Source organism: Alternaria metachromatica (genome assembly GCF_023757995.1).
Source record: "Alternaria metachromatica strain BMP 0045 chromosome Unknown scaffold_4, whole genome shotgun sequence".
Taxonomy (NCBI): Eukaryota; Fungi; Ascomycota; class Dothideomycetes; order Pleosporales; family Pleosporaceae; genus Alternaria; species Alternaria metachromatica.
In genome coordinates, this window is record NW_026055495.1 from 962,830 (window position 1) to 1,941,129 (window position 978,300).

A 978,300-nucleotide genomic window follows, 5' to 3' on the forward strand; every position below is an offset into this window, starting at 1 on the left:
CACTACGGGCATGATACCCGTCTGCAGCTACTGATACCAACATTCAGGCCCGTGGGAGGCGTTTGCGCAGGAACTTGGTAGGTGGAGATGTCCCATGGGTGCGGAGGCGCGCCTTGGCAGCCAAGGTATGTTCGGGTGGAACGGCACCTCCACGTCTTGGAAGGGAGTCATGCTCGGCCTGGTTGGGCTCGCAACGTGCATATCAATGTGGGCGTGAGATAAGAGGGTATTGATATGCAAACATGTCTCTTGTATCAGCCTCCAGCTGGTCCATCGCCGTGGCGTAGGGTAGTGAGGGTGTCGTCGCGCCTCATCTCTCGTGCGGAGCGGCCAAGGGAAATCCAGTTCGAGGTCCTGCACAACAGAAGCAACGTTGCACCAGAGGTTTAGCGCCATGTGCCGACTGTTCCTCGTCTCCAAGACTCGGACATGCCGTGATAAGAGCGACAGGCCTTCGAAATGGCAAATGCATGACCGACGAAAGTCCGGCAAGAGACCCGAGAGGTCTTCGTAGTCATGGTGCTAGGTAATCGGAACCGATTGCAGTAGTCGGAGTGGGATGTAACGCGTACGTGATTTGGGCTGACAGTAGCAGAGGGAAAAGTGGCTTGGGCGCTGGTTATACATATCTCCTTGTTGCACGCCCTATTGTCAAAGTTCAAACGCGCCCTGCCAGCCACACGCCTACGTCATGATATGCGCTAAGCTACCTTTGTCCTTAGTGCGCTGTTCCGCCAACACGCGTCTGCCGTCCAGACCATAACATCAACATTTTACACATCCACTTGTTCTTCGTAAGAACCGCCCATGCACAATTCAATGATAGCAGTAGAATCATCAACACCAGCGAGCAAAATGATACACAGGCCAAAGTTAGTCCTTGCGCCGACTTCGCGCTATTGTCAATGTAGCCCTGCCAATGGATACACGTTATCTAACACTTCTATGCAGGGGATCAATCCTTCGAACAGACACATCGCAACATCTTTCAACACTTATCTAAAGCTACCTGATCCAGCCACTTGGGCCACCCCACCGGCCCTTCACGTGATATCGGTCATAAACCCAAGGAAAGAAGTCTTTCTTCAGATGATAGAATGCGCGTCTCGGGACAGCCTGGTCAACCCCAAACCATGTATTGAACGTCTCTTTCGGCATACCACCGTATTTGAACTCCGCAAGAAGCACCTTCTTGTTACCGGTCAGAAGCGGACATGAAGTATAGCCATCGTATTCGGACTCTGGCTCCTTGCCATCCATAGTACGCAAGAGGTTTTGTGTGAGAATAGGCGCTTGGGATGTGATTGCAGCCACCGTTTTCGACGTTGGCAGACTCGCCGCATCGCCGAGCGACCACACGTTCTTGAACTTCTTGTGCCGGAGAGAGTGCTGATCCACGTCTACGAATCCCGCGTCGTTGCCCAACCCGCTCTCTTTCACAAAATCGTGCGGTACATTTCGGGGCGCAACATGAAGGAAGTCAAACTGTCGCTGTACGGGCTGTTCGCCGTTCGGTCGTGCGAATGTCGCAGTATTCCCGTTAATATCGATGAGGTTATGTTCGAAGAGGCCGGTGACTCCTCTCTCTTCTCGCATTTCGTTCAGTTTGACGCTGTACTTCGGTACGCCAAACATAGTGGGCAGACCAGTCGCGAAAGTCATCTTGATGGTGCTTTTCTCGGGATCGTTGCTGTAGAGGCCTGCTCGTCTCCAGTGATCCATTGCGAGCCACATGATCTTTTGAGGTGCGCCTGCGCATTTCACTACACCGGAAGGCTGGGTGAAGATGGCCGAGCCCTTCTTGAGACGCTGAATGTTTTGAAACACCCTGTCGCAATGGTGATAGCTGTATATAGACGCTACAAGGCTATCAGGGTTGGCCATTGCTTCGCTGAGGCCTTTGATGCTGTTGTAATCGACTTTGATGCCTGGAGCGATGACGAGATGGTCATACTGGACTTTGTCACCGTCTCCCAGCGACAAATAGTTGTCTTGCGGGTGAATGCCCACCACGTGGTCATTGTAGAACGTTGTCCCAGATGCGACAAGTTCGCTCATCGGCCTTTTGAATTGTAGTTTGCTGCTCAAGCCGCCGCCCACCAATGTCCAGCCCGGTTGGTAATGGTGCCAAGTGCCCGGATCGACAACAGCAAAGTCGTCCTTTTCAAAGCGTCCTTTTCGTAACAGTTGATGGCTTACTGCGACACCAGCTGAACCGTTTCCAATGACAACGATCTTGTGATGTTTTGATACACTGGTCGCAGGTGAGCCAGTCGCGAGGCCTCGAACAGCTGACCGACTTTGTCTAGTAAGCGTAGTTCGGAGCGACGTCGATGTGAAGCGATGGCACGAAGTATACATTCCGACCAAGTAGACTGCTATTTCTTAGCTGCTGATGGTCGTGTGGAGGTATCGATTAATGCTAAGTTGAAGAAGCAATATGAACAGTCCTTGTTTTTCGCTCGAATAACTGTAGGTCTGTTGTGATGTGATTCCTTGCGATTTTGCGGGTTGTGAATGGTGGACGAAACGACTCTTCAAGAGCTTCGAAAATAGTAAGGGAGTAGATTATTCATCCCAAAGGCCATTGTCGTGTCGCCGATCAAAAGCGCTTCATTCGGGGACCAAGAGCGAGTCATGTCGGGGTCGTCGTGGGATAGACGCCGAACCCTGCATGGAGGTGGCACCACCTAGTCACAAACAGCTTCCCGAGACTGATAAATACTTAGAACGAAGCGGAGGAGGTAATGAACAAGTGGCCGCTGATACACGGATAATATTGACCATCCCATCCTATACCATGAAGAATTTACGCTCATCTGGACGCATCCAGGCGCTTTGGCGATTGCCGAACTCGTCTCACCACACCCCCAAGGTCCGCATTTGGAGGCAACAGCAACGATCGATTGCTCAAATGACTCCTACGATATCCCAATGCATCGCACGAGGAAAAGTCAGCTTGCCACACCCACCGAACTATGCGAGCTGGGCAGGCCGCACCGTCACCGATCTAACCAGTCCAACTTTACAGATCCCGCGGAAAGCCCGAAAACAATCAAGTTACAGCACTCACACCATAAGGTCCCACGAGCCAGCAATCCACAGCTTATTTGAAGACAAGACAGGGACATGGCAATACGTGGTAGCAGACCCTTCTTCCAAGAAAGCCGTCATTATCGATCCTGTACTCGACTTTGACGCGCCTACCCAGACAATCAGTACCCAGACAGCTGATTATCTATTGGCTACAGTCTTGGAGGGTGGATATCACATCGAGAGAATACTGGAAACGCACGCACATGCCGATCACTTGACAGCAGCTTCTTACCTCCAGCAGCGTCTCTCATCGCGGCAAAGTTTCAAACCGCCCATTTGCATCGGAAAACGAATTCGCGAGGTCCAGAAGCGTTTTGCAGTGAGATATGGTGTTCCAGCCGTTGAGTACGAGAACGCGTTCGATCATCTTTTCGAAGATGATGAGATGTTCGAGGTTGGGAGTTTGAGGGTGAAGGTCCTTCATCTTCCAGGTCATACCCCAGATCATATCGGTTACCAGGTCGGCAGTAAGTGCTCGCTATAGCGATCTGTATTTGTGCTCAACACTAACACTTTGTAAGGCAACGTGTTCTGCGGCGACTCAATCTTTCATGCTGACATCGGCACTGCACGATGTGATTTTCCAGGCGGGAGTGCAAAGAGTTTGTATGCTTCAGCACAAAAGCTACTGAAACTACCGGACGAAACCAAGATTTGGACAGGGCATGACTATCCAGCGTGTCCGCAACGATGCGAAGCCGTGCCTTGGATGACTGTACGTGATCACAAGGAGAAGAACAGACATCTCGCGAACCATGCGGAGGACGATTTTCGGAGCTTGCGAGAAGAACGCGATGCGAGTCTGAACGCGCCGAAGCTGCTGCATCCGTCCTTGCAGATAAACATACGCGCTGGTAGACTCCCATTACCGACACCAAGTGGTGAGCTTTTGATGCATCTTCCGATCAAGATGAAGGAAGGGTCATGGGAGACGGGGAATGAGCGGCGATGAGCACCTCTAGGCAGGTCCAAGAGCTATGTCGACGGGAACGATTCTAGAGATCGTGTACACAATACAACGATCATTTCCAATTCGGTTCGCGCAGATGGAGCCATTGTTGCGTCCTTGCATTTTCGACTGCACCTCCTACAAGAAAAAGACTGAACAGGTTCAGAGCCTGCGTCGACGCCAGGTCACCTATCTTGTAGGTTTTTATGTTGATGTAGGCTGCAGGCCTGTCCGGGTTTTTTTCTTGGTTGACGTGACCGAACGGTTGAAGCAGACCTTGAAGGCCTAATCGGGCCTATCATATACCTAACGTATTGTTATCCAGGCCCACAAGTCCATACAAATCCTGGAGATCGAAGTCGGGGAAAGCATCGTTATCGATTGATGTGGCTAGAGGAGCGACCATACTGGACGGTGAATGGACGGAGGGACTACGGAATACTGCGGATGCTACCCTTTTCAGGGTGCGTAGCACAATTCCAGCAGCCGACCATTGGCGGCTCATAGACTTGAGTACCCCGAGTAACAGCTTCACTCGGTCAGCGTGCTGGTCCAAGCAACGCCGAGGGCTTTTGTCGTGCATCGCACCAATGGAAAGCTGAACGACAGCAGCGAGAGCCAGTGGATACACAAACAATGGTGTGTGCTTTTGAGTGGGAGTACGCAGCGCCGCTAACATAGCTAGGGTCTTGGAGGCTTCGATGGCTTTGACGGAGTGGATATGTTGTCGATTGCAGGGACAAAGGAGCTTGGTACAGTTGGCTCCAAGTACATCTTGTGTTAATAGGTCAGAAGATATCAGATCGCCTCTGGGATAATGCACGAGAATGGTGCTCCATTGGATGATAGTGTGCGCTTGGAACATGAGTTCGTCCAGATCACCGAAGGTGTTTGAGATCTCCGCTTCGCTTTTGGAGCGTGGTAAGTGGTATAGGAATGCAGCAAGCGCATTGTCAACGGCCTGCACCAGATCTCGATCCACCCCATGCTTTCCAGTAATAGTCAAGACTCGCCCAAGAAGACGTACGGCTTCTATACGGTAGCAGAAGGAAGAAAATATCTTTTCCTCTTCGGCAAAGACGTTGCCGTGGAATTCGGCCATAGTTGCTGGCATAAAGCACATTCCGGCTTCGTAAGTAAAGTCGTCGCATGGTAAAAGCACGTCGGCGTTTACTGTGTTGGTTTTGAATGTCGATTTTCGCTGCAATGCCGCGATGCAGCCGTCAACCACGTACAACTCGTACCAGGTTCTCCGCATGCTTTCTTCTAGCACGGTCAGATCACCAGCATGCGTTGAAGCAAAGCTCCGCTGGTGCATGCCGAGTCGCAAAGCCAGTTCGATCGTGGAATCAAGCATCTTCTGCCCTTGATCCGTAGCGTTTTCCGCGAACAGGGCGATAGTGTTGAGAAGTCCTGCTTGTACCATTTCGGCTGTGTTTCCTTCGCTTTGAGCGAACTCTCGTGCCACGTTCTCGCGCAATTCGTCCAGTGAGACAGCATGTGAATAGCGACCACCGATGAGATGAACTACCGCTTTCAGATAACGAGGGTATCCATGTTGCCAATACATGTCCCTTGGGAGAAGGATTGGGTGACTCGCGTGGAAGTTTAGATAGTAAAGATTCACCAGTTGCTCATCGTCAGCCCACTCGGCATTCTGATCTGGCGGAGTGGTTGATATTCGACGCTGCAGTAGGGCCGAGTTTGGTGGAACGGCTGCATCGTCGAGAGGGAGCCATTGCGCTGCAGAGGACGTACAGGACAGCGCTTGCGCAACAGCGGGTTGCGCGACCGGGCCAGAAGAAACGGGTGGGGTGTGAGACAGTGTCGGCTGCTCATCAGTATCTGCGCGCGTTATACCACGTCGGCGACCTCGTCCAGAACGCTTGTAGGTGCATGCAAAACCACGAGTCTGGCAGCGCCCGCATATAGGTTGGGTTCCGTCGCACTTGAGGTGGGTACGCCGACACTCTAAGCATGCGAGTGAGGCAGGTCGAGCATGATGTCGCGATTCAGAAGAAGGCATCCAATTCGACGGCAATGTGTTGTGGATTGAGAAGGTTTCCAGGTGCTGCGTGAGAGCGACGCGATTGAAGATGCCGAAGACCCTGGAGACATTTGGACCCCGAAGACGCTAAGAACGCGTCGTGAGCTAGCCTTTCTTGGTTGGCGCAGGGGCACCTGCCTTCTAATCATCTCCAGAGCTCAGTCACGCTCTCACACAGCACAGACGGCCTCGACTCTATCACGACTTTCGAAACATTGTCTCGCTGCGGATCCTTGAGTTCTTGACCGATGAGTATGAGCGTCTAGATCTCCACATGTGCGACACGTTGCAGATAGCCAGATCATAGCATATTACCTACCAATGATCTCTCCGATGGCAGATTGCCTGCATCGTAAGGCCTGGCTATATCTACCTGTCAGCACAAACGGCATCATCCATATGCTTTCGGCAGTGCGATATCCACCGTAAGACAAAACTTATCGCTGCTTGCTGTACGCCCAGCCGTCTGCCAATGGCGAGCGCTGGGTCGCAAGCTGCTTAATCAATACTGCAGCATCGGTACGCGAAACCGTCTTTACAGCGAGGCGCAGGTATTGAGTTCTTTGAGCTACCATATACATATGCAGGGCGTAAGTCGACTAGGATACAACCGCATCACCTCTCAGGCATAAGAACACCTTTGTCTACGCACGAGATGGCGACATGCTACTTGCCTCTGCGTCTCATTCCCGCAAAAGTCCTCCAGCACGATCATGTCGAGCAAATTTGCGGAAGCACACATCGGAGAACCTCAAGATATATTCAACGATCATAGCCCGGATCACAACGTGGCCGAGAAGGATGCAACCACAGCGGACGCCCATGACATGCACCGCATGGGAAAGACGCAGGAAACCCGGCGAAACTTCCGTTCTATCACCATTCTAGGATTCTGCATAGTTCTTCTTTCGACTTGGGAGACTATCCTTGCCACATCTGTCTTTGCTCTTGCCAACGGCGGAACAGCAGGGCTTATCTGGGGATACTTCATCGTCATGATCGGGTTCGGCTTCGTTGTCGCTTCGTTGGCTGAGATGGCATCGATGTGGGTACAGCTTAATGACATCCAATGATACTTACTCACTTTCAGCAGGGCACCAACGGCTGGCGCACAGTACCACTGGGTATCAGAGTTCGCACCTCCAAGCTGCCAGAAGTTTCTCAGCTATCTGGTAGGTTGGCTCGGGGTTCTGGGCTGGCAGACCGGTGTAGCAACAGTTTCGTATCTTTCCGGAAAACAGATCCAGGGTCTCGTCATCTTGAACAATCCGTCGTACATTCCGAAGGCGTGGCACGGAACGCTCCTCATCTGGGCTGTCCTGGCCATATGCTTGGCGTTCAACACATACCTCTCTCGCCATCTACCATTAATAGAAGGAGGCGTCGTCATACTGCACGTTGCTGGATTCTTCGCTGTCGTAATTCCACTCTGGGTCATGAGCGATAGAAGCCACTCTTCCAGCGATGTCTTCACGGTCTTCGAGGACAATATGATGTGGGGGAATATTCCGCTCGCAGTCATTCTTGGCCTTACGAGCGCTACCAGCTCCTTCGTTGGCGTTGAAGCGGGAGCACACATGGCGGAGGAGGTTCGCGATGCTGCACATGTGATCCCGCGCGCTATGATGTGGACGTGGCTCGGGAACGGGTTGCTCGGCTGGATCATGGCAATCACCTTCTGCTTCTGCGTCACCGATACAGTCTCTGTACTTACGACACCACTTGGCACGCCTTTCATTCAAGTTTTCGTCGACACAACCAAGTCCGTAGGCGGCGCGACTGCGCTGACGGTTTTGATGTTGGTCGTTGCGATTTTCGCTTGCGTTGCTATCATGGCAACAAGTTCACGCCAGGTATTTGCCTTCGCTCGTGATAATGGCGTCCCATTTGCGCATGTCTTCAGCAAGGTTCGTCAAAAGCCGGCTTTGCCATGGCTATTACTTCAAACGAGAACTGACAGCGAGTAGGTATCAACGAAGCGCCAAGTACCGATCAACTCGACCTACATAACGGTTGTTTTCGTCGTGATTCTGTCATGTATCAACCTTGGCTCCACTGTCGCATTCATGCAGGTGATCTCCCTTGGTGTCGCTTCGATGCTAACGTCGTACCTGATCACGATCTCGTGCGTTGCCCTGAAGCGCATAAGAGGTGAACCGCTTCTGCCGTCCAAGTTCGACCTGGGAAGACTTGGATTACCGATCAACATTATCGCTGTACTGTTCCTGCTGTTTGCTTGGGTCTTCTGTTTCTTCCCTGTTGGGCCTCGGCCAACAATTACAGATATGAACTGGGCAGTATTGGGATATGGGATGGTCGTTCTCTTTGCTATACTGTACTACGTTCTTCGTGGCAGACACGCGTACGTTGGGCCGGTCAAATACGTTCGGATGACATGAGCGAAGTTTGTTCTTGCCCCGAAGACATACACTCAAGCTTATTGTCTCAGCACGGTTAACGCAGATCTGTTATGCGGAGCTCTGCAAGGGCGAGTATGTGGCGCGTGTACCTATCAACACGGCTTCGGTGTGACACGAATCCGGAAAGCACTACTAAATATCTACTATACGAGAAGCTCATAGATTAGTGCTGTAGCTTATCTTGTCGAAGCGTATACTGCATTAATGATGAGTCGCCAGTGCCGTGACATGCCATCAACTATCTACGTATCACCGCCAGCGCCAAACTTAGCGATGTCATCTCACAACGCGCCCTATATACCGACAACACTATCACCGTACTGATTGAAAAATCCAAGCGCAGCCCTGGAGCAGATCCTTCAAAGCGCGAACTGACCATTGCATTGAGCGGACCGCGGGGTAACGGTCACACAGTACAGCAAACATACGATCAGAATCTTCACAGTTCGCTGGATCGAACGTCACAGTAGTGAGCATCTAGGTAGAAGTTGTGGATATACCTTCTATATGTTTGCATCTGCAACAGGTATGTTGTTACCCTTTCTCACTTCCGCTCTCATGATTGTATCGATCGTCTCCGCAGCGCCGGTTCGCCCTTCTCTGCCCATCACAGAGCCAACAAAAGTTATGGTAATGGCCACATCCATGACCACAGGTACAGCATTCGCATCTAATACCGATAACGACCTCCAGGCGCGTCAGTGGGAGTGGACGCCCTCAGCGCCAGCATGGACCGAACCCGCATGGACCGAATCAGCGTGGACACAACCTGCCTGGTCCGATCCAGCGATCGCACCCGTACCAACGTCACCAGCTTGGACGCCTTCTCCATCATATCCGTACATTGAAGCTACCGTGCCTGCATCCACACCGACGTACTCATATGATGAAACCCATCGCCCCGACCCCAACGACGCTAAGACAAACGGCATCATTGCTGGATGCGTCATTGGCGTTCTGGTCGGCATACCTATCCTCATATGGGTTGTTACCACTGTGAGGCAGTGCTTCCACAGGCGTGCTTCTGCCACATCCGAGAAAAATGAAACGGATGTCGAAGCCAAAGCCGATGTCCAACGTGATTCGCAGGCGCTGACCCCTAGTACGCCCCGTACAGCATTGGTCAGCGATAATGCGCGAAGTAATGACAGTTTTGCGTCAACACCGACTCAAGGTTGTGATATCGTCGATGCGCCGCGTCTAGCTGCAGGGCCCGGTGGGTCAACTTATGGACCGCGCCCTTCTTCTCCGGTTTATCGCAACAATATTCCTCCCCAGGACACGCATTGGCCAGTTGAGGAAATGGAGCAGGACTTCAGGTCGACGCCCAGAGTCTGATATCGGGAAGTTTAGTAATTGAGAGTCTGAAGTGACGCTTTACTGATTGAGTGCACTTATGCGTCATATTGGCAGTGTGGCATATCAAAGCATGATGAATGACTAGGAACTCTTTCTAGCACCCTTGACGGCTGTTCCTATATTGCAATTTGGAACTGTTGGTCTAACACTGGCTCGACCGCACTGTATCAGAGAACCAAAGAACTACGGTAGTGTTGAGTTTCGGCGTGAATTTTACCATCATCGCAGTCGAGTCCTTGCCGCTCTAGCTCTAGATCGCCTCTTAAACCAGTCAACAAGTATAGCTACCAAAGTCGGCAAAGTCAAGATGTTGACCACAGTGATGGCCACCACCAAAATGTTCCCCACTAGCAATATAGGGTCTCGACTAGACTGCCTATCGCCAGTTGAGCGCCAGAAAAGCAACATTACAAGTCCGATATTCCAGGAAGTGACAACATTGCGCATTACCAGCAAGATGATGTGGAAATTCTGAACGCTGCCATTGACATACCAATCCGGATGTTGCATAACGCATCGAAGTTCCTCGCGGATAGACAAGTATGGCAAGTCAAGTATGTAACGCTCGAAGATGTGGAACCACACCGAGCCAACACGCGAACCGACCAGAGTGCGAATTATGGAGCTCTCATGGGCGGGACGCAAGGGAAGACGATGATTCCAATATGGGCATTTGTCAAGCTGTCGTTTCAACCACTCGTACAAACACTTGTCCCCCACGATGTGGCCACACGGAGTGATCTGGAGGGGCGAGCAGTCGTCGATAGAGAATGGCTCGCGGCAGATGTAGCATGCGTCGTCTTCTTCGACGGAAGCTCTGTTGCATTCGTAAGCGGGGATTAATGGGACGGCTACGAGTGGTTGAAGGAAGTGCGGCATGGTTTATGTCGGGAACGTTTTGTCGACTGTGGGTTGTAGTGATTGTTTCTGCGAGAAGTCGGTCGTGATGCGAGTTCTAGTAGATGTAAAATCTTGATGGACAGAGTTTTGACTGACTTTGGCTGCAATCTGTGTCTTCCGGTGAAATAACTGAGCATCACCCTGTGCAAGCACACACAGCTGAAGTAATCTGAACGAATCTGTCAGTGAATGGTATCGGGAGAGGTTATTCTGCGACTAGATCAAGGCACAGCGCGGATTTCCAAGAGCAGAACACGACTGAGCGTGTATGTCATTCAATTAATGAGAATTGATGTGGCTCGTTCATGACTCGTATCCAGGGTATAAGCCTCCCATGCCCAACGACCGAACGCCCAGTATGCCCAAATCACAAAGTGTACTGGCATAAGCCGATAAAAAACCCATAACTTTCGCCGTCATTATCGCATTATCGTGTGATGATCTCATAGCTCAGGCTTCGCCTTGTCCTCCTTGATGTCATCTTTCTCGACCACGACAAAGTCATCGTCGGTGTCGGTGGTCTTCTGCTTCTTCGGAGATGGCTGTTGAGCATCGTCAGTATCTTTAGGGTCGGCCGTCGGGGCGTCTGGAAGTTGCGATGCGAGTTCGGAGGGTTCGGTGGACTGTTCCTCTTGCGCTTTGGGGTCAGAATCGACCGGCGGGAAGTAGTCACTAGGTAAACGTCAGTGTATAAAGTGAGGGCAATGACGCCTGAAACTTACGGGATGTTCTTGAAGTACGCGTCCTCGTCTTTCTGGAGGAAATTGCAGAATATGACGCGGTCAAGCTTGTCCGCCTTGCCCTCTTCTTCAAGGAACTTGCGCACCGTCTCGAGCGCGACTGTGCTGGCCTCACCGCTGGGATAGCCGTAGACGCCAGTGCTCAGCGCTGAGAATGCGATGCTCTTGCAGCCGTTCTCGACTGCTAGCTCCAAGCTCGTGCGGTAGCAGCCTGATAGAAGTTCCGCCGAACGCGAACCCTCCTTCCAGTATATCGGCCCAACGGCGTGGATGACCTTCTTGCTAGGTAGTTCGTAGCCATCTGTGATCTTGGCACTGCCTGTCTGGCAACCGTCCAGCGTCTCGCACTCTTCTAATAAGCCGGGCCCAGCTGCGCGATGGATCGCACCGTCTACGCCTCCACCACCTAGGAGGGAAGTATTCGCGGCGTTGACGATGGCGTCGATGGCAAGGGTTGTGATGTCTTGTCGGATGACGCTGATCTTGTCGTTGAGGGTAGCCGACGCGTTGTATGTGGACCGGCCCTTGTCGTCGCTTGGCACGATCTTCTTGAGCTTGTAGAGCAAGGTGAGGGTGGGGATCTCGTCGAGAGACAGTGTGTCGGCCATTTTGGGTGAGGCGCTTCGTGATCGGGAGGACAAAGGTCTTGCGAGATAATATGCGCTCGTCATGAGTGGTCGGAGTGGTTGTAGTGCTCGTGTGGCGGGTGCTATTAACATGGAGGGAGCGCCGTGGGAGAGAGTACCTGGAGAGCTGGCGGGCGCGGCAGGAGCTTGGGCCTAGGCCCCTCCTGCAGCTACCCCGCTTACTAACTAGCCTTTCCGCTTTAGTGCCAACCGCGTGCAGCACTCAGGATTCTGTCGGATTTGCCATCTTTCACCACGGCTCTTGACTTCATGGCTGCGCCACAGCGTGCTATGACCACGACTTTCTTCCTGATATCGCGGCCACGAAAACGGCACGTACATCTGATGGTCATTTGGCCCAAGACAGTTCACACATCAATATTGATTGCTAGGGATTGCGGCTGATATCTATCTTGTCGATGTTTCTCCACGCACATCGTTTGTACAATAAGTTCCGCTTTGTCTCTGGACAGGCGCCAATGCACGAGTGCAAACGACATTGTGAAGAGATGATTACATATAGGTCTAAAGTGAATGCTTCAATCCAGTCACAGGACAGCCAAGCCTCCACACCATAATGTCCGTCAGGCCGCAAACATTCTTCCGAGACCTTTTGTGGAGACTGAATTACAACATTCGAGCCGACGTCTCCGTCGCCCCAGACGATGTGTGCATCATCTGCAAAGAACCATACGACACTTCGATCCCACCCTCCGCCCAAGGCTGTCGCCCAATCCAGCTGCTTCCCTGCATGCACATCGTCGGTGATGCGTGTTTCTCAGAGTGGGCCAAACGACAGCCCAAGAAATGCATCTATTGGAACCACAAGCTTCGATTTGTTCGACGAGGACCCACAAAGCACGAGCTTTGTTGCATACGCTTATTGGGCGCGATCACAAACAGCGGATGGTTTATATGCAGGGAGCGTGTACTCCTTCATAAGTGGATCTTTATTCGAGAGTCGCGATCGCTCAGGCCCTGGGCTCTCCGCAACTTGGCCGTTCTTCTGTCTACATACTACATACTGGACTTGATATACGCCAGCGTTCAAGTGCTTTGGGTTCACTTCCTATTCAAGCTGACCGTGTTGGCTAGTCGGCTAGTAGTGGCTATTGACAAGTCTCAGTTCTCATATGATCTACTTAAGCGAGATCTGTGGACTGTGAATTACTTGAACGGGGCTGCACTTCAGTTGCTGCTATACTGGATGATCGTTAACACAACAGCTTTCTTCACTGTGCTATTTAGTATACTGTTTGTCAGTAAAAGTAAGAAGGCGTGGGCTAGGAATTGATTCGCGTAGCTTGCACGCCCCGACTTCCGGGCACCGTCAGTAGAGATATGGGTCAACCAGCAGTACCTGGCCTGGGCACGCTACTTAGTGTCCAATCACTCCTACAATCAAATTGGCATTAGATCGTACTGTAATCCCAATTCAAAGACTTCTTCTCGTAATCTCGAACGTTCCTGGTGTCTGGTGTTTAGTGTTGCGGTATACGCACGGCTTATTCACATCTTCTTACTAGAGAATCATCCCAATCGTCCTAGAGATACCTTCCATGTTCGGGTCTGACGCGATTAATGGGAATCCAAGGAGCGACGCTCCTTTCTTGTCTCAACTCTCAAGGCCTCCAATCACCTGAGCAAGACCTCTCCATTCGCAATCTTGCCATGCGACGGAATTGTGTTAGAGGATTTGGACATCTCCGAAAATGAGCAGACAGGTTCAAACGCCACACCCACAACGTCGCCACTTCGTACGCGATATCGCATCCTTCTCATTGGCATGACAAACATCGCCATTGCAAGACGTCAGATACGTTGTCGGCCGCGGTCTTACCCTAGCGTAGTCCAAGTCAACATGCCAATACTCTTGTGAGGTGTAGACCATGATATAGCCAGCCAAACACGTCGTGGCTGCTGACAGTAGCGAGCTAAGCGACTTGCCGCCGTGCCCAGGTGCGATGGACCGTCCCGCAATTTTATCGTATACGGCGGCTCCGTCATCTTGTGCATGTCAAGAAAGGCTATGCCAGGGCTTGGTGTCTTGGGGCGGAAATATTCATCCTGCCACGTGCCAGCGGAGCGCGAGCATGGCCAGGTGTGGTCTGATAATCTGCAGCTGTTATGCGGCATTCGGCTGTTGTCCGTGGAGACGTTTGTTGCATATCGCGATTCCACGGTTCGATCTTACTCGCAGGCCATTTGCAGACAGCAAACATATTTACTGCTGAAGTTGTTCCATGGTAGTTTGGTTGAGGTGAAGGTACTAGCTCACTAGATGCAATGTCGAAAAAGGCATGGATGTCCGCCACGGGCATAGATTTTCACCCGACCCAGTTTACCCCGCACACGCTACCGGCGTCTACTGTTCTGTCAAGCTTCACCACCCATACCGTCGATAACGGTCGGTCGCCAAGTGCCTTATGTGCATCCTCCATGCAGCTCTCTGCCTATAAGATATCGCAACCCCAGATGCCAACCAGAGGGTAAGGCTTGACCTTGTCGACTGCCAAGTGGACCCTTCCCCAGATTCGCTACGATGATCCGAGAGATAGCTTGGAACAGCAACTGTTGCGGTAAACATGGGACGATGCTAGTCCTCGTGCAGTTTCCCCGCGGGGTATGACTGTAGTGATGGCGAGGTAGCATCATGAAGGATGGCTCGGCAATGAAGGCCTGCAAAGCGAGGCAGCGGGCATAAGAAGACACACACCCTTCGCTCGGAAGGCTCATAATCAGGCTAGAAATCATACTCTATCCATCAACCTTACGATCAATTTCACTGAATCTTAAACCAACATATGGGTTGCTTTAACACTCATGCATCCGGTACTCTGGACCCGCCAGAGGTCCGCAACTGGCGGATCCACCTCATCGCACTCATCGCCTCGATGTCTGCGCTAGCTAGTAAGTATGATTGAACCAGTCCGAGTGTAAAAGCTAATGTCGAAACAGTGGGTTACGATACAGCCGTTATTGGCGGGACTATGGCTCTCGAGTCCTTCATTCGTGACTTTGGCATGAACGACATCGCAAAGAGCAATCGCGACACAATTCAAGGCAACATCGTTTCTACTTTCCAGGTAGGTTTCTCGAAATGAGCTGTTGCCAAGTCGTCGCGAACTGACAATGAGTAGGCGGGATGCTTCTTCGGAGCGCTTATCGCTTTTCCCTTCGCAGAACGCATTGGTCGAAAAAAGACTATGATATTTGCCTCCGCGGTATTCCTTCTTGGCGGCACACTCATGACGGCCTCTCAAGGTAGTCTCAACATGATCTATGGCGGTCGAGCCGTAGCAGGTCTAGGAATTGGCGCATCAAGTATGGTCGTGCCTGTTTACATTTCTGAAACAGCTCCACCTTCCATTCGTGGCAGATTGGTCGGTATTTTCGAAATCGCTTCGCAAGGTGGAGGTATGCTGGGCTTCTGGATCAACTATGCTTGTGATCAAACCATTAGCGTCGAAGGCCAGACGCAATGGATCGTCCCTCTTGCGATCCAGCTTATTCCCGGTCTGCTCTTGCTTCTCGGTGTCGCATGGTGCCCTGAGTCGCCTCGATACCTCGCAAAGAAGGACAACTTCGAAGGCGCAGAACGCATCTTGTGTAAGATTCGGTGCCTCGACGAGTCACATGCGTACATCCAGCACGAGATGAGCGAGATCCGCGCGCAAGTCGAACGGCGTAGCGCCAATCGACAGAGTAAGAAGCAACAGTTCATGAAGCTATTCCAGAAGGGTGTGCGTAACCGCATGGCCATTGGTCTTGCGCTCATGTTCCTGCAGTCCTTCACTGGTGTAAGTATATACCATCTGCACGGCACGATAGAGACTAATCTGTCAGGTCAACATCATCACTTACTATGCACCTCGCATCTTCGAAACCCTCGGTATTTCTGGAACCTCGTTGAAGCTCTTCTCTACTGGATTCTACGGCATCGCAAAGACACTCGGCATGTTCACCTTTACCTTCATCGTTGTGGAGAAGGTTGGTCGTCGCAAGGGCCTTATCTGGGGAGCTGCACTCGGTTGCATACCCATGTGGTACATCGGCGGTTATGTCATGAAGGCTGATCCCGCTGGAGCTGCTTTGAGAGGCGATGTCACACGCAACGGCTGGGGCTACCTTGCTATGGTCTGCGTTTACATCAACGCCTTCATCATCTGCGCTACATGGCAGGGGATCACGTGGACTTACGCTTCCGAGATCTTTCCACTCGACATCCGTATGCTTTGTGTCTCGCTCACGACTGCGGATACTTGGCTCGGTTCTTTCATCATTGCCCGCAGTACCCCATACATGATCTCAGATCTGGGTTACGGGGCTTACTTCTTCTTCGCCACCATCTTAGTCGCAATGGGTATCTGGAGTTTCTTCTTCGTACCCGAGACGAAGGGTATCAGTCTTGAGGAGATGGACGCCCTCTTCCTAAGGCCGATGCACCAGGCTGTTTGGGCGCAGCTTCGCGGCAAGCCGATATTGACCGAGGAAGAAGTAGTTGCAAGGAACAAGGGTATGGAGCATGAGAAGGATATTGGTGTTGAGACAATTGAAACAGTAAAGAGATAAGACGAATGAAGGCGACGAGGGGGCGCGATCGATGATGGCCGACAACTCGGCGTCATTTCCTCTTGTCGCCAAAGAAGGCGGACGGACGCGCTTGGACCTTTCCTACCCTGGAAGGTTCACGCGGCATTCAATCAACATCTCCGTCTTCATACTCTTGAACCCTTCTCAGCGCTTGTGACATGTGACGCACTGGTTTTTTGATACTGACTCCCATTGTTCATCTTCATCGATGCGCTGTTATACTCAGTACTAACTCAGCATGCACAGCCCTCCAGCTGCCCAGGTAGGATCGTTGCTTAGATAATAACAGCTTGGCACTGATCGCAATCTACTCGCTGGGAAGCTGGCCTTCTGCATTATCGCTCTGACAAGACAACCACAGGTATCAGGACAGATCACGCACATTGTCTAACAATGTACATCGGCCGATACCTCACTGTTCGGTATGGACACCAGAGCTGCAAGCGTTCTCATGATCCAGGGAAAGCACGAAGAACCCCGGCGACAACCCCACACTCCCGCATTCAATAGCGAGACTTCCCACGCGACAGTACGACCACCAAGAATCCTGTGAGACGGACGAGATGCGGAGAAGTCATTGCATCTGGTGTCTGACAGCCACGGTCGCGTCAGTACCCCGATCACGGTCGATGCCTGCAAAGACTGCCGAGGTACCCGCGTGCGGTAATTGGCTGCACGTGCGGATGATCTACGGCGGAAGGGGAGCTTGCGCGATGCCGAGGCATCGTCAGCACGCTGATTGGTGGTCGGACTACAAGAGGAACTCACCGGAAGCGATTTGTAGACCGCATCCAGATCTGTTGCAGGGGAACTGGACTCTAGCATCTGGCCGCGCGCGCTATTTGTCGATCACCTGGAGCCACGACTCCGGATGCTGGGGCATAGGCTGTCGTTCTCGCTCTCGCTTGAGTCGTGGACCGTTCTTCCTTCCACGATCATAGGCTACATCATGCCTCCGAAGATGCTTAAGCCCTGGAGTAACCTCGACTACCGCTCAGGCTAAACGAAGACCGACGATGATCTGCATACAACACCGACACAATATACACTATCGACATCGTGCTGACAGACTAGCATCCAAATCAAATCGCCCTAGCGTGCTGTTATCTTGACTTATAACAGTTGTTCCCCAACATGGAAGTAGATGGTCCGAGAGTCTTGTGTGACTTCCAACTCTACACTCGCAATCATCTCCTACCTTCACGATGGCGTTTCACATCGCTTCGTCCGTGAGCAAAGCGCTTTTACTATGCTCTTTCGCGTCAACAGTCCTGTCAGCGCCCGTTGAAAACGGGCCAACGGTCACCCTTGCCTCTGGTGTCATCGTGGGAACCACGACCAAGCCCTCAAATCAGCCATCATTGACAGCCTCCGCGAACGCCTACCTGGGAGTTCCTTTTGCAAAATCGCCCCCTCTTCGATTCGCGCCGCCCGAAGCAGCAGTACCTTGGTCTAGTCCTCTTCAGGCACAAAACGTCAAACCATCATGCATTCAGCAGTTTTCTGGTACTGGCGGTGTTCGCGACAGAACCATAGAGTACTTCAATGACCCTACCTTTCCACCGCCAGCGGAGAGTGAGGACTGCCTGTATCTCAATGTCTATACACCACCGGATGTAACATCTTCAAGCAAAAAGGCTGTTATGTTTTGGCTCTTTGGAGTATGCATCTACTGCCGGTTTACTCAGACTCGACAGCATGCTGACAAGTGCAGGGTAACTTGGCTTTCGGAACTGGTGGACTAAAGTACTACGACGGAAGCTCCCTAGCAATCAACGAAGATGTCGTTGTAGTCACTATCAACTACCGCACAAATAGTGAGTGTTTCCGTCATGTTACGTCGAGATTATTCGTATCTAACTTGCCCAATCTTAGTTTTCGGCTTCTCGAACTCGCCCGAAATACCCTTTGGCTCCCAGAACGCTGGCTTCTTGGACCAGAGATTCGCATTGCAATGGGTACAGGATAACATTGCGCAATTCGGAGGCGATCCTTCCCGCGTCATGATCTTCGGCGAATCCGCAGGCGGCGAGTCAGTGAAGCAACTGCTGGCCAATCCACCCAGTCCACTTCCATTCTCATCGGCTATCCTTGAGTCTCAGAACGCGGTACTTCCCGGAAACGGCCTCGTCAACTACAAGCAGGTGTTGCTGCATTTCGGCTGCACAGACATTGCGTGTCTTCGCAAGGTACCTGCCGTGGACATCAAAGCATATATTGAGCCGAACTCTCTCGCATTCCCACCTGTAAACAACGATGGCACATCAGTCCCTGACGTCAGACTCAGCATCTCCACTGGCAAATTTGCCAACGTACCAACCATGCTTGGAACGAACCTGAACGAAGCACGTGCCTTCTTAGCAGTAGCCGGTGTAACGGACGGTAAAACGGCCTTGGACAACTTCTTCGACCAGTACAACATTACATCGCAAGTCGTTCGTGACTCCATAATCGCGGCGTATGCTGCACAGGGTATCACGGACTTTTACGAGCTATCCGATAGGCTCGGCACAGATTTAGTCTTCACATGCACCACCGCCAGGCTAGCGAACTACCTCGCCATTTCTGGTCGCCCAACCTATCGATATCAGTTCACACCCGTCTTCCCTTCGGTCGGGATCTTCCCCGATCCAGGCGCCTATCACACTGCCGAGATTCCTGAGGTGTTTGGCACATATCCGCTTTCGAGCCAGTTCGGTACTGCAACGCAGCAACAGATTGAACTGAGTGCTTTCATGCAGAAGACTTGGGCAAACTTTGCGAAGAACCCCGCTGGTGGCGTTGGATGGCCCAAAGTGGGTAGTGCGCTTGGCAAAGAATTGGGTGTGCTGGGCAAAGACGGAAGTAGTGGTGTGACTATCCGGCCACTGCTGGAGGCAGACTATGCTTGCCCGCTATATGCAGCTGTTGAAGATCTTCTGGGCTTGTCTTTCAAGTAGATGATGGTGTTGTTCCCGGAAAATCATTATGTAGAATATGACGAGGAATGATTCATGCTTAATACGCTATCAGCGTTTACGCTTGATACACTAAGCTTACAACGAACAAGGTGATTACAACAGTTGCTAACACCCCTGCAAAGATGCTGAACCCAATCGTCCTTCTACGACTCAACCTCCCCATAACAAACTCCTCCCTCAAGTCCTTTTTCACCAAAGGTATCGAGAAAAGGAACCCAATACCAGCGAGCCAATAACCAATAGGGATAATGATCGCCAAACACAACTGTGTCACCCTCCTATAGCTTTCACTCGTTGTCTCCTCATCCATCAACGACAGGCCAATGATCTGAGGCCCTGAAGAATAAATGAGAACTTGCACACTACCCCAGATAGCGAGACCGAATGTCTTATAGCGCGGAGGAAGAAGAAGCGCAATGAGCGCGAAGAGACAGCCTAGCCAGAGCTCCGCAGTGAGATAAGCAAGACTCATGACGCCGTATAGAATCTTGATACCTCGGTCTTCTGAGCCATCGGCGATGTCGCGAGAGAAGACCATGAGGAGAACGAAAAGAGAGCTGATCATGCCTCCAATACCAGTCAGATAAATAGGCGTTAATTTCGTACGTGGCCATAGTACCGAGGTCAGAATTCCGCCACTTAGCACCGCGACTGACCCGACGACACCGACGATGATGCCGTAACGTGAGAAGATTTCGGTATGCGAGGGATATGTATCGCCGAGGTAGCTGGGCATGTAGTATCCGAAGACGTTGCCACTCAACTGACGAAAGCCGGCGGAGAGAACGAGGAGCCAGAAGGAGTTCAGGCGGAGGATGTATGCGAACGTAGCATGCAGATCAGAGGTTGCTGCTTTCAACCTCGATGTGCCTTGGATGTGCGGTGGTATGTCGGCGTAATCTTCGTCTACGCTGTTGCTGTGATGGCGTGCGTGCATTTGAACCAGGCTTTCTCTTCTCTTTGGTTCCCGCAGGACGAGTCTCAATAGCACCGCTACAACACATCCCGTGATGCCGATGGCTCTTAGAGCGATGCGCCAGCTTGTGCCGGTTTCCGTAAACGCGGTAGCAATCTGGCCACTGATGGCTTCGCCGATATACACTCCGACATAGAGTACACTCTCTCCGATGAACACGTTTCTCCATCCCACCAGGTCGCTGATGAGACTGATGGATAGTGCCTCCACACTTGCCTGTCCGATACCCATTCCAAGTCTTGCACAGAATAATTGTCCGAAGTTGTTCGCTAGAGACTGGAAGATGACGCATAAGCTCCACCATGCCGCTGTAACGCACAGAACCCATACGCGAGCAGATGTATAGTCCGACAGGAAAGCGATGGGGAGAGCGAGTATGGCGTAGACAATGCCTGTTGCGTAACCAGAGAGAAGGCCATATTGGGTCGAGCTCAGCGAGAGATCTGCTAGCACAGAATTCTGGAAGTATGATAGGATGAACTTGTCGTATTGCGCGAGGAAGTAGTTGACGAACAAAAGTGCAATGCAAAGGTATGCGTAGGCGTTGTGGAGAAGCGATTGCTTGGAAGCAGTTGCATGCGTGGTCGGTACCACCTCGTCTTGGTAGGGTCGTTTCGTTCCCTCGTCATAGGGACGTTTTATATCCATTCTCAAGTGATTTCTTTTGCAGTGAGCTTTGAAACCTCAGAAATTCCAGGATAAGCTGTGTCTAGACTCGTTGAATACCAAGCGGTGGCGTAAAGTCGATGACGTAGCAACCACCACACCCCGCAGCCGAGACACCCGTTGCGGTATGAGGTTAGGCGTTGCTGCGATCTGTAGTTCACAGGCAAACCCACTGTCCACGATGCCTAAGCCAGGACCGCAACTTCCTCTGGGAAGCTCTTCGACACTGCGCGGGTTTGCCGAGAGCTTCTCGTTCCACAACTCGCCAGAAGCATTCATCACATCGCGCATCATCGATTTCCAAAGACAGCACCCGGAGGCTGTAGAGAATAGAGCTATCGTTCGGGCAAAGGTGCTGAATCGCAATGTCGCAATTGTCTCCTCGCATGCGCAAATCCATCAAGTCCTGGCCCAGGATGCGGCAGGTTACGAAGCCAGTGGCGCATATGCTGAGCTGATGGCACCGTTCTTTCCATCACCGAACTTGCTACTGACGGATGGTGACGAACACGCATCTATGCGTCAAATTTGGGAAGCGAGAATGGAGTCTGTCAAGAAAGTGCTAGCTCCTGCAGTATCTGAGCGGGTCAACCAACATTTTTCTGAGCCGTCAACGTCAGAGATAGACATGTATGAATCTCTGAAAAGGCTTTCATGGAAGATACTGCTCGGAACATTCCTGGGTCTCGACCGCGACAACAGTCTCTTCGATACGCTGGAGAGCCTACAGGAAGACCTACTTCGAGGCCAATTCTCGCTGTTCCCGGTGACGGTCAACACAGGTTTTTGGCACTCGCCTCGTAAGAAGGGTAAGGAGGCGAACAAGAAGCTGCAAGACAGGATTCTGCGTCACATGAAGGAAGATGTGAAAGCATGTCCATTTGCTGTTGCGGGCCAAGGCGAAACAGAGGATGTGGCAAAGCACTCAGTCCTCTTTACCAGCAGCCTCGCGGTCAAAGCGCTAGCATCTCTTCTGACAGCCTTCTTGTCAAACCTATTCTTGTATCGGACGAAGGACGGTCGATCGCTGGCCGATACTTTGACCGGTGAAACTGAACCAGGGAGGCTTTCGCTACGCTTACGCGCCATACTATTAGAGACTGAACGACTTAGCCCGCCGATTGTAGGCGTCATGAGAAGATCAACAAGAGACAATATCATCTCGTCGCCGGGAGAGCAGGCTGACATCAGAATACCAAAGGGCTGGGACTGTTGGTTGTATTTCGTGGGCGGTGGCCGCGATCCATCGACCTACGGGTCGACTTGGGATGTGTTCGATCCAGATCGATATTTTGACAAGAACCTGGCGCCCGGTGTAGCCTATGGAGCGGGTCCGAAGACTTGTTTGGGTCGCGATGCGATCCGCGAGATCGCGCGGGCTGTAGCAGAGACAATTTTGCGCCTCGGAATCAAGATTGATGGGAATATTGAACCGCGTGGTGTACGCGGCTGGCTGGGATGGGAACCGAACGAGTCGGTGATGCCTGAGGATTGGGCTCGTGATATGAAGCAGTTGCCGACTCAGAGACCGTCAGACCCAATCATGATACGTGTGTCGCCTAGATCTTCATAGCAATATATCAATGTATTCGTCGCTTGGTGTTCCTCTTCGCTACGTTGAAAGCCAGCATGGTCCACCAGATACCGTTCAGCCCAACTAGCATAGCGGTCCCGATCTGACATCGTTTCCTGAGCATCGCATACGCTTGAAACGGACCAAGGCCATGATGCTGACCGTATTTCGTCAATATCCAGTAAACGACACCGAATCTTGAAGCGGCGAATGTTGCCAAGAAGGCCATATCTAGAGCAGTGTTCGATGCTCCGGTGCGCTGTCGGTTCCACCATCGCGCATGCATCAGTGGTGTACTGCCATTCATCAATAAGAACGCAGTGATCACCCACATCCCCTTTTCTTTGCCGGCTGCAATGTACGCTTGCAGCATGAGTAACGCGGATGAAAGCAGCACGTGATGCACGAGAGTGATGGGCGAGTCTCGGGCCACAACGCGTAAGGCAGCGCAAGATGCAGACTGATCCTTCTTGCGGCGTGCACGAATCATCGCATAAGTGTCGTACAGGAGGTAAGCGGTCTCCCATGCAGTCAGCGCGTTAGCCAACTTGTTGTGACCATTGATCGTAGGGTTACGCGAATCGTCTAGGTGGTGGCTCTTTCCGTGAGCGTCTTGAGGGGCTGATCTTGGTGACGGGGGTATCGGCCATGACGAGAATCGCAGTAACAAGAATGCAATGATAGAAGATGTTGTGGCATGCGCTGCTGAGACGGCCTTATTGAACCTGATTGGATCTGTTGACATTCTCGAGCTTCGGTATTGCGGAATGTTGCTTGTCAGAGCGATAGGAGTGCTATGCAAATAGCGTATTGATGGGAGGCGATGAAATGGCTGCGGTGGCTTCTTGGGCGCTCCTCGGCTGACTGACACTCGTGGTCCGTGCGTCATGCACGTCATCGACCCCTTCATCCCAGCCACCGAGTTGGACCCGATCCGCAAACAACATCATCACATTATTCTCAGTTAAAGCGAGTCGCAGTAATGTCTGGTACACTTTACATCCTATACAATGCCGACGCATCTATCATGGGCAAATTGAGGTACAGTTATCGGAAGATTTGCCATTCTTCAGAAGAGAATCCAGCTTGTGCCGCCTGTGTGCTTCCCTCGGCGAATTAATCCGTCTGATAATGTGACAAAGTATGCTGATTCCCGCAGGTGATATTACACATGGCGGATTGTCATTGAAAGAAACACCAGCTTGGGCAGAAGCGAAGAAAGCAATAGAGGCTGAGTCTGGATACCACATCGTGCAATGGCATAGAGATGAGCTGTCAGAAGAGGTTCGTGGTCACGATGGGACCTTGCGAGTACTGGGATCCAAGTATTGACCATTTGCAGGTGAAGAACTTCATCGAGTCCAACAACATCCGTTATCCGACCATTGTGTCGAGCGGAAGCAATGGTAGTCTCTCAGAGGTGATGAGCAACTCGGAGCTTGCGGCTTGTAAAGGCAATGCACAAAGTGTCATCTCGAGGCTTCGAGAGAAGGGCATCATGCAGCAGAAAGCGGTCTCTCCTTCTCTGTAGCGAGTTCCATTCGATACCAGTTAGCTCAGCGCCTGCACAAGCCAATTTGTCCTTTGAGCAATGCCTAAGCATACTAAAAGGGCCATGGTCCATGAGAGATGCTGCAGATAGCGAGGAAATATGAGCATGGCTGTGAAGAAAGCCGCGCTTTCCGTCCCTTCGATAAGTGCTGGTCGCATTGCCACGCTGGTCAGCTCTTTAACCCGGCTTCCATCTTTCCCGCTGCCCTTGCGCTTCTCGAGAATGGCGCCAATGTAGAACAAGACGAAGTTGTTGACGTGAAATGATGCTTCTAAAACAGCCACTGAGAGCCAGACGCTCTTTGCATTGGGCTCACCATTACGTGCTAAAGCGCAGGATATAGGGGTGGCCGAATAGATGATGAAGTCGCCCAAGAGGTCGAAAAAGCCGCCAAGATCTGAAGACTGGTTGCGTTTGCGGGCGACAGCGCCGTCGAGACAATCCAGTGCCCTGTTTAGTGCCCAGAACGTGATGCTCGCCAAAGTATTGTTGGATGCAGCGTAAATACAGGAGATCACACCCGAGGAGAAGGCCAGAAACGTGATGGCTAGTGGCGAGCAAATGGAGGGAACAAGTGGCGTGATAGAATCGAAGAGCGTGTCTTTAATCGGTCGAAGCTGGATGTCTAACATGACTGCGATAGATGTCAACTAGATAGCGAATGATGGTGATGGGTGAGATGCAATTTCGAGATCGAATGCCCTCGGAACCGTTCCGATCGGATGACGTCAAGAGTCATGAATGCCCAGAAAGCGCCAAAGGAAGGCAAATGCATGCGACTCAACACACCATGGACTTCCCTTCACGCAGAATCGCATGCAATCATGGTTTCGATGTATCGAGCTGCTCTAGGAACCCTGTTTCTCTCTTCCGTTGCCTTCCCAGACCTATACCAGCCTCTTCTCACACACCTGTGGCAATGGCTGATACGGAACCCTCTGTATCGTTTGTCGACTTTTGAGACGATATGGACAGTCCTTCTTTACGCAGTAATCGAGGTGTCTATGACGGTTGTGTTCATGCGAAACCCGCAATGGAGATTTGCAGTTCAGCAGGATACGAAAGAGGGAGATGCAGCTAGGAAGCCACATGGGATGCGACGCCCTTCGCGACGATGGGGCGAGGCTGTCACCTACATGACGCCGCTGCTGCTCATGGATCTGACCATGATCAAGAAGTTTGCCGATGTTCCGCTTACTGCAATGCTAGAGTCGGGCAATTACCACGCGGCCGCGGCAGCAATCGCAGCAAACAACTCCACTGCGGCGTATCACAGCACGTTTCTGGTGCCAACACTGCACAACATGACGATGTCTTCGCCGCTGCAAACGCAACGCGCTCTTCCCGACCTTCCTCCTACGAGCCGCCGAATCGCCCTCGAGCTCGCGACGAGCTTTTTCCTCTACGATGCGCTCTTCTTCCTCTTCCACTACTCGCTTCACGTCATACCCGTGGTCAAGCGATGGCACGCACCGCACCATCGACACGCCGAGATACACCCCCAGATTACCAACCAGTTGCACATTCTCGAGCGACTGGGCCTGGTGCTGCTGGCCAACTTCAGCCTCAACATCATAAAGAGCCATGTCTTCACGCGGACTTTGTTTGTACCCATATTCGTATGGCTATTAGTCGAGCTGCATTCGGGGCTGGATCTACCGTGGGGTTATGACAAGATACTGCCCAAGGGTTGGGGAGGCGGAGCAAGAAAGCACAGCCTCCATCATGCACGAGGCGGTGGAGGCTACGAGCCGTACTTTACATGGTGGGACAACTTGCTGGAACAAGCGGGCCAGATTCCGAAAGAACATGTCGAATAATTGCGCACGAGCCCCCTCGGTTACAGATGCATCGCACGACTACCGAAGTGTCAATAAGCACAACGAAGGCGCGTCTACGGCCTATGTTTGCCTTTGGATAGCCAGCGAGCCGCAGCGGTATAAAACGATCCACAGCATAGCTTTCTATAGAGCCTCGCCTTTGTGTCGGTATAAGATGTGCGTTGAGCCTCCGCGGGAGCGGGAACTTGCGAGATACCGAGGTCGCTAAAGATCAGGCGCCAGCCGCCCCTATTGAACGCCACAAGAGCTTGATTCACGATAGTATGGAGGGCCTCGCGACGCGAAAATTCTATACATAAGAAGTTTCGCTGTAGACAAATTGTAGGTATCGCTCATTGTCGCTCGTTCTTCGTACAGTCACTCGTTACAAATTCTGTGTCTCATCGACAACTTCACTCTTTCAAACTTCGTACTCTTCACAAGATCGATCCAGTCACCATGGCTTCAAAGTTTATCCTCGTCTCCTTAATCGGCCTAGTTGCTGCGCAACAAGACATCCCAGCAACTATGTCAGTCCCATGGATCGGCGACATCTTCGAAGGCTCAGTCTTGCCGAACATGGTCGGCTCCGTTGTCACCGCGAATCCCACCGCTACGACTCTTGCACTCGCCTGTGCTACCTCCATCGACTGTGGTCTCTTTCCAGCCGAAACCCTCGTCTTCGGTCCTTCGACTTGGAATCTCAACATGGGAGACCCAAGCCCGGAGTCCGACTTTACCGCTACAATGGACTGCGTGATCATGCCCGAAAGCGCGATATGCAAAGAGACGGCTGGTGGAACCGAGGCAAACTTTCCCGGCAGCAGCACAGAGCCATACAGTGGCTCAGCTGTAGGCACGTTCGAATTAGTGATCACGGCTGGTGTAGAGAAACTCAGCCAGGCCACAGAAGCTACTACCACTGACGCTGCGACATCCACCGCTACTTTGTACAAATCACATCCGATGTCTGGATTTGTGGAAGAGATGAGTGCTAGCACAGGTGTTGCAGCGAATTCTGGAAGCGTGAGCCAAACTGCTAGTGCCGCTGCGGCAGATGCTACTGGCGCTGCCAATGCTAAGAGTGTGGTTGGTGGTGGTCTTCTTAGCATCGCTGCTGGTGTAATCGGAGGCCTGTTGCTATGAAGCCTTGATAGCCTAATACTAGCCTGAAATACATAATTGCTTCGCATCGCTTGGCAGTACATGGAAACCTTGGCATACTTTGGGATGCCCTACACTGCATGACTGCGCCGCTGGGTATATACTCGGTTTCGAAGTAGAGCACTCTATTCTCGGGGATCAATCATTGCAGATCACCACGGGATACTTGGCATCCCCTCTTCTTATGTCGTGTAAGAGGTGGTTTTGATGTGAGAGATCCCAACAAACACGTACGTGGAAGTGCAGACAGGCTAAACTCTACGGCACAAATGGGCAGCGAAGAACTGTATACGATGTGGCAATTCCGGTTGGTGTTATTATTGCTGCAATGTACAGTGGAGGCGATGCAGAATAGAGGATCAACGCGCGCAGGGTGAAGACAGGGCGGAGGCTACCTACCAAGGTATGTACATAAGCAACGACTACCGAGCCGTTATCCTACTGAATATCTGGCTCTCAACTTCAGAACTCTCAAAGACCATTCCATACCTCACTTCGGCTTGTTCAATATGCGTTTCATTGTACCAACCCTCGCCGCGATGATCAGTCTCTCAGCGGCAGACTTCTTGATATACAGTTTTGAAGACACCAATGCCGGCGAAGTCTACGTACGATATGCCCAGTTATCTGGTTGTAAGCTGCAGATGCTAATGTAACCCAGAATGCCTTCCTATTTCTCAAGGCCGAGCCAGACTGTGCCGACGTATGTGACGGTGATGGCAAAGGTGGCTGGTTGACCGAAACGGAAGACGCAAGTGGTGGCGGTGCGCGATGCAAGACGCCCAAAGAATCGCCATACGGATGCTCCGGTGGCGAGGGCGAGATCCTAGAGCTGGAGATGAACAGCAAGTGGAGTGACCCGCCAGTCCATTTTACGATATACAGTAAGCCTCAACGTAACTATTCTTGAATGGACCACTACTCGAGGCTGACACTAGCTGAATAGAAGAAAGAGGATACGAGATGGAGCCAGCGGGTGGCGGGGCTTCACTCGGGAAGTGTACGCCTACTGGTGCCGATACGTATCAGTGTGTTTGCTTTCCCAACGGAAAGGGTGGGAGAGGTCTCTTTTCGTGCAAGTCTGAGCTTACTCCGGAAAGCTTTATCCCTGCCAAATAGGTGCAAACATGAGCTACGCTGTCACTGTTATCTCTACACTGTCGTTACTGTTTTCAGTTCTCTGGTCAAATAGCTGGTTGAATACAAAAGCGTTATGGCGGTTGTCAAACTCACAAATGTAGTCTGTTTTCAACTCCATCGCTGCATTCGATACACTTTGTCTGTTCTCGGATGCTCAAATGCTTGCCTGGTTTTCTCTTTCTGTTCTCATCCAATGGAAAAGAGTTGTTGAATGTGATGCAGAGTGATTTGTGCATAGAGTGGACGTTTGAGAGGTATGCAGTCTGGAAATTGCTTCATGTGGCCAAGCTCATTGTCCCCTGTAGCTGAGTGCTGTGCCGCAGCACTGACAATCGCTGTCCGGTTGTATCATTGCAGCCTAATCATAGTACTGCCTCGATAAAATCTTCCTTCGTCGAACGTGAGCGTCTGTCCGCTCTATCGGCGGAGTCATTCCAGATATCTGCTCCCCCCAGAAAGCCTTCCAGACTTTAGAGGTTCTACATACGTCTCTCAGAGCCGAGAGTTTACGGGAATTCGTGTTGGAGCGACAGTACTTCAACGAATGTCATTCAGCCGGTAGCTATGCCGTGAAACCAAGGTGCAGTTGCGCAGTTTAACCATGGGTACTGCATCGTCTTGACAGCTCAGCTCCTTTGTTCAGCTCCTCGGTTCGCGCGGGTCTTGGGACTTTGAGCCCTCATTGAGCAACTCCGTGTCATTTTGAGTCTTTTTACTTTCGGGCGTGATTTGTTTGCAATTTCCGTTGTCAAGTGTCGTCGACGAAGAGCGAAGCAAGCGGGGAATGCTGCATGCTACCTCTCGCACGCACCGATATGAAATCCAGGAATGACCAGTCGTCAATGATGGACTTTCTATCAGCCTAATTGTGAGAGCGGTAGCATCCCTGGACAAAGAGACCGGGTGCTGCTATGAGAAGAGAACAGCCGGCACTGGTGCTGTACAAAGTGTGAGATCGAGCCGTTCTTACCCCTTCACTCCATACACCTTCCCAACGTCTTCTAGAGAGCAACAACCTGAATCTCCATCAAAATGCGTCTAATCCTTCCTGTTCTCGCCGTTGTTTTCGGTTTCGCTACTGCGGACTTTGTGATCTACACGTTCGAAGACAGCAACTTCACAGGTGAAGCTTACGTAAGACGTGTGTTTTGTATGAAATTAGAGTATAGCTAACGCAGCTCCAGGTGGGGTGGAAGTTCTTTGACGGCCCACCGGACTGTAACGATGTTTGCGACACATCCAACCTAAGCGGGACGGACGACGCGAGTGATGGCGGAGTTCGCTGCGAAGGCAATGATCCAGCAGGTGGCTGCGCTTATTGGGACAGTGTGATTACAGAGCTCGAAGTGCATACCTTGAATGGCATGCATTGGACTATCTATGGTGGGAATCCGTTGGTCTACCATCGTGTCCCAAGCTAATAACCCGAGTAGAGGACAAAGGGTTCGAAATGGAGGCCGCGGATGGCAGTGGCTCTCAGGGCAAGTGCACACCCGATACCACAGACGATTACGATTGCGCCAGCTGTGGAAGCCGTTCTCGCGGCCGTCGCGTCTTCTCCTGCAAGAGCAATTTTACGGCAAAGGACTTCGGCTTGTAGACCGACTGATGTAGCCGGGCTATTGGACTTTCTGGATATGCCTGTGTGGTGTCCTAATCTTTGTTCGAACGTCTTCCCATGGTTCCTGCGACTCAGTGCGAGTTTGATATGTCTTTACCGAATATGTTGCACATTCTGCCATCAAAAAATGATCGAGTCCGATTGCTTGAACCTGTTAGAGGTCATCTGATCAATTCGTGATGTCTTAGGAAAGCAACGAAGCATTGACAAGTACGCGCAGACAAGTTCCAAAGCGCTAGCCTTCTCTGACTTCCCAATCGTTTCTAAGAGGAACGTCCTGTTGTCGAGCATATCCGAGAGATGTTGGCACGTTGGATTGAACGGAAATGTACCATCCTCGGTTAGGTCTTCCTCAGGCGCTGAGCTCCCTTGGAAATACTCATCCGCGGATATAAGCCGGAAGCGGCTCCGTGGAATGCCTTGGCGGTCTTCTATCAGTGCATCCTGCACGGCAAGCGACCCATTTCCTGCAAGGCCAATACTGTGAGATGTGCCATGGGCTTGGGTATCCTCGTGTAAAATGAGAGAGCTCGAGATGGCGTATAATTGTGGGGCGGACCCAGCGTATATGATGGTCGTCGTGCTCGTTGCCCGCGCGCGCATCTCCTCGTCTATTTTCACCCCCTTATTTTCAGTAGTTTCAAAACGTCTCAAATCCATATACGGCATCATGCTATCTTGTACCCTTAGTTTAACGGTCGGAAGCGACGCGTTCGCCGGAAGTGCTGGTGTGGACGTGGTTTCTGTGAAGAGATGATCAAATGAGCTGCTTCGAGATAGCAGGATCTTATGTGAGGAATCAACAAAGACGTGAGAGCGCCTGAAGAGAGATCGAAGGGATCGCGAAAGAGGAGGTCCGTCAGTGAAGGGAAGCTGTTGGCGTTGGGCGCTAAAACGCGCTTTCCTCGCAGAAACCAGATGACGTCATCGCATTCCCTCCCACGAACATCGCGACAACAGTGACAGCGCCACCACTCTTCAACTCCGTACATTTTGGAGGCGTGTTTTCGCGAATTCGGGAATACATTTTCTCGTCGAAGCCTCTTTTTCCAGCTCGAAGTTCTGCGCAATATATAATCGATGGAGATTCGGACGAGCGGCACAGTGGAATGCGGCTAATGTGTGGCTGCACGTTCCAACGGAATTCCCGAGGTCGACACGGCAACTCTCAACACCAAGACTTCATCAACGCATGAGAGCCTTGTTTATGCGCCGAAAAGCCTCCCCCTGAGAATAGTAAGTATGGTTCTCACACGACCATCGCGCAAGGTGTTGGATCACTAGCCTCACTATTCCCTTTGCAAGCAAGACTGATTGGAAACTGACCCATTCTCCTGGGCTATAGTTTTGGAAGAACTGCTATACTACCGAACGCGCAGACGGATATCGAACAAACGAGTACACGATGCCACCATCAATGCTTAGGTGGTGTAGTAGAAGTCGGGCCGCACATCACCCATATCCTCAATCTCCTCCTCGGTCTTGCCCTGTACCCAGTGGTCGCGCTTGCCCGCCTTCCTGAGCTTGTTCTCACGCTTGAGCGCAATGTGCATGAAGAGGGTTCCACCGAAAAGGAACAAGAACATGTATGCGAGCACAATGCCGTGGCCGGTACGGTAGTGCGGCTTCTCCTTGGGATCGTAGATGTTGGACGAGACGACACCGTTCATGTTACCCCACCCGACGACGACACCAACCATAACACCACGCTTCAATGAACCCTCGACGTTGTTGGAGGCCCAAGTCAGCGTGTTGGAGACTGTGGGGTAGATACCCATGGCACCGAGGAATGTGGCAGCGTACTGAACTTTCGGGTTCGTCGTGGCAAGTAACATGGCGAATCCAACGCATCCAATCGCCGAGACTACGAGGTTGCAGATACCACGCTTCTTAGTCTTGTCGGCGATCCATCCGATCGCGACTGTTAGGGCGGCGGCAGCTGCGTAAGGAGGGACAGACAAGAGCTGGGCCTTGGTACCTTTGTGGCCCATACCGAGCAGAATCGTCGGGAGGAAGAGCGAGAAAACGTACAAAGGGCACAGGCAGCCCATGTAGATGACAGCATATCCCCAGGTTTTCCAGTCGCGAAGGGCGGCCATCACGTGTCGGCGGTCGATGCCTCCAACCTTGGCGCGGGCTTGTCCATCGGCCTTGAGGCGACGCTGAGCTCGTAGCTTCTCGTCGGCTGTGAGGAATCGGGCCGTGTCCGGGAAGTCGAAAACCATCCACCAACAGAAGATGCCGACGAATACAGTCATCAGACCCTCAATAATGACTGCGCATGTTAGCTTGCATCATGTGGTTGGTTCGTGAAGACTTACAGATCCATCGCCAACCGGAGTAACCACCCGCACCATCCATCTGGGTGATAGCGGCAGCCAAGAGACCACCGAAAGAACCAGCAAGCGCGGCAGCGGAGAAGAACAAAGCAGCACGGAAACCAAGTTCCTGGCGTTTGTACCAGCAGCTTGAACATTGTCAGTTACCAAAATCCGTTCGAGAAGCAGGGTGCAACTTACGAAAGATAATAGTTGACACCTGGGAAAAGGCCAGCCTCGGCAATACCCAGAAACCAACGGCATGCGAGAAGGCCCCCCTTGTTCTGAACAAGACCCATGAGTGTCATGATGGTACCCCAGGCAAGGATGATGGCCGTGAAAAAGACACGAGGGGACCATTTCTTGATGGCGATGTTGGTCAGCGGCTCGAAACCGGCGTAAGAGATGAAGAAGATAGTCAAGGCGTCGTTGTAGCCGCGGCTGTTAGGATTAATGCCGATCTCCTTCTCCATGTTCGCGACACGAGCATTGCCGATGTTGGTCCGGTCCAAGAAGGAGAGCAGGTACAATAGCGACAGCCATGGAATTAGCCACTTGTCCATCTTCCAGACCAATGCTTTGTCCTACCAGAAGTCAGCGAGTTACGGCATGAAGAAATCAGAGCGTGTCGTACAAGCGCGGCGCGTTCGGCATCAGATTTGCCTGCGTCTGGGTCGGGCAGGTCATCGACATCTCCTGGTGTGCTGATTCGAGAGCTGTCAATGTCGTTGGCATAGATATGCTGGCCCTTCTCGTTGGCCTCGTGGACCTCGAGGCTGGAGTGTTGCTGTACGGCTGCCATGATGATTGGTGCCTGAGGGTGGACTGGAGTACAAGAGTCTGAGGAAACGTTCGCAAGAGGGGCAGCCAAGTGTCTCTATATGTACTCAGGCTCGCGAACGCCGTGGGTGTGTCGCTCGAAACGAGACGGACCCTGCTAGGGTTGATATGACCAGCTAACCTAGCGCAACCCGGGACCCCATGGGGCGGTTGGATGGGACAAGATTGTGGATCTGACTTAGCCCGTCTGCTGTTGCGTCCGAGCGTGGCGGTGGTAAGGGCGCCGAAGAGGGCGAAGACGCGATATCTTGACGCGCCTTCGCTTGGCGCTATCGGCTGCGGTACCACGTTGCCTCTGGCTTGTCAAATCTGTCACCAACCGACTCGCTGCGGAAGTCCACCCTCTCTCGCGCTTCACCGATCACCTTGCACGTCTACTCAGCGGATCCAAAGGAAGCGCGTATGCTCAGATTGGGTTTCAGCCTCCCAACTCCAATCCCTATCCTAGGACTGCGGACCGATGCCACTGCGGCCCCTACGAAAGCAATTATTCCACCATATCGTTCTTTAGGCAGAGCCCCTCTTCGCTCCGGACCAAGCGCATGTATTGGGAACTTGCTGCGTTCCAGAACGACCGGGACTTGCGTTAAATGGCATCTCTGGGCACCGCCGACGAGACCATTCGAAGCCTCGTAAAAACGCCCACCAAGACCTTGGCACAACGCCCTCACGCATGGAGCCGCGGATAAGGATTGGACGACAGGGTGTTTCTTTTCAGCCGGCAGGACGAAGCTTTTCGCTGAGCTTCGCTCAATAATTATAGACACGTCGTGTTACAGCGACTAAATCTCACACGATTCACACGGTCTGGTGTTGAGTTCTCAACACAGCGCGCATCAAACAGCGGACTCTTCCCCGCCATGCCCATCATCCGGGGGTTTTGTGGGGTGGCTTGGCAGCGCTAGAGTCGGCCGGACTCACATAGGCCGCCCCGCTCGCCAGGCGTCGCGCACTCTGGTGCTCTCTGGAATTCCCGCTGTCCACTACTGGGATAAAGCTGACGAGAGCCCAGATGGCTGCATCGGATAAATGGAGCACTGGCCTCCTGCAATTCGCCAGTGCCGTCCAACGCCCACGGCGCGAGCGGAACAATGGAAGCTACTGGTTCTTGCATGGCAGCATCAAGCACCCTGCACCACCCTGCACCATGGATAGCGACAGCACTGGTATGAGGCTACTTGCGACGGTCTCTGAACCCGGGCTACCGTTAACAAGCGATATCTGGGCACGGCATTTGCATTGACTTTTGGACTACCCGCACGTGGCCCACGGCGATACCGCAGGCAGTTTGTAATCGTTGCGCTGCCCCGGCGAATAGCCTACGAATCCAAACACCTGGATGGCGCACACGATGTCATGCCTAGAAACGCCAAACAGCGCACCAAGCCGATCGTCCATGTGGTCGTCGCGTGGCCGTCCGTCAGATGGGATCCAAAAGATCAGCGAGCGTTGACTGAGCCCCTTGCCTGTTTGCACCCATCTCAACGTTCCGCAGCTCCTAATTGCGTGCTGCGCGATCATCTAGTTGCGTTGCTGCGGCACAGCTCGAATGCATGCCAAAATACGCCCACCTGCGACAGGGCTCCCTAGCTTGTTGTAAGCAGCCGTCAGCATCAGGAACGTGCTCTCTCGTCTCCTCGCAAACATGGTAGAAGAGAGATTGGCCAACCACGCCGCAATGAAACATGGTATCAATACCGCGTACCGTCATCTCAACACATGCAACATGCCTTCTGGCAGTATACGAAAGGTAAGTTCCAACACACAGTGATTGCTTTTTTCATCCTCAGTTACGCGAGAGCATCTAGAATCAGGGTCTTGTTATCGCTTGACATATATGTCTGCATTACCAAATGCGGACATCGGCTATGCGCGTCTAACAAACTATCGAAACGCATCGTCTAAGCGCAGACGTTCAGTCTCGCTACCGATGGGTCATGGTCGCTGACTTGCGCATCATACTCCGGCCATGTATTAACATGAATGTGCTCAAAGTCTGCCCTGCTCTTCTTAGCCAAGGATGGCGAGACGAACATGTGGTCCAGTTCCTGAGCGTTCATGTCGAAGAGGTAGGTGTAACGCTCGAGCTCGTCCTCGCGGACTACCTCGTCTAGATCCTTGAGCCCTGAGATCTTGGTGTACTCTTCGAGAGGTTGTACGAAGGCAAACTCGTTAAAGTCCCCTGCAGTCACGACACGGGCGTTCTTGTCCTTGGAAAGGATATCCTGCAATTCAACGTCAGCCGTGCTCTCGTCTACACTCCAACTTCATAGCTTTAGGGGCAGGAAAGGGCATTCCCTTCGTGCGAACGTGGCGTTCTTGGTACCACCGAGGGACGAAGGTACGAGAAGCGTGCTGCAGCCACCCCTCTCCGCGCCGCCTTGCCGCATAGAGCCGCAACCGACATATCAACGTACCTTGACGAAATTTGCGGTGAGACGCGCCTGCTCGAGACGATCATCTAGAAGCATATCGTTAACAACTGTTGCACGAATCTACTCAGATTGATGAACTCACCTACGCCACCATTGACTGGTGGTCGAGCATCTCCATGCAAGCTGCTTGATCCTCCCTTTGAGCCAAAGTGCACATTGACCGTGAAGAACACGTTCGGCTTCTTCGCGCCGGCCTTTCCGATAACCTCCCACTGCGCAGCCAACGGCTTTCGGCTCGCTGTCCAGGCGTCATTTGCCGGCTCGATACGTCCAGGGTTGTACTTCAATGTCGGGCCAGCAACCACCTCGTTGGCATCGAGCGGACCGCCCGGGTTGGGCTTGTAGAGGCGAATCAGGTTCGGCTTGTACAGGTAGGCGACGCGGATGTTACCACCTGGCTGGCCACCGTCTTGATCGTCAACAGGCACAATATCGGTGAATGTGTAGTTTGGGCCACCGGCTGCTGAGATGGCAGCTGTGAGTGTGCTGAGGGTAAGGTTTGCGGATACGACTAGACATGTCAGACGATTCTGTTCAACGCGGGCGACGCGGGAGAGGAGTGCGGCTCGTATGCGCCCCGTCGCCGGGTACGACATTCGGTCAAGGAAAACGGGAACGCTGTGAAAGCTCTCTGTAGCACTTACCTGCATCGTTGGTGGGACCATTGTCGTCCTGTACCTCCTGAATGAAGAGAATATCTGGGCTCTTCATGTAGTTCACGATATGGTTGGCAAGATCAGGGTGGTGGTCAGATGTCGGCGCGAGGTTTTCAACGTTGTAGTCGCCAAAGGTAATGCCATCGCACTTGCCGCTCGACACAAGCTTGGTCGCCGGAGGAAGAGCAGGCGTCTGGCTCTTAGTGACCTTGATAGCGGTAGTTGGAAGGATGCGGTAGAAGCCAAAAGCGTAGCTGACGATACCAGTAATTTCCTCGACTGAATCGCCCATCTTGGTGCCAGTGGGGTTCTTGGTTCCATCGAGAGGAGATCCGATAACGATGGCCTCTGGGTTGGCGTCCTTGTCGGTCAAGGTCAATCCACCACGTTCATTGCGACCAGAAACCTTCCAGTCTCCAGCTACCCAGGTGTCGCCGTACTGATTTGGCTTGGTGAGCGCAGTAGGCTTCTTGACAGTGACCAGTTCACCGGTCAAGCTCTCCCAGAAATCGAGACCGTACTTCTTGGGCTGCAGCTCCGGGTTCGCAACGCTGATCTGTGAGACGTTATTCGGCACGGCGAAAACATCTCCGCCATCCAGACTGCTGTATTGCTCGTTTGGAGGGTCGCGTGTGTCCTTTCCAATGACCAGCGGCTTCACAGCGGCACCAGAGCCGAGACGCCCCTGTAATACTGGTGTCGAGAGCTGGGTCAGGTAGATGTAGTCCTTGTTCGAGCGGTACTCGACCACCTTTCCTCCCACAACAACAGTATCGCCAACCGTCAAGTTCGCACCAAACGTGCGACCAAAGACGTATACGGACTCGGATGTCCGCTCGTCGCGGTCAGGCTGTGTCGATCGCAACCAAAGACCATCGGGCCCCTTCGCCGTAACAACACCAGTAACGTTCGAAACCGTCTGATCTCTGTACGGCGAGAGAAACTTATTCCCATTAATCTCCGCAATCGTCAGCGCAGTAGAAACCGCCACCGAAGCCGAAAGGGCGAGAAGTCGCGTCAAAGTCGCCATAACGAACGGTAAAAAACGAAGGTATGAACCGGAATAGCGTTTTCCAGAATTGAGGCTCGGGCCCTATCTTCTTATAATCCGCATTGCCATCATGCTACCAAGTCGAAAAGCGCGTTCCAAGAACCCGGTCCCGCTGCTGTCTATCAATGACGATCGCGCTACACTCCACTTGACCTGTTCCTGACATTTATCGCCGCTGGCCGTCCGACCCATCCGTTACTAAACACCTCCCCACCTCACGTTCGACTAACTCATATTCGCGACTTGCCTATCACAGCCAGCGAACAACATGCCACCGGTCATGCGCGAGCTCCGATAGTCCTTGGCAATACCACAGATTCTCTTGACATCTTGTGCATGTTTTCGACGCGTGCAGCGACGCGCGTGGTTTGGTTGGTCGGAGTGCAGCGCTGGACCCTGGTTTGGCGCGGGCCGAGGCTGTAGCTGCTTTGGGAAGGTGGGACGGTGATTGGTTCGAAAGCGGGAGGTTGGGGAGATTGAGCGGCGACATCCGTGGCGGAGGGCTGTCAATCAGGTGGGAGAGATAAGACACGTGTGGGGATGGCGCGATGGATGGTTTTCATGCGTGGTATAGGAGAAGCGGCTTGGGAGGTGTGGCGGTGGAGTACATTTGGGAAGCGGGTGGATGGATCGTGGATCTTGGATGAGGAGAGGATGGGGGCGAATGGGAGGGATGCACGTGGGCTGGGCACTGATCTGGACGGCCTGCGAACGGGAACGCATGTACGGCTTGTAAGTATATAACCTGGTTCGACGCGATTGTTACGTTATGTGAGGGTGCGCTACTCCTACTGCGTCTTAACAGCTCATTCAAGGAAAACGTTGATCATCCTAGAGCCTACGTGACCATGAAAACATGCCAAAATGGCGACTCAACGTCAATGTAGGCTCTAGGGTGTTCAGCGTTTTCCTTAATTGGGGTGTATTGATCTCAACAACAAAGTACACACGTATGGGGACGAGAGAAGAGAAGCAGCACACACAAAACCACAGTTATGCAGCATCAAGACTGCTGTTGAAGCCGAGCAGCTTTCCGAGCTTGATTGCGGTAATAATGATACCGATGCTCGCCCTCTTCTCACGACCTTACAATGCGCAATACCACGACCTCACTGCCTGCACCACACCTAATCCTTCCTATCAAGACAGCCCCGCCTAGCTTCCAAAGTGTTCCGTATACGCCTCATTGTCTGAACCCTCAGATCTCCTCCAATATTTCTCCCGTAATGACTCATCGTCACTCAGATGTTTCCTTTCGTTCAATCGTCGCTCATCCCTCTTCCTGCATGCCTCTGCAAGCGCTGCTTGCATCTGCGGGCTCGGTGTAGGACACACCGGTCGCGCTGTGTTTCCTGTTTGGTTGATCAGCGGGGTGGAATACTGGAGAAGATGTGTGAAGTATAGACACACCTATTTCAACATTGGTATCGCGGCTCTCAACTTGCGTGGAGTGGACGTTCCCGTCGCGTTCACTCCTGTTGGGTCGTTTGTTCGGGTTTGTTTCGCAATCGCTTGTAGCAGTCAATTCCTGGCTTGCCCGACGCTTCTTGCCAGTGTTCGCGACCAAAGACTCTGGCGAAAGGATTGCTTGCGGACCGATAGGCGCCTGCCTTGAAGCCGCAGGACGAATTATGGTGTGAGTTGCGTGATTGACGTCGGTGGGCCTTGAAGCTACAGAAGGCGGGTCTCGAGCCATCATGACGATAGGATGTGTCAAATGGCCTATATCGGTGGCTCTGTGGTGACTTCTTCCTCGTGAGGATTGACTACTCAGTGGCTTGTGTGATCTAGGTGATGGTTTTGATTGGCTCTTTCCTGGCATTCTCCATTGACCTGGTAGCACAGATTCAGTATGCTGGTTTGCAGGGCTGGGATGCACATCACTTACCTGGACTGAGTAATTGCAGATTCTCCTGGAATTTAACACTAAGCCGACGCAGATCCTTGGGCAGGGATTTCTCATCCGGTGGTGGTAAAGAGGTTTGCTCCTGGGAAAGACAGATGTCATCAGCCGGTGGTGAATCCAGTGGAGCGGCTGCAGAAGATGTTGGCGGATTTTCCGTGCGAGATTCCAAAGCGGCGTCGAATCGCCACGGCATATGTCTTCGTTCCATTTCACTGATCGCCTCCACAGCCCGAATGAGCTCGCTGTTGTTCTCTGTATGGGTCGCATGAGCCATCAGGCGACGACATAGATCCGAGACAGGCTTCTTCTTAGTCTTGTCGCCATCTTCAATCTCCAAGATGAGCTTTTGCGTTGCATGTAGAATGGCCTCAAGCAGGACATCAGCCAATAGTCGCGACGCCCGAATTTCCATAACGTGTTTCTCCAGAGCGGCGAGGCACTCGATCTCTGGTGAACCACAGTCTACGATTTCAAGGTATTCCCTTCGAACTCTGATTGCCTCGCGGGAAAATTGCTCCCCTTCCAGGTACTCCTCAAGCAAATAGGGATGCTTCACCCAGGTCTTTAGGGGAACCCCCGACATCGACCAAGGTTTAGGTACAACGAGCGGCTCAGAATCGTGAATCTTCTCATACGCGGTGCGATTGTCATAATCTCGTAGGTCTAGACAACGCTTCAAATCGCGAAGCTCTTGTGCGGCTATTTCCTGCTGCATATTGGCCTGGCGTTCCGCGGTGGCGGCATCAATCGCGTTCCAGGATGCTGGTTTGGAGAAAGGAGGACTGGGCGGAGGCTCTGGTGTAGCGTGGAGTTCTGAATTCTCCGATTCTGTTGAACTGCTGACATTTGTGGAATGAGCTGTCGCTTGGTGTGCGGCCAGTGCACCGGCGAGCGATAGAGGAAGGTCCATTGCGTATAGATCCGCGTTCGAGCCCTCAAAGTCAGAAGAAGGCATCTCGACATCATTGGTCATGTCGAGAGCGTGTATCGTGTTGATATGTGTACGGATACGGCCTGGGGGGTATGATGCGATTTCGGAGTCGAGATTGTGTTCGTAAGGCGAGTGAGGAAGACTAATGATCTTACGAGGTCAGTGAGCAAAGTGTCTCAGCGGGCGCTCACTTACTAATGCAACAGTGCTGTCGAAAAGATATCGATGTAAGAGTAAACAAGCCCATGCGTCGAAGGTGAAAGAGCTTGCGCGTTCAAGCTCCTGCTTAGGCGAAAATGAAGCAATCACGATGCGCGCGTGGAATGAAGTCCTTCGTACGCTACGTGGCAGGCGCAGTGGTAGACTGCGACGCGACGCCTTCACATGATGGTTTACCCTATTTTGCAATTCGTGTCGCATACCTAGAGTGCTGCATACGCACTATTGTATCTATGCAAACAGATGAGATACAAGACAATGTATACTTCTACTTACACCTGTTTGTGAAATGCGACATGATATGTAGCCACCCCTAGTGCCCTCGTGATGGCACTTGAAGCTCTAAACTTCTCCCAATTTCGCGATATCTTAGTAGCTCGGGACTGTGTAGTGTAATCGCCGCACTTCCATGCAGATGCCCGGGTGGGCAGTTGCGGGTGCACATGTGACATATTGACACAAGCAGAAGCTGCTTGCAACTTGCAACTTACAGTACACATACAATCACATGTTGATAACTATGCAGTTTTCAAGACGATTTATACGCCTACCCTAGATTATCTGTTGTAGAATGCGACACCAGTTGACGAATCATGCCCGGGTGACCACCGCTGGTGACACTACGCCCCAAAGGGATTAGCGCCCTTCCTCCGTTCAAGGCATCGTCACAACATTGGAAGCTGCTAAGGGAGTCACTTCAGCAATTACGAAACCGAAAGAGTAGAATAGAAAGCAAAAGGCTATAAATTATAAGAAGCTAAGAATACACGCCCAGGCATCCGCCTCCCCGTACAAGCGAGACAGCTTGCATCAGGAGAGTGAAAACGGAGGGTATATGCCCAAGTCGCTAGAAGAAGAAGAACAATAAGAAAGAGGATATCAGAAACAGACATGACAACATCAAGAATACCCATCCGAAAGTCCATCCCAGAAAAGCCGAGTCCAAAGTCCTATATGTCCGGTCCCAGATCCTGTTTTCCGTTGCCAAACCAAGAACATACAACTCCCCTAACCATACCTCATAGAACCGTAAGTAAACCTGCAAAAGCTGAAAGTGGTGAAAGATGTTTAGAAGGCAACACCAACAGCCCCCGGACTCATGACCATTGCACTTGCCCTACCGTTAAAACCGACGTCCTTGGCACTAATCTCCATGCCCTTGAGTAGATCAAAGTTGGGGCTCATGGGAGGCTTGACATTCATGATACCGCTCTTCCTTGTCGTCGCGCTCAAGAGGCCAGCTTCAGCAGCGATCTCTTTCTCCTTGACGAGCGTCAGAGGAGCAGGTACGCGGCGGAGTTTGCGGGGCGGGGAGCAAGTAGCGACGGTGGAGGCGAGAGAGTGAGATGTGGGCGTGGGTGAGGTAGAGCGGGTGGAGGCGTAAGACGTAGTAGAGAAGAGCGTTACGGTAGCTGTGCCGTTGCTTTCTTGGCTTTCTTGTCGGGTGTGTAGAGTGCGGGAGCCGGATGTTGAGGGGCGGGAGGTCGTGTTGGGGAGGGCAGGGTAGGGCGAGCATTGGTAGAAGGAGTCTGCTGTTTTTGGCGTCGCGGGTCGCGAGCTCGAGGCTAGGGTGGAGGTGGAACGCTTGAGCCAGGCTCCTAAGCGGGCGATGGGTGTTGTGGGTGTAGCGGGTGGTGGCGGCGTGATGGGGTTCGAGGTCAAGGGGCCGGTGTGAGCGAAGGATGGTGGGGAGAGTGTAAGACCCATTGTTGCTCGTCGGGGCGTGATAGCTTCTGGGGTGGTGGCGAGGGGCTTGAAGCCCAGAGGAGCTGAGAATGCAGAGCCAATGTCTGAGAGGGTCTCGGAACGGACGTGCATACGCATCGACGGCGCGATGTAAGGGACGTGGTGAGATGGAGAAGGCGGAGGGCGGTTGATGAGTGCGGGTGAGTGAGCATGCGAGCGGTAGGCGCTGGCACGGCGCTCCTCGATTATGGTGTTCAATTCGCGAATGGCGTCATCGACGTCGGTCTTCGTACGGCGAAGACTGCCAGGGCGAGAAGATGGTGCAGTGTTGGCACGATTGCGCGACGGCGATGGGAGACGTGAAAGCACACGAGCAGGCGATAAGGTACCGGACGTGCGCGATCGCTGGATGGTAGGCTTCTCAAGCATTTGATCAACGGCAATCGGCGAGTTCTCTGGCAAGTATGCAAGGGTGGGCGTGGCCATAGTACCCATGGTAGTTCCCGAGAGCCTCCTCTCGTGGGTGGCGGTGCTCTTCTGGCTCTGGACACTGCTCCTTCGCGAAGGCCCACCGACGGGTTTACGTTGGATGACGAATGATGAGGCGGAAGGGTTTGAAGATACAGAGCTCGTACGCGAGTCCCTTACGCGGACATGGGCTTCAGCAGGACGCTCCAGCTGCGATGGTAGGCTAGCCCAGGCATCCTCACCGTCGAAGTCAGGCAGTGGGGACAGATGGCCGCAACCGTTAGGAAGGTAGATTGATAGCTCAAGTGGACGGAAGCTACGACGGCGGCGAGTAGGCACGGAAGCATCATCTAGCATCGAAGGCATATCGTCAAGACCATCAAAGTGCCGAAAGTTAGTTGGGCGACTGATGCTAGGCCTTGAATGGGAGCGCCTTGGTCGCGCAAGGGTCGAGATGCTTGCACGAGACGAAGCACGTGTAGCGTACTCGCGACTGTTGGAAACCCATTGCGAGACATGGCGGCTCACCGACTGACTTGTCGATGGGCGTTGAAGTGTTGGCTCCGCGCAAGGTTGGGGTACGGGACGCGGTTGCTCGTAGCATATGCGCATATCAGTCTCCCCTATGCATCAAGACGTTAGCGTTATGTTGGATCAATCGGGATTGCCCTATGCGGCTCCAACATATTGGATGTCTGTTGGAGCATCGCCCGGGTATAGTCGTGCATCAAGCAGATTAAGGAGAGCGTAAGCGAGTGGCATGGTGCTTCTCAACAAGAACGTTGGAGTTGGGAACCAACGGACAGCAGACTGCTATGATCGAGGCAGGAATCTGTAGAGACGACCGCAGAAAAGAGAGCGCAAAGTGAAAAGACAGTTGTGAGGATGGAGAGTCGAAGAAGGGATCGAACTTACCAGCGGCCCTGAGCGCATTTCTCCCATCGTCCACAAAATCCTCTTTTGATGCACAGCATCCAAACTTGATGGCCAGCCATGGGGACCTGGGTTCCTTCTCTTGCATATTCCCGTAATTCATCTTCTTTTCACGCTGTAGACCAGTACAGCTAATAACCCATCATCAAAATGATCAAAAGCAGTCGAACAAGAAGCGTGACAGAGAATGTGGTGCCTGAAGCAGGCAAAAGCAAAGACTAACAGATACTAGAAGAGAGTAATAGAAGAAGGTTGGAGGAAAGGGTAAGGATGAGAGAGGGAAGGCTGACTGCGCGAACCATTCGGATAAAGTCGCAGCCTGTCGACGAATGTGTTGTCCTGCAACGGATGGTTCGCTTCTAGAATGCGCAAATCCTGGAGGTCTGGCCGTCAGGAACAGCGAACCACTCGCACTTCACAGGACGACAGTGGCTCGCATGTTATAGATGAGGCCTGTCCCTGATCATTCTGTACGCGCCCAATGGCAGCGCATCCCTACCATGGAGGTTGTCAACTTCACCAGCTAGCTCGTGTGGAGGCTTGCGCGCATTGAGGCGAAATGGTAGGGTGCCGGGTGTGATTGGCTAGGAAAATAGAGTAAGCGCTCAAGGCAGAGCGGAGACTCGCAGTAACGTGGACCAGTGACGAGGCAATAGCGCTTGCGGCTTGAAACTGCCAGAGGCCTTGTCGGCATGTGGCGCGCTGGGTCCCTTTTCGTTGGCAGGTCTGGCATCAGGGCTGTTACTCCATATCGCCATGTTCGAGCATGCGCACAGCTGTCGCGTCCTTGGGCAGATCACCGCGACATGGCGGGGATGCCTTGGAACACTGGCCTTTATCTGCGACGTTTGAAACATGCGCATCGCAACGAGCGTCATTGTTTGAGACGCGCACGAACGGATTTCCGATATATGAGGGTAGTGTTGAATTGATGGGTCCGTGATGCCTGGGTCTGGTGGAAGGTGCAAATCACGCGTGCGCCTGCCCCATCGGTTGCTGAGGCTCTCGCCAAGTCCGCTCCCGCACCGGCATGCATCCCAGGATGTGCGACAGCGAATCAGTCATCTACTCACGATTCCTGGTATAAACCTTCATGCTAGCGGGTAGTTTGCAATTGGTGAGATGCATAATTCATGAAACAAGCACGCAGAAATCAACAGTCAATTCATCCAATCATAGACAAGAAATGGAATTCAGAGGCTGCAGTGAGGAGAGTCTACCCATCTTCACCGGTGCCAGCGCATTGAGAGACTTGGGGGGCCTTACGAAAAAAGCTCGTCTCGTCCTGATTTGTATCCATTCCACAGAAGCGGAAGAGCAAATCTCCACCTCTATCCCGTTTGGGGTGAAGGTTTTGATCGGGCTTGGTTCATTGGCCGCATGATTTAGATGACAGCGGAAACGAATGCACAACGGACCGTACATTGCACTTGTCAGTCAGATGTATAGTAGATGAATTTCGCCGTAGTTATGCTAACTGAACAAGGATATCGCTGACATTCTAACGCCGCAGGAAAAAAATATCGCAAGGTGTAATATGTGGCATAAGCTTGGGTATAAAACAGATCGATGGCCCAAAGTCTGACAATGAGTGCCTCCTTGAGATCGGGATCGGGATCGCGTCATCAGTCGGCATTCCAAGCGTTGCGCTCTTCTCTGAAACTGCCGTAGGACGGACTGGGATGATCCTCGGCCTCTTCACTGGTCTTCTGGTTGCTGACATCGCGCGTTTCCCAGTGATTGGCCTCGCTAACAATGTGCGGCTTGATGTCGTGTTTCCGCTGTTCCTCTTCGCTTTGGTTTTCGGTAAACGGGTAGTTCAGGTTGTGCTCAGCTTCTGGATTCTGCGGCTCAGGCTCATCGGGGTTGAAGCCTTCTCGAACCTCTTCTTCTTCGCCTGGCTCGTATGTTTTACTACAATAATTGTTAGGTTCGTACTTTGAATCGATAACGGAGGGACAACCTACACAAAGTGCTTCGAAGGAACCTCATTCCATCCTGGACCACCTTCCTTACGCGCTCTGACACGGTCGACTTCTTCTGCCTGATGATCCTCGACGACGAGATCCACAAGCTGGCTCTTGTCCGATTTCGCTGAGCTGGACGAAGAAGACTTCTGGCGGAGAAGGTTGCCAAAGGGCGCACGCGACTTGGAATGTGAGGACTTTGAGCGGGATGACTCTCCAGTGCTCGACTGGTCGCGTTGTTTGCCCTTGTCTACAGATTCTTGTAGATCCTGAATTTGGCTCTTCCTCCTGCGCTTGTTTTCCTTGGTGGGTTGCAGTAGGTTTCGGTTGGTCGATGCGGTCAGAATGTTGGGATCGGCGTACATGCGGTCTTCACGAGATGGACGGTGGGCTTCGATGACGGGGTACTACAGCTAGGTTAGATAAGACACGATTGCAGATGGATGTATACTTACGTTCCAGTCTCCGAACTCCAGCGTACGTGCGTTATCATATAAGCGCTCTTCCTCGGCGTCCAGATTGGGCTCTTCGACCACGTCGGGTGTACCGTACTTGGCACCTTCGCCTTTGAGAGCCTTGTGCGGCCCTGGACTCATGGCTCTGGCGCGGCTCGATGTGACCTTGTTAAGGAGTGGTTCATGCTCCGATGCTTGTCCAGGCTTGGGGATCCAGTACTTGCCCTTGCCTCCTCGCTCGTATCTCATGCCTTCGGCCATGCGGGCAGCACGCGATGATGACTCCTCGTGTGCCAGCACGTTGTCGCGCGCATCGAAGTAGCGATATTCGTAGTGGTTGCCGGCAAAGGTTTCCTTGGTGTCTTGGATGAGATCCAGGGGACCGAAGGCGTCGCGCAGGGCATATTTGACGGGCAAGCGGGCGGCCGATATGGTATCGTCGGCGTAGTCGTGCCAAGAGAAGGCATACCAATGAGCCAGCGCAAACAGTGGCATCTCGAAACAGATGAGAGCATCCTGTACTGCAGCGGCAAGATTGTCAGGGCTGTAGCCAGGCACATCATCTGGAATGGCGCCCAGGAAGACGAGAATGGATAGGAAGAAGCCTTGCCAGTATGAGGCGAAGATGATGCCCTTAATGCACAAGAACTTGGGCATAGGCCGGAAGGGCTTGAGATCGGTAGACATGCACACCCAGAACATGGCAAGGGCATACAGACTGATGGTGATGCTGACGTTGTAGATCATGCCACTCCAGAAGTAGCCGGATGTCAAGCCTATGTAGCCTTCCTTGTATGTGCCTGTGGCCTTCATGATGATGGTAGCCACAGACAATAGCGGCTTGACCCATGTGTATTGCAGGATGCCGCGCTTGATGGCGAGGAAGGTATGCGGGTCGGATATGTCGATCTTGGAGCAGACGAGATTGAGAGGCCAAGGGTGGGAGACGGGTGCGCGACCGGTCATGAGAATGATGAGGGCGCGTTCGCCGCCGATGAAGTTGATAAGCAGCTGGAGGAAGGTGTAGATGGTGAAGGCCTCATAGACATCTCTGAAGGGCTCTACATAGGATGCAGCTATGGTCGACACCAAACTGGCCCACGATGCGCCTGCGTAGATAGGGACCCTTGATAACGTGAGCGATGACACACGACAGCTGGAGAGGGGGCTCACATGAGGAGGATACGGACGACATATCGCTGTAGCACCGGCTTGCGGTAGTTCTTCCTATGAATTGTTCAACACATGTATATCGGTAGGTGGAGGTGTTCCTCACGTCTGTAACCAGACAGCACTACAGCTACGTCAGTTCATGTCATGCAAGATGGAAGCTCTACTGCCTACACAAAAGTGACCAGACTCGCGACCAGGGCGCATACGCCGGCCACGATGATAATGGCACGTGCAAACCGGGCGCCGGTGCCGCCAGACGAGAAGTCGGCGGCCGTGAAGTCGGGTGGGAGGGTGCCTAGAGCCATGGTGAGGCGTGGGCCAGCGAGGGAACAGGAAAGAACTGGGGTCGCAGTCCTCGGTCGGTTGTTGCTAGAGGGACAGGCGGTGGTGTTAGCGATGGAAGGCAGCCATGGTGTGTGCTGTCGACTTGCGCCGGGCGTCGAGCGGGTGGTCTTGTGCACGTTTGCCCTCCACAGTGTGGTAGGTTTGCGGAGAGGCAGCACAGGCCCAAGCTCGCTTCCCTGCAACACGCCCATGACGCGCATCCTGCCAGCTGCCGGGCGCGCCTCGAACCTCAATCGGCCCTGGCCCAGTAGCGCCGTCGTCCCTAGGACATGCTCCAACATTTCCACGCCATTGTCGCCCTACCCGTCTCGAGGTATCAAGACCACGCGTGAACGCGCCATAGCGACCCGGGCGCTCTTTCCTCACTGCTCGTCCACAACAATGCGCGACTACCCCCTCGAGCCATGAAGACACTCACCCTCCTACACACAACGCGCTGCAGTCATGGCGGGAAGAATCGTTGCGGAGCCTCTGGACCCGCGCGACGGCTTCAACTGGGTCTTCCTGGTTGAGCTGCTCATCTGCGGCATCCTGACCATCTTCTTCCTCTTCTACTTCAACCGCCTCTTCGCCACGCTCGTCTCCTACGGCATACGCGCCTACACCTGGCGCACCTTCGACGCCTACATCGACATCACCTCGCTGCAGATCTCCTTACTGGGCGGTCGCATCTTCTTCAAGGACATACGGTACCATGGCCACAACGAGACGATACTGGTGCATGGCGGATACATCACCTGGAACTACTGGCTGCGCCGGGTCAAAGATGCAGGTGTATACACCGATGGCGACCCTGCCTCCGAGGCCGATAGCGAACGCACACCAAGCACCCCGAGGAGCCGTTCTGGAAGTCGGAGCGGGAATCTAGACAAGGCCGAGAAGGGAGGCAAGCAGACGCGGAAGGAGCTACCATGTCGCTTCTCCATCAAGATTTCAGGAATCGAAGCCTTCATGTACAACCGGAGCCCCGCATACGACGGTATCATTGATGCAGTTGAGAAGAAGGCAAAGGCCGCTGCACAGGATGCGAAATCGCCCGAAGGGTCAGTGGCGGACTATGAAAAGACGGAGAAGGAAGAGCAACACCACCATGTCAAGCTAAGGAAGCCACACAACACCGACAACGACAAGAACGTCAAACGAGCCGACACAGGTAGATCGACCTCGTCAAGCTCCAAGAAAGCCGACATTCCCGCCTTCCTTCGACTCCTTCCCGTCCATGTCGACATTGTCAAGGGCGCCATCGTGGTAGGGAACGAGCACACGCTGGCCGTCATAACCGCGCAGTTTGAGAAAGCTACCGGCACTCTTGATGCGTCCACCTGTGGGCCACTCGACGTGTACCAGCAGCTGTTCAACTTCCAAGTCACCCATCCCGTCGTGCACATGAAGCCCAACCCCGACTACAAGATTGGACAACTCGAGTCCGCTGTGCAGTATAAACAGGAGGCAGCAGGGGGTGTTCCGGAGGACTCCATCATCGAAAAGGAAGCAAGGCATAGGCGACATTGGCGATGGCTGAAGAGGATTCCTACCTGGGCCGGTCTCTTTTCCCGCGACTCGGATTCTATCCACACGCACACCCGGTCAGGCACGGCTAACAATCCGCCCTTGAACTCACAATGGCACTTCCCTGGTCGCGAGCGCTGGAAGGGTCTGGCAAGGTACCTGGACGATACTACCAACGATGGTCACGGCGAATGGGACGGCATCGAATACGCCAAGACATCATTGATCGCCGACTGCCCTTGTGTCAACGTGTCCTTCTATTGGGATGTCCCTGGCCCGGTCCAGAATGATATCGACCAAAGCACGCAAATCGATCCTGCTCGCCCCTACGACATCAACGGAAGCATCCCCCCTGATTATGGCATGGACATACAGATATTTGGTGGCACTATCAACTACGGACCCTGGGCGGATCGCCATCGCGGAATCTTCCAGAATATGTTCTTTCCTGGCTCGCGGGTTGACGCTGTTCCCGCAACGCCTTTGAAGGCCGGTGAGCTCCGTGTTCAAACCGTGTTCAAACTTTACCTCTGTATCGAGAAAGATACGGTACTACGCATACCAATCCGCGAGCCTTCCAAGGACTGGAAGTGGAAAGGGAAAGCCCACACACTAGCCACACACGACAAGTCTGGCGCTGATAAGAACAAGGGCAAGGCCAAGTCTCGCATCAGGAGAGGGAAGCGTCGGGATGCTGGTGGTGCACAGAACGTCCGTCCGTTTGCGTGGATCGATGTCAAGATAGCCGAGCAATCCACTGTCAATTATGTCATGGACATGTACGCCTCGAAGCAAGGATACCAGAGCAAGGTCGATGTCGATATCGCAAGCACAGAGATCTCATCCAGCGTCAATCATGGTCTTCTGTGGCGTTCCGGTCCCATCGCTCTTGACTGTGACCTCTCAAATCCTCTTGGGTGGAACACTTTGCGAAAATGGTTGTTCAACATCAAGTGTCAAGACCTGGAACTGTTCCTGCTGAGAGATCATATGTTCCTTATCATGGACCTCGTAGCTGATTGGGGCTCTGGACCGCCACCCGATTACTTTCTTTTTGTACCTTTCCAGTACTTACTCAACGTCGACTTTTCCAACTTCAAGTTGTACCTCAACACAAACGACGCTAACATAATAAACAACCCATCTGATCTAGAAGACAACAACTTCGTCATCCTGTCGGGCCAAAACTTACAGGGAGAAGTGTTCATACCTCTAGACAAGTTCCGGCCACTTGAAAGTGTGATCAAGTTCGATGTCAAGGGCCAGAATTTGGGTCTCGAGGTTCTGATGCCGCAGAAGAACACATTGCGCACTTTTCTACAGTCGCCGAAGGTGGCTCACTTAGGCGGACTTACTTTGACCGGTAGTCATACCTTGATGAACGAAACATCAACGATGCACACCGACAGGCTCTTCATGGACATTCAAGGTCATAAACTCAGTCTTGAACTGTACGGTTGGCTCATACATCATTTTATGAAGATCAAAGACAACTATTTCGGCGACGACATGCATTTCAAGACACTGGAAGAATTCCAGGGGCTACCAAGTGCAAGCCTAGCTGCAGATGGAGCCCAGCCGGACGCCCAACCAGCCAAGCTTTCTAACGACCTGGACGTAATCCTTTGTATTTCCGCCGATGAATCATGTGCACTACTACCAGCCAATCTGTATGCAGCGGGGCGTGGCATTCGAGCCGACCTTCCATTCGTTTCAGCAGACCTCAGATTTACCAACTACTACATGGATCTGATGGTCAACTTCAGTCCCATCAGCGTCTCTCTTGGGGGGTTGGTACCAGACACCGAGATACCCAACGAATTCACAAGTGGTCCTACGGAGCTCTTTGTTGACTCTACTGTCATTTTTGGACATCGACTTTTTGGTCTCCCTCCAATTGAGCCGACCTATGTGTGTAGCTGGGACTTTGATGTAGGCAGGATATCGGGAGATTGCACATCCGAGTTTATTGAAACTGCGGCAGGAGCAGCACGCTCATTTGCTTTCACTCTCGACGACGATGAAAACACTCTGCCTCTCACTGAAGTCCCGGTGATTCACGATGCGACGTACCTCAGACTGAGGACCGATGAGGTGAGTATCTGTGCACACATCGCACAAGAAGCACTGCTGTTCAAAACGAGCCCCATCAGTCTCGACTTCAATGACCTTGCTGGAAGTACGTTCTCGCAGCGACTCAGTGTCTCAATACCAGACTTTACGATCACAGCTGTCCCATCCAAGTCCGTGGCGCATCACAGGGCGCGACCCAAGGAAAAAGAAGCGGTCACGACGCAGGCTTATCTTCAAACTGCCTTGTCGCTAAATCTGCTGACGCGGAAGTTGGACTTCTCGGAGGAGCGCGCGCAACAGCAGGCTCACATACGAATGCACGACAAGCGGACGAATCGAACTCGGTTTCTGCTTACTGACGAACGCGGTTCTTCCTCGTATCAAGACGATGCCAATCGTCAGTATGTGCGCACACCAGCAATGCAATATCCTGATGTGCCTCATCCTATCTTCCTCTTCCAACCACCTCATCATACCAGCTCTTTCACGTCATCCAAACAATCCTCAAATGCTTCATCGTCCAAGGCAGCACGGCTGCGTGCGACTAGCAAGCGCTCATCATCCTCAAAGTCGATCGCCAGCAGCATCCGATCCGCGGTCAGACACAAGACAGCCAACAAGACTGCGGCTAGCAGTGAAAGTCGAACCCTGCTCAGTGGATCACCAAACCCAGCAGGGGCCAGGTATCGATCTTACTCACCTTTCAAGGAGGATGAACATGCCAAACCAGGCTGGGTGCCATCTTCCGTTGCATACTCCAGCAGCCTGGCTGTACCTCACTTTACCTTCGATCGGGTCGAGCCGGATTTGTCGAATGTTCCGACCTTCCCTGCCATACCTCCCATCAATTATGCTCGGGATGCGGATGACGTTGTCTTCAATGATGTGTCGACAAAGCATTTGGATGAGAGCTTCACACATAGCAGCATACTCATTAGCGCGGAGCCAGGCATACGCGTCTTTTGTACACCAGAGTTCGTTACATGTGTATCGAGTCTGATCGAACTACTCCAGCCGAAACGTCCTGAGGATATGTTGGACGAGTTTCAGGTAGATGTGATGACCAAAATTCTCGAGAATCGCAACCGACTAGAGGGGAAGGGCAGTTCTGTGGAGTTCAATGTCCGCATCCCTTTCACACACGTTCGTTTCCAACACACATTCCAATCACACTCCATGAATGAGACCGGGCAGGACCAGTACGATCTCATTCTCAACAAGTTGACTTTAGCGGCAAGGATCAAGAAGTTTCCGGGAGAGCGAGCTGGCGAGAACTCTCTTTCATTGCATTCCACTCTCGGTTCGCTTGGCCTGTCAGTGACCGAACGCGACGTTCATGGCGACGGTGGAGCAGTTGCTGTACAGGCTGAAATCAGGGATGTTTTACTGTGGATGATGCAAAGCAAGGAAACATCGGTAAACATTTCTTTTCGGTCTTTGGAGAACGCCGTTGCAAGCAAAAAGGTTGAGTACTTGGCCGCACTCATCCATCGTACAACGCTGTTATCGGAGAAACTGGTGACAAGATTTACTGAGGTCGAGCAAAGACAGCAAGGTCGACTGCGCTATCTGGCCTGGTACCTCACAAGCGTACAAGACCAACATCCGGATCCTGCTTTCCTCACCAAGGCGTCTTACGCCCTGCGAGCTGCTAGGGACCATCTGCGCAGTCATGACTCATGGAAGATCATCTCCCGTTTTCGATACACCTGGCAATGTCTTCCGCAATCGGAAAAGGATGCTATCCTCGGTGACTGCTCGCAGTCTGATGTGGCATGTCCCGAGGATGCGGAGCAGAAGATCATCGCGATGTGGGATCAGTGGCGCACGTGGGATTTGGCGCATGTGAAGAAGAGTCTCGCAATGAGATCACTCTTTGGCCATCTTGAGGATCCACTTCCGACTCCCGATTCTGCCCCCGTACATGTCGACATCAGGTCCGCTGAGATCAAATTCATCATTGACCCCGGGCCAAGACAAAGCGAGGTGTCGTTAGGTTTATTAACCCTGAACGTCGTCTTGCTACCTCCGACGGAACCTGCTGGGCTTATGTTGGTAGACGCCAGCATCCCGAAGAAATCCACCATCGTCCAAATCAGCTCCGGAGAGATGTCTCTACATGTTCAGTGGGAAATTTGTGAATTGGCAGAGTCCTTACTTGAATTGTTCCAAAAGGAAAATCTGAGGGCAGCCGAGAAGAGAAAGCCCATTGGTCCGCCATCAGGGCACAATTCGAAGCCGACGTTCGACCATGATCTCCAAGTAGTATTTGCGACCGACAAAGTTCAAATCACGCTAGACACTATCAACCTTCGAAGCATCAACACGGGCAGCAGCATGCGATTCTCGTTCCTTGACGCCGACAGCAGAGCATCGGGACAAGGAGAGATTATATCAGCTCATCTCGATGTGGATGACGCTGTTGGCGAACTGTCTTCCCACTCCCGGCTTTTGGCCAAAACGCAATTCGAACGACCGAGCATCTACTTCGCCATGGTAGAATCTGGAGATGAGAGCAAACTGACCAACGAAATTAAGGTGGCAGCTGCAAGCCGCAGGATCGTTGTGAAGGTGCAAGAGGATGTTCTGGGTCTCATCGAAGTAGCCGATAACGTACTAAAAGACGAGGTTGCGTACTTCCTTCGACAATCCACAATCATACAACAAGTCGGGAGCAAGACCTCGGACAATGACGAGCCTCGCAAGCCTGCCACCGAGTTGCCCAACATTTCGCTTGCGCTGTTTATGGACGCATACCAGATTGAGCTTGCTGTGCTCCAGCCACTCGGCTGGTCGATAACAGGATCTTCTGGGCGTATAGCCGTCATCCCTACCCTTGGCAAACATGTCACTTTGCGAGTCGATTACGATCTCGAAGCCAATTTCCATCGACTCTACAGCACCTCAAAAGACGGCTCTCATGTCATCAGCTCGCTTGAGCTGCCTCCTCTCAATGGAAGAGTATCTATAACGCAAACTGAGAATGAGACGAAAGTATCGGCGTCTGGTATCGTCGAGATGGTACACGTCCAGGCTTCAGAAATACAGTCCTTCATTGCGACTGTCAACAAGCCAGAGATGTCGCACATGTTTCACGCGGTTCAGGACGATGTTGGGGTGCTGAAGACACACATTGAGGAGCTGTTCCCGGCCTCGGTAGAATCGCCAGTAGTCAAAGCTCCGACCTCGTCCCGGGATATTTTGTTCAGTGTGCAAATGACCTTGCATGGCATGCACATTTCAGCTAGCGCTCCTGGTCAACACCCAGACTCACCAACAGCCAATCTTGCATTCCGACTGTCCACAGTGCAGTTAAGGGCTACGAATATTGACCTGGATCAGAGCATCCTGTTATATCCAGAAGCTGTGGTTCGAATTCATGAAGTCACTATTGACATGAATCTGAAAGACGCGACTTCCTTCCGTCAATGCGGTAATCTTACGTTCGGCGCGGTTTTCCAGGCCACTACAGAGAAAGACTCTGAACCTGCCCGCAGGGTCTACCGCCTGCGAAGCTCAGGGCTGGAGGTCAATGTTTTCGCGGACACAGCGTCAGCGGTCGTGGATGTGATGAATCATCTTCAAGACAAGATTAAGGACCTGGACCTCTCCAAGGAGAAGAAGTATTTGCGTCGCCTCCGACATACAAAGAGCAGAATCTCTCATCGACGCGACCGTAGCGTCAAGCGCGATGCGCAACAAGACTCTGACAGCATCAGTTCTGGAGCTCTCTTCACATCAACTTACTCCTTGGAACTACTGGACCTACAGGTTAGCTGGATTGTCGGAAACTCTGTGGCTCCCTTCCCAAGGAATGAGGTCCACGATCTTGTGCTTTCTTTTGGAAAGATTGATCTTTCAACGCAGAAAGATGATGCCGCACGCTTGATGATCGAAGAGATGCGGTTGCAGATGGTACCAGTATCGGCAAACAAAAAGGTGCGATCGCTCAACTCGGCGTTGTTACCGAAGATGGTGTTCAACGTAGCATATGCATCTACCAAAGACACGCGCAAGCTGGCATTCTTTGCTGCTGGTAAATCGCTTGACCTCCAGCTCGATTCGCATTTTGTCTTGCCAGGTAATGTGATTGAACGGTCCATCGCTCTCGCCGGTAAGAAGTTCCGGAAAGCTTCTGCAAACTGGAGTATGACTCCGACAACTACCGGCGCGCAGCGGAAGAATCCTTTTGGGAACAAACGCCTTGCATCTCTAACCGCCGACATCAACTTTGCCGGAGCTGTCGTGCACATTCACGGGAGCGATGCAGCGCCGGTTCAAGGTGCTTCAGGCCGAGCTCAGCAAAAGGGACGTTATAGCCAGTTTGTTGGTGACGAGTCGAAGAGCAGTCTGGCCTTACGCGCGCCGGGCGTGGCTGTACGCGTCGAATATATGGATGACGGAAGCGATCCCTCTCTCAACGCCGAGCTTCGTGTTGATGGATCGACCAATACGTTACTACCGACTGTCGTACCCATCATTATTGACATATCGGATAGCATCAAGGCCGTAGTCCGCGAAAAAGACGAAGATGCGGACGAATCACCTCAACAGCCCCAAGATCAGTCTAAGCCGACGGCGAAGCTACTTGAAGAAGACAACATCATCACCGCGGACCCAACGACCATATTGGGCAGAACCAGACTGAACCTGGGACTTCGAATATGCAAGCAGGAGTTTAGTCTCAGCTGTCAACCCATTGCTCGTGTCACGGCAATCGCCAAGGTTGAGGACATCTACATTACCATCAACAGTGTGAAATCTCAGGAGCACGGTCACTTCTTCGCTGCGTCAGCTACGTTCGAAAAGCTTGTAACAACTGTGCAGCATGTCTACTCCCGGGAGTCGACTTTCAGCTTGGACGTGGAATCGATCGTATTATCATTGATGAACAGCAAGCATCTCAGCGGTACTAGTGGCATATCAGCTATTCTCAAAATCAATCCGACGGCTCTGCAAATCAATGCTCGTCAACTGCAGGACTTCCTGTTGTTCCGAGAGATCTGGGTGCCACCGGAAATCCGCCGAGCTTCTAAGCCCACGTCACCTAGCGCCAACTCGGAGCCACAAGAGTACCTTATCCAACGCTATCAGCAAGTTGCTGCCGCCACTGCATTCCCTTGGAACGCCAACGTAGCCATCGCAGATGTGAAGGTCGACCTAGATCTGGGCCAATCTATCGGAAAGTCATGGCTTCACATTCACAACCTGTGGGCGTCGTCCAAGAAGACCACCACATCCGAACAGAACCTTTGTGTCGGAGTGGAAAAGATTGGCATAGAGAGTACAGGCCGGACTAGTGGCTTCATTGAGCTGCATGAGATCAAAGTACGTACGTCGATTGGATGGCCTTTACAAGAGGCGAACACTCGTCAGACACCACTCATCCAAGCATCAGTAGCTTTCCGTCAGCTACGCGTCCGGACTGGGTTCGACTTCCAAGCTTTCGTCATGGCGGATATTGCGGAGTTCGGCTTCCTGATGTACAACGTTCGCCCAGAGGGTGAAGATGTACAAGATCGGTTGGTGGCTATACTCGATGGTGGCAAAGTACACGTCTTTTGTCATGCTACGAGTGCCGCACAGGGTCTTGCGCTGTGGCAAGCGATTGAACGGCTGATCCAAGAGAACCAACAAGCGTACAAGCAGTCTCTCCGGGATATCGAAAAATTCCTTCGTCGCAAATCATCAGTGCCGGAACCCTTTGAACGATCAGGATCAAACAGCCAGCTCATCGCGAAGCCCGACGAAGACAATTTCAAAGCACCAATCTCACTACATACCGACGTTGTGGTCACGTTGCGGTCAATCAGGTTTGGGGTCTTCCCATCAACCTTCATAGACAATCAGGTCTTGATGCTCGAAGCTGGTGACATGCAAGCGCGCTTTGCCGTCGCACTGGAAAAGAAAACCAAGATTCACTCCAGTCTCGGGATGACGTTGGGCCAACTTTCTGTCGCACTGGCTTCAGTACCCACACCAAAGAAAAGCAAACCCGTGACCGAACTCACCGTTGAAGACGTGTCCGCGAGTGTCAGCTCTGCCCGCGGCGGCACCATCCTACGCGTACCCAAAGTCATCGCTACAATGCACACTTGGCAAGTACCCAAGGGAACACACATCGACTACCTCTTCCGCAGCTCCCTAGAGGGCAAGGTAGATGTCGGCTGGAACTACTCGCGCATCTCCTACATCCGTACCATGTGGTCAAACCACTCCCGCACCCTCGCCTCCCGCCTCGGCAAACCCCTCCCTGAGTCCAACATCAAAATCAGCACATCTCAAACGCTGCAAGACGACCCCAACGCGCCCGCATCTGATTCTCCCTCCACTGCTTCAGACAAAACAACCGCCATGCCTTCGAACCGGCCCCGCGCCCCCTCCGTGTCACCAGACGGCCAAGAAAAGATCACAGCGGTGGTGAATGTGCCACAGTCACGCTACGAGTATACGCCGCTCGAGCCGCCGTTAATCGAGACACCACAGTTGCGGGATATGGGTGAAGCGACGCCGCCGTTGGAGTGGATTGGGTTGCATCGGGATCGCTTGCCGAACGTCACGCATCAGATTGTCATCGTTACGCTGTTGGAGGTTGCGAGGGAGGTGGAGGAGGCTTATGAGAGGATTCTGGGGAGCAGTTGAATGCAAGACTAGGAGTGAAAAGAGGGAACATGAGAGGCGGATGTGAATAGTGTTGGGATGTATATATGTTAGATGTGCTTTTGTCGGAGTTAGAGACCTGGGCTTGGTGCATTGGGTATTTGGCGTTTCGTAAAAGCGTGTTCTGCTGTATAAGTATTCGGCATGATTTTAATATGTAAGATGATCTTGTCATTTGGTGTCCTTCCGGCTGTTGCACGTAGCATGTTTAGCTCTCCCGCCTCCGCGAAAGCCTTCGCGAAGAGGCAATCGCGTCGCGTCGCGTGGTGACGTCAGACGCTAGGCCGCCAAGCCATCAACAAAACCTTGATCCACCAACCACCACCTCTTTCCTCGAAAATCCCTTGACAGCCTCTCAACCTTTTCATCCCTACATTATCCAGATGACAAGACTTTGAGAATACTCTGACAGCCACAATCCACACAGGTTCTGCGTGAGCTACGCTAATGAAATACCATCTTCCAGTGTGGAATTTACGGATCTTGTGCTACCAAGCGGCGGATCTGGCGGTACCAAATGGAGCACAGCATGGAATGCCAGTGCATTTGCCCAGGAGCCAAACTTGAAGCCTCTTCTCGTCTCGAACAGCGGGCTGAGTCGCACCCGAGCTACAAGACCACACCCTATGTGTCTTTTGTTGACACCCCCTTAGCCACGTCCACGTCAGCCTCATTTCGAAGCGGTTGTTTGGAATCCCGCTGCGTGACGCACCTCATTTAGGACTAATCAGAGAAACCTCATGCGCAACTGGCTTCCACCTCTGTCGGCTCTTGATGTCCGAGACCAAAGAACAGCACGCTCGGCAAAGCTCGGCAAACGGTCGATGAAACGCTGCTCGTCATGATTAGCTGTCCTGGTACAGAAGGAGCTCATGACACGCCCAGCGACCTCTACCATATCTACGGGTCGTTGCCATAACGCGGAATATACGACAAACCATCTCGCTGTTGCCAAGTTCATTGATGAGGTTTCCGATAGCGCAATTCCACCACACTTGACTCGCCACTACCGCGCACACACACGTTACAACTAGGAACTCTCTAATTGTCCTCATCACTTTTAAAAATGCGGTAAGAAGGATAATATCCTCACCGGCGACCTTGAGTGAGATATTGACACGTACTCGAAGAGGCTAGATGTAAAAGCCGGGTCACGGTAGGGCTTAGCCCGATGGATCTCGTGTCAGCGCTAATTTTCTATCCTCGAGTCCTTGTACTACACCTGTTGCCATCCCTCTCCTCCGACTTTACGCGAAGGCCAACAGGATGACTTTAAGTAGTCACGATGACCCACATTGTTGCGTACTATTTACGGCCAGACCGATCCAAAAGCCTTCGCGCACAATTGCAGCCCTGCGGTTGTAAAGTAAGCAGCTCGAGCCACAATCTGTGGCAACCACGAGACGGCGACTTGCTCACGTTTGTAGGTATCGATCCACCTAGCATTCCCCAATCTACCTTGAGATCGCGGCTCTGCCAATGGTAGTACCTCAGGGTCTTGCTACGTTACCAACACTAATACTCTTAGCTGCCAAAATGGCTGCAGACAAGGTAGTGCAGACGTGCTGACTTTGTAGGAGACGGCTACGGGACCTCAATCTTTGGCTGTTTGCACTTACCAGGCCCTGCGGCTTTCTTACTTGGCAATACACGGACCGGCCAATGCAGGCTCCGATGGCGAGGTCTGAAATCAGCGGACTCTGCATCGCAGACAGCAACTCAGAGTCAGGCTACGCCCAGCACCAAGCTTATACGTTCACCGGAGGTCCACCAGATTCAACAGATGCTATAAAGTATTCCATCGCACCTTGGAATTCTCTCCGATCACACTTCATAGCCAATCTCGAGCGAAAGACGTCACATCCGACATTCGTTGACAAATGGACGCCGCCAAAATCCCGATTTCAACATTACCATCGGATGCACCGACCCTCGACGACATTCACAATGGCGAGACCAACCTAAGCTCAGATCCGTTCAAGTTCAGTCACGGACTCGCTGGTGTTAATCAATCTGCCAACGACATGTTCGTCCATATCCTTATCGCGACGGCGCTGATACCGACGATACTTTCCTTCTGCCTTCGTATCATCGTCGCCGCCAGGAACGATCGACGACGAGTTTCAACCATTGCTTCATGCAGAGGACAAGAATTCTGGGCCCGGGATCGCTACGCCTTCTGGGGAGCCCTCAAGCAGCACTTTCTGTATGCGCCAGCCAGATTGACCAAATACCGGCAACCAACGGGAGCCTCTACGGCTGGTGTAACTTCGGTCTCACTACCCACTCGCGCTCATGTGGTTGTGATCGCTCTCTATATTCTGAGCAATACAGCGTATTGCTTGGTAATATCTGTGCGCCCACGTTCCGAGATGATGGCCGAGTTTCGAGGCCGCTGCGGGTCCCTAGCCACCTTCAACCTCGTCTTCACGATACTCTTTGCTCTCCGGAACAACCCTCTAATCAACTTGCTCCAGGTCAGCTACGATACCTTCAACCTTTTCCATCGATGGACGGCCAGACTTGTCGTAGTGGAGACTATAGCCCATGTTTCCGCGTTCCTATACAACACGTACCAGGTGACCTATAATGGGGAAAGCGGCTGGCACAGTGTGGGCCGGCTTCTACAGCATTCAATGTCGTATCGGAGCGGCCTTGCAGCTTTCGTCGCCTTCGTGCTTCTCATGATGCATTCCATTGGCCCCCTTAGACGCTCATTCTACGAAACATTCCTCTCACTGCACCGAATCGGCATTGCAATAGCGATATCCGGCGTCTACTTTCATCTGGCGAAACATGCCCTACCCCAACTGCCTTGGATGTATTTGGTTGTCGTTCTATTGTCGTTAGAGCCCCTAGCTCGCTTCCTTAGGATATTACATCTCAACTTCTCGTGGAAGAGGAAAACATGGACTTCTGTCAAGCTGGAAACATTACCCGGAGAGGCGACGCGTGTCACTTTCACTCTACCCCACTCGTGGGACGCGAACCCTGGGTCACACGTTCAGATCTACATGCCAAGAGTAGCACTGGTGGGGTCACACCCGTTCTCTGTGGCTTGGTCCCAGCAATGTGGGAACGCGAAGATCCCGGGGGAAAAGCTGTCCTTCACCATCGACGACCCTGGATCCCAGGATGGACCTAGCACTGTCTCGTGCATCATCCGTTCGCGCCGAGGGATGACTTGTGCTCTTCATAAATTGGCAGCGAAATATGAGAACACTCAGGTGCACTTCTGGGGAGCTATAGAGGGACCGTATGGTGGCCAACACTCGCTTGACTCATACGGCACTGTCGTGCTTTTCGCAGGAGGGGTAGGAATAACACACCAGTTGTCTTTTGTGCGACATCTGCTCAACGCACACAACAGCAATACAGCCGCCGCAAGAAAGATTGTACTCGTTTGGTGCATAGCCAACCTTGATTCCGTGGAGTGGGTGCGGCTTTGGCTTGACGAAATCGCGTCATTACAGCATTTTGGCGAAGTCGTGAGCATACGGGTCTATGCGTCCAGAATGGGCTCATGCGAACTTGAAAGCCGTTGTGTGCCCGCGTACCTCGACGTAAGACTGCAGCGGTGCGATGTGCAAGGTGTACTAGATGAAGAGGTGCTTGTACAGATCGGTGCCATGGCGGTCTCAGTGTGCGGGCCAATGGGCTTCAGTGACGGCGTTAGGGCAGCTGTCAGACGCAGGGTGGGTGTACGAAGCATTGACCTTTTCGAGGAGGCATTCTCGTACTAGTCGACAATCGCAAGTAGCGTCCGCATCATGGCAATTCCGTACCCATGGCGAATTTAGCCAAGCACGTGTACCTGCAACCAACATTCGGCATACTGTTCCGGCTCAACATGGGCGAGGCAGGAATATAGTAAGACACGTCCGTCGTACTCACTGGCTTACATCAACGCCACAGTGTCACCAGACTCGGCCGTGAGCGACGTGAGCGATGTTCACTGTCGGAATTTGTTTCCGCATACGACACGATTTCCAAGCTGCTGAGTCGCCCCTTCAGTTCCTTCCGAAATTTCACCCATGGTCGCGACGTCTCAAATGGTATTTCTAGCCAAAAATGTGTGGCGACTACGACCGTTGGTCTACTTTTGCATACTAGTATAATACGGGGCGGATAATGCGTGTGTCTTACGATTGGGTCACATGGTCGCGGCGGGGCATGATCTAGTTAAGATGTGTTCTGCCCAAGGCTTGTACATCGGAATCAAAATAGCTCGCATACTCTATGTAAGTGCACATATGAACTTCGGCGCTGGTAGCCTTCCATGGTATGTGTTTCCGAATAGCGGAAGGCTGTCATCATCACAGTCGCGTACCAATCTTGATACCTGGTCATTCTCAGTACTCTGCATCGAAAACGTTTCATTTAGTGTGCGTTGGACGAAAAGCGTTCACTTCCTATGTGGCGCGTTCCAGCAGTCGTGTGCCTTTAAGTCTGCTCTACAGAGATCTCATCATAATCACTACATTTACTTCCACGTACCGCACTCATTCAGAGAACGATATCTTGATACTGCAGTCGTTATGGTAGCATGTGGATCTATTGCACTTGGCCAATTGGTGAGGGTGAGCGTTACTGCCTCCGACTCTGGACGCGACTTCCTCACCATCACCAGATAGTGATTTTTTACCATTGGCTCGCTTATCTGGCCCTCTGCTGGGCAACAACACGAGATGCATCCTTCGCCACTAATCTGCAATGAACACGTTGAGATACCTGTTCTCGTGGTTTGAGTGAGTCCTCTCTCACCTGCGCTTCACCGCGGGTAAAACACTGACACCACAGAAAAAGCCCAGATATCATCTCGGCCGTCACAAGTATACCAACTCCCACGACAACAGCCACACCTGAACCCAACAACCCGAGAAAAACGTCCTCATTCTCCAGCCCAAGATGTCCAACTCCAACAACGCCACCGTCACCAATGGCAACACCAACGGCCACGCCAATGGCAACAACACCCCCAAAGAAGCCACCTTCTACCACAACTCCGTCGAGCTCTTCGACCTAGGCATCACGCGCTTCGATCAGGACACCGCCGCAGTCGGCGACCGCGACTTCGCCCTCCACGCCCAAGGTCCCGTCCTCGCACGCGCCGGTCGAGCACCCCGCGGTCTCGAAAGCCAAGTCCACGCCTGGAACACATTCCAATACACTACTGAAGAAGTCAACGAGCGCGAAGAGCTCAAAGGAGATCTGCATGGCGGACAGTTGCATCGCGAGAACCGGGCGGCTGCTAATGGACAGGGCGGGGACGGTATGAGCGGCGGTGGTAGGGGAGGCTTTGGAGGTGGCTATGCGGGCAGAGGTGGAGATAGGGGCGGTCGTGGCGCGGCTAGGGGTGGTAGGGCCGGTGGTGCGGGACGTGGTGGTAGGGATGATGGGATGCTGGAGGGACTGTGTGCGGGTAGGAAGCCGGATTATGATTGCCCGCCCATGGCGAAGGGTATGGCGGAGGAGATGGATAAGAGTATGTTCTGGGATGGACCAATTGTCTAGGCCGTGTTAGCGAGGTGCTGGAGAAGTCGGTCTGTGGGAGGATACGTTGCTACATATGTCTCGTCTCTGATGGAACTATAAGCTGTTACGCTTCTGCAAAATACGACAGGGTTAGCGTCTTCGAGACCCAGCCGGAGCATGAGCTGGTCAATCTTATGATAAATTGCAGCTTTGCCATAGCTACTCCCTCGTCTAACAAAGAAGTAAATGTGCCTGCTTCAGTACCTGACCACTAACATCTGCAGCACTGCCTTCCTTTCTTTCAATTCCAGATAGCTAGTCATTCCTTTCCAATACCCTGATCAGTCAGCGCCTCTTTTCCAAGTGTCTCGAGTACCTTGACTCACTTCGTGCAGTTCCTTTCTAGTCCCCCACACCTCAGCAGATGGGCGTACATTTACATGTCGCTATCGTCGGTAAACTGCCAACAATACACTGACCAGGGCACTGGGCTACGCAAGTTGGAAGAGCGACGCTTTGATTACAAATGGCTCTGTTGCCTGAGTCGCATGGGACAGCGAGAGCATTGGCTCCCACCAAGAGGGTAAGAGTAGGTAGGAGGATAGTTGGAAGATACATGTTGGTGAAACAAGAACAGGGGTATTATGAGAGTAAGAGCTTTTGGGTGTGCGGTGAATGGAGGTGGTGTGCGGTAATGGAAGAGAATCACCAGATTTTATACATATCTGAAGATAGGCTCTTGAAAGGACGAGTATTCTGCATTAATGCTCAACTGGAATAAGGAACTGTCTCAGCTGACGACTGCTGATGCCGATAACACACACCACATTGTCTGAATCAACACACAGCTTACTTTCCTTCGAATATCCACATGCGGTAATTTCCTAACATGGCTTGATCTCACGTCATCTCGTCCGAGTGCAGCCAATTCCATGCAACCGTTTGCTCACCTTTTCTCTCCCCTCTCTCCGATCATCCACTCCCTCCCCCCTTTCATCCGTGTTAGCTCAACCACTTTTCTACTCTTTTTGCTTCAAACTAACCTCATTCCCTTCTTTACCCCCTCTCTCCACTGTCATGCTTCCTAGCATTCACATGTCATGACCGTATTCGCCATCTCGCCCTTCTGCACACATGTTCCAGGACAGCTAGCTCGGCATGCAGATGCTGAGACTAAAGAACCGCATTTTGTGTCCGCGGGGGCAGGAGCGGCGGCTGCGAGGTCGAAGGAAAGAGTGAAGAGGGCAAAGAGGATGGGTTGGAGATGCATGGCTGATTGAGTGGTTGGTAGTCGGTGGTTGAGAGTGGTAGGTCTTCTTCTTGTGCAGATGGCTTGGGAGTCGGATAGTGGAAAAGAGAGTTCTTTATGAAGGTGCAATGTAAGGGATAGCTAGGATCGGAGCTTCGTTGCACGTCTCACGTCATAGTTTTTGACTATCTGACCACGCTGCCGTCTCTCGTTGTTTTGCCCACTGCCGCTCACACATCACGCCATCAGCATACTTCCATAAGCTGTGGCCCGCGAAAACTAAACGCTATTCTTTCTATACGCTGCTTCTGACATCTGCTGAGGTCATCTCGCCTTTTTATTCGCATCGCCGGCCTATCACCTCATGTTTACAACATTAGCGACCGATGCGTCCAAAAGATCGGGGTACTTACTATTCCCCCCCCCATTCGTATCATTTCATGTCCTACTGGAAAGCCTCTCATCGACAGACACAGATCGACAACCCCGAGTTCAGAGTCGTACCGGACGCAACGCAGCGGCCGTGCACACAGTTTGCATGGCAGTAACCGGTGAGGGCAACTTCGCCGCATGCACCACCTGCATGTATTCCGCCGCTCTGAGGTAGAGCGATAGCGGTGGCGATGGTGGGGAGCATGATGATGAAGAGGTGTTGTAGATGCATTGTTGGTAGTGTAGATGTAAGAATGGAAAGGTTGTACTGCAAGGTAACGGGAGCTGAGTGGACTGATGCAGTGTTTATCTTCCAGTGTGTTCGGGCTCAAGGTAATGAGCTATGAGGTTGATGAGGGAGGATATTAAGATGTAGGGAGGTGAAAGGGTGAGTGATGCAAGGGATGTGTTTCCATGACACATGTACGCATTAGGTTGTCATCTTTACACACATGCAGCGACGAATTCCTTTGTCATACCAGCGGAAAACACATTCCTTCTGCTTCCAACTTGTTCCATGCCCAATCAGGAAACCTACCATTCCCGTTCCTTTGCAAGCCCAACTCCCGCCGCTGTCTTCCTCCTCACCCATTTCCAATTACTTTGATCTAACCTGCACACGCATCAGACGATGTGGTGTTCTTTCTTAGTTTGGATAATGACGTACCGCTCACGCACCTCCACCTCCTCCCTGGGCCCAGGGACATTTGCACCACACATAACTGCTCGCCTGAACGCATTTCCCAGGGCATGATTGCAGACAAGTGCTCATAGGGGCGACAGCTCCGCACTCCACTATGACGGCCGCGGAAGTTGTCGTAATGAGTGTGAGGGCAGTGAGAAGTAGGGTTACGACGGGGACGTGCATTTTCGCTGATTGGCTTCGTTCGCGCAGGAGGCTTTCGGAGGGCGGTTCAATGGGTAAGGGATGATGAGATGTCTGGAAATGAGGAAAGAAAGAAGATCTTTAGGATGATAAAGGCTGAATGATGAGAAGCTGAAAGGGCGTTCCTTACGCCGGCAGAATGTGCTGATATTGAGGCACGGGTTTCGAAAAAGCGTAGTATGCGTGTTGGAGGCGTATGACACCACATGGCCGGGCGTTATAACGTAACCTCAATACTGTTGGATGGCTTAGGTAGAAAGGTTCCAGAGTGGTAGGAAGCACCGTAACGCCAAGGATAAGCTGACATATGCTGATGCGATGCCACAACAGCAGTCTGACAAGAAGGTTTCCTAGCTGCAACGATACAATCTGTGTCGTATTTTAAAGAAGTACTTTTAAAGCTACATCAACTCGGAACCTACTCATTTGCGAAGATCCAATAGTGTGTGCAGCAAAAGACTCTCCTGGCGCTCAGGACTTCTTGAAGTGACGGTGTATCAAGCCGCACAAACTCTCCCACAACACTTGGTCTGTGCCTCTCAGCCACTCAACAACGACTTCCCGCGCCAGGTCTACAACCCGAATACGAAAGGCTAGCTCAGTCTTTCGTGCGGAATCCTCCTCCATATCGACAAGTCCTTCCTTCTGTTTACGTTCATATGCGCGGCGATAGGAGCGGCTCCATACGTTTTGACTGGCTTCGCCGATACCGGTAGATGTAAGAGGATCCCAGGTCCAGGTTAGGTCAAGCGATTCGAGTTGGGTGTTGATAGCATCTTTGGCAGCTTGAGGTTCGACTGCAGGTGGAAGGGCGATGGGATACGATGTAGGGAACGGGAGGTACTCGTTAGCCATTCGCTCTATACGCGCGTGGCTGTTTCTTGGTCTGAGGTCGCCGAAGCTCCACGCAACGATCCATCGCTTGGTACTTGATCCAACCTCTATAGCGCCGACCGCCCAATTAGTGATGCCGTGCTTCTTCAGAAGATTGATGATAGCCTTGGCGCTGTCCATCTTGCCCAACATGCTGGTATACCACTGTACCTTGTCCTTCAAAACAAGACTCTCGTTGACCATCTTCGTGACGAAGCCTAGGTCGCCACCGAGACAGACCATCTCGTTTTCTGAGCCAGTACATACGGCGTTGGGCTTCCAGCTCTTTCCTTCACCCTTCAAGCTAGACTGCATGTCGGACACGTCGGTGAAGAAGGGTGGGTTGCAGATAGTGAAGTCAAGACGGTCTACACCAAGGGCTGCCAGTGGTATCACTGGGTTCAACTCGGTGGTTTGGAGTAGCTTGGTACGTGTCATGAAGTTGTTGAGCGCGAGGTTGCGAGCTGCTGAGTCGAAGCTCTTCTTGTCGATATCCGTAGCGCACATTGACCAACTCGGACGTGATCTCAGACACAACAAAGTGTATATGGCGGAAGCCCCGGTACCAATGTCCAGGCCTTGAACTTGACGGTTTGGATCGTACTTGCTAGAATAGCGTGGTGATGTCGAGTCAATCAGGCCTTGCAGCCAGGCTACGTAGTTCCAGCGATTGGGAATTGGCGGGCACAGGCGATCACATGGCACGTCTAGTCGGAGGCCAAAGTCGACTTTCAAGATAGCCTTTGATAGGGTCTGGGCAGTCTCGGGGTCTTGAAAATCCAATTTTCCAGACGTTCGCTGCCATAGTTGTTTGAATACCTTATCGCTCTTGGTGAGGGCCTTGAAATCGACGGTGTCGTATGGTGGTCGCTGCGCAAGATCCATATTATTCTCTAACGCCGACATGTGAGCGATTCAGCGTAGAATTCGTAGCGTTGCTGTGGTGTAGTCTGCACGATGTGGTGAGAGAGGCTATCAACGGGCAAGTGCCGGGAAGTTGACGCTTGGGCCAGCTCATGCTGATTGGCTGACAGGACCGGAGGAGATGGGACGAGGAAGGAGCCACTGCACCTTGGACCAGTTGAAAGCTCAACAGGTGCGCTGCCGCCTGCATTAGTATAGAAAGCAAGTTTTACGAGATTCCGAGGCAATGAAAACTTCTAGGAGGCAGGTGAGAGCGTAGGAGAGTGTACAATTGATATACAAGAATTTGATAGCGTCGCCGCAACTCCCGCTCATACCTACTGTATGCTGTCTACCCAACGCCGAATCCATATGCAATCAGATCAAGAAAGGCCCGTCGTACGCTCCATCGGCTTCCTGCAGTCGTACTTCTTCGAGCGTCGGCACAGTTCCGGGTCGGTAGAAACCGAGGAGCATCTCCATGTCCTCCTCGGTCATGGCGCAGAGGTCGTCGAGCGAGTATTGTTCGCACACCTTGGACATCCTGCATGGGCTGAGTCAGCGAGTACCTTCCGGATGCGATGTAGGGAACATACCACTGCATCCGCTTTGGGCCCTCCTCGATATTCGGGGCGACCTTTCGCAGCTTCCTCCGCAGCATGCCGACTCTTTGCACGGCGTTGCCGATGTTGTATGGTAGGCCAGCTGCTATCTGCCTCCTGACGATGTTGGCCAGCTTGGGGCCATTGCCGTTTGTGCTGACCATGATCTGGAGCGGCCCATCGCGGTGCACGCTGCCAAAGTAGAAGTCGCACTCGGGCGGGACGTCGGCGATGTTGGCTGCTATCCGCCTCTCCTTGCATAGCTTGTAGATCTGCGACGAGGCCTCGGGATCGTCGACGGCGGTCAGGACCATGTCGACGCCATCGAGGTCTTGGGGCTCAAACTTGCGATCGATGTAGTCGACCTGGCCCTGTTCTATCCGGTAGGCGACTTCTTCGTTGAGGCCGTCGCGCGGGGAGACGAGGGTGATTTTGGCGTCGGCATTGAGCACGTTGACGATGCGACCAGCGGCGACCTAGACTTTTGTCAACTGTCAATACTTTGCAAGGGGCCTGGGGGTGTTGACGTACCTCGCCGCCGCCGACGACCAGGACGCGCTTATTGCGGATCTGCCATGCGAGAATCAGAGAGCCGCCGCCCTGGATCTCGGGGTAGGGGCCTTTCATGGTGCGGAGAGTGTTGCGGAGATGGAGCATGCAGCGCGGAGATAGCCATGTCTCGATTCCGCGTCATTGCCAAGGCCGTGCTGAGGACGTCGGCCGGGCTGGCTGGGCTGTAGAGTTTTCTTATCGCATGCACTTTGCAATCACGCAATAATGGTTCCCTCGCTGCCACTAGCCATGTCTCCCTGGACGGTGCGACTGCGGGACGGGGACGCGTTTCCAAGATGCCGGCATGTGGTCCTGCAGCGCATCCCTAGCGGCCCTTGCAACGGCGCGCCCAAGACCCACGCCCTAGCCTACCCATGCCGGCCCATGTACCTTCACGACTCCAGCAGACACTCCCGAATATGACCTCGCGCAGGTCTCTGGGCGGCGGCCGCGTCCTCGGCAGCGGGAGGAACCTGTCGCCCGCCGCTGCACCTCCGCAGCCTGCAGCCGCCCACCGCCGCAACGCGAGCCTGCTCTCGCCCTCTGAGAGCTCCGTCTCGCTCAACTCGCAGGCCTCCAACAGCCCCGCCAGCACCGCAGAGACGCGCGAGGATATCGGCAGCAAGGTCCTGGTGGGCCCGAGCGAGAATGCCGCGGCGAGTGCGTCGAGTAGGCTCGTGTGTCCGATATGCAATGAGGAAATGGTGGGTTCATAGTACCTGCTGCAGCAAGAACAGTCGTCTGACGTAGCAGGTAACATTACTACAATTGAACAGGTAGCACCGCCTTCCAGCCGCCCAATATGTTAGCCCTGACCAGTAGTAGACATCTCGACGACAACCACCAGAACCTGGTCGTGGAGGAGCAGGATGAGGTCAAGAACTGGTTCGAGGCCCAGATGCACAAGGCCAAGAAGTTTCAGCCGCTCGCCGTGCTTAACCAGAAGCTGAAGGGACTCGACGTCTTCGAATCCAACGATGTCCCGTCGCCACCCCAGATCTCCCACTCCGCGAGCAGTTCGACCGCCCACGTTGCCCACGAACCCGCACCCGTCCGCCGAGACCCTGAGGAGGAAGTCACGCGATCACATTGGCAGAGGCCTGGCTACCGCGATGTCTGCTCAGACCCCATGTGCGCGAGGCCCGTCACAGCATCACAGATGGCGCTAGGCGGAAGTCAGCCAGCAGTCAACTGCAGACAGTGTGGCAGGCTGTTCTGCGAGGAACACACCATGTACCAGATGAAGCTCTCACGGCAGGCCAAGCACGACCCCGTCCGAGGTGTCTGGTGTCGCGTGTGCGAGACATGCTACAAGTCGAGAGACGGGTACAACGATCACCACGGCTTCGAGCGCGACCATTTCGACGAATTCGCCAAGATCAGACGGAAACGGGTAGACAGAGAGCGGATGGAGGTCAGCAGACTTGAGAAGCGTCTTACCAAGTTGACGCAACTTCTCGCAAACCCGCCCCCGATAGAAGAAACACAGACTGCCGGAAGCTGGTTTTCACTGCCGGGTGTCAAGAACCAACGCAAGACTCTAGAGCAATCCATAATCACGTGGGAGGAAGACGCCAAAGTTCCCAACTGTCCCTTCTGTCAGCAGGAGTTCTCGACATACACATTCAGAAGATCACATTGCCGCATGTGCGGGCGCGTCGTCTGCAGTGACCCAAAGACGGGCTGCTCCTCGGAGATAGGTCTTAACGTCGCAAGCACACAGACAACCGAGAAAGATGCTGCGCAGATAAGTGTGGACGTGCGCATGTGCAAAGACTGCCAGCACACGTTGTTCGCTAGAGGCGACTTTGAGCGCGAGCTAGCCGACAAGCCAAAAGACCAGCGTGCATACGAGAACCTTGCGCAATTCGAACGTGGCATCCGATTACTCCTCCCACGATTCCACAAGCTCCTGCAGGCCTTGCAAGACCCAGACAAGTCACCCACGCCGCAGCAGTTGACTGACGCGACAAAGGTACGCAAGAGACTAATGGACGGCTTTGCACAGTTCGATGTAGCCGCAAAACGGATACGAGATCTCCCCACCGACTCGCCAACACAGCAGAAGCTACAAAGAGCAGTATATCAGCAAGCTTACAGCTTCTTGAGCTTACACATGCTACCGCTCAGAGCGTTACCAAAGATCCTCAAGCATGCAGCCCCGCAAGGTCGAACAAATGGAGGTAGTGCTCTCGCGTCTATCAAGTACAACGACCGCTCCACTGGCAGTGTCGTGAGCAGCAGCGAGGTCTCCGCAATGGAATCAGAAGAGAAAGAACTCAAAGAGCGATTGATCGTACTTGAGGAACAGAAGTTCATAGTATCTGAAATGGCCGCTGATGCCACCAAACACCGAAGATTCGACGAAGTATCCAGTTTGGCGCAGAATGTGGAAGACCTGAACAAAGAGATTGACCAGATTAATGGGCAACTGGGACAACTAGACTTTGCCAGTGCTTACCAGGGTGGCATGGCTAGCCCACAACCTGGATGAACAGCTCCGAGGGAGTATCCTTCCGAACAATAACCAGTCCCGTTATAGGGCATGGTCACAATATCGATTTCTCATAGCCCCCGCCACGGTCCGATCATCTTGACAACCGACAACGCAGGAGCCACCATGGTGCACCTCACTGGGGCTGGAATCTGTCATCGTCGCACACTAAAGATCGCGACTACAGCTGCCTACAGCTGCCTCCAAAGCCGCGCGTAGAGGCGCAAGTACAGTACATGCGTAGGCAGCACCGATGGGGTGTCTTCGCACGAAGACGGTCCTTTAGGGAATTCAGGCAGGCAAGGTCGGGCCTATTGTGAGCACCACGTCTCACGCATCCATAGTAATATACGAAGTAGCATGTGAATAAGCAATTCGTCACCAGTGCACTTGTATTCCCCCAAACAACAGACACCTGACATGATGTCCAAATTCTCGATGCTGCAAATACATCAATGATGGTGTTTCAATGTTGCACCACACCCAATCACCACACCGCGCAATCCTTCCGCCCTCATCCACCTGCACCATCTCTCGCACGCATTGTCCACCACAATGTAATTACCCTCGACGTCACGACACCTCCAACGTCACAACCACCGTCATCCCCGTCGTCATCTTCTCTAGATGCCTAATCCAGTAACTCACAAGTCCACCATGGAACACGGTGCCAACTTTTCTCTGCATTGCCCCCGGCGCCGAACGTGCGCGTCCAATGCCTCGCTGCCAACTTTCGCCAGCACTGCTTTCGGCACGTCATTGCTCGATTGGGTCGTGCGGATCCGTGCGTTTTACTGCTTCCGGGTAAATCGGAAAGGCAGGGGTTTGCATTGGGAATGGGATGGGAGTGAGCTAGGACGGATGCAGACGGATGCGCGGGTGTAGGATCAGGGGTGGGTAACGGTGCGAATTGTTGTGGGGTGGGAATGTGGGTTGGGGATCGTAGGATGCGGATAGGCGGGTAGAGTGGTGGTTTCGTTGGTGGCGGTTGGGTTGTCCGAGTGGAAACCTACGAGAAAACTGGGGATGGGCGCCTCACCACCACGACGGTTTGGTAAGATAATATTCCAGGTGCAAGTGTGAGTGGATGCTTCTTGGATGTTGTGGCTGGCGATGGCGAGACGCGCTTCTATTCCTCGACCTGCACCTCCATCTTTTGCTGATCTGTGTACCCGTTAGCGAATGTCAACAACAGCTCGCTCGCCTCGTCATGAACTCACCTTTTTCCTACAAATCATTCCTCCTCCCTGTTCACTTCGCTCCATCCTTCTTGTCCGCAGACCTCCACCCAGCAAACTCCAAGAGATCCTTCATAACCTTTGGTTTCTGAGCAGCCGGACTTTCCCGTACCTCTGCTAAACGCTCAGAAACGTCTTTGCCCTTCTCGAACCGTTTCTTCCTTCTCGCAAAAAAAGATTCGGATTTTAAGACCACTGGTGGAGGTATCGCTGCTGGTGTTGATGCTGAAGGGACAACAGCAACCGCAGAAACAACGCTTCCAGACCGTGACAGCTCCACGTGTCCTGGTACTATCGGATCAAAAGTAGGAAAAGGCTCTACATCCTCTTCCGCTGGTGCTTCTACGGCTACCCCCGAAACTCTTCGTTGTCGCCGTCCGTTCCTACTTCTTCCCCTTTCCTCCTCCCCCTCGCTTGACGTCGCCTCCGCAGAAGACAACCCCAAATTCCTACGCCGTATCTCGATCTCCCTAACATGGGAGCCAGGATGGACGGTAGCGTAGGTGGCCTCCTCGATGGTAGCATGCGCCAAGTCGGACAAGGAGGAGAGGGAAGACATGGTGGAGTAGACCGATGTGACTGGTGGATTCAATTCCTCGTTGGCGCCATCTTGGGTGGTGTCGTTGCGGTTTGGCTCTACCCCTGGTGGAGCGCTGGGCGATGTCCATGTTGAAGCTGCATCGTTGACCGTGTCGTGCCGGGTATGGTGATGGGCAGAGGGGTCTTGCAGACTGACTCTTGCGTACTCTCGTAGTACAGAGTCTTCGTCTGATTGTAGCTCCAAGAGGAGCTCACGGCGCGAAAGACGGGGTCGAAGCGAAGACGCGTTGCCTCGTTCGAGATGATGTCCTAGCAAGGACTGCGAGGGCGATGGAGCGGCAGAGCGACGCATGCGTCTTCCCCTTTCCTGGACTGACCGTTCATCGTCTTGTCGAGCGACTTCGTATCGCTTGACTGGATTGTCAGCACCATTACGACCCCTTCGCTCATGCATGCCCCTTCGTCCAGATGAGACAATTGGTGATTCCGGCGGCGTCAAGTAGGCCTCATTATGACGCTCTACGAACCCGCTTCGCCTCTCCCTACGTGCCCCATCGTCGATTGTCCTCGTACTATCCCCTCGATCTACACCTCCAGCCAAACGAGTCGTCTCCGAAAGCCACGACTCTTCGGCTTCAAACCTCTTTTCATGCGCTAGCAACAACGCATATTTCATCAGCGACGCTGCACGCCGTGGATCCGCATTCGTCAGCGAGACCGACACGTCGCGCGTCTCTACGCGAAGCTTTGAAGCACCAGTAACTGTCTTCTTGGACTGGCTCACAGCTTTGCCATCCAGCGAGACAAGAGAGCTTTTCCGGCTGGGGATCTGAGGGGCTTTCAAGAAACCCGAAGACAGCGTCTTCTTAAGTCTGTGCTCAGATTCCGGCACGTCGACTTGAAACCTCTCCCCTTCGATGCGTTGGCGGTCGCGGCGAGCCTGTCTATAAGCCTCTTCTATTTCCTTGTCGTTGACTACCCCCTCTGAGCACTCCTCATTCGATGAATCGTGACGAGTGATAACCCTACTTTCGGGGATGAACCCGCAGGCAAGCCACTCGTCCTCCTCTCCAAGCTTCTCATCGACTTGTAGTACTGCTTTTAGCTCTTGGAGGCAAAACCACAATACCTCTTCGTCGTCTGCGTTGTCGGACTCCTGTTTGTCTTTGTCAAACCATACTGGAAGACGGACGTCTTTGTCTACGGTCACCCATGCCGCTGTCAGCCCACTAGTGTGGATAGCCATTTCAGCAGCATCGAATGACCGCGGTTTTTGTCCCACTTTATCTGTGTGAGGATATTTGCTCGAGGCAGTGGCTTTGCTCTCGTACAATGAGATGAAGCTTGATGCGACGTTGCGCTGGAAATGGGCTTCCATGCTGGACTTGTTGAGGGCATCGTAGTTGAAGTCTCGTGATGAGCGTATTGCATGTCGGCTTGGTCGTTCGACGAAGATGTGGAGATGGGAGGGGAGGGAGTGGCGCTTCTTGAGCAGGGCGGCTGGGTAGGAGCGGGGGTGTTCGAATGTTCTGTTTACTGTCAATTTCCATCTGATGTGCAATATAGTTTTGCTCTAGATAAATGGATGGCCATAATGTCTACCGTATAGAAGATCGAATTTTGCTATTTCAATTATTGCGAATACCTCCGCGGTGCTCTATATCTTCGAGATGAACCGAAAAAAATGCTGTGTCTTCTGCAAGGTTGAAGTTGATGACTTACATAGACATGGTTGATGATCGGTAATGTGGCGATGCTATGACATTCACTCGGGTTAATGCAGGAGGTTGAGATAGTGGCCTTCGAGAAGCGACGTTGCAGATTTGCCTGCATTGCACACCATCGTCGTGTTTGGTAGCGAGATGCGCTCTTTCTGGTTTGATTCTGAAAGAGTGGCCATACACGACACTGTGACGTGGGATTATGGGGCTCGAAGGGGGGCGACCTCGGAACATCACTTGCAACACAACAGAATTGACATCGTGATATCTGTAGTAGGAATTACTTCGAATTCATACAATGTGGCAAGGTTTAGTAATGAGAAGTATATTAGGATATAGCAGTCATGATTGAGGGTAGTGGGTTTACATCGACAGCTGTGAGAGATGGGCACTAGAATCGCTACGTCAGTACCTGATCTGAACCCTTCAGTAGTCAAACTTACATGCACTCTTCTTCTTCTTGGCTTGCTGACTCTCTCGTCTCCGAGTCTACAGTGTTGTCATTTGTCCACTCCAGTGCTTGTCGGTATTCATCTGCTCTGAGCTGCTGCAGCTTCATGTTTTCGGTGATGGGGGAGTGCAAGGTGGTGCTCATCTCGTACGAAGCCCAGTCAATATTGCTGACCTTCTTCGAAGAGTTGACGCTAAGCCCAGCAGGGTACGAGTTGAAACCACCGCCGCTACTCACCCACACTCGAAGTAATGCGGAGCAAAAGATCTCCGCGATCTCTACTTGTTCCCGTCGGTCGATGAGATAGACAATATACTGGTGCATTGTGAAGTGTTGTTCAAACATGCCGATGTTGTGGAGGTGGGTGGATATGTCCTCGACTAGGTTCATTATGTAGTTGGATGACTTCCGTTGGCGGTGCTCTTTTAGACGATTTTCTGAGTTTTCAGAATATCCACACTCCCCGAGAGGATATCGAAGGGGTGTATCGCGTAGTGATGCTGGCGTCTCCTGCCAACGTTTCTGGGTACCTTGACAGAAAAGTTCGAGGGTACCGACACGCTTCTTTGATCGACTGGAATGCGTCGTGTAGAGATACTTGCGGTGGCCTTTGGCAGAGTTTTGCTGGTTGATCAGCGGTCTTCCCGGGGAGACGTTGTCTATCTGCCAGAACTGCTCGGAAGCTTTGCCTTCTGCCAGATTATCGGCTATGTAGTCGGCTATCCAATTGGAGATGATAAGCATTTGATTAGGAGTAGGCGGGATACCATTCAGGTCTGCGAACTGGTGTATGTATATGGACGGCTGCTTTGCTGCATTCTTGCAGATGATGTCGTATTCTCGCTTCAAATCAGTATCAGTTCGCATGCGGTGCACCAAGTCGCCGTCGACTGCCGCTAGCAGCATAGGCGGTTCTGAAGCGAGTATTCGTGCGCATTCTCGTATATACTTCACACGGTCTGTTGCACTGATGGTAGTGCCATTCTTGTACTTAGGTATCTCTTCGTTGAGTACCTCAGAGATGACGGGCTCGTAGTGTTTCGAAAGGAGAAGACGCGCCTGTCTTGCTCGCCGATCATCGAGTGTCTCTGTTGCTGTCCCCATTCCGCCTTGTTCCTGGGGGACGTTGTCGTAGGTATAGTTTTTGTTTCTTGTGGTCACCATCGATGGGAATTTTGATGCTACTCGTTGGGCAGGAAAGCGTGTGCGAAACAAGGAGCGATATAAAGATTGGCGCGCGTTGAGCATCTGTCGTGAGAAATAGTTAAGGATCGGGTGTGCACCAGGAGTGGCATGTTGATCGCTGAGTTTTGCTGTCTTTAGAGTTTCACGTCTTGACATTGAAGTTGTCATAGCTCCAAGTGCACCTTCCATGCCTCGTGTCAGTACCGAAGGACGGCATTTCCGACTTGCAGAGTTGATGATGCTTTGGAAAGGGCGAAGTTGCATATTGAAGCTGGAAACACTATCGAGATGAAATTAGTTGCACACGAATAGAATCCATAGTTACCACTAGAGTATTTGTATGTCAATCTTGGATATCATGTTGCCGGATTCGCGTCCAAGCTCTGAATCTGCTTTGTGTTGTTTCCAAGGTCTGGTTTCGCAGTGCATTCCATGTCTCGACAAAGCGAGGCTGTGGCGTAACTGTCGTCATATAATTTCGAGACAACCACGATACTTTCATCACGCCCTTGGAATCCTCAAGCGTTAGGTGGCTTAGAGTCCGGGTTTGAGAGTCGTGTTGTGAAGGGATCAGGTCCCGACGCACGCCAATTGAAGCGTTTAGAGTCGCTGACAGCCATATGAATTGGAGGTTTGATTGAATCGCACGCGATCACGACTCAGGGGTGGGTGGCACAGCGTGTGATGTGGATGAGGGCGACAGGTGGGAAAGTTGAGGTGCCGTGTAGGTGTGGCGTCAGGGGTGTGGCTGGTGTAGCGCGTTTGAGTCAATGCCCCTCCAAAGTTATTGATAGAGCCCCTCCCGCAGCACACGAGCTCCGCAACATCGACACTTTTCTGGTAAGTTACGAACTCGACGCGTCTTCTTTCTGCTGTAAAGTCACGTGTACATCCCGCACAACGTACCTTCAACAACACGTGTACTGACGTCGCGCAGACATGGCGGAACCTACAGCTCCCGCCCCACCGGCCGCCGAGGAGGAGAAGGGCCCTTCGAAGCGTGCGCTCGAGAAGGCCGCGAAGAAAGCAGCGGCAAAGGCCAAGAAGGCAGAGCATGCCCTCCGACCCAAAGAGCAGGCAAAACCTACCACAAAGAGCGAGCCGACGAGCATCTTCTCTGAGGGCTGGCTGAAGCGCATCTACGAAGAGAAGCCCGTGTCAGAAGTCAGAACCCGATTCCCTCCCGAACCAAACGGCTTCCTCCACATCGGTCACGCCAAGGCCATCGCCGTCGACTTCGGCTTCGCAAAGCATCACAATGGCAAGTGCTACCTGCGATACGACGACACCAACCCGGAGAAGGAGGACGAGATCTACTTCACTGCTATCTTGGATATCGTCAAGTGGCTAGGCTTCGAGCCGTGGAAGATCACATACAGCAGCGACAACTTTGACAAGCTATACGAGCTTGCAGAGCAGCTTATCAAGAAGGACGGCGCCTATGTGTGCCACTGCTCACGTAAGTCTGCATAGCTATCGTCATGTGCGAGGTACTAACTCTGGCGCAGGCGAGGAGATCAACAACCAGCGCGGAGGACCCGACAACAGAGGCAAACGCTATGGCTGCGCACACCGCACGCGGCCGATCGAAGAGTCCCTCACCGAATTCCGGGCCATGCGCGACGGCAAATACCAGGCTGGAGAGGCTTTCTTGCGCATGAAGCAGAAGTTGACGGACCCGGATGAGGGCAATCCGCAGATGTGGGATCTGCCCGCCTACCGCGTTGTCAAGGAGAACCACCACCACCGAACTGGCGACAAGTGGAGAATCTACCCTACCTACGACTTCACCCACTGCATTTGCGATGCTCTCGAGGGAATTAGCCATTCGTTGTGTACAGTCGAGTTCCGCCAGTCGCGTATCTCGTACGACTGGCTGCTGGAGCAGTTGGACATGAAAGTGCCCAAGTCGGAGGAGAAGGGACCAATGCAGAGAGAGTAAGTGACGGTTTCTACCTGGAACTCACCCATGCTAATCTCCCGCAGGTTCGGACGTCTAAGCGTTGGCGGCACGATCCTCTCGAAGCGACGCATCCTCCAGCTCGTCGAAGGTACGACCGTCGAGAAGAAGAACGCGGACGGCACAGTCGAGACAAAGAAAATACCTGGCGTAGTACGAGGATGGGACGACCCCCGACTCTTCACCATGGTGGCTTTGCGCCGTCGCGGTATTCCAGCCAAGGCCATGCTCAACTTCGTCGACGAGCTCGGCGTCACAGATGCGCTTTCCGAAATCGAGCCTCCGCGTTTCGAAGCTTCAATTCGCAAACATCTTGAGCGAACCGTACCGCGCCAGATGATGGTGCTCGACCCTATCAAAGTAGTTATCGAAGACTTTGCGACCGAGGACGAACAAGAGATAACAGTACCCTACGATCCCAAAGGCACCATACCTGGTGAGCGCAAGGTGAAGATTGGTAGCGCCGTTTACATCGATCGCAGCGACTTTAGAGAGGAGGACAGTGACGATTACTTCCGCCTGGCGCCAGATAAGGCCGTGGGTCTATACAACGTCCCCTTCGCGATCCGTGCGACATCCTTCTCCAAGGACGAATACGGCAACGTGTCTGAGATCAAGGCTGTCAAGGTGCCAGGTACCGAGAAGCCCAAGGCCTACATTCAATGGGTGGACGTTGCTACAGCCGTCCCGGTCACAGCACGTCTGTACACCTCGCTCTTCAAGACCGAGTCACCCAACACACTAGACTGGAAGACAGGTGGCTGGGCTGACGATCTCAACCCCAACTCCGAAATCATTCACGACAAAGCAGTCATCGAGCGGGGTATCAAGGATCTCATCAGCGAGACTTCACTCGATCTGAGTGGATCGTCAGATGCTCTTGTGCGCTTCCAGGCGCTGCGCACTGCTTATTTCTGCGTTGATATCGATTCTACGGAAGACAAGATTGTGCTCAACCAGATTGTTAGTCTGAGAGAGGACAAGGGTAAATAGATTTGGAAATGACTCTCGGATAGGCTGTTGGCGTTGAAGGTGTGGCAATCAACTCGGGGTGGTAGAGGTGTTGTTATGTAGAGTAGAGATATCCCCGAAATGCAGCAGTCATGATTTCCGACGCGCTGTAGGGTTGCATGAATCATTCGCCCATGCGCGCCGCTACCAGAATACGAGTTTTGGCCCCCCGCGCTTCCCTCTCAGCCGCTTTACACATCGGCGGAAAGCCCGACGCTTATCGCATACGAGGCGCGCGTCGTGTGTTGCTGTTGTCCAATGGCACAGTACCTCGCATGTTGACCCCGCTGCCGTAATCAGCATAGGTCTTATATAAGCCAGCCAAGATGACTTCCCATACACTCGATACCACTTACGCGAGCTTATCTCCGGGCATAGGTCGCTGCTTCGGCCGATGAGGTGGCTTATGGTTGCACATGACGAGGTGTGGTAGTCGGAGGCCGAAGTACCACATTGAATATACAGGAGGTATATCGAACGCCCCAGCCACAGTCTCTAAATTTTGCCGCAAGCCATTATTTGTTGACTGCGTAGTTATAATTCTGGATTGCGGACGTACCCCTCACATCAGATCTATCGACAAGGCTCACGAAAATCATGGAGCGCGAGTACGAATTCTTTGTAACGACGGATAAGCCATATAACCCAGCTGGTGCGGAACGATGCATGATCCGGCGGCTGGTGATGCGCAATCACTTCGATATGAAGATGGCTGGACCGCAGATCAACCCGTCTCAACACTCTTCGATCAGCACGGCCATGGCGAAGAAGAAGCTAAAGAGCCGATTCCGGATATCCGAACCTCGGATCAAGAAAAAGAAGGCCAATACCGGAGAGATGGTAGATACACGGAGATCAAGAGAGAAGGGCGCAGCAAGGCCTAAAGATCTGAGAGACAGGTCGGGACCAACGACATCCTCGAAAGCTGGGGAAGACGGCAAAGACAAGAGAAAAGACACGGATGAAACACTAGAACCAAGGCCAGTTCTAAAGTGTGGCCTGAACTCTGGTCGGATGGATCCCTTCAAGGCTTCACTCTTACCTGGAACCCCAGATCTGGGTGCGCTATTCCAATTGTGTACGTAGAGTCGATACACGTTGTCCGACTACAAGGGCAAATTCTGAGGCGAAAGGCCCCATTGGCTGACACCAAAGACAGACAACAGGGCACCCAAGAGCAATGCCGTCGCCATCGATACCCAGAACACGTGGAACTCATTCATCTCGAATGATGCTGGCTTGCTGCACGCAACTCTGGCAAGCTGGGCACTATACGGCATCCTGGCCAATGAATTCACTGACTTGAGAGTGTGCAAACTCAAGCACAAGAATGAAGCAATCAAGATTGTCAATTGCAAACTTGCGACGTCTGGAGGCTACATATCGGATGAGGTGGTTGGCACTGTATTGACTTTGGCAAATCTCGAGGTATGAGCACGTCTTCCCGTGAAATGACCCATGCTAACGGTTCCAGAATCTTCTTGGAGACTATGAAGCGGCTCAACTTCACGTCACAGCGCTGAAACGTATGGTGAAAGTGCGAGGTGGGCTGTTTGCCTTAGGACACAATGATGGGTTGATGCGTGGCATCATATGGTAAGCTCAATGCCACCCATCGCGTAATTTTACCGCTGATCCCTTTGACAGGATGGACTTTCACACTGCAGCAGTTTCTCACGCGCACCCATCTTTCTCACACATAAGTCTGGACCCGGATACGCCTCCTTTGCCAGACGAGCTCATAGAGGAAGCGGCACAAACGTCGCCCACGTCACTGCTCCACCTTTCCTGCGCCGAGGTCGACTGCTTCAAGATATTTCATCAACTCCATCGAATCGCGCTAGCAGTATCGTCGCACTGGGTTGGTCGTGTGGAGCGCCTCACTCTCAGCAATCTCCTCTACGAAACGCAGTTCATGATTCTCTCGGTACCTGATCACTCACACAACTTCCTGCACTTTGACCAGAGCATCCATGACGAGAAAAGCGACTTCTACGATCATCTCAAGGCTAGAGCGGATGCGGCGAGTGTGGTTGAGGCCCTACTTGCAGCAGCCCTCATTTTCGTATATGCGGTACTTCGTGCACTACCATTGAACACGAAGATCTTCGCTATCCTTCTTTCTCGATTACGTGCCGCTCTGGATCGACCGAATGCACCGATACTGGAAATATGGAGACGAGAGAAGAATCTCAACATGTTGCTTTGGGTTCTCGTCGTTGCGTGTTGTGTTGCCACGGGCGAAGAGCGCATGTGGTGGGTCGCGCAGCTATCAGAACTGTGTGGGCAGATGAATGTTAAAAACAGGCAGCATCTTGAGCATGAAATGCGGCATGTCGCGTGGACGGACGTGTTTTTCGACGATCGCATGGACAGTATTTGGGCGGAGGTGATGCGGCTGCGAGGGCCGGCGCTTTGCAGAGGGCCGCTGGCGGGGTTTCTTGCGATCACTGTGGACCCTTCATTGCTCGATAGATGATGTAGAACAAAGAGAGTGAAGCCGTCGAAGGTGAAAACAGAATGTTGAGATGAAGGAGTTCAGCAGACGGACCAATCACGGCAACGCTAATCCGCTTTCAACCCATGTTCGTGAATGTTCCGCCACGTGCATCGGGCAAAGTAGCGCCGACGGCGGCGGGCGCGAAGGCAAAGGGTCTCAATAATCTTCGAGGACTGACGTTCGTCTGGACACGACAACCACAACCATGGCCCCGCTTGTCGACAACCCCCAGATCAAGCAGGCCAGCCTGCACAACCCGCTGCCGCTGCAGCTGCACACGTACATCTGGCCCTTTTTGATAGTGTGGCCCGCCTTCTCCGCCATCTACTTTTCGCCGCAGCGCTACGAGCAGTACATCCAGTCGTCGGAATGGACCTTTGTCTGGGTCGCCAGCATCACCACCTTCCAGTCGCTCTTCTGGCTGATGACGCACTGGAACGTCAACCTCAAGAGCGCCTTCACCACCACCTCGGCCAGCGACGTGCGCTCGGCATCGCTTATCAAAGTCCAGCCCGTCAAGAACGCGGGTGCCGCTGAGATTGTGCCATTGGTGCGCGACAACGTGGGCGGAAAGTCGAACCTCTCCTTCCTCTTCCAGAAGCGCCGTTTCCTCTACGACGCCGAGAAAGGCTCCTTCGCCCCGCTCTCGTACCCGCTCGACATCGAACCCAAGCCCCAGCTTAAGACGTTCCAGCAGACGCAGGGCCTCACCTCGCCCGCCGAGATTGAGCGCCTCACCCAGCACTATGGCGACAACGCGTTCGACATCCCCGTCCCGACCTTCACCGAGTTGTTCAAGGAACACGCCGTCGCGCCCTTCTTCGTCTTCCAGATCTTCTGCGTCGGACTGTGGATGCTGGACGAATACTGGTACTACTCGCTGTTCACGCTGTTCATGCTGGTCGCTTTCGAGAGCACCGTCGTGTGGCAGAGACAGAGGACCCTGAACGAGTTCCGTGGCATGAGCATCAAGCCCTACGAAATTCTGGTGTACAGGCAGAAGAAGTGGCAGGAGATCATGAGCGACAAGCTGCTACCCGGCGATGTCGTTAGCGCAGGCCGGACCAAGGAAGACTCTGGTGTGGCATGCGACATGCTCCTACTCGAGGGCTCCGCGATTGTCAACGAGGCTATGCTTTCCGGAGAGAGCACACCGGTGCTCAAGGAATCCGTACAACTGCGACCTGGCGATGCGCGCATCGAGCCAGAGGGTCTGGACAAGAACTCGTTCCTCTGGGGTGGCACCAAGGTGCTTCAGGTCTCGCACGGCAGCGACGCTGAGGAGGATGGTGGCAACGTCACTAGGCTTTCGTCTGGTGTCCCACCGCCGCCGGACAAGGGCGCTGTTGCTGTTGTTATCAAGACTGGCTTCGAGACTAACCAGGGCAGCCTCGTCAGGACCATGATCTTCGCTACCGAGCGCGTCTCCGCCAACAACGTCGAAGCCCTCTTCTTCATTCTCTTCCTTACCGTCTTCGCCGTCGCTGCCTCGTGGTACGTCTGGCAGGAGGGTGTCAGACTCGACCGCCAGCGTAACAAGCTGCTCCTCGACTGCGTCCTCATCGTCACCAGCGTCGTCCCGCCCGAGCTTCCCATGGAGCTCAGCTTGGCCGTCAACACCTCCCTCGCTGCTCTGAGCAAGTACGCCATCTTCTGTACCGAACCCTTCCGCATTCCCTTCGCTGGGCAGGTCGACGTTGCCTGCTTCGATAAGACCGGTACTCTGACTGGTGAAGACTTGGTCGTGGACGGCATTGCTGGACTATCATTGGGACAAGATGGAGCTACAGTTGCAGCAGATGGCGCGCACACCGATCTCGCAAAGGTTACGGACGTCGCTACTGAGACGACCCTGGTGCTCGCCGCCGCTCACGCCCTGGTCAAACTCGACGATGGTGAGACTGTTGGAGAGCCTATGGAGAAGGCAACCCTTCAGTCTCTCGGCTGGAAACTCGGAGCGAAGGACACACTTCAAGCCACCATGACGACCCCCAAATCCCAAGCCGAACTCGTACACATCCGCCGCCGCTTCCAATTCTCGTCCGCTCTCAAACGCCAGAGCTCCGTTGCTACCGTCATCGTCAACAACACCAAGACTGGCCGCAAGGTCAAGAGCACAATCGCTGCAGTCAAGGGCGCGCCCGAGACTATTCGCAAGATGTTGGTCAACACCCCGCCAAACTACGAGGAGACGTTCAAGCACTTCACCCGCAATGGTGGCCGCGTCCTCGCTCTCGCATACAAGTTCATCTCCGAAGAGGGAGAGTGGGGCCAGAACCGCATCAACGACCTCAAGCGTGAGCAAGTCGAGTCTGACTTGCACTTTGCCGGTTTCCTCGTCCTCCAATGCCCTCTCAAGCCTGACGCTGTCGAGGCTGTCCGTTCCCTCAACGAGTCTAGCCATCGTGTTGTCATGATTACTGGTGACAACCCGTTGACCGCTGTCCATGTCGCTAAGCAGGTTGAGATTGTCGACCGCGACTGCTACATCCTCGACGCACCCGAGAATGACGAATCTGGCGAGAAGCTTGTCTGGCGCAGCGTTGACGACAAGGTCAGCATTCCCGTCGACCCTACAAAGCCTCTGGACGCCGAGATCTTGAAGTCTAAGGATATATGTCTTACCGGATACGCACTCTCGAAGTTCGCTGGCCAGCCAGGATGGAAGCAGATTCTGCGATACACCTGGGTTTACGCTCGTGTCTCGCCAAAGCAGAAGGAGGAAATCCTTCTCGGTCTCAAGGACTGCGGTTACACTACACTCATGGCTGGTGACGGTACCAACGACGTTGGTGCGCTGAAGCAGGCTCACATTGGTGTCGCTCTTCTGAACGGTACTCGCGAGGATCTTGACAAGATTGGCGAGCACTTCCGCAACACTCAGATGAAGAACGTCTACGAGAAGCAGTGCAACCTCATGACCCGCTTCAACCAACCCCAGCCACCTGTTCCGATCATGATCGCGCATCTCTACCCACCTGGTCCCACCAACCCTCACTACGAGAAAGCTATGGAGAACCAAGCGAAGAGGAAGGGTCTACTCCCCGGAGCTAACGGCGTTGCTAACGGATCGGCATCTACTGGTACCCTTGTTCAACAGCAGCCTGGTCAAGTTCAGCCTCCTCAGGCCGCCGCCAACTTCGCTCAGCAAATGCAAGAGAAGATGATGGCACAAGAGATGGAAGAGTTGGCCGGTGAGCCCCCGACCATCAAGCTTGGTGATGCCTCCGTCGCTGCACCATTCACCTCCAAGCTCGCCAACGTCGTTGCCATTCCCAACATCATTCGTCAAGGACGTTGCACACTCGTCGCTACCATCCAGATGTACAAGATTCTTGCTCTCAACTGCTTGATCTCCGCCTACAGTTTGTCAGTCCTCTACCTGGATGGTATCAAGTTCGGTGACGGCCAGGTAACCATTTCCGGTATGATGATGAGCGTGTGCTTCCTGTCTATCTCGCGCGCAAAGACTGTCGAGACGCTGTCCAAAGAACGTCCTCAGCACAACATCTTCAACACATACATCATCGGCTCCGTACTCGGACAGTTCGCTATCCACATCATCACCCTCATCTACGTCAGCCAATACGTCCAGCGCGTTGAGCCCAAGGACCCCAACCCAGATCTAGAGAAGGACTTTGAGCCATCTCTGCTCAACTCTGCAATCTACCTCCTGCAACTCATCCAACAAATCTCTACCTTCGCCATCAACTACCAAGGCCGACCTTTCCGCGAGTCCATCCGCGAGAACAAGGGCATGTACTGGGGTCTCGTCTCCGTCTCCGGTGTCGCCTTCTCCTGCGCCACCGAATTCATCCCCGAACTCAACGAGAAGCTCAAGCTCGTGCCCTTCACCACCGACTTTAAGATTATGATTACGAGCATCATGGCGTTTGACTTCGTTGCCTGCTACATCATTGAGAAGGGTCTGAAGTTCTTCTTCTCGGATAACAAGCCAAAGGATATCGCCGAGCGAAGACCGGATCAGTTGCAGCAGGAGGAGAAGAGGAAAGCAAGGGCTGAGATTGAGGCCCAGAGGAAGAAGAATGAGGAGGCGGAGATGAAGGCTGCTGCTGCCGGGTTGGTTAAGCGGTAGATGGAGGAATAGTGGGATATAGAGGTGCATATAGTATTTTGGTGGTAGACTAATCTTGGTATGAAGAATTGATCATTTCCCCGCTCAGTCGCTGTTGTGCGAAATGTGTTGTGCTGCGATGGGGTATGCGACCAGCCTCGCTCGTATCCCATCGTTCCACAGGTGCGCCTTTTCGTAGCCCGCTCCGCTTAAGCTCACGTGCTCACTGTCCTTGAATGGATATATACACATACCCGCTCGACTCCCAAACCTTTCTTCTACCACATCTCTTCCCGTATTCATTACCAAAAGTGTACGGTTACCAGTTGATGGCTGCTACTCTCCTCTTTCAAAAAAACGCCGCAAACAAATTCATGTGTGCTTCTGCACCTTCTTTCGCTATCTAGTCCACAGCACGTCTACACCCCTTGATGAAAGTCCTGTCTTGCACTTTTGGACAACCCAAAAACCTCCTACAAACCGCTTTTATGGCTTGCAGCTCTGAGAAAGCTCCGTCAAAAATCGAAAATGAAGTTCAATGTTATCATGTTTATGATCTCTAAGAAAAGCTGCGCAGAGCCGAAATAGGAGATGCCGGTGGCACTTGCCTGGGCCTGACGACTGCGGTGCCAGGGACGAAAACAAAAGAATTCTAGGAGGATTTCATGTTTGTGGCATCAGATCAGTGCTTCATTAAAAGCTTGGAAATCGATGTGCATGTTGGTAGCTGGCGCAAACGCCTGCCCGCCAATGTATAAAATCTTCCAGGGGCCTTCCTTCCTTCTTCACTTATCTCTCCCGTGGAATTACTAAAAACTAAAACCATGGCTAGTATGTCTGCGCTTTCTGCGGCATTCGTTCTACACCAAAACTTTTCTCTGGGAATTTCATGTTCTTGGTTTCTGGACTTTGTTTACCTACTCCAAAAACACTCGGACACACTGCGGATGTCTGACCTCTGGGTTGTCAGGACTATTCCAAAACCAGCAACTACTATTTGATGCTGTCGTGTCAGCGCCTCGGTCCTCCTTCTCCATTTGAATCATGGGACTTGCTGCGCGATCTCCACTTCACGCTCTTCTTTACAGAAAGAAGACCAAAAATAAAGAAGAGTACGACCGATGGTTGCTGCAAGACGACTTTCTTCCATTAAAACTACAAAATCACGCCCAAACCTGATGATGAACGCTTCTCTGGCCTTCTCTCAATCTCAGGGTTCGCACACAAACACGTCGATGTTCACAGGAATGATCTCTCCTTTGCCATGTCATCTTTACTCCATGTAATAATGGGAAAGTTCGAAGACATGATGTCACGACTCCATGTCTGCGGATTCAAAATACGAGGAGACAGTGCAATGTCCGCGCTCGCCCTCTGCGGCTGCTTCAACACAGGAGACGACGGCGGGGCTCAACTTCCCTCTGCTTGCGCGCTATGTGTCTGATCAATGCCATAGCAGTGTCAATTTCTCCAAAACGTCATTCACAAGAAGCGATGTCTGCGCCTCGTCTGCTTTCTGATTTGTTATGACAGCAACAAAGGCTGCTTCCATGTCCAGTGCACCCTTCGAAAAACCAACCTTTCGATATCGGTACATTGATATATGAGGTTGACATCGGGTCTTGCCAATGGTGCCAACACTTGAAGGGTCAATCGATGTCGCATCATTCAATCTTCGGGCTGCACAGACATGGAAGCCGGCTACCACTTCGTATATATTCTGCAACCTCACCCACATTTACCCCTCAAATCGAACATCCTACTTACCCTGAATCAATACATATACTGCTTTCGCCAACTACAACAAAGCCACAACATCCCAAACTATCACAACACCAACTCAAGCCAAGTACAACGATGTCCACCAACCGCTGCCAACAGATCCTCGCAGAGGTCGACAACGACGTCACTATGGCGGTCTACCGTATCTTCAGCGAAGCCGAGACCAACGAGAACATCACAGCCAAGAACTGGGAGGACTTCGCTGCTGGGCTCGATGACGGGGACAAGAGGAGGGTGGATGAGGTGGTCTGCAACTTGACACACGCATGGGTGCAGTGCGCTCCGTGTGCGAATCTGGTGGCGCTGGTGAGGTGGCGGAGGGACGCGAGGGGTCTTGTTCCGCAGGTCTGAGGTGGAGGAAGAGGCTAGAGCGGATGGGGAGCTAGGGTGGAGGAGAAGGGGTATATAAGTATCGGGTGTGCGCGTATCTTCTTCTAACGACATACTTCATCTCCTTTTTTGAACAAAACGTACTTACCAAAGCTGGATGAGTCCAGTTTCTGTTTCTCCCTACATTGTATCGAAAACCTGATTGCGACGTTCCATGTCTCGGCCTGGTGAAATTCGAAAGCTACTACACCATCGAGCAGAATGATGAACTCGAAATGTATGCTACAAGTCATGTTTTTGCTGCTCAAAAGATCTCGGGGACACAGCTGTATGCGACTATGGACAAATGCTCAGGGCTGCCAAAAGTCGCGAGGCATGTGAATTCAGCAGATGTCGCCGGGAACTTCTACGGACACCCTTTTCGAAACTGACATCGTACGGCTTCTTCAAAACATACCGAATAGATCCAAATGGAGCCTGCTGGGCGGTCTATGGCGTTTGGAGTAGTTGTACAAACCATCTTCTGTACCACTTCTTTCTCTGCATCCTCCACTCCACAATGATCTGTGCAATTCCAAAATCGCTGGGTCGACCATCCATGTTTCCCGAGCCCAGTCCACTGAAATTCGACTGCTTTCCTGGCATGTCTGTCCTGTTTCCGCTTTCGAAATAGCTGGTACATCACTCACATGATGAGTGGAGGAATGTCTATGCAAAGTCTATACGCAACACCGGCAAGTGTCGCAGCTTTCCTAGACAGAATTACCAGCGTAACATGCTTTCGTCTTTTGGAAAGCCAGTGGCACGACTTTCGGGCTCTTCTGAAAGGTATATAATCTTCTTCCCTTCTGTTTTCTTTCTCTCTTATCTGCAAAAGTTCGACTATCAAAATCCTAGAAGCAAGGATCACATGACTGCGGTTCCCTGCTGTTTTCTCAAAGTACTCCGTCATCTACCCATGCATTCGAGCAGCCGGATTGTTGTACGACCCACCAAAAGCGCTCTGCGCTTCGTTCATTTCGTAGGTTCGCAAACCACAAGGAACGGGTGCACCGCAGCTATTGAAGATTAGCACAATTCCATCAACGCGCACCATAATCATCAACTTACCACTGACAAACAACCGCCCAGTCTTGACATCATGCCTAACCGTCGTACTCCCGCTCAGCACCTTCGCATCCTTATCCTCAATAACCTTCTCAACCCTATAATCCACGCTTCTTACTCCAGTCTTTTCTACATCTACCGTCTTCCTGATACGCCAGATAGTGACAGGTGAAATGCCATTATAAGGATCGTCAAAGCCTTTCATGGACTGGTATAGATTCGGGAAACCCGCGACGTACATATCGCCGTTGGCGTCTGGTGAGATGTTGTCGAGCGGCATGCCAACGTGGATAGTATCGACCAAGCTGAGAGTCTTGTCGGGCTGGAGTGCTAGGACGCGGATTTGACCGTCGATGGTGCTGGGGACGTAGAAGAGGCCGTCTCGGCCGAGGGCCAGTCCGTTGGGGAACTTAAGCTTTGTTTCGGGAAGATAGCTGAGCGCCTTGTTGAGGTAGGTCTTATACTTTGGCTCACTGGATGCGTCTGATCGGGTGAACTGGCGCTCCTCGCTGCCGTCGTAGGCTGCGTGGCAGTTCCCAGCTCCGTCGCAGTAGGCGACATTACCTCCGCCGATGAAGAAGTCGAGTCCAAGACGCTGATATACATTAGTTATCTTGTCTGTAGTTTAGATACGAATGTCGCGTACCATGCCAACCTTGACCGAGTGGTCATTCGTAACCAGAAACCCACCAGAGGTATCACCAAGCGCCGCAACACGGTTCGGTGTCCAAATCTCATCAGAAACGACGGTGCGAACATGTCGCATTTGTTCTTGACCCTTTCTCATCTCAAAAATCTCGACCGTTGAGTTTGCGCCGCTCTCAGAAGCATCAACAATCGTGTTGGCCGCATCGACTGGTGGTCGTTGGTTGACAAAGTAGAAGCGAATAGTGTTATCGTCCAAGACCTGGACATCAAAGCCCAGAAGATCGAGATCCGAGCTTCCATCCGCTCCCTTGTAATGACCTATTGGCTTGATACTGCGAAGATTGTAGAGACCGTCTTCACCAGGTTCGTCGATGTCCAAAGCGAGGAGTTCTGAACCGCCGGGCCGTCGTCCGGTTACGTTGAGGTCGTTCATGCTGTCTGAATCAGTACTCCAGGCCGCGAGCCCGCATTCTTTTGCAGTAATCTGGGGATGGATAACGTACGCCTGATTCCAAGCCAATCTAGCCGCCGTACCTGCACACGCCGCATACAACGTCCTACCCTCGTTGTCTAGCCAAATGTCCTCGCACGCCTCCAGCCTCGGATGTACTAGACGGCGACAGCTAAACTCTGGGAACTCGTCGATACTCTGTATCACGCGCCCAACACCAAATGTAATCGCAAAAAGGTCTTTCAGGTAAATTTGGTAGAGCGACGCGCCCCACGCTACGACAAGCGCCCAGTACACGGTTTTTGCTATGCTAGGCATTGCGGAAGCTCAAACGCAATAAAACGAGAACGAAAGATAGATGGAAAATGCAGGAGAGGCTGAGCTTATATCTCACGTCGATACCTAGAGGTACGCCCGGCTGAGCAAGGCTTGCAGGGGTTGTGACCGGTAAGGCGCCCTTGTTTAGCCCTAGTAAATACATGTCACACACGCTCTAAACGCTTTATCTACAATATAAATATTTATACGTTCTATTATCTATTATCTATCTAATATTATATTCTTAGTGCTATTTTTTAAGCTTTATATATCTATTTATATTAGTACTTATACGTTATATAAAGTAAGTATATAGTTTATTCTTTTTTAGCGTTTAATGTTACTAAAGAAAGATACTTAACGCATAAATAGCTACTTCTTTAGAGTAAGCTAGTATATAGAAAGTATTATTCTTATTAGTAGCTTATATACTATTACCTACTTATTTTAAATAAAAGCTTAGGCTACTAGTATAAGTTCTAAAATATTAGTAGAACTTATATAAGATATAGTAAGTACTTACCTTATTAAGTATTTATATAGTAAGTATATATTTTTAAGTTATATAAAAGCTTTATATATAGCTTCTTATAGAGAAGATACTAAAGAGCCTATAAAATAGCTAATTACTTAAGAGTAGTATTTTTAGCTAAAGAGGTAGTAGTAATAATATTAAAGAGAATAGTAAAGGTAATTATAGCTATAATTAGGTTATTTAAGTTCTAAATAAGAAGAGTAATAGACTAAGTAGTAAGGCGTACTATATTATATATAAGAAAGAGAGAAAAGTTATAAAGATAAAGCTTCTATACTCTTCTTTAACTTATATAGTATATATAAAAATTTTAAAATCTAGTCTTATTTTATTCTATAGTACTATAATAACTTATTAATAATAAGCTACTTATAACTCCTATAACACACATAAGATACATAATAACTAAATCTGCCTATTAAATATAGAAGGGATGCGAAAGAGGTTAGCCCTAGTAAAAATCATCCTTCGATCCGCACGCGGAGCACGTGGGCTGCCGAAGGACCTCCAGGCATACCTCACCACTGAGCCTAAGTTCTTGTTTCACCGAGAGCATATCGCTGGTATGAGATGCAAGTAGTAGCGCTGGGGAGAGTCGTTCGGCCTCATCCCCGGGAAGTCTGACGTCACAGGGTCTCCAACCCAATTCGGTGGCATCATCGGCTTACACACCCCACGCGCTCTCCATCCCCAGCGGGAAGATCCCACCTCACCAGAATCAATTGCAAACCCGAAATCATCCAAAATGACAAAATCCGCCTCCTTCGACGTAATAGGCACCTGCTTCGCCTTCTCCGCCCCCATCACCACCATCCAATCGCGTCTCGGCCCCAAACTCACCACCGCAGCCGTAGACCCCAAGACGCTCTTCTTCAGCTGGTTCTACGCCGCGCAACGCGATTTCACATATGTATCCATGAGCGGCTCCTACGTGCCCATCGCGCAAGTCCTCAAGTCGACTTTCCGGCGCGCATGTGCTGTGGTCGACCTACCCCTCGACGCCATCACCGACGAGGACGTCGACGAAGTTATGAAAGCGTTCAAAGCCATGGGGCCGCGGGATGGGCTGAAGAAGTGTTTTGATGGGTTAAGAGAGGCGGGCTGGGATGTTTATGGTGTTACGAATGGGGGGTCTGAGACAAGTTTGGCGTATTATCACAATGCGGGCATTGAGCTCGATGAGCAGCATTTGCTTAGTTGTGATGCTATCAAGATTGCGAAACCGGATGTGAGGGTGTATGAGAATGCGGATAGGCATTTGACAGAGAGTGGACTGAGTAAGGGGGATGGGGAGAGGTGGTTTGTTGCGGCGCATGCGTGGGATCTGATTGCGGCGAGGAAGGCTGGGTTCAAGACTGCGTATCTGGACTTTGAGGAACATGATCCATGTACGGATGTATTCGGCGAGTTCGATTTGTATGCGTCTAGTATGGAGGACCTCTTGATCAAATTGAAGGAGAGCAAGTGAGGTTGGCGTAAAGTAAATCACCTAGACGTCTACGTTGCCCTCAAGTGTTCTGAATGTTGATACGCGATGCTGTTGTAGGCTCCAGAGTCCACTAACAGCAATGTAAACAAAACGACCCAGAAGCCTACATCGCCTTAGCATGTCGCCCATTTTGAGGTTTGATATTAATGTAGGCTGCAGGACACGAGATGAGTTATAGTGTATCAAGAATATTGGGCCGAAGCCTGGAGGCTACGTAAGACTGAAAACTCCCCAGGAGTCACTAATCCCGCAGATGTATCCGTCCGGATACCATGAGATTCCGTGCAAGGTACCGCCTTTTCTGCCCTCCCTAGAGCAGCGCACGCACCAAAAGCAGCCATTTTCCCCACCATGAAGTCCCATGCCCTCTATCTAAAGAGACTCCTGAGCTCCTCCAGCCTCTGCTTCGTAGCCTCCTCCTTGCCCTTGCGCTCCTTTGCCATCGTTATATTAGCTAGAGCCTTCTTCTTGTCCTGAAGTAGTAGCATCTTCTCTTCAAAGCTGTTCTGCATGATAAAGCGCTTGATAGTAACCTCCCTATCTTGACCAAGCCGATGAACACGATCAACAGCTTGTGCCTCAGCTGCCGGGTTGAACTGCGGCTCCATCATGAACACTTTGTTGGCTGTTGTGAGATTGAGACCGAGACCTCCTGCGCCAATAGATACAAGCATGACGCGGACTGCAGGGTTTTCACGTAGTGCCTGCATAGACTTGTCGCGATTTTCGCGGCTCATGCGGCCATCGAGGCGGACGAGTGAGTGGCCGGCGTTTTTGAGAGCAATCTCGATGAGGTCGAGGTGTGTGGTCCATGAGGAGAATACAATGCTGTGAAAGTCAGTAAAGCACGTCTCGGTGTGGTAATGTAGGTATCAACTCACCTTTTGATCGGCCTCTCATCCGGATTTTGCTCGCTCCATACCCGGAACTCTTGCAGGTCGTTGAGTAGAGCTTGGGTCTTCGTATGCGGGCCAGTGTAGCTTCCGATCTTCTTCGCCAGTTTTGGATCTTTTCGGATCTGATTCTGCTCCTCGATGTAGTTGTAGTAGTCCGTGCGTTCGAGCTTGAGGACCGTGGGCCGGTTGACGTCGTCACATACGTGGCAACGAACTGAACCATCCGCCATGAGGTTGTTTTTCCACTGATCCTTCAACTTCTTGATGTGACGTGGGCAGACGAGGTGGTAACATGTGGTCATGTAGCCAATATCTTCCTGAACGTTGCCATCTTCTTCTTCATCGTCGTCGGAATCGTCCTCTAATATAGACTTCTTATCTGGGCAGTATAGGCAGTCCGCTGCACTTGTCGAATCGAGGAGAGTGAGCATCTCGTAGGCTTGTTGACGTGTCTAGATATCGATGAACGAAGTCAGTAAATGTCTCACAACAGTTTGTATGCGGATAGTACTTACGAGCTGTGGCCTATCGCTGTCCTCCTCATCTATCTCCATGGGCTTCTCGTAGGTCATACCATCGGTGGTCTTAAGCGCTTCTTCACTGAGCAGATCACGACCATGAGCGCAGATCAACCGAAGATTGAGGATGGCGGTCAAAATCTTGGCGTATGATCGTCCACCCATCTTATCGCCCTGGGTGACAGCATTCACCTTGCGTTGAGTATCCCTCTCGAACCAGTCATGTAACTGCTGCTCTTCCTTAGAGAACTGCAATTTGACAACGTAGTCAAGCTTCTTGGGGACCTCGTCCTTGATGATCTCCTTAGTACGACGAATGGTAACGGTGCTGACGAGCAGCTGAAGCTTCGTTACAACGTTGGGGTCAGCGTTCTTGAAAGGACCGAGAATGAACTGGTTAAAGCCGCTGGGAGTATCGAAAGGCTTCAACTTGATGAAGTTGAAGAGAGCACCCAGATCTTCAAGTCGATTCTGAACAGGCGTACCGGTTACAGCCCAACGACGTTGACCCATCATCGTACATGCTGCCTTGGACTGGTTGGTCGGGTTGCGAATTGTATGTGCTTCATCCAGAACAATGCGGAACCAGTTGATGTAGGGCAACGCTCGTTTCTTGTCTGTGAGGTCTTTCGCGATGATGTGGTACGTTGTTAAGATTATGTCGTGATCTGCAAGGACCTCAGGTGTTATGCTGAACCGCTCTGAGCCGTGGTACCGCTTCCACTTCAGGGTGCTTGTGCCCTGTGGAAAGTGGTCCTTGATCTGCTCCTTCCAGTTTGTCATGGTGCTGAGAGGACAAACAAGAAGTGTTGCGCGACTGTTGATGGTGGGCTGGATCATGGCTGGGTAGGGCCTCGGAGGTGGCCGCTTCTGGCAGAAGTCTTTGGCGGATACAATCGAGGCATCGTCGCAGATGAGTGATAGAATGCTGAGCGTCTTCCCCAATCCCATCTCGTCAGCCAGAATACCCCCAAGACTAGGTCTAGGTTGATCTTCCGTCTGTTCGCCGGTGATGATATGCATGTAGTACTTGCGTCCGTTATCCCGATACTTCGGGGCCCATAATGAGTCCTTGCGTTTATCGTAGACGTCTGGCGGATGTTCTTGTTCGTGGTCGACCATGAAGTAAAGCGCCTGCTTTTGGTGAGGGTATAGTTCGGTTTTGATGAGCGTTGAAGGCTCTCGAATCGGAACTTCTTCCGAGCCACTCACAACCGTGTCGAAGACGTCTTCGACATCAGCGCGGATCTCGTCGACACTGCGAAGGACGTAGGTGTTTGTGGCAGCGCCAACGGCGTACTGGGTGGACGGCTGGAAATCGGGTTGTCCTACTTGATTCTTCTGGAACCCCTCCTTGGACTGTGGGTTGTAGTAATCATGGCGCGCGAGTTCGAAGACGGGGTTCTCAAGGATGAGGTTCTTACTTCTGAGATACCTTCCAAGGTGATCCGCAGACTTACGAGGACAGTACAGTTGTAAAGTCATACCGACAAGCGCAGATATTTGACTGCCAGGCGGTCCTTCGTTGGGAAGCTTTCGGCGTGGTTCAGTCCAGGCCAGCCACTTCAGACCGTTGGTTTGCGCGCTATCGATCAGTGGTGTGAGACCTTGTGCGGTCTTCATGTCGACTCTGCCGAACTCTTTACCCATACCGTCAAGCACCTAGATAATGGTTAGTTTATGTTACACATGTATGTTGAACTGCAATCTTACCATGATGATCTGGTTTCCCTTGTGGCCGCCACCCCGGCGGAAGGATACCTTGATTCTGCTTTGGCCACCATGATTGCCATGGAACTTCTTAGGGTCGGGAAAAGGGACCACGTGAGCCTGGATGTAGGTCTGCTTGAGCTTGCCAATGCAGATGTCATCGTTGCTGTTGTCGTGAACGACCTGGATCTCGTCTTCGTCGTCGCTCATGGTCAAGTCGATTGCGGGTCCCTGTTGCGGCGGTGGGGCAGGTGATTGTCCGGCTTGAAGCTCAAGTGCACTCCCACCAGCGAAGTTGGGCCGATTGCCGTTCTTCCGCTCAGTCTTTATGCGCTTGGCAGGTGATGACGTACGCTCTTGAACGTTGTGTAGGCGTTCGACGAGCGAGACTTGGCCAGCAATAGTGGGGTTAGTACGGCCGCGGTCAGTGTCGTTACCGGATGACGCAGGGCGCTTAGGAGTCGACGAGTTCGGATTGAGAAGCGCGCGTGGATCGAATTGCGGAGTGTGTGCTGCAGGCGTTCCGTTGTTGTGTGCCTGGTTGTTGTGGGCCATGTGGTCGCCTGGCACGTGCGTGGTTAGTTCTGGGTGTGGTTCTGCCTCTACGTCGGCGCCTGGGTGACTTGTGAACGCAGGTGCATCCGGCAGCGAATCAACGGGTGAGGAGGTGACAATGGGCTCGTAGGCGGCAGGATCGGCCTCCACAGCAGGCTCGTATACGGCCAGCTCTGATCTCGCAGAGGAGTCAGACGCTGGACTGCCTCCTGTACTCTCCATGCTAGGCTGTGATGGGCGTGGTGGTCAAAGGGAAGGAGCGATGACGAAGATGCGTGGAAGTCCTCAACACCAGGACTGATATCAAGTGCAAGTAGGCAATTTTGGGTGAAGAGGTGGAAGAAGGTGAGGAAAAAGAGAGAGATTGAAGATATACCTGTTCTACGTACCCTCCTCGGGTCAAGTAATAGGGCGGGATTAAACTTGTCCATGATGGGCTTGCAATCAAAGTCACCAGGACTCTACAGGTGAGAGAGCTTCAGGTAATTCTGGCAGGTCCCCTCAGCGCTTCCAAGCTCTTCCAGCCCTTCCAACGATGTTGATGCCGAAGCGCATCTGATAGTCCGGATGCCAAGCCCTGATCCTTTCGCTCGCCACAAATCACGCGTTTTCAGGGTGTCTCGATGCGCTCAGAGAGCCCCCAGAACTGCTGCGGATCCTCTGAAGTCTGGTTGCGGTCGATGCAGGGCGCGAAGTTCCGAGGCTCGAAATGTTGAGATGATGGCGCGTAGTCGCTTAGTATACCCGGTCGTCGGGTAAGTGAAGGTAGACGTATTGTTTCGCGTCTCAGCGGCGGCAGGTTTGCCAGGCAACAATGCGGTCGGATACAGGTTCAGATGAACAAAGAGTCATTCATTTGTACCGTGGTGCGTGGGTGAAATGGCGCTGTTGCCTTTCCTGTTGATCGTGGGAAGTCATCGCGTGTGGCTGAGAAGGGCTAGCAGGAGTGTCAGATGACCCTCTCGATAATTCACGGGACATCGGCAAAGGGTCGCTGCCCGCGATTGTCGGGGGGAACCGATAAAGATTGCACAAGAGAAGCAAGCAAGAGTCTCATCAGCTCGCGGACGACGCGCATGTATCACTCAGGTTATTAAAGGGTGTGGGGGTTGCGCAGCGTACGCGAAGGTGTGGGTGCACCAGCAGGATAGCGGAGCTGTCCCGCTACTACACACATGTTGCTATCCGTGGATTCTGTACGACAAAACGCCTCCCATGCTGCCCAACCAGATGCCTATGTTATTGGCACAGCAACCTTGCGCCCGTGATGCAAGAAGACTCTCTCACGTACAATGCCGTAATGTATAAAAAAAAAAGCCTCAAACTGGGCGATCATCTGCTCAACACCAGGTAAACACCGGGTTCCGCCCCTTGACCATCTCCAAACGTTCTACGATGACCTTTTTCCGGTTACCTTCCATATCTTCATTTGCAGCATATCCTAGATCGCCGTCGTCGTCAAAGCCATAATCATCAAGGTCCCTTCTATGGGTCAAGGAGTGTCGCCTATGGTGTCGTGAATCGCGCGTGTGTCGGCGAGGCGCATCGTAACTCATGCGCGACTGATGCGGAGGCCGGCCATTTGAGTGACTGTTCAGATTACGCGAGCCCCAGTACACGTCGCTTACAGTCGCTGGTGATTCTGGGCCTTGGTCAGGGCGTCGTATGTCGAGAGAAGAAGAGCCGCGCGTAAGGTTGAAGCGATTCTCGTGTGCAGACTCGAGGGGTGGCGAGTTCATGAGAAGGTCTTTCTGGGGCTTCTGTGGCGGCGTAGAGACAGCTGTGATGTCCATCTCTTCATGCTCTTCTTCCACCCTTGGCTGTCTGCCTGGTGGTTGCTTCCTCCGCATCTCCGCGGACGGAGCTCTCAGCGGCACAGCGATGGGTATCTCGACAATGTCATCCCAGACACATACACGTGCCCTTCTCGTGAGCTCAAGCGGCCCAAGATCCGGTGTCTTCAGTGTCTCCACCACATTCCAAGCCTGTCCCTTCATGACCGCGATCTGTTTCGCATACATGCGCTCCTTGAAATCGGCATCTTGTGAGAAGCACTTTCGGAGTGCCGATTGTGTGTCGCTCCACCATTGTTTCGAGGTGAGGAGGGGAAGGAAGTGGCGGCGGGTGGCTTCGGAGAAGGGCTGGCCGATGAGCGAGACGGGTAGGAAGAGCCATCCAAAGGGATAGCTGCGCCACTGTAGTCATGTTAGTAAAGCCTTGGTGAATTTGGAGAAAGGTCTTACAGCATCAGGGTGTTTCCAGGGCCACGACAAACTGTTGTCAATGGCACCGATGGTCACTGTGGGTGTCGGCCCACTCTGCATGGGGGTGTTCGACCGGCTAGTCGTGGTCATGGGTTCCCTTCGCCCGTAAGGGTCAGATTCCTCCATCGATTGCCTTGTGTAGGAGCTCGGTTGATGGTCGTCGTCGTCGTCGCGCTCCATCCTCGGTGGTTCTGCGACAATGGAGGCCTGCTGCATCTTCTGGTCAATCTTGATCATCCAGTTGTCCAGGCCTCTGTCGGTGTTCCGCATAATGTAGTCGAGGATGACCAATTTCTCCAACTGCTCTCTGAACGACTGTTGAATTGCAGGCGTCCAGAAGCCTCTTCGTTGGTGCTGCGCGTCTCCATTACCGGATTGATCGTCCTCGTCCTCTCCGTCTGACTGCGAGCCATTTGGTCTGCAGTCTTCAGCCCATCTCCGCTTCTTCTTCCGTGCCGCCCTGTCCGCATTGTGGTTTGTGTTATGATGATCTGGCCACGGGTTCTCCTTGAGGAAGATGTTCGCGTCTTTGAAGCCCTTCAGGAACACCTGGAAACTCCCAAGCTTTTCAGGAAATGGCTTCCTTTTCCTGTAGTATGCGCGGCGATCCCAAAAGTCGTAATGGAAGGATTTTGAGGACAGACCGACGACGTCGGTGTAGGGTACGAGGTTGGTGCGCAGCTGGGTATCGAGGACGTACGCGGCGGCTTCGGAGATGTAGGAGAGGTTGGGAATGAGGCAGGCGCGACCGAAGAAGAATGGAAACAGGTTGCGATGTATCCACTTGGTCCATTTGGGATTGCGCGACGCGTAGGGCTCTTCGTCTTTAGGCTTGAACACGCCCACCACCTTGCCCTGTGTGGTGCGCGCGAAGTAGCTGCCTGAACTGCCCTGTGTAATCAACAAGGGATGTACATCCATCTCGATGGCCGTCCTGACGCTTTCCACGATATCGTCGAATTCGAGCTTCGTCAAACGGTCGGAGGGCACGTCGTAGTCGAATGTGAGCGACTCTGCCGTTGCCGGTCGCACCCAGTCTGGCGCCTGGAAGACTGAGTGATGAATCTCGAGCGTCTCCTCGTCTGCCGAGTCTTTCTGCTTCTTGATCTTGAACTTTTGCGCAATCTCGTCGGCCCATCGCTCAAATCGCGCATTGATGGCCTTTATGTCCACGCCAGAATTGGCACGTTGCCGTCGCCCCAACGGAACCTTTCTGTGATTCGGTGAACTCGCGCCTGAGCCATTCATGCGCATATTCGAGTTCCGTTGCGGTTGTATTGGTGCATATTGCGCGTTGGACAGGGGATTCTGGTGGTGGTCGCCCTCGAAGTCGCTGCCGGAGTCGTCCTCTTCTTCCTCGGCTTGGGCTATTCGGGCATAACCCGAAGTTGGCGGTCGTTTTGATTTTGGCATTGTGGATTTGGGAGAGCGAAGGAATCAAGGTCGGTCGGAGTTTGCTGTTGGAGAGTTGAGGCCTGCGATTATGGTGAAATGACGACCGCGGACACAGCTGCTGCAGGGGTCTGAGGCGCTAGTGTTCCGCTGTGGATCATCACATGCAAGACGCCCACACCGTGCATCTGATTCTAGATCGGCCATATTCCTATATGCTGTGGGGTATCGAAGTCTATCTGCAGTACGCTCAAAGAACTACTCAAGTATTCGCGGCATCGATTCATCGTCTAAAAGCTATCGTCAAGATCCACTTGCCGTCTTACCACACTCGGACTGTCCTCGTCCATACCACCCGTTGAGTCTGTGATATCGCCGCCAGCTGTCATGAGCAAGTCATCCACAATACGCTTGCTAGCTTCTCGGGCTATTCCGTATGTCAGCATTTGCCTAATATATGAGCAGGAGGGATCTTACCAGGCGTCTGCATCAGCTTGCTTTGTGGAATGTGGAATTGTATCGTCTTCGGAGGACTGAAGTCAACATCGTCGTCCTCTTCGTCGCTGTCATCGAAGATTGTGCCGCCAGTCCGGTGGATGCTCATAGGTTGTTTGCCTTTGGCAGGTGTCTGTATACTTATACCAGGTGTCCGCGGCGTCTTCATGGGCGAAAAGATATCGGCGCGTAGTTGTGGGGCTGGTGAAGAGGGAGGTGAAGAGTCGAAGTCTAGCAACTTGGTAGCTGCGCTTCGTGGTGTAGGTGCCCCGCGCTGGCCGCCGGTGCGAGGGGTGAATGCACCCGTCGGTTTGTACTTTCTCGGACTGATGAGTGGTGTAGCTTGTACGCGGTATGTCTTGTCGAGAACGCGGTGAAGCAGCGGGTCGTTGTTGACGTAGGACTGTTTCGTGGCTGTAGGCTGCATGAACGGCGAGGACTCAAAGCCGCTCATGTCTGGAAGAGCTTGCGACTTGCCAGGCGTGACGGGCTCCAGCTTCGGCGTCTTCGTGCCGCCAATGTTGGGTCTAAACTCGGATTTCAATGCCTCGTATGGGGAAGACATGCCAGCGAACTGAGGCTGCTCTTCATATTCGCTCTCTTCCTCGTCCTCGTGGTGTTTGCCTCTTGTGGTGGAAGGTGGAGCCCGCGGAGTGCTGTGTCCGAGCGAGGGCGAGTCGAAACCGAGAGTCGATTCGGCGTCTTCTTGTGCGGACAAGGGTCGTGGTGGTGTTGTCGTCGTTCCAGTCACGGTATCCTCGTCCTCGACCGTCTCGTCATCGTACGTTTGTGACTGTTCAGTCTCGTCTTGTACAGCTGATTCGTCTTGCTCGGGGGCTTCGTAGCCCGAGAGAGACACATTGGCGCTGGCCTCGAAGAACTGTTTCCAGAACTTGGAGCCTTCCCAAACAGCTTCCGAATGCTTTCCGTATTGTTCGACGATGGGCAGGATACCGGTTGTTACGATGCGATGCGCGCGGCTGAAGTTTTGGTCGATTTCTGCTTGTGTCAGTCGCGATGGTGGGGTGCTCGAAGCTGTGTTTACCTTGCAGTGTGAGGGTGATGGACTGCTCTAGCTTCTCCAGTTCCTCTGTCAGCGACAGATTGCGCTGCGGCGCCATGCTCATGCGCGACATGGTGCTGTTCGCGTCCAGCAATGGTAGGCGCGGTCGGTGCCTGACGCGCTTTGTCGTGTTCGGGACGAAGACTCGCGATTCCTTGGCACCCCCGAAGTTCCCCGCACCTTCACCCAACACTAGCCCTCCCCATCACGCGTCTGTCGTTAACGATGCTTTTCTCAAACTCGACTCATACCTGCTCAAACAAGCGTGCGGAACCGTACCGCTCGAGTCGTGTAACTACTGCACTCGCGCTAGAATGGCAAGGTTATCAACGTCATTCCCGGACCTCTTAAACCCGATGAGGATGCGTAGGTTTGCGCCATGCAACCGACATGCCCATGGTACGAGAGGGGTTGTGCATACGCTACGCCTGTTCCGCATGCCCGGTTAGCCCATGTGAGCTTCCCGGTGCTGTCGATGAGGAGATCTGGGGTAATGTATATGCATATGTAGCCGCTGAGGTGCATGCTTGACTGCCTCGTTGTCTCCTTAGTTTACCTCTCCTTCTCTTCTTCGTATTGGGCTCTCGACTTGCTACCACGCTAAAACAACAATCATCATGTCGTTTCGTCTACCAGCAAGAACAGTGTATCAAGCTGTCCCGAGACTTACGAGTATACCACGAGCGGCTTCAAGAGCACCACGATGGGCGCGCTGCTACGCAGTTACTTCGGACAAGAACAGAACAGCCATCGTAACGGGCTCCGCTCGCGGAATGTGAGACTCAGATACTTTATCAATACGCTCCATAGAGCCGACTAACCTGTAACAGCGGCAAAGCCATCGCTCTCCGATTGGCTAATGACGGATACGATGTCTGCATCAATGATATTGAAGCCAACAAATCTGGTGCCGATGAAGTTGTCAAAGAGATACAAGGCTTAGGGCGCAAGTCTTTTGCATATACCGCTGACGTATCGAATTTGAGCGAGGTCCAAGGCCTGGTGAAAGCATCTGTCTCGGAATTAGGACCTTTAAACACCATGGTAGCAAATGCCGGTATCGCACAGGTCAAAGCACTTCTCGATCTTACGGAACAAGATCTCAAGCGCATGTTCGAAGTCAATGGTAAGTGTTTTTCCGAACAGCATGAAGACAGTCCACTAATATATTTGCAGTATTCGGCGTCTACAACTGCTACTCCACAGCCGCTAAGCAGATGATCTCGCAAGGCAACGGCGGCAAGATCCTAGGCGCAGCGTCAATCGTGGCATTCAAGCCCTTCGCACTACTATCTCACTACAGCGCCTCCAAATGGGCGGTCCGTGGACTTACTCAAGCTTTCGCCATGGAAATGGCTGAACACAAAATCACCGTGAACGCCTACGCGCCCGGCATCGTCGGTACAGCCATGTGGGATCTCATTGACGAGAAGCTCGGTGAGAAGACCGGCGCGAAGAAGGGCGACACGATCAAGAAGTACACTGACGAACTGATTGCGTTGGGCCGGACTAGTGCACCAGAGGACGTGAGCAGTACGGTGAGCTTCCTATGCAGTAAGGACAGCGACTACATGACGGGCCAGACTATCGTCATTGACGGCGGTATCATCTTCACTTAATTTATCTTGGTAGTTGACAATAGCAGCTCCGCTATCTACGTACCTGTGTCGTTTTCTATTGCTGGCAACTATTTGGACGTCGTATCTATCTGACAGGCCACTTAGCAGAGCGAGAGTAGATTGATTGTCGGGTCGGGTGTAGGATGTTACCTAGGTATGATGGCTAAATGATCTTCATCGTGCACTGCGGTCATATGAACATAGCTACAGACCTGCCAGGCTATTCTAGTTTGTTCGTGTCTTTTCCTATCTGTTCTCGTTCCTTCCAGACTCTTCGTTACGCAGGTGTTTGTGTATGGCAAACCTGCTAGGTTCTCTTACTTATGGTCGCTGACATGTACCATCACATCAGATCAACTACCTACTAGTTGCCTCCGTCACATATTTTCAAGCTCTAACCAAACACCCAACACCAACCCATGGCCCCTCCAAGTCTCAGCGGGCTTCTTAGTCGACGTGGGAGCAACCGACCCGAACAACATCCAGCGCAGTCATCACACCAGCAGAGCGCGAACGCAGATCAGCCCGCTGGCGAAGATCCAAAATCCTGCGAATTGCGCCGCAAACACATAGAATGGCTTGAGAAGATGGGGGAATTGAGCAGCTTACTAGTCACTGTGGAGAGCGTTCCGATGTCGCAGGACGGATACAAAGTCTTCAGAGATTTCACTGAGCAAATGAGACGTCGCATCGAATCTCTTCAGGAGGAGATAAAGAAGGAGATTGATAGGGGATTTGCTTGATGCAAACGGCAAGGCTCACCGCTGTACGACGATGGGATGAGGTGGTCTAGTCCTTGGTTTGCTAATCCCGTTTGCGTCTCGATGGCGCAATGTTCCGGTGTCATCAGTCGCTGGGTGCGACTCAGCACACATGTCATAGCAGTAGTGCCTCGTTCGTACAAGTGCAATTGTATAAGTAGGGGTCGAGACTACGAATCAGGTTCATCATTTCTGCAACCACCAGTGCCCCCGTTCTAATTCAATCTTACTCCATACAAGCATGACTTACTACCACACCCAGGAGAACTTGCGCTTCTACCAGTCCTGTTATGACTTCGACCGTAACCGAGACGCCGCCATCTACCCCCCGCTCCCGGCACCATCGGTACCTCAGGAACAAAGTATAAATTGGGGAAAGTCGCCCAATGGGGAGGTCGACACACCCCCAGCGCTTGTACAGCGTCAAGTCAACCTCAGGCGCATCCATTCGCATGATGGTGACGACCTCGGAGTGTTTTCGAACGTAATAGCATACATTTATTCTACTACGACTAATCCTCAGCCACAAGCTGTGATCGACAAGGTCTCGAATGTACTCAATACGCTTTATACACGTATTGAAAAGCTTGAGATGGACAATACGGTGCTGCAGTTAAGCTTGGATGAAGCACAGGATGATTTGGATATGGAGCGGCAGAGGAATATGCGCCGCCATTACTATCAATCCTAGCACCTAAGCCGACGAGGAACTGCTGAGGAAGACCCAGAATGGAAGAACGTTAATTAGAAGTGTTGTTGCTTTCAGATTGTACCCATGAAACATCATTTATACGTCTTTGGCACGTGTTTGCAGTTCTCCATGTCTTACGTGAATAAGATCGCGAAGCATACCATCATTCCTGGATACCGTATGGCGGCGGCCTGTCAATGTTGTCAGTATCGGCAAACAAATCTATGTGGTCTTGCTCTCAGTCAGTATAGGCGATACTGCTGTAGGTGATCGTGCAATCGCTCGCATATTGCCCGTTTGATCACACGTGTGAGACTTCACCGACGACTGTTCTGTGTTCGCGATAGCAAGAACAAACTGCGATCGGTCTTCCGCTGCTTATCAACCAAACCCAGTCGTCTCATTGTTCGTCCGCCACTCCACCAGCTGTTTTTCCAAACGCGACCGATAACGAGGAAGGCTTTTGACATAAGTACAGCTCATCCGAGATCTACAACACTCATCTTGTTGACGCTTCATCATTCACATTTCGAATCGCTGATACCTCGAAGTTCTTGAACACAATGAGCCCTCGCAAGAACATGAAGAAAGCTGAAGAGCAACGCCCTCCAGCACCGTTTGCGGAGGACGATACTGCTTCCCAAGGTGACGATGAGTTCGAAGGGCTCAGTCAAAAGCTCATCGACGAGTATCTAGCGGCCTACGACGCGCTTCAGAACCCAAACCTTAACGACAAAGAAGAGAACGCAAACGATGACCCTTCTGAAGACTCACAGTCCACTCCAGACGAGTACGAGCAAGAGTCTCACGGCAAGATCCTATATCTGCGTTCGAATGGGAACGAGCCTCCATCGCAATTCCGGCTCAACTACCGTACCGTTGTTGACCCACCTCAAGGTCAACCAGCTCCGGTCCAGCAAAACCCGGTTCCTGTAGCTCCACCTCCAACTTTCGTCTATCGAAATGCTGCGAACCCCGCTTTTATGGCCGGTCCAAATGTTCCGCAAGCTGAGCCTGTGTGGTACTCCGTTGAGGGCATTCCCGAAGCAATTGAACGATATGATCAAAATCATCGAAGGCATCGTGGATTGGCGCTCCCCTTTCATGGCAAACCCTTCGAAGAACAGTACCTAAGGGCCTCGGCACCAGGAAGGTACAGTCGGGGTGTTGAAGGCATGCCCCGCGACTTCTTTCCTAGTCGGTCTGCACCGATCATGTGTCGTCCCAACGGAAGACAGGACGAACGAATGCCGTTTGCGCCGCCACGCCCGTTGGATAGAGACATGGCTCCTCCCATGGAACGCGACCTCCTGTTTGAAATGTGGGCCGATGCCTTTGTTGAGAGTAGAAGGATGGAGCAGGATATGGCAGCATTTAGGGAAAGACTCCAGCGGCTGTACAAGTTCTGTTACAGGTCTTAGCGTTCAGGTGGACGCATCTGGCTCGTGATCTTCATTTTTCCAAGGATCTCGGTAGAGTTTCTGGTTGTCATCTCGCTGGCGTAGCCGTTCGCTCATTTGTTTGTCGCTTTCCGTTGACGACGCGTTGTCATCTACGTGTGTACTTACTGTAGCAACACAACACTCTTTATCTGTAGCCTGTTAGCAACATCATTACTAAATCCCCATTCATCGTTCATCGCGAGAAGTTCGCTACATGGCAGTCATGTCTTCCTACCAAAGATCCAGCGCATCGCCATACTTTCTTCCGCTTGATCCTCAATCCTACCAGCAGCGATATGCGCAAAGCCCGTCTTCACGAGCGCCGATGCATAATCCTTACGATTGGATGTATATGAGCGACATCCTTCACAACGACATGCGAGCGATGATGGAGGACATGAGGACAAGGAGAAAGCAGTGGCAAGAAGAGAGGAAGAAGATGCGCGAGACAGTTCAGGGAGGCAGCGCGGGCAAATGCAGCGAGAGTGTGATGTGAGACGTCGCATAACGAGGTCGACAATAATTGCCTGGAGATGAATAAGGCGTGTGTTGGTTGGGAGGAGTGTATGCGTTGTATACTTGATTGTGCAATTTCGCGATCAATATTGGGCTACCACTAAGCGTTGCAGTGGTGGGATGAGTTTCTTCAATACCTAGCCGAGTTTAGCATGGAGTACATGTGAAAACCCGGGACCAACCGCCGGTCAGATTTCGGTATCACAGATCTGAGTAAAGTTAGCTACCCCTCGAACGCTCTGTATTGACCAGTGAGGGCGTGCACCAGGAGCTTACATAACGGCATGTATCGACATACCTTCATTTGATGTCCTATATTACGTATAGGCTGCGGTGTCCTAGGGAGTGGCAAGCCAGGTATATGCTATGCGGTTGCAGTTAGCCACGACATGCCTAGAAAGCGGTGATTGACGTATAAGTCATGAGTCCAGCAGTAAAGACAGTAATCGCCAAGACAATCGCGGAGTGCTGAATAGTATAGCACATCCGGGATGGCCGTACATTGGTCGTACAAGCTACGATTGTTCCACGCAGGTAGGAATGTCGGGGAATCGGCCCGTGGTAGCCAGCCGACTGAACAACGGTCAAACCAGGTGGCAAAAAATGCCTGTGAGGTAACTGGGAGTAACTTGGCGTTCGTTGGTGAGAGGCCGACATTGATGATTCGCAAAAGAACGATATGATGAATGAAGCGGCAACATGGAATATCGGCGATGCTCTGGTGGCATCTGAGATCACAAATAGCGGACAATTCCTCCGTATGCCAAACACCAGCCCCTCTTTGGTAGCATGCAGATCGCTTAGATCCTCATCGTGAAACCCTCGGCTACGTAAGACAGACGAACGGGGCGTACAATGGTTTTCGTTATGATACCCCACGTCTTGGGTAACGACCGATCGGATATCCCGATAACGTTTGCGCGCGTCAATTTCGGGTTTGCTATATCTCTGCCAGCAATGAGGAAGGTCGCAGCTGATACAAGGAGTGGTGAAAGCCGGCCACATTACGTCTTGTATTCAGCATATGACTTCGAGTCTTTCCAGGCGCTACACAAACCCTGATGCCTCACTGCACCTCGGTACAGTCGTCTGTCGAGGAGCGCGTTCGTTCTTGTGCGATCGACGCGGTCGCGTTGTTTGCTCAACTTCGTTAGCGGTCGGCTAGACAAAAAGACGTGGCTGAGCTTTTGCCTCCGCCCAGAAGCTTGGGTGAATGAAGAATAGCTTCCGATGATAGACCGCTCCCGCAATGACAACACAATGCTCCTTATTGGTAGACCCTACGCAGTCTATCGTCGCCCTAGGTCAAGACTCACGATGCGAAACGTTTGAGTGGCACTGGTGACCCTGGAGCCAACTCAACTCCCGAATTGTGAAATCCTGCTTTTGGCACACGTGGACCATTCTGTCTGCCTCAGGCGTGCTCTGTCTATGGTATAAGATCAGCTCATGCTCATCCGTCATCTTCTCACAAAATTCCGCATATCATTATACCCTTACTTGTCGCTTGGTTTTGCGACAGGCATCGTTTCTACCAGTCGCGATAGTATCGAAGCGATGTATGAGATTGCTCCTTTCAAACGGCATAAACGACATGGCATGCGGGGATACCAATGGCCAGCTTTCGATCTAGGAGGTTTTGGCGGCCATGGTGGTATGGGTGGTCTAGGAGGGTATCCAGTGTGGGATTCTGGCTTTGATACTCCATACTACGACGTGCCGGGCTCAGTCGAACAGGCGACGCGATCACATGTTGAGGCCCAAACCGAGTTTGAGAAGGCAAAGGAAAAGTACGAGGAAGCCAAGAAGAAGTTCGAGGAATGTGAGAAGAAAGGTAAGTAACCTCCACGTATCCATGTGAAGCATACGCTGACTTTGCTCCTGTGCCAGTGGAGAAAGCCGAGCAAATGCTGAACTTGGCGAAGCATCGTGCTGGAGGTTGGTGGAATTGATGCAGTTATTATTGAGTGGCTGCTGGCAGCACAACGTGGGTGAGGGCGAGGAAAGGCCCTGGTGTCTCAAGCTCCGAGGATAGACGACCCTTGTAACTTTGAATTCGCATTGTTCCGTTTGGTGGAGATCCTGTTTTAGCCTGTAAGGAGCTGCAAAAGCATCGTCGGCCAGGAAGAGATGAATGCATGCGCCGTAAGCTAAGTGAACTTGAGCTAGAGGCGAATGAAGGCGCCCCAGCCCTACACGTATGTGTAATTACATCATGCAGTGTGTTGTATAGAGACCGGTGGCCACACGATACTAGCTAAGGTATACGCTATGGCGCCTCCGTTTGGCGCGGCCGATCGTGGTGTGGGTGCTATCGCAGCAGGTATGTAATACGTTTGGACATCGCTTTCGTTTCGTTGTTCGTTGTTCGTTGTTCGTCGTTCGTTATCTGGCTGATAATCTGTGTTGGTCAAATCAAAATCTTGGACATATAATTGCTCCGTCTAGGCCTCCAGTATGAGTGCAACCTGGACAGTTCACACCAAAGCGCCACGATACCTCTCAGCATGACCGCTCATGCTGCTTCAACTGCTCGCGAAGCTCAGGCTTCCAAGGCCACAGGTGTACCTCGTGCACGACCCGCTCACGAAGAAGTCGAGTATGATTCTGAAGCTGAAACTTTGGTCGGGAGTGAGTCTGATGATGACGGTGATGCTCGTCCAGCACCGGCCAACAATCAGCCTGCAGCTCGTCACGAAGCTGCCCGGCGGCTTCCAGCTAACGAGCCCTGCACGTCTCCTCAAGACGACGTAAACGCAGCGGTCCGCGCGCAAAAGGCGAAAGAGATGGAGAACGCGGTCCAACGGTCCGAGTCGCTCATTGGAGGCGCTGGGCGGAAGGCATGATGAGAGCTTTCCTGGCCAGCGTAGATTGGCGGTGCGAGCCTGATCGAATGTCGATTAAGAGAGGGACTTTATGCGACAAAGATTGCGGTGCGAAGCTGGCAAGGATTGTTGAAAGCGAAAGATGGAGAGGGAGCTTCGGTGTGCCCCGCAAAGACGCGTGCGCGTCGAGTATCGCGCTAGTATGTTAGCAGCTTAGATCAACCACGCCGCCTTGTGATTCTGTCGTCTATCCCCACGCAATCGCGTAGCATCCTCAACCTCCCTGTGCTTCATCATCTCAACGTGTCACGTCTCATATCGGTCCTTGTTCTATCATGGAGTCGGCTGCGAGGCCACCCCCTCCGCCTACTTTTAGATCTCGGGTGAAGCGGTATACGGAAGACACCCGGAACGTAGCAGCATGGCTTCGCCAGACCGCTGTGAAATGCGGATATGCCGCTAGCACTGCATCAACGAGCGTAAATTCTTCCAATGGAAAGAAAGGCGAATATCTCATCAAAACGTCTGAGTTTATTCCCATGGCTGAGGCCATCGCGGCACACAAACCTCAACCCACCATTCCGCAAGATGTGAGTACTACTCCATGAACGGACTGTATGTGAAACAAACACTAACTTCGTACAATCATCTCTAGGTGATGGCGACAATTTCTCGAGCTATCAGATTACGCCGGAGAGAGACCCGATACGTAATGTCCGTTGGCGCCAAGAGTAGACGAAGCCAGCTCGAAGACAGCACACATACCCATTTCACAGAAAGGGTTCTGGGCAAGGTTCGAGACGTGCTGCGACCAACAAGCCAACCTTCTGCAACTGCACAGCAGACAGATACCATACCGTCACTCAGCGATAGGCTTGCTTCATTATCGACATCTGACACCGACGAAACAGATACTATCAGTGAAGAGCCTTTCAAGGACCTCACACCTGTACACATCGACTTCGACGACAAGGAAGTTGAGGACGAGTTCTGGCTGGCCATCGATGTTTTCCTAGAGGACTTGTTCTTCGTTCGTCAATATGTAAAGGACATGTGGACTACATACAAGGAATCCGTGATGGAGAACAATGTTTGCTCGCTGTTGACGAATACAGCAATAGACGTCATTCGTTTAGCTGAGAAAGAGTTTGATCGACTAGTCAAGCGGCCCAACCGATTCCCCGCAGACGTGTTCCCTGTCTGGACGTTGCCGTCATTGCTGTTCTACAAGCGGACTCCTACGCTGGACAAAAAGTTCACGCCTGAGCAATTTGGATCTCTAGACCTCATTAAGCTTCCTCGCTATGATTCTCAGGACCAGAGTGACTTTGCGTTGTTCTCAGTCATGTCAGGGCTCAAATGGTATCTTCGGTCTACTCGTAGAGGAGGAGAGTTTGGCGAGCTTAACCCCACCCCTAGCAAGCTTGATCCTACCGTCTTCAAGCAACCCGGTGAGGATTGGCACCCGTATCTGCCAAGGGTTGTTGAGATGTGCCATCTGATGCTGTGGCAAGCCTGGGTAAAGTTGCCCCTGATTTCGGAAGGTAAATTCGCTACAATTGCCGAAGACGAGATCGCGAGAGGGGTACGCTATATGGTGGAACACAAAAAGATTCCAATCTGGGTACAATTCGCTGCCCAGACTTATATCGACATACAAGACGTGCTAGGCGATCGTTTAGATGCGCCACTCAAGGAGCTCCGGAATTCCATGCAGGGGTACAATACGATCCTGGACAAATTTCTGCAGGTCAACTCCGAGGTCGACAGATACGAGTCTAATCCTAAATTCCGAGAAGGAGCTGTCATGACTATGAATAAAATCAAGCTGAAGAAAGACACGCTCGGGGCTTGGTTTACGGAGGACGTAGTGACCGGGCCCTTGGGAAACATCCCACACCCTTATCTATCGAGACTCCAGCATGAGGATCATGTAGTACTACGTCGACATCCACTGGGTTGTGGAGTATTCCAGTACAACATGTCCTTGGATCTACATGAGTACGGTCTTCAGCTTGAGTGGGCTACGGACTGTATCGGACCTATGGTATATCTCTATGCAGCTTCTCGGTTGCTGTGTAAAGATTCCCCGACATGGCCCGATATGGAATTGTTTATTCTCCGCCAGGATCCTACGCGGCTGTTTTATGGCTACGAGAGACCAACGGACTACCAAATGATCTTCAGCTGCTTCCAACGGTCATCTAGCAATTCCACAACACAGCCGTACATCACTGATCCCAGCATGCTGACCGACATCTTTATGGACCGCTTCGATAATCAGATCAGCGACAGTGAAAGGGATTCGGTAGTTTCCAAATGGGCGAAACTGATGAGGAGCGAAGAAGGCATACAGCGTCTACTTCGTCGAACAAATGTCGATCCATTGGAACACGCCGCTGCCATACGATCACTACAGGTGCAAGCCAAGAACAACAAACCAGATGGGATCCTCACTCGGTTGAGCCCGTGCGTGGAGGCGGATGCTATTGATTTGCACTTTGACTGGCTGACTTTGCATAACACGTGCGCTCGTATATGGACAAGGCTATACACCAAGCTCGCAAGTTCCAGACGCGCGGGCATGCTATCACTTGACCTAAGGCAGTTTCGCAACACTCATCACCCGCAGGCTGGTCTGGTCGCGCAGATACTTCTCGATGCCGTCCTTGCATACAATACTGTCCAGAACCTGGAGCTTAGGGGTAGCTTGTGTAGGTATGGAGCCGGCATTCGAGACGCCGCTTCTGTCATACAGGAGATGATACAAAGGCCCATGAGTTCTTCGCCACATGGACAGATCATGACTGGCGATTGTTCTATTGCTAGGACGATGAATCAGGCATCTCAGCAAGGTGTATACTATCCAGGCATGTTCTACGAAAGGCCTGGACCGATGAACATCAATAAGCTGTATCGCGGCTGGGACAAGAAGATAATGCGGGGTCTTCATTCGACAAAATTAGTCAAACTTTCGGATGCGAAGCACAAAGCTTTTGTGGCGAGGAGAGAGGATGAGCTTCGCAGGCAACACGAAAGGCTGATGGAGGAGTTTTTGCAAGCTATTGAAGTGGTGCATGGGCAAGTTGACGGGGAGGAACTCTGGCAAGCTGAACAGATTAACCCTGAGCAAATTGAACGAATGTAGTCTTGGCAAGTTGAGCAGGAAGAAAATGGGCAGAGTTCAAAGGCGCCGAAACCCGCCAAGAAGAAGCGGAAGAAAAAGAAAGGCAAAGGTATGACATTTTGATGGAAAATATATGGGATGGACGACGAGGACTACGATCTGTTTGATCACATCTATGGACTGTATGAAGAGCCTTGGTGTTCATAACTCGTACCCCTAGGGTATTCACTGCGCCTTTTGCTTATGGAAGCGCAGACGTAACGACAACGTATGCTCCAGGAGGTCATTTAGTTTCGCGTACAACTCAATCGAAACGTTTGTCTTCGTAAATGCCATAAGTTGATTAAGGCTTGGAGGCTTGCAAAGGAAGTTGCAGAAATGGTACGTATCGATGACGTCATTGTCATCACGTCTTGGCGAGGTCGGCGTTCCGCGTCGCGTCGCAGCGCGTCCTCTCAGCCTGCCACCTTATGCACACACTGCCATCTTCAAGCCTTGTTATCACTTATGCGCAAGCTCGTATCCAAGCTCGGACTCTGAATATCTCAGACGACTTTAACCTCACGATTGATCCCCGTCGCGTCGCGTAGCCGTATTCGGCCGCCTTTCTCGAGAGAGTACTATCACACTTTCCCAACATCCGGGCTCTACGCGTTCGACAGCCGCTGTTCAATATTCTACATCGCCCTTAGAAGATATCAATCGTCTCAAAATACTGGCTCGTAGGAGATTTGAGGCCTCGTTCGTGACCATGTAGCGCTCACCTTGCGTTGCCCATTGCGGATATCGATCTATCAATGGATCCTTCGGGTCTTCGTCATGTCAAGGCCGCAGCTGTATCTTTCATGTTGCGGGATCTTCAACATTTGACCATGCGATAGCGCCTCAACACAGCCAATTTACACTTCTAACTGTCTAGAGACGTTATGCCGATCTCTGACACCCGATATGCCGAAAGACACTCGGAGTTTTGAACGAACGCCGAAGTCGAGGCGTGCCATAACGAGTTCTCCTCTTTACCTAACCGATAGTTCAACCACCACTCATTCCTTCGGCGGTACTAGTGCCTCGATCTTGGCAGTCCTCGTTGCTCCCAATGACAGAAGCGGGGGACGGCTTGGCACATGCAAAGACACTATCTCGCAGCGATAAGATACACCACAGCATGTAACCCCACCTTTCCGCCAGGTGGGTTAACGACGCATCAAGGCTACGACTTCCTATACAGCAATAGTCTCATGCGTCGCGGATACGAAGCATTCATAATGTTACGGTCGGTTTCCCACAAGATTCGTATGTTTCAGCCTGATAAAACACTGGACAGGACCCTGAAGATATTGGATAGCAGCAAGACATTTGCTCCGCTGGTTACGAACAAGATGACAACAGATACCAGACATAGGGTCAAGTTCGAGACAGAGTGTACGAAGACATGGACTGTAAGACGCGGTGATGTCCGTGCTGCGCCCTTCCCCGGAAGTGGTCAGGCTGAGTGGAGACTGTTCCTTGCAGGCCCTTACTACCTCTGATTCCTCCTCTTATCGTTGTTCGAGCCTGAGATACCATCTTTCCTCGTTGTCATCGTCGCAAGTCACTAGAGTCTTATCTGGGACCGCAGCGCTCGCGACGGTGTATAAAGTGTAAGAGAAGTGCCGGGAAATGTCCACAGCATCCTTTGCTAGTACCGTTGATCAACATGCGTTGCTCAGCTCTGGTCTCGACCGTTCTTCTCGGTATAGCGAGCTCTTCCACCATCCCCTTCCTTGGATATGATAGAAGAGTAGCGCGAGACTACTTTGACAAACGCACCGACAATGGAACGGCATACTCTTGCTTGACTGAGGCTGCTACCACCACAGTAGCGCCAAAGACTAATCCATGGGCTCCTTTGACACCGGATGAGAATCTCGCCGTCTGGACAATGCTCCATTCGCCATCCTCCGGTCTCAATCTTACTGATCCCACGCAAGCTGTGCTTACGGACAACTACGTGTACGTTATGCTCGAAGTGGTGTTTGAGGAGAAGAATACGCGGCTGACAGGTACCAGATTCTGGCTTGATGCATTGCACACCAATAAGACCGATGTCCTGAAGTACATGGACGAGGGTGCAACAATGCCCGCCAAATACGCCCGAGCCATCATCTTCCAAGGTGGGAAAGCTGAGCCAGACTCCCAAGAGTACATGATCGGCCCACTTCCCGTATCTGCAGAAACCAAGATCGAGAAGCTGGATTACATCTACAACGGCGGCTCCGGTGGTTCCGTGCCATACAACGCCAGGTACTTCGATGGCCCAAGGACGACGGCAACCGAGCCGCTCATCACATCCATCATGTCGAACATCTCAGACATTACAGCAGCTCTCTTCCAAGGAGGTGTTTACTTCGGATCGGCCGACGAAAGAACCAATCTCTCCTCGACGACTGGCACGCCTATCTCTTTCGATGGCTCTAGCGCTTTTCGTAACATCATGTTCCGCTTTCCAGGTCCAGCAACTTACATGACACCGCTAGACTTCTATCTCCTAATCGACTGTAGCGGCACTGATCCTTCTCTCTACTCACTGAAAGGATTCGTGACAAATGAAGAGTTTTACCCTACCATCGCAGACCTACGGAGTGCATTCGAGTCAGGCGATCTTGCTATGGAGTTCGACCAGACTCTCGACGCGAGTTGGGCGCTAGTCGACTACAAGCCTGAGCTAGGCGTGCGGGATCTGGAGGAGCGGCTCGCGCCAAGCACTCTGGAAATCGGAGGAAAGCGATACAAGCTTGACAAAGAGAACCAGTATGTTGAGTATATGGGTTGGTCATTTTACATGTCATTCTCGAGGACGCTTGGCATCATGTTCTATGACATCAAGTTCAAAGGTGAACGTATTCTTTACGAGTTGTCGATGCAAGAGGCAACTGCTCAATACGGTGAGTATTCCTTCTGTCTCTTACTGGACAAGAGCTGATTACTACAAGGTGGCAACCAACCGAAGGCTGCCAATACAGTATACCACGATACCTACTACCAGCTTGGTACTGAGATGGGCAGCTTGGTAGAAGGCTTCGATTGCCCATGGGGATCGACATTCTGGAACATCACTTACCCATCTTACAACAAAACGGCTGTCAACAAGAACGCAATTTGCATCTTCGAAACCGACATGAACTTCCCGCTCTCACGTCATCGCACGGGCGCATCCAACGAATACGGTTTCAGCAACCTCGGCAGCGTCAAAGGCGCTGGACTGATTGTTCGCGCGATTGCCACAGTTGGCAACTATGACTACATGTTTGACTACTCCTTTCACATGGACGGCTCGCTAGAAGTCATTGTACGAGCATCTGGGTATCTGCAATCTAGCTTCTACTATCCGGCGCAAGCAAAATTCGGACCGAGAATCCAACAAGCCACCCAAGGCTCACTTCACGATCACATTGTTACGTACAAGGCCGACTTCGACATCGTTGGTGCAGCCAACTCGCTCCAAGTTTCGGAGTTGGTAGTTGTGAACCAAACCCAACCGTGGTTCCCCGAGCTTGGCGAATTTGAACAGATGGAGATGAACATTACATACATGGCCGAAGAGCAGCAATTCAACTGGGCACCCAACAACCAGGCTATGTACGTCGTATTGAACCCGAACGCTACCAATGCCTGGGGTGAGAAACGCGGCTATCGTCTCGTACCCGGCCGTTCCGATATTCACCTCTCGACCCTCAACTCTCCATGGTCACGCAAGAACTCCGAATTCGCCAAATCACATCTAGCCGTTACGAAGCAGCACGACAACGAGCCATTTGCCAACAGCGTTCAGAACATCAATCTCCCCTTCACGCCGCAGCAGGACTTCAGCAAGTTCTTTGACGGCGAATCCATCGAAGGTGAAGATCTCGTCATTTGGTTCAACCTCGGCATGCATCACTACACTAGGAGCGAAGATGTACCTGTGACATTGTATACGGAGGCCTATTCCAGTATTGTATTCGCTCCGCAAAACTTCTTCGACAGGGCGCAGGATGGCGATCTACTTAATCGCAGGTGGATTGAGGTCGACGAGAGTGGAAACATGACATTCGAGACCTATGGTGTGGGACTAAATGTTTGCCCCGTCGTTTTGGACGAGCCTACAGCACTGCTAGGTGGTGGCGGTGAGCTGTAACAACCGATCATCGGCCGCACCTAGATACACCAAGCATTAACACTGTCAATTGACAACGTGTCGCGATCTGGTGACGACCACCGCTTCACTCTCATACGTGGCATTCCATCACGTCAGCATTCTCTTCATCGAAAGTGATTGTTCGTAACTATGCGATACGTGAACACACAATGGCCAAGATCAGACTTAACGCCATAGAAGTGGTATATGTTTTTCTTCTCTTGCTACAACACCACACCTTTTTCGTCCATAATGCGCCTTCCGATTGCCACCACTATCGCCGCTGCAGGCTTTCTCGTTGCCTCGCGGTCAGGTTCTTCAAACCACGCAACAAACGCCGTGTCGTCGCCTGCGGCTATCGCGACTATAGTAGCTCGCCAAGATGACACAAAGCCGCCACCCTTTGTTACGTCCATCACATTCATCACCTCGATAGCATTCGTAACTGCCGGGCCGTCTGGTACAGTGATCGTGCCATCGCGTAGTCCAGATACTCCCTCCGAGCCGCCACCACCTCGACCAGCCCCGTCCACTACGACTGAAACGCCGACAAGTAGCGAACGACCGCCTACAACGACCAGCGCTACTACTACCACTTCTCCAGCTTCCACTGAGACAGGAACAAGGTCCACAGAAACATCCGCAACATCATTCACCGCGTCTCCAACCCAAACATCTCACCCAGATGTCGACCCCGGCCCGTGGCTAAGCAGAGGTAAAATTACTGGAATAGTCGTGGGCTCCGTGTTCGGCTTCATCCTTCTCGGCTTAACAATCTACGCACTTTTCGCTGCATATCGGGGTATCAACGTCTGCGATTGTTTCGGTGGTTGTTTCGGCAAACGCGATAGCGACGATGACGCAGAAAAGGGTCCATCGCGTTTGCCTTCCCGGTCAGAGGACACGTATCCACATCCTGATGCTCTTCAGCCTGTAGGTAGTTATAGGGCTTATCGTCCTGCCCGGCCGGTGAGTTATGAGCCGCAGCAGCAGCAGCAGGTTCCGCTTCCGCTGCAGGAGAGGACAGCAGGGAGACTGCAGAAGGGGTATCGAGGTGTTTAGAGTAGATGGCTCTGGTTGATGATGATTATAGAATAATTCAAAAGGCGATAGCTCATCAACTACTGTTATAGGCTTGACTGAGGTGACAAGAGAATCGTTGATTTCATTAACATGCAGCAAAATTTATAAACCATCAAATCTCCCACGACCAGCAAGAAAGATACATTTTCCCATCCACCGTTCGCTAATTCTCCGCCATCTTCACAGTCTGCCGCGAGAAGCTGTCCACCCTTGGCATATTCGGCCTACTGCGGCGCTTCGTCTCCACCATGCGCTGACGAATTTCTTCCGAGAGCCAGCCCCGACACGCCGAGACGGAAGGCTGAACAATGCGTTCCTCAAACGTCTCAGCATCTTGTACAACAAGGACCATGTAATTGTTGGCCCATTGGTGCACTCCTGGTATGAGCTTGCCACGTATCCTGTTGAGCTGTTCTTCAGCATACGAACCCGTCCGCTTCTTCATCTCCGCGATCCCTTCGTCCAGGTGTTGTTGGTTCTTATTGCCTTCTTTCCAGCTCTCGACGGCTGGTCGCAACTCGGGGTATCCGATAGCTTTCCAGATTCCCTTGGAGAAGTCTGGGCAGCCCAACAGTCTTTGTTCGAGCTCATAAAGCAGGCGTACCTCTTCGATGAGTCCTTCGTCGATCATTTCGTCTACCCGTTTGTCCAGTCGCGGCTTCAAGTGCGACAGCTTGGAATCGAGGAAGATGACTGACAGGTCGCATTGCTGGACGAACGGATGCGAGAGGAGTGGCTCGGTCAACGAGATGGATCCACCGACCAGCAGAGGGGTCTTGCCGTCGTCGTGTATTTGCTGGATGCTTGAGATGGCGTTGTCGACAAAGGTGGTTGGTTCCTGGTCGGGCTGCAGATAGTCTATCAGGTGGTGCTTGACACCATCCATTTCCTTCGTAGTAGGCTGCGCCGTTATGATTCCTCCACATTGGTAGATTTGTAGGCTGTCCACGGAGATGACTTCGCCGTTGATGGCTTTGGCGAGTGCGATTCCAAGCTTGGTCTTTCCAACGCCTGTCGGACCGATGATCGCAATGATGGATTTGTGTCCCATTGTGTAATGATTTATATGAAGAGAGGACTGATGAGATGTGTTTCGTAGACTTCGCAGAAGGAGAAGATGTGATAGTTGTGAGTGAGTTAGAAAGACAGTGCGCCACAGGGTGTCTTTATGAACGGAGGAGTGGCTGCTCACAAAGCCCAGGCTTCCTTCGTCGACCAACTTTCTCCAGAATACACTTTAGCTATGACATGGTCGATTCCCTGAAACCCCATTCTTCCTGTTCGCCCATAAGCCGGTGCGACAAAGCCGGCGCAAAATGATGTAACAAATTCGGCCAGGAAGATGCATCCGCAAAGGATTGTAGACTCATGTAACCTACAACATTTCCGGTGACTCGTATTCAGGGCAAAGTTAAAACTCATGTCGCTTGAGGGTAGATAGACTGCTAAGTCTTAGCGACATCTCAACGAAGAAGACATCGGAGAGTGCGCCATTGACTCTGACCAAGACGCCCAGGACTTCCTTTGGGCTCGTCATTGAAGTTGTACCTAGCTAGTAGATTCTACGTCACTTACGGGGCCGAGAAGACACAAGGCATGTGAAACCGTCTTAGCGAATGCGAAGAGTGTTGTGTGCCTAGGTACCCGGACTAAACAGATAATAACCCGAGTGGTCCAAGTGTCGGACACAGCACTAGTCCTTTGATTGGCCGAAACCTAGGCTACCTGGGTACCGGGCCATTATTCTTTTGGCCCGAGTACATACATAGTAACACTCCACCTCGTGGCTCTGAAACAAGATACAAGCTACTGTTAGCGAGATGTAATTTAGGCTGAACGTGAAAGCTTACAACAACCGTATGGCACAACAGGCTTCGTGATAGTCTGCTGAGTCAACTGCGATGTATAAATCGTGGTGATGAGCTCCAATAGACGATCTCACAACTCGATCATCTGAAGGCTCGGCCACTACTCCCGTTATTCTACGCAGAACTTCGCAAGCTGAATATCGTCAACCATGGGCTCAAAGCAAGTACACACAAAGCCACCGAATGGAACGAGTTCGAAACCATTCACATTGTGTGTCTTCTGTGGTACGTCCCCACGAGTATCCAGGAGTGAATATAACTGATGAATGACAGGGTCTAGTGAGGGGAAAGATCCCAGGTTCCGCGATGCCGCCAAAGCGCTAGCGGATATCATGGCGAAGAGATCGTGGTCGTTAGTGTACGGAGGCGGGACCATGGGGTTGATGGGCGTACTCGCTGGCAACGTAGTGGCATCGCAGGGATCCGACGCGGTACATGGCATCATTCCACGTGCTCTTCTACTGGGCGGGCCGCCGCCCGCGCCAGAAGAATTCGGGCGTACAACGGTCGTGGACAACATGCACGAGCGTAAGCGGATGATGGCTGAGGAGGCTGATGCCTTTGTGGCGCTGCCTGGTGGTTTCGGGATGCTTGAGGAGTTACTCGAGATGACGACATGGAGCCAGTTAGGCATTCACGCGAAGCCGGTGGTTGTACTCAACGCATCCGGCTTCTTTGACGGTGTGTTTGAATGGATGCAGACTGCGATCAAGTCTGGCTTCATCCCGGACGTTCAAGGGGGCTTGATAGGACAGGCTCGTACAGTTGAGGAGCTGGAGACTTTAGTTACTGCTAGAGAGCCCGTTGAGGGACGATACACGTTCTTTGCATGGACAGGAAAGAAGGATGAGGAGACCGCAGAGGGTGAAGACTTGGGGAGCCGAAATGATCTGGTTTCTCCGTAAGCACTCAATCAATACATGGAGGTTTAAGACATATCCACCGGCTTACGTTGTCTTCTCGAATAACCTTGATTCATATGGGTAGTGCGAGATAAATGTATTGCCCATTATTCGAATCTTACGAATTAGGCATGCAGAGGCACTGCTAGTCATCGCTTCGCCTCGCTCAAGCCATGAAACTGATACAACGAAACCCTTTCGTCAACGTGCAACTTTACCTCTCAAGCCACGCCTACTCACCATACTCACATCACTCCTTGCTCTTCCCCTCACCCAAGTCAACCTCGACAAAGTCCAGCTTACCATCCTCCTTCCTCACACCACTATAATGCACAGACTGTTCTGAAGATGCGCGCACACTACGACTATCGCCTAAATCCCCACCCTGGTGGCCGTCGCCCACATACGGTGAGGGGTTATTGTCTTGGAGCTCGATCTTACCTTCGGATTCGATATCCTTGCTTTTTTCAGCCGCACGAGATTTGCGCCATTTGAGAATAAAGAAGAAGACTGTGTAGATTACGACTATACTCGTCACTGCACCAGCGACAGCCAGACCGATGATAAGGGGACGGTGATCGGGAATGAGGATTGGTGAGGAGGGTGAACTTCGCTTGGTCTTGGCGTTCCGGGGCAAGGTGAAGCCGGATAGGGTTGACATGGTCGCTGTGATTATGGATTTCGGGGGCAGGTTGGTGGTGCGCATGTAGTGTTAGTGAGGATGGTATAATGAAGATAATACCGGGTGGAGCGCTTTAATTTCCCTGTCCGGCTGACGAAATGACGAAAGACTGAGAAGCTTCGTGGTAATTTCGGGTGAAGTAGTTGTAGTGTTGTGTACTTGGATAGTGATGTCCGTGAATAATGTCGTGAATCGGGGTCCTCGACATACCGTACTTTATACGCAGTATGCCCATTGTGTAAGTACATTACGAAGACGCTCGTTGCTTCTTAGTTGCACCTTTGAGTACACCGCAGCCTTGCGCAATGCGACGTCTTGTGCACTAACGTGTTGTGGAATATGATGCAGCGTGTATCTCCAAGGCGCGAAGCAGCTAGTGCTGCAGCCTGCAAAAGACGTAGTACTCGATGCGGCAAAGGTCCAAGGAAAAGCAATTCCGCAGATCGTCAGCCTCCAGCTTTCTTGTTTCAGCCAAATACAATGAAGCAACCAGTCGTCATTGCATCGCCTTTGGAGCGAAGTGGTGTGCGTTCCGCATCTCCAGGAACTTTCTCCGTGTTTGTTCCTGTTGATAAGATCAACCAGGTGTCCCCGGGGGCGCGCCGAAAACTATAACGGGAGGCATGTGTCGCGATGCAGATCACCCGGCCAAATGCATGTCGGGGATCATTCCGTGGCTGTGCCGCAAGCCAGGCGGCCAGCCACTGTGTCAGTTGAACGGCGCGTTGCAGGTACATTTCCCACCTGTTAATCTCTCGAATGAGCCGGTGCATCTCGATCATGCTGTGAGCCTTCTAATGCACGCGGTGAAGGATTGTGTACGACCAATTCGTCGCATCTCCTGTCTGATCAGCGGTGAGGAGGTGATCTGGAAGGGGATGAATAAAGAATGCGCATGCGAGAATGCGGAGTGCATACGGGACGACGCTAACCGCAGCCGCGTTATTGGGTTTCGGAAAACGCCACCGAATTGAACGCGCGGCTTTACGTCATAAGCGAGAACCTCACATCATGCAACTCAGCTGCGATGCTGAACTCTAACAATAGAACACCATTGAATCAGCAGCCCCAGAAACAGACGCTGTCAGGAAATTTATAGCCGGTGTGCCATAATGATGAATGGAAGAAATGTCACGACGATGAGTGGCAGAGCATGAAGAGGCAGCGCAGCGAGAAAGTAGTTTTGGGGTATTGTGAATGTTTCATTGAAATGACTTATTATAAGTATGCCGATTGGTAAATCCCAAGTGTCGCTGTGAATCATTCTGGTCCCACACCTGTCTCACGAGAGACGAAGTGATGTCAGCTCATGGCTGATGTCGCTAACCGATCGAAGAAACTGTCAAAGGAGACGTTTTGTGACGATGTTGGAAGGAAGCGGTTGAGTGTCGACCCGCTTACAACAGACCGGCAAGAGCAAGGAGACCACCAGCAACAGCGCCCATGGCAGGGACGTTGTTGGAATCGGCGGCACCGGTGCCGGTGGCGCTCTCAGCAGCGCTGGCGGCAGAGCTGGCAGCAGAGCCGAGCGAGGCGGTGGCTTGGGAGGCCTCGCTGGCGGCGGAACCAGTAAGGCTTGCGGCGTCAGAGGCGATGCTGCTGATGGCAGAGTCGGCAGCGCTCTGGATGGAGGAGGCGCCGGAGGCAGCGGCAGAGCCACCCGCGCTGGTGATGGAGGCAGCAGCGGAAGTGATCTCAGAGCCGACGGATGAGGCGACGGAGGCGAGGTCAGAAGGGACGCCGCCTACAGCAGAGGTGATCTGGGAGATGATGGAGTCGACCTGGGCGTTGGCAACGCCGGCGGCGATGACAGCGGTGGCGATGGTGGAGAAACGCATGTTGATGGTTTGGGTGGGTGAGTTGGTTGGGTGAGTGGGCAAAGAGTTGAGTGTAGTTGGTTTGATGTGGAGATTGTTTGAGCTGTAGGTGGGGAGTAGAAGGCAGGGCGAGAGGAGAGCTCTTATACCAGGTGAGTGCATAAGAACTAGCGCGCTTGTATGTCGCCATAGCCCCAGCGGCCAGCAACAAACACAGCGGCCACCGCCTGCTCGCTTGCGCCTCCTCCACATTTTTTTAGCCACGTAATGCACGCAATTAACTGGCCAGTGAGGCAAGTGACGCCACATGGGAGCGCACTGTCCTTGTCCTTGCCCAGATGCGGCAAGCCATCACAGCCCATCCCAGTCATCGGCAGCCGTTCCTGCTTTTTCGAGTGAAGCTTGATCCGGGGCCGCCTCTGGTTGTTTGAGCCTATGACGTCTGTTGACGAACATTTGTCCGCCGTGTAACGAGATTAACTGGGGCGAGAGGCGTTGCATCCAAGCCACAGCCTGCGACGCCCCGTCTCATCGACAGCGGAGCCATGCATGTCTCTGCAGCTGCCCATGGGACAATTCGGGCTATGGCAAGGCGTGCCAGTGCTATTTCCAGCGTTACAGTGATCAATTCACTCTGAAACAAGTCAGCACTTGTCGTCTGGCCAAGCTTTCTTAATGCTACAGCGACGCGAGTGCGGCGTCGAGCTTGATGACCCTGAAATGCAGGTGCTCACCGGCGTGCGACCAGCGACCGCTATAGCAACCAGCACCACGCTTCCTCTAGCTCGACATCTGCGTACCGCGACGCTGCTGCCAACTCCCATCTCACTGCAATTGCACCAAGGTAAGTGTATACGCGGGTCCACCTGCTGTCAAGGCAACCAGCCACGCGTTGTTTGGGGGCCCGGAGTTCGGTGCATGTTCTGTGTACCAAGAAGATGATGAGACGTGCATGTCGTCATTCCCGGCTTCGTCGTGGACGCCGAGGCAAGCAGTTTCTGAGACGCAAACCGCTCCACCGAAACCGGGCGAACGTCAATAAGAAGACCGAGCTCGAAACCATGACGGAGAGCAATCTTGGGTGAATTGTGGCTCGACAGACGTTAGCTGGCGACGTTGACCAAGATTGGTGGTGTACCTGGCAGCCTTACTCGGGTCCCCTGTCGCGGATGCCGCCAAGCCCGATTTTGCCGTGATTCTAGCCCACAGGATTCTCTCCCGTGCCATGGCATTCTGCACCAACATCTTGATCTCTGATCGTCCTCTCCTATTCCCGACGCGCGTTCTTGATGTCACTCTTGCTCCTCATCGTGATGCAAGTCTCAGTCATGTCCCGAGTCGACTCACTCTGCAATTTCCCATCATATGGTGACATCTCTGCCGCCCTTTGCATCGTGACTAAAAGCACTTTCTTGGCCCCCACGAGGCTCGCTTCTTTAAATCAGAAATGCCTTAGCAGGTTGCATGCCACGAGATTGTGCATCCAGGGAACACGTGGAGCTCCCTTGGATGGAGATGCTCTACTGTTATACGGGGCACATGTCAATGCACATACACTTGCTTGATTCCTACAGGCCCGGTTGATCTGAAATGTTGCAGCCGCTAAGCTGACAGCTGCCGCAGTATTCGTGAGAATGCTAGGCCGACCGACCTACAGGTGTCATATCGTCGTCAAGCTTACTATGTAGACGTGCTGCCGGCGAATGGGAAGGCTATGCGCATCTCAGCTTAGCGCACGGCGTTCCTATTCGACGGCTTTACCACGCGAGCAATATTTCCGGCGGCCGGCTGGACTTCACCTATGTGATCACACCACCACACCACGCGCACCATACTACGTCGATTCCGTCTTTGCTCAATCACTCTGATCTGCCTATGAAGAAGTTCAGCTACAGAATCGCTACACTGCTATTTCTCCAGGTTTGGAGTGTTCGACAGTGCAGATGGCGTCCTAATAGCCGCTGAGGCTGGACACCAACAGCACGTGTGACAGCGCATCACAATGACATCGAATGGGGATTGCGCATCTCGCCTCAAGCGCCCTTGGGAACAGAGCGGGCTCACATCTCGTCTTTGATGGGTGCTCTTCTCGCTCGTCCTACCCTTTTCGTCTAATCGCTACTGCATTAGGACGCCTGCACGACGCCTCTAAATTGCATCTCTAGAGCACTTTCGACCCCATCGGCTTTCTTGGGACATGTTCAGCTACAGTGATGGACCGCTATGACATCTTCCGGAACGATTGCTGAGCTCTGAGCAAGTGCGATAGCTCGCACGCGCGCACCCTCGACTACGTTTGCTGTATTTCATCTTCTGGATCAAAGGTTCATATGGTTTCTACCAAGTCACATTCGACGTCCACATGTGGGCTACGAAGGCTGTGATAATCCAAGATCCACTAGGAGGCGCTTAGTTGCATATGACAAGAACTTAGTGCTCAGCCTTCCCAATGGAGACGTAAGAGAACCATGACTGCTCGTTGTTTGCAAAGGCTGGGTGAGACTTTCTAGGTAATTCTTTCAATGACTCCATTCTGTGTACCTTTACTGCGACTGCCAGAATGAGTACAAACACCGCACGCATCACTATCACAGCAATCATTACGAGCACAGCCGTCTACACACCTTCACCAAGCCTTGACAACGCTCAAGTATCGTCAACATCATCGGCAATGTACCATTCGGAAAACGATCGCTCGCTCTCTACACCGGCTGCCATCGGAATCGGCATCGCTATTGGCATCGTCTGCACCGTACTGGTCCTTGTTACAGTACTGTTGCTACACCGCGCATGGAGACTTCGCCGTTCACCACCAGTAAAGCAGTACAGGCAAGCCAAGTTATGGAAGGGCTTCGAGCCGGTCACTCCGAGCACCGCGAGAACTACTTTCGTTGGAACCAAGATGACCAACATATACTTGACGGAGCTACCAACACCGGTCACACCTGCCTTCCTTATGAGCCCACCGTTGCGGGGAGAGGAAGTAGACGTGGAAGAGAGATCTCGACGCTATAGCGAACCTGCATAGTCATGCTGTATACGACGAATGGCTTGTATGCAGTTTCGAATCAAGCTGGCGCAATATATGAGACAGGGCTATAGCTATGTTGAGAGTCTACGCACGAACTCCATCACGTCTCTCAGTGATCGTGCCCAGCAGATCCCAACTCTGCTCACGACTACGAACAAGAACAACCTGCGCCTTCTACTCGTCGCTGCCTGTAAATGTACAGGATCTTGCAACTGGCTCGTTGAGATCCTGCGCGCTCTCCCAGGCCTCAGCGTCGCCAACTCCTGTCGCGTCGATGAGATTGTCCCCACGCTCTTTGCCCTCAGCGCAAGCACCCTGGACTCCCTGCTACAACGCCTCGTCGGCGGGGCGCGCAAGGTGGTCATTCAAATGTTTACGCACATCAACAAGCACAGCGTCAGCAGCATCACTGCCCTGCTGCAGACTCGCATGTGTAGGTTAGACATGATGATCTCGCGGAACCTCCCCCGCCACGACCGTCGCCAGCCACACCAGAAGAAAGCACAGCCGGCTCCTCTTGCAAGTCTGGCGGGAGTTCCAGTCGAGCTATTTGGCATGATTGTACGCCATCTTGCGTGCTGCGACATTCGCTCTCTCCGACAGACGTGCAACAAGGAGCTCGTGGGCAGATGCAAAGACAGCTTCTACAACATTGTCAATTCGACCGCCGCTTCCCTCCAGGTGAGTCCCAGATGAGTCCCAGATGAGTCTCAGATGAGGGAGACACAAGCACATGCTGACTCCGTTTCCGTAGCTTGACGCCGACTTTCCTGCGCGCGCAGTGTCACTTGCAAAGTTTGAGCGGTGGAGCGATCACATCACCACACTACGCTTCAAGGTCCCGAGAACCGCATTCTTCTACCAGCTGCATCAGGGCGCCGCAGCCGATGGCGATACCTTCTCAGCAATGTCGGATACGAAGGAGTTCAAGTCTGCGCTCGCGCTATTGACGACCCTTCCTCGATGCAAAGCTGTTCAGATCCAGCACGACACCCCAAGCAGCGGCTGGCTCCTATGCGACTACCAATCCAGTCGACGGGAGGTCCGTGACAAGACCATGGCTGTCCAGGGCGACGTGTTGCGCGAGAACCTGGAGGTATGTTGTATCCGCTGTCTGTACAAGACACGCACTAACACTGAGTAGCATGGTCTTGTCGGCTTCATGCTTTCTTCGCACACGCAATGGTACGACGAGTACCGCCTATGCTACTTCGAAGAGCAAGAGAAGGAGGCAGAGGAAGAAGGTCCACGCGCAGAGGCTGAGGAAGATGGCCGGCCAGCAGATGTTGAGGAAGATGGCCAGCCAACAGATGTTGAGGAAGAAGGCCGACGCACAGAGATGGGGGAAGAACGCCGCGGCCATGAAGAGACCGAAGATGCGTACGCAGGCCAGTCCCGAGACATGGTTCGTGATGAGTATCGCTCACGTGGGCTTCCTCGGCCTATCCCCAAGAAGAAGGCGGACATTGTGGCGGCTCTGCAGAAGGACGATTTGAGGAGGTTGGAGTAGATGGTCATGCCCTACTAGGACACGCTGCTCATGGCGCTGACGACCTACAACCACTTCTATGCTACACTCGCTCTGACCCGGGTACATGATCTGTTCCATTTACATATTACGGCTTTCCGGACACTGGTATGGTCTGACGCGCGCGGTGGTGGTGGTGGTGGTGGTGGGCCACTCCTTCCTCTTCTACGAAGCGAAGTAAACAGTCAGCCAAACGCGGTAAGCTTCGTCTCTCGCACACTCGGATTTCAGTTCTGACCTGGGTAGCTCGCTCAATCCCTTCAGTTTGCTTGCAACCAGTACTGCCGCCATCGAAACGCCGCGGCCGCTCTCAGAACCCTGCCGCCATCAGCATCCCTCTCTCCGCCATCAGAACCTCGTCCCCCACCCCGCCATCACAACGGCATTCGCAGGGAAACGCAACGCGCAAGAGCTCAAGAAGCTGGAAAAGACGGATGTTAAGATATCAGAGGCGAGACTCTTCAACGCATACGGTAAGTTCTGGCTGCGCGAAGTGCATGAGACATGTATACTGACTTCATACTGCAGCGACCACACAGAACGTGATTGAAGATATCGAGGAGTTGTTGCCTCGCCTCTCCCCTCACCATCCAGAGATTGCCGAGTTGCTTCAGACGGCCAGGGCGGAGCCCGTGACACCCTTCACCATCCATGGGCATTGTGACGACAGCGAGACGAAGACTTGGCCAAAGACCGACCCTGCTGTGGATCGCTGGTTTCCGAATGCCATTGAGTAAGCTCCGTAAATAGACGATCCGCCCTTCTGGTTAGACCAGCACGCAGCAAACCATGTGAAGCTGTATTAGGTCGCATGGCATGGCTGGCGAATAACGCAGACGGCGAACTATGTCGCATCACATTTTCGCTACCACATCAATCGAGAAAAAACACTGGACAGCCTGGGGCCTACATCGACTTTGGGTCTCACACTTTGCACATTCTCATCTTGATGTAGTCTCCAGACCTGTTCGAATTTTTTCTTGCATGAGATGCTATGCTCCCACATCCAGAGCTAATGGAGAGGTATCGCGCATATGTCACCACATAGGCCCACATCGTTGTCTACAGCGAGAGTTGTGCTCGTCGTTGGTCGCTATCCACAAGCGTTATACGACCAGTACCTCGAGCTCAACCACATCAACGCGACCGAGGTCAAACTCGGACACGGCATAGGACGGATAGCGTGGCTGGAACGTGATGTTCACGGCAAGCTAAGCCGCATCGTCCTCTACATCAACCACCCGGAGTGCTTCAAGAGGTATCGAGCCCACGTTACCACGAAGGCCCAACATCGGCAAGCCCTCCGAGAGCGCCTTGTGGACCTGACAATGGTCTACTTCAGGCGGCCGGTCTCTCTCCCCGCCTTTCTATCTACCACGCAGACATGGCACCAGCACTCGACTGGACAGCTCGTTCCGCTGCGCGTGTTCGCCGACTTCCTTGACGGTGATGGCGATGAGACAGAGCTGAGGACAGCGCTGACGTGGCCACGAACTCCATCTGGCTTGGAGTGCCTCCGCGACTGGCTTCAAGGTCGGTCATTTACCGTTGCAGAGATCTCGAAGATCGCGCTCATCTACAAGGTGCACACCGTCGCCGGTGAGGACTGCCGGACATTCTTTCAGAGCGCCGAAATGATCGCGCGCTATGGGCCAAGGGCAGCCACGTTCGAGAAGGCGATGGAGCGTATGTGGGACAACACCGCGCTGATCGAAGAAGAAGACCACGAGGAAGAAGAGGGACCTACAAGGAAGAGGACCAAAGTGACCGGACTGAAGGCTGGGCTGTCAAAGGAAGGGTACGATCGCCAGACCTACAAAATGAACCAAGCAAAGATCTCCGCTGGTGACAAAATCGCCGCGGAGAAGTTCGATAAGAAGCGCAAGAGCATCACGCAAACCCACAAAACCACACAGGCGAAGGTCGCTGCCATGGATGGGAAGATACCATTTAACGATGCGCTTGACAAGAGCAAGATGTCGACTACGAAGAAGGCACCGAGCAAGTCCCTAGAGTCAGGGCGCCGGTCGAGAGCCCTCCGCGATCTGAAGATCGCACAAGGGGACCCTAAGGCTATCGAGAGCAAGAGAAAGCAGAGGGAGAATCAGGCCAAGTGGAGGCAGTCCCAGAGAGAAAAGGTCAAGGCCTTTGACTTGAAGCAGGCTGAGAATGAGAAGAAAGCGGAGGACGAGCAGAACTAGAAAAACACTTCATACTCATGTTCAGTAGCAGGATTTAGCAGGTGTAGGTATACGCGCCTTTGATAAGTATGACAGAAAATAATCACCCTGGAGATGTTCGCAGTGCTACACATGTGTAGTCTCGCCGCATAAAAGTCAACGTATACCTCAACCTAGGCTATGTAATATGATCTGTCAAGACATTCATCTTTGTAGGCGTCTAATTTGACATGAATTCCTGTCTTCTTGCTGTCACAATGCAGATAACTCTGTCAGAATAGACCCACACGAAGCGGTTAGCTATCGCACGACACAGTGAACAAAAAAGGCTGTCGATACAAGAAGACCCACAAATGTCAATACTACAATATCTCGTGGCGAGGGCAGTTTGTACGCTTTCAATCCGACTTCACTCCAGTGCTGGGCTAATACCAATCCTACTTGTACTGAGCGTCAGAAGCACGTACAATATGTATTAGGGTGGAGGCCATGCTTCGCGCTTCGCAGCAAAGAAGAGCCAAACAAGAGAGCAGGTGCTACACTAACGAATATAGAAAACCAACAAGACAGTGTGTAGTAACAAGCCCAGTGTATGCACCTCCTTCTGTAGTGCGAGTGAATGACCCAAACCACTAAGACCGGGCACGACTGAAGTTTGCAAATTAAAAAAAAAAATCCTAAAAAGCTGCATGCGTCCCAAAGCATTCTTTTCGCACTGCGCGTCGCAGTAAAAGGGCAAAAAGGAGAAGTTCCCACTCCGGGAGTCTGATCGAATGTTAGTATTGAGGGTCGAACTGTGGGGTGTTGTGAATTGAGCTTACCGAACCCGGCTCTTCTCGGTGAAAGCGAGATATCCTAGCCGATGGACTAAATGGGATTATCAGATTGATACGGAATTTTTGAACATTTCTGTTTATCTTTCATCTCACCACTATACGCCCCGGTGCGTGCGTGGCATATATACTGAAGTGGGGCGGCGTCAAGCAAAGAGCTGCTAGTAGGTGGGGTAACGCTGATTCACATGGCACATAATACTAAGTGCCGCTGGATCTCTCAATCAGCACACGAGTGATCGTCTGCTCTGTCGCTGTCGCTGCCGTGGATTTGGCATCGAAAATGCGTTATCAACTAACATCGGGAACAGGAACGACGATTGTCAGTCTTCACCAGATCACAGGCACCTGAAGTATTTGCACGCGAAGAGAATAGTAGTAAAGTGTGCAACACATATCATTCAGTCAAAGAAGCAATGAGCCAAAGCGACTCAAAGCATGTAGGTACAAGAAGTGAAGAACACCAAAGTGTTACTTTCCATCATCCATCCTCCACGATTTCCCCATCACATTTCCTCCAATTGTCATCGCACCACGAACTTAGACGCGGAAAGCGCGGGGGTGGCGGCGAACCTTCTGGCTGGAAGAGCCAGCCTTCTCCTCGAGCCAGGAGATGAAGGTGTCGAGGGTGAACTCCTTGTCGAGGCTGGCGCTGCCGGTCTGAGCAGGGGCGGAGGCAGAGGCAGCGGGAGTAGAGACAGCGGCAACAGCGGCCGAGCTGGTGGCAGCAGGGGCAGAAGAGGCAGAAGAGGCCGGAGCGGACGAGGCAGGGGCAGAGGCAGAAGGCTTGGGCGCGGAAGCGTTGTCAGAGCCGGAGCCGGAGCTGGCACCGTCGAACAGAGCGGGACCGGGCATCTCGTAGCTGGACATATCACCGCCGTAGACGCTGACCTTGATACCAGGGTCGGTGGCAGTGTAGAGCTTGTTAGCCGGAGTACCCTTGGGGGTAGCGGTACCGGAGCCGGTAACCTCGATGTTGATGCACTTGGGGTAGTTCTGGGCACCGTTCTCCTGGGCAGCGGAGTGGAGAGCAATGATCTCGTGACGGAGGACGTATTGGCCAGGGGCAATGCTGTCAGGGACGGTCACGGTCCAGGTGTTGTTGTTGGCGATGAGCTTGTCAGAAGCCCACTTGCCGTCCTCGAAGCCAGCGGCATCGATCTTGAAGAACTCAAGGTCGGTGGACTTGGCCTTGGTGGCATCGTCGACCTTGGCGAGGTAGTCGATGACGGGGCCAACGTGGGACTCGGGCCAGGTGGTCCACGAGATGTCGAGCTTGCCACCAGCGGCGACAGTGGCTACCTTTGCGCCAGCAGTGGCGTCCTTGTGGCAGGCAATCTTGGTGGCATCGTCGTACATGGAGGGGTCGACGAAACCGTTGTCGAGGCACTCCGGGCAGGACCACTCAATGACCTCGGGGGAGGGGGTCTGGTACTGGAAAGACGGGTCGTAGGCAGTGAAGTCCTTGCCGTCAACCTTGATGGCAGAAAGGTGACCGTGGGCGCTGACGGAGGCAGCAAAGGCGCCAAGGATGGCAGCGGCTTGAATCTTGGAAGGCATTGTAGTGTTGGGTGTTGGAAAGTCTGGTTTGGACGAAAGGGCTGGTGTTCAAAAAGGTACTTCGAGATCAACGAAGATAGTAAAGAATGTGAGGCGCTTCAAGCGTGAAAAAGTGAACGAAGGTGAAGTGAGCGAATGTCGACTGACTGAATGACTGTGGTGGTGAGGAATCTCTACATGCTGGGCGAGAGGTACTCTTATACTCAGATACTGCCATGTCGGAAATGGCGCATCGCTGTGCATGTGTCAGATGAAAGGAGTGGAGCTGACAGAAAGGGAACCGTTTCCGTCGTACAATGCTTCAGGGCTGTGGAGCCGGGGTGCTCGATGTTCGCAAGGTGGGCTTGTCACTTGTCATGGCGGTGCTTGTTTCATGGTGTGGCTTCTGATCCTGGCGGTAAACAGAGTATACTGAGCAGTCCTCGGCCAGGTGTTCCTGATCGACGCAAGGAACATGTCAAAGCGAAACGCAAGAGGGGTTGAACATTGAATAGACGCCAGATACAGCTAGCACGTCATTGCACCGGTGTTTGGATGCAGCGGCTGTACATTTTCTGTGGCCGAATTCCCGTACGCACATTATACTCTTACAATAACTCCTCGTTCTTTGGTTATGATACCATGTTGTGTACTTGGTGATGGTGCAAAGAGCTTGGGCGCCGAGAATCAACGACTCTTCCCGCCCGCTGCACACTAGAACCATCTCGACTCGCTTAGACTCAGCGCCTCAGAAACGACATCTACGCGTCACCAAATCTCCCACCACCCAGCGGCATAAACGCAACCACGGCAAACCGGCAGACCGCGCTCTACTCCTCACATTCATTAATCTGCAGCAAACCTAGGTATACATCAGTAGGTCCGATCGTAGCCTCAGCGTCTTTATCTCCGTATGGTCGCTTCCGACTTTCATCGTTTCATACCATGCCCCCCTGAAAGTGGGTCAACGACAGCGCGCGCCTCCACTACGCATGACAGTTCCAGGCGCTTGGTACCAACGTCTTGATTCATACGAACTACGGTGTGCGCTCTGTATTTGCTTTTTCGATCGAGACCAGGTACTGAGACTGGAACACTCCACCGAACCCTCCCACACACCCTTGGCAATTTACGATGCATCGCAACTGACTTCACAACAGAATCCTTCCTCCATTGGTGCCTGAACGTGAGTACCTGTTTCTGCGCCTCAATCAATGCCGCCCGGAGAAACTCCACTGGTGTTTTATGTTGCCCGGGTGGGTCTCTGCTCTCTATGCGTTTCAATGTCGCTTCCATGCCACACGGGCCTTCATTTCGGGCCAAGAGACTTTAGCAGCCGGCAACCGAAAACAAGCAACGGCTAAAGCGACGGTACAGCTGGCCAAGGCTCGCTTCCTACCGGAGACCCGGTGTTCATCTGTCAAGGTGTGAAGGGTGTAACACGCCTATGCACAGCGTTTACTAAACACCATTTTTGCACATATCGAGATTCAGGAATAATACCGCTAAACAGATGAAAGTTATCATTGTACTCCCGCCGCACGACAATGCTGCATTGAAAAGGAAACTGGCAGCCCATGCCATGACCATATTAGAAACGCCGAAAGTCACCCTCTAGTCATACATGTCGTTACAATACACTAGTTCCACCGAACGCCCCATAAACCGTTCACATGCCGTTAAGACGAGTAGCGCCATGTCTCAGCTCCATGGACATTCGTCGTAGGTTGCAGAGGTGGCAGTACTGGCTTCTGATCCCTTGGTACAGCTACAAGACCGCCTTTGCCGTCATCACTAATGGGGCTAGGTGTTGGTCGTTGTGGCTCGCGTGGTGGCGGTCCTGGTGGGGTTTGAATTTGCGAAGCTTGCATGCTCCTAGGCAGGTCGTACGATAGACTGGAGCGAGGCCCCGATGGAGGGTAGCGAGGCTGAGGCGCCTGTGGCGAATGCGCAGTCATGGATGGCGTCCCTGTGGGGCCTGTCGATGTAGCGAGCTGCTTAAGCATCTGTTCCCACTTTGGCGCCTCGGGAGTCTGCGTCGTCCTTGCCATTTCCCGTTGGAACGCATCTGAAGACTGGAACTGTGCGGATGGCCTTGGTGCAGGTAGGCCCGTTGGTGGCGGTGGTCCGTAGTATCCTGGAGAAGGCGCGGCTCCGTGTGACGCGATAGGCCTTGGTGCGATGGAAGTCGGTGTACCACTGGTTCTCGGCGTAGCCTGCTTTGGCATCCATTCGGGTGCAATTCCGCCATCCAGACTATAGGGTGATATGTAAGTTTTTGTCCTCCGCAAATAACAGTTTCTGAGGTAGGGATAATTCATGACGTAGGATAAGTACTCAGTGGGGGATTGGGCAGCATATATGATTTCAGAGGAGGGTGTGACGGCGTACATTGGAGGTTTGGGAGTCCCAGTAGGGTTGCTCAGCATGTTTGAGATCGACGCGCGACCGTGTGGTGATGCCTGGCTTTGATGGCTTGGTGGGCCATAAGGTGAAGCAGCAATCTGTCCCGAGCCTGGTGAGTATGGTGAGGGTGGCAACTGACGAGGACTCTGAGAGTATGGGTATGGCGGTAGAGCGTTATTCTGTGCCGGTTGCGCATACTTGTCAATTCCATTGAGCAGAGGCACAGCTGTTGTTGGCTGTGTTTTCCAGGACGCATTAGAGTAGCTCTGTGGCGGCACATACGGCTGATACTGCTGTTGCTGCTGCGAAGGGTGCGGTGACCGATGCGTGTGATAGCCTTGGTATGGCTGCTGCCCTTGTTGTCCTGCGGGTAAGCGATGATCATAGCTGACATTGGGTTGATGTGCTACGGGCGAATTGGGATTCTTGCGAGTATCAGGGTTGTAAACCGGCGACCTGTAGGACGACATTTGCAACTCCTTCGGCTTGTAATTGTACGGCCGACCATCTGGTGTTTGATATTGCATCGGTGTGCGCGGAGGTACTGCGATGGGGGCCGGTTTGATTGGATAAGAGGCTGGGTACGAAGTACGATGGAAGGTCGGTACTGGTGGGGGAGGAGGCTTGACGGTTTCGAGGAAGTTGCTCTTGGGGTTGTTCCTAGGCTTTGCAGGGTCCTCAGTGTACTGTGGCCTAGCCTCGGTTGAGGGTTTTCCAAGGTAGTACCAAAGCCGGTCCTCCTTGCTGAGATCGACTTTAGCCACTCTCCGAGTAACCTCAGGAGCAGTATACCATTCAGCCCACTTGTGCACGGAGTTGGGGTCGTGGAAAGGATCACCCATCTCAGGTACACCGTCGGTGCGGTTCGTGATGTCAAGGGATGCATCGCTTTCCTTAAGATGCTCAGGAAGTGGCTTAGCATTTGCCGACGGCTTCAGTCGCTGCGATTCGTCCGGATGAAGCTTGAGTATGTACTTCCACTCAACTTCGACTCGATCACCGTCAGGCAATACATCTACCAGGACAGCCTGCTCGCCAGGTCTGTTTTCCACGACCTGTGCACCGTAGATCTGGTACATTTCGCCACCCACGTACTGGAACTGGATGACATCCTTGGGTTTGAGAGTCTTGCCATAGGCCAAGACAAACTTGTCCTTTTCCAGTGCTTCAACATCGACAGTCTTATTGTTGCGCTTCTTTGGCCGGTGGAAACGGCATCGGAAGTCGTAGCCATCGTAGAAGTATTCTGTGCCCTCTTCGTCAAAGGTAGGCATGGGACCAAGGTCAACCTGGACACCTGCAGCCACCGCACAGGTAGCATGGAAGGCCCTAGTACACTTCTTTTGCGAACACTGGAAGACGGCGCCGCGCTTAGACCGACAGTAGTTGCACTTGAGCTCCAAGCGGTCCTTGCCGATGTTGGCCACATTGCACACGGTTTCGACATCGCCCTTGTTGACAATGTAAGTCTCAGGCGTATAGTCCGCGCAGATCCGGTGAGCATTCAAGCCATTGTCGGTCGGTAGCAGATCGTCGTACTCCACATCGTTAGGGCAGAGAATGCAGGGCATACCTCGACCTGGAATCCTAATACGGATGCGAATGCGCTTGAGCTTCTTTGGTCGAGACGTCTCTTTGGGATCCTCCTTGCCGCGCTTCCTTTTGTTGCCGGCTGGCTTACGGCCGGACTTTCCTTTGGTTTTACCAGCGACACTGGCTGGAGGACTGGGCAGACGATCAGCGCCGTCATCTTCGTCATCTTCGTCATCTGTCTCCTCATAGTACTCCGGTGTTGGCTCTCCTCGTAGCTTGCGCTCGATCTCGTTGACGTCAACCCAAACACTGTCAGATTCGCAGAGACATTTCTTTGCGATCCGACCATAGCTCAACCAAGATTCGTTTGCGAAGTTGACCGATTCTGCGCAGTTGTAGCCAATGTTGTACCCAGAGTGGTAGCCATACGGATATGTGATAACGAATTCGCCCTCGTAGTGGACCAGACGGTTGACCTTGATGTTGAAGTCCCTTTCCAGTCGCTGAGGTGAGATTAGGTAGGTCTTATGGCGAAGGAATTGCGAACAATGCTTGGCGTCGTTTGGCCAGATGGTTTTCATGGCAGCTTCGAAGCGACGAGCATCTTCTTGCGATATGCTGTACCACTGCTTGGGGGCACCAAAGTGAATGTAGTTAATACTGTAAAGGTCCACGTCCTCCAAGTGCCAGGCAAAAGTGGCTTTCCACATGCCTAGGTAGAGATACGCCGTGTTGACACCAGGGACCTTGGTTCCAAGAACATCCAGAAGGTTGGGTAGCTTCGCGACGTTCCAGGAGGTGGTCGAGTCGTCAAACAGAGAACCCGGCATGTCGGCTCCATACATGGGCGAGCCATAGTTGATCGTCTTCCAGTAGTTGTCCTCTAGCTCTTTGCATCGCTCGACGGTGTACTCATCAAGGCCATCCAGGTGGTAGTCGAAGTCCTCAAACGCAGCCTCGTCGATGTAATCGGCCACTGCGCCGCGGTTGTTCAGACGCCGAGAAGAGACGGATTTCTTCTCGTCGGCCGTCTTGGCTTGCCGACCGCGTGCCCTAGCAGGTGGTGTGTCGCGCGCTTCCTTCTTGATCCTCCTTGCTGGTGTCTTCTTCTCCTCCTTTCCGGGTGATGTGGGTGTGGGAGGGACCTCGGGAGAGCTGTCTTCGTCTTCGTCATCTTCGACTGGTTCCTTCTTCACCTGGCGCCTTCGAGAAGGGCGACCAGGTCCGCGCTTAGGTGCAGGCGAGGCATCGCGATTTGTAGGGGCGGCGCGCGACGAGCGGGTACGAGAGGGGGGTTCGGCAGCAGCCTTTCGGCGCTCGCCTCGCTTGGCTGGCGGCTGATGATGCGGCTCGTCCGTCACGGCTTTCCATTCCGGCAGATTGTACGATCGTTGTTTCTCAATGTTGGCTTGTGTGTAGATGCCGTGCTGCCCAGCGAACTCTTGGGTGATGGGGTTCTTGACCTTGATGCCCTTGACGGCTTCGGTAAGATCAGGGAGCGATTGGCGCCTGGCATGAGTTAATCTGGGAGGTCATACAACAGGCGCATAATCGAGACTTACCATTCCGCTGGTGGAATAACCTTGACGATACCCGACTTCATTCCATGCTTGTCGATCTTGTCGATGAAGCGCTTGAAATTGCGAAACTGGTCCATTGTCTGTACAGATGGTGGTTAGTATCTTGTGTAGTTTATTTCCACGCGTCATAGTCATAACATGCGCGCGCGTGCTCCTCGGCCTGGGTAGGAGGTTATCTGCATATAGGCAACCTACTGGCTTGAACACGGGTATCTTTCCTCCCTCAAAGTAATGGTCTGGTTCGATGTCTTCGCCGTCGTCGCTGTCCAGCTCGGAGAGTTCGGACGACATCCTCTCGAATCGCTTGTCGTTGTCTTCGCTCGTGGGCGGCGTCAAAGCTGGCTTCGTGGTGGAGTCATCGTGCGTCGCGGGCGGTGCCTCTACGGAAGGCACGACATCTGGGGGCGCCTCCATGGTGAAGGTCGTAGTTGTCGAGTCGTGAATGTCTCAGAGGGGCTGTGGAGCTGCTGCCATGCGTCGCTTCTCCGCCGGGGCGGGCGCGCGTCGATGTATTAGTACCGCAACAATTTTGCAGCAAGCGCAGAGGGTGTGCGAAGCTTGCAGGGTCGTTGATAGGCGTTATCGCAAGTGCTGGGGGGCGTAGTCGCTGGATGATGCTGAGGGAGGTGCGAAGGCGAGAATGAGGAGGTTGCAGGTCGTGGGTCTGCGCTAGGCGTTAAGCGCAACAACCCCTGCCACTTATCGCCTGACGATGGGCAGTTTGCGACAACAGCACCCGGGTAAAGCGTCAGAAGGGCTGCATGTAGTATGACCCTCCAAGCGGTACACAAAGCCTAACCTACATAAAGGAATCGCGTGTGCTGTAAGTTGTTGTCATTCCACTGCTCTGCGCAAAGCGCGCCAAGTGTTGTGCGCGGTGACTGGCATGCACGTCATCCAAGGCCACATCTACGGATCTCATCTTATCAGATCCCCATATTTTCCATCAGTTCACCATGTGCTAGCCCACATACCACCGGGTGCCAGATACCTTCACCAAACTCACTTGGGCATGCCGATGGCTAAATTGGATTTTCCACTCTTCTGAAAGGCTGACTGTGTTTCTCTTCGACGTCCAGTCTACAACAGAAAAGACACGATACATTTACAACTAGATCGGACGTGAAACGTGGTTCCTGAATCTGTGGGGTTAAGCTTTTCTGACTGGCGCCTGTCTCAACGGCTGCAGTGACCCGCTAGTTCGTGCATCACGCCGCCATGTGCAAGAATAGAGCCGCGTCTCACCAACAACACGATAAGCCAATACAGCTGCCAGAGTGTAAGAGAGAGTGTATTATCTAATTATCCTCTTTCTTGGCCTATATGCTTTACTGTTGGAGTGTAGTGTGTCACTGTTATCTGACTTCAGCATGCACCGCAACCTTGCTGGCAGATCACTGCGATAGCACTGTCGGAATACCTTCACAACTTCGTCAAAACTCATCTCATTCGAAACTATGCTGTACTGTCTATGCAGTCGGCTCTTCCGTGCATAGTGGAGCGGATGGGCGCAGCTACCGGGTCCCGAAGACCTCTGTGTGTATGCTTTGGAAGGAAAGCAACAAGCTAAAGGCTGTGAGGAAACCATCCCCCAATGCTACCACCTGACGGTGAGAGCTATGAGATGATGTTTGATCTTTTGTATGGGATGTGCATCACACAGTGCGAGCGCTGCAACTCCACACCGGCACTTCGTACTACCAAACCCTCGCCAATCGGAGAACATGACGAGCCAGCACGCCCCCCATGGAAAATCTCCGGATCGACGGCCGCTACTACCAGGGGTGCGCGCTCAGTCATCGTCATCAAGTACCCTATCCTAGTTCAGATCCAACAAACAACCTTCAGCTACATGAGTACAAACTTGAAATCACAGCACTGACAAACAACAACGACAGTTACTTGAAGCAAGAAATCATATTGTACAGGCCATTCGTTAAGCGCCAGATCATAACCCAGAATATAGTACAGCCGTCCCATACCCGAGAAAATGTTGATCCTATGCACCGATGCTATGCTACTAAACACAATGGGCTGTACGTTTGTCTTCCCAGCTCTTTCGTTATCTCATCTGCTCAGATGCTCCAAACAAGGTATCAAAGCTGCTCACGCAACTAATCTTCCCCAAATGTGCGAGTCGTTTTGCAGGAATATTTCATCGACTTTACGAGGATTCTCCACGAGGAGCGCCGCGGAAACCGCCACGCCCACCCCTGAATTCTCCACGGCCGCCACGTCCACGACCGCGGAACTCGCCCCTAGGGCCGCCTCGGCCCCTGCCACGGTATCCGCCTCGCTCACCACCTGGGTGACCACCACGTCCCCGGCCGCCACGGTTGTGGTGAACCTCGGAGAAGCCATCGTTACCGGACGCAGGAGCGGCAGGTGCCGCGCTCGGCTCGGGGGTATCGTCGGCCCAGCTCTGGGTGCTGGTCACGGCCGCAGCGACGTGTGGTGTCTCGGTCTCGGCGGGGTCTCGCGGTACCATCTCGAAGGACTCAGTCAATGGGTCATCAGCGCCGGTCGGTTGCTTGTCCCATTGCGCCTCTGCAGCAGCATTTGCTGACTCCATGCCAATGCCGGAAGCCGCCGGTGCAGCTGACGCGGTCTCGGTGGTTTCGGTAACAGGCTTCGCGCCAGCGTCGATCTCAGTAAGACCAGCGTTGGTGATGGTTGGGTCGGAGCCAGCCTGTGCCTCGGGAGGAGCTGCTTGAGACTGCGCGACGTCGTCGACCCAAGCTTCTTCGGCGGCGAATGGGGCTTCGTCGAGTGCTGCTTGCTTGACCTGGGAATCTATATAGAGTCAGTCTGAGACGGCGCACTTGATACACTTTCGAGCTTACAGGTGACGCTGAGTACCACTCCCTCGGTGGATGGTACTCCCTCTTCCGCACCCTCGATCAGCTTCTCTGCAGCCATGACAGCACCAGCGTCTCCTCCATAGACCTGAAGCAGAGCGCCCTCGAAAGCCTTAGTGAGGTCAGAGTCGTCATCCTCAAGCTGACGACGAGCAGCCGCGGCCCTCAAGAAGCGAGACAGTGTCAACAACTTCTCCTTGACAATCTTCTGCTGCTCCAGCGCTGCCTCGGCCTTGATCGTTCCCCTCAATGTCTCCAGCTCCGACGAGTGTGACTTGGACAGGACCTCCTTCTCCTTTGCGAACTTGGCCTCGAGCTCATCGCCGTACTTCTTGTAGTTGGTGTATTGTTCCTCGTACTGCGCAAGCTGAGTCTGAAGACCGGGTTTCCTCTCCGCTTGAGCTTTCTGGTCGGCATTGATCTTCTTGGAAGCGAGGAGGTCGTCGAGAGAAACGCCGGGATTCGCTGCGATTATGGAGTCGACCTTTTGAGTTGCGCTCTGAAGATGTCATGTAAGCAAGGGTTCGAGGGGTGAGGGACACTATTAGCTTACCAGTTTCTTGTTGATGTTGCGGATGTTCCTGCGCAGACGCGTCTTAGTAAGTGATTCCTGATAGTTTTGTATGCGATCTTTGAACCACAATGCGGTTGCGACTTACTTCTGAACCTCGCGGAGGTACGAGTTGTCGCTATCGGTTCCATTGGCCTTGCCGGCGGGGTTGGAGCCACCTGCGCCAGCCTCGGACGACGTCTTCTCAGGCGCAGCGGGTACCGCGGTAGCTCCCTCTTGCTTGCCCTTCTTCTTGCGGGCGCTCTTCGACTCTCCTGTAACCAGGTTCTGCAGCTTGTTGACTACTTCCGAGGCCATTGTTGTGATTTGTTTTGGTTGCGTTGATGATTCAGATGAATTCTACACGTAAGTCGCGTCTCTGAAATGGGAGATGAATCTGCGTTCTTTTGTTGTGCTGTTTCAAAGTTGATGGTTCGGGTACATGGTCGCCTGCCCTCAACGTAACTTCGAAATTAGCGTGGGCACTAGCGTCTCGTGGCCATGACGCACCCCTCACCTGTCAGTACCGCGCAAATGTCATCTAGGTGAAGCTGACAGCGCCGAGCTTGGGTGCCGCTCCCCGGAGCTCTCAATTTAAGTTTCTGGTATCTCTCTTCGTTTGGTTTCCATGGACACATTATGGAGGCTACTGCTTGCTATAGACAGGCCGACATCGCAACTTCACACAGGGAGATTTTAGGTCACTACCTAGGTAACGTCTTCCACAGGTCTTCAAATCCCGAGACTTACTATCAGATAGCTGAATCACTTCCGAAATCCGCGGGAGACATGCGACTTCTCCTGTAGATCATAGGTAGTAAGGGAGCATGCTTATGATGACAGCCGTCAGCTCTGTATGATAGTACATGTGAGGTTGAGCAGTACGCTGCTCATTGGAAGCTCGCAGTTGAACTCAAACATCAGTCCTGAATCATTCTCAATCATGGATGAACAGTGAAGCTGTTCCGTGTTCAGGACACTCGTGGTTCTCAATAAAATCCCATCCTATCAACTAAAGTACGCCACAGTCATGTGCTGCTTCTGCTGATGCGTGGAGGGATAGAATAAAAACTTACAAGACATATCACGTTATCATCTTTTACTACGTAAAACAGCAACTAGTTGCTAGCTAAGAACATCTGCCACCAGCTAGTCCGCCTCGACTTCAACCCACACCTCGCCCACACCTCCAGTGAACCACCAAATCATGACCTCAACCCCACCACGATCCCCACTTCCGACAAAAGTAAAGTTCTTCAGGGATCTCGACATTATAGAAGCCTGCGATATCTGTCATGAAGCATTCAATGAAGAGCACAAAGCCACACGCACGCAATGTCAGCACATCTTTGGTCTTACCTGTCTCAAAAAGTGGATCGACACAAACATTTCGCATTCAAATACGTGCCCTAAATGCCGACACACCCTGTTCTTGAAATCATCCCTTCCAGCCTTCCATCCAGGATTGCGCCCAGACGTGCCACATCATTTTACGCTCGACATGTTCAAAGACACATTATGGTCGCAAGCTATCGTGCACTTTATGTGGAACGCTATGAGTAAGCTAACTCACAAGTCTGTTATTTACGATGGAGAAATCGATGCCCAAATTCACAAGGTTGGTTATTATGCTGTACATGACACTTTCAGTGTCTTCCACATAGAACCTTATCATCTGAATCGCCTGCGGGAGCTCGCCAAGGAAATGATCAAAGAACAGGTAGAGACAGCACCTGCTGAGCTTGTGCAGCCAGCGGATGGTGGGCCGCGGTATGGATCAATTCGCGAGATATGGTTGCTGCGCATGGCAGAGATACTGGGCTGGCAGTTGGTGGAACACGTTCCTGGTACGCCTGCATGGTATGAATTGGAGCTGCCTGACAAGTCTAGATGGAGGTGGAAGGCGTGGGGAGCTTCAGATGAGGCTGAGTAAGTTCGCAGTCGTACGGTACGTGTGTCTGTTGGACCCTAATCGCGATCTTTAAGGACCAGGCAGACGGGTATTGACACTATGCCTACGCATGCTTTAATCAAACTAGAAGTCTGTAATCTTCCTGAATTTATGCCCATAAGCCCCTATATTGAACATTCGTTTACCCCGTCTTGTCCACTTATTCAAACTTCATCTTATTGACGATACTCCCAATTCCCTCCACATACACCTCAACCTCATCCCCATCTTTCAAGAAACCCTTCGGATCCATGAATAGACCAACGCCACTCGGTGTACCTGTCAGAATCACCGTACCAGCTCTCAGCGTTGTTCCACGACTCAGATGCTCCAAAATCTGGCCTACACTGAAAATCATATCATCCGTCCCGGTTTCCTGCCTCTTCTCGCCATTGACCTTGGTCCAGTACCTTAGCTTATGGGGATCAGGGATCAAGCTAGGGGACACGACACACGGGCCTACGGGAGCGAACTTGTCGAAAGACTTCGCGTAGCCGAATTGGCCGCCTGATACTCCAGCAGGAAGTTGGTAGTTCCGGGCGGACACGTCGTTGGAGATGGTGTAACCAAGGAGGTAGTTGGCGTAGTCTTTAGCAGCAATGTTCTTGCAATCCTTTGAAATGACCAGAGTGAGCTCGCCTTCATAGTCGAGTTGCGATTGGCAGTCCGGGTGAATGGGGATGGTTTCTAAGGGACCTGCGAGAGCATCGCTGGGTTTGGTGAAGATGGCTGGGTTGGAGGGGATAGCGAGGTTGCACTCTTCGGCATGGCGCCGGTAGTTGAGGCCCACGCAGAGGATTATGTTTGTCGTTGGGACGGGGCTGAGGAGCTATTAGATGTTAGTTCTTCCTGCTATCTGTATCTCATCTGTATACGGATTGCATACCTTTCCCACTGTAGCTTTTTCCCCCGTCTTCTTGAATCCACTCTTGATGTCCCCAGACAACACTTCTACGCTGCTTCCTTCAATCTCCCTGGTGGGCACCTCCTTCTCTAAATTCCCATATACCGTCTTTCCCTCCTTGTCCTCAAACCGAATCAATCGCTCAAATGCCGACATCGCTCTTACTGTTGTGCTGAAGTACTTTACTTGTGGAAGTGGAGGTAACAGCAACTGTGATCTAGAGGCAAAGATTGGTCTGGAGGTAGTAGTAACGGTGCGTGTGCAGCGTATGAAGGAACGTGCCAACATGGAGTCAGGGATCTGGAAAGGCTTATAAAGCAGTCAGCGTGTGTTGATGCAAGATGGCCCGTTGTGGAGTTCGGGACTTTGCCCCACGTTCGCGTCGGTCGCGGGGTCGTCTTCGGCATTTCCATGTGGAGATATCCGTTGCCAGAAGTGCGATCTTGAAATCTTATGTGAATACTCTAACATCGAAACCAATGCCACTCTGCTTGGTCGTGATTTGTTATGGAAACGAAAAAAAGGTGTAAATGTCAGGATTGCAACACAGAAGGCAAGATGATACGGGTTAATCATACGCGGCTTCCTTGCGAAGAAAACGTGAGAGCGCGTTTAGCCTATCACGGGTGAGACACGCTTCCGCCTATGCACGCGCATCATCCACCTGAACTCCACACATCCATACAGTCACACACGCATATCACCTACCACAGCTCTTCGACGCATCCCAAGTTGTCGCGCATACGATGGCCGATTCGGATTACGATTTTGAGGGGGAGGGATCTGACGACGAGTACATTGGCACAAGGAGCGGTCCCTCCACCACACGCGCGCAATCCACAGCACCTGGCAAAAGGCGGAAAGCGGAGGTGCCTGCAAAGGAACCACCCAAACGGCAAGCATGGGAGACAGAGGACTCGCGAACGGTCGCAAAAACGACACAACTGGCAGAGGACGATACAATGGGGCTAAGCGTGCAAGAACGAGAAGAAGAGAGGAAACGAAAGCGACTGCGGAAAGACACAAAGCCCTTCCAGCGAGGCATCATCCGCCATGTCGTCTTGGTGCTTGACCTCTCGGAAGCAATGATGGAAAAGGACATGCGACCGAACCGCTTCATCACGATGATCAACTACACGCAAGACTATATCCGCGAATTCTTCGAGCAAAATCCCATATCGCAGATGAGCGTTCTCGGCATGCACGACGGCGTCTGCATACGAGTCTCGGAGCTCTCGGGCAACCCGGCAGAACACGTCGCAGCGATACAAGGCTTGAGGAGTAAAGACGATGGCAAAGAGCCCAAGGGCGCACCCAGTTTGCAGAACGCGCTGGAGCTGGCAAGGGCGACGCTATATCACACACCAAGCCACGGCACACGAGAAGTCATCGTCGTCTTTGGCAGCTTGTTGAGTTTAGACCCTGGAGACATACACCAAACGGTCAAGGCCTGCGTACGAGACAAGATTCGCGTCAGCGTCATCGGCATGGGCGCACGCCTCAAAATCTGCACAGAAATTGTAACACGGACAAACGCCGGCGACGACTCCGAATACACCATCGCAACCGACCAGGAAATGCTCAAAGAGCTCCTCCTTGCCACAACGACACCACCCGTAATCCGTACGTCGGCACCCGCCGTCGAAGCAGCAGCTCCACAAGCCCCAGAGTCCGCAGCAGCGCTCATGATGATGGGCTTCCCTTCGCGAGTCATAGAAGACGAGCTAACAATGTGCGCATGTCACGGCAATCTCACCATGGGCGGCTACACATGTTCTCGCTGTAGCGCAAAAGTCTGCTCCTTACCCATCACATGTCCGTCATGCCAGCTCACTCTCCTCCTCTCCACCCATCTCGCGCGGTCTTACCACCACCTCTTTCCTCTCCGCAATTGGTCCACGGTCTCCTGGTCACGCGCCCGCGAGAAGGGTAGCACGCAATGTGTGGGCTGTCTGGTTTCCTTTAGCAGTCCGCCGAGTAGCAATAGACAGAGGACTGAGGCTGAACAAAACGGCGAGGTCAATGGCACGAAGAGGGATGAGGAAGATAGTGAGGCGCAAAAGGCTAGTGAGAGTGGGAGGTATGAATGTCGGACTTGTGAGAGTCACTTTTGTATCGATTGCGATGTCTTTGCGCATATGGTATTGCATAATTGTCCGGGGTGCTTGGGTAGACTGGATGGGGTTACAGCAGTTGAAGCCAGCAATGGGGATACCGAAATGACTGGATGAAGTAGTTCTGTGGTAGAGGCTTAGATGTGTATACATCTTGCGACGAGCGATAGATCATCAATATACCCAGTCAGTCGTGTCTCATCTCTCACGTTCTTGCATTTGCAGACATTTTCTGAACATCAAATAATTCCATTCAGCAAACATTATGTATATCGTAGCACAAGTTCAGCATGACGCATCAAATGCGTCCAAAGAGCCCCAAAATGGTATACGCTATGCCGGGCAAAAGCCATCATAAGAACATTACGCCGTTGCCTGTACACCCCCGAGATTACCACTTCGTTCCTAATTATATGCGCCCGAGCCAGCGACAGTTGGCATGGGCCAGTCGTCTTCGGTGATGCTCGACCAGAACACCCAAATCATTACTACCGATAGGAGGGTGAAGAGGGTCGAGAAAAGTCCTCCGTTGATCTTGCCGTCCGTGCCGTTGCAGATGTGGACGCTGATGACATATTGGAAGATTTGACCGATGGCGAATAGAAGGCCTGCTGCAAGGAGATAGACTGGGAGGGAGTTAGTGATGTTTTGGATAGAATATTGACGACTCCTTACGCATTGGCTTGCGCTCGCCGAGAACACGCAGCACCAGGAAAGCTTCCAGGAGGAAGAAGATGACGATGAAGACCAATGGGACGAGCTGGTAGAGGGTGTATAGCGCGTAGGCCTGGTTGGGCAGGAAGCGCGTCTCGTCCCAGTAACCTGTCCAGCTGAGTCCAGTGTCGAGGGCGATGTAGCCGGTACCGATAAAGATTACGATCGACGAGATCAAAAGCAGACCGATAGATACTGCCGTGCCGTCGTCAAGTAGTTGGTAGCCCACTGCGCCGTTGAGCATAAGGATCCAGGACGTAGCGGTGATTGCGGCGATGTGGATAGCGACGAAGACCTGTATACAGATTAGACACTACAGGTGGATACTTAGGATCGCGTACGTACAATGCGCACAGTGGAATTGAGGGGGAATCCGCCAATAGTGAAGATCTCGCAGATGGAGATGACGATGTATCCGAGGAGGAAGAGCTGCATTTCTCTGCGCCCAACAGCAGCCTTCTTTCTTTGCGATCTCCATAGCAGGAACAGCGAGGCGAGGATTGCGATGCCGCAGATTAATATGGAGCCTAGGTGTGTAAGCGGAACGTCGTTGAAGCGCGCATGTGCCTCGTACCCAGATTGTGCAGTCTTTCACCTCCACCAACGGGGAAGCCCTGTAGGATGCAGCCATCTTGCCATCCGTTATCGTCTTTTGTCGAAGCTGGGTTGAAAAGCTGCGAAATATGGGGTTAGCGGCGCGTTCGCGGGCGGTGGACGGGCAAAGGGGTGGTAGGACGCAACGTACATAGCAGACAGGTAATGTGCTCCAGTTCGAGCCTGTGTCGCGGCAGAAGTCGTCAAACTAGATGGTCAGTTTTCTTCTCGCAGCGTGCAGTCGTCGTCGACATACCTTTCCGTATCTAGACATGCTTTTCGTTTCGGCAGCAACAGCTGCAGGTGAGCCTCAGCCTTGCGGTTTTATGTGGAGCGCTCGTTATCGGGTTGTGCGCACTGCGACAGATAAGAGAGGGCGGTCGGCGCGGACAGGCAGGCGACGTGAAAGCGAATCGTGGAGCGGTCGTCGTCGTGATCGTGGTGGTGAGAGGTGTAATGATGCGCTGTGGCTGGGGCCGCTGGGAAGCTTCCTCGAAACAATGCACGAAGCCAAGCAGGTCTTCAGCCAAATCCAATCAGGCGCGCCGAGCGAGTGCCAGGTCCGACCGCGAGCTTTCAATGTTTGGTTACCAGGGCGGGCGTGCTGCGCTAAACCAACCCCCTGCAGGCTGAATTTCAATTGAGTTGTCCGACGTCGATTACAGCGAAGGGATGCCTGGCAATTGCGTTAAACACCTTCTTAGGCCTCTGCCAGAAGCAAGAAACAGGAACGCTGCCACACAAACATCTGGGCAGGTAATCAAAACTGGGGTCTGCTGGGCCAATCACTCCCACGGCGCCTTTCCCCTTGCAGCGAGGGGCCGCAGATCACGGAGCATCTGGCGGCAGAGCAAGCCATGGGCCTTGGGCGTGTCATAACCAGCATGACGCAGAACTCCCAACTCTACCGGTGGTACAAGGGCGCTCATTAATTGAGTTGATGGCTTGACGTTGGCGACGAGGCCCTTCCTGCAGCTGTTCAACTCTACAGCAGCACGGCCGACCTGCAGACCTCCTTTGCCCACGAGCGTTGTGTGCCTGGGGCCGTAAAAGTTAGGTGTTTCGCACTGGAAGCGAGGCCCCAGCTTGCAAACGTCAGGAGGGTCTCCGGCGTCTACTGTATCGACGAGGATGGATTTGACTGATGTTTGTTTAACGCTAGCATTATAGTCGCTTCACCACAGCGTTTTGGGGAGATTGCAAACACTCGAACGCGTTGGGTATATAAAGCGTGTCGAGATCTGTCATAAGGCTAAGTCGCGTCTCCAGCAAAGCAATGACGGTTTCTTTGCTTAGTGTTCACCTCGTCCAGTGACGGCAGACTTTAGGGCTGTCACGTTCACGTGCGAAGCGAAAGATGCAAGAACAGAACGCGTCTGAGCCCGCCCATGTTGCTTCTCCGCACGAAGACTGCCATGTGGCCCTGCGTCTCTTTCCTTACATAGCATCGAGTCTCGTGATCTGTATGGAGTTTTTACCACTAGGCGGTGTCCTTTTCTACACCGCATGAGTTGGGCAACATTGAAGTTGATCGCGGCTATCTTTCCGCTTTGCAGTCAGTCTCCACGCGGGGCTCCAATCGTCGACACTACAACCCCAACGTGACCTCGGGACCCGCCTCCACCGCCCCGTACATGGCGCAAAGTTGGTGGTGCACCTCTAGTGTAGGTGTAGTGTAGAGCTCGTGGCTACGTCGTGTGCTGCATCGCGGGATCTAATGTCCGCTATCAAGCCTCCGCCTCAAGCCTCCGGTCAACGGCATCGGATTGTGGTAGCGAGAACATGGCGATCCGTACATCTGGCTGTCACTCGATGCGATACAGCCGCGATAAAAACAAAGCCTCTGCTGCGCGCGTACATCATCGTGCAGACGATGCCGCGGCCGCCAGCAGGCTCCATGCGCAACATGGTCGGACCGAGCAGCGAAGGAGTCTACATGGGTGCCAAGAAATGACGGCAAGGCAGCCCGAACAGGGAGCTCACACGTTCGCATGCACCTGTGGACGTCTGATCTCAACCAGGCGCTATCGTCGTGACTGTCTTTTTCCCCATTGTAGCCCAATGCGACCGAGTTCTCACCGCCTTTGCGCTAGCCTTACCAGATCCCTCGTCTCGGCTGCTTGACCCTGTGACGTGCCCCAGCAGCCGCCTTTGGCCTCGTTCGTTCTTCCTACCACCATCTCTCGGAGAAGAGGGCTGTCTCCCAACAGCCTGTGACCTTCACCATTCCGTCCCACTCCAACAGCACCAGGAGGCCTGCCAACATCCCCCTCCACAACCTCTCGAGCTCGGCCCGTCCCCGAGACCACGACTCTGCTTATCTGCTCGACGACCACGATAAGGACAGCGCGCGCTCCTCCTTCGACACCCCATCGTCCGACTCGGACCTCTCTGTCTGGAGCGATACTGGTGACCTCGTCGACCAGCTAGCTGACCGAGAAGATCCCCTCCGCATCAACCTCGAAGCCGGCAACCCGTCGCGGCCACGCCAAAAGCAAAAGCGAGCGCGCTTTGCATCTCAGGACCTCCACGAAAAGGGCGCCCACCAACTCCGGCTCGAAGACATCGAGATCCCCGACCCTGGGTCACGCACTATCTCAAAGGCAGAGCAGATACTCGCTCGCATCATGGCACCCAACGATGGGCCCTCCCGTATTCACGGGTTACACGGAAAGAAGCTGATGTGGGTAGAGCGGATACCACGACAGGAAGCTCAGAGCTAATAGCAGTAGCTACTTCACCAGTGTCTTCGTCTCTTTAGGCGTGTTCCTGTTCGGTTATGATCAGGGAGTCATGTCCGGTATCATCACGTACGCCCTTACGCACTCTCTGTACTTGGCCATGTCTAATAGTATCACAGCGGCATCTACTTCAAAGACTACTTCAACCAGCCTTCCGCCGCCGAGCTCGGTACGATGGTGGCTATCCTGGAAGTTGGTGCCTTTATCTCCTCGCTGGTCGTTGGCCGTATCGGTGATGTGATCGGAAGACGCAAGACCATCCTGTACGGCTCCCTCATCTTCGTCGTCGGCGGCGCTCTCCAGACCTTCGCCAACGGTATCCCCATGATGCTTCTCGGCAGAGTCATCGCCGGTCTGGGAGTCGGATCGCTATCTACCATCGTTCCCGTATATCAGTCCGAAATCTCGCCGCCCCACAACCGAGGAAAGATGGGTTGCATTGAATTCACTGGCAACATCACAGGTTACGCAGTCAGTGTGTGGGTTGACTACTTCTGCACATACATCAAGAACGACTGGTCGTGGAGAGTGCCGCTTTTCATGCAGTGCATCATGGGCCTTCTTCTGGCCGCAGGAAGCTTGCTTATCTGCGAATCGCCAAGGTTTGCTATACACTCCTAATCCAGGAATTTCACTAACACGTACAGATGGCTCTTGGACAACGATCACGACGAAGAGGGTATTGTAGTTATTGCCAATTTGTACGGAAAGGGCGATATTCACAACCCCAAAGCACGAGATGAATACCGAGAGATAAAGATGAACGTTCTGCTCCAGCGTCAAGAAGGTGAACGATCATACAAAGATATGTTTACGCGATACTCCAAACGCGTCTTCATTGCCATGTCCGCCCAAGCCCTCGCGCAACTCAACGGCATCAACGTCATCTCGTACTATGCACCGCTCGTCTTCGAAGAGGCTGGTTGGTACGGTCGCCAAGCTATTCTCATGACTGGTATCAACGCCATCACATACCTGCTTTCGACCATTCCACCATGGTACATTGTGGACACGCTGGGTCGTCGGAAGATTCTGCTCTCCGGAGCCCTCATGATGCTGATCTCCCTCTCCGCCATTTCCTACTTCCAGTTCCTGCAAGCTTCTTGGACACCCAACATGGTCGTCATATTCGTCATGATCTACAACGCCGCATTTGGATACTCATGGGGTCCTATTCCGTGGTTGTACCCACCAGAGATCCTGCCCCTCAGCATTCGTGCAAAGGGTGCCAGTCTGAGTACTGCGACCAACTGGGCTTTCAACTGGCTGGTTGGTGAGATGACTCCGATCCTGCAGGAGCACATCCAGTGGCGGTTGTACCTCATCCACGCATTCTTCTGCGCTGCCAGTTTCGTTATCGGTAGGTTTTGGCTGACATTTGGGCTGAGCTGTTTACTAACAAGACTCAGTATATTTCATCTACCCAGAAACTGCCAACGTTCGCCTGGAAGACATGAACTCCCTGTTCGGAGACGCTACCTCGGTCATGCCCACTCCGGAGACCCTGGCCCAAGCCGAATCACTTTTCAGCGGAGAAGGCCGCGGCTCTCCTGTTCCATCGCTCGACATCCGCGGACGCCGCGCGCAAGACGAGGCCATTCCTGGACTCAGCATTGATCCTCCTGACATCGAGAACGGCAACAAGGACATGGCCAAGGCGGACACCGAGAACGGCGAAGGCATCGGTGGCTGGATCAGCAACATGGTCAAGAGGACGAAGGGCAACGGCGAGGGTGACAGTACGAGCGGAAAGTACAAGCAAGTTGGACAAGACGAGGACTAGAGTACACGCGGTGTACACATTGACAATTCCGCATTTCCTACATATATCTGCGCCATCTCGACAAGCGATGCGCATGTTCCAATATTCACGAGCCAATGGCTTATCGAGCGTTGTTCTTGGGTTGATAGAGTGCGCGTAGCATTTTTTGAGGCGTTTGTTACATGTGTTGAGTAGGCTAGAGAAATACGTCTTCCAAGGGAGACGGAACCACTATCTTCTGTGCAGCAAGCTACCGTGGTGAAGCTTTGGTGACGTGCATCAACCTAGTGCCCCTCCCCGTCCTAGCCGGCTGCACATCGGATTACCAGTGCGACGGAACGATTGGGGCCAGGTGAATGGAATTGTGGGTTTCACGTGATAGATGTGAACAGGTGTCGCTTCTCCGTGCCCTGATGCGGCGGCCGGGCTCTAGCTTCCTTTGCTCGTAAGTCTAATTCGGGAACAGGTAGCCCACCTCCTCGATCCCGCAGCGCACGACTTTCTTGCATTGCTCCTTCCCTGCGAGCTTCCTTCCCATGCTCTCACTTGTTTGGGGTTTTCTTCTACGGCCCACGGCCACTTTTAATTGATTGCCTTTCTCTCGAGTCGCATTAGACCGGCTGCACCGCGTAGTCGCGCAAGCTCCGTGGTACCGACTACCCGTTCACCACCAAATCCAGCCTCAAGCCACGAATCCCTTCCGCCTTTCTGGACAACTTCGCGAACAACATCTGAGGTCGACCAGAGCGCCGAATTCCATCACCATGGCATCAACTGCGCGCACCACAGGCGCCGATGCACAGGCGGAGGAGCTGCGGAGGAGAAATGTAGCCGCACAATCACAGGCCTCCGCGCCAGTCGCTGCACAAGTACAAGAGAAGGAGAAATCCAAGGACAAGGTACGCCGTCTTGCACAAGTGGCATCAGAGCTGTCAATATTCTGGTGGCTGCAGGGACCTTTCGCTAACCATACGCAGCCTTTCAACATCATCTCCTTCCTCGACGAATACGAGTTCATTTGGGCCCCTCTGATTTTCACCTTCTTCGCCTTCTTCACGCGCATGTACAAGATTGGCCTATCGCCAATCGTCACCTGGGATGAAGCCCAGTAAGTACACCACATCCAAGACGTACATGGCTAGTTCTGACTTGGTGCAGCTTTGGCAAGTTCGGTTCACACTACCTCAAGCGCGAGTTCTACTTCGATGTCCACCCACCGCTCGGAAAGATGCTCGTTGGTCTGTCTGGATACCTCGCTGGATACAATGGCTCGTTCGAATTCAAGTCTGGAGAGACCTACCCTCCGGAGCTGGACTACACCTTCATGCGTCTCTTCAACTCTGCTTTTGGCGCTGTCTGCGTTCCGCTGGCATACTTTACCGCCAAGGAGCTGAACTTCCGCCGTCCAGTTGTATGGTTCGTCACGTTGGCTGTACTCTGCGAGAACTCGTACACCACCATCAGCCGTTTCATCCTTCTCGATTCTATGCTCCTCTGCTTCACCTTCACCACCGTCTTCTGCTGGTCCAAGTTCCACCGTCAGCAACATGACCCATTCTCGCCTGAGTGGGGTCTCTGGCTGATGCTCACTGGAGTTTCCATTGGTTGCGTATGCAGTGTCAAGTGGGTTGGATTCTTCGTTACTGCCTTGGTCGGATTGTACACCATTGAGGACCTCTGGCACAAGTTTGGTGACCTGAAGATGCCCAAGGTACGTGAAGTTGCCCTGCTATAGGAAACTAGACTAACACATACAGGTCGAACTAGTCACCCACGTCGCTTTCCGAGTCTTCGGCCTGATTCTCATCCCCCTCGCCGTCTACATGTTCTCCTTCTACCTCCACTTCATCATCCTCGAGAACAGCGGTCCCGGCGACGCACAAATGAGCTCTCTCTTCCAGGCGAACCTGCGAGGAACCGAGGTCGGCAAGAACAGCCCTCTTGAGATCGCATACGGCTCTCGCACGACTCTGAAGAACATGGGATACGGAGGTGGACTGCTTCACTCTCACGTACAGACCTACCCTGAAGGCTCCCAACAGCAACAAATCACTTGCTACCACCACAAGGATGCCAACAACGACTGGTTCTTCTACCCCAACCGCCACGAAGTCGATTACAAGCCCGACGAGGAGCTCCGCTACCCTGGCAACGGTGACGTTATCCGTCTCATCCACGCCCAGACCGGCCGTAACCTCCACTCGCACCAAGTCGCCGCCCCCGTTACAAAGAGTGATTGGGAAGTTTCCTGCTACGGCAACACAACCGTCGGCGACACCAAGGACCACTGGGTTGTTGAAGTTGTTCGCGATGCTGCTTCAAGGGACTACTCCAAGCTCCGAACCCTCACTACCGCCTTCCGTCTGAAGCACAAGGATCTGGGCTGCTACCTCCGCGCTGGCAATGTCAACCTCCCTCAATGGGGGTTCAAGCAGATTGAGACAACTTGTGTCAAGAAGAACAACCCCCGCGACGTTTACACCCACTGGAACATCGAGAGCCACACCAATGAGAGACTACCCCCAGGCAACCCTGGCGACTATAAGTCACCCTTCTTCCAGGACTTTATCCATCTCAACGTTGCCATGATGACATCCAACAACGCGCTTGTTCCCGACCCTGACAAGCAAGACGATCTCGCATCCAGCTTCTGGCAATGGCCCATCCTGCACGTCGGTCTTCGCATGTGCGGCTGGAATGATGACAGTAAGCATTCCTCTTGTTCCACTTTAGAAATCTCACTAACAAAATCACAGTCGTCAAGTACTTCCTCCTCGGTAACCCCTTCGTCTACTGGGGCAGCACCGCTTCACTAGGCATTTTTGGTCTCCTCGTCGTCTTCTACCTGGTCCGTTGGCAACGCGGATACAACGATCTCAAGCAATCAGAGATTGATCAAATCCACTACGCCGGTATCTACCCCATCATCGGCTGGGCCCTTCACTACGCACCGTTCGTCGCCATGGGTCGTGTCACCTACGTGCACCACTACTACCCCGCGTTGTGGTTCGCCATCATCGTCATGGGCTTCTGCCTCGACTTCACCACAAGAAAGCTCAGCAAACAGGTACAATGGGCCATCTTCGCCGTTCTGTATGCCATCATCATCGGTCTGTACGTACTCTTTAGGGCCATCTCCTTCGGTATGGTCGGACCCAGCAGCCAGTGGAAACACCTTAAGTGGTTCGACAGCTGGAGGATCACCGACTAAGCGCCTCCACCCTACGATTCTCCTCTCTTTGTGCTCAATGGCAACGAGGACCTTTTTGCTCGAGGCAGAGGGACGTCTTGGTCTTTTTGTAACAACATGTTTCTTCTTTCTATAAACTTTGGGGTATCTAGGGATCACGGATACCAGGCGGACGCATGCATTAGGGGTTTCTCTACGACCGGGCTAGCGAAGGTGTTCCTAGGGGCGGTATAAAGTTTAGAATCTTTCTGGAAGAAAATCAATGTCATGATGTAATCTGACCTGGCTCTGTCACGTCCTTGCATGGCTCTTGATAAGTGCTGATGATGTGGGTATGTATTGTGCTTTTCATTTCTTCTCTGGCTTGACTACATGTCTTATCCCACTCTCTGTTATCTCAAACTCGACGCCCCTCCCCTCTGACGGCGGAGCCCAGGGCGCAAATACGACCTTGAACCAGCGTCGCCACTTTGAGATGTGGCTCTCCTCTTGCTCATGCCATTGGTCTTGGCCGTTGACAGTGTGTATGAGCGGTCTGCTACCAGAAAGGACGGGTATCTTCTTCAGGGCAATGCGGCACGCAAGTTGGTTTGTCCAGACGAGACCTAGCGAGGGTGTCTTTTGGACGTGCGCCTGTTCGTATTGCGAGTCGCCCCAGCCGGTGAACCAGCGTTGTTGGTGGTCGAGAGCGAGGGGGTCTGCGGAGAGGACGATGCTTTCGGCTGGCTGTGAGGCTGGATTAGTGGCATGGTCGTGGTCTGTTCCCTGACTTGCGCTCTGGTTGCCTTGGCTGTTGGTAGATGTTGTCCGCGATGCTGCGTTTGACGACGGCGCAGACGGCGCTTTCGTGAAGCGGTCGGCGACTTGATTTGCTACGACCACGGTTATGCCTTCTGTGCGAGCCAGTTCCCGGAGTAGGGCACCTAGCTGTACAAGCTGGGTTCCTCTTCTAGCCATGGCCGCAGCTCCATTGCCGGCGCCTTGCTTCTCGAACTCGGCGCGGTAATTGGCAGCGACGGAGTCCAGGATGACAAGGCCGATGCCATGCTTTTTGATCGCCACGGGTAGCTGGTAGCGTAGTATGTGCTCTTGGGATTCGAGATCTGGGGTTTGTATGCTCAGGACACGCGACAGTGAGGGCTTTTCGTCGGCAGGTAGTGAAGCGAGGGCCGGGTGGGAGGAGAGCAGCTGGGCGAGTCGCTTTGTAGATAGTGTTGCCTCGGTAGATATGTAAACTACTGACTTGGCGAGCCCTTTGGGAGGCGGCAGTTGTGAAGCCAGCAGCAGGGTTAAGAGAAATTGTGTTTTACCGGCACCACTGAAAGTAGTCAGTACAATGTTCAGGAGCAATTTCCAAGACTGCCGCACCTCTCCCCGGTAATCTCTACCAGATAGCCGCGCGGTATGCCTCCACCCAAGGCGGCGTCCAACTCTTCATCCAAGGTGCTTATACAAGTCCAACCATCATTCGGGGCATCCGGGATACCGGAAGCGGAAAGGAAGGAATTGCCGACGGCAGCTTCCTCTCCGCCGAAGCCAAGCTGGAGATGCAGAGCTGCTATCACGGCATCAGCGAGCTTCCTCAGCTCACCGGCAGGCAGCTGGGCGCGTTTGGCGACATCGGCGGCGTCGAGGGTGAGCAGGTCATTGGCGGTGATGAGGGCCTTGTCGAGCGAGGGCAGCAGGTGGGTGTAGGGTTTCGCGTCAAAGTCAGGCAGCACCTGCAGCAGATCCGTCATGGGCCAGAGAGGTGTCGCATTTGCGCGGCTCTGCGGATGGCACGCGCGAATCTCGTTCCGGACTCGCCTTTTCGGTCAAATGTCACGGCGGGCGGAGCGTTGGAGGCGGACGGGATGACTGACTGACGCGTGATGAAAGCTGCTCGCGACTGTTCGAGAAGCTCTTGGCCGCTAGCCGACTAGTCTGTTCACGACAGCGTGGTGGGGGTTCCGTTTCTCCTATGGTCCGTGACCTACGTCACACCTGGATCCCCCGCTTCTCCACACGTTGGCATACCTCACCCACTCTCCAATCCCAGTCCGCCCAAGACGCAGCCCAGACATCGACTCCTCAGGTTGCCGTGCGTAGAGTAGAGCGCAGTGTGATCCAAGTAGCCATAGACCATAGTGCCATCCTGCTATCGTGCCCTGCACCCATTGCCGTGCCTCTCCCAAAGCTGCCCAGGTACATTTTCTCCGATTAACCGGACTGCCTACGCGACGGTGCGTGCCCTTTATAAGTTCGCGCTACCGCCGACGCTTCCACTCGTCCGTAACGTAGATAGCTGATTTCTAACAGGCCCACTAGTACACCTCGGGGCAGCCTTACGCGCCTACCGTATCCTCACGACCGAGTCTCTCTGACATTTGCTGTGCTTCGATCCGCGGCACACCTTTTCCGGTCCTTTACCCTGGTCCTGCTGCATCGTCGAGAGCCCAAGAGGCCCATTGGAGTACAGTAAGTCGTTGCGCAGCAGAGTTACTTTGACTACAGCAGTTTCGATTACTCTCCAGATCTGGACAAATTCCGCCAGACTATCCGCAGCTCATTTAGAGCTCGACGCTACTGTGTAAGTTGCATTCTCCTTGCATGGGCGTTTCGTTGGCTTAGAACATCGGGTCATTCACCTCTCTGGTCTGCCATGCTCCGGGTCACGTTCCGGGTCAGCGGTCGGCTACCTGGGCGGCATCTTGCATCGCCTGTCTCTTTTATTACGAAGCCTATCGCGCGTTTCACATGCGAAGTCGCCATGTGGACCCGCCCTAATTCTACTTTCCCCATTCGTCTTGACTCTTATAAGAGTCTTCCCTTCCCCAAGTACCTTGATGCTCTTTGCGAACTTTGAGTACCCATGCCGGCCTACTGTCTTCAGGACTGTCACTACTTCTATCGCAGTGCTCTGCGGCATCTCAACATTGCCACCTCCATCTCGCCCTTATACGCCTAACTGACACTCGCCATGGCAGTCCGCACTTTCACCCAACCGTCGTCCCTTGAGGATACACTGGATAAGGCATCCAAGATGTCTGGCTCGGAAGGCAACGGCACGACCCGTTCAGCGGAGTCCGCGAAGCAGAGTACCCAGTCTTACTCCTCCGAGGCACAGGCACCACTAGCAAGCCATACCAACCCCAACTCAAGACCGGGCATCACCTTCGCACACGAAGACAGTCTACCAAAGCTTCCTATCCCAGAGCTCGACAGTTCGTGCAAGAAATACATTGCTGCGCTCAAACCCTTGCAGTCTCCGAAGGAACACAGCGATACGGTTCACTCAGTAGAGGACTTCCTCAAGAGTGATGGACCTGTGCTGCAGGAGAAGCTGAAGAAGTACGCTTCTGGGAAGAACAACTATATCGAGCAGTTCTGTAAGTATCTTGACAGTTCACAAAATGAGCTGTATTTGAGGCATTTCAGGATCGACAGTTGAAAGTGTGTCTATATCCATGTATCATAGGCTGACCTATCGCTAGGGTATGATTCATATCTGAACTTCGATAACCCGGTGGTACTTAATCTAAATCCATTCTTCTTACTGGAGGATGATCCCACCCCGGCTCGCAACAACCAAGTCACTCGCGCAGCCTCATTAGTCGTCTCGGCACTGTCGTTTGTTAGAGCTGTCCGTCGCGAGGAACTACCGCCTGACACCATCCGTGGTCAGCCACTGTGCATGTACCAATACTCAAGACTGTTCGGTACTGCCAGGATACCCACTGAGCATGGATGTCAGATCGGTCAAGACCCAACTTCGAAGCACGTGGTCGTCATGTGCTATGGCCAGTTCTACTGGTTCGACGTTCTAGATGACAACCACGACCTGATCATGACGGAGAAGGATATTGCCCTTAATCTGCAAGTCATTGTCGATGACGCGCAGGAAGTACCGATTCAGGATGCGGCCAAAGGAGCTCTGGGTGTGTTGAGTACGGAGAACCGAAAGGTTTGGGCTGGACTCCGTGACGTGCTGCACAGAGAAGAGGGCTCGAATAACTCTGACTGCCTCAACATTGTTGACTCAGCATTGTTTATCCTCTGCCTGGACTACACCGAACCGCAAACAGGTGCGGATCTGTGCATGAACATGCTTTGCGGTACGAGCAAAATTGAGCGAGGTGTCCAAGTGGGAACATGCACGAACCGCTGGTACGACAAGCTGCAAATCATCGTTTGCAAGAACGGAAGCGCAGGTATCAACTTCGAGCACACTGGTGTTGATGGCCATACTGTGCTCAGATTCGCCTCCGATGTATACACCGACACCATTCTCCGATTTGCGAGGACCATCAACGGCAGTGCGCCGAGTCTTTGGGCTTCATCAAGTCCTGATCCTGCCAAGCGCGACCCGGACAGCTTTGGCGACGTACAAACAACACCTCATAAGCTCGAGTGGGACATGCTTCCCGAACTCAGCACAGCGCTTCGTTTCGCCGAGACACGTCTGGCAGACCTCATTCAGCAGAATGAGTTCGCGACTCTGGAGTTCCCTCACTATGGCAAGAACTTCATGACTTCGATGGGTTTCTCACCCGATGCTTTTGTTCAAATGGCTTTCCAGGCAGCGTACTACGGTTTATACGGACGGATAGAATGCGTATACGAACCCGCTATGACCAAAATATACTACCACGGACGTACCGAAGCCATCCGCTCGGTAACAGAAGAGTCGGTTGACTTCTTGACGACGTTCTGGGGCGAGAACCCAGCATCGCAGAAGATCGAAGCACTCCGAAAGGCATGCCAGAAGCACACCGAAAACACAAAAATATGTTCCAAAGCCCAAGGTCCTGACCGACATCTCTACGCTTTGTACTGCATCTGGCAGCGTGCCATTGACGAGTCAAACGACACAGCCAGCAGTGACGGCTGGGACTCCACACGACCATCCAGCGCCGACGCATCAGGCGTAGGTTCACCGAACCGCAACTCAGTCCTCTCAGAGAACGACTCCATATCGAGTTCGCCACCCCCAGCACCAATGCAGCACTCGATGCCCGCCCTCTTCGCCGACAACGGCTGGGACAAGATCAACCAAACCATCCTGTCGACCTCCAACTGCGGCAACCCCTCGCTCCGCCAATTCGGCTTCGGTCCCACGTCCGCCGACGGCTTCGGCATAGGCTACATCATAAAAGACGGCAGCATATCCATCTGCGCGTCATCCAAGCACCGCCAAACCTCACGCTACATCGACGCGCTGGAATCCTACTTCTTGGAGATCCGCAAACTCCTCCGCCAGATCAAGCGCCGCGGCACTTCGGCTGATAAAACCGCGACCCGTGCCCGCGAAGCGGAAGACAGACCCCTCGCCACCCGTCTCAAGAGCAGAGGCAGAATTATCCTAGGAGATGGTGGAAAACAACAGACGCCTGCAGAGAGTATAGTAGATGACGATGACGACGATGGTCTCGGTGGATGTAGGACTCCCCCTTCCCCTCCTTCCCTTCTTTCCCTCGATGAAGTCTCGAGCCATGCTTCTTGTTCCTCTCTGCCTTCATCTTCTCAGCCTTTTCCCACTGTGGGTGGTTTACCGCCTACGCCTCCTCATTCCCCGCCCTTCAAACCCATGACGCCTGTTTTGCAGAGCTCGCCGCGTAAACCTATTCCGGTTGTTAAAACGGTTAAGGCGAGGAAAGCGCCTGTTGCGGCACGGAAACCGATTTTTTACTCTTCTTAGCGTTTTGTTTGTTCTCCTCTTTCCTCATTAGAGACCTTTTTTTTCTTTGCTTTCGTACATTGTTGATGGAATTGAGCGGTATAAGCGGCATGCGCACACGAGACTTCATCATCACCATCACCTCCAACACACTACCTTGTTCTCCGCTGTTTCATTGATCGCTGATTCTTACTTTTTTGCTCCGGCTATAGATGGTTTCTTCGATGCGGGCATGCTTCGTCAGGCACTCAATGCGAATCGAGCGCAGAACGAACCCGTCGAGCGCGACGTTATACGCAGGAATATTGGGAGGAGGTTGAGGCTGGCTGAGTACTGAGTGTGCTGAGTTGACTTATCGGGTTGGTAGAAGGATGGGGGTTGGGAGATGATAGTGAGATGATGGGTGATTTGGAGATTTTGATGGTTGAGAATGGGGGATGTGGATGGGTGATTAGTATAGTGGTCGAGTGGATGGAGGAGGCTAATGCAACGGCACACTCTCATCACTCTTGTTAGTAGGATGGGTTTACCTAGTGCATCCCTTCTGTCGGATAGAGTCTTCACAATCTAATTCCATACCAACTTTTACCAAATAGACTGTTTCTCGACGTTGCCCAAACCCTTTTTATTTTCAATACCCATGTCAATATAGTCATTCCCCAATAGCGAACGTTCGTTACAGGATATCTCAACAACACCACCCAAATGCTCAGCCGTCCTTGATCTAGTATATTTGATTCTCTACAAACTACTGCAAAGGAATAAAAGGGGGTATAAGTGACAAAAGACAATACGTCTATACATCCTCACGCAATACAAATGCCACCAAACCTGCGCTATGCTGAACCAAACCCGATTCCGCGGCCCTACAAAATGCGTAATGAAGAGAAAAGAGACGAGCACGCCATCCGACGAGCCAGCTGCAGCGTAGCTGTTGCCCACTGACGAGGGCGTCGGCCGCAGAGAAGGCGATGCGGTCACGGCTCCGGCTACCTCCGGCCCTGTACCCAGTCAGCCCTTGAAGGTACATACACAAAAAGCGTGTTTACAGGAAGAGGGGAGCTAACGTACTAAGACGCTGGAGCCGCCGACAGCGGCTCTTTGTTTTCCGAGCCAGCCTTTGGGTGCTTCGCTGCGTCTTTGCAGGATGACGGTGTTGCTGAGGAGACGCTGGTTCATGTCGTACCACATGGACTTGACCAGGGCGTTTTCGCGGCGCAGGTTTTCGACTTCTTGTTGGAGTTCCACCTGTTTGTTGGAGCACTTGTTACTACCATATCCAAGGTTGCCACGTCGCTGTTCTGGAGAGGGAGGGAACGCGACATACCGAGCCCTTCTCTGACGTCTCCTTCTTTGCGAGCTCGAGTTGCTCGCGAAGTGTGCTGTTGGTTGTGAGTTGATCTTGGAGGTCCTGCGGTTGCGGGTTAGCATGGGCGCGAGGAGATGAGTAGAGGGTATGAAAAGGGAGAGGTAGTCGGTTGGATAAGTATACTCTGGCAGCCAGGCCAGGGACAAACTTGCCGCACAGTCATTCGACGATTGCATCGTGTAGTACTCGGTGCCGCCCATGGTCGACTTGGTCCTCCGCTTTGGCGAGACTAGCTGCGCCATGCGGCCCCATGTAGTTTGCCCCGTCCCAGCTGTTGAAGTAGACATGTCCGATAGCGACTTATCCTTTCCGAAATGGTTTCGATTTGGCGAAGCCGGCGAGACAAGAGTAGCCGCAGTGAACGAAGGTTCAAGCTGATGTTTCTTCATTGCCGAAACCGCTGCGTCGAACGCGGAAGAAGGCGACTTGCTATGAGAGATCTGCTTGTTACTTACCTTCTTTGCTTTGTCCAGAGCTGCTTCGGAGGATAGCACAGTCTCTGCGATCTCCGAACTCGTGGTATCTAGCACTTGCGGTTGTACTTCTGCTGGGGCCTTGATGACAGACTCTATCCGTTCACGCATCTCCCGTATCGTTTCGATTCTCTTGAGCTCAAGAAGCTCTGGCGGTAGGTTTTGGCGATCGAGCAACGCTGCTCTTAAGAGACCCTGCTTCTCCGCGTTCGCAACTTCGAGCTCCCGTAGTCTGTCGTTGGTCCTCTCTTGCAGTACCAGTAGGCGCTCGTGTTCCTTTTGGACAGCAGCTGTGCGCGTATCGTCGTCGATGTCAGATTCTAGCAGAGTTAGCACAATCACATAGATGAATCGGAATGCATACTCCTATTGAGTTCGTTGCGAAGTTCCGCCATTTGCAGGTCTTGTTCTCGTAACCGGCGACGAAGTTCTTCCAGCTCGGTTTGAGCAGTCTGTAGCTTTTCGTTCTGTTCCAGGAAGGGTCTGCGGACGTGTGATTAGTAATGCCCGATCAATATGAAGCAGTCACTTACTTCTGGCTGTTCTCATCCTTCTCCGTCATCATGTCAGACCGTAGACCTAAATTCTCCTGCATCTGCTTGAGTGTCTCGCTTTCCAGCGACTTCAAACGGACATTCAAAATATCGACCCGTTGCTGTAGAGCAATCGCATCTGCGCTCACCCTTCCATCAGACGCGGGCTTTGTGTCGGTGTCCTGGTTGGCGTTCTCGTCTTGTTCAAGCTCGTCTTCGAGACTTCCGCCACGATCAGCATGATTGGATGATTCTAGTTCTCGTATCCGTTCTTCGAGCTCTTGTTTGGCATCTTCTGCTTTGTACTGTAGTTCGCGCGTCTGCTCCAACTGCTTCATGAGGAGGAGGTTCTCATGCTCGATTCGGGTGCGCTTGCCCTTTTCTTCAAAGATGGCCTGCTCTCCGTTGGCAAGCGTCTGACCGTTCTCTTTGATGATGTTCTGCAAGATATCGATGCGCTCCTCGACGCCTTCGAGCTGAGCTAACCGTTCACGAGCTTGTTGGTAGTCTTCGCGTAGCGTCTCTAGTTGTTTGGTTTCCTTAGTCAGAGACTCGATCTTCTTCTTCAGGTTCTCGTTTGCTTTGGCTTTCTGGCTCAGCTCGTCGCGTTCGGCCTTGACGACTTGCAGCTGATCTCGCAAGTCCTGTTTGGATCCTTCCTCGCCCTCTAGTCGATCGAGACGTCGCTTCTGGCTTTCCATGATCTCTCTCGTATGCGCGAGGTCTTGTTCGAGCTGGTCGATGTACTGTCTGTCGCGCAGCAAGTCGTTCCGTAAGTTTTCGACATCGTCGGATTGAGCGCGTTGTGCCTGGCCGGCCCGAACGTCGAGATAGGCAGTTGCTTCTGCGACTTCCTCTTCGAGCTTTGATATGCGTTCTCGTGAGGTCTTGAGCTCCTCAAGTAGTTTTCCAACTTGCGCCTTGAGTGCTTGCCTGTCCTTGTTTGCCTCGAACAGCTGTGCCTCCTGCTCCAACTCGTTGCCTGCCGGAGGTGGCTGGCCAGATATTGCTCGTGTGGGCGTTCTATACCCTGAGAGAACTGGCTCTGAAGTCAGTTCGGCATCGACGCCTAGTTCCGACATGCGTTGGTCCAAGGCCTGCATCTCTTGTATGGCTTCGGCAATCGTCTCGGCCGTCTTCTGGCCCAGCTTGGGCATGACCTGCAGCATGCGCTGGTTGCTTCGCGGCGAGAAGCATGCCGCCAGTAGCACAGCCATGGTGAGCTTTGCAACCAGCATTGTTGATCCGTCCCTCGCACCTGCCTTGAGGTCTGGTATCATGCGCTTGGTGAGCACGGGCAGCTGCTCGCATTCTTCGCGTATGTAGGTCGAGGTTGTGCGCTCGATATATTTGAGGTTCTGCCATCGCGGTATCCAATTGTCGGATTGGCGGCGGTGGTTCTCTTCGAAATTTGGGAGGGACTCGTTGAAGTAGTCGGCGTCGATGTCGGCGAGGATCTGCCACAGTATCTGGCCGTCTTCGAGCTGGCTCAGCGACGTGATTCTGTGGGGGAGGTCGAAGGTGTTGACCTAGACGCGACTGTCAGCTAGTCCACTCGGACGTGTAGGAGGCGGCACGTGGAGACGTACCCAGTCGAGGAGAGCCTTGAGCAGCTCGGGCTTGAAGTCGTCCATGGTGGAGTGTCGCGGGGCCTGGTACCCGCGTGTCGGTCTGTCAATGCTGTTATGCGGTGCGAGTAGAGTGAATAACAGTCATGCATCTCGGTGTCTGTGGTTTTGCGGTGAAGTGTACGTGCTCCACCATGCACAGGCTGAGTCCTTGCTCGAGGACGTGTCGCGCGCGTCGGTGAGGTTGGGAGCCCGAACGCTAAGCCGGAATGCAGCACATGCCCGCGGCGACGTCTTGAATCCGTGTGTAGCGAGGCGTAGAGTCGTGCGATGGGCGTCGGGTGAGGGGCATCAGCCTGACATTCCCTAATTGCCTTTTGACAGACGGAACATGACGCGCATAAAGCCGCCGCTGTTCTGAGACGACGTGCACGGGCAGGCCACACCCGCGGGGAAAGAGCCGCTGCAGGGTTCCACCATCTTACCCTACGGTGATCACAACAGTCTCGAGCGTAGCAGCAATCTGCAGTAGTGATGCATATGGCTATTGAATATGTTGGTGTTGCCCACAGTCAATGTTGAGGATGGGTTTAATGTGTTCTACATAAATCAAAAAACTGATGGATTGTCTAGTTGACATTCTCGTCCAACTCCACCCTGTCCGTTCCTTGAGTAGACTCCAGACTCCAGTCGTATAATCATGAGCGCAGTTAACTAAAGGGCCGTTCCTTCCAATTTGTTGCCCTCTTCCTTCCCCATCCGGCCTACTCCTTGTTGTTCTGCGTGGTAACGATACCATCCTCCTCAATCTCGCACTTGTACACGTCGCTCAACGTCGAAACCATGTCGAGAGCGGCAGCGGGGGCCGTGGCAGCAAAGCCCTTGATGATGTTGTACTCGTGGGTAATGACGCCTGGAATTTTGTTAGCACATGTCCTCTACCGGTCTCGCATGCCTCGTACCCTTGGCCTGTCGGATAGCCTCCTTGCTCTGCTCGACAATGTCGTCGGGTGTGTCGTTGGGCCAGCTGATGATGACGGAGCGGTGGGGTGCGCTTGCCATGACGAAGGCAGCGAGAAGCGCAACGAGGAAGGAGAAGATGGCGAAGCGCATTATGCTTGGGCGACTTGGGGCTGCGGTTGCGGTGCCGGAAGACGGTTAAGACTCGGGAGAGCGTCAGGTGGTTGTCTTATCGTAGTAAAATGCTTTTGGACGTCGCGAGAGGTTTACTGGTGGTGCTCGGCGTGGTTTGTAAGTGTCTAGGAGCGACTGGGCAGGTGCATGTTTCAAATGGCTGGTCCCGAGCCGAAGTTCAAAGCGCGTCATCGCCTCACATGTCACACGGCAGTCGCTCCGCTGGACCCCTCGTCACATCAACGCAACCTTGGCCACAATTCATTGCAACATCGTCACTGCCCTATCTTTACTGTTTCCATTCACCCCGACGATAGTACAACATCACGCAAGTGCATCTCAAGTTTGGAATATGATCCTGTATTCATGTACATAGACTTGCCACCTAGCTCCAGGCTCACGGCAAGTGCCATTGCAAGGGGTAGGTGAAAATGAAGAGGCCGCCCATACGGCGACAGTGCTCGTGCTGTTCGTTTTCGTGCTCATGCTGAAACGTTCCTTTTGGTGCACCAAGGTGCCGTATCGTCAAGACAAGTGATGGCTGGGGAAAATGAAGGGATAGAATACAATCAATGAAGGGGCAAGGGAAGAACGCCGTGTAGCCCAGATCCGTACGCCGAATATGCCGAATGCTGCCGAGGCCGCGCGATGATGCTCGTGTAGTTCGTACTATACAAGATCGATCCGCCCAATCAGACAGACAGGACCGATACATGGAAGAAAGATCAAACCATCAAAATGACAACGCCAACACCAGTGTACTCTACTGGTAAGCATGTTGCGTAGTGATGTGCTTTTGGACAGACCGTAGCTCGTCAAATCATAACCTCGTTGACCGCTTGGCTCTTCTAGAACCAGCTGCCGTTGCCGCCGTTGGTCTGAGGGATGCCGTACTGGTGCTGCTGCTGGTAGCCAGCGTAGCCCTGACGGTTGTCCTGAACCGGGTTGTGCATGTGGTGCGGGTTGCTCAAGCGGTGCGGCTGGCGGTGAGGTTGAGGTGAAATGATGCTCGGACCATAGTTTGCGGTCGCAGTATACATGGGTGTCTGGTAGCCAGAGGAACCGTTGGGAGGCTGGTACTGTGCCGGGGCCTGGTTGAAGACCGAGCTCGACTCAGAACCTGGCCCAGCGCCGGGTGAACCTTGGCCAGATGAAGTACGGCCAGTGTAGGCAGCCAGGCGGCTCTCGCGCTCGCTAACCTTGCTCATGATGCGACGACCGTAAGGGGTCTGGCGGATGGATGGCAGAATCGGACGCATGGCCTCGATCAGGTGCACGCACAGCTCGGCGGGAGCAAACTCGAGTGCAGTCTGGATAACGTAGTTGCCGTAAGAGTCGCGCATGAGCTGCTCAAGCTGCTCGACGTCAAGCAACTCCTCAATCATCATGCCCTTGACGTGCGGCTCAGCGCAGCGGATGCACTTCTCGATAACGTTGGAACTGAACTTCTGCTTGGACAGCTCGCAAATCTTGGTCTGGAAGCCCTGGCACATGGGGGTCGTGAAGGCCGCATCGTTGAGGTCGAGGATATACTGAACCACGTAGTTGCCAAATGGATCCTGCACAAGGTGGAAGCTGTGGGCAGTGATCTTGCGGATCAAATCGACCTTCTGGAAACCGACTGCGTGATCAATGCAACGCTGTAGAACACAGCATCCATGACGGTGGGTACCAACAGTGATGCAGTTCTCGCCTACAGCATCGAAGATGAACTGGGCCTCCACAGACTTGAGGTGGTTCAGGCACTTCTGAATGACGTGGTTGCCGTTCAGATCCTGGATGAGATCGACAACCTGTCCAGACAATGCGTGAATAATCATCTGAGTCTGGGGACGGATTAGCTCGGGAGCGGGATAATACCGAGGGTCATAGTATACCTGATCATCGGTGGAGATGAACTCGATCATCTTCTGCAAAGCGCGAGTGCCGTGCTGGTTGAACGCAATCTGAACCATCGCAGGAGAAGCGTTGCGGACAAGAGTGTTGCGCTGCTCATCGTTGCAGTACTCCAGCAACTTCTGGCAGAGGTAGTTGCCGAAAGGATCAGTCATGAGTTCAACGACGTGAGGGGCAGTCTCATCAAAGATGATCTGGATGTTCTCCGCGTTGCGCTCCTCGAGCTTCTTCTGCAGGAACCGACAACCATGTTGATCCTTGCACAGACTGTAGATCTCATGACGGGGCATGGTCTTCAGATCGTAGTTCATGTACTTGTTGGCGTCGTTCTGCAGACGACGGCTCTGAATGACGCGAGCCTGGCTGTCCTGTACGCGACCGCCTGGGCCATAGGTAGCGTATGGGTTGTACTGCGACGGTCCGTTACCGTACATGTTGGTGGGAGCGTAAGCAGTGGGTCCACCGTACTGAGGACCGGGCCCACCTCCAAGGTTGAGACCATTCAAAGCACCGTTCAGCATGTTCATACCGTATCCATAGTATCCTGGGTTGGCAGCGGAAACACTCGAGTACTGTGACATGGCTGGTGAACCGACAGTCGACGAGACTCCGCCGTTGCCGTTGGCAGCTGAAGTCATACCAGGACCGAAAGGTGCAGCGCTTGCGTGCAAGCCTGACTGCGAAGAACGGTACTCAGACTCGCGATTACCGAGTGAGAGGTCGCGGCTGTTACGGTTGGACAGGACATTTGATGGAATGCGACCAAGGCTAGCGTTGTGGTTGTGGAACTGCTGCGAGTGCGTGAAACCGATACTATTGGCGCCGTTCGCTCCATTCTTCAGGGTCGGCACGTCGTTTGTTGAGTACGACTGAGTCAACTTGGGCATGCCGTTGGTCGGGCCGCCGTAACTGGAGCGCTTGGACTCGTTGGCCTTGGGGCTGAAGCTGAACTCGACCGAGCGACGGTTGTTCTTGGGCGTGGTCTCGGCGCCGTTGGATCGACCGGACTCATAGTCGTCCATCTGAGAAGCTTTACGGAAAGTGTTAGCAGGAAGGGACTGTTGAGCCTGACGATGACGGTGTCCGTTCCAAGCAGTGGACTGAGCATCCGGGCCAGGGGACTGTGAAAGGGCCAAATCAAGTGCAGCGGAAGAGGCAGAGAGGTTCGTACCATTACCAGCACCATCGCGGCGGACCAAGACTGGGAAGTCGTCCTTGGTGTTACCCATCTGGAGGAAAGCCTTCTGATCTTGAGTGGCAGCTGATGCGTCATCACCAAACAAGAAGCCGGCAGTATCAATATGACCAAGAAGCGAGCCCACATCTGGAAGATTTCCGCGGTTGCCATAGTCCATTCTAGTAACGGGCATGGACATACGGTTGTTCCTATTTGGGTTAGCAGTGTTTGAGGTGATGTTGTGCTGGGCCAACTTACTTGCGCGCGGCCGGACTCAGAGGAGTAAAGTCGTCGTTCTCAAAGTCGTCGTGCTCCTCCTCAGAGTTGCGACGGGATCCTGGCATCGAGTGCGAAGGCAAGTTGCCGTTGCTCTGGAAGTTGGCGGGAGGGGAAGTGACCTGGGAGTTGGCACGGCTACCGCGTGTGGTCATACCCGGGTTGATACTGGACATGCTGAAACGGTTCGGACGCGACAAAGCGGACGGGAACCCGTTGCTCTCGTTGTACTCGGGCGGGGTAGTGGGCTGGCTATGCGCAGGTCCGCCGTAGTGAGCATCAGCCGAGAATCGGTTGTTGTCACTCTCGCCGTGCTGGGCTTGCAAGTTGAGGAGCTCCATCTCAGCGTCGAATCGCCGTTTCGCTTCTTTGAGATACTCGTGTTCAATCCGTTTTCTCTCAAGCTAGCAAGCTGTTAGCTGGTCACACGGACCGGCGAGGGTGTTTGAGCGCGTTTGTCGTGAGGCAACAGCGTCGCTCGTGACGTAGGACGATGCAGATGGGAAGAGATGAGGATATAGATAGGGAATAGAGTCTCAAATGAGACAGAGAAATGTACAGGAGTAATGATAGCAAAGCTAGCTTTTGGAGAGGCGGACTTTTGTGGTGGTGTAGGAGAGACAAAGGCAAAAGACAATTGTTGGTCAATATGGGCGTCGCCTGGACAGGTAGCCTTGGCAACGACTGCAATCTTACTTCCAGTAGGATTTGTGGGGTGACAAGTGAGAGACGTAGAAAGACGCAGTGAAGTAGACTTACAACTTGGAGCTTGTGGTACGTCTGTTGGGATTGGTCGTTAGCCCGAATTCTTGGTCACCGCGGATGTATAATAGCTAACGGACAGCAGCTCTACCAACGCAGCCATACTATGTCGTTCCAAGTATATCCGACATGGCTGCGGTAGCTGCTGAGTACCGACATGCAAAGCGCCGCGGAGCCCCAACACTGAACATCCGCCTCTTACGTGTACGAGAGTGCCCACATACCGCTGTAGTAAACTCGGCCGGCTCTGCCGCTTGTCTACGTTGTTGTCCGATTGGCGACAGAGGCGTGCTCATGGTCGGAATGTTGTTGGTCGTGAAGCGGCGCTGCAGGGTCGCGCGGCCATCGCCGTTCTGAGCGGCGCGATTCAGGGAAAGGAACGACTGCTCTTCGCGCGGGGATCTGAGGCCGTTGCCTCCTCCCATGCCTTGGTAGGCCATACTGGCTAGAATACTAGAAATACACTGCCGTCACGTCAGCGCGACTGCCCTGGGAGCTGGTGTGGGGGATTGGCGGGCGGTGTGAAGTTCACATGGCAGCCGCGACCGCTTCGCTGGAGACACGGAAGGCGCATTTACATACAGATAATTCGTACACGGGGCAAATGCCCTTGCTGCCCTCGCTGCTCGCTGTTCGTGGTCGTACAGAGTCGGGACGGAAGCGTGGTTGGAGGCTCGGTACGTAGGTAGGAACGGAAGTCGATGTGGTGCGGGTCGCAGCAGCGCGCACTCGATGGCCTATGCACAGCACGAGTCGTGGGTAAGGACAGTCGGAGCAAGTCTGGAAGGGTTGGCCAACAGTTCAACTTCGGGCGCCGAAAGAGCAAGTCTATAGATGGAGCGGGAGTGGAGCGTTGGACTCGAAAGCTCAGGGTCCATCACTGATCAGGGGACGATGTGGCGCTCAACTAGTGCTGGGTGGGATTCCGCACATATTGCCCATCTGCTGGTCGCGTACTCTGCCCAATTGAGGTTTTGGACCCTCCTGTTCTCCCGCAGCTGTCTACTGTACATGCGCAGCTACTGTAGAGACTATCTAGCACGCAAACGCGCATCGCATCCCAGGATTAAACATACGTTGTAGTCATGGCTTCGGAACGCGGTGCTAATCGAATCTGGCAACCCACCTTCTGTGTGTCGTCCCAGCCTTTGACGCAGCTGTCACAGCCTTCCGCTATCCAACGCGGCCCACTCTAACTCGATATGCGCGGCAAACGTGGTTCTGAATGCTTCTCTACAGCGCGTTCCAGGCCCCTGGAGTGGGATGGAGATGCCGGCGGGCGGTGCGCAATGCCCTCACGTCATCCGGCAGCTCTTCGCCCAAGAGTCCCCCAGCCAGTCAGGGTTGCAGCATCTAGTAGTACCGCAATAAGTACTAGGAGGGGCAGTGTAGCTTCCACGGCCGAAGGACTGGCGGGGCATCGATCGTCTCAAACACCGACGTATGCCGCTACGCGTGCCGCGCCATTCTGGTAGACATGTCGTGCAGGAGGACTGAGTGAGTCTCTGACAGTTTTCTGCTACCGAAAGGTTGGTTTATCTGTCAGTAGGCGACATCGACCGACACTTGTTCGATTTCCTGGCCTTGCATCTCACCAAATGCCCATCTCTTTGCGACAATGGCGATCTTTATAAATGAGGCGCCTCGTTCTCCCATGCAGCCGATGCGGTTAGATGGGCCTGACCGCTCTCGTTTCAGAATAGAGAACCAGGCATTTCCCCGCACGTACCTTGCATCCGCCAATCAGCAGAGGAATCAGGGTGGGCTCCGTGGAACCGGCTAAAAGCAGGCCAAAGCGGTGCTCCTCTATGTAACATGGCCAGAGGAAGTAACGCATCCAGAGGCATCGAGCGCAATTCATGGCTGGTTGGCAGGCTGTTACTTGCGACTTCCTCATAAAGTTTGTCGAAGCAGGAAGCAGCAACACGTGTGCCATCGACCAATCCGGCAGCCACGCCATCGGACCTCTGCACCCGAGAAGCAATGCACGGCTGCGCCTGCCGTTCCTATTTGCCACCCTCCACAGCATTCCTGCAGAATAGCCTCGGAGACTGATGCAGGGTGCCAGTGACTGCACAACGGGGTGTGCATTGTCACCGAAGTGGCTGCGTTCTTCGAAGGATGATCCAGGTTGCAATGAAGAAAAAGAAATGATTTTGCGAGGCACGTCATGTTCTACCACAGATAGTAAACGCGCATTTTGGTTTAGCAATCTTGGTGGCTCTGCTGGTACGCATGCCTACACGCTGAAGCACTTGTACACTTTCATGCAAGTGCCCTGTAAGGCTGCCTACAAGTAAACAGTATTGCAATCTTTTCCCTAGAGCTTACTGGATACTCCTCTTTTCGAACGAAACTTTCTTACAGTGTCTAGTTGCACAAGCAGAAGGGAATGCGAAGCCGAGGCTGCGACATCATCCGCTCCAAGCCCGCTCAACTAGACACTTTTGGCGTCGTATGGTCCCCTCTTTCGACGCGAACGGACCCGCAGCACGCTATATAGACCTGGAGATCATGCTTAAGTGACATATCCGATGGAATGCTCAGGTTGCGCACTCTGACTTCCATACCTTGGATGCAAACGTAGATATGTCGAAGTTACTGCAACACGTTTTCAATATCGCTGGAACAACCGCTGGCCATATCACGCTCAACCCTCTAGTCACGGCCGCTCTACTCTGGGTATTGACGAAAGGACCTACACAACTTCGCAGCCAACTTACAACTCGGATCCGCGCACTTCGGGACCCGTTTCGCTATGCACAGCTCGTGAAGGCTTTGAAGTGGTGCCTGATAGCTGGAACAGCAAGAGTCGTCAACAAGCAGCTTAACCATGTTGCCCTGAACGCAGGCAGATTGCGAAGTGAAAAGGCGAGATGGAACTGGAGCCGAGAGGTCGCAGTCATTACAGGAGGCTGCAGTGGTATTGGAGAGCTGGTAGTGAAGAGATTGATCAATAAAGGAATCAGAGTGGCAGTGCTAGACATTCAGCAACTTCCTCCAAGTTTGCAAGGATGTAAGACACATGAATACTCACTACGCTGAGCTGCCTGGTACTAACGAAGACGACAGACGCCGGCCTCAAGTTCTTCAAGTGTGACATCACCGACTCCTCTGAAGTCTACTCAGTCGCCGAGAAGGTCAAAGAAACGATGGGGGCACCTACCATCCTCATCAATAATGCAGGGCTTCTGGCATCCCACACCATCCTCACTACGTCCGACGCGTACCTCCGAAAGATCTTCGATGTAAACGTCCTCAGCAACTGGTACACCACCAAAGCTTTCCTGCCAGACATGCTCCGACACAACAAGGGCCATATCGTGACGATCGCAAGCACGGCAAGCTTCATCGGTGTCGCTGGCCTGGCAGATTATACGGCGACGAAGGCGGCTATTTTAAGCTTCCACGAAAGTATGTTCCTTGTCCCATCTCTTAGCTGCAGTATGCTGACCCAATTTAGCGCTCACCCAGGAACTCAAGCACCACTACAACAGCCCAAGCGTTCTCACGACTTCCATACACCCTAATTGGGTCCGTACACCTTTGATAGAACCTGTGGAGCAGGAACTCAAGAGGCGAGGTTCTCCCATTCTTGAGCCGACTGCTGTTGCCGATGCAATTGTCGGACAAATCATGAGCTGCAGCGGTGGCCAGATCATCTTACCAAGCGCTGCGGGCAAGGTCAGCATGCTGAGGGGATTGCCGAATTGGGTACAAGAGAGTCTCAGAAGCGGCGTGAGCAAGACGATCTACAATACCGTGAAATAAGTTTAATGGAATCCTGTGTGCGAGAATTCGCAACTTTAGCGTGTTGTGCTAGGAAGTACCACACCCATCACACACTGCATGCGGCCCCGGGAAGAAATGTGCTGGCCTCGGCGGCACTCATGCAGCGAAACGCTTTGTGTGGTGGTACGAACATGACTTGCCGGTGCGAACCAACCCTTTACAGTAGGTTTGGGGGAAAAGCGTAGAAAACTGCATGCACTGTGCCGTGCCCTACGCATAAGGTGTGTGTGGGCTTTGCCGTGGTGCAGGTGTGCCGGTGCCATTCACATCGCTAGCGTATCGGTGAGTCGCGTCGAAAGCGCCGAGGAACGCGTCGCGTCTCACTCAATCGACCACTTTACTACAACGACACACAACATTGCCCATACCATCTCAGCCGCTAAGACAAACGACGGAAGACATGGCAGAACCACAAGAAGATGTTCAGATGGACACCCAAGACATTGAGCTGGAAACACCACCTTCAGATGTCTTCATGGCACCTTCGATATCCAAATCAGGCATTCTTGGCGGGAAGTCATATTCGCACTTCTCACCCATACCCAAGCAGATCGCAGACGACATGTCTGGAGAAGTCGTGCTAGGTGTCGATGAGGCTGGACGAGGCCCTGTCTTAGGTACTGGTCCCCCTGTGAAAGCCTTGTCCGTCATTAACACATACAGGCCCGATGGTGTACGCCCTGTTTTACCTACCAATTGAACTCCATCATTCGCTCCTCGCCGAAACGCACCACTTTGACGATTCCAAAGTCCTGACTCCCGAAGTCCGCTCGAACCTGATGCGCAAACTGTGCACCCAGGGCTCAGATCTCTACGAAGCTGGTGGATGGGCAACACGCGTAATGTCAGCGCAAGACATCTCAGCGCACATGTTGTCTCCGAATGTATACAATCTCAATGCGCAGGCCATGGACGCGACAATTGATCTGATCAAAGGAGTGCTGGCACAAGGCGTCAACGTCAAGGAGATCTACATCGACACAATTGGCAGACCAGAAATCTATCAGAAGAAGCTAGAGAGGATTTGGCCTACGATACGGATCACAGTCGCGAAGAAGGCCGACAGCCTATACCCCGTGGTCAGTGCAGCATCGGTATGCGCTAAAGTCACCCGAGACGCAGCCCTAGATGTCTGTTACGAACCCTACCAGAAGCGCAACACAGCGGCGAACGAAGATGCCGAAGTCAAGGTGGCTTGGGGCTCTGGGTACCCATCGGACGCGCGGACAACCACCTGGCTGAAGCAGAATATGGACCCTTTCTTTGGTTGGGGTAGCGAGACGCGCTTTTCGTGGGGGACTGCGAAAGAGCTACTGGAAGGGAAAAAAGCGGATGTCGCCATTGACTGGCCTGCTGAAGATGACGGCAACGACATGCGTATGACAGACTTCTTCAGCGGCAAGAATGAAGGCGGCGGCGACGAACTGGTCGACTGGTTTGGGAAGCGTGTCACCCAGGAGATGGATGTATTTTGAACGCTTCATTTACAGAGACTGACACCACGAGAACCGCTGGAAGAACAAAACATGCAGGGCACAATGATCGGGCGCATTTATCGGTCCGTTCCAGACCCGCACAGGGCGTCAATATTGCAAGCAGGGTCTACCAACCGGTCAGCCCTACAGAAGCAACGTCATGCCCCGACCATGGGTTTGACTCGGTTGACGTACCCGCGCGCGAGTAAATATACCATCCAGGCAACACAAGCAAGCTTTGAAGGCTTCGCTGCCCCTATGAACCGGATAAGAGATACAATTAATCCTACTAAAGCCGTTTTAACGAAAAAGGTCGGCCTCTCAGTCGGATAAGTTTTTGTTCTTCGGTATTCAAAGTTTGGAGTGCGTGCGTGTCGGTAATTGACTGTACCAACGGTTGTACATACAGTGCACCAACCATGGGCGAAAGCCCGCGCTTCACAACAACATCCGTGCTCCAACCATGTCATTATATAGAAAACTCGAGTCACCGCCTCTGCACCGCCTTCTTGGACTCCCTGTACTTGTCAGCCCCAAACGCATACTTTACACCAGACACTGAAGACGTAAATATCTTTGGCGCAATCACTCGACGCTTTGTCTACCTAATCTTATCAGGCGCAGCCTATCTTTACAACAGAAAACACTACAGTTTTCAAAATGCAAAACGGCGACCTCGTTTATCAGACCCTTTCCCGAGAACTTAGCTGGTCCAGGCCGAATGGACGGAGAGGAGGAATAGCGAAGCGCGGAGAAGGTAGCCCATCCATAACACCTACCCGCCACGAGCAAGACACCGAAGCCTCGTACTTCCAGGGCGCGACATTCAACAAAGAAGATGAAGAACCCAATCTCGATGCGTATCCTCCCTCTCCACCACTGTCGCCCAAAACGACAGTACCACCAAAAGAGCCAACGAGACACCTCGCGGAACGCAAACGTGGCCATGTGCGTCATCGCACATCGTTGAAGCGCAGATCGAGCTGGAATCCGAATCTCAAGCAAGAGTTCCTACGACGGGCTTCGATCGACTCTATAATCGCTCCGTTCAAGGATACGATATGGCTTGAGTCAGAGCGTGGTGTCACGTCTGTGCGAAGGAGAAGCAGCGCAATGACTACCGGCGCCAGATCAATATCACCTCGTAGTCATGGAGACAGACGCAAGCCGCGAAAGCAATCGACACTGTTGCATCCATCATCGCCGGATGTCAAGCCTGTGGCTGATATCACTCCTGTCCATGCTGCCCCCGTGTTCAGAGGGACACATGGGTGGGATGCGTCAGTCGACTTTCCGACTCTTCGACCTGCTATGCCGGCTAGGAAAGGCTCTTCGCTGTTACATCCATCGCGCCCTTCTATCGACGCTCTTGAGCATAGGGAGCTGAAGACTGTCTTCTCTTTGCCGCCAAACCGTCTATGGGAAGATGACCGTCGCCGCTGAAACCCTCGTTCACTGGAGCTTCAGCTTTTTGAACTAGCAGCTGCCATGCTTTTCATGATGTCGTCCCTGTCATGTGGACGTCAGTTGAACGAAGGAGCGGTGGTAATCCGGTCAATGTACCTAGGTACAAAGCCACTACTAGTGCCACACCAACGTTCATCCGGCTTAGTGTCCCCCGCGTTTATTCAACATTTATGCTTCAGTCGCCACTGCCGTCTATAAGTCGGCTGGTGTTTTGTTCTCAATCCACAAAACTTCCATCGCACTACATCCGCTCCCAACGATAGTGTATCACCAAAGGGCGAGACCATGACACCGCGAAACACAAACTTACCTTCGCGCCGCGACTTTCTCAGGGACAACCTCGTCGTCCACGACAATTGCGCTATCTGTACAGAGCCATTTGATACGGAACATCAAGCAGCATCCATCAAGACAACGAATTGCCAACACACATTTGGAATAGAATGCCTGACCCAATGGATCGAATCCGACCAGGACAACCACAACACCTGTCCCATCTGCAGAGAACAACTATTCTCTAAAATCGACAAGCCCGAATTTGTCGAAGGAGTACGAGACATAGTAGGCCCACATTACACAATGGCCCACCAGATCCAGACCTGGCACCCGGCCAAGACATTCGTCAAGAACATGTGGCGTGCCATGTACAGGCTCTACGAACGAGATCAGGTCATTTACGACTCTGACATTGAAGAGCATATCAACGCTAGGATGGTTCCTGGTTTCTATATATTCAGTGACCATTGGCCTGGAATCAGGGAACAAGCTCAGAGGATGGTGCAAGAACACTATAGGAATGGAAGCTATGTTCCGCTCATAGGAATGCAGCTTAGGTTTTACTTGTACAACGTCGAGAGCGTGTTGGAATGGCAGATTGAAGACGAAGAATCGGAACATGAGGTGTTAGGTGATGAACCATCAGATGATGAGGCGTTAGATGTTGAAGATGACGGCGATGATATGTCGATGGCGGATTCGACGGAGTAAAATGTTTAGGAAGCTTTGGGTCAGCTCTATCACCTGCTTTGTGCGCTCTGTACCAAAGCCGAGTACTCTTTTTTATTGGCGAGTCGAAGACGCCGATAACTGTAGTCGTACATGCGGCATTACCATTACCATTCTCTTTCTGTATCGAAGCCTCACGATAGTGTCCTATACGGTTCCCGCCGCTTCTTAGCAATTCGGCGCTGCGCAAAGCCATCTGCGCGCTCTTACCGCATTGGGCCAACTTCACGTTCACTTTGAAATCGATACCGCGCCTTCCCCGTCGGTGAGAGCACGTTTGCCAAGACATTCGGAGCACGAACAACGTCTGCCTATTACTGACCTGTTACTCGTCACCATCGAAGCTCACATCCACAACCAGACATGAGCGCGCCATTTGAGGACCGACAGACTTTCCTCAGACTAGGCACCAAGAGGAACATGAAGTGCTTCATTTGCGACGATATCGTCACAGGTAAAGACCGTGAACAACCTTAATTCTGCTGTCCGATCGCTGATACATTGATCATAGTACCTAACGTACCTATCCGCATACAGACCGAGTTACATGACTGTCACGGGATCTATTGCGAGGACTGTCTGCTTCGTCATCTAAAAGATGACAACACCTGTCCAATCCATGAAGATGCCGTCCTCTTCGAGCTTCCTCGGCAGCCTGAGTTCGTCTCTGGAGAGCGCAGAGCGGCCGACACCCTCGATCAGGTAACAGACAGTGTCGAAGCTTTCAAGTTCGTCGACAAGCTATGGAATGTCACCGAGCACTTGTACGATAACGAGCAGATCTTCGACTCCGACATCAGAGAAAAGATCAACGAGACTCTAATGTTTATCGGCGAGTGCTACAATCACAAGTACGGATTACTCATCAAGGATGAGCATTTGGCTGGTGTCATGGATGTGGCTAGAGAGATGGTCAAGATGCACTTCAAGTACCGAGGGACAGCTCCTGTACACTATGAGGATGACTTATCGATACTTTGGTCAGCGGCGATAGGCGATGCAGTAGGATGGAAGATTTCGACCACGTATGGCGGCTGGTAGTAAATCTACTCTACTATTGGACATCAGCCGCCTTCGACACCGGAAACAATGATGCGTTGAAGAGAAGCTGGTTATGCGGTTGAGCTACGGTCTACCGATCATTGAACGCTTGTAGCAGACAGGCTATACGATTGAGCTTCTAGTCGTAGCTTCCAAGTGCATACAGAAGACAGGCATGAAAGTTCTAGTCATATCTCAACTTCCCAATCAAAGTGTGATAGCATAGTACCAATGTGTTGTCCATACGAAGTCCCAATAAGCCAAACTTTTACTGCCATTGTCATCGGCGTGCTCAAGGTTTACAGTGATTGTAATCACCCAAATCTAACAGACCCTCCTCAAGCGCCTCGCAAGCCATGTCTACCAAGCGCCCGTCTCACTTGCGCCTCGAGTTTGCCTCAAACACCTTCCACTCCTCAACAGACTCCAGTAGTCTCTCTTTGCTCCAACCTCTTTCCAATCCCAACTTATACGCAGCGCATGCGCTTTGGTAGATGTTGAGATCGTCGATCTTCAGGAGCTCGCTGGATGCCGAGCGCTTGACTTCCTGCTTCAACTGGTAGTTGGCAGTTGCCATGGGCAGCTGCATGGCGGTTGACATCGCCTCGGCGATGCTTTCCCCGAAACCTTTCGCGTGGCCGATATTGGCGTCAGTTGGTGTTTTGGGTGATATGATTTCGCCGTCATCTTTGGAGATGTTGCTAACTGCTCTTAGCGGGTTTGTGAAGCCCAAGTCTTGCAGCGTCTGACAAGGTTAGTCGCTGGAATGGTGCAAGTGTGCAGATGGATGTCGCTCACTTGGTTTGTCTCTTTCGCTGTTGCTGGCTCGCGGTATGGGAGGTTCTTTTTGGGATTCATGATGGTTCGGCGCAGTTCTTGAGTGATTGCCTGTGGTTGCGGTACTGACTCAGGTGGGTAATCGTAAGGCTTGGACGATATAGGAAGTGAGAAGTGGCTGACTGCGATTGTTGAGGATGTCTGAGACTTCCCGATTGCTCGCAGAGTGATTGCAGGAGCAGTGTACGCAGGTCTCTCTTACCTTCTTTATCAATCCATGGATCGCTCTGTGAACAGCGCAGGCTAGGAATGATAGAACTTCCATGCACTCCGAACAAAGGCGACACTTCGACATCGTCTGCAATTGAAGTAAGTTCGCAAAGCACTTGTCGTTGCAGGCGCGATGGTGTTGTGCGCAGTGAGGTTAAGATAGTGACTTCGCAAAGAGTGGCTGGTACATTTTGTAAAAGTATACCACGATGCACAGAGATGACATGAATGGGTTCATAGTAACCATCGCAGTGAGTAACCAGAACTTACTTCATGGCTCGAGAGCTCACGACAAGACATGCGAGGTCGTGAGGCAGAACATAAGACAGCCAAAGGAAAACTTATTTGCAGCACGCTCGTTGCGCAGCAAGATAGAGGACTTGGAAGTGCGTTCTGACTCCTGCGCAGATGTTGTTGTTGTCTTATGGGTTTAGTGTTCGTGTTCCGCCAAACCTCAAAAAAGTTCCGTCTCCCCCAACTCGACAACCGTCGTCTCCCACCACCACCACAACACCGCAACGACGTCTAGAACGCCAAAAAGAATGCATCGGCCGGGAATCGAACCCGGGGCTAGCCGAAACTGTCCTGTGAAGGATGGCAACGGCTAATTTTACCACTAAACCACCGATGCGAAAAGATGGATGCTAAGATAGCTGGAGCTGTGAACGTGACCTAACCAGGGGTCGCAGCGGGGGTGTCAGCTTTGCGATTCGAATAGGAGGCTTCTGAGAGCTACTTACAACCTGGAATCTCTTGATATCGAACGGAGTCGTAGTCAAGCGCCTTGCCATTGGGCCATTAGGCCAGTTGTTGCTTAGTAATGATGGAAGGACGTTCTTGGTAATCGTATATAAAGACATCCGGTGGCCGATAGCGAGCCTTGAAGTTTGTTGGTATGCAAGAAGTGGTTTGGTGGGGCAGTGTCGCGGCAAACTTTTCTCTAGTGAGGGGATTAGATGGTGGGGCATGTCGACCGACCCTGTCAGGAACACCATTTTCATTACCTGAGCACATCTGCAACTGTCTCTACCTGCGTGGTTTAGTTAGCATCTACAGATTTGTCAAGATGCTTCGGATGCCTTTTGTGTTCCTCGATGAACCCCATGTCGGTCCAATTGTTAGAGCTGGTACCTACGACTACGCCGGAATCGACCGAGCTCCAGACTCTGATCCAGCAAGGCGAAGTATCTTCGACGTGGGCCATAAATGATTCTAAAACATTACCGTGGTATGGTAACCATTCTGTTTAGTCCCATGAACAAACTCTGGGCATCTCTTCGCCCTCTCGTCGGCATGCCAATCGAATGAGAGGCTTATCGTGAGGAATCCAACGCGGAGGTAGCGAGGTGTTGTAGTATCAATTTTCGCTTCATGTCTGCAGTTCTTCCAGGCTTCTCACCATTCTTCAAGAACGTTCGCGTTTACGACGCTTCATTCATACTTTTGAGGAAATGCGTGAAGCGGCGCGTCGAGATCCATACTCTTACCGACATTTCACGTCTTCAAAGTAAATCTGTCTAACCTCTCAGACACCGTGCGAGCGAGATGCGACCGTGCCAATTCTGTAAGGCGGGGAGAGCGACTAGTTGAATCCTATCGATGGCACCGGGCACTATTGGAATCAAGCTGCCCGCGTTGTGCAACTCGCACTGGCTTTCGATAGCAGGAGCGCGCTTAGGTCTCTGCGGAACGTATGTGCACTCAGTGCTTTTCGCTGTCGTAAGGTACCTAACAGGCTATCCATTTGGGGCAAGAAGAGCGGTCGTATCCATGTTGTGGTATCTGAATATCCAACAGCTCCAAGGGCTTGGTATGTAGTGGAATTGAGCCTCTCAGTCGCGCGCGTTACCCGTTGAGGTAGATTTGTATGCGACTCCAGTCACACCGAATCCACAAAATCGACGTCATTAAACCCCATACTCTAGCACTGCCACCACCATGATAACATGTTCAAGCGCTTTCTGTCTCTTATCCGCAGGTCTTCAGGGCAACTGCGCCAAGCCGGCAGTCATCCGGCGCGGCGTGTTGCTTGCCTTATTCTTCAACCACGGATCTCTGCCTGTTCGCTTCTAGTGTAAGATAAACAATGAACATGGGGTACGGCGCAGTAGTCGCTGCCAGGTATACTGCTTCCAATCAACCTAGTCCTGACCACTTTAGGCGGGCAACGATGGCTCTTATGCAGCATAGCCAACTACTCCGGAGTATATCATGGCTAACATGTCCTCTATATAGTATGATCACGTTGCTTACTTTGATACGTTCTTTTCCGCAGCTACGACCTAGCCAAATACGATGGCTACTTCAGATTTCCTACCCGCCTATTTACTCATAGTAATCACTCTCTTACAGTCCTGTTTCGCCCAGCTCAACGATAACACACCATGGTGTCCTATTACAACGCCTACGTACAACTCCTCTGGTCAGACCGGGTTTCAGATGACATCCAAGGAAGACTGGTATATATCGCTCGCCGTGAACGACCGCCGGGGGTTTAGTTACAGTTCGACTACTGCTTATATCAGCCATCCAGAGTTGACAAGCGTAACTATGGGTTGCTTCCATCGGTTCAAAGCCATCAATGCTTCAGCGACGGGACCAGGCGAGAACGGTTGCGAAGGTGTGCTGAGTGCTGAGTGCATGGATGTATTGCGCGAAATATCTTTTCCATCTGTGACTTCTGGGGTCTCCATGGACGACATGGAATGTGAGGACATCGACAGCGATCGGATTAGAGATGCTTGTCCCAGCGAAATACTGGCCCCGTTGATTGTGAAGAGTGAGTGTTTGCATCTTTCCTTCTGATAGCGCTGATTGCTAATGAAACAACGCAGCCCCAGTTCTCGGCTTCTCGAACGAGACATGTGATGATAGACCGCCACCAGGAGAACGTGTTCCTGAGCGATACCACACAAGGCTCATGGATACTTATTCAATTAAATACGATCAACGGGACCGTGACGCCGGCAGCTTCGAATCGTATGACGTTTCCGTCAAGCGGCCTGTACCATCCGTGTTCGCGGCTTACCTTGCCGACGGCACGACAGAGACACACGTCGTATGCGTCACACCCGACCACGTGGCTGAGGGTAGCCGAGAACCCGAAGAAGAAGAGCCATGGGATCTCCTGGAGAGCACTGGTGCGCGCAGGTCTTGGGTGATAGCTGGACAGGTGGCAACGGTAGTCGCAATCGCAGTAGTCGTCGCAGGGTACTGAGATGAAAGGCTGATGTTCAGTAGACTAAGGAACAATGGACAAGTGCGAAGAAAAACATTAGCCTTAGCCCGTCAAATGCTTCACCGAAGCTCATACAAACAACCGGTCTATATGATTTTGACCAGACAGCGTGCACATCGCTCCGGCTCTGTATTGCGGCGACTGACTTCCGGGCTTCGTGCAACCAGCGTGTTTCTCCACAGTCACACCATCGAGACCTTTTCGCATCGAAATAGAACCCCCTCGAGGGCTTTTTGGGTGTAGGGCGAAGATCGAGCGCCTGTGCGGTAGATGGGAGTTTGATGCGTCTCTCGAAAGGCTCAGTGATCCTCGTCTGTAACTAGTCGCAGCGCTCGAGGCCCCTCGGAGGGGTTGACGGGACTGTGTGTTGATGGTCTGCGGGACCGGGAGGAGACATTTGGGTCGGGTTGCGGCAGACGCTGTGCTGTGCGCATGCGCCAGTGTAGAAATGATGGATAGCTTCAGGGCGACGCTTGTCTACGCCAGTTGTTGGGTCGAGTTAGCGTGCCAAGGCCGGCTCGTGGAGATTTCCTTCCCCGCCGCCAGCTCCTAACAAAGCGTAAGCCACCATCCTCGATGCCACTGGAGCGACACCTTCGCTACCATTCTGACCACCTCCTACCCCCTCAACTCTATGAACCCATCGCACACCAACGCATCAATGCTTTTTCTAGGATCGCGTTTCATCATGTCCACCAGATCTGAAGTGAGATGCACCGCCGATACCTAGGTAGCCAGTGAGCCACGAGTCTATCCCGTTGGAGACATCGGTGTTGTAATGCGCCTCCTCGCGTGGCTCAGTGCGACCTCCGCAGTCCAGCCCGTCTCAGACCTTCCATCGATGGTACCTCGTGCTTGCAAGGTCTCCTGCATCTCGCATATCGTTGTGGCGCTGGAATTCGCAATACCCGTTCGTCAATCTGAAGATCACGAGCAAAAGCAACGCGGCGATCCACCAGTCGCATGCAGGAGAGAATGCGCCATTCTCCACCCATCCACACGAACCCATCTCACAAATACATCCTGGGAGGGCATTAGACTTCGAAGTTCGTTTTTTCTGTTTGTTCTTTTGGGGCTGTCCTGCAATGCTGCATTGCTACTGCTTCGATTCCAAGCCACAATCTTCACTACTGCTGTTTCGGGCTGCATGGTGTGGAGACAGAGGCGCATCTACTCTCTCACGATGATGCAATCTCCCATCGGAACGAGATCTCGTCTTCAGAGGACTCATGTGTTACCTGCTATGCTCGGTGCGAACTTGGTAGCGTGCGCTGGTATGCGGGAGGGGACGCCCACCGTATTGACCCTGAGGAAGACCCTCCAGAGCCCTAGACTGGCCCCTGGCAAAGAGGGTCAACCTTGAGAAAAGCAGTCGCGTCCTGGAGCCTTCCGAAGCGGTACCTGATAATCCCGTCCCCAGGCGCCCGATAGCAATACTAGAGCGACTGGGCTGTACCATGGAAGGCACTAAAAGCCCTGCAGTGGAGGACTAATCCAAAGGCGCAACGGGAAAACAAAACACCCCGCTCGCGTACCTTGCAGACTATGACAACTCGATTGGCTCCCCACTGTGCATGCGCAGCTTTGCTATCTCTATAGCGACGTCGGCGAGGAGCCGTGAACCACGCGCCTGTGTCTGCGGTGGTACCCCGGGCTGAAACGCCATGTCCAATTCGTCGTACAAGACGCTCTCCTCTAAACATCCCGTGCCCCTCTATTCCTCTCGACCACAGTCCTTTCTTCCTGCCATACAGTCGTTTCACCCGTGTACTTCTCATCAGACATTCAATCGTTTCAATCACCTCACCTTCGCCTGGTCGACAACTCTGCATGAATACACGGAGCAAACAGGACACTGCTACCGTCAGCTCACGCAATGGGTGTCGATGCCAGCGCAGTCCCAACAACAGAAACTCCGCTGCCCTGGCTAGTCCACGACAAGGGGCCCCTTCATCTTGCCATTGTCGTTACGCTGGTCTTGACCGCACTATTGGTTTACTCGCTCAGAGCCTTCACTCGTGGAAAGCTCCTTCGCTCCTTCGGCATCGATGATGGACTAATGGTTCTGGCCGCTGTAAGCTCAGTGCAGTTTAATGACATGGCTCATATCCGCTGACACAGAATAGCTATGCACAATAGGAATCTTTATCGCATTCACTGGAGTCGTAGAGCTCGGTCTGGGACAGCAGCAAGACGACTATGTCTTACCCGCCAGCAAGACCGTCCAAATGGGCCCGTGGATGTGGGCGTTGAACTCATTCATCATCTTTGGGCTTGGTCTCGTGAAGCTGTCGGCTGCTTTCACTCTTTTGCCTCTTACAAGTGCTAGACGCCAGTCGTATCTACAGATGGGACGCACCTTCCTTCTCATCTGCCTCATCCGTATGTCTAAATCAACCTAGCTTTCAGGAGCAAAAGCTGACACACCTAGTACTCGTATTCTGGCACACAATTGAATGGTTCACATCGCTTCTTGCTCAGTGTGTACCGCTCGTGGCGGCTTGGGATCTCTCGCTCGATAATACGGCATTATGTATGTCGCAAAGCGAGTCCGAGATTTGGGCCATGGCGAATTACTGTAAGTACAACACTCTTGCCTCCAACAAACAGATCTGACCCATTCGTCTAGCGATCAACACAGCGTCCAACGTGCTGATGGTCGTCGTTGTTTTACCCATCGCCGTCGGTACTCCTTCCAATCTTGGAGCCAAGCTACACATCCTCGCAGTTCTATTATTGGGTCTCTTGTATGTTCTCATAGTTCGCAAAGGTGCCCCTGAAGTATTGGCCGCTAACACATCTGCAGTGTATGCGCTGTGGCCATTATCAGAACCCGAACGGTCTACACCTCTTGGGGTCACGTTGGCCATCGCAACAACTTCGACTTGAATTTCACTACCTGGGGCATGATCGAATTCCTAGCTGCCATGATAGCCGTCAACCTCAGTACTTTGGTGCCTCTTGGTAGAGCGATCCGCGATCCCCTCGATACACCTCGCAAAGCCCCGCGTGTGGCTGCCATCTCTGGCCCCGTCGCCGGCAGCACTGTTCACCTCATTCACGGCGATGTCGACGATCTCGTTCCCAGCTACTCCGAGTCTTACGAACCGGAAATGGATGACTCCTACAACTCGTATAACTCCCGCTATTCTGGCCAAACAGTCATCTACCGCCCTGACACAGCATACTTCCCCTCTCACGGCCATAATAACAACAGCCTAACACGCTTTCACGACGACGAATCCAACCTTGACTTCGACATCGAAGCACCCTCAACCCGATCCAGCCCCCGTAGGGTCACAAAACCAGGACCATCTTCGCGCTTCTCCGTATCTACAGTCAGCACCCGTAGAGTGAGCGACTGGTCACAACTCAGCGACTTTACATACTCTCCACCCAAAGACTCCGATGCCGATTTCGAAAAAGCGATGAGCGGAAGAGCCAGGATCAGTGCGTCGGAGCTCGAAGAGATTGTGAAGAGCCTAGGATTGAAGAGGCAAAGTAGTAACGAGATTTGGGACAAGGAGATCGGTCTCTTTGAAGAAAAAAGCGAAGACGGAGGAAGTTCCGTCGCGCCCACAATATACCTGGAAGACGATGAAGACGCCGTTGACAGTGCTGGAGTCCTATGCACATGCCCAGCACCACGGGTGCGGAACGGCGCTGCAGGTGAATCCGCACTACAAAGCGAAGCAGACTCGAGCGAGATCACCGTGATCCGCATACGTGGGACAGCTAAATGCAGTCTCCACAAACCCCTACCGCGCATTCGATCCCGCGAATGGCTCGCGCGCGGATAACAGCGCAACAGCGCAACATTTCCTTTCTTAACAGCGGTCTTTCCTTGCACACAACATTTCGTCGCAAACCGCAGTGCCATATTTCGGCCGGAGTCATATACCATCATTAGAAAGTTTCTCTTCAGAACATCTCATGTATTACTAGCAAGATGAGATGCAAAGATGCATCTCACTTAGCATTACCTACTCAGTAGCTACCAGAGTCCATAGTCATAATTTCTTTATCTCAACCTGAATCAATCTTGAGTCCATACTACGAATGAGTACACTTCTACTCTGCCCATCGCTTCTTGACATACTGTGCTTGGTGGCCGCCAGGTAGCTCGCTCACCCACGCATCAATCTCCTCCTTGACAACACGCGGAACAGTGCATTTGTTCATCGCGGCAGCATCCTGCGTCTTGAGCGTGGGACAGTTCTGGTAGCAAGGCGAGTCGAGAGCGCGTTGAAGTGCGTCGCCTTGCCAGCCGAAGAGGTAATCGCCATGGTTTGCGTAGCCCGTACTGCCAAAATTCATTAGCAATCACACCAGCTAGTATAAGAGTCCTTGACTCACCCATCGCCGAAACTCCAGACAAACGGTTGACTGCCATCTTCAGGCCAATCAGCCTTGTTGTTGAACTTGCTTGTATCCCAGATGACTTCGTAGAAGAGCTGGCCCATACGCACGGGGTGGCTGGCGGGGCAGGGGCCGCCAGATTCGAAAGACCCGTATTCTGGGTAGGACATGTGTGCCATGTGGTCTGGAGAGTCCAAGTTGACACCATCCCAGCAGCTAGGGCATGTTAGTAGACTGATATGCTGCATTCATAAGAAGAGAGGGAAGGAGAAGACGTACGTGGGAAAGCGAACAGCAGTCATGATACCCGTCTTACACGGCTGAGTGGGAAAGTCGAGTGTCTGCGGGTCACGCGTGTTGATGGTGTCCAAGCAAGTAAATGTTAGCTGACGGAAGCGTTCTGCTTCGTCTTTGGTGCGCGCGTTGACGTCGCCGATGAACATGCGGAAGCCGGGTTGGAAAGCCTGGACCTTGGAGGTTTGCTGGAAGTTGTAGAGGCCGTCTTGCATGTAATACACTGTCATGCCCCCGTTCACGCCGTTGAACCCAGAATTGGGGATCTGGGGAACGCGCTTGTATGTACCGTTTCTGGCTTTGAAGTATAGAACGGCTGTCCAGTAGTTCTACATATTTATCAGCGAAATTGTTCAATCAACAGGTGGTTGGTTCGACATACGGAGAAGTCCTCGCTGAACTGGCATGATGTGCATGTTGACTCTCCTGGCATGTCTTTCTCGGGATCCATGGTGACGTTGAAGGAGTTACCTCCAAGAATTTGATGCAAATGCGGCGAGGGAGCCTGGCCTGGTGTGACCAGAGGGTCTAGCCTGTCGATGACTAACTGAGCGCATGGGAAGCGCAGAAGCGCCGTTGCGGGTGCAACTAGTGCAAGGGCGGTAGCACTGAAAACTTTCATTTTACAAGGCTGGTGATGTCCTGCTTGAAAGAAGAAGATGGAGGCGGTAAGAGGTATGCTTGCTCACTATTTTATACAACAGTGTGAAATATGCACGCAACACCGCCGGGATCAAGGGTGGTAATGCCGAGCGGGTATGCCGTGTCGCAAAGGCAAATCTCGGTCTTGGTCAAGATAGCGATGGGCAGCATCTTGCGCCGGATGGAAGCTAATGCGCTTTGGGACTCGAAAGATGAATGTGGATGCACGATGTCGTCGCATGAGTGGGTAGCCTCCACATCAACGCTCCTGGATTACGATGTCGCACGCTCTTCATCCACTTACGTTCACATGACCTATCGTATCGGGCGCTCATGTCATCCATAGTGCTGCTGATCGAGTTGCAAATACTTAATCGTCGGCTTGGCCAGTTTACCATCTCATGATCATGCTGAGCTGAACGTATTAGGTCGCCAACAGCACCGCTGTGATTGGCAAAGGTGTTCCTCGAGCCCGAATGAGTCCAGTGATGCTACTCTTCGATATTCCACAAGTATTGGAGGTCTTGTCATGCCGTCGGCAGTTGCATGCACATGAGCGGCGGAACGTACAACGCCCCACCTGTACAACGAGAACTTCGGTTACCAAAGAACTGTAAGTGGATGATCCGCTTCTCGGATAGGATGATATTCGCGGACGTTGAGACAAGGTTGCGTGAGCCTCAATCTATTCTACTTTGCCGTCGCGCCAAGCTGTGGGGTACCAATCCTTACCATTTGTTTATATTGTCCAACCCCCGTTCCTCATCAACGCGTGCCATTCGTACGGATGCATTGGCATGGTACAAAAGAATTTCGCGCTTGTCATTGGCCGATCATAAGGTGCCCAGCTGGGTAGCGACGGAGGCCAAAGGGTTGTAGTCACGTGCTGATCGGATTGTTGAAGCGTACAGTGGGCCGAGAGAATAGGCTGTTGAAGAGAGTGGGATCTGATCGCAAGGAACGAGCCCTTATCAACCGGGTACGATCCCATGGAAGCAATATAGTCCATGTGGTGCTGTCAGGTATAGACTCCAGAATCTCAAATATCCTTCTGGAACGTCAACCACTTCCGCTCTTCAAACCCGGAAGCTTTTGCATCTCTTCTCATTGGACGTCTTGTCGCACGGCATTTCTTCTCTTTACTGGTTAGATCGAAGTCAACCATGAAAACCAGTACTATTCTCGCGTGCTGGGTGTCAGCTGCATCTGCCGCCTTCGACTTGAATCGTGGGGGTGCAGTACTCAAAGCGCCTCAAGGCGACTCGTTTGCCAGCGTAACAGGCACTGTGAGTGACTCTCGTGCCGCATGTGATATGAGTACTAACTGCATATACAGTTCACAGTACCGAACTTATCGGGTAGCAACCGACTCTCGATCTGGGTCGGCATAGGGGACACACTTGAACAGGAGAACGTACTCGGTGGTGGCATCGTGTACAACAGTACGCTCAGAAGCTTCTCTGCATACTTCCCCGGTCCGGTGACAGATACCACTTCGACGGTTCCTGTTGCCAACGGTAATTCAATCACCGTGACAGTCAGCGTGGCTACTGCAGGGGGTACTGTGACGATTGAGAACAAGACGCAGAACAAGAGGACAACACAAACACTCGCGGCCCCGAATGGCGTGGATCCGTCCTCTCTGACTGCGCTGGCGGCAAACTGGTTCGTGCAGGCATACCAGGTGATCCCAGGCCAGCTTGTAGCTACACCGAATTTCGGAACAGTATCGTTTACTGCAGTTTCGGCAACTACTAAGAGCGGCGTGGATGTCCCGCTCTCCGGCGCAGGTCGATATGAGATACAAGGAACGAGTGGACAGGTTAGTTGTACATGGCGTACCACCCGACCCTACTAATATCTGGTTAGATGTACTCGAAGACAACAGTATCGAACACTGGTATTTCTGTGCAGAGACAGGCGTAGAAAGAAGGTTGCGATAGTGTTGCTCATGTTCGGAACACGATTTGGGAAGTCGCTGCCTCGTCGTAGTTAATCGAGAATAGATAAGCTTGGGCTATTTCGCTGTTTCGTCGAAATCTTATATATGAAAAACGCGTGCAATAAGACAGATTGAATGCGCGACGATGACCGGGAGAGTTGGTGAAGGCCACTGGTGATGATGTGGTGAGTAACGCGCAGGCGATGACGTTTGCTTGGCCTCCCCTCCACATTTCTCGACGCGTCGCGACTTCCCAACTGCATCGTGCGACAACACCGGCAAGATGCGCTTCAAGGCGTCGATACAGAACATTAATACCTTTACGAGTAGGTGCATAAGCCGACACTTCATTCTGCGACTAACCCCTTGTAGAGCTTACGGCGTCGCTCAATTCGCTCGGCCCGCTCGCGTGGGTGAAGCTCAGCGAGGAGCAAGTATGCTTCACCATCATCCCAGAGCAGGGCACTCAAGTATGGGCGTGAGTAGGCGCCTCATACCTCGGTGTCTCTCGTTCTAACCGCATGCAGTGTCCTCTCTATTGTAAGCATACCGTCTCATCTGTGACTGGCTCGATGTTAATGCGCCGCGCAGGACTCCATCTTCGAGACCATCAGCGTGCAGTCAGCAGCGAACAACGTCATCAACCTCGAAGTTCCGCTCACGTCGCTGAACCGCGCCCTCAAGTCGGCCCTCAATGCCACGTCGGCCCAGATACGCCTCACCAAGAAGGACAACCTGCCCATGCTTGCCCTCACCATCGTCACCACGACCTCCTCGAACACGTACAGCGCCTTCCCTGCAGCCACAGCCAACAACGACGATGGCTTCGACGCTGCCTTTGACAACGAATTTGGTGGAGGAAACCGCGAGACCATCGTCACGCAGGAGATACCTGTGCGAGTGCTTGCGCCAGACACTGTAGCGCACCTGCATGAGCCCGTCTGTAGAGAGCCAGACGTACACATCATACTGCCTCCTCTGATGCAGCTGAAGAGCATCAGCGACAGGTTCACCAAGCTCGCGCTGGCAGACACCAAGGCAAGCACCGCGACGACGGCATCAAGGACACGGCTAGAGGTGGCCGCCAACATGCACGGCTGCCTCAGGATGAGGATCCGATCCGACGCCATGAACATATCCTCCATCTGGACCGATCTTAGCAATCCAGAACTTGACCCTGGCCACGTCGCTGGTGGAGAAGATGGCGTAGCTGAACACCCAAGCACGCGTATGAAGCAGCTGGGCACGGCGGACGGGCGTAGTGAAGAAGGCTGGGCTACAGTGAGGATCGATGGGCGTGACTGGGGTAAGGTCATGAGTGTGGGTAGGCTGGGGGGACGAGTTATCGCTTGTAAGTCGTACGAACTTCAAATCTGCCAACATGCTGACATTCTCAAGGCTTCTGTCATGAGCATGCACTTATCCTCTATGTTTACCTACCCAACGATAATGGCGATGACGAGTCGGTCCTGACAGTACGTTGCACTCTTCACACCCTCGCTCACCAGACTGACAATACCGCAGTACTTTATCAGCTCCTACAGCGCATAGCTACCTTCGCGCTCATGTCATCCTCACGAGGCACAAACTAGATACCTTTGCTTACGCGACACCGCATACCTCATCACCACCATCCATCGTACCAGACATATGATCTTGTGGTGGCGTACGCTACACGTTGACACTTCGACGTGCGAGCCAGATTGACCACAACTCTCGACTGTCTCCAGAAATGCGCATAAGTGGTTGTGCTACTCGTGTACGGGCTACAATTGGAGATGGAAGCGTCGGCAAAACTAGCACTCTATTAGCCGAAGGCAGCAGAAGGATGCCTAAAACACCAAACCGCTTCCACCACGCCGAGACAAAGTCTCACGCTTTGAATTGGCTTCTCACGAGAAGTATAAAGTCGGTTGCTCCTCTCAATCAGGCGTCCGCTTCATAGTTCCTCAAACACAACATGGATGAATGGAAAGGAGCCCTTTTCAATTTCACCTTCACCGCCTCTTTGCCTTCCCACCCATCTGACTTGAGCGACGTTTCTGCAGTCAATACCAACAGCTCGTGCTTCATCACAAATCTTGCGACTGAACTCGTTCATCATATCATCGACTACATACCTCCCGCATCTCAGATCGACTTCGCATATACCTGCAAGCATTTATTCGCATGCTCTGCAGACGTTCTCAAACGCCATCGCGACGCTCATACAAAGTATTGTGTCGCGTCTGATATTGACCCAACAACTGTTCCCACACTCCTCCGAAGCGCTTACGGATATGGTGACCCAATCCCAGCCTGGCACGTTCGAAGTCTGGAGGTTTGGTATGATCGCACAGGATGGGATGCATGGAAGACGCTTGACTTCGATGTTCCAATCGACCAGAGCTCACGGTCGCCAACAACCTGGGAGTTCATACCCGGTGAAATCGACGACTATATGGAGCCATTAGATCAAGCACAGAGTGATCTTATTCCCGGTGCACGCGATGAGGAGGCACGTACACAGATTATTGATGGCTATGACATTTACCTGAAGGCCCTTCTCGTTGCAAATTGTCCTAGGCTTCGAGACGTCAAGTTCGTCATGACGGCGCGCGATGGGACGGTATCGAGGTCATGTCTCGACTGGCTTCAAATTTTTATCAACGACGCTCACAACAAGAAAACTTCTTGGGGACCTGGCCTCAAAAACCTTCGTTCAGTCGCTGTTGGTCTGCCCACCGGAACTTGGATGGATTCGGCCTACCATCCCAATACCTGGCCTCGCAACACAGGATTTCTTGTTCAGCTCCTCCGTCTCCCAAGCCTCGAAAAGATATACTTTAGAAATTGCGTAGGTGATTTTCAAGACGAGACGCCCTGGAATAATCTTCTACCCGCTGGAACCTCTCCTGTCAAACATCTGTTCTTGGACAGTTGTGGGGAATTTGGGCAAGAATTCCTTACTGCTCTTACTGCCGCCCCATCAGGACTCATCACAGCCTCTTTCCGCGCCGACGATGCTCCTTGTCTCGAGGACGCGGACGAACTCGTTCGCAATCTCGGCACCTACCAAGGGAACACCCTGGAAAGTCTGATGTTCTATGACTATCATGACAATCCCCATAACATTCACGGCTATCGCTGCGCAGCCTTCCGCCCAGAAGAACTCAGCAACATGAGGAAATTAAAGCATCTCTGCATGGACATCCAAGACATTGAGCTCGAGGCCTTCTACAACAGAGACGACAGCGCAGAAGATTGGGAGAGCGATGGAGCGTATTTGGAACGCTGCTTCCTGGAGAGTGTATGGAATTACGAAGCCCTAGTTCTGTGGGGATCGCTCAGCGAATCTTACATCAAATGGGAACCGAACGAGGAACAAGGCTTCGAAGATGCCATCATTTCTCTGATCGGAGGACGACCTATTGGAAAAGATACTCCCACGAATGAGAGAAATCGCAAGTATAACACACTATCTCTGTTCGGAGTCCCAGGGCCCGGAATTGCAGTGCCGAAAGCTGTGTATCTGGAGAACGTGGAGAAAAGCAGTGGGCCCATCACTACTTTCAGTCCCGGGCGCGGAGGAGAACCCTCACCGAACGAAAAGAGCAAGGTCTGGTTCCGTCGCGCGATTGAAGTAGCGAGGAAGAGGGGCAGGGATCTTCATACGCTCACGAATCGCACCAAGCCGCGTCATGAGATTCAGTTCCCTGAGGCGCCTGACAAGTACGACCTCAAGAGCGGTCCGTGGGGTGAGAGACCAGCAGATTGGGTCTTCAATGTGTATACGGGTCGTAGGGAGCCCAAAGGCTGTGGCAAGTGTGGGAACTGCGATGTTTGCTTTGGGTATTACAGTAAGGAAATGTGGGATGAGTTGGAGAAGGAGCCGAGAAGGGTGAAGTATGATGGGAAAGATGAGAGCCAGACCAACGATCAGGATCGAATGAGAAGTTGAGAAAATGGTGCGAGAGAAATTTGCTTACATCAAACGTCATCTATCAGTTTTTTGGGCACACGAAATGGAGGACGCAAATGTGTTCATACCCAGCACAGGAAAGAGGACATGATTCACGTAGTGAATATAAGTGTCACGTCGAAGAAGACAATTGCACACATCTGGACAGAACAGTCACATTCAGAGAATACAATGTATTCATCGTCGTTAACCCATCAGCCACCATCTACTTCCCCGCGTTATCAACATGCTCCCTAAGCTCCTTCTCATTGTCCTTTGCCAGCACACCCCCATTCGACTGCGTAGCCACAACGGAGCTACGTCTCCGCTCCGCCTCATGCGCCTGCTCCGTATCCGCATAGTCCACAAGCAACTCGCCCTTCTTGCCATAGCGATGCGGCAAGTTATGCGCAATACCAACGACATCAAACGGACCGCTTGCCGCGTGGAAGATCTCATCCATCTCCTCGAGAGAGCGGTATGCGGTTTCCGGGAAGAAGAAATATACCGAGGGTACCATTGCGGCATTGATAACGGCGAAGATGATGTAGGTCTGGTAGCCAATGTTTGCGAAAGCAGGGGGCGTGATCATTACGACAAGGAAGTTGAAGATCCAGTTGGCTGTTGTGGAAATGGCATTGGCGGGCGCGCGGATGGATAGTGGTGTGATTTCTGCGGGGTACAGCCATGTCATGCCTAGCCAGCCGATGGCGAAAAAGGAGTTGAATACGAAGAGGAAGACGGTGGCGAGGAGACCCAGGCTTGTGTTGCCGATGTTGCTGGTTGCACCTGCTAGCACGGCCATGGACATGGACATGCCGGCCGCACCGAACATCATCAAAGAGCGGCGTCCAAACTTCTCGATTGTGAAGATGGCGATCCAACTAGCCATCCAGTATTCGGTGCCGTTGCAGGCGGATAGAAGGCGACTGAGGAAGGGCGAGAGACCGATGGAGTTTTCGAAGATGGTTGCAGCGTAGTATGTTACCTAAAGATGGGTGTACGAAGTCAGTTTTTGTCTCACATGCAGTTCGTACATTGGCAATTACATACCAGGTTGATACCGGAGATCTGGAGTATTGTTAGTTACTATCTCTTGTCCTGTTGGAAAAGCGAAGCTTACCTGTTGGAACATCTGGTTGACATAGCCCAACACAGTGCGGTGGAAGTTGCGGTTCTTGTTCCTCTTGAAGCAATCGCGGAAGCCACCACGTGACATCTCCTCAGTAACATCCTTGACAGCCTGGAACTCGGCTTCGACCTTCTTGTCGTCCATAGGAAGGTCGCTCAACGCAGCCAAAACTTCAAGAGCCTCTTCCTCGCGACCCTTCAGTACCAGCCAACGCGGACTTTCGGGAAGACCAGGAATCATAACGAGAATGAAAAGGGCCAAGATGATCTGGAAAGCGATAGGGAAGCGCCAGGCGATGCTGCTGGGTTCGAGGAAGGAGAAGCCGAGATCGAGCCAGTAGCTAAGCATGACACCGAAGACAATCATTGAGCCTTCAATCATGACCATCTGCCCTCTGCGATGCGGTTTCGATGTCTCGGACTGCCATGTTGGGACTGTGCTTGTGTTCATGCCGTTGCCGAAACCGGTAATCCATCGTCCGATGATGAGCTGTGCGAGTCCGTACGATGCTGTTTGGAGGATGGCTCCGACTATCATGATAGCGCTGCCGATGAAGATGGTCTTCTTGCGCCCGAGCATGTTACCGAGCCAGATGGTTGCTACGGCGCCGAAGAAGCAGCCCAGTGTGTAGGCACCGACTAGACGGACATTAGCGACGTTGGATTTAGATGCTGGGTGAGCTTACCTGTGATGGCTTGGATAGTCGCGGCATGGCTTTTCGAGCTCCCTGGTGGTGGGTTGTTGCTGTCGATTTCGGGGAAGTATTTGATGAAAGAGCCCAGCGTGAGCAAACCGCCCATTACACCCTGATCTGAGCCAATGTTAGAACTGATACCAACAGTGATGGCATGAATGCTTACCATAACCAAAGAGCGCGAAATCCGTGCCTGCTATCACAGCAATAGCAATGTTGAGCTTAGTGCCCTTGAGGCCATAAAACTTGCCCATCTTGTTTAGTAATACCAACGATCAATGCGTGTCGTGCTAGACAACGAGGTAAGAAGGGCGTTGCAACAAAACAACAACACAAGAGGCCAGCTCGCTTCCGGTTCCTGCGAGGTGCGATCGATGAGGTACGACAGCAGGCGCGACGACCCTCTCTTAAGAAAATGTGAAAGGGCAACCGCGACTCTCTGCCACCAATGTAACAGTAGAGTCCGTCCTCACGCCGCCAACCCAGCAATAACGCCGAACCGCCCTGTCTACCGGCGTCATCCCCACAGTTTGCTCTCGACGATGACGTTTGGTCTGGAGCCGCTGGTGATCCCAACCCCGTGGAGTTTGGCGTGCGGAGAAAGACACACTACCCGATCGCACGGGGATGCCAGGGTCGCCCTGTGTGATTCGTCGCAATTCACCAGTCAGCTCGCAGTCGCCCATCGGAATTACCGCAATAGGTACTCCCGGCGCATTATGATGTCGCTAACAGGGTGAAAGTTCGCGACACGGGCGCACCAAGACGGTGTTTCGCGCCGCTTTGGTGCTTGGTGGCTAAGCATCGCGAAGGCGCGAAAAGCTCCGGCCTAGTCCGATGCTTCGGCTCGTCTAAGAAATTGCTTGGGCGGCTTGCCAAAAAGCGTAGTTCCGCGCGTCAGCACTTGTGGGAATAACCTGGGAAATGCCTAAAAATGCCCTCGTTTCGAAGGGACGGGTGTTGTCAAACCCAAGTCTTCGGGGAGGTGTTTGGTTCTACGGTAGGTGTGCCGGTTGAAGTATCCAGCTTGCGGGATTTACGATCATCAGGGACAGGGTGCGTCAACCACGCGACAGCACCAAGTTTTTTTCGGTTCGGATTAAGGCTGTGGAGCCGGTGGCTTGGGGGAGGCTTCTTTGTGGAGAACGCGCTGTTGGAGATGCACTGTGGGTGTACTAAAACTTGCACGTGAGTCCTTTCGATGCTGCCCAGGTGGCCCACTGCATTTTTGGAGTAATGTTCACCGCGAGTACCCATGCGACATCTCGATCTTGTTTTAACACCCGTTGCGTTTTCTATCAGATGCCGCTAGCACGGCCATCTGCATCTCCTTCACACGCGTCTAACTGGTGTGATGATGCAAGCAGTAGACGGATTCCAACGCACATGCATATATCCTCGATTCGAGGGTGTTCAGAGTCATTTAAGGTCCATTGTTTGCCTGGAATGACTAGTTGTTATATCTATGCAGTGGTCTGGCCAAGGTTCCCATACTTAAGGCCCCCAGGCCTTACGCTCCGTCTCCATCAACTCATCGATCGGTGCTGTCAAGCTTACTGGTCGCATCACCCCGTTCAGGTCCGACGCTGAGATATTGCTACTGTACGTTTCTAGATACTGGTTGTAGTCAGCTCCGAATGAACTAGTGGTGACCCCCGTTGCACCCTTCTTCGTAGGAGATGGGGCAGGTGTAGGAGTCGCAGAGATGACAGGCTTTCGCAGTCGCCTCTTCTTGTGTTCTTCTATAATCATCTGCGCTCGGCTTTTGTTCAGTTTCCAGGTAGCCAGATTCCTTGCCGGTAACACCGTCCTCTTGAACATACCTATCCCGGCGATGACAGGCTCCACAAGGCCCATGCCGACGTAAGTATCAGCCTCCCATACAGGCGCAGAATAAGAGTTCAATAGCCCCTGCGTCTCGTCCTCATCCTCTGTTGCATGGTAGATGGGTCGCTTCAAAGGATCAGTTGACGCTGTTACAAAGTCGCCGAAGTCTTCATCATTTAGCTTAGTGGGCTTGGACTGGGGAGTACCTGGCCGAGGAGGAGATTCATTCGTTGGGGGCAGAATTGTCTCTGAAACAGAAGACGGACTTATCCTGGGACCGGCCAGTGCGCAATCATCTTCCCAGGCGTTCTGGACAGATTCAGCTTCACTCGCCGCGTCCAGATTTCGCGAAACGCCCATTGAAGAATCGACTTGATTTGACGACATGGTATTTGTATGGGTTATGTGGTTGATTGATTAGAGGTTTCGATTCTTCGAAACGGGGAGGAAGCGCCTGCTTGGATGTTGTGATATTCATTCACTTTGCTGACCATTGTGAATACTAAACGTGCCGTCGCTCATGACGTTCCAGAGTGAATATATAAGGGATTGAGGCATTGTGTGAACAGATGGTATCAAACAGAGCATCGCTGCAGCATGCGCCTCTGGCGCGACGACGAATTGCTTTTCCTGGGTCATTAAGACGTGAACTCCACATCCCATCGCTGAACGCCAATAGTGTGACAATGCTAGAGGTATCATATGCGCATGGCTTCTCTCGCCGCGGGCTCTCTCTCCATCTCGTATTCGATCTCGCGTCTTGGCCCCTTGGAGTCCTTCGATGGCTTCTTCTTGGGCTTGGGTGGCGGACCAGCAGGGCGCTTGCGCTTGAGATTTGCCAGCGTCTTCTTGAGAGCCTCTGTGTCCTCGTCGGCAGACTCATCCTCCTCGTCCTCTTCGCTACCGCTACCGCTCTCGTCGTCTTCGTCACCTGAGCCTTCGTCGGGACTCTGCCCGCCGATCCAGTCTTCAAAGTCCTCCATCTCGTCGTCGGATTCGCCCTCAATGTCGCTGACGTATTCGACTTCGCCGACACCGTTCTCCATCTCGTGTTCGTATTCGTTCTCGTCTTCCTCCTCGATACCTTCGTCCAGATCCTCGTCGCCCTTGAGCTGGCCCTCTTTCTGCAGGCCCTTCATGACACGCTTCCAGACATTTGGTTCAACGTTGATTCTGTCTTGCAGTTAGTCTCAAACTCAAACACGAACTGAGTAAATGCTTGACAGTGTGACGGTGCTCATTAAAAAATTAGAGTGTTGTTGTTGTTTTTGATCCTCATCGAAGGATCTCAGGGTTAAAAAGCGAATAATCATGGCAGCAGTGGGAAGAGGGGGATGAACTTACGGTCGATCGCCGTATGCGCCACTGCGCAGACGGTCAATGAGAACTCGCTCGATGGCGCGCTCGACCTTGGCGGCTGCGAGAGCTTTGCGCTCACGGCCTTCCTCTCGTCGGCGGACCTTGGGTGCCAGTCTAGGAACTAGGCGCTCTCCTAGGCGCTCTTCTTCCTTGGCCAGTTTCCGTATCCTTATGTTGACTTGAGTAAGGCGAGTCAAACGCTGCTTGTTCTTGTGCTTAAGAAACTTGGGAAAGTATGCGAGGTGCTGGTCGACCATCTCAAGCGCTTGGCTATAGTTCTTAGGAAGCTTTATCTTTTCCCACCATTGCGACGGAAGATGTGCGCGTTCGATCGCTTTGATGTAGAGGTACAACTCGCCGGTCGCGGGATCTGAGCGAATCGTGGCATAGCGTGAGTTCGCGAGGGGGCATGACTGCTTGGAGCAGTAACCTGATACGTTGTGTTCGTTTCTGCAGAAAGTTTGGTCTTTTGTGGTTTTGAGTTCTGGGTAGATAAGGTCAGCATTGTCTTGTATGCATATATACAGAGGTTCACACACTGAAGCTGCAGAAGTCGGTGCCAATAACAGACCATACAAGATCGTCCGAGGCCATGGCGGCAATGAAGTCCTTCCACGGACGCACGTGAACACAGAAGCGAGGATCCCTTCAACAATAGTCTTTCAGCGCGGCGAAAAGCGATCAGAGGGTCCTTCGGGGTATCGTGTGTGCGTTTTGGCGCGAAGGGAACAGGTGTTGTAGTAGCAAAGTAGACATGCGACGATCTCAAGAAATTATTATCTTAGCGCGTGCACGGGCCACTGCGGAGGTGCAGCGGAGCTACCATCAAATCCAGATGCGACAACGATGTAAACCTCAGCTGGCGGAATGAGAGCTATCGTCTCATGTCTCCGTCGCAATCCTTCTAATCAATTGCGAGCGCCTTGTTTTCCAATCCGCGCCCTACCCCATTCAACCCATATCACGCGAATCGCATCGCTCCACCATGCACCCCTCCATGTGCAGCGCGCCTTGACGACATCCCGGCCGCGTCTGTACCATACAGATAGCACGGAACCGACGATATATGCGCTTTCTACTGCTAGTGGAAGGGCAGCAATAGCTGTCATTCGTGCCTCGGGGCCGGCATGTAGGCAGGTCTGCACTCTCCACCCCATGATCGGTTTCCCTTCCTTACGCTTCGTAGATATACGAAGGGCTATGTCCCTCTACAGCATTTCCGAAGCCTCGCCAGGCGACCCTACGCAAGCTATATACCCCAAATGTACCCCCTTCGCCCGCAACGATACTCGACTCCGGTGCCCTCGTGCTCTATTTTCCCGCGCCCAATACCGTGACCGGAGAAGACGTGCTCGAACTGCACGTGCATGGCGGCCCGGCTATTGTACGTGCAGTACTGTCAGCTATACCTGAATGCGCGAACATACCAAAAATTCGGAAGTCGAAGCGCAAGGAGATCCGCTATGCTGAGCCTGGGGAGTTCACACGGCGCGCTTTCGCCAACAACCGAATGGACCTGCCCCAGATCGAGTCGCTAGGGGAGACACTTTCTGCTTCGACTGAGCAGCAACGCAAGATCTCAGTGAGGGGCACAACCTCCTCACTGGCAACACGATACGAGCACTGGCGCATGCTGTTGCTGCAGGCCCGGGGCGAGCTGGAGGCCTTGATCGATTTCTCCGAAGACCAACACTTTGACGAATCACCTGCTGTCCTATGCGCCTCCGTCGCATCTCAAGTCCGTGCCTTGCAGGTGCAGATGGAGGCGCACATTGCCAATGCGGTTCGTGGAGAGATGCTGCGCAATGGCATCAGCGTTGCGCTTCTCGGTGCACCCAACGCAGGCAAGAGCAGTTTGTTGAATCGCATTGTTGGACGAGATGCCGCCATCGTTTCCGAAGAAGCCGGCACAACGCGCGACGTGGTTGAGATAGGATTGGATCTAGGTGGGTGGCTTGTCAAAATTGGAGACATGGCCGGCCTTCGCCAGGCTGGTGTCGCAGGTGCGACCGTGGTTGGGGCCGTTGAACAGGAAGGCATCAAGCGCGCAAAGCAACGAGCACTCGAGTCAGACGTGCTGATTGTCGTTCAAGACGCCACAGCCGAGATGGATCCTGAGGTTATGGCGACGGCAAAGCAGTGCGCTGATGTCGGCATCGAGGTCATCGTTGCTCTCAACAAGCGCGACCAACTTTACACGTTCGATATCTCGCGGGCGAAATGGGAAGAAAAGATTCACTCCGCCCTGGGCCTCTCTAAAGACCGCCTGTGCTTCATTACGTGCAAGCCACCCACAGGGCCGACACCTTGTCCAACTAGCGACAACATCCCGGAATTCCTCACTATCTTGCAGGATACTTTCAAGTCTATGACAGCCGCGTTAGTTCCTGACTCGGATCCCGATCCAAGCATTTGGCAAGAGTCATTAGGCGCAACCGAGCGTCAACGTCTTCTTCTCTCCGAGTGTCTCAGCCACCTTTCCGCCTTCCTCACAACCGTAACCGAGCCCTCGGCCGACACAACCAGAACCGGTGAGGAACTACCAGGCGAGGCCGACGAGGTCGATATTGTGGTCGCTGCAGAGTGCCTTCGCTCCGCCGCCGACGCATTGGCCCGCATCACAGGCCGGGGTGATAGCGGCGACGTGGAAGAGGTGTTGGGGGTCGTTTTCGAAAAGTAAGTGACTCTAGCCTCTATCTCGTGCCCTCATGTCGTGTCACGTTCTGGAATCTTTGGCAAGGCGTTCTACACTTTGGCCCCCATTTGAGTCAGACGGTTGCATCCGAGAGGGGGCCAAGCGGGCGTTGCTGGGGAAAGCCACAATGGTAATAGCAGGATGTGTCTGTGCAGTATCGATTGCTGCATAGGGCGTCTGGATAACCGAACTCTTTCCCCATGATGCCTGCCGGCTTACGCTCAGCTGCGGCCGCGAAAGATCATGTGACGAACCTTTGCTGACGTCAACCTTCTTACAGATTCTGTGTTGGAAAGTAGCGAGCGCAGTCGCGGTACTCGCGGTACTTCAAGTCACGGCTTGCGAAGACGATTTGTAGTATGGGAAGAGGATACCGTCAAGGTATCAATTGTCTATTCTAGTCAAAGCAGAAGTGATGAAGCTCTACTACCAGACCTGCTGGTCGTTCAAAGTGCAAAAACGCCGTAAACAGTGGTATCGGGGAAAAGGAGATCTTGATTGAGGAGAAAAGCAGAGAAACCCAAAGCAAACTCGAAAACAGTACGCCCAACGCCGAATAACTCCGTGTCTAGAAACAGTACCCAGGTCCGTTACCCATCGCTCAATGAAGAGCTTATCCCAGCCTTTCCAAACGCCTCAAAATGCTGTGACATACAATTTGCATGATTCCGTAGCCCATAGTTCATAACCTGTGTCCAGGTCCAAAGAGTCCAACGCTCGCTAATGCCGATTCAAAACAAGAAAATGAGGAAGAAGATGAAGATGAAGGATAGAAAGAGGGGATGTTGGTACAGGGGAAGAATGTGTGATGATACAGAGATGAAAGAAATATGAAGCTGAAGGAAGAAGTAGATGGCCGAGGCCTAAGAAGTCAGAGATGGCCTCCATCGTTCGAGGCGTCTCTTGCGGAGTGTTCGGGTGGCGGGAAATGGCGGGAAGTAGAGTGTGATGGTGTGAGGCGTAGCCATGGTGAACCACGCCGCAAGGGTGCTGATGGATGTTTCGGATTGCGGGATTGCGGGAGCAGCCGTTGTGCTTAGTTGTAGCCTCCGCGACCCATGTTGGCCGATTCTTCCTGGGTGTTTGGTGGTGACATTGTGATTGATATGTTTGTTTGTTCGACTTTGAAGTTGGTTGATGTGCAGACTTGATGAACAAAGAGCCGGGTCTTTGGTGTTGAGATGAATGCACAGGCCTTAGTTGTAACCGCCACGACCCATCGGGTAGTGTCTTGAAGATGGTGTAGTTGTAGATGTGTAGTCTCAGAGTGAAACAATGCTGTTCCTGACGAAGACACTGTGCGTGGGGTATATAGCAGGAAGACGCGGATGAAACAATGGAACAATAGTTGAAGACGGAAGAAGACGGTGTGGAAGGATGCTGAATGAGTGAAACTTTTGACTCAAAGGGAAGAAGTGACTCGACTTATATGAAACAAGAGGCCGACAAAGACACCAGAAAATGCAGGAAAGCGGACTAGGAAAGGACGAGGGAAGAAAAGGGCGCTCGGGTATGGTGACTGGGACGGATCGGAAACTGTTACTTGCTCTGCTTGCCTGCTTTCCCATGGTCCAGGCATCCAAACCGTCTTTATACCGCACAGTTCACCTACCTGTTCCCCCCTACACCACCAACCAGAACGGCGGGAACTGGTGGCGGACGGACCCTGGTTCAAGCCACGAACAAGGCATCTAGTCATCATTTCCTCTTACTCGCCGGACGACTGCGCAGCACGCGAAGCCGTCTGCTTGGGTAGACAGGAATAAGTTTCAGGGTCTGTGGGTGGGTGCGTGGCAGTGAGAGGGGGACCTGTGCTCGCGGGTGGGAAACTGGAGCCGCAATGCAGTGCACGCGCCAGGTGGATAAGATGGGCGTGCAGCAGCGTGCGCGGCTGATGGCATCCCTGCTGCTGATTACATGGAACCATGCGGAAACTGTGCGACACAGGTGTTCATTGGTGACTTTATGGGAATGCGATTGCAAAGCAGAGGGAATTTCAGTCCTCGTGCATCGTGCTATGACGAAGAAGGTGTGTTTCTGCATTGACGACGCATGTCTGCCTAGCTTATACACCCCTTCCATCAGGATACATGTGTCTTCTTCTTCACCACCACCAACAACACCCCACGCCGTTAGGTACAATCTGAATGCTTGCAGCACACGCCAAGGTACTTTCTCGACAAGCGCGGGTCGTTTTGCCATTGGCCTGCTGCCGTAACGCACGACACAGTCATACAACATCATCACCGACAAGCATCTTTCCCTACGCCAGACTGCGTACCTGCGCAGTGCACTCACACCAGGTCGCAAGAACCTCTTCGAGGCAATTCATCGTTTCCCGTCGGTCGCGCATTCGGGCGACTTGCAGTTTCGAGTCAATTATCGTGCTCGTCACACTGTTACTCATCCATCGCGATCCCCCGACGATTGCTGTGCTGCATCTCGCTTGGACGGGGCCGTTTTCCGTGGACCGCCGGCGAGGGCAATGCTGGGCGTGCAACACGAATGCCTGCAAGCCATGTGCGAGCGCAAACTCCTTCTGGGCAGCGTTGCAACCTGCTGTTCCACATTTGGAGGCCGCCCCGTGGGCTTGGGTCGTCTGAAGCAGCGAATAGGGCTGCGTAGGTGGCCGAGGTGCTGTTTCGAGCCCACCGGGGGATACAGTGCATGGCAGTGCGTTTGAGCCTTACCCGCCCATATGCCTGCTACGTCGCGCGGGGGAACTCTACACCCATGCCCGACCGTTGGTGCCTGGAAGCTGGAAATGGTGTTGAGTTTGGAGCATTGTGTACGCGGCAGTCGCCGACGTGTGCAGCCCGATCATGACACGGTATGAGTCTTCCGGTACTACTACTTTCAGCGCACGATACCCAGCTGGAAGCACTCCAAGGCCCTTATTGCGATAATGCGCAGTGGTTGAGCCTTGGTTTGGTTTAGCTGCCGCTGCCATGCACCAAGTTGATCGGAAACGCCTCCGAGATGGTATACGTCGATGCAGGAACAGAGTTCGCGCAATGCGGTACGTGGGCTGAAGACGAGGGTTGTGTGCACCGGGGCTGTGAAGCAACGAGTGAGCGTCGACCGTACGACTAGTTCCTTCTTGGTTGTTATCGCGACTGGCTAATCCGAATTTCCGTCAACCTTCACTCTGCTCCCGCACAGACAGTAGCCACTGCAAATCATATCAACCCAGCATTCGGACAGCGACATACCCGAAGACGCCCAGAAGCTTGACCAAGCCTCGATCAGCCTTATCCGTATACTGGTACGTCCTATCAGGACAGATCCTATACCGTTTGAAAGCAACAAATGTAAGACTTGGCCAATACAACTTGCATAGACGCTCACGTTCTTTCGGCTTCCCGTTCCACTCGGCATCGGGAGAAGCGCCACACTCGCGTGACGGAAGCAGGAAGGATGTAAACGAGCGAGCGTGCGTCACGGCATCCCGGCAGCGTGGATAAGAAGGTATGATGCATTGCGGCAGCGCAAACCCCTGGCACTATCTATGGACTCCGATTACGATCGGTACCCAGGGGAGTGGGAGCCGGTGATGAATGAATCACCGAAGCAGATGAATTCGATTTACCGAAGCACAAGGCTGAATGGCAGGCATACTCGATCGTACAGCACGCGTGCTCTATCGCTATAGATTAACGAGCCAGACGATTGGCGGACGCCTCGGAAACATATGAGGTTACATCGGAGGACGACACTGGCAGTATTGGCGACAGAGGGCTATACAACACACTCGCAACAACATTGCCCATATCGCCGACTTTCCTCTCTCACATGAAGACGCATTCATCGCCGACACGAAGCTCTACGCGCCCACCTCGCAACATGTCTACTCGGCTTGACTCTTGAATACAAGAATATCTGCAGATTCGCTTCCGCCTACACAGCCCCCCAAAAATAGGACTTCAGACCATACCGATCTTGCACTCCTGCACTCTTCAAACAAGCGCGACAACCGCTTGTAGGGCTGACTGAGCCGTCATGTCAGCGCATTCACCCGATTAGGTATTTCCGCGTAGCTGTCGAGCCGAGCTAGCTCATTGGCTGGAGCTGCAGTAGCACGGATGTATTTTGGGACAGATGTCAGCTGAAGCCATTTTGCCTATCTGAGGGTACTTGGGAAGAATTAAGTCAGATGAAGAGCGGATTTGGGTTATTTTGGGGCCTAGAAACTACTGGTTCGGGATGTCACATGTGGATTACGAATCCTATCGACGTTCAGTGAAAAGCGAAGAAGTAAAACTGATCTGTGATGTATGAACTCAGCTTACGATCTCGGACATAGAACGACGCACGATGCTAACACGTACTCGGTCTGGTAGGGAGATATCGGAGTTTCACTAACCAAATATCTAGGTATCCGTCTCACGGCACAACATCTGGTCCAGCATCGCAAGCGACCAGTTTTTCTGGACTAGGAAAGAACGTTCGTCGTGCTTCTCAGCATTTGGTACCGCGTCCTCATATGCGCACCTACGGAGTTCCGGTGTGACGCAGTTTCAAAGGAATGCGACGAGCGACTACTTTCCAGTAAGCATCCATTCTCAACAAGAATGTGGACGTCGAACATCTTTGTGAAGCATACCAGAAACACAGGGTTTACAATTCCACCCCATGGTAAGAACGCTATCAAACTAGAGACTCTTCGAGAGACGATGCACACGCCCTACGTAATTTGGTGGCTTGGTGCCAGCGCAGCCCTACACAACGGTCCACTAGGCGAAGGACAACGACGCGAAAGACTACTCAATTCCCAGGATATCCTTTGTTCTGGCCTTACAAACAAAGCGGTGACTGGCTTTTAAGTTCACGGCTGTTCCCGAGATAGCGGATGATTACGTTGCTGCTGCGGAGAAGACTTGGCATTGTGTGGTTCGGGCCTTCACGATGTAGCCCGCAAGGTAGGAGTGACTGCTGCAAAATCGATCTCCAAAAAAGCACATAGCCACGTCGCACGTCAACCCTCCATCTAGGTCGGTCCTTTACGCGTTCAAAGAAACCTGCTGTCGCTCCAACGCGCTCAGGCCAACGCATCATCATCATCACCGATCCAACTGGGCAGACCTCCAGCAGTCGACAAAACACCAGAACATTACGGATATCGGCAATCACTATGCGACGTTCCTGCCTTTCATAGTCCATCGTGTGGAAATTGCTGCGCCACTTGTTTGCGCCACGCGTCCTGGCAAGGATTGATGATCTCATACCCAAGCGAATGCGCTAAGAAACCAGTGATCTGCACGGCTATGCGGCCTGCACAGCACTAGCCACACTATCTTTGGAGACAAGAAACATGCGTGACTGACGAGGCCAGGGAGGGCAAACCCCAGGAACGTGATCATGGTTGTTCTTGGATGCCAAGGTTAGCTACGCAATGGTCGTGGCTGACGTTTGCTGTCATGTCTCTCGACCAAGCAAGGCACAGTCGTAGGTGCCAGGTGTATATATACTGGCAGCTTGAAGTCATTACATTCCATATCTACAGCTTCATAACTTTCTGAGTACTGCTTCCTGCCAGCATCACACTGAATATCTTGACTGCTTTTTCCGATACCCACACTTACCGCCAACATGCTCTTCACACGTCTCCTCTCGATCATCCTGCGCACAGCGCAATGGGTCTTCGCAGCTATCGTCCTCGGTCTCACAGCATACTTCCTCTACCAACGTTCTCGATACGACCAGGGGCCTCTAGGCCGATTGATCTTCTCAGTGATCTGGTCATCCCTCTCTATTCTCTTCGCCGTCATCTGGGCAATCCCCACGAGCTCCAGCATCACTGGCTACACATCCGACTTCAGTGAGTTTCCTAAACTTCATCTGTTGCTTTGAATATCTACTGACAACTCTCGTTTAGTCTTCACCGCCGGCTGGGCTGCCGTCTTCGGACTCCTCGTCAGTTGGTTCAACGGCTCTGGATGTGGCAGCGCGTGGGCTTGGGGCGGCGTGTCTTTCCGTCGCGACAACTCTTGTGGTCAATGGCAGGCTGCGCAGGCTTTCTCATTCCTGTCTATGATTCTTTGGTTCGCGACTGGTGTGCTTGGTATTTTGACGGTGCACCGTCTTAACCGCAAGGCTGCTGCGTGAGTTTTGCGCTAGTTTTCTGTGGGGATTGGGCTAACGGGAACGCAGTCGTGGCTCGCACGTCTAAACGCAATTACGTTACCCACGAGGGTTGATCGACAAGTATCACGCCTTTGCCAGACGAGAATAGCTTTCATGAGCGAGATGCCGCTGTTCGGCGGTGGGCTTGGGTCGGACTGTCGGAAACAGTATCAGGATGGTTTGCAAGCAACTTTACTCGAACCTCCCAGCTCTTATGAACTAATGTCGATATCCCAGCGAGCGAGGAGTTGTTCTGCTTTTGTTTCCTTTGTTTAATCTTAATTCCTTGCCTGTACGATGTTAGCATTTGCCTTTACCAAGCAATAATTTACATGCATACTGCAATGGAGTACAATGCAACCGTGAAAATTCTCCGACATATTCTGCCTACATTTTTGGCGCTTACTGCGTTGAAGTCGAGCCAAGATGTTGTTGCTCTTTGTAAGTAACCTGACTTGGCGGTGGCAGCCAACTCAAACTCCAGCGATCATAAGTCCACCGTAGTGAGAGCCTCTATTTCTCTCCTGATGCAAGTCTTGCATTCTTGAATTGAACTAGTGACATGTCAACGTACTTCGAGACCACGTAGCTCGCCTTGACACAAGGAAAGATCTTCACAGGTCAATTCACAACAGCAAGGGAGCCGCATTCACTTAACAAGAACTAGTCCATAATCTGGCAAGCGTGAAGGGAAGTGAGAGCTCACTGTAACACTGTTTTCTCTCGTGCGCGGGCAACTTCTCTCCCACTTCGATAAAATGGTACGCCCCTCACTGACTTTACTACACCATCGACTACCCACTACCATTAACTATCAACTCAACACGACCTATCAGCGCTCGAGATCGAGTCTCAACATCAACAACCTTATGCAATTCAATCCCACGAACATCGTTCCACCCACCATGTCTGAGGATAGCCCCCGAACCAGTAAGATGGGTCAAGTCTTCACGGGCATCCATCGTCGGCTTTCCAGCTTCGGGAACTCCACAAGACCGGCCAAGGCCGCCACCGAGACGTTGTCGGCGATCGCGGACGAAGCCTTTTCTTCACATTCGTCGTCACAATTCAGCTCGGTCAAGAGCGCTCCCCAACGTCGAAACGATGAGCGTGACACTCGGCTCCTTTCCCTGGACAAGCTTATGAGCGGTACCATGATAGCTGAAAAGAACAAGCACTGGTTTGAGAAGCTCAACGTCGCCGTCCGAACTCTGATGAACTCCTCAGACTATGACCCTTCACACGATTACGAGCACATCCAGCGAGTTGTCCTCAACGCGCACCGCATCTGGAGCGCCGAGAAGCATCGCGAGGAGTTCCGCAACATCGACCCCCTAGTCATCTACGTCGCGGCTCTGGTACACGATGTCGCGGATGACAAGTACCTGACTGACGAATTGACCGTTGAGCTACAACGGGAGGTGACAGACCAGGACAAACAGGTGCGGCAGAGAGACGCCATCGAAGCATTCATCAAGAAAGCTGCCCCAGAATGCCCACCCTACATTTGGGGTCCTGCGACACACATTGCATCTCTGGTCTCTTTTACACGGGAACTGCGCAAACCCGAACTCATTGCTCAGCAATGCATGGCGTATCCTGCTCTCCAGATCGTCCAAGATGCCGATCGTCTTGATGGCCTGGGTGCGTTGGGAATTGTACGTGGTGCAGTCTACGGGGGCGCGAATCAGCCGCGTGGTACTGGTACGGTCCGACGGGTCTGTCAGATAGTTGACGACCGTCATTCTCAGTATGTAGAGATGATGAAGACCCGTGCGGGTAAGAAGGAGGCGAGCAAGCGCTGGGATGCGATGGAGGAAATACGCAACCAGATTGTGGCGCAGGCAGACTGCAGGAGCGTGCTGGAAGAGAACTGAGCCTGGGAAAAAGACGGCGCATGGGAAGAGATGCCCATAGAATATGACTAGATGCTTCCCGTTTTAGCGAAAGTTGTCTTTGGTATCGTTGCGTTCTTCCTGGTGTATACATAGATAAACATGTGAATTATACTCCAAAAAGGACAAGTTGCCTTTATTTATAGGAATAATTACCAGCAGAAGCGTGTGCGCTATAGATGCTCAATGAACACAACGATGCAGGACGAGTAGCTTTATTATCAGTCTCGTGCATGAGCCATCGAGGTGATGTACTTCGCTTCAAGGGGCACTGCTTTCAGCGATTCCATCGATCGACGACCACTACCGTCTTAAGTTCTACCCACACTGAGAAAACGAGCTTGTCTGTTTGCCATAAATTAGGAGGATGTTTGTGGATGATTGCGAAGATAATTTGAGAGTGAAAGCGCATCGTTGGTGATGGTCCGCGATCCAGCGTTCACGCTAGCCGCCCGAAGTAGACTAGCGCTTCGCTTGAAGCACACCTGCCGTCTCTAATTCTCAGCTCACAAGCAGCACCTCGAACTTTCAGACTCCGACCAGCTCGACATCACGCCGCCAAAATGTCCGCCAACTCGCTGAACAAGATCGCGCCCAACAGCCCCTCGAGGCAGAACCCCTCTGAGATCGAGACCAGCATCGCCAGCGCAAGTTCACCCGTCAATTGCACGCTGGCGACCACGGCTAACATTTGTGATAGGCGTTGACTGACCTCGAGAACAACGTCCCCGACCTGAAGGCTTCTCTGCGCCCTCTCCAGTTCGTCTCTGCTCGCGAGGTATGACAACCCGAACACCACGATGCGCTCTCGAGCGTCGCCTACACACACCCTATAACTGAAGAGGCGGTGGGCACTGGGCAGCAACATCATGCTGACACCAGGATTCTTAGATCGAGGTTGGCCACGGACGCAAGGCTATTGTCATCTTCGTCCCTGTCCCCCTTCTGTCCGGATGGCACAAGGCCCAGCAGCGGTATGTTGTGCTCTCGAATCGATGCAATTCGCATACTAACGGTCCCCAGTCTCACCCGTGAGCTCGAGAAGAAGTTCTCCGACCGCCACGTCCTGATCGTTGCTTCTCGCCGCATTCTTCCCCGCCCCAAGCGCTCCAACCGCTCGCGCACCACCCAGACCCAGAAGCGTCCCCAATCCCGGACTCTCACCGCTGTCCACGACGCCATCCTGACCGACCTCGTCTACCCCGTCGAGATTGTCGGCAAGCGTCTCCGTACCCGCGAGGACGGCAGCAAGATCCTCAAGGTTGTCCTTGACGAGAAGGAGCGCGGCGGTGTTGACTACAGGCTCGACACCTACAGCGAGGTCTACAAGCGCCTCACTGGCAAGGGCGTCAACTTCGAGTTCCCCCAGAGCCAGCAGACCGACTACTAGATCTAGGCGGTTCGTTGGGTTTGGTCGATCTCGTTAAATCTTCATGGGTCAGGAGTACGGCAGGGCTTCGGTTATGCGTCATGTACCGGCATCAAAAAGGAATGAGAATGAGATGACATGAGCCTGTATTAGGCACCCTTTCAAGATACCATTTGCAATTGATTTCTTTTACTGTTCGTGATGGCCTTCTTTGCCCTGACCATGGTACTATCTACTGCCTGTCCAGCTCAGGGTAATGCCTGAACACACCCATGCTGAATGGCTTCCGTCTCTCGCTCCCGAGGTACTCCTTGATCCCCTTGGTCTCCTTGACACTATCGTAGAAGGCTCCGAACAAGGTCGGGTAGTCCTTCTTCCTGGCTGCTGTTTCCTTTGGGAATGCAAACTCCAGTCCACTCAGCACATGCCAGACAGTAGTATCAGCATAGCTTAGACTATCCCCAACAAGGAACTTGCCCTGTCCCTGCGCCTCGTTGCCCTTGAGCACGCGCTCGAAGAAGCCCAGAAACTTGGGAATGCGGTTCTCGCGGAAGTCTGTCGCCTTCTTCACCGACTCCTCCTTCTGATCCTCATAGTATTTCGCAACCGCGATGGGGTGGTGGGTGTCGTGGGCTTCATTGTTGAGGTCCAGCGCCGTGAGCGTGTGCGAGAGGATCCACGCCTTCTCTGCCTCGTCTGCGCCGCTGAGGCCGAGCTTATCACCGAGGTAGGCGAGGATGGAGGGGGTCTGATAGATCAGCAGCGCGGCGCCGTTCTTGCCCTCGCCTGGGATGCGCAGGGCGGGTGGGGCGAAGGTGGGTGGGTTGCCGTCGGAGCCTGTGGACGATTGGTCCGTGAGGGAGCTGATGACTTTCATGCCTGCATGTTGTTGTTAGTTATACAGGTATGTGATGCGATGGAAGCGCAAGGTGTGTACCATCTTCCGACTCATTGGCGACGTCCTTGTAGGAGACGCCGGCTGCTTCGAACGCCAGGCGGATGAACTCTCCACGCCCTGGGATGCCGGGCCAGTACAGCAGCTCATATGGAGGCTGGGTGCGCGCTTTTTTGGTTGCAGACATGGTGGTAATGTAGTGTCGAAGCGCAATTGGGCTTTGGGTATGATGTTTGAAGAGCTGTAGGAAGCTATGGGGGCTAAGGAGAGGTCGAAAGGTGGTGCGAAGCATGCGGTTGCAATGGCTGCCTTGTCAGTCCACTATAACGAGGGGAAGAGAGCACCATGTCAGGTTGACGTGCCATTGCCGCCCGGCGTGCTCTATGCAGAGTGTTTGGCGTCATTGTGGGGTTGTGGTTGGACTGCGAGATCGTAGATGCTGACATCAGATGCGGAATTGCGCCGAGACCGAGCAATGCGAGGACATCAGATGCAAGTCAACCTGCCAGCTGGCTTGAAGTTGTCGTAGTCACTTCACAGCAATGCCGAATTTAGTCACTGAGATAGGATCAATTGGCTGGTCTGTTTGTCGCTGCTGATGTTTTGCGACCAAGGTGCAGGCTCTCGGAATGGCTTCCGAACGTTGGAGGAGCTCAGCCTTCGTTCAGCAGCGGCTGAGCAGGAGGGGATGCACAAGCGAACATTGACCAAGCGATCTACATACTGAACTTGTGGGTCAATTGAAATTCAGTTTCGGCTCTTGGACCGTACTCACTTGTTGTGCGATACCCATCGTTGGGAACGTTCATATTGCCTGTCTCGCTCCTATATTCGCTGACAGAATGCTACCTGATAATTAATGAGGGCACCAGTAATGGTTCTACGAGCTCCATAACAATCTCCCATTATCATGCCATCGGGCTGTGTGCTGTCAATAATGTTTCGTGTTACAGAAGGGGGCAGAAGGCGATACGCTCGCCTGTGCCCCCAATGGCCCACCGCAGCAGCTCTCATGCACGGAAAGGGCTGCGCCATGTTGCGAGAAATCAAACGTTTGCTACAAATCTACCAACACCACAGATACAAATCTTGAGGAGATGCTAGGGGCTCCACGTCTCTGCTTATCCAAATCTGTGTCTCGGTTTCAGTTCTGTTAGATCGCAACTTCCTGGAGGAATAGCCCTGGAGACGTGATCGGCCGCCCTACACCGTTCAGGTCTAGACTTCCCGCCCGGACCCTCTTCCACGCCCGCTAAGTTCATCACCCAGGAGTGCTGCCTTCAGCTCATCCTACCCGCACCGAACCACGGTTGGACAATCTGTTGTTCGCCATAACAATTTCGCCACTATGTCGAGCTACAATGAATACGAACGACTCATTCATCAGATGCAATCATTTCGCGCGTCTGATGAGGCCAGAGAGCAGTTTGTTACAGTACGTGTCGCTGAGTCGCGTGTGCGGCCGCGCGACAATACTAATCAATCAATAGGAAATTCTAGCAAAGTATCGCGAATTGTCCGAAGAGCACGCCAACTTGAAGAATGACTATTTGAGTGAAAGAGATATCAGGAGGAATTATCAGAGGACTGTGGATGAGAAGCAGGCTTTGGTGGGAGATTACACACGTCAGCTGGTGCGTTACTCGCTGTTATGTCAGCCTTGCCGATTCGCGTGCTGACTTTGGCTACAGGAAGCAAGTTCATTTGTGTTGGCACTAATTGATGGGGATGGAGCTATCGTAAGTACATGCGACTCCCTGAAGTTCATTATTGTCCTGTGGCGACTTCATATCGATCCTGGCCCACATATGGCTGGCAACATGTACAGGATATGGCGACACGGACATACAGCCGAAAGACTTGATTGCTGATTTTGAATATGCAGTTTCAAGATGCTTTACTCCAAGCCGCTGGTGCTGATGGAGGTTCAGAAGCTGCTTCCCTCCTGTATCATGCAATTCGCGACCATGTTGCTTCGTTGTACAACAGCTCAGGCAGCTGGCCCATTATGGTCCAGGTCTATCTAAGTCTCGATAAGCTTGCACAGAAGTTGGCGTCGGTTGGCCTTCTTCGGTCGCCTCAGGATCTACGAGCTTTTGCGCAGCGCTTCAGCGTCAATCAGCCCTTATTTAGTATAATCGACGTCGGTCACGGTAAAGAAAGAGCCGATCACAAGATTAAGGGTATGACGTCTCTTCTCATCAAATTGACTGACACTAATAATGCCCTGCAGAAATGCTTCGTACCTTTAGCGACAATCCCACCTGCCGTCATATCGTCTTCGGTGGTTGCCACGACGCAGGATACCTACTAAACCTCGAACATTTCAAACACGATACCGCCAAATCCAGTCGCATCACACTTCTGGAGACCACACCTGCCTACCGCGGCTTCGCGGACCTAGCCAATTTCAAGCGTGCTCGTTTCGACGACGTCTTCAAGAGCGAGCCCCTCCCTGAATACCAGCCTCCAGTGAATGGCTTCGGTCAATTTTCTGTACAGTCGCCAGTACAGGCACCAGTACAACCACTCCCACGTTCAGTCACGAACAACACCAACACATCATCACCTACGTTCACTCCGAGAGCTTCCGTCGCGTCTCCCTCACCCAGCGTAACCCCGGTCTCAGCTGCTGCGCCTGGCGAGTCGAATGGAGACTCTTCCTGGGGTAAGAAACTCATCCTGTATCGATTTCGTTAGAAGCATTGCTAACAAGAGACCAGCCACCGTTGGCAAAGCCGGTGCTCCTGAAAACGGCAGCATTTCGATCGCACCTACTACGGCCGCTACTAAGAAAAACACTAAGAAGAAATACGCTTATTACAACAAAGCTGGTCAGAGATTGGATGAGCCACTGCCACCGAAAGATCCTGCCGCCGCAGCTTCGCTCGAAGCACGCATGAAGAAAGTCGGCAAGAAGATGTGTAATCATTGGTAAGCTGCCACTTTGGGGTGCTGAGACTACGACGAGCAACTTCCAGTGCTTCACTGTTGCTACTGAGACCCGACTAATATACCTTGCAGGCATCTTGGCGGCTACTGCGAGAATGGCAAATTCTGCAATTTCCAACACGAGCCGAAGCTTACACCCGCTGAGCTGAATGCCTTGCGCTACAAGACGCGTAGCTTGGCTTGCAAGAACAAAGGCTGCGAGAACATTGACTGCTGTAAGTACAAATGTGGAAGAGGCCCTCACGCGACGATGACTCTCAACCTCGTCGTATCATGGATCTGCGGTAATGCTAACATTACGGCTTCAGATCTGGGTCATCAATGTGCTCTTGAGCGCGACCATGGATATTGTTCATTCCCCGAGAACTGTAAGTACCGTCGACGTTGAAATATACTGGAGTTTTGCTGATTTCTTGTTTCTCCACAGGCCACCTTCGTGCTACGCATGGCATGGACAAGGTCAAATACGTCAGGTACGACAAGGACGACAATGCAGATTACGCTCCCTAGTTGAGTGAGATGAACGAGGATCGTGGCCCAAGGTGTCAGATCAGTCGAAAGTCATGTCGACCACGGAAGTCTCGCGGCGGCCATGTTGTCTAGATAGTACAAAATTGCTAATCATTTTCTCTTGTCTTCGTCAAGCTACTTCCCATTAACTCACTGTTCTACGTGAATCATCTCTTGCAAAGAGAGTCAAGTCGTCCTGTGGTATGTCTACTACCAACCTAATGAAGGCTCGCGAGAGCGACCTACGAAGCGATCTCGGCCGAACATAGGCGACTAGAAGATTAGACCCTTGGTTTTCCCCACACTCCACACGAAGACCACGCGAAAGCCAGAAACTGACGAGGCGGATAATATGACGGGACAAGCAATGCTCGTGAATATTGTCCTGCGGCCTTATTCAAGCCGCGGCAGCTGAATTCGGCAGTACGGTAGGGGACTCTTCTAACGTAATCCCTCCACAAAGACACGGGATAGGACCGACTTCTTAGTGTAAATAGTTCATTACGGATGCATTGCAAGATTCTGTATTCACTGAATATCTTGTCGCCCTCAAAACGCTTTTCCCAACATGCCGTTCTTGTACTCCGACACGCAACCAAAGATCCTCATTGCAGGGGCCGGTATCGGCGGACTGACCACCGCGCTAGCACTCCATGCCGCGGGCTTCAGCGACGTTCAGATCTTTGAGACAGCATCAACGCTCACCACACTCGGCGTCGGCATCAATGTTCAACCTTCTGCAGTTCTGATTCTGCGGAATCTGGGTCTGCGCGAGGCCCTGGAAAAGACTGGCATCAAAACGGCAGAGCTGAACTTCTACAATCGTCATGGAGATCCTATTCTGAGCGAGCCAAGAGGAATGAATGCAGGTTACGAAGTGCCTCAATTCTCAATTCATCGTGGAGAATTCCAGATGTTGCTTCTGAGCGCTGTGAAAGAACGCCTTGGCAACGATGCTCTACATCTGAACCATGCGCTGGCGTCGTTTGATCAAAACGACGAAAGCATCACAGCGCGCTTCGCGCATCGAAGGGATGGTGCCCCGGTAGACGAGTCAAGCGTAACAGGCGATATCTTGATCGCTGCCGATGGCATCAATTCCGCAGCAAGAAGGCTTCTTTACCCTGGCGAAGGCCCACCACGCTTTTCAGGACGCATGCTCTGGCGCGGGTGCATCGAGCGCGACCAGTACCTCACAGGCGCAAGCATGGTGTGGGCAGGTCACGCTGATCAAAAGTTCATCGCATACCCTATCAGCGCACGAGCAGCCGCCAAAGGCAAAAGTTTAGTCAACTGGATTGCAGAGCTACGCACACGCGACAAGGACGACACAGACCTCACACCGCCCAAAACCGACTGGACCAAAGCCGTCAAGAAAGACATTTTCGCAGGGCCCTTCGAGACATGGAGATGTGGCGGCCTTGAAATGAAGGATCTGATCGACAACACAGAGAAAGTCTTCGAATTCCCCATGTCAGATCGTGACCCTGTAGAAGCCTGGTCCTTCGGCCGTCTTACTCTCATGGGCGACGCAGCACACGCCATGTACCCCATCGGTTCAAACGGCGCATCCCAAGCCATCATCGACGCGGAAACGCTCGCTAAACATCTCTCCAGCAACACCTCTGATATTCCAGCCGCGCTGAAGGCATACGAGCAGGAGAGGCTACCGCCCACCGCTAAGATCGTCATGGCGAATCGTGCGAACGGGCCGGATCATGTCTTGCAGCTGGCTGAGGAGAGGGCGCCCGATGGGTTTAAGAATGTGTATGATGTTATTCCTAAGGATGAGCTGGAGGAGATTGGTAGGGTGTATAAGAAGGTTGCAGGATTTGAGATGGAGAGTGTTAATGTGAAGGCGAGGGAGACCGAGGGGGTGCACAGGGAGAAGGGGCTGAAGAGTCCGGCGGATTGGATAGAGTGATATATTTATCCTACGAGAAAGCGATAGTACAGCCTGTTGAAGCTGCGCGTTCTGTATATCTTTGACAAGTGTCAACCCGAGTTCCTTCAATACTTGCACCTCAAGTTGTCCAGGCACGTGCTGGGCAGCGATGACGTTCACGCTAGTCTAGTGCGAAGAGCAGCTTCCAACCGAAAGGAGATGGAACGCTATCCCTACCAACCTCCTCACTTTGGTACCATTAACATTCGTTCATCATTACTTCGTTATTGCTTGCTAAAAACATCTAGTAAACTATCTATGAGCCCTAATGCCGGTGGCAGCGCCATCGCGGCTGTACCAAGGCCCCAAATCTCTTGTTCAGGGCGGTGCACCCCTTCAGCGGTGCCGTCCAAGAGCCAACCCTACCATGATCATGCGCATCACTTTCTCGGCGCCGTCTTCGACCAATACCTCAGTCTGCACGATTGCCTGTTCCAGGGTTACTGGCCCCCTGAGGATGCTCGTGAAGGCTTTGATGCCTGCACCATAGCAGCCGTCTGCTCCTTCCCCGATGGTACCAGCTAGTGCAACCACCTGCGCCCCGTTCCGCTTTGCGCGACGAGCAATCTCAGTCGTCATCTGTCTTCGTCAGCGTTCTGATGGAGAAGCAACGATAAAGGATACCTACCTTTCCGTTCGGTGACTGGAAATCCAAAGCGCCCTCCGCCGTAATCACGAAATCCCACTGATTCTCGAAAACCCGGTCGAATTCAAAGTACTCGTTGATGGCTTCGGCGCGGGCACGCAATGTAGCGCCGAGCAACATCAAACCTGTTCCGAGACCTCCACTGGCACCGCTACCCGGGGTCTGAGAGATGTCCTCTCCAAGCGTCGACTGAGCAACGTGCGCCAGCCTCTCAAGCGATGTCGCGAGCATCTCGACTTGAGCAGGCGTAGCTCCCTTCTGCGGCCCATACACTCGCGCGACTCCTTTGGAACCACAGAGCACATTCTTGATGTTGCATACGGCCTCTATCTGGACCTTCTCGGCTGCATCAACGTTAGGACCGGTATGGATGTGAGACGTGGGTGGCTTACCAGCATTCTTTTGTAGTCGAGGATGCACATCAGCCCAGCAGATGCTGGATAGGCGGGCTAACGATCGACCACCGCCGGCCTTGGGTAACTCCTCGCCATCTTCATCAAGTAACCGGACACCGAGCGCCTGGAGCATTCCAGCTCCTCCGTCTGAGGTTCCCGAATCTCCACAGCCAATGATGATCTTTGTGGACCCTGCATCGAGCGCTCTCTTGATAAGCTGTCCCACCCCATAAGTAGTGGTGATCGTTGGGTCGCGTTCATCTTTCGGGACCAAGCGGAGGCCCGCCGCTGCCGCCATGTCCAAAACAGCCGTCTGCTTGTCCTTGCCAATAAAACCAAGGTGCGATTCGACCGCCGATCCAGTAGGGCCGGTGACTGGCACGTCGACGATAGATCCGCCATGGGCCGCTACCAAGGCACGAGCAAAGCCTTCTCCACCGTCATGCAGAGGAAGTTTGCGCAGGATAACGGAACTGCGATCGAGCACCTTTCGGATGCCTGCCTCAATCGCATGAGCTACGTGTTCTGGGCCCAGACTCTCTTTGAACCCTGACGGTGCCACGAGGATCCTCAGTGGATGTCCGCCCAGAATGTCTGACGTTGGAGTGGGTAGCACCGCCGATGCCGAGTGCGTGAGGTCGTCTGCTTGCTGTTGCGGCAAGTCGAATGTCTTCAACGAAAGCAGTCGCGTGATCTGCGGTGCGAGTGCTGTCGTTGCGGCTGGAGCAGTGTGGGCACATGGCTCCTTGCTCACTGACACGCTGGCGAGCATCTTTGATTCGAAGAGAGTAAAGCTGAGTAGATGATCACGAATAATGCTAATGAGACAGGATGTTGATCGAACGATGTCGAAATCGAAAAGCGAACGTGAGAACGTGGTAATGTAGAGCGAGCGTGCGTCAATCAATATGCCTGATTGGATACCGTCATCATATGGACCTACGACGTCCTTATATCTTGGTCCCAGACTCTGCTCGTCTGGAGTTGCACGCTCTCGCGATAGACCTATGCGACATAGCCCGTAGAGCTATTTCCGGTGCATCACTTGGAAACGCCACCTGAGGTGTTACTTCCAGCCTCAAAACCACGGCATCAACGTCATTGAAGCTGCAAGTACTCACACATTCATGAAACATGAATGCCGCACTTCCTAGCTCATGGTGTCGTGGCATAGCCGGAAATGACGACTACTATAACACAGCCCTGCTAGCATTCGTACTACCAAGTGTATAGCTCTAAGTCATGGTTGGCTTTTCTTGATATCTTGATTAGTATTAATCCCGCATACCCAAAGTTCTTGACTGACCCACTTTGTTCTTGAGGTCTCGATTTCGGCCAATCGCGGCGATTGCACGAGTCTTCACCAAGCGGTCTAGCGAATAACCAAGCTGTACCTGCTTGGCAAGAAGAACCGAGCACAGCCAGGTAGCTGACGTCTACAAAGAAGGCTGCTGTCGTTGATCAGTCTCCACCGGGAAAAAGCTTACGATCTCGTGGCAGTAGCCGCAGCCTCGTCATTGGCTATAGGGGACCTGAGATGTGATGGCTACCGTGCGCCCACGCGACAGTTTTCTATTCTTGATTAGACCCTCGACAAGGGTCTCACCGTGGCCTTATCAACCTGAAGCTGGGCATCTCGAAGCCATCTTTCTTGGACCATGGCATTCACCCTACACCGGTGATACTGTATTTTGAGGTCATTTGGCAGTATAGTGCTTTTGGTACGGTGAACAGCCTCCTCTTGGTGAGCGCCTCTTTGACACTGCCTCAATTGGTGAGATTTGGCAAGAAGGTCTCGATACTATATGCAGGCGATCTGCCCCTGTAGCAAAAAAAAAGGTACCACTCATCATCACAGTCGCTATCATCACTCTTTGGATTTATCATTCGTTCAAACTCAACGCTCGTTACTTACCATGAACTTCAAAGATAGGTTACTTGGTCGATCTTCCCGAGACGACGGGAGCGCACGCGACTCCTTGGCACTGCCGAGATTTTCGTTCGAAGGGGACGGTCGTTGGCTACTTAGCACGCAGCGTCTGTTCCTGCAGTGGGAGCAAGAAGAGTCAGGGTACGAGGCTGGCCGGGAGAACATGGAGGAGGGCCTTCGTAAAGGCGAAGAAATCATTGTAGGTCTCTTGGGTGTCTCATGGCACTGCCACTGACGTGACGTGTAGATCACCTGGGACGGCCCGAACGACCCTAGCAACCCTCTCAACTGGAACAGCAAACGCAAATGGGTAGCTACCATACTTGTGTCGCTGTTCACGTTCATATCGCCATTCTCGTCGACTATGGTAACACCTGTGTTGCCGGACATTGGGGATGACTTTGATATACCGGAAGGCTTTATGCGCCAACTGGTCATGACCATATTCCTTCTTGGCTACGCTCAAGGACCATTTGTACTTGCGCCACTAAGCGAGATCTTCGGGCGCGTTACGGTATTACAGTATGCCAATCTAGTGTACCTGCTTTTCAACACTTGCTGCGGGTTTGCGCAGACCAAGGAGCAGATGCTTGCTTTTCGGTTTCTTAGCGGTCTAGGCGGAGCTGCACCCCAAGCTGTACGTCGAACCATTGCACATTCATTGCAAGTCTCACATCATTGATATACATGACTGACGGAAGATAGTTGTGTAACGGCGTCCTAGCTGACACGTGGTCAAAAGAAGAACGTGGAAAAGGCCAGGCCATATACGGCATCCTGACATGGCTGGCACCCTGCGTAGCACCAATCGTCGGCGCATATATATCCACAGGCGCGAATTGGCGCTGGATCTTCTTCGCCACATCCATCTTCACCGTCCTCGTTCAGCTCACTGCACTCTTCTTCCTACGCGAGACGTTTGCACCCGCCATCCTCGGCAAAAAAGCAAAAGCTGTCAGGAAAGCGATGAAGGGCATTCGGAACGATGTGGTTGTGCGGACTGAGTTTGAAACAGGAGATCGTATGAGCAAGATACTGAGGAAGAGGTTGATCCTGCCGTTCATCATGATGTTCACCCATCCCGCGACCCAGGCACCCTCGATATACCGCGCCTTTTTGTACGGTGTCATGTACTTGATGCTTTCGACGTTCCCGATGGTGTTTGAGGAGGTGTACGATATGGATACTGGGCCTGCGTCGCTCAATTACTTGTCGCTTTGCTTGGGCTTCATGATCGGCTTGCAGATTTCGCATCCGCTTATTGATCGGGTACGTCTATCAAGCCCAGCTTCTTGGTCATGAATGTACAGCGCTGACTTGGGACTAGCTGTATGAGCGGATGAAGGCTTACTACAAGCTCACCGAAGGGGTTCCGGAGTTCCGCGTTCCGCCTATGATCATAGCAGGCATCCTCTGCCCTATTGGTCTTTTTGTCTATGGTTGGAGGTTGGTCTACTCTACAACTCTCACTGGCATTATACTAATCGTATACAGCGCACACAATGCCGTTCACTTCATCGTCCCCAACATCGGCGCCGTCATCATAGCAATTGGCCTAATAATCGGGTTCCAATGCTCTCAAGCCTACACAACCGACGCGTACGAAGCCAATTACGCCGCCTCTGCAGCGAGCGTAGGAGCATTCATGAGGACTATGTGCGGCTTCAGCTTTCCGCTTTTCGCACCAAAGATGTATGAGACATTGGGTTTGGGATGGGGAAACAGTTTGTTAGCATTCTTGACTTTGGCAGTGGGGTTAGTAGGGCCTGTGGGACTATGGTTCTATGGGGCTCAGCTAAGGAGGATGAGCTGGAGGGGTTTGGGATAGATCATGGTATGCATATAGAAGAGAATCATGTTTTGGGGAATGTATTTGTTGCAACCAAAGTATGATTACACGAGGAGGTATCCGCAGCACCGAAGACACCAAGACACCAACCCCACGAACAACCCAGGAGGTTCTTAGACAGCGCTCGAACACCAAGTCCAGACTCGAAACAGACCCCAACAGGCCACAACACTCCCTCTAGTTACTCCAGAAGGCCAATCATACTGAATCCGTCCTATACCTCGCCATCAATGACGCCACCCAGATTAGCGGTGTCGCACTGACTGGTATAGTCTCCAACTCTTTCTTCCAGGTCAATGTTCTTGCTCCCTCTCGCGGGCCAAGAACCTATGACCACCTCACTCGTCATCAGAGGCATAAGCCTCAGCTATCTCCATCTCGGCCTCCACCGACTCCGCGTTGTGGTACCAGGTCAACCTCTCAACGTCGCCGCGCAATTTTGTGTTCTCAGCCTGAAGATCTTCGTTATCGTCAAGAACCTTCTTCATCTGGTCCTTGACCTCTGTAGTACTGCCCATGAAGAGACCATCTTTGACCTCCTCATATGTGAGCACCCCATCCTTGAAAGCCTTGTTTTTCGAAAGTATGTTCCACCTCATTCGGAAGTTGTGGCACAGCTTCTGCGATTGTTCCTTCTCCTTTTTGGCGGTCCTGAGTTCCTGTGCCTTAGCTAGCATCTCGTTGTCCCTCTTGACCAGGATCTTCTTCCACTCTTCTTTTACATCCTCTCTGAGCCCCTTGTTCTCTTCCTCGTATTCCTCAATTCGACATTTCAACCCCTTGATTTCCGAACTTGCTTGCGAATTCTTCAAGTCGTCAAACTCCTGCTGGCGCTCACGTTTGTGCTGCGCGATCTTCGCGGCGATGACCTTGTCTCGCGAATCGATGGCTTCGTTGAGTTCATCTTTCGCCTTCTGCTCATCACGTTTTAGATCATCAATCTTGATCTTGAGCTCGACGACTTTGAGGGTGTATTTTTCTTTCTCGGCCTGGACTTCCTTCTTCAATGAGTCGTTGTCATTCTTTAATGAGTCATTGTCCTTCTTCAGCGCTCCAATCTGCGTTGAAGACGCTGCATCGATGATTGCGGGCTGACCGTGACTCAGAGCCTGGATGCGTGTATCGAGGTTTTGGCATTTGGTCTCCTTAGCCGCGACGTCGTTTTCGAGAGAGATGATGCGCTGTTGCAGGGCCGTGATGGTTTGCTGATTGGTCTGGATGGTTTGACTGTTGTGCGTCGCGTCCCATTCAAGCTGCTGTATCTTCTGATCACGTCGGTCGATCTCTTGGATGCCTTCATGACGGTAACGGCCGATTAGATCCGTCTGGCTGTCATTTGTGTCCTGTAAGTCCTTGATAGACTTGTTCTTTTCCGCCAAGTCCGCCTGATACTGCGCGATCGTTGCAGCTGGCGTCCCATTGGTGCTTCCTGCTGCCTGGACATGTTGCAACTGACGGTAAACCTCCTCGCCCTTAGACTTGGCTTCAGTAGTCTCTCCGATGGCGGTATCGCGCTCCTTAGTGAGGACCGTGACGTGGGTATTCAACTTCTGCACGTCGACGCTCAATGTATGAACCTGGTCTCGGAGATCCCTCTCAATAGTGGAAGTAGACGGGGGGTTGATCGCGGGGTTCCTCGCCGACATGTCCAAGACCTGCTGTGAGGCAAGTTTCAGCTGCTTCTCCAGTCCCGCGGACTTTTGGTCTGCCTGAACCAGGGCGTTTCGTAGGTCTGGGTCTCCCAGACAGTTAGCCGTGTTAATGCTTGCCTTCAGTGTGGTCATTTCACTGATGTGCTTCGCTTTCAGGGCATCGGCGTTGGTGCGATGTTCTTTGCGCAACTTGTCCCGCTCCCCGTTCCAGCGCCGTTCGTCATCTACACCCTGGGTCTTCTTCTGAGCCTGAACTAGCGAAGTCTCGTTCTTGGCTTCGTTAAGCGCCTGCTCTAGGGCAACGACCTTGGTGCGCAGAGGCCGTAGCTCAATGAGCTCAGCCTCTTTCTCTTCGTGGAGCTGGGCGGACTCCTTGACAGCCTCGCCAACGTTGCCTGTGTTGATCATTTTCCGAAGGTTTGTGATTTCTTGTTGCTTATCCTGAAGCAAATCGTCGAAGGTCCGTACGACGCCGGAAACGTACTGAGTGCGCAGTTGGGTCGTGATGGTGTCTTTGAGGTCCCTGATCTCCGTTCTCTGGGCCTTATTCTCCAGCTCCAGGTATTCTAGGCGCTGTTTGTCCGCGATGAGAGCGTTAAGTTTAGCTTCTGACCTGGTGTTGAGTGTCTCTTGGTCCAATTCGCCTTCGTCAGCTTCAAGGACGCCGAGGCCTTGAAGTATCGCATCTCGCCCGGGCAGAAGCTTAGCTGACCGCTCAGCCTTGTCGCATCTATGAAGCAGGGTCGCTCGCTCGGCCAGTGCCTTCTCTGTAATTTCCGTGCGGCTTCGCTTCATTGTCTCGTAAGCCACTTGCTTACTCTTCAACTGTCCTGATAGTCTGATTACCCTTGGCTCACGGTACCACATGAGCGCGATTGCGGCAATAGAGATCATCAGTAAGACGAGGAGGATGGCCGAGAACGCTCTCCATGGGAACCATGTTGCTGAGATAGACACTGTCGCGGGCATTTGTGTGGTGACTGGAGGGTACGCTTCAGCCTCAGGAGTACTCGGGCTCAGAGTGGCGTCAGGAGTGTAGAGTATTGTTGTGTATGGGGTTGCCGGGTCGATGGGGTAGTGTGTCCACTTCGTAAGCCAGTGGTGGTCTATGGAGGTTGACACAGATGTCACATGCTCAGTTACCGTGGCGTATACGGTCTTTGGAACCGTGGCTGTTGTGGTGGTGGTGCGCGTCGCAGTTTCTGTTTGGATTATGGTCTTGTAGACCTCATCGGTCAAGGTCTTCGGCTCCGGAAAGAAGGTGGCCGTTGGGCTGACTGTAGTCGCGTTCGTGGCGCCGGTGGAGGAGATCTGCCATTGTACGGGAGGTGAATTAGGGTGTGTGGCTGGCGGAAGATATGAGGTCTTGTAGATGGAGTGAAGTGAGTGGACCAGGATGGACAAGCCGCACCAGACAAGACCTTCGTAAGGTGCGACGTCCGACATTGCGTGATGTTTGCTTTGTCGAGCTGGAGTGTCAATTGCAAATAAGACTGGTGTTCGCTAAATGTGTGGTGTAGCGAGTGTTTTGGAGTCAGAGTTTTCGGTCGCAAGGTGGTTGTCAAGGCGATGTCGCACAAGCTGTGTGGGGGGTGTAAAGCGTTTGCAGATGACGTCCAACAAAGGTGCGATTCGTCAGTCCAGTGACAAAGCGCATTAATCTACAAAAGTGAAGGTGACTTCGAACGTAACAATGATGACACTGTGTAACGATAGATGTAGATGCTGGGGTGACGGACAATGAGGAGGCCAACGCACACCAAAGGAAAGGAAGGGCGGCCAACCGGTCGCAACGAGCGCGAAGATGTCTCAGCAGTGTCTCTCGGTGACCATCGATCACCCCAAAGCTCCCAGAACGAGAAAAAGCTTTTCGCTGTTGAGCTCGAAACATATCTTGCGCGCATCGTTGGAGTGCAGTGCAGCACAGTGAAAGACAAGTCTAAAGAAGTCCATGCTCGTCCCCATATTCAAGCTTGGACGTATTCATCGTCGTCTTCTGCAACTAAAGCCCACTCATCACTGCAGATAGTATGTAAATTGTGAAATGCAAAGCCATGACATTGCAAATCGCCTGTAACGACATCACGCCAAGGGGACCGCTGCCGAGTAGAGAGCGCGCACCAATTTGAGCTTATTCCGATTGTTCCAACTCTTGCGCAGCGCTGTATTTTGATGCATCGAAGTGAAAGGCAGGATGGAAATGGCTACTTCTTGTGTGAGAATGCAGTAGAAGACGTCGCCAATAGCCAAGGGGATCCGCTTCTCAGTGTTTCCTGCTAGGCCCGCTACGGGCAAGCGCTGAAATGCCGCCGCCTGTGCCCGCCTCGCGAACGGCATTCTGAACACCACACTGAAGACGGCAGCGGTACAGCACACAGCATCCTACAGCACGATAAGCATCACGCGTAGTGGTTGTTCTACATATGATAGGCATACAGTCGTGATGAAGGGGTGTTTCCCGGCTCCCACCTGAACATGGATCGGCACCTCCTCAGCCTCTACACCGCCTGAACAGCCTCCCTTCGTGCCTCAACTTCCTGGTCGCGCAGCTCAATCGACTCGTACGATATTTCTTCTGCCCCAGGAGCACTGATCACAACATCTTATGCCATTGACATGGTCATTGGGCTTGAGTATCCAGTTTGCAGCCCAGATCGCAAATGGGTTTCCTAATTTGGGCATCTTAACCCGCCCACAAAAGATGCTCCACTACGGCACACGTGCCCGCTTCGAACAAAATTCACAAGTCCCAGCTGTTACACCGGAAGCACGGGTCTCTGGGACCCTTGATCTGGGGTAGATGAGACCTTGTCGCCGTTTTACTCCACTTCGGTCTGGTATATCCACGCAGCACGCAATAGGCTGTAATGGAGGAGACTTTGGCATCGTTTCAGCTGACTGCTTATCTTAAAAGCGACTTGTCCCCATCTTTCGAAGAGCCGCCTGCCTAAAAGAACGTCGGATCCGCTGTAGTCTTCCGCATACCCGAGCATCAGGATTGTGCTAAATCGTGGGCACGCGACCGCGGCTAATTCCGTTGCCTGTATTACTACCTGTCTCTGTACTCTTTCTCTCTACTTTCCATGTTACTGCGACATACGTACTTCACCATGTCACCAACAGCATCAGCAACCGCTGCCGTACCCACATTGACGCAAAGTGGAGCACGAGTTGCTCTACAAGCCGCGGAGCAGCATGCGATCGAAGTCGGTGTTCCGATGTAAGAGTTTCCCCTCCCAGACGCATTGAATGAAGCAGGATGGGACCAACCATGCTAACACAACAACAGGAGCATCGCCGTAGTTGACGCGCACACACACCTTTTAGCCTTCACGCGCATGGACTCGGCGAAAATAACGTCCATCAACACCGCCATGGACATGGCCTTCACTGCCGCTGGCAATCGCATCCCGACCTCCGCATACCAAGAAACACCCTGGCCAGGCAGCGCAACCTCGGGCATTGGCAACACAATCATGGGACGCTTCACTACGCTGGGCGGTGGCGTACCTATCCTGTCAGCAGCGGGCGACATACTCGGTGCTATAGGCTGCTCGACGGGCACAAGCATGCAAGACGAGGCTGCAGCAAAGGCCGGCAGAGACGCCGTACTGGACGTCATCAAGAAAGAAAAAGAAGCCGAGGAGACGAGACTACACGAGGAGAGGCAAGCAGTGCTGACACTATGGAAAGAGAAGGAAGAAGAAGTAGGAAACTTGAGAGAGGAGCTCGAAGGCATGGATAGAGGAAGCAAGAGGATGAGGTTCGACGGCGGAAGGAGTGGAAGTGTCAGCGTTGCTGGCAGTCTGATGGGACGACGAGCGAGTACACAAGCAGGACTAGCACCAGATACCCCGCCAGAAGATGGCGAGCTGCTTCCGAGTTTTGTGGGGGAGGTGTCAGTGGGGCGTTATTGAGCGATTTATACCTCTTACGTTAGCGTTCTGAGTATCAGGTTCGTGAACTAAGCATGGCGTTCATGGTGGTAGTTTGGGCGAAAAGAGGCGTTGGTACAAGGGAGGTTTTTTGTTTGGTAATGATGAACGAACACTATTTGGTCTACTGTATGGTCATGGTACGTGGGAAGATGTATGGCTTAGGGTTGTCTGCATATGCGCAAGTCATTCCAGGAGTGATCGAGCGGGGCAGCCTTTCCACTTTTGATGAAAGGTGTGGTGGAGCTCAACACATGCGTCGGCGTTGTCGGCAACATGTCGACCAAACGTCATAGAACCATGATCGCCCGCTTGGTTCTAGGAAGAACTAGGGGTCTGTGGAGTAAGGAAGCATGATTTGCTGGCGCTCTACTCGGGATGGTGAGCATCGGCAGAGGTGCATGCCAGTATGTATCTGAATCGGAATTCATCTGAACAGGAATATCTCTCTGGCTGACATCTTATTAACTTCCAACAAATGATCCAGTACCGTATATTCACTGCCAACCCTCTACGATGCCGGCATATTTGAGTTTGGGGAAAGATTCACGCACGGCAAACCTATATGCATAACATTGTCTTCCACACACGGCAAGATTTTTGTTTACCGGCATTCTTCACGCCCGACAATGTCTATTCACGCCCGGCACATGTTTCCATACCGGCAAATCCATTACTACCGGCAGAGGCATTCAGCACCGGCAAATGTCTTCACGCCCGGCATCTTTACCATACCGGCATTTTCTTTCAGCATCGACACTTTCTTCTCATACCGGCACTCTTTACCATACCGGCACTCTTACCATACCGTCAGTTTGATGACCCCTCATTCAAGCCCGGCAAATCGTTCCAGCACCGGCAGGTGTAATCAACCCCGACAGAACTGATTTAACCACGGCAAGTGCATTCAGCACCGACGACCGTACCCAGTACTGGGAAGTGCTTCTACACCGGCAAACTCATACAGCATCGGCAAGTGCTTTCAACCACGGCAGACTAAATCAACCACGGCAGGCTGATTCAACTCCGGCAAGCACATTCAGCACCGGCGAAGTGATTTAACCACGGCAGACTGATTCAACTACGGCAGACTGATTCAACCACGGCAAACTGATTCAACTATGGCAGACTGATTCAACCACGGCAGACTGATTCAACCACGGCAGATTGATTCAACCACGGCAGGCTGATTCAACTCCGGCAAGCACATTCAGCACTGGCGAAGTGATTCAACCACGGCAAGCACATTCAACCACGGCAAGCACATTCAGCACCGGCAACTCGATTCACCTCCGATAAATGCTGGCATCATACTTATACCGAAGTATCAGGCCTTGGGCTAAGTAAAACTAAATGACCGCATGAGTACATTGTGAGCAGATGACAATGGAAGCGGAAAGCAATACAACCGAGTATATTCTACAACTGCGCATCCTTATTTAGTCCTTCAGCGCATCACAAGGTAACTATTGAACGAACATGAACGAGCTTCTTCTGTGCTTCACCATTTAGGCGATGTTTGCGTGCAGAACCCACAATCACCGTCGTCAAGGAGAGATGTGAAGCATAGTGACACGCAATAGATTTGATAGGTCGTACACGTCTCGTCGTGATCTCCCACACCAATCTGTGTGATTATGGAGCTGATCGAGCTTGCTCATGACAAATCGTATTTCTGCGTGGTAACGACGTGCACGCGCGACATGCCGGGCTGGTTCGAGCTTCTTTCTCATCTCCAAGAACCGCCCACATGCCGAGGGCAATTTCCTAGGAACTCGTGGGGACATGCCCGTCGCGCTACGAACACATAGAGAAATAGCCTGCGTGCGTTTGCGCGATGCTGAGTTCATTTTTGGCTGGAGGAGGCGGCGGTAGTAGGACCTTTGCGTAAGGAACTGTTCACATTCACTATCTTCTCGTTGGCAATGCGATGAATAAATCACCAAAAGCTACGTCCATGCGATGCAATGGTCGTATTCCATATTCTTCGGGTCTCCTCAAGGTCCTCAAGGTTTGCCTGGAAACGGCAGACTCACAACGACTTACGCAATCTCAACACCACACGGGAACGAGATCGGGCTGAATACTCGTTACAGCCCGTCTTCGATTGCGCAGTCGTGGCTCGTCACCCAACTTACGTACCCCCATGCATCGCCATGGTCGGGAAGCCCTTCTTGAGGAAACAGCCAACGGGCGCAGTCGAGCCACCCCGCGCAATGAACCACCGGCACGCCTCAATTGTCAAGCAAAAGTCCAGCCACCTCTAGACCACGCGCGATCTTCATGCCAAATCACCGACTACATCGCCGAAGCCAACGGTATCAGTATCCCCACCCCGATTCACGAAATAACGATGTGCAAGTGACGCCAGTTTTTGATCCCTGTACCGAGTGGGCGACCCAGTTTACCGATGGGCAGCGGGCCAGTGTTGGGCCAGGCGAAGCCAAGCTGGGGGGAAGCCGACACCCGGCCTGCGCGCGCGCAAAAGGCCCCATGTCGCAAGTCTGTCAGCGTTGTAGCATTGCAGCGTTGCTCGTGCGACGCATGGTGTTGAACATGATTGTTTCTTCGTTTTGGTTTCAATGGTTTGTGAGATGCGCGACCTGGTTTTCGGGCGACGCCAGTCTCCTGACAAACCACACTTTGAAGCGACAGGCAAACTCTATCGCCACAGCTCCTGAGCGCCAGATGCCATGGCGCGAGGCACTCGATACTTAGCTGAACGCTCTTTGTTGGCAGGGGGCAGGGGGCAGCTATTGGGATTTGGGGGCACACACTGCCTTCTGTAGTTGAGTGACGAAGCGGCGCGGCAGTCTGGCAAAGCCGCCCAAAAACGCGCCACGCCCCCTTGGCAGGCACAGAACACGAAGTGTGCCTGAGCCCTGAGTGCTTACGGGGTCATCTCCGCAGCCGCCCGGGTTCCTGCTGGCTCGCGTCTGTCACCTTCTTTCTTTGGCTGCCGTGCGCTCGCTCAGCTCGTGTTCAGGTACGAGGCGTGTCAAAGAAGCGAAGATCGCTGGCGGATTTTATTGTTAGTAGTCGTGTTAAGGGTGATCATCGCAGGGTGGGAGTGATAGGCAATTGTTCATTCAGCGTTGTCACATGGGCAAAACAGAAAGGCAAGGGATTCGGGTCATGAATTCGTGGATCTGTAATTTGGCAACAGAGCAAAGAGGCGCTCCCCTAAAAAATGAGCAGGGAAAATAAAGAGGTTTGGTACCGTAAGATACAGAAGAAAAGAATATGTTTCCAACCAGCGCGAAAGCACGCGTCGCGAGTTTGATCTCCAAGCCGCCCTGTCATCTACAGTAGAAGAATTGTAACCCCCATACATCCTCATAACCTGTGTTGCGATTTGCTTATGCAAGGTCGCAGCACCAGATACCCTCGTGGTTAGCACAACCAATCTTGGTGTACTGGTCGGAAGTGAGGATCTCAGCGTGGCCGGTCTGACCCTCGTAGTTCCAGCCCTTGGACGCGCTGCCGCAGACATCCTCAAGACCGGGCAGGCTGGGGATCTCGCAGAGCCATCCACCGTAGAAGACGTGGTCGAAGGACTCCATGTCGGGCTTGCCGGGGGCAAGGACCTGGCCGTAGGTGCCGGGGTTGAGCTTGTGCTTCATGACACCGTTGCCCTCAACAACGACGTTCATAGCGTTGGACTCGAGCTTGGAGTCGCACTCGAGAGACTTCATGCCGAGCTTGGCACGCGCCTCCTCAACAATGCCCATGTATCCACCGCTGGAAGGAGCGGGAGCGGGAGCAGCGGGGGTGGTGGTTGGCTTGGGAGCCTCGCTGGTAGGAGCAGGGGGAGGAGGAGCGTCGTAGGTGGTGGGCTTCTGGGGAGCGGGCTGGTAGACCATGGTGGTGGTGGGCTTGGGCGCCTCGCTGGTGGGCGCAGGGGGAGGGGGAGGAGCGTAGACGGCAGTGCTGGTGGGCTTGACGGGAGCGTACGCGGGCATGGTGTTGGTGTTCTTGGCCGGGGCCTCGTACGCAGCGCTGACGGAGGAGCTGGTAGGCTTGGGGATCTCGTAGCCCTCGGTGACGTAGACAGTCTTCACGACAGTCTCAACGACGACATGGACGTTCTTGACGTGCTTGTGCTGGCTGCCGTAACCACCGTAGGAGGGAGCGGCGAGCGCAGAGCCAGCCAGAATGGCGGCGGAGAAGGCGGTCGAGTAGCGCATGTTGATTGATTTCGTGTTGGTTGATTTAGTAAAGGATAGGAGCTGGACTTGAGTTGACAGGTAAGGTTCGACGGTCGAATTGTTTTTTGGTTACAGATGCGAAGTGAGCGTGTTTGTGCCGAAGGGCGGTAGAGAACGTGGTGTCAAAGATTGACTGTGTAGAGAGTGAATGACTGGATGTCGAACCTGGAAGTCGCAGACCTGGGGTAGTAAAGGAAGGCAGAGGGGATAAACTACATTTATACAACTTGACGCTAAGCAGGAAACGGGCGTTGTGCAGCTGACATGGGCCAGGAAATTAAACGCGAGCGCCATCACATTTCCGCCCACGGCCCCGTCCTCCGCAGATTTACCTGTGCCTGGAGCTAGAGGCTCTCAAGCGCAATCCTCGTCCCAACCAAGCCCTTGGTAGACCGCTTGCATCCTTTCATTTCGTCTCTTGCTCAGTGACAGTCACCGTAGGCCAGGTTTTGGAGTCTGCAGCCCTACGGATTCGCATTGGTTGCTGTCGGATCGCATGTAATGAATGTCTCGGTAGCTATATGCCTTCCAAACCCTTTGTGCTTCACTGCGATTGTGCGCGGCAATCAATAAAGCTTTGTTTGTCTATCCGTCGTTGATTGTCGTGCACTCTGGCGCTTCGACGCGGATTTCGTTGGTACGGTCCAGATGTGACAAGCGTCAGGGGTAAACACAGACGATCATTGGGCTTGCGCAAGGGACAGCTCATCAAACGCCCACTTCGGAAAATTAAGCGGAGAGCTAAGTCGAGAGCGGCAAAACGTAAAGACATCTCGAAGTGCGCCGCTGTCCCATTGGCTGTTATAATCGTTCGGACCAGGTACGGTTTCAGATGTTTTTCTTAGCCCAGGGTACAGCTTGGTCTGACCCGGCTCTGTGAGAAACCTCTTGTGAAAGGTAGTCCGAATAGTTGCACAACTACAGTCCGCCTTAGTTTCAGCTCTTGTGCCACAGCATCTGCTGGCCCTTTCGCTCGTATCGCACATGGCGAGCGATTCACGCGTCCGTGCGACCTCCATCGCTGTCCGAGGGAAGAGTCGAGACTCTAGAAGGCCGTTCGCAGAGTGGAGCCGCCGAAGGATTTCTACTCGGACGGGAGAGGTCATCGTGAAACAGCGAATCGTGGGATATTTGGAGATCCCGTTTCTATCGCGCCGCCCAACAAGGTAGAAGTAGAGGGGAAGCCTGACTGCCGCCCGTTGTCGCAACATCCTTCCGCCGTTGCAGGCGATCGTGTGGATGTGACGATAACTGCCAGAGTCAGTGGCGCTTCATGACACTCGACTTGGCTCCACCTTCAGTGTCACCATCTGCCATCGATCTTCCGCGTGGACGGTCGCCACGTGTTAGCGCACTGGTACACCTGGGCAGCGACGAGATCTCGTCTCTTGACGTGGATCCGGTACACCGCATGGTCAGCGACCCTCCAAGGACTGTGCCCGAGCCGCCCACCAGGTAATCAGCCAGCAGCCGAGATCAAAATTCAACGTCATCTCTCGACCCAAGCACGCGACACAGCTAGGATGTCGTAAAATTAATGGTAGTGATAATGAGGGGTTGTAGCAAGGTGACCCAGCACTGTTTAATCTTCGACCCGTTGCGGCACCAGATTGTTTCTTTCAACCTCATCTCACTCAAGATGAAGCACCGAAGGCCTGCCGTGCCTCAGGCCTCGCGATTAAGTGAAACGTCGATTTTGGTCTGGACGCGCTCGCCGTTTGTCATGATGTGTCGCCGTGTGCTGGCGGCAAGCAGCCGTCTTGCGTGGCCACCGTGCAATTTCGCGGAGGCGGCTCAGGTTTGTCTTCGTTGAATACTGCCGCAGACCCACAGCATCAACGGCGTTTGGTATACCCGGCCCGTCATCAAGTTTTGAGGTGCATGTGGGTGGCTGTCGCCCCGCTGTCGGCTGTACTCCGAGTGCGGTACGTGGTTTCTTTTCGGCTTTCGACTGCATGCTAGTCGAACTCTTCATCCACACACTTTTTAGCCCAGTCGCAACGCGCCCTCCGTCGCCGCGCCTGATAGGGCCAGCCCTGCAAGGTGTTCTCTCGCGCGTATGCACGATGCTGACGCATGCGCCGTTGATCGTCGAACTCCTTCGTGCCTGAAACGTGGAGGTCGGCAATCTTCCTATCTGCTATCGATTAGATAGCTGGCCGGAGTGGCGCGAGCGTGCTGACGACCTGGACGTCAGCAGAACTCGCTGCTCTAGGTCACCGGGACGTCGTCGTGGCTCCTGTCAACCCGGCTGTTGAAGAAGATCCTTCATCCCGGTGTGCCGGACTAACCGTCAGGTACCATCGCGCCGATTTTCACATGCAGCCCGTAGCCCCGGCGGAGAACTGCCTCAACCGCGAAAATCCTGCAGTAGCGCGAACGAAACACGTGTGAGCCACGAAAACCTCTGCCTGCCAACTGTCTCGGCCGGTTAGTCTCCCAGCAGACACGTCGGCGGTCCGGTGTCTCTCCCTGGATGGCGGTCACGACGTCATCTGACAGCTCATGCAGCTTGCTGTACTTTTCCACCCAGCTGGCACAAACATCAGGATTTAGCGAGCAAATCCAAAAGCACTACGGTCAGATAAGGCAGAAGCAAAGTGACATGTCACCTAAACAGGATGAAGTCATGGGAAGACGGGAGATCACTTCTTGCCTCCCGAACTCAAAAACGTAGGCGATGCCTGATCCAGATGGCGGCTTGGCGGCAATCATAAAGAACGTCCACGGAGGCCTTCACACCTTGCTCGGGTGACGAATGAAATTGAACCTGGCACGCCGCCATGTCGAGCGCGAAACACTGGGCGTTCTCATGTTGAGCGTCGTATGCCGCTTCACATACACGCGTTCACATATTCCCAGCCTGAGTGTTCACGCAGCGAGGTCTGCTTCTTCTTCCATGCGGGTGGATTGGGTGCTCGATCGATCAATCGTCATCTTACTCCATGATCCTACACTAAGACGTTCTAGCCTATGCGACTTCACTACTAGCTTTCGGCTTCACCACGTCGCTGTCTGCTTATTAGCCGTTCACCGATTGGTGCGCATCCGCCGTGCCTTGCATTCCCATAGACTATTCCAAGCTCCACCCGCATTCGTCTAGATGACTGCGTCTCTGTGAGTATGCTAGATAACAAAAAGCGCCACTGATGGCTGTTATTCGTGTGAGTATAGCCACGCTACATTCTGATTGACCCTCGCGAAGGGCGTACCTTGGATTGGAGTAGCTATTCGCAGCAACAAAGCCTTGGAAGTGTAGACCAAGGCACCTATCTTTCAGGATCGGCTAAAGAAAAAGCAACGACCGAAATTGTGTTCCATCCGAGCCTAGACAGTTCCTTACATCATATTCAGGGCGCTGAGGTATGCGCCGCCCAATTAGGCAATCCGACCAACCAGAACCCATACCCCCGTCTCCACAGACAGCGCTGAAAACACCTCTGCGGGACGAAAAATCTGCAGTTACCGCCGGATGACTCGGAGACGCTTTGTTCTGCCCTGAATGTCTCAGTGTATGATTGGTGTGCCTGGCAGGCCTGTTGGGCCTTGGCGGCTCATACTTGTTCGGTAACGGATGTAGGTATGATAAAGAGCTGGACTACGCCGTGGGCCCACTTTGAATTCCCATGTGTTTAAAGTCGACGTTCACCCTCTTTTGTTCTTGATCTACACACACTCCTTGTCACATCACAGTCAAGCTTCGACAGCTTTATCACATTCTTTCCAAACTTCCCTCTCTTGTTCAATTGACGGTCTGGACCTCCACTCATTCATCACTCCAACAACAACACACAGTCTCTATAAAGAAACTTCGCCACACTCCCTTGTGTCGCCAACAAAGAACATCTTCAAACAACACCGTTACAGACCCTCTCAATCAACAACATGCTTTCCAAATTCACCTTCGCCATCGCGGCACTCCAGGCTAGCCTTGCCCTTGCTGGCAACGCCATCATCGCCAACCGCTGCAGCTACGACATCTGGGTCTGGACGATCTCTACCGGACACGGTGTGCCCACAGCGGTCCGCATCCCTTCACGTACCACCCACAGCGAGCCCTACACTGGTACCAGCACTTCCATGAAGGTCAGCAAGACCGAGAACCTCCTCGCTGGCCACCACACGCAATTCGAATACTCCATCGCCGCCGGTCAGCTCTGGTACGACATCTCTTTCGTCGACTGCGCCAATGGCGAGTCTGCGTCCAACTGCCCCGGCCACGACGAGGGCCTCGCCATGGATGCCAGCGACGACAGCTGCGGCAAGATCGACTGCGAAGCTGGAACATACTGCCCTTCGCAGATCTACTACGTCGACCAGCCTTTGCAGAAGCTTAAGATCGCAGAGCCCGTCTTCATGTGCCCCAAGACCCTGGGCACCAGCCCCGACCTGTACATGAAGGTCTGCTCTGGCGAGGAACAGATCAAGAGGAGCGTTGCTGGACGCATGCAGATCAACGGCGAGGCTTAGATAGCCCTGGTGCCGCGCACTTTACGATTACTTCTCCAGCTCTTTTTATGATTACTTCTTACGTTCTTTATACATAAACTAGGGATTGGATATGGGATATACCTTGGGTTACGATTTGGTTACGACTTTGGATGATTCAATGAAACACGTTACGCTTCTACGAACTCTTGATTGACATATTTGCTCTGTGCGTTATTCATCGTGATGATTGAGATGGCGGTATATCGTGACGTCGGCTCCGTATCGTTGGTCGTGGTAACGGCGCTTACTGATACCAGGGCTGTGCCTGTCGCATTCGTGGCGGGGACGCGTCGCACGATACGAGTTGCACATTTGATTTTGGCCGAGTTGTGCCAGGTGGTGCGCTCCGGGGCTGCTGCCAGGCCATGGCCATGGGGATAAGCGAGTCCGTTAGCGCGAAGACCACGTCATGCATTTTCGTGCCCAACTTCATCTCAGCCCCCATTGTGGTGATGTTTCATCGAGTGAGTATGGTTGCAGAGAAACGTACGATACAGTGTAAGCTTTGGGGAGGAGTATGTTGATGGTTCGAGTCTAGAATTCCTGTACGCGCCAACCGGGTGACAGAGCCGCGCGTCAGGGGCGCAGAGGAAGACGAATACCGATGCGCTTCACCAGATACTCTTCAACTCGGTCTTGTCATTGAACTTCGAAACATTACCCGATACTGCGGTATCTGATGCCTGTTACGACTCGACTGAGCTTAGTCGACGACCGCAGATCAGTCTCCAGTTACCCCACATCTGCACCGAACGAACAGATCTACCCCGAACCTTTGTCCTCTCAAACGCCACTTACCATTCGGGCTAGCAGTAACGCTCAACATGGCTGGTGGCTGCATTCGCTCGACATGCATATGATTAGTAGCATCAGCAGACGGGGCAACTTGCATCCGCGGGCAGATAATCAGTCTCGTTGCGAGCCTACTGAAGCGATGGTGGAGTGGGGAAGCTGTTGCGAGAGGGGTTGCCGCGGCTACATCGACCTGTATTTCTTTCGACGTCTACCATACGATTGTTGATGTACTGGGCTCCTTAAGCAAACCCAAAACCTGGACTAAAGTGACAGCATCGACTTTCCTCCACCTAAACGCAAAATGACGACGAAAGGTCCGATCGCAGCTGCTCCGATAGCTGAGGTACCTCTTACCGAGGCAGAGGCTCCCAAATCTACTGTCGATATCAAGACCGGAGAGATAGCAAACAAAGACGAGCTGCCTTTTGACCCGGCAGCGCTCCAAGCAAAGTACCTTCAAGAGCGTGATCGACGTTTAGCACGAGACGAAGGTGTAGAGCAATATATACTCCTCGATGGCAGCTTATCACACTACTTGGACGATCCTTGGGTCGAGCCGGGGTTTCAGCGCGAGCCTATTGAAGAAGAGACGGAGGTGGTAATCATCGGTGGTGGTTACGGTGCTCAGGTCTGCGCCGTGCGGTTGATTGAGGCTGGCATCACAGACTTTAGGATCATCGAGAAGGCTGGGGACTTTGGTGGAACATGGTATGTTTTGTTGAACAGCATGCTATCCATTTACTAACAACCAGGAGGTACTGGAATAGGTATCCCGGAGCGCAATGCGACATCGAATCCTACATCTACATGCCCCTGCTAGAAGAAGTCGGATACATGCCTACGGAGAAGTATGCTCGTGCCAAAGAGCTTCTCAGACACTCACGTATGATTGGCGAAAAATACGACCTTTACTCGCGAGCTCTCTTCCAGACCGAAAGTAAAGAGATGCGATGGAACGAAGAGGAAGGAAAATGGACTACGCACACAGCGCGCGGCGACAAGATCAAGTCACGATTCGTGATCCCCGCCGCTGGTCCTCTTCATCGACCCAAGTTTCCCGGCTTGAAAGGCATTGAAGACTTCAAAGGCCATTCATTCCACTCCTCGCGCTGGGACTATGCCTACACGGGCGGCGACCCATCGGGGAACCTGCTCAAACTCAAAGACAAGCGTGTGGGTATCATCGGTACAGGCGCGACAGCCGTTCAGATTGTGCCTCATCTGGGTGAGTGGGCAAAGCAGCTCTACGTCTTCCAACGTACGCCCTCTTCGATCGACGTTCGTGGCAATCGCCCGACGGACGAGGCATGGGCACAATCGCTCCAGAAAGGATGGCAGAAGAAGCGCATGGACAACTTTGACAACATCGTCAACGGCGGCTACGAGAAAGAAGACATGGTATCCGATCGATGGACAGACATCATCCGGTCTCTAATCACCGCCGGCATCGACCCAAACAACCCCGTCGAAGCTGCAGCTAAGCGACAAATCGCAGACTTCAAGAAGATGAACGCTATCCGCGATCGAACCGACGAGATTGTGAAAGACAAAGAAACAGCCGACGCTCTGAAACCATGGTATAACCAATTCTGCAAGCGCCCCTGCTTCCACGATGAGTACCTACCGACCTTCAACCGTCCCAACGTCACGCTTGTCGATACCAAAGGCAAAGGTGTTGACCACCTCACCCCCAACGGCGTCGTAGCCGATGGCCAAGAATATGAACTCGACTGCCTCATCTACGCCACTGGCTTTGAACTCGCAAACGAATGGTCGCACAAAACCGGCATCGAGATCTACGGCCGCGACAACCAGACTATAACCGAGAAGTGGGCTGATGGCGCACAAACGCTGCATGCATGGGGAACGCGCAACTTTCCCAACTGCCTCTTCGTCCAGATCGTGCAAGCCGCTCTTACGCCAAATTTCATGCACGTCACTAACGAGCAAGCAATTCATTATGCGTACATCATATCGGAGTGCAAGAAACGCGGAATCAGGACGGTGGAGCCGATGCAGGATGCGGAGGAGGCATGGACGAAGACGATCGTTGACGGCACGGCGATCCGAGGGGACTTCTTGAAGGAGTGCACGCCTGGGTACTACAACAATGAAGGTAAAGATAGTGAAAGGGAGAAGAGGAATGCGACGTTTGGTTATGGTAGTCCGGCGTTCATCAAGATCTTGAATGATTGGAGGAAGGAGGATGCGTTGAAGGGCGTGGATGTTAGGTACGCCAAGGACGAGGCGGCCGAGGCGCTGGCAAGGAGTCGTATATAAATCGTCCTTTGGGAAAGTTCTCTTACTCCTGAATTTTACTCTCGCATTCCAAAAACCATGCTCGAGTACTTCATGAGAATTGGGCTTTTGAAAACACCAACATTAACTCATTCCCCGAATTCCTCGTTCACAGACTCTAAACCTCGCGAATGTTCTTCATGGCTCACTTATGGACATATTATCTTACAGCACATTCCTCTGTGCCCACCAATATCCTAGAATATCAATACCACAAACACATGTCCATCAAAAACTTTGGAGGCCGAATTGATGTCTCACAAGGCGCGCGAAAAGTATACATTTGACTAGCCGTTTTGAAAATGGCGGAGGAAACTTCCACTCATCACTTCTCGGCTTCGCTATCACACTGAAAAGCGCAGGACTTTCTTGGATGTGACCGGCGTCGCTGCGCATCATAGCCACTACTACGACAAGTATGTTAAGCTGCATTACTCGCTCCATCACTCTTGTAAACTCAGCACCCACAATTAACATTTTCCAAAACCAAGTTCTGGCTCGATCATGGAGAGTTCCAGCGTCAAAAACAAGAATCACCCTCGTTTATGTTCGCCGCGCTCGACTCGACTCTCCTCTGCAAAACTCTCGGGGAAAAGACGCAGGACTCAGAAGGCTCCAGACTTCTCTCATGTCGACTTCTCCCTCTTTCCAGATACATATACTGCACACTGGCGTGTTCGACCAGGTCATCCTTAGGGGAAACCACCTTTTCAAAACGAGTTCTGATGTATCGATGTTGTTCCGTTCCAGGCTCCTCTCAATATAAAACCAACCTTCCCACGCACTCTTCCTCTCCACTTCTTCACCATACCACTGGCGATTTACTCCAAAATGCGAAGACGAAAAAGTTCATGGGTGTCGTCCTCCGAAAATCGATTCGTCATTTTCCGATGTGGTCGCTCCTGCGCCTTCCTCCACAAAACTCCGAGAACCCTTTACAAAAACCGTTGAGCGAGTCCATATGACTTTTGCCTCCTTCCAGCCTCAAACTACCTTGGATTGCTTTGTCTGCAAAACGCAAGAGCGCCAAGGACATGAACGACGGACCTAAAACCTACCAACGACTGGTACATGTGTGAGAGCGGGCCTCTGTGAACGAACAGAAAACCAAAAAAGCGTCTTGCTGTTTGCATTCTGCTCGCTGCGTCGACTTCAAAGAATACACCATTCCTGGTATGACCGTCTCGGCACAGCGCAGCGAGAAAGCTGATATGAAACCTTCTGCTGTCTTGATGCTCTCCATCCTTCCTCACATTTACTTCTTCGCACATTACCAAAACGAGTGTGATAGCGAATGGAGAGAACCTCGCCTCCTCTCTTTCCTAAATACCAAAAGTCGCACTCCAGCAGTTCGCATGGAGAACGTTTCCCTCCTCCTTTCGCCCAGTTCCTGAAATTCAAGGCTGGGCTGTCGATGAAAAGACCTCGCCTTCCCATTCCCCATTATCCAAAAACACCAGGCTACATTTCATGGAGAAGATCTCGCCCTCCCCTCTTCTATAAACAAAAAAAAGTAGAGGTATCGAGCCCACATGGAGAAGACTCTGCCTCTCCTCCTCTGTAAAATCAATACCGCCACAGTCCATGAGACGCAGCGTCTCAACAAAACAAACCCTGAAGAATGGCTGGCATGTGCCGGGTCGTCTGCGAGAAAATTCCCATTACCATCTTACCAATCGCCTTTCGAAAAAAACCATCCCAACCTAGAGTCATGTCTCTGCGTTCTTCTCCGAGTCCAAAAGCGTTCGAGGCGCTTTTGCATGTTCTTCTGTGGGGACAAAAATACCACAAGCGGCCTACCATGACGAGCCGTCGTCTGGAATCGAGTTAGTGTCGCTGAAGAGGGCGTGAGGCGCATAGTCACTGTATGGTGATGATGCGCTCCATCATCACACAATGTTAGTATATCCGAAAAGGAAGAGGACCTAGACGGGTAATGTGATAGTAACACGGGGTATCATTCATCGCCGACGCCACTCAATGTGCGCGAAAGCTTCTTCCCACCATCTCGCTTCTCGCTTTCATAATGTAATGTACACGTATCCATCTGCACTTCATCTGCAAAGTCTCTTCTCGACAGCCAATCTCATCAGTGCCAGCCTCTACAACGGCGGACTCTCCGGCCGATCAATAGCCAAAGAGAGGTAGTAATCGGTCAGCGCATTCATCTCGTCGCCGTGATTCGTATCGAAGTCATCCTCCTTGTCCGCATAAGCTTCTTCTCCCCACCTATCCAACGCTGGGACATCCAACTGCATGTGCCTGTTATGAGCATACGGCTGTTGAACGCACTCGTATCCAAGGACGCCAATGTCCCAGACACCAGCACACGAGTCGCAAATGAGTGTGGTGGTAGCTGGGGCAATGGGATTGACGGAACCACACCGGAAGCAAGCGAATGAGCAGCGCTCACATAGGACAACGTCGCTGTTGTCTGTCGTACATGGGCGGGCAGGGCGGGCACAGTACGTGCACTTCGATTTGCCGGGTATAATGGCGCCTTTAGTGTCGATAGCTTTCCATTGTCGACGCAATTCATCTGGGATACGGTCTGCGCTTCGTCCTGAATCGCCGACGTCCTCGCTCGTGACTTTATTGAGGTTGTCCTTGCAGGCAGGGATGTCGCACTGAGGGCCTCGCGACGTTGTAAGACCGAGCTGAAACTGCAGTGCCTGCTCGCGGAGATATGGCGCATCAATACCCCCATCGAATGGACCGGCGTAGTTCACACCTTGGACAACTTGTCGGATTGGTAGACTTCCCATAGGCGCGACTTGTAGCTGCTGAGTCTGCAGTAGGTAGTTGCCTTCAGCAATACCGGACTCGGGTGCTAGACGAGTGATATCGCCAGACTCATCCTGAATGTCGTCTTGCTCATCATCCTGGTACGGCACATAACGTAGCCTGTCTGCATCCTTGATAGAGGTATCGTCCCTGCCGACTTCAAGTACGTTGATAGAGCCGTTCACTTCTCCAACGACAAGCTTACTGTAATCCGGACTAAATGCAGCAGACATGATACCGGAGTCTGTGGTGACCAAATCCTTGATGAAGGTGTTCTCTTCCGCGCGCGTAACATCCCAGACCTTGACCACACCGTCGGATGAACCTGAGTAAAGCCGAGTGGCATTCTCGCCCCACGATAAGAACCGTATGCCGGTGTCTGTGATCTCATGCTTGATTCCCTCTTGGAGAGGCATTAGGGAGCTGCCGTGAGAGAGGACGCGAAGAGGGTCATCTGGCATACGCGCATCCCAGACATAGACCTTTCCGTCTGTACAGCCAGCTGCGATGAGTCGCTCGTCATGTGGGCACCAGATTACATCGTTCATATCCAGAGCTTTACACTCAAACTCCAAGGGACATGTGAACTTAACGTCATCTCTTACGTCGTAGAGGCGGACAGTTGAGCGGGTACCGCGGTTGACAGTGGATCCTGTTGCTACGCAGCCGGCAGCAAACATTGGCATGATGGAGCGGTTCGGATTGAAAGTGACGTCGAAGATGTTCTTGTTGGATCCATGAATGTTGTATGGGGTCTGCGTTTCGACATCCCATAAGCAAAGATCGCCAGTCATATCAAGGCCTGTATCCTTCAGGTTGGCACCGAAGCCTGCAAGAAGAAGCCCGCCACATGTCGGTTCGAATTGAAGAGCAGAAGGGAGAATTCTCAGATCCGCACGCGCGACAGCCTTGTTTGAGTGAAAGCTCGATTTGGTAAAGTTCCATGGCTCCGCTTCGTCTATCTTGAGTACCCTTATAGCCTTCTCATTGAAGACCTTCGCTGCCGTTGCTATAACGCCAGATTTCACAGGGTTGACTGACAAGATATCGATTTGGTCTTTCACGTTGAGCTTCGCAGCTAGCACTGGCTGTGTTACCTCTGAGTCTGTTCTCCAGATACCGATATGTCCGTCGTAACCCGACGAGTACATATAAGGACTGGTATTCGAGAACGCTACCGAGCTGACTGTAGTGTAAAGCTTTGGGTCTTGGGAGGCGAACATGGCATGGCTTGAGTTAGCGCCGGTCTCGGTCTTCTGGCGAATCTTATAGTGCTCTGCCAATTCATGGATTGTGCCATCCACGGCACTCCCGAAGAGGAGGTTGTTGGGTCGGTTGTATTGCATAGAGTCTGGATCGTCAACAGCCACAGCACCAGCAGCAAAGTGCTCACCATCCGGCGCCCATGCAACAGTGTGGATGTCACTTGATGCGCCCGTCCAGCAAGCTGCCGGTCCCATGGTATCCATATACTTGTTCTTGACCTGGTAGGTAAGCGGATTTGACGCACTATGCCAGCCTCTTCTGGATTGGAGGCCTAGCTCACGTTGACGGATGATCGATGTTGTGGACTGCTTCTGGGTTGATTGCATCTCTGTGTCTGGTCGCGCAGCTGCAAGCCTCTGTATTTGCGGTACTTCTGCAACATCGCCGGCTAATGCATCTTGTATAAAGGCTTGGATGCTGCTCCGATCGCGGCAGGGCAAACGATAAAGGAGGCTTTCGATCAGTCGAAGAATCTGCGGTTCTGTAAAAGCCTTCAAGTTTTCGCGCAGCTGCCTTCCTGTTGTGCGGTGCCGTGATATTGTGGGTGTGGTTCTTCTCGTCAATGCGATAGCCTTCTCTACCGAAGCGATCTCGTCTGGACTAAAGTCGACATGTACTAGAGTTCCTTGCCAATCGCGACTAGACAACTGGTCCCAGTCCCCTGCAGGCGGGTTTTGTACCGACAGGCGTTGCGAAGTGCTGAGATATGGCACTTTCTTAGTCGTTTCCTTGCGCGACTTCGTACGTCGGAGACTCAATCCTATTTCAGCATCATCTGCATTGAAATGAACGTCTACCGGCTCGTTCTCGACGGCGATCGCCTTACTAGGCAGAGGAATGTCGTCCTCTGGAGACGTCTCTGACCGAGCGTGACCAAAATCGTCCGCGAAGGCTTCGTAGTTGTCTTCCATGAACTCCTCTTCAATCCCAGCTGCCGGAACACCCCGTTGCTTCGGCCAAGTATAATTGACTCGCTGTGTCCGGCGCGATCGCTCTCGCCGAGGTGCAGAGTCTCCCCCCGAGGAGTAGTCGTGTTCGATAGTCTGTTGAACTGGTAGGTATTTGGGCACTGCCTGCTCCTGGCGTTTAGGTTGGTGAGATTGCGAAGCGGACATGTTGCTCCTCGGCCCTCTTGATGGAGCGCTGGTACTACGGATGACATTCCAGTCAACAGTCGCTTCTGCAGCCCACCGAGGGGGTAGTATCAACGTGGAGGGATCCTGAGATCGGTCTCTCTTGTTGAGGAAGGTTGAATACCGAGACTGAAGTGCTGCGTATGGACGGTGCGGCATGTCGTGGTTGTACTCTGCTGTAATTTGCGCCCATGTAAACTGCTTAACCTCCTTCAGAAAGATTAGGTAATTATCTTGTGCCGTGTCGAACGGGTTCATCGTCTTCTTGCGTCCGATAGAGGGAGGCGGTGCAGGTACATTCGCGCCCTTTGGGAGGGTGGACGAGTGGAATGCAGCGACTGCTGGTCCGAGACCGGGTTGGGCATGTCCGCTCTTTACCCTGTCCGATGGCTGTTGCGGTACAGAGTCTGCTGAAGACGAGACATCGGACATGACGCTATCTCCATCTTCATCTGGAATCTGCTCCTTCGCAGGGCCCGCGAAGTAGTTTGGCCTTGATGGGACGTTGCCTGCACCTGGCGAAGGGCGACTGCGCGGTCTCCCTTGGCCTCTAGTTGGCATGCCCGCACTCGCTCCATTGTATGCAGTCGCTTCACGGGATTGTTGTTGTCGAATGGCGGGTGCCTGTGACGTTCGCGGTGTCTCTCGTGTCGGTGGTGCTGCACTGACTGGACCTGAGCTGCTACCTGGCCGGCGACCAATGTGAAGCGCGCGCGGACTGGATGTCCTGACACCGTTGAGCATAGGCCCAGCATTCGTCTTTAGCGCCTTGTTGATATCCTGAACGGATGGAGCTTTGTTGGCATTGGTAGCGCTGGGCTTCGGTGTGGCACTTGGAGGAGGTACTGCCGCACGGGATTCCGCTGCCCAGGCGTTGAGCTTGTACTTGCCCAGTGTCGCGGCTTGCGCTGCTGGCGGTATCCCTCTGCTTGGAGTCGGCTTTTTTGCAGGTGGTGTTGACGATCTGGAGGCGCCGTCTGATGTCTTGACTCTTTTTGCTGCCCGCGAGTCGCTTGCCCCGTTGCCCGACTGGCCTGGAACCGGCACGTAAGTGTTGGGCGCCAGGCCAAGGCGTCCCATACTCGCCGAATTGGTCGCTTTCGGCATGGTTCCAGGTAGCGGAGGGTATGGGTTTACGTATGCAGGTGCGGGTCGCGTCGCAGGAGGAGGTAGTCGCGATGAGGCAGGTGGAGGCAGGGGCGCGCTCATGGAGAGGTGAGGGTGAGTCGGTGTGGGAGTCGCCAAGGGCAACGAGGACAGCGGGTCCTCGTCGCTTTCCGCATCGTCGTCATCGTAGGTGAGGTCGACTATGGAATGTCGCCAGTCGCTGCACATGTTAGTCGGCTCCTTTAATCTATCGCACCGCATGTGCAACTATGAGAAATTACACGACATGACAATGGATATCACTACTAAGAGAAGCACTCACCTCATTTCCATCAGTCTCAGCGGCAGGCAACACGTCCATGGGAGAGATGGTGCTTGTCGCGTTGAGTGCTTTGCGACCAACCGTGGATCGCGTAACCGCGTACCCCCGCTAGCCGTGGCTTAGCGTCCTGTGGCGTCACCCTTCACCTTCGAGCGGAAACCTACCGTTTTTCTAATTGCGACATCGAGGAATTTACTCGACACAGCAGCTCAGATTGCAAGTTATTGTGTGCACTCTAGATTATAGAGAGTATAATACTAAACAGTCTCAAAGTACATAAACCTCTATCACATCTCCCACTCAGTACACCTTATCGTGCTCTACACCCTTATCCATATCGCCCTTGCCCTCGATATCCTGCCGACTATCCTGCACCGCCAACCCCGCAACAACAGTCTCCTCTCCAGGCTCAGCATCCGTCGGCACAGGCGGGCCCGAAAACTCCTTCCTGCCACTGATAAAGTACCACGCCACACTAATCGCCGCGAAACCCGCGAAAACCACACTCGCATAGTTCATGGTAGCAGGCTCGACAGGAAGACTAACCGGCATACAGAAGAGCACGACAGCGAGGCAAATCCATGCAATCATGGCAACATTGATGGCGTAGCCGAAGCGGCCGAGCGAGAAGGACGAGTGCTTGACTGCTCTGCGGCCGCGCAGCACGGAGATGAGGATGGGCATGCCGTACGAGGTGGAGAGGCAGATGGTAGCGACGCCGGTGAAGGAGTTGAACGCAGCTGAGGAGCCGAAGTAGATGAGGCCGAGGAGGCAGTCGACGACTGTAGAGAGGACGAGCGCCATGAGCGGGATATCGAAGCGCTTGTCTACCTTGGCCCAGAGTCTCGAACCTGGAATCGCTCCGTCGCGAGCAAACGCATATGTGCAGCGTGATGCAGCAGTTAGAGCGCCTGTGCCAGCGAAGAAGAGGATGCCGAGGATAAGGAAGAGCAGCCCGAAGCCGCCGCCCGCGCTGCCGGTTACGGTCTTGAAGAGCAGGCCGATGGGTTGGCCGTTTGCGACGTCGAGGAGGAGTTGGACGTCGGGGAGGACGAAGAGAATGGGGATCAGGTAGATGACTCCGGTGACACCGGCTGCTGCCACGGAGAGAACGATGGCCTTGGGGACCTCGCGGGACGGGTTCGAGACTTCTTCGCACATGGCGGCGACCATGCCGTAGCCTGTCAGCGTGTACGCAGCTTGCAGGAGACCGACGAAGAAAGCCCATCCTGATGGCCTAGCAGTAATGTTAGTCCAACCGTCTCATATTCCATGTCAAGACAACATACCATCCACTCTGACTAGCATCATAATGCGCAAACACAAACTCCGCATCCCTCTTCGTATCCGCCATAGTCAACAGCACAACCATGATAACGACCACACTAGTCGCCGTCCAATAAATACAAATCTTGTTAATCAGATCGAGATGCTTCGCCCCGAAGATATTGATCGCCATGCAAATCAGCATGACCGCCCAAAACGCAAGAACAGTCTGCCATTCATTCGGCACAAAGTCCTCGTTCCACAGCGTGATAGCCGATAAGATGAGTTGGCCGCCGGAGAAATTGATCGAAAGCGTAACCGTCCAGTTTCCGACTAAAGTCAACCAGCCCGTTACCCACGACGCGATGGGTGCCCATTCGCGCGTGGAGAGCATGGCGGACCAGTAGTACACGCCGCCGGCTGTGGGGTAAACAGCGCATATCTCAGCAAGGGACGCGGCGATGGCGAGCGAGATGAGGGAGACGAGGATCCAGCCGTAGAGCACAGTCACCGATTGCCCGTCCGTAAGCGTAATGTAGAGTGTTGTTGAGAGACCGAATGGAACGGCCATGATGGCAAACGACATGCCGAGGACGCTCAGCATGCTCAGATTCCGTGGTAGTTCAGATTGGTAGCCCATTTTCGCCAGGGCAGCGTCGGCGCCCGGGTCGTTGATCGAAGCCCGTCTTCGTGTGGCATCCTGTCCTCCTCCTCCTGCTCCGCCTTCGGTGACGGAAACGCTCTTCGCCATGATGGCCTCGTTGTCCAGATATCCCACGATCAATTCAGAAAACCGACTCTTACTGCGCGTCGGATCCTTGCGCTGCGATGGGAAATGCGACGACCTAGAAACACCGTATCGTGATGTCGCAACCTCGGAACCGTCCAGTATAAGAACAAAACAAACACCGCGATAACAGCGCGGCAGCAGGGCTATAGCACCAGTCAAACAGGATAAGGAACACGAAAACCCAAGATAAAAAGATGACCACGCGAGCGCCGCCGAAATCCCCGCAGCTGGCTCAAGCCCACCAAAGGGCTAGACTGACTAATAGTAATCCTAGCGGTCTTGGGAGCTGGGAGAGCTGCGAATGCGACGCTGCAATCGTTCGCTCCACAGCACGAGTCGGAGTCGGGGAGATAGGCGTCGACAGGGCTGGCTAGCTGTGCTGATATGGCACCGAGAAACTACCCACCCAACAACATACACACACCACACATCAAGTAAGCGACAACGATAAGACTCCTTCGAACATCCTGCACGATAGCCATGCGCGCAGCGCGTGTAACCATCGCCAGACCCTGGCGATACCGACCACGCGAAAGCGCATGTCACCGATCAACTAGCCGGACAATGCGTCATCTCCGTAATCGGGTGTGTTTGCCGTTCTTGTGGGGTCGACCACCGCCAGCCCAATCCGCCCCCAGTGGGCCACTTGGTCAACGCCCAGCCAGCAACAGCTCCGAGCAAAAGGCCGTTCTTCGTATCTTTTGTGGAGGGAGGAAAGTGGACAGGCTGGGGCCGCCCCCCGGGGTGGGACACACGACACGTTTATCACGATTGCGATACTGAAGTGATGGTGCGCATGATAGGATAGAGTACAACGATAATATAATAGTACAATTGTGTTAACCCGAGGAATGGGCTCGGGATGCGAGACTAATGCATTTACTCCTTCTAATGCAGGAACACCTGTATGCCGCGCCCGAATCCTTCATGACAACCATTGTTCATCCCTGACATGTGCGTCCTGATAACGGCCATCTATCTCCGATTTCCATATCTTGATCGTTTCCCGTAATGTTTTTACTTGGCCATGACATCGACATAGCGTCCACCCTTCTTCTTCTTACCCGCCGGGCCCTTCCTCGCTTGAGGTGCGCCGAGCAAATCGTCAATACTACTAGCATTGCTCATACCAGTGCCCGGTCGTGATGGCGGTCCGGAGGCAGCACCGAAGCTGGGTCTAGCCAGCGTAGGTGGCTTGGGTCCAGCGAAACCCTCTTCGTCCGATTCTGGGATGCCGGGTGTAGATGCGCGGGAGCCTGCTACACCCATTGGCGGCGGCAGTGACGACGAGCGGGGGTTGGAGGTAGGTGGACGCAGTGCACCTGCGCCGGGAGGACCCATAGGCGGTGTGGGTGCGGCGCTACCTGAGGCACTTCGAGCTCCGCCGCCGGGAGGTCCAGCACGTGGAGGTGGTGGTGTTGCAGCGGGCTTACCCGTGTCTGCCGCGCCGCCCTTCTTGTTTACCCACTTGCCAAGATCTGTGTCGTAGTAGAAACTACTCTCTTCTCCCAGCTTGGCCTTGATAGGACCAGGACCGGCGTTGGGATCTTTCTTAAACCACCCAGACAGCCATCCTCCCTTCTTTGCTGCTGCGGCTTCTTTATCGCGTTGAGCGTCTGCTTCGGCGGCTTTGCGGAATGCCTCATCTGCCTTTTTATCTGCGTCTGATTTGGAGCTGCTGCCTCCACTAATCTTCAAGGCCGAGGCGCGGGCAGCGAGGTCGTCATCGTCGTCAAGATCCATAAAAGACTTTTTCTTTGATATCTGCTTCTCATCTTCCTTGTCATCCTCATCCGGATTGTATGGCTGGTACGCAGGAGGCTCAAAGGTGGATGACGAAGGTCCGTATCGATCGTAGGTGAGCTCGTTTGCTGTCGGCTCATCTGAGTTCGCTTGAGGCTGATAGCCACCAAACGCAGGGGCCAGAGAAGGCTCTCCGATAGGTGGTGTGGGCATATAAGGACTACCGAAGGAAGGCTGAGCTGGGCTGTATTCCGGACGAAGGGGTGAGTACGACTGTGCCTTAGCTGCCGTGCGTGCACTCGGTGGGCTCAGTTGATTTTGAGTTGGGCTGTACACATTTGACGTGGGTGTCATAGGCATGTAGGTGTCAGATGCTGCGCGCACGCCGAAGCTGTCGTTCGATTCCATCGATGGTCGACCTTGAGGCTCATAACGAGATCGTTGCTGCTCTGAAGACGACCTTGGTGCGTACGCGTTCGATGGTGCATACCTTGAGTTGCCGGGAACAGGTGGTTGCGTTGGAGCGCCATAGCCAGACATTGCGCCGTAGAGATCAGTGCTCGATTGTGAGGGCGTGAGGGATGGGCTATTACCAGCGATCTTAGCGAAAGGTCCGTCTGGCCCACCAGACTTGTTGGCTGTGTTGTCCTCGTCGTCTCCTGCAATGAAGCTGTTGAACTTTGATAGAAGCGAGCTTCCAACCTTGTCCATGCTAGGCTTCGAGATCCACGATGACGATCCATCCTTCGGAGACTGCGACAGTCGCTTGCTCAGATCGTCAAGACTGGCGATGAAAGCAGCGTTGTAGTATAGCGAGGTTTGAGTTGTAGCCTTCATTGCCGCTGCAATGGCATCGCAATATGCTTGTGCGTCTGTCCGGTACCCATTCTCGGCGAGTTGATATGCATGTGCAAGTTTGTAGTTTTGCAAATGAGGAATGACATACGAGCCGCTCGGAGATGACAGCGATAGCGCGAATTCGTATACCTCGGTCAGCAATATTGGCTCCATCTCGACACCCATCTCCAGAGGGTTGAGACGATGGTCAGCGCTGATCAAAACAAGATCAGCCTGCGGGTCATCGACTCCGCTGACTTTCAGAACCGAACGCGCGATGATGAAGCACACATGTGCAGCTTCAATGCGACCGTATTGAGCCAGAAGCCTTCCAAGCGAGAGTAGCGCTGATGCGTCACCTTCGCTACGGTTATTCAGAATCAGCGCAACTGTCTCCCGCCACCTGTCTAGACCCTGGAGTGCGTTCTGGGTTGCGCCAACACCATCAGCGCTCACCATCTGGAATCCGGCACGAGCCGAAGCAGGTACCAGTTCGTCAATACAGTCCTCGTGGTTACCAGCAAAGACTTCGTACAATACAGCCAGCGCCTGGTTGTTGCGTCCAGCCTTCTTGACTTCTTTTCGAACGAATTCTTGGACAACCTGCTTCCATATGTCCTTGCTGAGAGTAGAAGACAGCAGCATCGCATGGCCCCATAAGCGCTGGTCAACAGCATGCCAGACAGCCTTCTCGCGATCACCCTTGACAAGCATGCCCTGCAGATCTTCAACAGCACGGGGATCGATGGGCTCTGCCTGGAGGTTGGAGGTGTTGGATCTTGAACGTCCGACAATGTCCGCTGCCGTCGAATATGAACCGGCTTCGTCAGATGTCTCGTCGCCTGGAGGTAGTAGCAGCTTCTTGACAGCGGCTTCTGCAGGAGTACCCTCCAATTTGCCATCATTATCGACCAATGCTTGCATGAGTTTCCAAAGGAGGATGCGATCATCCACGCGCTTCAACTCGTCTTCGCTCATAGTGTGTTCGAGTCCTGGCTCTTTAGACTGGTTCTCAAGTGCTTCGATTTTACGGCCAAGCCATGCTGACACATCCTTCTTCTTGCCCTTGGCCTTGAGGGGACCAGGGAACTTGGCAACGTCTTCTGGCAGAGGGAGAACCTCCTTGACACTCTGGATGCGAATCTCACCAGGGCTACTCTTCATCATCGGCGCTGATCCGCCACCTCCGTAGCGAGGAATCTGCTTAGGGAAGCTCGTAACAACATTGCCTCCTAGGCCCCATGTGAACACAGGATGACCCTTCCATCTTTCGAGTGGGTCTGCCGAGCGTTCGTCTTCGGGGACAATGAAGTCGTAGTTGACTGATGCCTGTCGACGATGGGGGATGACGTTGACCGAGCTTGAAGCAGTAGGCCGGCCGCCGTAGACTGAAGACGAAGGCATCATACTGTATGCAGGCTGCTTCATAGTCGCTGTTGGAGATTGTGAGTGAGAACGTTGTGGGACGGCCGGCTGGGCTGGCTGGTATCTTGGTGCATAGCCATCGGTCTTCCGTGGTGAGCCGACTGCTGATGAAGGTGAACTCCTTAGAGGTGGCGTCTCTGACCGTCCAGTAGGCGGCCTCGAACTCAGAATTGGCTCCTGCTCTTCAATCTCGCTAACCTCACCCAGTGGGCTTCTGAATGGTGGACGGGGCATTCCATCAGCCGATTGCGTGACCTGATGGTTTGGAGGATATTGAGCATTGTTTTCGGGGGCTTGTTCCTGCTGATGAGGCATGCTATGAAAGGCTAGCGGGCTGGAAGTACGGGGCGCAAAAGGCTGTGAAGGAGTCCGGGTCAAGTTGTTATGCGGCTCGGACTGATAACGAGCATGAGGCTGTCCTGGCGGAGGCGCGGGCGAGTATCGCGGGTTCGCCGCTGGTGCACTTGGGGGTGCAGGAGAGTACCGTGAATTGGCAGCTGGTCCCGACGGAGGCGGAGCAGGAGAGTATCTGCTCGTGGAAGGAGGCGCTTGCACTGGCTGAGGAACGGGAAGACTGTTTGTTCGCGCAGGTACCGATGGCTGAGTAGGGAACATGGCCAACTGTTCTGGCTGCCTGAACGGAGGAGGAGTAGCGACTTTGGCAGCATCTGGGATGAACTCATTCCGTAAGGACGAGGTTGAAGCGGTGCGCTCCTTTGGAGGAAGTTGCGGGGGAGGATGGCTGACTGGAGGTTGAACAGGCATATTCGGTTGCGGGGTGTAGCGTCCAGATGGGCGAGGCTTGGAAGTAACAGGCAGTTCGGCGAAGAAATCACTCGATGGTGATTTGGCTGTGACCGCGGGTTTTGGAGGTGCAGCCGGTGGTGGCATGCCGGTCATCTGAGACCGCATGGAGTGGCCTGATGAGGGTGGAGACAGACTAGCAACTGACATGCTCGACGACAATGGCGGTCGCGGAGGCCCCGCGTTCGAAGACATACTGCTAGTTCGCGGGGGTGGTGGAGTTGGCTGTACAGCAGACACTGTTGTTCGAGGAGCTGGTCGCTTTCGGGTAGTTACGATGTCTTCCGGCAGATCATATGGCGAGGCATAACCTCCTTTCGACTTGTCTACGAAACTTTGCGCTGAACTCGCCATTGGTGGTCGAGGTGGTTGCTGCTGCTGTTGCTGTTGGAAAGCCATATTCCGTCCAAAGCCATCATAAGCTGGTGCCACCGCGGGCTGCGACTGAGGGGCATATGGGTTCGCTGCCGGGGCAAGTGCGGGTGCGAGTGCAGGAGTTTGAGGAGCATATCGGCTTGCAGTTCCTGAAGGAGCGGCTTGCGTGGGTTGCTGTGCGGGTGCTGGCGCTTCATCATCGAGGAAGCCTTCGTCGTCGCTCAACTCAATGACGGGTGCTTCTTCTTGGTCAGGCAAGAAGTCGTCGTCCAGGTCAAGATCCAGATCCCACTCGTTCTTTTCGGGAGCTTTTGTTTCGGCCTGTACCACATGCGCGCCAGGACTTTGGTCTACCGCCTGCGCAGGTTCGATCTGCTGGCTCGCGCCCAGACCAAAGAAGTCTTCCTGCTCTTCCGAATTGCCCCAGTCGATGTCGGCTCCAGTGTTTCCGCCTACTGTGGTATTCCCAATAGTGTCGTCTCCGACGGTTGTCCCAACAGCCTCCGCCACGGGTGTCTCCAGAGGAGGTTCTTGTGGTTTCCCACCAAGATCAAAGGGGTCGTCGCCGGAAGCGCCCCACTCATCAGCCTCCGTGTCTGCTACCAAAGGCACTTTGACACTATCCGTCATAGCATCCTCCAGAGCTGTGGTCTCTCCTTGGTGCTCGTAGTTCTCCTCGGGATGCTGTTCGGGTTCCGCCTCTTCTTCTGAACTTTCCTCTGAGCTTTCCTCCCGTTGTATCTGCGCTGCAGGTCGCGAGTCTTCGCTCTCCTCTTCGGAATCCGAGTCTTCCTCCTCACTTGATTCGGCTTTTGCTGGTGTCGCTTGTGATTCGGTAATGTTGAGTGCCTGCGTGGCACTAACTAGATCTTCATCGTCGGCACCGTCTGCTCCACCCTCCAGGGGTTCGAGATGTTGGGGTGCTTCTGCGCTTGGTGGCGCTTGTATTGTGTCGTCGCGCGCAGTAGACTCGTCGGTCTCTGCTTCTTCCCGCGCGGGCTTGGTTGCAGGTACCGATGCGATTGGTGCAGCTGCTGCAGGCATTGAAGGAGTCTCTTCGTCCTCGCTCTCCTCTTCTGATTCTTCATCATCGTCCTCCTCATCCGCCTCCTCACTGTCATCCTCTTCCTCGTCATCTTCCTCTGACGACTCTGGTTTGGTTTGTGCGAACTGATTCGTGGGTTTCGCGCTAGGTGGTGCACTCAGTTCCTTCTCGTTGCGCAATGCGGGATTCCATGATGCGTTCGAGGCTGTGGAGGGGGTGGGAGGCGCGCCGCCGTAGGCGTAGGAAAAGTTGGGGCCGTCTTCGTCCATCACGGGATAATTAGGTAATTCAAAGGGTATCTACAAGTACTGCACAGGCAGTCAGCACTGGAATTGGGGGTCCGTGGCCAGAAGGTTGGGCCTCGGTCGGGGTGGTGAAGCGAGGTCTGACATGCCACGGTAGACGCCTCGTGGGACAAAATATGCAAACCGAGGAGAATTATGCAGGAGAAAGGAGTTTGTGTAAACGCAAGTGCCTATGACTGAGCGTGAAAGGAAGTCGCAACGGTGACTTGGACGCGACCCGCAAGAGGCGTAATCGCCATCCCTTTCTACGTCAGAGACAGAGAACATGGCTACGTACCTCTAGAGAAGCAGAAGAGCATGGGCTCTGCGTGTCGCACAACTGCGAAAGACGCGATCTTCGTCCAGGAAGGCAGCGAGAATCAAATATCGGAGGCGATCCCCGGGCGCATCGTAGGTAATCTGGCAGGAAGGGTGGGAAAGCGATCTGGCCAGCTGTTCCTGCGCCCAAGGTTGGACATTGAAACGGCCCGCCGCGGCAACCCTGTCCTCGAGCCACAGCCCTGCGCCTGCGCCACACAGCCCAGAGTGACGCGACGTCGAGACACATATTGATGGACTCTACTATTCACATACCGCCCTTCCCTTTGCAACAGCTACTATTCTCGGGAACTACGTCATATACCATCGACACGGCCCAAACAGCGCTCGGCCGCCGAAACAAAACATCGAGTCACCCAGACAGCCCATTCAGACACCCCCGAAACGCCGCGGACCCCCGAAGGCAACCCTCGCAGCCATTACCACACCCAGCCCGTCGCACATGAGGCGGAACTAGCCAGCACCCTCTCCGCCAGCCCATGAGCCATGGCCGCTCCCCACCAGTACCACCAGCCGAACGCGCCAGACGAGGACTCGGACCTAGAACTCGACCTAGAGGAGCTGGACCCTCTGGCCTCTCGCTCCCAGTCCGCCGCTACACCACCACGGCGCCAGTCCAAGGAGCAACGACGGCCATACCATGAGCTGGGTGCGAGAATACCGCTGAGGAATCTCAGAGTCGGCAGGCTGCGCGCGAACAAGAAGAAGGAAGAGCCGGAAGAGGACGACCTAAGAGGGCTGCTGGACGACGATGAAGGGTCCAAGAGAGACTCTGCTGGCAGTTATGGCCAGTCAGGTGATGACGATTCGCCGCTCTTGCCTGAGCAGCACACACCACGGAGAAGACGGCAGCCACCACCGAGCGCGCTTTCCCGCCTGGGCTCCAACATGCGCCTGCCCAGCTTCCTCTCACGCCAGAACAACGCCCCCATACAGTTAGGCGACGACGCCGGAGAGTCGGATGCCGACGAGGAGCACGATCCGACCACCCAGCGCACCATCTCCGTCGGCCAGCTTCAGACCTCGAGATTCCCCGCGAACGCCGTGTCGAATGCCAAATACACCCCGTGGAGTTTCCTCCCACGCACCCTCTACAATGAGTTCTCCTTCTTCATCAACATGTACTTTCTGCTCGTCGCCCTATCGCAGGTCATACCCGTCCTCCGGATCGGCTATTTGTCGACATACATCGCACCGCTGGCTTTCGTCTTGACGATAACGCTGAGTAAAGAGGCTATGGACGATATTGCTCGACGGCGGAGAGATGCAGAAGCAAACTCGGAGGGTTACACCGTTCTGAAGTTTGAGGAGAACAGCCTTGGGAACGGCGTCGCGCCCGGAAAGAACTCGCAGAGGAAGAAGCGCCTGAGGAAGCAGCCCAAGGACGAGGGTCGGTTGGCAGACATTGATGATGAGGAGCAGCGACTTTCGGGCAAGGGTCTGGCGACATGCACCTACTGGGAAGTTGTGAAACCCTCTCGGAGCCTCAGAGTTGGAGACGTCGTGAAACTCGGCAAGGACCAGCGAGTGCCTGCCGACATGGTGCTCCTCAAGAGCTACTCCAGCGAGAATGCAGCACCTATTGAAGATGACTCCAAGGCGCAAAGTTCATCGGCTGCGCTTATTGATGGCATGGACACCGGCGACACGGCCAAGGTTGACAGTGCCACAGCTTCTGGAACCTCAGGAGAAGCCTTCATCCGAACAGATCAGTTGGACGGTGAAACCGACTGGAAGCTGCGCCTGACCTCGCCACTTACACAGAATCTGGATATTGGCGAGTACACCCGGCTCCGCGTCGTGGCCGGCAAACCGGACAAGAAGGTCAATGAATTCTACGGAACCGTTGAACTGCCACCCAAGACACAGCGACATTATGACCCTCATGATAACGAAGAAACGACGTCCCCCACAGAAGTGCAGTCAGCACCCTTGAGCATCGACAACACCATCTGGGCGAATACTGTCGTTGCATCAAGCTGCAGTCTACTGGCTGTGGTCGTATACACCGGCCCACAAACTCGTCAAGCGCTTTCTACATCGCCTTCAAGATCCAAAACTGGTCTGCTTGAATTAGAGATAAACTCTCTGACCAAGTGGCTATGTATCTTCACCCTCTCGCTCTCTTTCATCCTAGTGGCACTCGCGCGATTCCAGGTCATCGAAGGCCGGCAATGGTGGGCGTCAATGCTGAGATTCCTCATTCTGTTCTCCACTATTGTCCCAGTAGGTCTGCGTGTCAATCTCGATATGGGCAAGTCGGTCTATGCATGGTTCATACAGCATGATGAAAGTATCAAAGGTACTATCGTTCGGACTAGCACAATCCCAGAAGACCTGGGTCGCATTGAGTACCTGTTGAGCGACAAGACAGGTACTCTGACACAGAATGGTATGTTCAACCATGAAGTAATCTCGACACGACTAACAGTACGTAGAGATGGTCATGAAGAAGATTCACGTCGGCACAGTCTCGTACGCAAACGAGGCCATGGACGAGGTATCATCATACGTTCACCAGTGCTTCACACCACCCGCCGGAGAAGCCCCATCGCTTGTCACGCCTTCTTCTGCATACATCGCACCTCTCACCTCAGCTACTCGTACGCGCCGAGAGATTGGATCCCGGGTCCGCGATGTTGTGCTAGCCCTAGCTCTCTGTCATAACGTAACGCCGACCACGGAAGAAGAGAACGGGGAGACAGTGACTACATACCAAGCCTCCTCTCCCGATGAGATTGCTATCGTCAGATGGACCGAGGCTGTTGGTTTGAAGCTTCTGTCTCGCGATCGCGAATCTATGACCCTTCTATCGTGCGACAGCGGGAACACTGTCGTCAAAGTGCGCATTTTGAATGTCTTTCCCTTCACATCAGAAGGCAAGCGCATGGGTATCGTCGTGAAGTTCTATCAGGGTCCAGCATCATCACCCACTGATGATGGTGGCGAGATATGGTTCTACCAGAAGGGTGCCGATACTGTCATGACCTCTATTGTTGCCGCCAACGACTGGCTCGATGAAGAGACAGCCAATATGGCCCGTGAAGGTCTCCGAACACTGGTCGTCGGCCGCAAGAAGCTCTCATCGCAAATTTATCAAGACTTCTCCACCAAGCATGCTCAGGCTTCGCTTGCCCTTAATAACCGCGATGCTGCCGTCGCCAACGTAGTAAAAGAATATCTGGAGAATGACCTAGAGCTTCTCGGTGTCACCGGTGTCGAAGACAAGCTCCAAAAAGACGTCAAACCCTCCCTTGAACTCCTCCGCAACGCAGGTATCAAGATCTGGATGTTGACGGGCGACAAAGTAGAAACAGCCCGCTGTGTAGCCGTCTCGTCCAAACTTGTAGCCCGCGGCCAATATGTCCACACCATCGCCAAGCTAAAGCGCAAAGACCTCGCCTCTTCCTCCCTTGACTTCCTCCGCGGAAAACTAGACGCCTGCCTCCTCATCGACGGCGAATCCCTCGCGCTGTTCCTCCAACACTTCCGCCAAGAATTCATCACCGTCGCCGTGCAACTTCCTACCGTAGTCGCCTGCCGCTGCTCGCCCACCCAAAAAGCCGACGTTGCACGCCTCATCCGCGAGTTCACGAAGAAGCGCGTATGCTGCATCGGCGACGGCGGCAACGACGTCTCCATGATCCAGGCCGCAGACGTAGGCGTCGGCATCGTAGGAAAAGAGGGCCGCCAAGCCTCTCTCGCAGCCGACTTCTCCATCGAGCAATTCTGCTACCTCGTCAAACTGCTCGTCTGGCACGGCCGCAACAGCTACAAGCGCTCCGCGAAACTAAGTCAATTCGTCATCCACCGCGGTCTCATCATCAGTATCTGCCAAACCGTCTTCTCCATCGCCAGCAGCTTTGAGCCCAACGCTCTGTACAAAGACTTTTTGCTCGTCGGCTACAGCACGATTTACACCATGATGCCAGTGTTCTCTCTCGTGCTAGACCGCGATGTCGATGAGAGCGTGGCAAACCTCTACCCGGAACTGTACGCCGAACTCAAAACAGGACGTAGTCTGAGTTACAAATCTTTCTTCATATGGGTTGCAGTCTCTGTCTACCAGGGCTCCATCATACAAGGTCTCTCTCAACTCCTCATTGGCGTGGGTACATCCACAACACCGCCTGCGGCACCTGACCCCACTTTCCTCAAGATGGTCAGCGTCAGTTTCTCCGTGCTTATCGTGAATGAGCTTGTTATGGTGGCTATGGAGGTGACGACGTGGCACTGGATCATGATTGCTAGTATTGTGGGTACGGCGGTGATTTACTTTGGCTCGGTGCCGTTTTTGACGGGGTATTTTGATCTTGAGTACGTGGGCAGTGTGGCGTTTTGGTGGAAGTTTGCGGTTATTGCGGCGATTAGTCTTGTGCCGCCTTATGCGGTTAAGTTGTTGAGGAGGACGCTTAAGCCGCCGAGTTATCGGAAGGTGCAGGGGGTGTAGGGGTACGCATAGCTGGAGTTTGGGTTGGGGTAACGAGAATTTATTGTTATCCTTCGTTGCCGCTTTTTGATGTGTTACATTTATTGGGCCCCTTGATGGCGCCGCTATCTGCTTCGTTGACCTGACTCTCTTGCTCCAATAGGTCGGGCGAAGCCATTGTCCCATCTCAATTCCGCCATGTAGCCGCAGCCTGATACATTTCGCGTAAAAGATATGTCCATCTTCCGCACTCCCTACGCAATCTTTTGCAGAGTCCCCGATCCGTTCTTCTTCGCCCTCGGAACCCACAGGTCCTTCCTGAATCCCCACTCGACCTTGCGAATGCCGTCATACTCCACATTTGACACGCCAGACACTGAGAGCCAAATCAGAGTACTCCGCTCAGGGACTTCGTACATATGGTGGTAGGACACCTGTGGTGGTTCTGCGTCGAAGACCTTCCGGACGTGTTGTAGGACAGATTCACTGATTCGGGGAAGATGATGAAAACGATGGTGAGCCTGGAAATGAATACGCTTGAGAGCAGTGAACAGCTCGAGGAGTTTGCCCTTGTAATGTCCATGAATAAGGTCCGCCGTGAGCATGAGGTACGCAATCTTCTTGATGACGCTGGGACGCAGTAAAGTAACCAAAAAACGCACTTTCTTCTCCTCAAGACACACCGGGATGCTGATACCTGGTCCTCCGCGGTCGTCGTTGTCGACGAGGAATCGGGAGGAGAGGAAGAGAACGTCCTGCGAGAAGTTCATGTACACGCTGAAGGTGGTCGTGTACTTCGTCTTACATCTGCTCTGGCAATGTGCGTTGACCTGGTTTAGAACAAAAGCGTTAGTATACCGAACCTCAAGGTAGTGATTTTGAACGAGCACTTACTGTAACCCACTCTCCGCCGCCGGCTTTGGCAGCTTCACATCGCGCTTCGCAGTTGACTTCGAAAAGCGTTGGATAACGACGCGATACCGCGACAGCGATTGTATTCGATGTTGGGTTGTAGCTATGGAGCTCGATGATGCGGTTGCGGCCATTGAGATCGTGGTAGTCGTCCTCGAGGGCAACGTGCCAGATACGCACGCGCAGTTCAGCGGGCAGGTCGGAGAAGAGGTGGAATGCAGTCGCCATGGTTGCGTTCAAGCTTCGAGTCGATAGAAGTTGAAAAGTACAGTTTGGAAAGACTGAAGATCTTCCTGGTGCTGTGGTGAGGGCGGAGATCTTGAAATAAGTGCAAACAGAAAGCTTGGGCTTGGCATTCACCGTTGCCCGGTACAGTGCGCTATGACGTAGGCACGTGGCAGAGATACCGTTCGAGGAAGGAGACAGATGGGTATGGACGGGTCGTCCCGGCTAGCTCCAGTGTGACACCATGCGAGATCGGTAAGTGAGGAAAAATCGAATCGGGTTCCGGACATCTCCGTAACGCGCACTAGGGGGGGGTTGATAGGGGTAGGATAGCATATCAAAATCGCGATAGGTCAATGTAGCCCTTTCATCCGAAGTCAGCCTGTTGTCACGTAATCGTCCTTGGCACCATGACTTGCCCGAACAGTCTTCAACAGCGACACCGCTGTCGCAAATGTCGGCATGACAAATCCCTGTCATGTGTGAAAGCTGTTAAAATTACAAAATCTAGCAACATATGTTATAAAATCTCTGAACAATGCGTGTTCGCAGAGTGTCTTGTGTGATACATCTTATGCCTGGTACCTGTTTGCAAAGAAAGCTTCTTTTTGTGTGATATCATATCGCAAGCGTATCAAGGGCAACACCAATCGCGCGTTAATCAATATCACATATGATTGCTGATGCATAGATGTCACATAAATGCTCTAACTATGTTAAAAGGTGTCAACAACGATGGCATAGCAGTCTTAATGTCGTTCTGTTCGTAATTGTCTTCAAAATTGATAGGGTGTGGACAGGTTTCACGGGTGACAGCGAACACTCCCAAATCATGACTTTAATTATAGGATACGAACAGCCATTGCGCATAAGATTGCTAGCATGTAGAATATATAGCAATAGCTACATATGCATCACATTAGACACGGTAAGAGCAGCACAGTCAGAAGTAATAGTATCTTCTTTGGCTTGTAACAGCGCATCCTCAGATTAACCTCACCCGCCGCCCTATCGAACTCGCTGCATGTAGAAGAAGCGCACAGCTGTTACGAAGACATCATGCGACAACTTGTTACGATGTATTTATTATGCTATCTTAGTACACCCCGCTTGTTGCAGCCTAAATGGTCGTAGTAAGCAGGGCCCGCTGCCGCGCCCCGGACATGCTGGCATTACTAAGGCAGTCAGAGCAGGGCTCAACACCAACAGATAATGCATATTCACGACAGTCTTTTATCTTCAGTACTACAACGCTAGCGAAAGGCTTTCTGTGCAAGCTACGCTACGTAGCGAATGTACATAATAATAACCCTGCAATAGTGTCACAGATTAGAAAAGTAAAGAAGAGTATTTAGAGAAGGTTGCTATTAAGATCTCGAGATAAAGAAGCTACATACATATGTAGTGGGTATTATCGCTAGTAAATATAACAGACGCCTAACTGTTAGGAAGGCAGAAGAAAATGTAGAAGACATAAAAGACATAACTAGGCCGGCCTAGATGCTAGATATATAAGACATTGTGTTGAAAGTACTGCTGCTACAAGGCATGCTTTCTGTGAAACTATAAAGAACTGTAACATACCGAAACAAACAACCTACATTAGGTATAGCTATAAATCTAATTAGATAAGGAGTAAAAAAGAAAAGGTGTAGACATCGAACTTCTGTATAGTAGAGGCGCAGAAACTTCGCGTGGACAAAACTGCCTATCTCTGCTAGGCATTTTGCGGGGAAGGGCTTTGTTGAGTAGGCGGATCGACATTGTTAAAGAGCTCGTCTTTGCCTGGTTTTACCCCTGGTAGTAGGGAAAAACCTACAAGTCCTGCGTTCACGAAGTTGGGACGATTCTTAGGGGCGGATCGATTCTTGCGGTCGCGGGCTAGGTACTTTAAGCTCTAGGTTATATTAGCTATAGTCGGTCGGTGCTTTACAAACTCTAGTATAGATAAATATGCGTTAAAGGCGTCGACGATACTCTTGTAAGTGTAAAGAGGATCTAGCTGCTTCTCGCGACTAGACTTAGCGTCTAGAATTAGCTTAGTGTAAGCCGCTACTATAACAAAGATGCCTAAGAGTATATTAGCATGCATAACTGTTAAAAGCGTAAACTCTTTTACTTACTCTTTGCGTACTATTTAACAATAGGCGCAGAATGCTCTTAGTTGTATACGTTCGCTATAAAAGTGAAAACCTTGTTAAAGTCTAAGACAGCAACTTTGTCGTTAATCTTTAGGCAGAGTTTAACTAGATTACAACAACGCTAAATGCTGTGTAAACTACTACGCTTAAGCAGAGCCTTAACCTAAATCTAAAATGTTAGCAGACGTCTATTATAAGCAGAGTAAGAAAGCTTACTCTTATGTTTGCTAGTCCCCTGCTCTTCTATTAGTAGCAGTTGCTGCGGATCTTACTTATACCTATCTCTATAACCTAAGCCGTATCGGGCTTTTCGTAGAATTCGCTTAGTACCTTCTAAGTAATTAAGACAACTACATTAGGGTTAAGAGTTAGAAAGTAGTAAGGCTTAGCATACTGCAGCAGAAGCTTAAGGCGGGATGTAATGTCTTTAGATGTATTGCGCATGTTCTTCTTAGTATATATACGCTTAGAGAGTTTAGCGGCATTAGAAGGCTATTAGATTTGTTAGAAGAGAAGAGAAATAAAGAAGTATTTACTTACTAGTATAGCATCTACTAACTCTTTTAGACAAAGTTAATTAAATAGTTCTCTTGTTAGTTAAGCCTTAATTGCCTAGCTTGCTTAAGGCTCTAGAGAGAGATATTGCTGTTACTTCTGCTATTCTATTATGCGCATAGCGTTGTTCTTGCTTAACTTATTACTAGACTCTTTCTTGTTCTTGTTATTAGCACTACTTCTAATAGTCTTAACACTATAAATGTTGCTAATAATGCTACGACCTTTTACGTGTATAGTGCCGGCCTTCTTCTTAAGCTTCTTAAGCTTTACCTTAACCTTAGAAGATGTAGGTAACTTAAGTAGAGTAGTAATCTCGGCATTGTTATTGCTACTAGGTAGCGCAGGGAACTCTTGCGCGAAACTTAGAATAGATATAGTTTGCGATTCTGTAGTTTCTAATACCTGTAAAGCCTTCTCTTCTGCTAGCGCCTTTCTTGCTCTTAGTTTCTTAGTGACAGAAACTCTGCTTGTCTTCTTGTCTTGTATATCTTTACTCTTGCTTAACGCGCTAGCTCTAGATAGTGCTAGTTGTGTATTAAAGTGTAGTGTTATAGACGTAGATAATTTCGATCAAGAGGTTTCTGCGCAACGCGGAGTTGCATAGAGTAAAGCTAATTAAGTATTAAGAATCTTTCCTAGGCTGCTATAAGAGCTACTAGATAGTTCGCGATTCTCTCTAGCTTTAGCGGTTTTAGTGCGGGCGCGCTTTAATTAAGCCTTAGGCTTAATAGACGGGATAACTTTATTAGCAGAGTTGTTATGTAGCTAATAGCGCGCTCTGCGCTTGCGTAGAGTAGTTTACTAAGAGTTTATAGTAGCTATTGCGCGGGACGAACAGAGAAAGAAAGAAAGAAATAGAAAAGAAATAATTAACAAAACAGCACTCGCAACAGAGAACGTAAAGCAGCGTAGTAGTTGTAGTAGTAAGGTTAAAGAATAGAACTAGTAGAGGATAACACGTCTAATGCACTGTAGAGTAGTCTGTGCTTAAGCTTAAGCTACTCTTTCTCTACTTAGTTTAATAGCTCTTTCTGTAACTTCTACTCTGCTATCGTACACTCTACAGACCCCTCTAATTCTGCAATATATTCTGTACCTGTCGCGCGCCTACTATATTAACCTCTTTATCTTTATAATATCTACATTCTGCTTACTGTTGCGCTGCGGTTAATATAGGTATTTTATAGTTTGTCTACAGTCTCTAATTCTATTAAATCTAACACTGCTAGATTCGCGTTCTCTACAGAGCCTGTAAGTATTTGTTAAATCTGTTTACTTTCTGTTCTAGCAGAACATGCGCGAATGCGTACAACACTTTACTAGACTTGCTTTAATATCTTCGCTATCTGCATTAGTCTGTAAAAACCTATATACTGTAGCTATGCAACGGACCTATTTTGTACGCTATATATACGGACTTAATTAGAATGCCTAGAACTTTATACTCTTCTCCTCTACTAGCTTTTCTAATTTAGCTATTACATTTTAGTTCTTCTACGTAATCTAAGTCGCTATCTAAGCAGCTAGCCTACTAAACCTTCTAGTATTAGAAATATTAGACTTAGCTATATTGCTCCTAAACCTTCACTACCTAGCTAGCCTACTAATATATCGGACTTAGCCGTATCGCTTCTAAACCTTCACTACCTGCTAGCCTACTAGTATATTAGACTTAGCTATATTGCTCCTAAACCTTTACTACCTGCTAGCCTACTAGTATATTAGACTTAGCTGTATTTAACACTTATGTCTTTAAGATAGATTTTCTAAAGTCTAAAACGTTAGAGTGTGTACTAATGTGTATGTGTGTCTAGGTTAACTCTTATTACAGCTACTCTCCTCTATCGCTAGAGGTTGTCTAATACTTCTACTATGTAATTCTATACCTTCTTCTACTCTTTAGACTGCTAGGTCTATACCCTTATTAATCTAATTAACATACTCTGTTATCTAGGATACCCTCTAGATTCTAAAAAGGTTAGTTTTACACTCTCTTTCTAGAAGACCTTAAGTAGATAGTATCTAGATCTACTAGAGCCTAACAAAGCCTTTATTTATACTCTTAAACTCTTTCTTTTTCTTCTACTTCTTTACAGGTTATTAGAAGTTATACCTTTTAGCCTTATACAATTTCCTAATGTATTTCTGCATTGTATAACATCGCGGCTTAGATATTATATTCTAAGCCTATTACAATCTAAATATTTAGGCTATTAGATTTCCTGCCTTTTCGCTCTGTACAAACCTTAGTTTCTTCTCTTTTTCTGCATCGCACGATATTACAGCTCTAACATAATCTTCTAAACTTTCTATATTTTAAATATTTAGGCTAATATTTATACTGCAGATCTGTCTGCTAATTTAGCTTTCGAACCTTAAACCTAATTCTTAATTCTGCCTCTCTTACATCTAATATAGTCCCGCAAGGCCTATTTAATTAATATATTATATTGCGCGATAATACTAGAGACGAAGACAATAAGAGAGATAGAGATAATAGATCTCTAGGCTAATCGCGGTTACAATTACCCGTCTCTAACATATCTAATAAGAACAACCTTCTACCTATACTAGCTAGAAGTAACAATAATTATAGGTCTGTAGCAGATATAGTAGCACTCTCTAATAGCGTCGCAATAACAGATAATGTGCTAAGAAGCTCTGCGGCACTACACAAGGTTAATAAAGTTATAATAGATGCACTCTCTGTCTGCCTTAATAATAAGGTTAAAGATGTAGATGTAACGAACAATCTAGATGTAGGCAATATACCTAAAGATAAACAACAAGAGCTTAGAGATGCCGCCTTCGATAATAACAAACAGAATAACAATACATTAGAGCTAGAACTAGAATCTAATGCTTTATCTACACTACGACCCCCTTCTAGAGCTAGAGAAGACCTAACTATAGAAGTTCTACGCTATCTACAACCTTTTACTATAACAGTTTTCTTTCTTGCACTCGCTATCTTTATTAATAAATAGAAGGTCTCGCGCGAAATGTATTAAGACTTACGCTACGTTCTTAGCCTTCTTAACTCTATACTAGTATAGGTTTTAACTCTGCTAAAGCAGGTAGATACTATAAAGCGTGCTCTAGATAATTAACTCCCTCTTCTTAAGCAGCGCGAGAGAGAGTTAAAGCTTAACTAAACTATAGTGCCTACGCAGTTAAGCTAAACAGATAATATTTGTCTATTTAATATGCAGGACGTCTTCTAGCGTATAGCTCACTTAACATCTGTTAACAACTATAGGCATTTTAGTATAGCTAACCTTATTAACAACCTAGTAGAATTCTAGAAGTTAGAGTTGTAGGCAGTATTAAATTAAACAATAAGCGGAGAGTTTGCAATAATCTGCAGAGCGAGTAGACCTCTACAGCCTATTCTAGCATCTAAGTTTGTTTAGTTCTTTAATAACGCTAATAAGCAACAATTAGAACAAGTTACTTCTATTAGAAGAGACAGAATAGCTAACGCTATTACTAACAGCACAGGTAGAGAGGTAACACTTCTTATTAATTATGTCTATACGCTTAGCGCTCTTTCTACATATCTTTAGTAATTAGCTATGTCTGCTACACTCTTAATCCTCTCTATATAATAAGAGCTCTTCTTAGTTAAGGCTAAAAAGCTAATAAAGATTAGAGAGACACGACTTAAGCGCTAAGAACTAGACGTCTTTCTTAACTACAGGTTTAGTACAGACACACTACACATATAATATTTCTCTTATAAATACATTATCTGCTACGTCTTTGTTAAATCTAACCTGCTCTCTATCCGCAAGCTTGCTCTATCTGCTCTATACTATAGAGAGCTTAAGATTATTAAGTATACTTGTAATAAGATACTTAAACAACTATGTGCATCTAACTATTGCATTATAAGCTTTCTGTATACAGCCTTTATAGATAGATTTGGCCTGTATCGCAACATGCACTATTTAATTATTAGAAAGTACTTTTAATAGGCCTTTTTAAACAAGGCTAACTACAAGAGGCAGATTAATGTATTTCCGCTAACGCTAGGCCTATTTAGCGCTAGCTAGAAAGATGTTATTAAATCTCTAGTTTATCTAGCTAACCTAGAACTTAGCGTTAATATTAACCTAGATAACAGAACTATAATTACTATATGCTCTCTATGTCTCGCATACGTTAGAGACATGCCTTAATAGTAGGCTAACGCAGGTTATAAGAGTATAAATGCTATACATTTCTACTAATTTTATCTTGTTAGATTAGATAATAAGGCAAATCTAAAGTACGACATTATTATAAATAGTTGCTACTACAATAAAATGCTGCGAACGCGCTAGTATGTAGTAGGTAAGAGCTAGAGAGAGAAAGATGTTATATTCTAAGAGCTTAGTTTATCGAAGGAACTGTTGCTGCTCTTACTTCTTACCTCTGCCCTTAATTGCATTTGTTTCTATCTACTAGACACCGCGCATAGCAAGTTTAAAGAAATTATGCGCTAGGTTATTACGTGTCTATTTAAAGACATATTAAAGACCTCTTTCTATAACGCCTTTGCTTAAGAGTTTGCTGCGCTTCTAACTCTACCTAGCTAGCTGCGCAACTTATATATTAAGAGACATTATAGCTCTTACTCTATGTAGAAGTTTAGATAAGCAAGTATTATAATCTCTATAGTCTTGCGCAAATAGCTTCTTCTAATCTACATTTAAAGGCGGTACCTAGAAGCTATTACTATAGTACTAGAGTCTTATAAGGACAATACTAGTTACATAGGCATTAACTTTCTTATTTACTATTTTAGTATAATCGCTAAGTCTAACGTACTCTTTGTAGAACTAGTGCTATACAAAGCAGACTAGAGTTAGGTATAGTTAATTAGAATTAAAAGCTGTAAGCAATATTAGAACATCTTAAGTTTTGCTGTATACGCCGCTAGCTAAGTAGGCTCTAACTAAGCGATTGCTACTAGAAATTCTTACTTCTGTTTCTTACCTAGAAGAGGCTCTATTAACAGCGAGGTATTAGACATAACTAATATGCTCGCTAATAATACAATGTTTAGAGAAGAGAAAGAAGTCTCTAATATCTAGCTTACTACTAAAACAAGCAAGAGAACAGACGCTTAACAAGTAGCCCTTAAGCGAAAGCGCTAAACGCCTAATATCTACTCTATTCTTTACTTCGTTAATATTGTTATCTAGTACGCGTCTGCTTTAAACATTCTAATCTTCTAAGAGAAGAATCGCTACTAGTAAGTAAGATTATCTTCTTCTATTTACTCTAAGAGTTTTTAACTTGCGTTCTTTTATATAAGAGCTAATTAAAGACGCATTTATATATAATGTTTAAATGCTAACTTTATTATAGCCTATTTAAAAACTAGGTTATACGTATAAATAACTAACGTGTTACAAAAACGCTTATAGCTATAGAGTGCTAGCGTTAGATAATAATTCTTGTCCTTAATAATACATTCCGACATACCTACCTAGCTCTTATAGATGCCTACTAAACAGTAGTAGTAAAATGTTCTACTCTTCTTTGCTATCTAACTACTACCTCTAATAAGTTAGAACTATCTGCTAAACTAGATATTAATTTGTAAGCACTGTTGTTAGATTATCTACATCTTAAGGTAGAAGCTTAGGTCTATATTAAACTAAGAGAACAATCTAGAAGTAATAAACTTTTAGCTATTTAATACAACTATAAACTCTTAGCTTCTTATCTATTTAATAAGTTATTGTTTAACGCGTACAAGAATAACTATTAAATGCCTAACATTAATTCTTTACAACACTAGAGTATCTAATAGACAAAGCGCTTAAAGTACTTAGATCTATAAGTTAAGCTTACCTAAACAAACTCTATAAACTATAGGCTAACTCTTATGCAGCCTCTCTCGCAAGACTATTGTGTTTAAGGTTAGAAATTTTGTTAAACTACAAGACAACACCGCTAGCTAGATTAAAGGCATCTTTAGTTATAGATATAGCAATAATTATAGACTCTTTTTAGTTATTAATGTTGCTAAGAGTTTGTTCTACTATTAAGAAATCGTAACAGCGCTTTAAGATAAGAGCAATAAGCAAGATTCTATTCTTAAGTGCTAGATCTTTATAATAGAAGATAGAAGAATTATTGTTAGTGTACTAGCTGTTACTACTACTACAATATAGATTGTTCTAGAACAAGAAGAGAGTTTATATTAGTATATTAACAAGGATATCTACTTTATGTAAAGCTTGCTTATGTTTACTATAGCAAGTTCTAGAGTTAGTCTAGTCTTAACATCTTTCTTTGTTAATACCTACAGCAATATATACTAGATTATACCTTTCTTAGCTTTGCTTTGCTTACGCTCTTTCTATGCAACTCTTAATTCTGCTTTCTTAGTAAATACTGTATTAGTAAGTAAGAGTATATTTATTTGTTAGTTATTCTCTTCTACTATATTTATAGTGCCTTATACTTGCGTTAAGACTAATGTAATAGCAGACTTAGACTATACGCTTCTTTAATCTATATATTAGTACTATGTAGTTGCTCTCTGCATTTAATTTGTATTTACTTCTCGCAATACTAAATTATTATTAACTTTCTCTTAGTTATTATAATCTTAATAGCACAAAAGAGTAAAGGTGTAGTATAATATAACTTTCTGTATCTTAAGAATATCTATAGATTAGTTAAGAGATTTGTATTATTGTATATTAAATAAAAAGATAGTAAATACTTAGCACATTAAGCCGCGCAGGCGGGGTTAAGATAGAAGTAATATTAGAAGTTATTTTATATTTGCTATAGAACTTCTTAGTTAACAGCGTAGGTAATAAAGATATAAGGCAGAAGTTGCAATAGCTACATCTAGACAGGTATCTAAAGTCTAAGCAGGCGCTCTAGAGAAGCGAGAGCACCTTAAATTATATACACTTTTAGTAGCTACACTTGCTGTATAGAAGAATAATTTACAAAGAAGAATTAAAGTTCTATTATAGCATAATGTACATAACTCTAGTTATTACAACAGCTAAAATCTTAAAAAAGTAAAAGACGCTGTAGATAGCAGAGTAGCTGCGCGTTGCGTAGTAAGTATAGCGCAACTGCGACGCGTACGCAACTAGCGTAGAGCAGTTGCAGAGTAACGCTATATTTACTATTAGCCTAGCTATTCTTTTTTACACTCTCTAAACTATTCTAACTTTGCAATAATTTACATAATGTCTAAGCGCTACTATAAACTCTTGCTAATTTGCGCTATTACTATATTTTAATATTAGTAGAAGTCTACGCTATTTCTCTATGTTAAGAAGGCATCTCTAATTAAACCTTTCTATACTTGCTATAGCGCTATGTCTTAAACTAATACATCTTCTTTATAGCTAACATCTAGTAAACTATGCTATACTTTACTTCTCTAGCTTCTCTAGCTAGTGTGTTGCGCAACAATTTAGTTATATTATATTAGTAGAGAATGCGCGCTAGCCTAACTTAGTTGCAGCGCAACTTCTCTAGCATCGCGGCTTCTATACAAATTATGCTCTTATTTCTAAGCTTTTCTTTATTCTCTGCTACTTCTACTTCTACCTACTAACATTTACCTATACTAGAAGTTCTTCTCTACATCTAAGCTACTAGCGCAAAGCCGAAGCAACGCGTATTATTTCTATTTTCTAGCTTTTAGCTATAGCCTAGCAAAGAGCAGATCTATTAAACGTATAGTGCAGTTGTTGTTAGGCCTACCTGCAATACTAAAGAGTACCTACGTACTTTTAAGGTTGTTTTTAGAGTCTACTCTAGTAACTAGAGGTATATTCTATACATATTTAGCGAAAAAAAGGAACTAAAACAACTACACTTACTTCTCTCTATAGGTCTAGATTATAGCACTGCGTCTAGTATATAGAACATTTACTATCTAGGTACTAGCTTTAGATTAAATACATTGCTATAATCTACTACACTTAGAAACATTTACTGTTCTGTAACTAGCGCGACAGCCTAAATATATACCTAAGAGTAAGCCTAAAATAAATAAGTCTAGCTCTTGTATAAGCAGAATTAGGCTCTAAATTATTATACTTAGGAACATTTACTATCCTGCGACTAGCGCGATAGCCTAAATATACACCTAAGAGTAAGCCTAAAACAAATAAGTCTAGCTCTTGTATAAGCAGAATTAGGCCCTAAATTATTATACTTAGAAATATTTACTATTCTGCGACTAGCTCGAAAGCCTAAATCTACACCTAAAACTACTGTACTTAGAAACATTTACTATTCTGCAACTAGCTTAAAAGCTAGAATTCTTACCTAGAACTACGCCTAAAACTACTAGTCTAACTTATAGAATACGTAAAGATGTGTAAGAAAGTGTATATGTGTATATATGTGTCTAATAGAAAGTCTAACAGCGCAACTCTTCTCTAAATCTAGAGGCTCTAGAATGTTACCTTAATATTTTGTAATACTCTTAGCTACTTATAAGCCTGCCTAGATTATACTCTTGTTAATTCTTATAACATACCTTATTATCTACTATACTCTTTATCTTCTACCTAGCCTAAAGTAGACTAGCTAGAAATATCTAAGCTAACTAGACCTAGACACAGGGTTTCTATACACCTAGGTAACTCTAACATCTAATAGCGATATAGAAGACTACTCTTACTAACTATGCTCTTGCTAGGCCTCTATATCTACCTATATTATACCTTAGACATAAACTTCTATTACTCTTATAACTCTGCTATATCTAGGCTTTAATATCTGCCTGCATCGCACTTTAGACATTAGCTTCTATTACTCTTATAACTCTACTATATCTAGACTCTTAGCTAAGTTAAACATTTTATGTATAATATATACTTCTATTACTCTTACACGTAAGACATATCTAGACTCTTAGCTATATTAACTATGTTATGTATAACTATAACTTCTAACAAACTTCTTGTTGTACTACATTCTATACTAAAGTATTAACTAAGTATAAGGCAAATAGAAGTATAGATAGGTTAAGCCTAGCGTAGGCATATATAATAGAGAGAGCAGCGACGTGTGTATACAAGTAGATAAATAAATGCAATAGTAACAGCAATATAATATATATATAGGTATAGCGACAGAAGTGTGCTAACGTTTAAAGATTTAATTAGCAAAGTTTAACAATAGTATAGGTTAACACTTAACTTACAAGACTAACTAGAGATTGTCTTAGACCTTCGCTTTCTTAGCTAGCAGATTAATAGGCTTCGCACTAGAAGATATTAGAATATATTAATGTCTAAGTTCTTATTGTCTAAGACGGCCTTAGGCTTTGCAGCTGCGCTAGTAGCAGATAGTCTAGTTAGTAAGTTTGCTAGGTGTGTTAATTAAGAATAGAGCTAGAGAAGAGAGACTCTTCTTAGAAGTAACCTTAGTGTCGTTGCTGTTCTTGTTAGTTTTAGCCTTTCGCTTGCGGGGTATTACAGCCTTCTTAGAAGTAACCTTAGTGTTACTACTATTCTTGTTAGTCTTAGCCTTGCGCTTACAAGAAGTAGCTGCCTTCTTAGTAGTAGTAGGCTATAGAAGGTTAGTAAAGTTTATTAAGTTGTCGCTGTTACTTACCTACGCACAGCCGGCAGAATATTGTACTACTTCTTATTGCGCTAGCTAGATACTACTTCTTATTAGTAGTAGCTCTAGCTAAAGCGATTACGACCTGTATAGGCATATAATAATTAGGCGATTAAGCTTGTACAAGCTGCGCCTTTCGCTTATAGAGTGTTGCGGCCTTCTTAGTAGTAGGCTAAGAAGGTTAGTAGAGTTTATTAAGTTGTTGTAGTTGCTTACCTAAGTCTAGCAGACTAGCTAAGCACACGCTAACAGTCTATTATTAGCTACTAGATTTAAGTTGCAACTATAGAGTAGCAGACGTTTAGAAGCGTTATTATTATTGTTATTGTTAGTAATAGTAGAAGTAGGTGTAGAAGTAAAAGAGATAGAGGTAGAAGAAAGTAAGCAGAGATTTACAGGCTGCAGAGCCTAAGCGCAGACTATTGCTGCTGCCTTAGCTAGTAAGGTAAAAAGTAATAGTAAAGACGGTTTGCAAACGACGGCGTAGGCTGTTAACTACAGCGTAGAGCGGACGTTAACAGCAACTAGAGAAGCTAGCGCTAGGTAAAATTTAAGATTTGCTTTTAAGGCTAGCGAGCGACAAGAGAGGTTGCATTGTTAGATAAACTTAGGTACAAGATAAGGTTAGATAGAAAAGAGACGTAGTAGTAGTAGTAGTAGTAGTAGTAGTAGTAAAGAGAGAGAGAGGGGAAGAAAAGGACTTGCCTACCTAAGTACTAGCTTTATTAACGCTACTAGCGATCGCTTTACTAATAACAAATAGATTACTTACATATACGCTGCCTTAGACTAAAGGCTTACTTAATATAGTAATCTATCTTAATGCTGCCTATACTTAGCTTTCCTTAACATCTATCTAATAGCCGTAGTTCTTAACTTAGACGATAATTCTCTTCTAGCTACTCCCGCGCTTACATGCAACGCTAAAGAAAAAGGTCTATAAGTAGTTGTAGAGAAAAGAGTAATAGACAAAGGTTAGCTAGACGTTTCTACCTAGAGGGGGCGTCTAGGTTAGAAGACTTTAAATAAGATACGCAATGCAGGGCAGTTAGCGACGTTGTTATAGTAACCTATAGACACGCTGTCGGCATTTAAAGGATGTTTTAATATTGTTTTAGAGCTGTAGGTTATGTAGCGCCGGCATATGTTACAGGTTTTAATACTAATAAGAGCAGAATTCCTAGCTACTTACTCTACGTCTTGTTCTCTAGCTGCTATTACAAACTATCTACATAAAAGTCGGAAACATTCTTAGCGTTAGGCAGCATAGGTAAATTTATTTAGGCCTACTGCATTAACTACAAGAATCTAGTAGAGCAGAAACGTGCAGTAGACAGTTTTCGCTCGCCTACACCTATTAGTCCTGTTGTTACACTAAGCGCTGTTCTTAACAAGATAGGCTTATACTGTAAGAAGCGCTCTAGATCTTAGCTCTCTATTCTAATGTACAGCACGTCGCTGTTGTATTGCTGTCTTTGCTACGGTATATTAGATTGTTGTCTACGCAATTATTATCTTCCTGCTATCTTAACAGCGCAGGATTACAGAGCGCAGTCTTCTATTGTGTCCCCGGCGATAGCGCTGCTTGTTATGTAACACTAAAGACTAGCTGCATGCGCTACTACTGCACAAGTAATAGTAAGCTTATTTAGAAAACTAGACAGAAAACTAACAATGCTCTTAATCGCTATGCTCTTCTACTAGCTACTAGAATTAGAAGAGCTAAGGTGTTAGGCAGCGCTATGTTACAGCGCTAATACAGATACACAAGTTTATTATACAAGGTTTTAGAGCGCGTAGTGTTCGCGTTATTAACGTGTGTGCAGGTATTATTTCTAAAGGCTTAGTGTCTTTTACAGAGCAGGCGCTGTATAGCTATGTAGTAATAATTAATATTATAAAACCTAAACCTGCCTGCATGCTGTAAATGTTGCTGCTATCTAATAGCTAACTGTCGCTAAGATCTTAAGTAATCTAACAGCCCGATAGCAGCTTGTTATAAACCTATTATCTAAAATTGCTATCTTAATAAACAGGTTATGCACGTTAATAACATTTTAACACTCTAAGGTCTATAAAATATATGCTATATAATAGATCCCTAATACTATATTAGTATAATAATTGCTCTCTAATGTTATATTCTCTATAAGACGCTTTGTTCTGCGATAGCAATCTTTGCGCAAAACGGCTGTTATAAGCATAGCACTCCTAATGTCTTTTGTTACAGACGCCCTTTAAGCAGCATAACCTAATGCAAACTAGCCTAGCACTTATCTGTAAAGATATAATAATAAGAGGATAACCACACATAAAAGGTGTTGCAGTGACGATATCAATTACGTACAATATGTTGTGGTCAGGGCTGTAACAGCAAATCCGCGCTAACATCGCGCCTTAGCGACAGCCTCTTGTCATCCCAACATTGCTGACATCTGCCACCCACAACACCTATCGAACGCCACAGGCATCACGCGCAAAACGACATTAGGGAGCTATCACAACCAAAGGCTATGTGCAAAAAATTCGCTATCCTCACCCTATTATAGCCCTATCAACCCCCCCACGGTGCGCGTAACGGCTTAATTAATGCTATTACTACTATTGCGATTCGAGAGACAGCTCATTAATAGCAAGAAGTAGAGAATGTCAACCTGCCGACCTTCTGAGCTTACCGAATACAGCACTAACCTAGATGTTACCTAGTATGTACTCGTCTGTACATCAAAACAACAGCTTGCGATTTCATTTGTGGGTTAGCTCTCAACCGCGAGGGTGCGTCTTGCTGGGTAACCGTAGCATCATTGATGTAGAAGACGTGATCAGGACCACGTGCGCTCGCTACCCAATGTCCGGAATTAAGATGTCGTCCAAAGTGAGACAGCACGCTGCTCAGTCTCTACTTGAGCGACGGGGGATTGCCGCCGACGGCTTGGTATTGAGCGAGATCCAGATATTCGTTGAGGACTACAGGGTTATTGTTCTTGTTACCTCGGTGGACAATGCTGAGTTTGATGCGGAGGTACTCAGGCGACCCTTCGATGTGTATGGATTCGGTGAACGGCTGGAGCATGTTACAGGTACCGCAAGGGAGATTGCCCAAAGGCGATGGGGTGAAGTGTCGATGCATGGCATCTGTGACGCTATCTCTATTACCTGGAGGGAGAATGGCGACGTTATTGAACCCGATACCGTCAACGTTGGTACCTGCAGGCAACGTCCGGGCAGCACCGCATGCACAAGTTCGGTTCATATCAAGCTGAAGAATGAAGAGTGCTTCATAGCGAGTTCTCCATTCGGTATTAACTGCGAGGCTACCTCGTTTGTTAGCACAAGCCGGTCTAGTATCTTTCGGGCACCTTACGTGTGATCAACAGATTCAAGGCATGCCGTCAGTAATCTCGTTTGCATCTCCTCTGGATCTTGTTGCGCGTTCCCTGCACCCGCTCCAGGTGTAAACATACGCAATACGTCGTCTACATCGTGCACCGCATCTAGCAGTGTATGGTTAAAGGGCAGTGGCATGGGATAGCCAGCAGCATTGAGATTTTGATTACCCCAATAAAATTGCGCTAGAGCCTTGACTGCGCAAGCGGGGCAGTCTTCTAGATCTTCTGATTGTTCTTCGTCTTTCTTTTTCTTCGAGGTATTGCTTTTACCCAGCGTCAAGCCCTGTGCTAGTTGCGCTTGAATAGCGTCAACAGGACGACAAGGGAAAACAGTCGTGTTACCTTGTGTACTATTGTGTGAGATGATCCACTGAAGGAACTTTGGCAGATGCAATAGCGCTTGCAGACCGCTCAGGCGAAAACAGGTGTTACCATTTCGCCCCAAGCCTCTGCTTCTCCTGTTTTGCCGCGTGATAATCCATTCGGTCCCAATTCGTCTAGCTACAGTATTCTTGACTACTTGTCTTGGATGTGGTGCCGCTGGCGCCGCTGGTACCACTGGTGCCGGTATCGGGATACCGCGCAGATTGTAGCCAGTGTGTCGAGCTCCAGCCCTCGTGCGGTGTGCATAGGCCATGAAGCGTAAGGGAAACTTTGAGATACGGGCGATCGTTCAATTTGGTCACTGTCGGTGATGATGTGAATTTGGAAAACAAGACACGCGACAGACTAAGGATTGTCCATGTTATACAGCTTGGTCCACAAAGGGGACAATCGTCGGAACGAATGGCTTTGTCGAACTACCTCCATATTTCCGACAACAAAGACATTGTCTGGCAGAGCAGAACGCTGAGCGTGACCCAGCCAGATTTCGCAGGCCACTTTACAGGTTTGTTGATGCGACATGGTTATTCTCAGTAGTCACTGCTGAAGTCGCTTTTCTGGAGCGCTGCAACAATGATGCCGTAGATCCCGAGCGCCAACTACCTAGGTAGGGAACAGACGGAGAAGCAAGACGACACGCTTTGAAGCGACTTCACGTCTAGTCGTATGCGTTTCGACTTTGAGGAGTGCCATCGTCGAGAGAACTGCGCTTGGGACATTGGCACACCATCAACGATCTCGATGACCACTTCACGAACAAGAAAGTCTTCTTTCCTACCCGCGATTATCGTGAACTTCCACATGCTTGTAATGCCTCCTTTGCTTCCATTGGATTGATGTCGGCTCTTACTCCAAGCAGCGCCTCGGCATGTAAATTTTCGGTGAGTGCATTTTGCAAGGCTCTTGATGCGATCTCGATATTCGCGCCGTCTTCCAAGTGCTGCACCCCGGAAACGTCTTCGCGTCATGTCGGCTGTGGTCGTCTTCGGCTCCAGACTCTGAAAAATCTCCTTTCAACACGTGGATTCGTGGAAATCCCCAAACCCGAGGATTCTCTTCTAGCTCGTCGACTAGAAGTCGGAGGGCGTCCGCCATCTGTATATGCCCTAATGGAAGCGTCTAGCGCTCTTCGGAGGCTTGCCGTCTTAGTCGTGGTCGTGAAAGCGGCCTCGCGTTCATTGGGTCGCTGTCGGTAACGATGCGCGTCAGCAAACAGAGGACGCGCTGACGCATATGCAGAACGGTCAGAAGACCTCAGAACGCTGTCCGGCCCGCACCTTAATTGACTTGGGCGGTACTAAAGTACCGGAATGCGGGGACGGCGGATCGTGATGGTGACGCTAAGCCGCAATCCCGAGGCACATCAGCTCGCTTACGCTGCCACCCTCATTTCGACCCTGCGACTTCCTTCATTTCCCCTGAGCCTTCCCACCCTCTAGTCTGCCCTAGAGCCAATACGCCAAACAAGTGCAGCGGCCAATACTACTGCGTCCATGGCAAAGTCGGAGGTCTAGTATTCCGCAGCTTCCTGATCGGGGCCCTTGACCGTTTTCTGTACCCCACCGATGTGTTTCAAACGTCCACGAGGCACACTGGACGCCTCTAACTCGGTCCGAGAGATCGCCACGAGTACTATGATCGCCCAGGTACACTTCTTTCAGTGGATTCATGACGGTCCGGAGCATCACCATCGTTCTCTGTGCGGCTTCTAACCATACTTCGGCTTCTTAGTATCTTCGACTACCGCAGAGAGGCGCAGAAGTCTACCACGAGGTCGTGTAAGCCTTACTCGGGATTAAGGCAACTTTGTGGGGTAGCCTGAGGGACATTGGGTGGCCTTGTGATACCCACGCGTGGCACGTCTATAAATCCAGCGGCCGACCTCATCCAAAACGAAAGCATCACAGCCTCGCAACTTCAAGCATCCGCTCAGAAAAGCATCGAGCTGATCAAGATGTTGTTCTCCAACCTCATCACTACTGCTCTCTTGGGCTTCACTTCTCTCGTTTCAGCGGCCGACACGAGCGCCTGGAAGTCTCGCAGCATCTACTTCGTTCTCACTGACCGTGTTGCTCGCAGCAGCAGCGACACTGGAGGCGCATCATGCAGCAACCTTGGCAACTACTGTGGCGGAACTTTCAAGGGACTTGAGTCCAAGATCGACTACATCAAGGGCCTAGGTTTCGATGCCATCTGGATCACTCCGGTCGTTTCAAGTACGGTTCGCTCGTCAACATTGGACTTTATGTGTATTAACAACAATCGTAGACAAGGCTGCTGGATACCATGGCTACTGGGCTGAGGACCTGTATGCCATCAACTCAAACTACGGTACTGCTGCCGATCTGAAGAGCCTAGTCAGCACCGCTCATGCAAAGGTACGACTAAGTCAGGCAACATTAAATTTATACATCCACTAATCCGGTACAGGGCGTCTATGTCATGGTCGATGTCGTTGCCAACCACATGGGACCAGGTGCGATCACGAACAACCGCCCTTCGCCACTGAACCAAGCTTCTTCATACCATTCCGCCTGCGACATCAACTACAGCAACCAAGGTAGCGTCGAGCAGTGCCAGATTGCTGGTCTCCCTGACCTCAACACTCAATCGTCCGAGATCCGCAGCGTCATGAACACTTGGGTTTCTTGGCTCGTCAAGGAGTACAGCTTCGATGGCGTTCGCATCGATACCGTCAAGCACGTCGAGAAAGACTTCTGGCCCGGATTCTCTTCTGCGACGGGAGTTTACAGCATCGGCGAAGTGTTCGATGGCAGCCCAACTTACCTTGCCGAGTACGCCAAGCTCATGCCTGGTCTTCTGAACTACGCGGTCTACTACCCCATGAACAACTTCTACCAACAGAAGGGCTCATCCCAGGCGCTCGTAGACATGATGAACACCGTCAGCAACACCTTCCCCGACCCATCTGCTCTCGGTACCTTCTTGGACAACCACGACAACAAGCGCTGGCTCAACGTGAAGAACGATCAGACCCTGCTCAAGAACGCCCTGGCTTACGTCATCCTTGCACGAGGTATTCCCATCCTCTACTACGGTACCGAACAAGGTTACGCTGGCGGTGACGACCCAGCCAACCGAGAGGACCTATGGCGAAGCGGCTTCAACACCAACGCGAACCTCTACCAGGCCATCAAGAAGTTGACTGCCGCGAGGAAGTCTGCAGGAGGTCTTGCCGCTGATGACCATGTTCACTTGTATGTAGCGGACAACGCCTACGCCTGGAGCCGTGCAGGCGGTAACCTTATCGTTCTTACTACGAACGCCGGAAGCACTTCCAACCAGCAACATTGCTTCAACACCCAAAAGGCCAACGGAAAATGGACAAACGTATACGGAAACGGAGCCGCGGTGACCGCCGACGGCAGCGGTAGGATCTGTGTAACCGTCAGCAATGGTGAGCCCATCGTCCTTACTGCTGGCTCCGCTACGCCCACCACTGGTACCACCCTTACCACAAAGACTGCCACTGCTACATCGACCGCATGCCCGACAGCTGTCTCGGTCTCTTTCACACACCGCATCACCACCGTTCCTGGTGACACAATCAAAATCACCGGTAACACCGCGCAGCTCGGCAACTGGACGCCAGCTAAAGGTCTCACTCTTTCGGCAAACAGTTACACCTCTAGCAACCCCGTCTGGACCATTACAATCCCATTCGCGGCTGGTTCATCAATTCAGTACAAGTTCGTGAAGATCAGCAGTGGCGGAACAGTCACTTGGGAGAGTGACCCGAACAGAAGCTACACCGTACCCAAATGCCAAGCGAGCGCTAGTCTGAGCAGCTCGTGGCAGTAAGTCAAGTATACATAGTATGTCTTTCGGAGGAGGAGAATGGAAAGGGCTAGTAAATAAGAGCCGTGGTAGTACACGGATTGCTTTCCATCATCAGCATCGTTTCATCTCCCACTTTCTACAGAGTGACTATTTTGCCTGATACATGACGTCATTCAACAACTGCTCTGGTAGTGGTAGGGAGGGTTTCGCGCTCAGTGGACATACCTAGGAAGCATCTTCTTACCTTCTCTTCATCAGAAGCACGTCGCTTACATGTACTGCCACCACCTTCACTGAATTCGCGATAGGCAATGCAGAACACTCTGGTATTGGAAGAGCGACAATCGTTCATCTATGGCAAGTTTTTCACTTGCGTCTCTTGCCGCCTGGCTAACCAGATTCCTCTAGTATATACTTGTGCTTCCCTCCACCGCAATATCACCCTCGCGCTCTACATCACCCACTCGTCACGCTCTTCCAAGCCCCTTTCAACTGTCGGCAACACTACCTAGGTAGTTAGCCAAGTCCCGCTACCATCAATACAACCGAGTACTCAAGCATGGGCTGTGGATCCGAACACTACACGCGCTGGAATCGCGTCAGCTTCAAGCATCTCCTCCTACAACATAGGCTAAATAGCATTGTCTCAAGATGGCCCAGCCGGCTACAGCAACATAGGAACGGCCTACATCGCATTAAGGTTTCGGTCGCAAAGCGGAAGGCCCAACGCGCACATGACCTCAAGGTACTGATAATGCGGCGCAGAGTCCGTGCGTGGAAAGTCGCTGTCAGTCAACTCTGGAAGCAGTCTCGCGTTCTAAGACGCCAACACACTGCGGACCGAGACTCTGTCACACCGGAAGACTGGGATCAGCTATTTGAGAAATCTCCTGGCAAGTTACGCGCCATTTATCAAAAGCCTCATCACAAAGAGAAGTGGCCGAAGGAAGTTCCCTACTTGAACATGATAGCGCTGGCAAACTACAAGGCGAAGCGGTACCGGCAAGCGCATCGGCCACAACCCGTTCCGAACTTAAACCTTACGGCGGTAAGGGACCTGCAAGAGAAGCTTTGGCCACGAGTGGGGTGGCCGAAAGAAGACCCGTGTTCCAACAACGAGGCACGCGTGGAGTACTGCGAGAAACATTGGCCGCGAGTCAACTTGCCCAGGAGCGTGCAATATCTTGACCTCGCAGCGCGCCTTCCCTACGGGGAGATTCTTCCACTCGCGAAATGGGTTGAAGGCGTGCCGCATGTAGACTACGTCGCGCTCGCTGCCCACATCGGGAAACCAAAAGCAGAAGCCGAGAAGGTAAGGCGAACATCAGGCTCTGGTGCACCGCCATCGCGAGAAACAAGCTGTCACGCTTCACAATCAACAATGTCTCGAAAAGAACGAATGCATACATTGCCCAGGCCCCAATTCGATGATCGCTTCCATGTTGAACTCTTCAAGAAGCGCCAGCAAGATGCAAAGTACCAAGCCGAAGTCGCCATGAACGACGTTGCCATCAAAACTCTGAAGCAGTTCATCACGCAGCTTGATCAAGTCAAAGTTCTTGTTGAGCAGAGCCGGAAGAATCCTCGTAGCGTTACGGTTAAACAGTGGCAAGATGCCGCAGAAGGTACAGATATCCTTGACACTAATCTTGAAGCTGCGCAGCGAATGGAGTTCTCGAGGAGACTTGAGGTAGGTGAGATTCCTGTGGGTACAGGAGGGCAGGGGCTTGTAAAGGGGTTCGAGAAGATGCGGAGAGAGTGGTCTGAGAGATAACGTGTGGATGGTTACTGTCGGTCTCTCAGAGGCATCCACGTGTGAGCTCTCAGGCCCATGGTTGCTCGATTATAGCACAGGGTCTCGGGTACTACGTCATCGTCTTGTATCAAGTTGACAGCAACCAGGTCGCCGGTGAAATTTAATGCGATTTGCCGGCTTGGGTCAGTGTAGCTTAATTTATCTGAAGAGAGAACATGCGGAAATATCTGGTCAGGCTGACTTCTTTAACACGTGAACTTGCGATAGCATCTGCAAATAAACGCGCTAACATGGCTAGGAAACAGGCCAAGAGAAGATCATGGTCGTTTCAGGATAAACGGCGTGTTTTTTGTGATTGTGATAAACAGACGGATCGTGCTAAGAACGATAACAGCTATGCTAACAAACATACAAACGAGTTTTGAGCGCTTAGTCGGCTTGAAGCCGGTACGAAGGCTGGCATACCTCTGCAGTAGCATGATGCTTCAGTATAATGATCTTCGAAGATGGAATGCGGCTCAATTTTCGGAGCTGATCCCAACCAGGAATAGTTAGTCGCGGGCAGTCGGTATCCTCCGTAAGCTTATGCCAAGAACAGTGCGCAATCCACGGCTTGCTTGAGTAAGTTACCCGCGTAACCTGTCCTCTGGGGTACGACGTCCCAGCTGCCACGGATCGCGATCGGGAATCTAAGCGGTCCCAAGCGGTCACTGCGGCGCGGGAAACGGCTGCGAATTAATCTATATCCAGTGAACAGGCACCGTGGTACGCCTGAACGATGAGAGCTTGTTGATGAGTACCTGTGAAGAATATAGGCAAGGAACGCGTTCTGAAACTGGTTCCCTACAAGGACTCGCATCACGTACGATCCTTCCAAAGTTGAGCATGTCTGCCTGCCAACGGCAACCTCCTTAGCCAAGCTACCTAGGTAGCCAACTAATCAGCCTCATGCGTGCGTCTTCACGCTTAGAACCGGGCAAGCCTCATGAGTGCCGCCGAACAAGCGGAGACGAGTATTGAGGCTCTGATGATGTCGTGTTCAGGAATCGCACCGAATGGCTCGTTTTCTCGCCATATCTGCAAGGTACACGGACGATCCCTCTCCTTGGCCATACTCCATCGCATGTATCCTCACGCTTGGAGCCAAGGAGTACATGAAAACAATTCACCGGGCGGTCTCAGAAACATGAGGCTTTAGCAAGATAGCAACGAGAATGGCCCGAATAAGATATCTGTATATGCCCCTTGGGTGGTGATCAGCGCAAGACTTTGGATATATAAGAGGTTGAGAAGTACTCATCAATATCCTCATCACGATCATCAAGTCTTCAATCATCACTACAACAGCCTCTTACAATCCACCCGATTTCACTCGCTGAATCACCAACCAACCTTCTTTCAAAATGAAGTTCCAACTCGCTACCGCTCTCCTTGCTGGCACTGCCGCTGCCGTCCCTACCTGGCCTCAGCCTCACCCTCACAAGACCAACTGGACTGCCCCCGCTGTCCCTGAGCTCGACAAGCGCGTTGTCGACCCCGTCTCCATCGCCATCATCGGAGGTGTTGTCTCTGGTATTGTCGGTGTTTCTGGCACTGCTGCCCTCAACATCGCTAAGGATGCCATCGACTGGAACGCTGTAAGCCACAACCCCTATAAATCATATCCAGTTCTCAGACTAACTCTCTTCCTACTCAGGCCCGTGAGGCTTTCACCAAGGCCACTGTCGCCGAGATGATCAAGCGCGCCGGCCCCGGCGAGGCTGCCGTCTGCTACAACAAGGGCTACGACGTCACCAAGCCCAACCAGATGCGCGAGCTCTCTTCGGTCCGCTTCAAGTCTGGTGTCCTCAACACCGACTACGACTGCTTCCTCATGTCCGGCCCTGACAACTCCTTCTACAGCCGCGGTGACGGTGGCTACATCAACGTAAGTGACTGCCATGGCATCTTTGCTCACTTATCATTATGCTAACACCAACCAGCTTGCCATTCAGTCTCCCTCCAACTGCAAGTTTGACAGCGCTACCTCCGACCTTTACTGCGCATAGACGATCCTATCGGATCATGAAGTCATCTTTACGAATGACCCCGGGATGGATGGATATGGATCACAAGAGTGCTACGTAGTTACCTTCTTACCTTTCTCACACTGTACACATCAATTTGCGAACGTCGCCTGTACATAGTTCGAATTCACTTTTTTACTTTGAAAGCTTGTGTCTCAAATGAAGTGAAACTTACTGCTTTAAGAAGCAGTCCTAATGGAAGTTCATTGCTACTAGACATTGAGATGGAATCGACATAGGCGCGAAACTGCAGATTGCCGTTGTGGAAATATACAAACCCGCCAATTGAGGGTCCACTGTAGATATTTGGTTCTGTTAATCGCGAAAATCTACGGTGTGCGAAGTACTAGACGTAAGCTGAGGAGTCGTCGATGTCAGATGTAGACAAATAAGCATGTGTAAAGATGCCACTCCACTTAGAGATGCCTACGTGTTTCGCAGTCACTGATAAAGAGTATTCAAGTATGGTTGAAGTAGAACACTAGAGTGTTTTATTAGGTCTAGGATTCTAACTCACTGCGTCACAAAAGCTAACGGATGAAGAACTTGTCTGCCTGATGTGCAGTACCAAGATCTTTCTAGGTACGAGAATGTACCTTATGCAAGTTTGAGATAGATCGCGAGGACGAAGGGTGAAGTAAAAACTGTGCGCAGTTACTATAGCGTGATGGGCAGAAGGGTACAGTTTCGAACCACGGCGAAGAAGGTAACACTCGAGATCGTTCTAGCTGTATGGACAATAGAATTATAACCTGATGACATCGATGAAGCTAAGTCAAAAGCGAGACAGTAATAATGCGATAAAGTCAATGCATCGACGCACACTTAGGAGAATAAATGTAATAGATGGTGTTCAGGGTTAGTCGATGCAGATGTATCGTGCTTTGTATCATCTTTCATACTGTCACGACCCTCTTGCTGCATCTTTCGATGATCATCCTCGAGACATTACTACATAGTGACCAGTGCATTAGCAATTCGTCCGATCAAGGTCTACAAGCAATCATCGTGTACTCCACTACTAATCTAATCAGGTAGGGGGGACAAGGTTTAGCCTCTTTACGATGTATGTTATTGCATAGCTACTACAGTGTCGTGTAATCTGCTTAGGTATCAGCTCTATCCATCCACCCGGAATCACTACTTAGTAAGAGAATAGACACTTCTACGTTGATAAGAAGGGATAGCTACCCTCATCACAAGAATCCAAGATCACCTTGGAATAGAAATAGATAGCGGTAACATCACTGCCGCGTCTGCACGAACAACGGTACCCCACATTGTAGCCTGAACCCACGAATGATGGTGAGACATACTTGATGTGCGTTGGTCATTCGCAATATTCAAACCACATCAGATTGACAACCAGCCTCAGCCTCGCTGTGTACTGCTCTATTCCCGTCGTCGTCAACACTGCGACACGCTCAAAGCAGGAGATCGCCATCGCTTATGCATGTCCACGCCCATCATAGCGCAGCCTCAATCACCACCCGAAGCGAAACCACCTCGGCGAAGTGTATGGCTCGGGACAGCGATGCTCTAATCGAGTGATTACTATGGCCGTCAGCCCGCTTGGGTGCCGAGGTGAAGCTTCCCGGTTATCTCCAGACGGACAAGGTGATCAACCTAGCAAGTTGCCACGAAGGAGCGGCCCAGTCCGCGCGGTACCGTTCAGGACGTCGTTGCACGGAACCGCGGTATTGCCAAGAGTAGTTTAGGTAGTGCATGTCATCTAAGACGTTTGTCGCCTGCAAGTACCGGACGAGTGGTTGTAGTGCTGAGTCGCGAGGTAGAGAGAAAAAAGGTGTGGACCGTTCGAGCTGAAGAACGCAGCTCGGCATTCCGTTACCACCAACCATAATGTCGCAAACTGCACCCCAAACAATCCAGTTGCAGCACCTCCTACGCTTCTCGTCAACAGTTCAAACGTCTCCTACGTGCGGTGCCGCCGACAAGCAGCATTCCAGCTCTCCACAAAACACCATTACCAACCGTTCGCTGCGTGCAACACCAAATTGGCAACGCGCCCTTACCCAAAGCAGCAATCGAGGATGCAATAGATTCGTCAAAGGATTCCGGAAGTAAGACGACCCGGATACAAAACAGGATAAAAATGTTTAGTTTTACCGTTTTGGCCCTGTTGGAAGGATTCGTGTGGCGCAGGGCGCGGGAGATCATGAGGTAGTTGGGACGCAACTTGGTTCGCTGGACGGGCGGATGCAAACCGACCTTGTCTTCTTGCCCAACTGACTCGGAAGAAGCGGACATGCAGCAGGAGGCTGAAGGATTTTCTGCTTCGCGACAAGAATTGGGGGCGTGGATAATGTGGATTGTGACGCGCTGTCGCTTGCAGGCGCCCATTGTTGACTTTGCCTTGTCTCAAAATGACGACGTAGAGGCCCAAAGCACGAGGCTAAGGCTGGAAAACAGGCCATTTTCGCTTAAGACGGTTGTTCTAGAAGCAGACGCACGACACGCGAAAAGGTTTAGGGTCCTGCATCATCGAGAGGGAGAAAGAAAAACGCATCAAAATACGGCAGCAACGCAACAGCCCAAGGCACCTAATCTGCATGTAAAGGCCAGGGCAAACTGTCCGAACCAGCCTACCAGTCACAGTTACGCGCCCGTTGAACTAGCTTACCAAGTTGTTGGGACCACCCGCTGAGATGACCATGATACCCAATGGCATGATTCTCGTCTACTCCCCCAATGATATCGTACCTCGGTCTTACACTTTGCACGCCCCCTTGCTGATTGCCCTTGCTCTGCCCATTCGCCTCACTCACCCTCAAACTTACCCCAGACATCTACAGCTATCATATCGAGAAATCTGACCGATGCGATATTAGCAGGGGGATGGGACGCAGGGTCCTCGTTCTGCTTTCGTGCGTAAACACGGCCTTCGGCCGATACGTTGACTAAGAGAAACAAGTGTCGGGTTGTCATGGAATTGATTGTACACCCAGGAGGAGGTCCGTGGATGCTTACCGGCTGCAGGACATGAGATGCAGCTGCAGAATCGTGATGTGGGTAGCCATGTGCACGGGCTGGTCGTAGTCTACTCAACGATGACGATGTGGGGTTGGTTGCGGTGAGTTTACCTATTGACTTGACCAGCGGAAGGCCCTGTCATATTAGTGATTAGTATCGTATGAGCAACACAAGCTCGGTGCAATGAATGAGATACTGCTTTCGGACTGTTCGACAAGCCGGAAAGAACGTCGGACAGTTTCCCCTGGTACGAAGCCACACGGTACAGAATTATCAGTACTGTACAAGGCCCCGGCAAGCACTTACACAAAGGGCCATGTTCAGAGTGACATACCGTGTACATTACTTCATCAGCCGGAATTGTCTCCACATCTGCGACGCAAAGAATTTCGCGCCTTCTACTGCAAACGGGCGATGCACAACAGAGTCGTAGATGACGGGTGGCATCGGGCCTAATACAGGGCTCCACTATCCACTATCGCGAACACCGCGACACCCGCAGGCAGCTGTACAAACCCAAGGGAAACCGCGCCGCAATGTGATGTCGCATCGCGCTTCTGCGTCAAGATTGTCGGCGGATATACACGCACATCTACCTGCCGTCTCCGACTCCCGAGGCGTGAGATAGGATACCTGGATGGAAGGAATGCACGTTAGCCCAGCGCAACGCTATAAATAAATCAAGTTTAGCGTGGCACAACGGCTTTTGCTGCCTCGTGGCTTAAGGCGGGCAATTTCTGGCCTCTGCTCGCTTGCATGCCTAGATGCGTGAGGTTTGAGTGCCCTGCTTGCGTCCGAACCCCGCCGTTGTTTGGTTGGATGCATGGGGGAGGCCAGGGCCCTTGTCCTTGTGTCAGACAAGACAAGCTGCAAGCCACGGGTGGATGACGCTGGAGATTGGTTCCGGACGGCTGCGGCCCGCGCGACTGACAGATTGGGGAGTATGGTGCGAAATGCGACCGGGAGGTACAGATTCATTCATCTGTAGGAGTATGACACCCTGGTGGGAAGAGAGACAGAAACAATGGGGTTGTGAGAACCAGTGCTAGGAGGGGTTTCGCGTGCTTGAGGGTCCTTGAATCGCCTGAAGGAGGTGACGAGACCTGCGCAGTGGCCAGCCGATAACGCAGTCAGACGTTCGCGTGCGCGCCGTGCGACCCTTTAGAAACTCCCTAGAAGCATGTTACAGTAGGCGGCGCTTCCGGGCGTTGGACCCAGGTGCGAGGCCCCGGGTTCGTGTTCAGCTTCTGACGGGCTTCCGAAGGGTGGCACCAGAGAGCACGAGGGGTATGTGCTCGCTGGCTGAGCTATAGCCCTCGCCAACCGGGATTGCCGTGCTGCTCATGTAAGATGGCTGCTGAAGTGTGCAGATGCAGCTCGTGGATGCTGAGGGCAGGGTAGCTGAACGTTTAGCGAGTGAACCTGCGTGGCTGCGTATAGAGGAACGTTGTCCATCTTTCGGTGGGGTATTTTGCCCCAACCCTGTTTGTGTGTGTGGTGTTCATTTCGCTGAGCTGTTCCATGATGCCTAGTCGCGTGTTCGCATCCGTCGACCTGATTGCAGTGATGGAATAGGTGCAGCCCATGCACCGCTTAACTGCGCAATTTAATCAGCAAGTTGCACCTCGTCATTGCGTTACCCCACGTCCAACCCTAAACTGCCGTGTATCATCAACTCACTATATCCGTCTCAATTCTTCCGCCACTCATGACCGCAAGGGTTAATTGTATGACCGTATGTAGACAAGCTTCGTACTTTTACCGTGGCCCTGGGTCTTGGTGTTCGGCGCTGTCAAGGTACCTTAACGGGATTTCGGAACGGACATCGCGTGTCGTGGAAGGTACAACGTAAGGTGGTACTTATGCAACAAGTGCGATGCGTGAGATAGCAGTTTCCACAGCATCGTTGAGAATGGAAGCGAGGTGGTGCTTCTTATCGACCGGTGTGACGAGCTTGACAAGCTGAGCCTGTGGCTATTCTGAGCACTAATGAATGCCTGGGTTCACGTCCGGAATAGTATGCGTTGTGTAGGGGGTACTCCAGTTGTAGGGTTGGAATTCTAATGAAATTGTCAGCGTCACAGTAGAAGAAATGATGTATACAAAAGAAATAGTGAATGTTGCGACAGATTCCTGAGAGCTGTCATACAACCAGACAGCAGCTGCACTTGATAACCGAACAGGTGATAGCAGACGCAGACCGTAGCTTGGGCTGATGGAAGGCTGAGGAACAAGCGAAAAAGGGAAAGCAAAGTAAAATTGCTGCGAGACTTCGCTGGGTAAAGGTGCATAGATCGATTGTCTGGCATAGCAGAGTCAGACGTACCCCCGTTTTCACGTAGGGCAACACAGCCGTCCTCAGCCAGGAGAACAGCTTGAGGAATGGCATCAAAACGATATACAACGCTGAATCAAGCGAATAGCAAAACAGAGGGATAAACTCTTGTGCACTGTGCAGAGGCGATCATCATTCGCTCCCATGACTGATTTCAGGTTAACCTGATATCCAGCTTAACCACCGGAATTTTTCATGCCTACAAGCGCGCGTATCCAACGGTGAAGGTTTGGAGCCCAAAGCTACACTGCTCATTATCGTTCGATGTCGTGACGAGTCAGTGATGGTCGAAAAGAATAGCGAGTCCGCAAAACAGGATTCTGCAGTGCCTCGAAGTTGCTCGACTCGTCTCCATGATTGGTGCTCGGCGTATTAAGAGAACAAAACGATAAGCTGATAATCCGAAAGCGGTAACCATAAGCTAACAGGCAACATTGTGCTGCATGCAGATCGGCGCTGCCTTCCGGAGAATCCCTCAGGTACTGTCCAGCCAGGATTATGGCTATCGTGTGAAAGGATGCGAAACCGAGCGAATGCCGGTCAACAATAAACCGTGAGTGGCTCTACACGGCTTGACAACTCTGCATAGTGTGGGTACATCCTACTCGCACGATGCGCTGTCATTCTCAACGACATAGGGACGTGCAGCGCTGTCTCTGTCAAGAAACGGTGAACGCTCATCCAGCTCTTGCCAACAAAGTGAAGCGATTATCCCTGTACGAGGATCCCATTTGATGCTAGATCATGCCTCTGACGTGAACGGGGCCGACCGTTGACGTTCCTGAACGTCGTGAGTGGTGCCCTGTGTTTGATGGATGCCTTGTTGAAGCATAGGGCAGCAACTGATACAGCAATGTTGCATTGCAAAGGATTGGATTCGGAAATTCGGCAGTACACAAAAGGGGATGAAAACGTGAGGCGAGGCGGTGCAGTGAATGCCTTGACTGCGAGCCCTACAGAAAACGAAAAAGCAAAGATTATACCCTGATCGCCATGAGCACGCAAGCAGGCTCACGAGTCGTGGATCTCCTTCCGGATGTGGTCATCCGGTCGATCATCAGTGTTGCAGATCATAGCACGCACACATGGACCTTAAGCAAAGGAAGGAGTATGACACCATGGCCGGCCTTGGGAGTACAGTAAAGAGAAAGCTTTCTCAAGCGTTGACAACGAGGGTTCGGCGCCGCTCCATGTTGTGCGGGTAGTGGTGCGGCTGCGGGCATTGCATGGCCACGGCCGAACGCGGGATCGGTGACATAGGTTCATTCAATAGGTACAGAACCAAGTGCCTGGACCGACAGGCCGGTCCTAGTACAAGATTTTGCGTGCACACGCATTCATCACCAAGTACTAGTATCTCGGCGAGGTCATCCGCATCATGTCTATTGACGATCCCCAAAGGGCTTGGTAAGGTGTCATCGTGATCAACGCCATTAACGTCTCGCCAGACGGTGAAATTCCGAAACAGATGATCAGCCGTCCAGTGCTATTTTCCGTGTGGGCGGGTGATGCAAGTCACGCACATTCCCGGCGAATCATGGAGATGTTGAGAGGCAACAACAAGGTGTGTGTCGGCATGGGCCGAGCGACGAGTCGTACAGGATGCCAACAACCTTGGCTGCTGATTTCGGATAGCAATTGCTGACCAGAATATGGTTTTACTTACTTTTGCAGCCCTTTGAGCGAGGAGAAAGGGGTTTTGGTGGGGCATGCCGATCCGATTCGGCGGCCGCTCAGATCTAAGCTAAACGGCCTTCCCTCGCTGGCGCCGCATCTTGCTTTGGACCAGTCGAGAGGATGCGCCGCAGCAGCGCGCTAACGTGTGCAGATGGAGTCGATGACGAGTCAGAGACGACAATCTGCTGCATGAGCTCCTGCGTGAAGACTGCACGGTGGTGTAGTGCCACCACCCCAGAGACTTCTGAAGCATGAGTGCAGCGTAGAGTGTAAAATCAAAAGTCGCATGTAGGCCAGGTGCTGAGCTGTGCTGCCATCCATGCGTGGGTGCCTTGTATAGTGAGGCTGGAGCGGGCCACTGCGCGGACAAGTCGATCAGTTTGGCCGCTGGTCTGCCGCTGTCAAATAACCGTGAGCTGCGAACCTCAATTTGAAGACGTTTCGTCAACCGCAGTCTGTTTTGGGAACAGCGGTACGCGCAACCACCAATGGGAGTCCCGGTCGATATGAACAAGCCACGACGGAAGAACAAACGACAGTCGAAGGTGGGTAATGAGTTTCAGAAGATTGACGCAGCGAGTTGGCTTTGCTATTGGCTGAGCGCAGATCATTCGTTAATCTGATCTATGAGATCGTGGCTGGGTATCCCTGTCTGATCCTATGGAGAGTTATTCGAGGAAATGCAAATCCACACGGGTCTCGCACCCCTTCCTTTGCTGGAGAATTGTTTACGGCAGTGCGTGCTTCCGCAAACCCTGGTCGGATTGTGCCGTCCATGACGATTTATCACTACCAATACGATATTGGGGGCGGGGCAGTCAGACAAGCAAGGTGTGAGCGTACTACTGTTGACTCTAGAACCGTCCTCGGCGATCACATAGTTGCACAGCGCAGGATGTCAAGATGGTAACTTGGTAGACATCGGTCGCCGTTGCTGTAAGGTGCACATCGGGTGCACTATGCGGCGTGTGTTGCGAGACGCTTGGTGATGGAGGCGTAGAGTCACTTGCAGGGAACACGTTGCGAAGGTTTTGCCAATCCGTGGGTCTTTCATCCCCTTCCACCCGCGCACATCCTCTCTTTGTGCCGGCCAAGAGAGAGGGCAATCCTGGCTAGGGGACTTTCGCCGACGACATCCAATATTCCGCGACTCGCAAGAGGGTTACGAGGCGCGCGGAAGGTAGCGCGGAAAGATGCCGCTCTTGCACAGGATGCACTCTGGCATCGGGAGCAGTTGCAGCGTCGACATGGATATAGACCAAGGGCCGAGCATCTTCGGTCGAGGTCATATGGAAGACGTGACACGAAAGCGTGCTAGCCATGGCAAAATGCTGTGTCTGCAAATTGTCCTGCTCAGACATTGCAGCGAACACGGCAGGAGCCACACCTCAGTGTTGGAACCACCGTTCGTCCCACAGGACGGGATGCTGCGCGGCATGGTTGAGGATGGGCAGGCGTATAGCTGCGGCAGACGTACGAAGCAGCCAACCACGACGGGCAGCGAGCTAGGATTTCAGATTTCATCGACCAAGCGGAAGACCCCGCGCGGTGCTCCGAGGAACAGAAGGGGTCGAGGGTCATGGATGACATTCGGTGGTACATGGTTTGGCGATTAGGCGACTCAGGCAGGGCGCTCTCAAGACAAACAGCCGTTGCGCGAATCCGAACGCGAAAGACAGGCCTGCGTGTTTGGCGAGAGTTTGTTCCTACGATCGCTCACGACCCTGGTCAAGACGGGGATGCTGAATCAGCGGCGGGCCACACGTCTGCGTGCATGTAGCAGAATTGCAAATGCAACGCATGGAATTGTCATTCGTTCGTCGAAATTGCGGGCTCGGAAGCGATCGGCGACGGCGACCGTTGAGTCCTGCAGGCGATTTGAAGCGAACGTATGGATGGCAAGGGCAGATTGGACAAATAAAGTCGTCGGGTGAACGGCGAGGTTGCTGCATTGGAGCGCATGTGCAGCAGAAAGCGGCTGAGGCTCAGCGAAACAAAGCACCCACTCGGCCGGATGCTGTGCGTCCCGTGAACGCTAGGCCCTGCACTCGGGACGCGCTAGGCCGCTAACGGTAAGGGCGATGAAACCCCCGGATCTGATGCATCAGCCACGCCTGCGCCGCATGCGACGGACAAGGAATGGCGAGACCTCGGTCTATCCGAACGCAACCAAGCCCTGGTGCTGGGTGAGGGAACAGAGTTGGAACCATGTCGCGTGGGGTGTGCAGCAGTCTGGACGAGGCTGTCTCTATTGTGCGCGGCGCCGACATGGGTGACTCGCGATATAGCCTTCAGCAGCGGTATCAGATTGAGTACATGTACAGTGTCCCCACCGATGGCGTAATAGGTCGACGTCGGGCTGGGGATAAATGGAGAAAGTTGGGCGACGGACAGCCTCACTCATGCCCTCGAGGGTCTCGTTGCAGCGTGCAGGACGATCGAGATAATAGCGTCACGGTATAACCAAGATACCCGCAGCAGGTTGCGATCGCCCTAGTGGGTGACTTCGGCGACGATGGAATGGGAGCGAGAGTGACGATGTGGTTTGGCCAGCAACGGTTTTGCCCATCCCAAAGCGTGCACGAGTGGCCTCCGAGGCTGCCGAAAAGGGCTGGAGCGCAAATCGAGGGCTACTGTACTAGCTGGCAATATTCCAAATGCCACGGCAGGCGCTCACTGGTGCAGGCGGTCCAGTTGAGCGGGCTCGCTACTTTTCGCTACTGTCCCGCCGGCAGATCACTCCAGCCCACCAACGGCCGCCAGCAGACACCCTCACCCTCACCTCCACCCCAGCGCGGCCAGAGACACACGCCTCAGGAAACAGGTTGTGTGTCGCACTCGCCAGAAAATAGAACACCAGAAACACGCCCAGTTCGATGTGAGTGCACCGCGCTAGCCTCGGGAGAACGACAGGCCCGAAAAGGAGACGTCGTGATGCCAAGCGCACCTCGCCGACCTCGTGTCCTCCAATGTGAGGGCCGGTGACGATCACACTACTCGCGCCCGGTCCGCACCCAGCACCAGCACCCGTTTGATCGACGCCCAAGTGCTGACTGCAACGTGCATCGTGCGGCGCTGGATAGGCCTGCCTCGTGTCGACGGCCGGCCTGCTCGAGACACCAGTTCAGCGTAGTTTGCCATGGGGAAACGGCATCACGGAGACTTGTAGACCACGTTGCTTGACACTGCAAACCCAACATGTCCATCATGGCTGTCAGGCAAGGGCGACAAGCGCGCCAGAGGGCCCAAGGCGCATGTCCGGCCTTCCTGAACCAGGGTGACGGTACACAGAGCTTGTCATGATGGGGACCACGTCGAGCCCACTGGAGCATCCTGGATGCCGCTGAGGCTGGCTGGCTGAGGCTGCTGCTCAACCCTACGGCGGTCGATATGTTTGGTTTTACTGTGGGCAGGGGCTGTCCAAGTATCGCGCTGAGTGGGGGTATCTTTGACTGTCTCCATGGTGTCTTCTGAATCCCACCGGCCTTGCTGCTAGCGTGCACCATCATGAATCGACAACGAAACGGCCAGGGGCCCCAGCGAATGCGACCATTTCGCGCGAGCGGTGGGCCGCCGGCGGGGACGAGCGCGCTGTCGGCGGCCAGGGAGCGTCGCAGGGGGGAGCACTTCACTACGCTTGTTTCCAGGGTGGTAATGCGAGCTGGGCGCAACGCTTGCTTTTTCTGCCGTCCCAAGTCGGCGCCGGGCGAGCGCCATACGCCATGCCACGATGTGATACAGGGTACTTGTCGAATCCGACGATCTGGCACCTAACCAGGTCCATCGCTGCTTGTGTGCGTCGTCGACAACGATTACATTAGCCCTCTGCTGCTCAGGGCCCAGCTAGTCGCTCTGAGCGCCGCATGACGCCCCAGCGCTCTCCGTCCACCATCTCACCAGTGCCTTAGCCGCATCGTCTGAAAAGCAGAATCCTCGCTCACATCTGCCCGTCCCGAACAAGTCAATAGCTCCTCGACCGCCTTGGCGTCCAAGTGTCCTGACTACTCCTCCCCGCGCCCGTCGTGATATATACCAGTGCCCGCCTCTACCACGTTACCGTTGGCTCGTCTAACAACGTCGACCATCATTCAACTTCCCCTCTACCATACAACAACCGACACTGACACTTTGCTCTGTGCTTCTCACCCGCACAATCAGGTACGTCCCACTCTCACTCATCACCTCTCCCTGTCGTCGGCTGCATTTGTTGTACCGTGCTCTCTGCACTACTACAATTCAGCCTGCGCTGCATCCCAACTACACCTACTGTCATTCATTGCATTTGATCACCAAATGTTTTGAGATAGTGTTGGTTGCTTCCTCGCCAGCCCTAATCCGATGATGTACGCAAAACTAACCCACGATGCAGCACATTCCCACACTTTACAACAGACCAAGTCCAACCAACAGCTTGATCTCCCTGATCATCTAGTCATAATCGAGGAGTCTGACCTTGAACGTGCTCACCGTCCGCCGCATTCATACCAGCGCGGATCCAATACCCCACTTCAACCCTGTGTCGCTCTTTCCCTCTCAGAAGAGTTCGACATGGTTGCCCACAGACGCGGCCCTTGGTCGCAGCACGAGGATCAGTGGCTCGTTAACCTCGTCGCCCGTAATGGACCTCACAACTGGGTACGCATCTCACAGGAGATTGGCTCCCGGTCACCAAAGCAATGCAGAGAGCGCTACCACCAGAACTTGAAGCCAACACTGAACCATGATCCCATCACCGGAGAAGAGGGGGAGCTGATTGAGAAGATGGTCGCTGAGATGGGCAAGAGATGGGCAGAGATTGCAAGACGGTTAAAGGGACGCAGCGACAATGCAGTCAAGAACTGGTGGAATGGTGGCCAAAACCGCCGCAAGCGCAACCCTGAGCGTCCTGAACAAAGATCCCGAGAGCACATGCACCACAACCAGACTGGCTACCACTATCCAGCACCCCACAGCCAGGCTCATCACGAGGAGCACCGGATGTCTTCATACCACGACTCACACAGGTCCTCTCTCAACATCCCAACCAACTCTCCACATGCACTCAAGCTGCCCCAGCCCCAGCGTTTCGAGCCATACCCCGGATCGCGCCCGCAGCCACTTGACATCTCAGCCTATGGAGCATCCGCCACAGTACGAGCACGAGGATTCGAGACACCCATGCCCTCGCCTTCTGGCTACTCCATCGTATCTGCTGATGGCGCTCCTTCCCTCATCACCGACACTGGCTCAGAGTCGCGCTCGCCTCGTGGCGCAGCCTCTCCTCTCGACATCACACTTGCTCCATTAGTCGGCAGCAGGGAAGAGCGCAAGAGCTCTTCCACTCGCTACTTGCCTACTACTGGCTTTGCGCCCGAAGACGACTCCTCATACGACCTGCACAGGCGACGCGGCTCACTACAACTCCCGCCACTCCACCGCAGTGAAGCCTCTGTACCCAAGCCTGCGCCTGCCTTCCGGGAGCCCAACTACGAGAGACCACAACCACCGCGACTGCTCACCCAGCCTACCCCTCAGCTCACACACCACCACTCTATGCCTCAGTCTGCGCCGACTAGTGTGCCCCAACGAGCGTTGCCTCCTTTCCATTCGCTCGCAGAGCCGACACTTTCGGTCCCTCAGTCCTCGAGCGCAAGCACCAGTCCAGCTGCGCGACAACTACCGTCACCCTACGTGCTGCCCTCTCTTCCAGCGGAAGTCAGAAGTGCGCCAGTCTCACCAAAGGACAGGATGTCGCTGCGAAACATCATGTAGCTGTCTATCATGTTTCACGTTGTTCACCATACCCCTTCTTGTCTATACGTCGCATGCTTCAAACAACCTACTTCTATTAATGGCCGATGTTCAATGATCGACACTTTGCTTGTTACAAAGCTTTTCAACCTTGTCTACTCTTGTTTTGCATGCACCTAAAAAGGGAAACATTGTACACGACTCTCAGGATACCCCATGTAGCATTCCTGTTCATGTGTCACGGTTGGGAGGCACATCATTTCTGTTTCTATTCTGGCTTGTCGGAGCCAAGTAGCATCGCCTATGTCGAAGTCCGACACACTACGGCGTTTCTCCATTTGGACCCAGGGAGGTCTCACTGTACACTGCGACAATTAGTCGCCAGTAATAATACCCAGCGGTGCGACAGCACTCACAAGCGTCTACACCGATGCCAATCAAAAAGAATACACTATAACAAATTATGACCTTGTGAACAAACTTCAATCATCACACGATCCCTTAGTGACTCCCAGTACCAAGTTCCCTCACTTGAACGCCTGTCGGGGTACAACAAGGAGTTCCCACACTGAACAGCGATCGCCGAACACTAAGTTCCAGGTTTCTAAACGCTTCAAGGCGAGAGCTCACCGCTCCAATGACATCTCGACTGCTTGTGGTACCCACTCGTGACAGATACTCACAATCGTCCGCGATAGCCACCACGCTGAAAACCCCTCTCCACACCTCAACGTACGCATGGAGCGATCTCGCCGCGATCCCGATCAGTCCACGCAGTCGTACCCGTCGCAGCTTCTGCAGTGTCGCCTACACCGTCTCCTTATTGGACTGGACCCACACAGCTGACGAACAATAACTTCTTCTAAAATGACTGATTGGTCGCTCCTTTTCCTAACACTGCCACCAATAGTGGCCGAGGTGGGGCTCTGGACCGCTGAGCAAGAATCTGTCACCCGTGATACCTGCGACATGAAGATGTGCTTCGGCACTTCTGGAAACATGTCCCCAGGGATTCCCTGGGATGGACGTATACCACGATAGCAATCCGTGACGGAGGCAATAGTTTCGGAAGACTTCCCCATGCCACACTTACTTTGCAGCTGTGGAAATTACGAACTGTCCACGCACCTCCAGTTTGTACGCACAGATACGCCCACCGTGATCTCCTCGCTCTAGCTGTGTTCACGAATCATACACTCAATCCCGCCCGGTGCGGTACGGTCGCTCTGGCCCTCTACCACCGCACATCCGAGCGAATCGCATCTTTTGCATTTCACGATTCAACGTCCTCGGTATGATCGTTGAGCCGTCCATGTCAACGTTCCAATCGGCCAACGCACTACACCCAGGGTCGGCGACTAGAAAAACACTGAAAACAAGACACTGGGACTTCGATCATGCGGCTACTGGTGGCCTTACCGCTTACGGCTATTAGACTTTGATCTACGCTCTAGTGCGCGACGGCTCGCGAGATTCGCGACTAGCGCATATCTCCATGTCCGCAATGGTGCAAGGAGCGTTGGAAAGACACGGGCATTTTGTGCATATGGCATAGCTCAGACTCTGGTACCCTAATGCGGACACAGAAGGTCTAATCGATAGCGTCTTTCGAACTCTGGTACTGGGTGGGCGCCGTCGAGAGGATGTCGCCGTTCAATCCCATAGTCTACCGCCCTTCCCTGTGATGCTAAGGATAACGCCGTCGCTGAGCCGTTGGTGGAAGGTCGCCGTCCTCGAGAGGGAGTATTTCAGTTTCCAGTCCCTCGGGTCCGCGATCCATCGGCTTTGGTTCAGGCCCATACATGTCACAATGCGACTTCATCGGTACCAGGGACGGCGGTATTGTGGGACATCGGATTCGCTTCTGTTCGGGGGCGAGTAGACGCATGCACATCCCCATTTACCGTTGAACGTTGAACGGTACGGTTACGATAGTCCGGCGTAACTCGGTCTTGAGCATGTTTCTTTTTACGAACAACATCATCAGGGGACTCGATGAGGCCCTTCTGACGGTGGGTTCCTGCGTGTGAATGTCGTGATCCCTTCGATCTGCACAAGCATCACAACGTCGTCCTCTAGCGTAGATCGTGCCGGACCTCCTCCGCCTCAAGTCTGTGGCTCGTGGCGGGGCTACCAACCGGTCGAACTTATGACATGTGCATGCAGCTCAGATGGTGAAACCTTTTTCCTATGTCCAGGATCGCATGTCTAGCTTTGAGGTAGTAGTTATGCACGAAACGCGTCGCTTTCACAACCGCACTACATATGTAGGGGTATGCAGGACTGTCAGAGTCAATCAGACGGGTGTCAGACCAAGACCCTCGTAACCAGACTTCGAGCTGCTCGGCACGCTCGGTTACCTTCTAATGGCCTCGGTGAAACGCGCACGGGAAGCGGTTGCGTCAACAGTCTTGTGGAGTCACTGGGTCCAGGCGAAACCTCGTTTGTTTGTGTGCATACGCAGTGAAGACGTTAGACGTCAAACAACTGTGGATATCCCCGCGGACGTGCGGAACTGTTGCAACAGCTGGAGCCGTGGTTTCTGCTTTTGCCGATACTGGGGCTCGCGTCGGTTTCGGCTTCGGCGACTGCGAACGAATGTGTTGACACTGCGGAATGATCGCCGCCTCCTGTGGCAGTGTACGCACTTTCCAAATGGAGACCTCTCGATGCAACGATACCATCTTGCTATACCAAACACAGAGTTCGCAGGTTCGCTATGTCAGACTTGCTTGCAACTTGCTTCTCCATCCTGTCAGGAGGCAGAAGTGCACCTGCCGCATCAGCGGCTTGCGTTGCATCCTTCCAAGACCCCCATGCCTGGAGCCTTCTATTCGTTTATTCGTTCACCTCATTTGCAAACGTGCAGAAATTTTCCGGAGTCACCGCTCCGACTCTCTCGGCTTTACCGTGGGCAACGCTGCTTCGATCGCCTACAGCTAGCGGACCTTTTACCACAACAGCAACGTTGCATCCGCAGCCAGGAGACATCCCGTGTAAAACTGGGTCGTAATAGCAGTACCTCATCATCTCCTGCAGCGGCCCTTTTTCTCCCGTTTAATGTACTCGTGGCAATCCGTGCTGTAAGCGTCAGCGTGCGCCGCATACCTGCATTACTCCCAGTGACCTGGGGCAAGCTTTTCGCAACCTTCCATGCGCTCCCAACGCATTATCCGCTTTCCCTCGCGCCGCAGACCTGCATAGCATCCAGCCGGCAAGCTCTTTCAACATTTTTTCGGACGTCGATCAAGGTCGTGCAGAACAGTGAGACACGAGCTCTCGCTTACAGGCGGTAGGTAGCGAGTTGCCAGCAACGCGGGTTCGGTATTGTGTAAGCCTAGCTATAACGCCCGTATTAAGCGTATGTGCGAGGCTTGTACTCATCCTTCTCTAATCTTCGGGAACAATATGCGGAACACCTGGACTATATCAAGGGTAAACAGTGATACCCCATATCCCCCACTCGTTCTGCAGACGACCCGGTGCTTAATCGTGATGCAAGCCACCGGACGTTTTGCTGGAATCGTCGCTGGCAAATTGCAGTCTTGGTGTTTTGAACGGTGAGTTTGACGATGCGAATCGTCATCATTGGCCAGCCGAGTTTTAGCCGGAAGGGGATTGGTGGGAAAACTAGCGGCCTGCCACGTGATGCCGTTGGTCCGTCGCGGTCGCGCATCCAGCCCTGCAGATCCCAACGACATCCTACCCATCAACACCTGCATCTGCATATACGAACACTCCACGTTGTATCCTGTTTCTAAACATATCTTATCGCGTTCCCTGCTTACGGGTGTCGTTCATCCCTTCCGTTGCACGCGAGGCCTGAGCCACGTGTTTACGGTGCTGGTCCCCGGGTTCGCCAGCGGGAATGTCGGCTAACAAGTTGTATAACCCGGATCAGAGCGCTGTGAACACGCGTTGGATAGAGCCCTGGACTGAGGCATTCAGAGTAAGTGTCAGCTGTCTGCACTCCGTGCATTCATCAGTGAAGTAGTCGCACGGTGTTGGGGTTGTGTTCCATCACACGTCCATGCGCGGTCTTCGTGGCACCATTCCAGATCCGTCGGCTCATGCTCGACGTACGCAGTATCAGCGAACAGAATCGCTGACTGATGGTAGGCACAACGAGATGTAGGGCTTCAACTTCCCATCAACTTCCATACTACGCCAGCTGTATCGTTAGCTCAAGCCTGCTTCACGAATAACCAGTACGAACATAATGCTTTCCAAAAGTGCTTCTCAAACTTGTTAGCTGTCGGCTTTCGACAATTCACAGTCGATACTTACTGGGATCCGCTACGTTCAGTATGGAGTCTATGTCCAGTGGAGTTACCCCAGTCGAATGAAGACAGCTCAGATGAGGGTGCTTTACCAGTGGCGACGGGACCAACAGTGGTGCCTACAACTAACAGATTGAGTGCGGATACTCCTCTATCTACACTGGAAATTCCTCCACAGCTTGGAAAACGCCAGGAGACGTTGACATCGGCTCTTGCGTCTGCAGAGTCATCATCGGGCTCAACAAACACGGTATCATCTACCCCATCTTCGTCTTCTACATCGTCGACGAGTGTAGCAACGCCGACCATAATCGACTTCCCCACCCCTAATGGACCACCGCTCCTGCAAATCGGGAGCTACAATTGTACATCTCTGATGACGCTGGATTTGCTCACGGGTATCGTAGAGGACTTTCTCGAGATTACAGCTACTACGACTGATGCTGAGATAACCATGTTCACGTTCAACGTGCATGCTGCCTCGTCCATCACCGATCCGGACGCCCCAGCACCGAACCTTGCGCAAGACCAGCTTCCTGAAGACGGGCAACTCCTTAGTGATGTGTTGCAGGGTAATCTTTCTGATAACACCCTTACGCCAAACGCCTTGGGTGACCAACGTGCAAACTTAAATAGCTCGTGGTACGACGTTGATTGGTCTAACCGCCCATTGATTGGTTACTACGATGACTCCAAAAATGCCGATGGACAGCTGTTCACACAAAGTGGATGGCCTACAGAAGCTTTCATGGAGTTCAAGCAGCTACGTCGGGTCGTCGTTAGTTACGGCACAATCGATCCGCAAATGGACAAGTACAACTTCGGACCAGATCTCGAATACGTTTTCCCTCCCGGAACCATCATCGACGAGCAGTCGGTATCGATAGGCTCCGATGGGCGTGTAACTTCTGGATGCTTGTTTGCGTCTTCCGACAACACCTTGACTTCAACAAGAAACTCGTCTTGGGCTCTCGCTGATGCACCATCACTTGATATTAGCGCGACGCCGGACTTTCAGTCAACTATACCTTCCATTACCAATCTGACCGCCTGCGGCATCACACCCTTCCTCAATCAAACCCTCGCAAACACAACTGCAGACAAGAATCCTTTACCCTACGCCGCATATGTACACTCAACACTATGGACCTTCGCACCTGGCCAGCCTCTCAATTCCTCTGGAGAAGGCGATGACACAAACGACAACCGTTGCGTCGTCATGATGAAGTCGCCATATCCACAGCGCTGGCGCATAGAAGACTGCAACCAACGCCATCGCGTGGCCTGCCACGATCCACGACAACCCTATAATTGGCGTGTATCGGACGACTCAACCTACTATGCGAACGCTGAGGGCTATTGCCGGGACCCATATCAGTTCAGCGTACCTCACACCGCGCTGGAAAACTCACATCTTTATTCTGCCTGGCAAGCTGCCGCTCCTGATGAAGATGCGCTGTACATCAACATGAACAGTCTGAGTGTGCCGGATTGCTGGGTCATTGGACTCAATGCGACGTGTCCATATCTTCCTACTACTGACACCAACCGTACGCGTATTGTCGTTGTGCCGACAGTTGCGGCTGTAATTATCTTCTTGCTGGCTGTGCTTACCTTTTTCATCAAATGTGCAGCGAACCGGAGAGAGAACAAGAGAGGAAGAAAGAGAAGATTAGTCGACGGTTGGGAGTACGAGGGTGTTCCTAGTTGAAGTGAAATGGCTTTTGGCATGTTGCCAGGTTTGGTGGTGAGAATACATGTAATGTTTTACTTGGCCGCGCACACGTTGAGGCTTTGCTTCACATTCCCATCTTCAAGTCACTTAATTCACTGCAGACATGCAAAAATCTGGAATAGCATGATGACCCCACACAGTCAATGGCGGATATGGTGAATGGCGCCTTCCTGCCAGGCTCATCATTGTCAGTATATCCACAATCCCCTCGACAAGGTAGGCCTTCCATCGTCAACCAATCACTGACATCAACCTCAAGAGCATGTTGCGCAAGTTCTCATCCAAGATCGCCGCTCATCGCTCAGCTGAGTCGCCGAAGAACAGTCCGCAGTCCTCATACCAACCCTCTCACTTCTCGACCCCAGCGCGAAAACCATCGTTCCACGGCTCTCGCTACTCGGAACTGCCACCGTCGGGCTCCGTTCAAACGCCACGCTCTTCAGACAGAGCACCATACTCTACCACCGGTACGCCACGCGCATCCGATGGCGCACCTTACTCCGCAACACATACATCACACTCCTCCTCGCAACCTCCCAGATCTCTCACCGAGACACCACGCTCCTCAGCCTCAGCACCTCGTCCCACCATAAAGCACTACCTCAGTCCACCTCCACCGAACATCCCCTATGACGAAGCCGCATGGGCCAAACACGACTACCTCCTTTACTCCGTCTCAGCCCGCGCCTTGAACCTTCACCGCATGACACTTGATATAGAAGCCCGATGGCGAGCCGCCGAAGCCGCAACACCCCCCTCGAAACAATACACCATCGGTCGCGCAGCACACATTCCTACACTAGTAGAAGTACATCAGTTATTAGCGCGGATCAATACACTGAAGAGTGAAGAGCGACGATGGAGAAAAGACTGGCATCCGAGGAGTCCGATGCTAAGGTATCCCGCTTGGGGGAATGTGTATGGCGAGGCTATGGGCGTTAGTACAGGGGAGGGAGAGGCGCCGTGGGATGTGGTTCAGAAGCTGGATGCAATGGTTGAGGGGTTAATGGAAAGGGTTAAGGAGATATGACGGTGTTTATTACTGTCTAATATTTAATTCATTCGGGCGCATGTTCTAATAGAATAATTCCGCACCGGTCTCAAAAGCTTCCTGCAACTTCTGATGTAGCTCTATCACGCCCCTCATCGGGGATATTGGCTGTTCATCCATCGTTAGTCCCAAAGCCACTGCGTATTTCGACTGCGCTGCTGGTTCAGTGTCCCAAGGATGTTCTGGTCGCGCAGCTTTTCCTTCGTCATTGCGGGCCCACTCGTAGAGCTCCCATGTCCGCTCACAGAGGATAGCGTACGTGCGAAGAGTCCTCCGTTTCTCTCTGATACTGGCTCGCTCTTCGCGATCGTTACTGTACTGGAGGCTTCGATTAAGGCGCTGGTGGATGGAGTCGACTCGCGATAGTATTTCGCGCGCTATTTCCCAGCTTCCTTCGAGGACCTGGTCGTGTACAGGCCACATGAGGTTAGACATCTTGCGGCAAGAGTTTGATCGAGCTTTTGTTGTGTTAGTATAGATCAGTGAGTGGGCTATGTGGTAGCGCGAGTGTGAGATAACTCTTATACGTTCTGGAAACTAGAACGCTCAACAGTCGTGGAATGAAGTGATCTATAGACTACCCAGAGCATGTGACTAAGTGTTCGCGAAAGCGAAGCGCTGATATCATATGTTGCTGTCACCTATTAGATCTAGCCACAGGCTGACATAGCTACTGAATGTCGCAAATTTGCTGGCAGTTCATGCGACACGTGTGTATTGAAGTTTCCGCTGCGATGCGCTTTACGTGCGCATATGCGCCGCTGGATTAACGCTTCAAACATCGGCTTTTGAATCTCAGGTATTCGTGGGGTCATAGTATTGGCTGCTAAGTAGTTGTGGTCTGCAAAGTTTCATGTTAAGCCGCAGTAGATTAACTTAAGCCTAATCAAAGATATACTTACTGTGCTTCGCCTGGCTCCATTGGGTATCTTCCTTTTGTATACATTCCTTCCTATCTCCTCCAAACGCACATTTACTTCCTGCGTGCCAGACCCAAAAGTGACGCAAATGGGTCGATACCATTGATCATCGGTATGGGCTTAGGCTTGGGCTTGGGCTTAGCCTCTTCCTCCTTCTCCTCCTTGATGACCATTGCGGGTAACCTTGAAGGTAGCTTCACGATGATCTTCTCGCGAGTCGCCTCTACCTGTGGTATGTGCCTGCTGGTGTCTTCTTCGTCCAGCTTCTTCATCTTCTCCTTTGTTTGTCTCAGGCGCTCAGCGAGACCATCAGCATAGCCGAGTTTTCTTCCTATCTCGATGCCGCGTTGCATGTCGACCTCCTTGCCCTGATCTAACCCTGTCTTCAAGCCCTCCGTTTGCCCCTGCTTGAGCCCGATAGCCAGGCCTTCCGTCATACCAGCGCTGTGGCCTTCCTTGATTCCTTGGATGTGTCCGTCGTCTTTTCCAGCATCGAGGCCGCGCTGGAAGGCTTCTTCGCGAGCTTTAGGCAATAGATCCCAAAGGGAGTCTGTCGCCGCGTCGGTCTGCGTCGCGCGTGAGGCTGTCGTTGCGGAGGTTTGAGTGGACTTTGAGACCGAATCATCTGGTTTACGTTTAGGAAGGTTCTCGTAGATGGCGTGGTCATACATACTGGTATTGAAAAGACCCAGGAGCGTTTGGTAGATGGTGAGCTGACCTGTTAGCAAAGGTAGGTGGCTTGGCATACGTTGGCTTGCCTGAATCTGCTTCAGCTGTGCCTCATCGAGGTCTTCATCCTCTTGCTGAATGCCAGCGAGGAAAGTCTCGAGCGAGACGCGATGTTGCTCGACCTCATTGGCCTGGCGAGCAAAGTCGAGCAGACCTTGCAGGCGGTCTGTTTTGGACATCACTGGCATGGCGCGAGGTCGAAGATGATGTTGAGAAGGCAAGAGTGTGATTTGGGTGGAAGGAGCTGTGAACAAACGCGGGTCTTGGCAGTAGTCAAACGGGCAGGCGGTATAGAGACGGCTACACCTCACATCGGTCACCTATCAGATGCTCAATCTCATTGACGTCTCTAGATACTGTTGAGGCATACATGCTCCTGTTGCTTGAACTTATTGCGGCACATCGTGATTCACGACTTCGACATTGTTTCTAAACCTGTCAGCCGAATGCAGTTACCACCAACTGGCGACGACACTTACCCAACAGGATCCACTACAAAGGCAGCGTAGTAGTTTGGATGATACGGTCTCAAGCCCGGCTTCCCATTGTCTTTCCCACCGGCTTTCACCCCCTCTTGATGGAACTTCTCAACTCCATCTCGATCCGCGCATCGAAATGCGAAGTGTGTCGCAGCTGCTTCAGCGTCGCCCTTGCCGAAAATCCAGAAAATGGTGTTCAACCTGTCTGGGCCTAGGCCAACACCCTGCCCACCAAAATCCATCTGTTTGCTGTAGCCGAGCGGTGCAAGCGCCGCCAGGTACCAGGCCGTGACTTCCTCGAATCGCGACGCTGGGACGGTGAGGCCGATGTGATCCAGCATTGTAGGAGATGGCTAGGTACTGGAAGAAGAAGAAGTGTATTGAATATCTGTTGGAACTGGAGAGACCGGATCGGATAAAATTGAGTGTATCAACTGGATGACTACTAAAGGAAACTTGGGATGAAATTCTCTGCTATATACCCGAGCGCCGAGCGGTTACGTGGCTATAATCAAGCCGGCTTGGCCAATATCAACGGACTCCAAATTCGACAATGTTTTAGGTACATACATGGGCTTAAGGGGACGACAAACTTCACCATTGCTCATCTATCACAGCTCATGGGAATTGGAAATCTGGACGGAGGCTGGCAGCTGGGTCGTACTAGTCGATTCCATGCCCAGTAAGCACCCACGCTGTCAGCTGCTTTCGCGATAGTAGGTTCCAGTAGAGCTAACTGTCTCTTTTCTTTCTTTGCGACACAACACTGGTGTGCAAAGAGGCGTGATCGGATAGAGGGTGGTTGGTGACGGCGCAGGGCTTACGAGGGATCATGGCTTAGGACGGAGTTGAATGACTTCTGGCTTTCCAGCAACCGGGGAAACGCTCGGCGCTTTGCAAGTTTATCCAAAACATCCTAAAGAAGAGACGGCAAACATGGAAAGGTTGAAGGAAGAGGCTACGACGCGGGGTCGCGGAGTCAGATACCTTGCTGACGCTAACAGCCCTGTCGATCATCCCTGACGCGTCGACGCGTTCACGCGTTCGGACGCTCTAGACACCTCCCAGCCGTCGCGTTCAACAACATCAACACATCATCCAACCATGCCAAACAACAAGAGGATCAGAAAGGATATTAGGCGAGAGACCACGATCGATCGCGAAGAGCGCGTCAAGATAAAGATCGAATTCAATCTCAAACGAGTTCAGAGGCTCGTCCAGCTCCCGAGGACCGACATCGTTCATAAGGCGCTTGCCTATCATCGAGATCAGATCACGCGCCTACACAAGATTCAAAAAGGATTTATCGAAGAGAGGAAACGCGTCCGCAATGCAATGTTGCTAGAGATAGAACAGCATTGTTGGACCATGATGCAAGGACATGGCTTTGATGATCTGCTTACTTCGGATGATGCCCCAAACCGCGATCCACCCAATCTTGGAGATCAAGACCAAATGGCCATCGATCAACCCACGAACAATGTCGCCAACGTCCAATTCGATTGGTCGCAAACTTCCAGGGTAGTGGAGTTGATTTCGCATCAAGAAGACGAGGAGAGAGCTCGTTTGACAGCCGGCCAACCGCCTCATGATCCGTTTGCGCCGATCGAATTTATTAGCGATAAAGCATTCGCTACTCTGCCACACCAGCTTGTCCTGTTAGGGCGACTTAGGACTACGCCTCAACTAATAGACGCCTACCCATACACAAAGGCTTATCTAGAGGAACCACCACTCGACAGCAACCACGATCGCTTGCAGAGCTTCCGAAAAGATGCTATCTCAGCTATCGAGGCCTACAAAAAGCAATGCGAAGCCGAAATGAAAGATGTACAGTCTACCGAGAAGCAAGAAGTCCGGGCCCGGATCTCAAACTCAAGCAAGCTTTGGCCAATGGACAAGTTCATACTGACCTTGGCGACATTCATTCCCCAGGGCTCCTACACCACATATGCGGCCATACGCGAGTGGGCGAGTGATGCTGGAAACGACCTAGATGACGAGGAACTATGCTCAGCGCTGAGGAGAGCAAGCCGAGCTTTTGGCATCAGGGAAGTTCCCAGCTATCGCGTTATCAAAGCAAACAATGGGCCAAATCAGACTGGCTGTGATTGGGGTGATCATTTGCCTGATTTCCAAGAACCGACGAGGATTGAGCTGTTTGAGCACGACAAGATCGAATTTGATAAGCAGAGAAGGATGCTCGGGGGTAGACCGTTCACATTCTACAAGTTCCGGGATCTGATGAGGGGCACCACGATGGAGGAATGGGTCGACAAGCTCCCCTCCCGCCCCTCCCAGTTCGAAGGGTAACATCCATCCTTTTTGCTTTGGAGAGGAATATGAGCGCGCCATGCAGTGTCGCCCTCCTCAACTACAACATATCACCATGCAGTATCGTGGGTGCGTCCGCTTGTTGGATCGGATCGAACGTCATGCTGAGCGCCTATTACCATCCATGCGCTGGACTGCTGCTTGAAGTTGGCTAGCATTCGAAAGTGCTCTCATATATCCAGAAGCTCTATGCAATACCAACGATAAGCGATCACTATCACCGCAAAAACCAGGAATACATCCTAGGGGCCGTGTGCAGGACATCGATTAATCTCCACCAACACAACGACAACCCGGTACGACGGCTCGGAGGTTTCATCCGCGCCTGAGAGAAAGGAAGGGGGTCTGTTTCTGGCTATCACGCTCCATCATGTACTTGACTTTCCCTTCGACCAGTCAACGTGTGCACCTCGTGTCTTCGTAACATGGCACACTGGTTGGAGATCATGGCGCAAAGCATTTGACTTAGCATCAGCAGAGATAAGGCCTGGAAGTTCAAGCATCTGACCTGTGCTCTCAAGCACGTCCACTTGGAGACTGATCAGTTTTCTTCTAGATAAGATATGACGACGCGTACTTCGAAGAGCACGTCATTGCTGTGAAGGCCAATGTTTGGAACGACGTTACGTACATCAACGAGCCATTTCAACCTCATCTTAAACTGGATTTGTCGGATCAAACTAGATGCAACGGGGGGGGGGAGGGGGGCGTAGATAGTCTTAGATGCCATGGTTTACTAACAGACGGAGGGGCACGAGGAACTATGCAGCTTCGCCTCCATACTATCTGTGCCGACACCGCGAAATACAATCAAGCATCTCTATGACCATCGTGTTCCTCCAACTCTCGCCTCTTGCGTATATGCTCGCCGTAGATACCCCAGAAACAAGCGAAGATACCCAATATACTTGATGTGAGAGTGACATAGTACGCCGTCCGGTAACACGAGAGACCCAGCTCACATCCACGTTGACCATCCGGTTCAACTACCGAGTTGGAGTCGTACACTGCACCGTAGAAGAGATTGAAGACGTTTCCGCTGACGACAGGTGCCAGAGTCATGAAGCCCCAGTTGACGGCGAAGCCATCAGGACCGAATGCATCAACCACGAGCGCTGGGAAGACGCCAAATAGAACGCCATATGCGAGTCCGGAGAGTCCGGATACTGCCCACAGGAAGTGGGGATCCTCAACGCGAATGGCAGCAACTTGAGCCAAAGCAAAGATGGTGGCAGAGATGGCAGCACACCAAAAGCGTGAGTGATGCAGTCGCTTGACAATAAGATCAGAGCCAATGCCTGAAGACAGGCGTCCTAAGAAGGAACAGAGCGAAATTATGGATACATGCCATAGCTGACGGTCAGCGACAAAGGCGTTCTTGACGGAGTCGTCCCAATGTTTCCAGAGGGCCTGAACGTCGTGACCGATGTTGCTGCACTAGTCAGTGATGGCCACGATGAATATCTGGAGTATACATACTTGATTGTCATCAAACCAACTCCAGATAGGAGACCCATGAGTACCCATAGTTGCCAGAATTCCGGTTTGTTCAGAAGTGCCAAACCAGTGATATCTACACATGAGTGAGCCGACTTTTTGCTTGCTGCGTCGTCGTCATTGTCGATGATGTCGCCAGGGCCAGACGAGAGAAGTGACGAGGTCTCGGTTGAGGGACGGTCCTGTTCTTCTTCGGCTGCTAGAAGTGGTTGGCAGGTGACAAGGGGAAGATAGAGGTGGAATGAAAGCATCGCTTACTGATTTCTTGCTGTGGAAGAGCAGATGATTTGTACTTGGAGCCGTTGGACCTCGTCTTATGGAGGACGTTGGAGTTGCGTCGCGTACGTTCGCTGGTGGGTAGCACAGCATAGCCGGTGCCAGCTTTGTGATCGACGACGATGAGGAAGGGTATCGATACCAGAACGAGTAGGGAGGTCGCAAGAGAAAGCATCATGAGCAGCCCGGAGGTATTGCCTGGGAATGCTATGCCGGCGATGAGTGTGTAGAAGAAGGCGCTCAATCCGAAAGCAGCCAATGGGCAAGCGGTGGCCGATCCACGATGAGTAGGCCAGTTAAGTGTCGCTATTAGTGTTAGCACAAGTCTCCCGAAGGTTGATGGGGGTATTACCCGTCTTCAAAGCAGCCTGGAATGCAGCACAGCTGCCCACACCGCTGAAAAAGGAACACAAGGATATCAGGCCAACGCTCATGTAGCCTGGACCTCCATCATACGCTGGCGACAGTCAGCCAACAATCCGGCGAGCAGGTACGAGGTATCCTACCGAGCTTGATGGGATAGTAGCCAACGAAAAGCGCGAACATGCCGATAATCGCAGCGAGTCGCGGGCTTTTCCTATCCGTTATGATGCCCATGGGTATGCCAGAAGCATACATGCCCAGGTTGGCGGCCGTTCCCTATGATTGTAAGACGACGTTTGTGTTCAGGAAGTACGTAGGATTGCATACGACGACATTGCTCTGGGTCGCAGAGAGTTGGAGCTTATCGGCGAACTGCGGTGCCCATGCTGAGTAGGCATACTGGGATCTGTTAGCATCCCACTCCAGATGTATGACGGAGACGTACATTTGTACCACAAGCAAGCGCGATTGCGGTGGCAGCAACGACGGATATAATGCGCGTCTTCTTGTGGGTGGGAGGCTGCTCTTCGGCGACCATGTTGGTCAGTGTGAATGAGGTGTTATTGCAGTGCGCTGATCATCGAGTGCGGGAGATATCGAGTTGCGCAATCGCGGACTGGAACTGATATCGGCACTTGCTAAGCCGAGGAACTAATACCGCAGGTAAAGATACGCAAAAGAAGCAAGCAAAGAATGAAGGACACGAAGGAAGTGTATAGCGCGAAGCAAACAAGAAGTCAGGCGAACCCCAAGACACCACACCGATGTTTGTCGAGTGAACGGGGAGTCGAAGTGAAGCATGGCCGTTGCAGCTGATCGGAGATAAGATGGCCAAGGCGTGACTTGGCGGCAGGAGCCGCGACACAAGCGCATGCGCAGGAACGTCACCGGCCTCATCCTCGTGCCTCCAGCTTCTCCACAACACCACCCCGGCGACTCACGGCATCTCAACCATGGGCGCATTACTATCTGTCCCCTTCCTGGCTATGCCCGCCATGGGCACCGTACGTTGACACGCTCCCTCGCGACTGCGCGCCGCTAACATGGCCAGGTTTGGAGCGTTGCCGCCTCCTGCTGTGGCGCCGCGACATGCAGCGCCGTCATGGGCTCTTGCGGAGGGAAATGCGGTAACAGGTAGGAATATGAGTGCGGAGAGACATGTTGACAGTATATTGACTGCGCGCAGCATCGCCACTCGTATCGCATACGCGCTCATCCTCCTCATCAACTCGATTGTCTCATGGATCATGCTCACCGACTGGGCCATGAAGAAGCTTGCCCACCTTACGCTGGATTACGTCGACATCAAGTGCCACGGCGAACAATGCTACGGATACGTTGCAGTGCAGCGCATCAACTTCGCGCTCGGTTTCTTCCACGTCCTCATGGCGCTCATGCTCATCGGAGTACGGTCTTCCAAGGACGGTCGCGCGACTATACAAAACGGTTTCTGGGCGCCCAAGATCATGGGCTGGATCGGCATGATCGTCCTGACTTTCTTCATCCCGAACTCGTTCTTCATCGTCTGGGGCAACTACTTCGCCATGGTTGGCGCGTGTCTGTTCCTTCTCATCGGTCTCATTCTGCTCGTGGATCTGGCGCACAACTGGGCCGAGTACTGCCAGGAGAAGATCGAAACCACCGAGTCGCGCGTCTGGACAGGCATGCTCGTGGGTAGTGCCATGTCCATGTACCTAGCGTCAATCGCTATGACCATTGTCATGTACATCTTCTTTGCAAAGAGTGGATGCGGCATGAACCAGGCAGCCATTACAGTAAGTTGACTTCTGGGCGGATGCCGAAACTAGCTAACTCAATCAGATCAACTTGATCCTGCTCCTCATTTCATCCGTTGCCTCGATCCACCCCGCAGTGCAGGACGTAAACCCCCGAGCTGGTCTCGCCCAATCCGCCATCGTAGCCGTCTACTGCACCTACCTCACCTTGTCTGCCGTAGGCATGGAACCCGACGACCATCAATGCAACCCCCTCATTCGCGCCCGTGGAACTCGTAAGGCGACCATCATCATCGGCGCGATTGTCACATTCGTCACAGTTGCCTACACCACCACCCGCGCAGCAACATACGGCCTCGCTCTGGGCGCCCAAGGCAACCCTCACGGAAACGGCTACGCCCAGGTTGGCACCGAGGACTACGAACATGGCCTGGTCACACAGCAGCCCGAGTCCCGTCGTGACATGCGCCAAGCTGCCCTACGCGCCGCCGTAGAGTCTGGCTCTCTCCCCGCCTCTGCACTTGACGACTCTGACAGCGAGGACGAAGACGATGAGCCCTCTAGCAAGAAGAACCCGCGCGATGACGAGCGCAACGCGACGCAGTACAACTACACCCTCTTCCACATCATCTTCTTCCTCAGCACAACATGGGTTGCCACTCTCCTCACTACAAACTTTGACGAGAAGGATGTATCCGGTAGCTTCGTTCCTGTCGGCCGGACGTACTGGGCTAGTTGGGCAAAGATCATCAGCGCATGGGTGTGCTACGGCATTTACACATGGACATTGGTTGCTCCTCTTGTGCTGCCAGATCGATTTGATTACTGATCATTAGGCGCGCAGTAGAGTTAGATCCAGGCATGTTTCAGTTTGTGTTTGTACAACATGTGTTAGGATTGTATTATTATCTAGTACTGTGTATGGTTTCGCGTCCGCCCACGTGTCGCGAGTTGAGTACGAACAGCATCCTACGTTTTGACCTTAATGAAGTATTTTGTTTGTTTCCTCGATCCATGGTTTGCTCCTGAAATGGCCATGTGGTGATGTATGGGAATTTTGGGAGCGTAGCCGGAAATCCATGTCTACCCATGATCCACATGACTGGGGTGTGGGCATCTTTACTCAATGATCGTTTACGAAGTGCAGGTGTGAGTGATTCTCATATCCGGCATATCATGCTCATGTTTGGCCGGACTGTGTGTTCTGACTCGCCCACCTCGTTCATGCGCTATTGTCGATTGTCTTGCTCAGCTCCGCGTGGCTGGATGCACAGCCCGTAGCTGTGACTGAAATCGTATGTGCACTGGATAAGACGCTCATAATCGGCGCTTGTGTGGGTGTCCCTGGTAGGACGAATGCGAATTCGATAGACCACATTCTCCGAAAAGAATGCGAGTCTTCCCACCTCAGCCAGTATCAACAGGTACCTTGGGTTTGTTCTTCGACCCAGGGGGTCTTCCCAACCGTGGACGGCAGGTAGGTATCTGCTGCCTCAGCTTTTTATGACGGTGAGGGTCCTTCGGTGGCTTCGGTGGTTTCTCTATCACCACAGGCTCATCGCCCGCTCTACGCTTGGTCTTCGATCCTGGAGGTCTTCCCATGGTATGGCCTTCGGTAGACTTCTTTATGGTGCCTGAGATTTGGCCTCCGCGTGGACGGGGCGCTTTCTCGGACCACAATTTAATGGGCCGACCGAGTTTGGGCGCAACGACTGGAGTGACCTTCTTCTTGTCCTTTGCAGAATCCTTGGAACGCCCTTCGGGTGGCTCTTCCGCTTCAACGACAGGGGCGGGTACATGAACAATGTTGGCTGGGATCTGGCGCATGAGCTTGAGGGTTTCCTGGTCGAGGTTGTCCCTGTCTGGGAAGATGGGCGATCCCATCCAGGTTAATTGTATGTCTTTCATCGTTCCCGAAGTTTTGAACTTGTCCTGACTCTTCTTTGATACCTTCGTGTCCTCTTCTAATCCCTCCTCAGGATCTTCCAGTAAGGCCCGCGGGGTATGCCTCACCGTGACACTTACTCCTTGCAGCCCTCTCTCAGTTGCCGCCCGGTTCCAAACAAATTGCTCCACTAATCCCTCCCGCGATATGAGTATGAAGCCCATAGGGCACGAACTGTTCGCTATCGCTTTCATCACCCCCGTCGTAGCCTTTTTTGTTGTTACCAATAGCCCGAGGACATCCTTGTTGCGCCAATGTGGTGGTACACCCTGAAAGGATCCCTCGAGTTCGCGGATATGTTTCGGGTTGACACTATTACTCCTTGCCTTGCATTGTACGATGACGGGCATGGGTTCTCTGAGAGGTCCCAGCACCCAGTGTCCAATCAAGTCTATACCCGCATCCCCCATACGACCTATACGTAGGAGAGAGAAGCCTAGGCGCATGAGCGCCTGCGCCGACATGTACTCATAGATAGTACCAATAGCGAGAGTTGAGGTCAAATTCAGATTGGTTTCCTTCGCATATTCAAGGAACGTAGTAAGCGAATCGTGATACAGAGAGCCGGGCGAAAGTCTCAGTTTGGGTAGATCAATTGGCGCAGCATTGCGCGCTGAAGTGGTCGCGATTCGGCGTGGGACGCGGTGCGGAGTAGTTCGGGGGAGCCGTGCGAGAAATGAGGTGTGTGGGAGCCATGGTGGGCGGAGGGAAGGTCGCATCACGGTATCCTGAGATAGCGCTTGGAATGTGACATATTTACACGAGAATTGACGCGACGAAGAATGAAAGTGGGTGCCGGGCGTCGAGTGGGGTGAATTGGAGGAAAGAGCATTCGCGTATAATTTGGGCCCTGGATTTGGCGGTGACGCGCTAGGCTAGCCCAGCCGGCGCATTCTACAACTCGAACGCGATACTTGTCTGTAGCATACACACTCAGATCAAGCACGCCAAACTCGCAGCTTCGAAACACAAATCCCCAGAGACTTCTTAACAGCTAGAAGCTTCCACGCATTCAATATATCCATCTGCCACCATGGGCGACATCCTCACCCAAATCCAAGATGAACTGGACATGGTACCTACCACCCTCCAACCAACACACGATCCCTCTTCCTAACAAACCCAGCTCCTAAACCAAATGTCCGCCGCCCTCCGTCAAATCCGCGAAAACGCCCCACCAAGCGTCCCCGAAGGCCAGCAACCCCTCGAAACCTTTGCGCAACTAGAAGCACGCAACGCCGCCGAGAACACACAACAAGGCATTTCCCAAGACCCTTCACAACAAGCAATCGCGGCCCCGCCCAAACCCTCCCCAGAGCAGTTTCAAGCCGATCTGAAAGAGATGGCACAGGATATTACGTTGAAGGAACAGCAGATTGAGAGGTTGGTTGCGCATCTACCGGGCTTGAATTGGAGCGAGAGAGAGCAAGTGGAGAGGATGAAGGAGTTAGAGAGGCAGTTGGAGGATCTGGAGGGTGAGAGGGTAAAGGCGGTCAAGGATAAAGATGTTTTGATGAAGATGGTTGAAGATAAGATAACGGGCGTAGGGAGGGTCAGATGAGGCTATAATGCGGCTGAAGCAGGCGCTTTTAGGACTGCGATCGTGTACGTGTCACATCGGTACCTCACGCTACGTCGCATACATCGTCCGGTTTCTCAAGGATATATCATCACGAAGGCCGTCCGACCGCTTTCTAGCTGCTGCAGTGCCGCCAGCCTGTCCGCCGTTGGGGCAACACGGATTACGTTGAATATTCAAGCACGCGGTTCTGCACCACTATGGTGATACTTTCAGCTGTGTCGAGCTCAGCACTTTGCTATCTCATTTTCCTCTCGCGGAGAGACTGATCACCGCGCAGCAGAATAGCAGCACTCTGAAGGGCCTTTCAAGGCAAGGGGTAGGCCGTGCCACTTAATAGATCACAATTTACTGATGGTCGAGTTGGAGGTTTAAGTATCCACATTTTGAAGGTATCGTAATCTCATCTCATTTAGACTGGTCAATGCACGTTAAAGTCATCAGCAAGTATCGTCTTCATCTCTTACACCACGTTCTTAGTGGTGGAACAACCGGATGTGCTGCTCAACAAAGGTCATACCCAGCTTCTCAGCCGTCTCGAACACGGCGCCATCGTTCTGGCTTCCCGTAGGCGCAGCAATGTACTTGACACCACTTCGGTGCGCCCTGAAGACATTGTCGATGAAGGGGAAGAAGGCATCAGAGCTGACAGCGACGCTCTCCATCTTGGAGAGCCACTCCTTGCGCTCATCGGCGGTGAATGGCTGGGGTACCTCTTCGAAGTTGGCCTCGAAATCGTCGCGCTCGATGCCTGACTCGGGGACGAGACCAGAACACAGGAGGTCGATGGCGTTGGATTTTGAGGGGCGCTTGGTGCCCTTCTTGAACTTGAGGTTTAGCGTCTTCGAGTGGAAACGCATCCACCAGTTGTCGGCTTTGTCACCAGCCAGGCGAGTGCAGTGAATGCGTGCTGTACAGGGATTAGTGGTTGCTCACCATATAGGATTTGTCGAACTTACATTGCTGACCAGCTCCGAGACCGACGATCTGGCCATTGAGCGCGTAGCAAACACTGTTGGACTGGGTGTACTTGAGCGCAATGGTGGCGACAGTCAAGTCGCGCTGGGCAGGCTCTGGAAGAGCTCCAGAGTTCTTGGGCACAATCACGGTGTTGAAAGTGTCGGCAGGAACGATCTTGGCGTCGTTGCGGTGCTGCTTGAGGGTGATGCCGAATACGGTCCTGGTCTCCTCGGGGCCTGGGACGTAGTCAGGGTCCATCTGAAGGACCAGGTACTTTCCACCCTTCTTCTTCTTGAGGATCTCCAGAGCTTCGGCGGTGTAGCCGGGTGCAATGACACCGTCGGAGACCTCGCGGCTGATGATCTTCGCAGTCTGGACGTCGACCTCAGCGGACAGGGCAATCATGTCGCCAAAACTTGACATCCTGTCAGCACCACGCGCCCTAGCGTAGGCCTGTGCCAAACCCGACTTCTCGATGCCCTCAATGTCGTCAACCATGTATACCTTGCGCTCCACCTCACTGAGGGGGACTCCGATAGCCGCACCCGCAGGCGAAACGTGCTTGAAGCTGGCTGCCGCTGGGTAGTTGAGCGCCTTGGTCAGCTCCTGCACCAGAGGCCATGCGTTTAGCGCATCGAGCAGGTTGATGTATCCGGGAGAGCCGCAGAGTACCTTGAAGGGCAGAGACTTTTCCGGCATCGAGACCGTCGCGGGCTTCTGGTGGGGGTTTGCGCCGTATCGGAGGGTAAGGAACTGGTCGCCGTCGCCGGCGTACTTCTTCCTGAAGAACTCGGAGATGGCGGTGTCGTATGATGAGGTCTGCTCGAAAGCCTTCAACGCGTAGCGCTGTCTGCTGTTCTCTGAGACCTCGCCGTCTTTCTTGAGTTCGGTAAGGAGGTCATGGTAATCGTTGGGGTCGCTGATGATGGTGACGCGTGCGTGGTTCTTCGCGGCGGCCCTAAGAAGGGTGACACCTCCGATATCGATCTCCTCGACGGCCTCTGGGATGGTAACGTTGATGCGCGCGACGGTCTCGGAGAAGGGGTACAGGTTGCATACGACGAAGTCGATCTTGTCGATGCTGTTGGCGGAGAGGTCTGAGTCGTCCGAGTCGAGGTTGCGCGCGAGAATGCCTCCGTGTACGGCGGGGTGGAGCGTCTTGACGCGTCCACCGAGCATCTCAGGCGCCTTGGTGATAGCAGAGACATCTTCTACGGGGAAGTTGGCCTGGCGGATCATCTTGGCCGTGCCGCCCGAAGCCAGCAGGCGGACACCGCATTCGTGCAGTCCCTTGGCCAGGTCAAGAAGACCGGTCTTGTCATAAACTGACAGAATCGCTGTCGCAAAAAGTTAGGAGTAGTCCATGGGTACTGGAAGCGTGTTTTTACCTGTCTTTTGGCCTCCCATGTTGACTATGATTTGAATGTTCAGTTGTCAATTGAAGAGAGGCAGTCAAGTAAAGCAGAGAGATCTGGGGTACAAAACAATGGCGCACGACACACTGTGGAGTTTTTTTGGCGTCGCGGGGCTCACAAGTGACCTCATTTGCCTGCCCCTCCATGGCTTTAGCCCGATTGGCCAGAGCTCGTCTCCGCTACGCGACTGCGAGACGCAAACTCCAGATCACTACGGCTCGTATCCTTTGGGATATACACGTAGCTCCCGCTGTACATCGCTTGTCTTCCCGTATCCATGTGTCGTACCGATCATGGCGTCCACTCACCGCTCGTCAGCTCCTCTACGCAGAGTTGAGCGATGCAGCCAATCGCCATGGCCATGTCAATTATCGCGCCTCGGTTCTCCGTTGCGATACGCATATATCAGCCTCTGAATCTCTCAAGAATCACATCCGCCGCCATATAGACCTCATCGCGGCGCGCGTTTCTTTTTTGTGTCACTTGCATGCACATCAGTACTCGCGACAAGTCACCACCCTATCCAAGTTGCCGTGGGCCTCCCGACCCATCCATCTTCGAACGCGTACTTCCATTCCCCAACGCATTGAGATCCCTTAGGCATCATGACAACGCATAGTAGTACCGAAGATCTCGTCAGCCATCTCCAGTCTATCCTGCTGGAGCTCAACGCGAACCCCTATCCTGATGTCGCGTGTCCGCCAAACCTGCCTAAACGCGCTTCTGTAGCCCTCATTCTTCGCATACAACCAAACTACTCGCATTGGCCTGACAGCTCCGATAGCCCTTTACCGCCTCGACGCAGACGCTCCTCTGTCGCACAGCCCCATTCCGAATTCGACTTTGAGTCGTCACTAAGCGCCTTCTTCTCACAAGAATGGGTCAAGCACGGCGACCCCGAGCTACTCTTCATAAAGCGAGCTGCGCGAATTGGTGATAAGTGGAACGGACATGTTGCGTTGCCAGGTGGGAAGAGGGATCCAGAAGACGAAGATGACCAGGCAGCTGCTGCTAGAGAAGCGCTCGAAGAGGTCGGCATTGATCTGAGCCCTGCCAATGCGATCGCGGTCGGCAATCTACCGCAGCGCATTGTCACGACGAGCTGGGGCAAAGTACCGTACGTCGCCATACTACACAGCATTTCAACTTAGATCTGGACCATGGATACTATGATCTCTCAAACCTAGGCTGACCACAAGCAGACTCATGGTACTGTGCCCGTACATCTACCTCCTTACCTCTCCCGCCTACCCACAGCAACGCCTGCAGCCCACCGAAGTAGCCTCCTCACACTGGGTCCCCATTCGCGCCCTTCTCTCCCCAGCTCTCCGCACACACGAATACGCCGATGTCTCAGCGCGACTGGCAAAGTCCGAGCTAGGCATCAAGCGCTGGTTCCTACAAGCCATGCTGAGCAAAATGATGTTCGCTGCCATACAACTCGTACCAGCCAACTCGACGCATTGCGCAACCATACCCGACTTCATACCCGTCGAAGCAGCGCCACAGAGTGTCACAAATACAATTAGAGAAGCATTGGCAGGCCCCGAAGGAAGATCTAAGGACCGTAGGCCTCCATTATTGCTATGGGGTTTGACATTGGGCGTCGTGAGCGACTTCCTTGAACACATGCCACCACACAACGCGCTGGAGCTCTGGACATATCCTACGTTTACCAACTGGGACGTACGGTTCGTCATGTGGGCCATGTCGTACCGCTTCCGGAAGCAGAAGTCTTTAGAAATGAGCACAGCTGCGTCGAGCGTGACAACGACAACCAGTCAGGGTGCGACAGGGCTGCCCACTCAGGACTTCCCAGGTATTGGCAGTGAAGCGCTTGGGTCTTTGGAGGAAGAGAAGCCGGGTGAGGTCGGCATAGCTGGCTTGGGTGTAGGAAGAGGGTGGGGTCAGGGCGGGAGAGCGAAGATGATGGCGAGAGGCGCTGCAGTCAATTCCATGTTAGAGGGCTACTATCCGCTTGTCAGGAGGGCGGTTGCCACGGCACTTGTTGGGCGCATCAGTGTTGTGGCTTTGGTTGCGTTTTTGGCTTGGAAGAAGTTGGATGTTAGATCGCTAAGAGCACGATTGTAGCGGTAGAACGATACATCGTTTTGACGCGCAAACGTTTCGATTTTCGTTTCCCAATTCCCTGTCTGTTTGGCCATCATGCGCAATGCCAGACTAGGGTAGTCGACCTCGTTTCTTGGTATGGTGGCCTGGTTTCGCTGATAGCTGACTAGATAGCATTCGGGCTTCATGCTTGAGTCTGGTTACAGGTAAGAGCATGCTGACGACGATGCCATTGGAAGTGTTATTTGTTGAATACATGTCAGGCTTTGAATACCACATCTGTATATGCGCAACGAAACAAACACTCCTAACATTGACGTATCCTCCTCGTTCATCTATGCTGTATGTGATAGCCACTAGCGGACGAGCTGGTCTGCTCCAGTATTGCTATTTTCCGGTTCAGTAGTGACCTCATCAATACAATGAAGACTTCATGAAGGGCCTGGTCGGGCCGAAGATTGGAAAGTCGTGCTTCAAGGCCGGAGGGTCTGATGCGAAGATCTGCTGAGATTTGCTTGCACAGCACAGTCCCTATCTGCCCCTACGACATACCCTGCAAAGACCCCAATACAACATCCCCGCACTTCACATCATACTTCTCCGGTCTCGCAAACGAGATCTCCGCTCGATTCCCCACGGCGATCTCACCCCAACTCTTCTTCTCCGGATCAAAGACCGGCCAGCCCAGCTTCGTCAGTCCTTCCTTCGGATCCTCAGTAAACGCAGCAACAGCCCGCTGCACAAGCCTAACAGTATCCTTTTGAGCCTGCGTTTGAGGGATGCCGCTAGCATCCGCAGAGCCACCAAAAATCATGTTCAGTTCAGTCCCATGATACGCACCGGACGTAGGATACAGACGGGTATTGTTCCAGTCGCCGTAGTATCGGTAGACCCATGTGGGTACACCAGCATCAATGCGTGCGTTAGCTTCGTGGGAAACGGGGCAGACGAAGGACTCGAGGAGGAACTGGTCGCCCTGCGCCTTCGTCACGTTTCGACCTTGTGCAAAAGCCGGGATGACGTAATAGCCTTGTTCGTGATCGTTGTGGCCGTGGAAATAAGGCAGCTTAGCGAATTCGCCAGCTTCTGAGCGGGAGAGGTAGTCGGAGAAGATGATCTGGTTGTCGACGACCGGGTAGAAAGGCGGTGTTGACCGGACTGGACTGCCGCCTGGGCTAGGAGGGATCTTTGTTACCGCTTTTGACAGGACTTCCCAGGGTTGATGGCGCATGCAAGACAGTGTGTCATTTGATGAGCCACAGCCTACTAGATTTACGATGTCGAACCAGTTGGATCGTTGCTTTTCTGGTGTGTTCATGGGGAAGCTGAATACGTTGCCTGATGTCGACATGAGACCGTGGACGATAGGGTTCTCCTTGTACGCATAGGACCACCAGTCCACGGCTGCACCGCCGGAAGACTGGCCAGCGATGACGATCCTTTTCGCATCTCCGCCGAATGCTGCGACGTTCTTCTGGAGCCATTCCACCGCGAGGCGTTGGTCCCGCAATCCGAGATTGGTGTCTGCATCAGGGGCACCAGGGAAGCCAAAGACATTGAGGCGGTAGTTGACCGAAACGACGACGATGTCCTCGTTGTTTGCGAGGTATTGGCCATTGGCAAAGGGCGTGTTGGTATAGCCGCCCGCGAAGCCTGTTCAAGTAAGACAAGTGGACGCTGGGGAATAGGAAGACCACTGATGACCTACGCCCTCCATGGAAGAAAACATAGACAGGCTTCTTCACCTTAGCAGACTTGATGGCTGGCTTTGACCAAATGTTCAAAGTAAGGCAGTCCTCACTTGTAGAAATTCCAGTACCACCAGCAAACTGAAACAGGGGGTCAAATCAGTACCCATTTGTAGGTGTGGATTGTGTTGCATGTCAAAAGTAACGTACTTGAAAGGGTTAGCAAAGTTCTGAATAGAATAAGGGTACTTTGTGTGTATCAAGCTGCACGAACTCGCGACCCTGTCGTTACGGAGTCTTGCACTGATATAAACTCTCTTTCTGGGATTTCGTACCCGAGTCAAGTACATTCAATGCTTGAGGCGTAAATCCAGGAAATGCGGGCCAGTTGGGAGGTTGTTGTGGGCAGCCACTGTGCATAGAATTAGCCTGATAATACATACGGCATCATTGCCAAACGCCTACTATCCCTGTTCTGATCGTCAACACATTTGCATACCATAGTTTGGTAACGCCAAGTAAGTGCTTACGAAGTTGGCAGCAATATATTCCCCTTGGCCTTTGTACTTCTGAGGTGCAGCGAATCGCAAAGCACCGAGTGGTGGCTGCGCATACGGAATGCCCAGATACTCCCAGACCTCGTTGGCATTGGGTGAGCGATGGCCTGTGATCTGCCCATTCTCCGTCTTCACGTGCTCGTAGGAAGACGACTTCGGCGCAGCCAGAGACAACTCAAAGGCACAGAGCCACAACAATAGGGTTGCAAGGCTATGCATCGACGAAAAAATGCGGATTGAAGTTGGCGTCCGTAGGATCCTGTACTCTTTGAGATCTAGGAGGCAATAAGAACGATGAGTTCAATCTCAGATTCGACTGCTGCCGTGCGCGAATATAGCGAGAATGCCTTCGTTATCCTTATATCCGAAGTACCCTGCAGAACAGCTCGTACAACTATGCCGCACGCAAGGTTCCTTGACGCCTTTCCTCAAGTGGGACGCCGACATGTACAATATTGTCGCTTATGTGTTTCCCGGGGTCGGAGGATCACTAATCGGTTCACGCGTCCCGAAGATCACCACATTCGATGATGTCTCTCCACTGAGAGCAATATGGGCTGTTATTACAACCAGTGAAGTTGGGTCCTTGACACAGAGACGTGATGAAGTTTATGTGGGCTCTGCGGCACAGACATCTGGTTGCAGACCGAAGGATGAGAACAGAGCATTCAGGTGATGGCCTTGTCCGCTCGAGGCTTCGACTTAGCAATGTCTTTCCCACATATTAGACTGTTGAGCGATACGGACTTCCAAACGAGATGACGTTCAGCATGGGAATTCCATCAAACGGTGCAGCCGACCAAGGACGGAAATTGTTTCTAACATCTCTAGTCATGATCATTGTCGCTGGCCTCACGGTCTTTGCCAGAATTGTCGTAATACTTCAAGGAGATGTGGCATTACGCGCTGACGACTACGCGATCGTAGCGTTTTTGATAAGTCCGTTGTACACTCGCCGGTATTCCGACTAATACTTGTTAGCTGTTCTCCATATTAATGTCGGCTTTTGTTCAAATATCTGTTGGGCGCTTCAATGCGGCATGTATCGTGTTGATCGTGAATTTGAGTGCTACACTCAGGATCCATGTATGCGGTAGGTGGCCAATTGTGACGAGTACCTCGGAGACACGTGAAAGCCCCTTTGGGGCTCGTGACTAGAGTGATCGGTTTCCAGCACGAGTCCTGCCTCGGTGCATATAATATCATCGCGGCCCCAGCAAGACGTTTGTAACATGTGGAAATCGGCATTGAAGCTCGTCGCTTGCTAGTATGCGCCAAGATCAAGGTTGCAAGCCCCAGGATCGATCTGAGGGGCCCGATAAAGCCGTTGAACGTGTTCTAGGGGCGATCCTCCGCTCGATATTCTCCGTGATCCACTTGCCGGTGGTGATGGGTAGTGGGGTTGGCATGTGAAAGCCCCGAGTACGCAGGTGCTAGTCGCTACAGCGCGACCACACCTATCAAAGTTGGCCGAGAGAAGGCTGAAAGTAGTTACAGAACTGGATTAGTCTGGAAACAAATCCGTGACGAGAAGAAGAAAGTTGACATCATCAGGTTGTGTTCGGGCGAAAGATGTGAGACGTCTTGCTACAACGGCCCAAACGGAGGTGAGTATCAGCAAGAGGCGCTGAACGCGACCAAAGCATATCGAGTGCAATGGGTTCTGAGTATCGTGATACAGGTGTAAGAGAAGTATTGCGCTAGACGCCAAATCGACGTGGTTCGAGGACGGTTGTGGTATGGCTTGCGAGATTCTGCTAGCAAAGATAAGATAGACTAGCGTAACCGAGAGCGCCAAGCGATGCACCTGGATATGTACGGGGCAGTAGCTAGGTGTGAGATGACGATGTATAGTTTGTTGGGACCGCCAAAGTATGTAAGCCGACCGTTGAACAGCCGCAGTAGATAAGCGTCAGTGAGCCCGTCATACGATGCCACGCCATGAAGAGGCCTCTGGTAGCGATGGCAGACGTGATGGGAGCTCGAGACGTGGCCCAGAGGACCCCTCCACGTGTGGAGACGCGTTCGAAGGGCAAAGGCTGAACCTCGGCGGGGTCTGCGGCGAATCAATCTGGTTGAATGGTGCCTGGCGCGCTAGCCCAGACCCTGCAGCGAGGCCTGCACCATCCGTGGGAGGCATTCCGACTTTTTGCGATGTGCGCCCACAACGTTTTCGAGCCATTGCGGGCCTCCGTAGAGTGCGCATTGCTTTTGCTCGCGGTAGCAGGTAGTAGCCTACACACTCAGTAGTGTAGCGGGTTTCATTCGGCGCCAACTCAGACAATCGCCACCATTTCAAGCCCGGCAGATATCCACCTGGTACCTGCGGGCGACGACCCTAGGCGAGGCGCTGGAGTGCGGGTGGTGATGGGCACAAACAAGCGGTCTGGTTGCCATACTCGTGCCTAGCGACGCGCCAAGCCAGCGGATGAGAACGATCTGCTGAAAATTCAGGGCCCCATGTAGACTGGCTTGTTGCGGGAGGGGAGCTAGAGAATGCAGTGCTGGACACGCATGCCGGTGGAGATGGCACCATGTACCACGCCTCTCGACCAGGACAGAGCTGTCCGTGTCCAGTGCGGTGGCGAGGGAGGGTAATGGTGAAAGTAATTTTTGCCGAGTGGAGAGAGATGCACAAGGTGTAGAGAGAAAGCGTGCTAGCTGATGGAGCCGGACCTGTCTGATTATCGAAGCGAAACGGCTTCTCGAACGCCCCTGGCTCGTCGACCTGCCCATTCCTACCCTGGCGCATACCCAGAAATTCATCGACACCGCCCTGAGGGCCCTGGTTTAAATTCCCACCTGTCCCGCACACACTTCGCCCTCCTTCACCTAATCTCGCTCACTCTCTGAAAGTCGTACAGACGTTCATCCACCTGCCAGCCCCGGCACACTCACCAATTCGCAGCCTGCCCTGCATCTCAACAGTTGATAGCCCTCTGGTGCTGCAACTGCTCAGGCTTGCTCCCCACCGCCAACCCTCTTTCCCCTCCACCACCACACCACAACCTCTCCCACCATGGCAACCTCGACCGCCCGCGCCCAGCAGCCTGTGCTGAAGAGGAACATGACGGCCGATTCGACTGCCAACTCAGTTTCGGCCTCACCCTTCGACTCGCCAGCTGGCTCAGCCTCCAACACGTCGCTGTCCTCGATGGACGAGCAGCCCCAGCACTCTAAGAAGGCTACTGGCAAGCTCCTCGACACATACGGCAACGAGTTCGAGATCCCCGACTACACCATCAAGCAGCTGCGCGATGCCATCCCCAAGCACTGCTTCGAGCGCTCTGCCATCCGTGGTCTGGGCTACGTCGCCCGCGACCTCGCCTCGCTCGCCGCTACCTTCTACGTGTTCCACAACTACGTGACTCCCGAGACAGTCCCCAACATGCCCCTCCGCGCTGGTCTCTGGGCCCTATACACTGTCCTCCAGGGCTTCTTCGGCACTGGTCTGTGGATTCTTGCCCACGAGTGCGGCCACCAGGCCTTCTCGCCCTCCAAGGTGCTCAATGACACTGTCGGCTGGGTCTGCCACTCTCTCCTCCTCGTTCCCTACTTCTCCTGGAAGATCTCCCACGGCAAGCACCACAAGGCCACCGGCCACATGGAGCGCGACATGGTCTTCGTCCCCAAGACCCGCGAGGTCTACGCCACCCGTGTCGGCAAGGCGATCCACGAGATCTCCGAGCTGGCTGACGAGACTCCCATCTACACCCTGCTCCACACCATCGGCCAACAGCTCGGTGGATGGCCCATGTACCTCATGGCCAACGTCACCGGCCACAACAACCACGACCGTCAGATCGAAGGCAAGGGCAAGGGCAAGAAGAACGGCCTGTTCAGCGGTGTCAACCACTTCAACCCCTCCAGCCCCCTGTACGAGAAGCGCGACGAGCACCTCATCCTGCTCAGCGACCTCGGTATCGCTCTTGTCATCGCTGCTCTCACCTTCATCGGCAAGAGCTACGGCTTCAACAACCTCTTCGTCTGGTACATCATCCCCTACCTGTGGGTCAACCACTGGCTTGTCATGATCACCTTCCTGCAACACACCGACCCCACCCTGCCCCACTACGATGCCACCACCTGGACCTACACTCGTGGTGCCGCTGCTACCATCGACCGCGAGTTTGGCTTCATCGGACGCACCCTCCTTCACGGCATCGTCGAGACCCACGTCCTCCACCACTACATCTCCACCATTCCCTTCTACCACGCCGACGAGGCCACCGAGGCCATCAAGCCCATCATGGGCAGGCACTACCGCTCTGACACAAAGGATGGTCCCATCGGTTTCTTGAAGGCTCTTTACAAGAGTGCCCGCTGGTGCCAGTGGGTCGAGCCCAGCGTCGGTGCTGAGGGCGAGGGCAAGGGTGTTCTATTCTTCCGCAACCACAACGGCCTCGGTGTGCCACCGCAGAAGATCGATGCTCCCGGAGCTAAGAAGGCTGCGAAGATGGAGGTTGGCCCTGAGAGTGACAACGAGTAAGCGATGATTACGAATCTTATTTTTTAGAGCGGACTATTCTGCCACGGCGTTCGGGAGTCGCCCGACGAGGCTGCAAACTTTACTTCTTGCGGCGCACATTAGACTAGAAAGACCAGTCAAGGTATGATTTCGGTGTAGTGTAGATCTTTTGTCGCAGGCCCTTGAGGGATCAAACAATTTCAAAAGCTTTTCAATCAGAAGAATCAACCATGCAGTCGTGATTGTGAAGAAGTGAGATGGATAGATTGAGTTTCCCCGCACACGATGTCCGCGGTGACTCGGCGTAAACGTGACGTTGGCAGAGCCGCATTCATGTATGAAGGCCTGACCGGCCCTCCGCACGCGCACGATAGACTTCATATATCGAAGCCGTTTCTTTGGTTCCGGCTGCTTGCGAATGTTGCCTCACGAATATCCGCAAGGTTCAAGCTCGGAAAACCTCTAATGCACGCACACCGCCTCGGCATAGGCATGATGGCAAGAGTGGTGGCCACCATGTTGTAACTCATCGAGAGCAACGCGCCGTGGGCCAGCGTGGAAAGCATCTACAGCTTCATCACCACCTATCATGGAGCGTCGAGCCATCTCAAGCTCCACCACACACAAGCAAAGCTTCTTCTTCAGTCAAAATGTAGCGACGTTGGTAAGGAACAAGATATCATCAGAAAACCTCGTCTGCTCCAGCTACCTCGCACGGTGAGTCGTGCTCTTGGGCACGTAATAGAGGATAGCTAGGTAGAGTGCCAAACTTTCCTACAATAAATTGTGCCCGAAATGAGTGAAGAAGAGAAGGTCGGAGGGCGGCCGGCGAGAATTTTGTGGCAGGCGCGAGCGGCGCTTTGGCCAATCACGGCTGGATTATTCAGTCGCCAAGCCTGAGCGATGCCATCGTGAACGTCAGTTGGAGCTCCGCAGCCACAAGTCCATCGCCATCTTTCAGAGCCTCACAATGCTGCGGCAACAGATGATCCGGTCGCTGCGGAGGCCTGCCTTCCGCGCAGCCCTCAATGGCAGCCGGGCCTTGAGTGCCTCGGCCCGCCGCCCAGCAGACGTTGAGCTCACTATCGGTTTGTGCCACTCCCCATTGCGGGCGGCGAGATATGCTAACGCCCGTTTCAGATGGAGAGAAGGTATCAATCGAAGGTACGAAGCCGGAATACACCCCCTCGTGACTGCACACACGGTTCTAATGCGCCCCAACAGCCGGCTCATCCCTCATCCAGGCCTGCGACAAGGCCGGAGTTACCATCCCCCGATACTGCTACCACGAGAAGTTGATGATTGCTGGAAGTTGCCGTATGTGCTTGGTCGAAGTGGAGCGGGCTCCTAAGCCAGTCGCCTCTTGCGCATGGCCTGTACAGCCGGGCATGGTCGTCAAGACCGACTCGCCTCTTGTCCACAAGGCGCGTGAGGGCATCATGGAGTTCCTGCTCGCCAACCACCCTCTGGACTGCCCCATTTGCGACCAGGGAGGCGAGTGCGATCTCCAGGATCAGTCCATGCGATACGGTGCCGACCGCGGCCGCTTCCACGAGCTCGAAGGAAAGCGTGCGGTGGAGGACAAGAACGTTGGCCCATTGGTCAAGGTAGGATTCTACAGTGTCTGGTCCCAAGAAAATGGCTTACAGTTAGCAGACCTCCATGAACAGGTGCATTCACTGCACACGTTGCGTCCGTTTCTCCAACGACATCGCTGGTGCTCCTGAGTTTGGTTCTTTCGGCCGTGGCAACGACCTGGAAATCGGCACATACCTCGAGACCGCCCTTGATACCGAACTCTCCGGAAACGTCATCGATCTCTGCCCCGTCGGTGCCCTCACCTCGAAGCCCTACGCGTTCAAGGCCCGCCCATGGGAACTATACAAGACTGAGTCCATCGACGTTCTTGATGGACTTGGCTCAAACATCCGCATCGACGCCCGTGGTATCCAGGTCATGAGGGTCATCCCGCGACTCAACGATGACATCAACGAGGAATGGATCAATGACAAGACCCGCTTCGCCTGCGACGCTCTCAGCACACAGCGCCTTGTTAACCCACTAGTCCGCGTTGACGATCAATTCCAGCCCGCCACCTGGGAGCAGGCGCTGGTCGAGATTGGCAACGCATACAAGAAGATCGCACCCAAGGGCAACGAATTCAAGGTTGTGGCTGGCCACCTCGTCGAGACTGAGGCGCTGGTTGCCATGAAGGATCTTGCCAACAGACTCGGCTCAGACAACCTGGCTCTTGACCAGCCTGGTGGCAGCGAACCCATCGCTCACGGAATCGATGTCAAGTCGAACTACTCCTTCAACTCCAGGATCTACGGTGTTGAGGATGCCGACTACATTCTCCTCATTGGCTCCAACCCCCGATGGGAGGCTGCCGTTCTTAACGCTCGCATCAGGAAGCAGTGGCTGAGGACAGACCTTGAGATTGGCTACGTTGGTGAGGACTTTGAGAGCACCTTCGAGTACGAGAAGCTTGGAAGCAACGCAAACGACCTCAAGAGCGCTCTTTCTGGGGAGTTCGGAAAGAAGTTGGCTTCGGCCAAGAAGCCCATGATCATCGTTGGTAGTGGTGTCACTGAGCACGTTGACGCCAAGTCGATTTACGAGCAGGTTGGATCTTTTGTCGAGAAGAACAAGGACAAGTTCCACACCGAGGAGTGGAACGGCTACAACATCTTGCAGCGAACAGCTTCCCGAACTGGCGCCTACGAGGTTGGCTTCACCGTTCCCTCATCCGAGGTCGCCCAAACCAAGGCCAAGTTTGTCTGGCTTATGGGCGCGGACGAGGTTAACGAAGCCGACATCCCCAAGGACGCCTTCGTTGTCTACCAAGGTCACCACGGCGACCGCGGCGCACAGCTCGCCGATGTCGTCTTGCCTGGTGCCGCATACACCGAGAAGTCGGTCACATACGTCAACACCGAGGGTCGTGTACAAATGACCCGTGCCGCTGTTGGCCTTCCCGGCGCTTCAAGAGAAGACTGGAAGATCGTGCGAGCAGCATCAGAGTACTTTGGCGCCGAGCTGCCCTACGACGATGTTGAGGCTCTGCGTGACCGCATGGAAGAGATCTCACCTGCTCTCAGGAGATACGACCTTGTCGAGCCCGCATCGCTACCCAGCTTGAGCAAGGTTCAGCTAGTAGACCAGAACCAGGGCGCACAAGCGACTGGCCAAGCGCTTAAGAACCCTATTGAGAACTTCTTCTTCACAGATGCCATCTCGAGAAAGTAAGTCACATCTACGTTGCTCACCCATTTTGTTATACCATACTGATCATAACACAGCTCGCCAACAATGGCCCGTTGCTCGGCAGCCAAGGCCCAGAAGAATCCCAAGACAAACTTCATGGCACCTGGTGAGCCATACCCACAAGTAGGCTATGGTCCTCAGGTAGCAGCAGCAGCGAACGTTTAGATGTGCATTTGGTCATGGTTGAATATTGGGCTTTATCAGGATTGTAAATAAGCATTGTGACACGTTTTCCCGATTTTGGCACGTGATCCGCGATATGTAGAGAATCGAAGCGGTACCCGCGCCAGGTTGTTCAAAAATCCAGTCCCGTGGCATGTCTGTAAAGGTTGAGGTATTTAATTCCAAAATACCAAGCCTTCACACAGCCTTGTACAAGCCGTCAGCCAAGGCGCTACGCGTGTGCGACCCACGTTCGCCTTCGTCGCGATCTCTCCAAGATGCCAACCACTCCCCGTATTTCCCACTTATATTACCACCTGTTACTTTCTTGTGCAGACCAAGCCTCTTGTCATCACCACCAAGCTTTTGGCGTCGCTGTGTCTTGTGATTGCAGACCGCCCCAGTATCACCGAAACGCTAACATCTACCCCACGGATCGACCACACAACTCTACATAAAAGGCGAACATCACTCTGCAAAAGAAAGAGAGGGTTGCAGTCGCTTCGGTCGTCTCTGAAGCCCTCGTGAAGCAAGAGAAGATATTTGTTAAGCTTTGCCGTCAAGCTTCGCCGAGAGTTTAGCAGAGCCATCGAAGAAGCCGACATAGCCGTTCGCCGGATTTTGAGGGTCCGTTCAGGGTTCGGTGGCCAGCCATGCCTACCTTGGCGGTCAACAACTTCAACATTGTCTGTGCGACATTGGGAGGATTCATTACGCTTTTCGGTCTCGTCAGCTATTTGATGAAAGAGCATTATTATCTTAGTGAAGCCTGTAAGTTGCTGACCGCCTGGGTCTGGACCATGAGAATCTTGGGCAAAGAAGAGCGCATAGCTAATCTGCGTGTGTTTAGTAATATCACTCATCGCTGGACTCATCTTCTCACCACATGCGACAAATTGGATCAAACCAGAAGAATACGCTCTCAACGATGTCGAAGTGCTGGACACCATCACTTTGTACTTTACGCGCCTGGTGCTAGGCGTCCAACTTGTCCTCGCGGGTGTGCAGCTTCCCTCAAAATATCTGAAGACAGAATGGAAGAGTTTAGCCCTGCTACTCGGCCCGGGCATGACGTTCATGTGGATAGTGACCAGTCTGCTCGTCTTCGCTATGGTCCCGCACATCAGCTTCCTGCATGCCCTGGCCGTAGGCGCCTGTGTTACACCCACGGATCCTGTATTGTCCAACTCCATCGTCAAGGGAAAGTTTGCGGATGCAAATATTCCGAAGGAATTGCAGAAGATCATCGTGGCTGAATCGGGAGCCAACGATGGTCTTGGGTACCCGTTCCTATTTCTACCGCTCTACCTTATCGAGCATATTGGCCATGGGGGTCAAGGGTCGGACAACAGCACTAAGGTTGCAGTCGGCCTGTGGTTCGGTGAGACTTGGGGCTACACAATCATACTCAGTGTTGTTTACGGAGCCGCTGTGGGTTGGATTGCGAAGGAATTACTGCATTGGGCTGAAGAGCGGAAATACGTGGACCGCGAGAGTTTCTTGGTGTTTGCAATCACCCTGGCTGTAAGTGTCTCTTAAAAATCCTGATGCTGTGAGAATTACTGACCGCAGAATTAGCTCTTCATTGTTGGAACATGCGGCATGATTGGTAGCGACGACGTGCTTGCCTGTTTTATCGCCGGCAACACATTTACCTGGGATGACTGGTTCCGCCTCGAAACGATGGACGACTCATTCCAGCCCACCATTGATATGCTTCTGAACGTATCAATCTTCATCTGGTTCGGCGCTGTGTGCCCGTGGCGCCTCTTCGCGCATTCGCCCGTCATTCCCATCTACCGACTAATTCCCTTGGGTATCCTCGTACTGCTGTTCCGCCGTCTGCCCATCATCTTCGCTATGCACAAGCAGATTCATCAGATTGAGCAAAAGCGACAAGCACTCTTCGTGGGCTTCTTTGGTCCCATCGGTGTGAGCGCCATCTTCTACCTCTACATCAGTCTCGAGTTCCTTGCCAAGATTCAAGTCGATGGCGAAGTCAGGGAGGATGCTGCATACCTGATGGAAGTTATGAACGTGGTTATTTGGTTCTTGGTAATCTGCTCAGTTGTAAGTTCATTCTCATTCCATGATCTCAGAACGTTGTTTTCTAATGTCAACCAGGTCGTTCACGGTCTATCCATTCCTCTCGGCAAAGTCGGCTTCTTTATCCCTCGCACCCTAAGCACAGCTTTGTCCTTTGCCCGCACAGGCTCTGCCTCCCCCGAAGACACTGGTCCCGCCTTCCACATCGAGGGAAACGACCAGACCATCACCGATGCCGAAGCGCGCGTTCGCCGCCGTCCAGGCTGGTCTCGCAACGGCGGCGATTCGCTGCCAAACCGTGTCGTGCGCATCGGCAGGTCCATAATTAGTTCGGGGACTAGCTCAGCCAGCACATCGAGAGCGACATCGAGAGCACCCAGTACGAGCCGCTCAGCTAGTCAGCCACCAGTACCAATGGCCAGTGTCAACGCCTTAGTCTCGGACGGGGAGGGTGCGGCGCCCAAAGGAAATGTGAAGGCTGGTGGTGAGAATGGCGAGGCGCCGGATCCAGCTGAAAGAGTCGTTCCTGGAAGAACAATCCGATTCCATGACGAGCAAAACAAGACCAAGGTTGGAGATGAAGAGTAGGGAATTGGTGTTCGATCTTTTTCCTATGTTCGAGTGTGTGTGTTCATGTCGAACATATGTGTGGCATTTAGCGACGACATCTGAAATTTCCCACAAGTTTCCATGGTAAAATCATACTCAATCCACGATGTTACCAAGAATATATTGCCATAATCTTTGGAATATCACAAACGCAAAATATCCACAACTCAATCCAGTTACGTCCACTCAAACCACACCAACAACGCCCTTCTCCCCACCCTCTCTCCTTGCAATCTCCTCCACATCCACAACCGTCCCCTCCCGAACACTCTTCTCCAACTCCTCTCTCTTAACCGCACACCTCGCACTATACGTCGCTTGATCCCTCTTACACTCCTTTTCCCAGAAGAAGTTCTCGCCCCAGCACGCTACGCCGACCAATTCAAGCACCAGCACAGACACGACTAATCCCGTGGTCGTTGCTATCAACCGCAGGCTATCGAGGTGCGCAAGAGGGAGCGTGAATATGATGACCGAAACGGCGGCACGAAAGAGAAGACGGATGGGCTTGCGGAGGCGCTGATTGGGAATCGTGCGGTGGACGTGTGTTGCTGAGATAATGGTAAGGCAGAGGAGAGAGATGCCTAGACCGCCGCAGTAGAACCAGACTAGGCCTTTAGAGATGTGGTCTTCGGAACGGGAAATGAAGGTTTCGGATAGGGATTCTAGGGGTGCGGAGGCGGTGTCGTGGGCGCGGACTAGGACGCCGAGGGCTGATGCGGATAGGACGAAGGACATGATGAAGGGTAGGTGGGCGGAGAACCATGTCAAAGCTGATTTAATCGTTAGCCCTGGCGTAAGATTTGGGTATCTAAATTACCGGAGAACACATGCCGTCGAATGGCATGTGTATGTAGATTGAACGAGTCAATCTCAAAGTAGACCCAGTTCAACACGAACGTCTGCACCAAACCCAGCACCGCCTTCCCAAAGAACGCATTGATCCCCATCGCCACACTACTCTGGTACAGCAAGCCCAACACGCAAGAGCCAAATACCAGCGTAACAAACGCATTCGTCCGCTCAATCCGATGCTCAATGTTCGTCGCGGGATAGAACTCCAGACTCGTCTTCCACGACTCAGGTACGAACGGCGTGATGGGCGACCCCGGCCGCTGAAGCAACACCATGGCAAACTGACCAAAGAGATCAAACAGAATAGCCACCCAAATAAGTCCCTGTCGCTTCGGTTCCTCCATACTCACGCTCGCCATCCAAAGCGCCGCTGGGATCAAAGAGAGTAACGCATTCCCCAACATACTTCCCCTCACCATGGGAATGCACCATGCGTACCAAAACCAACAGCTCGTCAGAAACAGTCTCGCCGCGAGATAGAACCCCACAAGCGGCGCATACGTCCTCTCCCACGCCTCAACCATGTTCGTCGTAAAGCCCAGCAAACACGTTAGCAGAAAGAGCACAGATACCCGCCTGATCACGTCGTCGCTATCGAACCACGACACCAGCACCCCGATATCCGTCCAGAACTTCCAGCCCATGATGAAGGTGATTGCGAAACGAAGCAAGGACTGCGCGGTGGGCTGTTCAGCTGCGGAATCGCCTGTTATGGCAATAATGCCCACGTAGAAGAGGTCAATGAAGAGTTCGTAGCTAGCTACCTCCTGTGCCTCTTTTGCGCGCCACAGCAGGCCCTTGTGGAAGTACTGTCGTACGATGGGCTTTTGGTAGAAGTGGATTGCTGTACCGCGCTGACGATCAGAGTGCCATGTTTCCTTGTCAAAGGAGGAGTCGGTGAGGGAGTCTGATGATGGGCTGTCTTCCTTGGTGCGTAGATGGGCTGAGTAACCGTATTTGGAGAAGTTGGCGTCGAGTTGCACGGCGTGGGAGGTTAGCATGTGGAGTTCGGTGGAAAGCGTGTCGAGGTCGCGGATTACGCGCTCGAATTCTTGGGCTAGGTCGCCGTGGTCGAGGTGCAGTTGGCGGTGGTGTGCGGTGTGGTGGGCGTGGGTGTGGCGGAGTGCTTCGATCTGTGTGCGTTAGTAGGGCGATTGTTCCATGCCCTGGCTCTCTCTTCCTTGTGTAGAACTAACATGTTCGGGAGATCCATGGATGACTAGGTCGAAGTCCTTTTTCTCGCTCGCATTGCTCAGCTTCCTCCTTATGTGATTTGCCTCATCGGGTGAGCTTGCAATGTGCACCTTTCTTCCATCTGGACTCAGAAAGTGTTTCAGCCTCTTGCCTGTGTGGTGACCAATGTGTGCATGATGGTGCTGGTGAGGGTCATGCTGTGCGCTTGTTGTCGTGCTTGTTGGATCGTCCATGTTAGCAGCCGGCATGTGCGGGATACCGGTCATTTTGCTCGTCACGAAGTAGAAGAAGGCGCAGATAACTGGGAGAGATAAAGAGAGGATCCCAGATATGCTAAATAACCTATGCAATGCAAGTACCGACGCTGTCTCGTTGGGTCGAAAGTGCGGTGGCTTGCCTCTACCCGGGCTAGCGCCTACCCGATTGGTCGAGATGGAAAGTCAAGAGCGTGAATAAGCAGCTACAACACCTGGGTAAGCTGCGGGGCGGAAGCTGGAGTTCAGCTTATGTCGTTTCATGAAACGACAGCTCCAAGATATAGCAGGATTGCTTGTGTGAGACAGGCTGCTTTGGTTCCTTGGTTCCTGACTGATGAGGAAGGAGCGAGAAATGCCTACGAAGTCTGACTGCAAGGAGAGGCTCTTCAGCTTTCTGTATGATCCTGCGTAGATGAGTCAGAAATCAAGCATTGTGATGGCTTTTGCCCAGACAGCTAGGTCGGAAAGACAACATGAAGCGATAGGAACATGCGCATGCGGACACCGCTAGCAGTCGCCGGATGTCTGGTTCTGTGAGAATCCTCCTGCTCATGCTGGAGACTGCGTGGGAGGCCTTCATGGAGCGGACAAGTCGTTGCAGTCTATGCGTTTCCTCTATAAGTCAAGAACACAGTCCTGGCTTGATGATAGTATATATTGCTCGCTGCCGATATAGGCATACTCTGTGTCGAAGGACCTGAGCGCTTCGCTGTCCTCCGAGACCCTGTGTGTCCGCTGTCTACCGTTTCTTCGTCTGCCCCGCAGGACTCTGTGTACGTGCGCTCGCGCTGCCTGAGTCGGTCTTACCGGCCATCCACGAGGCGAGGTCAAAGTTCTGTAACTGCGATGCAGTGTTGGTGTTTCCGGAGCCCAGGACGCCGTTCTTCTTCATCTCCTCGAATTCCTCTTTCATCTCGGGGTCCACTACGCATGTGTCAGTAACCTTGGCTGTACCTAGCAGGCTGCCGAGAGACTTACTGTTCTCCATCAATTTGGGCATACCGAAGATGAGACCCATGGACACTATCGCCATGAGAATCATAGGGTTCTTCAGGAATGACAGCGGCGAAACTGCGGCGTGTTAGCACAATCTCCCAATTGCGCATTGTCGTGATGCCAACTTACAGCCTTGCCTCTCTTGGTAGAAGTACTTGGTTCCCACCGGCCTGGCTTCAACCACCAGACCGCTACCGCCCTCGCCGCGGCTCTCTCCCTTGTTGTCCCATTCGTTGCCCAGGAAGGTCTGGTATGCCCTGATCATCTCCTTCTTCTCCCCGCTGCCCTCTGCCGCCTCCTCCACGGTGACATCAATCCTCAGTGGCTCGAACGCATAGTCGCGGCAATGCACGGTAGCAAGATAGCTTCCGGCGCTCACATTGTTGAAGTTGAACGTGTTGGAGCGCGTGAGATAGGCATCAAGGGGCGGGCCGGAGGACTGGAGCGTTGCGTGCGTGGTCGAGGGGAGCGTGGACGGATTGACAAGGACCGTGTTCGGGATTTGCAGCAGCAGACGTGCAGCGTTTGTGAGCGTCGCAAAGGACGAGAGGGTGGCGAGTGACGTCTTCATCGTGGCTTGGGTTGAGCGGGTCGTGAGGTTGATGATATCGCTCTGGTGGGCGATGCTTGATGCGCGAGAACGCACGGGCCTACTCAGACATACCACCTAGGCCAGTACTACTTCGTACTTCACTTTCCGCTCGGCTATCCCTAATGTCCGAATCAGAACAACAATATGTCGAGAGCCAGGATGCTGATCAGACCTTGAACCTAAATTCTGAGCGGCCGACATTACCTAGGTACCTAGGTATCGTAGTACTGGTAGTAGGAGAAGTCAAGAGGAACAGCATCACGTAATGGTGAGATGTTGAGCTACCAAGACGAGGAAGTAGCGCGGTTAGCTTCATTTGTTACATTGCACTGGTACCTGAGTAGTATACATTGAGATATGCTGCCTCCCACTCCCTCCTTCGAACTCGTTGGCTCACTCATTCTCACTTTGCCTCGGATCCACTAGACTGAGGCGCGCTCTCACTTTGCTGCCTGGAATTTATGCCCTGAAGACGTCATAGGGATGGGCTCATGCGTCCGCCACTGGACATATATTGTGCCCGCCCAGCTACTTCTTTCTTCTAACCCACCCACACGCCTAACTACCGCCGTCGACGGTCTCTTTAGAGCAACGAACCTTCAACAGCTTCGGAAGTATCTTACACGCCTGGTACTGCTCGATGACCTTGGTATTGGACTCTTGACGACGGCAGTTTAGCGCCGTGGTTTCTTCCTTTCTCTTATCCGCAACCCCATCCTATCGCTGCCGAGAGTCTTCGTAGGGTTCTCCTTTCACACCACTCGTCCGTTTAAATGGGCACTTTAACAGTGCCAGGGAGAATTCTTTCCGGTTCTAAGGCGGGGGTTAGCTTCTGCTGTTTGAACAGCCGGGTCAAAAGCTATTCTCTACTACCGTCTTGAGGTGGGGGTCTCTTGTCAGCGATAGTATGGTGTTGCGTCCTCTCTTCCTTGGTTCGCACTGGAGACATCCATACTTGCCAGGTAGAACAGGCCGTTCTACTCTCATCTACCGGCGAGGTGTCCAGGTGCGAGCTGAGGATCGATAGGTCCCTTGCTCACGATCATCTCCGCCAACTCCAGGTATGTTGTCCCTACTAATCAGTGGGCGAGAACCAGGTTCCTTCGGCGTGAGCAACGGACCTCGGCGGAAGTCCCCGCGGGGGGCTACAATTTTTCATTTCATTGACATGATCACCTTGCGTGGTCAGTTGAGGAAGAGAGTCGTGGCGGGCCTCGGCTGTATGCGTAGTTGCTCGTTCGGAGATAGCCTGCGTATCCAGATACTGAATTTGATTCGCTTATCGGGACATCTTTCCTGGACAAGCTCATCGTTTCACAGATGGGTGTCTGGAGAAGAGACGGGACGTCGCGTACCTACCTAGATAGCTTCCAGCCCCGGATTTTGGGCGGCAATCGCACCCGCCAAGCTTCTAAGCTTCCCCGCCCCATCAAGTTCGAGAACCACTGTCGCGACCAACGTCTGCCATAATCTACCTCACCTCCAAGCCGACTCTGCAGCGATGTTCACACTGAGAACATCACCGTCCAAGTACCACGTAGGGAGTAGCCGGTGGGTGAATACGAATACTTATAACCTAGCCTGCTGATCGTTTTGCATGTGGCAACTGTTGAGGGGAAGAGGACTACTACGCAGAGTTGAGGCACGCTGTGGTATCCAAGGAGCGTCGGCTTATCGCGAGGAACGTCAAAAATACCATGCGTTGATGAGCATGAAGATAAGAAGAATCAATTTGCGTACTGGTACAAAAAGGCAAAGCCCAAACAATGAAAAGACACCTTGACTACTACACCCGTCGCCAGAACAGTCCAGTCAACAGTAACGGACTCCTTCCTTCGCGAAAAGAATCAGATAGTCCCGCACTGACACCCGGGATGCACAAACGAGGTCGAATCCTTATCTCCTCAAACCCACACCCTCACTACGTCGACCTTTGAACAAGTAGGATTTTGCGGCTCGCCCACAAAACCTATCTTCCATGCCAGCGACCGCCACGTGTCGTCATACCTCATAGTACACATGTACCAATTCTTGACCTTTTTCGGTGGATGAACCCAATCAGGGGCCTTGCCAGTATCATCTTTGGCGATTGTAATGTACATGCTAGCGCTGCCGTCTTCGAACCACACCAGTTGGTATGTGTCGGTCCAGGGCGTGAGGGCAATGTTCACGAGATTGGTCCCAGCTTCGTACTCGAAGCGCATTGCGGACGGAACGGGATCGACGCGACCGTAAAGACTCATGGGCCAGTTGAGGATACCCTCGGCGTCGTAGGAGGATACGTTGTGGTAGAAGGTAGTGTAGGGACGTGCAGGGGTGGCGGTCGTATCGTTGGTTAGGCATAGGCCCTCGTAGGCTGCGGACCAATGGCAAGCTCCGAGTGCGTGGCTGCTATCTGTCAGGATGAGGAAAAGAGCTGAAGGGTGGTGATATGTACTCATTGAGGTCATTGTCGGTTGATTTGAGGATAAGACGGAAGCCATTGGACTGGTGCTCGAACCCACTCTGGGCGATCGTGACCGTCTGGGCTAGCAGAGTTGCGAGAGCTAAGGTAAAGAACTTCATGGCGTGCTAAGCTTGTGGATGCTGGAAGGATGTGTTCGGAGTTGATTAACAAGCTTGTGGGCGTTGATGATGGAATGCAGAAAGGGAACAGAAAACGGAGGCACGGTGCAGCTTTTGTACGGCATTAATGACGGGTACTTTCCCAGAAAGTGCGGACATAGATCGTACGAGCTGTGCGAACTTGAGGAAGTGGCTTTGACACAATATGTTTGTATGGCAGGAACTAACGTTGCAGCTTCTTACCCTTCTACGTCAATCAAGAAAAAGGCTAAATAGGCCTGCAGCCTACATTAATATAGAAGCATACAAAGTAGTCAACCTAGCGTTCATGTAGGCTCTGCACCTGTTTAGTTTTTTTCTCCCTTGTGTAAGGTGCTTCAATCGTCTTTCGTGAACTCCGAATGCTGCCGCCACTTCTCCCCAAACTTGAAGATGCATAACGGGATGATGACCAAACACAAGCTCAGTGCGCCCAAAAGAGTGAAGCCCAGCCCATAACCAAGTGCGTCAGACAATGGACCGGTCGTGAGTGGCAGGAAGGTGCCCATAAGGCATCGCGTGACGATGACGCCCGTCATAGCCGATGCGGAGTACATACCGCAAGCGTCAACGACGTAAGCAGATAACGGTATAACAGTCAGAAGGAGCGAGAACCCCATCAGGGCCACCGAGGCGAGAAGCAGGAGTACAGGCAAACGGTATTCTGCGATCCAGCCGTATGCGATTACCGAGAAAGGCAAGAGGATCGCACCCAGGATAGAAAGAGGAAGGCGGTACTCAGGTTTTCCTTTTTCGCCGTCGGGCCCGCGGAGCTTGACGTATATCCTATCGAGCGTAAAGTTGCATACTAGTACACTGCAGAAAGATCCGACGCCTAGATATCTGTTAGCTGCCGTGAGTTCAGGCATATCAAGATACTTACTGAACGAGATGAAAGTGTAACCAATCTGGCCGAACTCGAAGTCATACCTGTCCAGCAAGATCGAGGGTAATGAAACGCTGACAACGTAAAAGAAGCTGAACGCGACCGAGGCAAATAGCGAGAGAAGCATGAGTACGCTCGAACCGAACAACACCGCAAAAGGCCTGGTGATAGAGTGCCAGAGCTTTGCTAGATACTCATGCGTGCTCTTCGACTCCGGAACCTTTCCAGTTTCCTGCATCGTCTTCGCTGCTCTTCTTCTCAAGACAGCCATCTTGTACGTCTCTCTGAAGTAGACGAGGAACAGAACTTCGCACACGATAGCTAGTCCGGCGGCGATGGTCAACATGCGTCGCCACCCTATCGTCTCTGCGATGGCGCCAGAGATGGCAGGGCCGATAGCTCCTCCAATGAGCGGCGCAAGCATAACCAAAGACATTGCGGAGCCGCGTTGCTCGCTCTCGAAGATGTCTCCGATAATCGCTGGATTGAGGACGTTCGAAGCGACGCAAAGACCTGTGAGCATCCTCGCAGCAATGAACATGCCGCTGTTCTGGCTGCAAACTGCTAGGATAGTCGCAGCGATGAAGCCGATGTTACAAACGTTGAAGACAGGATAGCGTCCAAAAATCTCTGATAACGGTGCGATAAGTAATGGACCAGCGGCTTCTCCAAGTTCCCAGATAGTCACGAGGAGCGCGCTGTTTGCAGAGCTCGATTGCTTCCCATCGAGATCCGAGACGATTTTGCTGGCGACCGGTACCACGCCAATGCAAGTAAAGGTTCTGTAGACATGGTCAGCGTCGAAGTTCTCCTGACAATTGGAGTGCTGGGAGAATATGCATACACGGTGAACGCCATAAGAGCAAGCAACAAAACGATACCCCATTTGAAACCTGGCGACCAATTGCGAGGGTCCTCAGGGTCCAGAGGCTCAAAATCAAGCGCGTCATTTCCAGCTTCCTCGGCATCATTCTCTTGTTGGACGCTTTCGTAGTCATGCGATATTATTCTGAGCAGTGGTTGCTCTTCGTCCGTGAGCACCATTGTGGCTTTGTTTTCACGGAAGGATTCCTCTAAAAATATTCAAGATGGGATGATTGCGAAGCACCGAGGTTTACAGGACCCAGGAACTTTTTCACGGGATGAGCGCGGCGGATTGTGACTAATGAACGCCCTAGGGCGTGTTTGGGTATGGGGTAAGCTTTAGCGTCGCTCAACTGCGGTGGGTGAGGAGCTGGCATCTGTTGAGCCGTCAAAGTCCGTGCAGCATGCATGCTTCCAGCCTCGTATGCAAAGTAAGATGATTGGTCGGTGTAGCATCGTTCCGACGTTCGATCTGTATTGGAATAATATTTTGTCGTCTTTACTATTCATCTACGGCTGTTCTCAAATCCGCTGTGTTGCACGCCACCTTATTATACAAGGTTGAAACTAAACAGGTGCGCTGAAGTCTACATTACAACGTAAACATAAGTTTTAAGAAGTATTAAGGCAATGTAGCCTTATAGCCATTCTTCTCACTCGCGAAGAGCTGAACAAGCAAGTCTTCGGCGATGTTCGTTCAGACTGTACATCTGAGAACACCCTCTTACAACCACCACAAGTCAGCCTAGCAGTTCGTGCAGCATCCCGCTTTGGCTTGCACGCAACCTCTAAAGCTTGATGCCTATCCAACCCTCTCTTATCCCCAAAGAGTTTTCCACAATCTTTACAGGTGTACTGTGCAGAATCCTTTGCTTCCTTGTCCCTTCCACGTCGGTACTTCCGGATGTGATCTCGGTTTGCGTCTTCCCCACTCTCCCTTTTGTATTCTTCTTTCCTCTTTATGGTCTTCTCCCCAGACCTTCGCGGCAGCTTGAAGATGTCTTTGTGGGTTGCTTTGTAGATGTCTTGCTTCTTCTTGTTTCCTTCTGCACGCTCACGTAGAAGCTCAGCGATCTGCTCAAGCCCGATCTGTTCCAGGCTCCTACTCTGCATCATACAGCTGTGGCCGTTTGCACCATCGTACTCCTGCTCACTCCTCTTCCAGAGTGCAAGACGTTCACAGTTCTTCCAGGTACCGACTATAGTCCAGAGTCGAAAGGTCAATGTGTGCTCGACAGCAAGCACCAGTGTCTGGTCAACCCCTAGATACGCTTGTACATCGAGCTATTCCGGTAACGTCAACCTAGGGGACAAACTGGACAGGCCGCAACCTACGTTTTTGTGGTTACAGCCTACATCAACATAAAAACATGCAAAGTAGGTAGCCTCACGTCAGTGTAGGCTCTAGGCATGTTCGACTTTTTTCTTTGTATGATATGGTATCTGTCTGGCTATCGCATCCCGTTTCAACCATAGTTTGCTCACGGCCCGTAGCCGGCAAAAGAATCATGTGTACCGTGTACTTTACTATATATCACTCTCGCGGATATGCGCCGATGGCGAACATCATGGACAAGATGTCGATTGGTTCCAGATCCCGAGCCACCTGAAACCACAGCTCCATAGGCATCCGATCGAGACCTTGCGGTAGGGGTCGTCTTCTGTTGCTTGTATTCGAGGCTCTATCCACACGTACTATGCTGAAGTAGGTGTGCGCACTAAGCTCCGGGGCGATCCGATGCCGCTGCAGGGTAGGATAGATGGCTAGAGCAAGGTTCATAATACTACCGACACCCGCATAGTTGATTATCATGAGGAGCAGTTCGGCGGGAAGGAGATTGAACAATCTGTCGCACGTGTCATCGCTGGAAGGAGGCTTGTGCGGTGGCGGCGGCGGCGGAGGAGGTGGTGGAGGAGGAGGCGCTGCAGACGACATTGTTGCTGCACGCCAACCTAGGAAAAAAAACTGAACAGCCTGGAGCCTACGTTGACGTTGGGTCACCTACTTTGCAAGGTTTCTGAGTCAATGTAGTCTGCAGACCTGTTCAGTTTCTTTCTTATATGAGCTGGTTGCGTGAACGTGGACGGCAAGCGTGTATGTGGTATGTCCAACAAACTGACGCTTGCTCAATCGGTATGCGGTTTGTTGGGTGAGTCTGCAGCGACAGACAGTAGCCAGCGGTAGATGTAGCCTGAGAGAAACCAGGCTCCTACACCGACCGCGGTGATGTATATCGCGATTGGGCCAAGTGATTGCGGGAAGACGTTCAGTATGAAGGGATCGAGTACTGTGGTTGTTAGACGACGCATGACACATTAGTGAGATGAGACGTACTGATGTCGGCATCAACTGGAGGCGGGTAGTCCATCAATGTGCGATTGGTCGAATAGTAGGACGCTGCAGCCTGGAGGCGCAACAACAGTACCGACTCTGGGGCTGCAGGCGGCGCTTCCTTGGTGTTTCCGTCGTCGTCCACTGGGTCGCGTCGAATGACTGAGCTATACTCTGATAACGAGGATATCAATTCGGGAGTATCAAATACGTGGGTGACTGAGTAGGTGTCGAGCCAGAAGTCGGTGGGTTGCTGGGCACGTCAGTACAAACAATCAGGTGAGACAATGCACGCGATATGCAACGGGAAGGAGCAGTAGACTCACAGTGGCCGGCCAGCAGATGCGCACCTCGTACCTCCTGCCGCCTTGCAGGCCGCGAAGCAGGTACCAGGACTCGAGACCGTGGGGCAGCGACTCGGTGGGAAACTGTACAGGGACTCGGATCGGGAGGATGGTGGACGAGGGCGACAGGTGGTGCAGGCCGAGGTCATCTAGCCCGGGGCGGACATTGGAGAGAGTCACAGGGCTGGGACCAAGGAATATCGTCTTCTCGACGTTGGCATTCACCGTCCAGGCCTGTGTGACGATGCAGAGCAGCCCGGCGGAGAGGCGCATCTTTGGCGGACAGCACGTGAGGATGAGGGAGAGTTGAGAGGGCAGCAATTCATGGTCTCTCACGTCGGCCAGCGCAGCGCCATGGGCAGACAGAGGAGCGGCAGGCTTGAATTCGTCCGATGAGGTCGTGTTTCTCGCGCAACGGCCAGGCAGCTGCATTGGACGTGTAGCTTAGCGCCGTGGTCCGTGATAGGCGGACCCTTTTGGTCTAAAAGTTCGATTCCACAACACAACAGCACTTCTCCCCCACTGCTCCACTCCCACCGACAGCAGCTTCAACCCTCGCCGCCCAGGTTCCCCCGAGACTCCATTTCGATACCCCAATTACTACCTTTCCTCGCAGCCACCATGAGAGAAGTCATCAGTCTGAACGGTATGTCGTTCCTTGCGCCATGCGCGCCCTGACCGCCTGCAGCGGGACATCCCTGGCTATTTGTTGATGCTGACTTTGTACGCGTCTAGTCGGCCAGGCCGGTTGCCAGATCGCAAACTCTTGCTGGGAGGTGAGTTGCACCCGACGACACGCGCTGCTGCTGCTGCATCCCATTCTACGCCGGAAGAAGGGGCTGCGGATAGCTCACCGCCAGTGCGCGATATACTGACTCGGCTTCGCAGCTCTACTGCCTCGAGCACGGCATCCAGCCCGATGGTTTCCTCACCGAGGAGCGCAAGGCCCTGAACGACGACCACGGCTTCAGCACCTTCTTCTCCGAGACGGGTAGGCCGCTTTCGCCCCAGAGCGCCATTCCGACTGCTAACAATGCGCAGGCCAGGGCAAGTATGTCCCCCGTACCATCTACGCCGATCTTGAGCCCAACGTCGTCGATGAGGTCCGCACCGGCCCTTACCGCTCTCTCTTCCACCCCGAGCAGATGATCACAGGCAAGGAGGATGCCTCGAACAACTACGCCCGTGGCCACTACACCGTCGGAAAGGAGCTCATCGACCAGGTCCTCGACAAGGTCCGCCGCGTCGCCGACAACTGCTCCGGCCTGCAAGGTTTCCTCGTCTTCCACTCCTTCGGTGGAGGAACTGGATCTGGTTTCGGCGCCCTGCTCATGGAGCGTCTGTCCGTCGACTACGGCAAGAAGTGCAAGCTCGAGTTCTGTGTCTACCCAGCGCCCCAGGTCGCCACATCGGTCGTCGAGCCATACAACTCCATCCTGACCACCCACACCACACTTGAGCACTCCGACTGCTCCTTCATGGTCGACAACGAGGCCATCTACGACATCTGCCGTAGGAACCTCGGTATCGAGCGCCCCAACTACGAGAACCTCAACCGTCTCATTGCCCAGGGTAAGTTGCCAGAGCCTGCTTAGAAATCCACTCTGCTAACCTGACTCAGTCGTCTCGTCCATTACCGCCTCCCTCCGATTCGACGGTTCCCTCAACGTCGACCTGAACGAGTTCCAGACCAACTTGGTCCCGTACCCTCGTATCCACTTCCCTCTCGTCGCCTATGCTCCCGTCATCTCCGCCGCCAAGGCCGCACACGAGGCCAACTCGGTCATGGAGATCACCAACGCCTGCTTCGAGCCCAACAACCAGATGGTCAAGTGCGATCCTCGCAACGGAAAGTACATGGCCACCTGCCTGTTGTACCGTGGTGACGTCGTCCCCAAGGACACCCACGCTGCCATTGCCCAGGTCAAGACCAAGCGCACCGTCCAGTTCGTCGACTGGTGCCCTACCGGTTTCAAGGTCGGTATCTGCTACCAGCCCCCCCAGATGGTCCCCAACGGTGACCTCGCCGCTGTCAACCGCGCTGTCTGCATGTTGTCCAACACCACGGCCATTAGCGAGGCCTGGTCTGCTCTCTCGCACAAGTTCGACCTCATGTACAGCAAGCGTGCCTTCGTCCACTGGTACGTTGGTGAGGGTATGGAGGAGGGTGAATTCTCCGAGGCTCGTGAAGATCTCGCTGCCTTGGAGCGCGATTACGAAGAGGTCGCAGCTGACTCCCTCGGGGATGATGAGGGCGTTGAGGCAGAGTACTAGACGGCTTGTTACCGTACTGTGTAGCGTGTTTAAGAGCAGTATGGCTCTACATTGTTGATTGGAAGGTGTCTTGTTCGAAGCCTCGCTTTTGAAGAGAGACAAGTACCAGATTGATAATGGCGGGCTACGGCGTTTACAAGGAGAGCTTCTAGCGTACCTTCTTCTCCATACATGAAGCGATTTGGGATCAATTGTCCTCTTTCTATGTTACTCCCTTTAGTAATGCCAATACATTGTCAAGCGGCACTTTCCATGGATCTAACATTCGATCAAGTATTATAAGATGATTGATTGATCAGTAGACCCTTGCACAAGAAAAACATTAAACAGGCCTAAGGCCTACATGAAGATACAAACACGCAAAGGAGGTAACCAACCGTTAACGTAGGCTCTAGGGCGTTCAATATTCTCCTCGAATGATGTGCTATATTGAGCAGCGAAAGCTCGCTGTGCTACCCAAATAAATCATCACTGCATCAAAGCAACGATTGCACAACATCTCTCATTTGACCCCAACCAACCTATAAGTCATCCTCATCGGCATCATCCCTAGCCAGCGCCTTCTTCTCGGCCAACTCCCTAATCTTCTCCCCAAGCACCTCCCTCCCATACCTACTCGCCACCTTGCCCGCCAAATCCAGCATCTTGCCATTCGCATCCCTCATCAAGCTAACAATCTCCAGCGCCTTCATCCCGTGATCTTCACCCGCCAGACACTCCAGCCCAAGCAACTGAAGCAGCGCACGATCGATCGCCACTTCGAGCGTACTCAGCGCCGATTTCTGCGACGCCGTCGGACGCGTGTGGAGCAGGGTGGAAGAGAGTTGCGAATGCAATGTTGAAGCGAGGATGAAGGCTTGTTCGTGGTCTTGCTGTTTCTCCTCGTTGGTCTGTGGCGCATTGGCGTCCTCGTCTTCATCTTCCATGTCGCTTTCCTCGCCTCCTCTTCTGTTCTTCTTGCTCTTCGCTTTGTCGATGACGCTCGTTAATGGAATTTCGAAGCCAAATTCAGAGAGATGCGGGACGGGTGCTGAGGGGTATTGTTCTCGCCCTTTGATGACCATGCAGTGGAATTTTGCGCCTGCTATGCCTTCGGATGAGGTGGGTGATGACGCAACGCCGACGGGCCAGTAGGACTCTTCTTTTCCGCCACCGGCGCGACGGGAAAGAAGTTTTGTGTCGAGCATGGGGACCCAGCGTGCTTGGCCCGTGTTTCTCCAGCCGAGGAGGGTGAGGAGGACGCCTGAGGAGTCGTAGATGTAGGGGTCGCCTTCTGCAGAGAAGAAGACGGAGGTTAGAGTGGTGCCTGGGGGCAGGGCAAGGATATCGGAGTCTTGGTAGACGATGTCGTGTTTGATATTTTCGATTGTGTAGAGGAGTTGGGTGCTAAGGTCGTTTTGGATGGGTCCGTTGCCAATCGTGAGGATGTAGTCGCGCCACGCCGCACAGGTGACTGCTGGGGAGCTCTTCTGCCTGTAGACGCGTACCGGAAGGCCGAAGAGTGAGTATATGCGCACGTAGTTTGTCGATGTAGTTACACAGACATATGAATTCGATAGTGCAATTGCAGTGACGGATTCTCCAGTCGGCAGATTAGTCCGCCATTCGGTTCTTGTCGTCCATGTCTCATGGGGTCGGTAGTAGATCATTGCTGGGTTTCCGTCACCGGTGCTGTTGGGTTGGCAGGCGAACAGTGTACCGTTCTCGTTGAGGCAAGATTTGTCGTATAGGAAGACGTCGGTGAAGTGGAAGTTGCGGAACGTGTGTTCATCGTAGAATTTGACGCTTACTGTGTGATGCTTGCCCTCCTGTTCCACGGTCTCGACATAGCCGGTCAAGGAACAGCAGAGTAACCGGCGGTTTCCGCGCCAGGGTGTGCTACCTGGTTGGAATGGCTCGTGAACTTGGGGACGGAAGAGGGCTGAGCTGTATGCGCGACGTTTCGAGGCAGGTTCTACGCCGCTAGTAAGATGTCCGTTTGGACGTTTCTTAGCAGCTGTGATTGCAGGAGCATATCCAGCGCCATCATCGTCAATGACGAAATCCTCCATCTCTTCATCACCATCTACTTGAGCTTCATCGTCCTGGAACTCTGGGCCTAGGATATCCTCCAACGAGTCCGGGGTTCCACTCCTTTGTCTCGGCCGTCCAGGAAGAGTCTGTACGTTGCCGTTTGTGAGCTTCGCCGGTTGTGGGACACCGGCTCGGCCTTCCGAGGGGTCGTGAAAGAAAGGAGCGGAGACGGTGGGCTTTTGTAGTAGGGGGAGATGCTCGTCGGGAACGAGGTCGGTATGGATGAAGAGTTCGCCTTCGTTGTTGGTGTACGAGAGGATGTTCTCCGTTGGGTGCCATGCCATTGCGAGTATTGTCGCCTTGACGTCGTCGAGCTTCTTGAGCTGTTTCTGCGTCTTGGTATCCCAAAGGCATAGACTGAGATCGCTCGACGTAGTCGCTAACAAGGCACCGTTCGGCGACCATGCCGCGGCAGTGATGTCGGCTGTATGACCTGTCTTGAAGACTCGCTGCCTCTCCCAATCACTCGTCGACATGACCTGTATCTGGCGCATGGCGGTGGGTGTAGCAAAAGCTCGCCCATCTGGATGCCAAAGGACTTTCGAACTCGTCTCCGCATCTGATTCTAGGCTCTTAATCATGCCCTCCACTCTGTTGACCATCTCAGGCTCTCCACCCTCCAGGTTGTACATGTAGATGTGGCCGTCGGTGCAGGATACGGCGAGCTGGGTGCCGGTCTTGTCGAAGGAAACATGTTTTACGGCTCGAGGCTGTTCGCGCAGGTTTTTCATGCTCTTGTCTTTAACGTTTACGAGGTTTACGACGAGTTCACTGCATTCGTTAGTGACCAGATCGGACGAATAGAGCCACATACGTACTCGCTGGCAACGGCAATCCAGTTCCCATCCGGACTGAGAGCTACATCCCGTACTGGGAGCGTAGTCCTGACCAGAATCTCTTCGAACTTGCCATTATCGAGCGAGAACCTGCTTACTGTGCCGTCTTCTGAGCCGGTAATGAAGTAGCCATTCTGGGTCCGAGGTCAGTACATTGCCTCAACTCGGCCATGTTGTGTTGCGCACCCCAGCTACGACGGCAGTGTTGTTCTCTTGACATTCGTCTATCGTGACTGGCTCGTCATCAGACCCCGTAGTGAAGACGCGGCAGTAGTTGTCGACTCCGGCTGTGACGAGTTTCTTTCCGTTGGGTGTGTATGCGAGATAGGTTGCGCCAGGGGCATCTAGAGCTTCAATTAGGATTACAATCCTCGCTCATAAACTCAGGTTACTTACGGGCCTGTCGAGCGCGGAGGCGCTGTGTGGTAGCCATTGTGGTATGGTGTGATGGTTGCTACTCGGGAGTGCACCGCGTTCCGGTCGACGCGACCGCGTAAAGTGGGTGAGGCTAGCGCGCTTTGAAGACGCCCCCGCCGCCCTCATCATTCCTCCCATCAACAACATCCGCCATCGTGGACTGTCCTTCGCTTGCAATAATGCGGCTGAGTACATTCTCTTCGTTATATCTCATACCGAATCCGTCCCAGGAGTCTACGCGCTCCAGCACGGGAATAGAATCTCGTAACGCCACAATGCACAACAACGACAGCACCTTATACAAGAAAAAACCCGAACAGGCCTGGAGCCTACTTCGCCGTTAGGTCACCTACTTTGCATGTTTTTATGTTGATGTAGGCTGTAGACCATCTCATAAAATGAAACAATTCCATAATCGTGTACACTGAAATAAAATCATCATGACGAACGCCACGCTATGCACCCGAGCCCAGTATTGTCCAAATCAGCGCCAATCATGCATCCACTTTTACTCATCCCCTAAGCGTCCCTTGGAAATTCGTCTTCCAACCCAATCGTCACCTTGACATTCATACTACCCAGCTCCTGAATGAGAAGCTTAGCAGCATACGGCATAGTAATCTTGCGAACCGCCTTCTCGCTCTCGCAGAGCTTGCAGTAGCCGCTGTAACCCATTTGACCACCTATCATTACCATTAGTAAAGATCTCAGGAAAGAACCGAGAAGTTAAGGGAGAGAAGAGAAAGAGAACTTACACTTCTCACAAACATCAACATTATGCGCGTCGGAACTAATCATCAACCGCTCAAGCAGCAACTGACTAGCACCGTACGCAATCAAACAATCACGTTCCATCTCACCCAGACGCAGTCCACCGTCCCTCGCCCTACCCTCCGTAGGCTGTCTTGTAAGGATAGCCCGCGGACCCCTCGCACGCGAATGCATCTTGTCCTGCACCATGTGCTTGAGTTTCTGGTAGTAGATCGGACCGAAGAAGGTATAAAATTGGTGGGCTTCTCCTGTGATGCCGCTGGTGAGGTAGTCTTTTCCTGTGTAGGAGAAGCCTTTTTCTACGAGGATCTGCGACATGTCTTCCACGGTGGAGCCGCCGAATGCTGTGCCGTATTCTAGCGTCCCGTTTAGGACACCGGCTTTGCCGGAGAGGAGCTCCATCATCTTGCCGACTGTCATACGGGAGGGGAAACCGTGGGGGTTCATGATGATATCGGGGCAGATGCCTTGGTCGTTGAAGGGCATGTCTTCTTGTTGGACAATGAGTCCTGTTGTTCCTTTTTGACCATGGCGAGAGGAGAATTTGTCGCCGAGTTCGGGACGTCGGGTTTGGCGCATGAGGAGCTTGATCAGGGTCGTTCCGGCTTCGTTCTCGGTGATGCAGGCTTTGTCGATGTAGCTGCAGTCAGGCATCTTGTACTTGTCGGGCTTGTCTTTGTAGACGTTTGTTGCGGGCCCGGCTGTGTCTTGGGGTATGGATTTCAGGAGGTAAGCATCGCCGGCTTCTATGCGGGCTCCGACTTGTGCGATACCGTCTTGTCCGATGGCTTGGTGGCTGGTGTTATCCACGTCGAGAGCGCCGGCATTGATACGGTCGGAGGTGCCGTTGGCATACGTCTTTAGTGGTGTGACGTGCTTCTTCAGAACCTGGCAGCGTCCGAAGCCGCGGTCGCAGGAGGCCTTGTTCAGGATGAGCGCATCCTCAATATCGTATCCGGAGTAGGACATGACAGCGACGGTTGCGTTTTGACCAGCAGGCAGCTTGTCATATTTAGTGAGTTCAATGGTCCGGGTCTTGACCATGGGTTGCTGTGGATAGACCATCAAGTATAGCAGTGTGTCTATCCTCTTGAACTGGTTGTAGGCGATCGCTCCAATAGCTTGCTTACCCATAGCGCATTGGTAAGTGTTACGAGGCGATTGGTTGTGATGGGGGTATGGGATGAGGCCAGCGACGGCGCCCAGGATGGTGAAGGGCTCAATTTCGAGATGTGTAGTGTATTGGTTGATTTCGCTCTCCTTCAAAGCAATGTTCGTGTCGTTCTCTTCGTTGGTATCGAGATACTCCACCAGACCTCTTGTCAGGAAGTCCTCAAACTCCATGGTGCCCTTGCGAAGCGCCTTTAGGTAGCGCGAGGTAACCTTGGACCGTTGGTTTTCGACAATGATCATCGGCCGGCAGATTCGGCCTTCATCCGTGGCGATGTGAACTTCGCAGTGGTCGTGATCGATGTGAATGCTAGTGAACTCGGAGATACGTCCCATTCTCCTGAGTTTCCGGAAGCTGTTGAGGAATCGTTTAGGTGTGTCGGTGACAGCGATAGGTGTACCGTTGAGACAAACACTATACACACCATCTGCGTGGATCTCCTCTCCAGTCTGGAAACAGATATCTTCTGCACCCAACATGAACACGATCTTACGCACTGGGTCATCGTCATCTTCGGTTGTGATATGCGTCATGAGCGCCAAGTTCTTGACCAAACCACAGGCTTCTCCTTCGGGTGTATCGGATGTGCACAGCATGCCAAATTGCGAGGGTTGTAGCGCACGGGGACCAGAGACCTTACGCGTCTTTTCGAACTGCGAACTGATTCTCGTCATCATACCTAGCGCAGCAATGTAACTCAGTCTGCTCAGAACGTGAGTAACACCCGCCCTCTCCATCTTGAAACGCTTCAAACTCCAATTTCCAGTCGCAATGGCGCGCTCGACACCCATAGTGATGTGGTTCTTGTGCACGCTGAAGTGCGAGAAGGCATCAAACTCTTGCGCTCGAACTGGCTTCTTCAGCACTTTATCGATGCTCAACTTGAAGTCGTGGTTGAAGCGCTTGAAGTGATCTTCAAACAAGAGTGACAGCATCTGTCCAGACAACTCGAGACGCTTATTCCCGACATAGTCGCGATCGTCCACAAGCTTCGGATCTTGCATGGCCATCAGAACTCGACGTGCCATGAGAGCTACGTACAGTGCCTTTGGTCGGTAGTTTGTGCCTTCGACTGGGACGTGGGGAAGGACAACGTTGGACAAACACTCGATAGCCTCTAAGTGGTAGTTTCGGCTGCGCGAGGTACCGAGCGGCTTCTTCACTAGTCGTACGCGATGGCCGATATACTCAAGCGCTCGCTCCTGAGTGTGTATGCCTTCCTTTGCGCACGCTTCGAAATTGGCAGCAAAGTTGTCTTGATACGCGGTATCCTCGCCAGCTATCAAGAGTATGATCTCCTTGTCGGAGTGTACACCCAGTGCCTTCATTACGAACACGATGGGGATCTCTTCGGAGAGCGTGTTGTGGCGGAGGTACATAAGACCCTTCTTCTGAATAACGTACGTCTTCGTTCGCCTCTCGTGCGTAGAACTGGTAACGCTGGCTTGCATGATGCCCTTGGCACTCTCAACAATGACACGGTTCTTGTTCAGCTGCTCTTGAACCAGAATGACCTTCTCTTGCCCTCGAGTGATGAAGTAGCCTCCTGGGTCTAGCGGACACTCGTCCATGACTGCCATTTCTCGATCGTTCTTTCCTGCAAGCACGCACTTGTTGCTTTTCAGCATGATAGGCATACGCCCAATCTTGATGCCCGTCCGCTTGACCTTTGAGTTCCCACGGGTGTATATGATGTCCACTACTATCGGCGCAGCGTATGTCATGTCGCGCAATCGGCACTCGTTGGGTGTAATGGTACTGCGGTGGTGGTCGAGGTCATCTTCTTCCTGTCGGTTAGGGGAAAGAACGCGGATGTCTGTGTACTCGAGGAGGAACTTGGGGTCGGTATCGCTGCGGACGAAACGGTTGGCCTTGAGGATTTTCTTGAGTTCCACATCGACGAAGTGGTTGTATGAGTCGACATGCTGCTTGACCAGTCCCTTGGTCTTCAGGAAGGCCGGCAGAAGATTCCACTTATCACGCGCAGTATTGATCGGATCGGTCAGACTCTTTCCGTAGTAGAAAGGCTCGAGGAGGGCGGCAAACTCGTCTTTGGCGTGGGTAAGCGGCGCTTTTCGTTTTCGTGTCGCCTCCGCTGATGTGGAAGCGTTGGGATTGAGGTCAGTCGCATCGTCGCCTGCTGTCGTCTGAGCGTTTGCGCCGACAGCGTCTACGTCCATAGCATCGTCGGCTTTCTTTACTGCGGGAGCAGCAGTCGCAGCATTCGCCTTCGCGGCCCCGCGCGGGGCAGCTTCGGGCTTCGCGACTTCCTAAAGGCAGATTAGTCCCTGGTCGCGACAATCATGCGAGACCTCGTACCTTCTTGCCCACCATTTTGTGCGACAGTAGAGCAGTCGGCGAAGGTTGAGGCGGCGGGTGAGTAGGTTAGTTCGACCGACCAGCTGCAGCAAACATTTGGCGTTCGGCGAGTCAGAAGTGAGAATTAATACTGGCCAATCGGTAATCCGCAGTAGTCACAGCATCCCTGGGTGAGTGACCAACATTCCAGACACCCAGACTCGCGTGAGCGAACCTTGGAAGAAGAGAATGCGCTTACAACTTACACAAGCATCATGGCAGTCTCAAGTTAGCTTCCGTTATCGGTATAGAAGTGTTTTTGAAGTCCTTCTTGAATCATCACAGGTGAGACACAAGCTATCTGCAGACAAAGTTCAAGCATTTAGTGATCAGGATTCGGTTGCTACCAATGCTATGCCATTCAACGCCCGCTATGCCACCAGAAGCTATCTTCCAAGATCCACATGCAAGTCAAATCAGGATCACCATCTCAAGTTCCAAGAAGCTTCATGCCAAGGAGCCATAAGCCGTAAATTACCAGTCGTGTTCTGCAAGATCGTCACCCAGCGAACGCCGGTACTAGAAGGCATCGCTGACATCCGCCTCCCCGTTTATGCTTCGTAGTGAACCCTCTGCAAGGTCAACCCTCAGCTGAGCCGTATCCGCCTCGCGTTCAAGACTGTCCCACTCCCTGAGTTTCTGCCTCTTTGCATCTTCCTTCTTATCGATCATCTCTCTCAACTTCTGCGCCTCGGCCTCAAGCTTAAGAATCTTGCTCTTGTCGTACAGCTCCGGTGCTCTTTGGCCACCGGGGATTTCCTTGGGAAGGTCAGAGAGATGGTCTCGGAAGCGCATCGTACGGGGGTAAGTTGTAGCAGTGGAGTTGTTAGATCCGCGGAATGAAGGAGCAAAGGGTGCTGCTCCGCTAGGTCCGCTGCTGGAACCACGCGGACCGGATGGCGCACCACCGTAGTAACCTCCACCTCGTGGTCCTGCGCCCCAAGATCCTCGTCGCGAGGAAGGCCCAGAAAAGTCTCCTCGTCCTTCATATCCTCCAAAGCCACCGCGGCCACCACCACGCGGTCGTGTCGGCGCTGCTAGAACAGGGTTATTGCCCCGGGGAAAGGAGGGAGCCTGTGGTGTCAAGCTCGAAGGTCCAACTGGAGGGGATATCGCAGGGGAGGGATAGCTCCTGCTGGAAGGTCCCGTTGGTGGAGCTCTGGCGAAGTTGCTGTCGCCGTTGCGGTACGAAGACGACGATGGTCCAGTAGGAGGCGCGAAGTCTCTATCTCCGCGCGGTCCTGTCGGAGGACTGTCGCGTCGACGTGGAGGCGACCGCTCTCGCTCGCGACTGTAGTCTCGTCCTCTATCGGGGAGGCGCTCACGGAAAGGCGATCGTGGTGCTGAGGCGGGCTCTCTGACTGGTCGGTCTTCTACGAGGGCAGCCCGGCTAGGATGGATGGGTGGTGGGGAAGAGCGGCGGGACGTCGCTGCGGAGTCTCTACCCGACGCATCGTTCGAAGCATATGCTGGCCGCGCTGGCGAAGGAGACCTGCGACTCCTCCATGTATCCGCAGTGTAAGGCTCGGGGCGCTCGCGTCTTGGAGAGGGTGAGCGGCGTCGGTAGTCGCGCGTATCACGAGTGTCGCGGGCCGGAGAGTATCTGCGGGGAGGGCTTCATATAAGGTCAGCAAATGGCATGTTGCGAGGGGAGACTGGAAGCATACCTATTCACCCGGGAGCGCGGCTCTTCGTACCGGCTCGGACGAACAGGCGAGCGTATACCCCGGCTCCTAGCTGGGGAGACATCGCGCTCTCTCGGTGGTGGAGACCTTTCGCGTGGTCGCGGGGAGCGAGTATACGAGTCGTACTGATCGCGGTCTCGTCGCGGCAGCGGTGACCTTGCCCTGTAGTCATCACGCCTAGGCTCCTCTCGTCGCGGCGAGAATGCTCGGCGAGGCGGTGATCGAGGGCGTGCCCTCCAGTTGTCGTCGCGACGTGGGCTCCTTGATCTTCTCCGGAAACCAGGCGATCGACTGCGCGGACGCGATGAACGGCCACCAGGAACATATGTATCTGCCGAAGCTATGCCGCGACGAATGGGCGAGGCGCGACGAGGAGGAGGCGAAGCCCGGCGGGGAGGAGGTGAACGGGCTCGGTAGCTGTCTCCGCGTGGAGAGCGCGGGCGAGGACCAGGAGAACGCGGACGGTATGTGTTGGAGTACCTGTCGTCTCTATGGCGGTGTTAGTAGATGCGCCCATAGTAGATGCCGCATGCCTGGGAACATGTTTGCGCATCGGAGCCTAGGCGGCCCTTGGTCTGGAGTCGACAAACCTTCGATCTCCTCGATCTCGCTCACGATCCCTGTCCATTTCTGCGGCGAGGGTGATGTGCTGTGCCTATCGCAGGCAAACAATACTAAGTGATGTGGTCGTAGCGATTAGTCCGGGTTGATAGCTAACGACTGCGCTTGCTGGGCGGTGGTGGCTGGTCGTGTGTTGGGTCGCAAAAAGAGAAGTTCAGAGCCAAGCCTCCAGCGACTGGACGCGTTCGTAGGTCACGTGCGGGGGAGGCGTGCGAGCACTGGCCGTGGGTCAGTCACATTGCAAACAGCCAACCGTTTGATTCACATTCAACTGGGTCGCCGGATGTGCAATCGGGCAGCCGACAGAGGGTACTGTGTGCGTGTTCGCGGTAGATCCAGATTTCCGTAGATAGCACTTCAGACAGCATCTGGTGTCTTCCTTCCTGCGCTCCTGACATCGCTACATCTTTTCGGTGCCCTCCAAAATGGAAGCCTCAATCTACTCCTCAGTAGCCAAGACATTGCGCGTCTGTCGTCCCAGCCTGATGGTGCTGCCCCTTGACTCACGTTTTCAGCTATTGTCTTTCACATCCTTTGTCCTGCATGTCGCATCCGTCAAGCCTTTCGTCGACACGAGACGTACCACCCCCTCCATAGTCAGCATACAACTCTTCCGTCATTCTTGTCCTTGGAAGTGAGAAATTCTTCATCTTGATTATGTTCAATTGCGATCAACCTTGGCTGCCGCATGTAACGCCGTATCCCAATGCTGAATATGCCGAAGCCCTACTGACCACTGACATCCGTGACGCCGGCTCGCTGACAGAGCTCTTGAAAAAGGCAATCCGTAATCTTTTGTACAAAACACATGTCCTTTGCGGACTCTTAACCAACAGACCTAGCGCCTGGTCTTTCGCTCGTCCTCCCGCTTCGTGCGCTTCCTGCTCTCCTGGTTGATCATGTCCGCCAAATCATCTTGATCGATACTCTGCCATTGGCCTTGCGCTTCGGCTCTTTGCCTTGACTCATACTCTTTCTTCAGTGCGTCCTTGTCAAGCTTGTCACTATCTGCCAACTGGTCGACATCAACCGACACATCGATGTCTCCAGCCTTGCGCTTCCGTTGTGCGTGTCCAAGCGCGTCGCGCCTAGCCGCATCCAGGTCATAAGCGTGCTCGCCGCCAAAGAAGCCAGTCGCCGAGATGTTCTTCTCAGGAAGCACTGTACCGGCGCTGCGTGGTACACCCGGCTCTTCAGTCTCGATTCCTTTCCGCTGCTTCCGGAGCTGGAACTCTCCACCGATGCTCTCTGCTCCTCCAATCTCTGATGGCATGGCAGATGCTGTTGTCATCGATGTCTGGATGCCGCTCGCGTCTTCGTCGCCTTCCTCCTCGTCATCTTCGTCATCCTCCTCTTCTTCGTCGCTCTCCTCATCTTCACTCTCACCCTCAGCTCGTAGTGCTCCCCAGATGCCACGCTCTACAGGCTCGCCGACATGAGTAGGCTGTTGTTGCTCTTCCAGTATGGCTGTTCCATACAGATCGCCTCCAAATTGTGGCTTGCCAGCGTCGTCGATCGGGGGTTTACCCCACTGGCCGGGCTGGAAGCCCCAGGAGGAACCAGGAGGGATCGGTGCGTTTACACCAGGGACGCGCATGTTCGGGTAAGATGGTGGAGGGCCGAAGCGCTGCATGTTGATGAGCCAAGGGGGTGGATGACCTGGCATCATTCCGAGAGCCTCGCGGAGTTCCTCGCTCAGCTCGCCGGGCTTGAGGTTGACGAGATTGGTCTCGAACTCCTTGCCCTCGTAGTAGACCTCGCCGTACCGCGTCAACTCTGGCTTCGTCTGTCGCCTGAAGAAAGCATCGTATAGTTTTGCGTAGTCGATGTCGAGCTTGCCGAGCTTTCCTTGGACGCGCTCTCGCTGCTTTTGCCTCATCGTCATGTCTGCTTGCTTTTCCAGTACTGCATCACGCATCTCTGCGATACCAGTTTCCTGGATGAACTTGGGTAGGGCGAACGGAGGTTTCTCGATACCGCGTTTCGATGAGAGGTACTCGCGCTTGAGCGACCAGTGGGTCGGGACGGGAATGACGTTCTTCGCTCCCTTGATGGAGATGAGCAGCTGTGGATTTGAGGATGACACATCTGTCCACTCGACCAACTCAGGCCGGGGGACCAGTGACTTCAGTTGCGCGACCGACAACTTGTTCATCTGCTTCCGCTGCTTCTTGGAGAGCTTGGGCTTGCCATCGTCCTCGTCCTCGCTGGGAATATCGTCGTCGGAGAGATAGATTTCTGGCTTCTCCTCGTCCTTGGTCGCCGCTTCCTCCTCGGTCGGCTCTCTGAACTTCTCGAAGACGCTCTTGTATTCCTCAAACGCGGGGTCGTCGAGGTCGTACTGGTTCGCGATGTCGTCAACGGTGAGAAGGTTCGCGGGCTTGACCGCCTGTGCTTCGTTATTGCTGTCGCTTTCGGGTGCGGGAGATTCGCTCTCACGCGCAGAGTCAGCGGCCTCTGACGGTGTCTCCTGTATGGCTATCAGTATAATGTATTGCGACGCGCGTGGTTTACTTACAGAGCGCTGTTGCTTCTTCTTCGCCCGGCGATAGGCGTTCTTGTTCACCTGCTTCTTGCCCTTTGCGACTGCGCCTGACATGGCGGCGGTGATTGCGCGGCGCGACACTGGAACTCGTGATGTTTGATGATATGCGCTGCCCGGTCCGTGTATACAATCGCGCGATGTGGGTGGGTGCAAAGGGTGATGCGCGACAGGTCGAAGTCGAGGTGGAAGTTGCTGAGCTCGCGCCGAAAGATTGAGAGCCTGCCTTGGCGCTAACGGGGTCGCCCCAACCCCAGCCCTAGCAGTTAGTTGTATTCACCCACGCCGGAACTTCAGAGGTAATTTTCAAACAACATCAAACAAGCCCAATGTATTTGTATTAACCAAAGATGTATGATTCTATGCTCTTGGTCTGCTACATTAGACATGACCCACGTGCTGATTTACACAGCTGCTACACTACGACCGATCATTGTCCTTGAAGATGTGGTTCCAGAATCCGCGGAAATGCTTCTTCTGCCCAATCTCATTCATATCCTTGATCTCCTTAGGCGTCAGCTTGAACGTGTTCGCCCTCAAGTAATCACTCAGCCTCTGCTCCTTTCCACTCGTCGTTATCGGCACAATATCCTGGTCCATGCACCACCTGAGGTAGATCTCGTTCTCGCCCACAGCATACTTCTTCGTCAGTGCTCCCACGTAGTCATCCAGAGGACCGGGCTTGGCTTTGGTGGCAGGAGTGAGAGGCGCATATGCGACGGTGGCAATGTTGTTCTGCTTGTGGAATTCAAGGAGTTCTGGCCTTTGCAGGTAGGGGTGGAGCTCAATCTGGTTGCATACTGGCTTGACTTTCGCGGTCTTCAGAGTGGCGGCGAGATGGTTAGGGAGATAGTTGGAGACGCCGATGGACTTTGCGAGACCAGAGGCTTGAACGGCTTCCATGTCGGCCCATGCTTTCTGGAGGTCTTCGTCTGAGCCTGCAAACCACGGCTGGTGGATGAGGTACCTATGCTCGTCAGAATTTAGATGGTTGATGCAGATTTCAGAGACATACAGGTCAACATAGTCCAGTTGCAACTTCTCCAGACTCGTCTTGATAGCTCCCGCAATATTTTTGATGTTGTCGTTGTTGACTTTGGTAGTAACGTATAGCTTCTCACGCGGAATGCCACTCTCCTTGATCGCGGTGCCCAACTCGGTCTCGGTCTTGTAGACTGCCAGTCATCAGCAAGGTTCTCAGACCCGTTAATGTGCAACGATCAACATACCCTCGGCGCCATCAAGATGCGTGTATCCTAGCTTGGTCGCAATCTTGACAGAATCAATGATAGCCTGGTCGATCTTGCTTTCCTCGCCAGTCTTGAACCAGGCAGTACCAGTACCGTAGCCTAGCATTGGCATCGAAGTACCATCGTTGAGCTTCAACTTGGGAATGGTGATGTTGAGGTTGGCCATTGTTGCGAATGCTTGTGCTGGTGGTAGAAAGTGTGTTCTGATGTGGTGAGACGAGATCCGATTGAATTTAAGCTGGTGTCGGGCGGGACAACTTATGCTTCGAGCGCAACTGAGCATCAACTGAGAAGGAGTGTAATGGTGGTTATGTCCTACTGTGTTACGTGATTACCAAGATGCCGCGCGTGGCCCAATGCCGAAGGTGGGGTGATGCTGGCAAGCGACGTCACCGCGAGCGCCTGCCCCAAAACCCGATGGAACACATTTCATTGCACCATTTCGAAACTTAGAGCTTTATCGCTACTGTACTAGGACAGCTATTTAAAAATTACTAAGCTGTTCAACATGCGCCGAGCTGCCTGCTTCTAGGATTGTGTTCCTGCATGTCCGACGCGCCGTCTTGACTGGTCGCACAAGCTACTGTTGGCTAGCCTGATGAAAGCACTAAAGGATATGATACGAACTTTGGAGAAGTAATGGAATGTCTTGCGATTACAGCTGTATGATGCATCGCGAGATGTTGAGAACATCGTCGTGTCTACTGTGCTTGTACCAAGTTCTACAACCTCCAGCTCTCCGCCTCCCTTCCTAATGAAATATGAATACAAGTCGCCCGAGATAGTACACTACGAAGATGACTGAATATCGCTATTGCCGCCCGTACAACCAAACGCCTCCTACTAGCCCTTACGTCCGTGTCAAGAAGATCAAACCCATCCGCATTACAGCGTGACGCTGGATCGCTGACGTGGTTGCAACCCACCGTCAAGACCGAAATACTATTTCGTCTTCTCATGGTACGTCGTCTTCTCGTGCTGTGTCGACACGCGTTGCAGCGAAACCACTAGATAGCGTTAGCAATTGTCTGCTCTCAAATGCAGACATTCCATTGTGCTTACCGAAATCCTCGAGGTTCCTCTGCTTCTGCTTCCTCTTGAGAAGCTTTCCATGCATGAGATTGTCAAAGCCTTGACTACCCTGCAAAATATAATACACTCCCGCCATGATGCAGAAGATGCCGAAAGAAAAGGCCCAAACACGGACCACGGCGACAATGTTCGTTCTCCCTCCCACAAACCAGCCGAAAATGGTAAAGCATGTGGCGAGAATGTCGACGACCAGAATCGCGCCAGCTAGCTGCCATGAAGGGATGGATGACCAGAATGGACCATTGGCGCGGGTGATGAAGATGAGCCAATTCTCAGTCAGGGTGATCTCGAGGAATAGGATGGGGTCACGCTGGCCATGATTCTGGACAATGCCACCTTCGACGCCCTGCTGCTCGCCTGTGAGGTAAGGCAGCATTGTTGTCATCGTGATCCAGGTGCCTACAGCGAGGATGACACCAAGAAGGATTGACATTCCCCAAAGTTTGGGAAGATTCCATTTGACAGGAGTCCGGCTGTATGGCGCGTTATCATAGGCGATAGCCAGCGTCGCTACGATTCAATTAGCCTGGGCCTGAAGAATGCGTAAAGTGAGGCTTACCGATATCAGCAAAGATTGCGATGAATACTACCAACTGTAGGTTCAGGCTTTCGTTGAGAATAGCGATCCAGAGACCCAAGAATATTTCGAGGTGCAGCGACAAGGCGATGCGGTAGACGACATAAGCATACATGCGATGGAAGATTTGGCGCGAGGTCTTCAGCGCGTCGATGATCGCAGAGAGACCAGGAGCCAGGAACACAATATCGGCAGCGGAGCAGGCGGCGTCAGAAGCGCCTTGCACGGCAATGCCAGTATCTGCCTTCTTCAACGAAGGCGCATCGTTCACGCCATCGCCAGTCATCGCGACCAGGTATCCTCTCTGCTGCAAAATCTCTACAACGTTGTATTTGTGCTGTGGGAACACTTCCGCAAAGCCATCTGCACCTTCAACGAAGTCGTAGAACTCTGAGCCAGGCATTTCGCCGCCGCCGCTCAGACCTAGCTTCTCAGCATCGAAGATGTTTGTGCCTATGTCTAGAGTCAGCCAAGGTTTACGCGTCGAGATAGCTCTATCCTTACCTAGGCCGAGCTGACGCGACGTCTCTCGCGCGATGCCAACGGCATCGCCAGTCAGCATCTTGATGGAAAGACCCAGTGACTTCGCTTCGTTGATAGTACGATACGTGTCGTGACGCGGGGGATCTGAGCATGGCATAATGCCCAAAATTTCCCAGCGCTCATCCTCGCGCTTGCGGGCAACACCAAGCGAGCGAAAGCCGCGCGTAGCAAACTCCGCGACCTTGTTCTTGTACGAGTCTACGACATGCTCTGGAAGTTCACCGTCTTCCTCAACAGTCCGAAGCACGAAAAGTGGAGCGCCCTTGACGCATGTTATGCGCTCACCTTGTGGTGACTCGACGACTGCCTGGACTTTCTTGGATACTGGGTCGAATGGATGAAATCTGATGGCTTTGTACTTGCTGAGCACATATTTGGCACGCGGATAGTGGCGTAGAGATTTGAGGAATGCCTTGTCGATGGCATCAATACCTTTCTTCTTCCTCGATGCGGCCAAGCAGGCAGTAAGCATCAAATCCTCTGGATCCACCCCTGGAACAGTATATGGCTCAGCTAAGGAGAGCTTGTTCTTTGTCAACGTTCCAGTTTTGTCAGAGCACAGGATCTCAACGCCAGCAAGCGATTCAATGGCGGAGAGCTTCTGCACGATGGCTTGCTTCTTGGCTAGGTAAGCTGCACCGACTGCCATAGTCGTCGTTACAACAGCAGGAAGACCGACAGGCACTCCGACGATCGTTATCGCGAGTGTGAACCGGAGGATAGTAACGATGTCGTTGGATCGATAGAAAGAGCTAATCCAGACAACCAGCAATGATACGATGACCAAAACCAACAGAATCGTTCCAATTCCGTGTAGTACCTGGGTGAAGTGACCGGGCCCGCTGGAAGCGCTTGCAACGAGCGATGCTGCACGCCCAACAAACGTCGAATCGCCGGTAGCTGTAATTACAACGAAAGCCTCGCCGCGCTTGACTGCAGAAGATGCGTAGCACGTATCTCCTCGGTGCTTGTCGACAGCCAACGACTCTCCAGTGATCGAAGACTGATCAACCTGCACGAACGCATTCTCCGTAACGATGCGCCCATCAGCTGGAACGATGACACCCTCCTCGACTTGCAGAATGTCGCCAGGTACCACGTCAGATGCTTCGATCTCAATCAAAGTGCCGTCGCGTAGTACAGTAGCCTTGAGGGCCAGCGTCTTCTTCAGTTCTTCCACGATGGAGCCAGCCTGGTACTCTTGGATGAAGCCTACACTCGCATTGAGGAGGAGCAAGCCGCAGATGACACCAAAGTCGACCCAGTCCTGGAGTCCTGCAGCGAGAATGGCAGCCGCTTCCATGACAAATTGGATTGGTCCGACAAAGAACATCAGAAATTTGACCCAGTTGTTCGTTGACTCCTCTGCATATGGTGAACAAGTGCTGATGGTGAGAAAGAAGCATAAGTACCTTTCATTTTGTTTTCGCCAAATTTCTTCCGCCGTATGAGTACCTCTGCGGACGTCAAGCCAATGCGCGTGTCAGTCTGTAGGAGTTCTTCTGGGATGAGGCGTGCGCCGCCTGGTTGTTGCGCTTCTTCCTCTTCGTAGTCGGCGTTTTCGCCATCTTGTGACTCTAGATCTTCGATGAGCTGATCTATGTCCTCATCCTCTTCTTCATCGTCCAACTCAATGTCATCCATGTGAACGTTCTTTTCCTGGAAATGGTACTTGTCGTATGTCTGGCCATTTGATGGATATATGCCGTCGCAATCCGGCGACGTACCGGCTGGCGACTGCATTTAGTCAGCTCTGATTAGACAACTGGTAGGTCAAGCCTAGTAGTGTTGGGGCTTTATGACAACTTACCTCGGACATCTTGATGTAATGCTAGTCGCTAATAATGTCAAACACTGTATGTAGTTTGCTGTTTGTATGATACAAGCGGCCAAGAAATATTTGTCGGTTACGCGAAGCGACTAGCTATGTTGCGAGTGCATCTGCGTCGATGTTGAGTGAAGTGTGGGCCAATGCGCTTTCATCCGTGGAAAGGGCTCCTCTGAGGCATCGTTGCGCGGGAAAGACTTCAGAGCGCAGAAAAACAACCCTGAGCCTGAACACCACGCGGGGTGCGTTAACAAACACAGTCGCGATCGCGCAACGCGACGTTTGTCGTCGGAGGGGCCTGCAGGAACGACCGAGGTGGGTTGGAGCGACTCTGACCGGAATGTTGTGAGAACCCCACGGGTTGATGAGGCCACAAGGACGCGCATGATCAGCCTAGCCTGTTTTGAAGTTAAAGGGTCACGTCGAGAACCAGCCGCCAAGATAAGGTGGCCAGCTTGCGGGATCACTGGGATTGTGAGCTGCGGCGGCCTGCTCCAGGGCTTAAGACTATTAGCTCGGCCCTTGGGGTTTAGTGCATTTGGCATCGCAATCTGTTTCGTATGTAGTCTGCGTGTCTAGATTGCGTTAGTATGAGCAAAAGACACCAGACGATAATTCCATCGTCTAGAAACCGCAATGTATACGATCCTCATCGTGTTACTTGATTTTATGATGTTCTGCTCCAGGACTCGTGGTGGTGTGTTGCGCGATAAACTTCCGTGGGCAGAATCCTAAGCCCGCGCCTAGCATGGCCATCCCATGTCACCAATTCAAATCGACCAAATATTGTCACAGATCATCTTCGACATGACGTAGCGCGTATTCCTGTCAGCTTACCGATGACACACGAGCCTCACAAGACGCTCTATTGCGACTCTTCTAAGAGGCTGGACATGGCAGAACGGAACACGAGGATTGTTTGTATGAATGAGCTGTTCATCAAGACTAAGCTTGACAAGGGCGCTGCGACGCACAGGTTATCCTCATTCTGAGTGGCGCATAGTGAAGTTGAGTTCTTCAATCCGTTGACTCGACGCCATAAAGGGCCCCAAAAACTAGATACGACGAACTTCGTGAAATTGGGTCTGCGGCAGCACCAAGTTCGACTCGACCCATGTCGAGTCCTACGCGCCCGTCAAGTATTTGCTTGCTGCAAATATAGTATCCCGAATTTCATGTCAATGAAGGTCTGGCTAGAAGTGTAAGAAGGTCTTGCCACTACAGCAGTCCATCGCGATGTGTGCGTCTGTAAGACCCAATTTACTGCTTCTGGCGGGATGTCCCTATTCCATCTGCGTGGAGAGCTTGCACAGCAGTCTCTTCCAGCAGGCAGATAATTAGTATGGGACAAGAATTGAGTCTGCCCTCATGACAGATTGACCGCGCGCTGGACTCGTAAGGCTGACGCGTAGGATCCCTGAGCAATTGCTGTGCTTTTGGGAAGATCTGAGCAAATGTTTTGTAGGGTTCCGGTAAACGCACCGTGGACCCAGTTGCCGTGACGTTTCTTTTTCTTCATCTGGAACAGTATCGCTGGTGCACGGTGCACCAACGTGTTTCCAAGGTTGCCTCCGTCCGCCCTCGACGCTACCCATAGCGTGATCGGACCTTTCAAAGCCCTTCTGTCAACAAAGCGACTTGAGTAGGGCTCGAAGGACTGTCACACTAGGCGTCTCCCGCCGCGCATCATTCGAGAAGCGTTCTTTTCACATACTTGTAACGCATACGTGCATTCCTAAACTCAATTTCCTCGCGGCCTCCTGAAGCAGATCGGCTTACCGTGCTCCCTCTCTCTGGATCCACCGTTCGCGCCTGATGCAACCCTACATTGCCTGCGGAATGCGCGTAGACAAGGGAAGAGAACGCGAAGTGTCATCCACCTGAGCGTGGCCGAACCGCGGGATGCCAGCTCGTCTGCTACGCGCCGCTGGGACAGAGTAGAGCTGCGCATAACCCCGCTTCTGCTGAGTCTGGTAGGCTGTCCGTTCCACAGATACAGACGGAGAGGTCGATGATCGATGGATAGAGAGACGCGCTGGATTATTGGCTCAATATCGGCGTTGGCTCCTGGCTGACAAGAACTACCCAGGTAGGAACGAGGGAGGTCGGTCGCGTCGATTTGGTGCAGACTCTGATAAGCAGCTTGACGTCTAGACAACCGGGGATTGTGCCCATGTTGCGCGTCCTCCAAGCCCTGCCGAGTATATCTCTTTACCACGAACGTTATCTAGCATTGCAGCCAAGACACCGAAGATGAATGGCAAGTTGGCTGAGGACGCGTCCGAAGTTTGTTGAGGTGTGGCCCGTGCGCGGCCCGAAGACACTTCCACTTCCACTTCAAACTTCGCCCGTCTCCACGAAGTTTGTAACTTCATCATCTCTACAGCTCTCGCTTCGGATGTGACGCTGTTGGAATTCTCCCGACCGAAAGCTCCACCTGGAATTCCTTGCGGCCATCCACTTCGCTAGCACTTATCGCTGCCCCTTTGTAGACCTGCTCTCGCTTTCTTGTTCGTTTGGTGTTGTGGAAAAGAGGTCGGCTCGCAGCAGCATTTCCAGCGACGGCAATGGGTACCTTTCTACTCCTGCATACTTGAGGTGCTCGCCTGAGTCCTGGTATTATGGTACCTAGGTAGGCTATCTGCCATCTTGAGAGGCATCCGTAAGACAAAAAGAGTTGGGATCCAGCGATTGCCAGGTAGGCGGCGGATATCGCACCATCTGTACCGACATACCAGGATACGACGACTGGACATGCAATATGATGGACCGACGGCGAAAGTGTGATACAGTCGGTTCGGGGTTGTCTCAGGTCCCATTGAGGCGTCATGCTCCCCCTTTTCCAAGCCCTTTGTCCGCAACCTGCATCGAGAGGACAAACATCGCCTCGTTGTGTTCGGTGCCGATGCTAGCTTCGTGGGCGCATCGGGTGTCGTCCAGCGTCTGGTATAGCTGTCGCGCGGGGAGGGTAGTTGGGTCTTCTGCCGGTCGATGAGCGTCGGAGGAGGCTGCCACTGTCGTCAGCACATCAGGTCTGGCGTCGTCGAGTGTCATCAAAAGGGCGCTCCACTGGAAGGCGTGGTAGTGCACCTAAGATCGCTATAGGAGGCATGTCCGTCGGCAAGCTGTAGTCTGGTCAGCACGACTGGTCGCTCTACCACGAGAAACAGGGTGATGCACTTATCAGAGGCGCCGTCGATATCTCCTTCAGCCAATGCTCTGCTGTGGATGGTCAAGTCTCAGGGACCCTTGCTGTGAGGGATGTTCGCGCTTGTTGCTGTGAGGGAAAGGGTCGGCTGGAGCGTCGGTTCGCGTAGCTCCTCCGTCGGTCACGTTCTAGCTTGATGCACGTCGGTATAGCTCGCATTGCAGCTGGCTTAAGAGATCTACTCAGGCTCGGTCTGGAATATAGGGAGACTCAGGAGAGCTTCATCACGGTAAGAAGCTTGTCCGATCAGCCTCGTCGTTGCGTAGGCGGCGCTCCGGGAGTTAGCGTATCTCGACGCCCGAGCTCTCGCCCACTGCGTATAAACTCGCTCCCTCCACTACCCCACCAATACTACACATCAGTCGCCGTCCACGATTGTTAGACGGGTATCCGGTAAGTTGGCTCGTAAGTTACCCCCGCTGCATAGCTCGGATCCAAAGGCTTTCAGGCTCGCGCGTAACAAACGTTGACAGATGCAGTACGCAGACGCGATACAGAACCGACACGAGTGTCTATCACTACGCACAACACCCGGAAACACATCATCGGAGTCTCAGTATTCTGAACACAGATCGAGTTCTACTGTGCCTCTAGTACTCCGACATACGATCCAAGAAGACCTCACTGTGAGTAGTAGGCAAGATCGGCAGCTCTCTGGGCCTTTATTGACGTCTCACATAGCTTTCCGGATTAACAAACAAGATCTGCGCGTCTATATAGCTCTCTTGAAGACCCAAGCCTTGGTATGTTACTTACCCATCACTACACGTATGCGGATAGCTGACATGTCAACTTCTAGCACTCCTAGCTCAACATGTCAAACAAGCGTAAGGCTTGTCAATCCTTCGAAGTTCGTACATCTAGGCATCGTGGTCAACCGGACTCCGAAAACAGACCCAGCGAGCCGAAAGCTGTTCTGATTCCCTCACCGCGCAGTTTCGTGAACGAGGTGGACAAACTTGAAGGGCTATCCGCGGAGATGTCTCAAGAGACTCAAATCAAGCTTGGTGATCTGCCCGACGAGCTTCTGATGATGGCGCTCTTTTATCTTCGCAACGACAAATTTTCTCTGGACGCGCTCGCCTTGACTGCTAAACGCTTTCATGGTACTGTTCGCACGACAAGGAAGATTACCCGTCCTATCGCGTTACTTTCAGGCTCAGGTTCAGATCCAAAAGCAGATCCAGCCGGCGTTATCGCTCAGATTCTTCACTACCTGTGCAGTCTATCACCTGATACAGACGCGAGCATAATCCAGTCGCATGCCTCGGGCTTCAAGACACTATCAATCGATCGGCAACACAAATACAACAAGAAGCTTCCTGCCAATATATTCACAGCAACGATTATCGACATGATAGCAAAGACGATTGGATCCCTGCCCGGTCTGACCGTGAAGACTAGGACCGTATGGCTGCGCCAGGTGCGCAATAGATATGAACCGGCAGTGGTCGGCCTCTTGTTGACATTGCTGTCTGGACTGGAGTATGTCAATCTGAGTGGCGACCTCACGTGCCTGTGGCATCTTTTGGGGTGTGTGACCTCCTTCAAGTCGCTCAGCACATTGCACCTTCGGCAAATCACGACCGAAGAATTCCCCGATAGCTGCTGCTGCCTGATGAGGTCTCCAAACCTGAAAGAACTCGCCTTCTTCGACATGTCTCTCACGGGCAGGGTACTGGTTCATTACGATCATCGGGCCTGGTTTTCTTCCATAAAGCTATCAGTCACAACCCTCCGGCTGATTAGATGCTACCTCCCCAGCTACATGTGGTTACAGTTGCTTGAAATGTGCATGAACCTAGAAGTTTTCGAGTACACCATCAGCCTCGCACTGTGCGTTAAAGAAGGGCCTGAACCAATCTGGCACACCTCGGTTTGGCGCTCCCTGCTCGAGCACAAGGCTTCGTTGAGGCGCCTCGTTCTCACCGGTTTTGCAGGCGCTATCACGGAAGGCATGTTTCTCGCCGATCTCCGCGAGTTTAGCAATCTTCAATACTTGGAGGTCGACCAGAATTTTCTGCTTCCATCTAGAATCCCAGCCGATTTGCAGGTGGATTATGAGACACTGCTGAACCACCTCCCGAAGTCGCTCAAGACTTTCAAACTTCATGAGTGTACCTCTCAAGTTGCCATCAAAATTCTGGAAATGGCCGCACACAACTACTGGTCTGAGCTAGTCACCTTGAAGCTGGCCTACCTTCCACGACAGAAAGGGCTTTGTGCGACGCGCGCAAGCTTAGAGAAGCTCCGGAGTAGATGTGAAGAGAAGGGTATCAGTGTTCTCATAGAAGAGACTGAGGTAGTGACAGAGTACACTGGAATGGTTCTGTCATCAATCGAGCGTAGGCGCCTTGACTGGAGTTCTTAGAAAGAGTGTGAGAAACACCTTAGCGTGCTTTTCTTAGGTACTGTTACAAGTCTACTCAAAAGGGCAGGTCAAATGTTCTCGTGTCAGAGGAACATACTCGAATGTTAGTCAGGCGGATATTGGAGCAGCTTCGGCTATTTGGACGGTTGTGATCATCAGCCACGCTCACTCATTTAGTACTTTGGGAGTGCAGTAGCACGTAGTCATCAGGTCGTGCAAAGACAATGGATGGAAATTGGTTCGCCGCAGCTTCTGGTGCTATTGAACCTGGCCTCATGAAGAACAGAAACGTAACCTGAATGTTCGTCGATGTACATGTGGACAGAGTATTGGGTGGGGGATGGCGATCGTACCAACGCGCAATGTCAACCGCTCATGAAAATTGAAGTCCACTTTCCACCCGGGTCCCCAAACTAACGATAGAAACGAGGAATTTAGTAGTAGTCCTGAAACGCGGTCTTTTGGTTTTGAAGTTTCATAGCCCAAGAGCAGGTGCCATGGGCCCGAGGGCAGCGCATTCGGCATGGCCCGGCATCGGAGCCAGCGCATACACCCATCATCCAATCGCACCTTCTCATCGTCTGCAAACACACACTACAATGCGCGATACACTTTCTGCATAAATGCAAACATTGTCCGATGAATCGCGACCTCCGCATACTTCGACCGATCTGGGCGCACGTAGCATGCGCTGAAAAGCAAAGCTACCGTAAGGCTGAGGTTCGAGCTAGCACCGATCCGGTCCGCACCACACCCTTTTGGGCGCTACCCCTTCGCTACCGCCATTGGCCCAGCTGAACAATAACCAATTCCAGCATCACAACGAATAGCTAGGCGAAGCATGGTGTATTCGCGTGAACGCCCTCGGTAGCCCCGTAGGCGCCTGTGGGCCAGCAACAAGCCTTCATCTGCGAAGGCTGAGGAATCACAGCGCGAGAGCCAGCTGCTGGGCTCCATAAGGCTGGCGTAAGGCTTGAACGAACGGTGCTCTAGGAAATATTTGGTTGGTACTACAGACTTTCGCATCGCGATAGCGCAGTGATGCAGATGTTGGTATGTGATAGGAATCTTGTGGCGTTGCTAAAGGATGCATTCACTGAACTGAGGCCTTCATGTGGCTTGCTGTATCCATCTTGCACAGCATCAGTGCGGTAAGAAGCCCTCTCAGTATTGTTTCGTGCGGTTGATCCATATATCATGCACTTGTTCCTTTTCTTGAGACACGGCTCGCTACCCGACTACCTTTCAGACTCTGCGTTAGGAGTTGCATACGTTCATAGCAGGCCATCTGCACTTCGCTCGTTAACTTTCATAAACTCCACTTTCGTATCAAACATCATGAAGCTATTCACCTACGAAACCTGGGGGGTGCCCAGGGCCGGCTTCGATCCGTCATACAACTTCGTCCGTTCGCACTTCGTCCCACCCGTCGTCCTCGCATGCATCCGCGCCTTGCTCAGCATATACTGCTTCACGACTATCATAACATGCTATACTTGGCTGGCGAACGAGACGGCTACAATCAAACTCAAAGATGTGAACATAGGATCCTATACCATCCAACAAGGCAATGCAGCTATCGGGCAGTCGTTCTCTTTCTTCACCTACCTCACCTTCTGGTCGCTCGGTTTCTACTTCCTCGTCTCAAGCGTACACACATTCATGTATGCGTTCAGGCAACGAACATGGTTACACACGTGGCCAAAGTACTTGCAGCTCTTGCATAGCATGTACTACTCCACCATGACCTCATTTCCGTTCCTGGTCACGATCGTCTTCTGGGGTACCATGAACTCTGGGTGGCCGGCTGGACGATTCGAACAGTGGATCAACATCTCCGTTCACGGTCTCAACAGCGTCTTTGCTGTGACTGAGATCATACTATCAGCAACCGAGCCACAGCCGTGGCATCATCTGTCCGTTGTCCTTGGAGTCTTGTCGATTTACCTTGGGCTCTCGTACCTCACGCGGTATACTCAGGGCTTCTACGTGTATGAGTGGATGAACCCGGCACACGGCAACGCCAGCATTGTTCTGCATGTCTTGGGTTATGCGGGCGGAATGATTGCGCTGTTTGTGCTCGCACGGTACGCAATTATAGCACGAAATATGCTAGCGCGACGACTGCAGGGGTCTGAGGAAATGGAGTATGGCGAAAAAGGCATCCAACTTGAAGATGATCGGTCCGATACTTGGTCGGCGAAGGTCGGGGTGGTCAAGCCGACGCCAATGCGCGTGCAGAAGAAGCCAGAGATAGTCGTTTCCGAAGTGTAGGAGGTAGTGCCGAATTGGCGTCAGGATTTATGTTAGATATGGATTTAGTCATGATATTGCGCAATGCTATCCTTCGGATATGAATCAGCTTGCCTTTTAGGCCATGGAGTAAGACCTTTGTGATCTGACATGTGCACCGTCAACTGAAAGCCTACTCCGGTCCCGCTCATCCATTGTACACACTTCCACTTCTGCATAGGTTGATCCCTGCCGGTCACAGCCTCAATGCAAAAGTATTCAGAGGCCAGGCGGAAGGCGGCTGTCCATGCGAGTTTCAGTGTTGGCTTGGAGGCCTAAGGCCGGGCAGTGAGGGGCTGGATAAGAGTGAACTCTCCAACGATCAACAAAACAATCCACAGTTCTCGATGTCATACCAAGACTGAAGCAATCGAACCCACGGGTGTCGCGGCTACGTGAATGTGCATTGTCGGTGTAGTGGTCTTGTGCATTGTCAGATGCGCAGTTGCCTCCTGTTTAAGAAACTCCCTGGCATCGATACGCGCAATCGATCACGTTGATAAGTGCTGTGCGATCTCTTCGGAGTTGCGAGTCCTGTACCGTCCGTCAAGCTTTGTCGCAGTACGTGCGAAAGACGTGTTCACCGCTCCCTTCTTGACCCACCATGTGACGAACCCGAGGTATAATGGGCACTGAATCTCGTCGACGGTCGCAAGAGTACTCCATATACACATCATGACTGGACTAATCGGAAAAAGGCATTAGACACAATGTGGTGCCTGCAATTCAGACTTGGAGTAATTTCTGTGGGGTTTGACGCAGGTCCTTCATGAAAGTAGCTGATTCGATAAGGCCAGCGTCGTGACGCCATAGCTCGACATCGCCAACTGTCTTACATCGCGAGAGACAATGTCAAGGCGGCAGATGATGAAGACGAAGTCTGCCTTGTTGATAAGCGTCACGCCCAAGGTCCGTGACTACAGAGATGTCTTTAGATCGATGATGAAAGCCTTCGGTACCGCTCTCCAGCGCCTTATGGTCCAGTGCTAAGAAAAAAGGGCAGTAGTAATGTTTCCTTATTGTTCCGCAGCTGAAAGCATCATGAGACAATGGAATGCCGGGCTGATCTATGTCATCGCCCGTTCGCACTGATGCGCATCAGCACCTGTGCGTTCATGTGGCTCAGCCCAGACGGGCTCTGACAAAATAGATAGGGCCAGAAACGGATTGACAAGACGCACAAGAAACAAGTATTCGAATGTTCTTGTTGTTGCCGCTGAGAAGGTGTGGTGATATCTGGACGCGACAGTGATGGTTGAGGATGCACGCGGACAGGGGACCGATGCCATGGGTGTGTCACAGCCTCGGCTACGAAATACTTGCCACGTTGGTGCTTAGCGCGCCCTCTATCTAAAATTAGGAGATAGGGGAGGCAGTGCTGGCGTACTCTCTTTCATCTCAATGGTCCTTGGTGATCGCGTCTTCCGTTACCCATTGCCACCTGCCCGACTCGTTGCATACTCAGAGTAGGATTGTTGCCGCTGGGCGCGCTCCCTCAGCGCCCTCCTTGCTGTTGCGCTGAATGCAGACCTCGGGAGGCGAGCGGCTGGCTGCACAAAGGTCGAGTGACCACGTACCGCCTTGAGCCTCACCGCTTACTGTTCGGTAATATCATGTCAGTAATGCGTAGGGCGTTGGAAGGGTTTCTTAGGTGCCGGACCCGTATCGAAGACGGCGAGCCTCGTTGAAGCTTGGGCGTTTGGCCTGAAAAGTTAGGCCAGCAATGCGTCTCAAAATCCTTTCAGATGAACCCAGATATGGAGTCCTCTAATTTCACATCCATTTCCGTCAGATCTGAGCTTCAATTGGAGTTTCTCTGTCTTGGCCCCGTTGGTATGACTTCAACATGCACCGTTTAAGCAATCTGCACGTCCTTCTGTAAGGATTGTCCCTTCCGACATCTACACATAGCAATTTACCAGCTCACGCCTTACCCCTGCGCCCGACGACCACCGCCACCCCTCTGCTACGCCGCACTAAGGTCGCCAACCATATGTATCGCACCTGTTCCACTGACAATACCACGCACCCGGGATTTCGGAAGCATAGAACAGTTGGAGCTATCGGATCTACGAATCGGCTATTAGCATCGTTTAAACTCGCTCGAATACTACAGTGGTGCAGTAGCGCAACGCCCTCAAGCCGCACCTCACCTCCACATTCAACACCAAGCTGTTAGGCCTGGTCTGCACACCCCTGCGTTTAGCCTTGGACATATCCGCATACGAGCCAGCTCTCTTTAGGATGCTACCCGGCGCCCAACTACTGACGATCCCGACCGCATCGTCTAACTATAAGCTTGACGACATCTCGTCTACAAGCAAGCTAGTTCTATCTTCCAATCGACTTATTCTCCACCTCCAGGGCGGCTCGACGCACAACGAAGACGAGGAATACATGGCACAACATAATCACCGTTCCAGCCGCTTGCAGACTGAGAATGAGCTGTGGCTAAATATGCCTGCCTCTTCTACACAACAACAAGAGCATGGCCATCGATTAGAGCCATCCGCCTACAAAGCAACCTCGCAGCGGATCAGTGTATACCCTACGAGCGGCTCGAACCTTAACAAGCCACTACCACCATCGCCATCCGGTCCAGAGAAGCGATCTCACAAGCCAACCTTGTTGCGAGGGTTTCTCCGACGCGAATCTTCAGAGCAACCGGAGTCAATTCATCTCCGACCTGAACCGTATCAACCAAAACGGCACTCGGCCAGCCTGAACGTAGACACTAACAGCCAGCACCGCCATAATTACTCCAGAAGCATGCCGAACTCTCCCTACGGGTTCGGTCAATCTACTTATCAGGACCCGGCGACCTTTCCTCGAGCGCATTCTTCAGCCTCAAATTACTCAGACGCCGTGCAGTACCAACCGTACTCGCTGCCACCACAACAGCAGTCCTCCCGGCCTCTGCAACACCGTGCTGTTTCTATGAATCCTTACTTCGAGACAGCATCAACACCACGATCGCGTACTTTCCCTGAATCTACGCTCGGCGTTACGGCCCGCGATAACGCCTCTAGTCGGCCACGACCGCACACAACATGGGGCTCTCCCACCGAGGCTTTCACTGACGTGTCTCAATTTCATCTTTTCGCAGAGGCTATGACCGGTCTGCCAAACGACAACGAGTCCTTTTCACCAATCGGCCCACCGCAACTTCGAGGTTCACTTTTCGCCCGAAGAAACACTAATGACACTATCCCAATCCCTCTTCAGCATCCCCAGCATTCGTCGCGGACCCTACCAACACGGCGGCCTACAAGGGAACAAAGAGATGACTGGCAGAATTTTGAGCCACCGCCGCTCATCTCGTCAAGAGCAGCACCTGCATTGAACCACACAATGTCGGTGCCCAATCCACCTCTCGATACCTATCAGCAATGGCAGCCACCATCGCACTTGGACGCCGTTACAGCGGAACTGAACCTGCTGGGGTTGAATGACCCTCAAGGATCCGATGATGAACTTCCAGACTATCAACAAAGCCAGGCGGAAATGGCAGCGCAAAAGAGACAAGAAGCGTCAGCAAGGGCTCGCGAACTAGAAGCGAGGTGGAGGGGTACGCGAAGATGAATACGATCATCGAGAAACAGGTCATCCCAACAAATCAAAACCAAATATACTGCATAATATCAAAACTCACGTTCCTTCCGCATGCGAATGTTAATCTCGTCAGCCTTCGCGAAGGCTGACGAGATATAGGCTTCAGACCCAAATCTGGACTCGCTACTCCACGTCGCCGGCTTTTCGATGGGCCAAACGATATCCAGGCTGCGTTTAGCCCCGGCCCATCGTTCATGATACCTAGTTCTAATACGTCTATCCGTCTCTCTCGACACATATTGATATCGAAGTGAACCATATACGCATGACTGCTGCAGTCATGGGGATGATACAGTGTTGCGGCACCGCCCCCGCGATCGCCTGTCCCGGGCCGGTTTATCGTTCGATTATATGTATTGCCTACATTGGTGTTACGCCAAACAGAACTTGTAAGGGTCAGATGTTTACCGGAAAGGGAATTCGGCCCCTACATTGATTGACATCATGCATACGAAAGAGTAATTTGCATGGATGCAATTTCCAAAGTGAATACTGGTGTAGCTGATAGTCACGATAGGGAACAAGGTCAATACTGTTGGACAGGTGTCTCCGGGCGGGTATCGCGCTAGCACACCTAAATTGAATTGAGCAGTCACCCATAGCACATCCCTTCACGCATAGTATGTTTGACCTTGTCACTTCGCTGTAAGCAAATTGGACATTGTCCAGTAGAGATCCGGACAGCTATGTGAGATGTGACAAAGACATGGAAATATGCCTTGCGGACAGCCTCATGCGGATCAAAAAATTGACTGCGTGATGTACCTTGCCGGTCACTATCCCGCATGACAAGAGAGCGGCATGAACATGGTCGGTAATACGTACTTATAAAGGCTGGCCAATCATTGAAGTTCTGAGTCACACCCTTTCCATGCCACGTTTTTGGGGCTTATCTAGGTACCGTCACATTACTAGATTCCGCATGCTGTGAGAAAACGAAGGCTTGGAAATCATGTATGGTACGCTCCTACAACTGCTTGTAGTCAACTGACCAGTCTACACATCACTAACCACGTTAATGGTGACACGGAAGTACCCAAAGACCCACTAAAATGCACGTAAGTCTCGAAGGAGAGCAAGTAGATGCGGGGAGTTTGGGGGCGGAAAAGCTTATCATGCGCACGTTGTATGCTGTAGCATACCCAGCGGGCCAAGACCTCAACCCAGCACTTTCGACTGCATAATGTATCAATGAGGTTCTAATCACCGAAAAGTACAGCATAGCCAGTGAGTGTCCAAGTGGCAATACTACACACCATGCCTTGCTGTAGGCAAAGCACCACATTATCACCGCGACTCTCTCGCCATTCCCTTTTCAGGTAACACTCCCGCTTCTGCGCCGAACGACCATTCCGCTGCATGAGCATGTGCAAGCCTAAGCGCAACGTTACGCGGAACAGAGGCACGGTCGCTGTCGCCGCTACCAAGAGTTGTGGTTTACTATGCCCGCCAACCCGGAATTGAGGCTGTGCAAACGCACGTCAGATGCACGCGGGCCGGAACGATCAACAAATGTTTGAAAATAGCAGATGATGCATAACGGAGGAGATGAAGGAATTAGCAAGTTGATAGTTCCAAGCTGCAGCGGTGATCACAATGCGTCGTTGTAGAACAAAGAGGATGGGGAGGGGTAATGGTTTGGGGGTCTGGAAGAACGGTGAGCTCGCATGTGCAGGTGCAGGTGCAGCTGACTGGAGGTCGCATACAGGCCAGCGAAGACGGCTGTCTTCGCCTAATCGATCAACTGAAGTCATGCATCCGATGATGCTCCTACTGCAGGTGCAGTATTTGACTTTCGCGTTGAGTTGATGCTCGTTTTCCGGTCGGGATCTCGGCGGCCCTTCCCAAATTTTTCGTGTGCCCACGCTGGACACCTTGCGCTAGATCTGTGAGCGAGAGCGCATGACTTTTCTTTCTCCTTATCAGTCATGCGGCAGCCAAGACACCTGCGCAAGACGGAGTGGACTGCGCTGCTGTGCAGAAGTGTAGAACAGTTCGTTGATGTGCATCCCTGAGAAGCCTAGTGCAACTACAGAGTGATGACGTCATGATCGCGTGTCTCTTCCGCGCGACTACCCAGGTATTGATCGATGTAGCTGTTCACATTCACCGTTGACTACATGCTGTAGAGTCACATTTCTACGACTACCTAAAGCATCCTAGTCATTGATGTATCTTCAATTGATTGCTGCCTAGGCCAAAACGGAACGGCCTGCTACTAAACCCTGGAAGTATTGACGCCTGCTACCCTTCATTCTGTATTTGATGTGGAAACCAGAGGGTCATCGCTGAGCGTGTCTTGATCAATTTTCTCACCCTCTCGGATATCTCTTTCCTGTTTCATGTCATCAACCCAGCCTTTGTAGACAATCTCCCCCTTTTGTGGCCGTTGCATTACGCGGTGCATATACTGATTCTCCGCCGCCAACCACGGCGGCTGGTAATGTTTTATAGGTAAATCCGGTAAGCTCAGCCTTGCGCTGGCTTCCCAGTTCGGATCGGTAATGGCTCTAGGCTCTAGTCCTGGTACCCAGAGAACATCTCCCCCGGCGAACTCGCCTTTTTCGTCAACCCAAAGTTTGCGTGCAAGCATGAGCATGTACGTCTCATATTTATCCGCCACTATGAGACCATCCGAGTTGTGGAAGCGACCAAACTTTGCGGCGAAGCCATCTAGCAAGACACAGATCTGCCAGTGTTCACGTTTGGTGTCGCGCGATAGATCTTCCAGCATCCGGATCAGTGCGCTGCCGCTTAGTACTCCATCTTTCCAGCGTTCCTCGCCAGTCTCGCGCACAAGAGGAGCTGTTCCACGAACAAAGCCGGGAGGCTGGCCCACATGATTGTTCCGAGGATCTAATTTCATGGGTTGCTTCAAGCTTGAAGACACTGGAGGGGCCGGTCTTTCGGGCACGGGCGTCCTATGTGAAGGGTCTGTCCAGAATGGCGACTCTTCCGTAGTTACGGCTTGCGAAGATGGAGGCTTTCGAGGTCTGAGGCGCGACAGAGCCTCTGGCGGCGGATCCTGCATCTCCACATCGTCTGGCGAGTAATCAAGATCCATTGGATCATCTGTGATGGGTTCTTTCCCTCGACCACGCCCACGAGATCTTGGATTCCGTGACATTCGATGAGATGTTGCAGTAAAGTTGTTACGAGATGATGATGATGATGATGATGATGGTCTTGCTGACTCTGTGACCAGAAGTACGTGATTCCTCTCACTATTTGAAGCAGAAAGGTTTGCTATGCTCGAAGATACCACGTCACATGGAGAGTCATCGGCAAGACAAGTATGAACCACGAGACGCGCATTGCATCCTGGTCAATTTACGTATCACAAAAGCGTGATGTAGCACTTTCCGCCTTCAACACAATAATGGAAGGGCTATCGTGATAAAACGATCGCTGAGACCGATCGCAGGCTACTCAAACAAGAGGATGAGTCCGTTGAACCTGCATTTTCCCATCTTCCACAACGTTAACCAAATTTTCCTTGGACCTATCGTTGACCACACTCCTAAATATTCCACACCAACGGCGGTATCCTGGGACTGCGATGCCCAAAATTTGCAAGAAGCTATCCGTAACCTATCAACCAAAACCGAGAGAAAAATGGACAGTAATCCAGAAGCTCGGTAGCATGGGCGGAGGTCTGAACGGCGGCATAAGCAAAGTCCAATGTAGCAATTCAAAAGCTCGGGGTATGATATTCATCGAGAAGCGCTTCAACAAAGACGCGTTCGAGAACGATGTACCGCGCAAAGAAATCCAGATCTTGCACCAGGTCCAGGACCATGAGAATATTACTAAGATGGTGGACCACTTTTTCGATAAGCGCAAACCAGACGGAGCTGTGTATCTGGAGTATTGTACGGTAGGTAACCTGGCAGACGTCGCGCTCAATGTTGCTATGGGCGCCCACGTCAACGAACATAAAATATGGAGATGGTTCTTTGAACTGTCTTCTGCCCTTACGTACTGTCACCGTGGCCCGCAGCCAAATATGACCGATGACGAGATATTCCAGTCCGGTTGGAGTAAAATATATCATCGCGACATCAAGCCTGCGAACATCCTACTGACGATGGAAGGTGATACAGTTATAGCGAAGCTTGCCGACTTTGGATTAGCAGTAACTGAAGACTATCTGTCGCTTGAGCGTAGTATAGAACGCGCTATAATGGAACCAGGGGGGACGCCTGGGTTCGACGCTCCGGAATTTCCACTCTTCAGCGGCGCTTCAGATGTCTGGCAACTAGGCTTGAGTATGGTCTGCGCATGTACCGGAATCGTAAGCCCGCGAAGCAAAGAGTTCCCTCATGGTCAAAGATGGGACAAAGAAAAACCGGCAGGCTCCAGCTATACCAGAGAACTCAGCAGCATACTGAAGAAGAGTCTAGAGGAAGACTTTCGAAAGCGGGTGCGCATATATCCCCTATTGACGAACATCAAAGCCGAGTATGCGGTGATCAAGGAACGGCTTCCTATCGACAAACGACTGCATAGAGTCTACGATCTAGCCGAAGAGCACGACAAAGGGAAGCCACCAGCGGGACATCGCAGACCAAAGCATCATTTCACGAAATGGGAGGGCCCGGCTCGTCCCGGGCATACAGGTGACCATGGTAACCCGATGCCGTTCTACGGAGCGGGATTCGATGAAGATGAGCTGGACCAGTTCCACTCCGGAATGGGATATGGTCCTTATATGCCCGGTAATTTCGACCCGAGGCGCATTAATGCATTCAACCAGGGTTTATGGTGAGTCCAAAGGCGTGATGAGGTAGCTGGAACCATCGGAGATAGTCGCATCATGTATTTAAAGAGTTGTGCCAACCCCACGACTCTTCGAGCTGGTTGATGGCCGCTGTGGGAGGAAAGCCATGCGATCGTTCACAGGCATACCATAGATCGCGAAGCTGTTCCTGATCCTCACGAACCGTGAAGCGATCGCCGACTGGGAACGTTAGATACAGAAGCAATATAAATGTTACACGCGACTACTTCTCGTCATAGTCGCGTTATGGGACCGGAACAAGCTTACCTAATGCGATCGCGAAGCAGGCAACAAACTTGCAAGGAAACCATTTGGAGTTCGATTGGGCCACTCCGCATAGTGTTCGGACGTTGTCTTGTACGGTTCTATCCACGATGGCGCGTGATGCTTTGTGTGCTGGTCCAAGTTGTGGAATCGCCGGATCATGTACAATCAGCAGCATATGAGCTAAGAGGTTATACTGGGTGCCCATAACGTGGGTCTTTTGGTGGAAGCGAATATCCGGGAAGTTTCTTCCGCTCCCATCTCGATCTTGCCGGAAATAGTATGGGTCGAAGCTGTCAGGCCTACATTGTGTCCAGGATCTGTTCTCATCCATCAGTTGGTTGTAGCGAGCAATGCTGTTTCTGCCTTCCCCAAAAACGAAGTTGCTCACGTCGCCGAGGTGAGCAATTGTTCGTGTAGCCCAGATGGAGTCGTTAGCCGGCTCGAGTGAGCGATCAGCGGGGAAGATGTGTAATTTGAACGCGCGTTGCGTCATGAGTGAGATCCACAGTTCCTGACGGAAAGCAGCCCAGTAGATAGCCTGCCGCCGATCAGGTCCAGATGTTGCAGCGTATGATTGTTCAGCAGCGCGGATTATAGCTTGGGTGCCGAACAAATGGCCCTGGGGGTCGGAGCCGATAATCGAGATGTTCATCTCTTCCAAGAGTCGCAGGATGACGGTCGCAGCGAGCAATGGCTCTTCTTTGATGGAAACGTTGTCGTTCAGTGCTGGAATCAGCGTGTCAAAGCATCGCTGATAGTAGGCATCTGCGATGTAAGGGTCGAATTCGGTGGTTCGACTAAGCTGACGAGCAGATAGCGCAAGGATGGCGTTCCTGAACGAGAGGGATAATTAGTCGGTTGCGCATACCCGCAGTAGATGCACTACATACATCAAGGTACTATTCTGCTTGGCCATCTGGACGATGTGAACCCCAAAATGATCTCTAGTGTCGACCATGTCGAACTTGCATTCGTCAGTCAAAGGCACCTTCTCCGGACAAAAGTACTCACGAATAATGCGACGTTCTCGATGTAGTGCTGCAGCAGCATTGCCTCTTGCTCGTGCTCTAACGGCCATAGCACAGGCTCACCGGGAGGCTGTTGATACACAAAGGTACTAACTCCCTCTTCTTGATGTGGCTGGTATGTGCTCGTGTTTGCTCGGTGGCCGTGTAATGCTGGAGGCGCAGGTGCTTGATGTTGCACAGGAGATTCTGAGTTTAGTAAAGACAGAACTGTGAGGTTTTCCGTAGGGGTGAACAAGGTTGAGTTTGGAGTCAAAGCAGTACCCGGCGCACTTCCAGGGGTACAGCTGGGTGATGGCGCATGAACTGAAGGGCTGTCGAATGGAGAGTAGCCATCCTGCACATATTGAGAGCGAATCTCGCTCGATTCGTCCAAGAATTGGACTGCCAACTCGTGTCAGCGACAGATGCAGCAGACTCGGGTAAGTGCTCACTTCGCGGAGGGTACGACACCCAAGGTTGTTCAACACTGAACGAATCTGAGATTGACGACCGCCGGAACCGTCTACCGCTTTCGTAGACGCATTCTTTCTTCGCCTGCGCACACCTTGCACATGCCGGCTGCTTGCCATCACCTATTGCAACGTCATCAGTATGCCGGCACCACTAGCTCGAGGCTTCCAGCTTACATCGATAATGACGCGTGCGGCATCGATTGCTACGAACGGTTAAGCGATGTCCAGGTCGTGCGCAAAGGGTGCGAAGTCTCGTACCATGGCATTTGCGATAAACCTTAACGTAGTCGTGGAATCGCGAAGGATGCGTGTGCGGGCTAATTTACGAAGCTGGGACACGCGCGATAACGATGCACAAAGGGTTCCAGGACGAGGAATGCCCGCCGAGATGAGCAGAGTCGTGCCCAACCATGTTCCGTCGGTTACTAAGGACGGGCTTTGATGATCGCGTCCGCGGCTTCGGAAAATCCAGATTGCGTGTCACAGCGGCGACTAGCCCCGCTTCCTACCCCACATCTTGGCAGAGACGAAAGAGGTAAGTCTCCCCGGCACACTCGTCTGTCGTGTACAGATATGGCAGTGGCGATAGGTTTACACCACATTTACGTTGCCGGAAGATTTTGACAACAAGCTGGACACCTAGATATTGTCTCTCCCTGTGCAGACAATTCGAAGCCGATTGCTACTTCATCACATCCTTCATCATGCCCCATGCACTATCACCAGAGCAAGACGTGCCGAGCTTTGATGGCAAGAAACTCTTCGTGAACGACGGGTTGCTCCGACCAGGTCAAGTCGGGAAGTTGAAGGAGTCGTCTCCAGGAATGCCCATGGAAGAGCTGCGTCGGCGTTACAACGAAGATGGATATGTCTTCCTCAAGGGGTTACTACCGAGGAGCGATGTCCTCAAAGCCCGCGAAGAGTACTTCAAGTCGCTCGCACCGAGCGGCGTGTTGAAACCTGGAACCCAGCCAGTGGATGGCATATTCGATCCTGAGAAGGACGCGGCAGACTTCCCTGGTATTGGCGCTGGTGCGGCCCCTGGAAATGGAAAGCCGGGAGAAGCGACAGCGGAGAAGTTCGTTAGTCTGGCGCTCGAAGCTCACTATGCAGACTGGTACAAAGAGGCGTTTTGCAAGCACCCTGCACTGAAAGACTTCATTGCCCGGATGACGAATTGGGGCGACAACACTCTAGGTGTCCGTAGAAGCTTATTGCGCAACAATACACCAGGAAACAAGGCCATCGGCGTACATTATGATCAGATCTTCCCCCGGCATGGCGAGCCGACGAGTGTCACTGCCTGGGTACCTATGGGCGATGTAAGCTTGACTGGAGGAGGCTTGATTTACTTGGAGAAAGGTGAGTCCTCTACTTCGTGATGGAAGATCGAGCAACATTAACGAATTTGGTAGGCCATACGCTTGGCCGTGAGGTAGAGGGAGACTTCAACCGAAAGGCAGTGGAAAGTGGATTGAGCGACGAAGAAACGAAGAACGCTTTCAACCAGAACATGCTATCAACAGGGCTGCTCGCTGACGGTCCACGAGAGTATTCTGACACCTTTGACAGGCGTTGGTTGGTGACGAACTACGAAGCGGGCGACGTAGTCCTCCACAACCCGTTTGCGGTAGGTACCCTTGGGTTTGAGCTGAAGTATATCTTGGCTAATAGTAGTCAGATACACGCATCCACAATGAATCACGATCCAGATAACGTAATTAGAGTTGGTACTGATCTGAGGTTCGTCGATGGCAGCAAGCCATGGGACACTGTAAGTACAACGTGATCATAGATGTACATGTTGTTGACCAGCATAGCGATGGGATAAAGACTACGAGTTCAACGACGGTGTGTAAGCGGGTCAATATTGGGTATATCTTTGGCCGCGATGGATAAGCGACTGGGATTGTAGTTGCAATAGCGTAGTTCACAATCATCATTCCTCAGACATTCAAGTCCATACACGTCTCCACCTGTCAATATGGTACTTTGCTTGCCATAGCTTTCCAAAACTCACATCGCCCGCCCCTTCCACCCTCCCATGCATTTGCATCGGCCAAACTGATCTGGTTGCTGACGCCCGGATCGCTATAAATGTAGTAGTAAAGGTCGTCTGTCGCTTGCACGAAGGAAGGGATGCCGCCTGTAGCGTTCATATTCAGTAGTACAGGCTGGTTTTTGTTCCACTTTGGCCAAGAAATGTCACTCGAACCATACCCAATTGCAGGCGGGATCGTTGAGTTTGCGACACCACCCTTCGCGTCTTTCAAGCTTATCACCGGCGAATTCTTTGTGATGAAATTGCCCCAAATCCTACGGAAAGCGTGCTTGAAGCTTTTGCCGGGCGTTGGAGTTCCGCTCCATAGCGCTTGCAGATCATAGCCATGATAACTTGGAGGTGCACTAAACTGATACTTCCAGCCCTCTGTAAAAGCTCCAGCGGCCCAGTAGCTTGGACAGACGAAGGCGTACTCTGCAAAGACATTGAATAGGCGTTGTTGATTTCCTGTTCCAAATTCACTCGTGTTGAGTGCCGTAGGTAGGCCAGTACCAGATGTAGCGAAGCGCGTAGCATTGGGCTTCACGTCAAGGTCATCCCCAGGAAACGAGTATGTTTCTTCCAGTCGATCTTTGTCGGATGCAGTGAAGTCGGGAAATGCCAGATCAATGTAGTCTCGGAAATCCTGCAACGTGCGTGCGGTGGGAGGCGAGAGTGGCACTCCTTCGTTTGCCATGTTACCCGATAAGACACGCCTTCCCTTTAGCGATTTTGAAGTAAGGGTTGTGGAGAGGCGGTCCTGGACAAATGTACCGTCTGTTACTGGCAAGAAAGCAAAGGTACCGAAAGGGCCAGCTTCCGAAACTCTGGCGCTGGCATTCTGAAGAACGATGGTATCTGCTGCGCGGAGGCACTTCATGCTTGCCTTCGTTTCTGAGCAGCCGGATGCTTCAAGAAACGCCGCATAAGCTTCTGCGGGTTGTTCCTCGTCATAATCGTGCTGATAGGGTACCCATGGACTCGCTGTAATGACATTACGAAAGAGGTCTTCTTTTTGCCGCCCACCGTAGGCTTGAGATTGGTAGAGAACAGCGCCTGCGCCTGCGCTCTCGCCCGCAATAGTGACCTTACTAGGATCGCCCCCAAATTTGGCAATGTTAGCCTGGACCCACTTCAATGCAAAGTTCATGTCAAGGAGCCCAGCATTGAGCGCACCATGCTGCTTCACCTCTGGACTCGAGAGAAACCCGAAAGCGCCCAGGCGGTACTGAATTATGACGCTGACGAAGCCATTCTTGTTGGTGGCCATAAATTCGCTGGGGTCTAGCCCAGAGGCGCTGAATAGCCCGTACCCTCCACCATCTTGATCCTGTTAGCGAGGTCCGCTACATTTTGTGCATTGCTTGGAAAGTGACTCACGAACCCAGAAGAAGACAGGCAGGTTCTTCGCATGAGCCGGCGCGTATACGTTCAAGAACAAGCAATCCTCGTTTCCGATGGCGGAGGTGAAGCCGTAAGCCGCTGGGGTCAGTGAAGAGGCGCCAGTCTGCGGACAAGCTGGTGGATCGCTCAAAGCTGACGCTGTCTTTCTGTTCCGCACAGGGGCTTGAGGAGCGGCGAACCTGAGGCTGCCGAGTGGTGGCGCTGCATACCGAACGCTGCAGCGCAAGGTCAGCTCTTGGAGGATTAGGGAGATCTCAGACGGAAAATTACCTTTTGAAGATATTGATGCTGGTATTAGCATCATACCTCCCCTCATAGACAGCGTAGCCCAGATCAACCTTGGGTGCTTTCACAGCCCGCGGTATCGGCTCAGCGCCAGATCCAGCGACAAAGAGCGCAAGCGCCAACAAGATCCCCTGACATCTCATTTTGACTGTTGTTCGTGCTCCGAAAAGTATGAGCGGTCGGGAAGGTGTCACCGTCGCTGGAGGCTGATGTAGACCGTGGCACAAAGCCCAAGGTTGCACACCGTTGAAAATTCTCGCTGCATGTCAGCATCTTTCAGAAGTTCACGACAAGCGAAACTCTTCGTGATTATGGCTCAATGTGCGCGTGATCGACGCGTTGATTGGCATGCTCGTACGGACGTCCTCCGTTTCGGTAGGCTTGCCGTCTCCCGCCTGCCGCAAGAGTCCCAGCCAGGGGGCATAGAGCTGCAGACCTCGGAGCTGCAGGTTGTTGTCATTGGACTCGGTTTCTAGACACTCTGTTCTGATCCTCATGATTCGCGATTGAGGGGCTGAAATGCCAAAGACGCGCATGTAACGTGTTGACATTGTATAGTGTTTGACGTGCTGAGGAAATTGTGGTGGCTGGTGGCCTCTAGGCTAACGGATTCGGCGCGTGGTGCGCTCAGCGATGACGTAGACGACGCGTCGGCGAACAATTGCCAGCTTGAGGAATTTCGAGACCCCGGGACGTTTCGACAACGCGTCATTGAGCATGGAATCTGATGCGATTCTCTGCTTCACATGGATAGTATGGAGTCTATGGAGGGCGACGACACTGAACGGACTATCGCACCACATCAGCTACCCAGGTACCGTTCACGATCGCGGCGCGTCTCTTCAGATCAGTCTGTCGCGATAATCATTCTACACCAACGGTCCATCTACACGAACGGCTATTACAATGCATCACACGACCCGAGGATATGTTTACGCACGCGTACACCAGGAAAGGACGTGACAGAGGACTGTCAGGGAGCACGAGCCGAAGAGAGGTGGCATTACGGCTGCCGCTGAATTCAATAATGTCAGGACAACGACCAAACCTCCCACATTTCGCGACTACGCTATACACTATGTGACCTTGTAGGTTGCCGGCAACACCTGTGCCAACTCACGCACCAGACATGAAATCATTGATTCGTCAATACGGAGTACGCGTTGAGTCCATGTCTGGCTGTCGCAGTCAACTATTCATCAACACAGTCCTCGTATATAAATTCTCGAGGTTCTGCCTTTAATTTCTACTCATCCATCATATCAAGCACATCAGCATCTAACAGAACTATTACTAGTACTTTTCAGCTTCCACTTGATACACAAAGCAGTCGCAGCCAGCTCCAAGCATCTAAGCACCGAGAACCACACACATATCCGCCAAAACCCGCTCAACATCATGTTTCCAGGCGGCCGCTCGTACTACCCCTACCAGAATTCGCTTCAAGACGCAAACAACGGTGGCGGCTTTTACCCCGACCGCATGTATTCGCACCAGCCCGGAGCCCGTCGCGGCGAGACACGATACAATCAACTCCACGGCAGTGGCGACAGTGGTTGGAGTTATACCGGCGGTGGAAGGTATGGAAGGTTTGAGCCGTACGATAGGAGGGGCCCGCAGAGGCGGAGACGCTGATGGTAGGGGCAAGAAAGTGGTTCAGAGAGAGGAGAGACACCATTGAAGTCCGAGAATGAGGAAAACTGGATATCATGAGAGTCAATGATAATCATTGTTATTGTAATAGTTTCATGCCTATGCTATCCGTACAATCACTGCGTTCAGTGCAGCCTGAAGATTTCCGTAGTGTCCCTTCTGCGTATCAACCCTGTTTCGCAAAAGCCCAGATCTGCCGGAACTGAGGATACAATACTGGCACCGCGTCGGGTACAGCGTTATACTCGGCATATCTCTTGATCGTCTCCATCTCTTTTCTCTCGATTTGGCTCTCTTCGATCGGTAAGTCCATTGTACTGCCGTTGCTTGTAGTGATGCGAGCGAAATATTCCACGTGACCTGGCGGGTAAGTAGATCTTGTGCCGTTGATGAGGGGCGTTTTTGCAACAACTGTAGGTGGTGGCGTTGGCGGCACCGCCTGGTAAGGTGATTGATAGGGCTGGTGCGAAGACGGCTGAAGGGCGGGGGAGCTGGTCCTGCTAATACCAATGCTCAAGAAGTGATTATCTGGAAGCTGCGAGGGTGCAACGCTTCCCAAAGCGTATGAAGGCGTAGCACTGGCTTCTCTAACAATGGGAGTAGGCTTCAGAGTCTCCTCATGGCTAGCCGCCGCATGGTCTTCGACCCCACTCATTATCTCGTCTACTTCGGGAGTGGATGATCCCTTTGAGCTTCGTTTGGATTTTGATGGCTTTACCGAGGTTGAGAGCGACTGCTTGACCGGTGCCTTGATAGGCGGTTTTGCCATCGACGTTGCATCTGGCTTGCTGGTTTCGGGCGCGTTCAGATTTGCTGCCGCAGAGCGTCGGGTAGCTCGACGTGTTACCATCTGAGGCGGATCCTCTGTCTCTGTGACCTTCTCATCTTGTTCTTGAGCTGGCTCTTGATCTGATGTGTGGCTTCCATGCTGCTCGGACTTCCTTGGGCGGCCGACTATTCCACCGTGTTTACCCCGCTTCCGGTCTCCAGACGTGGCAGTTGGCTCACTCTTTCTTTTGATGGACTTCCTAGAGTTAGGAGGCAGCTTGTCCAGATTTGACGGTACTGGATCAGCCGCGGCTGCAAGAAGATACGCAGGGGTAGATCCCGAGTCGGACGCTACTTCGTCCTCCACCTCGGCCTCTTGCTCGCTTGCGGCTGCAGGGGATGTAGCCAGATCGGTTGTGGATGATACGACGATGTCAAAAGCTGGGTTAGCAGATGTGACATCTTCCACTCCATTCATCTCATCAGCCCCATGGCTAGACACTGGAGGCGAAGGCGGCTGAGCATCTGCCATCAAATCTTCATCTTCGGCTGGTACAGTCGCTGGTTTTTCGCCGACTGTGCTTGGTGCAGGTGATTCCAGTTTTTTCATATTTCTCAAGCCCGTACGAGGCTTAACTGCCTTCTTCGGCTTCTTAGCCTTTTTGGTCTCGGGCTCGACGTCGTCCTTGGGTAAGTAGCGTCCATTTGGGCCGCGAACCTTACCCGCGCCCGCATCTCGTACTGCCGACTCTGCCTGCAAATCTTCACTGGGGTTGGAGCCGATGTGGCGCGTCATGTTACCGCCTACGGGCTCTGATAGAAGAGCTTCACTGTTGTCGTTAGGTGGGGTCTGGCCAAGAGCTTTTTCGGTTTTAGGCAAGCCTGATGGGGGTGGCTCGGTCTGAGACGTTGTATGGCCGTCTGGCTGTGAGGAGAAGTCTAGCGCTTTTTTGTCAGCATGATGAAGGAAGCAAAAGCGAAAGTGAGCCATGCGATGTGAGGTAAATTGAGGTAATCAAGCGAGATTGGGTGAATTAGGTGATGGTAACATACCAGTGTGCTGCGGAATGCTCTGTGAAGAGGTTGCAGGAATCTGAGACCGATTGGGAGGTACGGCATGGCTCTCAGAGCTCCGCTCTCCAGATGATTTGGAAGTAACGTTGGAAGGAAGTGGTACAGGAGTCTGCCGTGTCGGACGTGGGTAAGTCTGCACGTCTGGTTGGTACCGGCTAGGCTTATTTGTAAACGGCACTTGGAGCTTTGGTCCTGCGGAGGCTGTAACAGCAGAAGTCAGTATTTGCAGGCAGGATTGGGCGAGACCTTACTTACCATCAGGTGTGACAAACCCGTTGAGCGGCTGCCCAGCTAGACAAGCTTTCTTCTGCAATCCGTCAATTGGGAACATGACTCCGGGAGCGGCTTCACCGCGCGCGTTATTTCGAACCATGCTTGATGACATCTCCTTGAAATGTATGTCCAGAATTGGCCATTTGTCCTGGGTTTTGCCACTGAGAGACCGCACCCTACGGTAAGCCCTGTCTAATCTGCCGAATTCCTGCGCGGTACGCATCTGTTCTGTTCCAGAATCGTTCCTGGGGGCGCTGAGGTATCTTTCCTGTATCCATGTAGCGAGCTCGACGTCATCCTGTGTTTCGCTATTGCACAGAACCTCGTGAATCTTCACTAGAGTTGGGATGTCGGCATAACCGAAGAATTCCTCAGGAAGTAGTGCTTCGGAAGCGACGTAATCAGCGGGAGTGTATGGCATGCTGTATGTGGACGCCATGGTCGTAGTGTTGACGAAAGCTGTTTTGGTTTGGGTGGAAGATAGGAAACAGCGTTGGGTGTGTGGGAGCCGAGCTATTGCAGACTTATCTGGCCACGGTGACAGTGGAGTGAATACGGTTGAATAGATAAGGTGCAGGTGGTGTAATTGTTCAAGTCTTGCTATTGTCGCGCAACCCAAGTGAAGCCAGCGGTGAGGATTTTGACCGGGTAGCGGCCGGCGTCGGGCCCACGTGTGCGCCTGCGCAGTGCGAAAAGTGCAAGTGAACGTCGTTGGATCGGACCCAGGCGACTACTGTATGAGACTTGGTGGTAGTACTCGAGAATCTTGAGCAACTGGAGAGTTTAGAGCAAAAGGTGGGGAACGAATTGGTGACGGCGAGGGTGGAAGTCCGTGCCCAGTGGTGGTGTTCTGGAAATTCCGTAGCTTCGATGGAAACTTCAGAACGGCACCAAACCCGTCACGACCTTGGGAGCCAATAGAACTTACCATTTATTGCCCGGCACAAAACACCCAATACCAGATGCAGTGTACTGTAATTGTGACTCTCCAGGCATCTTCGTTCCAAGGTTGAGTGCAAAGAGATCTCGGGATGGTCCGCTGGTACCTGGCTACCTAGTTCGAGCTTTCCCGCCGCCGCGCTGAGTGCCCGCGAACCTGAAACTTTCAACATATGAGCAGATGAGACCTTCAGAAGCGAAACCCTCAGACGTCTATTGTATGACTAGCCATTATCAACACATTGGATATTCGCCAGCCTGAATCTCATTATCTGCATCCCTATCTAATCTCGGTTCTGAACACCCCCACACACGCGCCAGAGCTCCTCTCCCCAACCCATCATATCTTCCCTACGCAAATTCGCCTCCGACCCCTGTTCCCAGGCCATTCCCCGCGACGCGACCATACTTCTTCCCATGCTGAAAAGTAGCGGCCAAGCGTGGTCATCTACGTCGATACCGCGAGGCAACGCATCATGTATCGACTCTCTGAGAGTGTCTTCGCTAAGGGATAGCGGATCGTGATCATCGGCATGATTACGAATCTGATGGTAAAGATGGTTGCTTACATACCAGAGATCGCGAACGACGCGACGACAGCCTTCAAGTGTTAGGCGACTGTTTATCCCAATGATCTCGCCACCGAAGAACAGATACTGCTCCGGTGCAGCATGTGCTCTGTTGGCTACTCCACCTCTTCTATCACTTGCTGGCGCATCTATGCCGCTCTGGTCTCGTAAAGCTCCGAACGGAACAAGTGACCAGCTTTCGGTCTCTTCCGCATCCGTTGTTGACATGAAAAGCTTATTTCTATCGAGTGGACATGTATTCGCGCCTTTTTGGAACCACTCTTGTATGCATGGCTTCCCGAATATGTGCCCACAAGGACGCAGAAGAACCGGTTCGTGATCTTTTGTGTAACTATCCCAACAAATGTGGCAAGGATCTGCTGCGGAACATATTGCGACGGGTATCAAATCATTCAGATATGCCTCCCTCGTGGGAAGTGGCGTACTAACAGGCATCTGAAACGCTGATGATCTTGGTTTTGGGTTGGATAGTTCACTACGAGAAATGCACGTTAGGAGCCGGGGCTAAGTCTCTTATACTGGTATGACAAACAGGCGTCCAAGAAATGAGAGAAACACCGGTGAGACGTTACAGGTGACTACTACGGCTTGCTAGACTGATACCGAACTACCGTGTTGGGTGAGACTTCGTCATATGCTACATCACTCCTGACGTAGCTATGTATCTGGGACCGCACAACAAGTGTGCGCGCGCCAGTAAGTCCGCATCCTTGCTTCCTTCCGGAATCGGTATCAACACTGTGCTATATCCACTCTAACGTCATAACTTCCGTGGGATGAGTACAACCTCTAAAGCTCGTCCTGGGGTTTTAGGGTCGTTGCCACAGTTTACCGCTTCATTGCTTTGCTGACGCGGTGGCACTCGTGTCGTGGCTCTGCGCGCCGCTTTCGAGACATATCGCAGCTATCAGAGTAGTCTGGTCGGTATCCTACAAGGGCCTGTGTCTTTGTTGGCTTGTAGCATGCTCTTATGGTCTGAGTGAGCTTTGGTATGGGGCTTGTCTCAGCCCGCGATATGAACGAAGTGCGTAGCGGAACCGGCGCGTTATTCTTCTGCAGCTGCTCCTTAGTTACAAGGTGCCAAAATATCTTGGCAAAACGCGAACGAGCAGCTGGTGATGATGGCGACCCTATTTGTAGACTTAGACTCAAAGAGCGATTTCGCCACTGAGATTGCAGCGTTCTCAGATCTTTCTCGATCTCTGGGTGGTCACTGGACACTACCCAGGCCCCACGCTGGTCCGACAGCCGTATCTTGAAATTAGCGATTGGTGCTGCAACCGCAGTTGGTCCATACTTGGCTACAATGCTCCATGTGTCGTTCCGAAACCATTGCGCTATGTAAGAGATGGGTACATCGCAGTACTCCTTACCTCCAGTCTCGCTGGCCGTCTTTCGATCTACCCATATCTTACGCATAAGAAGGTGAGTGCCTGGTCCCGACAAGTCTTGAGGGTTAATTACGGTGCCGAACATGAAGTGTTCCCAGCCATAGCCCCACTCAGCTTCTGGACAGTCAGCTCGGATGTGCGGCTCCCTTGTATTGCCCCGTCGCAATATTCCCACAGCGTGGGTAATCTCATGCACGAGTGTTGCAGCGAAAAGGAAGTCGTGCCGAAACTGCGCGCATCGCGACGCGGCTTCGTATTCACCAGTCGAATAAAAGTTACTCAACCAGTCCGCCATTTCGATCCTACAAGAAAATTTGCGCTGGAACGCCGGACAACATGAAGCGACATGGTGTGGACTTGCATTGTCCCGCAGTGAACGGGCGTATACTCGCTTCGCAGACGGTAGGAAGTGGAAGGAAACGCTGTGCCCAAGGCAATGCAAAGCCTCACGCACTCCGGCTAGATATTGACTGCGTTTCTCCTCGGACGCGTTGGCGAGCGGGTCTGAGAGGTAAGTCTTCTTTGCATCGTTAACTATGCCTATCAAGTCGCGTCCGTATAGAAGCGGTACAAAGAAAGCGAGGACGGTGTCGTGGCTGAGAAAATGTGATGCCAACCGAAGCATCTGCCGCATAGGCCCGTTACTATCAAACCAACGCAACGTCGGATGGATTGGATTGCGCAAGTCTCCAGGCAGAACACTTTCGTCTTCTAGAAGTTTGAACCTGTCGTTTTTATTGCATGCCGCGATCAATCCGATGATACCGGGGTTGGCTTCTGGGGCGACACGTTTCTGTCGCAGCGGCGTCTGTTCCGTCATCGTTTGCGGATATGGAAAGGGTGTTTGCGCACCTGTACTCGTCATAATCCAATGAAGTATACATATTGGGGGCATGACCATTGTGGAGAGCCAACCGCAACATAATGAGACAAAGCGGAGAGTCAAATGAACGACATGCCTGCCAGCTAAGAAGAAGGGTGGCCAGACTAGAACAATGCAGAAACAACACTTGGTTCCTAGAAGTTCGAGAGACATTGTGGTGAGCATGAGAAAGTCACCGTAAAAGAGACTTCATCACTGTGAACCAGTGAGGTAAACGGACGCATTGTGCAGCGATGCCCATCGATTCTTCGGAGAAAATTCGGACAGTGGCATATGGGTATGTCGAGAGATGAATGTGACAACGACCGCTCTACGTGCGCGCACATGTGCCTGAACCAGCCGGAAGCTATTCTTTCAAACATATTGAAAGACTTGGCGCGCTTTGTGGTAGACGCGTGGACAATAACGCTGTCGTTCCGAGCTCATGTAGGTGGCCGGGGCGCCTTCGTATCTTCACAACATGTCCAGGGAAACGATCCGGTCGGTACAATGCTGCGAATGGCTTCGAGCTACTGCATGACTTGTGACAGACTATCGTTCTCGTCGTGAATGGAGTGCGTCATCGCAAAGAGCTGCAGGTGGAGGTAACAATCGAATTAATATCGACTAGCGTCGTGCGCATACCGGGAATTTTAGAAGTAGCAAAGCCCGCGCTCAAAGAATGCAATAATTTTGGAGACTGATGAGTGTTGTGATGTTATGAGGATCACAGAGTGAAATTTCGGACGAAAGGACGGCAGCGAGATCGGGACGCGTCGAAAGGCTTGGCGTCATGTGCTGGCGTGTCTTAGCGTATTCAGACGCGTTTGCCCCGCTGTTTGCTCTTCAGGGACCGTTGGTCACATCCAACACATTCAATCTCCTCATTCACCGTTACACGCACTAGCGACGAACAACTGGCCAATGCTTCAATGCTCTCAGTCACGCCATCCTGCAAACCCCGCCAACCCCGCCATCGCTAGTTCCCAAGCTGCATGCACCCGTGGGTAACTCCCGCCTAACGCGTCAAATCAGCTTCTGCATACATCAATACATTGCCGCAGCATCTCACTCATGAGCATAACCTAGCAATGGACTGGGACGACTTCCATCGACGCGCCAAGCGTGTTGTACCACAACAGGAGCTCAAAGCACGCCGGTGCTGGATTGGTGTGCTCGATCACCGCAAGTCCACGCAGGATGACTTCAAGGAAACCGATTTCTTATGGATGATAGGCCACAATGTAAGCTCTACAGCCTTCCCTGTTCCGAGATAACGATGTTTTGGTGGCGTCAATGCGCGCGGAATATACCTGGAATGCGCCTAGGCAGTACCACGCCCATCCGCTGACCTGCTTCTAGAAGATTCCTATCAATAAGATTCAGGATACTTACGAGAAACGGCATGATCTTATCGGTGTTCGCATTAGTTACAAAGGCTGTGTCGTCGACCAAAGCGATATCGTCAAGTCATTCTTAGTGCCGGAAGACAGCGTCGTGGTCTTTAATGCCGTAGACCCGCTCAACGCAACGGTACAACATCAAACACAAGACCTTCCATCGCTCAGGGAAGAGCTCATTCAAGCCGAGATCGCGCGTCGGCACCAGGAGACTGAGTCTGGTCACGATGCCAAACAAACAGCAAACAACCATGCCAACCCTGGAACATTGGGAAGAGAGCCACTACGCTGTGGTGCTGAGACAGCCTCCATTTCCTCTCATGGTGCATCAGGCCATTCGGCAACTCAACATAATCCCAGCTTTGCTTCGCCGTTGACATCGAGGCATGCCAGTACTTTGAGTAGCCGCGCACCTGCACTCGACTCAGATAGGTACCCGCCGTGGTCTCAATCACGGTCTCCTGTTCAACGTTCTGTGCAGAACCGATCTCATCAGCTACCATGGCGCTCTTCTAGTGAATTAAGCACACCCTCAATTCCAGGGGACAATTTCCGCCAGGCAATTCCTCGACCAACCGTTGCTTCAGGTACGGAGGGTGCAGCGCAAGCTGCTCATCGTGAACCTACTGATGCGTGTCCTGCGGCACCATCGATGTACCCAATGAACAATTTTTCCGCCGTCAAGGAAGAGAGACAGTCGCCAATCCCTTTGCAACATACGTCCCTTGCCCAATATGGCCATGTGGAGTCGGAAAGCAGTTTTGACCCGGAAAAGATTTTCAACAGAGATGCCTCGCCAGAACAAGATGTCCAAGAAGAGTTGGCCTCCGTTGATCGATGCATTCGCTCAGTCATTGAGCTACGAGACCCTGACATCCTTGAGGCTGGCGTCTCCACATCGCTCAAAGTTCTCGCAAGCCTTGAAGACAAGTTTCTAAAATACTCGACATCTAATGCGGACGCTGCGGCATGGGTACAAGCCATTGAGAAGCTCATCCCTCAAGCGCAGCGAAAGCGCACTGTGGTCGGCGTAGTGGGCAATACTGGAGCTGGGAAGAGCAGCGTCATCAACGCTATGCTTGACGAAGAGCGGCTCGTACCTACTAATTGCATGCGTGCTTGCACTGCGGTGGTTACCGAGATCTCGTGGAACAGCAGCACCGACCCAGGCTCTAAATACTGCGCCGAGATTGAGTTCATCAGCCAGGCGGACTGGGAGAAGGAACTCACAGTTCTTTTGCGCGAGTTCCTTTCCGAGAATGGTTCTCTCTCGCGCGAGGCACAGGATCCCAATTCTGATGCCGGTGTTGCATGGGCAAAATTCCATTCCGTCTACCCGTCGGTCGCCAAAGATGCTTTAGGTGACTGCACCATTCCTTCGCTCATGTCCAAGCGATCCGTTGTCGACGTACTTGGGACTACCAAAAAGATCCACACGGCCAGACCTCAGTCTTTCTATCGAGAGCTCCAACGCTACGTAGATAGTAAAGAGAAGGTCGCAAAGAAGGATAAGAACAAGGAGAAGGTCTCCAAGCCTGCTTTTCAAACAGAGTACTGGCCCTTGATCAAGGTCGTCAAAATCTATACGAAGAGTCATGCGCTCTCGACTGGTGCAGTCATTGTAGATTTGCCGGGTGTTCATGACAGTAACGCTGCGAGAGCTGCTGTTGCTCAGGGTTATATGAAGCAATGCACCGGTCTTTGGATCGTTGCTCCTATCAATCGAGCTGTGGACGACAAAGCCGCTAAAACCTTGCTCGGAGACTCGTTCAAACGGCAGCTCAAATACGACGGCGGCTTCTCCAGTGTTACATTCATCTGTTCGAAGACCGATGACATCTCTATCACTGAAGCAATCGACAGTCTCGGGCTCGAAGAGAATGTTGCAACGTTTGAAGAAGAACAGGAACGCCACGATGAGCAGATAAAGCAGATTCGGAGCAAGATTCAAGAGTTGAACGAATCGCGAGAGGTCTATAAGCTTGCGATGTCGAGCGCAAGTGAGGACATTGAGGTGTGGGAATCACTCCAGGAGCAACTGGACGACGGGAAATCTGTGTTCGCACCCCAACCCAAGACTCACAAACGCAAGAAGGCTGTCTCGAACAAGCAGGCACGCAAAAGGAAACAACTTTTCGATGACGATACGGATGATGATTTTGAGGATTCCGATTCCGATGAGTCTGGGAGCGACGATGAAGTCACATTCCAGGGAGAAAGGAAGCGGCTATCCGAAACTGACATCAAAGAGAAACTGAAGGAGTTGAGGGAAACGAAGAAGAACGCTAGGCGAGAAGGGATAGCAATCAAGCACTCTATGGACGACTTGAAACCTCAAATTCGAGAACTGGAAGCAAAGAAGGATGAAATCAAAGCTGAGATCAGCCGCATCTGTATTGCAGGCCGAAACCAGTACTCCAAATCGGCTATCCAGCAGGATTTCGCTGCCGGCATCAAGGAAATCGACCAGGAAAACGCGGCCGAAGAAGACGAAGACAACTTCAACCCCGACGAGGAGATGCGCGACTACAGCCAGGTTGCTAGGTCTCTGCCAGTCTTTTGCGTCAGCAGTCGCGCGTACCAGAAGATGTGCGACCGAATGCAAAAAGACGATGAAGTGCCCGGATTCCTAACACCTGAAGAGACAGAAGTGCCCCAACTTCAGAACCATTGTAAGAAGCTTACTGAAGGCGGACGCATCCAAACTAGCCGCGCGTTCTTGATCAGTGTCTGCCAGATATTAACCACTTTCAACCTCTGGATGTCAAACCACGGGGCGGGTTCAAAGATGACGGACGAGGAACAGCGCAAGCAGGCCAGCTACCTAGGGCGGCGGCTTACTCAGTTAACGGAAGGGTTAGAGGCAGCCATTGGTACTTGCATCAAAGAGATGCGATCTGAGATGAAGACTCAAATCTTCGACAAATGCCCAGAGCTCATCAACAAGGCCATTGAATCTGCACCAGCTACAGCACATGCTTGGGGTTACAAGGATCAAGGTGGCCTCGCGTGGGGATCCTACAAGGCTGTCGTTCGACGCGACGGCGTTTATCATTCTTCTGCGGCCGGCCACCGTGACTTCAACTCCGATCTTGTGGATCCCATCATCAAGCAACTAGCAACGGGTTGGGAGCGAGCCTTCCAGACGCGCCTTCCAAAAGCATTTGATGCGTATATCGGCATTTCAGGCACGCTTCTTCACAAGTTTCACGAAGCCATAGAAGAGCGTGCGAGGACCAGCGGCGTTGGCCTGGCGAATCTCTCAATCTTAAAGTCACAGGTCTGCAACTACGAGCAGCTATTCAAGGATCTTGGGGTTACGCTCATCACACAAATGAACGAACTCCAGCGCGAAGCGAACCGTGACTTCAGCCCTTGTATCGCAGGCATCATGCATGACGTATACGATGTGTGCACAGAAGAGCGTGGCGCTGGATCTTACAAGCGCATGAAACAACACATGGAAGATCATGTGGAGCGGGAGCGACATAGAATGTTCCATGAAGCCATCGCCACAGTCAACAAGCACCTTGATGACATGTGTAAAGCACTACAAGAGTCAATGGAAACCAAGGTTGATGAGATTTTCGTGCAGATGGACAGGGACTATACCCGAGTGCTTGGTGGCGCGGCTGGCTGTCAGCCCCTTAATCTGCAATCAAAAGAAGAGAGGGAGCTGAGGTCGGAAATCAGAGAGATCTTGGCAGGGATCGATGCGCAATTTGAGCCCATCGCTCGCGGCGACATCTTAGCAGAGAAAGATGCAGGAAACAGTACAGCCGAGGGAGAAGAGCAGATGGACGTTGACATGGAGGATGACCGCAGCGTCGTTGACTCCGCACAGGACTCCGTCGAGGAGGACGTTGACGAGACAGCTCCGATGGAGACTGAATCATCTATGTCCAAGAATGGTGGCGAACATGTTGACCGGCGTGCCCGAGTTGACGACGAGGTAGATAAGGAGATGTAGGTGTGCTCACGACACAGCATCATCTCAGCCGTCGATATCCGTATTGCTTCATGGTTCGCTGCTCTATACCCCAGGCGTTAGTCGATTTGTCAAGCGGGCGTTCAAAACAGTAGGGTCCCTTCCCCGAATCAGTTGATATGAAGGGCCTGATTAAGTTCACTCGCGAGCACATGCGAGAGGAAATGGTCTATTTCGGTGATAATACGAGAGGAACGAGCGATCTTTCTTGTAGTTTCAGTCGGTACTTCTCCGGTGTGCATGGTGTCTTTAGCCGTTCAATTCTGGGCCCGGTGGAGACATGGAAACTTGGTGTCGGTGCGTTACCAATGCAGTCTTCAAAACATCTCTATGAACGTGCACTCGTGAAAGTGAACCCATCGGTAATGCATCAGCATATCATACGAAAAAAAGCCGAACACTCTGGAGCCTACATCAAGATGGGAAAACGCAAAGTAGATGATGTAATGTCAATGTAGGTTCTAGGGTGCTCACTTTTCCCCAGAAGAATGTGCCAGAGTCAATAAGTCTCTTGTTCATGCGCTCCTGAGCGTCTATTGTCCTTAACCAAACCCCGTAAACGCCGCGTCGTTATGCCATGCCCGATACCAATATATTGCCACATCTAATCGTCCCACTCCTCGTCCAGGTTGTCTATTAACCTATCCTCATCTTCATTCCTTCGTCCCCTCCGCCCGCTATCCTGGCCGAGCGAGACGCGACTGTAGCCCCGGCGGGAAGGCATGAAGCGCGCACACGACGAAGTAAGAATGATGAACATGTCCTTCACTATGTCAGCAACACCAACAAGACATTCGACCGTCTGTCATCACCACCGGGCGCTACTACTACTCCTTCTACGACAACAGCGGAGTAGACTTACAGAGAAGAAGCGCCAGATGCCTGCCCACATGGCGTAGTTGGGCAGCTGTCTCCATCCGCGCTGGTGCATGACGGTGCGTTGGTAGACGCAACCACCAGCAAAGTATACGGCTACGGCGATCATGACGATGACCCCGAAGACGCCGCCGGGGCCTAGTGCTTGGGTATCCTGGTGCACGCCGCCGCATGCGAAGGGCGAGCGGCCTTCGAAGAAGTAAGAGCAGTCGTCTACCGCCGCAACGAAGGACACACTGGTTTTCGCAAGCGGGTCGTTGTCGCAAAGCAGAGAGATGATGGTAGTCTTGCGGCGCTCAGTCTTCTTGGAGGGTTTCTTGTCTCCGTCATCCTTGCCGTCATCGTCGTCGCCGTCAATGATCTCGCGGGTGTCAAGAGAGATGGGTTCGAGCGTGCGCTTGGATTTCGAGGACAGATCTGGGCAGAGCGAACCTCCGGTGTAGTTTAGAATGAGCTTGCGACCGCGGAAGATGGGCTCTGAGTTCTCGAGACTGGAAATCGCAAGGTGTCAGCATTGCGCATCAATGGATTGTTCTGCCTAGTCGTGAACGAGCATCTTGAGCGCCTCCATCTATCCCCACTGCATAGGGTGTGAGACTCACCCAATAGCCCATTGCTTATCTCCTCTCTCGTAGAATGCGCTGACGTTCTTCCAAAGGCCCTTGTCTAGATCTTGCACCTTGTCCAGCTCCTCCACTACAGGTCCACAGAAGTTAATTGTGAAGTTGGCATTGTAATCGTAGCCCTTGGCATGCCAGCTGCCTTCTTCGCCCTCCTTCTTGCTACTTTTCTTGCCGTCCGACTCCGATGGTGGCTGGCGGCGCATAGGGTTCAGGTCGAAGAAGCGCTCGGACGTGGGTGAGATGACGGTACATGGCTTGAGCTGTTTGTCCGAAGCGGCCGCTGCGAATGGGCCCGACGCTGCCAGAAGCAGGAGCGAGTAGAGTAGGGATATCATCGCGTAGTTGATCGGCGCACTACGCACTATGAGGGTCGAGGCGTGGTGACGGTGAAGGTGGAGCTGATACGATTGTCCATCTTCGCAACACGTTGACTTCCGGCGCCGCGCCTTCCATGTCGAGTGTCTTGCAGCGGCAGTAACGACGGGCGGTAGCGCCCAAAGCAGTTAGCGCGGCCAAGATGGCGTGTGCGCGTCATTACGGCTGCAATGGAATCCGAGGTCCCTTTCATCGTCTGATGCGCCCAGCCTCATTCATTACTATATAGGACACTGCACCCGTGGCTGTCTTTGGTTCAGGCGGCGCGACAATCACCCTCGGCGAAGACGACAACTGCGACAAGGACCTTTGTTGTGACGACGCGACCGGACCCCTATTCCTCGAGCTCCCTCATTCGGCGGATCTAGCCGGAACGGAAAGAGCTGGAGAACGCGACAACTCGACATTGAAAACATGTCGAAAGCGAAGACTGACAAGGCGACTAAGTCGCTGGCTGAAGAGCCTCATGGCTATGAGTTTCTAGGACCGTATGTCCATCCACGACTTTTGCGCGCCCTGACGATCACAACGCTAACCTCGTTCCAGCCCCGGAGCTTTCATCATCTCTTTCGGTCTTCCAGTTTTGGTGTACGTCTTCACGTTTCTGTGCAATGACATCTCTGGATGCCCGGCGCCTGTCCTTCTCCACCCCTACAGCTTCACTCTTGAGCAGCTGAAGAAGGAGGTAGGATGGACTGGCTTCTCGGGTCTACTCAACACCCAGGCTTTCCTTGGTACCCTGGCCTACTATTTCCTGAGTCTGTTCCTCTACCGATTCCTTCCTGGCCAGGAAGTTGAGGGTACCGAGCTCAGGAGCGGCGGAAGGCTCAAGTACAGGTTCAATGCCTGGAATTCAGCCCTCTTCATCATGACTCTTCTTGCTGCCGGTACCATCTCCCAGGGTGCCGAGTTCCCCGTCTGGACCTTCATCACCGACAACTACGTTGGGATCCTGACGAGCAACATTCTCATTTCCTACTTCTTGGCCACTTACTGCTACGTCGCTTCTTTCAGTGTCAAGCACCCCAAGGACCCGTCTATGCGTGAGCTTGCTGCCGGTGGCCGTACCGGCAACATGCTCTACGACTGGTTTATCGGACGTGAGCTGAACCCTCGTGTCAACATGCCCATCTTCGGAGAGGTTGATATCAAAGCTTGGTGCGAGCTTCGCCCCGGAATGCTGGGATGGATCATCCTCGACCTGGCCTTCATCATGCAGCAATACCGCAACTTCGGCCGCGTCACTGACAGCATCCTTCTCGTCACCGTTGCCCACACCGTGTACACATTCGACGCGCTGTTCATGGAGCCCGCTATCCTAACCACCATCGACATCATCGCCGACGGCTTTGGTATGATGCTTTCCTTCGGTGACCTCGTCTGGGTACCCTTCACCTACTCTATCCAAACCCGCTACCTATCCAACTACCCCGTTGATCTCGGTCCCATTGGTATCGCTGGCGTGTTGGCCGTCCAGGGTATCGGATACTACATCTTCCGCTCGGTAAACAACGAGAAAAACCGTTTCAGGACCGACCCCAACGACCCGCGTGTCAAGCACCTCAAGTGCATCGAGACAGCCGCAGGTTCCAAGCTTCTGATCAGTGGCTGGTGGGGTATGGCGCGTCACATCAACTACCTTGGCGACTGGTTCATGAGCTGGAGCTACGTTCTACCTACCGCCATGTCCGGTTACCTCATCAAGAACGCGGCTCAGTCTCCCATCACAGCAGCTCAAACCGATGCCTACTTCTACCAGAACAGCTACGGAAAGTACGCCGTCCCTGGTGAGGCCAAGGGCTGGGGTATGATCTTCACCTACTTCTTCATGGTCTACTTTGCCATCCTGCTTATCCACCGTGAGCGTCGCGATGAGGAGAAGTGCCGTAGGAAGTACGGCAAGGACTGGGACCGCTACGTCGAGCTTGTCCCGTACAGGATCGTACCTGGCATCTACTAGAAGTTCTCTTCCAAGACTTCTGATGGGATGACAAGATCAGGGTGTGACGCTATCGCTTCGTGCGGTTGAAGACGTGCACTCATTATGTTATTGTTTGTATTTATATCTGGAGGCTTAGGATGGAATGCTACCGCAAGTTCGGTTGAAGACATACATCCATGTATCATTATTGGGGAGGAAGATGGAATGCTACCGCACGGCCGGTCAAAGACATACATCATGGAGAGCGCGACGGAAGTAGGAAAACGGCTGCAACGCTATCGTGAAGACGATTGAAGACGTGCGCCAAAAATGTAGGGACAGGTAGATGGACATGTAGCGCTATCGCTCTCGAGCGATCGAAGACGAACATGCCAAATTACAATAATGTTTATTCACATGACATAAGCCGACCATGCAATGGAAGGTGTGTTGTAAGAAGTTGAGAATACATTGATACTAATAACTAGAGTCGTGCTGTCCAGCAGCGTATAAAGCAGGTCATTCCTTCATCATCCAACGTCATTCCCGTCATAAACCGTAGTTAGAAAGGACAGAAGTCGTAACATCATCGAGAGCATGAGCAAACCTTAATCATGATCGTGAATGTGATCACCTAACAGCCGCACCCTTCCGATACGTCTTCGTCTTCTCATCCCAGCCATCATCCCCCGCCCTTCTACTTCCGCGATGACTCCTCCTCTCGCTCCCAACATAATCGCTTTTACTCCTCTGATCAGCATACTTCCTGCCTCCGTAGCCACCCAGCACTAATCCGGCTGCAGTGCCCAAACCAGGGAAGATTACATCCCCGATGATCGTGCCTGCGCCTGCACCGAGGAACGTGTCTCTGTTCTTGTGTTTGTCCTCATGTGCCTTGTCAAACGAGTGTGATTTGCGTGGCTTGTGTCTGCGTTCGTTGCGCGAGCGGTCGCGATCGCGGGAGGTGGAGCGGTCGCGGGTGGAGTGGCGGTGGTGGCGGTGGTGTCTGCTGCTGTTGCTGTGGCGTGGAGGAGAGTAGTCGTCCGAGTCGGATACGGAGCCTAGACTTGTGCTGCGGTCAGAGTCTTGATCTGCGAAGCGCACGCGCGCGGGTTGCGAGTGGCTTCTGTAGGGTTGTAGAGGGGCGCCGAGGTAGCCGTTGTGTGGGGGCATCGGCTGTTGGGGTGGGTAGTAGCCGCCTGCTGGTGGTGTTTGCGGGTATGGCGCTGTCGTGGCTTGGGCGTTCTTCTTCTCTGGGTAGTACTGGTGTTGGTGTTGTTGTTGAGGTGGGTAGCCATGAGGTTGTTGCGGCGGTGGCTGAGGATATGCTGAGTATGATGGAGGCGGCGTGTTCGCATATGGAGGATTGCTAACGTGTGGTCGTGGAGGTTGCGCAGGTGGTTGTTGGTATTGTGGCGGCTTTGGTGGCTGCGGTGGATATGGATTTGGCGGGTGGCTGCCTGGCAGTTCATGCGCAGCCGCTGTACCTAGATAATACTCTTGCGCTGCCATCTCTTGTAATCTCTGAGAGTGTTTGCCGGTGACGTTATTACGTTGAAGAAAGAAGATACGACTGGAAATATATGTAGGTACGATATGGATGAAGATGCAAAATGCGAAAGACAATACGATCACAAGGCCTTGGCTAAATAAATACCAAGAGCGCGTGCAACTGTCACCAGTCCGTAGAAAGTACGACGTTGATACGTCATTCGATCAACGGATCTGCTTCGGGAACGCTTAGCATGCAGCTCGGCCTGTCCGGGGAGCTCGGCAAGCTTGTCAGCACGAGGCTCACATAAGGTTGATCTATGGCGAAGTCCGGAGGGACCTTCCGGCACTTTCTTCGCGCGACGGAAAGCTGACGTGATGGAAGAAAAACGAAGAAGTGTTGACTCAGAAAAGGTCATGGTTACGCTATTAAAATGTGGAAATATAATGCCCGCGGGCTGTTGGGGTATCGATCATGAAAATGCGTCTATGTTGTGTTCGACGCAACGCCACAACTAGACCAAACGCCAAGAGGGAAAGGGAGGGTCCCGCTCCAATGAGCGTTCTCATTATCCCTGGCTGCGCAACACAAGGCGCTGGGCAGATTCCTCAGGATTTCGTCGCCACTCCTGGGGTCACGAGCGGAATGTTCTGCGCTTCTTCGTCGTCGCGCTGGTCTCCATAATCCCTACGCATGGGCACACCTTCGACTTTCTTGACGTTTTTGCCCTCGTGCCACATCATGATGCCTGCAGCACCAGCCACTCCGCATCCTAGAGCGACAAACAGACCAGTAGCCCAAGAAGGCCGGTCGATGCGATTATAGTGCCACATGTAGAAGCACAGAACCACCTGGAAGAAGGTGTTCCATACGTTCATCCAGATGACGAAATCCATCTTCCAGCTCTTAGTGGGTGGGGCGCGAATCGCCGTGGGTGGTGGGTCGGGGATCATCTGGACGGGAATTGGTACAGCTGGATCTTCAGGATCGACGACGGTTGCGCCTGCTTTGTCAGGCAACCGATCTGAACCTGGGAGCCGAAACCATCCCCGGTGTATGCCAGCAAGACGTCTGATGCCCGTCTCCGTGCGGGCTGATCCTCCGATTCTCCAAAAAGCCCAATAGTATAGATCGCGAAACCTCCAAGGCGCGAGACCAAATCCTGTGACGCAGAAGAGTGCGTTGAGGATTTGCGAATCGTACTCGACCCACTTCCGGCGCGGGGAATTGATGTCGTCACAGGTAGGTGTACACATGGCGGGTGCGGCGTTACAGAGTAGGAGGAAGAGCATACCGCCCCAGGCGACGACGTTCAGGCCGTAGAGCGTGATGAGGAAGCCGGCGGGTGTGAGGAACCACTTCCAAAAGCCTTTAAGCCCGATCATGAACGATTTCTTCCACGGCAACTTGGGAGGTGGTACGTAGCCGTTGGCATACTGCACCATGATTAGCATGTTTGTCTGGACGGTGGAGGAGAAGACGTACCCGTCCTGAGGATGTCCGTTTTGGCTGCTGCGGCCTATCGTCGTCAAGGTGCTCTGTCGCGGATTCGGAATCATGCTTTGATTGTATGCCGGTATCGGGGCGCTCGTCGTGGCCATCGTACCCCGTAACTTGTCTTGTGTCCTCTTCAGCTAGAGCAGGAAAGGGTTCAGTGTTCAGTGCATTGCTCGACGAGACCTTCCGTTGACCACCGAAGGACGGACGCTCAGATTGATCTATCGGTGATGCCGCGTTGGTGGAAGCGCGCGACCGCTGCTCGCCCTGGCTCGTTCGTGAGCCTGCTCTCTTCCGTTGCAAGTCTTCGTTCCATCCGTCAGAACCAAATGAGCCCTTTCTGATGTCCGTTATCGAAGGTGCTTTGGCGGCAGTCGTCCCTGCGGCAGCCCACATGCCGGGCGGCGGGTTCACGTCCATCAATTTACCAGTCGCGGTACGGATCTTGTTGGAGACGATGGAGGCATTGGTGGAAGTTCGTTCGCGAGTCTTGGGCGACTCTGCGCTAGGGCTCGCTGCATTGGGGTTGCGAATGCCCTCAGGTTGAGGGAACGGCACTGGCGTTGGTACGTTGCTATCCGGGGAAGCCATGGCTGGTGAAAGTGAAGTGCACGCTCGCGCTTGCTTTGTAGGGGATTCGCCCCGTTGAAGCGCGTGTGCGGTTCGACGTGTCAGCCAAGTGGTTGATCGCTGGTACGATTGGCAATGTCACAGTGCCTTGGCGAGATCCCTGCTTTCCGTTCGCTATCACTTGGGCCGGTATAGGGGTGCTTGTATGAAACCGGCTTCGAAGAATAGCAGGAGCCGTCTGAAAATCGACATGGTTGCGAGTGCTGGGCGCCCAAGGTTATATGGTGTTGGCGCTGGCGTAGAGGGAAGGAGACGGCCTAGATTGTTGTGGACGCGGCTCCTGCCAACCCCAGACCCACTGACGTGCAGCGCGTATAAGCCACCGTTAGATGCCCGGGTGGCTATACGAATACGCGAGAGGTACTTCGCCACACGTAATGGCGTCGCAGTCCGCGCGTCACGGTTAGACTTGCGAGATACATTAGAGTCTTGGGTGATATTTGTTCTTCGTTTATGTATCGTATTCAGCAGAGTTTTACTGCGAATGCACCTTTCTACAATGGTCCCATCATTCCAGTGCATGCAGTATTGGCAACCGGAGTCGCTCCGACGCGCCCCAACGCAGCCGTCGCATTGACAACACAAAACATACTATTGATAAGAACAGTCCGACACCCTCGCTCTCAACTCGCTACTCACAAGAAAGCCAGAGCGCCGGCAATAGCGACAACGACGGGCATGTCGCGACCCCTCGCTGCGGCAGCGTTTTCTGTCTGCTCTGGTAGACCAGAGCTAGTCGCACTCGCGGCCGAGCCAAGGCTCGAAGAAGGCGTGTCAACAGCGCCGCTAGAGATGGGTGTCTCGCCCTCAGGAATTGACATGGCGCCAGTGGAGTCTTGAGGGGGGATTGATACGTCCGTTACAGTGGGCATAGGAACAGGCGTTGTGACGACGGAGATGCCAGACTGTGGTGGAATTGAGACGTCCGTTACGGTGGGCATGGAAACCGGAGGGATGACGGATACGTCTGTTACACTGGGCATAGAAACCGGGGGAACGCTCATCATGCTGCCGGTGCCTACTATTGTTAAACACATTGCGCGACAGGCCGAAGAGGGTGTACTTACATGCCGGGCATGGAGGCTGAACGCACTCCATGTAGCACGACCATGGGTCGACATCATCAGTAGCGGTCTGAGTCTGAATAGTATAGAGGGCTTCAGACTCGGGCGTGGGACTGACGAATGGCGAGGTCGCGACTGAGGGTGTATCGTCTTGGGCAACGGCAACGCTAGCCAGAAGCAGAAGTGTGGGGATGGAGATTGCTGCGAGCATGACGACGGCCTTGCGAAGATGGTTGAATGTTTCTTGGAAGTTTCGAAGGAGTCTTGAACTGCGAAAATAACCCAACTGGACAAGCTATAAGAATGGACGCTGTCTGCTGCCTAGGCCGCGTCGCCCCTTCCTATAGTCGCTCGGCAGCCTTCGCGTGACTGGCGGGGTGTTTTTTGAGATCTTCGCTCCTTCCACAACCGAGTAGCTTCGTCGACGTGCGAAACCTTGCACCGCCAATTACCCTCCAGCACTTCTCCGCGCCCAGCCTCCAGTATGACGACAGTCGCCGTAACGACAGAGATGAAACGTGCCGTTGCGCCCGCTGCGCTGCAGACGTTCGTATCAATCGCTCCCGAGGCAGCCGCAGCATCAAGCCACCTTCCGAATGAGTTATCGCTCGCCCGCCAGATACTGCACAACCTCCAGTACCAGCACTATTGGTCCGACCTCCACGTACACACGCACTCACCGACTACCCACGAGCCCCTTCCCCGCCCGCTGGTCTCTGGGCTGCCCCCGCGCCGCCTCTACGTACACCCCGACGAGCAGGTGGAGCTGCTGAAGAAGGCCGACCGCGAACGGAAGGCGCGCGCCGAGGGCGAGGCAGGTGGCTTGGAGGTCAAGGCAGAGCCGGAGCGCGAATGGATACTGCCCACCAGGCTGAACGAGAAGTGGACGCTGCGTCGGCTGGCCCACGTCTTCGATGCCATCACCATGGTCCCGTCGGCAGCAGACGCGTCGACAGTAGAGGGGGACCGCCCTACCAACCCATGGAGAACAACCAAGCGCGTACTATTAGCGTCGGTGGACACGGACAGCACAGTCGTCTACTACATTGTGCACGATGGCGTCGTGAAGCCCCGCCAGAACTGAACAAGACCTTGCGCCAGTTGTCGCACACATCTACTATCGCAGCGCATAATGCACAGGCTGTCACGGAAAGGACACGTGCGAAATATTTCATACTGCTACGAAGGACCGAACATTTCTCAGCTACGTCCACTGACATACTCAGCGTCCACGACCCTCATGGGATCTCAGGGAAGATGAAATCTCCCGGCTTCGGCATCTCGTAGAAACGGCTCATGTTCACCTCCGTCTCCGGTGGAAGCTGGTGCGCCTCCGCCCACTCTCGAACCTGCTCATAGTCTCGGCATCGGTGCCTCGTGTTGAAGTCCACGAATGGCGTCGGGTCTGGCATAGTGTCGGCCTGCCACCACACTTGACCAAGTACACCTACGTCTGGATTACACATGAGCACCTGCCTTATTATATCCAAGCAGTGCGTCGTGTGTACTCGCACGATGTACTCGCTATTGACGAAGGGTCCTTCCTTCTTTGCCGAATAATAGGAATAGTTCCAATATAGTGTTTTGCGGAGAAGGTCCTTCGAAATGTTAGTGCTGTACTGTCCGCTACCTAATCTTGCTGCATACCAGACAGTGCAAGTGATGGAGGCCTTCTACGTTCGCTGGGAAGCCACCTCCATATTCTTGGCTGACTTTCACCTGATCGTGCCGCAATCCGGTTCGCTCAGCTTCGTCCTCGGGTATCACCACACTTCGATCTATTATGGGAATCAGAACTGAGTGTGTGCGTTGCTGGAACTGCTAGACAGTCGACTTACAATTGACACCCAGCGCATCCCATGCAGCATCAACTTCTGGTCCTGCTGGTTGGCGATAGATGTTCTGATGGAGAAAGCTACCGTTAAACAACTGCGTATGCCAATTCGGTTTCACATCTCGGACGACCGGTGCTGTTGCCATCAGTAAGGACATGTGTTCTCCGCGAGTCCATTACATACAGTATCGCGAAACATGATGGATACAATAGTCATCTGGGTCGGAGATCAAAGTTGACCTGTTCACAGTGAAGGCTATCCACAAAGCAGCACCAACGTACACGATGGTACATGCTATGAGGGTCCTCACTGCGACTCGTACATCGCGGCTCGATCCTTCGAACGCTGGTGGTTTAAGCGTCAGTAAGGTCGACGAAGAAGAGCCAGGCAAAAGAGTGTCGTCGTCGTCATGGCACTCGGAGTCGTGTTGGAGTAACCGCTCGTGCCGAGGACGATTGCGGAGGATGTCGAACATGGGGAGATTGCAGTTCAGATACACGCGTTCTGAGATCGGAAACTGGTCGACGATGAGAGAGTAGCAAGGAAATCGCGACAGACCTGTTATCGCAGCAAGGGATGCGAGTCCCCCCAAGTCGCTTTACCAGACGACTGGGCCTCAACACCGTCCATCCCTATAATCTTCCACGTACGACTTTGGGTACGAATTGGACATCAGTACGACTTAACCAGCCGTGTAGGACAAGCAGTGACACTGTGATGGGCGTCAGACATGTCAAACACGTTAGTCGTGCGATGTGAAAGGCGACATATATCACTCCGCTAGCAGTACCGCATCCTATCATATCTTTGGAATTCCCACTAACAGTATCCGACCTTCTTTCATTGAGGCATCAATCGCCCTTACTGGTCACGATCGTACCGTGCTATTGAAGAACCTGCGTAAAGGTATCCCAACGCTACCATAGCTTGGCCGAATGGCTTATTCCGCTTTACTGCTAAGGAGATGCGCCCTGCGCTCACACCGAATTGGGGTCACAACAGGCAAACATGTATGCCGGACTAAGTATCACGACTTAGTCTGGACACATGACGCTGACTCCATAGCAACGACGCACAGCTACATCTGTCCTGCAATTTTCACTCATCAACCAGTAGGCGTTCTTACCGGAAGAGTACGTCTTGCTTGCTTCACTTGGAGGCGGTGTACATTGTTGAGCGCATCTGAACTACGCCTTCCCAGAACTTCGGACCAATATCACTTTACCGATGTTGTCTTTGCACAACCTGCAGCAACGACTTCATTGCACCTGCGCGAGCTATCTGGTACATGATTTTCCAATGCTTGCAGTCAACGCGAGCAAATGCAATATTACGCGCATGCGGATGAAACATTACGCAATGTCCGCTACAGTTGGCCCTGTATCGTGATTGTGCTCCATTAGTACCGCAAGCCAACATGTACAAAGAGGTGACTCCCGTGGCAGAAATGGGCACTCACTATAGCAGCCTTCTCTCAAGGTTACTTCCTCGACATCCTTGAAAGTCACCGTTCTCTCACGGCCGATCATTCCCTGCTATGCATCTCGAACTGGTTCTCGTGGGTCTCGCCGCCCTTACGGCAGCTATGCCACTCGATAAGAGGGGTGATGACTCCGCGAATCAAGCCCAAGACATCAACTACAAGGAATACGCCGGCTACCGCCCGTACTATCAGTACGGAGATTATTCTTCACCGGCCGAAGCAGAAGCAGCGAAGATGCAGCAAGGTACGTTCTCTCGCTTTCCAACCCTCCGGACAAAAGCACTCCTAACGGTCCAGTAGAGTCAGCGGCCACGAACATGAAGCGCGACGAACCGTTATCCAAACAGGAGGTGTACGACAAGTACGATAAGTACGACACCTACGGCGTCTACTACGAGAATTACAATCCGTACCCTGCTTCTGTAGAAGCAGAAGCCGCGAAGATGGACGCCAAGATGGAAAAGCGCCATATTGTGGATATGCCCAAGGATGTGATGGATCACATGGCCAACAGCGAGAAGCGTGACGAGCCCAAGGAGGTTCAGGCTGCAGGGGATTCTTGGTACCAGTCTTACATGTAAGTTTCTTCTCCTGTTTCCTTCTTCTTAAGATGTCTCTCCCCTGGACAGCCAGTCTTCTCTCCTCATTTGTTCATTGCGGTCAATCTCGTCTTTATAAGTTGGATCAACGCTGACACGGTACCCCCACCTAGCCCCTACTCAAACTACGGCAAATACGGCGGTGCAGCTGAGGCTGAAGTCGCCAAAGCTGGATGCATCATGGCTGGGAGTGGCTGCGTTGAGTGAGCCCTAGGCAAGGGCGATGGCTTGCTGCATGTGACGGAGTGAGGGATGATGCACACTAACGATTGCCGTGTCTTTTGCGATGATGGTCGCGCTGTCGCTCGTTCGTATGTAATGCTGCTAGAGGGGTCGTAATGAAGGGATTGGAAACAAAAGTGTCGCTCCTTGTATGTGGCTCTTTGATATGTGATGCTTGGTGAATTGACTTTATTATTTGGTCCGTTTGTCTGCTTGACTGGTAGTAACATGAACTCCGATCACCTTTAGAATCTGGTATCGATGAGATACTCATTTATCCTCAGAAGTGATTCAACAATACTTTTGCTAAGTAGCAAAATGCTCTATAGGCTTGGTTGGTAATGGCAGGATGTAACAGCAAGGATTGGATCGACGTGATCGTAAAGAGTGGACACTCCACATCCACTTCGACTACTACACCCTGATTCTTGGGCTGACCATGGTATTGGCTCGGTCGTTTGTGTCGATGCAGTCTGCAGTCGTGCGTGGCTCATCGGGTACGCGCCATCGGGATGTGGAGCAGCCTGGGTACACTACACAGAACTACTTCTACGGGTGAACGTCTGGCGTTGGCGCATGGGTAACAAGGCCGCCCCTAGTAATACCCGATGACATATAGCATTACAGATATCGTTATGCGTGGGATGCATAGGATTCAGGATTCAGCAGCAGGATCTATTGATCTTGTTGGATCGATCGGCTGTCGCGTATGACCGTATAGGCGCTTGCTCCATCTTCCCATATCGAATATCGGTAACCTCGGCTCGAGTTGCATATGGCCCCAACAATGCACACACCCAGTCCTAGAGTTACAGCGTATAGTGCCAGCGAACCAAACGCAGTATGAATCGCATTCCAATACTACGTCTGAGAGGTTCGCCCATATGCGCGTGGTCAAGTGTACAACACGAGATGAAGAAATATGGATAAATCAGCCACTCATATTATGAGGAGTGACGTGCAGGGATCAGTGTAGAACGACCCCCTCTCAAGACAAATGCAATTACGAACCAGGAAAGATGGGTTATCTCAAACCATCGGACGACTCCTGGACCGTGCTCCAGAAGCCAGCTAGAAGGCCTGTCATGGTTCAGTCCGTAACGTTAAACTGGGGGCAGGGGGGGTTGGTCGTGTCGACACGCCCGAATCGATGACGCACCCGAGACGAAAAGCTCACAGGTGCCTACCTCTGGTCCTAACAACGAATGTGTGTGTGTATGCGCCGCAAGTATTGAAACGCATTCTTCCGGTGGTAGTCGCATTTCTTGCCTTGCAAATGGTCCACTTGGCCAAGTTAGATGGTGATGGTTGTGCACTACCCTCGTGATGCACCCGCCGCCCATGTTTGTAGGCAACATCGTGGCACCAGGCTTAAGCGACCGGCGCACAGTCTCGCGCGAAAGGGCGAAGCCGGAGATTGGACGCAAGTGGTCGAATCGGAAAATAAGACATATGGGTTATATAGAAGCGCAATGTAGAGCTCATATACCTCGCGTGCGTCTAACGTGTCGCAACGTTGAACAGGGCGGGCGCCCCGCAGAGGAGCGACCATCTGGCACACGACGGGTCCCGCCGTCAGGCTCGCCAGCCACAGCGCACCTGGCTCCACGGAGATGCGCTCGTGATGTGCAGAGCCGGTGTAGAGTTATACATCATATATGTGCATATGAGGCGCCTTACAGCGATGTATGAGGATAGGCAACGTACAGCCTGGGCGGCGATCATGGTCCGCTCGAGGCTTGGTGGCATTGGAAACTGCTTTGTGATGTCTGAATAATCAGCACCGGGTCTCGACGTGCAAGGATTGCCATGTGGGGAAGGACAGGATTCTGTGGCTTGCATCGGCCAACGTGCGGCCAGTGACTTGAGTGGGCCGACGAGTTTGATCGCGGTTTAATCGGACGTCGACGGGAGGCAAGCGTGCGAATCGCAAGGGCGCCATTACATGGCCATGCTTCCGTCCCTTGTATATGCGGCATGGAGAATGCAGCCATAGTATAGGCGGAGGGATAGGCCGCAGCAAGCACCTCTTGGAGGGCTTTCATACATCACCCACCGTCGTCATACCTCGTTTCTTGTCTCATCCAGCCCCGAGTTGTGTCGGCCTGGCTGCGTGCTGCTTCTCTGCTCCCGTCGCGCGTGCTGACGCTCAATCCACCTCCCCACATACTCAACTCGCGCTTTGATATAGAGACTAGCGCCCCCACTGGACTCCAAGCAAGGGCCGTAACTATCCTGTGGAGAAGTCGGAGCTTACCATTTCCCCTTCTTCGGCCGGCGGTCCGATCCAAGCACACGACGTTTGAACGTCTCGACGCCTGATTCTGCCTGCGATGTTGTTTTGGGGCCTTGGGTGCAGGCGCATATGAAATATTTCTTCTTCTGATCTTGAAGTTTGGAACCTGATGTAAGACTGACTGCCTCGGCGCTACGCGACAGCTCCACGACGGCAGGCAGTCGTCGAGAACATGGCCGACTCCGGCGCAACCGCAACCTCCATAGCCACGCCCTCGCACGCGCGCTTCGACAACGACGACTCGCTCCTGCTGGCTGAATTCGGCCTGCCTGAACTTCGAGCCTCTCCGAATGCGACTGGCACTAGTCCGTCCAACATCATGGGCTCGTTTTCCGACTTCGACATGACGTTTGCGCAGAGCCAAGGATTCGCGTCCAATTTCGATGGCATACAACCAAAGATTGAGGCTGGATATGCGGACCACAGAGGCAGCGTCGGCAATATGAGCGAAGAGGGTATGAGTGGCGGCGGGAGTGCGCATCCAAATCGGATGAGCATTGGAGGAAGCCCCGGCCACGACGGAAACAACACCAGTCCCGAGAGCGCACCTGCCATGGGTATGCTCGCAATTGGCGAGTCGATGAATGATGCTTCGGCGCATGCCATGAACAGCGGCAATGACGGCACAAACCATTCGACCACATCGCGAAGGAGCAAAGACGATGCGCAAGATCCGCCACTTTGGAGCGAGATGAAGACAAAGGCTGGTAAGGAGAGGAAACGACTGCCTCTCGCTTGCATCGCATGTCGGAGGAAGAAGATTCGCTGCTCAGGCGAAAAGCCAGCCTGTAAACACTGCCTGCGGAGCCGGATACCGTGTGTTTACAAGGTCACCACTAGGAAGGCTGCACCGAGGACGGACTACATGGCGATGCTGGACAAGAGGCTCAAGCGCATGGAGGATCGTGTCATCAAGCTGATACCAAAGGAAAGCTTGCCTTCCGTTGCGAATGTGGGCAGATCCGTCGTTAAGCCCGCTATCCCCGGCGCCCCACCCAAGACACCCACCACGAAGAAACGCGCCGCAGAAGAAGCCTTTGGCAACGAGCTGGACGATTGGTCGAAAGTAAAAGGAGGAGACCCAGAAACCGCTGGGTCGACATCGCACGGCAAGGAATCAGATGAGAACAAGCTTCTTACGGAAGGCGCGGAGAGCTTGCCGTCGAAAGAGATCCAAGAACACTTGGCTGAGGTGTACTTTGACTTTGTCTACGGGCAAAGCTACCCACTCCTGCACAAACCAAGCTTTATGCGAAGGCTGGCAGCTGGGAAGGTCCCGCCGGTACTGATACTAGCAATGTGCGCCATCTCGGCACGATTCTCGAACCACCCACAACTACGGACAGAGCCATGCTTCCTACGGGGCGACAGTTGGGCTGAACGAGCGCGCGAGATTGCCCTAAAACGATATGACGCACCGAACATCACCATCTTGATAGTCTACCTGCTGCTGGGGCTCCATGAGTTTGGCACATGTCAGGGCGGACGGAGTTGGATGTTTGGCGGTATGGCGCAGAGGATGGCATATGCACTGCAACTGCACAAGGAGAACGAGTACGACCCACTGGTCAACGAACCAGACAGGAAACCCCTGAGCGCTACCGACCGCGAGATACGGCGGCGGACCATGTGGTCTTGCTTCCTGATGGATCGTTTCAACTCTTCCGGCACCGACCGACCACTCTTCGTACACGAACAGTACATCGAGGTGCAATTACCAGTCAAAGAGCACCTCTACGTACACGAGATACACGCGCCCACCGAAAACTTAGAAGGCGACGTGCCGAACCCCGTTCCACCTGACAGCGGTCAACTGGCGAACCCGCGCGACAACATGGGCGTGTCGGCATACACGATACGGTTGGTCTGCATATGGGGCAAACTCATCAAGTACATGAACCTGGGAGGAAAGGAACGTGAAGCAGAGCCCATGTGGTCGGCCGATTCGACCTACAACGCGATCAAGAAAGAGGCGAAAGAGTTCAAGGCTGCATTGCCTGAGATGCTTGTCTACAATCCGGAGAACTTGAAGAGCCATGCGATTGGCAAGACTGCGAACTCGTTCTTGTATCTTCACATCTTATGGCAACAAATTATGCTGTTCATGCACAGGTTCGCGCTACCTTCGACTGCAGGCAGCAGACCACCGAAGGACATGCCACACGACTTCCTCACAGAGTCCGCCCGCTCCGCGCTCGATGCCGCGAACCAGATCTCGATCCTCATCAATGAAGCCATGGACCACAACGTCGTCGCGCCATTCGCCGGCTACTCCGCCTTCTTCTCCTCGACCGTACACGTCCATGGGGTCTTCTCGAAGAACCCGAAGCTCGAAGCGCAATCAAAAAAGTACCTGGCATACAATGTCAAATACCTGACAAAGATGAAGAAGTACTGGGGCATGTTCCACTATATCGCGGAAAACTTGAAGGAGCTGTATCGTCAGCACGCCGACGCGCAGCTGAAGGGACCGAATGCGAGCGGCGAAAAGAAGAAGGGTAGCATATTCCAATATGGCGACTGGTTCGATCGATACCCGCACGGCGTCTCGAAGACGGACTACGAAGATGCGGCAGAGTCAAATCCGAATGAGCCAGGCACTGATGCTGTTCTGGGGCACAAGAGCGACCTGCAAAGTGTGGAAGAGTTCTTCGCATCGCTATCTCCACCGTCGAAAACTGATCAGCAACGCAAACAAGCGCGCAAGAACAAGTCGAAGTCGATTTCAAAACCTGCTGATCTCGCTTCGGCAAACCAACAAGATCTGCCACGCTTACAACGGCACAACAGCCAGTCCCAGCAAAATCATGCCGCTCGAATGCAAGCGCAGCAGCAAATGAATATCAACATGGCCTCCCAAGACGCAATCGACGCCGCCATCGCCGCTGGCTACGACCCCGCTGCTCTCTTCGCCCAACAACAGCAACAACACGCCTCACCCCAGCAATTCCTCGCCGACTTCGCAGGCTCCCACCACGCGCACCAACAGCATCCTCACCACCCGTCGCTTCCCCTCATCAACACCTCACCCACGATGATCCACCCCTCACACGCCCACCAAATGGACCCCACGAACCTCTCCCCCTTCCCCGATCTAGCCACCGACTTCAACAACTCTTTCTGGAATCTCGAAGCCATGGGTCTGGGCAACAATGCGAACAACAACAACTTCTTCGATCCGATGAGCAGTTACTTCGTGCCGTTCAACGTGGAGCCCCCACCACAACATAGTCTAGGCGACGACGGAGTCTTTTCTGGGCAGGGAGCTGAGGCATATGGATTTGCGCTGGGCGCGGGGACGCCTGTTGATTTGGATATGATGCATGGCGGCGGTGGGCCGAGGATGCATAGGGGGAGTGTTAGTGGTGGGAGACCGGGTTTGGGGAGGAGGGGCACGGGATTGGAGTAAAGGGATGTTCTTCTAAAACGACCTTGATTGGGGTCATTGGTATGGGAAAATTAATGTGGTGATGAATATCAGGTATATACCATCGGACGGAGTTCTCAGTGATACGAGGCTGTGTATACGGTGTCGGCGCAATCAGGAAGAAGGCCCTGGGAACCTGGATGTTCTTGTTCAAAAGCGCAGCTGTATTTTCAACTTGGTTACGCAATACAACTTTACGCATCTAGATTCTTTCTTGAGATTTACGTGTGCCAAAGCAGCAATGAGCACCCAGATCTTAACATAGGCTGGGGATTACAATTAGAGAATGGATGTTTCCGCCGCCTTTGTATAATTGTTATCAATGGATTCGTTGTGAACGCAGTGATTGGAACCATTTAGTCGGCTCTTACTAGAGACGTACAGAGTGGTTTCGCTGTTGCTAGCTGGCTCTATTTTGGTACCTAGGTAGCTACGGTCCAGCTACTAGTGACATTGCCGTCAATTTGAGATACAGAGCAGGATGGCACTATCAGGACCAGACGTCACATACCTGCGTACAAAAACCAGCATGATGTGTGTACCTCATACAAGGAAAAAGCTGAATAGGTCTGCAGCCTACATCCATGTGGAAACCTGCAAAGTAGGTGCCCTAACGTCGATGTAGACTCCAGACCTGTTCACTTTTTCTCCAGATTGACGTGGGTGCTTACCATTGCAGTTTTATCGTGATAGACAGCGCTGAATTGCTGTTCACAACAAAACAACGTAACTTCCAAACCAACTTTCGCGCCGCCTGCCCCATTTCGGCCACTCCACTTCATCAACACCTCGACCCATCCACTTACCAACCATCGCGGCCACATCTAAAATCCCCACCCCAGCCTCGGATCACAGGATCCGTCGCATATCATACCAGGGCACGGGTTTGAGGGACCAGGCATTTCATGTTTGAAGATCGACCGTGTCGTTTGGTGAAACGCTAGTGGCGGCGGGCCTGCAACATCATGCAGCTGCGGGTGGATCACGGCAACTAGTATTCGCCTACGCTGATGCTGAACAGGATAGTTGCGAGTGATTGGAAACCGATGATTTGAGTGTGTGGTTTTGCATGTTCGGAATCAACCGTGTTTGGTGCGACTTGTCATGCGCGCGGGGTGGAGTTACTCGTTTTGGTGCGGGCTGCAAGAACAACAAACACTACGATGCGATCAGCGCTACGACAGAACCTCACACATGAGTAACTCATCAATACTGATCGTGACATTCAGCATGCAGAGTAATTCTGTGTGAGTTGTATATTCTGATAGGTCGATAATGTGATGGTGGTATCATGTGAAACATACATGCGTTTGCTTGTTTAGTGGGATTCTGCAACTCCAAAGACAGCGTTTCGCAAATCCACGATCTTGCATTGAGAGTTTCCGCCTTGGCGCCTTTAGCCTTCATCCCCAGGCGCAGACGAAACTGAGTATCGGAACGTTGACACCTCTCAGCGCCTGGATAATCGGCACTCCGCCACAGCCAAGTATGGGAGGGAAACGCCTCACTGCCGCCAAGCACGTTTAGCCTTGCCGGAAGACCTTCGAAAACGCATCTTGACACAAGAGCCTGCCTGTATCCATACTGAACTGTACATGCCAATGACGAGCTGAGTGGAGCGGTGGGCGGCTGTCATCCCAATGGAGAATACGATGCGATGTAGATCGACAATGCAGCGCAATGGGAAAGAGGTATAAGATGCCTTGACGAAGCCGGCTCTACAATCATCATCAGCATTCAACTCTTCAGCTCCTCTACTAATACTTCATTCTCCATCAGCCTGGTGCTTCTCGCTTCTCACTTCTACTTTTCAACCAACCATATATTCTAATTCACCGAGTTGATCTCGAATCCACATACACATATACAATATGCACTTCTCACCAGCTCTCGTCCTCGCCCTTGCGGCTGCCGTTTCTGCCCACGGTGTGGTCTCTGAGATCAAAGGTGCCAATGGAGTCACCATGCCTGGCTTGACTATCCAAGACGGAACTCCTCGCGACTGCTCCTCCAAGTAGGTCTCTCATCCTTCTATTCTTGAAACAGGTTACTAACCAATCTTCAGCGGCTGCGGTTCTCAAGCCGACACTGCCATCATCAGGGACCGCGAAATTTCCAGTGGCAAGACTGGTCCTCTTGGTCGCACACAAGGTAACGGTAACGTTGATGCTGCCGTTATGGTTGGTGCCTTCATGGGACAGGGTGCCGCGCCCCCTGCGAACAACGGTGCTTCTGGAAGTGTTGGTGTCGAGGACAACATCCAACAGGCTGGCCAGAGGAAGCGTCAATTCCTCAGCGGTCTTCTTGGTGGAGGCGCCGGTGGCGCTGGCGGTGCTGGCGGCAAGGCCGGTGCTACTGGTATCGCTGGACTGCTCGGTGGAGGTGGTGACAAGGTCAACGGCCCACCAGAGTCACGCGTTGCTGCCGCAGTAGGAGCGGGTGCCACAAGCGGCATGCCCACTTGCGCTGACGATGGTACCGTCACCATGACTCTGCGCCAGGTAAGCGATCACTCCTACTCATTTTCATACATTTCTAACTCATTCCTTTCAGATCAACCAGGACGGTGCTGGACCATTCACTGCCGATGTTGATGGTACCTCAGGCGGTACTGACGAGGCCGCCATGCAGCCTGCTACCGTCACCCAGGACGTTCCTGGCCTCGGTGTTCAGGGTATCTCGCTCGCCACCAACACCGAGTTTGCCATGAAGGTACAGATGCCGGCTGGTATGACTTGCGACGCTACTGTCGCTGGTGTCAACAACGTCTGCGTCATGCGCGTCCGCAACGGTGCTGCCGCGGGTCCCTTCGGCGGATCTGTTGCTTTCACACAGGGCGCCGCCGCCAGGAAGCGCGCCATCGCTTACAAGCTCAAGAAGCGCATGGAGATTGGTAACAAGAACTAAGGTGGATGTGATGAACACTCTATCCCAATGTTAATACATGGACTGGCTGGTTCAGCGCCAACGATCGATGATGGAAATCGGGTACATATGGATAATGAGTATTGTAGAGTATAACGAATCGCAATGAATGCTTCATAAGAAAAGAAACATGCGTCCTTCTTGCACAAGTCCGGTGGTTGCTGACGTCGGGATTAATGGATTTAAGAGTGGCGGTTTACCGGGAGAAGTGACGCCAAGGTGAAGGATCGAAAACCCACTAAGCTAAGCCTAAGACGGACCAAGCTTATCGTAACTGCTATTCTGCCCCCGCCACCCGGTTGTTATCCTATTCTGATGCGATCAATCAACACGGCAACAAACAGTCCAAAGTTGGGACGATATGTAGCCTTCCAGCTTTGGAGCGCTTCTGCTCATGGTCGCTTTTCTTCAGAATGCTACGAAACTACTCAGCCCCTGTTATCGCGCAATCCACAGTAAAAATCGCAACATGCACCAAGTCATAGTACGCTATTATTCGTCACAGATCTACCGTTCCCACGCCAAGTAAAAACTAGGAAGTCGCTTATAACGGTGGTATGCCCAGTTCTATGCGTCTGTCTCTCTGACCACCATCTTCCGGTTCGACATGGCCCTCTTTGATTCGAAAGCTCCCGCCGAGCACCCGTCGCCCACGGCAAACTATAGCGACGATGACTTCCAACGAATGGACCCAAGTGGAGTCAAACGAGGCCTCAAAACTCGTCATCTATCCATGATGGCGCTCGCTGGAATCATTGGACCTGGTATTCTGGTCGGTACTGGTGGCGCCCTCGCAGAAGGAGGACCGGCATCTCTGCTCATAGCTTTCAGCGTTATCGGATTCATCGCTTTCAGCATTACGCAATCCTTGGGAGAAATGACAACACTGTATCCTACTGGCGGTGCTTTCGTCACGCTTTCCGACCGATTTGTCGACAAAGCATTCGGAGTAGCGGTGGGATGGCAGTACTGGCTGGTTTGGGCATGTGTGCTAGCCAACGAGTACAATGTCATCTCCTCCATTCTGGTCTTTTGGGGTCCGGAGGTGCCTCTATGGGGATACTTCCTAATCTTCTGGTTTGCATTTCTAGGCTTCCAGATGTTGGGCGTCGAGTCTTTCGGCGAAGCGGAGTTCTGGCTTGCCCTGATCAAGCTTGCGGGTCTTTGCGCCTATTTCATCTTTGCCATCATCTATGCTTCTGGCGGTCTCATCGGGCAAGATGAAGCACTCGGATTCCGGTACTGGAACGACCCCGGCCCCTGGGTAGACGGCTTCCGCGGAGTAGCCACAGTTTTCGTTTTCGCTTCGACGTTTTACGCCGGTGTCGAGGCGGTTGCTGTGGCCGCTACAGAGACCAGAAACCCATCAGTAGCTGTACCTCTGGCAATTCGACAAGTCATTTGGCGAATTCTCTTTGTATACATCGGAGTTGCCTTCTTCTTTGGGCTCACCTGCCCTTCGAATGCGGACGGCCTAGCGAACGGAGCTAGCCGCGCACTCAAAAGCCCTATGACCATAGCGATTCAAAACGCCGGATGGCAAGGAGGCGTGCATCTGATCAACGCGTTCATCTTTATCACAGTCCTGAGCGCTGCGAACAGCTCGATCTACATTGGGTCTCGAACGATACTCTTCATGGCACAAGAGAAAATGGCGCCGAAGTTCCTTGGGAGGACGAACAGCCGTGGAGTCCCAATCTACGCCATTGTTTTCACGAACCTGTTCGGTGCGATATCCATGATGAACGTCAGCACTGGAGGTGGTCAGGCATATTCCTACATCGTCAATCTGAGCGGTGTCTCTACCTTCCTTGTTTGGGGTTCTATCTCCTTTACGCACATTCGCTTCCGGAAAGCTTGGAAAGCACAAGGTCGAACGCGCGACATGTTACCTTTCAAGTCGCTCGCTTACCCGTGGAATGCCTACTTTGGAGTATCAGCCAACATATTCCTCGCTCTTGTTCAGGGCTGGACCACGCTGAGCCCATTTGATGCAGGCACATTTGTCGATGCTTATATTATGTTGCCGGTGTTCGGGATCATGTTTGTGGGATACAAAATCATATTCAAGACAAGTTTCAGGCGAAGCCACGAGGTTGATCTTGACACGGGAATGAGGAAGGACTTGGACATGAAGGACGAATACGTGCAGACGGAACCGCATACCGAGCCGCGAGTGAAGCAAGGCTTCGTCCAGAACCTCTGGCGAAATTTCTGAGCAACATGACCAGTGTATTTGGTCGCCTATACGATAACACAACTATCAACAAAACTGTAATTCTATCATGCGACTCTCATTCGCGCAAATGCAAGTAGCTACGAAATAAGGCTGACAATGGCTGCTTGCTGATAAATGATACCAAGCGCTTCACGCGACAATTCGCGGTGCATGCCTTTTTGAATGACCCAATCGGTCTGAAAACCCCGCATCAATCGCCGTGGACTATACCACAATCTAATAATAACGGTTCACTAGGGTCCAGAAGGATGCGACTCCGTTAAATTCTCTCGTGGCATTACGCCCAGGAGGATCGCAAACCCTGTCGTGCCGTCGTCTCATTGGCCAAGTTCGATAACAATAGCCGTGGGCCTCTGCTTGCGGGCCTGGTCGCGGTAGCCTAACTGTGCGGGCAACCACGCCGCAATGCTGCATACCTGGGTAGTGCCATGCAGCCTCATGAGTTACTCTTCAACCACCGATGTCATTTGCGCAGTCGTACATCGTTCAATCTGTACTTGCTACACGCTCGCTCGTATAATTGAATTTCGCTGGCTCCCCTCCCATTGGTCGGATGAAACTCGACCAAATTAACATGGCGACGGTGTCCGGTAAACCACGCCAGAGAGCCTGGAAACCCAAAGCACGCTCCGGCTGTAAAACTTGCAAGTAAGTCACTGCGTCAACTATAAAGTGTGCCTATCTTCATAGCACGGAAAGGCTTGCACTGTGTTTGTGGCTGGGCTCATAGCCCGCAAAGCTCCAGCCGCCCACTGGCAGGTAACGCCAAACGTCTACCGATAAGCCATTGACCAGCTTCAAGCCGCGTCATCATCGAATCCCACCACACATGAACTCGAAGCTGAATATATCGTCTTTTAGCGCTGCTGTGTATTCAATGCCCTCTTGCTAATCTGTACAGAATACGCAAAGTCAAGTGTGATGAGGAGAAACCGAACTGCAGACGATGCACCTCAACGGGTCGTACGTGCGATGGCTACGATCCGACTTTCAGACCTCCGCCACCATCAACGCCCTCGCCTCCTGAGTCATCGAGAAGTTCACCTCAGTCGGTATCAAGTTGGAGCCTGACGCGGTCTCATTCGCCAGTGTTCATCGCCCCAGCCATTCGTCTCGATACCAAAGAGGAGCGAGATAGCTTCGAGTTCTTCATGACCCATGCCGTCTCAAATCTGCGCGGGTTCCTGGATTCGCCGTTCTGGCAACGAGAACTGCTTCAAGCCGCTCATCGTGAGCCTGCGATTCAACACTGCATCATCGCTCTGGGCGCTATGTATCGACGCTTTTCCGAAGGCAGCGACTCACGTCTGACCGAGACAGCCATGCTGGATAATTACCTACAATTTGCTTTGCGACAGTCGAATCAAGCAATTCAGGACTTGTTGAAAAAGCCGAAGAGTAATGACAAAGTAGTCAAATCAGATAAGATCACGCTTATGACCTGCGCTATCCTCTTCACCAGCATGTGTTGTTTGCAAGGCTACCAAAGAGACGCAATCGAACACGTACGCAGCGGCATCCGGATGTTAAACGAAGTGGACCAAGGGAAAGAAAAGTTTGATCACCCAATCGAACTGGAGTCTATACGCACCATCTTTGTGGGATTCGATACGCAGATCAGGGCGATAATGCCAACGCACATCTCGCCATCCTGGGTCGCGAAGCCCAAGACTAAACCACTGTCCAGTTCAACAAACACGCTGAGTATGTCTGCGTTACACGCAATGTTGGGACACACACAGAGCCTACTGAATAGCATCCACGCCTTCAACCAAAGAACAAAACTACGCCCCGCCGACGAAGTCGAACAAGTATACATCGAATACCTCGACCTCATCTCACGCTACCACCGCGGCAAGCTCACCATGGACAATCTCTGGAAGCAAGCCCCTGCCTACGGCGAAGAATACACCGAACCCCTCACGGCATTGGAACTAACACAAGCACAAATGGAATTCCTCCTCCGCGCCCCACGAGCCGATCTCATCCAGAAATTCCCCTGTCTAGGCGACTTCAAACCCGCGCGGAAACCTTTCATCGAACCCTTCGACATGGCCGCACAATTCGTCCTCATCTTCGAACTCGCTGCTAAACTCCTCCCTCTTTCAGGCGCGCAGACGCCCATCTTCCAAACACCCGTTGGTCCCACTTCCGCACTCTGGGCCATTGCTGTGCGCGCACCGTCTTCGTGTCAAGCACTACGCAAACGCGCTGTAAAGCTCATGCTGAGCCATCCCCGCAGAGAAGGCTTCTGGGATGGCATGCTTGCTGGGCAGATTGCGGAAGAGGCGTTAAGATTGGAACAAGAACGTGCGAGGGTGGAGATGGGTGTAGCGGAGGAAGAAACGTGTGCGGATATAGAGGTACCGGAGCATTTGCGCATTATCGCGTTCTATTTGACGCATCCGAAAGATAGTGATCGGACGGTCAAGGTTGAGTTTTCGGATGCGAGGGATCTGGCAATTGGAATTCCGGGGTCGGTTAAGTGGATTACTTGGTAGAAGGGTGTTCGCTTGAGACACAGAAGTGTCAAGACAGTCTTGTGCCATGGCATGAAGATGTTGGTCTCCTGAATTCGCCGACCCGAGAGCGTCTACTTGTTCTTCACCGCCAGGGCAGCGCTTCTGCAGTACGGAACAGCATCTCCTCAGCGCCGTGCTACAGCATTCGACAATCTACGTTTCCTCGACTCTGGGGTCCAGAAAATGGCATTACAAAGGCGTGGAAACGTTGATGAAGGACTGCCATGGGTACAACACACAACCTTCTGTCTCCAATCACAAGGCTGGTCCCAGACGAAAGAAGAGCACGTCTAGCACTGCTATCATCGTTTGAAGATTGCGTAAATGCACGTGTCGAGGCAAAAACAGTCAAGAGAAGGAATACTCAGACCTGAAGAGAGAAAGCTGAGGCCCAGCAGACTATTCATATGGTCTGGTCAACCGCTGGTATAAGTAAACATAAAGATATATCGGTGAATGTATCGTACAAAGAAAATCATATAGTCAATGGTCTGAACGACTCAGCATGCCACACAGTAGCCATACCGGTCCTCCACAAAAACACCCTTTCCCTCTCTATAGATGTCAAAGCCATCCTAAGCACCCTCCTCACCCATCAAAAACGCATCCAAATCGCTCACACCCAACCTCCCACCAGCCCTCCTCACCGTTCCCGCAGCACCCCTCGCCGCAACATCGCCCTTCTTCCAATTAACCCAACTCGTACTCACAATCCTCGTTTCGGGCTTCGGCCTAGCCGTCAGCCTCAGGCCCGTTCCCAGACTACCCCTTAGGACCTTCATATCAATCTTGCCGCCGCGGATACTGCGCAGGATGTGCGAGACAGGGCTGTTGTCGTCGCCCCAGACGGAGCCGTACGAGTCCTCGCCTGGGAAGAGGATGCGGGTTGTGAGTTTTGTGAGGGGCGTGGTGTGTTTGGGGAAGAGGGTCGTGATGAGGTGGGCGAGAGCGGCGGGGGCTTCGGCCGAGGTGGAAGCGGAGAAGGACGGGAAGGTTGTGTGTATGCTGGTTGTTTGGCGGGATTCGCGGGGGAGGGGAGGGTCGAGGCGGAGGCGTGGGCGCGAGGCGTTGACCGAGACGCCGTGGCGGGCTGTTCTTCGGGAGGAGGAGCGCGTGAAGCTCGTTGCTGGTCCTGATGATGGGGTGGTGAAGGATTGTGCTGCGAAGCTGCTGGATGGCGTCAAGCGCTCATCATGGCTTGTTTGGAGATCTCGTGGATCGAGCTGGTTTTCTTGCTGGGGTGTGTAGTACCCAGAGATGTAGACTCGACGCGCTTGTTTCAACAGGTATGGGTATTGGTGCTTCAATACCAAGACGCCGTAAGGATAAGACACGTAAAGTGACAACCCTTCCTGGTCTTCTTCGTTGTCGTGAACGACTCCATCGGCATCAACAGTAGAACGCGCCTGCGCGATATGCCTCCGCCTACGAACACAATCGTTCAACTCGTCATTGAGTAATCGAGACGTCAGCATCAGCGCCACCGCAGCGGGGAAGCCCAGCTTCTCGCCCTCAATGTCTTGCATGTGTCCATTCTCGACGGCAATCGTGGGTGGCTTCGCGACTGAGAGGAGAGAGGCATCGTGGTGGCGGCGTGCCAGCGGCGCGAGATCGAGCGGTAGACCAGGAATTTCCGTCTTCCGGGCGCGGTCCTGTATCCGGTTGCCAAAACACGTAGTGTAGCCAGCACTGATCGTGATTGCGTGCGGTTCGGTGAGAAGGTAGTCGTAAATTTGGCATCGGATCTCAGTGGGTATCGATAAGAAGCCGCTGTAGCTGCTGCTATCCGTCACGCTCATTTTGTAATCGCAATCGTGGGAAATCTGTGGTATTCAATGGTGCCAAAAGTATGGGTGTCTAGCAGAATTTATTGTAGCAAAAGTTGATGAAGAGCAAAAACAACGTGTCCAACGACGTGTTGTTGTAAGGTTGGGTGAAGGATGGGATGTCGACGAATCATGCATGTGGGGTGTGGAGCGGTGAAACAAACAGATGCCCTGCAAGAGCGAGTCACCGCGAGTCCCGGTGGCGGCCCCAGAGCCTCACGCGACGAGGCTGGCCAACATTCCACAGACGCCCAATCACGATTTTGCAAACGTCTGTTTGTTTACGCCAAGACGTATGCAATTATGACTCCTCCATTACGCTACGGTAGGTCCGTGGAGCTAATCATCCTCACTATCTTCCGCTCTTTGTTGCTCTGCCAACTTCTGCGCTTGTTCCCATTGCATCGCAAATTCTCGCAGTTGACCCTCGCCGCCGCTACTTGCATCTACTACGTCTTTGGGAAGCTTGTGCGCACTGTACTGTGGAGTCGAGAAGCCGTATGCCTCGGGGTCATCTCTCCGTACGAGGCGGAACTCTGGCTGCCATAGCTCCTCAATGTCGTCCTCATCTGTGTCTTCATCTTCGTCTGAGGTGTCACTAGCTGCCTCAACTGGCACGCCCCTGTCTTCCGGCTGTGCGATCTTCAGTCGCACAGTCGTTTCCTCGAGAGGTGTTGCGTCGGGTACCTCCATAGTAAGGAGTTCCATCCATGAGAAGATCAGAGGATCAGTCCGCACAGCCCATGGGTTGAAATCGACCACCCAGACCTTGTCGTGCGGCGGCGGTACGTATACGTCGAAGGTGAAGTTGGGGTCGGGAAATGTGTCGCGCAGTTTCGCGTCGAAGAAGTCTTGAATGGTATCTCGCAGCTTGTCCTGCATGTTGAACAAGAAGTCAAAGTGGTTCAGATCTCGCTGGCACAGGGCGATTAGCCGGCGATCCCGCACGAAGCATCGGAACTCGACGCTCGGATTCAGCGTGATCCACTTCCTCAAGACGAGATGGTATGGAATCTCCGGGTCTGGTGTTGTAGACTGGTTGGCTGTGTCGTCAAAGGCGTGCGCCAGATCGTGTGTGACAAAGTCGCTGCTTTTCAGCAGCAGGTAGATGTCGTTTGGTGTCCGGCACTCCATGCTGTTGGTTGCGGCTATCCAAGTCGCGTCTTTTGGCGCGCTCCAGTTCAGCTTGGGTGCGACTTTGCCGCCCAACTCCTCGATGGTCCGCTCGATGGCTTCGTGTGTGTCGCGCCAGTTGGCGCTCGGGTCTTGACCTTCGTCCTCATCGTCGTCATTGTTGTCCGCACCCGAGAATATGCCGCTATCATTGTCTGACCATGATGGGTCGTCATTCTCTTCGGGAGGCAGGATGATGCCGTCTGATCGGAGGTAGTCGAGGAAGGCGGGTGGGAGGGGGATGAGACGCGCTTTGGGTGTTACGGCGCGGTATCTATTGCGATTAGAGAAAGATCTAAAACGAGAAAGAGTAGAGACCAACTTGGGATGCCATTTGTGGTATGAGCAGTTCAGGATGTGCTCTTTGGTGACTGGTGGGAAGGGCAGTTCTCTGTACCCCACCTCAACTGGCCCTGAGGTGGTATCGTCGCTTGTGGCGTCTTGCGTAGTCATGGCGGTCGTAAATTGTGTAATAAGGGATGAGAGCAAAATCTCTTAAGTTTTATATCGCAAGGCAATGACTCCATCTCTGGGTGAGTCTGCGCAGTACCAAGGGTAAAGTTTTGGTGGGGCGAGCCATTCCATCATTGCGCTTGGGCCTCCGTGCTCACCTCCGAGCTCTCCGCAAACCATCCATGATTCTCGCCAGCCACGCCCTCCAACGCGACACCGATCTCCACCCACCACATCAATAAGCATCATGGCCGACAACGTAGGCCTCACCACGCCAAGAGGTAGCGGAACTTCGGGCTACGTCCAGAAGAACCGATCCCTTCTTCGACCGCGCGACAAGATCCAGCCCTACCCCAAAGACTGGGAACACGCCAAACACCGCCCAAGACAGCCAGACGCCGAGATCCTCGAACACGAAGCAAAGCGCGACATCGAAGTCAAGGTCCTTGAGCTGCGCGACAAGCTTGAAGACGAAGGCGTGGATGAAGACGAGATTGACGACCAGTGCGAAGGCCTACGCCGCAAACTCGACCAGGAACGAAAAGACGGCAAAGATCTCGGTCCTAATGCAAAGCGCCTCAAGTCGCATCAAGTGCACGACCTTGCCAAAGCAAAAGCAGAAGAGAGCGAGAGGCTGCGCAAGGCCCTGGGCATCAGCGCAGACTATGAGGAAGGAAGTCACTGGAGGAAGCAAGAGGAGAGAATGCGCGACAGCCTAGCCAAGAGGGAGGCCGAAGACGAGGAAAGGACTGCGAGAGCTAAAGAAGCCAGGCGGCACAGGGAGGACGACTCTGATTGAGATTCTGCGAGTCTACTATTTGGCGTTATAATCCTTTCCGATACCCATAGCCACTGTGCACCACCCTGAAGGCATGGCATTACTGCCTGGAGACTAGCATCCGAAAATCGGTCTCTGACATCTCTACGACATACCTCTAGTACCAAAGATAGCGACTGTCGATTACAGGTGCGGAAGCTGGAGGCACAGACAGGTCAGCTTCGTCTTCCAGCTTACAGTCTAAGAAGCAGACTGACTTCAACAGACGAGATCTAAACGAGCACCCAGTGTACCCTTGTCTACTGGCTTTTGGTTCTAATGCAGGAACCCTTTACACCATGTCAATTGACTTGACTTGACTGCTTCCGTGACGTCTCACCTCCACTGATGCGCACCTAGGATAGCGCGCCGCTCACAAGCGACATTAGTTTGCATGCGCGGGATAACTATCTCCACTCCGGCGTATCTTTCGGTACTGAATGGACCTGTCAAGAGAACGGAGGCGTACCGCACATTGCGCAAGGTGCTTTGCTAGGGCTTCATCTTCACCACACCTCGTTCGCCTTATCACAAGTAACGATACCACATCTAATACACGCATTGTGACAGCCACTACAGCTGAACGATGAACCTTGTCCGTCTGCAACGCACTGTTCGGGTTGGCATTTCTTATCGGCCTAGATGCTTACCCCAGGCGGTCCAGCTGTCGGCCCACGTGGGTCACCTGAATGGCCAGCTTTTGACGGGCGCGCCAAGTCCTCACAACGACTGGGGTCATGCCCGTGCAACTTGGCTCGCAAACGCTCCACGCCGTCTTTTCCATTAACACGAACGACAGGGCTCTTGCAATGCCTCCTCGTCACCGATGCGGGCGTCATTTTCTATGAACACCCACGGGACGCCGTAGCGTACCGCATGCGATAGCCCACTCACCTAATTGGTCCATTCCTCAACACCAGCGTTCCGGCATCGTGGACGTATAAACCAGGTCTCTCCGCATTTGCGGGCTAGCCGTCTCTTCCCGTAGCAACACCACCGCACGTTACGTGCCCCGACTGTCACCATGGTCCGGCCTATCGCTGTCATGCGCGAGACATGGAACATCTACACTCCTGTCGAACGACGGAACATCGGCATCTACATCGCCGGCATCATGATGTACAAGTTCGGCCTCGAGGCATTCAACGGATCTGTCATTGCGCTTGCGACTAATCGATACGATGAACTCGAGAAGAAAACGCACATCTCCATTACTTTTCAACGCGTCGGCGTCTTGACTGGACTGAATCAAGCCTTTCAGTGTGTTGGATCTATACTGATCGCGCCACTCATCAAAAGATATCCGACGAAGAACGTTCTGGCATGTGCAGTGCTTATATTTGCCTTCATGAGCAGCGTCTTGCTCATCTTAGACGCTGCAACTGGCGGCAAGTTCGCACCGCGCGGATGGGCAAAGGATGACTTCAGCTACTACGGTGACTATGATACCGACGCCATGATCCCCATCTGTAAGTTCATAGCCCCAGTCTACCTAACGGTTCGATATGTCGGTCACCTTTGTTCTCATGTCTGCTGCCGCCAGAGCTGTCGCTGGCGGGTGCTGTAAAGAGCAGCAGGTACTTGTTCTCATCTGATTCCATGTTGCTGACGAACGCTAGATTGCGTCTGTGGTATAGTCTACGGCATGGTCGAATTGATCCGGCGAGTCATTCCGCGCGACTTGGTTGGCGGCAACATCCAAAAGCTTCGACGTATGGACTCTCTGGTCCATATCTTCTACGAGATCAGCGGCACTGCTGGTGCCTTTTGCACAGCACTTGCGCTCATTCCCCGGTTCGGCAACAACTTCAGCTTCATCATCACGCCCATATTCTTCGCCGCCGCATCCATACTATGGTACTTCATTGAGGAAGCCAGTATACCGAAGGAAGGCAGATCTCTGATCTTGGAGAGTCAGCCAACCTATGTCAAGGCCGTGATAGGCGGATTCTACCTCTTCTTCGAGTCCGTTGGAACCGGTGCTAAGATCATCTTCAAGCACCGCAAGTTTATCTGGCTGTTACCCGGATATGCTGTCGCGCTTTATGCGCACCGATACCTCGAGAACGCAATCGCTCCTGCCGTAGCACGCCGCTATTTCGGAAACTCGGCATGGTCACAGATCATAGTGGGAGGCTCAAACTTCGGCGAACTACTAGGAGCGCTGTTTGTATTCATGTTCACGAACTTGGTGCACACTCCGATACCATGGCTTCGGCTAGACGCCCTGGCTCTCCTGATAGTCTGGTATCTACCTTTCTGGAACCCACCCAAGAACGACGTGGCTCAAGCTTGGATCGTGGGAGCGACGTTCCTCCCCATCAGTTTCGGGTGGGCTGCCGGCGACGTATCGCTCGCCGCATACATTCAGGCATCACTAGCGCGCATCGAGTCGAAGACTCAGAACGTATCTGCACTCGGTGCCGTCATGGCGTTCCTCTACAGCACATACATCGTCACGTACGCGATCGCATCCGTTTCCCTCGGGACCTACATCGACCGCGTTTCCGATCGCCACAACGAACAGATACACGGGGCTGTGTTGAACGTGGCTGCTGTACAGTTCACCATCATCAGTGTGCTGGTCTTGACGAGTACCTTTGTGCCGAAAGGCGCCTTTGCACTAAATCCCAAGATGCTCAGTGAGGAGGACTTGGATACCGATCTGGAGGACGAGGATCTGGAGTATGTACCCGGAGTTCAGGTCAAAGGCAAGCGAAGCTACGAAAGCCACGAGATGACCAGTAGAACGAACAGCTTGGATTAGCGACATGTGAGAATGACTTGGATGATGCTGATAACGAATATAACCTTCCCATCTTAATGCGACAGGAATTGCTCCTCTGGCCACGTATCACAATGCGAAAGAAACAACATGTGCGTGCAGACACCTTGATGTCCAGCCAAATAGCATTAGCAGACTATGCGGGGTATCTTGTCTGAACCGCTACATTGTAGATGGATAATACTTTGAGCACGACCTCGATCATCATGATCTGACCACCATATTGTGGGCCGGCAGAAGCCGCGACAGCACTTCCAATGTTTCTATAGTGATCTCCAGCACGTGTGTTCTTATGCAGCGCTCATTGATCCCCACGACTACATGTAAGCTATCGGCTGTTTCATCGACGACTCCGAATATAGAAGGTGACCTCCGCGACGTTCCGTCTCGGTAGACTGGAGTAGCTTCCGCAGCGGAGGCTCGACCCTGCGCACGGAGGGAATGTCACTTGATTGCAGCGCTGAGCAGTAAGAGTGGCAACTAAGCACTCGGCGTCCTGGGTTCGAGACAAGGGGCGCTTTAGCATGCGTCGACGCGCCAAGCCCATGTGCTCACGGGGCGAGGTTTGGTTGGCTCAGCTACGCCTTCACGCACCTCCAAGTCAGCAGCAACACCACGTCTTTGGGTTGCGCCAAGCAAAAGCTTCGCTCACAATCAGTCGCGCTGCGGACGCCATTTGCTTTTAACGGCCCAGTGCAAGCATGCGCGGAATTCCTTCCAGATCGCGCGTCTACTACGCCTTGTTGCGACCGCTGCCCTCGACCCATGGATGAGGCCGACTTCGACGGCTCACGCATAACACCTGTACCCGCCTGCTACGCGGCTGTACGTGCGCAACCCAGCTGAACAAGCTCAAGATCCCCAGAGCCTTGGACCTCTCGCTTTCGTGCTTTCGCTCTGGTCTTTGTTGGCGCCTTGTTCCAATACCCCGTCATTGTTGTTGTTGCCTCTTGTGGGTGGTAGCCCAGTCTGACATCCAACCCGCATTAGGCACGCCTCTGCCATCTGGTACACTGTTGCTACGACTACCGCTTGTGGGAGACTTCTACAATAACACATCCACCGCAAAGCGTCTGGTATTGCGGCTCGATGAATCATGCAGCCATATCCACAGCCGAGCGGACCGCCCGGTAACGACAGAAATGAAGGCGGACATCGGGGTCCGCTGAGTAGAACATGGCCACAGTTGTTCAAAAAGAGAAGGAGATATAGTCCGGTTAGAGAGAGCGCCCAGCAGCAGCAACAACAGCAACAACATGTACAGCAGATGCAGCAAATGCCGCACGTGCCAGTGCAACCAGCATCGCAAATACAGCCACAGCAACAACCCGTGCAATTACCGATACATCCCATCCGCCCATTGAAATCGCCATCAGTAACAACGCAATCCGTCACATCACCTACAGTATCTTCGATAAGATCCCCCTCAATAGCAGCAGACACCGCGAGCACAATATCATCAATATCCCATGCATCATCCGCAACACCGAAAAAAGTCGCCATCGCAAGAAGAAGCAGTAACATAGTACCTGCGGACAGTAATGGTATGCCTCTCTCTTCGTCATCAAGTCCCGTGACCTCAATCTCACCCTAAAAAAAACACGAACGCAAACTGGAGAATACAGCTAACCCCCTCCAGGCGCCGGCGGTGTAACAACCCCCCAAGCCGACCTCCTAGCTTCCAAATCAAACTACGAACTAATCTCCTCTGGCCAACACCTAGAAATGGGCCTCCACTTCAGCACCGCCATGGCCACCGGCGTAATGATGAAGCGCGCCACGCACCGCGCAGCCGAACAAGCCCGGCGCGACCGCATGAAAACCGCCATGGTAGATCTAGCTGAATTCTTACTCGACGGCGAAGTCACGTTTGGGAGCGGGACCACGTGTTTTGTTGTCATGAGAGGAAAAGATGGCGAGGATGGGAGCGAGAAGGTGACGGGTATGGATGGTGCCGATGACGATGTGAGGAGTGGGAAGGGGTCCATGCCGGGAGAGAAGAAGACGGTTAATAAAGCGCGGTTGATAGAGATGGCGTTGGAGAAGATGAAGGCACAGGAGAAGGAGATTGAGCTGCTGCGCAAGGAGATTGAGGGGTTGAGGGCGAGCGGGGACAGTATGGATGTGTCGTAGAGCCCACAACTGCATATGACGCTTTGTGTGATTTGTTGGAGGGGAGGGGAGAAGGAGGGCTGGGTTGGAGCATCTTTTCTTTTGTAACCTGAGATATCCATCATGCATGGCGTTTGACCATCTGTTTTTTTTTCGGCATACAGTTCGACCGCATGTAACTTCCTTAGCATAGGCACTGGAAACACGATATAGCATGTATCAACGAGTTACTTACTCGACGACGTCTTGCACCGGACCCATCGTGGCGTTTGAACCAAGTGGTGTTTCCACACGGGAACCATGGCCGTTAGTTCTGAGCCTCAAACAAGTTCGATCGGCCAAGTCTCCGCGGAGTGTAGACTATGGAAAGCGAGCATCATGTTATCAGCTCAATAGAAGTGCAAATAGTTGCGAGGAGTAGTAATGGTATCATTGGCACATGTCTACGTATAAGTGTCTACGCGAGCAATGCGAAGAGCAGATACGTCTTCTTCGCATAATCCGCCGCATTCTTCCTCAGCCTGTTGATAGCAGCCTCGTCTAAGTCCACCATGTCGGTTTTCTGTACCAGCGCTGTGAGTTTGGCACCGTCTGCACCAGTGTCGCCAACGAAGCGTTGAATGTAGAGGAGATCGAAAAGCAGTTGTTTGACTCTCTGTTCTTTTGCTTCCTTGTGGTCTGGTAATGATGCGGTGACGTCTGCTTTCTCACCATCGTCAGTGGTTTTGGAGTCTTCGGCTCCATCTTCCTCTTTGCCTTCGTCTTTCTCCTGGAAAGAAGGGCTTTGCTCTTTTGTAGGCGCGCTGATGGCGTCGAGATGCTGCTGAACCGTTTTGACTACTTCCTTGGCGACGCTACTCTTCAGGACCTCGACGCTGCCGGGCGCCCATACATCACTACCCAGCGCGCCCATATCTTTGTTTAGACCCCGCAGGAATCTGAAAGCGCTGGGTGACGGCTGGCTCGGCAGTGGTGGGTGTCCTTCCCACAGGATGTGGCTGTTAGTCTTGGCTTTCAGTGAACCTTGAAGCGATGTCTTGTATGCTTCTACGCTTGGTTGCGTCACGCACAAGGCCAGTGTAGTATGCAAAGGTTGAAGAATCTCTAACGTAAAGGGCGACGCAAGAGGTGTGGCTTTATCTTGGAGGCGCAACCGCGGTATCCGATCGCCGATTTCCCTGACTACGCGCAGCATGAAAGTGGCCTTTTGTGTTGATTGCTCACCATCAGACTTCTTCACGATAGTGTTGAAGCTCCGGCTTAGGTTTTGCATGGCTTCGCTCAGGGCTTCCTGGGTAGCTTCCTCGAGCAACTTTGGATCGTCATCGCTGAGGAGTGCTTGCTTAGAATCGCCAAGCTCATCGTCGGATTCGTCGTCTACATCGTCCGCAAAGGTGTCGTCCCATCGTGCTTCCTTCATGCTCTTCACGATACCTTTGACTTCCAGGATAGACTCCATCCACTTGTCAAAGGCAGAAGTTACGCTGATGACAGACTCATCGCGCCCTTGGTAGGTGTTGAGTATAGCGGATTTGAAGTTTTGTGCCCCGTTGCTCAGATCAGAGGCCTTGGTAGTGGTGTCCCATAGCGAAGGTGCCACGGCCTTGTCTGTTGAAGCCACCGTATCCAGTCGAGTCGTCAGCTCGGTAACCACGGTTTGTAGCCCATGTGTGCGCGATCGCACTATGCCCTCAAGCTTATCGTTCATCGTGTCTCGGAGATCGTCTAAAACGTTGGCCGACTTGACACCCGCCATTCGCGAGCCAGACAGTATCCAGGTCTCGATCAGCTCTTGCCTCAAGTCTGCAACCTCTTTGAGTCGTCCTTCGCCCTCTAGTGCTTTTTGCACACCCTTGAGGAAAGCGGCAATAGCGTCCTTTGACCATCGGTGCATTATCCGCTCTGCTTCCGGCCGCTGCAGTTCGTCGTGTCTCGGCCATGGCGTGTAGTTCCGTGCCTCATCACCTAACCAGCGATCATGTACATCGAGGTTCAGCTCGTAGAGACCGCGGACGTCGGGGTCCTGGATCAATGGCTGCGCCTTTAGCTTTGCTAGGGCTTCTGCCAAGCGCCGTGGAAAGATGGTTTGTGTATCGAGACAAGTCTGGATACACAGCTTGAGCGCGCTAATGCCACGCTTCGCAAGCTCATCGCCTCCTGCCCTCAGCTCGCTGTTCATCTTGTCCAATCGCATCTTATGGAAATGGTGTAGGACATCGGTCGGGGTGGAGCTCGTAGCGAGCGCGTAGGCACACATGCTTTCGAGCAGGCTGGCCGTTTCGCCGTTCGTGTTCGAGAGGCGCTTGTCAATCCTCCTGAGAAGCTTCCGCCGTACCGACAGCAGTCTCTCCCACAGCTGATTGACAATGGGCGCCTTGTTGTCAGATTGACTGAGCGACTTGTGGAGTAGTCTTGAGATGACCAGGACTTTCGCAATGAGCAGATACGATCCTTCTTTTTTCATGAGGCGCGTCATGACCACAGGCGCGTTGCGCATGACTGCGAGCTGGGCCGCGAATGTATAGCGCTCCGCATCTGTTGGCCGTCAACCCACTATCCTCTCCCAATGCATTGTTGTAGACTGACCGCGACTTCGTGTATGCATGTCCATCTTGCCCGCATTGTTTGTGATCTTTTCTAGGCCCCGCGCATTGCAGCTCTGCCCTACTCTTGAAAGCCTACTTTCCACTTGCTCCATGCGCACTTCCATGTCGATGATCGTACCGGCCGTGTCGAGGAGGCTGCGATAGCTTGCCCTGTAGTTCCGTCAGCCTCTCCGATCTCTATCCCATTGCTGGCCTGGCATTGCGTACCCCACAAGCGACCGTAGCTTCTCTCGATTGTCGTCGGCATTGTTGCGGAGCTGCTGTTCAAGCTTGCGGACGACTGGTATAGGGTATTGGAACGCGTCCTCCCACGTCTGAAAGGTTCGTGGGTCTGGCGTTTCGGTCGCCATTGGCGTGGGGTACTGGAAGGCGCGTGTTGGCGTCGCAATGCTACACGTAGAGGTACGCGGCGATGCTACATCTCCCCACCAATCGCGTGCTTAGTCATCGCACCTACCCATCACTCAGTTGCCAACTGGAACAGTTGACTGACTTGGGAAGGTAGTACATGATCAAAGAAGGGGCTTTGAACATAATCATTGTGTAAAATACATGATGGCATTGGTGTTGAAACCAAGAAACTCTATCTCTATACTATCTCAAAACATGGTATCACAGGTTAAGCTCAAATGACTCCGCCCATCCCAACTCCTACCAAACGAATCATTCTCCATCTGGAATGAAGCCTGCCGTATCACCTGCAGCATTCCTTCTTCTGAGCTCGCGTTCGACAGCCCTCAACATGAGCTGCGCATCGTCAAGCGTCAATTCCTCCCCACCCCTCATACTCGCCAACAGTTCCGCAAATTCCGGGTCATCAGGCTCAATGATCTCAACCCTTCTGCCCTTGGTCTTTGGCTTTGGTGGTGGCAATGGCATGAAAGCTCTGTTCGTGCTGCCGAACTTGGCAATCATCTCCTCAAATTCGCCTTGTGGGGTGCTCTGGCTTGTGACTGCCCCGCCAGCACCGATGCGCCAGACGTCTTCTTTGTCATCTTCCTGATCGTCGTCGATCTTGATAGCGGTACGGATGACGACGTTGAAGTCGCCGCCTCCTCCGACGTCAAGATATCCGAGAACACCTGAGTATATGCCTCGTCTCACGCCGCTCTCCACATTTTGAAGGATTTCGCATGAGCGTTTCTTGGGCGCCCCAGTCATACTTCCTGGTGGTAGACTCTCAACGAATGCGTCGAACCCTAGGTATGGAACAGAATGTTTCGTTGGCTTTTTGGAAGCGTACTCCACAGGGTCTTCCCAATCTTCGGGGGTGGTAGGCTTGTAGATTCCGCTGGGTACTGCATCGACGACTGATACTAGTTGCCATAGTGTTTCGTATTCTTCCACTTCCATGAGCTGGCTCACTCGGACATTTTCCGAGCCGTAGACACCGTGAAGTTGATGGCGGGTAAGATCGACAATCATGAGATTTTCTGCGCGTTCCTTAGACGATGAGAGGATGTCATGAGCCATCTCGGCAGTTACACCAGGTTTCTTCTGCACTGTTCCTTTGATCGGCCGGCATTGCGCAGTTTGCGATCGGTCCCAGCTTATGTACCGCTCTGGTGAGGAGCACAATAAATGTACATTGTGCATCCTCATGTAGGCGCTGAATGGCGCGGGATTTTGACCAGTTAGACGTTTGTAGAGGTTCCAGGAGTGTTCATTATCCTCGGAGTGGGATATTCTGCACGCTGTAGGCTTGCGAGCGCGAACCTCGTTGCGAGTCGTCAGACACAACTCGTAGCTCTGGCCGTCTGCTATCGAGTCTTTGCAGGCTCTGACTTTATCGCAGTAGTCGTCTTCGCCAACGGTGAGCTGATGGCATGACTCAATATACTGGTGCATGGTGCCATGCGTCTCGAAAGGGTCGATCTGTCTCATTGCGGCAGAGTTCGGGGTAGTCTCTCGTGATTTGAAGCCTGCATGCTCATACAGTCTCTCTATTGTGTTGATAACCCAATCCTGGTCACAGGGGCCGCGAATACTTTGAACATAGATCTTTTTGATCTGGTGGTCAAAGACAATACTCCTTGTTATGTAGGCGAAGCAGATGTCCGGATATGAGGCTTCTTCGTGGCCGTTGACGTCAATTGTTTCTAGACCAGCCTCGTAAGATGCATATCCCATCAAACCTCCCCAGAAAGGAGCCCATGTTGAACCCTGTGGCGGAGTCGAGGGCTGTAGACTCTTCATGACTTCTCGTACGTAGGGCCAAGGGTCGGCCACGGTCCAGTCTGTATGCACTTGGTCTTTACCATCTCTGAGCTCCATTCTGCGGGTGCCGGCGTAGTAATGTAGGCGCAGAGTCTCTTCTGGGATGACGACACCAACAATGCTGTACCTGCCTGTTCCCACAGCCATAGGTACGAGGTTCGATTGCAGTCCCGACTCTAACACTATGGCTTCGCCTCTTGATAACTCGAAGAGCTCACAAGCATCCGCAACGGTAAGTCGTCCACTTCCCGTGGTCGCACAATGCACAGTGCTCGGTGGTAGATCCGGTAGTGATTGCCCGTCCCCGTGCGCAATGAGCGAGGCCAGCTCGAACGGTGTGATAGTGTCGCTATCAAGCTTTGCGACGAAATCGGTATAAGAGCGTTTGCTCTGTTTCTTTGTGCCATAGATCCCCAATTCTCGTCGGAAATCCTCAGCAGTCATCGGCAAAGACGGCACGTTGGATGTCAGACTATGCTTGGGGACATTCCTGAACATGCGCTTCCGATTCCAGGCTTGGGCGTCCTCCCACCAATTCCGGATGATGCGCTTGCCCTCGTCGTTTGTACATATCGACTCTGGATGAAATTGTACTCCCCAGAACGGCTTCTGCAAATGTTTGATGCCCATGAGAACGGCACCGTTGAGATCGCTATCAAAATCCCACGCCAACGGCTCCAACTGAGGGCAGGTCTCGGTGGGTTCCCAAAGCTGTGCAGGATACCGTACAGCGCGCTTGTTCTGTATGGGGTGATCGAGTTTGACTTGCAAAGAGTGGTACTGCGTTGCTAAAAGACTCTCCACACCGCGGAATATTGACTGGCTCTTGTGTAGGACGGCCGTTATGATACCGTGCTTTGGTTCCGCGAGCCGTTCAATATCGGCTCCAAATGCAAGGCATAGCGACTGGAACCCGAGACATATACCGAGCACTGGAATGATCTGCTCATCCCGAAGTTTCCAGAGTTCTTTCATTAGACCAACATCTTCGTCACATTTCGCCCAGCCAGGTCCCGGCCCTGCAATGACGGCATCAAAGCTCTTCAAATAGTCGGTAAACGCTGTGAACTCCCCAGAGGCTGATGTCTTCGCAAGAACAGGATCATCGATGAAGATTTTGATGATTTCCGCGTCTACATTCTGCTCGACCAGCGCGACAATGTTGTTGGAAAAAGAGTCGTAGGCGTCCAGACAGAGTATCCTTGGGCGCTGAGTCAGAACGGCAGGCGCCATCGCTTTGGTCGCGGGTCTGAAGCCCGGAATAATCGGGTAGTGCGTGAGATGTTTCTACAACAGATTCCGATATTGAATTGTCAAAAGAGTCAGGCCGGACGTCTAAGTGACAGCCAGGTGTTGTATCGTGGTTGGTGAAAAGTTGGAGAGGTGATAGGGCTGAAATCTTATCCCGCGATAACTCCGGCGATTCGCCGGTGCAAGTGCGGAACCGTGGATCGGGTTCGTAGGAGTACCTTGGCTGTAGTTGAGTAGATGGAAGGCTGACAGTAGGAGAGCGGTGAGAGCGGTGAGAGCGGTGGTAAAGCGATGGAAGTGTTACAATGAACGATAACGATCTCATGCCAGGACGCCACCTGGTTAGGGTCAATAGGCCCCAGATGCAGGGTCCAACGGAAGCAGCCGCTTAGCTGCTCGACGCATCTGAGGTGTGCATGTCCTCGAAAAGGAAAGCAACCTTCGCTAATGTTGTTTCACCCAGCCGATCGACCTCTTGCCACCTCCTTAAAACCCCGCGCCATGTTCTAGAAGTCAGAGACGCGTTACAGCCATCCCACGCGCGCTACAGCAGCCCCACGAAGTCGAACCTCTTCACTCTCACAAGTGCCAGGAAAGAGTCTACTGGACGACACATAGAGCAATACTGGTATGGTCTCTAACTCAGCCTGACGGTCTCGATCTGCGCATCAGATATCAGAATGCCACAAGATACCCTTTAGTAATGATGGCGTCGGACATGATCACGCCTCGGCATACTAGAGTGGGCATCGCGCTTGGGCCATGTCGTCATGTCGAGATTCTTCCGCAGCGTTTCCACGGCGAGAGACCACGACATCTTGTTGGAGACGACCAATTCCCATAGACGCCATGTCCTGGCTCAGACGGCGAGCAGGGCCCTTGATAGTACTCGGGACCTCGGCCATTGGCGGCGCCGCCTATCGCTTCACCAAATCCGCCGACCCCTCCGACGCATCGTTGAACCCGCATACCTTCACGCCGTACACGCTTGTAGACAAGCAGCCTGTCTCGTCGACCAGCGCAATATTCACATTGCGCAATAGCAATGGCGTCTCAGATACGGAAAGTGTGAAGGAGGTGTGGAAGCGCAGCATCTGGAGTGTCCAGATCAAGCAGCCACAATTACAGATCGCGCGCGCATACACACCGCTGCCGCCTTTGCCTCCAGACGTCCACAAGAATGGCGAGAATGAGCCTGAGGATATGAGGCTGCTCATACGGCAAGAACAGGGAGGCGAGGTCTCGACCTACCTGCACCGACTACCCGAACAATCCACCGTCGAGCTACGAGGACCGAACACCGAACTTGAGCTTCCGCGCGATATCATAGAGGTTGTCTTCCTGGCAGGCGGGACCGGCATAGCACCCGCGATGCAGGTTGCGCAAGCCCTAGGAAGAAGGACTGGAAGCCGGATGCACATACTATGGGCGAATAGGCGGCGTGAAGAATGTGTAGGTGGCGTCAGCGACGACAGAGGCAGTACAACATCTGCACTAGATCGAGTAGGCTGGTGGCAGAGCTTCTTTGGTTCCAGCGAGTCTGTTGCAGCTGCACCACTTGCCGAGGACTCATCTACAGCGTCTAAGGGCATTGTGGTGAAGGAACTGGACGCGCTCAAGAAGCGGAGCGAAGCAACGAAAGGCGAAGGCCTCCGTGTCAACTACTACGTCGACGAGGAGAAGACGTGGATCCATCCATCCGAGATCGAGAAGAAGATACAAAGGCAACGAGCAGAGAACGGCTCAAGGTTGATCATAGTATCAGGCCCCGATGGATTCATTGAGCATTGGGCAGGCAAGAAGCTCTGGGCCAACGGAAGAGAGGTACAAGGACCATTAGGTGGTCAACTAGGACGGATGCAACTAGGTGAGTGGAAAGTAATTAAGCTGTAAGATAATGTACGTTCACCATGATATCCAAATTCTTCACTCTCAAACTCTTTGTGCGCCTGCCATCTTCTTTCCAGCGCATTAAGCACACTCCGCGGACCTTGACATCGGTGTTTCTCCGAGTCCGTAACTGCGCATATATGCAAGCCGGGAATAGTGCAGCCATCACTTGCCTAAATAGCGGCTAGACATTGTGCAACAAGCGCGGCCTCATGGATGAATTCCGCGCGCTGAATAATTCCACGATCGGCGCATTTCGATCATTGCTTCTCAGATCCCTGTCTCATCAATTCGAAACTCACATAGCGTCTTTTCTATCAATTGCTCTTTGCGCTTCTTTCAACTTTCCGTTCAGCGTTCCGAGACGAAATGGGGGCGGACGCAACAGACGCAGACGCCGAAGTCGCCGCTTCCCTTTCCCATCATGACCGGCCAATCAGCGACAAGGATCCCAACGCGCGACCAGAATGCTTCACATCGACCTTCCAAGAATGCATGTTCATCGCCTCGGTGACTATGGCCGTGGCCATGACGAGCTTTCTCACTGGGTCAATCACAGTCATGAGTTCTTTCGCCGCGCGGGATCTCAACATGACGAATGCGGAAATCACATGGATGAATGCCGCGACATCGTAAGCATATATCCAGCACAACATCTCGACTGACGCAGACTGAAAACCCATAGACTCACAGCAGGATCCCTCCTCCTCTTCTTCGGCAGCGTAGCCGACCTCTTCGGCCGCAAAACCATGTTCATAGCCTCCATGTTCCTCTTCTCCGTTTTCTGTCTCGGCGCCGGTTTCTCCACCTCCGGAATGACCTTGGATATCCTCTGTGGCGTGCTAGGCATCTTCTCCGCCTCCTCCGTGCCCCCAGCCCAAGGCATGCTCGGCGCCATCTACGAGTTGCCCAGCCGACGCAAGAACCGCGCTTTTGGCTGTTTCAGCGCGGGGAACCCCATGGGCTTTGTTTTTGGGACGATATTGTCGGGACTGTTTACGCAGGTGTTTAGTTGGAGAGCGGGGTTTTGGTTGCTTGCTATTGTGTACTTTGTTACTAGTATTGTTGCGGCGTTTACGGTGCCGAGGGATGGGACGCCCAAGAGGAGGTTGGATTCGGAGACGGTTAAGAGGTTGGATTTGCCGGGGACGGGGCTGACGGTGCTGGGGATTGGGATGTTTTGTGCGGCTTTGAGGTATGTTTTTTATCTAGGATTGAGAGGATATCAAACTGATTATGGGGTAGTCTCGGAGGTGATGCACCGCAGGGCTGGAAGACGCCGTATGTGCTTGTCCTACTGATCCTAGGTCTCATTCTAATCGCGGCATTTGTCGTATGGGAGATCAAATATCCATATGCTATGATCGACATGAAGATCTGGTATGATCGGGACTTTTCTCTTGTAAGTCCTCGTTTCTATCATCATCTTCACCATCACCAGAAGACGTCCAACACATCCCACTAACACGCCCATCAACCCCAGCTCCTAGTCATCCTCTCCTGCGGCTTCCTCGGCTTCCCCATCTTCTCCTTCTGGATCGCACTCTACTTCCAAACCCAACTCAACTACAACGCCCTCATGACAGGCGTGCACATGCTCCCCATGGTCATCGTTGGTCTAACCGCCAACGCCGTCGCCGCCCTCGTCCAACACAAAGTCTCCAACAAACTACTCGTAAGTATCGGTGCCGCCGCCCTAACCGTTTCCTTCACCCTCGCTGCCGTGCAGAGGTACGGAGACTCGTATTGGGCGTTTTCTTTCCCGGCGCTGTGTTTATGTGTTATTGGGGTGGACTTTCAGTTCATTGTCGCTAATGTAAGTTTCCCTCTATTCCAGTTTCCTTGTGTCTTGTAAGTGGTTCTTGACGCTGATCACGAGTAGATGTACGTCCTCTCATCCATGCCTACGAACAAACAGTCTATTGCCGGTTCGCTATTCCAGACTTTGACTCGTCTGTGTACTGCGATTGCGTATGGTGCTGCGACTGCCATATTCGATGCTGTGCAACGAAAGCCTGCGACATCTGGCTACTACGCGAAAAATGCTGCTGAGCCGTTTGCGGCGGTGTTTTGGTTTGCGGCCGCGGCATCGGTACCTGGGCTGCTTCTTGTTCCCTTTCTGAGGATTGGTACGCAGGGACATAAGGGGGATACTGGGAGGGTTAAAGCGGGTGGGGATGATGGACATGTTGTTGCTGCTGTGAGCGAGAAGCATGGACGGAGTGATGTGGAGGAAAGAGGAGAAGGGGTGTAAAAGCATATGATAGGAACATCACAAAACTCGTAACAATTCGGAGATCTGAACTTTGAACATGTGCTTGGTATTGTTGATGGCAGTTGATCCGCATCTACTGATCAGGGTTGTAGTACTTCCGCCAGTTATGTTCCTCCTTAAATCCAAGAACATCCCTAATCTTGCGGTTACTCAGCGGCGCTTCCCACTCATCCATCTCCCTTGTAATGGGTGTATTTGGTGCATACTGCTCAAGGAACTGCTTCGTTGGGAACGTGGCAGTGATGGTATCGTTCGTCGCATTAAAGACCTGGAAGCCCAGTCCATCCTTCTGCACACAAAGATCGCAAATTTGACCAAGATCGCGAGCATCAATGTACGCCCAAGCATTCCTCTTGCGGCACTCTGGGGACTTGATGTACTTTGGGAAGTCGCGCTCGTACTCGTGAGGCTCGATGACGTTTCCAATGCGGAGGGCGTATATGTCGGCGTCAAATCTGCGGGCAAATCCGCGGGCTACGCGCTCGCCACAGAGTTTGGAGATGGCGTAGGTGTCCATGGGGTTTACGTCCATATCTTCAGTCAGTGGGAATGCGGTGTAGTCGAGATCTCCCTGGCCAAAGCACACTTCGTAGGTGGTTTCGCTGCTGGCGATGATGATCTTCTTGACGCCGAGCTTGCAAGCTGCCTCGATGACATTGTATGTGGACCTCACGTTGCCGGCATAGCACTCGTTGTCGGGCACCAGCATGTTTCGCGCGTAGGCTGCGAAGTGGATGACTGCGTCTGGCGGGCCGGGTACGTGAGGACCTTCATAGCCGGCGAAGTTGAAGTGGGTTGTGAGCGCGTTGAAGACCTGGCCGCTGTCTGTGAGGTCGGTTTTGAGGGTGAAGACTCCGGCGTTCGGGTCGGGGAAGTCTGGTTGATGTCAATTCATAGAACATAGCAGCGACGAAAACGGGGATGTACCTGTCAAGTCAAGATTGAGTACCGAGTAGCCCTTCTTGATGAGTTCTGGGATGACATGGCGTCCAGCCTTTCCTGAGCCGCCGGTGAAGACGATGCGCTTCCCTGAGGGGGCCATTGTGGAGAATCTGGGGGTTGGAAGAATGTTCTTGTATGTTCACGATCTAATACTCGATATGTCAGTGGTAGCTTGGACATGGGGTAACTGCGGGGTCGTTCTTACCCTCTGTAAACAAAAGGTCTAACTGGCGTTTTAGGGAATCTGCTGAGACAAGATTGAAAATTCATCCAAGAAATCGTTGAGCAGAGATATCCTCATCTTTATAGGCGTCATTGTGCATTTGGAGATCGATCGTCCCACCGGGACATCTCAATGCGAACAGGCGTGGCGAGGGACGGTAGCTACAGCGGGATGTACATGGTCGGTAAACCTACGTCACGACCCCTACCCCGGCATTTGGAAGTTGGACCCACCTGAGCACGCTTTTCGGTCGTACGACTAGCGTATGAAGACAGCGAATCCTCCGCAATTGCCATTTCACACCTAGTACATCTTCACCTATGGTCGCATATCCCTATCCACACAGATGACCAGCGGTCTGATGCGGCGCTTCTCCACGTTTGCCCGCACGCAACTCCCCACTAGGACAGCGAGATCGCTCACTGCGCCCCGGCTGCTGGGGCTCAAGCAGTACAAGAGGACCCTCAGCGACGCCAGCGCGAGACAGGCGTCCGTGTCAAGGCACTGGTTCACTAGCTCGTCGCCATGCTCCCATCCGGAATCCGATGAGCGCGAGAAGGCGCGTTCCAACGAGCGCAACTTGAAACTAGGAAACAGTGGGTGGCACCTTCTACATGTAGGATTAGATGGCTAATACGATCACAGCAATCCGAGTACTCCACGATCGCCTACCCACGCTCTTGATATCGCCCCTACCGCAAGACATACTGTCCCCGCAGATCAGTCTTCAACTGTTCCCCTCGACGCACCCGCACCTACCCAACGTAAGCGGGAGGTACGCCTACACAGCAGCATTATGGACAGCACCGGTCGCATGGGGCCAAGTTCCCGTACTGGGCAATGTAAAGCTCAAGATATTGTCTGAGCGCATGGTCAAGAACGGAGGATCCACCACAAGCAACGTACGCAACGAGAAGCTCATAGTCCGGTGGCAGACATGCAAGTCGGAGAAGGAGAACGGCCAGGTCAGCGACGTAGTCGAAAAGATTACGAGCATCGTCGCGGGGTCCAAGAGGCCGCACCAGGAGTTTACTGGCCTGTTCAAATTTGAGTTTGACGAAGAGGGGCGCATCTTGAATCACATCATCGAGCACACGGAAGAGGGTCAGCACTGGGACAGGACGGCCAAGGTTATCAGTGTCACTGACTGGCTGCTGGGACGGGCGTGGGGGAGGCGCGAGGAAGTGAGCCCTAGTCTGGCCTTCGTCAAGTGTTGGAGAGAGAAGAACAGTCGGGGCCGTGGCGAGCGGCGATGAAGCGTGGGAGTACAGGCCCTTCACCACTCTATTGTACAAGACTTGTAATCACGAAGTAATGACAACACCCATCCTCACACAGCAGCGTCAATTTCACATGCGTATCCACCGCTGATGACCCGGTGCGTCAGGTTACACATCCGGAATAATTGTGCGTGTGCGATTGGCCGAGGGCTTGGGTGAAATGCGGAGGCCGGCCATGTGCATGGAAATGAGTGGCAGGGCGGGATGGGATGCATCGACAGCGTGGCTGGGCCCGTGACAGCTGCTGTGTTCCCGCCCAATAGACGAGTTGCGAGCATCGACGCAGCACTAACGACTAACTCGCGCCTAGCATCACTAGGATCAAGCTTCCGGCGCATCTCCCCAAGGCCAACCCTCCATCAACATTGCTACCACCATCGCGCCCCCCTTCACCCCAAAGGGCTTTCCATCGCTACTCGAGAGGTGTTTTTTCGCGTGTAGCCGCCGGCCGCTAGCCCTGCAGCAGTCCACCGCCCGGCCGCCCAAAGCTTCCCCGCTCCATTACACGACAGCGCCGGGAGCTTCAGCCTCATCCACCCAGGCAGAAGCCTAACAACCACGAGCGCCGTCCCCGGAGCCCCCACAGCCATGGCGGACCTCGCACAGAGCGGCGAATTGAGTGCGTGCTGACACTTACACCTGCCCAAGTCCCAGCTAACGCGGCGCAGACCAGCCCGTCCTCAACCTGACGCCCGAGGAGAAGCGCGTCTTCCAGTTCCTCTTCCAGCAAGCCGACACGGAGAAGCTGGGCGTCATAACAGGCGAGATTGCCGTCAAGTTCTTCGAGCGCACCAAGTTGGCACCCGCTGTCCTGGGCGAGATATGGCAGATTGCAGACACGGAGAACCGTGGTCTCCTGACCATGGCCGGGTTCTGCCAGGTCCTGCGCCTCATCGGACACTACCAGGCCGGCAGAGACCCCGCTCCAGAGCTGGCCTTTAGACGTATGATCTCAATGGCCCGTAGTATAGCCATGCGCTGACACTCCCGCAGCTGCGCCCCTGCCCAAGTTCGAGGGCTTGAACATCCCATCCGCTCCTCCCGCCGCCCCGAGCTTCTCTCCACAACCCACCGGTTCGATACAACCTCAGATGAGCGGCAACGGCCCCATCCGCGTCCCTCCGCTAGTACCCGCCAAGGCTGCTGAGTACGCAGGCCTCTTCGAGAAGTCTGGGGCCGTCAATGGCGTGCTCTCTGGTATGTGTCTTGATACTCGACTAGTGCGACTCTAACATTCCCAGGCGAGAATGCAAAGGAGATCTTCGAGAAAGCGCGGTTACCTAACGAAGTCCTCGGTCGCATCTGGAATCTTTCCGACACAGAGCAGCGCGGCGCTTTGAACGTCACCGAATTCATCATTGCCATGCACATGCTCGCCTCCTACCGAACTGGCAACATGAAGGCCCTCCCGACCGCCCTACCCCCAGGCCTGTACGAAGCCGCCTCGCGACGAGGACAACTCCCACCTCCACCAGGCCGACCAGACCAATCCATGTCCATCCCGCGCCAGTTCAGCGGTCAGCAAAACCAGCCGCGGCAATCGAGTCCCCTTGGACGAACGCCATTCGGAGCACCGGCTCCAGCACCCCAACCGACCGGCAGCGATTGGCTCATCAGCCCACAAGAGAAGGCTTCATACGACAATCTCTTCAAGACAGTTGACACCATGGGTCGCGGTTTCATTACTGGAGATCAGGCAGTGCGCTTCTTCAGCGACTCCGGGCTGCCCGAAGATGTCCTTGCAGGAATATGGGACCTCGCAGACATCAATTCGGAAGGTCAGCTGTCCAAGGACGAGTTCGCAGTCGCAATGTACCTCATCCGTCAACAACGGAAGGGAGATCAGCTTCCAGCAACGCTTCCACCCAGCCTGATCCCCCCGAGCCTACGAACAGCCGCCAACCAAGCGGTGCCAGTAGCCGCCCCTCAGCCAGCGCCACCCGTTCCTCGCGCCGCCAAATCAGCTGCAGATGATCTCTTCGGACTCGACGCCTTCACAGCACCGGCTCCTGCTCCTCAGCAACCGCAATCGACAGGCGGCTCTGCTACCTTCAGCAAGCCATTCGAGGCTGATCCTTTCGGAAGCAAGCCAACCTCGCCCACGTCTCCTCACCCCTTCCAGCCTCAACCGCGAAACCCCGCTTCTACCTTCAAGCCGTTCATGCCTAGTTCTTCATTCGGTCAGACTCTTACTGCGCATTCTACAGGCCAATCGGGTACCTCTGGCGTGCCACAACACTCCACACCATCCGCAATGGACGATTTGCTGGGTGGAGAGGATGTTGCTGAGATCAACAAGAAGCTGACACAAGACTCGACTGACCTGGCCAACATGTCTAACCAAATGACCACTCTCCGAAACCAGATGCAAGAAGTCCAGAACAAGAAGACTGCGACGGAGGGCGATCTCAACAGTGTCAACACTCAGAAGCGCGATCTCGAGCTGCGCCTCTCGCAGTTCAAGACCCAGTACGACCAGGAAGTCAAGGCTGTCAAGGCGTTGGAGGACCGACTGGCTGCCTCTCGCAACGAGACCCGCAAGCTGCAACAGGACCTTGCTATGATCGAGGGCTCTTACCAGGATCTTCAGAATCAGCACCGCCAGGTGGGAGGCCAACTTGAGGCTGACCAACGCGAGAACAACAGCTTGAAAGAACGCATCCGCCAGCTCAACACCGAGATTGGACAGCTGCGTCCTCAGCTTGACAAGATGAGGAACGATGCCAGACAGCAGAAGGGCATGGTCGCCATCAACAAGAAGCAGCTTGCTACCAACGAGGGAGAACGCGACAAGATCAGGAATGAAATGAACGACTTGACCAAGTCGCAAGAAGAGGGCACACGCAGTCCACAAGCCCAGACCCCCGCCGTCGCCGTCAGCCCAGCGGCGTCCACTACAAGCCAGAGCACGAACCCATTCTTCCGCAAGTCGCCCCAACCCGTTGCAGAGAACACCATGTCGCCTTCTGGATTCGCACGTGAAGGCCCGCACAAGGACTTTGACAGCGTTTTTGGTAGCTTCGGCACTCCTCAAAGCACAGCACCTCCCGTCTCTTTCCGTCCCGAAAACCAGAGCCAAGGTCCCAGCTTCTCCGTTCCATCCGGCCAGTCAGTACGCTCTTCCGAAGGACCTGACGTTCCCACACCGTCTACCTCACCCCCTCTGTCTTCTTACCAGGAATCTCCCCGCGCTGCAGACCCGCCAGCTCCCCCTGAGTCGCGTCAATTCGGCTCTTCATTCCTGCCTCTGAGGGAAGGCGGCCAGCGATCCGACTCGTTCAGCTCTTCCGTGCGAGCTACTGCTCCTGCCAGCAGATACGGTGGCCCTGGCAACGAAACACCTACAATCTCCCAGGCATCTCCTGCGAGCACACCAATAGCAGAGAAGCCCACGGTAGAGCGAACTGAAACCAACCGCACAGAAACCGACAACTTCAACCCTTCTCTGTTCAACCGTAACTTCTCATCAGCATCTCCTGTAGCCAGTATCACCAGTGATACTCAGCGCTCAACCAGAGCTGAGGACCGTAAGGATGCCTTCTCTAACTTCGGAGCACCTTCAGCTGGTGTTGACATTCCTGGTGCTTTCCCACGTGAGGCTGCTACGCCTCTTCAACAGAACCAAACTGGAGAGAGCAGTCTGAGCGCCCCCAACAGGAACATCAACCGCGCGGACCCCTTCGGCAGCACCTCTGGTGAGCAGCCTCGTGGAGGGAAGGATGATTTCGATGCGGCATTCGCTGGCTTCGGCCCTAGTCGTCAGAACACTGCTACTGCATCCACCACAAGCGCACCCGCGGATAACTCCAACAGGTTCAACAAGGAGTTCCCTCCGATTGAGGACCTGGCTCACGATGATGACAGCGACAGTAACGATGAGCGCGGATTCGATGACAACTTCACATCCGCGTCGCCAAACCAGAAGCGTACCAGCACAGGACAAGAGCAGCGCTCTCAGCAACAGCAGCGACCAGGCACTGCGTCAAGTGACGAGCTGTACAGGGCCCCGCCGCCAACTACCCGCCTGGACTCCAACATCGGTGGCTTGCCCTCTCCTAGCGCGCAGAAGTCCCCACCCACCTACGAGTCCACTGTGAACCAGACCAGAAGTGGATCGAACCAATTCCCCCCTGAGTTCGGTGGTCTTCTTCCCGCTCGCGAAGACCCGACGTCGCCAGGGTCTCCTGACACCGCACAAGGCCCGGAGAAGTCGTACAATCCTCCTGGCGGTCACGGAGCTGCTCTCTTTGGCGGCCCTTCCAAGTCTGCCACCACATCGCCCCCTCCTCTAGATACTCCATCATCGACCGTCCCATCCGATCAATACCACTCTGCAGTATCGTACGGTGCCAATGAGAACAAGGGCCCATCGCCGTCCAGCAACGTCCCCCAACTCGGCAAGTCTGCCTTCAATGATGACTTCGACGCCGGATTTGATGATCTAGCAGATGCCAAGGAGGATGACCGGGCTGATGACGACTTCATGTTCTCTTCGCAGAACCGTGAAGGTCTTGACGAGTTCAACCCAGTGTTTGACTCGCCAGCTGCCTCCAAGTCAAACACCATGGCTTCTCAGCAGACCCCCACCGGCAAGCCTCGTGGTGATGACAGCTTCAGTGACTTTGAACACCTGTCGCAGACGTTTGGAGGACAGCCCCAGCAGCCTCAACCCGCTGCCTCGTCCCAGGACTGGGATGCCATCTTCTCCAACCTCGAGTCTTCGCAAACCGACAAGGGCTCGCACTCACAGCAAGCATCCACTGACTTTGGCAAGTCTGTCTTTGATACTCTCGACAATGAGGAGGCTGCTGCTTCTTCATCCAAGTCTCAGGGATTGTCGCCTCAGATGCCCTCGCTTGGTCGTGCCATCAGCACTGGAACCGAGCATGACGACCCTATCCTCAAGAAGCTGACTGGTATGGGCTATGGACGCAACGATGCTTTGTCTGCGCTCGAGAAGTACGACTACGACATCAACAAGGTAAGCAATGCAGTTATACATTGTACGAAAAGGAACTCGAGCTAACAATTCTTCATAGGCCGCCGACCACCTGGCTTCCGGAGGAAACTAAACCCCCCAATCATTCCCACTCCAAACCACCACACACACTCGCGCACCCCGGATCGCTCTTTTGTATGAGTACATATGTTTAGCATGGCTTTGTCACAACAAACTTTTCATACCCTTGAGCGTTGGACCTGTTCCTCTCCCGTTTTTCCCACTGTCGCTGCGACGCACGCCCTTTCCTTTGTTCACGCTTACTCTTCTTGTACTAAAGCTTTCACTTGAGACGGAGGCTTTTGGGCCAGTCTTGGTGCTGGCTGTGTAGTAGGGAGGATTGGGTCTGAGCGACTGCTGCGTTTTGTGCACATGGTTAGTTACTTAATCTAATTCGTTCTTTGGTTGATCGATGGGATGTTGTGTGCTTGTGATGTAGTGACTACGTGTTTCAATGTTGATTGGAGCTTTGTAGCCCGCTCAAACAATATCCTGCCGTGTAGTATAGCTACACAAAGTCTTCATACTGCAGATCCCGCGATGAGTATCGTGATTTCTGTTTCTGGAGTCCGAAAGGGCCTTCACGGTCGCCACTGTGCCAAAAGTGATCAAGAGCGCCTAATTCCTGCCATCGGGTTTTCAGCGCTTCGCGCACCTTGAGCTTGGTTTCCGTGTCTAGAGTCTGGTCCCGATTGAACAAGTATTCCGCGTCTTCGCTCTCGTTTTCTGGTCCTTCTTCTTCTTCTTCTTCGTCGCTTTCTTCATCTGTTGCCTCCTCGTCTTCCTCGCTGTCTTCGTTCGTGTCTTGCTCATTCTTGTCGCTTACAACATTAGGCGCACGGAGAACATAATGCCGGGCTGGGTCCCCATCTGCATCCTCTTCTTTCTCCTAGCTCTCGTTAGCCTCACTCATGCAGACACTCGCGTGATGATTAGCAAACCGCATACCTTTCGCCACTCCTCTTCCGTCATGCTGAATAATCGACAAGGCGGCCCCCACTGGCCTTTCACTCTTTCAGCAGATGTCAAATACCTTACTCCTACATCCTCAATTGTCTTTTGACGTGGTGTACACCAGTCCTCTAAATTTGCGTGGAAAACCCTGACCGACTTCCTCCTGTGTAAGAGATCATACACGGGCCGTCTGATCGACTCGAGGATATTGAGCATAACCCGCTCATCTTCCATGTCGTAGGGATGACGATATCGATACCCACCAAGTTTAATTTCACCAATCTGGAAAGCTGTCTCGAGGCGAATGCAAATTTCGTGTTTACGTTTCGTAGGTAGTAGCTGGAGGTCTTGGAGGTTTTTGTGAAGAGTCGCCACTTCGTCCTCGCTTTGCATTTCAGTTCCGGAGAAGTTGAGTACCACCGTGAACTTGCCGATAAACTGATACGGCTTTATTCCGAGCTTGAAGGGATCGGCGCGGAACAGGTTGCTCATCTCCTGGGCGGACGTGATGTAGAAGCTGTTGATACTGTAGTAAGTCTCTGTAAGCTCTTGCGCTGCGTGCACTCCAAAGTATGCTGGATCCATAGCCCAGCATTTAGGTTGCATGTGGAGACTTTCACCGCAGATGTCGAGTGCTTCAATACCTTCGCCCCATTGCGAGTCTAACCAGCCAATGCGTATGCTTTTGCCGCATACGACACGCCACCACATTCCGCTATATTCTGGTGTATCTTGAGCCTGGGCTGTCGGGCCGACGATGTAGGCGTATACCATGTTTCGAAGCTCTCTTGGTAAGACGGCATGGAACTCGCTAGCTAGTTCGCGACATGATTTTCGCGCAGCAGTTGCGGCTTCTACTGCTCTTTGGCGTTCTAGAGGGGAGGCATTGTATCTATATGTGGCTGTCGATTAGCAGAGATATCGATTCCAGTGGAAGTGAGGGACTGTACATTGGTATCGAGTCAATCTGTTCGTTGAACTTGCATCTCACAAAGCCCTTGGCTCTTTCAGCTTCGGCATCCATACGGATGAAGTCAGGGTCGAGTTGCAACATAGTTGAGGAATGTGAGACGGACGTGTCGAAATAAACCAGAGAAATACAGAAAAAGAGGGTGTGTATGTCCGCGGCACAATGCCCCGCCCTCGCAGCACCCTTACATGGAAGGTCCAATCAGCTACTGTGCCTTGAAGAACGTGCATAGACGCTCGCGCCTGCATTGCATTGCATTCTATTGCTCTACCACATGAATGCAACCGTGAAGTCTTTAATGATAAGAAGTTCGATTAAAATGATACCAAATCCTCATCAACCCATCGAACAAGAAACGTGCACATCATACGTTCATACATGCAACATCTTCCCACTCAAGACATATACACCCTAAATCTTCTTGTCATTAAACCTTCGAAACACCAACAGCAACAGATTCAGTTCTCACAGCAGCATCAACTTTCTCTTCATAGCGATCAAAAGCAGCAGTCCCCTGGATATGGCTGTCCTCAAACACATCGACAGTCGTGCTCGCAAACTTGCGCGCGCTGACGCGCTTCTCGAAGAGGAGATCAAGTTCAGCGAAAGAGCGGCCCTTGGGTTCGGGTAGGCGGAAGTAGGTGTAGATGATACTTAGGAAGCAGGAGCCGGCCCAGAAGAATCCGGCGTAGTTGCCCCTGGGGTGTGGTTAGCAGAGGGAAGAGGGAGAGGAAGGGAGTGAGGGAAGGACGTACCAGTTCCAGGCTCCGGGGTTGAGCATGTAGGGTGTGAGGACGGAGGTGATGATGCCGATTACATTGTAGAGGTTGCGGCCGAGAACCACGGTCTTGATTGCGAGGCGGCGGGTTGAAAGCTCAGCAACGAGAGAGTAGCATACGGTGCCAACGGTCAGCTGGTAGAACATAGCCCATACGATCATCATAGCTCCGGTAGCCATGGCGCCCGTCTCCCGCTGGGAGGCTGGTACCAGGCCAAGGAAACCCATAACGAAGAGCATAATGCACAGTCCGCAAAGACCACCTAGGTAGAGTGTTCGGCGTCCGAAACCGACCTTCATGAGGTACCAAGCGCCAAAGACACCGGCCATGTTGATACCGTACTGACCCATTGCGAAGTCATACGAAGTCGATGCGGGTAGACCGGCCTGTTGGAGGAAGTAGGAAGAGTAACCCGAGAAAGCGTTTCCACTCAAGTTCTGCATCGCCCAGGCCATGCAAACAATCTCCGTACGACGCAGATCAGTACCCTTGAAGCAGTCCCAGTAGCTGGCTCCCTGAGTGATCTTTTCTTCGAGCGCGGTCGTGTGCACCATCATGGCTACCGTTTCGTCGGCATCGAAATCAGTTTCTCGGTCCAAGCTGGTGAGTCGAAGCAGGGATTTCTTTGCATCTTCGATTCTGCCTTTGCGGACTAGCCACCATGGCGACTCGGGGGCTAGGAAGACACCGATGATGAGGGGGACGGGCCACATCCATTGGAGGGCGTAGGGGATGCGGTATGACCATTCGTCATCACGGTCGACCATGGAGCGGATGACACCGATACCGATGACTTGACCAAGACCCCAGCAGAAATTGACGTAGGTGGTCACTGATTGACGTGAGCTTATGTATGTGAAAGTAGAGCTTGGTAAACTTACGGTATCCGCGCAGAGCAACAGGGCAGACCTCGCAAGCGTATGTGATGGTAAGTGTCTGGAAGACACCCCAGGGGATACCACAGAGAATCTCCGCAATCAGCAAGTGCACCACCGTCTGAGCCGTGAAGAAGATGGTGGTGAACCCAATGATCAGAAGCAAGCACCCCATGACAGTGTAGCGGTATCCGATAGCCTCACTGATCCATCCATTGAGGAAAAGACCGATGATCTCGCCAACGATAACTCCGTTCGACAGACCCGCCTGCCACGGTGCAGGAATTTCCCAAGACCCGTCCGGAAGCTGCTCGCCGTACTTTTGCTTGAACTGCGGGAATCCGAAGAAGTTGTTCAGCAGGCAGACATCGTAGCCTTCCATGACGATACACGTGCTGATAAGGACAGACCATCCAATCGCCTTGGGATAGAGTTTGATACCCTGCATCAGCGTCATCTTGCGTTCGTTGTCCGTGGCAAGCCGCGCATCGTCAACAAGCTTGTTAGCAGCGCGCTTGTGATCGGACTCCTCATTCTCTCCATAATGCTCGAACGGGGGCGCGGTAGTAGGCTGAATATCCTTCTCTTCCGCCATGACTGTTCTCTTTCGTCAACTCTCTCTTTCCAAATCAAAGGAAAGTCGGGCCGATGGGCGATCCGGCCAGGGCTGGGCTGCTTTAGGAACGATAGTGGGGTGCTGCAACGCTGCTCCACACACTCTCGAACCAGGACAAAAGTAAAGAGAAATCCGGGGAAACTGCTACCGTGACATTGGGTGGTAGGACATGAGGCGGTCTTTAAGCATAAAATTTTGCGGGGTCTAGCATGGCTTTCGGGTAAGCGTGGCTGTAGCGGCGAACCATGCAAGCCAGGGTCTGGGTCGCGTGCAGACAGGTGGAGCTTTCATCTCCTGCGGCCGTGCGCGGACGTGATTGGGTCGTCCCAGATGCGACCTTCTTGCTATGGGTTAGGAAGACAGAGACGGATGCTGGTGGCTCGGGTAATTCTTCGTTCACATGGTCTCGTGGCACGCCTGGTGCATGCCCAGCTGGCCTGTCCTTGGCCAGAGCGTGGGTGTTCACGATCGGAGCCGTGGCCGACAAGCTGACCGTTGAGCTGGAGTACTCGCGCATACTATGTGCATGGCTAGATCAGCCACACCGAAAATCGGCAATAGCGACCGCGCCGTAGTGAATTGCTGATAGCTGTGATGTCGGAGGTTGTTGCCAGTGTACGCAAGAACTCGTACAAGTAAGCCCAAGAAGGAGTTTGCCGAGGTAGCGCCTTCGGCTTTCACCCGTACCTGGCGGTGTAGCGTGAAACGGCATGTTGAACATTCTAGAAGCTGTGAAATCTATTATATCTGCATCAAGAGGGTATTGGTCTAGTTGTGTTTCTTGTTTATGTCTTCAAGTCCGCGCAAGCTACATCAAGTAGTCCTGTGTCCATTCGCGGGCTCCTCAATAGTGTCATCCTCCTCTACACCAGTAATTGCTTCCGGTTCCTCACTCCGCGGCTGTACCCTCCCACCAAAGAATGCCAGAAGCAATAAATCATACGTCGCTTTCAAGCTACCAGCTGCAACAAAAGCGACCCAGAAATGATCGTTCCCAGCAAGTACACCAGTAAGACTTGGTCCACTGCTCTGGGATAGTGTCTTGAGTATGTTGACTACGCCCATAACGGCTGTTCGCTCTTCTGGTAAGACCACAATCGAGAGGAAAGCTGATCGAGGGGCCTGATCCATGGAGTTGAGCACAGAGCGGCCAACGAGCAGGCAGATGGTTAAAGCTAGTCCCGACGGCACAGGCAGTAGCGCGAGGAATATAGAAGAAGGCAGATGTGTAAAGACCATTGCTTGAATCAAGCCGAGACGTTTGGCCAGGCTCGAGGCGAAGACGTTTCCAAGTGTCGACACAAACCTGTATGTTCGTAAGCGTGTGGTTTAAGACATACTTTGTTCACATTGTGACTTACCATGTTGCAGACATGATGCCGCCTAGCTTCCCTTTTGGTAGACCAAATTTACGTTCCATGTAGTAGTTGATCAAGCTAAAGGGGACCATTCCCGAGCCCAAAGAATCCAGGAAGAACAAGCTGCAGAGTTTGATGAGAACAATCCGACTCGACGTGGAGATCTTGCTCAGGGAATGCCAAAACTTCTTAGGCTTCCTGGGGGCCGCGTCTCGAGTTGCAGTATCTCGATTCCCTGTTTCGTCATTGTTCAGTAACGGCTCGGTCTCAACTGATGCAGCAGACTTGTTCCGTTTATCGTTCCAGTCGCTGTGCTCGCACTTCTGGCTCAGGAACAGAGTCATCAGCGCCTTGACACACCCGACCCCAGTGTAAATCCAGAAGATAGCGCGATACGCATCCAGATCCGTCCAACCCTCGATAGCCTGCAGGCTGTCGACCGCAACACCACCAACTGCCAACCCCGTTGACGTGCCCAGTACAGCCAAGACGACATACCAAGTGTACACGTCCGACCTCTTGTCCTCGGCTACCAGGTGCGCTAACGTCGACTCCTCCACAGCTCTGAACGGCCCGATCTCGTTCCCACTAGGACTGATGACACCGACGATGGCTGCTAGAAGCAAGGCCACATAGTTGCTTGTTGTTGCGAAAACAGCGCCGGATATTGCCATGGACACGGCTCCAAGGAGTAATGTTCGGCGGCGGCCTAGCGTATCCGCGACAAGTGTGAGGAGAAGGCTGATGACTACATCGCCCAGCAACGTCAACGACATAAAGAGTCCGATTTGTTCGTCTGAAAATCCTTGCTCTTGGAAGAAGAGCGCGAGGATAAGTGCCACGCTCCCGTATGCAAACAGACGGATGTACCGTGCCAGAATGAGGATGTAGACGTCTTTTCCAGCATGCTTCATTGTCGCGAGTCCCAGTTCGCGCCCGAGCCATTGTGCCGCTTTGACAGGCGCATCACGAAAAGACATGCTCCGAGGTTCAGGGTAGGGTGGGTGTTATGAGTGGGACGGAGTTGGTACACCTGGACTCTAAGACATTAGAAAGGCTAGAAGTTGTGTAGAACGAACGAAGAAGAGAAGAGGCTCTGGTTATGATTGCTCTTCCGAAGCCATGACGGACCGGAGTGTTTAGTGCTGCCTGGAGGCCTGGGGCCTAGTCGAGTTTCGCGTCATACGTCAGCGCCTGCATTTTACCGGATGCGGGAAGGAGCGAAGGGTACTCGGCATCCACAGATGTCAAAGGGCGCATCAAGGGCGCAAATCAGTTGTCACAATATCACGCAGAGATCTTGATAAGTAGGACGTTAGCATCGAAGCTGTTGTTGAATCTTATCCATCAGTCGTGTGGTGGCTGAGCTGGCGTCTTCACATCACTAAAGCGCATGTTTGTGTTCGTGGAACAAGCATCAAAGATCTAGGAGATGAAGTCTGATTGCCCATATTAAAGAACACCTGAGACACCGAAGGGAAGAGACCTAGTGGCCACCACAAATTGTAATGCAGACACCAGCACATCCCAGAAATCCAAACGAGAGCCCCCATTCTATGCGATCGGATGTCGCCATGCTAGCGCACAACTTCGGGATGGAAACGTGGAGATGGTGACGAATGGGAGACATGGCGGTCATGTATCAGTGAGCATTATCGTAGTACTGCACCAACCGTCGCATGGCGTAGAGGCGGGAGCTCAAACACCCACGCCGTCCATTGCTTATCCGTAGACACCGGTCCGTTCTCCGACACATAACAACTCTTCCTCTTTCCCTAGCAGCAACCACCACCGGATCCGTTTTGGACACCCTGGCCCTGGCCGATGGGGACTGTGGGCTTGGTGTTGGCGGTTGTGGTACCCATGCGCTCCTTGATCTGGCGGGCCATGGTCAGGAAAGCTTGCTCGACGTTGGTGGCGCTCTTTGCGGACGTCTCGAGGAAGGGGATGCCGAGGCTGTCTGCGAACTCCTGTTTGAGCTGTTAGATGGCGTGCGTGCTCTGGGGTTAGCGAGATGATGGTACCTTTGCTACGGTGTACTCGACAACCTTCTTGTCCGCCATATCGGACTTGTTGCCGACCAACAGCTTGTTAACGCCCTCGGTTGCGTATCGGTCAATCTCCTGCAGCCACTGCTTTACGTTGTTGAAAGAGTCCATGTCGGTGACATCGTAGACGACGCAGATGCCGTGGGCGCCGCGGTAGTACGAGGATGTGATGGTTCGGAAGCGCTCCTGGCCGGCGGTATCCCACTGCGAGGACTGTCAGCACTCACGCCCAGACGCTGCATTCTGCAGTGTACGCACAATCTGTAGCTTCACCGTCTTGCCATCGAGCTCGATTGTTCGGATTTTCTGGGGCTTGTTAGATTATGCCGACCCGGGCTGCAGGTGCGCGGGACAACGCACAAAGTCGACACCGATGGTCGAGATGTAGCTCTCGGTGTATGTGTCGTCGGCGAAACGGAGGAGCAGGCACGACTTTCCGACACCAGAGTCACCGATGAGGAGGAGCTTGAAGAGGTAGTCGTATCTGTCGAAGCGAGCCGTCAGCGGGAGCCTTGCCTGGCAGGACGGGCAGCACCAGGGCTGTCGTCGATGGGAAAAAGTAACTCTGCGGGTCTTCACGTTAGCACAGTTGCACCCCCAGATCTGGCGGCGCTGTTCCCCGGCCTGTGGCGGTGGGCGTCGCGCGGAGGTTACGTACCACTCAGGGTTCATGATGGCGGTGTTGCGGGGGTGGAAAGAGGGAAGAGACTAAGAGATGTAAGTTGGGGGTGGTCAGAGGCAGTCGTTGTGGGGTATCGCGGGTCGTCGAGGCGGACGGTGTTAAGTAGAGGGTGATGGGGTGCAATGCGCGGATACCAGATGTGAATAGCTTGGCATTCAGCCAGGCCCAAATCCGTGGTCACAAGTTGCCGTAGCTTGTCGCGCCATCAACATCACATTCACGCCTGCTTATCTGCCGCCTAGCTTTGTCCAGTGAGGCGCCCGTACGCCGTCTGACGTATGACTCTGCTTTGTCTTGTTGCCAGTGCCAGACAGTCGCAGATCACGCATCATCATGTACAGTGCCAGGTGGGTGCCATCAGTGCACCCACGTGACAGCCGCCAGGGTCCACCGCCCCAGTCACCCAGCCATGGCACGCATCACCGCCATCGATTACGAGCAGCCTTCAGCCTACCGATCATGGAATGGAGAATGTGTCATTCGTTTGCAGCAGTGTGCGGTTCGTCGTACGTCGTTGCCTTTGACGTAGCCCAACCTGCCAGCTCTAAAGCACCGTAACCCGAAACCCCCATATAGTACAGACATCAGGACAAGTTCATCGCTACATATTACATTATTTTGCCGAAAGCAGGGATCAGTGTTTGGGCCAACCAGAAGGAGAAGACGAGCTTGGGTCCTGTCATGAGCAGCTTGGGCGTCAGTCCCTTGAAGAAGGACGTGGGACCCTCGTGCTTCATCATGTTGGACACGATCCTGAAGCCGCTCTCGGGGTTCTCAAAGTTCCTGTTCTGGATGCGCGTCTTGATGACATCGAGAGGAGCAGAGACGACGAGCGATGCGCTGGCTCCGGCGATGGAGGCGACAAAGTTTTGCGACCATGAGGCGGAGTTGTAGTCGGTGAGTTTGTAGAAGTACTCCTTGGCGACAGCAGATCCACCGAAGAGCTGGGGGTATGTTAGTATTCAGTTAGCTGTAAGCAGAGTGGTGTACATACTGCGAATGATCCTGGAGCGTTACGTGCTGCCGTCCATCCCCAACCACGGTACAGCCCGAGCCCTTCGTCGGAGATGATCTTGAACAGCCCACGGCCTCGGAAAGCCTCAGGGTTGGTTTGTCGCTTGATCTTGAGAACATCCAATGGCAGGAGGACAATCTCACCGATACCGATTATGGAACCGGCAGTCGCGTGCATGATAGCCTTGCCGTTGCCCTTGCCGAATGCGCGGTCGAAGCTGTCACCGTGGTTGTGGGCGAGGTAGTCGCGTACGAAGGGCTGTCCGCCGAACTTGTATACTCGTTGGAGGATCTATACCTGTCAGTCCGAGTTCCTGTGTGCTCGCACTTTTCAACGCACCTTGTATGCGGCGGCATATCCGAGACCGGGGAACAGTGAGAAGAATCGCCCAGAGACTGACGCGCCGGCTGCGTCTCTGAAGACGACCTTGTTGAGATGTGCAGCGTTCTCAATCTACATGTGTTCGAGTCAGAGGCCGTCGGGGTATTGTATGGTCCACATGTCGCACCTTGCCGATGTTGCTCATCAACCGCTTCGCCGTCGTGTCGACCGGGTGGAAGACCATGAGCTCTGCGATTCCCGCACATCCTGTGCATGTCAGATATGCTACGTTGACTCCAGAATGGTCGATGTACCTGCACCCAGGACCCTAGCTGTGTTGGACTCCCTCTTGTACACCTTTGCGGACGAGTTGGTGCCGGCAGCGGCTTGCGCAACCGTTGCGGCGGCTTCGGAAGGTGATGGCGTCATGGTCGAGGATTTCAAGCAAAGCAGAAATGGACAATTGACAGGTGTGAGAGGGAGCAACAGCGCAAGGCAATTGCGGTACCGAGCAGTGAAGAACGGGAGCTAGAGATAAGATGCCCAACGATACCCGCTCTCAAAAAAAGTCGTCGGGGAAGCGAGTTCAACGTCCGGCATCGCCCCGCCAAGCACCACGCCGCTACCACACGCGCCCCCAGACGCGAAACTTTGTCCCTCCATCCCGACACGCACCGGCAGCATCACATCACGCGATTGAGGAGCACTCCGCCTGCTACACGCGAACTCTGCCTCGCGCAGCATAGCAATCTGTCAAGTCGGAAATTTGCAGTCTGCACGTGACGCGCATGATGAAGCCCGAGTCCTCAATTGTAAGTAATTGACTAACTAGCTAACCATATCATACAAGAAGATTTATACGAAACAATAAACGCCCCTGTTCCACGCGCAATCAAATCCAAAATGAAAGGCTGTGCGCCTATCCTTTCCTTTCTGCAACCAAGCCAGCGAACTCGCCTAGCGATGGTGTCTGCAGAATCTCAAAGATACTGACTTTAGCTTTGACAACGCTACCCAACCAGTTCCGGAAGTCCACAGCAACCAGGGAGTCGACGCCGATGCTTGTGAGCGCATCAGCAGTGTCGATGGCGCTCGTCTCCAGATTGAACAAGTCGGCAACCTTGGCTACTAGCAGGTCTGTGACGACCTCCTTCGTTTTGCTGTCACCTGCCGACAGTGCCGATAACTGGGATATCAATCCATCGATGTTCTTGGATGACTCAGACTGTCCCTGAGCTGAGGCTTCTGTCGCGGTATCATCGCCCAGTCGAAGAGTTCCCAATCGACGGTCATTCTTCACCGCTGGATCGTCTACCAACTTGCTGTATCCAGTGATACACGTAATGATCTGACTGTTTTCGGCCTGGCGTCGATTTGGTTTCCTGATTGCATCCTCGAATAGTCGCAACACATGGGCAATCGGAAGACATTTCATGCCAAGGGCCTTCTCCACGCGGTTTCTCACCACATCTCCTCCTTGTGCGACATATCCGACATCGTCAATAGGACCAAGATCAATTGTCACGGCGGGCAGGCCAAGGGCAGTGCGGTATCGCGCAATCGCGTCCTGGAACGTACCGCCAGCGGTATAGTTGCTTTGTGACACGTTGCCGAGAACTGCAGTGGCGGAAGAGGTCGCGATGAAGAATTGGAGGTCAGGCAGGTTGTTGTGAAGGGCCCAGGTGCCAGTGACCTTAGGGCCAATGGTCTTCTGCCACTGCTCGAAGGTCATGCTTTCAAAGACAGTGTCGTCAAGGATTGCAGCAATCTGAAGAACTCCACGGATCGGAGGTAACTCTGCCTTCACGTCTGCGAGGAGACTACAGACCGCTCCTTCGTCCGCAATGTCGCAGTTGCGAAGATGGACGTTGCAACCGTGCTCTTGCCCTTGTTCAACCAACGCCAAACCCTTCGGATGAGCGACAGCATTGCGGGAGACGATCAACAGGTTCTTGACCCCCTGTTCCAACATCCACGAAGCAGTGGCAAGTCCGATGCCTCCAAGACCTCCAACGATCATAAAGGTAGAATCTGGAGCGTCTAGGCCAAGCGATGTTTCAGCCTTCGGGACGACATGAACCTCGTCACCTGGCTGAGGCAGGACCACAGCACTACCCATGTAGCTCCCACCTCGGACATACTGGAGCGCTTCGTGGATCTCGGCCAGCTTGAAGACCTTGATCGGCGTCGCGGGTCTCGCTTCTTTGTGCTGCAACAATTCGATGGAGTTCGCCAATGCCCTGTGGAACATGGCGCCTCTCATCTCGCTGTACTGGAGCGTATCAAGACCAGTCATGGACACTCCACGGCCAAAGGGCGACATGTCAAGATGCTTTGCCTTCTCGGTATCAGCCTTACCGATCTGCACAAAGCGACCAAACGGTGCAGTGCACTCCCAAGATGCCTTGAGCAACGGCCCGGTAACTGAGCTCAGCGTCACATCAACTCCCTCGCTGTTCGTCTGAGACATGATAGCAGAAACGAGAGAGCTGGCTTCGTCCTGCAGGATATGGCTGGGAGCGATGTTGTAATCTTCCAACAGAATTTGACGCTCTTCGTCTGTTCCGTAAGTGACGAAGATCTCGGCTCCGATGTTCTCCGCCAGTGCAAGAGCAGCCTGGCCCACACCTGCCGTACCAAAGTGTAACAACACTCGCTCATGCTTCTGAAGTCTTGCGATGTCGCGCAAGGCTAAGCAAGCGGTGGAGCATGCATATGGGGTGGACGCGGCTTCCTCCCATGTAAGCTTGTCGGAAACCTTGACGACGTTGGTCCAGTGTGCGCGACCGGCGTTGCTGATAGGTCCTTTGAAGATGCCGCACACTCGATCTCCAACGCGAAGTCCAGAGTCTCGTGTGTCCGGGCCAAGATTCCTGATGATACCACTGCTCTCATGCGCAAGCGACTCGTTCTCTTCACTCGCCCCTGCAATGTTCAGTCCAAAGGCTTTCGGTTCGATCTCAACAGATCCACTCGGCAGATCATCCGCCGCATCAGATGTATCCACAAAGCAGGACTCTGCGCCATATGTACCGCCGCCTGATGGTTGTAGGACGAGTGATTTGCCGGAGTAGCTGAACTCCTGCAGCTGAAGAGGTTTTGCGCCTCCGCTGACAGCCCGATCATGTTCAAAATCCGGATAGATGCGGGGAACGTACAGGTTCTGGTCTTTGGCGGAATATTCCCAATCAATATTGACGTTCTCAGATGTGCTGTAGTCAAAGCTTTGCTTGAACACATGCGCAAGCATCAGTATGGTCTCGGTTGGCAATGATTGTTGGGGTGGCTCGCATGCCAACCGAACATATCGTGTGCTTGGATCTTCGCGTCGTAGAGTTCTCAAGAGACCAGTCACCTGCGCAAAGCGTGGATCTTCACCGTCGACAGCTCCACCAAAGCTCAGCCAAAGAATGCCCTTGGACCGAAGAAGGAGACTTCGGAGCTTTTCAAATGCACCGCGATCCATGGTATCGATGAAAGGCGTGCCATGGTCGAGCGCCATGATGAGCAGACGGTCACTGTTTGCCTCAACTTCGTCGAGAGTCTCCACCGAGAGAGCTGAGCCAGTAACGTGCTGCACGGTTCCTGATACTTGATCCCACCAGGCTTGAGGTTCCGAAGCTGACGGTACGACAACGGAAATTGAAGACGGATACAATGGATCCCGGGTTTTGGCGTGCGACAAGATGGTGCTGGTAAACTGGACTTCAGGGTTCTCGCAGTCTCCAATCTCGAACTCGACGCCAGAGAAGCCTGCTGCTTTCAGAGCCTTGTCCCATACTCCTAGGTTGACGTAAGGGCATGTTTGGCGTTCAGGCTCTTCGCTCAACCACCATCTCTCAACAGTTCCAAAGATCAACTGGACGTCGAGCGAATCCTGACTCCCTTCGAGCAAGACCAGCTGGCCGCCTGGTCGCAGCAGCTTTCTGACGTTCGACAAGGTACGCTCCAGGCTTGGTGTTGCATGGAGCACATGCGAAGCAACTACAAGATCGTAACTATGGGCTACGAACCCCTGCTCGATCGGATCTCGCTCAATGTCGAGCTTGGAGTAGTTCATCTTGTCTTCCCATGTGGCAAACTTGGTCTTTGCTGCGCCAAAGAACCCTGAAGAGATATCCGTGAAGTCATAATGGCCCAGTAGCGAAGCGCCCGACTCCTGCTCTGATCGCGCCGCGAAAGCATCAAGAACAACGGACGTTGCTCCGCCAGTTCCGCCACCTATCTCGATGACTTTGGCTCCGGAGTCCACAACAGAGTAAAGCTCGACAATTTTTCGGAGATGCTTGTAAGAGCCGTTGCAAAGCTGTGGTAGCTGCTCGTAGTAGCGATTCAAGAGTCCATCTTCCATCATCAACTCCAAAGGTGTCAGCTTGCCTTGCACGATGTCATACAGATGGCTTCCAACGCGCTGGACCAACTCTCCGGACGCGTTGGTTTGGGCCACTCGGTTACAGAGCTCCTCGATAGAAGCTTTGTTCCTCGTAGACCATTGATCACTCCCTGACATGAGGGTACCTTTGTCGGCTGTCAGGATGATGGAGTTCATCCACTCGTAGAACCTCTTGTGATACCAAGTCCATTGGTCGTCCGCCTTGGGTCCCAGCTGCTCCAGAGTTCTGGCAATATGGTGGTAAGATATCTCGCGAACGTCCCGCGCAAAGTCGAGTTCAGACTGGGATAAGGGAATCCTCATCGAGTCTTTGATATCATCTGGAATAGCATAGTGGATGTCGAGTTCCCATCGGCTCTTGGAATGGATCGCGGGATGCGCTGACTTCGCATCTTGCGCACGCGTAGCCGCCTGGGTAACACGCTGGAGACGGAAGTTCTGCATCTCGAACGACCCCGTTTGGTGCGTATTATCCCCCGTGGGAAACACTGAGCCGGTGAAGATTGAACCTTTGGTGCCTGATGATAGGCAGTCCAGGCTTGCGAGCAACCGCTGGCCCGCATGCGTACCGAGCTGGGAAGGCACGATCACCTTCCGGATCGAGCGAGGTATGAACATTGCATCCTTCGTCAGGTCGGCGGGTAGGGTCGCGTAACAGCATTGGAAGATCGAGTCCAGTGTCGTTGGGTGTATCACGTATTGCTGTTCGCGTTCAAAAGCCGCTGGAGCGATAGAGAATTCGGTTTCCGATCGTTCACGAAGAACGCGACTCCCAACAATGTTCTGGAATGTTGGTCCGTGGTGGAAGCCCGAATCTCGCAGCCTTTGGTATAGGGTTTCGGGCTCGATCTCCTTGGTGTGCTCTTGGAGAGACAGTACAGAGCCAAGAGAAGCCCTGGCATCCTCTAGTAAATGCACGCCGTGGTCTGGTCTAGCTGTGATGCAGCCCTTGCAGTGCTGTGTCCAAGCGTGCTTGGCGCTAACCGACCACAACTCAAATTCGTACCAATCGGCGCTGTCCAGGTCCTTGTCGCTGCAAGGACGGAGCGAGAACTGGATCTCTATTCCTCTGTTCGAGGCACTCGACGTTTGTGGTATAATGAGAGCATTGATGATGTCGACATCTCGCAAATGATACTGCAACTGAGGTACCTCTTGGTTAGGCTTGCTCTTGAGAAGACGCATTGCTTCGATGGCCATTGACACATATCCTGCGCCAGGAAGGACCACACTTGACTCCAGTTGATGGTCGACTAGCCAAGGAATGTCATTTGTCCTGAGGAAGTTGCGCCAGGTCGGAGTCAAAGGATTCGATCCAGTAATGGCTCTACCAAGCAACTCATGGGGCTTGAAGCGCTTGTATCGATGCTCTTCGGAAGCCCTTGGCTCGATCTTGTAGGAGGTCTGATGGTTCCAAGGATATTCCGGGAGGTCATGGATATACTTTGACTGATGTGAGATGTTCGACTGGGGTTTGTTCACAGCTGTGAGATTGACAGGGTAGCCTCGCGCCACAAGGGCACAGACGACGTCCTGCACAGTGTCAATCGCATTCAAAGGCCGCTTCAAACAAGAAAGGTACGGCATGCGTGTCTCGCCGAGCGTTTGTCTGACGGGGCCTGACAAGGTGTCGTGCGCTCCAATTTCCAGGAAGACGGAGACCTGGCCATTCGGTGTTGGCGCTTCACCCTCAGGCTTCGTCGAATCAAAGATCAACGCTTCCAACGCGTTTGAGAATAGGACGGGACTGGTGAGATTGCGCACCCAGTGTGCGGCCTCGAAAGTGGAACGCGAGGTGACGATGTCGCCCGTCACTGGAGATGCAAAGACGACGTCGAGCTCGCCTTCTGTGATTGGTCCTAGAAGTTCCTCGAGGCAACTCTGGTACTCCTCCGCCATATGCTCCATGTGATGAGAGTGATAAGCGAGAGGGACCTTCAGCTTTCGTGCGAAGACATCATCCTCTGCCAAGCGGTCCGCGACTTCTTCCAGTGCATCCATGTCACCAGAGATCGTAACACTAGATGGACTGTTGACACAAGCAACCACCACCTTACCATCAGAAGAGAGATCAGTCAGGTAATCTCGGACTTCCTCGGCGCCAAGACCAACAGCCATCATGCCGCCCGATAGTTTTGTGATCTTCTGGTACTTCTTAGCAAGTCGTCCACGGTGATATACGACGCCAACAGCTTCCTTGAACGAAAGCACGCCCGCCGCGTATGCTGCCGCAATCTCACCACTCGAGTGACTGACGACAGCGGAAGGAACAATATTCCAGGACTGCAGCAAGTCAACCAAGCACAGCTGAACAATGACACTGAGCGGTTGACTAAGCTCGATCTCCGCGACCTTTGTAGTCTTCGCATCACGCGATAGCTCTTCTCTCAATGACCAAGGCGCACCAAATTCTCGCAAGTGGGCCTCAGCTTGATCGATGGATGAGCTAAACACTTCAGATGAGGTCATGAGCTCGCGGCCCATAGCGTACCATTGCGCACCTTGACCGTTGAAGACATAGCCTATACGGACTGGCGCAGACGATGCGCGGGTCGGCTTCAAACGGCTGTCTTCGAGAGCGTCGGCTAGTTGCTCCAGACTGCGGGCCTTGACGGCGACGGTCCATGGGAACCTCGATCTGCGCTCGGAAAGCGTGTAGGCTAGATCGTTGGGCGCTGGGGCATTACCCTCCTGCAGGGCGTTGCGAATGTATTTTGCTAGGTCTTTGCATCGTGTGACTGCGCCGGCTTCTTCTTTGGCGCTCAACATGTAGACCAGAGACGACGGGTCGGTGTAGCTGTCGGAAGGTTGATCAATCCCATTGCTCGCATGGCCGTTGCTGAGGGCATGGCCATCGGTACTTGGGTTCCCGTTGGTGTCGGTATGTCCATTAGTGCTGGCGTGTCCATTGGTGCTCGCATGTCCATTGGCGATCTCGCCGTTACCATTCTGGAGTGCGAAGCGACGCTGTTCGCCAGGGCTCGGGGGCGCATCGAGGATGACATGTGCATTGGTTCCACCATAACCAAAGTTGTTGACAGATATCCTGAACGGCTTGTCCTTTGGCCATGGCGTCAGCTCTGTCGGTACCTGAAGCTTCCAATCCTCTAGTGGTATGTTCGGATTGGCTTTCTCGAAGGTAGGGTTTGCAGGGATTTGCTTGTGGCGTAGTATGAGAGCTGCTTTGATGACTGCTGCTAGCCCGCTAACAGGTTCAGTGTGGCCGATGTTACTCTTGACTGAGCCGACCCAGATTGGATCAAACTTCTCTCTTGAGTTACCGAAGGTCAATGCCAAGGCTTCGGCTTCGATAGCGTCACCCCCGGTTCCTGTGCCATGGGCTTCGACGTAGCCTGTCGATGAGAGGTCAATTCCTGCCCGGCTGTAGCATTGCTTGATGAGCTGCTGCTGCGCGTCCATGGAGGGAGACGTTATTGTTCCGGTTCTGCCGTCCTGATTGACAGCAGACTCGCGGATCAAAGCGTGGATGTGGTCGCCATCCCTGACCGCCGCGGAGTACTTCTTCAACACCAATACGGCCATGCCCTCGCCCCTGCCGTAACCACCGAAGCGGTGGTCCATAGAATAGCATTTTCCATCTTCGTGTAGAAGGCCCAGATTCGAGATCGCGATATAGAAGTCCTGGTTCAATATTGCGTTAGAGGCTCCAATGATGGACACTTCCGACTCCTGATTCCGGATGCTGTTGACACCCATGTGCAGGGCTACTAGACCGCCTGAACATCCCGTGTCGACGGTGACACTGGGTCCCATCAGGTTATAGAAATGTGAAACACGGTTGGCGAACATGGCTGGACCGTTTCCAGTAACGAGAGACGTGGGCATTGAGTCCGCATCTTTCATCAACATCTCGGCATAGTCTCTGCCGAAGGTTGCAGAATATACGGAGGTGTTCGAGCCGGAAAGCTTCTCGATGGGAAGACCCGCTGTCATTCTGTTAGCTCCGGCAAGACAGCGCGTCGGGGGAATCGGGTTGCTAGCTTACCACTCTCAGTCGCATTGTATACTCCTTCTAACATCAGTCTCAGCTGCGGGTCCATGGACTTTGCGACCTCCGCCGTAAGGTTGAAGAAAGGCGCGTCGAACTCTGTCAAATCGTCCTCGATGAAGAAGCCGCCCTTTACATGAAGCTTCAGGTGGATGATCAGCTACTACCCATGGTTTTGAGGTGCTGGAGGACACTTACACTATCTGTCCGCTGAGAGTCGGGATGCGATGTCTTGCTAATGTCGAAGCGGCTCTTGGGAACTGGCGACCAGCAGCTTTCGCCGCTGGATAATGTGTGCCATAGACCATCGAGGTTGGATGCTGACCCTCCGAATTTGCAGCTGATTCCAACTATCGCTATCGCGTTCGAGAGGTCATCGGATTTCGGTTGTGGAGGAGCATCAGAAGGCACGCCGTTCATGTCCGGAATGCCGTTCGTGGGCGTGGTGTCTGTGTAGTAGAGCGGCATTGTGAAAAGGCGGGTGATGGGTATCGTGGTTGTGAATATCAATGAGATAAGAAAGAGAAGCTTCGAGAGGTAGGCTCAGGCATATATTGCTATTTGTTGCAAGAGGTAATCAGGCGTGGACGGGCGACTACGTAGGCTCCCGGCTTAAACATCGCTGACCCGCCATCGCGATGCTGTCTTTGCATCGAGTCGAACTCTTTCACGACCCGAAACCATGGATAAAACGTTGCGCGTTCATCGATGACGACACCGGGATGTTGTTGTTGACCTGGGATAGATCACTGTCACGTGATCAAGTGAACGTCCGGGTAGTTGCAAGTTCTCACAGGTTCTTTCTTGCGGCGCATCATCTGGAAGTTGAACCTAATTTGATACGGCGTTTAGGGTCATCTCTTCAACTGGCCCGATGGTTTTCATTGTCGCATGGGATATTCGGGATAAAGCCGTGAAGTACAGAGCAAGCCGGACGTCATCGGGGCATACGGGGAAATGGCGACTGTCCTCACCGCGCAAGGGCCAACACCCACAACGTTGGTGATTGTAGTATCTCTCAATCATTACTGGGATTCTCTGTCATTATCTCATCTTACTATATTGGCGGAGTGTAATTGTTCTATCAAATTCGTCATACGCAAGAATGAAAGTCGACGTTGTCAAAGTACACGAGATCTGGCCCCAGGGCTACGAGAATTTATCACAACATTCTGCGAATTTACCAATCTTGGATGCATGGTACGCCTACCGTCGTACAGTACCAACGATATACCTCTTCAAGAAACCGAAGCAGCCGCCGCAAGACCTCGTAGCGCGCCTTACTGCGAGTCTCTCCAAAACACTCGATATCTACCCACGTTTTGTCGGAACTTTGGAAACCGGCGCAGCACCAAATGCGGGTCAGGGTGATCAAGAGTACCAGCGAACCACTGTCAGCTGGGGTAGTTCCAGCGACAAGGCGGTAGAGTTCATTGAAGCGAGCACGAAGTCGCGGATTCGCAGCTTACTTCCACCTGCCTCTCTGAACGAGTCGACATTCTTATGGGACTACACCCCCTCCTCTGTCCGAGCCCTGTTTCCGGCGCCCTCCCCTCAGCCTCCTGGCATTCAGGTCCAGTTCACGGCGTTTGCATGCAGTGGATTCAGTCTTGGCGTCGACTTTGAACATGGCCTGGCTGACGGTTATACGGCGGCAAAGTTCCTAGAAAGCTGGTCGGTGAACTACGGGCAAATGTTCCACGGCGAAAACGATACGCCCCAGAACCCGCCGTCATGGCAGCCAGAGATATTCAGCGAGCAACTTGCTGAGATCGACCTAGAGGAATATGGCCCTGCGCTTCTTGGAAAAGCTCAGGAACTTCCCACGCGAGGTCCGTATCGCCGTACACTGAAGCCAAATAGCTCAGATGCCACGCAGACGCCAGAACCGGAGACCATATACAACTACCTCTTGCACATACCAGCCATGGAGGTCGAGCACAAGATCAAAGAACTACAGTCTAAGGGTTCAATGCGCCGGACCGATCAGGCAGTGCTGATTGGCTTCTTCTGGGCGTGTCTCAATCGGGCTCGCGGTCGTGTCCAACGGCCGCCAGTCGATCTACATCTGTCAAGCAGCTTCCGCTGGCTACTAGGCGTACGCGACGGACTACTAGGGTCACCATATGTCAATGTCATGATCTCTCCTGATGCCGAGAGCAAGCCCGCCAACGCCACAGATCCCATCAACCTCGCCATGAAGGTCACGGAGACCCTCGGCCAATACGACGACAACGCAATGCATGCAATCACCTACGACGCGACTTTTAAAGACAGCCCTTCGCGCACCTTCGCGTTCAAAGGAGGTGACGAACACCTTATCTTCAGCTCGGTAGCGCACTTGGGTTACGAGAAGTTTCATCTTGGACCGCTCAGCCCGTCCTTTTATATCCCGTCGTCCTCCATACCTAACCTCTTTGTCTTGACAGAGGCCGTGCCCAATGGTGAGGCGGTTGGTAATGCTTGGTATAAGAACGGGCTCAACTTGTTTTTGAATGTTGGCGAGGATGTTTTCGAGGCGTTTGCGTCTGATCCGGCATTGGGTGGTTGCGAAGTGTATCAGGATGTTTGAGGAAAGAATGCTGGAGAGCTGTAGAGCTGTATCGTCTTGTCGTTGGGGCCTATCTCATCTCTTGCCTGGCATAGAGAAGTGGAATTAGATAGTAATATTATTAAGTGTTTGCTGTGTACTGAGCTTTCTTGACGCGTGGACCGCGGAAAGAGTGAGTTTCCGTGAGGCTGACGAAACCTGTGGCGATGGGACGCACCGAGTGTCATTCACATCTTCTTTTGTAGTCATCACAGGATGATGCATCGGCAAGCTGAGGACAGCGGTTGGCATCAATGGTGGGAAGATACGAAGTCGGGTGTTTGAATGGATGTGTCACATAGCACGCGGTCCTGCCCAGGTGGGCCCACCCAGCCTGCTCTCGGCAAGGAGCGCCGCCCCACTGAGGCCGCCGCAAGACACTCAACTGCCCGGAGCAGCAGCCCCCAGGATGAACCACCTCCTCACGTTAATATTGCACTTGCATACTTGCGCAACTGCTGTCGCATACTTTGCGCATTACTTTGCAATACATTTTGTACGCTCAAATGGCATGCAGACCACTTTACATCTGAGTGACACATCAGACGGCACTCCAGCGATCCATCCCAAACCTGTCACAATCGTCTCGCATACCAAGGTACAATTCCGATGCATAGACTGAATCAAGACCACGCCCTATTTGGCTCACAGGTGTATTCTCTGCTTCGCTACACTATCGTGGAGATGCTGTCACCGGCCACAGTAGTATCCGAGATCTTTTGACCTGAACGGCAAGAGCGAACTTTGACTCTGCTTAGTGGAAAACTGTTGAGGGAGATATTCGTACGGGGACAATGTTCATTTCGCTACTATCTATACAAACAGAACCGGCCTGGTATCAAAGCGTGGCTACATCGCCAATTCCCACCGTTTCGACTCCTTCCGCCTAGCTCCTCAAGACCGCCTGAGTAAACAACGAACAAGGGAATGCATCTCGCCTCCACATATACAATCTAGATAAACAGCGCGCCGCCCTGTGGTATTCTAACACATCTCCATCTCTTCAAAAGCCTAGTGCAATCCTCACGGTGCGATTGAGGACCTCGATCGCATCTCACTAACACGGACAGTCTCAGCAGCCTCCGGGAAGGCTCTGACCATGCGCTGTAGCACGGTTTCCGTCCAATCGGCCCACCCCTGCTGGCATTCGTCGCACAGAACGACTCCGCCAAAGGTATGAGCCTGCGGGGCACCATATGTCTCACGGTAGCTGCACTTGTTGCACAGACCCAGCTCGGCTTTGTCCAGCATAGGCGCGAGACCGTTGAACAACAAGACCTTCTCGTTCGCGAGAACGTGACGGTACTGCTCGACGCTCATCTTCTCTTGCTCCTTCGCCTTTTTCTGCTCGTCCAGCCTATTCCAGAGCTTGACGTTGCTCCGCGTCTGCTGAATGACGCGCTGGTCCTCGGGTCGGCCCAGAGTCAGACCCTCTTCCACAAAGCGGTATCGTCGCATGATCATGTGGATTGGGCCACCAAAGTAGCGGAGAAAGTTGATGACACACTTCATCTCGGGTTGTCTCGCCCACGCTACGTCCAAAGCCCAGAGCGCCTCGCGGCACTTGTGGTATGCCAAGACGCGCTTCTCCTCTGGGACGTATGCGAAGGTGCTGTTGATCTCTCCCTCGGAACGATGCTTCCAGTAAGAGATACCGTCGTACATGGTGTTACCGATTTCGGCCATGATGTCGAATTGCTCTTCAGTGAACCAGATGTTGTCGAGATCGTTGCAGACTAGCGCTACACCGATGGTGAAGCGGGCGAGCGCGTCGGTATCGCGCATGCGGAAGAACTGCCAAGGGCCCTTCGATAGAGCGACACTGTAACGGCGGAACAGCATAGTGTTTGTCTGGTGGCGAGATTTTTGCGACGACATCAACAGGAAGCAGCGGTATTCGCGGCACATTTCTTCACTGAAGACGGGGTTGTGTTAGCAAAAAAAGCTTGGGAAGCCCAGAGTGCCAGATGGTGAGACATACCCTCCTGCTGTGCGTCCGCACAAGGTGTTCAATACTCCGGTAAGACTGTAACCAACGACATTGTCGTCGTTGGCAACGTCCATGAGATCACCCTTGAATTCCGCAATGATGCCCATCACGATGATGCGCATGAAGGCAACATATCGGGACCAGTTGGTGTATTCAGGAATAACACAGCGAGTGTATTCCCAAGCCGTTGCGTAGATCTCCTCTTTGACTCGGAATGGAAGGTCGATATCTTTCAAGTCATCCGCGATGTCGGGTGGGTAGTACCAGCGCTCATTGACAACATGGGTTTTGTTATGAGTCGCCTGGTCAGAATGTTGTTTAGGTTTCTGATCATCTATGGGAAGGAGGTCTTGTTTCCCTTGGGAGCGAAATCGCTGTATTTGAGTTAGGACTGTGCCTCATGTTTAGTGATGTTGTGGTGAACGTACCTGCAACATCAAGACCCCGGTCCAGACGATTCCAAAGCCAATGACGTTAGCCAGAACTTTGGTTGGGAAGGCAGACATGGTGATGTAGAATGAGTTTATCGATGTATGAGTTGAGTGCTGCGAAGTGTTGTAGCGGTGTGAGATTATGATCACTTTGTGGCGTACTGCCTTTATACCAGAGTATACATAGCCAATTCTGGTATCTTCGTGGCATATTTCGTTCTCGATACACAACTCAATCGCGCATTCCTCGTTTCGTCAATCGCCCATCTGCGACTCATGCGCGGGGTCAGATCTGATGGTGAATGACCCGAAACCCAAATCCAACCTTGAATAAGGCCGCGGGATATTATGTCAACCTCTCCCCCGTCATGACGTAGTATCAACCGTTGCATCCGCGCATTCCGGCATCAATCAATTCGGTTCATTGCGGTCTACTAAGTCGACGACGTTTTGCTATCGATAGCATAGTCGGTATATGTGCCGTTGACCGTCCTTAGTGTTCTCTGACACACGTCGATCCACTTCAAAACCACCAAAGAGAATCCCGACAAGGAATTCCCCGACTCTTTCACTCAGATTCCTGCCACTTCGATTCTCCTTTGCCAAAGAGCTCCCCACCATAGCATCCTACTCGCGTGATGGCTGTGCTCGAACTCGCCCTCTCGCACAACCCCTTTGCGGGGTGGACCATTTTGTTGGTGGTGAGCTACACATGCGCCAACGCATGGAACAAACACTGACTCATGTCTGAAGATATTAGTATCCGTCATAGGGCCAGCTGTTTATCGACAATGGATACATCCTTTGCGGAAATATCCAGGACCATGGCTCAACAGCGTGTCGAATATCCCGAGCGCAATCGCAGTCTTCCGTGGTACTCAACACTTGTACAACTACAAGTTGCATGAGAAATACGGACCAGTCGTTCGGATCTCCCCGAATGAGTTGAGCTTTGCCGAACCATATGGAGCAGAGCAGATATACGGTTTTCGCGTAAGTCCAACCAGCAGCGCCTATACATGTAGTGCAGTCCCGGCTAACAGATTGGTTTAGCATGGCAAAGCGTTGGAGAAGTCACCAATCTTCATTGGCATTGCAACACCCGTCGATGGCTGTATCGGGATCGGGCTCTCAAAGGGGGCTGAGCACCAGAGACACCGACGTGGAATGGCAGTTGGCTTTACGAAGCCTGCGCTTGTATCACAGCAGGAGATACTCGAGACTCAGATATCCAAATTGGTGCACGTAATTAAGACACGAGGAAAGAACGGCAAAGCCTTGAATATGGCCGATTGGTGTAAGTTCCTCTCCCATCTGTCATGTCACTGGGGAAAGTAACATGGTCTAACGCAGTACAGTATCCTTTACAACATTCGATATTATCGGCGATATATGCTTCGGCGAGTCGTTCCACTGCTTGGACAGTGGTGTTGCCACTGAATGGGCAGAGGCAACGACGAAAGTTCTTGTTACTTCGAACTTGGACATGGCCGTCCGGAGAGTCGCGGGAGTGGGTACACTGCTCAACCGTATCGCGCTCAAACTTATGCCGAAGGAAGCAATGAAGTGGAGGATGATTTCTTTCGTGAACGCGAAGAAAAGGACTCTCGAGCGTAGGTTTTCGCTATGTGTCTACAGAGTCAAAGTCAGCTAACATTGAACCAGGTCTTGCCGACGAAAAGTCTGACCATAAAGACATAGTTTACCACTATCAACGCAACCAGGACGCCCGAAAGTCCCTCTCGCCAACCGAGCTTTACCTCGACATGATGGCCCTCATCGTTGCCGGCTCCGAGACTACTTCCTCCCTTCTCGTCAGTTTCATGTGGGTTCTCAGCACCCATCGCGACATCCATCAGCGCCTCGCTACCCTCATCCGTACCACCTTCGCAGACCCAAGTGACATTACACTACAAAAGTTGGAAGACTTGGTGTATTTTGATGCATGCATCAAAGAAGCTTTGCGTGTCTTCCCACCGGTCAGCTCAAGTCTTCCACGCGAAACCCCAGCGCAGGGTGCGCAGATCGGTCCGCTTGTAGTGCCGGGAGGTACGGCAGTCTCCACGTCGCCATGGGCGTCAGTACGCTCTGAGCGTAACTTCCATCTGCCCAACGAATTTCACCCCGAGCGATGGCTGCGCAATAATCCCGACGAGGGCTGGGACCCAGCTTTTGAAGAGGACAAGCTGTCTGCGTCCGCGCCGTTTGGGGCCGGGCCAAGACTTTGCATAGGCCAGAATTTGGCCTACTTCGAAATCCGATTGACCATCGCACATCTACTTTGGTCTTTTGACTTCGAATTGGAGACCAAGGGAATGGAAGGTGAGAAGAATCGCCAGTGGAGTCTGGATCCCCATTTTGGGCTTCTGAGGTCGTTTCAGACTCTGAACCGACCCGATTTGTACATCCGGTTCCAAGAACGGGCAGGCATCTAGTGGTACTCTGGACGGGAGAGGAATTCAGACGGTATATATCAAAAAGTTCAATCCATGTGTTGTAATGTTTTCATCTCGATAAAACTCGATATGTGAAGGTTGGTGTATGTAGGAATGTTGCGGATGGCTGGCGATTTGAGAGCTTTGACCACTTCGGCTAGCGAAGCTCCGAGACTTGGCACGCTGCACCTCTTGATGCGAACATTCACGCAGTCACTACGCCGCCAACGCTTTTCTGTGCACATCAAACCTCGACATCTATGCCTTCCAATGCTCTCAGCTTGAATCAGCATCTGCGGTGCTCTACAACGATCCCACTTTGGCCGTGTGCTTTGCTCCCGTATACGTACGCCACGAGCGCGGAACAAGACCAGACGCATTCTCCTGTCAGTTGAGTGCACGATAAAACGGAGACAGCTTCGCACTTAGCTTCTGGTCTTACTTCACGCAAAGGTCAGGAGTAGTACACCGAACGAGAAGTTGTAAGGAGTGTGATTGCTAGAGTTATAACGCTACGAACTAATCTATTTGGCGGAAGTTGGGTCCTTCATGCTGATCATGACCGTCTTGGACTGCAGATACTCTTCCAGACCAGCCATCCCGCCCTCGCGCCCGTAGCCACTCTCCTTACACCCGCCCCATGGCAGCTGGCTCAAGGGCAGGACCGGGCTGTTGACTCCCACCATGCCGACATGGAGAGCGCGGGTTACACGCAGGGCACGTGGCATACTGGAGGTGAAGACAGCAGCAGCGAGCCCGTAGGAGGAATCGTTGGCAAGTGCAAGACCTTCCTCCTCTGTGGAAAAGGTCTTCACAGCCAAGACAGGCCCGAAGATCTCCTCGCGGTATGCGCGACTGTTGGTTGGCGGATCGATCAGAATCGTCGGCGGCATGAATAGGGCGGTGGGGTGGTCAGGCACCTCGCCTGCGACCACCTTGACGCCCTCGTCACGGGCAGCATCCACGAAGGCCTGCACTCGCTGACGGTGCTGCTTGTCAACTAAGGGGCCAAAGAAGGCTTCCGCCGGCGCGCCGTGGGCTGCAGCCAACTGCTTGAAAGCAGTGCTGATGCCCGCGATGAAGGCATCGGCGATGTCGCGGTGGACAAGCACTCGCGAGGCTGCGGAGCATACCTGGGCACCATTGAGGGCGAATGTCTGCGAGCATTGCGAAATGGCGGTCTCGAGGTGGGCATCGTCAAAGACAAGTGCTGCCGACTTGCCTCCCAGCTCAAGTGTGACTTGCTTCAGGTTGCTCTTTGTGGCTGCATCCTGTACTGCGCGTCCGCCGCTGACGGACCCCGTATAGGAGATTTTGCGAATGCCCATGTGCGATGCGAGGAGAGCACCCGTCGCTGGCCCGCCGGACACAAAGTTCACTACACCTGGGGGAAAGCCAGCCTCGCAGAACAGTAGTCCAAGGTACAACGCGCCCAGCGGCGACTTCTCTGACGCCTTGAACACAAATGTGTTACCTGCTGCGATAGCGGGTGCGATCTGTTGCACTCCAGTCAGCAATTGTCTGGAAGAATGAACATAGGCGGCATTCTCACCTTCAACGCCGAAAAGATGGGCGTCGCATTCCACGCTCCGATGCCTGCGCATACTCCAATCGCCTCCTGCAACACCATCTTGAAGAAGCCATCGCCATCTTCGGCGTAAGTAGTGCCACCGATTTTATCTGTCAAACCTGCGTAATACCGGAAAGCGGCCACATGGTTCCCTACCACCCTCGTCGCCAGCATCATGGGCGCTCCCATACACTGCGACTCGAGCTGGGCTATCTGTTGAGTATGCTTCTCGACCAGATCGGCGTACTTGAGCATGAGCGCACTACGCTGTACGCCTGTCATTGCCTGCCATGTTGGGAACGCCGCCTGTGCTGCCGACACAGCCAAGTCGACATCCTTTTCTAGCGCTACTTCGATCTTGTCTGAAACAAGACTTCCATCGTACGGGTTGTGCACCGTGAGCCTCTCGCTAGTATGCGATGCGACGTACTGCATTTGGTTATTAGCTTCCATGACCCGACATGTCTTGTACTGTCTCTGTCCTCACCTCGTTATTGATGAAAAGTTTCTCTTGCATCTCCATCATGTTTCAGCTGGTTGGTGCTCTGGAGTAAATATTGGAGAGATGATGGCAATTGAGCTGCCAGTAGGAGAAATAAGACGAATGACTTTATCAAGATATGGGGGGTTCTTCAACTTCCACTTCTCCTTCGCTTGACTACGCCGCGACTTCGATACCAACTTGCGCTGCAGCAGGCTAGCACGAAACTGGTACAATTGCGCTGGCGCAAGATCATCGCGTTATGGTGAGAATGTAATCACGCCATTGTCGGGAGGTTTCCTTCATCCCATCGGGTTTTTGGGTTGCATACTTCCGGGCGATTGTTTCCAGCCTACCACCCGCATCTGGCCCGACCAGCATCGCCAACGTCAACCGTTCGCCAACGATCGCGCCTTATCCGCCTCGCGACGCTTCTGAGCCTGGAACTCTTTTCTGAGCCGGCGAAGGGACGGAAAGATTGATGTTGGACACAATAAACTAATAATTTGTCCTAGCAAAACAGACGTCATTCGCTATCAGAATCGCAGGCGTGATCTGTGTACATATCCTACATTTCGTGTAACGGTTTCTACAGCATTTCATACCTTCGCCATGTATACAGAACTGATCTCCTCTCAATTTGCCTCGATTCCATTGTCCTTACCAGCGCTCTGTGCGACGCTAGTTGTGGTTTATGTGATATACCTGGTGTACAAGGTCGAAATCCACCCCCGTCTTTTCAACCCATTTCGACATCTTCCTACAGCCAAAGTGAGATATTACCATGGGATGCTTGGTGCATAACTGACAGTGTTGCTTCAGGGTGGGCTACCTTTCTTAGGCCATGGGCTCCTTCAATTCACCAACCCACGTGGACAAGCCTATTTGGACATGGCAAGCTCGGTACCCAACCAGGGTCTGATCCATTTCCGCGGATTTATGAACGTCAATCATGTCCTGGTAGTCAGCAACGAGGCCCTCTCTGAGGTGCTGGTTCGTCGCGCGTACTCATTCACCAAGCCAGCGGTGTCTCGACGACTGATGAGCCGAATTCTGGGGCCGTCTCTCCTCATCTTGGAAGGCGATGAGCACAAATACCTACGTAAACGCATTCAGCCGGCATTCAATCATCGAACCGTTCAAGATCTTTGCCCCGTTTTCTGGTCAAAGGCTATTGATATGGTGGAGACAATGGAACGGTCTACCGCCTCAGCTGACGCAAAGCACACCGTGGTGGATGTTCTGCCCTGGGGTAATAAAGGTACTCTCGATGCTATCGGTCTCGCTGCATTGGGCAAAGACTTCGACACACTACGGCAACCGAATGAGCTCACGGAGTTGTATGAGCTGTTGACTGGCAGCAAAGAGAGCGTTCGTCACTTGTTCATAGCCAACGCTTTTTTGCCGGCCTGGGTCCTACAGCTCCTCCCACGGAAATTTAACCGGGACCTCGATGACGCTCGCAATAAGCTGCGACAGCTTTGCTTTGCCTTCGTCGAAGAGAGGAAGAAAGAAGTTGCCGAAGGCACCGGCCAAAAAGCCCTCTTACTGCAGCTCATACAAAGTGGAACGCTAACGGACGAGGAGCTGGTTGGCCAGCTTCTAACAATCATCGGCGCAGGGTATGTCGTCAACGTTTACTGATGGACGATGGGAATTGCTGCTAACAGTCACACAGATACGAGCCTACCTCAGCAACTTTTACCTGGGCTCTGTGGCTACTTGCCATCAACCCCACCTGGCAAGATCGGCTCCGTGCCGAAATTCGCGAACACGTTCCCTACCGCTTTTTCGACAACGATGCAGAAAGGTTCAGCGACTCTGCAACACTCGATACCCTTCCCGTCCTAAACGCCGTGGTCAACGAAACGCTACGTCTCATGCCCACCTCGCCCATCACATCACGCGTCGCCGTAGAAGACACTACCGTTGTCGGTACCCGCATCCCAGCCGGAACACGTCTGTGGATTGTTCCCGCGGCTATGAATCGCTTTGCGTCATTCTACGGAGAGACTGCCGATACTTTTGAACCGGGTCGGTGGATTGATGAAGACAGCGGCCGAGCGAACAACCATGGCAATGCACACACGAACTACGCTTTCATGACCTTCTTGCATGGACCGCGTAAGTGCATTGGAGCGGGCTATGCAAAGGTCGAGTTACGGGCTTTCATCTCCGCTTTTGTGGGTAGCTTTGAGTTTGAGATGGCAGATAAAGCCTATGTGCCACAACCTGCTGGTATTACAGCTATCAAGCCCAAGGATGGTTTGCCGTTGAAGTTGAAACGCACACAAGCATGGTAGTGAGGGTTAGTCATTTTTTACCATATTGGAGGAGGGAAGATAGGGAAGGAATTAGATAGTCGAATAAATGCAGTAATTAACAACGTTGGACTCCATGCTGCTGTGACGTGCTTCTGAAGTGTCCACTATGTCGCCCAGTCGCTGTTCTCAAGTGCCTTCGATTCGCTACGCACAGCCTTTTAATCGCACAACTATTTTACACGACGGTTCTCTGCTGACCATGTATCACTTGCAGCCTTCGCAACAGCATGTGTCACTGATTCGTAGGCCCACGCGACGTGCATCCGGTACATGCTTGAGTGATCCGATCAAAGGGGTAAACGACGATGCATGCATTCCACCGACATTGGCTTCGCATGAGTAAACGACGAAGCGCCTCTCAAGAAAGGCAATAACAGGCAGTGCGTTGTGAACATGTTCATTCGCGACAGAGGACATAAGGAAAACGTTAGTCATATCTGCATCGCTGGAGAGAGTGAAGGTGTTATCAAGAAAGGACGACGATTAGCATAAAGATTTCGCATACATCTGTATAGTGCAGCAGCAGGTTTTTGGTGTTGCCCTATAGCCATGTTCTCGTAGAAGCAAACTCCATGGAGATGAGGCTCCTCGGCTGACCTGCCTCATTGGGTGATGGCCCCGCCAGATCCTCCAATCAGCCCTCCGAGCCGCCTGCCCCCGAGGCCTGCCACGCCTGCCCAGGTGATAAACACGAAACGCGTCCATCTCACATCTTCTCTGACACCTTCACCATCAACCCCTTGTCAAGGAATACGCCATAGCTGATCGTATCGCACGGCTCAAAAGGACGCACAAGCTGCAAATCGAACACGCGAAGCATCTGCCAAGATTAGCGCCGGTCACACCAACACCATCGCGCACGTTGCGAACATACCTCAAAGACCACCTTCACCATGTCCATCATAGCGATGTTCTTGCCTGCGCATACCCAGCCTCCGTAGCCAAACGTCATATCCACCTCCTGCTCCATCTGTCTGCGTCTCTCGTCGTCTACCTCCATGAAGCGTTCTGGTCGGAACACGGCCGCGTCGGCGCCGAACAAATCTGTTGACTGCAGCAGGGCCGACATGTTCATGCATACATCGGTCCCTGGGGGAAGCATCTTTCCGTGGAAGATTGGATATTCGCCTGCGGGTACTTGTTTTGGGAAGAGGCCGAGGATGGCCGGGCGCATGCGTAGGCCTTCGTAGATGACCGCCTGGAAGAAAGAGATATATGTCAGCGGGGAAGATCAACACGTTTGGGCGCGATTCCGATGAGACATACCTGCAGATACGGCAACTTCTTTCCCTGCTCCAAGGTAATGGGGTAGGACACCTTCTCCATCCGTACCGCGTCCTGGATCTCAGCAGAGAGTCGGCTATACACGGCGGGCGAACTTATGGTGTGGATGAGAATGGAGCGCATGGCGTTGGCGGTGCTCTCACTTCCAGCGAGCAGGAGGAAAAGGCCCTCGGATTGGCACTCTTCTTCTGTGAAGCCGCGAGCCATCAAACTCGCCAGGAAATCCTTATGATTCTTACCACCATCGGGTGAAGTAAAGCGACGGCTGACCTGATCAGCTGCGAAACTAATCGGAAGTTAGCGAGAGTGCCAATGACCGTCAGGCAGGTGCTTACCCCATGAGCGCCCCAAAACCCTTTTTATCACTGCTCTTTGGTCCGACCAATTTGAGCACGAAAGGCGAGAACGCAATCTTGCGGATCCAACGTATGTCAGCCACCGTCGACATCCTCGGCCAAAGCGCGTCTACTGTGCCCAAGAATTCGTAGTGGTCTTTTTCGTCCTCGAGGTAGCCCACCGCTTTGCCGAAACCCATCCGTGTGATGACGTCCATGGTGAAGTATTTTGTGATGGCCGCTAAATCCAGCAGAGGCTGGCCCATTCCTGGCGAAGACACCACATAGCGGTTTCGGACAACGCTGATAAGCGTCTTGACCTGGTCGTCGATCAAACCCTCTAGGCCTTGAGTTTCGCGCCCGTTGTATGCGGCCATGGACCTTGTTTTCGCCTTTTTGTGCTCGGCGGGGTCGGTAGTGGTGAACAGATTGCCATGATACGGGTTGAACCGGCCGGCTTCGTACCAATCGCTGCGAGGGTAATGGTTGCGCGCCGCAGAGATGGTGCGCAGGATGTTCGGGTCATCGGTGACGACTTCGTTGGGCCCGACGCGCACAAGCGGACCACGTCTGGTGTGTAGGTCGCGGAGTACCCAGTATTGGCGGCCGCTGTATGTGGTGCGTCCTATCCAGAAGTAGGAGAATGGCGCGGTGAAGTGCGCGCTGGGAATGTGACGGAGGCGCCACCATGCTCGGATGAAGCTCTGCACTACCCAGAGGGCGGCGAGGGCTAGGGCGATGGCGTATATTGACTGTTTGCTTAGAGGGATATTTGATAGCCCATATCGAAGCTGCATCTTTTAGATCTGATCAGCCTTGTTCGTTCTCGTGGCAGCAGTGAAAGTAATTCGACGTACCTTGGGTGGTTGCGCTGGCATGGCTTGTAACCTCGAGGAACGATTCTGTGTGGTTATCTCTGCAAGCTCTTCTTCTTCCAGCGAAAGGTACAAAGGATGGTAAGGTAAGCAATTCGGCGAGGCCCAGCCTACTCCGGGTCAAAGCCACGTGCGTGTGGAGTGTACTCAAGTGATTAGACGATGGAGCATTTCAATTACCCCGGAGCCTTCCCCAAGCAATACGGTTCGGTGTATAACAACATCTACGGGCATGAGCCAAAATGCCGGGGCTTTTTTTTTGAATGCACCCATCTTGAAGAGCATTGAAAGCCCTTTCCCCTATGAAACCAGACTTGGACGGGTTTCTGTTTGCATCATGCGAAGGCGAATAATTAATGAGCCGGCAGCCGCTTGTGAGGCTACAAATTCCTCATATACATCCGTCTACTGTCTGAGCCATTTGCGTCTGAGCTGATCTGTCAGCTGGAAATTGCGTCTATATCACCGAAGCATTAATGTCAGGCAAATGTGCCGAGTACCACGTGCTCGGAGGCCAATCAGAACTCGTAATGCATGTCGAATGAAGGCTTTAATGCTTTGGTATCTGGAAATAAATGATCTAAATATCATGTGGTGCTGCCAGCGCTACCATTGAACTCCTGTTATCCGCCTCCTCCTACACCTGATGCTGACATTCCTCAAATCGCGAGTTTTTCTCATTTTTGAAATGCACCTCTCATTTCCAACATTCCAAACATCTGTTGCGCTGCCGCTCCAGTCTCGGCTGCCGCCGATCGCAGTCCCTCCAAAAGCGTGCTCTTCGTCTCCATATTGAACACTGACAACTCTCGTGCTGTCTGCACAACTCGTCTGAGGCGGAGTTTGACTAACGCCTCAGAACACGACTGAGACATGTCTTTACTCAGCGTCAAGCCGCTGATTGTCAGGTATGTCGTTTGGCCGTTGGGCGCGCTGACTGTTGTTGCCTCGCGCATATAGGCTTCTAGATGCTCTATCACCCAGCTCATGGCAGTGCAAAGCATCATGCTCATGTATAGTGAGCCGAAAGAGCAGTGGGCGCATGCGGTGATTGCTTCTTTGGTCTGGCTGAGCTGTTGCTCCACAGCGAAAACAACGTCTAGTGGAACTGCTGTCGTGCGCCGCAGACTGACAGAATACATGAGTTGGCTGATTTGAGTGGAGCATTTGCAATCCACATCCTTGGACAGGTCGAAGATGAAATTTGAAGTAGCCGGAGGGGAAGATTTGGAATGTTTGCTGAAGTCTGCTGGGGGTAACAGAGAAGTTTGGTCGTCCTTAAATAGGTTTTGTTGGCTCGTATGGCTCAGTGGTGGTGATGGCTCCTGTCCTGGTCCCCCGGTATCGTTACTGAGATCGAAGTCCATGCCACTGAGCATGGTCTGACCTGACGACATATCCCACATCTGCGGCATGGCGCCTGGGTGATGGCCATTCGTTGCATTGATGTCGATTCCACTCTCGCCCCACTCCCATAGCGAAAGACTATCCATAGGTGCAAAGTCAACTCCGTCGCCACTATGTGATAGTTCCATGGGTATGTTGGTGAACGACTCCATCAAGTCCATTCCTGGAGACCTCATAAGCATACGCCCGTCCCCTACATCGCTTGCTTCTCTCGAGATCTGCTGTGGGGTGTTCCGTGTCGAATCGTGACGCTTCTTTGTCGAAAATAGCGAGTCCATGGAAGATGAAGAGGGTGTCAGTGGTGCTGTGCCACGCCTTTTTCGTAACCCATTCGCACTGGCATCCTGACCATACGACCCGGCGTCATCTGAGACTATAGATGTTTGACGTCGTCTTCCTGGGCGGCGGGCGACGCTGTAGTTGCAGTCTTGTTGGCAGCCACGGTCTACGCAACGTTGGCAAACTGGCTTTTCGCGACTGCATTTGAGCTTCGATAGAGTACAGATATCGCAAGAGTTGCGCAGCCGGCGGGTTCCCGGGCGCGTCGGATCCATGTTGGTAGCTTCGCGAGGAGAACAGAGATATGCCGGTTGTGTTGAAGTTGAAGATTGACCTAGAACAGATGAACGTGAAAGACTTGGAATGAGAGTGTGGTGGTGTTGACAGTGCGATAATCATCAGCTTATGTGATGCTATCTGATACAGATGTAGATGTTCACTGGCTTGATAAATTGGCAGGGGACTACTATTAACCGGTATCGTAATTGTACACTCCTGGGGATCCATGGTCGACCAGAAGTATGAACAAACTTCGTACCATCGTAGGAGAATCGACAACCCAGAAATTGGGTTTTCGCTTTCGGTACGCATGCTATGACTGTGAGTGCCTTAGAACGGCGGAGGAGCTGGCTTCAAACGTTTACAGCGGCATTCGTTACCGGCCACCAAGCATCTTCTAGTAATGAATGTGATGCAATGTTTGAAGTCCCGTCTCCGCGATGGCAGGCCGTGCAAGTAAAAGCCACACATCGTCGCGCGTGTTAGGTCTCTACTACCCTGTCTGGACATGCAGCGCCGTTGAGGCAGGCCTGTCTTGAGGCCCGACGAGGCCCAGGATTTTGTGTTCTCGTCTATTATGCAGATCAAGGGCGCAGGCATAGACTGTGCGCGTTGAAGTGGCTGACACAGTGACACTTCAGCTTCGCTTCTGGGAGTTTCCGTCGATCATCGCACGCCCACGGATAGTTAACTAAGGGGAAGTTGGGCTGGTGGACCTGTACGGCATACCTTATTCTGTGATTGCGTATTCCTATTTCGTACCCATCGCTGAGACAATTCCTTCTGACTTGACAGAGAAGCACTCCGATGACGTCGAAGAACCCCAGTCATAAGGTGAGGCGCCACTCCGAATGCTTGTATCAACGTTGGTGTATGTTGACCAGGGTACTCATGACGGCGAACAGTCGGGATACGCCGTTGCTTCGCTAGTGTCAGCCAACCGGTTCTGCACCCAGCATTGGGTGGGGGTTGAGTCGGCCCGGTGCCGACACGCCTCACACTTCTAAGGTTGCCAACGCGCAAGCTGCTTTACGCCAGCCTTCCCTTCAGGCAAGGTCTTGCATGAGACACCAAACTTCTAGCAAGTAATTTGATCGTGATAAGTCGCAAGTTCAATCGTCGCGGGTAGTGGTTGTGAAACGGTAGTCGGGGGCAGCCTCGGGATCGAACTTACGAACGGGTAAGGCTGGCACTCCCTTGTAATCAGGACAACAGACTTCGTTCATTGCACATATCTTGGCCCTACCAACGGTACGGACGGGGATTTGATCACAGCTTCCTTGCCCATCTCAATTACGAAGTCGCGCATGGATCTTGTTAGCGTCTGCTCTCAATGGCGGGTAGATGCCGAAACACTGGCGTATTTTTAGGAACTCGTTGTCTCTGTGCCTCGAAGCGTTGGAAGTAGGTATCCGGTCGTGATCGAGGCTGTGGTCAAAGTGAATGAACCTTATGAAGTGAAGAAATCGTTGCGCCCCTTTTCGCCGGCTTGGCGACAGATGCGGGAGTTTACAGTACTGAGCCCCTTAAGGCCTCAATGTGGCGCGTCCAGTGCGCGCGGTAAACTCCAGGTCCTGAGTTGTGGGTCCAGGATCGGCGCTAGAGCTTAGTGATCTTGATCATCGTTACGTTGCCGTATTGATGGATCATCTCATTTTGATCTCAATATTTTCCATTTGAAGTTCGTCAGGAAGTAAAAAGTTGTAATCACTCGGTATAGTCGTAATCCTGATGTTAACGTCTGTATGTACCATGTGGCGAACATCGGTGGGATAACGACGTTGGTTTCATCGTTTATTCATCACTAAGAGAGCTTAGTGTGCATGACGTCGTGGTTCAGTAGGCCTGCACCCAGTCGCCAAACAAGCCTGTACCTACGAACTTGCTCTTGCGGAAGGCTTCTATGACTTTATTCGTGTAAAACTAAAGGTTCTTGATATGTAGACCTATAGAGAAGTACAAGGACTTTTTGTTAGTAATTCTTTCGACTCGTGAAGAGAATATTTACGAGAAGAAGAAGTCTCGTTGTTCTGCGCTGTGCCATCTGAACGGTAAATTCGACAAGAAGTGAGTTTGGGCGATCTGCTTGGGGATGCCTTGGCCCATCTCCCGCAGGGCCCGCACCCACAACTACCGCATTGTTTTCGATAGCCCGGAACATCAGCTATGACTCCCCGCGTTGCTACATGCTGGGCGCAAACAGTCCTCTGATCGCTGCTATTTGAAGTCCACAGGCAACTGAGCCGAACTCGGGACGAATTGTCTGTTTCATGAATGACCCACCAGTCTCTGATACTCCACGGCTGTAGCCCTGGAGTTATGCATGAAACTAATCAATATTTATCCCGCGGAGCATCGGAGCATTGTCAGTTCGGAGAGAAAGGAGAGAGAGATGTACAGTATAACAGCATCACATTTGGCTAATGTATCCATATGTACCATCCTGCAAGTCACTCATCCTCTTCCTGAACGACCTCATATTTCTTGCAACTGTGAATATGGATATCAGGGTACGGCGTCCAATGACCAGGTGCATTGCTTCAAATTTGCTTACTTCATATACAGGGCCCTCTATCAAGCGACCAGACTAGGCAGTGCATGTGTTGGAGATCCTCGACAAACACTGAATGCTTCCTCAAAAATCCAATCGGCATCGAAATACACGATCCCGCTGCAGAGTACAATACACTGGAGAAGGTTTTGGAGCTCGACCAGAAGCTATCAAATCTTTATAGTGCAATGATGGAGTGCAGCACATGTTCTTCAGACCCTATGCGCGCTATGGCTCTTTTGCAAGAGCTGGACATTCTTTGCACACTTTACGTCGCGGCGCAAGCAAAATACGCGACAACAGACAACCAAATCAAGAGAGGCAACAGCGAAGGCCGTGTAGAGTTAGGCGACAGCAAGTTTCAAGTAGGCCGGTTCGTGTTGGACAGTGAGGAATCTAAGACAATAGGCCGCATTATCGTAAAGCAGGGGTTGGATCATCTCCAGAAGAAGCTACTCATAGTGCAAGCAGAGCAAAAGCGGGTCAACTCTGGCTCCATGAACGACGAGATCGGGGAGAAGGTGCGGGCGATACTATCGAAAGTCTGGGAGGCTTCTGCATATGGATGTCTGTAGCCGACAATAGAGGCAATTCCCATCATCAGCGTCATGCACTTCATGAAACTAGATCTCTCAGGGCTTTGTAATGATCCATAGATCCAAAGGCAAGCCACACCACGTGGGAACCGGCATGGAGCATGGTACAGGACGCCAGGGCTGGCAGGCGTTGGAAACGTGGCAGCCTACAACGGTGATTGACAGCGCATCATTGGATTATACCGAGTTTGCGAAACGGCTTTTCGGGCCTTAGCATCGGGTCGATACGGGACATTCTACGAGCCGGCCTACGTCTCAAGTGATCGGTGATGCAGGTACACTTAAGTCCCCCACTCCCACATGGCTTCAAGGATACCAAGGTAAATCTACAACACAATCAACATGACATCGATCGTTCCACTCTACGAACTATGCGTACCCCCACTGCGGAAAGCGATGCGAAACCATTTGGTGGTCTTGAAGAAGGGTGAACAGTGGTGCGATGAGAACGGATATCCGCACTCGAAAGTCCTCAGTGCTAGGCTTGCACCGGATATGCATGTACGTATCTTTCTCACCTCCCTCTTAGAAGATGAAAGCAACAGCTAAAAAACCTTTCTCGCAGCCACTCGCACTTCAAATCTTCTTCCAAGTCACTACCGCCACGAAAGCTCTTGAGCGTCTTGGTGGCATGGAAGTACCCACTTTCGGGTTCGACGCGGCCTCATTCCAAGATCTATATACACAGATTGAGCAGGCCTTGGAATGCTTCGAGAAGGCGCAGCCGGAGGCGTTCGCTGGGAAAGAGGACATGCCCGTCACGATCGACGTGCCTAACATGTGGCATTTCGACTTGAACGGCTTGACCTATTTGCAGGAGTTTGTTCTACCGAATTTGTAAGAAGTCTTGAGCCTCTTGATTACATGCCTGTGTTGCTGATAGATTTGATAGCTTCTTCCACAACGTGACGGCCTATGGGATCATTCGAAATGTCGGGGTGCCGATAGGGAAGCTACATTATCTTTCGGGTGAAGACCGACTCATCGGAGCGTGATCGCACTGCCAGCCTGATCAAGGGGGACACTAAACACCCTGGAGCCTACATTGACACCAGATCTTCCGAATCGATGGTTTTCTTCTAGTGTAGTCTGCAGGCTATTCTCGTTTTCAACTTGTATCAGGTGATGCATTAAGGCTGCACGTAGATGAAGAACATATAGGCCGCATACAAACATGTCATATTCTAGATGTAGAAGGCGCAATAGGCACCAACAATGGAAAGTAAGGCGCGCAGTTACCCCACTAGTCCTATCTCGATGACCTCCCACCCCGCAACACCACCACCCCCAAACCCAAGATGTTCGACAAACTCCGCGGAAAGTCCCCATCCGGGCATTCCAAAGGCGACTGTACAGATTCCACCAAAGACACTTCATCATTCGTACCCCCACCACCCGCCTACACAGCACCTTCCTCATCCTCAGCAGAACCCCCATCTAATCATCCTGTACAAACACGCTTCGCATCGCTATCGCTCCACAAAGAAGACCGCCTCCGCTTCCTGCGCTTCCCTGAGCCCATCATCTCCAAGTGTCGCGCCACCATTCTCTCAATCCGGCCGCTAGGTATTAATAAAGAGCAGCTCTACGCAAACAGCCACGAGTTCAAACTAAACGGCTACCCATGGGGCGGCTACGGCAAAGAAGGCGTTGAAGCACGGCGTCTGATGAATGGTGTACTAGCAACGCTGCATGCATCAGGCTGGCTCTTGACACTCAATACCGACATCTCTAAATCCGCAATGGACAAAGATACCCTCCTCTTCCGGTTTCAGAACCCGATCCCTGTGCATCACGAATGGTGTGTTGTAGCCTTTAGTCGCCAGAACCGCCTTCGCTTCATCGACGCGCCTGCTTCGTTGTACGAGTCCTTCCCGGCTCGTGTAGGTGCGGATTGTATCTTGGAGTCTGGGTTAAAAGAGCAAGGGGTGTGGGAGTACAAACTCAGGGGCAATCCATGGCAGGCTAGTGGGGAGGAGACGATGCGGGTGAGGGAGTTGTTGATTGTGTTGGTCGAGTTGTTGGAGGAGGAGGGGTGGAGTGTATATGCTAGTATTGATCAGAAGAGTAGTGGGGGGCAGGGTGTTAGTGAGACAGATACTTGGCATTGTTGTAGGGTGAAGGGGTGGGAGAAGGGTATGCCGGTTTATATGAGGTGAGGAGGATAGGTATGTGGTCAAGACCTTCCAGGTCGATGCACGGGATTTGTGCTGGTAGCATATACTATTGAAGTCTGTATTGCTTGATGTAATGGACCTAAATACTCAAACGCCGTCTATGCAAGTTTTCAATTGGGTATACATGAATGTTACAAGCTAATCACTGAGCCCTTTCATACTCAGGAGAGAGGGCTGCCAATCTCCTTCTTCACCCAGTTTTCTAATCCGCCGAGAGCGATGATCTCTTGCACGTTGGGAGGTAGCTCGCCGACCTTGACGTTCCACTTGGCGCCATTTGGTCCTTCTTGTACAGAGACGGTACTCCTGCGAACATCCCATTCCAGGGTCCAGCCAGTGCGGCGGGTTAGTTGCTTGGCTTGACTTGGCTGAGCAGCAGCGGCGGGAGGTGGCGAATCGAGCGACTCGCTGTTATTGGAAGGCTCCTTAATAGCCTGTTGTGAGGATGTCGCATCCTTGGAAGAGAAGACTTCGCGGAGACGATTGGCTAGCTTGGGTACCTCGACACCCATCAAAGCATTGTTGATGCTGTTTCGGCTGAAGATGTTACCAAAGCTACCAGAGACGACTAGCGGAATGCCCTTGGCCAGGATAGCAGTTGCGGCCTGCTCACGGCTGCTACCGCAACCGAAGTTGAAACCGGATACGAGTACGTCGCCGGCCTTGGCAATCTGCCCAAAGCTGGGGTCGTAGTTCTCCATGCACACTTCCGCCATCTTCTCGCGGGTAACGTCGTCTTGGTATGTGTATTTACCGGGGTAGATACCGTCGGTGTTGATGTTGTCTGCATCGCAGAAGACAATCTCACCGCTAATCTTCTCAGGGAAGCCGGGGAGGATCTCGGTCAGCGTCTCGGCTTCCGATCCTGGTGCCGCGGGCGGGTTGACAGATTGTGTCTCGGGCTCAGCGTTGCCGAACGTATCGATGGCAGCCTCAGCGTCCTTGATGGCCTTCTCGAGCATGTCCTCGATTGTCATCATGCGTTCTTCTTCAGGAACACCATCGCCCTCTCCACGTCGAACACCTTGGTAACCTTCAGGAGCCTCGTACCATCCCGGGCCAGAAATTATGCCCGACAGCGCACTTGCAGCAACTACTTCAGGGCTAGCAAGGTAAGCCTTGGCGTCAGGCGAACCCATACGACCCTTGAAGTTGCGATTACTGGCGCTGATACCAACCTCACCAGGTTCGAGAAGACCAGTACCAAGTCCGATGCAGGGGCCGCAACCGGAAGGTAATGGTTGCGCGCCAGCTTCCAAAAGCGCCTGCCAGTCACCGGCTTCTTCTGCGGCTTTTTGTTCAGGAATTGACGCGGCAGCAATGTAGAAGTTGACATGGTCAGGGATCTTGGGAATCTTGCCGCCATTCAGAACGGCGGCATCCTTGAAGACGTTGGCAGCGGCAGCAAGATCGGAAGCGCGGGAGTTGGTGCAGGATACAAGGTAAGCCTTATTGATGGGGATGTTTTGGCTCTGGAGCTCGAGCAGTGGGGTGGCCACCTTGACGGAGTTGGGACCGGAGACATAGGGTGACAGAGTTGACAGGTCAAGGAAGAGCTCCTTGGCGTATACCGCTCCCTTGTCCGCAGCCAACGCAGGCTTGAAGATGTGACCCATCTTCTCACCAACGATACCAGTAGCAGTGAACAGCTTATCAATACGTTCGTGGACAAACTGTTGTTGATGGTGGTCCTTGGCCTGTCCTTCTCCCATAGCTGCCAGAGTGGCCCTTGCGCGAAGCCAGCCGTGCAGGGTAGAGTCGATAGGGAATAGACCCGTAAGCGCACCCCATTCGGTTGTCATGTTCGCGATAGTGAGACGATCGTCGATGGGGATGCTGCCCAGGGTCTCGTCAGTGCCGGTGAACTCGATGGCGTGATTAAGCACTTCGTCCTTGTTGAAGAGGCCAGCCAGAGCTACGATGACATCCTTTCCAGTCACACCCTGGGGCATTTTGCCATTCAGTGTGACTTTGGCCACGGGCGGAATCTGCCACCAAGTCTTGCCCGTTGCCCAGATACTCGCCGCATCTGTGCGCACGACAGGTGTACCCAAGCATCCAATACCGCCGTACATGTTGGAGTGGCTGTCAGAAGCTACCGCGAGTGTTCCCGGCCAGGCGTAGCCCTCCTCTACCATGATCTGGTGGCCAATGCCTCTGCCAGCGGGGTAGAAGACGACGTCCTGCTTCTGTGCGAATTCCTCGATCTGGCTGTACTTCTTCAAGTTCTTTTCCGTCTTGTTCTGTACGTCGTGGTCGAGCGTCATGACGATTTGGTTGGGGTCGTTGATCTTGGTGGCTCCGATGCCCATGAACTTGAGCGCCACAGGCCACGAGTTGTCGTGTGTCATGCATTTGTGCGGTTGCAATGTCACGTAGTCGCCCGACCTGAGGACTTTGCCCTGCGCAACTCCGACGGCATGTCGCTGCACAATCTTCTCGGTGAGGGTCTGGGGTGTCTTGGGCGTCTCGTTGAGCGAAGAGAGGAAGCTCGCCGCCGGGCTCTCCTTCATCGAGGGAAACACATCATGGGCATCGCGACGGACGGCGGTCGTGGCAAAGGATCGGGGTGCGAAACACGGTCGAGGCGAAAGCGAGGCGGCACGAAGAGCAAGACTTGCCCGAGGCTGCATTTGACATTAGAGGATACACGGCCGGCGATGACATTCCCGACATACTGCTAGTTGCCTGCGACCCAGGAGCCGGGCTGCCCGTAGCGACATGGCCATTGCTGTGGTGATACCTGAGCTGGCAGCAATGTGGTGTTTGCAGCAGACGGCAGTGATGCGCATCCCCAGACCAAAATTCGCGACCCACCCGCGCACCGAAACCGGCGTCAGCGGACTTGCGGCGCCTGCCATTGGGCGCAGCCGGACACCTGCAATGACTTCGCATAATACTAACAACTCCCACGCGGGGACATGTAGGATCCGGGGCAAGCCATATTTGAGTACTCTGCATGAGGGAGCCACCATGTTCACGCCTACCTAGGTAGATGTTGCATGCTAGCCCGAGATCGGAAGCAGCTTTTGGTAAGAGGTTGGCATTGGAGTCATCCGTATGACGCGACGTGAGAAGACTTGCACCAGACAAACCGCCCCTCTTTGATCAATTCCTCCCAAGTATCTCCGACTAACTCTGCACACCCACTACTAATCTGCAAGCCCGTCGTCACCATGGTCAACCGTTCCGACGTCAACTACTTCGGCGCTGGCCCCGCACCCCTGCCCACCGAGGTCCTCGAGAAGGCCTCGCAGGTGCTTCTGAACTACAAAGACAAGGGCATCGGTCTCTGCGAAATCTCCCATCGCTCGCCAGAAGCCAACGAGATTCTTGCCGACACCAAGAAGGCGCTGAGCGACTTGCTCGAGATCCCGGACGACTACGAGATCCTCTTCCTTCAGAGCGGCGGCAGCGGCGAGTTCAGTGCGACCGTATACAACCTCGTCTCGATATGGGTCGAGAAGAAGCGCGCCAAGATTGCGGAAGAGGTGGGCGACAACAAAGATGAGGTGATGAAGAGGCTGCGCAAGGTCGTCGACGAGGAGCTCAAACTCGACTACCTCGTCACCGGCTCTTGGTCGCTCAAGGCATCGCAAGAGGCAGCGCGTCTTGTAGGAGCCAAGCACGTCAACGTGGCCACCGACTCGCGCAAAATCAACGACGGCAAATTTGGCAAGATCGCTTCGGAAGACCAGTGGAGCCTGACTCCGCGTTCCAAGGGCGGGCCAGCCTTCGTGTACTTTTGCGACAACGAGACCGTCGACGGAGTCGAGTTCCCGTCTTTCCCTCAGAGCCTTGAAGGCGACGATGCACCCCTGGTCTGCGCCGACATGTCGTCAAACTTCATTTCCCGGAAGGTTGATGTGCGCAAGTACGCCATCATCTTTGGCGGCGCCCAGAAGAACATTGGCAACACGGGTATCGCAATCGTCATCATGCGGAAGTCGCTCCTTCCGCCACACTCAACACCCGCCTCGCCCGACCTGATGAGAGAGCTCAACCTATCAGTTGGCCCCATTGTGCTCGACTACCCCACCATCGCGAAAAACAACTCGCTTTACAACACACTGCCCATCTTCGATGTCTGGGTGGCTGGCCAGGTCATGTCCGGACTCGTCAGCTCCTATGGTGCCAAGCGTATCGGTGGTCAAGAGGAAGTCTCCAACGAGAAGGCGCGGCTTATCTACGATATGCTCGAGAAGTACTCCAATGTCTACCAGGTAGTGCCAGACAACTCTGTACGCAGTAGAATGAACATTTGCTTCCGCGTCAACGGTGGTGATGCGGACAAAGAGAAGGCCTTCCTTGCAGGCGCAGAGAAGAAGGGCCTGCTAGGTCTGAAAGGACACCGCAGCGTAGGTGGCATCCGTGCCAGTAATTGTAAGTGGCCCTATAACTCCCGTCTTATTGATCCCGCTGTCAGACATGGTTCGAGTCGTGCCTTCACAAGGCATGCTTGGGTACGCGGCTTCTGGCCGACCTGGCCGAATGTACTCGATCTAGGATCCGGCCTGGGGAAAAGCCCCATCAGTGACTCAGGCTAACTTCTTTCGTGCTCTAGACAATGCCGTCTCGCTAGATGGCACCAAGCTACTCGTCTCGTACCTTGAAGAGTTTGCAAAGTCGGCTTGAGTCAGGCCTTGCGCAGCACTGTGTATCAGTCCCATTCAAGGGAAAAGTTGAACACCGTGGAGTCTTCGTCAACGCTACATTTTCTTGTTTGCTTATTTTTGGCTTATTGTAGGCTGCAGGCTGCAGGCCTGTTCAATGCCCTCCGAAAAACAATACCCTCCTGTCACAGCCGTGTCATTCAACAAGATACCTGTGAGCAGCAAAATCAAGTCCCAGTCTACAACTTCTAGTCTTATCAGGCCTGATCCTTATCACAAGACCCAATTAGACTGCTTGTATCTACCCGGTCCATGATTTGCATTATCGGAGAATACTATGAAGCACACCCTTGTGCCTCGTGCTGTGGCTGTGGCAATGTAGAGGCTGTGCCTTGGTGTTCTGGAAAGTTACCATTCCTAGTATGACTACCACGATGCATTGACGAACTTCGTGCACTGCCTGTTGTAGTAAGATTTGCAAAGCCTTGTCTGTTCTATCTTGGTCATGGTGGCTTGCCAGATCAAACTTCAGACCACGGCGGTTGTGACAAGACGTCTGAAGTGTTTGGGTGTAGACGTGACTGTCCTGCTGTGTAGGCGCCTTGATTAGGCCTGTCGGCGGCTACCAGGGAGTGTGAGGATGTGAATACTGATCATTGTATGGTGTCGCGCTCTCGGCGTTGGGCTTACGTCTCGAGTATGTTGCTTTTCTGCAGCACAACTCTCTATCAGTCGGCGGTACCAGTGATTTGAAAGTCAGTTCTGTGGAGGCTCAGGTGCGCTGGGCTGCGATAACACACGATCTTCCATCTGGGCTTCTCAATCGGTTCCTTCCGCCTTGCATGCTGATGGGTCTTGCATCCTTCAATCTCACACCCGCGAACCGTTCCTATACGTCGCGTGCGTAAACCGACCTGCGCACCAGGCCCAATACAGCAATGCCTCGTGGCTTTACACATCACCCTCCGTTTTCTATAATATATTGCTTATACCTTCCAGCTAACCATCTTTGCCACGGACGTGTCGTGGGCTTGCGAGGCTTCCCCGGCGAACGTTGACCCGGCAGGGGTTCTGGAGTTCGCTGTGTCTCGGACAGGGTCGAAGCGAGGATCTGCGGCACAGTCTAAACCCAGCAAGCATCAGAACTCTAGTCCGACCACATCCACCTCACCACCACCGACGATGCGCCACTGTCTACATCAGCGCTTCCGCGCTGGAAATAGCTGTCCAGGAACCCAAGTATAGCGCTCAGCGTCAGATGAAATTGCGCGCTTCAGCAGGCCGAACGACTTGACGAAGATGGGTCTGCGGTGTTGAGAACCAAGGCACGTTCACCAGCGGGCCATGTGGAGACGGCCGCTACGGCAACGTCAAGCAATGACGTCGCGCTGAACCTGTCCAACCCGGTCCATATTACAGCAGCTACGAGAGCGACAAGAGGCTTTCCAAGGCAGGTGGCTGCTGTTCGGCGCAACGGTGCCTACGCGGGTCTCGCTGCTTCCGCTGACCGGGCTACCTGGCAGAATGCGGGTGGCTCGCATGAGGTTGAAACCCACTCCCACCCATTGCGGGAAGATGCGACCTGTAATATGAACTGGCTGGATCTTTGCTAATGCGGGTCTTTTCAGCCAATGACCGGATAGACGCCTGAGGACCGCTGTTCCGAAACCGTGCGCAGCAGCTACCGCCCAGTGGTTTTGTCATATACCGTTTGGAGTCTCATACCCGTCTCTTGTCTCTTACGTCTAATGCTCACGCTCTTTCCCCTTCTTTCGTTGCTCTGCTGGCAGGCTTAGCCATTTCCTTCTTTGACGCTGAGCTGGTTACTCTTTCGTTTACGACGTCAGTCACACGGTCTCCATGAATACCTAGTCGTTTTCCTTTCTTCAGCCGCTGCTGGTTACCAGCGAGACAATTCTATTCCTTCTACACCCGTTGTAACTAAAGCCGGCGAGATGGAATCATGGGCCGACCATTTCCCTCAGCTCGAGGTCCGATCGCACTTCAACTTAACTCTCAACACGTCAGCTGTTCGCCAAGTTCCCTGGACGCAATCAAACACGACGAGGACGCTCATCGCGAGTCTACAGCTTCAACAGGTACAAACGCTTCGGACGACACATCTTACCCTTGGAGCTTTCAGCCTTGCCTTGACCTTGTTGACGGTTCATCGGATCGTGTCGGATGCGCGACGAGCTGCAGCTCTTCAGGTTCTCCCAAGAAAGAAGTCAGTATAGCATGATCGGAGTTTGCGACAATGCTAACGAGAACTAGGAGGTTCAATGCTCTTCACAATGTCCACCCTGCCGAAACCTTTCCCCTTGCGTTGGCCTGCGGTGCCGTTCTACAACAAATTATCTTCGTATCAGTGCAGGGCACTACACTTCATAGCGTGTTCTCTAGAAGTTGCCGCGGACTTGCGATGGTCACATTTCCTGGTATGCTCGCATACACTACATTTGCGAACATTTAGACTGACGAACAGCAGCTATCTTTTTGATCGGATTCATAACCTTGGTCTTCGGTATCGAGGTAGCAGTCAGGGCCTACAGACAAGACCGATTCGCCCCACGCGGCAAGTGGAACACGATAATCTGTATCGCCGTTGTATCGTTCATGCTTCTTCTCTCCTGGATGCCGACTGTTGCCTGGCCGTCACCGAACACTTGCTTTGGCGGGCTCATCTGGTTCCCCATGCGATACGATCTTCTGATGCTGATCTTCCTTTCAATTCTTGTTTTCCTGCTGCTCTTAGTAGCTGCTATGATCAGTATTCAGCTGATGAGAACGCCGGACCTGGACCATAATGAGCGAATCTCAGCTTCACGTATGACTTACTTCTTGATCGTTACCGCACTAATCTATGTGAGTATCTACACTACCTTTCTAGCCGTCCTAGCTAACAATCATAGACTCTCGTCATCCCTGTGGAAGTGCAGTCCCTTCGCCGAGAATTCATGGAAGCACTAGCCGCTTCTCGAGTCGCTGAAATCTCGCTGTTCTCGTCAGGAATGGTCATCACGTTCTTCCACCTCTTCCTCCGTACGAACGCGACACGAATGGTAATTCGTCCCATCGAAGAACTAAAGGCGCCCGCGAAACAACAACGACCAAAGATCCGTTTCTTCGGCCCTAGCGATCTGGAGATGCAGATCAGTGGCCCGATGGCATTGCAGACAACTCAACGTTTACACAGTCAACAGGGTCTGATCGATGTCGGACCGGAAAAGAACCGTGGTGACTTTGATCCCCAGTACTTTGAACGACCAGAGCGGGCTTTGACACCGGCATCGACCAAACCTGGAAGCCCTATCGATCCTACAAAGTGGCCTCTTCCACCTGCTCTCGACAACGAAACTACGATACACGAGCGCAAGCAAAGCCAAAGCTATTCCTTGTTTCCCACACGCGCTGAGGAGGTACCTCGTCTTCCACCAACCGTTTACGATCCAAAAGCTACCTCAGACGGTTCCTCTGTTTCCAAGCTTGCCCTGCGACGATTTACTCGACGCGGCTCGGTCACGAATGTCGGCGACGCTTGGGACTTTCTGAGCAAGCCCAAACTACCGTTTGCAGAACGGCACCAACGCATGCAAAGTACCGATAGCAGTGCAACCGTCCAAATTGGTCTCCGCTTCTCAGTTGCGCCTGCCACGCTTGCAGCAGCCAAGTGCACACGGGTTGAACGAGAGACCCCTCCGTTGAAGCGAGGTGCTACCGACAGCAGTGAAGCTTCGTTGGCTCTTCCGATCCAAAAGCCTTCTACGACCAGCACATCGCCATCGCAGGAGATGCTTAGCTCCAGCGTATTCTCCCCTCCTCCCCCGCGTGGTGAGTCGCCAACACGACCCAGAGCGAACAGCCCAGCGCGGACTCCACCTTTCCCCATCACACCGGCAGGTCAATCTAGCGCTTACCTCCAGGCCCAACGCGAGAAGGTGCTACCCTCCCCACCTCCGAAGTCGCCAGCCTCCCCTCAACCCTCTGCTACTCCGGCAAAGCCTGCTGTCCCCGAGCCTGCCTGCATCAGCGGACTGCGCATGAACCCTGTGACACCCGTTACATCAGTTGGTTCACCTACAACAGCATCGCAGCCAGGCACACCTGCGTCAGTCAACAACCTCACGCGAACGAACAGTGGCCATGCCGCTCCGTCACCCACAGCCCGTATTCCACTTGGCGCGGGCACGATGCAACGGAACCCGCCACGCAACAACGGCTGGATCTAAGCGGAGCCTGAGGCTACACGAAACGCGCGAGGGTACCTTTCCCAACCCTATTTCCTTTCTTACTGCTAGACCGGAATCGGCAACGAGCCGCCTGTACGATTAACTGGGAAGACGCGAGTTTCTAAATTTCTTGTTTCCTTTGCTCTCGCGACTCTGGGTGGTTCGCGTCTGGGCAACATACCCACACAGGCGTTACGGTTTCGGTTTCATGTTTTGCACAACACCTCCTGCGACACAGCGTCTCGGCACATTGGCCAGGGTGTTAGCCCCAACCCCAGCTTGCCCTTTGTCGCATGAAGGTTCATGGGAACTTCAGACCCTTTCCGGTCAGGTCAGGCAAGGTCTTGACTCTCGACCTTGCATCCGTCACGTCGCTTACGATACGAACATTCATTTACGAACCACCGGTGCTGCGCACCCTGCTACGGAAATGAGCACGGCACGTCCGCTCTTTATACCCCACACCATCACCTTTTCCATCTCTTCCTCTTCCTCTTCGTCTCTCTTCCCCCCCTTGTCTTCCCACTGTTATCTTTCTTCACGTCTCGCTTAGCACCCCCCATTGTCTCTTCCATGAGCTCTTGTTAATAACCCGAGGAGATAGAAGGCGTTGAGCCTTTGAGTAGTATAGCCCGATTCTCTGTTAGTCTCTTTGATCAGATTGAAAGGAGCAGAAATATAAACAAATAAAAACCTTCTCCATATTGCCTTGCTATCATACACCATAATGATTTCTGCTCCGTTGCAGAATTCGCTTTCACCCGAGTTGTCGCCCCCAACTTGTCACGTACATGATGCGTCCAAGGTACATCCAACCATACAACCTGCCTGTATCTTCGTGAGTGTACCACGCCAACCTAGGGAAAAATTAAACAGCCTAGAGCCTACGTTAACGTTAGGTTACCTACTTTGCAAGGTTATAAGTTAATGTAGTCTGCAGATATGTTCAGTTTTTTTCTTGTATGAGGTGGTACGGTAAGCATCTCTGGGGTAACCTGTTCACGGCCACTCTTTCTGACCACGTGCCAGTCACACCATCATGCGTTCCGCTCGAAACAGGAGGCGAATGGAAAATGATGGATCTACGCTTGAAGTTTCCACCCGGCTTCCGGCTTAGCTGGCCTCGAGCGGACCAGGATGTGATTTGGAATACCAGACTTGAGACGAACGATGCTAGGGTCTTGACTTGCCAGTCTGCCATTATGGACCGGGCCAGTCGAAGCCGACCTCTCATCGTACCTCGTAACGAGTTATCTGAAGGCCTGAAGAAGGTAAGACGCATATGATGACGAAGGCGGAACAGAACACGTACACGTTGATATCATTTCTTCATTTCTACGTAATCTTATACAACCATGACGCTTAGTATACAACAGAACGGCAATATTTACCCCTTTCATCGCCTCCAGCGTTGCCAGAACTTCCAGCCAACCTTCTCGTTGCCTTCTTCCGGCATACGGAACTTGTTCTGCTCTTTCCCTCTTCGCCTCCCCACCCACGCGAACCAAATCACTAGGCCTACTACCATGAAGGCTACAACGAGTAAAGTCTGTAATGGCTCTGCGAATACGGCTCTGCTCAGCAAGAAGAGACTGACGCAGCAGAAGATGATGGGTGTGGTAATCCATGTCTTGTATGGACGTTCTAGATCGGGTTCGCGGACGCGTAGGATGATTAGGCCGAGTACGGTTTGGAAATAGAAGGCGTATCCTGCTACACCGTAGAAGGTGACGAGAGTGTCGAAGGAGCCGACGACGATGTAGATTGCGGTGAGGAGGGCGTTGAGCACCATGGCGGATATGGGCGTGAAGAAGAAGCCTGCGTCGGCATCCGCGAACCAGGCTACTAGCTTCTTCGGTATCTTGCTCTTCCCTTGTGTTGCGCTCATGCTGTGCAAGCGGATTGCTCTGTGGTTCTTTCCTAGACCGATATTTCCGAACAGGGCGGGGAGATAGCCCTCTTTGCCGGCGGCGTATACAAGGCGGCCGGATGTGAAGGTCGTCGCATTGAGTGCGCCGAAACATGACCCAGAGACGAACAGGGCGAGTATGAGGGAGCCGACGGGACCGAAGACCTGCGACCCGAAGGCTACGGCGACGGTGTTGGACGATTCGATGACTGAGGTCGGGAGGACGAGGAAGTAGGATATGTTGGCTAAGATGTAGCACAGTATGACGAGCGGGAGCGAAGTGTGGATGACGCGGGGAAGGTCGCGGGTTGGGTTCTTGAACTCGGCGGTGACGTAGTTTACCTGGTGTCGTTAGTAGGAGTGGGCAGAGTTTCGAATCGCTCGACGTACATTGTCCCAACCGTCGAAGGCCCAGAGCCCGGCGTAAAGTGCCACTGCCCAGTTGCTAACGTTTTCGCTCGTGTCATCGAACCAGCCGCGATTCTTCCAGTCCTCATTCGCATCGCCCTTGTATGAAAGCCCAGTCACGGCGACTACAATACCAATCACTGTAACTCCCGTAAGTGCAAAGAACTTCAGGAACATGAAGACGTCGGCACTCCTTGTGCCCAGCTTTGTGGACACACAGTTGAGTAGCGTGACAGCCACCAGTCCCACCAAAGCCACGCCCTTGTTCAACCATGTGCTTGCGTCCACAGCTTCGGCGCCAATAATAGCGCGCACTAGATATTCTCCAAAGATTATTGCAATAATGGCTGCTGAGCCCGGTTTCAGTACCACGACTGCGCACCATGTGAACAGGAATCCCGCCCACTCTCCAAAGATCTTGGACAGATAGACTTGGGCACCGCCGTTCAGTGGTATGGCGCCTCCGAGCTCTGCGTAACTCGCGGCACCCGTCCATGCCAGTATTCCAGCAACGACCCAGACTACGAGGGACGCGCCTGGCGACCCGGCATTCTTATTAACTTGAGATGGCGAAGAGAAGATGCCACTCCCTATTATAAGCCCAACGACTAATGACAGGCCATTGAGGTATGTCAAGCTCTTGTTCTTCTCCAATGAGCCGCCGTTAAGCGCATTCGACGGGTCTAATGCTGGATTGGAGGGCGCGCCCAGTGCTGTATATCCCTGCGCGGTACTAGAGAGAGGGAATAGGTTCGGTGCGAAATCGAAGGCAGAGGACACGCTGTAGGAGCGATTGTGCCGTGGTCTGTTCGGATCGTGACCAGCCGGATTCAGTTCTGACAGAGGGTCTTCATCATCGAACGACAGTCTACGCGAGGAAGGCGCGCCTGATGCTGAAGACTCTTCGGAAGTCCGCCGTGAGGGGTGCGACGAGGAGGCCAGCGAGGCCAGTTCGAGGGAATCGCGAGTCGGCGGTGGGAGGTTGGAGTAGCGACCGGCGGCCATGATGCGGAGGGAATGTGAGAGAGATGCGCGCAACCCTATCTGCTAGCCATGGACGGTAATTATGATATGAAGGGCGAGGCAGAGTGTAGGGGCAGTATCCAGCACCCCTTTCAAGCATTCACCGCTGCCGTGTATGAGTGGTGCAGCTTGCATGCGCTGTTGAAACCGACGGGCTCCTATGCCGTCATGGGACTAGCTCCCGTTTTTGCGCTAGAGCTGCGTCCAAAAAATGTGGGAGTCGTTCAGGACTGGATGCTTGGCGTAGATCCGCGCATCCTCCAGACCATGAATACGACACGTCTACGCCATGCGCATACGCCCAGGTGATGCGTCGTCTCAGTCTGCAGTCCGTAGGCTGGCGGCGTCCTCCACGCCTCCCAGTCTCCCGACCGCGCATAGCACTACGATGGGCGAGTACGCTGGAGAGAAAGTCAAGAGCTGAGGGAATCAAGGTCGAGTCGCTCACTGCGAAATGGCAACCCCATTGGGACCAGCTATCTGCCCAATGTCACGACCTACGGAAGTCCGATAGGGGAGACGCATATGTGCTGCCCATGTTCCCATACCCCTCCGGCACCCTCCATCTAGGCCACCTGCGGGTATACACCATATCCGATGTTCTCTCCAGATACAAGCACATGCAAGGCTACAAGGTCCTACATCCTATAGGCTGGGATGCATTTGGTCTACCGGCTGAGAACGCAGCCATCGAGCGAGGTGTACACCCGGAGAAGTGGACGCTACAGAACATCGAGACTATGAAGAGTCAGATGAAGGAAATGGGTGGACGCTGGGACTGGGACGCTGTATGGAAACCGCTCAGGATGTTTAGGCATGGGCTGATCTCTGTATGTAGGAAATACGAACGTGCGATCCCTATTTCTACAAACACACTCAGCGCATCTTCCTCATGCTCCATGAGCGCGGCCTAGCCTACCAAGCCAAATCCCTCGTGAACTACGATCCCGTCGATAAAACCGTCCTCGCAAACGAACAAGTAGATGCCAATGGCTGCTCGTGGCGCTCCGGTGCAAAGGTCGAGAAGGTAATGCTGAAGCAATGGTTTCTAAAGATCAAGGAGTTCCAGGAACCCTTGCTAAAGGACCTGGACGCTCTTGCACGAGACGGCAGGTGGCCTGAGAAGGTTCTTGCCATGCAGAGGAACTGGATCGGCAAGTCTGAAGGCGCGCAACTTTGGTTCGATATCGTCTCGACCGATAGTGAAATGCGCTTTGAGCCTGTCGATGTCTTTACTACCAGAGCTGACACGCTGTTTGGAGTACAGTACATCGCTCTTTCTTTGCGTCACCCGATTGTTCAGCAGTTAGCCATCGAAGACGAAGAGCTCCGCGCCTTCATGGAGCGAGCAAAGGACCTTCCCGCGGACACCAAGGAGGGATTCAAGCTGAGGAAGATTGTAGCGCGCAACCCCCTCGCCCACGTACAAGGCTCTACAGGACCATCCGTACCTGTATATGTGGCTCCATACGTTTTGGACGACTATGGCTCTGGTGCTGTAATGGGTGTCCCAGGCCACGACACTCGGGACCACGCGTTCTGGCGAAAGAACGTCGGTGATGAGCCAGTCAGAGTCGTCGTGTCTGCCAAGAAAGGCTCACTACCTTTGCCGCTTGTACCGCGTAGTGGTGAGGACGTCCCTATGACCGAAAAAGGCTTCGTTGCTGCAGACATAGATCGCTTCGGGGGCATGACCTCAAAGCAAGCCGCGAATGCGGTTGTACAAGCGATTCTCGAAACTGGAAAGCCGGCTGAGAAGAAAGCAAACTGGCGACTCCGTGATTGGCTGATAAGTCGACAGCGCTACTGGGGTGCGCCTATTCCAATTATCCACTGCAAATCTTGTGGTGCTGTTCCTGTGCCTGAGACAGACCTTCCAGTTGAGCTACCGAACCTACCCGACAGCTTCTTCGAGGGTCGCAAAGGCAACCCATTAGCGGAAGATGAGAACTGGAAAAAGACCTCTTGTCCGAAGTGCGGCTCGGCTGCTGAGCGCGAGACTGATACTATGGATACCTTCATGGACTCGTCGTGGTACTTCTTACGGTTTCTAGATCCGAAGAACGAGCACGCCTTGGTCGACCCGGCAAAGACCAATACTGGCATGCCAGTGGACCTCTATGTTGGTGGCGTAGAACACGCGATTCTCCATCTTTTATACGCGCGCTTCATCTCCAAGTTTCTGGCAACCACTCCAACATGGCCAAAGGGCTATCTGACGAATGGCGAGCCTTTCACGCGCCTAATCACCCAAGGCATGGTGCATGGAGAGACGTTTACAGACCCCGAAAATGGTCGCTTCCTACGCCCCGATGAAGTCGACTTGACCAATCCTTCCAAGCCTATCATCAAGGCCAGTGGAGTCACTCCGAACGTTAGTTTCGAGAAGATGTCGAAGAGCAAGTACAATGGAGTGGATCCAGGTGCCACGATTGCCAAGTACGGCGCAGACGCCACGCGCGCGCATATGCTTTTCCAAGCACCTGTCAGTGATGTGCTTGAGTGGGACGAGAAAAAGATCACTGGCGTACAACGATGGTTACACCGAGTTGTCAAGCTGTCGACCGCACCATGGATACCGGATGATGTGATAGAGACGTTCCTTACACCCACACAGGTTGACAGTAAACTCCTCAGTATCCTACAAGATGCTTCGACAAGCGGCGAATCTAAGAACGCCACACGCAAAACCTTGGTGTCCACCCTCAAACCAGATGAGGCTCAGCTTTGGATCAAGACCCAAGAAACCATCGCCAGTGTCACAGAATCGTACTCGCAGACATACTCTCTCAACACCATCATCAGCGATCTAATGACGCTGACAAACACTATCTGGGACACACCGCATGCGTCTCCGGTCACACCAATTCTCAAATGGTACTCCATGGCCCACCTCGTTCGCATGCTCGCCCCAATTGCTCCTGGTGTCGCTGAGGAAGCCTGGCACCAACTGAACACATGCACTGCGACTCAGACGAACGATAGCAGCATCTCAACAGTCTTCGCAACAGGCTTCCCAACCGCAGATCTAGCCATCATACCGCTCCTCACCACAACGCGCAAATGCGTAGTCCAAATCGACGGCAAACGCAAGTTCGACGTGGACATCCAAAAGCTCCCCGATTCGGTCAATCCCAAAGATATTCAAACTGTAACCAAGTTTGTGCTGGGTGAGTTGGTACAGACACCAGAAGGGAGGGAGTGGTTCGATAGGCAGACAGGAAAGATATGGAAATTGAGTGCGACGGAGGAGGAGAGTGAGGAGTTTGGTGTCGTTCCCGTGGGATGGAAGGTCATTGCCGTGAATGGTGGCGCACTGTGTAATTTTGTTGGGCCGAAGAAGCCTAAGTTGGAGAAGGGTCGATGAAGTTATGTGTAAATACAATCTCACATCTCATAAAAGTGCCGCGTACGAAGAGACCTGTTGTTTACAAGCAGTGTTGTTGAGCCGTAGGATCCCAAGATGGAAAAAGGTAGATGAACGCACGTATGAATGCCACGTCTCATCTCGTCAAGTGCCTAATACAGCATGACCTGTAGTCTTCAAGCTGTGATTCATCTCCCAGCTTGCCGACTACGAAGAAACTTGTGGTCTTTACGCTGCGCTCCGTGTCTCAGGCAGTTGTATACGTAATCTTGCGTGAAGTGAGTGTAACACTAGAGAAAACGTCGGATACCTCCAGGCATGGCTTTGGTCGCGTAGATTGTATAAAACGACGAGGTTGTATCTCTCAACTAGTTACAAGCGATATGTGTTGTTGCAGTCTGATGGTGTGCGCGCGCTCTCACCGCAGTACCATGGCAACGAGCGTTTGCGCGTTTGCTCTCACCACGCGCTCCCCCACAACACAACAGCGCGAATTCAGATCTGTATAGAACTCGATTTGACTGCTCTATATATTGTAATCAATTCAGCTAATTCTCATATAGCAAAGACCTGCGAGCTCTACTTGGGTGATTAGCGTTTGTACGTCATGAAAATGTCGGGTATCTCATCGAAGTATTGTTATATTTTTGCTCGTGGGTCGAGTACAGCTTGTTACATTACTTACTTTATGTGCTAATTTCTCTTTTTTGCTGGTTTGTGGTTGCGGTTGTCCCAACCTAGTTGTGCGATTGCAGGTGAAGGTGAAGGTGCACCCTACATTGCCACTGTTCGTATACTATACGTACTCACAGTCTGCTCGTAGTCTCCAATCCAGTACAAGAATTAATCGCGACGTTATGGTTTTGACTGTGAGTGCCTCCCGGCTCTACGGTCAGAAACTACAAACCAATCGAGACGCCGATGTATGCTGCAACGTATGACACCGCAATCATGATAATCATGCCTGGATGGGGTCTTTGGGGCACCCGATATAACAGCGCCAGCAATGAGGCGCATCTGATCGTTTTATAGACAGAGATTCTGTGACTTTCCCATAATCTTGAAACATACCCTAGGCGTATACGCAACCTCCTGCCTTACGACATCTTGATTGCAACACACAGCGTATACTTCAGAGTATACTTTGCGTATCGAGCACGAATCCAAATACCAGGCTCCATCAATGTTAAGTTTTCTCTTTTCTAGGGTTGGCGGTAAACTCCTCAATTGTGCGTGGCGAAATCGCTCCGCAGGACGGCCATAAATGTAACCAAGCGTTCTGGCAGTGGATGGGTCGCAAGCTGAACATGGATGTCTGCAATACACACTGGAACCGATGGAAGTGGAACCCGGACCATGACTTCATAAGCAAGCCGATCAATGAGAAAAAGGCGAAGGGCACCAAGAAGTGAGATACCCTCTCGTCGCCTATTGTAAGTGATCCCTTCTGATGGCGAGATGCCTCCCCTTTGCACACGGCGAGATGCCTTGATCGTGGTGGCGAGATGCCTCCTCTTTGCACACGGCGAGATGCCTTGATTGTGATGGCGAGATGCCCCGATCTAGTGAGATGCTAACATACTAATCCTTTGCGTGGCTGTTGGGTGGTGGGATTGAAGGTGGTGGGGTTGAAGGTGGCGAGATGATGTAGTCTATAGTGAAATTGATCTTGTCTGACACAACCCACCCGTTTACTTTGCTTCCTGAGACGAGACTTTATTGAAGCCAGGACTTACTTGCGACACGTGTTACCTTCATGAGCATGCCACACCCAGCGCCTAGGCCACCCACCCCAACCTAAATGTACCTTGAAAACTAGTGATCTATCGGCGGCTGAATGGCATCTGGTGGAAACTTCCTCGTGGTCGTTGGCTTAACGTTATGTAATGAGTTCTTGAGGTGGCAATGATTGTTGGAACTTCCCGATAGTTGGATGGGCGATACTTCTCATCTGAGGGAACCTAATTGTATCCACAGTGGTATCGACTTCGTAAGTTTTGAATCGCTCGTCGGCAGCGGGCTATTGCGATGGGAACGATGTTTGTTTTCGCGCACACAGAGACTATGTGAGTCAACTGTTGCAAGAATGTGTTCCGATGTGCGTCTTCGTTGTTGTTGCTATTCAAGGGATGATCAAGCCTGCCTAGGTCCGCAGCCTGAGCTGTAATCAATTATGCAGACGTGCTGGCCGTGTTCCTCGCACACTATGGTCTGGCGTTATGTATCACAATTTCGCTTTGGTGGTGTGTGATCTGAAGGCGGTGATTCAATCGGAGCGAATCGGAACGCGGATAGACGTCGTGACATCGCTCAGGCAGATCAATACGCAAGAGTAAACTACCATAGTCAGAAAGTAGAATCGATCACACTCGGAGGATGAAAGTAGTAACGCAAAGTGCTCTGAATGTCGTGAGAGAATCGATCCTGGGGTCGTCTCGTTGCCGGATACTAACCGCGTGGGCACTAGCCGCGCACGGATCTCGTGGAACGCAAGTCCGCTTTCTGTTCGAGCTGTGAGAAGCTCTTTCCTCACCAACCCACCCTCTCTCCACTCACCAATCCGTCTACCACATATCTCACAATGCTGAAGAGGTAAGAGCGACCCTCACTGAGCCCAATTGACGATGAATTGAGATGGACTGACGCCTATTTCGACAGTGGGATCCAGCAGGCGCTCCGCGCTTCCATGCGCAGGCCGGCCATTCGCCGCAGCGCATTTTCGCCCATGAAGAAGAGCTTCGCCCCCGCGCTCTCCACCCGATTCGCCAGCACCGATGCTACAAAGGATGGCAAGATCCATCAAGTGTAAGTCTACCTACATATATTGATGGATATATACTGACTCCTTCCTAAAGTATAGGAGCCATCGTGGACGTGCGTAGCCGAAGCCCTTCTTCGAAAAGTTTTCATCGCATCAAGACGACGGCCGCTGACACCAAATGCAGGTCAAGTTCGACACCGAGCAGCTCCCTGCTATTCTCAACGCCGTCACAACCCAGAACGGTGACCAGAAGCTCATCCTCGAAGTCGCTGTAAGGACGCCAAGAATTGAAGAAGTGGGAACAGCATCACTGATTCAGCACAGCAACATTTGGGTGAGAACGTCGTACGATGCATTGCCATGGACGGTACCGAGGGTCTCGTCCGAGGTTCCAAGGCCACCGACACCGGTGCCCCCATCAAGATCCCCGTCGGTCACGGTACCCTTGGTCGTATCATGAACGTCACTGGTGACCCCATTGACGAGCGTGGTCCCATCAAGGCCACCAAGTACGCCCCCATCCACGCCGACCCCCCGGAGTTCACCGAGCAGTCCACCTCCGCTGAGGTCCTCGTCACCGGTATCAAGGTTGTCGACCTGTTGGCTCCTTACGCTCGTGGTGGAAAGATTGGTCTCTTCGGAGGTGCCGGTGTCGGAAAGACTGTGTTCATTCAGGAGTTGATCGTAAGGACACGGAATGCTTCCAGGCTGAGCATCAGCTAACGATGGGCAGAACAACATCGCCAAGGCCCACGGTGGTTTCTCCGTCTTCACTGGTGTCGGTGAGCGTACCCGTGAGGGTAACGATCTGTACCACGAGATGCAGGAGACTTCCGTCATTCAGCTTGACGGTGACTCCAAGGTCGCCCTTGTCTTCGGTCAGATGAACGAGCCCCCGGGTGCCCGTGCCCGTGTCGCCCTTACTGGTCTTACCGTTGCTGAGGTAAGTTCTTGACCAACGACACCTGCCTGTGACATGAAGCTAACAAACCCCTCGTATTTCCGCGACGAAGAGGGTCAGGATGTGTTGCTCTTTATCGGTAAGATATCCTGCTCAAACTCCAATCGTGACATGTGCTAACTATCGGCCAGACAATATCTTCAGGTTTACCCAGTACGTGCCTTTCTACATGGTGCACTCGACACACCCACTAACCCCCTTCACAGAGCCGGTTCCGAGGTGTCTGCTCTTCTCGGTCGTATCCCCTCTGCCGTCGGTTACCAGCCCACCCTCGCCATCGACATGGGTGTCATGCAGGAGCGTATTACCACCACCACCAAGGGATCCATTACCTCCGTCCAGGCCGTCTACGTGCCCGCTGACGATTTGACTGACCCTGCTCCCGCCACCACCTTCGCCCATTTGGACGCCACCACTGTCTTGTCCCGTGGTATCTCCGAGTTGGGTATCTACCCCGCCGTCGACCCTCTTGACTCCAAGTCCCGTATGTTGGACCCCCGTGTCATCGGTCAGGACCACTACGACACCGCCACCCGCGTTCAGCAGATTCTCCAGGAGTACAAGTCCCTCCAGGATATCATTGCCATTCTCGGTATGGACGAGTTGTCGGAAGCCGACAAGCTTACCGTCGAGCGTGCCCGTAAGATCCAGCGTTTCCTGAGCCAGCCTTTCGCTGTCGCCCAGGTCTTCACTGGTATTGAGGGCAAGCTTGTCGACCTCAAGGACACCATCCGCTCATTCAAGGCTATCTTGACTGGTGAGGGTGACGACCTTCCCGAGGGTGAGTTTGCCACAAATCCGTTTTCACAGCGTTTGACTGACATTTCTAGGTGCTTTCTACATGGTCGGTGACTTCGAGTCAGCCCGCGCCAAGGGAGAGAAGATTCTTGCCGAGCTCGAGAAGTCATAGACGGACTTTCGTGGTGGGTGAAGAGTCGGCCAAAGTGTCTAGGGCAAATCGCTGGTAGTCTCACTTTGTACAAAAGATATACCTCCGAAACTGTGGGACTTTAGCGGGTGTCATGATGCGTGGCTTTCTGTAGCTTATCTTGCATGAAGAGACCGCTTTTTCTTGTTCGAAATATCTCCATTCTGATGTACACGTGATTCTGACGATAAGCAAGTAGTCTGTAGTCTCTTAGCATGCTTCTCACTGGATTAGTTCCATACCAAACCGACTGGGCCTCAGATTGACAAGGCATTCTCTCATCTTCCAGACTCCATTAAGGGTGTTGCTAGGCCGTGCCACTGACTACAACTCGTTCGGGCTCCTCCCGGACTGGTTGCAGGTTGGAAGGAAGCAGCAGGCAAGATATCAAGATGCGGAAGTTGCAGACCAGATAGTAGGATACATATACACCAGAGGACTCTATAGTAAAACTCAACAGGTACCCTGAAGTCTACATTAGTGTTAAAAACGAAACTTGATAACTTCCTGATGCAGTGTAGACTACTGAGTGATTTACCCGTGCCGTCCACTGTAAGGATGAGCCCATGGTTAGCTTGACCAGGCGAGAGATGACATAGAGCATACTGCAGGTAGCTGCCGGTAATAGTGCATTGTGAGACCAGCGATGGAAAACTTGAGGTCAGCTGCAGGCTCGAGATGTGCAAAAAGCTCGGGTTTTTAATATTACGAATAGTATACTACGTAAGGAAGAACCGGAACACAGGTATTTGGTCTCTCTCATAGACCGTAGGCCTAAGAGGACATGTCGGTCAGTAGTCATGTTGGCAAGCATCCATGGATGCACCTACCTCACGCAAGGAAGGAAGCGAACAGGTGCCGCGCAGCCTACATCGATGTAAAGATCAGACTTATAAGTACTTTCAAGGTGATGTATACTTCTAGGCGGCTTGAGCTTAGTATGTGTTCGATATCTTGCTTGAATAGAGTGCACCAGTAATTCTCGAAATGGATAGACGTTACAGTCCATCTTTGCTAGAATGGAGCCGTGGGAAGCTGAAGCGAGTGTTCACTCATAATTCGCAATTGTATATGCGAGAGCTATAAGCTCATAGGGAAGCTTGTGACTTCAAAGTAAGCACGGCCGCGGTCTTTACACTTCTTCAACAAGCATGCTGTTACAAAGCTGACATATCTCGTTTCTGTGCGACAAGGACTACCTCGGCCGCGGATGCGGGTATGTGCGTCTTTTACAGCTGCTGTCAGCCGTCTAACACATCGTTTTCGTAACATAATGTCTGACTGCATGCTGCAATTCATGACTATGATCAGCATGATAGGCACCTAATCATGGGTGAGGATGAATCGTGCATCGGAATATTCATCGCCGATTGCGAAAGGACCATTTGATATCAAACAAAGATGATAGGAATTTTCCAACCTCACCAACAAAGAAACCTTAGGCAATAAAACCCTTATATCGCTGTTGCGTGGATGTAACTACTAATTGCGAACTTAAAACCCTACAAGCATTTACGAAGAAACTTTTGAAAAGGAATTAGGCAAGACTTATGTTATTATAATATCAACGTCCTTAGTTATCTGCACTCGCCTTTGGTTAACAGTCACGCAACTACACAGGTATCATCTGACGTGACGAGGGTAGAGCGCTTTGATTTGAGAGTTGCATAAGTCATACAATGTGCGTCTTGCACATGATCGAAGTGGAGAACCGTCAGGTAAACGCGAAAAGCCTCTAGATTTCTGTACAATGAGGACTATTATGACAATGGCCGATCGGCAGCCGTTCGTAATGCTTTCGATCTTGTTGTATGTGACACAGACAGTACCAAACGGAAAGTTGACACAAGGAAAATGTGGTATCGGTATTGGCATGGTGATTGCTGTGACGCTTCTATTCGAATCTTTACTCATCGTTGAGCTTCTCCCTAGCAGGCAGGTCCTTCTCGGACTTGCTCTGTACCAACATTCCCTTGTAACCGGTGATGGGCTCGCTGCCTTGCGACTGTGCTGTGTTAGTGCTGACGCGAATGTGCAAGCGTGGAAGTGGCATACCTTGAGGTACTCCTCACTGGCCTCTTGCCATTCCTTTGTCATGGTGCGGGGCCGGATGGGGCTGGCGAACATGCGCGTGAAGGCGAAGACGGCGAAGGCACCCATGATGACGGCAGAGGACAGGAGGAAGACGTTGCGGCCCTCATCCGGGGGCGGGGGTCGGCGGGGACCGTGGGGACCAAAGGCAATGTAGTAGGCTGTATACAAAGGGTGTTGTCAGCGCGGTGTTCGTATCGATAATTTCTCGGCACGTCGCGATAACTCGCGTTAAGCGCACCAGATGCCGCGGGCTAGCTCGGGTACCTCGATCAAAACACAAGATACGTCATACGAGCTGTCGCAGTACCCAGATGCGCGGAATGGGATTGTACGCACCAGCCTTCTTCTCCTGCATGGTCAACTCTTTCCAGTCGGTCTTCATGCGGTCCCTAAGCGTCATCCACAGATCGGCCTGCTCCTGTGGGGGCATGTCCTCCCATCGCTTCTCGATGTTGGCGAGGGTCGGGTTGGAGATGGCGTGGGCCTGGCGGGATTGCTGGATCTGGCAGGCTACGGGGGCAGCTCTGGGGAGAGCAGTGCGGGTCGCGGTCGATGACATGGCGGCAGCCGAGCTTGAAGCCCGGGCAATGGACGAGCGCAGCATGGCGGCGGGTGGAGTGGAGAGTGTCGAAAAATAGAAAACAAAGGGAGAAGCTTCCCGTCGAGGGACCTACAGCTGCCAATGGATCGTGGTGGTGATGGAGTCGATGGTGGGCCAGGAGAGCTGTCTTGCAAAATGTGGTTGCGGGAGGAACGCCAAGGTGGTGGAACGATCAATCTTCTGTGGCCCGAGCGCCCTCGTCGTCCTAACGCTGAGTCTCTCATTGGCCGGGACAACCGTCTATCTCGGCATCTGAGAGCCTCATCCCACCCTGCGCTGAGGTTGCCATGTTTCCGATATACGCCATGGTGAGAGGGAATCCACGTGGAATGAAGGTGGATGTTGTCGTCCGTTCGAGCATCTCCAGCAGTTCTCTCACAGGGCCCAGTCGCGACATTGACATCGGAGATTTGACCGAGGAACCTTTGGCGGCACTGGAAGTCTACAATAGCATCGCGATCGTGACTTCAGTTCAGCTACGACTGGTTATGAATACGCCGAATAGGTGCGCTTTCGCCCTGCGTGAGCTGCTCGATCACAGAGACCCCTGAGTTTGGCTAGATAAGGCACCATAATGTCGCAACAAACAAGACAAGATGGTATGTGTATGCTAAATCGACTACATCGAGAGGCTTTTGCTGAACTATATATCTCACATGCGTTCATCGTTCCTCTTTCTGGGTACCCGAGTGAGCATGGAGCATTCAACTTGGAACAAAACACTCGCAAATTCCCTCAAGCGCGGGGTAGAGCAGTGCTGCGAGAGTCTACAACGTATAGATGCTAACCTATCATGAACGTCCTTCAAACGTGTGTAAGCAATTAGCCATCTCTGACAGGATGACATTGAATTCTGCTTGTTCAGACGCGCTCTACCTAGGTAATTCCAGGGTGTCTTGCCGTCCCGTGATCGGAGGCTCGGCACCTGCGCACAACATACGCGTCGGGGCGGGACTCGCTTGCATCGTCATCTGAACTCCGAGCTCGAGCTCAAGCTCAAGCTGTAGCTGTAGCTCCAGGTCTCCTTGCCACAGCACCCATATGCAGGTACCTGTGCTCCTGGTTTAATCGCCGTAGCATCTGGCGATCATGTGGCGGGCCAGAGCTGCTACAAATAACATGTCTGTCCATCATAGTGCCACGGTGCCGGCCGCGGATACCCACGCCTCATCTCGAACCATACTCGACTTTGCCTGGCGGAGAGAATCTCGGTGGTGACACAAAACACCCGCCTCCCCACGAACCGGTGATCGCATCAGACTCTGCTGCGCGCTTTGGTTTATCACATCGAATGACCAAAAGATCCTGCCCACGACAGCGACAACGGCTGACGCCCGCGCAGAGCTGTTTTCATCACTAGTCTGTGCTCTCGCTGATTACGAGATGCACGTATACCTCTTTCGTAAGAGCATTGATAGAATCGTGTCTTGCGTGGCGTGCCGGGCCTGAATGGCCGACCAGCCGCCTGCGGTACACACTGCAGTATGCGAGGCTGCAAGTACGGTATCACCAGAGCGCTTGGCGTCACGAATGCGTCTGGAGATAGTTACGGATGCCTCGGTCAGGGTACTCTCAGCATAGTCTGTCCGAGCTGCCCGCCTTGCTCTCCGGTGCAGTCCGCGGCCTCGAATGATGGCGATATCGCCCCCGAGGCTGAACGCAAATGCGCTTGGCTTGACAAGCAGGTAGCCGGCCGGGAGTGTGGGAGGCGCAGGTGGTGTAATTGGGGGCCCAGGCTGCGCTGCATATCGGATTACAGAAAAAGAACTAAAACTTGTGACGTCCTCAAGCTGGTCGCTATTTAGCTTGCCCCTCCCTCACCTGGGCACCCCACCTTAGCCCAGACCCAACAAAACACTGCGCCCGACACAAAACTCTGTCTCTCACCACTTCTACATCAGCTTATACCCTATAAAAGAGTGAGCCCAGCGCAATTGCCTCGCTTCCTCTTCAACTCTCTAACTTTCTCAGCACTACACTCAGTTCATCATGGTTGTCAAGGTAAGCTCATTCCACTACCCCGCTGCGCCAGGAGGCAGTCACTAACGCGTCCGCGCAGGTTGGTATCAACGGATTCGGTCGCATTGGCCGTATCGTCTTCCGCAATGCTATCGAGCACAACGACGTCGACATTGTCGCCGTGAACGACCCCTTCATCGAGCCTCACTACGCTGTAAGCATCCCCGCGCAAACACAAACCCAGAATAGCCCACCCATCTTTGCACATCGGCTTTTGCGATGCCATGCAGCGGTTCTACGACTACGGGACGCAAGCTAACACACGCAGGCCTACATGCTCAAGTATGACAGCACACACGGCCAGTTCAAGGGCGAGATCAAGGTCGACGGCAACAACCTGACCGTCAACGGCAAGACCATCCGCTTCCACATGGAGAAGGACCCCGCCAACATCCCATGGAGCGAGACCGGCGCCTACTACGTCGTCGAGTCCACCGGTGTCTTCACCACCACCGAGAAGGCCAAGGCTCACTTGAAGGGTGGAGCCAAGAAGGTTGTCATCTCTGCTCCCTCCGCCGATGCCCCCATGTTCGTCATGGGCGTCAACCACGAGACTTACAAGTCTGACATCGAGGTGCTCTCCAACGCCTCTTGCACAACCAACTGCCTTGCTCCCCTGGCCAAGGTTGTCCACGACAAGTTCACCATCATTGAGGGTCTCATGACCACCATCCACTCCTACACTGCCACCCAGAAGGTCGTTGACGGCCCCTCCGCTAAGGACTGGCGTGGTGGCCGCACCGCTGCCCAGAACATCATTCCCAGCAGCACTGGTGCCGCCAAGGCTGTCGGCAAGGTCATTCCTGAGCTCAACGGCAAGCTCACTGGTATGGCCATGCGTGTTCCCACTGCCAACGTCTCGGTTGTCGACTTGACTGTCCGCATCGAGAAGGCTGCGTCCTACGACGAGATCAAGCAGGCCATCAAGGAGGCTGCTGACGGCCCCCTCAACGGTAAGCTTCTACTTTCCCATGCCATTCAAATGCATATTCTGACACTACACAGGCATTCTCGGCTACACCGAGGACGACATTGTCTCAACTGACCTGAACGGTGACAACCGTTCTTCCATCTTCGACGCCAAGGCTGGTATCTCCCTGAACAAGAACTTCGTCAAGCTCGTCTCCTGGTACGACAACGAGTGGGGTTACTCCCGCCGTGTCCTTGACCTCCTGGTCTACATTGCCAAGGTTGATGGCAACGCTTAGGAGTCAGGACAGAGCCAGGCAACACCTAAACTCTGATTTCACTTCTTCAGCACCGACTCAATGGAGCGGGCTACCTTTGGCTAGGCGCGGACAACGCGGGGATGAAAATATGGTCTGAACATGAATGCGTTATGCTAGACATGAATCAATGAATAATAATCACCACAATAAAGCTCGCCTGTATCCCGTGAACATGAAGTGACAATAAGGCTCCCCTCGCCCGTCTGCATGGTAGTGGAGCTGCCCCTGTCGTTGCATTTTCTAGCGCTCCTTTGCGAGCTAGTTCCCGAGGTACGACTCTCACGCGAATGTATACTTGCACGCGGATCACTTTCTCCCGCTTAGTTCCCGGCTGCTCGTTTACGTCCCGTAATCTGGCGAAAGCGTTTGCGGGGAAGAACGGGGTGATCTAGGTGGCTTCTGTGATGCGGCAGTTTTAGGCATCTGAATGGCTACTATCGGCTTTGCGCTTCTGTATGGCTATGCTGAGGAGCTGTCCTGAGAATATCAGTAACCTTAAAGCATGCCCTCCCCGAAACCGCCATCTCTCAGTAGTGAATGTTCACACTCGTGTATCGTCGTATCATGACATCCCGAGGTCCTATACTGGGACATTGGGAGAGCACTTGGCCTCGGTCTGCGGGTTGCCGAGATGCCATGTCGGAAGCGGATGATGAAGCTACCTAGTTCGTACACAACTAAACCAAATAACCTAGTTTAATGCTGCTCATGCTTGCCGCTGCCATAACTTTGAGGAAGATTAGGTCGCCATATTGAGCACTGAAGGCATGCGGCGAGAGACTGCGCTAAATAACTTGGCGCTGCTTAGTCATGTGACAGATCTTGGCCGCGTAGGGAACTTGCATTGCAACGCTCCACTTTATCCCCTACTTTGAAGCCCAGCATCAGCTATCACGAGATTCGGAAAGCTATAGACTGCTTTTACGTTACATAAAATTGCTGGAGCTCCAGTCTCACGTTGTTCAGCAGCTGATGTAGGTGACCTCTGTCGCGATTTACGATCTGCCTTCCACATAACGCGACGAACAACATATAGTCAGTGCATAACGACCTTTACTTACCCAACTACAGATCAGCACAACTCCGTGAAAAACGTATCGCAAAGAAACAACACTTGGCGCTCTCACCCTGCAGCATCCACTAGAGCGTGATCTACTCTCATCTTCTGGAACCAATCCTCCACCAATACGTTTAGCTCCAGTACAGCTAGCTCAATGCGGTAGCGATATCGCCAGTAAGTACCTTTCTATTCACCACTTCCGAAATTCATCCCAAAGCAGCTCTTACAGTTAGCTCCGCATCAACAACATGTTCTCATGCCAGAGGTCGACCCTCAAAGCGCTTTCTCTTCAACATCTTTGTTTTTTAGCATGCTTGGGATCACATTTCCATCTACCCGAATCGGCTTCAGATTAGAAGCATGGTTTTCTTCATTCACTCAGCACACCATGCTGAAGTCATGGGGTCGGGTGTTCAAAGTCATACGACCAGCGCGCCTGATAGTGTTGTCGCTAATGGATTTATAGCTGCAAGCCCGCGACCGCAAAGCGAGGCGTACCATGCCCGCTTTACCCTACGAAATAGTCATGGCAGACGAAGACTATGCCATGGGAGATGACTCCATCATCAATTCGACGGAGCCAAATGGGGACCATGTACTGGACACCGTGAACCCGTCTGAAGTTTTTGCGAACATCAAAGGGCCACCATTATCTAAAAGAGAGCAACTCCCCTTTCACAGCCCATCGAAGAACCCCTCATTTCTGCAACCTAGTACCACGCAGAGCCAGGCTGGATCACATCGAACGACAAAGTCGCCGAGTGGCTGGTCGGATAAGATGAGCATGTCGCGCCCCACTCCTGTTAGGCGATCAAGTCCGCAAGTTCGCATACCCCCAAAACCGAGATCATCGATTCTTCCATATGCGACGAACAAAACAGGCCTCGTCTACGACTCTCGTATGCGCTTTCACGCCGAGCTGCCTGACATGGATCTCATTGATGATATCCATCCCGAAGATCCGCGTCGTATTCACTCCATCTATGAAGAGATTAGGCAAGCTGGTCTACTGGCGACTAGTGATTTAGACGAAGACCAAGAAGACAAGTGCTGGAGGATCATGACGCGCTTCGCTACGAGACCAGAAATCCTTCTGATACACACGGAAGAGCATTACGCATTCGTAGAGTCATTGCAGGGTAGGTTTATAATAACATTAAGAGAATTCGACTAACTTTGCTATTAGACATGACTGTGGAAGATCTTAAAATGGAGGCCTCCAATCGCGACTCAATTTACTTCAACCATGCGACCTATGAATGCGCCAAGCTCGCAGCTGGAGGAGCCATCGAGGCCTGTAAAGCGGTAGTACAAGGAATCGTGCGCAACGCAATCGCCATCATTCGTCCTCCCGGGCATCATGCCGAAACAGATCAGGCTTCGGGATTCTGCATCTTCAACAACGTTCCGATAGCTACCCGGGTCTGTCAGAATGCATATCCGGAAACTTGCCGTAAGGTCTTGATCTTGGACTGGGATGTTCACCACGGTAATGGCGTCCAGCATGCCTTTTACGAGGATCCAAACGTACTCTACATATCGCTGCATGTCTACAAAGACGGAAACTTCTACCCCAACTTGAAGGACGGTAATCTTGACTATTGCGGCAAAGGTCCTGGTGAGGGGAAGAATGTGAATATCCCTTGGGCGGAACACGGCATGGGCGACTCAGAATATCTCTACGCTTTCCAGGAAATTGTCATGCCCATTGCTACTGAGTTTGATCCGGATCTTGTCATAGTTTCGGCCGGTTTTGATGCAGCCGAAGGAGACCTGCTGGGCGGTTGTTTCGTCACACCAGCGTGTTACGGTCACATGACACATATGCTCATGCGACTAGCAAAGGGGAAAATCGTGGTGTGCCTCGAAGGCGGTTACAATCTCAGATCAATAGCGCGCTCGGCGCTAGCCGTGACGAGGGTACTCATGTTGGAGCCGCCGGATCGCCTGAACGAGGATCTTCCAGCCCCAAAGGATAGTGCGGTTTACGTCATAGAGAACGTGAAACGCCAGCACTCCAAGTACTGGAAGTCCCTCTACCCTAAACACCTGGACAAAACCGACCCTGGCTACAAAGATACATATCGATTGCACGAAATCATCCGCGAATGGCAGAGTCAGCGGCTGTCATCAGAACACTCCATGGTTCCTCTTCCTCCACTCCAAATCAACAAGGCTGGCTTATCCCAGACGTTTGAACATAATATTATTGCAACGTAAGTTCATTCTCCTCATAATCCCCGCAGATCCTGACTTAGTACAGACCAAAGTTCATGGACCGGTATCCTCTCTTCGTGATTTTTCACGATCCGCCGAGCTTCCAAGACCACACCGATCCGGTGACTGGTAAGAGAGAACTGCACAACACATGGCTTGTGAGTACGGCTGCAGTCTCGCACTGTGTAATCGCTGACTTTGGATGAAGACTGATGTTACGAAGAGGTATATTGACTGGGCCATCAACAATGACTTTCAAGTCATTGATGTCAATATTCCGAGAGTCGTTGCAGTGGAAGACGTGAGCTTTCGCGATGCTTTTGCCGAAACAGCTTGCTAATCACAGTCAGTCGATCATCGGCTACACAAGATCCGATGATTCCGCAGTCCGAGCGCAGCAAACCCGCGAGCTTGCAGCGTATCTGTGGGAGAACTATATTGAGTAAGTCTCTCAGAACGCGCTTTTGATCAATTATTAACGTGTGAATAGACCAAACGAGGCGACACAAGTGTTCTTCATGGGTATCGGCGATGCGTATCTTGGACTTGTTGATCTACTGAGCCACAACGGTAAGCATCCCAAGTCCTCTCGCAGCTTGCCTTCCCAGAGCAGCGACTGACTTTACAGAAAACTGCACCGATCCGGATAGCCCAGTCGAGTGCTTAATCGGATTTGTGGGAGAAACAACTATTCAGTCCATCAAACGAGCAACGGACGACACCATCTCCAGCTGGTACTACTCCGTAAGTACGCTTGAAGACTACAACATGATACCAGCTAAGATTCGCAGCACTCCATGATCTTCGTGAAGAACAGCCACTTCGTCTGGAATCCGAGCCGTCAACGCAAGATGCGCAAGAAGCTTGGCAACCTTATCCAATCGCCCAAGGACAGTTTAGACGATATGCTCGAGCAGCATTTGGATGAAGTGCAAAGCCTACTTTTGGAAAAGAAGAGCGAGTTCGAAGAGATGAATGACATTTCCAGTCGTACTGACGAGGGGCCGCAGAACACGGTCGCAGGGCTGCGAAGCCCGCCCGTAGCGAGCGCGTCACACACATCTAGGCGGTTTGAGCAAGAAGCCGCCTCGAATCTGTTAAAGAGCCCTAAGATGCCTCAAATGGGCTTGTTCAGTGCGAGCAGTCCACGGAGTCCCGTCAAAAGGCCACCCTTTTGAGCTACTTGAAGCTGGTCGAGAGATGGCGTGGTTTGCGGCATCCATCATATTCGTTGCATGGCCTGGCGTATCTGGCATACCTTTTTCGCTGTACGATGAAGCGGTGTCTGATGTTTTATGTGTTGAGTACGCGCGCTGCATTTCTTCAATCGCAAATAATCAACATCTCCTAGAGGACAGCTGCGCCTCGATGATATGAGTACTCCGATGATGACAGTGATGTTGAACGAAAGTCTTATTCATAGCTTTGCTGATGCGATGCAATGCAAAACCTCGGTACTTTGAGCCGCTTCAAGATGGTCGGCTTGCGCCTCGCTTAGGTACGAGCCCTGGAGATGGCTAATCATGACGCCAGCCGTTATCCATCGAACCGGCCGAGCCCTACGCCTCACGATAGCCGCTCCGCGCTCGCATAACCCTCCGCCCACCACAGCAATTACTCCGCACACGCATCGCAATCAGCATACTGCGCCCAAGCCATGCATGCGCCAAGCAGACGGGCCCGCTTTCATGGCCGGGTCGCTGACCAACGCTAAGCTCACTCGAGGCTGGCGGCTCAAACGCTCGATGCTCATTCCTTGACGACAACTCAGCTGTGCTCCACCACATGCCAGCTCGCGTACGAGAAGGATCTAGACGGCATGGCAGCTGCGAACAGCGCAAATCGATAACTAGATACGCGGAAAGAGTTGCTACGCGCCCTTGGCCAGCATCCCCAGATTCCTCAGAACGAGGTTGGAACGAGATTGTCAATACTGATGCACTCGGCGGCGCAGTCGAAGAGATGGTGGCACGGAAATAGGCCAAGTGGTGATGGGCCAACATCAGCACTAGCTGCCGTTACACATATCCAACCTTCTATCGAGTGTGCTTCTTATTCCCTGCTGACATGCTGATGGCACGCCCCGCTGGCGAATTTACAGGCATGTTGCTGCAATGGCTGTACGCCTCAGATGCGCCCGCACAAGGGCGCGCCTGCCAGATCGGCAACATTGAATGTACTGATTGGTTGCATAAGACGAACAAAGGCCATGTATGATGGCAGATACAGGAAGGTGGCTTGTCGCTTGGTCCACTATCCGCAGTGCGGCTGTGGGGGCTGGAAACAGCGGTATCAAGCACTGGGGCAAGATGGGCGGAAGAGTGACTTAAGGGTTGGGGGTCAGCCTGCCGGGTCACCTTTGCTCTGTTTCCTTCTTTGAGCCTTTATGCTGCCTGTTATACTGCTAGCATTGCATTCGTATTTTTCCGACAATCTGAAAGCCGAGTGGACTAAGAGAACACGGGCTTTGTGCTGAAGACCGGTCTTACTATTGTGCTAATCTACTCGCCACACAACCATCGCAATGAGACGCTCTTGGACCGCAAGGCTAGCTGTGGCCATCGCGGCCAGCCAACTTTACTTTTCGTCTACTATGGCGCAAGATGTCTCACAGACAGCATCCAACAATATACAATCTTCATCGGCGACAACTACGACCTCGGAAGCAGTAGAATCGTCGACTGCAACACCGACATCGTCGGGTGAACCGACAATCCACTCGGTCAAAGCTGGCGCCGGAGGCTTCAAATTCACACCGCAAGAACTTCATAATGTCTCCGTGGGCGACATCGTCCAATGGGAGTTTTATCCACCGGATCATTCGGTCGTGAGAGCTGAGTTTGGATCAGCATGCGTACCGTATGAGTATACGGGAAAAGACAAAGTAGGGTTCTGGTCTGAGACCCAATGGGTGAACAACACGAATGAGGTTGGTCCTTCGATGCACAACCGGGCCAGTTACGCTAACACTCTCGCAGCTCACATACTTCAATGTTACGATCAACTCGACAGAACCCATCTTCTTCTATTGTGCAGCACCGAACTCGTGCCTGGGCGAACACATGGTCGGAGTCATCAACCCGAACTCTACGCAAACACTGGCATCGCAAGTTCAGGCGGCTGCCGCAGCAGACTTTCAACTAGAGCCTGGCGAACCAGTTCCTGGTGAGGCATCATCGACGCTGTCTAATACTCCCACGTCAACGGGAGCACCGCCACCGTCTAACGGGGGAGGTCATGGTGGCGGTCATAGCCTGTCCACTGGTGCCATCGTTGGCATAGTAATTGGTGGCGTGGCTTTCCTGGCAATCTGTGCCGCTCTCTTCTTCTTCGTAGGCCGATCCAAGTCGTTGAAGGAGGTTATCAAACAGCGAGACGGTACGAATACCCACGACCCACACATGAGCCAACAGTACGGTCGCTCGGACTACGGTCATGGAGGACTTCCATCGCCAGGGTTTCAATCACCAGCTCCTGGCTATGCTACTCCACCGCCAGGACACTACCCAGACTATGGCTTCAACTCGCCCCCAGGATACGGTCAGCACAATGTAGGAGAGCAGTACCCGTCTGGTTGGACCAGTCCCGGGCCCCAACAAGGCCATATGAGTATGATGAGCAATGTCAGTGGGTTGTCGCAGCAACAGTAAGTACCACTCATATGAAAGATACCTGGCCTAGATATGCACGCTAACTATGTTCGTAGGATCGACCAACTAAAGCATGCACAGATGAACGGGCAACCTGCCGTAGCAGAGTTGCATAGTCCACCGCTGGAGCAGCAGTCCTTCTCGGCAGAGTTGGACGCATCTGGACGCAATAAGCCAAAATGATGAGCGATATGTATTTGAATTATCATCTTTAGCTCGTATGCAATGTTCGTTTGATACCATTTGAATATAGTGCAATGCCCGAATGGGACTCGTGCAGACAGCGTGATGAAGCATGAAAATCCTTTAGCGCCGTTGTAAAGGCTGGATCATACGGCAGGCTACCTTGAACAGAGAATACAGAAGAGATGTATATAGTGCAAGCTTATCGATAACATGGAGTGTAGTCACACCTTTGTTGTACGTCCGACTCTCGCAACGACACTAGAGAATACACAAGGAATACACGAACCGACTCGAGACTAGATCTGCTCTCGGAACTCACGGCAGCAAGAAGATCGGTCTAGCTGACGATAGACCGTACAGCAACGAGACCATCACGTACTGCATCTGCAATTGCCACACGATACCATTTCGGGCCTGTTGTGCAAAACCCTGCCAAGCGGTCCTCGTCTCGTCGAGTGATGTTGTGGCATTGTAAAACGTGGGCCGGCAACCAGCGGCTAGCGACATTGTGGTACCAGAGTTTATCGCAGGTAGATAGCAGAGGGTCCGCGGGTTAGGTAACTTTGAGGTTGGAGTTGGACGCGTCGCGCATAGTGGGTACTCGAGCGGGGATAATTGTCAGTTGATCGGTCGTCTCGTGTGTGAACTCTGCCAGGCGTTGCATGCTTTGTGCGATGATGACTGAAACATGCATGTTTTTTTGTCGAAGTGACATCACGCTCATCGTGTAGTCAGGCTTGAATAAATTGGATACTGGCGCAGTTCGCAAGAGCAAAAATCTACACACTATCTAAGCTAGTGTGAGCGGAAGCTAGCGATCGGTTGTCGTCTTCTGGAAATTTTGATTAGAGGATGTTCCCTCCATGTCTAGGGCTTGATGGCTGTTCATTGGCGGTCAGGCGCTCCGCAGCGATGACGAGCATGCTGGCACGCAGGGCCGATGCGCCTACACGCAACCAGCCAGGAAATGCGGTGAGAATTACTAAAGGGTGCGCAGGACAGGAAGAAGCAGCCATGGGATGGTTTGCCGGTGTTCAAGAGGGTGCAAGGTTTGGCCGGCAGCCTACAGAAATCCCCGGACGTCACACGTGGTGTGGGCGCTGCCTGCTATCGTCGGAACGCCAGCCAAGCCTCGCTCAAGGAAGAGCGGCGGCCCTACGCACTCGACGCCAGATGAAGCCTTGCCGATGGTTCCTCCCTTCCCCACGTTCCTGCCAAAAGTTCCGTGACCGTCCTCAGGCCTGACTATGATTTGCACCGCGGTTGCCCGATCTTGCCCTCTTCCTCCACCCTAGGACCCCCAGCCCGGCACAACGACATGATCACTTCCTCACCCACAATCTCCCAACCGCCATCGCCGAACACGACCTTCCACACGCCCACCCACCGCCCGTACCATGCCTCGCGACGCACATCGGCTTCCTCCAGCGCCCACTCGCCCCGCTTTGCCGTGACCACGGTAGCCTCACGGCGATTCGACGCGCCGCCCACCCCAAAGCCCGCCTTCTCGGCGCCCTCGCCAGTCCCCACGTTTGCGCCCTCGCCCCAGAGTCGCAAGAGAGGATACGTCGACTCGGGCACCCAGTACTCGCCGTCTGGGTTTCCCCCGACTTACCGGCCGCAGCCCAGCAACCGCACCAGCGCCGACATCGCTCTCGATTCCTCCACCCTCGACCAGGACCCGGACCAGGACCACAAAACGGCCGACTCGACGTCTTCGAGCGCTCCAGCCACTGTGCCTGCACCGCGGGGGGAAACCTCCGCCGCGCCTGTCGTCACGGAGCCCCCCGAGCCCCAAGTGCGGGTAAGTCCGCAGCCTATTGCGCCCGCGAACAATGTGCAACCGCAGGGCCGCCGCATGTCGCACGAGAGCACGCATGCGGAAGTAGATCCAGCCGGGGTGCAGAAAGAGCAAAGCACCGTCTTGCAGGTTCCTGCCTCGCCAGCCAAGCGAGCGAGGCCCGAGGAGCCAGGCGTCAAGGTCATGCCCCTTCAGTATGAGACGTGCGACGTCAAAGACCTCGGTGTGCTCATCTCCGACATGCTCATGGAGTTGGTGCGGCTCAACGACGGTTATCCGCTGCGCGACGGCACACTTACACGATTCCACTCCAGGTGCGTGCGTCCAAGACTGACTGAAGCAGTGTTCGCTGACATTGACTCCCAGAGCCCCGCCGGGCATCTCAGTACGAGACTATCTCTCCCGCCTAATAGTGCACGCTACACTGTCTCCGCCTATTCTCCTCTCCATGGTCTTCTACGTCGACAAGCTGTGCGCCATGTACCCCGCCTTCACAATCAGCAGCCTTACCGTGCATCGATTCCTTATAACCGCTGCGACAGTCGCAGCTAAAGGCCTTAGCGACAGCTTCTGGACCAACAGTCTATATGCAAGGGTCGGCGGCGTCAGTGTCCGTGAATTGGCGCTACTCGAGCTGGAGTTTCTGCGGAGGCTCGAATGGCGCATTGTCCCAAAGCCGGAAGTACTCGTAGATTACTACAAAGGTCTGGTCGATCGTGGCGCAGGTTACGTTATAGAGAAGGAACCGGAATCAGGACCGGCAGCCAGCTCAAACCACGTAACCACGCCTACGGGATCAGCGACAGGAATACACACCAATCAATCAGGCACATAATGACGGAAGCTCTTGAGCGCTGAGCAGCATCATGCCACGATATCAAGCCAACTCATGAAACGCTACCCAATGCCGTTAGCGTCTCTACCTCGATAGCTTTGGTCGCAATCATGAGTTCGCGAAGACGACGTTGTGGGTTATCTTATCTGTTCCCAATGTCAAGCCAAACCGTGGCCGCCCTTGTATGGAAGGCTGGGAGCACGGCTGGTTGGATGTTGATGAGCTGGCGAACATGACTCGGCAGGAGTTATCACCTACAGCCTCTCCTCCAACGGGGGATCTTATCGAGCTACCGGAGGCACATCACTACATCATCTCAGGCTCGTGCCATCAGCGAGCACTCTCATAGGCATCTTTTCGATGCCACCAGCACGGTCCGTCACAGTGATGCCTCTCGTAGCTCTCAAAAGCCCAAGGCATGCTTCAGAGCAACGGAAAAGCTAGGGATGAAGCAGAACATTGCCCCTGTGTGACCGCTTGTTTAGTAGACGACGAGCGCAAGATGCACGAGGCGAGTGAGAAAGTTGAATAGCAAGTATTAGTTGAAAAGTACCAGCAAAATTAAATCATCAACCCCTTCCAAAATGCATGCCACAATCTTGTGAATGGTGTTCTGGCAGACGCACCACAGTCAAGCCGCTAAGAGCATGCATCGTGAGTAACGTGGACGAGTAGAATCGGCTGCTAGCATACCCCAGTCGATAGACGCACGGGTGCCGCAGAGTGAGGCTAACACTCCACCCCTATGGCGTAGCTCTTGGTGCTATCGCGCTCCTTTGCTGCGACGACGGAGGTTCCTGCAAATGCCACGGCGCAGGGAGAGCCGAAGCATGCTACATGCGACCTTGATCAACGATGTCGGCTTAGGTAGTGGTGACCCTGACCCAAGAGTTGAACATGACCTGACTTGAAACCCTCCGTCCTTCATTCTCCACCCCCACTACACTCTCCACGCGTCTGTCTTTACGAGGTCACATTAGAGCAATCGTGTGCCGGCGCTACCCCGAGCACCTCGCGATCCAGACGTGATCTCCACCCCGACCCGCGGCAGACGCGTCTTACTCCTCCGGCGGCGGCAGTAGCGCGACTATAGTACTATGAGGGTGAGTGTGTATATGTCACAAGAGCCCACGGACCCAATCGAGCGCTCTGTGTTCCTCGCCAGCTCTGGCTTTACTTCCCTGGCTTGTCTGAAACCTTCGCACGTGCTCAAGTTGCTCGTCGATAGTTCCGCCATGCTGCTTGATCACTCTGTAATTGACACCTCACTAACTGGCACCAGAGGTTCAGGTAATTCTCCAACACAGAGTGCTATGCGTAAGAGATGAACTCGGAATACACCCGCTGGGATGGTATCAAACACCAGTACGACAGTCCTTGGAGCGCGCCTCGCCCCGAGGCACCGCCAGCGCCGTCTGCCCTCCCGTACGCGTTCCCCGAGCCCTTCCCGCAACTCACAAATGGGTTCCAGCAACTGCAGGTGGGAAAGCACCCAAGAACGCGAACGTCGCCCGTAGTCACGCGCACACGCATAACAAGACACGGCTCCGAGCCAAACCCTACAAGGCCGCTGTCTAGCGGAGGAGACGCCCACATGGTCCCTTACCAGACCCTCCTTCCGCATCGTCGCTCCGAGTCCTACTCCCAGCCCACCCCGCTCGAGGACTTCCGCAAGTCAAGACGATGGCCGCCGAAAGGATACACGTCGGAGGATGCGCTGGAACCTGACCAGGCAGAGGAACTCATATGTGCCGGTGCGTCGTCGTTCAAGGGATATTGCGATGCGATAGCCAACGCACCAGCGGGCTACGATCGCTTCTATGCGGTCATGGAGGCTGAGCATCAGAGTCGAACGGACCGCGCATCTTTCCAGCAGGAGGCATACCGGGACATTTCGCTCAACATGACGGGTGCGTCTGATAGCCAGTTTCCGTGGCTGGCTCACGAGTACCCTTGCATGGCGTACGCGTTTGGCAAGAGTGCAGGAACCACAACTTTGAACAACTGGGTCAGCAAGTGGAGGACCAGTCAGCCTCCTACGCAATTCGCGAGTGAGGTCAAGCCACGGAAGATCAGGCTCCTACAGATTCTGGACCGATTACAGACCCTAGAGAGCGGCCTCAATGAAGATGTCAGTCCCCAGTCGTGCTCGGGGTGCTTTGGTTCGAATGATCCTAACTATTGGTTTCGCAGGATCCTGAGGACTTATATCGCTATCTATACGGTACACTGATCGAAGACCCGGAGCGATTTGATGAAGAACGCCGCCATGTTCGGATCGACCAGCAGATCACGGATCTCATCACAGTACTAAGCAACCCGAAATGGGTAGATTTCTCACACCCCAAGAACCAGGTTGTGGCGAAGTGGTTTGATTCTCCCGATCCACAGAGGAAGCAAGACTTCTTCCACCAACTGCTACTGTCAGTGGAACTCTACCTTCGGATACACTCCAAGCACCATACGGACAAGTCCAAGCGGAAGCTCATCCTGCAGCTCCCAGCCATCATCACATGGGACCTAGCGGTGGCTCAACGGTGGCTCGAGAATATGGAGATTACGAAGACGCGTACATCATCTACCCAGAGCACTTTTAGCTTCGATCTGAGGAGCAAGAGCAGACAGATCGAAGCCTTGAGGCTCTTTGCGGCAACACTCAAATGGCCGAACATGGATGAGGTTGAGTATGTCCTAGACGAGCAGGACTTGAAAGAGAAAGCGCTCGAGGACCGGTCCGCGGATGCCATGTCCTGGTTTTCGGGGATTATCTTGCCAGGTCGGACACTCCCGTGGCTCATCATGAACAGTTTGATAGACTGTGACCGAGACACCGGGGATGCTCTAAAGTATCTGACTCACGTGCATCCTGCATCTGGATTCCAATACCGAGCGAACACGTACTGGTCATCACAGTCCATTGTTGGCAAAGTACTAGGGGCTGCACGCGGGGTGAAACAAATTGCTGGCTGGATTGGACCATGCATCTACACCCCAGATCTCAAGCGGACAGAGTGCGTGAAGGTCAGACAGCACGAATCCCCGGATCCTATGCTTGTTTCCATCGACGTAGAGTCTATGGATCAGCGCAGCAATCCCCTAGGCGCGCCAGACGACATGTATCCCGTGGACGACTACGAGGTTCCCATGCCAGACACCGAAGATGTCACAGACCTCATACGTATGGAGAAGCTACGCTTCATCCCCGTTAAGGAGCGTCCGGAAGGAACCAGACATGCTGCTGGTCCTCCAATACTGTTCGATGCTGGTATTTCATTTGCATGTGGTGGTGAGAGCTGGGTGATGAAGCTGCGATACAATGTCGACTTCATCAATGCCTTCCCCTGCCACCAGGGCCCTCATGGTACGGATTATTTCTCGACAAAAGCTTGTCACATGCTAACATTCATCAGTGCTTTTCTACGACTTTAGTTATAAAGCCATAAAGATTGACGACGGCCTCGTCGACATCCATGATTGGGGCACCCAGTCCGGTCGCATACCCCGTCCCACGTCATCCAAATCCTCTCCTGGCAAGAAAGCCCTCACACTCATGAACGAGAAGCAAAAGAGCGCGCACGAGCAAGTTACCAATGTACTCGTTATAGAGGCTCTGGGCGTAAGCGATAACGAGGTTTTTGCAAGAGCTTGGTGCGCGCATCATGGACATAGTGCTATTGTGGCAAACATCAAGGAGACGTGCATGGCTTGTGCGATTCGGGAGGCGTATGCGGCATGTGTGGCTGTTGTCATACTTACCGAGGGGGGTGTCGTGAAGGAGAACGATACCGAGATTTATGGATATGGATGATGAAACGAATCTTCTGGGGGCTATGCATTTGCATCTTTCTGGGTCTGCTTCGGCACCCTTTTGTATTGATGGCTACACGATTCTCTTATGTCTTAGCGGCGGGACGGTGGCATCGGGAAGGGATTTTGGGATGCGTGTCACGACTGTAACGGTACTCATGGGAGTTTGGGTCATGATTATGTAACACGTTATGAATGTACGCATTTGCTCTGTTCGGACATGGAAACCTTGGACAACTTCGCATGAAGGGTCGATCACGTGGCGATAACCAAAGTGTTATCGCGCGACTCTGACGTTTGCGCCAACGCGATGGAGCGCGGGCGGCTTTGTGCATCATCAAAGTTCCCTCGCGACCACTCTGCGAAGCATGACTTACCTTGCAAACTTATCATCGCGACTGACGACTGTTTTGAATTAGCGCTTACTTGCCGCATGAACAGTGATACAATTCTCTATTGCGCCTTCCTACGATTCTCCAACCTCTCAGGCCGCAGTTTCCCTGGCACGCTTCCATTGCGCCGTTCGTCATTGCCACACGCTTGTGCGCCCAGCACTGAACCTCTTCGCATGAGGCTGCACGACGACCGTTAATCTGCGCCAGTCGGTTGTAGCACACGCCCATTACCGAAAACCCGCTCGCTCTCCGTCTACGCCATGGGCCGGTCAACGATTCCTCCCGCGCTCAGCGAGCTCGCGAATCCGAGCACGCCCGAGGCACAACTCGCCGCGCTCCAGAACCTGAAGAATGAGATTGTCGGACACGAGCAGAGGAAGGAACTGGCAGTGACACATGGTGTTGTGAAACCACTGGCGGGCTTGCTACGGGCGGAAGCTAGGAAGGGTGGGAAGAGGAGGAGAAACGTCACCAATGGACACAGCTCTGGGCTCTTCAATGAGTCCAGAAAGAGCGTCGAGGAACGGACGACCGAGGATGAGTTGCGGTTCCAGGCTACGCTCGTCGCTGGTAGCCTTGCAAATGGTGAGCGCGCATCGCGAACTGATCCATTTGGAAGGAACATGATGGCTGATATTTGAGACATACAGGCGGACCAGCGTTCGTCGCTCCGCTTCTGGCAGGTCACGTACTACCTCCCCTGCTTGAAGCGCTACGACCCAGCGAGACGCCTGCGAAACTCGTTACCACGACCCTCAAAACCCTCAACCAGATCGTCGATGCAGTCAACCAAGAAAAGCCCTGGCTCGACCATTCCGAATCGTCCTCCCGATCGTCTCTCGCCTTTACCGTCAACGAGTCGATATATACCAGGCCTGTCATTGACAGCTTGGCCGAGATACTGGCGCAACCGACAGGCACGATGAAGGCCTACCAACAGATTGACTCGACGATCCGGCTCATCACGAAGACGTGTGTAGAAGATAATCAGAAGAAGATGCTAGTAGATGCGGGAGTACTAGATCTCCTAGCTGACAAACTTGCTGCTGTCGCTGCCATGGACGATCGTATCCCCGCAACCGAGTGGAGGCATTCCAATGGTCAGGCAACGACAACAGGAGGTGACGGCTCGAACAGTGTTCAGAAATCGGCTTTGACGCCGACAGATCGGATTCGTTTGTCAGACATTATGGAAGCCATTTCGGTCATCATTAAGGACTCGCATTACTATACCGCACGCTTCCTGTATTCACACTCAATACAGCAGCTTTTTGGATGGCCAAAGGAGCGGAATGCATCAGATGGAAGTACACACGCGGCATCGTGGGATAAGCTGATACCCCGGGTACAGACGATGGCGAGCAAATCAGATCCGTACATCAAACAATGGCCGGCGCTTGGTGCCTATGGCTCTGTCACCGGGGATAACTATTCTCGACTACCGAGTATGGACTCGCTGCAGCAGAACTCAAGTCGGAGTGTGATCACTGACGAATCTGAGTCACCGCTCTTCATATGGCTTATATACGTCGCCCGCCGTGGTGAAGGCCGAGAACGTCTATCTGCCTGTGGGATGCTAGCACTGCTGAAGAAATTCGGCGAGCGTTGGCCTTTGAACGATCCCTCCAAGACATCACGAGAGCGCCACTTCTCGTATCTCATCATTCCTCTCGTTGAGAAGATGATCGAAGATTCAAGTCCGACATCAGAGCAAGCGAAAAGAGCTAACACTCTAAGCCCTGCTTCAAGAGATGAGATGCGATTCGTGTTGGAACGCTCGCCAGTTGTGCTTGCTGAGCTGATTGCGGGAAATAAGACTCTTCAAACAGCGGCCGTTCACAATCGAACCTTGCCGACCCTTATTCAGATCCTCAAGAAGTCGTTCGATGTGCCAGCTACATCTTCGAAACCTCTCTGGCAACCACGATCGTCATCTCACGAAGTGAAAGACCCAGACATTGACACTGCATCTTCCACACTGGGCAGACCTGGACTAAGCGCCGATGTATTGCACGCGTTCAGGTATCGAGAAAGTGTGCTACTGGCTCTGGCGGCGATAGCAGGAGATCAAGATGCGTTGAGAAAGATGGTTATTGAGATGGGCGCTGCAACGCACATCATCGAAGCCTTGGTTCCTTACCGTGAAAGTAACGAGCAGGGCGCGTCTTCTTCAGCGAAGGACGGCAACCCAGATTCGGTGCTCATTGCTGCTTGTAAAGTCATACGATCGCTTTCCAGGTCTGTCAGTGTGCTGCGGACCAGCTTGATCGATCACGGAGTTGCACAGCCGATCTTCGAGCTCTTAACGCATCCGAACGTCAAGGTGCAGATTGCTGCTACGGAGGTCATCACCAACTTGGTGCTTGATGTGTCACCTATGCGAACTGTAAGTACGATGCTCATTATGTCGTTCTTTCATGCTAATGTATTTACTAGGAGATCGTCGAGTCTGGAGTACTGGGAACGCTCTGCGAACAATGTAGATCAGCAAACTTCGACCTTCGTTTCGGCAGCCTCTGGGCGCTCAAGCACTTGTGCCTAGGCTTACCACATGCCATGAAGATACAATGTCTTGAGGAGCTCGGTGTTGGCTGGCTCGTACAAGTACTCAATGGAGAGCCATCCAAGCCAGCTATGGGTACACCCAATGCAGCAGGAGAGCAAGTCGATATCCTCAACGCGGTTGACGAGCCCCATATGGATGTGGATGAAGAGCCGTCATCCGAAGAGGATGATGACGCCATGACCGAAAGTATACCGTCTATGCGACGGCATCAACGTCCTGGTTCACGGTACACAAGTGCAACTAATATCCGAGACCGGTTACAACAGATCAAGAACGATGAGCAGGACAACCGGCTCAACGGCGAGCGCGACGATATCCGTATACAAGAGCAAGCGTTGGACTTCATTCGGAACTTTGTTTCAGAAGACAAAGCTTCCGGTGAGATGATTGACCATCTGCTCAAGACCTTTGGCCACAGTCGGTTCTTCGAAATTCTCGATGCTAAGATCCGGCCAAAGACGATGTCGCAAGCTCAGCCCAGTGCTACAGCCCCAAGCTACTGGCCAAGTACCAGCCACCGCACGCCTTTTTCTTCTTCCACGAACGCCCCGGCGCAGCCAAATTGGGCCACCTACCCTGCCCCTGAACTCATTCTGGCTGCAGTGTATATTCTCGTGCATCTCGCCAATGGTCGGCCTCAGCACCGCTCTCTTCTCATCTCGCAGACCACGCTCATGCAGCATGTTCTTCAGCTTTTCACTCACCCTCGTCGCGACATCCGCGTCGCATTGTCCTGGATGCTGCACAATCTCGTGTGGATAGAAGATCATACCGATGAAGCCGCTACGCGTGAACGTGCTATCACCCTTCGCCAACTGGGCTTCGAGGAAGGCGCTAAGCAGCTGGGTCGCGATGCGGACAATGATGTACAGCAACGTGCAATCGTAAGTATTGAGCAGTTCGACAAGCTACTCAACGGTGGTAGTGGTAATCGCCGGAGCGGTGGCTTTGGTAGCCCTGGTGGTTTTGGTGGTGGGGACAGCGGTGGTGGCCTTATGAGTGGGCGTTTGAGCGGCGGATTGCATGGCTGGAGACATGATAGGGGTTAATTCTGGGATAAGTCAAGTGCACTTCATACACGTATATTGAGGAGACCCTCTAAAATCATCAATATTTCGCCAACGACATGTCGTCTTCTAAATCTTCCATTGCCTGTGACCTTCGGTGTGCATCAAACTCCGAGCCCGCGCTAGTGTACTGTAATGCCCCGACTTCGCGTCATCATCGCGGAATGCTTTCCGAAACGCCCATACATTTTCCCCATCGCCTGCAGGAATCTCGCACGCCAACTTCGCAACATGTCCTTCACCCGAATCTCCCGGGCTGTCATACCACGCGCCTTTCGCTCTTTCTCCACGACCCGGACGCGCTTCCAGACTGCGATACCGTACACGCAATCATGTCCGTCACCGAGCTGCGAGTGCGCGGCAACGCCTCCCGATCTAGACATTGATCGCAAGACACCACTATTGAATACTATGGCGGCGTACTCTGAACAGGTCATCTTCTGTACCGGGAAAGAAGACTGGGTCAGCAACATCGAGCAGGAGGAGGGCGAGACCGGGGAGTTCGTAAAAGGGCTCAAAGGTGTGATTGGGAAAGGCGGTCCTGGATTTGATGTAGGTCTGTTTCCCAGTACGGTCATTCTATGATACTTGGAAAGCTGACGCGTTGCCGCATCATATAGCCATTCACGAACGTCCTCATCACTGCTTCCTCTTTACCGAGAAGTGAAAAGGCGGGCGCGACAACGGCATTGCTATTCCCGAGTTTCAAACGCATACCGGATATCCCGCATACTCCCGAAGCCTTCTCCAACTTCGCGACCGCATACCTAAAGGCTCGTAATCTCCATTCCATGCACGATGGTCTCTCTGCTGAGCAAAAGTCCCATCTCCTTCGCGACGAGTCGAAAGCGACCGAACTGCCAAAGGCGGAAAACATCACCAAACCCACGATCCTGATATGCGGACACGGCGGCCGTGATCAGCGCTGCGGTATACTCGGGCCATTGCTACAATCCTCGTTTCGCTCTGAATTTCAGCGGAGGGGTATAGAGGCGGATGTAGGGCTGATCAGTCATATTGGTGGGCACAAGTATGCTGGCAACGTCATCATGTACCTACCTCCCAGTTTGGAGGGCAATGCATTGAAGGGCTCGGGTATCTGGTATGGGCGTATAGGACCTGAGAATGTTGAGGGTGTGGTTGAAGAGACGGTGGTTAGAGGACGCGTCATTACGGAGCTGCTGAGAGGGGGTGTGATGCAGGGTGGAGGAAATATTGGGAGAATGATTGAGGCACAGTTGAGGAAGGATAGTGGGGAAGAGGATAGTGGAACGTTGAGATTGAAGGCTAGGGCGAGAGGTTGAGGTTAGACTGAAGAATGTCAACCTCTGTGTTGAGACCGATCAATTGATCTGTTGCGATCCTTCTAGAATGGTCTGCACATGAGGGGTGGCTAGCAAGCGCATCAATGCTGGTCAGTGCGTTGATCATAACCTCTCAATTCTGAAGTGCTTCACTTTACCTTCTCATCCACCTTCAACCTTCAATCATGGCTACTCAAGATATCTTACTCCACATCGTTTACCGGGGGAGTGAAGGTGTCATGAGCATTCCCTCCTGGGACGGCGCTGCGAGCGTGCCCACCAACCTATTGGGGGCACCATTGGAGCTTCGAGAGACGCCCGAATACAAAGCCCAGATTCGTTCTACACTCCTAGACATCGAATCCAAGCATCGGCCCCGGTGCAAACAGACAGTTTCCGGACATCCGTGTATGTTTTGCGGCTCGAAGGCTACCGATTTACTTTTCAGGCCGGAGTGCCAGCTACATCTCGACGCCCCGCAAATCAGGACAAACGTTTATGCCATTTGCGGGAGCCGGTCCTGTAAGACAAAAGCGACCGCAGCACACGATGCGATGATTCAAATGACTATGGCTCATCTCCAAAGCCAAATATCTAGTGGAACTCCCTGCCACTGCGGGCGGAAGGACGGAGCAATGAGATGTGCTAGATGTAGGGTGACGAGATATTGCAGTAGAGAGCACCAAAAGGCAGATTGGAAGAAACATAAGCGTATTTGCGAAGACCTGAAGTTCGCGAGAGAGTACTTGGAGGAAACCTGCCAGGCTTGGAAGCTCCTTGACGAGGAAGGAGTTGGAACATCAAGCACCTTGACGTCCACCCCCAACACGGCTTCAAGGCAGCAAAAGAACAAGGAATCTGAACCGAGTAAGGGAAAGCAGCAATCTGGGCCCGCTCAGCCAAGCAACAGCGCCTCATCGAGCAAGCAGAGCCAGGGAAAAGACAAGGCAAAGAGCACAGCACAACCCAAACCAGAAATGCGCACCGTACGTATGCACTGCACGCCTCTAAGCTTCCAAGAAGTGAAGCCCTGGGACTTTTACTGCGAGATTCCCGCATCTCTCATTATTCCCCCAGAGATGCACTCGAGCCCACCCCCAACATATGAACGCGAGTTCGGAGAAGCCATGCCTCCAATCATCGCAGAACACCAGAACGAGTTCAACACAAGGAGTGGTCCAAAATGCTTAGTCTGCAAAGAAGCCCCGACAAGATACGGAAAGACTTTCTGCGTCTCCCAACTCCACACGCCGGAACCGTTTGTTGTCATTGGCATCGTGCCAACTTGTGGTACAAAGAAATGCGTAGAAGGGGCTAGCGAACTTATGAAAGTCTTCAGAGCGGATCAAATGAAGTATGACGCAGAGCACGCCTGCAAGGTGTGTGGGAAATTCGAGGGGTCAAGGCCATGTTCGAAGTGTGGGATTAAGTGGGCGATGTATTGCAGTGCTGAGCATGAGGAGCGCGACTGGCCGAATCACAAGATCTTTTGTAAGGGCCCCAGTATGGCGCGTAGCTGCGAGGTGTGTGGCAAGTCCGAGGGGCTAAAGCCATGTTCGCAGTGTAAGACGTCAAGGTACTGTAGCGTTGAGCATCAGAAGCGGGACTGGCCGATTCACAAGGGTATCTGTAAGGCCTTGAGAAGTATTCATGATCTTGCGAAGGAGACAGGACATTTGGGCTTGGAATGAGGAACGTTCATATTTTCAGCACGTTCAGAAAGCAAAACTCAGCCACTATGTGTCTACCGTCCCGGTCCCCAATGCTCAAGCAGATCGGAAGTGTGTACCGATGTTGAATCTGCCACCCTCCTCGTACGCCGATCCAACTGCCGCTCCCTCACCCTCTGTCTGCTCCAGGGCCTGCTGTACCGCCTCCGCCAGGCCACCCGCGAACATCTGTGTAGCCGCCACCTCCTCTGGTAGGTGCGCGTACGCCTGGTCTGCGGTGTTTGTAGCCAGCCAGGCCACCGCAGTCCTGCAGTCTCCGCTCGTCGCTGGCCCCATGTCGCCTTCCCGCTGTCGTCTAGCCTCCACGGCTGCGACCAGGAAGCCCATGGCAAGTTCGTGTCTATCGACACTGTGGCCGCTCAGTTTGCGGAGCTCATCGGCGAAACGTGCAGGCCAATTTGCAGGAAACACCAAATTGCCTTCATCATCGCGAGGAGCGATCTTCTCAGGCAGAATTTCACTGCCTTCAGACAGCTTCCAGTGCCCGCAGATGGCCTCGAGATGCCTCTGCACCTTCTTGTAGGCGCCGGAGGCCGAAATGCCGGGACCTTGCTGACGGCCCTTGAGGGTCGTTTCGATGCGGTATGCGATGTTGGGGTGAAGGTGTTTATAGTCCAGGCGGACTTTCTGCTTGGCGGTCGGGTGCCACACAATGATGTTGAAGAGTGGACCGATCTTGCCCACGAGAGCTCCGCGAAGCGCAGCGTAGATGTCGTCGCCCTCTTTCATGGTGGGGCAGATGGTGGCGTAGTAAACCCCCGTGGGGAGGCGCATGGTGATGGTCTTGCTGGTGCCAGCGGAAGGGGGATACTGGTACTCCATCGTGATGATGATGCTTTGTGATGTAGTAGAGTATTGAGGTGTTGGTGGTAGCGGAGAAAAAGTTGTAGGCTGCAAGGGTTTTCGTAGAATTGGTGAGCGTCCAGATTTCTCAATCCGGCTTCACCTTCACTTTTCACCTTCACTTCCACTTCACATGACACCCACACCTTTCGTGGGCAAAAAGATACTAGCTACCTCGATTAAAAGGTAGTCACAAGCTGATTTCGAACAAAGGGCAAAAATATAACAATACTTCGGAAGGATGTTATGGCTTGTTTCAAGACGTAAAGACGCGTATCACTCCACTCGAACCTGCAGGTCTTTGCTATATGAGAATTAGCAGAATTAATTGCAATGTATATGACATCCATTAGATCTCGATATATCCAAGTTTGCCCGTTTGTCAAAACATAGCCTGGGGGTATCCGCTGATGTGTTTGTTGGTACATGACCCAGGGGCGCGACTATAATGCTCCAAGCGCAAGTGATAGCCAAAACATATAATTGTCACGTATTGGAATAGTGCAATGGCATAATTTGATCGGCAGATGTCTTCTATTAATCTATCGAGACATGAATCGCTATTCATACTATGCGGCACGATCATTTCGCTGGGTATATTGACCCTTCAATTTGACATCCATCACCATGCCTCTAAGGCATCGGTCATACTTCCTACAAAGTGCTCTCGAGCGCCAGCACCTGTTGATTGGTTAGCACGTGTCACAGATTCATGAAGAGGCTCACTTACGATAGCAGTCCTGCTAGGAATGTACACCTGCAGGAAGTTCTTCCTCTCGTTCCAGGCAAATGGTGTGGTGAAGAACCTAGTCGTCTCGTCCACGTTACCATGGCCACCGAACGCCTTGCTGTCGGTACTCAGAACGATACGGTAAGTGCCCTCCTGCTCGACGCCAACACGGTAGTCGGTGAAGCTCTCCTGAGGATGGAAGTTGAAGATCCACAGCAGTCCAGCGCGCTCGAATACGATGACCTTGTCACCCTCGTGCTTGAGGCTGACATAGGCCTGAGGCGAGTGGAGCCATCCGTACTTCTCCTCAGTCCACTGCATCTTGCTGTCGAACTCGTTGAGGAACCTGTAGCGGAGGAGCTCGTCATCTGGGAGGTTGAATTGGCGGCGGGCGTAGTGGAAGCTGTTGTTGTTGCCTTCACGAGGGAAGTCGAGCCACTCAGGGTGACCGAACTCATTACCTTCAAAGTTCAAGTAACCCTCGCCTCCCAGACCGTGTGTGATCAGTCGGATCAGCTTGTGCAGCGACAAACCGCGGTTGATGACAGGGGTGAGCTCTGAAAGAACCGACATGTTGGTGTACATTTGCGCGTCGCAAAGCCAGAAGAGCAGAGTCTTGTCTCCGACCAGCCTAGGATATGTCAGTACTGATTGTCAAACCCCATATGTTAACATACGCTTGATCGTGACTCTCCGCATAGGCAATGGTCTTCTCGCCATGCCTTCGGTTTGTCAAAGTGAAGACGAGTGCGCCCATGTCCCAGTCAATGTCCTGCTTCTCCTTCAACCACTTGATGTAGAGGTCGGGTACAGCCATAGCTAATCGGTAGTCGAATCCTATTCCGCCTAACGAGAGCGACACGCAAAGACCAGGCATACCGGAAACGTCTTCGGCAATTGTGATGGAGTCGGGGTAGAGTGTGTGCAGTAACTCGTTGGCAATCATGAGGTATACGACTGCCTCCTCGTCGACCGAAGGACCGAAGTATTCGTGGTAACCACCCGAGAAGCCCCTGGGTGCGTTAGTCTTTGCTAGCATTAGAAGCGGATAAATACTCACGTTCCAATGCCGTGGTGGGTGTATAGCATGCTGGTAACTCCGTCAAATCGGAACCCGTCGAAGCGGTACTCCTCCATCCAGAAGCGCAGGTTGCTGAGCAAGAAGCGCATGACCTCATGGGAACCGTAGTTGAACAGCCTGCTGTCCCACAGCTCGTGTCGTCCCTTGGCGCCCTCGTGGAAGTAGAGGTGGTCACTGCCGTCGAACATGTTGAGACCGTCAAGCACGTTCTTAGATGCGTGACTGTGCACCATGTCCAGCAAGACGGTAATGCCCATTCCGTGCGCCGTATCAATGAGCTCCTTGAGATCGTCTGGGAAGCCGTAGCGGCTGCTCGCAGCGAAGAAGCTGTTGATCTGGTATCCGAAACTGGCGTAGTACGCATGCTCCATGACGGCCATCAATTGTATAGTGTTGTATCCCAGGTGCTTGATGCGAGGGAGGATGTCACGAGTGAACTCCTTGTAGGTCGCGACCTTGGGCTCGGGGGAGGAGATACCAACGTGGGCTTCGTAGATACGCGCGCTCTGGGGCTTGGGCGGTCGCTGGTTCTTCCAGACGTACTTCTGGGGAGGGTTCCAGAAGCGGGCATCGTATACGGGGGAGACGTTGAGGTCTTGGGTCACTCGGGTGATCCAGGCGGGGAGGCGCTCCTGGCGCGCATGGTCGTTGGGGACGACGAAAGAGACCTTGATCTTGGAGTCGTGGGGAATAGTGGGCTGACCGTTCTGGCCAGGGATCGTCACCTCGAAGACGCCGAAATCGTTCTTGGTCATGGGCGTCGCATCGCGGTCCCAGCCATTGAAGTCACCAATGAGGTAGGCGCGCAGGGCATTCGGGGCCCATTCGCGGTAGACGACGTCGCCGTTGGACTGGACATTGAAGCCGAACTTCTCGTAACCCTGGGCGCTGTTAGCTACACCGCTCTTGCCAAGGCGGTTGGGATGCTTGCCCGCGAGAACTTCTCAAGACCGCCCTCAGTCTCGTCAATGGTCTTGATCCACTTCTGAGCTTTGGAGAAGCGGCTCTTCAGCGCGTCCTTGAAGGGCTCAAGGTAGCCATCCATCTGAATGATGCCTGGACGAATTGGTCAGTCAATTGATAAGATAATCTGGGCATCAATATGTACCAGTGCCATCGTTGGGGACCTGCCCCGGGGCGTCGCTCAGGGCCGAGTTTGCGGAAGCCTTGTTGAGCTCCATGGTGTGGGATGGTAGGTGGGAGGAGCTGTGAGGTTTGCTACCAGAGTATATGGCAGCGGGAGGATGCAGGTTTCACAGCGACGGCCTGCCAGATGAATTGCAGAGACGATCACGAATTTGCGGGGTCTCTAACCCGATGCTGAGAGCAGCGCTCAACCAAAAGTTGTTGCCAACCCAGCAATCAACGTCATAGCTCAGAGCACGCTGTAACGGGCATCGCGCCCGCGCCACGTCCCAACAGCGTATCTCTGCTGGGGTGCTGTCGGAAGGATTTGCGCTACAATTCATTCGGAGCCAGGAACCGGCATCCGCATCTAGAATGCCATTGAAGCGGACCCTGAGGCGCTCTGCCGACTACATGGTGTTGTAGACTACCTGATAGTAGCACGCTGGTCACGCGTCGGCGGCAAAGGCCCTTATCGGCATCGGGAACCGTGGGGACAGAGCTTCCCCCGCATCTCTGGCCTAACGTGGGGAGCTCACGGCGGCTCAACCACGGTTACTTCCAAGCCTCGAGCGCAGCCGGCGCCATCGCGACTTTGTATTAAAGCCCCCGTGATGCCCTCGATGTCTTTGAGTTTGTAGTGTGATTTCCCTGCGCCTCCTCTCCCACGATGCTGCTGTCCAAGACGATCCGGAGGGCGCTTCCCGCTGCCGTCTCGCCCCAGGCCCGCGCGTCCTACCTCGCCCTCTATAGCATCTCGCGTCGCGCGCCCTTGTCCCAGTCGCACACGCGCAAATCGTCTAGATTCAATCGTTCCGACTTCAGCGGCCAGGGCTTCTCGTCTTTCTATGAGCCTGACCAGCCCACGCGCGGTCCACTGGGCAACACCAGCAATGTGGGCGCAGGCCACATCACGCCCAAAGTGCTGCGACAGCACCTCGATCAATTCGTCGTTGATCAGGATCGCGCAAAGATAGTCTTGAGCGTGGCTGTCCACGAGCACCATCTCCGCATCCAAGAGATCAAGAGACAGCACCATGAGCAGGCTAGACTCGAGGCGCAGGCTCAGAGGCGAGCATCCGTGTACAGACATCCTGTAGAAGGTAGCCCCAAATCTCATATTGATCCAATCATCGACGACTTCAACCGTCATCCTCTTATGATGCGGGCGCTGAGCAGCAGAGCAGACGAGTTCCCCGGCCAGCAGTCCACCGTAGAACTGCACAGTCACAGTGACCCTCTACCCTACGGCGAAGCACCTGCCTACAAACCAGCCTCGTCCACCTCCTCAGACCCCGACTCCTTACTCGATACCAGCGAGCACCAGCTGCAGATAGAAAAGTCTAATGTGCTCATACTTGGACCTACTGGTGTGGGAAAGACGTTGATGTGCAAGACACTGGCCAAGACGCTGGGTCTACCCATCTCCATGTCGGACTGCACTACCTTTACACAGGCAGGATACATTGGGGACGACGTCGAGTCGTGCGTTGCTCGTCTCTTCTCAGCCGCGAACTATGACATCGACGCAACCGAGCATGGCATTATTGTTCTGGACGAGATCGACAAGATCGCAGGGTCCAAGATGTCATACGGCAAGGATGTCGGCGGCGAAGGTGTTCAGCAGGCGCTGCTGAAGATCATCGAGGGCACAACCGTACAGGTGCAAGCCAAACCGGAGAAGAGCGCGAACAGGCCCGGTGGAATGCCTGGTGGTCCTCAGCCTCCTGGGCCTGGCGGAAACAAAGGCGAGGTCTTCAACATCCGAACTGACAACATACTCTTCATTTGCACTGGCGCCTTTTCGAGCCTACACAAGATCATCTTGGACAGGAAGTCCAAGGGCAGTATGGGTTTCGGGGCCTCGATACGGTCATCGAACGCACATGCCGCCGCCGATGGTGTTATGCTGACAGGTGTGGAAGCTGAGTCCTTCAAGAAAGACTCCCCTTTCTTCGTACCGCCCAAGAACGAGGTCCCGAACCCGTTTGGTGTTAGACAGGTTCAACGGGAAGAGAAGGTTAATGTACTTGACCATGTGCAACCAGCAGATTTGCAGAAGTTTGGCATGATACCCGAACTCATAGGCCGCATACCCACGGTCTGCGCAGTAGCAGCTCTGGACGAAGAAGCTCTTGTTCGCGTTCTCACTGAGCCCAAAGACAGCCTAATAAGACAAGAAGAGCACAAATCGTACCTCAGGAACATCGAGCTACGCTTCACAAACGGCGCGCTTCGCGAAATCGCACGCAAAGCAAGCAGGATGGGCACAGGCGCTCGCGGGCTACGACACGTCGTCGACCAGCTTCTCTTGCAAGCCAAATATGAGACTCCCGGTAAGCTTACCTCCTGCCTCGACAATAGATTGAGCTGACTAACAAACTCCCCAGGCTCAAGCGTCAAGCACATCCTCGTCACGCAAGACGTCGCACTCCTCAAACGCGCACCCCTGTACTTCCACCGCGGCCAATCCGCCGCCTTCGAAGCCGCCCACGCGCAAGAAGAAGAGCGCTGGGAGGAAGAGCTGCGCAGCCAAGAAGACCCAACCATCGCTAGCAACTTTCAGGAATACAGGAAAGCTAGTGCTGCAGGCTTTTAGCCTACAACGTCGTGTTCCCACGAGGATCGATCGCGCCCGGCCCCTCTCCTCGTCCTGTACAAGCCGTCGCAGGAGCGCTGCGGAAGGCACGAGGGGTCTGCAGTAGTTGATGTGCTGCCATGCGGGGCGTACTTTGCAGCCTGCTTGCCGTGTGCCCAGTGGCGGGGAGAGACGTACCGTGCCGTGCATACATGTCCGGATGCTTCCTGCGTGATATAGCTGGCCCGGCTTATACGCAAGCAGGCGCGGCTTCGGGCCGTTGCATCTCTCCCGACTGGATGTGCATCCCGGTGCTCTAGAAGGTGTCTGGTCCTGAGCGGGCACCCATTATTCTCATCCGTCTCCCTTTCCCGATGCTGCATGAACCATTTGCATTTCCTTACTTCCTCGCGTCTTCCAGCCCATCCACAATAATGTTACCCCTTTCCAGTCCTTTTTCTCGGTGTTCAGTTTGGCGTTCGGCGTTCTCTTTTCCGGCTCATTCGGCTATTCTGGCACTGGTAATGCGAAACAGGAAGGTTTTGGATGAATGCAAACGAACAAGCGTGTTGGTGGTCACACAACTTATAGTTATTCCGTACGACACAATGCAAATGAGATGGATGATGTGCTTCCTTTTCGATTTCGATGAGATTCTGCAGTGTATATTACAGGAAACGCACGATCTGGAGTTCTGACATGCATAAAACGCCTCTGGAAAGTTTGTTTGGACGACCCTGTTTCCGTACGTCCGAAGCGGAGTGTCGAATGGGAGAGGGAGGGTCTAGGTCGTGGTTTGCGTTCCTTGCTGTTTGCTATCAGTGGATTGCACACACATCAGCACCAGGAGTTGCTGGAATCTGTGTCCTATTTGCTGCATACACGCTATTATCGCTTGACAACTAGACAGTTTCGAACACAGTGTATACTCCTAGCTAGATTAAACTCTTGATAATATCTAAGATTTTCTACAGAACGCAACACGAACCGTAGCCACGATTAGTGCCCAGGAGCGCACTATACGGTCATGCTCGGGTACCTGCGGCGTGTGTGTCCTATGACCCTGCTAAACGGTCTTGTCTTATCGACGCTGCAGTGCGCATCCCACGCCCTTCTAATCTATCATATATTAACTTCCGTAGCTTGGCCGCCCCTGTGCATCGGATAAGCTCCGCTGCAACATCGTCCCTCCATGTCATCAATATGTGGTAGGCAGATGCGGTAGATGTATACGGTACTAGGTGTCTTCACACAGGAGCTGGGCACCCGCGGTTTGCAGACTACGAGGGCTTTTTGTTGTCCACAGAATTAGGTGGTGTACATCTCTGCGGAATACATGAGCCTCTGTTCCAGCACGCAGAGCAGGGAGAAATTGCTGTATAACATCAGAGCACATTATTATTTGGGGATAATCCACGAAGTTCAGGTTGTATGCTTGTAGCGAGAGATCGTTGAACCTGCTAGTCCTTGCGAGGGATCTAGCAGTGTAAGAGGATTTGGTCTAGTGATTAAAGTGGTAGTAACCGAGCAAAGTCTATGGCGGATAGTATCGTATCGCCTGTAAGAACGACCCTCGACAGCGAAGAAGAATACAAATGAGATTTCGAGCGAGTCAAAGGCTTTTTTTCCAGAATCAAAGTGGCCGAAGCCAATGTTGTTCGTACCAGGAGACCATCCCACCAAAATCATCATCAAACATAGATATCCAGAACCCCAAAACGCCACCCAGATGCCCGCTATACATAGCCCCATATTTGTTGTCGTAATTCGTGCTTTCGTATCGTCAGAAGTTCATTCCTCAAAGTCTTCATACAGCATGAAGCCAGGTTGAGCGCGCATCTTCTTGGCGCCCCGCCCTTGGTCCCAAGTTGGCGATGCTGGCCGGGAGGTGGCGCGTGATGGCGGTTGGGATGAGTACATCTGAGGATACGATTGCTGTGCCGAGAATTGGAAGTTGTATGCCTGTGGGAAGCTGTCCAGAGAATGCGGGCGGTGGAGGGCGTACCCAGCCTGGGCTGACATCTGGTCTGCTGTAGGACTGAGCATCGTTGGCGAGAAGTAGCTCTGGCCGCGCTGGTGCGAGGCGTACTGCTGAGTAGGTGCGGGCGCAGGCATGGCAGTACCGTAAAAGTTCATGTTGCCTTGGTTTGGAGCTTGACTCGCAGGGGTAGGGTTCATCATCCGAGGGTACTGTGCGTCCCGTGGGAAAAACATGCTCTGTGAGTGTGGCAATCCGGGAGCTTGTGGGACAATGGGCGTCGTGGGTAATGAGTACTGGCTGCTGCAGACGGTCGGAGAGTATTCTGACATGGGAATTGTGTACTGGGGGAGCATGTTCTCATGTGGCCCAGTGGGAATAGTCAAAGAGCTCAGGGCCTCTGAGGGACTTTCCTTGTTCTTGTGGTCATCTGTGATCTGTACAATCTCGGAGACTTCCTGAGCGAGTACGCTCTCGTTGGCATCCTTGAAGGTGAAGATGACCCTGTAGCCGACGGGGGACTTGTCTTCTTGATGTCTGCAGTAGCACGTTATGCGCATGACGAACTCGACTTTCTTGGCGTTCATAGAGAAGTCGGAGTTATCGTTGTCCTGCCATCTCTTGAACTCCTTCTCGTTAATCATGATGATGCGGTCGTCCTCGTAGTTGGACCACTCTTTCTCATCGTCAGCCTCGCGCTTCTTCTTGCGGTTGAATCTTTTGGCTTCGCGCTCCTTGCAGCCTTCGCAGATGATGACAGCGCCGCCATTTTGGGGGTGGCACCGGTCGTCTTTGGCGATGTCTGTGATGGCGACGCCACGTGGGCGCCTTGGCGTGGGCTCCTCGCCGCGGGCACGGCGGAAGGCGCGTTCCAGTCCTTCTGGCTTCTCAACGGCGGTTGCCAGAACAAGAGTCAGCTGTAACCGGGCAGTGGAGTTGTTCTTCTCGTTGGCCTCAACCTCCTCGGTGCTGGCCATCTGCTTTGGTTTGGCGAGATTCTGGCGGGGGAAGCGAATCCACTGGATGTGCGAAGCGAGCGGGTCCATGGTCACGGTAGTTTTGATTTGCGTTTCGGCCCGGTTCTTGTTCTTATCAAGAGCGATAGAGACCTTGGCCTGCTCGAGGGCCTGGGGGATGTGGATTGCAGGCCAGCTGTCGTTGGTAAGGGATTCATTGCATGTCTCCGGGGAGCTGGTCTGGCTCTGGTCCCGGTTGTACTCGCCTGGTGAGTTGGCATTGCTGAAGATGAATTGGTCGTGGGGCGAGGGTGTGTTGGAAGTGGGTGTCGACTGGGCCGTGTTGACGAAGCTGCTGAATTCGTCCTCGGTCTTGATGCACGGGTAGCCTTGGTTGGAGAAGGACGTCAGGTCGAGGGCCGAGTCCTGTTTCCGGCTTGAGCGCTCGCTTGTGCCAGGTAGGACGCCCACGGCATCGTACGACTGGAAGGCGTTGGGATCAATGCGCATCTGCCAGAAGGAGTCCTGGAAGTCGCCGTGGTTTTCGAGGTCCTGGGGATTGACAAAGGTGTTGAAGTTCTGCATCGTGTCCATGGCGGGCAGACGTCTGGGTAAGAATTGTGGGCCTACGGGGTCCCGCGGGCGATCTTTTGTTAAACGAGAGTGGGCAGTGAGGGAGATGATGCGAGGACAGAGACAACCCGTGAGTCAGAGGAAGCGACAGTCTGGGACTATAAGGCTACGATGGACTGGGAACAGTGTGTGGGTGCAGGCGGTCGTGGCCACTGCGGATGAGGGGTCTGCTCGCAAAACCAAGGGTGCAGGTCAGCGCTGCGTAAGTGATGGGCACGACCGGCTACGGGCCAATGAGACGCGCGCGAGCCAGCAGGCGCACCGGAGCGGTCGGCGGGCGGGGAGACGCGTCAGGGGCAGCTTGGGACGATGAGACCACAGCTGCTGCAGGCTTGGAGTGGGATGGGCGAGCTGTGCGGGTGGTGAGGGGAGTAGTGAGGCAGGCAAGCGGGGTGCGGAGGAGGGAGGAGGTGGGTTATGGGGACGGGGACAGGTGAATAGAGGCGGTATTTCTCTTAGCAACACCCCACTGAGGTTCGCCGCAGTCTAAGGCTGCTGCTGCTAACCAACGTCTCGAATCCCTGCCCATGCGAACGACACCACCCAGAGCCGGAGCGGGCGCCTGTGTAGAGGTACATCGATGCCATGACAGCGCTGCAGAGCCCGCCCGGCTACCCAGGCCGATCCACAGCTGTCCGACGCCCCAGCGCACTGGGCTCGGCGCTACCCATTATGCCTCAATTTTTCAAACTCCACTCTGCCGGCGTAGTGAATTGTCTATTCTCCCACTGGCACTGCGAAACCCGTGCCAGTGCGGTCCACCGCGGGAGATGTACCTGAACTTCGCGCACGCCCCGTTAGCTGCAGATTCTTCACCCTGCACTCTCTAGACTCTGACAGCGGCTGGAGTCGGCTTGCTGTGCGACTGCGCCGTTGCGCTCAATCAAAACACTGCATCGTGTCCCAGGCCTGCATGCGAATCATCCTGCGCCATTGCGTCGAGGCCTGTCCACCATGCACGCCTCAGATCCACGCCAGCCCTCGACTTGGCCTCTCGCGGAGTCGCATCCGGCAGACCGAGCCAAGCCAAGCTGCCATCTGGGCGCCTGTCCACACGCCTCGAATGGTGCCACCGCCCGCCTGCCTGCCACAAACCTTCGACGCCTGATCGCCCACTCAGGCACCCCGGGCCCCAGGGTACCTCCAGCGCACTGCTGCACCTGCTGTCCATGCCTGTCGACTTGTCTTGTAAAGTTTGTGATAATCACACGCAAATTTCACCACGCTCGTCTCCATCTGTGAGCTGTTGCGACGCTGCCGTCATTCGCCCTGTTAAACCCCAGGATTTAGTCTTTAGCCCCCGCTCCCAGTGGCGACGGAGCACACCGCTGGGTTTCTCGGAATGCAACTACTCAAGTCGCCATATCCCACTCGATGACACCAATCGACCCCAAACGTTTGTATCACAACGTGCAATATTGCGAAACGACTCGACTTCTGTGTCGCATATTCAAATAGAATCCGCCGAACTGATGCAAATCTCTGCTGCCCTTGATGGTGCTTTTGCACGGCCGGGCTTCCGCGTGGCTTTGCGGATATTTGGCCATTGGCTGCTTGTCGCTATGATACTCACCGTAGAAGCCGAACACCTGCCAAGCCACCCTAGCAGCAGAAGCACACCTATCGAACAGTCGCCCAAACCGTCGACTATCGACTTTGTTCTACGATGCTTCGAATCTATGCACGGTCTTACATCCGGTGCTTCCTGTATGTCGAAAGAACTAACATCTGCAACAGACGTGGATGGCATGCAAACTTTTCCACGTCTCTGCATGTGCAGCGTCCCATGTTGCGCCGTGCTATAGCAAAAGCCATTATACACCAGGGCATCCACCTGCCACCAGGCCAGATATAGGAACAATCTTCCCCTGCAGGCGATCCTGCGGCAGGACATGAGAGACCCCGTCAAACAGACCGTACCAAGGACAATTCGTTTCTTCTGTCTTGCACCTAGGGAAACCGTACCATAAAGGAATGGGCGGGCCGTATGCTAGGGCTTCGTGCTGACAAAATAGATACGGTGTAGACCTTTGGATAACAGTACACCTAGGTGCAGATCAGAAGGAACGAACTTCCCCGTTGCGAGCATCAAGACTTTGGCCAACTTGTGCAATCGGTCCTGCGGGTAGATAGTCGCTTGATAAGATAGCGCTTCCGTACCGTTCTTTACATATCAGTCCAACCATGGAATACTTTGCAGTAACCCGACTAGTACGCAGACCCCACTGAAATTGGGCAGGAATATGCGACAATCGCTTTTGATTGCAGACGGCCACGTTCCCAGATCCTCTTGACCTGCCTTGTACGCGTATATTGACTTGTACATGATGGTTGAGGTATACATCATCTCGCCATAATGCCGCACACTAACGCAAGACCTGGCCAAGATCTTCACGGTCCTACTTGAAGAATGATAGATGGCACAGAAGTGCCACAACATGAGCCGCTTGACGTCTCTAGCGACAACAAGAGGATGGAACGCAGCACAACAGCTGGGGAAAAATGAACACCCTGGAGCCTACATCGACGTTGGGTCACCCACTTTGCATGTTTTGAGCTTGATGTATTCTGCAAAACTGTTCAGTATTGATGTTGTCTGGGGTGAGGCTAGACAATTTTTCTGGATCTCGCAGTGTGCATCAAGAGCTTACCGGTATGAGATCCCCTGTATCGCAGCTGGCGTCATCAAGCTTGAGCATACCGATGACCTCAGATAAGGCCAGTTAGACACAAGGTTGTCACCACTTCCACATGTCGTGAAACGAACACTGGAGCTGTTCAACGGCAGGAGCTGAGTAACTCAAGCCATTACAGGACGCCGTAACGTACCACATTTTCCCCTGATACGTAGCACGCGCAAACACAATCAGACTCATGGATGGCTGACTATACAGGTGGTGTATACGCCATCTATCCAACACAGTGATGAGGCCAAGCCTACATCCAATCATGCGCATATGCGCTCAGACGAAGAGAAACCGCCGTATATGCACTGTATTCGCAATCGTTCGCTTGTCCAAGCCCACGAATAGGTCAGCGTTGCCCACCACCAACTCTGGAACCACACAAGCCCGGGCCCCTCAGTTGCAACCACCTCAAACAAGGGAAAGTTCGATCAGGCCTGCAGCCTACAATACGATATGAATGTGCAAAGTAGGCGACCTGACGGCAACGTAGGCTCCAGGGTGGACGCCGTTTCTACATTGAGCCTCCAGGTGGTGTGATGTTGGCTCAACGGCACAACACGAACTCAACGGTCCCAGCAACAAGCAGATAAGTGGCTCTGGTATAAAGTAGCCGCATGGCAAGTACTCAGTACATGGGATTCTTACCCCTCTCTTCCCACACGCGAGGAATTACACCCTGTCGCTTGTGCTGACAATCTGCAGCATTCCCATGGGCACGATACCGTTATCGCGGACGCGCCGCCAGCCACTCAGGTGATTCTGCAACCCTAAGCAGACGCCTCTTACGTTTCCGCGCAAAGTTCTCGACGCTCGACACTGAAACGTATCTAGCGCGCGTACTGGTGCAGTGCGCGTCCAGGTTGTAAGCGGAGCTTCCGTCTTCCAAGGAAAGGACCTTTCGACAAGCTGGAACACATGAATAGGTTTTTCCCCACTTCCCACTTTCTCCTGCGTCGTGCACTACGGCAATACATTGTTAGCAGCAACCACTGTATACGAACTGGAGGCTATTGACAGTTCTAGCCGTGCAAAGTTGCAACTAGAGCAGTCTGACTTCCGGCGTATGCTCCAGAGTACGTCTTGCTATTACGCTCGAAAACATTGGAACCGTCGTATGCTTCACGGGATGTCAGGTTCCCAAGGCTGCTTCCATACAACAACTTCCACGCAAGAGCCGCAAATGGTATTGCTCCCGCTATGCTTATTACCCGCTATCCGAAATCTCTTCACCGTGTTTCGTTCCGACGCGCCTGTTCGATCGTCACTGCCACCCATTTCAGCCTGCTAACCTTCGCTTGCTCATGCCACATCCTCTCTAAGCCATCGGCTGCACGCCTGGAATCTCGACCCATCTGTGGGCGGCGAGGCGGCTAAAATGCGCGATTCTAGCGCCAACGTAAGCGTTAAGCTTTGGCTGCCAAGCATCCGTTCGCCTGCTGCGGGCAGGTCTCCGGGACTACTGAATGGGGAGCTACCCGGCACGGCAAGCGGATCGCATAGGCATCGCATCGTTAGCCATGCGGTATCAAAATAGTCTTTTTGACGGATACAGACACGGAGATTATGGACGTTAGATGCTTTTTCGAAATAGGCTACGTCTACACCGTCTCCGCAACCTTGCACTACCAGCCTTGTACCAAGCGCACGTCAAAACCTTGCGAAATTGTCGGGTCCGCGGTTCGCGATGTCGGCGCGGAGGCGACCGACAAGCCGGAGCACAAGTGGAAAAGATCTCATGGACTAGACCGAAGTCGTGCCGTAGACGAAGGTCGTTTTCCCTAAGCGTAGCAGAGGCTGACGACGATGGAGCATGGGCTGGATGTAACAGCGGGAATAGTAGGGCGGAGATGCGCCGTTCTCCTTCGAGATGGGGACCCACGCGATGGATGTACAGGTACATGTACACATGACGATTAGTGTCCGCGGAGGCTGAACATGACTCCATGCAGGGCCGATTAACGATGGATATGACAGCCCTTTACAAGGCGTTGCAGCCCGATTTGTAAAGTATATTCGCAAGGGATTGCCCTCGTTGCGGTGGTACTCGTCGCTTACAGCCAACTGCTTTCTGCTACCCGCGACAAGCCCGGCACTTGGTTGTTATTCCACCCCACGGACGAAACACGATCAATTTGATGTGTCGTCCAGAACGCCTATTATGGCGCCCGGAGGTTCTCAGGCTCTTTTGTGGATCGGAATCGTACGCGAATAGTTTCATGTAGACTTCAGTCTCGACCTCGACTCTGACTGACACCGGGTATTGTACCAGTCGTACACCGGTGTTACCGGTGTACATTCGCGGTATATCACACTCGCATTCGCGTTCGGACCGATACACTGATTTTTCAAATCCCATGCGGCTTTCATGATTGTGTTTTGGTCACAACATCGACACATGTATTGAGATTGATGGATTTCGACGCGGCTCATGGGGTTGATAGCCTAAGGACTGGACTACACCAACATGAAAATTATCCAGATGATTCTAGTCGATCTGATCAGAAGAGAGAAATAGGAACCATTCTAGATGGACGATGCTTTCAGATTCGCATAGATCGTGAAGGCCTGTGGGAATTGATCCCAATTTACATCGCTTCCAAATCCAAGTCTTGTGGACTTCGAAGACGTGTAGTGTATGTATATTTCTGGATACGCGTGACGGATACATGGGTCGTCAGCGGCGATATTTGGGATATTTGGGAGAGCCAAGACAGAGACATAGATCCTCTGGCGCAGGTTTTTGAAGTTTTTGAGAACGTGTAGTCGGTAAGGTAGTATGACATGTGGACGTACATATGTAGAGCGGTGCAGGTGGGCGGCACCTTGCTGTATTAGGATGAACCGAGGTGGGGCGATGAGCTCACATCAAGCACGAGGAAACACCAAACGACGCGTCCCGACGCGACAACCCGCGCAATCGTTTGTTTGCGACTTTTCCATTCCACAGCGTCCGACGCCGTCACGAGATTCAAGATGTTTTCGTTGCCTATGATCGCGCCGCGCCCAGTAAGTACTCTGACGGGCATCTTAAAATACTCCAAATACAGGCCATACCAGAACAACAATTGACAATATCTCTAGGACGCCAGCCTCTGGCCCTCCCACCACACCACCCACGCCGCTTTCGAAGATACCCACCCGAATTCCCCGCCAGACACAGCCCACGGCCAAAACCAGCGACGCCCTACCTCACATCATGGCCCTCGTCGCGTTCAAAACCAGTTCCTCGCCAGTTTAGCCGCCGACGAAAACACAATCGCCCAGCGTAAACTCAATGTTCGCAGATTCGGTGCGGGCTGGATTCGTCCACCCGGTGTCACCAAAACACTTCAAGCCAGGGAGGACGAAAAGTTCGAGAAGGAGGAACAAGAGATGATGCAGCGCAGAGAGCAAGCCATGATGGATTTGGCAGCCGCACAACAAGACGCCGCAAATGAGGAGCAAAGGGAGAGAGGAGAGATGGCGGAAGAGGCTGGAGAAGGCGAAGAAGAAAGAGACCTTGACGACGAAGTGCCCGAGGCCGAAAGTACACCCAGCGCATCCGCCTCCGAGGTCTCCAGTGACGAAGAATCAGAGGAGGAAGCTAGCGAAGTCAGCGGCGATGTCCAGGAAGAAAGCACAGTACCGTTCAACGAGGACAGCTTCATTGAGGGCAGCATGTTGGAAGCAGAAGTATCGCACATGTTGGAGATGGAAGAGGCGGAGATGGCAGGCGTCCTGCAAGATGAGCGCGATCTCGATGACGATGTACCAGAAGCCGGGAGTTACGAACACACGGATTCCGAACTCGAAGATGATAGCGACGTGGATAATAGCGCCCTTCCACCTGGTCTGGCTTCCGCGCGTTCGACACGTTCACATAGACGCCGTTCCAGTGGACGCCGTGTTTCAAGCCGCAGAAGTTCGGGATTGCCTGGGGGCATGATGTTTGGAGGCGGACATCCCGCTGTTGGAAGGGTTAGTCTGGGTGTTGATCTGGGGAATGGGCGTAGTAGCTTCGGCATGGATGGCAGTAGCTCGCTTCTTGAGGGTAGCTCCTTTTTGAGGAGCTCACCTGCAGGGAATGCGGCGGCTAACAGGGGTAGTCTGAGAGATAGGTTCTTGGGGGCCGCGAGGGGTGGCGGTGGAGGAGGCGGAAGGAGGGCTTGATGTTGAAGTGTGGTAATGATTATGAATGTACGATAGAGATACCCAGTAACTCGATAGAGCCTGATTGTATTCAGATGAGCAACAAGCCCGTTTCATGCTACCGACATACAAGCCAGGAGGTATCATCCCGTTCTAACATCGCCTCTACCCATGCCAAACACGACCCGGACGACAACATGCCCCTACACCTCAGCTAACATCTCTTCAAACGCCTTCTCGAGGAAGCTACCTGCCTCCCCAAATATTCTCGCGCGCTCTGCCCTCTCCTCGTCGGAGTCCAAGCCCAAAACGTGACTTACACACCGCATAGAATCTTCCAGGGCGTCCCTGCCTTTCAGCAGCAGGTAGTACTCCAGACGAGTCTCTATGGAGCACTCTCCATCCACACACTCACCAACGTAGTCTCCATCGACTGCGCCGCTCAGCTGATAGATACGCTGCTGCCATTCGTCGTCGGCAACCGTCATCATCTCTTCCATTCCGCGTAGCATCGACGCCAATGTAAGTCCCGAGCTACTGTGGATGGCCCACAGTGCGTTCAGCTTGCCGATGGTGGCGTCGATAAACTTGTGGTCTGACATGAGGTCATGAGCGATCGAGCGAAGGGCTTGTTTTGGGCCCAAACAAATTGGGTCTGATTTGGCGACCAATATGTGTTCCTTGTTGTAGAGTTGAAGGTGAAATGGGTTTCTGAAGTCTTCTAGCACCGAGAGTGGTGGAGAAAAGGTGAAGGTGTCTGCTTCTAGCTCTTCCGGCGTCAGGATGCTGATGAGGTACATGAGGCTACCACTATTCCACTCGATTGGCTCATCCGTGTCATCGGAAATCGGCGAGGAGGGCGCTGTGGACGAACCATCCATGCTGGACAGACTTACGCGAGAGCCGCGGGAGGAGGGAGGGGTCCATTTGAGGTTAGGAACCCATTGAACACCAGGCTTGCCCAGAATAGTGTGCTGGATGTTGTGAGATACATTGTCGCTGTCATAGCCAGGCTTGCTGCTGGTGTTGACCTTGAGGAATACATCGGTGTCGACGGTCTTCATAGGCTGCGTAGGAGACTCGGCGTATCTGTCACTGAAGGGGTTGGCGGAAGGTGCTGCTGACGTGGCCATCATGTCGGATTCAACGTGATTGCTGATCTGAGCGCTGTCAGGGGGATCGATGCAAAAGAGCAGATGGTGACGCTGAGTATGGGAGACGGAGCTGTCAGGGGTAGAAACTGCGAAGACGACGGGTATTAATAGGGTTCGCTGGCTTATTGAACAATAGCTGGTGACAGCTGCTATTCAAGCCCCGCGGTAATCATGAATGCGCAATGTTGCTGCGGTGAACCGCCTGATTCACGTAGCATTGTCTGAAGATAGGAAACGCGACAATGAGAAGATACAGTAGAAAATGAATGCGAAGGGATATTGACGGAGGTGTCGGAGTGCAGCAGATCACCCGTTGTACGTGACCTATAGTTGCAGCAAACCGAACGCTTCGTCACTTTACAAACAGTCGTGCTATGATTGGTCACAGTGATGCATTCAAGTGATGTCGTTCATTTCTCACTGTGCCCATCCCAGCGGTAGATATATACAAAGCTCAGTGGGTCGCAAAGATGTTGCGTGTGCGCAGGTGGACTGGGGTCTCGCCCTTTGGCGCATCTGGTATCGTCTTCTCCAATTTCTGAAGTGGTGTTAGCGAAAGACGTAAGGCACAACGATAACCGCGACATACCAACTTCTCGAATACACACTTGTTGAGCTTGCGCTCTTCTGACCGGCAGTTCCAGAGCTGCTGGTTGTGGTTCTCTAGGCATTGCCAGTGGGTGCGGAACTGTTCCAGGCAGTTCTCGTTGATGTCCTTGATACTGCCACAGCTGTCAGTACCCAGGGTTCCTTATTCGACCTTCCGCCAGTACGTACACGCTAGCCGCACACCTGGTGACCTTGCGGCCTTCCTTCATGCAGTCAAACTCTCCCCGGCCGTTGGCCTCGGTCTTGCACATCATGTAGTCATCGTTGTAGGCCTTGCATCGCGCGCCAATGAAGAACGAGGCACTGAGGAGGGGCGCAGAACTGGCTCCGAGCTCCTTGACCTTGGGGATGTCGTCGGGTAGAGGGGTGGTGTCGATGAGGGCTTGCTGGTTGAACCTGCAATTTAGTCAGCATATGTGAGCGCCATGAGGTTGGCAGAGAGCGCTTACCTGGGCTGGCGCGACGACATCTTGAGGGTGAGGTGCCAATGGCGGGCTATCGGCTCACGAATTGGAGATGATGCTCGTGAGGTCGTCGCGGAAGTCGGTCTTGGCGCTCACTAAAACTGGCAGGGATGCGATGGGCCGCGCTTGTGCCTGACCTTTGTGAGCGAGAGACAACAATCTCTCACTGCTCCATCTGCACCCCAACTGCGCCTTTACACGCCTCTTCTGCTTCTCATCAAACAGGATGCGCGCCGATTGATTGTTTTTGTAAATTATACCAGCGCCTACTTTCAGCGATCGCCTCCTTCGCGTGCCTGCGCGCGACCGAAAACAAACATTGGAAGCTCCTCCATCCGCGACCTGAATAACGTCACTCGTTCGAATCACTATCGAATCTGCCCAGAAGGACACGCGCATACTACGAATTCTATTCAACATGTCTTTCAGCTTTGGAAACCCGGCAGGTGGAGAAAAGAAGACGGGCACTCTGTTTGGAAGCACCACAGCACCAGCTGGCGGTCTTTTCGGTCAATCGCAGCAGCAACAGCCGCAGCAGTCGAACGCGACACAGTCCAGCCTCTTCGGCTCATCGACCGCCCCTCAACAGAACAACACCAATAGCCTGTTTGGCTCGACACAGCCGCAACAACAACAGCAGAACTCAGGATCGAGCTTGTTCGGCCAGCCCCAACAACAGCAGCAGAATGCAGGCTCAAGCCTCTTCGGACAACCTCAACAGCAACAACAGAATGCCGGCTCAAGTCTGTTTGGCCAGCCTCAGCAGCAACAGCAACAGCAGCAGCAGGGGCAGCAACAACAGCCAAATATGAGCAACAGCCTCTTTGGCGCCTCGTTGCAGCCTGCGCCCGTCCTGAACAACATTCAGGCGCAAAGCATCCAACAACAGCGCGAAGGGCTTCCGCAGTTGCGCCAGTCCTCCGCGCAACCTTTCGCTGCTAATACCATGAACGGTCACAGTACGGCACCTCGAAATCACCGCTGAAGTCGCGCTAACACTTGCCAGGAGAGAAGTCGGTCATTGAGCAGATACGGATCCTGAATAACAAGTGGGACCCCAGCAGCCCCGAATGCGTCTTCCAATACTACTTCTACAACTCGGTCAAGCCTGAAGAAGCGCCCTTCTACGGTCCCTCGCAGGGTGAAGACGAACGGAAATGGGAGGAGGCTTTGTCCAAGAAGCCAAGTCCAGGTGCTATTCCTGTGCTTGCGCGTGGCTTCGAGCAGGTTGGAGAACGCATCAAACAACAAGCAGCCGCCGTCACCGCGCTACGAACCCGCCTGCACGAGATCAACAATGCACTATCGCTTCTCAAAGACGCCCATGAGCTGACGGTAGCATCGCGCATCACCGAAGCTAAGCGCAAGCACGTTGTCTTCACCCAGCGAACGTTGGCCCTTGCAACCAAGGTCCAGATCTTGCGAAACCGGGGATACGTTATGGATCAGCCAGAGGAGGAATTGAAGAAGAAGCTCATCGAGTTGGAGAAGCAGACCTTTGATCCTGTGCTTGGCGGGCGACAAGAAGAGATCTGGGCGCGCATGTCCGGTGTGCGTGAGCGGGCGCGCATCCTACAAGAGGAGACTGAGAAGCTGGGCAAGACGATTGACCAGCAGCAAAATGGTGAACTTCTTACAGATGAAGATCAGAAGGCGTTGGAGAAGGTAAGAAGCCCATTCCATGACCCCTCACATATGCTAACAACGTCTCTTAGCTCCTCAAAGACTATGACCGACAACTCGAGCACCTCAAGAAGTGGGTCGACGACACCAGAGACGAATACGACGAGTGGGAGACTGCAAAGCAGTCAAGGCCGGCAAAGCGATAAGGGCATAATACGAGGGCGCATTTGTCATGTACGATTCATAGGTCATGTAGAGGTTATATTGCGAAAAGTTGGGCGTTGCGAGATACCATGCAGCAGCGGACGGATGCATAGAAGGCGTACAATCAAGCGTTGCATAATATTCATCGTCTCATCATTGCGCAAATGTCAGATGGCGTTTGGTGACTTCTCTTTGCTTCCAGACGTATGCGTCGATCCCCGTATACTGTAAGGGTATTTGTATCCGTTTAACCAGTAATGTTACAAGCGCATGTATCCCCTAGGCCATGCGCATATGTTGTACAGTAGTTCATCGCTTCATTGTTCCGTCCCATTTATGCGTACACTTGTTCATTTCTAGCGCTTCGAATTCTGTGGACGGGTTGTAATCGCGGGAGTAGTCGCTGCTTAGAAGAGCTTCGAGACGTATTCAACGAGATGTGGTGCTGTAAAGTGTTAGTCTCTGTCCTGTCGTGATGTAGTTCCAATCATTCTTACAGAAGTACAGCACGACAGCGCTGGCTGCCGTCCACTTGATGTCGGTCATAGTCTGTGCCTCGGCCGCGGCAAGCTCCTGCTTGGATGGCTGTGGTGGTGCTGTCATGCACGTTAGCCTCGTTGTCTTGGATGCGGCAATCCCTGGTAAAACTCACCTCCGAACATTCTGGCGGTGTGTTGTGTGAGGTATGAGGTGAGGCGATAGAAAGAGCTGTAGAGCGACAGGCGGTATGCAAGTTGGGTATCTCGAAGATGACGTTTACGGTGCACTTGGATACGCAAAAGTTTGGATTGTCGGCGTTTGGGCTGCGATGTTGCCGATGGGGTTGGTCACGTGGTTGCGCGCACCCTCCTCGCAAGGCTGATCGTTCGTTTTGCTCGCCCTTTCTCTTCAGTATGAACAGCAGAGATTACTTTGAACACTCTTTCCTGACCGTCTGGTTCAGCATGGCAGAACTCTCTTTCATGCACGGCGACCGACAGCAGTTCATCAAGTCTTCCGTCCCTCAATCTATGCATGACAAGAAAACTGCTTGCTCGAAGACTCAAGGTCTTTCACTCGGACCTGATTATTAGTCCTCGGGGATTTCAATTCCTCCTCACCCCGACTGGCAGGTCGAGCATATTTGATTTCTCGTACGAACAAGCTGTCCTGTACAGCACAACGGACCGATGTACACTTGAACGGACATGCTGTTCACTCATCAACCCGCATACCCTTGACATATTTTCTTTGGAGCTGACACGATTTCTATCAATCCCCAACTTGAACCCCCCAATCTGGCAACCTCCAATACTTCGATGACCAGCCCAAACCGAGACCAGGCCCCAGGCTGAATCAAAGGCGCATCTACTTCTTCAACCCCCAATTCTGTCATTTCCACATGCTGTCATTTATGGTAACATGCTCCTTCCTATGGGATCTCGTTGCACATATCAATGTGCATTCGCCCCCATCTTATACAAGTGAAAACTAAACACCCTAGAGCCTACGTTGACTTCAGATCACCTACATTGCATGTTTTCATTTTGATGTAGGCTCCAGGGTGTTCGGTTTTCCCTCGTATAAGGTGCCCCTGTCTTGAACCTACACAGGGCACGGAACCAGGTCAGTGAAGCTCGTGGCGCGGTGATGTCGAATTACCGGGAATAAACCCGCAAGCACGTCCACCTGCCGAAATCTGGGGGCGAGGTATGTAGAATGAACAGGCAGGTGCGAGTATATTCAGCGGCCTACAACAGCATATAACTCGCAGATTACAAAACTTCTAAGAACAATGTAGGCTTCTAACGTACCTATGTACTTTTTCTTCTGATATGTAGCTATGCGGTTAGCGTTGCCTCAGATGAAGTGGTGGTTTTCCAACCTTATCATTCCAAGGTTGCGAGGCTAACGCAGGAGGCCGAGACTCAACAATGCACCCGCGTGCCCGCAGTCCGTGGAGGCATCATGCGCCCAACGTGCAGGTCGTACAATCTGTGTCGCCCCCATCCAGGACTCCGGAATTGGTATATGGTTTGATTGCGAAAGCTAAGATTGGGCTAGCTGGCGCTGCAATGATCCGTTGCGAACCGGTGAACTAAATGTTTCAGATCTTCTAAACACGCCGTCAACAAGAACGCCACAGAGTCCGATCCGAGCCCGAACAGCAATGCACCGCGCAGCCTGCGTGCCCAATCAGCGAAGCAAATACGCATGGCTGATCGCCGGATGTAGTCGCGGTCGATCGGCCCTACAACGACCCCAAATGATGACAGGGGCGACAAAAGACCAGCCCCTACTCGTGCTGTATTAATATGTGATCTTGCGGAAGTCTGACGACCTTCAACGTCTGTTGTTCACTTTTCCGTCGCTCTTTACGTTCTTTATCGAAGATGTTGCTTTCCGCATCTTCCGTTGTGTTGGCATTGTACTCTTCTTGCGCAATCGCGCTGTCCGCTCCTTCCAACAACGGCTATGTCCATGGATCCTCCAACCTACACTTCGCGCCCCGCCACGCCCATCCCCACGCAAGACCTCGCCAATCTGTAGATCAGGATGCGTCATGTGCTCCATACTGGATGGAAAATATCAAACACCAGGGCATTGCTAGCTACAATCCGAACCCTGGCAACTACACCGTCTTCCGGAATGTCAAGTCTTTTGGCGCAGTCGGCGATGGAGTCCATGATGATACTGCCGCCATCCAGAGAGCGATCTCGTATGGTGGCAGATGTGCGCCTGGGACTTGCGGGAGTTCTACTAACCAGCCTGCTGTGGTGTACTTTCCAGGTGGTATATACAAGATCTCGAGTGCTATCATCGACTATTACTATACTCAGGTATGTACTCTGTCCAGTGCAAGAAAGATGGGATCACCAAGTCAGCCAAGCAAAAAAAGGAAGCGTACCCTAAAAGTTACACTGACTTCTGACTCCTCTACATACGGATGAAGACGTGGTGCAAACTTGTAGGGGACAGGTAACATGTTGGATTTTACTTGGGAACGGGCACTTTTGCGATAGGTGTGGAACGTTGTGACTGACTCATTAAGATCATCGGAAACCCAAACTGTCTTCCTACCATTCAGGCTGCCTCCAACTTCTCCGGCTCAAGTTTCGGCTTGATCGACGGCTCTCTGTACGGCGACAATGGACTTGGTTTCAATCCTACAGTCACCTTCTTCCGCCAGATTCGTAACCTCATCATTGACACAACAAAAATGTCGGCTAAGGATTCACCCACCGGAATCCATTGGCCAACTGCACAGGCGACGAGTATCCAGAATGTGATTTTCAACATGAATGCCGAAAACGGAACGCAACACCAAGGTCTTTTCGTTGAAGCGGGATCCGGTGGTTTCATGACAGACCTCGTTTTCAACGGTGGAAACAAGGGATTCATCGTCGGAAACCAGCAATTCACCACTCGCAACATCACGTTCAACCATGTCACCACCGCTATCGAGCAGCTCTGGGATTGGGGCTGGACGTACAAGTCTGTCTCTATCAACAACTGCCAGGTTGGACTCAATATGACCAACGGTGGTCCTTCTGCAGTCAATGTGGGGTCAATCACCTTCTTTGACAGCGAGATCACAAACACCCCGATCGGTATTGTTACCTCCAGGACCAAGAACTCCGAGCCTGCTGCTGCCGGATCTCTTTACCTGGAGAACATCAAACTCGACAATGTCCGTACAGCTGTAGCTGGACCCAACGGAACGTACCTGGCAGGATCTTCTGGTGCTTCGACTATTGAAGCTTGGGCTGACGGTCACCGATACTTGCCTCAAGGTCCTGTAGAAGTGCGCGGCGCTCTTGACCCAACTAAGCGCCCGGCAGAACTGTTGGGCGCGGATGGCAAATACTACGAGCGCTCGAAGCCTCAGTATGGCGATGTTCCCCTGTCGCAATTCCTCTCCGCTCGTGATCTTGGTGCCACTGGAAACGGTCGAACCGACGATACCGATGCTCTCAACGCCGCGATCCTCCAAGCCAACGCCGAGGGAAAGATCCTCTTCATCGACGCCGGCTACTATTTGGTCACCTCCACAATCTACATCCCACCCGGTGCCACCATCATTGGAGAAGCCCTTGCCTCTGTGATTCTTTCCTCCGGCGCCTACTTCAACGACATGGCCAACCCCAAGCCAGTCGTCCAAATCGCCCGACCGGGCGAACAGGGCCGAGTGGAGTTGTCCGATCTCTTCGTCAGCACAAAGGGCGCGCAGGCTGGTGCCATTCTGATTGAGTACAATCTTGGTACCTATACCGAAGAGCCTGCTGGTCTTTGGGATGTGCATGCGCGTATCGGAGGATTCGTGGGATCAGACCAGCAAGTCAAGCAGTGCGGGACAACGCCTAACATTACGACCACTGCGGCGAATTTGAAGGAGGAATGTATTGTATCCTACATGACCATGCACCTCACCAAGTTCAGCGCAGGACTGTACATGGAGAACAACTGGCTGTGGACTTCTGATCATGACCTCGACGGTGACGGCCAGCTCACTCTCTATGCTGGCCGTGGTCTGCTTGTTGAGAGTATCAACGGGAGGATATGGCTGTGAGTTTTCTAACCTTTGTAGTTTCGCCAACAGTCACTAATGCTATCACAGGACCGGCACCGCAGTTGAGCACCACGTTCTCTACGAATACCAATTCGTCGACACAAAGAACGTCTTCATGGGCCAGATCCAGACAGAGACAGCCTACTACCAGCCCAACCCCGATGCCACCCTACCCTTCCCAAACAACCCAGCGCTGTCTGACCCAGTCTTCACACACAAGCCTCTGAATGGAACAAACTCTACGTCCACCAGCACTGCATCCGGCTGGGGTCTGCGCATCCTCCGCAGCAACAACATTCTCGGCTACGGAATAGGCCTGTACTCCTTCTTCAACAACTACTCGACAAACTGCTCGCGGGTTACGGAAGACGAAAAGTGCCAGTCGACCATTCTGTCGATCGAAGGGGGCCGCAACACGTACGATATCAATCTCTACAACGTGAACACTGTGGGTAGCACAGAGATCATCACGCGCGATGGAGTAGAGTTGGCGGACAACAAGGACAACAACAGCACCTTTGCAGACACCGTCAACGTGTTCAGAATCGGCAGCCTGGGGCTCGATCTAGATATTTCGTTGTAGATTAGATTGTATCAAGTGTCCTCTGGTTCGGTCGATTTTTTTTGGTTTTTCAACAGCAACCACGGTACTATCTCAACCACAAGTTCGGTACATCATGTGCTCTATGCCGCTGCCTTGTGGATGGTCGGAGTATGAAATTTCGCCTTTTGGATTGTACTTAGTGGGGCTTTTCCTGTATACAAATTTTTCCACCCCTTAACTCCACCACCACATGACCAATCTTTCCCAAACTTCATATTCACACCAATTCCTCGTCTTCTCATCCAATCAACGTCCGATATGGTCTAGTGGCTAGGATTTGCCGCTCTCATCTGCAGAGTCAGTTCACTGTTCAGTGCCGGCAAGGCCCGGGTTCGGTAAGCTTCCTCGATTACCCCTCAGTTCGATCTCCTCTAACAACGATTCAGATTCCCGGTGTCGGAAAATTCCCTTCTTTTTGCTCTCTGCAGACTGTAGAACATGGCGCAAGAGTGATAGAAGCATTTTTTTGCGTTTTGCTAGAGGGTCAAAATCTTTCTCTTTGGCGGGGTCCCAGCTCAGGACTGTTATGAGGCCGCATTAGGCCAGCGAGCCTATATACAGTCTTCCTTAGCATGGACAGTGTCTCTTATTGTATTCTTAGCCTCTAGGAGGATGTCGTAGTGAAGTTACATCATACTTAGTTCAAATTATCAACACCCTTGGTTAGTATACGTGATGAGCATGATTACTAGTTCATCGCAATAAATGACAGCATTCAAATTACGTTCAGAAGAAAAATACTGCATTCGATAGTGTACAAGAAGCTGGCTAACCCACACCAACTCTGAAGCTGCAAGTAACGCCCGCTATGCAATTTTACCATGCGTAGACCCCAAGAGTATATCAGAGTACCAATGTGACGTCCAGAGCAGCGGAATCAATGACCTCGTCTAAAGCCGAACAGAAAAGAAAACGCAAACCGCATGTGAATGGCGTCGTGAGACCCAGCTCAGCGCCTGCCTCCGCTGCGACCACCCCTGATTTGCTTCATGATATCCACGTTGCTCGAACGGCTGCGTGCATTCTCGTTGAACACAACGTTGCTCTTGGGCGCAATGGTATACGTAGTGGGACCAGACTCCATGCGGGCACGCTGGAATGCCTTGGGGGCTTCGAGCTGCTTCTTCCGGTTGGCTGCATAGGCGGCAGCTTGGCTGCTGGCAGCGGACCTGTCGGTAGTCTTGATTTGGCTAGGGTTGTTAGCATATATAGCGAAATATGAAGGCGCAGTACATACCTCGGGTCGTAGTCGGCCTGGGCAAACTCCTTCTTGCGGTAGTCGTCTGTCCGCCTAAGGATGGGACGCGTCCAGTCTGTGAAGAGGCGCTCGGCTTGTCGCTTGATGGTCAACTCGGGCTTCTTGCTCTTGATGTAGAACATGATGACCTTGCCGATGCCAGATGCAACAAGCGTATCTTTGTTGACAGGCAACTTGGCTAATGAGGCCATGAGATCCTTCTGAATGTCGTACGCGGGAAGACTGCCGTCGCTTAGGGGCTCCAAGAAGAAGCGCACCGACTCGAGAAGGTTCACTTCGGGGTCCACAATAGTATCTCTGAGTGTGTTCTTGTTCAGGAGGGCGGTGACTTCTGGCAGCAGTTTGAGCTTGTGTCGTGCAGGCTCGTTGCGCTTTCGACCTTCGTTGTCGGCTTCGGCGGCAGCTGCCATACGGCGGCGCATCTCCTCAATCTCTTGGTCGGCCATTTGTTCAAGATCAATGCCATCCTTCTTGCGGCGGCGATTCGAGCTGGTGCTAACGATGCTGTCGATCTGGGCATTAAGCTGCTTCTTTCGTCCTGATCCACAGTTAGTAGGGATCACTATCTAGGCATGGTCGTACATACGCTCTTCCGGAGTGAGATGCTCGTCTGGATCGCCCTCTGGGCTTGCGGCTCGGACCCTGCCTGCCTTCTTGGACCGCTTGCTTCGCCTGTCACCCTCTGCAATATCACCGTCATCGTCGCCATCCTTGTTCTTCTTGCGGCGAGGCTTCTCAGCCCTCTTTTTCTTCTTCTTTGGCTCTTCACCTTCAGCAGCAGTGCGCTTTCGCTTGTGTACACCAATCTGCTTGACATTGTCTTCGTCGATCGCTTGCGCCGGGCGCTCGTCAATAGCCACATTGTTGATATCGAAATCGCCAAACTGCTCGTCCATTTGGTCATCGTCCAGCGCCTCAGAAAGCACCGACTCGTTGTCTGACAAGCCAGCCTCGATATCGTCCTGGTCAGGCATCTCGCCGGGTCGGTCCTCTGTCACTTCCATATCTTGGTCTGGATCACCGATAGGGGGGTTCGGGGTAGCGTTCTCCTCGTCGATTTCGGGGCGCAGCGGATCAGCTGGGTCGTTGCCAGCCGCTGGTAGCGGCGACCTCGAATGCGATCGGTTGAACTCAACGTCCTCCATGCTGCCTGTTTGGGCCTGGCTCGTCGAAATCGGGGTATAGACGAGAAGGCGCGGAGGATGCGAGATCGATTAACGGTGACTTGTCGCGGTAAAGGTGGACCAGGCGCGAACGTCGATTGAGAGATGTCAAGGAAAGTTCAAGGGAGCGCGACGGCCATGACGCGCGGTGATACTATTTGCCGGGCCCGGGCTTGGCAAACGGAGGCGCGGCTGGTTCGCGATTGTCAAAGACCACAGCCGCTCCTCCACCTTTGTTCCACAACTCACTCGCCTGACCACCAACCTCAGGCCCCCACCATCACGACACCCCCGACGACGTCTCACAGAGTCTGCTAGACGCTGTTTTGTCAGCTTCTCAACTGACGAGCTTCATCCTAGACGACACCCAACTAGGCGCCGTCGTCGTCGCAGCACCTGAGTCACTTTGGGTCTCTATTGCGACACGTCCGCAGTTGCGCATCACCGCCTCATTGTTGGCTTGAAGGAGGAAGGGCATACATACAGAAGGAGGATTGCAGTAGCTGGAGGAGAGCGAGTTTGTTACTGCCTAGCTGTACCGGCGCAGTCTTCACACTGCGTCATTTGGCGCGGCCATAGCTAGTATCCAACACAAGCACTGTCATTACGTGTGTTCGTCGAGAGCGAGGAAGCATATCGTCTATCTTGTTCATCTGGCATCGACATCGTCAGCGTTGCGACTCCCCGACCGCAGAGTCAGCCGCTCACCCTGCCCTTTGCGCGCAAGTTTCACGTCTTCTAACACAGCACACATCCCCTCTTGTCTAACCCCAGAACTTCTTGCCCATCATGTCTGTGTCAGCTGCTGAAGTGGCTGCCGACTTTCGGGATGCCCTGCAAGATTTGAGGATGAACAGCAGACCTGAGATTAGCAATCTAACCCTCATCGCCAAAGAAAACACAGAGTATGCGGAAGCCATATCCAACGAGCTCCAGAAGCATATCCAATCGGTACGTCCTGGACGCATGTAGACTAACAACTCTATCTTTCAGTTCAAACTTACTTTATCCACTGGTGACTGACATGGCATAGACTCGCCCCGAATGGAAGCTTCCAGCCCTCTACGTCCTTGACTCGATTGTTAAGAATGTTGGCACGCCATACACCGTCTACATTGGTCGCAACCTTTACAGAACTTTCATGGACGCCTATCTCGTGATGGATCAAAACACACGCAAGAATATGGAAGGCTTGCTGAGGACGTGGAAGATGCCTGTGCCCGAGTCGATGGACCCTCGCCCTGTGTTTCAAGCCGACGTGACACAGGACATCGAGAATGCACTGGCTAAATTCCGCGCAGCTCAGCAACAAATTCGGCCGCAACACGCGCTCCCTCCTCGTCCTCCGTCACTCAATGTCGCCTGGAGAGGTACATCCACACCGCCGCAAACTGGACCACGGTACGCCGCTCCCAATGATCCGCGTGCTCGACCGGTAGGTTTTCCATATAAGTTTCAGATATTTTCGCTAACAAACCTTCCAGTCACAACCCCCGACACCTCAATATCCACCATCACACGCATCTACACCACCTGTATACCAGCAGCATCAGCCGCATGCTCAGCCCATGTCATCGGTGGATCTTGCCGACTTGAAGGTGGAATTGACACAGCTTATTAGCACAACACAGAACATGTTCGCGCACAACCCAGCTGACGCTGCTTTGCGTACAAAACTGTCGGCACTCCTGTCCCTCAAGCAGATCCTGGACACACAGACGTTACCTCCTCAACAACTAGAGGCTGTACGTCAGCAGGTCCGAGCATTAGCACCTCCACCAGCGCCAACACCGACCTTTGCTCCTTCTACGCCAGTGTACCCACCACAACAGGCAGTGCCCCAAGGCTATCCGCCCAACTTTTCTCCGATGGGTGCACCCCCGAGCAGCGCTCCGCCGAATGTCGCGCAACTTCTGGCAGGCTTCCGACCACCACCACAGTCGACTCCGCAACCCGCACCAACCCCGAATCCACCTGCCTTGAACTTGGCAGAGCTACTCAAACGTGTATCTTCTCCAGCACAGCCGAACTCAGTACCTGCTCCAGCCCCGTTTCAGATGCCATTCCAAGGCTTCCCACCCCCAGTCTCGACTCCAGTACAGGAACCTCAGGTTCCTCCGCCGACCCAGTCCGCGACACCCACTGCCAATCTTGCTGCTTTGCTTGCGCAGTTTAGCAAACCTGGTGCCGTGCCGCCCTCAATGCCACACACGCCTGTACAGAGCACTCCCGTTCCTCAGTTACCACCACAACCTGTTGCTGCGGCTCCAGCCCTTGGATCCGCCGAATGGCTTTTAAAAGCTCTGGGTGGTGTACCTGGTGGTATACCTGCAAACTCAACGCCGATTCAATCCCAGTCGACCACACAACAACCACTTGCGCCGGGTAGCTTGATGGAACAGATCGAGCTCACCACGGCATCAATGAAGAAGCCTCGTCTTCACCTCATCTCCCGCCTTTACGAAGCCAAGCCCAACATCTGCGCCACATGTGGCCGTCGCTTTGAGAGTACACCCGAAGGAAAAGAGAAGAAAGCACGCCACATGGACTGGCATTTCAAAGTCAAGGACCCAGATGCCGCGAAGCGAGGTGTACACCGCAGCTGGTACATTCCCGAAAAGGAGTGGATCGAGTACCGCGAAGTCGACGAGACGGCCCCTAACCAGTCCAACGACGGCTCCTCTGGTACAGGTGGTGTTAAACCGAAGAAACAGGCCAAGGATCGCTACGTGAGCGTACCACAAGACGTCACACTACAGCAGGCACCGTGCCCCATCTGCCAGGACAAGTTCGAGACGCAGTGGAATGTGGAGGCCAACGACTTTGTATGGATGGATGCTGTAAGCGTGGGTGGCAAGGTATACCATGCTACTTGTTTTGAGGAGGTTTACGGCAAGGGTGTTGGCATTGAGGCGCCAGGCACGCCCGACTCAGTACTTGGAAAGAGGAAGGCGGATCTTGGTGCCAACGGTGACGGAAAGAAGGTTAGGGCTTATTAGACATCAGTTTCTCCTTTGAGTCGTGGACGTTTGGCCATTTTACAGAGAAGGCAACGATGGTGGGCTTTTGCAGCATAGCGTGGCGTTTTGACTCAGCCACTATAATATTTGGGCTTCTACGTAATCTCCATGGATGGTAATCAATGGTAGCAATCACATATTTCAATGCATGGATGTCTCCTACTCCGACCCGTATATTTCATCATCTATGTACAAGTCCACGTCCCAACTTTCTACACCCACTCCTTCGGACTCTTGAGGACTTCGATTAACCGTTCCTCCCTGCTACCCTTTGCAGGTTCATGCATATACTGCCACCTTGCCGTAAGAGGCAAACTCATGAGAATACTCTCAACTCGCGCACCAGGTGTGTTCAGACCAAAAGCCGTTCCACGGTCGTGCACAAGGTTGAACTCGACATAGCGTCCTCTACGGATCTGCTGCCACTGTTTCATTTCGTCTGTGTAAGGCATGTCCTTTCGCCTGTTGATGATGGGCAAGTACGAAGGCAGGAAAGCAGACAAGCAGTCTTGTATGAAGGAGAATAGTTGTTCCTGATCCTTCTCCGTCTCGTCGAGGTCGTCAAAGAAGATGCCGCCTACACCTCGTGTTTCACCCCGGTGCTTGTTGCTGAAGTACTCGTCGCACCATTTCTTGAAGCGCGGGTAGTATGCCTTGTCGTGCTTATCGCAGGCTTGCTTGATAGCGCCGTGGAAGTGTATCGCGTCTTCATCGTAGAGGTAAGAGGGTGTGAGATCGCAGCCACCGCCGTACCACCATGCATTTGTGTTGCCCAGCTCGTCGGCGGTCTCGAAGTAACGATAGTTGAGGTGCACGGTCGGTGCGTTGGGGTTGTGGGGGTGAAGGACCATGGATAGGCCTGCGGCGAAGAACTCGAGCGAATCGACGTTGGGGTCGAGCGCTTTGTGGTTGGCGCGCATCTTCTGTATGGCGGCTTTAGGCAAGCGCCCGTATACGACTGAGGTGTTCACGCCTCCCTTCTCAAACACGTTGCCGTCTTGCAGGATACAAGTGATGCCACCACCGCCTTCTGGTCGCTGCCATGTGTCGATCTTGAACTTGGTGCCGTCGACCTTTTCCAGCTCAGCCACGATTTCCTTCTGGTTCTGCTTTATGAACTGCTCCATTCGGAGGCGCATGGGTGATTGCTCCGAGACGCCATTCTCACGCTTGAGCAGGGCATCCTTCTCGGCGATGGAGGGTGCTTCGGTCTTGATCGTATCGTCCGTCCACTGTGACATGGTCAATAAGGTTCAAAGAAATATTCAGGGTCTCTGTGTACCATGGAGTAGACCAAGGCCCCAATGAAGGGTACAAATAGCAACCGTATCCTGTTCGGCCATTTGCTCGGTGGAGGATTACGCCATTCTTCCAAAGGATCCGGCTTCTCCGGTTTCTTGCCTGAGGGTAGGTCTAGGCGGCGTCTTGGTGAAGCGTGTAATTGTCTATTGCAGATGTGATTCGGGCGTAGTGTTCGTTGCGGCGCATGGCTGTGGGGAAGCTCGAGAGCTCTTGAGATGCGGAGTGAAGATCGGAATGGACGCATGGCGGGCGTGTGGAATCTTGAGAAGACGTTCACCGCGTGGAAATCATTGGAGGTGCGTGAGAGTCGCGAATTGATTTATATCAAGTCTGTGGGAGAAAGTCGGTGGTTTGGAAAGTTGTCGTGCATCACACCACGGTGGGCGCATCATCAGTGGAGCTCCTCGGTACTCCTACTAGCGGTATCGGTACCTGCATCATGCAAATACGGTAAACTTGCCATTACAGACAACGAAAGTGAGGACGCGCGAAAGCGCTTACTTTGAGTTGTACTGGTTCCGGCTTTTGACGGGCTGAGTGCTCAAAGACACATGTGCACCTATCTGTAGACGCGCAGCATGCGGTAGCGAGGGTTCGTTGGCGGTACTCGCTAGGTAGGGTGCGCACTGCTACCCAGTATCGTGACGGGCATCTCACGAAGCATGAGAAGTACTTGTTCGCGCTGTCATAGAAGGCGTCTGAAGAGATAGCTACGTTGCTATGGGCGGTAGGGTGGTCGGACGCGCTACATGCCTGCCAACGCGCGTGTCCAACGCGTCGACTTCGAACGATGGAATGATGCAGCCTACGTCAAGTTCAAGATAGCGTCACGGCGCATGCCTACAGTGGCGGTGCTCAAGTCGATGGATGACTCAACCTTGAATGCGTCCGGGAGACCCAGGTCATGGGAGCTTAGCAAGTGACTTGGTGGGCGAAGCGGTCAGCACAGCCATAGACGAGGACCAGGTCGCTCTTCACGGGTGAAAAGGGCTGCATTCGCATGACGAAAGAGGGCTGATTGCACTGTCTCTGATACCCAGAGAGCACTTGGCTGGCGCGTGAAGCGTTGGTCGTCTGTTGCATAGGGCATGTGCATGGATGGTGACTGACTTGGGCGTTGGTTAGGTAAGGCTGGAAGTGATTCGCCCCGCTCTGCTGCCTGCCCTTAAACTCCCACACCGCCCGCACCCTCAGCGTCCTACATCTCCACCCGCACCACTGACAAAACTCCCGCCTGCTCACTCCACACACTCACATACACTTCCCATCACTCTTACACATATCCAAGATGCGTTCCAAGTTCAAGGACGAGCACCCGTTCGAGAAGCGCAAGGCCGAGGCGGAGCGCATTCGCCAGAAGTACAACGACCGCATTCCCGTACGTTTGCCTCCTGCCTGTTCATCTCCCTCACTGCGACCGCAGCTAACAAGGCGCAGGTCATCTGCGAGAAGGTCGAGAAGTCGGACATCGCGACCATCGACAAGAAGAAGTACCTGGTACCCGCCGACCTGACCGTCGGACAGTTCGTCTACGTGATCCGTAAGCGCATCAAGCTGTCACCTGAGAAGGCCATCTTCATCTTCGTTGATGAGGTTCTGCCGCCTACCGCCGCTCTCATGAGCTCGATATACGAGGAGCACAAGGATGAGGATGGCTTCCTGTACATTACGTACGTAATCCCTTCGCCGCGCAACGCGATGCAGCTGCTAACAACCTTATAGGTACTCCGGCGAGAACACATTCGGCGAGGCCATCTAGGGAGCTCACTCTATCCCACATCCCCTTATCTATCGGTTATCAAGGCCGCGGCGAACTCACGGGCGTTATCGGATCACGGGTTTCTTCATTATTTCATGGCAACACTACACGGGCTGGGTGATGGATCGGTATTCTTGATCAGCGATTTGGTGCGACGGCAGACTCCTCGGCACTCAGCACTAGGCAAACATCATCTGAGGATGAGGCGGATCAAGCACAAGACAGCAAGAATGCAGTCCGCTGGAGACGGAGCTCCACGGACATGACGAGTGGCGGTCGGACAGAATGGCTTTCTCTTTTGCGCTGTACCTGTAGCTTGATCATCACATTTCAGCCCAAATGCACCAGACTTAATCCAAGACGACTGTCCTCACATGACCCCATCTGTGACGTCTCGCATGTATCCCGTGAAGCGCTATCTGTACCTGACAAGGCAGCGTGACTTGCGGCTCCTCCGGGCTGAAACCCATGACGCCATCACCCGCCTCACCAGACGCCTAACCGCCTCAATACAACCAGCTGCATGCAGACTGGATGCACAACATGGATAATCAGAGCGACTTGAACTGTTCTAGCACCTTCTGAAACAATGACATGCTTTCCAAGCGGCTTTTGACGCGTGCTTGCCCAAGTAGTCCGCATGGCGCGACCGCGAGCGTGGGGAAGCTCCAGCTGGCGGCAGGCACGGACCACAGCAAATGCAGGTGCAGTGGATCTTTGATGGACGCGATCTGAGAGAAGTTGATCGAGGCACCGACGTGAATTTTTGCCCTTATCGACTTGCACCTGCAGAATCATCGTAGTTGCATGAACACCCCACCACTCATTCGCAATCGAATCACTTCCGGAAGGCCATCCTGACCCCGCAGTCATGGCGGCCCAATACATCATATCAAAGTGCGCCTTCCCCTCTCGTCGACCTTGGACTTAGAGACTAACAAGTCGCGCAGAAGTCTCGACCCTCTTTTCGCCATATCCATCGGTCTCGCTGCTGCCTTCACACGGATAAATCGCGAGGAGAAAGAGAAGGGCCGGACCTCACAGGAGAGCATAGACGTGTTGAAGAGGAGATGGAACCTGGCATGGCAGGGGAACGAAGTGGAGAAGAAGGCTTGAGTGCAAGGACAAGAGGGAATAGAAAGATGTGGGACGAGAAGGTCATAGGGAGATGCAAACGCAAGACATACGAGGTTGCATGCGGTGCACTTCCACCAAGGACGAATACTACGATACCCCGCTACGCAATGGATAAGAGGAGGAGAATTGGTTCAATAAGAGCTGTCTCACTACACAGAGGGTAGGCACCTCCTCGCTAAGCCATCTATAAGACATGCCCGATAGCCGTCATCGTCTGTCTGGTCGTACCCAGCTTGTCAACAGGCGTAAAGATCAAGTGACAGCTCATCCCAGAGGCTGCGGGAGATAGGACGTACGGCGCAACATACAAAGAGTAACCATCTCGTTCTCTGCGCAACACTAATGAAACTCGCTCTGACGATGCGAAAGCTGTAAGAAATGTCACAGGCTTCATGGAAATATGCTTAAAGTCCTCTCGAATATGCTTTTTCTGATGTACAATTGCCAAAAGTCGAGTTAATCTTTTCACTTCCAGCTAGGCGTGTTCCAGATACCCACATCTGTTTGAATCTTCCTTCCGACACGAATATCACCACCACAGCCAAATCTCCTAGAAGATCAGCTTCCATGCCGCCTCGGCCGTGAGTCCCAGAAGCGCAACCGAACTCGCAGCAAAGACCGGAAAGCGCAGGGAAACGTTATTCGTCGAAACATGAATAATGCTGTGTACAAATCTCAGCCCGACATAAGCCCACGCCAAACCAACGGTCCTCTTGTCCTTTACATCCAAAAGGCTCAGTCCCAGCAACACGGCGTAGAACTGAGTGGGTTGTTCGAGCAAGTTGTTGAAGTTGTCCGCAGGCCACTTGACGAATGCCGGTAGCTTTTCGTCTTTTTGCTTCTTGACGGTTGCCGGGTCGAAGCTGATGTCGTATTGGGAGAGGGCTGGGATTCTTCGTTTGTAGAGAAGAGCTTCCATGGCAAAGGTCCAGATGTTGAGCCCGACGAGTGGGCCGAGGAGGGGTTTGTTGGCGAGAAGGGCGGACATGGTGCCGTAGATATGGTGGTGGTTTGAGCTGTGAAGACGGGTGCAATTGCTGGGGTTTGGATGGAGATTGTAGAGGAATGAAGACAGAATTGGGTGAATTAGCTAAGCTTTGAGAAGAAGCTTGTACCTGAATGCTACGTATTTAAGCATTTATTTCCTCTCTGTACAGCTCAACTATCAAGGTGATCGGTCGAACTTCGGCCTGATTATAAACTCGATGGCTGACAAATTTCACCATTGATATACGAAACGACTCCACTGAAAATTGTATCTGATGTCCACTTTCTTGTTACTTTAGGCTATTCAAATCTGGTATGATTGGAGATTGATGGTCATAAACCGTAGACGGCTCGCTTGCCTATCTAGCGGTTTGACCTGATCCTGTTCAGGCACCGCGTCTGTGCAAACCTCTATTCTCTCTCCACCACAAGTCCGCCCTCATCTTGCACTTCCAATCGTTCCCGAAGAACTGACCAATGGTTAGGTTACATGCTTTCTCCGTCGCAACAAAGACATCCTTATCAGTGCCTGGACGACGCTCATGGACGCTGCACTCCACGAAGCTGATTCTGATGAGAAGTGCCGCCTGTACTTCGACGTTCTAAAGATGGCCCATCTGGGCAGTATCGCATGGGACCTGATATGAGTGAGAAAGACTCCGCCATGAGAGTGGCGGGCAGGCCAAAAAGTATCTTGGATAATCAGTTGTACGATAAGAACCAGTTCCGACAGTCAGTTCGCTAAGGCACCGGGAGTGGGTGACTCTATTGGCGACACACTTGGGCGGATACAGCTCTTCTCTCGGTTTTTGTCTACGCGGCCACTGGAAGAGCTGTAGGCATCATTACCTTTTGCTTGACCGCATCAAGTCTAAGCGGACTCAAAGACGGTTCCTGGACGCTTACTTCATTAATCCTCCGAAGCTACGAAAGAACGCAACAGCGACGAATGGGACTCGTTGCCGCAAAGACATCCCCCTCAGCCCAACGCTGGTTGGTCGGGGTCCAGGGTGAGTGAAAGCATGTTAACGTGTGCCAGACAGTCGGTGTACTGACATGAAATCCACGCATTCTAGCTCACTTTTGGAAGGCTCCTAAGTTCGTACTGTGGTATCCCGATTCCCCGAGTGGGGGTTCGGGATCGTCCTGATTGGCCCGATGGTCCTGCCTAGCGGGTTTTGACGAATAGGAAGTCATGGCGGAAGTGGCGATATCTCCAACCTCCAGGAGAGTATCACCGCGCCGCGGTAAGGGATTCCTGCCACATGGGAATGGCTGGTTGTACATGACGCTACGAGTCATGGTAAATTCTAGGATCGTGAGCACCTGACCTTACGACGTTACACCGCGGCACCGGGAACATGACGATCATCATTCCTAAGGCTTCACCGACACTCAGATACGAAAACGTCAAAGAAGTCTTACATCCGCCGGTTAAGATATCCTTCTAGGTGCCGAACTCTGTCCGTGTGGAACTATATATGCTTGTAACAGTACGACTGGCAGTCAACTCCAACTGAGACGAACATCGCGACTGCGTACCTCAAGATGGATACCTTGGCCAACAACACGCATCCGAAATGGTGGAAAGATCCGGGCATGAAGAAACTCAACTTCTTGCTCCTTTCAAGCTACATAGGCGCCATAACGAATGGCTACATCAGCTCCCTCATCTCCAACCTCATTGCCAACCCCAGATACTTCCAAGACATACAAGGGCTTTCCCATCCGAAGCTGCTCGGACTAGTCACCGCTGCCCAGTCCATGGGATGCATCGCCGCTTTCTTTCCAGCACCATGGCTGTCAGACAAGTACGGTCGCCGCGTAGGAATCATCTTTGGAAACATCGGGATGATAGCCGGCTTTACAGGGCAGATCTTCTGTACGAGATTCGATCAATTTCTCGGCATGCGTATACTCGTCGGCTTTTCTAGTATTTCAAACACGATTTCCTCCTCCGCTCTACTCGTCGAGCTTGCACATCCACGCCAGAGGGCCGTTGCAGGTGCGCTCTTCAACACATGCTACTTCATCGGCTCCATCACCGCGGCTTGGGCCTCTTACGGAGCTTTGAGAATACCGGGTTCGTGGTCATGGAAACTACCGGTAGCCATCCAGCTGTTTTGGTCCCTGGCGCAGCTGAGCTTGATCATGTTCTGTCCCGAGTCGCCTAGGTGGCTTGTACGACACGGACAACAAGAGAAGGCCAAGTCTATCATGATACGATACCATGCCAATGGGCTCGCTGGTGATGAGCTAGTATCTTCCGAGTTCGCGCGCATGTGCGCATCGACGGTGGCTGAGGCTCAGAATAACACTACTGGCTGGCTGGCCTTGCTTGCTACACCGGGCAACCGCAAACGCCTCGTCCTATCTGTGGTCATCGCCGTAGCTACGCAATGGGTCGGAAACGGAATCATCAGCTTCTACTTGGCGCCGGTCCTGCGAACGGTCGGAATCACGAACTCCCTCCACCAACAAGGCATCAACGGCGGGCTTCAAGTCTACGTCTGGCTCTTGGCCTGTGCAGCCGCACTGTTATGCGAAAAGGCCGGTCGACGCCGCCTCTTCCTCACATCCACGAGTCTAATGTTGGTCTTCATGGTCCTGATAACCATCTGCTCGGCCCTCTACTCGACCACCGGCTCCGCATCTGCAGGCTACGCCGTCATTGTATTCCTCTTTCTCTTCTTCGGTGGCTACGTCATTGGCCTGACACCCATACCCATCCTCTACGTCAACGAGATCTGGCCGAGTCATCTCCGCACGAAAGGCACAAGCGTATTTTGGGTATCGCAAGCCGTGTCTATCACCTTCAACCAATTCGTGAACCCCGTGGCGATTGACAAGATTGCTTGGAAATACTACTTGGTCTATATTGGTGTCTTGGTCGCGGTTATCAACTTCATCTTCTTTTATGTGCCGGAGACTAAGGGACTGTCGCTGGAGCAGATTAGTAGTATCTTCGATCCTGTGCAGGATGTTACTGTTGAGCTGTCGGTTTCGGATGTTAGGAGGGAAAATGAGGCGTAGGGGATACATGGTGCGAATTTGGGTCTTTCCGGTCCATTTCAGCTCAACGAGGCAACGACAAGAGAGGTGGATGAACGTAGTCAAATCAATAAAAATACAGTTACAGATTACGCGAGCTTATCCAAAAAGCCTAGGAGTGGGTCTTCGACAAATCATCAAGCTGACTACAGGCAGTCCAAATGCGCTGGTCCAGAGGTCCGGGGATCTTTGTCATTTTGTAAGCCTGACGGAGGGTATCCCAAGAGCTTTGATCAGTAGATTCGGAAGTTTTTGACCGTTTCTTCGGTTTCTGCTCCTGACTTTGCTCATCTGATGCCTCCTTCTTGCCCTTACTTTCATCTGTCTCCTTGGTATTTTTCTCCTCGACTTTCTCATCTTCTATCTCATCACTCTTTCTCTTCTCACCCTGATTCCCTTCCTTCTTCCCCTTCCTCCATACGACCCCGACAACGCCAATTCTCTCAGGTGGCTCATACAGCTCAGCAACTGGCCCTGGTCTGTTGGGCAATCTTTCGTATATCAGAGTCGAGGCCTCAAAATCGGTGTCACCTTGGGTCTCCGGATTATGAGTGAGCGGGTGTATGTAGTTTCCTGGAAAAGGGAAGAGATGGTGATCGTCATTGATGAAGTAGTGTTTTATTGGTAGTGGACTGTCCTTCTTCTGTCTGCCTTTTTGAGGACAGGTTGTCACACATGCAGTGCAATGACCCGCTCGTGTGAGGTTACCGGAGTGAATGATCTTGCCGATGAGCTTGTACCGGAGCTGTGAAGACGGAGGACTAACGTGCGCAGTGAGATCGAGCTCGTTGGGGATGATGATGGGATGCGTATTCTTGACCGGCAGACTTTGGTCATCCTTGTCGAATACTTGGTCTCCATTTTTGTCAAAAGTGTTCAGTTCCAGGTTAATCCGAAGATACTCGGGTGCGGCTTCGATTGTTTTGAACTTCTTGACATCTCCCGTATGATTGCACGCTCCGCATGTTACCGGCATATCTTCAACGTCCAGCCATGTCGAGTTTACTAGGGCAGTTTGCAGATCAGGATGATTATTGCCATTCTTTGCGATCATAACGTTTGAGAATCCAAGGTCTTTGGTGATGTTGTAGTCGTCGATGGAGTGGAGGTGTGTACAACTGCCATGTGTACACCGCATTTCTTCATGCCGAGTCAGAGTGAAGAGATAGTTGAACTCGTCCAGTCGTTGGTGATTACTGTTGAAGGTCTCAGTAATCTGCACACGAGTGGATATAAGAGAGTACTTACCCGGGATCAATACTGTCTTTACACGCATTTAGCAACCTCATCAAGAACTCATCAGAATCTTGCTGGCCAGCAGCATTTCTCCTGCGCCCATTGCGGTCACTGGCGCTTTCGTTGTAGAGCCTTCGATTCATAAAAGCGTGATCTGATTCTCCCTGCGCTTTAGTGAGTCCAGAGGAGCTGGGGGGCTCAGTGGACCAGCGTCTAGCCATGGCGTTCAACGCTGTGACGCTAGGGCGTGTGTGGGGGAAATTCATGGAAGGATTGTTTGCATTTTCCCGAGCATTCGACCAGTAGTCCAAGACAAAAGCCTTCACCAAGCAAGCTACGCATTGCTTAATGCTTTCGCCCATCTTAAGGAGCACTTGGTCCTTTGCTTGATTCACCGGTAGATGGCGATTCGGATCGTTTGCGCGACAAGGCCAATCCGCGCCCCGCGCTGCATCGTTATGTTGCTTTATCCAATCGCAGAACTTTGGAAGGTGGACGAGGTTTTGCAAAGCGCTATTCATGTAGCAAGAGTTTCCCGAATTGCCAATGCCGCGGGGCTGCTTGTCGGAACGGCCTTCTGGCCATCTTTTGCTGATTGCATTCGTAACCGCAGGTCTACGAGGGTTCCTTCCACGTGGTAAGCGAGACCGATGGCTTCGGGGAAGAAGTGTGGGTGGAAGATGTATAGGGGCAGTGGCTGCTTGGCGCCGCGTAACCGGAGGCATGTTGATCTGATGAAGTCGGTAACGGTAGACGATGTAGTAAATTAATGCGAGATAGCGATACTCTCATGAAGATGTTGTTTGGATGTGACGACTTCCCGCGCGTCGATAGTTCTTCCATCTCTTTTGAACTATGTTTGCACGGGCGACAATGAGTAACCTTTCTCTTTGTTCTATTGTCGAGCTGGCCATTGTGAACCTTGCCACCAAACGGGCTTATTGACCCTTGGACAGGATAGCTCAAAGAAAGTGAAGGTGAAAGGCAATACGGGATGGGTGAATGTGACTGGATTGGCTTCCTAGAGTTGTTAATCTTGGCTCACTCAACGTCGACTGCTGAATCGGAGATGACCTACATGTATTACGCGCATTGCAGTAGATAGCAATGCAGCAGAGTGACTACGTTGCTGTCTATAGATCATCTAAGATGATGTACCTTTAGACCTGCTTACCCTTACCTTTCCCCTCATATTGTTCCTCTTCGTCATCCTCCTCCATTCTCCTCTTCATTTCTTCCACCGCCGCTCTTCCCCCCTCCTCCCTCTTGGCAGTGCATTTATCCAGCAGTTCCTGCAGCTTCTTTGCCCTCTCTGCATCACTCAACCCCTTCTTCCACTTCTCGTTCATCTTTCCTGCCAGCAGAGTATCCTCAAGTTCAAACCTTATCAGGATGGTGCTTGCGGTGGGACTAGGTGTGCTATCTTTGCTCACGGCAACGACATCGTCGTCTTCGCCTTCGCCTTCGGAAGTGGTCACTCGCTTCTCTTTGGGTGGAGACTCTGAACTGGAAGATGAGCTTTCTTCCTCAAAATCGGACAGGACGTCTTGGTCTGGCTCGTCGGGGGAGTGTTCGCTTGAGTATCCTGCATTGGAAGCGTTTTTTTGAGGCGTGTTCTTTGGTGGCATGTTGTGAGGATGGCTCGGTAGTGGATCCGTCTTTTGTCGCCTGTAATGGGCGTATTATATGCAGCAACATGATTGCTAGACATTGCGAAATAGACGTCACACGCAAGTGACACTCCTCAAGCCTGACTTGCGCACAGCAAACTTGGAGAACAGATGGAAGGTAGCCGCCATGATGGGCTGTTCACCGGGTTGCGAAGAAGATAATGCGCCCTTCACTCGAGTTGGAGCCTGGTCTGGTGCGCGCCGGTCATCGAAGTTGCTTTTTGGTTAATTTTGTGAAGACGCGTGAATGGGATGTACTGTCATCGGATTGACTAGGGGCAGACCGTTCGCGCGAGACAGCGCACGTCGACTGCTGTAAATCTGCCAGGATCTTCTAGTGACGCCATGGCTCGAGATATGTCGATGTATCTGTGATGTACGACACGCAGGCGAAGCCGACGCGTCGCGACCCTGCTCAGGTGGTCACGTCATTAGCCGTCCTTCTATCCAACCATATCGGGTTAGCTCTAAACCAATCAGCACCATCACCTGGGCACGAGCAGCTACTCGAAGCACATCAAAAACTCATGCTTACAAGTCTCTTCGTGTCTAACGGTGTGCATATTCAACCCAGCCCTTATGTACCGTTAACTTGTGACCCAGATCACCAAGGCCCACCCATACTCTGCGGGTATCCGCCGCCCCTTCCACCATGTTCAAACCCACGGTGCGACGGCAAGACTGCGCTCTGCCCACCAGGAAAGTGACCACCACCATATTCTTGACCCTGAACATGAGCATGACCGTGACCATGACCACCAGTGAACATACCCTGAGCTGGCATCTGGCCAGGCACCGGCTGAGCATACGCAGCGCCCTGAACAGGTCTCGGCATAGGCCCCTGTGGCATTCCCCCTCCATAGCCTTGCTGCGGCATCTGCTGCTGCTGCTCAGTCCCATTATATGCCAGGTGCGACCCCCTAGTTTGCTGCGTATTCTGTCCAAACCCATATGTTCGATTAGGTTCCGGCATCGCAGCCACCGCAGCCACATTAGTTGTAGCCGTCTTCCCCACATCTTTCGGTGGGTTCAGCGCAAACCCCCAAGTCCCCTCCCTCAACTTCCCCTTGACGAATCCAACTTTCTTCGCCACACCCTTGGGCATCTTGCTCTCGTCGCATCCCCCAATCGCCCATTCACACGCCTTGACAACCGCATTCCACATCCCCTTCTCCGTGTCGCCGAGCACAGGATTGCCTTTCTCCTGTCTGACGCGCTCTAGCACGGCCATCATGAGGCCCTGAACGCGATTTGTGACTTTTTCGAGATCCTGGGATGACTGTGGGATGAGGATGTGGAAGGTCGCTGGGCTGGTGGGTCGGATTTGCGACTTAGTGAAGGCGATATTGACGGGCGCTGCGGTGTAGCAGTCTTGTGCGGAAGCAGAGGCGGGACCGACTGCTAGTCTGGCAAATGCAGGTACTCCCGCGCCATGGGCTAGAAGGGCGAAAGGGCTATCTGCTAGCTGAACAGCGTGGTGTATGGCTTCGTCTTTGCCGGCTGCACGACACTTGCTCTTCTCATAGCTTTCTTTGCTCACGCACATTCTTGCCCAGTGTTTCGCTTTACCTGCATCGAGGTGCTTCTGCACCATCTTGACTGCGTCACTGCCGTACCTGCCTTCACTCGCAGCGCGGAGCCGGAATGCAAAGGTGACGAGCTCATCTTGCGCTTTGTGGATGTGAGGCCGCGACAACGAGGTAGGAAGGAATGTGTTGATGTAGTAAGCGTAGTAGTACACATACGTACCGAGATACTCGAAGTTAAGCATCTGACTTGGTGCATCGAGGAAGACAACAGGAATGTCCAGTTTCTTCGCGAACTGTTCCAGGCGCTCGAGATCTGGCAGTTTGTTCGCTCGTCCAGATATCGAAGGTGCTATTCCGTCTGCGAGGCTGAGAGATCCCGTGATGGTAATTGCTGATAATGCCGATCGTAGAGGCGCTGTTGTCATGTTGATCCACTGGAGCAGGAAGTGCAGTACAGCGCCGTGATGCCAGACTATCTTCTTCAATCCGTCCATCTTCAGTACCTGCTCAACTGCCATGTTGACTCTCTTCACCGTCTTCTCGAGCGCCTCCTGCTGTCCAGATAGGACGCCGTTATCCCATCCCCTCACTATGACAATCTTGCTGAACACCGCCACGGTGCCTTCCAGATGCTTCTTGCCATCAGCTCCAGTCAGATACTCTACCAATTGGCAGATGCGACCGAAGTTGTTCCTACTTCGACTCTCTTCAGCAATGATCAGCATACTGCCATCACCTTCGTTCGCGCCCTTGTTCTTGCGCACGCCGAGGTCGCACAGCTTGGCGATGACCGAAGTGAGCTGGAGTAGGCTGTCGATATCGGAATCGGTCTCCCAGATGTGAAGGACACCTGGGGCGCAGACCTTTTCGAGAGTGCTCTTGGACGCGGCAGCGAAGGACGACTTGTACTGATCTGGCATCGACTGCACCGACTTCTTGAACGCTTCGAGATCGGTGGACCACGGACCATTGAAGGACGTCATCTTTCCGCGATGGTGATGCTTGCGCCGATGGTGAGAGTGCGACCGAGCTCTGTGACGATGGAAAGAGGTGGCGGGGCTGTTGGGAGGCTGTACAGAACGCCCAATGTTGCGCGGCGGCTGGTTTGGAGAGTGGCGATCGATGAAGCGGTTGAGGTAATTCATTGAAGACCTGCTGTTGTTATACTCGTCTTTATGTACATGGCGAAAGGTGACAGTTGGCGGTTTGTGCATGTTGCGCGGACGCGTCGTTGGCTGTTGGGGAATGTGAAGGAGTCAAACTCTATGTGAAGACGGACCTGCAAAGTAGACACGTGAGCGCGAAGATGGACGCTTCCAGCAATTGATTGTAGTGGAAAAAGAAGATGGCAGCGGAAATAGTGAAGTGAGCGTTTCCCGTCATTAACGGCGAAGTGACAGCAACTATAATGTTTGTTCAAGGCGTGGGTGAGGAGTGATGTGGAAAATAGATGACCGCAAGGACCAGGGGCGGCAACAATTCGTGTCGCATTGTACAAATATATCCAAGTAGAGGTATACATGTTATTGTATACTACCTACGCATAAAGATATAGTCATGTGTATTCAGCAAAACCTTAGAAATGCGGCAAGAATTGTTGCCGCCCAGGTGCAAGTATACATAACCTTACCACCAGGACCTCATTGGATCTAGAAAATCATAATGTAATCGCACAGATATCCAACTGTACCGTAACGCCGTCTCAAAAAGATAAAGGAAAAGGATGCGTGCGAGCTTTACTTGCCAACACCACCACCGTGCTCCAAGATAGTCTGCTTGTCAAGCTTCTCCACCTTCCTGCTCAGCAGTGCACGTAGCTCAGGACTGATGACCCTCGCCTCATCTTGCTCCTCTTCACCAACCTGCTTGCCCTTATCTGTGCCGGAAGTCGACGCTTGGTCTTTCGCTGGTGACGCACTTGACGACGTACTAGGTCCAGGGCCGGCGACGATCGCAGCAGCCAACTTGCGTTGCCGGGCTTGCGGAGCGGAGGGAAAGTTGCCTTTCTTGTCGATTGTCTCTACCGTTCGCTGGAACCTCTTGAAGAGCGATTCAGCGCGAACGAGCGTTGATTCGAGATCCATGGTACCAGAAAGCTCGTTGACTGGAGTAGCGTTAGTACCATTCAATGTCAACGTGGGCTGTTCTGATTGCATAGCTCACCATACTTGAGCACCTCGTCAAAGTGCTTCAGATGTGCCATGATCACATCTCGGTGCTTTTCCAGAATAGCCAGGGCAATGAAGATGTGGAAGTTGCTGCTCTGGTAGTCGGTCCAGAGCGACTCCCACAACCGCAGTACATCTGGCCACTCGAATTCGCGCTTGTACCAGACGAGCAGCATCCGGAAGAAAAAGAAGAAGTTCGTAGACTCAGCGGACTGAAGGTGGAGATACAGCTTGGGGTCCATGAGCTGTACGAGATGGTCGAGCGTCGTGAGCTGCTTGCGCATGCCGGACTGGTCGCGTAGGAAGTTGCGCTCCTGTATGCATGTCAGCCCCGTAAATGATTACAATAGCCATTGAAACTGTACGTACCATGCGCTCCATGAATCCAACAAAACCCCAGAATGCGACAGCATCATCCTGCATGACTGCGTAGATGGGCGCGAGCAGATCGCTCATGCCCTGAACGTAGCCAAGATCCTTGTTGTATTCGTTGTACGTAAGAAGCATGTCTTTCATCTGCTCCAAGTGAACGTTGGTGCCAGTTTCCGCAAAAGGCGAGTCCGGGTCAGGGTGGGGAATGTCCTCGCCGGCGAAAATGGGGATATTGCGATCTGTGCGATGTACGTCTTTCTCTACACAGCGGACCCCATAGAATGGGACAAGTCAGCCAGTTTTCAAGGAAGGACGTAACGCGCAAGGGTACATACCTATTCTGTTCTTTTGTTCTCTCCACCATTCTTCTTGCTCTTCATTCTGGTTCCCTTCAACCATTCGCTCCCACCAAGCGCCCTTGAGCCGAATGTACTCATCGCGCCTACTGTTAATGTTCGCACGACGCTCTTCGTCAGAGCTGTCCCAGTCGTAGACCCCGAGAAGGAATAGCCATGCTTCCTTTCGTACACCATCGTCAGGATCAAGACCTCCATGGAAAACGCGGTCTTTGACCTCGTCCGGTGTCAGTTGCAGTCGGCCCTTGGGGTCGAAGAATCCTTTCCATTCTTCCAACGTGACAGGTTTTCTTCGGTCGGCCATGGTCATCTTATCCATGTCAAGGATCTCGAAGTCGCCGACATCGCTCTCCTCCATAGCCAGAACGTCCTTTGCTGTCCATATCCGCTGGTTCCGTTCTCGCTCGCTTTGTTCTGCAATACCCATAGCCCATCTTGCGAGGTACAACCGTGCGCTGTCGAACTCTTCTTGTAATGTCTGGACCTCTGGGTTCTGAATCAGGCGTCTAACCTGAGGCGGGATCTTGGGGTTGTCGGCGACGGCTTGAGCAGTCCTTCGCGTGAAGGTGGTGACCTGGCTGAGCTTCTCGAGGAAGTTCCATCTCGCTTCCTTGAGCGCCTTTGTGACCGGATCCATCCCGCCGTCCCGTTTACCAGACTGCGAAGATGACGCGTCTGGTTTGCCTTCGGTGCTCTTCCTTGGTGCAACGTCTTTGCCGAAGGATCGCTTGTCGTCTTCCGAGGGGTCGATGAGGTATATACTTGGATCAGCACCGGACCGTTCGACTGTGACGTATCTCTTGAGCCATCTCAGCACCTCGTCGCCGCCCCAGAACATGCCCCCTCCGTCGCCAAACGGATCGAAGCTTTCCTTGGCCAGCTTCTTCCGCTGCATGATGGTAGACTGGCACTCGCTATCGTGGAAGAAGAGCGCAGGGAAACTGTCGCCAGCCCGAGTGTTGATGACGACGCTACCAAACCACCATCCGATGCTTGGTGGCCGTATGAGGACGGAATATATCTCGCTGACAGGTAGGGCGAATGCATATCCGGGAGTTCCGGCATGTGTAGATGGTGTGGGAGGTGGAGGTACGAGGTATGACTGTCTGGGAGGTGATGACGAGTCGGACAGATCGACCTTGACGTATGTATCGTATGCATCGCCGAGGTTTGACTCTGGTATCCAGGCGAGGAGCAGCGATGACGCGTTCACGCTGCGAGCGGAGTAGGAGGAGGTTGGGCGCGCATCGTTGACGGTCCGGTTTGACTTTTGCTGGACAAGAGCGACGAAGCCTGGGATGTTGTCTTTGGAGGAAGGCGAGGGATGCACGTAGACCTGCACATGTTAGCCTGCTTTCATCATGCTGCGTTTGATAGGCTTTACGTACCTTGCTCTTGGTGTATAGTAACTTCACACCCTTTCCGCTGCTTGTATGGCGGATCGTGTTGTATTCGCCTTCTTCGTCGTCGCTCAAGTCGTAGAAGCTGGCCGAGGGCGATGGGGGCGCTGGGGCCGACGAAGTCATGCGGGGCTAGGCGGCGTCCCAAAGACGCGGAGTGGAGGTTGATGATGGGTTGTAAGATGGCCAGGTATTACGCGCAGGAGATATTCCAAGTAGGTACGGTGGTAAAGCAAGAAAGAGCACTTGAGGCGCGTACTCGTTTGGCGCTATGCAGTTGCAGGTGATGCTTGCGCGGGCAGCACCCGCCGATGACGATGGATGTGGCAGTGCAACCCGACCACGCCACGCGCCCGAGGGGCACGCGTCGCCCCAGCCCTATCGCATCGAGTAATGTGCTCTAGCCGCGACACGGTGCGCAAGATAGCTCGAAACGACATTATGCTTTGAAGCGATTATGAGCTGAATGTATTGATTAGGTATTCGTCTATGTGGCCAGGTCTACAAACCCCATGCTTGCCCACCCAGTGACGACCAAGATCCAACTCCGTTGCGCCGTGCTGCATACAACAAGAAGATGCTCAACGCATGCGTGGTCCGCTTGGCAGGCCCATTCGTCCACCCTGCGGTCCACGTTGTGGTGGAGGTGCGCCGCCGCCATAACCTCCACCTTGGGGCGCATACGGATCATCGTTCCCGCTCCATGGGGAGTTCGATGACATGCCAAATGAGCCCTGTGGTCTCCCGCCGCCGCTACCAGTGCTTCCATAGCTGTGACTTCGATCTTCAGGGTAGGGCGCCCGTCCACCTTGCGGGGACGATTGCGAGTTGGCAGATTCTGAAGAAAGTCCACGCGGTGCTGGGCTCTGTGACCGTCCCCATAACCTGGCCTTGAGCCTTTCCTGTGCTGTTGTGCCCGACCCGGTACCTGCGCTCGGTGGTGGTGAGGCTTCTGCCTGTGGACGCCCTCCCAATGAGCTCTGGTAGCTCCCCGCCCGTTGGCTGGGCAGTGGTCTGCCCTGTATTTGAGGGTCTGGTGTCAACGAGTTGCCCATGGGCCGGCCTTGCATGGGACGCGCTCCACCGCCCCGTGCTCCTGGCCCTCGGCGAAGTGACTGAGGTTCTTGCGGTGGTTGTTGTGGCGCGGGATTATCCCACAGATCGTTCAAGCCTCCTCCTCGGCCTGCTGATTGTGCTTGTGCCTGTTGTCGGGAAGACACAAACTGGGCGGGCGCAGGCTGTGGTGCCTTTGGGTCGGGCGGAAGCCACTGTGGAAACGGCCGTCCTTTCTCCGTGTAGTATGCGCGAAGAACTCTGGAAAGATGCGAGTCGTCTTCTGTGTCGCCGTCTGCTTCGTCCGAGAGGATCTGTCGTCGCAGATTGTTGTAGCGCGAAGTCGTGTTTGTAAGGAGGTTGTTTAGGTAGGACGACATGATTGTGTGTGCGATCGCCGTTCGAGGGGGTGGGCGGCCGATGCGCGTGGTGGACACTTTATGCCGTCGTGTCGGTGTTGGAGATTAGTCGTGGTGCGAGGCAGTCGGGTCGCGCCCGGGTCGCTGTTTCCAATTTACTGGGCGTTTGGGAGCAAGACCCTGTTTACCAACACCACCCTCCAACGTTTCTTCACCCCAAACCTTGGCTACTCTTCCACTACTCGTGATCCAGCCAGTTTATGCCAATATGCGCAACCTTTCTTGAGCCGCTATCTGAAGCGATTCTCGTTCACGGTACACACCTTTGCGCGCCCAGCTTCAACGATCGGAACCAGGCGCGTCGCCCGACCACTTCATGTAAAGCAGCACGTCCAGGCATGTCCTGACTTTTGAAACGCCGCGAGTCTATGCTGCCACTTATGGTGGAGCGCTGATCGGAAAACATGTCCTGAAGCTCTTCGAGACTTATGCACTACTCTACCAACCATACCCTGACATTTCCATAGCCTGCTTATTCCAGTAATTTAGGACAAGCCTGGCTCGAATGGCGGGGCAGCATTCAAGAACGCCTATGGGAGATCTCCACTACATGCGCAAGCATGCATGTTGCCACTAACTAGCGCTTTGAGATGGCAGCCTGAAGGGCTGAAGGGCGTACTTCAACTTTAAGATTATATGCGAACATAAAACACCACATTCTGACCGGTAACGCTTCCTAAACATGGAGTTGTCATCGAAGAAGATGTCTTGGGAAGAACGAAGAGAAAGGAAAAACCGTGAGATTGCCGAGGCCATCGCCAACGTTCAAGATGAAGCCACCCAAATCGACATTATCATGAAGAAGCGAGGATGCTTTGGACCGAGCGAAGACAACGAATTCTACGCAGTCGTACAAGACTACTTAAACAACAATATCAATGCAAAAGACGCTACGAAGAAACTGCTCGATCCCATCAACAAAGCCATACTCCAGAACAGAAAGCACCTCCCCTTCCTTAGTATCTGGTACTCCATAATCCACTCCGCCAAACGCCTCTCTTTCCGCGACACTCACGGTCTCAACAAGCTCGTCACCCTCATGAAGACGATAAAAGCGAGCTTCCCACCCCCAACAGCCAAAGACTCTGACATGTACACCTGCCTCCGCCGCTTCGGCATGGCCGCGCGCGAGAGTATAGACGACGGCCCCGGAGGCCAGTGTGGCTACATGACACAAGAAGTGCACGCATACGCCAACATGCTCTACTTCTACGCTCTCATCACGCGCGAAAACGTGCGTAATTTCTGGATATATTGCATCTGGCAAATGCGCAATGCACTCGAGACACCACACGAAGACGATGCGAATGGCACAGCAATACAGAAATACAATTCTTTCATCCCCTCCGCTGCGGTCTGGATCTTTGCTATGGGTAAACAAGTCTACGAAAGAGAACAAGACCTCACTCCGAAGAAGGCGACTGAGGGGGATCCAGGTAGAGGTGGACCGTTGTGGAAAGGTAGAGCGGAGTTTAGTAAGCAGAGGTGGGCGCTTTGGAAGAAGAGCTTCGGGGAGCTTGCTGGAATGGAGGGGTTGACTGAGGAAGCTAGGGCGATTGCGAAGGAGGCTGCTCAGAAGATGGATTGGATTGATCGTGAGGCGAAGGAGGATTGTAGGGGGCCGAGGAATGGCGCCTGTCTGGATATATGACTTGTTGCATACAGTGAAGTTGAGATATACTATCAGGCAACCTACTACAATGAACACTTATACGCAATTCAACACGTTCAGTCGGTCCTTCGCTACATTAGTAGTATGACAAGCATATCAGCTAGCGAGCGGACGCTCCCGTAGACTACGTTGTGGCAGGCATCGGAGTTGTGTCCGCGCAAGTGGGACATGGCTAGCGACCGTTTGCGGGTCGTCTAAAGCCCGTCACACTTCAAGTAATGCGAAGAACGAGCAGAATTGAGGTACAATTGTCTTATCAAAGTAGATTTTTATCTATCGCCAGGGAAGTGCTTGCCAGCAATGGACCTCTGCACGCGCTTTTCGCCTTCCACTTCGCTAGAGTATCCCTAGTATTCCTCCATCTCGTCCTCACCGTGTGATGAACCTGCATCCTCGGCCGGAATAGCCTCTGGTTCGGCTGCATAAACCACCTCTCTGACAGCGACATCTCGAAATGCTACGTCAACCATATCAAGGCCGGTAGTCCGCAGATCCATTTCCAAACCTTGACCGCCCAACGACAACAACTCCATCTTAGGTTCGGTGTCTTGAGTTGTCTGATCGCCATCTTCATCTTCAAGATAAATCCATTCGTTTCCGCGATCAAAGGCGTAGAACTCTAGACGAGGGCCATACAGCAACATGCCGTGACCGTTCTGGATGTTGCCGCCTCGACACAGGGCATCAGTGAGAACGTCGCTGCGGTGCATGGTGTTGCTCGTGGAGAGGCGAGGGACTTCCTCGAAGTTGTCGATCATAATGGCGAAGTAAGTGTACGAATGCTGCTCGTGCGTGATCGCACCAGTCTCAGTATTCGTTGCTGTCGTCTTGCGCGTGACCACGAAAGCAGCGATGTCCTCAGGCGCGATATGGTCCCACTGCAGGTTGAAGAGTTGCGTAATACCTTGGGCGTACTCTGCTACTTTGGCGTCTTGCTCTTCTTTCTCCGCCCTCTCGAGCTCCTTTTTGGTCGGTACTTTGCGGCGAAAGGCCCTGCCTTTATTTTTGTGGAACTCTTTCCAGATATCTGACTTATCGTCGGCAGCTAAGATGAAGTTCATTCCGTACTTCGCCACGGGTCCGGGAGAAGTAGGCAGCACGGTGTAGTTTTGTGCCGGGGGATAATAGTGCGTGAGGAGAGCAAAGGCGAGCGCTTTGGCGTACTGCATGCGAGTTGCATTTGTCGCAGTTGACACTGGTCCATAGCGGTACAGATAGGCGGCGTACAAGGCTTGAATACCGGGTATGTTGTTGATAGAAGTCTGGGTAAAGTCCGGGATCTCGAAATCGACCAGAGTCTTCCAGAAGTCTGGGGGGAGCTCTGGCTCTTCCTCTTGCATATCTGCAGTATACTGGTGCGATTCTTCAACTGCAACATGGAACTGGTCATCGTTCGATTCGATAGGATGTGGTGTGCTCTCCGGCGTCATAGGTCTATGGTACCCTTCGTAGTGAGCACCATGCGGCATTACATCAGACATGAACGTGTCGTAGCCATTTGTGCCGTGGTTATGAAAGCCGTAATGTGGAGCTGAGATCTCGTCTATGTGTTGTGGTGTAGATGGTCCAAACCTCTCCTGGAGATAGGGATATACCGGGGCGTATTGCGGGCCGACACCAGAAGCGCTGTCGAAGTTCATATGCTCTTGGTTGTAGTTCTGGTCCATGTTGGCAGTTGAGTGGGTCGTGGAGTGTAAGTTGGTGGAAACAGGTAGACCAAAACGAAGCAGTTATAGTCGACAAATAGAGGTATTTGCTAGCGTAGAATCCGCATAGGTAAAGGTAGCCTCATGGCACAGGTGAAGGTGCCTATGACCGAGCGAGTATTACTCGCAACCGTAGGAGTCATGCGTCTGATGCCAGTCTCGTTCGTAACGCCGATGAGATAACAAATTTGCAATGATGCGCTTCATATCGACTCATCAGCAACAGGTTGAGTCTCGGTCACAGTGTCTTCCACTACACCATCCATAGCCTCTGCTGCCCCGTCTGTGGCTCCATCAGCTGCCTTCTTCGCTTGCTCCTTCGCCTTCTTCTTGAGCTTCTTCTCTCGATTTCTCCGGGTGTTCTTCTCGCGCTTGGCCTCTTCCTTCTCCTGTGCAAGACGTGCTGCCTCACTCTGCTTCTCTTTTACCGCCTGGAGCTTCTTGCGTATCGCTATGCGTGACTTCTTGCCCTTCCTTGTGCGCTTGTGTGCCTTGTCCTCGACGGTGACGAGCATAGGAGGGTGACCGACCAGGACCTCCTTGCTCATGCCGGCTGGCGATATGGTGCGCACCTTCCATGGCAGGGCGCAACCGGGCCAGGGCTGCCGCGACAGCTCCAGGACGCTCCTTCCCTCAATGGCGGCCGCTCTGAAGGCGTCTTCCTCCTCGCTTGTGGGTTCGTCGGCGAAATAATAGCTCCGTGGCTTCTTCAAAATCAGTCCTGGCTCTCCGCTATCGGCGCCTGGCGATGAAATTCTAATCTTCAGCGACTGTGGAGCAGCATTCGCGGGCGCAGCGAAGAGCCGCAGCTCCGTCTCGTCTTCGTCGCTTTGCGCGATGTCGTGGACATCATCTTCGGTCGTGGTATAGGTAAACTCGGAGTTTATCTTGGATCGCAGCAGCTCTTCGAGATCGGGGTCGGGCGAGGATTGTCTAGATGATATGGGCGACTCCAGCTCATCGCGGCGAACCCTTGGCAAGGTCAGTATGCAGATAACAGGCGCACTAGCGAGTCGACCCACCGCTTCGCATCCGGCACTTCAAACATGGCGTTGTCGTGTGGACGTCGCAGAAGTTGCTGTTCTGAAAGTTTCGTGCCTGGACATCGGTTGCGTAGCGGGAGATCGGCATTTGGCTAGACAGGTGACTAGCGGAACTGCACGATCGCGTCGTCACCTGGCAATAACCACGGGCGCATCGCGATCGGATTCTTCGTTTCCCCCCATGCCAAAAGAAATGCAATTGCCTTGGAATGGCCCGCGGAGCAGGATATCCGCCGCCTAGCACCGATGTAGTTACTATGCCACCCAAAAAGGACGACAGCGGCAGCCATCGCCTGCAAGAGGGACGGACAAGTACCCTCGCTGCCAGTCGCAAACCCCCCACCGTTGTGCCTCTCCCTTGGGACTGATACTCTGCTATACCGTGCTGTGCTGTGCTGCGCTTCAAGAAGGACATGCTGAGTCCCCCACGAACACACTAGGACCATGGGCTACTCGTGGCCAGAAGCAGCCCGCGAGCGCGATCTCCACAGGTTTGGGTTGTGCGATAGAAGCGCGTCGGCTGCAGCTAAGGATGCTTACAGGTACTACCGCCCATGGCTCGATGCACAGAGCCTGGTTGACGCTGCCGACGGTTCTGGTAAAGGCCTGACCTACTCTGGCTTCCAACCCCAAACGTCAAGGGATCGCTCCCTGACTGCCTTTGCGCAGCTCGCCACGCTGCGACTTGACACCCGGCGGGCAATGGTATCGCTGATCGACTCGCACCACCAGTACATTCTTGCCGAGGCCACGCGCACCCTCTCGCTGTTCAAGCCCGTCGCCGAAGAGCCCGAGGACGAGGTCTGGCTGGGCAATGCCATCTTGACCAAGACCGATGCTGTCTGCTACCATACCTTTTCTTCGACCTACACGGCAAAGGAGGATGATGGAGGCACGTACACGGGCGAATGCATGGTCATACCGGATTGTAGATTAGACCCCAGGTTCGCCGACAGGGACTATGTCAAGGGTGAGCCTGGTGTGAGGTTCTACGCTGGAGTCCCAATTGTTACCAAAGCAGGCCATCGCATCGGCGTCTATGCTGTATCTGATGAGAAGCCTCGCGATGGGATTAGTGCTGGCGAACTGCGCTTCATGCAAGATGTCTCCGCCGCCGTCATGGAGCACCTCGAGCTGGCCAAAGACAGCATGGACCGCAACAAGGGTGAGCGCATGGTACGCGGCTTGACTCAGTTCATCGAGCGCTCTTCTTTACAGGACAGCCGAGAAGACGGCAACCGGCCCACCACTATGGAGAAGCAGACCGAGAACGCGCGCTTACTAGCCCTTGACGAAGAAGAAGGCCACAACACGTCTGTACCTGCCAGACAAGCTCACCGAAAGCGTGACGCCGAATCAGACGCAGCTCGTATCTTCCACAGCGCCGCCCGTATAATTCGCGAGAGTACTGAAGCCGATGGTGTCGTCTTCTTCGACACTTCGACCGCTGGGATAAGAACCCATCTCTACGACTACAATCGCACAGCCGGTAGTAGCGATGAGAGTGCGACACACAACACTGATACCGGCGATTCGACGGCTTCACGAAGGCTCAAGAAACAGACAGTCGTCGCCGTGGATGGCGCATCCGATGCAAATGGGACTGACAGCAAGGCCTGTCCTGTGGTCGGACTATCTTTACGTGAAGGCAATGCGGCCCTAGTGCACACAGACTTCAGCTTCAATGAAGCTGCCATGGAGCGCTATATCCATCGATATCCGTACGGGAAGTTCTTCAACTACAACGAGGATGGTATGGGCATCAACTCTTCTGATGAGAAGTCTGAACGTTCCGAGACAGAACAGTCCGATCGTACAGTCGACGAACCCGCCGGCAACACCAAGAAGACGCGCAAAAAGCGAGAAAGATTCATCCCAACCGAGTTCCTCAAAGTTCTGCCAAAGGTGAGAAGCCTTATCTTCCTGCCACTCTGGTGTCCGGCCACAGAACGATGGATCGCCGGTGGCTTTATCTGGACAACCCAAGCCGGACGATTGATGAGCCCGGATAACGAACTCCCATATCTGCAAGCATTCGGAAACTCGGTGACTAGCGAAGTAGCACGACTCAATGCGCAGAAAGCGGATCGTGCCAAAACCACATTCATTGCGTCAATATCACACGAGTTGCGTTCGCCGCTGCATGGTATCCTTGGATCTGTCGAGTTCTTACGCGAGACGGTGGCATCGGCATACCAAGAGTCTTTGGTGTCTTCTATCGAAACTTGCGGCAAGACCCTGCTTGATACGATAGATCACGTGCTTGATTACGCAAAGATCAACAAATTACAGAAAGTCTCTGGTCAGAACAAGCGAAGCCTGGGGCGAAACAAGCGACAGCCTTCTGACAATTCGATTCTTGGTGTTACTTCAGACTTTGATCTAGCACAACTAGTCGAGGAAGTTTGTGACACTGTGTGTGCTGGTCACACGTTCAGGAAGACACATCACATCAAAGGAGCCGCGATCTACGATCAAGCTGAGAGCAAGGCAGCGACAACGTCCCTCCAAGACACCAATAGCAGCAACGAAGTGGCAGGTAGAGATACACACGGCTCTGTCGCTGTGTCTTTGATCGTAGCCCCGTACGTCAGTTGGATCGTGAGATCGCAGCCCGGTGCCCTGCGACGCATTGTCATGAATTTACTTGGGAACGCGCTCAAATATACCGACTCTGGCTATATTGCCATCAACATGATACAGCAAAAAAGCTCCGCTAACTTCATGGACCTATCTCTTAGTGTGGAAGACTCCGGTCGGGGAATGTCGCAGGAGTACCAGCGGACAAAGTTATTTTCGCCGTTCAGTCAAGAGGACCCTTTCAGCTCCGGTACCGGATTGGGTCTTTCGATCGTCAAGCAAATCATAGAATCCCTGAAAGGCGAGATCGAAGTAAGAAGTACCCACCACGTTGGCACTGTCATCAAGATCAGCATACGCCTACCCATTGGTTCCAAGGCGAACGCCCACCAGGATCATGCTCTTGTCAGAGCACCCCAAGAGCTGAAGGGCACATCTGTCTCTATCGTTTGCGACATGACTGACACGGAAGGTGGCGAGCGGGGGTTGAAAACCAAGGAGTCTATGGAAAACGCTTGCAAGAACTTTGACATGAAGATCGTCGCCTCGAAGCACTCCAGCACTAACATCTCAGTCACTGACATCGACTTTCTGCTCATCGACTCTCCCTCTCTCTACCAATTGATGCAGAGCTCGAATGCCAGTCGCAATAACACATCACCGCTAGGAGTAGTTTGCGTTTGCACAGATACTGCGGAGAAAGTAGCAGCAGAGACTCAACTTGCGAGACAAATTGAAGCGCTTGGCTGGATTATTGAAATAGTCACACAGCCGTGAGTGTTACTTGAGCAAGCTTGAGACCAGATTACTGATGAAATTTATAGTTGTGGACCTCGGAAGCTCGCCCGCACACTCCTATCTTGCCAGAAACGTGCCTCACAACACAACAACGAGCGACCCATCAGCCGATCGATGAGCTCCTCGTCAGTGCAGCTCGACCTTCATTCTCTTGCACCGCCGCGTGCCTCGACTCAGCGAAGTCTCAGTGACATGTTCCCACAAGACGTATCAACGCGAAAAGCTGACGAGGCCGCCGGATGGCCTTCCCCACCGCCACCGCGCCCCTTCCCAATCACCACCACGCCTCTGAGTCCCACCCACAGCGAAGGCGGTGAATACTTCAATCCACGTGTCCTCCTCGTAGACGACAATGCCATCAATCTGAAGCTCCTCGTCGTATTCGCGAAACGGCAGAATCTGCGCTACGTGGAAGCTACCAATGGTCTCGAAGCATTCGAAACGTATAAATCAGAAGCCATGTCTTCTTCACCGCCAGCCCGCCCTTTCGACTTCATACTCATGGATTTGAGCATGCCCGTCATGGACGGTCTGACAAGTACACGTAATATCCGCCAATTCGAGAGCAAGAACGGCTTGCCAAAATCGCATATCGTCGCATTGACTGGACTCGCGAGTGCGCAGGATCAACAGGATGCGCAAGAGGCAGGCGTGGACATGTACCTTGTTAAGCCTGTCAAGTTTGCAGATATTAAGAGGATCTTTGGTGGGAAGTGAACGTAGTTTTCGTATGTTCTTGATGGCGTTACTCGCGGTTTGGTAGCTTGTCTCACGATGTTGGCATTATTGGTTGGGCATTGCGAGGGTATTCTGGATGGACTTTTGCATGGTGGTATGGAAGTGCTAGGCTGACATATGTTCCTGGTTAGGATTAAATTCACGATGTTATTAACGATGAGATTCCCGACGCAATCAAGCCACGCAATCCACGGACGCCGAACGGCGCATTCGTCCCGTCTCGTCAGAATCTTGATCCTGCAGGAACACGATCCTACACCCCAAGGTGGATGCGCCCGCGTATATGACCAATCAAACTAGGGAACGAGCGGTTAGGTTGCAGCATGGATTCACGCCTACGGCTAATGTACCACCGGCATCAGGCGCCCAACGCCCTGCTTTCAAATCTGTGTGTTAGCAGTCGCGCACATAGGTACACGAGTTCTTGATTGATGCGTTTCTTGTATTGTGCTTCTTGTCTCAGTATCTAATATGACGAGCCCGAACAACGTAAAGAAACGCAAAACAACTTATTATCCCGTCTTGATCATCGGGGCGGGTGCAACAGGTATTGCGGCTGGAAGTCAACTGAGGCAAAAGCTCGGATTGAAAGAATTCAAGATTGTTGATCGCCAGTCTGGTATTGGAGGTGAGTCAAAAGAGCGATCTCATGATTGCCTTGATTGACGATCGGTGGTAGGGACATGGTGGATTAACCGGTACCCAGGAGTAGTAAGTCTCATCATACACGATAATCGGAACAACACTGACTGTGACGAAGCAATGCGACGTGTAAGCGATATCGTGCGAGCTCATAACGACGATTATTGAACATCACAAGGCCTACTTCCCTATATTCTTTCTCCTTCTCACCAAACTACGTTTCGAAACGCTTGTATCCCACCGGCGAAGAATTCCGCGAGTATCTCAACGAGATCTCGGGCAGGTATCAACTGAACTCTCATATCCAGCTGAACACCGACGTAAAGGAACTCCGCTGGATTGAGGCCGACGCGCAATGGGAGGTAACACTCCAGCACCTGGTTCCTGGTACCGGCGATCTTAGCACCCGAGATCGAGAAGACAGAGCAACCGCTTCCGGTCGCGAGTCCGTATACCTGCATGAAGAAGTCGTGCGCGCTAAAGCAGTGATAAGCTGTGTGGGAATCCTTGTAGAGCCGAACCCATGGCCATCTTCCATTCTAGGCCACGATACCTTCAAAGGCGACGTCTTCCACTCTGCGCGCTGGCGCGACGACATTGATCTCAACGGAAAAGACGTAGTGATTCTCGGAACAGGATGTAGCGCCGCACAGATTGTCCCATCGCTACTCAAGGAGCCCTATAAAGTCATGTCACTCACACAGATTGGTCGATCAGCACCCTGGGTAATGCCTCGACTTTCCGAGCCTTTTGGAAAAGAAAATTACGCCAAATACGCACCCTCGGTCTACAAGTGGCTTCCATTCCTCGGATATGTAAATCGCGTCCTGATATATCTGCTGGTGGAGGTCATTTGGTCAACCGTGTTCCAGATGAAACACAAGAAATGGCGTGCTGCGATCGAAACACAACAGTTGGCTATGATGAAGGAGATCGTGCCGGAAAAGTACCATGATATCATGACGCCGGACTATCCGTATGGATGTAAGAGACGCGTCTTTGATACCGAGTGGTTGCCCAGCATGCAGGATTCCAAGTTCACGCTTACCAATCGTCCTATTCAAGCTGTGGATGGTAAAGAGCTTGTTTTGGGTACCGATGGGAAGGCTACATCCGGCCAACAGCGCATCAACGCCGATGTCATCATCCTCGCCAACGGCTTCGAGGCGACCCGCTGGTTGCACCCGCTTTCAGTCTACGGTCGAGAAGGAACAGCCTTGCAAGAAGTATGGAAACAGCGTGGAGGCCCGGCTGCATACATGGGAATGGCCGTTGATGGGTTCCCGAATTTCTTCATCGCGGTCGGACCGAACACGGCGAATGGCCATCACTCACTCATCCTCACGAGCGAAAATACGGTCTCGTACATTCTCAAGATGATCAAACCAATCCTGAGCGGCAAGGTCGACCGCGTCGAGGTGAAGAAACAAGCCGTCATGGCGTGGACTGAGAATGTGAAGGAAGATCTGGAAAAGACCGTTTTTGTGGGTTGTCAGAGTTGGTATATGGATGAGGAGGGTTATAATTCGACCATGTATCCGTGAGTCTTTCATCTCCGGGCCAACTCATATAGATGCGCGGTCCTAACACAATCTCCAGTCGCTCGCAAACAGATTTTACGTTGAAGTGTATGTTCCCGGCGTACGCGGATTGGGACGCTTTCACATCTTCGGGATCCAGAGTCTCGCTCCAAGGAGGCAGTTTTGCTGCGCTGGGCGCGTCTGCTGTGGCTGTCGCGGCGGGCCTGTGGTATGGTGTTGCGAGGTACATGTGATGTGTCGCATCCTAGAGCGTCTTCCGATATATGCGGTGTCGCACAAACGAGCTCTTTACCCCTCTTGAGCTTGCTCATCGGTGACTTAGTCAACTCTTGTTATCTTTGAGCAAATGCATCGTGAGTCGCCAGATCGTCAGCACTAGCGCTGTGATGTGCCCACGTTGCTACGGCGGCTTTCGGGTTTCTTGCAGCAGAAATGCATTCTGCTTGATTGCTTCTTCCATAGCACTTACCGGTCGTCCAATTCGTGTTGTGGTGTTGCGGAGAGTGGGCCGCGCCTTCGCATTGAACGCGGAATCACGCGACTTCGCGTAATAGGAAACCGCGAAGGACCTCGACACGCGCCTCGACACTCAGCGCCGCTTATCCATCCTTCCTCAAGCCTCTGTTTGACTGCATCTCTGCATGTCCATCAAATTGCGCGACACCGAGCTGTATTGTCAGCACTAATGCCGTCGCAATGACCCCACCCTTCTCCTCATCGCCGATTTTTGTGAGAGCAAGTTTGTGCCATCTCACCCATCTAGCAGCCGCATCTCGACACACCGCATTCATGCTGTCCAACTATTCATCCAACTCAATGCCGACACTTGTTCATGTATTCCGATAGCTGACCGGGGAGGTGCCAGCGGTGCGATGCGAAAGAGCCCGGAGGGTAATTGCGGAGCCATACAGAGGTTGTGGCGTTCGTCTCGGAGATGGAGCGATAGGCGTGGATGTAGGTCTCGCCTTCTGTACGACATGGGCGGATTTTCGCGTGTGATTCGGACACCACATCGTATGTTGCGACCTCGAGGCGGTGGGTGATGCTGGCGACAATCCCACTGCTTCAATAGCGCAACGAGCCCGCATCACGGATAAGCGGTACGCGGGTCGCGCCACCTCGTTCGACGGCTTCACGCTGTTCGTCGGATTCAGGTATTCCATCGCCCATCCCAGAGAGCTTGAGTCGCAAGCGTGGCAGCGTTCGCGAAGTTGGTGGGTCATGAGTAATTGCAAGGGTGCAATTCGGCGGGAGAAGGTTTCGCTAAAGGATCGCCTTCCTGGACTATCCTTATAGGGATTTCCACTTTCGGGTCTCCGACATGCATGTCCGCAACACCATCAGCGCTATCGCATCGTCAAACAGGAAGCGACTATTGGGTCTAAGATAATTGGCTGTGGAGTCCAGGTTGTATCTCTAACAGTTGACAGGGCACGGCAAAGACCCTGCGCGAGGGCTACGATGCGGCTTTCCCTCTCCGAAGCGTAGGATTGCAAACACGAATGGATCTCAGTCTCCACCTTGCCCAATCAATTGGCAACGTCGAAAGAGCTCTATCAACCTCTTTTTACAAAGACTTATTGCCACCCGGCAGTGTCTAGCTACAAGCTCACCTGCCGAAGGCGAAGCGAAGATGCGCGACACGTGCTAGCCGCACCGATGCCAGGAACCTAAAGTCGCTAACGTTAGCCCATTCTCAACCACTTCTTGATCCTAAACTTCATATGGTCAGGCTCAAGCCCTATCCTGCGCCTCAAACGCAGGGCGTCCATGGCCCAAACCGCGGGGCCGTGTTGATCATCGTTTATCGGCACTGCAGTTCCTCCACGTTCACTAGTCTGAAGCTGTCTTGAAACAATAAACAACACCCCCACATCTTTCTTTAGAATTCCCACGTTTCGACAGAAAGGGGTATCACCTTCCAAACTAACGGTCCGTTTGCTAATGCGACACCAGAAAGCGTTCAACGGAGAGTTCGGCTCTGCAGAGCAGTATCGACGTCGTTCAGAACAATGCAGTACTGGCAGCATTGCATGCATCTCCTGACTCTGAAGCTGCTGCGAGTGAGATCCACTACATGACCGCCACGCAGAGTTGGCGAATTATGGCACGATGATCAAGGACCATGAGCAGATGCACCACATCTCGTGAGATGAATGACCGGGAACCACATCGCAAGCTTGAGCATAACTGGCATGTTCGCTAAAACATGTCACGCTTCAAGCAGGAGCTTTCCACCGGTCACATAGTGGCGTATATCCGTACTCCCAAAACAGTAGCGTGGGTCTTCCTCACCATTGCTCTAGCGGCCTGTCACATCTATTCCAGCACCTCTCTTCAACGCTTACCCATGGGAATCGGGGTCAGAGGAGACAGCTACTCATACAGTGCTAGATGTAAGCATGAGTCGCGGCTGCTATTCTTGCCACTTCTCGGAAACATGTTACAGTGTATAAGAAGAAATGTTCATCGCTCTCTTCTTACCATTATCATCTCAGGTCATCACAGTCATTCGCTCTTCGCTTCTCGGCACTTCTCACCTATCCTATCTTATTCTTCATCCTACTAGACACTCACTCGATAGGACCACTATCTTCTCTTCACACATAATGTATATTCGCAACGTCCTTATCTCTGGCCTTGCGGCTGCCAGCACAGCCCAGGCCTACTCCAACTACACCATTCGGGAAGAAGACTGGACCGTCCCAGCACCAGCGCCAGTACAAGAGAAGCGTACCCTTGCAAAGATTTTCGGCATATTCGACGGCATCTTCGGTGGCGGCGGCAAGGAACCTGCGCAAGAATGCCCTGCTGTCTGGACTCAAATCTCTTCCACCCTCACCCAACAATTCCTCGGGGACGGCCAATGCACAGATGCTGCGCGCGCTGCTATCCGATCTTCATTCCATGACTGCTTCAACGGCGCATGCGACGGTTCTCTCATCCTCGCCAACGAGTGCTCTAACAAAGAGAACCGCGGTATGGAGCGCCTTTGCGGTAACCTTGCCAATGTCGCATCCCAGACCAAGGTCGGTGTTGCCGATCTGATCCAATTTGCCGCCGCACATGCAGTCAAGACATGTCCTGGTGGACCCACTATCCCCGTCAAGGTTGGTCGCAAGGACTCCAGCGAGGCAAACGCTCTCGGCGTTCTACCTAGCGGTCACGCCAATGCAAAGGACTTGGTCGGCCTCTTTGGTAAGCATTCATCTCTAGTCTTTAACATGTTCATAGCTAACAACTTTCTCAGCGCAAAAAGGCTTCTCCCCCTACGACCTCGCCGCTCTCATCGGCGCCCACACTGCCGCCAAACAACGCTTCACCGACCCTTCCAAAGCTGGCTCTGCCCTCGACTCTACTGTCGGCACCTGGGACAACAAATATTACTCTGAGACCATGCGTGGTAGGGCTCCTTTCACACTCCCCTCCGATAAGAGCCTTGCACAGAACCCCCTTACTGCCGGCCCGTTCATCGCCTTTGCCGCCAGCAAGGGTATGTGGGACTCAGCATTTGTAAGCGCAATGGTCAAGATGAGCATGCTCGGTGTTGAGAACAAGGGGGACTTGATCGACTGCACGAGCGCGCTGCCCGGTGGTAGCAAGAAGAGGGATGTCAGGAGCCGCAACCTCTTCGACCGTCTCAAGTGGTAGACGGTGTAGGTAATTCGTATGGTGTGAGCATTTTCGGGCGTTACGATACCTTTTTATTATCTCCTTATGGGCACTTCACGACTCTCTTTGATGGTACGTGCTAGTCATGTTTTCTTTTATATACCATACTCTAGCAAAAGTAAAGGCGGCGGGTAGTATGACACAGTAGTACGATGTCATTAGTAATTTTAACACTTCACAAATACCCATGACGTTTACCCATTACGTTTTCATGCTCGGAAGAATCTGAACAGAACCTTTTGCAGAACGCACCACCGATACAAAGTGCGCGAAGTGTAATAACGACGTTGATGTAGGCGTCTCGGTTCTCTGACAGTATCCACAGTGTTATTCTGCCTCTTTTCAGTAGTCAGTAACGCGTCTGACTACAATGATATAATGATGCCGTAAGGCCATGTATTCATTATTTATACATGCGTTCTTTCGCCTATGTTCAACGTCAATGCCAACCAAAGCGGCTCAAGCTACCTCATCCTTCAACAGGAAATTGAACACGGTGCCCTGAGATAAGCCTTGGTTCTTGACGCAGGGCTCAAACATCAGAATGGGCTGTTCAGTGATGACAACAGTACGAATACGATACTTCACGCTTCCTTCTTTCGCAGCTACCTTAATGCTTGGAGCGAGCCTTGGGGTCCTCCTGCACTCTTTCCTTCTTGTCGGTCTTGCCTTTCTTCTTGGACGCCCTTTTGTCGCGAAACTCGGCTGCATTGTGCAGCGTTTTGGGCTTCTTGTGATGACGTCCGCAGCGCTGGGACGAAGGCGCTTCTCGTTTGGCTGCTCGAGGTCGGTCAGAAACCATGGCGGTGGCAATATCTGGTGACAGCTTGGTGGATCGAGCAATTTCAAAATCACTATTGTCGTATCTACGAACGAGAGTCGGTGAGCAAGAGGCTGTCCAGTTCGTGCGGGCAATGGTGAGCAATGAATTCCAGTCCCAACTAGGCTAGCGCGTCTGCATGCGTTTGCACTACCCGAGCTGCCTGTATAAGAATCTTGTCCTCTCCGCCTCCAGCTTCGACCTCCGCCAACCTGCTCTCCATGGCAGTGCTACATTCTACTTCGCCTTCGCAGTGCCTACAAAAGCGGCGGCGCATCGACATACTAACAACTTCTTCCATCTTTTACAAGCAGCTCTTTCAATCGTTCCCACCTACACTCACACAGCGTCAGGTGTACCGCATATGACGCTGCGAGGGCGTAACGTCTAGGCTCAAGGGCCTAGGCCTGATCGACCCAGAAGCTTGTGTTGTGACCCACCAGCAACACCTACTCGATAGTAGCGATGGTGCCAGGGGGACCCTCTTTCTCACGAAAACCATCCCTGGAGAGTGAGCTTCAACCCGAGACGGTCTGTGAAGTGCGGTCCTGGATACGATACATCCACAACGATACGGAGATCTCGAGATCTAAGTGTGAGCTACTTTGGAGGCTCACATGAACGAAACGGACGACGGAATCCATCTTCCTTTCTTTTCGTTGGCGTCTCTGCCTTGAGCAGTGCGGCTGGCCTGCGTCGTCGCACTACAACCATGGATGTGGACGAAGTGGATGACGTGAATTGCAATCAGACAAGGAAAGAACCGATAAAGACCAAGTAGAAGGCATATATCGCCGACCCTGCCCCGCGCTGTTGACGTCATTAGCGCTGCCATAACAAACAGGACGGAGCGGTCCGCCGCAAGAGACAGAACATGGCTTACCAGGACGACCGATAGTACCCATATCCATTCCACGCTCCCATGCAGGCAAATCACGTAATCAGAGACGAAGAAACGAAGATGACGACATGATTCCTATAACCCCCATCGTGCCTTCCCCAGGATATCTAACCTTCCTTCCCCGTCCACCCATGCCAAGCCATCCATCCCATCATCCAAGCATACCCATCACCTTCCCTACAATAACAGTAACAAACAAAAAAACGACGCCAGCGAACATCACAAGGACGCAAGTGATGCATTAGTAGGTCCCTCCAGATGTATTACAGTACAAGACAAGGAAACAAGCAGATAGAGCCATGTGTAAAAGTTAAAAGGCTAATAGTTTGCTCAAGCGAGAAAATGACAAAATAAAGTAAAAAACAAGGCGATCGGGTATCGAAGTCGAAAATGGGGCTATCGCGAAAATTATTTTCCCAACTGGCTTCCTTCCCTTCCCTTCCTTTCAAGTGTATGGCTTCCCTTGCTACAACAACGAAGGTAGTGGTAGTGCAAGCAGCGCGTCCCTAATAAGTGACATGACAACGTTTCGATATCGACGTGGCTTGCTCAGCCTTCCTCCGGCGGTGGCGTGGGTAGATCTCTCCCCTTTGATTCCGGACTCGGTGGGTGGACGACTGTGACTGGCGTCGTGGGATCTCTTGATTCGTCGCCTTCTTGGTCGGCGGCGCCATCACCGTCGATGATACTTTCGCCTTCTTCGGGTATGGCAGTCGGGCTCAAGATGCCTCCGTCTTCGCTTTTGGCGGAAGCTTGATTGCGTCGGTTTCTCCTTCGTTGTCGTTCCGTGTCCGCGCTCTCTCTTCTCCGCCTGACGGATAGGGATCCATCCTTATTTAGGCCAGTTCCGGACTGGAGACCTTCTAGCATGGCAGCAGCGCGGTCTGCGATATCCGCTTCGGCGGTACCGGCGGCGGCGGCTGCAGGGCCAGCAGTGCTACTAGCCTCGCTTTCCGCAGTCTCGCTGGTGGGACTGAGCAATTTGCTCTTCTCATCCTCACCCTCGGCACCCTCTCCGCCATCTTCCATGTTGACGCCGATCTCTGGGATCTTCTGGCCACTAGCCACGCGTACCTGGTGCCTGTCCTTTAAGCGGGCGCGACGACGGCGATCGCGTTGATCTCTTGCTTCGGGCTTAGCAGCACGTAGCTTCTGGAGCAAGTCGTCCATAGCACCGGTGGATGCGGGTGATTTGGGAGCATCGGAGTCCGAGGAGAGGGCGTTGGGTGAGAGAGGGTTTGCGGTTTGCGCTTGTTTGCGACGCATGGAAATTTCGTTGCGACGATGTTGCTCTTCGAGAGTGGTGTTCTTCTCCTTGGATTTCTACAAGCAAGTTAGCAATTGATCTATAGCGATGTATAACCAAGCCGTGTAAAGCCAGCATCGTGATCACAAGGACAGGGGGTTGGAAATGACTTACCTTCCATTCCTGGACGAAGTTGGCCAACTTCGCAAAGAAATCCCTCCTCGCACTGTCGTCGGTCGGATCTTCACCATAGAACGCCATAATATCATCGTAGCTCTTCTGCATGTCCTCCAGGAAAACCTGCATCTGCTCTGCCTTTCTTCTAGCCTCCTTCATGTTCCGCTGTACAACAATGGCGACCTTATCTTCTGGGTGGAATTTGGTCGGATCGGACAAGTTACCAGAGTCTAGCGACATCTGAACGTTTTTGATGTTGTCGATATACTTCTTGGCATCGGTCTGAAGTTGCTCGACGTTGATCTTCTGGGCTGTTACAACGCCACTGATCTCATCGGTGAAGCCTTCCCATCCAGAGTATTGGTTGCGGACGATCCTTTCAACGACATCGGCGAATGTGGACTCGTTCTTGTCATCCTTGAGCATACCTAGTCGTCCTAGTGTAGACAGCTTGAAACCACTGGCTTGCTTATTGGCATCGTTCATGAAGTTACCAATGTCGAGAATGAGACCCAAAACACTGATCAAGCTTGACGAATCACGCAGGCTCTCTGATACCCTTGAGATTTCCAGCAGCTTGTTAGAAATTTCGTCATACTCGGTTTCGTATGTACGAGTAAGCGCAAGTGCCCTCATCCTGCTCTTCCAGTAGTGATGCAGTTCATAGGCAGTGAGAAGGTAGATCTGATCCTCTCGTGTGAGTTCGTTCGGGTCCTGTTCGCGCTTGCTCTCGCTAGCATTGGGTCCAGTCCAGTCCTTCGAGTAGGGAGCCATGAGCTTGGCGGTGTTATCGGGAATATCGCAGAAGTCGTTCTTCTGCAAGAACTCCATAGTGACAGGATCATCCAGAATCTTGTTGTCGCAGTGGATGATCATCCTTACGATATCTTCAACTCCGTACGATGAGAACTTGGCCATACTGATCTGGAAGTTGTGCATGAGGTCGCGAGAGATGATCTGCTTCTTGTCGTCCTTCTTGCCAGATTTCTTGCCAATCGCCTTGATCTCCTTTGCCAAGAAGAGCTTCTCGACTTCCTCCAAAACACCCTTCCTTGCCAACTCCTGGTACTTCTCTTCTTTCTCTTCCGAGCTGAGACCGCGAGTGGCCCAGACAGTGGTAGTAGGTTGGTCGACCTTGTCCCAATGCAGGGCCTTGAGCTTCTTCTTCGGTCGCGGTCCAGAAAGAGCAAATTGTTGGGCAGCGCCAAATCCAGGCGCCTTGGGCATGAATCCAGGACGTTTGGCACCTGGCATTGGTGGTGGCGGTGGTGGAGGAGGTGGCATGCTGCCATCTCCAGGCATAGGAGGTGGTACAGGAATTCCGGGCTTGAAGCCAAGCTTGCCTGGCGGAGGCGGCGGCGGCGGAGGTGGTGGAGGACCAGCAGTACCGGGCATAGGAGGCGGAGGAGGAATGTTGTTCGAGAACCCAAGGGCACCAGGAGGTGGGGGTGGAGGTGGAGGGATGTTGGCTTTGGGTGCCTCATTATCGCCTGGTGTCTTTGGTGAGTCGGATTCGAGGCTGGGATGCGATGGTCCTGTAGTAACGCCATCCCCTTCAGCATCAGAGTCTTCGTATCGCTTGACGTTCGCTGTGATATCCGCCATGAGGGCATTGGCTGTCGAAGTGCTGAGCTTTGGCTTGTGCATCTGGATCAGACGGGGCTTCTCGATGACAGCATCATCATCGTCCATCTCCGACATCTCAGCATCCTCACCAATCTGGCCAGGAAGGCCAGGGAGGGGCTTCCTGCGGGGCACTCCACTTTTGGCACGTACTGATCCGAATGAGCTGGCTTCGAGGCCACCATAGCCCTGTTCGGTCATGCCAGGCATGTCGCCCTCCATCTTTTCTCGCAGTTCCCTAAGCTTCTCGCTGGGCTGCATCTGCAGGGACTTGCCCTCCAGTGTTGCTTGTGTCCTGGCTCGTTGCAGTTGGATCTCCAGTCTGTTCATCAGACGTTCGCGGTCCATGATACCCTGCATTTGAGCTGGATCGGTGGTAGCGAGCCCGTCTTTACCAGACTTCTTCGCTGCCGACGCTGCGACGTCCTGAGCATCCCTAAGCATCAAGTACAGTTCTCGCGTCTCCAGTTCGTTGCGTTGCAGTTCTTGTGCTCGTATCCTCTGCATTTCCGCTAGCTCGGCCTTCATCGTCTCTACTTGCCTACCACGGAGCTCGATGATACGTTCTTGTTCAGCAAGTTGTTTCTGTAGCTTAGAGACTAGGCCATCTGCACCCAGCTCCAGCTGCGCTTTCATCTCATCGCGTTCTGCAATAGCCGAGTCTGCGATTTGTCGTGCTTCGACTGCTTCATCGCGAACCTGTCGGGCTTCGGAATCGGTGTACAGCTTGTCAAGCAGAGATTGCACAGTGAAGTTCAGACTCTGCTTGAGGTCCATGTCTGGCAGTCGGCGGTCCATAGCCACGTAGCTCAGCATTTGGTCCACCAACTGGAACATCCGTAATCGATCCTCGCTCTCCGTGTCGCGCATCAACAGCAAGTGTTGCATAGCTGACGTGAAGTAGTCTTGCGCGCGAGTGCCACCAATCTTGCTCATGATGGCATCTGCGATTTGCAGAGGGTCATTGAGATCCTTGGTTTCGCCTTCGACGCCCTCGACCATAGAGCTGTTCTCCTTCTGAAGGAAATCCTCATAGTCGACAGCTTCGTTGTCCAAGTAGTGCTCGATCTGCTTGTCGATGACATCGTATTGGAAGCCTTCCATCTTGTTGAAGATGCGCTTGATGCCACATGCTGTAAATTGGGCTCGCACGTGCATCCTAAGCTGCAGGTCGCGCTCCGGGGCATCCACAACCATGTTGATCAAGAAGAGTGTCGCGATGGCGTATTCCATGAGCAGGTTTTCTACGCCGATACCTCCACTGCGGACTTCGTCTGAAGCGCCTACCATAGAGCCCATCTTGCCACGGCCGTCGACCGTGACTTCGACGATGCGCATCCATGCATCGAAACGGCTGCTTTCGCCATATTGCGATTTGAGATTGTCGAGTGCCTGCAGTACTTTCTCATGTCCACTTCCGTTGCCCCAGTGGCACAAGAAGGTCAAGACATCTGAGACAAGCTTTCGTGTGTTGAGCCGTGTGGAGATCAAAGAGCCGCACAGCGCCTGAATGATGGACGGATGGTTGAGGGCGTTGTCGGCACCGTACTTGTTGTTCATCAGGGCCTTCAAGCACTTGATGATCTCGTATTCGCGTTCGACGTCGTTCTCTGCCTTTTGCGCCATGACGCTGGGAGGGGGCGCCGGCCCTGTTGTCTTCCTGCGGTTGATCTTGGCCAGCACATTCGTGAGGGCGATTTGGCCCTGCGCTTCGATAAAGCCCCTGACCCAGGCGATGGGTTGTGTGCGCAGACTGATCTCCAAACTCGACATCTGTTTTATAGATATGGAGTTGTCCATGACCTTCTTGACGTACCACTCGGGCGAGCCCTCCTCTTCTGCGCGCATGAGGATGTCTTGGCCTCCACCGGCACCGGGGCCGCCGTAGGTTATCCGCTGCGTCTGGCGCTTCTTCTCCTCGTGCTTGAACTCGGCCAGCTTGTCCTGGTAGACGAGGGTCCACTTCTTGTCAATCTTGTAGGCCTCCATCTGCCGCCGCGCCTGCTCTGGTAAGCTCTTCCATCCTCGCTTCACCATGAGGTTCATGAACTCCTTCTCTACGACATGGTCTGGCGGTCTTTGTATGCTGAGTGTGTTTTGGTTGAACGAGGTCTGCGACGCGGAGGGCGAGGAGGAGTTGTAGTGCAGCAGATGGCGGTGCGAGTCGCGGGGGGTGGACACGGCGGTGGGGAGGAGACTGCCGGCATCGAGGCCTATGGAGGAGATGGTGCTCTGAGATGGGTTCTGCGGGTAGAAGACGTTGCTGCCGCGCGACTTGGAGTCATTGCTATAGATGCTCGCCTGGTCGGACGAGGTGCGCGTGTTGTTGGAGGAGTCAGTGCCGGCGTAGTATGAGTAGTTGCCGTCCCTGCTGCTCCCGCGCGCGCCCCACTGCTGCATCGAGACGCCGCGGTCGCCTGGGTTGCTCGAGGCGATGGTGGTGCCGAGGGAATGGGGCGGTGGGCGCGGCGGCCCCGGGTTGGAGTAGCCGTTCTGGGGCATTGCGGTGGCGTTGAAGACGGGGTACTGATGGAAGTCGCCGCCGCCCTTGTTGAGGTGGTGCGGCAGCGGTTCGGCGTTCTTGGAGGCGTCGTCTCGCGGGGGGTCGATGGAGGATACGGGGCCAGCTCGCGCGAAGATGCCCTCGGCCGTCATGGACACGGGCCGCTGGTCTATCGAAGCGCCGCCGATGGAGTGTCTGTGTGAGTGTCGTGACGAGAGCGAGCCATGGGAGCTCCCCGGGGGGCTGTCGGTGGAGGATGTGGTCGTGTGTTTGGCGTCGCCCGTGTGCTTGTCCTTGTCTTTGTGCAGGCGTCGTCCGAAGAACTTGCCGGCGGAAGATTGCCGACCCTTGCTGTCCATGCCTATAGCGAGAGCCTATGCCCAATGCTCTGCCGCCTTGGGAGCGCGCCGCCCGACGTGTCTGCGTCCCCCTCCTTCGCGGAGCAATGCGTCCCGCCTCGCTGCTACGGCGCAGGTGACGATGCCGCTGCCTCAGCGGGCGTGTGTGGTCCTGAAACGAGCGTGCGGGGCTGCGTGCGGTGAGTCGAAGGTGAGAAGCAATTCCTGGGGCGCCGTCGTGGCAGCAATGCGGCTGCGAGAGAGGGAGTGGGAAGTTGCCGAATACTGTAACTAACTAGCGCCCCCCGTGTGACTGCATGGCAAGTAGACAGGACTGGGACGCGGCCATTTGATCTCCACAGCGCCGATTCACCACGTCTCATAGTTACAGCGCGCCAGGGCTGCTCCGCGTGGATATGCAAGCACGCGAACCACCCGCCATGGCCGCATTGGCTCCGACGTTCTCCTGAGACGTGCGCACGTCCGTGTTGTGGCGCCATCTGCCATCCATGCCCAGACGAACCCCTAGCCGGCCTACGCGACGGGCGTCCTCCCATCGGCCTCGACATCGCCAGCAACTATTCCCGGCACATCCAGTACATCCCGCCTGTCTGTGGCGCAGCAGGCACAGCACCTGCACACTCGCCCGTCGCACCTTCCTCACGCCTGGCGCACTACGTCTCAACACCACGTCGGCTGTCCACGTCCACCACCCACAGCTAGCAGCCCCGGCCTCGCATCAGCCCTAGGCGATCAAAAGGACGCGCTCCGCCAGTTCACGCACCCTCACTAGCACATGCATCCACAGCCATGGCCGGCTTTACCCATTTCCTCAAGGTGAGTGACAGCTGTCACGTACAGGAAGCTTGGGCGGTGAGCGCATAACGCGACCCACCGCGCACACCAACCCCATGTGGAGGCTGACGATGCGCCTCCAGACCATCCTCGTACCACTCTTCCTCGCTGCCCTCCTCTATGTCCTGCTAGTCTTCCTCGTGCTGCCCTTTGTGCGCCGGCACCGCAGCCGTTATAGCCAGTACCTGCCTATGCCCGCGAGTGTGACCGACTTCCCGTCCTCTTGGCGGACGAACCTCTCGGATGCCCTATACAACCTCTTCGCGCCTTCCGCTTGGGTCAGACAGCGCGCGATTGTGGACGGGAGCGGACAACACGACGATGACTTGTTTGACGACGAGGAGGGGGAGGGCATGGTCGGCTTTGACCCCATCGATGAGAGGCGGAGAGAAGCCCTTGAACAACGCCGGAGCATCATGGAGGAAGAGCGGCGGTTAGGACGCGAGCTGGAGGAAGGCTTCAAGGATGACAGTGAAGATGAGCATGAAGACGAGAGGCGGCGGTCCTTGTCACGACATCGATGATTTCTATAATACCCTTCCTCATACAAGAAAACACGAACAACTGCACTGCCGTCTACATTAGCATAAAAGCTGAAGTTATGTAAAGCCCTAAGGTAATGTGGACTTCTAGGAGGTAGGTGTCCGAACTTTTCGTATGAGGTGTTTGCATCACTTTGCGTACAATTTGGAACTTTCTCATGCATCACATCATCGGCTGGAGTTGGAGTTGGAGTTCAGGTGGATATATTCATGTACATAGGTAGGCGGAAATACCCATTCGACGCCCAAGCCTAAACAAAGAAATTCGTGCCAAATCGCTCAAAGAAGACAGAAGGCTGCTGAAGAAAACCGCTCCTCTACTTGCGCTGACCGTACGCCTTGGTGGCGTAGTCGCCCTTGTGAACGATCAAGTCCTCAGGACTAAGGTACGAAGTCAGTATATGTCTTACATGTATTTTGAACAGTCAGAACTTACCGGTAGTTCTCGCGGCCGGAGAAGTACTCGTCGAGGATAGCCTTGGTGCCGTTGGCGTATCGCTCCTGGGCATCGATCGAGGTACCGGACATGTGAGGAACCATGGCGTTGCCGCCGCCCCATGGGTTCTGAGCGTAGCGGAGCGGGTGGTCCTTGGGGGCGGGCTGAGGGAACCAGACGTCACCACCGTATCCACGGAGGTGGCCGTCCTTAAGAGCCTGGGCAACGTCCTCCTTGACGACGATGGCACCACGGGCGGTGTTAACCAACCATGAGCCCTTCTTCATCTTGGAGATGAGGTCCTTGTTGAAGAGACCACGGGTCTTCTCGTGGAGCGGGCAGTTGATGGTGACAACATCACACTGGGCCAACATCTCCTCGAGGTTCTCGACGCGGCGGCAGCCAATCTCCTTCTCCTTCTCAGGAGAAAGGGGCTGGTAGTCGAAGTACAGAAGCTCCTTGCAGTCGAAGGGCTTGAGACGGCGGAGCACACGCTCACCGATACGGCCGACAGCGACGGTACCGACAACCTTGTTCTCGAGATCGTACTCGTTCTTGGCGACCTCGGCGACGTTCCACTCTCCCTTGGCGATCTGCTCGTGGGCGGGGACGAAGTTGCGAACAAGGGTCAGGATGGTCATGACAACGTGCTCGGCGACGGAGACGACGTTGGAGCCGGTGACCTCGGCGACGGTGATACCGCCGTTGGTCTTGTTGGCGGCATTGAGGTCGACGTGGTCAGATCCGATACCAGCAGTGACGGCAAGCTTCAGGTTCTTAGCCTTGGCCAGGCGCTCTGCGGTGAGGTAACCGGGGTGGAAGCTGTTGATCGCGATCTGTTAGCTGATGCTGGCTCGGATGGTGTTTGCAGCCTTAGCGCGTCCGGCCGAAGCTTGACGCGTGCATGTGGGGCGCTTAGCGGCATTGCGGGGTAGCTCTGACGTACGGAGTGGTAATGATAACCTCAGCATCAACAAGGTGCTTGTCGAACTCGGAGTTCTCGCCTTCCTTGTTGGAGGTGGTGACGAGCTCGTGGCCTTGCTCCTCGATCCACTTCCTGATGCCTAGCTCGTTCTCGGTAGTTCCGAGCATGCGAGGCTCCTGCTCAGCGTGGACACCACCCTAGTGTTGTCGTTAGACATGCCAACGCGCATTGGGAGTACCATGGACACTTACATCGTAGAGGACGAGAAGAACTTTGCCCTGTTGTGAAGCCGTCGCGGTCAGCGTTCTGAAAGCATTCGGTTGGCGGAGCGACGAAGTTAATCGAGGTCCGGCGCGTGCGCTGAGGAGGGAGGAGGCAGGGCGCGCAAGGCGAGAAGCAGATCGGAGAAATACCATTTTGACTTATTGAACTGATAGTAGAACAATTGAGGCTCCGAGGGAGAGATATATAGTAGAAGCCGGCAAAGGTACAACGAATGGTACGTATTCCTGACGCAAGGTATGTCAGCCTATCGTCCCGGCAGGGGGGAAGTGAGGGGTGCGTGGGTCGGTATACCTCTTGCGGGCCGAAGTGACGTCGGTGTATGGTAGAGAAGTTAAATGGAAGACCGGATGCTACACTGGACAATGTTGGTGTTGTGAGAGCAATTGAGGGGTTCGTGAGGGGGCTTTTATATACCGCCGAGCAGCCGCACGATCTTCTCACTACTTTCAGCCTCTGATCCCTGGGTCACCAGGCAGACGAGGTCGGTCATCCCCACTTGGTGATGCGACATTCCCACACAGACAAGTGGTCGCTGCGGGTGTGACGGTCGTGTTTGGAATTACTTCGCATCGCTGATAGTGCGGGGTCGCGTCCAATGGCGCGAATCAGCTCACAGACGCGCCAGGGGAGCTCTACCAGCTGCTTACCCGTTTGATACTCACGAAGCTTCGCCGAGAAGCCCGTAGCGTAGTCTGCGGGCGTGGGTCAACACGGTAGCTCCAGTAGCGCGTGGTCGTTTGACCCGATCGAGCAAGAATGTACGTAAATCGAGGCCTGGGAGTGGCACTTCACTGGCGTACGCTAAAGCTCCATATGGAGAGCTCCCGAATAGCTTCAATTCGGCATTGTGGAAGGATCAATATGGTTTACGGAGCTGGTATTGTGACTCTCAGAGGCCCGAAGGTCGTGATGAAGTGTTGTTCGAATGGCTGTCCACAGGGCTTTCGCTGGGTTCCAGCTTCCAATGCGACCACAGGAAAATGCATCTTGCGTAGAGAGAACTGTGGGCTCGGACGACACACCCACAGCATCTCTGGAAGGTCGTGCCCGTGCTAGCGATGGCAAATCCAAGGAAAGTGGGCTTGCGTCCGAGCAATCTAGATGCCGCTTTGTACTTTGTCCGCGGCAGCACAGGAAATGCGGAGCTGCAGCGGTTCAAGCTCGCAGTCTGCGGATGCGAGATGTCGCCGTTGCGTCTGACGAAACTCGCGGGAAGCCAGGGCGACGGTCGGCGCAGGGGGTTTGTCTCGGTTTAGACGGCGGCAGGCTGGAGATCGTTCTTATCTTTCGGCCGAAGCTCGTTCGGAAGGTGCGCGCGCGCCAAATTCGCGTTTCGGTAGTTCCAGCTTCCAGGTACCCCACCACATCCACAGAATGACACTACGCATCCCTTCTCCCGATGTAGCTGAGAGACCCGATGGTGTCATAGTGTCATCTCGCCGACATCTCACGGAGGCATCTTCTGTCGATGAAGAGACTCAGCTATCCGGTCCCGCTCTTGCCTATCGTTGTATTACTCACACAGCTTCTCCGGCAGCTCCGCATCCTCTCGATCACCTTCATCACAGCTCAAAGATCAAGTCGCCTGACATCTTTGTATACAACTGATACTAGCTTTTATAATAGCCTTCCCGCCCTCCACGAGACTGTCTAAACCCTCGCATTGCTGCGTTCACGATCATAATTGTGAGGTGTGCGCCGTACAGGCCATAATGTCGTCACACCGTCCCACCTTACCTAGGTATACAAGGAAAAAGCTGAACAGATCTAGGGCCTACATCAACGCCAGATCACCTATCTTGTAGGTTTTCATGTTGATGTAGGCTGCAGGCCTGTTCGATTTTCTTCTTAGTTAACGTAGTCCTAAAGTCAGACAGTCTGTAAAAGAGCTTCTGGTAACTCTCGGTGCTCTATGCATCAGCGAATTGTATTCGAGTCGCACTCTACGCAGGGGTAGGTAGCTGGAACGATTGTTGGTCTTGCTTTACCACCTGGGTAGCTCCAATCCGCCCTCAATCAGATGACGACAGGACTCCGGAATACGTCGGATAACAGTACACAGAAGCCGTAAAGGAATGGAACATGGAATTCATCGCAAGAGCTCATTTGAATGGAAATGAAATCTTCCACCCAGCAATTCTAGCGCTCTCTTACCCATCCCACTAAATGGCTCACAAACAAAGTGAAGGTGAAGGTGAGCGCGAGTAAGCCCATGCTCCAATTGCGACCCATAGCGCAGTCAGAACCTTCCAATCACCATCCTTCCTACACTCTTCTGAATCAGCCTTTTACATTGGGACGCGAATCAAGGTTCTTCTTCTTCCACCACGGATCCAAAGAAGGCAAAGTCTCCACGCTGGCTACTCCACGGAAGCGCACGTCTGAGGGTGAGTCCCCATCAAGCTGACAGCAAAAGTCGTATACTGACATCATTATAGGTACTGCCACAATGTCTACAACCAGAGGCAACGCAGAGGTCATCGCGAAGAAAGGCGATGTCATACTCCAGCTAGGGAAAGACGGGGTCGGAGAGGGTGTTCGAAACGTCCTTGTCGCATCCGTGGCTCTTAGCCTCGCTTCACCTGTCTTTGCAGCTATGTTTGACGGTCGCTTCTCCGAAGGCCAGAATCTCTCGCCAGCTTCACCACGTACAGTCCCGCTTCCGGATGACGATCCTGAGTCCATCATCATGATCTGCAAGATCGCACACATCCAGACATCGCAGCTTCCCGTCAAAACCACCGCCATGGCAGTGTCCAAACTCGCGCTCGCATGTAACAAGTACAACTGCGTGGATGGGGTCAGATCATGGGCTATCATCTGGATCGCCGCCCTTCTTGGAGATCCCGAAGCTGCGGACTTCGAGAAAATGCTTCTTGCTACACATCTCCTCGAGTTGCCGGGTGAATTCTCCAGGGTTTCTCAGAGATTGGTGCGAGGTCAAACCGCGATCTTCAGCGTCACAAAAGCTATGGACGGTCACGAGTTCTTACCTTTGCTTGTATATGAGCATGTACTGTTTTGCCAGATGAGTTATCAGAGGGATATCATTACGGCATTTGCTTCGATTGTCACAGGAAATGAGTTCTGCCAGGCGACCAAACTGGCCATCAGTACTTTCCTTCGAGACCTCAAGCGCGTCGGTCTATGGCCCATCAATCAGTACTCAGTCCCGATCATCAAGTCCAGACTTGAAGCCGTGCCTGAAGCAACCACCAATTATGGAGATAGCCCTTATAGGTGCACTACCTCAACCTGTGTCTGTAAGTCTGTTACTCGTCACATCAAGGCCACCCTTATGGCCGAGATCGATAGGATATGTGAGACGGTGGAGGGTCTTTGCTTGGACTGTGTTCGTCAAAAGGTACTCGGGGAGCAAAAGCGGGAGTGTCGCGTGTCCCATGCGCTGAAGGGAGCAACGGTCTACCCTTGATCGCCTTACGGATCCCGCATCAAGGCACGCATACTTCTATCATAAAGTCTGGAAATAGTATGGTATCCTCGGAATCGTGCTACATCTCTTCCTTCGCACGAGTTTGAGACGCAGGATATCGTGGAGCCCTTTTTGTTACAAAAACTAGGCCCGAGGATAGAAGCTCTATCGCATCGGTTCTAGCTCGGCCTACTCTTCTTGTGTGATAGTTTAGTTCCTTAGGCGTTAGGCCTACCTTAGGCTAACAGCCTATACTATATATATTTAACTCCTAAGTACTTTTTTTAAGCCTTACTATAATAACATTATAATTTAATATAATATTAACTATCTAATCTCTATAAGACTTTTACACGTTATTATAGTCTATTAGAATCTTACGCTAAGTCTGCAATATATTACACTATATTATCTAACTCTCTATTACCTAGCGCTGCTAGTGCGCGTAGTAACACTTCTACTACTACGCCTAAGCTAGAATAGGTAGTAATTATCTCTAGCGTCTTCTCTACTCTATTCTTTCTTAAGCTAACTATAGCGTTAGTTACCTAAAGCGCTAATTAATTCTAGTATTACACTACGCTATTCTAATAGGCGTTTAGCTCTATCTTATTTAGCTCTTTTCTACCTAGCTAGTTATAGAATTCTCTATAGCTTCTACGCTTAACTAGTAGTGCTAACCTCTATAAGAGTAGCTTATCTAATATCTTAGATAGCTTTAACTTTAAGAACAACTTCTAGTTTAATTCTAATACCTAGACTTATTACCTTCTTAACTCTAATAATAAAGCTTTCTAAGATAAAAGTAATAGTAATAGTAATAGTAATATTAATATTACTACTATCTACTATTAAAAGAACTTTATAGAGCTTTCTAAAAGCTCTAAGAGCACTAAGAGTATCTCTTTTAACTTATTTCTTAATATTACTAAGAACTATAGCAGCGCCTAAGATAATGTCTAGCTTTACTATAGTTCTTTTACTAACGCTCTTACTTACGTCTATAGTAGTAGCTTTTATATTCTAGGCTCTTTCTAGATAGTAGCTAAGAAAGACGTAAATATCTACTAGTAAGATAAAGCTTACGTGTTTTCTCTATTCTTTCTCTAAGATACTTATTATCTACTATTCTCTACTAATAAATCTATCTAGAATAATAATAAAAGTAATAGTAATAATAATAGTAGTTATAATAATAGTAGTAATAATAATAAGCCTAGTAGTTACTATAATATAGCGCTGCTCTAGTAATAGTAGTATAAGATTACTAGGTTTATATAACCTAAGGCTAACTAAGTTAAAAGTAAATATTCTATTCTTAGCGCTTATAAGTATAATAGTAATAGTAATCTAGTATATATTAGTAATCTTAATAAAGTTATATTAGAAGGCGCTCTAAGTTCTATTAATCTTAACTAAGTTATCTATATAATTAAATACTGCTTTAATACTATCTATCTTTTTAATAAGAATCTTACTATTACTAATAATAGAGTTATATAGGTTAAAGAAACTCTAGTTAATAAATATAATACTAACTATACTTTATATATTAAGGCTGCTATAGCTTATAAGTTTATAAGTAACTTATATAATTAACTTATCTAGTTAGATAGTAAGTATACTAATCTAATAGAGTAAGAGCGTTAAGTCTATAGTAAAGCTTACTATTTCTTCTAAGTATAGACGTAGCGTATTACTAACGCTATTTAATACGCTAAAAAGGCTATTAAGCGTAAGAATATCTATAAAGCTACTTATAAAAATAAGTATAAGAAGTACACTACTACTTATTAAGAAATTACCTACCTTACTCTTCTTACTAATACTAACTAGGCCTCTATAGACTTAGACTTAGATAACTCTAATTTTAGTAATAACTCTAATAGTCTTATTAGTGCGCCTTACTCTAGTTATAATTATCTCTTATAATAACGCTGTAAACTAGCTCTTCTACTAGTTTAGTTATCTATCTCTACTAGTTACTATCTAAAGTAGCCTAAGCCTAGCGTCTTTATAGGTAAGTCTAGTATAAAGTCTAATAACTACTATAAGTAGAAGCTTAATATATAGAGCTAGTTCTATATCTATACTAATATATATAATAATAATAAAGCTCTATAACTTAATTACTTACGTATACGCGTTACTAGCTCTATATAGGCTACTATATAGAATAGTTAGTTAGTTAATAGTAAAGAGTTTACTATAGTTAACTAGGTCTAGAAAGTTCTTAACTTAGTCTATAGTTAGTTAAACTACTACTTTAGTACGTATACTTTTTATAATAAAGAAGACGTAATAAAGTTAAATAAAAATATTAGCGCTTATCTTATCTACTTTAAGGCTAGTATTACTTCTCTTAAGTAAGATAATAAAGAAAAAATTCTTTACCTTTATAAGAAGCTTTCTGCGTACTAGTATACTTATATTAACTATATTATAGATAATAATACTTTTTCTAAAAACTTTAGAGCTTTTAGTAAGAAGCTCTAATATCTTAAATAGATAAACACTACTCTCTACTCTAAGACTATAACTACTACCTACTCTACTAGAGTAGAAAGAAGTAGTAGTAGAGATAGTAGTAGTAAAAATAATAGAGGTAACTATAGTTATAATAACGCTATAATAGTAGTCTCTACGTCTAGTAATAGTCTATAACCTATTATTTCTAAGGCTTACTTAGGCTATAAGCTTATTAAAACTTAAGTATTATGTAATATAGAATATTACTATAAGTGCACTAAGGTTAGCTATAAGTCTAACGCTTTAGACGCACTTTACTATAACTTTAAGACGCCTAGCTCTATAGCCTACTACTCTAAGGTTTTTACTATCTTTAATAAAGCTTATTATATTACTAGTGTTTCTATCTCTAAGGCTACTATTTAAGTTAGTATAGTTAATACCTAGCTTCTATTACCTAAGTTCTCTTCTATAGAAGTAGAAAACTAGTAGTCTCTAGTAAATATTATCTCTAGAAACCTTTATTACATAAACCTATTACACTATCTATTACTCTTAAGTTACTTACTTTACTATCTACTCTATCTTTTTCTATTACTTCTCTATATATAGAAGACTATAATAATAAACTAGACTCTACTCTAAAAGCTATATAGAACTATATTATAGTTTTAGAATAAGCTTCTTAGACTAGAGTCTATATCTTATTAGTTATAGCTACTACTATCTATAGTAATTTATACTAGCTCTTAGTTAGTAAGTAACTAGTTTTTAAAGAAATAATATTTTCTTTATCTATAACTTTCTTTTTATAATATATTAAACTTATAGATAACTTTAGATACGTATTTATATTTATTAATAGCGCTTATATACGCGTATATTACTATACTCTTATTCTACTCTTTAACCTAGCTATTTTAGAACTAGCTAATAGCTCTAAAGTTACTAGAGTTACGTATATAACCTAGATTAATATTACTTTTAATAACTATACTAAATAAGTTACTATCTACATTACTAAGCTCTCTAGAGTCTAGATAATCTTAGAAATACCTTAGTTCTAACTATATTAGCTTTAGATTAACTAGAAAACTATATTATTAGTCTTCTCTTCTAATTACTACTTATAGTAGTGTATCTCTAACTATAAACTCTATCTTACTTAGAGTAGCTACTACTATAAGCGCGTTCTAAATCTAAGTATAGCTTAATACCTAAAAACTTCTCTAGTACTTAATATTACTATAATATTTAGTTAAGTAGTAGCTATAGCTATATCTTAAAGTAAGAATATACTTATTACTACTATAAAGAAAGTATATTGCTTAGTAGCTATAACTAATAATAAATAGTAAGATAAGTAGTACCTCTAAGCTACTAGTACTAAAGTACTACTAGAGAACTTTAAGAAGTTCTAAAATAAAATATAGTAACCTCTTCTAAGTAAGAATAAGATCTTATCTAAACTTTCTAAGGTACTCTACTCTATATTCTATAGCTTTAACCTATAAAAAGCTAAGAAGATACTATTTAACTATTATAATATTAACTATAAAATTAAACTTTAGCTTAACTCTAATACTAAATAGCTATCTAAGCTATTCTCTTAATAACTAAGGCTACTATTCTATAATAAGGCTTAGACTATAAAGCTATATATTAATAATATACTCTAAAAGAGATATATTAAAAGAGTAATATTAGAGTAGATAGTACCTCTTCTTATTATAAAGAAACTTAGAAGTAGTATTTATATTTACGTTAATTACTATAGTTTTAATATCTACACTATTAAGAACTATAACACGCCTTTTCTTATTTAGAATATACTTACTAAGTTATCTAAAGCTAAGTACTTCTTAAAAGTTAATATTATTACTATTTTTAATAAGATATATATTAAGAAAGAATATAAGTATCTATTAGTATTTATTACTTTATATTATCTCTATTAGTATATAGTAATACCTTTTAAAATATATAATAGTCTAGAAACTTTCTAAGCTTATATTAATAATATTTTATATAAGTACCTTAATAAGTTCTATATAGCGTACTTAGATAATATTATTATTTTTAGTAAGACTATAGTAGAGTATAAGAATTATCTTCTTTATATAGTTATCTATCTCTCTAATACTAGCTTACTTATAAATATTTTAAAGTCTAAATTTATAAAGTCTAAAGTTAAGTTTTTAAGTTTTATTATTACTACTAATAGAATTAAGATAAACTCTAATAAAGTAAAAGTAGTATAAGACTAGAAAGTACTATAAACACTTAAGAACATATAAACCTTCTTTAGCTTTACTAACTTCTACTAATACTTTATCTATAGATTTTCTAATTTAGTAAAGCTTTTTACTAACTTTACGCGTAGTAAGCTAAAGAACTTTCTAATAATACTAGACGCTGTCTAAGCCTTTACTATATTAAAAAAAGCCTTTTATAGTAATATTATGCTAGTCTACTTTAATTCTAAACTTAAGTGTATTCTTAAAACTAATATATCTAACTATATATATACTTCTATTCTCTCTTAGATTTAGGCTAATAGTACTATATATCTAGTAGCGTATATATCTAAGAAAATAACTCTAATAAAATATAATTATAAGATATATAATAAGAAACTTCTTACTATTATTTAAGCTTTTAAGAAGTAGTAACTAAAGCTTATAGAAGTTAATAATACTATATAAATTCTTACTAACTATTATAGTTTAGAGTACTTTTATACTAAATAATATCTTAATTAATAATAAGCTTAATAGTTAGAGTTTCTTAAAAAGTTTAACTTTTATATTACTTATTAACCTAGAAAATAAAGCACTAAGCTAGATAGTTTTATCTAAAGAATAGGTAACTTACTAGAAAATATATCTAATAATAGAGTCTAATATTAATACTAAATAGTGCTAAAAGATTACTATTAAAATAGAGGTAGCTACGCTACTATTTAGTTAGTAAGCCTCTACCTTAGTAATAATAAGTATAATCTTCTATTACTTCTTACTTTACTTTAAGAAACTAATAAGAGTACTAGTCTATTACTAGGTCTAATTAGTATTACTAAATTCTCTCTATCTAATTAACCTAACCTATATAATAATCTTAAGAGTATAGATAATATACTACTTAATAATATTATTACTTATCTCTATAAAATAGATAGCTATCTAATAGCTATCTAGTAAGCTCTAGAGACTAGAGATAGACGTATTCTCTATTATCTAATTATTAAAAGTCTTTGTTTAGAACTTAGTAACTTAAAGTCTAGTAACTAGAGATAGCTATTTCTACGTAATAATTACTTTCTTATCTCTTTTAGTAAGAAGTTATAAACGCAAATTATTAAATATATTTATAATAGCTTACTTAGAGGTTATAAGAGTTATACTATAACCTACTAATAGGTTAGTAAATAGTATTACTAGTAGAGAATAATAGATACTATTACTTACTTTACTAATAGCTATATAATCTACTAATAGTCTAAAGTTAACTAAAATACTAAGTATAAACTACTCTACCTTTTACTAGTTCTAGAGAAGTATTAGAAGAATATCTTTATTAACTTTATTACGCTTCTACTAATATTCTACTAGTATAAATATGCTTACTAATATATTATAGTTATTATTAACTAGTTATTAAAAAAAAAGAAGTTTATTACTATAGAAAACTTTAAAGTCTTTACTATTATTAATAAATTTATAGAATATATATAGTATAAGAAAAGCTACTCTAAGACTTTAGTATTAGACTATAGCTATTAGTTTACTTTTGCGTTTTAGAGATGTCTATATAAAAGAGTAGAAATAGCCTCTAAGCTATCTACCTTCTATTACTCTAAGACTAATAAATAAACTAAAAATACTAACGCTAATCTTAAATAGTACTTCTACTTTTACGTTAACTATTTTTAAATAGACTAAGTATAATTACTACTTCTTATAGAGTTTAAGGCTAATTCTACTACTAGCGCTATAACTAGAGTTTCTCTATTCTAGGCTATAAAGAGATATTAACTAAGATCTAGTTTAGAGCTCTTATATATATACTCTACTACTATAATACTTTAAAACTACTCTACTAACGCGCTTACTAGCTATATTAAAGTAATATAGCTCTACTTCTAAAGTAAGCTATTATAGTTTTATAAAAAGATACGTAAGTTTATAGATATAAACTACTACTTTATACTCTAATTTAAAGTTAGTAATTAGGTAATACTAAATACTTACTATATTTAAACTAAGAGGCTAGTTAAGTCTCTAGATTATAAGAACTTTAGACTCTACTAAGTTATATAAGTAATTAATAATATAGCTTATAAATTAGAGCTTTCTCTAAACTTTTATAGTTTATTTTCTATATTCTACTTATAGCTACTTTAGCTCTATAAGAATAACGCTCTCTTTAGCTAGCTTTATACTAGTAATATTAAGCTATCTAAAGTCTATCTTACTAATAAGAGACTTACTAAGTATATTATTATCTAGGTTTTAGACTTCTATATATATTATAATATTATTAACTTATATATAAACTACTATAAATACCTCTAGTATATAGTTAAGTAGATAGGTAATAACTAAAGTAATAACTAGTAGCTATACTATAATCTCTAAGACTATAAAGAATTAGTCTATAACTACTATAATTAGAACTCTAGTAAGCTAGAGTCTTATAATATATTCTATATATATAATAACTATAAAGAGCTTATAGTTACTTTACTCTATTTATTAGATAAGAGCTTAAAAAGAACTAGCTAGTTATCTATAGAATTACTTAACTATATTACTTCTAAAGCCTATTAAGCTAATTATAGCGTATATTTCTACTTAACTAAGATATTTATAGATATTCTTAGCTCTAAGATAACTAAGTCTAGTTACTCTACTTTTTTATATATATCTATAGCTAGTATAGAGTTCTCTATATAAGTATTCTAGTCTACTAGAAGTCTAACGCCTTATAGTTACTTTTTAAATACTTTTTCTTTCTATTAATCTTACTCTAGACTCTACTCTAGACTCTAGCTCTTATAAGGTTACTTATTACCTCTTACTCTCTTTACTTCTCTATAGTCTTTACTTCTCTTACTCTTTTTATTATATATATACCTTATATTAATATACTACTTCTTACTTTATAGTTAGAGTATATAGTCTAAGTTTTCTTTAAGAAGTATAGCTAGGCCTATAGACTTCTACTTTAATGTTCTAGACACTTAGTTAGAACTTTAAGCACTTTTAGAAAAGAACGTATAATAGTTTAGTTTCTTAGGTATTAGGCCTATTTTAGGCTAATAGCTTATACTATATATATTTAACTTTTAAGTACTTTTTTTAAGCCTTACTATAATAATATTATAATTTAATATAATATTAACTATCTAATCTTTATAAGACTCTTATACCTTATAGCTCTGTATAGACATTATATTAGCTTAGATAGAGTATAATAAGCTCTCTAAATAAACAATAGTTTCTTAACATAACGCTCTTCGAATGCATTATTTAAGGTCGCATAATATTATAAGGTGTGGCACATTTCGCGAATGTCCGCACCTATCAACTCGGTGCATCTTTCTACGCTACGCCGCAAGGTCCTCTGGCTCTGAACGCCTACATCCCAGTCTTCGGCTCGAGACCAACCCTATTGCGTGTTCCTATAGTCAAAGAGCTAATCACTGTAACCGCCCACGCACGTCAATCTAGGAAAAAACCAAACAGGTCTGGAGCCTACATTAACGTCGGGTTACTTACTTAGCAAGTTTCTATGTTGATGTAGGCTGCGGACCTGTTCAGCTTTTCCCTTATATGAGGTGCACGTGTGATACTGTACCCTCCATACTCAATCCTTCTCACATGCACTGCCCCAATTCTGCCCTTACCACTGGCGTGCAGATTCTTATACCCTTCTGTCCCCATGCGGAAGGCGCAGTAACGGTGATGCATCGATGTATTGTTGAAAACGACACCGACATGATATCATGTTCAGCAGGCGAGGGATTGGCTGGTAGAATAGTTGCATGCCGACATGACATGGTTGACGTGTGGCGCCCTGAAACGAGAAGACGTTCTTCTTGATAAGAATTTAGGCGCCAAACGCATCATATGCGCTGCTCTTAAGACCCGTCCCCCAGTATCGTGAGTTTGTAGTTTAGCCTAGTTAGTCGCCAAGATCCAGATGCAGTCGGTAGAACTAGCTCTGATCATCCCAGGAGAAGGCGCTATTCCGGACTTCATGAGTGATGCGTAATGCTGCCGAAAGCGCTAAGCTGGGTTCAGCGGAGATGATGCGCGGGCTTGTGGGTATCTTGCGGGAGATCGACAGGAGTGGCCAGCATTTGCCATTATCATCCCGGACTCGGGTATCGTGATGTAGGGAAGAACTGGTTCGGGGTTTGAGGGTCTTCGGAGGGGTTCAATTGGGCCGCTCGCGGGGTCAGAATCGCCGTCATCATAGTTTCTCTTGTCCAGTTATCGACACATATTGATGAGATGCGGTCGACTCCAATTCGTACTCATCTTCAAACCATGAAGTCGAGTCGGTCATAGATGATGAGACGGGTAGGACACATGGTTCAGCTGCTCGCCATACCTCGCTTGCGCGCGACGTTCAAGTCCAAGCTCCACTGGCGCCTCGGCACCTCTCGCCGCTTCCCAAATGTCCCTCCGCTGACATCTCCGTCCGCTCTCCAACAATCCACGCTTACAGATCTCTGACATATCTGCTTCGGCATTTCTGGCTAAATGAAACAAGCTCCAAGTCCGCCCGACGCCTGATCCTTCGATCCCTCATCTCTCTGCCTGCCGACGATTCGCCATGTTCCTTGTGATTGGGCACGTGGTGCGTCCGCCTTGGTAAACCCGTGCATATCTGTACCATTCCTCAGCTCTTAGCATGATGTCCTATACGCGCGACATTCGTCCCGATGCTGTTAAGGCCCAACGTTCGATATTAAGTACAAGGTCACGCCGTATGCTATGCGATTATTTCCTTCTCGCCTATTCGCCAACGTTGAAGTATCTAGACTTCGTTTTCCTCAAATTGGGAAGCGAGCTTGTCTACCGTCATCACGAGGAGGGGATCCGAAATTGGTTTCCTGGGGAAATTAATCTATCCCGCAGCATTCTTGGGGTAGGTTTCGCAAGGGCGTGTCTCTTCCCCACCAAAGAGCCTAGTGCTTGCTCCTAGAGAGACGGCGCGAGGGGTTTGCCAGGCACGCTCTTTGTTGTATAGCGTGGCACGGTACGCCTGAGCTGTGCTACGGTCGATCAACATAAAGAGCCTGGGTACTTGCTTTCCCCAGAGTAGGATTCATTTCGCTATAACACTACCGACTGAACCTTGGAAAGCTTGCATACTCGTCTCTCTCCTCTCGGAACGCAAACCAACGTCTGCGCATCATGTTTGCCAACATCCCCACCACGCTTCTCCTGCTCGTTACCTCGCTCGCACTACCTACATACGCTGGTATACAACAAGCAGACTTCAGCGGCATTGGTCACATCTACGTTTTAGCCTCCGACAACTGGGGCACCGCAACCCCAGAGTCCAGTGTAGGATGCCTGAATGCACATGGCAAATTCGTCCATGACAGTGGGAGCGGGAAGGAATGCGGGACATTCGAGCGCATGGATGACTACCCTTATACTCTTAGCACTCACAATGGCAACTGCACATTCCAAGACGCTAGTCAAGAAGAGAACGTCGACAGTCACTACGGGCAAGGCGATTATGCGTGGACGTGTACGGAGCGCAACGTTGACATTTACGACGAGCTATACACTATAGTAAGTATTGTTCCCAGCTTGGCTCGCCAGAAGACATTGCTAATGCGCATATAGACCGGGTTCCCATACGTCTTCCTCTGCTTCGGAGATGTAGCATGCTATTACGATGCTAAGCGTACCCCCACTGTCAACGAATCTCTTCCACTATGGCAGTTCCGTTGGGGATCGCAGCAGACCGGCATCACGCCGGGGCATGTCATGCTGCAACTCATGTGGAAGAAGCTTGGTGATACACCCAAGAGAGAGCAAATGAGCGAGATACCAGGCCCAAGAATCCAGCTTAGTGAGGGCATGCAGATACCGCTACTGGGTCAGAAGTCAAAGGCATAGTGTTGAGACCAAGCAATTGGGAAGAAGCGCAACGCGTCGGAGTACTGAGTTATGATATCCATTTTTCCATTGATGAAGGGGCGGGCGGTCTTGGATATGTTTCATCTGGTGTGAAGCGACGTTAGCAATCGCTAATGATTCCGGGTCGTACCGCATATGTAGTCAATTTGATGTGCGATGCCAGCTTGCATGCGCAAAGTAATCTCGGAACAGTGCTGTTTCAGATTACCACACGGCATGGATGTCATTAAAACCTTCCACGCCGCCGTAGCACCGTGACGCATAGGTCAAAGACTTAACAGATGAAGATAGGGTTTCAAATTCGTTAGATGAAGTTGATGCCGATATCTGAAATCCAAGCTACTTGTCCACCACTCGTTACTGTCCATGACTGCCATTAGATCTATCCAAAATAGGACCTGCAGAGATGAACCACCACAGTCAATAGATCAATCTCACCATCGTCGTAAGGCTGACCAACCCAAATGTAGTATAATCGCATTGACACCGAGATAGTAGTCGACGGAAGCAAGATTTACTGTGAAAGGTCAGTGAATGATTGGCGTCATCGAAGATAATGCGAGTTTATACCTGGCCTAGCACATCGTTGTTGGGGTCGTGAGGAGTAGTCTCGACCCTGACAGTGCTCGAAGACTCGTAGGTATTGAGATGTACATGCTGGCACTTGTAGGAGCCGTATGTGCCAGTCAATGGTAGAGGAAGCTTGTGGACATCGCCGCAACCGACGGTGAAGGCGGCTTCCTCGTCCGAAATTGAGCCGCCGCAGTCCTTGTTCTTTTGGTTGTTAGTTCGTACGGCCGATCTCAATCATGTGTCGAATACGTACCTTCCAAAAGTTGCACTCGATGGACTCGACGCAGATCATGATTGACATGATGTCGTCGTTGTTGCTACAACACGTCAATGACTGCGATGGAAGAGTGATGGAATTACGTACAGTGGAATACACCTAGGGCTCTGCTTGTCCATGAGGAGGAACGTAGGCGCGGACGAGAACTCTGCTTGAGAGTACACAGCGCCGACATCGCGGACGTTGTCGTTGTTGATCATGCCGATGTGCGGACTAGGAGCCGCAAACGCCATGCCGACGACGATGAGGAGAATAGAGAGAACGTGGTGGTAGTACATGACTTCAATATATATTTTGTCTTTTGTGTTTATAGTTCGTGAGAAATTTTATGGTTTAAGAGCGCGGCAGTAGAGAGAACAAGTTGAGGGTGCAAGTGTGGAGAGGAAAACTCTCGGGGGAGGTAACCGCTGCCATTTATGTTCCGCTGGCACGAGGCAAACACTGACCAGCCTCGCGATTGGCGACACGATCAATTGCCACCTTTGGAAGGCGCAAGGGGGAAGGCGAAAAGATTCCGCCCTTTCCTTCCCGGATTCTCGGTGTAGCTCCGCGGTAGTCATAGAGCGCTCCGCGAGATCGATCCCTCTCTCTGCTCGGACCCACGATGCTGAGATATCGGTGAGGGTGAAAAGGAACTGCCATGCAAAGAAGCCATAAATGTGTGAGTCTCCAAGCGCTCCTGCCTGTTCTACGCCCGACCATACCCTCTTCTTTGTTCCAACATTTACTTAACCTCACCAACATGAGAAGATCTTCAGTCATGCATTGAGGGACCGCAGGGTCTCATACGAGCTTTTGCATAGTCTTCTTTCGCTACACTACCGCCTCTGTGGAAGCGTTACCGAACATGCGATTGCCCAGCTTGCGTCGTCCCGCATCTGGCACTCAAGCTGATTGACAGGGTAACATATAACTCGCTGGTGGTCATGCTCGCTTTCGGCTAGAGTGGGAAATAGTCAAAACCTTTGTCGTCGATAGCGACGCTTATGCTCTTTGTTGAAGATGACGATGGAAGTTTAAGCTGAGTATGACTAGTGCTAAAACAAGTACTCGTAGTTCTCTTTCAACTGCGATACCACGCCGTGGTATACGTCTCGCTGGAACTGAATGTCATCCAGACTATTAGCTCTTCGATCGAAATCACAGCGGATGCATCGCCGAACGGCATCGCCATATCTACGACCAGCTTCGCTGTATAGATCGTCTACAAGTCGATTCGCGGTATTCCATTCAGTCAGGATATCGACTTGTCGTACACCGGTATAAAAAGGCCCATCCTCATCCTTCCAAAGTTCTTGAAGAGGCTTGCCATACCAGAGCTCTATTAACGCGACACCAAGCGCGTACAAAGGCTGATTACGGATGATGTGATTCATTGACTTGGGCATTCCAGCTTCTGCAGGTGGTGTGGTACGACTGGAGTCCCATGACACGAAAGGCTGGTCGTACATGGTCATTCCAGGTCGCTTCACGAAGAAGATGCTGTCTTTACCCCAGTACTGATCAAGCCATGGGGTTTCATGAAGCTGCAAAACACTTGAAGCAAGTGTGACTGCCAACTTCAAGCGATCGCGACGAGCAAAATCCGTGTCGTTCAAGCTCATATGTAGCGAAGAAATCGACCATGTATCAGGGTCGAGAGGCATCTGTTTCGTTGGGTATATGTGCACACCATACTTTTGCTTCGCGATCTCGCTAGCAAGCAAAGAAAAGCAAACTTCGCGCTGTGGTTTCTGGAGCTCCGAAATTGCAGCACACAAGTCTTTTATGGGCTGCATGTTCGGACGTGCTTCCAATGCCGCTCGCACAGCCTTTTGCATATTCTGCGCTGCAAACCGAACACCTCTAGTTTGTTGGACATGCGGTGTAGTGTCTGGAATAGGATCGACTCGTACATCCGCCTCCTCCCAGGACCAAGCACCAACCTGTCTTGATTGCTCAGTTGCATGATCCCTGTCGTAATGGAAAAGAACGTGGAATGGGTCACGCATCATATGCGCATCGTCGTCCTCATCCTCATCACTCGATACGGCCTCGATGCGTGTCTCTAAGCGCAGACTGACGGTATGGTGTGCCGAGCATGGGCAATTCCAACCTGCCTTCAGCGCGGAGTGGAAGCTATCTGCTCTCTCGTTGATCATGCCGAAATTCGGGACTGACAAGCGATCCGGTGTGTGGGTCTCGAGGTACGTCGTCTGATTCGTCAAGCGATCGAGGGCCAGATTCGCGCGTCGTAACCGTTCCATCAATTCCGTGTAGTCCGATTTCTTCAGGCTGAACTTCAAACGCTCGTAATGCTCCTTGAATGCATTTTTCTCGGAAAACTGAGGCCTTCCCGCATCGTCCAATTTCAATCGCTCTTTGAACTTCTCAGCTATGATCACCATTTGGTGGATGCTTGCCATGTACGGGTCATAGCTCGCTCTTAGCCTGGCGCGAAGCTTTCGATCGAACTTCTCCTCTTTCCAACGTGCGCCTTGTGGATCGTTCAGAAACCCAACCATCTCTTTAGGGGTGACTATCCCGAATAACAGTATATTGATGCTGTTGATGCACATAGCAGTCTCGACCTTCAGCTCATTTAGAATCTCGTTGACACCCCTCTTGTACCTCCAGTAGCGTTTCGTCACACTGATTCCTTCGGCATAGAATTGCAAACCCGCAAGTACCAAAGGTATAGCGCCCAGCACCAGGCCGGCGGCCTCGATACCCGTCGCCATCGAATGGAAGTTGGATTAGGTACGTTGTGGTGTGCGACGTTCGATATAAGGTACACTCGGTGGTATTAGGGTAGAGAAGAGAGCCGAATGAGCGAACGACAACGTGAATTTAGGTCTGATGATGAGCATCGACGACTGAGCGATGTGTGTTGAGAGATGTGGTGCAGGTCGCACGAAGCGGGGTCGCGGGGTTCCCGGTGAGGCACGGGCAGGCTGCAGAGTCATTCTCGGAAAGACATCGACGCCTCCTCTTCATATTTTACATACAGAAAGCATACGTTCCTAACACCTGGCATCATGAGCTCGACGACAGTGACGCCAGTCGATGTTGCCATCGCGACGAGAGTCGATCATCTCGCGCAAGACTTTGTGGGCCTTGCTGCTGCATTGGAAAAGGATACTCATTTCGCTGCACAAGTTCCTCCAGCAGTGATCCTAGACGAATTCTCTCGATTCAAGTTATGGGCAGGAAACATCGCAGCGCATCGCAAGGGCCGTCGTAGCTTGGAGTACAGGTAACTTCCAATTGATCATTGATTGACTTTGCTCATAGCACACGGCTAATACACACCGTATAGGCTTCGAGATGCCATCCATCTCAAATCGGAGACTCATGGTCAGCTTGATGCCCTTTCCGATGCTTTGCGAGACGGTGTGTATGAGCACCATCTACGACTTGTGGCATTGACTGACGCTGATAGCTCTCTCGATTGTGAAGTACGACATAATTCCTTGGGACGAATTATCGGCTTCCGATACTGACTCGGCCAACTCCGATGGGGAAAGCTCAGATACTGACCTCGAAGAGAAAACAGAGCTCCTTCAGCTCGTGACAGGCATCAAGTCTGTGATCACCTCACTCTTCCGCCTCTCAATAGCCATACGCAACCCGGCACCTAACAGTCAGTCAACAAGCACCATCAGCATCGATAAATCCTTCTATGAGCAACACGATATACAACATGTCGCAGAGAAGTTTCGAGATGCGCCACGCTACCTTATTGAGAGGTTGGGACGCGCTTTGTCTGCGCGAAGACAATATCTGAGTTACCGAGAAGAGCATCATCAAAAGCTCAGTAAGAATATCGAAAAGCTGGGCTTTGAGAAGGCGACGACAGAATTTACAACAAATAGTACTGAAGCAACACGCGTAAAGCAAGTATCAGGTCTCGAAGTGCTCGATGAGGGAGATGATGTGGCATCGCAGACATCTTACGCTACTTCTCACAAAGCCGCCATCAGAGTTCCGACCTTGCCCAAAGCAGCTCGCGACAAAGATTTCTTCGAATGTCCTCTCTGCTTCCTTCTGGTATCAATCCACACAGTAGCTGAGTGGAAGTAAGTACGTATTACGACTTGAACTACACATTGCTAATTCGGGCAGACAACACGTCTTTCGAGACTTGCACCCGTACTGTTGCACCTACGAACATTGTACCATCGCTGATCGACTCTACGACTCTCGCAAAGCGTGGTTTGCACACGAACTTGAAGCCCATCGGATTGAGTGGCAATGCATAGACGAATGTGGCTGTACTTTCGAAACTGAATCTGGCTTTGAGAGTCATGTACGAAAGCATCATCCAGACTTGGCCGCCCCAAGCATGCTCTCCGCGTTGAAGCGCACTTCGACCAAACATGCGACCCTCAATGTGAAGACAGAGTGCAGGCTGTGTGGTCAGTGGATGACATTGCGGGCCTTGCAAAAGCATCTGGGCCGCCACCAACAACAGTTAGCGCTCTTCGCTCTCCCAGCAAATTCCGGTGATGACGAGGATGATGAACAAGGTGTCCAGGAAGATGTTCAGAGAGACGATGACAGCGATCCCAGTTCAAAGAGCGCTGCTGAAGACGGTGACGTGGACCTCTCAGACGCGAGTGAGCCTGAGCAGATCCGCCCTCCGTTGGCTACTGAGCTTGACATGGAGCCTACTCTTAGAGAGTATCTGGACGCCGCCGCGGAGGAGAAGTTACGGTCATATGATACGAACGCAGAACCATCAACAAAATCTGAAAAGACCGTTCGCGATAACAGCACTAAACCTGTCATTCTCGCGGAGATACCCTCAATAATATTGGACCCGCCGCCGTTAATTCGACATCAAGAGATCGCAGAGCCTCACATTGCGGACCTGGGATCTAATCTAGAGAAAAAGAAAGATACAGTAGCGTCCACGGAAGCGGAGAACGTAGAATTGGAAGAACGTTGGAGAGCCTATTGGAAAAGTCTTGCCGGAACGACACCAGGCCATTGGAGAGACCACACAGCTCAAGATCATCACACTGAAAACGGTCCGGATGTAGACAGGGAGGTAGACCATACACCCCTGATAGCAATCGCTGGACAGATAGACCGCCCAAAAGAAGAGCGTCTCGAACATATTGAGCCTCTTGTCTCTACGTCAAAGTCGAGGACCTCCGATCTCCATCGATCCGCTGCGGAATCCGGCCGAAGTATCCAAGCCGAAGACCCGGTTGAGGAGAACCGGCTCCCACACGCCACCGAATACGACCAAGCTAAGTACCTGGACGGTAGCCCAATCCCAAATGACAGCTTTCCTAAGGATGGGTCACACGAGGCCCTTGGTTCAGATTTGAGTGACCGCAATGACGGGCTCTTATTATCGCCGCAATATCAACAGCCTATCCTCCCATATACAAATGCACCAATGGTGATTCCGAAGGCGGCACACAATAAACCCCCGCCGCCCTTACCATCTCCACGTTACATTCCGGAGTGGGAGCACCGGGTGAGGCAGAGGGGGCCACAAGAGAATATTATGCTGAATGATCAAGCTGAACAGATGAGGGAGGAACAGCTGGCTGTAACAAGGGAAGATGCATTCAAGAACGAACCGGCGGTCGAGAGCCCTCATGCCTCCAATGTCGATCAGAAAAGATCAGTCGGAACATCCGAAAGTACTCGAGTATTGCCCACAGGGTCGGGTCCGACATTGCCTTCATCTCAGGCTGACAGGCGCCAACCTGAAGACCGTGGTTGGACATCAAGGATCCGAAGGGATCTTATTGATGATCGTTTTGTTGAAGCACAGCTGGCGCATGTATCGTCATCCGACGATGAGTCGGACGAACCCAAAGTAGAAAGAAGAGACATTAACGCACTGATGCAGAGTGGTGATGCCACCGTTATCAGCAACGGTAACAACGAGATTCGCTTGAAAGTAGATCCAAACGCTATGCTCAATCTGCAATTCAATGGCGACAAGGAAGGCCGTACCATACAGTTTATCCCAACCGAGGATGGCATGGCAGAACTCGTTGTCCGCGGCCCAGAACCTGAGAACGAGAGCACATACGACAGCACGCGCAGGCCAGACAGAGTCTTGAGAGCCCCGCATGACGATCGCATTGTTGAAGTCCCGCGGCCACTCAGACGAAGGGCGAATACATCTTCATATTACCATGAATAAGCCGGACCGGAAAGAACACAGCCGACCGACGAAATCAGCTTGCTGCCATCTTCAGCGCAAACCTTGGGTGGCTGAAAGGAGCCAATCAGGCTAGTGTGGGGACATGACGTCAGCCAGGAAACCCCAGCACGACAACATCTCCCACCTCTTCCTTCACGCCATGAACACGAATCTCCTCAACCCCAAAGCTCATGATTGTGCCATCTTGATACTTGACACCGAACTTGCCGAAGAAGAACCTCGCTATGGAGGATATATGGTCGCGTAGAACAGCCACCAAACTCGGTTTCCGGCGCATTGTTCTTATTCTCCAATCATACTTTCATGTCAAATACTTTCACTACGTAAATCTGTCTACCTATGCTTGTTCGTTATCACTTTGCGTCCATGTTCACGAGAAACGCGGGTCCAGCAAGTGAACTGCTCCGTTTCGTTGCTGGTGCGCGATTGTGAGTCCGATGGTGATGATTTGTCGTCACGCGAAGCTCAACTTGCGAGTCGCAAGTCATGTCTCAGTCGCTACGTAGCTAGATGTAGATAGACGTGAACACGATCGCGACGAGTGCACCAGCCTTGTGACCGCGCGCTCCCTCCCCCAAATCATGTACGTGCTGTCTCTCTTCCTCAGATCCAGGCCTCGCGCTCACTCTGAGCTCAGTCTTCTATGTCCAGCGGTGTTGATGGTTTGGAAATACTCGAGTTACCCCGCCTTTTGTCTTTCTCGCCATATCCAATCCAAAGACTTATGAATCAGCGGTCTCGTCATCTGAATGTCACTATGTTGTTTCTTCCTCGATCGACGGCGTAAAGCAATCGTATCAATGAAAAAAAGGTGTTCTGCGTTTCCCTCCCGGTTATGTTGAATGCCGGACGTTGGGGTAAGGGTAGAACGGGCGCTGGTTTTCGACCGTCCTCAAAGGCACCAGCGAGCCTCCAAGTAGACCTCTAAAGATCTCCGTATCGTCTCCGTCGCTCACCATCGTTCGTAGATCAACTCGCACTGGCGAAACTGTTGAAAGCTTCTGTGGCTTGGCCTGGGGTCCCCTCCACACAAGTTGAGCCTTTTGGTGGCTATTATGCCGACTCGACGCTTCCACCCGGTGAGCGAAGTGATGTGGCTGGAGGGTATCTCCAGGCGGCTATTGCACGTTTAGTAGAACAGATGGGTTGGTGGATCACTTACGATGTAGCGCGATCGGGTGGCGCGGTTGAGTAGAGGGTGAGTAGAGGGATGAGTAGAGGGTGAGTAGAGGGTGAGTAGAGAGATGAGTAGAGGGGTGAGTAGAGGGGTGAGTAGAGGGGTGAGTAGAGGGTTGTGGAGTGCGGTTGATCTTGGGAACGCGAAGTGGTAGAAAGTAAAGAGAGGAAATGGGTGAGACAAGCGGTATTTGTAGCGGGTGTGTGGGCGACTGTGCGCGTTAGCGCGCCTTGAGTGGGTGACGCAATATTGCAAACGGTCGCGGTGTTGACACCGTCTTAGATCTCTCTCTCACTTGATCTCTCTCACCTCCCCCTCACCTTCCTCCCACCTCCCGACTTCTTGGATCAATTTGGCGACTGTCGCTCGGGTCGACAGAGATCACTGGCAAGATGACATCGAATAACGATCTCGCTCCATTGGAGCGCCCTCACACGTCCATTGGACTTGGAGAAGAGAAACCCGCATCCGGAGGAGCCAAGCGCGACAGCGCAGAGCCCGATACTACAGCGAACAAGGACACAGCGAGTCCGGGTCAAGTTCCGTCAAAGCGTCCTCGCTCCCGCTCTTCATCGCCGTCAGACGATGCGGTATCGAAGAAACCAAAACTGAACGATGCCGCGCCTATTGCTACACCCATCCCCGCACTTGTTCCTACACCCATCCCCGCGCCTGTCGCTATACCAGCCCCCACAACGCCGACCAATGAGCGTCAAGGCCTGCTCAAGCTCCCCGTAGAGCTGTTAGACAATGTTATGGAGCATGTAAGTAAAGAACTTGAGTTTCCAGATGCTTGAGCGAAATGCAGAGGAGCACTGCTAACTGATACAGCTATACCATGAAAAGAAAGGTAGACAATTCCTGTACGACGTCACTCTGGTCTGCAAATATCTTCAAGCTCCCGCTGCTCGCCCTCTCTACCAACACGTCGTCATCAACATCGACCAAAGCCCGTGTCAGGACGCTAGCTTCATGGCGGATACCTATCTGCCATGTACCCTGGACCAGATGAAACTTCACCGGACGCAAACACTGACTCTCTCTGCTTCGAACGATGAGGAAGTCGGATATATTCTGGCTGAGTTTCTCATGGAGCTCCGTGACGTACCGCTGAAGGAGCTTCGGCTTACTGACGTCTCCCTCACTCGCAAGGTCGATACCTATCTCCAGATGCTATTCGATGCCGACTCGATGCCACTGAAGGAAAACCTCAAAGAGCTGTATCTTCCATGGGCTTGTGACTCTATCCCGCAGCCACACCGTATGATGGACTCTTCAGTCAACTACACGTTCCAGCCTACCCGAAGAGAAAGCAAAGACGCACTCCTGGTGCACGGTGGCGGTTATAAGGCTATGTCACACCGCAATTCAGAGACAGGCACGTCGGTGAACATGTTCCGTAGAGTTCTCGGCGCCTTTGGGTTCCCGACCGCACAAGGTTTCGAATCCGTAGCATGGTCGATGCGATGGCCCGAGCATGACTGTGCAAACATCTTCAACATGGCTCCTGCGCCACCCCCCGCCATCCGCTGCTTCAACATCACGCATCTGCGCCTCGGTCACTTCGACTTTGGCCACGGATTCCCCCTGGATACCTACACATGCATCAACTTCTCTAGCATACGTCGGCTCGAACTGGATGACTGCCAGCTGCTACCCCGCTTCCTCAGACACTTCATGGCTGCTGACGTCAGTCTTCAGAAGCTGGACGTGCAGAACTGGGACTATGCTGAAGAGCTTTGGGAGGAGAATCCCAACGGTCTTGAGGCGTTTCTCGCTTCATTCTCGACCCTGAAAGACCTCAAAGTCGTCTCGCTCAACCCTTGGCAGCCGGACTTGGCTCGGATGATCGCCAGCCATTCTGATCTGGAGTCATGTGATCTGAGCTTTGGGGCGAACTCTCTCAACGTAGGTATGCTGAAGAAAATCTTGGCTATCCGTCCCAACCTCAAGCGGCTGGGATTCCGACACCTCATGTTTGGACTTCCATGGAAGCATGACGGCTTCGCTGGCAAGATACATGGCGTTACCGGAGCGCAGATCACCGGCTTCGACAACCGTTTTGCCGCCTACGCTGAGGTTTTGGCAAACTTCTCTGAGCTGGAAACGGTGATTGCTTACTTCGAGCCGTTTGAGAGCGATGGTGGCTCTTCCAAGGAAGGCCCAGGAGGCGACAATCCTCCTGACGACCCCATGTATCAACGTCTCTCGGATCGTATTCTGCAAGAGGTCCGCAGGGTAGCCAGTAAGAACGGTTTGGGAGAGTCGAAGGTTGCAACCATGGTCCTGCACGACAAGGCTCTCGCAGGTGAGGATCTCCTCGGTGAAGAGGATGTAGTTGATCAGAACTACTATGAGAGGGAATACAAGTACAAGAGCGGTACTAGTAGCAAGATGAGCTTCCTTGCATAGATAGGATGGTAGCCACAGACACGTCTTGGATAGTTTCGGATAGTAGTCTCTACCTAATCAACACGACTTCAAAATTTCCTTCCATTCTAGTTGCCAGCAGCCAACCTCCAGCAAATGTTGATCAAAGCCGCCGTGGCAGTAACATGCGCAGCAGTCCTCGGTAGAGCCACGTTGCTCAGGTAAGACGGGTAATGTACAAGCAACTTGGCGATGACATGGTATCCCAGGAGGTTCACGATCTGTGCATCTCGAGGCGCAAGGACCTGCGCCAGCGCGGCAGCAAGGGCGAAGCCTACGATCACGATCACGTTAGCAATCTTTACTGACAGGGGGCACTGCGAGAAATTTCGACTTACCAGGGAAGTTCTCCATAAGCGCATAATGCGCACTCCTCAGCCTCAGTGGCAGTCCATCGAGCTTGTGAATATGCTTCCTCGAATGTTCCAGGTCAAGACCTTCTTCCCGTCCCATGGCTTGTCCTGCTGCGGAGAGTGCGCCCGATGCGCCGAAGGTCCAGAATATGTATAGAGCTGAGAGGGCGGGGATTGCGCGTCCGGAAGTTATCGCTGTAGTCTGAATGTTGCTATCAGTATTATATCAGGGTAAAAGAACTGAAGACGTACGGTAACTCCTGGAATCAACTTGATGAGAGCATGAACCAGCGATTGCGTGACGCTGTTCGGTTTTGTGAGGAAGGAGCTATTCGATCCAGTCAGTTCCAGTCCGGTTTAACGAACGGCTTCGAGAGCCTGAGCAGACGTACGTAAGAGGTATGGCAGCGAGATACATAGGCGCAAAAGCCGCAATCATCGCACCCGAAGGATTAGCACTACTCATCCATTAGCAACCCATCGCATCTCGACTTCACAGCACCACAAACTCACATTCCATTCTCAGCAGCCACCCGCTCCGCCTGATCCTTCTTCTCCGCCGCAACACGCTTCACCTGTTCTTTCTTCTCGTCGGCCATTTTCTCGGGTTTATGTTCGTACATGAAATTCCGTAAGTAGTTTGTCGCGCGGGAGTGGTAGACAGTATGCAAGCACGCACGTCAGAAAGTCCCAGACCCACCTTGACTATATAGGCCTGCCAGGCTGCCAAACAATGCCCATTGTCTCGTTTCTAGACTGGGGCCTATCGATGACGTGGGGCGCACGCAGCAGGGGGGAGGGAAAGAGGTGGTGGAGCGGAACTATATCCCTGATTTGCGATTGGCTGGCGTGACTGCCACAACCGGATGACCCGCATGTCCGTGGTTCGGAAATGGGAGTAGCCGCCGTGGTTCTGCGGGGTTAATCGGGCGTTCGTGCAGGGTATTTGGAAGCATCAAAGTTGATAGGCGCAGTGTAATGTGAGATTTGCTACGTTTGTTATCGAGCTGCAGTATGCAGACAGGCTGAGAAGCTGCTTGTTTGCGGACGAAATGGGTTTGCTGTGTCGCTGTACGACCGAATAGCATATCTAATCCGAGTTCACATGTCCAAATAATGTTGGAAACCAATATAACAAAAAGCAAACACCATAAAGTTACACACGAAATCTAGACCACATCCAACAACCAAGCACACGCAAAAGCAAACACACCCGCGGACCATCTACACCCCATACCCAACCGCCAACCTAACAACCTCCCTCTCCACCCTCAACTCCCCTCCATCAGCATACTCCCCATTCCGCCTATGCTTCACCACCATCTTCCTCGCTCTCACAACAAGATGCTCAAGCACCGCATCCTCCAACTCCTCCTCGAAAGGATTGACATCACGGACCAACATGACGAGTTGCGCGCGGGTGATGCTGCGTGAGCGCGAAGCGTCGTTTGGGGTCAGCGACCAGCTTTCTGTTACGAGGTCCCAGGTTCCGGCCCAGAGGTCGGTGACTAGGGTGTCGATTGCGAGGGTGGAATTGAGCGTGGGTGTGGGTGGGGTTGAGAGGGTGCGCGAGGTGGCTGCTGAAGATGGGGAGGGAGAAGGGGAGGGTGAGCGGCGACGGCGGTGGAAAGAGCGTGGTGGTGCTGTGACGGATACAACGGCAGAAAAGGCTGAGGAGGATGCTCGTGATATTGAGCGCGAAGACAAAGGCGTTCTATGGCGACGAGGTCGACGTCCGTTTTCCTGTCTTGTCCGCTGTCGTCCGCGTACATCTTCTTCTCTTGTCTCATCTTCTTCACTGTCCTCATCCTGGTCCTCATCGTCATCCTCTTCCTCCCCATCTCCATCGCTTTCCTCCTCATCATCATCATCATCATCATCAACCCCCCTATTAAACAGTACAGCCCTACAACTTGGACAAGTACCACATGCCGCACTTCCAGACCTCAACCACTGCAGCAGACACGTCTCGCCAAACACACACTGACATTCCGGATGTGCAGTGATCTGAACGACTTGATGGCGGTCGGTGCAACGCTGGCGACAGATAGAGCAGAGGACTTCTTGCAGGGTGGTAGGAGTGTGGATGTGGTGTCGGATGAAGAGGGCGCGGGATGTTGAGTCGGGGTGGTAAGGCATGTTGTGTGCGTGGTGTTTGTTTGGTTGGCGGTGTTCTGGATATCTTGCTGTGGTATTATGGTGTCTTGCTGTTGTGCATCTCTTTGCTTGTGAGCCTATGGTAAGGTAGATATATCGCTCTTGGTCGTAGCCGGTCTGAGACTTTTGATGTCTAGAGATATGTATCTGAGCATGTCTTACTATGTCTTGCATGACGACAAGCGACTACAACAGCGTAATGATCTAGAGTGCTAAGACATGCGCTCGTACCAGAATAGTCTTACAAGCTACCAATCTCGGTCTCAGAACACATTTTCCCAGATGCAAGTAGTACACTTCCGAGTCCTGACACCCCGAACACCAGCTTGTTCAAGAATAGATATTATGCCATTGTATGCTATTAAGTCGTAATTTCGTCGCTTTCATGCATAGACAATACCTATACAAAATGCTCCAGAACATTAATGGGGAAAAGACCAAATTCTCTGACCAAGACAGATACAAGAAGTATAGCAACTCCAGTCCCGCACACAGTGCGAGTAGTCGAGAGAGAGACGCTGATGATGTAAACGGAAAATGACAAAAAGGAAAAGGACCTGAAAAGAAGAAGGGGGAAGAGGGACAAGATATCCAGCGAACGCCTTTCCCGCACACTCCATGTGCTATGCAAGATATTCCCAGGCTGATGATGCGAACAACGCCCAATAGTCTCATCAAGTAAAGCAAGCTTTTCAACATCTCCCAAACAAATCATCAATCTTCTAGTCAAAAGATCTCATGGCCCAACCCTCCAAACCCATCATCCCCAACCTTGACCTTCTTGCCCTTGCCCTCCATCTCACGCGGTATACTAGGCACATCAGGTACATCCCTACCATCAGGCACAACACGCACAGGCTCTTCGCTCTTCAGATTACTCCTCGAGAACCTCTTTGTGAGCCTCGAGCTAGACCGTCTGCCAGGACTCTTCTTGCTCGCGGTGCTCTTGACGCGTTTTATACTGCGCTCGGTGCGCTCCGACACTTCGGCTTCAGAGGCGGATGCAGCGGAGAGCATGTCGATGTCGCCTTCGGAGTCGGTGGGTATGGGCTTGTACTCGCCGTCCGAGTCGTGGATGGTGGCTTTGCGCTTCTTTACGATCTTGCCGATGCTGGCGGGTGGCTCAACTTCGACGGGGGTAGTGTTTCGTGATGGGTCTTCGTTTTCGCTCGGGGTGACGTCGGGGGTGGGTGGTGCGAAGTCGGGGATGCGTGGGACGGGCGGTATGTCGTTGTAGAGGACGGTCTGGAGCTCCTTCTTCGCAGAGGCGAGCTTGTACTCGAGATCGGAGACGCGCTTCGTGAGCTTCTTCTGCTTGTGCAGGTCTTTCTTGCTGGGGGTGTGGCGGAGGGTCGGCGTTCGCGGTGTACGGATTGGGGTCGCTGCCTCGGCCATGGCTGCGGTCAAGCCAAGCTGCATCTTCTCAGCCGCAACAGGCTGGGATGGTGTACCAAACTGCCGCGACCTCATAGCGGGTCGTACAAAGACCTTGGGTTGAGGAAGAAGACCCAGGTCCTTCGCTTCATGGTAGGCGATTTCGGCATCCCTCTTGCGCTGGTCGAGTAGTTGCTGGTGCTGGTCCTTCTCCCGCTCCGCGTCTGCGTTCCCAGCTTTGCGCTTGCCCAGAACACTTCCGAACATGGAAGCGAACGCGCGCTGGAGGCGGGCATACGTTGTCTCCGTCGGCGCGGTTGCCGATGCCTGGACGCTTGTGCTAAAGCTGGATTCCGTGGGGGTCCCGCTGCCGGAAGCAGCCCTCGAAGAAGCCGACTTGACCAGGCGGGGCATGCGGTTCGCAGAGCTCTTTCTCGACGTCGGCGGCTTCGCGTTCTCCTCGTTGAACTGCTCGATCAGCTCTTCGATGCCGATGTCTTTCCATAGCTCGTCCGGCGGCGGTCGTATGCTGCCGTTGGTGTTTGTGTGTTCCTTGAAGCGCGACGCGCGCGGCTGTGTCGACTCATCGGCGGCGTCGTCGCTCATGGCCAGAGCCGTTGCGCGTGTAATGGGCATCCGTCTGGGGTGCTCGCGGCGCTAAGATACAGTGAGGTGGTGGAGATAAGGGAGCGCGCCTCGAGGAAGCGGCGAGGCGGCAATAAGGCGGAGAAGGGTCGAGGGTGTATAGCGGAGGAGCCTGCGTGTTTGTTTTGTGCAGAAATTAGTCGAGAAGTTGCATCGCTGGTTGCAGCGTCGGACACGACAATTACTGGCTACGGCTTCCGAGGTGAGGAGGACCCTGTCAATGCGTGACTTGGCACCCACTCATTGCTCGCTACCCTCCACTACGGCCCGTGACACGTTGTCGACTATCGTTCACCGCTTGCAATTTTTATCCCTTCACCAGCACATCAGCCGGGAAATCTCCACAGCGGTCGGATGAACATGTTCAGTTTGTAGTATTACCGCTACTGTACACTCAATCGACCGATCTATATGCAGTTCCATGGTACCATGACTCGCACAGGGTGCCTGAGTACCCGCGCGCTAGGAAAGCAACCATGCAATCACTGTCTAGGTATCCTCGTACGGCCGCCAGACGCCAAACATGCAGTTCCACTCTCTACAACTTCGCCTTGGCCTTCGACTCCTCGGCAAGTGCCTCTTCGTAGCAGTCGTCCAGCTCCTTCCTGAAAGCCTTGACGGTTTGCGGGCGCTTCAACTTCAATCTGCGTAGTGTTAGTGAAATGTCTGTGTAGTATGTCAAGTTGAACTTACGTTGGGGTCAAAAGTTGGTTTTCGATGGTCCAAGGATCAACAAACAACCGCACAGCCTTAACGCGCTCGTAGCTGTTGAACTTGTTCTTTCGTCCCACCTTTTCCAGCTCCTTAAGTACCGCCTGTTCGACCTTCTTGTTCTTGCAGACCTCCTTCAACTTCGCGATGTCACCTTCCGGGATCTTCTCACCGAGCACCTTGGATGCGAATTGTGGGAAGATGTCGGGCGCGACACCAAAGATGGCCACGAGGAAGGATTGATGCGAGTCGCCATGGACGTAGCCAGAAGCGAGGTAGCTGCAGTTTGCAAGGTATACATTCTCGATCCGCTCGGGGGAGATGTACTCACCCTGTGCGAGCTTGAGAACGTTCTTCCTGCGGTCGATGATCTTGAAGCGACCGAGTTCGTCGACGGAGCAGATGTCACCAGTGTGGAACCATCCATCGGCGTCAATCGCCTTGGCAGTCTCCTCCTCGTTGCGGAAGTACTCCTTGAACTGCGATGCAGAGCGAATCAGCAGCTCACCACGAGGGTGCGGCTTATCGGTGGACATGTACTCCATGTCAGGCACGTCGAGCAGAGCGCACTCTGTGTTCGGTCCAACACCACCGCAGTTGCCAGCGGAGAAGTCACCCTCGTGCTGGACGAGTGCAACGGCGTAAGTCTCGGTAAGACCGTATCCTTGTGTGAAGTTGGTTCCGAAGACGATGCGGAGGAATTGATGCAGACTGGGATCAATGGGCGCAGAGCCACTAACAAGTACCTTTGCGCGATCCAATCCAAGACCAGCAGAAACCTTCTTAGCCCAGATGCGGTCGTAGAGCATGTGCTTGTTGGTAGGGTTTTGCTTGTCGTTGAGAGCCGCCAGCTTGGTCGATACCACGTGTCGGGATAGTGCTCCCTTGACGCCAGTGGCTTGGACGGTTGCTTCCTTGATCTTAGCTCCGAAGCGGTTGTACAGCCTGGGTACACCAGAGAAGATGGTCGGTCGCAGCATCTGCAAGTCATCTACTAGCTCTGCGATGTTTCCATGGAAGTAACCAATAGCAGCACCAGTTGCCAGCCCACTGTGTTCTCCCAGCCGCTGGTAAATATGTGCCAGGGGCAAGAAAGAGCAGATGACCTCGTTAGGACTGCTACCCATGATGACCATGGATGTGCATGTTCCGGCATGCGCGTTCCTGTGAGACAGAACGACGCCCTTGGGGTTTCCCGTGGTGCCAGATGTGTAGTTGATAGTGACAATGTCCTCAGGTGTAGGAGGGTTCATCGGGATTGGTTGCCTCTCGCCCAAAGCTTCCACATCCTTGATGTAGTGAATTGTCACACCTTGTTCGCTCGCAAGCGAGTTCAGGATGTCGCCCTTGGACTCTCCGGGAAGCTCGCCGGCGGAGAGCGGGTCGAGTACCACGATGAGCTTCAGCGAAGGCAGTCGAGGTTTCAGCTTCAACAGCGCGGTAACGTGGTTCACTCCAGCAACTACGCAAGCCAGCTCAGAGTGGTTGATGATGTATTCGGTCGTGTCTGGACCTAGCGTGTCGTAGATGGAAACGGTGTAGAGTCCTTGTGACATGCACGCCAGATCCGTGATCTGCCATTCCGGCCTGTTCTGACACCACAGTCCAATGCCGTACTTTGGCGCGGTAACGCCAGCTTGTTTGTGCAGATGTACCAGGCCGGCGCCAAAGTTCGTTCTCCGCTTGGCGACTGTCTCGTAGTCTTCCCAAACGTAGGGACCGAAGGTCTTGGTAGCGGTGTCGTAGGGGCGGTGGCCCAGGCACTTGTTCTTGGGCCATTTGGCGACCGAGTTCTCGAATGCCTCGTGGGGTGTCCTGATCTCAGGGACAAGGTGATCTAGCAGAGGCTTGTCCGTAAACCTCCAATGCCTGTAGATGGCGCTCCTTCCCTCTGCCTCTGAGCCTGGCAACGCCACACTGTATGGCTGTCCTTTCGCCGGAGGGCCGTGGAGCTCCTCCGCGCGGTCCAACTGAGGGTCTATAGATCCGAACATCTTTGCGTATATGTGTGTGTTCGGCTAGGTCGGTTTCGAGTGGTCGCTCTTTCCGCTTCGGTCGAGGACGGCTTCGTGTAACGTGTAAAGGTGATACCAGCGAGGTGATGACAGACAGTCTACTCTATATCAAACGTCAGCAGAGCTCTTGGTAAACACGTCGCGCATGGGCGAAGTCGGCGTGTCCGGGACAGCCCCAAGCTTCTAGCTTCCAGCTGCGACATGGCAGATGACCTCACATACCTATAGCTCTACGCCAGGACTCCCGCTTTCTCGTCAGCTATAGCGAACAGTAAAGAGAAGATGCAACACGTCTCGAGAAAGGGCAACGCGCTCAAACTCAGCAGTGGAAGATGGGAATCAGGCGCAACGAACCCTAAAGGTCAGGGTTGTAATCATACGGGACTAAGCCAGAAACTCCACAATTTCCCATGGCGGCGCAAAACGTGCCTCGGCAAAGTCGTCATGTCGCGCGCCCGTCCAATTGCGACCAAGATGAAAACTGGAGCCAAGTTCCTGCACCGAAAGCTACCGGTCAGGTGCGCTGGATGCAGCTGAAACCCCGATGTCTGGGCATCCCGCTCTTCTCCAGACTCCGGAGCAGGCACCTTTTGGCATGTGTTTGCGGGGAACGAGATGGGGCGCCGCGCTGCCTTGGGTGTACCGCTGAGCGAGAGGGCTGGCGCATATGGGACGACGAGAGCGTTTGCATGCGCAGATGCGTCATGTGCTAGATATTTGGCTTTCACATGTTGTCGAGATCAGATCCTGGGGTAACCATCCTTGCTTCGCGACAACGTAGACGGCTCCATGCTGATTGGTCAGCGGATCTCGGTACTAGAGCCCACCGGTAGGGAAGATGCCTCGGCTTGAGATGCTGCGTGTGCGCTGCCAGGGGTTAGAAGAGATATGTAACGACTTCGTACGAGGACACCACGGAGAGAGTTCACGCTGCGCGCAGTAGTGTAGGTATCAAGCGTCCAGATTATCAGCCACAACATGTCGGGGCTACCATTAGGTATTCATTTCATTACAATCTCGGAATCGCTATTCGCGTTTCTAGAGCAACAACCTCAGTACCACGTTCCTATGTAGCTCCCGACAGAGACGCAGAGGGCTCACCGCCGCCTGTTTTTGTTGCGTTCTCAGGCTGACCCTTCTCAGCTGGCGCCGTTGCCGACTTTTTGAAAGACTGCTCAAAGTCGGCAATGATGTCGTCGATGTGTTCTGTGCCAACCGAGATGCGAATGAGATCCTGTAATCTGTCAGCATGTTATCACTTTGGCTCATTAGGCAATATTTGCTTACCTCAGTGACACCTGAGTTGATCTTCTCCTCGTCACTCAGCTGCTCGTGCGTCGTCGTCCAAGGATGGATAGCCAGCGTCTTGGAATCGCCAACGTTCGCTACGTTGGAGATGAGCTTGAAGTTGTCTACGACCTGGCTGCCCGCTGCACCACCTCCTGTTACGCCAAATGACAGTACGCCTCCGAACCCACGAGGCAGGTACTTCTTCGCTAGCTCGTGTGATTGATGGCTCTCGAGACCTGGATACGATACCCAGCTCACGTTCTTGTTGCTCTCGAGCCACTTCGCCAGCTTGAGTGCATTGGATGCGTGTCGCTCGCATCGTAGAGAAAGAGTTTCGACACCAAGGATGAGCTGTTGGGCGGCGAAGGGGTTCAGCGCTGCGCCTAGGTCTCGCAGGATCTCAACGCGCGCTCGCATGATGAATGTAATGGCTCCAAAAGTCTCCCAGAACTTCAGCCCGTGGTAGCCGTCTGATGGCTCGACCATCTGCGGGAAGCGCTTGCCGTGCTTGCCCCAGTCGAACTTTCCGCTGTCGACGACGATACCACCAATCGTGGTTCCGTGGCCTGTCATCTCAGTCAACATATGCCTTCTTTCCAAGGACGAAGTGAGCGTTACCTCCGATCCACTTTGTCGCAGAGTGCACGACAATATCAGCGCCAAAGTCGATAGGCCTGCAGAAGTATCCTCCAGCACCAAACGTATTGTCAACAATAACCGGAACACCGGCCTCATGCGCAATCGCTACGATCTTCTCAAAGTCGGGAACGTTGTACCTCGGGTTTCCGATACTCTCGAGCTTTGGGACATTAGCCAGCTTGTGAACAATCATTCGCAAAAACTCACATAGATCGCCTTGGTCTTCTCGTCAATCGCAGCCTTGAAGTCGTCCGGTTTGTCACCGTTGACGAACTTGGTCTGCACTCCCAGGCGCGGGAAGAAGACCTTGAGCTGGTTGTATGTGCCTCCGTACAAGTTCGAGGTTGCAATGATATTGTCTCCGGCGTGCGCCAGAGCAGCTATGGCGATGAATTGGGCGGACTGGCCAGACGCTACTCCTAGTGCTGCAACACCGCCTTCCAATGCGGCGATACGTTTCTCGAGGACATCGACGGTGGGGTTCATTATGCGGCTGTAGATGTTGCCGAACTCCTTTAGTCCGAAGAGTCTTGCGCCATGAGCGCTGTCATTGAACGTGTAAGACTGTTTGTATCAGCATGAGTGTCATTGGAGGCCCACTTCGTTCCACAACTTACACTGGTCGCGTAGATGGGTACGGCACGAGAGTTTGTCACTGAGTCTGGCTCATGGCCTGGAGATGTTGTATTAGCATATACACCTGAAGAGAAGCTGAGAAGCGCTCACCAGCGTGCAATTGCAGCGTCTCGAAGTTCTTGGATAGTTCCTCAGCCATGTTGCTTTACAATTCAACAACTATGCACAATGGCGCTATGAATTGGTGGTAGAGTGCTAAATGTTCACAAGAACGTTTAGAGATGGAGGAGAGGAAGGCAAAAAGAGGGGAGAACCAGTGGATCAATTGTGCCAAAAGTCGCGTCCGTCACGTCATTTTTGCCCACGCGGGTGTGGATCACACTTGTAACCAGAGCCCGCAGGCACTCCTTCGTAGCTTCCCGTGGCGGGAAGTGTGCTTGAAGCCTGTCACGCTCGTACCATACCATCACAGGTTAGCTTTAGGTAAGCCAGTCTTCTTTGCGGCATAATGCGAAAAACTTCAAGCTCTACGTTTCCCATTATGTGTAAAAGACAGTCACATTGTACTCGTCGGATGCATGGCGCGTCTTCTGGTAGGACGCTGGCAAATTGCGTGATTGTGTTGATCTGTATTGGGACGCGGGGTAGATGGAGGGGTACTCTTGAGGCGGACTAGACGACGCGAGATGTATCCGATCCGTGGATTGGACTTAGAGCGCACCACCTGCATGTATTGCTCACGCAAGGGGACCAAAACTAAAGTTCAATAGCGCATTGTGTGCCATGATTGAGCCTACGGAATCTATGCAAATCACAAGCAGCCTCCCTTATTGCATGCTTATGCGTATACTATCTCATCCGTTAACCAATAGAAGGAAATGCCAGAGCTCTCAATCTGCTGAGCCACGTGTTCCGTAGAGCACATTCAAACAAAGTACAAGGTAGGAATAATAGATTGAAAGGAAACAGAGGGCGTATTGCCTTGATGGGGGTATGTGGGTAGTATTTTTTGTGTAACAGTGAAAGGAAACGGTAGTGTGCAGCTTAATAGCTGACGTATGTGTAATAGAGCATAGAAAGACAGGGCTTGGATACAAAATAGGAAAAATTGCCGTGGTGAGATCGCACATTCGTCGTACTCGGGGGTATAGATGATCAGAGCACATTAGATCCGTAACAGCACACATAACGCCGTACTCCTACAACAGATCCTTATGCAACGTACATGCTGGGGGCCGGTCTTGTCAGAGCTACGCGGCCGTCAGCAGAGAACTCAATGGCCGACTGCGGGAACATGACGTTGCCGTTGTGTCCCGTCCGCACGCCGGTAGCTCATGGCCGCTCGATCCATTGGCTCTTCCATATCCGGAGAGTCGGCAGGATCGTAGTTGTACCCAGCACCAGAGGGTTGTGGCCTGCTGCCAGAAACCATGCGTTCGTTCAGGTGGCGGGAGTCGAATGTGCTGGAGAAGGAACGTTTGTTGCTTGATCCAGCCGACATGGGTGGAAGACCCTGTGCCTGAGCATTGAACTTGGGCAGCGCATAGTTCTGGCTGGACCCGTCAGAGTTGACGGACATGGTAGCTGAAAGGGTACCGGGCGGCGACTGGTAAGAAGGCGAGACGGGCTCCAGCTTTTCGGCGACGATGGGCCTCAAAGATGGCAGCGGCTGGTGGCTGGGAGTGTGCACAGCACTAGGCGTAGACGAAGCATATGCCTGGGGTGAGGTGTGTAGAGGCTGCAGGGGTTGCAGAGGCTGGCTCATTTGCTGTGGCCGACTGTACTGATCCATAGAGCTGTAGGATTGCACTGCATGGCTGGGCGCGGAGTACTGCTGAGGCGACGACTGGGTCACAGACGACCGTCGGTAGTCGACTGGCTGAGCGTACTCGGCGGCCACGTGTTCCTGACGAGAAGGAGGAACCTGGTCATAGTGCGCCGGCTGCTGGTAGTTTGAGTAGTTGTATTGCTGGCTTGCGGGCATTGTGGGCTGGGGTTGCTGCTGGCTCGGGTAGCTGCTGTGTTGGGTGTGTTGAGCGTGTTGAGAATGTTGCGGGTGTTGCGAGTATGCAGGAGAATGCTGGGGAGGTTGCATCATGGAAGGCGTCTGGGGAGCGGAGTACTGCTGCGAGTATTGGTGTTGTTGGCTTGATGCATACGAAGGCATTTGCGTGTACGTGGGGTTCTGCGGCGGTGGCATCTGCTGCTGATAGCCATTGCTGGCAGGGTAGCCATGTGCCATCTCCTCCATGCTCGGACGGCGGGGTGGTGCCAGCGAAGGATTGCTGGCGTTGGAGACGGACCGCGGACGGTCATCGAGAGGGGCGTTTGGTGCCTGGCCATAGTTTTCGGGGGTCGCTGTTCCTCTGGCGCGGTCGTAGCCACCACCCTCCTCATCATACTCGTCCCATTCCTTGGACGACTTGTTCTCGCGGCGCCTCATCCTAACATCGCGACGGATACGAACACGGCAGCCCTGCTCGGCAACCTGGCGACTCAGGGCAGTACTCTCAGACAGACCAGGGAACTTCTTTGCAGAGAAGACGGTGAATGGCGACGATCTGACCTCAGCACGGTGGGAGACAAAGTGGTTGCCGTCGAAGATGACTTCTGGGTCACCAGGGTCCAGGTCCTTGACCTCGGCCAAGTTTTCGAACAGAGCGAAACTCAGGCGGTACTTGCCCTCGTGACGGACTGAAAGATCGGGAAAGATGAAGTAGCCGGCGGGCGTAGGGCGCTCGAGGTAGGCCATGCCCGCAACGGGGGTGCCGGTCAGGACAGGAAAGCTGGGGCCTGCCGAGGACTGGGTGCGTCCATGTGCAATGGCGCGCGCATTTTCGAGACTGGCATGGAGGAAGAAACTCGCATTGTAGGCGAAGGTGATGTCCTGGTCGTTCTCGTAGATGCGAAGCTCGACAATGGGGGGAGGGTCCACGGGGCGGCGATCGGCACTCGACTTTGCGCCGCTACCACATGCACGCGCGCGTTCGGGCTGCTGGATTACCTGCAGATTGTAGCGAATGGTGCGGCCATCCTTGGTGGTGCGGATGAACTGGCTCTTGTTTTCGTGGCTGACAGCAATGTTGGACATCATGAGTGCGATGTGTCTGGTCTGCAGCGAGTCAGCATGCGGAGTCGTCGTGGAGTTGGGGTGAGTCGACGCCAGGGACTGCCTCGCGGCACCCACCCAAAGGGAACACTTACATCAGCGACCACACAATGGGTACTTTGAACGAGCTAGAACAACAGCTACGCTGGAGTGAACCACGGTAGCAGACAGTCTGGAGTGGTCAGCACATGTGTTTGACAATGCCATTCCGACAGACTCGTGGGCGCCGCAGGGCCAACGCCGCATCGCTGGCTGACGCGTGCCCAAACTGTCGGCATCCCAAAGGCGCGGGCGGGACTCGCTGGGGAAACTTACCGATGGAGAGGTGGAAAATCAACCAAAAATAATGCGCAAAGCAACAAGTCGAGCAGAGGAGCAGTGCAGTAGGGGATGCGCAGAGATGGATGTCTTTGCGGTGCTGCGGTCGATGGCTGGGTGGTGCTGAGGGCCGGGTGCTGGGGGCCAGAAAGCAGATAGCAGAAAGCTTGGGAGACGCGACGGCGAGGCTGGCTAAGATGATGCCAAGTCAAGTGTGCTCAAAAGGAACCTCCGGGACAGATGGCAGAGCGAGAACAGCACCGGTCGTCGGGAGCCGCAATTGCAGTGAGGGTGCAAGAGTCGGCGATGGATATGTGAAGAATGGGGAGAGCTGAGGGCACGCGGCTATGAGAGGGGACGGCTGAGAGGCCCGCTGGGTCAGGCTCATCTGCACTGACACTTTAGCCGGACAAAGGCAGCTTAGTGTGCTGTGGCTATTGGTTTGAAGCCTCACCCGCCTGCAACCCATGAATGCTCCGCGGACGCCTCGCGCGCAGAAGCTGCAGTCCTAGTACCACCACGGCAAGGCGCAGTCGTCTTGCGTCGTCGTGCATCGCGAGAAACTGGCGAGAACCATGGTAAGGAGCGCGTTGCTCTCCACACCTTCCTCTCTGCACGCCCGCCATCCACCACCTGGGCACAACCACCTGCACTGACTCGTGCGCCCCGAAGCGAGCACCAAGCGGGAACCGAAACATATTGGCCCGCGTCTTGCCAAAGTTAAACTAGCCGGCCAGGCCACTGCCCACCGATCACACGGTTCCAGCTCCCGGCTCTCGATGGGCAACCATGGTGTCGTCCCATCACATCGCCTTGGGTCTGGCGCCATGCCTACGCTACAAGGCACGCACATGCCATACTACACTTGGGAGTACTCTCTCCTACGAGCATAGTGTATTCCATACTAGTCACCTTCGCATTCGCCTCTCCCACATCCAGATGTCACTAAATTGCACTGCTGCCCATCTCAGCTGGGCGCCACGTCTGGGTAGAGAGCCGGTTTCTGTAGTAGGCCCGCCTGGGGATGCATGGTGCCAGGGTGCCCGGGAGATACCGCCTGGGCCAAGCACACTGTGCCGTGCGACAATGGCTGGCGCACACAACAGCCAGATGGTCTGATGCTCGTCACTATCCATGCCGACGCCTCGCTACTCTTTCCAGCCCCATATCGTCCTTTTGCCAGAGTGCTGACCGCCCCCATGAACGGTTCTCCAACGGTGCTTTTTATGCGACGCTGCTGACTGACTGCCGGCTGGGACGCTGGAAACCAATGGCCAGCGAGGCGGTTCCCAGCAGCCAGCAGTGGGCAGCAAACGGCCCACTCGCGAAGGATCACCGTGGCTGACATGCCCCTGCTGCCCTTCTGCTGGATTGCGCCAAGTGGGATCCTTTACCCGTCGTTCCAGCCACCTTGATTCGCCCCCTCCATTATCGGAAGCATGCAGCCCCAGTATTCCTGTCTTCCTCAACGGCCGGGATGCGCACTCTCCCGTTGCAGCCCTCCTCAGGGCCTGGGGCGATCAGATCCGCTTCCTGCTGCCAACAACATCCTGCACGCCGTTTCGACGTGTTGGACATTTAATCGCAGTCAGACGCTGCCCTTGCTTGTCGATGCCGAGTCCATCTCGTGGTGATCACGTACCGCCGAATCGTGCATGAGGACGCCCGTTCTATCCGCAGCCCGGAGCAACTCGCAAAAGTAAATGCCATTAGAGTTTGCGGAAAGCGGAGGTTTCACCCTTCATTGATTGGGACTGTTGCCGGCGAACCCACCACGCGCACATGTCAAACGCTCTGTTGGTTGACTGCTGTCGCACTTAGGCTCCGACAAATCCCCCGGAAGTTACCAGTCGCTTTACCCTGGCCGAACACAGCGTCGTCTTCCGCGCTTTCGCATTCGACCCTGATGGACCCTGTCGCTGAAACCTTGGTCGGTAACTTTGGATGGTACGATCGTTTTATGACGCCGACTGCCAGTGTTCGCGTCTGGCGTCGTCTTTCCGTTCCTCCAAAAGTCAAAGCCCTTACCCTCGGCAATGGCTGCGCGGAGAGTTGCACAACGTCGTTGCTGAAGACCATCAACAATGCAGTCTCCCGCCCTAGCTTGCACGAGAAGACGCATCATGGCACCAGTCGTATATGGTTTGCAGCATTTCGCGCAGTCTCCTGCAAAGGTTCTCCAGCCAACCTGAAATCACTGCACCCACCGCGATACGCGCTTGGCCGTTGCCTGAGGCCTGGATCCCACACTCGTTTCACTCTATTCAACTGCAGCCTCGCCAAACCACTTGAACCCACACCCGTGCTATCTCCATCACGCGGTAATATCGCACGGACTTGCATGCCTCAAATTACGCTTTGCAACGACTATCGCGCAAAGCGTGACAGCAGAGTACACCCAGTCCTTGCATGAGCCCGTGCTAAACCTTCAGGCTAGGCGCATGCCTACAAATGACGTCTGCGCTCCACCGACCAGACTTCCTCTGCCTATGCTGTCTCGATATCAGGCCATCTTTCGCTACACTCAGCGCCCCTGGAGGCACTACAGAGCCACGTTGACCTAGCGTGTTCAATAGACGCCGCAAGACCCAAACAGTCGCATTCAGCTCCTGCGGCTCAGTGTACTGGGCGCCTCTTGAACACGAACGTCACACTGGGAAAAGCCACGTCTTGACCCGGGGCCATCATGGTCAGTCTACAGCAGGCGCAGCCTTACCCTCAGATACCGATAGTTCCAATGGTCGGGCCCAGGGAAAGCCACCATGCAGTCAAGATGCCACACATGACGACCACCCCGCGTCTACATGGTCTGATAGCAGCAAGCACATACCTTTCTGTACATACCAACATACCTCATATTCCACAGGGTCTACTACATACGATGCGCTGGCATGCTGCGCGCTCCTGTGGCCACAATCCGGCAAGATCGGAGCGCACATCAAGCACCGAAAGGCTTGGAACAGTTCGACTTGTGCATTCCTCAAGGGTGGCCTTCTGGAAGCCCCTGTCTTTCTAGAAGATATGATCTGATCGGTGAAAGAATGTGAGAGGGACCATTGGTGTGCTCCATCCCTTACTTAACACGGGAGATTCGGCGGCTGCAGACGTTACGTCCAGCGGCATTCGACAACTGCACATATACGAGGCTTGAAATAGAAGTGCGGATGCAGATCATGCTGTTGGTACTGGGTATGCGCTGGTCAATCAGCGTCACAGGGAGTGCACGGCGCTAACACGTTTTCAAGACGTTGGCTTTCTGTCGTATCGACTGCTGTCTCTCTCCATTGGCGACTTGGAACATTCCAACGTATAAGCTATTGCTTCGCAGACACCGTGACGTCTACCAGCTGACCTGGTACTCATGAGGTAACCCGTCTAGATGTCACACAGCCTTCATTCCAAGGATAACTACGCATCACTGATAATAGCGATGGTATTGTTCGTCGAATTTCCGTTCGGCCTCAAGAATGGCAAGTACACGTCACCTTACGCGTCAGTTTGTCTGCCCGTGTCAGCCTGCGCTTCATGCTGTGTCGGGTCGTTTCAACTCCGTCATGCACTTTGTAGTCGCGATTCCTCGTCCATTGTTCTTCTGTTAAGATCTAGCGAGTCAATTCGCACTGCCAAAGTCGGTCGTCTCATCAGATTCTGCCATGGTACTGGTTCATCGCTGCTTGATCGTCGAAACATGATCTCTCCTCTCAACGTACGAATCATTAATCATCATCTTCATTCCATGTGTCTCACTCGTTCGCGACCGAGTACATCAAGAAAAATGTGATTGTGGTTGCAAGCTATATTCCCGTATGAATTCTTTGAACTGCTGAACACGTCTTCTGTTCTCTCCAGATCATACACCATAAACCCAACCCCTTTCTCCCACGAATCCCGGTCATCTCGCCGCACTCAGAGGATATGATACCATCCTTTCCCCGGCTTTTTACAGCTGTGCAGTGAGTCAGCATCAGGAGCGATCGACCGAGCAATAGTCACTGTACTGACCGTCATCCACCATGACCGAAAAAAAGCTGATCATAGACAGCCAACACCATCTTCACAAAGTCCTGCTCCCACACACCACTCATAAGACGATCCGTCGTTTTGGCAGGGGTAGGTAATGTTCTGGCGCACACCAGACCATGGTAGAGGTAAGACTACACAGTAGCGACCTACGCAAGGATCCGGACGTGGTCTTATTGATACCTGTGGTATTGGTGCCGCCACCGGTTCCGGTGCCGGTGCAGCAACTGCACTGATGGCAGTAAGAGAGAGGAGAGTGAAAGTAAAGCTGAGGAACTGCATATTGAGGGATGCTGCTTATTAGAGTGAAGAGGACTGCGGCTTGCTATCGCTTTGAAATGATGGGTGAGGAGAGAAATAGGACGGACTCACTGGCTTTCTTATACACATTTTTCGGCGGCTTCTGGGCAAGCCAACATCTTGCTCGACTGGCCCACTTACTCCACTTACTGACTGCACGATAGTACCTCTAAGAGTATCGATTCTGCATGTGCGTCCTTAACTCCACATCTTTACGTTCAGCATTCTCGTCCTTCAGACGCAACAGATGTGGGCCACCACCTCGTGCATCGGCCTTCATTCGCCAGTACGTCTCCTTCCTTCTCGTATACCACAGAACCGCATATCGATAGCGGATCGCGATAGGATCTAGATTGCCATCTAGCCGTCATCCCCATATCTACTCTCGTCGAAGCGATGCGGCGCAGATGGTCCTCGAACGCATCGGTTGGACAGCGGCAACGGCGCCTACTCCCGCAACTGGTGGTCATAGTCACTCCTCCCGGGCACATGATCTCTCGAAAAGGTCCTTCGATCTCATTTTGGTGTGCGGCGTGGGCGAGAGGAGCTGGCTATTGGTATGCGGAGATCCCTTGCTTAATGGTCGATGCGGGACGGATCTTCGGCTAGTCGGACAACACCACGATGGTGTAGATACGAAACTGGAGATTTGAGGAGGGGATATTTTGTGTTAACGATTTGACAAACAAGGCTTGACCTGAAATAAAGTGCTCGGTCATAGTATCTGATGTGGCTGATATGTAGACATCGTTGATTAGAACTTATTCCAAAATAAGGCTCGCCCCACACTATTCCTGTTTCCCTCCATTGCATTCCTACTCTCAATCTTCATTTCTTCCTCATCTTTACATAGATTTACACGTCCTACCACGTCACCCTCTACTCCTTTTGTATTCACTATCGTCATTTCCCCATCCACCCATCCCCGATACTCAAATCCATCTTCTAGCCTTCCCCTGCCGAGTCTACCCTCTTCAGCCTCATCTTCATCCACCTCGTTAATCTCAACCTCCCACCCCTCCATCATAGCTCCCTCAAACATGAACGCCCCTCTCCCCTTTCTCTTGACAGTCATCTGCGTAGCCCGCTCATACCCAACATCCCACCCATCTCCATCTCTCGAACCTGCCTCTGGCACCCAACTGCCTCTTGTTTCTACTTCTATCTTTGTGGTCTTAGCCTGAGGTCGATTGAGAGAAGCTGAGTGCTCGCGGTATGCAGTGTGGCTGACCAGCGAGGGGGCGTATGCTTTGCTCGTCACGTCGTATGTCTGCGAGAAGATTGAGGGGTTGTCCTGTGGCTGAGGGACTCGATGGACGACGCCTGTGTGGGTGGTATTTAGTGTGGAAGCCGTGGTGGTGAAGATGTGGGTGAGGCAGGAGAATGCCATCTTGACGAGGGTTTACGCAGGTGTTTGAAGCGGTGGTTGGATGGTAGGCCTGCCTTTCTCTGTCAAGTGATACTGTTTGGTTTTCTGGTGTCTCGCTACATTTATCTTGATCAAGATGCGAGTGGCCATCTATTCCATGGTAGCATGGTGATGTCTCTCTTTTTTTTTGAGACATTTCTGTTTGCCAGACAATGAGGTACTGTGCTTTGTTCTTGTCTCGTGGCGTCTCTGCGCCTTCTTTGTCGATATACGAGACAATCAGACGTGTATTGTATGTAGAAAGCGAGACATGGTTCGTTGTATTTTCTGCAGTTCTTGCCATGGTATGCTCTGTTTCTGAGGTGTGATTTAAATCAGTCCATGGGGAAGTATTTTGATGGTGCCAGATAACCTGCATGCGACTGTATCATAGACTTGGAGGTTGAAACGTAGTTCTAGATTGGCTTGCATCAACGAAGTTCAGAAAGTCTAGAAAGTCGCGAACACAGAGAGCCTTAGCAGGGGCTCGTAACGCGATGTCATGCAGTTTACTGATCAGCCAAGTGTTTCATACATTGCTTAGCACTAACATCATCACAACGAGCTTCGGTGTGAATCCAATTTGTGCAATACAGAATCACGCATCACGTATGTTCTCAAGTGAGTTCTTGTGTAGGATCATTTCTTTTGAGTCTGATTAGGATGCCATCAAGTAGCCCCATTATACTAATATGTACAGGTAAAGTCGTGTAGTAGAGCCAAGTTCATCCATCATACGCGCATCCACTCATTCAAGAATTCGATCGCAAAACAGGTTACAGCAAACTATCCCAGCGAATCCGCGCTTACAAGAAGAAAGCAGCAGCACCGAGGACAGCAGCGACCTTTCCGGCGCCAACGGCAACAGCGGCGTTCTCGGTCTGCTCAGGGAGAGCGCTGGACTCAGCAGCGGACGCAGCGTCGTCGGTGACGGTAGCGGTGCCGGAGACAGTCTCAGCAGGAAGGGTGGTGGGCTCGGCAACGCCGGCAGGGCAGTGCCAGTGGTCGCCGTGGGGCTCGCAAGTGCTGGCAGTGGCCTCGTGGTCGTGATCGTCCTCGTCATCGTGGCTGTGGGATGCGGAGGCAGTGATCATGGTGGATCCAGAGGAGACGACAGTGACGGTGGTGGAGGCGATGGTGGAGGCAGGGCCGGAAGTAGCCTCCTCAGCGGCTTCCTCAGCGGAGTGCGAAGCAAGCTGCTCTGGGGTAGGAGCACCAGTGGGCTCTGGAACGCCGTCGGGGCAGTGCCTTGATATTGTCAGCTTGGATCTATGAAGTAGATGTTCTCAGATGGTCTTACCAGTGGTCGCCGTGGGGCTCGCACTCACCACCGGCAGTCACAGAGACGGTGTCCTGTGCTACAACGGCGGCAGCGGCAGCGAGAAGGGAGATGACCGAGAACCTCATGTTGAATGTGTAGAAACGACCGTAGTTGTCTTGTCGAGTTGGATATGTAGGTAACGAGGGAATGTCCTGAGGGCTCGAATAGGATGTTTCGTGAGAGATAGTAGGGTAACGAAGTAACTGCAGTGCCTACGGGCCAAAAGTTTTATATCCCCATCTTCGGGTCGATGCTGCAGAGCATACACCTACATGGCTGGGCGCCGAGCCAAGGCGGCGGATTGCCTTGGCGATGGACATTGCGGTACTCAGTTTCCGTAAAAGAAGGCAAAAACTTGCTCCTCGAGATGAACGATTGGTAGAAAGTGGTCCTGAGTAGGCGGGTTTACCGAGTGTGACGCTGGAGTAGCGTGCGAATGCCTGTTGGGGTCGGCCTCCATGCTTGGCACGTGGGATGTGGATGTGGTGGTGGAGTTGGTGTGCACGAAACGGGCAAACTGTCCGGTGCGTCGTTGAGACATTTGCGAACAGAGCCTTCAGATCAATGCTGAGGTGTGATTTTGTCAGCATAGAAGGTCAGTATTGCCCTATTGCGAAGCGTGGAGTGTTTGCAAGTCGAAGAGCGCGAAGAATGCGTCGATGCGAGGGCTCACGATGCCGCAGTTTAGGCGAAATCCGAGTCAACTCTGAACGTCTAGGTACCGAAAAGAACATCAAAACTAACGCAGGTACCATGCACTGCCATTGATATCTCCGCTTGTTTATCAAATCAGCAGCATGCCCATTCTCAGTCTTGTGGATTTGTTTGCCACACTAAGAATACGCCCTGACCCTAACACTCAACATACTACTTTCGTAGTAGCAGAGGTCTTCATTCGTGTCGGGGCGCCCGATAAGATCGGCATGTCGCTGGTGACTTCACAGTGGACTGGTAGCTGTACGTGATGATTTCTCTTTTTGACAATCTCATTCAATATCTTCGTAAGCAGTATGCAGACGAGATGAAGCCGAAAGTCTGATCGATGTTCCATTCGAGCGTTTTTACGAGAGCGGAACTTAACGAAGATTCTGTTCGCATGGTCCAACGTGGGCAATGACCACAGGATTTCAGAGGAAGCGACTGTGATCGAAATAGCCTGGTTGGTTGATTCGAAAGAATAATCCCATTCAGAAGTGGCTTGAGGCTCGGTTGGCTACTTTGCTGCAGCTGAGTGCCCTGCCAGCATGCACCTGTTCGCGACTTAGGAAGATGGCTGATGTCCACGTATTGGCTGATTGATCGAGCGAATCTGCCAGACGTTAATGGTGTCGTTTCTGGGCTTCGAAGCCAACAAGCGCATATAGTTGCGCATATTCCAGCCTATTGTCAACGACGTCGTATGATTTTGAAGACCAGCCAACCCCTCAGCGATGGACATCTGCGGGTCTGCGGCCCGGTGTCGGCACTGTCTTATGGGTACATTATGTGTCAGGTTACAAAAGAACGCTTCTCTTTCTCGTAGAAGCATACTCGAAGTCCGCTATTTCCAGTCGCGTCAAGAACTTGTGATGTGAAAGCAAGCTTCCGGTGGTAGAAGCCAGCCAACCGTCCCGCACGAGCGTCCCCATTAGCTGAGCTGGAGCAATGCGGGTCATTGCGCTGAGTTATATCGGATATGCAGAATGAATACCGATAGGGGGAGGGCGTGATATATCAACGCTGTGGGCGTTTGTGGACCTCGGTGCGTAGTGAGGATTGCGTGTTGATGGCCTGAGCATGCGAAGAGTTGGACCCTGAAAACCGCGCGGGCACCGGAAATATCCGGCAGCGCTCTGATATACCCAGGTCGGAGATGAACGCAAAGCACGTTGGCTCGGGATATCGATAAGTTAGTGAGTCTATCCGAAGGCACGTTAAGATTGCCTAGCTGCCGCTTTTCTGAAAGCTTCTGCGCTGAGGACGTGCGCATCTTCTGACTTGCGAGGCGAGATTCCCGGTATCCACTCCCCGGTGACAGCCATGTAACGAACCGACCGCACCCCTTATTTCTCCTGTTACCATTGCACGCAAGTCAGTTTTGTGCCTACAGTGAGTCAGTAATTCAGCTACGTGTAGATTCAAGTCAGGTGCAGAGAAAGGGATATGCAATTATCGTGTATATTGCTCGTAACGTTTTCAGAGGTAGCCTTCTTTTCGCTAATTATGCACAAAACAAAGGAGATAAAGGTCTACAAATCTAACATCGTCATGAAGCGAACACGCCAGCAAAAATCTACTGCTTCCGCGCCTGCGCGTACTAGTGCAATCCACTCTCGCCAGTCTCGGCCATGTGGTTTTGGCATTCGACCATGATCTTGACCATTTGCGAGATCTGCTCTAGGCGGCTGATGACGACCTTGTTGCCATCGACAAAGCCGACGCAGTTGTACTTGACGCCGGTCTTGGCCGAGAACTCGCGGACGAGCTCTTGGCCGCGGCGGAGGTTGTGGCGAGGTACGCGGGGGAACAGGTGATGAACAGCTTGGAACTGCAGACCGCCGTGGAACCAGTCCATCCAGGGTGGGCAATCGACGTCCATGGTTGTGCGCAGTTGGCGTTGAGGGAAAGACTCAGTGGGTCCGAGGTCGGCTGTGGGCATGCCCCAGTGAGAGAGGGTGATTTGTACGTGCAAAACCATGGTGACCATGTGCGAGATGATGACGAAGCCGACACGGATGGGCCATGTGGGAAGATAGAGCCAGCAGAGAAGGTAGCCGAAGATGTACCAGTAGCAGCACATGAAGACGATTTCGACGGGGCGTGTCCACCATGCTGCACCCAATTGAGCTGCTCGGGGTGAGACCAAGTGCAACCAGCCGAGGAAGTATAGGTTGAATCTAGCAAAGGCCATGATCGGGTAGTAAAGGTACTTTTGGTAAGGCACAATGACATCGCATGCAGCGTCCCATACAAACTGGAAGTTGTAGAAGGATGACAGGACGGACTTGATGTAAGTGGGGGTGGTGGAGAACAGAGGGATGTTCTGGATGTCCGGATCATGCTCCGGCATGTTAGTGATGAGATGGTGGACGTTGTGGCTGGATTTCCACCAGCCGATGCTGAGGCCAGAGCAAAAGTCTGCGATGAAAGCGCCGATGAGGGTGTCGTAGACGAAGTTGCCTGTGATTCCACGATGGCCGGCATCATGTGCTGTGAACATGATTTGTTGCTAAATTATATTAGAACGCGTTGACCCAAAAAGAGGGAGAGGACTTACCCAGAAAAGGCCAAGGAAGACTGCGGAGGTCATGTACCACTTGGCGTAAAGGAAGCCGGCGAACGCGGCGAAGAGCAGAGCGTATCGAACCGACTCTCTGGCGTATTCTGAGTAGCGGCATTGGTATAGGCCCTCGTCTTTGAACCGTTGGTGCAATTCGCGGTAACTTTGTATGATGGTGTTTTGCGTTTCCAAGTCGAGCGAAGGGTTGTCGCGGATACCTTCTTCGATCTCCCTCTCCTCTTGCTCGATGGCATACTGCTCCCTGTGCCTCTTCTTCTCTTCCGCGGCAGACAAGACTGGTGTCTCAATCTCATCTTCGGTTTGGATAAGAGGTAGCTTTTCGGGGTCGCTGGCAGGTCTGCTACTTGAGCGGTAGACACAAGTATCTGGCTTTCCAATCAACTTCTTGCTGATGATGGCGGCGGCCTTGTGCTGTTAGCGAGGACGGTAAATGCGAACGGGTGGGGGGTAGACCCACGGATCCCAGGTCGACGCTCCTCCCGCGACGTGACTTTTCGGACTCTGGCGCCGCGGCCAATCGCTTTCTTTCCGCAAGATTGATGTAGTAGTCCGGCGAGCGGATTGGAGGCTCCATGTTGGCCCAGGGCATCTCGACACGACCGATGCGATGCTTTGTCATCATAAGCAGTGCCTTATTGGTGTGATAGCTGTTGTGAGGTCAGTATTAGGTCAAGCTGGGGTGCTTACTCAACGCTTCCGCAGTATCCGGCGACATGGTGTGGCCGAACTTTGCCTGTTGCGGAAGGGCTGGTAGGGCTGGCGATATTTAGGCTCGTCCCGCATTACATACATATTGATCTCGTCTGTCGCGTCTCTTCCCACCATGTGCAGGATGGCGAGACGGCCGCCCGGATGCCTATTGATCCATTCTCCGAGATTCAGGACATAGCCCTCGTGGATTACGATTGGCTCGCCCTCGGCAATCTTTTGCGCGATCTCGGCGGGCGCGATGATTCGGTGTCGCGACATGATGGCTGGGGCTGGTTGTGAGAGGTGAGGGTGGGCGTGTTTGGTTAATCAGCGGGACAGCAGGATATATACGAATGCAGGAGCGGGCGAGCGAGGGCGCTGGCGAACCTGGGTACTTTTTGGGGAGATTTCCCGCCTACGCCGTGCGCACGGTTCGCGGGCCAGGCGAAATCTTGGAGCGTTTGCTTGCGAAGGGGGCGGAGCCGTTTGGTACGTCACTTTGGTGGCACGCATACGCACGCGGGAGTCGGAGGTGCCAGCGAGTGGAAGAGCAACAAAGGAGGCACTCCCAACGGTACCGCACAGTGGGCCCGCCCAAGGCCCTGTAGCTCGCAAATTCACCCGCCATGGAGCCTGCGCTTGCCCTGGAGCGACCAAGCCCCGCGAGACCCTGAGGCCCGCGGGAGATCAATCTCGCAGCGCAGCGTATAGATGGGCCGGCGTGCGCTCGAGAAATAGGAGAGTGGGTAACGGCTTCCTTTGCTCCAGGTGCCCACGGGCCCGCGATAGGCAGGTGCAACGCAGCATCGTCCTCGCAGCGCGCGCCAAGCCCTTGGGAACACGAATCGAAGTCCCGAAGGCCCAGATGAGCCCACATGCGGCCTAGCGCAGCCAGCATCCTGGGGACCTTGGACCCTTTGGACCCTTTTGCGGGAAAGTCGCCCCGCACAGCGAACGCCTCTGACTGGCCATGGGCGCCTGGACGCGACCCGCCAATGCACCGCGGCAGGCAGGAGCGAGGCAGCCAGGGCATCCATCTCGCAGTCGGCCCTGCTGCGCTCCCCACCACCTCGAACCATCGCAGGGCAGGGAGATACTTGTCTGTCACGCCGCAATGCAATCAACGCTATCACCAAACTACAGCGGGTGACATCCTTGGCATCAGCGCCACCGCGTGCTGCACGCCTGTGCACCGGGCAACGGCCTATCTGTCCCGATCGTCTCAAGCGCGTATCCAGTATCCGTAAAAGCAGTTTCAGTCGCCTACCTAGGTCGTATTGCGTATCGATCCCCATGCGCTATATCCAGACGCTCCACACAGGTACGCCGCGCGTACTCGCAACTTTCACCCCGTGCATGTCTAGCACCGCACATCAAACATCAAGCTGCTTTTCAGACATCACCACTGCCGCTTCCGCGTGCTTTTTGAAGGGCGGACTCGGCCCCTCAGGCACTGTCCAGCTACCTATACGTGTACGACGGAACCCATTTCTACTCGCAATGCCCCCGCCCTTCATTCGCCACTCCCACACCTCGAAAACATAATCACATCCGAATCACCCACCTCCTGAAAATTCACCGGCAGAATATTATTCATGATACCTATGGTTGCGTCAGCGTGCGCGTCATTAATTATTTCGGGCACCACGAAAAGACCGAACCGCCGTTTTGACCTGCTGGGTCCTTCACGCATAACCTGCGTCTGACCAAGTCAGCTTACCGCCGAAGAACCTCAACTATAATGTGTTCCTTTATGGTTCCTTGTAGACTTGAGAAGGATGACCAGTTGACTGCTCGGGCACGAGACTAGGCGCCGAGGCACGAGGATGCAGCCGAATCCTACCCTCCTGCACGTCCACGATCGCGCGAGGTGGCTTAGAACCTACCCATGGCAAGTGCTAGCATTGAATTTGCTGAACAATAGCTACAAACTCGGTGCATCTCTTCATGCCCTACACGTCCTTTGAAAACGACGACGACGACAGTAGCCACCTGGCAGCGCAGGCATTGGCATCTCGACAGCGACACTCATAAGCGGAGGCGAAGATAAGGATCACCCTGTTGAACCGCTACTCCTGAGATGGTTCACCTGTGTCCTGGGCGTTATGCTGGCCGATCACACAGCGGAACCGCTAGCACAGAACAACGACGTTACGCAATATGAATAACAATCAACAATTCTACGAAGGCGGGGAGAGCATTTGCACATGCGTCGCAGGGCATGGCCATGATGTGGATGATGCATGCATCCGGAGACGTGGAGGCTGCCAGATCCAGCATTCGAGATCGTTTTGCTGCGCATTTGGTTTTTCTTCAACAAAGTTCAAGATGCCGAACGTATAAATGGTACGCCCACGACTAGCCTGGCGAGCTATACTAGCATCCGCAAGCTTTGCCGCTTTATGCGTACTTTCGCGCCATGGTAGCGGCTACGTCAGCGCAATGAGCTCCTCGCAATTCACGATTGCACAGCGGGGTAGCTGCGTTGTGGCTGCGCTCAAGCTCATGTTGTAGTTGTGCAGCTTTGCGCCCAAGTCAATGTCTTGACATTTGGAATTACTACCTCAGCACGCGTCATATCTGATGATTTACAGGGAGGAGGCAACGTAGCCACTGACTACAATATGAAGACGCGCAAGTATGCGACGAACAAACCATGTATAACGCTATAGACGATCTTAGTTGATCATAAATGTAACTAATCCGACCATGAATTAATCTGACCAGACCATCCAAATACTTGGCCTGACCATGGACTAAGCCAGCCTGACCATCCGAACTGTTGAGCTGTCCTCGAAAGTTGAGCTGTCTTTCAAAGCTAAACAGACCTCGGAAGCCGAGCTGGCCTAGGACACAGCTCGCCCGACGGCTGAAAGCTCACCCGACTATGACTAGCAGTTCATCCGGCCATGACTAGTAGCTCATCAGACCATGACTAAGACCCAATAGGCTAGGGTCATCCCCGAACGATCGAGACTAAGAGTTCACCCGACCATCGCTAAGAGCTGGGCTGACCTTGACTAGAGCTAAGCTGACCATGTGTATGTGTACATCTGACCATGAAATTCGGACGAGCCAGCCGATACACCTACTTCAAGTTCAACCGACTAATGCACGTGGGTTCCTCTTCAGAATAGAAGTGGTTTTGTCTTTTGTCCTGAAGTGGAACCCACGTGCATCAATTGATCGAACTTGTAGCACTGGTATATGTGGCAAGATTGTATTACAGGTGTAAAGCTACTTACGAACAGTCCCTCCGTCTCCTCGTCTTCAGCGTGAAGAATCCAGTTCATCTCCCATCTGCCGCATCCTGGTGCCTTCCATCACCAGGCCCACCCTACAACTCCTCCTTATCCTCCTCATCAACCTCAGTATCCTTGATAGGATCCTCTTCGGCATCGCGAATAGCCTTGGCAAATTCCTCCGCCTCTTTAGGACTATTCGCAAACAAGTGTTCCCGGACAAGTCTTTGCGGCGTCTCGCCAAGCCACTGGAACAAGCTAAAGTCCTGGTACTTGTCCGTACGGAAGATTTCGAGCACCTCGACGTCCTCATCGTCAGACAGGTTCTCGATGAAGTGGCCCATGTTGCGGGGGATGACGCCTACGTCGCCGGCTTGGAAGTCGAATGTGCGTGCTGTGCCTTTGGCGGCGAAGATCGTTACGCGGGCACGGCCAGCGATGAAGAAGGACCATTCGTCTGCGTTGGCTGTGGTAAAGAGTTAGTATGGAACGATGGATGGGTAAGTGAGTGACTTACGGTGCCAATGCATCTCACGGATTGCGCCAGGTTGAATGCTCAAGTGTGCTGCAGCGACAGTCTTGGAGATGGGGAAGTTTGTCGAATCGGTGATGCGGACTTGACCACCAGTCGTGTTGACAGGCTCCTGAGCAAGCATCTTGTGGGTAAACTGAATCTTCGACTTCTTGTATCCCTTGCCGCCGCTTGGAACCTCGTCGTCGATGGGACCGGGCTCTGAGCCCTGGAAGATGTACTTTTCCTTCTCGGGAATCGCCTTGAAGACTTCTGGCGAAACGCGGAAGTTCTCACCCAAGACGGACTTGGGTGTCAGTCTCATCCAGTCGGTAAGCAGGAAGGTAGAGTCTTCAGAGAAGTTTCCGTCATCGAAGACGAGCAGGAATTCGGTGCCGTTAGGGCTCAGGCCTTGCAGCGAGTGAGGGTGGCCAGAGGGGAAGTACCACAGGTCACCCTTCTCTAGGTCATCGACGAAGGAGCCACCTTCAGGATCGAGAGCAGTGATGCGGACCTTGCCTTCTAGGACATATGCCCATTCGGCTTCCTTGTGCCAGTGCAATTCACGAATGACGCCTTCTTCGAGACGCATGTTCACGCCGGCTAGCTCCTTGCTAGTACCCAGCTCGCGAACAGTCGTCTCGCGCGTCCAGCCACCCTCTTCGATGCGGATATGCGAGTCGGCAAAGGACCATCGCATGTTGGGGATCGCGCCATGGTCGGTGCTGGGTGGGCGGACGAGATCTGGGTTTTGTCGTTCGCGCGCTCGGTTGCGAGGCCCTAGAACACTCGCTCCGTCACCATTGCGCTGGAAACTTTGTTAGTATGTTGACCATCATCGAGCTAGATATTCGTCGTTCCGCGGAGGAATGATCTCAATGATGGACTCACGTAGGGTAGTGGCTGAAGCTTGTCGCCTTGCGAATCAATCTTCTTGTCAAATGGATCATTGTTGCCGGGCTTGTACGGATTGAAGACTTTGTTAGGTCCTGCGTGGTGTCGCGCACTGCCAGCCAGCGGTTGTTGTTGCTCCAATGGCGCAGCTACGGCACCGCATACGCCAAGCGCGACCAGTAACGACGGAAGATGCATGACGGCTTCAATTGACCTCAAGTGAAGAAGCTGAAGAGGATCGCGAAGTCGAAAGTTTATTCACCCGGCAGACGACGCCCTTTTGACATGCCGCGTGCATTGCGCGTCCTGCAATGCCGTGTGCCGATGACGACAGTTCTAGCCATGATTATTTATGATGCTTGCTTGACACTAAGCAATCAACCATCCACTCCCACGCCATCTTCGCGCATCAATCACCAATTTTCCACGCACCATACCCACCAAAACCGTTTCCCCGCACACCAAACGCATTGCTTGTACATGCAACGCCACATCAGGAAGGTCTTCAAGCCACACGTCCTGAGATATCCTGCAATTGCCGCAGCGGGCGTCGAAAGCTTAACTGAAGCTTGAGTCGAAGTGCCTGTCGATCTGCACGCTGGCTCGCGTCTTCCCGGTTCTGCTGACGCGATTATCTGCACCCCGCCCCAACTGACATAACTACCGGTCCTCGCAGCCCTCGCAATATACGACTTCACGATCCCATCCCACACGTGCTACCATGAGCAGCGTAACGCGCAGAGACGCCACGCGCAGCGGCGCAGACGAGGAAACGCCGCTTCTCGGCCGGAATGGACCAGCCGGCGGAAAATCGGACAGCAAGGGGACTATGCAGCGGCTCAAACGGCACATGAATGCCGATGTTACGAAGAACTGGGCAGATCTTGTTTTGCTGTATTGCTACATTGTTACGGGGCTACTGGATAGCTCGGCTGTCTTCATATGGGGCTCTTTCGTGAGCATGCAGACGGGTGAGTAAGAGCGCCATCTTTCTTGGACTAGATGCTTACTCAACATGCAGGTAACACCGTGTATCTTGGCTTGGGCATCGTCGCGCCTTCTGAGGGCATACGTTGGATCAAGGCATTGACGTCTATCGTCGCATTCTGTGCTGGCTCGTTCTGCTTCGCGCGCTTTCATCGCTACTTCTCACCTGCCAAGAGATGGGTGCTCATAGTATCCTACATGTTCCAGACGCTACTCATTGCTGTCGCTGCATTGATCGCTACTGTCGGGAAAGACACCAAGGAAGGTCTTCATTGGCAAATGATTGTTCCACTCGCTTCGGTCGCTTTCCAATCCAGTGGCCAGGCAGTCACGTCGCGCGCACTGAAGTACAACGGTCTGACCAGTGTCGTGCTCACGAGCAACTACTGCGATCTCTTTTCTGACCCTCAGCTGTTCAAGATTTCAAACGTGGAGCGCAACAGGAGGATCGCTGCACCCGCGATGCTGCTGTTGGGAGCCTGCATCGGCGGATTGTACGCGCACAGCAGTGTAGGTCTCGCAGGTGCCTTGTGGACTGCTTGTGGACTGAAGCTCTTGGCTGTTTTTGCATGGGTCTTTTGGAAATCGGAAGTCATTGTGGAAGAATAGTGCTTTCTTGGCTCGCCCCACAACTCCGACGGCCCGAATTTTCTCACCTCTTCCTTTCTCAACGACAACGACAGCCCTTAACGACAACCACCACACTCGCGCACGCTCGCATCCGACCGACCCTCCCCCCAATATACACATCCAGGAAAATGGCGACACGAAGATCTTGATGCGATCACGATCGATGAGCAGGTCACCGGCGCTACACATCCTCAGGTCGAATTGCACAGGACCGGCCATGCAACACCGGCCGCGCATGCTTAGGTGAGCTAGCTGTGGGAGTGTGAATTCTGCTGTTGTTATTCTTGCGCATGTCTAGTGTGCTTCGAGTCGTCACAGCGCTTTGGCATTGGGAAGCTGGGTCGTGTACTCGTTATCCTATCCAAGTCGTTAGTGTCTCAGCCACTTGTGCGTATCGCTCGAGAGTTGGGTGTCTAAATTGTTCTTGGAAAGCAATTCCAAAGACTTTGTCTCATTCTGTTGCTTCTTTACTTGTAGTCTTGCATGTTGTTCTTTTGAAAGACTCACCTCATGAAGCCCACTGAAAACCAGTCAGCCCGCCTTAGAGCACCTCCACATCTTTGAACACACGACACTGGAATACGAGTTGCATTCAAGAATTGGAAGCATGCCTTGCTTTCGTTGGTAGTGATGGTCATTACACTCACTTCCAAACCCGCTGCATGGCCATGCTCAACCGCGACCCAAGCCTTCGCGATAGTCTTGCATCAGTTGCCGGTCATACCCAACCAAGAACAGGCTCTAGCCGAAATGCTGTGGGGCTGCCTGCCCTCCGCGTGTGTTTGGTAGCCTGAGCCGCAGATGCAGAGGAAGGAGCCTCCAACATGAGGCCACAAGCACCCCGCCACCATCAGACGAAGGCAAGAGCACCCTCAAGCGTGGGAGCATGGCTTCCGCACACTCCAGCAGCAATGTCGATATTATTCCACCAGGAGCACAGCTCTCTGCCTCACCATATTAGAGGTGCTTTTCGTCCGATCTTTCAGCAGAGTGCTTGTGAATGGTTACCTCGCCTAGGTCAGAAAATACAAAAAAAGAATATTGATAATACGTTTATTGATTATACTACATTCGTTATTGATAAACTGGTGTCCTTCGGGATTGGGGGTTCGAGTCCCTCCTCTGCTGCAATCTTTTTGCTGCTGTGCTTCATTCGAGGCAGTGTCAGTATGTAGTGGTGGTGATGGTGGTGTCCGCATCCCACGAACTGAAATGAAAGCTGGCCCATGGTTCCGTCGCCTTGCGGCCCCGCAACATTCCCTGATATATGACAACGACTCCATTTGGTAGGTCAAGCTACTCCGCAACCATGTACTAAGGCACATCGGCGGCGTTACACCCAATGCGAGTGATCGCAAATGTCATCTACGGTGCAATACCAGTCATAGCTGGACATACAATCTGTGACCTATGGGACGCAACTTACGCTAGTGGTGCACGGTACATCCACTCTCACCTCATAACGCCGGCATTGTCCTTACCTCGACTTTGTATCTCCATCCTCATCACTACCTTGCCCTAAAATTCCAGAAAAAAAAACTTCCGCATTCATACACTACTATTACAACTACTACAATGCAGCCCAACAGACAGGGTGTTTATGGCTTCGTCAAGAACCGCGATGTGCAGCCACTGCTTAAGTCGGAACTTCGAGGCCTTGCTAGCATCCAAGACCGCCTTGCTGAAGCCACGGTGGTAGCATTCGATATAGAAGGGGTCCACCAGCGTGGTTCAGAGGCGAGTGAGCTTGGAGTCGCGGTACTACGACCGAGTTCGAAGCCACTTCGCTTCTTCTCGTCTATGTATCACTTCTACAATCAGAACGAGATCGAGGCATTTACCATTCGCATTCAAGAACGGCGATACGGACCTGCTGTTGGAACCATGACCGACGAGACCAAGGAGACTGCTGGCGCAAGACTGTACAAGCTCTTGTCCTCCATCCAAGGCGAACTTATATTGGTTGGTTTTGGCATGACGAGGGAATTCAAATGGATCAGCGATGAGTTTCCGGCCATCGCAGCACTGTTCACTTCTTGGTGCGATGTACAAGAGCTTGTCAGCGATTACTACAAGAGCATGACCGCCGAACCCGACAAATTACTCATTCAATATCGTCAGCCCAGTCTAGATCGAGTCATGAAAGCTCTGAAAATAATTGGATGGCGCTCCAGGCATCAGAAACATGGGGCCGCTGCCGATGCCGTCAAATTTCTGGCTGTTCTTTCCGCACTCTTTTCTGGAAGGGTTTTGCATGACATACCCAAACCAAGCATTGGCCGCTTATCACGTCTCCCACACAAGAAGTATGATGAATATAGTGGGAAACGAAATGCGCGTATTACCGCGTGGGATGGAAGTAAACTGCCTTTGCAAACACCAAACGGTTTAGCGGATTTCTGCGCTCCCCATCATGGGTTACTTGCTGTGGGTCTCGATGCAATTGATGTAAACTTGGCAAGAGACAGAAAAAGGATATGGTGGGTATCGTTTCTAACACAAGACGCGCTCGACGAGTTCATTGCCAAAGTGCATGGGTCGCTTTACGAGGGAGTGAAACTGTTCGTTACACCAATGGCTCCACCAAACAAGTATCTAGCCGCCAAAAGGTCGAATGAAATGCCTTGGAAACAGCCGAGAACCGTCAGTAGGTACGATGGCGATGATCTGATAGCAGCTTTCGAGTAAGTCAAGGAACCGACATCGACTCGGATACACTCGGGCTAACTTTTACAGTATACTCAGCACCGTAGGTGAATGTGAAGAAGGGTACGAAACCAGCAATACTCGCCTGTGATAGCGGCCTAAGTCCTGGAGTCACATGTTGTCACCGATGCGTTTGCTACCTCGCCAATTCGGACAAACGCTCACTTGGCTTCGCGATCCCGACGCAAACAGCTCTGCCGTTAGCTGCCTACAGCCTTCCGGTTCTGATACCGCTCCAACACACAAGCACAACACTCACCAAACATCGCAATCTTAACCGCGAAGGATGGCGCTCGAATCGCTGAAGAGGTCCTTCGGGACTATGATGAATATTAAGAAGAAGAAAGAGCCATCCGAAGATTCTATCATGACAACCGACTCTCCCGGTCAAAGCTTTGGCAGCCTAAGCTCGTGCGCCATGTCCATTGATAGCGAAGACGCTCCACAAGACAGCGGCGTCGACATCAAAAGTCCACCAGTACCGCCCCCCAACACCCAGTCGGATCAGTATAACGACACCGACACTGTAAACCTACACATCAACCTTAAATCTATCAAGACTACAACCCAAAAGTCTCCCACTACCCCAACATTCACCGGCCTCTCTCCCGCCATCCGCGCCCTAATCTGGTCCTACGCCGCTCCCGCCCCGCGAACCCGTTTCTTCGAACTCCACACCTACAACACTATCGACCACATCCCGCGTCTCCGCTACATACCGCCACTTCCACCGCTCTTTTCCACCAACCAAGAAGCCAGAAACTTCAGCATCGCACATGAAGGTGGAGAGCTCGTTCATTTCACTTCGGAGAATTTTACCGCACTATTCTCCTTTCACGGCCGGAAGATCGGTGGAGAAGAAAGTGAGAAGAAGTTCTACTTCAATTTTGACAGGGATATCATATGGTTGAGTGCGAGATTCACGGCTGCTTGCAATACCACTGAGACGGTTCGTCTGCAAACACTGTCTTCTATCCTGCCACCGACCAGTCTGTCCCGTATCCAACGTCTCGTCATCTCGTACTCGGGTCTGGACTCTTATGCGCTTATCGGACCATACCTACGCCCCTTTGCGCGTCTTGAGACGTTGTATGTATGTATGAACGATGCGCGCATCAAGGAGAATGTGAAGAGGTTACTCAAGAAAGGTCTACCAGCTGATGGCGTGACGGCTGAGAAATTGAAGAGTATGATTGAGCAGACTGAAGCTGATGAGACGGACGATGATGAGGAGAGCGAGAATTTGGCTACGGAGAGGTTGGACGTGAGGGCGAGGAGGAGGGTGCTGGAAGCGTACTTGAGGCTGGGAGAATAGCGGGCGTCTGCCTAAGAATCAATGCCAATTGAACAGCACATTGATCACTTTGGGTTTCTTGAATTAGGTGTACTGCCCGAGGGAGATCTCGTCATCTCGGCTTGAGCTTCAAGGGGGAATCGAATGAAACCCAGTGGGTAGATTACGTAGCATGTGCTCATACAATCGATCCCAGAGACTCATACAAGCAAAAACGCCGAACAAGCCTGGAGCCTACATTGACGTTACGTCACCTACTTTCCATGTTTTCATGTTAATGTAGGCTGCAGACCTGTTTAGATTTCCCTAGATTGAGGTGCTAAACGACCATATCACCCAAGCTTGGCGACTCGCCCATCCTCCGCTTTGACAACTCAAAGCTCAATACAGTATGATCCATGTAGTACATCATCAAGCGCCATCGGCGAGGCTGGAGCGAGAGCAAGCCCCTTTGATCCGGTACTTCGAGGTCTCCTGAAGGGTCAAACATGCCTGTATACCTGTGAGCCATATGATCCACGCGGAAGTATTCATCATCGCCCTACCTTGTACAGGCGCCACAGCCACACCAAGCAGCCGTTCGTTCGGCCCTCCTGCTATCTCCGTCTCATTATCTGGCCGAAACGGCAGAAGGTATTCAAGTTTGAATCCATACCGCGGCTCCCCAGTGCTCTCATCTCTAGTATAGTACACACTGAAGACGCCGACACGACCGGCCGGGGAACCGACTATGAAGATGCCCAGCTCGGGTATCTGGGAGAAGAAGCAGTGTCGGTCGCAAGACATGAGGGAGTCTACCCATCGTCCTGGATGCAGCGGTCGTCTTATCGCGACGATGGGATTAAGAGGCACATTGAGTGATGTTGCGGAAAGGCCTTGGATGAGGAAGATGTCTTCTTTGGTGAAGATTAAGAATGGGTCACCCATTGGTTCTGCGATGGGCCTCAAGTCATCAATCAGGCGATACGGCGCTCTGTTAGGGCTGCGCAATGTTCCGGGTCGAATGGAAGACAACAGCGTCTCACTTATACCAAACTGCGCTGTATGTTAGTCACCTAACGTGTCTTTAACTTCAAATATGAACGAAGAGGAGATTTGCTCCTCGTAATGCTGCACCTCATACAAGAAAAAATTCGAACAGGTCTGCAGACTACATAGACCCAAAACCATGCAAAGTAGGTGACCCAACATCAACGTAGGCTCCAGGATGTTCAGTTTTTCCCCAGGTTGGCGTGGCTATACCCTCTGGCTACGTTCTGATTGGATACATCCGACAAGAGATTGCTTTATGTGTTGCAAAAGGTACAGTAGAGACTACACTTACAGATTGAGCCAACTCCTCAAAGGTCATTCCGAGAAGCTGGTGATTCGGATCAATATCTTCTTCGTCGTTGTCTGTCTCGTTCGCTTCACTGACTACTTCGATTTCTTCGTCATCTGTACTGTCCTCTTCGTCGTCTGTGTCGGGATGATATTGATGAGAGGTGGTTTCGGAAACCTTGAAACGTTTCTTCTGGTCGGAGATATCTAGGAAGTCGCTCGAGCTACATGTCGAACTCGCAGTCATGCCTTCGTCTAACGGTAACTCGTATGCGGATCGCGTGTCCAGCGCTATAGTACCCCATGCCCCGTGGAGAACATTTTGCGCGCCCGGACAGTCGCACAGGAATCTGTGAGATATGTAACGAGGCGGCTTCGAGAGATCGCTTGCGCTGGCGCACCAGCCTAACTGGAATGTAGCCACCTCTTTCTTGGTGTACAAATCCCACATCGATGTCTTGCCATCAATGCAGCTGCTCAGAAGCCAGCGACCGGAGTCACCGTAGAATGATACTGCGGGAACGTTGTTTGTCGCTTGAAGGGTAAAGATACTGTCCTCTCTTCTGCTGTGTGGGAAACCAGGGTTGGTACCGTGGTCTGGGGCTTCCAATTCGCTATCGGAAGAGAGCGCGAATGCGACTATCGTTATCTGATGAGTGTTCTGTTGAGGTTAGAGGAGTAGAGCGTGTGAGAAATCAAGGTTGTCATACCGCACTAATCGCGATCATACGAGTCTTGCGCTGTACAGCCAAGCCCCATGCACTTCTACCGACATTGCAGTGGAGAAACACATGGACACCGTCCTCGTCAGCAGGCTCCTGCACGTTGGTGCGCCGTTCCAACGCTCGGTGTATCTCTCGAGTTCGATATATAATAACGTCCCCATCGTCGCAGGCCAGCATAAGCATCTCCTCGTTGCCGACATAATCGACCAAGATGCGACAGATAGAGTGAGGGTTCGACGGGTCAATTCCATACCCACGAGTGCCAGATTTTGGCGGATGTAACACAAGCTCAGGTTTATCAGATAAACCTTGGTCTGGAAAGCTTGGTTGATAGACGTGAAGCTCATCGACAGAGGCAAGAAAGTAGAGATTATGTTGATGCGAAAGGCCCGTCAAGTCGCAACGCCAATCTCGCAAATCTGGAGGCGCGTCACCATCGGCGAACTACCCTGGGTCAGCGGCAAAATCAGAGATTTGATTATCAATGAATCGGCAGATTCTGAATATGAAGTGTGTGACTGTTTGTTGCGCATTGAGGCCACTTCAAGCTCTTGTCGTGCTCCCAGCAACCCAGTAGGCCGTGTTTAAGGATACAAGTAACTCACCCGTTTTTCTCCGCGATGATCACCCGTTGATATACAGGCGATATGTGGGGACATGGTAGATACCGCATTCTTGCTCCAAAGGCGGTGTTCAAAATGCGAAGTTTGTGTCGTGTGGTGGGCGAGAGAGAGAGCTGGTGGTGGTTGGTTGTGACGTGAGCTAGCGCCATCCTACCTAGGTAGGCACCTGGCACCTAGGGCATGGTCGGAATTGTATCACATGCTAGTGCATTCACCACTGCCCAAGTATATAGGAAGGAACGACCACGGAAAACATTTCACAATATACATGGTTTCTCACATGGAACGAGCGGTTGAAAATAAGCCTCAATGTCACGAGACTTTCAGTGTGTTGAGTATTATAATCTTATAGCGCTATGAACGTCATAGTCATATATGTCCCCCGTCATGCTTTCTCATCCCAAGACCACAGCTGATGCCAGACCACTTGCATAGATCATTGATAGAACATCAACCCCGTTAGATCCAGTATCCGAACGCCGTCTAATGCTTTGCGGTGACCTTGTCGCCAGTGAGCTTCTCAACAGCCTCCTTGGCACTAGAGATTCGTTAGCGAAATATTGAAGAGCGGTATCGCCAAAACTTACACATCACCCAGAGCAACCATGCAGACCGTCTGCCAAACGCCAAGACCGATTCTAGGAGTAACGCCACGGTAAAGACCCTTGATACCGTTGTTCGAGTAGATGTACTTGAACGCAGATGCAACATTCAGGTTCTTGGGGCGGTTGGGGTCAACAGTCTTGGACTGAAGCTCCACGCGGATAACCTCAATAGGCTGGTTCCACGCGCTCAAACCACCACCGAGAGCTGAAGCGGTGATCTTCTCAATCACGCTGAGCTTCTCGCCGTGCTGCTTGTCCATAACCTTGCGAATACCGGTTTCCGCAACACGAGACAGACCGAAGCGGGATCCCCAGTTGGTGACCTGGCGCACCGCAACGGCGTTGACACCACGGTTGATACCGCGGAGACCCTCCGCGCGCCAGATGCCCATGAATGTCTCGAGCGTACCCGGAGGCTTCGCACCGGTGGCTGCGACCTTGTGCTTTGTAATCTCGACCGTCTTCATGCAAGTGCAGAAACCCATGGTGGCATAGGCTTGAGCGAGACCACCCGTCATACCACCAGAGATACCGGCGAGAAAGTCGGGGGCGCCGAATGACTTGGCGTAGTATTCGGCTTCGGAAGCGACGAAGAGAAGGACGGCTCCTTTGGTGGAGGCTTCGATCCAGGCCCATGGAATGAGACCCTGGTAGACTGTATGATGGTTAGTGGGATTGTCTGGAAACTGTAGAACGCATACTGACAGCCAAGAACACCTCCACGCGCCCAGATGCGACCAATGGCTCCCGAGAAGCCTTCAGACCTGTTGGCAGCCATGGTAGTCTTGACGACCTCCAACGGCTATCATCGGTCGTTAGTGTGCTTCCGGCGAAGTTTGTTGCCTGAAATTGCATACCTGTCCCAGAGTTGTCACTCTGTCATCTTCAGTCAGCTTCAATTGCGATCTTGGTGGTGAAGTGGGATGTTTACTTACTCAAACATGTTGAGACCAGCACCAACTGCGCCTACAGTCAGCACACGCTCCCGCTCTCTATCAGCACGCAGACTCACGCAACAGATTGCTAAACTTGACCGGCTTCTTCTCGAGCGATGGCGGGCCGTTCCTCGCCATGCTGGGGACGCCCGTCGCAGGTGTGGAGCTCATTCTCTGGGATTCTCTTGTCGAAGATATGCGGCCTGACCAAGGCAAAAGGGTGCTCCGTCGCAAATGTGAGTAGTATCAAGTGTGTGAGCAAAGCGAGGAAAGGGATGCATAGAAAAACGGTATAAGCTTGCGAGGTGGTCTGTGTTGCTGGTTGACCGCCGTCCGGGCGCGCTATAATTGGGGTTGTCCCTGAGGCTATCGGCCACTTGGCGGAAGGGCCATGTCCCGCAGCTGCTTCCCATCCGCGGCCATGTACCGGGCGAGGGGTCTAGCATTGCTTTTGCATCCAAGTACTCTCCGAAACTCACTTTCTCTATTACAAGTATGCTCGTGTCTGCTTTTGCGATTCCATGTACAGCTATGTAGTACACCACCTGAACAGCGAATTGTTGGGTCGGCGTCGGGTCGCACTGGAGAGCTCAACGATCCGCATCGGTTCCCCATCGCTCAACGAAAGCTACCCACGCTCCGAATATCCCGGTTACTTATCTCACCGTTCGTTGCTTTTTGCTTCGATGCGATTGGGCCAATCTCCTACACCTGAAAATGGCCCGAAGGCACTCACGACGGTCTTCATCGCAACAGACACATAGTATGAACTTCATGGAGCGTAGATTTCTGATCATCAAGACGTGAGAATACAGCAATTCGTTCACTAAATGTAGTGATGTAGCGCCGTAACGCTCCCATTCCCTATCCTTACATTGCAATTCTACACAGGACAAGGTATCTCTGAATGTTAAACAAATTCCTCCACATTCTCCTGGCCGTAGAGCACGTTGCAGTAACGCGCTTACAACTTAGCACCAACCAACTTGGCGTAGGCCTCAGTGCTGAAAGACTTGGGCCTCTCGATGGGGGCACCGACGGCACGGTCAATGATGAGCTGGGGAAGGACACCGAGCGCACGGGATACACCGAAGAGAACGGTGTAGTAGTTCTGCTCAGTGAGGCCGTAGTACTGGAGGAGGACACCGGAGTGGGCGTCGACGTTGGGGTAGGGGTTCTTGGTCTTGCCGTGCTCGGTGAGAACACCGGGGGCAATCTTGTAGACCTGGCTGACGAGCTTGAACATTGGGTCGTCGGGAAGGTGCTTCTGGGCGAACTCGCGCTGGGAGACGTAGCGGGGGTCGGTCTTGCGGAGGACGGCGTGGCCGTAACCGGGAACGACTTGGCCAGCCTTGAGGGTGGACCACAGGTAGTCCTTGATGGCCTGGTCGCTGAGGTCGTTGCCAATAGCCTTCTTCATCTTCTGAAGCCAGACGAGGACTTCCTGGTTGGCCAATCCGTGGAGGGGACCAGCAAGACCGTTCAGACCAGCAGCCAGGGACAGGTAGGGAGAGCTGAGAGCGGAACCAACCAAGTGGGTGGTGTGGGCGCTGACGTTTCCACCCTCGTGGTCGGTGTGGATGGTGAGGTACAGGCGCATCAGCTCAACGAAGTCCTTGTTCTCGGAGAAACCGAGCTGGTTGGCCAAGTTGAAGGAGTAGTCCTTGTCCTTCTGGATAGGAGCAACCTTGCCGTCCTTGTAGATGTTGCGGTAGATCTTGGCGGCGAGGGTGGGGAGCTTCGCGATGAGGTCCATGGCGTCCTCAAAGGTGTGCTCCCAGTACTGCGACTTGTGCATGCCCTTGGCGTAGGCCTTGGCGAAGTTGGACTCGTGCTCGAGAGCAGTGACGGCGAGAGAGAACTGGGCCATGGGGTGGAGGTCGCTGGGGCAGCGGTCGATAAGCTCCTCGACGAACTTGGGGACATCGGAGCGGGCAGCCCACTCAGCAGAGAGGTCGCGGACCTGCTGCTCGGAGGGGACCTCGCCGGTGAGGAGGAGCCAGAAGAGACCTTCTGGGAGAGGCTCCTGGCCGCCGGGGGCCTTGGGGAGGAGCTCCTGGCATTCGGGGATGGTCTTGCCGCGGAAACGGATGCCCTCCTCAGAGTCGAGGACGGATCCCTCCCAGACGAGCGACTTGATGCCACGGGCACCACCGTAGACCTGGTCGAGAGTGACCTCACCGACAACAGTGTTGCCGTGCTCCCTGGGATATGATGTCAGCGGTGCACTGGGGTGGGCGCGGGGCCGGCAGCACGTACTTGCGGAGCTTCTTGATCTTCTCGATCTCGCCGGGCAGCTTGTTGGCGAAGGTCTCCTTCAGCGACTGCAATTGGCCTGGTTAGCGCGTGCCTTGGCCTCTCGAGAGATAAGTGGCATACCTGAGTCTTGCCGGTGGAGTAGCAGCGGAGGCCATTGAAGGCTGTGGTCCGCAGAGGGGCGGCGGCGCGGAGAGCGCTCGACAGTCTTAGAGCAGAAGCCATGGTAGTGATGTGTGAGGAAGGACAAGAGGGCGGGCGGATGGGGGGGAGTTAAAAGGCTTCGATCGGGACGATGCGAGAAAATATCGGTGGAGCTCGCACGGTCGTCATGGTCGCGCAACCTTGCAGCGAAAGGAATGCTACCCGCGCGGGCAACGTTCGGAAGTCCCTCAGTTCCGGTGCTGTGGAGGGCCAATGGAGTGGAGTGAAGCGTAGTCTCGCACGAGGCTTGTATCTGGCAAAAAGAACGATCCGTGATGCCGGCATGTTCTTGTTCATGTTCATGTTCAATTTCACTTCTTCGCAGACAGGTACGCCGCCGCTACTGCCGGTTTCCGAGCATACAGGCCATAGTATGGAGTGCTAAGCTTGGGACGTGTAACAGGTCATGCAATCGCCTCGGCACAGTCTTGGTGCTTGCTGGAGCTGGCGGGTAGAAAGTACGTCAAAACGGCGGTGCTCGTATGCAAGGCACAGTCTCTGCTGTGGGCCACGCAGCTCTGAGGCCACATGTACAGAAAAGCTGAGCGATCGCTGGGTCAACAAATGCAGGGCTCCAGATGCTGCAAGCGTCGGGCCAGCCTAGGTGCCAGCTTGCCAGTCCTTGCCAGTCCGGGCTGGGGTGGGTCGTCTCCATCATGTCGTCACGTGTCGGCGGCTAGCGCTGTTTTCTCAAACTCGGCACCAAGCACGCACCCAGCCATCCCTCTCTCTGTCTGGACTCATCACACGGGTCTTACTCACCTGCCGCTGCGCCCTTGACGTAGACCAGCCCCAACTCTGGCGACCTATTCCGCTGCTTCTTTGAACTCTGGCTCGCTGCGACGCTCGCACTTCGTAGTGAAGAAGACGCCTCGCGCATTCCAATCTCAGCGCGCCGTCGCATCCTAGATTGAATCGCACCACAGCTCGCTCCCTACACACCTCACACCACACGTCAGCGCAATCCCCACACTGCGCATTGCATCTCGCGCGCAGCTCGCTCAACTGCACCTTTCTTCTACAGTCATCCTACTACCTAGATCTGCCCGCTTCGGCTGTTTCTGGCGAGCTCGAGTAAAGTGCTTGCGCGTTTGCCATCTCGCTTCTCTCACCTCGCGCTCCACCCATAGCGCGCTGTTACCGACACTTCATTTCCTTTCGCATCAAGTTTGACCTGGTCCGTTGAACCTAATCATGGCAGCCATGGAAGAACTAGGCACGCAATTGCAGTCATTACAGGCCCTCAAGCCGCCGGGCGTCACGCCCACCAAGATCAAGGCTATCACGCAGCTGTGCGTCGACAACATTCAGGTATGCCAGTCGCCAGGATCTCCTACACATCTTCCGTGCACATGGGACCTCGTACTAAGTATCTGCCTTCACTTATAGTCTCACTCCGTAATCGTCCAAAAGATCGCCCAGCAGCTCCAGAACAGCGTCGCCACACACAAGCTCGGAGTACTATACGTCGTAGATGCAGTCGCCCGCCAATGGGTTGAGAGGGCTAAGCAGGCTGGCCAGGCTGTGTCAAAGAACGCGGCGCAAGGAACCTATGCTTCGGGTGTGCAGATGATGCGAGACGTGCTTCCGGCCATGATGCACAATTTGATTCAATCTGCACCAGAGACACAAAAAGAGAAGATCTCGAAACTCCTAGACATCTGGGAGCGCGGTCAGACCTTTCCACATGACATGCTCGCCGGCTTCAAGCAGCAGCTGAATGGAGGCCAAAACAGTAGGTCAACATTCGTCTTCCAGGCGTCATCTAGCTAACCCGTAGTCAACGTAGATGCATCAGCACCTCCAGAGCCACCTAAGAGTAACGGCACAGTACCAGTATTCAACGGGCACACTAACCAGCAGCCAACACCCCCTGTAGCTCTGCCACAACCTCCACAAGACCCGGGTGCTCTTTTCGCTGCGCTCGCTGGCGTCGGTCAGCAGAATGGGCAAACTAACCCTCCACCTGCAGCAGCTTCTGCGTTTCCTTTTCAACAGAACATGGTACCGCCACCACCCCCTGGCTTCGTGCCTCCGCCACCTGCTGGGGCAATGGGGCAGCCTAACATGCCTGTTCCCCCCGCTGGTACGAATGAGATCGTGACTCAGATTCTAAAGGCTATGAGCGCTGGCTCCATCCAACCCGACCAAGCAATACAGGCACTGAATACGTTGGCTATGGCCCAGAATGGCGGAATGCCTATGCCACCAATGCAGCTCCCGGCTGTTGCGCAGACACCGCCACAGGTTCAGCCTGCTGCGCAGAACGGTAACCAGGGAGACAGATATGACCTGAACGACAGTAGAATGCGCGACCGTAGCAGATCGCCCGACTATCAACGTCGACGATCGCCCGTGCCTAGATCTCCACCAAACCCAAATCGGCGGGAAAGTCCGACATATGGTACTTACGACCCCAATGCAGGTCCCGAGGGCAATGCACAACGCTTTGAGCGAGGTGAGCGCGGTCGTGGTCGTGGTAAACAGAGGGGTGGTCGTAATGATCGTAATGAGTATCGCCAGCGGTCACCGCCGCGACGACAGCCGAGCCCGCCTAGGGCAGCGTATGGCCAGTCGAAGTATATCGAGTGGGATGAAACTTTGCCGCGCGATCACATCAGAGTCCTCAGCCGTACATTATTTGTAGGTGGTGCTGGCGGAACTGAAGGTGAGATCCGAAGCATATTCGCTCGTTTTGGTAGAGTCCAAACATGTATTGTCAACCAGGATAAGCGACACGCTTTCGTCAAGATGTTGACCCGTCCGGATGCCGTTGCCGCCAAGCAAGGTATGGACACCCTCCAGGATCCCGCTGCACAGTCCAAAGCGCGCCAGGTAAGATAGTCGTTCCTGATGCCTACTTTCCTTTGCTAACAGTACTAGACCCGATGGGGTGTCGGCTTTGGGCCCCGTGACTGCAGTGATTACACCACTGGCATTAGTGTAGTTCCCATCTCTCGTCTTACAGATGCTGATCGCAAGTGGGCTTTGACCGCTGAGCATGGTGGAACAGGTGGTCGCCCACTAGAGGGAGGTATGGTGATCGAGGAGCCGGACATCGAGATAGGTGCAGGTGTTTCCTCAAAGGGTATGTACATCCATCACTTGTTTACGACACGACTAACACAACCTAGCTATCAGTCGGCGTGTACCAACTGACGTGCCTCGCGGAGGTCGTGGAGGCTTCGGCAACCGAGGTGACTTCAATGCACGTGGAGACCATGGCGGACGTGGTAACTTCAACCAACGGAATGACTTCAATGAGCGTGCAGACTTCGGCCGCAACGAGTTCGCTGGTAACGGCGGGCGCGGTGGTTTTGACAACAACGGCCCGGCCAAGTTCCGCAAGCAAGATCATCGTCCCGTCAACGACCCACGCCACATATCGCCTCGACCTGAACAAGGTGTTGCCGTTCCACCCGCCGTCCCTGGCTTCGGATTCCAGCTTCCAGGCTTCTCATGACTCCCACAGGGGTAACTCGCTTCTCCCACAGCAGATGCGCCGTCCCCTTGATCTGAATTACTTTCCTGTACACAACAATTTTCGATCGACTAGTCTCGACATGGCAGGTTTCCAATGCTGGTCTTTTCGGATTTCATCCTTTACATATACGTTATAGTCTTTCCTGAAAGGGTGGTAAGGCACAACAATGGTGGACAGTTTGCTTTATCCAGTCAAAAGCATTGCGAGGCGTTGTGGCTGCGAATGCGAGTCACTTGATCCAGCACTGGCATACGCCAGGGAACGACGGGTTTCCAAAGGTTTTCTAGTCTGGTTAGTCAGATGTACGATTACGGTGATTCTCAATCACGCTTCGGCGTCATATCTTTAGTACAACTTAGCTGCACTACCTGATCTGGCCTTGTAATGAAAAAAATACGGTTTTACAAATTGCCCACTTTCCATTTGAAGAATCAACGAACCTGATGAGCAAGGGGAACGTTGAGACAGGCGCTTCGACGATAGCTGCACTCCAGCCAGATCGCTGTAGGTGATGAAACAACAAAGGCGCACAGTGGATACCAGGGCGAATCTTCTATTATTTGTGGTAATACAACAATATCTCTTCGGAATGATTTTGTGGCTACAGCGCTGATGCGATAGATCGGTTCAAGCCAAGAAACCGAGTCCTGGCAACGAACCGATCTATCACATCAGCGCTGTACTCACAAAACCATCCCTTGTAAATAAATAGAACTTAACTATACAACACCACTAAGGTATCAAGTCTGTACAAGAGACCTACAGCCTCACTGTCAGGGATGATCCTACTTCCTCTTCGTGGCACCGCCCTTCTTCTGACTCCCCGTCGCCTGAGCCTCAGCCTTCTCCTTCTGCACCTTCTCCAACTTCTCCTGATCAGGCACCTTCAAGCTCTTATCGCCACCCGGGTGAGCAGCCAGCGGCTTGTTAGCATCCTTCTCCTCGACCTCCTCATCATCGCCACCCTGTCCAAACTCGTTGACACGGTTGTAATCGACCTTGTACTTCCACGTCTGGAACAAGTAAACGAAGAAAATGACGTCGTCGCGGAGGGTGGCCAGACGATGCAGTGTGGGCATCTTGATGGTGAAAGCAAACAGGTCGTCGATGAAGGTGTTGAGGAACTTGTATGTCATGGCGCGGCCGGGCATGTGGGCGACGGACTGGAGACGGTAGTTGATGTAGAGGGCGGGGACCATCATGAGGAAGCCGTAGGCGTAGACGGAACCGACGAGTGTTGTGATGATGAAGGAATACCATGACTTGTGGGTTTCGTACATGAGAGAGTAGATGGCGTAGGCGATGAGGAGGGGCACGGCGACCATGTAGAGGTACCTGAATGCGACGGCGTCGTATTCTTCTGTCTTCTTTTCTGTGTCTGACAGGACGTGCTTGTCTTCGAATGCGATGGTGTAGGGGAGTAGAGAGCCAGGCATTGTTTGGCGGATGCGCACGTTGACCGACTTGGTGATCTTCCATGCTTCGATTGCCATGCCCATGCCTTGGCCGAATAGGATCATGTAGGATGTGTTCTCGTTGTTGTCTATGAGGTAGAGGAAGATGATGGCTTGCATGAACACGTTTGCGACGATGGTGCGGACTGAGGTTCCAATATTGTCCTTCTTCTTGCGCCAGTGCTGGACGTCGTTCTTGAAGGCAAGCATCTCGAAGATCATGTGGAAGATGGAGACGACAAAGGTAATGGCGAGGAGGTATGAGTTGCTGTCTATCAAGATTTCCTTGAACATCTCCATCTCAGAGCCATCGCCACCTCCTGGCGTAGATTGACCTGCAGCTGCAGCCCTGGCGTTCGCATTGAGGTTCTCGTCAACTGCGGCAAAGATGTTGTACTTCCAATGGGCGAGGTTGTTGAGCTTCACGTTGAGCGGGAGGGTTGTAACGGTATCGTTCAGCTCAATCATGTGCTTCTTGAGCTGCCAGAAGGTGTTGGTGAATACGATGGGATAGTACCAGGTGTTCTGACCACTTGCATCTCGTGCGCCGGTAGCCTCGAGTGTGATGAACCGCCTGGGACCGGGATGCATGGCGGCATATTGCAAAGTACCCGCGTCGGGAATCAGGGAGACGGTGAAGTTGGGATGGTAGTAGGAGGATACAATCTTTGGCGCACTCTTCTCCTCCTCGGTTTCCACCTCGGCTCTTTCTGGCATGTCGCTCAGCAAGTTCCTCGTCTTCGCGATCTTCTTTTTGGGCTGGTATTGAGACAATGGGCGGATGAAGTGGTAGGCCTTGCTGTTGTCGTAGCCGGGCTGCGTGGGGTCGAGCACGCTGCCACTCTGCGCAACATAGAAGTGAGCGAGCAGAGTAGCATTGTGCTGCACCTCTATCGGAACCTTGAACTCGGTATGGATTTCTCTGTTCTCCTTGTAGTCTCCAAACTTGAAGTTCTTCTCCTCGATCAACAGCGAGTCCTTGGGCATCGACTTGAGCGGGGGCATTGCGACGGACGAGGAGATGTACATGGCGATGTCCATCTCGGTGCCGGCAGGCCACATGGGCGCGACGGCATACGGAATGTGGCTGTATTGAGCACCAGGGTCGAGGGATTGTGGGCGCTGCTCCCATGCGGGAATCACGACATTGCCAGCTGGTTTGACGGCGGCGACCGAGCCAGTTTGCGCGGAATCGTTGACGGCGGGGACGGTTTTGGCAGTCTGGGGCATGAAGTACTTCATGCCACCCTGGATAAGCAGGAACAGGCCAACGCTCTGTACAATGGACTTGACGAGCTATCACGGAGCCGTTAGCTATCATCTCGGAGCGGAGGGGTCTTGTTTGCGACTTACACTCTTGCCCTCCTCGGGCGGCGCGGCGGCTGCTTGTGCCTCTGGCATGATGGCAACGTGCGGAACCTTAATTCCGGCTTGAGCAGCTTGTCAGGTGGAAAAGGAAGATGAACTCGCGATGAAGTCTGAACACATAACCTGGAGACTTTCCGAGGAATTGGCGGTTCCGCCGAGGGCCCGTGCCTGTCCCGCGTCAGGGTCTAGCCACATGGGCCTCGAGTTCCCGGCCCAGGTGGCGGTGACCTCATGCACCTCACCGAAATGCATACCCTTTGGAGCTTACCCTTCACCAAGGGATTGCAGCTATGGGTTGATGAGAATGCTGCGCAAAAGGTGCTGCCTAACATCATCTTGACGACCTTATAATGGGGCTACCGCTGCCTTAACCCCTCCTCCGTTGGAGAGGCTCCTCTCAAGCTTCTGTCGCCGCCCCTCCTCAACACGTCAATTGCATTTGACAGCCCGCGTTCCGACTCTAGTTACCTCGTTCCGAGCATCTCTATCAACCATCCGAACAACCATGGCGGACAACAACGCAACAGCTAGCAATGGCTCTGCCAAGCAGCCCGTGGTTGCCGTATTGTATGTAGACAGGACGTCAACCGATTGACGGAGCGAATAGCTAACTGTGATACAGCTGCGGCGCTTCCAGTGGCACATCGCCAGTCCACATGGAGGCAGCGAGGCAACTTGCGCATGCTCTCCACAAGGCCAACACCAAGGTCGTATACGGCGGCGGCACTGTCGGCCTCATGGGCGAGGTAGCACGAACCCTCGTCTCGCTGTCGGGCCCCGACTCGGTCCACGGCATCATCCCCGGCGCCCTCACTCAACTCGAGCAGCACAACGACCTTGCCAACCCTAACGGCCACTCTATCGACGCAGACAAATACGGACGCACTACTGTCGTCAAGGACATGCACACGCGAAAGCAGATGATGGCTCAGGAAGTTGTCAAGGGTGGACCAGGCGGCGGCTTCGTTGCTCTGCCTGGCGGCTACGGAACATTTGAAGAGCTGATGGAAATCACCACCTGGAACCAGCTGGGCATCCACGACATGCCTGTCATCGTGTACAACGTGGACGGCTATTGGAGTGGTCTCATCGAGTGGGTCAAGAACGCTGTGACCAGCGGTTTCGTTGCGCCTACCAACGCTGGCATCATCTCTGAGGCTCTTAGCGCCGACGAAGTGTTGACACATCTGAAGGAGTATCAGAGTGCGCCTGGACGCTTCAATTTGACCTGGGAGGAGCAGTAAAGGGTTTGTGGTGCAAGATCACGGAAACGCTCGAAAGCTCCACTCTTCGACTCCGAAAACTAGTCCAAGGCACGTCAGCGCTAGGTGATTAAAAAGAACTCCGCAGGTGGAATCTGTATCAGTAAATACACCCATGTAGATTAAACTAGACTACAAATCAAGAGATCAAAGAATCGTTCCCGTACTGAGCAAGTGAGCGTTACCGAACACTCTGGCCGCATATGGAGATCTCACCCGACAATCCCTACAAGCTGACGACATGTTCTGCAAAGCTTTGCCGGCCCGAGCAACTTATCTTCGGCAATAAACATCGCGGAGCGAGGCTGGTGAGATTACATGCTTTAAAGAGCATGGTACCGGTGCTGAACGGAATGCCTAAGCCCGTTGAGGCAGGAGCGAAACCATGTCCGACGCGCGAGCCCATTTCATTCGACAACCCCGCCAAAAGTCAAGATAGTGACCTCAACGCGCGTATAACGACAAGCTTTGACAAGCCTTTTCCAAGACTGCTTAAATACGCTAGGGTAAGTTGCTCTCACACTCTTCTCACTGCTCTTGCGCCATTTGTCTGCAGCTCTCAGCATGTTCACCAAGTCGGTAGTGACGCCTTTGTTGGCGCTTTCAAGCCTCGCCCTACAGGCTGCTGCTGTCTCTCAGAAGCAGTGGACCAAGAGGAGCGACCACTTGTACTTGCCGAAAGAGACTAGCGACTACAAAACCGCGACTGCTCCGAACAATGTCACCATCCGGTACAAGAACCCTGGTATCTGCGAGACCACTCCAGGCGTGGACAGCTACTCTGGATATGTGGATTTGACACCTGATGTGCGTATCAATCTTGCCCATACATACAAGCGCTCTTTCTAATGCCATATAGGTCCATGTGTTTTTCTGGTTCTTCGAATCTCGTAATGATCCAGCATCGGACCCATTCACCCTCTGGTTGAACGGAGGTCCTGGATCTGACTCGCTGATCGGTTTATTTGAGGAGAATGGACCTTGCATGATCGACGACAACCTCACTGCGGTGTACAACCCATACAGCTGGAACAATGTCTCGAACATGCTGTACATCTCGCAGCCTGTCGGAACTGGCTTCAGCTACCAGAAGCAAGGTGTCGGAAGCTTCAACTCGTTCTCCGAAGACTTCCACTACAACTCTAGCGAATGGCCCGCTACTGGTCGATGGCCTCTGCTTGAACCGTTGAACACTGGTACTATTGACACTACGGATCTTGCTGCCGTTGCTGTGTGGGTGAGTAGACATCTGCTATTGAATGCATTTGACCCGCGCTAATCTCCTTCGATACATGTAGCACGTTTTCCAAGCTCTCTTGGCCACCATCCCCAAGTTTGATGCCAAGCTTGGAGATCTGGATGCTGCGAGAGACTTCAACCTCTTTACCGAGTCTTACGGCGGTCACTATGGCCCAGCATTCTTCAGCTACTTCTACAACCAGAACCTGAAGATCGAAAATGGAAGTATGCCTGGTTACCCACTCAACTTCAACTCGCTCGGCATAATTAACGGCATCATCGACGAGGCCATCCAAGCCGAGCATTACCCCGAGTTCGCTGTTAACAACACTTACGGTATCAAAGCGTACAACGACACCGTCTACTCATATGCCAAGTTTGCGAACAACATGTACAACGGATGTCTCTACCAGATCGCCCTCTGCCGAGCTGCCGCCGAAGGCAACACCACCTACTACCACGCCGATGCAAAGATCACCGAAGCCGAGCTAACACCAGGCGAGATGCAGATCTGCAATGAAGCAGCAGACATGTGCCGTGACAACGTCGAATCTCCATACTACTACTACTCAGGCCGCGGCGTCTACGATGTCCGTCACACGTACGAGGACCCGACACCCCCCTCTAACTACGGCGATTACTTGAACCTTGCAGAAATCCAGGATGCTCTTGGCGTTACTCTCAACTACTCTGGTAGCAATGGCATCTACTATGCTTTCCAGAACACGGGAGACTTCATCTACCCCAACTTCAGGCTCGATCTGGAGTACTTGCTGAGCCAGGATGTGCGTGTTAGTTTGGCGTATGGCGATGCTGACTACATCTGTAAGTCGTTTACTACATACCAGTGATCAGATATCTCTAACATGTTCAGGCAACTGGTTTGGTGGTGAAGCTATCAGTCTTGCGATGGAGTACACTCACAGCGACGAGTTCCGTGCCGCAGGTTACGCGCCTATGATGGTTGATGGCACGGAATACGGCGAGGTACGCCAGTATGGCAACTTTAGCTTTGCGCGCGTCTACGAGGCCGGTCATGAGATTCCTTACTACCAGCGTAAGTATTGTTGCTACCTCCCATTCAGACCGTCTATTCAGACAACGTGTTTTGCTAACCTGACTCTTAGCTGTTGCTGCGTTGGCATACTTCAACCGTACTCTGTACCACTACGATATCGCGACTGGCGAGGAGAAGGTCACTGCCAACTTGACATCTTCTGGCTCTGCGAATGCAACGCACACGCAATCATTCGTGCCGATTACGTCGTCCATCATTCAAGCTTTCCCTTCGCCTATCTATCCTGCGACGACATCGGCGTACTAGGTAGTACTGTTGCTACCGAGGTGAATGTAGCCTTAGTCTACAGTGCGTTAGGTATCATCAAAGTGGTTGCATGAGGATCACGAATGAAAAGAATCTATGAATCAACTCTGCGTGGTATGCATGAAGACTAGTGATGCGTCCATGACTTATTCCCAGTTCCAAAGAACCCATCATATCTTGCCCTTCCCCAGCTTATCCCGTTCATCAAAGAGGAGACTCCACACGGGTTACTCGTCACGCTCATCAACGCTGCCTACAGATCTCAGCCTTAAACTCCTCATCATCCTTCCGCCATCCAATCCCAGCATCCTCACTACCAGGTCCCTTCCAGAAGACACTACCCTCGGCATCATCGCGGATAGCCTCGATAATCCTATCCTGGTGGTCGTCCTGCATCGTCGCCAATAGCGCCAGCTGCACCAACGACAAGTGCCTTCGTACATCGTAATCCGGGTCGTTCTCGTCGGGCTTGAACGTGTTGAGATCGATGCCGAAGTCCCCTCGTAGAATGCTTTGGTATGTGCGTTCGATCATGGCGTCTGTCACGGGTGCGTTTTTGGGTGTATAGGTACCTAGAGCCTCTTTGGGGAACTTGTCCGTCTGGCCTGGTGGGGTGATTTTCGCTATGTCGATGGTCGAGTTACGTGTGGTGTCAATGGGAGGAGGTCGCTTCGTCTCCTTGGGGGTCTGGGCGATCGAGAGTGGAGATTTGTCGAGGTCAGGAATGATGTGGGTTTCCTGCACATCAGAGGTGACGAATGGGATAGCCGGCGAGGGTAGTTCAAGAGCGGTTGGGGTTTCCTTTACGTCAGACATAGTCGATGAGATAGCTGGTGAGGATTGGTCAGCAGGAGTGGGATTTCCTTGCATTTCAGACATTGTCAGTGGGATAGATCGTTAGTTGGAAATTCTGTCTGTGGTGGGCCATCAATATGAAGCCATGTTCCTGTTGATATGTAGGATGGAAGTTTGCTGCAAAACACAGGATACGATGTGGTTTGTGCAAACGACGCGTGGAGTAATTTGTCGAGCCCACAGGCCTAGCAGCATGTAGACATCGACGCTAAATGTGGTTAGAGGCGTTGCGTTACAAGACTTTTGTGTTCGGTAGACGAAATAGAACAAGTCACCGAGAATTGGAGCGGATAGATACACAGGACTTCGATGTCAAGGTCGTACGACGGCGTTTGCACTAGGATATGTCTGTACAGGCCTACATAGGCAAGATGTGAACTCCGAACTCCATGCTAAATGTTGCAGATGCTTCGAAGGAACGTTTTCATTTCGACGTAGGGAGTGCGAACAGCTGGGGCTGCATATTGATCTTGCACAAGCGCGCAATACAGCCAGACAATTGCAGAAGGGTTTGTACGCCTTCAAGGATGCGCATATGGGTGAAGCCAATTTCCTGATTGCGGTTAGCCTCTGTAAAAATCGTCTGTTGCGAACCCTTACCTTGATGAATTCCAGCTTTGCGTGCTCACTTAGCGTGTCAATCGTCTTTGTAACTTTGAACATCGTGCTGATGATGTCGTGACACGAGTATCCCAGATCCCACAGCTCTTTCAGTGATGTCAGAGCATCGTCGATACGCTGCTCATGGCATGCCTTGATCATGGCTTGCACCTTGATGGGATGCGGGCTATCGACCACCCTGAAGACATTGTCGCCATTGACGAAGCCGAAACCAGCGAACGTCGACTGTAGGTTGTTGATGGCTTGTCGCATGTCTCCCTCTGCTGAGAACACTAATGCCGCAATTCCATCGTCTGAGTATTTCACGTCTTCGGCTTCGCAGATCTGCATGACGCGGCGCACGACTTGCGCATCGGTAAGGCGGGCGTATCGGAGGATGGCGCATCTCGATTGCAGCGGCTCGATGATCTTGTTCGACTGGTTGCAAGCGAATGCGAATCGGGTTGTTGCACTGTATATCTCCATCGTCCTCCTCAAAGCTTGTTGTGCGCCGCTAGTCATGCTGTCCGCTTCGTCGAGGATGACCAGCTTCTGCCTGCCCGGGGGAAGTGTGACTTTCTTCTGCGCAAAGCCCTTTATCCTGTTGCGGACGACGTCTATACCACGTTCGTCTGAGGCATTGAGTTCGAGGACAGCCTCCTTGTAGGCATCACCGAGGAGTTGGCGTGCGAGACAGAGGATGGATGTGGTTTTGCCGATACCAGGCATCCCAGAGATGATCATATGGGGCATGTTGCCATCTTTGGCGATGATCTTGAGGCGCTCAATGGTTTCGGTATTGCCCACGACATCATCGAGGTAGACGGGACGGTATTTCTCTACCCTGGGACGATGTTAGTCGATGTAAGCTGGCGAAGGCCACGGGCGGTGAATTACCATGGCAGCTCGTAGTTTGCACCGCCGGCCGCATTGGGGTTTGGTTTGACGCCATTGCTGGCGGCGGCTTTGGAGGATTCGGCTTTTGACATTTTGCGCTGTGGTGGTTGACTTGGAGGGGTGACGCGAAACACGCGATGCTCTGCAAACGCGCTTTCACGGGTCGTCCGTCTTGGGACTAGTGCTCACGTGAGCCGGGCACGATCGACGCGCAGCCGCGGCAGCGAAATATCATGCCCTTGGCGCTAAAGATAGATTCGTCCGACGCGACGTCACCTGCGTAGCACGATAGATCAGATCGGGATTTTTTCTCCAGATCACACACTGGCGTCGGTACGGATCGAGGCTATGTTCTTGCACATATTGTCATGCACGCCTCTACAACGCAAAGCACGAAATGATCTTCTCGAGGGATCTTCAGTTGGCATGCCAGATGGGCTTTCAGGTACCGACCGATGCTGCAGGTCCTGAGGTTTCAGCCCCAAACGTCTTTTTCGAGAGGCGCAGCCATCGAGCATCGGGCGCCTGAAGAAACCACCCGATCGCTCCTCAGTCGCTAACACACGGGCTATTTGCATTGCCTTAGTAGCTTGCGACATGGCGACGGCGTCAAGACACTGGGATGCTGGTGGTTGACAGGGTGACGTATGCGGCTGACGGAAGCGGTCCGCAACCTACCAAGTCCACGCATGTCAGCGAGCTGTTGTGTAGAAGTAGCCCCAGACGTTTGCTGAGGAAGTTGTGAATGCTGAATGTCGTTGGTAATGTTGGCCTTGTCGGCGCAGCCTTGGAGCGCGAACAAGGCGCAGGCGGCGCACGGCGGCAAGGGATGCCAGCATCGGCACCAAGCGCATGGCTTTGCGATACAAACGAATCGTCTCGTAATCGAGGCAACGCCACGCCCTGCGGATCCCCCAGCAAGGCACACACAAGTCCCGTTGGCTGGCGATTTTAGGCCCGGAAATGGCGGCGGCTGCCCATGCTTGTTACGTGGGCAGGTGCACTAAAGGGCCACAGAATCCGTTACAGGTCCAGACTTGACCTCATCATACGCGTCGTCATCACAAGGCTCGAACGCCCCCTGCGCCGACTAAAGCCTTGCGCCTGCGCCTCTACTTCGCATCGACTGTATTCCTAGTCACAGCTCGTTTGTTTCTGCTTTGTTGCTATTATTCCCTCGTCATCCTCTACTCGCACTGTGCTTGGACAGCGCTCCGCTTTTTGCGACTTCAATTGCAATCTCAAACACAAGGCCATTGCCGCCCTCACCAACTCCGACCACTCGTGCGTCAGGTTTTACCAAGCCACACCAGGGATCCTTTCACTTCTGTGGTATACATCGATCGCACATCCCTAGGATCCTCTTCTCAGAAACCACATCATGAAGTATTCGACGTTCTTGGCGGCGCAATTGGCGTCGTCGGCTGTAGCAGTGAGGCTTGCACCGCGAGAGGTAAGTGCGACTCTTGGCACCCCAGATTCACTGCGAAGCGAATCCTCCCGCAGCGCCTCGTGCGCATCACCAGAGCTTTGTCGAATGCGATGCTGACTTTTTCAGAACCCAAGAGTAGTGCGTCTGGATACCCAGCGCCGAAATGTCAACCCCGTCGCACACGACCAGCTACGGAGACGGCAAAACGTTGTCCAGCAGACGCTTGACAACCTCGAGACACTCTACTTCGCCAACGCCAGCTTAGGCACCCCCGAACAGAACTTCCGCCTCCACATCGACACCGGCAGCAGCGACCTCTGGGTCAACTCCGTCAACTCGAATCTGTGTAGCCAAGGCGGTAACCAGTGCGGGGAATCGGGCACTTACAACGCGAACGACTCTTCGACATACAACTACGTGAATGGCGCGTTCAACATTTCATACGTTGACGGGTCAGGCGCATCAGGAGACTACGCGACAGACAACTTCCGCCTCGGCGGCCAGACAGTAGAAGATCTGCAGTTCGGTATCGGCTACGTATCGAGCTCACCGGAGGGTATCCTCGGAATTGGCTACACCATCAACGAAGTTGCCGTAGGACGCGCCGGATTAGAACCATACCCCAATTTGCCTCAAAAGCTAAAGGACGACGGTACTATCAACTCGAACGCATACTCGCTATGGCTGAACGACCTGGATGCGTCGACCGGAAGCATTCTCTTTGGAGGCGTAGACACCGACAAGTACTCGGGTGAACTACAGACACTACCAATTATCCCAGAGCGTGGACAATATGCCGAATTCATCATCGCTCTAACTGGTATGGGGCAGAACGGCGAGAACGGTTCTATCTTCAACGATTCCAACGTACCGGTCCTGCTTGACTCAGGGTCCTCCTTGATGTATCTTCCCGATAATGTCGCGAGCGCTCTGTACCAGACCTTCGGCGCCCAGTACCGTCCTTCGCAGGGCGCAGCCACTGTCGACTGCGACCTTGCGAATCAGGAAGGCTCGCTTGAATTCAACTTCTCCGGTGTCACGATCTCTGTCCCACTCAACGAGCTTGTCATAGTTGCTGCCGTTAGTCGTGGACAGCCCGTCTGCATACTTGGCATTGGGCCCGCGGGCTCCTCTATCGCCGTTCTCGGCGATACTTTCCTACGATCCGCATACGTTGTCTACGACCTTGAGAACAACGAAATTTCCCTTGCCCAGACAAATTTCAATGCCACCTCAGAAAACGTCCAGGAGATTAAAGAAGGCTCTGACGGCGTACCCAACGCTACAGGTGTTCCCAACGCAGTGTCTACTGCAGCTGTCGGCACTGGCGGACCCAGAATTGATGGACCCAACATAACTGGTGGCGGTGGAATCCTGACCTCTACCGGCGCTGCCATGCCGGCCGCAACTGCAAACCCATGGGTTGGCGGTGCTGCGGTCGCTGGTGCGGGCATTCTCATGGGCTTCAACGGCTTCTGATGTGCGGACTACAATTTTCCTAATACCTGTCCAGCGTAATGAACTTTTTCTACAATGCATACGTGCATCGTTGGCGTTATCAAGAGTGGCATGGATTACAACCTCTCGGTTAAGGGTTTTGCATACTCACCAACCTACCTGGAAGTAGGTCTGTTGCTTACATAGAAGCATAGCATTATCATGAATTTTTAACGTCTATTGCATCTCTCACAAAATCGCTTCCAGTTAGTGATGGTGAAAACCAATGTCACGTTTGACTAGATGGTGACGACACCCGCGGGCCTGACAGGACGCGTAGCGCCTGCCGCGTAATAGCTTGAACGCCTGGAATCACTAAGTCGCAAGTCGCGCATCATCACATGCATGAACAGTTTTTACTCATCATGTCGCCATTCGGTATTTCCGCCAATAGTCGAAGATGTCTACGTACAATCGCCTTCATGCTGTAAGCTCCATACGCGTTCCCTTTCGGCTTCAACTCTTGCCGAGACTACATCCCAAAGAGGTCGTCATTTTGACGCTCGCCCTCCGCATACTCATTCGCATCATCTCACTGCTTAGGTTAGAATCTCGCCACTCTTCAATGTCAAGATGGTTGGTCGACTACGTACCTGTTCTCTCAGACGAGTCTTCCGCTTCCGGTATTTCATTTAGTTGATGTGGATGATATACCGGCGCATTTGTCGTTAGAGGGTCGAAAGGCAACAGGTCTGATGCGTCTCCAGTATCCGCGCGTCTCTGAAGCTCGATGCCATCTCTCGGGAGCGTCTGGTTCGTTGCGGAGGGTACAGCGTTGGAGGTCTGTTGTGATGAAGCCACCGCTGGAGGCGGCTGTGTCGAGGGATTAACTGGTTGTGCATTGGGCGCATTCGCAACGTTGTTGTTCTGTTGTCCTTGTGTTGTTCGTTGGGTCCACTGCTGTCGAACGTAAGTGTAAAGCCGTACTACTGCGTTGCGTAGGATGTTCCGTAGCCCGGGGAAGAATTTTGGCCTGTAGTGGTGTAATGCCGCGATAGCTGCAATGAGAACGAGGAGGACTGAGGGGATGAATATCTCGTAGAACATCTTGTTGAGCATAGTTCCTTACTGTTAGAATGGTATGGGATTTGTCTTGCCATGGAGAGTCTGGAAGAGAGTATTTATGACAGTGTGATTGATTGCTTGATGGAAACTATTCAATGTTTGCTTCGACGAAAGGGTATTCTGGAGACTGCGACAACCTTTGAGGAGTATTTAAGATGAAAGAACGAGATTGACAATCATAAGAACGATAGATGGGTAAGGAGAAGGTTCCACAGGTCTGATTATCATCCGCGCCTCTCCTCAGACTGCATCATTTGTACCTTTACCACTGTACTTGTGCTGCTTGGCCTGTCGGAGCTGTAATACATTCTCATAGTCATTTGTGTTGCCTCTCTTGTCTTTGTTGAGATACCTGCCAATGTATCCCCTCTCACCCCAAAGATGAAAAGGGTCGATCAAACCCTTAAGTACTCCTCGCTTATTCCTCTTCTTCTCTGCTCTAGCCGTCTCTAACTCTGCGTCGCTCATATCCCAGAACTGTGTCTTCTTATCTCTCCCCTTGACCAGGCCCCAAATATCAAAAGGGTCAAAGATGGTAATTATCCACGGCCTGTCATCACCCCAGCCTGGTCCTTTCCGTTCAGTCACGCCATCGCGAGCTAGGAACACGGAGTTGGAGGGAGGTAGTCGTTTACCCGGATGCCACAGATTGAGTAGAGCGGTGTTGAGGAACATAATGACAGCTTCGAAGATCCAGAAGTAGATCTCGTTCTGATAAATGGAGGACTCCCAGCCGAGGATGTATTCCACGAGGCGGTAGATGCAGCGTACGGTTACGATACTCGCACTCACGTACATAACGTATAGTACGACGCGTAGGTCCTGCTTGAGTACTCCGGCTTTGTTGGCACGTCGATGGAATTGCGCAGCGAGAAGACCAAATGCACCGAAGAGTGCTGCCTGGAGACAAAGCGATGCGGTGACGAGATCTGAGCCGAGTTGCCGTTCTGCATCGGTGGAACTGGAGTTGGCCATGCGCCATGCACACTGTCCGATGAGAATCTCGCATACGCCATCGAGGCCGATGAAGGTTGTTGCGACACGCCCTGGGTGTAGAGGTGCCAGGTAGGGTATATAGTAGAGTAACCTCGACAGTATGAAGTAGTTGATGAGCGCGTATACCGGCGGCCCGGACATGATGAGTACGGTCGAAGCTATGAGATATGCTAGATTGTCAGTATCGTAAGCGCCTGCGAGACGCACTGCGAGACCGCTGATCATCAGAAGAGCAGCCCACGGCAGCAGGATTGTTGTTCGCCATGACTTGTGCTTGCTGAGAGATATCAGTAGTGCGTAACTGTGACTATCGAGGTTTTTACATTGTCTGCCACGCATGTAGCGCTCCGGAGATGGAGAAGAGGATGATGAAGAGTATGGGCGCGGCTTTGTTTGGTGCATAGAACCAAATGCTGCCAGGTGAGTAGTCTCCCATTCCCATCTTGAGAACGATGAGTACGATTTCGCGGCGATAAATCGATGAATGACTTGATTCTTGTAATTGATGAGACAAGCTGTCCGAAAGCCAGAGAGGCAAGGAGCCGTTGCGGCACAATGAGGGACAAGGACAATATACGTTCAGGCTTCAAGTACGTCCAGATAGAATCGCTAGCATGCTTACCCTTCGACACATTGGCTGTGACATGGGATTTATGAGATAAAGCTCACGACAACACGTCCAAATGGCGCAAACTCCAGGCCCCTCACAGAAAGGCCAATGCGATGAATGCGACGCTCAGCTGAGGCATTGACACGACTCCACAAGGCATAGCACAGGGCTGAATGGGCGCATCTGCCCATCGGTAGCAGGGTGAAGCGAGACCGTACGGCTGTTGACCGGTATGAGATGGTGTTGCGCAGCGACTGGTTGATGAAAAGACGCTCACACGTGATGTGGCGGAGGCCTTTGACGAGTCCTTACCGGATTCGGATTAGTCGAGGCTAGCGGTGAAGCAGCCGAATGCGCAACGTTCATCTCGCAACGGCATCATTACCCGCGCACTCAAGCAAACGTCGTCTATCACATAATCCGCCGTTATACCGATAATCCCATCGTGCACGTTTCATGAGTGTGGCTGGAAATGGTGCGCCAGCCCTGGGTGCCACAGAGGATGGTTCTAGGCAAACTCCGGCCGAACCTACGGTGATGGACGGGCTCTCGAGCTCCAAAGTGACGGGTATGCACCCCTGCAACTTCAACACCCCTATACTCATACTTCACAGTCGAGTACCATGACCCTTCTGGAGTCTTTTCATTGATACAGGAAGACTTGGCGGCGCGATTGCCTCTTCGTAACTTGCACTGGAAGGCTCCTACACGGCCGCTAAGATCTATCGACTCCTTACATGTTGATCTCGTGCCCAGTAAAGAATCAGCACAGGCTGCAAGTGCGGCTTCGTCGACTTCAGCACCTGGCCAAGGTACGCCCAATAGGAACACGGATGAGATCTTCAGGCCGGTTAACAAAGAGAAAGAGAGACGGCATCAGATCCCAGGATTGCGCCAAACACCTTATCTGAAGGTCTACCTTTTGAGGTGCGACGATTCAGAGACTTACAAGGCGACTGCGCGCAAGCAAGTTCGCGAGTGGGTGAAGGAACACACCCCACCTTCTCAAAGCAGCACGGCGAACACGCAGGAAAATCATGATGCGTACGAATGGTTGATTCTACATGTCGTAGTGCCCGAGACGCCGGCAGCAAGCCAGCCTCGTGGATCCTCTAATACTACAACCGGTGAGAAGGAGAAGTCTGGAGCAGCATCTAGATGGACGCGCGGGACGACGACCTTGCTGGAAAAGCTTCGCGCCGACTTCAATGTCTCATCAAAATCGGCACCCGACCGGGTAGCTCAAATACGAGTGCCAAAAGAGAGAGTTCCACAGCACATGCTTCCAGCTGCTGCACCTGCCGCCACCCCTGCTATTACCGAGAGCCCCCAAGAACAAGAGCGTGCTTGGGCTGATGTTATCGCTAAGTTCAAGGTATTGATCCTTCTTTCGTTTGACCTCCGGGTGAGCCAGTATGAAGAAGACATCCGCAAGAACGACGCTCAGCGCTCGTTTCCTGGTTGGAACTTCAACACATTCTTCATCTTGAAGGAAGGGTTGGCAAGAGGCTTCGAGAGCGTAGGTCTTGTTGAAGATGCGCTGCTTGGCTATGATGAGCTTTCCATCGGTCTTGACAGCGTCATACGTGATCAGTCGAGCGAAGACGCGCAAGGAAGCGTTTTGCTTAGCTATTCAGACGACATATATCAGACAGCAGCAGAGATCGCACAACAGGATGGTACTGATGGATCAGGACCATCCATACACGATGATAGGCCGATCAACGCTTTGAAGAAAGATTATCGCGGTCTCATCCTTGCAAACAACATTTCGATCTTCGACTTCAGGCTCTACATCTTCGCTCGCCAGATGTTCTTGCTCTTGAGGCTTGGAAACTCAGTCTCAGCACGTTCCGACCTTGCAGCCAAGCTACAACCTCGACCGAATGCCGGCGTAATACAGCGCTCGGCTGATGACAGCGCTATTGGTATGAAGTCGGGCGGCCAAGGGAACGACTCAGAGGATCTGTTCTCTCTCGCTGAACTCTGCTCGCGTGCACTGAACTTCATTACCTTTGCTGGGCGGCTCTTGCGAGATGATCTAATTCACGGGTAAGTCCATCTACACCCAGTCAAGCCACAGCACTAATTCATCGCTGTAGGGCGAAAGCTCACGATACCACATTCCCTGATCATCTCATCGAGAACATCGTTCGTTCGTGGACTTTCGCTGCGCTGGAACAGGTCTTGCGTGAAACATCTACAGGATCTCTTCCATTTACGAAGTCCTCTGGAAACCTATCGGCAGGCTCTTCCGGCAAGAGCCTTTCGTTTGGTGGCCGCAACAAAGAACAAAAGATGAAGGTCTCAGAACAGAAGTCCATGATCCATCCATCTAGATCGACATCTCTGAATCATGGGCGACCAGTATCAGACATGCCATACTCACAACCCGCAGCCAATGCCCAAGTCGTATTCGAGAACGGCCAGTATCACGATCGACCACTACCTGGCCAGCAGAGCACAATCCCTTCTGCTAAAAACGGCCTGCAGGAGCTGGCTGGTACGAGAGCGCAGCTTCTCGCAATTCAGCGACGTCTGCTCGAACATGCAGGCAAGAGCATGGGCTGGAATATTGGCTGGAATGCTATATTGGCATCTCTGAGTGCTAAAGAAGAACTCACTGAGGTTGATCTAGAAGACGAGGAAGAGGAAGAGGATGAATCGAAGCATAACCAGTCTCGTGCCGAAACGGAAGGGGAAGCTTCGAAGTCACGTCTCGGTATATCTGCCGCAGCGCTGGTCACTGCGATGACTTCCATCAAGCAATTCCGACAATTCTATGAGGTCAGAAGACATGATATAACCCGCATGAAGTTGCTAACCTTTACAGGCTTTGAGTGATCTTATCGTCAAGCACTATATGGCCGCAGGCCAGACCAAGTCAGCAGAAAGCGTGCTGGGGGATCTGGCTGCCCTCAGGTTGTATGTTTGCCACTTCTTAGATTACATCAGGCCCAATACTGATATCACTATAGTGAACTCGGTGACTTCGCGGCAGCCGCCATGTACTTTGGACGTATGGCATCGTACTTTGCGGAGAGCAGATGGAACACGGTCGAGACAACCATGCTCAAGATGCACGCACGCTGCCTCAAGAAACTCAACCGAAAAGATGAATATGTGCGGACGGTGCTTGATCTCTTAGCCAAGTCTGCGGCGAGCCGAATGGCGTTCAAGAGTGCCTCGAAACGAGCCAGTACGACCGATTCAGGTGACATGCCTGGTGTCTGGCTGAACGACGACAAAGTGGACACTACTGATGTATTCCATGAACTCATCAGCTATTCGCAACAGCTACCCTATGATGTCACGGTCCAAATGCCGAAGTACTTTGGCGACATCTCGGTAGAGCCGTACGTTCGACACTATGATGATAAAGATGGGTTCCAGTTACGCCTTCAATTCAGACACCATCTCGAAGACGAGATTGAAATACGCGCAGCCAAAATCCGACTGGTCAGCGCAGTCTCGAATCAAGCCAAGGACATATGGCTCGAAGAGACAGGAACCATACAGTTGAAGAAGGGCTTGAATCGCATGTGGATCGGCTGCAACGTGAATACGATCGGACCGTACATGGTTGACAGGGTTGTCCTCGAAGCAAAGCGTATCGTCTTCGTACACGAACCTTTCCAGAAGGCAGAGGCGACAACTCCACTTGGCATCATCACTTCGGTCTCTGCGCATTCTCTCAAAGCCGCGAAGAAAGCTCGGATACTGTACTTCCCCCGTAGCGAATCCTTCCAAGCCCGAATCTATCTCTCGCACTTCATCCATATTGACAAGCCGCGGCACATAGAGGTCGAGTGCTCAGCTGGCTGGAACGAGATCACACGCGCAGAAGTCCGCCTGAAATCCGCCTCTGCAGGTTTACGACTGCGAACCGCAAATGCAAGCGTGGCTTCCGGAGAGATCAAGATCGATGAGAGTAAGCCAACGCCGGGAGTCATCGCTATTGGTGCCATGCCGGCCGAAACTACAGCGACGCTGAAGGTGCCTTACGATATGGAGACAATATTGCAAGACCTTACTGTCAAGATCGACGTCGACTATTTCACCGCCAAGGGACAGTTCCAGTATACCTCGACCTTCGTTATTCCCGTTGAACTGCCTCTAGACGTCAACGTTCACGACCACTTCAAGAGCAAATCACTGTTTTCGAAGTTCAACATCAAGACCGCCAATCATGTGCCGCTGAAGCTTCTAGATGTCGCATTAGAAGGATCAGAAGAGTTCGACGTCCATGCGCCAAAGCGTCCGAAAGAGGCTGTCCATGTCTTCCCGAAGCAGCCCGTCGCAGTTACGTACAAAGTCACTAAGAAAACGATGGACGCTGCCAAGAAGCGACAAAGTCGGATTTCCACCACCGGCAGTCTATCATTGGCTGTTGAGTACCGATGCTTGAACGAAGACGTCCTTGAACGAGTGCGGGTGATGTTTGCTGAGGCTGTGGAAGACAGTCCAGTTCATCGACTGGCTCGTTTGCTTACCGACCATTTTGCTAGTCAACTAGAGCAACACATTTTGCCATCGCAATACGAAAAGATTGCATTGCTGCAGAGGCTCGACCTGGGTACGTTCGAGGAGGTTGGGTGGGCAGACTGTCTGGAGAGCTTACCGCTTGTCGTCCGTGATGACACGCAGACCTGGTTGCAGAAGTGGCATGAAGTAAGTACTGGTCTTCTTCAAGTGAACCGTTTATACTAATATCTCGACAGAAACACCGGACCATCCTGCTTACCGAAGACGATGCTGCCGACACGACACAACAACCGATCGCCCCGGCATCGCCAAACCCACCCCGCCGCATGGTCATCACAGTCTCCATACCTCAGACCCACATCTTGCACACAGCCTCATTATCTTTGAACTCGCCCTCGTCAGCTTCCCATTCCACGATCGCAACCGTCGGCCAGCCTATCATGACCACCCTACGCATCTCGCATACCCGCCGCTGGGCCTCACCTTCCAGCCTTCTCTCTGCCGCCAATCTCACTGAAGTCAGTGAGCCCATAGACTTCGTCTACACCATCGACGCGAATCCTGAAGTCTGGCTCGTCGCCGGTCAACGACGTGCGCACTTCACTGCCAAGGAGGACGAAGAACATGAATGGCCCATCATGATCATTCCGCTCAAGTCGGGGAATACGCTGTTGCCAAATGTGGACATCCGCGCGAAGATAAAGCCAAAGGAGGAGGAGAAGAGCAAGTTAAGTACCGCGGAGGCAGAGATCTTAAACTGCGAGATTAATTATTTAAGTTATAGGGAGAGTGTCATAGTTGTGCCAGATGTAAGGAGTAGTACGGTGGGCGTTAGAGAGATAACCGTAGGTAGACTAAGAAGTGTGGTTTAGTTAGAGAGTAGTGGGCAGGCAGCTTAGAGTTAATTAAAGTGCAGTGAACATAATAAAAACAGACATGTCGAATACCATAAGTTTAGGAACTTAGCTTGTTGATTTGGATTTGTAATATGCTAAACACTAGTAACTAGAGAATTAAGAGACACTTTTGCGCTACTATTTACATAGACCTTTAACTTCTTAGATAGTAAGCTAAGCGCTAAATACTGTTACTAATGCATTAACTAAGATAGTTAGTCTATGCGGGTTTAGAAGTTCTATGTAAGTTCCACTAGGAACTGTAAAAGTAAAAGAAGGCGCACAAAGTATAGAAGACAAAGTACAAAGGCAAAAAGTTTCTTAAATATTGTTTTAACTTTAGTAAACTTTGCAAGATAGTCTACTAAGAGCTACGAGAGATTAACGTATATAACAAGCTGTACAAGCCTAGAAATTGTCTATAACTAACAGAGATAAAGAGAGATAGAACTAACTAATACTTAAACAATCAAATCTAATGTAGTAGATTAGAAATAAGAAGTAGAGAAGAAAATCTAGTATAACTAAACTATGCGACTAAGAATAACAGCAGAGAGATAATGTTAAAGTAGAACATCCCGAAACTGTAATGCAACACTAATTCTCTAAACCTAGATCTAGAAGGTTTCTATATACAAAACATACGATTAAGTAGCAGAGAAAGAGAAGAAAAGAGGCTAAGTACGAATGCAATTAATATAACAAATGTAAAAAAGAGCAATACTTAGACAAAGAGATAGCTCTTATAGTCTACTAGTATAAACACAGTCTAACTATAATACACAAAAAGGGAAAAAGCTGTAGAGATATAGAGCATAGTCCTCTCTAGTTAATATATTCTTAACTTATCGTGTACAACAATCTGTATTAGTAGTAAACTAGTGTTGTAGCTCTTTTCTGTTATTAACTAAAACGATTCTAGAACTAAGAAAGCTACGAAATACGCCGAAGTTAAGGCTGTTGTAAGCGGAATTCTACGCATCGCAAAAACCTTTAAGATTTGTAGTACTGTGCTAATAATAAATGCTGTTATGTTAAGTCGCTAGGTTCTTAAGGCGAATCGGCATAGATGCGGCTTGTAATGTAGAATCGCGAGACCTTTAGAAATAACAGATGCGTCTTCTAGTTAAAACTAAGTAGACTAGACTTGTCTAGCTGCACTAGATATAGAGTATTTGTTAGTTAAAAGATTAATAAAATAGATAATTATCACTAGCGTGTCTAATAGGCAGATTAACAGTAACGCTCGCAAAGCAGCACTAAGTACAAAGAGTACACTAAGCACTCTACTAGTGTCTTGCATTATAACCGCTATTATGCATATAATAATAGGCTAATATACGCTCTACTACAAGACTTCTTAAGCAGTGCTTTCGCTAAACGCTAACGACTGTTAATTGCTATTCGAAGACTCTTAATATGTATGTCTAGTAACTTACACGAAGTGCTATTATGCGCAGTAGTTCTATTTTGAAGTAATAGAGTAATTATAGTTCTATAGTAGTATCTGCATTCGCGAACAAGTGTATACTTCTTTAACAAGCCTAGTTTAAAATAAGAGTAGTTAATAGTAAACGAGTACGCAGTGTATTTGGATAAAGGTGCCTAGTTTAAAGCTGTAAGTGTACTCTCTACGGTTTAACTGTAAGAAACTTAACAACTACATAATAAGTTTAGCCTTCTTAGAATACGTTATATAGAGGCTAAGGTGCTAGATATTAGAGCCTTATTAAGCTGCGCCCGCAAAAAGACAGCTAGGCGGGGTAGCTAAGATGTTTAAGACAGCACGCAAGTTAGACTTAGAAGAAGGCAGTAATGTGCTAGCAAAAGCTAATAACAGACTACGCTAGTCGTTAGCATAGTGCATGCTTTCGTAGCAGCGACGCTAGGCACCCTTTCTATGTAAGTAAAAAGAAAGAACAATATATAGTTAATCTTGCCGCATACAACGTTAAGTAAAAAGAGAGCCTATAGTTTAAGAGTTGCTATTCTAGATCTAAAGCAAAAAAGAACAAAAACATACAACAGCAGAGATTCGCTAGTAGTTACCTACCTAACTACTAATCTGCTAGTATTATACTTATATATAGCTAAGTAGATAGAAAGCCTAATTATCTCTTATACAGCAGGTACCTACCTTATTAATTTTTCTATATCTAGTAATTAAGTTTTGCGACTCTATTACTATATCTATAATATTAACCTTACTAATAATAATTAATAGACTTATAATATTCTATATTTGTCTAATATACTTACTATTCTAAGTATTCTAATAAGAATAGCGCTTGCAAAGCTCTCTTTATTACTTTTTTCTTTCTTATATAGTTGCGTTGCATATCTCTTGTATATTATCTTATTATATATTATCTTATTATATATTACCTAGTTACGTATTATCTAGTTGCGTATTATCTAGTCGCGTATTACCTAGTTATATATTCTATAGTCTCTTTAGCTCTCTTTTTAGACTTATTACTATACTACTTAAAAAGAAGAATAAAGCTAATATTACGCACTTACGCTCTCTTATTTAGCTTAAGAAAGTACTAGCTCTACTTATAAAGAAAGATATTAAGAAGATATTAATTCTCTTAAGCTTTAAGAACTATAAGTACTTTATTAAGCTCTAGAAAGAGTAAGCTTAAGGCTAGTCTATAATAAAGATTTTTAGCTAATATACTAGATTTTCTAAGACTATTCTCTAGAAACCTATATACCTTATATTTAGGCTAGCACTAAGTGTGCACTATATCTAGGTGTTTCTTCGCTAGCTTACAGGTAGCAGAACTAGCTAGCTTAATAAGAATATTATAGACATAACTATATAAAATCGCCTATTATTAATTAAGTAGGTAATTAAGTTATATACTAGTTATTAGTATAACTTAATAGAGAATAAAAAGTTAAAGAGCGTTATAAAAGATCTTATTCTAAGCAAAAGTATTATAACTAATACTTACACTAAGCCTATTACTCTATTACTAGTAGCTAAGAACTTAATATAATTTTTATAGTTATATAATAAATATTAGTTTCTATACCTACGCGTACGCCTATAGCTAGCCTTCTCTATTATACTTATAACTTTTATAGGTAGCTACCTAGATAAGTTTATTAAATTAGCTACTTAGAAAGATAGTAATAAAGAACTACTATATAGTAATATTAATCTTATATGTTATTATAATAGTATATACGTAGACTACCTTCTACACCTATAGTTACGTAACTAGAAAGAACACTATAATAATAAAAAATATTTATAAGTAAGGTACCTATAAAGTTATAAATCTAATTACTAAAATAACTAGACCTATTATACTTCTATACAAGAAAACTACTATATAATCTATATATCTAGTTATATATTTTATTGCACTAGCTCTAGTAGATAGAGTATTTAAAGACTATAATACCTTTTAAGATATTAAGAATATAAAGCTATAACTAGGTAGTTTATTTTATAAATATTACTATAAGTCTAATATAAAAGAGAAGCCTATTCTTTAAAGTATCTCTAATACTAGCTTAGTTTCTAAAACTAATATTCTCTTCTACAACTATTTTAACAACATACTTAAGAGAATTAGATAATAGGCTAGATATAAAGATAGGCTAAGTATATATTACTTTTATTAGGTATATACTAAAGTAGTTAAGAGTAAGTAGTGCAAGATATGCTGTAATTCTCTACCTATAGCTAATACGTTAGTAGAAACTATAACGCTAGCTTAGAGAAGATTACTAATAGACTATTCTAATAATAACACGTTCTTATACTATATCTCTAGAATAGTTAGAATTAATAGTTAATTAATAGTTTATAGACAAGATTAAAGAATAGAACTTATTAATAAGAATACTTCTATAATATTAAAGCAAAACCTTCTTACACTAATACCTTCTAGGTCTTAGCTTACTAATTATACTAGTATTTTAAAAGCTATAGACACTAATAAAGCTACTCTAGTAGTTACGCTGTTAGACCTTACTCTAAGCTAGTAATTTGCAATCTAACGTTAATCGCGACTAGTTATATATTATAAATACTATAAGGCTTTTTTTAATAGAGACTATATTACTCTCTCTATAATAGTATTAATACTTATATATAGTATAAGCTAGCAGCCTATATAATCTCTATTATAATATCTATAAGCTTTATAGAAATTTAAGCCTAAACGTAAGGCTATTATAAGACTAATATACTCTAATTATAACTTAATAACTAATAACTTAGATATTATAGCTAAGACTACTAAGATCTTACTCTATAATATACTTAAGCTAATAGTAAATCTTTCTATAGTAGATAAGAAATAATACTATTACGCCTCTACTTTATCTACTAAGAATATAAGTTATAGTGTATATAGTAAATACTTCTATAATAATAAGAAGAAGTGCGTATAAAGTACAAAGCGTTACCTTTAACTACTAATAAAAATAGATTAAGACTAGACTATATAAATAAGTATTTACTAGATTATACCTATAGATAATACGTATAGAATATATAGTAATATATAGAAGAGTAGTTCTTTATAGTCTACTATTATACTTAGAATAATTATAGATATAGCTTTTATAAAAGAACTTATAAAGTAAGCTCTCTTTACGTAATAAAACATCTATAAAAGATACGCACTTACTAGTGTCTATAGAATACTTATTATTCTATTTTTACTAGCTACAAGATACTTACTTATTATATCTCTAATTAGCACTAAGTTTCTAACAAATAGACTATACTAATAAGAATACACTACTATTATAAGCACAATAAATAGTGCTACTCTAATTAGTAGTAGGTTTAATATCTTAAACTTTAGTATCTTCTAGAGCTTAGCAATTTCTATAGACTAATCTAAACTAATAGTGTAGTTATAGTAGTAGCGTATTACCTCTTATACTTAGATAATAGTTATACGCCTTTACTTAATTACTTCTTATAGTTTAATAGTGTAAATAACCTATATATATATATATATAAAAGTATCTTATATAACTAGAAGCTCTTTTATTTATTTATCTATATCTATACTATAAAAGTATATTAGAGTCTAAAACTAATTTCTAGAGCTACGTAGAAACTATATATAGTATACTACTATTTAGCTCTTAATAGTTAATAGAAAAGTATAAAGTAGCTAAAGGCCTAGAGAATTCTAAAGATAGTATAGTTAATATAGCTAATAGTTCGCAAGGCTTACCTAATACTAATATTAATAATATACTCTATATAAGTATAGTAGATTATAATATATAAGGTAGAATAGCCTATCTAGCGCTTAAAGTTAGTAGTGTTATAACGCCTAAACAAAAATAAGAATAAGAATTAAGTTATAGGCGCCTTAGTAATAAGAATAGAAGATTAAGAGATAGTCTATTCTATATTAAAGGTATCTAATAAATTAGCTAAATATATAAACTCTAATTACTCTACTTCTTACTTCTATAAGTATATCTCTATCTAATAAGAAGTCTACGCGTTACTACGCTAAACTCTAGAAGTAAGCCTTCTAGAGCCTTTTAATAATTCTATTAGCTTCTCTATTACCTTTTATGCTATTACGCTCTCTATTACTCTTAACTCTTCTAGCTCTACTAGATACTAAGTAATAGGTGTCTACCTATTTAATTTTAAGTCTATAATATTTCTCTCTATATAAGCTCTTAGATATATCTAAGTTACCTAAATAGCTTCTTATTAGAGATACCTAGCGTTAACACCTAGAATCTTAATTATATAGTATTTTTAAGTAACTAGACTATACTATTTCTTAGAACGCCTTCTTTTAATAGTATCTTAAATTATAAGTATATAGCATTATTTAGTTATTAGATATACTTCTATCTAGGCTATGCCTATATTCTTAACACTAAAACGTAGTACCTACACTAGATAGAGTAATAATAGATAATAATAAAGCTATAATAGATAGTACTTAAGCTGTAAGAGATATATATAGAGTTATACTTAAGATAGTGCACTTACGTTTTTTTTTCTAAGTATTCTAATTAAGCTAACTATCTCTATAGAATAGAAGAGTTCTATATATATATCTTCTAGCTGCGCACTATTAGAGCTGTTTTAAAACTCTACTTTATAAGGTAAGCTAACTCTACTAAGTAGCTAAAGCTAAGATATATATAGTAATTTATATTAATAGATAATTTTATATATATAATTTAGTTAATCTAACTTTCTAGATAGCACTAGAACCTAATATCTACTACTTCTTACTCTATTATATATATACGCTAATGCAATATAGATTTAGAAAGAAGTTATTAACGTAGCAATTATAAGTAGCGTTCTAGAATACAAAGTAAAGAAATAAAAGTAGTATAGTAGGTAGAGAGATATAGTAGTAAGGTTGCTACTATATACCTAAATACTAATATTAATTCTATTATTAGCCTGTAATTTATTAACTAGTCTTAGTATTATACCTTAATAGTTCTATAAATTAACACTTACTACGCTATTATAGTTCTACTTTATACTAGGCGTAAAGATTCTATAAGAGAGCTTTTTACGCGTAGACGTAGTTTCTTAGATTAGTTAGCGCTATACTAAATAGATAGATATCTTAATAATTACAAAGACCTAAATATTATATAAAAGAATCTCTTCTAGAATAATACTTATAGGTCTACTATATACTATATTAGTATTGTTAAGTTAACTATATTTTAATTTCTACTTTATAGGTAGAACGTGCCTTAGTAGTAGTAATAAGTATATTATATTATAAGCTTATTAGCTTACTTACTAGTAGCTAGCTACGCGTACTTCTTCTAGCTACTACTAGTAAAGAAATGCCTTAGTTAGCGTAGCCTTAAACATAGATTTAATAAGTAAAGTAAACTAAGTAATTATAGATAGAATTAAGAGCTGTAGAAAGTAGGCTACAGCGCTAAGCTAAAAGGTAGAAAGAGGCTTTATATTATAAGTGCTAGCTCTAGCGTTATAAGCGCGCCTATATAGCTATAGCGCAAAGATCTTAGATTAGATATAAGAACTTAAAACCTAGGCTCTAAAACTATTCTCTATACTAGTATATAGGCTTTAGTAAATAGAAAATACGCTTATAGTATAAGCGTTATTAGTAGAAGGCGCCTTTTAGTAAACTTTAGAGTAAGACGTATACGCAATTATTACTCTTACTAAGAGCTACTATAAAGTAGTATAGTTTATAAATTACTTAAATTACGCTACGCTATACTTTTATATACTCTCTATTATCTTTTCTACGTAACTTTAGTAAGTAATAGACCTATTCTACTCTTAAGTTATATCTTCTACTTATATAGTAGAAAGTGCGCTGCTCTACTTCTAGTAGAAAATTAGAAATACAAAATACAGCTCTTTCTTTATAATAAATAGCCTACTAAGCGTAGAGAATTATTAGGCTTACGTAAAGTACGTAAAAAACTTATTTCTTAAGTATAGTTCTATAAGCTCTTGTAATAATAGAGCGTAAGAAAGATAGCTAATAATAACTAGTAAGCTAGCTTACCTATAGATAGTTTAGACTATATTATTAATATATAGTTAAGCTAAGCTTTTAGTAGTATTAAGTAGCTTATATATAAATACTAGAGTGTTCTTAACTCTATCTAGCTATTAAATAAAAAGAATATTCTCTTTCTTCTCTTAAGTTAATATTTACACTTATCTAGAGCTAGCGTGTATATAGAAATTAAGACACTAGGTAACGTATAGATCTATAACTTAACTATAATTAAACTATAGGTAAATAGTATTATAGTTTATAGTTTTCTTATTAATGTCTTAGTATATATTATTAATCTAAGAGCACATAGCCTACGCGCCTAGTATAATTACTACTAAATTCTCTAAGCTATTGCTTAATAGTAGCTAAGTAGAGGTACTATATATTTTAATTCTATAGATACTATCTACTACAGAGTTTAATTATTCTATAGCACTAAACTTTCTAGAAATATTTATAGTAGAACCTAATGTAAACCTACTATTTAATATAAACTACTCTTCTCTATATACTAAAAGCCTACTATAGAACACTATTATTTCTATTATTAAGTAAACTAAAGTACTTACTAAACTATAGCTACTAGCCTTCTATATATATAGATGCTATTACTAAGGTATAGAGCGTAGTAGCGAGAGAGAGGCGTTTAAGCTACTATTTAGGTTTCTAGAAATTATTTAGTATATAGATACTATTTCTTACTATATACGTTAATACGCGACTAGCTAAAGCTATTATTAATATACTATAGTTCTATTACATAGGCTTCTATCTCTAGAATAGAACCTATTAGTTTATACTCTTTAGTAAAGAAGGCTTATAAGCTTTTAAGTATTATATAATCTCTTCTTAAACTTAAGTTTATATTATAGTATAAAGAGAAGAGAAGATACTTATATATAATTACTATTAAGATAAAGAGGTATAGTTTTCTTAGTCTCTCTAGATCTTAACTTACTTATTTACTAGGTTTAGGCCTAGGCTTATATATATTATAAAGACTATATAGGTTGTTTAGATTCTTAGATAGTGTATTATTACGTATATTACTTTGTCTTTATAGCTTTCTTTTAAATCTAACGTAAACTAATTATATACTCTTACTTTTTTAAACTCTATTATAGCCTCTAGTGTTATAGTAACTAACTATATAAACGTAAATACGCTTTTATACGTAATATTATTATTAGAAAAGCTAGTAATCTTTATAAAACTAATAATAGATAAGCTTAATAATTATTATCTTTATATTATATAAGTAATAGCTATATATACCTTTATAATTTAGGTACTATAATAAAGCGTAGAAATAGGTTTTACAGCCTTACTTCTAAAAACTATTACTAAAGTAGAGAATTAAGTTAATATATAGTATGCTAGATACTATATTACTATATAACTATAGCGTAGTGTAAGACTATATATACTCTTTAAAAGAAGTAGATTATATATTACTATAACGTAATATATACTATTAATAACCTAGTATCTCTATTCTACTTTCTAGTATCTTACTATACCTATAAGTTCTAGCTACAAAAACCTAAGCTACTTAAAAGTAACTTATACAACCTATTTACTTTTATCTAGACTTATAATATATATAATTTTAATTATCTCTATTATTATCTATAGGTTACTTTTAGTCTTCTATTAGTATTCTATTTAGAGCTACATCTATATATTACTCTAAAAGAAGGTCTACACTATAGTAATACTAAGCTCTTTCTTATTAAGTCTAAAAACATTACTTAAGCTATACTTATTATACGCCTAGATAGCTAGAATACTAATAAGTAGGCTACGTAGAAGTAGAGTAGGTAATTATAAAGTTCTAGTTTATTTATTTTAATAAGGCTAACATTATATTAAGAAAGACTATAGTATTAACTAATAAGCCTAAAAAACGCTATATATACTCTATTACCTTATTTCTCTCTATAGCTATTATAGATAGTGTTATTAAAGGCGTTAATTATAGTAATAATATAGTATTACTAATACCTAGTTACTAACGCTCTAGGTAGCTACCTTTTACCTATAAGTAAGATAAGTTATAGTTACTAGTACTACAAAGAACTAGTAATAGAACTTAGGTAATATTATCTTATAGTATAAAACTATTAGTGCTTTATATAATAATATAGGCTCTTTTAGTTTAGGTAGGTTATAGAAAGACCTTTATAACTATACTTTAAGATATTAGAAATATAACCTAGCAAGAGAAGTAATAGAAAACTATAACTAAATACCTTAACGCTAAAATAATTCTAATTAGGCGTAGTTAAGCAAAATTATTTATAATACTAGCTAAACAAGTTACGCTCTAAATAATAAATATATTTTATAAGTCTATAACTCTTAAGTTGCCTTATTCTTTACTATATATTATAGATATTTAGTTAAGATATAATATTATATAGTCTATTATTATATCTTATCTTTATAGCTTATATACTATATTTTACGTAATTTCTAATATTTTATACTCTTTTATTAGAGCCGCTAAGCCTATTATATATAAGCTATATTATATAAACGCAGTATCTAATACTTCTAGAGGTTACTTATAGTGTAATACTAAGCTAAAATAGTAAGCTAGCCTATAAAAGTATTTATAACAAAGCTAATAATATCTAGAATTCTAATAAAGATATATCTACTTAAGTGTTTTTAAAAGAATAAAAATATTACTATAGAGCTTAAGCTTACTAAACATTTATAGAAAAGACCTTAGAGGTATTTATAGGCCTTATACGCTAGTTATAATAATATTAATAGTATAGAAGAAGTAGTAAGCTATATAAGTAACTATATTATAGCTAATAATCTTTATTACTAATAGAGCGCCTGCAACTATATAGTAAGTAGCTTAACTAATCTTTACACACACTTACTTATTTAGTATAATATCTTTACCTAGATAATAATACTAATACACACTAGATTCTATATTAAGTATAGAGTATAGCTATCTAGTAATCTAGAATAGAATAAGTATATTAAATAGTACGTTAAAAGTCTAAATATTGTCTATAGTTCTATTACTACTAAAGGCATTATTACAGCGCCTTATTAGTGTCTATATTATATAATATAAGGCTATTTTATATAGATAGAGAATATAGGTTACTATACTAAGTATATAGATAATTATATAAATAAGTAGTTTAATAAAGGTTATAGAGAATATCTCTATTACTCTTGTATAAGAAGTAACTTTAGTAAAAGTAACTTATAAGACTATTTTAATATAGTCTATAGAATTATTCTTTATTAAGTAAATATATAATTAGCTATAACACGTTAACTAGTAAAGAAATAAACTATATTAATACTATAATAATAGTAAGTATATAGGTGTAGAGCTCTATTATACTAGTAAGAGTAAATATTCTTCTAGTATTCTTTATTAACTCTACGTACTCTTTTTTTTAAAATATGTACTCTTTCTTTATCTACGTAATTAATAAAAGCTCTTCTTATACGCTAGTAAAATATATTATTTTATATTCTAGGTAGTTCTATCTTTATATATTCTATGTATAGAAGAGTTTTATACCTCTTCTTATATATATCTAATAGCTATAACTACTACTTTTTCTTAGGTTTAGTTTCTTTAAAAGCTTTTAAAGTACTCTTCTAAATAAAAGAGTTAATATATATTAGATAAGATAAGAAAAGAAGCTTACTTTAAATTTTTTCTACTATAATTAATTAAGACCTAATATAGCGTAGACTTAAGTAGTAGATAAGCTAAATATAATTTTTTTTAGCAGCAGCTTTTTCTAATTCTTAAGTAGTTTCTTAGCTTTTAGGTAGAATCTTAGGCGTAGATTCTTATAATACAATTTCTAGTACTGTATTAGTAAGATTCTTATATATTTTCTCTTAAAAATCTATTTTTTTATATTTCTAGAGCAATAGAATAGGCACTAGAGGTAGTTACTATTCTATATAGTTACTAAGTTATTAGTTAGAGAAGAGTATGTAATAGTAGCTAAAAAAGAATATATAATACTAGTTAGAGAAAAGTATATAGTATTAATTATAGCTAGAGGTAACTAGGTCTATTAGCTATACGTAGAAGCTTTAATACTTTCTACTACTCTAGAAAAAGTCTAATTAGAGTACTTATAGTAATTAGTAGTAGCGATAACTTTCTATATAGTAGAGAAGAATATACTAAGACTATAATCTAGGTATAACAAGTTCTTAATCTTTATTTTTACTTTCTAGGTTCTTCGCGCAGTAATAGAGTGCTAAGGTTAGTATTAGAAACTAGAGAAGTAAATAATATATAAATCTTTATAGATATTCTACGTACTACTAGATTATATATACGTAGTCTATAGGTTATAGAGAAGCGTATACCTTAGACCTAATATATAGCGTAACAAAGTTAAGCGCAGACTAGAGTTTAACTAGCCTAATAATAATATAGAAATATTAGATAAGAATAGAGATATTAGGCTAAGATATTAGAATATATAAGTAATAGGTATATAGATAACTTAGTAGAAGCTATATGTAGTATTATAGTTACTATTAAAGCTACCTAGGTAGAGGCTACAGCGCACTAATCTACTTAGTTATACTACTTTTCTATCTAGGTAGCTAGCTAAGTAATCTGCACTAGTACTTACATAATATATATTCTATTACTATTCTTTTTATAATATAGAATTACGCTTCTTATATATTCTAATGTAACCTAGGTTATAGTAATATAATAGCTTATAGCAACATAACAGCTTATATACTTAGAATAGATATAGAGTAGAATATTAACTCTTATAATAGCTATATATAGTCTAATAAATACTTAAAACTACTAGATTTACTACTATATATATAACTATATTAATTTACCTAACTCTATGTATACTATACGCCTTTTTAAATTAACTAGCATATACTTATATAGTGTAATCTACTTATTCTTAGATAGATCTTTCTCTAGATCTTTATTAATTATTTCTAACTAATACGTATATCTCTTAGATCTTTTTAGACAAGAAAATAACTTTATTAGTATTAACTAAGATAGTAGATATAGTAGAAAGAAGAGAAATAAAGTAACTCTATATTTACTAGTCTTTATAGTTATAAGCTAAATATAATATCTAGATATAAGGCGCGTAAGCTCTTAGATTTAGAGATAAAGAATATTACTAGTAGCTCTAAGCTGCAGGTTGTCTTTATCTTCGCAATATTAGAGAATAATTTTTACTATATCTTAATTAGAGACCGCAAAATATATAGAAAGATTAGTATTTTACGTAAACGCTAGATAACTAGAGTAAGCGCTAGCTATAGTAAACCTTTAAGTAGTATATTCTTTAGGTCTATATATATACATATACGTGTAATACTAACTAATATAAGACTAATTTTAGAACTAGAATCTAGAGCTAGGTACTAAACTACACTACACTATAATATATTATAAGAAATAGAACTTATAAGTATAGTATAGTAGACCTTTAAGCCTATAAAGAACTAGAATTAATATAAAATACGCTAGTAGAAGTAGTTTCTATAACTTTTATCTAGGTATTCTCTCTAGAACTTACGCGTTCTTTATCTATCTTTGTTATTAGGCTCTATATTATTTAGTATACTAAAAGCTACTTAGTTCTTTCTTAGTCTATACTTAGCTTAGATTATTCTATTTAACTAAACGCTACTAATACTTATAAGTCTAGTAGTTTAAATAAAGGCTAGAGAGAACTTTTACTACTAGTATACTTTATACTATATTAGTAGCTTTTATATACATAGCTTACTATAGTATAGACTTAGTAACTTTTAAAACTTATTATACTAGGCAATATTAAGTTTCTCTAATAATACTTTTCTACTACTAGCTGCACTTGCGAACCTAATAGATTATTTAGGTAACTAGATAGCAAACCTTTAGATACTAGAGAGCGTATCTAATAGGCCTACTACACTTAAATAGTACGTTAACTAGAACTAAATATATTTAGCAGCGCTACTAGAACTTACTTAAATAGGTAATGCTCTAGCGCTAATAGCGTAGCTATAGATCTTATAGTTATTACTAGTAGTTTAGAGAATTTAGAGTAATTTATAGAAAACTATAAAATAGTATATATTATAGTTTAATGTTGCGTAAACACTATAAGCTAATTATATACTAACGTTATATATACGTAAGCGTATTAATTAATAAGAATTTATATATACTACTATATCTTAAGCGCCTTATGCATATAATCTATAATTATAAGGCATAGACTTATTTATATTCTATTTATTTAGCCTAGAAGGTTAACTAGAAAGATAAGTGTAGTTATACTATAATAACTAATATCTAAGTATTTATTATATAAAGCTCTCTTATAATATCTAAGCAAGCTACTATTATAGTACTTACTACTCTAGTCTAATCTTTTTCTACTATAATACTCTTTACTAAATAAAGACTAAGATTTAGGCTTAAGCAGCTTCTTACTACTATTAGTAGAAATAGTAGTAGTTCTTAGTTAGCGTTTCTTTAAAAACCTTGCTTTTATAGACTAACTTATTATTATAGTTATTTACTTAGTAGCAAATTGTATATATACTATAAAGTTAGTAGTAAACTTTAGAAGAAATATAACACTAGATTATAGACTAAGTTAATATAGAGTTAAAGTATAAGAAGATTTCTAAAGCGTCTAAGAAGATTATTTATTAGTATATAGTAGCACTTTTAAACAATTAGTATAAGATATATTAATAAAGTATAACTAGTATAATATACTAATATAAAGAAGAATAAAGAGTAGAAAGTAATAAGTTAGATTATAATACTAGTAGTATAAGCGAAAGATGCTTGTATATAGTACTACTTAAATACTAATACTATTAAATATAGAGAATCTACCTTATAGATTATACTTCTAGATACTATAATAACTACTAGGCCTCTTGTAAGTATACAGGCTTATATATATACTATCTTACGCTATTATAGCTAATCTATTCTACTATATATAAAGTTATTACGTTAGTATTATATCTAAGAAGCTCTAATATGCGTAACTACTATAGTAATATATACCTTTACCTAGAAGGTTAGGCTTAGGTAGATATTAGTTAGCGACTATAATACAGCCTTAGCTATTACTTAATAACCTCTACTAACATTCTTCTTAAAGTGTATATTTAATACTTAAGGTGTTTAATATTTAAGACAAAGAGTTATAATATTAGTATATTAATATAGTATTAAGACTAGTGTTAAGAGAAATTAGGCTTAAACAACGTAGTTAATACTTAAAGATATTAGTACAACTCGAAAGCTTTAGTAGTATTAATATAAGAATTAGACTTACTAATTAGTTATAGAATTATACTATTAGCTATAGTTAACTATTAGATCTATTAAAGAATTACTTAGTAAGCTTTATTATATACTTTAGGTAATGCTTTATAGTAAGAGATATATTCTTCTTAGTTAATAGATTACGCGTATTCTTAACTAACTAACTATTAGCTATAATATTAAGTCTTACTACAAAACTTACCTTTATTACTATAATTATTGCGTAGCTATAGAAACGCGCGTAACTTACTAACTAAGAATCTTAATAGCTTTCTAGTATTAGTAGTAGCCTTAGCTACTAAGGCTTTATAAAGTTAGTAAGTTCTATAGTAATATAAAAGAAGAAGTAAGTACTTATAGACTTATTAGGCATAACTAGTAAGCTTCTTAGTAACTCTCTAAAGGCGCTACAATTCTTCTAGACATTTTATAATTAAGACTTTATTATTATCTTTATTATTATTACAAAGTAGTAATAGTAGTAAAGAGTAGAAAGGTTAGACGTAGACGTAAGAGAATAGATTTATAGTTTTTTAAGAACTAAGCTAAGCTTAGTACTTCTTAAAGTAGAGTAACGTAATAGTAAGGTAATAGTAAAGATAAAGGTAAAGGTAAAGCCTCTAACTTCTCTAAAAGCAAAGGTTAGTAATAAATATATTATAAGTAGCTTTAAAATATTAGATAAAAAGCGCGTAGAGGTTTAAAAACTATAAAGTAGGCCTAAAAAGTATTAAGAAGTAGCAGAATTAGAGGTAAGGCCTAAACTTAAGTTATTAGTAGTAGCTACGTTTTGCGCTTATACGTTACACGTTCTCTAATTCTATTTCTTACTAGCGCCTACTACTTTATTTATACACTAGAGTGCGCTACTCTCTATAACGCTTATTCTTATTATACTAAGTGTTACTACTCTTACTTTTCTTCTTACACTTAGATATAATATAATATAGTATACTAATTTAATTGCATTATTATCTATCTATAGAAGTAGAAGAATAACTAAGAACTATACGCTAACTCTCTTTATTACGCCTATAGAATTAAAGATAGGTAGAGCTATAGCTACTAAGCTAACACTAGAGTTTATAGATAACGTACTAGTAGTAGTTATATATATACTTACTTTGCTTATTATTAAGTACACTAAAGGTAGCTTATATGCACTAATAGTTAGAGTTTAGATAATACTAATACCTACTAAGGCGTTATAAAGAAACTACGCGTATACTCTATAAGAGTTAAGACTAAATACTATCTCTACCTAGTAATAAGATTGCTTTACTATCTACGCGTAGAAGAACTATTTTACGTTCTAGCTAGTAACTTTAATCTTAATAATAAACCTTTTACTTACGTTAGTTAGGTTAAACTATTAGAATCTAGTATTAAATTTCTAGCTACTATAGCACAGGTTCTAAAGATTACTCTTAGTTAATATATAGTTAAGACCTAAGAAATTAAAAGCAATTACTAAGCTAATAGAAGTGTTTAGCAATAATAAAAAGAAGACTAGCTTTTCTAATTTACTAATAGTAATAGTAGTTATAGACTACAACCTAGCTATTATAGTACTAGTTAATTGCGAAATATATATAGCGTTCTAACTCTAGAGTAAGGTAGTCTATAGCGTATATAGTAGTGCAAGAGAACTAGCTAATAGTGTTAGCTATAGTGTAGAAAAGTTTAAAACCTACTTCTACTTTAGTATTAACTATAAGAAAGGTAGAGTAATATATATTATAGAAGCTAGTACAATAGCGCTAAAGTATAATATAAGATAATAGAAGCTAGCTATAGTTCTTATATATATAGTAGCTAGTCTAAACCTACCTATTATTAAGTAGTGTATAGTAGTAACCTAAATACAGGCGTGTAGAAAACAGAGTTTAGAATTCTGCGCCTAGAAGCACTATAGTACAGTTTTCTTATATTTATATTCTCTAATAGTGTAGTTTAGAAACTAGCTTCTATTTCTAAATACTATACTACTATAAACTATTTAAAATAGAGACTCTATAAGACTTACCTATATACTAGCTAGTATTACAGCAAGAATTATTATAATAACACGTAATATTAAATAGACCTTAATATCTACTATTATAAATATAATTAGACTATACACTTTTATATTATATTAGAAGTTAGTCTTTTTCTATCTATCTATAGAGGTAGTGTAGGTATAATAAAGAATACTATAAAAATAAAGAGAGCTAAGGCAGCTATAGATAAAGAAAAGATAAAAGCCTTAAATATAGATACTATAGATAATACTAGTACTTCTAAAGTAAATAATACTAGTGTAAGCGCAGCTACTAGTAAGAGAAAGATAAAAGCCTTAGATATAGATACTATAGATAATACTAGTATACCTAAAGTAAATAAAGAACTAGAAACTAATAGAGTTAAATCTACTAATTCTAAAATTAATAATAAAGAATATATAGCTAACTAATAGAACTATATAGAGCTTCTAGATAAAAGAGCTCGAAACTATAGAGAAGCTTATAAGGCTAAAGTGCTACTTTCTACACGTCTAGAATAAATCTAAAAGATCTAGTAAGGTCTATATCTAATAGTAAGGTTCTAGTAGAGAGAGCTAAACTATTAGAATATAAGCATAGCTTACTTAAATTAGTTCTTAACTATCTAAAAGAAGATTAACGTATATATTAAAAAGGTTATAAATTCTTTTAAGTAGAAAGCAGCCTATAACTATGTTAAAGAAAAGTAGTATAGAAAAGAAGAGACTAAGAAGTAAGCTATCTATTAACAGAATTCTAAAGCTTCTAACGTAATAATATAAAAGAAGTTATTACACGTAAAGTCTAAGTTTTAGAAGAAGATAGAAGCAAAGAATTATATATAGATATAGAATTAGTATAGATTTTCTACGCAGTAACTTTATAGCGCAATCTAGGTATTCTACTAACGCCTTCTAGAAATTAAGAGTATGTCTAAGAATAATATATTAGTAGATAAAAAATAGAGAATAGTAAAAAAACTTAAGTCTAGGCTAAAGAAGTCTATAGAGAAAAAATTGCTATAGAACTTATAGAATATATAAAAGATAAGAAAAGATAATAATACTAAACGTAAGTAATTATTTAGTGTAGTACATGTCTTTATAAGTAAGCTAAGAACTAAGATAAATATTCTTATGTTATCTATTCTGTCTATATCTATTTAGAAGAAGTTTAAAACCTTTATTAACTTATTAAAGTACCTTAAGAACTTATATTTAAAGGTGTTAGCTAAACTTAAGAAACTAATACTTAAGTAAGTTAATATATAGAGACTAGCTGTACGTTCTGTATTTAATCTTATAGAGATTATTCGCAGTAATTCTATAGTATTAGATAAGTATATATAAGCTGTAAAGAAGCGCCTAGCTTTTATTAAAAAGTATAATTAAGCTTTAATAAAATCTAATCTAGCTAGCAGAATTAAGTAAGATAAAAACTATATACCTATAAGTTTTTTATAGAAGATCTTTAAGTAATAGAAGAATAGAAGTAATGCTAAAGTCTACGTTAAGAAGCTAGAAAATTAACTCTGTATTATAAGCAGGCTCGCTAAGCCTACTTTAAGAGTAATTAAGAAAAATAAAGCTCTAGAAGTTTTTACTAATTTTAATAGCTTTACCTCTAAAGCTAGAGCTAAAGCTAGAGCTAAAGCTAATAATATTAGCTTCTCTAGTACTAGTATTAATATTAAACTATAAAGTAGAATAAACTCTACTAACCTGTAGTCTTCTAGAGATGCTAGTTCTTAAATAAATTAAAGCTTACTAGAGCTAGACCTAGATTCTATTTTACTAGATACTAACTGTATTTAGCTATTTGCTTATAGAAATAGCAAGATAGAATTTAGACTACTTATAGTAACCTGCTTTTTACTCTTAGATAATTCTTAATTTTACTACTTTATTATTAACGCTAGTATAGAAGATAAGAACTTTAAGTACTTTAGAGTAATTAAGAGTAGTAATCTTAGTCTAGAAGATACTAAAAGTATGCTATAAGATAAAGAGATAAACTTTAATATTAAAGAAAGAAAGAAGAGTCTAAAGAATAACTCTTTAAGTAAGATTAGCCTCTATATTATTATACTACGCGCAGAAGGCTATATTAGCTACTTAAGTACAAAACTACGCTAGCTTAATACCTACGTCTAGGTTATCTCTAAAGAGAGAAGTTATATAGATTAGCTTAGTAAAACTAAGTTTATCTAACTAGCTAGTAAAAAGTATATAGAACGCTAATTAGCTATTATAATTCTAACCTACTATAAGTAGTAGTAATATTTTAAAAGGTATAAAGTATAAAGAAAGTATTTTAAAATAAGGCAGCCTCTAATATTAAAAGACTTTAAAAGCTTTCTATAGCTATTTCTAGATAATAAGAAGTTAATTAAGTAGAAAGAAGAAGATCTAATAGATATTAATAGTAATAATAGTAATAACAAGAGTTTACTTGTAAATATTATAGTTAACGTAGGTACTATTCTAGAGATAAGTGATAGCCTACGTAGTACCTAGGTAGTACTTTTAATCTTTATATATATAATTTTAGAATAAGTACGTAAATAGAACTATTAGTAGAAGAACTTAATATATAATTATAACTAAGAAATACTATTTTTATTTTTCTAATACTAGTATAGCTGCTATATTTTTATAATTATTAGATAGAAAATCTTATATAGTAACTACTTATAGTACACTAGCTGCGTCTTGTATTAATTCTTTGTATTAGATAATAGATACTAATATTATAATGTAGCTATTAATTTAGGCCTAACTCTACAAAGCTTAACTAATTAGGCTTTAAGTAGTTAGTAATCTAAATCTTAGTCTTACGTAGCTTATAATTCTTTACATCTATACTAAAGATTTTTATAAGTTCTATAATAAAAAGAATTAAGATCTTTCTATTCTTAGTAGATATAAGTAGAACAGCGCTGTATATATTCTTCTTACTAATTTCTATATTATCTATAGCTTTATTATACCTATTAAAGATTATAAAAAGCGTATAAAAGTTAAAGAAAAAATTAAGAAACTTTATATATCTATATATCTTAATATTATTAATATTATTATTACTCTAGAAGGTATTATTAATAGTCTTATAACCTTTAACACTATTATAGCTTATTCTCTTAATATCTACTATTATAGTAATCTAGAATAGAAGGTTTTAGCGTTCTATAGCGTTAATTTTATTCTTAATAGAGAGTTTACTAAATAACTAGGTATACGTTATTAGCTGCGTACTAAGATTAATATCTACTTTCTAGCGTTCTTAGATTATTTTAACTCTACTAGATTGTAATATTAAGCTAATTAATAAAAGGTAAGTTATTACACTTCTCTATTATAGCTTTTGTAGACGTAGATATATATTAATCTTACGTAGATACGTATTATAAATAGAGTTAAGATATTTAGGCTACTCTCTAGCAGCTTCTTTAGCTATTATAAAGAGCTACTATAAGTAGTTAATATCTATAATTTTGTTCTAGAGCTAGCTATGCTATAATAGCTATATTAGATTAAGAATATATATTTATAGAAGTATATGCCTTTTATCTAGAGGCATCTTACTTAATTTATTTAACTTAAAGTTATTCTTATTCTCTATCTAGGTTACTAGCTTATCTAAGATTTTCTTCTGCGTTACTATACTCTTAGCTATAGCCTAGCTTAGTAAGTTCTATACCTATGTTAGCTAGTATATCTTCTCTTAGTTCTTATTATTAAGATTCTTGCTATGTAGGTTAGAGAAGTTAGTAAAGAAAAAGATTATATTACTATTAAACGCTTTACTAAGCTATAAAAGTAGTATTACTAGAAACTTAATAGCTATTCTAGTACTATAGGCATGCTAATAGTTAACCTTAATCTAGATATAGTAGGTTTACTCTCTTATAACGTTAAAGCTACTATTAATACCTAGTTTATACTAGTTATATACCTTGCAGACTATATCTAGAATAATACTTACTAATACATTTCTACTAATTTTAGAGTATTAAGGTAGTTTCTTAATTAAAAGTAGAACCTTATTCTTAATCTTATTCTTCTTAATTATTAAAGTAATGTTTGTAAAGTTACTCTTTCTTCTTAGTTTAGCTTTCTACTACTTAATACCTTATATTTCTATACTTTTTATATTTAGAGAGAGAATATTCTTACTAGATATATAGTCTATAGTAAGTAGAGATAGTAACTTAAAGCCTTTATAATTTGTGTAGAAGAGAATAATTATTAATTAATAGAGAGAAGAAGGTAATTAAGGTAAGTAGAGAAAGAAAGGCTAATCTAGCCTTAGTATCTGCGTAAGCTATACGCCTTTAAAATTAGTCTACGTATCTATATTAATAATATACTAACTTACTACTTACTATAGATAGACTATATAGCGTAAAGTCTAATTATAAGTTAGTATTACTACTCTATTATAGTAATATAAACTCTTTTATATATATTACTTACCTTACTAGTATAGTTATAAAGCTTCTAAGAAAGTAATCTTAGGCTAACTAGATAGCTAATTATATCTAGTCTAGATAAAAGTAGACTATATAGAATGCTAGTATATAGAATAGTAATAAGACTACATATTAGAATATATATACGTAGTAAGCTATAATAAGACGCCTAGCCTTACGTATTAATAAATAAGAATTAGTAGATAATAGCAGCTATAGTATGTTATTACCTAGTACAGCTCTATTTTTTCTAATCTAATAACTCTAATAATATAAAAGTTAACTACTACTAATAGAGCTATAGAAACTATCTATTAATATTAACCTTTTATCTTAACAAGATAGACCTATTTTAGAGAACTACTATAGTTATTAGCGTTGCCGCTATTACTACTATTACTATCTAGGTAGCTAATAAACTCGTAGCTAAAAAAGTAGTAGAAGATATTAAAATTTTATAAAATACTAGATAAAACTATAAGGTAAGTATCTTCTAAATATATAGATACTTAATACTTATATATTAAAAGCTTATTATAGTTAACTATTTATACTCTTTACTAGCTCTAAAGTATAGTAGTGTATACTAATACTTTAGACCTATTTATTTATATAATAATTTTATTATTCTTATTAGATCTAATAGTAAGATTAACTTAGCAGAACTTTTTAGTATAGAAGAGCCTATTCTAATTTATAAGCTAGGTGTAACACTACTATTTAGTAAATATATAGTCTAGCTACTACGCAGTCTTAATAGAGATAAGGTCTAATAACTCTTTACTAGTCTAAATCTTATTACACTTTATATTAATTATAAAACTATTCTCTTTCTTAGAGATAGTTAGCGTATAGTTAAGAATTATAATATAGTGCTAAGTAGCTTAATAAGAGCACTTAACCTAGTATAGATTAAAACTATCTATTAGTAAATATAGAAAGGTCTCTCTTAAATACACTTAAAGTTTTACCTATAATTAGAAAATAAAAAGAGTATACCTTAAGCTTTAACTATAGTCTAGTTCTAGTTACTAGTAATCTTTCTACTACCTTTTTTTCTAGTGCTAGTGTCTAACACATATTACTCTAAATAACTAGATACTATATAGAGTATTAGTTAAGATTCTTTAATTAGTGTTATTAGTAGTGCGCGCACAGGCTTTATACGCAAACTCTACTCTAGTCTAATATAGCTATTCTACTTCTATACGCTCTACATCTCTAGCGCCTAACCTAGATAACCTAGAGAACCTAGATAATCTAGATAGACATTAGCTTACTTATTACGTATTAGTAATATTATAGTTTAAGCTTAAGAAAAGCGCTAAAACATATAAAGCGCAGACGCAAGCTAGATATAATAAGCTCTAGTAGAATAGGTTTTATATATAGTTATATTGCAACACCTATAGAAAACACGCTAATAGATAACTATAGAATATAATAAAAGTAGAAATTAACGCTCTTATAGAAGCTAGCCTAGATATTAGTTAGATAACAGTGCCTAGCAACGTTCTAGCTATAATATATACCTATATTAATTATTAACTAAAGAATAAAAATATCTCTAAGATATAATATAACGTTTTTAGCTAGTAGATAGCGCGTACTATCTAGTATTAAATAATATATAAGTATTACAATATACTTATATAAGTTAATAATATCTAATAGGCTATATATAGCTAATAGCAGACTTATAGTAAAGGTAGTTATCTTAGTATCTACTAAACCTCTAGCCTAACACAAGAGTAGAACGTGCAGAAGTTATAGGTATTAGGTAGTAGATAATAGAAGTAGATGCAGGCTCTCTCTATATATATTAGGTATAACTAAAGTTAATTATAGCTAGATAAATATAATAGAAAATTATAAATAACACTATCTAGGTAATAACTATTCTAAGTATAAAGAAGAAAACAAAAGCTATAATAGGTACGTAATTGTAAAGACTAAAGGTTAATTAGTAAATAGCTATCTCTTCTCTCTCTCTCTAATAACTATAATAGTTCTATCTACTAAAGAAGCTATATTAACTCTAACCTTATGCTTTACTACTCTAAGCGTAATTAAATAGATATTAGACTTCTTTAAACAAAGAAGTATTTCTATAAATAATATTTTCTTATTTATAAGGTAGATAGTCTTATCTAGTAATATAATAAGTTTAAACTTAAAGTAGGCCTCTATAGACAAAGACTTCTTATTAAACTAATAGTTACTATTTACTTAATTATAAATTTCTCTAAGAACCTTTGCGCATATTAAACTAAGAAAGCTTTTATTATTCTTTTTTACGTTATAGTAGAAAGCGCTTATAAAGAGTAGTAGGTTAACTTTAAAACTATTAGAGTATTTTAGAAGTACTATAGCTTGTGCTTTATTTCTAAGTAAAGCATATTATATATTTATAAGAGTTATTATTATATCTAAAATATTAATAGAGAGTTTACTAAACTAAATATTCTCTAGCGTAGTAATAAGTTATAGTGTATTAGTGTAGAAGAGGTCTAATAATAAGGTAGAAGGCAGCAGTAGTAGTAGTAGAGTAGATATAGCTATCTTAGAGTTTAAGCTTTCTAATATTTATTATTTACTATTATAGAAGAAGAAAGTAGAAGTAACTAATATACGTAAGCTAATACTAAAAAGATTTAGATTAGAGTAATATAAAGAGATAGATAGATAGAACTAACTATCTTAGAGAATTTAGCACTTTGTAAAAAGAACCTTAACGCGTAGAAGCTAACCTCTTTATAAGTTAAGAGAGTGCAGCTAGCAGTATATTTATTTATTAATATTCTCTATATTATACGCCTTATTATGCTACTACTAAGTAGCTCTTTCTACCTTATCTAAGCTAGTAGACTAATTATTAAAAGAAAGAAGGTAATAAGGTAAATTAGTCTAGTAACTAATTAGTAGAGTAGAAAGTTCTTATAGTTATCTTAGTCTACTTATAAGATATAACCTTTTATACTCTTTAATATTTTCTACTATCTTAGTAGATAATAAAGGTAGTTAAATTAATACTTACTACATTTCTCTGCTATATTTTATTAGTTGCGCTACTACGCTCTTTACTCTATCTTATCTTTAACTAACGTAAATATAGGCTATATATAATAATAGTAGAATCTATTTCTCTAAAAGTTTTCTTTATTAATACTAAAGCGCCTAAGCTAAGTTCTATTTCTATAGTAATAACTAGCTAGAAAGATATTTCTAGACAACCTCTTACTATAAATACTACACTATTAGACTTACTTATATAAGATATTAAGAAGTTATAAGCTAGCATTTTTTATATAGTAAGCGTAGATATCTTATTTATAGAAAATAAGACTATCTTAGCTTTACACGTAGTAATTACTATATTTAGTTATAATAATTTATAGGCTTAGAATTAGCCTATAAAGGTTAATATTCTATATTATACTAGCTCTATTAGTTTAGTAGCTAACTATTATAATATAGAAGAGTACTATGCTATTACTACTAAGTATCTAGATAGACTCTAAGAGTAGGTTTAGGCTTATATTATAGCTAATCTAATTAAAATAATACCTTACGTGTTAACTTACCTAAAGATATAACTTATAATCTATTTAGGCAGAAGAGTTCTTTTTAGAAGTAATTAATATAATTATAAAGGTATATTAAAAGAGGTATAAGTAATAGACCTAACAAACACGCTCTATATATGTAGAATATTAGGTAAGAATAAATATAAGATATATTTTATAGCACCTAATTTAAGAGTACGTAGTACTATTATCTAGAGTCTAGCCTGTTTTAATACTAAGGCTAGCTCTATATATTAATAGTATATAACTTCTCTTTCTATAGTTTTCTTTTTATTAAGGTAGCTAGACGTCTTCTCTCTAGAGTGTAAACCTACTCTCTAACCTACTATAATAATAGTATAGAGATGCGTTAATAGTAGCTCTAGAGAGTTTTCTCTAATCTTTATAATAAGATATAGTAAAATCTTCTCTTCTACTATAATATAGTAACGTATAGTAATTATATATATAGTAATATTGCGCGCGTTTAAAGGGTTAAAACTTTTTACTATCTATAAACTAGTTAAATATAAAGTCTTCTTTATCTTATCTAGCGCTTAGAATTATTTTAGAAGGCTAACTATACTTAGAAGATTTACGCTTAGGTATTGCTATCTATCTAACTAGAGTTAATATTAAGGTTAAAGGTAAAAGCTCTTAGTAGTCTATCTATAAGTATAGATATCTATACGTAGTTCTTAGAGAAAGAGAACTAAGTAACTAGGTACTATTAGTAAACTTATTAATGTCTAGAAAGAATATCTTACTAGAAATATATAATTTAACTAGTTTAGAGCCTTAGAATAAAATACAAAGACTCTAAGTATTATAGAGTATATAAGAAGTAGTATAGTAAACTATAAATACACTTATAGATATACTATAGTAAGGTATATATATACTATACTAAAGATAATAGATAAAATAAATAATATATATAGCGTTAGAATATACGTAGTAGTAATTCTACTATAGAAGATAAAGGTAATAATAGTAAATGCTATAGTCTTCTATTAGTTTATATAATAATATTAATCTTTTATAATTATTATAGCGTTTTTAGATACAAGCTATTCTAAGTCTAGTAATATATTCTACTACTTATTTGTACTTACCTAGATAAATATATTAGTAGTAACTCTAATAGTTATATAAGAGTATCTTACTAGATTAAAGATTAATAAAATACTAAAGGTAACTAATTATGCTAGAAGTCTATCTATAGTGCGATTGCAAGATATAAATACTATAGATATAATATAGAGTATAAGAGGTAGAACCTCTACTAGTAGTAGAAGAATCTCTAGAAGTAATTAGCTAGAATATTAAAATTTATAGAAAGATTTAGTAGCTACTAAAATATAGAATAAACTAACTATAGTAGAGCTAAGAATAATAAAGAACTTTATAATACCTATAGATATAGCAAGAGTAAGCGTAAGATACGTAATATAAAACTAGTATACTATATACTAGTAATATAGTCTTATATACAATCTAGAACTATAGAGGCGTAGTAATAATACTAATACATAATTACTATAGCGTTCTACTCTAGTATACCTCTTGCGCTAGTATAGAGGTGTATTATAGCCTATTTAAGTCTAGTATATTAGTAGTAATAAATTAAATATAACGCTAATAGCCTACTCTACGCTACTCTTATACTCTTCTTCTCTTAACTTTTCTCTCTCTTCTTTATATACTCTATTTTAGCTCTTATACTTATACTACTCTAATTATTAGTGTATAAATTATAGACTCTATAAAGATTCTACGTAGTACGCGCCTAGATTCTTCTATAAATATTACACTACTTACGTTTACTCTATAGGTAGTATCTAATGTAGTTATAGTAGGCTGTAATAGTCTTAGGCTTTGCCTAAGCCTAGGCTAGAACAGAGAAGGTACAGGTAAGGTCTAGACTTGCTACACAAACCTCTAGATTCTGTACGTAGCCTCTTAAGTTCTAAGCCTTATAATATTCTATTAACACTTAGTACATTCTAACTCTAAGGCTAGTCTATAACATTTATAAGGCTTCTTTCTTGCGCACTATACACAAGTTTAGAGATAGACTAGCTAGGCTTAAGAAATAAAAATAGCTAAAGACGCAACTCTATAAGCAATTCTAAACTAACTATAATAACTAACCTAAGACTGCGCAGAAGACTACGCCTTATTCTAGACGCTCTAGGTCTAGAACAAACACCTTACCTAACGCCTTAAAGCCTTAAGTACGCAGTTTAATGCTACGCCTCCCTCTAGCAATACTCTATAGAAGAGAAACGCTGCTTCTGCTGCAGAGGTGCCTATTAGTAGTTTTAGCGCTAGTGTAGACTCTTTGTTTTCTTCTTCTTTTCTACCTATGTGCGTAGATAAGCGTAGGCCTCTTTAGATAGAGGAGCGCTTTAGAGGCAATAAGGCGTACTTCTAAGCCTAGAAGGTAATAATTAAGTATAAGCTAGCAATAGACTAAGAGTTTCTAGAGAATAGAAAGTTGCAGTTTATGTTTATTAACGCTAAACTGTTACCTGCGGTCTAGTAGCAGGTCGCTCTATACTTTAAGACAGGTAGGTATAGTACCTAGAATCTACTAGAGTTTCTTAACTACTTGTTGTTCTGCTACAGCAACGTCTATAGCAAGAAGCAGGCCTTAGTGCGCCTAGACTACCTGCGCTAGAGAAAGCGTTAGTTCTTTATAGAATTCTTTATTGCCTTTAGCTAAACTTTAGCGTAGGCAGGTAGGCTCTACTAGGCTAATAAGCATAAGCTAGGCTAGCTTTGCAACGCTTTAAATAATTGTATAAGAGAGGTCTCTATAAACTAGAGCGTGTCGCGCACTAACTACAACGCTGCGGTTCTTGCGTATAAGGCTATTATAGTTAACCTTAAGATAGCGGAGATAGAGTCTACCTAGAGGTCTTAGCTCTATTACTTTATGCCTATAGCGCCTTAGAGGCAGGACTGTAATAGTAACGTTTACATAGTAAACGTAGAGGCAGTAGGTACTACGTCTAGAGGCTCTTACAGAGATCTAGCTTCTAACTAGAAAAACTAGATTTCTGTAGATGTATTTAGTGAGCGTAAGGCAGCAGGTGTCTGCATGTAGTGTAGGCGCGCAGGCTACTATATAAGAGTATGCCTAAACGCAGCTGTAATACGCTCTATTATAATATAATTAGTTAGTTTAGATAAAGAGAGAGTACGTTTAGAAAACTAACTGCCTCTAGAGAGAGTCTAGCTTAGAGGCAGACTGCAGTTGCATTAGTAGAGAAGTTACTAACACGTAGCCTTAATGCTTACTTAGTTAATATTAGCTAGTCTATAGATAAGAGCCTATTTTTAGTGTTTTTGTTTCTAGAGAGCGCTAAGCAGGTACAGGCGTTAGTTAACTTAGAGTGTAAATGTTTCTGCGCGATTAATAAGGCGGTTACTAGAAGAGTAAGTACCTAATTTCTTAAATTAACTCTATAGTTGCTGCGCTAAGCAGCAAGTCTCTTGCAGAACTCTGTTATCTTGCGGTTAGCTATAGTAGAGTGTAACATTAATAGTTAGCTAACTCGCCTTATCGCCTATATAGTTCTAAACTTGCATTACAATATTATTCTAGGTAAGCTATAGATGCGCTAGAAGGGCGTTGTTCTTAACGTTCTATAGGGCCTTCTTACTATAGGTTGCGCTAGAGAGATAGTAGTATATAAGTGCAATTAGGCTCTAGAGTAGCTAGAGATTGCAATAATTAGTGTTAAGAAGGCAGCTAAGGTAGCAGGTTACAGAGCGCGCATTTCTAGGTATAAGAGCGCAGTTCTTGTTATAAGTATCTATACTCTTACCTATGCTCTACGTTAGTTCTACCTCTTGTTAGAAAGTATTTAACTCTTTACAGAGCCTAAGCTAAGTAAATTACTATCTAAGTTAGCTGCGTTTCGCAACCTCTTTAATAAGGACAAGACTAGTAGGCTGCTCTCTTACTAGAGCCGCCTTAATTATTATATTAACTTATCTATAGATATGTGTAGCTGCGAGCAGAACGCGCTATAGAGCCTCTTGTATCTAATATTACGCAATTAGCTACTAGAGCTGCGCGCGCAGCTTACAGACCTGCTTAATAAGAGGTAGATCTAGGCTAGCTTCTCCTCTGCTAGGTCGCTAGTTCTTCTAGTAAAGAAGGCCTCTAGAGGTTAGCGCCTCTGCGTTAACTACTATAGCCTTAACAAAATTATAGTTGCAGATTGCTACCTACTACTCTTAATTAAGAAGACGCTGCGCATGCTTTTAGAGGCTTATTAGTTTACTAAGGTTAATGTTTGTGCTGCATTCTATAAGCTGCGTGTAGCTAATAGTAACAAGGCAAAAACAGCGTTCTATACCTAATTTAGGTTATTTAAGTAGCTTGTCTGCTCTTTTAGCCTAACTAGTGCACCTACGTTCTTCTAGCGGTACATTAATAGTGCGCTAAAGGAAGCACTAGGCGATTTCGTAACAGCGTACCTTAACAACGTTCTAATCTACTCTAGAGAAAGCAGAGCTAACTACTTTACTAAGGCAAAACAGATTCTAACCCTGCTGCGTAATACCTAACTTAACCTAGATCTTAAGAAAAGCGTATTTGCGGCAAAGAAGGTCTGCTACCTTAGTTACGTTATTAAGGCGGGGCGCGCTATATGTCTAGACCTAGATAAGCTCTAGGCAGTCTAGAACTAGCGAGCGTCTACAACAGTAATAGGTGTGCGCAGTTTTCTTAGGTTTGTAAACTTTTATTGTAACTTTGTCTCTAACTTCTCTAAGGTAGCTGCTCCCCTCTACTAACTTACAGGAAAGGCTACCTAGTTTAAATAGAGACTAGAGAAGAATTAGGCTTTCTAAATATTAAAGTCTACATTTGTTGCAGGCTCTATTCTTTGTTAGTAGAACCCCTCTTACTAAACAATTATTAAGATAGACTACTTAGGCGTTGCTCTAAAGAGATGTCTTTTGTAGTATATTAGAGGCATTCTGTACCTAGTTGCTTACTATTTAGTAGCTCTTACAAGCAAGAAGCGTAACTATACTATTTATAACAAGAAGTTACTTGCTGTAGTACGCTGCCTTAAGGCATAGGCAGCTAAGCTTACTAGCGTGCATAAGCCTTTTAAGGTTCTTACTAACTATAAGAACCTAGAGTACTTTACTAGTATGCAAGACCTTAGCAAGCAATAGTATTGCTAGGCAGAGCACCTCTCTAAATTCTAGTATGTATTACGTTATTAGCCTAGGCGCCTTGCAGCGCGCTCTAATGCATTAAGCTACTATAAGTAAGACTACGCAGAGAATTTCTGCTAGTTAATACGCGTTATAACACTTGTCTAGATCTTAGCAGGTATAGCTTAGGTCTAGGTAGAGAATGCACCTCTACTAGGCTCTTTAGTGTTTCTTAACCTCTATATACAGAGCCTATAGAATGCTGCACTAGTAGAGAATTCTAGCTACGTTAAGAGGTAGAGAGCAGTCTGTCTAGGTGCGAGAGCTTTTCTGCCTAAGGCTAATATAACTTAGCAAATTAGAGACTGCGCTATTAGCGTATATAGTATACTACTTTAGAGAGGCGTTTTGTAGCTGCTAAATTAGAAGCTACTTACTATAATAGTAATCTAGAGAGCCTATAAGTTAGGCCTAGTAAAGTATCTAGAGAAGAATGTTACTTTCTGCTATATACGCTAAAACTATTACTAGAATAGTATGTTAAGCGACGTTACGCGTTACATTAGAAATTACTACTACTACGCTGCCTACTTCTCTTAGAAGAAGCGCTAAGAGCTGTTATAGCCTATTCTAGTAGTAGATAGGTACTAGCAGTAGATCTTAATAGACTTTATAACAGAACTGCTAGCCTGTAATAAGACCTCGCTGCAGTATCTTTTAGTTATTATAGATTGCCTGTTAAAATTTGTCTAGTTAGAAGTAGTTTCTTCTATAGCCTTAGACTACATCGCGCAGGTATTCTGCAACTACTAGTAGCGTTTCTATAGATTTTTCTTAGCTCTTATTACAGACTATAGCTCTAACTAGTTAGAGGCTTTCTAGACTACTTTATGCGAGCTTATAAAGATAGACTAGCTGCTCTTAATGTTGCACTACCTCTAGACTAATAGAGGCACAAAGCGCATAAACTAGAAGGTATAGGTAGTGCTGCGTGTAATAGTAAACTTTAAACAGACTAACTAGCCTAATTACCTTCTAGCGTGTTAACTTGCCTTAAACAACTACAACTTAAGCGTTATAGAGGTTAGCCTAAACCTACTACTTAATAGATATATAGTAGAGACGCTATAGTAGGTTCTACCTTAGAAGAGGTCTACGTACACCTCTAAGAGCTGCGCTGTCTAGTTTGTAGAGTATCTAAAGTCTAGGCTTAATCTAGCCTAAGCTGCAATTGTTTTTACCTAGCAGTAGTAATAGAAGGCTATAAACTAGTTACGCTGCTCTGCAGAGTAATTCTAGGTTAGTAATAGAGTGTAGTTCTCTATGCGTAATATTAAGACAAACTAGCCTAGTAAGAAATTAGACTAGCTCTAAGCGAAGTACGCTGTAACAGCGGTGCTATCCCTTCTTATAGTTATCTTAGACTTACCTAGAAACCTGCACAAGACTATCTATATAGATTTAGTAGAGTAGGTAGCAGCAGATTCTCTACTAAGCTAGCTGCTAACAGACGCATAACTAGAGCCTACAGTAGACCTGTATAAGAATAATAAGAATTTGCGTAAATAGATAGTAGAGAAAGTTTTGCAGGTAAAAAACGCTTCTAGTTAGAGCTAGCAGAAGGCCTTAGTAAAGTAGGCTAGCTACGTTACGCTAATATAGGTTAACCTACTTAAACTCTCTAAGACTAAGGCGCTAGATTATTTTAAAGCTAAATATAGAGACGCGCGTTTTTACAATAGACTAGTGCGTTATAATAAGAAAAGAAAAGGCCTATAATAAATTTAGCCTTAGGCCTATAATAAAGAAGTTAATTTAATAGCCTTTAGCCTACGCTATCTAGTGCGCACTACAAATCTTAAGAATAGTAACTCTACAGGCACTGTATAGACCTAGACTAGAGGTACATAGAGTCTACTTAGTTATTCTCTATCTTATAATAGATCTACTTGTTAGAAAGACTACTGCTTATATTAAACTACTTATTAGGCTCTAGAATCTTCTTCTTAATCTTAGAAAACTTCTGCTCTAGCTACTATTGCAGGTTCTTCTTAGGCAGAATTAGATTCTTCTTAAGTAGAGAAAGCTTCTTCTTAGATAGAAGCTGCTTCTAGACGTAGCTAAAGCTCTAGAGAGGCAGCTCTAGAACAAGTTAGCCTTTAACATAGTAGTGCGCAGAATAGTTATTATATAGCAGTAGAGGGGTCTCTTGCTTAACAGAGCCTTAGCGCAGAGTGTTACTGCTAGAAGTTAATAATAGTAGAATCTAGAAAAGGTAAGCCTCTAATTTAGCCTTAGACTTAGAGTTAGACGTAGGCTAGCTAGATAATATTAAGATATAGCGCTAGAGTTAGTTAGAGGTAGAGGGGTTAGCAGACAGGGTAGAGTCTAGAGCTAGTCTAGAGTTACTAGGCTGCTTAGCGAAATCCTCTATTAGCTTATTCTAGTTCTACTTAACGTTCTTGCAGGCTTTAGTACTGTAGCGGACTGTATCTATACAAGGCGCTAGAGAATTCTGCGCAGAGATAGGTACTAGAGCACTACGCCTAGAAGTGCTGCGCTGCTTATGTGTAGTAGAGGGGGCTTGCGCGCTTAAGTTTAGAAAAGAAATAGCGCTAGGCTAGATGTTAACGCAATAGCGACTATAGTAGGTAGCATCTCTAGTAGTTTAAGAGCAGTCGCAAGAGGGGTTAGTATAGTAGTTAGCGCAGCGCGTAGAGACTCTGTGCTTCTTATTATCTAAGTTATATTTGTTCTTAGGCTAGTTGTTAATCTAGCGGGCTTAGCGGTAGAAACTAGAGCTGCTTAGAGGCAGATAGTCTACTTAGCAGCGGTGCTTTAAGAGCGTACTAGGTAGAAGTTAGTTCTAACAAAAGTTAATATATAGATAGTGCAGAGAAAGTTAGAGCCTGTACTATAATCTTACTAAACATGTTCTTCTGCTACTAAAACTAACTACTAATAACGTTTAGGGCGCTGCTAACAAAACGCGCAAGATTATTTAAATTATTTAAGCTGTAACTAGATGCTATAGAAATAACTATGTTTCTCTAAGAGAGATTAAACAGAGATATCTAGTTGTTAGATAGGCGCAAAGCCTTGTACTAGCGTTAAGCAGAGAGTTTATAAGAGGTAGCTAGACTAGAGCCTTACTTAGCTGTAGCGAGAGTTAATTTAAAGTAGCGGCAGAGAACGTAAAAGCGCAGCGCGAACTTTAGCATAGTTCTAGTTATAGGCTATACAGTGCTGTACGTCTCTAGATCTATAATATAGGCGTTTCTGCGCCTAGTGCTCTGCTTAACGTAGTAGTTCTAATCGCGGAACGCGCAGCGTAGCTTAGAGTTAATAGAGAACTTAAGCGTGTGCGAAGCGCACTTTGCCTTGCAATAGCTATAGAAAGAATATAAAGAGCCTAGAAGAAGTTAGCTTATAGTCTAGACTCTTAAGAGAACCTAAATAGAATAAACTAGCACTAGGCTTGCACTTGTACTTTCTAAACTAGAAGAGCAGCGCAATGCACAGAATATATAGATAATTCTTAGAGTTAGCCTTAGCGAAGTTAGAGTTATTAGAGTTATCTTTAACTTTGTACTAGTCTATATAGCGCTGCTTGCCCTGTTATACGTTAGTTAGAGTATAGTCTAGACCTAATTAGAGCTCTTACCTTAGAGTTGTAGAAGAAGCTGTGTCTAGAGAGACTAGTTAGCTTTCTTAGATCTTAGCCGCTAGAGGCGCTAGTAGTAGCAACACTAGTGCTACTGTTTTGCGCGTTAAGAGAACTAGCTAAAGCAAATAGTACTAAAGCCGCAAGCTAGGCAAGAATAATATAGAACCTTATAATAAGAGGTGCAGACGTAGTCTAGAACTAATAGGTTTTTAAAAGAGGCGGGTGCAGAAGTTGCAAAGTAAAGGATTTAGAGTAGGTTAAGATAAAGATAAGTCGCGTTAGAGTGTAAGTAAGGCCTTAGACAAAAGCTGTGTTGTAATCGCGAAAAATTATAATGCGACTCTAGTCTAGATACAGTTTAGAGTTGTTATAACTCTGTGCGTAGGCGTAGTAGAGGTTGTGTAGGTAAAATTTTTGCACAGTCTAAAAACTTTGTACGCGCAGACCTACCTCTACGCGTTGCCTGTTAGGCCTATAACCTTAGCGCAGAGGCATTCTCTGCAACGCTACACTACTTTTCTAACTAATGCAACAGAGGCAAGTTTAGAGGTATATAATAGTCTTAGGCTTTGCCTAAGCCTAGGCTAGAACAGGAAAGGTACAGGTAAGGTCTAGACTTGCTACACAAACCTCTAGATTCTGTACGTAGCCTCTTAAGTTCTAAGCCTTACAATATTCTATTAACACTTAGTATATTCTAACTCTAAGGCTAGTCTATAACATAGGCTAGCTTTTACTAAAGTAATTATTAGATCTATACGCTAATACTAAGTATACTCTCTTAGTTAGTAAGCTTAAAACTAAAGTATAGTACACTAATAGTTAGAAACTATTTACAAAGGTCTTAAGATTACTATAGATATAGATTTTAGTATCTAAATTAAAGAAAGAGAAGAGTATAAGCTATTTAGCCTTAATATCTAGATTAGAGAAATTTATAGAAGTCTTATTTAACATTACTAAACTAGACTAATTAAGATTAGACTTTATATTCTTTCTATACTATCTTAAGAAAAAGCCTATACTCTATATAGAGTTTAATAAGCTCTATAAAGCGTACCTAGTAGCTTACTAGAAAGGTATTATAATTAGAAATTCTATAAATTACTATATAGTTAATAATAGAACACTTAGTAATTTAGCTTAGACACCTACGAAGTAGAACTTAGATAATCTTAGTAATACTAGTATATATATAAGTCTAGAACTGTCTAAGAATAAAACTAACTATAAATAGAAGAGAGAGTATAGAAAAGGCGCGTTAAAATTAGCTATAAGATATATATCTACTAGCTCTAGAATAGTATAAATATAATTAATAGTATTCTAGCTATTAATATACTCTTACTCTATAATATTAAAAGTAATAACTATTTCTATTAGTTAGTCTAATGTAATCTAGATATTAAAACTCTAAGAACTTTTTATTAGATTAATCTTATTAGGTTTTATTTTATTAATTATATATTTAAAGTTTAGAGTAGTTTTAATAATTACTATAGTATAAGCGTATAGACTCTTAAGAATAGTAACGCCTACACTATATATAATGCTAAAGGCGTATAAGAATGTTTTCTTATATTAATTAGCTCTATTCTAAGTACTTAAATCTATAATTTATACCTACTTAGAAATTTGCTTTAATAATATAATAACTTTCTTATAGTTATTAATATAGAAGGTTATATAGAATTAGCCTTACAGAATTTTAACGCTACTTACTTAGAATAAATTACTTCTAAGTTTTAAGATTACCTTTTTAATCTTATTATAGTACTCTATTTTATAGTTAGATACTATTACGTATTTAGTAGTAGTAGAAATTTGCGTAGTATTATAATATGTAGGTAATAATATAGTAATTAGACGCAGATAAAAGCGCGCGAAAGTTCTTAGTATAACTATAATAGGTTAACTAGAGCATCTAATAAGATATATATTAATAATAGACAAGTACGTTAAATACTTAAATTATTATTCTACTACTAAAGATAGTGTTATAGTTTTATAAAAAATTAGGTTATATATCTACTAAATAGAAATTAAAGAGGTTCTCTAGCTAACTAGTAAATAAAATAGAACTATTTAGTGCTTTGCACTATATATATTACTACTTATATAGCTAACTTATAGTAGTAGACTAACTACTCTTAAGATATAAATTAAAGTTAGTTTATACTTTATTAACTATATATAGCTATTATATAACTAGTAGATAATAGGTAATAGATAATAGGTAATAGGCGATAGGTAATAGGCAACAGGTAATAGGTAATAGATATTAAGTAACTCTACTACTAAGCAGCTCTATAATACAGCCTAGGTCTACTATTCTTATATATACTTCTTACGCTAATTTATCTCTATTATACTATAAACTATTAATATATAACTATAATAGCTAGAATTATCTAAAAATATAAATACTATTCTATTCTACCTACGCTGCACTTATTAGCGCTCTACTACCTATAGCGTACTATCTCTATAATATACTCTTACTACGCGTAATATAGAAGCTATATTATTTCTAGGTTAGCGTCTAGTAGATAGTTTAGTTAATATATAACACTAAGTTAGTCTATATATTAAAGGCTAAGAATAGAGTTATAGTTATAGTTATAGTTATAGTAGCCTAGCAAGGTATATATATCTACTAGTAAGTCTAAGTTCTTTACTATTCTCTTATATAAGATACTAAAAATATATACTCTTTATAAACGCCTCTTATTAATTTATAAGCTACTTCTAGTAAGGTTTTATCTAAATCTTAGTTCTATAACTTAATTCTTCTTCTGCGATTATAAATAGAAAGTAAATCTAGAGAAAATACTTAAGTATATAAATAATGTTGTTTTTATTATAGGCGCTAGAATCTTAACTAGTGCTAGTAGTAAGTTATACAGAAGTTTTTGCATATATTAGTGCTAACCTACTTATAGTAGATAATTACTAGAGTTAATCTAGAATAAAGATATTAAGTTATAATATCTTTAATATTTCTACTCTTTTATTGCACAAGTTTATTAAAGATATTAGTAATCTCTATTGTAAGTATAATAAGTAAAGGCTTACTCTATTCTACTACTTTATAAATACGCTTAGTCTACGTAGCTACCTTCTTCGCTATTACACTTAGAATATTAACTATCTTAATACGCATTTAGAAGGCCTATCTAGGCTAATAGTCTTACTATATAGGTAGCTAGATATAGTTATCTATACTATATACTAGATATCTAAGTAAATTCTATTAGAGTAATATCTAGATATAGTTACGTCTTCTTATAAAAGGTGTACTACTTAGAGTTAGGCGCGTATATTAAGTAGTAAGAAAGATACTATAATTAGCTACTATTACTCTAAGATTCTACTCTATAGCAAGAACTATTCTAATAATATAAACATTATAACATATTTTAGAAAAGATATAGTAGAAGTAGATGTAGTTATAATAGTAGAGACGCAGCTTTAGATACTAAGTTTTAATAGATTTACTTAGAATTTATATAAGTAGGTAAAGTTATAGAGAGAGATTATTATATAGGTAAGTATAGAAAAGCTAAGGTTAGCTACGCGTTTTAAAGCTTTACTAGACTATAAGCTTTAAGTAGATTATAATAAAGTTATAAGAAATACTTAATATTTATTTTTTATATATATAAAAAGTATAGTTACCTAAGCTAGATAATATAAGTAAGGCACTATACTACATTATATTATAAGATAGTAGTTAGAATTCTATTACTCTATACTCTTGCGTATTACTAATTACTATAAAACTATAATTATTCTTAATATTTAGTTATAATCTTAACTTTTATATCTTCTCTTTCTAGTAAACCTATAGCTATACGTACGTTATTAACTAAGTATAATACCTAGACAGCAGAGCTTTACATCTACTTAACTATAGCTAGAATAAGAAAGAACGCACTACTAGCGTAAATAGCACGTATATAGTAATTATAGTAATAAATTAATTATTAGAAGTATATTTTAGACCTCTACTAGTTACTTACATTAGTGTAACGTAGAAGTAATATAGCGTAGGCTAAATAGAAAGATATAGTAAATAATAAATAAAGACAAAGTACTATACTACCTAAATTATAATTAGATAGCTCTATATATTACTTCTTTATAAATTATAATCTATTAGATATATATTAATAGCTCTTACTTATTTCTAAGATTAGTTTACTTACCTTTAGGCTTACTTTTCTCTACTTAATTTTTTTTTGCTATTTCTTACTTATTCTTATATTTATACTGTAGGTAGTTATATAGCTTATTATAATAGTAGAAAGTTTATAGATAGTTAACGTAATTACACTTATAGATAGATAGGTTATATAGTAATATATAGTAAGTAAGCTTATTTATCTAGTAAAAAGACTTATTATAGCCTTTAGAGCAGGTAAGCTTAGTATTACTTTTCTTCTCTTTCTCTATCTTTTGCGCTCTAGCCTAAGAAGTATTTTTATAAAAAAGCTTCTTACCTAGAGTATTATTAGATTAGTAGAAGTAGAAGTAGAAATATATAGGTATTTTACCTTTAGCGCTCTTAACTTACTCTATAATTAGTGCAGCTATAGCTTTTTATTAGTTTATTATATAATTACTAAATCTACCTATTAAATATAGAATAGAGTACTATAGCGCCTAACGTATAGAAAATAATATACACTAATAAAAGTATAGTACTAAGCTAATACTACGTCTAGCTATTATAGCTTAAGTTACGCAACACTAAAGAGTATAGAGTTTCTCTATCTACCTAAAAGAAAAGTAATAAGTAATACTATAATTACTAGATAGAGTATTAGTAGAGAAAGCTTATACTATAGCTAGGTTTTCTAACCTAGAATAGAGATAATTTATTATAAGATTATCTCTACTTCTAGTAAAGTCTAGGTCTTAATATAGTACTTTATAGAATATTATAAAGAAGATTATATATAAACTTTGCAAAATATACTCTATCTATATCTAGTGTTAGGTACTATTTAACAAAAAGTGTTATATTATAAAATATATTAATAACTAGCTATTAGAGAAAGATATTCTTATTATTAAGATTAAGCTAGTTAGATAGCGTATAAGTAGAGTAATTAGTAACTTAAAGTATACTAAGAGTATGTATATATATATTCTCTATATATAAAGATCTAAGGTTATTAATAATATATAGCTAAATTAAAATTATTAGATACGCTATCTATACTTAATATTACTACTAATAGCATAGATATAAGTTAAGGCACTATTACTACCTTAGCTTCTATAGCTACTAGATCTATAACTACTATACATATATTTAACTCTATCTATAATATCTAAGAGATATAGGTATATATAATACGTTATAAAGATAATAAGTTTATAGCGTAATTAACTTATTACTTTTAAATCTTTCTATACGCTATACTTAGTATTATAATAAATAATATAGATAATAGTTTTTATTAGACTCTTTTTAAGAAGTTAGCTAAACGCTATAGTATATAATCTATAACTTCTTACCTTCTATAATATTAACTCTTAATCTCTTAGGCAAAAGCTAAAAAAGTAATATAGAGAGATATAGTAGAAAAAGTAATAAGAAGCTAAAACGTAATAAGAAGCTAAAATATAATAAGAAGCTAAAACGTAATAAGAAGAGAAAAGGCAGCTAAGTAGTCTAGCACTACCTTTTTATTTTAGAATATAGTATAGTAAAGAAGCGTATTAATCTATAACTAGAGAAAAGTATATCTAATTTTAAGACGCTACTATTTATATTTTACCTATATTTAGTATATATTAATTTTAGCTATACACTAAACGCGCCTTATCTAAATATTAAGAGGTACCTATTTCTATAAAAAGGCGTATTAATAATATATAAAAAGAATACGTTAAAGTATAGGCTAATTATAGAGAATATTAGCTAATTAATACTAATTTAGTTATAGAGCGCAGCCTGCTATAGTGCTAAGAAAGTTAACTCTACTTAGGTAGGCTTACTAATTCTATATATATACCTAGAAACCTAGAGACTTAAACTAATATTAGGTTTACGTTTACCTCTACTTAAGTAATATTACTATTTAATCTTAAGAAAAACGCTAAGATATACAAAGTATAAGCTTACGCTAGATTAAATAAGCTATAATAGGTAAAGTTTTATGTAGAGTATTAATCTTACGCTAATATACAAACGTTATCTAACTTATTAGTAGTAACTTACTACTATTAAAGTAGATAAGCTGCTAGAATCTAATCTAGAGCTAACGTAGCCTTCTATTCTTAATAATATACTTATAGAAGTGCATAATTAGGTAAATAGCTAGCTCGCTAAGAAGAGTATTCTAGAAGTAAAGTATAACGTTTTTAGTTAGCGTATAGCGTAAGCTATTTAGTACTATACAGCTTATAAGAAGATCTACTCTATCTAGTAAGAAGCTATATCTAATAGATATAGCTAAAGACAAGAATACGTTAAAGATAGATAATCTAGCTATATTCTAAGCCTAGTTGCAGCTACTATATCTTAATACAATATATCTTAGTGCCTGTACTCTCTCTTTTATATAGTACACGTAATATACTTTCTATATTATAGTATATATCTTAATAATAAAGAGGTAGTAATATTATCTTAGATTAATTTAGTATTAGGCGTAGCGCACTAAGCTTAGTTATATAGTAGAGTACTAGTTAGCTAATAAACTCTTTTTAAAGCTATTATAAAAGCTATACCTTAGTAGATAGAAGTATATAGAGACAAAGTACGTAATAAAATTAATTATAACTCTTATTTAAATACGCTTTAACCTATAAGAACTCTAAATATAAATATATATATTTATATCTTATATACTTATATTAGTATAAGCTTCTCTTTAGAGGTTAATTAGTTTTTTATTAAAGTCTACTTTAAGTTCTACTCTTTCTATAGGTTTCTTAAGATTATTAAGCTAGAGTAAAGCTACGCCTTATTCTAGTGTATAAAGAAGAGCTATAATAGTAAAAGCTCTAGACTACTAGAGTTAGAAATTAAGCTAGAAGAAGTCTATACTTTTATAAAAGCTAGGTTACAGAAGCTTTGTATAGGTTCTATCTGCCTATAATATAAATACTTTATTTATATTCTATAAAGTATTCTTATCTCTTTAGCTCTAGATAACTCTTTCTATAAGAACTTCTTACCTAGAATACAAAGTATTTGTAGTAGTGTAAACTCTTTCTACTTTCTAACTATTATAAACCTACTTCTAGGTTATAAATACGCTTTTAAATAATTTCTTCTTTACTTATAAAACTATCTCTTTATTACCTAACTACTAGTTTATCTAGATTAATAGTATACTAAGTAAGTTTAAAACTTATTACTCTATATATATACTAATAATCTTAGAGTTAAGTAGCTATAGCGTAGTAATAGAAGCGTATTTATAAGGTAAATTAAAGATAATACGTAGGCTATAATAGAACGCTATAAGGCTAACGTAGCTAAGATATAGACAGAGTTTTAGATAGAACTCTAACTCTAGCTAGCTAGGTAATTTAAGTATTAGTACGCTATAAGTAAAAGTAAAGCTCTAAACTTATTATATTAGTATAGCAAAGCGTCTACGCACTAGAACTTATATTCTAATACTACGTAAGGTACTACTTATTATTATATATCTAAAAGCTAAGCTCTAACTAGATTACTACTATAATATTTACTTAGTAGAAAGATAGAAGCTCTTAATATATTACATTAATATAGTAGAGCGTCTAGGCACTAGAACTTATATTCTAATATAGCGCAAAGCACTACTTATTATTATATACCTAAAAGCTAAGCTCTAACTAGATTACTACTATAATATTTGCTTAGTAGAAAGATAGAAGCTCTTAATATATTATATTAATATAGTAGAATATCTAGGCACTAAGAATTATATTCTTATATAATACACGCTACTTTATATTATATACCTAGAAATTAAGCTTTAATTAAAGTAATAATACGTAATTTACTTACTCTTAAATAGTAACCTATACAACTAGCTATAGTTAGCTCTAACTTCTAATATTAGCATTAGTATTAGTATTATTAGTATTGTCTAATTAGTTTAGAAGAATAGAAGCGTAACTAGCACATAAATATAGCCTATAGAGCTAATATAGAGATATAGTTAAGCTTACTATAAGACTTATTAAAGGTTATAGTAATAGTAATAATACTAATAATAATTATAAAAGTATTATAAGTTTATTTAGGTAGTATAAATAGTAAGAACTAAATAAGGTTATATTTTGTATAAGAAGTAAATAAGCGCAATATAGACTACATTTAATATAATACTATCTTAATACTATCTATCTATCTACTTCTTATAACGTATATTAGTAATTAGAACTAAAAATAAGTTACTATTTTTGTCTCTACTGCCTTCTTTATGTAGCTTATTAGTAGAGATATAGGTTAGTGCGCACTAATTAGTCTATAGGTTAAGTAAGTATAGATATTACGTAATTTTAGAGAAGTTAATACTATCTCTTACACTACTAAGATTATAATTATAAGTAACCTCTCTTTCTAATATACTTAAGAATATAGTTTATATCTAACTTAGCGAAAAATTCTTAATAGATAATAAGCTATAATCTACCTTTACTTTTAATTCTATAACTAGCCTTTATAAATATATAACCTCTAGAGAATAAATATAGAGATCTTTAAAATTAGGTTTATTATACTCTTATCTAAGTAGGTTAAAGCTCTTAAGAGTATATAAGTTATAGGTTAGAAACGCCTTAATAAGTAGCTTAAGATATATACACTCTCTTTAGAGTAAGTAGATAAGCTAGTTACTAAGGCACGTTAGAGTAAGATAGAGAAAAAAAGTAAGTAGAAGAGTGCCTCTTTTTAGATGTATACTAACATAGCCTAGTAGTAAGATAGAATAAGAGTAATTATATAGATACTATAGAAATTATATTAATATAGTAGAACTATATAGATAGAAGTATGTTTATAGAAGCCTTTATAACTTAGCGTAATACGCTTAAATAAAAAGTATTATAACTCTAAGAACTATAGAATTAGAGTTTATAAAGCTCTATTATTATTAATAGTAATCTATTAGAATATAATCTAGACTACGCTACTATACTAAGATTTTTTATTAGACACTAAAAAGGCGCTATAATAGTAAACAAAAGTAGAATGTTATAGTTAAATCTATAAGCTATAGAAGGTACCTTATAAAAGTCTATCTATATACTTTATTCTTATATAATATTAATAAACTTTTTTAAACTAGTAATAGGTACTTATATATTCTTACTACTATATATAATAAGAAATTTAGTTACTATATTTAGGCACTTCTTTACCTACTATAAGAGATTAATAGCGTAGAGAGCGTTCTAAAGTCTCTTCTATATTTTAAGAAAAGAAGAGACGTATACTAACTATATTTCTTTAGAAGAGAAGCGTCTAATAGCTAGAGAAATATTAGAAAGTTACTTAAGTAAAGAGACTATATAGAAAAAGCTATACGCAGCGTTATTAATAGATATATTATATTCTATATAGAGACTAGAGTTATAATAGTAGTTACTAAGTAGTAGGTATTATAGATATACACTATAAATATACTTACTCTATTCTAGATACGTATATAGAGTAAGAAAACCTTCTACACTTTTATCTATAAGAACTATCTTATAAGAGTTCTATCTAAGACCTAGAAAGTAAGTTATAATAAGCGCCTTAATACCTTCTTTCTTAAATAGAAAAGCTATAGCATTACTAGTATTCTTAAGTATAGCTTTACTACTACTTTCTAGTAAGTAGTGCTAGTTAAATAATATATAAATAATAGAGTACGCCTTAATAAATTCTATAATAGCTTATACCTTCTATATAGAGTTCTAAGGTAAGCTAGTAGTCTAAGATTATTAGCTATCTTTTACTTTATTTACGTAGAGAAGCTCTTACTATACTATCTCTACTAATATTAATAATAACTCTAGCTTCTATATTACTCTGTCTCTAGAGAGACTCTATAAGGCTTTTTAAGATACTTATTAAGACTTAAAGATTAGCTAAGAAGAAGATTATACGTTCTATAGTCTTTAGATATAGATAGCTAAACTAGAAACGCTAGGTTAGCTATAGCGATATAACGCGCTTGTATATTCTTATATATATAATAAGATTATTAAGCTTCTAGGTATTATTCTTATTATAATAGAACTTTATATAAAAGTACTCTAGTAGATTTATTATGTAGTATAAAGTATTCTAGTTACTATACTATTAGCTTATAGATTATAGAAGATATATAAAGTCTAGAAAGACGTATAGAGTAAGAAAGTATAGACTAGTGTAAGTAGTTACTACTAAGTGTTATTAGCTATAATAGAGAGTAGTAGAAGTTACTTATAAATAATTATAATTATAAGTAGGTCTAAGAATAATACTAAGGCGTTCTACTACACTAGTGCGTATAGTATACTTATAGTAGCCTATATTAGCTAATTACGCTACTCTTAGAGTTTAGGTTATCTTATAAACAGCGCTTTAGAGTTTCTATAGACTCTAGCGTTATAGAACTTCTTAATTAACTTTACTATCTTAGCTAGAAAGTGTTAGCTATTATAGCTATCTCTTTAAAGGCTAAGTGCCTAGTTAAGTAGTTATACTACTTAAGATTATCTTTTATTAGAAAAGAGAATATTCTACTAGATTATAATATAAAGTATAAGTTCTTCTAAGGTTATTAGTAAAGTTACTTAAGTTACTATATTAGAGCTAAATTACGTTAGAATAGAAAGAGAGAAGAGTAGAGATTAGACCTTCTAGAGTTATAACTAGTTAGTAAATGCGTTATAAAGCCTCTATCTATAGGCGCTCTAATTACTAATTACTATACTCTATTCTAGAGATATACTATCTATATTACGTTATATTTAATAGTTTTACTATAGGTCTTATTAATTAGAATTTATTTAAATATCTATTAGACCTTAATAATAAGCTAGGTAGTAAGCGTAGTATAAACTTGCTTACTCTACTAATAAGTTATAATTTAAAAGTAGCCTACCTTTAAGATATAGAATAGTTTAGAAATATACGCTTAAACGTAAAGCTAGACTTAGATAAATAGAAAATCTAGTTATAGTAAAGCTATGTAATAAGACTTACTAACTCTACTAGCCTAGCTAGAAGATCTCTTAAGACTAGTTAATATTCTTATTATAGTCTTTTCTATCTATTATTTACTACTACTAGAAACTAAAGAGAAATAGCTTAATAACTCTAAGCGCGTAATTAACCTCTTTAATCTCTAGCGCGCTACCTATAAATTAGATACTTTTAATAAATATAAATTCTATTAGACTATAGTACTCTTAAATTAATTATTTCTAATATCTTCTAAATTAGATCTAGAGAATAGATTCTTAGGTTACGCCTACTAGTGTATACGCTTATTACTTAATCTTCTACTACGTTAGCTTAGCTATAACTTTTATACAGCGCTCTAGAAAGATATAGCTAAGAGTAGGTAGCTTCTTAATAGCACGTTTATAATAGTAGAAAATATTAAGCTCTTAGTTAACGCAATAGATTTTAAAATACACTCTTATCTAGAATATTATAAAGATAAACTTTATAATAGATTTCTTAAATAACTTATAGATATAGCTTAAGTAAGGTAATCTATATAATTTTTATATAAGCTTAGTTATAACTCTTTACTTACTAAAGTTAGTAATATTATAACGCGTCTTAGAATAAAAGCTAATAGTCTATAGAATTAGTGCTCTAAAGATCTAAATACATAGAATTAGGTATATCTCTCTAATATTATTGTAGATTAAACCTGCGACCTCTACTAAATTGGGCCTAGTGTCGCACTAAGCAAGGAACACTAAAGTTCTGCCTGCGCAGGTCTCTTAACCTACACGTAATCTCTTACTTAGTACTTAACTTAATACAATTATCTTAACTATTAACGTCTCTTACACTAGATTGTGTCTACCTTATAGTACCTAGAATACGCGTAGTAAGTAACCGCACTAAAGAACTTAGCGCGCGCTTGTAAACATCGCAACATTGCAACTCTGTAGCTAAGGCGCTAATAATTATTATACTCTTGCGACACATTCTCTACCTTTAGTTATACCTCTAGATTAGCTACTAACGTTCTGCTATAAGGCTCTGTTACACAACTACAGAGTAGAACTTATTACGCAAGTAGCGTGCGCTAGCGCTAATTGCAGAAGGTGTATTACGCTAGAAGCCTATTATTAAAGAACGTTGCTAAGCGTATTACAACTCTAAGAGAGTGTTGCGCCGCTGCGTAGAAATAATTAGTTAACAACGTTGCATTTACAGTGTTACTGCACTAGGCCTTAGTAACTAGTAGAAGGTCTAGCTTACTGCTTTATAATAAGTAAGCAGAACTATAGGTAGTAAACAAATTGCTCTAATCCTGCCTATTTAACGCAACACTCTCTTACCTTTACACTCTCTCTCTACTACTTACCTTAACTACTAACGTTGTTACACTTAACTATTAATTATTATTACAATGTCTAATAGCGATAACCTTATTAACACTAACGTTGCACTTAGCTAACGCTAATTAACTATAGGCTCTTCTGCAGCTAAGGCTGCTACTCTACCTAATAGTCTAATTGCCTACTCTAAGCGCGGCACTAAAGCTACTAGTAAAGCTCTTGCTATCTCGCGTAGCTAAGATTCTAGCTGTAAGTATTAAGCGCTATCTTGCAGTTAAGATTTAAGTCGCGAGCGATAGCGCAATTACGTTGTTACTAACTCTCTAACTCTAACTAATACCTAACAAATAATTAGCTAAGGCAATTCTAATAATGTCTCTACTATCCGCCGCACTAAGCCTAGCTAACAGAGCACCTTTAGCTACTCTGTACTTCTAAACATAGAAGAAGATCTGCAGAATAACTATATTATTCTAGCTAAGCCTATAATAGTTTCTATTTCTGCTAAAAACCTGTACAACGTCTTCTTTAGTAGCTATTGTCTTTAGTCTGTTTGCGATAAGTTCTATATACATGTAAAGCTTAGTTACGCTAACTTTACGTTTGTAGAGATCTTTAAACTTAAAGACAATAACAATAATAATAAGAATAATAACAAGAAGAAATAGTATAGTCTAAACCTAGGCTAAGAATCTCTCTTAGAAGAAACCCGCTACACTATCTATAATAATAAGAACTTACTTAAAGTAGTATAACACTCTACTAGTCTGCTGCGAACTCTCTTTATTAAAGTTATAAGAGGCCTGTCTAAGGCTGCACTAGATCTACATAACCTCTAACCTAGTAATATTACTAAGAAAGACTTTAATAAGGCTGTCTCTGTTATTCTAGAAATAGAGAAGCGCCTTAGTAAGCTTTAGGTCTTAGTTTACTTCTATAAGAACAAGACTGCTAGTCTTTAAGATTATCTTATTACTACTTAAGACCTTCTTACTGCTGCTAATAAGTTGCGCAATAACTTTAAGCACTAGCGCAATACGCTCTAAGACAAAGTTAACATGTTACGCGCTTCTTTCTTCTTCTCTCTTAACCTGTACACTAATTCTGCACACGCTAACGCTAACCTTAATAAGAAAGATACTAACAAGTTCTACGCTCTGTATATAGAGTTCTACAATAAGCATAAGGTTATAGAAGAGCAGCTTACTAAGAAAAAGGCTTGCTTACTACGTTAGTTTTAGAACTAGGCTTAGAAGAATTAGAACTATAAAGACGTTGTCGCCTAAAACAAGAACCTTAAGAAATAAGTGCTCTTAGCTAATAATAATATAGATAAGTTAAAGAAAGACCTTAACTAGCAGTCGCAATAATATAACAAGGTTATCTAACGTCTTTAAGCTTTTAAGCCTAACTACTAGCTACTTACTATGCTGCAACGCGGTTCTAAGCAGCGCACTAAGCGCACTAACTAACGCACTAACAATTACTGCGCTAACAACTACTACACTACTAATTATCGCACTACTAACTATTGCACTATTAACTATTACACTACTTCTCTAAACCTATATCTAAGCTAGCGTATATAAGAGCCTAAGCGTTACTCTTAACAAGACTATTAGCGCTACTCTTCTTTCTTATTGCGCTCTTACTTCTGCTCGCGACGCCTTCTTGCGAATCTATTAAACACTAAGCTTTATAGCTACTTTCTGCTACTCTATAATAGTTGTTAGGTTGTGCACTAAGTTTATACACAACTAGCAGAGTCTATAGTTAGTAGAGGCTATACTACCTTTAAGCTTCCTAATGTAGAGATCTAGAAGAATAATAAGAATAGAAAGAACTACTCTAAGTAGCGCTGCATAGCTCTTTAGAAGTGTAAATTACTTTCTAAAGATAAGCAAATGCTCTATCTAGAGACTTAGATTAATAGCGATGCGTAGATATATATTAAGAATAGAGTTAGTTTATTTAATAATTACCTTAACATTCTTAAAGCCTTAGATAAATATTTTAGCTAGTCTACCTTTAAGCGCTAGCAAGAAGCGTAAATAAAGATTAGCAATAGCTCTTTAGCAATAGGCTAATTAGAGAAGTTTGTTAACTAGCGTAGTCGCGTTATAGCTGTACACTAGCTTACTAAGCTCTCTAACTATATTATAGTCTTGTACTGTTACTAATAGCTTTGCTCTTAGCTTACTTTCTCTGTATTATCTAACTTTAATAATTAACAAGATAGAGCTTTTATAAAGTTCTTAGACGCTGTCTGTAAGGCTAACCTAATATAGAAGTAAATTAATAATAGTAAGGCTATTACTATAAGCGCGAACACTACTAATAAGACACGTGCTCTAAAGAGCTGTAACTAGTTGCCTAACAATTGTAACTCTAAGCGCAAAGCTAAGACTAGACGTAGTTAATAACGTAAAGCTACTTTGCAGCGCACCTAAGTACAGAAGAATATAATAGCAAAGGCTTAAGTTTGCTTCTGCTATAGCGACAAGAGTTATTAAGCTCGTAATAGAAAGGGCTGCTCTATCTTAGATTAGAATAAGATTAAGGCGAAGATTAGTAGTATACGACTTAACGCTGTCGACGCTAAATACATAGCTAAAGAAGATAATAGCAGTGCTAATAATAACTCTAACTCTACTACTAACAAAGAGTCTAATGTAGATAATATAGGTATCTCTAAGTTAGAAAACTAGACGCTTCTAACAACAGTTGTATTTAGAAGCTTAACTAGCGCAAAGATATATAGCAGAATTAAGACTATTGCAAATATTATAATTGTTTTAAGGTTGCTGCTGCTAGAGTTCTCTTCTAGAACTACCCCTCTAAAGAAGTCTATAACTATTATATCTTAGCTGTTACTGTTAAAGGTAATTCTTGCTCTACTAACTAACTTCGCTATAACTCTTATACTATGTTACTATCTAAACAATAGCACAAGACATCTACTCTTGTTAACACTAGGGCTAGCGCTAGCTTCGTAAACTAACAATAGGTTAAAGACTACAGCTTAATAATAATAACTATATTCTTACTAATATAGCTATCTCTTGCAGATAGTAAGGTAGTAGATACGTTAAATTAAGCTATTAAGTTACCTGTTAAGCACAGTAGTTACACAGCTATAGTGACGTGCTTTATTGCAGACATTAGTAAATTTAACCTTATTCTAGAGATAATATAGCTTAAAGATTATAACTCTAATCTTACCTTCTCTCTACGCAGCATAGCATTTACATCTGCTTATTATACTAGTTACTATTTAGATTACAGACATCTAGAAATAGTGTATAGTAATAGCAGAACTCTGCTGCGCTCTAAATTACATAAGTTATCTGCTCTAGGTAAGATCTATATAATTACTACTAAGGCTGCATTTCTTATAGCTGCGCGTAACCTAGACAAAGCTATCTAGGTGTAACCTAAGAACTAGAAGAAGCTTGCTAATTCTTCTAATAATAGCAATAACTGCAACCTAGACGCTTTTAAGCGTAACATTGCCTATCTTATAGCTATCTCTTAAGAGAATTACAAATACTATATAAATAAGATAGAGAGCCTGTATATAACTAAAGCAGAGATTTGTAAGCTAGTACCTCTATAGATATATAACAAGATGCCTAACTTATTTAACCTAGTCTAAGTAGAGAAATTAGAACTCTAACGTTCTAGTGTAGACTATAAAATTAATACTAATAGTTGCATACATAAGCCTAAGATCTATAGCTTAACTTGTACTAAGACTAGAGCAATTAAGGCCTATATTAATAATATGTTAGAATGTAGCTTTATACGTTCTTCTACTTTACTATACGCATTGCTAGTGCTAGTAGTAAAGAAGTCTAGAGGTAGCTTACAGATATGCGTTAATTATAGACAGCTTAACGCTATTACTAAGAAGAACTGTAATATACTCTCTTCTATTAAAGAGATCTTAGCGCGTATAGCTAAAGTTAAGTAGATAACAATTGTTAACGTAGTTGCTGCATTTAACACTATTAGAATTAAAGAGGGTAATAAGAAGAAGACTATATTTCTTACTTACTATAGTCTCTACAAATACGTTATAATACCTTTTAGCTTGTGTAACGCTCTAGAAACCTTCTAGACGTTTATTAATAAGACTCTAAGAGAATACTTAGATAACATCTGCACTACCTACATTAATAATGTTCTTATCTACACTTGTAGTAATAATAAAGCTAATTATAAAGTAGATGTTGTTAAAGTGTTAACTAAGATTCGCGATGCTAGACTTTACCTTAACTCTACTAAGTGCAAATTTAAGGTAAAGAGAGTTAAGTACCTTAGTCTTATTCTTACTACTAACAGCATTAAAATAGATCCTAAAAAGGTGTTAATAGTACTAGATTAGTAAGTGCCTCGCTTAGTTAAGAATGTTTAGGCTTTTCTTAGGTTTGCTAACTTCTACAGGCGCTTTATTAAGGGATTCTCTTACATTACTAAGGCCTTAACTAAACTTACGCGTAAGAATAGAGACAGCAAAGACTAACGTTATTAATTTCTGCTGCCTTCTAATTCTAAAGCGGTAGCTGCCTTTATACAACTAAAAACTATATTCTGTAATACTAGCGTTCTTGCGCACTTTAACTCTAACTTAGAAACTTAGTTAGAAATAGATGCTTCTAACTTTGTTATAGCTGCTGTGCTCTCGCAGAAAGACGCTAATAGTATTCTTTAACTAGTTGCATTTCTATTCTATAAGATAAATCTAGCTAAGTGTAACTATAAGATCTATAACAAAGAGCTTCTTGCTATTGTTAACGCCTTTAAGAAGTAGCGCTTTAAGTTATTAGAAACAGATAATCTAATTAAGGTGTTGTCTAACTATTAAGCCTTATAGACGTTTATAACAACAAAGCGCTTAAACTAGTAATAAGCTTATTAGTTAGAGTTTCTCTCTAAGTTTAACTTTATTATTAAGTATTATTCTAGAAAGCAAGGCACTAAGCCGGACGCGCTTACGCAGTAACTAGAAGATCTACTAGAGTCTGCAGATAACTCTTGCTATTAACATTAAGTACAGGTAGTTATTAAAGCGGACTAAGTTAACCTAGAAGCTTGCATATATACTATTAGTGTTGCTAAAGATAGAGGCTTACGCTATGCTATTTATCTTGCGACGCTCTATTAAAATTGCTGTCTTTCTAAATCTATGCCTGCTGTTGCGTAGATGCTATATTAACTAAGCAAAGAAGATAACGTTTTTAACTATTACGCAGTTCTCGCTGCAATGCTAGGTATTAAGCCTAAGAGAGAAGAAATTAGCGTTTCCCGCGAAATTACTAACTCTAATAACGTAATTTCTTCTGTGTAGCTAAATAACGTTATAATCTTGCCTGTCGCAGCGCTGTATATAGTTGCTTCTCTACTACTCTCTATATCTCTACCTTTAACCTTGCGCGCTGCTGTAATACCTTCTATTGCAACGCTACTTATTATATTGCCTATTACATTACCTGTTGTATTGCCTGTTGTATTACCTCTTGTTAATCTACTGCTTACTGCGCCTTCTAGCGAACTGTTGCTTAACTAGAATACACTACTTAATAATATTAAGAAGAGCTATAAGAATAATGCAGTACTACAGGCAATTGTTAAGGCTAAGAAGAATAGTCTGCAATATCTTCTATTTAAGCTTATACATAGCAAAGAGCATCTTTAACTAGAACTAGGTAACTATTATATTAAAGATAACTTGCTATTTATTTATAATAAAGTCTACGTTCTAAAAGGTATTATTTGTACCTAAGTTATTAAGTACGCCTACAAGAGCGTCTGCGGCGGCTATAGTAGTAAATACAAACTCTACTCTAAGTTATTACGATAGTACTACTAGCCTAGAATAATAATAGATGTAGCGTAATACGTCTGCGCATGTCTAATATATAAACGTAGTAAAGTATACTGCGATAGTAAATATAGCCTGTTATATTCTCTTCTAATTCTAAACTACTACTAGTTCTGCATCTCTATAGACTTTATTACTTACCTGCTGCTCTGCGAACACAATAGACAAACGTTTACTAACATTCTAGTAATAGTAGATTGCCTTACTAAGAAGAAGAAGTTTATTTCTATAGCTAGTATAACTACTAACGCCTTAGTTGTTGCATTTATTAAATATGTCTAGAGAGAAGAAGGCTTCTCTAAGAAGATTATATTAGACTGCAGCGCATAATTTGTATTACACTTTTAGAAGCGCCTTTGCTAGAGGCTTAGAGTTAAACTAAAGTTCTTATTAGCTTATTACCTATAGACAGACGGCTAAACTAAGAACGCGAATTTCTACCTTAAGCAATACCTGCGTTCTTACGTTAACTACAAGTAGAATAACTAGGCCTTGTTCTTGCTAATAGCAGAATTCGAAGCTAACTCTAGTGTAAGTTTAATAACTAGAAAGTTGCTCTTCTTTGCTACTAAGAGCTACGAACTACGTAGTAGTATTAAACCTACTTTAGTCCTGCCTCTAGACAAGACTATAACAGCGCCTGCGCAACATAAACGTCTAAACGCTAACGCATTTGCTAACTATATAAAGTCTCTCTAGTAGGAACTTTGCATGTCTATAAAGTAGGCTTAGGCTAAATAAGTAGAGTACGCTAATAACAACTAGCTTCTAGCTTCTGCATTCTAAGTTAGCGACTAAGTAATATTAGATACTTGTAACCTCTGCACTAGACGCCTGTCTACGTTGCTTAATCTTAAGAACTGTAGACTCTTTACTATTATCTAAGCTATTAACAATATAGCTTATAAACTAGACCTGCCTGCTAATATAAAGCGCATCTACAACATCTTTTACTCTTAGCTATTACACTTAGTAGAGGATAACCTACTCTCTAGTTAGTCTTAAGATTCTAAAGTCTCTACAGAATTTAACCTAGAAGTAGAAGATAATACAGAGTACACTGTTAATTCTATTAAAGATTATTGTATTAACACTAAACTTAAGAACCCTGCGTTGCGCAAGAAGAAGAGCCTTCTTTAGTACTTAGTACGTTAGGCTAACTACTCTAATAGTTCTAATAACTCTTTATAGAAACTGTACATAAACTTAGTTAACTCCGCTAACACTATAGTACGCTTTTACTACAACTACCTTAACAAACTAACTATGTACAGAAAGTTTAAATCTCTCGCTAGTAAATAGAATATGCTAGTTATGCGACTTTACGCTCTTAACTACGCTTAGACAATAGTTACCTAATAACCTAGTAGTTGCAACAACATTATTAGAGCTATTCTACTAGCTACTACTCTTAGTTAAACTTAGTAACTCTGTTGTAGCAAAATAAGGCGTAGACAATTACTAGAAATCCTGTAGCGACAACAGTTAACCTTTGTAATAGCAAGACTAGAACTTTAAGGTTATGCTTACAGAGATTAAGAGTGTTGCTAGATTATACTTCTATACTTGTACAAAAGAATTTACTAACACTATGCTCGTAGCAAGAACCTTATTATTAAGTTACTACTATTATAATAGAACGCTAACGTTGCTAAGCTATAATAATAGTTCTTACTTACTATGTATAGGAACCTTTCTCTGCGCGCGCGCGCCTACGCATACAAATAACTAACCTAACGTTGTAACAACTTACACATTGCGACGCTACTTAACTAACATAAGTGTACGCGCATAAAGGACAATATATATAATATAGGTAATTAAGGCTATAATTAACATAACACACGTAAATAGAAAGTAGTAATAGAATAGAATATATAACATGTTTAGCCTGCAGTAGCTTTTGCAAAGCAGGCACGTCTTTGTATAAGAGTTTCTTTGTCTTCTTTATATTTTAGGCAAATAGTTTAAGCGTTAGAACTTGCTCTCTTTTAGAGGGGGGTAGTGTTATAGATTAAACCTGCAACCTCTACTAAATTAGGCCTAGTGTCGCACTAAGCGAGAAACACTAAAGTTCTACCTGCGCAGGTCTCTTAACCTGCACGCAATCTCTTACTTAGTACTTAACTTAATATAATTATCTTAACTATTAACGTCTCTTACAAATATAGCTAATGTACTAATTAACTAGGTAGCTACTATAATATTATAGCTTTTATACACTATAGTTACCTAGAGAGTTAATAGGCTAGAGTAATAGCTTAGCGTTAACATACTTTATTATAATAGAAATAAAGCTTCTTAGAAGTATTTTAGAAGCTCTAATACACTAGTTTTAGAGTAGCTCTATCTATTATATAGATAAACACTATATTCTATAGTTTATTTAGTAGTTTATAAAGTAATACTATTATAGATATCTAAGATTAGATAATATAGTTACTAGTGCGTTTAAATTTAATAATATTCTTATAGCTAAAATTAAGCCTATAATTATAGTTAAGGTAAAAGATAGCGTTCTAGACTATAAATAGAGCGTGTCTTTTAAATAATTTAGAATTAATAAGCTAAAAGTAATTACTAAGTAGGTATATTATCTTACGCAGCTAAGAATAGAAACCTATTTCTTAGACGCTCTACCTAGTATAGATCTAAGCTATAATATATTTAATACTCTTTTTACTACTATTAAAGGCGCGTATTATTAGACTATCTATAAGACCTCTATTAGTGTAAATAGTAATAACGTTACCTTTATAATATCTATTCTAGTAGAATATCTTAGAAGTATTAGAAGCGTTAACTTTTATTTATATAAGCGTTAGAGGCGTATATTCTCTATAGTTATAATTCTATAGTAAAAAGCTAGAGTACTTTCTAGAAAAGCGTATTTTTCTAGAAAAGCGTGTTTTTTAGACTAAGTTAATAGATATAATTAGAGAAATTATAGAAGTAGAAGTAGTAAGTTTATAGAGAGAAAGGTAATATAGATAACTATAGTTAGAGAGAGAAATAGGTATAAGCTTCTCTTTTTATATAATAGCTAGAAGCTCTATAAGTAGAAGTCTACCTTAGTAGTGTTAATACTACTATCTAACTAGTAGAAAAAGCAAAGACCTAGGTAATAACTATTTACTTCTCTCTAAAGCTAGAACTTAGTAACTACTAGATACCTAGAGCTGCTTTAGCGACTGTTCTAAGTTAAATAGTGCCTAAGGCATAATAGTAGAGATATTATTAATTATAGAAGTTATTCTTATATTTAGATAATTACTATTTACGTATAGCTTATATACGTACTACTAACTACGTAGCTCTATATTAGTCTATACCTCTAGCTACGCTTTATACTTATGTCTAGGTGTATAATACTAGTAAACTATTCTCTTTACTACTACTAAACTTATATCTATAGTTACTATTTATATATTATATTATAGAAATGCATCTCTATAGATATTACTTTATCTATTATTTTTACATTTAATATATGCGTAATTTAAGTAATAATATATTATAACTATTGCTAAAATTCTTAATATTAAGTAAGAGAAGATTATATTTAGTACGCTATAGTATAAGTCTATCTAAACTAGAAGCTATATATACCTGTAAGTTTATAATTAAGAGACTTACCTCTTAATCTTAATACTTAAGATATAAACATAGAAAAGATATATTCTATATATAATGTAAGAACGCTGTCTAATTTATTAGATTAAGTTTAGTAAGTTCTCTAGCTAACTCTTTTATATTATTCTTAAGTAAGGTTGTATACCTTGCTATTAAGTTATTTAAATTTGCTTTAGTGCTTAATTAGCTAGCTAATGTTTACTTATAGAGTTATATATAATTTACTATTCTTTTTAGATACTAAATATACTTTATATAAAATTATATAATTATTAATAGTTAGATTTGTGTTATAGTATATATTAAAGATAATATATATCTTAGAGAAGTAGTTAGTAGCTATTAAATAAGAGTAGTAGTTATTCTTTAGCTTATAGCTAATTTAAGTAAAGTAACTCTTATTAATTATATATTTCTTAAGCTTATATTTAACTTTAAAGTAGAGTATAACTCTTTTTAAAGAAGTATCTCTACTTATATTATCTTGCCTATAGGTTATATAGCACTCTAACGTATAGCTAGTTAAGCTTATAGAGGTCTTAAGTTATAGCTAGACTTTACTAGAATATTCTCTATTATATAATAATAATATAAAGCGTAGAAAGTAAGTATGTTACGTAAATAATGCTTACGTGTCTAGTAGTAGTGTATAGATATTATTATATAAGAGTTAAAGGTACAAGAACTATTATTATTACTATAGTTAGTTACATTACTAGAACTAGTTAGTAAGTTCTACTTATTAGAAGAGTAGAAGAATCTTACATTACTAGATAATATAGTTGCCTAGGTATAGTAATAATAATAGCGTATAATATAATATAATACTAGCGCTAGTAGATTCTTAGTATAAAGTACTAACCTTCTCTATAGCTAGTTACTACTATAGAAGTACTTTCTACTTTTGCAACTCTACACTAAGAACGTAACTTCTAGATAGTTATTATTAATAACGCTAGCTACAAGCCTCTAGGCTTTTTTTAAGCTTATACTATTTAACTTTAATATACAAGCCTCTAGGCCTCTTTTAAGCCTATACTACCTAACTTTAATATATAAGCTTCTAGGCCTCTTTTAAGCCTATACTATCTAACTTTAATATATAAGCCTCTAGGCCTCTTTTAAGTCTATACTATCTAACTTTAATATATAAGCCTCTAGGCCTCTTTTAAGCCTATACTACCTAACTTTAATATATAAGCCTCTAGGCCTCTTTTAAGCCTATACTACCTAACTTCTACTTCTATAACTCTACACTAAGAGCGTATAGTTATTATAGATAAAGAGGCTAGCTGTAAGCCTTTAGCTTCTTTTAAGCCTATACTACCTAGCTCTAGCTCTAGAGCTTATAAGTAGTAGTTAGATATATAGAAGCTAGAGCTTATAAGTAGTAGTTAGATACTTATAGATCTATTTAAGCTATTCTATTATACTTTATTTATACTAGAGTAAATATATATACGTAATTTACTATCTTACGCTTAATAACAAATAACGCCTATATATAAAACTAGAATTCTTTTTCTCTATAACTCTCTAGATAAATCTAGTCTTAATATAAGATCTTTTTAAGTTAATTACACATAGAGCTAAAAGAGCTATACTTATACGTTTTGTAGAGATTATAGGTAGTAGCTTTTCTAATACCTTATAGTTAATTGTACTAAATAGTTTAACTAGGCTTTACTCTTTACTTAACTTTATTAAAGTTATTAGAAAGCTACTTAGTAGTTTTAGTAAACTAGTAATACCTTCTAAAGAGAATATAATAAGCTTATCTATACTCTCTACTTAGAATATAACTTACTTCTTAAATAGTAGTAAGCCTTTAGGTATATATTAAACGTATTATATAGAACTACTCTAGATAAGAAACTATAAAGACGTATTAAGAAGCTAACTATATAGGTAGCAAAGACTATTAATAGGTAGGTTAAGATAATAGTAGATATACTCTTAACAAAGATAATTCTTTCTACTATATATAGAAATTATATCTAGTTTAAAGTAAAATATAAAAGCTATAATTACATCTATAATAGAGGCTAGAGTTACTAGGTTCTTATAAATCTTCTTTAGAGTTATAGCCTTAAGTATTAGTATTTAAAGCGCATTATCTAAGCTAGACTCTAGACTAATAAATCTTACGTTTAAATAGTAGTATCTAGAGCATATATTTAGATCTAGAGAGTTATAGAAGCGCTTCTAAGTGTCTTCTCTATTAAGATTATATATAAAGCTCTTAAATAATTATATATAGAACTATAACTTAGTAAGCTTTATATTTACAAAGACTACTATAGTGCTAGTTCTAAGAGAGAGAGTAAAATTAGAATTCTCTTTATTTAGCTAAAGAAAACAACTCTTCTACTACACTATACTTACTAGATTATTATACTATAATTTTCTATCTTAGTAGGTGTCTAGGCTGCGCACTACTTAGAGTTTAAAGAACTACAGCGTAGCTAATGTACAGTATACTCTAAACTTATTTAGTACTAGTAGATTCTTATAGGTAGTAATTACTTACGTATTACTAATAGTAATATTATTCTATACTTTCTTAGCGTAGACAATATTATACTCTACTAATATTAAGTAAAGCTTCTAATAATATGTCTATATACTTACTAATGTCTATACAGCACTTTCTACTATTATAGTTAGTAAATAACTATAGAAGCAAATTCTAGATAGTAGTAGTAGTAATAGCTATCTTAGTATTATTGCACAATAGGTTAAATATCTATAGAGAGAAATTAAAAGTCTTTTTAAATACGTCTTAAATAGCTATAAGACTATATTAGCTATTTTTAATATATATAATAATAAGCTAAAGAGCTCTTAATAGAAGAGCCTTTTACTTTCTAAAAGTCTTTACTACTACTTATTTAAATTACTATATAGACTCTGTAGCGCTCTATTATAATAGAAATATACTAATAATAATAAGACTACCTATAAAATATTAGTAATATATCTTAAGATACCTATAGATTCTTACTAGCTAATATACTATATATAAAATTAAAATAATCTTTAATTATATAACCTAGTAGCGAAAGAGCAAGGTTTAGGTATTAAAGAAAGACTAGAAGTACTACGCCTCTAACACTACCTCTATCTATACTTAGTATACAAATGCCTACTATAGAAGGTATAAACTAAAACTTATAGTTTCTTTAGATTACTCTATATAGAACGTACTCTATAAGCTTATAGGTATATATCTCTAAGTAATAGTAATTTCTAAAAATCTAAATATATACATTATATAAGGCGTAGCTATATCTAAGCACTTTCTTTAGTATACGTAAAAAATATAAGAAATATAACTAGTAGCTCTTAAGCTTTATAAAGTAAGAATAGTTTATCTATAAAGCTATATAATAAAGCTTACTTATAGAGAAGGTACTACTATAGTATACCTTAAAGATAGTGCAAAACTTATAGAGCACTACTAATAGAAACTTTTACTAGATTTTAGTATATATTATATAGGTAGTAATAGTAGCTTTATATAGTATAGAGTATAAGGTATTAAAGAGATAATTAGGCGCGAAATCTATACTTATTAATTAATATCTAAGTTAAGTAGGCGTATATCTTACTATATATATATAGAAAGTAGCTAGTAAGTAGTAGAGCTAAAGTAATAAAAGGTATAGTAAAATGCTAAAGCTAGGCCTACAAAGGTATCTAGTTTAGAAAGTTAAAGAGATAATCTTCTAAAAGATCTATTATAAAGCCTTATAGGCGTAAAGTACTAGTAAATTAGAAGAGCCTAGTAATATTAGTACTAATATAATATAATAACTGCTTTATAAGAGTCTAGAAGTAATTATAGCTAAACTAGGTAAAATTACTAGCGCGTTTGTTTATAAACGCTTTAGCTATAGCTAGTAAGTGTCTCTTTAATACTCTAGCACGCGCTAGAGTTATTTTAAATAACTATAGTCTAAGAACCTTAATTTTACTAATATTTAGATTTCTACACTAGTTTTCTAAGATGCTATTCTTTGTTTATAAGGCCTATTTAAGGTAGAGAGTAGCTTTATTAGCTGTAATTCTATTATTAAACGTATTTAACCTTATTTCTATAACTAATAAGATATAGAGTACTATTAGTAGATCTTATTCTACTACTACGCTAGCAAGATTAGCTAGCTAGTTTATAACTACCTTTAGCTCTCTAAGATTACTAATAAAGTAGTAGATAATACTAGAGAATAGAGTAAATACTTAGCTATATAATATTACGTTTATATTATAAATATTTAGTAAAGACTAAGATATTATAAGTACTATAATTCTAGTAGTGTTTAGGTTTAGAAGCTGTAAGTGCAAATTTTGTATACTATAGTTAATAATAATAAGTAGCGTATATCTACTCTACTAAGATAATAACTATAGATATACTTTCTTATATATAGGTACTACTAGACTACCTCTAAGAAGTCTATCTAGAAGAATTATTTTAGATCTTTACCTTATAAAAGTTATAAAAGATAGCTTATAGCTATTCTTAGTAGTAGTATACGCTTTAGAGAGTAGTAGTCTAAGTTAAAGCTTATAGTAACTAATAATGTTACTACTAGGTAAAGTCTTAAAAGTAATCTAGAGAAGAGAAGTTATATTTTAGAATAGTTAGTAATTACTAGTTAATTAAAAACTTTATACTACTACGCAAGCACTACTATCTAGCTAATTCTAGAATTTAGAGTTGCGTTTTCTAGAGTTCTATAAACAGACGCTAGTTATAGTTATATCTATTATAGGCTTATAATACGCATCTAACTATAGAGTCTTAATAACTTTAGCTTAAGCTTAGAATACTTAAGTATATATTATTATAGCACTATAAGACAAAGACTTTACTATAGAAAAGTTAGCGTATTACTATAGAATTACTTACTTACTACTCTACGCTTTAAAGTTTAGAAGTAAACCTATACTAAATAAATATTAAAACCTCTTCTATAAGAATATAGCACGCTTAGAAAGAATATATAGTTAAGTTAGCTACGCACAGTTATAAGAAAAGAATATAATTAATATAGTTATTAAGAATAGTAAGCTAGTAGCAGCACTATCTATATATAGTATATTAATAGTAGATATATAGAGCCTTTAATAGCTCTAGAACGCTTCTACTCTATAACTTAATAGTATATAATATCTTTCTAGCTTATATTATATTAAGGTAGCACAACACTTTCTTAATAAGAATAATAAATAGTAAATAGTAAGACTATTCTTCTATAGTTAGTAAACTAAAATAAAAATATTCTTTTATTAACACTACAGTAGATACCTCTAAGCTAATACTAGTTTAGATTATTAAGTTCTATTCTAACAAATAGAAGCCTTTAGATAGTAAGATATTTTATAAAATAAGACTATATTACTAAGAGCGTAACTAAGAAGCTAAATAAAGATAGTAGTTGCGCCTAGAGAAGTCTAAGCCTAAAGACCTGCAATAACTCTTTAAGTAGACCTTAATTACTACTAGCTTTAATACGTTAATTAATATACTAGAACTATAGGCTTAATTATAACTTAGAGCGCTTTATAGGCTCTTAGTACTAAAGTGTAATAAAGTGCGTACTCTTCTAATTATATATAGAACTATCTAATAGATATAAAAGATAATACTCTATCTAAAATATATAGTAAGATCTTAGATAAAGATATTACGCTATAGTAATATAGAATTACCTTCTATAGTTATTAACACTACTACTATAAAGCACCTTAAACTTCTAGCTTCTTAGTACTTAGAAATTAATAGAAGCTTAGTTATTAACCTTATAGACTATAGATAGATATTTTCTTTCTTAATAGATAGTAGTACTAGGCAAGCTTTATTAGAAAGTATTTATATCTTTTCTAGAGTAATTCTATCTTTATAAACTTTCTTTAAGATACTTAAGTACTTAGAGCCTCTCTATAAAGCGCTTAGGCAACTTCTAGATAAATAGATAAAATATACAATCTACTTAAGTCTTATAGGCCTCTTTTTTACTTCTTCTAAAAATATAGTATAGATTAACAAGACTTAAAATGTTAAGATTAACATTACACTTAGTAAGTATAACGTAATAATAGTAGCCTATATAGAGTTATAGGCGTTTTGTAGTTACTACTTTAATAGGTTAACTATATATACACTAAAGAAAGAAATAGAAGAGTCTAAACTATACGTAAAAGGCTCTAATCTAGTAGTGTAGTAATATTTAGTAAGACTTGCCTTAGCTAGAGGCTTCTAGATCTAGTATACTTAGTCTATTACTCTAGAGAAGTAACGCAATTATTCTTAGCTTGCCTTAGAATACTTAAAGAAGGTAAATCTAATATACTCTTACTTCTCTAAGAATTATATTAGAAGAGTTATAATAGTAATACTATTAGATAAAACTCTTAATAGACCTAGGCCTTCTCTAGAACTATTATATCTTAGTATTAATTACTAGAGTAGGCGCTCTTTTAAGCGTAACTTTGCTAAAGAAAAAAAAAATTTATTTCTTCTATAACTATATAGTAATTTACTATATAAGATGTTAGATCTAAGACTAGTATATTATAATCTATTTTTCTATATATTTATTGCGTTAGACCTCTAGGTACACGCTTCTATTAATTTATAGATTTCTACTAACTTATCTTTAGAAGAATAACTTTAGGCTAGCAAAAAATTTCTTTACAGGTTAAGATATTATAGATATTAATATTCTAGCTAGGTTAGATATAGATATACAGCTTATTAAGCTATAGTTATATTATATAAAACTTAAATAAAAGTATTATAACGTCTCTGCGTAGTATAAGGCTTAAATCTAAATTACTAATAGGTATAACGCAAGAACTAAACGTCTAGAATTTAAGAACGTAGATTATAAAGACTAATTATAATATTATAGAATAGAATATTAGTAACTTAATAATAATTTAGTATAATATAAAGATACTAAGTATCTAATAGTCTAAATTATAAATCTGTAACGCTAATTAAATAATGCTAGCTAAGACTCTTAACATAGAAATAATAAACTTAAAAGTCTAGAAAGTAAGAAAGTAAAACTATAACGCTAATTAAATAATACTAACTAAGACTCTTAGCGTAGAAATAATAAACTTAAAAGCTTAGAAAGTAAGAAAGTAGAACTATAACACTAGTTAGAGTTAGAAAAGCTCTAATTTCTACCTACCTCTATAGACTCTAGAACTAGAGAAGAGCTAGATATAGGTAGTAGTAATAACAATAATATAGACATACTAACAGCTAGTTATTTTAAAGAGAAGTTTTATAATTAAAGAAAGTTTAAGATTTACGTTAGTTTTTCTTAGAGGTATAGTTAGAAAATAAATACAAGCCTTAAAGAAGTAAGACCTTAGATAATATAAGTAATATATTAAGCTTAGACTTTAGCTTACTTTAAACTTATCTTAATTCTAGAGAAGAATATTCTCTAATAGAACTCTAATAATCTTTTTAAAGTTCTTTAAACCTATAGAATAATATTTATTATAAATAAAAGGTAAAAAGAAGATCTTTTATAGTATATAGCTAGAACTACGTTATCTTTCTTATTCTATTAACTAAGTATTATAGTTCTATAGACTACTAGCAAAGTCTAAGCTCTAATATTATATAGATAAAGTAAACGTAAGTTAAAAGTAAACTCTTTAAGCAGAATAGTTATAGTAAGAGAGAAAGATAAAACAAACTACTTTAAGGCCCTAGAAAGCCTAGAATAGAGTAATTAAACTTCTTCTAGAGAAGATCTATTATAATATAATAGAACGTTATAATAAGTAAAATTAATAAATCTATTTTACGCACTATAGAAGTTTAATACCTAAGTAGATAAGAATAACTAATAGTAATAGATCTCTAATTAAGTTAATACTTATATAAATACTTTTCTCTCTCTACGTCTACCTTTCTTAATATAACTATTTTATTAGCTTCTATATTTTAATATCTATTATCTATAATTTAACTATATTACTAGAAACTAGTAACTAGTGTTAGTTAAGTAGCAGCTCTTAATAGCTTAAGCATAGGCTCTACACTAATAAAACTCTCTCTACATAGCTACTACTAACAAAAACTACCTCTCTACTACTACTACTACTAATAATAGTAATAATATACTTACTTATTATACCTAGAGAAATTATAGCTATATAAAAACAAAAGCTATAGAAAAGTCTATTCTTATAAGTCTTTTCTTTACTTAACACTATAGTAGGTTATACTAATATTAATAGCTTACTATAACGTAAATAGTTGTATATACATAGCCTATTAATAAAAAAGAATAGGCTTTTACTATAGAGTATTACCTTAAGTATATAATAAGAACTAGAGAGTTCTACTCTATAACGCGCTTATAGACTTTAACTTTAATACTTTACTTATCTTTTAGAAAGCCTAGCTACCTCTTACTATAATATAAATATCTATAACCTATAACCTTACTTAAGTAGAGATAAAGATAAGAATAGTATCTTTAAGAAGTCTAAGGTATATAAAGTGTTAAGCTCTTTGTTAGTATTATATAGTAAATATACTAACTTTTCTAGCTTAATAAACTATATTACTATTTAGATTAGGCTTCTTCTAGCCTAATATTACCTTAACACTATAACACTATAATATTACGCCTAAATCTAAGGCTAATAATAGTACCTTAGCAGACTCTAGTTATATCTAAGAAACTAGTAATACTCTATAAGCGTAAGGCTATAGCGCCTTAATTACTAGTAGAAGTTTAGAGTACTACTACCTAGCTATATTACTATTTACTATCTTACTATATAGACTCTAGATCTAGTGTCTACTTCTAGCTACTAGAGACTATATAGTTCTACTGTCTGCTATTTTAAATAGCAGCTTAAAATAGTAGATAGTAGAACTATATAGTCTCTAGTAGCTAGAAGCAGGCGCTAGATCTAGAGCTTTTCTTTCTACTCTTTTCTTTATCTTTTATTATACTAATAGTTTAGCGCAGTATAAAGCCTAGCACTAATACTAAGATTACTTCTAAGAAGACTCTAACACTACGTAAGCGCAAGGCTATAGCTAACGCTAGCAATATCTTATAAGTGTAAAGTAAAGACTAATAAGAATAGTAGCTGTGCCTAAGTCTAAGGCTAATAATAGTACTAATACTAAAGAAGACTCTAATACTATATAAGGCTATGTCTAAGTCTAAGGCTAATAATAGTACTAACACTAAAGTTACTCTTAAGAAGACTCTAACACTACGCAAGGCTGTACCTAAGTCTAAGGCTAATAATAGTAGACGCTAAAGTTACTTCTAAGAAAGCTTATAGCTACTCTAGCTAAAGGTAAGAGTTATAACTAGAACGCGCACTCTTCTTACACTAATATATCTTATAGAGAATTACGTATAAACTCTACTTTAATACTCTATAACTATTAATATTTTAATATAGTATTAAGATCTTATCTATAAAGAATTCTAAGCGCTACTAAGAACTATAAGAATATATTATAATATATGCTCTCTACTGCATAATTGTTTTAAGAGTAGAGAAAATAAAGAAAAACATTATCTACTAAACTTCTCTTATTAGAGTATTATTATAAAGAAATATATCTATATTACGTATAATATTTCTACTTTATTAATAGATATAGCCTCTAACACATAAGCTACTCTAAATCTCTTTCTATTTTTAATAGTAGTATAATATTCTTTAGTAGTAGACTTAATATAGATTTTTAACTAGGTATAGAGTAAGGTAGAGTTATTAGAAGAGACTATAGATCTACTAGCTACTAATTATATAGTAAAGCATCTTAGACTAGTTACGCTACTATATTCTATACTTTACTATTACTAATATTACTATATACGTAGAGTAGAGAGAAAGAAAACGTATATATAATCTATATATATTCTTATAAGATACTCTTAATAACGCTCTAATAGTAAGTTAGACATTTAATAAAAGAACTCTATCTCTTAACTTAATAATAATAAGTATATCTAATAGTTAAAGAATAAGAAACGTATATAGTCTTCTATAAAAGATAGCTAATTATGTTCTCTTTTATTAGTAGTAAAGACAAGTAGTGTAATACTAGGCTTCTCTATAATAATTAATATTTAGACTCTATTATTAATATAGTAAAGTTTAGCTACTTTCTTAAAGAGGCCTATATAATAAGTATTAAAGAATTAAGAGAGGTTTTAGAGTAGAGCGCGTAGCATTATAATCTATAGTAATAATAAAGTAACGTTTTATTAATATAAGAGAGATACTAAAAAGATTTAGATATAGTATTTAAAGTCTGCTCTATACTAATTACTATAATTATTATCTAGATAAGGCGTTAGAATGTCTATTATATAATTATAGTATAGTTCTAGGTAATAGTTCTTATAATGCTGTAATAAGGCGCAGGTAGCTTAAAATACGTACTAGTAGCCTACTTAGTAGCTAATCTTACTAATACTAAAATAATCTTAAGACTAATATATAACTAGCTAGTAGTAAATATAAGGCTTATACTCTAGAGCTTAGACCTACTATTATAGAGAAGCGTTAGTAATACTAAAAACTAATATATAATTACTATTTCTAGATCTTATATATAATAAATATAAAGTCTTAAATTTATTTACTTGCTCTAGTAAGGTATATATTAGCTATAATATATAGCCTTCTAAGGTTATATTCTAAGTTAGAACCTCTTTAATAAAGTAAATAAAGTAACTATATAAGTTATTACTATTTATATAATTATATATAGATTAGTAATAGAGCTTCTACTAGGCTAGAGGCTTTTGTAATTTCTTATTATATACGCTTACAAGCGTATCTTTCTAACTTTTACAAAATAGGTTATATATACTATTATTACTTATAGAGTAAATAGTAGCTCTAATATTACTATTATTATAGTATTAATTATTCTACTACTTATTATCGCGAATGTTATAGAGTTAGCTCTTATAATTTAAAGTTAGAATAAACTATCTATATATCTAGCAAAGCTTAGTATTATAAACCTAGTAATACTTTACCTTAGTAGTAGGTCTAACATTCTGCTAGATAGAATTATTTAGCTAAACTATACTAAGCACTAGTTATTACATTAATAGGTTAGGCGCATTACTACTATTAAAGAGCTAATCTATATAACTATCTAGTGTCTATAACTGTAATTAGCTATTAGTCTAGTAGAACTCTTAGTATATTATTCTTATCTTAACGTATAAGCAAAGCTAATACCTTACGTAGCTTCTTATTATTATAAGTACTTTACTAGCTACTTCTATACTTTATATCTAGTGTAGAATCTATAAATTATTCTATAAAATATATTTAGTTCTTGTAATTACTATCTTAGTCTTAATCTAGCTTTATATTAAGGTTCTAAATACTTATATACTTACTTATATTATTACTATAGCCTTAATATATTTATTACAAAAGTTAATCTAGTTTACACAGCTTATATATTGTAATTTTAGCTCTAGTCTAATATTATAGGTAGTTATTTTACGTAACGTATAGTCTAGACTAGTAGAAGAGATTATATAAATTTAGGTTAATATAAAGCAGCTATAGAGTATAATACCTAGATAGTTTATCTACCTATCTATTCTATAAATCTATAGCCTTAGCCTTAGATTATAGAAATTATATCTATTTATAGTAGCCTAGGTTACTAAAAACAAGAAAGGTTAGGTAATAATAATTATTCTTCTTATTTAATGCTACTAAGGTTTTACGCGTAGACTATAAATAGCTAGCACTAATATATCTACTTTTATAGATAGCCTATATAGTAGACTAGAAGTAAATTTATTTACTATCTATAATAAAGTTCTTCTTATATTAAATAGTATTAGAATTACAGTCTATCTATATATAGTATAATATCTACTTTTTATATATAATAAGTAAACTACGCGCATTTAATAGCTTACTATAGTGTAGATTCTTAAGGTCTAAGGTATATTAATATACTACGCTTATTCTAAAAGTTAACGCTAAAAGTAGCTCTAGATTAGATTAATATAGTAGAAGAGTTTCTACGCGCTCTAAGCAATATAGATTAAAGATAAATTCTTACTATTTTTTACTTCTATTCTAGTAAAATTAAGCACTTCTCTACGCGCCTAACTATAAGTGTATAACTACTAAACTAAAGAATTATATTATTAATATCTACTCTTAATATATCTTACTTTATTAAGAGTAAGTAGAAAGCTAAAGTAGGTAATATACTAGTTATAGGTAAGATACTAAGAAATTTAGTATATACTCTAATCTAATAGATATAGTTTATAGAAGTGTAGACTTTAAGCTACGCGTAAGAATAGCTATAAGATTATGCCTATATAAGATTAACTTTTACAGTAGTAATTTCTAGCCTAATAAGTCTAAGAGGTACTAGCTATCTAGAATTAGATATTATTAAGGTGCTAGTAAGTAAGCTTTAAAGTTTCTTAGATATATAGACTATTAATAGAAATATTTTATTACGTAAAGGTAGGCGCTAAAGCGCAGTATAAAAGCTAAGTATACTTACTAATAGACTAGTTTATTCTTAAAGTTACTTAAAAGTCTTAGCTACTAAAAATAATAATATTACGCTCTAATATATTAGAAATATATTATTAGGTATATACTAATATATGTCTTTTATTCTATAAAACAACTTCTAATATAATAGATAGCCTATTTAGTACAAGAGCTATAATATACTTATAACCTATTTATAGAATCTATTAACTTAGATAATATAAGAGTAGATTACTATAGTAATAGTAGAAGAGAAGTATATTTAAAGTTATATTAACCTTTAGATCTATAAAGCTATTATACGCTATAAAAAAAGAAAGATACTCTTAGTGTTTATAAAACTTAAAGAGTAAGCTACCTAGTTAGAGGCTAGAGTAGTAGATCTAAGCAGCGTTATTAGAGATCTATTAGTAGAGAACTAGCTTAAGAATAAGTAAATTACTAGGTTATTAGACACTATAGAGTAGAAGAAGAAGATTATAAATATAATATAGTGCGCTTCTACTCTTATTCTACTATATAATAGCTAAAGAATCTAACTATTCTATTATATAATCTTAATTAGACTTATATAAACGCTGTATCTCTTATAGAATAAAAAGCTAGAATAGAGAGCTTAGTAGGTATTATAAGGTCTACGCTATAGTCTTCTATATAGAATTAAGAGCCTTATAGATATTATAAGATATAGACTAGAATACTATACGCTGTAGTATTCTATATAGAATAGAAAGCTTAGTAAGTATTATAAGGTTTACGCTATAGTATTCTATATAGAATAGAGAGTTTAGTAGATATTATAAAACGTAAATTAGAATACTATACGCTGTAGTATTCTATATAGAATAGAGAGTCTAGTAGGTATTACAAGATATAAATTAGAATACTGTACGCTATAGTATTCTATATAGAATAGAGAGCTTAGTAGGTAGCTTAAAGAGAGAAATAGTTTACTATATAGAACGTAGTGTAGTATAGTAAATTAATCTATAAAGAATATATACTCTAATACTTAGTATCTCTTATAGAATAAAAAGCCTAGTAGGTATCTTATATAAGAATATAGTATACTATACAGAATATAGACTTATATAGTAAATTATTCCGTAAGAGATATATATATCTAATACTAGCGTACTCTATAGAATAGAAAGCCTAGTAGACGTCTTAAGAAAAGTAATAGTGTACTATATAGTACGCAGCCTTATATAGCTAATTAGTCTATAAGAGAATTAAAAACTACGCTATAGCGTCTCTTATAGAATAGAGAGCTATATAGTGTCTAGACTAAATAGGCTCTAGAGTTAGAATACTATTAGTAAAGTAACGCTAGAAGAGTTATAGGTAATAGAGTACAGAATATAGAAATAGAGATACAGCTCTACTATATACCTATTATAGATAAGCGCTATATAGTGTATTATTATAACTAATAGCGCGTAGACCTAAGTAAGTATAATTTTAATTACTGCGTAAAGTGCTAGTGTAGCTTACCTAGAGTAAATATATAGGCTTAGAAGATTATATTTACATTTAAAAATACTTATATCTTGCCTAAGTAGCGTATTTAGTATAATATCTACTTTAGTTAGTATCTAGATATATTTTTAGATTTCTACCTAGGTACCTTAGTATATATATTAAATTTGTTCTATAAAACGTAAGATCTATAACAAGAGTATACTAAGTAGTAGATATAACTTATAGGTAATCTCTCTATAAGACAGAACGTACTAGTAATTAGCCTAGAAGAAGATTATCTACTTAATATCTTTAATAGTGTAAAGCTAATTATAATCTATAATTAGTCTAAACTTAAAGCTACTATAATAGACCTCTTAGTAAATGCTACTCTAGTACTTTCTACTCTATAACCTAATAGTTATAAGTATATATCTTAGATTCTTTTCTTTAGTAGTTAGAATATATATATAGTCTACCTTAATCTTCTCTATAATTATAGAACGTAGAGTAATTTTATTAGTAGTATCTATAGATATAACGCAGTTCTTTAAGACTTATTAGAATAAGACTTCTTAACGTTTTTAGAAGATGTAATAGTGTAGTAGTAGTAGAGATAGGCCTAGTTATTATAGTTTAGATAGATATTGTAGTTTAGATTTAATTAAAAGAATATTGCTAGATCTTTCTATAGGCGTAGATATAGATATAGCAGAGCTTAGAACTATAGAGAAACTTCTTATCTCTTTATACTAATTATCTTCTATTAACGTAGAGAATTATTTTATATCTATAGTAGCTAGTTCTATTATTATAGTGCTAAAAGAAAATTATAGAGACCTGCTAGCTCTTAGCGTATTCTTATCTATTAATATATTCTTAGCTAAGTCTATAGTAATAGATATTATTAATAATTACTTAGACAAAGCGTAGGTAAAGTTATAGAAAGAATTAGATAATATTACTTTAAAACTTAGTTAGCGTTAAGTAACTACTTATATTTATAGTTTAGGTACTTACTATATATCTTCTATCTTAAAGAGTAACGTAGAGCTATTATAATAAAGAGACGTGTAAGTAACTATAGTTAAGACGTAGTAAAATCTTAAGCTTAATATAGAAAGTATAAACATAATCTTTAATAGCTCTAGAGAGGCTTAGGCTTTCTATAGGTAGTTTCTAGTTTACTAATCTATATTTAGTTAAGGCAGCGTAGTAATATAAGAGACTAGAGTACTATAAATATAATAACGTAAGCGCCTATATTATATAAGATTAGCGCGTAAACCTTAAAATTATAAACTATATAAAGTAATAGATTTAATAAATACTAATAAATAACTAGCTAATAGTATTACTCTCTATAATTAGTTACGCTATAGATATTCTATAAATTAGGTATACTTAGTAGCAAAGTAACTCTTAGAAGTAGATTCTAATAACTATAGATAGTATAGTAATCTACTTACTCTAGTAATACTATAATAGCCTAGTAGTAATATAAAACTTCTATACAAACTAGATACTTATATTCTCTCTTAGTACTATAAATTTACCTATCTTCTTTTACTATAAAGTTATAGAGAATAAGATTCTCTAGAATATAGCTATATTAATAATAGTGTAGCTTATAGTTATATAAAAGTAGTGTATATATAGTATAGTAGTCTATATAGCTTTTAAGTAGGTTTATATATAAGTACTTAAGTTGTATAGGCTTTCTTAATATTAATTAGATAATAGAATTTATCTAGCAAACTTATAGAAAGTAGTAAGAAGATATTTTAAATTTAGGTATATAATAGATTAATTATTCTTACTATACGTATATATTATTTCTATACTATAGAAAACTAAATTAATATTAATATATTATAGGTTTATAGAGCAGAACCTATATTTAGATTACTACGCCTATTTTTATCTAGAACCTTACTATTCTTCTAGATCTTGTATTTTAGCTTCTTAGCGCCTAGTAGTTCTACTAAGTCTTTCTTAGCGTTTAGAAAAGTAACTACCTACTCTATCTAACCTCTAATAGTATCTATATTCTTTTATAAGCTGTCTGCTACTTTAGAAGCTTATATAACCTTACTACGCCTTTATAAGTATCTATAGAACTTATTATAATTAATAGCTTATATATTAAGATTCTAAACTCTCTTTTAGTAATTATTTTTAAGTTACTAGATAGATATAATAACCTTATTAAGATTACTATAGATTACGTTAAAGGTACTTCTATAAGTTATCTCTTTAACACTACTATAACTAGATAGAGGTTTATAAGAAAGTATATATGTAACTAGAATTTAAGACATAAGTTAGTCTAGATAGTAATTTAGCTATAGAAAATAGATCTTAGAGAGAAATAGAGGTTAAGTAGTAAAGAGGTCTAGATTTATACTTACGTATATAGTATTATGTCTAGTGTCTAGAAGAAAAAAGAAAAGACTTATTATTAGGTTAAAACTAAATATACTATTCTAATTGTTTTAAGAAGATGCTTAAGAAGCCTTTAGAGATAATATAATGTTAATATTAGAGTATAGTAAGATTAATAAATAGCTTTAGTAGACAATTTAAATATACAACTCTAATAGATATAGATCTAGCACTATCTAGTATATAATGCCTAAAGTTACATATACTTCTTGCTTAAAGGCTTAGTAGTATATATATAGTGTTAGCGCTTAGAATCTACTTTACCTAAGTATATTAATCTATAATTATACGTAGCTTTCTAATACGCTAAGCTATCTTTATACTACTCTACTACTTAAACACTACAGCACGCTAAAGAGTAAAATACTTAAGCAGCACTAACTCTAGAAATAGAATTAAAATTCTATAAACTAACTTACGCTTAATATATTAGTGCTAATTTAGTTAGTACTATAATTATATATAGTAAATATTACTTATAGACTTTTCTAGCTTTATAATAGTAGAGATATATATATTAAATATATTATTAAGAAAGTCTATAAGTAATTTATAGCTACTTTATTTTTCTCTATTATTAAGACTAAAGGTTTTATTAGAGTCTTATAGGCGTTATACTTTCTTAAGGTTTTATAGCTTCTTTTTTAGCGCGCTATTTATATATTTAAGTACTACTAACTCTAGATACTCTAGATCTTTATTTAGAGTATAATCTATAGTTATATATAAGAAGTTATTAAAGTTAGAGAGAATAGGCTTTCTATTATTATAAAATTGTATAGAAGTAATTATAATAGAGTTATATACTATACTAATCTTTGCTATATATTATACTATAAGAAAGATCTAAACTATTAGTAAAAGAATCTGCGCTACTAGCTAACTTACTATACTAGCAATTACTCTAATATACAATTTCTTAAGGCTTATATACACACTAAGAACTTCTTCTAGCGTATATCTAGAGTATTTAAGCTAAAAGAAAACTAAATTATTAGTTTTAAAGGTCTACTAGATAGTAGCAATATATAGATATTTAGATAGTCTCTTTAGCATTTTACGCTGCTAATAGCTAGAGTTCTTAGCTAGCTCTCTAATTATAATAAGTTATCTTTAGTAAATATATATTAATTATATATACTTCTCTTACACTAGGTTCTCTTACTAAACTACTATATTCTAGAAGCTTTTATAGATCTCTTAGTAGTTTAAAGAGTAGCGCGTCTTATCTTATATTACTTATTTTAGAAGTACTAACTTTATTAGTACTATAAGGCGCTGTAATAGTACTATACTTATAGGTATCTAAGGTCTTAGATACTATTAAAATGCTTCTTTAATTGCCTTTAAGGCTATACTAGTTATATCTACTATTAAATACCTATAGCAGCGTTGCGTTTATTATATAGATTTATAAGTATAGAATTTAGAGTCTAGTTATTATTAAAACTAGTGTAAAAGGTTAATATATACAAACTAATACTATATTAAGTCTATAGGTAACTAGTAATATAAACTATAGTTAGTTAGTATCTAAAGATAGAAATTAAGCTCTATATTAGTACCTAGGTTAGTAGATAAAATCTATAATAAAGCACACTCTTATACTCTTATCTATTATTCTTATTCTTATTTATATTACTACTATTGTTACTACTTATAATATATTAGAATAATAGACTAAGTTAAAGTTATCTAGTCTACTTTATATCTATTACGTTATAACACAGCTAATTAGATTATAGAATACTCTTATACTCTACTATTAGTATAGATACTAATTAATAGTATTAACTATACTACGCCTCTACTCTAGCTAGATTTATATCTTTAACTATTATAGATTCTAGAGTAGAAGATTTAGAATTATAACTAGACACGTAGTAGACTATATATAGAGTTAATTTATTATATAGAACTTAAGGCTTAGATATCTAAACTTAATTATAAGCTTATATAATAGTAGAAAGAGTGTTGTACTATATACGCTGCGCTTAATAAGTATAGAACTAAGAACTCTAATCTTAAGCTTAATATTAAAGCTTTAATAAATAAACTCTACTACCTTTATTACTTATAGGTGTATAATATATAGATTCTACTTAGTTCTATAGCTTACTTAGTCTTAGAGCTATTTATTTCTACCTTTAGTATATAATAATAATAAAAAAGCTAAAGAAAGAACACTATAGTTGCTCTTAATTAAGAAAGATAAGGCAAGCTTATAGCGTCTTAGATTTATTTACAATATTAAAGAATATTAAAGTATTTCTAAAGAAGTAGGTAGTAGAATTATTTAGTATTTATATATAGTTAGTTTCTATAAATATATATAATTATAAAGAAAGAACTACGTATTATCTATAATAAGAAGACTAAGTAATATTAGCTACATGTTTAGCTATTTTAGTAACTAAAGATATGCTTTAATAATCTAACTTATTCTATACTTAGAGACTAATCTTAATTATTCTTATTATTACTATCTAATATAGCGCTTATAGTTACGTCTCTATCTATAAGCTATTCTAATACTTTAATAAAGTTCTCTAGTGCCTCTATAAATAAAACTAAAAGCTTACTATTCTTTTTGTATTTAAGTTACGCTAAAATTACACCTAGTTAGTAACTCTATTACTCTACTAATAAGTGTAAGTTAGATAAGTAGAATTCTATCTATGTCTAGATCTTTAAGATCTTATAGATTTAATTATAGAAGCTAGTAAAGAAAAGGCCTCTATAGATTATATTACTATTCTATATAGTAATCTATTAATCTTATATATTAAGCTAGTAGTTCTTAAGCTTATTAACTATCTTATTAATAGTGCTCTTCTAATTATAGAAGTTTAGTTATAACTATAATAAGCAATTACGTCTAAGAGATTATCTCTAACTACTATAAGGCTGTAGATTATTTAGTATTATCTATTTATAGATGTTTATAGTAGCTTACTTATTATTCTATTAGAAGACGTAAAGTATTAGATCTTAATCTTTATCTACTACTTACTCTACTATTTTTATATTATTACTACTATCTAGAAGCTTATTAATATTAATAGGTTTAGTTATAGTACTACTATACTAGGTAATTATTACTATATATAATAACTTTTATACATTTAAAGATAGAGTAGAAGTAGAAACTTATAGTAGATAGTTTGTTCTATCTTCTAAATTAGATAATACTACCTTAGCTAAGCTAGGCTCTATACTTAGAATATTACTAGTAGATATAAAGCTCTTAGGTAACGTTAGAGACTTTAGAGTCTCTTATGTATCTAACGCGTTATCTATATAGGTTTTAGTAGATAGCTTACGCTTTTTACTAGTAGTAGTAACCTCTAATATAAGTTTCTTATAGTTAATTCTTCTAGAAAACTTCTTACTACTATTTTGTATAGTTGTAGATAATTAAGAAGTTAGTAAATAGCTTTTACTTTCTATTCTAGTGTAACCTTTAGCCTATCTATTATACTCTAGAGTAGAGTCTATAGTGTTATGTATGTTTATAGTAACTATTAATAGATTAATATCTATATTAAAACTAAACTTAGAGTGCTATACGTTAGAATCTATAAGCTTGCTTACACTATTGTATAGTTTAATTAGCCTAAGAAATAGTCTCTTAGTTTCTATAGAATACTATAGAACTTAATAGAAGATAACTAATACGTCTAAGATTACTATTAATTATACTATCTAAGCCTAAGGCGCAGATTTAATTAAGAAGATCTATAATATAGCTAGAGAGCTATATGCTTATAGTTATAAGTAAGAGAAAGTTTAGGTAGGTTTTGTAAAAACCTTATTAATAGAGCTAATAAGTTAGTTAATTATTATAAACTATTCTTAAGTAGTATTATTTGCGTCTAAAAGCTACTAAGTAATCTTATACTTTAGAAACTAGTTTCTAGTAATCTAGAATTAGTGTTAGTTGTAACTAGATAGAAGCGCCTATTTACTTATCTTAAAGTTACTATATATACTACTATCTTATCTGCGTTACTTATAGAATTTAATATTCTAAATAGATTTCTCTAGTACTATTACTATCTTATTAATAGAGTTGTCTATAGTAATAACAGAATATAAAGATAAATAAGACATAGCCTAGACTAGCAGTAACCTTTTATACTATAACTATAGAAACCTACTTAGTGTACTTAGGTATCTTAGAGTAGCGTTAGTGTATATTATATAAAGATAGAGCTATTAATAGGCTTTGTAAGCTCTAGTAGTAGTAGTGTTATAGCTTATCTAGGTAGTTATCTAGTAGACATATGTCTTTGCATAATTATTCTATTTAAGTACTACTAATATTATAGTAAGGTATACTCTAGAGTACTATATTATTAGCTTTAGTACTATTTAGTATAGTATTTATTAGTAATTATAATAAAGCGCATAAAGTTTCTACTACTAGAATAATTATAAGTAGCTTTCTCTAAGTCTAGAGTCTACGTAGCAACTTTAGGCTTATAACTTATTAGTTATTATACTATAAGACACTATAATAGAGAGCTATATATATTACATTATATAAGTTTCTTACTACTAGAATAACTCTAAGCTATTATTATAAGGCTTAGATTCTTATACTACTAAATCTATTAGCTCTTATAACTCTATATATAGTAGTTATATAGCTAGCGCTCTTGTCTATATAAATATCTAATAGCTAAGATAATACTAAGCTATTATAGTAAGGCTAATAGATATTCTACTATTAACTTTATTAGCTCTTATAGCACTAAATACCTAGGTATAGAACCTATAAGGTAAACACGCTATAATATATTAATATCTTACTATCTATATAATTATATATAGCTTTATCTAAGATCTAGACTATAGTTAGAAGGTATATACACTAATATATATAAAAGTGTTACTACTCTAGCGCTATATTATTAGTATTATATCTAAAAATACCTTATCTTCTAAGTTATAAGTAGAAGATCTACTATATTAGTAGTATATAATACAGTGTTACTATAATAGTAAGGCAGACTTTAGTTATAGTATAATAGCTTTACTACTTATCTTATAATAACACTATAGAGAAGTAAAAGGTAGTAGTAAGTAGTTAAGAGTAAGAGAATAAAGAGGCTATAATAAAAACCTCTATACTACGTAATATATAAAGAGTAAAGTATCTACTTTATAAAGGTAGTAAATATAAGTATCTTATAGTATAGTTACCTAGTCTTGCAGAATTAGTTAATATAAGTAGTATTACTTATTCTTATAATCTTCTTATATAGTAATACTAATATACTATTAGTAAATACAACCTCTTAGAGCTATTTTTTAGAGTATAATTTACTAAAGATAGCCTTTCTACTAACTTTATTAACTTTCTTATTCTCTTATCTTCTATCTTTAATTATTCTAGAAAAGAAATTATAAACAAAGGTTAGCTATTAGTAAGCTACTAATCTTAGTCTACTCTAGCTATATTCTATAGTTCTCTAAGAAAAGATTTAATTAGCTCTTAAGAAGCTACTACTAACGTCTTATTAGAAAACAATAGTTATAGATAAGAATATATAGAAGATATTTCTAATCTCTAATAAGCTACCTAGCTATTTAATACTGTTAGCACCTACTAATACAATATATTAGAGCTATCTTCTAGGTATCTACTAAATTATTAACACTGTAAAGTACATTAGGTAGAAAATAGAAAGATTACCTAATCTAATATTATAGCTAGAGCTCTAGAGCTAAGAGCCTAAAGATTTTATAATCTAAGGTTTAATTACCTCTCTTACAGCTCTTATTATTACAACCTAAAAACTACGCTATAAAGTAAGATACTAGAGTTAAATCTTACCTACGTGTAAAATCTTAGGTTTTATATAGTAGTAAAAGGTATAATCTCTAGAAACTTTTATATAGTCTCTAGAAGTTATAAAGAGTAATAGAGCGTCTAAAGCGCACTAATCTATTTATTATTATAAAGAATTTAAAGACGTTCTCTACTAAGTAGATACTTATAGTAAGCTTATAAGAGTGTACTAGAAAGGTAATAACCTCTCTATTATAAAGATAGAAGTATAAGAACAAAACTCTCTTATAGATTTCTTTATTCTATTACAAACGTACTTAATTCTAGTGTTTCTATTATAATAGATTATAATAGCTACTTCTAGTAGTTAGACAAGATAGCTTCTTTTTTATATTCTAGGCACCTATATATGTATACTACTTTAGTAGTAAGCTCTAACTAGGCTTAATAGCTTTATAGTAAATCTTGTTTAAGATCTTTATATAATAATAGCTCTTCTATATAATATAAATAAGAAGTAATATAAAGACTATAAAGATAGCTAAGGTAATACCTATAACTAGTAGCGTATTAAATCTAAACTTTTTATTACTAGCTAGCGCTATAGTTATTCTAAGTACTACTAAAGAAGCTATCTTGTTTCTAAAGCTTAACCTCTAGTAGCGTATTAGTTAAGCATTATAATATAATCTTACTAAACTTTCTATACACTATAACTCTATTAAGAGCTACTTAAAGTTTACTTATCTATAAGCTACGTTAATTCTCTAGCTTATAAGAATCTAAAGCACTTTAGTAGATTAGAAAAGTACTTTTAGAGATAATAAATACTACTTATAAATATAGAGGCAGACTGCTTTATTACTCTACTATAGTATACTTTAGTAAATATTAAATAAAGATAATATAGTATATACTAATAGTAGTGCAGAGGTACATATTATCTAGAGCATTATATTTATAGTCTAGCGTTGTAATGTTCCTTACAGCCTAGAAAGTAGAAACTAGAAAATAGAAAATAGAGAACAGAAAATAGAAAACAAAAAATAGAGAATAGAATATAAAATATAGAACACAGAACACAGAGAATAGCATACTAGAACCTAACTCTAGAAATAGACAACAGCTAACGCATTCTTATATTGCTGCTTTAGCAGACAAGAAAAGAGGCAACCTTACTAGAAGAGTAAGCCTATTAATTAACTCTAATTAAGACTTGTAACATCTAACAGATCGCGAGGGTAAACTAATTTTTATAATCTTATAGTTGTATGTGGAAGAACAGGTGATTTAGGTCTTTATATTGGGGGTCGAGACCTATGGCAATCTATTGGAGCGTTAGCGGCAGCCTTAGGTGCGAGAACACTAGTATAACACCAAAAATATACACGCGGATACTAGTCACGTTGTGCTCTATGCTGTAATGAGATCAATTCTTCAAGCTGTTGTGTTATCTTATCAAGCCACCCGTAGATGCGCTTTTACCGTAACTCCGTCGCTGAAGATGCAATGCAGGTATTCCTCTCCTTCTCATACGCCGCGTCCGACAAATGTTCCGGCTCCCATCCTTGAATCATACCCCATTTAGTCCTTAGGTAGCATATCCTGCTCGCTGCCGTCCCTGGGTACGTAGTTGATACCCGCGCTCTCTACTGCGCCAATCACGTCTTCCGGGAGGATACCCTCAACTTGGGTCGCGTAGACGCCCGGGACGTAGCCCTCCAGACGCTGATATCTGGCAACCCAGCTCCTTGATGTATCCGCGACAGTGATGAGGCCTTCGAAGACCTGGGATGTGCAGTCGTTGATCTGCTCGGGGTTGCCGGCGAGCTCGATGATTTCTTCGCAGTTGGGGCAGCCTTGAGTGAGAAACTGGTTTTGGGTTCGGACAATGGAGCAGACCATGCAGGCGCGCATGTTGCGCTGCTGGCCTGGCGGTATGTGCGCACCGCCCTGGATCATGTTCTGTGCCATCTCGGATTTCTCGACGTTGGGACGAGGGTTCGCGGGCGGCTGCTGACCTGGCGGATGGCGGGTTTTGGGTGTGACAACGGGGCGCTCAGTACGACCAGGGAGATTGGCGTCTAGAGAAGGGTTGTCGCGACCTCGACCTGCAGCGCGCGGACGTGTAGGAGGATTCTGAGGAGGAGGATGGGGCTGCTGTTGATGGTGAAGCGGAGCCTGGTTGTCGAAGATGGATGTAGGCGACCCGAAATACTCGATGGGAGGACGGAAGTCGTCGTTGAAGCTGACAGGAAACAGAGCGTCCGCGAGTGTCCTACTTTGTTCCACGGTTCCGGAAGCTTGGCGAGGCTGTCGGCGCTCTGGCTCTGGACCTGACTCGGGCGCCGCTTTAGAGAGGTTTAGTCGCTCACGCGAGGCTACGGGATCGACATTCTCCAACTCGTGCGCAAAGTATGGCTCCTCGTCTGCCCTGCTATTTCCTCGGGGGCGTGTAGTAGCGCGAGGTGGGGTGACATCAGGCTCGACTTCGTCGCCGTCAGAGTCGACGGTGATGTAGCGATCTTTAGGTGTCTTGACCGTTGCCCTACCCTTGCGCGCCATGATGTCTAGTCGGAGCCGAGGTCTCTGGTTGGTTGGGCGTTGGTGGAGGCGTTTAGCGGCAAGGCCAGGCGATGGCGGGACAGACTCGTTTGATAACTTTCGGCGGGCAGTGCGGGCGACAGGTCACCTTCATTTTGTTGCCGTACGTCACTGGTTTGCTCTTCAAATCTCTTAACGCGCAGGGACGCAACTTCCCTCCCGTCAATCAACAGGTGCACCAGCCCGTCGCGCCTTCTGCAACTACACCCGCTGCCCGCGTGCCTCGCATAACCCAGCTTGTCCCGCACTGCGTCGATACATCATGGGTGCCCCGACCGACGAAGCCACCAAGCTCAAGGACCAGGGCAACAATGCCTTCAGGAACCAGGAATGGGACAATGCCCTTGAGTTCTACACTAAAGCGATAGAGGCCTACAACGCAGAGCCCTCGTTCTACACCAACCGCGCACAAGTACACAGCCCACCTGCGCCTCCCGAGCATGTACTAATCTATCCTCCAGACATACATCAAGCTCGAACAGTATGGATACGCTATACAAGACGCCGACACGGCGATTGAATTGGACCCAAACAACGTCAAGGTACTATTGTCGCAAACTCACATCGTCATCATGACGCTCATCGCAGCACCAGGCATACTACCGCCGCGCCTCAGCGAACACCGCCATCCTCAAGCACCGTGAAGCACTCCGCGACTGGAAGCTCGTCGTCAAGAAAGCACCCAATGATGCCAACGCAAAGCTGCGCATGGCCGAGTGCGACAAGGTCGTCAAGCGAGATGCCTTTCTCAAAGCCATCGAGGTCGAAGACGCGCCGTCGGCAGCAGAGGGCCTAGATTTGGAACACATGGCCGTAGACCCCTCATACGATGGCGCAAAGCTCGGAGACAAGATGACACTGGAGTTTGTCGAAGACATGATTGAGCGATTCAAGAACGGAAAGAAGCTGGCCAAGAAGTACGTCTACCAGATCATCATCGCAGTCATGGACATTGTCAAGAAGGAGCCCACCATGGTCGAGCACGATGTCGAAGACGGAAAGGAGATTACTGTCTGCGGTGATACTCACGGTAGGTCCCAGGCAGAAGGTGTTAACATACTGCGTACTGACAAGGCTAGGCCAATTCTTCGATCTCATGAACATCTTCAATCTCGCCGGCAAGCCCTCCGAAAAGAACGCGTTCCTCTTCAACGGCGACTTCGTCGACCGAGGCTCTTGGTCCACCGAGATTGCCCTACTGCTTTACGCTTACAAATGGCTATACCCTGATAGCTTCTTCCTGAATCGCGGAAACCATGAGACGGACGACATGAACAGAATGTACGGTTTCGAGGGTGAATGCAGGGCGAAATACACCGAGCGGGTCTTTAAGCTGTTCTCGGAGTCCTTCTCCGCGCTTCCTCTCGCCACCCTCATCGGCAAGAAGTACTTTGTGCTCCACGGCGGCCTCTTCTCAGACGATAAGGTCACGCTAGACGACGTGCGAAAGCTCGACCGATTCAAGCAGCGTCAACCTGGACAGTCTGGGCTCATGATGGAGATGCTTTGGACCGACCCGCAGACAAACCCAGGCCGTGGACCCAGCAAGCGCGGTGTCGGTCTGCAATTCGGACCCGATATCACCAAGCGCTTCTGCGAGAACAACGGTCTCGAGGCTATCATTCGGTCGCACGAAGTGCGCATGGAGGGTTACGAAGTCGAGCACGACGGACGCTGCATCACCGTCTTCTCGGCACCCAACTACTGTGACAGCACCCACAACAAGGGCGCATTCATCAAGATCGGCCCAGAGTACAAGCTCAAGTTCACCCAGTTCGACGCTGTTGCGCATCCGAACATCAAGCCCATGGCATACGCGTCAAGTGGCATGGCCGGCATGATCTAATGAAATTGAAGTAAGTTGGTTCAGTCATTGTTCGCAGCGATGCATACTTGGGTGTTCTTCGGCGCATCAGCATACTCGGAATTGGTTGGGGCTGTGTTTGATCTTTCAGGATTGATTGGGAAGGAGCGCTGCTATACGAATGTACTATAGAGCCTGGATGAAGGCACAATTCCGACGTCGATGTAAACGAAAAGCATCGAGCAGAAATCTAAGAGCAGAACATTACCTCCTGCGCGTCTGACACGCTATCTCGGGTAGCGCGTGGTAGATGCGTTGCCCCTCACGCGCGGCCCCACGTGTTGCATCCCAATGCGGCTAAGTCTGTTGACAAACATGGGTCGTCCTCGCCTTCCATCTCATCGCGACCCGCCAACCTGCTAACAAAGCGCCCTTTACGCCTGATCTCGCCGCAGATCTACGATACCGGCACCCTGTCGCATCTCTCATTGTTTCTACATCAGCAATGTGAAGACCAATCCACTTGCGCAATCACCATGTCGCCGTATCAACAAATCTTCTCCACCAACGCTGTCCTAAGCGTCTGGCGCAATCTTCGCAATACGAAAGATAACAACGATCTTCTTCTCGCATTTCAGTACCACCAAGACGATGCTCGCGGGCAGAAGGGCAAGAAGTATGCCAAGGGCGGCGTCGTGGAGAGCTCGCAAGAGGTCGCAGATGGAAAAGCGATCGACGTCGGTGGCAAGAGCATTGGCTTCGTTGTACCATGGCGGGCCATGCAGGCTCAGAGACGCGAACTGAAGGAAAAGGAAAAAGAGCTCGCTGAAGCACTAGTGGCATTGGCTGGAGAGGTTGCGTTTACGGGTATGTATCTGGGACGGTATTTGAAGTCTGATAGAGTATGCGCATATACTGACTGTCCACGATAGATCTCTCTTCCACCCTACAATCTTCGCTCACGCAAAACCCCCTCATCCAGATCCGCCACCTTGCCGCTGGTCTGTCTCGTCAGATGTCGAAGATCGAGATACAAATGGCCGACAATGCTCCTTTCGCAAATGGAAAGAATCTATACACCGGCGGAGAGATAGCGCAAAGGTTTCTCCCGCCGATACAAACACTCTTCCAACAGCGGCCTGTACCCCAGCGTATGATCTTCGAACTGCTCATGGAGTTGAAAGACCTTATCTACATGGGCATGGCAGGCTGTGAGAAGGAGGTCTTGGAGTGGGAGGTTGATGGCGCTGCGATCGGAGCGTTGGAGGAGCTGGATGATGCGATGGTCAGAGCAGTCACACCAACAGTACCAGCCATCGAACCGGAGCAACGAAAAGAGGTTGAGACTGGGCCCAGGCGTATACTGAGGCGCAAAGCTTCGAGCCTCATCTCCAACTCTGTTGTAGTGCAACAGCCCGTATCATTTCTCCTTGCCGCGCCAGAAGAACTCCTTTACAGTCTCGAATCGCTCGAAACAACAGCGCTCGCGCTTACACACCTTCCACTCCCTATACCCGATCTCTGCGCACACGCTGTCATAACTCTCCGTCGTCTCACACCCCGGCAAACTCTCACAGACTTCTCGCAGCAGAAGAAACGAAGGAATGGCCGGTGTGCAGAGTTCGCGCGTTGCATGAGGTGGGCTGGTACGCAGTGGCGGCAAAACGGTGGCTGTAGGAGAGGCTGCATGAACGAAGACGAAGACCCTGAAAACCTTCCTAGCTGGCATAGGAGTAGTCGCTGGTTCGACGAGAAGGGCAGTGGGACATTTATGGTCGGTGGAGGAAGGGCGACGCCGAAAGATGATGGATTCGGTGTCATCAAGATGACGCCTTCGTAGGCGACCCGTGGTGGGAATTTGGGGACTCTTTCGGAACTGGCGTTATGGGATGTACATGTACGATGGGATGGATTTGGATGATACTCGGCGCAACGATACCCTTTTTGATTTCTCGGTATATATATAGGGTAGGAGAACCGCTTCTGTGAATACACTGATGAAGCCTTCGGAAAGGACTAGAGGTATTGCTTCGTCTATATATGGCGAGAGAAAGTGCACAGTCACTAACACGGATAGGAATGCAATGTACTACGTAGTCATGTTTGAGATATCTCGATCTCTTTGTACCTTTGCCTCCTCAGGTCGCACGAGACCCGCTCTTCTCTAGTTCACGATAACGTTAAAGACTCAGTTAGGAGTCAATCGGCTGTGGGCCATTAGAGGCTCAAATCTTGGGTGGGTCTTACAGCTTACACACACGCTGGTGTCCGCCTCTCAGATCAGATGCGGGTGTCTCTAGTGCTGTATGCGGGCACTTGGGGGTCTGGTGGGTCGTAGACTCACACGTACACTAAACTCACATGCCACGACGGTCTTGAGTCGAAGCGCGAGGGAAGAGTCACTGTGTAACGTCTGTCGAGTATAAAAGGTGGATGTTCAGTACAGTGTCTTACTTTCTACACTGCATATCCGCTCCAGTATCCATAACAAACGAGCGATAATCAAGTCTTTACGAGATCTTCATCCACAAATCCAACCCACTACCATCCAGCAAGTTGAAATGACTACAGGCATTCCCATAGACGATCCCTTTTACAGAGCCCCTCCGCCCATCGTAGATGTCGAATACGGAAAGCCCTTCTACTTTACAAATCCCGCGCAAGGTCTCGAAATCACAGATCCCTTAGTAGGAAAAGGAGTTCGAGAAAGTGGCATCAATGGCTCGAAGGTCCTTCAGGACTCTACCACCAAGAAGACATATCTCTGGCAGAACAGCCAAGACCCCGCGGAAGAGACCAGCTATCAGACGTTTGTCGACACCCGGGAGAGAGACATCTGGAAGAGATACACCGTTGTGTGGCGATGGATCAGGTGCGGACCGAGGCTGTGCGGGAAGGTCAAAAACCCAGAGGATTCGACGTGCCCGTGTGGATGGAGACTGCTTATAGACGCTAAGCCGCCTGGGTGGAAAGAGGGGCACGGGTTGAAGGCGGAGACGGAGGGATGGAAGAACGATGTTAATCCCTTCGCTATGGACTACAAAGGAGATGCCGTTGGCGACTGGGATTTCGACACGTTGAACGGTGTTTTGTGGAGGAAGCAAATTTCCAGTGGCAAGGAGGAACAGGTGAAGTACAGTCAGGTACCGGTTAAGGGTGGTTGGATCGGTCGGTGGCCGGGTATTCAGTAGTCTGGACTTTCGGTAGAGTGCTTGTTTGGTGGCACATAGATTACGTCTTTGTCTTGGGGAAATAGATTGGTCAATGTCTTCTCTATTGCTGTATTTGATGTCTTCAAGCTGGTTATCGGTGTCTCAACTGCAAATTGATGTAAAAGCCATATGGCTTGAAGCGGGTGATTGTATGAGTATTCCGCTTACAGCTTCCTCCTCTTCCCAGAGCCTTGCTCTTCTTCCGGGTTGGTCGATTCTTCTCTCGATTCGTATGCGCTGTCATGGGTTTTCGACATTGATGAGCTACTGTCGGACTTTTTGTGCGTTCCTAGATATGATCCCATGGCTGTTTGACGAACGGTCTGCATCATGGAGCTAGATTTAAAGCCCTCTGGGTGGGCGGCGGTTATCCATCGAAAACCCGGGTTGGTCGGTTCTTCTCTCGGTTCTTCCCTCGGTTCATAGGGTTTCGACTTTGATGAACTACTGTTGGACGATGTGTGCGTTCCCAGATATGACCCCATGGCTGCTCGACGGATGGTCGACCTCATGGAGCTAGATTTAAAGTCATCGGGGTGGGTGGCGATTGCCCATTGAAGATCTGGGTTGTTCGTCGGGGGTTTATCAAAACTTCGTGGTTGTATGTCTGGATTACAGAATGTCAGTTCTTTGTGTTCACGGAGACTCTATTGACTACCCACGAAGCGAGACATTTAGAGGACCGGAAAAGACGTACCTTCGCAGTTTGAGAGCGAGGAGAATGAATCTGGTATAGAGCCCGAGTCTATGGCCAAGCGTGGTTTTCCGTGTAGTCTTGGAGCGCTATATGTGCATACTATTTTGACGCAGCGGCAGCGTTCACATCTTGGCTTCTCTTTGCTGCACTTCCTTTTGGATGCAACACAGGAGTCGCAAGAAGGCCGGAGCTTCGGATCCCGATCTCTTCTAATGGGTGATGGAGCGTACGGTGGGGTGGCAAGTGGGGTGACATCCCTGGATGGATGCCGACCCGCTAACCTGAAACCAGGCGCTTTGTAATGAGAGGATTTTGCCGGTGTGATGGTGTCTTCAATCTATCAGTACAGTATGACAATAACAACTGCACAGCATGTTGGATAAACACACGAACCTTGAAGATCAGGATCAGCTTTGGACCATTGCGTTCCTGAGTCCCCGAAGACCTGAGTTGCTGGTACGATATATACAACCTCTTTGGTCGCAGAGCTCATAACGACATGACCATGAGGCTGCTCAGTCACGGCGTCTAATATCGCAACCCCACAATCGCCCCATTCCAAGTGTGAGTCCAGTATGGTTTGGTAGACCTTTTGGAAAGTCACACTGCCCGGGAGTCGCACATAAGTAGCATCATGAAAAAGTTGTCCGGTGATAAGTCCTCGCGAAGTATGCGCCACAACCTTGGTCACCTCAGATTCTATGGCTGCTTTTCCCTTTTGATTCTCACTTGACATCTTGGATTTGAGCTCGTGCACTGCAGATGCGACGCTCGAGTGGAAGATAACGATGACTGCCCAGTCCAAATCTAGGGAATACTTTACCATGTCGCCCAAATGCTCGAGATTTGCCATATCTGGTAAACTTTGATCACTAGGAACTGAATGTACCTCAGAGTAACCACTTGGCGGAGGTGAAGAAGACGTCGAATCGGGAGGCAGTGATTCTGATCTGTCGTTGGGACTTTCTTCCGATGAGCTCATACTCGCACGTGATGTTGCGGCCAAACACTCGTCTTCAACCTCATCCTCGGTTCCACTTCCAAAGTCAAAATTGTTGTCACCAGCGATCGATGTAGCGGGCGGTGACGATGTGTCGCTGTGGAACACATGTGCGACGGAAAGATACACAGGTATTTCTCCGTGAAAGACAGCATTGGCTGTGGCTCTCCGCAAAACATTGTCGGCTTGCTTGACGAAAATGGGCATTCCGATAGCCGTCACAGGCTGGGAGGGATCGAAGTAAACCTCGGTCGCCGGTTCAGGTTCGTTCGATCTTTGGACTTCTTCACCTCCCCCTGCGGGTTGTATCAGGTTCCCAACTCCGGGTCGTCTCACAAGATGTCCGGTTCGAAATCCTGGGAGTTTAGCCAAGAGTCCGCCTTCATCCACAGTCTTCTTAGCCATCTTGCGCGGTTCTTTCTCCTCGCAAAAGAACATGATGGTAGGTATCGCTGATTCCGCTGACCGACCTATCATGTATAGATGAAAAATTACGATGCTAGAGTATCGCTCCGTAAATACCGAGTTGAGTTGTTCCACAATTTCAGGCACGACGATGCTGAACTGCTTCCTGGCTGGTCCCGCAGCATGCCACCAGTGTCTACCGTGGAAGATGCCGATTCCGGTTCCGATACATGCACAGACGTTCGGATAGGGTTCTGTCGCGGATTTCCAGAATTTGGCTCGGCTAAGGTATCGTTCGCCCATGATGGTCTCACACCCTGCACGTGTGCCAACGAGCCTACGACATTGGCTTATTACACGGCGCGAATTGGGAGGGTATAAAAACAAGAACGTTTGGAACATACGCAGAAGACATGCGAATCAATCGAAAATATAAAGTGAGGGGTTGCTGTTTACTTGAGTGATGAAGGCTCAGCCGCTTGGAGGCGTCGCGGGGTGCTGCTATTGGAGGTCTTGCGAGCTTGACCGGTCAGCGATGCAAGCCCGTGAAGGCGGTGCAGAGCCTTGCGAGCTGCCAACTTATAAACGGGTTTGCCACATACAAGATTATGGTCGTGCAGCGAGTTCCAAAAACACTCGACTCCAAGATGGCGACCTTATATGGCCCGCTTGATGAAGTCCTCCAGGATGCCGTCAGCTCCCAGGCTAGGGCGGAGATTGTGCAGCGTTTATGGCGAGGAAGAAGAGTACAATCGCCGAAAATAGTTCATTTCGCATGGGATGCATACTTTGGATACTACACTCGGGAGTGTAATGCAGCCCTCACTGATGAGGGCGCCCATCTCTGCTCAAGAACGCATCGAAGCCTTTTGCAGGTTGCGCACCTGCTGGAAGACGCGGCTGACGAAGGAGAAATCAGGGAAAGGCTACGCCAAACGCTCAAAACGCAGAGGACCAGCGCAGATGAGAAGAAGATGTTGGACGGTTCTCTGAAGCTAGCAACTCGCATCTTTGCGATGATCAGCATCGGACCGCTTTCATCCGAAATATCCGCGAAGCATTCCCTGCCCTGGACCCAAGGCACGTTCACGAACGCCGTACATGAATACTTCAATCAGCCTCCCGATATCGAACTGGATCCCAAGGAGGATGTTGTCAGTACAGACCTCGTATGCCACAACATTGAGCGAATGTCAGGTATTGAGGTGCTTTGGACCGATAATTTGCTAGATCATTTGCGCCTCGTCGAAGGAGACAAGAAGTTTTGTGTCTTCCATCATGCGTCGTTTTTGAGAAAGATGATGGCAATTGAGAGGTATGTGGTCGTTATCATGTGACCGGGTAGCGATGTTAATAATGGAGCTGTGCAGTCCAATCTTCCCAGACGGTCTTATCGAAGAAACGCTAGATACGCTGGCTCTGCTGTTCCCAGAGGCGGATCGCAAAACGAAACGGTGGCTATCAATGAAAGGCCGAGCAAACTCAGCGCAGATGCCGATAGATAGCACACTGGCAAAATGTGGTCGCTATCGAGCTGGGCATCCATCCAGGCGCCTGGAACGATTCCAGTTCTGGCGTGATCGGTTGGTCTTACTGGGGGAAGCAGTCGAGGAAGCCACGCCAACGTCCAAGGCATTGCTAAAAGCCCTGAAAGACAGCAAGAAAGGCGATCACTGGCTCAACTCCTGGATAGCGATTGTGGCGATAGGTCTTACACTCTTCTTCGGGCTGGTGCAAAGCATTGAGGGGGCCATACAGGTATACAAGGCGTACCATCCGCAGACAGAGTCGGCATAGGGCTAGCACAGCTCTCGGTGATAGCGATAAGAGTTCGTCAGAGCTAGAGTGCGCAAGAATAGAAGTGAACGACGAAGCTTGACAACTCCAGTGGCGCAACTCGGCAAGCCGAAGGAAACTGCACGCGACAAGAACCGGCGCGTAGAAAACACGAGTGGCGCAGTGGGGACCTCTACATTAGCGTGCCCGCGGCCAGCCTAGCGCTGTCAACACAGGGTCCAAAACCCCCCGGCTCGCAATCTCAGCCCATTCTGCAGTGGGCATGCAGCAGCAAGTCCCTTCCCTACGCGAGGAACTCCACCACTCCACCACTCCACCCCAAGCTCGCTGCAGTTGCCCCGCAAGAGGCGAATATATCGTCATCTGTGTAATCATAGTGGATACAGGCGACCAAATTTGACCAGATTTGTCGCGGCGAACTTGATCTTCTAGGGAAGGTACGAAGAGCTGCAAGAGTCGATTGATAGACCGGACGAAAATGTTGTTGAGGAAAGGGCGACGGGTAGCGTGGAGATAAGGATGCAGCGGCCTGCAGCAAGCACATTTGCGGTGTCGAGCGCTGATTAGCATACGCTGGTCATGCTGACGTCATGGGTTCTCCGCGGCTTCCTTCGCGTGAGGAAGATCTTTGGTTGGGGGGTGGAAAGATGGGGAATGCGAGTTTGACAGCAATGATGCCAGACACCGCTCTTTTGAGGGTTTTTGTCGTGTGTCATTGTGATATTCGCCTGGAGGCTGGGGACGTGAATTGTGAGGAACGCTTTTTTTGAGTACCTGGATAGTATGGGGAAATCAGCAATACAATCATGACACAGCAAAAGACGATAGTATAACGATCAAAGGCTGTAATTAAAATGCTATATAAAAACGCTCAGTATAACACTTTCTTTTTGGGAAACGCCAGTAGAAAACCCATCTATCATCTATATGCTTCGCATGCAATGCCAAAAAGTAAAGACCTAAAGCCTGGTTGAAAGCGACACAAAACGTTTGCCGCCCTGGGGGTATCTCTTTCTTTGAACGCACATCTAAGCGTACTTCTCAATCATAGCGAGAGCGCCCTCGCGCTCGAGGCCCTCCAATGCGGCCTTGAGCTCAGAGACGAAGCGCTTGTCGTCACGGAGATCGTTACCGAAGAGGGTCTTGATCTCAAGCTGAGCCATGGGGCCCTGAGCAGCGTAGGACTGGAGCTCCTCGACCATGGGATCGTCGACGGTGAAGGCCTTGCCGGCGTCGTCGATGCCGCTGTTGTAGCGGAACCAGGCGGCGGCTACGAGAGTGAGGCGGCGGAGAGGTCCGTTGGCAACGATCTGCTCGGCGATGCTGGGCATGATGAACTGAGGGATCTTGCCGGAGCCGCCAAGGCAGATACGGGGAAGCTCGTCCTTGAGGGTGGGGTTGGAGAAACGGCCGAGGAGGGTGTTGATGTAGTCATCGACGCTGACACCGGGGATCTGGGGGAGGAGCGGCTTGACTTCCTGGTTCATCATGTTGATGACGAACTGGCGGTAGACGGGGTGGCCGATGACCTCGTGGATGTAGGTGAAGCCAGCGAGCTGACCGGCGTATCCCATGGCGGAGTGGCTGCCGTTGAGGAGGCGGAGCTTGATCATCTCGTACTCCTCGACCTTGTGCACGTCGGGGACGATCTGAACACCGGCCTTCTCGAAAGGTGGGCGGCCGTCGACGAACTTGTCCTCGAGAACCCACTGGTGGAAGGGCTCGGTGACAACGGGCCAGGCATCCTCAACACCGAAGTTCTCGGCTAGGCTGACCTTGTCCTCGTCGTTGGTACGGGGAGTGATGCGGTCAACCATGGAGTTGGGGAAGGCACCGTTGTTGGCGATCCAGTCGGCGACCTCAGGGTTCTGGTGGCGGGCGAAAGAGACCAGCATGTTGCGGCTGATGTCACCGTTCTTCTGCATGTTGTCGCAGGAGAGAACGGTGAAGGGTCGGAGACCCGCGGCGTGGCGCCTCTCCATGGCAGCGTAGAGGTAACCGAAAACGGTGCGGGGTGGCTGCTCACCAGCCAAGTCGGCGGCAACATCTGGGTGGTCGGTTTGGAGCTGGTGGGTGTTCTCGTTCATGTAGTAACCGCTCTCAGTGACAGTCATGGAAACGATGTGGGTGTCGGGGTGAGCCATCTTGGCGATGACAGCCTCAGCGCTGTCGGGAGCGAAGAGGTAGTCGGTGATGGAACCGCAAACGCGGGCAGTGGTACCCTCAGCGGCACGCTCAATGATAGTGTAGAGGTTGTCTTGGGGCTTCAGGGCATCGCGCATGGGAGCAGCGAATGGCTGAAGGTCAACACCGCAGATGGACCAGTCCTTTACGGCGAATTGCTCAAGAAGAGTGTCGACGTAGGCTGCGAGATGGGCTCGGTGGAAACCACCAACACCAACGTGGACAATGCCTTGCTTGACACCCTCACGCTGGTAGGTGGGGACAGCGACATTCTGGAGTTGGGAGAGGTTCTTGCTGCTGAGCTTGAGGGGAGCTGCAGGTGTTTGGCGCTGCGATGTGGTGGTGCCAGCGGTAAACTTCTCCTCCTTTCGTTGGGAGGATGTCCTGGGAGGGGCGTTGTAAACATTGTTGTTCTCAGGTGTCCGGCGAACGGCCTCGGAGCTCTGGAACCTGATGGCAGCAGGGCGGGAGGGCCTAGTGGACTGGAAAACAGCGCGGGCGCGGGCGGCACGCAGCAGGTTCCTGGGGACTTGAGGAGGCATGGTGGAATAATGTGAGAATGGAATGAGAATACTGGAATACGTGGATGAGAGCAGAGGGAGATACGGTGCTCTAGTATTTATAAAGCGTCAGCCCAATCCTTTTTGTGGGCACATGCGTAGAACCTTGAGCATGGTGCCAAAAAAAGTCGGATTAGGGCCCCTATTTTTTCGGAGGGTCTAGACATGGTGGATTACACAGTATGAGTCGGGACTCGCAGGCTGATAGCCTGTGCTTTGGAAAACGTGGGTTGGCAAAAGGAGGCTGCGGCTTGCATTGTGTTGTGTACGTCGCGGCCTGGTGGTGCGTGCCAAAACGCCAAAACGCCCCAACTGAGCCGCAACACCTGGGCAACTTCACGACACACCCCGAATAGATTCAAACTTTTTGCCCTGACGCGTCTCTACACAAGACCCAGTTTTTAGACTGGACAGGGGTTTCAGACTTTGCGCTCCCGCTTCCGCTCGCAGATGGGGGAGCCACAATTGCGCCGTAGTGCCTGTTGGCAGGCGATTTTGTGCGAGTTGCACAACTATTGCGTGCTAGGTGAAGGATGTTCAAGGGACTACTGAAAAGGCTGTGGCTTGCGTCCACCAGAACCTCACCGCCGCCGGCTTGCGTGGGGGGTGCGGTCCGCCAGGAACACCGACGCTTGGAAGCATGTCGGCTGCGTCGCCGACGCAAGGCTTGCATCTTGCATCGACCAGACCGCGTCTTCATCCACCTTGGCAATAATGCAACAACCCCCAACGTCCATCGTCGTGGCGACTACAACCCGCGCGCATGGCCTCCGCTGTCAGCCTGGCTATCTATGCACCTGGGGTAGCGGGTCGAAGTTCGGGGCTGGGGGTTATCCCGACGCCCATGCGAATTAGACATGTCGAGACCGCCATCGTATCCGTGTTGAGACGATGCCCTCCGCCTCGCCTCCTCGTTTCCAGATTCTTCGATTCTGGATCCCCCCATGACTCGTTCACCGACTTGTCCTTCTGCGAGGATCCTGTCCAACGGCCACCAAAAGGATCTGCGGCCTGCAGCTGAGCCTCATGCATGCTGTTGCACGGCACATCATCCCCGCCATAGCTCTGCGTTGCAGCTATCAGATCGTCCTTAGCCTAAGCCCTAAGCATACCGACCGCCCAACGGAACTTTCTTAGCTTTTCCGCGCTACCTGTACCGCGTCAGTAGCGTCTCAACTGCCACCGGTAGTACTGCTTTCGCACAATCCGAGAGACGACCAGCTGTGGGCGTGGGGATGCGACCTTGCGACGCGGTCCTAATCTCCACCGGAAATCGCAACATCACTAACAAGCCCGAAGATAAGCCTCGCAGCGACCCACGTCCACGGTCCGGGCTGTCATGGTTATTTCCAGGTTCCACAAGCCGCATGTCCTAGAAGGAAGGCAGTAGCGACCTTGCACCTTCTTCCCGGGCAGCCACCATGGAGACCAGCTGGTCCAAGCCATGGGGGTAGTCCGGAGAATACCTCTCTCGGCAGAAGAGTTCGATGCGAGCTTAGCGGCCCGGCTAGACCCCAGCTCAGCAATGTACTCATTTGCTTTTCGCCAGGTCATGGCCGCTCGAGACGGTCACCTGGGCATGGTATCAGCGCAAAAGGGCCTGTTCGCGAATCATATGACGGGGATATTGAAACGTGGGCGTTAGTCCGTGGAGGATGCCGCATGCTCTCATGACAACATCTCGATGTGTGCACGCTGCGTGTTACGGTTTTTGCTTTGTTAAGTTTTTCAGGTTCGTTGGGCGAAAGTTAATCAACCCCACGAGTACGCGTATCGTGATCGAACGATCTTGGCGACGCTATTGGAGAACGCGCAAGCCTCTACGGAGTCGGACTCAAAGAGATGGGAGGGACGGAAAGGGGGATGCGAGATGTTTGATTCCAAGTGTTGTTTTCCTCGCGGGTAAGGACACGATGCCGAAGAAGGCATCGTACTGCTACAGAAAATCATGCAATTCTGGCTCGGCATCTTTCACCGCATCCACCGACATGCTCTCTCACAGATCTGACAATAACAATTCCCGCATCTTATCATACTGCGGACTCCCGAGTCCCGAAGCCATATCCCATCCTGGACCCGCTGGGAAGCCATCCATACCGCCTCCCGGATTATATCTCACAAGAATATCATTGAATATCTCCGGATTGTCGTATATGTCCCAGTTCAAAGTGCCAAGTGGTTCTTTGCCATCCGCCAATCGCTCGTCATTGATCATATTGATCATGCTGGCAAAGCCGGGTGCTGAAGCCGACGCACCACTCACAGGTCTCGTGGTATTGAGAATCACTACTGGGTAGTTGACGCCAATGACTGCGACATCTGGGTATGCGCGACCTGAGCGATTATAGCGCCCTTCTCCGTATGCCGGTGCTGAGTTGGAAAGCCAGCCCGAGACAGCGTCGTCCTGGTAGCTTGGGCGGGGAAAGACGTTGGAAAATCCACCGCCGGAAAACGTGGCTGCCATTTCGCCGCCGGCAATGGTACCATCTTGCAATGTTGTGGCGCCGACGCAAAGGACCTATTGGAAATGAGTATAGCTGCAAAATGAGATTGAAAGGACGAATGAGTGGATGCTTACATAAGGGCATGTGCAAGGGAATGATGGTGGGAACTGCTCGTCGGAAGACCCAGCGCCAATATCTCCTGATGCGGCAACGATGGTGACGCCTTGCAACCCCAGCTTCATGTACTCGTGACATTGGCGTTCAAGGTAAGCACGAGAGAGCTGGCTCTCCAAAAAGCTGTATGAGATGGAGATGACGTTGCTCATTGGCGCACCTCCGCATGGTCCGTTCTTTGTGCCTTCTCCTTCATCGTTTTCGGGGAATCCCGGGCCAAGGTACTGCTCGTTGCCGCCCGGGTGGGTACAGTATGTAGGATCCTAGCTACGTTAGCTGTTGCTGCGTCACGTGGAAGATAGCAAGATACTCACCAACGCGTCCAGAAATAAATCGAAACCGTTAATAAACTTCGACTGGCCAATTTGATAGAATCGTACCTTTTGAGGGTAGATGATGGAGGTCGAGGCCTGAACGTCCAAAGCAGTCTCACCTGTCTTGTCAGCTTCTGCCAGAGACAGATCTCCGGGTTTGCCACCATAAACGTAGACGGATTCTGGCTCAACATCCAGGGGAATCCGAGGGGACGTCCAGTTTCTCAAGTATTCTTTGAAGTCTGGAAGATAGAGATAGTTACCAAGCCCGAAAATACCAAGCTCATTTCCGGTATTGTTGTGACTGGCAATGGGAACGTTGTACAGAGCGCGGAAGCAATGGACGGTAAAAAAGATGTGACAGGTCGACAGATCATCCGCACCACCATGGGCAGTGATATGATCAGCAATAGCCATGGGCTTCGTCGCTGTTTGTACATGAGCCATTGGACGTAAGCCGTCGAGCTGTATTGTGGGCGTGATGTAGTCGACATGTTCGCGAACGTGCTGTGGAAGTTTGTAGTTATCGCATGCCATGCGAAGACCGCCGGATTCCTTTTCATGGAAGTTGTAATACTCCGTATGAAATAGGTCCTCAACCTCACCAACAGTGGCTAGGAACATAATCCAATCCCGTCCTACGTATTGTCAGTTCTCATTCTACTCGGGCACGATAGGTAATGACATACTAGCTGAGAACGTGATGCGACTGTCCTCAACTCCAGCTGCATGGAGCCAGTCGAGAGTCGCGTTTGTGGTTGTTGGGTGAGGCGCAAATGTACTGTGGACTCGCTCGGCCGTCCAGCGCTTTCCTATATGATATGTAAGTATACCACATAACCGACGGGTTCAGGTTTACGTTACGGAAATTGGGTGAGGTTCGATTATGCATATCTTGGAGTGAGAGTTCGCCATGCTTCAAGTTCTGCTGCTTGAGCGCGATTCGCACCGGCATTACTGCATCCCTTGATGCACGTGAGTCTCTATCCCAACCTATCGGGTCCGCCTCTCGCTTCTCGTGGATGACGTGAGAGCCGACTGGGAAAGCGGCAGCTATGGTGCTGAGCCAAAGGAGGAGTACTACTAGGAAGCGCATCGTTTCCAAGATGTACTGGGTCTGTGTTAAGTTGTGTAATGTTCTGTAAATATGACTAAGTCTGTGTGACTTTGTATGAGTTGTGATGAGTTTGAAGAAGAAACGAAGGTGAAAGTGCCATTCATCTTATACTACTCCAGATGATTTTTTTCATGCTGATTGTGGATACTGTACCTTGGTTTACGAGATCGACTACCACAGTACTACGATACCAAGTTGTGAATGCCTTGTTGGCGATTGGTCATTGCAATACCACGGTACTCCCAAGCGAAAAGCTGGGCAGCCAGATTTTACGGTGTGCATAAAAAAAAACTTGATAGGGCTACATTGCCTTAATATGTCTCAAACCTTAGGTTGTTGTGGGGATGTAGGCTCCAGAGCACCTGTTCAGTTGTGGTTATGGTCAGAGCCCACAACGAGACACCTAAAAAATTTGAACGGAAAGGTTATTGGATAATAGGATGATTAGCACGACCGCGATCTCTGGCCGGGGCAACGTACCCGCTGAAACGATAATAGATTCATTACAATAACGCTATGTACGAGCTGACCACTGCTCTGTTGACGCTAAACAATGTATGCCAACATAATATGCCCATAGGCACGATGGTCTCAGCCCAAATCAGTATATACCGAAGTTTAGCAGCACCCGCCCCAGCCCTGTTGCTTTCCCTTTTTACTCGCATCATTCAGATTGACGCCTGCCCTATTCGCTCCGCCTCCCGGCCCCTTGACTCCACTCCTTCGATCGTTCAAGTCGTACTTGCCAGCTTCTATATTTTGGTATATCCGCTCTGCGACTTCCAAAAAGGCTTGTTCCACACCCTCTCCGCTCTTGGCGCTCGTCTCGACGTACTGCATGACGCCATTCGCTTTACACCACTCCTCAGCCTCTTCTTTTGTGACTTGTCGCTTGTTCGCGGCGTCCGAATCAGTTACGGTAGACGACCCCGCGAGATCAGACTTGTTGCCCACGAGCACCACGACGATGCCTTCCTCGGCGATTTGCCGCAAGTCGTGCAACCATGACGTGGCGGAGAGGAACGTGTTCTTCCGCGATATATCGAATACTAGCAGCGCGCCCGATGCGCCCCGGAAATAACTTCTCGTGATGCTCTTGTACGTCTCCTGGCCTGCTGTATCCCATAGCGAAAGCTTCATGTGCTTCTGCTCCTGCTTTTGTTTCGACGGCGACACGGGCGCTTGTGCTTGTGAGGATTTGGAGGGGTTGTTGATGCTCAGGGAATGCGACGCTGGTGGGCCGACAGGAACGATGCGCGATCCGAACTCTACGCCGATAGTTACGTCGTGGTGTGGTGAGAAGCGGCCTTCGCAGAGGCGGACTGTTAGCTGGGAGGCGTTAGCATGGAGGCCCTGGGTAACGGGGATGATGTCGCATACACTTGATTTACCACATCCTGAATCGCCTAACGATACGATCTTCGCTATGTAGTCCCACGGCTGCGCCATGGTGCTTTGTGACGCCGTGTGGCTGGTGTAGCAGTCGACCTGAGGTGCAGGCTTAGGGCGGTGGTCACAGCAAATCCAGTAGAGGTAGATGGGTATGTATAGGAAGACGGTATTTATTGTTCAGAATGTATGTAGAATAAAGTAGTTCGCAAGTCGAAGCTTTGGGTGTGTTTGACAGGAAGCCAGTTGGACGATAGTGAGTGAGATAGGTCAGGGTCCCGGCCATGCGGTCATAGCTCGGCAGCTGCTTGAGCCACAGTCGAAGGATGCGACCCATGGCAAACGTGAAAAGCATGTCGCAATTTACTTTGCGCAAGCTTCGGCTCCATGCATCTTGCTTTTCTCTGTAGCTTTGATTGATTGCCACTATGAAACATGAGGCTGACAAACATGAGATCGGAGTGCCTTGACTCGGGCGGCCACTACGAAGGCAAATTTACTTCGAAAAGAGCACGACTAGAAGAAGATAGAATTGTCTGCAAGCCCGTAGAGTCAAGTTTACCGAATGCTTTGCATGTGAGGTGGAGCAGTTCTGGGGGCTAGGGGATAGCGCGTGCCTTGCATGTTCACGAGGTACGTGAGCCCGACAATCGATAACCCGACGCGCTGGCTTGGCACGATGATGAGATGAGCGACCATCACTCCAGCGCACCCGGCCAGCCACTCAACTCACTCACCACCTAGGCGGGCTAGAGCTCCCTGCTGTCCTATTGCTACCGCCCTACCACCGTCATCTCTACCTTCTCCAGCTGGCCACTGCGCACTCTGCCGGCCCCCAGCTGCATGTCTCTTAGGCTGCGTCATCCGCGGCTGCCTCTTGTACTCCGGTACCCTTGCGCTCGACCGCCTCACGACCGCTGACCTCGCACCTGAGCCACCTTCGCTTCGGGACTTTGCTCGCGATAGATATACCTGGCCGCCATCGCCGAGCTCATTAGGCATATACACATCTATCGCGCACTATATCTATCATGTTCTCTGAATGTAAGTGGACCTGGTGCCTTATCGGGTACATGTGACAGATCCGCCGCCTGTGTCTTGAGCAGCTTATGGACTCGCGTGACTGACGTGCGTGCTCCCCAGATGCATCCAAGTTCCTCTCCCAGTCTCAGTCGCGGCTGTCACTGGGCCAGCCCGAGCCGACTTCAACCCGCAACGCCCCCGACAGGCAGCGCCCGTCCTCGCGCGCCTCCCAAGCTTACCTCCAGCGTCGCAACATGCCCAACCCATACAACTCGCAGGCCATGAGCCGCTTTGCCTTCGCTTCACGAACATCCAACGCGCCCGCGCCACTCTTCTACTCCGCCACCGATGACTTTCGCGAGGAGGACGACCATGCCGAGCACGACAGGGACCTAGCAGACCAATACGCGCTGCAACGCTCGCGGCGGCAGTTTGGCGCAAGTAATCTATCCGAGTCATCTGAGGTCGATGATGAACATGGCCAACGATCCGATCATACGATAGGTGCGGACAGGGACGAGAATGAAGCTCCCGGGTACGGTCTGGGGAGAGGGATTAAGAGCTCCTGGAAGGGCGACAAGCCAGCTCGCGGAAGATCGACCGTTATCAACAACCCAGAAGACGAGGAAAGAGAGTCAAGTGTGCCGCTCTCTGAGACTACAGATCGCAGCAGCAGGGGGAGAGGTCACCTCGTAGATGTGGAGCTTGATTCCACAGATCGGGGGAGTATAGAAGAGTTGGACCGAGACGAGCTCCTGGGTCACCAGGACGAACCACCGCCACCCTTCCAACAGTTTCGCAACATGCCGAGGCCGAAGCGCGGTCGCAGCCCACTACGAAACACCCTACCGATACCACAGGAAACAGACGAAGACACTCTGCTCGAACACCCGCGCCCAGTAAGTCCGGATCGCCAGACTGTCCCCGACGACGTACCAGAGAACCCGACATCAGCGCCACGACACAACTTCTTTTGGGCTGAGCTCTTCATAATCGTGCAGTGTGCCATCTTTGGCACATGGATCATCTCTTTTCTCCAAGAGTCGCCACCGAACAAGAAGAACCCACTGGGCGACACGATATATACTGTCCTGCATTCGTCGTTCCACCTCATTGGTGTGTACACACTGGTTTCGGTCATCGTCGGAGTCCTATGGCTATCGTTACTTCGGTCCTTCGCTCGGCCCTTGGTGCAATTAATGTTACTGGCGGTACCAGTGATATCGTTTTCCTTCTTTGTATACCCTTTCGCGTCAAGCTTCAAAGGGTCATGGCATGGCGATAGCGTACAAGACCGGCTGATGCGCTGGCTTTCGTTTGGGCCCCTGTGCTTCGCTGGGTTCTGGGTGTACACCATCTTCAAGGCACGACATTCTTTAGACAAAGCTACAGGCATGTTGGAGTTCTCAAGTGAGATCCTGAGAGCGCAATTCCCACTGCTACTCGTGGGTATTGCAACACTAGCTGCTGTGATACTCTGGGCGTGGATATGGATCCTCATGTTCACACGTCTATTCCTTGGCGGCCATTTTGCTAGCAACAAGTCCCGATGGATCATCGATGCTAGTACGTGGTGGCTTGGTGTTGTGTTCTTCTTGGACTTTTTCTGGGGTTTGGCGGTCATTGCGGGTGTGCAACGCGCCACGACCGCAGCCACGGTATCTCAATGGTACTTCCACCGCAACAGCGTGCCTGCACCCGCGGCTAGAACGGTGGTCCAAGCCTCTCTCAGTCACGCGACCTACACCATGGCCGGCACGATCTGTTTGTCAACACTGATCTCACTCCTGGTCCGACTTCCCCTCATCGTACTTCCAAGGCGACTGGCAGGTATGATTGGCATGTGCGCATATTCAGTCGTGCCGACGCCCATCGCTGCATTGACGAACCCGCTTACCCTGACCTACGCCTCCATCCACGGTGTGCCTCTCAATCAAGCAGCGCGCGGTCTGTCACAGATGAACTTCATCTCCGCTGCTTCGCCAACCACAACCCTCGGCCCATCCTCATTCAAGGACCATGGCCGACCATCGATTCAGTCATACCGTCTGGCGAAGTTGCTTCTCCACGCCATCCGCTGGGTCATAACATTGTCTCTCGGTTTCGGTGGATGGGTCTCGACTGCACGCATGCTCCAAGTCGGCGGGTCTGTACCATACAAAGGCAGTTTATACGCATACGTCGTGGGTCTCATCAGCGCGGCAATCGGCTGGGGCGCTCTAGGTGCAATGGAAGGAGTTCTTGGGGGTATCCTGGACGCAGTGCTTGTGTGCTGGGGTAGTGAAGTAGGAAGCGACGGGCAAGGAGAGGCTCGGTACTGTGTTGACGCCGGACGGTTGTTCGGCAATGAGGTCACTGGCCAAGGTCGAGGAAGATACGAAGTCTAGAGCATGTTTTTTGTTTGCATCATTGGCGTTTCAGCACCAGAAGAACCTGGATAACAGATACGGTTATGGCGCTTGGGTATACCTATCGTTTATCCTTTTCAAATCGCTTTTGCTATAGGCAATAGCGCTCGTATAGTTTTATCCAACTGAGATTGTCATGCAATTCATGTGTCTACGATCATCGAGGGAGGACTTTTCCATGCGCTTACAATAGTAAGTAGGCGTAGGCGTAGACATTGGTGCACGCTGATCACGTCACGGCTGGATGCGGCACGCTAGCCGGTGACGCTCAGTCCCGGCTCAAGCACAAAGCACTCCAGGGCTCCGACTTCCCTTCAACCATCAACTTTCTATTTTTTCCTACGCTCTCTACCAGAACATACGTGGTGTGGTTTTCTATTGGACTGGTTCACTTTGTCTAATACGATGATGAAGTATCAGAACTCTTGGCGCTCGGTGCTGCACCTGTGGCAAGATGTCAAAGGGACGTTGTAGCTACATCTGGGCATGTATCAAACGTTGACATAGTACACAGTACGTTCTATGGCATTTATTCGTTAAAAAAAGCGTGTAGAGACAGAAATGAGTGGTCGTCGGAGCCGCGGCAGACTGTCGCGATGCCAGGTAACTAGAGCGGCGAACAGTAGAGCTTCTTCGTACGGGTCGGTCTACTTTTGACACCTTAATGGCGACATCAGAATTACAGTCACGCGACGATCGCTACCTATACGTATGTCGAGCCTGTGGCCTCTGCGCATGTTATGTGGAGCAGTCCCTTGGTCCCACCTTGTTGACAAAGAACTCACGTCTGTGCCGGGCACTGCGTAACACTCCGTGAACCCGAGCTGACGGACGACTTTCATCGAAGGAGCCTTACGTGGAGACGTGCAGCGGCGTATCGGAATGCTAGCCCACCTCGCTCACATCGATGAGTGTTACTCCGCTAGTAGAAATGTGTTCGATGAGTCTCACGAGCTCACTTTCCCGCTGGTTAGATCTCTCGGCGTCCCAATCGCGAGATGGTGACCGATGTAGAACCCGCAAAGACTCCCTTGGCGCGGCAGTAAGTCATCGCGGACCTCGCACAGCTCATGCTGCGGATGCTGGAAGTGGTACACTCTCCGTATGACTATGAAGACCAGTGTCATCGACAAGCATATCCGCTTCGCTCCGTCATGCGATGACTGTATTGACATGTAGTTAACATGAAGAGTCATGTTCTGGGAAGGTATAAAAGGTCTCCAGGGCGGGCAGCTTTGGACTCTACAACTCTTTCACACAGCTACTCAAGCAAATAACCAAAGTCTTTTGCACATCATCTTGTTACCTATTCCGAATCTCGAGATCAACAGTCAGACCAGAAAACGACCTCCCACCATGTCGAGTCAGGAGCGCAACCAGGAGCATGCCACGAACTGGATCGTCATGAAGCAGGACCGCCGACAAAGACTCTATGGCCCTTTCAGCAACGCAGAGGAGCATCGAAACAGTGAGGCGAAGATTTTTGCCAATACAATACTAGGAGAGTATTTCGACCCTATACCCCAGGTTGCGAAACCCCGGTTGGAAAGTCAGATGGTCGACGCTGTGAATGATCTGTTTCAAATGGCGGGAGACCCCGACTTCGAACGGCCATTTCCGAAATTGCTACCTGATTCTACTCCGGATGACATCGTATTCACAGAGCAGAAAATCACTCTCAACCAAGGATTCCAGAAGGATGCCGCGGTAGCCATTAAGAAGCTCGCGGCAGGCGAGGATATGGACGAATACCGGCCTCCAAAAGAACCAAAGGCTACATACGGAGATGGATTGAGGATCTTCTACGTCAGCGTCAGAAAAGCCGAAATGCGATGGCTTGATATCGAGCTTGACGAAGACATTGCGAAAAATCCAACCAAATTCTCATCTTTTCCATTTATAATGGGCGCGAAGGCGGCCCCCAGTAAAAGATATCTTTTGAAGGACTCGAATTGGCGCTTTGACAAGTATTTCGAACAAGGCTCATTTCCCTACGAAATAGAGGGCGGCGTCCAAGTCTTCGTAGACAAAGACAAGGCTATAGAGTATGCAGAGGCGGAGGCGGGAAAGAATGCAATTCTGAATGTGGAATCTCCGAGAAGCCTGGCCGAGGAACGAGTCGTATATGAGGTACCATCTGAAGACGAGACTGCGGGGCCCTTACGAGGCCTGCCCAAGCATTTCATGCTTTACGCAGTCACCACTGCTCGTATTAACAAAACTGGAAGAGTTCCGGAATGGTGTGCGCTCTAGGCGCACTTGCGCGTACCAATCCATTACAGTAATTACACTGCTTTTGGTAGCCTTCCACATATGGTCCTACACACTACTGTTTCGGAATTGTCTTTCCTTCACGGAGTTTTGTATTATAGTTACATCGAGAACCAGACATAGTTATCCTAATATCAATCCTGTCACTGAGAAAGCGCTTGATACAGTGCGTATCAATGGTTAAACTGCTCCGCTACTTGGTCGAAGACATGTGCTTAGGTCATCGCACTTCGTATACTAGCATTTATCTACTGAAGGATTTCATTAGTAGCAAATGAGCTCTTCTTGGAGCAAAGGTCTTGATGAGGCTGTTGAACTAGGTGGACGGTATCTTCGTGTTAGGGGCATAGTCGAGATGTGCCCCGGTATGGATACAGCAAAGCGCAACGAGCTTACCTAGATGAAGCCCTGGAGATCAGATTGAAACAGATCCGTAAAGCTATACTTGCCAGGGAACGCTGCGCAATCAGCGCTTACTGATCGTGACCACCAGGAGAGCGAACAACGCTGTTATCGATATTTGGGAGGGTGTGATAAGCCTTGAGGGTGGTCGTGAATGGGGTGGAGCGGAAGGAAGTCCAAGCTGACCTCAGGAGGCACCTATGAAAGGACGCGTGGCACAACCGGTGTCGCATTGCCACCTAAGCAGTGTCATGTATCAATGAATGAATAACGTACAAGGGCTCGATCTTTTCGCGTAGAACACAATATCTCAGGAGTAGCCGTTTGTGTAAGCGGCAAATAATATGAGGCTGGCCATCATCAGCCATCTACTTGCAAATGACGTAGTGTGCCTTAATTCGGCTAGTGCGAATACTCGCAGCTTCCGATTTAACCCTGAGCGAAGGACCGCAGCAACACCAAGACCACGAAGCTCTCAGCACCTGTCTATATACTCCCTGTTTTCACTCGTTCGCGAGAGCTTTGGCTTAGTCTTCTAAGAGAGTAAAAAACGCAAAAAGTAAACTAAATGTCTAAACAAAACGTCTTATTTAATATAAGTTATTTAGCTGCTAGTCTAATTACTAGTAATATTAAATACTAAGTTCTACTATTTTAATACTAGCTGTCTACCTATCTCTTTAGCAACAAACTAATCTTAACTAGACTTTAGCTTATAGCTTAATATACTATCTTATAGTAAGAATAAGAAGAGCTAAAAAATTAATATACGCTATCTCTACCTACGTAAGTACTAGATACTTTTACATTAATCTTCTAATTACTTAGACCTTACCTTATATTATTTATATCTCTAAGTAGGTGTTACTTATAAATATTAGTATAATATACTACTTATAACTTACTCTATATACTAGTATACTTAAAAAGATACTACTAAACTACTATAAGTATAGCTATTTTAAAGAACGCGTATAAGAAATTAGCTATTAGATACTAGAGATCTAACTAGCTTTGCGCTAGAGTTTTAGAGCTATTATAAATAATAGAGATAATATTACTATTAATAAATATAAGGTTTATTATAATAGTATTCTTAATAGTTTTAGTTTTAGAGATAAAGTCTAGATAAAAGTAGTAAGATAGAATTTTGTACTACTTATAGGTATTCTAAGACCTTACTTATAGTTATTATAACTATTTAAGTTACTACTAAACTCTAGTTGTTAACTAAATTTTCTATCTATTTTATAGTACTAGACACTACCTACCTATCTAAGAAGTAATATTATAATACTAAACTACTACTTTTAACTTAAAAAAAAATAATTAGTAATTGCATATAATTTATATGACGAACGCGCAGCAAGATAAGAGCTTGGCTTATTTTGGCTGCGCGAGAGTGCGTCAACTAGTTCGTCTCTACCTTGACGTTTTCGACGTCCCAACTACACCATGAGCGAACCAAGTTTACGAACATCACGATGCGCACTCAGGACGTCACTTCCGTCGGCGCCGGCTATGCCGACAGCTATACCGACAGCATGAACAGGACTGAGTGACACCGAGTCCACACCGCACTGCACATATTCGGTAGTGAACAGTGCGTTTCATCAGGACGTTCTGTGTGCCGCTGCCATCCAGCCATGAGAAAGCTCTACTGACAAGGCTGAAGTCAACATTCAGATCTGTTTATTCGGTCACTCCGAGGTGTGGTTCATGGCCCTGACCAATGCGTGCGTACTACCGGAAAGCGGATGCCTCGGAGGTACACAACACGGTCCCGTCATGAGGACAAAGAAAACATGTCTGTGCCTGACAGCGATATGACACATCTGCTGAGTCGAATGGACACGATGAGTAATGAGCGAACCCCAGGTGGATCTTGTGCAATATACGTTGGAGTTTCCGTGAACTGGGCTTACATCGTGGACTCATCTTCATCGACTAGGCAGCTGCTTCAGCCCTGGAAGATAGCGTTCGAGAGCGCTATACACAGCGATGGCCACTGCAAAACCTACATGATGCTCTACGCTTCGTGCAACGTACCTGCGGATGACTGTGAGTCGCGATATCTAATTGAGCCGATATCCGTCATAACATGACTCCATTGCATGATCCACCAGCCACTCTGAGCGGACTCAGAGTTCTGGAAAAGTATAAAAGGCGTTGCAATTTCAGTAAGTGAAGCCCATCACGGCTCTATCACACCCCTACCGCAGACCACATTACAACATACTGCTTTATTATCACTTATCACAGTAATCTTGCAAACGAAGATTATCCTTAGATCTATCAGTTATACCCCCGAGATGTCAATTCCTGAAGTACTGCAAAAAAGCTCCAACAACTGGGTTGTTACCGAACTCGTGGGTCTACCAGGTACCAGAGTCATCCACGGGATATTCAGCAACGATCCCGATCACGCAAGTAAGGAAGCGTTACGGTTGGCTCGGCGCCTTACATCCTTCTATTACGGAGAAGAAGGTCACCGACTAGAGGCGAAAGGGGGAGCTCGATATCAGTTCCAGAAACGCGTCTCAGATCTCTGGAAACCCATATTTCGAAGCGATGGTTGGGTGACTACACTTGACCTCACGGTTGACCCTTGCACCGACGAGAAAAGTGCGGGAAATTAACTTCGACTTACCTTGAAGCTCGACGTTCAAAAGGACACCGCGGCCGCGCTGAGTGCTTTGCTCCGGAACGAGGAGATTAGCGAATGGTGGAATAAAGAGCGTAACGCCTTAGACCTCTATGTTGTTTGTTCAAGAACGATATCGCAAGAACGGGTCAAATCTCTCTTCCAGCATCTCTCAGAACCGTCCGACGGAGCCGCCCGAGAGACTCGAATGAAGTGTTATAGCGCGATGAAGTTCAACGAGCTGGACATCCCTGGTGGAATTACGACTTACTTGACCAAGGAGGAGGCCTTTAAGCACGCGAAAGAGTTCATACCTGAGGGTCTAAGCTTTAATGTCGACCCCAATCAGTTGGGAATCACACAAAACAGGGTGGTCTGTGAGATTGCACCGAGTGAGGGATCAAATGATTTGTACACTGTGATCACTATTGATTGGAGGCTCCATGGCAAAGAAGCTATGGTTGGAACCTGGACATCTTAGGGCACTGAGGCGATGTGCGTCCCATATGTATGATGGAGATATACTTGGGGTACCACCATGTATACATGTAGGGTCTCCTTCAATCTTCAATTGGCGGGTAGTGTAATGGATCTAAATGAATGAACGACTGGCATATGTTTTCAGAGCAAAGTGCTAACTGCGCTTCCAACGCATGCAAACTCCCCGCTGATTAGGACTTCTACCTCGCATAATTTGCGTATGCTTTAGTTCGCAAAGGTCGCGTAAACGTCCCCATATGCAGTGTATGTGGGATACAACATTTGCTGCTACTCAACATTAGCATGACCGATGGCTAGAAAGAAGAAGCGTTACCATTGAGTTTGAGGGACCAAGAGGTGCTCGTGTTAATCCTTGGATTAGATTAAGGCACGAAGCCTCCATCATAATGTCGAGGCTCTACATGATCATGCAAGGAGTAGCATATCCCCTTTCCCATTCTATTCTGTTTGAGATGTTATCGAATCATTTTCGCGCTGTGATGTGTGCCGAGGTACCGTGAGCTCCATTGCCACCATTAGTATATCGTAAACTGGTAAAGCATACGACAGCTTAGGATCAGAACTGTATTACTTCGACTTTCAGCTCGTCCTTACAGTCCATGTATGACTAACAGGCTGCTGTTAGTCACTGTGCATGACTCAAAGGTGCTGCGGTATAAAAGCAGAACTCCGTCTCTCTCGGTTCGTACGCATACCAAGATTCCCTCTATAATACGTACCTTCCTTGAACCCATCATACTCAGATACTGCTGCGCTACAAAGCCTCGCCCATATAACTTGCCATGTCCGGTTCCTCGGAGCATACCTAGGTATATGCTAAGTACCTACCTAGGTATTTCAGCAACGTACGGTGCTTTGCGAAGCTTGTTACGACTACCCTAAACTCTTTCTTAGTCATACATGGCAAACTGACACAGCGGCCGGGAAAGATCTGTGCGCTGTGAAAGGTATCATAGAGGCCCGTGTGTGCGTTGGTTCGTGACTGTCGAGGTTGAGTCATTGCTTCAACCACTTCACTTATAAATACCCTACGGAATTCGTTTCCAAAACTTTGAACTTGTATCTATCACACATATAAGCCCAAGGTCAACAAGCTTCATACCACCACAGAACTAGTACAGTCTTCGCGTAAAATGGCCGTCAACAAAGACCTCAACCCAGACAAGGACCTCGTTTACTTAGAAGTAACCTACACCACGAAGATCGATCTAATCGGGCCTTACTTGATCACCGACCACGGCCTCGATGCGGCACGGAAGCGCCTCTTCAAACTCTGCAAACTGAACATCGAAGGCACGAACGAAATCCTACTTGCACAGATCAGAGATGACATTAATAAATTGGAATATAACCTACAAGCTCTCAACAAGGGCCTGACTTTCAACGACGATCAACACCGCGTACTTGGTACGGTCAACAGCTTGTTGTCGTCCAGCGCTGAAGTTGTGGAACGCATCCGGGAAGGGAAAGAAAAAGGAGAGAAAGCAGATTTATACACTGTTTACTCGTGCAGCATGCACAAAAAGGATTTGATGGATTGGCAAGAATGCTTCGCACCATACAAAAAGGCCGAAGACGTGCTCATTTGGCCTTGCAAGCAGGAATCGAATGGTGTTGAAACTCGGTTGAGCGAAATTGGTGCCCAGACAGAGTCATTGTTGACAGCACGCGGCGAAATGCGGAAGCTAAGCCAAGCCGAGACAGACACAGGGAAATGGCTCAACGCCTATGAGAATACGCGACAGGTCATGATAGTTTTGAGGGTTGTCGCGAACGATGCCAAGGGATAGTTGGAAATGTTCATATTGAAGTCGAATGATAAAGCCTTTGAGTCAGCGAAGCTGTGTCATGCTGAAATGACTGCGAGAATGACACAAGCCATGACTACAAGGACTGTAACTCATGCCTAGTGACTCACTTCTTTGGTATATAAATCGAGAAGCAGAGGCTTCTCCAACCCTCACACCGACGTCGAACGTTCATACTATTATCAATATCACTATAAATATCAGTACCACGCCATAAGAGCAACGCTCAAGTCCAACGAAGCATCGCCAGATTGCACCTCCGCCATGGCCGATAACCCCGAAGCCGTGTACCACTGGGTTATGTTCTATGGTTCCAAGAACGACGGCGAGGAGCCCAACAGCAACTATGGCGCCGCGTTTGGCGGAATGTTTGGGAACTCGAATTCAGAACTGGAGTCCCTCGAACAAACTCTTCGTGCGTTCTGTGAAGAGAAAGGCCTTTCACCCAAGACCGAGATAGCAGATTTCGTGGACGAAGTCTTAATACCGTGCAATCCTGGAAACAAGTCTTACCTTGACGACGTAGAAGACAAACCACTCTTGGAGGTTCTGAAGCTAGCGCATTCTTGGGTAGCGGATGTACTGGAACAACAGACCTCTGACAAACTCTATATGGTCAGGACGATAAAGTTTGACAAAGATGGGACAGAGCCACAGGAGCGACATGAGCCACGGAAATTTCCCACCCGAACAAGCAAACGATTGAAGTTGGTAGCACCTAGGATAACTCCCGGCGACACGCTCTTCGACCTCGGGTGGAGACTGGGCACACGCGTGTATCCAGAAGAAATCAATAAATATATACAGGGAGAGCGAAAGAGACTGAAATCATACGACCAAAAAGAGCTGTGCAATCAAGATGAACTTTGGCTCCTTGCCTTCGTTAAGGGGAAGATCTTGAAGCGAATTATCGTTATGACAGAGTGGAGTCGCGACAAGAGTACCAGCAAATGGATACAGACAGACATAACGGAGATAATAAATGGTCATATTGATGAAGATATTGCGCGCAACGGACCCGACGATGAGTCGTCGGAAGAATCATCGTCGGGAGAGTTATTACCAGAAGAACCATCGCTGAAAGACTTATCGCTGGAAGACTCGTCGCTGAAAGACTTGTCGCGGGAAGACTCGTCGCGGGAAGATTCATCGCCGAGAAACTGATGGTTGGAAGACTGATGGATGGCGGACAACACTATTTCTTTGTGTCGATGTTTTACAGCGAAGTAGGGCTGACGAGCCAAAGGTGTAATGTAATGCAGAAGCTTAGGTAGTTACTAGTTGCCTTTATAGATAAGCAATAAAAATCGAGGAATAATCACTATGAGCTAGTTCTAAGAGGACGGAGGTGCTATGGGTGATGCTGCTTAAGAGGCCAGCATGTCTGCGTCATGGCTCGGTTGGTGGCTAGCGCGAGTCGATGCGTAGTGAAGCGGGACCCGATCAACACGGCTACTGCAGCCCAAACACGACTCGGCGCAGCGAACAAGCAACACCAAAGCACCCCGGGCTCCATGGAGTGCCCTGCCCGCCAACATGTCCTCCCGCAACGTGCCCACGATGAAGTCGCTGTCCGGCGCTGATCGCCGCTCCGTCAATGCCAACTACACGTCGACTGCGCGACCCCGCGTCGCTTCTGGAGAGGAACTCGACCGCCGTAGCTCCACCACCGCAGCGTCACATGCCAGAAAACAGTCAGCACCCATGCGCGCGACAGGCGCCACCTCGGGGGAGCGTCGCGTCGAGAAGAAGGAGGTGCGCGAGCGGGAGACGGAGATCAGGCGAACAAAGAGCCCGTTGAAGCATGCCAGTGAAAGCAGGGCGAATGCGCGAAGCCGCTCAGAGAAACTCCCGCGCGACGTCGACCGACCCTCACGCAGCGCCGCCTCGCAAAAGTCTATCCCCGAAGAGCCCCAGATGCCGTGGGAACCGCAGGCTTCTTTGATACCGCACACGACCGCCCCGCTGGCGACGCGCATCTCGATACCTCCGCTCGCATCCACCGCGCCTATATCGCTGCAGCCCACACCGCTCGCAAAACTATCGCTAGAAGCACAAGAGAAGGCTATATTGGAGGATCTGTTGTTTGTGTTCATGGGATTTGAGGGACAGTACATTCGATTCGGCGATGGCTATAATCCCCACGAAGAGAAGGAACGTCTGGTAGGGCCACAGTTCCGCCTGATGCCCGGCCTGGACCCTAGTCTGAGGGATCTGACCAAGTCGATGCTCAAGACTGCCACACATTACATTGCTGTCGAGACATGCGTCGAGGTGCTCAGTCGGGAAGAGTACGGTGCCGTGAACCATGCGTTGTGCGCGGCTGTACGACGGTTGCTCAAGGACTACCTCATACTCGTTGCCCAACTCGAGCACCAGCTGCTGACGAACGAGTCCTTCACTCTGCACGTCTTGAGTCTGCATACCAAGCAGACTAGCCACATGCTCTTCCAGCTCTACACCACCGGGATCGAGCTGCTGAAAGCTAACGGCATCCTGGAAGACGAGAAAGACGAAGACTCGGCCGATGATGACAGCAACGACTTCGAAAACATCTTGGAGTCGTTACGTGAAGGAGGAAACGCCGCCAAGAAGCTCTGCAAAGGTGGAAGCGTGCTCGGACTCATCACCAAGCGGCTATCGTCCATGTCGGGAGATCCAGCGGCTCGCGCACTACTGACCACACTACTACGAGAAGCTAGCAGACCGTATATGGCTATGTTGAACGAGTGGCTACATCACGGCGGCATCAAGGACCCGCACTCTGAGTTCCTGATCAAAGAGCAGAGAAGCATCAAGCGAGAAAGATTAGACCAGGATTACACAGACGAGTACTGGGAGAAGCGATACACGATACGCGATGCGCTCGTGCCTCCGCAGCTTGAAGCCGTCAAAGACAAGGTGCTCCTGGCAGGAAAATACCTCAACGTTGTAAGGGAGTGCGGAGGCGTCGACGTTAGTAAAGTCGTCCAAGACGCGCCTACCAGCTTCGACGATCCACGCTTCCTAGACAATGTCAACTCCTCATACGCATACGCAAACTCATCGCTCCTCAACCTACTTCTCACGACACACCAACTGCCGGCACGGTTACGTTCACTAAAGCACTACTTTTTCCTCGATCGCTCCGACTTCTTCACCTACTTCCTCGAGATGAGCGAGCTTGAGCTCAAGAAACCAGCAAAGCATGTTAACGTCGGCAAGCTGCAGTCGCTGTTGGATCTCGCCACTCGACATGCTGGATCAGTTGCTGTGGAGGACCCATACAAGGAGGACATCAAGGTCCAAATTAATGATACTGGACTTACGAACTGGCTCATGAAGATTGTCAACGTTCAGGGTCTTGATCAAGATGCTGCCACCGCTACACTGTCGAATTACACACCTGCGAACTCAGCGCCGATCACCGACGACACAAACATCACTGGATACCAAGCGCTAGTCTTTGACTACGCCATGCCTTTCCCACTGTCATTGGTGGTTAGCAGAGTCACACTCACTCGTTACCAACTACTTTTCCGATACCTACTGAGTTTGAAGCACCTCGAAACCGATCTAGCCAAATGCTGGGGTGAACAGGGCAAGAACGCCGCCTGGAAACACCGATCCAAAAACCCGCGTATCGAACAGTGGAAACGCCGAGCGTGGACACTGCGAGCACGCATGCTGGTCTTCGTCCAACAACTTACCTACTACTGCACATCCGAGGTGATTGAGCCCAACTGGGCATCTTTGATGTCGCGGATAAGCGAGGAGAAGAAGCAGGATGCAAGGGCCAAGGGCAAGGCAACGGAGGATGAGAGCGGTGGGCCTCAAGTGAAGCGCACCGTGGATGAGCTGATGCAAGACCATGTTGACTTCCTTGCAACTTGCTTGAAGGAATGCATGCTTACTAACAGTAAGCTGCTTCGAGTAAGTCAAACCACACTTTTACAGCCTGTGCGGCTGCTAATTACCCTCAGATCAACAACAAAATCATGTCAACATGCAGCATGTTCGCATCCTTCACCTACTCTCTCTCCCGCTACCTCGTCACCGGCGATCCCGACCTAGTCGCCCAAGTCAATGCCTCTTTCGCTCCTCCTCCCACCAAGAACCCCAAGAACCCCGCTGCTACACTAGTCGCCTCTACCCATCGACCCACAACGCAGTTCGTATACGACCCCCAGCGCGTCGACAAAATGTTCGACATGCTAGCCAAGTACGAGGAGAACTTCACCCGGCATCTTAAGATCCTGCTGGATACACTGAACTACCTCGCTGCCACCGAGACAGTAGTCTTCTTGAGTCTTTGTGCGAGATTGACGAGTGCTGGAGAGGGTTTGAGTGGCTTCCAGGTACCCATGGGTATGGAGGGTATTGCTTAGTAGGCTTCGGCCTTGTGGGCATCAGGCGTTGTTTCATGCATTGCATTATTCTGGGTTATTGGTATGGGTTATGGATTCAGTCTGCGAGGCGCCAAGCGAGCGATACCATAGTTGTTTGGAATGAGACGCAACGAATTACGGCCATAAGGTTCTTCAGTCTTGATAAGTGCGGCATCACATGGCATGTTTGGTGTATGAACGAGGCATTTGCTTATATTCGAAGTAATTGGCACTGCCTACTTTACATGGACGCTTCTAGTACGTCTTGAATGGGCACCCCTTATCAGCGCTCGAACTTTTAGTCTTCTCCTTGACCAACTTGCAAGTAAATTCCATCAACTGCTCGCCCAGCTTCTCGTTGTTCGCTAAGTCACTACCCGGCTCCCGTATCGCAGGTGGGCAGATGTACTCGCCAGTACCCTCTGTCTTAGTCGCCGCATACATGGTGCTTACGCAACCCTCAAACTGCGTCTTCTTGAACGGCGCCATACCAACGCTCATCGCGTAGCCGCCCAACGGGTAGGGCTCGTGAATCATGTCGACCGACTGCCGTGTCTCGACGAAACCGGGGTGTGTGGCGTTGGACAAGATGTTGGGGTGCGAAGTAGAGAGATGACGAGACAGGTAGCGTGCGTATAGGATGGAAGCGAGCTTTGTGCGGCCGTATTGTCCCATAGCGCCGAGGTCTTGGTTGAGTTCCTCGAGAGACTCAAACTTGACGTCCTTGGGTGCGCTCTCGTGCGCGTTGGATCCAAGCTGTACAAGGCGGACCTTGTTGCCCTTGTCTGCTGTGGACTTGATCAAAGGCAGCAGGTGGGAGGTCAGGACTACATGACCCATGTGGTTGATAGCCATGTGTAGATCGACACCGTTCTTGGCGAGTTGGTATGTCATGATACCTCTCGCAGCGTTGTTGATCAGGATATCGATCCGGTCTGTCTTCTTGGCAATCTCGAAAGCGACTTTGCCAGTAGCTTCCCAGTCCGAGAGATCGCACTTCATCCATTCGACTCTGCTGGCCTTGTCCTCGCCCATCTCTTCCTTGATGGCTTTGAGTGCATCGTCGATGATGTCTTCGCTCATGGAGATGATGAAGAGCTTCTTGATGTTGTGTGAGAGAAGGGTGTGTGTGCATCCGTAACCAATTCCTTCTGAGCCACCAGTTACAACGGCGACCTTACCGCTGAGATCTGGCACTTCCTCAAGTGAGAATCGCTGGTCCTCGGGCGCGAGATCATGGGCGCCAGAGACGACCTTGCCGAGGTTCTCGGCAATGGCGTTCTTTACTGACTGCATAGTGGAGGAGGTTTCGACTGGGCCTTTGAAGCGGTCGTTATTGTTCGGGGGAGTTGACGAATAAGCTCTGGAAGTAGTAGAAGTGATCCTGGCAGCGGGCACGCGTGGTAAAGATGATGTAGATATAAAAGATGACTTGCAGCAACGCAGGGAGACGGCACCTCTAAATAACTTAGTAGACTGCATGGTTACAGCATGTGTCACAGGACAGCAGCAACCATCGTATTAGCACAAGATCTGAGGTCATGGTATACTGTGACGAGCCGCCTTCCGCGGAGCGAAAGCAGCCAATGCCATTTTGTCTTGATGTCAGCACTTTTTCCTTTTGGCGCGTTCCTGGATGCTGTGGAGCGCGCATCGGGAGCGGATCGTTGATGATCTCGTCATGACGCGTTGATGGACGCCTGCATGGCCTGCGTGTTGGCGAGGCTGGAGGTCTGGAACTATGACGTGTTGGGCATAGTGGGGCGGCTGTTATCGATAACGGCGCGACTTCCGAGGTCAGCTTCACGCGACGTTGGTGGTCCCCTAATCGGATGGACGAGAGCATCGTCGCTACCCTCATCCACGACACTATGGTAGGAACGCTCAACGGATACAGGGATCTCAGGTATGTATATATTCCATTGGAGTAAGTGCGTCCGCGGAAAGACAGCAAACGCGATAGCTCCTTCTCAACACCGCAAGCTGTGTAGTGAATGCGAGCGATTGGAAAGCGACACAAACCCAAACATTACTGCGGATTACCAAAACCCCAATATCACCGTTTCATTGCTGTCAGCTGCAAACCTTCACCGACCGAACAATGTTCAAAGCAAGACCGGAAAAGAGCACTAACATGCGGCAGAGTGCGATTTCACATTATCTTCACCCAGACCGGGCCGCCATGATCTCATCAGCAGACCAATCCGCCTCAGCTGCGCGTGAGCAGAACGCCGCCAACCCACCGGTATTCGAAAAGCCACTCACGAGTACCACGCCTCTCCCGCCCGATGTGGCAGCCGCTCGCAAAGCTCGCATGAATGCCGACTTGATCGGTGCCTTCAAGAGCACCTGTCCGCCCGGCACAACCCCCCACATAACAGGTGTCGGATTGTATACACACGTTGAAGGCGCACCACCCCAGTCGCCCATGTACCCCGACGAGAACCCGCAGCCACAACCCGAATTCTTCCCTATTCGCATACCAGAGAGTCGAGGCAACGAGAGCTCACAACCGGACGAAGAGGTTCAGAAGTTATGGAACGAACTCGAGCTTGCCGTGGAAACGGAAGAAGAGTTGATTGCTACAACCGAACTTGGGCTTAAGGAACTCAGGAAGCGGTATCGTGCTCTTCCTCCGCCTAAGAACTCGCGGTCGCCGGTACAGCGCGGTCAGCAGCAGCCGGATGTATCACAGGGGGACATAGCAGTTCAAGGTGGTACATCAACGAGCGCGGGAAGCATGAGCGCTCCCAGCGCGCCCACCAAACCGCGCGGCCAGTCGCTAGCTAGCGTCATGTCTACTCTTGCGGTAGGAAATGAGAGTGCGGGCAAAGGAGGTGCAGAGGTGGAGCGAGGTAGAACGACAACCACTACATCTACTACGGGCTTCTACGCTCCCGATCCACGCAGACAGGGACGATGAGGGCGCGATAGGATGATGTCAACTCCACCACAAAGCACACGGGATCATAACCGAAACTGGCTATCAGACTGACATTCTTCTTGGTCTGCCCTGATTTCGCCTGTACCGTTAGTTTCAGTCTATCATGGTTCTGACGCGCTGGACTCCGAGGCTGTGTGTATGTTAAACCCATCACATTGATGCTCTCATGCTTCCAAGCTAGACAAATCCTTCATATACATGATTGAAATGCGAAAGCATTATACGTACCTCGCTACATATATCGCGCCAAAGACTACTCTTCCACAACTCTTCCACACCGAGCGACCTCATTCCACGGCTTATGTTACCTCTTCATAACCAACACTTACCCCATCAGGATCCACATGCGCCACACGCATACCTGTTCCATAGCTAAGAATAAACCAATTCTCATTCCCCGCCCTCAGCCCGCGTCGTATCCACGAGGCATTGCGCCTCTCATATCTGACTATGATGATGAAAAGCAGTACTATCAAAGCGACGGCTAGCGCCATCATCACAGTGAAGAAATGGTCGATGGCATTTGGTTCAAGATCGCGCGGAGTGGGGGCCATGCTGCGCGCACTTGAACCGGGATTGAACGATGTGAAAAGGGAAGAGTGAAACGATGATTTAATTGAGCACCATGTTATTCTGCCGGTGAGACATTGTGGTAGCGGTGTACTGGCAAACTGCTGTGCAGACGTGTACGTATAGTGGGACTGTAGAGGGAGGTTGGGGTTACTAGAGAGTAGGAGAGCATCGTGACAGCTCATGCCAGAATTCGGGGATGACGAAACAGTTTTCACTGGAACGACCTATACTGTCGAGTGAAAGTACGTTCATAAATCTAGTGAAAGACCTATGTTCTCTTTTCTTCCGCAGGCATTCTTTATATGTCCACCTGCAGCCAGACACATGCACTCCTCAACCCAATTTTACAATGTCCCTTCTCTGGATGCGCGCGTCATCACATGGCCTATTGAGATCAATGCTCGAACCAGCGAAGCAGCTACTGCCAAACATCGGAGCCCTTATCCTCGCCTTCTTAGTATGGCTTGAGCTCAAGACTGGAGTCGTCCTTGCCTTCTTCGCGCTTTACGATGAACATCCTCACTTCATCCACACCTTGCTTCTCGCAATCAGCATCGGAGTCGTGTATAAGCTCGCACGCTTCATCCTCCGGCTGCAAAGTACGCCAAAGCCCGCTGATCCATTCAGATCGGCGCCATACAGACACAGACGCGAAGAGACCCCCATGTTTCCACCAGGTATGGAGTTCAACCGGGTCCAGGAAAGGTGGAAGAAAGAGGGTATGGAGAAGCCATTTGTGGAGGAGCGGGCATTTGGCTCAAGTAGGCCGGATGAGGTGCCTCCAGCGCGGAGACCGCTATTCAGTGTTCCTACAAGCACTTTACCGAGGCCGCAGTCAAAGAGACCGCCAGTGAATGCGGCGTTTGGGAAGGCTGGTTGGGGTTAAGAAGATGATATAGCGACATGCGGCTGTTTCGAAGCATATCCAGGGTCCATGTAGTACACGGTGGAATTTTTGCAGATCAAGATGTCGCTATACTACTGCAATATTTGGAACTTTGGGAGGTTATCACTGAAGAGCGTTGAAAGAATGCAGTTGTTGTCACAGCAACTACGTGGCAAATCACACGTTTTCATCACATGAGACATGGACAAGAATCAAGAAACAACTGATTCACTCAATCAAGAGGACCGTGCAGTAATCACGCGCCGATACATCACAACAAACGCTCGCGGTCGCCTATAACTTCCGACCATTTGATCCTTTGAGTCCAGTCTCCCACCACTTGATCCGATCACCAAGAATTGACTGCTGCCTCATAACATCATGTCAGGCTTTCTTATCAATCAAAAGCCGCCTACTCGTCTCGAGCGCTTCGTTCAAGACACTATCGACTCATTTAAAGGTTTCTTCGCCTACCTCTTCCGTGGGAGCTGTCTGGAATACTGGATGCTTGACCCCAATGGTCAGGCCTATACACTCTTCCTGATGACGCTGCTGGGCGTCTCGACCTGGCTCCTCATCCTGAACCAAAACTCAAAGACTGTTGTAGCTTCAAAGCCCGAGCAGAACTGGGCGGAGAGCGAAGTGGCTGGAGAGATGGATATCGACGGCGAGGGATATCATGGTGATGAACACCAACCACCCACTCCGCGTCCCTCGTCTTATCCCCGCGAAGAGACACCCGTTATGCGCAAACTAGCACCTCCCGGCCACCATCCTACCAACGCGCACATCGAAGGCTCACCTTTTCGAGTGAAACAATCTCTGGGACCTCGCGTTCGCCAATTCGTACCGTCTGTCCATCAGGCTCCCTCTCCAATCAACCCCAGGCTTTCCAAAGCTTTCTCGACTAGGCCTTCTCAGCGCGATAACTTTTCGAACCTCGACAAAGATACTCCGGTAGTCAATAAGACTCTTCAGGAAACTGGTCGAGTTGATGCGGGTGACATCTTTGAGGGGCGGAAGACGCAGAGCCCTGTGGTTGCTCACTGGTCAAATGAGGGCGGCCAGCGCTATGATCGAGCGACCTTGAGGCGCGAGGTGGCTACCAAATATCTTTCGTAAGCTCGTCGCGTTCTGGGATTCATTCAGCGTACCTCGTCGCGGCTTCCCTATCCACTACTTGGTTTGTGCGCTCTGGGGCTAAGGAAGGTGGCATGCGCAGGTGAGAGAAAGTGCGATGGCGATGGAGGAAGCGAGGGCCGACGGATGGGGAAGTGTCTGCCTGCGTCATTGGTGACACAATCAACACGTGAGGGTAGATAAACAAGCGAATGTGCATCCACTCGACTCCGCAACACCTCTCCTTCTCTCTCTTTCCCTTCACCTTGATCGAGTTACAGTCTCGCAACAACAACCTGCGATGGCTGCATGCAAGTGGTGCAATGAGCCGACTAACCTCGATTGCCATGGGGGTCTCATACTCATACCTTATGCTGGCCTATCAAGCAAACTAGGCCTATGCAGAAGGTGCCGTTGGAAGGGACGGAAGGACCAGTGGGAGTCTGCTCCGGATTGGGGGACTCTCTTATGTCTGTGAGTAATGCTGCAGAAGCTGCTTATGAGACGTACACTGACGCCAAATACCAACTTCAGGAACCTGAGCTTTCTTCATGGGAAAATTGACGTCAATCCAGGCCATCTTGGTCCTCTCGACGAAGAGACTGCACCAATATTACATGGACTAATCGAACTACATGAGTACGGCATTCTCACATGCGGCTCTCAACCATTCGAGAAGTCCAGCACCTTCCTTGTCGGCAAGGGGTGGTACCAGAAGCGGCAACGCCCCTATGTGCACTTCATGCTACCGACATTGCATCGTGATATCTCGATCGACTGTGTCGATGCTTTCATCGAGAGGCTCTTTGCTGACAAACGCATTCTTGTGTCGGTACACTCAGAGTGCGATGAGTACGGCGGACCAGGCGACACGATGCGGAGCAAAATAGCCACCCCACCATATACTATTGGCCGTAGCCGCTCGACCTATCAGTTTCGTACAAACGCGCACTGGAACAAAGAGACCGTTACGATAACCCGACTGGCGAAAACTTCCAGAGGACTATTAACGAAAGCCTGGGAAGAGTGCACCTTCTTCCCATACACCTCCATCGACTTCTTGACCCCTTACACGAGTCTATGCGGCAGCGCAAACGACGGCCGGACTTTTGATGCACAAGTAGCCATGAGGCCGTTGGCGATCGGGGTGATGGCACGGAAATGGGGTGAGAAGCTCGACTTGCAAGATATCCTGCAGCAGCATTGTGAAGAAGCGGGCATACGGCGCGTCTTCCCATGGGGGGCCATGGATGCTTTGGATGCTCTGAATGCTGGAAACCCAAACCGATGGTCTCACGTGTCTTGTGACGATTAAGACGCTTGAGGATACAGAGTTCTGTAGATGAAAAGGTTCCGAAGTCGGAAGATGAACAGGTCTTGGTAACGGTTTCATCAACGCAGCACCTTTTGTCGCTACCCCCTCTCACTATGGCGATTGAGAATGTAATACAATATTTTATGAGTCCCTACAACCTGAATGGTTACATCCATATGTTACGTTGTTGTTTCACGTACAAGAAGAGAAGACGTCAGGACTGGAATTGATACCTGCCTAAAGCGGTAAAGCGCATGTAAACCTCAAGGGCGCAGTTCTGACCCGCACTTTACGCTTCCAAAGTATCTCGAACATTCCTTGGCTGTTAGGCCGTCCATAATCTCAAGTGACTCAATCGAAAATCCGTCGCAGCAGGCGAGCATAAAGAAGGTCGCATGTGCGGTAGGTTTTCTAGATATCCAGCGTGCGCAATCCTCTTCCGCGGCACTATAACACAAACACCAAAACGGGCATCATCAGCCCGCCACACCTACGACAAAATCACTACAAATTTCATCTTCAATACCTCTCGACCCATCACCAAGATGGCAGACCCTCTATCCCAAAGAACAGACCCTCTCTACCAAAAAGACGGCCAAAAACACACCCACACCTCTGCCATAACCTCAATTCACGCCCTGTCATCCCTAGCACCAGAAACCCAAACCCTCTTCAAACCACCACCAGAAACCGAACCCTATGTCCTAACCACACCCTCGACAATCTTCCACGCTCAAGGTGGCGGCCAACCTTCCGACACTGGCACCATCTCCACGGGCAGCACAACATTCCACGTGCACCAAGTCCGCAAAGTCGATCCCGCAATCCTGCACATGGGCGTCTTCTCTCCCTCTGACAAGAAATTCGAAGAAAGCGGAGGAGAGGTAGAAGCAGAGCAGAAAATCGACACCTCGAAACGGCACCTACATTCTCGAATCCACACCGCAGGCCACGTCATCGGTCTCGCAGTCGCCCATCTAAAAACCACGGGTACAATCGCTCCCGACGTCGTCGACGGAAAAGCGTCGCACTACCCCGGCGCCGCGTTTGTAGAGTTTTCGGGTCTCATTCCGGGAGACAAGAAAGGCGAGATGCAGGCTAGAGTCGATGAGATGGTAGCCGCGGACATGGACGTCAAGATCCATTTCTGGGACGAGGACAAGGCGAAGAAGGAGTGCACGGGGGTTATGGAGACGCTGAAGGGAGATGAGGAGGATGGCGTCAGGGTTGTGGAAATAGGAAGTGAAGGGAGTTATCCGTGTGGCGGGACGCATGTGCAGAGGCTGAAGGAGTGTGGGAGGGTTGTTTTGAGGAATATTAAGAGGCAGAAGGGGGTTACCAAGGTTAGCTATGAGGTGCAAGACGCGTGATTTGATTGTGCACATGGTGTGCAATTGCGATATGTATTCAGAGTGTTTTCCCCTTCATTGGAAAATATCCACCACTTTTTCTCTACCTGGTATCATTTGTCCTAAATCCTATTTTACCTGCGCCTAACCCCGCATGCTATCATGCGCACCTGCCCTCTCGTATCTTCTAGAGCGCCTCTTAAATATGCCCGCTACTCTAGCTCAAGTAAGCAGCCAAAGCTTGCTTCGAAACATCGTCCAAACGTTCTTGCACAATCTTGACGATACGGCCGCCGTGACGTGCATCCGCATCTTTCAGATATTCAGCTACCCATGCCTTCACATCGGTGATGTCCGGGAACGGATCACGTGGAGCCTTTTTGCAGGTGTTCAGCTGGGTGAAGCCGACACCGAAACCGAGCTCGTCGACATCGGCATCGGGGATGATGTCATCTGCGGAGGTGGGCATAGGCGGGTTAACCAGTAGCTCGATCAAGCGCTGGGTGGTAAGGGCCCAACCCTTGGGGTAACGGCTAACGAAAGCTTCCGCATCGCCCAGAGACTTGGTGAACGACACAACTGCGGTCTTGCGGTCGGTTGGGCGGGCAAGCTTCTGGGTGTCGGGAAGAATGACAGTCAAGTAAATAGGCTTGAAGATGCTGTTGTAAAGTCAGCAATTGATGCCTACAATTTGGAGAATCTTTCACTTACTCATTCTGAACCTTATCAGACTCTTTGATGAAGAAGTCGGCGCCAAGCCCCTTGTCCAGTCGCGCTGAAACGAAGTGGTAGAACGCAATGAAGCGCTGCTGGAAGTTCTCTGTCTTCATGTTCGATAGTCTTGTGAGCATTAGCTGGAGGATGGTGACAAAGTAAGGTTGTAGCGCATCCGCTGGGATATGCGCAACGACAGCTTCAATGAGCTCGAACGAGTATGTCTCGTGAGCCTTGCTAGTGACCAGCTTCTGGAAAATACCCAGAATAGGCTCCAATTGACTGCTTGCCACAATGTTTTGTGCGTCGCGAGCAACCATTGCACTCAACAGTCGGGCTAACGCAGGGACGTTACCACGCTGCTCCCAGACCGCACCCTTGAGGATGATGCCGAATACACCCCTGTAGTATTCGCTAAGTTGGCCTGAAGGGTTTGCTTCTAGTAGCGCAGAGAAGATCTGGAATATGTACGGAGAGAATTCCTCAACGTTGTTCTGCAAGCAGGTTGCAAAGGGCTCGTAAAGCTTTTCCTCGAAGAATTGAGGATGCTTTGGGGCACAGAAGCGGACAAGTGCACCTATACCTTCGAACATGTAGTACTGGAAGCGAGGGTTGCTAGGGTTGTGCCTGATGACCTTGACGATGTTGATGAAGCTTTGAAGAATCGACTCGCATATGGGCAGCACATCATCGCGTATGAAAATGAGTACGCGCATAACGCACTTCATCAGGAACTCGTTTTCCTGGATCTTTTCCGGGGCAGAGCTCATTGTGATAAGCTTGAACAAGTGCGTCAACAAGTCTTTCGATGAGCCAACAACGTCTGACTTGGGTATTATGGGTTGCCGTTTGTCGTCTGTCATGTACAAAGCACGTTCGACAGCGATGGCAGCGTATGTGTGGATGACGTAATTGTCATTGCCCAACTGGTTCACTAGCAGGGGGAAAGCAGCGCGCCAAAGGTCTGGTGATAGCAGGCTGCGGAAGACGTACAGGAACTTGATGGCATCAACCTTCAAGATGGGTGATACGTTTTGAGCCTGGAGGTCAGCGGCGACGTGTGTCTGGAAGAACTCGAAAATGTTGACGTTCTCGTTGACGCTCATGATACCTTGGCCAGCGGTAGCGGTTCCCTTGGCAGCAATGGCGGTGAAGAGGTAGACTGCGGTATCCTTTGACTTCCAGTTGTTTTGAGGGTCGGCAGCATAGTTTTGGAGATATGCGTCGATGTACTTCTGGGAAGTAGTCGTGACAAGTCCCTCGAAGCGGTCCATGAGTTTACGCAGGAAGTTGGTAGCAGCACGTCGACGTGTGTCGTTGTCGGAGCCCTCCAGATCTCTCCTGATGAACTCAATCGGTTCATCTTCGAACAATTCCACATCAGACTCGCGCAGAGTAAGGTTTGGCAAGATGACCTTCTCGATAATCTGGACCAGAACAGACTCGTTGTTGAAGGCTTCGGCGTGTTGTGTGGATGCGACAGCGGTGAGGAACTGTAGCGCCTTGCTGACCACGATGTCGTACTTGGTCTCGAGGCCAACGGACATGAGGAAACTCCAGGTGCTCTCGATGAAGGGACCCAGGTGCGACCCAAATGCGTCCTCGTATTTCTGAATGTAGAGCATGAGCACCTCGAAGATACCCGCGCGTACGTACTCTTGTGGTCCTGACTCTGTGTCATCGTCGGTGTGTAGGGCGGGGTTATCGAAGACGAGGTACTTGTGGAGAAGGCCTGAGATGATTCCGATGTGGTCTTCGAATACTGGGGGCAGATCCTGGCAAGAAAGATCGTAGAACAGCTTCACCAGGAGATCCAGCGTTGTGAAGGCGCTCTTGAGGACCTGGGGGTTGCCTTGGGAGTTTGTGATGAGGGCGTCGGTGTTCTCGAGCAGCTGGAGGAAGGGAGTGCCGAACTTGGACAGGACGTGGTTGATCTCAGTGAAGAGGTCGTCGGAGCGGAATAGCGGCCGCCAGCGCTTGAAGATGGAGTGTGCGACCGTTAGCACGCCGTTGTTGACGACGGTGTTGTCGGGTGTGAGGCGCGAGACGAGGTCGTCGACTAGGGTGTCCCATCGCTGATAGAAGTCGCTGTCGGCAATAGCGCTAATGGCCTCGCCGAGCTGTGCCTGCAGACTGGCAGGTACGGACACCATGAGGCCGATGAGTTCCCTCTTGATGGCCACGACTTCGGCCTCGGGCAGCTTGTAGTTGCCATCCTCGTCGACCCAATTCCGCTTTACGAAGTTCTTGAAGTAGAGGGCGGCCGAGAGTCGGGTCGTCTGGGGGTTCGCGTCCGAGGCGACGATCTGAAGGAGGGAGAGGGAGAAGCCGGGCTTCTTCTGCTCTTCGCTGATTGCGGCCTCCGCTGTGAAAAGTTAGCATTGCATGCTGGGTGATGCGGGGGATGGAGGGGCAAGATGGTGGTCTGGATCCAGACGAATGCGCATATACTGAGGTATACAAAGGCTAGTCTTTCTCTATCCTGCGTACGCGCATTCTTTCCAGAAATGCAGGCTACACCACATGAGCACTGCGGGAAACACTGCTACGCACCTTGCTTGTTCTGCCGCGGGTCGAGCGACGCCTGGAGCAGCTGCGAGAGGGTAGCGATATCGGCAGCCATGGTGAGGGGCGTAGGGGTGCAAAGTAAGTGGACGGATGGCTGGTGGACAGAGAGCTCGACTGTTTGGCCGATGGTTGCTGTTTGGGGTGTCCCACTTGGGGCGCTAGGGCCTGTCTCTGTGTGCAGGGATCAGGGCCATGACCCCAGCCCTGCCCGGCGACGACTGCTCTCGATTTCTGGATGCCGTGCTGCTGTCTAGCAAGGTCGAGTCCGCTACGACGCTGCCTTCCCGCCAGGCCTGACCCCTTCCTTTCCCTCTCCACCCCCAGATGGGCTCCCCCAGCCGCCCCGCCTCTCCGCCGCCCAGCACCCATGATAGACTCGATGCGCCTGCGTTACTCTCATAGACATCCTCTTGGGCCCTCTCCGCCGTAGTCGTCGAGCCTTCGCACTCTCCACCAGGCAAACCCCATCTGCGCCGCCGCGACCAACGCATGTCTCCGCCGGCCGATCATGTCCCCCACACGCCCGACCGCCGCTCCTCCACCCAGGCGCTCTTCACGGCCTTCCGCTCTCTGACGGGCGGCCGTCTGAAGAGCCCGACGCCGCCGCCCTCAGTCTCGTCCGCCACCAGCACGCCTGCGCGCACACCTTCGCTGGGCACCATCCGTCCCGGCTCCATCCCTAGCCCGCACTCAGCCGACGGTACCCTTCAGCGCATCAGCCAGGTCACAGGCCAGCGGACGGGCAAGCCTGTGACGGGCGGTCCTCCCGAGCTGCACGACCTGATAGACCAGCTGCAGCGCAATCGCCCATTCGCCGAGCGCCTCGTGGCCGTGGACAAGATATGCGACATCCTCGAGGCGTATCCGGTGCAGAACATACTGGCCTTGTGGTCGGTCGCGAGCGACCTGCTCCTTCCCGAGCAGCCAGACGATGTCGCAGAGGCGGGGTACAAGCTTCTCAAGAGCTGCGCATCGCTTTCCGACCTGGCCAGCATCGAGCGCACTCTCTTTTTCGACGCCGCCTGTCTGCGCAAGAACGATCGCTACTTCGACAGAAGACTCGACGTAATCGCCACCCTCACCAACGATGGGCGCAACATTGACTCTTGCGAGTCGGGCATGGTCTCCTTCATCCTGACCTCCCTGGACAGCTGCTTTCAGGCCAGTTGCGATGCCTTCCGCGGCCTGAGGGGTAAATCCAACGGCAAGAGAAGTGCTGCCAATCCTCCTCTAGAAGTCGCCAACATGTTTCGCGCCTTCCAATTTGCCACGGATATCTGCAAGTTCAATGCCAAAGTCTTCACCGACGACGATCTGGACCTCCTGGTACGACGGACCGTCTCCATCTGCAGGGCCACGACGCATCGCCCCGATGTCGAATGTGGCGTCAAGCTATTCGATACAATCATCACCTATGTGCACATACCCAAGCAATCGCTGCGACCCTGTCTCGAAGTTCTGTGTGAAATCCATAAGAGGATCACCGATCTCCAGGATCAAGCCTGGAACACGCTGAGCAACCTGTTCAAGTCCCATGTCGGACAAGCTGCCATTTCTGAATTGCTGCATCTGCTTCTAGATGGCCCATCCCGGGAGACTCTGGAAAACGAGAGTCTCAAGAAGAAACTAGACAGCATGTACAGGGGCACTACTCTGGTGTTGCGCCTTCTGCTTCTGGAAGATGGTCGCAACGAGCTGCCCAAGGTCCCCATGTCCTTGCTCTTCCCAGCCCTGAAAGCTTCAATCAGGACACCAGGCACCGACCAAGAGCAGATAATCATAAGTCTGATAGATGCGGTTCTGGCCCAAGAAGGCATGAGGGATCTCTTGCTTGCTGAAAGTGACTTGGGGGACATGCTGCAGGTCATACGTGTGTGCGCCGAGCGTGACGACGAGCGTGTCAGCGCCAGAGCATCCAGATCAACAGATCATGCAAGCAGTGCGAAGAAGGACGTCCTTGAAAGACAAATATCACCTCATGCAGACAGTCTGTCCAATGCTGGTACGTGTACACTCAATCACAGGATACCCCTTACTGACGAATTCTAGGCGGACCAGAGCATGCCAGCGATGTCTCCGGGTTCTATGAAAGAGATGCAACATCCCATCAGGAGCTCTTCCGACGTGATCCAGAGGACGGCATCTTTCAAGTTCTCGTCAAACTAGACCACATCAGCGACGCACTTGACTTCATCCAACGCGAGAGTGTCATGGAGCTTTTCTTGCACCTTTCACACCGCGTAAGCGACGCGACCGCGGAGCGAGTGATAGAGTACTTTGTAACCGGACGCTACCTCAATCCTTCCCATGCCGGCTGGTTTGACCTCTGCCATCGACTGGTCGCTGGCATCTTCAACGACACCACACGGCCACGCTCGCTCCGACTGCTTGTGCTCCGATCATTACGGGAAACTAACCAGGCCGTCGAGATGCTGTGTTCCAGCGGAACAGTATCGCAGTCAGAAGAACTCCTTTTGGACCGGATTGAAATGGAAGATGACATTGAAGTTCTGCAGGAACTAGTAGATTTCGCGGTGTACGTAGCTGATCGAGAATCGACCGCCCGGTTCTCCGAGATTGTTCAAGTCTTGCAGCGGCGTCTGGACCGCCCACGGACTGCATCTACACCTTCGCTACCGTCATGGCAGTCTCACCAATTTCTGTTCAAAGAAGATGGATGCTCCCCTTGTAACGTCATCGCCACTGCCTATGTACGGCTTTTCACTCGGAGCGTGACACATTCGGCCCAAAAGACACGCATCCTTTACGAGCTCCTAAGACAGATTGCTGGAAGAGATGCATACGCGCATGATGCACGCCTTACAGCTCTCAAGTTACTCTTTCGTTTGCGCGCCGACGCTCGCCATGCTTTGATAGTTAGCTCTTCATCGGAAGGTCAGCGGATTGCCGCAGAGCTCTGCCGTACAGAGGAAACAGCTATTGCGCCAGAAAAATTTGAAGATGGTCCAACATCCGATCACAACAGATCAGAAGACAACTCTTCGTGGCGGGACCAACGCAAAACCTCTGGTTCAAGTCCTCGTTCTTCTCTCAATCGCCACACCGGCCGCTCGAATGCCCCCGCGGGCCGCGTATCAAAGCCGATACCTCCTTTGTGGATGTACCCTGGCCCCAAAGGACTTCCCGAGGAACCGCCATCTGAATCTAGTCGCGTCGTCTTCTCCCATATTGATGCGGAGAAATACCCTCTCAGCGATGATATCCTGGACATGGAAGTCACATTGTGGCTGGAGTTGATCATTTCACTCCTACAGAGACCACCCGATTGGGAGATTTATAGCTACGTACTCGTTCATCTTGGGCCTCAGCTCTCCAACCAAGCGTTGGTCCGCAGTTGTGTCGCCCAGCTCAAAATGTTACGAAATGTTCTCTGCGAACAAGTACGGAATGCAAGCTTCCACGAACCACCGCCGCACACGCTCCTGAAAAAGGCTGATGTTGCCGTCTGCCTATTTCATATATTAACAATCATCATCAGCTACCACGAGTACTTCGAAAAGAGCGAGGAAGATGATCTTGTGAAGGCCTTCCTACAAGGGATCGTGCAGTGGGACAGAACGTCAAAATGGTGCATCCACGCACTTTCAGTCTGCTGTTTCGAAATACCACTGTCGGTCAGCAAGTCACTCGATAGCATCGTCCAGAAAATGTCGCAAATCATCACGAAGCCAGCTACAGCGATACACATATTGGAATTCCTCACCTCCTTGGCTCGTCTTCCAGAACTTTTCAAGAACTTCCGCGAAGACGAGTTCAAGCTAGTTTTCGGTGTATGCTTCCGGTACTTACAACACATACGCGACCAGCGTGACCGGACAGCGAACGGGCATTCGCTACAAAACGGGCATCGGACATTGCGACACAGCGGCGCATCAAGAGACTTTGCGGCATCGCCCGATCTTGGGGCCAACAAGCCAAGAAGCGTCGAGGACGATCTACCTCAGTATCTATATTCCCTCGCGTATTATGTCATCACATTTTGGTTCATGGCGTTGAAGATGGAGGACCGCCCAAAGCAGATACCATGGATCACAAAGAATCTACACTATACCGACAGCTCCGGACGGCAAATTATGGAGGAGCAAGGACAGGTCATTCTGGACATTATGAACATGGTAGCATATACAGATCGCGATGAAACAACACGCGAGGAAAGTTCCTTCAAGCCTGGCGATGGAGAAGTCTGGAAGAAGACATGGATCGTTGGTAATGCTCTTGTGACAATAGAGACCGCTGCAAGAACCGGTGCCTCTGTTGTCACGACACGCCGGCCGGTAAGTCTTTCTGCTTGTGTGTTGTCAGTACATCTACTAACTTTTGGCAGTGCGGTACCCGCTTTATCAAAGTACGGCCCTTGATCACGTCGCCACCACGACATCAAGTTCCGATCACCATCGGCCTTGCTTCCCAAGCATTCTACTCCAACACATATGTCGGCATTCTGCCAGACGATATCTTCCAGTCATTTTACGCCCCACTCGACCTGAGCAATCCACCTATTCCGTTACCCGATGACGAGCCGACACGCCGTGCTATTACTGTATTCGACCGGATCGCAACGGTAGACAACTACAAAATAGGTGTCATCTACATCGGCGAGGGCCAGACGAACGAGAGAGACATTTTCATGAACGATATGGGATCCCCAGCATATACTGCTTTTCTTAGTGACCTAGGTACATTATGCCGTCTGAAGGGGGCGAAGTTCAATACTGGTGGTCTCGACACACGCGAAGACAAGGACGGCGAGTTCACCTATGCTTGGCGGGACCGCTGCATGGAGCTTGTCTTCCACATTCCTACAATGATGCCAACCAACCCCGACGACGACATGACGTATCCAAACAAAAAGCGACACATCGGCAACGACTTTGTCAATATTATTTTCAACGACTCTGGCTTACCTTACAACTTCGACACGTTCCCGTCGGCCTTCAACTATGTACATATTGTCATTTCTCCAGAGTCAAGGGCCAGCTTTGTCGACCGTCGACTGGATGCAGATCCCGACGGCAGGAATCGCTACTACAAGATCCAGACCATCTCAAAGCCAGGGTTCCCCGACATATCTCCTGCCGTCGAGACTAAAATTCTTTGCGGAAAGTACCTGGCAGACTATTGCCGCCTCATGGCTATTAACGCCGTTGTCTTTGCCAGCGTTTGGTACATCCGCGAGGGTGGCGATTCCATATCGTCCTGGCGTAACCGACTTCGCGAAATCAAGCGTCTCCGAGAACGCTATGGCGCGAACGATGCTCTACCAAGCCACCCACCACCTTCGTCGCCTGCAGGCAGTCAGGGACTGTCAAGTCCGCCGTCTCGCGAACAAAACCAAATCTCGCCATTCCAGCGCATGAGTATCGCGACGCATATCACCGATGGGACTAGTCGCAGTTCCATCAGCAGCTCTTCGCATGACGTTTGATACTGTAGACCAAAAGTTGTTTGTTTCCGGTGTTGCGACAAGTCTTACACATATACATATACCCAGGGGTTTTATGACCTCACAAAAGTTTGTTGATTTTACGGTATCATGACAAGGAGATTGAGTACTAGCATTGCGTGGAGTTGCTGGTCAGGCACAGGCCTACGTCAAAAAGTTCTGATTGTTTTTACTATATTGTATATGACGAAAGACGACCGATGTTTCGGTTATGAATTACAGAAATTAAAATCATGAGTTACGTATCTGTAGAATATTTCAAGGACCGCAATAGTGTGAGCAGGATTGTGCCGTCTCTTATGACAAAAAAAGTCTGAGATGATGCCTTCCCTCCGATGTCGAAATGTGGTGCTTCGGCATGGATATCCACTTCAGGGTGGCAGATCCCCCGCCAAGGCCTATACTACCCGAAGTCGCATCTGAGGATTCCACCTCGAGCTCGAACTTCACAACTTCCACAACACGACAACATGGCTGCCCCAAGACTGCCGTTTCTATGGCCTATGCTATTTCAACCGACCAAATCCACGCGAGTAGGCGCGTCGATAACAAAAGAGCGTGCATCGCCATCTGTTTCCCGCACGCGACGAGCACGCCGTCATTTCACGACTTCGCCCCGCCAATCGGAGCCACCGAGCACACAGCGATATGGGAAAGCATATGAGCACGCAGCTCCAGCATTGGACCAAGAGCCCCCTAAAGAGCCTCAAGAAAAGGAGCCTGTGTCCACAGAGAAACCCCCGCAAAACCCCGTTCACGAACACGAAGAAGTAGAGGAAGATGCGCCAACAGCGACAACCAGTCCTACCACACCCACTCAAGCAAGCGAAACAGAAGAAACCGCCCCGCCGACAACGCCGGCACCCGATCCTCCCAAGAAGAGCGATACAAAACCCGTCGACAGCGTCTTGCACATTCCCACCGCCGCTGAAGAAGAGTCGCACAAGGCACCGCACCTGAAGACACCACCATATGTCCACCATTTCGATACCTACGGCCTCGTGCGCAAGCTCTCGCAATCCTCATATACCCCCGAGCAATCCATTACCATAATGAAAGCCGTGCGACAAACCCTTTTGGACAATATGGAGTTGGCGCGTAAGGAGCTCGTCAGCAAGAGCAATGTGGAGAACGAAACATACCTCTTCCGGGCCGCATGCAGCGAACTGAAGACGGAGATAGGCAATGCGAAGAAAGGCGAAATGGAGAGGATGCGCACGGAAAGGGGGCAATTGCAACATGAGGTCGATATCCTGGGGCAGAGATTAGGACAGGAGACGACTCATCTCCGAGACGAGCTTAAGGGGCTTTTCGACGACAGGAAGATGGCTGTCAGGCAGGAACAGAGGGTCATGGAGACCAAGGTATGTTGTTCATCTCATTTCGTCTCCGGCGCAACCTACTAACAGTAATGTTCTATAGATCCAAGAACTCAACTACAAAATCACCGTCGCGCTCAACTCAGATGCGCGATCCGAGGTCGAGGGCGTCCGATGGGTGCTTACCCGCCGCGCAGCCATCACAGTCGGTGTCAGTGCGTTTATGCTCTTCGTTGCGCTACGGTACACGAGCTATGTGCAGCACCAGCTACAGGAGGAGAAGAGAAACAGGCCGCCGCCGCATCGACCGAGTCCACTGGAGAATTTGGCGGATAGCACGACGACGGCAAGTAGACCGGTTGTGGATGTTGCGAGTCCTACTCAAGGGGATGCACTGGGTGGAGAGCTGTTGGCTACGGAGGGTGTATCATTGGGCTAGAGACCACGGCATACGCCTTCATCGTTCCACTTTCCTCCCCCTACCAAACATTCTTCCGTGACAAGTGCGTTCTGTAAATCTCCCTTTTCTTACCAACACTGCCTCAGCAACCCTACAACTTATGCTTCTTTTCTCCACTCGCCAACCGCGCAAACTCCTTCTGCGGCACGCCCTTCAAGAACCTCTGCAAACCTCCCATCACCTCCTCCACGCCCTGTCGATCCAACGCCTCCCTATACGGCTTCTGAATTAACTCCTTGATGAGCACCAAACTTTCGCTGTTGAGATGATCACCCAGTCTCTCCTCAACCTCTTTCCTAACCTCGCCCAAGAACTTGTCACTGTAGCTCTCATCCTTGACATCGACGCCAGCGTTGATGACCTTATTGACAAAGCCCGTCGCTACCAACTCATCACACGTGATGCGTTTCGACATAATAAGCGCCTCATTCGCCTTCGCAATCCCCAACCTCCTCACAAACCCCATACTCGCATTCCCCTCAGCCACAAGCCCCAACGAGCTAAACGGCGTAAGCAAAAACGCATGCGGCGCCGCATACACGAAATCGCTAAACGCGATCAACGCCGCCGACAGTCCCACCGCCGGTCCATTCAGCGCCGTAATGAGTATCTTGGGATGCGTGTAAAACGCATGTGTGATGTGCAGGTTGTTAGATACGAAGGACTTTAGGTACTGGTGGCGCTCGTCGATGGCGCTGCTGTCGGTTGTAGAGCCGAAGGTTACGTCTGCGCCTGCGCTGAAGAAACGGCCCCGCCCGGTTAGGATGGTGATGTAGATGTCGGAGCGGGCGGCGACTTCGTTCATGGCGCGTGCGAGCAGGTAGTAGGTGTCGGAGTCGAGGGCGTTTAGTTTTTTGGGCACGTTGAGGGTTATTATGGCGGTTTTGTTGGTGTAGGTGAGGAGGATGGGGGAGTTTGAGTCGGCCATGGTGGGTGGGTTTGCGTAGTGGGCTGGATATTGGGGGTTGAGGTGTTGGTTATGGTGGTAAAGCTGGATGTGTTTCTTAGGTGCGACGATGGTTATGTTAGTTGGAGTGCTTGAGAGATTCTTAGTTGGGATGTCAGTGAGCCGAGGCTAGAATGCGGAGACGGGATAGGCATTGTAAGACAACCGAGCGCGACAGATTGGATGGATGGACTGTAACAGTTAGTCTTCACTACTTATGAAGACAGGGATACGGCTTTGGTAGGGGAATAGTTTGAAGTTAGGTCTAGTTGGCAGGATCCCAGGTTGCAGGCACATGTGAAGGTCACGGCTTCCCCAGCTTGGAAGTGGGGAAACACGCGGAGGTAAGGCTGAAGATTAGATCTAACCTCTTATCGCCGAACCATCACCGATCAGATCTGCGAAACTTCGACTCCATCATCACTCCACCCAAGCGCGAAAGTCTTCGGAGTGCGCCGCAAATACCACACGACGTCGACTAGATACCGCAACTATGGGTGGCCCCAACCTAGAAGTGTTCAAGGTACGTAGAGATGATCCCTACAGCGCCTCGCGCATCTCTGTCAAAAGCGACTACACCAATAATTCCACTTGCACTCCACCTGCACTCCAACCAAATCGAGCCTGACACCCTTGAACATACACTGACCAGACATTCCAGTTCGGGATGTACATTCTCTTCCCAATCAGCATCATGTACTACTTCGGCACGAACCTCGACGGTAAATTTACCGTTCCCGATTTCTGGCCCAAGCCCGGCCAAACGCACAAGATCCCGTACGATAGAGACGAGATTGCAAAGGAATTGGAGAGGTTGAAGCAGAGGAATCTCGAGAACAAGAGGAGGAGGGAGGAGCAAGAGAAGTTGAGGGAACTGGGCACCGGCAGGGAGGAGTAGAGAGGTCGGGACAGCATGCTGGATGCACTCGAACAACACCCCATGACAGGCACCGAGCCACGGACACGAGCGAACGAGAACTCACGATCTGAGGTGGTGGATATTTGCTGAGAGATACCAAGCGCGAAGACACGGCTCGTTCTGCGCCGCTATTGGCGTTATTGTACAATACTGTATACTACAAAATGTACACCAGGCTGGGGAGTCAGAGACAGGTCACGCAGTGACCTTGCCTCTTATCTCGTCCCAGACATCGTCTCCTATGCTTCCCTTGGTCCAGTTCATATACACTCCTTGTACACCCTGCACTTCCTGCAGCTCATCCAAGAAGCTGCCCAACTCTTTAGCCGCGCCCTCGTCCTCTAGAGGCACCTTCGTATCCTCATTAGGATCATAGATGATCTCGCTCTCCTCAATTTCTACATCTAGCTCCTTCGCCAGTCTCTCTGCCGTCTTGTTGGTCAATGCAGGCTCGGTGTATAATACGACTCTTCCCTCGGCATCTTCGTCTACGTCTAGCACGCCGGCTTCAAGGGCTGGCTCTAGCACCTCGTCTACGCCTACGCCATCTTTCTTCCGTATTATTATCCGTCCCTTCTTTTCAAACATGAACGCTACGGTGGAGACGCTGCCGCCTGCCTCTTTTATGAGCAGTCGTAGGTCGGCTAGGGTGCGCAACTTGTTGTCCGTTTGACATTCTATTATTGTGGCGACGGAGGGCGGCAGGATGGCTTCGAGCAAAAGTGATTCAAGGGCGGCACCCGATGCGGAGAGTCCTTGTCCACGGGCTATGGCAGCTTCGATAGAGGCTTTGGGCACGGCGGACTTCTTCGCAGTCGAGATTGCGAGGGAGAGGCGGGGGTTCATGTCGGGATTCGGGCCACCGAGCTTGACGGCGTTGGTGATGTCGCGGGTCATAATAGACCGTTGCTTGGACTTGCCAGCGTCATTTTTGGCTTTGTCATGTTTGATGGAAGACCACTTGCTGTGATGTGTTAGCCACGTGCCATTGGATTGTGAAGGCGACGTACGAGTGGCCTGATTGTAGATTTGGGGTGGTGCTCAAGCATCGCACCTGCTCTTGCATGCGCCACTGTCTCGGACGAAGAACATATCTACAGGAGCAGCATGTCGCATTCTCCCTGGAAAACGCAGACAACACTGCGCGACGTAACGGGACAGACATGGAGGCAGATATTGGTTGTTGACTCGCAATCGTACAAAAGTTGGAGATGCGTGCCTGCCAAGACGGGGGTCCGCAACTCCCACATGCATCCACCGGCATCTCCACACTGGACATCTGTCACGTCAAGACTCGCTACGACATGAGCAGCCGAATGCGATAACTGCGATAACGAGACCGACGTCACGCGATCCCCTCACCAGCCATGGCCGCAGACGAGCCAGCCGCGGACAAAGGCCCCTCCAACCCTGAACTCGACATCAAGAAGCTCCACGCGCTACCTTCGGAACAGCAAGACCTCTACTTGCTGACCTTCAGCTCGGACCTCGCCCGCCATGTGGCCTCCTTAGATGGCGACGGCGCCTCGGCCCACCAGATATACATTAAGAAGGAGATATTTCAGATCGTCAACCTCGCGTCCCCCGCCCCCACACGAGTGATCCGAAACAACTTGGGACGAGCAATTGCGGGCATATTCGAAAAGGGAGACAGGAAGCTGCTGTTTGAGTCTATCAATGAGTCGGTTGGCATAATCAACGCGGCAGGAAAGAGCGAGAAGGATGTTAGGACGAAGCATGCGGCTGTGCATTGCCTGGGTGCCATCTTCGAGGCCGCGGGCGATAGCGCTATAGGGCTATCCCCACTGGCTGTCAAGTCGCTGCTGGGTCTTGTCAAGTTCTCGCAGAACTACACTGGACTACGAGCGGCAGTATTCAAGGCTGTTGGCAAGGTCTTCAAAGGCGTTAGCTCGCACGCCGATGAACTCATTGCGAGAGATGCGTGGAAGCAGGCGCGCAATGCTGGCAGCGACAAATCCTACCTCGTTCAGACAGCGGTATTCTACTGTTTAGAGCAGCTACTCCGGCACACAACCTTCTTCGACAACTCGAACGACTTCGATAAATTGCAGAATGTAGCTTGGAAAGCGATCGATAGTCCCTCGTCTTCCGTGAGACGCGCTGTTGCATCGTGCATCAGCGCTGCGTTGGTGAAGAACTACTCGGAGAACGCGCCAGTTGACCTTCCCATCCTTGGCATTACCCGTTCGTCGACCGCGCAGAAGAAAAAGAAGAACAGAAAACCGGGCGACGACGATGGTGATGATGTGGTTATGGAGCGCTCAGAGTCTCCGGCACCCAAGAAGTCGGCTTACCAACTCTCCTTCACCATCGCGAGTCTTCTCAAACTGCTTGCGACACAGTACTGTCGACCGCAAGCTGGCAATCGCGCAAGAGCTGGAATCGCCGTGTGCTACATCAAGACCATCAAGGGGCTGGGCGAGCAGATCGTCGAGACCAAATATCCAGAGATCGCGCGCAGCTTATTCACGGACATTCTCAGCAACAACGTCATTGTACAGAATCGCTACCGCACACTTAGCACTAGGAAGTTCGTTGCAGTCATACTGGAAACAGTCATTGGTCGCGAGATGCTTGGAGAATCTGGCCAACTTAATGCCGCAAGATTCTTGGTCAACGAGATATTGAAGGACTATCCCCAGGCGCTCAAGGAACGACCAGAGCCAACAAAGCAAATTTTGATCGGGGCTCTGAGTACGCTATCTTCACTCTTCAATAGTTTGGGATCTGCCACAAATGTCATTGCGGACCCCTGCCGCGATGCCCTCCTCCAGGTCTTACAGCATCCGAGTTACACAGTTCAGGTGACCGCTTCCGCCTCTTTGCGCTCTTTTGTGCTTGCGTGTCCACTTCAGTTACTGCCAGCAGTTACGATCTGTATGAACAGCGTCAATCGAGAGCTTGGTCTTCTTGCTGGACCGAGACAATCACCCAGAAAGTGCGTTGGTCTCGCGAACGGCCTTTCTGCTGTACTCAGCACGTCTACGTCTCAACCACTCCATGGGTCCGTAGATGTAAACTCGAGAGTACTCCAACAAGCCACTTCACTCCTCAAGTCGGCGAGCAACTCAGATCTGAGGATTGGTTCTACCCAGATTCAAGTCGCATGGATCCTGATTGGAGGTTTGATGACTCTCGGACCCAACTTTGTCAAGATACATCTTTCTCAATTGCTCCTGTTGTGGAAGAATGCGCTTCCGAAACCCCTAAACAGAGACAACATGGTACAAAGGAACTACCTAGAACTCTGCTTCCTAGCACATGTTCGGGAGTGCGCTTTAGGCTCTATCTTGACCTTCTTGGAGTTCAACAGCCGCATCTTAACGCTTGACGTTACGAAAAGACTGGCAGCGATGCTGCAGAATACAACAATGTTCCTGAACACCCTACCGGCTAAGAAGACAACGGATGACATGTCTCAGCGGCTGTCACCAGCACTTCAACTTCACGACTTTGATCTCATGGTCCGGAGGAGAGTGCTGCAATGTTACACTAAACTTGTCGAGCTGAGTCCAGCAAGTAGCCATGAGGTGTTACTCCAGACAAACTTGTTACCTTTCGCCATCGCATCCTTCGCAGAGCCGGACAACTATACCACAAGCTCATTTAGTACGGCAATCGCAAGTGCTGCAGGAACGTTCGAAAGCATATGGGAGGTGGCTGACAACCATGGCTTCGGTGTCACTGGACTGGTGCGTGGTTTCGACATCACACCTCTTCCTGGAGAGCAAGATACTGGTACCCACCATCACTGGCTCACGAGGCATGGACCTGAGTCGATTATTGACCGCACGCTTCTATCACCCATCTGTGGTGCTCGTGAACACGATTCGATATCCTTGTACATCAGAACATCAGACGAGAGCCATGAGCTTCCGGATCCACCAGCGACTGAAGTCGTCAACTCGGCACTTCAGTTGTTTGCGATATGTCTACCACTCCAAACTGCTAGGATCCAAGAAAGCATTTTGGAGCAGATGACATCATTCCTTTCCGCAAGTAGCCTGCAGCGCGACATTAACAGAAAGACGGCCATGATGGTCAACATTGCATATGCGGTGCTATCTGCTCTGAAGGTTGCAGTCAAGGAGACCCGCTCGGCTCCAGGAAGTCTGAAAGGACCGGCGGTCGAAAAGGTGATGCAGGATCTGTTGCATCTTTTTGTTGTCCTTCCCGACCCGTTCATCCGCAACCTTGCTAGTGAAGCTTTGGGTCGTCTGTGCAACAGCTCTGGAAACGCTCTCACCACCACTGAGGTAAACTACCTGGTCGACCAGATCGTCGCTAATCGGGAACCCAATGCTCGTTCTGGGTATGCTGTCGCGCTTGGCTGTATACACTCTCAGCTCGGTGGTATGGCTGCTGGCTTTCATCTCAAGAATATACTTGGAATACTGATGTCGCTCGGCAATGATCCCCATCCGGTTGTGCACTTCTGGGCCATCGACAGTCTATCGAGGGTTGCTGACTCCGCCGGTCTATCCTTCTCCAGTTATGTTACCAGTACGCTCGGCATGCTAGCGCAACTATATGCAGCCGACACACACAACGATGAATCGATGTCTCCGGCATATTCGAACATTGAGATCGACATACCTACCCCTGCCGTAATCGCGCGATGCGTCGACAGCACAATCAACGTGCTTGGGCCGGACCTGCAAGATGTTGCAAAGGCAAGAGATCTGATCATGACTCTTGTCGGCCTCTTCCAGGGCGATGCGGATGAGCTGATCATCATCGAGAGTCTGCGCTGCCAGGAACATATTTCGCTATACGCGCCTGGCCACATGGAGTTCTCAGCCTACGTGAAACAATTACAACGGGCGGTTGAAAGCAGCTCGACACAAATCCGTGACATGGCTATCGACGGGTTACACAATCTCATGAGGCGCAACACGGAGGAAGTCATACGTGCTGCCGATCCCGGTCTGGAAGATCAGCTGTGGCATGTTCTCGATCGTGACTCTGAGCATGAAGTAGTGCGGAATATCATCCGCAACTGGCTGCATCAAACTGGCTTATCGGACACCGCGACATGGGTGCAGCGATGCCACTCAGTACTCACAAAAACGAAGAAGGTCGAGACCCAAGACAAGATCGAATCGAAGCCAAAAGCAGGAGCGACTGATTTGCAGGACGAGGAAGTCGCGGGCTTTGCATCAGCGTCTAACGCGCCTGGGGCTGAGGCTGGAGATGGCGCCCAAGTCAGTCAGGAACTACTCAAATGGCAAGTGCGAACATTTGGTATGGATTGCTTGAGCGAGCTTGTCGCGATGGTGAGCAAAGAGGCCACATTCAGAGAGGAGTCACCCTGTGTCATGGCCTTGCAGCAGAGGGTTGCTGATGTGGTGCGCATCGCTTTCTCTGCATCGACCGCCGGTGTAGTACAACTGAGGATTCGCGGCTTGAAGATTATCGACCAAGTGCTCAAGCTATTCGGCAAAACACCCGATCCCGACTTCGCAGAAGTCACTTTGCTTGAGCAGTACCAAGCTCAAATCGGTTCAGCTCTTACCCCAGCGTTTGCAGCAGATTCATCGCCCGAGCTCGCCGCTGAAGCTGTCAACGTATGTGCCACGTTCATTGCCACCGGAATCGTTACAGACGTAGATCGAATGGGTCGTATCCTCAAGTTGCTCGTCTCAGCGCTTGAGAACTTCTCCAGCGAATCCGAAACCGCAGCAATCGGCGATCTCAAAGGACTCAGCTCGAACGCTCAAGTCATGGTCAAAATGGCAGTATTCTCGGCTTGGGCAGAACTGCAGATTGCGAGTGCCGAGCAAAGCTACTTGGTGGATGTATTGAAGCCGCACATCGCAAAGTTGACTCCTCTTTGGCTAGCGTCGCTACGAGAGTATGCCCGCCTGAGGTTCGAGCCCGACATATCCTCGTCCATGGGTTCTGCCTCTCTATCTGGAAGTCTAGACACAATCTATGCTGCGCTCAACCGCGAGACGCTTCTGAAGGTATGGTTGGTCGTCAAAAGCCTTGATCAATACTAACAAAGTGCAGTTCTACCAAGATACCTGGCTCAACCTCGTAGATGCCATTGCCAGTCTTATCGACGAAGACAGCGAGTTCGTGTTTGACGCTTTAGATGGCAAGACTGAATTGTCAGAATCCACCCCTAATGGGAAGTCCGATCACATCAACTACCGCGATGAGCCTGTCGCTTTCTTCTTTGTCCTCTTCGGTCTCGCTTTCGAGGCATTAGCAGGTCGCCCAGGTGATCTGCAAGCGTCTAAGGAGCAGATTCTGGAGATATTGCAGGCACTAAAGAAGATTCTGCGCCCTTCAGTATCCGGTCATGCGATATACCGAGAAGTTGTATTTTCTGAAACGATGGACATGCTAGACCGGCTCGTACTCACTGAAGGCTTGACGGTTCAAACAGTGATCGTCGAGATCACACGGAACCTGTGTCTTGGCCATCCATCTGCACGCAGAGATCAAGGGTAAGCATACGCTGAAGCTCTACATTTCGTTTGCTGACATTGATAGAACTACCGCCGCGGATGAGCATCTTTCCGAAGACATTGATCAGCTATTCGAATTGACCAAGATCATGGTGCTAGTCCTGTCCGGACTTGTGCCTGGGTTGGAAGACAGCAAAGCTAAGGGTATGTTGGTTCCGGTATCGCGCCATAATAAGTCGCTAACTCTACTCCCAGCGCGCCACGAGATGAATGAAGAGGCGGTCGCTCTACTGACAACAGCGCTGTCTGCGCTCGTAGATGCCGCGCAAGTCTTCCCGTCGATTATCAAGGCTGACCTTCACGCTTGCATCCTTCACATTTTCGCCACCATACTAAGCACTGGGGCCTGCCAAACCACAGTCATTCCTCAAGCTCTTCCGATCTTCAAGCGCTTCATCACCAGTCTCGCACCGCATGCCGAAGGAACGGATGACACAAGCAAGCAACTCCGCGCAACTCTTTCGCGCTTCCTCGCAATTCTCAGATACGCGCAGCAGCGTGAGTTTGACGCTGCTCTTGCATGTGAGAAGAACACTGTTCTTGCGACTACCATCTTACTGAGCTCCGCCGCTTCTGCGTTCTCACCTGATGATCCGCTCGTCAAGCGCTTCATCGACGACCTATTCGATTGTCTCGGCACGGTAACAACGAGCAAGGTAGCAGCAGGCTGCTGTCGCTCACTGCTGCTTCTACCCAAGAAAGGCGCTCTTGAGACGAGCCTTGCCAAACTCATCCTTCCCCCAACACTCGCCTTCTTGGCGACGCCCTCTGATGTAGAGGGTCTTGACGATTCTCGCACAACGCTCGCACAGACTCTTGTCACATTCATCTCCACATTACCACAATCATCACAGCGCCAGACTGCGACCAAGATCATCATACCTGCGCTGTTGGCACGGGCGCAGAAGGAGCCCAAGGCCAGCCAAGAGATTGCGGCGCGCTTACTCGACATCGCTAGTGCGGATCAGCAGGCGTTTAGGGGCGTGGTGACTGGGCTGAACGCCGACCAGAGGAGTTTTATGGAGGGAGTGCTCAAGAGTGGGCAAGGGCCGAGAAGGCAGGAGGTTAGTAGGGATGATGACGGCATGCCAAAGATCGCGCTCAAGATGGACTTTGGCTCATAAGACTCGTTGTTCTTTGTACGGCGTGGATCTTGCAGATGGACAACATCTTCTTCTGGGTCTCGTTGAATAAGCGGTTGACTTTTCGCATCTGGATGCTCAGCTTACCACATGTCAGCAAGAAAAGGAGCGTGCGCTGCGCGGGTCGCATGCATGCATAGGCTCTATTGAAGGATACAGATCCACCATTGGCGCGGTCTGCATTGTAGGTAATTCTCATTGGTCGCTGTGGCGATTGTTGGCTTTGTGCGCATCTTCAGGCTGGACAGGAAGTCATGGTTGAGCACATTAGAGCTAATTCCTGGAACGGGGCGTTCGAGCTAGACGCATTCCGGCGAGTTGCAGATCAGAAGCATGTAAGCCACATGGCGGCAGTATACTCTAACCATGCAATAATGTTCGATGTTGGGTCTTGACAAGTAGTTTCTACAGTCGCCTACCCGCGATTTGGGGGCTGAGCCAGTGCTATTGGTAGGACATTTCAAGCCTCCGGGAGACGGCTCACCACCGCTGCACCCGGAAGCGACTGCGGGTGGCACAGAACCACGCCTTCTCAATTCCGTCGCCAAGCTGACGACCCAGTTTTCATGTGGATTACATGTCGCGACCCGTGCCGTGGAGAAGGTATGAGCAAGAAACCGCCACGCCTGCGATGCACGTCTGATCCTGCCAGTCGGTGTCTTTACCTCTTCGAGTGTTGCTCGCCACAAAATGAGTGAATAGCCAGATAGATACACGAGACATCTTATCGGCTTACGGTGGTCTCGATCTCTTTGTAGTATCTTTGGTTCCTTTATCTTCTCCTGCAGTCTCGGTGCTGAGGCTCTGCATGCTCTTTCCGCTGCACGCCGTTTCGACCTCTTTATAGCCGTCTGCCTCCAGCACTGTTACTTTCGTTCTTAGATCAGCGAGTACCCAACATCTGTTAGCCGGCCAACGTTACCCCACGACAGGCAATGTCAAACGACCCCGAAGTCGAGCATAAAACGGCTCTTAGCCAAGTTCGCAATGCTCCTCACGAAAGTTCACATGGATCGGAGAAAGACGCAGAATATCTTAGCAACACCCCAGATGGCGACAACACGGTCGACACCAACTTCCAGGCTGGTGTTCAAGACATCGAGGCTGTGACGCTCTCCTGGACCACCGGAGCGCTGGTGACTGCCTACATCCTCATATGGCTGGTCTACTTCATCCAGGGTTTAGTGTCACAAATCAGCGGCGCCTTGATACCCTACGTTACCTCTTCTTTCGCCCTTCACTCCCTCACCCCTACCACCAGCGTCCTCAGCTCTGTCATCGGAGGTGTGACGAATCTCAGCATAGCCAAGGTCCTGGACGTTTTTGGCCGCCCACAAGGATTTCTGCTCTGCTCTATACTCGCCACTGTCGGGCTTGTTATGTCGGCTGCTTGCAACAACGTTGAGGCATACGCTGCGTCGCAGATCTTCTATACCGTCGGCATCAATGGTGTTGGATACAGTCTGAGCGTGTTTGTCGCAGACACGACATCCTTGCGCCACCGAGGTCTTATCCAAGCTCTGGCTGCCTCGTCTGCTTTGATCACCGCCTGGCTGGGCGGACCAATCTCTACGGCATTTCTCAACGGAGCCGGTTGGCGTTGGGCCTTTGGCATGGAAAGCATTCTCGTCCCGGCGGTCACCCTTCCTCTGTTTGGCCTTTTCACTTACCACTACTTCAAGGCGAAGAAGCAGGGTCTGGTACCTCAGCGGTCGAGTGGACGTACATTCTGGGAGTCGTTCAAATACTACATGCGCGAATTCGACGCCGTTGGTCTTTTCACGCTATCTACTGGATTCGCCTTCTTCCTTCTGCCCTTCAACCTCTACACTCTGCAAGCCAAGGGATGGGACTCCCCCATGATCATCTGCTTTCTCGTCTTCGGCATCGTCTTATTGATCCTGTTCGGAATTTGGGAGCGATTCTATGCTGAGATCTGCTTCATCCCCTGGAACCTACTTCTGGATCGCACTGTCGCTGGAGCGTGCCTCCTGTCCTTTGCTCTCTTCTTCAGCTACATGTGCTGGAGTGCGTACTTCACCTCCATCCTGCAAGTCGTCAATAACCTTAGCGTTACGCATGCCAGCTACATCATGTCGACCTACAGCGTTGGTGGCTACATCTTTGCTGCCCTTGTCGGCGGCTTCATATCCTATACTGGACGGTTCAAACCAGTTACTCTTTTCTTCTCACTCCCTATGGTGGTGCTCGGAACCGCACTACTCATCCACTTCAATCAGCCCACGGACAAGATCGGTTATATCGTCATGTGCCAGATCTTTGCCGCGTTTGGTGGTGGTGTGATGACGATCACAGCCGAGATTGCCATCCTGGCCGCAGTCAAGGAGCAACAATACTTTGCTGTCGCCATCGCTCTGGTTTCAATGTGTGGAAGTGTTGGTGCAGCCATTGGACTAACGGTCTCCTCTGCAATTTGGCAAGACGTGGTTCCCAAGAAGCTCATGGAGTACCTCCCGGCGGAAGAACTTCCAAACTTCTTGATGATTTACGCGGACATCACGACTCAGCTGTCGTACCCAGTTGGATCACCCACTCGCCTGGCCGTACAAAGGGCTTACGGAGATGCACAAAGATATCTGTTCATCGCAGGTACTGCTGCATGGATCATCGGTATAGCTGGCGTGCTCATGTGGCGAAACATCGACGTTATTGGCATGAAGCAGACAAAGGGCCGTGTATTTTAAGCTACATCAACATCTCGAGACAGCTCCTTTCGGAAAGCGGAACATTTTTCTTCCAGTTTTTGGGTCTTGAAAGCAAACGAGCCGAGACCTGCAGTACCTGAATCACCATGCATTGGAAACATCTCTTCAACTCTTGTTACATTGGCGAGTCGCCTGTATACTTTGTATTATCGTAACCTCTTCCCATCGTTGATGTATTCTTGCGCGCTTGCCAGAAAAAAACGCCAGATGCATGATATGCAAACTCCTGAAATCCTCCCAAGTTCTTCCTATATATACATCACACATGCTTTCCATAACTCCCTCCCCTTTATTACCCTACCAATGATCCGAGAAGCCTCAGCAATGCATGCCATAGTTCGAAAACGCTTGCGACGGGTCAATAATGATGGAATCGTCCAAATTCGTGAAAGCCAACAACTCCGAATTAATGTCGTAGGCGCCAGAATCATCGAATGTAAGATCAAGACTTTGCTGTGTTTGTAGCGGGGTCATGAAGTTGCTGCGGTCGTTAGTATTATGGCTTACATAGGTTTATTCAGTCATCACTTACGGATCCCAGTTGCCCCATAACTGAGCGATCATCTCATCATCGAGATGAACCTGCCCACTCGACCCATTCGCGTCTCCGTTGTTCTGTTGAGCCTGGCCAGTGATACCTAGGTCTGCGAGACGTAATGGAGTTTCCTCAGTTACCATTTTGGTAAAGCCTATCTGCTCCATACCACGTGTGAGCTCCACCAGCTTCTCGATATGCGCGCTATACCGGGATGTTCTGGTGTGTGCGTAGGCAAGGATGAAGATCATGATCAGCCGTAGAATACATGTGCTATCAAAGGCCGTCAAGCTCGATAGTGTGCCATCGTTTGCCATTTGTGTCAGTATCGAGATGCTCTTTTGTGCGGCGTCAATGCACATCTTGCCCATCCGCTCGAACCATATCCTCTTGCTCGAAGCCAGCGTCCCATGCTTGATGACGAGGTACAGAAGGAACGGCCGCGTGAGGAGTATCGTGGTGCTCCAATATTGGAGATGCAAGATTGCAACCGCACGTCGGTGCGTGGGAGGCGCGGGTACGTCGTATTTGAGGTGTGGCGGCATCTGGCGATACCACTTTTGCAGCAGCAGAAGGGAGTTAGATACGGTTGAGAAGGATATCGAGTTGGCCGAGCGTTCCATGTAGACCGACTGTATGATCTCACGCTTCAAGCGACAGAGAGACACCGATGTCGCCATCCATGATAGCGGGGTATGGAGTCCGGGATATAGTATCTCATAACCGTTAGTATGGACGCGTTATGAATGGGCGATTCTAGACTTACCTGCTCTGAAGGCATGGGCGTAGTAACCTTCGTAAACCGCTCATCTATGACCGTCGGACTCCCGCCTCGCGAAGATAGTTCCTGGTCGAGCTGAAACAGTGTCCACCAGATTCTGCGATTTTGCTCTCGCTCCAATGTAGTTCCGGACTCAGCCAATTGGTCACGATGTAAACCTAGAGAAAACGCCATCTGAACGCTAGCGCCCATATACAGATAAGCGCTGACCCTGGAGCAAAGGTTCTCCATCGCGATGCTCTGAGCAATGGTCAGCCATGCCGAACACAGTGTCAACAATGCAAAATGTACATACCATTGTAGCCATTGCACGTATACTATCGACATCGGCCTCATCATATACTGCCGGAATAAGTTGTTTTGCAAGTGTAATGTAGTCCTCCGATGTTTTCGGGTCCAACGCAGCTGGCCAATCCGGTGGCGGAGAGTTACCGTTGGGGCCTACATAGTTTGCTGCGCCAATGGCGAACATAGTGTACAAACAGCACATCCAAGAGCTTGATGAGCGCGGTGCCGACTCGGAGTATGTATTTTCTATCCGTCGGAGCAGGGTTTCCACTGGGTATAGCCAGTACGTGCAATGGACATCCTCTAGAAACCGGGAGATGTAGACGTCGCACAACTCTCGACCGGGAAGGTAGTAGCTCTCTTCAAAACCAGGAGAATTCGAAGGCGAGGAGCCTGGTAGAGTAGGCGGATATGAGCCCACTTTGGGGCCTGGGATGATCGACGGGTCTTTCCTTTGCATACCCAAAGTGGCCACAGCAGCATTAAAAGGTATTTCACTGTGAGCGCCAACGTATCGAAATTTCCCTCTTGAATCTTTCATCATGCAGCCCAACGGCTCATGCAGTTCCTGTACGTCTTGTTCCTCGCCATCATCAACACTCTCTGCATCCTCAGGTGACTCTTGGTCATTACTGAAGAGGCCTTCAGTATGCTGGACAGGCTCCGCATTAAACGTGCCTTCCTTGATAGCTTTGGCGATGGTTCGCAGAGATTGCAGGTTGAGCTCATGTCCAGGGAAGAAATGTTCGAGGATGCGCATAGAACATTGGTATTCTTCCTCGGTAACATGGTAATAAGGCCTTTTCCTTCTTGGGGTAGCGATTGTGCACACCGCGCCTGTGCGTGCGCAGTAACGACATGGTCCCGGGACTTAAGATTGTCAGCTTGTGTCATTGTCGGCACGATCGTACTACCGGTGGGAGAAACCCCATACCAGGATCAATACACTAGAGGTAGTCATTAGTTTCTTGGCACTGATTGACGCGGAGATGCCTTAAGCTACCTTTGTCTTCCTACTGCGACACCGATCACAGCTGCTGTGGACACGATGGGCGTTCGGAGCTCTGCTGGATGGGGGTGCCGAAACTCGTGGCGGGGCGACGGCCGCGTACTCGGCCATATTTATCCGACACCCTCGACAGCCCGGCCGAGTGAGATGACACTAGCGGCGATACGAAAATTTCATTCGGCAGGCTTGCAGCAGTTCGTGGAGAAGTCATGGAGCATCGAGCCCGCTGCAGTTGAGGATAAAGGAAAAGGGATCCCATTTCTAGCGGGGGATCTGCTGGGGCATTGAGCCCGCGCAAGGCCACCCTGCAGAACCTGCCGGTCGGCTAATCAAAATCTATAGCGAACACAGAATAGCGCTGTAGAGACGGCAAATCATGTCGCAGCCGATCGTGTCATGTCGCAATATTTAAGATATCTTAATCAAGACGCTCTTTGTTTCCAGAAAGTTGTTCAAGGAATACAGAGGCTCGCCTTCGCGTCCTGAACCTGATGACTTGTAACCACCGAAGGGCATGTCTACGCCGGTAACTAAGCGTCGTCGAGTCAGCGAATGCATCACTCACAATCCAGTTGAATGCATATTGCTTACCTGGTGAGGTGCAGTTGACGCCGACCGTACCAGCTTCAAGCCCTGTTGCGAAGCGCATCGCGCGATCGATGTTTTTGGTGTACACTGACGCATATAGTCCGTACCTAGACAGAATTAGTCAATGTTTGTTTCAGCTTGGCCACGCTAGGGACCGTGAGACGAACTCTGTTGCATTAGCCTTTGCGAGCACCTCGTCTTCAGTCTTGAAGACATTGATGTTGACAACTGGGCCAAAGATCTCTTCTTTCATGATCTTTGCGTCCTCTGGCGTGTTCTTGAATATGGTAGGCTCAATGTAATAGCCTTCGCGTCCCGATGGAGCGCCGCCACCAGTGAGGAGTTCGCCGCCGGATTGCTTTCCCGATTCCAAATATTGTAACACAGTCTTGTGTTGCGCCTCATCAGCTTGTGGGCCGTGGTTGACGCCATTCTCACGCGCATCGAGGGGGTCACCCATCTTGACCTCTTTTTCGAAGTTTTGCTTGAAGAGCTCGATGTACTTGTCGGCAACCGTATCTTGGACGTAAATGCGCGAGTTGGCCATGCAGACTTGACCACTGTTCCACTGGATGCTGTGAGCCGTTTCCTTCACGGCCTTTTCCAGATCGGCATCCTCGAAGATGACTGCTGGAGACTTGCCTCCAAGTTCGAGGAATACTTGCTTCATGTTAGACTTTGCGGCGGCTGCCTGGATCAATCGTCCCGTGCGACTTGAGCCTGTGAACGACAATGCTCGCACATCCATGTGATGGCTCAAGATGGATCCGCTAACATTGCCGAAGCCGGTGATGATGTTGATCACACCTGGAGGGAAGCCAGCCTGCTGCACCAGAGTGGCGATTTTTGCGGACTACTATCGTCAGTCTATTGCAGGAGTGTGGAGAGAATGACGTACAGTCAACGGAGCCTTTTCAGAACTCTTCAAAACCACAGTATTCCCAACAATGAGAGCCGGTGCTAACTTGTTGGCCAAAAACAACAATGGGACGTTCCAGGGAATAATGCCAGCTACAACACCGTAAGGTTGACGCAGCGTCATGTTGACATATCCCGGAGTCTGGACGCTCGTGGTACCTGGTCAATGTTAGTAGCCTGCTGCAGAACTCCCACTCAATCATCTTACCCTGCACACTGTATCCAGCTTCTGCATAACGATCCCACTTCGCCGCAGAAGCATAGGCATCGAAGAACTCGCCTATTGGGCGACCCATAGAGCTTGCTTCTAAAGCGGCCAACTCATCGTTGTTCTCTCGGATCAGACTAGCCAACTTCTTGAAGTATTGGCCTCTTTGGTCTGGAGTCAATTTTGACCAAGCAGGAAAAGCAGCTTTTGCTGCAGCAACAGCATTGTCGGTGTCTTGCTCAGATGCCTCGTGAACTATAACGATCGTAAGTCTGTTTTCTCCGAAGTTGGTCGCAAGCTCTTGCGTTGACATTCCAGACTCACCTTTTGCTACGAGCTTCAATGTGGCGGGGTTGATAATGTCAAACGTCTTCCCATTTGATGATTCAACGAACTATAAAGTAGTTAGCGGAGGCATAATCAATTGATTTAAGAGAACCAACCTCTCCATTGATAAAGAGACGCGTCTCGATTTTTTCCGGTAGACCCATTTTGATGGCAGAAGTTCTAGAGCAAGTATATGCAAGCGTCCCTTGATAAGGGTTCAAAGGATTGTGGCAGCGTATGCTATCTCTTCCGTGGGGATAGGTGCGGTAAATTTGGAGAAGCAGCGAGGCTGTGGCACGGCGTTGCTTCGATGACCCCACCTCGGTGCCGTCTTGCTCCACACGTTCTCAAAATGACCCGCCGGAAATATCAGCCCGCGGCTTCAGACATGTCGCGTCCATATCACCGCCAATATAGGCGAGCCCATTCGCGGAGCCCTCGCAAGAATTCCACCCTTGCTGCGAATCTCACGTGGTTGGGGAATAGTTCCCTGTATCGCTGACAACTTGGTGTTAGACTGATAATGATAAGAAGCGGCGTAGGGCCTCAGCGATCGGTTGAGTTGCACTTTCATAACCTTTCCGAGACCCCGACATCATGGGTAGCGAGATTGAGCAATTGAAGGCTATGGTGGGGAAGCTTCAGGCGGAGGTAACGCGTTTGAGCGGTATGTGCTTAGTCAGCTATCGATTAGCTTCCTGCGGCCTGCTAAGGGAACACCAGATCAGGAGGACATTCGCAAGCTTCAGTACACTTACGGGTACTATCTCGATAAGTGTCTGTACAAAGAGGTTAGTAGAGCGAAGAAACTACCTGACTAGAAGCTCATCTTAATAGGTCGCCAACCTCTACTCCGATCACCCAGACACATGCGTTGAGTTCCTCGGAGGCCGATACAATGGCAAGGAGGGCGTCAAGAGACTCTACATCGGTCGCTTCGCGAATGCCTTCGTAGCCGGACGCAATGGCCCTGTGCATGGTTTTCTTCTCGACCACCCACAGATGCAGGGCATAGTCGACGTCAACGCCGATGGCACGCGAGCCAAAGGTCGCTTCCGCAGCATGATGTCAGCCGGTACCCACGATAGCATCAAAGATACACACCCTCGCGGCCTAGTACAATGGTGGGAAGGTGGCATATACGAGAACGAATACATCAAAGAAGATGGGGCATGGAAGATCTTCAGGTTGAAGTACTTCCCTTTCTGGCACGCGACCTTCGAAAAGGGGTGGGCGCACACCAAGCCGAACTATGTACCCTTCCTCTCGAAAACGTACCCGGAGGATCCAAATGGGCCAGACGTTCTTTGTGATCGTCCGATGCTCTGGCCTGACACGCGCGTCGTGCCATTCCACTACAATCACCCTGTCACTGGTGAGCAAGTCGCCGACGATGATCTTAGAGCTCCACACTTTGGTCAGGATGCTTCAACAAGCGCTCCTCCACTCGTGCTGAGCAAACCAGAATCTGATTCGTGAAGGACTGCTTAGCTTGGAATGTCGAATAACTTTATGACCATAACTCGCGCTGCATGTGTCGATATGGCGCATGAAGATGTAGCCCTTCTTTGCTATAATGCGATTGGAATGACTTGAATTTTCGAACGAATAATGTTACATCTTTCGTGCTCGCACCAACTCGTTAGTGGCGTTTGTGGAGTCGTACAAGTACAACGCGGCCACGGCTTCAGATCTCTTTGCATCCTACTCTATGCAGTCTAACAGGTGTATTGGAAGCTCAAAGTTACATCGCTAATGATGCGCAGCAAGCCCCAGACATAGAGCACGTGTACGCGACCAAAGTAGCCACGCAAGCCTTCACAGTCACCACCAGTTGATCAGCGTTATAGCCAGTTTTCCCGGAAAAGCATCCCTCTTAGCGGGTCGGAGACGGAGCAAGGCGACCTATCATCCCCGAGTCAGCTGCGTGCTATGATCTGTCATAGCTATAATCGGACGAGAAACTCTCAGTCCAGCGCTACGGCTATGTCCGTGTCCAAAAGTGTAGATTCGTCCCATTTCCAGGGTTCAATGCTGTGTCGGACCAATAGTCCCGCTTGCGATCCCGCGCGGTCGCATCAATCCGGGCACAACAACCCCTGTAATCATCCCCAACTACCCCGCAAATCCACCTCCCCACATCCATACTCGTAACCTTTGAGGACGGCAGTACGTCTGGTAGCAGACCAATGCGTCTCCTTGCCAGAACGAAGCATTGTAATATGAGGGACACTTTGTATTAGAGCACGTTGATGCCAGGCGGGAGAGCACAGCACGTACGCGATGGCACACATATTCTCTCTCGCGAACCCTGCCCCATCAGCGTATCATGGAGGGAGCCGATCGGATGACCAAGTCAAGTTCCCAGATAGTGGCTTCTTCCAAGGCTTCAACAAACCATCGCGCCTCGAAGCCGACATCTTTGAGCTCGAGACGACTGGCACAGTGAGTATGCCGTCCTGTAGAGATAGACCGCGGAAGCTCAGTCCTTTCAGATACCCAAAGATGTAAACGGAACTTTTTTCCGTATACAGCCAGATCATCGCTTCCCACCCTTATACGAGGAGGACATACACTTCAACGGCGATGGTTCGGTTTCAGCATTTCGTTTCGAGAACGGTCACGTCGACTACAGGCAGCGATATGTACATACCGACCGGTTCAAGGCGGAAACGAAGGCGCGCAAATCTCTACTTGGCCGATACAGAAACCCATATACCGATAATGAGATGGTGAAAGGTATTATAAGAACAGCTTCCAATACTAACATCATCTTTTGGCGCGGGGTGCTGCTAGCCATCAAGGAAGACGGCCCACCTTTCGCTATGGATCCAGTCACACTAGGGACCATTGGCCGATATGACTTCGACGGTCAAGTACAATCTCCAACATTTACTGCGCACCCCAAATTCGATCCAGACACTGGAGAAATGATATGCTATGGCTATGAAGCTGGAGGCAATGGGTACGATGCCAGTTGTGACATCGTAGTATACACGATCGACAGAGATGGGAAGAAGACTGAGGAATGCTGGTACAAAGCACCGTTCTGTGGGATGATACACGATTGCGCAATCACGAAGAACTACTTGATCTTGCCACTTACGCCAATCAAGGTCAACGCCGAAAGACTCAAGAAAGGCGGCAATCACTTTGCTTGGGATCCAGATGAAGACCAGTGGTACGGCATAGTCCCTCGTCGGAACGGAAAGCCAGAAGATGTTGTCTGGCTACGTGCGGACAATGGTGTGTATACCACTTACGATATGTTGACATGCGCTGACGATCTCAGGCTTTCATGGCCACGTCGCTGGCTCCTACGAAGACTCCTCAGGAAACATCGTTGTCGACCTCACCATAGCTTCAGACAACGTCTTCTTCTTCTTCCCACCAGACAGCCAAGCAGACACACCCACGACGTTACTCCAACGCAACAAGCTGGTCTCTGATACTTACCGCTGGGTCTTCGATCCCAAAACTCCAACCAACACACGGGTACAACCTCATAAACTTTTTGGTATCAACGGCGAGTTCTCCCGCATCGACGATAGAGTTCTAACGAAAAGGTACAACCACTTCTGGCAATGTAACATCGACCCGAGCAAACCGTATGACTTCCCCAAATGTGGCCCGCCAGCCGGTGGACTCTTCAACGTCTTGGGACACTACGAGTGGGACACGGGGAAGAAGGATACCTTTTGGGCAGGACCGACATGTACATTCCAAGAGCCTGTATTCGTCCCGAAGGCCTCGTCTTCTCCATCAGACTTCGTGGAAGGCGAGGGATACATCATGGCTTTGCTCAATCATCTCGACGTCTTGCGCAACGACATCCTCATCTTTGATGCGCAGAACCTCTCCCAGGGTCCGCTGGCTGTCATTCATCTACCTGTCAAGCTGCGCCTGGGTCTGCATGGTAATTTCATCGAGCAGAAAGACATTGATGAATGGGCCGAGAAGCGCAAGGAGGGCGGTGAGGTTGGGCCGGCGGTACCGGCGAAGGAGATGTTGCCGTGGCAGAAGAAGATGGCAGAGGAGGAAGGCCTTGGAGTTGCAGTGCCAGTACCAGAGAAGGACTTTCTCAATGGGTCGAACGGTGCGATTGGACTCAACGGTAATGATTAGTCGGTGGGGCTTAAGTGACAAAGAGAAACTGCTAATGCAAACCGATCTCGATAGTGCTCTTGTAGTTGTCTCCCCTATTTGAACGGTGCAATTACTGGAATTCTGTTAAACATGATCGTTTGGGTGTATAGGAATAGCAAGCACAAACTGCTTGCTTCAAATTAGTACAGGTACTATTCAATACTCACTTCCAAGTCACACAAGAGCTTCTGCACGGTTCCACTCCCACCCTTTTAGCAGCCTTACGGACTGGAAAAGATGAGTTCTAAGCTCCGACCACAATTCATTGACTCCTCAAGAAATTACTGGGGTCAATGGGGTGCACAGACATCATGCCCTCTTTCCTACCATTCTAGTGATGGGCCCGCCTCTAGTACTAAGGTGGCGGTGAAAGCACCCACCCCTTATATAAACCAGCTCATTTCCATGACCACGGGCCCATTATCTCCAGTCCGGCTGGTCAACTGAATACCGACTTACCAAAATCTCAATTTGAGCACGCCCGTTTACCCACGAAGCAAGATCAAGGACGAACCAGAAATCCCTATCAGACCGAACTCAATCATGGCCGATCAATCCTTGCCAGGAGGAATTCTGTACACAACTCCAGCTCCGTCCTCCAACATGAATCACAAGGCCTTGCGCAAAGCTCGAAAGTCCGCGGGAAGGGTAGCTAAGGGCAGAGTGTGTGTAGTCAACGAGCAGGAAGCTTGCGCCGGAGAATCCCCATCTATCGATACGCGGCCGATCGAAGATACGGTCCAGTACGAGTGTTGCATCTGTGGAGATGACTTCATGTTTTCCGAAGGAGTCGCTCACTGTACAGAACACTTCATGTGCAACGACTGCGTCGTCGACGCCTACAACGCTGCCCTCGCAGACACTGAAGCCTTTCCAGCCCGGTGCTGTACTCCACTTCCACGTCGTCTTGTAGAACACTTGCTGAGCCCAGAGGTCCTCGAGACCTACTCACTCAAGGCGCAAGAATACTACACACCACGCGCCATTCGCGTGTATTGTGTCAATGAGCGGTGTCGCTCATTCATCCCGAGATCTCATGTGGACAACAGCCACGCTTTCTCCACAGTGGCGCACTGCGGATGCGGGACTAACACCTGCGTCGGATGCCAGCATGAGTGGGAAGGTCAAGAGCACAGGTGTAAAGTGTCAGACGAGCCAGGAATGCGGCCGAAGTGGATGCCTGAGTACTCGAGCAGCTGTCGCGCAAAGTCATGTCCAAATTGCCGGGTCTGGATGGAGCACAAAGAAGCTTGCAACCATATGACCTGTCCTTACTGTCGTCATGATTTCTGCTTCGTTTGCCTACTACCTTGGACCAACGAAGGCTTCCATCAGGATGAAGGTTGCCCGTCTTACGGAGATCCAGTCGAGGGGTATGATGAACAGGGGTACGAGCTTGGTGCTCGCGGCCTGCATCGAGACAGTGGTTATAGCCGCGCAGGACTCAATCGACTTGGCCAGCGACAGCTAAGCCACGCCATTAGGCAGAATGACGCAGCTTATGATGGTGATGACTATAACGATCCTGACTTTGATGATCATCGCTACGATGATGAGTTGGATGATGATATAGATTATGGCGACGAATGGGGTTACGAAGATGATGAACCGGAGTACGACGAGGATGATGCAACAGAAGAAGATACGTCTGATGATGAGATTGAGATCGACCGAACAGATCCGGCGCAAGTGGTCCACGACCCCGAGGATGAAGCCGAGCAAGATGGTCAAACTCATAACGTTGACGACGATCAATCTGAGCTGAGCTGGATCGACGGGCCTCAGAATGATTTCAGCGAAGACGGCGAAGTAGACGCAGCGCAGAGCGAGGCTGACGTAGCTGCTCCTGCAGACGATGTCGTTCCAGTCGCGACAACAATTATAACTCTACCAGATCCAGCACCACCACGCCCACGGCCGTCACCGCCATCAGATATGGCTCGACAAGAGATTCGTCTGCGCCGACGCGTCCCAATTCTGGCCCCGAAACCACACGACGCTAGCGTCATCTTCGACGGCGGTACTCCGAGCTTCCTGCAGCTCAACTGTATCCACTCGTGGCGACGCAAGATGCTCTATGCGACAGAGTATAGCTACTCGCGCTGCAAAGGATGTAGATATCGTGCGAATAGTTGGACAAACTTCTGCTCTATCTGCGGGCTGGTCGCTTGTGATTGGTGCTCACAAAGCTTCCGCTACCGATGCTTGGCCGAGTGGGAGTGCGCGGCGAGTATGGTGGATGTCTTCGTCTGGGCAGAGAAGGGTGTCGTACCGTTCAAGACTGAGCGTCGTCGAAAGGTGAAGAAGGTGGAGGACGAGATTTGGGCGGATCGCGACGAAGACATGCTGGGTCTCGCGAGACTAATCAAGGTTTTTGAAGCCCAGCTGTCAGAGCTACAGCCTTTTCTATACTATGGTTTTGGAATTAGTTCGTTGTTCGAAGAGCTGGAGCTGGAGATGCGGAAGGAGTACTGGGCTGTTACGGAGGAGGATGTGGGTATACCTGGGCTCACCATGACGTTCGACCTGGCGAGTAACTTCTTTGCACCATTGCGCTGGGACGAATCGACATAGCCACGTGCAGCGAAAGAGTCCGGTAGTGCAAGAATGATTGAATCACTACCGAGATCTGCAATAACACAAAGCAATAATTTCGTGTGAACCTGTAGACGCCCAACAGAACATCGAGGTTCGCGTAGATGTGACGCGCAGTGATGACGTCATAGCGTGGCATTTTCGCGCGTCACCATCTCGGGGCCGTCTTCCGACCTCCTCCCATCCGAGATCAACACGACAGCAGCTACCTAAAGACCCGCTGGAATTTACTAGCCATCAAACAATTTTCCATCTCACTCCTTGCTTTCATTTGCACTACCTTCTGTCTCATTTCGTTGCGTTCATGTGCATCGTCCAATTGTCCAGCTTTATGCCTGCCATGTTCCTTCCTTCTGACAGATCGGTGACGTGGACTCTTTCTTCACCGGGTGAGAGTCGTGGGCGTATTGTCACATCTAGTTGAGGGCACCAGTTTCGTGCTCTTGACACACTCTCGCGTAGCTCTCTTCTTCAACACACTGCATGAAGCAGTAGAATCAACGAAAAAAGGGTGGGTAATCATCCTCCGCTTCGTCAGTACGAGCCCCCAACACAGCTCGCACCTAGGCTCTCGTGAGACCTCCGTTCGTACATCTCCGCCGTTGTATTGGCCCGGGGGTCGGGTAATCTATTGGGGGGTTATGTGTTCGCAAAAGCAAGAGTTGGGGGCTTACTATATGTCAACATGCGCATCGGAGCGCGTTGGGATGCGCCGTTCGATCGTCAGCAAGAGCCCCAACACGCTCTCGCCTAGGTCTCGAGACCTTCGTGTGGTACCGTCACTCACGTCCGTCTCGCGGTTATTGAACGTCCTCGCCCAGTTGGGTGCTCAAGGTCCAGCCCAAGGAACGTAGTTCCAAGAACTCTTGCGCCAGATGAGCGGCCAAGCGCACGTTTCTTCCGTTCGGTCCGTGGCTACCCATACCACCCGCACGAGGAGCCCGCTCTCACAGATGTCGGCAAGAACCCGTCATACAGCGTAGCGGGCCCTTTGTCCACATGGTATGACCATCAGGTCTGGGGGCAGCATGATGGGCCTCGTAGGACGGTTCGACTTACACCGTAAACGGCGCGATCCATCCATGTGAGCGAAGGTTTCGGAACAAAAGAGGTACTCAGAAGTACCGAAGAGAAGTGGGAAGGTGGGCGGAGGGGAGGAAAGAAAGGACAGTCAGGAGGGAGGGATAGTCTGTTCTTATTGCAGCCTGTCGGACCCCGGCGGCCGTATTGGCTCGTGCTCCACCACGTCCGTCAGGTATTTTGATCACGTTATTCACTTGCACCGCGAAGGGTGCCTAGACGCACAGACGTACTGAAATTTCTTCCTCTACTTGGCGTGCTCTACGTTCTTTGAACCACTGACACCGAGATCGTACCTTATCCCCCTTACTGAATACCCGCCATGGCTCCCGGCCACGATCAATCGATCAAGTCCAACAAGCGCCGCAGATCTCACTCGCCAAGTACCGACGACAAGAAGAAGCAGACGCAGACGCAGAAGCGGACGGCGGAAACCACATCGACAAGGCGACATGACACTCGCAAGGTTGCAGAAAACGCCCCAGAAAAAAACGCCGCCTCCAGGACCAAGGCAAGGAAGGCAAGGCGCGCGGCAGCGAGGGATAGGCTCACTCGTAGTACGGCTCGCTCCGGCAAAGCGTTGGCCGCCCCTCCAGTAACTACACTGTATGCGACCGCCATAGATCTTCCCGATGAACTGATTATGATGATGTTTGACTATGTACGTACTCCCTGTCATTCGCTCAAACTCATTCGTAACGTGACTGGCGCTCCAGCAGAGTGTTGAAGCTAACTTGGGTAGTGCGGAAAGGAGAGTCAAGTGCAACTGTCCATGACCTGCAAGGCAATGCACCGAGTTGGAACGGACGCACGATTCCGGGACATCGACATCGTGGTCGGCCGGATAACGTCCAAGATGACTCCCACTCAATTCTCGACTGTTCTCGGAAACTTGCGTTTCACTCGGCATCTCCGGATCACTGTAATGGACACCGATCGTGGAACAAGCCTCTTCAAGCGTCTTCTCACCCGTCTGGAGAAGCTCAGCCCGGTGTCGCTACGCTTCGTGGGTTCTCTCAATTACAAGTCGTACATCGGACTATACAGCCTTCTCACCAGCAAGGAGCGTGGCAAGATACTCAGATCTAAACTTCGCAACCTTGATCTTCCAATGCGACCGCTTCGCGAAACTTGTCGACCTGGTCATAGCAACTCGGGGCCTTTCAAAGACGGTGGCATCTTCAACCACTCGGCTATTATCCGGTTCCAATCAGACAAGCAACTAGAAAAGCCCTTGGCTAGGGAGATCAGCGTCGTAGGAGATCACGATCCCAGCCAGCAACTAGATTCCGGCACCCCGCATAGTGTGGCGCAAAATGTCATCCAGATGATGGGTATCCAGACTCGAAGTATCGATGAGCTGGTGGTTATTGGCCGACATACGGCTAGGGACGTCCCGGCCTATTATCTTCAGAACCCTTTCGATAACTTCGGTCTCCACTTGCCTTCGAAGCCGTTCGGGCTCAGAGAGCTGAGTCTTGTTGACCTCGATTTCCGGCAACTAACGCCTGCCATTTTTACTTCATTCAGCATCACGACTCTTTGCACTCTTCAGGTCAAGCAATGCTGCTGGTTGAAGAAGCTTTTCGAGCACCTGATGAGCTCAAAAGACCCTCTTCATCTTCATACAGTCAAGATCAATATATACAGCTATGGAGAGTATCTCCAGCCAGATGAAGCTTTCGGATTCGCCAAGTTCTGCAAGTCATTTTCGACTTTGAAGAAGGTCGAGATAGAAGCTGGTGCAGATTGGCAAACTGACTTTGACGCACATATTCTCAGTTCACACAGCGAACTCGAAGAGTGTTTCCTGAGTCTCGGCAAACCATCACTAGACATGGCGACGATCGAGATTCTCCAGGAGAACCACAAGAACCTCAAGGTGTTGGGTTTCAGGTGCCAAGAGATAGCGGCATCTTTGGAGCGAGGTCGTTTGTTACAAGAAGGTGTGAAGAAGATTGATGTTCTGGCTGCTGAATTGCCGCTGTTCAAGAAGTTGGAGGAGTGGCAGCTGATCTGCGATCCTCCTCGCTCCAAAGACGTTTTGGGTAGTTTCAAGACCATTGCGATGGAGACTCACCAGCGCGTCGCGGCTGCCTTTGGCACACGTCCACTCAACATCAACACCATTTCGATCCTTGCTCGAGACATCTTCTACACCCCAGATGAGGTTGACACTGGGAAGATACCTCACATGCATAGGTTTCATTTCTCAAATGTGGCAGCAGAGGCTGGGGGTATTCGGCGTTGAAAGAAGGGACAAAGACCGGTTACAGCATGCGGTGAGAGCTCCAGAGATTAAGTTGGCGTTCGTGAAGCAGAGGTGTGTGGAGGGCCTCCCGGAAGTGCTGCAGGTAGATGGAACAGCAGGATATACATGGACGTTGATGATGACAGGTAGTATGTCAGATATAGGAATCACACATTGCACATACACATCTTAGCGCCTGATCAATGGTTACACACCAGATCAGATGGAGTGGCCCGCAGCTGTAGGGTGTCAAGTCGCACGCGAGTACGAACCTTGATCGACGCCCTGGATGGGTGGACTCTGGGCTCGAATGGGAAGTTCGTGTCGTGGGCGCTTTATCTTTGTGTAGTACGTGTGATCTGGGGCACCACCTAATTCGCCACGTAGTATAGGATGTTGCGAACTCGTTGCCACTTGCGCTGCTTGTCGAGCATGTTGTTGGAATGTATGTGGGGTCTGGTTCTCCGACGTGTTCGTAGTCAGCGAGCAAACTAGTCAGATAGGGGCCTGTATCTGCGCACGATACTCCTTGTGACTCTCTTGGCCGGCTCTGTTGTGGGAGACATGGTAGAGAAGAAGAGACTTCATACTGGTGGTGTGGAAATGGGAGAGGTCTGTGGGACGCGCATGGAGACGAGAGCACTGGAAAGGATCCATATTGTGACGACTGGGTCTCTTGCGGAAACGATCCGTAGTCCGAAGACAAAATGGCTTTGGCGAATTTTGGGTCTGGAAACGGCGGAGGCATTAGGTCATTTCGACATAATGGCGTGGACGGTGGAACGACAGAGGAGGCGCCTTGAGAAGATGTCTGCATCTGGATCGGGTCGCTCTTGTGTCCAGTCTCCCTCCTCTTCGCGTTGACGTCTCTTCTGGGGTAGGGCGTAGACGAGTCTACTCTGGCACGTTTGCAGCTGGTGTCTTCCACCTGCGCGACTTCAGCATCTTCTAATATTCTCTTTTGGCTCATACTGCTGCGCCGATGATGATGTTGTTCTCGATAAAGGACTAGAGTGGATGCCGAAGCAGAGTCTGTAATGCCGTAGTGCTGGTGGTGCTATACTGAGAGTCGTCTGAGGGGTGGGGAAGACGCCGAGTCCCATCCCTTTGTCTACGATATCTAGTGACGATCCGTCCGCTCTACGAGGTTATCCTACGGTATGACTTTCCTCCTCGTCTGATTGCCCTGCAATTTTACATGGCCAAACATCCTTCTTTGCATGGAAAAGGTGCGTGGCGATATCTTGGTTGATCCGCCTCATTCCCTGACACTGCAGTGGTGCGAAGCAGCGCCGCGGGCGTTGCTCCACTTCTGAACTCCCTATGTCCCCATCCAACCAAGTCCCGCATCAGCCCGTTGCCCGGTTTCAAGCTGGGATCACCATGGGTGTCCATCCCCTGGCCTGTACAAACTAATACGCCATATCGTCCCAACGTCTAGCCCTAGTTTATACCCATTTTGGTTATACCATAACTACAGCGCCCGCAATGTGCCCTTTCTTCGCTCCTAACCCATCGTCGTCGAGTTTCGCACTGGCGGTAGCCGGCTAACCGCGTCATCCGCCACGCATGAGTTTCTCCTGGTGCAGGACGGTACCGCCATACCTCCTCTCTTGGAGTACCTTTTCTGTTCCTATAACATCAGCCCCATGCGCTAGAGCTTAACTATGTACTATCGTTGTCAAATTTCTTGATTATTATCATATTGTAGATAACTTGTCTATTAAAACCTAAACTTCTTGCATTATTAGGGCATTTAAAGGTTAAACTGTAGAGGTGAGCTGCAGTCTACATTAGTATTAGAACAGAAACTGGCAAAATTCCAACGTAATGTAGACTCTTGGCTGCTTACATCCATCACCCTCTAGACATGGATGTTCCTGAATGCGTTACTTCATATTCATACTTCTTTACTCGCCGGACCGATCAAGAGTCCATGTCCGCTCCCAATTTAATACCCACCGACACTGGATATACCACCTTTCCTTGCACCTTTTCCTCAATGTCCATCAATATCAGGTCAATCGGTGCCATGTACCCGATGTTTGTTGTTTTGTTACCCCCTATAGCGAGGCCAACAATGCACGCCTCGTTGTCGTGACGTTCTTCATTAAGGAGGATGAGAGAACCTGAATCCCCTGGGGATATAAAAGGGGCTCCGTCTCGCATCGTCGATACTATGGAGTGGCAGAGTACCGGTTTGAAGGTGTCGGTCTTCCCACCTGTGTTGTCGATTTCCTTACATGCATGTACGCTGGTGTTGAGTATGGATGTTGCACGGTTGACGACTCCCCTTGTCCACCCTGAAGTCCTACCGATCTTGACGACCTCATAGCTTCTATCTTGTTGTATCGAACCCCATTCGGATATCTCCGAATCTGATGCAGAGTGCCGGTGATCAATTGAACGCGGAGTCTTTGATACCGCCAAGCGAGGTGCGTCTATCGAGAATAGGGACCAGTCAATGTCCCACTCCAGGGCTGGGCCCTCGGTTGTATCGTTGGTACTGCGGCTTTGTTCCGTCCAATTCTCATGCTGCTTCGCTGTGTACCTGGGATGAGGACGAGAGGTTTTTGCTGAGCTTGCCCATGTTGTTCCTGCAACGTTGGATGCCTCTTCCACCCGCTTAAGCTCTTTGCGCTCTTCTTCTCTTTCTTCTCGCCGTTGCAGCCTTTTGGACCGATGGCTCTCGGATTGTACAGCTTTATGCTTCGAACTTGCGTCGCGGAGATATCTGTTGTGTTTGTTGATTATGAGTTTGCGTCTTCGGACGTACCGGGTCTTGTCGCGATCTGATGGTACTACTACGGTGACCGAGCCGCAAGAAGCTTCCCTCAGATGAGGCGGTTGCACTGGCTTCTCGTCACCTCCCCGTAGTACGTGGAAGTTAGTTAGACCGACTTGGGTGGCGGGAGTAGGCAGTCCAGGGAACTCAATCTTCAGGAATCCACCGACGCTTCCTGACGGGCCTCCCTTCACTCCTACAGATGTACCAGGGTGGATGTCAGTAGAGAAATGCGAGGGACGGCAGAGTTCCTCGTCTTCGGACTCATTCGCGATACCCTTGGGTTTCTCCAGTTCCTTGCTTGCGAAGTCCGCCTCTTCCTCTACTTCGGGGGAAAGATCCGACATCTCCGCCTCTTCGGTATCTCCCACAGCATCCGCCAGATCGATCCTACTGCGCTGTCCGTACAGGAGCTCTACCTCCAGCTTGTGGTCAAAGAGAACGCTGATTCTCGCTATAATCTGGTCCCAGACATCTGCGTCTGCGTCTGATGCTGTGATGACGATAGTAGGTTTTAGACCGTCGGTGGATTTTCCAAGGTTCACACAGTCAAGGCTCAGCCACTTCCTATTCGCGATCGTACGGAGAAGGGTTCGTCTCTTGCTCGCCCAATGATGCGCTATCTCTGCCGCCGTCGGTCCTTGTAATGCTGTGACTGTGAAGCTCTCGCCGACCACTCGGTCGATAGCTTCGATCGAAGCGTCTATGTTGTTGGATAGGATATACTGAGCGATTTCTTGGACTGCAGAGGCGCAGCGCTGGTACTGGCGCGGCTCTCCGAGATCCGTATAGAACACGATCGTTCGGTGGGAGGTGGCCAGTTCTGTAGGCCTTGTCCGCGCGACGTATCGAACAGGACCGAGAGTGCTGACGCTATGAGTAGCTAAGATTTTGCTGATCGCAGGTTGGTGGGCGACCATGTGTTTGGTGGTCGTTGGCAGACTTTGCAGTGGCAGGCTTCGCAGCCTGGGCCAACCGAGTCGCCAGGCGCATCTTGTATCAATCTTTGGCTCCATGATCGGTATATCTCCTGCAGAAGCAAAAGGTAAATGTAGAGAGAGACGTGCAGTCTCTATTAAGAAAGAGGGCGCACTGTGTGCAGTGTTCTCAGATCGTGAACGTTTGTGGGAGGAGAAACACGGTCGGTTAACGGGCGTTTGGAAGACATTATTGAATGAATGTTCTTCGTTGGTGTGGCTACTGATCCGCTGGATGTAAGCGGTAATCCGTCGTACCCTGGTTGACGTTCACAATTTGTCTAAACCCAGCGCAGGATCTATGACGTCACCCACGCTCAGAACAGCGCTAAACCGCAAGGGTCTCTCTCCACTAACTTGAAGACTCCAACCTACCTACAACTCTCCGTATTCAAGTACCACATATCCCAATGCTTAGGATGTTTGTGCTCGCACCAGATCTTCAGCTCCCCGGCTACTGCAGTCTTTAGTCGTCTAACTGCTGCAGCGCGCAGGCATTGCAGGCATTGCAGGCATCGCAGGCATCGCAAGCATCGCGCTCGTTGCTGTGGCCAATTTGGCTTAACTTGCGCGCTGCAGCACGATGTATTGCATTACAACTATCAGGTAAACAAGAAAGAGGCTCTCTTTGCTAGCTGTCGTCCTTGTGGCAGTTTTCATGGCGTTTAATAGACAACTAACACTGTAAAGGCATCCACTCGGGTCGCCAATGCACCCCCAGCATACCTACCTCACTGTGAAGCGGACTCTGTCTTGCTAAGCTCTACGGAACATGATGCCTCTGGTCTGCAGCCAGACAGACGCTCTCTACCTGGCACCATGTGGGTGAGATGGGATCCCATGCCCAGTACGGCTCGTCGTCCCCGAACGCGACTTCCTCCAACGCACCGCCCCGCAAATTTGCGCCTGCGCAGCTTCCTCGAACAGAAAGACATGGCGCACAATCAATTCCAAAATGCGGGGCCACAGCATATTGAGAGTGTTTTCGCTGCGCTTTCGTTGCCCTTCTGCTCTTCTCTTCCGCGTTGTCTTTGTCCAGTCCTGGCTTTGCCCACTCCATTCAGCCCAGCATGTCTCACTACCAGAGCCGACGAGAGCGCCTTGAGATTGATGTCATGAATCGGATCTTACGAGAGCCGGACTACCAACCCTTCCTGAGGGAGGAGGTAAACGCCGCCAACAAGTTCAGAGCCACGCGGGCCTACCAGACACACAGAGAAGCATACGACAAGAAGAACAGCACACCCGCTGCCTCTACGTCCAAGCCTGATGAGACTACGCCAGCTCAGCATGAAGTTGGTGACGGAAAGAATCCCCTAGCATCCCAGACACCGCCCGCCTCTACGCCGAAGCCTAGTGAGACTACGCCAGCTCAGCACGAAGCTGGTGACGGAAAGAAGCCTCTAGCACCTAAGACACCGCCCTCCTCTACGCCGAAGCCTAGTAAGACTCCGAGAACTGAGCATAAAGCCGGCGACGAACAGGAACCTCTAGCAGAATTCGTTACAAGGAAGTCGCCGATCACCACCACCGCGACCTTCACCACCGCAGCGCCCATACCAACCGCAGCTCCTATCTCAGCCGCTGCCAACATCGCTACACTAGTGCCCACTGCCACCGTCGTACCCGCCTCTGCAGCGTCGCCCATCACTGCACTGGCGCCTATCACCGAACCTACTATAACACCTAGCGTACAGGGCCAGACCGAGTGCTCTCCTCCTCCGAACATCGATAACGACGAAGAATACAGCACCGCCATCCCAGCGACCATCACCGCACCTACTATAACACCTGGCGTACAGATCCAGCATAACTGCTCTCCTCCTCCGAACAGCGATAACCACGAAGGATATAGCACCGCCATCCCGTTCAGTCAGAGCAGCGCGCAGCCCCCAGAGCCAGAGTCTCGGTAAAAGGTGAAGCTGACTGTCGACTTGTCGCAGCCACCAAGCCAGTCGGACATCAAGGCAATGCAGATTACCAAGGCAACAGATTTGGACAAGGCATCCGCCTACATTCTGGAACCGACTACCAGTATGAAGACGTGTCCACACGCCGGAATGCTGCGCGACATCATCCTCATCGCGATGCAGCTATACGAAGAGTCCGACAGGACTATCCCCTTAAGATTCATCCCACTACAACCATGGCTTGTGAGCGTCAGCTCAATTATCGAGATGTCCAGTTCGAGCGCTTGGTTTTCCGCAACTACAGTCGACTTCCTCGTTGAAAGCTGCGGGAGTCAAGACGAGGTACGTCTTGATTATGCGAAGTGCATGTGCGATACATACTGACTTCACTCTGCAGTTTTCTTCTGACGTGGTGTACATCGCCACAGACCAGCCAATCTACATGGAAACCATTGGGAAGTCGACCAACACTGAGAGACGCCCGGACATCGCCGCGGTCATTTGACAAGCTCCACCGCCCGATTTTGTCATTCCCGAACTGGACACAGCATTGTCGTTCGTCTTCGCTTGGAACCCCAACAGCGACCATTGGCTTGTGGTACACGCAATGGGAAAACTAGTGGGACAAGGAACAATAGGGACCTACGACACATGTCGCCGGCACCGAACCGCGCGCAAGTATTAGACGGAGTTCAGGCCGTTTCTTGAGCTGGTGGCGCTCACCCACCCAGCATCCCGGTTTGCAATGATCCAGTGGAAGTCGGCGGCGGTTATTTACAAGGACACTGTCGTCCAACAACAGGCGAATGACTGTGGGGCATATACAGCATGGAACCTGAGGATGATACTCGCCAAGAAGCGGCCCGCGAAGTCGGCCTCGGACGCCAAAAGTCTTGCTGTCGCACTACGACAGGAGTTCCTGACCGAAGCGCATAGCATCATCACCAGCGGTGGTCTAGCCTACCGCTGCAGACAGGAAGTCTTACAGGCGTACATCGAGGGTTCAGCGGGCGATGCAGCAGAGGACAAGGGCAAGCCCTCGGGCGTTAAGAGCGATGGAAAGGGTGTTGAGGGTAAGGGTGTGGGGGTCAAGAGCAAGGCTTCGAGTGTCAGGAGCAAGGCTTCGGGTGTCAAGAGCAAGGCTTCGGGTGCTAAGAGTAATGGAATGGATGTTAAGGGGAAGGCTTCGGGTATGGACAGCGATGATGATCCGCCCAACATCAACAGCCTCATCGACGTCATGAGCGAGGACGCAATGGGTGAAGGCGATGACTTGGATTATGACACGGACAGCAGCGACGGTTTCGCCGGGGACGCGTTCACTGCACAGAAAACCGAAGATCTGGCATGGCACGACCATCATGATAAAATACTCAAGCTCAAATCAGGCAGTATCACCAAATCTATGGCTTCGGTAATCATTCTCGGAAACAGACAGCACGGCATGCCCAATCTCCGATTCTAGCGAAGACTGAGACGGCGCGCCTCTGTGAGAGGATTCACACGCTGGTCGCAAATGATCAATTTCCCAACTTCACTCCTTGCCAGCGTCAAACCTGATGGTACAATCGTCTATAGGGAATTTGCCAAACGTGCTGAACGCGTTTTTCCCCTCTATTCACGTCTTCCAGGAGACTGTTCTGCGAGTATCCTGCCGGTGGATTTTGAGGCATACTCTATTAAAGATAGCGATTCTCCCAGCGCCATCGCTGCAGAGACGATTTTCGGGACAGACGTTCATCTCTGCGAACCCACCACCGACTTGACACGAATCTACGACGTCGTTTTCTGCTGCTTCCGACGGCTCCCAGAGCCAAAGGACAGCAATCTTGCCGACGCTTCCATCCTCCAAAACGATGACCACGGAGTGACAGCACGACTTCGCGACCTGTACAACACTTGGGAGACATAGTTTAACAGTCTGGATACCCCCCACGAGGAGATGTACTCCGACGGCGCTCTCGCCATGACAGAGTCCCGCCCCGTATGGCTCCAACTCGTAACAGGCCATGTGTCATCTCCATTACCGCTTTTAGACCCCGAGGGTTACGCAGCCCGAGTCGCATTCTACTACGAGACACATCGACAGGTTGTCCATCACCTACAGGCCCTTGCTCAACGGCGGATTCGAGTATTGTTCCTGTTTCACGGCGTAGATGGAGCAACGATCAACAACGATTCATGGAGTGGCGACTTTGCGCAGGCTGTTCATACACAAGACTGGCGGAACATGCCGCACGCCTTATATGAGAAAAAAACTGAACAGGTCTGGGGGCTACATCAACATTAAAACACGCAAAGTAGGTGATCTAATGTCGATATAGACTCCAGGGTGTTCAGACTTTTCCTAGGTTGACGTGCGTATGTGATGAATACACGGGCGCTCTGTCAGCTTATACCAAACAGGTCTGCAGACTACATTACGATAAAAACATGCAACGTGAGCGACCTGACGTCGATGTAGGCTCCAGGATGTTCAGGATTTTCCAAGGTTCACGTAGTTTCGTGATTTGCCAACGAGGAGATTGACTAAACGTACTCCTAGCAATACCAAATTCGTCATTTCAGATCTACCGATTAAGATCGGGTTTGTTGCAACATATCTCGGATGAGGAAAAACCTGAACAGGCCTGCAGCCTACATGAAGATAGGAACACCCAAATCAGGCGACCTGGAGGCAACGTAGGCTCCAGTGTTCAGGTTTTCCCTGTCTGCTCCCAATTTGGCCCGCCTCACACGATGTATTGCACCGATGATATGAAAACCTCCATCGAGCACGCACACTGGACTGTCTATGATGTACGTAGAGATGTAAGTAAAAATGCAAATGGCCCGTCACGATTCTATCTTTTCATATCGATGCGAAACCAAGGTTTGGTTTGCCTCCGCGGATCACACCTGAGCAGATCGCAAGCAATAGACTGGGCCTCATACTTGCACTGATGGCAAAAAGAGCAGAGCCGAGAGCCGTTCGATAGATAGACAGAGCTACAACAAGACCTAGTAAGCAGCGCGTGAGTTGAGACATCGATACTCGAGCGCAGAGTGAAGGAGATGGGTGAGAGTCGATCTTCCCAATGGTTGTGTATTGCATGATGGGACCAATGACAAAAAGGGTATAGCGTAGTCGAGGATAGCCCAGAATGTGGGGGGCAGCGTGTCACATGCCACACCTTTGTCTCTGCTTGAGGCCATGTGAAGCGTATTGGAGGTGTCGGCTGAGCCTAGGTGGTCTAGAGGGGTGTCATCCGTACGCTGGTATCGTAGTGAGGCTGGCGGGGGTGCTGTCGTCGTGGTGGCGAAGAGGGACTGGGGGCAACGAAGTACCTGTCGCTGTGGCTAGGGACATGATGGTGCAAGTGATGCGAAAGCGTACAGTGCATAGCAAGCTCTAACTACTCCGGAGTAGATGCCTCGCGTCGGCAGGACTGTGATAACGTAGTGGTTGCGATGGCGGGCTGGGAGTGGGGAAACTTGCATGGCGTGTCGCGATACGCTGATTGGCTGAGCGGGTGGGCTGGCTCAGTCGTGCCTTCCTTTCCTAAATAGCGCTCCTGCCATGTGACCATCTCTGCTCCTTCCTCGTGATTCAACTCAGAAGTTGGTCGTTCGATCCTGCCTGAAGAAAAGCCCAAAGTCTGCAATTTCAAGAAAGGTAAGAGCTTTTTGTTCTCTTTTCTCTCTTTCTCAGTGTGCATCCAGCCTGTCAAGCGTCGCCGGCCTAGCAAGTTGCTACACCTTCGTCCGTCACCTGATTTCGCGCGCATCCACATCCATTTGGAACATCGCGGTAAGTGACCATGGCTCTTTTCGCGCGACCGCCGGAAAGCCCTGCATAGACATGCCACCCTGCGCTCCTGCACGGGCTGTCGTTTGAGAAGCGCACCTGGCGTCATGGTGGCCTCGCGCCTGCCCGCTCGCTTTCCGCGGTGTTGTCGGTCGGCATCCCGCACTCGATGGACGCGCATCCACCACGACGCACGACGCCATTGTGCGCTTCCTACCGCTCGCACGATACGACGGCGTTCTTTTGAGTCGTGACAGTTGCGTCTCACAACAACGGCCAAATGGAAGCGCCCAATCCTTCTGCTTGCTGGCGCTGTGTCGCACCACCTTGACCTACTCACCTGCTCGCGCCCGTGCTAATGTTTGTCGAACGCAGGCCTCTATTGCGCTTCCCAAGCGCACGATTGCTACATCAAGTCGTCTTCGGCTTGTGCGTGAACCGGTGGGCACAGCGCCGCTGCTCCCCCGCCCCGGTGCGTTGCGCCTGCGACTCACGCTTCGAGCGCGTCTTTCTGCCACTTTCACCAGCCTTCCCATACGTCACCCGCCTAACTCACTCACTCACGGCTACCTCCTGGTCGCCCAAAGGAGCACTGTGTCCTAGCCAGACTTCAGCGCCCTCACTCACCATTGGTCCTGTACATCCCAGACCTCGCCGTCTCAGCAACCACGCGCAGAACCTCGACGTCGATCCTAGCGTCCCACGCGGATTCCAGCTGCTTCTACCCATCCCTTCCAGATACCCCACCAGAAACCATGGCTGATACCGCCGGATACCCTACCGACGGCAAGCTGGATGCCCACAACGTCCACACCAACAAACGGAAGCGCGACACGCGCGACCAAGGCCTGAACCGACCTGCTCCCCATTCCGCCAACAACGACCTCACCGACCAAGCCACAGCCTCATTTCTCGCCGCGCACAACGCCGCCGACGACGACATGCAGCAACAGTTCGACGTACATCACAACGGTGGGACCAACACCGCGAGTGTCGGCGACACTGCCGCCGCCGCGCTTGCCTATCACCAGATGACGGTCCCCCAGGCGACAGAACTCCAGTTCCAGCCACAGAACTCAGGCGACGGCTCCTTCAGCATGGGAGACCACGGCCAACAACAAACGGGCATGCAAGACTTTAGTCTCGAGGCTCTGAAGGCAGCTACACAGACGGGTCGTCCCGGTCAAACAGCACCCAGCGACTCGCCACCGCAAAGCTCTGCGCACAAACCTCAAGTCGGCACAGATGAGTGGCACAAGGTCCGGAGAGACAACCACAAAGAAGGTAGGCACCCGTGTGAGCCCTCCTAAATACAGTTGCTAACAGCTGCATAGTCGAACGCCGCCGTCGCGAGACTATCAACGAGGGAATCAACGAACTAGCCAAGATCGTCCCCGGCTGCGAAAAGAACAAGGGCTCCATCTTGCAACGGGCCGTTCAGTTCATTACCCAGCTGAAGGAGAACGAGCAACAGAACATTGAGAAGTGGACGCTTGAAAAGCTACTCACCGAGCAAGCCATCACCGAGCTCAGCGCTAGTTGCGACAAGTTCAAGGCTGAATGCCAACGGGCGTGGGACGAGTGCAATATCTACAAGCGCACATGCGAAGCCAACGGCATCATACCCGACGAGATCAAAGAGCGCCAGGAGAACGGCGAACAGACGGGAGCTAATCCCATGTAGAACTGGGAGGAAGCCTCGCTTTTCGACTATCTCTTCGACGCGATAGCAATCTTGCCTTGATAGCCATGTTCGGAAGACACATATCTGTACTTCTTTTCTCGACCTGTCGGTCTACTGTTCATTCCCCGCACTGGCAGTGCGGCAGATTATGTTATGTTCGGCGTACAGCTGTGGAGATATCGCTCGCTCTTTAGGGACGGGGTTTTCTTATTCGTTTGCATCTGGCGGCAGCGATCGCGGTGCGCCTGGGTTGGCCTCTCCCATACAGACAACCGGGGCTTCTCTTACGCCTTCTGAGGGCTAGCGACACATTTTACAGCAAGGGGGCGTTCTGCAATGGTACATCAATTTCGGTACGCAATACCCATCGCTAGTTGTGTTATGAGTAATATGAGACTGTTTTGTTGGGATGACTTGCAACATACGGGCATTAGAAACAAGTGAATGTTTAGCAGGAGTCGCGCTAATCGGAGCCCTGCTTACCCATCCGTTAGCGGTCGGCGCATCCCACCTGCCGTGCATACACAGCGCAACTCACCTTCTTGAACCGTGAAGACACTTGCCTCGCCGCTCTCCCAAACTGATCCGTCTGAAAACCATGATCCGCACGTGAAAGGAGTCCCAGACATGGTGGGCGTAGCACGTTTCCACCGACCTGACAACCCCACACCCACATAATTCACGCGACCGACCATGGCCGACAGCGACGTGCCCGGAGAGCCACTCGTGCCTCCCATACTGGATGCAGCTGAGCTGATCGGGAATTCGAGCGCTGATTTTCCTGTCATTGAGGCGGAGCCCGAGGAAGAGCTCAATCTGCCCCTCGATACCGCCGAGCAGCAGCGCATACTGCTGCAACAGGACCAGGACCAGCCCCAAGCCGGGCCTCCCCTCACCCTGCCAGCCCGCCCCGGCCTGCAACGAGGCAATTCAGTTCCTACGCCCGCGCCGAACCTGCCCCCGCCCGCACCGCCTGTACCGCCGCCCGACACGCCACAGAACGATTCGCTTTCGCTCGCACAACTGCAGAACCTCGTGAGGGGCATACCCAAGGTCGAGCCCGCCCCATACGCTTTCACATACGATGACGCATCATGTTTCGAGGAGGAGCTGGAGGAGTGGTTCTCGTATGCCGTCGAGGAGCAGGCAATGCTGCTCAAGACCCAGGCGTCCTACGCATTGGAGTGGAGCGCATTTCATGGCCTAAACGACGTGTCCAATGGCGAGGACGGCTTGGACTGGGCCTCAGCGACGACGACACAACACGGGGACTTCGTGCGTCATCTATTGGGGGGACTCAAGGAAGTCGACCCTGTGTTGAGGTTGAAGAAGCTGGAGGCATTGGTCTATGTCCTCCTGGGATGCTGGCATGAGACTGCAGGGCTCCCTGACTCAGCCGCGGGCGAGGCAGCAGAGTCGAGCACGACCGCAGCGCGCAACTCTGCATACATCAAGTCTGGCCGGCAGGCCTCGCTCATCAAGCGCAATGTGCACCTACTCGCCGAGAGTAATGGCGTACAGACCATCGTGGACGCACTCAGCTCGTCGCTCCTGCGAGCATGCGGCGCAGATGTCACACCTGATGCTCAACGCGATTCGAAAGAGGCAGAACGACGCGAAATATGGTGTACCATGACTGCAGTCTATATCTTGCTGGAAGTCGCACGCGATGAGGAAAAGACGCAGGATAGCCGCACCCTCAGAAGCGCCATTCTCGACTTAGAGAAGCCAGGTCTCCTTATGCTATTCGTGGATCTTATCGCGAAACTGCGGTGGGACGAGTCGATCAATCTACCGCTTAGCAAGATCTCACTGCTACTCTGGAAGGCCATGTTGGTGACTTTCGGCGGTCTTGCAGAAGTTGCCAAGGTCAAAGAGACCTTCCGGGACACCAGCCTTGAGTCGGAGGATTCCAAGGGTCAGCCACTCATCACCGCGTCCCCTCTTGATTATCACCTCTTCAGACAAGAGATAAGCTCCAAGTATCCTGCGTACAATCCACCGCTTCCCGTATTTCCTCTTGAGCCAGAGAACAACTCCATCTTGCCACCACTGAAGAACCACCCTAACAAGGTCGCTGGCAACCATGTATTCGGCTCTGGGCTAGGCGACACAAACGGTAACAGCACATCCATCCTGCATCAACCGGTTCATATCGCAACTCCGGCACCCTCGCCTCCTCCTTCACCTGCAGGCCCCGGTGGCAAAGGTGGAAAGAAGCAGAACTACCAGACAAACCAACTGTTCCCGTTCTTGTATCCGCCACTCGATGAGTCTAGTAACAAGTTGGGCGGAAAGGGCTCGACCGACCTACAGGACCTTCTGGTGGGACGCAAGTGGGAGGGCTCAGATATTCCTGCTTCCATCTTGGAAGCCGCGGAACTGTTCGCTAAACGCATGAAGGCCACGCGTGCCATGAAGCAGCTGTGGGAGGAACGTGTCGCATTTATGAAGTACGAGCGCGGTTGGACAGGCCCTGACGAGAACCCTGATATCGAGGAGCTGTCACTCGAACCGAGTGAGAAAGCTCAGTCAAAAGAACTCACACCCGGCAGCAATGAGGAGCGCTTGCACTTGGTCGAGGAATTCTACGTGAGTGGGCCCAAACTCAATGAGGATATACCAGCTGACCGTACACTAGCGCATCGCACTGCCTAATCTACAGTCACTAATAATTGTTCTGATTAAAGCCATCCTTGCGCACGTCACGGCACTTGTGACACAGTCCAGTGGCGCGAACGGGCTCCAGAGCGGTTTCCAATTTCAGGATAACCAGAACGGCACGACAGCCGGACGGCCTGACATGAGCGGCATGAACGGACATGGTAGCACCGTGGCGACGAATGAGGAGCTTGACGCGATGCGCACACAAGAAGTCCTGGATAAAGCAGTCACCGGCACTCTTATATTGATCCTCAAATGGTTCAAAGTGTCCCACATCCTCAAATTCGAGTATATCACACAACTACTCGTCGACTCAAGCTACGTTCCGTTGATCTTGAAGCTACTGCAATTGCAAGAGGTGGAGAAGATTGTGAACTTCAAGAGTGAGCAGGAAGAGTTGAACTTCTTCAATTTTTGCCGGACACATTCCAGAAACGTCTCTGAAGAGGACCGCGTTGGAGGAAACGAAGGAGAAGCGCATGACGGCGAATCTGACGAAGACGACGCCGTCCCACCCCCAATCCGTCTGTCCAGGGAAGACTCGAACGAATCAGGTGTTGAGCCAGCCCTACCACCTGCCCAGCTACAACCTCCAGAGGTAGACGAGCTCGGCTTTCCAACGAACGAGCTGCCTAAAGAGCCAATCACCAATTTCTCATGGCGCGCGTTCTTCACGTCAATCAACTACTTGCGGATCATGCAGAAGATCTGCAAGAATAAGGCACATCGTAACCTCATGCTTGTCTCGTACAAGTCTTCGCAGTTCCTTCGCAAGAGTCTGAAGGTACCACAGCCGGAACTACGCCTGTACACACTCAAGCTATTCAAGAACCAAGTTCCGTACTGCGGTCGCAAGTGGCGACAGTCGAACATGCGCGTCATCACTGCAGTGTATTTGCACTGTCGACCTGAGCTCCGAGACGACTGGTTGGCAGGAAGTGACGTGGATGCCGAGGTCGACGAAAGTGTTCCGCTCGAGCAGGCCTTACGATCACTTACACACTGGCACAACCTCAAGCGATACCCCGAAAGCTTAGGTGCTAAACCTGGCGTTCTGGAGGAGGAACAAGATTTCTTCCGTAACGAGCTCGAGAAGATGGACTGGGGTGAAGAGGCTGCGAATGAGGGCGAGCTAGAGCATGGCTGGCCGGATCTTCCGGTTGAGGGTTGGTGAACATCTTCCCCCCTCGCTCCTGATCATTCCATCGCCTAGCACCTTGGTCCATTTGATATCCAGTCTGGATGTCATATTAATAGTTGGCGCAGATGATACCCAGCGCGGAAGATTTCTCCAGCGACCCAAGTATCAGGTACATCGGCGCAGAGAAGCAGTGCGAAGTGGAAGACTGGCAAGACCAACACTTTCGCGTTCCATTGCAGAATCATCTCCCAAAACATGGCCTGGCCCATCAAAGTTCAGAACGTCAAAGCGTGCCTCTCGATGGGATATTCATAGCGAACTGGAACAGCTCGTCATAGCATCGACACATAACGATAGCGATGACGATGATGCCGAAAATGCGAAGGATAACGAATCTGATGCGACAAAGAAGTATGGGATCAAGTTTCACTTGAACGACGGTTGGCAGAGAAAAGGGACCAGAGTGCTGCAACGTGAGAGGAGAGCAAAAAGCGAAGGCACCGCATCTAGTCCAGAGGCTGTTTAATACGTAGGTGGGCGGAACGCGATGCTGCATCTTTTTTCGCAAGCTGCGAATCTGGCCAGGGATACCCATAAAACACAAAAGCATTAAATACCGCACGGTTCTTATAAACGCTGAGCGCTTGGACTTGATGCAGTGATGTGGATGATTGACGTTCAAACACCGCGGCAATTGAGGCTAATATCGTCATCGTGTAGCTGTACTGAAGAGAGGTGCAACAGTACACCGCGTTGGAGCTAGCACAGCATCAGGTCAGAAGATCTAGACAGCAAATGACCGCCAATTAGCCATCAGTACATCCGGCTTACCTGGGGTAGCTTTGCAAAAGAAGAAATGCGGCCCGTCTTGCCTGACTCGGGATGGCACTACCCCGAGCTCCCCACAGGTTGGGGTTGGCTAAAAGAAGTCGGCGTCTGCTCTGTCGTCGGAACAATTGAATTCATTCGTTCTCCAATCTTCATCACTTTTCTCATAGAGTTCTGTTTTGCGTCTTCTGCGTGTTTGCTTGTGAATATTCCGTATTGTACCACTACTTGAACGCACGGCACCATGTCAAAGGTTTTCGACTATGCCGAGGGTCAGTTACCGCTTCCGCATTCCGATCGAGCCTTCATCGCTGACACTCCCAATCAGTCGCGCAGCACAACACAGCGGAAAGCTGCTGGGTAATTCTGTACGGCAATGTTTACGATGTAACGCGCTTCATCCCCGAGCACCCTGGCGGCTCCAAAGTCATCCTCCAACTCGCCGGCACCGACGCAACCGAAGAATACGATCCCATCCACCCGCCGGGCATCCTCGAAGAGAACCTCGAAGCTTCCGATAAGCTCGGCACCATCAACACAGACACGCTTCCGAAAGAGGAGAAGACACCGGAAGAGACGGGCGAGGCGCAAGATGAAGGGCCGGTGGATCTGGACAGCCTGCTGAACCTCGATGAGATCGAAGAGGTGGCAACGAAGCAGATACCATACAAAGCGTGGGCATATTACTTCTCAGCTAGTGACGACCTGCAGAGCAAGTCCTTCAATAACAGCGTATACCGAAGCATACTGCTGCGGCCACGCGTCTTCGTTGACTGCACCCGCTGCGACACATCGACGTCCTTCATCGGCAACAATGTCAAACTCCCCATCTACGTCTCGCCCGCCGCCATGGCGCGTCTCGCTAATGCTGACGGCGAATGGGGCATTGCGCAAGCGTGTTCGCAATACGGCGCCATGCAAATCATCTCCCAAAACGCTTCGCAGACGCCCGAACAAATCGTCGCAGACGCCACACCAGGCCAGGTCTTTGGCTGGCAACTCTACGTCCAGAACGAGCGCCAGAAGAGCGAAGCCATCCTCGCCCGCATGAACAAACTCGATTGTATAAAATTCATCTGCCTGACGCTCGACGCGCCCGTCCCCGGTAAGCGCGAACACGACGAGCGCAGCAAGAACGTTGGCTCCAACCTCCCCGTGCGCGCCTCGGTCCAGGAATCACAATCGCTGTCTAAGACCAGCACGAGCGCAGTCACACCCACACAAGCCAGCGAAGATGAAAAGCCAAAGCCGAAGTCAATGGGCATGGGTCAGTCGTTATTCTGGGGCACAGCCGCAGATTTGACATGGCGTTCCACTCTACCTTGGCTAGCGAAACACACTGACAAGCCCATTGTGCTCAAGGGCATTCAGACACATGAAGACGCCTACCTGGCTTCTCTACACGCACCCCATGTCAAAGCTATCATTCTGTCAAACCACGGCGGCAGAGCTCTCGACACCGCGCCACCGGCCGTACACACGCTTCTCGAGATACGAAAGTACTGCCCTGAAGTATTCGATCGCATCGAGGTGTGGGTCGACGGCGGTATCAAGCGCGGGACAGACGTAGTCAAGGCACTCTGTCTTGGTGCCAAAGGTGTGGGCGTGGGACGGGCGGCGTTGTTTGGATTGGGTGCGGGTGGTAAGGAGGGTGTTGCGAGGGTTCTTGAGAGTAAGTCTTTGTTGACATCACCCTTTTTCTGTGATCTAGTACTAACATTTCACAACAGTCCTGAAGGCGGAAACGGAGACGTGCATGCGTTTACTGGGTGTGGAAAAGGTGGAGCAGTTGGGCATGCAGTATATCAACACGAGAGCTGTTGAGCGTGACATCTGGGATGGGCCGGGCATGGAGAGGACGGCTGTGAAGGCTAAGTTGTAGAGAAGGATCCGTTCTTGTTGGCAGCCGTTGAGTATTCGGACAAACTCCCAGAAAGTTAAGAAATGAGGAACTCCTGTGAGCGTCGCTATGTCGGACTTGCCGATGCCTGATCCTACTTCTTATTCTCAGCAGATCCTGGATTGGTAGTTTACCTTCCGTTTAGGTCCTGGTTTCACGCCTCGAATTTCGAAATTGCGGCGTGTTACCAGCCCTTGGGCCGCGTGTCGATTGTGGCCTGACTATTCACATGTTCACCAGAGCCCGATCAGACTATGTTTCGAGAGGAACATGGTGTTCTGTAGAAGGTTTGACGGTAGACTGTTTCACGTGCTACTTGGCGTCCTTATTTCCATGCAAACGGGAATGTTGCTCTACAGCGCCACGTCGTACAAATAGAGATGCTAAATAAGTGCGTTCCCGTCTAGACCATGAAGAATGCAACGCCATCAAGATTCTTAACTAATGTAGACTTCTACGATGCAGGTGTGGCACAATCAGCCAGACCTCTCGTGGCACAGCATGGCAAGGTGGACTAGACTCGGGGCCTTACTTCCGTTGAGACATGTCCCAGTTGAGACCCTTACAAGCCCGACTTGCAATACTTAAGCTTCGTGGATCAGCCCATTCTGCTCATTTCTCTAGGAACCCCGAGTTTGGCTTCGGCCCGCTGTCTCAACGTGTTACCTTGGCTGGGCGTTCGTCTCGGAAACGCTAGGGTTACGCTACGAAGAGGAGTACACGGCATCTGAACCTACTTTGCTGGTGATGTCTTGGGGGATACCAAGGATGCTAGTGCTGTTTTCTTGGCCAGTCACTTCAGTGTAGCATTTGGTGAAATGGTCTAGAACAATGTCGGAGTGATAGACGGGTCTTCCGCGAGGGGATAGTCGTGGAATTCTTCAAGACTGAGTTCCTTTACCATGGTAAAACGGTTTGAGACATGGTATCACTTCTCTTTGGTGGACATCCAGTCGAACCGTCGAACGGCTCAATGCCAGTCCACGACTTCCCCATCACACGTTTCACTGGTGATTGTGATGGAGTAGTGATAGCATAAGGCCGTCATTCTTACTCAGAATCTACCTGTGCATGCTATAGAGCGAGGGTTTCCCTAGTGCGAGCGTATACACGTCTGAAGGCATCCAGCGTTGTGCCTGAAAGGTGGAGTTGGGTGGTTACATAGGAAAACCAAGCCACCCCTGTTCCTTGCCGATGTATCAAACGGCGCCACCAACCAAAATTCAGCCTTACCCACCATGTTGGTTCGTACTAACGCTCCTGCAGCCTGCCACGTGTGTGCCTTCTGCATCAGGCATGTACCCTCTATCCCCCACCAAGGGTTGTTCGTCACCAATGCTTCAACAACGTGCTCGTAGCTTCGCCCGCTCCGTGCCGGATACAGCGTCTCCTTCGACCTGTACCGCGCCCTGTACTGCTGGCATCGCAGAAAGACTATTGGGGCGTTTAATGACGTTGCTTGTCCATAGTAGTGACACCTGACGCTGCGCGCAATCTTGAGACGAACGCGCTAGAAGGGTGGCTGATTGCTGATTGATGCAGACGCCTAGGATAATGCAGTCTGACGTGCTCGTCGACGTTGCAAGCCCAATCAGGATATGCATCTATGGTTTCGGGGATTCTTACAGCTGGCTCGGTTGCGGCACGATCCTAACGCCGCATTCATTATGAAGACATAGGCCGGCTGTGGCGGCAGTAGGTCCCATGCTATAGCTGTTTGCATGCGATAGGAGCACGACGAGGCCAAGAGAGATTGGCCCGCGGGAGCTGTTTGGAAGGGGAAGAGCATTCCGTGCATCAGAGCAGGCAGGGGCTTTGAGGTATTCCATCGCCCTCCGGTGATGCACCTTGACATCATCCTCTCCAGAGGCATGGTAAATAGTGCAAGTGGACCCGAATGGCCTGCCGCCCTGTTCTCGTGATGCTACTCCCACTGGAGGACCCTGAAAAGCTATCGTGAGGAGCTTGGACAGCTGTTGGATGCAAAGCGACGGGGGCTGAGCTTGCGAGCTTGCTTCACTATTCGCGGCCGCGGTGAGATTGCGATGATGAGGTACGGGTGCGCGCGCGGGGCCCAAATGGGGGAAATTATATAAAGCGACCCTGACACTTATCGGGCCCGTGGACTACTGTGTGTTTCGAAACATCTCTGCTGTTTTGCTCATCTTGATGACCGTGGTACTGCCTTCCTAAATCAAGATCAACGGACTATTTCACCGCGACTGCGCCCCTTCTCTCCGTTACCATCGTCTAAATACGGGTTCCCGTCCAAGATATCTTGCCCTTCTCAGAACGCAACTCGACTTCATCTCTCCCTCTCTCTGCTTCTCTCGGCTGCGCCTCATCTACCCCGGCTACCACTTCCGCCCGCTCGATCCGGCCAACTACGCACCATGAAGGACTGCCCGACGTGCAAAGGCAATGGAACCACAAAGTGCGACGCCTGCAACGGCAAGGGCTGCCCATCGTGCAAGCGGTCCGGCAGCAACAAGTGCAGCGTGTGTGAAGGCACCGGCGCGATACATGCGGAGCATTGAGCTGGTCCTGTAAACGAGCTGGAACTCCGAGGTGCGCACAGCCACAGGCCCCCTCCCTTACACAGCGCACCATTCACTCCCATGTCTGAGCGCTAGCCGATTGCTTCCGAGACACGACCGAGCATCGACTGACATATCGCAGATCATCCTCGTCTTACCCATTCATTTCATTTCCCTTTGTCCCATTAGCGTTTTGCACACAGTCTTTATCGTCGCGCGGGCGCAGAAAACGATCAAGTTGGTCACCGTGTGGGGGGTTGCGAATAGCGAGATACGCAGAGGCGGCAGGATTGCGGCACTGGAAAAGGCACGTCAGCCAACACGTGCATGAGATTATACCCAAGGAGGCAATTTCCGACTGTTCCGGAGTTTCAAAGTTTAAGGCGTTGACGGTCTGTCACTTTTTTCATTGGCCGAACTTAATTGTGATTGCGAAAGAGCTGGATTTTACGGGTTTGAGGGTATCGCGAGGACGGGGGGTTGGGTTGATGACGTTTGTCGTTGTCGGCTCGCTTTGGCTCGGGCTACCAGTAGTGCTGCAGCTGCCGTTTCGCCGGCGCGGTAACGCGAGCTCCTGAGCACTCGTCGCTTAGATAGCAATCACAAACTACTTCCCGCTCTGAACGCAGGCCGTCGTTGTGCATCCGTATACGTTATGCGCGGCGTGCACAGGATGTGCAGTCTGGTCTTGCCGAATGCATGACCAGCAGCGTGTCCGGTAACTGCCGCAGGAACGGTGAGTGACAGGAACGACAGGAACGACGCTTTCTAGCGCCTCTTTCGCGGAAAGAGGCAATCATCTTGAATCTCAACTTTTGTCCAACTCAAACAAGGTTGCCAGCGATACTAGATGCCAGTCGCAGAACGTATCTCCGCAGGCTCGATAGGAGCAGCGTCGACACTTCCATCCCTCGAACCCACCCGCGATACCGTCGGGCGTGGAACACTTCTCGGCGATCAACTTGAGCTTTCTCGCGGAAACTAGCTGGAAGGGTCATCGCTACCTGACTGGAAGATGTCACTCAATGCGGCATTTGTTACAAAGCCTTCGGCCAGAACCAACGCGCTCAACCCGTATTCCTGGACCAATAGCCTAAGACCACGTCTTCAAAGGCTCGTACCTGAGTACATGGCTGGGCACACATTACGAAGACGTGAAGCAGTGTGCTCTAGGCTCATGATGGTTTAATGCGTATCTTCAGCACTAGTAGCCTACAGTGCGCCGTAATCGGAGAAACACAAGTCACCTTTGGTGTCACTATCACGAGCTAAGCTTTCAACAACCTTCGCGGCGCAGCCTCTAATGTCGGGGAATTCTTTGCTGGTGTTCAGACAAAGAGGAAGGGATATATAGGCGGGTTTCCGCAAGCTACATGATTAGAGAGACGTACCTATACCGTTGCATGGATGCTTGCGACCTGGTCACTACGCTCCACAGAATGAGGTTACTATTGCGCGGCTTATAAAGGCCTTACAGCTGATCATAGCATTGAACTTGTGTGAATAGCCTTCATGATAAATGTCACCGAGCGTCCGAGATGTCTACGGCATATGTGTAGAAAGTGTGCCGTCTATTGCGCGCCTTATGCGAGTGTTAGTATAGACGTCCTGCGACCCTTTTCGTCCGATGTACCATGCCCTCATTGTAATCTCTACTCGACTGCTTTGATAGAATGGGGTTTGCTTTCCTCCAGACTTCGGGCCGCTATCAAGAAGTGAAGTGTTTACAGAAATCAAATGTTGTGACAGTGATGCGAGGAGTAGGTAATGCATACTCGATAAGCACACTGCCATGAACACCTGACTGCTCAAGTGCTGGCGTGTTTATTGGTCGCCTTGAGGCCATCATCCTCTGACCTTTTCTTCCGGGGTCGAGAAGGTTAAGTGGTGAGCCAGAAATGCTCAAATCAAGTTATCTTCATTTCATGTAGTAGCGGTTTCAAAATTCCGGTTGGTCTAGGCAAAGTCAAACAGGTCGAGTCTAATCGTAATTGAATCTTGCTAAAGGCTAGGCTTGTGTGTGGCAGAGCTTGTTTGTCTGTAGCTTCAACTTGAGTGCTGAGAGTGACAAGCAGGTTCAGTCCTTGAGTCTCTCACACAATCCATGGACGATGATTGAAGATAAGCTTAGTAGCACAGTAACTTGCGATGGTCAATGCGAGAGATCTTGGGTAGGGAAACAGAATCTAGATCTTTGCGCAGAATGAAGTGATGTTCATGCATTCTCGGAGTCTGCCCCACCTTCAGTCCCCGCCACCACGCAAAAATTGAGCGCCAATGCGGCCGACACCACTCTTTGTTTCCTTGGATGAGAATGCAATGTAGACGTCCACGAGAGCAAAAAACGACCGATGTGGGACTCGAACCCACAGCCTCAGCCTTAGGAGGGCTGCGCGCTACCATTGCGCCAACCGGCCAGATGTTGCTTTATAACAAAATTTGCTTTGCCAAAATATATACCCGTGTTACAAAAGCGGGGGATGATCTCTTCTGACCCTCAACGCAGAACAAAGGCCCTTCCGGTCATGTGCCGGCCAAGTTCGGCTCTCTACACCCTTTCATTGTTCTTCGGGTATATCAGTCCTTCGCCTTTGGCTTTGGGTTACGATAGGTAGAACCTCAAGAGGCCAGGGGTGCAATACAGGATTGCGAACGCAGTCTGTCGATCGAGTCAATCTCAAGACAATAAAGAGGCAGCTGAGCTGGCACATTTTAAATCATGCTGTTCAATATTATGGATATCTCCTTTATATGTAAGCCTCCCCTATCTTACTATACACCCGCCCCATGGCAAAATGCTCGCTGATCTTACAAGAACCCACGCGCTAAAAACCAGAGTATCATAAAACATGGCCAGAACGTAGATGCGTAACCCGTCAACAAATATCAATCAACCACTCCGGTACACGACATGTCAAAGTCGCTCTAGGCACTTTCAGCCCTTCCACTGCCTCCGCCTTCCCGGCTAGTCCTTCTCTTCGGCGTTGGTCTTACGTCTGCCCTCCCTTCCGTGGCAGCCTCATACCCGCCGTCTTCTTCCATTTCACTCATGCTTGAGGCGTTACTCAACATACTCGCCCTCTTACTCTGCCAAGGCAGATTACCCTCATTAGGCGTACTGGGTCGAGAGCTGACGGCAGGTCTTTGCGGTGGCTGGCGTGCCGACTGCGCGTTGCCCTGTGTGATGGTTGTGCTGGAGCGGAGAGAAGACTTGCGACTTGTAGTCGTGCTATTCGACGCGTTGCTCCACCGGCGCTCATGGCTTTCCATTGGGCGGAGGCGACCGTCCATGTCTACGTCTGGTGTGGGCGTTGTGCTGCGTGACGAGCTTCTCGAATGCGATCCCTCTCTTCCTCTGGCGGCTTGCAAGGTGCTTAGTCGCCGTTTCCGTGACCCGGTGTGCGAGAGACTATGGCTGTGACCGTGGTGGTGTCCGCTCTTTTCGACGTCTGCACTCCGTCCACTGATACCGCGAGCGCGCTTCCACCCCCGCCAGCCGGTCCACCATAGCCAGCCTCCTTCTTCTCTTGCGATCTCGCGTTGTCTGGCCCGGACGCGCTTCCGCAGCTCAGCTCGTCGCTCGTTTTCGGTGGCCCAGTATTCGTTCCTGTAAACCTCCCACTCTTGTCGGAAGTCGGGCGTGAAGGGCTTCGGGAGCAGGAGCAGCTTGATGTAGTCGCCTCCAGGCGCAATGTCTTCTTCGGCGTATTCCTTGCCGTCTTCCGTTATGCGATGGCGGGGTCGGCCGCCGTCCAAGGCGTGCTTGTTCTCCTGCGCAATGTTGATGAAGTGGTATGAACTGCCGCCCTGCTCGCCTCCCCACAGCCCACCCGAAAATGGGACGATGAAGTGTCCCCATTCCACAAGCTCCCTCCACCATGGCCCTCTGATTACGACAATCTTCGCATTCATGCCCCTCAGGCCTCGGTTTGCGACTCCGATCCAGCGACGCGGCCATCGTACTCCTCTTTCCCATTGGCCCGTCGCCCAGAAGAGCAGCGCGGTGACGACGCCTGTGATGAAGCCCACCTTCTGCAGCATGTCAACGAGCCAGTATTGCGACCCGCCAATGCCCTTGCCATCCTCTCGCGGGCGCAACCACAGCAGATAGAAGCAGAAGCCGATCCATAGGGCGAGCAGTGTGAGGACGAAAGTGTTCTGCCGCCGCCGGGCGCGGAGGGTGAGGTACTGGCTGCGGAGGCTGGCCTCGAGGATGAGCAGGTTCAGGTAGATCTGCGGCGGCGACGAGGGCAGGAGCGACGTCGGGTCGCTGAGGACGGGCGGGCGCGGCGTCTTGATGGTGGGCAGGCGGCCGTTGGCATCGTGGGGCGGGTCGGCGAGGATGGACGCTGAATAGGGCGGCGGGTCTCGCTCGACGCTCTCGGCCACCCTGTGCAAGCTCGTGCTCGGCGCCGGCGCGCCCTTGACAATCTGGTCGAGTGTTTGCGGCGCCATCACGCCTCTGTCTGGGGATGCCGTGCGCGTGTCGGTAGAAATGACATGTGAATGCGACGCTGGCGATGCGAAGGTGCGAGTGTTGCTGTGGGATCTTGTCCTCGGTACGTGTCCTTCTCTCTACCACCACCAAACGGTTGCGTGCACGTGAAAGAGAATGCGCACCGCGTACGAGGGGCCCTCGTGCCTATATCAGATGCTGTGCTTCCGGCGCGAGTCGGTCTGGCACTCCGATGATGCACCCGCTCGCTTAGCTGGGGCGGTGAAGACATGGATTGCTGGCATACCTGTTTACCCCACAATGCTAGCATGCGATAGGAAGGCCGTGCTGGCTATCCTTCACGGAAACGGGTGACACGTCTTGCGCCCTGCAGTAGTGAGCGATGTGTACGGAACGGGGCGGGGGTGAAGTATGCAGGGGCTCATGTGAGATCGTCTTGCGGAACTGAGGGGTACCATTCACCGATACGACGTGAGACATTGGTTGTGGTGGGATGAGAATTTGTATGAGTGAAGCAAGCCTGCGGTTGAAGAGGCCCTATACTAACATGGCGGTAGATCCAACATATTCGGAATCGAACGCTACACGTGAACAAAACGCCCAAAAATGCTATCCGTCTAATCCCTCAGTATCTATGCACGCCTCTTTGCCTGCTCTCTTTGTCGGACCTCGTTCATTTCTTCCAACATGACGCGGTTGAACTGCTCCCATCCATCCAAATACACATGATGACCGGCCTTATTGATGATGACGACTTTGCCTACACCATGATCATTCTTCTCGTCTGCAGATGCCTTCACTAGTATCCGCTCCCGCTCCTGCTTCATCTTCTCTGCAGCAGCAAAACCACCAGCGACGTCCATCCAATCATTTTCACCGTACATGAAGACGACCGGGAAGCTCGTCTCGCGCTGTGCGGTAGGATTGGCGGCGGTGTCGCCGTCCACTGTGGGCTTGTCATGTGCTTGTAGGTATTGTCGACCAACGCCTTGAATCCTTCGAATCATCGGACTTCGGGCGAATGCACCGGGAGCAAGCAGGTACGACAGCGCATACTCAGAACTACCCCGTTGGCGGAACAGAGCATAGCTGTAGTCGTGCAGAGCCTGGGCCTCCTCCTCTGGCAGTTGCGAGAAGCGGCGTGACGTCCAGCCTGATACTAGACGCGGGCCCAGGGGTCCTGACCAACGTACAAAGGTGAAAGGCGAGACCATGTTGGCCTCCCAGAGAGAATAAAGCCACCAGGGCAACCGTCTTTTCGGTGGCTGTTTGGGCTCTTTCGCAGTACCCTCTGTCAAGGAGTCAGTCAGGTCGCACATATCTGTCCAAGACGATACGTACCATTCTTACTCCGCTGGTTCATGAAGTTGTTGTTGTCCGCCGTCGATGGCTGTACACCGTTCCGGTTCGTGTCGGCCGCATCCTGGGTGAACTCGTTCGCCATAGTCGAATCTTGCGGATCAGGCATCTCCTCATCCACCGCATACGGGTCTTCAGGGATGCCGACCGGAGACGCAAGTATCAACTTGTTGAGATGACCCGGATACTTCAGTGCATAGGCAACAGCTAGATATCCTCCTAAGCTGTGTCCCAGCAACGTGAAGCGATCCAACCCCCTCTTTATCCGCCACTCCTCGAGCGCATCTACAAACCAGGACTCGGTCTCTGCGATCTTTCCCTCCTTGTCCTTGGCATGGATCTTGAAGGCCGGTCGACTGCTCCGGCCCATGCCGAGCAGGTCCAGCGCAAAGACTTTCCAGCCTTCAGCGCGGGATAACGACTCGAAGTTGCGGTAGAAGAAGCCCAATCCAGCACCGTAACCGTGCAGCATGACCAAGTTGTTCTCGACGTCCTCGCCCAGTCGCTCCACAGAGAATTCGTTCAGCGCGCGGTCCTTGCCACTCAATTCTACCATTTGTGAGTTCCATCTTCGTGGTCCGTATGGGTCGTTGGTGGCATTCGTTGTGGTGTGGTCTTCGGGGTGCTTCGGTGGCGCATCGAGGTCTGTTGTGGACGGAACGGCGGAGGCAGGAGCGGTGCCTGTCTGGGTATGCGTGGGTGGACTCTGGAGATGTGGGATGTAGGAGAGGACGCGGTGCTCTGTTCTAGGATTCGCATGCGCAGTCAGTATCCGTCTGACGTGCAATTCATACAGTCACTACTTACGCCATGGGGGATAGGCCTGCCCACCACTGGTCGAATCCCGCTTTGGCTGATAGAGGGAACCATTTAGAAAACCTCCCCTGCGCCTCTCCCTGCTCTTTCGCGCGTTGGCTCGCCAGCATAGCCTGCTGACCTCCCTGCCTCCCCTCTTCGCTGTCCTGCCCGGCCATAGTCGAATTTCCTTTGTTGTCAATTCTAATGGGCGTACTCAGGCTCAGACTGATGTAGCTCGCGCCGCCAAATCCCGCGCTCTTATGTATGACGCTGCGGGCGCTGAGTCTGGCTAGGTAACTTCGTAGCATTCGCAGGCGCGCTGAAAGTAACGATGCGTGTGAAGACAGGGAAAAAGAACGCGCGAAGTAGACTGAGGGTGGAATGGTGGCGGTATTTGCGGCGTGTCGCAGAGCACCCTTGGGGCGCTGCCTGCGACGGATTTGTTTTGGTACAATATCTTGACGTAGCCTCTGGACGAGTTACGGTGGCGGAAACGCGATGGCGACGCGGAGATAAGAGCGCCGACGTTTGTCGCAGTCCTCGGACAAGTAATCTGGCCGTCTCCGTTCCTATCGACTTCCAGATGGCTACGCGTGTCGGTACGGCGAATTAGGGAATTAGATTTGAGGCAAGTCAAAGGTAGATGTGATTCTTCTCCGCCTCCTGCTTGGAAAGTCGCGACTGATATGCCTGCCCACTACCCCACTGCAAGGGTTCGTCGAGCCTCAAGTTCAGTGTGAGACCCTTCGGCCTATCAACCGCACGAGACCCACCACACCGCCATCAGGCTCACATGGTTTGGATCCTGTGACATGCAAGACAAAATAGTGTAATCGATTACTTCCATTAAGTGTGATATGTCATAACGTCGTCAAGAATACAATGCTAACAACTCCAACCCAAATGCAAATGTCCCGCATGCATGCAAACAAAGTAGTGTACAATAGTGATCAGGATAGCCCAGCAGATTTTTATCTGTTACTGAGCTCCTCGACCCAGCGCCTTCGGCATCCTCTCCAGCTGCTCATCGCGAAGGGTAAAGCGTGTCGCAGGCGCGACTGTTGTGGCTGCGATGCTAAGCTTGAGGTATTAATCTCGTGGTAGATGTGCCTCGTTGGCGTATCATAATCCTTTGTCCTGAGTTTGCCGATTGGCCTTTGGATGGCCCGCCATCTTTCCGTGGCGGTGGAAAACCGACAACGTCTTCAGAGGCGGGTTCTGAGCGCTGTCGCAGTGAAGGCGCCGGTGCCGGTCGCGGCGATCTTGGTGCGAATGTGCGCTGGTGAAAAGATTCCTTCATATCGTGGTATATGGCTCGATCCTCACACGAATCGCTGAGGCTCTTGGGCGTACGTCATGGTGTTCGCACTCATAACGCTTTGCTGGCTCATGCGCGCGCCCCGGGTGTCGACTCCACTGCCAGGCCTCTGCTGCTTCTGCAGGCGCCCATTGTTGTTTGAGCTCCCCGACTCGGTCCTGGTCTGAACAGAGAAAGGTCTTTGTGGAGGTGCCACACCTTGCTTTTCGAATAGTGTCTCCTCGCTCATGGGCGCTTGGTTCAGTACGCTCTGCGGTTCTGGGCGACGCTTTCGCTTGATGCAGCAGCAGTTGCGGTCATATGGATAGGCCCAGAAGAGGTAGCAGACTGCCCAGATCAAGATGATGCATGGTACAATTCCGAGGCATACAATGAGGGCAATAGCTGTCGGTGAGATTCCGCCGTTGCCATTTGAGTCTTCTAGGAACCGTGCTTGGAGATGGTGGATGGCAGGCATATTTGTGGTATGTTTGATGGTTGGTTGAATGTTCGAGGTCCGATCTGGCGGCGAGGTAGATAGAGTTGTGTTTATTCAATGCAAAGAACAGGTCACAAACGAAAAGTGTCAAGAGGTAGGGTGAGAGCGACAGGAATGGACGGGTTACAAAGCGTTGTGAAGCGAAAGTCGTACGTGAAAGTTGTCTGGAACAATGAACAGGTGCTGAAACGAGGGATAGCAGTTGCCGGTGAAGCGCTTTGTATGCGGGTCTGGTCAAGCCACCCGTGGAGACGTCATGGGGGTTGTGGAGAATCGACTGACGCACATGGCCGCCATGCCGAGAAGTCGGAACTCCTGGCGGTTGCGCGTTCTCATACACTAGAGCGATTAGACATACGCTACACTCTTGGTGCGAAGCCGACTTCCCAGTAGTCGGTCTTCCTCAGATGCTGCCATTTGTTAGTTCTCGGTGCCTTGCTTGGGACTGAATGATTCATCGACACTCTCAATCTATTCAGATCTACCCAGCCTCTGCTGAAGCAACCAGGATCCTGAGACGAGGCCTGATCTCCAGGGGCTGCACCTGATGATGTCCTCAGAAAGCTACACTCGTGCCGTCTCAGCCGCAAGCCCAAAAACCTGGAGGATGGTGAGCGCTACAGGCGACCATGTCATTGACGTGTTGTGTCCTAGTATGAAGCGTTAGCCCTGTTTCCAACTAGCGAGACCGGAAGGCGCGGCGATGACCGCATGGATGTCAGGCTAAGCCGGCCCAGATCACTGCGTGTGGGGTAAACGTCTGCATCGCGCGAAGTCGACATGAACCTGACACCCTGAGTACACAGTGCCGCAGGCCTCAGGTTCTCTGCGTTGTGCTTCATCGCATCGCTGAAGACAGGAAATGAAGGGTGCAGATGTGCATCGTCTGCGTTAGACGGATGTGGGGCAGCCGATCTCATCTGACAGTAGGCGAAACGCGCAATCTGCAAGCGCCCACACTCAGGGATCAACTCTCAGGACGAGTACGTACCGCCGTGCTTAGCAATCGTCTTCGAGATGCTGCGCGAATTGCTCTGCCAAACCTCTTGTCGTCCGGCTTCGCCCAAATCCACCACCTCAAGACTCTTGAGGCCGTCTTCATTCGGACTCGCGTCTTTGGCGGCCCGAAGTGTCGATTGGAAGAGCGCTTCCGTTTCGTGCCATGGCATGGTCTGGTCACTCTCGGCATGAACAAGGACCAGCTTGAACCTCGAGCAAGTACCTACTCGATTCATCAGTATCGGATCAGACGGAGTTGAGTAAATTTGATCGTCGTGTAAACCACGACATGGCTCCACAACAGTTTGGGTGCTTCGTCAACTTACGCGCCATTGTTGCCAGTCGATCGTCGCTTCGCCAGGTATCTACCATCCTACGGGCAAACCAGGCCTGGAAGGCAGGGAACACCTTCACAGGCGCAAGAACAGGCACAACGCCACCGATTGAATATGACGAAAATGCGTTTCCAGCATTCGTAAAGGCTGCGCACAGAACGAGGCCAGCGAACTCTATGCCGAGACTGGTCGCGTAACGGTGTGCAATGCCTGATACGACAGCGGTCCCTAGTGAGTGTCCCAAAAGTACGATTCGCTCGGGAGGTATCAGGCAAGTCTTCAAAGCCCAGTCAATCACAGCCTCTGCATCGTTCAGTAGACCAGATTCCGAGGGTTCACCTGTTGAGATGCCAAAGCCGCGATAGTCGAATGCTAGAACAAACATCTTCTCCGACGCTCCAGCAGAGAAGGATCGATACTCTATCGTGCGGCGCTCCTGTGCTAATGTGGCAGAATTCCCGTGAAAGTAGATGAGCAGTCTGGCTTCCGGGTCGTTGCGTAGCGCATTCCAGGCAACTGTATTCTCTACGTCGATGCCTGTCTTCTCCCCGATGAACGCATCGGCATTTTTAGCATATATGCCCAATGGTGCTATAAGCCATGCGAAGAGTCGCTCTCCGTCTTTCGAAGTAATGCGAAAGGGTATGACCTGGTTTTCTGATCACATAAGCCCAAAGAACTATACGGCGCAGAGGTTCGTCACCAAGACCTAGGGAACTCGACATACTCAGGAATCCCGCTCTTTCAGGCTGCGTCAACCATTTTCCGGGGAAGAACGTGAAGTTGTGGAGATACAGCATTTCTGACTTTGTTAGCGTAGACTTTTGGTCACTCGGCAAGTGTTTTCTAACGTTTCTGGACCCATGGTAAGCAGCATAGCAGCGTGGACGGAATCCATATCAGACTGAGAAAAGACAGAGTCGTGCCGATGGATTCATAGATGCTCATGATGGAGTTGGTCGTGTGCTTGATGGCGGAAGCGATTCGCACCGGGAAAGAAGCGGGAGGGTTAGCGCGCCGTCCATAATCGCTCGCACTGCCTGCCTGCCCGCTCGAGCGCTCAATCAAACGCTGACAAAGATGCGCATTCTGTCTGTTGTTCGTTTGTGCTGGAATTAGCGATCAGCGACTATGTGCACCGGCTTGAAGAATACATGCAATAGCTCAGGCGGTCCGGCTGCCAGATGAGGGGTACCGGCGGTCGGGAAGGAGGCATGCAGCGTTGCGCGCCTACGCCTGGTGCCTGCATCAACTCAAGTCACCGCCAGCAACGCCACTGTTGAGAGCACAGACACGACTTGTATCAATTTTCGTGCAGATATCCACAAGCTCATCTACAATTCCAACTGCCTTCCAGATCCTCACCTGATACGGACCCTAGGCGAAGAGACGAGTAGTGGCAGCCACATCGAAGCCGAACCACTTCATGAAGTCTATTCTGAGATAGTGCAGACGACGCATGAAGGCGGCATTTCTATTTTACTGGCGCTATACGGAACAAACGCTGAGATGAAGGTGAGGGCGAATAATAAAGTATTAAATTACAATGCGAATGCCAATTCGACAAATCGAAACCACAAGCCTGCAGGAATTTGCGCAAATTATCGCTCATCGACTACAGGTATATCTACTTAAAGTCCGTTTGACCAATGTAGGCACATAGCTACGGACTCTTGCGCTTACTGGTTGATCTCCAGTTCTTGTATTGTTGATCGGCCTCGTGCTAGTCTCCCAGGTCCGGCGGTCGACGGCCTTTCTTGCGCCAGCTGAACGGCTGATACTCCTCAGCTTGCGAAGTGGTGTTAGCAGCTGGTGACTCATACTGTGACTTGTCGACCTCAGAGTACAGGCTGGGGTGGAGTGCGACCTTCATCTGTTGGTCTTTGGTATTGACGAACCCCAGTGCGCGTCGCATCTCAGAGTCCGTTGCGGATTGACGCTGTAGGACTGCATTGGCATCCTTGTACTCTCTGGATTCCAAACACGCCATCGCATTGGCGATATTAATCTCCTTCTGAAGAGAGTAGTCTTCGCCATGCTCAGTGGGCGCGTATGCAGTGTAGCGCTTTGGCTCATCGGACTCATTGCGGAGAGGTCCACGAACGCTGGACGCGTCTGGCGCAGAGACTTCGGTGAAAATACGCATCTCCTTGTCGTCTTTTTCGGGGTCAAAGTACGTTGAAGACGCCGAATATGCAGAGGATCGAGCGGAATACCGATGCCCATCATTGTAGTTAGTCGGCAAATCTGGAGGGGCTGATGACTTACCTCCGCGGACAATGCGAGCTTTTATCTTTTGGAAGAACGACGGCCCCCTTTCCCTTTCCATCTGGTAGATGGTCGGCGCGCGAGACATCTTGTGTCCAAGATATCCAGTTTCCTGGTCGAGTTCCGAAGAAGTGTAGTGTGCCCATGGGGTCTTGTTTAGCATATCACGCTTCATAACCATCTGTGGTGTGATGCGCTTCAGCTCCCCGCACTCCCACTTCGCGATCTGTTCTTGCAGATCTTGGCACGAGGAGCATTTACCTTTGAATCGCATGAAGACTAGGTAGCCGATCATTGCGATAAGAAGGATGGCAAAGAGGATAAACAGTGAAAGGATGATGATGACGGGGGTATCGTCGAAGTGGCGTTCTGAATCTGATGGAATAACGGTGGTCGAAGAAGGAGGTAGTGACGTTGGTGAGGGGATCGTTGATGAAACCGAAGTCGTGGGCTGAGGTATCGTGCTGCTCAAGCTATTGGAAAGACTAAGGGCGATTGTCGGAGATGCGGACGGCTCGAACGTAGCCTGGGCAATGTCTGTGGGGTACACAGTAGTGTACTCCGTCAGCATAACCACCTTTGCTTGTGCCATGCTTTTCATTGGTCTCGGTGTCAAAGTAGCTTGGCTTTGTTCTGTGGTGAGATGTCTTATCTGAGGGGTTCTTGCCTTATTGGTCGTCTGATGTAAGGTGGGATGAGAGAGATTATAAGCAGTGCCTTGCTTCATGCGTTAGAGGCTGTTTGCAGTACACGCGAGCCTCAGTATGTCTACAATGCACTGATCAGCTGACTGAGTTAGCTTGTCACTAGAAGAGACTTCGTGTACCCACAACGCTGACTAGTGATAGTGAATATCACACGCTAGAGACTTAGTATTACTACCTCTCGTGTCTTGTCTACTGATACATCCTTCAAGATATCACACAGTCTGTTCTGATTCATGTAGACAGATAAGGGAGACATAAGGGATATAAAACACTAGTTTCGCGACATCAGTGACATGTCATACAAAAGATGGTTTAGATTTCACATCTCACGCCATGTTATATGAACTAAAGTGCGGCTATGCTTTGGACAGCCTTTGCAAATGGCAATGGCCTCGATGATTGACATCAGAACTGCCCAGAAGTCTCATTGTCATTGGCGCTCACGTTCAGAGTCACTTTGATCTTACTAAAAGACGAAAAAAAGCTTTGGTGGGTATTGTTTCATTATCCATATCATTAGAATCCCAACCAGATGGTGGCAATACTGATGAAGGTTTCCAGCATCGGACGTCAATTCGAAAAGGAAGCTAAACTACATATTGTTGGCCTCCTACATGGCGTGCTTGGCATCTACATGCTCGGCGTGCGAGACCGAGCCCTGCTTAGCAGCGACTTCCTCAACACGGCGCTCGATGTCGAGACCCCACTCTGACGACTTCATGTTGGGAACGAAGAGAGGAGCGTTGGTGAAGAGGTAGTTCATCTCCTCAAGAGGACGCTTGGCGGTCTCAGGCAAGAAGCAGTAGAAGAAGACGGCGTTCGTGAAATTGCAGATCTGAGGATTTGATTAGCGTACGGTCAAGTTGTTGAGCTGCGAGAGTACTTACAACGAACAGCAGGTAGAACCTCCATCCCACGGATACCATGCCGAGCTCGGTGACTTGGCCAATCAAAGTGTTGAAAGCAAAGGACGTCATGGTGGCGATAGATACACCCTTGGAACGGGTCTTTGTGTCGAAGATCTCGGCGGGAATAATCCAGGATAGCGGTCCACAAGTCGATGAGAAGCAGAAGTTGTACAGCCAGGTGACAGCAATGAAGCCCCACGAAGCACTTGCGTTTCCTGTTGAGCCCGGAGGGAAGACAGCCAACATAATGGTGGATACGATGAAAGTAAGGCAGTTACCAAGGTTGCCACCGATCAGAGTCCAGCGGCGTCCCAGTCGATCGATGAAGGCAATGCAGAGCGCTTGTCCGCAAAGAGCAAGAACGGAAGAGATGGCTTGGTATTTGAGCGCCTCAGTACCATCAATTCCCATCTGCTCGTAGATGGTAACTGAGTAGTATTGGATAGCCGAAACACCAGTCATTTGAACGGAAGCCTGAAGCGCGCAGGCGAGAAAAAGACGGCGGAAGCACGACTTGTCCTTGAAGAGCTCGAGATAAGATTGAGCCTCATGCTCGCGCTCAAAACTCAGGGCTTCCTGGATTTGCTGGAACTCGGCTTGAACCCAAACGTCGTTGGTGTCACCATGGGCATGAAGCTTGGCCAGATTCTTAAGACCTTGCTCGACCTTGCCTTTGCTGATGAGCCATCTGGGCGACTCGGGGAACAGCATGATAAGAGCGGCCAAGAAGAAGGCAGGTACGACCTGGATACCCAGTGATGTTCGGAATTGACCATTGTCGCTGTCCGGAAACCCGATATCAACGCCATAACTGATCCAAGCGGCGGCTAGGGCACCGATGCCCAGCATGAACTGCACCAGTCCACCAATACGTCCACGGATGCTGGGATGAGCCAATTCGGATTGATACAGAGGAATGATCATGACGAGGAAACCGACACCGACACCAGCGAGGACACGTCCGGCGTAAAGGTAATTGAGGTTCACGGCAGCAGTCTGCAGAGCACCACCAAGCATGAAAACCTACAGTCATCATTGCGTTAGCAACAGTGCGCACCAGTAAACCTGTTGGAGAGTACTTACGCAGGCGCCCATCAAGATAGTAAGTCGGCGACCGAGGTAGTCACCGGCGGGACCACCGAACATGGCACCGAAGAAGGCACCACCGGTAAAGACTGACACAACGGCTCCCTTTGCATTTGAGCCAGGATCGTTGAACTCGCGTTTGAACGCCCCGGAGGCGATGACTTGGGCGATGACACCGAGATCGTAACCGTACAGTAGCGAACCAAGGGATGCAAAAAGACCCACGAGGAACTGGTAGACTTTGGGAGGGAGCGCCATGGCTGCTGCAGAGGGGATTGAGCGCTGCAGTGGGAAGGGGAATGCGATGCGTAGAGAGACCCACCATCGGCAGCCTGCTGGCTCTTTATACTCGAAGGGATTATTGATCCTGCTGCGCTGCTCCCTTGCACCATGTCACCACCCATGGCTGACCGCGGTCTGGGGAACGCATCGAACGAGGCTACTCCACGGTCTCCGCAAAGAGCGGGGACACTGACTCGACTCCGCGTTTATTCTCTCCGCGACCCGCCTCTTCATCCCTGCATCACCAGCCATCGGCGTCAATACCGAGGCGACAGCACTTGTTCGGTCGATCGTAGCCCGAATCGCTACTTTTGCTTCCAACGCAATAACGTTAGCACATGCATATTCAGGATGCAAATGTAGAATGCGCTACATTTCGACTGGTGGAAGTCTTCTTGGCTCCCCGTGGTTGTGGCGGCAGTTTTTCTGTAAACAACAGTAGTGTGGCATGTCTCCGAGATGATAGTAGCTAGCGTCCACTGGGGAAATTCCACGAATGGGAGGAAGTGTCAGCGTCGGGTGCGTCAACCAATTTGGCGTTGGCACCGACGCCGAGCCGGAGGTGCGCGTGAACGCCATGAAGCCTTCAACGACATCGCGAAGATCAGGCCACTACCATCGTGAGTCCTAATCTCGCATGTGAAGTTCTTTTCCAAAACACCACACATTCCAGTCTTCTAGCATCATTATCCTCCCTCCTCATCATCATGGCAAGCTTCACCAAGATCGAGGAGAGCGAAACGCCTTCCATCACTATACATCCCTCTCACAAGATCGCTAAGATCAACGACAATATCTATGGAGGATTCACTGAGTAAGCTCAAGAATAGACGCCCTGCGGCTGGCGTTGAATGCGTGTTTCTTTTTCGGCTAACCGACCACGCACCAGGCACATGGGCCGCTGCATCTACGGCGGCATTTACGACCCCGGCAACCCTCTTTCCGATGACAGAGGCTTCCGCAAGGACGTCATTGAGGCTTTCAAGGAACTCAATGTGCCTGTAGTGCGGTATCCGGGCGGCAACTTCGTAGCAACATACCATTGGCTTGATGGTGTTGGACCCAAAGAGAACAGACCAAAGAGGTAAGTTATCACGGATGTTAACTCGTGCGTGGCATCCCTTAACTGCACATCTGCGTTGGGGGCTGCCGACGCGTCTTGAGGATCAGCTCCCGTTGGCCGTACTGGCGCCACAAGCGTGTTCATGTGACATTGACCCAGCCACCATTTGTTCAGCATGTCCGCTACAGCAAGCTAATCCTGAGCCTAGGCCTGAGCTGGCATGGATTGGCATCGAGCCAAATACGTTCGGTACGGATGAGTTTATGCAATGGTGCGAAGAAGTCGGCACAGAGCCATATCTCTGCCTCAATTTCGGAACTGGCACTCTGGACGAAGGTTCGTTTGATCCAACTCGTATTATCGCACACGACCTAATTAGATATAGCTCTCGGATGGCTTGAGTACTGTAACTCGGATCGCGACACCTACTACGCCAACCTTCGTCGCAAAAACGGTCGCGAGAAGCCTTACAATGTATGTTCATCACCACTCAATTTCTTCTTTATATACTCTAGATCATACTGACAACTATCTAGGTCAAGTACTGGGCCCTCGGCAACGAATGTTGGGGTCCGTGGCAGGTCGAGCAAATGACCAAAGAAGACTATGCCAAGAAGGCGTATCAATGGGCCAAGGCCCTCAAACTTCTCGACCCAACTATCACTACCATCCTTTGCGGTGAGACCGGTTACTCCTCCTGGGACTACTATGTTCTCAATCAGTGCGTCAAGTGGGACGTCCATGGTCTCAGTGGCGACACCACCAAGTCCCTCATTGACATGCACTCCATCCATATCTACACTGCCGACAAGGAGCATCTGCCTAACGCTACCGCACCCCGAGCGGCAGAGCGAGCAGTGCAAATGACGGCGAGCTTGATTGATCTTGCACGCATCGAGAACAAGGTTCCCGAGACAGTGCCTAGGCAGACTATCTGCTTTGACGAATGGAACGTTTGGGATCCCGTTCGTGCGCCAGGTGAGCTCGGTGCTGAGGAAAAGTACACCCTTTCCGACGCTCTCGCAGTGTCCATCTTCCTAAACGGCTTCATCCGCCAAGCAAAAGATATGGGCATGGCAACTGTCGCACAGAGCGTCAACGTCATCTCACCCTTGATGACCACGAAGGAAGGACTCGTTAAACAGACTTCTTGGTGGCCTTTGCTTCTCTTCTCCAAGTACATGCGTGGCCACACTATTGCGCTCAATGTTCGCGCCCCAGAATATACCGGCCGCACGAACCCGAGCTGGATCCGCAACACTATCGAGACGCCCTACCTGGACTGCAGCGCCACGCTCAGCGACGATGGTTTCATCAACCTTGCAGTCACGAATGTCAACGAGAAGCAGGACTTTGAGGTTGACATCCCGGGACTGAAGGCCGACAAGGTCGAGGTGCACACCGTGACGGGCGACAACGTTGATGTGGTCAACACTGATGGCGTGCAGAATGTTGGTATCAAGGAAAGCAGCTGGGATGGGCAGGGCAAGTTCAAGTTCGGCAAGCATTCCTTTACTCTGCTGAGGTGGAAGGCTTGAACTGCTGGCAGTATACAGCGCAATACTGACTAGTGAGTTTGTGGAATGAATCAAGACAATTAGATATATGACATAGAGAGCCTTCATGTAGCAAAAGTAGCAAATGCAGGCATAGGCCGAGATTAAAACGATTTTGCCAAATGCCATCAAGTTCTTGTATTATGTTACAATTCCCCCGTTTCCATGTACTTCTTTGCCACCATCAACCAACCATCTCGATACGCCCTCACTTCATCCGCATATGTGTACAACATGGCGGATCCAACCACGACAAGGCCCGGAAGAAGGATTAACATGACAAAGTATTGAACCATGCCCCACCATGCGCCCTCAAGACCCTTGCGCATGGCCTTGTCTTCACTCGTTTTCGGGAAACCTTCTTTCGGTACCTCTTTGCCCAAAAACTCGCAGAGAGGCTCCCATGCCAAGTCTCTGTCAGTGTCGAGCTCCAATAATTGGTTTTGAGGTACCAACGAGCGAACAGTGTCGTAATGCTGGTCAAATGCCGATTTTGCTGCCGGGCCACCATAGTTGTTACCGTTGTGCACCTGAAATATCGAGTGTACAAGTCGCATTAACGGCGCCAGTTGTGTGATGTTGAGTTGACGACAGAGAGTGAATAACCGCCACGTATCGAGACACCATATACTGTCTTGCATGCTTTGTTCCCAGTCTTCGTACCTCCTCTTCGTCAGGATAACCTTGGCGTCCGGGTAGGCCTTCACCAGTTCCGATGCGAACACACAACTGGGTAGATCCATAACGACATCGTAGTCGGCCAATAGTTTGTCGAACTCCTCTTTGCCGTACGGATCCATCTTCTGTTGATTTGAGGGCCGTTCCTGGGGCGGTAACAGAGTGACGTTGACAGCTTCTTCCCACAGCGCGAGTTCGGACGGCTTGGCAAGCACATCGCGCATCTGATGTGAGGTATAGCCAAGCTTACGGAGTGCGACTGCGATGGTGGTCGTTCCCGTACGACACATGCCCAGAACCAGGATGCGCATTGGCTTTTTGCGAGTTCGCTCGTCGCGGTCGATGAGTCTCTGCTTGGACATGCTGGGCGTAATTTGCGATAGACTCATGTTTCTGGATTGTTGTGAATGACCGTGATGATTGTCAGGTGAAGATACGTTTGCTGTAATGCGAAGACGCAGAGGCGTGGTGATGCATTAGGCTAATAAGCGGGCGACCGGGTGAACAGGGCCGCATGTGCGAACCGCAGGTCTGGAACGGCCAATCCTCCGCATAATATGCAGGGCAATGCGACGCGAGTGCCAAACCCGCTTCCAGAATCTCATGTTGAAGCACGACTTCGCAGCTCTGTCTCCCAGCTTGAGATAAATCTGCTCGTGAGGTGGTGCAACTCCAACGTGCTCTTCGAGTCCGGATCCTCCATGTAACGTATCTCATAAGCTCGGTTCGCCCATCTCGCAGCGGTCGCCCAATCTTCCACTCTAGCATGGCTTATAGCGGCGATTCTGTAGGCTTTGGCGTAGTAGTCGGCAAGTCCTTCCTCCTCTACCAGTCCGGCAAGTTGAACGCTCACCTCAGCATCCTTTTGCGCCTGACGCTTCCCGGCCTTGGACTGTGGCGCCGCCAGTACCATCTGCGGTTCGAACTTGGAGAAAGCGTTTTTGATGGTGATACGGCGATTGTCGCTAGCTATCTGAGCGGCTCGCTCGTGTGCACATGCTTCACAGTGGCACTGGAAGCCATATCGATCAAGCTGCTTTTGGCGATCTTCCCGACTGAGCAACAAGGAGATGTAAGACACGAAGAATTCTTCTCCTGCCTTGATCTTGCGTGTGGCGTAGACGATGCGCTTGTTTAGCTTTCCACTCCAGTAGTAGCTCGTGTTTGGTCGGCACGAATGGTTGATGCGAGCGATCTTGGGGAACAGGCCGACCTGATCGCCGGTGTTGTAGGCATTGTTGCGAAAGATGGTGCCCAGAGTATCTTGAGATTTGCTGTCAACAGCGTTTGCCTGATGTGTCAAAGAGAGGATCTCCTCTTGTGACTCTAGCGAGAGGGTGTCGAATTGCTCTTGGAGTAGCATAGCGACAGCTGCCATGGGATATGGGCTCCCCTTCGCCAGCTTTGGCAAACGAATCTTGAGGACAGGCGTCTCGCGCATCACGATGTCGCCTATGTCCATGTCATGAGCAGCGAAAACACCCATGCCCTTTCCTTCGCTTGCTTTGACGAGATAGATCTCCGGTAGCCCAAGGCATGTCGGGTACTGAATGTGGCGTGTGGAATTGGATGGGCATTCTTCGGGATGATATGCAAGGACTGTTGAGCGAGCAAATGATAGAAGGCAAACGAGATAGAAACGCATTTTGCAGAGTCTAGATGAGTGACCAAGGATCTTTGGGAACGATCAGGGTGAAGCTGGGCCTACCTGACTTTCTATACGCGTGCGTGGGATGAAACGCGTTTGACACGGATGCCTCGCGGCGTCGGCCTCCTGCAGTGATTGTGCAGACATCACAAATTTGGGCAAGACCGTCATAGCCCTGACGAGTGGTACGGCAGCGAGAAATGGCGAAGGCGAGCGTTGTGTTGAAGTGCAAGCAGATGGGGAGTGTCTTGGTCACGAAGTGGCTTTTCCGCACGGCGGAACCATGCCGCAACGCGATGGATAGCGTGCAGGCGCGACAGGGCGAGCTCCTTCATCTGCCACAGTTTAGACGCGTTCCGCCCTCGCATATATGTCGCCAATCTTCGGCGATTGATGCAATGGCTTCGACACGGCTGTCAATTGAGGTGCGATGCGGGTTCGATAAGCCCGTCAACAGCCGCCGCCGCCGCCGCCCCTCGGACTGCCGATGACGAGTCGGCCTGCCGTCAACCCCAACCGTGACAGCAGAGCTTCCCCGCGCTCTGGTGGGGCCGCTGCCCATTCCGTACCCATCCCACGATAGCAGCAGGAGCGATGGGGCATTCAATTCCCCGACGCACGCCGTCATCGGACTTGTGCGCACCTGCTCTGAAGCCAGCCTGGAGACACGACAGATAATACAGCACACGGCATACAACATGGTGTGAGTATGACGCCGGCATACACGGGCGTACTCAGTACTGACTACCGCCAGCTACACTGCGTCCTTTGCCTTCTTTGAGGCGCTCTGGGAGTACGGCGTCAGTCACGTCTTCGTCAACCTGGGATCCGACCATCCCTCCATCATCGAAGCCATTGTCAAAGGCCAGAATGAGAAGAAGGGCCAGTTCCCCAAGATCATAACATGTCCGAATGAGGTAGGTGCCTGGGATGCACTTCAATACGGCCAGACACTGACGCCTCTAGATGGTCGCCCTTTCCATGGCGGACGGATATGCCAGACTGACGGGCAAGCCTCAATGCGTCATCGTGCACGTCGACGTCGGAACCCAAGGCCTCGGAGCCGCCGTACACAACGCCTCGTGCGGTCGCGCACCTGTCCTCATCTTCGCCGGCCTGTCGCCCTTCACCATCGAGGGCGAGATGCGCGGCAGCCGGACGGAATACATCCACTGGATACAAGACGTGCCGGACCAGAAGCAGATTGTCGCACAGTACTGCAGGTACACGGGCGAGATCAAGTCGGGCAAAAATGTCAAGCAGATGGTTAATCGGGCCCTCTCGTTTGCTATGAGTGATCCGAAAGGACCTGTATATCTCTACGGCGCGCGCGAGCCCATGGAAGAGGACTTGACCCCGTACAAGCTGGAGATGGACTTCTGGCATCCCGTCGAACCCGCTGCCCTTCCTCCCAAGGGCGTCAAGACGATTGCTGAGGCCCTGGTGAACGCTCAGGAGCCTCTCATCATCACCGGGTACTCGGGGCGAAATCACGATGCTGTGCAAGAACTCGTGCGCGTGGCTGACAACGTCAAGGGCCTTCGTGTACTGGACACCGGAGGAAGTGACATGTGTTTCCCCGCAAATCACCCAGCTTGGCTCGGCCTACGCTACGGCAACGACCCTGCCATCAAGACGGCCGACGTCATCCTAGTCCTCGACTGCGACGTGCCCTGGATCAACACCCAGTGCCATCCCAAGGAGAACGCCAAAATCTTCCACGTCGATGTCGACCCCCTGAAACAACAGATGCCTGTCTTCTACCTAAACGCTACACAACGATACAGAGCCGACTCTTATACCTCGCTGACGCAGCTCAACGAATACCTCGAATCGCAACTCAAAGAGAAGATCTCTTCTCAGCTCTTCGACCAACGGTGGACGGCGTTGCAACAGTCGCATAAGAAGAAACTTGAAGGCATTGCCGCTGAAGCCAAGGTCGACGAGAACGGCCATTTCAGCACCCCATATCTTTGTTCTCAACTCAAGAAACTCTGCCCTAATGACACCATCTGGGCTATAGAGGCCGTTACTCAGACCGGCTTTGTTGCGGACCAGATCCAGGCCACGCTTCCTGGCTCGTGGATAAACTGCGGTGGAGGAGGACTCGGGTGGTCTGGAGGTGGTGCGCTTGGCGTCAAGCTTGCTACTGACACTGAAGGAAAGAAACAATTCGTATGTCAAATCGTTGGAGATGGTACCTATCTGTTCTCCGTTCCTGGATCGGTATACTGGATTGCGCAGCGCTACAACATCCCCATCCTTACGGTCGTCCTCAACAACAAGGGCTGGAACGCTCCGCGACGGTCAATGCTACTGGTACACCCCGATGGAGAGGGATCTAAAGTCAGCAACGAGGAGCTCAACATCAGCTTCGCCCCAACTCCAGATTACTCAGGCATCGCCAAGGCGGCAAGTGGTGGCCAGATTTGGGCTGCACATGCATCGACTTCAGACGAGCTCAGCAGGCTACTTCCTGAAGCCATCAAGAGTGTACTTAGCGGTACTTCGGCAGTTCTGGATGCGCATCTCGAAGGCCCGGAAGGGAAATATGGAGGAGGTAAGGGTCGCCTGGGGTGAGTTGAGCATCGCGACCCGGCTGGTGACAACTGAGAGGGCCTATGCTGCGTTCGAGGGGAATTTACATATAGCAAGAATTCATATCCATACATCCATGTTCCCACGTGTAAGGTCGTCACATCTGCGTGATGCTGGCTAACCAGCCCGTAGCCGTTCACAATGGGAAGTAGGCCTAATTGCGATGCATGTATGAGATAAATACCCAGTAATACAAACAGTACTGTGAGAAAGAGCCGTTCATGAAGTCAAATACAACACACAACAAGCCTCCTTTTCCAGCCCCAGGCCCTCCTCTATTGACAAACAAGGAGTTATATCGGAGATTTGCGAGATGCACCACACTTCGCTATGGTTCGATTGTCTCACGTCAGCTGTATATTACCAAAGCGCCGGAAGCTTGGCGGTTAACACAGACTTTGAGTTGCACAGCACTCTGTAGCCGCGTCACTGCCAAAGCACAAAAATATGTCGAAGAAGGAAGAAGCATGCGCATGATGACGTCGTAGCATGAGAAAGCAGCCACAACATCTGGCGCGCCCGTTATCTCATAATCAAGTGGCCGAGCTATACCCGTGCTATCACCCGCTATCCGCAATACGAACCCCATTGATGCTTCCCGGCAAGTCTCAAGCGGGGCGGAAGGGATCGCCGTGGTCGGTGCGGACAAGCTTTCCCAGCCAGCGTACCAAGGTTCACGGCACCACCAAAGCTTACGTCAAGTACGTAGCCGTCGCTTTGGAGGCAATTACCCTTCAGATCGACAAAAGTGCAGGACCAAGCGACGCCGTTGTCGTCCACCCCAGCCTCGCACACTGGGAACAGCAGGTGCGCGCGTGCCAAGACGGTGGAACGGGCTGACCTAGCTGGAAGAGGCAGCCGCATATGCACTTTACTGTGATATCTGTCTTGCCCTACGTAGTCGGCATCATGGGTAGGTAACTCTATCTTGATGATGCAGGTCCGTGTTCTCATTAATATGCTTCAAGGGTCCCTCCCACCTCCGCTTCTCACGCCCTTCCTGTCGCTCGCACATCTGCCTCAGAAAGCTTTGTGGTAAATGATGGCGACCCGAAGCCCTAATCGCGCCTCAACGGCTGTCATCTTGAGCACGATGCTTGAGCTTGCGGCAGCTGCTGTGGTGCGTCGCCAGAGCGCGCCGGTGAACCCGTTCGCGCCCATCGACCCCCAGAACTGGGTCAATCCAGACAACATGACTTGGGATGGTATGTCTGAGCACAACAACGCAAGTGGAAAAGGTTACTAAAGCATTGATTAGATTATGCTGCGCCACCCACGACCAATTGGGCTGATCCAGCACGCAAGGGCAGAGATCGGAACTTCAATATCGCCTTGGTTACCATAGATTACCCGGACTCTCCATTCGTCGTCACGCTGCCGGCCAACTCGGATATTTTCGGTAACCCGCAACCACTTGCCGCTGGCTTGAGCCGTGAGGATGTGCCCAAGTTCTACCACGATCTTCTCAACGTGCCCAGCGAGCTCAACGAAGGCCACACGCTTCACGAGTATTGGATGGGCGACTCGTTCGGGAAGTATGGCGTGGACCTGACTGTGTTCGGTCCTTATCGCATGCCGGCGCGAAGCTACCAATACGGCATCGACGACGAAGAGGGTGGTTTCAATGAAGGCGCTTGTCCGGAGGGGCCGCCATGCTCTGTTGATCTCAGGACCGATGCGCTCGGAGCATGGCGTGCCGATGTTGGGAATGAGACGGCAGACGCGTATGAGTTGGCCTTCATTCTCTCGGCCGGCCAAGACGAATCCTCGACATGGCAGGAATTTGGTGAGATGAAGTTCCTCTCCAAAGAAGACGTTCCCGAGGAATTTGGACCACCGGATAACTCCTCGCTTCCGAACTGGGCTAGTACACGCTACGTTGAGTGGTCATCGTGGGCTGCAGCCTCTACGATATGGCCGAACGCTGGTGGCGGTTCGTCTACCCAGGGAGAATCGAGTGGAATGGCTACTTTCGCTCACGAACTATCGCACTTGCTCGGTATTGGAGATAACTATAACAACCCCTTCAGCGACCCTCCGCGACGAACATACACTGGCCCATGGAGCATGCTGTCCCGAGGCAGCTTCAACGGACCCGGAGGACCCCACACGCGCTGGCAGATCCCTCCTGTACAGGGCGCGTCCATGGGATCTCTACACACAATGCGCGACAAGCACCAGATTGGGCTCATCGATTCAACTCCGATCTTGCAAATTTCTCGCTCAGGTCTCGCCACTTCTGGTCCGGTCATCGCGCAGATTACCGCTCGCTCTGTCGATCCGGTGGACAGTCTTATGGGGTTCAACATTTCCTTTGGTGCTGCCGGCGACCTTGCGCCTCCATGCAATGCGTCCCTCGATGCTCTGTGCGACGGACGTGGCTACAACAACTACAACGTTGAAGTCGTTCAGCGACTTGGTGCAGACTCTTTCTGCCCAGACTCTGGTGTCATGATTAGCAAGACTAAGGACAGCGATCGCGTGCAGCCGTTCCAATGGACGATTGATGCAAACCCACAGGATGCGCGCCAGATTGACTTCTACCTTCCCAACGGCACCGCAAGATACTGGACCATTGGAGACTACAGGCAGCTTGTCGATGCGCTGTTCCACGCCGGTACCAACTCTGGCTCAGAGTACGAACACATCGATCACGAGAACGGCCTGCATCTGTATATCCTCGAGAAGATGACTGACGACAATGGGGTACTGCACTACACCGTAGGCGCAGCATCAACCGCGACCAACGTTACTACGGCCGCTAAACATGGCGTTGAGCTCGGGTCCGGCAAGGTCGTCAGCAACGGAAACGCTACTAGCCCTGCGGATGGCTTGTACTGCACTTTCGAGCTGAAGAACACTGGTAAAGCCGCCACGCTTGCGACAAACCCTCATCCACAGGATCTATCCGCCTATCTTGGGTCAGATATCTACCGTTTGAAGGCGGAGGTCAAAGGCGCTGGTTGGAAGGTCGCCGTGCCTAATGCGTTGGCTTACGCCAAGGCGGGTAAGCAGAAGACAGTCAATGTTGCTGTTGGTTGCGCAGGGTATTGTTCCAAGGAAGCTACCGTGACTCTCGTTGCTACGAGTGAAAGCGACAAGTCTGTTACTAGGACGAAGACTTGCAAGGTTCGCTTGTAGATAGTTGATTAGCCCATCAATTCTCACATCTCTTCTGCCTTACTTCACGACAACTATTGCATAAGTCTATACTATCTACAAAATTTGGAAGGAAGGCAGCACTCTAGAGATCTGACTACGTCTTATCTTTGACCCTGCATGTCCAGCGCTTTGAATGTCGCCCAAGTCTGCGCAGCTGACACTGCTAAACTTCCTGCGGCTAGGACCAACGCCGTGACCCCAAAGATCACCGCCGCCCAGAACGTATACCAGGTATTGGAGTCTCTCTGGTCCTTCCACAGAGCGACGAACCCTTTCGGCTTCTGCTTCTCTAGATGCTCAATCAAGATCTTGATACGAGGAGCAAGGTTCGGGTATAGCTCGTACGACACTTGGTCTGTAACACCAAGGCTTTCTTCTTCGTCGTCCGGTTCGTCAGCGTACAACTCACTTGGTCGTCCACCTTCCGCAATCTCTGTACGTTTGTTATCAAAAGGCCTCAACTGTACAAGACAGTCGATAGGTAAATTGCACTTTCTGCCAGGGCTGTCTTTGAGAAGCGAGCGATAGTTCCGTCCGACCTCTGGGGTCGCGGCTCTCTGAAGTGAAACAACATGGCCATGGCGTTCAAAACCTTGCCTAGGCTTGAAAACAAGCCTTTGACTGAAGTCTTTGTTGGTAATTGCTGCTGTTGGACGCTTTGCAGAGGAGCAAGCCACCAAGGCAGCGGAAGGTCGTAGTATGCCTCTCTGCGTGATGAGCTAGCTGCCAGCTCACGAAAGATCCATGAATAGGACCTGAGTATCTGCTTTCGATATGGCATTGACAGTACTGTCATGCTACGCTCACCGATCTTTGCATGATCAGGTTCACAACCGAAGAGATCACAGTACATGCTAACGACATTAGAAGACGACACTCAGGGGGCAACAACAACTTACTGGAACATCGAGTTCTGGCGAACGTGTGACGCAAACCAAAAAATGTAAACAGTCAACGTTGATGTGTTAAGAGTCAAGTGCTCGTGAAGGTATTCGATCCACTCTATGTTTAACCCTCCAACACCAACTAGAAGATTCAGCTTAAGATGCCTTGAATTAAAAACCTCTGCGTTACCTTGTCTGAAAGACGAATTTCGCAACAGCTAGTCCTTGTGGCGTAAAGCTAGCGCTGCTAACTCGGATAACCGCAGTGATAGCAGATATCGGACTTCATCGGCATCGTCCATGTCATCATGTTCTGTCTCCGACAACATCCTCTCCTGCGATATCTTCTGAGCGAGCTTAGATTGGAGCTTTCGAACATCCATTCTCTCGCTTTTGAAGAAGGTGTTGAGGAGCTCAGTAGATGCGAGGACATACAGAACATGTTCCAAATACCTGATTTTGTCTGGAGACTGAGGCTCAACCAGAATGCGTTTCCTGCAAAGGCCATGGAGAACCTGGCCTACCGTGATAAGCTTCCATGGCTGAAACCTTGGATACACCCATTTACCGGCCAGCTGGTATTCGAGTCCTGCAGTCGTGTCCATGATCTCAACAAGGCAAGTCAACAAGTCTTCCGGCTCACAGTAGGCAAAAAACGACCAGGCTTTTGGCATATCCTTGTTTTCTCGGATCCATCCAAAGTCCAGGAACGTTCCACGTGGCCGACGATCCCAACAAGCGTCAAGCCTTTGCTCTGGATCTCCAGTGCAACACAGCAGTCTCTCTTGCACCAAGGGCATGAAAGTCAAGACGGCGTCCCAGTCTCGAAACATAGAATGCCATGACGATGCTCTGACCTCGTCGCACAATACCGCCAAGTTGTCGAAATTGACTGGATCGTAATGCGCAGCTCGACTTTGATCCACCCGTACGGGATACAGCCGAATGATGTAGCGATTATCGCTGAAGTGGAACTCGTCGAGGGACGTTGTTCGTACATCTGCAAGTGTAAGAACGCTTTCTAGAAGACAGGTATCGGAAAGACCTACGGTTATCCAGGAAGCGGTGTTTCAAGTCTTTGTATCGCTTGATTTCGTCTGCTGTTAAATGGTCGCCCTCTTAAAGGGAAAACTTCAACGGGATTTGTTCAAATAGCAGGCCTAGATTAACGTTGTCTTAGACTAGTTTATTAGGTTGTAGAGTTACTAGATTGTCTTGCAAAGTCTCTGTAGTTAGTACATAATTCTTATAAAGATCTATGTTTAATAAGCTATTATTTAAGAAGTTCTAGAACGTAACACTAGTAAGCTTTGTTCTATAAGGCTTATGCTATTAAGACTCTTATAATTAATCTACTACTACTAAAGATTACTCTTTATTTACTTTGTAATAATAATAAATAGCTAGAGACTTATTAGCTATAGAAGTATATTAAGGTTCTAGTATTAGTCTTACTAATGCTTAATAAATATTAGAGTTTTATTCTCTAAGAACACTACTATATATAGCTTTATAGACGTATTACTTTTGTATAGCTAGCTTATATAAAGTAAGATTAGTATTTATAATCTTTTAAAGAAGAAATATATATTTCTTTAAATCTTTAGTAATACTTAATACTATAGATAAATTAGAAATCTATAATTAGTACCTAGTATTAGGTTTATATCTTAGCTCTATATAAGCTTTATTACTAAGTAATATAACTTATAAGTTACCTTATAAGAGTCTTAAGTATCTATTAGTCTAGTGCTTAGATATTACGCTTTACTTCTTTATATTTAAATTAGAAACTATAACTCTACTATACTATATAAAAGAAAGTTAGAGGTGTAGTATCTATATAATAGAGATACTATACCTATATTAGATAGCGTATTAAGGTTATTAGAAGTTTTAAAGCTAATATAGTAATATCTTAATAAGTAGCTAATATAGTGTTAGATAAAATATAGTATTAAAGTAGTAATAAAGTAGTATTAAGAAGATATTAAAGGTAGAAGTAAGAGTAGCTCTATAGCTTCTATCTTAATAATAAAAATCTAAAGTAAGTCTATACTAGACTTAAGACGCTCTACTTTCTAGCTAACACTAAAGAGTATTAACTAGATTTTTTAAAATATAACTATTATATAAGCTTTAAAGCTTATACTAGTCTACTCTTTTACTAACTTATATAAGCGCGCTACTTCTATTTAATATTTTAGAGTTATATTTTATACTATACACTTATTATATTACTTTTATTTAGTATTTTAAGTAGTAAGTTAATATAATACTTATATTAAGTTACTACTATATATATAATTATCTTAAGTTTTAATATTTCTTACTAAGGCTTAGGCTACACTTATAGTAGTAACCTAATATAAGCGTTATATTAACTTACTATAGTAAGTTTTTAAAACACTAACTTTTATAATTACTATAATTATATATAGCTAATTATAAAACTACTTCTAGTCTACTTATTAGAATATCTACTTTTATTTAGTATAAGTTAAGTATATATAGCTCTATAAGTAAAGTAATAATAAAAATAGCACTACTACTACTACTACCTTTACTATTACTATTATATAAATATAGAGAGAGTAGCTACTTCTATATATTTAAAATCTAGAAATAGCTTTATATATAGTGCTAAAATTCTCTATAAAACTTAAGTTAAGTATAGACTTTAGAGGCCTATACTACTAGCTAGTAAGTATAATATTATACTTTACGCTATATATAATATATTTACTTTTATCTAAAATTTTTTTACTTCTATTTAGAGTTTTAGGCGCTATATAGTAAGTTAATATAATATATTATATTAGGCTACTACTATAAGTAAAGCTATCTAAAGTTTTAATATTTATTAGCTTTTACTTACTATAGTAACTTAATATAATATATTATATTTACCTACTATAGTAAGCTTATAAAATACTAACTTCTATAATTAAGTTATCTTAATCTAACTAATTATATTACTTACTTTTACCTTACTTTAGATAGTTATAAAAACTCTACTTTATAGAGAATAAGCGCGCTATACTTTTATAGCACTTTTATAGCTTTATATAGTAAATATCTACTATACTAAAATACTAGTAATATTTACTAAGGCTTTACTATAGTTTCTCTTATTAGATAAATCTCTAATATAATACTTATTTACTCTAATACTATATAATTCTAATATTTCTTTACTATAATAGTATAGTATAAGAAGTAAATAATAGTACTCTATACCTCTAAAATTCTCTTCTAAATAATTACTATATTAATATTTAATACTATAATAGCCTAATAGAGTATAAATATTTACTCTACTTATAATATAGTAATAAAAGGCTTTTAGAGGTAGGTATAGTAATAATACTTCTTTCTTAACTCTCTTTAGCGCGCTATAGTAACACTCTCTACCTAAGTACTTAGATATATAAAGTAAGATAAAACTAAGATAAAAGAGAATCTAAGCTATATAAGAACTACTAAGACTATACGCTTACTTATATATTAGAAGACTAGTAAGTAAATAGTAATAAGTAGCGTTCTAACGTAAGGCTACTAAATAGTTCTATTTAAGATTAGAGTTTACTACTACTAGTAAGATAGCTAAAATAGGCTAAAAATTAAAAGCTAAATATACTATAGTATATATATATATATATATAAATTAAGTAGTATTCTAGATTAATTAAAAGCGTAAGCCTTAACTCTATACTCTATTTACTAGCTACACTAAACATATTTCGCGCTTATACCTAGATAGGTATATATACTAACACTATACTATAGTTATCTATATTATTAGAATTATAATATAAAATAATAACTCTTATATCTTTTATCTTATTTTTTAAATTTACTAAATATTATTATAAAAAATTAATTATTAGTTTAGATAAAAATTTATAAACTTATTTATACTAGTTTTTATTCTAAATATAAAAAAACTTCTACTTTAGTAGACGTAATTTATATCTTTAAAAATTAAGTAAATTCTATAATAGGTTTTAATCTTACTATAGAAATATATTAATATATAAATAATTAATCTAGTTACTATTATTTATAAAATATAAGTTTTGTAGTATAATTCTTCTTTAGTTTTACTTTATAAGTAGAATATATCTACTAAGAAGCTTATATATTTTACTAAAAAGCTTTTTAAAAGTAAGACTAAAAGAAAAAGAAAATAAAAAAAGTTATACTAGTTATATATATAATAGAAATAGTTGTAATAAAAGTAATAAAAATTCTAATACACTTAGTATATAGTACTAAAGTACTAGTCTAGTAGCTCTTTAAAGTACTTATAATAGCCTCTAGTATAATATAAATAAGGTATTTAATAATAGTTTCTATAATAGCTTCTAAGATAATAACTATTAAAAAACTTATAAAAGTAGAAGTAAAAAAAAAAAGAAAATAGTTAGATAATCTTTTTTAATTAAGCTTTAGAAATATAGTAAAGTAATATAACTAGTAATAAGATTAGCTTTAGATAGACTTACTAATACTAAAAGAACTTATAAAGAGATATAAAAAAGAATCTAGTTTAGAACAAAATTTAGTCTATCTTTAATATTAAATTTAAGTAGCTGTTTATATTTTTTATAAGTCTTTAGATCTCTATTTTCTTTAAATTAATAATATATAGATATAATACTTATAGACTATAAAGTATATATAATAATCTTATAGTTTTTCTTACTATAAGTAGTTATTAGTATTTATAAAGAGTTTACCTTACTAGCCTAAATTTTAGAAGCTTTAACTATACTAGAAGTAATAATACTATAAATCTAAGCTTAAGTCTAGTTAATATTTATACCTTATTTAATAGAGCTTTATATCTTTTAGAAATAGGCTTTCTACTACTATTTTAAGTAAAGCTAGAGCTAAGGTTATTAATTAAATTTATCTATAAGTACCTCTATATCTCTCTAAGTTACTTATAAGACTTCTTATAGTACTCTATTTCTATAATAAATCTAGTAATATTTCTCTAAAGCTATATACTATATTAGTAGCTCTCTAGTATAGACTAAAGTACTAGTAAATAGCTAATAATTCTGTCTAACTTAATAAGTTTATATATACGTTTAGCGCTTAGATTAGTATTAAGAAGCTTAAGTAATTACTCTTTATTAATTTTTTTAAAGTTAAGCTTTTAAGTTATATAGTAGTACTAATAGATAGTATTATTAAAGTAGGTATACTTAGAATTAGCGTTAAAGTAGTTAATTAGTGCTATAAGGTAGTTATTATAGAGAGTAACCTTCTTAAGTTAGACCTAGTATTATATAGAGAATAGAATTTAACTTACTTAAGTAGCTATATTTATAGTGTCTTATATTAGTATAGGTCTATAAGTAGAATTTTTTAAATACTTATACTCTATTCTAACTAGGCTGTAGTAGTAATATAACTAATAGTTACTTTAAGTAGTGTACTAGTTTTTAGTAAAGAGAGCTAATAATAACCTTAGCGATATTATAGCGAATATAAAGTGTTTAGAAAATATACCTATATTAAGATTACTATATAGAGTTACTAGACTAAATTTTCTTACTCTAATCTATATTAATATTCTTCTATAATTAGAAATAAGCCTTTTTATATACTAGTAATAGACTTTATCTTTTTTAGACTAGCTTATACTAGAAAATTTAATTACTTATAATTACTTCTTTAGTTAGTACTAATACTATTATCTCTTACTTACTTTATATACTATAAGTGTATTATAACTTCTATAAGTTATAATAAATCTTTTATAGATTATTAATTACGTTATTATAATAAGCTATATTCTATATTAGAGAATAGTTATTATAATCTTACTACTTCTTTTAAGTTTTAAGCCTAGTAATATACTTATAGTTTTCTTATAATATTTTTTATTAATACTATTATTTATTCTTAGTAGTTTATATATTTAGAATTAAAAATTTATATTAATTCTAAATAAGGTTTAATTAGAAACTATAGATTATCTAATATAGAACTTATTAAAGTTTAAGAGTATCTATAATTATCTAATTATAGGTACGTAATTGCTTAGCTCTTAGGTAAAAAGCTAAAGATTTTATTCTATTTTCTTTTTATAGTAGAACAATTATAATATTCTAAATTATCTCTAATTATTAATTATTTCTTTAGCTATAATAGTTATAAGCTTAGATACTTAATTATTAAACTAGTTTCTACTTTATATTAAAGCTTACTAGAAGATAACTTAATTAACCTTTTTTTACTTTACTCTCTTTAAAGTTTTATAAGTAAAACTTCTAAATAATTACTTACTAACTACTTACTATATTATTATTTTCTATATCTTTATTTTAACTTTACGCTATAACTTAATAAATATAAGTAATTATAAGATAGCTTTAGTAGCTATTAAGATACTTGTTAAGAAGTAGTCTAACTAGAGTACTTAGTTTATACTTTTTAAGTAATACTATAATAAAAAAAGTATCTAAAAAGAAATTAATCTAAATTTTCTAGATATTAAATATATAAATACTTAAGAGCTTAAGTTTTTTAACTTTTTAGTTTTAAAGCTTATTAAGCTAGCTAATCTTATTATTAACTTTACTAAGAAGTAAGAATAAGTAAAATTTTTTCTAGAAAATTAAAATTATATAACTAAAAATAGTACTACTTTTATAGCTTACTAAAACTATAAGTTTTAGTAGAAGATAAAAAAAAGTAAAAGAATTAATAATATTAAGGACTAGAATTTATATACTATTACGCCTAAGTACCTATTACTAATAACTAAGATTAATAATAATAAAATAGCTTAGTTTATTCTAAAAACTTTAAAAACTACGCTTATACTTATAAATTAAACTATATAGAATATAGTTTATCTAGAGTATTATAATTATTTTAAAAAGACTAAAAAAGCTTTTACTAAGAAGTAGTTTACTAACTAGTTAATACTTTACTAAAAAGTAAAAATTTTCTTACTCTAGAAAGTTAAAAAGGTTTTTCTAATTACTAACGTTTTTACTATAATTTTTAATTTTATCTTTAAGTAAGCTTACTAGTAATAGTATAATTAGTTATTTAGTGTAGCTTATAAAAAAGTTTATTAAGCTTTAGTAATTTTAGTAAAGTATCTAGTATTATTTTTTAGAGAAACATTAATTACTATTAAAAAAAGTAAAACTAATATAATTTTTTATAGTATTATAAGTTAAACTTTTACTTTTACTATATTAAGTAAAAAGTAGTAAAGCTTACTACTTAAGCTTTACTTTTATAAGCTTAATATAAAGTATAAGTAAATCTAATTTTATATTTCTAACTATAAATTAGAATTACTAAATTTAAGCTACTAAGTATTATATTTATAAAGCTTTTTACTAAAAATAAGTAAAAAATCTAAAAGTACTATTATAATAAAAAGTAAAGTAGTCTATATAAGAAAATTAAGTAATTTAGCTAAAAAGTAAATACTTTAGCTACTAAGTACTTTAGTAATATAGATTCTATAACTATTTACTTTAATAAGCTAGTTACTAAGTTTAGATTTTTTATCTTTACTATAAGCTTTAAACTTTATAAACTTTTAGCTAATATAATTTTTTTAGTAAAGCTATAGTTTACTTAGTTACTAATAAAGCTTTAATTAAGTGTAACTTTTTTTTTAGAACTAATAGTAAGATAGTTTAGGCTACTAGCTAAATCTTTTAAGTAATTAGTATTAGTAGCTTATTTTATACTTACTAGTATTAAACTTATCTTTAAATTATATACTAATATTATTTTAAAGAAGCTTTCTAAACCTAGTAGTATATAGTATATAAGCTATAAATATATAATTAAAATAAGTACACTAAATATATTAATTATTCTTATAACTTTTAAGTTTATATAAAACGTTTTGCTTATTAAATATAATACTTCTATATATTCTTTTAATCTTATTATTATAAAAACTATTACTTACTTCTATATTCTACAATTATATACTAGTAATACTAATTTTTAGTATTAAGAATTAAGCTATTTAAGTAAGTAAGCTCTTTAAGCTCTTATTAAAGCTAACTAAAATATTAATATTACTAGTCTATAGCGTAGTAAATATAATAATTACCTAGCTACTTATATATTTTTAAAAATCTTATATTACTTGTATAAGCTATTACTATAATTCTTTTTTAGAGTATATAAAAACTTATTATACTTCTCTATAAGCTATATATTTAATAGATAGAATTTTATTATTAAAAAAATAATATTTAAGTAAGATATATAATTCTAACTTAAAAGACAAAATACTAGACTTTATAAAAGAAGTTGTTATAAGCTTTATAGCTATAGTTAAGTACTACTATTAGTAGAAGATTATAAAAATCTATTAAAATATAATATATTAAAGTAAGTATAGTAAAAATATATAATTACTTACATTATAGCCTTTTTATAATTATTACTTAAATTTATATAAAAGTGTAAATCTTTAAAGTAGTATATACTATATCTAGTTAAAGTATAATTACTATATAAAGTATAGAGCTAACTATTTTCTAGTATTTCTTAATCTTAATTTTATTTACTCTTCTACTATTCTTAATAAGCTTCTTTAATAGTAAAGGTATTAGAAAAAAAGTTCTATCTCTAAGCTTTTATTCTTTAAGTATTTTATTTATATATATATTATAAATAAGTATAATTATTTTTAAATATTAGTTTTTATAAAATAAATACTAAGAAACTACTCTATATCTCTCTAATTTTAGATCTTATACTTACTAGAAATCTTAGCCTATATAGCTATTACTTATTACTCTATATTATTATAATTAAGTAATAAAATATTTTTAATACAGAAAGAAATAAGAACTTTATACTCTTAATTAAAGAAAAAGTATAGCTTTTCTTAAGAAGCTATTATACTAATAGCCTTTAGTATTTTTAATAACCTTTTATACTATAATAGTAAAAAGTTTTAGAATTAATAAAGCGCGTAGTTAAGCTATATATATAATTCTAGCTTTTTAAAGCTATCTAGTATTTTATAAATTACTAAGTTCTCTAGTATAATTTTTATATTAAAAAATCCTTCTATAATATTAAACTATTTAAATTCTAAATTATCTTAAGTAGTAATTAGTATTATAGCGTAGAGAGATATTATAGTAAGTATTACTATATAAGTAGAATTTATTAAGTTTTTCTTTTAAAAATTACTATAAACTATAGTTAAAGCTTTATATTTAAAGCTTTATATTTAAGAAAATAGCTATTATAATTTAACTTATAGGTCTATACTTGTTTTAATAAAAGTAGCTAATTTTAGGCTTATAACTTATAAATTTCTATTTAAGTTCTTTTATTACTTAGCTAATTAATCTTTTTCTTAAAAGTATCTTTAAAAAGTATATATATTAAATACTAGATTAGTTATTTCTATAACTTAGGTAGCTTTTTAAAATTATTATAGTATTAGTAAGTAGCTTTTAGCTTATACTTACTAAGCGTAGTAGCTATAATAATAGAGTTTATAGTTTTATAGCTAGCTTAATTATTCTAGTCTTCTTAAAAACTAAGAAAATAAATTTTATAAAAGTTAATTTAGTCTTACTTATTAACTTAGTCTATAATTACTATATTTATACTATTTACGCTATTACTTTTTAGTTAATTACTAAGCTAAGTAAGCTATTTACTCTTACTTTTAAAGTATTTTAATAGTTAATAGATATTTATAAAAAAAGAGCACTTAGACTCTTTACTTATAACTTTTTTACTATAGCGTATTTTAAAAATCTTAGCTATTAGCTAATTTTATAGCTATATTAATTATTAAAAAAAGGCTACTAATTTAAATAGTTTAGTTTCTAGTATTTTTAGCGCTTACACTAGTTAAGTAAACTTTTTATCTAATTCTATAAAACTAAAGTCAATTATAGTAAACTTAATAAATAAAGTTAAGTCTTTTAATTATAATATAAAAAGCTTTTTACCTTTAAGTTATAATAAATTAGCTTTCTTAGGTATATATACTACTCTTTAACTATTAAAAGCTTTTAAGTTACTTTAATTACTTATTTATAGAACTATTTACTTAACTATAGATTCTAAAGTAGTAAGCTTAGTAAAAAGCTACTAATTATTAAATAAATATATTAGAATACTAGCTTTATTTTTTATCTTTATTAAATTAATAAAGCCTTAAATATATTTAATAGGTAGACTAACTTTATTACTTTAATTATAGTTTATATTACTTCTAGAATCTTACTTAGTAGTAAATACCTTTACTATACTTACTATTTAATTAATAAGTAAAATATTAAATTTCTTTATAAAATTAATAAGCTTACTATTATTAAGTATTTTAACTTATTTAATTAGTTAATCTTTAGTTAGCTTCTTTTTAAACTTATCTTAATAGAACTTTTACTTATTAAAAGTAATTTTATAAGTTATAATTACTAAAGAAATTACTAGTATTTATATATAATATAAATAAAAAGCTTAATAGCTATTAAAATATTTAATATAGCTATAAAGCTTTACTTTAAAGTTTTAATAGTACTTTCTAGCTATATAATTACTATTAGATAAATAGGCGTAATTACTAAAAGTATAGATTCTACTCTAATCTAGATAAAAAGTAGTAGCTTAGTACTTGATTTTAGGTAGCTAATAATATTAAAGGTACTTTTTAATTTATGTATATAATATCTAATCTAGAGATTAATAGCTATAAAGCTATAATAAAGTTATTTTATAAAGTAAAGCTACTATATTAATAATTACTAGCTAGAGTTTAGTTAAAAGATTAGCACTTATATATATATTAATTAACTTAGTAATATACTTTTAGCTAGCTCTTTCTACTAAGCTATTAAACTTATAAGTATATAGTAGAAGTATTATAATTATAATTCTCTTCTCTTTAGCTTATTTTTTATATTTTAAGTTCTCTTTTTTAAGTAATATTATAGTATAGTAGAGTAATATAAAAAAAAGAGATATTAAAAAAGTTATAGTTTTTAAAGCTAGATATCTAGATAACTAGACTAGCTAGAACTAAGATTTTTAGTATTTTAGAAGGCTAAGAATTTCCTCTTTAAGTTAGCGTCTTAAAAATGTTGCTTAGTAAGCTTTAGCTAGCGTAATACTAGTAGTGTTTAAGTATACTAAAAAGCTCTACTCTTTTTAGCTTACATCTTTTTATTTATAGTATTAATTTTGCTAAAATTTTAATATACTATTATATACACCTAGATCTATTCTTTATTTAAATTAGAAGTTATTTTATCTATTTCTATAATAGTTAGATTAAAAAGTTATTATTTAAGCTTTTTATATTATAAGCTAGCTAGATCTAGTAACTAGTACTTAGTATACTAACTCTTAACTCTTTCTACTACTTTATAATACTTAAGTAAGCTTTTAATATAATTATCTATTAATTCTTATAGTATTACTACTTACGTTTTAGAATAGTAGTAGAAAATAAATCTACTACTTTCTTACTAGCTTTTACACCTAAAAAGCTAGTAGGTTTTATTACTAGTCTTTTCTTTAGTAGATTCTAGATATTTTCTATAAGATTTAGATCTAGGCTATTAGTAGAATACTTAAAAAAAAAAATTCTATTTCTTCTAAACTAATTAAAAATAGCTAGAGTTTTATAAATCTTAGCGTTATTTTACTAAAATTTCTACTTTAGATAGAAGAAGATATTAGCTTTTTAAATGTAAAAAAGTTTTTAAATATTAATAAGAATTAACTAAGTTATAGTCTTTTAAAGTTAAAATTAAAAAGATTCTTTCTTACCTCTTTTAAAAAAGAGTTAAACTATAAGAGTTAAAACTTCTTTTATATATCTTATATTTATAAAGCTTTTAGAGTTTTATTAAGTCTTAGTTATATATAACTTAGATCTTTTACCTGTCTAGATAGCTCTCTAAATAGAGATATTAATATTATAGGCTATAACTTAGTTAGTAAGCTAGCTAAAAATAATCTAAAAAACTAGAAAAATACTAGATTTTATAGAGAATAATTTAGCTTATTTAGAATTTTTTTAAACATACTAGTATTAGTTATAGAGACTTATTTAGGCCTAGTCTTCTAATTTCTTCTCTTTTTAATATATTCTTACTTAGCACTATACTTACGCTATATAGAAAACTTATTTAAAAATATAACTTTATTAAAGTTTATATTTCTAATATTTTTAAAAGTCTTTTTAGCGTATTTTCTTCTAAATAAAGCCTTTTCTTTATTTAAAAGCTACTTTTTCTTAGTAGTAGAAATAAAGTATTTTTATACTCTTAATAAGCGTTATAGAGTTCTAGTAAAGAAGTCTAAATTATTTTTTTTTAGAATATATTAATTAATCTTTTTAGAACTATATTCTAGGTCTCTATTAACTACTTTAGTAGCTTTTTTAGAAACTTTAAAAGAAAAGCTTCTTTTAGGCTTAGAAAAAGTAGTAGAAGTATTTTTTTTCTTTTTAATATATTATAGAGTATTTATAATAGACTTAGAAGACTTTTTAAGTATAGTACTAATAGTACTAGTAGATAGTTATTATAAAAATAGAGTATAAACTTTTTTTTTAAATTTTAAAAGTTCTACTAATATAGAAAGAATATAGAGAAAAGAAAAGTTAGACTTAGAAAGAGAAAAATATATAAAATAAGACTAAAAGAAGCTTATATAATTTTAGCGCCTTTTTTTAGTATACTTTTTTTTCTTTTAATTTTTTAAAGTTTTTTAGATAAGAAACTATAATAAAAATTCTCCTAACGTAAGTATTACATAAGCTAGTATTACGTAATTTTTTCTTAGAACCTTTTATACGCTAGTTAAAAAGATATAGCTATATTAAACTAGGCTTTTTTTTTTACTTTATATTTAACGTTACTTTTCTCTTTAAATATGCTTATAAAGTAATATTTTAAAGACGCTAACTTAAAGGGGAAGTTCTTAGCTTTCTAAAATACTAGAAATCTTAGTTCTAGCTAGTCTAGTTATCTAGATATCTAGCTTTAAAAACTATAACTTTTTTAATATCTCTTTTTTTATGTTACTCTACTATATTATTATTTAAATAAACTTTAATTATCTTCTACTAGTAGTAGCGCTTAACTATAGCTATAAAGCTTTTAATAACTTTTATTATAAAGATTAAAGTTTTATTCTTTAGATTATAATTATATAGCTTACTTAAATAATTTTTCTTAATAGTTAGAGCTAATTTATTAAGTGTATAGCTTATAGAGAAGTTATATAAGTTTTATAATATTTTAAAGAATAGTTATAGTAATAGCTTATAAAGCTAATAAACACTTTTTTAAAATATATAAATAGTAGTATAATTATTATATTTACTACGCTATATACTAGTAATCTTTATATTTTAGATAGCTTTAATATAAGCCTTAAAATCTTACTTACCTAGATAGCTTTATTTTTAATACTAAAAGTTAGTGTTACTAGTACGTAATTATAGAACTTATAAGTAAGTAATAGTATCTATAATAATAAAATTAACCTTCTCTAGGTCTTAGAGATAGAGTCTACTACGTTATATTTTATAAAATTATACTATATTATAAATAAGAAATAAACTTTTAAGCTATTAAAACTAAGTCTAAACTTAAATACTATTTACTATATACTTATACTTCTCTTTCTTATATATTTATAATAAAGACTTATAATCTATATAAACTAGTTTATTACTACTAATAATATATAGATAATACTTAGTAGTAGTAGTACTACTATATTATATATAATCTCTTTTAAAAGCGTATACTACTACTACTTCTAATATAGTTATAATTATATAAAACTTTAAGAAAATTCTAGAATTAGTAGTAGTAGTAATATATTAATAGTACTATAAAAAAGCTATATATTTTTTATAGCCTTATACGCTAGCTAAATACTCTAGAAAGATCTTTTATATACTTATAGTCTATTAAGCTAGTTATATATTCTACTATAAGCTTATTAATAAGCTATTAGTCTTACTCTATATCTAGATTATTTATCTTATATATATTATTAGCCTAATTATAAGTTTATTACTCTACTTATAGAGCTCTTAAAGTTATTATAGATAGAATAAAAGTATATATATTAATTAGCCTAACTTAAAATGTATATAATTAGCTACGTAATTATAAAATTATATAAGTTAGTGTTTTATAAACTTACTATAGTAGGTTAATATAATACTTATATTAGGTTACTACTATAGCTAGAGCCTAAGTCTTAGTAAGAAATATTAAAACTTTAGATATTTAATTATATACACTACAAAGTATAACACGCATAATACTCTAGATAGAAGTAAAATAATTAGATAAGAGTAATGTAAATTGTAAGAGCTCTACGCACTAGCTAGCGTAGGCCTATAGAGTCTATATAGCTTTATACCTTAAAAAATCTAGTTACTACTTTTAGTATTAGCTAGAAGTAGAGTAGCTTAACTCTATATAGAGTTACTTTAGATTTTAGTTATTATTATTATTATTATTAATTACTAGTCTAGATAGAAGCTAAAAGTATATTTATAAAAGTAGTCTAAAGCGCTTTTATATTAAAAAGATTCTCTACTATAGTAAAAACTTATAGTACCTAAGCTTTATATTTACTTAATTATATAATATTCTTTATTAAGTTAGTTTAAACTTAAGAAAGTAAGCTATAGTAAAAAGCTTTAAAAAAGTTTAGCTAATAGAAATACTTTAAACTAGTAAGTTCTATATACTTTAGAGAACTACTACTTACTATTATAGTAATAGATTCTAAAGTAGCTATATAAATTTAAAATATAGTATTAAATATATAGCGTTAAATAGTATTAAAGATATTAAGTCTATAAACTAGCTTAGTATATATAGTAGTTTTATCTATAATTATTTTATACTACTAGTCTACTAATATATACTTTATAAAGTTAAACTTACTACTTTTATATTTATAAGCTACTATAGCTAGTACTATAAGTAGTATATAGTATTTATATATTTTAAAGATATTTAAAGTTATAAAGTTATCTAATATATTATTATTGTAAAGAATAGAGAGGTAATAAGAACTATTCTCTAATAATAGAATATAGCTTTATTAGAACAAAGTAGTTTAATACTATAATAAATAGTATAACTAATAAAGATTATAATAAAGTAATTATAGAGTAGATAATAGGTAAAAGGTAATAATATTATTACTAGGTAAAGAATAACTATAAAGAATTACTATTTTCTTTATAAAAAATAGCTACTAGAATAATTATATAAATATCCGCCTATTTCTGCCTAAAGATAAGAATTTATAATCTAAGTCTGCTAAATTCTTCTTATCTTCTAGATTTATAATCTAGACTAGTACTAATTATTTTAGTCTATGCGTTATATTATATAGACTAATAATTAGTTTATTACTAGATCTTTTAGTAATTATAGAAAGAGAGATAAAATAGATAAGAGTTATTATCTTACGTAATAACTTTAATATTAACTAAGCTAAGATAAATAGAGGTGTTTTAAAATCTTTTAGTATAGTAGATTAAAACTAGCTACTAAAATCTTAATTACGTAAGTAATTAGATTTACTTAGAATTTTTCTAATTTGTTAAGAAATAATAATAAGTGTAATCTTAACAAAGCTTAATAATAAAAAGATAATAATAACTAAGTTATTATAATCTTTATAATTATAGTATATTATAGTTAAATAAATAGATATAAAGAGAAATTAAGAAAGTGTAAAAGATATAAAAAGAGAGAATAAGAAAGATAAGAGAAGAGAGAGAGAGAAGAGAGTAGAGATTTTTACTTTTCTACCTACTAAAAAGTCTAGTATAATTATCTATATAAGACTTTTTTTTTTAAATAGCTATTATATAATAAGTTTAGAGCTATTATATATATAATTTAAAATTATAGACAACTATACTTTACTACCTTACTATCTTATAGCTTTATTTCTATTTTATAGTTTTGTTTAAGAGATAGCGTTAAATATATTTAAGTTTTTAGATACTAATAGCTATTTTTTTATAGTTATAGCTTTCTTTACTCTACACTTTTTTATAAAGCTTCTAAAAAGTAATAAGATATATATATAACTTCTAAATACCTTTCTAGAGGTATATAAAGCGTAATACTTATATACTTTTTTTCTCTATAGAGTCTAAGCTAAATTTAAGCTCTTTACTTTTATACTTTTGTATAAAGTTTTATAGCATTAAACTTTATATCTTAGTTTTAATTTTTAGAACTTTTAAAAGAATTTACACTACTATATACTATAAAATAAAGTTTTTAAAAAATATACCTATATTATAATTATATACTATATTACTTAACTATATTATACTTATATTTCTATACTAGTATATTTTAAAAAGTAATAGTAATAAAATTAAAAGAATAGATAGAAAAGTTATATTTACTAAGTAAGAAGTTAAATCTATACTTAAGAGTTATAAGAATAATAAACGCTTTTAGCGTATCTATTCTATTTATATAATTATTATAGTAGAATATTAATATAGAGTAGAGTAATAAAACGCAGTCTAGTAACTTTATATAGTAATCTTAATATAAGTATATTTTTTAAATACCTTATATTTACTATAATATAGTAGTAGGTATTAATAAAACTCTTTTAGTAACGTTTACTATAGATTTAGTATATTAATAATATACTTATAAAAGTAATAGTAATAGAGACCTCTTTAGTATACTTAGAAGTAGGCTTAGAAGTAATAATAAGTAAGCTATAGAGCTAAAGAGCTATTAGAAAGTTAAAATATACTATATCTAGAAGTTAATATAAAAATAAGCTTTCTAAAGTAGATACTAATAGTAATAATAAGCTAGCTTATATTAGTAGAAAAGTTAGAAGTTAGAAGATAGTATAATACTAAATAGAAGCCTTTTTATTAGTAATAGCACTAAGTAGATAACTATAGTAATAATACTCTTTAAAAGGTTAATACTATAGTTTAAATAATAGCTACTTTATATAACTTCTTATATATAAAGCTATATACTTAGATACTTCTCTTTACTATAAATATTCTTTTCTAACTTTTTAATACTTCTATCTCTATTCTCTAATATATATTACTTCTTCTCTAATAAATAATAATTAGTCTAGATTAACTTCTCTTTTATACTTATAGTAGAAATTTATATTATTAAGAATATTTAGGTATCTAGAGTAATAGAAAATTCTCTATTATAGATACTTACTACTTATAAAAGTAGCTTAATTAACTTTATAGTTTCTACTAGCTACTTTATAATAGCTACTCTAAAGACTTTAGCTACTAATATATAGCTTAGATACTACTAAAGTAAGAATTTTAACTATAATAATATTAATATTATAGTCTAGATTTATATTCTAAAACGTGTAGTAAGTATATACTTTTTAGATATATTTTTCTTGCCTATATAAAGAGTTTTACTTTTACTATTTATATAATTACTATTAAATAGTTTAATTAGCTTAAGGTACTAAATAGTAAACTAGCTATAAGCTTAAGTAGAGTACTAGTAATACCTAATAAGTAAGCTATTATTAACTATATAGTAAGTAATAAGTTAATTACTTAGAAGTAGAAAGTACTTTAAGTAATTTAGAAAGTGCTATAAGTATAGAGCGTAGTATTAGGCTATAGAGATAGTTATATAATATAGTAGCTAATATAGCTAAGTAGGTATAATTATATATAGAATATAGGTTACTAGTAATTATATAAGCTTTATATAAGTATCTTAGATTATCTTAAAAACTTTATACTAGCGTTAGGCTTACTAGGTTTTCTTTTAGTATTAGTAGTTATATAAAGTACGCTTTAGAGCTACTAGTTAATAATCTAAATAGCTACTAGTATAATATTATAAATATAAAGTAGTTAGTATACTATAATAACGCGTATAGTAATTATTATATTAGTAGTATAGTTATAAGTATTATAAGTTATAAATCTAGGCTTAGCGTTAGAGATTTTTTAAGTAAAAATTTAGAGTCTAATATAGTAACGTGTTATTATATAATTACGTAATTACGTAATCTTAGAAATAGTACACTATAGGCTCTATCTCTTAGGCCTAGAAAGAACTAATTATATAATTATAGCTTATATACTATATACTACTATTTATAAAAAGCTTCTTTAATATAATATTAGTATAAAAACTAAAGATAAGCTTAATACTAGTAAGTATAAAATTAGCCTTTTTAGGTATCTTAGAGGTACTAAGAATAGAATAAAGTATATAATTACTAATACTAATTACTAAGATAATTTAGCTACTATTAGAATCTAGCTCTAAAGAGTCTAGGCTAACTTAGTATTAGCTATAAATACCTTAGAATTGCTATTATAGCTTAGTAGTAATTTATCTTTAGTCTTTTTAAAATAATACACCTAATTATAGTCTAATATTATATATCTAGTATTTAACTAACTTTATTATTTAATATTTAAATTACTTTACTTTATAATACTTTTATATACACTATTTAGATATAATAAGCTTTAAAGTAAGTTTTTTTAGTATAATATAATATAGTAGTAAGTAAGCTACTTTATTCTTACGCGTAATAGATAATAACTAAAAAAAATTAGCTTCTCTATTTTTAAAAGTAGTAATACTACTTACTAAGAAACTTATAGACCTAATAAAAGCCTTCTTAAGTATTACTAACTTAGCCTTAATTATTAGAGATAGTAATACGCTAATTAAGCCTATTTTAGAGCTAACTAGGCTTTTATAGTCTACTACTACTAAAAGTAAAAATAAATAGGCTATCTTAACTTATAAACTTAAGAAGTTATATAAGTAGAAATAATTAGAGTATACTTATTAAAATATAGCTTATTTTAAAGAACTAAAGCGTAAAGTACTTATAAGTAACTAATTAGCTTTTAATAAGAATATTACTTACTATACTTTAACTTAAAGAAGTAAGCTTTAGTTAAACTTAAAAGCTTTATACTTTAAAAACTTAAAGATATTTACTATATATAATTACTTATAGTATAACTACTAAGTATATAATTATAAAGCTATCTTTAAAGAAGTACTTTCTACTTTTTTATTAAGTACTTAAAAAGTAAATTTTACTATAAAGTTTCTTAATAAAACTACTTACTCTACTTAAAATACTTACTTCTAGAACTATACTAGACTTAAGATATTTTAAATACTTACTTAGAAAAAACTTAAAGTAGTTATACTTAATATACTTAGCTCTAAGTTATTATAATACTATATAGCTTATAATAGACTTAAGTAGACTAAATAAAAGCTAAACTAGAATTCTAACTTTCTTTTAGTCTATCTTAATACTTTTTAGAGTAAACTAAGTAACTATAAAAAAAAGTAGCACTATATAGACTTTATAAGCGCGCTTTTTTCTAATATTTAAAAAAAACTTCTACTTTAAAACTTAAAGAACTATAATATAGTCTCTAAGCTTAATATTTTAGCTTACTACTATTAAAGTAAGATAAAGTATACTACTATACTTTTAAAGTATTTAACTTATAAAAAGAAATTTTATAGCTATTAAGTCTAGAACTTTTTTTTAAAGCTTTCTTAGACCTAAAAAAAGGCTAAGAAGTCTAGTTTAGTAAAATCTAACTTATAACTAGCTAAATTAAACTAAAATAGTTTAAAAATCTTTAATATAGCTTATTAGAAGTATAATAAAACTAGATATTTTTAAAAAGACTATCTAAAGTCTAAGAGAGACTCTAAGAGCTTATCTAGTTAAAAATTAGAAAGAAATAGTAAGTAAAAAAGCTAAAGTTCTTTTTAGCTACCTATTCTACTTTAAACCTAGTATTTTAGAACTTAGAACTTTTTTATAATATACTTTACTCTAAGCTAGTAAAGCTACTAATAGTAAAAGTATTACTTAGCTAATTAAAGCCTATTAAAGCTTTAGTAAATAAAAGTTTCTAGTTAAACTTTATTTTAGCATTACTTACTATAGAGTAAAGCTTACTAGTTTACTTTCTACTTAAGCTACTAGTAGATAGAGTAAATAGTAAAAAATTAAAGATTTATAGTACTACTATAGTAACTATAAAAGTAGTAGATTTTTATAGAAAATAAAAGATCTAGAATATTCTATATATTATTATAGACGTTTATAAGTATTAAATATACTTAGATCTACTCTAGATAAACGCGTATTATCTAAAAATTAGCTACTATATATAGAAGCTACTCTTTTAGAGCACTAAGTCTAAGAATAGAACTATTTATAGAAAAATTATACTAAAAAAGGCTAAGAAGTTTAAGAAGACTATATATAACTCTATAGTAGATATATATAGCTATCTTATTACTTTAGCGCTTTAGTCTAGCTTAGAAAAGGCTAAAAAGAATAGTTTACTTCTATAATATACTAAGTTTACTTACTTAGAGTTAGAAGATAACTTAAAAGCTTTTACTAATTATAGTCTATAAGACTTAGCTATTAACTTACTACTTAAAACTATAGCGCTTTATTAGCTATTATATAATCTTTTTAAAATAAAGTTAGAGCTTTTATATAAGTACTTAGATAAGTACTTAGTATAAAAGTAAATTAAGTATAGTAAGTTTTTAGTAAAGGCGCCTATACTCTTTATAAAGAAGAAAAATAGTAGTATATACTTATATATTAACTATTAAGGCCTTAATAAAGTTACTATTAAGAATTACTATCTTTTACCTCTTATTATAGAGTTTCTAGAGAGATTAGCTAGCGCTAAATTCTATACTAAACTAGATATAAAAGAGACTTATTATAGAGTATATATTAAGAAAGGTAATAAATAGAAGACTACCTTTTATATAAGATATAGTAGTTTTAAGTATACTATAATACTTTTTAGCTTTATAAACGCTTTCTATATAGTTCTAGGCCTATATCTATTAAGTTTTTATAGAATTAATTAATATAACTTATATTATATACTTAGATAATATTTTTATTTTTTCTAATACTAAAGAAAAGTATAAAAGCTATATTAAAAAAGTTTTACGTAGATTATATAATATAAAGCTATTTTTAAAGCTTTTAAAGTATAAGTAGTATACTTAGTATACTAAGTATCTTAGATACGTAGTTTTCTCTTAAAAAATCTAAATTAATAAGAATAGAATTAAGATAATTTAGAAATAGTCTAAACTACGTATAGTGCGTAAAACTTAGATATTTATTAGCTTTATAAACTACTATAAGTAGTTTATTACTAAATTCTTCTAACTTACTTTATTTTTAACTAAACTAACTTAAAAAAAGCTAAAAGTAGCTAAAAGTAGCTACGCTTAGTAAAGAAAGAAAAGTTAAGTTCTTAATCTTAATAAGAAAGCTAAAAAAGTCTTTTAGAAGCTAAAAAACTCTTTTCTAAGTATTTCTATTTTAACTTACTTTAAGTAAGATAGAAAGACTAAGGCTAAAGTAAATGCTTTAAGTAGCATAATTATAAGTATATTAAGCTAATATATACTAAATAAAGCTAGAGAGTACTACTAATATCTAGTTAACTTCTTTTTATATAAGCTTATTATAGTAAAGTATAATTATAATATATATAACTAAAAGCTACTTATAATAGTTAAGAGCTTAAAGTATTAGCGCTAATACTTAGAGAGTGTATACTTTAACCTCTAGACTAACTATTAGAACTTAAAGTAGTTTATAAAAACTAAGACTCTTAACTATTAATAAGTTAAGTTTTATATTATACTATCTAGGTTTAATTTTAATATATACTATAAAGTAGAGTTTATAAACTTTATAAATAGGCTTTTTTACTACTCTAATTATATAGTAGAAGCTTAGAAACCTATCTAAAAGTATAATAAAGCTTTTATTTAGTTTATAAAAGATTTTATAACTAATAGTAATAGAATTTTTTTTTTAGTAGCTATAGTATAGACTTACTTTACTAAGTATACTAAGAAATAATAAGACTTTACTAAAAGTTTTAAGAGCTTTAACTAAGCTAGTAGATATACTATACTAAAGCTTTAGACTCTAGAGAAGTATAATAAAATAGATTATACTTTCTTAGGTACTTTAGATAATTCTAAGTCTAAAAATAACTATTCTAGTCTAAATAAAGCTAAAACGCGCTATTTTATAGTAAGAATATTAGTAACTACTAAAAAGAAGTTATAAGCTTTTTAAAAATACTATAATAACTCTTTTATAAGCTACTTTAAAGTAAGATATACTTTAAAAAAGCTATAAAAGTATTACTTTTAAAAAAGTATATATAAGAATATAAAGTAATACTATAAGAATTACTTTATATATAGAAAGTCTACTTTTATAAAATATAAGCTATATAGTCTACTATAGCTTTTTTAAATACTTAATTACTTTTAGAAAAAAATAATAATAGACTTTATTATAGAACTACTACTTAGTATAGTTTTTAGTATAAAGTATAATACTATACTAGTTATTATAAATAGATTAACTAAAATAGCTTATTATATACTAGTATAGACTAATTAAAATAGTACTAACTTAGTATAAGTCTAAATACGTAAAGTTATCTAACTTTATAGTATACTAAAGCGTATTATCTTAGATTAAGGCTTTTTAATAAATTCTAAGTATTAGAATACTTTTCTTTACTACTTTAATACTAAAAAAGTCTTTACTTCTACTTTTTATTCTTAGACTAATAGCTAGACTAAAAAGTAGAACTAGATCTTAGAGTAGTACTTTTACTACTATTACTTACTAAAATAGAATAATTAGGCGCGCTAGATATTTATTAGAGAGTTTATATATAATAATAGTATTTACTCTACTACTAGAATTACTCTTTTCTAAGCCTACTATAAAAGACACTTTTATAGAGTAAATTAGCTTAATTTAGCTCTTAGTAAAAGAGAAAGCTTTATAAAGGCTAGCTTTACTAAATAAGTAATTAAACTATAGTAAGAGTGCTATAAGAAGATTAAAGTAGTAAATACTTACTAGAAAAAGTATACTAATAAGTATTATACACTAATACTTCTTAAAGTAGAAGACTAAGTCTTAGTCTCTAACTAATATATTAAAAGTACTTACTTAAAGAAAAAGCTAGATTAGAAGTTTTTAGAACTAAAAAAAATTATAAACTAAATTAGTCTCTTAGCCTTTTAAGTTAACTTTCTAGAACTTAATAGTATTTATCTAGTATTTTATACGTCTTTTCTAGAGCTTTTTAACTTAAAAAGTACTATTTTATACTTTAAAGCGCCTAAATAAAATACTTTAAGAGAATTTAGTAATAATATATATAAAGTAAAATATATTATAAAAAGATAGTATAATAAAAATAACTAATAGAAATATCTAATTAAATAAGTTAAGTACTTAAAGAAAAAAAACTTATAAAAACTAAGTTTAAATATCTTAGCTAATATACTATAGAAGTTCTAAAATAAAAAAAGTATTTAGTAGCGTAGAAAGTCTTTAAAGGCTTAGCTTATAAAGTAATACTATAAATAGCTTTATAAAAAAAGAGAATAAGTTATATTAAGCTATAATAAGCTATTCTAGTATAAACTAGAGTATATCTTTACTTTTTTTCTTTATATAAAGTTTTTTAAAGTATTTAATAGTGCTTTAGACTAGAATAGCTTATAACTATTTAACTCTAACTTAATTTTTAGTATAAGAATTATTAGTTTTTTAGGCTTTATAATAAGTTTTAAAGAATTTAAATATTACACTTTAGGTAAATTTATATAGATAAATAACTTTAATTATAGATATAAACCTTTTTATATTTATAAGAATAAATTTACTTATAAATATTAATCTAGACTAAACTAAGCTATAATAGCCTATATAAAGCTAAAAGAGGCTAGTTTTAGTTAATATCTCTTAACTCTAGTTAATTCTATATAAACTCTATTAAACTCTACCTAAATATACTAGAAGAGCTTATATTACTTTAAAATAGGCTAAAATAGACTATAAAAGACTATTAAGAAGTATCTAAGAGTAACTTAGAGAACACTAGCTCTAAGGCGCTTAATCTTATTTTTCTTAGTCTTAATTTACTTCTTAAGCTAGCTTTTCTTAGTAGTAGCTTTATTACTTTTTAGCTAAAAAGTAAGCTTTACTTAAAGCTTTTAAATTTACTTTTATAAAGTATTAACTTTAGAAATAATAGTCTACTTAGTAAGCTTTAAGACTAGATACTACTAAAAGAAGTTAGTATAGGCTAAAATAAGCTAGAAAAGGCTAAATAAAAGTAAAAAGAGGTAAAGTAGCTACTAGTAACTTATAAAGAGCTAATTAGAGTTATAAAAGTCTAAAAGAAAGTATTTAGAGACTTACTAATTACTTAAATAGTAATCTAGTAGAAAAAGTACTTTTAACTTTAGTAGCTCTTTTTATAAATATAGCTTTAGAACTATTAATAAAGCTAGTTACTATAGTCTTAGCTTTAGTCTTATTATTAAAATACGCGCTAAACTTAGTAGTAATATAGCTATAGAGTGCGCTAGAATAAAACTATAAGTACTTTTAATTAAAAAAGTAGTTACTACTAAAGTTAGTTAAAAGAGCCTAAAATAAACTATTATAAGCTAATATAGCTCTTTTAAGTTCTATAAAGACTCTACTAGCTCTAGAAAGAATAGAAAGGCTTATAAAACGCTAGATTAGACTAAAATAAGCTAATATAAATTAAAACTTACTTAATAATATTATTATAAACTCTTTTATACTCTTCTACTAAGTCTATCTTTAAGTAGTATAAGTTACTATACTTAAAGTCTTCTATAGCTAGTAGAGTAGGTATTAAAGTATTATTAAAAGTATAAAAATATAAAATAATAGACTTCTTACTAAAAAGCTTTTAGTTAGCTAATAGTTAGTAAATAATCTTAAATATAGTATCTAAGTTAATAAGATTCTTAGAAAGCTATATTAGTTAGTATTAGCGTAAAAGAGTCTAAAATAGACTAAAATAGATAAAAACTACTTATTCTAGAGCTATTTACTATTTATTAGCTTTATAGAGGCTAATAAAAAGTAATAAAGGTTAGAAGAGAGTAAAATAAGTACTTATAGTAAAGTACTACTTATTTATAGCTTAATACTAGCTATATAAAATAGTTTAAGTAATAGAGTTTCTAAATAGTATACTAGTAACCTTTCTAATTATACTAGTAAAAATAGTATACTTCTTCTTATTATTAAGAACTAAAAAAGTATAGCTATAGTAGTTAAATATATAAAGCTTATTAAGCTTTTATAACTATAAGTAACTAGTATATAGTATATAACTAATTTTAAGAAGCTTAAGTATATAAAAGTAGCTTATAGTAATTTAATTATTACTAACTATAGTAAAGTTAAAGTAAAAAAAGCTATTAAAGCTTAGAAAAAAGTAATATAGAGTATAATAAGTAGATATAAGTAGAAAAAAAGTAAATTAGTATAAAGTGCGCGTTAATAGTCTTAGTTAGAGTACTAAAGTCTAGTTAGTAGTAATTTAGTATAATTTACGCTAAAAACTTTTAATTTAGGCTAAATTACTCTATTATACTCTAAAATAGGCTATAATAAGTTACTTTAAATCTCTTTAGAATTCTAGAAATAGTAAGTAAAAAGAGGCTAATACTTATAAATATAAAGTATTTAGAGACTAGAGAATAGAAAAAAGAAATCTAACTAGCTAGAAATACCTATAGTGTATAGGTTTACGCTAGCTTTACTAGTATAAGTAGTAGCCTTATATATATCTATGTGTAATTTTTTTAGGCTACTATTTTTTACGCTAGATTTCTACTTCTTTAATAAATATAATATATCTATACTAGCTTACTATAGGCTATTTTAGGCTAAAATAGCCTACTATAAACTATAGTTACTTTATCTAGCTTATTAACTTAGCTTTAGAGTAGATTAAAAGTAATCTACTCTAAAAGAAAGAATAATATTAGAACCTAGCTCTAAAGAGTCTAGACTAACTTAGCATTAGCTATAAATACCTTAGAATTGCTATTATAGCTTAGTAGTAATTTATCTTTAGTCTTTTTAGAATAATATACCTAATTATAGTCTAATATTATGTATCTAGTATTTAACTAACTCTATTATTTAACAGCTACTAGCTATAACTATTTTATTATTAGCCTTAATAAAAGAATTAAGCTTAATTAAAGCTTTATTATTAACTAAGTAAACTATAGCTTTACTATTAAAAATTATACTAGCTAATAGTGTGTAGAACTTAAAACTTATACTAAAAATAAAAGGTCTAAGCTTAGTAATTAGCTTTTTAGAGTAAAAAATTATATAGACTATATTACTTAGATACTTAGTAGCTAAAGCGCTAATTTCTTAGCTAGGTTACTTAACTTTTTTATCTAAGCTACTCCACTTCTTTTTATACTAGTGCTTTTAAGTTTTTTACTTATCTTAAGTAAATAGCTTTATAAGTATAATACTTAGTAGCTAAAATTTAGTAATTATAGTCTATATTTAGAAATATAAAATAAGCTTTAACTTTTACTTTACGTTAAGCTTATAAAATTAAAGCTTAAATAGTAAGCTTAACTATTTTTTACTTAACTTAGTAAAAGTAAAAAGTTAACTTATAATAGTATTAAAGATTATATTAGCTTTTCTTTATTTAGTAGTAATTAATATTTTTTTAAAAAAACAACGCTAAATACTTTACTAAAATTACTAAAGCTAAATTTTTTTTTATTATAAGCTATAGTAAATAATATATTACTACTAGTAAGTCTACTTAGAGTTAAACTTCTAAATTATAGTAAAAAAGTCTATAATTATAAAAGATTTCCTAACTTCTAAGAGCTTAACAATCTTTACTTTCTAGTAGAGTATTAACTAGTTAGTAAACTACTTTTTAGTAAAATCTTTTTAAATCTTTTTAAAATAAATATAATACTTTATATAAATAATATACTATATAGTTTAATAAGTAAAAGTAAGTATAGTTTTAAAAGTTTTTATAAAGAACTAGACTATTCTTTTATTATTACTTATAGTTATAAGTAGTAAGTGCTTAAGCGTAATAGTATATATAAATTAGTTCTTTATATTATTTATTTTCTTACTTTTCTTTAGCTACTACTTAAACTTATAGTTCTATTTAACTCTAAGTATAGTACTATTTTTACTTTTATAGTTATAATTTTATAAAAAAGTATTATACTTATATATAGCTTTATTATACTTAGTTTATTAACTTTTAGTTAGTTCTATAAAAAGAGAAGCTAAAGCTATAAGCTCTAGAACTAGAAAATTAAGGATCTTAAACTTTTTAGTATCTATATATTTAATATTTAAAAAATTTGTATTAATCTCTTTCTAAATACTTTTTTATTATAGTATTACTTAAAAAGTGTAAACTAAGTATTTAAGTTAGATTACTTCTTAAAAAGTATGTCTATAGCTATAATAGCTATACTATAATTACTTATATCTATAAAGTTAAAGTGTAGAATTAATATAGAAATATAAAGAATAATAAAGAAGAAAATAGTAATTAAGTAATTATATAAGAAAAATTTTAATTATAAAATTTTTAGAAAAAGTAGAGTAAAAAGAGATTTAATTAATCTATTTTCTAGTAAGCTATAATATATAGTAGGATTTAGTTTTATAATTAAGTAGCTAGGCTTATAACTATTAAAGCTAGAGATAATTAAGTATATTATAATTATTCTACTACTAAAGAATATAAAGATTATAATAACTTAGTTATTATTATCTTTTTATTATTAAGCTTTATTAAGATTGCACTTATTATTATTTCTTAACAAATTAAAAAAATTCCTAGTAAATCTAATTACTTACGCAATTAAGATTTTAGTAGCTAGTTTTAATCTACTATACTAGAAGATTCTAAAACATCTTTATTTATATTAGCCTAGTTAATATTAGAGTTATTACGTAAGATAATAACTTTTATCTTTCTTATCTCTCTTTTTATAATTACTAAAAGATTTAGTAATAAACTAATTATTAGTCTATATAATATAACGCATAAACTAATATAATTAGTACTAGTCTAGATTATAAATCTAGAAGATAAGAAGAATTTAGTATACTTAGATTATAAATCTAGAAATTAAGTAGATTTAATTATAAATTCTTATCTTTAGGCAGAAATAGGCAGATATTTATATAATTATTTTAGTAGCTATTTTCTATAAAAGAAATAGCAATTCTCTATAGTTATTCTTTACCTAGCAATAATATTATTACTTTTTACCTATTATCTACTCTGCAATTACTACAATCTTTATTAGTTATACTATTTATTATAGTATTTAACTACTTTGTTCTAACAAAGCTATATTCTATTATTAGAGAATAGTTCTTGTTACCTCTCTATTCTTTACAAAGAAAGTTAGAATAAAATCTCTAGCTATATACTTTAGAGCTAAGTAATTACGTGTCTATAATTAGACAATTATAACTACTCTCTAACTTTAATAATAAGTATATTAACACTTAGCTTAGAAAAATTAATATCTTAAATATATAGCTATAGTAAGAATATAGAAAAGAGATATTTAGAATTAAATATTAAAAAAACTATAATTATACTTATAAATAGATTAACTAGATTACCTATTAAGTAATAAGTTAAGAAGTTTTAATAGCTACATAACTTATAATATTTAAGATATTAAATTCTTAAAATGTAAAGAAAGTAAGAATAGCTTTATATAAACTACTACTATAAAAGTTAAGTATATTTAAGCTTAATCTTAGTTTCTCTTAATAGCGCTTACTTAGAAAAAAGTAGTTTTAAATAATTAATATAAGTATAAAATAGCTAAATTACTAAAAGGTTATACTAAACTATTTTATATAGCTATAAACCTACTAACTAAAACTATAGTTTAAATTTCTATAGTTAGAATTTTTAAAAGTACTTTTATTAATATAGCTATTTTTAAAGTTCTTTACCTAAGCTTAAAAATACGTAGTTTTAGTAGTATAAGCTTATTTATAGATCTTAAGCGCTAAATACTTATACTTAATATATATAAGCTTATTTTTATACTTAGACTTAGCTAGCTAATACTATATATAGTAGTAAGACCTACTACTTATAATACTAAATATTAAGCTATTTAACTAGTAATTATAAAGCTAAAAATTATAATACTAATACTAAGATTTATACTACTTAAACTAAGAATTATACTACTAAGACTAATAATAACTATAGTAATTATATAACTAATTCTATAGCTACTTATTTCTAAAATATAAAATTTATAGCTAGAATACTAGTAGTAGCTACTACTTAAATAAGCTTTAATAATTATAACTAAAGAAATATAGTAGTTAATTAAAAGCTATAAGTAGATAACTCTAACTAGAAAAAGTAAGTAGTAGTATTAACTAGTAATTACTTATATTAATTTTCTATATACTTTTACCGGGTATTATAAACTTAGTGTAATAACTATTTTAATAAAAGTTATTTAAAGTTATAAATAAAGTAGACTTTAAGCTTTTCTTACTTAAGAACTTAGAAGTTCTACTTTATAATTTAGATAGAGGTTTAGAACTTTTAGCTTTTTATTTCTTACTTATTATAAGTATAAATATTCTTAAAACGCTATTTATAATATTAATACGCCTTATCTAAGCTTTAGCGCTATTATTAAGTTAGTAAAATTAAAAAATCTAAAACAAAAATAAAAAACATATATTATAACTATAGTATATTCTATTTTAATAAAGCGCTAGTATAAATTTATATTAAGTACTTAGTACTTATTATAGTAAAGTATTAAAATAGAGTAGAGTAATAATACGTAGTTAGTAACTCTATATAGCTATTTAATTATAGGTATATTTTCTAAATACTTTATACTTACTATATATAACTATAAGAATAAAAAAAAACTCTCTTTCTAATATTTGCTATAAATATAAATAGTAATAATATACTTATAGAGAGTAATAGTAATAAAAGCGTATCTAGAAGACTTAGAGGTAGACTTAGAGATAGTAATAAGTAAGCTATAAAGCTATAGAAATGTTAAAATATTTCTAATCTAAGAACTAAAAAAAAGCTCTTAGCACTTAGGTAGTAGAAAGAGTAAAAGTTAGAATAAGTAAAAGTCTAGGCAGCCTAGCGTAAGTAAATTTTAGGTCTAGAGTAATATTAAATTATAGTACTATACTACTATAAAATTTTAAAAGATATTTATATAAGTAAACTATAGTATAAAGAATAGTAGCCTATAAAGAATTATAAAAAGCTTTATATATATAGAATACTTCTTTTCTTCTTCTATTTTTCTATTTTAAAGAACTTTTTATATTTCTAAAAGCTTTTTATATCTTTATAAACTCTAAATACTTAGCTAAGTACTACTTTTTTATAATTTAATACTAACTAATATCTATATAAAGATACTTAACTTTAACTTTATTACTACTATAAAGGCTACTATTATAGCTACTACTAAAGTAGCTACTTCTAGCGCGCTTTTTATAAATTACTTAATAATTTAGTATATAAAATATACTATATTTTATAAAGTAATAAATAACTATTACTATAACTAGAATATAATATTAAGAACTATAGACTTTCTTAACTATATATAAGTATTATATACTACTATATATATACGCGTATTACTAAGTATAACTTTAAAGTCTTCTCTCTAGGCCTTAGAGATAGAGTCTATTGCGTTATATCTTATAATATTATACTATATTATAAATAACAAACAACCTTTTAAGCTATTAAAAACTAAGCCTAGACCTAAACGCCTCTTACTACCTACTTATACTTTTCTTTTTCTTTTATAATAAATAGTAACGCTATATTAACTTTCTATTACTACTAACACTATCTAAAGATTATAATAACCTAGTAAACGCTACTATACTATATTTAGTTTGTTAAGCGCTACTACTACTACCTCTATTATAGTTACTATTACTTAAAGGCTTAGAAAGATTCTAGAATTAGTAGTAGTAGTAGCGCTATCTTTATAGTACTTAGAAAGAAGCTTTTTACTTTAAAATATTATACTAGCCTTAAAGCCTTCTATACTTATCTATACCTATTATATCTATTATAAGCTTATTAAAAAAGCTAGCGCTATCTATACTACTAAAGTTATTATATTATCTACTACTCTATTACGTTATATTATATATATATAGATTACTATTAGCTATCTATTATAAGCAGGTAATAAAGTTTAAGACTAGTTAGATCTACTTATTAAAGTCTTTATTTATAACTTTATTAACATAAGCTAGCTACTTATTAAAGAGATATATAGTAGGTCTACTACTTAAGACCTTAGCTAAATTTTTAAGACGCTTATTCTACTTAAGAGTAATATATTATCTTTTCTTATCTATCTTAGTACTAGCTAATATATAGATACTACCTAGTATAAGAGTACTTATAATAAACTTATTATTATTATAAAGCTAGTAAATAAGCTTATTTTTAATAAGCCTATTACCTAGGTAGAAAGAATAGATATAAGCCTATACTTGCAACGCGTAGATACCTATATAGATACTTATAAGCTTCTCTAGGTACTACTTTATTTTATTATAAGTATACTAGTATATAGCTACGTTAGCCTTAATATTAGTAGATATTAGTAATAGCTTATAGTATAGGCGCTTATTTTTTATAATATAGTTAGTAGTAATAAAAAATATATTAAGAATTTTAAAGAGTTAATAATAGAGTTTATAAAATATTTAAAGAAAAAAGTATAAGTATAAAAAAGAAATAGACTATAAAGAATCTTTTTAATTAAAAGGTTCTACCTATTTAAAGTACTATAGTTAAAAATATAGTTCTACTCTAATAAAGGCGTACTTATATTATAAGTATATATATCTTAGGCTAAAGTTTTACTTAACTAACTGTAAAGAATAGATAGGTAACAAGAACTATTCTCTAATAATAGAATATAGCTTTGTTAGAATAAAGTAGTTAAATACTATAATAAATAGTATAACTAATAAAGATTTGCAATAAAGTAATTGCAGAGTAGATAATAAGTAAAAGGTAATAATATTGTTGCTAGGTAAAGAATAACTATAGAGAATTACTATTTCTTTTATAGAAAATAGCTACTAGAATAATTACGTAAATATCTGCCTATTTCTGCCTAGAGATAAAGATTTATAATTAAATCTACTTAATTCTTATTAATTTCTAGATTTATAATCTAAGTCCGCTAAATTCTTCTTATCTTCTAGATTTATAATCTAGACTAGTACTAATTATATTAGTCTATGCGTTATATTGCATAGACTAATAATTAGTTTATTACTAGATTTTTTAGTAATTACAAAAAGAGAGATAAGAAGATAAGAGTTATTAAATTACGTAATAACTCTAATATTAACTAGGCTAAAACAAATAGAAGTGTTTTAGAATCTTCTAGTGTAGTAGATTAAAACTAGCTACTAAAATCTTAATTACGTAAGCAATTAGATTTACTAGAAATTTTTCTAATTTGTTAAGAAATAATAATAAGTGTAATCTTAACAAAGCTTAATAATAATAAAAAGATAATAATAACTAAGTTATTATAATCTTTACACTAACTAAGTATAGCTACTAAGTAGATGTCTTAGGCTAAATATATACCTTAGGTATTAGTTTTTAGAACTTAGTTTTGCTAGAGCTTTTAGCTCTTTTCTTAGCTAACGTAGCATTATAACTCTAGTATTAAGCTTCTAGCTACTACTCTTTTAACCTAGATCTACTTTTCTATATACTAGCTTATATACTTTACTACTATTAAGGCTTATAAAACGTATAGAATTAGTACTATTTATTCTTATTTCTTTTTTTCTATAAAGCTATAGAACCTAGAACTTTATAGCTTACTTTTAATAGCTAAAAGGTATTAAAAGAATATATATACTACTACTTACTATAATTAAAGGTATTTAGAAAATACACCTATATTGTAATTATATACTATATTACTTAACTACGTTATACGTGCGTTTAAGTATAAGTACTTTATTAAAGTAATAACTTTAAAGTCTAAAAATAAGCTAATATTAGAGAGACTTTATTATAAAAAGTAGTTAGTAGTTACTATTTTTATAGTAAGTAGACTATATATACTAATAAGTCTAGACTTATTAACTACTAAAATAATCTTTATAGTATAGTAGTATAAGTAGCTTAAAGCTCTAGAAGTTAAAATTACTAAAAGTTAAGTACTAATAATAAAAAAATAAAACTCTATTAACTTTACTTTAAAGTAGAAGTATAATAGGTAGAAGTAAAAAGTTTTTTATATTCTTTATAAAGTATATAACTATAAAGCTACTAGAAAATAAGTAGTAAAGCTTAGTATAAAAAGTAGTAGTAAAAGCTAAAATATATTAGTATAGATAGAGAATAGATAAGTAGGTAATAGTAAGTATAGTAGTTGCGTAATATAGCTACTAATATAGCTAGCTTATAGGTAATTATATATAAGATATAGGTTACTAGTATTTATATAGATATTATATAGGCGTTATATAGATATTCTAGGTTAGATTAGACTTTATACTAGTAGTAGGCTTACTAAGTTTTTTTTTTAGTGTTACGTAATTATATAAAATTAGAGTAAGTACTAGTTAATAGTGTAGATAGCTATTAGTAATATATAATAAATATAAAGTAGTTAGTCTATTATAATTACGCGTATAGTAACTATTATATTAGTAGTAGAGATAGAGATAGTATAGGTATAATTATTATAAGTTATAAATCTAGGCTTATATTAGAGATCTTTAAGTTTACTATTAAGCTTAATATAGTAACCTATTCTTGCGCAATTACGTAATTACGTAATTACTTAATCTTAAAAGAGTACGCTATAGGCTCTATCTTTTAGGCCTAGAGAGAGTACTTAGTACTTATTAAAGTAATAATATAAGTAGCGCTAGACTTTATAAAAGCGCTTAGAGTAATTAAACTTTAAAATATTATTTTAGAGCTACTAATAAATATAATACTTATAGTTAGAATTCTAAAAAAAATTATAGTTAAGTATTACTTTAACTTACTTATACTAATAACTAGTATACTTTAAATACTAATTTTTTAAAGCTTTAAGCTTAAAAGGTATACTTTTAGATTACTTACTAAAGTTACTATAACTATAACTATCGCTTAAAAACTTTTACTTTTTTTAATTTTAGATACTCTACTTTTTAATATAATTAAATTTATAGAACTTTAAATTTTAAAGCTAGAAAGTATTATTACTAATAAAGATACTACTTTTAAAATTATACTTACTAGTTTTTAAAATATTCTTATTATTAAGGTTACTAAGTTAAAAGCGCTTATAGTTTAAATAAATAGCTTATAATATATAACTCTAAGCGATTATAATACTAGACTTAATAATAATATAGATAAGTATTATTATTTTTTATAAAGCTCTAAGTTAGTATAGTATTTATAGCTTATATTCTTTATAGAAAGCTAGATATATTATTAGTTAGTATTATTCTAGAAAAGAGTAGTAAATATTAATTAGTAGCTACTAGAAGTTATTTATTTAGTAGAGATAGAGCGCTTAACTATAAAGTATTATTAAGTAAAGTACTATTATACTAAGCGCTATTACGTTAAGTACTAGTATATATATTATAATTACTACTACTAAAAGTTTTATTATTAAAGTCTAAAATACTATTATAGTAGAAGCTAAAGCGCTAATACCTATAGCTATAATTAAAGTTAAAAGATAAGTTATTAAACTAAATTATTTTTTCTAGGCCTAAGAGACAATGCCTATAGTATACTATTTCTAGAATTATTTAATTAAGTAATTACGTAATAACGCGTTACTTTATTAAAATCTAAATTTAAACTTAAAAAATCTCTAATATAAGCCTAGATATATAACTTATAATACTTAAACCTATACTACTTATACTAATATAATATTTACTATACACGTAATTATAATATACTAACTACTTTATATTTATAATATAACACTAATAGCTATATACACTACTAACTAGTAGTATTTAAGCGCGCTTTATATAACTACTAATACTAAAAAGTAACTTAGTAAGCTATAGTAAATTAAACGCTAGTATAAAGCTTCTAAGATAATCTAAGATACTTATATAAAACCTATATAATTACTAGTAACTTATATCTTATATATAATTATCTCTTAGTCTAGCTATATTAGCTATAGTATATAACTACTATAACTACTATTTATACTTACTATTACTTACCTACGTATTTACTTATTTTCTATTTATACTAATAAGTTCTAGCTTTTTTATAGTAAGTATTTAAACTTTATAATAATACTTAAGTTATTTATTAAATTATTTCTTTACTATTTTACTAGCTAAGCTATAGTAGTAAGTTATTTTACTATTAAGTCTAAATTTAAAACTTTATATATATATAGTAGTACTACCTACTTTTAGCTAAAAGTTTTAGTGTCTTTTACTTTTTTTAGAAAGTTTCTTATATAAAAGCTTAGTATATAGCTTTACTATTCTAAGTTAATAAGTAGTATTTAAAGCTTTCTAAGCTAAATAGTTATAATTATATAAACTTTAACTAAGTAGTTACTATAGTATATTTAGCTATATATACTTACTATACTTAAAACTATAAGACTACTATTAATTAAGTTAATTATAGGTATTATAGTAGAGTTTTTAGAATTAAAGCTTTATACTACGCTTATACTTTTTACTATATCTAATACTAATAAGTATTTTATAGATTTACTAGTATAAAAAGAAAGCTATTTTATAAAAGGTTTTACTTCTTTATAAAGGCCTATAGCTATACTTACTTTTACTTAAGAGCTAGACACTAAACTACTCTATTATTAGAAATAAAAATAAAAGTAAAAGTAGCTTATATTATTTGTTAAATGTGCTAGTTCTATAAAGTAGGCACAACGCGGCTAAGTAACACAGTATATAATTGCAATATAGGTATATTTTCTAAATACCTTTGTTTATAGTATATAGTAGTATATAAAAAGTAGCTTATATATTATAGTTATATTTATAGTTATAGTTATAGTTATTAAGCTTTTAAGAAAGGTTTTAAGAAGTAGATAAAGAGATAGAATAGAGAAAAGAATATATATATAGAAAGATATAGACTTTTTATATAAATACTACGTATAGTAGTTTAAAAAGTAAACTATAGTATTAACTTTTATAAAGATATTTACTTCTATACTAACTATAGTTATTTACCTACTTTTATAGCTAAAAAAAAAGCTTTTATTTAATATTATACTACTTTTTAACTTTTAGCTTTTCTACTAATAAAAGCTACTTATTATTACTATTAGTATTTACTTAGCTTTAAAAGCTTATCTAGATATATCTTTTTTAACTTTTAATAACTCTATAGCTTTATAGCTAACTTTTAGTACTTCTAAGTTTACTTTTAAGTATACTATATAGTTTTTATTACTATTAGCTCTATAAGTATATTGTTTATATATTAGATTTATAGTAAATATTACTAAATAAGTTTTATTAATACTTACTACTATATTATAGTAAATATAAAGTATATAGAAAATTTACCTATGTTAAGATTACTACATAGAGTTACTAGACTATCTTTTATTTCTCTACTCTATATTAATATTCTACTATAATTAAATTATATTATAATAGTTAGCTATTAATTTAGGTATAAAACTAAGAACTTACTATAGTAATAATAAGAGTAAAAAAGTAAGTAAAGTAGTATAGTAATTAAAGTAGAGGCTTTAAGTATAGAGCTTAAAGGCGGTAAGGCTTTAAAGCTAAAACTCTTAAGTAAATAAAGAAATTAAAAAAGTTGCTCTTTAGCTTATAAGCTTAGGTATTTTAATAATATTAAAGAAAAGAATTAAAGGTAAAATATAGAATAATTAAAGAACTTATTATTATAGATAAAGTCTCTAATTCTAGCCTAAGCGCGCACTTATATAAATAGCTAGTGTAGCTTATTAAGCTATTAGTAATTTCTATACTATTAAGCCTTATTTAAATAAGTAAAGAGTTACTACTAATAGTAGTAAGTATAATAAAATACTTAGTTAGGCTAAAACTTACTACTATACTTTAAAGTTTCTAAGCCTATACTCTGCTAAAGTATACTAATTATAGTAGATTTAATAAAATTAGTTTTAGTAAAGTAGATTTATACGTTTATTACTTTAAAGAGTATATTTAGAGTAGAGAGTAGTTATTATTATTTAATTATAAATATATAATTACTTAAGTCTTAGGTATAAGGCTAGAGATTTTATTTTATTTTTCTTTTGCAGCAGAATAATTATAATATACTAAATTATCTATAATTATTAATTATCTTTCTATCTCTAATAGAACTATAGTGTTAAACTAAAATAATATATTTGTTATTATAATAGTAGCTTTTTATCTTTAAGCTTTTTTAAAAACTTATAATTTAGCTCTATAGCGTATCTATTACTACTTCTAAGTCTACTTCTTAGCTAACTTAAGAAGCCTTTTTAATATTACTATTCCTTTCTATAAGTATATTCTTATTATCTATATCTATAGTTAATATTAAAAAGAATATTTTTATCTTTTTTAATAGTTGTATATAGTAAGTATAGAGTTTTTAGAAAACATACCTATATAAAGTTTACTATTTTAAGATACTAATTATATATTATTATTTATTCTATATATATACTAACTATATAAAAAAAGTAGAAAATTATCTATAGTAGTTAATAAGCTATTACTAAAAAACTTACTAAGAAATAATACTTATTATTTTCTTATTATTAGAAAAAAGTCTTAATTTAATATTAAGATTAATCTATTAAAAAGAAACTAAATAACTTCTTATTAGCTTTTAGTAAATTATAGTATTAGCTAAAACTATTACTAGTTTTAGTCTTTACTTAGTTTACTTAAAATAGATAAAACAATTTACTTATATATTGTTCTTATCTATCTTAAAAGTGTAAAGTTATTTCTATTTTCTATCTTAAAAGTAAATTAGCTAGAAGCTTTAATTAACTTTTAATAATTATTCTACTAAACCTTTATATCTAAAAGACTACTTTAAATATATTTTATACTTTATATATACTAGTATATATAAACTCTTTTAGAGAAAAAATAAAACTTTCTTAAGGTTTTTATTATATAAAAGGTTAAAGTATAGAGTTCTAGTTATAAGAACTATAATAATCTCTAAGTCTTTCTCTAAGTCTACTAGAGAAGCCTCTATTACTATTACTCTCTATAAGTATTATAGTAGAGTAGATTACGCTTGTTACGTGTTACGTAGAGCTAGCGCTTAATAGCTTATTAAAGCTATATAGTATATAAAAAGTAAGATCTTAATCTAACTATAATATATTAAGTATAACTTTTTATTATAAATATTAATAAATATATAACTTAAAAGCTTATAAGCCTATACTTTAGAAAAGTTAAAAAAAATACTTAGTATAATAATTTAGTAGTAACGCGCGCGTATAGCTTAATAGCTTATTAAGACTATAGAATAATATATAGTTATAATCTAGTAGCTAAATACTCTAGTATAGTTATAAATATATTATTATATAGTATATAAGCTCTAAAAGCTTATTAAAACTATAATATAAATAGAATAGCGCTCTAGAAGTATAATAAGTAGAGCTATAGTTATAGAAACGTTACTATAGAAAAGTAAATATTAAAAATATAGTTATAGAAACTATTATAAAGAAATAGTAAATATAATAACTATTATAGAGAAGTAGTAAGAATAGAATAGTATTAGGTATAGTAATCTATAAGTTCTAAATAGCTTTAATAGAGAATTAAACTTTATAAAAAGCTATATATAAAGTATATAATAACTATAGCTTTTAAAAAAACGCTATAGTAAAATAATAAGCTAATAAAACGCTAATATAAGATAGAAAGTAAAATTTAAATACTAGTAGAACTATATCTATAAGCGCTAAGTATAGAGATAGCTTTAATAAAGTATTAAAGTATATTTTAGCTTTATTAAAGCTTTAGCTAAAAAAAACGCTATATAAAGAATTGCTATTATATACTATAGAACACTATTATAAGTAACTAGTAACTAATATACTATTAAGTTTTACTACACCTATACTAATAGCTATTATTTTCTAGTCTTTTATTAACTAAGCTTACTTTTATAGTTATATAATAGCTTTTTACTAGAATACTAGAACTTCTAAGTTTTTTTATACTTTATAAGCTATAACTATAAGTAATATTACTAATACTAATAGGCCTACTAACTCTACTAGAATCTTAAGTATAGTAACTAGCTTTAATATATAAGTAAAAGATAAAAAAAAGATATTCTATAATATTAATATATAAAAGATAATAAAAATTAATACTATAGCTATTAACTCTATAGCGAAGAGCTATACTTATATTACTAAATCTAGCTCTTTTATAAGTATATTACTTATCTTTAATAGTAAAAATATAATATAGTTTCTTAAGAAATTAGAAAAGTAAGCTTTCTTCTACTAATAGACTATAAAGAAGAGATTTTTTTATCTTTTTAACTATTATAACTATATTAAATATAATATTATTAAATCTAGTATACTAGAGTTTAAAAAAGCTAAAAAAAAATAAAAACTAAGCTTTAGTCTAGTACCTTCTTAAAAAGCGTTTTAGAGCCTAGAAGAAAGTTTAGTAAAAGAAAATAAAGAACTTATTAAAAGTCTAGCTATAAGTCTACTTTATAATACTAAACCTTTCTCTATAAAGCTACTTAAATAGCTTTAAACTTTACTTTACTTATTACTTAAATATAAGCGTAGTAACTAGTAACTAAAAATGCTTCTACTTAGTAAAAAGCTTAAATAAAACTTACTTAGGTAAAGTTCTAAGTAAGTTTAAAATCTTTATTTATAGCTTTCTTAACTTAAAGTATAATAAAATTAAAAAGTTTTTTAGTAAGATATTTTTTTATAAAGCTAAAATAAAGAAGTTTAATTTTTTTTTACTAAAGAGACTTTTATAATAAAGCTACTATAGAGAAAGTCTAAAGCTTTATTAAGCATAGTATAGCTATTTACTTTTTTTTATATTAACTTAAGTAAAGTACTTCTCTAATCTATTATAATTATAAGTACTTATTTTAAAAGTAAATAAAAAGTTTAAATACTACTTAAATATACTATAACTTAAGAAGAAGTAGATAATTTTATTAAGATATTCTTAAAAGTTAAACTTAATAAGATTAACTTTATAATATTTTCTTAATAACTAAAAAAGTCTAAACTTCTTTTAGACTTTAATATTCTTAAAGAAGTATAATCTACTTTAAAAATAGTTATATTAAAATTAGGCTATACTTACTAATTTACTTCTTAAGCTAGTATAGTATTATAGATAACTTTCTAAACTTTAATAACTAGTTAGAATATCTTTTTATAAGCTAATCTAATATATAATAACTAAATATATAATTATAAACTTTATAAATATATAATCTACTATACTTATAGTAAGAAAGAATACTTAGCTACTATATACCTAAATAAGAAAGCGCTAGTTTATAATAATTAGGCGTATATTAAACTTAATAATTACTTTTACTAAAAAACTGTAAAAAAACTATTAAATAAAGTTTATACTAATAGAAATTAGTCTATTATATAGTTAGTAGTAGAAAGTATTAAAAAGTAACTATAGTATAATAAATACTTTATTATAAACTTACTTACTATAATAAACTTTTATAAGCTCTTAGCTTAAAAATTTATTAAAGTTACTAGTAATATAATTATTTTAAGTAACTCTTTTAAAGCCTCTAGTTTTAAGTTACTAAAAGCTTTTACTTAAGCTTTAAAAAAAGTAGCTTTTAATAGGCTAGCTCTAAAGAGAATTTTCTAAGTTAGTAGTATAAAGTATACTAACTTTAATTAATTAGCTTATAACGCTATATAGAATTTAGCTCTTAAAAGCTTATTAAGTTATACTTTTATAGTATATAATAATAAGAATAAAGATACTAACTAGTATTTTTTTAAGGTAGTCTTTTGCAATAATAATATTAATATAACTAATTATTCTAATATAGATAAGACTTCTAAAAATTTACTTAAGAAGCTTTAACTTCTTAACTCTCTAATAGCTAACTTAGATATAATAGTATTATAAGTTTTTAGAACCTTTATCTTAGTAATACTTAATAACTTATTTATACTTATACTAGAGATCTAGAAGTACTTTAGTAAGCTCTTCTATTAGACTAAAAATCTTCTAGCTCTCTTTTATAATAGTATTTCTAATATACCTTTAAAGAAATAAATAAACTTTTAGCTTAATAATTTTACTATAAGCTACTTTAAGTAGTTCTTTATTAAAGTAATAAATAGAATAATTATATAACCTAGATTACGCGCTACCTACTTTAATAGATAATTAGATAGCCTATTAATATTTTTTTAGACTAATATTTATAAATCTTTTAGTATCTTTATATATAATAGTAATAATAATAATAATAGCTATATAACTTTAAAGTAACGTAAGTATAATAAAAAGTATAGTTTTAAATATATATACTATAATTACTTAAGAGCGCCTACTACTATTAATAGTACTAGACTCTTAGCTTTTCTTAATTTAGAAGTAGAGCTAGATATAATTAAACTAAAGACTATATAGATAGTAGGTTTTATTATAACTTCTATACTTATAGAAATAGCTTCTTTCTATATATAGGCTACTAATAGTATTTTTAAGTTCTTTTTAGATATAATTTAGAGAGCTCTAGTAGCTATTAGAAATATTATTATTCTAACTAACTTTTTTATACTTAGATCTCTCTTAAGTTTTATTATTCTTAGAAACTCTTACTTTATAAATATATAGTATACCTTTTAGTATAAAGTAGATAGTAAGATATAATATACTATTTACTATAAGAACTAAAGCTTTAACACTACTTTTATTAAAGCTACTAATAATATACTTAGAACTATTATATAAGCTTTAATTTAGCTAAAAGACTTATAAGTTTAAGTTTTAGTTTTAGTACTCTTCTCTATACTAAAGACCTAGAAATAGATAATATATAGTAGCTTTAACTAATATCTAGTACTAGCTAGTATAAAGTTATCTATAAACTTAATAACTTATTAAGTTATATAATAGAGTATATTATATAGCTCTAATAAGTTCTAGAGTTAACTAGAGGTAGAAAAGTATAGTAAGTAGTAGTAGAGTATACTAATATACTTTTAGAAAAGACTATATAACTAAACTTTTACTTTACTTTTTATAAAGATATTAAATAGAACTTTCTCTATATACTTAATAAGTTTATATATATTAGCTATAGCTTCTAAAATACTATTAAGTATACTAAGAAAGAAAAACTTATAATTAAAGATAATAAAAGAGTTCTAGTTATTATAGTAAACCTAGATTTTAATAATAAAGTTAGTAAAATTTTTTAAAACTTAGCCTATCTCTACTAAGCTAAGACTTACTAACTATAAAAAGTAGACTATATATAGAAAAATATTAAAGCTAGAGCTATTATAAAAGTTTACTTTTAAGTTACTATTATATATAAGTCTAAGAATAAAAAAGTTTAACTAGTTTATAACTCTACTATTATACTCTATACTATAAAAGAATACTTAGATTAGTAGTAACGCGTAAAAGCTTAATAGCCTTCTAATCTAAATTAAAGCTAGAGATAGTTCTAATACTTTATTAAGAACTATATAACTATTTTTTTAAGAAAGTAATATATAATACCTAAATATCTAAATAAGATAAAAATAGTCTTTTAGCTATTACTACGTAAAAAAGCTATACTTATTAAAGTTTATCTTTATTATAAAGCTACTTTTAGCTTTAATTTCTCTAAATCTAGCTATATCTACTTAGATATTAGACTACTAGTTTAAATTAACACTATTTTTTATAAAGTATAGAAAAAAAGTAACTTTTTTATTCTAAGAAAGCTTAAAGCTAAAGTTAGTAAAATAATCTAAAAATATCTAAGTTATAGTACTCTTAAGTATAGTAAAAGCTTATATAGTAATCTCTAGTTTTTAGTTAAAAAAAAAGATTAGAGATACTATCTAATTAATAATACTTAAAAAATTAATAGAGTTACTATCTATAATACTAATCTTTTTTTAAATTTAGATAAGTTTTCTAAAGAGTTTATAGACTATTAAGTTATATTCTTAATTAACTTTTTTATAGATTATAACTAAGTAGAGCTCTATAAGTTATTAAGACCTTTTACTACTTTTTTTACGCCTAGCTATAGTTTTATATAGTAATATACTCTACTAATAAATATAACTAACTTTATTACTAAGTTTATATAGATAGTAATAAAGATTTTATAAAACTTAATTTTATATATTTATATATCTTATATAGATAATATAGTAGTAAAAAAGCTAGAAACTAATTATAATAAAGAACTTCTTAAACTAGAGATCTAATAGTTTATTAGAAAGTATATTATTAATACTAATAAAGTACTAAGAAACTTTAAAATAGCTAGTACTACTATATCTAGATTTAAACGTAATTAGTACTATAATAGTATAAAAGTTATAGAGTATATTATTAATAAATATAAACGCTATCTAGTATAGAAGAAAGTCTAAAAGATTACTATTAAAGTTAGAGAGTAGTTGTAATTATCTAATTGTAGACACGTAATCGCTTAGCTCTTAAGTATATAGCTAGAGGTTTTATCTTAACTTTCTTTTATAGTAGAATAATTATAATATACTTAATTATCTCTAATTATTAATTATCTCTAGCTTTAATAGTTATAAGCCTAGCTACTTAATTATAGAACTAATTTCTACTATATATTAAAGCTTACTAGAAGATAGATTAATTAATCTCTTTTTACTTTACTCTTTCTAATATTCTATAATTAGAACTTCTTACGCGTAATTACTTACTTACTACCTACTTCTTTATTATTCTTTATATCTCTATATTAATTCTACGCTTTAACTCTATAAATATAAGTAATTATAATATAGCTATTATAGCTATAAGTGTACTTCTTAAGAAGTAATCTAACTAGAATATCTAGTTTACGCTTTTTAAGTAATACTATAATAAGAAACATATCTAGAAAGAGATTAATTCTAATCTTCTAGATATTAAATATATAGATACTTAGAAGTCTAAGTTCTCTAATTTTCTAGTTTTAGAGCCTATAGCTCTAGCTTCTCTTTTTATAAACTTAGAACTAACTAAAGATTAAAAGAATAAGTATAATAAAGCTACCTATAAGTATAATACTCTTTTATAAAATTATAACTATAAAACTAAAAATAGTACTATACTTATAGCTTACTAGAACTATAAGTCTAAGTAGTAGTTAAGAAAAAGTAAAAAGATTAATAATATTAAGAACTAGATTATATATACTATTACGCTTAAGCACTTATTACTTATAACTATAAGTAATAATAGAAAAATAGTCTAGTCTTTTATAAAGACTCTTAAGACTACGCTTACTTCTATAAATTAGACTACTTAATATATAGTTTATATAAAGTATTATACTTATCTTAAGAAGACTTAGAGAGAAACTACTAAAAAGTAGTTTAATAACTAGTTAATAATCTACTAGAAAGTAAAGATCTTTAAGCTCTTAGAAGTTAAAGAACTTCTTATAATTACTAACTTTCTTACTATAATTAAAAAGTTTAACTCTAAGTAGACACGCTAGTAGTAATATAATTAATTATTTACTATAGCTTTTAGAAAGAATATATTAAGTCTTAGTAATTTTAGTAAGATATTTAGTATTATTCTCTAGAAAATATTAATTACTACTAGAAAGAGAAAAGCTAATATAATCTTTAACGCTATTATAAGTTAACTCTCTACTTCTACTAAGTTAGATAAGAAGTAGTTAAGCTTACTACCTAAGCCTTACTTTTATAAACTTAATATAAAGTATAAGTAAAAGCTTATTTTATACTTCTAATTATAGACTATAATTACTAAATCTAGGCTACTAGGCGTTTTACTAATAGAACTCTTAGCTTAAGATAAGTAAAAAATCTAAAAGCACTACTATAAAGAGAAGTAGAGTAGCCTATATAAGAAGGTTAAGTAATCTAGCTAGAAGATAAGCGCTCTAGCTTTTAAGTACCTAAGTAATATAGTCTTAATAATTATTTACTTAAAGAAGCTAATTACTAAGTTTAAGCCTTTTATCTTTAGTATAAGCTTTAAGCCTTACGCGCTCTTAGCTAGTATAATTCTTAATAGTAGAGCTATAGTCTACTTAGTTAATAATAAAGCTTTAATTAAGCTTAATTCTTTTATTAAGACTAATAGAGAAATAGTTAAAGTAGGTAGCTAGATTTTTTTAGTAATTAGTATTAGTAATTATATACTTTATTTTATTCTTAGCACCTCTAAAAAACTTAAAAAAGCTAATCTTACGCTTACTAGCGTTAAGATTATCTTTAGTTTCTATACTAATATTATCTTAAAGAAGCTTTTTAGAAATAGTAGTATATAGTATAGAGGCTATAATTATATAATTAGAATAGGCACGCTAGAAGTGTTTATTATTCTTATAACTTTTAAGTATAGATTTAACTTTTTATTTATTAAATATAACTCTTTTATCTATTCTTCTAATTCTATTATTATAAATACTATTACCTACTTATAAGTTTTATAATTACGCACTAGTAATACTAATCTTTAGTACTAAAGATCTAGCTACTTAAGTAAGTAAGCTCTTAAAACTCTTATTAAAGCTGCCTAAAATATAGAGATTACTAGTATATAGCGTAGTAAATATAATAATTACGCTACTACTTATATATTATAAAGAATCTTTTATTAGCTTTATAAGCTATTACTATAACTATTCTTTAGAATATTATAGAATCTATTTAACTTCTTTATAAGCTATACGCTTAATAAATAAGCTCTAATTATTAAGAAGAATTATTTAGATAAGCTATATAATTATAACTTAAAGAATAAGACTCTAGACTTTATAATAAAAGTTATTATAAGCTTTATAGCTATAGTTAAGCGCTGCTATTAGTAGAAGATTATAGAAATCTATTAGAATAATAATACTATAATACTACCTTAGAAAGAGTACTTAAGATATAAGAAATAGGCTAAGAAAAAAAGAATTATAATTATAACGCTTCTACTATATACCTATAAGCCTAATAGCTTAGTAGAGAGAGCTAACTAAAAGCTTATTACTAAGTTAATTAAGATACGTATAAGCGCTAATCTTCTAGCTAGACTTTAGCTAGTAATTATAAATATAGTAGCTTAACTCTATAGAATAAGTCTATTATAGCTTTATAGCTATTAATCTCTAGATTAGATATTATATAAATAGTTAAGAAAGTATTTCTAATATTATTAGCTACCTAAGATTAGGTACTAGGCTACTAATCTTTACTTAGATTAGAGTAGAATCTATACTTATAGCTATTAAGCGTATCTACTTAATAGTAATTACGTAGCTAGAAAGCACTATTAAGACTTTAAAGTTAAGCTTTACAGCTATATAGAATATCTTATTAGCTATTAAGCTTCTAATATATATTATATATAAGTACTAGTAATTAATTAAGTAATTATAACTTATAATATTATATTTAATAAGTAGAAGTTCTATTAAAGTAAATATAAAGAGAAGCTAACTAAAGATTAAGTACTTAAGTAAGTTAAAATACTTAATAATAGTAAGCTTATTAATTCTATAAAGAAGTTTAATATTCTTTCTATTAATTAAATAGTAAGTATAGTAAAGCTATTAACTACTAAGTAAGATCTTAGAGGTAATATAGACTATAATTAAAGTAATAAGGTTAGTCTACCTATTAAATATAATTAAAGCTCTATTAATTTAATAGAGATAGAATATAAAGCTAGTATTCTATTAGAAATTTCTAATAATTAGTAGCTTTCTACTAGGCTTACTACTCTAGAATCTACGCCTAAGTGTAAGATTTTAGAGATAGATAATTAAAGTAATTATAGAGTTTCTAATAGTTAAAAAGTAGTATATACGCTTAAGAAAGCTAACCTATTAGAGCCTAGAGGTAAAGAGCCTTCTATATATAGATTAGAAAATCTAACTTTATCTATTAAGCTTATTATAATAGACTCTAGTTCTATAAAAATAGATAAGAGACTAGCTTAACTAGAGTAAGTGCTAAAAAAACTAAGAGGTAGACTACTTAAATTAGTAGCCTCTTTTTAATAATTAATATAGCTAGAAAATTAGCTAATAGCTAAATTCTCTAAAACGCGCTATAGTAAGAGAATTATAAGTAAATAGCCTAAGCGCTCTCTTTCTATAAATGTTTATTAACTATTAAAATGCTTTAAAAGTAAGAGTAAATAGCTTACTTAGTCTAGTAATTAACTAAAAAGTAATAGTATAGGTAGCGTAAATCTAGTAATTATAAGCTTAGTTAATAAGTAAGCCTAGATTAACTTTTATAAAACCTACCTCTTTAGTTTTTAAAAAAACTAGAATAATTAAGCTAGCTATAAGACTATAAACTCTATTATTATAGCTACTACGCTTAGTAAGTATAAGCTAAAGGCTACTTACTAATACTATAATAATCTTTAAGAGCTATCTAGATTATAGAAATAACTAATCTAGTATCTAATATATACGCTTTTTAAAAATACCTCTAAAAGAGAGATTAATTAGCTAAGTAAAAAAAGAACCTAGGCAGAAATTCCTAAGTTATAAGTTTAAGATTAGCTACTTTTATTAAAATAGGTATAGACTTATAAGTATAATTAAGATAGCTACCTTCTTAAATATAAAGCTTAAATTATAGTTTATAGTAATCTTTAGAAGAAAAACTTAATTAACTCTACTTATATAGTAATACTTACTATAAAGTTTTTTTACGCTATAATAGTAATTACTACCTAAAGTAATCTAGAGATTAAATAGTTTAATATTATAAAAGTGTTTCTTAATATAAAAATTATAGTAAAGAACCTAGTAATCTATAAAATACTAGATAGCTTTAGAAAGCTAGAATTATATATATAGCTTAACTACGCACTTTATAAATTATAAAACTCTCTACTATTATAGTATAAGAAGTTTTTAAAAACACTAAGAGCTATTAGTATAATAGCTTCTTAAGAAAAGCTCTACCTTTTCTTTAATTAAGAATATAGAATTCTTATTTTTTTCTATATTAATAATATTTTATTACTCTATTATAAGAATATAGAGTAACGCGTAATAGCTATATAAGCTAAGATCTCTAGTAAGTATAAGATTTAAGATTAGAGAGATATAAAGTAGTTTTTTAGTATTTATATAATTAAAAACTAATATCTAAAAATAATTATACTTATTTATAATATATATATAGATAAGATACTTAAAAAGTTTAAGCTTAAAGATAGATCTTTCTCTCTAATACTTTTACTATTAGAGAAACTAATTAAGAATACTAAAGAAGTAACTAAGTCTAAGATTAAGAAATACTAGAAAATAGTTAGCTCTATACTTTATATAGTAATTATACTTTAACTAGATATAGTATATACTACTTTAAAGCTTTTACACTTTTTTATAAACTTAAGTAATAAGTATAAAAAAGCTATAGAGTAAGTAATTATATATCTTTACTATATCTACTTTAATATAATCTAGTATAGTAACTATAATAGGCCTAATCTAATAATTACTAAAGATATATTCTTTACTAATAATCTAGAGACTTACTAATTATTTTATAGCTATATTACTATATTATATAAAAGCGTAATTTTTTAGAAAGCTATAAAGTAAAGTATAGTTACTACTTCTACTATAGAAGTAGAGCTACTTACTTTTAAGTATACTACTAAAAAAGCTATAGCGCTTAGGCGCTTTCTTAAAAAGCTAGCGCTTAATTTTAGAGAACTCTAGATAGTTTAGTGTAATAATTAGTAAACTATTAAGCTAGTTATTAGAAAGAATAAGTATATTAATACTTAGCTTAGGTATATTAATATCTAAAATATATAGCTATAGTAGAAATATACTAAAGAATTATTTAAGGTTAAGTATTTAGAGACTATAATTATACTTATAGATAAATTAACTAAATTACTTACTTAATAATAGTTTAAGAAGTTTAAATAGCTACTTAACTTATAAAATTTATAATATTTAATTCTTAAGAAGTAGATAAAGTAGAGAGATTTTTATTTAGACTACTACTATAAAGATTAATTATATCTAAGCTAGATTTTAGTTACTCTAAATAGCGCCTAGTTATAGAGAAGTAATTACTAATAATTAATATAAGTATAAAGTAGCTAAATTACTAAACTTTTCTACTAAACTAACCTATATAGCTACTAACTTACTAACTACTATAGTAGTAATCTTTTTAATTATAACTTTTATAGTTATACTTATTAAGAGCTAGCTTACTATTTTAGCTATTCTCAAAATTCTTAACCTAAGCTTATAGATAAGTAGTTTTAGTAGCTTAAGCCTATATATAAATCTTAAGCTATATCTACTTATACTTAGTATGTATTATTACCTTATTATACTTAGCTACTTTTAGTAGACACTAAGTATAGTAGTAAAACCTATTACTTATAATACTAGATATAAAGCTATTAAACTAATAACTATATAGCTAAGAATTATAATACTAAGAATAATTATTATATAGCTAAGACTAATAATTACGCTACTAAGACTAGTAGTTACGCTACTAAAACTAATAATAACTATACTAATTCTACTACTAATTCTATAGTAGCTAATTTCTAAATTAAGAAACTTAAAGCTAGAAAGTTAGTAGTAGTAGCTACTAGGTTAAGCTCTAATAATAATATTCTAAGTATTATAGTATTAGATTAAAAGCTATAGATAAATAACTCTAAGTAGAAATTATAAGTAGAGCTATTAGGCTACTACCTATATTAATTTTTTTTATTCTCTTACTTAGCACTATAGACTTACTACGCGCACTACGTTAATTAAACTTATAGAGAGTTATAAATAGAGTACTTTTTAAGCTTTTCTTACTTAAGAACTTAGAAGTTCTATCTAATAATTTAGCTAGAGCCTTAAAGCTACTTTTAGCTTCTTTCTTCTACTTCTTATAAGCGTAGAGATTTTTATAGAGCTACTTATAATACTTAATAGCGTTCTTAGATTTCTAGCGCTATTATAAAGTTAGTAAAGAATTAAAAAAGAGCTAAAAAAAAGAATTATAAACTTACTTAAGCACTATAGTAATCTACTATACTTATAAAGTAATTATAAAGATTTTAGTTAGCTTTATAGTAATTATAAAAGTTATAGAATAAATACTATATAACTTAATAAAGCTACTTAAAGTAATTAGACTTTAAAATATTATTAAAAAGTTACTAATAGATATAGCGCTTACACTAAAGATATTAAGAAGTATTATAGTTAAGTATTACTTTAACTTACTTATACTAATAACTAGTATACGCTAAGTATAGATAATCTAGAAGAGTCTTAAGCTTAGAAGTCTTACTCTTAGATATCTTAAAAAAGTAACTATAACTATAGTTCTTACTTAGAGATACTTTCTTTTCTTAATCTTAAGCGCCTAAGTTCTTAATATAGTTAAATTACTAAAGGCCTAAATTCTAAGTTTAGAAAGTATTATTTTTAATAAAGATACTACTTTTAGAAATAGACTTAATAGTCTCTTAAATATTTTTATTATTAAGCTTATTAAACTAAAAGCTTTTATAACCTAAGTAGATATACTTAATATATAATCTAGAGTACTTATAATTTTTATAAAAGTTATTACTAGAGTTTCTAAATACTATAAAGCTTTAATCTAGTTAATTATTAGAATTTATAAAGCTTTAAGATAGTTAAGTATTAAAAGCTTAATTGCCTTATATAAAGCTACTACTAGAGAATAAACTATTAGCTACTATTATTCTAGAAAGAAAAAGTAAAACTTAATTAGTAAACGCTTAGAGTTAATTAAAGTAAGTAGATATAGCGCTTAAGCGTAGAGCGTTATTAAGTAGAGCACTATTACACTAAGCGCTGTTATACTAAGTACTTACTTATATATTATAATTACTACTACTAGAAGTATTATAATTAAAGTATAAGACACTATTATAGTAAGAGCTAAAGCGCTAATACTTATAGCTATTATTAGAGTTAGAAGTTAAGTTATTAAACTAAATTATAATAGTTAGCTATTAATTTAGGTATAAAAGCAAGAACTTACTATAGTAATAAAGAAAATAGAAATATAAGTAAATTAGTATATTAAGTAAAGTAAAGAATTAAGCGTAGAGCTTAAAAGCGCTAAGGCTTAAGAGCTAAAAATCTTAAGTAGATAAGTTAATAAAATAAGTAGATTATTAGCTTATTAGCTTATTAGCTTAAGTAACTTAATAATATAGAAGTAGATAATTATAGTAGAGAAGAGAAGAATTAGAGAACTTATTATTATAAAGTCTCTAATTCTAGCCTAAGCGCGTACCTATATAAGTAGCTAGTATAGTATATTAAGCTATTAATTACGCTATAAACCTTACCTAAAAGAGATTAGAAGCTTAGATCTTACTATTAAGATTATCTTTTACTAGTTAAATACCTAGATTTCTATAGCTATTAGCTATATTCTAGACTATTATAAAGTAATTCTTAAACTAATAGAGTTAATTTCTAAGCTATTAGGCTTTATTTAAATAAGTAAGAGCTTACTACTATTAGTATTAAGTATAATTAAACGCTTAGTTAGGTTATAATCTACTACTACGCTCTAGATTCTTAAGCCTAGACTCTACTAGAGTATACTAATTATAGTAAATTTAATAGAATTAATTTTAGTAGAGTAGATTAATACTTTTACTACTCTAGAGAGTATATTAAAGTTAGAGAGTAGTTATAATTATTTAATTATAGACACGTAATTGCTTAGCTCTTAGATATATAGCTAGAGATTTTATTCTAACTTTCTTTTATAGTAGAATAATTATAATTTACTTAATTATCTCTAATTATTAATTATCTCTAGCTCTAATAATTACTAAATAGCCTACTTATATTTCTACTAAAAATATTAATATATTCTTAGGTATTTATATATACTACTATATCTAGATTAAAAGTTTTATAAAAAGAGTATTAGCTCTCTTTAACCTACTATATAAAGATAGTATTTATTTCTAGATAAAAAAAGTAGCTAAGGCTATAAATAACCTAAAGTACTATATTACTTATACTCTAGTACTAATATTAATTAATTACTATAAACTCTTATAATCTATTATTATTACTATTAATAGTAGTAAAAAAGACTAAAGCGTAGTATTATAGTAGAAGAACTTAATAAGTTATTAATAGTCTATATAGTATAAGTTAGATATATAAATAGTTACTAAAAGAAACTAGAACTTTAGTAAATATAAATATAAAGCTATACGTCTTACTTTAAAGAAGTCTTACTCTTAGATCTATAGTATAAATTTTATTATTAAAACTAACACGTAAACGCTAGTAGACTAGCTTAACTATAGTACTACTAACTTACTAAAAGCTTTAATTATAAAATAGCTTACTTTACTTAATATATAAAAGTTTAAAGTTTACTATATTAAAGATAAAAAGAATATAGTTATAGACGCTTTCTTCTAAAGACTAGAACTAGAAGAATAAACTCTACTTTAGAAATCTAAAAATAATATAAAAGAGTTTATTAATTACTAGCTTAAAGTAATAACTCTATCTCTAGACTTTCTATATTATTAAAATCTATAGTACGCTTATTATATAATAAGTACTAGTATAAGCGTACTTAATAATCTATATACTAAGTACTTCTATAATATTATAATATAGCTTTTAACTTTATAAAACTCTAGTACCTTATTATACTTAAAGATATATAAGCTATAATAGTATAGTAGAAAGTTTAAAGTTATTAGAAATATATTATAAGTTTACTTAGCCTTCTATAAGCTATTAAAGTAAGTAGTTAATAATTCTAAAGACTAGGCTACTATTATTACTATAATATATAATAAGTTAGACTACTAAAAATATAAAAGTACTTAGCGTAAAGTATAGTATAAATACTTCTAGCTCTATATATTTAATAATATTAATACCTTTATATATAGCTATCTATAATACTAATTCTACTTAGCGTAGTTTTTTAATAAAAAACTCTACTTTATATAAGAGCCTAATAAACTATAAAAGTAAATTATAGTAGATATTATTTATATACTTATAGGCCTAGCTAGAAAAAAGTATTTTATTATAGCTAAAGATTATATATTAAGTTACCTAGAGGCTTATACTTTTATAGAGAACTTAACTACTAAAGTAGCTAAGTTCTTAAAGAAGAATATTTTTATAAAAATAAGTATATTTATTAGAATTTTTATAGATAGAAGCTCTAAAAATAAAAGATTTATTAAAAGTATATATAAGCTATATAGTATTAACTAAGTTATTATAAGTACTTTTTACTTATAAGCCTAAAGCTTTATTAAGTATAGCTATAAAAAACTTACTATTACGCTTTATAAAATAAAAGGTAACTAGATATAAAACTTATACTTAGCTTTATAGGCTAACTAAGTTATAATAAAGTACTTAACTAGAGAAATATCTACTTACTTAATAACTAGCTATAAATCTATTTTACTAATAAAACTTTATATCTCTATATAGTAAACGCTTTCTTAGACTAGTATTAAAGATACTTCTAATCTAATTACTCTATAAGCTAAGTAGTTTAAATACTATAATAACTAGCTCTAGAAAGTAGTTAATAAAATAGTGCGCTTTTAAAAAGATAGTAAGAAGTAGTTTAATAACTAAATAAACTTATATTTAGTCTTAATAAAGTTTAAAAATCTAATCTTACTTTATAATACTCTTTTAGATATTAATATATTAAGATTTTAGAAACTATAACTTTATTAAAAAGGCTTTTTCTATATTACTAAAATTACTAATAAAAGTACTTACTTTATTAAGAAACTTAATAGTATACTACTTAAAAGTACTTTTATTAGTAACTACTAAAAATAGTTTATTTAATAGAAGTCTATTAATATAAAAGCGCTACTTAACTTTTATAATAACTTAGAGCTATTTAATAAAACTAACCTAAAAGTACTATATAACTACGTAGGTAATATAAGTAGTCTCTAGAGGTACTAAGTAATTAAAGTGTATATTCTATATATAAATACTAACTATAAAGAATTTATATAGTATAATAAGCTAATAGAAAAAGTAAGTAATAAAAAATTTAGCTAAAAGGTAGCTAAAAAAAATAGAAAAGAAGAAGTAGTTAGTAAGATAAATAAGTATAAAGTAGTAGGTAGTAGTAATAGATTTTATAAGTTTTTTTAAAGTTATTAGTCTTTTTTATAAGTTTTTTTAGAGTTATTAAAATTTTATAAGAAAAAGTAAAAGAAAAAAGAAAAAATATAAAGCTTTTATAGATAGTACTAGTAGGCTTAATAAGCTCTTAGGCCTAAGACTAAAAAATAACCTAAAAGCTTATAACTATAAGCTTTCTTTAATCTTAAAATAAGTATAAAAATAAAAATATAGTAATAGTAACTATACTAAGTATACTTCTTCTTCTTCTTTTTTCTATTCTAATTATTAGTAAGTAAAAATACTTTACTTATATTACTATACTTTAATAGACTTAAAGAGTACTTTTTTTATAGAAGTAAAAGTTTATAAAAAAAAAAAAACTAAAAACTTTAAAAGATAGTACTAAATTCTTTAGAGTAAGTAAGTAAAAACTTAAGTAAGTAATAAAATAAACTACTATAGAAGAAGTTAATTAGTTAGAAAGAAAAATAAGTACTATAAAAAGAACTACTAAAAAGACTACTAAAGCTAAAAGTATTAAAGCTTATAAAAATATTTAGTAAGTTAAAATTAAAGATTAAAATATTACTAAAAGTAAAAAGATTATAGCTTAAAGAGCTTACTAAAGCGCGCTTTAATAACTTAAAGAGACTAGTAGAAGTAAAAGTAAGATTAGTAAATAAAGACTTAAAAAAAGATCTAGTTTAATAAGTAGCTTATCTAAAAAAACTATAAGAGTTAAAAAAGAAGTAGACTAAGACTAAGCTAGAGAACTAGAAAAAGCGCCTATAGAAGAATTAAAATTATAAGCTAAGAGTATTAACTAGTAAAAGCGTACTTAATAAAATTATTATAGAATAGCTCTATATATAACTTATTATAATTACTATTATTATATTTTAAAAAAGAAAAGTAGTTTTAAATTATATAAAGACTAATAGCTTAAGCTACTAGCTTATTAAAAACTTTACTATTAGCTAGTAAAATTAAAGAGCTAGGCGTAAAGACTATAGGCTTAGAAAACTAACCTATACTACTATTAGTCTTAATACCTTAGTAGAAGTTAATACTAAATATATAAGTAATATTAAGCTTAAAATACTCTACGCTAGAAGATTTATACTAGCTAATTTTCTAAAAAAACTAAAGCTTACTAACTATATAATTAAAGTCTAAAGCTAATTAGTAAAGGCTTTACTTCTTTAGTATTACTAAAGTAATACTAAAAGAATTATTAGTATATTATTAAAGATAGTTTATTATCTAAGTATATATATTCTAAGCTATATAGAAGCTAGTCTACTAGCTAGTATAAGTAGATACTACTATAGTAGAAGTTCTTAATAAAGCTATAGCTTTAGCTCTAGAAGTTTAGTAAACAAAGTTAGTAATATTATTAACTTTATTAGTGCGCGTTCTTCTATTAAGAGTAAAAGAAGTAGTTATACTTTTAAAAAGTAGAAAGTTAGTATAGTACTTAATCTAGTCTTTATAAAAGTTATTACTTTTAGTTAGCTTACTAAAAAAAAAATTCTAACTAGTAGCCTAGTAACCTATAAAAGCTATAATAAAATAGACTAGTTCTAAAAAAAGAATAATATATTAGTATAAACTTTAATAAGTTATAGAAAAAACTTACTAGAAGAATATTTACACTTACCTCTAATCTAGTTTAAGATATAGTAGCTACTTAGAAGTATTTTTCTATTATAATCTAGAACTAAAATATAAGTCTAACCTCTATTAAAATAGTAGTTATAGGCGTAGTTAGTATTATTATAATTATCTAAAACTATATAATAATAAGTGTTATTAATAAAGTATAAGAGAAAGATAGTAGAATAGTTTCTATAAAGCCTAATAGTACTACTAGTATTAATACTACGCTCTATAGCCTAATTAATAAAGTTTTATATTTTAGCTATTATAGTAAGCTTCTAAAAGTTAATTATTATAGTAAAGTATTAATATAGAGTAGAGTAATAATACATAGTTAGTAACTCTATATAGTAATCTTATTATAAGTATATTTCTTAAATACTTTATACTTACTATATATAACTATAGAAATTAAAAAAACTCTCTCTCTAATATTTACTATAAATATAGATAGTAATAACGTGCTTATAGAGAGTAATAGTAATAGAGGTATCTTTAGTAGATAAAAGTTAATTATAAGGCTATTATTATCTAGAATATACTAGTAACTTTAATAATAAAAGAAGTTAAATAAACGCTTACTAGAGTTTACGCTACTAATACTAAAAAGAATATAAAAGCTATTACTAGCTACGCTAGAGTTACTATTTAGAACTCTTAAGTAGACTTTAGTAATTTTATAGATATAAGTAAAGAATTAAAAAATAGAATTAGTATATAAATAGTTAGTAAAGGTATTAGCTATATTATAAGTAAGATTACTATTAGTAGTTATTATAAAAAAAGTAAAAACTAAAAGTATATTAGCTAAGTAGTACTTAATAGATTATAAAGGCACTTACTAAGCCTTATTATTATTATAACTAAAAACTCTTTTTTTAAAGTAAAAAAAGCTATAGAACTAATATTACTACTATAACTACTACTAGAAAGCTTTTTACTACTACTACTACTACTACTACTACTTTTATGTAAAGTGTTAATATTAAAACTAAATATTATAGTAGTAGTCTTACTAGATAAAGTTATAGTATAGAGATTAAAAGATATATTTAATAAATAAGTAGTAAAGTAGAATAAAAAAGATTTAGAAAAAGATAAGAAAATAAAGTAAAAAAAAGTATTTAATAAGTAGTTTATATACCTCTATAAAAAAGGTAAAAACTAAGATATAAAAGTATATAGCTTACTAAGAGGTTTTTATAAATATAATATAAATAGTAAAAGAGATTCTTATCTTACTTAATTATACTACCTTTCTAGCTTTAATAAGTACGTAAAGTACTATATTATTAGTTATTTTATAAGTAGTAGAATAGAAAGTAAAAAAAAAGTAGTATTAAGTAGAGTCTTAACTATTATATTATTAAGCGCGTAAGACTAAGTAGTAGTAAATATTATAAATAGAAGTTTTCTTAAAAGTAACTAAAAAAGTAAAGCTATAAAAGTAAAAGTATAAAACGCGCTATCTATTTTAGACTATAAAAATAGAGCTACTAAGCTATTAAAGCTACTAGTAGTATAAGCTATTTACTAGCTTAGAGACTTATTTAAATAATAGCTTAAATATAATAGTAGCTTCTTTATTAGAGACACTAGCCTCTTTAGTATTATAGCTACTTACCTAGAAACTTATTTAAATAGTAGCTCTAATATAATAGTAGCTTCTCTATTAAGAATAGTAGTCTTTCTAGTATTATAGTAGCTTTCTTAGAGACTTGTTTTAATAGTAGCTTAAATATAATAGTAGCTTCTCTATTAAAAAAGTAGCTTCTCTAGTATTATAGTAGCTAGCTAGTAGATTAGATAGATAATAGCTTAGGTTACTAAAAACTTCTTATACTTAGCGCCTTTAGCTTTACTACTATATACTTATTATAGTATACTTATAGTTAATCTAGTATTCTTTAAACTTTAATAAAGTATTAGCTTTTCTCTAAACTCTAGTTCTTTTAAAAGTTTTCTTTTTACTATTAATATAATATTAGAGCTCTTAATAAAAGAACTAAGGTTTAGCTATATAGTAAAGGCTAAAAAGCTAAAAAGTAGAGGCTAGTAAAGAAAGATAAAAAAAATGCTTAAAGTTATCTTTAGTTATTTGCTATTAAGTTAGACTAAGCTAAGATATAAAGTACTATAAAAAGTCTTCTACTAGCTTTAATAAGTTAGTAAAGTAACTAAAACTTCTTTTTTAGTTTTAAAGTAGCTTACTATACTAGTAGGCTATTAAAGTAAGTAAAAAGTAATTATATATAATAAAGTAATATATATATTAGTATAGTTACTTAATAGAGCTAAGCTTTTAGGTAGAAAAGATATATAGTAGAGTAGATTACGCTTATTATGTATTACATAGAGCTAGTACTTAATAGCTTATTAAAGCTATACAGCGTATAAAGAATAAAAATACCTAATCTAACTATAATATATTAAGTATAACACTCTCTTATAGTATCTTTAAGACTTTAATTATATAAATTCTTACTAGGTAGTATTGTATATCTTTCTTATATAGCTTTTACTTACATCTTTATCTATTATTCTTTTCTTTCTTATCTAAAGCTTCTCTATTAAGCTTAAAAACCTCTTTATTATTAAAACCTTCTAACTTTTTAAACCTATATTAAGAGCTATAAATATACTTATAGGTTACTACCTTTTTATTAACACGTTACGCGTTATAACTCTAAGGCCTATTCTCTATAAAATAGGCTAAGATCTTAGCACTTTACCTAAGTGTATATTAGTATAGTATATTAGTTTAACTACTACTATATTCTTTAGTAAACTAGCTGTCTTTATAACTTTTTTAATATCTCTTTTTTTATATTACTCTACTATAGTAATACTTATCTTTAGTAATAATAATTAAACTATTAAGATAAGTAACCTCTTAAAGCTTTTATTTAATAAACTTAAAGTATAGAAATTACTAGTATATAATAGAGTAAATATAATAATTCTACTACTACCTATAAATATTAAGTAACTTTTTATTAGCTTTATAAGCTATTATTATTATTCTTCTTTTTATTAGTATTAAACTTCTTTAATTCTTCTATAAGCTATTTACTTAATAGATAAGCTTAAATTAATAAAGAAAATAATAAAGGTAAGCTATATAATTAGAACTTAAAGAATAAGTTACTAAACTTTATTATAAAAGTAATTTTAAGATTTATAGCTATACTTAAGTACTACTATTAGTAAAATATATTTAGAGTTTATTAATATAATATTACTATAATACTACTTTAAAGAAAGTACTTAAGATAAAGAAAATAGGCTAAAGAAAAGAGAACTTTTATTATAATACTTCTATAATTTATTTATAAGTTTAATAGTTTACTAGAAAAAGCTAGCTAAGAACTTATTATATTACTAAGGAAATTAAAATATATATAAGTACTAATCTTTTAACTAGACTCTAGCTAGTAATTCTAAATATAGTAGCTAAACTATATAAAATTTGTCTATTATAGCTTTAAAGCTACTAATACTTTATTTATATATTATATAAGTAGTTAGAAAAATACTTTTAATACTATTAACTATCTATAATAAAATACTAAGCTACTAATCTTTACTTAGATTAAAATAGAATTTATACTTATAGCTATTACGCGTATTTACTTAATAGTAATTATATAGCTAAAACGTTCTATTAAAACTTTAAAGTTAAGCTTTGTTAGAGCTAGAGATAATTAATAATTAAAGATAATTAAGTATATTATAATTCTTTTACAAGAAAAAGATAGTTAGAATAAAATTTCTAGCTATATACTTAAGAGCTAAGTAATTACATGTCTATAAATAGATAACTATAACTTCTCTCTAACTTTAATTAGCTTTATAGCTATATTAAATATCTTATTAGCTATTAATATTTTTTTTAAGTACTAGTAATTTATTAAATAATAATAACTTATAATATTACTTTTAAAAAGTAAAATTTCTATTAAAGTAAGTAAAAAGAAAAGCTTACTAGAAATTAAGTAATTAAGTAGGTAAAATTACTTAATAATAGTAAGCTTATTAATTTTATAGAGAAATTTAATACTCTCTTATTAATAAATTAGTAAGTATAGTAAAGCTATTAACTACTAAGTAAAATATAATAAGTAATAGAAGCTAAGATAAAAGTAATAAAGTTAGCTTACTTAGCTATTATATTAAAACCTTTATTAATTTAATAGAGATAAATTATAAGACTAGTATATTATTTAAAATTATTAATAATTAACTACTCTTTATAAAGCTTACTACTCTAAGACTTATAATAAAGGTAAGAGTTATAAAAATAAGTAATTTTTTAAATTATAAAGCTTTTAATAGTAAAAAAAGTAATAATTATTTTTAAGACAGCTAATCTATTAAAGTCTAAAAGTAAAAAGCTTTCTAAATAGAGGTTAGATAATTCTCTCTAGGCCTAAGAGATAGAGTCTATAGTATACTATTTCTAAGATTACATAATTACGTAAATACGTAATAACGCGTTATTATATTAGACTCTAAATTTAAACTTAGAAAATCTCTAACACTAAGCCTAGATTTATAACTTATAATACTTATAACTATACTACTAATAGAATTCTCTATAAAGTAGAGTCTTTATAACTATCTAAAGTAAGATAAAAGTAAGTAATATAATTAGTTAGATTAAAATAACCTAATTATAGAATTTAGTGTTTTTTAGGCTTACTATAGTAAGTAGATATAATATATTATATTAAGTTACTATACTAAGTAGAGACTAATAAATATTAAAACTTTAAATAGTCTTACTTATAGTAGTAACTTAACGTAATATATTATATTAATCTACTATATAGCGCCTAAAACTTTAAATAGAAGTAAAAAGATTTTAGATAAAAGTAAATATATTATATATAGTATAAAGTGTAATATTATATCTACTAGCTAGTAGCGTAGGTCTTTAAAGTCTACACTTAACCTAAGTTTTATAGAGAACTTTAGCACTATATATAGAGCTAGTTCTAGATTTTAATTACTACGCGTATAATTATAATACACTACCTACTTAATATTTATAATATAATATTAATAGCTATTTAGATTATTAACTAGTAGTATTAAAGCGCGCTTTATATAACTACTAAGACTAAAAAGTAATCTAGTAAGCTTTAGTAAGCCTAACGCTAGTATAAAGCCTTTTAAATAACTTTAGATACTTATATAGAACTTATATAATAACTAGTAACTTATATTCTATATATAATTACTTATAAGCTAGCTATATTAGCTACTATATTATATAACTATCTCTATAGCCTAATACTATATAATACTCTTAATACCTTAGAGATTATATAAAGCACTTTCTACTTCTACTCTATATACTTATTATTTTTAGTAACTTTAATAAATAACTACTTATAAAGTATTACTAGTCTACTTACTACTAGTTTAGTATTTAGACTTTTTACTTAGTTAAACTACTCTTAAGTAATAAAGTAAGTATTCTTAGAAAAGTCTATATAGGCCTTATAAAATATACTAGCTATACTTAAGTTTATAATATATATATTATCTAAGTTAATTTAGTTTATAAGATAAAAGTTATTATACTAGAACTCTTACTATAGCCTAAGAGTTCTACTTATATATTTTAGTTTAACTATTTTATATTTCTCTACTTTAATATTAAAAGTAAAGAAGCTACTTTTATAAGTAGTAAGATCTACTATAGTAGTATTTTTAGTATTATCTATAATTAAAGTATTAAAAAGAATAAGCGCGTTCTTTAGAATTTTAGAGAAAAGGTTAATTTTAATAATTACTAGTATTTTAAAGAATTTAGTTCTAAAAGTCTTTTAAAATATAATATAAAAAGAAGTATTTTATAAGTGCGTAGACCTTTTATATAAGAAGTTACGTAAGATAGCTATTTACTAAACTATAGTAATTACTTCTTTAAAAAGTATTATAACTATAGTTATTTACTTAGTTCTATAGCTAATAAAACAGCTTTTATTTAGTATTATACTACTTTTTAATGTTTAGCTCTTCTACTACTAAGAGCTACTTATTATTACTATTAGTATTTACTTAGCTTTAGAAGCTTATTTAGAAATATATTTCTAAACTTTTAATAACTTTATAGTACTATAGCTTACTTTTAGTACTCTTAAGTTTACTTTTAAGTATATTAGATAGTTTTTTATTACTATTAACTTTATAAGTATTTTAATAACGCTCTAGATCTATAGTAAATATTACTAAAAAAGTTTTATTAATTTCTACTACTATATTTAAGTAAATATAAAGTAGTTAAGAAATATACCTATATTAAAATTACTATATAGAGTTACCTAACTATATTTTATTACCTTACTCTATATTAACATTTTACTATAATAAGTTAGATTATCTAACTTTATCTATTAAGTCTACTAGAGTAGACTTTAGTTTTATACTAATAGGTAGAAATTTACTTTACTTAATAAGCTAAAAAAAATAAAAGAAAGATATTCTAAATAGTAGCTTTCTTTTAATAGTTAATATAATTTTAGAATTAGCTAATAGCTAGGTTTTCTAAAATATACTATAGTAGAAGAAATATAAATAAAAAGACTAAGTATAGTTTTTCTATAAATATCTATTTACTATTAAAAAACCTAAAAAGTTAAAGTAAAGAGCTTACTAAGTTTAGTATTTAACTAAAAGGTTATAGTCTAGATAGTAAAAATATAGTAGTTATAAACTTAATTAGTTAATAGCTATAAATAAACTTTTATAAAACCTATTTCTTTAGTTTTTAAAAAGACTAGAATAATTAAGCTAGCTATATAACTAAAATCTAAAGTAAGTCTATACTAGACTTAAGACGCTCTACTTTCTAGCTAATACTAAAGAGCGTTAACTAGATTTTTTAAAGTATAACTATTATATAGGCCTTAGAGCCTACGCTAGTCTACTTTTTTTAGCTTACCTACGTAAGTGTAGTCTTATACCTTATACTACGCGTAATATTTTTACTTTTATCTTAACCTTTTTACTTCTATCTAGTTAATATAATATATTATATTAGCTTACTACTACGCGCGTAGCTATCTAAAGTTTTAAAGTTTCTTATCTTACTTATAGTAGTAAGCTAACGTAACACGTTATATTAGCCTACTACTATAGATCTTAATTACTAACTTCTATAATTACTATAATTACGTTCTATACCTAATTAGATAATTACTTCTAGTCTACTAATTAGTAGCTACGCTTTTGTCTAGTGTAAGCTAAGTATATATAGCTCTATAAGTAAAGTAATAAACGTAATTATTTTAGCTACTATACTTAGTAAGTTTAAGCTAAAAGTAGCTTACTAATACTATAACAATCTCTAAAAGCTATCTAGATTATAGAAGTAACTACTCTAGTTTTAAATATATATACTTTTTAAAAACACTTTTAGAATTAAGATTAATTAGCTAAGTAAAAAAACAAATCTAGATAAACATTTGTAGATTTTAAATCTAAAGTTAGCTACTTTTATTTAATAAGATATAAACTAATAAAACTTATTAGAATAGCTATCTTTCTTAATAAAAAGCTTAAATTATTGTTTATAGTAATTTCTAGAAAAAGCAACGTAATTTATTCTACTTATATAGTAACTTTTACTATAAACTTCTTCTACACTATAAAAGTAATTATTATCTTAAGTAATTAAAAGATTTAATAGTTTAGTATTATAGAAGTATTACTTAATTAAAATAAATTAGTAAAGAATTAAGTAAGTAATTTATAGAATACTAAATAGCTTTTTAAAAGCTAGAGTTATATAAATAAGTTAACTATATACTTAAAAACTTATAAGACTTCTTACTATAATAGTATAAGAAGTTTTAAGAAGTACTTAAAGCTATAATCTTTATGTAATTTAGTATAAAGATTAATATTCTCTTTAATTTTAATAATATTCTATAACTCTACTATAAAGATATAAAGTAGTAAGTAATAGCTATATAAGCTAAAGTTATAGATAAGTATAAGATCTAAGATTTAAAAGATATAGACTAGTTTCTTAGTATTTATATAATAAAAAAACTAATATCTAAAGATAAATATACTTATTTATAATATATATACAAATCTAATACTAAAAAACTTTAAGCTTAGAGATAGATTTTTTCTTTTAATACTTCTACTATTAGAAAAGCTAATTAATAATACTAAAGAATTAACTAAGCCTAAGATCTAAAAATACTAGAAAATAATTAGCTATATCTTCTATACAGTAATTATAGTCTAACTAGATATAGTATATACTACTTTAAACTTCTTATACTTTTCTATAAATTTTAGTATTAAATAATAGAGTTAGTAATATACTAGATATATAATATTAGAGTATAATTAGGTATATTATTCTAGAAACACTAGAGATAAATTACTACTAAGCTATAATAGCGATTACGAATAATTTATAGCTAGTGCTAAGTTAGCCTAGACTCTTTAGAGCTAGAACTTAATATATAACTTATTAAATAGAAAAAGCTAGAAAGTAAGTAATTATATATCTTAATTATACTTAATATAATATAATTTAGAATAGTAACTAAAATAAACTTAATTTATTAATTACTAAAGAAATATTGTTTACTTATAATATAGAAACTTACTACTTATCTTATAAATATATTTATATATTATTTAAAAATATTATTAAAGAAAGCTAAAAAGTAAAGTATAGTTACTATAGCTACTATAGAAGGTAAGCTTCTTACTATTATATATACTACTAAGAAAGCTATAGTACTTAAGTGTTCTTTTTAAAAGCTAGAACTTAATTTTTAAAAACTATAGATAGTCTAGTATAATGTTTAGTAAAATAATTAAGCTAGTTATTATAAAAAATATGTAAATTAGTACTTAGCTTAGATATTTTAATAGCTAAAATCTATAGCTATTATATAGATATACTAAAGAAATCTTATAAAGTAAGTATTTAAAAACTATAATTATTCTTTCTAGGCCTTAAAGACAAAGACTACTACGTTATATCTTATAATATTATACTATATTATAAATAATAAACAAACTATTAGAGCTAGAGATAATTAATAATTAGAGATAATTAAGTATATTATAATTATTCTACTATAAGAGAAAGTTAGAATAAAATCTCTAGCTATTGCAACAGGTGTTTCAGCACCTATTAGATTAATTTTATACTTTCTCTCTTTTATACTATAGTATTACGCGCTTCTCTATATATATTACGCTACTTTTATCTAATTTTATAAGAGTAGTAGTTATAATTATAATTACTTAAATTTATTATTTCTAGCTTAGTTTTCTTTTATAGTTATAAGTCTAGTAGTTTAAAGTATAAGTTTTACTCTTTTTATATAATAATAATACTACAAATAATAAACTCTAACGCTTCTCTAATCTTTATTTAACCTTTTACTTTATAATAAGTAAAGTAATTAGCTTTCTATAGCTCTTTATATATTAACTACTTATACTTACTATAGTGCTTCTTTTTAATAAGTTTAAGTATATTAGTAGTATATATACTACTTACTACCTTCTCTATATATAGCTTTAAGTAACTATAGCTTTTTAGTAAGCTTAATACTTATTTTAATAAGTAGCGTAATTTTTAAAAAATACTCTACTTAGTCTAAGTAGTTTATATAGCTTAAATTTAATATACACTCTCTAAAAGTATAGAAGATAATTAATCTAGTAATACTTTTTTTTAGAAACTAACTTTTTAAAGCTTCTAATTACTCTTTCTACTTAACTAGAAGTACTAATAAGACTACTAATAAAGCGTACTAGAAGAAGAATCTAGTAGTATAAAAGCTTAAATTTACTTTACTAGTAAGTATCTAAAGTAGACTAAGAAGGCTTAGAAAGTAAGTTAATATAACTATTAATCTACTTCTACTACTTCTAGTGTAAATTAAGCTATCTAAAAGTTTTAACTAGTCTCTTTATATAGTTATAAAGACTTTTAAGACTTATTTATAGCTTTATAATAGTATAACTAAAAAGAAGATTAGAAAAAAACTACTATACTTACTTAGCTAAGGCTAGGCTAGCTAATATTAATCTAGAGTAGTAGTACTATAAATAAAATACTCTTTATATATATACTAAAGTCTATAGCTTTTTAAAGATAAGTAAAATACTTACTACTTATAATTTTCTAAATATACTACTTTCTAAAATAGTTATAAACTAGACTATCTAGATAACGTATAATATAATTACTACTTAGGCGCTTAGTAAAAAGACTTCTATACTTTTCTAAGTTAGAATTACTTTTTTAGTACTTATATAGTATTAAGTATTTTATTCTAAGTTATATAAAGTCTTTACTTTAATTAAAGAAGCTCTATCTACTAATAAAGCTAGTACTAAGTTTAAGTTACTAAACTAAGCTAAGCTTACTACCTATCTTTACGCTACTTTAGAGTTTTAGACTTACTACTAGCTTATTAAAAAGTACTATAATATACTTACTACTATTTAAGCTAAGTAGAAGCGCTTTTAATAGCTTTTATAAAAGAGTAAAAATACTATTATTAAGTATTTAAGTATAAAGTACTTTAAGAAAGTGTATATAAAGCTAGTAAATAAAAGATACTCTATTCTAAGCTTTTTAGATAGCTTATATAATAATAATAGATACTTTATAAGTATAGTTACTACGCTTTTTAATTTAAGTATACTTTAACTAATTCTAAGTGTTTACTTTACTATAAACTATAACGCTTACTTTTTTTAGCTAGTACTATTTTTAATAATAGAGTAGTAATCTACTTAGTTAACTACTTCTTTTTATTATTAAACTTTAAACTAGCTAGAAGTTTTAAAATAGTTAAAGTAGATATATAGACTTTTTTTATTCTTAGTTATAGTATATATATTCTAAAAATCTTTATTAAGCTTATAAGTAGTAAGCGTATTAATTTTATACTTAGTAGTATTATAGTTATAGAGCGTTTCTATATTAATATAGTTGTATAAGCTTACCTTAATTAAGCTAAAATCTAGTACTTAGGTTTTAGTAATACTTTCTATACTAGGTTACTAGTAAAAAGCACTATAGTAGCTATTTTATAGCGTAAGCTAAACTTTATATTTATTAAATATAAGCTTATTACTATTTATAATACTTTTATTATAAATATAATATTTAAAACTAGGCCTAGCTTTACTTTTTAGCTACGTAGTAACTTAGAAGACTTTTAGTATACTAATACTAAGCACTTAAACTTTAAAATACTTAAAGTACTTATATATAATATATAGAAAGTAAGAATTAAAAAGCCTATATATATTTAGTATAAGTTCTATACTCTAATCTATATAAAGTAAGTTATTTTTTATTAGCTAAATAAGTAAGCTATTTAACTCTTTTAAAGAATTATATAAAACTTTTTTAATATACTTAAAAAGTACTTAAAAGAAAAGTAAATTCTACTATTAAAAATAAATATATTAGTAAAGTTTATCTTTACTTACTTTTTTCTAAAAAAAATAGAGAAAATAATAATAGCTTTTAAGAAGTTTTAAGCGCTTATTTAAACTTATTATTACTTACTTATTATAAAAATTAGCTTTAATAATAACTCTTAAACTAATCTATAGTATAGTAACTTATACTATAAAGTATAAGTAAAAGAGTATAGTATTATACTAGAGCTTACTTTACTATATACTTATAAACTTAATAAAGTAGCTAAAAGAGCTAAATAAAAACTTATTACTAAAAAGATTAAGATAAAGAAAAGAGCTAATCTACCTAAGTACCTCTAGATAGAGGTAGCGCTTATTACTACTTAGCTTTATATTATAAGCTTCTTATATACTTATACTTTACGCTTTTTTAATAAAAAGTTAAAATAGTAGTTTATAGAATACTTTAAATAGTATTAGTCTAAGCTTATAAAAAAGGTTTCTACTTATTTATAACTTAATTAAAGTAAAGTATATACTTATAGATATTATACTTATTTCTTTAATAAGAATAGTGTATCTAAGCGTAAGCTAAAAAGCTTTAGAATACTACTTAGAGGCTATATTAGTTATTTAGTAAGCTATTAAGCTTTTAATATATACTATATATAGGTTTTATTATTAAAAGAAGTTTTTACTATATATAATATAATATTTAATAAGTAGCTCTTTTATAGTAGTAAAAAATAAAAGCCTTTTAAAAAGAATACTTATTATAGTAAAGTGTTAATGTAGAGTAGAGTAACAAAACGTAGTTAGTAACTCTATATAGTAATCTTATTATAGGTATATTTTCTAAATACCTTATACTCGCTATATATAACTATAGAAAGAAGAATACTTATATTATAGTTAATATTCTTTATTAAAATAAGTAGAAGAATATAGTAGAAACTTATAATAAGCTTCTATTACTTTCTTAATAAGATAATATAGATATTAGTAAACTACTACCTAACTAACTAGCTAAGCTACTTAATAGCTTATTAGAAGCTTATTTAAAAAAGTTAAGTTTTATATAAGTAGATCTCTAGGCTAAAAAAATATAAAAAGTATATATAAAGTTTACTAAACGCGCTATAAAACTACTATTACTAAAAGCTATACTAAAGCTTTTTAATATAATAAGTATTACTAAGTAGCTTAGTAATAGATCTATTAATTTTTATAAGTACTAGTCTATAGAAACTAGATTACTAAGCTTATTAAGTATATAAAGAGATAACTTCTAAAGTAATAGACTTTTATTACTTATAACTATAAATATATAATAAAAAGAAAAAGTAGCTAATAGCTCTCTACTTAATTAATAGAATCTATTTACTAAGTGTAAGTATATAAAAAAGTTTATAAACCTTCTATATATAGAAGTAAGTATAATTTAAGTACTTATAATAATTATAATAATCTTAGAGGTATAAGTATCTACGCCTTACTATTTAACTCTAAGTAACTTAATAACTTAAAAACTTACTATAGCGCTTTTAATTAACTATTAAGTTGCGTATATATAATACTATACTATATTATTACTACTATAATTATAAATAAGTTTTATAAAGGCTAAGTCTATTAAAATAACTTTCTAGTACTTCTAACACTTTAAAAGTACTTCTATAACTATATTTTTAAAAATAAGTTTAAAGTAATAGTATATTAAAAGATTAACACGCTACTTATAGCTAATACTTAAAAGAAAGTAGAGTATATAAGTAGTAAAGTATATTATTTACTACTTAAGTAAGTTTCTATATATAAAGTAAATAAAAATAGCTACTTTTTAAGTATAAAGCTTACTTTATAGTATATAGAGATATATAGGCTAAGAATACGCTTTACTTAATATATACTATAACGCTTACTATATAATTCTTTTACTTTATAATAGCTATTACTACTAAGTTTAATATAGAGATTTAGTAGCTTAATATTATAGTAGCTTTTTTAAACACTAAGATTAGTAGTAATAAACTAGTATACTATAAGCTTTTAGATAGTTTTTAAAAAAAGAGCTATTACGCTAAGCTTAAAAAAGCTTTTTATAGTATATATAAGAACTCTTTTCTTTAGTATACTAACTTCTTAAATACTTTATTAAAGCTTAGCCTATAAGCTAGTAAAGAGAAGCTTTATTTATACTATAATACTACTTAGTATATTTTTATACTTTTTTACATAAATAATTTTCTACTTATATTTACTAAGTTATATAATATAAAAGTAACTAAGCTACTTTATAAAATTAAAAAGATCTATAAAATTAATAATAAAGAAGTAGTAAACTAGTTCTTGTAAAGATTATAATAACTTAGTTATTATTATCTTTTTATTATTATTAAGCTTTGTTAAGATTGCACTTATTGTAATTTCTTAACAAATTAGAAAAATTTCTAGTAAATCTAATTGCTTACGTAATTAAGATTTTAGTAGCTAGTTTTAATCTACTACACTAGGAGATTTTAAAACACCTCTATTTGTCTTAGCCTAGTTAATATTAGAGTTATTACGTAATTTAATAACTCTTATCTTCTTATCTCTCTTTCTGCAATTGCTAAAAGATCTAGTAATAAACTAATTATTAGTCTAT

At 48.2% G+C, this 978,300-nt stretch overlaps 268 protein-coding genes and 3 non-coding genes across 271 annotated transcripts; 141 read left to right on the plus strand and 130 right to left on the minus strand.

Annotated features, from left to right (window-relative positions):
- Window positions 1-1,005: 1,005 nt before the first annotated feature.
- J4E83_002675 (uncharacterized protein) lies at window positions 1,006-2,676 on the minus strand (the record flags this gene model as incomplete). Its single annotated transcript, XM_049329618.1, has 2 exons — window positions 1,006-2,291; window positions 2,670-2,676. 2 exons carry the CDS (start codon window positions 2,674-2,676, stop codon window positions 1,006-1,008), a joined length of 1,293 nt encoding a protein of 430 aa, XP_049191297.1.
- Window positions 2,677-6,919: 4,243 nt separating this feature from the next.
- On the plus strand, window positions 6,920-8,491 carry J4E83_002676 (uncharacterized protein; the record flags this gene model as incomplete). Its single annotated transcript, XM_049329619.1, has 3 exons — window positions 6,920-7,137; window positions 7,186-7,999; window positions 8,060-8,491. The coding sequence occupies 3 exons, from the start codon at window positions 6,920-6,922 to the stop codon at window positions 8,489-8,491; spliced, it is 1,464 nt and encodes a 487-aa protein (XP_049191298.1).
- Window positions 8,492-11,214: 2,723 nt separating this feature from the next.
- Window positions 11,215-12,119, minus strand: J4E83_002677 (uncharacterized protein; the record flags this gene model as incomplete). Its single annotated transcript, XM_049329620.1, has 2 exons — window positions 11,215-11,443; window positions 11,494-12,119. 2 exons carry the CDS (start codon window positions 12,117-12,119, stop codon window positions 11,215-11,217), a joined length of 855 nt encoding a protein of 284 aa, XP_049191299.1.
- A 3,008-nt stretch (window positions 12,120-15,127) lies between these two features.
- Window positions 15,128-16,709, plus strand: J4E83_002678 (uncharacterized protein; the record flags this gene model as incomplete). The annotated part of the gene is made up of 3 exons (XM_049329621.1): window positions 15,128-15,223; window positions 15,278-15,937; window positions 15,984-16,709. The coding sequence occupies 3 exons, from the start codon at window positions 15,128-15,130 to the stop codon at window positions 16,707-16,709; spliced, it is 1,482 nt and encodes a 493-aa protein (XP_049191300.1).
- Window positions 16,710-18,562: 1,853 nt separating this feature from the next.
- On the plus strand, window positions 18,563-19,669 carry J4E83_002679 (uncharacterized protein; the record flags this gene model as incomplete). The annotated part of the gene is made up of 2 exons (XM_049329622.1): window positions 18,563-18,569; window positions 18,606-19,669. The coding sequence occupies 2 exons, from the start codon at window positions 18,563-18,565 to the stop codon at window positions 19,667-19,669; spliced, it is 1,071 nt and encodes a 356-aa protein (XP_049191301.1).
- A 1,844-nt stretch (window positions 19,670-21,513) lies between these two features.
- Window positions 21,514-22,905, plus strand: J4E83_002680 (uncharacterized protein; the record flags this gene model as incomplete). The annotated part of the gene is made up of 1 exon (XM_049329623.1): window positions 21,514-22,905. One exon carries the CDS (start codon window positions 21,514-21,516, stop codon window positions 22,903-22,905), a length of 1,392 nt encoding a protein of 463 aa, XP_049191302.1.
- Window positions 22,906-25,281: 2,376 nt separating this feature from the next.
- J4E83_002681 (uncharacterized protein) lies at window positions 25,282-26,277 on the plus strand (the record flags this gene model as incomplete). Its single annotated transcript, XM_049329624.1, has 1 exon — window positions 25,282-26,277. One exon carries the CDS (start codon window positions 25,282-25,284, stop codon window positions 26,275-26,277), a length of 996 nt encoding a protein of 331 aa, XP_049191303.1.
- Window positions 26,278-26,805: 528 nt separating this feature from the next.
- J4E83_002682 (uncharacterized protein) lies at window positions 26,806-27,423 on the plus strand (the record flags this gene model as incomplete). The annotated part of the gene is made up of 1 exon (XM_049329625.1): window positions 26,806-27,423. The coding sequence occupies one exon, from the start codon at window positions 26,806-26,808 to the stop codon at window positions 27,421-27,423; it is 618 nt and encodes a 205-aa protein (XP_049191304.1).
- A 557-nt stretch (window positions 27,424-27,980) lies between these two features.
- On the plus strand, window positions 27,981-28,351 carry J4E83_002683 (uncharacterized protein; the record flags this gene model as incomplete). The annotated part of the gene is made up of 2 exons (XM_049329626.1): window positions 27,981-28,049; window positions 28,103-28,351. 2 exons carry the CDS (start codon window positions 27,981-27,983, stop codon window positions 28,349-28,351), a joined length of 318 nt encoding a protein of 105 aa, XP_049191305.1.
- A 3,272-nt stretch (window positions 28,352-31,623) lies between these two features.
- J4E83_002684 (uncharacterized protein) lies at window positions 31,624-33,322 on the minus strand (the record flags this gene model as incomplete). Its single annotated transcript, XM_049329627.1, has 4 exons — window positions 31,624-32,477; window positions 32,524-32,669; window positions 32,722-33,104; window positions 33,155-33,322. The coding sequence occupies 4 exons, from the start codon at window positions 33,320-33,322 to the stop codon at window positions 31,624-31,626; spliced, it is 1,551 nt and encodes a 516-aa protein (XP_049191306.1).
- A 1,939-nt stretch (window positions 33,323-35,261) lies between these two features.
- Window positions 35,262-37,481, minus strand: J4E83_002685 (uncharacterized protein; the record flags this gene model as incomplete). The annotated part of the gene is made up of 4 exons (XM_049329628.1): window positions 35,262-35,585; window positions 35,778-35,821; window positions 35,878-36,306; window positions 36,440-37,481. 4 exons carry the CDS (start codon window positions 37,479-37,481, stop codon window positions 35,262-35,264), a joined length of 1,839 nt encoding a protein of 612 aa, XP_049191307.1.
- Window positions 37,482-39,382: 1,901 nt separating this feature from the next.
- On the minus strand, window positions 39,383-40,381 carry J4E83_002686 (uncharacterized protein; the record flags this gene model as incomplete). Its single annotated transcript, XM_049329629.1, has 1 exon — window positions 39,383-40,381. The coding sequence occupies one exon, from the start codon at window positions 40,379-40,381 to the stop codon at window positions 39,383-39,385; it is 999 nt and encodes a 332-aa protein (XP_049191308.1).
- A 1,245-nt stretch (window positions 40,382-41,626) lies between these two features.
- On the minus strand, window positions 41,627-43,733 carry J4E83_002687 (uncharacterized protein; the record flags this gene model as incomplete). Its single annotated transcript, XM_049329630.1, has 2 exons — window positions 41,627-43,335; window positions 43,628-43,733. The coding sequence occupies 2 exons, from the start codon at window positions 43,731-43,733 to the stop codon at window positions 41,627-41,629; spliced, it is 1,815 nt and encodes a 604-aa protein (XP_049191309.1).
- A 1,537-nt stretch (window positions 43,734-45,270) lies between these two features.
- J4E83_002688 (uncharacterized protein) lies at window positions 45,271-47,545 on the minus strand (the record flags this gene model as incomplete). The annotated part of the gene is made up of 6 exons (XM_049329631.1): window positions 45,271-45,559; window positions 45,613-46,019; window positions 46,068-47,193; window positions 47,241-47,294; window positions 47,344-47,361; window positions 47,412-47,545. The coding sequence occupies 6 exons, from the start codon at window positions 47,543-47,545 to the stop codon at window positions 45,271-45,273; spliced, it is 2,028 nt and encodes a 675-aa protein (XP_049191310.1).
- A 484-nt stretch (window positions 47,546-48,029) lies between these two features.
- Window positions 48,030-57,809, plus strand: J4E83_002689 (uncharacterized protein; the record flags this gene model as incomplete). The annotated part of the gene is made up of 1 exon (XM_049329632.1): window positions 48,030-57,809. One exon carries the CDS (start codon window positions 48,030-48,032, stop codon window positions 57,807-57,809), a length of 9,780 nt encoding a protein of 3,259 aa, XP_049191311.1.
- Window positions 57,810-62,735: 4,926 nt separating this feature from the next.
- Window positions 62,736-63,341, plus strand: J4E83_002690 (uncharacterized protein; the record flags this gene model as incomplete). The annotated part of the gene is made up of 1 exon (XM_049329633.1): window positions 62,736-63,341. One exon carries the CDS (start codon window positions 62,736-62,738, stop codon window positions 63,339-63,341), a length of 606 nt encoding a protein of 201 aa, XP_049191312.1.
- Window positions 63,342-66,340: 2,999 nt separating this feature from the next.
- J4E83_002691 (uncharacterized protein) lies at window positions 66,341-67,648 on the minus strand (the record flags this gene model as incomplete). The annotated part of the gene is made up of 1 exon (XM_049329634.1): window positions 66,341-67,648. The coding sequence occupies one exon, from the start codon at window positions 67,646-67,648 to the stop codon at window positions 66,341-66,343; it is 1,308 nt and encodes a 435-aa protein (XP_049191313.1).
- Window positions 67,649-68,023: 375 nt separating this feature from the next.
- On the minus strand, window positions 68,024-68,874 carry J4E83_002692 (uncharacterized protein; the record flags this gene model as incomplete). The annotated part of the gene is made up of 3 exons (XM_049329635.1): window positions 68,024-68,189; window positions 68,242-68,723; window positions 68,779-68,874. The coding sequence occupies 3 exons, from the start codon at window positions 68,872-68,874 to the stop codon at window positions 68,024-68,026; spliced, it is 744 nt and encodes a 247-aa protein (XP_049191314.1).
- Window positions 68,875-69,218: 344 nt separating this feature from the next.
- Window positions 69,219-71,293, plus strand: J4E83_002693 (uncharacterized protein; the record flags this gene model as incomplete). Its single annotated transcript, XM_049329636.1, has 3 exons — window positions 69,219-69,503; window positions 69,553-69,575; window positions 69,625-71,293. The coding sequence occupies 3 exons, from the start codon at window positions 69,219-69,221 to the stop codon at window positions 71,291-71,293; spliced, it is 1,977 nt and encodes a 658-aa protein (XP_049191315.1).
- Window positions 71,294-72,544: 1,251 nt separating this feature from the next.
- J4E83_002694 (uncharacterized protein) lies at window positions 72,545-74,801 on the minus strand (the record flags this gene model as incomplete). The annotated part of the gene is made up of 2 exons (XM_049329637.1): window positions 72,545-74,600; window positions 74,794-74,801. The coding sequence occupies 2 exons, from the start codon at window positions 74,799-74,801 to the stop codon at window positions 72,545-72,547; spliced, it is 2,064 nt and encodes a 687-aa protein (XP_049191316.1).
- Window positions 74,802-75,231: 430 nt separating this feature from the next.
- On the minus strand, window positions 75,232-76,407 carry J4E83_002695 (uncharacterized protein; the record flags this gene model as incomplete). The annotated part of the gene is made up of 1 exon (XM_049329638.1): window positions 75,232-76,407. One exon carries the CDS (start codon window positions 76,405-76,407, stop codon window positions 75,232-75,234), a length of 1,176 nt encoding a protein of 391 aa, XP_049191317.1.
- Window positions 76,408-77,367: 960 nt separating this feature from the next.
- On the plus strand, window positions 77,368-79,381 carry J4E83_002696 (uncharacterized protein; the record flags this gene model as incomplete). The annotated part of the gene is made up of 3 exons (XM_049329639.1): window positions 77,368-77,887; window positions 77,937-78,366; window positions 78,415-79,381. The coding sequence occupies 3 exons, from the start codon at window positions 77,368-77,370 to the stop codon at window positions 79,379-79,381; spliced, it is 1,917 nt and encodes a 638-aa protein (XP_049191318.1).
- Window positions 79,382-79,996: 615 nt separating this feature from the next.
- J4E83_002697 (uncharacterized protein) lies at window positions 79,997-80,833 on the plus strand (the record flags this gene model as incomplete). The annotated part of the gene is made up of 2 exons (XM_049329640.1): window positions 79,997-80,459; window positions 80,559-80,833. 2 exons carry the CDS (start codon window positions 79,997-79,999, stop codon window positions 80,831-80,833), a joined length of 738 nt encoding a protein of 245 aa, XP_049191319.1.
- Window positions 80,834-81,982: 1,149 nt separating this feature from the next.
- Window positions 81,983-85,995, plus strand: J4E83_002698 (uncharacterized protein; the record flags this gene model as incomplete). Its single annotated transcript, XM_049329641.1, has 2 exons — window positions 81,983-81,988; window positions 82,132-85,995. The coding sequence occupies 2 exons, from the start codon at window positions 81,983-81,985 to the stop codon at window positions 85,993-85,995; spliced, it is 3,870 nt and encodes a 1,289-aa protein (XP_049191320.1).
- Window positions 85,996-87,831: 1,836 nt separating this feature from the next.
- Window positions 87,832-88,107, plus strand: J4E83_002699 (uncharacterized protein; the record flags this gene model as incomplete). Its single annotated transcript, XM_049329642.1, has 1 exon — window positions 87,832-88,107. One exon carries the CDS (start codon window positions 87,832-87,834, stop codon window positions 88,105-88,107), a length of 276 nt encoding a protein of 91 aa, XP_049191321.1.
- A 993-nt stretch (window positions 88,108-89,100) lies between these two features.
- On the minus strand, window positions 89,101-90,610 carry J4E83_002700 (uncharacterized protein; the record flags this gene model as incomplete). The annotated part of the gene is made up of 4 exons (XM_049329643.1): window positions 89,101-89,144; window positions 89,197-89,788; window positions 89,840-90,275; window positions 90,345-90,610. 4 exons carry the CDS (start codon window positions 90,608-90,610, stop codon window positions 89,101-89,103), a joined length of 1,338 nt encoding a protein of 445 aa, XP_049191322.1.
- Window positions 90,611-91,890: 1,280 nt separating this feature from the next.
- Window positions 91,891-92,613, plus strand: J4E83_002701 (uncharacterized protein; the record flags this gene model as incomplete). The annotated part of the gene is made up of 1 exon (XM_049329644.1): window positions 91,891-92,613. One exon carries the CDS (start codon window positions 91,891-91,893, stop codon window positions 92,611-92,613), a length of 723 nt encoding a protein of 240 aa, XP_049191323.1.
- Window positions 92,614-93,002: 389 nt separating this feature from the next.
- Window positions 93,003-96,535, minus strand: J4E83_002702 (uncharacterized protein; the record flags this gene model as incomplete). Its single annotated transcript, XM_049329645.1, has 4 exons — window positions 93,003-93,462; window positions 93,516-93,982; window positions 94,046-95,710; window positions 95,762-96,535. 4 exons carry the CDS (start codon window positions 96,533-96,535, stop codon window positions 93,003-93,005), a joined length of 3,366 nt encoding a protein of 1,121 aa, XP_049191324.1.
- Window positions 96,536-97,653: 1,118 nt separating this feature from the next.
- Window positions 97,654-99,990, minus strand: J4E83_002703 (uncharacterized protein; the record flags this gene model as incomplete). The annotated part of the gene is made up of 2 exons (XM_049329646.1): window positions 97,654-98,508; window positions 98,557-99,990. 2 exons carry the CDS (start codon window positions 99,988-99,990, stop codon window positions 97,654-97,656), a joined length of 2,289 nt encoding a protein of 762 aa, XP_049191325.1.
- A 269-nt stretch (window positions 99,991-100,259) lies between these two features.
- J4E83_002704 (uncharacterized protein) lies at window positions 100,260-101,600 on the minus strand (the record flags this gene model as incomplete). The annotated part of the gene is made up of 3 exons (XM_049329647.1): window positions 100,260-100,396; window positions 100,447-101,463; window positions 101,510-101,600. 3 exons carry the CDS (start codon window positions 101,598-101,600, stop codon window positions 100,260-100,262), a joined length of 1,245 nt encoding a protein of 414 aa, XP_049191326.1.
- Window positions 101,601-102,568: 968 nt separating this feature from the next.
- J4E83_002705 (uncharacterized protein) lies at window positions 102,569-103,146 on the plus strand (the record flags this gene model as incomplete). The annotated part of the gene is made up of 2 exons (XM_049329648.1): window positions 102,569-102,653; window positions 102,704-103,146. The coding sequence occupies 2 exons, from the start codon at window positions 102,569-102,571 to the stop codon at window positions 103,144-103,146; spliced, it is 528 nt and encodes a 175-aa protein (XP_049191327.1).
- Window positions 103,147-105,161: 2,015 nt separating this feature from the next.
- J4E83_002706 (uncharacterized protein) lies at window positions 105,162-106,019 on the plus strand (the record flags this gene model as incomplete). Its single annotated transcript, XM_049329649.1, has 1 exon — window positions 105,162-106,019. The coding sequence occupies one exon, from the start codon at window positions 105,162-105,164 to the stop codon at window positions 106,017-106,019; it is 858 nt and encodes a 285-aa protein (XP_049191328.1).
- Window positions 106,020-110,093: 4,074 nt separating this feature from the next.
- Window positions 110,094-112,529, plus strand: J4E83_002707 (uncharacterized protein; the record flags this gene model as incomplete). The annotated part of the gene is made up of 1 exon (XM_049329650.1): window positions 110,094-112,529. One exon carries the CDS (start codon window positions 110,094-110,096, stop codon window positions 112,527-112,529), a length of 2,436 nt encoding a protein of 811 aa, XP_049191329.1.
- Window positions 112,530-114,204: 1,675 nt separating this feature from the next.
- On the plus strand, window positions 114,205-116,664 carry J4E83_002708 (uncharacterized protein; the record flags this gene model as incomplete). Its single annotated transcript, XM_049329651.1, has 2 exons — window positions 114,205-115,432; window positions 115,481-116,664. The coding sequence occupies 2 exons, from the start codon at window positions 114,205-114,207 to the stop codon at window positions 116,662-116,664; spliced, it is 2,412 nt and encodes an 803-aa protein (XP_049191330.1).
- A 1,246-nt stretch (window positions 116,665-117,910) lies between these two features.
- On the minus strand, window positions 117,911-118,798 carry J4E83_002709 (uncharacterized protein; the record flags this gene model as incomplete). Its single annotated transcript, XM_049329652.1, has 1 exon — window positions 117,911-118,798. One exon carries the CDS (start codon window positions 118,796-118,798, stop codon window positions 117,911-117,913), a length of 888 nt encoding a protein of 295 aa, XP_049191331.1.
- A 966-nt stretch (window positions 118,799-119,764) lies between these two features.
- Window positions 119,765-120,520, plus strand: J4E83_002710 (uncharacterized protein; the record flags this gene model as incomplete). The annotated part of the gene is made up of 2 exons (XM_049329653.1): window positions 119,765-119,807; window positions 119,889-120,520. The coding sequence occupies 2 exons, from the start codon at window positions 119,765-119,767 to the stop codon at window positions 120,518-120,520; spliced, it is 675 nt and encodes a 224-aa protein (XP_049191332.1).
- A 247-nt stretch (window positions 120,521-120,767) lies between these two features.
- On the minus strand, window positions 120,768-121,223 carry J4E83_002711 (uncharacterized protein; the record flags this gene model as incomplete). The annotated part of the gene is made up of 1 exon (XM_049329654.1): window positions 120,768-121,223. One exon carries the CDS (start codon window positions 121,221-121,223, stop codon window positions 120,768-120,770), a length of 456 nt encoding a protein of 151 aa, XP_049191333.1.
- A 1,373-nt stretch (window positions 121,224-122,596) lies between these two features.
- J4E83_002712 (uncharacterized protein) lies at window positions 122,597-123,037 on the minus strand (the record flags this gene model as incomplete). The annotated part of the gene is made up of 1 exon (XM_049329655.1): window positions 122,597-123,037. One exon carries the CDS (start codon window positions 123,035-123,037, stop codon window positions 122,597-122,599), a length of 441 nt encoding a protein of 146 aa, XP_049191334.1.
- Window positions 123,038-125,687: 2,650 nt separating this feature from the next.
- J4E83_002713 (uncharacterized protein) lies at window positions 125,688-127,557 on the plus strand (the record flags this gene model as incomplete). The annotated part of the gene is made up of 4 exons (XM_049329656.1): window positions 125,688-125,983; window positions 126,119-126,728; window positions 126,802-127,143; window positions 127,192-127,557. The coding sequence occupies 4 exons, from the start codon at window positions 125,688-125,690 to the stop codon at window positions 127,555-127,557; spliced, it is 1,614 nt and encodes a 537-aa protein (XP_049191335.1).
- A 30-nt stretch (window positions 127,558-127,587) lies between these two features.
- On the plus strand, window positions 127,588-128,312 carry J4E83_002714 (uncharacterized protein; the record flags this gene model as incomplete). Its single annotated transcript, XM_049329657.1, has 3 exons — window positions 127,588-127,773; window positions 127,928-128,048; window positions 128,104-128,312. The coding sequence occupies 3 exons, from the start codon at window positions 127,588-127,590 to the stop codon at window positions 128,310-128,312; spliced, it is 516 nt and encodes a 171-aa protein (XP_049191336.1).
- Window positions 128,313-128,590: 278 nt separating this feature from the next.
- Window positions 128,591-129,776, plus strand: J4E83_002715 (uncharacterized protein; the record flags this gene model as incomplete). Its single annotated transcript, XM_049329658.1, has 2 exons — window positions 128,591-128,598; window positions 128,624-129,776. 2 exons carry the CDS (start codon window positions 128,591-128,593, stop codon window positions 129,774-129,776), a joined length of 1,161 nt encoding a protein of 386 aa, XP_049191337.1.
- Window positions 129,777-131,128: 1,352 nt separating this feature from the next.
- J4E83_002716 (uncharacterized protein) lies at window positions 131,129-132,148 on the minus strand (the record flags this gene model as incomplete). Its single annotated transcript, XM_049329659.1, has 1 exon — window positions 131,129-132,148. One exon carries the CDS (start codon window positions 132,146-132,148, stop codon window positions 131,129-131,131), a length of 1,020 nt encoding a protein of 339 aa, XP_049191338.1.
- A 1,658-nt stretch (window positions 132,149-133,806) lies between these two features.
- Window positions 133,807-138,060, minus strand: J4E83_002717 (uncharacterized protein; the record flags this gene model as incomplete). The annotated part of the gene is made up of 3 exons (XM_049329660.1): window positions 133,807-137,575; window positions 137,629-137,726; window positions 137,842-138,060. The coding sequence occupies 3 exons, from the start codon at window positions 138,058-138,060 to the stop codon at window positions 133,807-133,809; spliced, it is 4,086 nt and encodes a 1,361-aa protein (XP_049191339.1).
- A 1,750-nt stretch (window positions 138,061-139,810) lies between these two features.
- Window positions 139,811-141,372, minus strand: J4E83_002718 (uncharacterized protein; the record flags this gene model as incomplete). Its single annotated transcript, XM_049329661.1, has 4 exons — window positions 139,811-140,439; window positions 140,490-141,003; window positions 141,058-141,085; window positions 141,164-141,372. The coding sequence occupies 4 exons, from the start codon at window positions 141,370-141,372 to the stop codon at window positions 139,811-139,813; spliced, it is 1,380 nt and encodes a 459-aa protein (XP_049191340.1).
- A 1,793-nt stretch (window positions 141,373-143,165) lies between these two features.
- On the minus strand, window positions 143,166-144,065 carry J4E83_002719 (uncharacterized protein; the record flags this gene model as incomplete). The annotated part of the gene is made up of 2 exons (XM_049329662.1): window positions 143,166-143,834; window positions 143,892-144,065. 2 exons carry the CDS (start codon window positions 144,063-144,065, stop codon window positions 143,166-143,168), a joined length of 843 nt encoding a protein of 280 aa, XP_049191341.1.
- Window positions 144,066-144,655: 590 nt separating this feature from the next.
- Window positions 144,656-146,164, plus strand: J4E83_002720 (uncharacterized protein; the record flags this gene model as incomplete). Its single annotated transcript, XM_049329663.1, has 2 exons — window positions 144,656-145,989; window positions 146,146-146,164. 2 exons carry the CDS (start codon window positions 144,656-144,658, stop codon window positions 146,162-146,164), a joined length of 1,353 nt encoding a protein of 450 aa, XP_049191342.1.
- Window positions 146,165-146,428: 264 nt separating this feature from the next.
- On the minus strand, window positions 146,429-147,172 carry J4E83_002721 (uncharacterized protein; the record flags this gene model as incomplete). The annotated part of the gene is made up of 3 exons (XM_049329664.1): window positions 146,429-146,649; window positions 146,699-147,032; window positions 147,083-147,172. The coding sequence occupies 3 exons, from the start codon at window positions 147,170-147,172 to the stop codon at window positions 146,429-146,431; spliced, it is 645 nt and encodes a 214-aa protein (XP_049191343.1).
- A 2,095-nt stretch (window positions 147,173-149,267) lies between these two features.
- On the plus strand, window positions 149,268-151,855 carry J4E83_002722 (uncharacterized protein; the record flags this gene model as incomplete). The annotated part of the gene is made up of 6 exons (XM_049329665.1): window positions 149,268-149,271; window positions 149,474-150,014; window positions 150,064-150,141; window positions 150,192-150,674; window positions 150,720-151,432; window positions 151,482-151,855. 6 exons carry the CDS (start codon window positions 149,268-149,270, stop codon window positions 151,853-151,855), a joined length of 2,193 nt encoding a protein of 730 aa, XP_049191344.1.
- Window positions 151,856-152,598: 743 nt separating this feature from the next.
- J4E83_002723 (uncharacterized protein) lies at window positions 152,599-155,045 on the plus strand (the record flags this gene model as incomplete). The annotated part of the gene is made up of 5 exons (XM_049329666.1): window positions 152,599-152,733; window positions 152,812-152,942; window positions 152,993-153,545; window positions 153,592-154,540; window positions 154,591-155,045. The coding sequence occupies 5 exons, from the start codon at window positions 152,599-152,601 to the stop codon at window positions 155,043-155,045; spliced, it is 2,223 nt and encodes a 740-aa protein (XP_049191345.1).
- A 327-nt stretch (window positions 155,046-155,372) lies between these two features.
- Window positions 155,373-156,763, minus strand: J4E83_002724 (uncharacterized protein; the record flags this gene model as incomplete). The annotated part of the gene is made up of 2 exons (XM_049329667.1): window positions 155,373-156,342; window positions 156,393-156,763. 2 exons carry the CDS (start codon window positions 156,761-156,763, stop codon window positions 155,373-155,375), a joined length of 1,341 nt encoding a protein of 446 aa, XP_049191346.1.
- A 1,220-nt stretch (window positions 156,764-157,983) lies between these two features.
- On the plus strand, window positions 157,984-161,017 carry J4E83_002725 (uncharacterized protein; the record flags this gene model as incomplete). The annotated part of the gene is made up of 3 exons (XM_049329668.1): window positions 157,984-158,392; window positions 158,498-160,441; window positions 160,893-161,017. The coding sequence occupies 3 exons, from the start codon at window positions 157,984-157,986 to the stop codon at window positions 161,015-161,017; spliced, it is 2,478 nt and encodes an 825-aa protein (XP_049191347.1).
- A 725-nt stretch (window positions 161,018-161,742) lies between these two features.
- Window positions 161,743-164,689, minus strand: J4E83_002726 (uncharacterized protein; the record flags this gene model as incomplete). The annotated part of the gene is made up of 4 exons (XM_049329669.1): window positions 161,743-162,842; window positions 162,887-163,005; window positions 163,056-164,584; window positions 164,645-164,689. 4 exons carry the CDS (start codon window positions 164,687-164,689, stop codon window positions 161,743-161,745), a joined length of 2,793 nt encoding a protein of 930 aa, XP_049191348.1.
- A 698-nt stretch (window positions 164,690-165,387) lies between these two features.
- On the minus strand, window positions 165,388-165,736 carry J4E83_002727 (uncharacterized protein; the record flags this gene model as incomplete). The annotated part of the gene is made up of 2 exons (XM_049329670.1): window positions 165,388-165,536; window positions 165,586-165,736. The coding sequence occupies 2 exons, from the start codon at window positions 165,734-165,736 to the stop codon at window positions 165,388-165,390; spliced, it is 300 nt and encodes a 99-aa protein (XP_049191349.1).
- An 869-nt stretch (window positions 165,737-166,605) lies between these two features.
- J4E83_002728 (uncharacterized protein) lies at window positions 166,606-170,308 on the minus strand (the record flags this gene model as incomplete). The annotated part of the gene is made up of 5 exons (XM_049329671.1): window positions 166,606-167,583; window positions 167,635-169,039; window positions 169,089-169,510; window positions 169,866-169,886; window positions 170,093-170,308. The coding sequence occupies 5 exons, from the start codon at window positions 170,306-170,308 to the stop codon at window positions 166,606-166,608; spliced, it is 3,042 nt and encodes a 1,013-aa protein (XP_049191350.1).
- Window positions 170,309-172,443: 2,135 nt separating this feature from the next.
- On the plus strand, window positions 172,444-173,639 carry J4E83_002729 (uncharacterized protein; the record flags this gene model as incomplete). Its single annotated transcript, XM_049329672.1, has 4 exons — window positions 172,444-172,451; window positions 172,874-172,884; window positions 172,941-173,282; window positions 173,332-173,639. 4 exons carry the CDS (start codon window positions 172,444-172,446, stop codon window positions 173,637-173,639), a joined length of 669 nt encoding a protein of 222 aa, XP_049191351.1.
- A 421-nt stretch (window positions 173,640-174,060) lies between these two features.
- J4E83_002730 (uncharacterized protein) lies at window positions 174,061-175,135 on the plus strand (the record flags this gene model as incomplete). The annotated part of the gene is made up of 2 exons (XM_049329673.1): window positions 174,061-174,277; window positions 174,324-175,135. 2 exons carry the CDS (start codon window positions 174,061-174,063, stop codon window positions 175,133-175,135), a joined length of 1,029 nt encoding a protein of 342 aa, XP_049191352.1.
- A 2,835-nt stretch (window positions 175,136-177,970) lies between these two features.
- On the plus strand, window positions 177,971-178,648 carry J4E83_002731 (uncharacterized protein; the record flags this gene model as incomplete). The annotated part of the gene is made up of 2 exons (XM_049329674.1): window positions 177,971-178,061; window positions 178,233-178,648. The coding sequence occupies 2 exons, from the start codon at window positions 177,971-177,973 to the stop codon at window positions 178,646-178,648; spliced, it is 507 nt and encodes a 168-aa protein (XP_049191353.1).
- Window positions 178,649-179,024: 376 nt separating this feature from the next.
- On the minus strand, window positions 179,025-179,506 carry J4E83_002732 (uncharacterized protein; the record flags this gene model as incomplete). Its single annotated transcript, XM_049329675.1, has 2 exons — window positions 179,025-179,393; window positions 179,447-179,506. 2 exons carry the CDS (start codon window positions 179,504-179,506, stop codon window positions 179,025-179,027), a joined length of 429 nt encoding a protein of 142 aa, XP_049191354.1.
- Window positions 179,507-180,238: 732 nt separating this feature from the next.
- Window positions 180,239-180,326, minus strand: J4E83_002733. The gene has a single exon. It is a non-coding gene; the product is annotated as a tRNA-Gly (tRNA).
- A 37-nt stretch (window positions 180,327-180,363) lies between these two features.
- On the minus strand, window positions 180,364-180,500 carry J4E83_002734. The gene has a single exon. It is a non-coding gene; the product is annotated as a tRNA-Arg (tRNA).
- Window positions 180,501-185,161: 4,661 nt separating this feature from the next.
- On the plus strand, window positions 185,162-186,733 carry J4E83_002735 (uncharacterized protein; the record flags this gene model as incomplete). Its single annotated transcript, XM_049329676.1, has 2 exons — window positions 185,162-185,169; window positions 185,740-186,733. 2 exons carry the CDS (start codon window positions 185,162-185,164, stop codon window positions 186,731-186,733), a joined length of 1,002 nt encoding a protein of 333 aa, XP_049191355.1.
- Window positions 186,734-187,004: 271 nt separating this feature from the next.
- Window positions 187,005-188,208, minus strand: J4E83_002736 (uncharacterized protein; the record flags this gene model as incomplete). Its single annotated transcript, XM_049329677.1, has 4 exons — window positions 187,005-187,236; window positions 187,290-187,508; window positions 187,572-187,915; window positions 187,969-188,208. 4 exons carry the CDS (start codon window positions 188,206-188,208, stop codon window positions 187,005-187,007), a joined length of 1,035 nt encoding a protein of 344 aa, XP_049191356.1.
- Window positions 188,209-189,391: 1,183 nt separating this feature from the next.
- Window positions 189,392-190,154, plus strand: J4E83_002737 (uncharacterized protein; the record flags this gene model as incomplete). The annotated part of the gene is made up of 3 exons (XM_049329678.1): window positions 189,392-189,514; window positions 189,565-190,050; window positions 190,098-190,154. 3 exons carry the CDS (start codon window positions 189,392-189,394, stop codon window positions 190,152-190,154), a joined length of 666 nt encoding a protein of 221 aa, XP_049191357.1.
- Window positions 190,155-190,453: 299 nt separating this feature from the next.
- J4E83_002738 (uncharacterized protein) lies at window positions 190,454-191,721 on the plus strand (the record flags this gene model as incomplete). Its single annotated transcript, XM_049329679.1, has 6 exons — window positions 190,454-190,496; window positions 190,543-190,648; window positions 190,698-190,710; window positions 190,762-191,521; window positions 191,569-191,645; window positions 191,695-191,721. The coding sequence occupies 6 exons, from the start codon at window positions 190,454-190,456 to the stop codon at window positions 191,719-191,721; spliced, it is 1,026 nt and encodes a 341-aa protein (XP_049191358.1).
- A 1,609-nt stretch (window positions 191,722-193,330) lies between these two features.
- J4E83_002739 (uncharacterized protein) lies at window positions 193,331-194,110 on the plus strand (the record flags this gene model as incomplete). The annotated part of the gene is made up of 1 exon (XM_049329680.1): window positions 193,331-194,110. The coding sequence occupies one exon, from the start codon at window positions 193,331-193,333 to the stop codon at window positions 194,108-194,110; it is 780 nt and encodes a 259-aa protein (XP_049191359.1).
- A 226-nt stretch (window positions 194,111-194,336) lies between these two features.
- Window positions 194,337-196,190, minus strand: J4E83_002740 (uncharacterized protein; the record flags this gene model as incomplete). The annotated part of the gene is made up of 5 exons (XM_049329681.1): window positions 194,337-195,098; window positions 195,164-195,181; window positions 195,234-195,880; window positions 195,928-196,053; window positions 196,103-196,190. 5 exons carry the CDS (start codon window positions 196,188-196,190, stop codon window positions 194,337-194,339), a joined length of 1,641 nt encoding a protein of 546 aa, XP_049191360.1.
- Window positions 196,191-197,430: 1,240 nt separating this feature from the next.
- On the minus strand, window positions 197,431-198,123 carry J4E83_002741 (uncharacterized protein; the record flags this gene model as incomplete). Its single annotated transcript, XM_049329682.1, has 1 exon — window positions 197,431-198,123. The coding sequence occupies one exon, from the start codon at window positions 198,121-198,123 to the stop codon at window positions 197,431-197,433; it is 693 nt and encodes a 230-aa protein (XP_049191361.1).
- Window positions 198,124-198,461: 338 nt separating this feature from the next.
- J4E83_002742 (uncharacterized protein) lies at window positions 198,462-199,716 on the minus strand (the record flags this gene model as incomplete). Its single annotated transcript, XM_049329683.1, has 3 exons — window positions 198,462-198,936; window positions 199,108-199,606; window positions 199,662-199,716. The coding sequence occupies 3 exons, from the start codon at window positions 199,714-199,716 to the stop codon at window positions 198,462-198,464; spliced, it is 1,029 nt and encodes a 342-aa protein (XP_049191362.1).
- A 916-nt stretch (window positions 199,717-200,632) lies between these two features.
- J4E83_002743 (uncharacterized protein) lies at window positions 200,633-201,802 on the plus strand (the record flags this gene model as incomplete). Its single annotated transcript, XM_049329684.1, has 1 exon — window positions 200,633-201,802. The coding sequence occupies one exon, from the start codon at window positions 200,633-200,635 to the stop codon at window positions 201,800-201,802; it is 1,170 nt and encodes a 389-aa protein (XP_049191363.1).
- A 5,604-nt stretch (window positions 201,803-207,406) lies between these two features.
- On the plus strand, window positions 207,407-207,922 carry J4E83_002744 (uncharacterized protein; the record flags this gene model as incomplete). The annotated part of the gene is made up of 2 exons (XM_049329685.1): window positions 207,407-207,635; window positions 207,693-207,922. The coding sequence occupies 2 exons, from the start codon at window positions 207,407-207,409 to the stop codon at window positions 207,920-207,922; spliced, it is 459 nt and encodes a 152-aa protein (XP_049191364.1).
- A 923-nt stretch (window positions 207,923-208,845) lies between these two features.
- J4E83_002745 (uncharacterized protein) lies at window positions 208,846-209,817 on the plus strand (the record flags this gene model as incomplete). Its single annotated transcript, XM_049329686.1, has 1 exon — window positions 208,846-209,817. The coding sequence occupies one exon, from the start codon at window positions 208,846-208,848 to the stop codon at window positions 209,815-209,817; it is 972 nt and encodes a 323-aa protein (XP_049191365.1).
- Window positions 209,818-210,398: 581 nt separating this feature from the next.
- Window positions 210,399-211,225, plus strand: CRP15 (40S ribosomal protein S7; the record flags this gene model as incomplete). The annotated part of the gene is made up of 4 exons (XM_049329687.1): window positions 210,399-210,482; window positions 210,536-210,613; window positions 210,727-210,809; window positions 210,859-211,225. 4 exons carry the CDS (start codon window positions 210,399-210,401, stop codon window positions 211,223-211,225), a joined length of 612 nt encoding a protein of 203 aa, XP_049191366.1.
- A 211-nt stretch (window positions 211,226-211,436) lies between these two features.
- J4E83_002747 (uncharacterized protein) lies at window positions 211,437-212,286 on the minus strand (the record flags this gene model as incomplete). The annotated part of the gene is made up of 2 exons (XM_049329688.1): window positions 211,437-212,083; window positions 212,142-212,286. The coding sequence occupies 2 exons, from the start codon at window positions 212,284-212,286 to the stop codon at window positions 211,437-211,439; spliced, it is 792 nt and encodes a 263-aa protein (XP_049191367.1).
- A 1,200-nt stretch (window positions 212,287-213,486) lies between these two features.
- On the plus strand, window positions 213,487-215,561 carry J4E83_002748 (uncharacterized protein; the record flags this gene model as incomplete). Its single annotated transcript, XM_049329689.1, has 9 exons — window positions 213,487-213,534; window positions 213,590-213,733; window positions 213,791-213,838; window positions 213,985-214,282; window positions 214,333-214,767; window positions 214,823-215,033; window positions 215,124-215,266; window positions 215,360-215,419; window positions 215,479-215,561. 9 exons carry the CDS (start codon window positions 213,487-213,489, stop codon window positions 215,559-215,561), a joined length of 1,470 nt encoding a protein of 489 aa, XP_049191368.1.
- Window positions 215,562-216,129: 568 nt separating this feature from the next.
- J4E83_002749 (uncharacterized protein) lies at window positions 216,130-217,485 on the plus strand (the record flags this gene model as incomplete). Its single annotated transcript, XM_049329690.1, has 1 exon — window positions 216,130-217,485. One exon carries the CDS (start codon window positions 216,130-216,132, stop codon window positions 217,483-217,485), a length of 1,356 nt encoding a protein of 451 aa, XP_049191369.1.
- Window positions 217,486-217,842: 357 nt separating this feature from the next.
- Window positions 217,843-219,319, minus strand: J4E83_002750 (uncharacterized protein; the record flags this gene model as incomplete). Its single annotated transcript, XM_049329691.1, has 3 exons — window positions 217,843-218,085; window positions 218,135-218,496; window positions 218,545-219,319. The coding sequence occupies 3 exons, from the start codon at window positions 219,317-219,319 to the stop codon at window positions 217,843-217,845; spliced, it is 1,380 nt and encodes a 459-aa protein (XP_049191370.1).
- Window positions 219,320-220,463: 1,144 nt separating this feature from the next.
- On the plus strand, window positions 220,464-222,305 carry J4E83_002751 (uncharacterized protein; the record flags this gene model as incomplete). The annotated part of the gene is made up of 5 exons (XM_049329692.1): window positions 220,464-220,676; window positions 220,725-221,114; window positions 221,183-221,746; window positions 221,805-221,923; window positions 221,972-222,305. 5 exons carry the CDS (start codon window positions 220,464-220,466, stop codon window positions 222,303-222,305), a joined length of 1,620 nt encoding a protein of 539 aa, XP_049191371.1.
- A 359-nt stretch (window positions 222,306-222,664) lies between these two features.
- On the minus strand, window positions 222,665-225,424 carry J4E83_002752 (uncharacterized protein; the record flags this gene model as incomplete). Its single annotated transcript, XM_049329693.1, has 1 exon — window positions 222,665-225,424. One exon carries the CDS (start codon window positions 225,422-225,424, stop codon window positions 222,665-222,667), a length of 2,760 nt encoding a protein of 919 aa, XP_049191372.1.
- A 1,664-nt stretch (window positions 225,425-227,088) lies between these two features.
- J4E83_002753 (uncharacterized protein) lies at window positions 227,089-227,895 on the plus strand (the record flags this gene model as incomplete). The annotated part of the gene is made up of 2 exons (XM_049329694.1): window positions 227,089-227,198; window positions 227,268-227,895. 2 exons carry the CDS (start codon window positions 227,089-227,091, stop codon window positions 227,893-227,895), a joined length of 738 nt encoding a protein of 245 aa, XP_049191373.1.
- A 3,377-nt stretch (window positions 227,896-231,272) lies between these two features.
- J4E83_002754 (uncharacterized protein) lies at window positions 231,273-232,100 on the minus strand (the record flags this gene model as incomplete). Its single annotated transcript, XM_049329695.1, has 1 exon — window positions 231,273-232,100. One exon carries the CDS (start codon window positions 232,098-232,100, stop codon window positions 231,273-231,275), a length of 828 nt encoding a protein of 275 aa, XP_049191374.1.
- A 3,906-nt stretch (window positions 232,101-236,006) lies between these two features.
- Window positions 236,007-236,591, plus strand: J4E83_002755 (uncharacterized protein; the record flags this gene model as incomplete). Its single annotated transcript, XM_049329696.1, has 1 exon — window positions 236,007-236,591. The coding sequence occupies one exon, from the start codon at window positions 236,007-236,009 to the stop codon at window positions 236,589-236,591; it is 585 nt and encodes a 194-aa protein (XP_049191375.1).
- Window positions 236,592-237,708: 1,117 nt separating this feature from the next.
- J4E83_002756 (uncharacterized protein) lies at window positions 237,709-239,687 on the plus strand (the record flags this gene model as incomplete). Its single annotated transcript, XM_049329697.1, has 2 exons — window positions 237,709-238,115; window positions 238,163-239,687. The coding sequence occupies 2 exons, from the start codon at window positions 237,709-237,711 to the stop codon at window positions 239,685-239,687; spliced, it is 1,932 nt and encodes a 643-aa protein (XP_049191376.1).
- Window positions 239,688-241,807: 2,120 nt separating this feature from the next.
- J4E83_002757 (uncharacterized protein) lies at window positions 241,808-246,322 on the minus strand (the record flags this gene model as incomplete). The annotated part of the gene is made up of 2 exons (XM_049329698.1): window positions 241,808-246,215; window positions 246,318-246,322. 2 exons carry the CDS (start codon window positions 246,320-246,322, stop codon window positions 241,808-241,810), a joined length of 4,413 nt encoding a protein of 1,470 aa, XP_049191377.1.
- A 295-nt stretch (window positions 246,323-246,617) lies between these two features.
- On the minus strand, window positions 246,618-248,334 carry J4E83_002758 (uncharacterized protein; the record flags this gene model as incomplete). Its single annotated transcript, XM_049329699.1, has 2 exons — window positions 246,618-247,554; window positions 247,607-248,334. The coding sequence occupies 2 exons, from the start codon at window positions 248,332-248,334 to the stop codon at window positions 246,618-246,620; spliced, it is 1,665 nt and encodes a 554-aa protein (XP_049191378.1).
- A 1,056-nt stretch (window positions 248,335-249,390) lies between these two features.
- J4E83_002759 (uncharacterized protein) lies at window positions 249,391-254,871 on the minus strand (the record flags this gene model as incomplete). Its single annotated transcript, XM_049329700.1, has 1 exon — window positions 249,391-254,871. The coding sequence occupies one exon, from the start codon at window positions 254,869-254,871 to the stop codon at window positions 249,391-249,393; it is 5,481 nt and encodes a 1,826-aa protein (XP_049191379.1).
- Window positions 254,872-255,711: 840 nt separating this feature from the next.
- Window positions 255,712-259,675, plus strand: J4E83_002760 (uncharacterized protein; the record flags this gene model as incomplete). The annotated part of the gene is made up of 2 exons (XM_049329701.1): window positions 255,712-257,617; window positions 257,664-259,675. 2 exons carry the CDS (start codon window positions 255,712-255,714, stop codon window positions 259,673-259,675), a joined length of 3,918 nt encoding a protein of 1,305 aa, XP_049191380.1.
- A 233-nt stretch (window positions 259,676-259,908) lies between these two features.
- Window positions 259,909-260,794, minus strand: J4E83_002761 (uncharacterized protein; the record flags this gene model as incomplete). Its single annotated transcript, XM_049329702.1, has 2 exons — window positions 259,909-260,484; window positions 260,549-260,794. 2 exons carry the CDS (start codon window positions 260,792-260,794, stop codon window positions 259,909-259,911), a joined length of 822 nt encoding a protein of 273 aa, XP_049191381.1.
- An 18,029-nt stretch (window positions 260,795-278,823) lies between these two features.
- J4E83_002762 (uncharacterized protein) lies at window positions 278,824-280,691 on the plus strand (the record flags this gene model as incomplete). The annotated part of the gene is made up of 3 exons (XM_049329703.1): window positions 278,824-279,085; window positions 279,138-279,247; window positions 279,300-280,691. The coding sequence occupies 3 exons, from the start codon at window positions 278,824-278,826 to the stop codon at window positions 280,689-280,691; spliced, it is 1,764 nt and encodes a 587-aa protein (XP_049191382.1).
- Window positions 280,692-281,424: 733 nt separating this feature from the next.
- On the plus strand, window positions 281,425-282,444 carry J4E83_002763 (uncharacterized protein; the record flags this gene model as incomplete). The annotated part of the gene is made up of 1 exon (XM_049329704.1): window positions 281,425-282,444. One exon carries the CDS (start codon window positions 281,425-281,427, stop codon window positions 282,442-282,444), a length of 1,020 nt encoding a protein of 339 aa, XP_049191383.1.
- A 1,385-nt stretch (window positions 282,445-283,829) lies between these two features.
- Window positions 283,830-284,474, plus strand: J4E83_002764 (uncharacterized protein; the record flags this gene model as incomplete). The annotated part of the gene is made up of 3 exons (XM_049329705.1): window positions 283,830-284,063; window positions 284,123-284,353; window positions 284,409-284,474. The coding sequence occupies 3 exons, from the start codon at window positions 283,830-283,832 to the stop codon at window positions 284,472-284,474; spliced, it is 531 nt and encodes a 176-aa protein (XP_049191384.1).
- An 11,359-nt stretch (window positions 284,475-295,833) lies between these two features.
- Window positions 295,834-297,246, plus strand: J4E83_002765 (uncharacterized protein; the record flags this gene model as incomplete). The annotated part of the gene is made up of 1 exon (XM_049329706.1): window positions 295,834-297,246. The coding sequence occupies one exon, from the start codon at window positions 295,834-295,836 to the stop codon at window positions 297,244-297,246; it is 1,413 nt and encodes a 470-aa protein (XP_049191385.1).
- A 4,286-nt stretch (window positions 297,247-301,532) lies between these two features.
- On the plus strand, window positions 301,533-303,216 carry J4E83_002766 (uncharacterized protein; the record flags this gene model as incomplete). Its single annotated transcript, XM_049329707.1, has 2 exons — window positions 301,533-301,537; window positions 301,638-303,216. The coding sequence occupies 2 exons, from the start codon at window positions 301,533-301,535 to the stop codon at window positions 303,214-303,216; spliced, it is 1,584 nt and encodes a 527-aa protein (XP_049191386.1).
- Window positions 303,217-303,502: 286 nt separating this feature from the next.
- J4E83_002767 (uncharacterized protein) lies at window positions 303,503-304,270 on the plus strand (the record flags this gene model as incomplete). Its single annotated transcript, XM_049329708.1, has 1 exon — window positions 303,503-304,270. One exon carries the CDS (start codon window positions 303,503-303,505, stop codon window positions 304,268-304,270), a length of 768 nt encoding a protein of 255 aa, XP_049191387.1.
- Window positions 304,271-305,264: 994 nt separating this feature from the next.
- Window positions 305,265-306,128, minus strand: J4E83_002768 (uncharacterized protein; the record flags this gene model as incomplete). The annotated part of the gene is made up of 1 exon (XM_049329709.1): window positions 305,265-306,128. One exon carries the CDS (start codon window positions 306,126-306,128, stop codon window positions 305,265-305,267), a length of 864 nt encoding a protein of 287 aa, XP_049191388.1.
- Window positions 306,129-307,523: 1,395 nt separating this feature from the next.
- Window positions 307,524-308,732, plus strand: J4E83_002769 (uncharacterized protein; the record flags this gene model as incomplete). Its single annotated transcript, XM_049329710.1, has 1 exon — window positions 307,524-308,732. One exon carries the CDS (start codon window positions 307,524-307,526, stop codon window positions 308,730-308,732), a length of 1,209 nt encoding a protein of 402 aa, XP_049191389.1.
- An 831-nt stretch (window positions 308,733-309,563) lies between these two features.
- J4E83_002770 (uncharacterized protein) lies at window positions 309,564-311,427 on the minus strand (the record flags this gene model as incomplete). Its single annotated transcript, XM_049329711.1, has 7 exons — window positions 309,564-310,185; window positions 310,233-310,449; window positions 310,509-310,832; window positions 310,879-310,983; window positions 311,033-311,165; window positions 311,217-311,288; window positions 311,335-311,427. 7 exons carry the CDS (start codon window positions 311,425-311,427, stop codon window positions 309,564-309,566), a joined length of 1,566 nt encoding a protein of 521 aa, XP_049191390.1.
- A 457-nt stretch (window positions 311,428-311,884) lies between these two features.
- Window positions 311,885-313,454, plus strand: J4E83_002771 (uncharacterized protein; the record flags this gene model as incomplete). The annotated part of the gene is made up of 4 exons (XM_049329712.1): window positions 311,885-311,893; window positions 311,941-312,023; window positions 312,076-312,664; window positions 312,711-313,454. 4 exons carry the CDS (start codon window positions 311,885-311,887, stop codon window positions 313,452-313,454), a joined length of 1,425 nt encoding a protein of 474 aa, XP_049191391.1.
- A 578-nt stretch (window positions 313,455-314,032) lies between these two features.
- On the minus strand, window positions 314,033-315,042 carry J4E83_002772 (uncharacterized protein; the record flags this gene model as incomplete). Its single annotated transcript, XM_049329713.1, has 2 exons — window positions 314,033-314,985; window positions 315,039-315,042. The coding sequence occupies 2 exons, from the start codon at window positions 315,040-315,042 to the stop codon at window positions 314,033-314,035; spliced, it is 957 nt and encodes a 318-aa protein (XP_049191392.1).
- Window positions 315,043-315,603: 561 nt separating this feature from the next.
- J4E83_002773 (uncharacterized protein) lies at window positions 315,604-316,131 on the plus strand (the record flags this gene model as incomplete). The annotated part of the gene is made up of 2 exons (XM_049329714.1): window positions 315,604-315,645; window positions 315,697-316,131. The coding sequence occupies 2 exons, from the start codon at window positions 315,604-315,606 to the stop codon at window positions 316,129-316,131; spliced, it is 477 nt and encodes a 158-aa protein (XP_049191393.1).
- Window positions 316,132-316,625: 494 nt separating this feature from the next.
- On the minus strand, window positions 316,626-318,516 carry ADE17 (bifunctional phosphoribosylaminoimidazolecarboxamide formyltransferase/IMP cyclohydrolase; the record flags this gene model as incomplete). The annotated part of the gene is made up of 3 exons (XM_049329715.1): window positions 316,626-317,059; window positions 317,109-318,446; window positions 318,498-318,516. 3 exons carry the CDS (start codon window positions 318,514-318,516, stop codon window positions 316,626-316,628), a joined length of 1,791 nt encoding a protein of 596 aa, XP_049191394.1.
- A 613-nt stretch (window positions 318,517-319,129) lies between these two features.
- On the plus strand, window positions 319,130-320,615 carry J4E83_002775 (uncharacterized protein; the record flags this gene model as incomplete). The annotated part of the gene is made up of 2 exons (XM_049329716.1): window positions 319,130-319,641; window positions 319,727-320,615. 2 exons carry the CDS (start codon window positions 319,130-319,132, stop codon window positions 320,613-320,615), a joined length of 1,401 nt encoding a protein of 466 aa, XP_049191395.1.
- Window positions 320,616-321,135: 520 nt separating this feature from the next.
- Window positions 321,136-323,058, minus strand: J4E83_002776 (uncharacterized protein; the record flags this gene model as incomplete). Its single annotated transcript, XM_049329717.1, has 4 exons — window positions 321,136-322,247; window positions 322,303-322,423; window positions 322,631-322,694; window positions 322,772-323,058. The coding sequence occupies 4 exons, from the start codon at window positions 323,056-323,058 to the stop codon at window positions 321,136-321,138; spliced, it is 1,584 nt and encodes a 527-aa protein (XP_049191396.1).
- A 2,800-nt stretch (window positions 323,059-325,858) lies between these two features.
- FAH12 (Oleate hydroxylase fah12) lies at window positions 325,859-327,328 on the plus strand (the record flags this gene model as incomplete). Its single annotated transcript, XM_049329718.1, has 1 exon — window positions 325,859-327,328. The coding sequence occupies one exon, from the start codon at window positions 325,859-325,861 to the stop codon at window positions 327,326-327,328; it is 1,470 nt and encodes a 489-aa protein (XP_049191397.1).
- A 964-nt stretch (window positions 327,329-328,292) lies between these two features.
- Window positions 328,293-330,739, plus strand: NUO78 (NADH dehydrogenase (ubiquinone) 78K chain precursor, 5-prime end; the record flags this gene model as incomplete). Its single annotated transcript, XM_049329719.1, has 5 exons — window positions 328,293-328,395; window positions 328,448-328,471; window positions 328,532-328,914; window positions 328,964-330,552; window positions 330,610-330,739. 5 exons carry the CDS (start codon window positions 328,293-328,295, stop codon window positions 330,737-330,739), a joined length of 2,229 nt encoding a protein of 742 aa, XP_049191398.1.
- Window positions 330,740-331,389: 650 nt separating this feature from the next.
- On the plus strand, window positions 331,390-333,370 carry J4E83_002779 (uncharacterized protein; the record flags this gene model as incomplete). The annotated part of the gene is made up of 4 exons (XM_049329720.1): window positions 331,390-331,426; window positions 331,587-332,260; window positions 332,315-332,806; window positions 332,861-333,370. The coding sequence occupies 4 exons, from the start codon at window positions 331,390-331,392 to the stop codon at window positions 333,368-333,370; spliced, it is 1,713 nt and encodes a 570-aa protein (XP_049191399.1).
- Window positions 333,371-333,577: 207 nt separating this feature from the next.
- Window positions 333,578-335,673, minus strand: J4E83_002780 (uncharacterized protein; the record flags this gene model as incomplete). The annotated part of the gene is made up of 3 exons (XM_049329721.1): window positions 333,578-334,164; window positions 334,212-335,379; window positions 335,443-335,673. The coding sequence occupies 3 exons, from the start codon at window positions 335,671-335,673 to the stop codon at window positions 333,578-333,580; spliced, it is 1,986 nt and encodes a 661-aa protein (XP_049191400.1).
- A 763-nt stretch (window positions 335,674-336,436) lies between these two features.
- Window positions 336,437-337,264, minus strand: J4E83_002781 (uncharacterized protein; the record flags this gene model as incomplete). Its single annotated transcript, XM_049329722.1, has 3 exons — window positions 336,437-336,621; window positions 336,676-336,768; window positions 336,823-337,264. 3 exons carry the CDS (start codon window positions 337,262-337,264, stop codon window positions 336,437-336,439), a joined length of 720 nt encoding a protein of 239 aa, XP_049191401.1.
- A 1,925-nt stretch (window positions 337,265-339,189) lies between these two features.
- Window positions 339,190-339,850, minus strand: J4E83_002782 (uncharacterized protein; the record flags this gene model as incomplete). The annotated part of the gene is made up of 2 exons (XM_049329723.1): window positions 339,190-339,673; window positions 339,723-339,850. 2 exons carry the CDS (start codon window positions 339,848-339,850, stop codon window positions 339,190-339,192), a joined length of 612 nt encoding a protein of 203 aa, XP_049191402.1.
- Window positions 339,851-340,227: 377 nt separating this feature from the next.
- J4E83_002783 (uncharacterized protein) lies at window positions 340,228-341,819 on the minus strand (the record flags this gene model as incomplete). Its single annotated transcript, XM_049329724.1, has 3 exons — window positions 340,228-340,724; window positions 340,773-341,557; window positions 341,620-341,819. 3 exons carry the CDS (start codon window positions 341,817-341,819, stop codon window positions 340,228-340,230), a joined length of 1,482 nt encoding a protein of 493 aa, XP_049191403.1.
- A 3,117-nt stretch (window positions 341,820-344,936) lies between these two features.
- Window positions 344,937-346,589, plus strand: J4E83_002784 (uncharacterized protein; the record flags this gene model as incomplete). The annotated part of the gene is made up of 5 exons (XM_049329725.1): window positions 344,937-344,961; window positions 345,051-345,091; window positions 345,204-345,306; window positions 345,357-345,887; window positions 345,937-346,589. The coding sequence occupies 5 exons, from the start codon at window positions 344,937-344,939 to the stop codon at window positions 346,587-346,589; spliced, it is 1,353 nt and encodes a 450-aa protein (XP_049191404.1).
- Window positions 346,590-347,110: 521 nt separating this feature from the next.
- J4E83_002785 (uncharacterized protein) lies at window positions 347,111-349,931 on the minus strand (the record flags this gene model as incomplete). The annotated part of the gene is made up of 4 exons (XM_049329726.1): window positions 347,111-349,433; window positions 349,481-349,632; window positions 349,685-349,842; window positions 349,895-349,931. The coding sequence occupies 4 exons, from the start codon at window positions 349,929-349,931 to the stop codon at window positions 347,111-347,113; spliced, it is 2,670 nt and encodes an 889-aa protein (XP_049191405.1).
- A 503-nt stretch (window positions 349,932-350,434) lies between these two features.
- RPC2 (DNA-directed RNA polymerase III subunit) lies at window positions 350,435-354,191 on the minus strand (the record flags this gene model as incomplete). The annotated part of the gene is made up of 3 exons (XM_049329727.1): window positions 350,435-350,598; window positions 350,671-354,127; window positions 354,177-354,191. The coding sequence occupies 3 exons, from the start codon at window positions 354,189-354,191 to the stop codon at window positions 350,435-350,437; spliced, it is 3,636 nt and encodes a 1,211-aa protein (XP_049191406.1).
- Window positions 354,192-354,734: 543 nt separating this feature from the next.
- J4E83_002787 (uncharacterized protein) lies at window positions 354,735-356,528 on the minus strand (the record flags this gene model as incomplete). The annotated part of the gene is made up of 3 exons (XM_049329728.1): window positions 354,735-355,830; window positions 356,018-356,389; window positions 356,491-356,528. The coding sequence occupies 3 exons, from the start codon at window positions 356,526-356,528 to the stop codon at window positions 354,735-354,737; spliced, it is 1,506 nt and encodes a 501-aa protein (XP_049191407.1).
- An 831-nt stretch (window positions 356,529-357,359) lies between these two features.
- Window positions 357,360-359,120, minus strand: J4E83_002788 (uncharacterized protein; the record flags this gene model as incomplete). The annotated part of the gene is made up of 2 exons (XM_049329729.1): window positions 357,360-358,991; window positions 359,040-359,120. 2 exons carry the CDS (start codon window positions 359,118-359,120, stop codon window positions 357,360-357,362), a joined length of 1,713 nt encoding a protein of 570 aa, XP_049191408.1.
- A 363-nt stretch (window positions 359,121-359,483) lies between these two features.
- On the minus strand, window positions 359,484-360,479 carry J4E83_002789 (uncharacterized protein; the record flags this gene model as incomplete). The annotated part of the gene is made up of 3 exons (XM_049329730.1): window positions 359,484-360,030; window positions 360,079-360,238; window positions 360,293-360,479. 3 exons carry the CDS (start codon window positions 360,477-360,479, stop codon window positions 359,484-359,486), a joined length of 894 nt encoding a protein of 297 aa, XP_049191409.1.
- Window positions 360,480-361,255: 776 nt separating this feature from the next.
- On the minus strand, window positions 361,256-364,344 carry PMA1 (plasma membrane H+-ATPase; the record flags this gene model as incomplete). Its single annotated transcript, XM_049329731.1, has 6 exons — window positions 361,256-361,320; window positions 361,376-361,915; window positions 361,965-362,435; window positions 362,487-363,890; window positions 363,938-364,262; window positions 364,336-364,344. 6 exons carry the CDS (start codon window positions 364,342-364,344, stop codon window positions 361,256-361,258), a joined length of 2,814 nt encoding a protein of 937 aa, XP_049191410.1.
- Window positions 364,345-371,270: 6,926 nt separating this feature from the next.
- J4E83_002791 (uncharacterized protein) lies at window positions 371,271-372,206 on the plus strand (the record flags this gene model as incomplete). Its single annotated transcript, XM_049329732.1, has 1 exon — window positions 371,271-372,206. One exon carries the CDS (start codon window positions 371,271-371,273, stop codon window positions 372,204-372,206), a length of 936 nt encoding a protein of 311 aa, XP_049191411.1.
- A 5,881-nt stretch (window positions 372,207-378,087) lies between these two features.
- J4E83_002792 (uncharacterized protein) lies at window positions 378,088-378,900 on the minus strand (the record flags this gene model as incomplete). Its single annotated transcript, XM_049329733.1, has 1 exon — window positions 378,088-378,900. The coding sequence occupies one exon, from the start codon at window positions 378,898-378,900 to the stop codon at window positions 378,088-378,090; it is 813 nt and encodes a 270-aa protein (XP_049191412.1).
- A 495-nt stretch (window positions 378,901-379,395) lies between these two features.
- Window positions 379,396-380,604, plus strand: J4E83_002793 (uncharacterized protein; the record flags this gene model as incomplete). Its single annotated transcript, XM_049329734.1, has 1 exon — window positions 379,396-380,604. The coding sequence occupies one exon, from the start codon at window positions 379,396-379,398 to the stop codon at window positions 380,602-380,604; it is 1,209 nt and encodes a 402-aa protein (XP_049191413.1).
- Window positions 380,605-380,650: 46 nt separating this feature from the next.
- Window positions 380,651-382,629, minus strand: J4E83_002794 (uncharacterized protein; the record flags this gene model as incomplete). The annotated part of the gene is made up of 7 exons (XM_049329735.1): window positions 380,651-380,796; window positions 380,884-381,716; window positions 381,774-381,847; window positions 381,895-382,292; window positions 382,343-382,483; window positions 382,538-382,566; window positions 382,622-382,629. 7 exons carry the CDS (start codon window positions 382,627-382,629, stop codon window positions 380,651-380,653), a joined length of 1,629 nt encoding a protein of 542 aa, XP_049191414.1.
- Window positions 382,630-382,773: 144 nt separating this feature from the next.
- On the plus strand, window positions 382,774-384,222 carry J4E83_002795 (uncharacterized protein; the record flags this gene model as incomplete). The annotated part of the gene is made up of 5 exons (XM_049329736.1): window positions 382,774-382,898; window positions 383,028-383,725; window positions 383,779-383,993; window positions 384,045-384,137; window positions 384,184-384,222. 5 exons carry the CDS (start codon window positions 382,774-382,776, stop codon window positions 384,220-384,222), a joined length of 1,170 nt encoding a protein of 389 aa, XP_049191415.1.
- A 120-nt stretch (window positions 384,223-384,342) lies between these two features.
- J4E83_002796 (uncharacterized protein) lies at window positions 384,343-386,236 on the minus strand (the record flags this gene model as incomplete). The annotated part of the gene is made up of 3 exons (XM_049329737.1): window positions 384,343-385,727; window positions 385,785-386,023; window positions 386,079-386,236. 3 exons carry the CDS (start codon window positions 386,234-386,236, stop codon window positions 384,343-384,345), a joined length of 1,782 nt encoding a protein of 593 aa, XP_049191416.1.
- A 1,676-nt stretch (window positions 386,237-387,912) lies between these two features.
- J4E83_002797 (uncharacterized protein) lies at window positions 387,913-390,300 on the minus strand (the record flags this gene model as incomplete). The annotated part of the gene is made up of 3 exons (XM_049329738.1): window positions 387,913-389,453; window positions 389,568-389,789; window positions 389,844-390,300. 3 exons carry the CDS (start codon window positions 390,298-390,300, stop codon window positions 387,913-387,915), a joined length of 2,220 nt encoding a protein of 739 aa, XP_049191417.1.
- Window positions 390,301-395,695: 5,395 nt separating this feature from the next.
- Window positions 395,696-399,013, plus strand: J4E83_002798 (uncharacterized protein; the record flags this gene model as incomplete). Its single annotated transcript, XM_049329739.1, has 1 exon — window positions 395,696-399,013. The coding sequence occupies one exon, from the start codon at window positions 395,696-395,698 to the stop codon at window positions 399,011-399,013; it is 3,318 nt and encodes a 1,105-aa protein (XP_049191418.1).
- A 622-nt stretch (window positions 399,014-399,635) lies between these two features.
- Window positions 399,636-400,865, minus strand: J4E83_002799 (uncharacterized protein; the record flags this gene model as incomplete). Its single annotated transcript, XM_049329740.1, has 3 exons — window positions 399,636-399,794; window positions 399,894-400,398; window positions 400,510-400,865. The coding sequence occupies 3 exons, from the start codon at window positions 400,863-400,865 to the stop codon at window positions 399,636-399,638; spliced, it is 1,020 nt and encodes a 339-aa protein (XP_049191419.1).
- Window positions 400,866-401,319: 454 nt separating this feature from the next.
- Window positions 401,320-402,865, plus strand: J4E83_002800 (Delta(14)-sterol reductase; the record flags this gene model as incomplete). The annotated part of the gene is made up of 2 exons (XM_049329741.1): window positions 401,320-401,393; window positions 401,452-402,865. 2 exons carry the CDS (start codon window positions 401,320-401,322, stop codon window positions 402,863-402,865), a joined length of 1,488 nt encoding a protein of 495 aa, XP_049191420.1.
- Window positions 402,866-404,926: 2,061 nt separating this feature from the next.
- Window positions 404,927-406,406, minus strand: J4E83_002801 (uncharacterized protein; the record flags this gene model as incomplete). Its single annotated transcript, XM_049329742.1, has 2 exons — window positions 404,927-405,754; window positions 405,804-406,406. 2 exons carry the CDS (start codon window positions 406,404-406,406, stop codon window positions 404,927-404,929), a joined length of 1,431 nt encoding a protein of 476 aa, XP_049191421.1.
- A 674-nt stretch (window positions 406,407-407,080) lies between these two features.
- On the minus strand, window positions 407,081-407,543 carry J4E83_002802 (uncharacterized protein; the record flags this gene model as incomplete). Its single annotated transcript, XM_049329743.1, has 2 exons — window positions 407,081-407,453; window positions 407,539-407,543. The coding sequence occupies 2 exons, from the start codon at window positions 407,541-407,543 to the stop codon at window positions 407,081-407,083; spliced, it is 378 nt and encodes a 125-aa protein (XP_049191422.1).
- A 450-nt stretch (window positions 407,544-407,993) lies between these two features.
- Window positions 407,994-408,593, plus strand: J4E83_002803 (uncharacterized protein; the record flags this gene model as incomplete). Its single annotated transcript, XM_049329744.1, has 1 exon — window positions 407,994-408,593. The coding sequence occupies one exon, from the start codon at window positions 407,994-407,996 to the stop codon at window positions 408,591-408,593; it is 600 nt and encodes a 199-aa protein (XP_049191423.1).
- A 154-nt stretch (window positions 408,594-408,747) lies between these two features.
- On the minus strand, window positions 408,748-409,819 carry J4E83_002804 (uncharacterized protein; the record flags this gene model as incomplete). Its single annotated transcript, XM_049329745.1, has 4 exons — window positions 408,748-409,107; window positions 409,157-409,287; window positions 409,348-409,479; window positions 409,528-409,819. 4 exons carry the CDS (start codon window positions 409,817-409,819, stop codon window positions 408,748-408,750), a joined length of 915 nt encoding a protein of 304 aa, XP_049191424.1.
- Window positions 409,820-410,881: 1,062 nt separating this feature from the next.
- J4E83_002805 (uncharacterized protein) lies at window positions 410,882-411,633 on the plus strand (the record flags this gene model as incomplete). Its single annotated transcript, XM_049329746.1, has 3 exons — window positions 410,882-411,071; window positions 411,128-411,404; window positions 411,540-411,633. 3 exons carry the CDS (start codon window positions 410,882-410,884, stop codon window positions 411,631-411,633), a joined length of 561 nt encoding a protein of 186 aa, XP_049191425.1.
- A 2,483-nt stretch (window positions 411,634-414,116) lies between these two features.
- On the plus strand, window positions 414,117-417,353 carry J4E83_002806 (uncharacterized protein; the record flags this gene model as incomplete). The annotated part of the gene is made up of 1 exon (XM_049329747.1): window positions 414,117-417,353. The coding sequence occupies one exon, from the start codon at window positions 414,117-414,119 to the stop codon at window positions 417,351-417,353; it is 3,237 nt and encodes a 1,078-aa protein (XP_049191426.1).
- A 1,889-nt stretch (window positions 417,354-419,242) lies between these two features.
- Window positions 419,243-420,278, plus strand: J4E83_002807 (uncharacterized protein; the record flags this gene model as incomplete). The annotated part of the gene is made up of 3 exons (XM_049329748.1): window positions 419,243-419,385; window positions 419,437-419,872; window positions 419,925-420,278. The coding sequence occupies 3 exons, from the start codon at window positions 419,243-419,245 to the stop codon at window positions 420,276-420,278; spliced, it is 933 nt and encodes a 310-aa protein (XP_049191427.1).
- Window positions 420,279-420,903: 625 nt separating this feature from the next.
- J4E83_002808 (uncharacterized protein) lies at window positions 420,904-422,514 on the plus strand (the record flags this gene model as incomplete). Its single annotated transcript, XM_049329749.1, has 1 exon — window positions 420,904-422,514. One exon carries the CDS (start codon window positions 420,904-420,906, stop codon window positions 422,512-422,514), a length of 1,611 nt encoding a protein of 536 aa, XP_049191428.1.
- Window positions 422,515-423,686: 1,172 nt separating this feature from the next.
- Window positions 423,687-425,036, plus strand: J4E83_002809 (uncharacterized protein; the record flags this gene model as incomplete). The annotated part of the gene is made up of 1 exon (XM_049329750.1): window positions 423,687-425,036. The coding sequence occupies one exon, from the start codon at window positions 423,687-423,689 to the stop codon at window positions 425,034-425,036; it is 1,350 nt and encodes a 449-aa protein (XP_049191429.1).
- A 596-nt stretch (window positions 425,037-425,632) lies between these two features.
- Window positions 425,633-426,856, minus strand: J4E83_002810 (uncharacterized protein; the record flags this gene model as incomplete). The annotated part of the gene is made up of 1 exon (XM_049329751.1): window positions 425,633-426,856. One exon carries the CDS (start codon window positions 426,854-426,856, stop codon window positions 425,633-425,635), a length of 1,224 nt encoding a protein of 407 aa, XP_049191430.1.
- Window positions 426,857-427,222: 366 nt separating this feature from the next.
- J4E83_002811 (uncharacterized protein) lies at window positions 427,223-428,509 on the minus strand (the record flags this gene model as incomplete). The annotated part of the gene is made up of 2 exons (XM_049329752.1): window positions 427,223-428,330; window positions 428,379-428,509. 2 exons carry the CDS (start codon window positions 428,507-428,509, stop codon window positions 427,223-427,225), a joined length of 1,239 nt encoding a protein of 412 aa, XP_049191431.1.
- Window positions 428,510-428,756: 247 nt separating this feature from the next.
- On the plus strand, window positions 428,757-429,308 carry CWC21 (RNA-splicing factor; the record flags this gene model as incomplete). Its single annotated transcript, XM_049329753.1, has 1 exon — window positions 428,757-429,308. The coding sequence occupies one exon, from the start codon at window positions 428,757-428,759 to the stop codon at window positions 429,306-429,308; it is 552 nt and encodes a 183-aa protein (XP_049191432.1).
- Window positions 429,309-430,350: 1,042 nt separating this feature from the next.
- On the plus strand, window positions 430,351-434,244 carry J4E83_002813 (uncharacterized protein; the record flags this gene model as incomplete). Its single annotated transcript, XM_049329754.1, has 3 exons — window positions 430,351-430,795; window positions 430,946-432,070; window positions 433,751-434,244. 3 exons carry the CDS (start codon window positions 430,351-430,353, stop codon window positions 434,242-434,244), a joined length of 2,064 nt encoding a protein of 687 aa, XP_049191433.1.
- A 436-nt stretch (window positions 434,245-434,680) lies between these two features.
- Window positions 434,681-437,179, minus strand: J4E83_002814 (uncharacterized protein; the record flags this gene model as incomplete). The annotated part of the gene is made up of 3 exons (XM_049329755.1): window positions 434,681-436,758; window positions 436,810-436,979; window positions 437,037-437,179. 3 exons carry the CDS (start codon window positions 437,177-437,179, stop codon window positions 434,681-434,683), a joined length of 2,391 nt encoding a protein of 796 aa, XP_049191434.1.
- A 313-nt stretch (window positions 437,180-437,492) lies between these two features.
- J4E83_002815 (uncharacterized protein) lies at window positions 437,493-440,279 on the minus strand (the record flags this gene model as incomplete). Its single annotated transcript, XM_049329756.1, has 1 exon — window positions 437,493-440,279. The coding sequence occupies one exon, from the start codon at window positions 440,277-440,279 to the stop codon at window positions 437,493-437,495; it is 2,787 nt and encodes a 928-aa protein (XP_049191435.1).
- An 867-nt stretch (window positions 440,280-441,146) lies between these two features.
- J4E83_002816 (uncharacterized protein) lies at window positions 441,147-442,190 on the plus strand (the record flags this gene model as incomplete). The annotated part of the gene is made up of 1 exon (XM_049329757.1): window positions 441,147-442,190. The coding sequence occupies one exon, from the start codon at window positions 441,147-441,149 to the stop codon at window positions 442,188-442,190; it is 1,044 nt and encodes a 347-aa protein (XP_049191436.1).
- A 492-nt stretch (window positions 442,191-442,682) lies between these two features.
- J4E83_002817 (uncharacterized protein) lies at window positions 442,683-444,441 on the plus strand (the record flags this gene model as incomplete). The annotated part of the gene is made up of 5 exons (XM_049329758.1): window positions 442,683-442,819; window positions 442,873-443,382; window positions 443,433-443,589; window positions 443,671-444,003; window positions 444,070-444,441. The coding sequence occupies 5 exons, from the start codon at window positions 442,683-442,685 to the stop codon at window positions 444,439-444,441; spliced, it is 1,509 nt and encodes a 502-aa protein (XP_049191437.1).
- A 94-nt stretch (window positions 444,442-444,535) lies between these two features.
- Window positions 444,536-445,504, minus strand: J4E83_002818 (putative secondary metabolism biosynthetic enzyme; the record flags this gene model as incomplete). Its single annotated transcript, XM_049329759.1, has 2 exons — window positions 444,536-445,338; window positions 445,390-445,504. The coding sequence occupies 2 exons, from the start codon at window positions 445,502-445,504 to the stop codon at window positions 444,536-444,538; spliced, it is 918 nt and encodes a 305-aa protein (XP_049191438.1).
- Window positions 445,505-445,973: 469 nt separating this feature from the next.
- J4E83_002819 (uncharacterized protein) lies at window positions 445,974-446,883 on the plus strand (the record flags this gene model as incomplete). The annotated part of the gene is made up of 2 exons (XM_049329760.1): window positions 445,974-446,223; window positions 446,273-446,883. 2 exons carry the CDS (start codon window positions 445,974-445,976, stop codon window positions 446,881-446,883), a joined length of 861 nt encoding a protein of 286 aa, XP_049191439.1.
- Window positions 446,884-447,495: 612 nt separating this feature from the next.
- J4E83_002820 (uncharacterized protein) lies at window positions 447,496-451,979 on the plus strand (the record flags this gene model as incomplete). The annotated part of the gene is made up of 5 exons (XM_049329761.1): window positions 447,496-447,526; window positions 447,576-447,851; window positions 447,901-448,104; window positions 448,149-451,888; window positions 451,947-451,979. The coding sequence occupies 5 exons, from the start codon at window positions 447,496-447,498 to the stop codon at window positions 451,977-451,979; spliced, it is 4,284 nt and encodes a 1,427-aa protein (XP_049191440.1).
- Window positions 451,980-452,414: 435 nt separating this feature from the next.
- J4E83_002821 (uncharacterized protein) lies at window positions 452,415-453,914 on the minus strand (the record flags this gene model as incomplete). The annotated part of the gene is made up of 4 exons (XM_049329762.1): window positions 452,415-452,795; window positions 452,855-452,910; window positions 453,124-453,752; window positions 453,811-453,914. 4 exons carry the CDS (start codon window positions 453,912-453,914, stop codon window positions 452,415-452,417), a joined length of 1,170 nt encoding a protein of 389 aa, XP_049191441.1.
- A 343-nt stretch (window positions 453,915-454,257) lies between these two features.
- On the minus strand, window positions 454,258-456,079 carry J4E83_002822 (uncharacterized protein; the record flags this gene model as incomplete). The annotated part of the gene is made up of 3 exons (XM_049329763.1): window positions 454,258-454,528; window positions 454,586-455,441; window positions 455,491-456,079. The coding sequence occupies 3 exons, from the start codon at window positions 456,077-456,079 to the stop codon at window positions 454,258-454,260; spliced, it is 1,716 nt and encodes a 571-aa protein (XP_049191442.1).
- Window positions 456,080-456,913: 834 nt separating this feature from the next.
- J4E83_002823 (uncharacterized protein) lies at window positions 456,914-458,438 on the minus strand (the record flags this gene model as incomplete). The annotated part of the gene is made up of 2 exons (XM_049329764.1): window positions 456,914-457,406; window positions 457,462-458,438. 2 exons carry the CDS (start codon window positions 458,436-458,438, stop codon window positions 456,914-456,916), a joined length of 1,470 nt encoding a protein of 489 aa, XP_049191443.1.
- Window positions 458,439-459,233: 795 nt separating this feature from the next.
- YPT1 (GTP-binding protein of the rab) lies at window positions 459,234-460,178 on the minus strand (the record flags this gene model as incomplete). The annotated part of the gene is made up of 5 exons (XM_049329765.1): window positions 459,234-459,428; window positions 459,483-459,710; window positions 459,765-459,812; window positions 459,867-460,022; window positions 460,161-460,178. 5 exons carry the CDS (start codon window positions 460,176-460,178, stop codon window positions 459,234-459,236), a joined length of 645 nt encoding a protein of 214 aa, XP_049191444.1.
- A 618-nt stretch (window positions 460,179-460,796) lies between these two features.
- Window positions 460,797-461,953, minus strand: J4E83_002825 (uncharacterized protein; the record flags this gene model as incomplete). The annotated part of the gene is made up of 5 exons (XM_049329766.1): window positions 460,797-461,132; window positions 461,183-461,494; window positions 461,543-461,656; window positions 461,712-461,791; window positions 461,839-461,953. The coding sequence occupies 5 exons, from the start codon at window positions 461,951-461,953 to the stop codon at window positions 460,797-460,799; spliced, it is 957 nt and encodes a 318-aa protein (XP_049191445.1).
- A 490-nt stretch (window positions 461,954-462,443) lies between these two features.
- J4E83_002826 (Type I Iterative PKS) lies at window positions 462,444-470,394 on the minus strand (the record flags this gene model as incomplete). Its single annotated transcript, XM_049329767.1, has 3 exons — window positions 462,444-469,864; window positions 469,924-470,086; window positions 470,125-470,394. 3 exons carry the CDS (start codon window positions 470,392-470,394, stop codon window positions 462,444-462,446), a joined length of 7,854 nt encoding a protein of 2,617 aa, XP_049191446.1.
- A 637-nt stretch (window positions 470,395-471,031) lies between these two features.
- On the plus strand, window positions 471,032-472,498 carry J4E83_002827 (uncharacterized protein; the record flags this gene model as incomplete). The annotated part of the gene is made up of 1 exon (XM_049329768.1): window positions 471,032-472,498. One exon carries the CDS (start codon window positions 471,032-471,034, stop codon window positions 472,496-472,498), a length of 1,467 nt encoding a protein of 488 aa, XP_049191447.1.
- Window positions 472,499-473,539: 1,041 nt separating this feature from the next.
- Window positions 473,540-475,012, minus strand: J4E83_002828 (uncharacterized protein; the record flags this gene model as incomplete). Its single annotated transcript, XM_049329769.1, has 3 exons — window positions 473,540-474,431; window positions 474,498-474,880; window positions 474,935-475,012. The coding sequence occupies 3 exons, from the start codon at window positions 475,010-475,012 to the stop codon at window positions 473,540-473,542; spliced, it is 1,353 nt and encodes a 450-aa protein (XP_049191448.1).
- Window positions 475,013-476,104: 1,092 nt separating this feature from the next.
- On the plus strand, window positions 476,105-477,372 carry J4E83_002829 (uncharacterized protein; the record flags this gene model as incomplete). The annotated part of the gene is made up of 3 exons (XM_049329770.1): window positions 476,105-476,234; window positions 476,296-476,550; window positions 476,603-477,372. The coding sequence occupies 3 exons, from the start codon at window positions 476,105-476,107 to the stop codon at window positions 477,370-477,372; spliced, it is 1,155 nt and encodes a 384-aa protein (XP_049191449.1).
- Window positions 477,373-477,896: 524 nt separating this feature from the next.
- J4E83_002830 (uncharacterized protein) lies at window positions 477,897-479,468 on the minus strand (the record flags this gene model as incomplete). The annotated part of the gene is made up of 3 exons (XM_049329771.1): window positions 477,897-478,868; window positions 478,925-479,371; window positions 479,430-479,468. 3 exons carry the CDS (start codon window positions 479,466-479,468, stop codon window positions 477,897-477,899), a joined length of 1,458 nt encoding a protein of 485 aa, XP_049191450.1.
- An 846-nt stretch (window positions 479,469-480,314) lies between these two features.
- J4E83_002831 (uncharacterized protein) lies at window positions 480,315-481,726 on the plus strand (the record flags this gene model as incomplete). Its single annotated transcript, XM_049329772.1, has 2 exons — window positions 480,315-481,045; window positions 481,102-481,726. The coding sequence occupies 2 exons, from the start codon at window positions 480,315-480,317 to the stop codon at window positions 481,724-481,726; spliced, it is 1,356 nt and encodes a 451-aa protein (XP_049191451.1).
- A 727-nt stretch (window positions 481,727-482,453) lies between these two features.
- Window positions 482,454-484,514, minus strand: J4E83_002832 (uncharacterized protein; the record flags this gene model as incomplete). Its single annotated transcript, XM_049329773.1, has 5 exons — window positions 482,454-482,567; window positions 482,622-482,945; window positions 483,014-483,317; window positions 483,367-484,096; window positions 484,511-484,514. 5 exons carry the CDS (start codon window positions 484,512-484,514, stop codon window positions 482,454-482,456), a joined length of 1,476 nt encoding a protein of 491 aa, XP_049191452.1.
- A 5,334-nt stretch (window positions 484,515-489,848) lies between these two features.
- Window positions 489,849-490,194, plus strand: J4E83_002833 (uncharacterized protein; the record flags this gene model as incomplete). The annotated part of the gene is made up of 2 exons (XM_049329774.1): window positions 489,849-489,854; window positions 489,919-490,194. 2 exons carry the CDS (start codon window positions 489,849-489,851, stop codon window positions 490,192-490,194), a joined length of 282 nt encoding a protein of 93 aa, XP_049191453.1.
- Window positions 490,195-490,651: 457 nt separating this feature from the next.
- Window positions 490,652-491,512, plus strand: J4E83_002834 (uncharacterized protein; the record flags this gene model as incomplete). The annotated part of the gene is made up of 1 exon (XM_049329775.1): window positions 490,652-491,512. One exon carries the CDS (start codon window positions 490,652-490,654, stop codon window positions 491,510-491,512), a length of 861 nt encoding a protein of 286 aa, XP_049191454.1.
- Window positions 491,513-491,691: 179 nt separating this feature from the next.
- LYS4 (mitochondrial Homoaconitase) lies at window positions 491,692-494,259 on the minus strand (the record flags this gene model as incomplete). The annotated part of the gene is made up of 2 exons (XM_049329776.1): window positions 491,692-494,157; window positions 494,209-494,259. 2 exons carry the CDS (start codon window positions 494,257-494,259, stop codon window positions 491,692-491,694), a joined length of 2,517 nt encoding a protein of 838 aa, XP_049191455.1.
- Window positions 494,260-494,706: 447 nt separating this feature from the next.
- J4E83_002836 (uncharacterized protein) lies at window positions 494,707-496,165 on the plus strand (the record flags this gene model as incomplete). Its single annotated transcript, XM_049329777.1, has 2 exons — window positions 494,707-495,913; window positions 496,095-496,165. The coding sequence occupies 2 exons, from the start codon at window positions 494,707-494,709 to the stop codon at window positions 496,163-496,165; spliced, it is 1,278 nt and encodes a 425-aa protein (XP_049191456.1).
- A 2,400-nt stretch (window positions 496,166-498,565) lies between these two features.
- J4E83_002837 (uncharacterized protein) lies at window positions 498,566-500,372 on the plus strand (the record flags this gene model as incomplete). The annotated part of the gene is made up of 3 exons (XM_049329778.1): window positions 498,566-498,581; window positions 498,632-499,008; window positions 499,056-500,372. The coding sequence occupies 3 exons, from the start codon at window positions 498,566-498,568 to the stop codon at window positions 500,370-500,372; spliced, it is 1,710 nt and encodes a 569-aa protein (XP_049191457.1).
- Window positions 500,373-501,768: 1,396 nt separating this feature from the next.
- J4E83_002838 (uncharacterized protein) lies at window positions 501,769-503,694 on the minus strand (the record flags this gene model as incomplete). The annotated part of the gene is made up of 2 exons (XM_049329779.1): window positions 501,769-502,623; window positions 502,672-503,694. The coding sequence occupies 2 exons, from the start codon at window positions 503,692-503,694 to the stop codon at window positions 501,769-501,771; spliced, it is 1,878 nt and encodes a 625-aa protein (XP_049191458.1).
- A 326-nt stretch (window positions 503,695-504,020) lies between these two features.
- On the plus strand, window positions 504,021-507,079 carry J4E83_002839 (uncharacterized protein; the record flags this gene model as incomplete). Its single annotated transcript, XM_049329780.1, has 2 exons — window positions 504,021-504,542; window positions 504,593-507,079. The coding sequence occupies 2 exons, from the start codon at window positions 504,021-504,023 to the stop codon at window positions 507,077-507,079; spliced, it is 3,009 nt and encodes a 1,002-aa protein (XP_049191459.1).
- A 2,686-nt stretch (window positions 507,080-509,765) lies between these two features.
- ATP2 (atp2, beta subunit of the F1 sector of mitochondrial F1F0 ATP synthase) lies at window positions 509,766-511,711 on the plus strand (the record flags this gene model as incomplete). The annotated part of the gene is made up of 9 exons (XM_049329781.1): window positions 509,766-509,884; window positions 509,935-509,953; window positions 510,025-510,111; window positions 510,165-510,524; window positions 510,574-510,783; window positions 510,862-510,880; window positions 510,933-510,954; window positions 511,008-511,582; window positions 511,632-511,711. 9 exons carry the CDS (start codon window positions 509,766-509,768, stop codon window positions 511,709-511,711), a joined length of 1,491 nt encoding a protein of 496 aa, XP_049191460.1.
- A 1,924-nt stretch (window positions 511,712-513,635) lies between these two features.
- On the minus strand, window positions 513,636-514,427 carry CYA4 (Cytochrome c oxidase polypeptide 5, mitochondrial; the record flags this gene model as incomplete). Its single annotated transcript, XM_049329782.1, has 3 exons — window positions 513,636-513,734; window positions 513,785-513,981; window positions 514,160-514,427. The coding sequence occupies 3 exons, from the start codon at window positions 514,425-514,427 to the stop codon at window positions 513,636-513,638; spliced, it is 564 nt and encodes a 187-aa protein (XP_049191461.1).
- Window positions 514,428-516,413: 1,986 nt separating this feature from the next.
- Window positions 516,414-517,651, plus strand: J4E83_002842 (uncharacterized protein; the record flags this gene model as incomplete). Its single annotated transcript, XM_049329783.1, has 4 exons — window positions 516,414-516,425; window positions 516,484-516,597; window positions 516,712-517,396; window positions 517,449-517,651. 4 exons carry the CDS (start codon window positions 516,414-516,416, stop codon window positions 517,649-517,651), a joined length of 1,014 nt encoding a protein of 337 aa, XP_049191462.1.
- Window positions 517,652-519,258: 1,607 nt separating this feature from the next.
- J4E83_002843 (uncharacterized protein) lies at window positions 519,259-522,127 on the plus strand (the record flags this gene model as incomplete). Its single annotated transcript, XM_049329784.1, has 8 exons — window positions 519,259-519,871; window positions 519,919-520,948; window positions 520,996-521,107; window positions 521,158-521,250; window positions 521,300-521,391; window positions 521,440-521,519; window positions 521,578-521,693; window positions 521,741-522,127. The coding sequence occupies 8 exons, from the start codon at window positions 519,259-519,261 to the stop codon at window positions 522,125-522,127; spliced, it is 2,523 nt and encodes an 840-aa protein (XP_049191463.1).
- Window positions 522,128-523,542: 1,415 nt separating this feature from the next.
- Window positions 523,543-524,782, plus strand: J4E83_002844 (uncharacterized protein; the record flags this gene model as incomplete). Its single annotated transcript, XM_049329785.1, has 3 exons — window positions 523,543-523,776; window positions 523,928-524,595; window positions 524,656-524,782. 3 exons carry the CDS (start codon window positions 523,543-523,545, stop codon window positions 524,780-524,782), a joined length of 1,029 nt encoding a protein of 342 aa, XP_049191464.1.
- Window positions 524,783-526,103: 1,321 nt separating this feature from the next.
- Window positions 526,104-527,421, plus strand: J4E83_002845 (uncharacterized protein; the record flags this gene model as incomplete). Its single annotated transcript, XM_049329786.1, has 2 exons — window positions 526,104-526,900; window positions 526,953-527,421. The coding sequence occupies 2 exons, from the start codon at window positions 526,104-526,106 to the stop codon at window positions 527,419-527,421; spliced, it is 1,266 nt and encodes a 421-aa protein (XP_049191465.1).
- Window positions 527,422-528,745: 1,324 nt separating this feature from the next.
- J4E83_002846 (uncharacterized protein) lies at window positions 528,746-531,229 on the plus strand (the record flags this gene model as incomplete). The annotated part of the gene is made up of 3 exons (XM_049329787.1): window positions 528,746-529,552; window positions 529,615-530,782; window positions 530,832-531,229. 3 exons carry the CDS (start codon window positions 528,746-528,748, stop codon window positions 531,227-531,229), a joined length of 2,373 nt encoding a protein of 790 aa, XP_049191466.1.
- Window positions 531,230-531,883: 654 nt separating this feature from the next.
- On the plus strand, window positions 531,884-535,238 carry J4E83_002847 (uncharacterized protein; the record flags this gene model as incomplete). Its single annotated transcript, XM_049329788.1, has 3 exons — window positions 531,884-532,208; window positions 532,274-534,009; window positions 534,060-535,238. 3 exons carry the CDS (start codon window positions 531,884-531,886, stop codon window positions 535,236-535,238), a joined length of 3,240 nt encoding a protein of 1,079 aa, XP_049191467.1.
- Window positions 535,239-535,667: 429 nt separating this feature from the next.
- J4E83_002848 (uncharacterized protein) lies at window positions 535,668-536,560 on the plus strand (the record flags this gene model as incomplete). The annotated part of the gene is made up of 2 exons (XM_049329789.1): window positions 535,668-535,808; window positions 535,877-536,560. 2 exons carry the CDS (start codon window positions 535,668-535,670, stop codon window positions 536,558-536,560), a joined length of 825 nt encoding a protein of 274 aa, XP_049191468.1.
- A 1,766-nt stretch (window positions 536,561-538,326) lies between these two features.
- J4E83_002849 (uncharacterized protein) lies at window positions 538,327-539,112 on the minus strand (the record flags this gene model as incomplete). Its single annotated transcript, XM_049329790.1, has 2 exons — window positions 538,327-539,077; window positions 539,108-539,112. The coding sequence occupies 2 exons, from the start codon at window positions 539,110-539,112 to the stop codon at window positions 538,327-538,329; spliced, it is 756 nt and encodes a 251-aa protein (XP_049191469.1).
- A 675-nt stretch (window positions 539,113-539,787) lies between these two features.
- J4E83_002850 (uncharacterized protein) lies at window positions 539,788-542,125 on the minus strand (the record flags this gene model as incomplete). Its single annotated transcript, XM_049329791.1, has 6 exons — window positions 539,788-539,814; window positions 539,864-540,494; window positions 540,541-540,876; window positions 540,924-541,825; window positions 541,876-542,000; window positions 542,053-542,125. The coding sequence occupies 6 exons, from the start codon at window positions 542,123-542,125 to the stop codon at window positions 539,788-539,790; spliced, it is 2,094 nt and encodes a 697-aa protein (XP_049191470.1).
- Window positions 542,126-542,739: 614 nt separating this feature from the next.
- Window positions 542,740-544,668, plus strand: J4E83_002851 (uncharacterized protein; the record flags this gene model as incomplete). The annotated part of the gene is made up of 2 exons (XM_049329792.1): window positions 542,740-544,405; window positions 544,460-544,668. The coding sequence occupies 2 exons, from the start codon at window positions 542,740-542,742 to the stop codon at window positions 544,666-544,668; spliced, it is 1,875 nt and encodes a 624-aa protein (XP_049191471.1).
- A 1,770-nt stretch (window positions 544,669-546,438) lies between these two features.
- Window positions 546,439-548,175, minus strand: J4E83_002852 (uncharacterized protein; the record flags this gene model as incomplete). The annotated part of the gene is made up of 1 exon (XM_049329793.1): window positions 546,439-548,175. The coding sequence occupies one exon, from the start codon at window positions 548,173-548,175 to the stop codon at window positions 546,439-546,441; it is 1,737 nt and encodes a 578-aa protein (XP_049191472.1).
- A 5,922-nt stretch (window positions 548,176-554,097) lies between these two features.
- On the plus strand, window positions 554,098-555,050 carry J4E83_002853 (uncharacterized protein; the record flags this gene model as incomplete). The annotated part of the gene is given in 2 exon segments (XM_049329794.1): window positions 554,098-554,106; window positions 554,124-555,050. The coding sequence occupies 2 exon segments, from the start codon at window positions 554,098-554,100 to the stop codon at window positions 555,048-555,050; spliced, it is 936 nt and encodes a 311-aa protein (XP_049191473.1).
- A 182-nt stretch (window positions 555,051-555,232) lies between these two features.
- J4E83_002854 (uncharacterized protein) lies at window positions 555,233-556,165 on the minus strand (the record flags this gene model as incomplete). The annotated part of the gene is made up of 1 exon (XM_049329795.1): window positions 555,233-556,165. The coding sequence occupies one exon, from the start codon at window positions 556,163-556,165 to the stop codon at window positions 555,233-555,235; it is 933 nt and encodes a 310-aa protein (XP_049191474.1).
- Window positions 556,166-556,637: 472 nt separating this feature from the next.
- J4E83_002855 (uncharacterized protein) lies at window positions 556,638-557,261 on the minus strand (the record flags this gene model as incomplete). Its single annotated transcript, XM_049329796.1, has 4 exons — window positions 556,638-556,721; window positions 556,773-556,905; window positions 556,961-557,188; window positions 557,242-557,261. The coding sequence occupies 4 exons, from the start codon at window positions 557,259-557,261 to the stop codon at window positions 556,638-556,640; spliced, it is 465 nt and encodes a 154-aa protein (XP_049191475.1).
- An 803-nt stretch (window positions 557,262-558,064) lies between these two features.
- On the plus strand, window positions 558,065-559,085 carry J4E83_002856 (uncharacterized protein; the record flags this gene model as incomplete). The annotated part of the gene is made up of 3 exons (XM_049329797.1): window positions 558,065-558,215; window positions 558,263-558,921; window positions 558,972-559,085. 3 exons carry the CDS (start codon window positions 558,065-558,067, stop codon window positions 559,083-559,085), a joined length of 924 nt encoding a protein of 307 aa, XP_049191476.1.
- Window positions 559,086-561,904: 2,819 nt separating this feature from the next.
- Window positions 561,905-564,215, plus strand: J4E83_002857 (uncharacterized protein; the record flags this gene model as incomplete). The annotated part of the gene is made up of 3 exons (XM_049329798.1): window positions 561,905-561,913; window positions 562,115-563,628; window positions 563,681-564,215. 3 exons carry the CDS (start codon window positions 561,905-561,907, stop codon window positions 564,213-564,215), a joined length of 2,058 nt encoding a protein of 685 aa, XP_049191477.1.
- A 970-nt stretch (window positions 564,216-565,185) lies between these two features.
- Window positions 565,186-566,639, minus strand: J4E83_002858 (uncharacterized protein; the record flags this gene model as incomplete). Its single annotated transcript, XM_049329799.1, has 3 exons — window positions 565,186-565,426; window positions 565,474-566,032; window positions 566,081-566,639. The coding sequence occupies 3 exons, from the start codon at window positions 566,637-566,639 to the stop codon at window positions 565,186-565,188; spliced, it is 1,359 nt and encodes a 452-aa protein (XP_049191478.1).
- An 807-nt stretch (window positions 566,640-567,446) lies between these two features.
- J4E83_002859 (uncharacterized protein) lies at window positions 567,447-569,656 on the plus strand (the record flags this gene model as incomplete). Its single annotated transcript, XM_049329800.1, has 3 exons — window positions 567,447-567,608; window positions 567,691-568,092; window positions 568,142-569,656. 3 exons carry the CDS (start codon window positions 567,447-567,449, stop codon window positions 569,654-569,656), a joined length of 2,079 nt encoding a protein of 692 aa, XP_049191479.1.
- Window positions 569,657-569,889: 233 nt separating this feature from the next.
- HEM13 (Coproporphyrinogen-III oxidase) lies at window positions 569,890-571,223 on the minus strand (the record flags this gene model as incomplete). Its single annotated transcript, XM_049329801.1, has 2 exons — window positions 569,890-570,909; window positions 570,960-571,223. 2 exons carry the CDS (start codon window positions 571,221-571,223, stop codon window positions 569,890-569,892), a joined length of 1,284 nt encoding a protein of 427 aa, XP_049191480.1.
- A 1,044-nt stretch (window positions 571,224-572,267) lies between these two features.
- ATG8 (ubiquitin-like protein atg8) lies at window positions 572,268-572,738 on the plus strand (the record flags this gene model as incomplete). The annotated part of the gene is made up of 3 exons (XM_049329802.1): window positions 572,268-572,357; window positions 572,417-572,649; window positions 572,702-572,738. 3 exons carry the CDS (start codon window positions 572,268-572,270, stop codon window positions 572,736-572,738), a joined length of 360 nt encoding a protein of 119 aa, XP_049191481.1.
- A 1,687-nt stretch (window positions 572,739-574,425) lies between these two features.
- Window positions 574,426-574,863, minus strand: J4E83_002862 (uncharacterized protein; the record flags this gene model as incomplete). The annotated part of the gene is made up of 1 exon (XM_049329803.1): window positions 574,426-574,863. The coding sequence occupies one exon, from the start codon at window positions 574,861-574,863 to the stop codon at window positions 574,426-574,428; it is 438 nt and encodes a 145-aa protein (XP_049191482.1).
- Window positions 574,864-576,410: 1,547 nt separating this feature from the next.
- On the plus strand, window positions 576,411-577,895 carry J4E83_002863 (uncharacterized protein; the record flags this gene model as incomplete). Its single annotated transcript, XM_049329804.1, has 1 exon — window positions 576,411-577,895. One exon carries the CDS (start codon window positions 576,411-576,413, stop codon window positions 577,893-577,895), a length of 1,485 nt encoding a protein of 494 aa, XP_049191483.1.
- A 130-nt stretch (window positions 577,896-578,025) lies between these two features.
- On the minus strand, window positions 578,026-579,051 carry J4E83_002864 (uncharacterized protein; the record flags this gene model as incomplete). The annotated part of the gene is given in 2 exon segments (XM_049329805.1): window positions 578,026-579,031; window positions 579,047-579,051. 2 exon segments carry the CDS (start codon window positions 579,049-579,051, stop codon window positions 578,026-578,028), a joined length of 1,011 nt encoding a protein of 336 aa, XP_049191484.1.
- A 1,258-nt stretch (window positions 579,052-580,309) lies between these two features.
- Window positions 580,310-580,948, minus strand: J4E83_002865 (uncharacterized protein; the record flags this gene model as incomplete). Its single annotated transcript, XM_049329806.1, has 2 exons — window positions 580,310-580,817; window positions 580,878-580,948. 2 exons carry the CDS (start codon window positions 580,946-580,948, stop codon window positions 580,310-580,312), a joined length of 579 nt encoding a protein of 192 aa, XP_049191485.1.
- Window positions 580,949-581,423: 475 nt separating this feature from the next.
- J4E83_002866 (uncharacterized protein) lies at window positions 581,424-583,331 on the minus strand (the record flags this gene model as incomplete). Its single annotated transcript, XM_049329807.1, has 1 exon — window positions 581,424-583,331. One exon carries the CDS (start codon window positions 583,329-583,331, stop codon window positions 581,424-581,426), a length of 1,908 nt encoding a protein of 635 aa, XP_049191486.1.
- A 753-nt stretch (window positions 583,332-584,084) lies between these two features.
- J4E83_002867 (uncharacterized protein) lies at window positions 584,085-586,770 on the minus strand (the record flags this gene model as incomplete). The annotated part of the gene is made up of 5 exons (XM_049329808.1): window positions 584,085-584,452; window positions 584,512-584,830; window positions 584,886-585,148; window positions 585,224-586,580; window positions 586,633-586,770. The coding sequence occupies 5 exons, from the start codon at window positions 586,768-586,770 to the stop codon at window positions 584,085-584,087; spliced, it is 2,445 nt and encodes an 814-aa protein (XP_049191487.1).
- A 455-nt stretch (window positions 586,771-587,225) lies between these two features.
- On the minus strand, window positions 587,226-588,077 carry J4E83_002868 (uncharacterized protein; the record flags this gene model as incomplete). Its single annotated transcript, XM_049329809.1, has 1 exon — window positions 587,226-588,077. The coding sequence occupies one exon, from the start codon at window positions 588,075-588,077 to the stop codon at window positions 587,226-587,228; it is 852 nt and encodes a 283-aa protein (XP_049191488.1).
- A 721-nt stretch (window positions 588,078-588,798) lies between these two features.
- Window positions 588,799-589,767, plus strand: J4E83_002869 (uncharacterized protein; the record flags this gene model as incomplete). The annotated part of the gene is made up of 1 exon (XM_049329810.1): window positions 588,799-589,767. One exon carries the CDS (start codon window positions 588,799-588,801, stop codon window positions 589,765-589,767), a length of 969 nt encoding a protein of 322 aa, XP_049191489.1.
- A 368-nt stretch (window positions 589,768-590,135) lies between these two features.
- J4E83_002870 (uncharacterized protein) lies at window positions 590,136-591,455 on the minus strand (the record flags this gene model as incomplete). The annotated part of the gene is made up of 1 exon (XM_049329811.1): window positions 590,136-591,455. The coding sequence occupies one exon, from the start codon at window positions 591,453-591,455 to the stop codon at window positions 590,136-590,138; it is 1,320 nt and encodes a 439-aa protein (XP_049191490.1).
- Window positions 591,456-591,697: 242 nt separating this feature from the next.
- On the minus strand, window positions 591,698-592,542 carry J4E83_002871 (uncharacterized protein; the record flags this gene model as incomplete). Its single annotated transcript, XM_049329812.1, has 2 exons — window positions 591,698-592,466; window positions 592,517-592,542. 2 exons carry the CDS (start codon window positions 592,540-592,542, stop codon window positions 591,698-591,700), a joined length of 795 nt encoding a protein of 264 aa, XP_049191491.1.
- A 439-nt stretch (window positions 592,543-592,981) lies between these two features.
- On the plus strand, window positions 592,982-596,632 carry J4E83_002872 (uncharacterized protein; the record flags this gene model as incomplete). The annotated part of the gene is made up of 3 exons (XM_049329813.1): window positions 592,982-593,028; window positions 593,080-595,890; window positions 595,942-596,632. 3 exons carry the CDS (start codon window positions 592,982-592,984, stop codon window positions 596,630-596,632), a joined length of 3,549 nt encoding a protein of 1,182 aa, XP_049191492.1.
- Window positions 596,633-597,124: 492 nt separating this feature from the next.
- On the plus strand, window positions 597,125-598,839 carry J4E83_002873 (uncharacterized protein; the record flags this gene model as incomplete). The annotated part of the gene is made up of 2 exons (XM_049329814.1): window positions 597,125-597,281; window positions 597,545-598,839. The coding sequence occupies 2 exons, from the start codon at window positions 597,125-597,127 to the stop codon at window positions 598,837-598,839; spliced, it is 1,452 nt and encodes a 483-aa protein (XP_049191493.1).
- Window positions 598,840-601,445: 2,606 nt separating this feature from the next.
- On the plus strand, window positions 601,446-602,487 carry J4E83_002874 (uncharacterized protein; the record flags this gene model as incomplete). Its single annotated transcript, XM_049329815.1, has 2 exons — window positions 601,446-602,034; window positions 602,087-602,487. The coding sequence occupies 2 exons, from the start codon at window positions 601,446-601,448 to the stop codon at window positions 602,485-602,487; spliced, it is 990 nt and encodes a 329-aa protein (XP_049191494.1).
- A 2,291-nt stretch (window positions 602,488-604,778) lies between these two features.
- Window positions 604,779-610,137, minus strand: J4E83_002875 (uncharacterized protein; the record flags this gene model as incomplete). The annotated part of the gene is made up of 2 exons (XM_049329816.1): window positions 604,779-605,552; window positions 605,650-610,137. The coding sequence occupies 2 exons, from the start codon at window positions 610,135-610,137 to the stop codon at window positions 604,779-604,781; spliced, it is 5,262 nt and encodes a 1,753-aa protein (XP_049191495.1).
- A 789-nt stretch (window positions 610,138-610,926) lies between these two features.
- J4E83_002876 (uncharacterized protein) lies at window positions 610,927-611,495 on the plus strand (the record flags this gene model as incomplete). The annotated part of the gene is made up of 2 exons (XM_049329817.1): window positions 610,927-610,953; window positions 611,055-611,495. The coding sequence occupies 2 exons, from the start codon at window positions 610,927-610,929 to the stop codon at window positions 611,493-611,495; spliced, it is 468 nt and encodes a 155-aa protein (XP_049191496.1).
- A 335-nt stretch (window positions 611,496-611,830) lies between these two features.
- Window positions 611,831-613,290, minus strand: J4E83_002877 (uncharacterized protein; the record flags this gene model as incomplete). Its single annotated transcript, XM_049329818.1, has 4 exons — window positions 611,831-611,894; window positions 611,950-612,771; window positions 612,896-613,071; window positions 613,126-613,290. 4 exons carry the CDS (start codon window positions 613,288-613,290, stop codon window positions 611,831-611,833), a joined length of 1,227 nt encoding a protein of 408 aa, XP_049191497.1.
- A 2,318-nt stretch (window positions 613,291-615,608) lies between these two features.
- J4E83_002878 (uncharacterized protein) lies at window positions 615,609-616,426 on the plus strand (the record flags this gene model as incomplete). Its single annotated transcript, XM_049329819.1, has 2 exons — window positions 615,609-616,358; window positions 616,400-616,426. 2 exons carry the CDS (start codon window positions 615,609-615,611, stop codon window positions 616,424-616,426), a joined length of 777 nt encoding a protein of 258 aa, XP_049191498.1.
- A 10,062-nt stretch (window positions 616,427-626,488) lies between these two features.
- Window positions 626,489-627,205, plus strand: J4E83_002879 (uncharacterized protein; the record flags this gene model as incomplete). The annotated part of the gene is made up of 2 exons (XM_049329820.1): window positions 626,489-626,875; window positions 626,930-627,205. The coding sequence occupies 2 exons, from the start codon at window positions 626,489-626,491 to the stop codon at window positions 627,203-627,205; spliced, it is 663 nt and encodes a 220-aa protein (XP_049191499.1).
- A 585-nt stretch (window positions 627,206-627,790) lies between these two features.
- J4E83_002880 (uncharacterized protein) lies at window positions 627,791-628,276 on the minus strand (the record flags this gene model as incomplete). Its single annotated transcript, XM_049329821.1, has 3 exons — window positions 627,791-628,000; window positions 628,053-628,116; window positions 628,164-628,276. The coding sequence occupies 3 exons, from the start codon at window positions 628,274-628,276 to the stop codon at window positions 627,791-627,793; spliced, it is 387 nt and encodes a 128-aa protein (XP_049191500.1).
- Window positions 628,277-629,113: 837 nt separating this feature from the next.
- On the minus strand, window positions 629,114-630,796 carry J4E83_002881 (uncharacterized protein; the record flags this gene model as incomplete). Its single annotated transcript, XM_049329822.1, has 1 exon — window positions 629,114-630,796. The coding sequence occupies one exon, from the start codon at window positions 630,794-630,796 to the stop codon at window positions 629,114-629,116; it is 1,683 nt and encodes a 560-aa protein (XP_049191501.1).
- Window positions 630,797-632,592: 1,796 nt separating this feature from the next.
- Window positions 632,593-634,227, plus strand: J4E83_002882 (uncharacterized protein; the record flags this gene model as incomplete). Its single annotated transcript, XM_049329823.1, has 1 exon — window positions 632,593-634,227. A coding segment is annotated over one exon (1,635 nt), but the record flags the coding sequence as incomplete, so codon positions are not given.
- Window positions 634,228-635,817: 1,590 nt separating this feature from the next.
- On the plus strand, window positions 635,818-637,837 carry J4E83_002883 (uncharacterized protein; the record flags this gene model as incomplete). The annotated part of the gene is made up of 2 exons (XM_049329824.1): window positions 635,818-636,189; window positions 636,257-637,837. The coding sequence occupies 2 exons, from the start codon at window positions 635,818-635,820 to the stop codon at window positions 637,835-637,837; spliced, it is 1,953 nt and encodes a 650-aa protein (XP_049191503.1).
- Window positions 637,838-637,923: 86 nt separating this feature from the next.
- Window positions 637,924-638,807, minus strand: J4E83_002884 (uncharacterized protein; the record flags this gene model as incomplete). Its single annotated transcript, XM_049329825.1, has 5 exons — window positions 637,924-638,129; window positions 638,194-638,410; window positions 638,461-638,536; window positions 638,601-638,666; window positions 638,722-638,807. 5 exons carry the CDS (start codon window positions 638,805-638,807, stop codon window positions 637,924-637,926), a joined length of 651 nt encoding a protein of 216 aa, XP_049191504.1.
- A 2,284-nt stretch (window positions 638,808-641,091) lies between these two features.
- Window positions 641,092-642,345, minus strand: J4E83_002885 (uncharacterized protein; the record flags this gene model as incomplete). Its single annotated transcript, XM_049329826.1, has 1 exon — window positions 641,092-642,345. The coding sequence occupies one exon, from the start codon at window positions 642,343-642,345 to the stop codon at window positions 641,092-641,094; it is 1,254 nt and encodes a 417-aa protein (XP_049191505.1).
- Window positions 642,346-642,922: 577 nt separating this feature from the next.
- On the minus strand, window positions 642,923-645,089 carry J4E83_002886 (uncharacterized protein; the record flags this gene model as incomplete). The annotated part of the gene is made up of 2 exons (XM_049329827.1): window positions 642,923-643,028; window positions 643,078-645,089. 2 exons carry the CDS (start codon window positions 645,087-645,089, stop codon window positions 642,923-642,925), a joined length of 2,118 nt encoding a protein of 705 aa, XP_049191506.1.
- A 1,087-nt stretch (window positions 645,090-646,176) lies between these two features.
- J4E83_002887 (uncharacterized protein) lies at window positions 646,177-647,814 on the minus strand (the record flags this gene model as incomplete). The annotated part of the gene is made up of 6 exons (XM_049329828.1): window positions 646,177-646,344; window positions 646,398-646,966; window positions 647,019-647,199; window positions 647,247-647,603; window positions 647,657-647,712; window positions 647,766-647,814. 6 exons carry the CDS (start codon window positions 647,812-647,814, stop codon window positions 646,177-646,179), a joined length of 1,380 nt encoding a protein of 459 aa, XP_049191507.1.
- Window positions 647,815-648,888: 1,074 nt separating this feature from the next.
- Window positions 648,889-650,709, minus strand: VEL1 (velum formation- protein; the record flags this gene model as incomplete). The annotated part of the gene is made up of 1 exon (XM_049329829.1): window positions 648,889-650,709. One exon carries the CDS (start codon window positions 650,707-650,709, stop codon window positions 648,889-648,891), a length of 1,821 nt encoding a protein of 606 aa, XP_049191508.1.
- Window positions 650,710-657,576: 6,867 nt separating this feature from the next.
- On the minus strand, window positions 657,577-658,177 carry J4E83_002889 (uncharacterized protein; the record flags this gene model as incomplete). Its single annotated transcript, XM_049329830.1, has 2 exons — window positions 657,577-658,018; window positions 658,173-658,177. The coding sequence occupies 2 exons, from the start codon at window positions 658,175-658,177 to the stop codon at window positions 657,577-657,579; spliced, it is 447 nt and encodes a 148-aa protein (XP_049191509.1).
- A 2,210-nt stretch (window positions 658,178-660,387) lies between these two features.
- Window positions 660,388-662,340, minus strand: J4E83_002890 (uncharacterized protein; the record flags this gene model as incomplete). The annotated part of the gene is made up of 4 exons (XM_049329831.1): window positions 660,388-661,299; window positions 661,348-661,776; window positions 661,829-662,018; window positions 662,162-662,340. The coding sequence occupies 4 exons, from the start codon at window positions 662,338-662,340 to the stop codon at window positions 660,388-660,390; spliced, it is 1,710 nt and encodes a 569-aa protein (XP_049191510.1).
- Window positions 662,341-665,398: 3,058 nt separating this feature from the next.
- Window positions 665,399-666,906, minus strand: J4E83_002891 (uncharacterized protein; the record flags this gene model as incomplete). Its single annotated transcript, XM_049329832.1, has 3 exons — window positions 665,399-665,769; window positions 665,821-666,622; window positions 666,706-666,906. The coding sequence occupies 3 exons, from the start codon at window positions 666,904-666,906 to the stop codon at window positions 665,399-665,401; spliced, it is 1,374 nt and encodes a 457-aa protein (XP_049191511.1).
- A 4,411-nt stretch (window positions 666,907-671,317) lies between these two features.
- On the plus strand, window positions 671,318-672,346 carry J4E83_002892 (uncharacterized protein; the record flags this gene model as incomplete). Its single annotated transcript, XM_049329833.1, has 1 exon — window positions 671,318-672,346. The coding sequence occupies one exon, from the start codon at window positions 671,318-671,320 to the stop codon at window positions 672,344-672,346; it is 1,029 nt and encodes a 342-aa protein (XP_049191512.1).
- A 3,230-nt stretch (window positions 672,347-675,576) lies between these two features.
- YHM2 (Mitochondrial DNA replication protein yhm2) lies at window positions 675,577-676,297 on the minus strand (the record flags this gene model as incomplete). Its single annotated transcript, XM_049329834.1, has 2 exons — window positions 675,577-676,253; window positions 676,294-676,297. 2 exons carry the CDS (start codon window positions 676,295-676,297, stop codon window positions 675,577-675,579), a joined length of 681 nt encoding a protein of 226 aa, XP_049191513.1.
- Window positions 676,298-677,497: 1,200 nt separating this feature from the next.
- On the minus strand, window positions 677,498-679,014 carry J4E83_002894 (uncharacterized protein; the record flags this gene model as incomplete). The annotated part of the gene is made up of 3 exons (XM_049329835.1): window positions 677,498-678,737; window positions 678,793-678,857; window positions 678,913-679,014. 3 exons carry the CDS (start codon window positions 679,012-679,014, stop codon window positions 677,498-677,500), a joined length of 1,407 nt encoding a protein of 468 aa, XP_049191514.1.
- Window positions 679,015-680,187: 1,173 nt separating this feature from the next.
- On the plus strand, window positions 680,188-682,456 carry J4E83_002895 (uncharacterized protein; the record flags this gene model as incomplete). Its single annotated transcript, XM_049329836.1, has 5 exons — window positions 680,188-680,304; window positions 680,383-680,728; window positions 680,783-681,828; window positions 681,877-682,081; window positions 682,128-682,456. 5 exons carry the CDS (start codon window positions 680,188-680,190, stop codon window positions 682,454-682,456), a joined length of 2,043 nt encoding a protein of 680 aa, XP_049191515.1.
- An 806-nt stretch (window positions 682,457-683,262) lies between these two features.
- On the minus strand, window positions 683,263-685,332 carry J4E83_002896 (uncharacterized protein; the record flags this gene model as incomplete). Its single annotated transcript, XM_049329837.1, has 2 exons — window positions 683,263-685,227; window positions 685,285-685,332. 2 exons carry the CDS (start codon window positions 685,330-685,332, stop codon window positions 683,263-683,265), a joined length of 2,013 nt encoding a protein of 670 aa, XP_049191516.1.
- Window positions 685,333-685,955: 623 nt separating this feature from the next.
- J4E83_002897 (uncharacterized protein) lies at window positions 685,956-686,543 on the plus strand (the record flags this gene model as incomplete). The annotated part of the gene is made up of 1 exon (XM_049329838.1): window positions 685,956-686,543. One exon carries the CDS (start codon window positions 685,956-685,958, stop codon window positions 686,541-686,543), a length of 588 nt encoding a protein of 195 aa, XP_049191517.1.
- Window positions 686,544-687,125: 582 nt separating this feature from the next.
- On the plus strand, window positions 687,126-689,124 carry J4E83_002898 (uncharacterized protein; the record flags this gene model as incomplete). Its single annotated transcript, XM_049329839.1, has 5 exons — window positions 687,126-687,368; window positions 687,421-687,798; window positions 687,860-688,625; window positions 688,675-688,857; window positions 688,928-689,124. The coding sequence occupies 5 exons, from the start codon at window positions 687,126-687,128 to the stop codon at window positions 689,122-689,124; spliced, it is 1,767 nt and encodes a 588-aa protein (XP_049191518.1).
- A 243-nt stretch (window positions 689,125-689,367) lies between these two features.
- On the minus strand, window positions 689,368-691,568 carry J4E83_002899 (uncharacterized protein; the record flags this gene model as incomplete). The annotated part of the gene is made up of 3 exons (XM_049329840.1): window positions 689,368-689,925; window positions 690,580-691,423; window positions 691,477-691,568. The coding sequence occupies 3 exons, from the start codon at window positions 691,566-691,568 to the stop codon at window positions 689,368-689,370; spliced, it is 1,494 nt and encodes a 497-aa protein (XP_049191519.1).
- Window positions 691,569-692,857: 1,289 nt separating this feature from the next.
- Window positions 692,858-694,387, plus strand: J4E83_002900 (uncharacterized protein; the record flags this gene model as incomplete). The annotated part of the gene is made up of 2 exons (XM_049329841.1): window positions 692,858-692,929; window positions 693,035-694,387. The coding sequence occupies 2 exons, from the start codon at window positions 692,858-692,860 to the stop codon at window positions 694,385-694,387; spliced, it is 1,425 nt and encodes a 474-aa protein (XP_049191520.1).
- A 1,323-nt stretch (window positions 694,388-695,710) lies between these two features.
- On the minus strand, window positions 695,711-696,607 carry J4E83_002901 (uncharacterized protein; the record flags this gene model as incomplete). The annotated part of the gene is made up of 1 exon (XM_049329842.1): window positions 695,711-696,607. One exon carries the CDS (start codon window positions 696,605-696,607, stop codon window positions 695,711-695,713), a length of 897 nt encoding a protein of 298 aa, XP_049191521.1.
- A 925-nt stretch (window positions 696,608-697,532) lies between these two features.
- Window positions 697,533-702,433, plus strand: J4E83_002902 (uncharacterized protein; the record flags this gene model as incomplete). Its single annotated transcript, XM_049329843.1, has 6 exons — window positions 697,533-697,644; window positions 697,691-699,128; window positions 699,179-699,863; window positions 699,910-700,001; window positions 700,055-701,747; window positions 701,798-702,433. The coding sequence occupies 6 exons, from the start codon at window positions 697,533-697,535 to the stop codon at window positions 702,431-702,433; spliced, it is 4,656 nt and encodes a 1,551-aa protein (XP_049191522.1).
- Window positions 702,434-782,115: 79,682 nt separating this feature from the next.
- On the minus strand, window positions 782,116-783,096 carry J4E83_002903 (uncharacterized protein; the record flags this gene model as incomplete). The annotated part of the gene is made up of 1 exon (XM_049329844.1): window positions 782,116-783,096. The coding sequence occupies one exon, from the start codon at window positions 783,094-783,096 to the stop codon at window positions 782,116-782,118; it is 981 nt and encodes a 326-aa protein (XP_049191523.1).
- Window positions 783,097-783,942: 846 nt separating this feature from the next.
- On the plus strand, window positions 783,943-784,981 carry PPT1 (Palmitoyl-protein thioesterase 1; the record flags this gene model as incomplete). Its single annotated transcript, XM_049329845.1, has 3 exons — window positions 783,943-783,948; window positions 783,976-784,165; window positions 784,215-784,981. 3 exons carry the CDS (start codon window positions 783,943-783,945, stop codon window positions 784,979-784,981), a joined length of 963 nt encoding a protein of 320 aa, XP_049191524.1.
- A 494-nt stretch (window positions 784,982-785,475) lies between these two features.
- J4E83_002905 (uncharacterized protein) lies at window positions 785,476-786,779 on the plus strand (the record flags this gene model as incomplete). Its single annotated transcript, XM_049329846.1, has 2 exons — window positions 785,476-785,806; window positions 785,872-786,779. The coding sequence occupies 2 exons, from the start codon at window positions 785,476-785,478 to the stop codon at window positions 786,777-786,779; spliced, it is 1,239 nt and encodes a 412-aa protein (XP_049191525.1).
- Window positions 786,780-793,078: 6,299 nt separating this feature from the next.
- Window positions 793,079-794,776, minus strand: J4E83_002906 (uncharacterized protein; the record flags this gene model as incomplete). The annotated part of the gene is made up of 1 exon (XM_049329847.1): window positions 793,079-794,776. The coding sequence occupies one exon, from the start codon at window positions 794,774-794,776 to the stop codon at window positions 793,079-793,081; it is 1,698 nt and encodes a 565-aa protein (XP_049191526.1).
- Window positions 794,777-801,509: 6,733 nt separating this feature from the next.
- On the plus strand, window positions 801,510-803,642 carry J4E83_002907 (uncharacterized protein; the record flags this gene model as incomplete). Its single annotated transcript, XM_049329848.1, has 1 exon — window positions 801,510-803,642. One exon carries the CDS (start codon window positions 801,510-801,512, stop codon window positions 803,640-803,642), a length of 2,133 nt encoding a protein of 710 aa, XP_049191527.1.
- Window positions 803,643-805,019: 1,377 nt separating this feature from the next.
- On the plus strand, window positions 805,020-805,916 carry J4E83_002908 (uncharacterized protein; the record flags this gene model as incomplete). The annotated part of the gene is made up of 1 exon (XM_049329849.1): window positions 805,020-805,916. The coding sequence occupies one exon, from the start codon at window positions 805,020-805,022 to the stop codon at window positions 805,914-805,916; it is 897 nt and encodes a 298-aa protein (XP_049191528.1).
- A 4,698-nt stretch (window positions 805,917-810,614) lies between these two features.
- Window positions 810,615-811,271, plus strand: J4E83_002909 (uncharacterized protein; the record flags this gene model as incomplete). The annotated part of the gene is made up of 1 exon (XM_049329850.1): window positions 810,615-811,271. The coding sequence occupies one exon, from the start codon at window positions 810,615-810,617 to the stop codon at window positions 811,269-811,271; it is 657 nt and encodes a 218-aa protein (XP_049191529.1).
- Window positions 811,272-811,553: 282 nt separating this feature from the next.
- J4E83_002910 (uncharacterized protein) lies at window positions 811,554-812,453 on the plus strand (the record flags this gene model as incomplete). The annotated part of the gene is made up of 1 exon (XM_049329851.1): window positions 811,554-812,453. The coding sequence occupies one exon, from the start codon at window positions 811,554-811,556 to the stop codon at window positions 812,451-812,453; it is 900 nt and encodes a 299-aa protein (XP_049191530.1).
- Window positions 812,454-812,825: 372 nt separating this feature from the next.
- On the plus strand, window positions 812,826-815,656 carry J4E83_002911 (uncharacterized protein; the record flags this gene model as incomplete). Its single annotated transcript, XM_049329852.1, has 2 exons — window positions 812,826-815,201; window positions 815,252-815,656. The coding sequence occupies 2 exons, from the start codon at window positions 812,826-812,828 to the stop codon at window positions 815,654-815,656; spliced, it is 2,781 nt and encodes a 926-aa protein (XP_049191531.1).
- A 255-nt stretch (window positions 815,657-815,911) lies between these two features.
- J4E83_002912 (uncharacterized protein) lies at window positions 815,912-816,952 on the minus strand (the record flags this gene model as incomplete). The annotated part of the gene is made up of 1 exon (XM_049329853.1): window positions 815,912-816,952. The coding sequence occupies one exon, from the start codon at window positions 816,950-816,952 to the stop codon at window positions 815,912-815,914; it is 1,041 nt and encodes a 346-aa protein (XP_049191532.1).
- An 886-nt stretch (window positions 816,953-817,838) lies between these two features.
- On the plus strand, window positions 817,839-818,579 carry J4E83_002913 (uncharacterized protein; the record flags this gene model as incomplete). Its single annotated transcript, XM_049329854.1, has 1 exon — window positions 817,839-818,579. The coding sequence occupies one exon, from the start codon at window positions 817,839-817,841 to the stop codon at window positions 818,577-818,579; it is 741 nt and encodes a 246-aa protein (XP_049191533.1).
- Window positions 818,580-823,038: 4,459 nt separating this feature from the next.
- J4E83_002914 (uncharacterized protein) lies at window positions 823,039-823,863 on the plus strand (the record flags this gene model as incomplete). Its single annotated transcript, XM_049329855.1, has 1 exon — window positions 823,039-823,863. The coding sequence occupies one exon, from the start codon at window positions 823,039-823,041 to the stop codon at window positions 823,861-823,863; it is 825 nt and encodes a 274-aa protein (XP_049191534.1).
- Window positions 823,864-824,059: 196 nt separating this feature from the next.
- Window positions 824,060-827,179, minus strand: J4E83_002915 (uncharacterized protein; the record flags this gene model as incomplete). Its single annotated transcript, XM_049329856.1, has 3 exons — window positions 824,060-824,501; window positions 824,554-826,921; window positions 827,110-827,179. 3 exons carry the CDS (start codon window positions 827,177-827,179, stop codon window positions 824,060-824,062), a joined length of 2,880 nt encoding a protein of 959 aa, XP_049191535.1.
- A 434-nt stretch (window positions 827,180-827,613) lies between these two features.
- J4E83_002916 (uncharacterized protein) lies at window positions 827,614-832,570 on the plus strand (the record flags this gene model as incomplete). The annotated part of the gene is made up of 3 exons (XM_049329857.1): window positions 827,614-829,126; window positions 829,174-831,419; window positions 831,470-832,570. 3 exons carry the CDS (start codon window positions 827,614-827,616, stop codon window positions 832,568-832,570), a joined length of 4,860 nt encoding a protein of 1,619 aa, XP_049191536.1.
- Window positions 832,571-833,058: 488 nt separating this feature from the next.
- Window positions 833,059-834,346, plus strand: J4E83_002917 (uncharacterized protein; the record flags this gene model as incomplete). Its single annotated transcript, XM_049329858.1, has 2 exons — window positions 833,059-833,952; window positions 834,011-834,346. The coding sequence occupies 2 exons, from the start codon at window positions 833,059-833,061 to the stop codon at window positions 834,344-834,346; spliced, it is 1,230 nt and encodes a 409-aa protein (XP_049191537.1).
- A 112-nt stretch (window positions 834,347-834,458) lies between these two features.
- On the minus strand, window positions 834,459-835,295 carry J4E83_002918 (uncharacterized protein; the record flags this gene model as incomplete). Its single annotated transcript, XM_049329859.1, has 1 exon — window positions 834,459-835,295. One exon carries the CDS (start codon window positions 835,293-835,295, stop codon window positions 834,459-834,461), a length of 837 nt encoding a protein of 278 aa, XP_049191538.1.
- A 511-nt stretch (window positions 835,296-835,806) lies between these two features.
- Window positions 835,807-836,211, plus strand: J4E83_002919 (uncharacterized protein; the record flags this gene model as incomplete). The annotated part of the gene is made up of 2 exons (XM_049329860.1): window positions 835,807-835,836; window positions 835,966-836,211. The coding sequence occupies 2 exons, from the start codon at window positions 835,807-835,809 to the stop codon at window positions 836,209-836,211; spliced, it is 276 nt and encodes a 91-aa protein (XP_049191539.1).
- A 1,388-nt stretch (window positions 836,212-837,599) lies between these two features.
- J4E83_002920 (uncharacterized protein) lies at window positions 837,600-843,853 on the plus strand (the record flags this gene model as incomplete). The annotated part of the gene is made up of 4 exons (XM_049329861.1): window positions 837,600-842,219; window positions 842,266-842,708; window positions 842,755-842,873; window positions 842,925-843,853. 4 exons carry the CDS (start codon window positions 837,600-837,602, stop codon window positions 843,851-843,853), a joined length of 6,111 nt encoding a protein of 2,036 aa, XP_049191540.1.
- Window positions 843,854-844,806: 953 nt separating this feature from the next.
- Window positions 844,807-846,576, plus strand: J4E83_002921 (uncharacterized protein; the record flags this gene model as incomplete). Its single annotated transcript, XM_049329862.1, has 1 exon — window positions 844,807-846,576. The coding sequence occupies one exon, from the start codon at window positions 844,807-844,809 to the stop codon at window positions 846,574-846,576; it is 1,770 nt and encodes a 589-aa protein (XP_049191541.1).
- A 549-nt stretch (window positions 846,577-847,125) lies between these two features.
- On the minus strand, window positions 847,126-848,961 carry J4E83_002922 (uncharacterized protein; the record flags this gene model as incomplete). The annotated part of the gene is made up of 3 exons (XM_049329863.1): window positions 847,126-847,779; window positions 847,899-847,988; window positions 848,209-848,961. 3 exons carry the CDS (start codon window positions 848,959-848,961, stop codon window positions 847,126-847,128), a joined length of 1,497 nt encoding a protein of 498 aa, XP_049191542.1.
- A 970-nt stretch (window positions 848,962-849,931) lies between these two features.
- Window positions 849,932-851,415, minus strand: J4E83_002923 (uncharacterized protein; the record flags this gene model as incomplete). Its single annotated transcript, XM_049329864.1, has 4 exons — window positions 849,932-850,605; window positions 850,925-851,179; window positions 851,249-851,318; window positions 851,368-851,415. The coding sequence occupies 4 exons, from the start codon at window positions 851,413-851,415 to the stop codon at window positions 849,932-849,934; spliced, it is 1,047 nt and encodes a 348-aa protein (XP_049191543.1).
- Window positions 851,416-851,848: 433 nt separating this feature from the next.
- On the plus strand, window positions 851,849-852,730 carry J4E83_002924 (uncharacterized protein; the record flags this gene model as incomplete). The annotated part of the gene is made up of 2 exons (XM_049329865.1): window positions 851,849-851,902; window positions 852,089-852,730. 2 exons carry the CDS (start codon window positions 851,849-851,851, stop codon window positions 852,728-852,730), a joined length of 696 nt encoding a protein of 231 aa, XP_049191544.1.
- A 1,764-nt stretch (window positions 852,731-854,494) lies between these two features.
- On the plus strand, window positions 854,495-855,376 carry J4E83_002925 (uncharacterized protein; the record flags this gene model as incomplete). The annotated part of the gene is made up of 2 exons (XM_049329866.1): window positions 854,495-854,501; window positions 854,544-855,376. 2 exons carry the CDS (start codon window positions 854,495-854,497, stop codon window positions 855,374-855,376), a joined length of 840 nt encoding a protein of 279 aa, XP_049191545.1.
- Window positions 855,377-856,733: 1,357 nt separating this feature from the next.
- Window positions 856,734-857,971, plus strand: J4E83_002926 (uncharacterized protein; the record flags this gene model as incomplete). Its single annotated transcript, XM_049329867.1, has 2 exons — window positions 856,734-856,739; window positions 856,865-857,971. The coding sequence occupies 2 exons, from the start codon at window positions 856,734-856,736 to the stop codon at window positions 857,969-857,971; spliced, it is 1,113 nt and encodes a 370-aa protein (XP_049191546.1).
- Window positions 857,972-859,731: 1,760 nt separating this feature from the next.
- On the plus strand, window positions 859,732-861,323 carry J4E83_002927 (uncharacterized protein; the record flags this gene model as incomplete). Its single annotated transcript, XM_049329868.1, has 2 exons — window positions 859,732-859,737; window positions 859,815-861,323. 2 exons carry the CDS (start codon window positions 859,732-859,734, stop codon window positions 861,321-861,323), a joined length of 1,515 nt encoding a protein of 504 aa, XP_049191547.1.
- A 4,832-nt stretch (window positions 861,324-866,155) lies between these two features.
- J4E83_002928 (uncharacterized protein) lies at window positions 866,156-866,998 on the plus strand (the record flags this gene model as incomplete). The annotated part of the gene is made up of 1 exon (XM_049329869.1): window positions 866,156-866,998. One exon carries the CDS (start codon window positions 866,156-866,158, stop codon window positions 866,996-866,998), a length of 843 nt encoding a protein of 280 aa, XP_049191548.1.
- A 233-nt stretch (window positions 866,999-867,231) lies between these two features.
- Window positions 867,232-868,460, plus strand: J4E83_002929 (uncharacterized protein; the record flags this gene model as incomplete). Its single annotated transcript, XM_049329870.1, has 2 exons — window positions 867,232-867,238; window positions 867,727-868,460. 2 exons carry the CDS (start codon window positions 867,232-867,234, stop codon window positions 868,458-868,460), a joined length of 741 nt encoding a protein of 246 aa, XP_049191549.1.
- A 3,077-nt stretch (window positions 868,461-871,537) lies between these two features.
- J4E83_002930 (uncharacterized protein) lies at window positions 871,538-872,466 on the plus strand (the record flags this gene model as incomplete). The annotated part of the gene is made up of 2 exons (XM_049329871.1): window positions 871,538-872,066; window positions 872,117-872,466. The coding sequence occupies 2 exons, from the start codon at window positions 871,538-871,540 to the stop codon at window positions 872,464-872,466; spliced, it is 879 nt and encodes a 292-aa protein (XP_049191550.1).
- Window positions 872,467-873,093: 627 nt separating this feature from the next.
- On the plus strand, window positions 873,094-875,124 carry J4E83_002931 (uncharacterized protein; the record flags this gene model as incomplete). Its single annotated transcript, XM_049329872.1, has 2 exons — window positions 873,094-873,102; window positions 873,187-875,124. 2 exons carry the CDS (start codon window positions 873,094-873,096, stop codon window positions 875,122-875,124), a joined length of 1,947 nt encoding a protein of 648 aa, XP_049191551.1.
- A 663-nt stretch (window positions 875,125-875,787) lies between these two features.
- On the plus strand, window positions 875,788-876,304 carry J4E83_002932 (uncharacterized protein; the record flags this gene model as incomplete). The annotated part of the gene is made up of 2 exons (XM_049329873.1): window positions 875,788-875,796; window positions 875,834-876,304. 2 exons carry the CDS (start codon window positions 875,788-875,790, stop codon window positions 876,302-876,304), a joined length of 480 nt encoding a protein of 159 aa, XP_049191552.1.
- A 1,039-nt stretch (window positions 876,305-877,343) lies between these two features.
- J4E83_002933 (uncharacterized protein) lies at window positions 877,344-878,981 on the plus strand (the record flags this gene model as incomplete). The annotated part of the gene is made up of 3 exons (XM_049329874.1): window positions 877,344-877,371; window positions 877,428-878,771; window positions 878,830-878,981. The coding sequence occupies 3 exons, from the start codon at window positions 877,344-877,346 to the stop codon at window positions 878,979-878,981; spliced, it is 1,524 nt and encodes a 507-aa protein (XP_049191553.1).
- A 4,900-nt stretch (window positions 878,982-883,881) lies between these two features.
- On the minus strand, window positions 883,882-883,953 carry J4E83_002934. Its single transcript has one exon. It is a non-coding gene; the product is annotated as a tRNA-Arg (tRNA).
- A 508-nt stretch (window positions 883,954-884,461) lies between these two features.
- J4E83_002935 (uncharacterized protein) lies at window positions 884,462-885,991 on the minus strand (the record flags this gene model as incomplete). Its single annotated transcript, XM_049329875.1, has 1 exon — window positions 884,462-885,991. One exon carries the CDS (start codon window positions 885,989-885,991, stop codon window positions 884,462-884,464), a length of 1,530 nt encoding a protein of 509 aa, XP_049191554.1.
- A 633-nt stretch (window positions 885,992-886,624) lies between these two features.
- On the minus strand, window positions 886,625-888,325 carry J4E83_002936 (uncharacterized protein; the record flags this gene model as incomplete). Its single annotated transcript, XM_049329876.1, has 3 exons — window positions 886,625-887,283; window positions 887,334-888,097; window positions 888,159-888,325. 3 exons carry the CDS (start codon window positions 888,323-888,325, stop codon window positions 886,625-886,627), a joined length of 1,590 nt encoding a protein of 529 aa, XP_049191555.1.
- A 1,146-nt stretch (window positions 888,326-889,471) lies between these two features.
- J4E83_002937 (uncharacterized protein) lies at window positions 889,472-889,924 on the minus strand (the record flags this gene model as incomplete). Its single annotated transcript, XM_049329877.1, has 1 exon — window positions 889,472-889,924. One exon carries the CDS (start codon window positions 889,922-889,924, stop codon window positions 889,472-889,474), a length of 453 nt encoding a protein of 150 aa, XP_049191556.1.
- Window positions 889,925-890,919: 995 nt separating this feature from the next.
- Window positions 890,920-891,277, minus strand: J4E83_002938 (uncharacterized protein; the record flags this gene model as incomplete). Its single annotated transcript, XM_049329878.1, has 2 exons — window positions 890,920-891,167; window positions 891,271-891,277. The coding sequence occupies 2 exons, from the start codon at window positions 891,275-891,277 to the stop codon at window positions 890,920-890,922; spliced, it is 255 nt and encodes an 84-aa protein (XP_049191557.1).
- A 1,725-nt stretch (window positions 891,278-893,002) lies between these two features.
- J4E83_002939 (uncharacterized protein) lies at window positions 893,003-893,842 on the minus strand (the record flags this gene model as incomplete). The annotated part of the gene is made up of 1 exon (XM_049329879.1): window positions 893,003-893,842. One exon carries the CDS (start codon window positions 893,840-893,842, stop codon window positions 893,003-893,005), a length of 840 nt encoding a protein of 279 aa, XP_049191558.1.
- A 1,022-nt stretch (window positions 893,843-894,864) lies between these two features.
- On the minus strand, window positions 894,865-896,506 carry J4E83_002940 (uncharacterized protein; the record flags this gene model as incomplete). The annotated part of the gene is made up of 3 exons (XM_049329880.1): window positions 894,865-895,089; window positions 895,142-896,185; window positions 896,246-896,506. 3 exons carry the CDS (start codon window positions 896,504-896,506, stop codon window positions 894,865-894,867), a joined length of 1,530 nt encoding a protein of 509 aa, XP_049191559.1.
- A 731-nt stretch (window positions 896,507-897,237) lies between these two features.
- J4E83_002941 (uncharacterized protein) lies at window positions 897,238-899,131 on the plus strand (the record flags this gene model as incomplete). The annotated part of the gene is made up of 5 exons (XM_049329881.1): window positions 897,238-897,344; window positions 897,420-897,614; window positions 897,802-897,929; window positions 897,979-898,067; window positions 898,130-899,131. 5 exons carry the CDS (start codon window positions 897,238-897,240, stop codon window positions 899,129-899,131), a joined length of 1,521 nt encoding a protein of 506 aa, XP_049191560.1.
- A 164-nt stretch (window positions 899,132-899,295) lies between these two features.
- On the minus strand, window positions 899,296-900,189 carry J4E83_002942 (uncharacterized protein; the record flags this gene model as incomplete). The annotated part of the gene is made up of 1 exon (XM_049329882.1): window positions 899,296-900,189. One exon carries the CDS (start codon window positions 900,187-900,189, stop codon window positions 899,296-899,298), a length of 894 nt encoding a protein of 297 aa, XP_049191561.1.
- Window positions 900,190-900,428: 239 nt separating this feature from the next.
- On the minus strand, window positions 900,429-901,289 carry J4E83_002943 (uncharacterized protein; the record flags this gene model as incomplete). The annotated part of the gene is made up of 1 exon (XM_049329883.1): window positions 900,429-901,289. The coding sequence occupies one exon, from the start codon at window positions 901,287-901,289 to the stop codon at window positions 900,429-900,431; it is 861 nt and encodes a 286-aa protein (XP_049191562.1).
- Window positions 901,290-902,173: 884 nt separating this feature from the next.
- On the plus strand, window positions 902,174-904,055 carry J4E83_002944 (uncharacterized protein; the record flags this gene model as incomplete). Its single annotated transcript, XM_049329884.1, has 3 exons — window positions 902,174-902,178; window positions 902,230-902,392; window positions 902,442-904,055. The coding sequence occupies 3 exons, from the start codon at window positions 902,174-902,176 to the stop codon at window positions 904,053-904,055; spliced, it is 1,782 nt and encodes a 593-aa protein (XP_049191563.1).
- A 1,060-nt stretch (window positions 904,056-905,115) lies between these two features.
- On the plus strand, window positions 905,116-907,214 carry J4E83_002945 (uncharacterized protein; the record flags this gene model as incomplete). Its single annotated transcript, XM_049329885.1, has 2 exons — window positions 905,116-905,278; window positions 905,332-907,214. 2 exons carry the CDS (start codon window positions 905,116-905,118, stop codon window positions 907,212-907,214), a joined length of 2,046 nt encoding a protein of 681 aa, XP_049191564.1.
- Between the last annotated feature and the right edge of the window lie 71,086 nt (window positions 907,215-978,300).